Here is a 1,131,036-nt window from a genome sequence, read left to right as displayed (position 1 = left end):
GATGCTTTTCCGCAAAAAGTGCTTTTGTGGAAAAGCGTCCGTGCCAATCTAGACGTTCTTTTCCGAAAATGCTTTTAACGGAAAACTTTTCCGTTAAAAGCATTTCCGGAATATCATGCCAGTCTAGACGTAGCCGCCCTGTTTGTTGGTATAGCTTAGGTGGCACTCCACCTAGCCTTCTGGCTTTTGTGAATTGTATTCCTAGGCAACTATCTGCCACTGTGCATTGTGTAGTCTTGGCTTGGTGAAATGCAGTGTTGTTTTTGTGATTTTCAGAATATTTATAGTCTGGGTTGCCACATGTAACTAGGTATTACCTCTTCCCCTAATGTGATGGAGTGCATTGACTCCTCATTGGGGTGGCTGACAGAGAGGATAACATACTACTATTACTTTTTTTATTTTTTTAAATAAAGGAATGATCACAGCTGCTAAATGCTTGGATTGTCAGCTGGCCAGAGAGGAGCCAGCTGGGATAAATTAAGTGAGTTCCCCAGAAAACTGTAAGAATGCTGTCCTCAGACATACTTGGGTTCCTCTAAGTTAGGAGCTTGGGCCTCTTCTGGGGAAATAGAAAGTTGCTAGCTGGCCAGTATTTCTGTTTACTTCATTAATGTCAACTATTGCTGCCCAAACTTTTTTTGTTTAAACTTAAAAAAACAAAAACTGGTCTGGTAGCACTTTATAGACTACCAGATGTTTTTTGTTGCTGTTAAGTTCATGTATAAGCAGGGTGAAGTCGGTCCTTCTTTATTTCTTCTTGCAAATCATTGCGGGTATGTCTATACTACAACGTTAATTCGAACTAACTTAGTTCGAATTAGTTAATTCGAACTAAGCTAATTCGAACTAACGGATCCAGACTAAAAAACTAATTCGAATTAGCGTTTTGCTAATTCGAACTAGCATGTCCACATTAAGTGGACCCTGAACCGGGCTTAAGAATGGCCGGAAGCAGTGCCGGCAGGGCATCAGAGGAGGACTTAGAGCGTGGAGATGCTGTCTCAGGCTAGCCGAGGGCTGGTCTTAAAGGGTCCCGACCCCCACCCTGGACAGACAGTTCTCAGGGGTGCCCCACTTGCAAAGCAGTCCTGGCTTGGAGTGCCCTGAGTGCCCACACTGGGCACATCACACCACTCGGCCATCAGCCCGGCTTCACTTGCCGCAGGCTGCCATCTGGGGCGAGGGGGCAATTGGGGGGCTGCAGGAGAGCTTCCACCCCCAGAAGCCCGCAGAGCCAGCCCAGTCCTCCCCATCGGGGGCTCATGCCCCATTCCTCCCTCACCTCCTTCCACTTACCCTTCCCTAGCCCCTCTTCTTGATGTACAAAATAAAGATAACGTGTCTTCCAAAATGGAATCTGTCTTTATTGAACAAAACTGGGGGAGACTGGGAAAAGGAGGTGGGAGAGGGGAAGAGAGAGGCTGGGAGAGGGGAGGGCAACTAAAATGATCAGGGGTTGGGAACAGGTCCCATATGAAGAGAGGCTAAAGAGACTGGGACTTTTCAGCTTAGAAAAGAGGAGACGGAGGGGGGACAGGATAGAGGTCTCTCAAAGCAGGAGTTGGGTGGAGACGGTGCATACAGAAAAGTTCTTCATTAGTTCCCATAATAGAAGGACTAGAGGACACCAAAGGAAAGGAATGGGTAGCAGGCTTCAAACTAGTAACAGAAAGTTCTTCTTCACAAAGCAAAGAGTCAACCTGTGGGACTCCTTGCTGCAGGAGGCTGTGAAGGCTAGAACTGGAACAGAGTTTAAAGGGAAGTGAGATCAAGTCATGGAGGTTGGGTCCATGGAGTGGTATTAGCCAGGGGGTAGGAGTGGTGTCCCTGCCCAAGATTTGTGGAAGGCTGGAGAGGGATGGCACGAGACAAAAGGCTTGGTCACTGTCTTCGGTCCATCCCCTCCAGGGTCCCTAGGGTTGGCCGCTGTCGGCAGACAGGCTACTGGGCTAGATGGACCTTTGGTCTGACCCAGGACGACCACTGTAAGCTCAGGGCTCAGGGTCGGGGTCTCAGTGGACCCCCTTGATTCTCTTGCACACCTGCTCCTGGGTGGCCAGGCTGGCAGCTCTCCTGCCCAATCCAGCCACTTTCCTGGGCCTAGTGCGGAGATCGTGGACGAGGTCCACCAGCCTGGTCCCAGGAAGAGGGAGAGGGCTGGGGGGCATCGGGTGGGTGGCTCGAGTCGTGCCAGGTGCAGGGTCTGCTGGCTGGGTGCTGGCAGGCTTGCACCTGGCACGGACACCGTAGCCAGCCCATGCCCCTTTAAGGGGTCTGGGGCGGGGAGGGGGGCGTAGAGTTTCCCTGGTGTTGGCCAGAGTGGCCACCAGGGAAAGCTGGGGAGGGCTAGCCTCCCACTAGTTCGAATTAAGGGGCTACACACCCCTTAATTCGAACTAGCTAGTTCGAACTAGGCTTAATCCTCGTGGAATGAGGATTACCTAGTTCGAACTAAGCGCTCCGTTAGTTCGAATTAAATTCGAACTAACGGAGCGCTAATGTAGCGCCTATGAAAGTTAGTTCGAACTAACGTCCGTTAGTTCGAACTAACTTTGTAGTGTAGACATACCCTCACTGTGGTGAGGTTTTGTTTGTTGTGATTGCTTTTACAGGAATCCAGGTTACATAAACTACTTTACCTTAAAAATCCTTTGGTGTTGTCATGCATGCACATTACACAACATCAGTACATTTTGGGGCATACTTTATTAAATCTCAATGTCTCAATCATTCTTCAGTAGCACTTCTCTTTTTCTCATTTTTTAAACCCATTTCAACTTTCTGTTAGATTTTAATTCTGATGCTAAGCAGCAATAAGATGCAGTCAAAATAGTTCTAGGAATGGCAAGAGAGATTGCAGCAACATTACAAGGTGGTCACATATCCTATCCTGTCTGTGGCTTCTACTCTTCAGTTTTTCATTTCATTTTGTGCAGTGTGCTGTGCTCCCTTGGAAAAGCTGAGATGCTGGGGAGTCTTTTTCTTAAATTTAGGCAAAATGTACTAGAAGTTCTGTGGCATGTGCTCCATCACGTCACCAAGGGTGAAAGGTCCAAAGGAATTCTACAGAGCACAAATTTCAAGAACCGTAGTTAATTATTATTCTTTTATACTTTAATGTTTTATATGTGTTTGATAACAAAGCAAATCTTGTGGGTGTTTTGTAAAGCGTGCAGCTAGGCCAATGAAGTTAGCAAGTTACAAAATGCCATTGATCTATCTAATGCTGTTGTGCTCCTGGGAAGTTGAAGGCAGTAAATAAATGACCAATATTAGTTTGGCAATTAGAGAACAAGAAGAATGAGACACACGCCCTTTAGTGATTCAACATTGATAGGACGATGCAGAATGTGTCAGAAACATAAAGTTGCATAACAATAATAAATATCCATTATGACCTCGCTGACATCTAAGCTACTTTGGCACAGTATAGTGACATATTTCATTAATGTCTACTCCTAATAGATGGTTTCTTCAGGAATCCATAAGTCCCATGTTCACAAACCACTAAACAAATACTGTGATTACAAAATAAAAAGCCTCCTTCAAAAGATTTGTCTCATCTGGAAAACTACTGGGTATCTCTGTTCATTTTGCAAGCAGAGAAATGGGGTAATGTAGGGTATATAGTTCAGCCATTCCAGCTCAGGATACGCACAAGCTTAAATAAGAGCTGAGAGTATTAGTTAAATCAGTTTCACAAAATAATTACATCAGGTAAGAAAGAGATTTAGAAATGTGACTGTCTTCACAAAATGTGGATAGTTCCTGATATATGGTGCTACAGTACAGCACACTGCAAAGAGTTCATGCAAAAATAAGATTGTGACAGGAAAAACGTGCAAGATTCTGTGTCCAAATGGTCATGATACTACCTGTTTTCTGTCATGAGGACCCATTACACATTACAGTAAGGAGCTGGCAGTGTGTAACACAGAGAGTTATGAGTCGAAATCAGGGGTGGGCAAGAGTCTGCCAGTGGGATGGATCTGGCCTGCCAAGCCGCTGGAACCCTTAAGCAAAGAACAGCTCACAATTTAAAAGGCCAGCTGTTGTCCGTTGGGGAGGGAGAAGGGAGACTTCTCATGCTGTTCCCATCCACCAGCAAAATCTCTTAGCTCCCATTGGCCAATCTCTGTTTCCAGCCAATAGGAGCTGAGAATTTTTGCTGGGAGCTGGGGCAGTGTAGGAAACCATCTCCTTCCCTCCTTATCCTCCACCCCCTCCCTCTCATGCCCAGAACAGAGCTGTGTGGAGCAGCCTGCAGCAGTTAGTTTGGCTCGGTGACTGCTGGTAAGCACCTGCCATCCAGAGCCTGCTTCTGGCACCCCAGCCCCTTCCTTACCCAAATCTTTGCCCCCTCCTGCACCCATACCCCCTCCCAGATCTGGCACCCCAATCTCATGCCCCAGATCACAATCCCCCCCCCATCCTAGATCACATCCCAAAATCCTGCATCTCAGTCCCCTGCCCTCGGTCACAACCGCCTCCTTCGCCCAAACTCCCTCCCAGACTCCGTTCTCCCTCCTGCACTCCAGTTTCTTACCCCAAGCTCCCTTCTGCACCCACTTCCATCCCAGACCCTGGAATTCCCCCATTAATATCCTAGAAGAGTGAGGCCCTCGACCACTTTCCAAAATCTTGGAGTGGCCCCGTCAAAAATTATTGCCCACCCCGGTCTAAAGCGAGGGTCACAGTACACTGACACATTAGAAGACAACTATGATATATTATCAGACTATAACCCTTTCACTAGATGGCACGCCAGGCACATCAAATATCATTACATAAATTCACCTGAAGAACGTATTGGCTATAGCTGTCATGCACTAAAAAATACTTTATATTGCATCACAGTAAAGGCTGAAATCTAGTTAAGTGTTAGAAACGTCTTACAACTGTTAAGACTTTATGGATCAAGTGTGAGGTCAGAGACATTGATTGGTGATACACTGTCACTTATGGAAAAGGAGGGAAGTGTTTCGTTGAAATACAACAGAGATGTGGTGTTGTGCATTGCTACATTAGAATAAAGTGTGTAGGGCTAGCATCTCAGTGCATCCCCCGATAGAAGAGTCTTGATTCAGGAACAGGTGAGCTACTAAATGTATCTGCTGCTCTGGTTCTAGTTAATAAAGTGTTTAACTGTTTATCAAGTTGATTATGGGATCTAAATGAGTCCTCATTCATGGATTTATTGACTGTGCCAAAAGGAGTTCTCCCAAAACAGGCGAGTCCAGGACACAGATGATGCATCAAGTGCATCAAGAATAACAGCAAGTGTATGATTTCCATTTTTGAGGCCTTTGGAATGCATTCTTTTGAATCCTGCCAGATGCCTCAGGTGAATTAGTGAAACTGTTTGATCCCTACCTCTGCGAGCATTTAGAAATGAAAGTGTAGAACAGTTGTGTGACTGTCACAGAATCTTGTTGTGGATGATCAAGACGAGGATTAAGCAGGGGCTGCAAGATACATGATTCCATGCACTTGTAAACCTTGCATGCAAAATTAGCAATAGAGAGAGCAGATTTTTGTCCATTAATTAACTTTATTTACTGGTCTCACCAATATTTACCACCATAATGAAAACTATTACAAGCCTTCCTTAAGTTAAAAACATTAAGACATGTAGGCAAAATGAAAATACCACAGAAAACAGATGTCAGCATCAGTTTTTGGTTTCCACTTTACAGGTTCATTTGAATACAGTAAAGCTACGTCTGCACTGGCCAGTCTTGCACAAGAACATATGCAAATGAGGTGCAGCGATGAATATTGCCATGCCTGATTTGCGTACTTAATGAGCCACCATTTTGCACAAGGGGCTTTTGCACAAGAGCCATTCTGCCTGAAAATAAGAGGCAGAACGGCTCTTGTGCAAGAGGGTTTTTTTTGCGCAAAATGGTGGTTCATAAAGTATGCAAATGAGGTGTGGCAATGTTCTTTGCCATGCCTCATTTGCATATGTTCTTGCACAAGACTAGCCAGTGTAGACATAGCCTTATAAGTGTTGCTACTCACCTCACCAGATCATATTAGCAGCCTGTGATTGGTATTGATAGCTCATGACTAGGAAGTCTTGTGAACATAGCACTCTTCAGAATTATTGTGTTTTATGAGCTGTACTGAGACTGTCTGCAAAAGGGTGGGGATTGGTTGGCCTAGGTCTTTCCCATGTCCTTTTTCTCATTTCTAATTACTAGCAACTTATTTGCCATTTGTTTGTTTTTCTCAGTGTTGCTCTTTTCATCTTGCTTGTTGATGTTCAGTGATAGTCCTGTGAAGTCTTGTTGGGTAGCATAATCTATGTGTTATTGGACCACACAGTTGATTGACTAATTCTGCAGTGTGTGGAGGCCATTCCTTATCTAATGAGATAAAATTATAACTATAGTACTTTGCACTTTTATATAGTGCTTTCTATCTGTCGATCTCAAAGTGATAGTCCTATGAAACTTATGTATGGTAAGTGCTGCTGTTGAAACCTCCATGAGAGTAGGCTAAGGGGCTGTGTCTACAATGGCAAGTTATTCCGGAAAATTAGCCGCTTTTCCAGAAAAACTTGCCAGCTGTCTACACTGGCCGCTTGAATTTCCGGAAAAGCACTGATGATCTAATGTAAAATCATCAGTGCTTTTCCGGAAAAACTATGCTGCTCCCGTTCGGGCAAAAGTCTTTTTCCGGAAAACTGTTCCGGAAAAGGGCCAGTGTAGACAGCACAGTAGTGTTTTCCGCAAAAAAGCCCCAATCGCGAAAATGACGATTGGGGCTTTTTTGCGGAAAAGCGTGTCTAGATTGGCCACGGATGCTTTTCCGGAAAAAGTGCTTTTCCAGAAAAGTGTCCTGCCAATCTAGACGCGCTTTTCCGGAAATACTTTTAACGGAAAACCTTTTCCGTTAAAAGCATTTCCGGAAAATCATGCCAGTGTAGACGTAGCCAGGGTGTTTATTGAAGGAGGAACAGACATGTTCCAAAGTCAGTGCCAGAGGCTAAGTATTCCTATTTGCTTGGCTGGAAACACTACCAGTGATGGTGCCCAAACACCACTGTGGCTGATGCACTATAAATGCATAGTTAGCTAGGAGACTGTCAGAATGGTGGCACAGGAGCGGTATTATTTCCAGCTGAGTATAGTCCTGTACTATCAAGGACGCAGTTTCCTCAGGTGGAGTCTGATTTGATGTTTTTTTTCCTTCATCTTTGTTTTTCACTTAGAGAGGAAACTAGCTGCTTTCTTTCATGTGTTATTTCAGTTCTATTTTTATCTAGCATCTATTTATATTACTGCTTTTCTGCAGATTGTGTTGGATTCTGCTTTAGAATTTGCTTCCAAAGTTGTTTGATGTTTCAGGAAAGTGGCATTGCATCATTTAGGGACTTTATGGCTCATATAATGTCTTCCTCAGAGTCTCCTAGCACCTTACTAAGAATGCTAAACTTTACCTTTAGCGGAGCTGTACTTTTCGGTTTACTAGAATAATGACATTTACAGATGTCATCAATGGTTCCCACTTTAAGCCAAAACAGACTGTACTCATAGGCATGTCTCCTAGGAATGTGAAAGGTTAGCAGCTGATGCTTAATGGGTGATGCTTATTGGTTCCGGTTAACTGGTGGGGACTAGACCAGCTTCCCACTCACGGTGGGCAGAGGGGCTGGCTCTAGCTCTGTGGGGCCCACCACAGAGAGAAGCTAGTCCAGGGCTGGAGCAGACCCTGCCCGCAGTAGGGGCTGCTCTGGCAGGGCCGGAGCAGCCTCTGCCTGAGGGAGGAAGCATCCAGCCCAGCCAGGCTGGAGTGGTCCCCCCCCACTCAGTCCCCCTTTGATCAGTTAACTCGTTAAAGAATATGTTTGATCTGTTAATCGATTAAATGGGATTCTGATATCACTAATGTCTATGCTGTGTTCATACACACAGCTAGAGCAAAGCTTATAATTATAAAAAAGAAAACATTAACAAAAGAAACCTGTGTGCTCAGCTCACTGTTACTGAGGTTATTAAATTTAGAAGCTTCAGGGGGTAGCCAAGTTAGTCTGTACAGAAAAAAACCATAAATGGTCTGGTAGCACTTTATAGACTAACAACACATGTAGATGGTATCAGGAGCTTTTGTGGGCACAGCCATACCATCTACATGTTTTGTTAGTCTATAAAGGGCTACCAGACTATTTGTTATAATTAAATTTGGTTTTTTTTGGCCAATGTTCGTATGACCGCTGGTTTGTTCAGAACAACATCTGCAGATGGCAGAAGTTTTGAAAACTTTATTACCAATTAGATTTTTCTAGAAATGTTATCCCAAAAATTCTCCATTATAAAAGCCTGTTGTTGATTAGAAGGTAGAAAGGAAAGGAGGAAGTTTTAGGAGCAAAGGACTTCCAGAAGAAGAAGGACGAGAATACATGTATCCCCAATGCAGATAGAGGTCAGAAACTATTTTCAGGCTCTCTGCACCAATACTGTGGTGGAGAATGGTTTGGAAGAGCTATCAGACCCCACTGACTGGAAGGCATGGGGTGCATTGTCCTATGGGTGGGGATTCCATGAACACCAGTTCCAAGAGGAGGAGATGATTAGGGACATGCTCCTATAGGGAACAGATTCATCCACCTGCTGCTCACACTGGGAGACTTGAGAAACGTGCTGTTTGACTGGAGCTAGATTCAGGATGTGATGGAGTGTCTGCTGAGGCTCATCAAGCCATCGGACTCCTACCCTTTCCTATTTCTCTATGTGGGTACTGTGACGAGGCTGGCCAGCCCCGCACTGAACCTGGGGGTGGAGAGCCCGCCTATTGGGTAGAAAATGCCTCTCCCCCGCAGCCCTGTTGGGTATGCTCACAGTGCAGCCCAGTATAAAAGGCTGCAGGGCTGCTCAGTTGGAGCTGGCCACTGAAGAGGAAGGAGCTCCTCTCCAGACACCGGAGCCACAGCCATTGCTGCCGCAGTTGTTGCCGGGTCAAGGCAGACCCCAACGCCGGCTGCGTGGTGCAGCTCCCCGAGAAGCCGTTGCTGCACCAGACACTGCGGACTCCCAAGCCACGCCTGTGAAGGTTGTTGCTGTTGCCGGATCCGCATCCACAGGTGGGACCGCTGGTGGACAGGGCGAGGGGGTAGGAAGCAACCCAGGGTGGGGACCAGGAAAGGGCCCAGTGGGCTCAGCGAATTTCGGGGACAACTCCCCGCTGATCCAGTGGTGGGAGCCACCCGCCACTAATAGGGCCCTGTGTTGGGGCCCGGTGGAGAGGGAGAGCCCGGGCCCCCCTACCCTTTCCTCCCAGATCCCAGACGATGAGGGGATCCCAGAAAGGACTAGGCCGCTGGGCCTGTGCGGAAAGGACTAGGCCGTTGGGCCTGCAGTTAAAGGACCCGACTTTGGTGTTAAAGGGGACGAGTCTGGTGACCCCACCACAGGTACCAATGATACTGCCAGAAATGACCTTGAGCATGTTACTGCAGAGTACATGGCTGCAGAGTAAAGGGAAAAAGAATAAAGGAGTGTGAGCAAGACGTATACTCCATCCTCCCTGTTGAAAGAAATGGGCCAGGGACCATCAAATTGTGGAAGTAAATGAGTGGTTTTCTGCTCATCATATCTAAGAGAGGGCTTTGAATTCTTCAACCTTGGGATGCTGTTGGTAGGAAAAGATGGGATCCACCTAATAAAGAGAGGGAAGAGCATCTTCACAGGCAGGCTTCCTAACCTAGTGAGGAGGGCTTTAAACTAGGTTCACCATGGGATGGTGACCTAAGCCCTGATGTTAATGGGAAAGGGGGATACTGGGAGGAAATACAAAGAGGTAGGTGCAATAGGGGAGACTTTCTATGCAGAGAAAGTAGGGTAATTGGCTAGTTATCTTAGGTACCTGTACACCAACTCAAGAAGCCTGGGAAACAAACAGGAAGAATTGGAAATCCTGGCACAGTCAATGAAATATAGTGTGATTGGAATAAGGAAGATTTGAGGGGCAATTCACATGACTGGGCCACTGTCATGGATGGATATAAACTGTTCAAGAAGGATAGGTGGGAGAGAAGTGGAGGAGTTGCCCTGTATGCAAGAGAGCAGTATGACTGCTCAGCGCTCTGTTATGAAACTGGAAAAAAGCCTGTTGAGAGTCATTGCTGTGTCTAGACTGCATCCCTTTTCCGTAAAAGGGATGCAAATTAGACACATCGCAATTGCAAATGAAGCGGGGATTTAAATCCCCCCACTTCATTTGCATAAACATGGCTGCCGCTTTTTTCCAGCTCGGAGCTTTGCCAGAAAAAAACGCCAGTCTAGACACGGATCTTTTGGAAAATAAAGCCTTTTCCGAAAGATCCCTTATTTTAAGGAGGAATAAGGGATCTTTCGGAAAAGGCTTTATTTTCCGAAAGATCCGCGTCTAGACTGGCGCTTTTTTCCGGCAAAGCTCCGAGCCGGAAAAAAGCGGCAGCCATGTTTATGCAAATGAAGCAGGGGGGATTTAAATCCCCGCTTCATTTGCAATTGCGATGTGTCTAATTTGCATCCCTTTTACGGAAAAGGGATGCAGTCTAGACACAGCCTTTGGGTTAAGATTAGAGGTAAGAGCAAGAAGGGTGATGTTTTGGTGGACATCAGTTATAGGCCACCAGTCTAGGAGGATGAGGTAGACAACACTTCTTTTCAGGCAACTAACATTGGTTTCCAGATCACAGCCCTTGGTTCTCATGGGGGACTTCAGTTACCTTGACATCTGCTTGGAGAGCAATACAGCTGTGCACAGACAATCCAGGAAGTTTTTGGAGAGTATTGGGGACAACTTCCTGGTGGAAGAGCTGGGGGAATCAACTTGGTTCATGCTCCTCTTGACCTGCTGCTCACAAACAGGAAAGAATTGGTAGGGGAAGTAGACATAGATGGCAACATGAGCAGTAGTGACCATGAGATGGTTGAGTTCAGAATGCTGACAAAGATAAGAAAGACGAGCAGCAGCATATGTGCCTTGCACTTCAGAAAAAGCAGGCTTTGATTCCCTCAGGAAACTGATGGACAGGATCCCCTGAGAGGCTAATGTGAGGGGAAAGGGAATCTAGGAGAGATGGCTGTATTTATTGAAGAAGAAGCCTTATTGAGGGTGCAGGAACAAATCATCCAGATATAGAGAGAGAATAGAAAATATAGCAGATGACCAGTTTGGCTTTACAGAGACATTTTTTCTGAGCTTAAACATGAAGAGGAAGCTTACAAGAAGTGGAAACTAGGACAGATGACTAGGGAAGAGTATAAATGTATTGCTCAAGTATCCAGGGGTGTAATCCTGAAGACCATAGTGCAGTTGAAATTACAATTAGCAAGGGATGTGAAGGGAAACAAGAAAGGTTTCTACGGTCATGTTAGCAATAAGAGGGTGGTCAGGGGAGGTGTGGGACCCTTACTGAATAAGAGAGGTAACCTAGTGATAGATGATGTGGGAAAAGCTGAAGTTCTCAATGCTTTTCTTGCCTATGTGTTCACTGAAAGGTCAGCTCCCACACTACTGCACTAGACAGCACAGTATGGAAAGGAGGCAGGTTAAGAACTTGTTAGAAAAGCTGGACAAACACAAATCCATGGGTCCAGATCTAATGCATCTGAGGATGCTGAGGGAGTTGGCTGAGGTGATTTCAAAGCCATTGGGCATTATCTTTGAAAACTCATGGCAATCGAGGGAAGTCCTAGATGATTGAAAAAAGACAAATGTAGTGCCCATAATTTAAAAAGGGAAGAAGGAGAATCCAGAAATTACAGACCAGTCAGCCTTACTCAATCCTCAGAAAAATCGTGGAGGGGATCCTCAAGGAATCCATTTTGAAGCACATGGAAAAGAGAAAAGTGATCAGGAACAGTCAATGTGGATTCACCAAGTTCTGACCAACCTGATTAACTTCTATAACTAACTAGCTCTGTAGATATGGGGAAGGTGGTGGTCATGATATACATTGACGTTAGCAAAGCTTTTGATATGGTCTCCCACAGTGTTCTTACCAGCAAATTAAAAAAGTATGGCTTGAATGCATGGGCTCTAATATGAATAGAAAACTGCCCAGATCATCGAGCTCAATAAGTAGCGATCAACGGCCCTATGTCTAATTGGCAGCTAGTATCAAGCAGAGTGCCCCAGGGAATGGTCCGAGGGCTGGCTTTGTTCAGTATTTTCATTAATAATATGGATGATGGGATGGATGGTACCCTCAGCAAGTTTGTGCATGACATCCAGCTAAGGGGAGAGGTAGATACATTGGAGGGTAGACATAGGGTCCAGAGTAACCTAGACAAATTGGAGATTTGGGCCAAAAGAAATCTGGAGAGTTGCAAGAACAAGTGCAGAATCCTGAACTTTGGACGGAAGAATCTCATGCTCTGCTACTGGCTGGGGACTGACTGGCTAATTGGCAGTTCTGTAGAAAAAAGACATGGGGACTACAGTAGATGAGAAGCTGGATGTGAGTCAACAGTGTTGCCCTTTTTGTCAAGAAGGCTAATGACATATTGGGCATCAGTAGGAGCCCTGAGAGCAGATGGAGGGAAGTGATTATTCCCCTCTCTTCAGCACTGGTGAAGCCACATCTGGACAGTTTTGGGACCCCAACTACAGAATGAGTGTGGACAAATTGGAGAGAGTCCAGCGGAGGACAATGGAAATGATTAGGGACCTGGAGCACATGACTCATGTGGAGACGCTGAGCAAACTGGCCTTATTTAGTCTGCAGAAGAGAAGATGAGGGGGGATTTGATAGCAGCCTTCAACTACCTGAAGGGGGGGTCCAAAGAGAATGGAGTTAGGCTATTCTCAGTGATGGCAGATAACAGAACAAAGGATCAATGGTCTCAAGTTACAGTGGGGAAGGTGTAGGTTGTATATTAGGAAAAACTATTTCACTAGGAGCACGATGAAACACTGGAATGGGTTACCTACAGATGTGGTGGAATCTGTATCCTTAAAGATTTTTAAGGTTGATGGCTTGACAAAGCCCTGGCTGGAATGATTTTGTTGGGGTTGGCTACACTCCCAACAAGCCCCCTCTCTGTTCGAGGCTACAAAGAGAGTGGCAGAAGTGCTGTCTCTGAAGCCACTGGAGACTCCACCACGTCAGGGGAACTCCCAGTTAGGAAATTGCCATCCGTCTCTGCTCCATTTATGTTTCTCGGCAGTGAATCTGCCCCACTGTTTCTTGGTATCAAACTGACTTTGTTTTGGCATAGGGCATCACTGTGAAAGTGAGGCTCCTTTCACACCCCCCCCCCCCCCATTTAAGTATTTTATTTCACTGTAGCAATAGAAATCCTGAGTTTAAAAAATGGTGGGGAAACAAGACCTTCATACTTGTCCTCTTTTCAGTCTTTGTGGAGAATAACAGTGGGGCTTTTTGCTTCAGAACACCTACTTGCACCAGCTCATGCTAATGTATAAATGTCACTTCAACAACGCTATCAGTATTGGGTTAAAAAATTACAGAAGAGAGTTGTTCGGGAAGGTTGTTTCTGTGACTCATGCTTATTGACGTGACTCATAGGCCCTTTTGATATGTATGTTCTGAGCTCTAAATAGTGAGCTCTAGCAGAAAGACAGAAGAAGCAGGAAATTGGCTGATTCTCTTTGAGAACTCTGCTCTCAGGTATGTCACACTCATTCACAGACTCCCTGTGCTAAAGTGCTGAACTTTGTGGTAGTGTCTACGTTGGCATCCCTTTCCGGAAAAGGGATGCTAATGAGACACTTCGGAATTGCAAATCCACGAGGGATTTAAATATCCCCCGCGGCATTTGCATTTACATGGCTGCCGCTTTTTTCCGGTTCGGGGTTTTTGCCGGAGAAAAGTGCCAGTGTAGACGCGATTCTCCGGAAAATAAGCTCTTTTCCGGAAGATCCCTTATTCCAACTTGAAAGGGCTTATTTTCCGGAGAATCGCGTCTACACTGGCGCTTTTCTCCGGCAAAAACCCCAAGCCGGAAAAAAGCGGCAGCCATGTAAATGCAAATGCGGCGGGGGATATTTAAATCCCTTGCGGATTTGCAATTCCGAAGTGTCTCATTAGCATCCCATTTCCGGAACGGGATGCCAATGTAGACACAGCCTGTGTGTTTTGGATCAGATACAAAGGCTGCACAGAGGGATTATATTAACAAAACAGATGCTGCTCTTGTTTCCCAGTCACTTGTACAGCGAGCATTGCACCTACACAGGTTCTCTGGAAATGCTTTATAAATAGTATAATTACTTGGGTGGGGGAAGCTGATACACTATGGTCATGTCTATGCGAGAGAAAATGAACCACTGGGATAGCACCAGTGTAAGTACCAAAAGAGCAGCGTGTCTACATATTGCTTTAGGCTTAGACCTACAATTTACACTGATGCAGTTAAACTGCCCTCTGAGTACCTATCCCACAATTCTCAGCTCCCTAAAATAGAGGGAAGCCCTTCTTGGGATAGCAGTGGCAAAACTAGCTAATTTTGCACCTGAGGCAAGAATATAAAATTGCGCCTGCAATGGTGACTGTTGGATCCCAGAGCGGCAACATGCAGCCTCACACGTAAACTGTGGGCCGGCTGATGCTAATGAGCGGGGGAGGGAAGCGGCGCTGTCTTAAAATAATTAGTTTTCTATATTATTTTTTGCACCCCTCGGCTATGCATCTGAGGGAAGTGCCTCACCCGCCTCGCCCTTGTTACAGCCATGAGTGGTAGTTGTGGAGAAACCAAACTGAGAGAGAAGAGAGGAAGTTGCCATTAAGTCCCCTGAATCTGGCACCGTTTCTTGGACCTTTTCTTAAAATGCAGGCTAGGGTGAATGCTCAATGTAGTGGCGGATTTAGGGCAGGGCGAGCGGGGCGGCTGCCCCGGGCCCCGCGCTTCCTGAGGCCCCACGCATGCGCCGTGTCAAAGGAGGGGCCCCACAAAATTTCACTGCCTGGGGCCCCACGGTGCAGCCCTGGGCCCCGCGGCATTCTCATCTGCCCCTGGCTTAATGTTTGTTCCTTGCTCATGAGGAAAGGTTTCTGCAGGAACTTCAGACAAGCAGGCAGCTACAGGGAGGCAGTGCAAGGTGGGGTGCCTGTGTAGTGCCAGAGACCAAAGCAAGAGGTTCACAGAGCTATCTGCAGCTGTCTCACACTTCCCAAGCAGATGGCAGCATGTCCTCAAAGATGATGTTTGTTGGGTGGAGGGCCACTTTTGGGTCCATACCACAACCACAGACTGGAGGGACCAACCTGCGCTTAAGCTCTGGAAACAGCAGCTGTTCATGATGAAGATGGAGAGTTTTCTGTACTTCTGTCATTAGCTGGCTCCAGAACTGCACATCAGATCGTGAAGATGAGAGCCATCCTCACTCTGAAAAAGAGAATGGCCGTTTAATGGCTGTCCTCAGTGGTCAATGGCCAGTTAGTCACCAATTTGTGGTTGGGAGGTCTGCAGTAATTACTTTTGTGTTGTGGTGGAGGTGTTAAGGGCAATGCATAGTGTGCTGTGGTGGCATATGAACAAGGTGGCCAGTGTGCCTGGAAACACTGAAAGGTTTAAGCAATGGAGGGGAAGGGGAATGTCTGGATTGTGTAGAAGCCACTGATAAAACCCAGGGACCCAGAGTAGTGCTTCCCCACCAATGTACCCAGTATGGAGTACATTAGAAGGAGTATGGTAATGCAGAACTTAGTAGATTATCATACCATGTTCACTGACATGTATGTAGGCCAGGGCATCCAGGCAAAGTGCATGGTGTGAGAATTTCTGAAACTTTTGGATTTTAAAGGGGAAGTTCTAGTCTCACCTAACAACATTAGCCTCAGTGGTGTTTCTGTCCACACTATGCATCTGGGTCATCTGGTATGCTTCCTTGGCTACGGTTAATGAAATCTCTGCTTAATTAAACACTGCTAGACGTGTGCAGATTCAGATGTACATTCAGCTGCTAGCTCATGTGTAGAGTTTACACTTGGAAGATCTAAAGCAAGATGACGTCTGAATCACAATAAATGTGTAGTGAGTCTCATGTATTGACTCCTGCTTTCAGCTTAATGCATATGAAGGAACAAGAGAGATGTTTAGTGCAGACTTTCTATACACACCTGAACAAGAAGGCAGGTTCACCTGAATCTGTTTGTACAACCAGCAAGCTGCAAGAATCAGGCTATGTCTAGACTATGGGCTTCTTGTACAAGAAGCTTTTTTCAGAAGAGATCTTCCAAAAAAATTTCTTGTGCAAGAGCATTTCCACACACAAAAGCGCACCGAAAAAGCGATGCGCTTTTGCGAAAGAGAGTGTCCAGACTCGTTGGATGCTCTCTCGCATAAAAAGCTGCACTTTATGTCTCCAATTGTTTCTGAGTGCGGGTGCCAGAGCTCTTGCAGAGACACGTGCTAAAAGGGATCCCCCTGGACAGCCGTTTCTCTGCTGCTGCTGTGTCCTTGCTACCTCTTCGAGGGACAGCTAAGCATTTGAAGTGCCTGATGTGGTTGCCCTGTTCTTTTTTGGACGCCACAGCTTTGTTCTTTTCGTGCCACGGAGCTGGAGCTGCCCCATGGCATGCGATGGCCCCACATAGCCATGTTGCAGTTCTTGCAGCACTTCGTGCCAGCTCAGGGCTGGCTCGAGACATTCCTGCGCCCCGGGAAGCAGGCACGCAATGCATGCGCATCTCCGCCCCCGGGCGCACGGCCCATGCGCGGCCCCACTCCCTGGAGCGCTGCGCACCTTACAGCTGCAATTGGGCGCGCGGCCGCCCTGGGTGGGTTCTCAGACCCCTGGGGCTGCTCCCAACGAGGGCCAGGAGGGTCTCGGGAGGCTTCGGGGACAGACATGGTAGTGGCAGGGAGAGCCGCACAGTCGGGGTGCTGCTCTCTGTCCAACTTCCTGCCACAAGTCTTCTCCAGGGTGCCTGCAGCTTTAAGAGGGGCCAGGAGACAACAACTATAGAATTGTGATTAGTTTGTATGGAGTGGCCACCAGGGCACCTGTACTTTTTTCCTGCAGGCCTCTTCTTCCACAAAAAAACACTCCTCCCCATCCACACACGGCTTTTTGCGAAAGAGCTCTTTTGCAAAAAAGGCTTCTTCCACGTAGAATGAGGAATACCAATTGCGCAAAAAGCCCTTTATTCTTTCAATTTACTGTTGAAATAACGTGCTTGCAGTGTGGACGTAACTCAAATTTTGTCGGAAAAACAGCCGTTTTTTCCTATAAACCTCTGTATTCTAGACATGGCCTCAGAAATACTTTACCTATTCAGTTGCACTGGTGGTATAGAACTAGGCAAAAAGCATTTTCAGTTATCAAGATCTCTTTATTTGTGTGCTGCAGAGATTTCTGGAGGAGGAGATGGTGTCAGGAAGTGATGTTTTATGATGGAATAATTTTGTACAGAGGATTTGTGTTTAAGGAAGTGTGAATCTGTATTTCTATTCCCCTACAAAAACATAATTAACTTAGAGCTGATCAGCTGCATTTCTGATCAGCATAGTTGATACCAGTCAAGGAAATCACCAGTTTAAAGATATATTAATATTCACGGTAATTTCAATTCACATGCCTCAACACCCACAAGCATTCACAGACTCTTCACCTCCATAACAAAATTCCATTCACTGCCCACATTCATCCACCCACACTGCTCACGTCCAACTCCTTTAAATCACACTCAGATGTACCAATTTAAATACCGTCTTGGAGCGATAAACACATTACAGTAAATACTTTTACTGTGTATGTATATCTACTAGCAACATATCTTCCTGAGGATGTGGCTAAGCTTGTGCATTTAAATAAAAACAGTGGTTTGAGCTAGGGATGTAAAATCCTGTTTAATCAGTTAACGGGTTAAACATTAGATTTAACCCATTAATTAATTAAGGTCAGCTGGAGCAGCTCCTAGTCCACTGGACTCCCAGCTCCCTATATGGGGCTGCCAGTTCCCAGCCTGTGGTGAGGCTGGAGCAGCCCTCCGCCCGTGGTGGGTGGGGGACTGCTACCGGGCATTGGTTAACCATTACCCAGTAAGGGTGTTGCTTACCTGGTAACCAGTTACCCATTCACATCCCTAGTTTGAACCACCTTTGAACCATCCCCTCATATGGTACAAATCAGCATGACTTCGTCTAGACTACGTTTTTTTTTCCTGAAAGGAGATAAGAAAATTCGGCACTAATTTGCATATCTTCTTCCGATTGCTTTTTCGAAAGCAGGTTTTTCAAAAGTGAAAGTAGTCTGAACCGTTTTTTTCGGGGAAAAAAAACTTTTTCGAAAAACCACATAAACCTCCTTTTTTTAGGAAGAGCAGGTTTTTTTGGAAAAGGGTTTTTTTCCTGAAAAAAATGCATCCAGACTACATTCACTTTCGAAAAAACCACTTTTGAAAAAAGCAATCGGAAGAAGATATGCAAATTAGCATACCTCCTTTAGAAAAAACCCGCAATCTACGTAGACGTACCCATGTTGCCATTTAAGTTACTAGAGCTTATTCCAGATTATACCCATCTGGAGACGGCCCATCTCAGTCTCCTAATTCAGAAGTTTACAGCATGCAGTTTGGAAGTACACTAGACAATTATATTGTCAGTTTGGTCCTCGTTCACTAAAAACGATCAGCTCAGAGAGGCCCTAGTGTCATGTCACTTACCTGGCAAGTCACTTGGGTTTTCATAAAATTTATATGACAAAAGAACATAATGGAGCTCTTCTATCTACAACACCCAGACTTGGTATTCTACCAGCCAGAGTTCTGACTGCAGTTTAGTCAATGCTATTACATGAGCTGGGACTGACCCACTGTGCATAGAGTGAAAAGGACCAAATAAGCAATTCTCCTGAAAAAAATCAGTCAATTGAATGTCAGAAACTGAACAAAATAAAGTGCAATTATCCTCTTTACATACCCATTAATGTTAGAGAGAGTTCCAGTGTTTTCAACAGCAGTAAGATTTCAGATTCAAGCCCTTGGGACTTCAGTTAATAGTCATTTGCAATGACACTGAACACTGAAATATATACCTGGTCACTTGCTCAAATACCAATATTTGGTGAAATAATTATGAATTAAAGTCAACATCAGAATAAGGGGCAGCCATCAGAAAGAGAGAGAAAAGGGATACAACAATGAATGTTTTCATAATATTTGTGTATTTTGTGTCAGTTTGACTCAGCTGTGTGTTTCATTACAACTCACGTTGTCCAATGTATTTTTCTTTACACTTGAGATTTTGCCCATTTGTTTAAATTGTCCCCATTATTCTAGACAGGCTATGCACGGTTGGGTCAGTTATTTACTTCCTCTGCTTAGGGGTGCCAGACAGTTTATTAATCTCAGTCTAGGAAAACAGAAAAGATTAATACTGCACAGTCTTCACTTATATTTTTTATCAGAGCCATAAAAAGGAGAATCCTTGTGGCCATATATGAATTTCCCAGCTTTTGAGAGATGATCAAAATTGTGCCTCACCATCAGCATATAATTATATTATGCTGATATCCATAAACCAGCATGCCATGTGGAGTGGTAGTCAGTGGAGTTAATTTACATCTGCCGAGGAGTTTCATATGTTTCTAATCAGCTGTGTGAAAGACATGGGGATAGCCAGAAATCTAAAAGAACATTAGAGTTCCTTCTCTCTGGATTTGACTTCCTTCTCCTCTCTGAATAATCCAGTGTCTTTTATTGAATCATACATTTTCAGCTCAGATTCAGTACGAAAAAGTAATTAAAAACACTTAGTTTTTTTACTGTCTGACTGTATGAAAATGAGTGATTAGTACTGTTAGAAGGGTATATTTCGATTGCTCTGGAGAATGGTCATTAGTGTATCTAGGGAAACGCAGTAGAAAGAAATTAGAGAGGCGTACTGCACACTATATACCAAAAGTGCTTGTGCAGTACATTATGTGTGTACTTTAGCAGCCCACACAGCAAAACCTACTTATAGGAAAAATAAAAATGAAAAACTAACTAAATAAAATAATCTTTATTTACTTGGCAAACAGTCACTTTATCTTTCATCTAGACTGGAGAGTCGCATGAATTGGGTTGGCCTACAACCTTGTTCAATAAGAAAGGCAGGTTTTAAGGCTGCTGTGACCATAGGTCAACTCAATACATATTTTATTTTAATAGAATCTTCAGTTGCTTGTATTATATGACATTCTTGTATTGAAGGATTTATCACTGCTTCTTTCTCTGTGGCAGCAAGCAAATCCCAACAAAAATACAGAAAAATATAATATGTGATGAGGATCGAGTCAATCTACAATGAGCGTGCACATCTGTGCATAAATTAGACACCTGTAAGGTGACTGGTATTCACTGGTTTAAGTGTAAGATCAGTAAGGTGCAGTGGAAGGGGCATGATTTATTTGAGGAGTACACAGAGCAACACCACACTTATGGATCATTCCAGAATGTGAGCTTGCCATTGCTATACATCACTGCAAGGAGCGTTTCACTTAGTAGGCTGATAATGAGGGAATAAAGGAATTTATGCAAGACACATTATTGATATTGTTGATCTCCACAGTGGACAACTGGTACTTGAGTGGAATCCTGGCTAACGACACCTTGCCAATTCATCTTAAGATTTTTTTAAAGATAGTATTATGGGTTGGGTTAAATCTCAGTGAAGCTAGTGGATGTAACAATCACTTACTCATTGAGCATAAGTGTAAAAAATCAATTGAGTTCCTCTGTGAAATAAATAGTTGAAACAATAGGAGTATTATCCAAAACAGACACATGGTTAGGCTTGAGCAGAAGCTGAACCATGTGGCCTAAGGGTTTCCCTGGCGACTGATACAGCAGAAGCAGAGTTTAGAGCATTGATTGGTGGAGCTGTGTGGGAGAGACAAAAAGCAGCGAGAAACAACCGCAGAAACAGAGCAGACAAAGTGAAGGAGACAGAAAGCCAAGGAAACAGCCAGAGTAAGTGCTTAGAGCATGGCCTTGATGTAAAGTCTATAGGGAGAATATCTGCCTACAAGTGTGCTGAAACTATGAGCAAAGACACTGTCTCATATTGTGTGTTTCCTATTTTGTTCATAAAAACAGGATTTATTTGCAAAGAATGTACACAAAGCAAGACTGCATCGAAGAAATATCTGATATCAATTTCTCCTCCTAATGGAAACAACCTACAGGACCCTAAGTATTGGTTAACCACTTGGGTTGGAAATCGGCAACAAAACATGCTTTTGTGTTGTAGCTGTTTAGAGAACAACTTTCCATTGTAGCTTGCTACAAATCTGGGTGTCTGAATTATTTCTTATACTGAATTCAGACTGAAAGCCAGTGTGATGTCAGAGTTAAACTGGGTTTTGTGTGGGCAGGGCTAATTTAAACACATTAGTCATCTTTGTACACACTTATGCCACAAATGTAACTGCCAGAGACTGGATTCATTGGCCTCTACACAAGCCATGGCCCTTTTCTCAGTCCCAGTCTTCCTCTGACTGAGGAGACTGCCAACATCACAGTCATTGCACCTCATTATACCACCCATTGCATTGCCAATGACTGATAATTACATTCTCTCCCAAGTTTTCTTTAGATGAGAAACAATTTCTGTCTAATGTACATTATAATGTGAGCCTGGATGAAATCCCATAATCAGGTTTAGATTAGCTGAACTGCACTCTCGGGATTTATAGTTGATATGCGGGTCTTCAAATACAGGTTTGAAACATTTACATTCAGTGGTTGTTTAGAGATTAGATTGATTCTTCTAGAAAATTAATTCTAAATGAGAGATTTAATTTGCTCTCCTTTATAATAGTCCTATAGCAGTGCCTCTGAAATTAGATGTTTTAGTTATTGGAATTGCTTATTTTATATAAATGTTTACATTTTCAAATTGTATCACAACACACACAGTTAGCAAAAACAACACCATACACTGCTAGAACATAAGAACGGCCAGACTGGGTTAGACCAAAGGTCCATCTAGCCCAGTACCCTGTCTGCCGACAGAGGCCAATGCCAGATGTCACAGAGGGAGTGAATAGAACAGGTAATGATCAAGCGATCTCTCTCCTGCCATCCATCTCCACCCTCTGACAAACAGAGGCTAGGGACACCATGCAGAACAACTGCAGAGGAGATGTGAATGCCTCAGGGAACTAGTAACAGGATACAGTCTTTTACCTTAGGTCAGTAATTCAGTTTCAGGATGTTCATAGTTTGTTCTTTGGTGGTGATACGGTGGCCCAAGGGGAAAAATATTTGGTCACATTCCAGAACTCACCACGAGTGAAACTGGCAGTCCTGCCGACAGTCTCCATAAAGGGGCCAAGAACTGAATGAACATTGATGCTGTATACTTTCACTTCAGGAAACACCAAAACAAAGTATGCCATATCAGCTGGGCATTGTGCCTACACTTGCAGGAGATGTGTGAGCATCAGACTAAAAACATCTGCAGGCCAGGCCAGGCCAGACAGTGTTCAGTATAACCGCAGAACTTCTTTATTCCACTTACATTGCTGTCAATAAGTTCTTCTCTCAGAATGCTACTAATAACTTAAACTGGATCATCTGATCAGGTAACTGACTTCCATGTGCTGAAAGAAGGAAGTGAAGGAGATACTGTTTTGTTATGTCTTTGTAAATAGTTAAGAGGCATTCCAAAGCTAGAAAACCATATAAAACACAGATAAAATAGGTAGTTAGATAAGAGTAGGCCTGGAAGCACAAAAGAAATTCATGCTCAGTAATTATGCTTGGCCCAAAGTGCTCAAAAATTATCCTGTATTCATTGACACCATTGCAACTGCTTCAACATAACAGCACATAGGATGGGTCTAGACTACAGGGTTTTTTCAAAAAAAAGTAGCCTTTTTTCGAAAAACTTCACCTGCGTCTAGACTGCAGCCGCGTTCTTTTGAAAGTAAATCGAAAGAATGCAGCAGTTTTTTCTATCCCGGTAAACCTCATTTTACAAGGAATAACTCCTTTTTTTGAAAGTACTTTTTCGGAAAAAGGTGCTATTGAATGTAAACTGTGCTTTTTAGAAAGAGAGGTGTCTAGACTCTCTTTTGAAAAAGTGGCTCGCTTTTTCAAAAAGTGTGCTTGTAGTCTAGATGCTCTCTTTCAGTAGAGGCTTTTTCGAAAGATTCTTTCAAAAAAGCCTCTTCAAAAGAGGCTTGTAGTTTAGACGTAGCCATCGACTTCTGTAGTGTGTCTATCCCAGACCTACTGTCTGGGAAGCGTAAATATTTCTAGATACAATTCCCGAGTACTACAGAACCTATACTCAGGTATTGTAGTTATTGTAGTTATCTTGTTTTAAGCTGATTCCTTCACAGGCAGAATATTATGTCCACAAACATATGATAGACATGAAACAGGCCTGAAAGTCTGTTTTATGCTTGTGTGCCATGCAGATGTTATGTATTGGTTGCAGGGACATAAACAGCTTCTCCTTTCCTCTATTCAGCAGTTTAAAAGGCCTGTTTTGCCATTACAGGCAGTCCCCGACTTACGCGGATCCGACTTATGTCGGATCCGCACTTACGAACAGGGCTTTTCTCGCCCTGGAGCTCACGGGCGGTGGGTTGCCACCCGTGTCCTCCGGGACGAGAAAAGCTTCTCCCGGTCTCCCTGGTCTGCTGGGGGGAGGGGGGTCCAGCAAAGCCGCTGGACCCCCCCAGCAGACCAGGGACACCCGAGCAAAGCTGCCCAGGCGGCGGGAGTCCCGCTGCCTGGGCGGCTTTGCTCGTTTGCCCCGGAGCAAAGCCGCCCAGGCAGCGGGACTCCCGCAGCCTGGGCGGCTTTGCTCCTGTGCCCCTGATCTGTTGGGGGGTTCCAGAAAAGCCGCTGGACCCCCCCAGCAGACCAGGGACACCCGAGCAAAGCCGCCCGGCCCCCTGCGGGCGTGCTCAGTGGCTTTGCTCTCAGTCTCCCTGGTCTGCAGGGAGACGGGGAGCAAAGCCTTGGAGCACGCCCACAGCGGGACAGCCCGGGCGCTCCCGCGCTTTCCCGCTGCGGGCGTGCTCCGCGGCTTTGCTCCTGTCCCCCTGGTCTGCTGGGGGGGTCCAGCAAAGCCGCTGGACCCCCCCAGCAGACCAGGGACACCAGAGCAAAGCCGCCGCCTGGGCGGCTTTGCTCGTTTGCCCGGGAGCAAAGCCGCCGCCTGGTCTGCTGGGGGGTCCCTGGTCTGCTGGGGGGGTCCAGCGGCTTTGCTGGACCCCCCCAGCAGACCAGGGCGACAGGAGCAAAGCCGCCCAGGTGGCGGGAGTCCCGCTGCCTGGGCGGCTTTGCTCCGGAGCAAACGGGGCTTTGCTCCTGTCCCCCTGGTCTGCTGGGGGAGGAGGAGGGGCAGCTAGTGTCCCCCCCCCCAGCAGACCAGGCTTTTCTTGCCTACCCCTGGGGTAGAGCAGCTGGGGGCTGCCGGGTTGGTCCCGCAGCGCCACTCCGGACCAACCCGGCAGCACCCCAGCTGCTCTGTCCCAGGCGTCCTGATTCAGCTGCTGCTGATCAGTTTCAGCAGCGGCTGACACCAGTTCCGACTTACATACAGATTCAACTTAAGAACAAACCTACAGTCCCTATCTTATACGTAACCCGGGGACTGCCTGTACAGGCCTAAAAAAATAGAAATCCAGGTAACATGCAGATCATTTGTTTGATAAGCAACCCAGATATAGGACAAATTCAAAGTTATATAAATGTAATTGCTACACCTTAAAGTAAACCTCCTTACTCTTATGAGCATTCCCATGCTAGTTGCAAGTGGAAAGAAACCTATGGTTTATTAATCATTCTTAATTAAACAACTCAACGTTTCATAGTAACACATACTCTCATAGGTTTCTGGTTGAGTGCTCAATGCCTGCTCAAACATATTCATCCTCTTTAAAAATTATATTCTGTGCCATTGGTTTTCAGGTGATAGCCCATTTCATGAGTATCTACTTATAACTGCTGACTTTTGGGTCTTTTGACTTCCCTTGGAAAGCTGATTTGTTATTGGGCCTGCAATTTTTCCTTCTGCAATTTGCCATGAGCAGGTTATTCCATAATTGTCCATTGCTGGATTTTTCACTCCAGCCCTTTTGAATTAGCTTGCATTGGCCACTGTCAGAGACAGAGTACCAGGCTCGATGGAGTACTAATCTGTCTGGTTTGGCAATTGTATGTGAGACTTGTATCTAATATCCATAATCGCCTGTTGGCATTGCCCAGTAAGGAATGAATTCTGTAGCTATGTGCTAAGCATTTTAAATGTTGCTTTTCTGTCTAAGCATTGTTGGGGTTTGGAGAAGGGGATTATCAGTGATTGACACCAGGAAGTATTAACTGTCTAGGCCAGTGGTGGGCAAACCTGAGGCTGGCAGCAGGCTCACGGGGGCTCCACCTGCGCAACTCCATCTGCTCCCTCCCACCAGATGCACCTCTTGAGTACTGGGTCACTGGAGCCCCACACTTGCTACTCCTCTCCCTCCCTCCCAGCACTTAAGGGAGGGAATCCTCCCTCCGTGGATTCACGGTGCTCCAAAAATTCTGGGAGCAAGAGAGAGGAGTAGGAAGTGCAGGCTCCAGTGCCCCAGTGTGCCAGATGTGATGGAGAAGGGAGCAAAGAGGGGTTGCATGGGCCCTAGGTGGAACCCCAGTGGGCCCCTGTTCAGAGCCTGAGAGATGAATATGGATGATCATTGATGCTTCTGAAATAAGACTGGCCATACTGGATCAGACCAAAGTTCCATCTTAGGGATGTGATATTTCGATTAATCAGCTAATTGAGTAGTCGATGGTGTAGAGAAACTGAGGCAGTCCATGGTATTTTGCTAAGAACCCCTATTCAATCCTAAATTTGAGACAAGCCTGGGAACACAGCACAGGTAGCTAACATGACCCTGGTCGCCCTGGCAACCACATTCCAAAAGGGGCTCACTCCAATAAGACACTGGCTGGTACCAAAACAAACTTTGTGAAAGTTGTTCTCACTGCCTTCCTTTAATTTTAGATAATGAGCCTGAGACCCAAGGACTACGCCAACACGAGGCGGTATCATCCCACAGTAGATACATCGTAATTTCAACAGACAAAGTTGCCATTAAAATGCTTGTCTTGTTTATGTTGGCTTATTTAGCTTGTTAGGAATAACTACGGTAAAATCACGAGTATAATGCGCACCTATGTATAATGCGCACCCTACCTTTTCAATGTCAGAATTATGGAAAAAACTGAACTCCTATATATAATGCATACCTATATATCTACACTCCTGCCAACAGGTCCACCAGCACCAAGCCCAGTCTCGCCCGCTTCCTGGAGCCGGCCCTGGGCTGCGCATGCACCGTACCAAGCTTGCACCTGCCACGGGGGCCCCCCACCTCCCCGAACAGCTGCCCGTGTGCCATGCCTGGCTTGTGCCAGCCACGGGGGGCCCCGGGCACAGCTACCTCTTCCAAGAGCCTCTCCAAGCGGAGGCTCTGCCAGACCCACAGCCTGGACCCGATCATCATCGGCAGCTGCAGCGAGAGTAGTGAGACGGCCTGGCCAGGACATCCCGGGCCAGGCCAGTTGGCGGCTCCTCGGCAGAGTGCCTTGCTGCTTTCTCCTCCCATGCCCTGCTGCGCCCGGGGGGCAGTGCCACTGCACCGTGGGCAGCTCCTGTATATTTCAAAGGGAGAGAGGCAGTGGGAACCTGCGCCAGTGGGAAGCAAAGCAGTCCCCACTGTGCCTCTTCCTTTGAAATGTACAAGAGCCACAGGCAGCTCTTGTACACTCCAAAGGGAGAGGAGCAGCAGTGGGACTGGTATGAGTGGGACTGTTACAATCCCTGTGCACACCGTTTCCCCCCTGACTCCCCTGCCTGCCACGGAGACGGTGCTGGGGGCTGGGGAACTGGCTTTTAAGCCAGCTCCCCTCAGCATCGGCTCATGCTCCCCCACTTGCTGCATCTCTCTGATAGAGACAGCAATGGGAGTGGGAAAGTGACTTGTCAAGTACCTACTCGACTACCCAAACAGCATTTGCTTATCAGGTAGTCAACTAGTCACTTTCATCCCTAGTCTATCTAAGCCCAGCATACTGTCTTTTGACAGTGGCTAATGCCAGGTGCTTCAGAGGGAACGAACAGAATAGGAAATCACTGAATGATCCATCTTCTCTCATTCACTCCCAGCTTCTGGGAAGCTTTTATGTACATTTTGTTCTCTCTATAGAAATCTGTTGACAAGGAAACACTGTGTGAGGTGCCTTGGACTTCTTCATAGGATGCTTGTTGGGTGCTTGCATAGGAAAAGTGGCAGAACTGGGAGCAAGATCACTTTGCAGGACAGCTTGCATAAATCAGACAGTTTGCTGGGAGATATGAACACAGCAGATGCATTCATACCAGAGGAAAATCATAAGCCAGTCAGTGCCACACCACCAGGCGTATTGCTTTTCAAGGTTTCGCCAGCATGCGAGAGAGACTGTTTGTCAGGGTGAGAAATAAACACTTTCCCTCCCAAACATATGTGGACAAGGGCGTCCAAAAAAGACATCCACAAACACTTAATAGGCTTCCTTTGAGTGTGACAGAGTGCAGAAAGCAAACAATCTATCCACGGGTGTTCCCTTGGCTTCGTAAGGCAAGCTCCCCTAGCTCCGCCCCTTCCACCTGAGGCCCCACCTCCACTGTGGCCACTGCTGCCCTCTGCCCAATCATCATACACGCAGTGGGGCCACTGGATCATGCCCCCCGCCCAAGGGTAGCACTCCCACAGCCTAGCCTAGCCAAAGCTCCATAGAGCTGGTGGGCAGCGTGACTGCAGCCGGCTCTGGAGCTCCAGAAAGCCAGCAGATGGCACAGCTTCAGCTTCCTCAGCCCCCCTGGTCCTGAAGCATCAGAGACAAGAGCCAGGAGGCACGTCCCCAGCCTCCCTGCGCGAGGCCTGCCTGCTTCCTAACCAGAAAGTCTCCCTTTCTCCACAGCTGAGCCACCTGCCCCTGTGCTGGGAGGACAAGTGATGTATGCAGTGAAGCCACCAGCCTGCCTGCCCCAGCCTCTGCCACTGCAAGGGCAGGCTGGGGGAGGGAACCTGAGGGACTCCAGTAGAGCATGAGTGGGGCCACGTGAAGTAGTTTGGGGAGACGTTGTCTTCCCCTGCTTCTGAAACCGGCTGCCCATGTATCTATCCCTTCTGTGTACACCTGAGCTGCACTGTGCATTGGAGAAAGGAGATACAGATTTTCAGTATGAAAGCGAGTTTCCTGGGTGTAATTTGAGATTTTTAGAGGTGAGCAACAGTATTTTTCTGAGACTGGAACTAAAGAAGCAGTTGTTGATCTCTCTTGTCGTGTGCAGTTCTGGTGTCCAACTAGCTAGTAGTCCGATTGTGGCATTACATATTCTGCTGACGTAGTCATCCCAGAGGGAGCCCCGTCTGCAGCCGCAGTCACCGCCTTGTGCATCCCTTGCTTCCCCACAACACTCATGGCTACAATGGAGCAGGGGGACGAGGTAGGAGGACCTGGATCCACCTCCTCCACCAGGTCCTAGCCCAGGACTATAGGAGTCTCTCAACTTAAGATACACAACTCCAGCTATGTTCATTATGCAGCTGGAGCTGGCGTATCTTAAATCACCTTCCGCACAGCAGGAGGTTGAAGGGAGCAAACGCTCCCATCGGCTTCTTTTACTCCTCTGGAAGAGCAGGAGTACTGGTGCCAATGGGGGCACCCTTTGAGTTTGATCTAGAGCAGCAGTTCCCAAATTTTTCCAGATGGGGACCCATTTTGACAGTTCAGGAAGACTTGGTGACCCAAGGCAATTCAAAAATGTGTGACTGGCTCCTTAAGAGCCACCTTGGGGAGACACCTGGCAACCCTTTCGAAATGTAATGGCGACCCAGATTTGCACCCCGACCCATAGGTTGGGAAACCCTAATCTAGCGAGCCTATATTGAACCCTGGAAAATTAACCAAGGCAGCGTTGATCTTCCATGTAGTGTAGACATGGCCTCAATGTCCAGTTCAGTTAGCCTATCTCTCTCAGGGCATTCACCTTCCCCGAAAGATGGGGAATGGAACCTATACCCTTGCAGCTAGAGCAGCCTTCACAAAGCTGTTGCCATGCCTTGCACAACTCTTCGCATCAGCCTTGCTTTGTGGAGGGTCCCTGCAAGGGTGAGTAGGGAAGACAGGCAGGTTTCCAGGGGCTCATGTGGCCAGTGTGTGTTTGCTAGCCTCCGTTTGCTTGAAGAGTGCAACTCACTTTTTCCACAGGGACCTGCCAGGGGGGAACTGGGTGAGTCTGCAGGGGCTCCTACAGTCAGAGTGTGTTTACTAGTCCCTGTTTGCCTGGAGAGTGCAACTCTCCTTTCCCACAGGGACTTGCTGGGGAATTGGGGGGCTTGGTGAACTTGCAGGCGTTCACATAGTCAGCATGTGTTTGCTACCCTCTTCTGTGCTTGGAGAGTGTAACTCTCCCATCTCACACGGGACTTCTGAGGCAGGAGCAAGCTGGCTTGCCGGGGCTCATGCAGTCAGCAAATCTGGGGTCATGATTTGTCGGGGATGAGCAAATGGAGCTGGATTGCCTCAGTAGTATCAGTTATAGAGCTTCCCCTGCTTCATCCAGGTTGTCGTGCGCAATATCCATCCTGTCCGAATCACAGAGCATGATGGGGAGCAGGTGCTGACTGAGGGTACGTCTACATTAGCCCCTTAGTTCGAACTAGGGAGGCTAACGAGGGCGACCAAAATTACAAATGAAGCGCAGGATTTACATATCCCGTGCTTCATTAGCATGTTCCCAGCCGGTCACCATTTTGGAAACTGACTAGCCCCGAATAACTGCCTGTGTCTACTCACGGCAGAGAAGCGTGATTCCGAGATAAACCCCTTAGTTCGAATTAACAGTTAAACCCTGGAGGTACGTACCCTGAATGTGCCCAGAAATCTGGATCTTATGCTTTGTGCTGCTATTCTTTGTGCTGCAGTGATGCCAGACCACTTAACTGCTTGCTTGGCATTGGAAGGTGTCCTACCATAGAGGACAGAATAAGGTTGGCCTCCTCAGAAACCTTCTGGAAAGCTCGGAAGAGATTCTCTGAGAGAGCTTTGTAGAGATGTGCAGGGAGAATTCTGGACACACTAACAAGACACATTAACAGACTTTTCTGGGGAGCCCCCACTCTGTGTGTGTGTGTGTGTGTGTGTGTGTGTGTGTGTGTGTGTGTGTGTTTATAATACATATTATGAAGACTTAAGTCAGCGTTTTCCTCAATCCACCTTTAAGTACAGTATGGGGAACCTAATTTTACGCATCCGCATTTGGAAATTGAAAGCCAGAGCTTGTTACTGTAAAACAGCAGCTATGCTAGGTGCTTGCTTAACTCCTAGTGTCAGTTCCTCTTTTGATGGGAAACATCTGTTGATTTAAACCTGGCCCAAAGGAGAAAGAGGATACTTTCAGCAATTTTTACTTGGCTGATGTCTTCACTTGGCAACTGAGCATCTGATTTCAGTTAAACTGCTCGCTGTGATAGTTAACCCCCCCCCCTTTGTCCTTTGTTTCATTCCAACATTCACGTAAATTTACCCATATTGATTTGTATCCAGGGGCCTGCAGGGAAGAACGGAAATGGTCCAGACCAGGGGTTCCCAAACTTTTTGACACCGGGGATCAGTAAATCCATTCACAAGCTTTTGGCAGACTGACAACATTTATTTGCATATTCATTAAGCAAATGATGAATATGCAAATAAATTGTTTCTGGTCCTCCCAAAGCCCCCAGTGCCAACTTTAGCCCACAGAAAAGTCATTTGGGGCCACACAAGTGAGATACAAAAACACAACCCCTCCAAACCCCTCAAACCTCACTAATGTGGCCCCAACTGTGCTTGTGGGTGCTGGGACAGAGTTCTGGGGAAGGGTGCCAATGAGTGCTGGGGCAGGGGACAGGGTGCTTGTAGATGCTAGGGCAAGGGACAGGGTGCTTTTGGGTGCTGGGGCAGGGTACTTTTGGGGGTTGGGGGGGAGGGGACTGATACCTGGGGATCCTGTAACTGCCAAGGCCCAGGAAGTGCACGGGCTGCTCCCCATCCCCCAAACAGCAGTGCAGTACCTGTCACACAGGTCCTGATGCCTTCCTGCATGGGGGGAGGGGGAGTCCTGGACTGCGCCTGCCCCAACCGCTCAGGCAGCACACGCCTTGCTCCTTCGCTCCCCACGGCAGCACGTGCCGCCCAAGCAGCTGGAGCCGGTGCAGTCCCAGATCCCCACCCACTCCCCCACATTCAGGAAGGCAGCAGGGGAACAAAGTCCCCAGCGTGCGATGGGCCGCTTTATTGGCTGGCACCAGGCGTTCTGCATTGGTGCGCACAGCGCCCAGCCTTCTCCCTGGGTCCTAGCACCTGCCGGATCTAGCCCTGCCGCCCGGGAGCATGCTCAACAGAGATGCCGCGGTGGCGGGTTCTCGGCCAAAACTTTTTCTGAGGACCAGTAATTTTTTTTAAGGACTGGTACCGGGCCACAGACCACACTTTGGGAAACGCTGGTCCAGACTATTTTTTAAATTATTCAGAATAGAAAAAAGGTCTGGCAATAATTGTTTTTTTTTTTATAATGTGAAAAGTCTATTGATTTTCTTTCACCCTTTGAGAACTCAGAAATGGTTGTTTAAAATAAGATAATCACTTTTCTGTCAGCAAAGAGCAATCATGAACAATTTCAGTCTAATAAGTAACTGTTGGAAAGACTGCAGTTGCCATCAAAAAAGCATTTTTATTCTTAATATTATCATTCCATATTATATAGTTCTAATTTCAATATGCTTAACACTTATTAAACTAATTCACAAGTTTAACCTCTAGTTGGACAATCTCAAGTTACTTTGTCTTGCTTCTCCCTAACTTGATAGCGCATGAACATGCTGCAGAATAACAGTCAAGTTCTGTGTGCCTTTTGTTATGTCCTGCATCCACACCAGTGCTGCGTCCGATCAGGAGAGACGCAAAGATTTCTGAGGGCACACCCCACACTTCATGGCACTACAACTTGCTGTGCTACTTGATGCTCCCTTGTGTAGGGTTTGTCCACTGTCTTGAACGGCATGGTTGGTTGGGAGGAAGGGAGGAGGTGAGGAAGGAAGGATGTGTGTGACTGTGCTATAGCCACTTGCAATGGAGGATTGTGGGCAGAAATGGTGTAGGCCTGAGAAATTCACTTCCTGGCCAGACTCAAGCTAATGTGCTGGTACCTCCTTATACTGTAAGGTATGGATCCCACTTACCTTTACAATTGGGACTGATCCTTGCTTTCTTTTATGGATGCAATGTTTCCTTAGCACGAGTTCTGTGAGAAGCTTGTCTGAGTACCAGGACCCTTGGATAAAAGAAAAAGGCAATAATGGTCCAGAAGTATGTTGCCATCACCCCATGGAAACTGATTGTTGAGATCAGCTGCCTAGGCCACCCAGCTGCTCGTATGGCCCTGGGGTCAGATGCGCTGGCTACTTCATAAATCATGGAGGCCCCGGAAAGCCATCTCTGTGATAGACATGCAGCCTGAATCATATCTTAAAGAATCATATTTTCAGTGGACTTAGTCTACACCCGGGATTCCCAAACTTCATTGTACTGGGACCCCCTTCTGAAAATAAGATTACTACATGACCCCAGCAGGGGAATTGAAATTTTAAACCTCTCCCCACATGCCCCGCTGTCCTGAGGGTGGGGGCAAAGCTCAAGGTTTTCAGTCCCAGGCAGGAGGCCTCTAACCTGAGCCCTGCCACCCAGGCAGATGCCCTCAGGCTTCAGTCTGGGGGTGGACTTGGGCACAGGCTTTCGTTTCCAGAGCCATCCTTATTCATACGCAGAATATGGCACCTGAAAATGTGGGGCACCACTGGGTCTTAATGTCTGCCCACCTGCTCTTCCTATCTGCTCCTCCACAGATGATCTAGTTAACTGAAAACAAAAAAGCCTGCCCAGACCTATTAACAGACATTGAAACTGTGAAAGGGCCATTCAAGTGATAATGAACCAATCCCAGGAATATACCATCAGTTTCTGAATTTACTGTGTTCGTTGACAGGACCTTAGTTTAAAATTTGCTTTAAAATATTTCATTAGTGTGTTACTGAAGATTAGAAAATCACATGTCTAACAAATCATCACTCCCGTCTAGACTGCCATTGGACATAGGGGCACCAGTTTAACAGTACTGCATAGGGTCCCATCAATCTTAAGGATAGTCCTGTCGGTTTCAGTCCTGGGCCCCCAGCAAATCTAGCACCAGCCCCAGTCACCTCATATGAAAACTGCTGTTCTAGACTTATTCTGTTGTAAGGGAGAAGAGAATCTAGCTGCCAGTGCATTTTGTGTGTTCCCTTTTCTTATGGAAAGAGACTCAGATTTTAAAACCAATCATTTTAGAATAAACAGCAACAGCCATTTACAATGTTTAGGAAAAACAACATTCATTTACAACATTTATTTAATAAACCCACACATATTTCCAGCTTGAAATAAGTTTTCCCTGCCTAAGAACATTCTGAAAAATGTGACATCTCCAGTTATTAATAATCATGGCTAAGTTTGTTTAGGAAAGTACAGGCAGTCCCCGAGTTACGCGGATCTGACTTACGTCGGATCCGCAGTTACGAACAGGGTTTGCTTCCCGTCTCCCTGGTCTGCTGGTCTCCAGCAGACCAGTGAGATGGGGAGCAAGCCTCTGAGGACGCCGGCAGCGGGACAGCTGCGGCGCGTCTGGGCTGTCCCGCTGCCAGCATGCTCCGCGGCTTTGCTCCGCGTCTCCCTGGTCTGCTGGCGGGGAGGGGGGCGCAGCTAGTATGCCCCCCCCCCAGCAGACCAGGCTTTTCTCTGGACGCCTGTGGCAAAGCAGCTGGGGCGCTGCCGGCTGGTCCCGCAGCGCCGCTCTGGGCGCTACTGGACCAACCCGGCAGCACCCCAGCTGCTCTGCCCCAGGCGTCCTGATTCAGCCGCTGCTGGTCAGTTTCAGCAGCGGCTGAATCAGGACGCCTGGGGCAGAGCAGCTGGGGTGCTGCTGGGTTGCTCCAGTAGCGCCGAGGAGCTGCGCTACTGGAGCAACCCAGCAGCACCCCAGCTGCTCTGCCCCAGGCGTCCCCAAGTCAGCTGCTGCTGAAACTGACCAGCACTGACTACAGGAAGCCTGAGGCAGAGTTGCTCTGCCCCGGGCTTCATGGAATCAGCTGCTGATCAGTTTCAGCAGCAGCTGACTTGGGGACGCCTGGGTTTCTTAAGTTGAATCTGTATGTAAGTCGGAACTGGTGGTCAGTTTCAGCAGTGGCTGAATCTGGACGCCAGTTCCGACTTACATTCAGATTCAACTTAAGAACAAACGTACAGTCCCTATCTTGTACGTAACCCGGGGACTGCCTGTACTTTCTACTTCATGCTTGCTAGAGCAGTGTTTCTGAAAGTGTACCACGGAATCACTTCAGAACACATTAACTGGCCGTCCCGGTTTGTGTATTTACCGGCGCCGCAGCCATGGAGCCTTTTGGCTCCATGGGCTCCGTTTCACTCTTTGCAGCCAAATGGAGCAGCGGGAAGCAGCGTGGGCCGGGCCACTACTTCCTGCTACTCCGCTTGGCTGCAAAGAGCAACACGGAGCCAATGGAAGCCTCAAGGTTCTGTGGCCGCGGCGCCGGTGAATAAACAAACCGGGGCGGCCAGTTAATGTGTTTCTGAAAGTGATTCTGCAAAACACTTTCATAAACACTGTGCTAGAGGGTTTGAAGTGATATGGCAGATGATAAGGATAATTACCCATGTTTAAGTGTAGAACTGAGTAAAAGATACATTTCACCCAGATAATGCCATTTCTGCCATTCTCCTCCCACATCTTTTTATTAGCCAAAAAGGGATTGGATTTTCTATTAGGGACTTAAGCAAGTAGTTAACTAGTCAACTACCCGATAAGCATAGTCGAGTTGATTACTTGCATTTCCACCCCCTTGCTGCTGAGGCAGCCGTGCAAGGGTGGGAAAGTAGGTCTGGCCCCCCAGACGCACACTCGCTGCTGCCTCACCCCTTGCAGCAGAATGTGGGGGGAAGGGACAGAGGTGGGCCCAGGCCCAGGCTCACTGCAGGCAGAGACTGCTTTGGCAGCAGCCTTTGTCCATGGTGGCTGGCTGTGGACAGGGGCTGCTGATGGCTGAATAGGCAGCCCAGCTCTGTCCAGGCTTGTGCTGGGTCCAGGACCAAACCCCACTGTGGCTCTGCAATTTAAAACACAATAGGAGCCAGGCAGCCTTCCCCCTGGCTCCTACTGCATTTTAAATTGCAGAGCTGCAGGAGGGTTTGGTCCTGGACCCAGCGCAAGCCAGGACTGAGCCAGGCTGCTTTCCCCTATCGACTAATCGAGTAGTCAATAAAAATTCTATCAACTACTCCATTAGTAAATTCAACTCATTTTTTCATCCCAATTTTCTATTTTAATCCTATTTTAAATATAATGCTTGAGGCACTCACTATTTTGATTACTTTTGTTCATTTATATAATGAGAGGTCTTCATGTATGTTAAAAATGGATCTATTGAATAATGGGAAAGTGTACATTGATCTGAAAGGGTGAGTTTTCCTGAGACATTCCTCATCTGATCTTGACTGAAGGATGAGTGAACTGGTGTAGATTATGTAGTTTGTCCTTGGTTGAATCTAAAATAAGACCTGGCATGAATCTTTGCTCATCCTGCAAAAAAACAGAACAAGAACAGGAAAGATTCAGACTTTGTCTTGGAGAGCACTTGCCTTATTCACTTACCCCTTGTGGTCATTTAGAATTTGGCGAATATTCATAAATCTTAAAATAAAAAGTTACTAAGGACAATGTTACAGATGAACACAATGAGACTCAGGCTTTGTCTATACTTCTAAGTTTAAAGTGCAGCCCCAACAGTGTTTTAGCGTAGCAGCATGATCACAGCACCATTGCTGGGAGAGAGCTTTCCCAGTGCTGTAGGAAAACCACTTCCATGAAGGTGTGTCTAGACTACAGGGTTTTGTCGACAAAACTATACCTGTGTCTACACTACCACCGCGTTCTGTCGACAGTAAGTCGACAGAATGCGGCAGTTTTGTTGACAGCGGTAAACCTTGTTTTATGAGGAATGATGCCTTTGTCGACAGAGTTCTGTCAACAAAAGGTAAGTGTGGACACGGGGAAGAATTTATGTAAAAAAAAAGACCTCCAGGAAGAAGCCCTGGTGGACACTTCTGCCACAGCTTTCAACTTTATTGTTACTGTAGCCATCTTTAAAAGGCACAGGCACCCAGAATTAGCATTCTGGCAGCAAGCCAGCTCCAGTCAGGACCCTAACTGTGCAGTTCTTCCTGGTAGGGCCACTTGGAGCCATGTCCCAGGGACAAGCCCCCCCAAGACCTCTCAGGCCCTTCCAGGGACACATCCCTGCAGGAAGCCAGGGGCACCAAACGCCAGGCACCCTCCTGGTCTGGGCCCGAGATAAAAGTCGTCTTGGAGCTCTGGTCCGAGGAGGAGTCTCTTCAGGCCTCACAGTCTGGGTGGAGGAACATTGACATCTACGCCAGAATGGCTGATGGCCTTGCAAGGAAAGGCACCACCCCCGCACCTTAGACCAGGTCAGAGCCAAGGTCAAGGAGCTGCGGCAGGGGTAGGTTAGGGCCTGTGAGCGCAGCTCCTGCTCTGTGGAAATGGCACACTATTGTATCTATTACGAGTACCTGGACCGGATCCTGGGGGCAGGGGAACCCCTGCCTCCCGAGAGGGTTGTGGAGTCTGGGTTGGAGACCCCTGTGTAGCAGCAGATGCAACTCCAGGGTGAGACCCCAGCAGAGGACCAGCAGCTCCAAAAGGAGGAGGAGGAACACACCACCAGGAGCTCAGCGACCCTGACCCAGGAGCCAGATGCCCAGAGTCAGGAGGCCTCCCAGATAACTTCGGACACTGGGGAGGGAACATCAGGTGAGTGCTGTGAGGGTCCAACACACACAGGGCAGGGCAGGCACGAGCAAAGTGGATGGTGCAGTGCTGGGACATGTCATGCTGATCACAGCCTGGGGGGGGAGGGAAGAGCACACACATGGCCGACCTCAGGAAGGGCCGTCCTACCCCTGCACCCGCATGGCTGCGAGGCACCACCTGCTCCTGCAGGCAGTGATGCCAGGTGCAGGCATGGGTTGGGGATGCTGGGATTCCCACACAGCTTCAGGCCTCTCAGCAACCTGTGGGAACCCCAACTGTGGCCTGACACTTGTCAGTGCTGCTTGGCCATGGGGTGTGTGTGAGGGGGGGCAGGATAGTGGTCTGCACACCTTCTGGGTTACAGGGAGGCTGTGGCTGCTGGCCAGGCCACACCATGCTTTACTGAGATGCACATGAATATCCTCTGACCCTAGGATAGGCACTGCCTGCTGAGAAGGAGGGCATGCCCTCTCAGGGAAAGTGTGAGCATGCATGACTGACGACTTTTCCCTCTTGTCCTCCACAGCCGGACCAGCTGACCAGGAGGGGGCACCACACTTGTCCCACCACCCAGACGGCTGCAGGGAACCTGTCGGCACTGGCACACGTATTTGGAGCTGGTGCACCAGCACATCTTGGTCCTGCAAGGGATACAGGACGCAACGAACCGGAGCATGGAGGCAGAGGCAGAGTGGCGCAGGTGCTTGCTGAACCAGTTTGTCCAGCAGCACACTGAGATTCGCGCTGCTATCCGGGAGGCCATGGCCTTCCCCAGTCCTGTGCCTGGTCCTGCTCCTCCTGCTCAGCCTGTCCCCCCCTCAGTCCCTGCCCCCCCACCTCAGCCCCTGCCATCCCAGACCCAGGTACAGCCCCACCTCCTGCCCAGCCCCCTACTCTCCCAGCCCGCATGGGCAGCCGTCTGCAAGAAGGCCTCCTCAGCCAAAGTGCCAGGGGCTCTTCATCAAGGCAGCACCCTCAGCCCTGAACCTCCCTTCCCTCTTCCAGGTTGACATCCCCCTTCCAACCTGTGAGAGTCACTGAGGGAAGCACTTTACTTTGTTTACAAACACTTTATTTTTCTGAACAAAAGAGTATTTTAGTTTTTTTAAAAACCAACAGTGAAATAAACTGCAAACATTTTTTCAATGACACCCATCTCTGTTGTCAGTGTGTGATGAATGCGTACAACGTGTGAATGTGGGGCCGGAAGGGGTTTTGGGGAGGATGGGGCAATCCCACAGTTGGAAGGCCCTGGGGGAAATCATCGGCCTCCTTGGGAGAATTGATCCCTCAGGGCTTCTCAAATGCGCAATCCCAGCCGGTGGCAGCTGTCCGGGGCTGCTCAAAGTGCCTCCCCTCCACATCAGCCCGTGTCCCCCATGCAGGGAGGAAGGCCTCCCCTTTCCTCTCCACTATGTTGTGCAGTACACAGCATGCAGCAACCATATCAGGGATGTTGCATTCCCCCATGTCCAGCCAACTGAGCAGGCATCTAAATCTGCCTTTCAGACAGCCAAAGGCACACTCCACCTGGAAGCGAGCCCGATTCAGGCGGGAGATAAAGAGTTCCCTGCTCGTATCCAGGTGTCCCGTGAATGGCTCCATAAGCCAGGGCATAAGGGGGTATGCCACGTCGACCATAATGCACATAGGCATCTGCACCTCCCCGACTGCATAATTTCTCTCCGGAAAGAATTACCCCAGCCTGCAGCCTGTGGTACAGGTACAAGTTCCGGAATATGCGGGCATTGTGTGCCCAACCTGACCACCCGACACAAAAGTCTGACTCGTCCCTGGTGGTTGACCAGGGCCTGCAGCACCATTGAAAAGTAGCCCTTTCTATTAATATACTGTGCTGCTCGATGGGGTGGTGCGTGGCTCGGGATGTGAGTCCCGTCGAATGCTCCACCGCAGTTCAGAAAACCCAGCCCCACAAATCTGGCCAAGATGGTATCCAGGTCTCCGAAGCTGACAGTCCTGTGAAGCAGCTCTGAGTTGATGGCCATCACCACCTGCAGAAAGGGACAAATACAAACACACATAACAGGACATTAGAGGAGTTGTGTGAGCTGATGAGAAGTGATCCCCCTCCTCTCCCCTCCCCTCCCAGACCCCGAGAACCCCCCCTCAGGCAACCCCCGTGCCTCCCGCACCACCACAGGGTGAGGCCAGGCAGGCTTCTACCACTCCCACCCCATCACCTGTGCCCAGTCCTGATCGTCCCCCTTATCTGCCCACCCCCACCCCACGGACTGTCCCCCAACAGTGACTTACCTCCATCAAGATGGCCCCGACAGTAGACCTCCCCGTGCCAAACTGACATCCCACAGAGCAGTAGCTGTCGGGGGTGGCCAGCTTCCACAGAGCAATAGTGACGCTCTTCTCCAGTGGGATGGCAGGCCGCAAGTGGGTGTCCTGGCATTACAGGGCAGGGGCAAGCCAGACTCAGAGCTCCTGGAAGGTGGACTTCTGCATCCACAAGTTTCGGAGCCACTGGTCATTGTCCCACTGCTGCATAACAAGCCGGTCCCACCAGTCAGAACTGGTGTCCAGCCTCCAAACTTGCCTCTCCAGGAATAAGTTCGGGAGCAAGGGCAGTAGGGCTGCAGCCTGAGTGAGGGGCTCAAAGCTGGGCTCTGAATCCAGCTCTGCCACAAATGTCATGATGCTCTCATGAAGATGCAGCAGAACTTTCAGCTTCATGGTGTGGGGCCATCACCTGCCCAGGGGCAGCTCAGGCTCCATGGCCAAAAACACAGTGCAAAGCACAAAAACAAACCTGAAAGTAAACTGCTGTGGTGTCTAAGGAAGCAGGGCAACCAAAGCAAGAACTGCAGCAGCTTTGCTTTCCCTCTAGGAGGTAGGCAAGCCAGAAGCAGGAGCAGAGCAACAGCTGTCCAGGAGGATCCCTTTAAGCATGCGTCTCTGCAAAGAGCATGCAGCAGCACTTCTGGGTGCCTTCTTTTGTCGACAAAGCGTCCGGCAGTCTGGACGTTCTTTTTCAACAAAGCGGATCGATTTTTTTGATCCGCGTAATGCAGTCTAGACACTCTTTTTTGACAGAAGCTTTGTCAACAGTATCTGTTGACAAAGCCTCTGTCGAGAAAAGCCTGTAGTCTAGTCTACAGTAGCTAACAGTGGTGGGAGCCTGTTTACACTGGTGCTTTACAATGTTGTAACTTGCTGCTCTCGAGGCGGGGGAGGTTTCACACCCCTGAGCAAAAAAGTTACAGCACAGTAAAGTGATTAGTGTAGCTGCGTAACAGGGAGAGAGCAATGGGCAACAGGAAAAAACAGATTGTACATAGATTTGGAGTTATATAATATCACATCAGACAGAATTTTTCAAAGGTATAAATGTGAATGGAACAGGATTTTTCCTGAAAGAGTTCATTTCCTCTATGGCACATTAATAAATGGTGTGGGTTTTAAGATAGTTTTGCCTTCCTGGGATGTACAGAAAATATGATTATCTCCATTTTACAGATGGGAAAAAACAGAGAGAGGAAAGTGTTAAGTGATATCAACTTGTTGGTCCATAAAACCAACAGTGATTAATGCCTATTCTTGAAATAGCATTAATAAGTTTAACTGTGTATAGAGGTGACACTATATATATACATTGCACTTAATATTTAGGACACAGATCCATCAGTATATAGATCGATTGATTTTAAAGCTGGAATGGACCGTTAAATCATCCACTGTGACCTTCTATATAACACAAGCTGCAGAATTTCAAGCCTTGTAAGCCCAATACATGAAGCTTCCCAGTTAAGTTTCCTATTGCATATTATCTGTATTACTGTACAGGTTAGGAGCCCTAATCATGGACCAGGATCCATTATCCTAGATAGACAGTCCCTTTCCAAAGAGCTTTGGGTATGTCTACAGTAGCTCGGTAGTTCGAGCTAAGTAGGCAAATGAGGGCAACCGGAGTTGCAAATGAAGCCCGGGATTTAAATATCCTGGGCTTCATTTGCTTCTTCCCGGGTGCCGCCATTTTTAAATCCCCCTTAGTCCGAACTCCATGCCCGCGGCTACACGCAGCACGGAGTAGGTAGTTCGAATTAGGATCTCTAATTCGAACTTCCATTACTCCTCGTGGACTTTTGTAACAAATAAGCATCGATCCTGCAGTCCTACTAAGCTTTATTGAGATGAGCCCGGAAATGACTCATGTAAAATTAAGCCCATGCATTAGTGTTTCCATGACTATGGTCTTTGTCCATCGCTTTTAAGGTCAAAAGGGACCATGAGATCTAGTCTAACCTGTTATTTTCTAGGCTGTTAAATTTCACCCAGTTACTTATGTACTGCATTCACTAACTTCTGCATATCTTCCAAAAAAGCATCCTGTCATGACCTGAAGGCATCAAGAGATGGAAACTCCCCTAGGTCCCTTAGTAGTTTGTCCAGGTAGTTAGTCACCCCCACTGTTAAAGAACTGTTCCTTATTTCTGATTTGAATTGTTCTGGCTTCAGCTTCTAGCCATTGGTTCCATTTTGCCTGTCTCTGCTAAATTAAAGAGCCGTTTAGCCACTGATATTTTCCCTCCCATTAACGTACTTACACTGTAACCAAGTTATCTCTGACTTTTTGGATAAGAAACAGAAACAGTCTCTCACTGTAAGACATTTTCTCCAGCTCTCAAATCGTTTTTGTGACTCTTTTCTGTAACCTTTCAAATTTTTCAGTATCCTTTATAAAATGTAGGCACCAGAATTGTGAACTGTATTCTAATAGTGGTCTCACTGATGCCCTATAGAGCAGTAAAACAATCTCCCTATTCCTACTCACTACCATCCTGTTTAAACATCTATGGACCACATTAGCCATTTTTGACATAGTATCACACTGGGAGCACCCATTGAGTTATTTGTCCACTATGACCCACACATCTTTTTCAGAAGTTATGTCTAGACTATGGAGTTTTGGTATCCCGGAAAAATTCCGCCACGTCCAGGGAATGCGTCTGCTCTTCCGACATTTTTGCGGCAGAGCAGACATGCTCTTTCAGAAGCCCTGTCTTCCTCATGCAACAAGGAAGAAGGGCTCTTCCAAAAGAGGAGGTTTTTCTGAAATTTGGCCCTGTGTAGACAGGCCAAATTTCGGAAAAGCCTCTTCTATGCTCTACCTCCCTCCCCCTCACCGCACCTTCTGTCAGTTTTATAATGTGTTCACTTTTTTCATTGTATCCCTTTGGTATATATGGTCATGCCAATTCTCTTCCAGAATATGATCTGAGGAAGTGGGTCTGGCCCACAAAAGCTCATCACCTATTAAACCATCTTGTTAGTCTTTAAAGTGCTACGTAGTTTTTCCTTTTGTTTTAGCAAGATCAGACTAACACGGCTACCTCTCCATTACTTTTGTTAGCAACGTTACTGTTGCATTTATCATCTTTCCTTGGGGAAAAAATAAGGCAAAGTACTGTTAGAACCATTACTATGTCTGCCCTATGTTTACTCGGTCATTTGCACATGCATTTGCCTAATTTGCATAAGACGTTCTGGTAAATGTGCAAATTAGGTGCACTACATTTAAAATACAGATCATTATGTGCCTGTTTAAGGCTTTCAAGTCTTCAGTCCACTGAGATGAAAGAGTGCAGTTCATTTTTCTTCAAGCTTTTGTTTTATGCTCTCAGACAACCTCTGCATTGATTTTGTATCAGTTACACTTGGCTTACATATGGCGAGTTTTCTTTGCAACAGAAAGGGCTAGAGATTTGTCTTTTAAAAAAATGAAATCTCGTATTCTGTCCTGTCTGAGTGAAGATCAGATCAATACTTTCAGCAGACTGGATACAGCCCAGAGGCTGGGCATTTGGCACCACTGATTCAAAAGATATTATGAGATAAGAATCCATATGACATAACAACATGTTTACCAACTGATGTTTTATCTTCAACAGAAAATTAAGTCACAGTAAGATCTTGTATAAAAGAACATAGGTTTTAATTTTAAAAGGGCACAATTTGTATGGTATTGCTGCTCTGCCATCCACAATACGCATTTTTGTCATTTTCTCCACCAACCGACTTATTGAGAATGAAAACAATGCAACAGAGCCATACATATCTCAGTTTCTATTTCCCTTAAATCTCTTCTGTTGTTCTTCATAAGATCTTTGTACGTACAGCAAAAAATACCAAGTTACCTTTGAAAGCTCTAGCTAATTTACTCTATATTAAAACAACATCAATTAAATAAAAATAAGTGATTGATAGGGAATGAAAGAGACAATATCGAGGAAAAGCACTCTGTTCCCCAGTAAAACCAAAGAGAACTAAAAGCATTTTCAATAATATTAAGATAATTATTTACGGTTCTATAGCCTCTTCCAGCAGAGTAAAACAAAGCCTTGTAAAGATGCAAACTTCAGCAGCAACATAGAAGTAAGATGCACGAAACAGCAACCAAAAGTGTTCACTGATTTTCTGTGCCCCAAGCATTTGGGTGCCCAACTTTGAAACTCCTTATGCCTGTGCAAGTGGGGCAGCTGTCCCACTCTGGCCAGATGGCTTAAAGCAGGCTGGAGAGAGCCTTCATAGAGCCCTGGCCAATCAGAAAAGGGCTTGTAGGGAGCCAATCGGAGAGCAAATGCTGGGGCAGCCCTGTTATAAGAAGCTGCTCAGAAGAGCAGAGAGCTGTTGGGTTTTGACCAGCAAGGGTGCAGGCCAGCACCCAGCAAAGGAGAATCACCTTGAACAAAGCAGTCCTGGGCAGGCTAAGGAGAGCTAGAGAGAGAGGTTTTGGTCTGATACTTCTCAAGGTGTGGTCTTGATACAGGGACCAAAGAGGTGCAAAGAGTCATGGGGGAGTGTTGCAGGGAAAGGGAGCTTGAGCAGTTAAGGGAGAGTGAAGGGAGGCAGGACAAGGCCGCCACCTGAAGGTCACTGGGCTGGGACCCAGAGTAGTGGGTGGGCCTGGGTTCTACTCCCTCACCACAACTTGCCACCAAGGAGAGTGTCCTGTACAGACTGTGGCTTGCCCCTGAGGCAAGGGGCTAGACTTTGGTGCTGCAGTTGGGCACAGTGGCAGGTGTATCAATTGAGGACTGCTGAAACCCCCCAGAAGGGGGCAAGAGATTGGACTAGTGGGCATTGTCCCAAAGAGGATATTGCAGTCCTGAGACCAACATGGGTCCAAGGAGAACTGGCAAGGCAACAACAAGAAGCCAGCCAGAAGAGAACGCCCTGCTCAGTGTCAGAGTTAATTCCCATTGTGGCCAGCAGGAGGGTCCACGGTGGTGAGTCAAACCCCATCACAGACTGATTTTCAGAGGTATAGATGACCTCCGTGTCAGCTACATAATTTAGCCTCTCTGAAAATCAGGCACAAAGTGTTTCACCCATAATCAGAAGTAAACAAAATGTATTTCTGTCTCTGATGCAGTTCCTGAAACAAAGCTAGTTAGAACTAGTTTTGAAAATGAGATTTGTCCCATCTGCTGCCTCCCTTGCCCTGGCCCCAAAACTGAGATGAGGTGAGAGATGTTTCCTTAGAGTACGTCTACACTGCACAACGATTTTGGGACACCGGAGGTATCTTGTGTATCTTATTTCGAGTTTAAGGTGCTGTATAGATGCATCCTTAGTGTCCACTTTCCCTTTTCCCAAATGGGGTGTTTGACTGGTCTATGTCTCCACAACCTACCCCCAGAAGAAAGATGTTAGCCGGAAGAATTATTCTCCGTATGCAATCTCTCTCCCCTGTTAGGACTTAGGCTTCTTAACTATTGGATTACTTCTGGAAAAAAGGTGGTCTGATGGCCTTCCCTTCATACCCAATATCTTTACAGGGTATCTGACTGGTTCCCTTCTGGATCTTCGGGCCTTCTTTCCCAGGGAGCCACTCCATTTGTCCTAAATCCTCCCCGCCCCCGCCCCCCGATAACTATCTTGGGATATAAGGCAGCTACTTGTTTTCCTACCCCAGCCCCTGAGCATCAGGACCAGGACAAACTTTCATTAGCTTTGTTGCACATGCCCTTTAAATCTCTTGGACCAGACATACAATATGAGGGGGACTAATTTAGCTATAACTACTTAAGAGAGAGATCTTGGAGTCATTGTGAATAGTCTCTGAAAACATCCACTCAATGTGCAGTGGCAAGCAAAAAAGCAAATAGAATGTTAGGAGTCATTAAAAAAGGGATAGAGAATAAGACAGAGAATATCTTATTACCTCTATATAAAACCATGGTACGCCCACATCTTGAATACTGCATACAGATGTGGTCACGCCATCTCAAAAAAGATATATTGGCATTGGAAAAGGTTCAGAAAAGGGCAACAAAAATGATTAGGGGTTAGGAATGGGTCTCCTATGAAGAGAGATTAAAAAGACTTGGACTTTTCATCTTAGAAAAGAGGAGACTAAGGGGGGATATGATAGAGGTCTATAAAACCATGAATGGTGTGGGAAAAGTGAATAAGAAAAAGTTATTTACTTATTCTCACAATATAAAAAGTAGGAATCACCAAATGAAATTCATAGGCAGCAGGTTTAAAACAAAAAAAAGGAATTTTTTCTTCACTCAGCGCACAGTCAGCCTGTGGAACTCCTTGCCAGAAGATGTTGTGAAGACTGGGACTTTACCAGGGTTCAAAAAAGAACTAGATTGATTCATGGAGGTTAGGTCCATCAATGGCTAGTAGCCAGGATGGGTAGGAATGGTGTCCCTAGCCTCTGTCTGGAAATGGATGACAGAAGGATCACAACAGGTAATCCCATGATGATTACCTGTTGTGATCCTTCCCTCTGGGGCATCTGGTATTGGCCCCTGTTGGCAGACAGGATACTGGGCTAGATGGACCTTTGATCTGACCCAGTATAGCCGTTCTTATGTTCCTATGTTAAACATACCCAGAATAGAATAGACTAGAATATTGGGAACCCTGCACTTCTGTGTATCTTTACTGCAGTGTGTTAAAAGGCTAGTGTTGCAGGCGTGTTGTAATTCCCAGTGCTGTAAGAAGGTGAGCAGGCAAGGTGCCCATTCTCTGATATTTACAGGTATGACTGGAGTGCGGAAGGAAGGCCTATTGATGGATCCTAAGAAGCAGAAGGGGAGAATATGGTAACTGGAAACACCAAGGAAAGAAAGGAAAAGCTTGGGAACCTTGGAAGACATCAGAGAGGAAGAAGATAAAAGACCACTAGTTTGCCTCTTCCAACCTAAACTATATGCAGATAATCTAATTTTTTTGCCATGGAGTCCTGCCCTTTGCTCAGTCATATGCAGCAAGAGCAGACCTCAGTCAACCACATTAGCCAAGAAGGGATTATAAGGCAGACACAATGTTGGTTCATCTCAGAGCTCTGTCTTTCAAAATTATGCCATCTGGAACTCTCGCAGCTTTGGCCTGTACCAATTCAGGAATGACAAGGGATTAGCTAATGCATTGCTATGCTATTGTTGTATGCTGGGAACAACCTAAAGGCTTTGATTTTGCATGAATCATCTGTTCCCTAATATAACAGAAATTCCTTCTCTAAAGATGCCACATAATATATAAAGGTCAGGAATGCATTTAAGGGAGACTTTTATTCCCAGGCTAATGAATTATGGATATTTTAAAAGTGATGAAACACATTCCCAGTGGAGGTAATGAGCATTTTACTTTGGACTTCAATCCTACTATCACATGATAACTGCGTTCGAAACAATAGTGTTTATACAGAGATAAAGGTCAGGAAACAAGGCCACACTGCAGAAAGGGAAAAGTAAAATAAGCAGGGAATGCAGATGAGAGGGGTTTGATTAAAAATCAGGTAAATTGGAAATATGAATAGGATCATCAGACACCCTGATCTACCTCCACAGCTTCTTTTATCTGTGTCATCAAAAAGCTTTTAAGTCTCTTCATTAGCCAATTCATGCATTGTTTAAGTGGGAATAAAATAACTACATTAATTCAAAGACTGGTGAACTCTTTGTTTAAAGGTATAAATTTTCTTCTCTGAGCCCATGTTGCCCAGGCAATGCAAAGAAAAATAAAAAGTCTCTTGAAAATAGCTATTTCATTTCTCAGAAGTGATTGTAGCCTTCTTCCTAATGGAAAAAAAAGATGAGTCAAACATACATTTCTTTTCCATGTCAGAATCCTCAAACACCTTCTGGGAAGGGGTAAATGTGTGAAGAGCTTTAACAGCTTTTGCAGCTATCAGGAAAGGCTCAGATTTGTTTTCAGAAATGGTTTCCAATAGAAATGGTAAATGATCGGTGTAGCAAGAGGTAGCCATGTTAGGTTGTTCTTTATTATTCAGCATTTGCAGAATCCAGAATGGTTACAGAGTCTCTTAGGGCTTGTCTACACTGGCAAGTTACTGTGCTGTGACTTTCTCACTCAAGGCTGAGAAAAACCATCACCCCTGAGCATAGCAAGTTACTGCGCTGTAAAGTGTCTGTGTATACAGGCTCCCAGTACAGTTAGCTACTTCCCTCATGGAGGTGGCTTACCTAGAGCTTTCTCCCAGTGCTGGTGCCATGACCACATTGTCATGTTAAAGTGCTGCCTTAAACTTGGACATTAGGCAAAGCCCTGAATCCTGATGGGTGAAGGCTGAATTTATACCACTTAAAAATTGTATCTCCATAAGGGTAACTGTGGATCCATTTTATGCTGCTTATCATTGTGTGAAAAATATAGGCAGCCTGATATAAACCTGCACCTGCCAACCGTATAAAGGCAGCCAACTAGTGTGGATAGCAATGCATATCTGGAGTGCTACTAGTCAACGGCAGTGCAGGGCCATGGCCTTATATAGTGTCTCAGAAAATAGCTTCTGTTTTAGGGTTGTTGGCGCTTATTTTGTAATGGTGAGTTTTGCAATTAAATAAATAACTAGGAAGGAAGGAACCCTTACATTGCATTCTAACTTTGTACTCAAATTCAACAGCCCTATAAAAAAGACCTCTCCACTTGCTTTTAACCTCTTTTTTTTATGACAGCGCTAGAAATTCTTGCAAAATAGTGTTTTCTCATGAAAACACTACTCCACCGCTAACTGAACCCCGCTCTCATTTCTTCTTTCTTAGTCTTAAAACAAAATTTTAAAATAGGATTATTAAAAACATAGAACATTAAACATCTACTGGACAAAATGGTGCCTTTTTAATCACATTCTCTTTGCCCTCCTGACAGTGCCCTTTAAGGTAAAAGAGACTTTCAGAGCCAGTAATTGCAGGGAGGGAAGGCATGGCCGCCAATAGCTTGAATTTTAAAGCATCCCTTACATTTACAAGAGGTGTAAAAGTCACTTTCCCATCAGTAGATTTAAAAAATTATAATGATGTTAAGAAATATTGAACCAGCTGGAACAGGCAGTGAGTCTGTAGACTGAGCCACACAATTTAATTAATTTGGGACTGGTGCCATTGTAATAATCTCATAAAGTGTTCCTGTTGTGTAAATACCAGCCCTCAGTTATTGTAGAAAACAGGGCCATTTATGGGAATCCATATGAATAAGGACTGGAGCAACGGAGGAGAATGAACAGGGTGTAGGACCTCCTGGGCAACTAGTAGGGACTGGCTTAATGAAGAGTGGAGGTGTGGTGGCTTGGGGGGACTGTTAATCAGCCAAATGCCCAGCAGAGGCCCAAACAAGTGCCAGTCAGAAAATTCCATTTGAGAGCACCTGGGCTTTAAAGGGGCAAGACCAGGAGGCTGAATGTTCAGAACTGTTAGGAAAGGAATAGATGATAAAAGAAAATGTCATAATGCCTCAATTTAAATCCATGGTTCACCTGCATGCAGTTCTGGTCACTCCATCTCAGAAAAGGTATTAGAATTCAAAAGCGTACAGAAAAGGGCAGCAAAAATGATTAAGGGTATGGAACAGCTTCTGTATGAGGCGAGATTAAAAAGACCAGGGCTTTTCAGCTTGGAAAAGAGATGACTAAGAGAGGCTGTGACAGAGGTTTATAAATTGTGAACAATGTGAAGAAGATGAATTAAGAACGTGTTACTTTCTCCTTCGTGTTACACAAGAACTAAGGGTGACCCAGTGAAATTAATAGGCAGCTAGTTTAAAACAAACACCGTGAAGTACTTCTTCGCCCAACACCAAGTCCGCATGTGGAGCTCATTGTCAGGGGATATTGTGAAAGCTAACACTATACCAATGTTCAAAAAAGAATTAGCTATGTTCTTGGAGGATATGTCCATCAAAGGCTATTGGCCAAGGTGGTCAACTCCATGCCCTGGGTATCCCTGACCTCTGATTGCCAGAAACTGGGAGTGTATGACAGGGGATGGATCAGTCACAATGATTGCCTGTTCTGTTCATTCCCTCTGAAGCACCTGGTACTGACCTGTTAGAAGACTGGATACTGGGCTAGATGGACCATCCGTCTGATCCAGTATGGTCATTCTTATAATCAACAGGTGGAGAGTGTCTGGTGGAAGTAGCTGGCTTAAGTTTTCTTTGTCTCTTTCTGTCCAAAGGGGCATTCTTTAACACTGGAAGTCTACGTTAACTCATTTATACTTTGGCCAAGGGAAAACTGAGGCAGTGACTCACCTGCAGCACCACAGCCACTACACAAAGGTGACCTCCAAACCATTACAAGCTCCCATTCCTGTTGTAGTTGCTATCTACCCTTTCCACCTCTGATCCCTAACTGGGAGCAGTCTACTCTCATATCAATATCCTCAGTCCTATCCTGCTTGCAGTTTCTCCCTGATGTTTAATCATGTGAATCATTGTACATTGGCCCCAAAGCCGGGGAGGCGGAGGAAGGGGTGGGGGAGGGTTTGCAGCAGAAGTCCTGTACCCTGGCAGGTGCCATCCTGTGGGCAGATTATGCACGTCTCGGCTTTCAAACTTCTGAAGATTATTGTGTATGGCTTGGAGGGTCAGTACGTTTGGTCACTCCTGTCATAGTCTGTAACTGTTATGCTTCTTCTAGCAGTAAGTCACCACCTCTGCCTTTGCAGGACTATTTTTTGTTTTGTTTTGCTGTTCTAGGCCCTTTCATCCCATAATCTGAGAGTGAACAGACAAAAACACCACGTTGTGAATATGAGCATAGTGTGTAAACATGGAATTGTAGCAATATGAATCTCAGGCTCTAGGCCCAGATGGCTGTACTTCTTGTTTTGTTCATTGTTTGTTGTGCCAACGCAGTTGTGAGGTGTGATGGCAAAATAGGTTAGCACTGTAATGAGGCAGGTTACCACGCATTGACAAGCATGCCTACTTACCCCGCGGTTAGTATACAGTGTAGTCAATGCAAGAGAGTATGTTCTCCTTTTGGGTTAAGGAGGCAGTATGGCTGTGAGTGCTGGCAATTGTAGAGTTTCCATTATAATCTGTATATGCAGAAGCAGCGCTACTGCAGTCACCATGGTTACCTAGTCCTACAGCCAAAAATAGAGAATGCAACCTAACACTGAACCGTGATTGGCCTATTGTTGTGATATTGTATGTTGCACTTGTGCTTGACAACTTTTTTGAGTACAATTGCTTTATTGCATAGATCTGGTTTTAGATGTGGAAAAACATAGAAACTAATCAAATCTTTCTTGACCTGCAGTCAGAAATAATGAAATAGAAGAAACCAAGTCCCTAAGCACCACTTATATCCTTCATACAAGTCTTAAGTAGTGCACAGAGCATTGTAAGCCTTCAATATTGTGGTGAATTTCACCCTATTGCCTCCCCCGCCTTCTAATACAAACTAATTGTTAGATCAGTGGCTGAGATAGTTCAGGATCTTGTCTCTTGAGGCTGGCCAGCACAAAATATTTCAGGGGCAAAGGGCAAGAAAACCCATGAAGGGATTAACCTGTACCAATTAAGAGGATCCAGTACACAAGCCGTGCATCCCCGTTAATAGTCACTGCCTGTGATTAATTAGCAGCTTCTAGATTAGGAAAATATCTACAAGGACACTAAGGATGCAGAATAGCGAGGAAGAGGAAAAGAGTATATTTTTTGTTTTCTTATTTTTATCAACCAACCAGAGAGATGTTTTTTCCCTCTTTCTCTTCCCTCTTCCTATAATTCTATTTTCTCCCTTGAAAAAAGCAAATTGTGACTAAGAGGGAGTCAAAGACAATAACTCGAAAAAAGCAATTTTCTTCCGTTCTAATTCAGTTTGAGCTTTGAAAGTTCTTGAGACTCTGCACAGAAGCTAGTTTATGCTTTGGAAAAACCTATTATCTTTTAAAACCTGATTAATGTATTTGACTGCAAGTTTGCCACTAATCTGTATTAGTAGCAACATTCTTCCATCCGATTCTATGATCTGGCCTGACTCCTTTTTGCTGTGCTAAATGCTATTCCATACATCTGTCCAGCCAAAATGGTTCCTCTGATGTATGCTCTCTTACCTAAGCAAAGAAAGTTTTATACAGGAAGGAGACATCTTCTATTTCCTGTTTGCTCATGTATGCCAAGAAAACTATTCTGGGCCACACAACAGCATAGTAGCCTGGTGGAAGTTTGGAATCCAGGGTATGGTTACAGAAACCATGCACGCACACAATGACTGTAAAGGGAGCATGGTTTAGACCCTTTGGGACGTTTCCCAAGACAATCTACCCATCCCTACTTTCTTTTTAATCATCATTTTAACAGCACATACAATATGTGAAGTCCAAATTAATTTCTATCTTCATTCAGTGGCCCTTTTTAAAAGGGAAAAAGACACATTTTTAAAAGTGTTGGCCAATTCTTATGCCATGAGGTAAAAACCCAAATGTAGTTTTGTTCTATAATCTCTACACCAATGTGATGTCTAGTGATATTCCTCATATTCAGAGGTGTTATTGTGTATCCCTTTGCATAAATCAGATTTAGCTTGTAAAACACAATTTTTTCTTTGATAATTCTGCAGTGTCAACTGTCAGAAAGGTATATCAAAGGATCATAGGTCTTGTTGACATTACGCTAAAAAATCGAAGTCAGTGATCCTGGGTGGGGGGAAGGCTCTTTAAATGATTAACAAAGGAATAATCACATTAGGTATTCTGAATCTAGTATATTGCATAATTAGATTTTTAAAAAGCCTTACGTACATAACTTAACTATTCAAATATACGCTTTATGATATACAGCAGGGATGGGGAACCTTTTTTGGGCTGTTGACCCACTGAAAAATAAGTCAGGGACCACACACAAGTGAGAAGCCCCGCTTGAGAAGGAAAAATTCCTCTCACAAACCAGAGTCTAGGGGGGCCCAGAGTAGTAGATTTTGTGTGCTCTAGCCTTATGGGTGGGTGGCAGGGGGCTGGAGCATCAGCATGGGTTCCCCAATGTGGAAGGGGGTCCCTGAGCCTCTGGGTCAGATCCAGGCAAGATGAGGGCCATATCTGGCCCCCAGGCTGGAGGTTTCTTACCCCTGACTTACACAGTGATAAATGAAAAGCGAAGTAACTCATGTCGGTGCAGTAACTATCATTCTTCGAGATGTGTGTCCCCATGGGTGCTCCACCGTAGGTGCTGGGCTCGCGGCATTTGCACTCTTTTGTGTGGTTGCACAGTTCAGCCCCCGCCAGTTCCTCGAGGCCGCCTCAGAATCTGGAAGACAGAAATGAAGAAAGACTCCAAAGCGGGGAGGAGGGTGGATAGCGGAGCACCCACGGGGACACACATCTCAAAGAACGACTGTTACTGCACCGAGGTGAGTAACTTTGCTTTCTTCTTCGAGTGGATGCTCCACCATAGGTGACTGAGCAGCAGTACTCCAATAAGCAGGAAGGTGGGACTCGGAGTCCCTATTAGTCTGCTGATGAGAGCACCACTGATGCCACTGCAGTATCTGAGAACCCCCTCTGTTGGATTGCGTAATGTTTTACAAACATGTTGTGCAGTGACCAGGTGGCTGCTCTGCAAATGTCCTTGAGGGAAACACCCTTGAGGAAGGCTGTTGACGCTGCCATTGCTCTTGTAGAATGTGCTCAGGGTTACATAGGAAGCGGTACGTGTCTGGTCGCGTAGGCTTCAGTTATGCACGTGGTTATGAGTTTTGAGATGCACTGAGATGATATTGGCTGTCCCTTAGATGTCTCAGCTAGAGACACAATTAGCTGGTCCATTTTTCTGAAGGGTCTCATATGGTCAATATAAAAAGCAAGGGCTCTATGAATGTTGAGTGTATGGAGAAACGCCTCATGTAACGAAGAATGAGGTTTGGGGTAAAAGGATGGAAGGATAATTGGTTCGTTGACAAGAAAGGTCGAACAAACTTTGGGAATAAATGTTGGATGAAGCCTTAGGACTACCGCATTCTTATTGAAGATAGTGTATGGAGGTGTTGCCATGAGTGCTGATAACTCGCCGACTCTGCAGGCTGATGTAATGGCGAGAAGGAAGACCACCTTTATAGTTAAGGTCTGGAATGGTATGGTAGCCAGTGGTTTCAATGGTGGTATAGTTAGCCCCAAGTACAACATATAGGTTCCATACAGGGGGGAACGGGTTTGCGTGGGGGGCCTAGGTTCAAAAGGCCTTTCATTAATCTCTTGGTAATTGGATGGGCCAAGAGGGAGAAGCCTTCAACAGGTTGTCTGAAAGTGGAAATTGCCGCTAGATGGACTCTGAGAGAAGCTAAGGTTAAGCCTGTGTGTTTTAGGTGCAACAAATAGTCGAGGATAAGGTGGAGTGGAGCTGAATGCAGAAGCAGCTGTTGCGTGGCACACCAGGAGACAAATTTACGCCATTTTGAAAGGTAAGTGGTTCTGGTCATTTGTCTTCTACTGTGGATTAATACATCTGTAACCTGTGTAGAGCAATGGGATTCAGAAGGATTCAGCCAACTAGGAGCCATGCGGTGAGCTGTAAGGTATGTATTTGGGGGTGTCATAATGACCCTTGATTCTGGGTGAGAAGGTTCAGGAGGACTGGAAGTGGATACAGTCTGCATGGTGACATGCTTTGAAGGAAGGGGAATCAGTGTTGACGCGCCCATGCTGGTGCTATCAATATGACCATGGCACTGTCCATTTTGACCTTCTGCAGAACTTGGGAATGAGAACTGTGGGTGGAAAGGAATACAGGAGAGGACCATTCCAGGTGAGGAGGAATGCATCACCTTGAGAGCTGGGGCCAAGTCCGGCTCTGGAGCAGTAGTTTTGGCATTTCTTGTTGTGACACGTGGCAAAAAAAATCTATTAGGGTGGCGCCCCGGCATTGGAAGAGAATGTGGAGGACTCCATTGTGCAACTCCCACTTGTGATCCAGAGTGAAGTGCCTGCTGAGGAAGTCTGCGGCAACGTTTGTGGCACCAGGTAAGTAAGATGCCATAGCTGTGATGCCATGGCAAATGCACCAGTTCCAAAAATGGATTGCCTCCACACAGAGGGAGTGGGCTCCGCCTTGATGGTTCACACAATACATTGCTGTGACATTGTCTGTGAAGATTCTCACCATCGTATTGCAGATGTGGCTGTGTAAGTATCTGCAAGCATTGAAGATTGCCTGGAGTTCTAGAAGTGTCTTGGAGGGTGACCACTGGCCCTGGGTGGAAATGGTGTCCATCTGCACCCCCCCACCCCAGAAGGGAGGCATCGGTGGTGATGTGATGCAAGGGTTGCTGTTGGTGGAAGGGCATGCCGCCAAGAAGATTCGTGCGGGTTGTCCACCAGTCGAGCAACTGGTGGACAGATTGTGGAGGGATCACTGACCTGTATAGGTCGTGTTTACAAATGGGTCGACTTCCTGCCCATTAAGTCGAGTTTTTTTACGTCCTTAGCAGCAGCAAGCAGCATGTTTATATTGAAGTGGTTTTGACCTCTGCTGGGCTGCATCCACCACTAAAGAGTTGGATTGGGGATGGGTAAAGAGGAACTCCATTCCTTTAGGGGGCACAAAATATTTCTTTTCAGCTTTCTTGCTGGTAGGTGATACGAAAGCTGGGGGTTGCCAGATCTCTTCAGCGACCTCAAGTATGGCCTCGTCAAGGGGTATGGCTATTCTTGATCTATGTTGAGGCTGGAGATTCTTGAGGAGACGGTGTTTCTTCTCCTTTATCTCATCCAGCTGTATCTCCTGGCTTACCGCTACCCTCTTGAAGAGCTCCTGGAATTGTTGGAGGTCATCAGACGGAGAGATATCCTCCTGAATGATGGCTTCATTCGTAGAAGAGAAGAACAGTCCATGGGGGAGACTTCAGGTGGTTGCTTCGCCATAGTAGAAAGCTGCGTGTCATCTGGCTCCAATGGTTGGTGTTGCAGAGATGCATGCTGCTCCATTGGGATGGGAGAGACTGGAGTTTGGAGAGTGTCTAGAGGACGTGCAGTCACAGTATGATCTTCCATGAGACCTGGACCTGTAGTGGTATGAATGCCTGTCAGGTGAGTAGCGATGGTAGTGGTCGTCATGGTAGTAGAGCCTATCAAGTGGTGATCGCCTGTCAGAGTAAGTGTGGCAAGCGAGTTCCCAATGCATTGAGCGAGTTGAGCGCGGAGAACGGGAACAAGCGTATGAGGCTCTAGAAGATGTTGAAGAAACAGAGAAGCGACTGTGATGGTGGTGATGGCCCCTGTGAGCTGCTAAGAATGGAGAAGGCAGCCTCTCATGTGGAGAATGCGGGGATCAGCGCCAGCCTGCACTGAGAGGTCTCAGGGACCGCGGTGCCGATGGGGAAGGCAACGGTGCCAGTTAAAACATTAGCGACTGCGAGCGAGAACGGCTTCGGTGCCAAGGGGGACTCAGTGCCGGGTCCCTTGGGTCGGTGCCTTTAGTATTCAGGGTCGGTGGCATTGGAGCTTGCAAAGCGGAGCTCGGTGCTGAAGCCTGCACTGAACCTGTAGTGGGCGCCAGTGGTGAAGTCGGCACTGCCAGTGCCGATGATGATCTCGGCATGGAGGAGACCTTTGGTGCCGGGGGTTTGCTAGTGGATGGTGCTGAGGTAGACCTCAGTTCTGTCATCAGAGTCACTTCCTCCGGTCTTTTTGGTTTTGGCGCAGTGGGAGTTTTTGAGTGCGGTTTTGCTATGCCAGAGGTACTGAGCTTATCTCCTGAACTGACTCTGCTCTGTGACATGGCAGGTAGAGACCTAGTGGGTGATGCCTTAGGGCTGTGCTGTCATAGGGGATGAGGCCCTACACATTGGAGGCTGGTTTGAGGAAGCCACGCTGTCAGAGGTCTCCAGCTGAAGAGCTTCATCAAACAAGATCCTCCAGAGCCTCATTTCTCTGTCCCATCTGGCCCTTGCGGTCAGTTTTGTGCAGTGTGGGCACTCTTGAGGGACATGGGTTTCTCCAAGGCAGCAGATGCAGGAGGAATGACCGTCAGAGGTGGGCATTGCCTTGTGGCAAGTGTTGCACTTTTTAAAACCAGGGGAGGACGGCATTTTCTATCCTTAAGTTTTAAGGGTTTTTTTTTAAGTTTTGAAATACGAACAGAGTCCAACTAAGTATGTATATAACTATTTACAACGATAACTATGAAAACTGGAGGAAGGGCATAAAAATGGGAGAAAAAACTTGGTTGTTATTTTTTTTTTAAATTTTAACGAGGAAGAATGCGGGAAAGAAGTGAACTGAAGAACAATATCTATTAACAAAACAATCTCATGATTGAGCGATTAAGGAGGGAAGTTGAGGAGAACCAATTCACTCCATCTGCAGCCTGAGGTGGTTGAGAGGAACTGGCAGGGGCTGGACCACGCTACCACACAAAAGAGCGTGAATGCCACGAGACACCGCTGCGCATGCGCGGTCCGGTCGAATACTGCTAGGGAAAAGTCTCCATTCTGCGGCGCCAGGGCAAGCCCAGCACCTAAGGTGGAGTACCCACAGGCACATCACTCGAAGAAGAATATTTATTAACGTATGTTAGGTACTACTACAGTGAACCCTCGTTTATCGCGGTAGATAGGTTCCAAACCCGACCGCGATAGTTGAAAATCCGCGAAGTAGGGACATGTATATTTAACATGTATACAGCGAGCCCTCGCTACTTCGCGGTTCGACTATCGCGGATTCACGTATATACATAATGTAATGAAAAAAGTCCGCGAAGTCGTGAATCCGCGATGGTCGAACCGCGAAGTAGCGAGGGCTCACTGTAATACCATAGAATCTTTAATTTAAAATCTGTAACCATAATTTGTCTGTCTGCATTTGTGCTGTTCATTTTTTTTTAAGTTATAAAAATGTACTTGTTAATTCACATGTACAAGCATTATGACAATGTCATGTCTGATTATTGGACATTTGATCTGGACACCTGTGCATATGTCATAACATAAAGGAACAATGCTTCTGGGAGCTGAACTTCTGCTATTTAGTCACTTCACAAAATTCACAGAAGTCAAGGCATGTGCTGAATTTTGCACAGTGGTTGCTTTTTGACTGATCTATCTTCACCATTGATCTGAGTACTAATAAATGTATAATTTGTTTGAAAAAGCAGTATCTGAGATTTGCACATAATTGTTCATTTGCTTATGTCTGATATCACAAAAATGCATTGAATTGGAGTAGTCTCTTATCAAATTGGAGACTGTTATAAATACAGAAATACTGTGCTATTGTTGCCATAGGGATGATCACAGCAAGAATTGTGACTGGGATGTTGGGAGACGAGGGAATCCATGTGACTTTCTTGCTTCGAAAGGATGAAATTCACTCCTGTGCTGAGACTCAGCCCACGCTCAGACATGACACTACAAAGCTGCCCCTGTTAGGACAACTGGAGAGCCCCTTGTCATAAGAAAATCTGCAGTTGCATAGAGCTGTCATATCTTCCAGTAAAGGAGCACCTGGGGTAGGGATGTAATATCATAGTCAGTTAACTGATTAACCGATAAGTAAAAGCTTATCGGTTAATGCTATAGACTACATGCATTTCTTCACCCTCCTGCCCCCCGCCAGTAAATTTTTTAGCAGGCTGGCCAGCACTCTGGCTTGCGACAGGTCTGGGACCTACCCCTGCTGAGGCTCTGCATTTAAAGTGTATTAGGAGGCAGACATCCCAGCTCAGTTCTTTCTTGTGCTGGGTCCAGGAGCTCCAACCCCCTCTCCCTCCGAGACAAGGGCTCCTGCCACCCTGAATTGCTGCCTCTTTATCAGAGGCAACAGCACAGGATGACAAGCAGCCGGTCTACGAGGGGAGCTGTTTTTTAAACTGGCTCCCCTTGCAGACCAGCTCCTGCCTTGCACATCACGCTGCTGCCTCTGATACAAAGGCAGCAGCACGGAGAGACAGGGGCCTCCTTGGGAGTGAGGCGCGCTAGCTGCCGGCCCTGCCCCCAGGGACTATAGAACAGTCAACTAACCGATAAGAATTCATGAGATTACTCGACTACTCAATTAACCGATATTTAACATCCCCCGATTCTGGGGATGTGGTCAAGAGTGAGAGAGTTGTCTGGTTTTGTCTCGGTACTGACAAGAGGGAGCTGCCCAAACAGAGGAGTGTCCAGTTCAAAACCAGATAAGTGATCTCCCTATTACTGGACATAGTTCTGTTCATAAAAAAGGGTTTGTCTTGCCACTGCTCTGCTCATGATAACATTCCTACAGTTTTAACTTGTAGAGCCTGAAATGGCTGGAAACTCAGTTACATGAGACATTCTCTCTCTCTCTGCCTATGATGTAGTGCCATGGCTGAGAGCAGCAGAAGTAGCTCACCTAGAGCTCCCTCAGTACACATAAGCAGGGGCTACTGGCAGGATGTTCTCTGAGAGGTGTTTTGGAACTTGCACCTAATAGTTCCTTTGCCAGAGTCCAAATTTACTGCCAACCAGCTGGGCAGGCCACAAAGGCTCTTGAGAGCTTAGGCTGAGAGAGGTATATTCGTGGGCAGTCCTTTGTTTGGGCCTGCAAAGACTAATGAGCTGCAATGGGCCTACTCAGCCCTGCCCTCTTACACCTGTACTCAAATGTCAGGTGATTACAGGCTGGTTAAAAAGAGAAAAGGACAGTTGTGCAGGGGGCCAAGTGCAAGTCCTCTATTTTTATCTCCCTGAAGAATGGTGTGAGAGACCAGAGCCTTTCTGGAAGAAGGTAGGCCTGGGGGTGCATGCTGTCTGGAAGTGGCCTAATGAGAATGTTGTGGGTAATTCTGATCAAGGAGGTGGGGAACTCTCTCAGTAAACCCTTTGTATTTCTGCACTCTGTTTGAAATTGCCCTGTGATTTGCCTTTGAGCTGAAAAGCATGGACATAATGTTCATACTATGATATTTTTAAGTTAGGGGATAAGTAGCCAGAGCATGACTGGTATTTGGGGGTGTATTTTAAAAAATTCTAATATTCTGCCTTCCTGACATGTGGATCTGCATAGGTATAGAGAGAGAGTAGAGAATCCATTATGAGTTGTCATGCAGACCTGAGTATTTTCTCACTAATCATTCTAGGAAACACTGGCCTTCATTATGGTATATAATTAAGACTGTGTTGTTATTGCAAACTCTTCTCTTTGCTTTAGCGACACCTAGTGTTGTAAATTAATTTCTGTGGCAATCACTGGTACAAGCGAGGTTAAATGCAAAATTGACAGTTTTGCAGACTGTTTTACCCTTTTTTATTACATGCAAGTGCATTAGAGAATTCTCATACTGGGCTAACATAGCCTGCCAAAAATACATCCCAAAACTCTTAAACAAAAATATACCTAATACTTGAAATGAGACTTTTTTTTTAACTGTTAGCTTTGTTTTGTTTCCCAACATACTATTTGCTATTTACTAACTGGGGGGAAAAACCCTCCCATACTTAATCTAGCTAGCCTTCCTTTTGTTAGTTTGTTTAGTATTGTAATGGTCAATAATAATAGGCAGTGTAGTCTAGTGGATGAAGTATTGGAAGTGAGAGGGTCTAGGTCTTATTCCCTGTTCTGTAGCTATCTTGTGGCTCACTGGATAGGTCATGTTTTGTCCCTGTATAAATTGTAAACTCCATGGGGCAGTGACTATCTTCCTCTTTGTGTATGTCTAGACTACATGGGTCCGTCGACAGAACCATGTAAACTAGTTTACCCAGCATGGGTAAAGAAGCGGGGATTTAAATAATCCCGGCTTCATTAAAATAAACATATCCGCCACACTGTGCTGACGATCAGCTGGTCCGGCACAGCACGGCAGTCTAGATGCGGATCTGTCGGCTGGGGAAGCCTTTGCCGACCGATCCCTTATGCCTCGTGAAACGAGGTTTACAGGATCAGTCGGCAAAGGCTTCCCCAGCCGACAGATCCGCGTCTAGCATGCTGCGCTGTGCCAGATCAGCTGATCGTTGGCACAGCGTGGCGGCCATGTTTATTTTAATGAAGCAGGGATTATTTAAATCCCCGCTTCTTTGCCCATGCTGGGTAAACTAGCTTACATAGCTCTGTCGACGGACCCATATCGTCTAGACATACCCTTTATGTCTATACGGTCCCAAAGCCAATGGCCTTCTTGCTATGGTTGGAATCACTACTAATTACTGTAATACAAATAACAGAAGGGCTGTGTCTAGACTGCATCCCTTTTCCGTAAAAGAAATGCAAATTAGACACATCGCAATTGCAAATGAAGCGGGGATTTAAAATCCTCTCCCCCGCTTCATTTGCATAAACATGGCTGCCACTTTTTTCTGGCTCGGAGCTTTGCTGGAAAAAAGTGCCAGTCTAGACGCGGATCTTTCGGAAAATAAAGCCTTTTAAAATAAGGAATAAGGGATCTTTTGGAAAAGGCTTTATTTTCCAAAAGATCCACGTCTAGACTGGTGCTCTCTTCCAGCAAAGCTCGGAGCTGGAAAAAAGCGGCAGCCATGTTTATGCAAATGAAACGGGGGGAGAGGATTTAAATCCCCGCTTCATTTGCAATTGTGATGTGTCTAATTTGCATCTCTTTTACGGAAAAGGGATGCAGTCTAGACACAGCCAAGTAGTAATTCTCCATGGTGTGTGTATTGTTGAATCAGTCAAGTGGAAGATCAGATTAAGAAAAAGTATTTTACTTGAATCTCTTGATGTTACATCAGTGATAGATGAAACTTAAAAAACAATGAATGTCCTAGAGCAACTTAGTCAATTAACAACTCCCATAACTCTCCCCAAGATGAGTAAATATCCGTTATATTTTCAAGTATTTTACCTGTGCCAAAGTGCAAAGCAGTCCCAGTTGTACAGTTATAACATGACTCAGTCTATGGGGCTGTTGCTATAGTTGTTTTCTTAGCATTATCAAACAAAATTCAATTCTACAACTGTGGAGTTCTGCATGGGTAGAATTTTAAAAAATAAACCTGTTGCACCAGTCTGATGACCTAAAAGTAACACTGGACACTGTCACTTGGAGGATCTAGTTTAAAAAGTGGGTTCTCCGTGAACTAGTCTGTTAATCTATACCCCTACCCCTTCAGCCCCTGAATACCAACAGCTTTTTAAAGTTTCTTGGAGCCTGCTTGCAGTGTTTGTAAAATCTGCTAGGGGGCAATAGGTAGCTTGTTTCCAAGCAGATTGTGTGGCAAGGACACTGAGTCATATTAGAAATCCACTTACAGTAGTATAGTTTTTTTATGTATCCTACTTATAATGAACAATCATGTGGCTAAAGCACAGAACTTGGTGACTTTGATTCTGTCTTAACTTCAGGCAGGTCGCTCATTCCCCAGTTTATCTTTTCTGAGTAACCAAAATTAGGCACCAAAACCCTTACCAAAGAAATGGAACAAGTAGTACTGTGGCACTTTACGGACTAACAAATGTATATAGTATCCTGATTTTTTTTTTCCAGATGCCTATGGATTTAGATGTCTAGCATTTAGCACCATTTATGAGTTCTGACTTTGTCCTGTCCAGGCCCTCCATGCACTGAATTCTGGATCCTCTTCCCATGGTTATCAAGAACATCTTTCAAAAGTTTCAGAGGGGTAGCTGAGTTAGTCTGTACAGGATAAACTTAAAAAACAAATAGTATGGTAGCACTTTAAAGACTAACAAAACATGCACAGTACATGGTATCCTGAACATGCCCACGAAAGCTCATGATACCATCTACATGTTTTGTTTGTCTTTGTCACTGAAGTGGCATAGGACTTTCTTAAAAAACAACGAATAGTAAGGTAGCACTTTAAAGACTATCTACAACTCCAGGTGAATCCGCTATCTGACTCTTCAGTAGATTTCATTTTTTAATCCCCATTGTAGCTGACTGTAGTGTAGCTGGCATGATGCTTCAATATTGTGAGATACAAATGTCCATTTGTGCTTCTGCACTTATAACTCTGAAGGTAGACCACTATCCTCTGCAGTTTGTGTGAAGTAGCCTGGTTACACAATCCATTACTGAGTCTGAGAATTCCTTTATGTAAAAAGCTTGATTTCTTAGTTAAAGTCAACAGATATTTATGTGCATCACTGCTCTTTTATCACAATTATCCTATTGTGCAAGGGAGAGTCACCCTGCATGCCTGACTTTGGGCCTATCATTTTAAGAGAAGCCTTTCACAGTGCTCTACTTAGTCAGAGTTGATAAAACTAACATACTACACAAATATTAGATTATAGGAATTCAATTCCATGGCACTCCAATAGTGATAGGGAAGAAAAAATATGGATTTGAGTAATGCACTAGACTTCGACTCACATCATCTAGGTTCTGTTTCTAGGAATCCATAGGAGATCTGGAACTCATCACTTTGGGTAACTCACTTGATGTGTCTCCATTTTTCAAAAGAAAAATGGGGTTACTATTTCCTCCTCAAGTTTTACAAGTTGTGATAAAGTGAGAATCTGCTGTAACTTTTTTGATTACTTCATGGCCCTTGTAATTGGATGCACTACCAACGGCTGCAAAAGGGTTAAAACTGTTATTGGGGGAGAACAAGTATTGTCATGTTGTCTGGGATAGCCTTCATGACCTATTCATTCTATGTCTACACTACCAGGTTATTTCAAAATAAGTTATTTTGAAATAACTATTTCAAGATAAACTTACTGCTCTTCACAAGCAGGAATTATTTTGAAATAACAGGCTTGGTAGTGTGGACACTCACCTTATTTTTAAATAAGTCCCCCGTAGGGTTGCCAGGTGTCCGGTTTTGAACCAGTTCAGTATTTGAGCTTTCTGGTTGGGAAACAAATTGAGAAAATATAAATGAGAAAATGTCTGGTGTTTTCTAAATAAGATGTAATGTAGATTGTGATGTAATGTCAAGTGTGTCCAGTATTTTTGTTGAAACCATCTGGCAACCCTACTCCCCAGTGTAGACATGTCCTAAAAAGCTGACAAACTGACACCTCAATTGCTAGGATGTTTACATGTAGGTAGCAGCAACCAAGAGGAAGATGATTTCTCAAAAACGAGGGACCAAATGGTGTCAGTACAGGGATAAGAATTGGTGCTGGCAGAGAATTAGCAGCTCTGGCTTGGGACTGACAGGGAGAATCAGAAAGGGATTCCATGGCTGGGTGGAACGCTATCTTAGCCTTATCCTTTTTCTCTCTACTAAGGTAAGGATTGCCTGGCAATGTTCCAAACGACTACTAAAAAATCCTGGTCTGTCTTGAAAAGGCTGCCTTAGTGAGGTGCGCTGGCCCCTGAAGATGGCGAAAGTTTCTGATGAGATCAGCTCAGCAGGACCCCCTGGACAGCACTGTATATGAAACGTGAGTACTGGTGTCCAGATGCTCAGTGTTAGTCACTGAGGCCACATGGCCTACCCTTCAGGGTCTGATAGACAGGGGGGGTTCCTCCAAGGGACTAACTTAAAATGTGGCATGTTGCACAGATCCATAGGCATGTAAATTAATATGGGCGGCAAGGCTGCCATCGCAATTATCAATATGTAGGTATTCAAATAATTGTAATGGGGGGAGGGGAAAAATCTGAAGACTCCCCTTTTGTAATCCTAAATAACATCACTTCAGCAGTCTCATAAAACTTGCACTCTCCTCTTTGAAGTATGTTTCTCCTCTTCTTTTGCGTCCTTGTCTAAAATAAACTTTCACATGGAAGCCTCATTGGATGTGTTATAACTGGAAAAGACATGTCCAAATAACCAGTCAGCTCCCACCTTCCATCAACCAAGCCCTTTTTCTTTATGAAGAATCAAACAAATGTTTAGGAAAACTGAATTTTTATAGACTCGTGCTTCTGTGGGTTCAATTCATATTTTATTCTAGACCAACATGGCAATTAGGTTTACTTTTTTCTTTAAAGACTTTTGAATGGCAATTTTGATGCAAATGTATCTGTCCTGTTAAGTCTTACACTTCACTCCAGGCAGAAGGGAAACTTTTCAGATATCTACCATAAGGCATTTTTATACCGTAGATAGCAATTTTGGGAACTGAAGTATGATAGCTTTGGCCATGGCAGTTGTTTTCAGCACCATATCAATAACCCCATTCTAGGAAAGCCTCATCAACAAGGTGTGGAAAATGGATGCCAAAGCTGTCTACGCAGAGATTCACCACCCTTCCAAAACTAGTACAGTGATATTAGTGTCTGGTATAGGCAAGGCCTTTGAGTCACACTATGTCATAAGGCATGGCTCAGGTGTTCGTCAAATGTAGCTTTCCAACCATAATTCAGTTACAAGAACCTCTTTAAGTATTCCTGTTTTGCCCTGTTAAGTCACCCCCTGCTCACCAGAGTTTGTCCCCAGAATTAATAGGCTGTCACCACAACAGCAGAAATCCCCCAATTCTCAGATCTTGCAGAGACTGCCAATTCCATGACGTACTTTCCTACCACTTCAGGATTTCCTCTCACCTTAGGCTAAAAGGCCAGACCATTAGTGAGTATTTTTCTGCAGTACTGTTGCTTTACTGAGAGGATGTTTTGTCACACTTAAGTCATTCTGAGTGTGAATTTCATACCCGATTTGTTTCAGTTTCCAAAAGCCCTATTTGGAAATTATTTCCAAACTACCTATGAAAACCAAGGGGGTTTCTAAACCTTGTTTTCTCTATACCTATATTGCCGTCAACGAGCAGGAAGGAAGGCAGTGTCACACTGAAGCAGACATCAGAGCTGTCAATGGGGGGCATGCTCTGACAACAGTGCAACTTGACCTATAGCCCAGGGTTAAACACTATGAAAACCAAGGGGGTTTCTAAACCTTGTTTTCTCTATACCTATATTGCCGTCAACGAGCAGGAAGGAAGGCAGTGTCACACTGAAGCAGACGTCAGAGCTGTCAATGGGGGGCATGCTCTGACAACAGTGCAACTTGACCTATAGCCCAGGGTTAAACACTATCTACTCACTTCCCATTAGAGTGTACATCACAAGTTTCAAATCTGTTTTCCATTTCTGCCACTTTGCAGCCTTGTATTCTGCAACATCACTAGCTGGCTGGTTCTTTAAACCCAGAACCTTTGAATATCTCTGTGGGCTGAGGTGTGTATGGTTGTTTGTTTTTAACTACAAACTCTGTAGTTTTTATTTGTAAAACCCATTACATGAATGCGCTCTAATGGAACAGAAAATAAAATAAGTATCAGTGCCTTGGCTTTTAAACACTGTACATTTTCAGACCTTTCAGTATGTTTAGCTTAAAAGCTTATTTACAATAGGTACAGGTTCATGTTCTGTTACACTCTCTGAACTTTATATACATAATGGGCAAGATTCTCACCATCTGGTCCCTTTATGCTGCTCTGACCCATTTATCCAGCATAATGGGCAGTCAAACCATAGGGTCTGCCCTAGTGCATGCACTGGGAAAGACACCCATAAACTTTCATAACATGTCTGGTATAAGGGGTATGCCAGCGGCCAGGGTGGCAGATGGAGGGATGCTGAACGAGTGGGCGCAAATGATGTAGTGAACATATTTCAGCCTTAAAAAAAAAAAAAAAAAAAAGTCTGGTAGCACTCTATAGACTATTTGTCTTTTTTTTTTTTTGTCTGTAAGGGTATGTCTACACTACCACCCTAGTTCGAACTAGGGTGGTAATGTAGTCAACCAGAGGTGCAAATGAAGCCCGGGATTTGAATTTCCCGGGCTTCATTTGCATGTTGCCGGGCGCTGCCATTTTTAAATGTCCGGTAGTTTGGACTAGGCTTCCTATTCCGAACTACCGTTTCTCCTAGTTCCATTCATGTCAATGGAGATGCCCATTTAGAAATTCTTGACCAAGCTCAGAATCAAAGACCTCATAACTATACATGTGTCTGAAACAGGCACTCAAGTTTATTTACCCCAGGAAAATACTGTATTTTAATGTCTTAAGTGCTTTAGATTCCTTTTTGTCCTACTATAGGATATGTAAAGTCAATTGGCATTAGTTTCATGTTTTGGCATAAAACTAGAACCTCCAGATTTTCAAAGGCATTTCACACGGCACAGATCTTCATCTTAAAGACAACTTTATGTAGGTGCATTTTAAAAACTCATGGGTTTTTATTGCAGGCCTATTAACTACAGGGCAGCTTCATCATAGCAGCAACTGGAGTTAAGTTCAATTGTACAATCAATTTTCGCACTACTTTAACCAGACCTGATGCAAACCATCAAATGAACCTGGCCCTTGCACTCCACACAATGTAAAATCAGGCCCCAAGTGATATTTTGCATGAGGCAATTAATCCTGCAATGTTAGCAGTGGTGCTTGTGTAAAGACCAGGAATGGGAACCAGCTGGGAAAAGAGGGGCTGGGGAGTCCTGGCGGGGCCAGCAGCAGCAGGGCCAGGGAACCCCTGGCATCAGTAGGGCCTAGGGGATGGCCAGGGAGCCCCAACCGGAAATCCCAAGCATCAGCAAGGCCAGGCGACGGCCAGGAACCCAAGCCCTGGCAGGGAAATGGCTCCACTACCACTGGGTAACCCAGCAGTCCTGGCCAGAGATCCCAGGGAAGGATGGTTGAGCTGCCTCACAGCAGCATGGCAGTCAATGGCCATGCAGGGCTAGCTGCAATAGGGAAGCTGTGGGGAAACCCCCAGCAGCAGCACGGAGTAACTCCGGCTGGCCAGCATTAGCAGGGCAGCAGCAGGGTGGGGAGTCCTAAGGAGAGAAGCCAGCATCAGGGGAGCATTGACCTCCCCTGGTCCCGCAAACTCCCTGGTCCTGTACCACTCAAGATCCAAGGGTGCCAGACCAGGGAGGTATTACTTTCTGTGTAAACAAAAGTTAGGAAAGTAGGGTTGCCAATTTTGTTTGGATGAATTCCTGGAGATTATATCACATGACAGTATCTAATTTCTGGAGATTCCAGGCTAATCCTGAAGAGTTGGCAACTCTATAGGCAAGAGAACATTGTACAAGGGTTGGAAATATTTCCATGCAGTATAATGTGGCTAGCCACATATACCAGGTTGGTTCGTAAGATGGCTGCTCTTTATGCAAAACATTTCATTTTTATACCCCATTTTTGGCCTATCCCTTACCTTCATATTAAGGATGTTAAATTGCATTTAATCAGCTAATCACCCAATCAATGGAATTTCATATACATAGAGGCAGCAAGAGAGAAGCGACTAGTAAAGTAGTGTCTCAACTACCTGATAAGCCTAGGTTCACTGAATAGTCAACTAGTCGCTTACATCCCTACTTCATATGCTCAACATTCTCTGGCAGCCTGCATGCAATTTTTTTCATCATTTAGAGTCTGACTCCGGGTGCTCAAACTGGTACAATAAAAAGATCAATTGGGTAGCAGTTCCAGTGTACTGGGAGCCAGCCCTATTGCCTCACATGGGCTAAAAAACACACTTTGGGGAAGTGTAGTTTAGGAATTCAACCTTTGGCTGCAAATTTCAGGGCATCTGAGATGGCACTTTGGTAGGTCAGATGAACACTCTAAGCAAGGTCCCTTAGAACTGGGAAACTCTACGAAGAGTCACATGTGGTTCATCCTTGTGGTCCTTTCTGGCCTCAATCTATTGCCACAGCAGATAAAACCGTTTTTATTTCTTGCAGTATTTCAGGTTGCAAATCACACTACCAAAAGGTTCTACTGAATTCAAGTAATAAAAGGATTATTTTATTCTAATAGATTTAGTTAAGCCTTCCCCATTAAGGTGTTCTAGAAAGTTATTTTTCTATAACGTAGAAAATGATGGGCTTTAATTTCAGAGAGACTGTTCCTACAAAAAACACACATGTGAACTAGATTACAGCTCAACCATGGCAACTCTGCAGCTGAAAAATAAATGCAGTTACATGTGAGTGACACTAGAGGACACTTTACATCAAAAGGCAAACAGAATTAAAAATACAACTCACAAAGGAAAGATCAGCTGTGTGAAACTACACTAACCAAAACAATAGGTTTGTGGTCAGCTCACTGAGAATCTTCAAAGGATTTAAACTTGTCATTTAACATTTAACATGTTAATGATGTCAACTGAAGAAGTGTTGCTTATGAGAACTACCATAAGTGTTCAGATTCTCTACTTACAAGAAATGAGCAGTAAGTGTGAGGGTAGTGGCGATACATCGCAGAACCCTGTTCTGGATTATTTTAGCATGTCTAATAAAGTAGCTTAGTATCTAAAATCCTTCATTAAATTGTTAAAGTAGAGCTAGCTTTCCTTTTTGTGACAGGGCCATTCATTTATAATACTTCAGCCTGAGATCGACAATCCACTTAGCACAAACCACAGAACACTTACCACATGACAATAAGTGTCAATCAGGATAATTGTTAAAACCAGTGGCCTGTAGGTTGAAAGGCTCCATAACTTCCTATATCACAGAAAATGACACATTCAGACTGTATATTGCAGAATCTCATTCAAATATAAATGTTTCTCTTCTACTGTGTGTCAAGAACTCAAATGTCCAACTGAACTGTCACAGTGGAAATACTAGGTAGGTTATCACTGACTTTTTTTTTCTTCAGTTGTATAATCTCCTGACTAGAACTCTAGCCTTCCATATAGGATTCTACATGAACAATTTCAGACTTCTGCCCTTTCAAACTTCATGTTTTTATATTTCAGACTTTCATATTTAATAATTTTCCTCCAGCATGTCAGGATTCTTATTGTCCATGCCATTTAAGTCAATGTCCAAATCCAGATCATCACTTTCCTCTGACTCATCTCTTCTATTGATCCTTCTTTGGCAATTTCCAGTAGTCTCGTCCTCAGTCTTCTCTGGTCCTTTACTGATCCTAAAAGAAAATGTAAGTTATCTGCCAAGCTTTCAGAACCTAAATATTAAGTTAGGAGTGGCAGGGTGATACACCTTCATTGGTGGGGGAGGGAGGGAACAATTTTTTTTTAAAAAAACCTCTTTTTGCTGAATGGAAAAACTAATAAAATGGTAGAGAGAGAGTCCCTGAAAAAAAATCTATGAATAGTTTTGTTCAAACTATTTATTGCTGGCCATAAGCCACATACCGGCACGTTAATACATCATGCTCAATAAAGAGAAACTGCTGGCACGAGCAATAAAAACACTAAATAGCATACTTGCTATTGCTATATTCAAGGTTATAGAAACCCTTGTTTTGATTTGTTTTTTCTGTTTACTGTAATTCTGAATCCTCACATGACAAATTGAATTCAAACAGTAAATCAGCTTGTGCATATTTTATGGTACTTAGCTTTCTAAGATGGAATTAGAAGTTCAGTTTCAAAGTAGATGTAATTTACTCTTTGCAACTAAAAGTCTTATTGGGTCTAATCTCATTCCCACTAATGACAATGGGAGTTTCACCACTGATTTCTGTAGAACTGAGGTTGTTGTCTTCTAGTAAATCTTGTCACAGTTATTTAAAGTGCATACTAACTTAAGGAAATGTGCCCTGAAAATACAACAGAATATTGGACATTTCAAACATCTTTATTTAAGAAAATGCATGCTTTACAACTAGTGCAAGTATATAATCAAACTTTCAGAGAAGTACTTACGGAACAACAATTTCTTCTTCCTTTCCGCATTTAGCACAGACTTCTAACTCACAAGCACAAGGTCTACAAATAATATGGTAAGAATCCTTTACAGTCTTTTGGAGACACTTCACACTATTAAAAGAAGGAAAACTACATTAGAATGATTGTAGCTAGTTAGCGAATTGGACTATTCAATTGATTCTTGAAACAATTAGACCTGTTATTGGAAAACTTTAATACTGACCCAAAGTGAGAGAAGATGACTTTCCCTAATAAAGTCCTCTGTGTCAATACTGTATGAAATACTACTTTGGCAGTGTTTGAGATTAACTGACTTTATCATATTTCTCTTTAGCTTCTTAAATGTCCATTTCAGAAAACTAGAACTAAACAGGAAATATTTTAAATTCACAAATCGCAGAACATAGATTTCTATATCCACTTACTTGAGCAGGCTATTTGGTTCTTGCTTTGAAAAGTGAATAACTTTTCCCATTTCTCTGGCTTAGACAAGAATAGTCCAAGCAGAATATAGAACTAAGACATATGCAATTTATAAATGCAAACTACAGGTGTAGAGCAAACACATTATACCTCTTTGAACTTCTCAATGTACAAAAGATTACTTGAGTCTCACAAGCATACTACTCCAAACCGCATTCTAAATATTTAGAGATTTTGGCTGCTATTGCCACAATGAGGGAGGACCTCTAGCCTGAACTGCCTTCAAGTTTGAATGATACATCATGAATGTTTGAGTCAAAGTTCTCTTGGGACAAAAGCCGAGAAGAAACTTCTGATGTAATGTATTCAGGCCCAAAATACCACCCAGAAAGCCAGCTCTTCTCAGCCCCTAAAGCACAGGAAGGATTCAAGCATACAGTGGGTTTTGCAGAGCAAGCCAAAGAAGCTGGATACAAAGCCATCAGATACTCTTTCAGTTCTTGGAAGGACCAGGAGGGCTAGTAATTAACTTCTTGTTGGGGGGGGTAAGGGAACATTTTTAAACCACAACTTTCATTCACATTCCACACTGCTAGTTTCAAAGAGTAAGCAAAGCAAGAGTTAACAGAGCAAAGACTGAAAACAGTCCTGGGATCTGGCTCCCCTCTGCATAGGCTCCTGCTGAGAGAAGCAGCAAGAAGGAGGGAGGGGAAAGAGAGGAGGAGTGATAGAGGCAGCAGAGGCTCCTTATCTGATAGAGGCAGCAAGGGAGGGAGGAGGAGTGACTAGTCGAGTCACTACTCAACTACCAGATAAGCATATGCTCATTGGTAGTCGACTAGTTGCTTACATCCCTACTACCACAACTCCCTTCCCAGTCTCTCCTTACTTTAGACTACACTGCTTCAAAGACAGTGATTCATGGATGTCACACTCCTCAGAACACAGAAGTGCACAGGAATCCTAGCAGGACAACTCTCTGACAATATATGTCTTCATGTACTGTTTGAGTGCTTCAGTTTCTGGTAATCCTGTTATTGACAAACTGTTTTCTAAACACTTAAGTGAATTTTTTTCAAAGAATCTGATTTGAACTCCAAACTTCAGATTTTGATTAGGGATGTAATAATGTAGTTGATTAAACAATTAACCAATAAGCAGATGCTTACTGGTTGCTATTGGCTAGTCACACTCCCTTCCCACCTGTGGCTCTGAAGTTAAAAGTATCTTGGGGACTGGCAGGCAGGCATGCTGGCTCAGTCCCGGCTCAAACCAGCTCCTGGCAGCTGCTCCACTGTGGCTCTGCATTTAAAGGCTTTTGAGAGTTGATGGGCAGGAATGCTGGCTGCATTCCATCAACTACCCCACCATGCCTCTGCATTTAACAGAACAGATTATAAATCCTTTAAATGCAGATCTGCAGTGGGGGTAGCTGTTGGGACCCAGTGCAAGCCAGGACTGAGCCAGCATGCCTGCCTGCTGATTCTCAAAATCCTTTAAATACACAGAAGCTTATCTGTTGTTTTTCTCGGCTACACAATTACCGATTTATATGCCTCCTAACATCCCCAGTTAGGATCAAGCTGGCTATTTATCTTCAAAAATTAAAGTGATTTTTTTTATAGCACCAAATTCTTTCTCAAAATGAAAATAATTTTTAAAATTAAACTACTACTGAGACCAGACAGACCATAAGAAAGCTTTGGGAACTAACCAATTGTCCAGATCAGCCACTACTGGTACTTTTAGTCTTGCAGGGGGAACTGCTCTCACTGACTCAGTTCAGCAACAGAGCAAGTAGAAGAGCAACTACCATAGTCTTAAATGAATCCTAAATTTGCTCTTTAGAGCATGCCTACTCTGAGGGCAGAAGTGGGGTATATCTACTACTTGCCTTCCATTCATATGTATCCTAGACAGACCTTTTCTCCTTTGGCTTTGAGGACTGCATATCCCATCTCTGCTAAATGAGCTCAATCTTTCTAGGGTTGGACTTCATGGAACTAGCCACAGAATGAGTCAAAGGAATTTTTTTTTAAATTATCTTACATCATTACACACTCTCTCTCTCAGCACCTTGTCCACAACAGAGAACACAAAGGTCACTCACTGGCTGCCTGAATTCCCTAGTTAGCCTGGCCCCCTTATTAAAGGGTTTTAGAGGGATTAGGGAGAAAGGGATCACAGGCTAGAGCCTTGTCAGGAAGCTCTCAGTATTACCTATCAGGCTGCTAAACTCAGCCCCCAGCACCCCAAGTGAACAGACTATAAACTGCAAGCACACACCAGACACCAAACAACTGTTTGTAGAAACATTTTCTTTGGTTTTTATTTGTGTGGTTTCCAAACTACAATAAAACCTCAATTACAAATATCTTTGGAAAGGAGGTTGTTCATAACTCTGAACAAAACATTGGTTGTAAACTTTTGAAAACCCCCTCTAACAGTGACTTAATGCAGTGTTGAAACTTTACTATGCAGAAGAAAAATGTTAACCATCTTGATCTAAGTGGAAAAAGCATAGAAAACTTCTCTACCTTGTCACTTTTTTTTAAAACTTCCCTTTATATTTTTAGTAATTTAGCCCTATACCATGCTGTGCTTCCTTTTTTCCTTTCTGCTGCTAACTGCATTTTTCTGGTTCCAAGTGAGGAAGCCTGTGGTTGACCAGTCAGTTCGTAACTCTGGTGTTTGTTATACTGTACCTCATATGACACCCTGCATCTTTATTTGAAATGCTGTTTCAAAATTAAGCAATCCTAAATCTTTTTTTTAACTATATTGATAAAACCAGAACAGATCAACTTAGCAAAGCTGAAGAACTTGGTTTGAGTTTGAAGTTGGGAATGAAACTATGTAAGCTTCATGGGATTCGTTGCTTACATTTTATAAATGTCTTTTGCATCCAGCTTCTGGCAAGCACCAGTGAGCTGTGACTGATGAACTGTCACAAACACTAGGTCACTTTTAATGAAAACATTCAGTGACCAAGACAGCATGAACAAGATGGTAGGAGCTGTACAAAAAAAAAATAAAAAAATTCAGTCCACTCAAGCTGCTGTTTAAAGGTAATTTAAGAATAGTAAATTCTTTTTGAAAAAAATTAGAGATGAGTCACTTAGCTCTTTAACCTAGGTCTGTTCCTGTTTACTATTTATGGCCTTTATGGTGATCTCTTCTTCACATCACTGAGCACAGCTAGTGCTAGCTTAGTAGGGACTCTAAGCAGGAATATTTTTGATTCTGACACATTTTAGGAATGTTCTACAAATTAAGTTAAACTTGAAAGCCAACTCATGTTCTCTTTTTTTGTTTTGTCTTCCCAAATTGATCAAATATACCCAGCAGCCTTAGTAACCAAGTAGTCCTTTGTTGTTCAAGTTACTGCAAAGCAATTGATATTTTTACTGTGGTTTTAGTATTTTGAACTCTAGGAAGAGACTATTATGAACATTTCAGAATTAAAACATCATAATGGCCAAGAAACACCCGCCAAAAATTAAATGGTACAAGCTGCCAAAATCTGCAATTAAGACAGTAACTATACAGGAATTATAAAGTGTGCATGCATGCGTGCTGTTTTGTTGGGTAGTATTTTCCAACAGTTTAAGTTATGAACAGGAAATACTGATCTAAAATAGAGATAAATCTGAGGGTTTTTTTTCATAGTTCATAACTGTATTTCTAGTTACAACTGGATTTCTAAATAGTAATCACTATTTAAGTTTAGACTTGAATTTATACTGCTGTTGCAAAGTATAAACACAAAGTTCCAGACACTTAAGGGGTTAACCCTCAAAGGAACAATAGGCAAGAGTGCATAATTTCTATCAAAAAAAAATTGAGCACCTCATGCTCCTTTCTGCCTTTGAAACAGTCATTCTTCCCCACCCCAGTTACTAACATCTTAAATGTTCCCCAAAATAACATAGAAAACAGTTCACTTCCACCAACAATCTTTTTAAAACATCCATTTCATTTAATCTGGTTAATAAAACCAGTATATATTAAGTTTTGTCAGTTACTCGACTATTCTATAGTTACTGGGGGTGGGACCAGCAGCCAATGCGCTCCTGTCCCGCTCCCAAGAAGCCCCAGAGGCAGCAGCGCAGGATGCCAGGCGGGAGCTGGGCCGTGAATGGAGCCAGTTTAAAAACTAGGTCGCCTCGCTGACTGGCTGCCTGTCACCCTGCACTGCTGCCTCTGATTCAGAAGCAGCAGCATGAGGTGGCAGCAGTCCATGTGTGGGGTGGGAGGATGGTGAGTTCCTGGACCTGGAATGAGCCAGAACTGAGCCGGGCTGTTGGCCAGCCTGCTAAAAAATTTACTGGGGGGGAGAGTGCGGGGGAATTTAACCTATAAGCTTTTGTGTATCAGTAAATCTACTACAGCAGTGTTTCCCAACTGGTGCTCCGCGGGGTTCCATGAAACTAAAGTCAGGGTTCCGTGAGAACGCAGCACTTCCCTGCCCTTCTTCCAAACTATTTTACGGCTTTTTTTTTTTTTTTAACTCTACCAATTCCAACAGGGCTTTTGCTTGACAAATTACCCTGGCAATCTTAAGGGTTCCTTGAAATTCTTTTAAGATTAAAAGGGTTCTGTAGCCAAATTAAATTGGGAAACACTGTCCTATGCGATATCATCCCTAGTACATATGTAATTTTAACTAATAGAGTACATATAGATTTTGGCCCAATCCTGCAGTTGTACCTGCACGGGGGGAGGGAGGGGGGGGCGGGAGAAGTGGGTGCTTAGCATCTATGGAGAATCAGCTGTTGGCAGCCAATCAATTAATGCAAAGGCAGTCTTGTCAGCTGATTCCAGATGCTGCAGCCAGTCAGCTTTCTCCATCTGGCCAATCAGCTCTTTAATACAAAATCCTGTATCATCTGTTTGGCTGGAAGCAGTTTTCCTAATATCTGATGGCTTCAGCTCTCAGCCTGGTTCAGACTTCAAACAGGGGAGTCTTTTTTTAGGGCAGATGGAGCCAGACTGGGGCTAGCAGAGACATACAGGCAGCTTTCTCTGCTGGCTGCTATGGCTGGTGTCAAAAGGGTGGGCAGCTAAGCAGATTTAGTGTTGGGTACTAATCTTTGGCATGAAGACTGCAAAATCCCAAATTTCCTCTACTCTGAGGACCATTCTGAACCTCCCAGGACATCTCAGTAGCTTATGTAGTTTTCCACAGGCATTCTGGATTATAGTTTAATTCTCTGGGAACCACATGACACAGAAGCAAGGAATATAAGTTCCTTTGCAATTCCGCAAATATACAAAGTACACATACAAAAGCACTTTACCCAGACTAGGGCTGTAAAATTTTGATTAGTCGATAAGGGCGCTTCCGCCTTGCTACTCTTTAAAGGCAGAAGCGCTGCGGGGAGCACAGGGTCAGTGTGGGACTCGAAGTCTCCCACTGGCTCTGGGCTGCACATGGTGTTTCAAAGCGGCAGCGGTGAACAGGGCCGGTGGAGTTCCCAGCTGACCAAAGGCTCCACGTGGTGCTGGCCCTGGGCTGCTTGTGGCATTTCAAAGCAGCAGCACCGTGTAGAGCACGGGGTCTGGCTCCAGGCTCCATGTGGTGCTGCTGCTTTGAAGCACTCCTTCCTCCCCTCCTCCCTCACCCCACTGCCTCTTTCTGATAGAGGCAGCAATGGGGGAGGGGGGCGGGGAGGAACCAATTAGTCAACTATCCAATAAGCATTTGCTTATCAGATGGTCAACTAGTCATTCACATCTCTAACCCAGACAGCACAGGAGTTAGAGCTAAGGAAAACAAAGCTTCTGAATACAGTCCCCTTGAGTGGTTTTATTCTTGTTGTGAGTCCCTAGGTTTGTTCATGGCCTTAAAGGATGCCAGGACTCCCTGCCCCCATTCTTTCTGCTGAAACTTCAGGCAATGACATGACTCCCCTTGTTTGAAGGGCATGTCAATTTTAGAAAGTGACAATTTTTCTTAGGTCCTGTCATTTTGGTGGGCATTTCCAGCCTGCAAAATCCTGGTATGGGATTTCTGGCAACAAGTTGTCAGAAATCAAATCTAGTTCCACATGAAAGTTAGAGGCAAGCGGTGTTGATGGCCACGGTTTAGTTTCCAGACAGTCTGTTTTTTCCCATACAAATATGAAAGTTAAATCCATTCTGAAGGTTACAGGTAAATGTTATAAAACAGAGGCATTCATATTTGGACACAGACATGATCCCCAAAGTGTCACAATGCATGATCTCTAAGCTTCCTAAAATACATGCTAAAAAGCAGTGCTTTTAGGGATGTAAAAATGAATACAAATATTAAGAATGGTAACCTATAAAAATGGTTACATGGTTAACCAAGGTCCCACAGGGTCAGGAGCCCTGGCAGCCCTGTGGGCCTACCAGCAGTCCCACCAGTTTAACAGTCAACAGTAACTGACAAGCATCAGCTTATCAGTTAACCAGTTAAACTCTTATATCCCTGACTTATCTGTGTTGTTACTTATCATACTAAGTAACTAAATTAAACAAATACAAAATCTATTAACAACATGCTGTAGGACTGCACTTTGTTTTGGCCCTCATGGAGATGCTTAAAAAGATGAAACTCCATCTAGACTAACTACAGGTCTCCAAGGTTGGCTGGCTCCAGGGGTCTGAAGCTAGGGAGAGGTGAGCAGCTTCTCAATTTGGGAGGGGAAGGGAACTGGGAGATGGAACAGTGAGAGGGTGGGAAAAGATATAGCGATGGGACCTTGGCAGCAGAGTGGGGGTGGGGCCTTGGGAGAAGGACACCCCCCAACAAAAACAAAAGTCAGCACCGATGTTGTAAATTCTCTCAAACTTTAGACTACAGAATTTGGAGCTCAATAAAAGGCATTACATCACCTCTTTCATTACATGAAATTTCCAAAAATAGTAATACACTCTAAAAATTTAAAATCACAGTGATTAGCAGTGAAGTATTGGCTTACTCACCATTTCTTCGGCTTTGACAGTGGTTTATATTTGTTGAATTTTACACGCCACTCCAAGACCTCCTTACAGTGATGACATACCCCATCATGAAGCTTTGCATTAATTTTCTTTAAAAAAAAAAAACTGAACTGTCAAATCTTTTATGAACCAACCAATTAGCAACTATTCATCAGTTGAGTTAAAAAATGCTTCTTATGAATTAATTCCATCCACCTCTTATATCATATAGCTAAAGTAATTTCAGGTAAGATATATTCTAATTATAGTGCAATAACAATGAGTTCATCTGTAAATCTACCTATTCTTATGATGTTAATGAAGAGAATAAACACTTCCAAGCATTCCTAAAAGATCACAATGTTGTGAGGCTGAAGAGTAAAAATGGGTTTGGTATGGAAATAGATTGAGACCTTACTTTTGCTCACTGAAGACAAGTTACCTATTACTAACCATATTAGACTTTAGCCATGATCATGTATATTAAGTGGGTAGCCTTAGTCGTCTTAAACCACAGATCAGGAAGACACTTAGGGTGCATCTAGACAACAGGTTTTTTTCGAAAAAAGTGGCCTTTTTTTGAAAACTTCCTGTGTTTAGACTGATGCCATGTTCTTTCGAAAGTAAATCGAAAGAACGTGGCAGGTTTTTTTTAACCGCGGAAAACCTCGTTTTACGAGGAACGCCTTTTTTCGAAAGTGCTCTTTCAAAAAAAGGCTTTTTTTTTTTTTTTTTTTTTTTTTTTTTTTTTTGAAAGAGCATCTAGACTGCCTGGGTGCTCTTTCGAAAAAAGTTAGTTGAGATGCTCTTTTTCAAAAGAGGCTTTTTCGAAAGTATCATTCGAAAAAGCCTCTTTTTTGAAAGACGCTTGCAGTGTAGACATAGCCTTAAGGTCTTATTCAAGAACAATGTTAATTGAATCTATGTTCATTCATTCCTTTACCGTGAACTGTTAATGACATTAATTCTGGTAATGACATTAGGGATGTAATAGTATAGTCAACTAACAGATAAGCAAAAGCTTATAGGTTAATTCTATAGATTACATGCATTTCTCTCTCTTGCCCCTGCCAGTCCTTTTTTTAGGAGACTGGCCAGCAGCCGGGCTCAATCTGAGTCTGGGAGCTGCCCCTGCTATGACTCTTCATTTAAAGTATATTAGGACCTGGGTGGGCAGGCAGCTTGGCTCAGTTCCAGGAGCTCAGACAGCCCCCAGAGAGGGGCTGTTGTCTCTATCAGAGGTAGCAGCACTGGGTGACAGGCAGCTAGTCTGTGAGGGGAGCTGGCTTTTAAACTGGCTCACCTCGCTGACCAGCTCCCACCTGCCACTCTGTGCTGCTGCTTCTGATACAAAGGCAGCAGCACAGAGTGGCAGGGGGCTCCTGTGGAGTAAGGCTGAAGTGCACTGGCTGCTGGGCCCACCCCCGGGGACTACAGAATAGGCAACTACCCAATAAGAATTCATATGGGTACTTGACTGTTCAATTAACTGATACTTAACATCCCTAAAGACATCTATACACTAAGAACTGAATTAAGAAGTTAAATGTGTCATAAGCAGGGCTCGACAATTAGAGCAATCTACTCGCCCATGGCGAGTAGATTTTAGCCCAGCATGGCGCCGCAGCACGATCAGCACATTGTCGCTGCTGCTTATCAAGCCCTGGTCATAAGAATGGCCATACTGTGTCAGCCCAAAGGACTATCCAGCCCAGTACCCTGTCTACTAACAGTGGCCAATGCCAGGTGTCCCAGAGGGAATGATCAAGCGATCTCTCTCCTGCCATCCATCTCCACCCTCTGACAAACAGAGGCTAGGGACACCATTCCTTAAATGGAGACACTGAATGATGAACATTACACAGAAGTATACTACTATTTTTAAATTCATGAGTAGGTTCACTTATAAGCCAGTCGTGAAATGAGGCATACCGGAGCGGTCGACAAAGGCTTCCCTTGTTGACCGCGGCGCGTCAAGAGTGCCCCACTGTGCTGCCAAACAGCTGATTGGCACAGCGTGGCGGCCATTTTGATGTAAATGAAATGGCAATTATTTAAATCGCCACTTCATTTGCCTAGGTTTAGTAAATAAATCTACAGGGCTCCGTCGACAAAACTATGTAGCCTAGACATACCCAAGGTAACCAAGAAAGTGAGTAACATACAATTGGTGGTCAACTGTGGTAATTAGTTATACCACAGATAAACAAGTACGTACTTTTACTATAATACAAACACATTCAAAAACTAAGGCTGAGATCCAAAGGACTCCAATGAAATTAAAAACCTTTATTTTTGTCTCACATACTGTTCCTATCTACTTTAAGGTTTCACACTATCCACCATCTCCTTAGTATCTAAGCATCTTCTGCATATGGCCAATAGTGAAGTTGCTAATGGATACTGTGGCTCCTATATCTTTTGGTGGGGTGTGTGGAAAAATTCTGTTTGGGATATGGGTTTTTGTTGTGGTCATTATCTGTCCTTTTTATTTAAGGGTTTTTGGTGCAGGGTGGGTGGGTGTGATGTATAATCTATGTCTTACAAGTAAGGATGTTAAGAGGTAGGTAACTGAGTAATCATGTAGTCAATACAAATTGCATCAACTACACATTTAGTCAATAAGGGAAGGAGTTCTAAAGAAGCTACCCCTGCTGCGGCTCTGCTGTTTAAATTTAGCAAGAGTTGGGTGCACAGGCAGCCTGGTTCCTACTACATTTAAACTGTGGAGATGCAGCGGGGGTAGCTCATGGACCCAGCACAAGCTGGGACTGAACCAGGCTTGCTCAGTAGTCCAGGCTCTCACTGGGTCCAGCAGCCCCTGTCCACGGCTGCTGACTGCGGACAGGGGCTTCTGTCAGAGCTGCCTCCCCTGGTGTGGTTCACCCCCCCCCCCCATCCCTCTGCTGCCTCTAATAGGCCAGCTTCCCTCCCCCCCCCCCGCCCCCCAGCACTGGCTCCTGCTCCCCCACCCTCCTGCCTCTCATATATAGGCAGCAGGGAGAGGGGGGGAAACTTGTGTTATCAACTAAACTACTCTGCTTTTACATCCCTAGTTATAAGTTGTAGTAGTAGAAAGGCTTCAGGGGGATGACTTGCAGATCCCTTAGACCTGAATTCCAACTCATCACAGAGACAAGGGGGGATCTGGCAGTGAGTTCCCTCTTGGGTGAACAGAAAACAGCCCGAGACAGGGAGCAGTAGACACAATGTTCCACTTGTATTCTCTTTGGAATGAAGTGTGGAACAGAAATTAGTTGCCTCACTGAGGAACACTGTTTCCCTTGGCATCAGGCAGCCCCAGAAACAAATATTCAACCCTGGCATTTAACTGTTCACTCAAGTCTTCAATGCTGATTCCCTTCTAGAATTGCTACTTCTAACCTCTTAGAAGTGAGACTTGGAGTGGTACCAATGCCTCTCCTCTACTTCTGGCAAAAGTTTTCTGTGCCAAATCCAAAGCTCCTTTGCTTCCTGGACCATCCCAATCCCATACATGAAAACAAAGCAACCAAAAAAAGCCCTCTCAGTACAGACTCTAAGAACAGGATTTTAACATGCTTGGAAAGGGACGGTAGCCATTTCAACTCCACCATGAAAGCTCTAGGGCTACGTCTACACTGGCATGATTTTTTGAAAATGCTTTTAACAGAAAAGTTTTACGTTAAAAGCATTTTCGGAAAAGCATGTCTAGATTGGCAGGATGCTTTTCCGCAAAAGCACTTTTTGCGGAAAAGCGTCCGTGGCCAATCTAGATGCAGTTTTCCGCAAAAGAGCCCTGATCGCCATTTTCGCGATCGGGGCTTTTTTGCAGAAAACACTACTGTGCTGTTTACACTGGCCCTTTTACGCAAAAGTCTTTCGGAAAAAGACTTTTGCCCAAACGGGAGCAGCATAGTATTTCCAGAAAAGCACTGATGATCTTACATGAGATAGTCAGTGCTTTTCCGGAAATTCAAGTGGCCAGTGTAGACAGCTGGCAAGTTTTTTCTGGGAAAAACTTGCCAGTCTAGACACAGCCTAAGAGTTTCTTATAAGGAGGTTACTTGTGATCCTTGCCAGCCCAAGTGGTGAACTTCAGATTGAACATCTGTTCAATAAATGCTCTTCACCAAAATGCATTAAAAGTATTATGCACATACATCTGTCTCACATGAAGGGCTGTTCTTAAACCCAGTCTCTCCCCCAAGATCTTTCTTTACTGCCACAATACTAATATGAAATTAAACAATTGTTCCTATGAAACTGAGATTTAAATATACATGTTTTAATTATGTACTTGTGGTGTTAATTATGCAAATATCTACTGCAGCATAAAATGATTGGAGAAAGGGCACACCTAACAATTCATCTAGTTAACATGTCTGGATTAACTAAATTTAGCCTTTCAGGCCTGGCCCTGACCAAACTTAAGTCAACAATAGCTTCACCATACTCTGGAACCAGGACTCACTCTTATTTTCTTAACATGGAACATCTGATATTTATTTTATTCAATGACAACCTAGATTTCTGGAGAAGCAGTTTATCTTCATTCTACTATAACTTAACTTTTCACCTTGGTACAGGGAATACAAAATTTGGTCTCAAATACAGTTTAAAAAATTCTAAACTAATTATAGGTGATATAGGCAAGGCAGTGCCTCTGATGGTCAAATTTGCCTGAAACATCACATTATGATACCTAACTTTCAAATAAATGCTTACAACTTTGCCAGACAAACTGATAAATCTGAAGATTTCCATGCAGAATGTGTGTCTAAGACTCTTTTGGAAAAGTTTCAAAACTATAAGAATTCAGTCATTTTGAAAAATAAGATAAGGGAAACAATATTAAATACAAGTTTCTATTATTAATTACTATTAACCATTTCATTAAGAAGCTCTAGAGCCTTTAAACTTTTGAAGCAGGTACTCAAAATTTAGCAGGGGGCTCCCCTGCAGTCCTGGAAGACTTTTGCTAACCTTGTGAAGAGTTGACCAAATTTTGCCAAGTGATAAGCCTTTGGAAAAGAAAAACTTCAGTTCACAAATGCTCAGCAGATACTTGTTAGAATTCGGTAGTTAAATTCCCTGAAGATTTTTAGCTACAATGAGAACACTCCATTCTTTCACAGGAGCTGCATGCTAACCGCACAATGCAGACACTCTATAAAGCAGGGGTGGGCAAAAAAGCATCTGTGGGCCAGATCCAGCCCTCCAAGCGGGTTGATCTGGCCTGCTGCTCCCTCGGCCCCAGGCCAATTAGGGTGGGAGGAGACATCACATCCTCCCCAAGCTCTGATTGGCCTGGAGGCAGGGGAGTGGCAGGGCCGCCCATCAGAGCCTGGGGGAGGGGGAGCTTTGCGAAGCTTCCTTTGCCCTGTCCCGGCCCTGCGATGAGTATGCAGCAGTTCAAAGTGCCACATGCTCCTCACAGGGTGGGAAGAGGCTTCCTGTGCTTCCCCAGGCCCATCATGGGGAGCGTGTGAAGCCTCTTCCCACCCTACTAGGGGCATGAGTGCCTAGTGGGAAGGGAGGGGGGCAAAGGGGCTCCCTCCACCCCCAGATCAATTATGGTCTGGGGGTGGGGAAGCCCAGAAGCATTCTGGCCCTGCCCCTTCAGGATTAGGTCCTACCCTTGCTATAAAGGAGACCAAAAATTATTGCCCACCCCTGCTAAAAAGTACCAATCCCTATAATATGACTGAGCATGCCCCATCTCAGAACCACAGAGAATATCCTTCTCGGGCACTGCAATTGCTGCTCCTGGATGCTGGGGGCCAGGACGACACCAAGCACTGGAACAGGGAGTATTAACACTGTCCCACCTGCACTCTCACTGCTCCTGCTAGTGCCCAGACAACATGGAGAAGGAGACAGGTTCAACTGCAGAGGAGAAAAATACATCATGTAACTGAAGACTGTGGCAACCGTACATATACAGAAGGAAACTAAATTAAAATTGCATGGGCAGCCTTAACTTTGGTATTTCCTAAATTTTAATGCATGGCTTTAACATTAATTTCTTTAATATTTTTTCAATGTAATCAGCTATCCAAAGTTTCATCACAGCATAAGCATCCTAGCACAGTTTTGGATTAGTGAAGAATAAATATTTCGTAGAGCTCCACAAATACTTTCCTTCAAAGGTACTTTAGTCACCCCATTTTTAAAGGTAACAAATTGTGTGCCTTTTCTCTAAACCAATTTACAGTATGATAGCTGAAAATTATTCATTTTCAGAAGGTTCTGTTTTAAAGGAAAGGGTCCATATGTTAGTTAAAAACAGCACACTGGGATAAAGTACTAAGATGACTTTTCCTGTTTTGTCTCAAGCTTTGTCCTTTTAGTATTAGGGATGTAGTCAAATAGTCAGCTACCCGATAAGCTGGGTCCACTGTGGCTCTGCATTTAACTATAGTTACTAAATGCAAAGCTGCAGCAGGTAGGGATGTGAAAGTTGACTTATAAGCAAATGGAGGAAGAGGAAGGGATGCTTAAACGCAGTAGCGCCATGTGGAGCCCAGGGTCAGCTGGAGACTTCCCCGATGACCCTGGACTTCATGCAGCGCAGCTGTTTTGAAATGTTGTGGGGAGCACAGGGCTAGTGGGGGACTGCTTGAGTCCCCCACTTGCACAGTGCTTTCACCTTGGAAGCCTAGCAACAGCCCTGGGGCTACACTTCAAAAGGGAAGATGCCTTTATCGATAAGCCCATTGATCTAAATTTAACATCCCTAGAGCAGGACTGAGCTGGGCTTGCTCTGACCCGACTCACACCTGGGCTGCCTGCGGTGCCTAACTTCTACTACATTTAAACAGCAGAGCCACAGCAGGGGTAGCTGGACCCTGTGAGAGCTGGGACTGTGCACTTTCCCTTATCAACTAATTGTGTAGTTGACACATTGTAGTGATTACATGATTGGCTAATTACCCACCTCTACAGCCTTATTTAGTATAAAGGAATTGCAAAACAGAGTACTATAGCCTGAGTTAAGATTTTACAGCTCTGCAAATTAATCTGTACTAGTCCCCTCCCCTACACAGTGCTGAATCAGCATGCAGTAATTGTATTCCTAAGAGTATATTTTGGTATCATTAGCCATTTTAATATGTTTGACCACACAAAGCTTCAAATGAGATGAAGGAAGCTCTCTCTTTATTGTTAAGCAGTGTACTTTTGAGAAAGGAGTCAGCTTCCTTTACAGATACTTCACTAATTTCCAATAATATGCTGTGACTGGTACTGAAGAAGGAAACATTTATTCCTGGAGTAATGACAAAGACAGGCTTAACAATGTGTAATGTACTTGGAATGCAAGAGGCCATGCCCAAAAGAATTGCAATCCATGTAGTAATGCTGAAGAACACATACTTTTTCAAGTACTAGATGGAAATAATTCATAATTGATAGATGAATACCTGTTTGCAAAAGCTATTATAAATCCTGAGTTAATTTTAATGGTGACATAAAGCACTGAACACTATAATTATCAAACAAAAGAATGATTATCATTTCCTGTTGGTGCTAGGCTTCCTGTACTAGCCCTGTTCATGCAGAAACCAACAGAGACCAGCAGAAAGAAGAGACATAAGGCAATGAAAACCAACATATGGTATACTCTTCAACTGTGAGGTATACTAGTTTTCAAACAAGTATCACAGGAACATCGGTTTAAAAACTTCCCAGCCTGTCCTCCTGTATCCCTCTACATACTTAGTGGGTGCCCAGCTCTGCCCATATTAGTCATAGTTTAACTTTTCCTTTTTATGATGAAACTTCAAAGTTCACCTTTGGTTAAGATCAGGTGAGTTGGTACCAAGACAAAAAAACCTCAACCAAATATCTCCAGTCATCTGCAGTTACAGGAACATATGCTTGAATAATATGGAGCTATGAAACTCCCATCTCAGGTCCTCTCCCACAAAGACACACAAAGTAGTACCAGTGGCTTCTATTTAAAATGAAAAGAACATGAGGGAACATTTAATAAAAGGTAATAAAAATGTAAAGCAAATGAATTTAGTTTTGCAGCAAATCACTCTGCAATTGGAAGAATCAGTCCAATTTGCTATTAAATAGACTTAAATATTAATTATACTTTCATTAGCATAGTTAGTATTTAGTTTGGATTTAAAATGGGCATTCAGCCTGTGTGAGATCTGACATTTAATATTCAAAGTTAATCAAAGTGACCACTATCAATATCCATTCGCAGTTTTCAAATACATATTTTAGTCACTTTATGATGTCATAGATATTAATGCTTGGTGCCTAAACAAGAACATAATTTTATCATCCTGGGTCCCTAATACATGGTATTTTTTTTTAAGAGCATAGAATGAATTTGGAATAGCAGCAGTAAACAGTTTTAAACAGACTGAGCTTTGCAAGTGGAAACCCTTATCAGAGCTAGGGATGTTCAATATTGGTTAATCGAATAGTCAAGTAACCTCATGAATTCTTATCAGTTATTTGACTATACTATAGTCCTCGGGGACAGGGCTAGCAGCCAGTGTGCTTCACCCCTACTCCAGAGGAGTCCCCTGCCACTCCGGGCTGCTGTCTGTTATCAGGCAGGAGCTGGTGCTTGAGGGGAGCTAGCTGAAAAACCAGCTGCCCCCTGTGGACTGGCTGTCCGTCACCCCACACTGCCATCTCTGAGATAGGGGTGGCAGCAGCACCTGTTTGGGGGGGTGGGGTGTCTGAGCTCCTGGACCCAGTGTGAGCTGGAACTCAGACGGGCTGCCTGTCCACCTACCTCCTAATAACACTTTAAATGAAGAGCTGCAGTGGGTACAGGCCCCAGACCCATCGCAAGCCAGGACTCAAACTGCTGGCCAGCCTGCTAAAAACTTACTAGCGGGGGGGAGAAATGCATGTAGTCTATAGCATTAACCTATAGATAAGCTTTTGCTTATCAGTTAATCTACTACACCAGTGTTTCTCAACCAGTGGTACGAGTATCCTTAGGGGTATTCGAGAGAAATCTGGGGGGTATATCGACAACAAACTTGGAGAAAACTGAATTTGTTTAAAGTTTTACAGTGCTTTATTATTTTTGTACTTTTTACATCCAAAAATTTCATTGCCGCCCAGCTACGATTCAGTTGTTTAAACAAATGTGTTGCAACGGTGGAGAGAAATTTTGTCTGAAAATTGTAGGTCCTGGGGGTACTTTATAAAAAAAGGATGAGAAACATGGTCCTACATTATTACATCCGTAATCAGAGCCATAGTGAAACACAAAAAGAAAAGAGGCCTGTATTATAATACCAAAGTGAGTCCACAGATGTGTGGCTAGATTTGCAATCCCAATGGAAGGGGGAAGCAATCCACAGTTTTGAAAACCAAGTGGGCAATTTCAGATCTGATGCAGAGGAACAGGCAAACTGTTATTCTCTTCTATTTCTGTAACACAGGCCGTTGTGGAATACCTGTAGGCCTGCCTATCCCCTGTTCTCTGATACCTTGCTAACATCCCCTGTGCTATGGCAACCTGTGATGTTGTGCAGCAGATGTGAAATGTAGTAATGAGTAAGAGGGCTGGGTTGGGTGGAACCACAGAGCTAAACCTGTAGGAGTTGTAGACAACTATTGTTTTGCATGTGTGTTATTTATAGGGCTTCTGCTTTTCAAGGTTTATTAATTTCACTTTGGGGATTTATTTTTTCAGCAATTCTGAAGCTTTCAAAACTGCTGCCATATGAGGAGAGATTAATAAAACTGGAAGTTTTCAGCTTGGAAAAGAGATGACTAAGGAGGAGATATGATAGAGGTCTATAAAATCATGATCAGTGTGGAGAAAGTGAATAAAGAAGAGATCTTTACCTGTTCCCATAACACAAGAACTAAGGGGTCACTAAATGAAATTAGCAGGTACAGATTTAAAACAAACAAAAGGAAGTACTACTTGAAACTGGCCTCTGCTCCTTGCAGCGTTTTCGTCTGAAGTATAGCAACAGCCCTAGGGCTGTTGCTACACTTCAGAGGTGGAGGCGCCCTATTGACTAATTGAATAGTCAATGCAAATTGCATAGACTATTTGAGTAATTGACTAATCTAAATTTAGCATCCCTAGTGGGGGTGGGGGTCACCAGCTCCTGCCTCCCCCTCCCTTGCTGCCTCTGATACAGAGACAGCAAGGGGCGGGATGTGTGTAGTCGACAGGATTAACCGATTACATGATAAGCCTAGGATTATTGGTTAGTTCACATGTTGACATCCCTACAACTAATATTCAACACATTTAGTGTACTTTAGAAATTACACCACTGTAGTCGATATTATGGCTATATGCATCTTGTTTCGTAGGGCTTGTTTACACAACCAAAAAAAACTCCTTCCTGACAATGTGATATTGTGGGGGTTCTCTTTTTTGGGGGGACATCTAACCTGTAACATTGGAATATCTTTTTTTTTTTCTATTAAGGGAACTATTGTAGCTAAACACAAATTCTAGAGACCTGCTACAACTCTGATCTTGCTGTCAACTGAGGACATCTGACCACTGAACCAGCAAGTCTCAGACTCCAGTTGGACTTCATCAATGCACAGAAGCAGTGAGAATTGAATTATTTGTTCCATTTTCAGTTGTTTAACTCTATTCTTCTTAAAGAGAGGACTGAATGAAACGGTCACTGACTCAAATTTATCAATTATATTTATTGATCTACAAAGGCAGGAGTGAACATCACCTGGTCCTTTACAAGCTCCATTGACTGCCTATAAGTAAGGCTACATTTTAGACCTGGGTATCTTTAGTAAAAGTCATGGACAAGTCATAGGCAGTATACAAAAACGGGAATCCTGTCCATGATTTTTACTATATACCCCTGACTAAAACTTGGAAGGGGGCTCTGCAGGAGTTGGGGGGTGGAGGTGGCCTACGGGATATCACGAATGCTCGGGGGAAGGGTGTGCAACCCAAAGGGATACCAGAGATGCTTGGAGGTGGAAGGCTGGGGCAGGTGACCTACAGCTCCTAGCTCCATATGCTGCCTCCACTACACTCCAACCCCTGGTTCTACAGCTCCCAGTGGAAGCCAATGGGAGCTGTAAGACCACTGTCTGCAGATGGAAGCAGAAGTAGTAGCTGTCTTCCCACCGCCCCAGATAAAAGCATCACCCCGCATGCCGTGCCCAAACTCCTCCTGCTGAGAGATGGGGAGGGTGGGGCTCAACACTGCCCCAGAAGTGGCTGGTGCACCTTGCCTGGGGTTGCCAAAGCTGCTCTGGCGGCCTCCAGGACTAAGCTGCTACAGCTGTCAGAGTCATGGAACCTATGATGTCTACAACAGACAGTGAGCCTAACCTATAAGATTAGTAATGGACTAAAACTCCCAATGGCTTCATACACATTCACAAACCAGAAAGACAGGTTGCAGTGTTTCTTGAGTATAGCTAACTGATCTGTGACCAATCTCTCAGAGCATGAAACAGCATGTGCAGCAGTAGCCACCAGCAAAAGAACACTCTGGCAGAGGTGATTTGACTGATCCCACCCATAACTGTGTTCAAACCCAAACGAAACAATCTTTTGATAAGGCCTTCCCCCACAAGTAGTATCACCCTCAGCAATGATTCAATGTAGAAATTATGAAGGGGGTGAAGAGAAGAAACATCAAGTGGAGGAGGAAGAGTAGATTAACTCAGGCACATTTCTTTTAAAAAAGTGTTGAGCTGCTGAAATTACAGCCCTCTTTGGGGTACATTCCCTAATTCCCAGTCGTCTAAAGTGGGTTGTGCCCACGAGAGCTCATGATACTATCTACGTGTTTTGTTAGTCTTCAAACTAGACTGTTTAAGTTTTGTTACAGACTAACTTCCAAGCTATTCCTCAACCTATTTTACTAGTTACAGCAAGTTGAAGTTCTGTGGATACCCTTTTAAAATGAAGAGCAACTTCCTTGAAATTTAAAGAGTAGAACTAAAAGTTGTTGGAGGTGGAATTATTGAAGTGCACTACCAAAACGATGATCTGGGATTGGGTACAGGGGCATGGAACAGATTGTCAGTGTGGGCTTGTCAGGACTAAATTCCTCTGTCAAAAGAGAAATGTAAGTGAGCCTGATCGAAAGTGCAAATGAAGCGCAGATTTAAATATCCCGTGCTTCATCTGCATATTCGCATCCAATCACTGTTCATAAAAAGGGGTTTCCAAAAGTGAAACCACAGTCTAGACAAAGTTTTTTTGGGGGGGGGGGGGAGAAACCTTTTCCAAAAGAACCCATACTCCTCATTTTTTTCAGGAGTATGGGTTCTTTCAAAAAAGGGTTGTTTTCTCCAAAAACCGCATCTAGACTGCGGTTTCACTTTCGAAAAACCCTTTTTGAAACCGTGATCAGATGCAAATATGCAAATGAAGTGCGGGATATTTAAATCTGTGCTTCATTTGCACGTTCGATCAGGCTCATTTACATTCCTCTTTCGACAGAGGACTGTAGCGCACACACAGGGCTCGTCTAGACTAATCTCAGTAGCTGTTTGACATGCCAAGTATGGGTTACAATAGCTATGCAAAATCCTCATTTCTAAACATAATTCAGTTAATCTTTTGTTTTCACATGTGGCAGGGGTTTCCATCAGGGTTCCCTCTAAACTGCACAGTCACACAATTATCTAATAAGCCCCATGCCTTATTAAGGAACCTTTTGGGCTGCAGTTTGTAAAGCTCCTGTGTTCTGGGCCAGCTCTTCTAGGAGGGGAGAAGCAGGTGGCTCTGCAGTTCTCCCACTACCCAGCTGGAACCCTATCTTTGCACTGCCCTTAATCTAAAGGCACTACCTCCACAGCTTCCATTGGCCAGGAATCACAGCCAATAGGAGCTACAAGGAGCGGTACCCGCAGGTGAGAGCAGCCTGCATGGAGTCACCTGCTCTCCTCCACACACCCCAAATGGAAGCTGCCCCAGATAAGGGCCCTACACCCCAACCTCTGAGACCCCTCCCATGCTCTAAATCCATAACTTCCTCCTCATTTCTGCATCCCAATCCAGAGCCCCAGCTATGAGCTTGCTCTACTATCCTAGCTTCCTCTTCAACCCCACACTCCAACCAGAGCCCTAACCTGTACCCCAACTCTTGCCCAGACTCCACACTCCCACCTTCTGGCGTGAGCCTGCTCCTAGAACACAAACATCTCAGCCAAACTCTAGAACCCTCATCCCACTCCAATCCTGAGCCTCCTTCCACACTCAGAACCCTCAGCCCCACCGTCAACCTCAGATCATCCATATGCAGAATGAATTGTTATACAGGCAGTCCCCGAGTTACGCGGATCGGACTTATGTCGGATCCGCAGTTACAAACGGGGATTTTCTCGCCCTGGAGGACTGGAGCGGCGGGACGCCTGGTCCCGCCGCCCGCCTCCTCCGGGGCGAGAAAAGCTGCTCCCTGACTCCCTGGTCTGCAGGGGGAGCCAGCAGACCAGGGAGACGCGGAGCAAAGCGGCGGAGGACCCGGGCCGGACCCGCGGCGCTGATCTGGAAGCGCCGCGGGTCCGGCCCGGGTCCTCCGCCGCTTTGTTCCGCGTCTCCCTGGTCTGCTGGGGGGGACGCAGCTAGTGCCCCCCCCCCCCAGCAGACCAGGGAGACGTGGAACAAAGCCCGGGGCCTGTGGTAGAGCAGGTGGGGCGCTGCCGGTTGGTCCCGCAGCACCGCTCCTTGGCGCTACTGGACCAACCCGGCAGCACCCCAGCTGCTCTGCCCCAGGAGTCCTGATTCAGCCGCTGCTGATCAGTTTCAGCAGAGGCTGAATCAGGACGCCTGGGGCAGAGCAGCTGGGGTGCTGCCGGGTTGGTCCAGTAGCGCCAAGGAGCAGCCATGCTACTGGACCAACCCAGCAGCACCCCAGCTACTCTGCCCCAGGCGTCCCCAAGTCAGCCGCTGCTGAAACTGACCAGCGGCTGACTACAGGAAGCCCGAGGCAGAGTTGCTCTGCCCCGGGCTTCCTGGAATCAGCTGCTGATCAGTTTCAGCAGCAGCTGACTTGGGGAAGCCTGGGGTTCTTAAGTTGAATCTGTATGTAAGTCGGAACTGGCGTCCAGATTCAGCCGCTGTTGAAACTGATCAGTTTCAGCAGCGGCTGAATCTGGATGCCAGTTCCGACTTACATACAGATTCAACTTAAGAACAAACCTACAGTCCCTATCTTGTACATAACCCGGGGACTGCCTGTATGTACCAATATGCTGTGATGTCGTACATCTCCCTATTGGTGAACATAACAAAATTCGTTCCATATATGGACATAAAAATTAGAGGGAACACTGGTTCCCATGATACATAACAGAAGTAGATACAATCACAACTGAGATCACAACATATCCCCAGTCTTCTCTCTTCTATGCCAGTTTAGATGTACAATCCTGTGTAACCAGTTAAGAGTTACATTTAACAAGCTAACTGCTTAACCAAGATCCCATGGGCAGAGGAAAGGAGGTTGCTCCAGCCCAGCTGGGCCCACCACCTGCAGGGGCTGCTCAGGCAGCTCCACTGTGCTGTGAAGAGCTGCTCCAGCATGGCTGGAGTGCCTCCTAGCCTGTGGCACAATAAGCTTGGCTGGGCAGGAGCCATCCCCACTCAGTCGGGCTGCAAGTTAACCAATTAGCAGAAAGCATCACCTAGTAAGGGTGGTGCTAACCAGTTATATCCCTAATGCCAGTGCAACCAATGACTTCAAACGAACATCCTGTTTTCTAGTAAAACTCTCAAGAGGCACACTAACAGTCCCACCCACCCTTCATAATTAAAATGTGACAGCTATAAATTAAGATTTTACATTAAGGTACACACAACTAAAATTTCACTACAGAACCTGCAGACTCAGGATAAATTAATACCGTATTTTCTGGCGTATAAGGCAACTGGGCGTATAAGACAACCCCCTAATTTTCCAGTTAAAACATAGGTTTTGGCGTATACTCGCCATATAAGACTACCCCCCCTTCCGAGGCAACACCATTTAATAACACCAGCCCGCTGGATGTGCCCTAATACGGTACTGTAGGTTCGGCTACATACAGAACGTCCCTGTGCTGATACTGTATGTACCGCACTGAGCCAATCCCGGCAAGCGGTGTATTCTATTAATGCATACAAAGCCTGCTCTGATTGGCAAAGGTTGTAATAGCCCGCCTCTCTGACTCAGCCAATCTGAGCAGGCTTTGTATGCATTAATAGATGACACCGTGTTGTACCAAATAAAAGCAAGCAGGATCTTATGAGGGGGATAAGGCAAAAAGCCACATTTATTGTAAAGATAATAATAAAAACAAAGAAAAGATAGAAGCAAACAACGTTGTTTAACTACTTATTCCTAACACTACTTAACCCTTATACACTTATATATATATATAAACCATTCATTTATACATCCATTCATTCAAGTTCTGTGTATAGTTACCAGCCTGGAAGTTGCTTGTGACAGAATACTGGCCAGGTATTCTGTACACAAGTGATGGTAGTGGGGAGCGAAGTCCTGATCAGATGCTTATCTGAAGCTCCTGGTGGGCTGGCAGCAGAACCTTGGACTCTGATTCCATAGTTTTTTAGTCCAGTTCTTATAGGAATTTCTTCCTATGCCAGTCTATGGAAATTGCTGTATCATGCTGATGTCTCCAGGGTGGCTGCCAGGTGCTCATCAGTGATCTCATCGGGTGGACCTCCAGTTTCTCCACTTGACACCTTTTGGTTGCACTGGCACCTGACGCCTTCTTCAGCCCTTTGTTGCTGTATTCTCAGGCTGGCACCTCTTAGAACCATTCACTCATCATCCAAGCACTCTCTCTCTCTTACATACATTCCTTAATGTTTCCCATACAATGTTTTTGTATAATAATAACTTTACATATATCAGAGTTGTAGTTACAAAACGTTTCTGGATGGTATTGCTTAAAACATTCTCTGAGTGCTGAGTAAAGTTACAATGTTTTAAAGAGAACAGGCGTCAATTAAGTAACAATGCCCTTAGTCAATTACAGGGCTTGGCTCCCATAGCAGAGTTAGTGGCTTGACAATGCATTGTTACAATGTATCTTTGCAATGTCAATTTCAAGCAGCCCCTTGCACAAGCTTGCGCATGCCCTGGAGCACGGGGGGGGGGGGGGGGGGGGGGGCTGTTTCTGGCTACATAGGATTATATTCTTAACAGTTAGGATTATATTTTTAACAGTTCTAAGTTACATGACCTAATATATTATATTCTAAAGGGACAATAATAATAATAAATCTAAACATTTAACAATCTTAACAAATAATAATAATAAGAAGAAGAATTAATAATAAATCTAAACACTAAGTTGTGGGGAACAAATTATGGGGAGTCACTTCCATTTGGAGGAATCATTTTCAATACATTAATATGTTATCCCTACAACCGCTTGCCGTGATTGGCTCAGCGCGGTACATACAGTACCAGCACAGGGACGTTCTGTATGTAGCCGAAGCTACAGTATGTTTATACTCGGTGTATAAGACGACCCCCGATTTTTGGGGGATGTTTTTTAGTATAAAAAGTCGTCTTATATGCCGGAAAATACGGTACCCACAACCAAAAAACAAAACTGCACAGCAATTAAACTCAATATATAAACAACAAATGTGAATGCATATACTACACAAACTATAAAATTTCTTACTTTCCTTCAGAAGTGTTACAAGTAGTAGTCTCAAATAGTACATTGGCTAGATATAACATACTAAAGGCTAATAGCAATATAAGCTCACACCACATCAATAGCAAAATAAATTTTAAAAAATGTGTACAAATACAAATGGGTCCTATGCCCATTTAAGGTACTAAAAAAGAAAATAATGGACACCAATTCTAATCAATTATTTATAAAACATGACAGCTGAGACTTGGGTTCTAATCCTGCAACTGGCTCCAGACAGACTTCAAACCCCACTGGCAGGTACCCAATGAAGGGAGCAGGGTCTTATTTAGCACCGAATGGAGAAATTATGTATGTATTATACTGAAGGGGAAAGAATTTATAGTAAGGATATTCGATATCATGTAATTCAATAGTCGTATAAACTCATGAAATCTTAGTGGATAAACAACTGCTTGATACTCCCTGGTGCTATTTGAAAACTATGGGAATGTGGGCGGGCTTTGCCCGCCCACATTTTAAAAGCCCCTCCCCAGCCTTACGGGAGGGACACTGGACCCAAGTTCAACTAATTCCGTGGGACAAATAATGAAAAAAGGATCAAGGACTGCGGGCTAAATGCTTATAACTAGGGAACCGGATGGGGACACCGAGCAGAGAACCCCGGACAGCGCCCACTGCTCCTCAAAGCTATCGAAAGAGCCAGTGGACGCCACCCAGAGGAACTCTGCCCAGATTCGTGAAACCAGGGAGGAACGGAACTAGGCCCCACAGTTGCAGAGAACCCCCTCGTCCAACATCTTGCTTCTTGTATTGTAGATGGTAGTCTTTGCTAGGGCCAGGAGCAGGTTGATGAGGACGTCTCGCGACTTTGTGGGGCCACGGATGGGGTGTGCATATAGGAAAAGGTGAGGGGAGAAGTGAAGCCAGAACCTCAATAAGAGGTTCTGGAGGAACCGGAATAGGGGCTGCAACCTGGCACATTCAAGGTAGGCGTGCGCCAGGTTCTCCCTCACGCCGCAAAAGGGGCAGGTGTCTGGGATGGGGGTAAACCGCGCCAAGTACACCCCCGTGCTCACCGCTCCGTGAAGGAGCCGCCAACTGATGTCCCCGATGGGCCACGGAATTAGGTCAGAGTAGACGCTAGCCCATCGGGGTTCCCCACCCTCTACGGGTCTTAGATAGTCCCGCCACTTTGTATCGGGGCGGGACACGAGGGTGGGGAAATGCACGGTATGGAGCACGAGCGTGTACAGATGTTGTCTTGCCGGTCTGCTTTCAAACCGCACCTGCAAACTTTGCAGCCGGCTGGGGGTCCAAGGATGAGGAGGCCGGGGGGGCCCGCGGAACAGGGGCCCAATAATAAGGGACGGAGGCTTTGCAGGAAGGGAGGGGCGGGGCATACCCTCTCGCAGGGCTCTCTGTAGGAGATCGAGAGTGGGCCACGGCAAGGCCGCCTTCACCTCCTGGAGTAGGCGCAGGGGGGTTCGAAGGGTGGAGAGTCCCATGTGCTGAGCGAGCGCTCGGGGGTCCACCCAGTCCCCTCCGTCGTAGTCCAGGAGGCCTCCGACCATGGTGGTTTCTGCCAGGATCAGCCTCCGGCGCACCGAGGGAGACTCCGCTACCTGCACTCACAAGGCTGGATTGTGGAGCAGGGGCTCCGCGAAGAGGTCTGCTCCCTCGGAGGCCACAACGGACCTGGTCGCCGAGAACAGCTTTCAGGTCTGGAGGAGGTCCTGGTAGAATTCCGGCAGCTCTGAGAGGTCTCGCGGAATACCCCTCGGGTGAATAAAAAAGAGCTGCCGGTCTCTCTGGGGGGTGGGGCCAGCCACCAGTGAGCTCCCAGTCCCACTCCGGGTGAGCCCCCTGCCAACTGGTTCCCCTAGCTGATCAACTCCTGCCTGCCATTCCACATTGATACAGAGGCAGCAGCGTGGAATGGCAGGCAGGAGCTGCTTGGCTAGGGGAACCAGTTTAAACAACAGCTCCCCATGCAGACTGGCTGCCTGCTGCTGATCAGAGGCAGCAGTGAGATCTAGCAGCGGTCCACGTCAGTTAGGTCCGAACTCCCCGTGGACAGAGGCTGTTCCAGCTTCCCATGGAGCAGCCTCTGTCCCTGTGAGCTTGGGCCCACTGTGGACAGAGACTGGTCTGCGGCAGCAGCCTCTGTCCACGGGGAACTCGTATCCCCCATGGACAGGGGCTGCTGCTCTAGACCAGCCTCCTCTGATAAAGGCAGTGGCACGAGGGGGGGGGGGGGGAGAAGAGGAGGCGCACATCAGGTGCTTGTGGGGAGACCTGGTTAAAGCCAACTTCTCATAGGCATCAGCTTCCACTCCCATGCTGCTTGCTGCCTCTGATAGGGTGGAAGGAGACTTTGCACACTCCCCCGCCCCAAGCGCTGATTGGCCTGGGAGCAGGTGAAGCATGGGAAATTTCCTCTGCTCTGTCCGAGCCCTGCAAGGAGCATGTGGTGCTTAGAAGCACCATTTGCTGCTGGCAGGGTGGGAGGAGACTTTGTGCGTTTCCCCTCCCCCCAAGTCCTGATTGGCCTGGAGGCAGAAGGGGGAGCATGCAAAGTCTCCTCCCACTACCAGCATCATGGGTGCCTAGAGGGAACCTTTGGGGGGGCAAAGGTGCTCCCCCATCCCCAGACCAATCATGGTCTCTGGGTGGGGAAACAAGGAAGTATCCTGGCCCCGCCCCTTCTGCTTAAGGCCCCTCCCCTTCCAGTGCAGCCCAGGGCCACTTCAAAAATTTCTGAAGTGGCCCTGGGCCAAAAATTACCACTTATCCCTGGGCTAGTTAATAACTAAATCTCTAGTCAAATTAAAGTACTCTGAGTATTAGGAGGAGATTTACTAGAAGATATGCATACTCTAAATAATTTTCAAATAATTCTGACAAACAGGCAGATCCAGTGTTTCTTTTACCATATGTTAAGTGATTCAACCTTCTGGCACCATACTTGCCTTTTCAGGCGTCAGGGATTGGCTTTCCTGACAACAGTCCTGCTAGTCTATTACTAATAAAGGTCACTGTCTCCAAAGTAACTGTCCCCCAGAATTGCTTTTTCCCTTATTTCTTCTCATTGTATTTGTTTCTCCAAGATAACAAACACTTGACAGCTAATGCCAATAGAACTTATTCTGACATCAGTAAATTTTATGGGAAAACTTGTAACTATATATTAAATTAACATTACAATCAAACACTAAACCAAATGAGTTACTAGAATTGATGACATCAGTAATATTCATGTAATCAATATTAAGTCATCTAGTTACAAATGTGGTACACTTATTAACTCAGACAAACTGTCTGTCAAGCTAGCATTAAGGCATTCCAAGGCATGAGCTAATATTTCAAATCCAAGCAATGTTTGCATGAGGTGGTCTAATTTTGTGACTAATACAATATATGAAGCATAGAATTCTATCCTTGGAATCACATCTGTAGAATATTGTGTGCACAGATGCAATGTCAATGCTTGATGTAAAATTCTTTTTAATTAGTTAAGTGGTTAAACATTATTTTTAATTGACTACCTGATAAAACAGTGGGAGGGCAAGAGTGTTCAGCAGATTCTGAGTTTTAAAATAACATCTTATGAGGCATACAAAAGTTTGTAGGATACAAAAAGTTCTAGAGAGCTAGCCTTCAAAAAGGAGTTCTGTGGCCTAAACAATTCTAGGATCATTGAATGTTCATCACTTAAAATATTCACTATGGTTTGGTATGGTTGGGGATTATTTATTCTTAATCTTTCCCCTACTAATTAACATGATAGAATTCTGTAGAAAAATGACCTGCATCTCCAATTGGCTGCACAACACTAGATCAATTCAACAGTTTTTTGTTGTACTCATCACTGAGTTCCATTGTAACATGGGCATTTACATTATCTGAGTTCTAATTTCAAGCACTCCTACTACAGTAAAACTCTGGTGGTCCGGCACGTCTGATGGTCCGGCACCAACTGCAACCCAGAAGTGCTCCGGCAGCTGCTTCAAGTTGTTAGTCAATTACACTAACTGTGGCTGGATCTGCAGGCGACAGGCTTGCAATTTATCTTTGCTCTATCTATTGTCTCTGGGGGGCGGGAGAAGAAGGGGAGAGGGAGAAGGGGACTGAGGTTGGTGGCAGGGGTGCCAAACTCTCCATCATGTTGCAGGGTGGTGGAGAGGCAGGCAGCTGCGTTCAGGAAGTTCTAGTCAGTTACACTTACTCGGGCTGGATCCACAGCCAACAGGCTCTCAGTCTACCTTTCCTCTCTACTGCCCAAAGGGGGAGCCAGGAGAGGGTAGGTGTCGGCGGGGGTGCGCTGAACCCTCCCTCCTCTTGCAGGGAGGCAAAGCCTGCAAGTGGCAGAACCAGAGAGGGAGGGAGAGGCAGGCAGCTGTTTCAAGAAGTTCTAATCAATTACACTGCCCCGGCAACAGGCTTGCAATCTACCTTTCCTCTCTACTGCATAAGGGGGAGGGGCACAGTGGGAACGGGTAGATCCGCAGGTGACAGGCTGCTGCTGAAACTCACAAGAGATCATCTCCCCTCCCATGTGAGTTTCAGCAGCAGCCTGTCAGCTACGGATCTATCCATTCCCACCGCCCCCCTCCCCCTTATGCAGTAGAGAGGAAAGGTAGATTGCGAGCCTGTTGCCGGGGCAGTGTAATTGACTAGAACTTCTTGAAACAGCTGCCTGCCTCTCCCTTCCTCTCTGGTTCTGCCACTTGCAGGCTTTGCCTCCCTGCAAGAGGAGGGAGGATTCAGCACACTCCCGCCTCCGGGCAGTAGAGAGGCAAGGTAGACTGAGAGCCTGTTGGCTGTGGATCCAGCCGGAGTAAGTGTAACTGACTAGAACTTCCTGAATGTAGCTGCCTGTCTCTTGCCACCTCTCCCCTTCCACCACTCACAGGCTTTGCCTCCCTGCAACAGGAGGGAAGGTTCAGCACCCTCCCCTGCCCCGACTTACCCCCCGCCCCAGGCAGTAGAGGGGAAAGGTAGATTGAGAGCCTGTTGATCCAGCAGCGGCAGTGTAACTGACTAGAACTTCTTGAAGCGGCTGCCTGCCTCTCTCCTCCTCTCTGCTGCCGCAGCTCGCAGACTTCGCCATTTTAGAAGAAGGCAGAGGGTTCGTTCGGCCCTTGCAGCGCTGTTCCCCTCCGACAAGACCTGCCCCTGCCAGAGTACCTCCTGATAGTCTGGCATTTCTGATAATCCCGCACCACCTGGGTCCCAAAGGTGCCAGATTATCGGAAGTCTACTGTATTAGGATATAATGATAGAAATGTAGCAGTGTTAGCCTAGGTTAGCTGAAACAAAATACGGGACTAACACGATGGCTTATTAGATGATGAGCTTTCGTGGGCCATTCCCACTTTCTCAGATCAAATAGTGGAAGAAAATAGTCACAACCATATATATCAAAAGGATACATTAAAAAAAAAACCCACCTATGAAAAGGACAAATCAAATTTCAGAATAGAAGGGGGATGGGGGGGGAGGAGATAAATGTCTGTGAGCTAATGATATTAGAGGTGATAATTGGGGAAGCTCTCTTTGTAATGGGTAAGATAACTAGAGTCTTTAAGACCCCAGCATAAAGTGGACCTCAGGCTGGACCATTCTACACAAGAGATCTATTTCCTGGACACCACAGTACAAATCAACAATGGAAAATTAGACACCACCCTCTACAGAAAACCCACTGACTCATACAGTTACCTACATGCTTCCAGCTCCCATCCAGAACACACCACACGATCTATCGTCTATAGCCAAGCCCTTCAATACAACCGCATCTGCTCTAATCCCACTGACAGAGACCAGAAGCTTCAGGATCTTTACCAAGCATTTATAAACCTCAACTACCCACCCAGAGAAATAAAAAAGCAAATTGAAAGAGCCAGACGAATACCTAGAAACCATCTACTTCAAGACAGACCCAAGAAAACCAACAATAGAACACCACTTGTCATCACCTACAACCCCCAACTTAAACCTGTCCAACACATCAATAAACTACAGCCTATACTGGAACAGGATACTAAACTCCAAGGGGCTCTGGGAGACAGACCCATAGTCTCCTATAGACAACCACCTAACCTCAAAATGATTCTTACCAACAACCACAGGACATACCACACTAATACCAACCCTGGTACCTTCCCTTGAAACAAACCCTGTTGGCCAGCTTTGTCCACATATTCACTCTGCTGATACCATTATTGGACCTAACCAAGTGAGTTATAAGATCAAGAACACATATTCCTGCTCATCCAGAAATATAATTTATGCTATCATGTGCCGAAAGTGTCCGTCTGCTACGTACATAGGACAAATGTCTCAGACACTTCGCCAAAGGATCAATGCCCACAAAATAGATATTAGACAGGATCACAAAGAAAAAACAGTTTCTTGCCATTTCAACCAGAAAAGACATTGTCTCAATGACTTAATTACCTGCATCCTGCTTCAAAAGCCTTTTAAAACTGCACTTGAAAGGGAATCCTCTGAACTGTTATTCATGCTAAAATTCGACACTTTACGCCGGGGTCTTAACAAAGACTCTAGTTATCTTACCCATTACAAAGATAGCTTCCCCAATTATCACTTCTAATATCATTAGCTCACAGACATTTACCTTCCCCCACATCCCACTTCTGTTCTGAAATTTGATTTGTCCTTTTCATATGTGTTCATTTTTTTTAATTGTATCCTTTGGTATATATGGTTGTGACTATTTTCTTCCACTATTTGATCTGAGGAAGTGGGTCTGGCCCATGAAAGCTCATCATCTAATAAACCATCTTGTTAGTCTTTCAAGTGCTACATATTCCTGTATTTTATTAGGATATAAGTGACTAGTTTACTACCTGATATGCAATGCTCCTATTCTGCCTGCTAGCAATACAGCAGGAAGACTACTGCTGCAAGGGAAGGACTAGAGGGACTGTTGTTGCTTTGACATTCCTTAGCACAGAGAGATCAAAGTTGCTCATGGAGCAAAATGCAGGACAATGTAGCACTTTAAAGACTAACAAGATGGTTTATTAGATGATGAGCTTTCGTGGGCCAGACCCACTTCCTCAGATCAAAAAAAAAAAAAGTTGCTCATGATACTGCTCCCAGAGGCTGCGTGTTGTGGGAGAACCTGGAGAGAGTCCCAAGTGCAGGGATCAGCTTTGCCTTCCTACAACACTGCATTGTGGGATACTTACCCACACTGCTAGCTCCCCTGTGGACAAATAGAGTAAAGCAATGGGGCTGTGAAAATGTCAACAAGAGGAGGTAGATAAAAATGGTTTGACCGGTTTTTACTTTTGCCAACATTTGCATGTTGACAGCACTTTTGCCACCAAACCTTCCCTGTGTCGCTGTAGCCACAAATTGTATGTCATTGGCCTAAACTAGGCTGACAAAGGGTCTATTTAAATACCAATTGAGGTAGGTTTATATTGCGTTATCACCATGGAAGCTGACACCAGGGCCCTTCTCCCATTAGAAGCCGGGAGTCCTAGAGCTGCAGCCCCAGACCTTGTTTTTAGTTATGCTAATTTCAGCGTGTCACAAGCTGCCCAAAGCCCTAAACGTCCCATGTACAAACCATGCGCCACGAGAGACCCCGTCCAGCCAACTCCCCGCTCTGTGGCTCCTAGCAGGACACACTCGCCGGGCCAGCCCCTAGTTTGCAGCAGCACCTCGCTCCGGGGAGCAGCTATATACAAACCACGGGCACTCACAAGCGCATCACCGCTCCCTCCGATCGCGCCCCGCCGAGCCCGCGGGCCAGGCGCGGGGAGCGGTCTAACTGCTCTTTATCGCGCGTTAACGACTGCCCAGCACGAGCCAGTGGGCCGTGTACGTGACAGACCCGCCACCGCCGCCCCACCCCGCGACTGCCTCTGCAGGGCCCTTCAGCACTGCGGGAAGCCCTCGGCTCGGGCGCCCGGTACCTTGCGCTGCGCGCTCGTGTCATGCTTGTCATTTTTGAAAACAGACGAGTTCTGGTGTCGCTGGGGTCGCGAGCGGGCCACGTTCCCGCGCTGTGAACTCATCCCCCCTCCCCCCGCATTGGGGGCTGCCGCCGCACGTGGCGTCCCCCCGGAACCGCCCCTTGAACCGGAATCTTGCCGGCCTCGCCACCCGATTGGTTGAGACGCCAAAGGCCATAGCGCTCTCCCATTGGCAGAGACTCAATGTCAATCGGCGGCTCTGTACGCCGGGATTTGCTCTTCTTTCGCTATCTCGCGCTTCCCCATTGGCCCTAGCCGGGCCGCAACGCCATTGGTGGGTTGAGGCCGGCCTCTGGTCAATGAGAGCCGGTCCCCGCCCTGCCACCCCTTGGCTGCGAACCGCCCTTTGCCCGAATTGATTCAGCCCAGTCGAGTCGCTTCGGGAGGCGGGGACGGAGTCCGGCGAGGGCCGCGCAGAAGCCTGGCTGCTGGCTTGGCCCTCGCCCTGTTCGTGTCCCGCCAGGGCTGCCAGCCACTCGGGCTCCGCGCGCCGCTGCAGGCCGCCGCGCTCTCTCGGCCGTTACTCAGCAAGTCCCCGGCGTTCGGACGGCGGCGGTTGGGGCGGGGGAGGCGCTGACGGGGCTGCAGCCCCAGGAGGGAGCCGGACGCGACCACGCTACGGAACCAGCCTGAGACCGAGACAGGTGCGAGCTCCCCCCCCCCCCTCATTGGTCGCGCCCGCAGTGCGGGGCCCAGGTTCCTGTTCGGAGCGGGGCCCGGAGGCTCCGGTCAGTGTCCGCAGCGGCGTAGGGTGGCTGGGCGGCCTGTGAGTGGGGCAGCGGGGTCACCGCCGGGGTGCAGCCGAGGTGCTGGACCGTCAAGTGAAGCGAGTTGGGGGGGGAGGAGGCCCGGTGAATGGGACCCCGGCGGGGTGTAGGGGCAGAGTAAGTGCGGGGCTGGGGCCAGACGTCGCAGCGCCTGTGCGCCCCCAAGGGTCTAGACTGCAGGGTTTTTTCGAAAAAACGTCCCCTGCGTCTAGACTGCTGCCGTGGGCTTTCGGAAGTAAATCGACAGAATGCGGCGGTTTGTGGTAAACCTCATTTTACGAGGAAGAATGCCTGGTTGGTTTTTTTTTTTTTTTTTTTTTGAAAGTGCCCTTTTGAAAAAAGGGGCTATGTAATGCAAAGAGGGCTTTACATCCAGACTGCCTGGGCGTGCTCTTTCGAAAAAGCGGCTCGCTTTTTTGAAAGAAGTGGTTGCAGTCTAGACACTCTCTTTTGAAAGAGGCTTGTAGTCTAGACATACCCTAGGTGCCCTCACGTTCCCTGTCACAGGCTCTTGTCTCTTCCCTGTGCCCCCACCCTACCCCCCTGGCAGATGTGAGCCAATCCAGAGGGGCCCAGCCTCTCTCTTTCTTCTCCTTGGGCAGGGGGACCAATTGACTCCACCCCCTGGTGTGAGAGGCAGGTCCTATGCTTATGCGGAAAGATACTAAATCAATATTTGAAACGCAGCTGCTGCTTATCTCATATGCTGGTTGGATGGGTGGGGGATGAAATGTAGCCAGCATTGGGGGGGGGGGGAGGTGGAATTTCTATGTGTATGTGTTGGAGATGTTACTACCATATTTCTAAGTAAATTGATCTATGAAACCTGCCGCTCTTGAGTGGAGAGGAGTCAAGTACTTTGTTTTTAAAACCCATGGATTGGGAGAATAACCATAAAATGCATGCCCGATACTTGTCATAGGTTCGTGTGTGTTTATATTTGATCAGGTTTTAGATTTATTTTTCTGTGGAAGAGAAAGAATGAACAGAATTGTGGCTAACATTTTTCAGATACTTTCCCAATGGTATTTAAACATATTCATTTGGGCCCTGGATTGTAAATATAACTGTTAAAACCAAATATAATCATTTAAAACTGATTTGCAGTTTTAAATTTTAATTTTTTCTTTATTATTCATGCTTTAAATGGTGTAATGAGGTACCAGTTTCAGGCACTGAGACACCAACAATGCAGTACTTCAGTGGTTGTCAATGTTCAGATTGTTCTAAGCAGAAGAGTACTACAATGTAGTGTCTTGCTTACAGAACGCAAACATTATGTAATCTGACTTAATTCCACATTTGTGTATATGTGAGATCTTTTGGAACTGTTTTTCTATTTGTTTTCACTGTCTGTTGTTTTCTCTGATGCTCTCTCTTCCTCTGTCCCCCCAGCCCAATAGACCACTAGAGCTGTTTAAAACATGAGCTATCCAGCAAAAGTATCTGCTACAATTAAGGAATTCTTTTAGGAAGTCAATGCAAGATACACTTTTTTAGCATTAATGAGTATGGTAAAACTATACAGCCATAAGAATGACCATAATGGGTCAAACCAAAGGTCCATCCAGGCCGCTATACTGTTTTCTGACAGGCCTCAATCCCAGATGCTTCAGAGGAAAATGAACAAAACAGGGCAGTTATTGAGTGATCAATCCCAGTTTCTGACAGTCACAGATTTAGGGATATGAAGAGCGTGTGGCTGTCTCCCTTACCACCTTGGCTCATAGCTGTTAGTGAACCTGTCCTCCATGAATTTACCTAATTCTGTTTCAAGCCCTGTTCGTTTTATCCTTCACAGTATTCCCTGGCAATGAGTTCTATACATTCACTGTATGTTGTGTGAAGAAATACTTTTTGTATTAATTTTGAAGAAGTTGCGTATTAATTTATTTGAACCCAGTTCTTGTGGTATGAGAAGAGCTCTGTAACACTTCCTTATACACTTTATGCCATATATAATTTGATAGCCCTAAATCATATCCACGCCTTTGTCATTTTTTTCTAAATTGATATCTTTTAAATCTCCTCTCGTGGAGTTTCGTAGGTTCCATATTTTAGTCTTGTTTGTTGCTCTTCCTGTATCTTTTCCATTTCTAATGTATCCTTTTTGAATTGAGGCAACCAGAATCATATATAGTATTCAAGGTGTGGTCGTACCATGGATTTAAATAGCAATATTCTGATATATTCAGTCTTGTCTATCCCTTTCTTAATGGTTCTGAACACTAAGGTTCATTATCCATCTGCTTGTTGATTGCCTCAAAGCATTCTAATTTGTGAGGCATTGTTTCTGTTCACAAAAGTTGACGACTCTTCCCCTCCCCCCCCCATGTCACATTCATATATGTGTGTGATCATTCTGTTCCTTACTACAGTTTCAACCAGTTTGCCTGGTACTGAAGTTAGGCTCCCTGATATGATATTGCCTGGTTCACTTCTGGAGCCTTTTAAAAAAAAAAAAAAAATCGGAAGCTTTTAAACCAGGGCTTATCAACTTTGGAAGCCCCGGGAGCCGCAATGATACTCACAGCACATGCCAAGGACCGCAGCTTAAGTGTGGTTGCATACACATGCAAATATATATGCAAATAGCTACTTTCACTCTGATGGGCATGAATACAAAGATTAAGGCAAGACTATGCATCACACAGGCCCCATTTAAGTCCGTTCTGCTGGTATTAATAAAATGCAACATTTACCTGATTTTTCACCCATATGACAGCACTTTTAATTAGCAATGACAGTATGGGAATTTAACTACTAAAACTCAAATCAACAGAAGACCATTATATTGACTACTTTTTTGTTTTGGTTCCCACGTGCAGGCTGTGTTGAGTCCTGCGTAAACCCAAACCACACCATGGGCTGCATGTTGAATTCAGGCAACCCCCAACTTATGACAACCCAATTTATGACCCCCCCCGCATTTACAACTGACCTGCTCCAGCGTCTTAAGCCCACCTGCTCCAAGCTGGCTGTGGGAGCAGCACATACGGTGTCGCTTCTACCCGGCACAGCTGGGAACTACAACTCCAAGGAGGCAAAGCAGACCTGGAATGGAACCCCCATTTATATCATTGCACCTATGGGAAATAAGGGTTCAACTTACGACGGTTCCACTGACAACAGTTCTCCAGGAACCAATTAGGTTGTAAGTTTGAGGGTCACCTGTAGCCCTGCTTTAAACAGTAGAGGTGCATGGCTGCAGAGATCAAAACACTGAAGAAAGCAATTAGGGCAGGGATTGTGAGATACTGGCGGAAGCCAGTTCTGTCATCAAAATAAACAGCCGTGTCCAGCTACAGTGGCTCTTTGTTGATGATAAAGGGAGAGCAAAAGAAAAAAGGTCTCTCCCTAGGGATGGAAGTTTTTTGTTGTCAAAACAGAGCATTTTTCCCATATGAGGCATGTACCTTCTCACTGTTTTGTTGCAAAAAGGCAATTTTTGTGGTTAAAACTTAGTAGTGTAGACATACCGTTAGGCTTTGTCTACACTGGCAATTGAGAGAGAAAGCTATTGTCCTTCACAGGTTCTTCCCCACCCCAGCAACAAAAGCTTTGCCTTGGCAAGTGCTAATATAAAGAGTGCTTGGTGAGTGGGAGTGTTCTCCTGTCCAAGGAGTGTACTTTTTTTTGCAGACATGCCAACAAACCTAGGGACTAGTGGACTATCCGATAATCAAATGTTTATCAGATAGTGGACCAGTCTCTTTTCTTCCCCTTCCTTTCCTCCCCCTCGCCCCCCACCCCCTTTTTGCTGCCTCTATCAAGTCCCCAGCTGACCCCGGGCTTCAGCATTTTTGCCTTTGAAATGTAGCAACAGACCTAGGGCTGTTGCTACACTTCAAAGGCGGAGGCGTCCTATCAACTAATCGTATAGTTGATGCAAAAATGCATCGACTATTCGATTAGTCGGTTACCCAATACTTAACATCCTTAAACAAATCGAGTTTACACTACCTGACTTAGACACACACACACTGTGTAGTGTAGACAAAGCATTAAGGCATGTCTATACTGGCAAGTTTTGTTGTCAAAAAAAACCTTTTGGGAGACAAAACTCCAATGGCATTCACACTGCAATGTGGCAGAAGTCATGGAAAATGTCCAGTTTCTACGACAAAGCGTCCACCTCCACGAGGGACTTTTTTCTTTCCCCCACCCTTTACTGTTGATAATCATGCAGCATGTATTGCAGTGGGTGTGGGGGGTGTGTGGTTTTGTTGTTGTTTTTGCCTTTATTAAACTCTAGGATGTTTCCTACGATGCCCAGGTAGGCACTCTGGGCAGAACTTTGAACTCTGCTGCCCTGGAGCTGGGGAAACAGAAATCTGCCCCTTCTCTTGAAAGCCCTGGGAAATTGGAATTCCATGGAGTGCTTTCATGGCGTCTTCTTAGCTGATCATGGCTATCCCTCCAAACACTCTTGCTTGGACCACCATGGGTTTTATGGAACTTCTCAGTGTGTGGGGAGAAGAATCTGTACAGTCTCAGATTCAACTCACCTGTAGGAACTGGGACACTAACAGGGTGCAATTCACTGCTGGACACTCGGAATTAGCTCAAGTCAGCCCTGGAGCATTCTCTCCTCTCCCCTCCCCCCGGGCCAGTGTCTCACCTGCTTCACATGTTTCTGTTCTTCACCTTGTATCAGGACCCATGTTTCTCCCAGACTGCGGAGCCCTTCCCACAAGGTACCGCCCTGCAACAGTGCCCCATGCTGTGGGGTCCTCCCCCTCAGGGAACCCCTAACACCTATACTCACTTTGGCTAGTCATCTAGCTCCTGCCCCAGGGGCAAACTGGATTAAACTTTTCTTATACCAATGCGGGGCAGGTGCCCCCATCACAACTATGTACAGCCACATTTCTCTATCCTTGTGTGAGAGAGGGTATGATTGGGACACACTGCGGTGCAGAACAAAGAGGCAATCATACTCACAAAACTAGGAAGGCAAACTGTCATTCTGGTGCTGCACCGAAGACATGCTGTTTTTTGTAAGCAGCTGGATGCAATCCTGGGAGGCAATCCCACCTCCACAGCCAGTAATCCTGTGGGTACTTCTGAATGCATGGGGTCAGCAGGAGGAGGATTTAATCCAGATGATGAAATTATTAATGAAGAGGTAGAGCTGGACGAGGCTGTGGGGCTCACAGCAGGGTCTCCTGGTGTGGCAAGCAGTCAGGAACTGTTACTATTCCCTTCGGATCTTGAGGAATCTCAGCAGCAGCTTGACGGGGGCAGGAAGCAAGGGAAGAGACTCAGGGTAAGTCGCTCTGGCTTGGGAAGTGCAGCGGGGGAGGATACAGTTGGATGTAGGTCACAGAAAAGTGGGCGGTTGGCTGTGTATCTGTGAGCTGACATTGATCCTTAGGTGTGTGACCCTGATTTGCAGTGATCAATAAAGGCAAACTTTTGTAATGGTACAGTGATTTTATTTTCTGTTCTACAACCCATAGTAATCACTCAGGCCTCAGGTACAGGCTGATGTATCCTTTTCCTTCACTGGAATGCTTTACTTGGGATGAGGAATGGAATGCATCAGGAAAGCAACCCCAAGAGAGACATTTCAGCAGCCCTCATGGTCAAAGTGATTTTTCAAAGCCTGCCTATTAATATCAGGGAAGATTTGAGGAACCAATTTGACAATCTTCCCTGATATAGGCAGGCTTTGAAAAATCACTTTGACGATGAGGGCTGCTGAAATGTCTCTCTTGGGGTTGCTTCTGTGCTGCATCCTGTTCCTCATGTCTGGCTGCTATGCTTCACTGCTTCACAAATGAGCAAACGTTTCACCCTTACTTTTATACACCTTATGCAAATAGCATGCGACTATAACAGACCTGGGCAAAATACAACCCACAGGCCTCATCCAGCCTGCCAAGCCACCAGATCCAGCCCAGGGATGCTGTGGGGAGCCCAAGGCAGGTGCTGTGGTTGTTTTGCTCACCCACATGCTGTTGAGAAAAACGGTTTGCTGGGCCTGTTTCTCTTTTTAAAAACTGTGAATCTGGAGGGGAGGAGGAAAGGCTTCAGGAGCTGGCCTTATCCCCACCACAATCCCATGGGAGCTGCCTGTTTGACTAACTGGAAACACACAACACCATGCCCCTTTCCTCTCCTCCCATCCCCCTCCCAGCTTGTAGTTATTCACAAACTCACATGGCCCTGCAGCCAGTGCCTAGCTGCCTGCCTGAGAAGCGGCTGGCTGGGAGTCACCCAGGTCTGTCTCCTGGCCATAGCCTGCCTCTGGCACCTCCAGCCCCTGCCTTCCCAAACCCTCTTGCACTCTTACTGCATATACCCAAATTCTCAGCCTCCTCCTGCACCCTTATTCCTTCCCAGATCCAGCCCCCCAATCTCCTGTTTCAGGTCACAACCATCTCCTTCTCTAGATCACATCCTAAACTCCTGCACCTTAGTCTAGTGCCCTAGGTCTCCTTCATCCAAACTCTCTCCCAGACACCATTCTCCTTCCTGTACCCCAGTCCCTTACCCCAAGCACCCTTCTATGCCCAACCTCCATCCCAGACCCCACACTTCCCCCATAATATCATGGAAGTGTGCGACCCTTGACCACTTTCCAAAATCTTGGAGTGGCTCCAAAACCTTGGAGTGGCTCCTCATCAAAAATTATTGCCCACCCTTGGGCTATAACCATGGGGATATGATCCTCCATAAGGTCTGGCTGTAGAGAGACCTCCATCTCCCTTTCAACCTACCTAAAGAACATTCTATTACCATACAGCATCTGCTTAGGCTGTTGTTGAACTGCTCCTTGCTGCTGTTCAGGTGCCCCATGTAACGTTTCATGAACCAAGGCTGTAAGTGAAGAGCTGAATCATTCGACTATGGGCATTTCCACATTCTGCCTCCCTCCTATATCCCATAATCTTGTGGTCTGCAAAGAAAGTTCCTGCCTGCCACTCTTCGTGAAGATGTGTGTGTCAGAAGCTTTCCAGACCACCCTGCATTTATATCTCTGAAATGCCCACAGTGATCCATGAGAGCCTGAAGCACCTTTGAGAAGTGTCCCTTTCTGTTGCTGACCTCTGTGGCAAAGTGAACTGGTGCTACAATTGGAATGCATGCCATTGATAGCCTCACCACAGTTAGGAACTCCCATCTCTGCAAAGCCAGCCACTTTGTCATCCATGTTTTCCAGAGTCACAGTCCTCTGCTGCAGAATGTGATTTATTGCCCTGTACACTTACAGAAGTTAACAGTAGAATTCCCCACTCAAAACTGATTTGTAACAAACCAGTAGCAATCAGGAGTTGCCAGCTTCCACGCAATTACCACACTCTGCTGAGAGGGCAGTTCTCATTCGGGCATCCTTGAGCCACAGTTCGGGGGGCCAGCTCAGCACACAGCCCGAAGAAGGTTGTTTTAAAGTTCTCTAGCCACTGGTCTTCATCCCACACCTGCATGACAGTGTGATCCCATCCTGACTTCTAGTTACCATAGCCCAAAAGCAAGAGTCTACCCTGCACAAGTGCTCTGTGCCAGCAAAATGCAGTGTCTGGTTGTTGCTGTCCATGTCACTCAGTGCTTTGCTTGCAACTTTTTCCTCTGTCAGTAACTTCTGTAATAACTCGGCTATATTGTGTGATGACCTCATGACGCTGAACACCACACAGAGGAGAAATGTGGGTGTAACGGGTCCCTTCCCCCCCTCCCCCCCCATGCTTAATGAAATAGATTTAGGAATAACAATATGCATAGCTCAAAGACTCTTTGGACAAATTATCTCATTAACTTATCAATTTTACTGACTCTGCTGGATCTGTATATATTATTTTGGTGTATGTAGAGTTAGGAACATGGAATGGTTTATGGTTTTAAATGTGCAAATAAAAGCCATCAAGGTGATTCCTGATAGTTTCTTAGGGCGGGGGGGGGCAGTGTCGGCAGCCAGTGCACTCCCAACCCCAATCCCGGGCAGACCCCTGCTGCTTCTGTATCAGAGGCAGCAGCACCACGTGGTGGGCAGAGCCAGTCCACGGAGGGAGCCAGTTTAAAAACCAGCTCCCCTTATAGACTGGCTACCTGCTACCCTGTGCTGCTGCCTCTATCTCAGTGTGGGGTGGCAGCAGCCAGTGTTGGTAGTCTGAGCTCCCCTGAAACAAACTGCTCCACAGCCCAGGCTCACCACGGACAGAAGCTACTCTGAGAGATGGAGCAGCCTCTGTCCACGGGGAACTTGGACCTGCTGCGGACAGAGGCTGCTTCATGGCAGCCTCCCCGTGTGCATCCTCTGCGCTGCTACCTCTGATAAAAGCTGGCTCTGCAGTGCCTAAACCGGCTTCTCCTAGCACCGACTCCTGTCTACCCCCAGCCCCATAGGAGGCAGCAAGGGTGGGAACAGGCAGGTCTGCAGATCTGGCATGCAAAGGGAACCTGCTTGAAAGCCAGCTCCTGCACGTATCGTCTCCAGGCTGCCCCTATCCCTCCACACTGCTGCCTTTCTATCAGAGGCAGCAAAGCAAGGAAGGAGCGTATCCGGTGCTCGTGGGGGCCTACTCTTAAGCCAGCACCTCATGGGCACCAGCTCCTTCTCCCTCCAACCCCTGCTCCCTCTAATACAGAGGCGGTGGGGGGAAAAGGAGAGAGAGCCTTCTTTTCAGGCAATTTAAGATGCAACTTTTTTGAGTGTTTGGTCTTTGGCTGGCATGTCACTCCCAAGAGAATAAACCAGAGACCCCAGGGAACTTTCCTGGCTTGGAGGCTTAGCTGGGGGAAGGACAGTTTTAGGGTAAGTTTGTAATAAGGTTAGAACTAGCTATTTGGATTTTTGTTTTTAAATTAGTTATTCGTTTCTCTCTGCGTGTTTTCACTTGCAGCCACTTAAATCCTACTGTTTTTCTTAATAAAATCACTTATTTACTATTAAGCCCAGTGTAAGTTATTCTTATTTGGGGTGCAGTCAGTGTGTAAATCCTTTCATTGTCAAAGGGGGCTTACCTGAATAATTTATTTGGGGTTCTGATCCCATTTGGGGAGTGGTTTTCCTGGAAGCTGGGCCCCAAACTGCATTTTCCTCAGACCTGAACAGTGTCAGTTTCTATACAGTAATTCCTCATTTAACACGGTAGGTACGTTTCAGAAAATGATCGTGCTAAGTGAAAACGTGTTATGCGGGGGCAGTTTTCCAATTGATAATATGGAAAAGGTGGGGGCTGTGTTTCGAGCGCACGTGCGCTCGCAGCTCCAGCCTGCACTTGTTAGCACCTGGGACTTAGGGGGCTGGGTTATAGCAGGGAGGGGAGGTGTTGGAAGGGAAGGACGGGAGGGGGCTTGCAGCTGGATTTCCCCAGCTGGCTGGTCACCGGCAGCTGCGTGGGGCTTCCTCTGCCTCCTTACAAAGCGGCAGAGGTTTGCTGCTTGCTGCGCAGTTCCCCACTGACCCCCTCTGGCCAGATGCCTTGCATCCGGCCAGACGGGGTCACCAGGGAACGGCGCTGAGAGCGGCAAACCTCTGCTGTTTTGCAGGAAGGCAGGGGAAGCCTCGCACAGCTGCTGGCCACCGGCTGGCCCTAAGGGAAATCGTATTCTAGCGGAGACGGGGCCGTGTTGTTTGAAAAATGTTCCCTACCAAAAATGTTCCCTACCAAAAAAAAATATCGTGCTATCGCGAAAACATGGTAAGCAGGCATGTGCTAAGTGAGGAATTACTGTATTTGTCCTCCGGGGGGGCGGTGATATCAGCTCTGTGCTTTGGCAGGGGATAGCAGGAGCCCTGGCCCAGCAGGACAGAGTGGTGAGAAGCCTCAGAGAACCAAGAGGCAAGTGTCAGCGGCTGTGTCAGCACTTCAGGAAGCACCCCCAAGGGGTCTTCTGTGACCACACCCTGTCACAGCAGGATCAATGGATTTCTTACAGCAAATGGGATGCATGCCCATAGCGCAGTCCTTAGGCTGTCAGCAAGGGAGCTAAAAATGTGACCATGATCTCTTGAATGATGGAGCCAGTTTATTTAACACACTTTGGCAACTTTTTTTTTTTTTTACACTGTCTGGATGTCAACATTAATTGCCAAAACTTTGCAGTGTAGACATGCTTAATCCAGGTTTTAGGGAAGGAGATAGTGGATGTGCTACTTTTTATGGATTTGAAAGGGGAAATATTGCCCACGTAAAGTTTGAGGCTTAGAAAACGTTAATTTTAAAAAGCAGGCTATTAATGCTTTTTAAACTGCCCAGTAAAGATGGGGATGGGCAAATTGATTTTTGATCTATGATTTTTGAGTCTCTACTGGTGCAATAATGCAAGCATGAACACTGAAGCTTTAAACTATACTGCAGAATTTTTGCTTTGTAAAAAGGTAGACCTAAACCTTATATCTCATTTTTAAATGTACTTAGTTACTTATTATTCTGAATTTTGAATACGTAGCCTAGAAATGGAAATGCTGACACTGCAAATCTATTTGTACCTTCTTGAGCTTCCCTATGCTCTACATCAGGCCTGGGCAAAATATGGCACGCTGGCCAGATTCGACCCACCAAGCCACAGGATCTATCCCAAGAAAGCAACAGGGAGCCCCAGGCAGGCTCACTGCTTGTCTTGAAGCCCCGCGTGCCATGCAGAGGTGCGGCTGCTGGGCTTCCTTTCTATTTCAAAACTGGAGGGGAAGGGGCAAGTTTCAGGAACTGCCCTGCTGCCAGCCAGTGGGAGCTGCCTGTTTGAATAACAGGCAGCCAAGAAGAATCACACCCCCTCTCCTCGGCTCACTTATTCATTGAAGTGTACATGTCCATGCAAGCAGGCAGGCAGACAGGCTGGTTTACGTGCTGGCTAGTAAGTCTCCTAGCCACAACCTGCCTCTGGCACCCTAGCCCTTCCCTGCCCCAACCCTGTGGCCCCCTCTTGCACCCATACCCACTCCCAGATCTCTCACCCCAAACTCCTGCCCCAGATCACAATCCATTTCTACCCTAGGTCACATCCCAAACCCTGTACGCCAGGTGCTTGCCCTAGGTCACAGCCACCTCCTTCACCGAAACTCCCTCCCAGAGTTCAGTCTCCCTCCTGAACCCCAGTCCCTTCTCCCAAGTGCCCCTCTGCACCCAACCTTCATCCCAAACCCTGCATCTCCTCCATTAATATCATGGAAGAGTGCGGCCTTCAACCCCTTTAAAATCTTGGAGTCCCCCCACCCCCAAAATTATTGCCCACCCCTGTTCTACATCTTAACTTGCCTGCAACAAGTACAGCACTTCTCCTGCACATAGTATCCATTATTACTCGTGGTGCAGAATTCCCCCAGTGTACAAGCGCTGAATTAATGTCCCACAGGTTGGGGGGGGGGGGTTGTTTTTTGTTTTTAAGCTCCCACAGAATAATTGATTCTGATTGTGAGGTGAGTAAGCACAGAGGGATCATATTGCAATTACATCTTTTGTCTACCAGGGACTGATATGGTTCCAGAAGAGAGGGCAGCGGGCTCATGAGCCGGAGCAGCCAGCTGCAGAGAGGAAGGGGGCAGAGGCTGCTTTTCTCACAGCGGCCTGCCTGCAGGGACAGGTGAGGAAACATGGGATGTTGGAGGGATGGACAGATGGGGGGGCCATGGGAAAGGGAGGGGACACAGACTAGGATTCAGAAGTGCTAGTGGGGGAACATACTGGGGCAGAGTAGATGAGTTAGTGGGGTAACATTGAGCCAGGGGCTGAGAGTTGAGCTTCAGGTCCACATGGGGATTGAGAAGAATGGGAATGCAGGGAGGTAAGAGGGTGTGACTGAGTGGGTGGCACAGAATCACATGGGATGCTATGCCTGACTGAATTTGGAGAAGGAGTGCAGAAACATTTGGGAATGGAGACAGATGTGTATGACCGAATGGGATAGGCTGGGGGTTAACCAGTTTCAGCGTGGGGGCATCTTCCCAACATACAATCCCTTCCTGCCCCACACCTTCCTTCCAAACCTCTCTTCCCATCAAAACCCTGCTTCATACTTCACACATCAAACAACCTTCCAAATCCACTGCCAGGCTCCTTCCCAGCAATTACTTCCCCCTCTCTCCGCTCCTCCCTTACTCCTGACTCCCCCAAGTGGTTGCACTGCTTCTGAAGGATGTGGGAAGTATGTTTCTGTATTGTACTTCAATTATTACTTGATGTTCAGTATCAATGTGCCTAGTAATGAATGTATTTGTTTAAAAAATTGCCTGGATCTATCTTTTTGCCTGTATTGTTAAAGACATACGTTGACAGGTATTTTAAAATAAATTAGCAAAATAACTGAAACTGGTGTTAAATTTGTTTTGAATAAAATTTTGCACAACTTTAAAATATTTAGAGCAGAATTCACCCAGGAATACAACAAAGCTATTGGACAATGATAGTGTTGTCCCTAACATGCTCTGAAGTCAACTGTATGTACTACCTGCGGAAAAGGGTATCTCCTTGGACACATTTTGTGGTAGCATGCATCAGTAAATATTTGAATACTCAGATCCCGGATGTGGGTACCTAGTTAGAATACTGGATTCAACCACAATTACAATGGTCACACCTAAAGTTTTACAAAGTGGGGGTGAAGGATATGATGTTTTACTGACAAGCCATGTGGGAGTGAAAAATACATATGTGTAAACAGTGAGAGTAACAGCTGAAATAATTTTAGGCTGCAAAACATTATATTTAGAAGTACATTTGGGCATTGCTGAAAGGTTACGCAAATATTTGAGACAGCAATGGGAACAGTGGGTATCAGGATTATTGGTTTCTATTCCTCTTTCTGTCACTAAATTGTAGTCTAGTTACAAATAACATTAGCAAACTGTAACTGCCCCTGTCTGGGTCATCTGAGGGATTTGAATGAAAGATCTTTGAGGTTGGTTTGTTTTGAAAGGTGTTTCTCTCTTGAGCTAAAGAACCAAATATCTTAGCGTGGAAGTAGCAAAGTAGATGAGACTTGGGTTCTGTTATTAGCTCTGTTGGAAGTGACTACATGTAAACATTGTCACTTTTATTTGTAAAATTGGTGACTGACAATTATCACACTAAAAGGTATGAAACCTTTGCTGCTAATACTTTTTTTTTTTTTGTAAAGGGCACAAATTAATGGCAATTAGTGGAAGAACTGGGTCTTAACTCTCGTGTTGCAGTTTAATTGTAACTTTGCTAAGCTGTATGGGGAGCCTCTCGCTGGTTTTATATCCTTAAAATAGTCTGAAGGCTTGAGCTCTTCACATCATGAGATTCCCTGCACTAGGAGCCAAAATCATGTTAATCACAATAAGTTTGAAATGGTTGACAACACAGTAGCTATTCTTGACTAATTGAGATCCTTATTCCTTTAGTGCATTCGAAACATACTGTTTAATATTGTTGGCTTTTCAGTGATGATCATTTTAACTAAAAAATGTTGAAAGCAGCAGTATCATGCTTTCTGAGCCAAAATAGATCATGCTAATAGTTGATTTCTTGTCCGAAGAAATATAATCATTCTTTTAATGGTTAACATATTATTACACAGATATTTTTCTCTGATTTTCAAATTTAACTTTTAATGATCTAAAATTTATATTTTAAAATTTTTTAAGATGTTAAACATTGTTGTAAACATTGTTAGTTACAAGTTTATATTTGTTTTATGACAACCATTCTTTAAATTTAAAACTTTCTTCAACATTCTCTAGTGTTCTGTACATACAATGACATAACTATTACTTCATGTTTTTATATGGAATTCTAATTAGAAATATTTTTTTCTTTCCTATTTCAGAACAGAAGATGAATAATCTTTCCTTCAGTGAATTGTGTTGCCTGTTCTGTTGTCCACCATGCCCAGGGAAAATTGCTTCCAAACTGGCATTTTTACCTCCAGATCCCACTTACACGCTGATGTGTGATGAAAGTGGTAGTCGCTGGACTCTACATCTTTCAGAACGAGCAGACTGGCAGTACTCTTCAAGAGAGAAAGATGCCATTGAGTGTTTCATGACTAGAACCAGCAAAGGTAACAGGATTGCCTGTATGTTTGTGCGTTGTTCACCTAACGCCAAATATACTTTGCTCTTCTCACATGGGAATGCTGTTGACCTAGGTCAGATGAGCAGTTTTTACATAGGACTGGGTTCACGGATTAACTGCAACATATTCTCATATGATTATTCTGGATATGGTGCAAGTTCTGGGAAACCGACAGAGAAGAACCTGTATGCTGACATTGATGCCGCTTGGGTTGCTCTTAGGACAAGGTAAGAAGTTAATTGAAAAATGTTCTTCAGTGTGCTTAACAAAGTTTACTTAATCTATGATAGTATGGAGTCTATTCTCATCATAAAATATTCTTTTAGCAGGTCTGAGTGTTGAGACTTTGCCTCAATTTGAGTGAACTGTTTACAAAATTACTGCTATATATCAAATCTATTGTAGGCTCCAGTTTCACAAATTGGGTGAGCTTGCAGAATCCAGGTGTAAATTATGTTAGATGGCTTGATATTCTAGTGCCCAAAGCAGGTGCTTTTGGAGCACTCCACTTAACTAGCATGTGTATCCTGCTTCTACTGGAGGTTTAGTAGTCTAATCTCAGCAAATGTCATCCCACTGCTCCTGAAGTGATACTATATTTGATTTGAGAAAGCTCTCTTCCTTGTAACATTCTTTTTTGGTGTGCTGGTAACCTGCAGCAGATTGCTTTTCCATCTTCACTTCAGACCTGTAGCTTCAGCAACAAGGAACAAGTAGTTTAAGGGACATGTGATGTATCCTGACTTTTGTGGGAAGCCCTGCCACTGAAAGATTGGGAGCACTCTGCCCCTTGGAGTGCAAACAACCTTTTAAAAAAAAAAAAGTTGTAAATTATATCTGTATGCAATAGAGTATTTTAAAAAAGCAAGCATACAGACTGTCTTGCATAGACAGAAGAACAGAATTGTGCATCTAAATTGTAAAGTCAGTTATACTTGAGAAATAGTATGTGATTGTATTAAGCACTGGTCAGCTTTTCTTCTGGGGTTGGTGCTTTTTGCAGTGCTCTCCGAGAGCAAAGCTAGTCCTACATCTAATATAGCTTACTGTAAAACGGGCATCATCTGATGGTGTAGTATCACCATCGTGACTTACAAACTCTTACCTAGCTCCATACAATATTGGGAGCCTCCTCAGGGATTCCAGCAGCCTGGAAGCCCGCAGCTACTATAATGCATTAGGGAGACAAGCAAAAATTACATAAGCAACCTTAATTCTGGCGCATCAACCATTTTGAGTGCCTCATTCTACAATTTGCATCTTATAATATTTTTGATTGAATTAACAAGGACCTACCTCATAGCTATGATTGAGAGACTTCCTTCAAGCTTTTCTCCCCACATCTTGTTAATTTATTAAAACAAAAAAAACCCACCTATTTCCTCCCCCCCCCCCCCCTTTATGGTAGAAGACCTCATTTGACTTGTAGCCAGAGAGGGCAGTTATTTCTATGTGAAATACTGTAAAGAGAGGATTTCTCACAAGAGGAAGTGGGATTCTCCCCCCCTCCAAAGTCTTGTTTTTATACGCATGTTTTGAATATTTTAGTCTTTTATGCATAACCCATTAATCACAACTAATTCACACAACTACATTTACAATGTCAACTTTTATTACATGTGGAATTTAAGACTCTGCGAGTCCGTGAAGGCCTAAGTTAGTAGTACAGTAAAACTCCAATTTTTGGGCATCCATTGGTCTGGCACTCCCTATAATCCGGCACCAACTGGAACCTGGAAGTGCTCCAGTCAGCTGTACAATTGGAGCTGCTTCAGGATGCTTCCCTAAGTCCACTGCTAAAACTGACCAGCTGCGGACTTGTGGAAGCGGCACGGAGCAGAGCAGCTGAGGTGCTGCCGGGTTGGTCCCTCAGCCCTGCCCCTCACCGCCCCGCTTGGCGCCCAGCAGCACCCCAGCTGCTTCCCCAAGGCCACCGCTGCTGAAACTGTTGAGCAGTGGACTTGGGGAAGCTGCAGAGCAGAGCAACTGGGGTGCTGCAGGGTGCTGAGCGGGGCGGGTGGGGGGTGAGGGGCGGCGCTGCGGGACCAACCCGGCAGCACCCCAGCTGCTCTGCCCCGCCCTTTCCCCAAGTTGCCACTGTCGCTGGCGGCTGCGTGGGGCTTCCCCCGCCTCCCTGCAAATTTGGCAGAGGGTTCACCACATGCTGTGCCGTTTCCCGCCAGACCTCCCGCCCCCCCCCCCGACCCATCACAGCCCCCCTGTTGGAGTATCTCCTGATACTCTGGCATATCCGATAATCCAGCACCCCCTGGGTCCCAAAGGTGCTGGATTATCAGAAGTCTACTGTATTGTTTATGTAGTGTTCAGTGGCAACTGTAAACAAATGCTAAGCTTATAAATGCAATGCCCAAAGGACCAGGGAAATGGTGTACAATCTAGTCTCAATTTTTCCCCCACCACCCAACTTTCTGAAAAGTTCCTTTCCACCTGAAACCTTTCATGGATAGTCTCCTTTAAAGGAGACCAAGTTCAGGTAACTTGAATAAAGTGTTTTTGAATTGTCACTGAGTAGAATAGTGATTTTATTTTTTTTCCTCCCTGCCCCCCTCCTCCACACACATCCTCAAAGCCCTGCCCTGAGTTGTGCACACGTGCACTGCCAGCCCCCTGTCTCAAAGAATTCAGACATCACTGAGTAAATCTAGTTGAAGATAAATGTGCTTATTTAAGGTCTTAAATATAGGATAGCTTGATTCTTCAGAAATACTGAGCATTTTAGAATTTCCCATTTGTTTCAGCACTTCCAAAAATCAAGCCTCTTGTTCAGGCATTTTAAGTATGGACTTAGGATTTTAATTTAAGACTATTATAGCTTTGAAATTGTGATCTTCCTGTACCAATTCTTCACCAAGTTCACTTGATTGTATATTGCATCATCATTCTTTACTCTTCATTTGTATGCGTTTAGACTGTTATCACTTCACAGCAGGTTTTGTCTCCCTTTCATGTTGACAAAGTGCCCAGTTAGTGGAGCCCCAAACCTGTTTGGTGTCTTTTTGGCACCAGCATAATATAAATATTTTATCATTATACGTTTTGCTTGCTTTTTGGAGTGAGTGGGGAAAAAGCCACACTTCTCGGAACACTGTTTCCAAATTTAAATTAATTTGGGGTTTTCAATCTGCTCATCAGTGGATGTACAGTAAGGAAAAATATGTATTTGCTATTTCAAAATTACAACACTGCAAGTAACTGAAGGTGTCTCTTTTTGGTAAATAGTCAAGTATAGTTATATTTTGGAAAGCCACTTAATTTACTCAAGAAATGCTCTGTTAAGTCCATTATTACTTTTAATCTTAAAAAAATCTTTACTATAGAGCCAACACAGTTAAATGAGTGAATTCTTTCTCTGTTGGTACTGTTAAGTAGCTCTCATGCTGGTCACTAGCTTAATCACAGGGAAAGGAGGAGACTGCTTGATTACCCACTACCTCCATATCAGAAGCAGCAAGCGGGGAGGGGGTAGAAGCTGTTACTGAGGGGAGCCACCTTAAAAGCTGGGTTTCCCCCCCTCCCCCAGCGCCATCTTCGCGGTGCTGCCTCTATCAGAGGCAGTAGCATGGGGGGAGGCAGGAGAGGTTGCCACAAAGCAGCCTCTGTTCGTGGCCAGCACCAGCCGCTGCGAACAGAGGCTGTTCTGTGGGATGTTGGAGTAGTCTGTCTGTGGGGAGCTCAAACCCTCCTCTGGACAGGGGTTGCTTCGTGGCAGCCTTCCTCACCCCGGCTCAATGCCAGCTTCTTCCTTCCTCCTTCTCCCCCCGCTGACTTTGTAAGAGGAGCTGAAGGGTCCACAGAGCTGGCAAGTGCAGGAAGAGTGCTTTAAAGTCAGCTCCCTGCATGTATTGGCTCCCGCCCCTTACCCCCCGCACTGTTGCCGCTTTATCAGAGGCAGCAGAGTGGGAAGATGGAAAGGACAGATGTGGTGCTCATGAGGAGCCAGTTTTTAAGCCAGCTCCCGCTCCTGCTCTTCCCCCACCCTTTGCTGCCATTGACTTCCCTAGGTAGGACAGCTCTCTGATTTTTTTTTAAATTCATTTTTTAATTTCATTTTGTCCATTACTTTGTCTACTCCCTCTGTGCTCCATGCCTGTCTTTTCTTCAGTTAACCCCCCCTTCTTCAGTCTGATGTTCTCTGCCATGCCCTGATGCTTCTTCAGTGAATTCCTGGCAGTTGGACTGTGAATGCATCTCTGGCAGAGGATGGGAGTAGTGCTAATCATTTGCTACTTTCCCCTTTAAAGTTGCCAAGCACCAGTTCATTAATTGCTTTCCTGTGGTCATACTCTCATGGAAGGTGAGAGATGTAGAAGGTAATTGCACTAAATGCCTTTTTGTTAGGGCACCAGAAATCTGGGTTTGGGCTCTTAGTTTGCCTGCATGGCCTTGGACAGGAAACTGAAGTTTTTGAATCAAGACAGATATCTTCCTATAAAAGAAGTTCTAGATTGACCAGAAATAAGGGACTGATAAAAGAACTATGGGATAGTGTAATATGCAGTTTAATCAACTGATTATAATAATCACGTCAGGCCGTAAAAATCTATGAATGAGCAAAGAAAGTCTTATTGCAGTTTTTCTCCTCACAGGTAAATGGGCATCTTCGTGCTCCTAGAATGTGGTGATAGGAATCAGTTGTTGCATCCATATTATAACAAGAGTAGCTGTCTGTCACTCATTTGAGTATTGAGCAACTAACATAAAACAAATAATATGCTCTCTGCTCCAGTGCCCCTGCTGCACGCAGCTTTGCAAAGCTGCAGCAGAGTGAAAAGTAATTAGTTATGCTATGCGGAAGTGAAACTCTCAAAATTAGGTTAGTTTTCTCCTCTGCTTGAGGAAAACTTAGTTTCAGCAGAGGCAGGCACTAACACAGTTTACTGGGGAAGAGAACTTAAAATGGAAATGAGCTCACAGCTACCTCAAAAGAGAGTTGCTGAGACTAGGGATGTAAGTGACTAGCCAATAAGCTAAAGCTTATCAGCTTGTCGACATGCTAGTCGACTAGTCACTCCCCCATCTTTGCTGCCTCTATCAGAAAGGAGGAGCAAGGCAGAGTAGAGGAGGGAATGCTAGGGGGAGCTATCTTAATAGCCGGCTTTCCTCCAGCTCCATGGGAGGGGGCAGTGGCGCGGCAGCAGTGTTCACCTTTGAAATGTACAGGAGTCCCTGCTGGGGCTTTTGCTATATTTCAAAGGCAGAAGTGACACTCTGTGTTCCGCCTTTGACATGTACAACAGCCAGGCCGGCTCTTGCTACATTTCAAAGCTGAAGCGCCCTTATCGACTAATTGAATAGTTAGATTAATCTAATTTTAACATCCCTATTTGAGATGTGGACTCTTATCACAATGGCTAGGAGGCTCTGAGTTGCATGGGAGGAGTGAAATGAATTCTCTGCCTCCCAGCAATTACATAGGATTCAGTGAAAGGGTGATGATATATATTATATATTTGGATAGCTAATAGGCAGGATGGAGCCCCTGAACAAGCAAGCATTCAAACTTTCCCTCCCTTAGCTAATCTGTTACAGTATCCTGTCTCTGGTCAGTTACCTAATACCTCAGAGAGGTGCAATAAACCTCAAGTTGAACAATTATGGAGTAACCAGCCCATACAGAAAGTCAGTTGGTGGTTAGCTTACTACTTGGATGAAATGTGAAGGTTTTATATGCCTTCCAAATGTTAAGATTTTTTTTTTTTAAATCCAGTCTAACATAGCTGGATGTTCTTACTATTCATATAAACATCCAGGGGTTTTTTGTTTTGGTTTTTAAATCTACCTAATCTCTTGGCCTTAGTAGTAGCTCAGGAGAATAAATTAACAGACTAATAGTCTGATTTGCATTTGCAAAAATATTTCCTGTCATAAGGTTTTTATAATTTGTTGCTTGTCAGTTTCAGTGAATGTCTCCCTGTTGTTTTAGAACAGCTAAATAGGAGTACCCAGTCCACTTTCTCTTTATCATTCATTATTTATCTCTGTCGTGTCCCTCTCTTATTTGTCAGTTTTCTGAACTGGACAGTTCCATCCAGTATCTGCCTACTCTCCTCATATGAAATATTTCCCATTCTACTGTTTCATCATTTGGCTCTGAATCCTTTTTGTGTATGCTACATACTTTGGAGACTGGGTGCCCAGAGTTGAAAATGTTATTCCATAAAATGGGTTGTACTCTGAATTGAGTAAAGGAGCACTTGGATAGCAGAGCTCTCTTCCCGGGGAGTCGCACAGGCTGATAATGATCTTTGAGAGGCTGGAAAGCCAGTGTGAAAGTTGGAGAGGACTGAGCAGGATCCAGAAACTGTACCCACTTGTGAATTGCAACGCTAGCCCTCTTTTCAAACAGCGGTTCTCAAGTTCCAGTGCTTTGTTCCTTGATCTACCCTGAGAGGTCCACCATAATTTTTCACATGGTTTTGGTCTGGTTAGTAACTGGTAGATTTTTTTTAAGTCCAAATTATAAGACTCTTTTATGGAATTTAAAATTTGGTGGTACAGTTGGTACAGTTCTAATGTGGATGAGCAGAAATGTATTGTTGCCTCTGTATAGGAGGATCTTATTTTAGAGTTGGGTTTTTGGGTTTTTCAAGGTGATACTTAATTAAAATGAAAGTGATTTCAACTTAAGCAACTTTTTAAAATTAAGAGTGGCTGTGTAATATTGAAACTGAGCATCTTTAGCATCCTTTGGCTGGTGCATATGATACTAACAGCTGTTTTGTGGCAACAAGGTTGTGGCAAATATAATAGTGTTTTAATGAAGTACTTCTAGCTTGATATTTGAAAAAAGGGTTGGGAAAGGACTACATAACCATTCAAAAGTAGATTACTTACTAAACCTTTTGAGTCAATATTAAATGCTTGTAATGTTTATAACAAAGGATTGTAGTATCCATAATTATGACAGCAGTGTGACCCTTTTTTGTTGTCACTGGTCTTTGTTAAACATATTTAAGTTCTCGGGGGGGAGAGGGGTGTCCCAAATTTCATATGTCCCTAACTTGTTAAATCTGTTGTAGAGAGTTGCCTTAATTCAAAATACAGGTTGGACCTCCCTGATCTAGCGTCCTTCGGACCTGAGTGGTACCAAACCAGGGAGTTTGCCAGACCAGGGGAAGTCAAAGTTCCTCTCTGGGCTGTGGGGCTCCCTACCCTGCTACTGGCCTCATGCCAAGGCTCCTGGGGTCAGTCTCACCCATTTGGGGCTTCCCAACACCTTCAGGTCTCCCTGCTAGCTTGTGTTCCTTGCCTCTGGGGCTCTCTGGTCCAGGAACATTTCTGGTCCTTTTGGACCATGGATGTTGCCAGACCAGGGAGTCCTGGATTTGGGAGGTTCAACCTTTACCTTGTCATCTTGGAATGCAAAGACGCTTCGGTTTTCTGTTAGCAAACTAATATGCTCGATTCCAGAGTTGTCCTGACTTGATGCATAGTGCTGTTGCATAAATGGATTTATTTTAAAAGGCAGAACAAAAACTTCATATTTCAGTATAGTTCCGTATATAAGAAAAATGTTTGCCAAATACCAAACTCATGATACAAGAGCTTTACTGTCAAAATTCTAAGTTAGATAAAAGTGAAAGAATGAAGTACAGGAAAGAAATAGTACAATGACTATATCTGGTTCTCTTAAGTAATGTTTGTTCCTAATACTTAATTTACATATTTGTGGATTAAAATTTATTATCTGCCTAATTCATAAACCTAATCAGTTTTGTTAAATATTAGTATATACCAGCTTACTATTCTTAATTCTGTAGGTACGGAATCCGCCCTGAAAATGTGATTATATATGGCCAAAGTATAGGAACAGTACCATCTGTGGATCTTGCTGCTCGGTACGAGAGTGCTGCTGTAATTCTTCATTCCCCTTTGACCTCTGGAATGCGAGTAGCCTTTCCTGATACGAAGAAGACGTACTGTTTTGATGCATTCCCAAAGTAAGTAACTACCAACATTCTCAAAATAGGGAACAAAGTAATTTTACAAATTATTTGCAGTTGTCCTTTATGGTAATATTAAAAAAACCATGTAATAGCCTCTAATTACAAAGAGTGAATCAGACATGACTATAGAAATTTACATATACGAAAAAAGAATAACAGTAACTTTTAAAATTAAATATGTTGTTCTTCAAGTGATCCCTGTGGGTTCTCCACTCCTAGTGTCGGGTCCCATCCCGGCACTGTGACCGATTCGCAGCGCTGGGATGGGACCCGACACCAGGAGTGGAGTACCCACGGAGAAACATCTCGAACCGTCGTTACTTCACAGGGTGAGTAACTTCTTCTTCTTTTTATAATGCCTCTGACGGACACTTGTGAATGCTTTATTGGTGTGTCTGTTGTTAAATGATGGGGGTGAGGGGAGAATACAACTGTCCCAAATGTTACCTTCTGTTGATGCTAGAGGGTGGTCCTGGTTTTTGTATTGGTTGGCTCTGAATAAAGTGTCTTTTCTGAGTCTCTTGATCTGACCTGCAAGGACTAGGAGGACAAGTTCTTATCGAGCTGTGCCCTCACTACAGCTACCTATGCTACTGCAACTATTCTGATCTTTATACTTAGCCAGCTTGTTGAGAATTAGAATGAGCATATGTACATAAGTGAAAGAATAGCATCCCTATTTCATAGCTCAGCCATAGGCTGAGGACAGGTCAACACTTAAAAAGTTAAGTTGACCCAGCCATGTTGTTCAGAATTATGAAAAATCCACATCCTTGAGCAACATTCTTAAGCTGACCTTACTCTTACTACAGACAGCATTAGGTTAAAAGAAGAATTCTTCCATCAACCTAGCTGTTGTCTGTCAAGGAGATGGATTAACTACGCAATGGGTGAGCTGCTCCCATTGCTGTAGCAAGTGGCTAATTGAGATGATATAGCTGCAACCAAGCTGTATTACCTGTTTAAGTGTAGACATAGTCAAAGAGTCTTCCTTGACGGTTAAGTGTGTAAAGTTATTGTTCTGTGTTTATATGCGTTTGACTTGTCTCTTGCAGCATTGACAAAATTTCTAAAATAACCTCACCAGTGTTAATAATCCATGGGACTGAAGATGAAGTAATTGACTTTTCACATGGCCTAGCATTATTTGAGCGTTGCCAGAGACCTGTCGAGCCACTGTGGGTAGAAGGAGCAGGCCATAACGATGTGGAGCTTTATGGACAGTACCTTGAACGATTAAAACAGTTTGTATCACAGGAACTCAAGAATTTGTAAAGTACTTCATATATTTACATGCTTTTTCATTTCACTGCAGAACTGCACACTTTAATAAGTACTAACATAAAACCTGAAGGTTCTGTTTTCAAATCATGTCAGTTGCCTTCATAAATGTACAGGTAATGATTTGTGAACATAATTAATGAAGGTTTTAATACCAGTATTATAAACTGGAATAACATGATCATGCAGTTCAGCTTGTGTAGTTCGTATACTATGTGTGTGTTCTTTTTAGATGTACAAAACATCACAAGGAGTACTGTATGAAATTTTAATTATGTAAAATCAGATGCTGTAAAAGTGTTGCCAAATGCTTTAGCATATCAGACAAATTTATAAATATTTTTAAACATCTCAAAATGTACTGTGACTTATTCTGCTGCACAGGTGTACACTAAAATCAGACTTCTAAACAACTGTACTTGTAAAAATATGAATAGCCATGAGATTTAAGCAAATACTGATATATGTAATAAAAACATAAACAGCCACTGGAATTGGCCCAGGCCCTGTTTTATAGGGAGCAAGTCAAAACAAGTAGGGTTCCCCCCCCCTATAATGCATTTATATCTTCTGTCTTGTGCTTAATTTCTTGGAGATGAGGTTTAATTCTGCCTACTCATCTATTCCCTAGCTAAAGGGTATTCTATAAAATGAAGTCACACAATACCACTGTTATAACAAATTTCATTCACATGTTCACTACTGAGATGTAACTAAATATTTTAGTGGTTTCTTTGAAACCAGTGAGGTATTTAGAGCTAGTTTTAAATTTCAGTTCTAGAGAGATGCACTATATGGATAGAAAGAATCCTGAAAGTTTGTCTAACTTTGTAACGAACAAATGCAAGCTTACAGTTGTCAGTTCAGGTTTACTTTTGGGTGTTTATTAATGTGCAACCTATTAGGTTTTTATTACTGTATGAGAATTTTACTAATCTGCTCCTGAACAGTGAAGAAAGAGAATGTTGACAATTTTTTGTATTAACTCCTAGTGAAATAAATTTTGTAAGTTGCCTTCCCCTCAACGAGTTTTGCTTGAATAAAACTATGAAAGATAAGGACAAACTTAAAATTATATGTAGCCTAATTTGTAAACATAGTAATATTCTAACAATACACACTGTGCTTCTAATTTTAAGGCCTTATGTAGTTGTTCTGCTTGTTTTTGTGATTGTCCAAGACTACTGTGTAATGTATTATCAAATATTGTGAATGATTTGGTTCAGATGTGTTAACTAACAGTAAATAATATTATGCAATATGCTGTTCTTTATTTTATTCTGGAAACCTTTATTATAAACAAATATCTGGCTAATTACTAAAAAGGAGACAGACTTCTGAGGAAGATCACTGCAGCCTGCTTTTCAAAGGACCCCTTCATAAAATCAGGGATATGGTATGTTTGTCATTAAAGACTCTAAGTAGTGTTGCTGCCCATAGGCAGTTAGTGAGATGTTGTCATAACTTGGGCAGTCCTCCTGATTCTGGATATTTATGTTGAGAGAGCTGCTCAGAACTGGAAGGACACAAATATAGCTTAAAAACCACCTTAGCCTTGATTCTCCTTGGGGTGGGAGTTGAAGACATTTTGCCCAGAGTGTTTAACTCCCGGTTTCCACAGCTCTGCCTGATTACATTTTTAGGCAGTGAAGAATTAAGTTCTTGAGTAGAATTCCACATGGTTAACATGAGGTTTTTTTCCGATCTCTCGCAACATGGATTATCAAATATTATGAAAGATTACTTAAGCAATAACATACTCTGTATTTATTCAGTTTTGAATGCTCTTCTAATACTGACATACAACTGTTAATTATAGCAGCTGGAAAAGTTTTATATGCAATTTGTGTGTGGTATTATGGTCTCTACAATTGTCCCATGATTGCTAAGAGGTGATGTCAGCATTAATTAACAGATGTTTGTATGTTGGACAAACTGCCAAAGGAGAAAAGAACACCATTAAACTTGTGATGCTTTAAAAAAGATGAAAATGTATAGGTAAAAAAAGAAACTGTTTGAATATGTGGTATATATGTTCCTGACCTTGTGGAAAGGCTGCGATGTCTATTCTGAATACTTTGAAACCTTAATTGGCACAAACAACATTTTTGAGTGTCAGGGCAGATCCTAAAGAGGCATATGCCTATAGCATAGAAGATCAGATGTAATAGTGCCTGTCAGTACCATGGGTGTACTCTGTAGCACCTGGACATGACAGGTGATGAAGTAGCTATAACCCTCTCTGTTTGCTTACTGCCCATGGCAATGAGACAGAACCCAAGGAGTGCTTGTTCTGCTTCTCTGGTGCTTCAAACATATTCCTCTTTTGAATTTTTTGGGGGGGTTTAGAAAAATCACCTTAATCGTAGTTTTTAGGGTTTTTAAGATAGATGTTCAAAAAATAGAAAAGAGTCCGAGTACATCCGCTGTAGCAGGGCTTAGGCACCTTCCATTTACCTTTGGTGAACTCTGTGTGTCAGATATATCCTCTGGGTTGAGATCAGGTCGCATTCCCAAGAAGTATGCCAGTAGGCAAATCTTTCTTGTGGACTTGTAAGAGTTTAAAATTCTGTCAAGACGAGTGATGCTTAGAAAACCAGTACTGGCAAGGGTGAAGACTCAGTGCTGACCACTGCACCAATTACCTTGTCCAAAATGTCATCACAGAACAGCTTCGATCCTCTGGGGCTATTTGCAGCATTGGACCAGTGCATTTCAGGCCCTGAGTATTACCCCACAGTTCTGCCATTCAAAGAATGCAACTCCTTATTAATCTCTAGATCACACCATCTTCTTCAGGTGCTCCACGAGGCGTACCGGAGCCATGGAGCAGAGCTTTTTTTTAGCAGTTGTCAGCGGGCCACACATGCAAGAGGGGAGCTTCACGCTTCGTTCAGTTTCACCCCTTGCACGCACTCGACTCGCTCACCCCTTCAGTTCCTCTTCTGCCATCCTCGGTTGCAGATGGAGCTTTTTGTTCTCAACAGTTCACCTCAGGGAGGGGAAAAAACCTGTCAGGTTCTCTTCTCTCCCCCCCCCTTCTCTCACTACTACTACTACTACTACTACTTTGACTGCTTCACTGCCTTCCTTTTAAAAAAAAAAAAAAAAAAAATGCCCTGGTGCAGAAAAGAGCAGAAACCGCACCGGAGAGCTCTCACTGGCGCACTTGCCTACCCATGCTGGCATTGAGAGATGTGGCACTGAGATCCGTGCTGCCAGTGACCAAGCAGTCCTCGCTTAAGGGACTGCTGTCAAACGTGAGTGCTGCAGAACCTGACTCGATGCCACCCCCCACGGAGGCATCAGCACATGACTGCCAGGCAGACAGAAGCAGCAGGCAGTGTTTCACTTCCTGTCTCCGGTGCCATTCTCATCAGGTGTTTCCCCACACCATGTGAGGTCTGTTGTACTCTCTGAGCATGCTGCCTTTAACCAAGACAATCCGCACAGTGTTTTCATCCTAGCTCTCATCCCCCACCCCACTACCTCTTGTCATCTTTACTATTACCACGAGAGACCATGTTACCCTCCTTGGTACTCAGCTTGTCACCATGGGGCCACTGGGGTCAACGGAATCATTCTACAGCACCTTCTACCTCGAGGAGGAGACTCCCTCCACCCTCCCCCTTGCACTATGCCAGCCAACTGTGGACTCTGAAGAGGAGGAGGGTCAACTCCCTGAGGAACATATTGAGTTAATGGACCACATAGAATCCCCTCCTGATAACTCCTTTCCTACCTTGAAGCTGTAATACCAGATGACACTCATCCAACAGAGGATCTAAAACAATTCCAAGAACTGTTTAAGAAGGTGGCAACAACCCAGACGTCCAGCTGCATGAAGTCAAGGAGAAACAACATTGACTCCTGAAAAACAGCCTCCCTTCTTCACAGGGAAGAATCATGCTGCCCATTGATGAGCCTATCATGGTCTCTGATGAAATTTGGCAAACTCCTGCCTTAATTCAGCCAACATGTAAAAAGTCTGACAGGAAGTACTTTGTACCACCAAAGACCTTTTTTCACATTTTCAATTGACGCTGCTAATCAACGTGAAAAGGCGTCTTGGACCAGACCAGCATCCAATGACAAGGAACACAAAAAATTAGACCTATTCAGGAAAAAGGTGTATTCAGCTAAGAATTACTAACTACTCAACATTGCTAGCAAACCACAACTTCGATAACTATTCCAAATTGGCTGAGCTAATAGAACATCTACCAGACTCCTAAAGCTCTCTTTTCAAATTGGTCATCCATGAAGGGCACACTGTTGCTCATACAGCCCATCTTTCCTCAAACATATCTGACACGGCAGCTAGGGCGACAGCCACGGCAGTGGTGATGAGAAGGGCCTCTTGGTTCTTATCAGCTGGCGTACCCAAAGAACTCCAGTTGGAGACGGAAGATCTTCCATTGCGGCTAGTACTGATGAAGTCCTACATGGCAGCACAGACTCCTGCACTACCCTTTTTTACGCTTGGCATGTATGCCCCTCCATACCACTGAAGGCATTATACTCCATACAACAAAAACGGAGAGAGCTACTATAACCGTGCTTAACAAAAGCAGTACAACTATGATCATGCTATATAATTCCCGAGGAGGCACCCACCTCAAACTCGCTCCTCTGGTTCCCAAGCATCAAAGCAGCAGATTTGAATATTTGGTTGAGGTCCTGCCCAACCTCAGTTCAACCTTTGCCAACGAGGAATACCATGTCCTTACCAACAGACTCCCTTTTACCATCAATGGGAAGTTAACATCAGATCAGTGGGTCTTTGAAATCATCTGCACAGGATACGTCATCCCTTTCCCTGTCCCTCTTCAGGGACCCCCTCTCATGAGACACTTCTCAGAGGAAATCGATTGTCTCCTGCACATGGGAGCAATAGAGAGGGTACTGCTCGTCTTTTGGGGGAGAGGTTTCTATGCCAAGTATTTTCTAAAACAGAAGCACATGGGGGGTTGGAGACCCATATTGGATGACTGCAACTTAAACATTCGTACAGAAGCAACAATTCAAGATGGTAACACTGGCCTCTCATACTGGCTCTGGACAAAGGGGACTGGTTTGTGGCCCTCTGCCTTCAGTACCCATACTTCCATATCACCATACACCCATCACACAGACAATATCTCCAATTTATTGCGGGTGATGACCATGACCAGTACAGAGTCCTGCCTTTCGGGTGGTCTTCCTCCCCCAGGGTTTTCTCAAAGGTCCAGGTTCTAACTACAGCCAGATCTCCAACAGCAAGGCATTGTGATCTTTCCATACTTAGACGACTGTCTTATAAAAGGCCAATCCCAGATGGTGACTACCATCATGGTCTTTAAGTCCAGGGGCCTCTTCAATCATCTGGGACTCCTAATAAATGAACAGAAGTCAACCCTGCAGCCTGCACCGGACATAGTTGATTGGGGCCCCCCCTCAATTTGTTTTCTGCCACTTCACTGGTTTACAGCCTTATGCAATCTCATCAACATATTGGCAGTAACTTCTACCACTTACCTGCCGTATTTTATATAAACAGGCAGGTAGGAGCTCGCTTCCCATCACTCTGTGCTGAGGCGATCCACCTCTGAAACTGGTGCATCCACCATGGGATCATCCTAAGAGCCTCATATGTACCTGCAGTGAAAAATGTCCGGCAGATGCCCTGAGTCATAATTTTACTATTGACCGCGACTCTTGACTACATCCTGCAGTATTCACCTCCATCTTTGGACATTGGGGAATCCCAACCATAGACATTTTTGTAACTCCCAACAATATCAAATGCCTCTAATTCTGTTCAAGAACCTGACTAGGCAGAGGATCTCTGGGCTATGCATTCCTAATCAATTGGAACAAGCCACCACATTATGCCTTCCTGCCCAATCCCCAGAGTTCTACAGAAGATTCAGACCAACAGAGCTCTGGTCATATTGGTAGTCCCATCTTGGGCCAGACAAACCTGGTTCCCATGCCTACACACGATGTCCACAGCCACACCATATCTTCCATCCCGTCACGACATCCTTTCTCAGGATGTGGCAAACTGCTCCACCCCCAACCACACATGCTCCACCTGCATGCATGGCTCCTGTCTGGTTCCATGGTACAGAATCCCTATGCTCAGAACAAGTAAAATCAATCCTTTTACAAAGTAAAATGCCATTAACTAGGACTACCTACCTGCAAAAATGGAAAAGATTCTCTGCCTGGTGTCAGCGGACTCACACTGAACCTCACAGAGCACCACTCCATCCAGATCCTTGATTTATCTGTATCCTCATAAAACCGGTGTCCTATCAATTTCCTCTGTCAAGGTACATCTTGCAGCAATATCAGCTCTTCATGAATGGACAGAAGGCTCATCTGTCTTCACACACCCCATATCAAGAAGATTTCTGAAGGGCCTCTGATTAGGGTGCTGGCCCTTACCTGGGATCTGAACTTGGTATTGGACTGTCTCATGAGGCCTCTCTTTGAACCTGTGGCCACTTGTCAAATGAAGGTGCTATTCCTGACAGTCATCACCTCCACTAGAAGGGTTAATGAGATAGGGGCCGTTATGGTAGGCCCACCATATACAGTTTTCACCAAGGACAAAGTAACTTCTAGGCAAAGTTTGTACAGCTTTCCATATCAACGAGCCCATAGTACTACCAGCATTTTTTCCCTAAGCCTCATTCATCTCTCAGGGATGCTATGCTTCACATATTCGACATCTGACAAGCTCTGGCCTTTTATATAGATAGAATGCGACCATTCCGAAAGTCTCCGTGTCTGTTCATATCCATTGCACCACGTTCAAAGGGCACACTTATTTCAATGCAACAAATTTCCAAGTGGGTTTCATCGTGAATGCTGCAGAGCCATTCCATCTGCCAGTTCCATCGAAGGCAGTCTCCACTCAGACCTTTGCAACTTCCACGGCATTCCTAGGTAATGTAGCCCTTAAAGACATTTACCAGGCAGCCACCTGGTCCTCTGACCACACCTTTGCTAGGCACTACGCCATAATGCTGCAACTGGCAGCAGACTCAGCAGTGGCTACAGCGGTATTATCTGCAGCCTCTAAACAGTGACTCTGATTCCCACTACCCATGTCGGGTACTGCTTTGTAGTCCCCTTATGTGGAGCACACATGGGCACATCACCCAAAGAAGAAAAGGAAGTTATTCACTGTGCGGTAATGACTATTCTTTGAGGTACATGTCCTTCGGGTGTTCTATGACACTTCCTTCCTCGGCGGCTTAGCTATTTGAATGGAGAAGAGGAACTGAAGGGGGAGTGAGCCGCATGTGCAACACACCAAACTGAATGCAGCACGAGGCTTCCCTCGCACGTGTGCAGCCTGCTGACAACCGTTGAAAAAAACTCCACTCCATGGCTCCAGAACATCCCTACACCTTACATGGCGCACCCATGGGAACATACACCTTGAACAGTCATTACTGCACAGAGTGAGTAACTTTTTCTCCCTACTGTCAAAGAGGGATATCTTTTCTCCTAGAATAATCTTATGAGAGGATTTTTGATGCTGGTTCTAAGGCACCAACTCAATGGCAATGGGCTGACTAGCTGGAACATTGGCCAGCCAGTACCCATTCAACATATATTTTGGCTGTAATGGTCCTACTTGGGACCATCATCCTTAGCTAACGATAGCTCCAGCTCTGTGGTGGAATCACTAATTAGACAACTGATGCTGGAGCTTGCTATCTGCACTCAGGAGCTGCAATTAGAGTGTCTCCGGTTTCTGCCAAAAGAATTTTATTGTTATCCAGTGAGGCAATTCAATTAGCCCATGCCTAGGGAGGAGACAATTTATAATGCCTCTCCAAAATATCCTAACTTGCATAGCAGAGTCCTTGGATGTAGGAATGATGCTCATCAAGGAGAGATCTTATAAACAGACACTGACCACATTATCCTTAGCCAGGGTCCCCCTCTGGCAATGAGGGCGTATTAGAAGTGGCCATCCGAACCACCATTCAGCCCCCATCAAAACTAATGGAGGAGTCCTGCCAAGTGCTCTCTTCTCCCGCCCCCCCCCCCCCCAAAAAAAAATAGGACTACTTTTACTCCCACCTAACCCGGGGATTTTTAGTAGCAAAGCAGGCAAAGTCAAAATGATGAAAAAGTGTGCTCATAGGAAGTTAGACTTTGTCAGGTGCTGTGAGCCCCTCTGGATCTGGCACCTAGGTACTAGCTTGCCAAAATGCATCATGTGAGGTTTCCTCTGAAAGCCTGTTACGTTGGTTCTCATAATTGAAAAATGTAATTACGAATAATATGTAAGGAATTATGTATCTGTATGGAATACTAAATTCTTAATCGGAGTTGGGGCTTGTCACTAAAAGGAGTGAAGCTTTTTTCAGCGAAGTGATTCTTATGTAAATTGCTGTATGGTTCACAATGGGTGCTCATTTACAGTCTGAGGAAAATGCTAACCAAATGATTGCAAAGTTTCCAGAGGAGATTCCAGGCAGGGAAAAAGTTATGCGGGTTATCCTGTTTGCAAATGAAGACAATGGATTTTTGAATTCTTATTGTATGGATAGACACTCTGCATCTTTCCACTGAAAAGATAAGAGGACAGTGACTTGTCTTTGAAATGGAAAGGTACAGCCAAGCTTGGCTGTAATAGGCAACGATTTTGAATGAGCTTTTTGCCCTGTATAACATGCTGATGTCTTGTTTAGTTTGTTGAGATTCTAGAAAGTGTTATGATTTTCTGTGACTGTTTCCATTTATATCTATTGCTTCTTGGATCTTTATTCTTTGTTAGATTTGTTTAAAGAAAACAAACATTTAAGTGCTGCGAGTTGAGAGGAACGGTGATTGTGAGGCATAACTGTTAAGCATACTATTATTTGGGAACAGTACATATGCAGATTCCGTGAGTGTCCAGTGGAATAGGGTCTGGATAGTCCAAGAGGCTGAGGATTCTATGATTGGTGTGTAAACAAGAGTGAGAAGTGGAAAGCATTCTTGTGTTGCTAGAAGCGGGTGGAATTGATGAACTGTGACGCCAGTAGGCGCAGACAAGGTTTCCTGATGCTGATGACAAGTGGTAGTGAGTGCTCACAACTATGTGTATCCTGGGAGAAGTGCTCAAAACTTGTCCACCTTGCTTCAACTCTGGCTGGCAAACTCTCAGACCTTACTTGCCAAGTATAATTTCCTGTTGTGCAAACTTTCTTTGTAGCAGAGGGGTAGCAGTGTTAGTTTAATTGAAAAGAAAAATAAACACAGCAACTAGACTTGCTGGGGTAAGATTTGGTGAGATGACTCACATGATTGGAGCTCTGTCATGGAAGGGTATAAAATGTTCAGGAAGAACAGGCAGGGGAGAAAAGGAGGGGTTGCTCTGTATGTAAGAGAGCAGTATGATTGCTCAGAGCTCCAGTATGTATAATAGAGCTGGAAGGGACCTTGAGAAATCATTGAGTCCAGTCCCCTGCCCTTATGGCAGGACCAAGTATCATCCCTGATGGATTTGCCCCAGATCTCTAAATGGCCCCCTCAGGGATTGAGCTCACAACCCTGGGTTTAGCAGGCTATCCTTCCCCCTAAGAAGAAAAGCCTGAGAGTCTATGGGTTAAGTCTAGAGGTGAAAGCAACAGGGGTGAGGTTGTGGTCGGTATTAGTTACAGACCACCGGATCAGGTGGTTGAGGTAGACGAAGCTTTCTTCAGACAAATAAAAGAAGCTTCCAGATCACAGGCCCTGTTTCTCATGGGGGACATTAATCACTCTGACATCTGTTTGGAAACCAATACAGCAGAACAGAGTCAATCCAGGAAGTTTTTGGAGAATGTAAGGGATAACTTCTTGGTACAAGTGCTGAAGGAACCCACCAGGGACCATGCGCAGCTTGACTTGCTGCTCACAAACAGGGAGGAACTAGTAGGGGAAGTAGATGTGGGTGGCAACGTGGGAAGCAATGATCATGAGATGGTAGATTTCAGGAGCCTGACAGAAGGAAGAACGGAGAACACCCTTAACTTCAGAAAAGCAGACTTTGACTCCCTCCAAGAACTGATGGGCAGGATCCCTTGGAATGTTAACATGAAAGGGAAAGGAGTCCAGGAGAGCTGGCAATATTTTAAAGAAGCCTTATTAAAGGTACAGGATGAAACCATCCCGATGCACAGCAAGAAAAGAAAACATGGAAGGCAATTAGATTGGCTTAACAGGGAAATCCTTGGTGAGCTTAAATACAAAAAGGGCGCTTATAAGAAGTGGAAACTTGGACAGATAACTAGGGAGGAGTATAAATATATTGCTTGATAATGCAGGGGAGTAATCAGGAAGGCGAAAGCACAATTGGAATTGCAGCTAGCAAGGGATGTGAAGAGTAACAAGAAAGGTTTCTATGGGCATGTTACCAATAAGAGGTTATCAGAGAGGATGTGGGGTCCTTACTGGATTAGGGGGGTAACTTAGTGACAGATGATATGGGAAAACCTGAAATACTCAATGCTTTTTTTTTTTTTTTTTTTTTTTTTTTTTTGCCTCTGTCTTCACAGACAAAGTTAGGTCCCAGATTACTGCACTAGGCAACGCAGTATGGGAAGGAGGTGGGAAGCCCTAGGTGGAGAGAGAACAGATTAAGAACTATTTAGAAATGCTGGACATACACAAATCTGTGGGTCCAGATTTAATGCTCCGAAGGTATTAAGGGAGTTGGCAAGTGTCACTGCAGAGCCTTTGGCCATTATCTTTGAAAATGACAATCGGGAGAGATCCCAGATGATTGGAAAAAGGAAATGTAGTTCCCGTCTTTTAATTAAAAAAAAAAAAAGGGAAAAGGACAATCCAGGGAACTTCAGACCAGTCAGCCTTACCTCAGTCCCTGGAAAAATCATGGAGGGGATCCTCCAGGAATCCATTTTGAAGTACTTGGAAGAGGGAAATGTGATCAGGAATAGTCAACCTGGATTCACCAAGGGCAAGTCAAGCCTGACCAAACGGATTAGCTTCTATGATGAGGTAACTGGCTCTGTGGACATGGGGAAAGTCAGTGGATGTGATATACCTTGACTTTAGCAAAGCTTTGGTACGGTCTCCCACAATATTCTTACCAGCAAGTTAAGGAAGTATGGATTGGATAAATGGACTGTAAGGTGGATAGAAAGCTGGCTAGATGGTCAGGCCCAACGGATAGTGATCAATGGCTCAATGTCAGGTTGGCAGTCGGTTTCAAGCGGAGTGCCCTGAGGTTTGGTTCTAGAGCCGGTTTTGTTCCACATCTTTATTAATGACCTGGATGAGGAGATGGATTGCACCCTCAGCAAATTTGCGGATGACACTAGGCTAGGGGAAGAGGTAGATATGTTGGAGAGCAGGGATAGGGTCCAGTGTGACCTAGACAGATTATGGGATTGGGCCAAAAGAAATCTGATGAGGTTCAACAAGGACAAGTGCAGAGTCCTGCACTTGGGACGGAAGAATCCCAAGCATTGTTTCAGACTGGGGATCGAAAGTAGCAGTATTATGAGCTTTCATGGGCACAACTCAAGAAGTGTGTTTTAAGTTTTTCCTTTATAGCTAACTGAGACAGACGTGAGGGAAGTGCTATGGCAGACCAAAGCAAGTCAAATGATTACCAGCACAGGTCTGGCATCTAGCCATACATGCTGTGACACAGCAGCAAGATTTATGGCCAAAGCTATGATCACAAGATGAGCTCACTGGCTGTCAGCCTCCAGGATAGGGAGAGGTCCAAGAAACTATCCAGTACCTCCTATTTGAGAGAACTGAGCTTTCTCACACAATGATTGGCTATGTCTTCCACTCTTTAAAAGACTGAAAGGCCCTGCCTGAGATTTTTGGGAATATATACACCAGACACCTGCAAAAATCTCTGCAAGTATTTGTCTCCGGAGAGGCTTTGGGCTCAACTGGACCCAGCATAGGCAACCAGATTTATCCCAGATAAAGCAAAAAGAAAAAGATATGTAGCACTTAAACTATCTTCAAAAGCGACGAGGAGTCCTGTGGCATCTTATAGACTAACTGAAGTGTTAGCTTTCGTGGGCAAAGACCCACTTCGTCAGATGCATGTCACATGCATCTGACAAAGTGGGTCTTTGCCCACGAAAGCGTATGCTCCTACACTTCAGTTAGTCTATAAGGTGCCACAGGACTCCTCGTCGCTTTTGCAGATTCAGACTAACACGGCTACCCCTCTGATACTTAAACTATCTTGTTAGTCTTTAATTAGGTGATGAGAACCCCAGGGAGAACAGTCACTGCCATAAGATATGCCTGTCACTTATCTTTTATATCTTACACAAACTGCCTCATCAACTACTAGACAGCTAATCAGGGGACAGCAACTAACTGCATGAACATATTTGCCCTATTTCTATTTGGCTTGGTCCAATTATTACCTTGAATAGTGGTGGTTGGAAATAGTTGCCCATGGTGGTTCCATCCATACCTAAGGGTATGTCTAGACTACAAGGCTCCGTCGACGGAGCCATGTAGATTAGGTTTCTAGACATTGAAAAATGAAGCGGCGATTTGAATAATCGTTGCTTCATTTACATAAAAATGGCTGCTGCGCTGTGCCGATCAGCTGTTTGGCGGCACAGCGCGGTAGTCTGGAAGCCCTTGTTGACCGCCCCGGTAAACCTCATTCCATGAGGCATAATGGGGCGGTCGACAAGGGCTTCCCTTGTCTACCGCGGAGCGTCCAGACTACTGCGCTGTGCCGCCAAACAGCTGATCGGCACAGCGCGGCAGCCATTTGATGTAAATGAAGTGGTGATTATTTAAATCACTGCTTCATTTTCCTATGTCTAGAAACCTATTCTACGTGGCTCCGTCGACAGAGCCATGTAGTCTAGACATACCCCAACTCTTACTTCCCTGTTCCTCTGTAAGGACTTTTCTCATGAGCACCTGTTACAAAAAGAAATTGCCTTCATACGTTATCAAAGAACTGTGCCAATGATTCAACAAGAAATACAGGGGCAAAGGTGTGTGTCCGTGCTTAATCTGAAGAAGAAAGGAAGTCTTTATCCTATCCTAGATCTGAGGAGAATAAACACATATATTTGTCACCTTAGATTCAGGATAGTAACACTTCTCTCGCTTTAGGCTCAAGATAGTTTTGTGGCTTTCAGCTGTAGCTGTCCACTTAATTCACTAAGAGTGCATCTACACAGCAGGGCTTAACTTGAAATAAGCTATGTAATTGGCATCGCTTATTTCAAAATGGTCAGTATCTACAAAGCACTTATTTCAAAATAGAACTCTCTTCCTCTGACTTCCTTTACTCCTCGTACAATGAGGGCTACAGGACTCAGAGTAAGAAGTCCTCCAGCTTAACAGTATTTCGACATTATTTCAAAATAACTGCTGTGTAGATGTGGACTAAGTTATTTTGAAATAATGCTAGTTAGTTCGAAATAATGTTGCTGTGTAAACATACCCTTTAAATATATAGTGATAGAGAAGCAGCCATGTTAGTCTGGTGTAGCTGAAACAAAAGACAGTACTATGTAGCACTTTAAAGAGTAACAAGATGGTTTATGAGGTGATGAGCTTTCATGGGCCAGACCCACTTCTTCAGATCAATATGTGGAAGAAAATCGTTGTGCCGATTTTCTTCCACATATTGATCTGAGAAAGTGGGTCTGGCCCACGAAAGCTCATCACCTCATAAACCATCTTGTTAGTCTTTAAAGTGCTACATCGTTCTGTCTTTTTTTGTTCCTTTAAATATGTGATTCACAGTGGGATCAAATCCTGATCAATACAAAGTATTGCTATGCAAGCTCTCGACAGTACCAAGGAACTTCACAAAATCCCTTGGTGTATGGTAGCCTCTGAGAAGACAAGGCATTCATATCTACTCCCATGTGAACGAACCGCTGTTGGAGCAGAGGCCAGTCATAATAGGAGTCAGTAGTAAGCTGTGAAAATACCCAATATTAGTGAAATACAAAAAAATCATTACATACCTATCACCAATGATAGTTTTATTATAGCCCTGATCAAACCCAGATCAGAAAGTGTACATGCCCAAGCCAAGACTCCTGTCTCTACAAGGTTTCCTTCTCCAGTTAATATCTGAAATGACTGACAGAATGGACACATCTCAGAATGTTAGGACACAATGCTGCATGCAGGTATGTGTTACTACATGGGATTGCATACTAATGTCCTGGAGCTTAGAGCCCTCAGATTGGCTTGTAAGGGCATTTCTACGTGTCCTCCAAAACTAAATAATGGACAATGCAACAGCCATTCACTGCATAATCAAAGGGACACTTGCTGCTTGCCTTTATAATGGAAGCCATTGTCTTCTGAAATGTGTGCCATCAAAATTGGGTATATTGGTGGCCCTTTGTCTTCCAGGAGTCCGTAACAACTTAGCAAACTTCCTGTGCCTTCAATCTGGTCACTTGAGACTCATGAAGCCTCCTTTGGACAATGTACTTCTCTCTAAAGACTGTCACTGGCTATCATGACTGGCTATCACTTTGGCCAAAAGAGTGAATGACCTTCAGATACTTGTAGGTGATCCTCCCTATATAGTGCTGAAATCTCGCCAATAGTTCTTTGTTAAAATAATCTCAAACTTTATTGTCATGAGTCAGCCAACCAACCTGCCTTTCTGAAAACAGACACCCTACTAGGAGAAAAGTAATTGCTCATGCTAGATGTGTTTAGGTCCCCATTTAATTACACTGACAGGACTAAACAATTCAGACTGTTGGCCCCTCTATTTTAACTGGACCTTCTAAAGATCAGGCCATTAAGACAACCCAAGGTGACAATGCTGACAGTACAGGAGGGTATGTTAACAAAAACTTATGCACAACGATTATTGATTATTTCACTGGACTGTTGCGCTGCTGCCTTTTCCCACTGCTAATTCCTGATTACAGCACTTAGTGCTAGGAAAGCTAGGATTTTATCTTTTGTCATCAGTAGTGGGGGTTTAAAGTAAAACATCAAATACCACAAGGTGCATAATAAATCATGAGACTAGGCTACCACAAATGTGAAAATCTGCTCATCGCTGGAAGAACACAAAGGTCACACACAATTCTGTGAAGAGGAGCATTTCAAGTATTTTACCCATTTTTCCAGTCCAATTTTTCACTTGTTAATGTGAAGGAGCTTTTTTCTGTAAGATAGTGTTCACAAATATCTATTTGAATTACAAATGCTCCTTCACATTGACTATGATTGTGACTATTATTTGCTTTTTGAAAAAAAAAATGTGCACAAACAGGTTTGTTTGCATGACTACTTGGGCAATGGCCGTTCTTCAAATAAATGCTCACATATGGGTATTCATGCATGAACAAAGTATTATGACTCATTCTTCTGTTATTTCTCCTTCATTAATCACAAGCCATTTGGGCAGGGTTGTCTCTCTTTTGCATACATATAACTCCTAACGCAATAGACCTCTATTTTGACTGAGGATTTCAGGCAGTATGAGAATATAGCTTGTCACACAGTCATGCAGCATAAACCATGCCATCAGATTTAAATTAACAATTACACACTATAAATCATGGTTAAATGCTGAAATGAGCAGATGTGTTCAGCCCACAGGCTGAAATTTGTTCACATATCTATTTGAGAATACTTATACATTAAAAGAAAAGGCCATTGAACACTGAAACCAGTCCAGTTCACCTGTATGCTAGTATTGTTCAAGGCAGGTGTTCGACTTCTAAGAACACATTAACTAATTAAACTGTGTAAAATGCTTGTAAATTGCTGCATGCACTAACCTTACTTGTTATGTCTGTATCCCTTAACTATAAGGTAAGTATATAAGTTTTGCCTTGTAACACTAGAAATGCCTACTCTGAACTTATGACCTCAGGCAGGAGGAGTACCCTGTCCATCAAGAAGGACTGTGAAAACTAAAGGGGCTACTTTGGAACATGATGCAGACTGGGTTAGTGGCCCTCTCTTACCTGTGAAGGGGCTACATGTAAGCAAGTTCATCCCAGCAGCATGAATGCTGGAAGACGAAAATAAAGGTAGCTGACATGACTATTTTTCATCTCAGTGCTGTTTGGAATATCTCGGAGCTGAAGCTGGGAAACAAAAGCAGAAACCCCAAGAGTCAGTCAGTCTGAGTTAGACCTGAAAGACATTCAGTGCTGACAGACTCCTACAACTCTTGTCACCTTTGGAACCAGGGGTTGTAACTCAGATGTGTGTGTATATTTGCCTGCTTTAGCCTGTAAATAACTCTCCTAGTAAATAATAATTATTTCTCCTAGTAAATAAACCCTTAGTTTAGTATAAGATTGGCTACAAGCTTGGTCTTTGGTGTGTACAAAGGGTAAGTTCATTGGTCTGTTTGGAGCGGAAGTTAACTGAATATTCTGTGATCTTTGGTGCATGGCAACCAGTTGTTACTCAGTAGTTTGCCTTGGTGGCAAGATAGACTGAAATTCCCAAGCGGACTGTCTGTGATTCCATACTTAAAACTGTCATAGTGCTTCAGGAGTTCACGTTTGTTACTCTGTTGGTGAAATTAATTATGGAACACCCATGTTGGGGGCATCTGCCTTGCTTTTTGACCGTCTGCCCTGAGGCTAGCATTCGCAGTCGTGAATCATTGCATACCACATGCAAGGAAGAATAAAGGAAAGTGGAGGAAAAAAATCAGCAAGAGAATATACACATATTTGCTTCACCTTCAATTTATTCTATTTTGTACATGTTATGTTTCCCTGGGGACAAAAGTGATTCTGAAAGAAGGAATAAAGGTGAATAATGGGACTTATGTCCCTGAGGGAAGAGGCACCACTACATTTATTTTCCAGTTCAAGCACTGTGCTATGGACAGAATATAAATGAATTTCTAGAGTTGTATAATAGGTCCTCCACAGACCTTTTCAAAGCAATTGTTGACACAGCCTATAATCTGACTTAGGGCTTTTCCGGCAAGGTCCAGAATTGCCTCAACTCTCATTGACAGTGGAAGCTAGCACCCATAAAAATCAGGCCTGTTCTAACAAAGTCTGGCTGCAATTAGTAGCATGTTCGTTCCTTTTTCTTCCTGTGGAATGTTGATTAGTGGGAATAATATACAAAAATACTGCATAAATACTACAGCGTTCACATCATGGCAAATAGTACATTCTTGTTTTTGAATGGCTGCAATTTGGACACCAGTTTCACATTTTTTTATGATACAAATATTACTGAAATGAACACCTGAAAAATTAATTTTCATTTGTGATATACATAAACAAATGCTGTAATGTGGTAATGCTGTGCACAGAGCACATGACACAGAGATGGGATTGCTGACCACCCCAAGACTCAAGCTTGTCTAAAATGAAAATTGCACTTAACAGCACTTCTCTGTATTAACTGCACTTGCAATTGCTCATTTATATTTCTCCACTTCATTCCAGTGTATTCTCATACACAATTGGTTTCATTTTATCAATAAACCTGCTGAAATATTGCATAACAGTCAGGCGTTCTATCACATGGATATTGCTATTTCTATCTAGAGAATCTTTAACATTGGAAAATTTCATCATAAAGAGGAGCCATAGTGGGAAAAATAACATAAGATCAAAACTTTTTTTTCTCTGGGTGATTTTTCTTTTCTTCTAGCATGGAGCTCTGAGAACAAATCCAGGGATCTGAAAATCAAGGGATGTTTCACTTGTTACAGAATCACTATTAGGAAACACTGTTTGAAAGGTCCTTTTTCTGACTTTGCTCTTAGTCCTGTAGACATGTAAGCACATGCATAATTTTACTCACATGAAATGTCCTGTTGAGTTCAGTATATTCTTTGTGCTATGCGTTCAACATGACATATTCAAAATTTTAAAGTGCAGTCATAGCAGATCACGAACACATTTTTAGAGAAAGGCTAGCTTAAAACAAAAATTAACCTTAGCAAGGGCTCTGTTCTGTCATGGCTATGTATGCTAAAGTCCCTATAATTATAACAGACTGTGTGTGTGTGTGTGTGTGTGTGTGTGTGTGTGTGTGTGTGTGTGTGTGTGTGTGTGTGTGTGTGTGTGTGTGTGTGTGTGTGTGTGTGTGATACTAGAGGCACAGAACTCCCTCTTTAACTGACACACTACTCTACTCTAGGAAGTTGCTTTGACTAATATCCCTTGATATAATAAACCATGAAATGCTGAATTTTCAAGTAAAGTTGAACACTAGATATTACCAAAAATAAATAAATAAATAAATAATTAAAGGTAGCTATAGAGAGAGATTATTCAAGGATCTTTTAAAGATTAGGTTGCTGGTAAATCTTTCTAAATGAGTATATGCCCTCTGCTGACGCATTCCTGTATTACCGGGAATTAATAGATTGCACATTACTGTCTGAAAACCTTAAGTGCACAGTACTACATATTCAGTTTATAGTTCAAACAAAAGCTGTGAGATTCACCTATGTGTATATAATAGGAATGTTGCTTTTTCATATGATAGATTGATATTTGTGGTCCTATTTGCCTAGGAAATCAGAAAAATATAGCAAATTATATTATTGGGCTGGTTACACATACACTTGTGGCTTGAATAAGTGCTTGCTGAATAGTTTATTCATTTTTTATAACTTTATTTATCTTTCTGTCTTTCAGTGATTTTAGTGCTTATTTAAGGTGCTGTATTGACCACAAGCAATAACTGTGTAAATTTCCCATATCCTCTGTTTGCTCTAAGGCCTCAAATACTGTAGTGGGGGGTGTGACATAAGAACCTGAAGAAATAGACTCATGACTTGGAGAGACCTTGACCTTTCTGACAAGACTGCCAAAGAGGGTACCAATTGTGATGGTAATTTTTACAAAGTAGACCTTAAGAAACCATTCATTTTTACAGGTAAATCTACTGCTATCTGATGACAACTCCTGTCTAGTGCTAATGAAACTTGAAAAAAACCTTGAAAAACAATGAATAATGAAATTTAGTTTGTTTTCTAATCAATGTGTACTCGTATGTAAAACTTGTGCTCATATCTCCAAAAGCTTCCTTTTCAGTTTCAGATGTCATTCATATAATTGATGGTGGTTTTTAAAAGTCCTAGATAATCAGTTTAAGGTAGGCTGGAAATGCCACACCAAGATGTTAAGTCCTACCTGAGGATAAAATCTCCATGTGAAATCCTGGACCCATCAAAGTCAGTTCCTAAACTTCCATTTATTTCATTGGGGCCAGGGTTTTATTCCACCATGTCCTTCATGCAAGGAAAGATCAAAGCATCCTACTGTGGGATTCAGAGGTATTAGAGCAGCCCCTGACCCAAAAAAGGTTCCCACTCCTGAATTAGAGACTTTTGGAAAGGATGGCAATGCCTTTCCTCTTCCCCAGTTTGTGTCAGAGTGAGATTATTTTAAATTTGAAGGAGAAAGCTTGAGCAACTCCTGACAACAACTAGATCTGCAATAATGTCCAATAATGAGAGGGAAGCATGAATCATATTAGAGGATTTTGTTGGTTTTAGTTTTTGTATGGATATTAGGAATGAGTAAGCAGCACTTTCTGTATCTTTGTGTAAAAGGACATCAACAACTTGAAATCAAACCTGGGTTTTTGTTTTTGTTTTGTTTTTAAAAAATTATGAGTACTTTTGGGTATGGTACTTGACTTTGTGTCTCCCCCTGCCAATTTATAGTTTCACAATCACGCCTTCCTGATAACATTGTTTTGCTTCCCATTTCGGTGAGAGCCAGACCAAGTTTGACACTCAGGGAATGTACAGAAACTTTTGTTTAAAAACAAGTAAACAAAGTGGGAAACTATCTTTTCCTTCTGCCTCTTTCAGTGAAAGTCATTCTAGATTGTACTTGTATCCAACCCAGTTACAAAATATTTGAAATAGAGGTGTTATATTTTTAATTTAGCCTTTTCTTTCACCAAAGAGATTCTTACACATGAGCTCTCAAATCTTTAAGTATGTTTATGCAGACCACAAAAGTCAAGGACAGGTGCTAAATAATTTGCATTCATTGTTGGTTGTTTTTGTGTAGTGTTGCAACCAGCATCAGCTAATGCAGTTAATGTGAAAACAGGATGATGGTACTGATTAAAAATCACTGATAAATGAGATGACAAAAATCAGGCTGACAAACTTCCTGGCTAGTTGAATAGGTACTCGGGGTCAAATACTCCCTTTTCCACACAAAAAGACCTGGAAGGAGAGGTTGGACCTAAAATATTCTACTCCAAAACTGTTTAGTCTGTTTCATCTGAAGAAGTGGGTTTTGCCCAGGAAAGCTCATGGTAACATCTACATGTTTTGTTAGTCTTTAAGGTGCTGCTAGACTATTTGTTTTTTAATCTGTTATTGAAGTTTGCCCCTACAAAGAAGAACAAGATCTAACTCCTACGTCCCACTGGAACTCTATTTTGAGTATTGAGAGGTGAGTAGGTTAGGCTTCTCTGTTCAGTGTCTGGTATTTTCTGGGCATGTCCTCAGAATCTTTAATGGGTTTATTGTATTTTTTGTAAACCTTCACTGTAATATTTTTCCCTAGCTTAGCTTGAGTTATTACTGTATCTCTCATTTTCCTAAAGTCTAAGCTATATGTAGTACTAGAATGGAGAAAATTGCTCTCATGATGTTTGTGCTCAGTCTGAACTTTTAATGTAGATATCATTGCCTTGGAGATGTTGACTGTTTTGCACTTCAGTTGTATTATCAACACAGTATAGTCTGTTGTTGGTTGCAGCCTGCTTTCTGCTGCACTGTGCTAAGCACACAAAGGGTATGTCTAGACTACATTTTTTTTTAAACTGCCTTTTTTTTTAAAAAAAAAACTTCACATGCGTCCACACCAAAATCGCGTTCTTTTGAAATTAAATGAAAAGAACGCAGAGATTTTTTTGACATTGGTAAACGTCAAATTAAGAGGAAGAATGCCTTTTTGAAAGAGCTCTTTCGAAAAAAGGCGTGTGTGGACACAGAACAGGGACATTTTTTGAAAGAAGAGACAATCGAAAAAAGCAAAGTTGCTCTGGTGGCCATTCTGTGAATAGCAATCAGGGCTTTCTTTCGAGAGAGCATCCATGCAGTCTGGACATTCTCTTTTGAAAAAGCAGATTGCTTTTTCAATCCTGTTTTGAGGTGTGGATGCTCTCTTTCAAAAGAAGCTTGCAGTCTAGACGTACTCAAAGTGTTGTGGAGGTAAGATTTAACTGTAAAATGTTGGTATCAGTCCAATATGTACATCTGGCTTACTCAGTAAGGCTGTGTCTAAACTACATGCCTCTGTCATCAGAGGCATGTAGATTAGACACATAGGCAAAGGCAAATGAAGCCGCGATTTAAATGATCGCGGCTTCATTTAAATTTACATGGCTGCTGCGCTGAGCCGACAAACAGCTGATCAACTGTTTGTCCGCTCAGCGCACTAGTCTAGATGCTCCCCTGCCGACATCAAAGCCCTTTGTTGGCAGCCCCGTTATTCCTCGTGGGATGAGGTTTACCGGGGCTGCCGACAAAGGGCTTTGATGTCGGCAGGGGAGCGTCCAGACTAGCGCGCTGAGCGGACAAACAGCCAATCAGCTGTTTGTCAGCTCAGCGCGGCAGCCATGTAAATTTAAATGAAGCTGCGATCATTTAAATTGCGGCTTCATTTGACTTTGCCAAAACAACAAATCTACATGGCTCCGTTGACGGAGCCATGTACTTTAGACGTACCCTAAGTGTACTTCTGCAGCAATAAAACAGTAGAAAGGGGGAGGGAAGTGGAATAAAGTAATAAAGAGAAGTGATTAATTAGTAGAGAGAGAATCTGAAGAAAAATAAGCTGAATTAACCTATTATCCCTACAATTTCTCATCCTACTGGACATCAGCCTTCCATGTATATACTGGAAGGAAAATAATACAGATTGTAGTGTGTCTCAAGCTTTTGTCACGTTCCCTACATTTTTATTAGGTATTTTTCTGTATTTCATTTGGTGAGAGGGGCAGTGCTATAATTCATCCAATAAGAATTAAGTGCTGATGTTTTAGACGGGTAACAGGGAACTAATATTATGTTATGGTTGAAAGTTTTGTGCAGTCATGGTTTTATTTTCTTTTTTATGAAACATTTGAAGAATAGGTGCATGTCTCAATAGATTGTTGTCAGTGAAGTTCATTAGAGAGCTATGAACTAGTTTGCCTTTCAGCTTTCCTGTTCAGGTTGAATGTTTGTAGGCATGGCTGCAAAAGATAAAAACACACTAAGAATCCTGTAGGAAGTTCTAGTCAGGTCTGAGTCTTAAAGTGGTTCTCAACCTCCCAGATCTGTGACAAATGAAAATTACATTGAGTGGTCAGATATGGTGTCTCATCAATTCAGTGGGAAACTTTAACCTTTAATTCACTTTTTAAAATGATTTTGTAATTAACAAACTCAGGAGAACAGGTGACTATGAGCCTGTTCATGCACAGCTGTGTGCTCATAGTCATCTCAGCCTCTCTTTTTTAATCAGCTGGTGTAGAGTGAATTCAGATAACTAGAGCCCTGCAAAACTCTGGATATCTGCAGATCTCTGCATCCACAGAGGTGGATGTGGATATCTGCAGCTCACTTTCACCGATATAGATGAAGATACGGATAACTGGCATGCATTAAAATCAAAGCATAGATTCAGTGATCCATATATTTAAACTTTGGAGGCCTAAAGTAAAATCCAGTAAAATAAGTGGCATGATTTTCAGTAGTGCTGAACATGTGTTCCTTAATTTGAAGCCAACTGAATTTGTGCATGCTCAGTCTCACTGCAACTCGGGCAATTTCTATTTAGCTGCCTAAAGATGTCTCACTTTCGACAGAGAAGCTTGAATATTTTAAGCAGTGATTTTAAAACCTATAGTTTCAAATTAGAAGACTATTATGTGAAATTATCAGTTTACAACAGTTTTGCGTATGAGACACTTGAATTCCTGTTTTTGTAGGTCAGAAAACAAGAGGGCAGGATGATATCCTGAGCAGAGCATGTAACAGATAATGCTCTTCCTGTAACAGTGATTACCCTTTAAATACATTCTTCTTCCAAAAGGAAAAGGGTTCAGTTTGCCATTTGTTGGCCATCTATGTTGACAGAGCACTGCAAATTAATGGGAAGAAAATCCTGTCAGTTGTATGCATGTTTATAATTGCTTTTGGTACCCCTGCAGTGACATTAAACAAGGTAAGCAGTAAAAAAAACTTTATTCTACAATTATATTCAAGTTTATTTCAGAAAATTTCCTGAAAAGTAATATAGAAATATTGGAGACCTCAAAATCTACAGGAGTATAACAATTGAAAGACAAAACAGTAGAAAAATGCTTTGTGTTAGCAAGCTTACATTATGATTCTCTCACTTGTATTGATTTTTGGTACATTATATTTTAGAGTTGGTGGTACTTATCCATTACAATTATTCCCCTTGAAATGCACGAGTGTCTCAAGGTTTTTGCAATTTACTTGCTGCAATTTCAAAGGTACAAAAACCACTGCTACAGACAAGGGTTTTTTTTCTCAGAGAAAGCGAGTTAGATGCTAAATCTAGATTCTAAGCATTTTTGGCAGCTGTTCTTACTTGCCAACAAGCAAGAAAAATAATTACCTCATTCTACTTTCTCCAGACTTGTTTGTTAATATTTTTAAATTAATATACATTTTAAAACATTTTCATTTGTAAAAGTATTTACACTGTACTCCTATCAAATTTATAGTTGCTAACTTAATATTATAAAAAACAGTTTCATATAAAAAGAGCAATAAGGTTTTTCTTTGTGAGTGAAAGCATCAAGCTATCTCTAAAGAATCAAGACAAAAAAAGAGGAATTTATCTACTTTGACTATATCGGCTAGTTTGGATTCAGGTAAGAAATATGTAGCTTAGGCCCAATTCTAGTTGTATATTCCAAGCTACATATGGCAAAATTAGTTTCTATTAGGATCAAATAACAGTGAAAACTTAGGAACACAAATTTATATGTAAAGATTTTAAACAGGAAAATATATTTTAAGTAATTTATATAAAGTCCATTATGTAAAACTCAACCTGAACCCTAGATTTTAGATGGTTTGAACTAAAGCCAGGTAAATAATTCTTAGCAAATATTGTATTTGACAAGTTTAGCCTCCTTTTTAGTTTGTAAAATACCTATAAGCAGATTGAAATTTTATTGACTTCATTATTTACCAAATGATTTACACAAATGCTTCGAAGGTCTGTAAATAATTGTTATTCCTTGTGACTGCAGTGTTTCACATTCAAAACTCAAGCTATGTGGGGCTATGTCTACTAGCCCGTTTGTCAGTCCCAGGAATGAAATAACCCCCCACCCTCAAGCAACATAAATTTCAAATACAAAAGTACCGGTGTCAACACTGCTATGTTGGCAGGAGATGCTCTGCTACCATCATAGCTCTTTGAGTGTGTTTTAATTATGCTAGCAAGAGAGCTCTCACAGTTATGCATAGAGTGGCGACACAAGAGACCGTCTAGCGGGGCTGGTGCAGTGGTACAGTGTGCTGCTATAAGGTTCGCAGTATAGATATAGCCTTGACAGGTGCTGATTGCACACGTAAGTTACGTTATTGTATCTGTTCTCTGACTGGACAAGCATAACCTTCAGCTTCAAGTTTCTCGTGCACATCCTTGCACTCATTCAAAATTCATTTTCAGTTAATATTTTTAAATTTTTACTTCAAATATAACGATTCAGTAAAGAGTCTTCCTGAAAATTTTGTTCGTTAGAATATTTGCACAAGGGGACTAACCCCACAAAACAAATCTAATTTTTATTAGAACAAACACGGAACTGTTTTTAAAGTTGTCATCCAGCCCTAGTCTTCACAACACTAATGTATATAATTATTAGGAGATTTACCCAGTGTTGTTTGTGTTCTTAATTCAATTAATTTTTGTTTTTGGAAAATAAGATGAAAATATACATGCTTCATTTAAATCGTTGCTGAAGTGGAGCTGGGGATGAGGGGTTCAGTATTGCATGTTGCCTGGGGGAGACAAGACTACCCTGATCCCTTCTCACCGCAGCAGCTGGGGCCAGGTGACAAGCACCTCTCCATGGCAGTTACAGCTCTAGCAGGCACAGCCAGGAGAGGGGTGCATGTCTCCACAGTTGGGGCAGGTCCAGGTTCTTCTGCTCCCTGTGCTCCCCAGCCAGAGTGAGGAATGCAGAAAATTGCACTTTCCCCTGATGTAGGGGAACATCCAGCAATGTGCCCATACAAAGTGAAGAGGTTCATCCTAAAGGGTGCCAGGGGGTGGGAGGCTTGGTGCTGGGACAGTCCCATATTGGGAGGGGGGTAGGAGACCGCCAGTCAGCCCCTTTACCTACCTGGTGATTCTGTCTCTTTTCTGTATGGTTTTATGAGAAGCAAATCCAGGCACATCTCATTTTCCTGGCACAATCATACTCTTACATTGCTTTTTAAGATATTAAGAGGAAGCTTTATACCAAATGTTGTGGTCCTAGCTCTTACTGTTTAGGAGGAGTTCTTGTACAAACAGAGAAACAGACACTCTCTCAAATACATAGCAGAAGTAGTGCCTGGGAATGGATTACAGACTGATGGGAAGAGCATACCCATTTTTGCTTACATGAGGGTAGTTAAACAGTGAATAAATGTATTAAAGCAGGCAGTGATACAATACTAAGACACCACAGTTACGTTAGTTTTACCCAAAAAACTTTAAAATAATATTACGCTATTCATTTGCCATATTTTGTGCCTACAGTGAAAATGCCCCTTGGTAGAGGAATGTGAAATGGAAAATAACTTGGAGAGAAATATATTTCCCTACATTTAACTATTCAAATCCCTCCTGTCTCCTCCCTTATCTCTTGCTCCCCCACCAAGCTTTCCATCAATATCCTTTTGGTCCTCTGACATCCATCCAGTTCTTCCTGGTTCCTTGTTCTCCTCCATTCCCTGCCATGTATCTTCTGAAGCAGGGGATGACTGTCAAGTAATAATACATAAATTAAACACACAAACAACTCTTTTTTGTTTCTTTATATCTGAGGGACTTGGTAATGGTTTGTCCCAAGAGCAATCTAGGTCATAGACCTCTAATTTGGAGATAAAATTAATGGAGATCACTAAGAGATTAAGAGATTTTTAGGCAAATAAATTGTTGAGAATAAGTGCATACACACATATATTAAATTGTATTGACTTTATATGTTCCAAGCATTACAGTATACTTGTTAAGTATTAATATCAGTTATATAGCACAAATTGGCCTGCATCTTTATTGGAATCCTGCACACTTATGCTAAGTATTCCAGAACAAGTTGCATTACCTAGAGTTAGTTTTGGCTTAGGTAGATAAGAAAACTGTCAGTATCAGAAAATATAATAAATAGTTTCTTCATAACAATAAAAAGGGAGTTGCACTCACAAACCTTCTAGGACAGATCTAGGAGGTGTCTTCACGCCTCTTAGTACCTGGAATGCATACGATAAGAACAAAGATAAAATTACATCGTGACCTGGAATTCAGATCAAAAGATAAAGTGGTACGCCATGATACCAGAAAAACAACAAAGATAAAAAGTGGATTGAGTCCAGTTTCAGATGAAGAATATAGTACCTTTTACTGGTAAACAAGTAGGCTAGAAAAAAAAGATTTGGGGATATAATGTTATGGAACACACCTTCAATATGTGTCCTTTGGAGACTGGTACTGTACATAATTCTTTCCCTGGATCATAATAATAAGCCTAATTGACACTGATTATTTGGTCTCTTGAGTAAATTTCACAACAAAACAAAATTAACTAAAGTGTGGTCAAGTAATTGACCAAACAATTTATCAACACATGCCATACAAAAAGTTTTGAGAGACTTACGTTTGCAAAATAGCATACTTCAAAATCAGGAAAATAATTTCTTGATCAGTGACAGGTACATTAATATTTTGCAACCCTTTGGTTGGACAGTTGGATCAGTGCTCTGTTGGCTATTGCAATGTATGAAAGGTTCACATGTCTAAGTTGAATTGATCAGCCTGTCCTGACTTCCGCAATATGAGAACTATTTGGGGACTCCTGTTGACTCAAAAACATACGTGATGGATGCGACAGATAAATATTGGGGACTGAAGTTATGTAGGGTTTTGTTCTATTAAGGATTGGCCTGTCTATGTTCTTATACCATGTTTCTCTATTAGTGCTTACTTTTATGAATTTTCTCAATCTTAATGGTAAAACCTGTACTCAGCATCCAGCCTGAGTACTTGAGCTCTGTGTTTGGAAAAGTCCATCCATATGATGCAGGAAGTAAGAAGAGGGAGCAGGTTTAAAACAAACAAAAGGAAGTATTCATGCATAGTCAACCTGTGGAACACCTTGCCCAGAGGATGTTGTGAAGACCAGGACTTAACAGAGTTCAAAAAAGAGCTAGATACATTCATGGAGGACAGGGCCAATAATGGCTATTAGCAGGTAGGAATGGTGTCCCTAGCCTCTGTTTATCAGAAGCTGGGAATGGATCACGATTGATCATGCATGGATCACATGATGATTACCTGTTCTTTTCATTCCCTCTGGGGGCACCTAGCATTGGCCACTGTCAGAAGAAAGGATACTGGGATAAATGGACCTTTGATATGACCCAGTATGACTGTTCTTACATTCTTATGTTATTAACTCCAGGGCAGGTACTGAAGCCTTAACCATCACATCTGCTGACCCTCTGTGGGTAGAATAACCAGTGGATCCATGCAGCTGTAATTCCACCATCCACCATCTCCCAGCCGATCTAGCATTAAGTCATAATTAAGGTCTTTGCGACTACTACTATGGTTGTTATTTCTTCATTTTCATTATGACAGAACATAGACTGGTCATGAAGACTGGAGTACCATTAATGCCATACATACACAATGTAAGACATAGACACATAGAAGTCCTTGAGCAGAAGAGAGTACCTTGCAAATAGAAAAGAAACACAAAGGGTGGGAGAATGGAGAACTGAGGCACAGAGACACTGGTGTTTTTCAAAAATGCTTTGCATTTTCTTAATTCCACTGCCATGGAAATTAACGGTAAAAATTCCATTGACTTATAAATGCTCTTGAAAATCTCACTGTCTAAGCGTACATCTACACTGCATGGCTATTTTGGGATACCGGAGGTACCCGAAATAGCTACTTTGCATTTTAACAAGCCGCCCATTATTTTGAAATATTTTTCGAAATAACGGGCACACTATTTCAGCATCCCTGTAACCCTCTTTGAAATAGTGCGTTATTTCAAAATTTGGCGCAGTGTAGTCAAATTTCAAAATAAGCTACTTCAAAATAGAATCAAAATAATATATGCCATTTGCATAGTGCAGATCACATATCTTATTTTTAGAGAGCTTAGAGAGCTGTGTAGATGCACCCTAAGGGTATGTCTACATTGCATTCCTCTTTTGAGAGAGGAATGCAAATGCAACTGAGCGAAATTGCAAATGGGGCACTGATTTGAATTTCCCGTGCTTCATTTGCATAATCGCATCCGGGCGCTATTTCGAAATACCCTACTTTGAAAAAAGAAACGCTGTCTAGATGTGGTTATTTCAAAAGAAAACCCATATTTCGAAATTACCCTTAAACCTCATTTTACAAATAAGAGTAATTTCGAAAGAAGGGTTTTCTTTCGAAATAATTGCATCTAGACAGCGTTTCTTTTTTTGAAATAGGGTATTTCGAAATAGCACCCGGACGCGATTATGCAAATGAAGCATGGGAAATTCAAATCTGCGCTTCATTTGCAATTTCGCACAGCTGTGTTTGCATTCCTCTCTCGAAAGAGGAATGCAGTGTAGACATACCCTAAGTGTTTTTCCCAGCGTCAAATATGAAGTATATTCAAAATAATGTTGCTGTGTAGACGTATCCTCGAATAATTAAGAATTAAACCCCAATCACCTGAGTGGAGATGGCCAAAACTTGGGATTTCTAATTTTGGAGAAAATTTGATATTTTGAAATTTGGTTATGTTCTGATTTTGAATGATTCTTCTTTAAAAAATTCCTGCTAACTGGAAAGACCAAAGAAAAAGTCACTGCAGCAAGACTGTCACATGGTGTTTCTGAAATGAAGTATGTTCTTGGGCTCCCACAGCCACTGACTTATATTTGTAAGAATTAAATATATATAATTTTATAGAAGAAAATTGTAAAAGTACAAGTTATTATGCAGAAACTAAAATCTGACTAAAAATTTGCACTAAAGTGCCCTAAAATAAAAATGTAATCCAAGGATAAAGTGAAGTACATTTTAATATTTATATTAGTATTATTGTATACTCTGTCCTCAGTGAAATTTTCTAATACAACCTATCGCCAACCGTTTTGACGTTTTTTGGCCAAGAGTAAATCGCAGCAACTTTGGTTGCTCAGCAACTTTGGTTGTTATTTCAGCTATTATAGTTCATCAGTAAGAAAAATTGATATTATTTTAGGCCCCAAGTCAACCAAGCACTTTAGTAAGTGTACACACACGTGTCATGATTTTAGGTTTGAAAATAGGATTTATGGTCCAGGTCACTTAAGGACTTTTGGAAATTTTATCCCATGTCACTAAAGATGATTGCAAAGTAGAAGAGAGTAAAATGTACTGTTTCCTTTTTCTTATTTCTGGATGTCTTATAGTCTAATCATATTCCATTACTTCCTCTTCGAAGAAAACAGCAATTTTAACATTCAAATTCAAAATGTATTCAAAACGACAAGAGAGAGGAAATGGATGTCTGATTATGTTCTTGGGGTTTTTTTTACATTGAAATGTGCAATTGTCTTTCATCTTAAGACATGACATGTGTTATAAGAATGGAACTTTATATGAATACATTTTAAAATAACAAACTTTAAAGAGAGTCACTGTAAAATCTGAAACTGAGACAACTAGATTTAACAGGTGTAGAAATATGAAAAATAATAATAGCGCTCTTTAAATAGCCTTAAAAATCTCTTCTGTAAAATATCTGGTATAAGCAAAATCATGTGAGGATATAAAGTATAAAAGTTTGTACTGACATTTTTTCTAAATAGATACATAATTTGTGACTTTTTCGGAGCATACTTGTCATCACAAGAAGGTCTTAATACAATCAATATGCCAGATTATCACATATATTCAATATTATCTATGAAAATCCTGAATCTATAATGGAAATTAATTAAAAAAACTATACCCGTACCATTTATGCAAAAGAACTATACAGACATATGGAAAAGGCACCATTTTTTTTAAATACAATATTTTTTCATCCAATTGTTAAAAACAAAAAAGACCACAAAACTCAACTTAGTTTGTAGTCAAAGAAATACAAAAAGTGAGAGGAAAAGACTGAATGAAATCCTGGCACCACTGAAGTCAATAGGACTTTTGCTGTTGATTTAGTAAGACCAGGATTTCACCGTTGGTGCCTTTAAACCAATATGAACATCAAATAATGAGTAACAGATTGCAAGGAAGAGCATAAAAGTTAAAGTGAGATAAAAAACAGAGAGCCTGAGTCATAAATAACATACATGTTTGTAATAAGATCATTTTAAACCACACTGGCTATATAGTATAGCTGTTGTGACGAAGACAATGAGGTGTGATGAACCAAAAAGTTGTGAAGAGGGAAGGCAATGTGCTAGCTCTCTCAACCATAAGCTACAGAAGTTGTGATGTCCTGAATCACAAAGGTCTAAACGAGATCTTAAAGAAAATAAACTGCAATTTTAATAAGTAACTTGTTTAACTTTGATCTGTCTGGACTTTATCTAGTTTTAGCACAGACATATCTAGTTTAAATGGGTTTCTTAACCCTTGTGTCTCATTGTCTGAGGCACTGTTCAAAACACATCAGTAGCCTCTTTTTAAATATGCCCTTAGTAATATTTATTTTAAATGTTAGGGTGTCTCTTTGGCATGATGATCTGTGTACTCCCAGTTAGTTCCAGAAAAGAAGTCATACACATTTTCAGAAAGTGAGCCTCCACTTTCAAGTCTGATGTAACTTCTAGTGTAAGTTTAAAAATAATATTAAAATTTTAAACTTAGGTTTTTGATAAAGAAAGGGTTGTGAGACTGTTTCCAACATTTTCTAGTTCTTTTGGCTTACAACATTTTATTTTTGATTAATAGACAGGACATAATGTTAGAGTGCATCTGGATGACAAACCAAAACTAGTTGTGTATTACAGAACAGTTATAACAATAATTTGTAAATATATTACTGAGATCCTATAAGCCTGTCAATGCTCAATAGGTTCACAAGTGTTTATCAGACTCGACAAACTTCTCTTTTTGCAATATGATTACTTATCTATTATTCTTATTAGATAGTCTTGATGCTGTGTCTAACTCCACTGCACATAACACACAACTGTTGTCATAATGTTTATCCAAAGAAAAAATATCTTATAAAGTATTGCATGAAATCTGGTGACATTATGGTAATAAATATTTTCATGAGCTGTATAGAGTTAGCATGTAAAAAGTTACATAGGTGTGTTAGAAATATGTTACTAAAATACATTTAGACCAACTAAGCTAAGGAGAACAGATAGACAATTTGTCCCAGACAAAGGAATGTTGTTTTGCCTGTTTCCCTGTGTCTCCAATGAAAATTGAGCAAGGCAATGCCAGGGACAGTGGAAGTTGTATTTACATCTGAGTCAACAGGAAAAGTAAATTGCGTGAAGGGCAAGGAACACAGCATGGTGTCAGTTTCCTGGAGCATAAGTAGCACAGGAAAAAAAGCTCAATCTGGGGATCCATTCCAAAAGAATACATTTCAAAGGTTTACTGGACTACAGTATAAGAAGAAGGGGGAGAGAAACCCTGAGTTACCCTTCACTTAGTGGACAAAGGGAATCAGGACCCTTTGATTCTGTAAACAGTGGATCTTCCTGTCCACAGGGCTGAAGATGCAGACAGCTTGATGGAAGTGAAAAAACTGCTTAAGCAAAGATTGTAGCTGGCTAATATAAAGTCTTAATGACTAGAAAGTGTGTTATTTTGTTTTGTTTGTAACCATTCCTGTCTCTCTTACATTTATTAATAAGGAACATGAATGTATGTTTAGTTATATTGTACGCCATCTTGGTACGATTACAGTGTTCAGCTGAGCCAACAGTCTGGTGTCCAAAGAGAGGGACTGTCTCTCTGGAAGCAGCAGAATTAGTTAATTTCTATTAGTGTCCAATGAGAGGGACTGGACATTCCTAAGGGGTGAGGCTGACTGCCCTAGTTTTGACTGGAGGAAAAGGTTCAGCCTGGCCATCAAGTGGCACTAGTGTGGTGCAAAGGGAATGGTGCATAAAAGTATCAGCCCTGCCCAGCAATTCAACTTTGTAGATCAGTAATCAGGATAAGATTTGGCAAGATGCATCCTCTGCCAAACTTCACTCGCCCAACTCCAACCTCTAATTCCTCCCTGTCTCCCTCCCTCCCTTACCAGGGTGTCTAGCTCAATCACTTCCCTACAACTCAGAGCCTATTCAGTAAGCTTGGAAAACACTCAATATTTTTTTTAGATTACTCCCTCCCTCCTGCTTATGACCTCACTTGGCTCCCCTACCACAGGTAGTCCCATTGAATCGGAGCTCTTTGCAGGGCCAGGCACATATTTTGGGTATTTTAACTGAATTGTGGATCCCTTAATTTGCCATTTTCCTGTATATAAAAGTACACAGTTCTTTGCATCACTGGCAACTTTGTTTCAGGAATGGATGGGAAATGCTATGTATTAAAGAGAAACAAGAGCATTGGGGGGATAGCACATTTTAAGAGGTAGGTTGCTCTGCTCACTGAAAGCAGGAAGCATATCCATCTGGCCAAGTTCATTTTTTATTGATTTTTGTAAACTGCATTTAGTGAGTGTAGTTTCTCAAAGGAGAAGAAAAGCTGAAGTCCTAAATATTTAATGGAATTCAGGGAGTACTGATATTAAATTGCATGATCTTATTTTTTATAAGCTTCAGAGGAGTAGCCGAATTAGTCTGTAACTGGAAAAAACTTAAAAAACAACAAATAGTCTTGCAGCACCTTAAAGACTAACAAAACATGTAGATGGTATCATGAGCTTTCATGGGCACGCCCACTACCTAAATATCTTAAACAGAAACATCTGAAGAAGTGGGTTGTGCCTACAAAAACTCATGATACCATCTACATGTGGTGTTAGTCTTTAAGGTGCTGCAAGACTATTAGTTGTTTAAAAAATAAAACTTAAAAAACAACTAATAGTCTTGCAGCACCTTAAAGACTAACACCACATGTAGATGGTATCATGAGTTTTTGCGGGCACAACCCACTTCTTCAGATGTTTCTGTTTAAGATATTTAGGTAGTGGGCGTGCCCATGAAAGCTCATGATACCATCTACATGTTTTGTTTGTCTTTAAGGTGCTGCAAGACTATTTGTTGTTTTTTAAGTTTTATTTTTTATAGTGGAAGCTCTGTGGGAATATTTCAGGTTTATCCATGTTTACAAGAGACGATTGAAAGCAGGATCACTGAAAGTTTCTTGATGTAAAAGGGACTGATTTTCAAAGGGTCAGGCCTGAAAGTGCACATGCAAAAAAGTACATGCAATTATGAACCTAATATGTTGATGCAACCATTCTGAGTGAATAAATAATTAATACAATTTGTACATAAAAATAGTCTGATCAAATGGATATCTGCATGTCCACAAGGATGCATGTGTAAATTAGATGCCCAATGTTATACTTTATTTTTTAAAATGGGACACGCTGTAGATGGAAACTAGAGATGTCATTGGTTAATTGGTTAACAGGTAATGCATACCAGTTACTGGCTAACCAGTGGCCTGGCTGGGCTGGAGCAGCCCCCTCCCAGTGATGGTCCAGCCTCCAACCAGGCTGAAGAAAGCCTTCGCCCACCACAGGTGGGTGAGAGTGTTCGTTCCAGTGGGGCTGGCCCGCCCCATTAACCATCACATAACATTTAACTAGTTAATTGATTAAACAGGATTTTACATTGCTAACGGAAGCATATTTTCATGTTTGCTTTTGTTTAGCATAGTGTAAGTCTGAGACTTTCCCATTGTGTAAAACAAACAAAAAGAAATGACCTTGCAATTCCATTTGGTCCTTCAGCTGAGACATACCAGACTATTTGCAAGTGTAAATGCCCTTTTATAATTATTATGCATTTATTAACATATTTGCCCCTGTAATTATGAACTTTATTTTTTATAAAAATTGAAGACAATATAATTGGGAATAATTAAACTAGTTATAATTAATTAGAGCGAAGAAGGAAGGGGGAAAATACTGACTTCTTTACATATCTAACAACTTGTCTGCATTTACAGTGTTAGCTTGAAGTATAAATTGAATGTTAGATCTAACCCAGTTCCCATTCATGCAAAAAAATATTTTGGATTAATTAAGGGCTGGTCTACACTGGCGAGTTGCTGCACTGTAACTCTCTTGCTCAGGGGTATGAAAAAAACCCCTCCCAAGTGCAGGAAGTTACAGCGCTGTAAAGTGCCAGTGTAAACAGGTTCCCAGTGCAATTTACCACTCCCCTCCTGGAGACGGTTTACCTAGAGTGCTAAGAGAGCTTTCTACCAGTGCTGGTGCACTGACCACACTGCTGCATTAAATGCTACCACAGTAGCACTTTAAACTTGTAAGTGAACACAGAGCCTAAGTGGTACATTAAACTCTAGCTAGCTGACCCATGGGGCTATGGATTGAAACTTGAGAGCTGAAGTTACTAGAGTGAATAATATCCTAGGTATGTAGCTATAGACTATAGCTGGAGTTAGCATAATCTCTCAGATGCTAGTCCAATCACTTTGTGCAGCTAATCAAATTACTCCCTGTAGCTTGAGTGCAGTTTTGCTGCTCTCACTTGAGTAGAGTGACCAGATGTCTCAATTTTATAGGGGCAGTCTTGATATTTGGGGCTTTGTCTTATATAGACTGGGGGAAGGCTGTGACTCTCCAAACAGCCTAGCATGGCCCTGCCTATGCTCTGGCCACTGGTCTCCTCCTGCAGTTCCCTGTGTTTCTCGGTGGCCCGGGCTGGCCATCTTTCCTTTTGCTAAGATTTGGACAACTGAGGCTGGGGCCACAGTGTCCGCCTGAGGCTAAAATCATGCTGTCTGATGCTGTGGGGCTGGGGACATTGCAGCTGTGCCGCACAGGGCTCTGGGATGTCCACCCAGGGCACCAGGGTTAGAGGCTGTCCTACGCACCAAGGATGGGGCCTCAACCTGGCCTCCTGACGTGGGACTGCAGTGGGGGTGTTCTGGGCTCCTGAGAGGCAGAAGAGGCAGAAAGGGGCTGGGCCTTGGGCACAAGGGGTGGGAACAGTGCACAGAGCCCCATGCGCCCTCCCTTGCCCCCAGAAGCCAGACTTGCTGCTGGCCACTTCTGGGGTGCCCATAGTCCATGGTGCCCAGGACAGGCAAGAAGCCTGCCTTAGCACCCTCTGGTCATCTGATCACTAGGGCTGACATACTTTCGCAAAAAATCCTAAACATGTCAAAGAAAAAAATTGGTTAAGCAAAAAAAAAAAAAAAAATCAATGTCCCCAATGGCCTTCTGTCTAAGAAAATACCGGACAGATGATGCAATTACCGCACTGTCCTGGTGAAAACCAGACACCTGGCAACCCTGCTGATCACCCTTCAGTATGGCAACCTAGTGCCTGAAATTCCATGACCCAGTAACTGAGTCAGGACCTCTACTTTGAAAAGCTGTAACATTCATTTGCAGTATGCTACCCAGCCACTAGTAGTTGTCTTCTTTGTTGTATAGCATTTCAGACATAGGGTTGGTCCTGGCCAACAAAGAGTTAGTTAGAATTCAAGCTGAGTGGAATTTTCTCAAGAAGGACTGTGTCTCTGTAAAGCAGCCTCTGAGGCTCAGAGCTCTGCCCCAGCATTGGGGAGCCTGCTGCCCCACTACAGGCCTAGCGCACACAAAATCTACTAGCCCACATTAGGATCTGGTGTGCAAGGGAAATGTGGAGAGTATCTTGATAATGGTCATGCCTATTCACTTTCAGAATATGATCTGAAGAAGTGGGTCTGCCCCACAAAAGCGCATCGCCTAATAAACCACCTTCTTAGTCTTTAATGTGCAACATGACTGGGTTTTTTTTTGTTTTTCCTTTGCAGTTAGGGACCACGTTAGTGAGGGGTTTTTTCAATGGGTCAGCTGCCCCGATACAAAAAAGGTTCCCCACCCCTGCTGTAAAACATGACAAAGCAGTGCAAGGTCTTACTCCTCTCTGACTCTTACCCTGAGTCATGTTTGCCTGTTGAAGAATGCTTCCCAACTTCCCAGCAACATAACACTACGTGATTTTTATTTATAGTCTGATAATCCACAAATGCGGCCCACACTTCCCCGGGAAAGGACGAGTCCCTGCTTCCATGGACTCACAGGGCAACAGGGAAAGCCGGGCGAGCACTGGGGAGCAGGAGGCGATGGGAACAGGTGGTGCAGAATTTGAACACGGGCTGCTTGCCTGCTTTTGGGCGAGAGAGGGTCTCTGTGGGGCACAGCTCCGGTTTTAATGAGTGACCAGATCATTTCCCTGCCAATGAATGACAGAAGCTCCCGCTGCGAGACGCTGGCCACCACCCTGCCCGATATGTAAAACTTCTCAGGTTCTCAGGTTTTTGATCTGAGGAAGTGGGTCTGGCCCACGAAAGTTCATCATCTAATAAACCATCTTGTTAGTCTTTAAAGTGCTACATTGTCCTGCATTGGGCTTCAAACCTGCCTTCCGGGAAGATGCGTCCTTGCTCTGCGTCCAGGCACCAAGATGCCCTAAGGGCAGAAGGCGGCGGATGCGTGCGGGGCGAGCTCAGCGGGGAAGGATGCCAAGTGGGAGCAGCAGGGAGGCAGGAGAGGGTCGGGGAGCGCAGAGGGGCGTGTGAGAGTGCGGGGCTGAGGCGGGTAAGACGAGGGGACTGGAGAGGAGGAGGAGGCCGGGAGAGCAGGAACGGGGGGTGGGTAGGAACTACGAAGAGGGGGCAGGGTAACATGGAGGGTGCATGAAGGGAGGCAGAAGAGGCTCGCGGGGTGAGACGGGCCGCAGGAGGGGTAGGGGCGCTGGGAAGGGAGAGGAGCCGCTGGGGCAGTACCGGGGCGCACAGGCAGGAGGGGCCGGCCGGGAGCCGAGGCCCGAGCAGAGGCAGCGGGGTAGGGCGAGCAGAGGTCCCGCTGCCCGCAGGGGCACTTGCCTGCGGACAGTGACACGCTCTCGGGGCCGGGGCCGCGGGGCGAACTCCCTGCAGGGACTCCGAGCCGCGGCAGCGGCGCCTGCTCCGGGCTCCCAGGGGCTGGGCTTGTCCCCCGCGGCGCCTCGGGCCTTCCCCTGCGTGCCGGGCAGGGCAGCCCAGGCCCCGGCGCTCCTCCCCCGGCCCAGCCCCTCGGCGCCGGGGAAGGGGCTGGAAGCGGGGGTGCAGCCGGACTGGGCGGGGAAGGGGCGGCCGGGCGGAGCCGCGTCATTTCGGGGACGGAGGGGGGCGGGGCGTTTCCCCTCCAGGCCCCAGGGCAGGAGCCGCTGCCAGTTGCGTAAAAGCAGCAGCCGGGGCGGGGAGCCGGGGACATCATGCCGCCCTGACCGGCAGCCGCCTCCGCCCGCCGTGCGCCGCCGAGGTGAGTGCCGGCCCTGCCTCCCGTGCGCCTCCTGCCCCCCGGCCGCGTGCAGCTTTCCGCCTGTGGGCTTCCCCCTCCCCGAGCTCTGCGCTGACTCGGCCCCCTCCGGCTCCGCACCGCTCTCCCCCTGCTGGCTTCTGCCGGTCCCCCGGCGCTGCACACCTCGCCCCATTGGCTTCATTCTGTGCCCTGCATTCATCACCCAGCCCCCGCTGAGCCTGTGCACCCCATTCCGCTCTGCACCTCACGCTGTTCGCTCCCTGCTTCCTTTGCCTTTGTGTCTCCCAAACTCCCCCTTTTCCTTCCCACCCTCGGGTCCCTCTTCATCTGCAGCATAAAACAGTGGTCTTCCGACTTGAATCCCTGTTGGTCGGTCCCAGGATATTGGAGAGATAAGGAGGATGAGGTAATACACTTTTTTTTAGTGGACCAACTTGTGTTGGTAAAAGAAACCAGCTTTGTGGTTACACAGAGCTAGAGAAGAGCTTCTCTCTCGCCAACAGAAGTTTGTATCAAACACTTCAAGTTAGGAACTGAACTAACACATCGTTCCATGCCCTTTTATGGACTGATTAAGAAGACTGGTTTAAGATAAGAAACTATTACTTGAAAGGTGATCGTTTATCCAGACACACTGTGATTAAGTTGATTTATTTACCAATCTACTTGTAAACAGGTTGCAACTTCCTTTTTAAAAATTTCTTTAGGAAGGAACTTACACTTGTATTACCCACGTCTTGGCTAGTCATGCTTATCTTTGCTAAATTTAATACGGTCTCTCTTTTATTCCAGTTTTAATAAGCAAATGAAAAGTTAATATCTAGTGTTTTAAACTAATTTATGAAGCCTATAAAATGCACGTGCACTTTAATGCTATTTTAGGTTTAAACTGTTGCGTGTCAGAGTTAAAGGAGTAATAGCGACTAGTATTGTAGACTTCCTTATTAAAAGGAAATACATCAAATGATAAAATTTGTAACATATTACCTATATAAATATGCTTTTGAAAAACCTCATGTTAAAAATAAGGGCCTGACTTAAATTTGGGGGATAGGAAAGAGTTAAGAAATTAACAACTTAAATTCTAGTAAAGTGTAATGTCCATTGTACCCTAGGTATTGAGGGACTCTGAACAGAGTGTAATCTTTAATGCCCTTAAGTAAATTCTTCCATACATTCCCAGCACATGTTTAGAACTGACCTCAACATGTGTGCTAGTACATAAATGCGGTGCATTCAGAATGAAATAGTTCCTTAACTTTGAATTCCACAGGGATTTGTTTTGTTTTATTTAAAACAAAAATCATTATGTATCTGCAACTTTCTTGATTTTAGGTGTATTTTTGCTCTAATTAAAGTAACTATTGAATGCATTAGAACCTCTTTAATTTACAACACATTTGACAGGATGCTCTTATCTTGCATCGGGTAAGAGTAGATGTTGTAACGGGGTTTGCATTGTAAAAATAATCTAACCATAACATGTATTTTACGTCAGAGGTTCTCAAATTTATTTTTTTGATAGTGTGGACCTTATCTTAATCTCATGGGCTACCTGCCCTCCCATTTGCAACATATGGGCAACATTCTCTCTTATTCATGATCATATGTAACGTTTGTAAGTTATCTACAGCAGTTGCTTACAGAAAAGTAATATTAAGAAATATTTAATGTAATGTTAGCTTCTTTTAATTATCATCTGGAAACAAATAGTGGTGCCTACACCATGTTACCAACCAGCTTTCCACCATCATCAAGTGCTCTGGGATGCCAGCCGTCTAAAATGTAGAAACCTCTACAGCATTACCATAAATGCTTAAAATTGAACTATGATTAACAAAAACTCCAACCAACCAAAAAAGTTTTTGTGACTTTTATTCTGATTGTTCATTTATATGTAACTTTGCAAAATTCAGTAATTTGCGATGGTTATATGGTGAATATCTTGCTATCTTAAGGTTTCAAAACGATGTCTGTTGAGATGAATTTTCTTCACTGTTCATTAAAGGCCTGGTTAACAAGGCAGTGAGGATGCTTAGTACTTCACAAGGTAAAGGTTTTGTGGATACACCTTCTTCCAGCCAATTATCCAAATATCACTAGAAGGAGCTAGCAACATAGAGCTCATTAGATGGTGCTTTTAGAGCACTGCCAGGCAAAGAACAAAGGTTAGTGTGATGACAAAGCATCACACTTAGTATTAGACCCACGTATCTAAAAACAAATTGTAGGCGTTATGTGGTGCACACTTTCAATGTATCCACAGAATAGTGCCATGTTTAGGTGTAACAAAATACAGGACTATGTAGCACTTTAAAGACTAACAAGATGGTTTATTAGATGATGAGCTTTCGTGGGCCAGACCCACTTCCTCAGATCAAATAGTGGAAAATTTCTATCATTGTTTAGGTGTAGCCTGAATTCTGTATTTTTGATACTAAAGTTCTTAATTCTAACATTCTTGAAAAGTAATATGCATGAAATCATTATGCCTTCAGCATTTACATCACCCTAAGCAACATTTTGTTGAGTTTAGAGTACAGGACATCCCCACTATAAGTTGCCCTGATACACATCCGTTCCACACTACAGTCATTGATGTTTGTAGGAAATGATGGATTATCAGTTCTCCCATTCCCCGCTATAAGTCGTGCAAAACACTCCCCCCCAATTTTCTTAAATGGAAGTCAGCTGTGGGGAAAAAAATTCCCCACTTTAAGTTGTTTCGCTATAAGTCCAAGTTTTTTTGGAATGCATCTTGGACTTATAGCAAGGACGGCCTGCATGCTATATGATCAAGTTTAAAATGTTGTCTCCAAGGGATAATTTATGAGCACAGCGATGTCTATCAAACTGTAATGAAAGCTGTAGTAGGGATGTTAAGTGACAGTTAATTAGCTAATCGAGTAGTCGATTGGGGGGGAGGGAGCACTTTCTATCTCTGCTGTGGCCCTGCATTTTAAAGAGGGGTTAACTTCCAGGGTGTGAGCTGGGACAGAGCAGTCCTGACTTGTGCCGGTTCTGGGACGGCTGCTGCTCTGCCTTCCCTGCTCCCCCCCTGCACCCGGGAGATGGTGCAGGGGGGAGCCAGCTTTTAAGGGAGGAGCGAATAGTCGAGCAGTGACTCGACTAGTCACTTACATCTCTAAGTTGTATAGCTAAATCTTTGGAATTAAAGAGTATGTTTTAGAGTATCTGGAAAACTGACTACACAATATTTCATTTGTAAATACCTTGCAGATTGTGTTGGTGTATGTGAGGATATTACCTTGCAATATTACCTGCACTTTGAAACTGAGACATTTTTATGTATGCCTAGAGGGGAAAAGGTAATACAAAGCTGGGAACTAACATAAATGTAAAAAAACCCCATATATTATCTACTCTTTCCTCAGAGTATTCTTTGATCTATTAGACAATGACAGCCTTCCTTTTGAAGACACTTCAATCAAGAAAGTTACTTGTGTGCATGGTATAAATAGACTTGCAATGACCCATCTGAATTTACTGGTGTAGAATGACCTATCACTTATTGGAATTAGGACTGTATTGCAGCAAGAGGAAAAACTAGATCCTTATCTTACAGTTTCTCATTCTTTGAAATGCTTTGTTCTTGGGATTCTACTTGTATGCACAAGTCTGAAATCTTTTGGCCAGCAGTTTTGGGGGCATGTGTGTCTTGCATATCTTCATGCCCCCTTACTGCTGTGCTTGCTTGTCACTTCAGAATCCTATTTGTATACAGGGATTCTCAAGAGGTGGGAAAAGAGGGTGGGTCATAGGATTGGCATGCCTCTCAAAGAACTAGAGTTTATATCAGTGTTTCTCAAACTGGGGACATGATTCCCAGGGTAATTGTGGGACAGGTGGGGGGAGGGGGCGGGATGTTACCCAATAATGCCTACCCTACACGTGTGGCAAGCAGGGAACTGCCTGATGCCCCATCCCCGGGAAGCTAAGTTACTGGCTTCGGTCCCTCACTGACTGCAGCTGAAGCATATAACTGCTTTGTGAGGCCCCCATAACATAGGCCCCTGGGCAAATGTTCTACTTGACATCTCCTTCCCCAAGTATTATTCATAATGTCCTTTAATGATATTTAAGATGGGGGGGGGGGGGGGGAGAAGTTTTTTCAAGTTTTGGTAGGAGAGGGTCACCATTTTCTTTTTTTAAGCCCAAATGGGGAGAGGGAGGGTCACCAGCATTAAGAGATTGAAAAATACTGCTGTAAAGTAAGGGTTTTGTTTTTCTTCAGTTGTGTGCCTGTCCCATTCATGGTGATTAGCAAGCAGTTCCCTGACCTGATAGGAAAGTCTTAAACAGTCCCGGTGAAATAAAATGCGGAACCATTCTTGCAAATTTGTGTTTGGTCTAGATACCAGATGCCATGAGTAATATTTTGATGTGTGGATAAAGCTCCAGGTAGCAACTCAACACATCTCTTGAACAAAAGAAACATTCCAAAGGTCAGCAGCATATTTTACCCAGAGTTTTCAGAACCCACAGTAGTGGTAACTTAACTGTTTCATTCCAGCCAGTGTGAGGAATAAATCAATGGGAATGTAGCCCTCTGGGTGCTGAAAGATTGTTACAAGTAAGCTTGTGCTTATCTAAAACTACAATTTACTAGATTTACGCACATAGAGACACAAACAATAGTTTTAGAATATCCCAAGTATTTACCTAAAATCGGGGGTGGTATTGATTAAATTGCAGCAGTTCAGCAATAGCAGGTTGCTTCCTGCCCGGTGAGTAAGATGTCAGGAAAAACTCCTCTCAGGATTAGCTTCAGAAGGCTGCTTCAAAGTATTCTCTATTATCTAATCCTTTTGTAGCTAACTTTTGCAAAACACACAGATCATAGTGACCCCTACTAGGTCAACACTTCTCCTAACAGCAATAAATTATTTATCAACGAACATTCCTCCCAATTTTAGTCATAATAAATGTCTGTGTCAAAAATGCCCAAACTCCAAGGTTCCCATCCACTTACATTCTCAATTGTTGACTTTTTCTCTCCCCTTCTACCATACTAATTATCTGAAACTCCAAGCTTGCAGATATATTAGACTTCGCCTTCAGAAGCTCTGCTTGTTCAAATTAATCTGTAACTGGATACCATTCTATTTTATTAATTCATGGTGGCCCAATACATATAACATGGTGTGTGTTGGCTTGATAAAAAATCTGGGGTACATGCACCCTTCTAATCCAGGCTAACAGGTAAATTGGTTTAGATTTAGTAGAATGAACTGTGATACCTGTGGGAGGGGAAAGACCTTATTTTAAACCTGCTGCCTATTAAATTGAGATAATAGATTACTGATTACTGGATTGGATGGTGTGATGGGGTGCTGCTCCATCACAGGACTCTGAGGAATAATAGAGCCGTATGGAAGGTTGCATATTAGGGATGCAATAGTGTAGTCAATTAACCGATAAGCAAAAGCTCATGCGTGTAGTCTATAACATTAACCTATTCCCCCCCCCCCCCCTTACCATTACATTTTTTAGCAGGCTGGCCAGCAGCCCGGCTCAGTCCTGACTTGCGCTGGGTCCAGGACCTACCCCCACTGTGGCTCTGCATTTACAGTATATTAGGAGCCAGGTGGGCAGGCAGCACTGACTCAGTTCTGGGTCCAGGAGCTCAGCTCCACCTCTCCCCAGATAGGGGCTGCTGCCACCCCACACTGCTGCCTCTGTATCAGAGGCAGCAGCACGGGGAGACAGGCAGCCAGTCCGCGAGGGAAGCTGATTTTTAAACTAGTTCCCCGTGTGGACCAGCTCCAACCTGGCACCTCATGCTGCTGCCTCTGATACAGAGGCAGCAGTACAAAGTGACCGGGGGCTCATTAGGAGTGAGGCCGGAGTGCACTGGCTGCCAACCCCACCCCTGGGGACTACAGAATAGTTGAGTAACCAGTCGAGAATTCATGAGGTTAATTGACTATTAAATTAACCAATATTTAACATCCCTATTGCATACAAGGCAGCCAGTTAGGGCTAGGATGGTTCATATAGGAAGGGCTGCAGAGCAACTTCAGTCACTCCCTGGCGCTTGAGGAGGAACATGGACTCACTGCCTTTTAGGCTGAAGGCAGCAAGCACTCCAGATAGCAGCGCTGTAGGCGGCAATCTGGGGAGATAGAGGTAGCTCCAGGTGGGCTGCAGGGATCTGTAGACCGAGGCCCTAAGGCAAGGGGAAAGAGTGCTGGCACTGTAGGAAAGCGGTCCAGGGAAAGGTAGTAAGAGATTGGGGGGGAAGTGGCCGAGCAAAAGTTACTGAGAGGTTGAAGGGAACACAGCATGAAGGGAACACACCCTGCCATCTACACGGTCTCTGAGCTGGAACCCACAGTTATGTGCCTCTATTGCCACAGAGAAAGTGGCCAGACAACTGGCCGCAGTGGCCATTGAAGAAAGTAGCTGGAGCACAGACTGTAGGTCTCCTGGAAGGGGAGTGCACAGTGTGGTACAGTCCGAGAGCTGTGTCACAAAGAGAATGATGAAATCCTGAGAGTGGATCCCTGAAATGGAAGTGAAGGTGGTGAGACACCAGGGGTACGTCTACACAGTAGCATTATTTTGGAGTAACTGACGTTCTTCCCAAATAACATGTCTACAATACAAGCCTTTATTTCGAAATAATGTTGAGCTGGAAGACGACTTACTCAGACTCATGGTAACCCCCATTTCATGAGGAATAAGGGAAATAGAAGGAAGAGCGTTCTTCCTTCGACCTCCTGCTGTGTAGACAGTGCCAAAAGCCGAGTTAAGCTATTTCGACTTGAGCTATGTGATTGACGTAGTTGAAGTTGCACAGCTTAATTTGATTTTTAGCCCTTCTGTGTAGACATACCTCACCAGAAGAGGGTGCACTGGTGAGAAGAGCTACCGTATTGTAGCAAATATACCTTGCATCCGAATATACCCGCCGTTTTTCCAAATTGAGGAAAAAAAATCTTGTATACCCCATGCACGATTATAACCCTCCGGGTATACAAGACTTTTTTCTTTCAAACTGTGCTGGGGTATATGAGCTAATTTATGGTGCTGGAGGTGGGGGAGGAATTAGTCAGCCTAAACGCCCCGGTTCCTGCGGGCACTCACCGCCCCGGTTCCTGTGCAGCCGCAGGAAGGGGCGGGGAAGTGCTCCTCTCCCGGATCCTGTGCAGCCTCCGAGTGGGGAAACACTCATCCCCCTGGTTCCTGCGGCTGCACAGGAACCAGGGGGATGAGCGCTCCCGAGGCTGGCGGCTGCACAGAAACTCACCAGGTGAGTGTTTAAAAAAAAAAAAAAAAAAAATTGTATACCCTGCACCCGAGTATGGGGGGGGGGGGGGAGTGTGGGGTTTGTAAAAACACATATAACACATATAATGACGGGTTATATGCGCTAATATATGGTAATCCCAGTGATAGCCAACAGGATATGCTGCAGTGGTGAGTCCCACCTTGTCACAATGGTGACAGGTGGGGTTTGCAAAGAAGTGGACTCTGGCTGAAGTTGTGTTTAGTCTTGTTTGTATTTGGAGAACCTAGGAATTTATAAACAGGAATCTTTTTCAAATATAAACCCTTCCTGGGAGGACCACATGCAGAATTGTTTCCACTTCCTCTTTTAAATAACTCTGCTAAATGGGTTTTTGTTTGATCTCTGGTTTCTTGTGTATTGCTACAGAACAAATCCTGTTTGTGTTGCTCAGCCAGCTGGCATGTTTAATGGGAAGTGTAGGGACTTTGGGATGGGGTGAAGAATCCTACCTTGATTCTGAATGGAGTCCTACTCTTGAATATCCTGGATGTGGAGGTCCTACACAAGGTGTAGCTGCTTTGTGAAATACAGTTGTCTTACCCAAGAGGGAACTATGAAGAAAACTCTGGCTGCATCATAGGGGATCTCTGAGGTGAGGCTGAGGAGCACAGGAACCAATGGGAAGGTGGACAATAGCTTTTTGACCAGGAGAAGAGAATGGTATCTGATAGATACCTGTGTTATCCTCTTTCTTCGGAACAGAACAGGGCGCATTTATTTGCAATGATGCTGAACAACAGATTGTTGAATCCTGTGAAGAAATGGACTTCAGAGTGTCAACAAACTGTATAGTCATTTGCTTGAGCAGACTTTTTTATTTCATTATGAAATATACTTTAGACTAAATAACCAATATGTCAGGTTTATTAATATGGTACAGATATATAGAATCATTTTCCTGTCTCCAAAGGGTAGTGATGTAGTAGCCACGAAGTGATGTTACATTCACCTTACCAGAAAGTGTGCTCCCTGAGTTACACATTTCGACTGGTATTATCTCGAGTGTACAGGTTGCACATGTCTTTACACATGATCCAATCTATCAGTTTGTTCCAGTTCCCTAACTTGTTGTTTTGTTCCTCCCTTATCTTTATTTTATGTACTAGCATTTGAGGTACTGATCCGTGAAGCTTGTACTAAGACATAGAACGAATGTATCTTGATTTTTTTTTTTGACATGTTTCCTATCTGCTTGGGCCAAATACTTTTTTAGCATAAGCAAAAAGGATTACAGTATAGGTCAGTTTAGGCTATATCACTATTTCAACAATTGTGCTTAATGTTATTGATATTTCAGTTGAGCTTTTGTAATGGTGTGTGGATTTCTTTGTGTGAAATGAGGCTTCCAATTGTTTGGGATCTTTCTTGTGGGAGAAAGGCCTTGGCTGTAATCTAGGACTGCTCTAACGAGCTCCACTGATTGATGTGAAATTGGTAGGATTTCGCATACCTGATTTTTCGGTCCTAGAGAGTAAAAGAATTTTAGAACAAGATTGAAAGTATTAGCGATGTCCTGAGAAGCCTTTCCCTAAATGTACCAGTTTTGGGATGGATAGATGGTGTGTTGCTGAGACTCTGAGGGCTGCTCTGTCAGGTATGTGATTAAAACCTGAAGCTCTGGTAGAGTCCAACTAGCATGTCTTTTATAATGCTGGTCCCCAGCTATGAATCAGAGCTACTAATGTGGGCTGGAAGTACTGCTGTGCGCAGGCATGCATCCCGAAAGTCAACACCTGTTCTGACTACATCTCCCATTGGCTCAACTGGAAGTTGTTGTGCTATACCTCAAGAGAGCACCACACTTATTCATTCCATACAGTATCTGGGATAAGCAAAATGCCATGTTACTGATGATTCCTCCCAAACGTAACTTGAGGAAGAAGTATATAACCAACTTAGCTCTACTTAAAAAAGCAGATTGATTTGGAAAGAGCCTTTTTAGCAAGGACATTAGGATCATTTAATAACTATGTCTAGAGTTCTCAAACTTCATTGCACAATGATCCCCTTCTGACAACAAAAATTACTGCATGACCTTAGGAGGGGGGATTGAAGCCTGAAGCCACTCGAGCCCTGCTGCCCCAGGTTAGGGAGGAAGAAAGGGCTTTGGTCCCAGGTAAGTGGCTGTAACCTGAACCCTGTTGCCCAGAGCTAAAGCCACTGGGCTTCAGCTTCGGTCCCAAGTGGGAGGGCTCTGACTTCAACTTCGGACTCCAACAAGTCTAAGCCAGTCTTGATGATCCCAATAGAACGGTCTCCGGCGATCTACTTCAGGGTCCTGACCCACAGTTCAAGGCTCTCTAATGTATCTGTTATAGACTGGGATTCATTTAAATATCTTGCTAACTAATATTGGGAGAGGAATTGCAAGATAGTTGTAGGGCTTAAAGAAAACATGTGTTTTGGGGGAAGATTAATACAATACACGTTGGACCTCCCAAAACCTGGACTCTCTTGTCTGGCAACGTTCATGGTCCAGCGGGACCATGGATGCTCCTGGACCAGGGAGTCCTGGTTGGGAGTCCTGCTGGGCTGGGAGCCTGGCAGAGCTGACGGCAGCAGGACTGGGACAGGGGCCAGAGCCCCGGTATCAGAGCCAGGGACGTGGCAGCCCCAATAGCAGGGTCAGGGACGTAGCAGCCTAGCAAGAGAGGTGAGTCATGGCAGCCCGGTGAGGGGGGTGGTGGTGGTGGTAGTGACTGGGGTTGGCAGCAAGGAGGGGAGGTGGTCTAGGTGGCTGGTACCAGGGGACTAGGGATGTAATAGTGTAGTCGATTAACCGATAAGCAAAAACTTATAGGCTAATGCTATAGACTACATGTATTTCCTCCCATCCCGTTGCCAGTAAATGTTTTAGCAGGCTGGCCAGCGACCTAGTTCAGTCCTGGCTTGTACCAGTTCTGGGACCTACCCTGCTGCGTTTAAAGTATATTAGGAGCTGGGCGGCCAGACAGTTCAAAATAGTCCTGGCTTGCGCTGGGTCCAAGACATACCCCTGCATTTAAAGTGGCTCTGCATTTAAAGTGTATTAAGAATCAGGTGGGCAGGCAGCCCAGCTCAGTTCTGGCTCGCACCGGGTCCAGGAGCTCAGATCCACTTCCTTGGCCAGGGCTGCTGCCACCCTGTGTTTATCAGAGGCAGCAGCATGGAATGGCAGGAGGCTCTTCGGGCATGGGGCTGGAGCGCACTGGCTGCTGGCCCCACCTCAATAGTCAAGTAACTGATAAGAATTCATGAGGTTAATTGACTATTCAGTTAACAGATATTTAACATCCCTAAAGGGGACCTCCCCTGATCTGGAAAATTTCCTCGTTTGGGACTGGTCAGATCCCCCAGGTGTCCTACCAGAGATGTCCAAGCTGTACTGTGAGGAGAATATTCAAAATAACCTTGGAATTTTAAATAAACTTTGCTGTTACATACCTGTCCTAGTCTCAATTGAAAAGCAAGCCGACAAAGTGGAAGACTAGCAGTTCCCTCTAACTTTGACGCACATGATAAACTAGAAAAACTATAGTCATGTGGAAAAATACTAACTACCGTGTGTCCATGGGATACTGACGGACCTACTTGACTAATGTATGCAGGTACTTTTTGTTCCTCAAATAGAATGTGCCAGGATAATGCAGAATACTGTTTTTAGATTCTGCTGTTATCTTGGCAGAATGAAAACTTAACTGTCGATTCGAAACTTGTTTTTAAAATGTTTAAACATCTAATGAAGGCTTTCCTTTCCTTTCCTTTCCTTTCCTTTCCTTTCCTTTCCTTTCCTTTCCTTTCCTTTCCTTTCCTTTCCTTTCCTTTCCTTTCCTTTCCTTTCCTTTCCTTTCTGATTTGTTACACGACATTTTTCTTGTCTCTAATATTCCTAGAGAATGGGTTACAAAAAGATAAAACAATAGAAGGAAAAATAGTCTATCTCCATTTTTAGTGATTCAAGTGTACAGAATTCATAGGATATTGCACATTATGGATCTACGTGGCCTGTGTGATGTGTTCAGATTATGCAGGACCTAAGCATTTACAAAAAAAATCTAGTCCTCATGGCTGTAGAGAGATCCTGACAAAATAAGCAAAGGCTACGTCTACACTGACACCCTCTTCCAGTAATGCTTAAAACGGAACAGTTTTCCGTTATAAGTATTTCCGGGAAAAGCATGTCTACATTGGCAGGATGCTTTTCCGGAAAAGCACTTTTTCCGGAAAAGCGTCTGTGCCAATGTAGATGCGCTTTTCCGCAAAAAAGCCCCGATCGTCATTTTCGCGATCGGGGCTTTTTTGTGGAAAAGAAATCTGTGCTGTCTACACTGGCCCTTTTCCGGAACAGTTTTCTGGAAAAGGACTTGCCCGAACGGGAGCAGCATAGTTTTTCCGGAAAAGCACTGATGATTTTACAGTAAATCGTCAGTGCTTTTCCGGAAATTCAAGGGGCCAGTGTAGACCCAGCCAAAGGGTAAAGGCTGCAGTGACATCTGCCGAAGTCAGCAGACCAACTGAGTCATTGATTCAGGCTAACTCCCTTGATTTTATTAATCTCACTCGAGTGATAGCTCTAAATCCCAGCGATGATACTTAAATGCCAAAATTAGCTATTTAGTTTCTGACTATTTTAGCAGAAAGATTGGGAAAGAGAGCGGGAGTGAAGTCCTTGAAACATGTGGTTTGGGAATGGCTTCTTGAAAATACAGGGGAAAACAGGAGCTATAGCAAACAGGGACAGATGGAGAAAGAAGAAAGAACCATAAGTGGGTTCTGTTGGTGAGTGATACTGAATAAATAATATTTTGGTAACCATGTAAAATCTGTATTCTCCCTATGATCTCTTTGTAAACCTCTATCTGATTTAAGGGGGAAGTCTGTCATGGTTTGAGGGATCTTTTTTTTTTTTTTTTTTTTTTTTTTTTAATATTCCAGCCCCTGGATCATACTTGAACATGAGCTCTGGTCCTCTCTTCTGAATGAGTTTGACACTTTACTTGATCTATCCACTGGATTTTACTGAATGTCGCACATAATACATGAGATTGTTATAAGGCCAATTCTTATGTAAGCCATATGCACCAGATAAGTCATCTGATCAACCTCTGACTTTGAATGCATTAGAGCCACCCAAAAAGTACCAGAACCATGTCTTCTCTTCTAAAAGTGTCATCACTGCTTGTAAAACATGTTCTTCAAAGTTAGTAGGTCCTGAGTTGTCTGGATACCTGAACTCCTTGAGTTTCATTCTTTTGAACTATTTATAACTATAATTTCTCATGACCCTTTTTTTGTATTAGCTGTTCAGAGAAGGTCAGCATTCTATACTGCTTTGCACTTCTGTAGTATCTTCCACCAGGGGATATTTAGGGCTGTGATCCAACAAAATGCTTATATACGTACTTTTAAATGCATGAATGGTTCTGTTGATTTCAATGGGGCTATTTACTTGCTTAAATTTAGGTTTGGACTATACCTAAATTAAGCAAGAATACTGGTGTCAATGTGTCCCAATGGATTATTACCATTCCATAATACTTCTATTATATCCGTTATATGAATATCTTCTTTTAATGTCCTACACTGATGTTTACCCATTTTAGTATTTAGACATTTAGCATTTGTATACAGGCACTTATAAAATGTGTCTATTTCAAGGGTATGTCTAGACAAAAAACTTATGTCGCCCCAACTGTATGTAGTGTAGACCAGGGCTAATAAATGTAAATCTGTCTTCTGAATGCCATCATCTTATCAATTTACTGATAGCTTTCAAAAAGTGAGATCTTTTGAGCCTTCAAATAGTCTGGATTTATTGACTCACATTAAAAAAATCTTATTGAGATTCTACACCTCTCTATTTCATCTGACTTTCTAATATCACCATCTGGGGTATGGGAATAAACAATCTTAAATTGTAGTCAGTAAATAGAATGACATCAAATATTCATGGTAACTTTACATATTACGAAACCCAGCAAGGTTTTTCTAATTTATGAATAATACTTTTTTTTTCTGCAGTCCGTGTCATTTCTTTTCCATATGCATGCAGCATAAGTGGTTTTTTTTCCCCCCTTGCTTGGATTTTCCTTTCCTTGCTTTCATCAATCTGGGTAAATAAGTATAGGTTCCTATTAAACAGTATGTCATTATATCTGTAGACAATTTAGGAATTAGAAATGTCAGAGAGAAATGTTTCCTTCTCAGGCACACATACTTGCACTTAAATGTGCTTAACCTGACTTCACTGGGATTACTCACATGTTGGAAGTTAAGAATGTGCTTAAGTAATTTGCTGAATTGGGATTTTGACGCATCTGAGAAGTTCGCAAAGATTATTGTTTTTGTTTTATCTTTTGTGGAATAAAATCCCTATGATAGCCGATAACTAGGTTCTAGGCAGGTAAACTTGTACATGTCAAATTTTCAGAAAATTACCTTTGCTTCCTGTTTAACGTACAGTAGAACTCCATTAGTCCGGCATCCAATGCTCCGGGACTCCTGCTGGTCCGGCACCATCAGGAACCCGGAAGTGCTGGGGCAGCCGGACAGGCTTCCGTTTCAGCAGCAGCTGAAACTGACCAGCAGCTGAATCGGGGAAGCCGGGAGCAGAGCAGCTGGGGTGCTGCCGGGTTGGTCCCGTAGCGCTGCTCCTCGGGGCTGCGGGACCAACCCGGCAGCACCCCAGCTGCTTTTGGGGACGCCTGGGGCAGAGCAGCTGGAGTGCTGCCGGGTTGGTCTCGCAGCGCCAAAGGACGGCGCTGCGGGACCAACCCAGCAGCACTCCAGCTGCTCTGCCCCAGGCATCCCCAAAAGCAGCTGGGGTGCTGCCGGGTTGGTCCCGCAGCCCCGAGGGGCAGCGCTACAGGACCAACCGGGCAGTACCCCAGCTGCTCTGTCCCAGGTGTCCCCAAGAGCAGCTGGAGTGCTGCTGGGTTGGTGCCGTAGTGCTGCCCCTCAGCGCTGCGGGACCAACCCGGCAGCACCCCAGCTGCTCTTATTGCAGGCATCCCCGATTCAGCTGCTGCTGAAACTGACCAGCAGCGGCTGAATCAGGGACGCCTGGGGCAGACTGGACTATCGTAAGGCAGGGGCTATGAGGGGTCTGGGGTGGCATCCCCTCCCACCCCACTTCAGGCCCCTCATAGCCCGCCCTTCTGATAGTCCGGCATATCTGATAATCCGGCACCCCCTGTGTCCTAAAGGTGCCGGATTATCGGAAGTTTACTGTATTAGACTTCTCTGTTTAGTTATGAGCCACTTCACATCCTTTTGTTCATCTCCCTCCACCTCTCTTACAGTTTGGATTTCCATCTCTACCTTTTAACTTTATAGACCCATAGCAAACAAGTGCATGGTCATATGCCAAAAAAACTGTAGTTACTGTTGCATGATTATATGCCAAGAAAACTGCGGTTACCAGTGCAAGTATTACGTTACATGAGAGAGATGCCCTCTTTGATGTCCTTTTTTTCTTTTTCTTTCTGAATTCAGTTTGAGGTTACACTATGTGTGAGAAGTTCATGAACAGAAATTGTAATGTTTCATAGCCAAGAGCAATAGTATTAGCATCTTTTTAAATGACTTGAGCAAACTTTTTGCACAAGAAACCCCTGTGGAGCGTCCACACATGCCTTTTTGCACAAGATCTATAGCGCACAAAGGAGTTATTCCTCGTGGGGAGAGGAATAACTCTACTGGCAAAAGTCCTCTGTCCTGTCGATTTACTGTTTTGGTTTGGGTTTTTTTGCACAAAAATGCACTTGAAGTGTGGATATTCTGCCTCTTTTTACACACAAACCTTGTAGAGTAGACATAGCCCAAGTGTTCACCCAGGATAATCAATCAAAGTGAGAAGAGGACTTAGCTCCTTATTTTGACTAGCATCAGACCCAGTTCCCAGAATAGATTCTTTAATCTCTTTATTTAAAGGGTGCTAATACAGTGTTTGCTGCCGAAGTATGAATTTAAATGTGTAATTTTAATCATTGAAATAAGCATGGCATGAGCGTCTAAGCTGTCAAGCATCTACAATTGCTAGTTATGCCAATAGCAGTTGTAGGCACTCAGCACTACTGAAAATAGGCCTCTTCCTTTTAGACCCATCCTTGTTTTTATGGTAAAAAAATTTTTTCCTATAGGTCCTGTTAACTGCTTGTAATTCTGACTACTAGAATAGCGACTTACATATTTGCAAGGTTTTTTTTCTTTCCCCTGTGAAGTAGAGAAAGTACTGTTCTGACAGCTAGGAAAAGAAACTAATTGGTTCTTTAGGTTTCCAATTTAGGAAAACATTCATATTCTGAACCGCTCTTAAGCAAGTGCTTAAAAGTAATGACCATTAAGCATATACTTATTGATTCCTTGAGTGGTATTTAGGCATGTGCTTAATGCAGCAGTGAATATAGGTCCTAAAATGTTAAGCTCTCTTTTGTGGGGGGACAGGAGTATAATTTTGAGAATTTCTCCATGCAAGGTACAGTGTAGCACAGGACCCCCTAAATTACATGGCTGATTTATAGTGAATTCTGAACTTTAATGTAGCTGTTATAATTGACCACAATTATTTGATAACTTTCACTTGTACTGAAATAATTCCAAAAATTAACCACAAAAAATAAATATAACCAGTGAATAAAACTAATTGGAATTGTAGCAGAGGACTCTAGTACTAGTAAGAGCTGCACCATCAAGAGTAGATGGCTACAGCATGAAACTCTTTATACAAAGCTCCTCCTTCTGTGTTGTTCAGAATGCTGAGATAAAACCCTTCCTGGCTTTCCCTGACTCCTGTGTTTATAGCTCTGGCTGTTGTCATTGCTGCTATGAATTGCAAAGGACCCCTCTTTTGTTTTGCATTCTTCCATTGTAATTGTGGTGATACAGGGTCTGCTGAAGGGAGACCAGTGAATCCTCATTAAGGGTGAAACATGTTTGATGTGGAGTGTGAATCAAAAAATGGTAGGTGAATCAAAAAATGCAGAACAGAAGCTGGCAGGAAAATGTCTACTTAATATTTTGCAGATAGACAGACTTGGGCTGTGTCTTACACTAAATATGCAAATGTACAGCTATATTGTGCACCGGGCCATAGTATTTATTGGTATGTCTATGCTGCAATTAAACACCTGAGGCTGGTCCATGCCAGATTACTCGGGCTTACCAGGATTGTGCTGTTGGGCTGTTCAATTGTGATGTAGATGCCTGCCCCCACTGTCTGTGTGTAACCACATAATTTTTCAGTGGTTACACGATTACATAATTAAACACATTTTAACCTCGCTACTGTTTTAAAATAATTCATAAAACATAAATGAATAATAAAGCCAACAATTTCAAATGTGATAGCTCACTTTAGTACCAAAAGTAGCATAAATTCGTTGATATAAAATTATTAGAATTGAAAAACCATTTGTCACTGTATTTAAAAAAAATGAAAAGGGAAATGCACAATGTTTAAATAACTTTTCTATGGCAAAGAGGAACGAGCAGGGATGAACTGTAAACTCGTTGATTGTACAAGACCTCATACATTGTAGTGTTTCAAATTGAATTTTGGGGGATGGGATGCCTGGTTCTGCAGGCATCTTGTTCCCAGATGGCTCTGGAAGCATCGACACCAACTCCATAGGTGCTGTGGAGCTGGAGCACTCGCGGGGAAAAATTAGCAAGCATTCAGAACCCACTGGTAACAAAGCTCCTACTCTGCCCTCCTTTCCTCCAGCACCTCTTGCCCACCAGTGGCCTCACTGACCCACTTCTCCCCCTCCCTCCCAGGACCTTCTGCTTGCCAGGAAATAGCTGTTCTGTGATGATTGGGGTCCTCCACGAGGGAAAGAGTAGAAGATGTGGGGGCTCGAAAGAAGGGCTGGAATGGGGGTGGCACAGGAGTGGGAAGAGGTGATGTGAGGACTTGGGAGAAGGAGTAGAGTGGGGGCAGAGGATGGGGTTGAACATCCGCTGGCTAGAAGGGAAGTTGGCACTTCTGCCTGAAAGAACATAACCACTTGTCTTTAATTGAAAAATGTTGAAACTTTTTACAAATAACAAAGATATTTTCAAGTAAGCATTAAAATTAGCTTTCTGAATATACTTGAATTTCAGCATTGCTTTCCTCCAGAATTTTTTTAAACTTCTGAAATGAATTATTTTCCAACACTTACATATTTTTTTCTGCATTATTTGAAACATTTTGTTTTTGAGTGTTATAAATTCAGGCATTTCATCTTCAGAGTTAAGTGTTATTCCTATATCTGAAAATTGTCAGACCAGTTTCATATGAGTCTGCACTAAAAATGTTACCCATCTGTTTAGTCAGAAGTATTGTACTAACTAGAGGATATCTACTGTTAAGTCCAATTTGCAGTAAGTGCTGCTTTTTGAAAAGATGACTGAGGCTCCAAAGTATTTTGACTTGAGGATTACATGTGGATTTTTCTTAATAAAATATTGATTCAGATTTTACTTAGAAGTCTTCTAGTAGTTAAGTTTAAAATGCACATATGGTAAAATAGAGCCATTCTTCAAATGCTCATGAAACAGTAGACAGTAAATCTGGGCATGGGGATTAGGTAAATGAGTTTGGGGAAACAGCTATGAAAAAATAAAGGGAGGAATGTTGAAAAGCCCATTTGCCATAAGGAGCAGGTGCAAGGATCACTAGGACAGTCTCTAGAGGATTTGTGCTCTGCCCTCCGCTGTTCCTTCTCTAGCTAATGTTTCAATGCTTTTAGCTTTCATTATGTGTACATCTGGAAATACATTGTCTCCTATAAAATAGCAATTCAGTCTGTTCAGTAACAAGGGTCTTTCTCACCCTGAAACAGCTTTGCAGCATAAGAGACCAAGTTTTCAGCTATTTCTCAGAATAATATTACCATTGTTATTTCTCTTCCTCAGTGTGCCTGACATTTTAGAATACATAGTTTAGGACATCTTTGTTAGTGGAGAAGAATAAAGAGTCTTTGTCTCATTTGTTTGTAGGTTCTTATTTCTATCCTTCATCTGTTATTTAATGTGTGTTACTAAACAGTCGTTAGTAGATAAAGCTTCACTTATATTCAATTCACTCAGCTTTCTCAAATATCCCACTACTAGAAATTTTCATGGGATACATCCTGATTTGCAGAGTTTTGCTTGCAATAAATATTAGACAAAACATTGAAATATAGTGCAAATTATGTCTCTTGTATAGCAAACCATGAATTAAGATGTCAGGTCTGAACTCCTGGCAAGAATGATGTGAGTTTGGAAATCATATTTTTAATGGGTCTTTGTTACTTGCTCCCTCACAGAGAGGGTTGCTAGCAACTGCAACAAAAAACCTGTTCTGTGTTGGGTGATAAGTGAAAAGGTCTGGGGAGGTCATACAACTCCCAAACTTTGTGTCTCAACCCACGCAGCTTGGCAAAGAGATGCATCACCAGACCTGCTTAACAGGATGCAGGTCATCTGCTTGTAAAACCATTCCAGACACACCTTTCCTAACAACAAAGTCATGCTGTAAGTAAAAATTAGGGCATTCAGAATCTCTGTCCTTACATTGATTATACATATTATCACAATTGCATCAGAGGAAGGTGGAATGGGTGTAAATGTGGCATGTCTGAATGCACGTGTTAAATGAAAAGGGGCTTTTTTAATGTTTAAACCATGAAGTGAAGGGAATTTCTTGGTGGTTGTTTTTAAGTCTTGTTTCACTTATTGAAGGGAAACAATGAAGAGTTTATTCAGTTTCTGCATAGTGTAGAAATATATTTAGGCATTCTCAGCATAACTATTGTGGAGTTTATGCTGACATAGCTGGCTTACTGTTTAACCAGTTATCTTTTAATCACAAAATTGCACACAAAAAAGTAATTCAAAAAATTAGTGGTGTTTGCATACTTTACCATCAACAATTACTGTATTTAAATGTTGTGAAATTGTCAGTGGTGTATTATATCCCACTATTCTCTGTAGCAATTTTTGTTAATAAAGTTTTACTTCATTTATGCACTAATTTTTTGAACTGTTAGGGCAAATAAATTCTAGCTATTATACTATCGATACAGTATAAATAATGATAGTAGAGAGAGATGCATCTAATCATGAAACACACATTGCCTAAACTATCTGATTGTTCATATATTCATTCTTTCTCTCTTCTTCCCTTCCCACCCCCGGCTTTAGTGACCTTATAACATGCAAGCCATTGATCCCAGGGGGAGTTCCCCTGTTTTCCATCAGCCTCAGAATGGGAGCAGTCATCGATCTTCTGGCTATGTTCCAGGGAAAATTGTTCCTCTTCGTCCACCACCACGTCCAAAGAGCCAAACTTCAGCCAAATTTACATCTGCAGGACAAGAAGCCCATGCAGCATTTGCCCCCTCACCAGAGGAACAGTGCCGTCAAGCAGAAGCCAGTAGAAAGAAAAGACACAAAAACACTCTCATTTGCTTTGCCATTTCTAGCTTTTCATTTTTTGTTGCACTGGCAATTATCCTGGGAATATCTTCAAAATATGCACCAGATGGTAAGTTCTTGTATAAATGAATTCTTACTACTAGTTAAACTCTCTATAAATATAGTTTAACAAGCATCAGTATTAATGCTAAATATATTGATATTTATCTGTTGAACACACATACTTTGTTTAACTGTTTTTAACACATAGGTAAAAAAGAGGAAGTTGATAGACCGGATGTTAACAATTCTAGAACCACATGATTTATAAGAGGAGCTAAGGATATCCATCAAAACTACATGGTCCCTAGGGTGAGGGACAGCAAGGAGGAGAATTTTTTTTTAAATAACTGGGAACAAATGAAATGTTAATAGTGCTATAGATCCATGACTGGATAGGTGTGATAAAATTGTCAGTAATGATGCACAAAAGACAGAAATGCTCAAATATTTCTGTTGTGTATTTGGGAAGAGGCTGGATGGTCCTGAGCCCTGTATGGGGCTTACTAGGCAGCTGTGCAACCACTCTCCTGCAGCTCAGAGGGAACATAGGCCACCCAGCATGGAAAATGTTCAGACTGAATGGTTAGTTTGGCAAAGTTGCAAATAGTTGAAAAGCAGGAATGTATAATGAAAAGCATATCTGCATTAAAACATTACTGATAATTTTGGAGGGAAGTATATTATATAATGAATGCTGGGTGTTTTATCCCTCTCTCCTCTGAAGCCTATTCAGTTGTTATATCAAGGAAGATTTTCAGTGCACTTACTGCTGTGAAACTCTAAGCTTCATCATCAAGGAACAGAGATGCACATTCTGTGGGTGTTTTAAAAAAAAAAAGAAAAGAAAAGAAAAAGCAAATGTATGTTAGAGAAACTTAATTTTGTGCATCTGATGTTCGTATCTTTTGTCAGTTTAATTTACTGGAAATCCCTAAAACATTCAGTTTTAGAATTGCTTTCTTATCTCCCTCCTTCCTATCACTACACTGAATCTACTGTCCTTAGCCTTGTACTTCATAGAGCTTTTCATAGAACTTATCATAAAGTTATTGTCTCATTAGTAGGGATGTAAAGGAGTAGTTGACTATCCGATTAACTGATAAGCCTAGGCTTATTGGTTGGCTACTTGCATTTCCCCCTGCCTCCTTTGTTGCCTTTGCCAGTTCCCCCCAGCATTGGCTCCGTGGTGCAACCTCTGTCTCTCTTCATTCCCCCCCCCCCACCCTGCACTGCTGCCTCTATCACAGGCAAGGGGGAGAGGGGTTGGGAGGGGGCCTGCAGGGAGGCAGTGGCAGCAGCAAGGGTGGTAGGGAGCTCCGTGGGAGTGGGGCTGGGGTACACTGGCTGCCGGCCCTGCTCCCAGGGACTATAGAATAGTCGACTAACCACTAAAAATTCATGTGATTACTCAACTATTCTATTACCTCCTAGCTAATATCTCTACTTATTAGTTCATCTTATTACGTTGCTTGGGGGCACCAAAGGGAAATGTATGTTTGCTACAGCTTTGTACAATCTAATCCTGAAATAATGGAACTTCCATTTCCTTTGGAGAAAAATCATCAGTTTATTTGTTATAACTATTAAGGAAATGCATCCTGCTATTTATCTGAGATTCATTTGTTGAGTTTTATATCATCACTACTTTGGACAATCCTAAACAATTGTCTCTAGCCATGATGTTTCCGTTCTTTGTTTCCTTGTAGAATTTATATTATTACTTAAGTGTCTTCTGGCCAAGTATTTACATATTTACTTAATCTTCCTTTTCTAAGTCAAATCTTGGCTCCAGTGAAAAAGATTTTGATACAAATTCACTATAGAAAAGAGTTGAAATGAGAGTATGGTGCTAAATATATTGAAAAATATAAATCAGAAATGCTAACAATTACGTTAAAGAAGAGAGGAATCGTTACTATTTCATTACAGAGTGGTGATCCCATTTCCTTAGATAGGGATGTTTACAATTGTCTGTTTGTATGCCCCTTTATTTTATGAGAGATCCTGATCACTTCTCCTTCAGAGGCAATGTGGATTAATTCCATTGACATGAAACCATCCAACCATTGTTCTAACGCAGGGTACTGGACTGTTAGTCTTGGCATCTGTTGTTTGCCCTCCCCTGCCCCTCTCTCACACATTTTCTCCTTTTTTCCAGCTGCTTTAGAGAGTGTTTCCTAGCTCTCTGTCTACTCACCTCCATATTCATATTGTATGAGGAAGCAGGTTGCTACTGCTGTAGTTGGCAGCTTTTGAACAATCTTAACCCAACTGTTGAGAGTACAGAATTCTGTGGTTTTTTTGTAACCTCACCTAATTACCTTGGTATCTAAATGGCAGATGGTTTTTTTTTTTTTGGCAGGAGAATTTTTGTAATGCTCTTGGTGTACTAGGTGGTTCAGTTTAAGAGCAAGACTACATTCCTTTTACTAAAGCTGAGTCTGATTTTGCTGTGTAAGTTTGACCTCTGTAATAGATTTAGGAAAACAACAAAAAGAAACAGTCACTCAGGATTTCTGATGCCATTCCACCTACAGTAATTAGAAAAATAATCCTAATCTTATGGTTGTAACAACTTGTTCCTAATGAATGAGACTTTCATGTTCTTGTAGAGGGGAGGAGAACCTCTGCCTTATGTTTTTTGACATTCCTGCTAATGTACTGTATATGGCAGTGTCTTAGCATAATGTGTTTGTGTGTGGTATTTTTAATTGGCTTGACTATTATATTGCAGAGAATTGTCCCGATCAGAACCCTCGCCTTCAGAATTGGGACCCTGGACAAGATACTGGAAAGAGAGTTGTCATCAAAAAGGATGATTTGTTTCGTCTGAATTCGGATGCTACAGTGCACTCAATAGTCATACAGGATGGAGGTGTGTAATGGCAAAACAAGCCATACGCTTCAATCAACTGTTATGTTCCATTTTTAACATGTTTCTGAATTTATGCCCACAGTACAATAGACAGATGTAGATGGGTATGACAATGTGGGTTGGAGGGAAAGCAGGTGAGGAGAAAACTTGGTATATCTAAACAAACATCATTCTTCCCTTTTCCCACTTAAGTGTTGCCAAAACAGTTGCTCTTCTGCACTGGTAGTAAGTGTGCAGAAACCCTGCGGTGATATGTGAGAAGTATAATTTGAGGACTTTGTGTTTCATTTAGTGAAAGACTTTTAAACTTACCATTTGTACTGTTTTTAATATGAGGCTCTTTTACTCTGGTGGTTCTGATTTTTTTGAAAGTTCAGAATTGAACATCATTCCAATTAATACTTTTGCATTTAAAACATGCAATATTTTAAAATATTGTATGTTTCAACAGGAAAATGACCACTTTGAGGAAAGCCGAATTTAAGTTATGAAATTGTCTAATGCAAAATAATATTGTTCCACAAAATGTAATGACATTTATCATTTTTTGCGTATTTATGGTAACACTCTTAGGCTTTGTATATGTCAGTGTGTTAAGAGTAATCTGTTGTAATGTTTTGGGGTCTATGAGATCAGTAGGAGGTTCTGTCCTCACCTGCCCTATTACTTGGGGGGGATTTTGTGCTGTGCAGCTAAGGTTCCATGACAGTCAGCTCATAAACAAAAGGTCTTACCAGCCTAGTTACTCTTTACAAAAGCTCTTTCAGTCCCTAGTCCTCCCAAATTCTTGCTCCTTGGATTTTTAATGACTCAGCCTGTTTCCCCATGGCATGTCCCCCCTGAAGGCTTGCAACAGTCTCCTGTTCACTTAGGCATAGGCACTCAATGCAATTTGCACAGCAACTATCTACTTGGAAGAAAACATTAGAAAAAGAAATAAAAAGCTTTTCTAACATGGATTCAAAGATGAATTAGTAAGGGAAGGCAGACTTTTAGGCTATGTCTAGACTGTAGAGTTTTTCTGGGGTACCGAAGAAATCCCAGAAAAACTCTGCTGCGTCCAGGGAACGCATCTGCTTTTTTGGAACAGTTTCTGAAAAAGCAAGCGCATTCTTTCCTCTTTTTTGTGAGGAATAAGAGATCTTTCAAAAGAGGAGGTTTTTCCCCACATTTGGCCTTGTGTAGACAGGCCAAATGTCAGAAAAGCCTCTTCTGAAAAAACAAGTGGAAAAAGGTATGCAAATTGCAGTTCACGATTTGCGTATCTTTTTCCAAAAAAAGGCCACAGTGTAGACATAGCCTTACACGTCATATGGAAAATCAACATAAAGATGTAACCTCATGCTTCTGTACTTTCAGATTAAAGATAACATCTTTTTCTAATAAGTTCTTTAAAATAGTTCCTCCCACACCTCACCAGCATACAGACAGCCACCCACACTGAGCTTGTCCCTCAAATTCTGGATAAAAATATCTTTGGTTCCAAACCTACTTTTCATAGAATCATAGAACACTAGAACTGGAAGGGACCTTGAGAGGTCAACGAGTCCAGTTCCCTGCCCTCGTGGCAGGACCCAGTACCATCTAGACCGACCATCCCTGATAGATTTATATCTCATCTGCTGTTAAGGGCCTAAAAGCAAGCTATTCCGATGTGTCGGAAAGATAGAAAATATGGCAAAAGACCGCCTTGGCTTAACCACGAGATCTTGCATGATCTGAAAATAAAAAAGGAGTCATATAAAAAATGGAAAGTAGGACAAATTACAAAGGATGAATATAGGCAAACAGCACAGGAATGTAGGGGCAAGATTAGAAAGGCAAAGGCACAGAATGAGCTCAAACTAGCTACCGGAATAAAGGGAAACAGGAAGACTTTTTATAAATACATTAGAAGCAAGAGGAAAACCAAGGACAGGGTAGGCCCACTGGTCGGTGAGGAGGGAGAAACAGTAACAGGAAACTTGGAAATGGAAGAGATGCTCAATGACTTCTTTGTTTCGGTCTTCACCGAGAAGTCTGAAGGAATGCCTAACATAGCGAATGCTAGTGGGAAGGGGGTAATTTTAGAAGGTAAAATAAAAAAAAGAACAAGTTAAAAATCACCTAGAAAAGTTAGATGCCTGCAAGTCACCAGGGCCTGATGACATGCATCCTAGAATACTCAGGGAGCTGATAGAGGAGGTATCTGAGCTTCTAGCTATCATCTTTGGAAAAATCATGGGAGACAGGAGAAATTCCAGAGGCCTGGAAAAGGGCAAATATAGTTCCCATCTATTAAAAAGGAAATAAGAACAACTCAGGAAACTATAGACCAGTTAGTTTAACTTCTGTGCCAGGGACGATAATGGAGCCAGTAATTAAGGAAATCATCTGTAAACACTTGGAAAGTGGCAAAGTGATAGGGAACAGCCAGCATGGATTTGTAAAGAACAAATCATGTCAAACCAATCTGATAGCTTTCTTTGATAGGATAACGAGCCTTGTGGATAAGGGAGAGGCAGTGGATGTGGTATACCTAGACTTTAGTAAGGCGTTTGATATGGTCTCGCATGATATCCTTTTCAGTAAACTAGGTAAATACAACTTAGATGAGGCTACTATAAGGTGGGTGCATAGCTGGCTGGATAACCGTACTCAGAGAGTAGTTATTAATGGTTCACAATCCTGCTGGAAAGATATAACAAGTGGGGTTCTGCAGGGGTCTGTTTTGGGACCAGCTCTGTTCAATAACTTCATCAACGATTTAGATATTGGCATAGAAAGTACGCTTATTAAGTTTGCAGATGATACCAAGCTGGGAGGGGTTGTGACTTATCTACAGGATAGGGTCATAATTCAAAATGACCTGGACAAATTGGAGAAATGGTCTGAGGTAAATAGGATGAAGTTTAATAAAGACAAATGCAAAGTGCTCCACTTAGGAAGGAACAATCAGTTTCATACATACAGAATGGGAAATGACAGTCTGGGAAGGAGTATGGCAGAAAGGGATCTAGGGGTTATAGTGGACCACAAGTTGAATATGAATCAGCAGTGTGATGCCATTGCAAAGAAAGCAAACCTGATTCTGGGATGCATTAACGGGTGTTGTGAGCAAGACACGAGAAGTCATTCTTCCGCTCTACTCTGCGCTGGTTAGGCCTCAATTGGAGTATTGTGTTCAGTTCTGGGCTCCGCATTTCAAGAAAGATGTGGAGAAATTGGAGAGGGTCCAGAGAAGAGCAGCGGGAATGATTAAAGGTCCAGAGAATATGACCTATGAGGGAATGCTGAAGGAATTAGGTTTGTTTAGTTTAGAAAAGAGAAGATTGAGGGGGGACATGATACCTGAAAACTGCTATCTAAAAGGGTGTCAGAAGGAGGAGGGAGAAAACTTGTTCATCTTGGCCTCTGGGGATAGAACAAGAAGCAATGGGCTTAAACTGCAGCAAGGGAGGTTTAGGTTGGACATTAGGAAAAAGTTCCTAACTGTCAGGGTGGTCAAATATTGGAATAAATTGCCCAGGGAGGTTGTGGAATTTCCATCTCTGGAGATATTTAAGAGTAGGTTAGATAAATGTCTATCAGGGATGGTCTAGACAGTATTTGGTCCTGCCATGAGGGCAGGGGACTGGACTCGATGACCTCTCGAGGTCCCTTCCAGTCCTAGTTTTCTATGATTAACAGTTGATTCCACAACCTTCCTAAGCAACTTATTTCAGTGTTTCACCACTTCACTGCACTTCTTAGGGTTTTGTGTGTCAAGAGTCTCAAATATGATAAACAGACTAGAAGATGTACCCAGTAATGCCTGGTTCCTTCAGAACAAGGGGTTGGGAATGTGGAGGTGTGTGAGTGAAGGTTTTGGGGTGTCTGCACTGCAGAGGATCAGGGCAGAGAGCAAGGGGTGGAGGAATTGAAGGGGTGTGGAGGGGCTATGGGCACAGGGTTGGGATAATGGTGTTACTCAAGGCAAGGGTCGGCTGCTGGCTTCTTGCCAGTGGGTGGGTGGCCCAAGGCAGTGAGTGCCGCACATGCTGCTTGCTGGCTTGTCCCTGGGGGCTGGCACAAGGCACTCTTCCTCCCACTGCCTGGGGCACGGAGGCTGGCAGTGGCTCCATCGCTCTCCCCTGGTCCCTCCCAGGGCAGGGGGGAGTCAGTGAGTGTTGTTTCTCTTCCCCCCTGCTCCTTCCTGGGGGTGAGCAGCGGAGCTACTTACCAGGTCTGCTGGCAGGCAAGATGCTGGAGCCCCAGTACTACTGGCAACTCCGTTGGTGGTACGACAGCCCCCAGGGTCGCTCAGCAGTGTAACTCTGCCTTGTGGGTTTATTGCCTCCAGTGTACACTGTGAGTATTGTGTCCCTTTGAACAGCCCCTCCTTTCCCATGTTATGGAAAACATTTCCATTCCCAGCACTTCTGGTTTGTCTGGCATGATCAAACTCTGACCTTGCTTTCAGTTAGGAGATGAGGAAGCTGCAGACAAAAATTGGTGGTCCTAGCTCTTACCGTTTAGGTCAGGACTTGCATAGTAACTTATTAATGACCAAATCTAATTGGTGGAATTAGTATTGATGTATTGTTTGTTCACAAACTGGGAAGAAAAATTGGCAGATTCGCAATTATCATACTTAATAAAAGAGCTTGTCAAAATGCCATTCTGCTACAATTTATAGTTTTCTTCCAGATATTTTTAAACGTGACATCTTGTAATACTCATTTTTCCTTTCCTAAATTAATTTAGAAACCAAAATGATTATCTTCCGCTAACTTTGAGATATTTATTGCAGGATTTGGCTTACACTATTTTAAAAAAAAAACAGATTTGGGGGCTTTTAACCTAATTTAATATCAAAATATTATTTTCTATAGGCTTACTTGTCTTCAGTGATGATAAAGATGGATCCAGAAATATCACTTTGAGAACGCGGTTTATCCTGATAAAGGATGGTGGAGCGCTTCATATTGGAGCACAGAAGTGTCGCTATAAATCCAAAGCAACTATAATTTTGTATGGCAACTCAGATGAAGGTGATGGTGTGCCAATATTTGGCAAAAAGTTTATTGGGGTTGGCTCTGATGGAACACTTGAATTGCATGGGACTCAGAAATTATCATGGACTTTGCTGTCAAAGACTATGTATTCCTCAGGGCTGGCCTCTGGTTCGTATGCATTTGAGAGGAATTTTTCCCGAGGGCTAAATGTCAGAGTGATTGACCAGGACACAGCACAAGTTTTGGTGGTTGATAGGTTTGATACCCACGAATATCAAAATGAAAGCAGGAGACTTCAAGATTTTTTGAAAGATCAGGATCCTGGCCGCATTGTTGCTATTGCTGTAGGTGATTCAGCTATGAAAAGTCTCCTTCATGAAACCATAGTGACTATTCAAAATCTTCTTGGAAGTAAGCTTGTCAAAGGACTGGGTTACAGGTAAAGAATTTTTGTTTTTGCTTCAAATCTACTTAGTACCTCTAGATGTGATATCTATATCCTGTGAACAGGGATTTGTGAAACCTTATGAAAGTGCTATATTTTTTTTTCCCACAGTCTAATACTCCTCTAAGTATGTCCTCCAAAGCCCTTCATGCTGGTATGGTATGCAAATAAATGTCTTATTTACAGATAATCTCTTGCAGAAATATTGAGGAGGATTAATTAACACAGTTTTTAACAGTGTACAGACCTGCAAGTGCTCATTATAACACTAGAAATATTGTGTGTAATGGATTTTTAACACTTATGTTCACAATTACTCTACTCACCAATCTTCATAACTGTTCATATAAATTGTATGACTTATGCTTATTTCAGAGTTTTGTTTTTTTTTAAATACACAAATAAAACGCAGGTGTTGACATCTGGTGCATGTTACTGGCAATTTTGGGGTAAGAAGTGACAAATTAGAAAACCAAGTGTGAAAAAGGAGCCCTAATGAGATCAAACACATTTAACTTCCTTCCTACCCCACAGAAGAGTGTGAGAGTAAAACGTGATACACTCTTAGCTGCTGCATTTTTTTCTGTTGTCAGTGCTCTTTGGCAAGTTATAAGAAACTAATATTTGGCAATGCCTCTGCTAGGCATCTCAATTTCTTTATGACATTGCCTCTACAGATCACAATCCCATTCCCTACCACCTGGTGATGAAATGCATTTGAAAGTGTGTTTGTAGCTATTAGGGAATGTGCATTCTAAAGCCAAGGATAAGTTTCCAGCTGTGTGTCAGTTGTACTTTTTTTGCTTGGATGGAACCCAATCTTCAGCTGGCATTGGGATTTGTTAGAATAATATTGTTGTTAAAATATTTATCTAATAATAAATAGTGTCTTTGTTTTTGTGTCTGCCCATAAGCCCTCGCCCTTCCCACACTACCACTTCAGAATTAGGCCATTATGCTCCCTCTGCATTAACCATACAGGAAGACTGTCAGGGTTTCAACTTCCTGGCGTGACAAAATGCCCATGTAGTGTTTTATTGTTGTAGAACTATCTTTGGGTGTATCTATGCTGCACATGTAGCTCGAAATAAGCTACGCAGTTTGATGTGCGCAAATTGCATCACTTATTTCGAGTATGTTTTGGAATAGCACCATATTTTGAAATAGAGCACTATTCCAAAATGTCCCTTGATCCTCATGAAACGAGGTTTACAGGGATGTTGGAATAGCGAGCCCGTTATTTTGAAATAACAGGCTTGTGTAAAAGATACTTCCAGCAACTCGAAATAGCTATTCTGTATCCCGAAACATCGCTGCTGTCTGGACGTACCCTTTGTGACGTGGAATGCCTTTTGAAGGGCTTTCGTGCAAGAAAGAGTCTTCTGAACATCAGAGAAGGGTCTAGTCACCTGAGACTGGGAGGCTTTCCTAAGTCTGGATTCTAGCCTCAGATGTGTTAATAGGAACAGGAAATGAGAGGCAATTGGGCATTTCATGGTAAAGATTGAGTCCAAGGCTGGTTCTGATGTGCCCTTGTAGGTGCTAAGGAGGTTGTCTGCACATATCTTCCTCTGAGTATGATGTAATTGGAGGAGTTCACCTTAGATTTAAGGTACCCAGGCTGCCCCATCACCTCTTGGGGCAGTGGGGTAAAGTGGTAAGGAAAAGGGGAGGGTTGTACTTCCTCATTTGTTCATCTGAAATTCTCTATCTCAAGTGCAGTGAGGGAGCAGGAGTGTTTCTCCTCCCGTCACCCCATTCTTCTCTTCCTTGATTCCCAGCTGCTTTCACTAGTAGGCTGAGACTCCTTTCTTCTTACTGCAGTTCTCTTTCTCATGTCGCCAGCAGCAGCAGACAGACATTCCATGTCTTCTCTGCTGGCCACTCACGAGTAATAGTCACTCGGGTCTCATGACAATTTAAAAAAGAGAGAAATTAAAAGGTAAGACAATTTCCCTCCTCCACAAAATAAGAGCTCTTCAGTCTTGATCGTATCTTTGGATATTCTTTCTGCCAGATGCTTATTTTGACTTCATAGACAGTGAGGTTACAGAAAGACATGTTCAGTACATTGTGATTAGATTAGGCTAGAATATAACATTATGTAAAAAGTACATATGTTCTTTTTAAACTCAAAAGCCTATGCATATGAATTAACTAGAGTCAGGACTGAAGGTTATAATTTTTTCTCTTGAAAATGATTGGCTATCCAGCAAACTGACTAGCTGACACAGGCTGTTTCATATAAGGCATTTTTTAAATCAAAATTGGATTTAATCACCTAATCAGTAGTGCTAGGAATAAGAGTGCTGGTTTAGTGATGTGTCCATACTCAATCTGACAGTAGGATTTTTGTCATTTCACACAGTTGAAACCAATGATTGAGAGCACTGACTGTGCATTAAACATGGCATGGAACAGTGAACGCTCACTAAAAATATTTCAATAGGTTTGTTTTTGTGCAATATAATCTTCCAATTTCAATAACTTGCAAAGCAATACTCTAAAAATTGCTGGAACTTATGATTTAGGTTAGATTTGTGGCTGGAATACATGGAGGTGCAGGAAGTAGGAGAAGAATTTCAGGATATTGTATTTATGGATTCCACGTAGTCAAAACCCAGCTCTGATTAAAGTGTAAAGCAGAATGAGCATATTCCTAGCGGAGGCCATGTTCAAAGGATCCCACCTGCAGGCCGTGTATAGAGCCCCACGTAAACCCAAACTGCACTGTGGGCTGCAAACAAGTGGGGCTTCGTGTTGAGTAATCCTAGTGTAAAGAGTAGAATATATGAAGAAAGGCAGAAGTTTCAGGAAAGAAAGCATGTTTACATGAGAGGATATATTCTAAAAGTGGAAAAGTTAAGTATCAATAAAAATCATGGGTACAGACACAAACACCCCTCTGGTTGGGTTGATAACTTTCTAATTGCACAAAAATGCCTTTTCCCCACCCCTTCTCTGGGGTCCTTTCCCCAATCATTTTTCCCCTCCTTGCACGTTCCCTCTCTCTGCCCCCCCTCCCCCCCAACACTTTCACCAGGCTTGGGCAAAGAGTTGAGATGTGGGAACAGAATGAGGGCTCTAGTTTGCAGTACAGGTTTTGGGATGGGGCTGGGAATGAGGGTTTTGAATGCAAGAAGGGTCTCCGGGCTGTGCAGGGTTCCGAGTGCAGGAGGGGGCTCAGGGCTGGGCAGGAGATTAGGGGGGTGCAGGAGGGGTGCATGGTCCAGCTCTAGGGGTGGTACCTATGGGTGCAAGTGGCACACAGAGACACCGGGATGTGCCTCCACTAGCAGGCTACAGGAGGACATGGTCGTTTCCAGGAGCTGTGCAGAGTCAGGGATCCTGCCTGTGCCTCCAACCAGACTTGTAGCAGCTTGGTCAGTTGTGCTGATGAGAGTCACCAGGATCCTTTTTTGATTGGTCATTCCAGCTAAAAACTGGACACCTAGCAATCCCATGTTCACAGGGTGTCTATAGCAGTGCAAGTGTATATATGTATAAATTTAGGTCAAGTGTAGTTGTTGTTGTTACAGCTCCAAAGGTAGATATGGGCAGCACAGGTAGGTCTGAAAGGTTCTTGAAGGCTGTCAATTCCTACCACTACACTATTGCTATTATGTTGGGAAACTTCAGCAAGTATTACTTAGTATGGACAAGGTTTTAATCTCTCTGTACTTTGTTATATGCACACAACAACACTTTGCATGTGCTCTTCTGATCTGTAAAATACTTAGAAGTCACTGGACGAAGTATTAATATTTCCTGAGGCTTGGAATCTTTCCCCAAAGGAGAATGAGTGGCAAGTATTTTCCAGCCTGCATATGGGAGCAACCAAATATTTTCAACAATTATCTCTTGCATGAAGAGCTCGCATTCTTCTACTGTATTTTGCAAATGTATTTTAAAACATTTTGGAAAAGAGGCAAAAGAATGTTTGAATAAGTATAGTGTGATGTTTATTGTGTACCATGTCTATTAGCAAAGGATTTCTTTGAAGGGGATTTTTGTGGATTTGTTGTGGGTTTTTGTTGTTGTTTTTTTAACAATTCACTTTTTTTACAGGCAAGCCTGGGCTTTAGTCGGTGTCATAGGTGGTGGAAATTCCTCCTGTAATGAATCTGTGAGAGATTATGAAAATCATAGCACTGGGGGGAAAGCTCTTGCTCAAAGAGAATTTTTCACAGTGGATGGTCAGAAGTTTGTCGTGAGAGCTTTTAGTGAATGGAATGAAGGTAGGAAAGGTAATTTAATTTTCGGTTTGGGGTAAAAAAGAGGAAAAACAAGCTATTTGGACATTTTATTTTCCAGAATTGTTTTGTAATGCAAGCTAACTTTCTAACTACTTACTGCAGTGAGATGTTTGCCTGTTTACTGTTAATGATACCTGATTTTTGGATGAAATCCAAATCCAAATAGAAGGGAGGATTTAAAAAATGAAAACTTTTAAAATGTAAACCTCTTTGTCTGCTTCAGTGCTGTGAAGCCCCCAACATAGCATCAAAGGACTACAGTGAACTGTACCCTAGTACTTAAATTTAAAAAATTCCGTGCTGGAGAAATAGCAGACAAGATCACTTACTTCAGGATGGAGGTTTGAGAGGGTTGTGGAGTTTTTGTATATCTCTTCCATGTTTGCCTTTTTTCCCCTCATCTTTAGTGCTATTAGAATATTGTGTTAATTGCTGTTCCTTGCAATGTTTGGAGAGTTCTTAAGCATGGCTGACTTTATTTTTCACAAAAGGGCCTCCCTGTTAGTTGAATTACTCTGACATGTATACTTCTGACTGCCTGTTGGTATGGTAATATCTAAACACACACGAGTATTTTGCTTTTGCTGAATCCTTAACTGCTTTTCTTATTCTTACTTCTATGGGTGTTGGCCCTGATTAGGAAAAGGAAATTGCTTCTGAGGTCAAATTCCTTGCCAGTAAATGTTTTATCGGTATCAGAAATTCATTGTCATTGTATGATACTAAAGCTCAATCCTCTCATCCATGTTTATTTTTAAACCAAAAATGGATGCAGGCCACTGAGTCCGGTGGCTGCTTACAGCCTAGTTTTGATCAGGGAAAATTTGCACCAATGCCCATTGCCTACAAATATCAGTGAGTCCCCTTGTACTTTGTGAAGACATTGTAGGATCCCCATTAAATGTATGGATCTGCCACCTCTCTCTCTTTCTACCCAGTCCCTAACAAGTAACTATTAACAGTATTTGCATCAGCTTAAAGACAGAGATCTTGATGAAACATCTTTTTCATGGGTAATAAAGACCTGTGTGTTCACCATTAAGCCAAGGAATATCTGTGTCTGTCTATACTGGAACTATGATGGAGTTTCAGATTCATAAAGCTCTCCTTTTAATCAGTGGCTTAATATAGTTACATTCTTCTGTTTGTTTTATTCCTAGGTCTTTAAACAGGATGGGTATGAATAATATTCTTTGACTAATTATCAGATAGACTATCTCAGCACTGATATCTCATCAATCAGATTTACGAGAGAAATAAGTTGGGTGGTTAGTTGTCTTTCAAGGTCAGGGATTCCCTAGCTGGTCATGTTAATATTATGATGCTGTTCTTCAGCTATTTATCCAGGATGTATAACATGAAAGATCTATCTTTTGGTCTTTGTCTACCACTTGAATTTTGAATGAGTGATTCCAAAGGGTGATTCCGAAATAAACCCCTTACTTCAAATTACCAGTTAAACCTCATTCAGATTTAAACTTCGTTCAGGTTTAACTGGTAATTTGAAGTAAGGGGTTTATTTCAGAATCGCCTTTCTCTGCCGCGTGTAGACGCGGGCAGTTCTTTCGGGCTAGACAATTTCCAAAATGGCAACCGCCCGGGAACATGCTAATGAAGCACTGGATATTTAAATCCTGAGCTTCATTTGCAATTTCGGTCGCCCTCGTTAGCTTTCCTAGTTCGAACTAGGGGGCTAGTGTAGACCTACCCTAAGTGTTTGTAAACTACATGACATTTTAAGCTCTAGCGCATATATATTTATTTATTTTATTTTATTTTTTTAGGTGTTCCACGTTCAGGTTTCCAGGTAGAGGCTATAGATGGAGTGATACTGGATTTGTTGGAAGATGTTAGCAGCTGGAAGCCTGAAGACCAGATCGTTGTTGCAAGCACAGACTACTCAATGTACCAAGCAGAGGAATTCACTCTCCTTCTCTGTCCCGAGTGTAGCAAATATCAGGTCAAAGTCAAAGGTAGGAAACTAATATAAAGAAAGCATTTCATTCTTTTAGTATTCAGTTTTCCTGATTTGTGAGGTTAACATCACACCCCCAAACACTGCCTTTTTTTTTTTTTTAATTCCTCTTTATTTTTCTGAATGGACACTTTAGACATCTGGTCCTAAAAAAATTAACTTTTCAGTCACCTCCCTCCCCCCCCCCCCCATTTGGTTCTCTTTCCACCCTTGCTCTTTGAATTGTTGCAACTTATTTTTTTCAATTCCATTGCTTCTTATGTCTTTATTAGCTCTTTAAATGTGCCATATATCCTTAGTCTCTTAAAAAAAAAAAAAACTTCCTCTGATCTTTTCTTTTTTATGCATCTTTTTCTTTTCTTTTTCAGTAAAACGTTTATGCAAGTGACTATCGTATTTCCAATCTTTTCTCTTGCAGCATATCTCTAATCAGTTGCAAACTGTTTCTTTTCTGGGGAGAACACAGAAATGGCTCTGACATGTAGCTGACCATTTCCCCTTTTTTTGCTTCAACTCTGTGGTTTTTTTTTTTTTTTTTTTTAACTTCACTGCAGAGACAGCTGGTTCTGTTGATAGTGGGGACACAATTTGAAGATTTCCTCCCCAAACAGCTTGAGTCATCACCACCACATCTCCCAAATGTCCCCTTCTCACCCTGAACAGCTGCTCTCTGCAGTTCTGAGCTGTTGGTTGCTGCCTCTCCCCAGGGAGGGAGGGGGCCTGGCTATACCATGTGAACAAGTGGTACAGAAAATTGACAATCTCAGGCAACATGTAACCCCATTTTGCTTGCCCGCATATGTTACCTCTGTTTCACTGCAGCTTACTCCATTCTCCAAAACTGTTTCCTTATCTGGATGGCCATCTCTTTCTTCCCTCCTCATACCTCTGTGTGTCCCCTTCATGCCAAAACTTTTTCTCTGTGGAGAGTCTTCATGTCTCAGATCTTGAGCATCCATCCTCTTCATCTCATAGCTTTACCCTTAAGTATCACTTTTAACCTTGATCAACTCTCCATGTAATTTGACACCTTTTTGGGATAGCTTTGTTTGTCCCATTTGGCCTCCCATATTTATGACTTGGACAATATGAGCACCCTCAAACAAAACGCTCTCTCATTTCTCTTTATTCGACTCAGAACTCTTAGTTTCCACTGATGCTTGTTGTCATCCTTACTCTTGAACTTTCCTCTTTCTCCTCTGACTGCAGCTCTGTTTCTTACTGTCTCAGTGTTTCCTCTGGTGAAACACACATGGCTGCAATCACTTCTCATCTTGACTATAAGAACCTCTTTCTCTACCCTCTAACACTTGTCGAATGCTGCTTATCACATGCTCTCATGTATGGAAGAAGTACAACCAATCTGTTCTCCTAAACAGGTCTGTTTTCCTCTTTGTTCTGGATCCAGTTTCTTCTTTGAAAGTGTTTTCCAGTGTTTGGTGCAAACTTAACATCTTGGACAGCATTTTTGTATCTCCTCTCTCTCTCTGTGTTTTTTCACATGTGCTCCAATGTATTTCTTGTCTGTCTTGCTCTTTTTTCCCCCAACTTAGAAGCTATTCTTTAATTCAAAATGTGGGATACAATACTAATTCTTATACCTCTGTGCTCTCTCTTCATGCCAAAACCTTTCCTCTGTGGCGAGGCCTGCAAGTCTCAAATCTTGAGTGTTTATCTCATCATCACTATTTTGAAATACAACATGATTTCATTCACCCAGCAAAATTAGTATTTATAAACACATTTCACCTTCAAGAACATACGTTTCAGTCCGCGTATGACCTAGAGTTGCTCTTGCAAAGGTTGTCAGGCACATTTTGTCAGGCACATTTTTACAGCGCTTTATATTAGGGAGTGATGTAATCCTGAACATCATCTTTTGAAAGGAGGAGTAATTTGGAGCTTTGAAATGTAAATTGTTAGAACTTTCATTAAAGAGTTGAATTGGCACATCTTATTACTTCTCAGCATGAATTTGAATGCTGTTTCTTGTACTAGTTTGCAACCAAGTAAAGCAGACTGTAAAGGGAAGTTTTGCTATGCTCCAAGGCATAAGTCGTGCAAAACTTAAGTCAAATTTCCCCTCCCCCTTTCCAAAATGAAGAAAGTGTGGTTACAATATATTTTTCTTCAGATATTAGTATTCCCCCCCTTCCTTAAATTTTGGTAGCCTTTGTAATACATGTAGGATACAGAAGTATTTTTTGAAGAATGCATTCTTTTCTTTCCTACCTCATCTCCATCATTCTTTTTTGAGAGGGTGGGGAAGAGAGTGAGCAAAGGTTGCCAGCTGCAAGGAAGAAGTACCTACCCCACACTTATTAACATCAGGTTTTGTATGAGAATTACTCCTGTTGTAAATTTTCAGCTGGAATCTTTCTGTAGTAGTCAAGAACCAGCTGTGACAGAGATGTCAGCTTTGTTTTAAGGGAAGAAAGGTTTTTAATTGTCATGACAATTTTCTCCCATTTAGGAAAAGTCACATTAATTAGAAAAATAAAAGAAGCAATGAGTTTTGGAATTTTCTTTCAGTAATTTGTAATGGCTGGTTAAAGTTTTTCTGAAACAGTTGCTGGTTGGGCATTACTTTACATGTAGGTTTGCTTTATATACTGGAGTCAGTAAGGCTACACACTATGAGTAAGATTGAGCATGTACATACATCTTTGCAGGATCCAGGCTGTAGATCTTGAAAAGGGTTTGAATGTACTGATCAGTTTGAATGTACTGATCAGTTTGAATGTACTGATCAGTTATCACACTCTTCCACATTTTCTGATTATTATTCTGACTATTTCAGATTATTTCTGGGGGAGGGAGGGAAATATTAGCCAATTGATTATATTTAAAAAAAAAAACGAACAAACCCCCCAACAAAACACAACTTCTCCTTCGAAATGCTACTGTATTCCTAGTAGTTTTTTTAATAATTTGAACATCCTTAATTGTTTTTTTTTTTTTCTTTTATTCATTTCTGTTTCCTTATTAAAGGAAGGTTACCGCAACCTTCCTTTCAGTCTCCTTCATCTTGTGCAGGGGCTTCAGCACTTCTCCTCTTCAGGACTTCTATCCTTTCCTTGTGGGGAGGGTACTAGCCTCTACCATTAGGTGCTTGCCTACAGTTAAGTCGATGACAGTCTAAAAACCTGGCCCTGTTCTGGTGCCCAAACATCTCTTTAGCAGCCCTGTGCTTTATGAAGAGAGTGGTGCTTTCTGTAACAAATCCTATGGAAACAAATGATAGTTTGTTTTAACAGAACTAATTTTGTTTTAACAGAAACTCCTCAGTTCTTTCATATGGGAGAAGTTATTGATGGAGTGGACATGAGGGCCGAGGTTGGTGTTCTCACTAGGAATATCCTAATCAAGGGAGAGATGGAGAAGTCCTGCTATGCTGGCAATCAGTGTCAATACTTCAATTATGATACTTTTGGAGGACACATCAAGGTTTGAAAAAACTTTTAAAATAGCTTCCTTAAATTGTGGAAGGCTTCTGAGCAAAAATATTATTTCTAAATGTGGGTGGAGTAGTGTGTTTCAGTATCCTTTACCTTGACATTCACAAATTTTCTTACAGAGTTATTCTGTCCATCGGCATGGGTGGTTGGTAATGTAGGCAAGGGAAGGCACAACCTTTCCAGAATTGCCTACACGCCCAACTGCTGAAGGCTGGAGCTGCTCCCAGGGAGTTGTGGCATGTCTGCCTGGCTTCCCTCTCCCACCGGGGAGGGCAAGTGCAGGGCTGCGGCATGGCAGCCCTGGCCTTCCATGTGCCTAGAAAGGATCGGGCTGTGGGTGGGGGTGGCATGGCTCAAAGGACAGCTTTAGGCGGAAAAGGTGGGGCAGGGCAGGACTGGGGCTTGCCTTTCTAGCTGTGCTTTCACCCACCACCGACGTCTATGGATATTTCTTCTCAGCTTTCCTAAAACTTGAATTAATTTGCCATGAATTAGACTGAAGAATTGGGGACAAGGAAATGAAAATGTTAATGTGGTGTAACATTATTACTGCATTTATACTGTCTTGTTCGATGTAGGGATGTTAACAGCCTGTCGACTGGATAATCGACTAGTTGCTTCCCCCCACTTGCTGCCTCTATCAGAGGCAAAAATGCATCGACTATTCGATTAATGAATTACTCAATACTTAACATCCTTAGTTCAATGAATTGGTGATTAATATACAAAGGGCTAGATCTTAAAAAGAGATCAGTGATTTTGGGTACCTAACCTGAGTCACCTTAATAGAGCTTGATATTCAGAAAATGCTGAGTACATGGCTCAAGTTTTCAAACAACCTTTTACAGCATCCCATTTTGGTACCCAAAATCATTAGTCACTTATTAAAATAAAGGGATATGAAGGAACATTAATGTTACGTACCCCTAAAGGGACTACTGTGAAGGATATATTAAAGATTTAAAACTGAGATGGAAACCAATAGTACAGAAACTAGTGGTTCAAGCAGAGGTTCCAAATGTTTTGTTCATTTTAATTAATATTCTTCCTGGGAACCCCGATAGCATGGAGGAAACAAGTTTGAAGAGCAAAATAGCCTCCTTTATAAAACATGAGTCGGCATACACTGTGCATGTGAGGTCACTGTGCCTGGAATAGGCTACTTTAGTGTACAAAATCTCTCTTCCACACATCAGGACCTCCATATTTATGATGCATGTGAGGCCCTGCTGCATGGTGGATACAGTAATTACTCATTTAACATGTGCCCGCTTAACACGTTTTCGCAATAGCACGATTTTTTTAGGCAACATTTTTCAAATAACATGACCGTCCCTGAAATAACACGAAAATATTCAAGTGGTGGACTACTTCACGCAACGGTATAAGTTGGTGAAAACAGAGGTAATACGCAGGAGCGGATGAATACACATGGTCACAGTGCTCCTCTGCTCACTCATGTTTATCTTTGTGTTTTAACAAACAGTGGTGACTTGTGTTGCTAGATATATAATGTTGACGTTGATGACCCAGCACCAACAAAAAATTAACTTTGCCGCCACCACCTGAAACGCAACCCCCACCTTTTCCATTATTTTTAATGGGAAAATTGACCCCGTATAACATGTTTTTGCTTAGCACAAACATTTTCAGAAACTCATGTATAGTGTTAAATGAGGAATTACTATATAATACTATTCTGTAGAGCCAAATGGTGTTCTCCAGGCTTGATGATCTCTCGCACCATGCATGCAAACAAAATCACACAGTGCAGAGCAGAACTCATTTGGGGTTGTGACCTGCAGTTTTGGAATCTCTGGGTTAAAGCTAAAGTGTGCCATATTTATTTCAATGGGATTAAATGTGAGCTGTTACGGTGGTAGCCAGTATATGTTGAAAATGCTTGAGACTTCTTCCTTTTAAATGCAAATTACTTTGCTTTCACTGTTTTTTGTCTCAGGCTTAGTATCCTTTCTAAAGTGCTGAGCATAGATATTTAAGTTCATAATGCTGGAAATAATGGTGGGAAAGACATCTACCTCTTTTGTGCTGCAGCCTTTGTTTTGTGGGAAGGGAATACACTGGGTTTTAAGTTTCCTATTGTGATTTAAGATAATGCAGTGGAGAAAGATGTTGACGAGTTGTGAGCATTACAAAGCCTGTCTTTGATGTTGCAATAGCTCAAGTGAGTGGGCCCCTCAGATGAATGAAGATGGAACAGAAAACAAATATTCTGAGACATGAAAGTTGTTAAATTGTTCTTGTGAGTCTGATCTGAATAGTTGGGCAGATGTTGGGTAAACTTACGTTAGCATTTGTTTATAAAAACATTTGGCACCAAGCATTTTCCAGCTTTTGTTAATTTTGAACATTTGGATAAAACAGGCTTTTACGGTTAGTTAAAATCGGCCATTTTATACTGAGAAAGTAATGTAAGTGTGGTACTGTACCGCAGAATCAGACCTTAGTTCAGGGGTGGCCATCCCATCTAACAGAGAGCTGAAACAGCGGTGGAAAAAATGTGAAGAGCCTCACCAAAATTGTTGCGCGCACACACAAAAAAAGAAAGCCCCCCCCAGAATTGTCAAGTTAAAAAAAAAAGGCTGCCCCTTTAAGAAACAAGCTTAAGCTTTTTGGCCATATCGGGCTCCCGTCCAAGGCCACCATCTTGGGCGCCATTTTGAATCACCGCTCCGGTGAGCACAGGCGAGCCGGGGGAGGGAGGGCACAGGAGCGGCTTCACAAGCCACACTTGTGGCAACAGAAGTTGGTCCAATAAGAATATTAGACAAGATTTCTGGAAGTGGTAAATCTTAAGTTCAGCCAGTAAAAAGTTGAAATGGTCAATCACGGCTTCTTTAGCTTGCCCAAAACATACGGTTACCATCCTTCTTCTCAGACAAAATCAAACTCCCTTCCCTTGCCCTGCCCCCCTCTTAAAAGGTCTTTTCCCCCCTCCACTTACTCTTTCCCTCATTCTGTCACTTGCTCTCCCTATTCTTCCTGCCTGTCTCCCTCCTTCATTCTTACTGGTCCGGTTCTAAGGGGTAGGGAGGAATGGAGGTTCTGGTGTGGGGCCAGAAATGAGTGGTTCAAGGCATGGAAGGGGGCTCCGGGCCGGAGCATGGGGTTCGGATACAGGAGTAAGGGCTCCAGCTGGGGTGTGGGCACTGCTGAGGATGAGGGGTTTGGGTTGGAGGATAATTCTCTGGGCTGGGCTCAGAGGATGTGGAGGATGAGATGGCATCAGGGCTAGGGCAAGGGATTTAGGTTCTGGGAGGCACTTACCTCAGGCAGCTCCTAGAAGTATTAATATGTCCTCTCTTCAGCTCCTATTGCCCCACCCACAGATGCTACCATGATAGCTCACATTGTCCGTGGATCTTAGCCAATAGGAGCTGCAGAGCCAATGCTTGGGGGGCTGGGACCCCATGTGGAGCCCCCTGGTGGCCCTTGCAAGTAGGAGGAGACGTGCTGCTGCTGCTTCTTGAAGCAGCTGCAAGACAGGAAGGGGACCTCACTTAGCTTGCTGCGTTGAGAACAGTACTTTTAACGTCTCAGTCCGTGGTGCTGACCAAAGCCACCAGGGTTCCTTTTCAGTCAGGCATTCTGGCTGAAAACCAGACACTCTGGCAGCCGTACCACAACATAAAATTTTGTGTGGTTTTTAAGGTACAGGCAGTCCCCGGGTTACGTACAAGATAGGGACTGTAGGTTTGTTCTTAAGTTGAATCTGCATGTAAGTCGGAACTGGTGTCCAGATTCAGCGGCTGCTGAAACTGACCGCCAGTTCTGACTTACATACAGAATCAACTTAAGAACCCCAGGCTTCCTGTAGTCAGCGCTGGTCAGTTTCAGCAGAAGCTGACTTGGGGACGCCTGGGGCAGAGCAGCTGGGGTGCTCCTCGGTGCTACTGGACCAACCCGGCAGCACCCCATCTGCTCTGCCCCAGGCATCCTGATTCAGCCGCTGCTGAAACTGACCAGCAGCCGCTGAATCAGGACCTGGGGTAGAGCAGCTGGGGTGCTGCCGGGTTGGTCCAGTAGTGCCCAGAGCGGCGCTGCAGGACCAATCGGCAGCGCCCCAGCTGCTCTGCCCCAGGGTCCAAAACAAAAGCCTGGTCTGCTGGGGGGGGGCACACTAGCTGGCCCCCCCCCCCAGCAGACCAGGGACGTGGGGAGCAGAGCCGCAGCGGGGTGCCGCGCCTCTGAGGCTTTGCTCTGGCAAAGTCTCAGAGGCGCGGGACCCACCGCGGCTGCCGCTTCAGTCCCGGTGCCTGTGGTCTGCTGGGGACGGTCCCCAGCAGACCACAGGCACCGGTACTGAAGCGGCAGCAGCGGCGGTTCCCCGCGCTTCTGAGGCTTTGCTCTGACAAAGCCTCAGAAGCGCGGGAACCCGCCCGGTGCCCCTGGTCTGCTGGAGACGGTCTCCAGCAGACCAGGGGCACTGGAGTAGCTTATGAACGGGGCTTGCTCGCCCCGGAGCTCGCAGGTAGCAATCCGCCACCTCGACCTCCGGGGCGAGAGAGCCCCGTTCGTAAGTGCGGGTCCGACGTAAGTCGGGGACTGCCTGTGTTTATGTTTGGCAGCCTAATTTGCAAGCCTTCGAATGTGCAGTGTGAACAAATTAATAATACAGTGAAAACTTGAAGTTCTTTATTCATCATACATTTGCAAACATTAACTTCTCATAACTGTATGTGGTTGCATTCAGTTCATTTAACACAGAAAGGAAGAAGAGAGATTTGCATTTGCCCCATTGTTTTTTCCATCTGCATTGCCTTAACGACTTTGCCCAATACCTAGCTGTGTATTAGCTGATTACACAATTTAATGTGGAATTCCATAATACTGAGAGAGCTGCCCATCATCATTTAACAAAAGAACAATCCAACTGTTGTATCGAAAACTGCAAAGTTATTGTTCAGCTATGTTTATACAACAGATTTTACATGGTACCACTGTAGCCGTGCTGCTGTCAGGTCTCCTGTGTGCTAGCTCTGTGGTGACAGGAGAGCACTCTCCAACCCCCAACTAAACTGTGGCCAATGAGCAGCAGTAGCAATGTGGCAGAAGAGAATCTCCCGCTGACATAACGTTGTCCACAACAAGGCTTTGGGTCTTGAAACTGGTGTTGATCAGGGCTGTGAAAAAACATCCCCCGCTCTGACTGACGTAAATTTTACAGATAAACGTGCTAGTGTAGATACAGCCTTACATAGTGACTTCCTTCCTTAGGGCTGGCCACATGTGAGCTTGCATAGCTGGGCTTTGTTTTAGTTTAGTGTTTCATTTTGCTGCAGAAAGAATTCTGAGTCCTTTTCAATCCTCACTTGTGAGATTCATGGGAATGATTATTGAATGCTTTTTATTCAAATTTAAAAAAAATAAATGATTGGATTGTCCCTGATGGAGAATTGTTTGGGAAATTGAGTAATTGAACAGTTTTAACAGAAGTTTACTAGAAATTTAAACTATTTTTTCCAAGGAATGTTGAAATAATAAAATACAAATCTAGAAGTCTTCTAGCTTTGGGAATTCCCTTATTATGAGAGTTCAGATTTTGCCCTTTGCTTATAGTAACCATAAAGGATCAGTTTTAAGGGTCATATTAATACTAGATTTTTATCATCTCTCAAAGGCTCTGTGTGCACAAAAAGTTTCACCACGTTAATTCTATTTCTAATCTGTGCAATCCCATTGTATAGATTCTTTAATTAACCAGTTTGAATGTCCATATGACTGCACATGTTTAATTAAATCAATTTCTAAACCAATTTAATTAAATCAATATAGTTTTTGTGTTTACGAGGACATGGTTTTTCTTGTTTGAATACCATTTTGCTGACTGTGTTAAAAAAAAAAAAAAAAAAAAAAAGTGTAATTTTTGAGAATTTCAGTAAGAGCCATTTAAAATTTACTGACTTGCTATAGCAATAAAATTTCTCATGAAACATTTTGTTTTGGTAACATGAACATTTTGCTTACGTGCATGTCTCTTGTTTAAAAGTTACCAATTCATAGATTTCGATATAAACCAAAGCATGAAAGTTTGTCCAAACTGATTTTTGTAATATTTCACTGAACCTGTGTGTGCCTAGAGGAAATCCGTTCACTGTGGCTTCAAATTTACAGTTTGACCAATTTAAAAGTACTGTATAACTAATCATTCAGTTGTTTCTTCTTCTTACTCCAGATTTTGAAGAATTTCACCTCTGTTCATCTTTCCCATGTGGAATTGACACAAATGGGCCAGCAGCTGATAGGAAGTTATCCTGTTCACTTCCACTTGTGTGGAGATGTGGATGAGAAAGGAGGTTACAGCTTCAGGACTTATTTGGAAGGCCTTGCCATTCATCATTGCTTCTCCAGATGTGTGACAATTCATGCAACTAATGGCTTGTTGGTAGGTGCCACGGGAGAGATGCCATTTCAAATTGTTCGAAAGTAAATGTTACAAAGCACAGTCAGTGTGAAAATATATTTATTCAATTTTTTTTGGTTTAAGTGGACATGACATGACTAACACAGTCAATACATAATTACCAGGTGGAAACAGTGACTTGTGACAAATCTTGGTCTTTCTAATTGGATGTGAAGAGCTTCGCAGTCAGCTAACGTCTTCAGGGAAAAGCAGTAGCTCTCTGGGGAACAAATAAAACTTGACATTTGACTTAGCCATTATGGCTGATATTGAAACTTCATTTTGCATTTATGCCAAGATAGTAAAACTAAACAGTGCTTGTCAAATTAATCTCAATGAATGCTATTGCTACTGACATAATGAACATGCATTTTTGCAGATAAAGGACACCATTGGTTATGACACACTGGGCCACTGTTTCTTCATAGAGGACGGCATTGAACAGAGAAATATTCTGTTCCACAACCTTGGCCTAGTCACCAAACCAGGCACTCTTCTTCCCACAGACAGGAATAGCACCATGTGTATGGCTATTAAGGATAAAGTATATGGCAATTATGTTCCAGTGCCAGCCACAGACTGCATGTGAGTATCTGGCTAAGAGAAGAAAATCAAACTAGTTGCAATAATTAAAGTTCTGAAAATCTGTTGTTGCTCTACAGATAGGCAAGATTTTTGTTATGGAGGCTAATGAAGGTGGACAGCTTTCTTCATGTTTTCTTACTTGAAAATTATGAAGATTTGCTTTGTCAAATTAGCATTTAGCTGATTTGCTCAGGGCTGCCCAGGGCGGGGAGGGGGAAGTGGGGCAGTTTGCCCCAGGCCCCTATGAGAATGTCTGAGGTCTGAGACAGGGAGTGCCAGGAAGGGGACCCCAAAATTGCTTTGCCCCAGGCCTCCTGAATCCTCTGGGCGGCCCTGGATTTGCTAGATGTGAGTGCTAAGTTTTCAGTAGGCATTAGAGGGTTACCATGCTTAGCTTCTGAATTGTTTATTGTTTCTGAATAATATATTGCAGGGCTACTTCAACATTCTGGATTGCTCATCCCAACAATCATCTTATAAATAATGCAGCAGCAGGTTCGCAGGTGAGATACATAGACATTTTTTGATAGAAACTATTTCAGGTAACTAAGGCATGCACTGTTATAAAGATAGGCATTTCAGTGTTTCACATGTGTTTTTATGTTTAGAAGTACAGTGGTATTATATATACAAGTGTCCCTTCTAAATGGGCATTGACAGATACTGAACATTTGTCCTAAACAGAAGATAATTATTTCTTTTGTGACAGTGAGTGTATATAGTGAATCAGTTGTGAATAAGGGATCTTATGAATGCATCCATGCTGAAGTTAAGGCTTCGATATTTTCTGTAGTTTATATTGTTAGCGTGCTGTGTGCCTACTGTTCAGAGCTTGAAATCTGGTCATACTAGAAGATGTACCCTGCTTTGCTCAGGCCCTCCAGGGCAGAGGGCTGGCAGCATGGGTAGGTGCAGGGCCTAGGGGTGGATGTGGGGAGGGCTGAGTGGTGGAGGTTAGGGAGCAGAAGGCAGGGTTCAGGCCAGGGGGCTCTCAGGCCAGAGGGTTGGGGGGAGGGGGCTCATCAGGGCTGCCAGCTGAGCTGCCACCCCTCCTGCTCCTTGAAGTACCTTGCTCTGGCCACCAGCGGGTCTTTTCCGGTGGTGACTGGGGGGATGGGGTTTGTGGCCTCGCCATGGCCCCGGCGCCAGTGGTACTTCTCTGGAGTGGCGTGGCTGCTGGCTGGCAGGGCAGTCTTCTCAATTTTTTTTTAAATTTCTTAGGATTTTTTTTGTCAGTGTCATTATATCTTGATATGGGTAGAGTGATAAGCAATTCACAAAAGACAACTGGAAAATATTTTGTATATCTACAATAAAATGATTTGCCTAGTTAGATGAACAAAATATGACTGAGTATGTGGAAATATAACGTCACTGAAATACAAAAAGCTGTGGGGGTTTTTTTCCTTGTGACTTTGACTTCAGACTTGAAATGTACAAAATTAGGGGATCTTTCTGACTAAAATATTTCTTTTTCTGCATAACTTGTAATGAGATCTATACTGCTTTTTTTGTTGTTGTTGTTGTTGTTGTTTGTTGTTGTTGCTGCAAATTTGTAGTTCTAACATAGAGCTCTTTTTTTAAAGACATGATCTAATGTGGAATTTATTGCAAAAGGATGTTGGTTGTGTTGGTGTTTGACCCCGTGTAAATTTGTTTTAAAATGCTTTTGATTTGTTGGAGATAGCAGTAGAGCAGTAATGATGATTTAACATATTAATGCTAGACAGTTCATTATCATTTTTAAAACATGTTCTCACCCTTTTCTTTGCAGGATGCAGGAATATGGTATGTATTCCACAAGAATTCTACAGGAGAGTCTCATGATTTATACCTTGAAACCAAAGCAGAGCTTACACCACTAGGCATCTTCTATAACAACAGAGTTCATTCTAATTTTAAGGTAGTGTGGTCATAGTTTAATACCTGACTTCAATAATATTTCAGTATTAAAACCTGCATGACTAAACAAAAAAAATCATATTGGCAAACAGAGGCAAAGCCTGCTCTTCTCGAAATTTGTCATCTAGTATTGCAGCACATAGGATAATCAGATGCTTATGCAATCCCTTGTTGTAATGCTCAGCCCCAAAGTAGTTTTGGTGTTTAATATTCTCTTTTTAATAGGGAAAAAAAGGGAGGGGGAGAGTTTGTGAAATTACACACCAAAATCTGTACCTTATAGTTTTTTGCATAATGTGCTTACTCAACATTTTGAAGTCCGAGAGTGTTTTAAGGCTGATAATTGGTGTTTTGGAGTGCAATGATCTCGAGAATGCAGGTATATCACAGATCAGGATTGCTATGAATTGGAAATCGTAGTTCATAAACTGTCAGTGACGTAACTTTAGCTTCGCTAACACACTAACTTCAGTAGCTTCTTTGTAGTCTCACAGTATTTGACTTGAGAAGTACGAGGACCATTTCATATGGTAGTTTAGTGTCAGCTCAGATCTGTTGTAGCAGTGGGTCCACACAAGAGTTTCCTGAAACAATTCAAAGTCATTCACCTTAATGTAAATTATCAAACTCTATCTGTCCAAATAAAAATATTGTGTTGTCTACGTTTTATCTTATAAATTTGTAGCGAACTCTTAAAGTCTTTCATTAAAAAGTGTTGTAATTACATGGTAACTGCTCTGCATGGCATTATGTTTTGATTTTTATTAAACCATGTATGCATTTATTTACGCATCTACATTAGCTTAAAGGTGACTTAAGATTTTTCTGGAAGTCAAGTTCTGAACAGTAAATTTTACATACCATATTATTTGGAATTCTATGTTAGAAACTAACTTTCTTCTGACTTTTTTTTTTTAATTGTTCTGGTTATATTAATCATTCCTGTTCCAAATAATAGTAACAGTATTACAGCTTAGATGCACAACCTTCTGGGGGCTATATGTTAAAAAAAGTACTGTTTGAAAATTGAAGCCAGTTATTGTATTGCCTCAATATTAGAGGTGCTTGAACCAAATCACATGTTCCTATTTAAAGTAAAAATTGGCTGAAGGTAGGGAATATTCTAAGCCAAGACTAAAAGTCCTTCTGAGACAGCTGTTCAGTAAAAGAGTTTATTCAGTTTGAAAATAATTGCTTTCAAATGTGTTTAAACGAAGTCTAAACTATAGTATTTCCATGAACATTTTTCAGTCCTATGAGAGGGGTAAGTAATACTGAGATAGCAGAAATATTTTTCCAGGCTTTCTTGGGAAGAGTATGTTAGATAAGGGAAATGGAACAGTAAAAGAGAGTACATTTAAAAACTAAAAACTCCGATATCATGCATACAGGACTCACCTGTTTTGTGAACTCCGTTTCAGTTTTATTGCCAAAGATAATTTTGTAAAGCTGTTTCGGACTGGGTCGGGTGAATTATTTGTTTCTTTCCTCACCTGTTTCAGGCTGGCTTATTTATTGATAAAGGTGTAAAAATTACCCATGCTAATGCTGAGGATCCACGGGAATATCTTTGCCTGGACAACAATGCAAGGTAAAAATGTGTTCTTTCAAAGTTATTGTGTGTTGCCTCACTATTAGAGGTGCTTGAACCAAATTACATTTTAGAATAGTTAAGTTCTCAAGGTGGAATCCTTTTCTTTCAAAATATTCATAATATAAGATTAGAAAATGTTTTAAATCTTTGCAAAACATGATGGTTGTCAGATTTGTTGCTATTTTATGTACATAATCCCACATCCACATCAACCCACCCACCAGTTCTTTGAATTAGCAGAGCATTCTGTGTTCTGGGAGTTGGCTGCTCCTTCTGCATACTAGTGCTGAGCTGGCTCTCTTAACTGAAGTGAGTCATTACTTTCAACAGCTCTGAAAAATATTCTCTTATCTGATGTGCAAAGTTGAAAACCTATTAAAGGCTGCTGATTGCTGAACTCCCTGGCTTGTGGCTCAACCGCAGGGCTTGTCTTCACTTCACGGTGGATCGACACTGCAGTGATAGATCCACCAGTGGTTGATTTTATTGTGTCTGCTTAAATGTGATAAATCAAACTCTGAGCACTCTCCCATTGACTCCAATACTCCACCTAAATGAGAAGAGTAGTTGGAGTCAACAGGAGAGCAGTCCCCACTGACTACACTGAACAGAAGACACCACGGTAAATAGGTCGATTTCAGCTACACCGTTTGCATAGCTGAAGTTGCATAGGTTCATTTAATGGGGCTAGTGGTAATGGTGGAAAGTGGTTAGTGTAGACAAGGCCTAAGGCAATGGTTCTCTACCAGGGGTATGAAGAGTCTTCCAGGAGGGGCATCAACTCATCTGGATATTTGCCTAGTTTTACAACAGGCTACCATAAAAAACACTAGCCAGCTCAATACAAGCTTAAAACTTCCTACAGACAATGACTTGTACTTACATTTCATATATAAACAATAGTTCTTTTATTTATAATTATATGATAAAAATTCCTTACTTTCTCATTTTTCAGTAGTAGTGTGCTGAGACACTTTTTTGTATTTTTATGTCTAATTTTTTTTTTTAAGCAAGTAGATTTTAAGTGAGGTGAGACTTGTGGGTGCACAAAGCAAATCAGACTCCTGAAAGGGTTTCAGTAATCTGGAAAGGTTGGGAGCCCATTAGTCTAAAGGACCTAGTTTCAGAGGTACAACTCAATAGCAAGTCAGTTGGAGTTGGACACCCATCTGCTCTTTGTTCCTTTGAAAATCTCCCGCTAAATCATCAGACAGCTTATTGAATATTCAACTCAACAGTGCAACTTGAGAGCATCTATTGGCAGAGTATTAATTGGTTTGGTGTATACATAGACACATTCTCTCCAGAATAGTTCATTCCATGAACGAGTAGTGGAGAGGTTCCTTACAACAGGCTGGCTTGCTATTTTTTTCTTGCACTTTAAATAAAATTATACGTATATTAATCACATTTCAAATGAGGAGAAACCAAATGTCCATCTACCTGTACCCTGCTCTAGAATCTAGTAAAATGTCATTAGATAAGAGAACTACAGTAAAACTCCATTGGTCCGGCATCCAATGCTCCGGCATTCCTGATGGTCCAGCACCATCAAGAACCCGGAAGTGCTCTGGCTGCCAGACAATTGGAGCTGCTCTGTGCCCGGCTTCCCCGATTCAGCTGTTGCTGAAACTAACCAGCAGCTGAATGAGGAAGCTGGGGGCAGAGCAGCTGGGGTGCTGCCAGGTTGGTCCCGTAGTGCTGCCCCTTGGGGCTGCGGGACCAACCCGGCAGCACCCCAGCTGCTCTTGGGGATGCCTGGGAAGAGCAGCTGGAGTGCTGCTGGGTTGGCCCCTCAGCGCCAAGGAGCAGCGCTACGGGACCAACCCGGCAGCGCCCCAGCTGCTCTGCCCCAGGCATCCCGATTCAGCCACTGCTGAAACTGACCAGCGGCTGACTCCAGGAAGCCCGGGGAAGAGCTGCTCTACCCCGGGCTTCCTGCAATCAGCCGCTGGTCAGTTTCAGCCGCGGCTGAATCGAGGATGCCTGGGGCAGAGCAGCTGGAGTGCTGCTGGGTTGGTTGCGTAGCGCCGCCCCTTGGTGCTGCGGGTCCAACCTGGCAGCAACCCAGCTGCTTTGTCCAGGTGTCCCCAAGAGCAGCTGGGGTGCTGCCAGGTTGGTCTCGCAGCGCCGAAGGGCGGCACTACCGGACCAACCCGGCAGCACCCCACCTGCTCTGCCCCAGGCATCCTGGATTCAGTCGCTGCTGAAACTGACCAGCAGCAGCTGAATTGGGGATGCCTGGGGCAGAACCAGACTATCGGAAGGGGGGGGGGCATCCCCACCCCACTCCAAACCCCTCATAGCCCCCCCCTTCCGATAGTCCAGCATATCTGACAATCCGGCACCCCCTGGGTCCTAGCGGTGCCGGATTATCGGAAGTTTACTGTATATCTGTTTGAACTGACCTCTGTTCAGGAAGGGGACAGTTGGACTTTGAGAACATATTTTACTTCACGCTTTGGAAATGAACCACAGTTCAGAAATCATGACAAAAGGCAGATAAGACCAGTGTGAATGATCAACCAAATAATCATAGCTAGAGATCGGAGACCAGGAAGTACATGAAACCTAATGAAAATATGTTGTAGTCTCACAGGGAACAAAGAGGGGCACGGAAAAACTGAAAAGTGTTTCAGGAACCTTTTAGAGGGGCTAAAACAGAGCGTCCTAGGAAACAAAGTAAGAGATTCTTTACACAGTCAGGAGTGAGTGACATTAAATCCTACTAGAGGAACTTAAAATATTATTCACCTAGAATAACTCAGACATTTCAAGGTGCTGAATAGTATCTCTGTGTCTGGAAACTGAGGGTATGTTTCCATAACAAGGGAAAAATCTGTATTTGGCCCATATCAGCTGACTTGGACTTGCAAAGCTTTTTCATTGCAGTTAGATTTCCAGGCTTGGGCTGGATCCTGCCTCTAGGACATTGTGGAATGTGTTAGGGAGAATTGTGGGGGCACTTACAGTGAAAATAGGGTTCTAGTCTCTCTCCTCTTTCAGCATGGGCCTCAGGCACATTGCAGGAGTTGATTTTTGCCTGTCCAGTACATGCAAATGTTTATCTACCTCATCAGTGTCTGTGCACGTTAACACAGAGCATAAATCAGATCCCTGTGTCTCAGGTGTTTTTGGTTTTCCTTCTTTTCAAAGGTTTCGACCTCATCAAGGTGCTGACCCTGAAAAGGCCCGAGTTGCTGCTCTGATTGACAGACTAATCGCTTATAAAAACAATGATCATGGGTGTTGGGTCAGAGGAGGGGACATTGTCATTCGGAACTCTGGGTAGGTATCCAAGAGCAAACAATTACCTGCTAGAAAAAGTTTTCCTTGACAACGGTATTAAAGCTAGTATAGAATCATAGAGCTGGAAAAAACCTCAGAAGGTCATCAAGTACAGCCCCCCGCTCTAGGCAGGACCAATAGTAGACATATGAGTTGTCAAATCTGGAAAAGTCTATATTAAAATAGGGTTATGAGAGAGAATATCAGAGCTAAAGCATTGAAGCTTTTTGATTCTCATTTCACACTAGTGGGCTAAAAGTAACCATGCAAGTTTACATGGCCTAATAGGAACCAAACAAGGATTTAAAATTTCATAAAAGAGAAAATGTTCTCTGTTGTCTCAGTTTTAAAAATGTTGACTTTTATTATATCTGAGGTTTCTCTGAAGCTATCATATTGCCACTTAACAAAATGATATAGAAATCCTTATATTGATTAAAAATAAAACACCAGAAATTTGTGAGCGTAATAGCTATGGAACTTTTTTGTAAGTTGAATCTTATCTATGTATGCAAGTAAATTCAGTTTGAAGTGAATCTGTGCTCCTGCCCTTCGAGAAACTAAAATAAAAATTGACATTTAATGTATGTTAAAGTTTTATATTGTATGTACTTTGAAATTGACTTTGTTCAAAAATAATTTTTTCTTGTAGGTTTGCTGACAATGGAATAGGTTTAACTTTTGCCAGGTAAGTATCTTGGTACTGAATTTCATTGCTATGTTCAGTTTTTATAGCTTTAGTTTTGACTGTGTGTTGCCAAAGAATAGGAAGTAGATTTGATATTGGAGCTATTTAGAAACACAAATGTACAAACATTAGAAGTGTGGAAATAAAGATGAGAGGGCTTACATCAAGGAAATGCCTCATCACTTTTGATCCTAGGTCTGTTTCACCTGGGACTCTGATCAGGTCATGATATTAGATAATTAGATGGCATGACCAGAACTCTAAGAAAGCTTACTACACCCTAGCTTTTCACCTTCTATAACTAAAATGTTCTTAACACTGAAAATACAAGTTTTAAAGAGGAGACTGTAGGACAAGGGGAACAAAAGATTTAATACTTAGAATCAACTGTATGTGTATTAATCAGTTACAATTTCTTTTAAAGCTAGAGTTTTTGAAAACAAGGATTAAATTGTATATTGCAATACGCTGGAAAACAAAAGACTTGGTATGCATTGCTTAGATTGAGGTAAATACTAGTTAGAAGTTGTAGGATGCCTAAACTGTAGTGCTGTATCCATAATCTCAGACTTTGTTTTGACAGTGATGGAAGCTTCCCAAAAGATGAAGGTTCCAGCCAGGAAATATCAGAATCTCTGTTTGTTGGTGAGAGCAGGAATTATGGCTTCCAGGGTGGCCAAAACAAATACTCAGGAACTGGAGGAATAGACAATAAAAATCGCACTCTGCCTAGAAATCGGTAAGTGTTTCAGTGAGTAAAACAAAGATGCTTTTTCCAAAATTTACTTTTTCTGTCTGATTGACAATAGCATTAAAAATTTAGAACTAGCATTACATTGCACGGAGTAACAACACCCCCAAGATTAAACATGGCTACTGGTGAGCCTGAGTAGTTTGGAGACTTGATGACAGAACTCTACCACCTTCTGTTTCTGGGCTGGCAGCTTGAATCCAGCCAAGAATAATAATGACTAAAGGCTGTTTAGTCTGATCTGATGGCAGCTTATGTCAAATTAGTCTGAACATCTCTGTTCTGTTTCCAGTGAACAGATGTTCTCATCTCCAAAGCTATTACCATAGTTGGTGCTCATTTGTACCTTCGTTGACCTTCTGTAATGTCTCAGATGTAGGAATGGTCCTTCCAGTGGCACAGTTAGGCACATCAATGTAACACGGGGGGAAATCTTACACTGATGTTGCCCAGTGTTTGGTGAATAAGAGCAGTCGGTTTCCTGGGCAGTCAGGTTTCCTGGGCAGTCAGTTTAGAAGTGTCACAGTTTAAGGCAACTGCACCTATATTCTCCCTCTATGACCTTTCATGGCACCCACTTGGAGGCCTCCAGCTCCTCAGCTGTCTCCTCCTGGATAGAGACCTACTACTTTCCAAGCTGAACAGTTCCTTGTCTTCACTGTTATTCCCAGCAAAAGCGTGTCTGCATAAGCAGGCCTGCTTGCTTTATTACCAGAGACTACTAGCTCCAGAAAGAACAGACAGTTCTTTCTAAGTAAGCATATTTTCTTCTTAAGGTAAAAGCCAAGAACTTTAAAAATAACCAAAATTGTACACGCATGGTAACCAGGTTCAGAGGTCACCCCAACTCTGACCTAGGCTCTGGCACATGATTAATTCTTCAAAACCCACCCAGGGGTCTCCCTGTGGTTTCAAGTTCATGATGTTCGTTGTTCAGGTCTTAGTGCCTTGGTTAGCCAAGGTCCTTCCAATCATTCCCTAAAGATTGTCACCCTCTGTAGACCAAAGATTTTGTCCATTTGATGGGTCCAGTACCAAGCCTATGAGTTAGTTTAATGTTCTTTACCAATAGGCTTTCCTATCTCTGTGGTCTCTAGACAATTATATGTACTTTTAAAGAGGCCATAAATAGGTAATCAGCCGGCCACTGGGTCCCCTCTCTTAGGATGAAGCTTCAAAGGACTGGTAACTGGAGGGTTACATTAACATACGCCCTTCTTATGAGTGCATGCAACCTCACAATAACTCAAAAGCAATTATATTTTTAATACAATGGAGCCCAAAAGTATTAAAGTTAATTCAATTTGGTTTGTCCAGCATATTTCAGAAAACTGCCAGCTGTTAGGAACAGTACTATACAAGTTTCTTTCTACCTAGTCCAAAATAAACCATCAGCACAAAACAAATTGTGGGGTGATTTACTGTGTGAAAACTGTGTTATAATTTGCCTGCAAACAGTAATGGGGTTTAAAAAAAAAACTGGGAGTCCTTTACTAATAGGCTTTGTCTACACTGCCAGTTTTGCAGCAGAAAATACACTAATGAGGAACTCATTAGCATGAGTCACGACATCATTAGCATATTTTCTGCAGTGTAGCCACTTCCGTTTTGCACAAAAAACCCTTTTGCGCAAGATCCTTATGCCTCCTGGAGAGTCCCTCATTAGCACATTTTCTGATGCAAAACTGGCAGTGTAGACACAGCCATAGTGATTATGACAGTTTTTCATTTATTAGTTTGGGTAAAAGCATTTTGATATGTACATTGTGGGGTTTTTTCTTCTCTTTCCTTTTTGAATCTCTCATTTTATGGGAGGCAAAAGATCTCAAATGGAGAGATCCACCTTTTTAAAAGAGTATGTGGCATAGGCTGTACTTGCTGTTGCCATTGATTACCAGCCTTTTAATTGCTATTGCTTATCTAAAAAATTGTGAAACTTCATAGTGAAATGTTAGTGACAAGAAAATAGAATACAAAAATTAAAACTCTTCCTATGGCATATTATCAGTTGATTTTGCTATGCTTTTAAGTAACTAATTGAATTGCGTCTTCAAATGCATGTTTCTATATGCAGTATCATGAATTGTAACGCTTAGGCATTACAAGAGCAGTAAGTCCAATGGGGTTTGAAACAATTGGGAAGGGGGGAAATGAGTCTGTCTGGGGGGATTTTGAGTGGCTTGCTTGTGTATCCAGTGCCGTTACCCTCTCTGTGTCAGACAACTTCCACTTCCTCAGAGCTTGTCTTGGGAGACTTACACACTCACTGCCAGATGGCACCCTTTGCCTCACTTAAGAAAGGAACAGATATAAGGCAGATCGTGCACTAGGTAGTTCTGTGCCACTGAGCCAATTGATGGGGAGAAGTTGAGATGGTCCGGAAGCCTAAAGCCTTCGTGCCAACTGCTGATAGATACACCAGTGCCATTGGATTGCTGTCTGCCCAAGTGTGTTGGACTCTGAATTGGGCATTTCTGGCACAGGGGTCTCATTGCATCCTAAAAGGGGGTAGGCGAAGGGGACGATTTGGGTGGGTTCCAGGCATCTTGGGTCCCTTTGCTAGTTTTAGAATATGGGATCTTACCCGTAAGTTAATAGTGGAGGCAAGACCATTTGTATAGTGTCCCACTTTACAAATCATTGTCTTAGCCCCAGGGACGCAAACAAGCGATTAATTAGGTAACTGTGTAACCGGTTAAAAATCTTAGTGGTTACATAGTTACACACTGCAGACTCCTGGGAGTGGAGCTAGTGTGTGCCAGAAGCTGGCTTTGAAGCCAGCTCCTGGTGCATACTGGCTCCTGCCTGCTGCCCCACTCCGATGAAACCAGCTGCCACCCAGTGATATAGAGACAGAAGTGCGGGGCAGCCAACTCCCCAGGAGTGGGGCCAGGAGCCAGCATGTAACTATTACGGTAATATGAGCTTATGCTTATCGGTGAACCATTTAAAATGGTTACACCCCTACTTAGCGCTACATTCTGAATGCTTTTGAATGAAGGGAAGGATTTCTTCTCTGGGATATTGAACCAAGACTTCTGACAGGTGGTCCATGCATATATGTGTGTGTATTAAACATACTGTTTTTAACAGGACGTTTCCAATCAGAGGTTTTCAGATTTATGATGGACCCATTCATCTTACTAAATGCACATTCAAAAACTTCGTGCCAACTGCTGATAGATACACCAGTGCCATTGGATTCCTATTGAAAAACCCTTGGCAGATAACACCGAAAAACAACATTTCACTCGTTAAGTTTGATGCACATGTAAGTTTATTGCAAAATTAATTTTCATTAACGGAGGTAGAAAAAAGGAGATTTCATGAAATAGGATGAATTCTGTGTCCAGTGTCCTGTCCCAAGTGTGCTCGGGCCCCACTCCTGAGGAGTCCCCTGCCACTCCCTGCTGCCAGGCAGGGGCTGATCTGACAGGGGAGGCAGTTAAAAAACCAGTTCCCTTCATGGACTGGCTGCCTGTCGCTCCATGCTGCTGCCTCTGATACAGAGGCAGCAGCACAGGGTGATAGTAGCCTCTGTCTGGGGTGGGTCTGAGCTCCTAGATCTGACATGAGGCAGAACTGAGCTGGGCTGCCTGCCTGCCTGGTTCCTAATACACTTTAAATACACAGTCACGGCAGGGGTAGGTGCCGGACCTGGTGCAAGCCAGGACTGAGCTGGGCTGCTGGCCAGCCTGCTAAAAAACTTAACTGGCAAGTGGGATTGGGGGAGGAGGGAGGGAAATGTGCGTAGTCTATAGCATTAACTGATAAGCTCTTGCTTATTGGTTAATTGACTATACTGTTACATCCCAAGGCTGCTACAACAGGCTCCAGAAACATTGAAGAGGTTGGCAAATGAGGAGAGATTAAGCAACTTGTAGGGGACCAGCTTCTCCTGCCTTGGCTTACAGATATTCATTTAGCCTTTTGAGGGTTGAAAACCATTCTTTCCTACATAGTCACATGCCTTTGAACTTCCTGATTTCAGCCAGAAATTATTATACTAAAATCTCATTACAAGAACAGAACTTCTCATTTCTGACCTACCAGGAAATACAAGAAATCAGTGAGCCTGAGTGTGTGAGATTTTCAGCCCAACGAATTTCCATTCCAAACTTAAATTCAGAGCAGAGCTTTCAAACTATTTTTGAAATGTTCATGTAATTAATTTAGAGTAACCTATTTTCTGTAGCAGGGGTGTAGAATTTTTTTTTTGGGGGGGGGGGGGGAAACAAAGGCCACAGACCTGTAGTTGAAGGAGAAACATGCATAAGCAAGAAGCAATAACAAATCCTCACTGATGTGGCCCTTGACTGATAAGCAGGAAAACAAAAAAGGAGACTCGCCTCACTCCTGCAACTCGGGGATCCAGAGTTTCCCTTGCACTCTAGCCTTGGGTAGGAGGGGGCCAAGGCTAAGGGCTTTCTTCCAAGGCCAGATTAACTCTTTTGGGGGCCACTAGGCTCTGGCGTGGGGTCAAAAATGAGAGATTCAGTATAGGAGGGAGCATCTAGGGAGTGGGCTTGAGGTGGAACTGCAGGGTCAGGATGAGTGTTACGGTGCAGAAGAAGGCTGCGGGGAGGGCGGGGGGAGGATCTGGGCAGGAGGTAGGGTACAAGATTGCATTGGAGATGTGGGGTCTGAGTGACGTTTGGCAGGACGGAGGGTGCAGGGGCGGGGTCTGGGTGGCAAGTAGGATGCAGGCGTGGTTGGGGGTGTGGGAGGCAGGGCAAAAGGGGAGTGCTTGAATGGAAGGGGAGGGAGCCCAGTATCAGGGTGCCTATCTGGCACAGTTCCAGGGGGGAGTCCTGGCCAATGGGAGTGACGGGGGTAGAGCCTGAAAACCAGCACAGGGGACAGAGCTTCCCTGCACTGCCATTCCTGGCACAGAACCCGCAGGACTGATGTGGCCTGCAGCTTGCCTCCTTGGTGCACCCCATGCATGGCTGGTATACCTGCCCCAGCTCATCCTGCTGCCTATCTTTATGTGCCGGAACTGGCCTGTGGGCCATAGGTTCTTCATTCCTGCTCTATAGCCAATTGAATTTACAAATATATTATCTTAATGTGGAAACTTTTTTTTTTTTTTAATTTTGCTTTTTTGGTTACTCCGGTTACAAGAGCTACTTAAATCACTAAATTCTAATATAGAATCATGAGGCTTTTCATAGTAAAGGTATTAGGCTGTGTAGTTGCTGACAGAACTGTATAGAGAAACATGAAAGCAAAGACCAGTGCTTCCCACCCCGAGGCAGGCAGTTATGTCAAAGAAAACACATTGCCTGAAGTTTCATAGTATAAACCTTTTTATTTATTTTTAAATAGTCGCTGGCTGAATGTTAAAGCAGTGTTTTTTCAGAATAAGAACAAGAGCAAGTTATACCCAGCGATCACTGACATAAGTGAGTTGTGCCTCCCCTGAGGAAAAGACTTTATTTCCTCTAAGAAAAATATTTTTTTAAAAGATATTTGTTAAGATGAAATAAAGCTGCTGTAATCTTGAATGAATAAGATCTATTAGCCTGTGTAATACCTTTTGACACAGAAGCCCTGTATCCTGTGAAATTAGACTGCACGATGCATCAGTAAACATATTGCACGGCAGGGAGATGGATTATATCATCTAGGAGGCTTTTCCATCTCAGAAGTCAGTGAAAGAAACAAGGGTTTGGACACCTTGGACCCCATAATTCCTAGCTTCTGCTGAAGCTAGAAGTTTCAACTCCACTGTCAATTTGCACTGTGGCAGCCCAGGGTTGGATTTGTCCTGATAGTAATTTTGGCTGTTCATAAAACATAAATAAAAAATTACTGTTCCAATAGCAGTTTCTGTTAAGCTAAAGCTCAGTTATGGAAATAGGGAATAGATCAAAAATCAGACTTCAGTTCAGGTAATTAGTGCTTGCTTTTAGCTCAAAGAGAAGTAATTGTGGGTTGGTAATGATAATACCTGGACAAGATTCTTTAAAACCTGAGAGGACAGAAATACTGAATTTGTAGTCATAAATATTAACACAAAATTCTGAAACATCTAGTGATTTAAACTTTCCACTAAAACTTCATGAATTAAATGAACACTGTGCGTGCTATAAAATGCAATTGTTTTGCAAGTTTTTTGTCCTTGTTCGAACAATTTTTTTCTTTTCATAAACCATATCTGACGCCTCATTGTTTTTGTATACATACAGACACACTGATAAACATTTCTAACTTCTACATGGACTACTGAACTCAGTGGCTTTATGAGAGAGACTTAACAGGAATGTTTCACTTATCTTTTATGGTCAGGTTTCTCTGAAAGTCTTCTTTGGTAAACCTGGTCCCTGGTTTGAAGACAGTGAGATGGATGGCGACAAGAACTCAGTATTCCATGACGTAGATGGTTCTGTGACTGAATACAAGGACACTTATGTTGGCAGAATGGATAATTTCCTGATCCAACATCCAAAATGCATTAATGTGTCACAGTGGAATGGTGTGATCTGCAGTGGGACTTTTGCACAGGTTGGAACGGTTTCAGTTCTTTGTGTAGTCTGTATTTTATATATATTGACATGATTTGAAGAAAAACACATTAAAACCATGAAATGGCGTTCCTCTTTATTTTATGCTTGCTGTGTCTTCTGAACAGCTTGCTGTTGAGGGATGGGATGGGATTCTAATAGCATAAGTAATAAAGCAAATCTTTATGCAGTGCATTGACTTGCCCTTTTCTATACACTGCAATCCTGTTGACCAAAACATTTAAGTATAGGGACTTTCTTACTCTTATAATTCTGTTTTGGTAATAACATTAAAATATGAAATAGAGTTTTCTAAATACAACCCCTTTTGCTGAGATCTATTTCTAAACTGTCATAGATGACGCGGGTGACCTTATATAAATTACTGAATCTCTCTGTACTTCTGTTCCCTATCTCTAAAATGGGGGAAACTGTCTCCCTTGTCTATTTAGATTGCAAACCCTACAGTACAGCAGCTGTTTTTAATCGTGTGCGCAGTGCCATGCTCCTTGGGGCCACCAGGCATAGCATCTAATGTTCTTCTAGTGGTTCCTTTTTATGTGCATTTTACCCTGTATATAATTGTTTCTAGTGAAACTGATCAAAATTTGTCAGATTACTTCAAATCTCTCCTCTTTTTTTCTGTCTATTGCTGTCTTTATTTTATTTATTTAATTAATTAATTATTTTTATTTTTTATTTTTTTTAACAGGTATACATCCGAACAATGAACCCACAGAATCTTACTATGACCATGATACGAGATGAATACCCATCTAGGCCCATGGCACTCCGAGGTATTAACCAGAGAGCTGCTTTTCAACAATACCAGCCTGTAATAATGCTTCAGAAGGGCTATACGATACATTGGAATGGACAAGCTCCCCAAACCACTTTTCTTTATCTCATTAACTTTAACAGGTATGTTTCCTCTGCTTGTTGCCTTTGATTAAAAAAAAAAACACTTGAATACAGTGTTGTAAAAATAGCTATCCATTCAAAATTACAACCATGAGTAAGAATGGAATTTGATATATCTGATATAGCAAATATTGAGACCTAAGTCAAAAGCTGTATAGAGCTATACATAAAATGCTGTAAAGAAGCATTTAAAGAAAAGCCCTATTGCTTTATTAGTGTGTGAAAGTGTGCAGAGTAGAACTATAAATAGTTTGACTTGTCACTGTTCTTGTTAAGAGTCACCCACATAAGATGCAGTGTGTCAAATTGGAAAATAAAAATTTATATCCAAAGCAGGGTGGATTGATTTAAAATCAAAGTGACCAATCACTGACATTTTCATCATGATTTAAATCAGTGATCAGGAAATCTTGATTTAAATAATTGATTTTAACACTTTGCATTTGTACTTTTCTAAAAAAAAAAAAAAGTATTTGTTTTCATTGATAATCATTAAAGCATGTTGATTTGCAATTAAATATACCTTGACACTGAATTTGGTACAGCTTTCTTCTAAACAGGACGATACTCCGTTTAGGTGGATATGTTTAACTTTTCAACTGGATGATTTTTTTTTTCCACTTGAAATACATGTCAGTCTCAGTTTTGGAGGGAAATTGAAATTCAGTTAATGAACAAGAATAATTTTTTTTATTAACTAGAACTACCTTGCGTGTGCTGGCTCCAGAAGAAGAAAAGTATTTCAAAACATGTTTTTCATTTAAAACTAACTGATTTATTAAACTGAGGAAGTATTATCTGTAGATCAACAATGTCCTTCAAGATTTTAGAACTACTGGACCTCCTCTCACATCCATTTTTTTAATTAATAGATTGAAAAAGAAAATTAGCTTTTCTGCTTTTTAATCTCCTGACTGGTGTATTAACTTTGAATGAATTAGTTATTGAACTGAAATGGTTGTTGAATGAACTGAAATGAGAATATTCTCTCTGCTACTCTGTTTCCACTATAACAAAAACACGAAACTTGTTCAAAGTGAATTATAACAATTTTGTTTCACTATGTTTTCAGGAATGACTGGATTCGGGTAGGACTCTGCTATCCATCAAGCACAACTTTTCAAGTAACATTTGATGTCTTTCAAAGGCAGACATCTGCTTTCTCTAGTCCAGTGGAGTATACATCAGTAACGTCGATGGGGGAGCTGGAGAAAAATCGATCAGCGGAGAAGTTTTATTTTGACAACAGCACTGGGTAAATTTATATAGATTGATAATAAAAGGACACATTATTTAATAGTAAAATTGCAAGTTCAATAGTGTTAAGAATTGGCTGTCATGGCTGCTTTAGAAGGGAAGTCTTGTGGAGAAATGCTAAGCATGTCATTGTGGATATTTGCAAGAGGAATCTATATAACTTGTAATTATAAAAGTAGTGGCCATCAAAATCAGCACTTGTAAGCAGACACCACAGCTACCACAGTTATTTCCTGTCCTAAATATGGGGAAAACAGTGGCATCTCAAATACCACAGAGAGGTACCTTTGTTAATTTAGTATGGCTCAAGTGTAAATGTTTGTCCTTCCTCTATTAAACAGAGTTTAAGAAAATTCCTGTTTGTCCAGAAGGAATTAGGCCTATTTTCTTAAACTATTGAGTAACTTTTTAAAAGCGACTTGAGCATTTAGGCTTGTCACTTTAGAAAATGGGACTTTGGCTCTTAAGTCACGTAAGCACTTCTGTGAATGTTACCACAGGATTAAAGCTTACTTAGAAAAAACTACTTATATTTTGTTTTTGTTTTATATTGGTATAAAATTGGGGGAGGGGGACATTTATTAACTAGTTTGCTACACAGGTATATATAAACAGGTGTATGTGGTCTTTGATACCATTTAAGTAACATTTAGATTTTCTTTTCTCATCTAGAAAGCACAGTGACAAGTAGATACAGAAAAGCTTGCTAGAGCTTATAAGTATAACAATATTCCCGTCAGGATGTGTATGTTGGGCTTTATGCACACACATGAACAATGAAGATCTCTATTTTCCAAATTACACCAACATATTTTTGTACAATAAGATCACTGTTGTTTTGTCCAGTTAATGTCTGATATGTTGATTGCCAAATAACAAATGTTCACTGATAATATACCAAGATGTGTGGTGTGAAAGTTACTGTTGAGGAGGAGGTGGATGCTGGTTTACAGTAGCTAGATACTTTTTTCTCTCTGATTAAATAAATCCTCTTGTGATGACTTCTTAAACTATAGGAGAGTTCTAATATATATCACTCAAGATGTCCCTATTATGGTAGTTATTACAGAACATTTACATAGTACTGTACGTTTAGAAAACAAAAACATTTAACCATTCCCCTGTTCCTGAAAAGCTTGCAGTCAAAAGTCTCTCCTGAGTTCACTAATCTGTACATTTGAGAAAATTTTGATGTAAAGTCTGTATTTATCAGCTAGTCTTCTAATTTCTTGTATTATTTTATCTTTAGATTGCTGTTTGTATATCTTCGAGCCAAATATAATAGGGATGGTCACAGTTACTGTTCATCTCAGGGATGCGAAAGGGTCAAGATTCAGGCCACTGTTCAATCAAAAGAGATCAGTAACTGCATGACAAAAGCTTATCCAAAGTACTACCGAGCACCAGCTGTTCTACAGCCAATGCCAGCCAGAACTACTGCACAGTGCAAAAATTGTGGCACAACTCAGGTAAAATATATTCATAAACATGGATGTAAATTACCATTAAATCTTGCCTTCCATGTAATGACCTTAAATGATACTATTGTGTGTCGATTGCAAACTGTATAAAGGGCAAGTCGGTTCAGATTTAATAAAAAATTTAAATTGTTTTTAAAAATAAAAGCCTTTATAAAAAATCTGAATATTAGTCTATTTCAAAGGCCTCTGGGCATTCTCAGTGGTTTTGGTGCCTCTGGCCTGGGACTATGCAACTGTAAATGATAGGGCCATTGCTGCTGGGGAGCGTGGGAGTGTGTGTTCTCATGCTTAGATGACATAATTGGCTCTGTGTATAGGAGAGAGCATGTACTCTCACACCTGACTACTTCAGTTCCTTCACTGCCACAGAGAGCTAAATTGAATTGCCTCTTGTGTCTGTGAGCTAATTAGCGTAATGCCGTCTAGTTTCTGAGAGTAGTTGGGACTTGCTTTGTGTATCTCCAATGTTGTGTCATACCATAGATCCTGTAGACGATTCCAAAAGTATGACTCCTCTTCAGCCATTTTTCCGTAGAGGGATGTACATGCTTGATGCCTCATGTTGCTAGGAGAAGCTCATTTGGTTCCAGTGCAAAATTAACCATGCCTTCTTCACTCTGCACATGAGGAAGGACAGGCACAAAGTGAAAAGACCTGGGATTTATTTTTAGCCTTTAACCACACTGTCCTAGCACTCCGTCAGAGGTTTCCAGGTCCTCTTCTTTGTACATGTCTTCTGTAAAGAGGCATGAGACACACGCTGCCATTCAAGCTTTGGTGCCACTCTTGAATCAAACCTAAGAATGACCTCCTTAAGGCACATGTTTGCTGGGCCTGGACCTCTCATATGACACTGTCTGGCACCGCAGCCCCCATCAAAATAGCTTTTGAGCTGCTGTCAGCAACCAAAATTAACTTAGTGTTCTAGTCAGCACTGATCAACTTTGAGGAGTCAGGCTTCCAAATTCTCTCGTGTCCCTGTTTCAGGGAAGACAGAAAAGTAGCAGCATTCTTATCTGCCAAGTGGGGCATTGTTCTCCTTTTCCAACAACATGTTACTTTTGAAGAGTCCTTACCAGTCTCAGTTCTTCCTCTGGCAAGCACCTTCTTCCATTTGAGACTCTGGTGCCAAGTGACCATAACATACTGCTATTGCACATACCTCTGACAGTCAATGTCTCCTCTCATGTCTGGGGGGCTTCAGTTAAAGCTTTTGGCTATGCCTCTGCTGCTAAGATGTAAAGCTTAAAGAACACACATCTCTCCCTGACCTCACCACCCATACCTAAAAGAGCTAGTTGTATGCATTCTGTACAACAACAACAACAAAAACTGAGGATCCTCCAATGGTAATGCCTCTTGGCTAATCCAAAGCTGGTCTCGATAGCCGAGGAGCTCTGCAAAAGTAACAGTGCTGACTGCTTCCTCAGATAATGAGATGTATAAACTGAAAACTGTTAGAGTAAAAGACTATTATTCTGCCTTTTTTTTTTTTTTTTTTAAACCAAGGGGCTTCCAAGTGCTAAATTACTTATCTGCCCTACCCAGATTGTGTGGTATTCAAGTATGTGACTCCTTACTAGAGACACAGAAAAATAACTAAGAGCTTGATCACTGAGGGCACAACACTAGTGAGACTAGAAAACCACTAAGAGCAGTTTAAGACCCTCTCAGACTCTGCTGCCAGAGCCATGGCCACTGGTATAGATCTATTTAGATAACCATGGCTTACATCATCAGGCCTTGCTCCAATTTCACCAAACCTCATTGAGTGAGGTCAGATCTTTCTAATGATAACACAGAAAAGACTCTGGAGAGAAGTAAGGTGACAAGAGTTACAGCCTGATTTCTAGGGCTTCCTATTGGTCAAATACGTCAGAGGAGCTGACCTTATGCTTGATTTCAGTACCTCAGACAGGCTCCTTCTATGAAGTAGCAGGGAAATGGGACATAACAAGAGGAAAAGGGACATAGTTAGAATGCTCCTAAAACTGAACGCTGTCTGTGGTTTCCTCACTTGGGGGCCATTAGTAGCTCTGCCTCTCTTCCTTTAACCTGTACCAGATGCAGTTTGGCCGTCGTAGAGGATCTGACCTGTAGTGTGGTGTTGCTTAATTTTCCATTGTTCCAGAAACATGCTGCCAAGAAAAGACTTTAAGAGCCTGGCTTCTCTACTTCTAATGTTCTCCCCACACCCCTTTTTTGGAGTAACTGTATTTCTTATTTTTCTTTACTTCTGTTTGGCAGGGAAATTGCATTTTCTTTCCAATTCAATAAAATGTTCATACTACTGTCATGTTTCATAACTCCAGTCTCTGTCCCTTGTGACAAAAACAGTTCATGAAAAATAAGTTCGTAACTTTTTCCACAATTTCTTTCCTGCCACTTAGACCTTTTTGTTCACCTTTCTCATTTCACTGCAGAGAGCCAGGTTTTGTTCTCTCGTGAATGTGATTCTTACAGTTAAGTCTGCTTTATGATGATATTTTGTAGCATCTACTTTATTCATTACTTCTGCATCTTTCAGTTTCCCATGTATTGTAGTGCAATTTCTTCCTCAGACTGTATCATCACTCCAAAAATGTTTGTTGTTAATAAGATTTTAAATGCTGCAATTTTTACTCAGGAAAAACTCCCATTGCTGTTAGTGGAAATATTGCTAGCATAAAGATTACAAGGTTAGAGCTACAGGCACCTTTTTGGTATCTTCAGTGCTATTTTGCTTCTTTCTTCCAACATCTGTATTACTTCATACTTTTGCTGTGTTGCCCAAGAGCAGAAGTGACTCAGAAACTGATGCCCAGTACAAGCATGGGGGCCGGACACCAAGAGATGCTGTAAGAATTAAGTGCCGTTGCTCATATTTGGATGCATTGATGTTTTGATTTTCATCCATACTAATACATTTATCTTGCAATAGCTCTCAAAATCTGTTAGGCAATTTTTTGCATATATAGTTCCCCCTTTCAGAAGACCTCTCAGTCTAAAACTATTTATGAACTTTGAAACTGTTGATTTGTTAACCTTTGTGTTCCCAACTCGCAGCCTAGCTTGTCTATCAGGCTAATTGATGACTAGTCTTTCAAATAAGACGTGCTGTTTAGAATTTCTGGGAAGTGGAAGTGGAGAGTGCAATCATATTAACATTTTATGTTTTATATCTAGACGGCTTTTACCAGTGATCCTCACAAAACCTACCTCCTTGTGCAGATTCATTCACTGAGCAAAGTAGAATTACAAAGTAGTCTTCAGTCTTTTATCTCTGTAAGTATTCTTATGGCCTACTCTTTAATTTGTTTTTTCTTTAGCAGTTAGAATTATGGCAATTGCACATTGGTTCAATCTTGTATCATGCTGAGCACCACTTTTGTGCTAAGCATCTTTCTTCTGAAGCCAGTGGAAATGGTGGGTACTCAGTACCATGTTGGTTAAATCCAAATCAGTGAAAGAAACCTTATACTAACAGATTATTACCTAGTAGTACCAGTCCTCCAACATTTTGTTCTGTTGAAGCCCTTCAAAACTGATTAGGAGAGAGAGGTTATTGTGGGTTTTTTTGCTTGCTTGTTTGTTTACACTCCTCCAACTCAGTAGTGATAGAAGTGGTGATGTAATGTTGTGTAAGACTTGGTCTGTTGCCATTTTTCCACTTGGGAACCAAGAGAGAATTGTATATGATGATGGAGGTGAGTATTTGCAGGCACTCTCAGTACCCCAAGGGTGAAATTTAAATTTATATTTGTCCTAGAGAGTAATGCATACATTGTACTGGTTAAATAGTAAAACTCTGAATTATTTAGGCAGAGACATACAGGCTATAACAGCATGTGTGTTTTGTAACGTAAGTTACAAGGAAGTTTGTCATGGATTTTATATGGCTTATTTTAAATAACAGTATTCACTAAGATGCCTGGTTAAGTATGGAACAACTTAATCAACTGTGAATGCTGCATGCTTTGCTTTTGTGCACAGCGGGATTGGTTGGGCCTCTAAATGGCACCATCTCAAAATCACAATGAGCTTTCCTTCATTCTTTGTGAAGAATGGTTGCTGCTGAGATAGGATTCATGTCCTTTAGAGTGATTGCAATGAAGTGAGAAAAAACTGGGGGGATTCTCAAGTTTTCCTGAGGAATAAAGAAGTCCAATAGCAGGATCTTTCTGGGGAGAGGACGGATGGAAAAATTACAGTTCTTCAGATTATTGGTTGTCAAAAAGGATGCGAATATGTCTATAAATCAAATTATGGTAAATAATTGTGGGCAACTGACAAGTGCAGAAGAATATTACTCTACTTGCAACATGCCATGAAAAAGCAGGCAATGATCTACCATGTCTTTTCTCATTTCAGGTCAATGGAAGTAAGTTTCCCTTCAAAGATGTGGGTGTATTAACACTAGTAGTTGATGCGTGTGTTGGCACGGTGACAGGAAAAAAGCTTTTTCTTCAAGCAAACATTAAAAGTATAGATGAATATTTAAAAACTGGAATTCCGCAAAGGTATATGCTATTGTAAACCTATCCAGTTATTTCTAAAATATATCATGAACTTGAACTGGAGTACAAAATACACAGGAGTGCTATATCATGATAGTTAAACCTTTGCCAGAGAACAGTATTTGTGGCTGACAATTATAGCTCACTTTTAACATTGATATGAAAACTTTTTTAGACTCAGGAAATAAGTAGAAGCACTCATATCTATTAAAGGGACAATTTTATTACATTTGAGAAAATGGACTGGGTAAACTTTGTTAAACACCTCGATTAAATCCCAAAAATATGCTTTCCTTTTCAAATGATTCATTTTAATTAAACATTGGATAATCAGTTTTTTTTATGGCTTATAGTGGTAGAAAGAAAAAGCCCCTGGGTCTTTTGAGGACACTGGGGTGTAAGAATTTGGACAAAAGTGCTTTAATGTTAATAAGTTGAAGATTTATTTATTTGTCATATATTGACAGTAAAGAGTCACTAAAACAGTTTTAATAAGGTGTCTTCATTGTTCAAACAGTGTTAGCATAAAGCTAACTTCACGAAATAGAAATTGCAATTTTAATTTAAAAGGTTTAAAAATTAATTCATTTTTTGCAGATTTTTTTTACTCTTGAAAGCATTATCAATTTACTTTTACCAGGTTTACCTTTGACAGATGTTCTGTAACCATCAATAGCTTTTCAATAACGTTTTTAATTTAAAATGTCACAATTGTTCACAATTTCATTTTCTAAAACAGTCTATTTTTCAGCCAAAAATGCGGGTTTTCTTTTTTTTTTTTTTTTTTTCAATTATTAGATCAACTCTATATGGTCATGCCCCAAATACAGTGGACTTAATCAGCAAACTAATATGCAAAGTATCAGTAATGGTAAATAGTTGCCTCATCTTACTACTTTTTTTTTTTTCTTGGTACAGGTCTATAGTTTTACTAAGCACAAGAGGTGATATACGAAATCTTAATATTTCGGAAGCCTTAATGTCCCTCGGAACAGCCAAACCAGCTCATCTTCAAAACAAGGGTTTGTTTAATTTTTTCATACAGTTTTAAAAAAAATTCCTTATGAGGAGTCAAATTCTTGTGGCATTGCAGGAGTTGTTTCCAGTTAAGATGATGTCAAACTATTTTGTAATCAAGAAGTTAGTGGAAAATTACTAATTGAGGTTTTAAAACTTGCAAAAGTGGTGGACTGATGGCTTTTAAAGTCAAAGTATTTGGCTGGGTTTGAGGATGGCTGCATTTAATATGTTATGAGGAAGTCTGGGATGGAGGGAAGGGAATTATTTTCCCTTCTGGTATCTTATGATGCCCATTTGCATGTAAATTGTATCTAAAACGAGTCTCATGTCTAACATCTGATTCTGTAACTTCTGAATTACTTTGTTGCAGGGAGCATAGCCTTTCTTGGCTTCAGAGGAAACTTTAAACCTTCCTGGGCTAAGCTGTTTACCAGTCCTGCTGGGCAGGGCCTAGGTCAGATAGAGAAGTTTATACCTTTACAAATGGAAGAGTATGGCTGCCCTAGACTGAACTCTAATAAACGGAAAGACTTGGAACTTTTAAAGCAAGCTTCAAGAGCACATTAGAGACGAAGATGTACTAAAGTGCTGGAAGAAAATGTGAACTAACTTATTTAATTTATGGCATTTAAAACTGTACTTTTATCCCAAGTAAACCATTTTACTGTTTGATAAGACACATGCCTATGTTGACCGCTTGAATGCCAATCTGTGCACCTTCTAGTTGTACAAAATGTTAAAGAATTTATTACTATTTGTATAGACAGATTTTTCAGAATTTTTTTTCTGATGTTTGTATTTACTGTAAACAGTTTCTTTTTGTTTTATACTTTTGTATCCTGGGAATTGAGGATGCTCAAAAAGATCAGCCTGGAGAAGTTTTGATAGTTTTTAGGGTCTTAAAAAAATAATTAAAATATCTGTTTCTTGATCAGTTTGAATTGGTTATTTTAACCCATCTTTATATTTCTTTTTTTTGCTTGTTTGTTTTACACACCAGCGCAGTTATGGGTAGGCTCAGCAGAAATCAGTTTTCTTGTAAACTCAAGATAACCTCTATTTTTAATCTCTTGTCTTGATTTTTTTCAATTTCTAGTTTTGTAAGGGGCTCTCTGGCTTGGGATAAGGGCTCTCTCTGGCTGCTGGGGATGCTCCAGTCTGGTTTGGGCAGAGCAGAAACTCCTGCCCAGAGCCATGAGGAGGAAGGTGGGCCATCTGCTGCAGGGGAGGCCACCCTGCTGTTGAAAGGTCCTGCCTGTGTTCAGGCTTTGCACTCCCTGCTGATGGCTGAGTGACCAGAGCTATGACAGAAGGGCTTGAGGGGCTTCCCTGTGCAGCTGGTGACGCAGGATTCCTGAAGGTGCCTGGGAGGTTGTGCTTGCCACCTGAATTTTTTTTTCTTGGGTCTTATGTGTCAGGTGAAATTGATGTTTATCGATGGCCTGTTTAGATCAAATCCTGACCAGCCCATACCCAGTTTTCCAGATATTAAAAGGAAAGTCCTTTTCCTCCACCACATGAGTACAAAGAGCCCTAACAATAGCAAGTTTTTCAGTTACATAAAAATGGCCGTACTGGGTCAGACCAAAGCTCCATCTAGCCCATTATCCTCACTTTCAACAGTGGCCAATGCCAGGTGCCCCAGAGGGAATGATGCATCATGTGATCCATCTCCTGTCACCCGTTTCTAGCCCTGATAAACTGAGGCTAGGGACATCACCTCTGCCCATCCTGGCGAATAGCCATTGATAGACCTAACCTCCCTGTTAAAGTCTTGTCCTTCATAACATCCTCTGACGGGAATGTTCTGTAGTTCAACTGCAGGGGAGGAGAAGAGCAAGGATTCCAGGACCCCATACAGGGGGCCTGTAGATTATGCATTTATATTTCACACATTTTTGGAACAAAGCTAAAGAGCAAATAACAAAACAATACACTTCCTTGTAAAACAGAATGTAATTCTTTACAATGTGATCACTTTTTGTAGTCAGTGTGACGCTCATTTATTACTCTAACATGGTCATCGAAGTTGAACAAAAGCTTCTGTGTTAATGATTTTTCCCCAAAGAAAAAATGAAGCAAATGAAATGGAGAGAATGCTGAGACAGCCTCCAGTAAAATCTCACTTTGTCAAGATTTAATTAAGTAAATGGACAATTTGGGCCCCACCCCCCCCAAACTCTAGGGTTAGGTCTAGACTGTAGGCTTCTTTCGGAAGAAGATTTTTCTGGAAGAGATCTTTCGAAAAAACTTCTTCCTAGAGAGAGCATCTACAAAGCAAAAGTGCATCCAAAAACCTATAATCAGGCTACTTCTTGACCTTTTGGATTGAATCTTTCTTAAAATAAACACGTGGATAGCAGCTCCCTTTGGTTAATATGCTAGGTTTGTTTGAGTCTTTTCAGTCTAGTCAACCCTTTGCAAACTGTAAGGAAACCACACTGAAGTATTGCAAGCAACCCATGCAGGTACGGATTTTAGGAGGTATTTAAACATGCACGTCAAAATCTGAGAACCCAACGACCAGTTTCCTAAAAGTAGAGGTAGAACTACATTGTACCCACAATTTGAAATACAACAATTAATGCAAATTAGTCTCCCTTCATCCTTCTTACCATTGATCTGATTATTATGAGTCTCCTTTTAAACATACTTAATATTTTGCATTTAAAATGAGTATCTTTGATATCAACCTATACATTGTCTTCCTGTAAAAAAAAAAAAAAAAAAAAAAAAAAAAATTATATATACAGGCTGTCTTGTGCCTTTCAAGGGAAAAATGCAGAGGAGCTGCATTACAGTTGGTTGTTACCTTACAAAGTATGCTACCTCAAAATGCTACCAATAAATCATTCCAGATCTAGTAAGCTTTCTTGTGCTTGTGTGTGTTCTGTTTAATCCAGGAAGGCATTTTACTAATTTGACAGGGTATAAGGCAATTTTATATCCAAAAACTTCAAGGCCATAAATGATGGGATATCTTCATTTTCTTTTTGGTTAAATACACTTCAGTAGTTATTTTGGCCTAAATTTCAAAACACTAATGCTACATCTACACTTGGAACTATCCCTAAATAGCTATCCTCATTAAAGCAGCCTGTTATTTTGAAATAGATTTCGAAATAATGGGTATGCTATTCTGGTGTCCCTGTCACCTTTGTTCCACGAGGTATTAAGGGAGGTTGCAGAATAGCGCTTTATTTCAAAATCACAGCATCAAATTTCAAAAGAAGCTATTTTGAAATTACCTCAAAATAAGCTACACAATTTGTGTAGCTTATTTTGAGATAAGGTTGTGTCTACACCCTTAACTGCTCAACTCAACTTATGATTTTACAAAATCAAAATAGCATGTCCCTGATAAGAGGAAGCCTCAAAATTAGTCCAAAGCAGGCTCTGTTAATGTGGATGTGCTACCTCGACTTAGAGCCCCAGGAAGCTCAGGGGAATAATTAGTTTGAATTGCTCTGGGGAGTAGTCATTTAGAAATAGCGGAACCAGAGCATCCACACTCCTGCTATTTCAAAATAACTATTTTGGAATTAGCATCATTCCCTGAGAAAATCAGGAGAACAGATTTCAAAATCAGTGGCCCCTTATTGTGAAATAGGCTTGGTAGTATGGATGTTCTGCTTATAAATTTGACCTAAGGGAGGTTATTCTAAAATAAAGACCAGGGTATGAGCTATTTTGAAATAGAATTCCTGACTCTCTCCTGTTGTGTAAATCACAAGACCTTTTACCTTGTGTAAGGGTGAAGTACATCGGAGTACAGTTGTACCATTTAGAATTGGTAGTGTTTTGTACCAATTCAGCATGATTATACAAGGCAGTGGCAAATCAGGTTGATAAAATTTACTCTGGAGTTTGTTTAGGGTATTTGTTTCAAGTGATACTTTTTAGTTATGGGTTCTATAATCCAAAATCCTGCCAAGGACCTTCCGGCTTTGTCTACATGGCAGGGTTTTTGCACAAAAAGCTTTTTGCAGAAAAGTGCATCCACACCTCAAAAGCACATTGCAAAAGCCATGTGCTTTTGTGCAAGAGAGCGTCCATACTGCATGGATGCTCTTGAGCAAGAAAGTTCTAATGGCTATTCTGTGAATGGCAATCAGAGTACCTGCACTTTTTCTGGTAGGTTCTTTTAGCACAGGGAACCCCTGCGGAGCGTCCGCACGCACCTTTTTGCTCAAGAACTTTTGCGCAAAAAGGAGTTATTTCTTGTAGAAAGAGGTATACCTATACCACAACGCCCTCTGTTCTGCCACTTTACTGTACATTTTCTTGTGCAAAAAACGCATTTGAGGTGTGGATGCTCCGAGGTTTTTGCACAAAAACCCTATTGTGTAGACATAGCCTCCAGGTAAAGGAATATATATCCTACTCTCCACACATGACTTCTTGTCATAAAATGCAATTCTCTCCCAGTGGCATCCAGAGTTTTTTTTTGAGGCACCTTCCCATCCTCTGCTGTTAGCTATCCCAGAGAGGCATAAGGATCTTGAGCAAAACGGAAGCGGCTACGCTTCTTTTTGCGCAAAAACCCCTTGCACAGAAAGAAATGGAAGAAAATATGCTAATGATGTCATGACTTATGCTAATGAGGCTCTCTAACACATTTTCTGCTGAAAAAACTTGTGTAGACATAGCCTAGATCAGGGGTTCTCAAACTTGTGATACCATGACCCCCCCTCTCCATTGCTACACCCAGCCTCTCAGTTGCTCGCGACCCCTCGGGGGGTTGGGACCCAGAGTTTTAGAAATGCTGGCCTAGATGATGGTTTCTGCAATGATATTGATGTCCAGGGTGCTATAAACCCAAGAGATAATCGTGGCTCACTCCCTTCCCTCATCCTCCGCTTCACCCTCATATCAGTTGGCATTAAGAGGCTCTTGGGTCACAGTATAGCTATGCTTGTTGACATCTGTGGTCTTCATTACTTAAAGACCTTTTAGTTTTTTCCTGTGGACTTCAGTCAATGTCCTAACAATACCTTTGAGAATGCCAATGCCTTTGGTGTTTCTAGGGTTTTTCTGGTCTTATGATCTAATTTCTTTTCCTTTTCCCACTGATGCTGTGGCAAGCAGATACACAGTAACAATCTCCAATATCACATTAGGCTATGTCTAGACTGTAGAGCTTTTCCAGGATACTGGCGGTTTCCCGGAAAAGCTCTGCCACATCCAAGGATCACGTCTGCTTTTTTGGAAGTTTCAAATAAGGGATGTTCTGAAAGAAGAGTTTTTTTCCAAATTTTGGAAAAGCCTCTTTTAGGAAAAAATGCAGAGAGATACACAAATTGCAGTTCTTAATTTGTGTATCTTTTTCCATCTTTTCTCAGCAGTGTAGATGTAGCCTTAGTTTGTTTTAATACCAGATGCAGGAGAGGGAATTATCAAAGCATGTAAACCAAACTCACTTAGCACTGTGATGACTATGGGCTTCATTAACCATCTTGGGCATTTCATAGTTATGTAACAATCTAACATGTTGGCAAAATTTTGTCTTTGACAAAACTGTTCTGTGTGATGGGGTCAGACTTGCAGACAGAATCCTTTTAGCCCATCTCACCTGTCTTCTGCCATGTAATACACTGTCCTTTGTTTAAACAGAAGCCCACAGCTTTTATGGCAAGACCTGAAAGTGATAGAGTAGTCTGGAAAGATTCAGAGCCACTGATGTAGAGACATAAATCATTCCATCATATGAGGTCAGTCATGTTTAGTGTCTCCTTGTGTCCCTTCCTCGTCCTTTCTCAAACCCACCAGCATAAATACAGTGCAAAAGAATTTTAAAACACACATATTCTTGAATTGTTTTGTTACCGTAATGTATTTGGTATATCAGTGACATAGTTGTATGACCAGCTCACAGAGCTGCTCAAAGGGGTTTTTAAATTGTGCCAAAAAAATCTCAAACTTGTTTGCACTATGCTTGCCTGTGATTCAGTTTAACAAATCATTTACACCACAGCACTGCAAAGTTGCATTGAAGTTGAAATATGGGCACACCTTAGCATCCGTGTTTGTAAGTCTAATGCTCTCTCCTGCATTTATCCCCATTAACGAGGACCACTGGCTCCGCCTGTAACCGACATTTAGTAACATGCTTTAAAGAGGAATGTTGAATGAGTGGCCTTAAACCACAAAATTAAAGTACTAAAAGATACTTCCTGCAGCTGGGCAGCCCTCCCGCTGATGCTCTCCCTAGGCACCCATGCCCCTGGCGGTGGGAGGAGACCTTGCACGTTCGCCCTTCTGCCCCTAGGCCAATCAGGGCTTGGGCCGGGGGGCATGTGCCAAGTCTCCTCCTGCCCTGCTAGGAGTGTGTGGCACCTCTAAGCACCACACATTCCTTGTAGGGTGGAGGACACTTCATGCGCTTCCCCCCTGCTCCCAGACCCTAATTGGCCTGGGGGCAGGATCAACTCGCTTGGTGTGGCGGATCCTGCCCACAGGGGCCCCCTTGTCTACCCCTGGTTTAACATGTAGGTACTGATGTATGTACAGACAGTACTGTGCTTTTCTTTTCTGAACAGAACCACTTCAGCACATCATCTTGTTGTGAATACAGGCACTCTGTTTCCACTAAGGCCAGGTCTATACTGCAGGAAGAAAGTTGGTTTAAGGTATTCAATTCCAACTATATAAACAACATAGCTGGAGTTGATGTATCTTCACCTGAGCTTGGTGCCAGCTCCACAGCTGGAGGTTGATGGGAGAAATGCTCCTGTCAACTTCCCTTATTCATGACAGCAAGGCATACTGGCACCAACGGGGGTCTTTACTAGACCCACTAAATTGAACCCCAGGAGATTGATCACCAGAGCATCCATTCTTCGGTAAGTGGAGACATGGCCTATGAAGCTTCATCTCTTGCATTCCAAGTGCCATGTTTCCTTTTGCTTTTCCTGAGGAATGGCCCATCAGTATTTCCTAATCATTGTGGGAATTTGGAGTTGTGATGCCTTTTCAGCTGTTTTCTCTACCCCCATCTCTTTTTTTTTCCCCACATGATCCTCTTTAAAGGTTCAGTGTGTCTGAAAGGAGTCATTACCCTGAAGATAGTATCCAGGAAGTAGCATGAGCACAATTTTGTGTGTGTGTGTGGTATAAAACTTTGTTGAAAATGAATAAACTCTAGACTGTGTGGATCCAAGCCAAGGTCACCCAGCCAGCCAAGTTGAGAGAATTAAATGGAACAGAACTGCTGTGAAAACATAACTCTGCTTTCTCTTCAATATATAATGCTATTTGTTTAATATCAGCCCCATTGTAAACTGTGGTTAAAGGCTGGGTTTCTGTTCTTAAAGGGCTGGCTTGTTAAATCTGAATTGTGTGCTTATTGTACAAGAGTTTTATAATCAGTATTATGTGAATTAGCGATGTGAAACTTACAAAGAAAAGCGATGTTTGTTACTACTTAGGACTCCAGTTACATTACTTTCAGATCAGTGTCTTTAACTGAGCTGCTTTTAAAAAAAATTCCTAGAAAAGGTTCTAAGCAAACTACATGATGTTGTTATAAGTGGCGTGTAACCTGATTGCTAAAGCAAGGCTAGTAAACTAAGGAACATTGTTAGCATGTGTTTCTATGATATTTGATTGATTAGAAGAGAACAGCATAGAAGAGAACAGATTATTAAACATGAACTGCAAAGCTTTATATATATATATATATATGTCCTAACTCCAAGTTAAAAATTACAAAACTATTTTTTTATACTTAGTTGTGAAGTCCTGAAATTAGGGTTCCATGCAAGAGTAAGTGACATCATATAACTTTGGGTACACTTTTAAGTTTCAGTTATGCAGTCTTTTATTTGGAGGGGAAAAAATAACCCTGAATGCAGATTTTTATAGGTAAGCAAATAGTTTCTTCTAGGTTATATTGTACTAGAAGATTTACCTGGCATTGCTTAAGTTCTTAACTCCAAATAATTTTTGTCTTTTGGAAAATAAAATGAAAATGTACGTGCTTCATATAAATCATTGTTCTAGGCTGAGAGGTTCAGTATGAAGGCTGACCTGGGGGGAGAGGCCTACCCCAGCCTTCTCTCTCACTACAGTGGCTGGGGGCCAACTGAGAAATGACTCTTCATGGCTTCTGCAGTGGGCACAGCTAGGGGAGTAGTGCATGTCCCTCACCTTGGGAGATCCAGGTCTGTCTGCCCCTTCCCCCTCCTGCCGATCCTCAGCAAAAGTAGCAATGTAGCAAACTGCACACTTTCCCATTGTTCCCTGATGAAGCAGGACAGTCAGCAATGTTTCAGTATGAATCTGGGTCTGTGGGAGGCTCAGGGCTGTGGCAGTCCCCCAATGAGCCCCTTTCACCTGTCTGGGGATGCTGTTTCTCTTCTGTCTGGTTTTATGAGAAGCAGTCCTATTCCAGGGACAGCATATTTTCTTAGAAAAAACAAACCCTGACCTTGCTTTAAGTTCTGATAAGAGGAAGCTGTATACCAAATTTGGAGATCCTGGCTCTTACTGTTTAGAAGGAGTTTTTGAACAAACAAACAGACAAACACTCTCAGATATATAGTATCAGAGGGGTAGCCGTGTTAGTCTGAATCTGCAAAAGCGACGAGGAGTCCTGTGGCACCTTATAGACTAACTGAAGTGTAGGAGCATAAGCTTTCGTGGGCAAAGACCCACTTCTCACATGCATCTGACGAAGTGGGTCTTTGCCCACGAAAGCTTATGCTCCTACACTTCAGTTAGTCTATAAGGTGCCACAGGACTCCTTGTTGCTTTCTCAGATATATAGTAGATTAAGATTTTAGTCTGAGTTAAATATCCTTGATACGCTGTCGTAGATGCCCACAAACACGGAAGACAAATCTGAAAAAGAAAATGAATCCATATCTGTAGCTGACGGACTCCTCTTCATTTGTTTCCTAATGATACTGCAACAAAGTGTGCTTTACAAATGTGAAAAAGTTGGAGAGATGTGGAAAGAATGTCAGGGCAAAGTTCATGAGCAGCTTGGCAAAAGAGATTACACTATGAAAATAAAAATTGAAATTGTTCATCATGGCAGTGTTCATAATTATTGCCTATTGATTAAACAGGGCTACTGCAATATAAATGTTAATAATATCCTGAATGTTCTACAGCACACAGAAGAGGTCATGGGCACTATGCAGAAGCTAACTGTCTAAAGCGACCACACAAATGGCATGCACGCACAGAGAAAAATTGTTAGGCCTCATTCTCACAATGAGCTTTATACAGGGATATCCCTGCACTTCCACACAGAAGGATTGGGCCCTTCACATGTTTTTATGCATACATGCTGTGCCATGGCAGGTTAGAGGGCTGGATGAGTGAGAGGGTTACTTCAGGGCAGGCAGGAGCAGCCAACCTAGGCTATTAAGGGCAAAATGGAAGCAGCTGGGGTGGGGCTGCTATAAATCAGTTAAGAGCCAGGTGATTTGACTTCAGGCAGCCATGGAGCCTTTTGAAAAGCATTCCCTGCTGTGGGGTGGAAGAGGAGTTTGGAGATGAAGAGGAACTTGTAACGGATAAGGTGAGTCAGAGAAGCTGAGAGACTCAACATCAGTATGTCCAGAGACTACAGAAGAAGGTGATGGGCTCTGACAGGGAACCTTTAGGCTCCCTTCCTTCAATAGCCTGACTCTCCAGCCAGTACTGGTACCTGGGGAGGACTGGTCACTCAGATGACCCTATTAGCTGGAGAACTGAAGTCCAACCTCAGCAAGGGCAGGTGGAGCCTGGTCCGCAAAGCCATAAGCTGTAGCATGATGAGCTGACCAGGGGTCTGGGACCTAGGAGTGGGACTGGCCCTACCACAACACATAGAGAAGGCGGGAGGCATGCACACAGAGAGATGATTCTGAAAACATTTATTCACATTGGCAGTCTTAGCAATTTCTTACATGTATGAGAGTGCAGACTCAGAGCTTGTATGTGTAGTGATTGGATGGCTGTGGTGGGTTTTTTGTGTGTGTGTGTTATTGTATATGAATTTTGCAGTGTGTGCCTGGACACAGTATTTGTGCTTTATTTAATGTTAGTTTTTGCTTTATTCACTAATCTCATTGTGCAAAAGGGAACTGCATTCTTATATTGTGAATGTGAGGCCCCTTCATGTACAGTTTATCCCCACTGTGTGTAATAAAGGGAAGGGAGGGCAGAGGTTTTCAAAAGAGTCCCTTAGGCCTGCGCTGCTTAGAGATTTTGCACTGATAGAGCTGTTTTGGCTAGGGGCATGATTTCTTTGACTTGATTGTTAAACAAGCATTATACAAGTGGATGCAGTAACACTGAGGGAATGTTTTATGAATACATAGCACACAAACCTGTTGGAGAATGTTTTAACCTGTGTGGGCATTCTAAGGCTATGTCTACACATTAACATAGTTTAACAGCACGCATTCACACTACAAGCTTTATTTTGAAATAACGTTGAGCTGGAGGATTTCTTACTCTGACTCATGGTAACGCTCATTTTGGGAAGTGTGAAGGAAGAGTGTTCTTCCTTCAACTTTCTGCTGTGTAGACAGCACCAGAAGTCAAATTAAACTACTTCAACTTCAGCTACACAATTGATGTAGATGAAGTTGTGCAGCTTAATTCAACTTTAGTCCTACTGTGTAGCTGTACCATAATGGACAAGATTTTTTTCCCCCTTCTCTTTCCATCCCTATGCCCTCTTTTTCTGTTATTTATTTGCACCTCTAGACCCCTTACCTCTATATGAAAAAGTGGGTTGTGTCCATGAAAGTTTGATACCATCTACAATTGTTTTTGGTCTCTAAGGTGCTGCAAGGCCATTTGTTGTTTGTTTCACTTTTATATCCATATAACTGCTTTTGCACCTGGAAACTGGGGTGAATGGCAGTAGGGGATGGAATATTACTTTAACTATAGGGTATAGCTAAAGCAGCTCAACTTGTGAGGTAGACATGAATTTAAACCTGAGGTATGATAGGAAAATCCAACGCCATTGTTAAATGTAAGTATTGGGTGTGTTTAAGCCTTTGCTGATTTGTTTTAAGATCCTTAATAAAATTCTGTTTTAAAGTTTGGCAGCTCTTTCAAGCTTAGAAGTTGAGTTCTTCTAGAGGTTTCCTTTCACAGGGGTGGGGCTGAGGTGGAGGGTTGTGGTGGTGGTGGTGGTGGTGGTGGGGAGAGGAGAATGGAGGAAGTCATAAAGATGCAACCACTGCAGAATGCTCAGAGTACAGTAAGAGAAGCAGATCTGATTCTGATGATGGATTATTTTGTTTTAGAAAAAAGGCCTGTGAAAGTTACTTGGTGAAAGTTAACATGTTTCTTTCCTAGTTAAAAGTCACAAACAGGAATAGGTTGTCATGCAGGAAACACTTCTTCTGTTAAACAGGGCAGAGCACAAAGTGTCTTAGGGCATGGCAGCAGCAGTGCAAACACAACAAGGACAAGCAGCTACTGACTTCCTTCCCGTATTTAACAATTTAGTGCTGCTTTGACAATTTTTCCCAGGTCCAGAACAATTTCATCATAATGTGGATCAAAAGGTACCTGCTTAAGGAAGAACAAATGGAGCCAGCTGCATCTTTGCTATCAAAGTGTATCTTCTGGAATGATTTAAGTTGAGATGTTAGCTGGAAAGAGGAAGTTCTCTTACTGAGAATTATTAAAGGGAAAATGAACATATAGACTGCAGAATGTGGCTATTAAGAGACATTTCATTCTTTGTAGAACCAGTTGGCTGGTGTTCATATATTACAGGAAGTGCTGAATGAAAGAGATACAAGGAAGATTTAGAATAAACATTTCCTTTATTGGAATTGCTAGAGTGTAAAAGGGAAGTGTCACCTACAGAGCATTTCAAGGCCTTCCCCACTCAGCAAACATATGAGCATCCGCAGAAAAAAAGCTTTCTGAAGCACATGCCACGTTTGTGCCATTCACCAGACCGCAATGAAGAAAGCAAAGCAATCTGAAACCAGAGCAGGAAAGTGATTCCACAGCCAAAAGGGAAGAAAGCGGTGCTTTCTTTTTGACTCATAAATTTAGGCGTATAAAATACATCAGTGTATTCCAACCCTGACTAACTTTTGCGTTAGCAGGATCTGCTGGCATAGTCTCCCCAGATGGAGACTAAAATGCGTGCTGATAACAGCCATTTTGTGGGGAACTCTAAATTCCCTTGAAGGTTTATAGCCACAATAATCTCAATTCCTTAGGAAGGGACTCTGTCTGGTGCCTACTGTGGGGATCTTTTGTTGTTTTACCACTTGGCGTCTACCCAGCAGAGGTTGTTGTCTAAATATAATTGCTGTCAAGGAGAGAGGGAGACAGACAAAAAAGGACTTACCATCATATTAACTAATTAAGGTGGAACTGCTTTAATAAAAGGGGGTCACTTTAATTATTGGGTTAATGTGAGCCACTAAATTGAAACTATGAGGGAGGGAATTAGAATAACCTTTGGTTGAACTGAGTTAACACCATTTACAGAGCCTCAGCCTAAAGAAATGTAAAGGGCTGTTGCCATGGATACAAATGAAAGGATACCTTGGGAGGGGGCATTGGAAGAGTGAGGGATAGATTAAAATAGGCACCGCAAATGACTTTGACTAAAGATGAGATTTTTTTTCCCATGTCTCTATCTTCACTCTGTCTAGAGAATTAAGTTCCAGATGTTCACCACTGAAAAAATTCCAACAGATGTCCATCTTCAAACAAAACGTGTTGGTTATTTAATAAAATATCAGAATCAGCCACCTTTCTTAGGACATGGTGCCACATTTTAATCAGCACAAACTCTACTTCTGATTTACATGGGTACTAAAAAGATAGAGGCAACTTTTGAAAGCTGCTGTTCGCTGCATCAAACATGGAGAAAATGCATACTAGATAGGGGCAAACTGATTCCTGATGAAACAGGCCTCCATTCAGCTCATCTGTCTTTGCCAGTTCATCTGAGTGTTTTTTATAAAAAGCTATGATCATTTCAATGTAACAGATGTCACTTGCTGGTACCAGAGAGCATATCTGATTAAAATAATTACTTGTTTCACAGACAAGACTTAGGAAGAGCTTAGGCCCCAGATTTAAAAAACCAAACAAAACCAGAATGGAGAATGATTCTCCTCCCTCCTCTCCCCCTCCGCCCCCCATGTATTTGGGGTCAGCTAGTGCTCCCACCACATTATACTGCCCAATATCTGGTGCCAGGGTCTGTTTAAAGACTAAGCAGCACTAGGTTTAATCAACACTTTTTTATAATCCCTTTCAGTATTAGAGATGAACCTGGCATGGAGGAGGAGCTAATCAGACCAGAAAGCTTCCAGATAGGTGGCAACACTCCTTTCTCCCCCTTCCCCACATGTTGCTCCTCCACCAGACTTTCAGATTAGTCAAATGTCTAAAGTTGATTAGTCCTCAATAGCTGTCTAAGGAAGAGCTAACTAGCTGTGCATTATTTTAGATTCAACTCTCCCAGTTCTGCCTTGAGTTGTCCATGTTTTTTCCTAAATCCATTTAAAAAAAATTCAATCCAACAGTCAGTAAAAGCCTACTTATTATTAAATGCCTCTTCTTTCAAAGTATTAGGATTACATGCTAATTTTACCTCTTCCATGTGCTCCTACAGCTTGATAATATATCAAGGTTTTAATAATCAAATACTTGCAAATCAAAATCAACCCTTCCTACTTTGCTGTTATTTTCTGCTGCCATTGTAAAAGACAGGGTAGGTGCGATTATAGCTTTTATGGACTACAGCCTGTTGGTGAATGCGACAAGCTTTTTGCTTTTGAATGACTACCCACCACATTCACTAGTGAATCTCGAACATCAGACTAGCTCTCTGAGATGGTGGTTGAAAACCGTGATATGTGGCTATAGCATCTATGTAAAATAAGGAGTGAAATTTTTGTACCTAAAAGCCTTAATGTAAAGGGAAAGCCACAGGTACTCCTAAGCTTTTTAAGGCCAGTCTTACTGTTTGCACACTGGAAAAAAAATCATGGCAGTATCATGCCTGATGTATTATGGAAATTGTGTGGAGTTTTTTTGGTCGCAGCTCCATATTTCAGCAGAGGGCACTGTGACCTTACTTACAACTGAGTGTTTTAATTGGACCACATAGGACTAAGGGAAAGACTGTAACATTTCAGTTTGTAAGTTAGAGTTATATGTGCGGAGACAACTTGCTATACAGTTAAATCATTTTCATGATCCCTGCTAAGTGATGTGGCGGAGGGAAAAGACCCTTCTGTAGAATTAGTATATATTTTAAAAAGCCCTGACATTTTAATACAGGAAAGTTGGCTAAATAAAGGCTTGGACTTTCCCCTCCAGAGAACGTAATCTTCCCCTTTACGCTGTGCAGTGGGAAACATTTATAGCAAATATTTTATAGTGACTGCTTTATATTAATAAAAGAGAACCTCCCCAGCTAACTCCCCTGCCAGAGACTTCTACTGGTATGAAGTACAATCTGCTATTGTATAATTCATTGGGGCCATTCACTACCAATGTAGCTCTCTTAAATCACATCCAAGCAACTCAAACAAAATCAATGGGATTGCACAGGCGTAACATGTAGACAGAACATTGTCTTTTGTAGTCAAATTGACTCTATCTAAAACCAGGGGTGGGAAAAATACAGGGCCGATATGGCCTGCCAAACTGTCAGATCCAGCCCATGGGCCAGCAGGAGCCTCAGTCTGGATCCCTGTCTGCCCCCCCGTGCTGCTCAAAGTGGCTGGCTGTGGGGGTCATGTGCTTCTCTGAGTGCTGAGAGTGGGGAAGGGGTTGGAAAAGCTTTGCGTGCTGCCCTGCCCCCCCCCCCCCAATCTTTCAGATTTAATTGGAGCTGCCTGGGCCATGTTTGCAGCACAGGTAGCATGCAAAGTGCCCCCTCCTGCCTGGGGTTCTTAGTGCTCAGAGAAGCACATGGCTCCTGCAGCTGGCCACTTTCAGTGGCATGTGGGGATATAGACGGTAGGAGCCTGCCTGAGGGATTTGTTGGGTTACTGGTCTGGAGCCAAATAGATAAGCATGTCTTGGCCACAGCCTACCTCTAGTACTCTGTCCCCTTCCTCCCTCCAACCCTCTTCCTGAACCCCTGCCCCAGGTCACAACCCTATGCCAGACCATGCACCCCTCCTCCAGATCAGAATCTTCTTCTGCACCCATACCCACTCTTCAACCTACTACCCCAATCCCCTGTCCAAGGTCACAACTCTCTCCTGCCCTAGATCACAACCCAAACCTCTACCTCTCCTCCTGTACTCCATTGTCAGAATTGTCTCCTGCACCCATACCTTTCTAGTCCCTGAACCTGTATCTCTGCCCTGAGCTCTCTTCTGCACCCAACATGCATCACAGACTCTATGCCCCTTCTATCAATGTCATGGAAAAGTCTAGCCCTTGACCACTTACCAAATTCTTGGAGTGGCCCCCAATCAAATTGTTCTAAAGTGTTTGGCTCCTACCTTTTCTATAATCTTAGATGGGGAAACTCACCTTTCTTCTGTGCCTTTGCTGATCAATGCTTAGCTATGGACACATGATCTGCTAAATTGACACCACTGCATTAGTCACAGCAATGCTGATCTACAAGCAAGTCTCAACATGGCTATGACAGAATGCTGGATTCTTTTCTTGCTTATGCTAGTGTAGCTCTACGCATGTCAGTGGACTTATTTACATCAGTTTAAATGAGAAGTGAGAGGAAAACTAGGTCCAGCACTTTTTCAGAACTTGAGAGCTAGGTTAAATTGAGGCCATAATAATATGAAAATGGCTTTGGCTCTGAATGAATACAAGGAAAGAGCACATTAAGCAATAATGTGATTCTAAATGAGCTTTTAAAAAGGCGCGCGTGCTCTCTCTTTTGTAAGAGGAGGAACATCAATATAGGCAGACTGCTTTTTGTCACATGGTGTAAATTGCTGCAATTGGAAACTTATCAATCCTTCTGTCCATGCAAAGCCAAGCCATACTGTAGTAACACAGTTCCCACATTGTAATATAACTAGCCTGGTGAGAGATTAATGACTTCTTAGCAGGCAGGGGACAAAATGTCCCTTCTAAATACATTTCATCATTATATATCTTTTTAATACACTAATTACACAGCTAGTCACTTACAAAATGGGGGCAGAGAACACCTAAACAAGAGAGAACATACCTAACACCTTATGATTTGGTATGGCTTGCAGTCAATGCTACTGGTAAACCAGATTCTTCTTCTAAATATGGAGACGTCTATGTGACTGCAGGCTTCTTTACGAAGAAGCTTTTCCAGAAGAAAGCGCCCACACAGCGAAAGCGCATAGGAAAAGCGATCTGCTTTTTTGAAAGATAGCATTCACATTGATTGGACGCTGTCTCGCATTTAAGTTGTGATTACTATGGATGGAGTGGCCTCTTGGGCACCTGTGCTTTTTCCTGGAGGCCTCTTCTTTTGCGGGGGAAACCCCCTTCCCCCATATACACACACGTCTTTCTGCAAGAGCTCTTTCTATGAGGAAGAAGCTTCTTTCTGAAAGAGGTTTACCATTATTGGAAAAACCTCTGCGTTCTTTTGACTTTTTGTAGAAAGAACACAATTGCAATGTGGACATAAGTGTAGCTTTTCTGGGAAAATGGCTGTTTTTCCAGGAAAAACTCTGCAGTGTAGACATACCTTCTGTATGTATGTGTCTTATACATGAGAGAGAAGAGAGCCTGAATGGATGCTACTATTTTGGGCTATGTCTACACTGCAAGGTTTTTGCACAAAAATGGCCGTTTTTGTGCAAAAACCTGTGGAACGTTCACACCTCAAATGCGCTTTTACGCAAGTAAACCTCAGTAAAATGGCAGAACAGAGGGATTTTGCAGGTAGGTAAACCTCCTTCTACAAGGCATAATCCCCTTTTGTGCTCCAGCTACTGCAGTGCAAAAAGGCAAGTGTGGATGCTCCAGAAGGATTTCTTGCACAAGAAACCCATCGGGGGGGAGGGAGGGGGAGAGAGGCCATCAGAGCTTTCTTGTACAAGAGCATCCATGCAGTGTGGTAGCTCTCTTGTGCAATAGCATGTCACTTTTGCATAGCATGTCACTTTTGCAATGTGGTTTGAGGTATAGATGTGTATTTTGCGCAAGAACTCTTCCGCAAAAGATTTCTTGCGCAAAAAACTTGCAGTGTAGACATAGCCTCAATCTTTGAATTGTCTCCTCCCTCACAATGTACTTGCCTAACAATTTTCAGTTGCCATTTTTTTTTCCCCTTAGAGGAGATACTTTTATTCCTTATGAATGACACAAAATTTGACAAGTACAATGGTTAGTTAGAACTCCCTAACTAGGGGAGCTTAGCTAAGCTAACATCTGCTACTCACTCCCTTCACTTTTTGGGGAGGGTTTTGCCAGTCTTTGCAGAAAACCAGCTTAATGTCGCAAACATTTCTCCCCCTGCCCCAATAGGGTTCATCGTACTATAGTTCTGGTTTAGAATCTTGGACATTCTGGCATGTGCTTTAATTCTCCAAACTGACAAATCCTAGGTACGACTTCTCTATAGACCTATTATTTGTATTTAGGAAAACAACTCATTTCCTTGTTCAGCATTAATGTTTTGGCTTGGTATTGGTTGGTCCAGTTAAATTCTTGCTTCCCCCGAAAGGCCTCTTTATAGGGCATGTCTACACTTACTGGGGGATCAGTGCTGTGGTGACTGGTCCCTTGGTGGTTGATTTAGCAGGTCTAGTGAAGACCTACTAAAACGATTGTTCTCTTATTGACTCCAGTACTCCACAGAGAAGAGAAAATTAGGTGGAGCCAACAAGAATTTCTCCCATCAACTCCTCTCCCCCTCACTGGAGACCCCACATCAACTCAACCTAAGGTACATCAACTCCAGGTATGGTATTCACGTATCTGAAGTTGTGTAAATTAGATTGATATTATCTCATAGTGTAGACCTGCCCTTATAATGGGTGTGGGGGCCGTGGTGGAAATGAAGTCTGCAAGTGTCTAGAGTTGATCCTGGGGATCAGCTTTAATGCTATTACCAAGAGGTTTTCCTTTAGCTGAAGTGGGAGAACCTTGTCGTTTGGGAGCTAAGCATCCTAAATTCTATTTCCAATTCAACAACTGACACCCACAATGGCTGTGTACTGTACACAGGAAAAGGTTCATAACAGCAGCACTAGCCTTCTTGCTGACTGGACAGATTGCCCTGGAAGTGACTATCAGCAGAATCTCTTTATTGAGAGACATGTTTCTTCACAGCAGATTTAAACACAAACCCATCTAAAAATAGATGCCACAAGACACCCCAAGAGAATCCCAGTTCATTAATTTCTTCCTCAATCAGTCAAAGTTCTTTGAAGCTTTCTGAATTTTTTTTGGGGGGGGGGAGGGGAATGATAGTGAATAGGGACAATGACAAATTGGAAACAGTGTTTTGTTCTTTAACGTTCACACACCGAGTGTCACCAAACTTGCTCCTTTGTGAAGAGTGACAGGTTTGACTGACCAGCTTCATTTGCTTGGTGCTGTTTTCGTAATGATGCCTATGGCAGTAACAATGGCCAGAGCATTAAAATCAGAGATCTCTTCATCACAGTAACGATTGAAATGTATTTGAGGATGCATTATTCAACATTTCTCACACACAGTTTCCCCTGCCTCCTCCCCCAAGTCATTAATGGGTCATTTACAGGCCTGTACAGAGGAATTTGTGTGTGGGGAGTATATGCTTTATATTTGTAAATGTGGACTGCAATTTTTTTAAATACAAAGGAATTCCAAATAGGCATGCAATGAGTGTGCATAAGACAGGTTAATGAGAAATTTGAGTGGAAACGGTGACTGGTAAAATTTTGCTATAACATACTAAATATGTACACAGTAATCAAGGTTTTATAGAAATTACCTTCCGGGATCACGGTGGGCAGTGCAGCTGCCATTGCCCCCACTCCCTCAGCTATCTTTGCCTGCTGCTCTTCTACTTGCTCAGTGAGGCTGCTGCAGGCAGGGCTTCTGGCCAGTGGGGCCAGGCCTGGGCTGTTCCTCACAGGTGGGAGACACCATTCTCCCACTCCTGTCATGCTGTCACCAGCCCCCTTCCACAGCATGGTGCTCTCCTATAACCCTAGCACGGGGGGAGGGTGCAGGAGTGGCCTGGGATGTGGGGGTCTGGGGATGAGGGGGTAGGGCCAGATTCCTGCCAATGGGAGCAGTGGGGAAAGACTCCAGGCCAGGCATCGGTGTGCTGTTGTGCTCCCAGTGGGGGAAAGGGAGCTCTTCTTCCTCACAAGCTGGATAGCAAAGCACAGCAAGGCTTTCCCTCCATCCCCTTCCCACCAAGTGGGAAGCTGATACTAGGGTTCCAACCTCGTGAGGGGGAAGCTGGAGCACCAGTGTGGACTCTTCACTGTAGGAGGAAGAAGGGGGGGGCTGAGCTTGATCCATGGAGCCCTCTCACATTTATGGGAGACCATGGGGGGGGGCGAGGGTGGAAGGAAGAGGGATGTTTACACCCATTTGCAATACCCCAGTGTATGGGCCTGAATTAGGTGGATAATTGTCTTCAGGTTTTCAATGTCCCATGATCATGTAGGCTACGTCTACACTGGCACGATTTTCCGAAAATGCTTTTAATGGAAAAGTTTTCCGTTAAAAGCATTTTCGGAAAAGCACGTCTAGATTGGCAGGATGCTTTTCCGCAAAAGCACTTTTTGCAGAAAAGCGTCTGTAGCCAATCTAGATGCAATTTTCCGCAAAAAAACCCCGATTGCCATTTTCACGATCGGGGCTTTTTTGCGGAAAACACTACTATGCTGTTTACACTGGCCCTTTTGCGCAAAAGTCTTTTGGAAAAAGACTTTTGCCCAAACGGGAGCAGCATAGTATTTCCGGAAAATCACTGACGATCTTGCGTGAGATCATCAGTGCTTTTCCGGAAATTCAAGTGGCTAGTGTAGACAGCTGGCAAGTTGTTTCGCAAAATCAGATTTTTGCGGGAAAAACTTGCCAGTCTAGACACAGCCGTAATGTAAACAGACTGCTAGCAAATCTTGGTTGGTAAATCCATTTAATAGGACTATCAAAATAGTTATATTATCACTCTCAGTCCTGCCTCCTCACCCAAATGCTCTTAGAATTATATTGATAGTCCCAAACTGGGGTTTTTTTTATTCCTAACCTTTGAATTAATTAAAAACTATGCTTGGTTATGATTTATGTATTAGTTAACAGCAATCCTGGTTACAGAATGTCACTTACTTCTAAATATATGCCTGCTACTTCCATTTTTTTTAAAATTCAGACATGCCACATCATGCTAAAAAGCCAACTCGTGCCATTGTTGTTTGGATAGCACTAACTTCTAAAAGTGGTGAAAAATAAGGGATGGTACTTGGTCCTGCGTGAGGGCAGGGGACTGGACTCGATTACCTCTCAAGGTCCCTTCCAGTTCTATGAGAGGTATAACTTTTAATCTCCTTCCATGAAAATACCTTATACTGTACTGCAAACTTACAATACAGACTTGGCAATTATCTCTCATCAAAACCCAATTACAAAGAGAAACAACTGAACTGGAGTTCATTTTCAAATTAAATACGTCAGTTTAGAATTGAATAAAGATCTTAACTGGTTAACACCTTACAAAGGCAATTTTCTTGACTTCTACGTCAACTGCTGTGACTGAGCCACTTCTACTCTGACTTGATGAGCCTCATTTACACAAGTAGCCTTTCTTCCATTGTCCTTATATATGCACCTGTAAACTCCACTACAATTCATCTGATGTGGGTTTTACCCACAAAAGCTTATGCCCCAATAAAGTCTCTAAGGTGTGACAGGATTGGTTTTTCAGTATAGAGCTATTTACCTGACTCTGCAAACAGCCTGCAGGAATAATTTGGAAAAGGAAATTGTCCCCTTTGCTTCACTGTAGTGTTAACATTGAAGATTAATGGTGGTGATGTGAATGGCAACACTGTTAACTGTTTCCTGGCTTGAAGCAGGAGAGCTGCTATGTTGAAATTCTGCACAACTTGCTGTGACACTGTGGAATGGGTGAGCTCAGTGTGTGGACCAGGGGTTGGGAGATTGGGGAGGGTGGGAGTAATTAGTAGCCATCTGATTGCTGTAATCACAAAGTCCCATGTGGCATCTGAGGCTCCTCTGTACCCAACAGTGAGTAGAACTAGAGTATCTCAGTATAGTTAGGGTTGCTAACTTTCTATTTGCAGAAAACTGAACAGCCTTACCTCCTCCTCTGAGATGCCTCTTCTCCAAGGCCTCATCCCTGCTCACTCCATTCCCCCTCTTTCTTTTACCCCCACCATCACTCACTAATGTATTTTCACCATGCTGGGTCTGGGGTTGGCATGTGGGAGCCGGGGGAGGGCTCCAGCTGGGGTATGGGCTCTGGGGTGAGGCTGGAGATGAGGAATTTGGAATGTGAACAGGACTGGGGCAATGGTTTGGGGTAAATGAATGGTGAGGGCTTTTACTGGGGATGTGGATTCTGAAGGGGACCAGGAATGAGGGGCTTGAGATGCAGGAGGGGGATCAGGGCTTGGGCAAGGAATTGAGGAAAGTGAATGGAGTCGAGGTGCAGGATCTGGATGGTGCTTACCTCAGGCACCTCTCAGGAAGCAGTGACCTATACCTATGGTTCCTAGGAGCAGGGGCATCCCAGGAGACCCTGTGCATTACTCCCCAGCACCGACTCCTCAGCTGCCATTGTCCAGAAACTGCAGTCCTTGAGAACTTAGGGGGAGGAGCTTGGGGACAGCTCTCAGAGACTCCTTGGCCAATGCTGCTCCTTGAAACTGCTGGGACATGTCACAACTTCCTGGGAGGCACCCGAAGTGAGCTCTGCATTTCCCCTCCGCGCCCCTCCCCCCCCCCCGCATGTCCTAACCTGTTCAGGGCTGATTAGATTTTTAATGGCAGTGCTGATCTGAGCATGGTCCCTCTTTTTCAACTAGGTGCTCCAGTTGAAAACCGGATGTCGGGCAACCATAGTTGTATCCTGGTGATTATCCAAGCTCCAGTGAGGTGGGACCAAGCCAACCCCAGGCTACTTATTGGAACCCAGGAGAGCCCATCAGACTAACCTAAATGTCTTACAGGTATATTGTATTGCAACCCTCCCCCCTCTTCCCGTGCCAGTCAGGGCTGTTCCCCACAATGGCACTCCAAGTGTAGAGGGCAGGGGCCTACAAGAAACCTTAAATACCATGCCTCTATAGGCTTCTGAGTAAGAGCTCCCCAAGGTCACAGATTCCTGGCTTTGGAAGGTAGCTGCCACCATCAAGCTCTTTTGTCACAAGGGAGCTTGAAAAAAGAAACCAAGTACAATTCAGTCTAGGCAGGCACCTGCACAGACCTCCTGTTAACTTCCGGGACACAAGAATCAAATCACCTTGTAAAATCACCTTTTCTTTAAAAAAAACAAACTTTGGTTACTAGCAGTTACAGGGCAACTAAACAAAGAGCAGATTAAAAGACAGAGGGGGGAAAATGATATCTCTGAGCACAGCTTGAGGTATAGTGAATGGGGGGGAGGGAGAACTTTCACACACAAGTTTTACCAAACAGTACAATGAAGTAAAATAACCTGATCATGAATAAATATACACTTTCCCTTTACTCACGATCTGTACTGATCTGTTCCTCAAGGCCCAGTCCATTTCCATGCAAACATTTCTTATAGGCATCTCATTGATTATTTCATGTTCCTCCAGCTGCTAACTTAGAACTCTCTCAAAAAGAAAGGGCAGCAGGATTTAAATTTTAGCACTGTATCCCATTGGTTCTTCTGAGCCCCTACCAACTCCCTTAGCTACCTGAGTTTAATCCTTTAGTCACCGAGTGCTGGCCAGCACTCATCCTATCCATCACACCCCCAGGTAGAGGGTTGGGAAGGTGGGGTTGCAATAGAACAGTATCTGTAAGAAATTTGTGTGTGTGTGTGGAGGCTCAGGGCAGAGGGCAGTTGTGCGTGCGTGTGGGGAGCAGGGGTTGTGAGGGATCAGGGTAAGAGGCTAGAGGTTGTGAGGGGTGCAGGGGTCCAGGCAAATGGTTGGGAGTTGAGGGACTCAGGGGTACAAGCATCAAGGCAGGGGTGGGGAAGTGGCCCGGGCGGGGAGGGGCAGCTCAGAGCGGGGGTATGGGGGTTCAGGAGGCAGGGCAGGGGATTGTGAGGGCAGGGCTGTGTATGGGAAGCTCAGGTCTAGGGGTGCAGCCACCATGCTTGCCCAGCCACTCGATCACTAGGGCAGTGGGAACTGTGCTTGCCCAACCACTGAATCACTGGGAGGGCACGGACCAAACTGCCTAGCCACCTGAGCACCAGAAGTATACCCTGGATGCACTGTGGTCACCCTGGATGTGCTGTGGTCACACTTCCCAGAGTGCTGGCAGCATCCAGAACTCCACCCCCAGTCTCTTACAGGTATGCCACACAGGGGCGCACCAGCTTACTTTCACCTTTGCTGAGCCCCAAAGAAGGGGGCACAAACTTGAGGAGTCCAACAGAACCCAAGAGGTTTTCTGTGATCATATTTTGAACATCTGCACGTTCTTCTGTAATTTGTTGTACTGACTGGGGTGAATGGCACTCCACTTGTGGGCAGTTCAGAAGCATGACACTATGTACATTTCCCCTCAGATTCAACAGCCTCTTTGGAGGTAGGTTGGGCCTCAGTGAGGAGGGTGTTGTAGGAATCTGTAGGGGAGAGAGAGTATATCTGGGAAGAGAGGAAATAGCTGAGATGATCTGGTTGAACAATTTGCCCCATATGCAATTCATTTGCTCTGACCACTTCTTTTCAACCCTCCTGAATTCCAGCTTGTAAATATTCTCCTTTCCTTGAAAGACAGAATGTCTCTTGTCACTTGATAGTGTCATTGCTGAACAGCGAATGTATACAATGCATGGTATTAGCACCAAAAATTATTTGAATCACTAATCCTATTAAAAGCTACCTTCAAACAGTTTAAGGTAATCTTTGTACATTTCAACGGTTCCATATTCCTGCCTTTAATACCACAAGTTTTGTAAACCCGAATGGCCAGGCTCAGCATAATAAAAGTGGTATAAACATAAAACAGTGAAGCAGTTGTGATTTCCATTTGACAATCTCTTCTGGCAAATTTGAGCTCAGATAGCCCTGAAAACAGTCAGATGCACGCTGACTGTGACTTGTCTGATCACGACAAATGAATGGATTTTATTCCCCTTCATCTCCCTTTTATCTGAAGCTCTGTTTAGTTCTGCTGATTACTGGTTAGCCCTCTCAGCAGTAGTATTTTTCATAATAGATTTATTTAGCATCTGTTGCTGTGTGTACACACCGAGACTGGTGATTAGGAACTCATTGGATGACAATACACCATGTCATTATCTAATGAAATTAGTGTGGGTTGAAAGATCTGTGACTATTTTCATAATACCAAGACATTATCAAAATTTGCAGAGCCAGGGTGTTATGAATTGATTGAAGTCAATATTTGTAGGACTGTGAGGAGAGAGTAATTCCTCAGAAATTAGTGATGGAACATGATCTTGTAGCATTCTTTCCTGCAGCTAGGGGATGCTGTGAGTCACAGACCTGATGTATAACTTAGACAATAGACCTTTCCCAAAACAATTCCTACAGCAGATCTTTTAGAATGACATTCCCATCTTGATTTTAAACATATCAGTGATGAACACTCTACCATGACCTTTGGTAAACTACTCCAATAGCTAATTACCATAACTGCCTTATTTCCAGTCTGAATATGTTCAACTTTCAGGCATTGAATCCTGTTATCTCTTTCTCTGGTACTGGAGAGCCCATTATTAAATATTTAGTTCCCACGTATGTACTTACAAATCATATCTTCCCTTAATGTTCCTACTCAAGATTCCCCTGTTTATGCATCTCAAAACTACATTAGGTTTTTGGGGTTTTTTATTGACCACAGCATTACATTAGGAGCTCATGTTTGGCTGATTATCCACCACAACCCAGAATTGCTTTTAGAGTCCATGCTTCCCATGATAGACTCTTCCATCCTTTGAGTATGGCCTATTCTTTGTTCCCAGATGTACACATTTACATGTAACCCTATTAAAATATGTATTGTTCGTTTGCACCCAGTCCACCAAGCAATCCAGATCCCCTGAATCATTGACCTGTGCTCTTCATTATTTACCCCTCCCCCAATGTTTGTGTCATATGCAAACTTGATCAGTGAGGATTATTTCTTGGAGATCACTGATGAAAAATGTTCAGTGGTGAAGATCCCAGAACCAATCCTTCTGGGCTAGTACTAGAAACATGTCAGTCCATGATGTTTCTGCACTTTCGGTTACATTTTGTGAATTATCAGTTAGCCAGGTTTTAATCCATTGAATGTGTGCCAAGTTAATTTTATATCACTCTAGATTTTGTAATCAAAATGGTGTGCGGTAGTATGTCACAAACATTCCAGAAGTCTAAGTGGTATATTACGTCAATACTATCACATTTATCAACCAAATTTGTAATATCATAATAAGCAAGATATTGAGAGTTTGACAAGATCTATTTACCATAAACCTATTTTCTTGACAGATATTTGTGACAGGCTTATAATTATCTGGGTCATTCTATTTACCCTTTTAAAGAAGTCACAACGTTGGCTTTCTTCCAGTTGTCTGGAACTTCCCCAATGCTCCAAGACTTATTGAAAATCATCGTTAACATTCTAAGAAAGAACTACCCTGTGTTGGCTGCAATACTTAATAGCTGACAATTTCTTAACTCAATGTTTAGAAAGTCTAAGGATGCTTAAGTACTGGCCTCAGCGTGTATTACTCAAATTGAAGTACCCCAAGATTATTCAGGTTCCCCCCCTTACACAATATATGCTGATAAGGAGGTAGCCAATTTATACCCTAGTGTAAGTTGGTGGTCTGTAGCAGACATCAACTAATCACCCCAATGGCACCTCCAAGCGGGAACCCAACTGGAACTGGGGTACCACTGAGCCATCCAGACCTCCTAGCCTCATATCCCTTTAACACTGTGCTGCTGTGACAAGTTGGAAATCTGTCTCTAGCCTTTCCCTTCACCAGCACACAACCAGGTAGGGACACACCTAACTGCAGATACATGCAGGTGATGTGATCAGCACTGCATTGGAAGGTTCCAGATTGGGAGCTTCCCAGCTACTAAGCAGATCATCTAGCAAATGCACAAAAATGCAAACTAAGCTTAATATTCTAAATAGACTGGATAGTAATAGCAGATCCTATCCAATCTTATAAGCAGGCTGCAGATTCTTAAGGGGTATAGCTTGGCAGACACAGGTGTTCCATTTGCAGGCTAAAAATCTCTTTAGCCTGGGCCCAGTACCCCCGTCCCCAGCACACCCACTTCAGTCTTTTTTTCCTCAGATGTTTCCATGAGTCTCTTTGGGTGGGGAGTCAGTGAAGAACCATGAAGTTGACACCTTTTTCTCCCTTACGTAGCTTTTGCATATGGCAACAGCCCTTTGTTTTAAAGCTTGGTTCACATGCTAGTTAAGGGAATAATTCTGATATTCCAAGATGGAGTCCAGCACCATGTGATCTGGTCATGTGTGCCTGTAGTATCCCAGCGACCGTTACTTCAAGGCTGTCTGCAGTATTCTCAAAGCTTCCCCCCCTCCCAGTGTAAGAGAAGCTTCTTCTAAGGCCTATTGTTTTCTCTAAATGGTGCTTCCACACCCAGCTTTTCAAAATGAAAGCATCTTGTGTAATGGGTGCTTCCCCAGGTGAAAACATTTGAAATACAGATGGATATGTGATGTGCCCACTTTTACAGAACTATGTTATTTAATAGGAATATGCCTAACTTGAATATGCTTTTTTGTAAAATGTGGCATGTAATCTATCATTGGAAAGCTTCTGAATGTGTATATTCTATTTGCATGCATATACCATTTCTGTATTTGTTAGATATATGAAGTATAAACGTGTATACATATAGGGCACATCTATGCTACACAGAAGATCAACACTGCCACAGTCAATATTCTAGGGTTCAATTGAGCAGGTGTAGTATAGATCTATTAGATCCAACTCAAAGGGTACCCCCATCAGTGCCAGTACTCCTGCTCCTCATGAGGAGCAGAAGGGAAGCTGACAGGAACTTATCTTTCTTTGACCTTCCCATGTAGTATAGAACAGGCCCTAGAGGTGCTAATGAAAGCCAACAGTAGTACTCAAAGAACATAATGGCCTAGTACTCAAAACAATGATCTGTAAATAGTTTTGTTCTTCCTGTAAGTCGGTCAAGACACATGCTCAGATTGCTGGAACCCATGTGGATGTGAAATTTTTCCTCTGGAGAGTGAACGGACTGAAACTGAACATAAAGGAGTCTTACCTTCACAAAATCTATTTATAGGCAAGGAACTAAATAATAACAGAGTTGGCTATTGCCAGACATGACAATACTCCTGCTTACCACTGAGATGACTACTGGAAACATCTCAGACCGAGCAGGGGAAAGGATTAAACCTGAACTAGGAGACTGTCAAGCTTGTAAATAAAAATAGGGTAAGAAAATTGTGTGTAACAAGTTTCCTGGAGCATGAAGTGTAGCTGGTGTGCTTTGTGTTTAGCTTAATTTATTTTGATCTGTCTGTTATCACTTGCAACAACTGGACCCCTAATTCTCTAATAAATTCACTTTTATCATTGAACCCAGTACGGGCAGGGAGAGCAACAGGTGTGCATCTCTCCTCCATTGATAAAGGGGGCCAATAACATCTGAACATGCTCTGTGTAAAACTTTTATGCAGCATAAGATGGATTTTTCAGGGGGTTCTGGTCCCATTGGGGCTGTGAACCTAGGTGCTATATCAAGTTATTGTGATTGATCATTCCCCAAGCTGCGCTGCTCTGTGTCTATATTGCTTTGCTATGGGCTCTGAACAGAGGTTCTAGCTCAGCAGAAAAGGGTGGGTGGGGGGGGGGGGGGGCCCAGAGGACAGACAAGAGGGCTCAGTGGTCTGATCATCCCATCAGGTGACAGTCACAGAGATCCCCTTGAGACTGAACCTATCACAGCTTAATCAATATTCCTAACTTCAGATACAAAAATGATACACGCATGTAAATAAGTTCATCACATTTAGCAAACCATAATCTCTCCAATGTCATCTCAGATGACCTATCTTTCAGCAAATACATCACAACTATGTCATTATCATTATATGGGGTGCAGTGTCACAAGCCCTCTTTTTTTTTCTGGTAGGGTGTTGATGCATAAGCATTCAAGAAAGTTTTATTCTGAGTTACCAGTGACTTAGAAACAAGATACTGTAATTTTTGACATTGTGTCATTTCCCCTTTTGCCTAAATAGGATATAGGTAGCCATTGATTTTTAACACTTCTTCTGTTCATGTTACTTGAATAGGAGGAATAAGGGATCTTGCGGAAAAGGGTTTATTTTCCGCAAGATCTCGTCTAGACTGGCGCTTTTCTCCGGCAAAACCCCGAGCCGGAAAAAAGTGGCAGCCATGTTCATGCAAATGCCGTGGGGAATATTTAAATCCCCCGCGGCATTTGCAATTCCGACTGGTCTCATTAGCATCCCTTTTCCAGAAAAGGGTGCCAATGTAGACACAGCCCTTGTGCTTGTATCTTCCCTTTTTTTACTCTTCCCATTAGCTATTAGCATAACTTTCTCCTTTAGGTAGCCTGCCTATGAGGAGATTGGGCTGCCTTCTGCCGTGGATGCCATCCAACCTATGCAGTCCCTTCTACCCATAGAGTGTGGATTGATGTATCGCAAACCGAACCTTGAATCAGTTTAACAGTGCTAAGACCGAAGCTTTTCCAGGGAGACAGATGATCCCAAATTCCAGTATCAACTCCCACGCATATGGGACTGGCAAGTAGATTAGTGTTAATGGCAATCACTGATAAAAGTGGCTGCTTACAATGCCCCTTCTACACACCCACCAGTAGGCCATCTGAGCATGTGTCCCCCACAATAGGCAACTCTCCACTGCAAACACACTCAAATGCAGTTCAAAGACAACAGTAGCTAAAGACTAGTTTTCATTAAAACCGATCTCTGCTAAATTAAAAGTAGACAGCAGGAAAAATCCTGATGGCATGAAGATCTCGGGGATACAGGCAGTCCCCGAGTTACGTGGATCCAACTTACATCGGATCCGCAGTTACGAACAGGGACCTCTCCCTGGTCTCCAGCAGACCAGGGAGAGGAAGAAAAGCAGCAGAACACGCGGGCAGCGGACAGCCCAGACGGGCAGCCCAGCCCAGACAGTTCCGCCGCTTTGCTCTGCTTTGCTCTACAGACCAGGGGGACGGGGAGCAAAGCAGAGCAAAGCCTCGGAGCACGCGGGCAGCGCAGACGCATCTGGGCTGCCCGCGTGTTCCGCCGCTTTGCTCCCCGTCCCCCTGGTCTGCAGACCAGGGGGATGGGGAGCAAAGCAGAGCAAAGCCGCGGAGCCCGAGGGCAGCAGGACAGCCACAGCGCGTCTGGGCTGTCCCGCTGCCCCCATGGTCTGCGGCTTTGCTCCGGACGCCTGTGGTACAGCAGCTGGGGTGCTGCCGGTTGGTCCCGTAGCGCCGCTCTGGGCGCTACTGGACCAACCCGGCAGCACCCCAGCTGCTCTGCCCCAGGCATCCCCAAGTCAGCTGCTGCTGAAACTGACCAGTGGCTGACTACAGGAAGCCTTTGCCCCGGGCTTCCTGGAATCAGCCACTGATCAGTTTCAGCAGCAGCTGACTTGGGGACGCTTGGGGTTCTTAAGTTGATTCTGTATGTAAGTCGGAACTGGCGGTCAGATTCAGCCGCTGCTGAAACTGACCGCCAGTTCCGACTTACATACAGATTCAACTTAAGAACAAACCTACAGTCCCTATCTTGTACGTAACCCGGGGACTGCCTGTATCTACAGCTTGAATAAAATCAGGAGGATGGTGTAAAATTATGGCAGTGTGTAATAGTCCTAGTGCCAACACTGGGGGAAGACACAGGCATTTTGCATTATATGTAGTTTTTTAACATAGCTATTTGTGAAGTAAAACTGTTTCCTGCTTTTGAATGATTGATTTACATTTATTACAGCAGCGGTTCTGCAGGTCAGCATCAGGCAGATTGCTTTTTCCCTGCAGGGGGCTGGTAATTATTATATTATCAAAACACTTTTTAAAATGTATTCTATCCTGTAAGCAAGAAATACAGCTAAGCCTCAAGAGAAAAACTCAATTATTTTGACAGTATTTCCTTGTGCTGTGCAATATGCTTATTTTTAATTCTTGAAAGAATGGGGGGAGAACTCATGATAAACTTAAAACAAAATACAGAAACAACTCCTGGCACTCAATGTAGCTTCCCATCTCAGACTTCTGCACTGTCTTTCCTACAGTCTTCCTAGGGACACCCTCAGGATATGTCTTCCCTCCCCCAAAATCCCACTGGTTTCTCCTCTGGTGTGTCCCTGAAAGGCTCTCAGCCCACTGCAAGCCTTTGATCTTTAACCTCTTTCCCAACAGCCCCTTTTGCTTTGACCAAGATTCACGGCCGCCTGTGATCTCCCCTACCACTATCCAAAGGTCTCTTTAAATGGCTACTGGCATAACCACCTCCTGATAGGCTCCCAGGATTACTCCTTCTCCTTCTTCACTCTGTCATCTTCTCTAAGCCTCAAGGTTTCTAGAAAACAACTTTAACATCCTCAAGGTGCACACGCATCATGTGCTGAAGGAGCTCTGTTGGGCCCTCATTATTGCAAATTGGATGCTATTTGTATTTAGTATATTAGTATTCCTGAAATATTCAAGTTGTCAGAGGTGAATGCTATGAGATTTGAATTCTGATTTCATCCCCTCATTCCTTTCTTGCTTTCTCACCTCACCTCTTTTTCTCACTTACCTTGAGTCATTTTCAGTGGTTGTGACAGGGAGACGTGGCAGTTGATTACATATCCTGTTACATTTAAAGGAGACATTTCATTCAACCATGTAAAACGCATGTCAAGCGAGTACAGAAAGGACGTGTGGAGAAATCAGTTTTTGCATCACTGTATTATATTAACAGTAAAACAACTTAGTGGCATCCTCTACTGGACCACATATTTTACCATTTATTAAATCATGTTCTAAAACAGTGTTTGTGTGGACTTTAATCTTTGAAAGAAATTGGATTTTATTTCTTTTTAAAAGACTTGCTCTGTAGAACTTTTGGATAAAGTTACTTTTCATTTTCTTTATCTTCTCTTCGGGCCACTTGCATGTATTCTTGCTGTCCACTATTTTGATTTTTAATGACACACTCACACAATACATGAGGATTATAAATGAGGATTCTGCACCTGAAAGACACAGCTAATAATCCTGGATTTGTTTTACATACAAAGGTTCGTAAGGTCTTTTTGGTAACTGTAAGTCATTGTTAAAACATGGGTGTCAGTAACCCCAGGGCACTAATATGACTATGCCAACATTAGTGAGAACTGCTGCTTAGTCAGATATTTGGACGAAAAAGCAATGGAGAATAAAAGGCTTTGGATAATGAGAAGTAGCTCCAATGGCTCAGTCCTGTGTCATGCTTCAGTGTCACTCCCATTAGCTCTATTAGATGTTAAAGACACTTAGCCCCACAGGATCAGACTCTTAACTGTTGTTGCTCTGTTCTCCTTTGAATTTGTTTTTGCATTTTTGTCACAAACTAATTGTTCTGGTGAATGGTTGACTTTAAATGTATAAAGAATGATGTGTGCTATATTTATACTGTGTCCTCAGCTCCCATTAGCCTATGTAAAAATCTGAAGACTTAGAAGAAGCTACATTCAGGGAAAATTAAGAGAAGCCACGTGACTCAAGCTCTTTATATTGCAACTAGAAGATTTACCCAGCATTGCTGAGAGAGGACTAACCCAGCCCTTTTCTTACCGCAGCACCCTGGTGCAGATCAAAAGCACCTCTTTGTGCTGCATGCACAGATGGAGGAGAGGTGCATGTCTCCCAGCTGGGGCAGTTCCAGGGTCATCTGCTCCCTGCAATCCCCAGCCAGAGTGAGAAATCTAGCAAACTGCACTTTCCCCTGATTTCCCCAACCAAGAACAACTAGCAATGTTCCCATTTAAATTGGGGAAGGGGGAAGCTTTATCCCCCCCCACTCCCTCCCTGGAGGGTGGCAGGTTTGGGGCTGGGGCAATCTGGAATGGGGGATGCACCCCCCAGCCAGCCCCTTTCTCTTGCCTGGTAATTCTGTCTCTCTTCTGTGTGGTTTTAGGAGAAGCAAACCTATTCCAGGAACATCTCATTTTCCTGGCACAACCAAACCATTATGTTACTTTCAGTTATAAGAGGAAGTCGTATACCGAATGTGGTAGTTCTAGCTCTTCCCACTTAGGACAAGTTCTTAGACAGACAAACATTCTTCAAATACATGGTGGTGTGTGTGTGACAGAGAGAAGACAGAGTGCGTGCCAGTTGGTTAAACTGCGGGTCAGACAGCTGAGTTGTTTCCTCATTCTACTCTGGGAATCCACAAACATAGATTCCTGCCCACGAAATACACATGCACCCTTAAATCCTAGTAGAGCCAACTTTAGGTTACTTCTTTGTGCTCTGTTGTTTAGGACTAAGGGAACTGAAACACAATAGTTGTGTCTAGACTGGCAAGTTTTTCCGCAAAAGCAGGTGCTTTTGCAGAAAAACTTGCCAGCTGTCTACACTGGCCGCTTGAATTTCCGCAAGAACACTGACGATCTCATGTAAGAAATCAGTGCTTCTTGCGGAAATACTATGCTGCTCCCGTTCGGGCAAAAGTCCTTTTGCGCAAAAGCTTTTGCACAAAAGGGCCAGTGTAGACAGCTCAGATTTATTTTGTGCAAAAAAGCCCCGATCGCGAAAATGGCGATCGGGGCTTTTAACAGAAAAGAGCGTCTAGATTGGCACGGATGCTTTTCCACAAAAGCACTTTTTGCAGAAAAAGCATCCGTGCCAATCTAGACGCTATTTTCTGTTAAAAGCATTTGCGGAAAATCATGCCAGTCTAGATGTAGCCAATGTGTTGGCTCGTTGAAAGAGGCCTGAAGTAAGACTAGGGATTTTTCTTTAGGCCAGGTGCACTGTTGTGGAATCTCTTTGCAAAGAGTCACTAGACCAGTGGTGGCAGCACCATGATCAAGAACTTTACTGCTTCAGGGGGACAATAAGGGGGTAATCCCTAAAAAATGGATCAGGCAGAGAGGAGGTGAGAGAGATCTTACCTTTATGCTCCCCCCAGGATAAAATAGAATGGAAAACAGTCTAATTGACCACTTGGAAAGCACCCGTATGTAAGAGGAGGATAGCTAATACCCAACAGATGTTGAGAGTGAATGTAGTAAAAGGCTATGAGGCAGTATACTGAAGTTGGGACAAAGATTAAGCAAGGAACTGGTGCCATCAGAGACAGGAAGGAATGCTGCATGTAAGGGGCATGTCTTTCTCCTTTCCTATGAACACACTAACATAGGAGCACCAGAAGAACCATGCTGGTGTGTGTTGGGAAAATCTTCACTTTTGACTCCCCAAGACAGAGAAGAAAGCTTCAAGGTGATGGGTTCAGACCGTTGGTTGCCTTAGTCTTGACTAAATTTTAGGTATCTGATGCTTTTTCAACTCTCAGTAGTGTGAGGTCTTGGAAAACCAACTTATTTTCCTTAAAGGTGTCAATATTCCCCATCCCTGATCATGACCTGCTTTATTTTCTTCTTACATATTACACTAATGTATTTTAATAAGGACAACTGTGTTCTTCCACTTTCCTTGAATTTGAGCCCTCTTTTGGCTTAATGAATCATTATTTTTCTTTCAAGGTGTTAGCATATCACACATTTGTAAACCAGTCTGATTAAAAACAAACTAATGAAATACAAGATGTTCTGTTATGGTAGATGCCAGAGTCCTTCAAGAAAAATGTTTGATGCCAAACGAAAAAATATTGATAGAAATATGGCTCTTTTATATGAATCCTTTCAGTTTGTGCTGAGTTGTGATCACTTATGAGAACTGGAATGCTTTGACTGAAGGCAATAAACAAATTAATCTGTCAAAATGAAATTATACATGTAATTTTTTATATAGCACTTAGCACACTTTTGTTGCTATCTAAAGTAATAGATACAAAATACTTTTTTATATTTGTATGCTTTACCAATGCAATATTTCAAGTCTTCTTGCAATATTCACATTAGCCTTTGGACATTTTTACATCAAAGCAATTTAGATAACATTGGGATCAGTTACTCCAAGATATCTAGCATGCCTGCCAAAATCTTTTTCAGCAAGTAACATATATGCAGATGGTATCTGTACTGGAGAAAAACTTAACTGTTTAATAATAGAAATAAGGAAAATTCAGGTGCAAATTTTGGAAGACTCATCTTAATTTTTCTTGCTTGGGAGTATAACAACCTGCTTTTGTATGTGTGAAAGGATAGTCACACTTATAATTAGGTACTTGTGAGGTTGAATACTGAATTTCTGTTTTTTCTCATGCACAGATGCCACATAAATATTGCAGGTGTAGCTATGGAAACCCTTTGAAAGTTTGGCTTCTCATGCTCAAGTTTTAGATGGACTTCAACTATAACTCCAGATCTGAACATGCTTGTATTCTGTAGTATCTGAAATCCAAATTTTGTGGGTTGGGCTCACTCCTAGTAAAAAATCTTGTGTTACTTTTTAAGGGCCAAATTTAGACCCATGTGAAGTCGATGGAGTTGCATGTGCCTGACAGCAGCTATGTAGTTAGCCCGAACTGTTAAAGGCAAAATCTTTTAATCAGCATAAGCTGTGTCAACAGGAGACCCTAATATAATAATTTAATTAAGAAAGCTTAATATTGAATATATTTTACAGTTTATGGATGGCAAAAGTTGCACCCGCCATGTGAATATTCAAAGTGCTCTACTGAACAATACGGGTGACGTTTTGTAGAAGTTGTTATTGACTGATTATATTTTGTTTATGACCTTGTGTAGATGGAAAGTTATGTCAATATGAGCTAAGGCTTGAATTTAAATCACTATGGGTATGACTACACTACAGCACTAATTTGAACTAATTTAATTCGAATTAGTTTTTGGGTCTAGATGCACTAATTCGAATTAGCTTATTTCGAATTAACTAATTCGAATTAGCCTTTTGCTAATTTGAAATAGCACATCCACACTGATTGGACGCTGAGTCACATTTAAGGGCAGCTGAAAACCGGTTCTGGCAGGGCATCAGGTCAATAGTTGCTTTGTGTGGCTGCTGTCTGAGGCTATCTGAGGCTCGTGCTTAAAGGGCCCCCCCCCGGACAGCCGGTTCTCAGCTTTTCCACTTGCTTGCCTACCTCGCCAAGGGACAGCAAAGCGTTTTCCTCTCCGCTTGTCTGTGTCAGTGGTTCCCATTGGGGACGCCGCCACAGTTGGCCCCATGGAGCTAGAGCTTGCCCTGGGCATGCTGCTCCAGTTTTTGGACTTGCTGCTGCAAGCCTGCCAGAGGTGGCTGGAGGCTGCTGAGCACCATCTGGTGCATATCAGCCCCCTGCCTCTCCCCCTGGCCTCCCTAGGGGTTGTGGAGGAGCGGCAGCAGCGCACGGATGCCAGCATGCCCGGATGCCAGTGTGTCCTGCTGCATCTGGCGTCTGGACACTAGCAGCAACTGGTGGGACCGCATCATCCTGGAGCACTGGGGAGACCAACAGTGGACCCAGAACTTCAGATGAAGAAGGACACCTTCCTGGAGCTCTGTGAGTGGCTCGCCCGTGCTCTGCGGTGACGGGACACTTGCATGAGGCCCGCCATCCCCCTCCAGAAGCGTGTGGCCATCGCCCTGTGGAAGCTTTCCACGTCGGACAGCTACCGATCCGTCGGGAACCAGTTCGGCGTGGGGAAATCCACCGTTGGAGCAGTGCTCATACAGGTACGGCACCCACCAGCCACTGGGCCAGGGGGGAGGGAGGGCTGCAAGGAGGGGATGGGCCGCCCCAGGGAAAACGGGGGGGGGGGAGGAGAGGAGGTGAAAGTGCCCCGCACTTTCAGTCTGTCTCGGCCATACTACACACCGCCTGCAGAGGTTGCTTCTGGGAGTGGGGCGGCCGCTGGGGCTGGAGCAGGAGGAGGCAGGAACCTGTCCACCAAGGTCTGGAGGTGACCTCTGAGGGCACGGCTCTGCTCCTCCAAGCTCCGCTGCCACAGCCGCAGGTCCTCCTGGACCCAGTGGTCCTGGATGTGGAGCTGGTGCTCCAGTAGCCGCAGGTTCCGCCGCTGATAGTTTTACTATGCTGACTTCTAGTTGGTAGCATTCACTAATGCAATCTGAATCCAACAATGTTGTTTGTAGATATTGAAGGTGAACCCAACCCATCTATTTACCTGAATGTTCATTTTTGATTAACTTATGTTTCCAGGGAAGCCAAGCTCAGCAGCTTCCTGTGCCAAACAAGTTCTGAGTCCCTTTAAAGACATACAAGCTAGGAAATGGGACGGGACGGAAGGGGAGACTTCCTCCTCCAATTAACCTCTAGTTGTTTTGAGAGAGAGAGAGAGGCCTCTCCTACTTTGAGCTATCATTCTGAACTTTCCCAAAGCACAGTAATCTGTGTTTCATGTTTCTTTCCCTGGAAGCAGCATTCTCTGTCCGTTGTTGCCTCTTTTAAGTAACATCTAGGTTACTGGCCCTTGAAAGTGCCTTTTTCTTCCATGTCCCTCAGACGACTGCCCTGGCTGCATCCCTTCCCTTTGTCTGCATAGTCTGCTCTGCCTGATGGTAATATTCTCCCCTGCTCCTCCAGGCAAATAGCCTTGTTCATGGTGCATCTTCTCAGGCTACTTTTCCCCTTAGCTGCTCATCTCAGCACTGTGCATAGTTTCTGCAGCTCCTTGTGTCTTCCCCTGTTCAAACCACTGGATGACTTTGACCCAGCACCTGCTCTGCAGCTTTTCCTAAGTGGCTCCCCCAGGTTTCTCCCAGCCCCTTAGTTGCTTCCCCATTCACTGAACTGTTTAGTTTAGCTCTGAGCTTCATTCCCTAACTCTTCATTGGCTGTATCTCATGGCTTGCAGGATGTTTGTATTTTGCCTTGTTCTGGCCAGCTCTGCCTCTCCGACATTCCATTCTTGCCTTCCCATCTTGATTACAGAATCATAGAATCCTAGAACTGGAAGGGACCTCGAGAGGTCATCAAGTCCAGCTCCCTGCCTCACGGACCAAGCACCGTCTAGACCATCCCTGACAGGTGTCTGTCTAACCTGCTCTTAAATATCTCCAGTGATGGAGACTCCACAGCCTCCCTAAGCAACTTATTCCAGTGTTTAACCACCCTAACAGTTAGGAAGTTTTTCCTAATGTCCAACCTAAACCTCCCTTGCTGCAGTTTAAGCCCTTGTCCTATCCTGCGGCCAAGGAGAACAATTTCCCCTCTTCCTCTCAGTGACACCCTTTTAGATACCTGAAAAATGCTATCATGTCCCCTCTCTGTCTTCTCCTTTCCAAACTAAACAAGCCCAATTCTTTCAGTCTTCCCTCATAGCTCATGTTTCTTAGACCTTTAGCCACTTTTGTTGCTCTCCTCTGGACCTTTTCCAATTTCTCCACATCTTTCTTGAAATGCGGTGCCCAGAACTGGACACAATACTCCAACTGAGGCCTAATCAATGCAGAGTAGAGTGGAAGAATGACTTCTCATGCCTTGCTCACAACACACCTGTTAATGCATCTCAGAATCATGTTCAGTGTCACACTGGCTCATGTTTAACTTGTTGTCCACTGTGTCCTGTTGTCCATTGTCCCAAATCCTTTTCAGCAGTACTCCTTCCTAGATAATAATTTCCCATTCTGTATGTGTGAAACAGATTGTTCCTTCCTAAGCGGAGTACTTTGCATTTGTCCTCATTAAACTTCATCCTGTTTACCTCAGACCATTTATCTAGAGAGTCCAGATCATTTTCAATTTTGACCCTATCCTCCAATATGCCTAAGATAGTGCCATTGGGAAGGTGTAACCATCCTGCAATATGCATTTCCTGTTTATTGGATGGCACCAGAGAGAGCAGCCGTCATCTCAGGCGTGTGTGTGTGTGTGTGTGTGTGTGTGTGTGTGTGTGTGTGTGTGTGTGTGTGTAAATATGGACTGCAAGGATACGAATGCATGGTCCCCAATGGTCCCCTAAGTAAGCATGCTCTGCCCAGCTGGGGGAAGGCTGAGGCTGATTTTCCTCCCTCCATCAAGAGCAAGGTCCAGCTCTGGCCTCCCTCCCTGCCTTCCCCAGTCAGCCAGAGCATACTTACTTGGGGGGCCATGAAAGGGTGTATTCACACACTTTGCACCTCCCTGCCCCTGCATATGGACCTGCTATATCAAACATACACCTTTGGGTTATTTTGTCTTTTACATAGAAACATTCATCCCTTTCTTGTAAATTTTGATCCTCACACACATCCCGCATTTTCATGGGCCACACATTGAAACATGTCAATGGTTTTCCATTGTTGATTTTCTTTTATATGCCCAGGAATGATGATCGGTGGAATACATAAGTAATGGTTTTTGTTAGCTGGATTCCCATAGGTACCACTGGATCGATATCAAAAGTTAGGCTAGGGCACGGGTAGGGAACCTCAGGCTCAGGGGCTGGATGAAACCCCACTCCCCTGATCACCTGGATCTGGCTCCTGAGGCTCAGCCCTCCCACCCCCCACATTGGGGAACCCATCTGGCACAACAGCCCCGCCCTCACTGCCTCCCCATGGAGCTGGAGCACACAAAAACATCTATTAGGCCTGGCCCTCTTAAGCTCTGGTGTGCAAGGGGAATGTGAGGAGTGTCTTTCTCCTTCTCAGTCAGGGGCCACATCAGTGAGGTTGGTGGGTTTTTTGTTTGTGTGTGTTTTGTTTTTTTCCTTTTCACTTGTGTGCAGACCCAGACTACTTTTTTTGTGGGCCAGTGGCCTCCGACTCAAAAAAGGTTCCCCACCCTTGGGCTAGAGTGTACAGTAATTACATATGCTTGTAGACTCGTTCGATCTTTGTTTAAGATGAAATTTACCAATTTCCACCATGCCATTAATTGTCTATCTCCTTCTGTAACATTTTTCCCTCAAGAGTTTTCTTATTTCCAAAAGCAAACTTCCTTGCATACCTTCCTGGATTATTTGAATAATCAATTGCTGACTTATTTCCTTGGGCTGTGTACAGGCTAATGCTAGGGACACATTTTCTTGCATTGATCCCATAGTTCCTGCTAACAGTAACAAATCTTTCACCCTGCTGTAGCATTACTGGCAATAATTATCCCATTCCTAATTTTGAGAAGGAGGTACTGTTTGGCTTGCACGACTCTTCTGTTTCAGCGGTAACATAACTGCTTAGTCCTGACTCCCACTGCCCCAGGAGCTAACCCCCTTATCGACTAATAGAAATTCCAGCAACTACTCGATTAGCCTACTAACTGCAATTTAACATCCCTAACCTTTAAGAGCACAGTCAGGAAGCTGCTCTGTACTCCAACGTCAGTACGTTTTGCCCTGAGAGGGGAAATGAAACACCCTCTCTGTGCCCTTCCACTGCTGCCTTTGCATACTTGGCAGGTGGTTCACCCTCCTGTTAACTGTTATCCCTTTGTTCCTCCCTATGTGGGGACAAAACCCCTGTACAGGGGCTGGGAGTATCTTCCCCGCCCCCCCCCCCCGAGCCAAACCCCAGCTCTTACTGCCTCCCCCCACATACCTGATTTTTTTCCCCCCTCCAGCTCTTCTGCCTCACCCTAAAGTTACTTGACCCTCCCCTTCGGCTGGTTAATATCAGCACCCTGCCCATCCCCCTGTTGTGATTTGCCCCAAACCTGTTTTTAATGCTTGTAAAAGACCAGAAGCAGAATCTGAGTGAGTACAGTAACTCTTATTAAGCATGGTCAGTTCCAGTGCGTGTGCTCAATACATTCTAAGTAGCAAATTCTGACAAGCAGTTGCGTCTGTCGCTATAGCAGCATAGGGGAGGGGTTGACTTGCCTCCTCACATTTGGCAGACCATGGGGGATTCTGGTGGGGTGTTTTCGCACCTTTTGCACACCCCCTGCATATAATCCTGCATCTGAAGATAGTCTGTCTTCCTGACCTTCTATTAGACAGATTATTTGCCAAGACACCTTTGGTCCCTATCCTAGCCATCTAGGTCATTCCAGAGTGACAATAGAAGTAACCTAGTAAGAGCTCCTGGGATACTTACAACAGGAAAACTAAGAAAAAAAATCTGAAAATGTAAGGCAAAAGGAAAGGAGAGGTGCGTGTCATTTCTGTATTAGTAGATTTTCAAATTATACCAACTTTACTAAAATATTTAGTAGGCCTCTCCCACCCCCCTTTTCTGATCCCTACACACAAGGTTAGTAATTCAGAGCATTTGGACATTCAACATCTTCCTTTGGGTGTCTGTCTTCTCTCTCTCCTACCCCTGCACTCTCACTATTTCATACTGCATCAGTTACAATGCCAATACCAGCCTGTAGCTCAGTGGTAGAGTCAAGTGAGAGCCTGAACCATCTCCAGACCACAATGAATCATCTCTGCCCTTTAATCATATTACGGGAACCCACATTCAAAAGAGACACAGTAGATCCCTATTACGATAATATGTTTATGGCATAGTTACCCTTTCTTCATGCCAGTTTGTTCTCTTATTTTCATTACTAGAAAATTTAAACAGACAGTAATGTGATAGATAAAACTGATATAGCCCACAAAACATAAGCAGTTAAGTAAGTGACAATAATATTGATATTTAGAACACTTAATGAGCATACATAGTGAATTTGATGCCTCCTATTGTACCACAAATTCTCTTTAACTTCAAATGCTCGTGAAATGCTTTAAAATAAATAAATGCAATAAAATACATTTTTAAAATTGATATATAATTGATTTATTACCTTTTTACTGGTATTTAGGTAAGTTTTCCTGTGTTATGACGATCAATTTTGTAAACAACTTTAATAATTGTAATTGATCCTTTTTGCTTATGTTCTTAAGTTGTCCTAGTGTTGTTTACTTATGCAACTTCATTCATAGATGCCAGAAGGGCATTCATGGCCAAAGGGATCATGTAGTCTGACATCCTGTATTGCACAGGCCATAGAACTTCCCCAAGTAATTCCTAGGACAGATCTTTGAGGAAAAAAATAACCATTTTTCATTTAAAATGACCCTTGGCAAACTGTCCCAGTAGTAAGCTAGATTGAGCTCTTCAAGTCTATCATGTATGGTTTCTAATCCTTTAATCATTCTTGAAGCTCTCTGAACCCTCTTAATTTCATCAGTGTCTTTCTTGAATTGTGGGCATTGAAAGTGGACACAGCATTTCAACAGCAGTCACACCAAAGGCAAATAGGAGACAAATAATTTCTCAGCGCTTATTCAAGATCCACCTCTTTATGTATGTCAGACTCACATTAGCTCTTTTGGCCACGGTATCACATTGGGAGCTCATGTTATCCACGTGGCACGTTTCAGCAGTTACGTCTAAATTAATTTTTAAAATGTGTGGTGGTGTTGGAACAGAATCCTCAGTGCATGCTTTTCCAGGATTGTTTGTATTTCTGTGGTGAATGTGTCATTCAGTTTATACAGTTTGAAAAAGCATCTTGAGACCGGTTTTGAATTCTGGACGAAAGGGATGTTATGTTACATCCGCTCAGTTCCTGTAGCCCAGTTCTTTTCTTAAATCTCTTTTTACATGAGATCAGACTTGTCCTTGGTGTATCTCCACTGAAGTTGAGTGAGTTGCACTAAGGATAAATTTGACACATGATGTTGGAATAGTATCAGTAACACCTGCCCTCAATGCAAACTTGTCATTTTAAGGTGACAGAAAATTTCAAGGGTCTTAGTGACTAAGGCTGCATATTAGGAGTGGGATATTAGAAAAAATAAATTATCCATCTAGTTACATAAACTGGATGAGTGAAGTAGACCAGTTAAACTAAAATATGACTGTGCAGAAATGAGAGGAAAATCAAACAAGTAAATATTCCAGGGACAAAAGAGGTAAGCTGTCCTCATCTATTTTGCATGTTTTGGTTTGACAAATTGCTGCAGATATTTTACCATGTTTTACTTTGTATTTTTCAGAGCTTTCATTTAAGGTTCTTAAAGCACTGTAGAAAGATGAGGTTCCAAGCAGCATCATTCTACAGTTGGGGAAACTGAGGCAGAGAAAAACCTGAGTGATTGTCCATAGTTACAAAACAAGCCAATCAGTGTCAGAGTCCTTAATAGGTCCTATCTTCTGCATCAGGACTAAACAGCACTACACCTTTATCTTGAAAAATTTCCGGGGGGGGGGGAGAGGAGGGAATCACCAAAATGAGTATGTGTCATATATCTAAATAACAGATCCAATGGACACAGACAGAGGATGGGTGCATATCCCTTGGCTGGGGCAAATGTAGGTTAGGCCAGATGGGGGCCATAGAAGGACTACCTGGGCACATCTACACAGCAGAGCTAAACTCGAAATAAGCTATGCAACTTGAGCTATGCTAATTGCGTACCTCAAATTGAAATAGCTTATTTTGACTTTTGGTGCTGTCTGCACAGCAGTTATTTTGAGAGAGAGCACTCTTCCCCCAACTTCCCTTACTTCTTGTAGTCCTAGCTTCATTGTACTCTACAGAGTTTTTGCGCAAAATGCATGGAGCGTCCATCCACACCTCAAGCTCATTTTTGCGCAAGTAAAATGAAAGAACAGAGGGGGTTTTCCAGGGTAGGTATTCCTCCTCCTATGAGGAATAACTCCTTTTTGCACAAGAGGTCTTGCACAAAAAGGTGTGTGTGGACGGGGAACAGGAAGTTTTTGCACAAAAAGAGGCAATCGAAAAAAGCACAGGTGCCCTGGTGGCCATTCTGTAAAGAGCAATCAGAGTTTCCTTTCAAGAGAGCGTGAATGTAGTCTGGATGCGCTCTTTCACAAAAGCGCATCACTTCTTTGATGCGCTTTTGCAGTGTGGATGCACTTTTGCACAAGAAGCTTTTGCTGAAGATTTCTTCTGCAAAAAGCTTCCTGCGCAAGAAGCTTGTAAAGTAGACATAGCCTGAGGATTACAGGAGTTGGAGTAAGAAGTCCTCCAGCTCAACATCATTTTGACAAAGTCCACATCTACACTACAAGCAGTTATTTTGATAATGTTATTTCAGAATAACATTAGTTATTCTGAAATAATGCTACTGTGTAGATATAAACCTTGTCTCCTGACAGTTGCAGCTCAGGGACAGTTCCAAGTTGGGTGCCATGACTGGGAGAAGGGGGGGGGGATAATATATGCCTCCTCCTCTGGCCCTATCATGGAGCAGACACAGCTGTGGGGGGAAAGGTGCTCCCTCCCATGGCCCCAGCACAGAGCTGCCACAGCTAGGGGGAAAGGCACAATCCTTTGTGCCCATCTGTGTGCTGGGGCTGGCAAGCAGATGTAAATAGGTGCATTCTGTGCACCCATCCTGAGCTCTACTCTTCCTGAGACCACTCTGAGTCCTCTTTCAACATTTGCTCAGTTATGTCAGTTTTGAGGACTGTACTCGATTTGGTGATGGGTTTTTTTTCTATTTGATTTTTATGAGAAGCAATTCCATTCCAGGCATATCCCATTTTCCTGGCACAACCAACTCCTTACCTTGCTTTAAGTTTTGATAAGAGGAAGTGGTATACCAAATTTGGTGGTCATAGCTCTTAATGTTTAGGAGTTCTTGAACTAACAGACAAACACACAGAAAGACAGACAAACTCTCTAAAGGTTTGTCTACACTTCATTCCTCTTCCAAGAGAGGAATGCAAATTCAGCTGAATGACATTGCAAATGAAGCAGGGATTTGAATTTCCCATGATTCATTTGCCTAATCACATCCGGCTGCTATTTCGAAATACCCTATTTCGAAATAACCACGTCTAGACAGCATTTTTTATTTCGAAAGAAAACCCTCCTTTTCAAATAACCCTTAAACCTCATTTTATAAGGAGTAAGGGTTATTTCGAAAAAAAGGGTTTTCTTTCAAAATAACCACGTCTAGACAGAGTTTATTTCGAAATAGGGTATTTCGAAATAGCAGCTGGATGTGATTATGCAAATGAAGAGCAGGAAATTCAATCCCCGCTTCATTTGCAATTTTGCTCTGCTGAATTTGCATTCTTCTCTCGAAAGAGGAATGACGTGTAAACATACCCTAATATATGGTCGATGAGTTGTCCTCTTTAATGGATCATTCACCAGGCTACTCCTTTGTAACTATTGAAGGAATTTGTTTTAGCACTTAATATATTTACTGTAAAATAAATGTTGTTGTTTGTGATGTGCAATGTCTATGGTTTCCCCTATCTGCTTCTCCCTTAACAAAGAGTTTCTGGTCAATAGATTCTGGGAAATACCAAGATCAGCTACTGCCCATTTGAATCACAAAATTATTTCATAATTCTGTAATAACTGGTAGGAAAGAAACCATACAGTACATTGTACTGTAGATTATTCATGTGCAAATGAGGTCTGCTCATTTTACACTGACATTTGTACTTCATTTATGTTAGGAATACATTTTGTGATAAGTTCTACCTACTGAAAATGCTCAGGTTTGTGAAACCCACTGCTTATTTTCTGTATGTGGGTCAGCTGCATCTTTTTGATAAATGTGCTAATGACCACTACGTAGGGCACTTATATACCCCCGTTCCTTTTTCATAGTTCTGTGCATGCCTAAATAATTGATTCTCACTATATTCTTATTAGGTTAATAATAATGACTATCTTCATTCATAGAGATAAAGTGATTTACCAGTTAATCAGCAGCAAAACCGAGATTAGAATTCAAGATTTCCTATATCAAACCGTGAGTTATTTCCTCTGTCCTATAATGTCTCTCCCTCTGACCTGTTTAGACTTTTTTTTCTCCTGGCAGTTTTTATACTGCTTGAGTGAATGGCTTTGTGGTGCTTTTTCCTATCACCTATTTATATAAAGATTTTACTTTGAATTTTTTTTTGAACTATTGATGGTTCCTGTAACCAGTGGTGGATTTAGAGTTAGTCGGGTCCTGTGCTCAACTTCATTTTTGGGGGGTCCCTGGGGACCCAAACAAGAAAAAGAACATTCACTCTTCCTGTCCCTCCTATTTTTCATTCTCTTTTCTTCATCCTCCTATATCGAATATATAAAGGAGAATGTTTGTATGTTTGTGTGCTAATAACGTGACTACTATAAGAGCTACTGCATGGGATAACCTTTCCTCCAGGAGAAGGTTTTAAGGTAGTGTGGGAGGGAAGAGATGAGAGACCGACGCCTCCCCCCGGGGCTGCATGGAGCTTGGCAGTGTGGGGAGAAGCGGCTTCCCAGGGGAAGTGGTAGGGACAGTTGCTCACTAAGGCTGGCGGAGGGACAAGGAAGCAGAGGGAGGGTTTGGGCGCCGGCGGCAGGCTCATGGCTCCCTTCTCCCTCCCTCCCTCCCCTCAGGCTCCTCCCCTCAGTTATATCAACTGTCAACTTATCCATCAAAACTTATCCATTTATCGTTCAAAAAATGATAATGGACTACTGTTTTTCTAAATTTTGTTCCTCCACTTTCCCGAGCAATGCCGGGTAACTCCAGCTAGTTGTAAATAATAAGTAAATGAAAATAAAGTGAGGTTCCTTGATTGTTTTTGTAGTGTAACTTTTTTTTATAGATCTCTTGAAATTGCTGAGGGTCTCAGTGCACTACTTAATGATCTTTCCAAATATTATTTGTATCATTAGCTGACTATTGTAAAGTGCTCTGGATAAGAGCAATTTAGTAAAAACAAAACAAAGACAGCAAAAACCTTTCCTCCATCCATCTGAATGGAGTTCTTGGAGCACAGTTTGAGAATGTCTGGTCTAAGTGAGAGCTTGTATTTGCATTAAGCTAACGTGGAAAACATGTTTAAAAAAATTAAATGTATAGATGATGCATGAATGGAAAAATAAGTTAACTTCCTCTGAAGAAACTTACTCCATGTATTTACCTGAAAGTGGGGGGCTAGGGGCAGGGAGGGGCACAGTTCCATCGGCCACCTGACTGCCCTCCTGCCCCGGCTTCTCCATCCCCCAGCTGCTCTCCCCTTCACCCACAAGCAACCACCCCTTACCAGGTGGCAGCCAACCAGGGCTGGCTTGAGTGCTCTTCCCCCCCCCCCCCTGGAATGCAGCAAACCTTACAGCTGCAATAGGGCGTGCAGCGCCGGATTGCAGCTCTAAGGGGCACCGTGCGGCCGGGCGCTAGCCCCCTCCCTTTAATCCGGCCCTGCAGCCAACAGCAATGCAACATTATAGGGGCAGTAGAACTCAGGAGGAGAAGGCAGCACAGCCAGATGCCGGAGAGAGGTGATGCCTTCTCTCATCAGAGTGCAGCTTTTTCCTGCTAGCTGTGCAGCTTGTGGTTCCTCCATCTCCTGGCTGCACCCACCCTTGCCACAGGCAACTGCAGTCAGCCGCCCTTCCCACCCCGTGGGCTTCAGAGGAGCACGGAGTAGCCACATAGCCCTACAGCTGGAGAGAAGCAGCTTTCCCACTTCAGAGAGCAGCTTTTCTCCCGCCAGCTGTGTGGCTGCCCCATTCTCCTCTGAAGCCTTCCGGCCAGTGTTCATGCTGCTGGCCAGCTCCTGAAAAAATGAGGAGTATGGGTTCTTTTTTTCGAAAAAAAACCACATCTAGATTGCAGTTTCACTTTTGAAATACCCTTTTTCGAAACAGCAATTGGATGCAAATATGCAAATGAAGCATGGGATATTTAAATCTGTGCTTCATTTGCACTTTCAATTGGGCTCATTTACATTCCTCTTTCAACAGAGGGATGCAGTCTAGAGCCCTAAGACCAGGGGTGCCCTGTTAGCCTAGGCGAGATAGGCAGCTGCCTAGGGCACTGCTGGCCCGGGCGCCTGATGATGACATCACGGGGTGCCGCGGTGCCCTGTGATGACGTCATGGCCATTGACGGCCATACAGGCAGGGGCGCCAATTGTGCCACCCCACCTAGGGCACCAGCTGCTGCAGCCGGCCTTGGGCTGCTCCTGCCTAAGACAGACCTCACATCTGATTTGCCAGAATGACTTGGAGGGTGATATTTCTAAACCACAAGAATCCATGGTCAGGCCAAGAAGACTTTTGGCTTTGACCAGTCTCTCTATGCATCTGAAGGAGGCTTCTGGCAAGAAGTGCTGGAATGGGTCATCAACATCAACCTTAGATATCGAGCAACACAAGATATCTAGCAACACAAGTCGCTGTGGATTGTTAAAACACAAAGATAAACACGTGAGTGAGCGGAGAAATGCTGTGACCATGTATATTCATCTGCTCGTGTGTATTACCATTGTTTTTACCAACTTATACCATCGCATGAAGTAGTCCACCACTTGATTATTTTCGTGTTATTTTGGGGACGGTTGTGTTTGTCAAAAAAAAGTTCCCTAAAAAAAATCGTGCTATTGCAAAAATGTGTTAAGATGGCACGTGTTAAATGAGTAATTACTGTGGGTGTGTACATACATACATAATATTCTATAACAAGAATAATTATATAAAGAGACATAATACATACAACTATAAAAAAATTAAAGATTATCCAATTTTCAAAACTTAAAATCTAGAGAATTTAAAAGTAATATTGCCATTTTTAGTTCTCTCACTTAGCACCTTGGTAATTAGATATTTAAATAGCATTGCCTTTATATTTGTAGTATTCACCAAATATTCTATGGTAATTATGGAGAAGCAATAGAGAGGGTAGTGCAAATAATGGATATTTTTAGATAAAACTGGCAAGTTTAAAGGATGACCTCTGTATACAATACATATAGTCAACACAATTATTTGTCTTTCTAAAATGTTTTCTGTATCTTGCAGGCAGTATCTTTTTTTCGTTGTTTATCTCTGAATCCTATTTGACACTAAATGTCCCCCCTCACAGGTATAACCACATGATCTCCCACTTACATGAACAAGCATTTGCGAACTAAAACCAATAGGTGCTAAGCAGTGTTCCCTGTAAGATAAACGCTTGTGCAGCCACCCAGAAGAGATTCAAATGCCACCCAGCTGATTAGAAGAGCACCCACAGCACTAACAGCTGGTACCACGTGTTTCTATTGGTGGTGCACATAGGCACATGCCTCTGCACATAAAAATTAGAAGGGCTGCTGGTGCTAAGTATAATATATCTGTATAATATGCAGTAGCCCACTGGATCCCTTTGTGCCACTGTGTCAACTCCTCCGGGTGCACTAAGCTGCTCTTCCTGAATTCTTCACTGTCCAACGATCCTGCCTCAGGCTCACTGTTATCACTCTGACCTTTCTGAACTAGCCAGTGCCTGCCATTTCAATGTTCCTTCTAACCTGGAATTGATCATGACAAAAAAGAACCAGAAAATAAGGTTATAATAGACTGCTATTTTATTTTGCACCTTCTGATGCCCTTCTGATAGCTTTTCCTGCTGCAGTTTTGCCCTCTCTTTTCTCAGTATATAAATTACAGCAACTCATACTTGCACTGACCTGCCAACATACAACCTTTGCACCAAATTTGCTATAGTGATCTAACAATTTGGGTAGCAGTGCTGCATTAGCCAGTCATTCTGTACTTCCCTCTGTGTTCAAGAAGAAACTGTGGGATTAATTTATGCTGTAGAAATAAATTCAATGAGCTATTTCCTTGGGAGCTGGGAGGCAGGAAATGAGAGAGGTGAATAAGGTACAGCATGCCACCAGGCTCACAGGGGGTAATTCACAGATTTGCATTTTATCTCTGAGGTTGCGGTGATTCTGTCTTCATATGAACTATCAGATAGGATTAAAAAGAGATAAGATAAATAATGCATAGTGTTACTGGCTGAAAAAGTATTGCTAGAGTTCACTTCAAACAGCATACTGTATTACATTGTTAGATTCTTAGAGAGCTTGTTCCATTACTGTCCATTTAAATGTGTGGTATATCCCAATTAAATATGTTGGTAGAAATGATTCATTTTAATAATTAAAATGTTTCCAGAGCTCCCTAAAGAGTGTTACCATGGAGGATTAGACCCACTGCTGGCAATATTCTCAGCATGCTAATGTACAGGATAGGGTGACTTCTTAATGTCAATCCCACATACATATGAAATCCACACCTCAAGCACGTAGCAGTAGTAACTGCATATATGAGACCTTTCTGTGCATCTTTCAAAGATAAAGGTTCTTTTCAAGGTCTGGGTCTTGTAAAGCTTAAGAGTAGCATTTTTTCCTTATAGTTTATGTTGGTGTTTCCCCTTCTCCCTTCCCCCCGCCCACACACATTTTTCTCTCTCTTAGGTTACCTCATCAAGACAAGAAGGGATGGTTTAATGTGCTCAGTGTTGGTTCTAACATTCTGAGGCTACGTCTATATTGGCAAATTTTGCCACCTGTCAACACTGGCTGCGAGTACTTGCGCAAGAACACTGATGTTGCACATTCAGCAACATGAAAATAGTTCAGACCTAGAAATTTGTGCCAGGATACTGCTAATTGTCAGCCAGGCAGAATTTCTGTTGGTTGTTTTTTGCAATATTTGTCTTATATTTGCACATTGCTAGAAGCTATAAGAAGCAATAGTTTATGTTCTTTGAACTCTGTTCCATAGAGCTGATCGGAAAATTTTTCACAGCAGATTATTTTCCTTTGGAAAAATATCAATTCAGCATTGTTGAAACTTTGTATGGGAAAGAGTCAGTTTCAACAACTTTTGAGCTCCAATTTTTTTAATTGAAATGGTCAAACTATTTCATTTTGATACTTGAAATGAAAAATTCCAGTTTTGGGTAATACTGATTTTTGTTCATAGATTTAAGAAAATGATAGCAAACTTTTTAAAAAAAAAATTGTAAAAAGAAACAAAACGTTTCAAAATCGCCAAAAAGAAAATATTTAATTGACCTGACCCAAATTTTCTCAGAATTTCAATTAACAAAAAAATTCAAGATTTTGCTTGTGTGTCCCCTTTAATCTCCTGAGAAAAAGGAAATGCATGTAAATTAGGAAGAAATATCCCCTATGGGCAGTTTATAATAGCAGTCTATAATAGCAGTCTATAATAGCAGTTTTTTACTCCTTCATTTGAAGCATTTGCTATAAAATAAGGTCAGACGAGATGCTGGACTAGACGAATCATTGGTGAGATGTGGTAGGAAAATTCCTACATAATGAAATCGATTGCCTACCAGCTTTCACTGACTTAATGGACCTATTGCAATTTACACCAGCTGAAGATGTGCCACACTATTTTGTTTTAAGCTAATTGGATCAGTTGTGATATATATGTGGTATGTTCTACAATAACTATTTGTTATAAGCCTTGCCCTTTTTGTGCCCATAAATGTAGAGGGAGTAACAGACAAATCTGAAAAGATCCAAAAGTTTGACTCAAATCTACAGAAGCTCATACTTGTATCCAAATTTACAGTGCTGAACCCCTTAGATGAAATCTTCTTTTTCACAGTCCTTTCTTGTATTACATAATTTTATCTTCCCGGTTTAATAAAATTGTTTCCCTTTTCCTCTATCACTGCTGCCTATTCAATAGCCAGTTCCAGACTGACCTCATCATTCCCCACTATACATAAGACCAGCAATTTTAGCTCTGATCAATGGTCCCTCTATCCCAGCATCCTGTCTTCCTGTGGTGGCTGATGCCAGGGGATTCAGGACTATTCAGTTTACTATTGACTTCAGTGGCTTCCACCTACAAACTCTTATTTCTTCCTCTATCTTTATAGATGAACTCCTCTTTCCTGCCTTGAACCCTAATCTTGCTTTCTATGGCTCTTCCATCTCTTCCATAAGGGCTGATATACTGCCACGTTCATCTTGTGGTCTCTGCTTGAGCTGTCTTCAGATCACACGTGTTCCAGGGTCTTCCCAGGTTTGGTATCCCAGAATGAATCATGTGCTTATTCCAAAATAAGCCACACCATAAAAGATTTGACTCTACATGGGCTAGCAGGCCTGTCTGGGTGCATCTACACAGCACCCTAAACTCAAAATAAAATACTCAGTTGGCACTACACAAATTGTGTGGCTTATTTCGAATCTAATTTGAAATTTGATGCTGTCTACACTGCACCCAATTTTGAAATAAAGCACAATTTCGAGCTATCACTTACTCATACAATGAGGTTTAGAGGGATGGCAGAATAGCGCGTCCGCTATATTTCGGAATAGCTGATGCATTCAAAAGACCACAAGGTAGCTATTTCCGGATAATGCTGGTACCCTGAAATAACTTTGATGTGTCGTCATACCCTCTGAGACTCTGCAGTGGATTTGCAATGGATGGGATCAAAGTTAGAGGAGCTAATTTAAGGTAAGGACAACTGTATAATCCACAGAAATTTGTCTTCAGGTGTATTAAAGCTGAAGTTTGGGCCAATAAACTTTATTCCTTAACTGATTCACGCACCCTTAACTATCGTGATTTGCAGTGTTTGTAGCAATAAGGGGACATCATTGCTCGTAATCCTGCTTGCATCAGAGAATAACCAACCCCAGAGTCATTTACCCAACCTCTCCTCCATAAATATTCTAGATCTGAACCACCCTGGGGGTTTTGCTTTTGCTAGATCAGAAACTACCCATAATTTTGCATAATTTAAAGCCATCCAGTTGTTGTTCATCTCTAATTTGAATGCCACTTATCAAGATTATTTTAATCAACGTTAACAATTTTTTATATCCCTTGTGGTCTTTAAACTCCATCTACATTTTCTGATTAAACCAAAATTTCTGAGTAGTATTCAGCTGGATATCAGAGAGCAAATTTGGATTTGAACAATTTATTGTGGATCAGGGCTATGTAGCGTTATGTGGGACAATTACAAACTTGGAAGTGCATTTTGCACATTAGATTCTCTCCAACATGCACATAGCTGAGAAGTCTGTATTAGGTATCCCATTGGAGGCATATAGTTTATTACATCTTGAATCTGGGAAGATGAAATTCAGATTTAAAAGAAAAGCAGGTGAAACAAACATTTATACCTTTTTGCAAAATTGTATCCAGAATGAAGTACAGGATGCTTATTTGTCTCCCCTTGGGAATCATATATACTGCAGTCTGGATTGGCGAGGGGAAGGAGCTTATGTGATTGTTCTTATTTGTTGCATTGGACAAATGATGGCAGCAAGGTCAGAGATATCTGTTGTCCTTATCCTCAATGTTAATGGAGGAGCACTAGAGTGATCCAATGGCAGTAGAGCAGCGGTGGGCAACCTGCCGCCCATCAGGGTAATCTGATTGCAGGCTGTTAGACATTTTGCTGATGTTGATTTGTCGGCAGACACTATTCCCCACTGCTCCCAGTGGCTGTGGTTCACCATTCCTAGCCAATGGGAGCTAAGGGAAGTGGCAGCCAGCATGTCCCTGCAGCCCCTTTGCCTGCAGGTGCTGCACCCACAGCTCCCATTGGCTGAGAACTGCAAACTCCAGCCACTGGGAGCTGCAAGATGTGGTGCCTGCAGACAGTCAAAGTCAGCAAAATTTCTTGTGGCCTGTAGTCAGATGATTTTCATGGGCCACAGGTTGCCCACCATAGCAATAAGACTAATGTCATTTTTTTGGTCAAGTGTTTTTAGTTTGCGTAGTGCAAAGAAAGAAAGGAAAGAGATAGGCACTGCCCTTGGATGACAGGTGCCACAAGAGCAGTTATTGTATCTTCCCACCTCATGGTTAGAAGCTACATCAGAATTATCCAGTTATCAGACTTCATTGTCCACTGGAAGGATTTGTTGTCTGTGTGTGACTTTACAAATCTCTGTGGCCAAATCTAAAGTTGGGCCCTCCTGAATCACAATCATCCATGCTTCCATTGTGCACCAAGCATTAGGATCTAAACTTCTTCATGTATTGCTCTGTATCATATTTTAAATTCATGTGCCAGTGGAACCCTTCATTATCCAGTGTTAAGAGATTGTAAAACACCCTTAAAATATAAAAATGCATTTAGAAAACTCTAGGGAGATGGGAGATAATGCCATGCACATGAGCTAAGACGGTTTTGCCTGATGGCATATCGGTCAAAACAAAAAGCTATTTTCTACATCTCCAACAGGTGCAGGATACCTGGGAAAAATCTGACTTGCATTTAGTGTCTATCTTTAGGTTAGGGAAATTGGCTGGTTGGCTGATCAGGAGAGGCATAGAAGGTTCACCAAACCCGATTAAAGAAATCTATACACAAAATGTCCTATTTTTAGTGACAGCCCTTTGCTAGCTGCTGAAGCAGTAAGAGTATATATAGCAAACCATTCAATTTTCCCCATGCTTTGCTACAGTCCTGACCTGTTTCTTCTCCACCCAGCTCCCCCTCCACCTGCCTCCAACTGGTTACCAATCTGTGACATTTTTGCTCATTTGTTACAGTTGTGCAAGCTGGTCCTGCTGTGCATGAAAAAAAAACGGGCTCATTTCCTCTCTGTGTTGCCATCCCATATGCACACCATCAACACAGGGCCCTCTAAAACGATATTACTATAGCAACTGGGCTCAGATCTCTCTCTTAGATCTGTTGTTTCAGAGAAGGGATTCAGTACTATAGGAAAGGCTCTAAACTGGATGTTTTAAGCTCTCAATTTTACCTTGCTACAGTTTTTGTTATAGTATAAAGGGGCATTCAAAAGTGTAGAAAAAAATAAACAGTTTGTGTCAGATAGAAAATATTTAGCACTCTAAAGCATTCTGTCTGCTACATTTTAACATTGATACTTGTGGTACTTTTATACTTCTTTATGAAAGTTTTAAATGGTAGCAATTTTTTTTCAAATTCTTTTTTTATTGGTAGCAATTATGAGGTCCATGCTATAATCCTAGATTTTGTAATTTTTTATTTTTGAGAGAAGGCTATAAACTTTCATGCAGTATCTTACTAGCAGTGACAAACTGTTCCTGCAGCCCATATCTACACACATAAATCACTATACTTGTGAGTAGCCCCTCAAGTTCAAGGAGGTGACTCAACTGTGTAAGTATTTGTAGGATCAAACCCAATAGCTGATTTAAAAACTGGGGTGTTTTTGGTGCAGAATTCTAAACGTGACTACCTAAGGCTAGGTTCCTACATAAGTTGATTGAGCATCGGTTGAAAACAAAACCTTTTTGAGTTCTAGAGACAAAAAGTGCAATATAATGCCAATGTCTTTATCATGGTTTTAATTATTAAATAATTTAAAGAGAAGCTAGATAATTTCATAGAGGTTAGGTCCATAAAAGGCTATTAGCCAGGGGATAAAATGGTGTCCTTGGCCTGTCTGTCAGTCAGAGGCTGGAGAGGAATGGCAGGAGACAAATCACTTGATCATTGTCTTCGGTCCATCCTCTCTGGGGCACCTGGTGCTGGCCACTGTCGGTAGACAGGATAGTGGGCTAGATGGACCTTTGGTCTGACCCAGTACGGCCATTCTTATGTTCTTAATATGGAGATCTGTTTCCATTCCTTTAAAACTGAGGCTCTTCATACCACATTCTTCCTAGTTTTAATGCTCAGTGTTATTCTTTAAGCCCTTACTACTACTTATTTTTCACTTAAGGGAGATTGCCAATTTAAATTTGTTTTAAAATTCAAATCTAAAACCACCAGATTTGTTTTGACAATTAAAAATATTAATAATGGAAATAGTTATTTGAACAATAATACATGCTCCCTTCTGAGTCTTTTTATTTTGAAATAAATGGGGCTGTAGTTCTTCTTCTTTCCAGGATGAAACTAGAGAAATGTTTGACACATTTCTACTGTTGCATTCACACATTAACTCATTTAACTAAGATGAGAAGATTCAGGACACTTATGTGAATGAATCTCTTCTAGCCAGTTTCTCTTTCTTGTTCTCTTCCATTTTCTAGATAAGTCTTAAAAGAATGAATTAGTCAGCACAAAGAGTATGACTAAACTATACAGCTATCAGCAACAAGGCTGTGCACAGCCCTGTCACTAAAAGTCAGTGCGTGTGAATGCTGTTTGTTGGCACTTTTACCACCAGCCACTTTCACTGTGTCGACAGGAGCATGCTCATTCACATTTGCGTTTGCCATGACCAAACTTTTGTCATTCGGGGGAGAGGAGGAGTGGTTAAGCATCCATTAATGAGAAAAGTTTTGTCTGTCAGTTGCAAGTGTAGACATTGAAAGAAAGCAATAAAAGAACACCTAGCTTAGCGCACAAAACAGAGAAAAACACGATTGAAAATGTATTCCTGCCAGAAGCTGAGTCCTCCAAGGCTCTGACTAGACTTTAGCTTTTGGACATGCTAATTAACATGAGAAAACATTCATCTAAGATACTTAGAGGGCCCCAATTATTATGTTTTTATCTTCACACCCCTGCGATGTGGGGGAGCATTGTAATTCCCGTTGTTCAGACCACTACCTTGGAGCAGTGACTCACAAGGCAGTTATGTATTTATTCTATCCCAGATATTAAGTCTTTAACATTATTCTTTGTGTGTGTGTACTGACTCATATCTATGGCCTGGATCCTGCAAACAGTGGGTCACATGAGCAACTTTTCAGATGCACGTAGTCCCATTGAACTGAGAAAACTCTGGAGAGTTAATTTCTTGCAGCAAACAAGTCAAGTTGTGAGCTGCCCAACATATTTTCCAAGGCCACATCCACCTACTCTTTGTCCCAAAATTAAGAAAAGGAATAAAAACACCATTTTGTCTTTTTTTTTCTTCTCAGAACTATAACTGGCAATCTGAAAGAGACAATATGGGTTGTCTCTCCTCTGATTCTGACCATTGTAGAAAGATGAATTGAACTGGTAAGTGTTTTCCTTCTTGGGGCAATAAACAATGCATGAAAATAAAGAGTATGCTGGGTGGTGCTTTTTGTGGTAGCCAGAAGATGCTGTTTTGACCTCTGATTGAAAACAGTCCCTTTTCTGTTCCTATATGAAGGTAGAGCAGCTGGTACACCTTAGTCTTAATTTATTCATACATATTTAAGCCAAGTGAACTGTTAAGTAATCACCAACTATTTTTTTTCATAGTATGCCATTATTCTGAAGTGGCAAACACCTCGCAAGTATAGTAAGTATTGATATTTCCTAAGGAAAAGTATAGTGGAACAGTCTCTTCCTGAATCCCACAAAGATCAGTAAACAGAGATTGCTTAATCTATAAATAGAATTACACCAAATGAATTCCTGTGTCAGAAAGCATTTCACACCAGTGTTGTTAATAATCATCAGTCTACTTCACAAATCATTGCAAGAGACAGCTGAAATAATTACCTACTTTTAAAGTCAACATAAGCACTAAATGGAGGAAATTGATCATTTTAACCTCAGGTGTCAGGGGACACAATTTTTTCCTCACTATGCATTTATTATCTCCACAGTTGACACAACAAAAGGGCTTACTATAGGAGTCAGCTTAAGGCACACAGTGATTAGTCTTCATTTGCACACTCACAGCTCAATAGGCAGTAATGTCACAGGCGAGAAGATCAGCCAAAGCTAATTATTGCAACCTGTGGCAGACACACCATGCCAGAGCCCTTGAACTGCTGTAAGGTTTGACTCCCTTTCCAGCCCACTGACACACTGATTCCCCAGAATGAAGAGACAGCTGGATTCATATTGGTTCATCTGTTGAAAGTTACCTGCCCAAATGAAGAATAAGCAGACAAATTTGGTGAGTCTCCTCCACTTCTCTAAATGTATTGAAATGAAAGTAAAGGCTTAATTTTTATTGCAGGAATTCAGGACTGATCTTTCAGGCATCTTTAGTGACCTTGTTGAGTCTGAAATTGTTGGAAGGAAAGTTTCATTTAAGCATTTTTTAATCAAATCAGTGTGCAATATAAAATAGAGTATTTATTTTTTTACAACAGGGACAAAACCTGAATGGATAAAGGCGACATAGTACCAGAGCATTACAGATGTTATCTTACAGAGAAATGAGTTGAATTGTTCTGAGATTTGTCACCTTAGAAAAGACAGATCAGATAACGAAGACTTCAGGTTTCCCATTTTTAACTAATTTGACCTCTTCCACATGATAGTTTTAAACTATAGTATTTCCATCATGGAGCTTAACATACCTTTAGAATGTGTCTGTACAATGTAAATGATTAAAAACAAATAGAATAATTAGAAGTTATGTTTTTGGAAAATGGTGGTACTATATTAGATAAAATAGTTGTTAATTTCTATTTAGGCTCAACTGAAGACCTTTTAATGTTTTAATATATTTTAATGACATTTTAGTTCTGTACACACATGCATGCATACACACACACAATCTTTTTGGATGGTATTACATATGCTTTGTTGAATAAGCTGTTTCTCCACTTGTCTTTTAAAGGACTGTAACGCAAATAAATTGAGAAGTAAAGCATCAACTTCATCTTCTGTATGAAGGAATAGAAAATAGCTAGTAGATGTGATACGCATAAATATAGAAATTTGTTTTAGATGATATATATGAAAGCTAAAGCTGCATTTCATTAAAAAATATGGCTTGATTATCAACTAAGAAAGTGCAGTTTTCATCTGAAACTTTTGTCTTTATTATTTAAAATGCTGAGGGGAAATATAATTGAAACAGATATTATAGTGTCTAAAATTGTATAAAATTTGTTTCAACAAAATGCAGATAGCAAAACATTTTCTCAATACATCTGTGAAAGGTACCTCAGTGAAATTCTATTTATGACTAAGATTACGAAAATCAAAATAATTTCCCTGCGGGAAGTTAATTTGGAAAAGTACATTGTCTATGGTAAGTGATCATACAATGAGTAGACTGTAAACTTCAGCTTTCTTTGATATCTTATTGCTTCATTCTGCTATTTTTTGGCATCTTTATCAGTACTTCAGAAAGGTAGATTTGGTGAAACAGCCTAACAGAGGTAAGTTTAAGAGCTGGCATGTACCAGCGAATCCCTACGTGGGGGTCTGCCTTCTGTTCTTAGGGCAAATACTAAGCATTGATGCATTCCTTTGCTTGATAGTCTTTTATTTGGTACATGGAAATCATCCTTATAATTTAAAAAAGATGAATGTATGTGCGGATTGTAGCACATTGCATGCCAGCTTGTTTATTTGCCAGTCTAAAGTTATTTTACTATTGTAGTTTGTAGATGTTTCTTGAAAGATTTTTAAACTATAAATGTATCTTCTTGTCCCTGGGTTGTAACATATGTTAGGTCCCATTCTTCTGATATTATCAAATTCCATGTTTGCATCTCTGACTTGAGTGTGTCAACGTTATGGGTGCCAAAAGCATGTAATACAATTGGTATTAATCTCTTGGGACTAATAAGACTGTCATTTAGCTCCTTGAAGAGTGTGTGTGTGAGGCTACAACTTAACAGAGCCATAAAGATTTATGGGAACACAACCCCAGTGTATGTTTTGCTATAGCTATTGGAATGCAATCCACTTTGCAAGTTCTTTCAAGTCACATGGCATTTGTCTTGGCTGGTAGGCGTCTTAAAAGGTTAAAATTATGGCTTTGTCTACACTGTAGAGTTAGGCTAATATAAGGCATCTATTTTTGAGAGTGTACACATTACAGCCTGGCCTGTCACCACAATGTAAGTGCCCGACTAACCTAATAACTGCACCCCATGAGAGGTGTAGGGCTTATACTGGTGTAGTTAGGGTGATGCAGTGTCTGTGTAGGCACTGCATTACTTACTTCCGCTGTCAATTTCAGTCCTCTGGGCTTCCTGCCCAACTGCTGCCTGGACTCCCCACTCCATGTGATTGCCACTAGTAGAAACAGTGTGCAATTCCTTAGCTCTAAAATAGATGAAATCATTATAAAGCACATTAATAGGATTTTAATATTTTCTTAATTCCATGACAAAAATAATAAAAGTTGATGATTGTTCATAACATTTTATAAGCCACTGATATGTCAGGGGAAACTTTGAACAATATTCCACCTACATTTTCAGGGCTTTATATTTTCTCTAGCCCTTTTTATTAATACAGACATTTGCACAAAAACAGGATATTTGGTGATTAAGATCTCATCTACTTCAGCTGCTTTTGACATCATAATGATCTCCACAGCAGTTAAATAATGTCACAAAGAAAGGATTATAATGGGAAGTGAGACATAATGAGCAGGGGATGAACACTTAAGCAATAAACATATGCTCTTATCAACTTGTGATAATAAAAAAGGAAATAATATATCAATATTAGAATTCTCTCTAAAGATACTATTTTCAAGGGTTTTTTAAACTATTAAACTAGATTTAGAGGATCACACACATGACAAAGATGAACATTTAAGTTTTAAATATTTCACTATTCTACAGTGCAAAGCCTATATTTCCTGGTGTAATGTTGAAAATCTTAGCGATTTACTATGCTAGTCATAAATAAAATCACCTACAATGGTTAAGAGGAATGGTACTGATGTATTATAACTGAATTTATATTGCCATAGGGCAGTATAACCAATGCAAGTCATACAAAGTCCTAACTTCTACAAAGTCAGTGTTTTTATAGACAAGATTAATACTGTGTTAGTATGTGCATATGTTTATATGGATACAGGCACATTTAGAAAGCGTTTATTTTCTTTACATTGCTGTGTTATGCCAATGCTACATTTTATTGTTTGAAATAGAATTTTGTACTGTATTAAAAATTTGAATTTCATAGAATTAAACCAACATATTTCATCTGCTACCAAAAACAAAATTCCTCACACAGTTGGTATGTAGTATTTTGTTAAAAATCTTTAGTTTGCAGCAAGGAAAATATCAAGCTGCTGTTGAGAAAATCATGCTGTGACTGCTAGAAAACAGCAATGGCATATTGGGCTTTTGATTTGCTGGGGGCTAGCGCTGCCACTTTCATTCTCGTAATAAAGAACAATCTTCTTCTCTAGAATCTGTAGACTTAATTTCTCTCCTCTACTATCTGTTACCACTTCTATACTCACAGATCCAATGTGGCAGACAGACCTTGACTACATCACCAAGTTTTGTCACCAAAATCTGCATTTTAGCAACAAAACAGAGAGAGCAGTTCACATTACAGGCTAGACATCCCTTGTCTAGCACCCTATTCTGAATGATGGAATTTGCCAGATCCGAGGAGGTCCCCTGCTGCCAGCCTCCTATGATGCTCCCTTCTCCCTAAGGTTGGCTCTGCTCCAGCCCCACTTCCACTGGGCTACAGCCTGCAAGACTTGGACTTGGGCTCCAGCTCACTGGGGCTCTGCAGATTTGCTTTTGCGCAAAAGCATCCGTGCCAGTGTAGACGCTCTCTTGCGCAAGAAATTAACGTTGCTGTCTACACTGGCCCTCTTGCGCAAGAGGGCCAATCCCTGAGCGGGAGCGTCAGAGTATTTGCGCAAGAACCACTGATTTTGTACATTACAAAATCAGTGTTCTTGCGCAAAAACTCGTGGCCAGTGTAGACAGGTGGCAAGATTTTGCGCAAAAGCAATTGCTTTTGCGCAAAATCATGCCAGTCTAGGCGCAGCCATAGCGATCAGCTCTACATTCCCATAATACTGCACTATGGGATACATACCCACAGTGCATGCTCACAGTGTTCATGATGGTGCCCCCGATGAGGACAAGATGTGTCAATGGAGGGGGCAAGTGTGTACACCCGCTGGTGATTTTTGCTTTTGGGTGTCAAAGTAAATTTTGGTGACGAGACTTAGTAGTATAGACAAGAGGCTATAATTCAGGAAAACGTGGGGGGGGAGGGGAGGAAGGGGGAGAGAGAGTCCATTCCTATTCAAGGAAGCATGTGTTTAAACTGTCCTTATAAAAAAAATACTTTGTCCTTAGGGTGCTTTTAATCCAGAGTCGTCATAGGCGTTAGAAAGGAAGTAAGTGTAATTTATCTTCATTTTACAGAGGCACGTGCGTAACTGCTGTTCTGAATCAGGACTAGCACTTCCCAGGAAGTTACTACAACAGTTCCAGTTTGTCATGCTACATATCTATTCTTTACAGTTATAAGTTGCGTATTCCTGTGCCTTGCCCCCGGACATAGACACCCCCAGCTTTCTGTCCAGCTGCCATTGGCCTGCTCAGCATGATTCCTGAATTGAGGCTCCAGTGTTTGTCTTATTGTTAATAAGGAATAGACTGTGTTAGTTTTGGTTAGCATCTGAATTATATCTTGGTGTTTTAGAAACACATTACCATTAGACTGAGCCAGTGTTTCCCCTAATAGGGTAACATACAAGCACGCAGAGGAGTTGCAACTGTATCCAATTGAAGGGCTCTTGAGCTTTGCAATGATAGGCTCTGCATCATGCATCACAATCACCTTTCACAGAACAAAGTGCAGACTCTCTCCCTCTTATACCCTCTTGATTTCTGACCATGGAGTGGCTTTTTAGAGTATAGAAAGAACTTGTTTGTCTGCAAGAGTCAAGCCATGATGGTGGTAATTTTGGATAGGAAGGAATAGGCTATTAAAAATGACAGGGATGCTGAAAACTCTAACATCTGACTCAAGAGACCTAATAGAATTATGTTAAAAGGGCAATTCTGATTTAAGGATCACATTTGTATGTGAATGTTTTAGCCCAGATGGCAACTAGATGAATAGCACTAAAAAAGTTGAGAGGAAAAAATATTTTCCTTGAATTTGTTTACTTTTTGTAAGAGACAACACTTTATAAATAATCACTTCTGTTTCTAATTTCCCTGTTTTTGTTGTCATTTTCAGAGGCTGTAGCTGAAACCTGAAACTACCTTTGACTCTCTTTTTAAAATTGCCTGATTTCAAACTGTCTTTTTAAAAAATGGTATCTCTTCTGAATGCTTGTTATATTATCATGCAATATATGGATCTACTAAAACACACTTTGGAGCTGAATAAAATTTGGATTACACCTTTAATAATAGACAGCCCAGTTTAATATAATTACAGTCTGATATCTCCTGGAGCAGACTTTCCAGGATTTCTGAGCTTGCAGTGTCTTCTCAGGTGTATGTTCTGAGAACTAAAAGTTATTAGAACAGTCACATGAAATGTAGATTGGATCATTTAAATATTACCCAAAGATACTGCAAACAGTAGAGGCTGTGAATTAATCCTTCTTCTTGCCTAAAAAACCCTGAAATGTACAGAAGTTCTGTTTTTTTTTCTTATAGGACAAAATATATGTAGAGCAGACTGTTAACAGCAGACAGGAATTATTCAAAATGATCAATGTTGCTTTTTGAGCATTTTGGTGTGAGAGTAAAAATCCTATGAACATTCAGATATGTTAATTATTTTCTGCCAGCAAACTTAGTGCAGTTTTGACATGGCTTGGAAATGAAATTATGGCTTTTGTACCAAGAAATTGGTGTTTCATCATGTGCAAAATAATAATTTTACTTAGGAGAAAAATTGTTCCTGGCTACTCAGAGACCCATGGAAAGGGAAAATCTACAGGTGAATTGGCAAAATGCTTAATAATGTTGGGAAAGTGTGATTTCCCTCCCAAGCTCTCTCCGATGCTCTGGTTTTGCCAGTTGTGGAAAATATTTGCATGCATTTCTGTTCAACAGCCCGTAGAAGGGGAATGGAAGGTATGCAGAGGGGATGTATGATAGTGTCACACTGGAAAGATGAGGTGGTCAGAGAAAACTGACCCTCCTAATGATGAACTCTTCTTTTTTTCAGCTAGAATTTTTCAGAACATAGAACTTACTTTCTGAATTGCTAGTTGACTTGCACTTCAGTTTTAGGACACTTCAGTTTTAGGACCCATAAAGCAAAAATATATTGGTACAGTGAAGAAAGGTATGGGTTTTGGCTTTTTTTTTTTTTTTTTTTTTTAAACCATGAAAGTTCTGATACTACAGATACTTAGGCACATGCATAATTTGAATATCAATGTAATCTTCTCATTGAAGTAACTTGGGACCCTAACATTTACCCCCCCACACACTATTATTTGCAAGATAGGGGCATATTATTGCTTAACTGTTATATAATTAATAGTGAGGTGTAAGAGTTATCTATTTAAACTTTCAAAAGGCTTTTGAAATTCAGGATCCAATTGTTAAGAGGCTTTTCCTTGATGAAACCTGGCTGAAATAAATAAAGAATAAATGACCAGTGTGGAATAAATCTGTGTGGAAATAATTTAAAATAAGACTAGTAGTAGGAGTACTGGAGGCAGTGATGTTCAGTGTACTGAATTGGTTAAGCATTGGGAAAAAGTAGAGGACTTGAAGATTAGCAATCTAAAGTTATTTGTGTTCAGACAAAGGAGCACTGCAAAGAATTTTAGATGGAGGCAACAGATCTAGTTGTGATATGGACCCCGTAGCACAAGAAATTTCTGTTTAGCGTAAGAGCTGTTGGTGTGTTTTAAGTTCAGCTGTACTTTTAGTGTGTAGAATGTCAATGCTGTTTAAGTATTTGTCACCTTCTCTTAGCAGCCTCTAAAAATAATTAACTGCTGACAGTTAATGGAAATTCTCCTTTGGCTTATGTACCACAAACTTTTGTTCAACTCATTTAACTCTAAAAATCAATACTGTTGGTACATCTACAGCACACCAACTAGTTACAAACTGGCACTTCATGATTGAATGCTGCATTTCGCTTGCTTTTTGCTTTGACAGTCATATTGCCTAATGGAACTGTGCCACTGCCCTCCCCTCGATAGCAGCTCAAATGTGTGTGTGATTTCTTTTTGCCCTCTAGTGGCTTGCTGATGTCCAGTGGAACTAGCCAACCTAAACAGCAGAAAAGAATTTCATGGGGAGAGAATTCACTGCCTCCCCCCCCCCCCGCCTCCAGCTTTGTCAGGTCTATGGACAAATGTTAAAATAAATAAAAGGGGGTAGATGTTGAAAAGTGTACATTTTTGAACATCATATATGCCTACTAGACAGTGTAGAGGTAAGTAGAAATAATGTAAAACACAATGTTTATGGTATCTTCTGAACAAGACACTGAATCCACTTTTATCCAACATGTTCTTGATGCAATAGTTAAATAGAAACACCTTACTGAAATCTGTGGCATTCTGCTTTTTTGAGGGTACTACAGTAGTGTAGGGATTTTCATATGAAACAGCAAAATGAAGGCCCAGCTGTGTAGGAATGTTTGTCCCAAGAAGGCTTTAACTCCACTTTACTGCTAAGGAGCTTTGTTCCTCAAGCTTCTTGGATAAAACCAGAGTTCTTGACTGGGTCCTCAGCCACCATTTCTTCCTCATGACCATCCTCTTTACACTTGCACCACTGGAGAGTAGCTAATCAGGGAGCTAACTTCATGCCTATATATTGCATAACATTTTGTTCATGTGTATTATATATTTAAAGGAATGTTTCCATGATGAGCATGAGATGATGAGCATCTTAATGTTACTGACAGCTAAGACTGGTGGGTAGCTCCCTTGGTAGAGCTGGTCCAGTTTATTCGGTGACTGTGCTATCTGTATGCAGCAAATTTGTTGCAATAGGAAGGTATATTTTTCCTTCCTACTGATAAATTCTCAACCCTTTGTAATGTGTAAACTCCTTTTGCTCACCTTTTTAATTTTAATTTTCTATCCTTAGTTTTATTCTTTTTCTCCTCTTTGAGTTCTCTCCCTTTTTAATTTCTCTTCTCTTTCTCTGTTTCTCAATTTCTACTCTTTTTCCATTCTTTTTCTCTTTCCCCTATTCCTCAATTACATGGTTGTTACCATGGCACCTTAGAACTTAAGCACTTCCCAAAGTCTCCATCAGAATTGCTATCTCTCTGCACACATGTTCAAGCACCCTTGTCATGCTGTGTCTCTTCTGCAGCCTGACAATGTAGTCCTTTCATTTACTTTTCCTCCCTCCCTCCTTCTGTCATGCCCCATGTCCTTGGCTTAGGAACAGTGAAGGTGACCTGGATTCTGCTTCTTTCTGTCTCAACATCCCTTCTCCTAGGAAGTTGTCTGCTTTGATGGCCTGACCAATTTCCAATCAAGAAAGGACTAGGTGATTCAGAACTCCCAACTGGTCAATTGGGAAATGCTTCAGAAATTGGATCAGACATCCTGCACCTCAACCACTCGCTGAGTTCCACAAAGAACTAGTAGGTGGCAGCAATGGCTTTTCCCTAAAGTGTAGTACCTAGGTAGCTACTTAGCTTGTGATTGTAGCTGCCAATGTTCAGAAATGCCTTGCTTTAAGTTTAAGGGAAACATGTATGGAAGACTGCCATTGGAAGACACTTCCAGGTCTTAAAAATTATGATAAATTCTATTTGGAATATTTAGAACAAACACATCATTATTCTTATGATTTATTCTATTATAAACACCATATTTACTAAATGCAAAATACGTTTAATTTATATTAAAAATGCTACAAGATGAGACATTACTTTAAGAAATTGGCAAAGGAGTGTCTCTGAGAAACATAGCAAAAGCAACTGAGTCATCTCAACTCAGAAATAAATCCATTCCCTCTCCCTATCATTTATTAATATGACACTATATTTCAGACCAGACAAACTTGCATTCCTGAGATTTGTACCACAGGAGTTTTTGCTTCCAGGAGTTTAAGTATTAGGTCAGGGTATAGTGCATGTGTCCAATGAAAATAATACTAGAATAAGTGACGCTAATGAGCAGTAACCCTGAGGTGGGTTTTTGTCTCTTTCTATTGAATTGAAAGGATGCCTACACTCAAAATAGTGAGGGGTTAATCAGTTATAATCCAGTTTTGGGGTTAGATTTGGGAGTCTGCTCAGGACCATGCCTCACCTGCCACAATGTTTCTGGAGGAGCAGGGAAGATGAAGAAAGCACACTGGCAGTTGGAGAGAAACTCTGTCTAATCTAATTAATAAGGAATGGGCAGGATCATGCATGGTGAGGAGAGGCAGGACAGGTAGGACAGATCCTAGAAATATCTGTGAAATATGAGCCACCACTGGGGTCACCAGAGCTGCAATTAGATCTCAGCACTGGCAACACTTCTGACAGAGACAATGAAGCGTACAGAGATGTAAATTACCATCTGCTAATTTAGTGAATAGCTCTCAAGATTAAATAGTGACTTTTTTGTTTTTAAAATAAAAATCTCTTCCAATTAAGTATACTTTTCTATTCTAAAGGACTGAATCAGTTTGTCTATAGTAATAAATGTATTTGCTAAACGACTAATGTGCATATTAGTAATAAAATGTATTATAAATAAGTAAAGGAATGTAGGAGTTAGACTTAGTGTTCAGTCCATGTAAAAATAGCTTATTGTTTGAGAAATAATAAATGTATTTCTTCTTTTTGCATAAGGAATAGACATCTTATGGTTACTCAGTTTCCCCGTAGTGCTTCCTAAAGGAAAATCATTAGTAAATCTCCACATTTTTAAGGGCTTGATTTTATAGTCCTTTTATTATCCCTATTGAAATCAATAATCTATACTAGAACTGGTTGAAATATTTTAATAAAAAAATGTCTTTAACTGAAAGGAAATTTTCAATTTTTTTCCCCACTTTGGTTGATATTTTCCAATTTATGGGGGGGGGGAAAGCTTTGGTTACTGAAAGTGATTTTTTTCATGTTTTGATTTTAGTTTTTTTCTGTTTTACTCATCTAGTTTTACTTTTCCCCCGTGGCAAAAAGGGGGAGAAAGGAGAAAACCCTAAAATATTTTTTTCAATTTTGACAGCAAAAATGTTTTCAAGCTTTTTGCTTTGTCTCAATTCTGCTTCAAATTTCAAACCAATACGATTTTTTTTTAGTTTGAAAGTTTTCATTGAAACTTTCCAGAATTTTTTTTAACCAGTTCTCATCTACATGTTAATAGATAAAATTGCTTTTCTTAATGCTGACACTTGGTACACTTTTGCTGGTTCAACAAAGCATTGTACTTATTTTAAAGAGATGGTGTCATGTTAAAAAGGGATAGGATATTTACTTAATATATGTGTTTATCTTTTAGCTATCACATTTTCTCATGCTGAATTTAGGTGTAAATGCTTGAGATTCTCTCCTCTTTTTCCCAAGCAGTTAAAAATTGCTTCAGTAACTTGTCTGAGCATAATGTAACATTTTAAGCAGAAGTAGGCAACACTGGTAGCATGAACTATAAACCTTATCTCTTGCCACAGAGATAAAGAGGCACTTTACAAATGATTACTTGTTGACTGTCACACTTAGAAACTTTTTCCATGGAAGCACAGGGCATCCATCAATCACCTGGTATTTCCAGCATCCCACCATAGATTCTGTCCGTCACTTGTGCCGTTTTCACAGCATTACTGTTGTTCTATCCAACATTAGCTTTGGCAAGTCCTGAAAAGATTTGACTTAGATACTCAGCAGCTGGGTTTTCAAATGTATGCTATTTACCTTCAGACATCATTTTATGACAGCCATGGCATCTCTGATGTAACAAAGAAACCACAGTGTACATGCTTGTAGTTCATGAATTCTTTGTTTGACCATTCATCTAATGTAGGGGTGGGCAATAAGCAGTCCACGGGCTAAATGCAGTTCACCAAGCTTAGCCCCTGGCAGGCCACCAGATGGTTTATTTTACCTGTGCGCCCCTAGGTACAGCCGTTCGCAGCTCCCATTGGCCAGAAACAACATACTGAATCCAATGGACTTGGCCCACACCACTTCCCACAGCTTCAGTTGGCCAGGAACAGCGTGGCCAGTGGGAGCTAAGAGCAACTGTGCCTGCAGACATGCAGGTAAATAAAGCACCTGGTGGCCAGGCAGGGGCTAACCCTGGCAAACCACGTTTGGTCCATGGGTCGCTAATTGCCCATCCCAGATCCAGGGGCATAATTCCATTTTGTTTGTTCTTCCAATAGCTACATCAGCATGGAAGAGGGACATAGGCACAAGTCCTATTTGGTGAGTAAGAACACTTGCCACTGAAACATCATCTCTGCATATTGTGAAGGGCAATTTCCAGACTTACAGCTGCTGGGGGTGTCCCTCCCTTGCCAGACTTAAATGTGGTCATCTTAGCCATGTCAGCAAATATTTTGATGACAGATTTATTGATCATGGAGGAACTGTGTGCCTCAACAGAATCAAATGCATGTCTCTCAAAATCTCTCCATATGTGCTTCACCAACAGCTGTTCTTTTTAGTAGAGGCTCTGTACATCTGAGGCTTTATGCAGTAAAGTAGATATATTGATAAGCATGTCTGGATGAGATTCAGGATCAAATGGGTTTGCCATATGGTTGACCTGTTTAGTGAGAGAAATATTTTTTTCGTCACTCTTCAGTGCAGAGGCACAAACTTTTTTGTGGACTTTCTCTTCACTAGTTCTTGCTAGGCCACTTCTTTCTCTCATAGCTTTTTCATGTTCATAATATGGAACAGTATATTGTCATATCTAGCACTAATTTGACCTGTGCGTACATGTCACTGAATTAAAAAGCTGGTTTCTAGAATATTCCCAAGGCTAGTGATGCATGCACAGTCAATTACATATTCAAACCTTCAGCCAGGCAGACTAGATGCTTCATTGCATGTGCAAAGAATTACAAATGGAGAAACTATATTATACAGAAATGTACATAGTTTGTACTACATAGCATACAGGAATTTATGTGCACCAATAGCAGTAGCATGCCCCATCTTCAACGTGAGAACGATCAGGTCAGAAAATTTAAACTGAAAATATAGAAAACCTACTTTTGAAAAATATTTTTGATGTTTAAGATTTTGATATGTGAAAATATTTTATAACAGATTACAAAATATTGATATTTGCTATGTTTGTCACTTGCTAAACAACTTTCTCATTTCTGGGAAAAAACCTTTTGTCCATGCAATATCAATAGAATTTTTTTAAGTTACATTGTCATTTAGTAGCTTGAACCAATAATTTCAATACCTTATGACAATTACTTTAAACATCAAAAACAGTATTCATCTTGCAGTGTTTTATGGAACTGTATAAAAAATGAAATTCCCATTTTGGGAACCATGGTTTCAACTCACTTGCAGGTCTGTGTCACTGCTCGACACATTCATGACATATAGGATTGCCAACGCTCCCATCTGGACACCAATGGCAATTTGTGCAATGGTGTCCAGTTCAAGAGAGATGGCAACCCTAAATGTATACCTCATGTAAATAAACATAGAACAATCTTTCAAATGATGTATGATATTGGTGTCTCTGGTGTGGATACATTCAGTTGAAAATATGGCCCTTTTCTTGCTGAATGCCTTTAAGAAGGGACTGAAAAGAATAACCTAGAGAAGGTCCCATGAAGGGTTCCAGAAAGAGGGACTGCAAATTTCGGAAGGAAAGTCTTCTGAAGGAAGCTGCCAGATATTGCTGGTTGGACTAAGTCGAAACAAATGAATGTTCCCAGATATGTGAGTAAATTCTTACCCATGCTTATGGCTCTTGCTAATAAATGAGACCGTTGGAAAAGAATGTGCTCTTTGGGCGGGAGGGGATCTTTTTGAGCTTCTCTGAAACATGGGAGAAGAGAAGCGAGAGAGAGCACAGAAGTGGGGTTGCACCTGACTGAAACGCGTTGCATAAAGGTCACCTCCACACCAGCGGATGCCTCCTCTTTTTCCCACTGTTTCGTTCATATTTTACTTTCTGCTGTACAAATTCAGCACCCAGCATTCTGAGCACCATGCACAAAGGTTAATTAAGGGTAATTACTGCAACTATACAATTTATTTTTTTAGCAGTTTTAAATCGCAGTGTTCATTATAATATTTCTACAGCACCTGACTTAAAAACCATTTGAGCACTAACTAAAAATGCATTTGCAGAAAACCAGTGAAACATTTTTTGGCTCAGGTGTTTAATTACATTTGTGTTTAATTAAGAGGTGGATTTTATTTAACTTGCAATAATGATCTATCTAAATCCTTATTAGAGAAACATGATTTCAAGTGTTACTAGACTTCACTAGCATTACAGAAACACTTTCAAATTTTTTTGCCTGGAAAGTGTTTTTAATTTTTGCTCATTTTTGTATTTTACTTTCCAACTAAAAGTTTTAATATACCACAATGAAGACTGAAAGGAGATTTTAAATTCAAATATAAAAGGCTCTAGTTGTGTTACCTAATGCATTTTATCTTCAGTAATGCTGGTTTCAGAGTTTAATTAAAGTATTATAGTTAGGCAAACGCAAACAAATGAGTAATTTACAAAATTAATTTTGCCTGAGCTAACTACAAGCTAACCAGAATATTAGCTGCATTGTGATCACAGTGGCCTTGATCCTGCAAGAGATTAACCAAGGAGCTTAGGTTTAGTTTTGGAAAAATAGATATTGTTCAAATCCAAGTTCAATAAAGATCAAGGGAGGAACAGTATACATAAAAAATTGCTTCAGCCTATCTTCAGTTAAAATTAAATATAAAACTAGAGTTTACTTGGGCTGCATAAATGTTTATTCAACTGACAAGCTGATTTAAAGCTTTCATGTGAATGAGATGGACCTGTATGAAAATAAAGGCAAAGTTGTGAAGCTGAATCTTAACAGTGATAAAACTTGAGTGCCATTTTAGTACAAGTTGGACCTCCAAAAACAGGGACTGCCTTGTCCTGCTACATTTGTGGTATTAGAATGAATGGTGAAGGAAAGAATAATTAAATTCCTAGGGTGAAATGGTAAAAGTCATGTAATGCAGTATGTTTGTACCAAAGGTAGTTCATGCCAGATAAACCTGATTGCCATCTTTGAGAAAATTACTGATTTTTTTTCTAGATAAGAGAAATGCAGCGGTTCCAAAATACTTAGATTTCCGTAAAGCATTTGACACTGCACCACATGGGAAATTATTAGTTAGGGGATCAGTACAAGCATTGTAAGGTGGATAAAGAATTGGCCAAAAAGGAGAAGGCAAGAGGTTCTGCTGAAATGTGAATCATAGGACTGGAGTGCAGTCCCTCACGGATCTGTCTTGGGACTTATTTTATTTAATATTGATTACCTCGGTGCACAACGTAGGAGTGTGCTAATGAAATGTGCTGTTGAGAGGCATTGTCAATACAGAGGAGGTTCAGAACATTATATGGAAAGATCTGGAAGACTGCAGTGATAGATGTGGAATGAGATTCAAAGTGCAAAATCTTGCCCTTAGGATCTAATATGAATTTCTGCTACAAGCTGGGGGTTCATCAGCTGGAAGTAACTGAGAAGGAAAGAGATGTGGGTATGTGCAGGAGAACCAACAGACTGGCTAGGCCCCTAGGCAAGGTGTCAAGGAGTGGCTCTGTGCTCCCTAAAAGGGCAGGGCTGGGGGGCAGTGGCCTTCAGTGCCACCTGGATTTCATCATGTCCCTCCTCATAGGTAGCCCTCAGGGTGCACCATCTGGTGCTCTGGTGGTGGTTCACAGGGCCCAGGGCTCTGGCCACTGCTACAGTAGAGCACCATTTATGAGGGGTTTGGGTGGCAATAGCCTCCTTCCCCCAACTTTGAACTCCTGGATTTCATCCTTGAGGTCTGCTTGAAGCTGATGCCCCAGCTGCAGAGGCAGCTCTTAAATGCAACAGAGTTTGAGCTGCTTGCAGCTTTGCCTTTGAGCAGGAAATTTGTTACAAAAAAAGGGAGGAAGGATGATTAATAACAACAAAAGGCTGGGCATTCAAGTAATTGAAGGATCATTAGAGCAATGTGAAACCATTGCCAGGTTCTCCACTTAAAAGATGGGGGGGGGGGGGGGGGAAATCGTGGGAATGTGTTGTGCTGCTAGGATTTGCATTTGGATCACTATGTTCAACTTATAAATGTTCTTGAAATAGGGGTGAACAGGGACTAATCCAAAGTTGACTGCAAAGAGTTACAAAAGGATTTTACAAAACTGGGTGATTGGGCAATACAGTGGCAGATGGAATTCAGCGTTGATGAGTACAAGTTAATGCACATGAAAAATATAATCCTAACGATAGATACAAAAATGATTGGGTCTAAAATAGTTGTTACCACTCAAGGAAGAGATCTTGGAACCATTGTGAATAGTTCCCTGAAAACAACAGTTCAATGTGCAGTGGCAGTCTAAAAACTAAAAAGCTAACAGAATACTGGGAATCATTAGGAAAGGACTAGATAAGACAAAATACCATATTGCCTCTACATACAGTCATTGTATGCCCACATCTTGAATAGTGTATGTGGATCTGGTCTTCCCATCTAAAAAAAATATTGGATTTGGGAAAAGGTACAGAAAAGTCAACAGAAGTGATTAGGGCTAAGGAATAGCTTCCATATGATGAGATTTACAAGACTGGAACTTTTCAGCTTGGAAAAGAAATGACTAAAAGGTGTGTGTGTGTGTGGGGGGGGGAGAAATGTGTTAGAGGGCTAGAAAATCATGAGTGGTACGGAAAAATCGCTTAAGGAAATGTTAATTATTCCTTCACTAACATAACACAAGAGGCTGACCCAATTACATTTATAGGCAGCAGCTTTAAAACAAATAAAATAAATTATTTTTTCACAATCAATTTGGGAACTCTTTGCCAGGAGATGGTAGAAAGGTCCAACCTATGACAGGGTTCCAATAAGAACAAAATAAGTTTGAGGATAGGTCCATCAATGGCTGTGAGCCAGATTGGGCAGGGATGGTGTCCCTAACTCCTGTTTACCAGAAGCTGGGAATGGGTGACAGGTGATAGGTCGTCATGATTGCCTTTCTGAAGCAACCTGGCCACCATTGGAAGACAGGATACTGGACTAGAAGGACCTTTGGTCTGACCCAGCATGGCCATTCTAATTTAGAGCTGAAATGTATCTGCCCACTAGATTCCACACCCCTTGGAAAGCTGAGCTAGACTCCAGGAGTCCTGACGGGGTCTGTCTCTTCTCACAGAGTTAATAACAAAGTAAGACTATACGTTAAAATTTTAAGACTAACCAGTGTCCCTTAAGCGACTTACTACAAGATGTCAATGTTAGTGTTAGATCTGAGTGGGTCTAATATTTTATTTAATTTTCTCTTTTTTACATAGGAATTAGATACAGTGCTCCTGTCAGCTAACTGCTAAGTTGTCTGCCAAAAAAGTAGAGTTTTCCAGTGCTTCAATAGCTCTTTGAGAGGGGTATGTGTGTGTGTGTGTGTGTATGGAGGAGGGCTGATGGGGTTAGTTCTCCCCCACCCCATTTGGTGCTTGGCTTGTACTGAGCATGCTCAGTAACACTGTTAAAGCCTCTGTCCTTAGTCCCTCACCATGCTCTCACTCTCTTCTCCCTCTTCTCAACACAGCATGCATAGGTTAGCCCCCCCAATCTGAAATGGTGCCCCTTCCCTTCCTGTTAGCAGGCCTATAGATGTGGATGACTCTGAGCAACTAACATGATGAAGCTTTGAAAAGGCAAATATGATCCTAGAATATATTAGCTGATACATTTTCCAGTTAATACAGAGGAAATATTAATGTGATTACACAAGGCATTGGTAAGCCTTCACTGGAATACTGTGTGCAATTCTGGTCACCTATGTTCAAGAAAAATAAATTTAAACTGGAACAAGTGCAGAGAAGAGCTACTGAAATGAGAAGCTAAATGAAAGGAGGCTGAAAGAGCTTGGCTTCTTTAGCCTAGCAAAAAGGAGGCTGAGAGATGATATGATTGTTCCCTATCCCCATAATACCTTGAAAATGGGGGTGAGGGTGTTTTGAGCCATTTAAGCTAATGGACAATTTTGGCACAAAAAGAAACGGATACAAATCAGTCAAAAAACAAATTCAGGCTGGATTTTAGAAGGTTTCTATCGATCAAAGAGTTGAGGTTCTGGAATAGTTACCAAATAGGAATTGTGCGGACAAACAACTTAATTAGTTTTCAGAGACAGTAAGAAAAATTTATGAGAGCATTTGCACGATGGTAGGAGGGAGGTCTCAACAGCCCTGAGGCTCATTTCTGGTTTACATGTTATGTCCTAATACTCCTGCTTCAGGGTTTGAACAGGACACTAGCCAGGGTCAGGAAAGGATTCACCTCCCCCAGAGCATTCCGGAAGGCTTAAATCTCCTCCTCTAAAGCATCAAGGATGGCTAAGGCTTGATATGGGGGACTGAGCTGGGTAGCAAAGGCTCTGAAGTGGCACAGAGCATTCACTTTCTCACAGGTAGTGGGCTGGCTGTTTCTTGCTTAGTTGTGCAGCCTCTAACTGATTGCCATACATGGGGTCAGGAAAGTATTTTCCCCAGGTCAGATTGTTTGTTTTATTGACTTTTGCCTTCCTCTGCAGCATATGGATGTGGGTTACTTGCTAGGATTACTGGTGTAGATCTCACTTAATCATTTCCCTGCCATTGCAGGGGCCTCAGGCATCGACACATCTAAGTCCCTCCTATTACCTAGCTGTGGCCCATAATAATCTAGTCTCCCGTGGGTTGTAATACTTCAGTCTCATTTCAGTTGTTAGTCTGTGTGTAGGTGCTAGCTGTCACTGGTAGCTTGTGATCTACAGGAGGTCAGCATACATGAGATAGTGGTCCCTTTAGGCTTTAAATTCTACAACTCTCTGAATGCTGTTATTGGTACATGATCGTGCTGCAAATTAGCGTCTACTTAGCTGCTGTATATTTATAAAATATCTAAAAATATCTAGATGACTGAGTTGAAAGTTAGTCCTCCTTTTGGAGTGAACTGATATCTAATAATTAAAACTCTAATGGAAGAAGAATGGGAGGCATGGCTATATGATGTAGCGCACATTAAAGAAGCTACATGTGCTATATGCACAAATTAGCAATAACTGTTCCAACTAAAAGTTTTTCCTGAGGTGGTATAAGATTACATAATAACAGTCTTGCTAAATGAGGTTTCAATATCTCTATGGCAACAAATTTTGAGTTTAAATGTGTAAGCTTTCTGTGATTTGGGTAAAGGAGATCTAAAATAAAATGCATTGGAACCCTGATAAAGAGAAACTCACCTCCCCCCCCCCCCCAAATTACCTGTTTATTGGGAAAGCCATTTCCCTCTACTTAGATATCTGCACTTCTACAACAATTGCAGCTGTGAATCATAAGAAAAATGTGGGGTTTTTAATGTAATCTTTTGGCTGGGTAAGGACAAGCCTGAGTCCTTCAAAGCATTGGCTTTTAGGTACACTTCCAGATTTTCTCTGTTCTAATGAAAGGTATTCAGTCTGTTTACAAAAAGACCCAGTTTACCAGCAGTTGAGTTTTCAGATTATTTTATAGAAAAAAAATATATAATTCCAAATCTCTTGGATCTGTTTTATTCAGGACTGTGATCTATCTTGGCACTAACGGAAGCTCATGTTAGCTCTGTCTGGACTATTACATTTGGGTGAAGCTAGGAGAGTTTATAGAAATATAGAAGTGTTGATACATTGTCATTATCATATTCAGTAAATATTTATGGGAAAATGTTTTTTTTTAGTGCTAAGTGTACGATCTACAGCCTGAGTGTTTCTCTGTTTTCATCCTCATTGATTAATTTAATTTCAGAGCAAGTAATATGGAGCAAGTACTCTTTAATTAATTATTTGATTTAGGATCAATATAGAGAACTCCATTTCTGTGCACCCTGCTGATGACTTAAAATTAGAACAAAATGCAATGCAAAGAGCTCAATCTTTCAACCCATAGCATAACATCGCCAACCCACATGCATTGGCACATACTGTAATCTCCCTACCTCTGATTAAAAGTCAAATGAAACCAACTTGCCATGAAGGTCAACAAACCGGGGCTGGAGTAGGAGGGCATTCTGAAGTCCTAGAAACCTTACACAAAATGCCCTGCTAGCCACCCCCTCTCTTATACCTCAAGGGGGATCTACTATCAGCCCCCCTGCTGCGCACACTGCACTAGTGTATCACAAGGAGAGAGGCTGATCTGCTCTAGACCATTTAAGGCTATATAAGTCAAAACCAATACCTTTAAACCCAGCAGTTGTCAAGTGTAACAAGTAGGGTATAATTTCCAGTTCAAGTAAAAGCCAGACCTGCACTGGTTCTGTTCAAGCTGTAACATGAGCAGTGAGATGAGCTAGATGGCCTGAGGAGAAGCTCATCTGAAAATGTAGGTAAATACTCAGGCAGCTACAGGCCATGTCACGACTCGTGCCATTGTGGCCACACAGTGCTTTTCAGCACAGTACGTTGATCAGAGGTATGTCTACTTGAGCTAGACATTGCATCTCCAGCTGCAGTGTACACACATCCTTAGAGTCCGTGTACACTGACCCCAAATCACATTACAGGGATCTCACCTTAGGCCGGGGGGGGGGGGGGGGGGGAGTGCTTGCCAGCAGTCCTGTGTCAGACCTTGCTTTCACTAGTCACTTCAGACACATTCATGACCCTCTGAAGCTAAGTGATTACAGGTACGGTCTGGTATAATCAGTCTGTAGCCTGGAAAATGAGACTAAGGTCACTGCACAGGGTGCACTGAAGTTGATGTGTGGAAAGAGTACTTGTATACCCACGAAAGGCAGGGCAAAATCTGTCTCTTGACCCCGTCTCTGCCACCACCACCAGGAATAATAATTACATGCCTCACAGTTAGGTATAGTTAAATTCAGTATATTTGTTAGAATGCTTTGGGGTCCTCAGCTAGAAGGCACGATATAAGCACAACCTTATTAATGTTGCACTCAATACAGGTAGGACCCACTGACAGACCTATTTTTTTCCCCTCTCCCATCACTTTCTGTGTATGAACGCCAGCCAAGCCACTGAAGGAGGACTGGTTTTCAGAACCCGAACAAGTTTCGTGGGATTTCTTATGGTAACAGATGAAAGACTACTAAATCCCTTTGGCTACGTCTACGCTACAGGCTTTTTACTCAAGAACCGTTTTGAGCAAAAGGTCTTGCACAAGAGCATGTCCACACTGCCATGTGCTTTTGCACAAGAGCGTCCATGGCAGTGTAGATGCTTTCTTGCGCAAGAAAGCACTGATGGCCATTTTAGCCAGAGGGGTTTCTTGCGCAAGAAACCCCTGTTGCCCATCCACACTGCCTTCTTGAGTAAGAGCTTACACAAGAGGGCTTATTCCTCGTGGGGAGAGGAATAACTCTTGCGCAAGAAGCCCTCTTTTTTCCGATGCTTTACTGTAAATTTACTTCTGCAAGAACATGCGTGCAGTATAAACGCTCCAAGTTTTTGTGCAAGAACAACTGTTCTTGCACAAAAAGCCTACAGTGTAGACATAGCCTGTACGTATTTGGACAAGTGTGCCTTAGCTCCTCACCTTGTATCTTGCATCACCTGAGACTCATTGGGAGGTAACAGAATGAGTAAAGATGAGGAATAAAATGCGAGAAGGAGCCCTTTTATGTCCATTGAGATAAACATTCAAAACATTCTGTTGTTGATGCTGATGGAATGGCTGTTTAGTTCCATGCAGTGAGGACTGGACATAGTATCCATGGGAAAGAGAATCTCCAGTGGACTGACACGTTTTTGTGGGCTTCTTCAAGGTTCAATGCCAGCCGGGCCACATCTATGGAGGGAGCTGAACTACAATAAGAATCGCCCATATTCCCCATTTGCTATCTCTAGGGGGAAAAAATGGAGATCTGCAGAGGAAGTCTCTGCATGGGAAGAAGTTTTAAGATCTGTCAGGATAACTGGATAAAAAGGATAACTAAATATTTGTCTGCTACCGGCCAAGAAAAGAACCCCAAGAGCTGTAGCAGATGGAGAGATGGAGCCCTAAAGGGGATTGAGCAGATTCAAGGGGGGCATCCGGGTCAGGATCAGAACTGGAAAAGATCTTCTGTTTCAGATCCACAACAAAAAAAGATAGGGAATGGAGTGGGGTTTTTTTATACCTGTCTGTCAGACAAAGAGGATGATTAAATGTCAGAAATAGAAACATTGTTTTTCAAATATATATGTAGCAAATAATTTTAGTAACATGATATTTGTTTATATTTTCCTCATCAGACTGGTTCAGTGAATTCCAGGGTTGGAAACAGAGTGGGTGTCACAGTATGAACAATTACTTAGTGTGGGGAGAAGGTTTGGGGTCTTATATTGACTCGCCTACTATAACTAGATGTTTATATAGGAAAAAGCCATCTGTTTTATTAATCTTTGATATAACAATCCACTTTCTAATATCACATGGGTGCCAGCTTATTTTAGAATAACTGAAGGGATACAATTTTACCATACAGCCAGTATCTCGAAGTTAGCAGTTTTATAGACTTACTAGAAGATTTACCCAGTGTTGCTCAAGTCCTTAACTCAAGTTTTGTTTTCTTTCATTTTAATCCTTGTTCTGAGGATGAGGGGTTCAGTATGCAGGCTGCCCTGGGAAGACAACACTGCACTCCATGGAACCCAGCTCAGGCAGCTGGACTCCCACATTGAAAGCTCTCATCCAGTATGTCTAATTTTATCCCGGAGGAGTGCAATTCTGACTCACAGGACTGCAGCTGTGACCAGATCCCAACTGCCCAGTAAACTCCCTCACAAGCTTGGGGAACTGGAATGCGGCAGGCTGATGACAGCCTAAACCACCTCCCCCCCTTTACACAAACTCTTGAAAGCCCAGCTGTGGGATGCAAGAGAACAGCAGTCTAAATCCTGTTTGTACCTATGTTTCTGGGAGTCCAGTTTGGGGAATGAGGAATCTGTTAGTCGCTCATGTTCCTTATACATAGTTTTCCCCCACCCCCTTCTTGCTGGTCCTCTGACAGTTGCATTTGACAAGATGGTCTCTAGACCAAAAAAAAGCTGCCCTCATTTGTACTGTAGGTTCCAGAGCTACTCAGCATGCAGGTTTCACAACTCAGTACAATATTTGTATAAGACTTATTTAGCACTTAGCATTTCACCTTTTTTGTTTCCTTTCCCTCACCTGTTTTTGATTTTTCAAAATCTTTCTTTTGCCAGTTTGCAGCAAGAGAGGAAAAAAAACCCTAAATACATATGTTCTGGATCATTATTCTTTTTGTTAATACAGTTCTATTTCTGACTTTTTTTTTTAATGAGCTGACTCACTGTTTACTTGCCAGGGACTCCTGCTAAAGAAGAAACTATTTTCCTGTAGCCTTCCCTAAAGCCATTAGATCTATTAAATTCTGTGCTAATGTAGAGATTAAACTGCTCACCAAAAAAAAACAGTAATCAGGAGCCCCATTCCTTTCCGTGGAAGAACACTCCTCCACCCACCCCCGGATGTGACTCAGAAGGATATCTCCTGGATGTGATGCACTCGCATAGGCTGGTGTGTGGTAAGGTTCATATTTGTCATATGTTCTATGGAAGCAAGAAAAACATAAGGGACGTAGAATTCTGTGGTAAGGGTCTCCCTTCATTCAGCCCAGAAGGATGCTAGTATTGATATCCATTCTCTAAATTCTGAAGAACTAAAAATGCTTTGAGCAAATCACATCACCCTATAACAGGGTACTGGGTCATCTGGTGGATGGGCCTATTTTGGTGCATCTGTCATAGCACTGGAACCTTTGAAACTGGAGCTGTTGGTCATAGAATCATAGAGCTGGAAGAGACCTAAGAAGGTCATCAAGTCCAGTCCCCTGCTCTAGGCAGGACCAATCCCAAATAAATCAACCCAGCCAGGGCTTTGTCAAGCTGAGACTTAAACACCTCTGGGCTACGTCTAGACTGCAAGCCTCTTTCGAAAGAGGTTTTTTCAAAAGATACTTTCGAAAAAGCTTCTTTAGAAAAAGAGCATCTAGACTGCAATCAGTACTTTTGAAAAAGCAAGCTGCTTTTCAAAAGAGCACCCCAGGCAGTCTGGATGCTCTCTTTCAAAAAAGCACAGTTTGCATTACATAGCGCCTTTTTTCGAAAGAGCACTTTAGAAAAAAGGCGTTATTCCTCGTGAAATGAGGTTTACCGCCGTCGAAAGAAAAGCTGCATTCTTTTGATTTAATTTCGAAAGAACGTGGCTGTAGTCTAGACGCAGGTGAAGTTTTTTCGAAAAAAGGCTACTTTTTTCAAAAAAAACCTGCAGTCTAGACACAGCCCTAGGGATGTAGACTCCACTACTTCCCTAGGTAACCCATTCCAGTGCTTCACCACTCTCCTGGTGAAATAGTTTTTCCTAATATCCAACCTAGACCTCTCCCACTTGAGATCATTGCTCCTTGTTCTGACATCTGTCACCACTGAGAACAGCCTTTCTCCATTCTCTTTGGAAGCTCCCTTCAGGAAGTTGAAAGCTGCTGTCAAATCCCCCCTCATTCTTCGCTTCTGCAGACTAAACAGACCCAACTCCCTCAGCCTCTCCTCATAGGTCGGCTCATGGTCCCATGTAGCTATGTGAGTGAGCCAATGACTGCATGGGTTGTGAGTGGGCAATGCTACAGGGAGGCACTAGTGATTAGGATGGATCGATCTCCATGGCTATCACTAGATATCCCTAAGGCTGTACTGGTCACCCTCTTAGCCCCTTGTCTACAGTGATAATTTCCTCTGGAGAGAGAATCTGCTGGAATCTTTATAAGGTTGATGCACTGAGCTCTTGGCATTTTCCTCACTCCTCCCAAGTTTTGTTTTCTTTGGAGAGGCTGGTATCAGCTGGCACTTAGATTTTGAAAGTGCAGGCTGAATTTTTCCATCTTTTTTCAAAAGGTGAACCATATTTTTGTTGCAGGAAATGTGGGAGAAAGTAAATGTTATACTTAAAAAATGAAATAAAAATCCATGCTCCTGCAAAGATTAAGTAAATAAATGTCTAAATAGCTGCAAATCAGTTCAGCCATAAACAACATCCTAACATGGGATGGCTACAGAAGACATGTTAGTATGACTGGCAAGGAGTGGTTCGGATAAAATTGCACTATATTATCAATAGTATTTTGGTGCAACCTACAGCCTCTCATAGCATTTAATCAAATCACACTCAGCAAAAAAAAAACACCACAATTGCTTGAATTTTTTAAACAAAGGAATGTTTTGTTTGTCAAATATTATTCCATAATGTTGTCAGTTCCCACTAGATTCACTGACTTTTCATTCTTAAAGACACTAAACATGCATAAGAAGGGACTATTAATTGGACTCTCTGTTCCCTGGGCTCACTAAGCATACAGACCACAAGGATTTTTGAGAACCTTGCATGATCTGTAGAGAAGACATGCATAATCCATTTCATTCTGTATTGGGCATAAGAGTATTTTGATTCATTTATGAACCAAATCCTTCACATTGTTGAGACTGCAATGATGTTGTGTTCCCTATTGTTTGTGTACCTTTTCATTTCTCTGTAATATTTGTTGAATCTAAAATTTTGAACCCATATTTTTTATAAAGGTGATCATTAATTACTGTTTTACTATTTCTGTAAGAAATTCATATTTGAAGTTAAGGTACAGTGAAAACCTATATGTGATCAAATTCCAGAAATATCTAGCTTTATTCAACTTTTTCATGTCTGCTCCATCTCCACCTATTTTTCTTTCCTAATATGGTTCCAACTCAGGATCTCCCAAGCCACTTTAAATATATTTTTAACTAGAGGGATGATGCCCAATATTAATCGTTATCTGTGATGAGCACTTCTAGCCAGCTTTCTATCTTGCATTTTGGGAAGTTGCAAGCTTCCCAAACTGAAAATTCTGTTAGTTTAGTTTTCAGAGAATTTCCCCGATTGAATTTTGAGAGCTGGCTGAATCTGGCAGGTAGGGAAATTTAAGAAGCGAATTCTTCCAATTTACATCTACATTTTTTTATTCTACCAGAGTAACTGTTCCTGTTGAATTTGAGAGAAACTCCTACTGACTTCAATAGAAACAGAATTAAATCCTTTATTTTAAACTACTGTTTAAAGAGGGCGGGAAATGTCTGTGTACTGTAATCAGAAAAATGTCTTATTCAGTTCTGTTTGTTATGGCAGTTCTCTCACAGATCTGATGTGGGTGAAGTGTCCATGTCTGTGCCTCTTCTAAACCTCTGACTTTGCTTCTGAGTGTCTATGTATGTGCAATTTAATTGAAATCTTGGCTTCATTGAAGTGAATGGTTGAACCCCATTAGGCTGCCTATTTGTTTCCTAGGGCAGTAGCTCAAGTTAGGATTACATTCAAAGTTCCAGAATAACATTTACACAGCAGCAAGGCTTGTCCCTGTCACTGTGTGAGAAGTACAAAAATTTCAGCTATGACACATGTGAGTAGATACTCTGAACTGTCATTCCTTTCATTACAGTAAGGTGTGCAATCTCATCGCCCATTTATATAAGCATTTTCTGTTACTCATTCCCGCATATATTTGTTGTCCTGGAATAAACAAAATGAATGGCTAATTTTCATTTTTTTTTTTTTTTACTTTGACATATTAAGGGAAGACTACTAATAATCAACTATTTTTCCCCATGAAAGATTTCAAAGCGATTCACTTAATTGCTATGGGAACGTCTTGAAACAATTTTTCTTTTGTTTAGATTTTAATCAGTCAACACTGAGGAGCAAGCACCCCTCACAAAACCGGAAGAGAAGCAGCAGCGGCAGCAGCAAGTGGTGTTATAATTATTTGTATAAAATGGAATGGCTTGAACAGGAAAGAGAGATCCCACACAGACTATACCCCATGTTGCCTTCAATGTGGCAGACCCAAGTTCAAATCCCTGTTCCAAATCCAGCAGAGTGGAGTCTTGAGCTCAGGATTCCACATTTTGATCAAGTTTTCAATAACAGGGCTACACAGGGGAAATCACCACTTCCTCCCACTGCATTCTTGTGGATAGTGACTAAGTCTCCTTGTGGAGATAGAAATGTGTTTGGGATGGAACTATCTGGTGACTTGTACTATATTAATAAAGAGTTCAGTCAACCTGAAACTGCATTTTTTCAGTGAATACACTTAGTCTGAAATTCCACCTAGGGGTGCATCTAAACAGCACCTTAAACTTGAAATAAGATATGCAATTTGCGCAGCGAAAATTGCATATCTTATCTTGAATCTATTTCGAAATAGCTTATTTTGAAATTTGGTGCGTCTACACACTATTTTGAACCATCCCTTAGCCCTTATGCAATCAAGTTTTACCTGGAAAATGACTGAGTATAGAATGACTACCTGAGGCAAAACTGTGTGCTCTGAAATATCCGTGCAGTGAGACGTACCGTTGGTGTGCTGCCAACCTCTACAATTTAGTACATCCAAAATTGAATTTCTTTTCTCTCCTCCCAAAGTTGTTGCATCGCTATCATCCACATCACCTGAAGTTGAATTTTGATTGACCATCTTCTATTGCTCCTTCATTCCTTTCCCAACTGTGATGTGCCAGTATGACCTGTTACTTCTTGCTCTTTCTTCTACTGCTAAATCTGCGTTCTATACCTCAGGTAGTCATTTTCTCAATTGGTGTCATTTCTTCTTCTGCATCTCAGTTTATTCCTCACCTATCCAAAAGACCACTGCTTTTCACTTTTGCTATTTGATCCACATCATACTTGCTTTTTTTTTAATCTCCTCACTTGGCCCCTTTAATTTACAACATCAGCTTCAAGCTTCTCATCTTCACCTCCAAGGCTCTGTCTCTACTGACATCTCTGCTCTCATCTTTGCTTCTTGTGATACTCCCAATCCTTTCTCCTAATAGCCTCCTTTCTCTCCAGTCTCCTGGAACTCTGCTTCACCCCTTCCATTCTACCCTCAACACCTGGAAGAGGCATCCAGTCCAAGTATGCCAACCACTTTCTCGCTACAGTAAATTCCTACACCAAGTCTGCTACTCAATAAGCTTTCTCATGTTAATCTTTTCTCAGTTGAGACTTGTGGGTGCATACACACAATTGCTCTATCTTAGGTGTTTCTAAGGTAACTATCCCTATTGCAGCTAAGCACCAATATGTGTGTTGCATGATCTGGCTTGAAAGCTTCTCTATATCTTGCCAAGTGCTGTTTATTCTATTTTACAGTATTCCATAACACACCCTTTCCAAAACATTTCTATTGTTAAGATCCTGCAAATTTGCTAAAGCTGTATATAGTTTGATGTAATTGAAAAACATGCCGTGTTGTATCTTATATAAATGATAAAGATACTGAATAAAAGGTAATTTGTTGGACATAAGCAAATTAGGATATATAATTTGTTGTATGATAGTACTATGGGTGCATGCAGTATTATGCATGTTCTGTAAATAGCAGAATTGATTTAGCATCTTTCAAGATAAAGTGGTGTTGTGTTGAGGTTGGTTATCTTTATTTCTTGCTTTTCACAAGTCCTTCATTGTTTAAAGCAAATCCTTCAGGTCTTGACTGTCTCATCCAAGCTATGGTTTTTCTCCAAATAAATATTTTTCTGTATTCTGTAGAATTGGGAGACTCCCAAAACATAGTAACGCTAGGCATTTTTCAAAGGTGGATGTGGAATGATTGTGTAGCTCTCTAATATGTCCTCATAGTATTTATAGTATACATAATGTAGGGCAAGTAGAAAGTATTTTACCCAGACTCTTTGAATATCTGCAATTTTTTTGCTATTACGTGTTAGCTGAACCTGTGCAACTGACCTCTGTGGAAAAATATATTGGGTTTACATGATTTTTGTTTTTAATGAGCACGCAAAGTAAACTTGTTTGAAGAAAAGAAGCACTGAAAGTCTCTGAGAATTTCAGAATCCTCTGAGAGTGCTTTAATGGTTGGTGTGTGTGTGTGTGTGTGTGTGTGTGTGTGTGTGTGTGTGTGACTGAGATCAAAAAAGGCCAAACCAACCATTCATTTATTACATGGTAATCACTCCTACAGTAATTCTGAAGAATGGATATCTGTAGAAGAGATTAAAAGCAAAGCAGAACTATAAGTCTGTGTGTAGCACATCAGCAGTGTGTATGAAGCACCACTAGGTATTGAAATATTGTAAGACAAAGAAGTTGTACCATGATTTTGGTGTATAATTTATGCACACAAATGTATGTACAACTTTTTTAATTTTGTAATTAAAAAGAGTATGAGAATATGGCACTTGAAGAGTGTAGTGGAACAGCAGGACTGGTTTCCAGAGGGAGGAGGAGAGGGAGAAAAGTGTAATGCGCACTGCTAGAGGGCTTGAAGAGGACACTGTGGTCCTGGGAGCGACATGGGACCAGAGCAAGTGCATGGAGAGACTATGGAGCAATGATGGGTGACACACAGGACAGAAGGGGGCACCCAGACAGAGCTAATTCCCAGTGTGACCATCAGGAGGAAGCATGATGGTGAGTCTACAAGTGGGCACTGACTTGGGGTGCATGGCTATACGCTACCAGCACTGTGGCATAAAGCAACCTGCAAGATCTGAGATCAAAGCTCTAAATATTTTCCATTAGTAAAGTGTATATTCCATATCCTGCTTGATATTCATGCTTTTTCTTCAGGAATGCTATCAGCAGTCTCAAAATATTCTTTCATTAAGGGAACAACTCTTTTTCCTTGGCCATGCGATGGAAACATCATTGAAATAGAAAATTCCATGTTTTCCACACTGAATTCTCTGCCTTCTTTCTGCTGGAACTGTTTTTGCATAACACCATCCCTACTTTTCAGGCGGCTATGCTAAAATACCATTCTGTATACTGTAGGGGGTCATCTTGAATATGAATAGCTAGGAGATCAGATAGACGATTAGACCTATGGTTAGCAGGATTGAAGTATTCAGACCTGTAAGCTAACCTTTACAAAATCTTTTTAAAAATGTGAAATAAAGATGTGTACCTTTTATCAAGGACTCCACAACTTGTAAAAATCATAATGAATGTTCTAGTCTCCCTATGTCCTCCTTATGTTCCTTAGCTACCATTTGCCAGATGCTAGGAACGAGTGACAGGAGATGGATCACTTGATGACACTGTTTTTTTCATTTCCTCTGGGGCACCTGGCAGTGATCACCATCAGCAGACAGGATCTTTAGTTTGACCCAGTATGGCCATTTTTATGTTCTAGGTCCCATTTTGCATTTTTGTGATACACATCCGCACCAACTTAAAACCCAAATCTGTAGTCATGAAACTGTTGTGTACAATGTGAAAATAAGTAACTCCATGAGAACCTTGGTCACATTTCTATTCTTCCTCACCTGACTTCCTCACCTCTCTCCCTGTCACATATCTCTCCTAAGGCCAGCTCCGGCACCTGTTACTTACAATGAGCAGTACTTTACTCCATGAACAGTTCCTGGCAGATTAAGGAACTCCTCAATATAAGGAAGGAAGGGAGAGTCCAACCCCTACACTGGATGATCACAGAGATGGTTCTGTTTTGGGCTAGGCCTCTTGAATCATGACCCATGAAGTATGCAAAGCACTTGGGCTCTCTCTCCTCTGCCTTTTTATTTTATTTTATCTTATCAACATGTAAATAGCTTTCAAATTAAAAAAACATCTAAAAAATATTACCATGCTCTCTTTTCCATTTTGGTATTTTAGCCCTAAACAATAGGTAAATAAAATATTGATCTTTCACCTATTTTTTAAAAAATTTATTTCAATGACAGGACTGGCTGTCACTTGACAGAAGCTAGGAATTGTGGGTACTAGAAAACATTCTTTTTTGGTATATCTGTCATTTTGAAGAAGTAGTCACATTAGATGTCAACAGCAACAGCCCCAAGAAACTATGAGCTTTCTAAAAAAAACTGAGGGCACCATGGTAACTCTTATTTCCAGCATTCTCACGATAGACATCTTATTAACTCAAAGTATATCACTATTTATGAAAAATATCTTACACATATAAATTGGATAAAGAGGCCAGAAGCTAGAGCTGAGAGGTGCAGGGTGGCTGTTGTACTGGCTGTGGCCATGATGCAAATGGTGACCACATTTCCCCATCTCCTTCTGCTGGTGCCCGAGGCCTCAGGGCTGCAGTTGCTCCATGTCGCTCTTTGTTCGCAGGCAGTAGCAGTAGGTCAGTCGGGGCTGCAGTGGGGAACCCCAAACCCTCCATCTGCCCTGAGCAGTATGCCCCAGCAGGTGTGTACATGGGCTGGGGGGGGGATGCTCTCAGACCCCTCATCCCCGCACGCGCGCGCACACACACACACACACACACACACTCCTTCTCTGGCTTACTCCTGCAATGCTGTCAGAGCCTGGCCAGCAACTATCACTCTTTCTACTCGGCCTTCAGAGTTGGGTGACTATAGAGTGGTGGCTGCCATGAAGTGGCTAGTGGGATGCTTGGGAAAATTTTGGGATGGCGGTAGCCCCCACAGCTTCCTAGTGCTGCCCTTGTTTTTTCCGATAATTATAGTACTGTATATACTTTAATGTAAAATAACACAAATTCCTCAGATCCTTTTTGTATGTCTAACTTTTCTGCCAAATGCTGTCACCTGCAACCAGGGCCATACTCAAATAGCCAAGGGTATCTCTAAAAACAAACACTGCCAGCTCAAGCCACTACACAATTTCTGGCATTGTTAAATATCTTTCCTGAGCACCTTTAATAGGCAATACTTTCCCACTAACAGAATAGAGAATTATCTTAACATAAGAACGACCATACTGGGTCAGACCAAAGGTCCATCTAGCCCAGTATCCTGTCTGCCAGCACCGGCCAATACCAGATGTCCCAGAGGGAGGGAACACAAACAAGGAATCCTCATGTGATCCCTTTCCTGTCATCCATTTCCAGACAAACAGAGGCTAGGGACAACATTCCTACCCATCCTGGCTAATATCCATTGATGGACCTAATCTTCATGAATCTATCTAGCTATTTTTTGAGCCATGTTAAAGTCCTAGTCTTCACAATATTCTCTGTCAAGGAGTTCCACAGGTTGACTGTATGCTGAGTGAAGAAAAACTTGCTTTTGTTCTTCTATTCTGGGAATAAGTAAATAACTTTTCCTTATTCACTTTTTCCACACAAGTCCATGATTTTATAGGCCTCTATCATATCCCCCCTTAGTCTTCTCTTTTCTAAGCTGAAAAGTCCAAGTCTTTTTAATCTCTCTTCATATGGGACCTGTTCCAAACACCTAATAATTTTTGTTGCTCTGTTCTGAATCTTTTCCAATGCCGATATATCTTTTTTTTTTTTTTTTTTTTTTTTTTTTTTTTTTTTTTTTTGAGATGAGGTGACCACATCCGTACACAGTATTCAAGATCTGGGAGTACCATGGTTTTATATAGAAGCAATAAGATATTCTTTGTCTTATTCTCTATCCCTTTTTTAATGATTCCTAACATTCTATTTGCTTTTTTGGCTGCCACAGCACACGGAGTGGATGTTTTCAGAGAACTATCCACAATGACTCCAAGATCTCTTGAGTAGTTGTAGGCAAATTAGTTCCCATCACATTGTGTGTATAGTTGGGGTTATTTTTTCCAATGTGCATTGCTTTACATTTATCAACATTAAATTTCATTTGCCATTTTGTTGCCCAATCACTTAGTTTGGTGAGATCTTTTTGAAGCTCTTCACAGTCTGATTGGGTCTTAACTATCTTAAGCAGTTTGGTATCATCTGCAAATTTTGCCACTTCACTGTTTACCCCTTTCTCTAGATCACTTATAAATAAGTTGAATAGTATGGATCCCAGAACAGACCATTGGGGGACCCCACTAGTTCCCTCTCTCCACTCTGAAAACTTCCCATTTATTCCTACCCTTTGTTTCCTGTCTTTTAATCAGTTATCAATCTATGAAAGGACCTTCCCTCTCATCTCAGGGGAACACAGCAACAATACAGCTTGCAGAACTAATTGCAAATGACAAGTAAAGAGAGAAGCCCCAAATCTGCACCATTACATCAGATGGGAGCTTTGTCATTGATTTTGGTGAGCATGAGATCAAGCCTGAATCCTGCAGATTCAGGTAATATCACTGTTGACTTTAGTGGGAATTCCATATGAATAAGCACTATGCAACTTTCCCAAGGAATTTTCCTCTAGAAGTGAAGAAGGATAAAAAATAAATCTCTATTTTATTGAAGTCACTGAAGACCTGTCTCATGCACTGAGTGGCGTTTACCCTCGGAGGACTCTGCTGTACGCCGCAACAGATTGATTTCCATGTGTGTGGGAGAAAAAGTAGGTGTAAAGACTGAAAAATAGTAAATGATTCAGAAGTGTGTGTGTGTGTGTGTGTGTGTGTTTACTAACCGATTTTTCACAGTTTTTGATTAAGTGGGTATTGCTCTCCCATGTAAATAAATTTGTTGATCATTACAATGAAACTAGGATGTAATCCACAAGGATTAGTAGGAGGATCACTCGTAACTCAAGTTGTTTTTTAAGATGTCCAAATTATTATATAAATGTTAATGTTTATATAGTACAAAAATGTGCATCTGCTAGAACCAAACAAATAGACTCCAAGACAGCTGAACAAAAAAAAAACCACCTGTCATCTAAGGGTTACATAATGGTATAACTGCAGCTCATCCTATAATTGTCACATCTCTTTTAAACTTCTCATCCAGAAAGCTATTAATTAGAATGTAGGGACTTGCGCTGGAAAACAAGGTAGAAATTTGTTCCTTTCCAAATCAGAAGATGTTTATTTCCTTGTTCACTTGTTGAATGATAATGGGAACATTAGATGGCTGGGGTTCATGTTTTTACCAAAAGTGACCTCACTTAGCTGTGCATTGCAGACTTAACCTTTTTGTATCTGGTAAAAGTGAACACACAGCTTGCTGAAAGTACATAATGTAATTAAATATTGTGTTATTGTCACTCACCTGAAGCTATGTGATGATATAGAGATCATCATTTTCATTTCCTATCAGTTGACTACAGTTACATTCAAGTACAAAATAATAATACATGCTTGGTAATTAGGGCATTCTGGTTATCTAAAAATTCTTGTTGTCTGAGGATCCCATCAACCAAGGAAAAATGCATGGACAATAATAGTAAAACTCAAGTTTTTAACATGGGTAGTTTTGTAGCGTGAGGCTGTTGGTCTCACATTTCTATTTTGAGTTAAAGATGATTAGTACTTCTTAAATAAAAAATTAAGCCAATCATGGTAAACCAATCCAGGCCTGTGTACCTGAAGATGTGACAGTATTGTGGCTGGGGCCTTTGCTGGTTAACAAAATTTTCTGGTTAACAGAGTGCCTGATAACAAAGGTTTCATTGTACTATGAACTCACACCACAAAAAAATATATATTAAGGCCATATAAGGTACTACTAATAAATCTGTTTAATTTAAATGAATTTGAATTAAATGTTGATTTAAAGTTGTATTTTAACTAAGTAAGCAGAATAGCCTTCAGATTTTTTTTGGTTCCCTGTAACTTTTATATGGTTGAAGGATAATTTATCTAACTATAGTGCATTAAGAAAATGTTGCAGTCATTGAAGAAATGTGTCTAAATTAATTGTGATCTTTCAACCATGATTAAATATAACACTATAAATACTAACTAAAAAGTAGTGACAAGAAAATGTGATTGGCCCACCTTAAACGTCAGTAAAATAATATTGCCATCCTTATTCATAGGCAATATTTTAAATTAACTTTCACTAACAAAAGCAATGATGGGGCTATCCCTAGGTTTTTGGAGGACCATACCTGATTTGGTCTTTTGAGGATGGCCTTCTCAAGGTATGTCTACACTAAAGAGGGTTTTTTACGGAAAAACGGCCATTTTCTGAAAAAAATGTGAGCTACGTCCACACTACAATTGCATTATTGCGAAAGAAAATTGAAGGAGCAGAGGGATTTTTCAGCTATTGGTAATCCTCATTCTACGAGGAAGAAGCCTTTTTCCAAAAGAGCTCTTCTGGAAAAAGGCGTGTGTGGATGGGGAAGAGGGAGCTCTTTTGAAAGAAGAGGAAAGAGGAAAAAGCACAGGTGCCCTGGTGGCCACTCCGTCCATAGTAATCACAGCTTACATGCAAGATAGCATCCACACTGAACAGACACTATCTTTTGAAAAAGCAGATGGCTTTTTTGATGCGCTTTTGCAGTGTGGACGCTTTCTTTTGGAAGAAGTTTTTCCAGAAGATGCCTTCCGGAAAGGCTTCTTCCAAAAGAAGCTTGCAGTCTAGATATAGCCTCAGAAAGAGATGAGTAGTGTGACTTTAAAAAAAAGTAGAATTTTAGTATTTCTCTTTCTTGAGTGGGAAGGGGTAGCCTGTTCCTCCAACAGGATGACTCCATACCAAGTTGATATTCCAAGATTCTTATGGAAACCTCAGGAGAGACATTTGGGAAGCATGATTTGCTTCTGATTTGAGACCTGTGAGATTAGGTCACGAATAGTGCAAGATCATTAAATGATTGAATTAAACTAAACCTACTTAAAAGTAAGTCCTACTTGTTGCTTATCTGTTGTCAGCTAATACTTGAAAATCTTTCTATGTTCTATGTCTTTATTTTGAGTGAAATGAGTGTATTATAAGAGATACCGGTTGTGATGCCTATGGTTGAGGTTGCCTAATACTTCTGAATAAAAGAATCTTTAGTTGCTTGTAAGCTCACCAAACTTCGGCCATTTAGGTTTAAATTTTCTCTGATGGGTGACTGCACTGGGATTAAACTAAACAAAATTCAAATAAAATGGTTCAGTTATTTTTGAAAAAATATGTTGGTCAAAAGCTGGGGCGTGGATAGGAGCAATAGTGGCAGGCAGCGGACACAGAATCTATAATCACCAGAGAAATTGCTCCTGCAGATTCTAGACCTGAACCCACTAGTGCTGAGTCTCACTATTCCTGTGCTCTTCATGAATATATGTGAAACCTAGTGGCAAAGTACATGTTTCGGCCCCTCTTTAGAGGCTGGATTACATAGAAGATTACAACCAGCTACTCCTATCAGTTACTCTACTAACTCAAATGACAGAGGTCTAACCCAGACCCACTGATGGGAAGCTGGGGATGGGCAAAGGGGGCAACTGCCAAGGGGTCTGGTAATGCTAAAAATCCTGGGGCTCCAGGCCACTGCTCAAAGCCCTGGGTCCTTTAAATCATTGCTGGAATGCTGCACCATGTGCTCTGCACAGTTCTAACATCTGTCGGGCGGCGGCATGGTATACTCCAGGTGGCACTGAGGGCAGGCTTCCCCACCCCTTTTGCCAGAGGCCTCTCGCTCCCCTCCCCCCACTTTGCCCAGAAGTCTGGCATGACTGTGAGGCCCCCCTGGTTTACCCACGCAAATTTAAAGATCCAAAACCTGCTGCTGATGCAAGCTATCAGTGTATTTCCACATGATAGAATTATTTTTTAATTAGGAAACTATATCCAAAAATCTATTTAAAATAACTTTGTGCTTGTATGTTTAATTTTGAAATGTTAAAGACCCTTTCGGGGGGAGGGGGGAAAAAGAAATAGCATGTGAGCTTATAATTAAAGGATTTTTAATAATGCTTATACACAAGAGGGCAAAACTGAGGTTTCACATGCAATCTTAATTCTGCCTCTTCCTAGTTTTTTGATCGACTTCTCAACTGTAACGATTTAAAATTTGGTTTCTTAGATATGTGTACAATGTATGTGAAGGATGGGAAAACAGGTAAATCTTTCATCTATTCTGCAGTCTGCTCAATATGAACTAAAGGTGATATTCTCTCCATTTTGCAAAAGCAGGGCTTCATGTGGATGGAATGTAAGGAGGTGATATTTAGCCTCTCAACCATGCCTATCATGAAGCTTCTTCACAGCCTGCAGTTCTAACGCTAACCTATGAGCTGGAATAGTGACTACTACCCATCAGACCTGCTTGCACAGAGCCCTGGATCTGCATAAATGGGTATCTTCCATGCTTCGTCCATTCCCAAAGTGACCATGTGTTGGGCTGGAGACCAAGTATCTAAAGGCTGGCCATTCTCTTCTGTGCAGATAGGAGCTGTATATAAACTGAATATGTGCTATTTAATTAGTGCTTGTGCTAGTCCTCCATATCATGGGTGAATTTCATCTTTGGAGCCCAATTACATATTGTTGAAACATCCTCTGAGTATTGTCGCAGCAAAAATAGGATCTGAGAAATTTTCTTCTTATAATTAAAGAATCTTATTAAATATTCTGGAAATGGAATCCAGTTCAAGCAATGTAGTTTCTTAGTTCTATTGTAAATTTGCTGCTTGTTCTTATACCAGGTAAAATCCAAGAGTCTTAATCAACCATTCGGTACAATTTATTCATGCTGAATAGCTACTTTCCTCAGAGACCTTGCAAGTATTCCTGACAGAGTCACAGTGGAGGATTATGACCCTTCACCATGAAAAGAAGGAAGAAGAGAAAATTAGATATAATTAAGATGTAAATATTGAGGGCTTGATCCTGCAGTCTGTACTCAAGCTAAAGTCTCATAGACTGCAGTGAATAAACACTATATGCCAGGGCTGCTAGTGCGTAGAATAAACACATATTGCATAATTAGTTTTTTTGAGACACATATACTTTATCTTAGAGCTGAGCATATATTTAAAAATGTGTCAATTATGAATGTTTATCATTCTGTGTATTTACAGTAAATGAATGAGTCAGAAAGTGGTATAACCTACCTATTCATGATTTACCTGCATTGTCCTAATGGTGAGGAAGAAGAGTCTAATGGAATGGGTACTAGAGTGGGACCAAAAGATCTGAATTCAAATCCTTATGTAAACCACAAACCTTCTGGATGTAGTGTACTGTCTTAGCTAGTGGCACCCAGTGCATTTATATAGAGAACAATGAGTCTGTTCCACAGCCTTAGCTAATAACACATGGCTTTTAGCTCATGAGTTGAGGCTCATGCACTAAACTCTAGAAGTCCCAAGTTCAATTCCACCTGTTAGCTTTACACTTGCTCAGTTGTAGAGATGTGGTGACCCTATAGAGGTCACATGATTTGTTCTATCTCAGTTCCCCATCTCTTTCTTACCTCACAGGGAGGTTGTGAGAATAAATTCCACTTCTGCTTGTCAAGTGCTCGGCCATTTGCACCCATTGAAGTCAATAGCAAAATCCCAGTTGACTTCTCTGAGAGTAAGACTGGGGCTTCAGCATTCTGTACAGAATTTAGGTACCCAATTTGGTCAACTTGATGTATCCCCTTTCTACATCATTTGAAAGCTTATTATGTCTGTTTTAGGATGAGATGTAATGCAGATCTATCAAATGGTGCTGTTACTTTACAAATGGGGATAAACAATGACCCTGTCAACACATTAAAATACCTAATGTGAAACATTTATATTTACCTGCTAATTCAATGACTGTATTATTGCAAGACAAATGGAATTTCTTTGTGACTCCATAGCATAAGTAACTAGGGGTAAGGATACAAAGAGGGTACCAGCCATGTGACGTCCCCACTCCCATGTGATTTCTCCCTACACCAACCCTAGTCTGGGGGCCACACACTGTGCCAATCCCATCCTGCCCCCTCCCATATTACTAGGGGCAAAAGGATTTCTGTCCCACTATGATGCACTGCAAACAGCCTAGAGGCTGCCAGGGGGAATGCAGCCACCTCCACCCCCATACTACAGCCTGCAGGGCAGCATCCCATGTAACGTGGCTGGAGGCTGCCTGGAACTCAGGCTACATCTAGACTGCAGGCTTTTTGCACAAGAAGCTTTTGTCAGAAGAGATCTTCTGTAAAAACTTCTTGCACAAGAGTGTGCCCACATTGCAAAAGCTCATCGAAAAAGCAATATCCAAACTGCCTGGATGGTCTATCGCAAGCAGTGATTGCTATGGACAGAATGGCCACCAGGGCACCTGTACTTTTTTCCTCTTCCCTCTTCTTGCACAAAAACCCCTTCTTCCCCATCCACACATGCCTTTTTGTGCAAGAGTTCTTCCACATAGAATGAGGATTACCAATTGCACAAAACCCCCTCTGATCTTTCGATTTACTTGCGCAAAAACGCGCTTGAGGTGTGGACACTCTGAGTTTTTGTAGTGTAGACATTGCCTACTCTGTAGTGCAGACATAGAGTGCTGCTGCACAGTTCCCTTTCCTTCCCTCCTCTTCCTATTACCTGGTGGGGAAGGGGAATCTGTCCTTCTCTGCTGTATCAGGCTGGGCAGCATCTCCTCTCCTAGACAGCATGGTTGGAGGCTGCCTGAGAGAGTTCAGCAGCTGAACAGTGTGGCCAGAAGAGGGAAATCTATGGCACTGCTGATCCTTGCCTCCCCCTTATGCATTGGAAGGCATGTGACTCTGCTCCTCCTACACACAGCCCCTTTCACAAACCAATGGGTAGAACAAAACCTAGAAATAAATGTGTACAGGTATCTCTGAAAAATAGTAACGTGTGGATCTGAGGCCTTTTGCAGTAAGGTTTTGCAGCCACAGCTATTAGCTAAAAGTGGGAAGCTGCATCCCATGTAAGCGGTACAAAAATAGAATATTTGGTTATTAAGAAAACATTCCTGCCCTAAGACAGTATAAGCACGAAGAGTGACCAGATCAATAGACAGACCTTAAGATGAGAATAGAAAACCTTGCACGATAACATTCTGTCTGGCAAGGTAAGTGTCAGTTGAGAAAATCTATACTTTCCTTTTATGTTTACCTTTTGTCTGTTCTTTAATTGCTTCTGTCAGTTATGCAACTGATTTCACAACATTTAAATTAACTTTTACATATAAAAGGTGGTGAACTAGGAGTGGTGAAAAATAGTGTTTAGTAATATTTTATTTTGAAATTATTGGTTAAGGTATAGCTAAGTAGGACCCCCAAGTTTTAACTAGAGAGCCAAGAAGAAATTCTTTTGAACCTAACTCCAAGACCCAGCCCAATGTCAGAGCTGCTAGACATCAACACCCAGTAGAGTTACTACACTGAAGCCAGAACCCCAAATGATCCTCATCTGCCTTATTGGGAGTGGTGAGCTGCGTATGCTTTGTGTGTTCTGTTGATTCATTGTTAATAAATATAGGTTAAAGTTACCATGTAAAACTCTTTGACTGGAAAAGAACCCATAGAGCCCTGAGTCCACCAGAAAGGAATGTTAACCCTGAGCCCATAAAGGGATAAATTTGGGTCCCTTACTCCCTGAGTATCCAAAAGAGAAGGTAGGAGGGTGAGAGTCCTAAATTGTACAGGTAACAGATGGTGACATTTCTAGTCAATATCATTATCATCATCTCGTTCATCATTATGATCTCTGTTGAGAATGCGTGGGTAACCACAGTCTTCATTGTCTTGGCATGTACACAGTTCTTTTCAGGGAAGACTATTCTCGCTCCAGACATGATTGTTCAGGTACCCCTATTGTTATAGGCACATATAGGGCTTTGTAGAAGCAGAGATGCCACTGAGCCCTTGAACACCAGAAGTAGTTTATCATCTGTGTTTTTCCATCTATGTTGTAGTTGTGATCCCATATCTGTTTTACCTACGAAAAAAGATATCCACATCTTTGTTTGCCAAGCTGCTCTTCTGAAATGTCCTTCCCTAGTGGGAGTTTGGCGAGTGATTTGTTGCTTGTGATAGCTAGATTAAGGTGAAAGCAATTCAGATCTTTCTGTGTCTTCTTTTCCCCTTTGCTCTGTGCCTCTTCTGTCACACTCTCCCCATGTAGCACGATCTCTCAAACAGAAAATTCCCTTTGTTTTGGGAACATGAAACGGCTATTTTCCCCTAATACCAAGTAGGGATGACACAAAGTCACATCCTATCAAATCAAATACATCAGGTCAAAAAAGCAAACAATGTTAGGAATATTTTTTTTAAAAAGGGATAGTGAATAAGAGGGAGAGTGTCTTACTGCCTCTATATAAATCTATGGTATACCCACATCTTGAATACTGCATGTAAATGTGGTTGCCTCATCTAAAAAAAAAGAGATCTTGGCATTGAAATAAGTTCAGAAAAGGGCAACAAAATGATTAGGGGCTTGGAAGGCTGCCATATGAGGAGAGATTAGAAAACTGGGACTCTTCATTTTAGAAGACTAAGGGGGGATATGGTAGAGTTATGTAAAATCATGACTGGTGTGGAGATAGTAGATCAGGAAAAATTATTTACTTGCTCCCATAATACAAGAAGTAGGAGATCACCAAATGAAATGACTAGATAGTAGATTTAAAACAAACAAAATGAAGTACTTTTTCCACTCAACGCATAGTCAACCTGTGGAACTTCTTCCCAGAGGATGTTGTGAAGACCAGGACATTAACAGGGTTCAAAAAAGAGCTAGATAAATTCATGGAGGTTAGGTCCATCAATGTCTATTAGCCTGTACAGATTGGAATGGTTCCCACCGCCTCTGTTTGTCAGAAGCTGGGAATGGGAGACTGAGGAAAGATCACTTGTTGATTACCTATTCTGTTCATGTCCCCTGGAGCACCTGGCATTGACCACTTTTGCACGACAGGATACTGGGTAAATGGGCCTTTGTTCTGACCCAGTATGGCCATTCTTATGTTCATTCTCAAGTTCATTTTGAATCCTGTATTCACAAAGGAATTTTACAAATGACTATTAAATGTCACAGTTAGAAACTTTTTTCATGCAGGCACAGAGTGTTCACCAATCACTTGGTGATTCTCACATTGAACTTTAGATCCGGTCTGCCACTGTCTTTCTGCAATTTTTAGTTACTGTGGTCCTGTCTGTCAGACTTTGATTACAGCACTAGCTTTGTCAAATCCTTTCAGGACTTGCCCTATGTACTGAGCACACAATTCCCCAAATGTATGGAATTTGTCTCCAGACATCATTTGTATGATTGCTATGGCATCTCTGATGGACACTGTGGTTTCTTTGTTGTATGTTCTTAGCTCATGGATTATTTCAGCCTGAGCATCCTGATAAAGCTCTAATTCAGCTTGGTCTGTTGTTCTCATGGTTTCATCAGCATGGAAGAGGGACACAGTCATTGAATAGGACCCGGGCCTAAGAATACTTGCCATTGAAATAGCCTGTGTTCTGCCTGTTGTGAAGAACAGGGCTGTGATGGATTGAATAACAGAAGTCCCCTTAGTGTGTTCTGATCATGCCACTTGTGCTCTGCCTTTTTGCTCTCTGGTGCTCCCCATCACCCTGTTCTGCTGGTCAGACCCTCTGGTCTCCCCAGAGACAAGGTGCAGAATTGGGTTTATTACCACCTTCTTGCAAAGCAACATAGGCACTGATCCAGTTCAACTCCAGGAAGGCTCAGCACCCATGAAACCAACCCTCAAAAGGGACTGAAACTCCAAACAAATTCATCTTACCACATGTAAAAGTTTTACATGATGAAAGCTCATAAGGTCCACCCACTTTATCAATGAAAGAGAGAGATGCACAGTGGTTGTTCCCCAGTCTAGATAACAATTATTTACACTGGGCTTGATAATAAAATAAAGTGTTTAAGAATACATTTTTATATATTAAGTATAAAAAGTAGGATTTAAATGGTCTCAAGTGAAAAATGATCAAAGAATATACTAAATTTAAATGAACAAAAAATAACTAGTTCTAATCCACTAAGAAACTTACTTAAGAATGGCCATACTTAGTCAGACCAAAGGTCCATCTACTCCAGTATCCTGTCTACTGACAGTGACCAATGCCAGATGCCCTAGAGGGAGGGAACACACCTCATGTGATCACTCTTGTTATCCATTTCCTGACAAATAAAAGCTAAGGACACCATTCCTACCCATCCTGGCTAATAGCTATTGAGGGACCTAACCTCCATGAATCTATCTAGCTCTTTTTTTAACCCTATTAAAGTCCTAGTCTTCACAACATCCTCTGGCAAGGAGTTCCAAAGGTTGACTGAGGAAAAACTTGCTTTTGTTTCTCTTAAACCTGCTTCCTAATAATTTCATTTGGTGACCCCCTAGTTTTTATATTATGGGAACAAGTAAATAACTTTTCCTTATTCACTTTTTTCACACCACAACTTATTACATGAAAATTCTTACTGTAAACAGCTGTTCCTATCTCAAGTAAAGAGCTTCAAGTTTGAGCCGAGCTTTATCTGACTTGGGTCTACAGTTTCTTCAAAGTTCTTTGTATCATCTTAGAGCGTGCCAGGCAATTTCAAAGGCCAGCTGAAGAACAGGGCTGATTGCGACCCACCCAGGAAACCAAATAGATGTCCCCCCCCCAGGGTGGGAATCCTGTGTTTGGCACCCGCCCATCCCCATGAAAAATACCAGATTCAAGATGGATTCCAGTACCAGGTGGCACAGTCAACAGAAGCTCACAAATGGAGAAGCATTACATTAGGAATTTGTGTCCTTTTTTTTTTCTATTTGCCCACTATACCAGGGGTAGGAAAACTTTTTACTGTGAGGGCCACATCAGAGCTCCAAAATTGAATGGAGGGCCGGGAAGGGAAGGTTATGGCTTTCCAAACACTCCAGCATGGCTTGCCCCCGTCCCTCCTTTAACTGCTCCCCACTGGGCCTCCCATCTCCTTTTTCACCCCCGTGCTCTCCACACCCTAGCCACACCACCCAGCCGGAGATGCCAACACACTATCCAGAGCATTAGGGCCGATAGTGCTGCAGCCATGCTGCAGGCCAGAGTTCAGAAGGAGCCATGACACCTGGACCATGGGGGCTGGCAATGTGGTGAATGTGTCACCGAGGCCCTGAGGGAGCTGAGGCTGTGGGGGAAGGGGCAATCAAGGAGTGGCCAGGGGCTACCCTCCCAGGGCAGGAGCTTAGGAAGGAGCTGGGCAGAAGGGTCTGGTGAGCTATATGTGGCCCGCTGGCAGTAATTTGCCCCTGTCTGTACTATATAGTGCTGCCTATCAGCATGCAATCTGCTGCTACTGGTGACAACTTTCTTTGTGAAACAGATCTGGTCAGCAAAATTGAAATGAAAATTTAAAGAAATCTATTGTAATCACTTTAGGCTATTTTGACGTTAAGAATATGCAGTATGAAAACCTTTCCTCTTGGTATATTGCAAAATGCTACCGTTTGCTATTTTTGCCAGATGCTCAATAGCTTCAATATTTCTTAAAAAAACAAACACAAAATCTTGTCAATGCAAAACGAATCAATACCTTTTAATGCATTAAGATGTTGAAATTAACTTAAACAGTTAAAGCACAAGATTTCAAATGATATGTGAGTGTGTGTAATGGGTACATTGAACATATAAGGCCCTTTTTGGAGATTCTCTATACACCTAATTTAATATAAAGTTTAATGCATACTATTTTTATTGTAAAACCTGCTACAGCTTTGTGTTTATTAATAACAAAATGTTCATAGAGTATGGTTTCTTTTGCAAAGTAAAACTTACCATTGTTATTCTCAGGGTCTTTTTAATTATTTTTGATAATTACCTGAATTTGATATTCTAGAGACTCTTAAATAAGCCAGTTCAGAGAGTGTTTTTTGGTTCTGTTGTTTAGTTTTCCCAAACTGTCTGATAAAGTGAATGGTCATTCTAAATAAAAACAACTCAAGATTACTCACTCTTTTGTTTTTTTAATTAAAGCACTCTTTGATATGTCTGATACTCAATAACAGTAGCAGATACTGTGTTTGATGTAAATATTCTGTACATAGCAGATATCCATATATGGTGTTTGGATATGATTTAACTAAATAAAATATTTAATGGTATAATTTATTTTTATAGATGTACAAAAAAATGTCTGTACTGCATTAGGAAATCTTTTGGTTTGATTAAGAAGGAAGGACATCAGGGAACTTATGGCATCTCCACAGAGCCAATAATTAGCATAAAGATGTGTGTGTATTCCTCTTGAAGATTCATCCAGGGAGAAGGTGATCGCCATGAAAAATTTATCTGTACCAGTAACGTCTCATTGTTCGTTCTGGAAGTTGAGACTAGAACATCAACAACGGCTTTGGGCCTCTGTGAAAATTATTAGCGCTGGAAAGTTCTCCCTTAAGTCTTTCTGATCCTGAGCATGTGAGTGAGTTTAACTTCCATAATTAAACCCCAATGAAAAAAGAGGATGAAGGAGATTCCCTTATGATACTAATATTAGATTCATACAAACATATTTTCCTCCTATTAAGATTTTTAGGCAGGAGAGAAAGTATATGATGTTAATAATTCTCTCATTAGGCATGTTCTGATCTTAATAGCAACAGTGAAAATTCACAATAGTTCTCTAAGGATTTCTTTTTAAAGAATGAAATTTTTGAGAGCTGTTGAGTTTTTCATTTTTGTTTTTTAAAGAAAATTAAAATCTTTTTATGTTGGAACTAATAAGAAAAATCGATAGGAAATTTTGCCTTAGAAAACTTGCCTTTTCACATTGTGACTTGCAAATTCAAGCAATTCTCATGGGCCATATCCCTATAGCAATTGCATACATGAAAAACTAATATAGGTAAAATATATAATGTATGTTTGTATGTCATTCATGTGAGTTAGCAGCTAGAAACTCAGAGAAAAAACAGCAACTACTACATCTCCAGCCACCACTCACAAGAAGCAAGTATTCTGCAGAGCACACTTTGAGATTCTCCGTTGTATAAGATATGTAAGTAGGAACGGATATAAATATTTTAGATCGAGTTTTACCACAATGCACCATAAGATATTGGTGAGGACAAATTGGTGAGGATATTGGCAAAAACAGGACCGACACATGCATGGAATTAAATGACAAACAACAACTTCTATTAACGTTTAATAGAGGAGAGATGCATTACCCACCATTGTTCTCTGTAATCTCTTCCATGCATGTATGGATTTTTTTTCCATCCAGGTGCAGAATATTTTTTTTCTGTGTGCACAAAGTGTGCACTACCAGTAGAAACAAAACCTAGTTGTGGGTCTTTTGCTAATCAGATGTGTGGCATTTGAATTGCTCATGAGCAGCCAGTCAAGCATACAGCTTACAGGGAATGCTGCTACCCCCCATCACCCTACTCTCCTGTACCAAGTATTTAACTGGCTCCAGAGCAGGGGTTACAGAACTCCATACCAAATAACCCATAATGTGTGCCATGGTTACAGGGCTCTATCCAGTATAACTCCCACCTCATAGTAAGCTCTTCTCTGCCTACCCATCATCTCTGTCATAGCACCTCCCACCTGTCACATGAGCCCAATTCCAAAATCCCCAGTCTTTTCTTCTTGGCACCATTCATTTTAGTTTCTTAACCATTCTGTAACCTGTCTATAAGCTGTGAGGTATAAACAATTCCGCCCCTTTGCTTGAGTTAGATCCTTAGCCCACTTCTACTCAGCCCACTGGGGCTTGAAGGTTCTGTGAGGAAGGAAAAAAACCCTCCATTTCTGCCAGTTGTCCTATGGAAGAAAAAAATCCCTTCCTGATCCCCTAAAGAGATGATCAGCTAGACCTGCAGCACCTGTCAAACTGGATTTCCATTAGTAATTCAGGTGCATAGGGTGGGCTGCTGGAACAGAATAGAGAGGGGCTCCACAAGAAGGCTCCACCCTGGGCTAAATCCTGGGAGCTAAGAAATTATGGTTAATCAACAGCTTTCTCTCCCAGCTGTCCAGTGGGTGCCAGAGACTCTCAGGTGAGGAGCTACCTACTGACCCTTAATTTCTCTGTCCCTCACCGCTGGGACTATCCCCCTTACACTGCTAAGCCCATCAAGTTCTCCCACTTGTAAAAGTGGAGGGTAGCATGTGTCTTTAGATGGGGCGAATTATCAAAGCTCTCCCATGGAGAGAAGTTGCACACAATATATGTGAAGTCATAACTTGTATTTTTATTTTCCTGTGCACATAATTGCTTTTGTGCATGTAACTTGTATAATTGCGTATTAAAACAGGCTTGGCAACCCCAGCATCCATGCAGGCAATGCTTCTTCTGAGTTCAGGATTCAAAGGTCACCATAACGGCCATGGGACTATTCCAAGTAGCTCTTGGCTCAGATGGTCACATTCTTGATCCAGTATTTGGGTTGGGATTAGACTTAGGAAACGAGACATAGGCACCAGTCTTACAAAAACTTAGTCACATATTTAAAATTAAATGTAAGCAAGCACTAAATAGACACAGATTCAACTCTGCATGTACAGAGTGAGCTATCCCAGAGCACTACATGAATGTGACATCATCACGTTAGTACTGTGGTATGAAACAGCTGAATAATGCAATATTGACAAAACAAAGTGCTGTCCAAGTGCTCAATGTGGACAACCTTTCCATCTAATACTTTTCCATCTAATCTATTCATTATACTAACCTCAAAAGTTAATTGTTACAATAGTAGGTGTAGAATTTGTACCTGGAAATATGGTTTTTCAGGTTGACTATTTTATGTAGTGTTTCACTGGCAACATGTGACATCAGCAATTGACAATCTGCCCTGGCTCCTATTAGTTTCTGTACAGGGTTTATGCAAGGTGTTGGTATTGACTTTTAAAGATCAACATGGATTAGAATTTGCCTGCTGGAGAAATGGTCTCATATCCTGGTTAAAGACACTAAAGTTGTCACTGCTTTATTGTAAAAGACTAGGCCTATCATTAAGGTATCTTTCAACAGGAGCCTTTAACTTTAGAATAGACTCTTCCCCACATATGTTTTGAAATATCCCAAAGTTCTTAGATTCAAGGTGCCTTAAAAGGTCATCTAGTTTTTGGAGCAGGAAGTATTATAATGGAGGCTATGCAGAGTTTGACTATCACACTTTTTATTTTTAGCCTTGTGGGTAAGGAGAAGCTGGTTGATATAATCTTGTTCATACACTTATACATAAAATGTGAATAGAGCCTTTGCTAGATGGATAATATTATTAGAAAACCAAAACCAATCATGAAATAAAGGCCATCACCCAAAGAACTTCTGCAATAATATTTTGTGCACACAAGTACTTGTGCATTTTGACCAGCTCAACACTCTGAAAATTTTCCCAGAAAGAATTAAAGTAGTATTATGATAGTCCTGTCTTAATGTCCAGACCAAGGAATCCACTAAGCACCTGAATGTTAAATCTGAAATTCCAAATGGTTTTAAGATTCATGCTTCAGCAATATTTAAACACATTTTGTATAATTATTCTCAGTTTTTCATCTCAGTAAGCAACAACAGATGATGGTCTTAGGAGAGATTATGAAATATTTGTATTACTTTGTGTATATAATGAAGCATGAAGCAGAAGTTTACCATAACAGATGCCATAGTTTGAGTACAAGCTTAGAATGAAGCTGTTGATATCAGTAAAATGACTGAAGGTTTTAAGACCTCATCATTTTAAAAAATATATTAATTTGAATACTCTACAAGTTATTTTATAATGCAGCAAAACTAAGATTGGGAATGGTTTTATTTATGCAAATACATTAGTAAGGAAAATATTATAGCCTACTACTATTTACTCAATAAAATGTATTCTATCCAGACTTCTGTGTTCCTCTCCTAGTAATAGGGCATGGACGTGGGAAAAAAATCAGCGAGTGCCACAAAAATGTGTTGCACACGTTGTACAGAGGTGAAAGATGCCTATATAATAGTATACTCCTTTGGGATCATTATCTTAGACATTTAAGGGTTCCAGAACTTGGGCTCCAGTTCATGACCAGAGGTCTACATCACATTTAAATAGCCCCTAAAATCAAACCCGGCAAGTCCCAGGCAGCTGATTTGGGCCAGTCTCAGATGTAAACATGCTACTGTTGGGATGACCTGCTTGCTAGCCGGGTCTGGAGGATGGGACAGGAGGAGCATGGATCATGTGAATTAGAGTGAAGATGGCCTGAGAACTATCAGGTTTTTCACAGCTAACTCCTTGAGAACAGTTGGCTCCTTTTCCAATTGATGTCCATGGCTTTAATGCAGAATTGCACAGAGGCTGGTTTGACTGAAAGAGGGGAGGAGACAGTGGAATCTAGCCCAGCAGGTCCTTCCCTTTCCTTTTGTTGTGTGGCATATATGGGTCTGTTTAGGAAACTCACTCAAAATCAGACTGATTGTCACACAATTGATTGTCTTCAGAAAATGCTTGGAGTTGGGACAGACTGTAAATGTTTTTATATTTTAATGTAAACACTACTACTTCAAAGGAAATATTTACCCATGTTGTGAGTAATTAATCATGTAATATTTATAGTAGCTAAAACTTATGAGGTGTGTATTGTTCTACTATAAACACAACATCTAGATAAAGTGTATATTTTTAATAATGGGAGGACCTGATTCAGGACAACATTTTAAGCATCTGCTTCTGTCCATGTATAGTTAGGAAAGCACCACTGAATGTGTAGGACTGACACACATATTTAAAAACCCTTTCTTAATGGAGGTACTTTCCTGCAGGGCCCAGGTCAGTAGGTGGCTTCTGTGACTGTCAATTTGATTGGGCCTACCAGAAAACACTGGGGGAGAAGGTGGTGGTGGCACCTCCCTTATAACTTTAAGCCAGGAGATTAGACCATTCACCCACAACATAGTGGACTCATGTTTAATTCCCCACCCCTCCATCTGCTTTGTGGCAGGGATTTGAACTTAGATTTCCTCTATGCTACGGGAGGGTCTGAAATTGCTAAGATATAGTTAGTTCTTTTGCATGAATTTCTCAATCTCTCCTATTGAAACTGTGCACAGTGTATAAATTAAATAGTAATTAGGACAGAACATAAATGAGTGACTCTTTGGCCAAGTGGTTAGCACACTTACCTGTGATGTGAGTAAAGATCATGCCCCCTGCTCAAATGCATATTTAAATTTTAGATATAGTGATTCCTCATTTAACTCTATAGATAAGTTTCAGAAAATGATCGTGTTAAATAAAAATGTGTTATGCGGGGTCAATTTTCCCATTGAAAATAATGGAAAAGGTGGGTGTCTGTTGGGACCAGGACATAAGGTTGGGGGAGAAACGGCACTAGGTTACAGCAAGGAAGGGAGGTGTTTGGCTCTGGGGAAGGGAAGGGCAGGAGAGGGGAGGGGGATTGATTTGGGAGTATGCCCCTCTGATGGGTCTGCTGGGACCTGCACTGTATCAAGCAAGGGGGGGAGGATCGCTGGGGAATGGTGCAGCAAGCGGAGAACTCTCTTCTGCTTTGCAGGGAGGCGGGGGAAGCCCCGTGCAGCTGCCGGCAACGGGCCGGCTGGGAAATCGTGTTATTCTGGGGACGGTCATGTAATTCAAAAAACGCTCCCTAAAAAGAATCGTGCTATCGCGAAAACATGTTAAGCGGGCACATGTTAAATGAGGAATTACTGTACAGTAGAACAGCTCCAACAGAAAAAATTAAGAACAACCTACCCTAGAATATCCCAGGCCAGTGGTTTGGACACCTTCTGGAAGATGTGAACTGAAGTCCTTGCTCTGCATTAAGCAGGGAAGGGAATTGAACCCAGATATCCCATGCCTTGATGAGTACAGTAACTAGGAGGTTGAAAGTTATAAAGAAATACATTTTCCTTCTCAACTCTATACAAGAAAGGGCAAAATCACCTAACGGAACAAAATGGCAGATGAAATTCAATGTTGATAAGTGCAAATTAATGCACACTGGAAAATGTAATCTAAACTATGCATATAAAATGATGGGGTCTTAATTAGTATTCAAGGAGGAAATCTTGCAAGTCATTGTGGCTATTTCTCTGAACACATTCATGCCATGTGCAGCGGAAGTCAAAAAAGCCAACAGAATATTGGGAGTCATTATGAAAGGAATAGATAAGACAGAAAATATCTTATTGCCTCTAAATAAATCTAGGATATGCTCACAGCTTCAATATTTCATGCAAATATAGTTGCCCCATTTCAAAAAATATATATTGGAATTGGGAAAAGTTTCAAGTATCAGAAATAATTAGAGATGTGGAACAGCCTCAGTATGAGGAGAGATTAATAAGGAGTTTTCAGCTTGAAAAGAGATAACTAAAAGGGGCCATGATGAAGGTCTCTTAAATCATATCTGGTGTGGAGAGAGTCAATAAGGAAGTGTTGTTTACTCCACATAAACACAAGAACTAGGAGTCACCAAATAAAAATATTAGGCAGCAGGTTTAAAACAAACAAAAGAAGTCTTTTGTCTCATAATCTTCAACCCATAGAGCTCCTTTCCAGAGGATGTTGTAAAGGCCAAGACTGTAACAAGGTTCAAAAAAGAATTAGACATTTCATTGAGGATAGGTCCATTAATGGCTATTAGCCAGGGATGGTGTTCCTAGCCAGTGTTTGCCAAAAGCTGGGAATGGGCAATAGGGGATGGATTACTTGATGATTATCTGTTCTTTTCATTCCCTCTGGGACACCTGGCATTGGCCATTGTTGGAAGACAGGATACTTTGTTCTGACCCAGAATGGCTGTTCTTATGATCTTCTCTCCAGGAGAGGGTGCACCAGCGGCAAATTGCAAGCAGAGAAGATGGTGTTTCCATCCACCCCCAGCTTAGGCACTGAAATACTTTTGAGAGATGTGACATAGGCTCCACCCTTTCATATTAGCTAGTTTAGGTAGCTTCCTGATCAGCTTGCTGGCTTTTGTGGATTACTTTGTTAGGGGCCGAGCCCTTCCCACTAATTGTATAGAAAGCCTAGTTGGAGCAGAGGATTCACAGCAGGATGCCTAAAAATTAGATATTGAAAATGCTGTATGAGTCCCTCTAGTGGATTTAACCCTTTGAGCTTTCATAAAAAGGGACAGTTAAATAACTTTCACTTCACTGACCAATGACCATGAAAAATGTGATGTTTCAGTAACAGTGACATGTAAGCAATTTTCAATGCATGCAAACACTTCCACATAAGAGTTCATAGGTGTAATACTGATGACACAGTAAATGCCTTTGACATTGGTAGAGTATCATTTTTGATAGATAGTGACAAAGTTTTATATATGGCCAAATTTCTCTCTCATGTAGTTTCACTGATGTTAATGGTTAGACAAGAGATTAATTTCATGGTCCATTATCTTTCATCTACCCAGTGTTGCATTTAAAAAAAAACTATAATACACACACACACACACAAAACATACATATTATATAAATACATATTTTGAAAGCAACCAAGGAAAGGTAGACATTCCCTTAAAATCTTTCAGTACTATAATAGAGTCCTTTTTCCTGCATGGAATAATATTACAAGAAAAGATGCTATATTACTGTTCAATAAAAAGTCAATATTTACCAGCCTGTATCATTTGAAATACTGTAGTATTTTGCTTAGCATAGAAGGTAGCTGCCATAATTTAGAAAAAATAATTTTGATAAATTCTCCCTACTTCACAGCAATCAGTGTATCTAATTCAGAGTGCACAATTTTCTGGACAATGCTTTATTATACTGTCTGCTGACCGGTCTTGTTCTTGTGTCTTCTGGCTTACTTAAGTATTGTGATAGTTTTCAGGATAATAAAACATCTAAGGCTATCCTAATAGCTTAGTGACCTATTTGATTTTGATTTCCAGTTCCTTGCTTCCAAGGCAAGAAGTGATTGGAAGTATTGGGGAGAGATTGCATTCAGTCTCTTGGATCAGTGAACAATGGCACATCTGGAAACTAAGCAAAACTCTCAGATGCTTAGGGAACAGCAGGTAATCTTCCTCAAATGGAAGAATTGATGGCAGTGAGATAAGGTTGAAAGATGTAAAAGGAAAGGCCTTGTACATTGTAAAATTTTCAGTGTTTGGCATAATTATGTATTATTAGGAAGATGAAGTGGGAATTAGATTGATATTTGGTGTGTACCTGAACTATAAAAATAATGTAGGTATTCATGTACTCTTCTTGCAGTGGAAGATGAAATAGAAGATAGCTTGTGAACAGAATGAGTATTAGGTGTAGTGGGTTAAGAGAAACAACGGCATAGTCAGTCTTGAATTCCATCTGACTATTGTAATATAATCATAATATAATATAAATCTTCTGACAATTGGAGATTTAAACAGAGTTTCAAAGTCTTCCCAACTACTATGGGAATAAAATATTTATACAACTTATGTGAACAGAATATAAGGGGCATTTGAACATGACACTTCTGCTGTTCCCTAGGGGAAGGTGAACCTAGAGGAAGATGCACTGGGCTGGGACCCAGAGGCTATGTCTATACTGCATATTTATTTTGGAATAAACAATTTCGGAAGAAATATTCCAAAATAGCTTATTTCAAAATAGCATGTCTACATGCCAAGAGCTCATCAAAATAGTGCCGAGCTTTTTAAAAATAGAGCTCCCACACTGATTAAATGCTAACTCGCATTTAAGGCCACCAGGAACCACTTCAGACAATGCCTCAGGCAGCAGCCATGGGAAGTATCTGAGGCTCTTGCTTAAAGGGAATTTTCGAATGAGGAAGGACACCTTTCTGGAGCTCTGACTGGTTCACCCCTGCCCTCAAGCAACAGGACTCTCACATGAGACCCACCATCCTCCCTCAAAAAGTGGATTGCGATAGCCCTCTGGAAGCTTGTGCAGGTATGGTGCTCTCGGGCTATTGTCCCAGGATGGGGGAGAACTGCTGGAATGGAGTTCCCTAGGGAAAGGGGGAACTTTGGGGTGGTAGCACTGGTGCAAGTCCCCAACCCTGCCGGGGGATGGGGTAAATGGTGGAGTTGCTCCTGGTGTGTGTGAAAGGAGGGGGGATGGGGGGAGTACATCTTCCAAGGGCTCTTGCCACCCTCTGATTCTGTTTCTTTGTCTGTCTCTCCTTTTACAGGTGGTGCTGGCCATCAACACCATTGTGCTGCACAGGGTCAAACACCTCAGCGTCGTGGAAACCATCATTGCCGCTTTTGCCAACATGGGCTTCCCCAACTGCAGGGGAGGGGAAAGTAAGGGCACCCACATCCCTATCCAGGCATCCGTCTATATCAACCAGAAGGAATATTTCTCAATGGTCCTGCAGGCCATCAAGGACCACTGGGACCAGTTTACAGACATCTACGTCGGGTGGATGGGGAAGGCTCACAACGTTCCTGTCTTCTGCAACTCCAGCATGTTCCAGAGGCTGCACGCAAGAACTTTTTTCCCCAACTGCACCATCAGGGTCAGGGACGTGGACATGCCCATGTACATGGTAAGGGATGTGGCCTACCCTCTGTAGCCCTGGTTCATGATGTCCTACACCAGCCACCTGGAGCACTCTTGTTTAATAATTTACATAAAGATACTTGATTATCTAAGAGGCATATGAGGCTAAGAAAGATACGATTATCGATGAAATAAAAGATCCCAAATATTATGGTTATCTATCCATTCCTATTCTAACCCATTATCGTCTATTGCTTTTCTTTTTGCTAAATTTTAATTATTTGGCTGAAATTTTCTAGATACATTCTTTCTCTGTTTTTAATGTTTCTTTATTTAAGTGTTAGGAAAAAATGTGAAGCACTTTCTGACAATGAGTGAAGTGAAAATAGGTAGTTTTAACAATCTTAAAACTATCTTTTCAGAAATGTTCCCTCTAATCTTTTTAATCTATGTGAAGATTTATTCTGTCCACGTGCAGAATAAATTTTATGTGCACCAACACATGTGAATGTGCACCACTAGTAGAAACAACAACCCCTAGCTGTGGATGCTCTACTAACCAGTTGGGCGGCATTTGAATCTCTTCTGAGCAGATGCACAAGCACACAGCATACAGGAAACACTGCTTTCCAGATTTTTTTAAAGAGCTCTAGCTCCTCAGGAGTTTTCAGCAAGACTTGAAGGCTACGTCTAGATTGGCAAAAGCACTTTTTGCGGAAAAGCGTCCCTGGCCAATCTAGACACGCTTTTCCGCAAAAAAGCCCCAATCGCGAAAATCTGAGCTGTCTACACTGGCCTTTTTGCGCAAAAGTTTTGAGCAAAAGGGACTTTTGCCCGAATAGAAGCAGCATAGTATTTCCGCAGAAAGCACTGATTTCTTACAGTAGGAAGTCAGTGCTTTTGCAGAAATTCAAGCGGCCAGTGTAGACAGCTGGCAAGTTTTTCTGGAAAAACGGCTGATTTTCCGGAAAAACTGGCTGGTCTAGACACAGCCGAAATGTATCAGACAGTTCAGTGGTGAGAAAGGTGGCCTTGTTTTCCCTGTGAAAATTCATCCAGACTTTGCTAAACGACAAGCTTCAGAGAGCCACTGTCTGCACATGTGCAGAAGAGCTTAGAATCATAGGGCTAGAAGAGACCTCAGGAGGTCATCTTGAATCCAGCCCCCTGCCCAAAGCTTGTTAAACTCTGAACATTCTCCCTGCCCTGCACATCCTTCTCAGTCTTTAATGAAACTCTTCCATCATTTTGAAGCAACCATATAGACAAAAATGTATCCTGCTCCTGCTTCTGACCTAGCATAAAATGCATTGGGTTGGGACCCAGGGAGACCTTAGTCCAGTGACTCTGCTTTCCTGCTGACTGATGTTGATAATTCTTGTGCCTTCACAATCCTTAGTACTAAACTAAGCCTCTACCCCTTGATTAAAAAGGGAACATGACTCAGCCCTCCTTGCTCCTCTCTCAATTTCACAATAAACTTTACCCCCTTACACTGAATGAAGCATGGGACTTCTGGAAAAAAATGGAAAGTGATATGTAACTAAAGACAGTACCATAATTCATCTGCATAAAGGGAATTGAATTATGGTCACAAAGGAAATTTTGGTTTGTTTGTTTTGTACTTGACTTTGCATCCTTAATAAAAACTGAAGAGATACAAACATCAGCCTAAGTATTTGTTTGGCCACAATCTAATTTATATATACATTCACAAAATCCTGCTTTTTCATGCCATTATCCTTATGAATTACGCCTGGTGTCACATGCACGATGAGAGAGAAATTCTACTGTTTATGGTTCAATTTTTTGTTTAATGTGGAGTTTTGATTTTAATCTTTTTGCCACAAAATATATCCCCATTTTGTAAGTGAGGCTGTCAACGCCAATACTCTAAATCAGAACTCCCACCCTCCCTAAAATCAAACTTCACTACATTAAATTAATGTCTTTCTATCACTGGGTAACAAAACTGGTGAAATAACCTCACTTGCTTTTTCAAGCACCAAAGGGACTGACTTCTCAACTGTCTATAGCTTAGAGTTCTAGTTATTGAAGTATTTCTGTATTCATAAATCCTGCCATAGACTCTTACTCTACTCCCTCCTCTTCCTGAAAGACAGAGAATCCCAGCTTCCTTGAATCCTATCATGAAAGGGAATCTTCTGTCTTCCTTGTGATAACCTTGTGACCAGAGAGTGTCCCACATTTTTGGTGGGTTCTAAGATATTTTGAATACAATAGACAAATTCTCTAATGAATTAACGTGAATAAAAACCATCCACGCATAAGAAGGCTTTAGATTTTACAGTGGCTAACTATATTCCCTGATTTGGGTGGTTTGCTTTCTAACAGTTACGGTCAGAGCTTCAGAAGCCAGAGGAAACATCATAGTAGACCTTGGCTTGTAAAGGTTAAAATATTAATTTAACTTTTTACAATGTGTGTGCCCATTGTAAACATAAGATTATGAATTTGCTTCTTATGACTCTCTTTATTGGCCAACCCTACTGATTTGAGTGCAGATGCATTTCACTAAAAAGCCATTGAAGCTACTTAGTAAAGGAACTGAACCTCATTGCTATGTAACAAAACCTTGGAATATTTACATCTCTTGGGAAGAGAAATATCCTCTCAAATTACCTACTTGATCAGATTCTATAACAGAAGGCATTAGGCTTCCTAAACTCATAAAAAGTATTTGGCTATTAGCTTCCAATCTACATTTAATAGAGCTATTAGCATTATTTTGCATTTGCTGACCTAGCCTTCCTGCTATTACCATGGCATTAAATATGCTGTGAAGCAAGTGCCAACAACTCTCGACTTTATTGAATCACATTAGATAACCTGGATATAAATGGGAATAATGTGCACCAGGCTATATAGAATGGATCTGATTTGGTTTAGATATTTAATTTAGATGAGTGATGTACACAAGTATAGCAAATTACTTCCACTAAAACATTTCCTTAGAAATTTGTGTAAGGAGGGTTAACTGGTATGTGCAAATCAAAAGCTTTAAACATTTCTTAGGTATTCCTTGACACCTATGTTATACCTTGGCATCCTAAATGATCCTTGAATAAGTGGAGAATTCCAGATGATCTTTTTAAGCATTACCTTTATATCTACAAAAAGTACAATGGAATGTGTGTTCAAGCTCAAGGATTTACTGTACTGCACCTTGAGACACCTTGTAGTCAATATTCTAAATTTGAATTTGGAGACAAGACCATTACAGTGCTCTAATCGTTCCTAAGCTGTAGTCTAATAATTACAAAAGGGAACTACTAGCCCAAAGCCTTTCCTGCTCTTGAGTTGTACCGTCAGTTCTATGCTATGGTCTGCCTGTGACCTCCAACAAGTTACTGTAAACTTTTGTTTCTCAGTTTCTTCATTTACAAAATGGGGACAAATAAGAGTGACCTACACCTCACAGGAGTATTGAGGGACTTGGATTTATGTTGCTGAAGCTCTTTGAGATTTTTAGGGCGTGAGCCACTTTACTACTGTAAAAATGTTACTCCGTAAACCAAAGGATACAACAACTCTCCTGCTCCATCAACAACTCCATTAGCAATGGCTGAATCCCAAGCCGGGAATGATTTTGTGTCCTACACGGCGGCGTGTGCTGCTTAACCACAAAGAACGTGTTCCAATAGCGAAGGCAATTTACCTCTCCTTCTCGCACAAGGTAATGTATTTCCTTGCTTGCACTGCCTCAGATAACAATTGCATGCTTAATTCCCTGGTTCCTGGGTTGCAACTTCAATACACTCTGTTGCAAAATAATAACAGTTTAATTGTCTCTCCGCTCTTGCTTCTGTGAATGAAACTTGACCTTTCACATCACGGTCGTTTCGGATCAAATTTAGCAGGTTAATATACAGCCGCTTCTTCATAGCTCTTCGCCCTTGGGGATCAAAATGATTAAAACCGAACAAACTCATTGGGGGAAGGAGGGGACTCCCACACGTGTCCGGCTTGCTGCTGCAACAATCAACCTGCAGTGCAATTCAGCGGATGAGTTTCACCTGCCACCTCTCTCCAAACTGGGACGGGGAGGTTGTTTTTGCCCGCGATGGGAGGCACATCCCGGTAAATGAGTGTCAGGAAAGGGGAAGGAGACGCTTCCAGCGTCCCCTGCAGTTGGCACTGACCATCTTGGGAAAGACCAAGGCACAGTGGAGCCTTTCTCCAGCGGGGAAGGTGCTCGGAGAGGGACAAGTTCTGTGCCCACGAGCTGCCGCCAGCCTGTCCCTCCTTCGCCAGGTAGGAGGATCAGGTGTGCGAGAGGCTGGCAGGTGAGGGGGCAGGGCCGCCTGTCCCGTTATCTCCTCCCTTGCCAGCGGCTGGGGAAGAATTGGGCGAGGGGAGCGCAGAAGGAGGGAAGAGCGGCTGGTTCTGCGCCAGCTGCTCCCCCCGGTCTCTTGGCAACGTCATGACAAGCGCAACCTGGGCGCTGCTGTGGTAGCTGGCGAGCAGCGGGAGCGCTAGCGGGGGGGGGGGGCGGCTCCTCGCGACCCCGCCCCAGCGGCAGCCCGGCGCCTCCCGGGCGCGCAACAGGCGCGCGGAGCGGGCGAGCCAGCGGGATCCCGGCGTGGCGGCCCCGCCGCCGCAGCAAACTTGGCTGGAAGATGGGGAAGAATTGGCGGAGCCCGAGCGAGGCGGAGCGAGGCTGCTCGGAGCAGGAGGACGCGGGCAGGAGACGGAGCCGCAGCGCCAGTCGGGGGCGCTTCGCCGAGTCCTGGAAAAGGCTAAGCTCGAGGCAGGGGTCCACCAAGCGGGCTGGGCTCGCTTCCCAGCAGGTGCCGGTAAGTGCGAGAGCCCGGGCCAGGCGCCCTCCCTGGAAAGCCCTTGGACTTGCTGCGGGGGGACTCGAGGAGGGCTCCGTGAGCGGCCTCTCCCGGGGGCAGGGGAGGGTTTCTGCGGGCAAAGCGGCTTCGCGGCGGCACCCGCTTCATTGCGCGGGCTGTGGGCAGCTCTGGGGCTCGGGTCCATCCTTCATCCACCCTAACCGCTCCAGCGCTGAAAACCCGTCTGCGCGGGGGGAACGCCACTCCCTCCTCGCACTTGTTGCGCTAGAAGCTTTCTCCGTGAGCCAGTCGTTGCTTTGGGTCTCCCTCCCCTTGTTGAAATGACCAGATACAACCGCCCCCCCCCCCCCCGCCCCAGTTGCTGGAGGTATTCTAGAAAAACATGTTTTATGTCTTCTGACTCTGTCTGGAGACAGGGGCAGGGAAACCTGTTGCTTGTAGCTGCTGGAAGAGCTGAGGAAAAAAGAAATGTGTTTACTGTCTTGGTTATACTGGTGATGGAATGGACTGAATCCTCAAACCAGAGCCCCCAAAAACCATGTACATGCCTACTGGCATCTTCACACGACATTGGGATTTTCAGTTTCCTAATGGTCGGTAACTGCTACTGGAACCATCTCACATCCCTCCTTTTATGGTGGGTTTTTCTTTTCCCCTTAAACTCGCTTCTGAAAGTTTGTCTCTTGAAATAATTTTAAATCCTCTTTGGAGGCAATGCACTATGAACCGTGTGAGCTGTTGAAACGTGAGGGAAAGCTGCATTCAATGAGACACCCTATGTTAGGTTTTAACTTTTATTTTTCCCAAATATGAGACTTTCCTAAAGTGTATTTAAAAAGCTTGTATTTCTTGCTTAATAGAAATTTTGTAAGGTGGAGTGACAAACATATTTATGCATATACACGCGTACATGTATTTGAAAGTACATCTCCAGTATCTTTTCCTGACAAAATTAACAAGAAAACTGAGGGGACAGTATAAAACTCTTTGGGCTGTTACAAATATATTTTTCTCATTTTACTTTGAGTACTACTGCTGTCTTCATTTGCTTAGGAAAATACCATATGTTCTTACCAAAAACCTGTTGCTTTGGTTCTCAAGTTGTGCATTTGGTTTGATAGAATTAGTAATCCTCCCTCCTTCTCCTCTCCCCGACCCCCCCCCCCCCCAAAGTATATGATAACTTGTTAGCTGTCATATTGGAAGGAAAATATCCACAGGTTGACTGCCCTATTGGGGGGAAAACATAAGGGTAAAAGGTCCTATAAGTGTGCTATGACAACCAGAAGACATGTGGTGAAGCAATACTACTCTCATCTATAGGGAAAACTCAGTCATCTGTAACACTTGTAGTTTAAAATTATAATCTGTTTTTTAAAAGATGAAATCATGGTACTGTTTCAAACTTTTTTTTTACAGTAGAAGTATTTTAGTTTAATTTGCAGATGAGTTCTATTGATATTTCAGAACAATATTGTATGGTCTTTTCTAATCTTGGTAAAACACCAGACAACTATTTTTGTGGGTTACAACTAAGATTATGACTGAGTTAGATTCATGTTATAAACAAAATGTCATAACAGGTTGAAACAACAGTACAATGTTAGCTAATATAAGCACAGTAACAAGGGGAGGAGGGAAGGAAAAACTTTTTCCTTTAGAGTCTCTATATGTAAATGACCAATTCTCACCTCTTCTTTCTTGAAATGGCATCAAAGTGGTTTTACTTTCTACTTCTAAGGTAATACAACTGCACCATCACTTCAGTTCCAGAAAGTGTCTGGAGAGAAATCACAATAAATAAGAGACTGATTGTATAAAGCTTTGTTTATTGCCGCCTATTAAACAAATGGGTCAATGGCTGTTTTTACAACATGTCTTCCTATTTTATGTGATACTCTTATTAGTTATTCTCAAATTTATATGAAAATATTAATCTTCTATACACTGTCTAAAAGCAAGTAAGAGTAGGATATCTTCTCAACTCTGTTCAGAACATAGTTAACACATGTTTGTTCTGTTTTTGGAATTAGAGATGCAAAACCCCAAGAGCTGTGGGGACTGAACTCAAAACAGAATCAAAGTTCAGCTCCCTTTACAGAATGAAATTTTGACTTGATCTCATCTATATTCTAAAACTTTTCTCATCTCTGGCTTTGTTCTCAACTGTCTTGGTTCTTGTGTAGTCTTTTATCTTTATTCAACCCAGTATAATGCTACAATTCTGATTTGTCATAAAAAGACTATAGCTGCAAAGCAGTGGAGACTCAACTCTAAACTTTTTTTTTATCAATAATCTGCTCCTAAGGGTTTTTATGTTCTATTCATATGCACAGTTACCCTGCAGGAGGAACAAATAATGGAAACATGCTTTTATGTAGCATTAAATGGTTCAGGTTGAGAACTGGGAAGTGAAATCTACTGTACATTCTTATGCAAGTACGGGAAGCCTCAGTCCTGGCAATACTTACTGTAAAGGAAAAGCTTTGTAACTCAGATGTAACCTTAAATGCTAAAAAATTAATCTTTTACACTAAATCTACTGTTCACACTAACACCTTTAGATATGTGGTATTTGTCCTGGCCTCCTCCACTTGTACCATATGATTTTCACAATTACAGGCAGTCCCCGACTTATGCGGATCCGACTTATGTCGGATCCGCACTTACGAATGGGGCTTTCTCGCCCCGGAGCTCGCAGGCAGCGGTCCCGCCACCTCGAACTCCGGGGCGAGAAAAGCTGCTCCCGGTGTCCCTGGTCTGCTGGGGACCGTCTCCAGCAGACCAGGGACACCGGGAGCAAAGCCGCAGCCGCGGCGGGTTCCCGCGCTTCTGAGGCTTTGCTCTGGCAAAGCCTCAGAGGCGCAGGACCGCGCCGCGGCTGCGGCTTTACTCCCGGTGTCCCTGGTCTGCTGGAGACGGTCCCCAGCAGACCAGGGACACCGGGAGCAAAGCCGCAGCTGCGGTAGGGTCCCGTGCCTCTGAGGCTCTGCCAGAGCAAAGCCTCAGAGGCGCGGCTGCCAGTTGGCCCCGCAGTGCCGCTCTGGGCACTACTGGACCAACCCGGCAGCACCCCAGCTGCTCTGCCCCGGGCTTCCTGGAATCAGCCGCTGATCAGTTTCAGCAGCAGCTGACCTGGGGACGCTTGGGGTTCTTAAGTTGAATCTGTATGTAAGTCAGAACTGGCGGTCAGTTTCAGCAGCGGCTGAATCTGGACGCCAGTTCCGACTTAGATACAGATTCAACTTAAGAACAAACCTACAGTCCCTATCTTGTACGTAACCCGGGGACTGGCTGTATAATGGGTTGATGGATCTTACATCTTTAAGGCAGTATATTCAAATAATCAGTAACTAATATAGATAAGGAAAATACTATTTTACGTCCTGACATATTGGCCAAAGGAGGGATGTTTCCATTAAACTACTTGTATATTATATTGTTAAAATGTTTTCCCCATCACACACACATGCTAGTAAGGATATAAACTCAGGGTATGTCTACACTACCCCGCTAGTTCAAACTAGCGGGGTAATGTATGCATACCGAATGTGCAAATGAAGCCCGGGATTTGAATTTCCCGGGCTTCATTTGCATAAGCCGGCCGGTGCCATTTTTAAATGCCGGCTTGTTCGAACCGCGTGTAGCCGCGCGGCACGGGGTTCGAACAAGCCGGCATTTAAATATGGCACCGGCCGGCTTATGCAAATGAAGCCCGGGAAATTCAAATCCCGGGCTTCATTTGCACGTTCGGTGTGCATACATTACCCCGCTAGTTCGAACTAGCGGGGTAGTGTAGACATACCCTCAGAGTTATTTATTCTAATGCAAGGTGTCTGGGCTATTTGCCCAGAACATGTAGTTACCTAGCACTGCCTTTTAAGAGAGGAGGTTCTATTTGGTAGGTATCGGTGACAGAGGGGCAAGATGACATCTGCCGTACCCATTAGCTGCCTGGCTGCTTACTGAGTGTAAACTGAATGTTCTGGAACTGTAAGTTCATGCTTCATGAGTACAGGTACAACCAAATCTTAAAAAGACCCAATCTTTGATTTCCTAATTTTGCTACAGGAAAAGGCAATTATAGTCAAATTTTAGACATTATACAAGGTATAGTTCCAGTATCTTTATTGCATGCCCTAACATGGAGGAAAACTTTGCTCAATCTTCTGAGACATGGTGATGCTAGGTTTGTAGTACAGGCAGTCCCCGGGTTACGTACAAGATAGGGACTGTAGGTTTGTTCTTAAGTTGAATCTGTATGTAAGTCGGAACTGGCGTCCAGATTCAGCCGCTGCTGAAACTGATCAGTTTCAACAGCGGCTGAATCTGGACGCCAGTTCTGACTTACATACAGATTCAACTTAAGAACACCAGGCATCCCCAAGTCAGCTGCTGCTGAAACTGATCAGTGGCTGATTCCAGGAAGCCCGGGGCAGGGGCTTCCTGTAGTCAGCCACTGGTCAGTTTCAGCAGTGGCTGACTTGGGGATGCCTGGGGCAGAGCAGCTGGGGTGCTGCTGGGTTGGTCCAGTAGCGCCGCCGCTCCTCGGCGCTACTGGACCAACCCAGCAGCACCCAAGCTGCTCTGCCCCAGGCGTCCTGATTCAGCCGCTGCTGAATCTGACCAGCAGTGGCTGAATCTGACCAGCAGTGGCTGAATGAGGAGCCTGGGGCAGAACAGCTGGGGTGCTGCCCGGTTGGTCCAGTAGCGCCCAGAGCAGCGCTAAGGGACCAACTGGCAGCGCCCCAGCTGCTGTACCACAGGTGTCTGGAGCAAAGCCACGGAGCACGTGGGCAGCGGGACAGCCCAGACGCGCCGTGGCTGTCCGCTGCCCACGCGCTCCGCGGCTTTGCTCTGCTTTGCTCCCTCCCCCCTCCTGGTCTGCAGACCAGGGGGGCGGGGGGGGGGGCAAAGCAGAGCCAAGCCCCGGAGCGCCCGGCCAGCTGACAGCCCAGACGCGTCTGGGCTGTCAGCTGATCGCGCGCTCCGCGGCTTGGCTCTGCTTGGCTCTGCTTTGCGCCCCCCCCGTCCCCCTGGTCTGTAGACCAGGGGGACGGGGGGGGGGGGCAAAGCAGAGCCAAGCCCCGGAGCGCGTGGGCAGCGGACAGCCCTGTCCGCTGCCCACGTGTTCCGCCGCTTTGCTTCCTCTCCCTGGTCTGCTGGAGACCAGGGAGAGGAACCCCGTTCGTAACTGCGGATCCAACGTAAGTCGGATCCGCGTAACTCGGGGACTGCCTGTATAGTATCTTTCAGGGTCTTAAATGTTAGCATTCATATCTTTCTTATGAAAAATAAGAAATAGCTGAGAAAATATCAGTTAATATGCAGCTAAGGTGTGTCTAAACTGCACCTATAATCAAAATAAGCTATGCAATTTGAGCTATGCGAGTTGCATAGCTTATTTCAAAATTTGGCACTGTCCACACAGCACTGACTTTGAAATAAATAGCTGTTCTGAAATGTCCCTTACTCCTTGTGGAATGAGGTTTACAGGGATGTCAAAATAACGAGCTCATTATATTTCAAAATAATGGGCATGCTGATAAGATGCAGAATAGCTATTTCAGGGTACTTCTGGTACCGCAGAATAGTACTGCAGCGTAGACATAGCGTTGCTGCCTGAGTTGATTGACTTCACTTCCCCCTCATCCGTTGTCGCTGGGAGGTATTTATCAAAGTTATTTATGAAAAATTGTTTTGTTATAAATAAATCAGTAACAAAACCCCACTGTGCCATGGTGCAGGAGACATGTAGGTGCTAATACCTGTCTGCTCTTTTTAGCTTCTGTAACTGGAAAAATTTAAACCATGAATAGCCTAGTAGTACCTTAAAGACTAACAAAACATGTAGATGGTATCATGAGCTTTCGTGGGCAAAACCCACTTCTTCAGGTGACTGGAGTATTAAAAAGTCCAGATCAAGAATAAATAAGGGAAGTGTGTGTTTGGGGGGCGGGGCAGGGAGGAGGAAAAGGAAAAAGAAGAAAAGACAGTGAATAGATACTCTGGTCATCTGAAGAAGTGGGCTGTGCCCACAAAAGTTCATGATACCATCTACATGTTTTGTTAGTCTATAACAGTGATCAGCAACTGGTAGATCTTGGAGCCTCTGACAGGTAATCCTGACTGGTTTGGCCAAGAGACTATCAAGTGCTGGTACTTCAGCTGCCTCTCCCTCTGCTGCTGCGCACCTCCTGCCCTTTGCCTTGGAGATGTCTCCCCCACCCCCTGGAACAGAGGGAGAGGAGGCTGCTGATGTCAAGGTGCCCCTTCTCCCACCCTGAATCCTATCTCTACAGAGCAGAGGGGGCACAACAGGACTTGGGATGGAGTTTGTTGGCTGCTTTAGGGCATGGTGTGGGGCCAGGGTAGGGGTGAGCCTGCCTTATTCCCACTGCACCACCACCCAGGAGCAGCCTGAGGTAAGCAGTGCCCAGTTGGTGCCCACATCCTGAAATCCTACCCCAGTCATGAACCCCCTCCTGCATCCCAAGCCCCTGCCCTAGCCCCGAGCACCCCTGCATCCAAACATCCTCCCAGAGACTGCACCTAGAACCCCTACATCCCAACTGCCTGCCCCAATCTCAGCTCAGAGCCCCTCTCGCACTCCAGATCCCTTAATCCAAGACTGGAGCCTGCATCCCAACCTCTTGCCCCTGCCTGGTAAAAGTGAGGGAGGATGGAGTGAGCAGGAATGGGGCCTCAGAAGGGTCACCAAGGAGGCGGGACAAGGGTATTTAGGTTTGAGGTAGATCTTGGATTGCACTTAAATTCAAAAAGTGATCTCATGCTTAGAAAGGTTGAAGACCAGTAGTCTATAAAGTGCTACCAGACTACTTATTGTTTAAGTTTAGTGAATAGATTGTTCAAGTAGTTGCAAGAGGCTGATGAGAACAATTAGCACCTCCATTGTTTGGTTGATTGGCTAATCATAGAATAATAGGACTGGAAGGGACCTCAAGAGGTCATCAAGTCCAGCCCCCCTCCCTCAAGGCAGGACCAAGCTCCACCTACACCATCCCTGACAGATGTCTATCTAACCTGTTCTTAAATATCTCCAGAGAGGGAGATTCCACCACCTCCCTTGGCAATTTATTCCAATATTTGACCACCCTGACAGTTACGAATTTTTTCCTAATGTCCAATCTAAACCTCCCCTGCTGCACTTTAAGCCCAAACAAGGCTAAGCACACTTCCTTCCACATCCTAATGACTTAACCAACCAAACAAGAAAAGTCCCTTCCCTTATTCACTCTTGGATCTGGACTTTCAATACTCTAGTCATCTGACAAAAATGGGTTTTACCCACAAAAGCTCATGATACCGTCTACATGTTTTGTAGCACCTTTAAGGTGCTACTAGACTATTCATTGTTTAAGGTGGGGTTTTTCTCTTGTTTACAAATGTAGTCTCATAAAGCTCCAGATTAGTTTATGGAGAAGAAGATATACCTAAATTAAAATTTGACAGCACTTCTCAAGGTAGAGGGGTTATTTTCTTTACCAATGTCTTTCTCAGCAATACACTTGAATTGTCACAGTGAAACTATCTGTTTGTTTTTTTTAATAAAATTTACATATGAGGATGCAGTAATACCTATTCTAGGTATTTCCAAAGTTTTGGAAATTGGTTGCTTTTGTAACACTGTTTCATGGACTAGCATTGCCACCTGGATGGGTTGGACCTTTAGGCCACAGTTGAACTAGTGTGTTATGACAAACCTTTTCATTGAACTATTTCTCTGTTTCCAGTTTGTTTTAAGCCTCTGTTTCTTAAGCATTAGAAACTCTTAACCTGACTCCAGCCCCATTCTTGTCACTTCATAGTTTTCCCTCTTTGCCATGACTTATTTTAAAGTAACCGTACTTTATGGAATATGCAGCCTCATCAAACAGTTGATTTGCATAGTCTTGCTTAGGTCAGTAATGTAGAAGATAGTTTGTGTGGATTTTTTTTGGTCTTGACCCTACTGTCAATAATTCATTCTTCGCTGAGTTGGCCTTACCTATCTCTCATTCTTTGTTCTGGAACAGCTTCGGTACCCTTGAAGCTTAGCTTTTTTTGTTTGTTTGTTTTTTGATGTAACCCTTTGCCACCCACGCCCCAGCTAACTGTCTCCTCCTCTTGTCCTTAAGCTTCTGCTCTGCATTAAGTTGCTGCAACCTTCTTGCAGTATGCCTTAGGGTAGACGACACTACTGCCGAAGCCCTTTTGACCGAAGATTGTAGGTAGGGTCATGGTTATGCACCAGAAACACCTTATCTCAGCAGCTCTTTATGGCAGTTAAAGATTTCATTTCTTTGGGGCCACCAAGCGAAGGTATCGACATCAGAATAGCCTTAAAAACAAGATTCACTGAAAATAAAAGTTAGTGGTTGGTGGGTTTGTTGTGTTTTGCATAATGTATCACATCTGAGTATTTTAGAAAGCACAGTTAGGCTTTAAGTAGGTTACAAAAGGGTACAGAAGAAAATTATGCATCTTTACAAATCAGTTCTTGCTGAACAGTCTTACTGCCCATCTGACCTGATATATAGTTCCATGCTGCTTTATCATACCAGGGTGAAGTTGTAGCAACAGATCCACAATTTGTTTTGGTTAGGAGCATTGCCTGGAGGAAATAACTAATCTTTTGCTTGTACAAGGGTTATTGTTTCCTTATTGAGAGGTTTCAAAGTCCAGCATATTGAAATCAACTTTCAAGTGTGCTACTGTAGAGTTTCTTTGCCAGGCAGTCAAGGTGACTTGCATGGCTGTGATTCTCAGTTATAGGTGTTAAATCATGGTAGGGATTTTTCAGTCTTTGCTTATCACAAGGAGTCTGGATTTTTCTCTTTCATGCTGGGAAAGTTGACAAGGATTACAACAAGCAAAGTATTGATGGCTATTACGGATATTATTGCTCCAGTTCATCATACAATTATTGCATAATGCCCAAATGGACATTGGAGAGCTTCAATTCTGCCTAAACTTAAATTCAGGCATCACTTGCATGGCTGTAGAGTTCACGGAGTGAGTACGAAACTTCAAATTGTGAGAAGTAAAAAGTAACAGTTAGTAATTCGGTGTCATTTTAATTTTGTTAGTCCTTTCTCTTTGGCTAGCAGCCTGTAACCTTTTTCCTTTTATAGGTGAAGTTTTGTCAGTGTTGTGGTGGTTTTGGTTTTAGATTGTGATGAAGAGTGACTAAACCAGTGTTGAAACAAAAAACAGGACTATGTAGCACTTTAAAGACTAATAAGATGGCTTATTAGGTGATGAGCTTTCGTGGGCCAGACCCACTTCCTCGGATCAAATTGTGGAAGAAAATAGGCATGACCATATATATATATATATATATACACACACACCAAAGGGCTACAATAAAAAAAGTGAACACACAAAAAGGACAAATCAAATTTCAGAACAGAGGGGGGAATGTGTGGGGGGGGAGGTAAATGTCTGTGAGCTAATGATATTAGAGGTGATAATTGGGGAAGCTGTCTTTGTAATGGATAAGGTAATTAGCATCTTTGTTAAGACCCCAGCATAAAGTGTCAAATTTAAGCATGAATGACAGTTCAGAGGTTTCTCTTTCAAGTCTGGTGTTAAAATGACTTTGAAGCAGTATGAAGGTAATCAAGTTGTTGAGACAATGCCCCTTCTGGTTGAAATGGCAAGAAACTGTTTTTCCTTTGTGACACTGTCTGATATCTGTTTTGTGTGCATTGATTCTTTGGAGAAGTGTCTGAGATGTTTGTCCAATGTACATAGCAGACAGACACTGTCGGCACATGATGACATAAATATATTCCTGCTCAGCCAGAAATAGTGTTCTTGATCTTATAACTGAATTGGTTAGGTCCAATAATGGTGTCGGCAGAGTAAATATGCGGACAAAGCTGGCAACGGGGTTTGTTGCAAGGAAAAGTTCCAGGGTTGGTATTCGTGTGGTATGTCCCGTGGTTGTTGGTAAGAATCCTCCTGAGGTTAGGTGGTTGTCTGTAGGAGACTATGGGTCTGTCTCCCAGAGCCTCTCGAGTGTAGTATCCTGTTCTAGTATAGGTTGTAGTTTATTGATAATGTATTGGACGGGTTTAAGTGGGGGCTATAGGTGATAAGTGGTGTTCTATTGTTAGTTTTCTTGGGTCTGTCTTGAAGTAGATGGCTTCTGGGTATTCGTCTGGCTCTTTCAATTTGTTTTCTTATTTCTCCAGGTGGGTTATTGAGGTTTATAAATGCTTGGTAGAGATCCTGAAGTTTCTGGTCTCTGTCAGTGGGATTAGAGCAGATGCGGTTGTATCAAAGGGCTTGGCTATAGACGATGGATTGTATGGTATGTTCTGGATGGGAGCTGGAGGCATGAAGGTAACCTGTGTTAATTGTGGACTAGAGAGATGAAGGGGAGAAAAGCTTGCCTGATGTTGGTAACTTATTATAATAAACAACCCATAGACCACAGAAAGGTACAAGCAGCAAGATCTCAACAATCTTCAATACAGGCAGTCCCCAAGTTACGTGTATCCGACTTATGTTGGATCCGCAGTTACGAACGGGGCTTTTCTCGCTCCGGAGGACGGGAGCGGCGGGATGCCCAGATGCGCCGCGGTCCGCCGCCCCCGTCCTCCGGGGCGAGAAAAGCTATTCCCCCTTGCCCTGCTCTGCAGGGAGACGGGGAGCAAAGCCTTGGAGCACGCCAGCAGCGGGACAGCCGCGGTGCGCCTGGACTGTCCCACTGCCCGCGTGCTCTGCGGCTTTGCTCCGCGTCTCCCAGGTCAGCAGACCAGGGAGACGGAGCCAAGCCGTGGAGGACTTGGGCGGTCCCGCCACCCCTGTCTCCCTGGTCTGCTGGGGAGGGGGTGCAGCTAGTGGGCCCTCCCCCCCCCCCCCCCCAGCAAACCAGGCTTTTCTTGCCTATCCCTGGGGTAGAGCAGCTGGGGGTTGCCTGGTTGGTCTCGCAGCGCCGCTCTGGACCAACCCGGCATCACCCCAGCTACTCTGCCCCAGGCGTCCTGATTCAGCCGCTGCTTGTCAGTTTCAGCAGCGGCTGAATCAGGACGCCTGGGGCAGAGCAGCTGGGGTGCTGCTGGGTTGCTCCAGTAGCGCCGAGGAGCTGCGCTACTGGAGCAACCCAGCAGCACCCCAGCTGCTCTGCCCCAGGTGTCCCCAAGTCAGCCGCTGCTGAAACTGACCAGCGGCTGATTACAGGAAGCCCGAGGCAGAGTTGCTCTGCCCCAGGCTTCCTGGAATCAGCCGCTGATCAGTTTCAGCAGCAGCTGACTTGGGGACGCCTGGGTTTCTTAAGTTGAATCTGTATGTAAGTCAGAACTGGCATCCAGATTCAGCCGCGGTTGAAACTGATCAGTTTCAGCAGCGGCTGAATCTGGATGCCAGTTCCGACTTACATACAGATTCAACTTAAGAACAAACCTACAGTCCCTATCTTGTACTTAACCCGGGGACTGCCTATATTGTAATAGAAAATGACAGATGAAGTAAAGATGAGAAAATGCAGCTAATTTACGGGTGGGATTTGAAGAATATAATGGAAAGTTCACAACTTAAATGTAGGATACTTGGATTATCTTTTTCCTGTCTTCATCCTCCTTTATTTAGATGTGGATGAAATCCTGATCCTATTGAAATCAATGGGACTCTTATTTTGACATTCCCTTCAGTGGGGCCAGGATTTCATCCTACATCATAGAATTCTGGCAATAAGCGGTGCACTTAGTCTGTCACCAAACTCAGTGGCCATACTAAGTGCTTCCTATATATTGTGGTGTTCAGGGGTTGGCAACCTTCAGCATGTGGCCCATCAAGACAATCCAAACTGAGACATTTTGTATTTTGACCATCCACAGGCATAGTCCTACTGCACTTCCCAGTGGCCATGGTTTACTATTCCTGGCCAATGAGAACTGGCGGAGGTGGTGGCCAGCATGTCCCTGTGGACCACGCTGCTTCTTACAGCTCCCATTGGCCACTGGGAACGGCAGGGTTCTGTGCCTGTGGATGGTCAGTGTAAAACAAACAATCTCTCAGCCCATCAGCGGATTAACCCAAAACTGATGGGTTGTACGCCAAAGGATGCCTAACCCTGTTTTAACCTATTATGAGTTAGCTTTGCAATACAGAAGCTAAATAACAGTATAACCACTCACTTTCCTTAAAATGTGATTTTCCTTTTAATTGAAACCTTGAATAATAATGAAAAGACGTCTTCCTCCAGGTTCTATACGGTAGCACTGAGATGAAAAGAAAATCAGTGAGATACTTTGCTTATGTCTATTTTACATTCTGAGCAGTGTCTGTGGTCCTCTTTGAAATCCTCAGACACAATTTCTCTCATGCAGCACTTGAAAGTTAGAGTGTATCCGTCAGCGAGCTCATGGCATAGGTAAGGTGTGGGCATATACATATTTGGTTTAAGGAATGAATATGGGGGTTGAAGACATATGCGCTTCATGACTTCATTGTGCTGACTCAAACTTGGGAACAGAACGCTCAATTGTGTTTTGTCATTTACATGCTGGCTGACCTTCAGTCACTTGCACTCTTAGAGGCCTTAGTATCCTTACTTGTAAAATAGGGGTGAGGCTTGCTGCCAGTGTTTTTTGAGATCTGTTGATGAAGAACAGTAGGTAAGACAAATGTATTCTTATATATATTATGTAAATGTGAGGAACTTAAAATGGTCATCATAAGATTGCAGTGTATTATTTTTTTTTAATGGAAGAACAGTGTTAACCTAAGTGTCAATCTGGCAAAAAGAATTAACACCCTTTAATAGGGTTTCTTCAAATAAGAAAAAACACTTTCTGCAAAGTTTTATTCATTTTTCAGAGGGAGCATTTCCCCAAAACTTCCAACAATGGTTCAAATTTGTGGCATTATTCTATTTTTTTAATTTGTTTTCCAATATTGGCCAGTTGGAAAACAGTAACAATTTGTTTCAAGAGGTAACATTTTTGCTCTTTAAAGTGAAACACTTTTCATACTCTTGTTTCCTGACCTTATCCAGTAAGAATATGCAAATATGGAGGCGGAGAGGAACTTTTCAAAAATATAGAGAAGTCACTTAGAATTTCTAGAGGGGAAAACTTTGAGAGGGAATTCTTGTAGGGAATCTTGTTACCCAGGTAGAGCTGGCTGGGAATCTTCTTTAAGTTAGAATTGTGTTCTGCTTGCCTAATTTCTCTTTTTAGCTACTGAATGTAGTACTGTATGCTTCACTTCAGTTCATATCCTAAGCAGTTGCTTCTGAGCATGTCTTATTAAGCAGTGTGTGTATTCCACTCCAGAGAGAGTTCACTTGAGTTTATGCAGAAGTTACGCCACCCATCCTCTAAGTGCTTTGGGATCTTTTTTATGTTGTATAAAATAAGTAGGACTTTCTCAGTCTTAGGTTATGAGCCAGTGTTTGCAGTCACAGTAGAATGTTACTTAACGTAACAGAAATATGTAGGAAAAAGTGGTTAGTATATAGATATATTCAGTATTTGGTTTCAGTACTCCTTCTCCTTAACTGTGGAGGACCCAGACCTATCAGAACAAGGACAACAGTGTTGAAGAGAGTAGGAGATGGACATACTGGTTAAGTGCAGGGAAAGCTTCTCTGGTTCTCTGTGCTCAAGCAGTTACGGGAATTGGGGAGGGACCCACTACATGAACTCAGGAGAGGTATCCACTTTCCTTCTTTCAGTCTTAAATTCCTGCAGAGAACCCCAGACAGTTGCCTGGACATTTGTCCTATCTGGTGGGTTACAGTATTTAGCCCAAACAAGATCGGACACAGGTGTGTGTGGTTTTTTTAAACTGAATGGGTATTTCCTCATTTTTATTCAAGATATCAGTACATGGATAGTGAAGTCATCAGAAATGCAGTAAAGCCTTTGCTAGCATACCCATTGGTTTTGACTAGAGAGAGAGGGGTGAGGACTAATGCCGGTAATTCAGAAAATTTGTGAAGATCAGGCATCTGGTGGATCAGATATTGATATGCAGTTCCACTACAATGAATGTCAGTACTGAAATGCTTAGCCTTAATGTTCAAAATTTGTTTTGTCATTCTTACTAACAGTTCTTTATACTGGTGGTGATTCTCTTGCTGAAAGTGGAAGTAAACTTTTGCAGAGGGAGCCCACGGTAGTAGCAAGGTTGAATTTTGTAGAAACTACTCTAGTCATTGGTTGTCTTTGTCTAGATATCACACTTAAAAAATATTGTTTCTTAAATCTGTGTGTGTGTGTGTGTGTGTGTGTGTGTGTGTGTGTGTGTGTGTGTGTGTGTGTGTGTGTGTGTGTGTGTGTGTGTGTGTGATGGCCTCCCAAAAAATACCGAACATGCGACCCCCCCCCCCAAAAAGACACTTCCACGAACACACATGCTATGTTTAATAGTTAACTTTATTATAAACAGTCTTCTTTTTATCCTGCAGCTGAAAGGATTATAGAGAACTCCCAGTGCCGGTCGTGCCCCACCTCCCAGTTAGTCCCCCGCGTTACACCCCCCCCACCCCACAGCTAGGCTTCTGATGTGCCCAGAGCAGCGATCGTGGGCCTGCCTCCCAGCTGGGATTCTTAGGCTGGGAGGCTGGGCCACGATTGGTGCCGGGAGCCTGTGTTTGCGCAGAAGCTTGGTGGGGGAAGTGGCTGGGAGTCCATGCCCCCCCCTAGCCCCCACCAGGCTTCTGCGCAATCACAGGCTCTTAACAATGATTGTGGCCCCACCTTCCAGCCTCTCGCCCTGCCCATGCCAGGCTTCTGTCCAGTGTGCAGCCGGAAAAATCTGAAAATACCGGCCATTGCACATGTCCGGTATTCTGATTTTTATACTGGACTGTCTGGTAGAATACCAGACACCTGGCAACCGTGTGTGTGTGTGTGTGTGTGTGTGTATATATATATATATATATTTGGTTCATAACAATTTCCTGAATGTTGTCTGTTTATATGCTTTTTTTATTATTATCCGTATTTAAGCATAAACATTGACTTGCTGTTCCTTAACCTGTGTGTGAATTAATTTGACTGAATTCTCAATTGGTCTGTGACCCAAAGCTGTGATTTGCCCAAATTTTTTTTTTTTTTTTTTTTTTTTTGGGCCATTTATAGTCTCTTTACACCTACTGTAAAGTTTGTATGATTGCCTTCTCGCTCTTTTATTGCTTTTTTTACTTCAATTTGATTCTAGAATAAATCATCCTGTATTACTAATGAGCTAATCGGAAATTGTTCCATCAAATTCTGTGCTGACATGTTTGATCGCCAGCTCTTTTTGAAGTTAATGGGTTAGATTCTGAGCTGAATAGTTCTGAAGAATGTATCAGTGGCGCTGAGACCAGAACTTTTGGTTTAAGGACTTCAGTGGGTTATATGGAAGGCAAGTCATTACTGAATTTAGCTTTCTGGTTTCTCTGTAGGATCAAAAGAGAGCTGTAGGAGGGAGGCCAACCTTGTTATAACACATAGCTTTAGTAACTTTACAAACATGGTAGGGAAAACTGGCAAGTTTTAATTCGAGTATTTTTGAATTTTTTTCCCAGTATGTCAGGACCTCTTGGATAGGCCTTGAGGATCTTTTATTGAGCAATGAGATTTAGTTGAGTTTTCTAGGAGAAATGACTCCCCACTTTGTTAATTCTGCAATGATATAAGTTAGGTAAACATCGAAGCATCCAATTTAACTTAGTGAGATGGTGTGTATGCAGTCTCTTTCCAAGTTGGAATTAAAGCAATTGCCTTATTGTATTGCATCAAGAGGAGATGGAAATTTATTTTTTAAAGTGGGATAATAGTGTTCAATTCAATGGATGAGACTTCAAAAAGTGATTAGAGGTACAGGTTGAACCTCTCTAGTCCAGCACCGTTGGGGCCTGACCCAAGCCAAACCAGAGAATTTACTGAACCACAGGAGGTCAATATTGTTTAGCAGTATTACCAACATTTTCACTGCTTACTGGGCTTTAACAAGACGTTTAGGAGTACATTAGAGTTAACTAACAGCATAGAACAGTGACAGCCAGGACTGGTAGCTAGGGTTGCCAGATGGCTTCAACAAAAATACCGGACACACTTGACATGACATCACAATCTACATTACATCTTATTTAGAAAATACCGGACATTTATATTTTCTCAATTGTTTTTCCCTAAACAGAAAGCTCAAATACTGGACTGTCCAGTTCAAAACCGGACACCTGGCAACCCTACTGGTAGCTGTAAACAAACTTTATGGGACTGCAGGAAATCTGGCCACACCCCTGATAAGTGGGCATTTGGCTAACTAAAATTTTGCCATACCATGGGTGTTGCCAGCCCAGAGAGTGCTAGACTAGAGACATTCAACATGTATTTGGGTGTCTAAATTTTTAAGCAGGTGACTTTTTAAAAAAGTGGTGCTTTTTATTCAGGAGGATGGATGAAACTTGTCCCCCTATTAATGAGTCTTGGTCTGAAAATCCAAAGTCAATAAACACTTTAAAATGTTAACCCTTAGTTTGGTTGCCTTAATTCAAGCAAAGTACCCAGATATGGCCCTTCATTTACATAGACACCAAAGGCCACAAAATGTTTTTTTTTTTATTTTGTGTCAGTAGTATGTAATGAGCATGAGATATGGAGTCAGCCTAATTACAGTCCACAAACACTTATTGTGTGATAAGCAGTTGGCTATAGTGTACTAGGCAGGGGAACATGGAAAAATGCTGCTCAGAAAGAACATGTTGGTTCAAAGCAATGTTTATGTTGCCTTTCAAAAAATTAATGCACTGGTCAATAGTTGGAGGAATCTCTAATAGAAAAGTTTAAAAAAAAATACTGCAGTGGCCATACTACGATTCTTCCGGCTTGGGAATGCAACTGGAGTGGCATATTCTTCTTGATGCATGCAGAACTGATGACGTGAATGGGAATATCTTGTGTGCATCCAGACTGGATTATTTTCTAAGTACATGGGTGGGCTATAAATTATCTGATAAACATTACACTTTGCAGGTGATGCTGACCATTAACCGCTTTTTGCCTGGGCTGGAACAGACCCTTCTGCCCCTGCCCACAGAGTGCCATGGGAGATGGGCCGCTCCAGCCCAGCTGGGCCCACCACGGCGCACTGGGGAAGGGGACTGCTCTAACCTGACCCGGCCCACTATGTGGTGGGGGAAGGGGGCAGTTAACTGGTTCAACAGCTTAATCCATTAAAATTTTAAATGGGATTTTACATCCCTGGTCATTGCTATAAAATAATTTCATACTGAAAATACAAGCTGTGCAAGTTCAATACAACATAAAGAAGTCTGCTTCTAGGCCATTTCTTCCTCCACCCCCTTTCAGGGTGCTTACTAAGCAATTGCAACATTGTATGAGAGTATGGCTAAGGCATTTTGAGCCTTGAGCTGAGAATTTTTTTGGACTCGCATAGTGGTAATCTCACTGCACCGTAACTATTATAACATCAACATTTTTCACTGGCAACTTAATTTCTTTCTAACTTTATCATCTTCTCCATGGATACAATCGCAGAACAATCTGTTGTTGCAAATGTGGATGTGTGTAGGTATAAACTGCTTATACAACCATTTAAAAATTTAATATCCTGGAGGCAGAGTTTTTTTTATAGGATACAGTTGAATATTTTTTTCAAATTATGCAGTTTTTATTAATACAGATTAGAAAGCTAATTGCACCTGTTATACTAATGATCAGACTGTGTGTAGGTGTCATAGCCACCTAATGAGATCATACCATACTACTAGTACCATGCATGTATGCTTTCTATTACCAGCTACATGCACTGTAGAATAAGTTTTTAAAGTTGTTTAACCATTTAGGCAATCTGGATGGACATCCTACTGAGCCTTGTGATCAGATCTAACGGCTTAGGAATGTTCACTGTACAGATGTCCTGAAGTGTTTCCTAAGTTAATTCATGTCAGAATATCAGTTACTGTAAATGTGAAGTTTCTGTGTCTTGACTGTTGAAGGTAGGAAGTTATTGATGCTCTGCTAAAGATATAGGGGTGGGTGGGAGATGATCTGTCTCAAAAGTTGCCATTTATCTGTGGGAGAAGATAAAATAAGATGAACAGCTAATCTTGTATGTTAGAGATACTTATCCTGCCAGGGGAACGGCTGGTTACAACTAGCTATACTGGTTTTGCAGCTGTGTGTTAATGAAAATGAATTGCATATTTACTGATTAATAATGATCTTATTACTAGTATCTATTTTGTTGCATAACTGTAGAATCAATTAATTGGAAACTGAGTGTGTTGGCTTAACAGGACAAGAAAATAAACTGGCTTGATGGAGCAGTTCTCAAACTGTGTCGGACCCCAGAGTGGGTCTTGATCCCCTTTTACTGGGGTCACTAGGGTTGGCTTAGACTTGCTGGGGCCCAGGGTCATATACATTCTGAGCTCCATTGCCAGGGGCTGAAGCCTGAGGGCTTTAACCCCATGCAGTAGGGCCCAGGTTATTGGCCTCTGTCTGGGGCTGCACTAGGGCTGCATCTTTGTCTCATTCCAGGGTAGCAGAGGTTGGGTGGGCTCAGCTTCAGTCCCTCCTTCCAGGGTTATGTAGTAATTTTTATTGTCATAAGGGGGTCATGGTGCAATTAAGTCTGATATCCGCCCCCCCCCCCGCTTAATAGATGCCCTGACAAGACCTTGCATCAACAAGTAGCATTGAAAAAGCTCTACTGTCTAACTTCTTAGCACTGATTTTTTTTTAATTAATACATGTTGCCAACATTTAACATTGCTTAATGTTTCTAACAAGAGACTAAGACATGTTTTTAGATGAGCTGTGCATGACCAAAATGCAAAGGAGATTTTTTCTAACATTTAACCTTAATTTTTGCCAGATTTCTGATATTAAATACATCCTGCATAGCTCTATAATCTTTGAGGTGTTATATATATATATATATATATATATATATATATATATATATATATATATATATATATTTTTTTCCCTTGGAGTAAAATGTTTCAGTAGGTGCAGCAAAATACCTGATAGTGATCAAAGCCTATTTGAATGAGTTAAAAGAAATACACCATCGGGAATCTAAAAGGGATTATAGTTTAGCCCTGATTTACTTATCTTTCTCCTTTCACATGTATCCCTCATTTAAAAATCAAAATATTGTCAACTTTATACGCCAGAGGAGGCAATATGGGAGAGGCATAGAATTGAAGATATATTAAAAAAAGCCCTTCAAACTAGAAATTGTCCTGACATCATAAAGGTTGTGTTGTAAGCCTGGAGCCTACAAGATGAAGGCTACGTAAGCTACCTAACTATGGAAGTGCCTTCAGTTAAATTGGGGTCCGCTGATGTGAGTGCCTCTCTAAGCAGGTTTAGTAACATCACTTCTCCAAGAAGTATAGTGTCCTGGTCGATTGTAAACGAGTATGTACACCACAATGCTTATGTCAATAGTTACTGGCTTTCAGGAGCTGTCCTGCCGTGCTCCATGCTGACAGTACAATAGATACAAGCATTCCTGGTGTACCCTCTAATTTTCCCCATCCCTGAGTGGAATGGATTTTCTTATGTACATCACTTATGTGGTGCATGTGCACTACTGACACAATGAATCAAGTGTGTGCGCACACTTGGCTCATTAATGTATGTTGATGTAAGTTAGCTTGACCCAATTTTGTAGCGTAGTCCTATTTTAAATATGGATCTTGTTCTGAATTTGAAAGCTTGAGTATCTAGTTAAAAAAATAGGAGGAATGCGTGTTTGTATACCCATCCTAACTCTTCCAGGAATGACACTTTAAATATACCAGTTGAGAACTATGAGAGAGATCAGAGATTATGACTTCCCTTCCAGTTTTCTTTGTTTCATTGCTGAAGAGACTAAGAATACAGAATCGGTCACTCAACGGGGGGGAGTGTTGTCTGGTATGTCTGCTGAATAAAAGCAATTCTTAGTATATAGCTTAACAGTTATGCAAGTCAAATTCAAAGAACAGTTTCTTCTATTGAAATATTAACCTAAATATTAATGGAATGAAATGGTGGACTTTAAAGACATAAGGCTGGTGAAATAATATCTTTTATTGAACTAACTACTCTTGGTGGGAGAGAGAAGAGCTTGAAAGCTTCTTCAGGTCATGAATGGAAAATGCAACAAAGCTAGTAACTGCAAAAAGAGAACAATATTGGAGTGGATTTTCGCAAATGAGGTTAACTTGCTATGATACATTTCAAGTTGACTTTTACATAATTTGAATATGGAACAAAATGAGTGATTTACTTTTCTCTTCTGCTGTTGTCTTAACAGTTACTCAAATAACATTTATTAAAAGTCTTATAAAATTCTTCTTAAACTTAGTAACAAATGCCAACAATAACCCCCCCCCCCCAATAAATCAACTCTCAATAAATAAATAAATTTTTAAAAGGGCAGATTCACCTATTGCTTTTGGAAAGAAAGGCAACATTAAAAATTTATATATTTGAAGGGCACATCTATGTACCATGACTTGCTTCTTGTAAGCAAACATCTTGCTTTTTTTAATATTATCCATTTGACAACTAAATCAGAGGGCAGATTTTTGGAAAATACTAGGGAAAAATATCAAAGTTCCATAATTATGGAAAAGCACAATGAAAACTAAGCCTCTTCAAATCAATTGAATATGCCACTGGAATTTCTCCACACATTATAATTATTATGCAGGTTTTCCCTGACAGAATATTCTGTAACCTCTGGAATTCTGTAACTTTTCAATTCTGGGGTTTGAATAATATACATATCAGCTGAGCCTGATATGATTATTGTATACAAAGGCACATAAGAAAAAAACAGGAATATGAAAGTCTCCTATGAGGAGACAAACATCTAATTTAAAGGTTAAATTCCCCCTCAAACCAAGCAAACTCACTTTACGGTAATAGAATTAATTATGACTTTCAAAACCTGTGAACTATATAAAGACTATCAACAGCATTTCATAACATAGACTCATTAATTACAGAAGACTCTCCAGTCATGGAGATAAAAATGTGGATGTGACTGAAAAGTTGGTGAAGGCCTGAATTCCCCCCCAATGATTAAAATCAGTTTTTTGCAGGTATATGTAGCTGCTTTTGTTGTTGTTTTTTTTTTATATATATATATACCTGCAAGGTGTGTGTTAAATGGAAATGAGCTGGTACAAAAATGTCAGAATTTGAGCCCCCTCTTTCTCCTCAGGCCCGGGCCAAATGGCCCTCCTGGCTTCCCCTCTGATAGGGCCTGACTGGAAGCTAAATCTTTGTATAGCATACTGTGCATGAGATGCCCCGTATTGCTTGCATACTTATTTTGATGCTGTACCCTTTTTCTTTGGGCAGAAAGCAGATGGATAGGAAGAATTCTCCTGTCCATGAATACTGCAGTTTCATCTAAGCAAATGATTTATATTACCTTTGTATTGCATTGCATATGAAATTCAGCAGACAGTATTGTAGGTGGTATGAAGTACATCTGTTAAAATGAAGCATTTAAAATAATCAAAAGAAGAAGAAACTATTTTTGTGAAAAGAAGGAAAAGCAAAGATTGAAGAAGCTAGTGTTATTTAAAAGCAGTTTTGCCAGAAAGTGTTTTAACTCCGAAAACAGTATTAGAAAGCTATTCAGGCAGATCTCCTGTAACTAAATCCTACCATCCTTTTGAAATATCTTCTGAAAAGCCTGTTGAGCAGGTCTGGGGCCCGTGTTCACACAAACAATACAGGAATTGTAGTTAGAATATTTGTAGTATAAAATGGATACATTTTATTATGTCAGTTGGCATTTTTACAAGTTATAATATATTTATGCTAAATGTGATCTAGTAATGGTGCAGTTTACGTACATTTTTTTTTTTAAACATCAGATCTAGTTATTGGGAATGCAGTCCACTCTGCATTTCAACACACATGAAACTTTTCTTTCTCTCAATAATAAGCTGAGGAAAGATTCAGGCAAAAATTTAAACCATTGGCATTGCTCCAGTAGCAGTTAGTGTCTTGATGTGCAACAGATGCTTTGATTAATTTGCTCCTACATAATTGCAGACATCTTTGTTTTATCTTATTTTTAAATATGATATACAATTTGATGCTCATAATGATTTGGCATATGTCTCGCTGGCAAGTTTTCTCCCTCTTATTTTTGATATTTATATTTGATATTTATATTCAAAAAAGTAAAAATTAATGTGCATAGCATCAATATTTTAGAATTTTGTGCATCTGGAACTTGTCCCTGAATATAGGTTATCAAATGTGACAAGTGGTGTTAGGTTTTTTTGGGGTTTTTTTTTCTTCTTTTTTTTTCATCTCAATTTAAACTAATCTCTTCTCTGATCTTCAGACCTGGTTGGCCTGTGTTCAGCCCAGGATTTGAGCAATGTGACAATACAGTAGAGGCCCTATCATCCGACCTAAACGGGACTGACACATGGTTGGATTACTGAATATGTTGGATGATACGGACTCTACTGTAAAGAGTAACGGAACAGTCGATGCCACTCCTGCCGGGACAAAGTGTCCCCGGCAGAGCAGCATCAGCTGTTCCCTTGCTGCTGCTGCCGCTTCTGCTGGGGCCACTTCGTCCCTGGCAGGAGCGGCAGCAGCTGCTCCTACAGAGCAACAGGGCAGCAAGTGGGGCCGTTCTCTCAGCCCGCGCTGTATCTGACCCTGCAGCTCCCGGGGACTTTGTCGGATTACCAGGTGTCGGTTAATCCCGACTCCACTTGTACTTTAAAGCACTTGTGAAGGTGTTTTGCTTATTGGCACAGATGGATAAGTTTAGACAGTCCTGTACTAAACTTGTTGTACATGGTATATGTGGGCAAGTAGAATGGCCTGCCCTAGGAGCACTAGATTGTGGAATGAATTGCAGATGATATTTCAGTGGTCCTAACTGCATTCTGTAGATGTGCAGGAATGTCATGTAGTAGGTTAGATACACATTCTAGCTGATGGTCTGAACTGCACCTCTTTGATTTCCCAGAGGAAAAGCTCGTCTGTGCAGGCCCATTTCTTGATACCAATTGCAGTCTTTTAGGAGAGCACATTGTATCTAGAACCTATAATGTACTATGATTAAATGTGCTTTCCCTGTGGGATAATCATGACTGCTGTCCATCAGTCGCTGTGCATCAATCTAGTCTATGCAGGGTATCTCCTAATGTGCCTTCCACTTAATCACCCTTGCCATATTGTTACAAGTAAAAAGCTTAGGGTGAGATGGTGGGCAGAGCCAAGGCATCTCAGAGGGTACAGCACAACATGTTCTCACTGCCCCCAAAAGAGCTTGCAAGAGGGTACTCGGAGGCAACCCTTAGAACTGGCCCCTGCAGTACTGGTTGGACCTGTTGGGTCCAGCACCCTTGGATCCGAATAGCCTCAAAGGAGGGATTTTGCTGGACCACAGGAGGTCCTTTCTGGCCCCTCCACCATGGGCACCCCAGCCCAGCTCCTGTTCTCGCCTCCCGGCCAGCTCTCTGTGCACTACCAGCCCCGCTGCCCTACCTTAGCATCCCACGGTCCTGTTGCTGGAGCTTTCAGCTCTGCTGCAGCAAACCACTGTCCTATTGCTGGCTCTCCCTGCTGCAGCAGCAGCGGCTCAGCCAGCCCACAGTCCCATTGCCAGTACTTCCCTCTTCTCTCTTCCCCCTCCCCCCCCCCCCCCAGTGCAGAAGATCATTGCTTAGCAGCTGGGGTTTCAAATCCTTCCAGCCTTACTGGGGCAGAACCAGCCCCACTGCCAGGGCTCCCTGGCCCTGCCAGCCCTGCTCTGGCAGCTTGCGGTCCTGCTTCTGGGGCTCCCAGCCCCACCACAGAAGACCACTATCTTGCTGGAGCCTGCTTGCATTCCAGCTGCTCTGCTATCAGCTTAGCTAGACTCCCATGGTAGGGCTTCCAGCTACGGGCCTCCCTGCAGCCAGGCTGGCTGGGTTCCCAGCCCCCACAGGGTTCCTGCCTCTGGCCCTCAGCTGGGTCTCTGGTCCAGAAACATCTGTGGTCATGGAGCATCTGGACCATGGATGTTGCTGGACCAGGCAGTCCCACTTGAGAGAGGTTCAACCTGTATTTGCAGTGTTGGAATCCTCCTGCAACTTGGAGGCCCCAGTCTAAAGGGTTGGCATGAGGCAAGTGTCTTGGGTGCATTTTTTTTCTCTACTATTATATCTGATTAGTTAATGGATATAGCAGAATATTCTGGACTTGATTCTGCTTGGAGCGGCTATGTAGAAATTGGCATTTATATCAGATTTGATCCCTCTTGCTTGTGAAACCTTCCTCCCTTGCTCATACCAGTACTTCCTCCTGGTCTAGAGATTTCAGTGCATGTACAGCCTTGTTTAAATGGATGTAAATTCCTTTAGCTTTGTGTCACTGGAGTCTGAGGGCATATCTGTTCTTTTTCCATTTCAGAGGTTCTGCCAATCTGCTTTTTCTGTGCCTGAGTGATTTTTTTTTCCCTACTAACCTAGGATCTTGCAAAGAATGTTTGTAGGAATGTGAAGTTACCTAGGGTACAATTTGTTGTGTTGAACAGCTGTGTCCCTTCAGTTCTCCAGCCTGGGGTGCAGTAGCACTGCTTTGCTAGGGGAGCTACCGTTCCTGGTCTGCTCTCATACAACCTATTGCACTCCCAGCTACACTGTGCGAGCTTTATGGCTCGCAAATTTCCATTCCTAGACTTCCCCAAGAAATGCGCATCTTGTAATGACCAGCCCTCTCCTTTTCACATTCTCTAATATAAAGTCTGTCGTTTTAGCAGTTAGTAATAAGGTGTGTGTGTGTGTGTGTGTGTGTGTGTGTGTGTGTGTGTGTGTGTGTGTGTGTGTGTGTGTGTGTGTGTGTGTGCGCGCGCACGCGTGTGCAGGCACCCCTCCATCTTATTACTGAGTTTCACAGACACTATAGTCAAAACACGGTAGCCTCAATGAAACAGGTTTATTAACTACAGAAATATTTCAAACGGTTACAGTGAGGCATAAGTCAGAACTGGTCACAAGGAAACAAGTAAAATGCACATAATACCACGCGTATAAAGCTTAACAGTCCAAAGCAGTTCTCTCCCCATATGCTTCAGCAATCTAACTGTCTGAATTCCTTTGTCAGAGCTTTTTTTATTTGTTTTTGTTCCTCCGGTATTAGGGCTGCTGTGGACTAAGAGTAAGGGAGGAATATTTTTGGGACATCTGTTCCCCATTCTTATACTTTCTCTCTCTCTCCTTCTGAGAATTCTCTCCAGCTGGGCTTCAGAAGACGATCCATGTGAATGGGAGTGAACCCCCAATGTTTCTTTGCCAAGATATACATTTTGCGTTCACACCCTCTTCCCTGCCATAGAATGGCCACTTAACTAGGTGACGGTCCACTTGATTTAGATGACATCTGGCCAAGGTGTCAGTTTGCTATTCATGGCTCCTTCCCCAGATTTGGAATATGCTTTATCATACAGTAGAATCTCATAACTTTTTATACGGTGTTGCCACACTCATTTTACCAGATCATACACAGCAAATTAAATTTTCAAATGATTTTCAAATGTTAAAGGTCACTGGTACTGTAGTCCCTTCAGCTCTCTGCTACCTTCACCCAACTGGTTGTAGTATTAACCCTCAGACCTAGGCTATGGGATTCTACATTGAGCTGTCCTCCACCTGAACTAATTGGAGGCTCTGTGAATGTCAGAGCGGTCAATGAACTGAATAAACAGTTCAAAATGTGTGACCATTTTAGCAACATATAGCTTTTAATAAAACTTTGTGTACTCCTCCTTTCTTCCCCCGCCTTATTTTTTGGGCAAAGAGAGTTTCTCTCTATTCCCTTATATATGTTTATACAAAGGTATCCTGGACCATGACTGGAGCTCCTAAATGTTGTTACAATACAAGTAATAAATACTTTGTGTGAAAATTCAAAGAAGAGCAGTTCTGTCCCTACAGTTCTTCAGAGTCTCTAGCCAAAATTTCATTTGCCTCAGGTAAGGTAGAAATGGTTTATAAAGGTTGGGTCATCAGAGAGTAGAAAAAAATACCAAGTAATCTCACAGCTATAGTTTTAAAAAAATCCAACACAATGGATTTACTTACAATTGATAGGCTAAATATCCTTATTTAATGTCTATTAATCATACGAAGAGAGATTATTCTAATTTGTTCTATTTGCAAATAATTGTCAGAAAATGGGGGGGGGAGGAGGGAGGATAAAATCACTGAATAATTCAACTGATTCTTAATCTATTTTCTTCAAACTCCAGGGCCAGTATTTTTTGTTTACATATCCTCCTGAAGCATTGTGCAACAATTGGGGCTTTTTTAACAGATAAACAAATCCCAAGAGTTTAGGAGGATTTAAATATTTTTGAAGGAGTTGAATAATATTTGTCCAACAGAGAAGCTATTTCAGACTGCACAGTTACTGTCAACTATTTGATTGTAAGTTGCTAAAATGTTTGAACTTCAAGTCTATATTTGGGGAAATTGACACTTCAGATTTTTATCCTCCTTTTAATATTACTAGCTTTAGATGACCTCATATCTTGTATAATCCTGATCCAGAGGGTTGCTTAATGCCTTGGAGAGCTCTCCATTGAAGCAGTTGGAGATGCACTGTCCCTTTTTCAGGATGGGGATTTGTGTATACAGGCAGTCCCCGGCTTACGTACAAGATAGGGACTGTAGGTTTGTTCTTAAGTTGAATCTGTATGTAAGTCGGAACTGGCGTCCAGATTCAGCCACTGCTGAAACTGACCGCCAGTTCTGACTTACATACAGAATCAACTTAAGAACCCCAAGCGTCCCCAAGTCAGCCGCTGCTGAAAGTGATCAGCAGCTGATTCCAGGAAGCCCGAGGCAGGGCAACTCTGCCTCGCTGCCGGCTTCCCCGAGGCTTTGCAAAGCCGCGGGGGCAGGGGGGGCTCGGGCAGCGGCTTTGCTCCGCGTCTTCCTGGTCTGCAGATATGAATTTGGTTTCACCTTAGACAAATTGTCACATCCCTAGGCTTAATGTATTGAGTTTGCCAAGGTCTTTCTGAAAATGTTGAACGTGGTATCTGCAGTCCTAGAATTCTTCATGCATTAACCAAGAAATTGACAAAGCTTTGAGAGCTGCAAACATTACCTCTTCTGCTATTCCTGTTACAATTTAATCATTGTTTCTCCCAAGTAGAAAGCAAAATGGATCTCAGAAATGAGATAATAAATAACTCTCCTCTTAAATCTTAGTCCTTGTCCTCAATTAAAAAGCTAATTCTACTGTTTTCTGCAGCCCACTGCCCATATACAGAGTGATCATGAACTGAAGGAGCAATTCTAAATTGATTTTAATTTTCATAAGAACAGTAGACTGTTAATGGATCTACATTTTGCACTTACATTTTCCTTTTAAAATGGAATGTTGCACAGAGGGAAAAACCTCAACTGATGGTTTTTAGCCAAAGGTTTCTTAGAGCTACGACAGTCAATGTTATCAGATTTTACACACTAAGTCTAATTGAGTTAAAGAATCTACAATACAATTAGCAGATTCAGAGGAGAATCTTACCCTTAGGGGAGTTCTAAGTTTTAGCTAATATGTAGCTAACCTAGGAAAACCATCATTGGAAAGAGCAGTAACTGACAATAGTCATCTCTCTGAAAGATTTGGTTGAAGGATTGAATATTGTTTAAAGCTCTCTTCTGAGATGCCAATGGAAGAGGATAACTTTTTTTCGGTTTAATAGGAAATTCCTTCTAGATTACAGAACACTTAACTTTGTCATGGGACACTTTCAATATTCCAATATCATAAGAAAATAAAAGATTTTCCTAGACTTATTAGGAGAAACAAATAAGCACTGGATTTGTCTGTCCATTAATAATCTCCAATAAATGCTGTAGACCTGGATTTAAACCCTATATCCTCAGTTTGATCAAAAAAACCAGAAGTAGTATATGATCTCTGAACACAAGGCTAAAGGTTCCGGATATGTAGGCAGAGTTGGAAGATTCTGGTTCTCAAATGTAGGTGTTTGTGTAAAGGAATATGTGGTGTCGTTCTGGCTGAATAGTCAGAATTAGACACTGGTGCAGGGGTGGGCAATAATGTTTGATGGAGGGCCACTTCAAGAATTTGGAAAGTGGTTGAGGGCTGCACTCTTCCATGATATTAATGGAACAGGTGTGGGGTCTGGGATGGAAGTTAGGTGCAGAAGGGAGCTTGGGATAAAGGAGGACATTTGGGTGGAGGAGGCAGTTGTGATGTGGGTGTTTGAGCAGCATGCAGGTGGGGCAATGCAAGCTGGGAGCCTGCCTGGGGCTCCTGCAGGATCTGGGGCTGGATCCAGTGGTTTGGCAGGCCATAGCCGGCCTGCAGGCTGTATTTTGCCCAGGCCTGCTGTAGTGAATGGTTCCTACTGGGATTGCTGTATATCAGTTATTGGAATGCTAGGTGAGTCAGAAGAGGAGTTAATAGATGAGTAATTTGATGGATCCACGGGCTCTTCTTCTAGTCCTTGGGGCCAATGCAAGTTTGAAGCAAAAGTTGCAGCCACAAAGTAGCTTTGCTGTTTATGGGCAGAAAGATTTCTTGGTAAAAATACCTAGGACTGAAAAGAAACCTAAAAGGAGGAGCAAAATAATACTGTAGAAAACTTTAAATACTGCTGGTGCTACAGAGTGTTAAGTCTATACACTGTATAAAGTAAAAATGTACTTATTTAAATAGTTGCTTTTTTGTGCTTAGACATAGGGTTGTCGTTAGGCTTTATGGGGCCCTATGAATTACTATTTAACCTGGTGCCTCATGCCCGATGGCAACCCAGGGAGGGATGACTTAGATGGGATAAAAAAAAAACTTAAACAACATAGTAATATTTCTAAAGCATAGTTAAACTAAGGTCCCCTAGACTAACAGTAAACGCAAGCTGCCAGTATGTTCCTGGGGTTGGCAAATGCCTGTTAAATAGCTTCCTTACCACTTGAATAGTTCTTTCACAGGTTCAGTATTCTGGAAGGCTTTCTTACTTTTACTTTAACTAGATCTTATCCCTGTCCTGTGGTTCTGTTTCCTCTGGAGAGAGAGAATGAAGGGTGGGGAGGGTGGTCATTAAGGGCACGTCTACACAGCAGAGCAAACGTTGAATTAAGCTATGCAAGTTAAGCTATGTCAATTGCATAGCTTAAAGCGAAATAGCTTAATTCAGCTCTTCCTTCAACTTCCCTTACTCATAAAATGAGGGTTACAAGAGTCGAAGACCTCCAGCTCAAGTTTATTTTGAAACAGTGGCTTGCTGTGTAGACGCACATGATGTTATTTTGAAATGTCAGTTATTCCAAAATAAAGCTGCTGTGTAGACCTACCCTTACTCCTCATGGAAGCAGGACTACCAACATCGACCGGAGTGCCCCTTTCAGTTTGTTTTCATGAGATCCCTTAATTCAAACCCTGGAAGATTGACAGTGGCAGCTTTGATCTTCTGTCATCTTCTCTGTAGTGTAGACATACCCTAAGACACAGTGATACCCCAAATTTTCATGTGCCCTGTGCAGCTGCATATTCTGCATATGGGTAAGGATGGTCCTGTGCATGGGCTCATGCAATGAGGCAGTAGCAGGAGAATGGGCTTCTTAAGTCTCTTGTTGGGCAGGAAAAGCTGTGTGATCTGAATATAATCTACATGAGGAGTTGGGAGATGACTTCCTGGTTATGGGTTTCTGATAGCATGGGAGTGATAAACTAAGATCCACACGATGCCCTGGGTCAACTGTCCTAGTCACAAAAGGCCTGTTGACCTGATCTTCACCAGTCACTGAAAGTATGTGTTCTCTTGCTGCTCTGTCAGCTAGCCTCTCTACCTCTCACATCAGTCTCTTGTCTCAGCCTTTCCATGACTTCCATTCCATCAGTGCAAATGATTTCTCATCTGCTTACCAGACCTCTTCCCTCAGTCACTATGGTTGAGTCTCTCCGTTTCTCATTCCCATGATCTTTTTACTTTTCTATCCCTCTCTCCCATGTAAGGTCTGCTCTGCCAACCCTGAATCCTGACTCATCCCTGCATTCTCCGCTCTTGTGCGTGGAGCACTTCTGACTAATCTCCTCTGCTACAAACTCATTCTCTCCTCTTTCAGCTCTATCTTTCTTATCTAAACAATTCTACTTCTCCAATTGAATTGAATCTCACACCTACAGTCCTAACCACTTTTTTGTCATGTTTGGCTCATTCCTCAAATAATTTATCTCTTATGCTGTCTGTATGGGATCTTGGATTTTTTTTTTTCAGACGATTGCAAAAAATACACTGTCATTTCCTTCCTCCCACTACAACTCTCTCCTTTTTCCTGATCGCAAACGTGGAACCTCTTCTATCAGGCTTCTACTTCTTGCATTCAACTGAAATCTCTCTCACCAAAGTCACTTTATCCTAATCTCTGTGCCAATACTACATTCTCTTTTTTCCTCCTTGATTTGTCTGCAATTTTGAACATAGTCAACCATGCTCCTCTTCTTGAAATCTTATCCTCTCCTGGGTTATCCTTCTTAATTATTCCTCATTTTCCTTATCGCTCCCTATTCCTATCTTTATCGGTAAAGTTTCCATGGGGCTCGCTACTTGGTCCCCGCTGTGGATGAGAGAAAAAAACCACAAATTTAACTATCATCTCTATCCAAACAGCTCACAGATCTACCTTTACTTTAAACCTGGCGCTAAATATCTAAAGTAGAGGTAGATGATCTGTTGAAACTAAAATCATGCCTTCTCTCTCTGATACCTTTTCATGAATGTCTAGCCATCAGCATGATCTTACTATGGCTAAAACAATGTTCTTTTTTTTCATCTCTACCTATTTTCTCCGGTGGTGGTGGTGGTTTTCACAACCTTAACATCACTCAGCCCACAAACTGGGTGTCATCTTTGACTCCTGCCTTTCGTTCCCTAAGCATTTGAATCAAAGCCACAATTGTTTAGGTAAAACATAAAACAGGTTTAAATGCAGAAAAATAGATTTTAAGTGAGAAGTAGATCAAAGTAAAGAAATAGAATTTACACCGAGATTTTTTTTTTTTTAACTTGATTTGACTAAAGATTTGAATCAAATAGAATCTTATGCCACTGGAAGCTTCAGGACTCTTGCTGTTCTCAATACTCAGACTGAGCGCCTTTCCAGCTGGGGACTAATCTCCCAAATTCAAAGAGTTTGTCTTGCATGAAGTCCTCCGCCTCCTGCTCCCTGTACAGACTATTTATGGGTAACTCAGTAGAGGCAAGAGTTACCATGTTAATAGGTACCTCTGAGACCTTCTCATTCTGTTTGTTTTGATTCTTCATGGGGCCCATTATCCTTTCAGAATTCCAATAGTCTTATAGATAAAAGACTTCAAAATGATGCAACCTTGGGCAGTCTTGAAACAATTTTAAAGCATGCCCACAACTCCAATTCTCCAACAACATTCCAGTGTGCATTGGCTTTTTCTTAGCATGAGGTTGAGGAACAGCATAAAAAGTCAAGAGAAAGGAACTATAGGAGTATACTGAGGCAGTCCATGGTATCTTGTCGAGAACTGACAAACTCAAATCATTAGGTCAGCCTGAGAAGCATACGCTTCAGCAGTTACTGTGACCCTGGTTCCCCTGGCAACCACATTCCAACGGGCCTCACTTTGATAAGGCTGGTACCAAACAACCGCGCGGGATTGTTTTTACGGTTTGCTTTATTCCTAGGAAATAACGTTGGTTCCAAAGGAGCTAGCTGGCTTTTAGCTCAGAGAATAGAGACTCTTATGTCCATCAGTGAAAGACCCCTGTCCCAGAACCAGGACACCTGTCACTGGTCCTTACCTTGGTGATGTTCCACACTGGTATAGACCAGCTGTATGCTAGACTGGCTAATCAAGTTGGCAAGTGCCTGATTAGGCAATGACGGGGCTTAGCAGATACCATCACAGATTGGTTTGGGCCTGGAAACTCTGTCAGCAACACTTATGTCGTAGCCCAGAAATTGTATGAGAATCCAGGCTGGTAGATGCAGTAAAATCCAGTGCCCGTAATGGCCTAGACACCAGCCAAGCTAATCAAGTGATCCTAAATCGTTTGAAAGATCTGTCCAGCTCTGTGTCCACTTCACTAGACCTAACCAGATATTTGGACCAGAGACTAATTGGATTGTTAATTAATGGAACTAAATTAAAGGTATTAGAAGAGCAATGTTGGAGGATAGCTTTGACGACCCAGCCCTTATGGTGGTGAGTCCCCATCTCCCCCGTGCCTACTTATGGGAGTGGGAAAGTAGAGAATCCATGAGGACCCAAAGGCCCACCTGCACAGGCCATAATATAACAGTTTGTTTTTGGCCCCTCTGAGGATTCCTCAGATCAGATCAGATCAGAATAGTAACCTCCCTGCCTGTACCAAAGCAGGGGCATATAGATAGAGTTGAGGGCATTGCTTATTTTGAAAGTGTGGGAGCCTCCCTATACCCAGGGATTGTTGCACCCACTTTGATAAGGAAATTTTATGTACCTGCCCATTTAACATCATGACAAATCTGCCTAGGTTTGATGTGGTTGTCTCAGAGAAACAAAAACATAGAGCTGGTCCAAATGAACGGTACCTACTGGTGTTTGACTACCCAGACAGATCACTCCATCCTGCCCCTCTACATATCCGTCTGTGTGCATAACAGCCCCTCGCTGGATGATCCTGACCATTGATGGAATGCGGCTCTATTGCACTTTGGCAGTAATGAGTAACCTAACATGAGATCCTGAGTGGCACGGCGGAAGTAAGTACCTAGAGGAGGGTTTACTGGCCCTGCAGGCGAAGATCGAGGAGTTGGTGGCCAATGCCCAAAGATATATCGGGGCTGGCCGTCTGAGGTACACACAGATAGGGAAACACCGTGGACCATGCCAAACACCTACCTCTGCAGCACTCAAGCAGGCAGTAGAGGTCAAACCTATAATCGTGGGCAGCGCCAGTAAGGCAACGAAATATCTTGGGGATGGATTTGAATAGTGTTTGCCAAATTATGTGGTAAGTTTTGATTTTAACATGTATAATAATGCTGGTGATGTACCAGTACTTCCAGAGTAAATTAAAACCCCTTAAATTGTTGTATTTAACTTGGTGAGTTAAGGAGAACCCCAAAGTCAAGTATTTACCCACAATTTCATATGTATCCTTAAGTCTATCACAGTCTGCTTCCTGTGGACAAGTCATCTTGGTCCACTGTCTCAACAGTCCACTACACCAGAATTTTTAGGACAGCTTAAATGGAGCACCTGCCTTCTATTTGCATAATGTGAACAACTAACCCAAGAGTTCAAAATTGCTGTATCCAAGATTACAAAACTTAACTGATTGCTCCTTAATTAATATCTTGTTTGTTCTCAGTGAGAAATAGATTTGTATTTCACTGTTACCACTTCCTTAATTCTGAGGTTAGGTTTTCTCGTGTGTCACTGGAAATATTTGTGTCTAATTTATAATTGCAAAAGCTTCTGGACATAGTATGTCACTTTTTAACTTAGAATTCTGGAACCAGTTTTACCAATTTTTTTTAGTTAGCTGCATATACATACTTTAATTAGCAAAAAACCCTAAATTGTAAAGTATGTAGTCCACCTCGTGACTCATTTGTTTTCACTTGCTTTTCTCAAGATCTTTTTAGTACCTTTTCCAGTTAAGAATCAATTAAGATTCAGAATGTGACTATAAACATATGCTGACTTGGGAGCACTAACAATTTTCTTTTGTGACCAGGAAAAGGTTTAGAAATCAATGATGTCAAAGTAGCAGGGCAAGCTGGACATATATTACTAGCTTTGCTTTTTGCTATTTTGTTGTCCTAATTGGCAATTGTAACAGAGCCTGAAACTATCACTTAAGTGTTTTGGATTTTATGAAATAATGGCAATTGTTGATTCTCAATAAGCCTTCCCTCTTTTGTACTATACATAATTTAAATAAGCAAAGCACTAAAGTTACTAGAGGCATTTGGGTTTATGAAAGATAGATGTCCATTAATAGATAAAGGAATATGCTTCACTTTTTTTTTTTAAAGGACTACTGTGATATTACAGGCCAGTCATCACTACACTGTACAATCCTAGAATTTGGTGATGAACAGTAACTTGTACATAAGATGCCTTTTTGGTCTGTTGAAGCATGGTAAAATGTGTACAATAATATTACATGAAATAATAAAAGTAGAGATTTCATAATGTCCAATAGAACTGGTAATGTGAGTTTTTATGTGGAAGAGTGCAGGTATCTGCTAGATTTCGATGCACAGACTGGTCTTAGGCTCAGTGCTATAATGCTCAGCTTCTAGGGGCTTTTTTGGTGCCCTAGAATCATTATCCCTGAATAGGCATCCAGGTGCCATGTACAATGCATGGGGACAGTTGGGATTCACTGAAAACAGTACTCTGGGAAACCGCCTCAGCCAGCACAAAATGTCAAGGAGGTGGTTGGTGTTTAGGCCCCAGCCCTGAAATCTGGTTAGAATTTGGGATTCACAGCTGTAAAAACTCTTCTGGATTTAGGGATCTTATGCAGATCAGTTTTGTCCCCCACTCAGTACTAGTGGCACCACCTTAAGTCTTTAGAGCATGAATCTGGATGTGGGAGATACAGGTTCAGGACCTCTGTCTGACTTGGAGCGGGGACTCAAACTCAGGTCATATAACCTCAAAGATTAAGTGACTATATTCCATGTCCTCATATGCATTAGGAAGATATAGAGGAAAAATAAAAAGGTGTAATTTTAAATTGCGTTCTTGCACACTGGGACTAATAAGAGTACCGAATATGCATCCACTTATCTGGGAAACAGTGCCTCTGGAGTGTGCATCCAAAACAATTTGAAGGTTGTTTTGCATGTATATCAAAGTTGTAATACAATATGGTATAGTGCATCATCACAAAGCACCATATCAGCAATCAAAGCATGTAACTCTTGTTAGTGTAGGCTAACATTGTATGTGTGGCTTGAGAACAATATGGTGCCTACAATGTGAAATGCTTAATAAAGACATTTACAATTGCCAAGTAACAATTGTGTAGTTTAGGGGTGTGGGGAGAGTATTCAGGAGAGCTGGTATTTTTTCCTCAGTTGGCTGCTGTGCCTATGCCAATGCAAAGGAAATATAGGAAGAATAGTAAGATGTGTCTGTTTCAAAACTGAAACCTACAAAAAGTGAAAACATGGACAAGTTGTTCTTTTGTTCTCATTCTGAGCAATTCGACCTGTAGAGACAAATCAGAGGTAAATGCACAAGATGAGTTAAACTTGACAAGGAACTTAAAAGGCAATAAGAAGAGGCCCTAACTATGTGAGGAAAGAAAGGCAGAGGGAAGTCTAAGGCTATAGCTGAGGAGAGCTAATAAAAGATGACACACAAGGCTGAGATACTTAATTCGTTCTTTGCTGTAAAGGTTAATGGTGACAAGATAATTAGTACAATTAATATTAAGGGAGAAGGACCACAAGCCAGAATAGGGAAAGAACAGGTTAATATAAATTTAAGTAAGCTAACGACATTCAAGTGGTAGGGCCCAATGAAATTCCTTGTTGGATACTCAAGGAACTAGTTGAAGCAATCTTGGAATCATCAGAGATTATCTTTGAGAACTCGTGGAGGATAGATAAAATCCTAAACCATTAGATAAGGGCAAATATGGCAGCTGTATTTGAAAGGCAGAACAAAGAGGACCTGGGGGAATTACACAACAATCAGCTAACTTTTGATCACTGGGAAGACACTAGAACAAAATGATGAAACATTCATTCATTAACTCCCTCCAGGGGCTTAAAGATAGACTAATAGCCACATGGAATTCTCAAGAGTACATCATGCCAAATGAACATAATTTTCTTCTTTGGCAGAATTATTGACCTAGGAAGCAAACAGATGTGGTAAATCCTTACTTTTGATGAAGTCTCTCATGACCTTTTCATAAGCAAACTCAGGAAATGGGCTCTAGATGAATTTACCATGAGATGGGTGGAAAAACTGATTGAAAGACCTTACTCAGAGTTGTGGTAGAAATGTAGCCATGTTAGTCTGGTGCAGCTGAAACAAAAAACAGGACTGTGTAGCACTTTAAAGACTAGCAAGATGGTTTAATAGGTGATGAGCTTTCGTGGGCCAGACCCACTATTTGATCTGAGGAAGTGGAAGAAAATTGTCACAACCATATATACCAAAGGATACAATTAAAGAAAATGAACACACATGAAAAGGACAAATCTAATTTCAGAACAGAAGGGGGCCGGCGGGAGGGAGAGGAGGTAAATGTCTGAGCTAATGATATTAGAGGTGATAATTGGGGTAGCTATCTTTGTAATGGGTAAGATAATTAGCGTCTTTATTCAAATTTGAGTGTAAAGTGTGGAATTTAAGCATGAATGACAGTTGAGAGGATTCCCTTTCAAGTGAAATCTTAAAAGGTCTTTAAAGCAGGATGCAGATAATCAAGTCGTTGAGACAATGTCCTTCCTGGTTGAAATGGCAAGGAACTGTTTTCTTTGTGATCCTGTCTGATATCTGTTTTGTGGGCATTGATCCTTTGGCAAAGTGTCTGAGACGTTTGTCCAATGTACATAGCAGACGACACTTTTGGCACATGATTGCATAAATAATATTTCTGGATGCTCAGGAATATGTATTCTTGATCTTATAACTCGGTTAGGTCCAATAATGGAATCAGCAGAGTGAATACGTGGACAAAGCTGGCCAACAGGGTTTGTTGCAAGGGAAGGTACCAGGGTTGGTATTAGTGTGGTATGTCCTGTGGTTGTTAAGAATCATCTTGAGGTTAGGTGGTTGTCTATAGGAGTCTATGGGACTGTCTCCCAGAGCCTCTTGGAGTTTGGTATCCTGTTCCAGTATAGGCTGTAGTTTATTGATAATGTGTTGGACAGGTTTAAGTTGGGGGCTGTAGGTGATGACAAGTGGTGTTCTATTGTTGGTTTTCTTGGGTCTGTCTTGAAGTAGATGGTTTCTAGGTATTCATCTGGCTCTTTCAATTTGCTTTTTTATTTCTCCGGGTGGGTAGTTGAGGTTTATAAATGCTTGGTAGAGATCCTGAAGTTTCTGGTCTCTGTCAGTGGGATTAGAGCAGATGCGGTTGTATCGAAGGGCTTGGCTATAGATGATGGGTCGTATAGTGTGTTCTGGATGGGAGCTGGATGCATGTAGGTAACTGTATGAGTTGGTGGGTTTTCTGTAGAGTGGTGTCTAATTTTCCATTGCTGATTTGTACTGTCGTGTCCAGGAAATGGATCTCTTGTGTAGAATGGTCCAGGCTGAGAGTGATGGTGGGGTGTAGGTTGTTAAAATCTCTGTGGAATGTCTCCAGTGTTTCTTGGCCATGCGTCCAGGTCATAAAGATGTCATCGATGTAGCGTAAGTAGAGAAGAGGTAAAAGGGGATGGGAGTTGAGGAAATGTTGTTCTAGGTCAGCCATAAATATATTAGCATACAGTGGGGCCATGCATGTACCCATGGCTGTGCCGCTGATCTGGAGGTATAAGTTGTTCTCAAACTGGAAATAATTGTGGGTGAGAACAAAGTTACATAGGTCTGCTATCAGGTTGGTAGTGGTGTCCTCTGGGATAGTGTTTCTAATTGCTTGTAATCCGTTTTCATGTGGGATGTTGGTGTATAGAGCTTCTACATGCATAGTGGCAAGGATGGTGTTATTGGGGAGGTTATCGATGTTTTGTAGTTTCTTTAGGAAGTCAGTAGTATCTCGGAGATAGCTGGGGGTGTTGGTTGCATAGGGTTTGAGAAGAGTCTACATAGCTGGATAAACCAGTAGTGAGCATGCCGATACCAGAGATGATGGGACGTCCAGGGTGTCCAGGTTTATGGATTTTGGGAAGCAGAACAATCCTGGTCAGGGGTCAGAAGGTATTTGTGTGGATTTGTTCCTGAGTAGCTGTAGGGAGGCTTTTAAGGAGACAGTGTAGTTTCTTTTGGTATTCCGAGGTGGGGTCAGAGGAGAGTGGTTTGTAAAATGTGGTGTTGGAGAGTTGTCTGGTTGCCTCCTGGTTATAGTTGGCCTTATTCATAATGACCACAGCACCCCCTTTTGTCAGCTGGTTGGATTATAATGTCCAGGTTGTTTTTGAGACTCTGGATGGCATGGTGTTCAGGGTGGCTGAGATTGTCGCTTGTTGTCGTTCGCGAATAATGTCAGTCTGTGCGCTGTTTCGGAAGCTTTGTTGATTACCTGCATCCTGCTTCAAAGACCTTTTAAGACTTCACTTGAAAGAGAATCCTCTGAACTGTCATTCATGTTTAAATTCCACACTTTACACTCAAATTTGAATAAAGATGCTAATTCTTACCCATTACAAAGATAGCTTCCCCAATTATCACCTCTAATATTAGCTCACAGACATTTACCTTCCCCCTCCATCCCCCTTCTGTTCTAAAATTAGATTTGTCTTTTTCATGTGTGTTCATTATGTGTGCACATAATGCTTTGATATGCCATCTTGTCCTCTTCTGTGATACTCACTGAGGCTACATCTACACTGAAATGCTATTTTTGGGATTCCAGAGTGTAGCTATCCTGGAATAGGTAGCCCTCATTTTAAGAACAAGCCTGTTATTTTGGGCTCACTATTCCAACATCCCTGTAAACCTCATTGCATGAGGAATAAGGGATGTTTCGGAATAGTGGATTATTTCAAAATTTGGCGCTGTGTAGACAGCACCAAATTATGAAATAAGCTATTGTAAAATAAGATCAAAATAAGATATGCAATTTGCATAGTGTAAATTGTGCATCTTCTTTCGAACTATAAAGTTGAGAAGTTCATTTTGGTTGATGAAAAGTTCGCTTAATGTTTGTAGGGTTTTCAAACTTTTTGAAAAATAAAATGCAAGTAAAATTTTAAACAAAGTTGCTTTGAATCAAAATGTTTAGTTTCAGCTTTTTATACGGAACACTCATATTTTTTCCAGACTCTTCTTTTGGGGGGGGACTTTAATTGAAACAATTTGGGAAATTTAACATGACTTACTAAGATGTTTGAGACAAATCTGCATTTTTTTTCAGGGAGTGGAAAAGTTTCATCCAAAATAATTTCCCAGCTCTAATTATCATACTGCTCCGTGAGTGCAAGGAATCCCTGAATACCTTTCAATCTTGCCATAATAAATATCTTTTTAAAACAAACTACCTGATCATCTGACTAATTCCCTTTTTAGTCTCCCTGGTGTGTGTTTGCGTGGGGTTTTTTTTTGGGGGGGGGGGCAGGTTTGGTGTGTGTTTGGTTTTTAAACATAAGATCTTGGGGGTAGAAACACATTGTCTCCAGTATTTATAAAATTATGGGCATTATGGGACATGAGCAGGTAATTTGATTAAATGCTGAGTGCTATCCACATGTAGGAATATGCACATCATGCCCTGAAAGCTCAGTTTAATTAGGTTCTTTTGCACTTTTAGTATAATAGTTGTAAGGCGCACAGAGATACAATACAGTAGTTAAAAATAAAAGTGTCACAGTTAGAATATAATAGTGGTAGCTACTGCGCTAATAAAGAAATACCATTCAACAGTGTGTTGCAATGTAAAAATAAGTAACTTAAACTTCATGCTTCACTGCACTTGTATAGGCTGAAGTCCAGATTCTGATCTCAGCTACATCATTGTGAAATCTAAAGTACTTCCACTGATTTCAATGAAGTTGCTCTGGATTTATAGATGTCTCTGAAAGCACACTTTGGATCTGTGTCAGAAATTTTGAAAAGTTTTAAGAGTTTAGAAGCTTCAGAATTTAGTATTTGCAGGAAAAAATACTCCACTAAGCTCCAGTTTGAGACTTCTACATTATGAGAATAGCAGGCAAAAATAGATGCCTAAGAACTGGATTACAGTATCTAATAAGCTTCTACCCCTTTGGACTAATCAGGAGATGGAAGGAAGTCAGAAACTGACTCCAGCCAGCAGAGAACTTTCTGCTAGGAGGGGAAATTCCTGGATCTGTGAGCTCCAGGTATTGCACCTTTCCCCTCTATAGGGTCCAGGCATGGGTGGTGGATGAAGGTAGGCTGGGGATAAGCAAGTCCCCAACCCAGCCCTGCTCCTTTTGCCCAAGCCCCACCACTGTAATTGGGGGAAGGAGCAGCACATAACCCAAGCCAAGCTGCCTTGGCCCTGGCCCTGGAGTACAGGGAGGGTAGGCGTTTCGGGTCAGCAACACTCTGCTCCCAGCATGCCTACAGTAGGCATTGTGGGGGTGGAGAATGGGTGGGGTCAGGCTGGTGGCTTGGGAAGGTAATGTCTTCCCTTGCCTATCATGGCCAGGCCTGTTGATGTGGGGAAGGGTAGAGGGGACAAATGGGGAAACTGCCCCAGGGCCTGCTAATTCAAAAGGCCTGGGGATCCAGCCACTACTAGTGCTGCTACCATTGCAGCGGTGGCACTCTGGGACCTTTAAAATGCCATTGGAGCCCCATGTGGTTGTGACAGACTAGGCCAGGTCTGGCCACCGCTGAGAACGTCTGCTCAGGGTGAATTGCTCGAAATCAGGGCTATTTACAGCCCTTGACTTGGAGACCTTTCCAAATAGGCCACAAACCAGTTACCCAGAGCACTTCAGCTGCCAATATGGCCAGCAGGAAGCCTCACCAGCAAAACCCCTCAGACACTCCAGCTCTCCCTGTGCCACAATCAGCCCCGGGCCTACACACAGGTGAGGGGTGTTATGACCCAATCTCACCTACCCCGAACAAATCCTCCGGGTCCCAAAGAACCAGTCATAGATCTCTGGTCAATTTATACTTTAAATCTTACCCACAAGAGCACGCTGTGCCAATCCTTTAGAATTTAAAGGTTTATTAACAAAAGAAAAGGTTGAGTTGAGAGTAAGGTTAAGGAGAATACATTACATGTACCAATCACCAAGTTCTTAATGCAGGCTCTTAGCAGAGATGGTACAAACAGCTAGCTTAGAAGTCTCTGGTATACATCCTGTGTTAGGACGGGTCAGCAGTCCTTCCCAGCTCTTTGTCCCTAGCAAGGCTGCATCTGGGATCAGTAGCAAGACTGAAGACAAGATGGAGAGCACCACATGACATTTTATATCCCTTCCTGGTACCTCCCAAGCTGGAGCTGGTCACATGGTCGAGTGACCTATCTCTGTTCCACGTGCCAGCTGCCATTATGCTCTGGCTGGTTGCAGGTTTCCAGTTGCATTCCTCAGGTGAGTATTGGCCTCTCTGAGAGTGATTGTCCCTGAAGCCGTGCTAGTTAGCATAGTCCTTCATTGGACATTCCTTCCTTACAGCAGGCAGTCCAGGCCATTGCTCTCTCTGACAAAACATTCACAGTACCAACACAGAGTCCCTATTCATAACTCCACATACAAACATCACACAAGCACGTCAGTAGCATACATAGGACATGAGCTTTCATTTGATACCTCACACGGCCCACTTTGTACCAAATTTGGGGCAAAAATACCCCCTCCCTCCTGTGGATGTAGCTGTGATCTATCTGATCATTATAAAATCCAATAATGTGACAGTGGTGTCCTCCAGATGGCGCTTAGGGTTGGCGGGGATGAGGCATGGTACAGTTTGGGCAGCACTGCGGGTTGGCTGTCTCCAGTTCCCTCTTTCTGCTGGAGGATTTGCCACTTCTAGGAGCGTGGAGTTGCACCCCCACCTTGCTCGGGGGGCCTGGCAATTCTGTTGACCTCCCTGGTCATGACACAGGTGACTTGTGATAGAATGTGGGAGTTTCAGCTCTCCTGTGTGCCCCTGCCAAAATGTAATTGTAAAATGGGGTGCTCCCTCACACCTGTACTCTGGCCCTCAGGGTGGCCCTTCCTCCACCACCTCCCACAAAGGCACTAACTTATGGGTCAGAGGAGGAATGAGCTGGGGGTGTGGCTAAATTCCACATTCTGCACAGGTGTAGGATTCGTTAAGAACAGTGGCAGAAGCTATAGGTGTATGGTTTCATCCTGGGATAGCATTAAATATTGGCAAGTTTAGCTTGGCAGAGAAGAGAATCTAGCACTAATTCTTCATGAGCTGTGTCTGGGATCCTTGGAAAATGCTTGCTTCTGTATGACCAATGCTATTTGTGACTAAAAGTCAGTGAAAGAAACTCGCCACTGTCAGTAGGGTTTTGGTTAATTTAAGAAAAGATAAATATTGAGCCATTTAATTTGCATAATATTAGGATTGAACAATGCTCCATAATTTTATATAATGCAGAGTATTTTGGCTTTATTCAGCAGGAAAAATGCTGACTAATTTTAACTTTTTGCCCCTAAAATAATACAGACTTCAAAATTGACTATATCCAGGTTCACTAATCAATATGTTCCTAGCTTAATGCACGTGGTGTCCACTATTTTGCATGTTTTTAGAACCCTAATAGAAACACTGAAGAATGAATGTCAGATATGAGAATCATTTTCATTAACTTCCTTTAGCCTGACTTTAGGAAATATACTGGGGAGTCTCTCTCTTCATTGATGTGTATTTAATGTAGAGTTTAAATGTCACTGATGGATTGAAGTTACTGGCAGCTTTCAGTCCATAAAGGCAGGGGCAATGTCTATTCTCTGCTCTTCAGGAGCAATAATTAACAGTAATTGGTGACTCATAGAACACTCCGCTGCTTGAAATCAGTCAAGCTTAGCAATTGAAATGCTAGAAGATTTACATTTGCTAAGTATTTGTTATGTTTCAAGACTCTTGAGAAGCCTAATTTGTTAATGTTTGTCAGAATGCTTTGGAGCCCTAGACAGGGAAATGTTATGTAAGTGTAGATGATGATGGGCATTATGATAGCAATTTCAGTATCTTCATTAGACAAACCATTGAAGGTAAACTGACAGATATAAATATCCTACAGATAAAGTTTGGTTGCTGGATATCAGCGTGTTTTCTTAATCCTGTGATTTAGTTGCCTTTTACTTGAACTCGCTGTAAGCGGGGGAATGGTCCCGCTATTGTGGGGAACTTTCCTGGCTTCTATACACCCCGGTGAAATGAACCAGCGAAAGGATCTGAGTCCCCGCTCCCACTTCCTTTACCCCACGGCTCCCTGATCCTGAGGGCTCCCCCTCCACTCTCCTGAGTAGCAGAGCCCTTGAAACCCCAACAAGGCTGGGCCCAGGTTTCCTGGGGCTTAATCCCCGACCTTGTAGTCACTAGGGGCAGGAGTTAGGGTGTCCCCACTCCAAGGTGCTCTCTTTACACTGCAGGCCTTGGCCCAGTGATCACTTCATAAGGTTCAAAGCAAATACAATTTATTAAACAACAACGGATTAAAGAGAAAAGAATAAGAAAAAATGAGAATGGTTAAATGAGAACACACAGCTCTGCTCTGTAGCACGGGGACATCAAAATAGCAGCCTGCAGAGTATAAGGACAGTCCACAGTCTCTTTCTTAGAGGCCCTGGATATGCTGCAGGGGGGGGCTACAGGCTGGACACGCTAGCTCTGGTAGTGACCACACAGTTTCAAGCTCGAAGTGGCCAGACCCCTCTCCCAGTCCAGAGCCTTTCCCCACACTTTGCTGGTCCCAGGTGCTCACCACATCCAGCTGCAGGCTGTGCTGCTTGGCCAGTTCCAGCTCCTTGTGTTGCTTCTCTGTTCCTTTTTGCTCTCTGAGCCCTGCCAGTCTGCTGCTCAACACAGGGTCTGCATTCCTTGTGCTCTGTATGCCTGGCTCTGCTGCTGCAAAAACTGCCCCTCAGCACAGCTTGCACTCCTCTTAGCAGTGTCTCAGCTCTCTGTTCCTTTTGCAGGACTTCATACAGCTTGCACTGCTCTTTTCAGCTCTCTGTCTTTGCAGGACCTCTTCTGCACACAGCTTGTTTGTTCAGAGAGAGAGAGAGAGAGCCAGAACAATCCCAGCTCACAGGGAGGACGGGGCCTGGCCTCTCCCCTTCCTCACTGGCCTGTCCAACCTGTCAATCAGGCTGAGCTGGAGTATTAGCTGCTTTCCATTGTCTCTGGGGTCAGTCAGTCTCATGAACTCTTCCCCTTCAGATACTGCGAGCTGGCAAACCAAAAACTCCCACAGAGTTTTAGTAAGGGGTAACAGTCCCCTTACATCTCAAACTTAAATTGGAGCTGATCTAATGCTTTAAAGTTTAGTATAGACTCTTTTTTATTTTTGTGTTCTGAATGAGAAGGGTCTGAAACATTTTTTTTCCCCAAAGGTAACATGACTATAACAGACTCTGAGTTTATTGAAGTCCTTTATACACTATGAAGCCTACTATATCTGGAAGCTAATTCACAGTGATCCTAGAAAGTTGAGATGTTGCAATAAAAACAAATACCCTGTACTATCTGGACAATACCTAGTGTTCTATAGCAATTTATATGTATATGTTACAGATAAAAATAAATTTAAGTTGAGGAACAACAAATCTAGCATTTCACTCTTAACTTGTATTTCCCTTTTTATTTTTCATGATGACAATATTCCAATATCGATATCCCAGACTCAAGAGATGGCTTCTGGCCCTGACTCTTGGACAAGCAGATGAGCTAATGACAGAATTTCAGAGTTTTGTTACTTTCTTCCCCTCATATTTAGAATGCCTGCTCCCAGTGTTGATTCTCTATCTGCTGACCATATTAAAATCTAGTGGGGGGGGGGGGGTATCAAAGAATTTCCCCTTCCAGTTATAGCCACTGTAGATCAAAGATAATCTGCAGGTCACCTGGGAGCAGGCAACTGCTCACTTCTTGCGTGGGTGCTTGGAGTTATTGAGGATAATGGAGATCGTGGGAAGATCCTTAAAGCCTTGTGCAGATACAAATTTTGTATCCTCATGCATATCTGCAAAAATAAGCCATAGATATCCATGGAGGGCCCTAAAGAGTCTAAATATGGTATTGAATAAGTGGAAATATTCTACCTATCCATCTGCAGCTATTCTCCAGTGATAGGAAGAATATCACTTGGTGCTCCATCTGGGTATGTCCTGTATTGTTCTGTTAGGGTACCTTGGTAGCTTCTGTTAGCAGCTACTGCAATAGGAATAGTCAGTGAGAATAAATGGAATTTTATGATTTCTTCCTACTGCCAAAGTTGGAAGTAGGAGCATTACACAGCAAAATAAGGTGACAATGCAATAAACTAAAATGGAATACTCACTGTAATGATAATGAGAAGTTCTCATGGGACATTTAATCAGTTCAGTTAAATGTGGCAACTTACAGATATGGATAAGATTTTTGTCAATATGAAATTAAGCAAAATTCACAGAATAGTCATGGTAAAACACAAAATTAAGGTATGTTCATGGGAGGGGGACGGGACGGGACACACAGGGTCCTGGCCTTAAAGCGTGGGGGCTGAGAGCCACAGCTGAAGTAGTCAGGGAGGTCTATTTCAGTCACAATCTGTGACCAGATTGTATCATTACTTAGACATTAAAGTAAATGTAACCACTAAACATAACTGCTAACATTTACTTTTATATTAACACATTCAACTCTTTGTGAAGTATGCACTCTCCCATAGTTTTAAAATTCCAGATACTTTCTTGTGTTGATACACTTGTTAAGTGGCATTCAGGGGCAGGACTAAGTACTCTTTAGGTAGTCTGAGTGAGATACTTTTGCATAGAGCTGATTAAAATGGATACAGTGGTAGTTGGTAATAGTCATAGTTACAAAGCAGCCACCAACTCTAAGTAGGTACCTCACTTTTCTTATATGCTCTTTGATCTTCACCTGAGTTAGCATGAGATGAGACACTGTCCCTAGCATAAAGTATTTCATGCAAGATCTCCTAGAGGATGAACATGTTGTCTCCACACAAGGAGAATGGTTGGTGTGCTTGAGGGCACTGCTCAGCCTTTCCCAGTACAACCTGTGTCTTTGAATGATTGGGTGCTGAAGTGCAGTGCATGTGCTGGAGGCTGGTGCTAGCAAGTACAGCATAGGGCTTTTAGTCCTGTGGTCTCAGCAGGAACAACTTGACAATGGAGTCTCCCAAATCTCTAGATCTAAACACAGGCAACTGCTACCAGCGCCTTTTCTGCTGAACACCTAAACCTTGTAAAGTTCCTGCACAGAACTCACTCATGGTAATGTTGGAATGTAAATGGCTCTTAATTACTCGTGTCCACTCAAATGACATGAGAGCCAGAATTTCAATGCAAAGGATACAAACTTCTAAAATTGTTAGCTATTATAATCTTTAAGGCTCCTTAATTCCTCTGCCCTGTTTACAAAGGGAGGAAAAAGTGCTTTTTAAATCATTTGCTCAGTTATGTTGTCTCAAGGGATTTTGCAATCATGTTAACACTCTCATAGACGCTTTCACAACAGCATTTGCTGATGATGTTCCATATGTGATGATGATCTGAAAGGATTATCAAGGTTTTAAATGCATCAACAATTAAGGGGTGTTTACAATTCATGTTTGCTAAACTACACTTTTTTTTTTTTTTTTTTTAAAGCACCATTTTCTTCAGATATTGTGACTGGACAGGGCATTGAAAGATCATTTCTTCAGTTTCTTATGATTGCTCTTTGGAGCAGGGTAGGATTGAACTTTATTCCCTCTTCACTAGTATCACTTTTCATGCTTATATTCAGTCTTACAAAGAAGAAATTGGACTGCACGTGTAGTTCTGCCCTTTCACTATATGTTTACAGTGACAGACTCTTCCCCTACTTTGGCTATGTAAATAGTGACTGTTCAAATTTTTTAAACTTCCCTGGCAATTCTGAAAAAAAAAATTAAATGTTTTTGAGGATCATGACCAATTTTATTTTAGGCAAATTGAAACCACCCCCAACAAAATGGATTTTGGGTGAAATAGTGTTTCATTTCAATTCTGAACATCTTTGTTTTTCCTTAATATAAGGAAGTCAGTCCTCATAGCTATGGCTAGAAAGCCAGTGTAGTGCCATTGTAAATAATTCTTTTTACTAAGAGCAGGTTAATTTTAGACATGCGGAGTCATTTTGTGATGTTATCAGAAACACAGTATATGAAACAAATTCAATTTTTAAAGAGAAGGAAAAGGCATGTTTCAAAACTGACCTGTCTCTTTCTATAAAAATGGTCTGTTTATTTTGAGGTTTACGTCTCTGGGTTTTGTAAATATGTTTGATATTTGTCAGCAACACTTTTTTTAAAATAAATCATGGGAGAAGCTCTTATTCAGGAAATAAAAGAACCATCCATTTGCAGCCAAGCTGGAGGAACTAAACAGCTTGTTGTTTACCTGGTTTTTTTTGGTTTTGGGTTTTTTTCTACCTTGCAGCTAGTTTCCAGTCTCTCAGGCATATATTACAATCTTAGGGTCAGTGGTTAAGGTGTTCTGAGTTACTAATTGATTACAAATTAATTTGTAAAGTACCAGTTAAGAATTCTTTGAATTATGAGTTTACTGTAAAGCACTGTTCTTGATCCATCTAGCAAGAAGGACCCCTAATTATAAATGTAAATAATCAATTGAGACACAAGCCAAATATTTTGTTCCAATCAAATTTTTGTTGTCAAGTTTCAGTATTGTCTCAGATGAGGATGCAGTGAACATGTTGAGGAAAGAAATTTTGGTCCCACACTTCCTTCACCAAAAACCACATGACACATACAGTGGGGGGAAAAAATGCATACTAACAACAAAATTCAGCTCAACCTTTCTTCTCCAGGCTTGGCTGCTGGTACATGAGAATGGCCATACTGGGTCAGACCAAAGGTCCATCTGGCCACTGTTGGAAGACAGGATACTGGGCTAATGTCAGATGCCCCAGGGGAGTGGACAGAACAGGTAATCATCACGTGATCCCTCTCCTGTCACCCTTTTCCAGACAAACAGAGGCTAGGGACACCATTTCTACCCATCCTGGCTAATAGATGTTGATGGACCTAACCTCCATGAATCTATCTAGTTCTTTTTTTGAACCCTGGTAAAGTCCTGGTTTTCACAACATCCTCTAGCAAGGAGTTCCACAAGTTGATTGCGTGCTGGGTGAAGAAAAATCTTCCTTTTTATTTGTTTTAAATCTGCTACCTATTAATTTTATTTGGTGACTCCAAGTTCTTTCATTATGGTAACAAGTACATATTTTTTCCTCATTCACTTTTGCCACACCAGTCATGATTTTATAGACCTCTATCATCTTCCCCCATTAGTCTCTTCTTTTTCTAAGATGAAAGGTCCTAGTCTTTGGAATGGGTCCAATATGAAGAGATTAAAAACCCCTAATAATTTTGTTGCCCTGTTCTGAACTTTTTCCAATGCCAATATCTTTTTTTTAGATGAGGTGACCACATAGTACACCCACATCCTGAACGCTGTGTACATATGGTTTCATATAGAAGCAATAAGATATTCTCTGTCTTAGTCTCGATCCCTGTGTTAATGATTCCTAATGTTCTATTGGCTTTTTTGACTGCCTCTACACACTGAGTGGATGTTTTGAGAGAACTATCCACAATGATTCCAAGATCTCTCTCTAGAGTAGTTGTAGCTAAATTAGTCCCCATCACATTGTATGTATAGTTGGGATTATTTTTTTCCAATGTGCGTTACTTCACATTTATCAACATTAAATTTCATTTGCCATTTTGTTACCCAGTCGTTTAGTTTGGGAAGATCTTTTTGAAGATTCTTAGTCTGATTTGGTCTTACCTATCTTGAGCAGTTGAGTATCGTGTACAAATTTTGCCACCTCACTATTTGTCCCTTTCTTCAGATTATTTATAAGTAAATTGAACGGTATCAGTCCCAAGACAGTTTGGGGACTCTGCTAGTTACTTCTCTCCTTTCTGAAACCTGACCTTTTATTCTTACCCTTTGTTTCCTGTCTCTTAACCAGTTATCAGTCCATGGAAGGACATTCCCTCTTACCCCATGGCAACTTAGAGCCTTTGGTGAGGGACCTTGTCAAAGACTTTCTGGAAGTCTAAGTACACTAGGTCCACTGGATCCCCCTTGTCCACATGTTTGTTGAATCAAAGAATTCTAGCAGATTAATAAGGTGTGATTTGCCTTTTTCTCAAATTGTTTTTCTATGTGTTTGAAAATTATATTCTTTACTGTAGTTGCTATTAATTTGTCTGGTACTGACATTAGACTTACCAATCTGTAATTGACAGGATCACTTCCTAGAGCCTTTTTAAATATTAGCATCATGTTAGCTATCTTCCACTCATTAGGTTCAGAAGCTGATTTAAAGGGTAGGAAACAAACCACTGTTAATAGTTCCACAATTTCACATTTGAGTTCTTTCAGAACTCTTGGGTGAATGCCATCTGATCCTGATGACTTGTCACTGTTAAGTTTATAAATTTGTTCAAAAACCTCTTCTAATGACACCTCAATCTGAGACAATTCCTCACACCTGTTGCCCAAAAAGAGTGTCTCAGGTTTGGGAATCTCCCTGACATCCTCAGCTGTGGAAACCAAAGCAAAGAATTAATTTAACATCTCTGCAATTACTAGATTGTTCTTGAGTGTTTCTTTTAGCATCTTGATCGTCCAATGGCACTACCGGTTGTTTAACAGGCTTCCTGCTTCTGACATACTTAAAAATTTTGCTGTTACTTTGAGTTTTTGGCTAGGTGTTCTTCAAACTGCTTTTTGGCTTATCTTTTTACACTTAATTTGACAGTTTATGCTCCTTTCTATTTTCTTCGCTAGGACTAACTTTCACTTTTAAAATGATGCCTTTTTATCTCTCACTGCTTCTTTTACTTGCTTGTTAAGCCACTGTGGCACTTTTTTGGGCTTTCTTACTGCTTTTTTTTTTTTTTTTTTTTTTTTTTAAACGTGGGGTATACACTTAAGTTGGGCCTCTCCGTTGTCTTTGAAAAGTTTCCATGCAGCTTGAAGGAATTTTACTTTAGTCACTGTCGCTTTTAATTTCTGTTATAACTAACCTCCTCTTGGTCTAGATCCTGCGCTCCACTTAGGACTAAGGGTATGTCTACACTACAACGTTAATTTGAACTAACTTGTTTGAACTAACTAATTCGAACTAAGCTAATTCGAACTAACGGATCCAGACTAAAAAACTAGTTCGAATTAGCGTTTTGCTAATTCGAACTAGCATGCCCACATTAAGTGGACCCTGAACCGGACTTAAGCATGGCCAGAAGCCGTTCTGGCAGGGCATCAGATGAGGACTTAGAGCGTGGAGATGCTGTCTCAGGCTAGCCGAGGACTGTGCTTAATGGGTCCCGACCCCCACCCCGGACAGACAGTTCTCAGGGTGCCCCGCTTGCAAAGCAGTCCTGGCTTGAATTGCCCAGACTATCCACACTGGGCACATCACACCACTCAGCCATCAGCCCGGCTGCACTTGCCGCAGGCTGCCATCTGGGCAGACGGGGCAATTGGGGGGCTGCAGGAGAGCTTCCACCCCCAGAAGCCCGCAGAGCCAGCCCAGTCCTCCCCATCGGGGGCTCGTGCCCCATTCCTCCCTCACCTCCTTCCACTTACTCTTCCCTAGCCCCACTTCTTGATGTACAAAATAAAGATAACGTGTCTTCCAAAATGGAATCTGTCTTTATTGAACAAAACTGGGGGAGACTGGGAAAAGGAGGTGGGAGAGGGGAAGAGAGAGGCTGGGAGAGGGGAGGGCAACTAAAATGATCAGGGGTTGGGAACAGGTCCCATATGAAGAGAGGCTAAAGAGACTGGGACTTTTCAGCTTAGAAAAGAGGAGACGGAGGGGGGACAGGATAGAGGTCTCTAAAAGCAAGAGTTGGGTGGAGAGGGTGCATACAGAAAAGTTCTTCATTAGTTCCCATAAAGAAAGACTAGAGGACACCAAAGGAAAGGAATGGGTAGCAGGCTTCAAACTAGTAACAGAAAGTTGTTCTTCACAAAGCAAAGAGTCAACCTGTGGAACTCCTTGCTGCAGGAGGCTGTGAAGGCTAGAACTAGAACAGAGTTTAAAGAGAAGTGAGATCAAGTCATGGAGGTTGGGTCCATGGAGTGCTATTAGCCAAGGGGTAGGAGTGGTGTACCTGCCCAAGGTTTGTGGAAGGCTGGAGAGGGATGGCATGAGACAAATGGCTTGGTCACTGTCTTCGGTCCATCCCCTCCAGGGTCCCTACGGTCGGCCGCTGTCAGCAGACAGGCTACTGGGCTAGATGGACCTTTGGTCTGACCCAGGACGGCCATTGTAAGCTCAGGGCTCAGGGTCGGGGGTCTCAGTGGACCCCCTTGATTCTCTTGCACACCTGCTCCTGGGTGGCCAGGCTGGCAGCTTTCCTGCCCTAACCGGCCACTTTCCTGTGCCTAGTGCGGAGATCGTGGACGAGGTCCACGATGTCTGCACTAGCCCAGGCGAGTGCCCGCCTCTTGCGGTCTCGGGCAAGCTCCCGGGAGCCGCCAGCCTGGTCCCGGGAAGAGGGGGAGGGCTGGGGGGCATCGGGTGGGTGGCTCGATCCATGCCAGGTGCAGGGTCTGCTGGCTGGGTGCTGGCAGGCTTGCACCTGGCACGGGCACAGTAGCCAGCCCGTGCCCCTTTAAGGGATCCGGGGCCAGGAGGGGGGGCAGATGAGTTTCCCTGGTGTTGGCCAGAGGTGGCCACCAGGGAAACCTGGGGAGGGCTAGTCTCCCACTAGTTCGAATTAAGGGGCTACACACCCCTTAATTCGAACTAGCTCGTTCGAACTAGGCTTAATCCTTGTAAAATGAGGTTTTCCTAGTTCGAACTAAGCGCTCCGCTAGTTCGATTTAAATTCGAACTAGCGGAGTGCTAGTGTAGCGCCTATTAAAGTTAATTCGAACTAACGTCTGTTAGTTCGAATTAACTTTGTAGTGTAGACATACCCTAAGTCAAGAATTGCCTCTATCCTTGTGTGTTCCAGAACCTGCTGCTCCAAAAAGCAGTTATTTAAGGTATCGAGAAATATTTCTCTGCATCTCCTCCTGCGGTGATGTGCACCGAGTCAATATGGGGACAGTTGGAATCTGCCACTATTATTGAGTTTTTATTTTGATAGCCTCTCTTATTTCCCTTAGCATTTCATAGTCACTACCACTCTCCTGGTCAGGTGGTAGATAATATATCCTTACTGCTTTATTATTATTACTACTATTATTATTACATGGAATTACTATCCAGAGATATTCTGTGGAACATTTTGGTTAATTTAAGATTTAGACTTCATTTGACTACATTTTGTTTCATGTATAGGGTCACTCCCCCTATGGCCTGTTGTGTCCTTTAGATATTTTGATTTTGTACCCTTTATGACTGCCCCATTGATTGTCTTCATTCCACCAAGTTTCTGTGGTATCTATTCTATCAATATCCTCCTTTAATACAAGGCATTCTTGTTCACCCATCTTATTTAGACTTCTAGTATTTGTGTGTAAGTACTTCAAAATGTGTTCCTATTCATGTCTGCCATTTCCTGATGTTAGACTCTTCCATTTGACTGCTGCTTATCTGATCTCATCCATATTTTATCATCTTCCATCCTCTCCTACTGACTAGAACATAGAGACTCTCTACTTACAGACCCTTCCCTAAGATGTCTATCCAATCCATGTGCTCCTCCACGTGTGTTTGCTTTCCCCCCAGCCCTTAGTTTAAAAATTGCTCTACGACCTTTTTAATGTTAAGTGCCAGCAGTCTGGTTCCATTTTAGTTTAGGTGGAGCCCATCCTTCCTATATAGGCTCTCCCTATTCCAAAAGCTTCCCGAGTTCATAATAAATCTACCCCCCTTCTCTCTACCTACACCATCGTCTCATCCATGCATTGGGACTCTGAAGCTCTGCCTGCCTACCTGGCCCTGCATGTGGAACTGGAAACATTTCAGAGAATATTGCCATAGAGGTCTTGGATTTCAGCTGCTTTCCTAGCAGCCTAAATTTTGGCCTCCAGAGCCTCTCTCCTACTCATCCGTCATTGGTACCTACAGGTACCACAACCATTGGCTCCTCCCCAGCATTACACATAAGTCTACCTAGATGTCTCAAGTGATCCACAACCTTCACACCAGGCAGACAGGTCACCATACAGTTCCCCTGATCATCATAAACCCAGCTATCTATGTTTCTAATGATCAAATCACCCATTACTAACACCTGCCTCTTCCTAGTGACTGGAGTTCCCTCTCCTGGAGAGTTATCCTCAGTGAGAGAATACCATAACATCATCTGGAAGGAGGATCCCAACTAAGGGATCATTTCCCTCTGCCCCAGTTGAATGCTCTCCTTCCCTGGGCCTTTCATCCTACTTAACAGCACAGGGGCTGTCTGACTTGAGGTGGGACAGTTCTACAGTGTCCCGGAAAGCCTCATCTACATACCTCTCTGCTTCCCTTAGCTCCTCCAATTCAGCCACCCTCGCCTCCAAAGCCCATACACAGTCTCTGTGGGCCAGGAGCTCCTTGCATCAAATGTGCACACATGCCACCTGATCATAGGGCAGTAATCATCCATGCTACATTAGGTGCAATAAACAGGATAGCCCCCACTCTGCTGCTGGGCTTCTGCCTGCATTCTCTCCTACAGAGAATTAGATTGATAGGTTTTTTTAATTTAAAGCAGGTAGTTTGGTTTTTAGGGTAGTTTAAAAGTTGTAAAGCATGTCAAGTGTATTAGCCCTCTTCCAACTATCCTTCTAAACTCCCTCATGAAACTCCTTGTTAGCTTTCCTTGTTTGTAAAGCAAGGTAGGCTTCCTGCCTCCTGAATTGCCTACCCCAAATCCTCTTGGGGTATGTTTGTTTTTAGGGACCAGAGATCCATCTCTGTTAGGTCACCCTTTATCCATAGGAATGCCTGCCTTTTCCCTTCACACCCTTGCCCTTCTCCACCCCTGCCCTTCTCCAAGGCCTTGCTCACTACTTTGCTTACACTCCCCACTCTCACTCGTTCATTTTCCCTGGGCTGGGATGCAGTATTGGGGTGTGGGAGAGCGTGCTGAGGATGAAGGGTTTGGAGTGTAGGAGGGTGCTCTGAGCTGGGATGGAGGGGTTCAGAGGGTGGGTGCAGGATCCGCACTGGGCCAGGGAGCTCATGAGTACTGCCACACTTAGCTCAAGCAGCTCCCAGAATCAGAAGCATGTCTCACCTCTGGCTCCTACCTGTAGGTGCAGCCAGGCGGCATTGTGGGCTAACCCCAGGTGCCAGCCCCGGAGCTCCCACTCACCACAGTTCCTAGCTAATGGCCGCTGCAGATCTGGCACTTGGGGTGGGGACAGTGTATGGAACCCCGGGATTCCCCCTATGCACAGGAGCTGGGGGAGGGGAATGTGGCCAGGGGCCAAGTGGCGCCCCAGCAGGTAGGGAGTCTGCCTTATGCAGTAGGACTAACTGACCAGAACAACCAGGGTCTCTTTTTGAATGGGCACACCACCTTGCCGTCACGCCGTCAACTGTACACCTGACAACTCTACCCATCTGCCACTCCATCAGGCCAACTCTGTAGCTTTCTCTTGAGCAAATACCATTGTGATGGTCAGAAGACCTGCTGTTAATGGCATCTACTTTCATGAAGTCACAAGCTAGTTTCACATAACCCACTGAGCAAACCTGGAAACTTATTCAGTCTTATCCCACAATAATGGGCCAATGCAAGAAGCAACAGCAACTTTACCATCCCAGCAAGATACGAAAGCGTGCTTGCCACCTCCAGGAGTGCATAACTTTCTGCTAGAAGGGAGCAGAAGAAACAAAGGAGAACACCACAAAACATGAAAAGCTTAAACTGAAATGGATTAAAATGAAATGAAAAGCAGAGAGATCAGAAAATAGTTGATATGTATGTACTACACCAGGCAATGGTGTTGGTGATATGAGGGGAGTGGGAGTACAAAACCTTGTCACCCTGTTGCAAGGAAGGCAGCAATAACAGCATGCTAGATGCTGGAGGGAGTATTGCATGCAGATCAGAGACTGTATCCATCATATCATAAAAGCTGACTTTACTCAATGGAAGATGAACAATAAACCAAAGAGCAGATCCCAGTCCCCAAATACCTTGTCTTGAAAAATATTGTATGTAGATACCAATGGAATTGAAATTAGTTTCTAAACCTGGATAAAACTAGGGGAAAATGCCACCAATTGTAAGATCTAAGGTGTGTGGGCACTTGATTACTGTGCTGCATTTAATCTACTTGCAAAGAATCCTTTTTGTTTCTTTAGGTTGTGTTTATAATTCCAGTCTTGCTTGAGACTAAGCCTCAGTAAAAGCCATGCAAAAAGCATGATAGCTTAATTCCTCTGGATGCATTATTGTTTAGGGTCTGCTGCATTTATTGTCATTCAGTAAATGATAGTTGAATGGGTTATATTGATATTGGAGTATCAACAGTGTGTAATCTGCCCAGAAGAGCAGGGTCTACACTAAATCTGGGCATACTTGAGTTATGGTAAACAGCAAAGGAAATAATCATAAATTTAGAGTGAGATTATCCTGCTTTCAAATTAGTCTTACTGATTTGTATTATCACTAATTACGAGGAGATTTGCGGTCTTCTCAGTTTCATTACCAACACTGTGCTCTTAAAACCATTTTTTAAAACTTATTTCTCTTACGTGTGTGTAGGGTTTTCATTATAAAGCTTTCTCCAGTAAATAGATAGTGAAGGAGATATCTAGGAGAGAGTGAAGCACTGACGGTGAAAGTTTCCTAAGGAAAGTTAGTGAGCTGTGAACTTTTCCAATGGAAAGGACTCTATAAACATTGTTTCCTTAAAGTCTTGCTTCAGTTTTCATATATAAATTAACAGTTCACCCTAATTTATGATTATACAGATGCATTTGCTGCTAAATATGGTTACTTTTGTCAAGCAAGACTTCACTACTATAATTTTTCTTCCTACAAGTTTCACAGATGTAGCCTGTCTATTTACTGGAGAAAGCTTTATAATAGAAACTCTACACGCATGTAAGAAGTTTTAAAAAATGGTTTTAAGAGCACAGAGTTTGTAGTGAAACTGAAGATCGTAACTTATTCCTAACAGAGGGATATGGCAAAGTTGATTTTGTAAGAGGCATTGAGAGCTTTTTGACTCTGAACTACAAAGATGTTAATTTCTTTCTACTACATCTTAAACTGGGATTGGAGGCAAATTTATTCAAGCTTAGAGTGACGGCATCTCCAGTGTTTGTGCTTCCTTTATGGCTGTGTGAAGAATGTCAGAGTTCAGTTGAATCAGGAATAACTATCCAAGGGGAAAGGAGAGCTCATTAGCACAAGCTCTTCACTTTGTAAGGCCCTTCTGCTGCCTGGAGCCATGAAAATAAAAAACTAGAAAATAACTGGGAAAAGTCAGCCAGGTGTAGAGGCAGTGATCTGGCAACTTGTTTAGTGTAGTTTGTGGCAGAAGTCTCTATGAAAGAGCTAGTCTTATTGAATCCAGATGGGTATTCTGTACATGTAGTTCTCAAAATCCATTGGATTCACAGAAGAGTAAAATACCTATTACTGCTTGATATCTGAACTTTGGAGGGGGGGGGGGACACGACACTTTTTGCAGAGGAGTCAGGGCAGAGTTCCAGCAGAGGAGAGATTGCTCTAATGCAATAAACTACTTCTGTGTAACACCACAATAATAAACATTAGAAGTGAACTTAAAAATGTTTTCCCCATTGAATATGAAGGGATATATTTTTTTTATTTCAGTGAAGGGCCAAATTACTGTCTTTTAAATGCTGTTTCATTCAATGCGCTGTCTCAAAACCATTTTCATAGTAATGTCCATTAGCTGGAAATCACAGATGTTTTATGTGCTCCGAACAGAACACTTCATCATTAAATATGTAAAATCAGAGGGCCTCTTGGTAAATTTAAAATGTCTGCCTGTTGAATTTTTTGAAAGTCAGCCAGTGATTTCATGTATTTCTAATCTTCTTGTGCTGAATCGTTCATGTTGCTTTTCCTTAATAGGCAGAGACATTTTTTAAAAAATATTGAAAGCTAAAATGTTTTAAGTCTAACCATGTCAAGATCTAGTGCCTGTTAATTGTGGACAGCAGGTGATTTATAGTCTTAGAGAGAGGAAGGGATACCTTACTATTTATTTCAGAAATTATAATGCACACTCAATCAGATGAGAGAGAGAATATCCAAAATTGTGAGAGCAAACCTATTTCTGAATCATGATTAAAAAAGCTGCAGATCTAGAATGTTATATGTATGCTGAAGATATTGGTCAACAGCCTGTCAGAATTACCAAGGAAAGAAAAATAAATAAACTTACTGACAAAATTGGCATTCAGTGCTTCCATTTTACCTTCCTGCTTGGGGTAAAAGGGACAAAAATGAGGGCAATCCAGATCTCCCTCAAATTTTTTTTTGGGGGGAGGGGGAGGAATGCAAGTTCTCAGAACCTTGAGTTGACAAATCTGGAGACAAAGGAATGTTATTGTAACTGTGGACAAGACCTGGAACAGTAGTATGCTAAGTTTCTGTGCTAAGACAACATAAATCCATCTAGAGCAGGCCAAAATGTGTGGCCCTTTTTAGAAGCTTTGGGTTTACGAAATTTGATTGTTCCTCATCAGAATGAAACCAAATTTGCTAACATTTCTCAGCAAAAAATTTTGTTTCTGAAATATGATGTTTCCAAACCAATATGTGAAACTGATGTTTCACCACTTTTATTTATTTTACACTCTCTTTAACCCCTTTTTTTCCCCTAATGGGAGTGAATGGGTATGGGTGGAATTAAGTGAAAGAGAAAAGTGGGTTTCTTTTTTTCTTATTTTATCTGAAAAGGTGCATACTATTTTTTTTTAAGCGAATTATAGTTTTTATATTAAATCTTTTTTTTCCAGGAGTAAGGAAAGAGGTAGAAAAGTGAGTAGTCCTCATTTTATTTTTACTTTTCATTTTGACTTTTCATTTTGTATCTCTTCCTCCCCTCCCCCCCTTGGCAAAGGAAAGGATGGAAGTAAATAGGTTTTTAAAAATATTATCCTGATGTATTGAAAAATAAATAAGGTTTTTTACTAAAAACGTTAGTTTTCAATCATTTCAGAAATGTAATCTATATTGAGAACTCTAACTAGCCTTACTGAACATTGCTAGAATAGCAAATAATGTGCTTTTTTCCACTCTGATCACTATGAAAGAAGTAAAATGACTTTTTTCCTCAATTTTTTTAGACTGATGACATTTTGCATTAATTGCATTAATCACATCAAACCAAACCAGAATAATAAAGCCTGTTTGAATCCAGTTCAGATTAAGCCAACAAGCTAACCCCAACTTGCTTATGTATGCATTTCCTTTAATGCAGTGGGAGAAAGATACTGGAGAGAGATTTATTAAGGGAGAAACAATGGTTCACTGGTTATGGTACCACCCTGGGACTCGGGCACAAGTGTTTTCCCCACGATTTGAAATTAGAGGAGGGTGTTTGAATTCATGGAGATCAGGGAAGTTTGAAAACAACTAAATCGACAACACAGCAATGATGTAACAAGTCGATCGAGGTGCTGAGTGAATTTGGTGGGTAGGAGGTGTGCAACTGCTACAAACCTTCTGGATGACCTTAAACAAGTCAATTTTTCTTAGCCTTTATTCCCCATTTTAAAATGGGAATAAGTGTATCCTCTTCTGAGGGTAAATCTACTGAGACTGTTACAGTAGAGTTCACATAAGTAAAGATATGTTTGCGCTTAGGAATTTATCAAGCAAACAAAGAGCTAAGAACATTCATTACATATTCCTCCAATATTAAAACAGCTCATTCTGTGGAAGGCATTCAAGTAAGAGATTTCATGCACAAAATATAGATCAGGCCATTCATATGATGAATTTTACAACGGTCTCATTCAAAGAACCAAACAACTTCTCCATGCTTCTGTTAACAGTGGGAGTTGGATCTCTTATGGTACATTGTGAATTCATTGAAAGAGGAGGGTGAGTAATAGCATAATCTAAACAACTAATAGTTTAGGGGTGCAAAAGAATATTTGCAAAGGGAGAAACAGTTTTATGAAAAAGAAACTGCCATGGTTTTCTTCAGATATCAGCTACAAGAAGTGGTACCTTGAGCGCATTCCATACAAGAGTATCATACGTGCAAACTACCATTCACTTACAATGTGGGCAAAACAATAGGTTGGTAGTATTATAGCTAGTCTAGAAAGAGAAGCAAAACTTATTTTGAGTTAGTGACTTGCAGTGTTCGCTTTGATAAATAGTATGCAACATGTTGTGTTTAGAGCCAGAATCCCAATTGGCTCTAGTACATAGATTTTGAAGCATATGGAGATAACTATCGAAAGCTTCTCATTATATTGCAGGCAGAGCACTTCTGTTATAATAATCTTAGATGACAATCTGAATGGTTTTATATATAGTCAAAAGATTCATCCCATGGATGGTGGTAGAGAGAGTGAGCCAGCCACTCTAGAAGGACAGACACTTGGAAAACATAAAATGGAGTGTTTGTTCTGGAGTAGCATTGAGGACTCATTGAGTGGTGAGCCAGTATGAAATGACTACAAGAACTGTTGGTTAGGTAGGTCTGATGGAAGAAGTAGCTACAGTAGGAAAGTTTCAGTTTCTTGAGCAGAGGTAGCCAATAAACGGATCATAGGCAAATTTGAGCCAACAGATGCTTTGGGATGGACCCAAAATTTTTTTTCGTTTTTTATTTTCTCTGGAGTCTGAACCTTGAACATACCTTAACAAAGAAATTTGGACTTCAGCAAAAAATAGACTACCCCAGTTCTTCAGCCTTTGGAAAGTTTGTCATATTGCTGGTCCTCCTGTAAATTTATTATCTTTATAGCCTGTTAGGAGGGAGGGGATGCTGCCCCAAAGGCTCATGTGAAGCTAAATCTTAAGGGAAATGGAAGCTCAAATTAGTAGAGGTTAAATATTCCACCCTAACTTGTATTTGACAGAACCTTCCTGTTGCTGATAAAAGGAGGATGGGACTCTTGACTGCCTTGCTTGCTTCTGTTCAAGCAGGTTTCCACTCCTTCCCAATGCCATTGTCACTTGCTTGGTGATGGCTTTTCTGGCACCAAAGCCAACTCTTCCCTTCAGCTTTCTAAGCAACAGCAAGCCTTCATTCTCCCATTGTCAACACCTACACTTTTTTTTGTTTTCATTCCTCACAGGCCATTTCCCTATCTTCTCCCGCCCCCAGTACAGCTGAGGATCCATCGTGACTTGTGTGCTCATGTTAAACATTCTGCCTGGAACTTTGTGAAGAGTGTAATATAAAGCTTCAGTCTGACTCATTGTTAGCGCTTCAAAAATGATAATGTGTGAAGTCTCTGTGGGCAATTCAGATGACATCAGGTTCTGATATTCAAACATAAAATCTGCCGACTTGTATCTGATGAGAACTTCTTCAGATGTTAGTATCTAAAAACCCCTTTAAGTTGCCACTGCTTGAGAAATTAAGTAGGAAGATTTGAAACATAAATTTTAAAAGTTTGTGCTAACATTTCATTCTTTTCTATACTCTATATACAAAAAAGACACATTTTATATTAAGTAAATGTATGGCATAACCCTGAAATAAAACACTAACATGCTAATTTCATATGTTGCCAAGCCCGAAGTTACTAGTAGACCTTTCTTGCAAAATTCACATTGTCAGCTGGACCTACTGATTTCAATGCAAACTGGGATGAGTCCATGGGAAAGACAAACCAGGTGTAAATACAGCTGAGCAACAGATTATCTTTCTGAGAATTTAGCTGCCACAGCAAAAAGAACCTTTTATACAGGCATCTGCTATGGAGGAAAATCAATTGTATAATCTGTCCACAGTAAAACCTTTCATATCAGCTTGTTTTGGTACAGCCTAGCAGATTCATCTTTGAAAGAATTACTAGTAGCAGCCTGAGAGCCTAGTGGAAGGCAGATAGAGGGGGAGCTGGGTATTCAGTTTTATGTTCCCATTATAGGCTGCCAGAGACTGTGGCCCAGCAGTTCAACACCTGAAGCCTATCTGTGGTCAGCCTGAAGGGAAGGCTGATCAGAACACCTGAGGCCAGTTAAGGCTGATGAGTGTACCGTAAATAACCCTCCCTCAGGCCAGGCAGGGGGAAGGAGTGGAGAGATGGACCAGAGGGGAAGTGAAGGAGAACAGCCCAGCACAAGAGACTGACTCTAAACAGCTGGCAACAAAGCCTGACCCAAGGCATTGGGAGGAGGTACTCAGGAGGAGTTGGGGAAGTGGCCCAGGGAGGGGCCACTGTTCTAGGGGGCAAGAGCCAGGCCTCACAACCCACTTGGGTCTACACCCCCTCTCCTCCACCTCATAGGGCCCTGAGCTGGAACCTGGAGCAAGTGGGTGGGACCGGGTTCTCCTCCCCCCCCCCCCCCCCTCCTGGCAGGTGGGCTGCCTACAAGAAACAGGAGAGGCCCTGTGGTCTAATGGAGGGACTGACCTCCCATACCCTGGACTTGCCTATGATGAAAAGGGCTTGGAAAGTGGGATACTCTTGCCTTTGTGTTAAGGACACTGCGAGCCTCTGAGGCACACGAAGAAAACCTCACCAAGAAGCACAGAACCTAGGGGCTTAGCACCAACCGGCCACATACTTCATAAGAAAAGATTGTTTTATCAGACCCTTCCTTACTTAGTACTTCTGTCCTGATGATCATCTATATATATATGAACTGAACAGAAGGTTTTTTTTTTATTTCATTGTGATGTAAGATAACATGCTGTAAGGACACAAGCTGTCTTAGCCATTACAAAATAATGAATAAATATCAAACTTGTAAATTTAATGGTACCTGAAATTTTTTCACTGGTATGAAGAGGTTTAATAAAGAGAAATGCAAAGTGCTCCACTTAGGAAGGAACAATCAGTTCCATACATACAAGATGGGAAGCGACTGTCTAGGAAGGAGCATGGCGGAAAGGGATCTAGGGGTCATAGAGTTGAATATGAGTCAACAGTGTGATGCTGTTGCAAAAAAAGCAAATATGATTCTAGGTTGTATCAACAGGTGTGTTGTAAGCAAAACTCGTGAAGTCATTCTGCCGCTCTACTCTGCGCTAGTTAGGCCTCAGCTGGAGTACTGTGTCCAGTTCTGGGCGCCACATTTCAAGAAAGATGTGGAGAAATTGGAAAGGGTGCAGAGAAGAGCGACAAGAATGATTAAAGGTTTAGAGAACATGACCTATGAAGCCAGGCTTCATGAACTGGGCTTGTTTAGTTTGGAAAAAAGAAGATTAAGGGGGGACATGATAGCGGTTTTCAAATATCTAAAAGGGTGTCACAAGGAGGAAGGAGAAAATATGTTCCTCTTGGTTACTGAGGACAGAACAAGGAGTAATGGGCTTAAAGTGCAGCAGGGGAGGTTTAGATTGGACATTAGGAAAAAATTCCTAACTGTCAGGGTGGTCAAATATTGGAATAAATTGCCAAGGGAGGTGGTGGAATCTCCCTCTGGAGATATTTAAGAACAGGTTAGATAGACATCTGTCAGGGATGGTGTAGACGGAGCTCGGTCCTGCCTTGAGGGCGGGGGGCTGGACTCGATGACCTCTTGAGATCCCTTCCAGTCCTATTATTCTATGATACCTTGTTAGAGAAACAACATCATGCTGTGTATGCTGTGCTAAATTAACAATCACATATTTTGGTATAAACTACAACTATTTTGATTTCCACTGAGATCTGTAAATAATTGGTAATTTAAAATAACTGGGTTAGTAAGGTTGATTGTCAGAATTATTATCCTGCCCCACAAATAGTCATTATCGGTACCATTCACTTCAGGGTATGAGTCCTGTGTCTGCATTGTTAGTCTGCATAAGCTGCGAACATGAGCTAAGGTGCAGCCCTTCTCTACTAGAATGAATTTCACTCCTTGAGTAGTCTCGCTGATCTCCTTTGTCTTGATTTTTACTTCTACTCCTTAGTCCAGGGGACAGTAGAAGTGACATTTCATTTAAATACTTACTGTCAAGGAAAATTTTGCCTGAATTACAGCTCCATCTTTTTGCCCATTAAAAACCGTGATCCATCAAGAGGTTAAGCAATGAACAACTTAAATATATGAATTGGATCAGAAGTTCCAAGCGGAATGGGACCATTTTCATACTGGAAGTTACAGCTGTTCTTAAGTGTTTGCTCCTTTCCGGTCGTCATGCTACACAACCATATCATAAGCATCCAGGAACCCAGCCCTACAATCAACTGTGGTGCCCACTCTGCCCACGTATCTATACATGTGAATTCATCACTGGAGCCAACAACATAAGCTACCAAATCAAAGGCTCATTTAATTGCACATCCAGTAATTTGATCTATGCCAGCAATGCCCCACTGCTATACATATTGGACCTCACTGCTATACAAACTGCTATACAAACTGGACCGTCCCTACGGAAAAGAATCAATGGACACAGATATATGTAAAAGGAACATACAGAAACTTGTTGGAGAACACTTCAATCTATCTAATCATTCTTTAAAAGATCTCCAGTGGCTGTCTTGTCTCAAACCAATTCTACAAGCCAAATACACAGAGAGGCATTGGAATTACAATTGATCCACAAATTCAATTCTCACACTGATAACCTCCTTAATCGAGATAACAGATGGCTGGGACATTATCAACCTAACATTCAACGAAGGTGCCAACAGCTCTTTGTGTAGATTCTTGTTTGTGTTCTTCTTATCTAATTGCTATCTCTACGATCCTTATCTGCTTCTTTTTAACTGTCCAATCTTTAGGTGCTTATGGGTTACCAGTTCTGCCTACTTGTTTTTTTTCCTTTGATATTTTCATATCCTCTGCTCCTTGTTTCTCGCTCCCTTCCCCCCCCCTCCTCTATTTTAGGTCTCAAAACTCCAGTCATCTGAAGAAGTGGGCTGTGCCCACAAAAGCTCATGATACCATCTGTATATTTTGTTAGTCTATAAAGTGCTACCAGACTCTTCGCTGCTACAATATTGCTAGACGTTTTGACCCTATAAAATTGGGCTCTTTCACTTTTGAGTGTATTATATTTTTCTGCCATTTGTTCACACTTTGGTTTCAGAAGTCAAAACATTTTTCACTTCATAGCAGTTTCCATGGCAACATTGTGGTATCCCAAACAGAACAGTTAATACTAGATTTTCAAAGAGCTGCAAACACTTGCATGCACCTATTTGTTTGCACCTGATGTATGAAAATACCTGATGGGTTATGTCAATTAAATGGTTAAACTGTTTTGTATGCATTTGATCCCTGAACTACTTTACTTTGAAGTTCTGTTCTTTGGATTTCAAGTGAAGAATAAACAACTGCAACAAAAAAGTAAAATTCCTTTTTTTATGTATGTATGTGTATATATAGAAATAAAACGGGAGAGAATAAATGCATGTATGACCTCACTAAACAGACATAAGAATAGAATTCTTCCTGAATTTATCCTGTGAGCTGGTCTTCTAAACTACTGGTAAATCCTACTACATATATTAGAATGGCAGCACACTGTATTTTATAAATTCATAAATTGATAAATTCATTTGCATTCCTAAAGTGATTGTTGCCTGCGCCTCTACTCTTTAAAACTAAACAGAAAGCAAAATCAGATTCTAGATTTGAAGGCTTGGTCTAGGGAAGAAGTACAATTTTTTTTCTCTATCAAATTATGATGTGAACTAAAGATTCCTGAAATTGGCACATAAGCAGTATTAGAATTCTACAAGGGTTCCTCTCCCCTCCCCCCACACTCAGCAAAAAGAACATGAAACTTGATTTACACAAGACCTATTTGGTTGATTTCCAGTGCTCTGGTCCTGGCATAGATGTTAAGCGCACAGTGTCTTCTGACCCTAAATTGTTCCTGAGTATTTGATAAATATAAGTGTGTCCTCTTCTCCTCACCCATTTGTTTGTTTTTGTGTGGCTAGCTGTATGGAACTGAAAGCATTCTCTCCATGGCTCTGGATTCTGGTAATCTAAATTTTACTACAACTATGTCACTGCGCCAGTTTGTAATGCATATGTAGGTTCCTTCCTATTACTCACTAGAAGTGGAGTGAATTCAGGGATTACAGATCAAAATCCCTAGTCATATGGTAGTTATTAAACTTAAACCAGGCAATGCAAATAAAAAATTACAAGCAGTATAAATAGACAGCTAAGGTACCTTAGATAGAATCGCCAACTACAGTGTTCTATTAATCCATGAAATTATTGCGTTGTAACCTTCACCTTAAAACAAGGGTAGTCAGATGGAGCCTAGGTCCAATGTGGGCCAGTAGACTATTTTGGATAGACCCCAAAATCTTTACTTAAAAGTTGAAAATTGTATCTGGAATATAGATTTGACTATCCCTTGATCAAGTAATTTGGACCTTGACAAACAATTTAACTACCACTGCTCATAACTGTCATGGTTTAAAATTTTTCAGAGTCCAGGATCTTGACCATCATGATTCACTGAAGGGTAAATGGTTGATTAGACAAATTGCAGACTCAAATATATTATTCACAACTTCTTATGCCCCAGATTTGAAAGCACTTGAATGTATTCAGCCTCTTGTATGATCAAAACTTGTGAGTATACGTGCCAATCAATGATCAAAGTGTTGTTAAAATCTGAACTAATGTACCTACAATGAAATAATGAAGTCAGTTATACTCTTGCTGTATATTTATGGCACTCAATCTGTCAGCTGTGTAAGTACAATGCCCGTTCAGAATTTAATCAAAGTTTTTTTCTGTTTTTAATACGAAGTAACTTTAAAAGGAATAAAAAAGGTATCATGGGAGGTAGGGAATCAGGGCGTGACAGAGCTAGGATTATTTGAATATGTAAATAAAATGATAGCCTATGATTGTTTAATGCAGACTGCATTCAGCATTGCACAAGACAGAAGACAGCCTACAATACAGTAAATGAACAAAAGAAGCGCAATGTACTGGTTGATGAAGAATGGTTTATCATGCACTTGAAAGGAAATATAGACCCTCATGATCTCTTAAGCCAGCTTTCAACTGACAAATAGGAAGAAACTTAATCTATAGTCAAGTTATTTCATTACTGATTGTATTCCTTACTCTGAAGCATTTGGTAGTAGTACTCACTGTTGGAAACACAACATTGGAGTAGATGTGCCTTTCATCTGATCTGAGTTTACAACTTTTGAGTTGCTATGTAAATTTTAATGTTGAATTGACTCAGCCTTTAGAAGATTTGATCCTTTGCCCTGTTGCATATTAATTAAAACGTGAACTCTTAAGACTGTGTAAGAGAACTAATAATCTCATTTGATTGGGAAGCCCCAGAAATGCTTAAGGGCCAGATGTTTAGAGATATTTTCTTTCTTAAAGATTGAATTTTAACAGTGACAGTTGTTTAAGAAAGCTAATATGATTAATATATATTTTAAGTAGTTTAATTTGGCAGAGGACTTGAACTAATGGGTTTATATAAACCTTGACTGTTTTTCTTGAAAGGGTGAAAGTACCATGGCTATACTTAATGGAGACACTTCCTTCCTAGGGTACTGGTAAATTTGAAAGTCTTTCATTTTTCTCGTAAGCTATTGGTTTTAGGTAAGTATTTAATAAAGCATGATAAATTCTCTCGCAGCTAAAATGTTGAGTGTTTTCCATAATAGAGATTGAAGAACAGGGTTTTTAATCTGTCCAGAACTCCTCAAATAACTGCATGAGTGTTATGCAGCTTTTCAGAATTAATTACATATAGTTAGTAACAAAGGAACTACTGTATAATTTGTGTAAAATTCTCCTTGATTGAAACCACATAGTTTACTAAATTGAGTAACATTCCCTTCTTCTTTGAGAGATGTCCCTGTGGGTGCTCCACATTAGGTAGGTATGGTGCCACCAAGCCTTAGATTGGAGATTTCAGAACAGTGTTGCATATGAGCCTCTTAGGCTGCAGCAAAATGCAGGACAATGTAGCACTTTAAAGACTAACAAGATGGTTTATTAGATGATGAGCTTTCGGGGGCCAGACCCACTTCCTCAGATCAAATAGTGGAAGAAGCTGCAGGTATGCATGAGTCTTCCCCCAGCGCCCCTCCCCCCGCCCACTCCTCAGTTCTTTCTCTATTGCCTCTGGCTACAGATGGACTCAGCAGTGCTCCCTAGCTTGTTCGTATCTACATAATTATCTCCATTTAAAACCAAGTATTTTCTCTCCCCAGTTTGTTACTATTGTAGTTAGTTAGCTAAAATAAAAAACTAGATTAGTGTAAGTTTTTCTCCCAGTTAACGCCTTCCTGCAGGTATTGACCGGTTTCACAGTCATGCCTGGCTCACTGGGGTTTAAATGCTGCACCTCCTGTAAAGAGCTTATCCCCTTATCAGATAAGTATTCACAGTGTGTCCGCTGCCTTGGAAGGCAGCATATCTCCCAAATTGCCCTCAGTGTGCAGAGTTGAAATCGCATGCATGGAAAGACAGAGACCTCGACCTCAAGCTATTTTTATTTGAAAATTCTCTTAGACCAGCTTCAAGAATGTAAACAGTGGGGAACCAAAAAGCGAGCTGCCTCTTTACCTCAGGGGCCTATGGCACCAGAAACAGCCAGCGCTGAGAGCAGTACCTCAGCACCTATGACACTCTGGGTATCTCTGGACCTAAATAACCCCCCGCCCCCCAAGTGGAGGAAGGGCTGTGCCCCCAGCTCCAACTACCTCATATGATGATGCACATTTCCAAGACTTTTTTTTAAACATTTGGCTGCTGAATTAAACATTCCTCTTCAGGGGATTGTGGAGAATCAGCATGAGTTAACTGACATATTGCACTCAGCAACACAGTCTAAAATAGCACTGACAATTAATCCAGCAAGAATGCAACCGGCAAAGACAGTGTTGCAAACTCCAGCACCAATCTCTTCTTATGTTTTTTTTTAAGTGGTAGAAGTATTATGTTCCATCCAAAGGATCTGAATTTCTTTTTACTTACACAGTACCTAATTCCCTTTTGGTGGAGGCTGCACATCAAAAATCCAAACAGCAACAATTTCAATCCATTCCATCAGACCATATTGCAAAAGACTCGACTCATTTGGATGCAATATACATACGTCTTCCGCTTTACAATTTTGCATTTCTAACTACGTGGCTTTATTAAGCAAATATGACTAGAGAAATTACACCAAACTTAATGACTTTACTGCAGATATTCCCGAGGCTGAGACAACAGTACACAGCACTAGCATCGGAAGGGCACACAATTGCTAGAACAGCATTGCAAGCTGCCTTAGATGCTGTTGACGTGGTTGCATGATCCACAGCAAGAGCAGTAGTAACGAGAACGGTATCATGGTTTAACTCCTCTCCATTACCCAGATGCTATGTCTACACTGGCATGACTTTTCGGAAATGCTTTTAACGGAAAACTTTTCCGTTTAGATGCTCTTTTCTGAAAATGCTTTTAAGTGGCAGGACGCTTTTCCGCAAAAGCAGTTTTTGCAGAAAAGCATCTGTGGCTAATCCTAGATGCGCTTTTGCGTAAAAAAGCCCCGATCGCCATTTTAGCCATGGGGGCTCTTTTGTGCGAAACAGCACTGTGTCTACACTGGCCCTCTTGCGCAAATCATTTGCGCAAGAGGGCTTTTGCCCGAACGGCAGCAGCACAGTATTTCCGCAAGAACACTGGCGATCTTACATGAGATCATCAGTGTTCTTGCGGAAATTCAAGCAGCCAGTGTAGACAGCTGGCAAGTTTTTCCGCAAAAGCACATGATTTTGCGGAAAAACTTGCCAGTCTAGACCCAGCCAGAGAGATTTAATCTACAGTGGAAGATCTTCCTTTCAACAGTCAAAGTTGTTTACCACTCACTCCAATGAAGTTCTTTACTTCATGAAATACTCCAGAGTAACACTTCGGTCCTTGGGGAGCCACAACCAGGCACCTAGAAGAAGGCAATATAGGTATCAGTCCTACCCAAGACCTTGATACCCTCCATATGCCCAACATTACAACAGACAAGACCAACAGAACATAGGCAGAATCCAACAACAATGCCCTTCCTCTACCAACTCCCAACAGTTGCAGCAGTCCAATAAGCAAATCTGAACATCAGGCTGATGGTTGAGAGAAACTCTCACCTATTCTAACACCGTGCATGTAGAATAGTAAGAGATGTAGCTGTGTTAGTCTGGTCTTGCTGAAACAAAAGACAGGACTATGCAGCACTTTAAAGACTAACAAGATGGTTTATTAAGTGATTAGCTTTCGTGGGCCAGACCCACTTCCTCAGGTCAAATAGTGGAAGAAAACTGGCATGGCCATATATACCAAAGGGATACAATAAAAAAAGTGAACACATAAAATAGACAAATCAGATTTTAGAACAGAGAGGGGATGAGGGGCGGGAGGTTAATGTCTGAGCTAAAGATGCTAATTCTTACCCATTGCAAAGATAGCTTCCCTAATTATCACTTCTAACATCATTATCTCATAGACATTAACTTCCCCTCTTCCCTCCACCCCCCTGATCCTCTTTCCGTTCTATAATCTGATTTGTCTATTTTAGGTGTTCACTTTTTTTATTGTATCCCCTTGTTGTATATGTTCATGCCACTTTTCTTCCACAATTGGATCTGAGGAAATGGATCTGGTCCATGAAAGCTAGTAAACTATCTTGTTAGTCTTTAAAGTGCTGCATTGTCCTGCCTTCTATTCTAATACTGTTGTCGTAAGCAAACTTGTTTCTATCACCAACTGCTACCCTTCTTTAACAACTGGCAATGTATAACCTCTGAGAGATGGGCCTTCCAGATAATTGAAAGGCTATCTTATTCCCTGTGTGTGTCTTCCCTCCTCTCACCCCCTTCCTAGTCCCCCTGCCGGGACCACTCTCACGAGATTATGCATCAAGAAAAGATTGAGCACCTTTTGCACATAGGTAGGATTGAACCAGTTCCCACACAATTTAGGGGCAAGGGGTTCTACTCCCATTATTTCTTGACCGAAAAGATTGGGAGGTTGGAGATGCATCTTAGAACTTTGGATCCTCAATAAATTTGTTAAAATAAAAATTCAAGATGGTAACGCTTACCACTATATTACTGGTATTGGAACAGATGATTGGTTCTCATCCCTCGACTTGCAAGATGCATACTTTCACATTCCATTCACTCTGTTCAAGCATTTTTGTTGTAGATTCTCAACCTTACCAGTACAAGGTGCTTCCATTTGGATTCTCTAGGGCCGTGGTCCCCAACACGGTGCCCGCGGGCGCATTTCCCTGCGCCCGCCAAGTGCTCAGGGCTGGCCTGGCCCCGGGCACGTGGTGCATCCGCGGTGCCGGAGCCGGCCCCGGGCGCGTGGCGCACGGAGAGCGCCGGCCCCGGGGGCGCCGCGGATTCACGCCCCACGGCGCATGGGGGGAAGGGGGGGGAGAAAGCGCTAGCGCCGGGCATGCGGCGCTTGGGGGAGGAGGGGGAGGGGAGAGAGCGCCGGCCCCGGGCGCGCGGCGCTTGGGGAAGGGGGGGGGAGAGAGCGCCGGCCCCGGGCGCGCGGCGCTTGGGGAAGGGGGGGGGAGAGAGCGCCGGCCCCGGAATGCGGCTATGGGGGGGCCCTGCCCCCCCGGCCGCCCGGCGGGTGAACGGCCACGCCCCCTGGCGCCCGGCAACCCCAAATGGTTGGGAACCACTGCTCTAGGGTACTGATGGTCTCTTCAAAGGTTCTGGCAGTTGTCACTGCATATCTGAGAAAACAAAGTGTTAGCCTATTTCCTTAGCTGGATGACTGCCTCCTCAAGGCATACTCACAGCGATTCCTGCCATTCTGTCAATCACAAGACACCCATTCTGACATCTCAGCTCCAGGTGAATGAAGCCAAATTGAGATTTGTCTCCTACACAAAAGATACAATTTATAGGAGCCTGCCTTGACTCAACAAGGGTCACTTCCAAAAAATTGTAGCCTTGGTAAACACCTTAAGATCCACCACCCAGACAGTGGCATTTGAATACCTTGGGCTGTTGGGGCACATCACAGCATTCAATTTAGTCATCAACAGTGCTTGCCTTCACATGAGTTGCTTACAGGGCTGACTGCGACACATTTACAGACTCAATGTCCAGCCATTATCCAAATCCCTGGTCCTCCCAATGATAGTAAAGGGATCTTTACATTGATGGTTAAGACCACAGAACCTTTGTTCTGGAGTCTCCATCCACCTAGCAGAACCATCTGTCTTCATGATGACCGGTGTGTCTCAAACATTATGGGGTGCCCACCTACAACATGATACGTGCCAGGGTCTGTGGTCCAGTAACAACAAGAACCTACAGTCAGGAATTCATGTATCAAATTTCTCCTGTTCACCAACAGTCATGTCAGACTAAACATAGACAACGTTACAGCAATGTTTTATGTAAATTGTCAGGATGGAACCCAATCTCAAGCACTTTGCACAGAGGCCATAGCAGTTTGGACTGGTGCCTGAAATACAACACAATTATCACTGCAGTGCACTTTCAGGGCACCCTGAATACAACAGCAGATGCACTCAGCAAAGCTCTTCTGATGGAACATGAGTGGCAAATGAATCTGCACATATTGGCAGACCTCTTCCAAAAGTCGGGTCACTACACCATAGATCTCTTTGCCACATAATCCAACAAGAAATGTCCCCTATTCTGTTCCAGGATGGGCATCGGCAAGGGATCAATGGGAGATGCCTTCCTTGTCAGCTGGACATCCCACCTAATGTATGCTTTTCCTCCCATGCCCCTGTTGAAAAGGGTAGTCCACAATACAAGAGACAAAGCCCATCTAATACTTACAGCTCCAGCATAGCCATACCAACCATGGTTCCCCTTAAACAAAGGGGCCTTGCAGTAAGTTCTATTAAAGTTCATCCTGCTATTACTACCTTCCAGTTGAAGATAGATGACTTGGCGAGTGGATGTGTAAATATTGACAAGAGGCTTTTAAAGGATCTTCAGGCACTCTATCCAGACCTACATTTAGTACTGAATGCTTTAACTTAGCCACCTTTTGAACCAATGGCCACCACCTCCTTACGTTTATCCATGAAAACTGTTTTCCTCGTAGCCATTAACTTAGTGAGATGGGTAGGGGAGATCACAGCCCTACCTAATCAGCCCTAATATCTTTTTTTAAAGACAAGGTCACTTTATTTACCCATCCCAAATTCTTCCCCGAGGCACACTCATCCTTCCACCTCAGACAATACTCCTTCCCACCTTCTTCCCCAGCTACATGCCAATTCCTTTGAGTTGAAAATGCATGCCCTTGATCTTCAGAGAGCACTCTTTTTACCTGCAGTGAACTAACCCTTTTTGAGCATCTCTGACACTATTCGTGTCGATAGCCTGGCCCTTATTATGGTTTGCTGTCCTATCACAGAGACTCTCCCATTATGTCTTGGATTGTATCAAGCTCTATTACGTGCAGTCAGATGTGTCCCCTCCAAATAGCATAAGGGCACACTCAACCAGAGCCATGGCTACCTCAGTAGCATTTTTCCGCAAAGTACCCATAAGAGACATTTGCACAGCTGCTACGTGGTCCTCCGACCACACATTTGGAAAGCTCAGTGAACTTACACAGGGACCTCTCTCCAATCTGAAACTAGCTAAGGGAGGCTCTTTCCACTGCTTTTCTGCCAGAGCTGAAGTCCCTACCTCCCTAAACAGAAAAAGCTTTGTAGCCACCTAATGTAGAACAACTATGGGAAGATATCTCTCTCTCTCCAAGAGGAGGTTATTCACCTCAGTAGTAATTGACACTCTTTGAGATGTGTCCCCGTGGGTGCTCTACAACCCTCCTTTACTCCCCTCTATACTGAAATTCTGGCCTTCTCATGGCGTCGCTCTGGGGTAGAGCAGGAACTGAGGAGCAGGGGAAGTGGAACGCAGGAGGGCTTGTGCATGCGCTATGCTGCAGCCTAAGAGCACACTGATGCAGGTGCACGCATATGTGACCCCAGAGACACTGCTCTGATATCTCCTGTCTGAGGCTTGGTAGCAGCGCACTGACCTAATGTGGAGCGCCCATGGTGAGACTTCTCAAACGTCAGTTACTATCGAGGTGAGTAATCGCCTCATACAGTGTACAGACAATGTTAGTCAAGACTGAAAAGGCAATTTGTTAAATAGTATTCATCCTACTTCCTTTTAAGTTTGTCTTATTTCATAAGCTTTTAGTCTGAGAACCATCAGACCAATCACAATATAAATGTAATATGACAACCATGAGTTGCTTTTCATTTGGAATTGTTCATCCCTGACATCTTTGAGAACTACATGACAAGATCTGCAAAGAACTGGTCACACGTAGACGTATATGTATAAAATATAAAATCAGTTGATTAAGGAAAAGTTGTATTTTTTAGTAAATGTACTTTCTCTTAGGTGGAAGGAGGGAGGATTGGTCTTATCTTCCCTCCCCTACCCCAATCTTCTTTGTAGCTCAAGTAGGAAGTCAGGATATATGCAGGTGGTATGCTATGACCTTTTTTTACCCATGTGATGTTATCATGTGTTGTAAGGGATTTTACTTATGACATAAAGCCATATATTTCTGTGCAGCATTGAGCAGATATTGTAGAAAACATCAAATATTTAACTTTGATTTCAACATGAATATAATGCAAAGTCTGCTTAAAACTTTTGAGATAGAGGAACTTCACAGTACAGGTAATAGAGGTTACTGTTTTAGATCTTGAGGTCTCAGATTCAAGTCCTGCTGAAAGGGCCCCTGGGGCAAGATTCTAATTTATTAAATCTAGAACAGTTTTAAGATCAAACATAGATTTTCATTCTGTCTGCTTCTGTAGAAAATGTGGGTACTTTTCGTCAAAAATTCAAATGCCCCAAAATAAAAATATTTTGTTTCATTTATGTCAACACAGTGTCTTGTGCTGTAATTCTGTTGCCTTATATCCCAATTGTCCTCTTTCGAGTGAGTTCTTCACTTGGATTTCAACTCCTACGATGCATTGCCTCCCATCCCAAAGAGGGGAGATCATGGTGCACTATGATTGATGTGGATTGTTCCAGGAATCCATTCCATCGAGGAAAATAGGAGCATGAGACATATAAATTAGAACTCTCATGAGGCACTCTGGCATTTCTGAACAAATATTTAAATGAATCAATGTATATTTTGACATTTTGGAAAAATATGAAATGTTCTGCTAGGGGGAAAAAAATCTGACCAGCTCTATTGACCACCCATCCATCCAAGGGCATTTTATTACAAGTGATGAATTAGGTATGGATTTTAGTTGTAGTAAAACTCAGGAACTTCTTCCCTGATCAGAAGGAATTATTCACACCCTGTATGAGTGTCAGCCATTTTCTCGTATGTCCAATCACAGACGTGAGACAGCTGTATTGCCTTGATCTTTCGGCCATGTTTACAGTTACAATTTTGTCATAGTAAAATTAAGCAGCAGTTACATGGAAAAATGTACAAAAACAGGGTGTGAGGCTGAAGTTAAAGCCAGAGTTGAAGTATTGTTGATCTGTTATTGAAATCCTTTACCTTCATGACAATCATGTGCTTGTCAATGCCCCAATCTTGGCTTAGGTACTGTCCACAAAATTCAAAGACAATGTTGTTGAGGGATGATTATGAAAAAGGACAACATGAACATTCAGGGGAAAATTAAAGAGCACTAACATTGTCATCAAGATTGAATAGGACATATAAGACAGCCTACACTGAAACTTTTAGTTGAATTTTTTCCAGATTATTATCTCAGTACTATAGCAATCTATTTACTTAAATAAAAAAAAAACCAGTGATCCTTGAGCTTGCAGTCAGTGCCCAGATTCCTGTAGTGGCTACAACTACAACATGTATGTTCAGATTCATATCCTTGAGAACAATTATGTTGAATAAAAACATAAGATGCCATCATAAAAAAGGTTTTCAGTTATTAATTTAAGAACCGTAGGAGGAAAATGCAAACTTTAATGGTAAATGTTAATACAGGTTCAACCTCTTTAGTCTGCATCTATTTGGAATTATAGAGGGTTTTTTTTCTTTTTTAATTTTTCCCAAATGATTAGGTCAGTGGACAGCAACCAGTAGATCAGGGTATACTGGTAGATCTTAAAGCCTCTGACAGGTGATCCTAACTCGATAGCCATGGGACCAAGTAAGTGACAGCCCGTCAGCTGCTTCTCCTCCCACAGCTGTGGATCTCTGGTCCTTTGCCTTGAAGCTGTTCCCCCTGGAGCCTCCTGTTTGCTGTGCAGGGCAGGGGAAGGGGAACAGGGTGCTGATGTCAAGGTGCCCCCTTCTCCCACTCTGTATCCCATCTCCACAGAGCAGAGAGGGGGCACAACAGGACTAGAGGTAGAGCAAGTTTGCTGGCTGCTTTTGGGAGTGGGGCTGGGTTAGGGCAGTGGTGAGTAGGGTTGCCAGATGGTCTCCCAAAAAATGCCAGACACCCGGTATTTTTTGGTCGGGGGAGGGGGGAAAAAAGGGAATGAAGGATAAGCGGTGGGGCCATGAATGCTGCTGGGAGCCTGTGATTGCACGGAAGCCTCGTGGGGGCGGGAGGAGTGGCTGGGACTGGCAGCAACCGAAGTGGCCAGTTGTTCGTGTGATAATCGTTCTGAGCTATGGGAATGTGTGATTATTAGAAGATCAGTAAAAGTCCAAATCCAATATAATTTACCATACCTTTGTTATATTATCACAGTCTGCAAACATACAATCTAAATGTGTGAATGTTCTTTTACTGGGAATATATTAAATGCTATAGATAAGAGACATGATCAGAGCGCTGATCTGGGAGCTAGAAACTCCTGAACTGTAATCCTAGCTCAGTTACTTTTTGCAAATCTGGCTTTTACTGTTTCCTCTCCTTTAAAAATGAGGATAATACATACTACTTTGTGAGGACTAGTTAATGAACTTTTTACAGTTTTAAGATCTGTATAACTACAGATCTTCTCTTGTTTTCCATATGATTGTTTGCATAAACCTTGCCTTGTACTTCTGTCTCCCCATCTACGATTCATGTTCAAGGCCCTGTGTATTCCACAGTATGCAGAATTTGCCACAAAATGTATTCCTTGCCATGGAATTATGCTTCAGAACCAATTTCTAGCATTCTGCAGCAGAATGCCACAGAATGCAAGAATCTTGCAGCAGAAGTTGTCTAACTTGCTATTGGGCATACAAACTCTCAAATGCCTTGCTAAGATGCCCATTATTACTGCTGTCATTATTTAATTATAAGGCACCAGTGTATTAGACACTGCACAAACAGATTTGAAGACAAATTCCCAGAAGTGTTTTAACTGGAAAAAATAGTCCATTCTTCAAATGTCATTGAGATGAGAAACTTAGTTGTTTAAAATATTTTCCTGGCATCATTCTTTTATAACTTAGTTGAATTCTAGTTGTAGCACATTTTATCTGAAGCTTTTCATAGACTTAATTGTTTAATAAATGAACTTATTTAAGATGATGATCTGGCTTTTTAAGTGTGGCTGTGTTTGGAGTTTAATTCTAATTATAGTTTGAGTGTACAGCTGCTGCAAATTTGTATAATTAAGGGATGAACAGCTAATTAATAAAAATAAGGCACAGGTGCAATGGTGCATGTTAGCAGAGAAGTCTTCTCACTGTATCTTGATTCTCTTCCTTTTTTCTCACTCCTCCCCTTCCCTCCCCCCACCACATCGCCCAGTGTAAAAAAAATCCCAGAACTTCTAACCTAATAATCGGATGCCCAGAATTGTATCTGGAAAATGTACTTGTGCGCATTCTTCCTAGGTTATAAGGTGCATTTTGGTGTGAAACGTGTTGTGATTGTTACTTTGCATCCAAAAAAACTCTGTGCACATTGAGACCCAGAGTCAGTTGAGATAAGACTCGTGGGGCTTGGCATTATAAATGGTAATACAGATGTTCCTCCTTAAGCTGGAGCCCAGGCTCTGAATCCTAGGGTGGGTCTCAGGCTTCATCTCAGGAAGAAACATCTACACTGCCAGTTGTAATCAATTGCACCAAGTCTGAGCCCATGGCGGAGAATTTTTTTGTTGCATTGTAGATGTTCCTTCAGTTCTGTCTGTAACAGGGTAGCATACACCTGCTGTGAGCACCCCTGTCTGCCTGAGTATGTGTTTGTGCACTTGCTCAGCCTTTTTTGGGCTGGTGTGAGCCACTTCAAACCCCTTCTAAGGTACATGTTAACCTCTTCACTCAAATGGAGAGTGGTGCTGCCAGGGCTGTCCCTCCTGGAGACAGTGCCTTTGCCCTTACCTCAGCCTGCACCACTGTTCATCATATAGTCCACAATAAATCCCTTCACAGAACTTTACATGGTGCTGCCGCTTCTTCAGCCAGCCATCCACCTGTGGTGGTCTTTACTTGTGCTATCCAGTGGCACTGAGCTGACTCGGGTCCTGCAGCTCCTTTTATAGGGCCTTCTTTCACCCTGATTGGCTGCTCTCTCTCAGAGGACTTCTCTGTGGTTTTCTGGGATGGGGTATGGCGAGGCCACAAGCCTTCAGGGGCTTTGTCCACCCTATCACACTGCGTCAGTGTGTAATGTCTTTAATATGTTTGCATAGCGCCTACTTGCTGTTTGGCTGGGGCCTTTCCATACTATCACAATACAGCAGAAATTGTAAGGAAGAGTAGTTCTTCGGTTGATGTCCCTGTGGGTGCTCCACAGTTTGTCGGGCTCATCCTGGCACCACAGATCGGAGACTTTGAGAGCAGTGATCAGGCAGGCTGCGCATGTGCGAGCAGAGAGTGGAGTTCCCGGCTTCGATGTAGTGTGCGCAGCCCGCATATCCTCAATTTCTTCTTTGCTGCCCTTGACCATGGATGGAGCTCAATTCTCTCCTTTTCAGCACACTCTGCAAGACAAAGCAGAACCATTTAATCAGCATAAGCAGCGAGGAGTCCTGTGGCACTTTATAGACCAACAGAAGTGTTTGGCGCATAAGCTTTCGTGGGCAAAGACCCACTTCGTCAGATGCATGTAGTGGAAATTTCCAGAGGCAGGTATAAATATGCAGGCCAGAATCAGGCTAGAGATAATGAGGTGAATCCAATCAGAGAGGATGAGGCCCACTTCTAGTAGCTGATCTGGAGGTGTGAATACCAAGAGAGAGGAAGCTGCTTTTGTAGTTAGCTAGCCATTCACAGTCTTTGCTTAATCCTGAGGTGATGGTATCAAACTTGAAGATGAACTGTAGTTCAGCAGTTTCTCTTTGAAGTCTGGTCTTGAAGGTTTTTTTGCAACAGGATGTCTGGCTACCTTTAGATCTTCAATTGTGTGTCCAGGAAGATTGAAGTGTTCTCCTACTGGACACACAATTGCAGATCTAAAGGTAGCCATCGTGCAAAAAAATGGCCCCTCTAACTAATAAAAGGGCTGATAGGAAGTATTTTGTGCCATCTTAAGGCATGGACTTTCTCTACCTGCACCCTCAAACAAACTCCTTAATGGTTGACACTGCCAATTGAAGGTCCAAGAACCCTCAACACAAAACTGTATCTTGATAAACAGGACAAGGACCACAGGACCAGGACAACGCTTGGATGTGTTTGAGAGAAAAGTGTACTCCTCATTGACCCTCCAGCTACGCATAGCTAACTCTACAGCACTGCTTGCAAATCATGATTTTGACAATTACATGAAATTAACAGAATTCATGCATGATATTGCAGAGGATAAAAGACCTATCCTCAAGGCAATCATTAAGGAGGGTCACACTATATCCCGTATGGTGCTGCAAATGGCCCTGGATGCCACAGACACTGATGCTGTGTCTAGACTATATCCCTCTGACGGCAGAGGGATGTAAATGAGGCACTTTGAAAGTGCAAATGAAGCGGGGATTTAAATATCCCATGCTTCATTAGCATAATTGCATCATAGCGCTGTTTTGAACAAGCGCCATTTCGAAGGTAAAACTGCGGTCTAGACGTGGTTCTTTTGAAAACGGCAGACTTTTTCAAAAGATCCTGTAAACCTCATTTTTTGAGGCATTTCAATGAGCAGAAATCCATATTGCGCTCCACACAATCTTTGGAGTTCATAGAGGCACGTATAGACTCCAACAGCGTGAGCCTATCTCCCCAACCACCATTTTGACAACATAAGAAGCCTCATTATGACCATTACCACCAACCTAATGGTACCCATCGTAATGTGCCTCAACCTTATGGGGCACATGGTGGCTACCTGCATGCCAGGCTGCGCTTCCACTGTTTCCAACATTGAACTCTTCAGTGTGTACACCAGATCCACAGGCACGTTTCGCCTCCCCTAAAAGTCCTCACCTCCGTACCATGGTGGACACAGGTACATGACCTCTGCAATAGGGTACCTTCCTATCATGACCAGCTGTCCAAACAAATTACGAGGGATGCCTCACTGATGGAATGGGGGAGCACACTCCCAACAACAGTTTGCTCAAGGGAAATGATCTAAAGATGAGTCAAGATTGCACATAAATCTGCTCAAGCTTTGAGCAGTCCACAACACATACAAGCACTTCCTCTCTTACATCCAAGGCTCTTCCATGCATTTCCTCAATGACAATGACTACTATGTTTTACATTAACCACCATGGGAGTGCGAGATCCCAGTCATTATGCATGGCTATCAGGCTTTGGAATTGGTGCATCCGCCACAATATTACCATCTCGGCAGAATATCTGCTTGGAGACAAGAAGGTTATGGCAGATACCCTCAGCTGCAACTTCCTCACAGAACACCTCTCATGGGAACTACGTGACTAGATCACCCACAAGCTGTTCCACCAACGGGGGCGACCACAGAAGGAGCTCTTTGCCACCAGGCAGAACTCCAAATGCCCTCAGTACTGCTGACGAGCGGGCATAGGATGTGGCTTCCTGGGCGATGCCATGATTCTCAGTTGGGGGCTCACCTATTATATGCCTTCCAACCCATTCCTCTCATTCCCATAGTCGTGTGGGAAGATACAGACGGATGGGGCTCGAGTGAACTTGGTAACCCCAACCTGTCCCTGACAGACATGGTTCACTTGTCTTTATCACCTTTCTCTACGACCTTCCTAGCTGCTTCCGAAGTGCCCAGATCTGCTCTTCCAGAATTAGGGGTCAATACCTCTCCCTCCCCCCCAACCACAAATGCTGCACCTGACAGCATGGTACCTATATGGTTCTCAGAAGCGGAGCAACAGTGCTCCCAACAAATGTAAAATGTTCTTCTGCATAGCAGGAGACAAACAACATGCAAGACTTGCCTATACAAGTGGCACCAGTTTACACAGTGGTGCACGCACAGGGCAATCGAACTATCCAGGACACCGCTCCACCAAGTACTAGAATACATCTTGCACCTGAGACAACAAAATTGGTCAATTTCCTCATTCCAGGTACATAAGACCACCATTATGGCCTTCCACCCTCCTATTGATGAGTTCTCCATATTTCCACACCCCATCTCTAAAAGATTCTGGAACTGTCTACAGAACTTTCACCCACCTCAAAAACCCATTTTCCTCCCCACTTAGAATTGGTCCTACACTCACAAGACCACCCTTTAAACCAATGGCAACCGCACCACTTACCTTTCTTACCATGAAAATGTTGTTCCTTCTGATAATTGCTTCTGCAAAGAGCGTCAGCCAACTTGTAGCTTTCACGGCCTCATGTCCATACACAAACTTTCACAAGCACAAGGTCATCCTGTGGCCACATCTATCTGTCCTTACCCAAAGCGAGCTCAGAATTCCATATAAATGAACGGATAGTCCTTCCCACTTCCTTTCCAAAACCACATCATTCCAGAGAAGAAGCCATATTACCCACCCTGGATGTCAGAAGGGCAATTACTGTCTGTCTGGATAGGACTCAATCCTTTCCATTATCCCAGAGATTGCTCATATCCCTGGCTGAAAGGTCCAAGGGAAAACCACGGTCTTCCCAGCGCATATCAAAGCTCATAATACCATGCATTACTACACGCTCCAGAATAGGGTATTACCAACATATCCAAAGGCCCACTCTACCAGAGCTATGGCGACATCAGCTGCTTTCCTAAAGGAAGCCTCACTCCAGGAAATAGGCAGAGCAGCGACATGGTTGTCTAATCACACCTTCATAAAGCATTACGCTATTCCACCATGCTCCACAACCAATACCGCAGTAGCCAATGCGGTTCTCTCCACAATGTGTAGCAATTGATTGAAGCCTACTGTGTCCATCTGAATGAGCACTGCTACACAGACACCAGCTGTAAGCACCCACAGGGACATCAATTGAAGAAGAAAGAGGAGTTACTCACTGCATGCATCCTCATAGGTGCTCTACGACCTGCCCTCCTCCCCAATTTTTCAGGCAATAGCAGCAGCCCATGAGGGCATCAAAGAAACAGAGGCGAAGAGGGCTGTGCGTGCTACTTCAAAGGCGTGAGTGCCGTTCTCCCCTCGCATGTGCACAGCTGATCACAGCTCTGTCTCCAGTCTGTGGTGCCAGGATGAGCCCAACACCAACAGTGGAGCACCCACAGGGATACACATCTTGAAGAGAAATAAGTTACTCGCTTGTGCAGTAACTTTCTTTAAGTGTTTCTTTTGACTCTTGAAAAGTAGCCTCTGGGCCACTTTGCGAATAGACAATGAAAATGAACAGGAGAACCTTGCACAAGCAGTTATCATCTGCCTTTCAATTTAGTGCTGGAGCAACCGTTACAGGAATACTGTGGCCTATTACTGTATCCCATAAATCAAGAAGTATGCTGAGAATTGGCAGAACATTCAGTAAAGAACAGGAATGATTATAGATTTTGTAAACAGATTAAGTGCTAAGGATGTTAAATTGCAGTTATGTGGCTAATGGCATAGTTGATACAACTACATGATTAGTCGATAAGGATCACTCTGCAGAGCTGTGGCGGGATTAGCTCTAGGATCTGGCTCAAGTTGGGACACAGCAGTCCCTGCTCCTGACAGCGCTGGGAGCCACCCACACTGCAGCTCTGCATTTTAAATGTACGAAGAGTAGTACTTTTAAAATGCACGGGCGCAGCGTCCCAGATCATTGTGAGCCAGGACTGTTCGGTCACAGCCAGCTTGGACTGTCACAAACCACAGCTGCTTGGCCACAGCAGCCCCTGTCCATGGGGAGGGGGACTAGCTCCCTGCTGGGACCCCCATAGACAGGGACTGTTGCTGGAGCAGCCTCTGCCCACAGCGAGCCTCGGCTTCACAGCAGCCTCCCATATCCCCTGTCTGATGGAGGCGGGGGGGGGGGGGGGGTGCACTGTGGAGACTTTGCTGGGGGAACTGGCTTTTAAGCCAACTCCCCCTAGTGTTGCCTCCTGTTCTTCCCCTATCTCCTGCTGCCTCTCAGAGGTAGCAAAGCTGGACGGTTTGGGGGGTGGGCGGGAAGAGCGAGTAGTCAATACTTCAGTCGACTATGTAATTAGCTTATTCTTATTGGGTGCCCGACTACTTGCTAGCACCCCTATTAAGCACCTTTACTCTGAAAGGAAAAGGTTTCAGGGTTCAGTTTATAAATAAAGTTCAATATTGTTTTTGTTTAAATTTGAGGGTAATTAACTATTTGAACAATTTAGTAAGGGATGTGGGAATTTTTAAATCAAGACAGGCTATTTATCTAAAAGATACTCTAGTTCAAATAAGAATTAATTTAAGGAAGACCTATGGCTTGTGTTAGGCAGGAGTTGCTCTTAGTAATAATAATGGTACGTTCTAGCTTTATAATCTATGAAAAATTTGTTTTCTCCATCAGGTTAACTGATAGACTTGTGTCTACTTTTCAAATAAACAGGAATTTATTAAACATCTTACTACATGCCCTTGACAGTACCCACTACATGAACAGGAGATGTTAAATTGTGAGTAATTTACTAATTGAATAGTCGATGCATTTTGCATCGACTATTCGATTAGTTGATAGGCCGCCTCCGCCTTTGGAAGTGTAGGGCTGTTGAACCCTAGGGCTGTTGCTACACTTCAAAGGTGAAAGTGACACGTGGAGCACGGGGTCAGCTGGGGACTCTCCTGCTGACCCAGGGCTCCCTGCAGGACTCCAGGTGGTATTTCAAAGTGGCAGCACCACACTGAGCCCAGAGCTAGTGGGGGAGTCCCCAGCTGACCCCAGGCTCCATGCAGAATTGCCATTTTGAAATACCCCCTCCTCTTTCCCACCCTTGCTGCCTCTGTCTGATAGAGGCAGCAAGCGGAGGGGGAAGCAACTAGTAGACTAGCCTGTTGACTATCTGATAAGCATTTGCTTATTGGATAGTTGACTAATCTCTCACATCCCTAATATGGACCAATATTAAAAATCTCTATTTCACATTTTGTGGTGGTATGTGATTTAATTTTTCTAACAGACTTGACCAGGCCCATCAAAGGGGGCAGGGGCAAAGGGAACAGTTACCCTGGGTGCCTGGTGATTGAAAATGACCCTTAACTCCCGGTTACTGCTGTGGCTGCTATAGTCCCGGGCCCTTTAAATCCCTGCTAGAGCCCTTCACATCACACTCTGGGTAGCACAAAGATCTGCTTGGGGGGAAAAGGGGTGGGGAGGACACACGTCCTGGGTGGCACCGAGAGCTAGCTGCCCCCAGTCCTACTCCTCCCTTTTCAGAGTGTGGAACCAGCTCTTCTCCCACCAGATAGGTGTGAGAGGCATGCACGGAATACAAATACTTTCCCCTCATTCCCTGATAGTCCAGGGAACAGGAAGAAAAGCAAGTCGCGACTGAGAGCGCACAGCTGTTGCCATCCTTACCCTCCTGAAATGCTATCCTTGTCTTACTAGTGCACATTTTTGAGTGGATTGATGTACATTGAGTATAGATTGATGAGCGTTTGCAAGTTTTACTCTGGATAAGATGTTCTTTCACCATGTCTTTTAGTGCAAAGATTGTAGATTCACCCTTTCCTTGAAGATTTTATTAAAATAGAAATGAGGAGAAACTTTTCCTTTGTCGGTATCATGAGAGAAACCTATTCCTGGTGAGTTAAGAGCAATTACCTGGACCTTGATAAATCCCAAGGAATCAATTTGTCATCACAACCCTAAATTGTGGTAATCGTCAGTGTTTAATCTCTGGAGAACTTTTTAAATTGAAACTTTACTACAGTGTTTGCAACTTCTGCCTCATATGTCATTTTGTTAGTTTCTCTTGCAGGCTGCGTCTAGACTGGCATGATTTTCCGCAAATGCTTTTAACGGAAAAGTTTTTCTGTTAAAAGCACTTGTGGAAAAGAGTGTCTAGATTGGCACGGACACTTTTGCACAAAAGCACTTTTTGCAGAAAAGCGTCCGTGACAATCTAGATGCAGTTTTGCGCAAGAAAGCCCCGATTGCCATTTTTGCCATCGGGGCTTTTTTGTGCAAAACAGTTTTTAGCTGTCTACACTGGCCCTCTTGTGCAAATACATTTGCGCAAGAGGGCTTTTTCCCAAATGGGAGCAGCATAGTATTTGCGCAAGAACACTGACAATCTTACATAATAATGTCCGTGTTCTTGCGCAAATTCAAGCGGCCAGTGTAGATAGCTGGCAAGTTTTTCCGCAAAAGCACATGCTTTTGCGGAAAATCTTGTCAGTCTAGACGTAGCCACAAAGTATAGCAGTACTATTAGTGTCAAAGCACTCTTTTATTTTGGCTGCTGAAGTGTAAAGTAATTTATAATTAGAGCATACGCACAATTCCTAATCTTAGCTGGGACAAGAAAAGAAAATGGTTTAATATTTTCAATTAAATTTTAGTTAATAAGAGAACCTTAATTTGCAGTTAATAAGGAATTGTGTGTGTATAATGACAGGTCTGTCTAAAACACATCAAGACTTAGAACTGCAATTTATGATAGGTGGCTGTTGGTTAAATGGTTGCTTATTATACCTTAAAGGTTTACATCAGCAATTGCTATTTAAATAATATACCATGATTCTATTAATTCATTTTGTGCCACTTGTGTTCACACTAGAAATCATATATATATTTAGCACGAACATACTCAAGTGCATGTTATATATGGTAACTGTGGAAAGGATAAAGCAGGAGTATGACAAATGGCAAATAGTTTGTCAATATTTTCAGTTCTATATCCCCAGGAGGTAAATGCACCTCCTTAGGATTTGGAGGCAGGGAGGAATAAACAATTACTCAGGTCCTTACAAGATAGAAATAAAATTGGGTGCTTGACCTTTAGTGGTGCTTGTACTGAGATTAATAAGATACCTGAATCTAGAGTTGGGGAAATAATTTCTCATTAAGGCACACATTACCAGGTATCAGATACTTTAATCTTCCTCCATAGAATTCAGCAGAAATAATTTGTTTGCATCAGGAGGGCATATTTCATAGTAACACTTTTCTGCATTCACAAGGATGGATGGGTAATGGAGTTCCTTTCCAGTTTCTTAGTTAAACATTTTGAATATACTAATGCTCTTGCAGCAGTTTTTTCCCTGTTAAGTATTCTTTATTCCTCAGAATGGTTTTAATTCTTGAACTAGGCAGTGTTTCTGTCAAGGTAGAAAGATATATTGCATACTTACTGATGCTTAACTATATTTTCTCATATGTAAGTTCCTTGCACTCTTGTAAGTGAGAGATTTGCATAATCACTTTGTAATAATCAATAATAATGTACATGTGTTTCTGTGTTTTGGCTGCTAATAGCTGTCCACCAATCACATGTAAAAATATATGTAATTGCCCTGTCAAAATTCCTCTTTTTAGTGCTTGTCTCAGAATTTATTTCTTATAAATGCCTCCGTCAGAGAGTTTAATCAGGCCTAGAGACTGTTCGGATGATTTGCCTTCAGTTGTTCATCGTGGCAACTGTGATTATTATTTTTTTAAGCATATAAAACATTTAAATATTTAACAAATGAATTGAAGCTATCTTATTTGGTGTCACCCCACAGTCCCTTATTTCTGTTTGTTACATAAGAACTGGGTATAAACTAGTGGAACTGGACTTGCATAAAAATTAAGGCCAGATCCACAAAGACATCTCTAAATTCCAGACTTCAACCACAGTTGCACGCATCACAGTGATACATAAGAATCCTGTTTAGCTGCCACCTAACTCTGGTATAGGCACTTAGTGCCTAAATCTTTGGTGTAAAAATTCCTTCATCACCTAGATGTTCTTTATTTGGCAGCGCATGATGGGCCAGAATCTGTTGTCAATTACACAACTATAGGCCGATTGCACAAATGTAACTGGGAGCACAATTTGAATCCTTTCCTTTATTACTACAGCTCTTGTTTGTCAGTAACATGCTTTGATTCTTGCATGTATGTTAATGCATGCCCTACAGAAAGGAAAAGCTCAGGGAGATGAGGCTAATAATGGATAATAAGCTTGAAAAATAAGGTCTGCAAGCCCTTGAATGTTGAAGTCTCGTGCTAATGTATGTATAAAGATTTGCATACACACAAAAAGAGTTGAGTAGTAAGCTAGAAAGGCCTAGACCTTTTAACAGATATGAGCATTATACAGTCCTGATTTCATTAGACAAATCTTTTCAAATACAAATATCAGATAGTGATCTCAGAGGTTCAGTAAACACAGAAACCGAGAACTCCTGGTCTGCAGACGAGGGAGACGGGGAGCAAAGCAGAGCAAAGCCATGGAGCACGCGGGCAGCGGACAGCCCAGACGCATCTGGGCTGTCCCGCTGCCCCCGTGCTCTGCGGCTTTGCTCCAGACGCCTGTGGTACAGCAGCTGGGGTGCTGCCGGTTGGTCCCGTAGCGCCGCTCTGGGCGCTACTGGACCAACCCGGCAGCACCTCAGCTGCTCTGCCCCAGGTGTCCTGATTCAGCCACTGCTGGTCAGGGAGACAAGCCCCGTTCGTAACTGCGGATCCGACTTAAGTTGGATCCGCGTAACTCGGGGACTGCCTGTATAAGTGACTGGAGCGGAGGGGAAGGGAGGATGGATCTTTTCTATTTTTTTAATCATTTGTCACAAAGTAGCACCTAAAAATGATAAAAGGTTGACTAAAGAGACAAAAGGCATGGCCCAGTATTGCTACATAAATGAATATATTTAATGTAGACATTGCAGAAGCTCAAGATGTTATTTTCTGCTGGATTGCTGAAATAAGTTGATGGCAAGAACTCGGTCTTAAGGAGGCTTAGAGCAGCAAATACACTGAAATGAGAATGTGAAAAGAAATTCAAAAATGTCTGAATGAATGGAAAAGCTCATTTGAGATTAAATGATCTTGTGACAGTCAGCTCTTTGACAGCAATAACTAATTTAAAAGATTGAGTTCGAAATACTGGAGTTCTAGAATACTCCTGTTTGTTAGTGGGCGTTCTTATTAACCACTGAACTTGAAAATAATGTAAATAACAAATTCTGTACAGCCTTGTAATTATAATTTGGCATTTTATGTATTAATTTTATATAATCTCATGGCTGTTGTATTAGAAAAAGCAGTCTTTATTAATATTGCCTTACAAAATTATTCTAGAAACTTGCTGACCCTTCTATGAGTCATACACAAAGGAGATGTATGATAGCTTTAAAAATCTATCTATTTGCAATAGGATCAAGGTTTTGTCAAAGGTTCTTCTCTTAAACACTTTTTTCTAAACAGCACATTTTTTTGGCTGTGTTCTGATGGCAGTATTCAGGTGTTTTCCTTCCTTCAAAGCAATCTGAAAAGGATCCTGCAGAGCTTCTTTGAAGTGTACATTGAAAGAAGCCTCCATTTTCTTAAATATTAAATGTTCTATTAAGTAGAAAAGTTACAATGAATGTTGTGTGAGTGCAGATTTAATATTTCATATGTCTGCTGTAGAACTGGAATGACCTAAAGGGCAGGATTCTTACGTGTACCAGGATTTGTGAACCCATTCTTCAGCTCTGCCAAATCCATCTGGATATTCCACTCCATCACCATGTCTGACCATCCGCCCTGTGGATGATAGACAGATTCTCAATGCTCTGAGGCTTTTAAGAGAAGTGGCACTGAGATGGGAGCCCATGATTCTCGTTTTATCTCTGCTGACTTGTGTTTATATTTGTGCGTTTGAAACCCCGTGTTACAGAGCAAGGCATCATGCCCTACTCCAAAACATAATCAAGGTTGTTTCCTCTATTTTACAAGCTTAACTGAGAAGTTGTGTGAAATCACTTGTAGCAACTTTGGCAATAGTACTCATGTCTGTGGGTCTCTTCACCCATCCACTTTGCCTCTCACTATGTATGTACCATGCTTATGGACCTAAGGTATTGTGTCTAACCACTAAAGGCTTCTCTTTTCAAATACAAAAGATCCCAGAATTCCTGATCTGCAACATTCTACTATTGTTTAGCAAATTCTTGTGTAACCCATTACATGTCAAGCCCCCTTCTCTTTACTGGTTCATATAAAGATGGTATTATTTCAGTTAAAATTAAAAATCTGTTCTGGGGAATTGATCGTCCAGGGCAAATTCTGCAGATAACCCATGCAGGTGTGCCTGATGGCTGCATTTGCTGGAATTCTTCTCCCCCTCCCCCTCCCCCACCCCATTTTCTCACTTTAAGAAAAAAAAGGTTTTAATTCATATTACAAGCTATCAATTAAGCCAGTAGTACAGCATGCCATAAAACACATTTAAGCAGGCTGACAGTTCAGAGGTATGCTAAATTGAAAGTAATTGATAATTGACAGTGGGCTTAGTTTATATTACAGTATGATTTTGATTCCTCCACCTTAATTTACTTCCCTGTGCATATGCATTATGATACAGACTTTGATTACATGATCACGTGTTATTTTTTTCTTCTTCGGGTAGTGTCCCCATGGGTGCTCCACTGTAGGAGACAGGCTCGTCCTGGCACCACAGTTCAGAGATTCATCATCCATGCCTCTCGCGCGGCTCCTGAGTGCGCGCGGTCCAGCTCCCGCCAGTTCCTCCTAACCATTCACAGTCGTAGTTGGAGTGAACTGCTTCTCCTTACTCTGACTGAAAAAAAATCAGAATTAGTTAGTTTTTAGTTTTAGTCATAGTTACTTGTTTTAGTCATAGTTTGATCTGTTAACTTAAAAAAAAATTGTTCTTTACCTGTCTAGCTTAATAGTGTTAAAACTACTCGTCGGGGAAAAATGCTGGGTTCCCCCGGTTTCAAAAAATGTGCCACTTGCTGCAATGCAATGCCTGCATCAGAGGGCCATGCCAGCTGCATTAAGTGCCTGGGAGAGGGCCACATACCTAAAAAATGCCTGCACTGTTCCAGACTAACGGCGCGCACGAGGTGAGATCGTGAAATGCGCCTCAAAATGTTGTTGCTCAGCAAGGCATTGCAACCTGCTGACAATGAACCGGTGGCAACCCCTACGGCCGCAGGAAAGCCGTCAGCCCATAGGACCAGCGTGGCAGATAAACTCAGTACATCTGGCTTGCCCGTCAGTACACAGGCTCACAAACATAGAACGAGCCATACTGAATGGGAGCCTAATCCAGCCTCACACAGGGAGGTGACACATGCAGCGCCAATCGCCCCAAGAGTGGATTCAGCATCAGCGCCGAGTAAGCAAAGGCCATTGGCACCATGGGGGCACGTGACGGCACCGAGATTGCCGTCTCTGGCACCTCCATTAAGCCCATCGATGTCTTCAGGTTCTACAGCAAGCTCAACAGCGCCAAGTTCTACGGTGCCAAGCCGCACGGAACCAACTCGCATGGTGCCCGAGCTCACCACACCGAGCCCAATGGCATTGCCTACAGCAGCACCGAGCCTTGCGGCACCGGCTGCAGCAACGCCATCTTCCACCACGCAAGCACCAACGTCAAAAGAGCAGCCAGCACCGACGTCAAAAGAGCAGCCAGCACAGGCACCACATACAGCACTGATGTCTAGAAGCTGCAAAGCTACATATAAGTCTAGGAAAATAATTACACCTTCCCCTAGCCCAGGCCCAGAACCGGAGGTTCTTTCCCCCACACCCTCTCCTCTCCAGCCTTCCTTTCCAATTTCTGTATGCTCGGTCTCTATGCAACAGGAAGGTGGTCCCGGCTCCTACCAGAGACACTCATCATGATACACGCCATCACCTCAGCATCGCAATTAACGGTCATACTCTCCGGCATACTACAGAAGATGATCTCGTTCTCCAAGATCACCTAGGAGGTCATTTTACACCAGATATCACAACAGCCTACATAGGAGATACTCACCATTTTATTCTTCCTTGCCGTTATCGTTGTTGCAGCAATTACTATTCCTGCCACTACTCCTACAGCCATTCCTGTTCGTCCTCTTCACACCATCATCGAGGACACTCACACAGTACCACCAGATTGCCTCCATCACCTCAAATGGTAACAGACCACCAACTCTCTCGGAAGATGTACACCCACCACAATCTGAACACGAATCCCCCTCAGAACAGGTTCAACCACAGACGCGGTGCCCAACAGACCAGTCTTCCTCATCCCTGGATGATGCAGATTTTCCTGGAGATTCCTCTCCGGTGGGCGACATTAAACAATTCCATGACCTGTTCAAAAGAGTGGCAGAGTCCCAAGAAATACAACTAGGTAAGGTGCAACAAAAACAATACTGATTCCTTAAAAACCTTCAACCCTCACAGAAAACCAAGATGGCCATACTTTTGGATGAAGCCATATTGGAAATTGCAAGTGACATATTGCAAACTCCAGTTTCCATCCAGGCGACGCATAAGAGGGCTGACAAGAAGTATTTTGTTCCCTCCAAAGGGATGGAATTCCTATTCACGCATCCACAATCAAACTCTCCTGGTAGTCGATGCAGCCCAACAACGTTCTAAGACATGTCCCCCCCCCCCATATAAAAATACTTCCTCAGACAAAGAGGCCAAACGCTTAGACCTGTATGGTAGGAAAGTGTACTCGTCTGCCACATTAACGTTAAGAATGACAGATGACTCGGCTCTTCTGTCAACTCACAACTTTGACAATTATTCAAAACTGGCCATTTTCCTAGAACATTTGCTGGAAGACAAGTGGCAGATCTTAAAATCAGTGGTTCAGGAAGGTTATGTGGCATCAAGAACAGCACTGCAAATTTCCTTAGAAATCACGGATGCTGCAGTTTGTACCACCGCAACATCTGTAGCAATGCAATGCTCTTCCTGGCTTCAAATGGCCTCTGTCCCTAAAGATTTACAGGCAAAGGTAGAGGGTGTGCCATTTGACAGGCAAAGCTTGTTCACCACTAATACAGATCAAGTGTTCCATTCTGGGAAGGATTCGAGAACAACACTTGGCATATATATGCCACCATGCCGCCGCAAACATTATACGCTATACTACACACAGTGACTGGCACCATACACCAATCCCTGGTTTAGGCAATATGATCCCCAACAAAGGGGGAAACCACAACAGCAGAGACGCTTCCCACAGCCAAACAGAGCACCCATCCAGCACAACAAGAAACAGACAATTTGACGGGACAATCGAGGGACTACTGACCATCTCCTTAGTAGAACAATCAGAAGCTATTTCATCATTGATTTCAACTTTTCCAACACAGGGGGTTTGCCATCACCACTGACCGGTGGGTACGGGAGCTCAACCTCTGGATACACTCACTATACCCCTTCTATCTCTGCCACCCACCTCTCCCCTGCCCACATCCCTTTTCAGGAACCCATCTCACAAGACGCTCCTGATGCAGGAGGCCCTGTGTCTTGTCAATATTGGGGCAGTAGAGAGAGTGCCACAACAATACCACGGCGGAGGGTTTTACACCCACTATTTCCTCACTGAGAAAAAGTCAAGAGGGTGGAGACCCATTCTGGATCTCCAGCATCTCAATCGGTATATCAGGAAACACAAGTTCAGGATGGTGATGCTAGCTTCTATTATTCCAGTGCTAAATCTCGGAGATTGGTTTATGTCTCTCGATTTACAAGATGCGTATTTCCACATCACAATACACCCTGCACACAGACGTTTTTCTCAGGTTCGTCATAGACAACCATCACTTACAGTACAGAGTCCTCCCGTTTGAACCTCTGTCCGCCCCCAGAGTTTTCTCTGAAACTCTAGCCATAGTCTCAGCTTCTCTCCATCGCCAAGGCATCGTGATATTTCCATATCTGATCAATTGCCTAATAAAAGCTCCCACATGCGAGCAGGTACTTTGAGCCACTCACACTACAAGAGTCCTGTTTACGGCTCTAGGACTCATAATCAACGTTCAGAAATGATCACTCATTCCGCAAACATCCCTCGAGTTCATTGGGGCTCGGTTAGACTCTACAACAGCGAGGGCTTATCTTCCCAGGGACAGATTCAACAAAATACAAAGTCTTGTCCACAACATCTCTATCAGCCCTAGAGTAACCATACTAACATGCTTGAGACTCATGGGATATATGGCGGCAACCACCTATGTGGTATAACGCGCGAGGCTTTGCCTTGGAAGCCTATGGTACTGGATAGCGTCAATCTATTGCCCAGGCAACCTAGATGTCTACAGACTGCTCACTATACTGCGTCAAGTGAGACACTCCCTGGAATGGTGGATGTCCCACATCAACATGCTTTCAGGACTTCCCTTTCATCGCCCACAACCAGATATCCAGATTACTACTGATGCATCCCTCATGGGATGGGGAGTGCATTGTGCGGGCAAACACGTACAAAGCCAATGGACTGTGGCAGAAACGCTTCAGCATATCAACCTGCTAGAACTAAGAGCAGTGTCCAATGCCTGCAAAGCATCTCCTGCCCAGAATCTGACAGCACACGGTACAGATTCTTACTGACAACACCACCCACGGTATAATCTATCAACCGACAAGATGGAGCCAGATCCAAGTCCCTTCATACAGAAGCCACACAACTATGGAACTAGTGTATTCGCTATGGGATCACCAATGTCATAACATACTTACCGGGCAAAGACAACACTTTTGCCGACACACTCAGCAGGCACTTCTTTCCCCAGCATGAGTAGGAATTCAGTCAAAGCATAGCGCAATCTCTTTCACTGTTGGGGATAACCTCACATAGACTTATTCGCTACACACGCCAATACAAAATGCCCGAAGTACTGCTCCAGAGCAGGGCTCAGACCAAATTCCATAGGGGATGCTTTCCTGCTAGACTGGGGACGAGGCCTACTCTATGCTTTTCTCCCAATTCCACTTCTTCCGAGAGTGTTGGAAAAGATAATCACAGACAGGGCAACAGTTATACTTGGAGCCCCGTACTGGCACAGACAAACATGGCTCCCACTTCTAATACAAATGTCTCTACAACCACCATATCGATTACCGGAGAGACCAGATCTGACACAACACGGGCAAACCATGATACACCCACAAATAGACTGGTTACACCTCACGGCCTGGCTCCTAACTCGTTCCACGAAACAGTAACCATCTGTTCTCAAGAAGTAAAGCATGTGCTAATGCATAATGGGTGCGACTCCACACAGAAAACTTACCTTTACAAGGGGCAGTGATTCCACTCTTGGTGCAATGACAATAACTTTGATGTCGTGACAGTTCCTATTCATCACATATTGGATTATGGCCTGCATCTTCAACACTCCGGTCTAACGGTACCAATTATAAGAGTTCACCTCTCGGTGATATCTGCCTTCAGACAAACAATAGGTTATTCAGTATTCGCCCAACCTATAACCAAAAGATTTTTAAAAGGCCTCATGAATCTCTACCCTAGTGGCAGAATGCCTCCGGCGCCCTGGTACCTGCAGTTAGTCCTGGATACTCTTACATACCCACCATTTGAGCTGACAGCCATCTGTGAATTCTCCATACTTACCATGAAGGTGATCTTTCTTCTAGCTATTACTTCAGCACAATGGGTGGGTGAACTCGCAGCCCTTTCAGCTTACCTGCCCTACACTTTATTTACTAACCAAGCAGTAGTGCTACATCCATACCCCAAATTCCTACCAAAAGTGAACTCAGAATTTCATATCAACCAATAATTCTTCCTATCTTCTATCCCAAACTAAATGTGTCATCTCTCAAAGCTTGACTTCATACACTAGATGTCAGAAGAGCCTTTGCATGCTACTTGGAGAGAACTCGACCCCTCCAACAGTTGCAACATCTCCTATTGTGCCTGGATGAACGATCCAAAGGTCGTATTTCTAAAATAATTGTAAAATGCATTGCACATTGCTTTTCTTTGCGCCGTAAACCACTACCTATTTACAAACACACACATTCCACCAGAGTGACATCCAACAACCATGGCCTTCCTTCAAGGTGTTTTGCCGCAAGATATTCAAAGAGCGGCAACATGGTCTTTCGATATGACATTTGCAAAGCGCTATGCAATCGATACCATTGTTCGTGATGCGACATAGCATCAGCGGTGCTCTCTACAGCACAAAGATCCTGACTCCGATCCTCCTGCAGTGGTTAGACAACGGCTAGATACTCCTGTACAGTGGAGCACCCATGGGGACGCTACCCAAAGAAGAAGAGGAAGTTGCTCACCCCGTGCAGTAACGACAATTCTTCGAGGTGTGTGTCCCCATGGGTGCTCCATGACCCCCCTCTTCCCCGCTTGGAGTTTCTCTTTGTCTTACAGAATGACCTGATCAGGAGGAACTGGCAGGAGCTGGACCGTGCACACTCAGGAGCGGCGCGAAAGGCACGCACCATTGCGGCGCATGCGTGGCCTGGCTAAGCGATGGGGATGAATCTCCGACCTGAGACGCTGGGACGAGCTCGTCGCCTACAGTGGAGCACCCATGGGGACACACACTTCGAAGAACCACCGTTACAAGGTGAGTAACTTCCTCTTTCCACAGGAACATGACTCAATCAGGGTGTGTCTTGACTACAGGGATATTTTGAAAAATGTGGCCTTTTTTCAAAAAATCTTTACTTGCATCTATACTGCTGCTATGCTCTTTTGAAAGTAAGTCAAAAGAACGTGGCAGTTTTTTCAACCACGGAAAACCTTGTTTTATGAGGAATAACGCCTTTTTTTGAAGATGCTCTTTTGAAAAAAGGTGCTATGTAATGCAAACTGTGCTTTTTCGAAAGAGAGCATCTAGACTGCCTGGGTGCTCTTTCAAAAAAGCAGCTTGCTTTTTCGAAAGTACTGGTTGTAGTCTAGATGCTCTTTTTCAAAAGAGGATTTTTTGAAAGATACTTTCAAAAAAGCCTCGCAGTCTAGTTGTAGCCTCAGTGAAAGGGCAGGTTTTTTTTATCCTCCTTATTCAGTGACGCCCCAACTCCTATTTAATCCAAATCTGTGCTGAATACGAAACCATTTTCCTCTTGGTCATTTCTATGGCTTTCTTTTCAGAATACCTGAGTGTTAAACTCAATGTGTGAATTTCCAGAGTTTCCATAAATGAATGAGTGTCAGTATTGCCTTTTTACACAAGGAGAACCAAAGCACAAGAATGTTAAGGCAAAATTTGTCAAGTGTCTCTGAATTGTAGGTGCCAGTTTGAAACACCAGGAGCCTGATTTTTTTCCCTGAATATTTACCATTTTGATAAAACTTGAAACAAGAAGTTCAGATGCTCAGTCTTTCTGAAAATCCCAGGTGTCTAAATGCTGGGCACGCAGAAAATAAGAAATGCACACCATTGTTAAGGCCGTAAGTTTTGGCTTAAGTGGATAAGCCAAGCAGCATCACAAAGGAGCCCTGTGGCAGAAGTGTAAATAGAATGTGACACTAAAGGACAAAATTCTATTTCCTTAAACATGAAACCATATTTTCTCCTCCTGCAATCCCTTGCATTGTTCACTACACACTTTCCAACTTCTGCAACAAATAAGGTACTCCAACACACTGCACAAAATCCAATGACTGTCCGACTTAATGTGCCTCCTCCATGGTTCTAACATGGGGAACAGACATGCTCTAACATGGCAAAACATGCCTAACTATATAGCCGGTATCCCACATCCAGATACACTTACCTCCACAAATGGCAAAGTTTCTCATTTTGGTGCCATCAGAAAAAACTATCACTGACCATGGCACCCCTAATCACTATTCTGTGTATTGCATACTGAATCTTAAAGAATCAGGACTAGCCATAGCACTCCCAGTGGCCCTTAAAGTCCACTTGGTAACATATAAGAACAGCCATACTGGGTCACACCAAGGTCCACCTAGCCAGTATGCTGTCTTCTGACAGTTGCTAATGCTCAGTGCCCCAGACAGAGTGTACAAAACAGGTAATTATCAATTGATCCCTCTACTGTCATCCATTTCCAGCCTCTGACATACAGAGGCTAGGGACACCATTCCTATCCATCCTGGCTTACAGCAGTTGATGGACCTAACCTCTATGAATTTATCTAGTTCATCACAACTTTCCATGAGCTGGTAGATGGCTCATCCATTTTTTCCCCCCTATCCTGCCACTAAACATTTCTTTCCTGGAATCCAGAATATATACCCAGCAGAGCATCTATCCATGCCTCCCTGGTACATAAGCCATGTCCTCAAGAGACTTATAAGAATTTGACCCTTAAGCCACTTGCGCTCTCCTCTATATGTTGATGGAGGATACATTTCTAGCGGCCATCACTTCAGCCAAAAGTATTTGGTGAAATAGCAGCCCTTATGGCAGACTCTCCCTATTTGTGAAAATAGCAAGATAAAATTACACTATGATTTCATACCATATTTTTTCCAAAAGCTACTTCCACTTTCCATATCAGTGAATCCATACATTTACCTGCATTTTTGGTAAATCACATAAGGACACAATGGAAGTGTCCCTTCACACTCTAGACATCAGGTGAGTTGTTGCCTTTTACCTAGACAGGACCAAGCCAGTCTGCAACTCCTCTAGACTATTTGTCTCATTGCAGAGCACTCCAGAGGTGCAGTAATCTCTTCCCAATTTTTCTCCAAGTGGATATCCTCCTGTACAGACACATGCCACACAATAAATGATAAACCTCTCCCACAGGAAGTTACAGCACACTCCATCCAAGTGATGGCTTCCTCAATGGAATTCCTGAAGACTGTCTCATTAGACACATGCAGAGCTGCAGCCTGATTTTCTAAGCATACCTTTGCTAAACATTATCTCAAGCAGTCCTATCCCTGCCACCACCTGTGGCCTTGCTGTACTATTCTCCACATCGAATACCAAAGACCTTTATGGGAGGCACTGCTTTACAGACATCTAGAGTGGAGCACCCAGGAGGATGCCACGTGGAAAAAAGTTACTTACCTTGTGCAGTAATGATGGTTCTTAGAGATGTGTGTACATATGGGTACTCCACTACCCACTCTCCTCCTCTTTGCTATAAAGTTGACCTACTAAATTCTGTTGTACAGAAGGAATTGGATGGGGGGATGGGGATGTACTGCATCATGTGAGTGAGAAACGGGCACCAATGGCACCATCAGATGGGCTACTGTACATACACAACATGGTGAGGCACTGCTAGTGAAAATCTCAGATCACCAGTGCAAGGATATACCGACATGTAAGCTGGGGCACCCACAGGGGGACAGGTCTTGAAGAGTCATTGTTACTGTACAAGGTGAGTAACTACTTCTTCTCTCACCGCTCTAATTATAGCTTGCAATGTTCAAGGTAAAATCAGTGAAAAATTCTCCACTTTTTACAAGCAGACAACAAATAGGGTAGCAAGTATGTAAACAGTGTAAGAGAGTTTTCCCATACTTTCTTAAGCAAATTGCATTGGGCTAGACATGACTGAATTACCATCCAATAACCTGTTCAGTACTAAAACAATGATGGAGCTCTGAGTTCAACAGCCAGATTTCTGTGGTATGTTTGGGGAAAGAGATATGTTGGCATTTACTAGTAAATATGCCAATGTAAATTTAATGAGCCATATGTCGTGCTGTGATTTAAGCTACCCAGTTAAATGACTGTTCATTTTTTCAGTTCAATAGCTATTGTGTATCTCACTGACTATTTAGACAAAATATCCTTTCTGTATAACTTGAATTACAGGGTTTATTTACCAAACAATAGCTCTGATGCCATCAATTCTACATTCTTTGTTGGAATAATATATTCGGAGTAATTAATTACTGATAGAACTGTGCTAATGTTTCACCCAGCTGCTCAATTTAGCATTCTCTTAACAAGGTTATTTTGAATGGAACCACTAGCCATTCTGGTGAATGAAATAAGCATAATTTGGTAATAAAGTGAAATATCATCCTAATTTTGGCTATTTGTGGCTCTCAGATCTGATGAATGGCATATTGTATACATCATCAAGACTGACGAGTGATGTCATGCAAGGGTCTACTACAGACCACCTACCCAGGTAGAAGAGGTGGATGAGGCCTTTTTTAAGCAACTAACAAAATCATCCAAAGCACAGAATTTGGAGGTGCTGGGGGACTTGAACTATCCAGACTTATGTTGGGAAACTAACACAGTGGTACACAGAGTATCCAATAAGTTCTTGGACTGCACTGAAGACAATTTTTTTATTTCAGAAGATTGAAAAAGCTACTGAGGAGAAGGTGTTCTAGATTTGGTTTTTAACAAATAGGGAGGAACTGGTTGAGAATTTGGAAGTGGAAAGCAGCTTGGGTGAAAGTGATCATGAAATCATTGAGTTCACAAGTCTAAGGAATGGTGGAAGAGAGAACAGCAAGATAGAGACAATGGATTTCAAGAAGGCAGAATTTGGTAAGCTCAGAGACCTGGTAGGTAAGGTCCCATGGGAAGCAAGACTAAGGGGAAAAACAACTGAAGAGAGTTGGCAGTTTTTCAAAGGGACATTATTAAAGGCCCCAAAGCAAGCTATTCCGCTGTGTAGGAAAGATAGACAGTATGACAAAAGACTGCCTTGGCTTAACCACGAGATCTTGCATGATCTAAAAATACAGTGGAAACTAGGACATATATTACAAAGGATGAATATAAGCAAACAATACAAGTATGCAGGGGAAAGATTAGAAAGGCAAAGGCTCAAACTAGGTACAGACATAAAAGGAAACAAGAAGACTTTCTGTAAATATACTAGAAGCAAGAGGAAGACCAAGGACAGGGTAGGCTCATTGCTCAGTGAGGAAGAAGGAACAGAAACAGGAAACTTGGAAATGGCAGAGGTGCTTAATGACGACTTTGTTTCGATCTTCACCAAGAAGTCTGATGGTGAAGGAATGCCTAACATAGTAAATGCTAGCAGGAATGGTGTAGGTTTTGAAGATAAAATAAAAAAAACAAGTTAAAAGTCACTTAGAAAAGTTAGATGTCTGCAAATCATCAGGATCTAATGAAATACATCCTAGAATACTCAAGGAGCTGATAGAGGAGATATCATCTTTGAAAAATTGTGGAAGACATGAGAGATTCCTGAAGACAGGGAAAGGGCAAATATAGTGCCTATCTATAAAAAAGGAGATAAGAACAACTCAGGAAACTACAGACCAGTCAGTTTAACTTCTGTGCAAGGAAAGATAATGGAGCAAGTAATTAAGGAATTCTTCTGCAGACACCTGGAAGATAAGATAGGTAACAGCCAGCATGGATTTGTAAAGAACAAATCCTGTCAAACCAATCTGATAGCTTTCTTTGATAGAATAATGAATCCTGTGGATAAGGGATAAGTGGTGGACATGGTACACATAGACTTTAGTAAGGCATTTGATATGATTTTGCATGATCTTCTTATAAATAAACTAGGCAAATACAACTTACAAGGGGTTATTGTAAGGTGGGTGCATAACTGGCTGGATAACCATTCCCAGAGTTGTTGTTAATGGTTCACAATCCTGCTGCAAGGATATAAGTGGAGTTCTACAGGGGGTTTGTTTCAGGACTGGTTCTGTTCAATATCTTCATCAACGATTTAGATATTGGCATAGAGAGTATGCTTATTAAGTTTGCAGATGATACCAAACTGGGAGGGGTTGCGACTGCTCTGGACGATAGGGTCAACATTCAAAATGTTCTGGACACACTGGAGAAATGGTCTGAGGTAAATAGGTTGAAATTTAATAAGGACAAATGCAAAGTACTCCACTTAGGAAGGAACAATCAGTTTCACACATACAGAATGGGAAGCAACTGTCCAGGAAGGAGTACTGCAGAAAAAAATCTAAGGGTCATAGTGGATCACAAGCTAAATATGAGTCAACAGTGCGATGCTGTTGCAAAAAAAGCAAACATGATTCTGGGATGTATTACCAGGAGTGTTGTGAGCAAGACACGAGAAGTCGTCATTCTGCTCTACTCTACATTGATTAGGCCTCATTTGGAGTATTGTGTCCTGTTCTGGGCACCACATTTCAAGAAAGATGTGGAGAAATTTGAGAATGCCCAGAGAAGAGCAACAAAAATAATTAAAGGTCTAGAGAACATGACCTATGAAGGAAGACTGAAAGAATTAGACTTCTTTAGTTTGGAAAGGAGAAGACTGAGATTTTCAGGTATCCAAAAGGTAGTCAAAAGGAGGAGGGAGAGAAATTGTTCTCTGAGGATAGGGCAAGAAGCAATGGGCTTAAACTGCAGCAAGGGAGGTTTAGGTTGTACATTAGGAAAAACTTCTAACTATCAGAGTGGTGAAACCTTGGAATAAGTTGCCTAGGGAGGTTGTGGAATCTCCATCTCTGGAGATATTTAAGAGCAGGTTAGATAGACATCTATCAAGGATTGTCTAGATCAGTGGTTCACAAATTTCTTGGCATCATACCCCATTTTTGAGAAATCCACACACCTCCTGTCCCCTCCCCCCCAAAATAGCAGCAAGACTTGATGAGCCAAAACAAACAAAAAAAGGAACTGATTGGGGCTGAAAAACAATCAGGGGCCCTTTAATTCCTGGGATGGGTGTTTAAAAAAAGTTCTGGTGCTCCAGGGGAAAGGTTGTTGCCCCCCCCACCCAAAAAAGTTGCCCTTTAAGAGCAGAACAGGCATTGCCCTTTTAAGGCAGCCATTTTGAAGTCATCCCAGGATGATCGTCCCCCCCCTTCCCAGCAGATGGAACAGGCTCTCTCTGGGGAAGGGATTGTTGGGGGGAGGAGAGAGAGGGTTGCCTCACAGCCCCCCTGGAATTGGTTCTAGTTTGGGAACCTGTGGTCTAGATGGTACTGGGTCCTGTCGTGAGGGCAAGGACTGGACTCGATGACCTCTCCAGGTCCCTTCCAGTTCTAGTGTTCTATGATGATTTCTATGTCTTAAGAATATAGATTTATAATGGTAGTGTTGAAGGAGCCTCAAATGTGGCAGAGCTTTAAGCACAGTGGAATTAGCTGTAACAAGCAAAGCACAATTTCTTAACAAGGCTACACAACATGTTAGACAACCGACTACCAGAAGGATTACTTGCGTAGCTCCATCTCTCTGTGTGTCTCTAGTAAAGCAATGTTGCTGCTTACTTAGAACATTTCAAAATTTCTACAAGTTTGTGCCTTTCAATGTCATGGCTTTGACAGAGGGTCAACACTGATCTGCTTTTTTATGTTCATATTTGATCTTATATTTTTCCTCCAAAGGGAAGGCACCTCCTATTCTTCTATTATTGCATGATTTCTCAGAAGCTGTTGCTGGGCCTGTTATGTCATAATGGCAGGATACCTTATACGACTGCTGTTCTGAAGGAGGATTTTTTAAAAACTTTATGTATTTGTATTATAAACAAAAATAATGATGTACAATATACATAAATGCATGCACAAGATGGAAATGCCAAATAAATAACAAAATTCACTGTTTGTTATTTGTAAAGCCTAGAAAAACAAAACAAATAGAGAGCCTGTAGAGATTATGCAGGGCATCAAGTGACTATAACAAAGTCCTGGCGGGTCCTTTAACCTTCTGCAGTTTCTGTCTCCACAAACCAGGCAGATATGTCCGCTTTGGTGCAATCACCAGTGCTTTTTATGGACACAACCAACTCCTACCACCTTATATTTAGACTTCTTCAGGCTTGCTGCCTCAGGAATGTTAGTTTCTGCTGCCTAGCAAGGGAGCAAGCCTTTGACTCCTTGGCTTCTCCTTTGCTTCCCCCTATTTCCTTGCAAGCCTTACGTAGAACCTGGCCAGTGAATCCGGTAGTTGTTCGGTAGCTGCTCCCGATTTGCCACTTAGGCTTGGCCTTACTCAGCCAGCTCCAATTAACTTTTCTTAATTGGAGCTCATAAGACAGAGGTCTGGCTCAGGGCTTCCTAGCTAGCATCCTGTTGGTGACTAGATGGATAAATAAGTAAACTTAACTTAGTATATACAATAAAAGCCTCAATACTCAACTCCAAAAGTATGAAATAGTCTCATGTCAGTAAGAATATTTGAGATGTTTCATATTGCTATTAAATGGCATTTGTTAGAAAGGGCCTAGTAATAAAATAAAATGTTAACAAAACGTATCTTGCATAATTTGGCATCATTCTAATGCGTTTGAGTAGTGTCTGCTTAAGAGATTTTTGGGGCAGACTGGAGAGATTTGCAATTACGTATGTTCCTTAAGTGGTCCCACTGGATTAAAAAAAAGATAAAACTTTAGAAATGGGAAACTGTCCATCCCTGATATACCTTCATTTTAAATTTACCTTAATCCAATTTTCCTGGTGTGTGTTGTTTTTTTTTTTTTTTTTTTTTTTTAAACACTATAACCCTAGCAGCAAACCTGAATGGATTTGTAGCATCTGCTTCAATAGTCTTCCCTGGAAATTGATTCATATTTTCATTTCACTTTTCATGAAATGCTTCTAGAATTCTCCCACATTATTCTGCAACTGTTTGGGTCAGCTATTTTCATCATATACTCAATAAGCTTCCAAACAGATTGTGCCAAAGAGTTGGTGATGAGGCCACCTCCTAGTTTTTGTAGCCCAGTTTGTGCCCCTCCTTGCTTTGGAGTAAGTTGCACCCACAAGAGCAGCTTCTATTTCCTCAGGCCTGGGAGAAATGACAGATATTTTACACCCATCACATAGCAAGACTGCTAACCTAAGGAAATGAGAAGAAAGCGCCAGTCTTTTACTTTTCATTATTTACAGCATCATGAGTCAAATATTCATCATCCCAATGAGAATAAAGCATAACTCTTCATTGCATCTTTAGATTTTTGAACAACCCCAGAGCAACTTTTTCTGTGTCAAAGAAAAGCTGGTTCTGAACACAGTATTTAAAATCTGAATACCAGTGATGCTCGTACCACCACTTCCTTACATGAAAGTTATCCTTATTTTAGAATTACAAAATAGGGAATTTTATTTTTATATTAAATTATGTAGCAATAATGCCACATTGCTGCCTAATATTTCCAGATAACTATTTTTTCTTAGTAATAGAAATGTAATGCATTTGATATGTTAACTGTACATATGTCTTTATAATGAATGCAGCCAGGGACATCTAGTGGCTTAAAGGGAAAAATGTAGCTAGTTTTATACCTATTCTGACGCTGACATAAGTATACTTTATTATGCCTTAATAGTGAGAACTAAATTTTATTCAAGCACCTCTAGTTGCAAACACCAGGTTCTATGGATAATCCAAAAGATTATGTTGACCCTAACTATGATAGCATCTTGATCTTTTGAGCTGGGAATGTGAAAGAACAGGAAGACATGCCAGAGAGAGAGAATGTGAAATTATCAACAGTATCTCTTATCAGACCTGTGATTAAATAGCACACACAGTCTGAACTCAACCTTTGCTAGACATAAGGACATATGCTAGACATAAGGACATATGTCCAGTGGTTCATCTAGCTCAGTTTCCCGTCTCTGACCATGACAAAAAAGATGCTTCAGAGGATGGCATAAGAGCCCTATAAGGTGTATGGGTAATTTACACTTTTCTCTCTATTTGTTACTTTTCATTTATGGATATTGATTTCCATTTGCAACAGTTGCCCATTAGCTTAGCTTGTTTAGGTTTTTCTGAACTTCCTCAGAGTCTTTTCTAGTGAAAACTAACTTAAATAATTTTGTCATCTTGACATTTTGCTAAATCATGAGTCATCCTCATTCTAAATCATGAATGAATGCATTAACATGGAACCTAGTTTAGAACACTAAGGTGCAACCTTTTGCCGTGTGATGACTATTTTAATTCAACTCGTAGGTTTTTGTCTCCCTGACAGAAATTTACCTCTAATCCAGGGGTGGTCAAGAGAACCTCCATGGGTGGAATCCAGCCCACCAAGCAGACTGATCCAGCCTGTGGCCAACCTGCTGCTCCCCTGCCCCCAGGCCAATTGAGACCTGGGGATAGGAGAATGCGTGACGTCGCCTCCCCTGCCAGGGTCATGTGATGTCTAGAGTGAACTGACAACTGTTCAGAGCAGCTGGCGTTTCTTTCTAGGTGCTGGGGATTGGGAGGCAAAGACCTCACACGCTCCTCCACCCCCAAGCCACGGAAAGTGTCCTGGCCCTGCCCCTTCTGACCTATGCCACACCCTTTTTGGGCAGCCTGGGGCCACATCAAAAATTTGAAGTGCCCCCCCCTTGTAAAATTATTGCCTGTCCCTGCTCTAACCCCATAACTACTTTTACTTTTATTGTAGCCTTGTGTAGGACCTTGTCAGAAGGCTTTTGGAAATCTAAATACATGATTTGGTTCTCCACTATGCTGTAGTCATGTTGAAAGAATTCAATGCGATTAATGAGGGTATAATCATGATTAGGGCCCTGCCAAATTCACGGTTCTAATTTTGGTGAATTTCACAGCCATAGGATTTTTAAATACAAAGTAAAATAACTGAAATAATGAAAATCTGAAATTTCAGTGTTTGTAATTGCAAGGGTCCTGGCCCCAAAAATCAGTTATGGGTGGGTTGCACAGTAGTTATGGATGGGGAATATGGTACTGCTACCCTTATTTCTGTGCTGTTGCTGGTGGCAGCATTGCCTTTAGAGCTGGGCAACTGGAGAGCCGTGTCTACTAGCTAGTAACCCATCTCTGAAGGCAGAGGCGCTGCAGCAGCAGCACAGAAGTAAGGAGGGCATGGTATGGTATTGCTACCCTTTCCTCTGTGCTGCTGCTAGTATGGCATGGCCTTCAGAGCTGGGTGCTTGGCCAACATCTGCTGCTTACTGGCTGCTACCCCTGAAGGCAGTAGTGCAGAAGTAAGGGTGATAATACCATACCCTAAAACAACCTTGTTACCTCACTGCAAATAATTTTTGGGTCAGAAGCCCCAATTTGAGAAGTGCTGGTTGCTCCCATCAGATCTGTATAGTATAAGATAAAAGCACACAGACTACATTTCATGGAGGAAGACTAGATTTCATGGTCTGTGACATGTTTTTCATGGCTGAATTTGGTAGAGCCCCAATAATGATCTGACCTCCTGCACAATAGTCCAAAGAATTTCACCTTTATTCCTGCATCAAATCCTTAACTTCTGGTTCAAGCAATGGAGAACCTACTATGTCTTGTGGTAAATTGTTCTACAGGTTGAACCTCTGTAATCCAGCTAGTTTTGGTCTGGCATAATTATAGTTAGCTGAATGCCCACATATCATGGTTGTGGCCAGGTTTCCTGCGGTCCCATAAAGTTTTTTTTTTTTTGAGCTACCTGGCTCTGTGTTCTGTGTTGTTGTTTAACTCTAATTTACCCTTAAATGTCTTCTAAGTAAGCAGTGGAAGTGTTGGTAATGCTGCTGGACCAATTGTGGTTTGGTAAATTCTGCTGGACAATATTGACCGGCTGTGGTTTGGCACCGATCGGGTTCCAGGAGTGCAGGACAAGAGAGGTTCAGCCTGTAGTAGCTAATTGCTTTACTTTTATGCTTTAATCCTATTCTGAATTTGTTTTGATCTTGCTGGCAGCCATTGGATCACATACCTTCGCTGAATTTCTATGTTTCTGTCTGTTGTGATCCTCTGCATTAAACCATGCTGTTGACAATAGATTTTAAACTTCTTTCCTTTTACAGTAATGTAGTGGTATTTTAAGATTTCTGGTGATGCTGTGGACCTAAAAACAGCCCCCAAAGCATGGATTTATTTATGATATTTAATTTTGGCACTGATGGTGCAACTGGTGTCTTGCCAACAATCTTCTAAAATCCTAACACCACTTTGAGGTTTTGTACGTATGTGTATAAATTAGCAAAGAGTGTTGTAATTATTTGTAGTAGCATGTATTGGGCAGAGACACTGATTGGTACATTAAAGATGGAAAATACTTTTACTTGGTAAATCTAATTTTGTAATTCCTTTGCATCTCACACCCTAGCTTGGATCTAGCTAGCTCCAACAATAGTGGCAATGAACCCACCACAGTACAAGCTAGCAGTTTGAGTATAAACTCAGGTTTACAGATGGGCTTTTAGAGGCCATACTGCTCTAGCTTCATTGGTACTTTTATTCGTAAGAGCTAGATGATAGCTTACTCAGGAATGTCTATGTGTACTGCAGTCACAACACTTAATTGGCACATAGACCTACCATAAGTATAAGATCAAAGACAACAGGTGGAGGCAGATAGTTGGGGGAGTTTAAAGAAATAAGGAGACAACATGGGTCAGTATAATGTGTGAAAATCATTGCCTGACAGCTACGGAACTGTTGTCATGTTTTTGGTGAGTATTATGGCAGAGAAGAATCTTGAAGAGGAATAGGAAGGGAGATAAGATGATTATATGGTTGTTTATCTTTCATCCATGGGGGTGGTGGGGGGGGGGGGGCAGCATGAGAGAAAGAATTAAGGGACTTGCTTGGTGGTTACTCTGGCATGGAGCCTGAAGAGAAGTAGTTTGTATTTGAAGTGATGGAGAAAGAGGAGTAAATGTTGTGATGTCAAGAGAGGGGTGACATTCTTAAAGTGATGAGCTAGAAAATTGACACTACAGTGTTTTGAATGTAAACATCCTATCCACTCTGCAAAGACATCCAGACTTACAGGATTTGAGAGCTAGTTTAAAAAGTGTTTTGAGCCTATAATGTCACTGTGAGAGGGTCCTGTCCCCTCCCCAGGGCCCCCAGCCCCTTTTTCTTGCTTTAGTCAATTACACCCACACTTGGGATAAGTCCAATATCTTTATTGCTCACACTCCAGTCTCACTCGGACTTCACTGAGGCCCTCATGACTCTATGAGCACTCCTTGCCTTACTAATGTGGGGCGGGGAGTAGGGGGACCCGGGCCCGCCCTCACCTCTGGGTCCCAGCCCCGGACCCTAAGGAAAGGGAGATTGCTTTCTCTCCGCCTCCTGTGGTCAGTGGGGATGCCGCCCGAAACGCACTGACCGAGGGCCAAAAGTCCTGTCCTGGGCCTCTTTCTACTTACCCCTTCACACTCCTGGGCTAATGTGTCACAACTCGAATGCACCTCTCTCCGGACCTTTCTACCCGGATGCGTTCAGCCCACTGGAACCCGGGCACTCTCTGGGCTCTGTCCTGTCTCTACCTAGGGGTTGGCCAGTATTAATTCCAGCGCCCTTGGGGTCACCCTGCCCCCTGGGCGCATCCCCACCTGCGCCTACGCCCCTTGCTGCAATAAGCAGGTTCCCCCGCGGGTACCTGCGGAAACTGGTGCGACTGCGCCGGCGTCTGGCCGCAGCGCCATTCTCCCACTGGCTTCTCCCCCGGACACTAGTGCGCCGGCATCTGGCTGCAGTGCCATTTCCCACCGGCTTCTCCCTCTGGCGGTGCATCCCGGGCCGCATCTCCAAAGTGTGTGGCCCTGGTGCAGCTGCCGCTGCGGTTCCCTGGGTGAGCCGGCATTCTTGGGCTCACCCCGCCACGGGGGGGCATCTGGTTGGGGGTGCGAAGCCCACCAGCTCAGTCACACACTCAAAAATTTCACCATATTATTGCTGAACATGAAGAAAATATGGTTTAATTCATGTTGGCATTAATACAGTTTTTTTAAAATCTGATTCCGATTGCCAATTTAAGTTTGCCTTGTATTTTTAGAAATCTAAAATCTGTATATGAAAAATTGTCATTTTTATCATAGTGAAAAAATAAGGCAATTCCAAGCCAAACAAACTTGAAGAGATACCTAATTTTAATCTTAACTATCTAATTTTTAAGTAGGGGAGGGAACTTATGTGTAGTTCAACTGCAAACATTCCAGTGTCAGTTAACATTACGGAATTAATTATTTTTTTTGGCAAACTTCTCAGATGTCCTATTCTGGAATTACAGAGTAGGTGTCAATTACACTTGACGTCAATGTGAATTGCTTATACCCTGCAGAACCCAGGAATTTATTAAGAAATCTGGGTGCCAATACATATAACTAACACACATAATTTGAACCAAGTGATTGTTTGGGCACCCCAAACCTCTCCTACCTATGTAATAGGAAAAATGCAATCATGGGCACAGTTGTTGATGTCATTTTTCTAAAAATCAGACATTCTGAGGGGCATCCTAGTGCTGGGAAAACAATTTAGTAATACTTAAATCCTTCTCCTAAGTAGTGTTTCTGTGAATCACATGACATTAGAGGGTCTTATAGAGACTGGTTAATTTTATTGCATTGATCAATATTATATAGTTCATGTGAGAAAATGATATTAAATAATAGTTTCTCAAATATATTGATATAAGTATATAGAGTAAAATTAACTAACCTCATTCAAAAGACTTCGCTATGCTGATCATCTTCCCAGATATTATCTGCTGTACCATACTTATTTAGAGACACCCTGCAGAAGGAATGAGTCATCTGGATTCCATTTTATGTGATCTCAAGCTAGTTGCAAACAGAGTTTTGCTTTTATATTATGCAACTGTCTTCATTTTTTGTTGTAAGCTATTCAGTTGACCGATGTTACTAGTAAGCTTTAGACCAGATTTGTGCAAGTTTTTCAGTAGTATTGCTAGGACTTTTATAATAAGTTGACTGTAATCTAGAGCTGTGTGGAGAACAAATTCCATTTCAGGAAGGATTTTGAGATTTCAGCTTTTGTCTCCACTCCAATTAGAGACAAGTGTATGAACTTCACAATCTTGATTTCTGTAGATCAAAACCTCTCATCTGAAAAAAAACTTTGTTTCAATTATGCTGACTTATATAATGCAATAGAAAATTTAAAAAAATGAAAAGTGATTTTTCATTCTGAAACATATCTGTCACTTTGGCATTATTGGATTTTTTTTGTGTTTCTTCAAAATGAAATTGTTTGCAAAATCTAAATGTTTTTCCAAACCATTTCAACTTTTGATGGAATTGCATTCCTCAGTGGAAAATAGTTCAATTGAAGATATTCCAACTAGCCTTTTAGTACAGTCAAGCATTTAAAGATAGCAGCTACAATCTTTGAAAAAATTAGTCACCAAATGTATTCACAATTGTGTGGCTAATTTGCAATGCAATTATCATAATTGCGTGCTCAAATCAGGTACTAATTCATACATATGGTTAGTTAGATACACTTCTGCTACCAAATATGCAACATGAATGAGATATGCATTAACATGTTGTGCACCTAACTTGATTATAAATCCGACACCATGGATTGTTTTTCCTTTCAGATTGAAATTACAAAATGCTATGGGGATCTGTAAGTATAAATAATTAAAATAAATTTGTCATTTATATTTAGAAGACCACTGTAGTACTGATATATTATTATACTAAACGTACCTGAATATACAAGTATATGCTGGTAGGCACATCACACAATTTTCTTAAACCAGATATTAGTCCCTCTGTTTTTAACATGAATCATGAATACAAGCTGAACCAGGAAACTGTAGAATTTGTAATCTACAACAGCAGTCCTTTGTTAGACAATTGGAACAAACTAGATCATTGTCACTATATGTTTTCATTAAAAGCGTGATACTCCTGAGATAAATATACTTACCTGATTTTGAGAGATTTTTTTTCCCATATTGTACTCCAAAACTGCTTCAGGGAGTTTAAGATGGATTGTTCCTCAACACAGATGGTTTGACTTGCCTCTCATCATTTAAATATGTTTGAATTTTGGATGAGGTGAAGGTAATGGAGAAAGATCTAATCCAAAAGTCAACTCCATTTTGATCTGACTCTGTGTTCTTACATATTATGGTGTCTGTCTCCAAAGAAGAGGACAAGTTGTGGGAGTTGAGGAAGAATATTTGGGGTAGACAAGGAATAGTTAGTGGTCTTCTATAGAACGATAGAAATATAAGACTGGAAGAGACTGAAAGTCATCTAGTCCATTCCTCTGCACTGAGGAGGAATTAAGTGTTTTCTAGACCACTTCTGTCAGGTTTTGGAAAATCTTTAAGAACAGGCTAAACAATGACAGATTCAACAGCCCCCTAAGTAATTTGTTCTAGTGCTTACCTACCTTATATTTAAGCTTTTCCTAACGTTTCAAAATCTTTCTGGCTGCAATTTAAACCCAGTGCTGCTCTTCCTGTTCTTAGTGGCTAAAGAGAAAAATTATTAGCTTCTTCTTTATAAACGTCTTTTACATACTTGAGGACTGTTATCACTTCTTTCCCTCTGGACTACACTCATACAATTCAATCTTTCCAATAGATAAGTTTTCTAGACTTTTTTCATAATTTCTGTTGCCATCCTCTGGAATTTCTCCAATCTGACTATATCTTTCCCAAAGTGTCGTGCCCAGAATTGGACATAGTACTGCAGTTGATCCTTATCACTTCTGAGTAAAGTGGAAGAAATATTTTTGTGCCATTATCCAAATCATTTATTAATATAGAAAGTAGAACCAGATCCAGGACAGATCCATGTGGGAACCCCACTTGATATTCCTCTCCAGATTGATTGTAAACCATTGAAAACTATTCTGAGTATAATTTGCCAACCATTTGTGATCCCACTTTTATAGTAGGTTTTTCTAGGCTATATTTCTCTAGAGAGTCCTGTGAAGTAGTCTCAAAAGGCTTACTAATGTTGAGATCTTAACATCTGCTCATTTCATCCTCCCCATCAACAAGGCTTTTTATTCTGTCAAAGGAGGATATTAGGTTGATATAATTTGTTCTTGCCAATGGATTATTGCCAACAGATGGCTGGTTAGTTGAAGTCCCTCACCATCACAGAGTCTCTCGTTTTGAATGATTTTGTTAGTTGCTTTTTTAAAAGCTTCATCTGCTTTCTCCTGTTTTATGGTGTTATGCTGTATCTCGTTGAAACAGATTAGAGAAGTGTCATGAAGACCAGCTACTCTGAATAGTTACATTAAAACATAACCTGGTCTCATCCGCTAAGGGATGGTATCTTAGGTGTGGATCCTTTACCGTATCTAATCACCGGGAGTGTAATTTCTCAGGGATATTGGACACATATTAAAATAAAACTTAACATAAATTTAAGCGATAACCACAGGACTATATTTTGAACAAAATAAATTTAACAAACATATACCTCGAGTGACTCTGTACTACACTAAACCTATCCTAAAAACAAAACCCTATCTAAACCGCGATGCGCCCGACGGACAAACTCGACGACGGCCGATATGCATCCACCGACGCAGCCTGCCGAACAAACTTGATGACGGTATCTAATCTATCTAAGGCACTAATCTAACTAAAACCTAATCTAAGAAAGAGGAGGTCTGACCTTCCGTCAGCCTACCTCTAAAAGGACTATATTAGCTTAAAAGGAGGAAGCATGACCTTCCATCAGCTTCTCCAAAAGAATACTTTACAGGACCTCTTTCATTCTAACCTAGGACAAGATTAAATTAACTCTCTCTGTCTCTCTCCCTAAGCCTTAAGTCCTATCTCGACGGAACCCAAAAACCCGACGCGACAGCAACTGCTGCGCGGCAGAGGCTTATATAGTCTAGGTTCATACATATTCATAGGTTCCGTGGTACAACCTGATTGGTTAATAGAAGATGTGCTTTAAGCATGGTTTAAAATTATTGGTTGGCACTGTAACTCATGCATATTCATAGATCCAGTTGTTATTTTCAAATCTCAACTGATAAGTACAGATAATTGTAGGACGTGATTGGACCTTAATCTGAAATGGACGTCTATAGAATTCTTCCAACTTAAAATGGAGTTTTGGACTCCATTTTAAGATAGGACCATGTTTTCTTATATATTCAGATCTTACATTCATAAAACATAATGAGCAGATACATATACATGTACCAGTTCTATAATTCACATGGACTGTACAAGGTGATACATTATAAGCTCACATTGGGAGTTTTACAGTTGCATTCACTTGTTTACATTTGCAATACATAACTGTTGAATTGTTACATATTACATTATTCTGCCATTCTGCTTTACAATGGTCTATAGCAGACCCCTTGTTTTTTACTCTTTATCATTATCTAGGCTTTCAACCAGTGTGCTTCCTCTTCTATCTCAACATCAGTGTTAGTATGTACATCTTCTATATATAAGGCAACACCTCTTCTCTGCCCTTCCTCATTGAGCTGTTCCTTTCTATACCAGTATTCCACTCACGAAGTATCCCCCAAATTTCTGTACTGTAACTGTCATTATTATTCATTAGTATTTCTAGTTCTTCCTATTTATTCTTCTTGCATTAATGTTCATACATCTAAAATGTTGATTAGATTTTCCCTCTGTTTTCTCTCATCTCTCCTTTGTTCATGCTGTAATTGTCCCTGTTTCCTCCCCAATTCTGACCCATCACCTAGGTCCCCATGTTTGACTTACCAATGAATTGTTGGTAGTTTTCCTCTTCCTTGGCAAGTGCTCCCTTCTCTGCTCAGCAGTCCTTCAAAGAGCATCTTATGGATATGGCTGCCAAAGCCGTCCTGGTGACAAAATTAGTCCAGCCATGCATGCACCTCCAGAATGGGTCTGCCTCTACTCGTGGCCTTACCTTTAATTGTAAGGATTGGTGAGAATACCACCTGTGCCTTCAGTGCCATCACCTTCACTCTGAGCTGTATAGATGCTTCTGATTTGGTCAGGTCATGCTTTCAGTATCATTTTTACAGCGCAGTATACATTTCCCACTCAAGAATGACCCACTCTTACAATGTCCTAGAGATCTGAATTTGAGGGCAGTGGGTCAGTGACTGCAAGACCTGTTCTAACAGAGGTAGAATGGCGGTATGTACTATGCTGAGTGAAATTCACAACTTTTGATGTTAGGGCATCTGACAGAAAGGAAATGTCTCATGAAGACAGATGACATCTGTTTTAGGCTTGTTGGCAAGAGATTAAAGAACGGAGCATTGGTAGCTCAGACACCTTCAATTTTTGGCTGAAACACTAAAAGGGTTGGGCAAAGGTCCAAGATTTCTTGATCATTGGTTAAGATCATGGAGATTGCTTGAAAGTTCATGCTGGCCAGGATCTCAAAGTTTTGGCATGCTAGTTCCAGCTTTTTCACCTGCTGAAGCAAGGGTATGGGGTTTACATTCAGATCACAGGTGGATACCCCCGTGATCATCAGTAAATAATACTAGTGTAGTGTGTATTCTAGTATTCATTGAATGTAGTAAAGAAGAAATTTGACTATATAGTATAAAAAGTTAATAACTTAGTTATCTTAAATAGTATTCAAGATATGGATATCAAATATATTTTCACTGAAAATGGGAAAATTGTTGAATTATGTTTTTGACAAAGGTCAGCAAAGAGAGTCATGCAAGCCTCACTTACATGTTCAGAAGAATACACATGATGAAGACCTACAATGAGATACAGGCTAAATTAAGATTTTTCCAGTTAAGTGAAAAAAGCTTTCCTGCCAAGAATAAAAATGGACACTTTTTCATTAGCAATGAAAGAGATGCCATAGGAACAAGTGTTTTGTCTAAAACATGCATTCAGTTGTTGGTAACTATTTTCAGCAACCTGGCATTGAACTTTTTTTTGCTACAAAATATTTCCTCATTTGTATGACAGAAAACTCATGCTATGAAACGAACTAAATTATAAAATTATTTTGCAAGTACGTTATTTTTTATTTGCAATCATCACTGGTTTTGACTTCATAATTTCACATTGTGCTTTAAACTACTTAGGTAGCTTTTCATTGTGATTTGGGGCACAAAATGATACTGAGGATTTTAGGCTGGAGCCAAAAACATCAAAATGTTATGATATCTGACTAGAAAAGTATTACGACAGGTACAGGCAGTCCCCGGGTTACATGGATCCGACTTACATCGGATCCCTACTTACAAACGGGGTGAGGCAACCCCGCACTAGCTGCTTTTCCCCCTAGCAGACCAGGGAGACGCGAAGCTGGCGCCCCACCCAGCAGACTAGGGAGACGCAGAATGGCTTTTCTCAGCAGACACCTCAGCTTGAGAATAAAGGACTGAGGGAAGTGAGGTGTGGGAGAATAAAACTGAGCTGTGGAGAAATGTTTGGCTAGAGTTTCCCCTACAATATGTACCAGTTCCGACTTACATAGAAATTCAACTTAAGAACAAACCTACAGTCCCTATCTTGTACGTAACCCGGGGACTGCCTGTAAATGATTTACCCCCTCCTCCTCTCTCACACAAACATAAGAACAGCTATACTGGGTCATACCAAAGGTCCATCTAGTCCAGTATCCTGTCTACTGACAGTGGTCAATACCAGATGCTCCAGAGGGAGGGATTACAACAGGCAATCCTCCCGTGATCCCTCCCCTGTCACCCACCTCCAGAGAAATAGAGGCTAGGGATGCCATTCATACGCAACCTGGACCTAACCTCCATGAATCTATCTAACTCTTTTTTGAACTCTGTTAAAGTTCTAGTCTTCACCGCATCCTCTGGCAAGGAATTCCACAGGTTGACTGTGCTCTGAGTGAAGAAAAGCTTCCTTTTTGTTTTAAACCTGCTGCCTTTTAATTTCATTTGGTGATCCATAGTTCTTTTATTGTGGGAATAAGTAAATAACTTTTCCTCATTCACTTTTTCCATACCAGTCATGATTTTATAGGCCTCTTTCATATCCCTTCTCCCCCAGTTAGATCTTACACCGGATCTACCTTCAGGTCATCATGAAAGTTGCTACCTATTTGCACAAGAAAAGTCCAATCCCTGAAGGCACAGTAAGGTCCACTGACTAATTTAAGGAATGAAATAGAAGAGAATAATGAAAGCAGCTTGAAATGACTTAATATAATTGGAAGCTATGACATGCAGATTTTTCTTTTATCTCAGATGCAGCAAATCAACAGCACAGAAGAGAATTGATCAGCAACTAAAATTAATTTTGCTTATTGCCCGTTCCTGGTTTAGAATGCACCCTAAGGGCTATGGGTTTCAGGTAATTAGAAGGGGGCACAGAGAACTGTATATGTCAACAACACATTTTCAATGTGTTTTAATGTCCATTTCTCAAAAAGGCAAATCTCAGTAATGGAATCTGTGGGTAGAGAAGGGGAGAAATGAAGTCTATCCTGTAGATTAACTATTTTCTATTTGCATTCTGGATCAATTAGTATCTGTTCAAAACATTTAGTGCAGCTGTCTGTTACTTAATTACAAAACTATTTGCTGTCAGAAAATGATTTATTTATTTTATCAAAACTAAATTTGTTTTCAGTTACTCTGTATCCAAATAAAGGGTCACAATTGTGAACACACAGTCATTTCTTACAATAGTATTTATAATATGTGCATGAATCTTTGTAATTACCCTCTCTCTTACCCATTTCCATTTTAACAAATCCCCTTTATTCCTTTCTTAAAAGGACATATATCTTCCATGTGGAGCAGAGATCAGTGTCACCAGGGGAGGCCTCAGAATCCAATGAAAAACTGGCACCTCTTTCTCTTGGCTATGCTATTTTGGAAGCAGTTACCCACATGTTATGAAGACAGGTTTCTGAATAATCAACACTAGAAAAAAATTTGTGATCCATTAGCAAAGTGTGTATCACATCCCCTTTAACCCGTGTCTTCACTATGACAAAAAGGTGTGTTTTTAACTCAAGTTAGTTTTCAAATGAGTTACAGATCAGGTTAAACACTATGGGGGAGCATACTCTTTAATTCAGGGCTACTCAACACGCAGCCTGTGGGATGCATGTGGCTCACGGCCTGTTTGTTTGCAGCCCACGATGCGGTTTGGATTTATGCGGGGCTCAACATGCAACTCGCAGATGGGAGCCAAAACAAAAAAGTAGTCAATATAATAGTCTTTTGTTGATATGTGTTTTAGTAGTTAAATTCCTGGACTGTCACTGCTCATTAAAAGTGCTGTCATATGGGTGGAAATTGGATAAATATTGCATTTTATTAATATCAGCAGAACTGACTTAAATGGGGCCTGTGTGTTGTGTAGTCTTGCTTTAATCTTTGTATTCATGCCCATCAGCATGAAAAGCTATTTGCATTTATTTGCATATATTTTTGCATGTATATGCAACCACTTAAGTTGTACCCCTCGGCATGTGCTGTGAGTATCATTGTGGTCCCCAGGGCTTCCAAAGTTGAGTAGCTCTGCTTTAATTCAATCTGGTAACTTGTGTGAAAATTACAAACTGCTTTGTCTGCATTCAGGTTTTACCTCATGTTAGCTGACTTGAGTTAAGAACACAGCTTTTCATTTCTCAGTGAAGTTACAACCATAGAGGACAGTAGATTACTTCTGTGACCTTTAGCTTAATGATAAAAATTTGTTCTGAGGCTCTTAAAGTCTGGGGTTCCAATCTTGCCCTATGGGGGATGTTAAGTATGGTTCCACATAATTGATTTATTGTCTCAATTTGTCTCTTTGGGGAGGGGAAAAAAACCTAAGGAATTGCATAAAATGCAACAGTAAAACAATATTATGGGGCAAAGTCAAGCATTTAAAAGTTAGAAAAGCCATAGTTAAGGTTACACATTTAATCTAAAAATCAGCGTTCATACATGCATGAATGATGATACAGGATTCCTGTTTAACTCAGTGCTCTGGATGGGCAATGAATGAGACAAAGGTCTGCAAGAAGAAAAAGGATGTTTTCTTCCTTTTAAGGCCATGTACCAAGATCCAAGAAAGCTGAGCTCTGCCACAGTGACACTCACTGTGTGAGAGAGCTTAAATTAAATTTCATGAACAATTTTAAAATCGTACTTCCTAATTTTTATGTGCTTGACTTAGTAACAAATAAGGCTCTTGAAATATAGGTGATTTTATGCCAGATAGGAAAAGTAGGTGTGACAATCTGATGCTAATTAAGGCAAATGACTGCCATTCTTTCTCTCTCTCTCGTGTGTGTGTGTGTGTGTGTGTGTGTGTGTGTGTGTGTGTGTGTGTGTGTACACGTACATACACGTGGTTTTTATCTTGTTGATATTCCCTTCCATGCATCTCTGGGCTAATGTATCTCATTTATAGTCTCCCAACTTCTTAAAATGGAAATGGACCACAGCCCAGTAAACAGGAATTAGTGTCAGAAAGTGTTTACAGTTAATAGTGATCCTAAAAAAATAAAATTGCAGATAATTGACCTGCATTAGTTCATAAAATGTTTATTGATGCTTTTTAAAAAGATATAATTTGCTACTCTGCATTTTTTTGCTATAGTGCTTTGTAAATGTCAGTTCATTTTTATACTTTGTGTCATGCCTCTCCCTTCCTTGCTGCTGATTTGAGACTGAGATTATTGGTCCTTACTGGGTGGAAGATATAATGGCCAAATGGGGTACTTGGGATTAACAAAAAAAGTAAAGTCAATAAAATCAGAGTGTTCAGCTTTTGACCTGGCTGATGTATGTTACAGAGTGATGTTAATCAAGTTGATTGGCACATGTCAAACCAGTAGTAGGACCCACATATACTCATTCAGAATGACATGATAATCTTGATTTAGTACCCAATATGCACTTGGGGACACTTGTAAGTGACAGGAAATTATTCTTAAACTAACTCAAATGATCCCTTTGAGGAAGAGAGGGGGGAAAATTGCCTCTGATTGCTTGTTTGAATATGATCATATAAATGAATAATTTGAATTTCACCAGCATCTTTGATCCAAGGATCTCAAAGTAGTTAAATGTCTGCAAAGTGTATAGGTCTCATGTTCCTTGTGAGATGGATAAGGGTTATGTAGGGACCATTTTATCCATTCCATTTACTGAAATGCTGCTATGTGTGCAGTGGAAAACAGAGGCTGTTTAGAATCACTACACAGTTTTTGTGTGTGTGTGTGTGTGTGTGTGTGTGTGTGTGTGTGTGTGTTTTTAATTCTTAAACTAAACTGGCTAATCAGAATGCATTTCTCTAGTTAATTCTTACTGTTATAAAAATGCAGATCACTAATTACACTGAAGATCTGGCCTTTCTGTATTGCATTAAATCCAATGTGATGACATTCTGCTTTCACAAAGAATGAGCTGGGTGTATCCATGGGAAATGGAATCAGTGTAGCCGTCAGAAGACAAAATCAGTGTAAGATTTGAATGCTGTCATCTGTGTCAATATTATCATGAGCATTTTCTGTTTAAATGCCATAATTGTACATCTCTGTGCCCTAAACTGGAAGTTTCATTAAATCCTGAGAACTATTTACACTTGAAATTGGATTAAAAAAACCCAACAAATCTGGTTTATGCTAAGATGGTTTTAGCTTAATGCTTGCTTTGAATCTTTCTCTGATAATACAGTACTGCAATATTAATCTTCCTAAAGGTATTATTCAATGCAAATAATTGCAGTTTCATTTGGAGCCTATTTCTAAGAGTTAAGCACCTTTTGACAGTGTGTATTTCAGCTTCTTTTAATTAAAAACTGCAGTTTTAATAATAAGGTAACTCAGGGCAATGCTTTTTCTCAGAGTATATTCCCTTAGGGTATGTCTACACTACCCCGCTAGTTCGAACTAGCAGGGTAATGTAGGCATACCGCACTTGCAAATGAAGCCCGGGATTTGAATTTCCCAGGCTTCATTTGCATAAGCGGGGAGCCGCCATTTTTAAAACCCCGCTGCTTCGAACCCCGTGCAGCACGGCTACACGGGGCTCGAACTAGGTAGTTCGAACTAGGATTCCTATTCCGAACTACCGGTACACCTCGAGGTTTTAGTTTTCAGTCTTTCTTTTATTCCTTCACCACAACATTTGGGAGGGAGACCATATTTTACAAAGGGACAATAGGACACTGCCAGCCACCATTCCCACCCCAATCCCCTTGATAGTGGCTAATATGGGACCCTATCTCCCTTCCCCCCCCTCCATCTGTGGTTTCTGTTCCTCCCATGCTGAAACACTACCTTCCCTGGTGTGACATTTCAGCTCACTGTCCCCCCCCCCATATTTCTCTCCGCTGCAGCCCACCTTTTTCACAAAAGTGGGCATTTATCTCATTTGTTCATATCAAATTGGCAAAAGTAAACAGGATAAATGACACACAAAATGGGAGGCGGTTGATATAGCTGGGACCGCATTTAAACACTGTCTAGGCCAAAATGAGATGTATGCTCACTCTACCTTTTTACTGATTCATTTTAGTATACAAGGAAGTGTCTTTTAAATAAATTAGAAGATGGAAAAATAATTAATAAATATGGTATTTATTTTAAAAGGTATAATACAGAATCAGAAAAATATTGAAATAGGAGCTATCATCTTTTCTACTTTCTATATGATGAAAATTCAGTCAGTTTCCCTAGCTCATAGTGCAGTGATATCTCTACATTTTCATCTGAGAGATTTAAGTGGGTGTTTCACATTAGCCAGAGAGAACAACTTGTTTGTTATCAGACAGATTGAATTTTGCTCTTTGTCAAAATGCCTCACAACCAGATTTTATCTATCTATTCTAGGCATGGATAAGAAAAGCAACACCCACACTCTGCTGAAATTTTCTGAAAAATTTTATATTTAATCTTGTTTCTTTCTTAAAGGTTATTCTTTGTGTTATACCATGAGACATAAATATCTTGTTTGGTAATGAACTCTAGGTAGTTAAAATTCTTTAGCTGGAGTGTTACTAAGACGTACCCTATATATTTAATTGCAAAAAATTTATAATGCTACAAGATCTACCTGGCATTTCTGAAGTCTTTAACTCAATTTTAGTTGTTTTTTTTTTTTTTTTTTTAAATAAAAGAAAATGTACATGCTTCAACTGTGGGGTTGGGGATGAGCGGTTCAGTATGCAGGCTGCCCTGGAAAAGAGGACTTCTCCAGCCCTCCATAGCTGCAGCAGCTTGGGGGAAGTTGAGGAGTGCTTCTCCATGGTTGCTGCAGCTCCAGAGGGCACAGACGGGGGGAGAGGTGCATGTCCCCTGGCTGCAGTAGGTAAAGGTTTGTCTGATCCCTAATCTCCCCAGCTAAAGTGAGGAATGAAAAAAACTGTACACTTTCTCTTTGCTCCATGATGAAGGGGAACAGCCAGCTATGTTCCTATTTGAGTTGGAATGGGGGTAGGGTGAAAGTTTCAGTCCTCCCTAAAGTGTGCCTGGTGGTGTGGATGGCTCAGGGCTGAAGCAGTCCCTGACCGGGGGGATTTTGTCTCTTTTCTGTATGATTTTGAAAGAGACAGTCCCATTCAAGGCACATCCCATCTTCCTGGCACAACCAAAGCGTTACCTTGCTTTAAGTTATGATCACCTGTATACTGAATTTGGTGGTCCTAGCTCTCACCATTTAGGAGGAATTTTTGAACAGACCAACAAACTCAAATACATAGTAGATTATGACTGAGGAATAGTTTATTGGTAGTTCTAAATGGTGTCAGCATTACTATGCTTTAAAATTATTTTTACCTGCAAAATACACTGCTGTGATTGTGTCCCTCAGTGCCAGCTGGAAGTGGACCCCAAATTATTACTCACATCAGACCTGGCACACTTGTTGCTCCCAACATATTGTTGTCCTAATGTGTGTGTCAAAGATATTGCATCAATTATATATCAGTAGTTTACATGGTATACAGGGGAGGACAAGAAGAGAGCTGCAGGAAAATATTTGTATTACATGTAAACTGCTGACATTCTAGTCCCAAAATCACTGTGTGATGTGTGAACAGGTAATAGACAAAGTTATACATGTATACTGGAAATATGTTCTTAAAACATGTTTTGAGATGCAGTGCACAAACTCAGCCTGCCCTAATAAAAAGGAATGTGTATGTATCTAACCAACTGGCTTGGCTAGGCAAAGAAAACAATGAAATTGGAATTACATATAAGGTAAATGTAGCTATCAAGATGGAGTTGACTACTAAAAGAGTCCTCTTCAAAGCTGCATTTAAGACATATTGGCCTGTGACAGAAGGACACTTTGGAGGAGTTTTACAGATGTGGGATGGTCAGACACACATTAAAGGCAGGCCCTTGGGGAAGTGTGTGATGTTGCTGTGAATGAATAAGAATGATCTTCAGGATACAATCAGTAGGGAAGAAGCATGTATAATCTATGAACAGGAATATGCAAGCCTCAGGAACCTGAACTGCAGCAGGAAGGGAAAGTGAAACCCCATAGATTTGGGGGAGGAAAGTGAACCATAGAATAATCCACCAACAAAGATGTCATAGGGCAGATTTTACACACACCTTCTCTCACTCAGGAGTAGACTGTTCCAGGAGTGGACAGGAAAGAGATGCAGGAAAATATTTATATGGCTGATGAGAATTGAGTGGAGGTTTTTGACTAGCCCAGCAGTCCTCAGACCCAGGTGGCAAAATGTTTGGGGGCGCAGGCGTTGAGTGCATCCTAGGCCATGTTGAGGGTCAGGGAACAGAACTTTGAATTTAATACTGAATGGTGTATATTGGGAATGCAGACATTGCCCCATAGGGAAATGCTGAATGTGTTTGTAATTACAGCTCTTCCCTCATCGTTATACATGATAGCAACTGGCAGAAGAATGTCAGGAAACTCTGGGGGAGGGGGAAGGGGCATCTACTCTTGATTGTGAATAAGCTTGAAGAGGGATTGGGGCATCTGGATGCACAGAGCTGAAGACAGAAAATATAAGTTAACTGCCTATGTGGAGTATAAGATGTCAGACTATAAGTTGCCGTGTTCCTTTTAAAAGTCATAGAATCATTCTATCCTCTGGTCCACTGACCTTTTCAGTATGAAAATGTTGAAAATCTTTTCTGATTTAGTGTAACAGAGACTGATTGTATACCAGTGTTCCCTCTAAGCTGCAGGGCAGCACAGATTCACAGGTGATTAATCAGCCCAGCTGAGTCAGAGGCTCAGGGCTCCCTGGATGGAGCTCACTGACTGGGCAAGGCTGCTTAATCACCTGTGAAGTTGTACTACTGTTGCACAGCGTAAAGGGAACACTGTTATATACCATTATATATTTCACAATATATACCTTATAGGTAAAGAGCTTTTTAAGTTTTTTCATTATTAAAATCTATGGGAGGTTTCTTTCTAATAGATTCAGTTCCATATGTAAGGGAGGGAGGAGAAAGTGGAAGGGATAACTGCGATGATATATCTATGGTTTTCCTTCAGCTATAGTACATATTATAACTATCTAAAGGGAAGTCTCCTATGTATTAATGAAAGAAGAACTTTTCTTCTATCCCAAATTTCTAGGCTGGCACAAAGGAGGCCACATCACTCGCCGTTGCAGATCAATCTTCCTGACTTTGATTTAGCAGGTGTAGTAAGGACCCACTAAATCAAATGCAGAAGGTTCCTCTGGTTTGAACTGATTCACGAGAAGTACAGGAAGCTGATATCATTTGCTCCCATCGACCTACAGCTATAGAGATGGTGCCAAGCTCAGCTTTACGTAGTTGGAGTTGTGTACTTTAAGCTGACCTTCCAGCTCTAGTATATATCTGGCCTGAGTGTGCAGAGCACTATTTATGGTATAGAACAGTCTACTGTGGTTTTGTATTAAAAGCTCTCTGTCCATCTTTTTACTTCTTTATTTTTCCAGGTCACCAATTTTTCCTTGGTGCAGCTAGTTACTAGCTAGTTACTAAATGATACTTGGTGCAGCTAGTTACTAAATGATACATTTAGTGAGGAATAGGAAGACAACTTCTAAGTGTCAGCAGGTGCTCTGAGAGTAGTATTTCTTTTCTAATGTCAACAGTTCTGTTTGATTGTCTTTGATGTATCCTCAGATGCCTATTTCAGATTAATAAACCAAACTATGTTTTTTCCATTGAGTAACACAGGTATATAATACATTTTAAATTATTCTATTTTAAATTAATTGACATGCCTTGTTGCTTAATATGGCAATAAGTGTAGGTGGGGTTTTTTTTGGAGTGTAATATTGAAATGCCTTTACCTTTAACAAGAATTAGAACAAAGTTGTGCTACTTGTTTTCAGCTCTGATATTCTGCTTTCTTTTGGATGCAATTCAGTTAGCTGAGTGAGCTGCTCAAAGCCCTGACCTCGACAATGTAGTAGAGACGTATATCATGCCATCAAATTTCATTTCTGTATGTATGTTAAAGGAAAAATACTACTATAGTTTATTAATCACCTGCAGATACATTAAAGGCAATCAGATGAAAGTGTTCACCTCAAAGTCTATTGACTTTCATTTTAATATCTTGTGCCCATGTTGAAAATCAGAAATTATTTTCCTTCTCTTCTCTGGATTTAACCATCCTAATTGTTACTTAAGGAACATGAATTACAAGCCTCGTAATTTATCTTTCACAATGCTTGGGGTTTTTTTTTTTTTTATAAAGACTCTTGTACACTTTGCTTAATATTGGTGTCAGGTACTATAGCTCTCTCCTAGATAGTTTTTTCTCTACTATTTTGTCTCCCCACAACTGTCTCTGGTTGTTTTTTTTCAGGAGAGTTCTGAATATTATTTACTTTAAATCTGCAGGAGCTGCATTGCTTTAGCCTTCTTCTGTCTATTTTCAAGTAAAGGTGTTTTTCCCCCCCAGAAAGCAGAACAAAGGATATGTCAGTGAACAGCATCAACTTGTACACAGAGTTTAATCCCAAGCAATGAGAGCTCTGCAGTCAAAATCACATGGAATTTGAATTCTTGATATCTGAAAACTGTCAATTACAAGTAGCATTTAATAGCTAATTTTCATATTATTTTGTTTTGTATCAGCACACTGTACAGAAAGTCTGATGCCAAACTATGGAAGAAAAAAAAATTGTTGAATTGTATTCTGTCTTCACTAAAATATGTTATAGAATTCAAAAGGAAGTAAACCAATAGAGTTGAAGAGAAATATAATGGAATTTTATAGCTATACAGAGTGGACTTCCCTGGTGTGGCACCATAGACACTTGACTGATCCCAAATGAGGGCATTTGCTCATCAGGCCCCGCTGTACCTCCCCGCTACTGGCTCTGCTCCTAGCTTGGCTGGGCTGAGAGTCATCAGCAACCCTTACCACACTGCTCTCTGCCCAGGGCTCTCTGTTCCAGAAACATCCAGGTTGTGTCTACACTGGCATGAATTTCCGGAACTGCTTAAAACGGAATACTATTCCGTTTTCAGTTTTTCCGGAAAAGGAGCGTCTACATTGGCAGGCTGCTTTTCCGGAAAAGCCTTTTTCCGGAAAAGCGTCCGTGGCCAATGTAGACGCGCTTTTCCGGAAAAGAGCCCCGATCGCCATTTTTGCGATCGGGGCTTTTTTTCCAGAAAAGACTACTGGGCTGTCTATACCGGCCCTTTTCTGGAACAGTGTTCCGGAATAAGGACTTATGCCCGAGCGGGAGCAGAATAGTTTTTCCGGAATAGCGGCTGATTTTGTACAGTAGAGCGTCGTTGCTTTTCCGGAAATTCAAGGGCCAGTGTAGACAGCTCGCAGCTTATTCCGGAAAAGCGGCTGATTTTCTGGAATAAGTGGCCCAGTGTAGACACAGCCCCAGGGTCCTGCTGGACCTTGGATGTTGCTGGACCAGAGAGTCACGGTTTAGAAAATTACAATCTGTATCTCTGAAACCCATATATTTAAATGAAGAATGGTATCTTTTTGCTGGCCTCTATGGCAGGGATACAGTTTTTTTCCAACTGCAGTCTGTACTAATTCATAAATCTTGTAATTGGCTTTAAATTACATGTGCATATGCACAGGATGATTTTAATGAGAAATGTACTGTTACCCTATAGTATTAATATTCTTTGTAACAATTGGCATAGTATTTTAAAATGGCTATAATCTAGTAAGAACAACGAGAAGTCCTGTGGCACCTTATAGACTAACAGATATATTGGCACATAAGCTTTTGTGGCCAAAGACCCACGTCGTCAGATGCCCACGAAAGCTTATCCTCCAATATATCTGTTAGCCTATAAGATGACACAGGACTTTTCATTGTTCTTGCAGATTCAGACTAACATGGCTAACTCTGTGATACATGTAATCTAGTAAGGGTTCATTTCACAACTGATATTTCAGATATTTACAGTTTATCACTAGGGTCTTAAATGTGCCTAATATTGTAATTCTTTTGAATTACAACCAATGTGCTCTCTTCCTTTTAATTTAAAAGCATGGCATGAGGGGGAACTGAATTATTAAAATTCTTCTATGAAAGAATTTAGGGGATTAATTAGGACAGGAGTCCATAAATGTAAAATTCATAATGTCAAATGACAATGTAAATAATATTTACAACACCCACTTGGACTAGTTCTTCAAGCTTTTTTCTAAGGGTTTGCTAATTTTGACCACTAGATGGTATTATAGTTGAATCATATCCCCAATATCATATTAACTCCCTAATCTCTTCAGCCACTTGATGGCATCTTTCCATCATTTTCAAAAGGAGGTCTTTCTAAAAAGAAGCTGACCTATGCAACTGATTACTTTTGCTTTGTTGCCTTCAATTAGTCTTCTGATCAGTCTCTTCTTTTTCTAAATGCAGGCAAATACTAATGTTATATAGATGTCTCCTGTATTAGTTTTCTTAATGAAGATTTAAAACTAATTTGACTGATACATGAGACACACTATTACGTAACTGCCTTATTTAAATGGAAACTTCTTTAAATGTAATGGAACACTAGAGGAAATGCAATCTACAAGATCCATTAAATCTGTGATAGATCAGAGAAACATCAAAGAAGAAAATGTTTTTAAGATTTGTAAAAGGAAGTGATTGCTTTAGTGGTATTTGTGCTCTGTTAGAAGCAGCATTGTATACGACAGCTGTGTCTTTACCCAAAATCTTTAGTATATGAAAATCCCTTTGACTATTCCAGTACCTATATAATTAAAAATGCAAAGATTATTTTCAGAGAAGCATCACCTTGTTGTACATACGATCACATTAAGAATTTGGATAGTCATCACATCATAAACAGACATTACATATGCTTGTTTAAAAAAACAAATTCAGCTGTTTTGAATTTGAATGGTCCCCCTCTTTTTGTAATCTGCCTTCAGATTAGTTTACCTAATTCTTCGGTAAAAGGATTTTATTTAAACGTATGATTTTATTGTTAGAATTTTCTGCTAGAGGTAAATTGGTGGGGAGCAGGGGAGCTTAAGTGCTGGGTTACTACCAATATAGGAGGCATACTCCTCACAAGCCACTGGTGGCATCCTGTATTAACCTGCACCCTTCCACTCAGCTACCCTAGTATGGGGGTAGGGGTAGGAGCCTATTCCTGACATTACAGTCCTTCCAGATTCATTCCCACAAATGATAAAGAGAGGTATGGAGAGATCATGGCAGACATGGAGGGCCTAAGAGAATAGGTGGGGGAACCTAGGGCAATCTTTCTCGTTCTCCTCCTCGTCATATTTTTGGATTTTAATGGGAAAAAACAGATGCACTCACTGTTATGTGTTTGACTCAAATTCTGCGCAAAGTGGGCCAAGTGAGGTGTCTAATGAAAGCTTATGCTACACTGATTTTATTTTTTCAGTTATAGCCTACTTGTGTGTATATATATATGATTTTTGTATGTAAGGTTATGCATATGGGCTCTGTACATGTATTTCTGTCTGGGAGACAGCAACAGTCATCGATCACCTATTGGGAGGGGAGGTAATGTAATAGCTATGTTGCATGGACAATGCCACTGAATTGAGATTTTGTATACGTTTTGTATCTCCAAGTCAGCGGCACAGCCATGGGTACCCACATGGCACCATAATATGCCAACATCTTTATAGCTTGCCCCCTAATACCTCTACTTTACTTATGGTACATCAATGACATCTTTATCATATGGACCCACGGTAAAGAGACTCTTGAATAATTTCACAAGGATTTCAACAACTTCCACCCCACCATCAACCTCAGCCTGGACCAGTCCACACGAGAACCTTTGGGACCCGGAGAACCTGTTTGGAGTTGGTGTGATTGGTTTTCATAACCTCTCACCTGTGTAAGGAGTGGTGCCGGTTGTGGCACAAGAAAAGCTGGAGTGTCTAAGGGGATTGCTGGCGTAACTCCTCGCTGGCCAGAGTGGCAGCTGAAGTGCTCTGTGTGACTGGTTTGGTGTCTTATAGAGGAGGACCCCAGTTTTGGGCTGCAAATAGCCCTGGTTCTAAGCAGTGCTCCCTGTTTTGATCCTTGTGGTCCACCCACACTACCTGGTATATTACACCTGCATCCTTCCACTCATGGCTACTCTGGTGTAGGGAAGGCAGGAAGCTATTCCTGGCATTCCTTATTTGTGGGAATGAATCTGAAGGGATTTTAAGGATAGAGGGAGAGATCCTGGCAAACATGGAGGGCTTTGGTAGGAGAACCTACAGCAATCTTTCTCATTCATCTTCTCCTCCCTATAAACCTCTGTAGAACTGACTCCTGTCTTGCCCCCTTCTATCACCTGCCCCACCAACTTCTCTGTCTGCATTCTGTCTTTTCCAGTTGCTCATTTCACTTTATCAGCTGCTGTCCATGCCAGCTCAGCCTTTTCTCTGGGAGCTCCACTGTAGCTTGGCATGAGTCAAGAGGTATGATAAAGAGGTTATTTGCCTGTAACCTGCCCTGCTCTGGCCCCTGGCAATCCGGGGTATGAGTTGTCTCTGCATTCATGACATCTCAGCTGGACTGTGGGTAGGCATGACAGGGCTGCCAAATGTGTCATGCAAGATGAATGGCAATTGGCAGCCCCGACTGTCACGAGCAAAGCCCATCTGTGCTTCAGAGGGTGAGAATATTGGGGCTTAATTACATATCCTGATTACTCCACCATGAGGAAGATGTTAACTTCATACTTTCTGATCCTAAACCTCACTAAGCTGTTCTCTACATTCAGCTGAAAACTTTTAAGTTCTCTATTAAGGCCAAGTTGTTATTGCTTACTGGTCCAAGCAGTTAAGCTGTGTGAAAGGAGATGTGCTAGTACGTTTTAGACGGGACCCTTTCATTTTCATGTCTGTTGTTGATCTGAAGCTTCAATTTTTCCTTGTTGGATACTTTCTGTCCCCTACAGAGAAGGGGATTGTAAATTCCATCTTGCCACCTATGTGATGGGGCACAGCCTGGCACATTGACAGGGGGAAGGGCCAAAGGGGCAATTGCCCAAGGGCCCAGGCGATTCTAAAGGGCCCAGGCCTCCCAGCTATCCTATCTTTTTAAATCACTGCTGGAGGGCTGTGCTGTGTGGTCTGGTCTGCTCTAAGGGCTGGGGGCACTGGGGAGATGGTCCATGTTCCTGGTGATGCTGAGGGCTAGGGTGGGGGCTTTCTGGCACACTCACTGCCTTAGCCATGCTTCTTTCACCCAAGCCCCACCCCTTTGGGAACATGGAGTTGGTTTCCCCCACCTTGCCCGGGGGCCCAGCATGGCTTTGGGCTCCCCAGGCATAGCAATTTACCATCCATCTGTGTTTCATGGTGTACAAGAGAGTTTGCATCCTCTCTGTGGGTATCTCAGGACTTGGCAAGTGCACTGAGTCTGCACTACTTCTGCTCCCTACTGTGCCCTTTGTGCTGCCTGAGGAGATAGCTAGCAGGGTTAATCCCTCAACATTGATTTATAGGTGTGTAACTTGCAGAAATGTCTATGAGCCAGTTTGTACTGGATTTCATCAGTTGTTCAGTTACCCAAAGCACAGATGAAACCAGTGAGCATTAGACTTTTTTTAGCCAGGTACATGTATTAAATATTAATTACTGCATGATAAATCATAGCAACTCTAAAAGCCACTGGAAGGGGAAAACCTTTTATGGCTTGGTCTAGGACATAGCTGTTTTATTTATAAATAACAAAACCTCTTACATATTGCAGAGGTGCAGTATTTAACCCCACTGAAAAAACAAAACAAAGCTATACTTTGTTTAGAAGCTTCCAATGCATCTTTGATTATTGTGATACATTCCAAGGGAATCCAGGTCAGTGAGCCACTTCGGTAACTCCTGTTCTTACCATGAGGAAGCTTGTCTGTGCCTGCTGTAGATGAGCTCTGACTCCTGCAGCTACAGGACACAGAAGGGCTCTGTTCTGCCTCTGTAGCCAAGCCATAGGCCCTCTGAACCCTCAAATCCTCTGAGGCTATGTCTACACTACAGAGGTTTTTTTTGAAAAACGGCCTTTTTTTCAAAAAAAAAAAAAAAAAAAACCTCGAACATCCACACCTTAAGTGCATTTTTGCACAAAGAAATTGAAAACACAGAAGGGGTTTTTCCGGCGTAGATATTCCTCATTCTCGGAGAGAGAACACCTTTTTGCGAAAAAGCTCTTTTGCAAAAAGGGGTGTGGACAGGGAAGAGGGTATTTTGCACAGAAAGAGGAAAAAAGTACAGGTGCCCTGGTGGCCATTCTGTGCATAGTAATCAGAGCTTACTTTTGAGAGAGTGTCCATGCTGTCTGAATGCTGTCTTTTGTAAAAACGCATTGCTTTTTTGATGCACTTTTGCAGTGTGGACGCTTTCTTGCACAAGAAGTTTTTGCGGAAGATCACTTCCGATAAAAGCTTTGTGCATAAGAAGCCTGCAGTCTAGATATAGCCTGAGTGTCCCCTTGAAGCATCCAATCCCCGAGAACTGGGCACTTGAAGAATTCACAGATCTGCTACTCCCAAGGGAATGCCATTTACAAGCCTATCCATTTCACTTCAGGATCACTATGCTGCTCAACTTGCAGCAGTTAATTTGTTTGGTGAAAACAAGTAGTCCTTTATTTTAACAGGGACTAGAGGTTTGAGAAGAAACAAGTTGTTACATATAAAATGTAATCCAAATGCTAGAGACTAAACTAAGGGTATGTCTACACAGTGTGGCAATTTCAGGATATTGGCGGTATCCCAAATTAGCTACTTCACATTTTAACAAGCCACCCATAATTTGGAAATATTTTTTGAAATAACAGGCGTGCTATTTCAGTATCCCTGTAACTCTTGTTCCATGAAGGTTAAGGGATGTCTCGAAATAATGAGTTATTTCAAAATATGGTGCTGTGTAGATGCGCCAAATTTCAAAATAGACTGTTTTGAAATAGAATGGAAATAAGATGCACAATTTGTGTAGTGCACATTGCATATCTTATTTTGAATTTAGGATGCTGTGTAGACGCACCCTAACATAACAACCTCCTGTCTCCTAAAGGGTAGCTGACCCAAAATGTATCACTACCTGTGTTTAAATATGCAGGCTTTCAATGATCCTTCTAGATAGTTTGTTTTATCTCAAAGTTTTCTCCCTGGTGAAGGGTACATAAGTTTACTTTCTCCTCGCCCCCCCCCCCCTTCCAGATGTAGTTCCATTCATGAATTGTCTTCATTTGTAAGGAGAGTATCTCTTGCATCTTGTTGTTTTTCCTTATAGAGGATCTTAGGGAGACTTGACAATCACTGGATGATATTTTGCTCAGTCTGTGGGTGTCAGTTGTGATCCGTATAATAGGTTGCATGTGGCCAGCTAAATAAAAATCTCCTGCCTGAAAAAAAAAATCTGTTGTTCCGCCTCAAATCACAGGCTTTAAGAGCAAAATGTTCAACATATATGTATGTATCTTACATATTATTCATACATATATGCCTCAATGATTGGTGCTCAGTATGACACAAGCTTTCAGAAGATAACTTGTGTGACAGCCTTTGAAGTATTGTGTCGAGACCGCTCCCAGCAGATCCTTATAATCCCCTTCACCTTATGACAGTTGACACTAAGAGGTCCTGGGGTCCCAGTTACACATGAGGGTACTTCATTATATGTCATTTAGTTCAGTATGAAGTTAGAAGTAAAATATAAAATCTGATCCAATACTGGGATTCGCATATACATTTATTTTATTATGCACATTAAAATAATCCTGCTCCACTGTATTCACTCATCAATCAACCTAATCTAAGAGTAAGAAAAACAAACAAACCTTCAAACCATTGAGAGGTGGGTTTGAAGTGAAGGACATCCAGAAACTGAGTGAAACTCTGGATCTTACCTTTAGAAAAGGAAATTGAGCTAATTAAGAGAGCCTAAAAAGTTGCTTCTTTTTTTTTCTGTGTAACTTGTTTGCTTTTCCTTCCAATTTAATCTTCAAATATTAGATTTTGTATATTAAACTTTTTTTACCTCAAACAGGTGTGTGTGTTGTGTCCCTCAAAGTGTACTATCTGTTGCTAGGAGCAGGTTTAGCTTCTGGGGTGATGAACCAGAGGGGGAAAGTATGAGTACTTGGTAGTGAAGAGTTTGAGGAGCTGGACTTTGATAGACTTGGGACAAGATGTTCTGTTGAAGACACCCTGAAAAGAATGAATAGTGGAAGCTGGGATAAGACCTTCATGCTTATGGCTGGCTACTGGTACCAGTAACCCTTCTCTGATCTAGATGATTCCCCAAAATATCACAATTTACTCACTATAAAAATGCAAATGGAAGGTATCCTTATACTTAATATGAGGGGTAAAAAAGAAGCACATCTTTACATGTGTTGGGATAGTTTAAATATCTTGTACTCTTAAAAAAAAAAACATGTTTTAATTGAACATGTTTCTGAGGGAAGTCCTTTAGTAGGTTTACTCTCTAGTAACAGATCAATTACTGTAGCAGATTAAACCAACAGGGTAAGAAGTCTTCCATCCTTATGGTAACAATGTCAAGTTTAAACTGTACAGAATTAATCCATTATAATAATGCTTCACACACAGTGCTTTAGATTTTCAAATAGCTGGACAAACATTTATTAATCTAATTTAATATTGCAGCTACTTGCTTTTTTAATTTGAAGCTTGACTAGTTTTTATTCAGTGTTTCATACTTAGTCCTCTTAGATGTCTCTTGTGGGGTAGGTCTCCTCTTCATGTCCCCTGAGTATTCCATGAAGCTTTTCGGGACAGGGAGGGGTTGGCGCTATAACAATAAAGTTGTATGCCACTGGTTATTGAATCAGTGTTTTTGTTTTCCTAACTGCCTCTTCCCTGTTTGACCACTACCTGTATGTTATCTGTATTGTAGTAGAGGTTCCAGACATACTATCTTAGGAAACACAGGAACTATCTCTGCAAACATAGGAACAAAGAAACCATTATTGGCCTCAAAGAGATTACAACGAAAATAATCTTCATGCAGCTCATTTCTCCTGTTCCTCCATCTATTATTCCAGTTACAAGATCTCTCTGTACAGGTGCTTTTCAATAGCTGCCACAACTTACCTGTTTCCTGCCACATTGATTCCTATTAGGTGGCATTAATTCCAAACTCCTATTTTTATTCAAAAATAAAAAAAAGTAATCAAGACCAAAAAGGTTAATTGGGTACAAGTAGGCTAATCTACACTAAGAATATGTTGAATAGATCTGGTCAGAAAACTTCCCATGAAACACTCTTCTGTCATAATCTGTTGATTAGTCAAAATGAAAACATTTTGTGGAGACAGTTTGATTCTGACAGAGATCAGAAGATTTTCTGAGATCACTTGTAGGGTTACCTGCTGTCCGGTTTTGAACCAGACAGTCCAGTATTTGAGATTTCTGTTCAGGAAATAAATTGAGAAAATATAAATGTCTGGTATTTTCTAAATAAGATGTAATGTAGATTGTGATGTAATGTCAAGTGTGTTTGGTATTTTTGTTGAAACCATCTGGCAACCCTACTCACTTGCCCAGCTCTTTTTGGCAGCTTACCTGGCAAACCAGCTGGGAACATCAGATCATCCAGCATCCCATGTGTTGGGGACAGTCCGCCAGGCAGACTTGTCTCAGAACTGTGCCCCATTCCCTTTTATAGAGCATTTCAAAATGTTTGGCTTTCATTCAGAATCAGAACAAAATTAAATTTCAAAATATTCCATGAAGCAGAATAAGTTTCTCTACCCAGCTTAAATGTTGTTTTTATTTATTGTACAAAATACAGCAGTAATACTGATCCAGACACACTCAGGGTAAAATACTAGCCCTGCAGAATTCAATAGCAATAATTCAATTGAATTCCTTTGGCCAAAATCTCACCCTTGATATTTTATATCTGCCACCGAGTGAATAAATTGTTCAGCAGAATAGAAAAACCCTCTGACTTTGGCCTTACACCTACTCTGTATTTGGCTCTCTGATAATTCCCATTTGTTAAGTGACGGTAATTTGCTGTCCAAGATTTATTTGCAACTAGTTTCAAATGTAGAGTGTAATTCAGAGTTGGTTATAAAGAAAATAAAAGTATCTACAAAACTCTTTACATACTTTTTTAAAAGCAAAAATTAATGTGTTTTTGAGTGCCTAGCTATGTATATAGTAAATGAGTATATAAAACCACAATGTATACCCTTATTTGCAATCAATAAAGAAAACTACAGGTTGAACCTCTCTAATCCAGCAACATCAGATTAGAACCAGATAATTAGCCGAACCAGATAATTTGCTGAACCATAGGAGGTCAATATTCTCTAACAGCATTTCCAAAACTCCTGCTGCCTACTGGGCTCTTAGAAGACATTTAAGAGTAAATTAGAGCTAAAAAACAGCACAGAACACTGAGAGCCAGGACTTATGGCTGTAAACAAAATTTACTGGGCCATAGAAAATCTGGCCATGTCCATGATAAACTGACATCTGGCTAACTAAAATCATGCTGGACCATGGATGTTGCCAGATTAGAGATACAACCTTCAGGTCAATTGAATCTGGTTCCACTGCAATGCCGTGCCAGTAATCATCAGAAAAGCTAACACAATCTGACTAGTGAAAGGATGAATCATAAAAAAGTAGAAAGGAAAATGGTTCTTTACATTTAACTTCGATTTAGACCAATGAATTTACATTTGTAAAGGAAATTCAGGTCAATAATTGCATTTTGTGCAAATATCAAACTTTTGTCAAAAATCACTTTATTATAGTAGGGTTGTTTTTATAACTAGCACTGTCAGTACAGTGATGTTGGGCAAATCTCCCACATGTTTGCAGCAAACCAGTATCCCATTGAACGCATTGTATTAACCTGCTGCAGTAAACTGTTGCGTACTCCAAAGATAAGGAGCTTTCAAGTTACATTTATTGTTCTGCCATAATCTTGTGCACGAACACATAATAAAGCACCCTGAATGTCACATTTGATATGATTTGACCATATTTAAGTTTTTATCCCTGAAAGCATTAAACATTCCTTCTGTAAGTCATAAAACCTACGTCTGGGTTTTAAGCAACAGAGTTTCTAGCCCTGCCTTCTCACTGTCACCCAAAAGGAGTTCTTGGTAGGCACACAGGTTGGAATGCAGATCTAATGGCACTTGAGGTTTGGTGACTGTATCTGTGCTTCCTAAAAAAATCTATCAATGGCTCTTATCTGGGTGTATGAGGCATGGTATCCTGTGGCCTTCAAAAATTGATTTTCATATTCATTAATATAGAATGTTTTGTCAATGAATACCTGATGGATTTTTTAAAAAGTGTAAAGATAGCTTCATTTTCCACTTATTTATTTATACATGGTATGTTCTTTGTTTGTAAACATCTTTTACAAAAGCTCAAAACCTTTCACATTAATGACTATTGAAACTTGTATGTAGTGGATATAAGGAATAAATCTGCAAGGTGTCCCCTGCTAATGTCAGTTACTCAGAAATACAATGAAATCCATTTTAAACCTGGTTAGCTTTTATAGTCTTCTCTCTATTTAATAATGGCATACATCAATCTATGTATTTCTGCTATGTCTAAAGTAATGATCACTGTATTCAGTGTGGTATAGTATTAAAAAGCAGTGTTTGCATGATGCTTTTAGGATATGCATTGACGTTTTCATTTCAATATTGGCAAATGTCAGTAAAAGCTTTCAAAACCAATCTCACATTCCCTGTTTTGAATAGTAGCTCTCATGTGGCTGAGTAAATGTCTGTTTCAATTGAGCTTTTAGCTTGCTGATTCCTTAATTTAACTGCAGTGCAGATTTATGCATTTATAATGTAGTTAAAAATAGAGGAGTAAAGAGTAATGTTTTAAGGATGATCTATACATACATGCAAACACTGTAACATCTCAACTATAGCATGTCAGAAATAGAGATTGTTTATAGGGTGGTTGTTTTTCTTTTTAAATATACTACTAGAAAACCTCAAATTTTGAAATTAAAGCAAAATGAACCGAATCTAAACAGTCAAAATACATAAACCTCTTTATCCATTTATAAAAATAAACTGACTTTAGAAATAATGCATTTTCCACCTAAAACAAATGCTCCAAGTGCTCTTTTAAAAAAAAAAATCAAAATAAAATATGCCTATGCTGGTAGACTAACTATTATGTTGTGTACAATAACAAGGCAGTATGGACGTGTGAAATTCATCCATGTGCACAGAGGGTTCACAGAAGCTCTACGTTGTGAACTTAACTAGTACATAGGATTTTGTGTGGTTGTCTTCTCAGCATGAATTTTTCCTGGGATGAAAGAGAACAAACGTCATCAAGAGTGAGGTTTTCATTTTTAGGCTTTTAATGTTACTGATATAATAAGCAATAAGATGCTTAAAGCAAACAAAAATGCTTTGTCTTTTTTTACCCAAGTATTACTGAGATGAAATCAGTCGGATGAGTCAGTTATAATAAAAAATAACTGCTAAGCTGAATACCCAGTTAGGGACAGATTTTCATATGTGATCCTCTATGTTGAGAGTAGGGATCTAAAACCCAGGTTAATCAATTAACTGGCTAAACACTACGTTTAACTGGTTAACTGTTGGGCTGGAGCATCCTAGTACCTCCCCATGTTTAATCAGTTAACTGAAACCAGTAAGCATCACCTGGTATTGCTTACCAGTTAACTGATTAATCATTCACGATCCTAGCTGAGAGTGGTTATTGCAAGTACAAATGTCCCCTTTATTAACCATTAGTAATCTTTTTATTTCATCTATGGTTGTCTCCTTCCAAAGATCTTAAATAGTTTCACACACAGCCTCACAAGACCCGTTATGGGCTAAATATTTTAGGACTTCGAGGGCTTATCAGGGCTAGTTGTAAACTGCTGTGAAATCTGTTCACATTGAAATGGAGAATAGAAATGTGATGGTAAAGGACTCTTCAAACTTGCAGACAGTGGGTATACAAAGATGAAATGGTTGGGAGTTGATTTAGAGAAATTCAGACTAGAATTCAGTTTAACAGTGAGGTTCATTAATCATTGGAATAACTATTTATAGGTTGTGGTTGATTCTCTTTCACAGGGAACTTTTTTAGAAAAAATAAATTAAAAGGTACGCTCTAGTTCAAATAGGCATTCATTCAGGGAAGTTCTATAACCTATGCTATGCCAAGAACAGACTAGATGATCATTGTGGTTCATTCTGACTTATAACCTACCATCCTAAGGTAACAATACAATGCTAGTCTTTAAATGTAGCTCTATTACAAACTCACTGTCACTGCTTGCTTCCCTCTCTCTGGCTGGGGTTACAAACTAACCATTTTTGCTGCTTATTCCTCATAACCTTGAGTTGCCATTTCCTCTCCTTTCCTCTCTGTGTGTGGTTGTGAAGGCAATTTCATCATGTAGAAGGAAAATCAAATTGATCTTCAGGAAACCCATAGCACAATTAAACCAGGTTCGGTCCTCAGGGCAGTATGGGGCCTGAGACATAAGTAGAGAGTTTTTAATATGCTGGGTGAGGGGCTCCCCCCCCCCATCTCCATCCTTTGCCCCAAGGCCTCACCTCTTCCCTGATTCTTCCTGCCTCTCCCCCACCTAGTTCTGCCCTCTCCCCCGCCTAGTGCTTCTTGGTGCTGCAAAACATCTGATCCATGGTAGGTGTTGAGAGAAAGGCACTGATCGGCAAGGCCTGGAAGTTGGCAGGAGACACTGGTGAGGAGGAGCTGGTTCTGGTAGGAATCAGCCAATGGGGGCTCAACACCTACCATTTTCCCCCTCCCCGCCCCCCCCCCCCCCCGTGTACCCATGAAGTTGGAATCTATCCTATTGAAGTGTGGGATCCTTCAAAGTGTGGGACCCAGGGTGATCTGCCATACCCAAGGGATGATCTTCTATACTTGGTGAGAAGGTGCTGAACATGCTCCATTGCAATTCAAGTCAAATTGATCACTACAGAAGCTGTACTCAGCATAGTGCCAGATAGGGCACATTTTTGTGTGAAAGAGAAAATTGAACTTACTTGCACAATTACCCACTTAGATGTGCAAATACCTTGTTTACATACATGCAAAAATGTCCTTGTCTTAAGAGCATGCTGATCTTTGGGAGATGCAATTTAGGGTTCAAATTTTCCTGTGTAAACAAGTCCTCATTTGTGTATGGTTTAATAACTGGTTAAAATCCACAGGTTGAAACTTTATGGTCCAGCATGATTTGAGTTAGCTGGATGTCCACTTATCATGGGTGTGGCCAAGTTTTCCATGATTCCATAAAGTTTTACAGCCACCAGTCCTGGTTCTCAATGGTCTGTGCTGTGGTTTAGCTCTGATTTATCCCTGAATATCTTCTAAGACCCCAGTAAACAGTGGAAGTGTTGGTAATGCTGACAATATTGTCCTCCATGGTTTAGCAGATTCTCTCATTTAACACCAGTGAGGTCCTGAGTGTGCTGGACTGGAGAGTTTCAAACTGTACCTAAATTAGAGAGAGCACATGGTATTTTTGGATAATCTGGTTTGTGGGGACAAGGAAGGGACTTCCTATACTTGTCAAGGAAATTGCTATATTCTTCTACAATAGTTGTATTTAAATGTGGTTATTGCTAAAATGAGTTTAACTACAATGAAGATTGTGAAAGGAATGGGTACGTTGTTACCACTTAGTAGCAAGCAGCACTTCTGAGAAGCTGGAAAGCCAATTTAAATGGTTTCTCTGAGAACTGACCTTGTTACAGGAAAACCCCAACTGCAGGGATGGCTTAGCTCAACCTCTAGACAAAGCCCTTTAGTAGTGTGAGCATTCAGGATCAAACTGAAGATGTATCAAGTATGGAACAACCTAACCAGAGGGACGGCAAATATTCTTGTTAGTCTATCTCTTTGCATTAGTGAAGACTGGTCAGCACCTCTGGAAATAATCACAAGTGCTAACTGAATTCAGCTACACTTGAAGGTAACATTTAAAAACTGGATGTACTGTACTTGGCAATGAATGTCCAATTCCCACTGATTTCAGCTGCGCTTTCTTTGAGGGTGGAATAGGGTTCCTAAGTGTCTGTAATACACTTTCATTTGCATGAAAACAATTGCAAGGCAAGAGTTTCTTCATATATGGCAGTGGTAGATGATAACCAGCCCTCAGGCCGTATGCTGTTCACCAAGGTTAGCCTCTGGGGGGCTGCTGCTGCTGTATTCATCTGCACCTCCAAACGTATGGGCACTTGCAACTCTCGTTGGCCACAGATCACCATTCACAGCCACTAGGAGCTGTGGGAAGTGACATCCCAGTCCTCACCACTTCCCACAACTCCCATGGGCTGTACCTGTGGAAGTGCAGCTATATAAAGTGGTGCTATCACCACTGTCTTATTGTCATCCTGATGAATGGAATACCCTCTATTACAAATACACACCATGCATGGAGCCTGGGTTATTTGTAACCTATACTGTACCCTTTTCAAATAAAAATTGGGGGCATATGGTCATGTACCTTGTAGTCTCAGAAAACATTTTGAATGTGAACTGGTCCAGTACTAGATATTGTCTGGGTCTGAGGTCAATTTAAAATAAAATCAAAGAAGAAATGACTACTGATGTTTCATGAGCAAATAAACTCCCTCTCGCTCCAGTACTCTGCTATATGTCAGATTCGCTGTTGGTTTGTTTTTAACCATTGTTCATATTGATGTTTTTTCAGCTTTATACAGCTATGGAAATGGTTATGGCCATCCCAATTATCACTTATTTCATATTTTCAGAATGAAAACATATTTCTGCTCCAAAAGTTTTTGAATGATTTAAGTTGTGCAACTTTGCTTAATCACACAAACTATTTAAATGATAAAATGTCAACTAATTGCTTAGGTACGTGCATTATAGATACGCCTATTTTCAATTTGAAATATTACAAATTACTAATCCAGGATATAAGATTGGGGTCTTCAAAATGCAGAATGCATGCATTTTAAGTGACCACGGCTGATCATGTGTTAATATGGAGAATGAAATATTTTAGAAGCTAGCGTGTGGCATTGGTTCTTGTGTAAAATGCACAGTGCAAAAAATCAGTGTAATTTCTAGACCTGCAAGTCATCTTGCCAGGCTATATTGGTTTCTAGCTGCTGTAAAGCACTTCAAGGAACAGGCATAAAATTTTAATCAAATCATTTTCCTTGAGAAATGCACACAAATTGTTACTTGGCTTTGTTTGAGTAGGGGAAAATATCTTAAGATGTTCAAGGTTCTTTATAGTTATAAGAACAGCCATACTGGGTCAAACCAAAGGTCCATCTAGCCCAGTATCCTGTCTGATGACAGTGGCCAATACCAGATGCCCCAGAGGGAGGGATCACAACAGGTAATCCTCACGTGATCCCTCCCCTGTCACCCACCTTGTGAGAAACAGAGGCTAGAGATACCATTCCTACCCATCCTGGCTAATAGTCATTGATGGACCTAACCTCTATGAATCTATCTAGCTCTTTTTTGAACCCTATTAAAGTTCTTGCCTTCACTGCATCCTCTGGCAAGGAGTTCCACAGATTTTGCGCTGAGTGAAGAAAAACTTCCTTTTAATTTTCATTTGGCAATCCCCAGTTCTTTTATTGTGGGAATAAGTAAATAACTTTTCCTTATTTACTTTTTCCATTCCAGTCATGATTTTATGGACCTCCATCATTCCCCCTTAGTTTCCTCTCTTCTTATTTGAAAACACTTTTTTATCTCTCGACACAGGACCAGTTCCAAACCCAAAATCATGTTTGTTTGCCCTTTTCTGAACCTTTTCCAATGCCAATGTATCTTTTTTGAGATGAGGCGACCACATCTGTATGCAATATTCAAGATGTGGGCATACCATGGTTTTATATAGAGGCAATAAGATATTTTCTGTTTTATTCTCTAGCCGCTTTTTAATGATTCCTTACTTTCTATTTGCTTTTTTGACTGCTTCTGCACACTGAGTGGATGTTTTCAGAGAACTATCCACGATAACTCCAAGATCTTTCTCTTGAGTAGTTGTAGCCAAATTAGTCCCCATCGTATTATGAATATATAGTTGGGATTATTTTTCCAATATTTATTACTTTACATTTATCAACATTAAACTTAATTTGCCACTTTGTTGTCCAATAACTTAGTTTGGTCAGATCTTTTGAAAGATTTTATAATGTCTGATAGTGGATGCTGATTTTTTTTGTTTTGTTTTGTTTTCCTTTTTGACCTGCTTGCATCCAGCACAAGAGTTAGATGATACTGAGTAACCTATTAATTTTATATAAATTACAATAAAGCATTTTATAATCCATCAGCTGTTGAAATTTTATGAACAATGTAATGGATGAACCCATAACGAATTGGCTATAAAACTACTGAACAATTCTCCATGATGTGTATAAATCAGATTCATCTTATTCAATCTTCCAAATAATTGTGGGTGAATACTTAGCAGGATACAGTTAGACACCAAAGCAAAATTTAAAAAAGCACAAGAAGTTGAGAAACCATAAGTAATGCAAAACAAAAGTTTCTTTTTAAAAAAGCCCTAAAATTGTTGTATGGTTTTTATGTGACTTGGTGCTTACTGTTCTTGACACTTTTAGAAATAAGTAATACACATTCACTAGGCTGTGTCATGTATCTTAATGTGACTTTCATGTGCACCCAGAGATTTTTGATGCAAATGGTTCAAATGTAAATACAATACATACAGAGTATCTTTCTAAAAACTAAGGTGGTGTCTTTTATTCAAATCAATTTTAGTGGATGAATGCCACTTCTATAAGCACTTTTAGTGTTGTTCATGAATTAAGAATAGGAAAGAATGGGACTATGAAATGTCCTGATAACTATTTTTTAGTGTGGGTTGGGGGGAGGGAACTTCTGCCATTATTTCATTTCTCAATACATTTGAATATAGATTTCTTAGCAGGAGGTTTGTGGCATGCTCTCCCATTTTCTTGGTTTTGGGGGAACCTTTCCAAGGGTCCACCATAGTCAGCCTCATTGGTCAAGAGAAGGCGCTCTCCACTTTTATCCCCAGCAAATTAGGAAGAACAAGATACAGGCAGTCTCCGGGTTACGTACAAGATAGGGGCTGTAGGTTTGTTCTTAAGTTGAATCTGTATGTAAGTCGGAACTGGCATCCAGATTCAGCCGCTGCTGAAACTGATCAGTTTCAACAGCGGCTGAATCTGGAGGCAGTTCCGACTTACATACAGATTCAACTTAAGAAGTCGGAACTGGCATCCAGATTCAGCCGCTGCTGAAACTGATCAGTTTCAACAGCGGCTGAATCTGGAGGCCAGTTCCGACTTACATACAGATTCAACTTAAGAAACCCAGGCATCCCAAGTCAGCTGCTGCTGAAACTGATCAGCAGCTGATTCCAGGAAGCCCGGGGCAGAGCAACTCTGCCTCGGGCTTCCTGTAGTCAGCCGCTGGTCAGTTTCAGCAGCGACTGACTTGGGGACGCCTGGGGCAGAGCAGCTTGGGTGCTGCTGGGTTGGTCCAGTAGCGCGGCCGCTCCTCGGTGCTACTGGACCAACCCAGCAGCACCCCAGCTGCTCTGCCCCAGGCGTCCCCAAGTCAGCCGCTGATGAAACTGATCAGCAGCAGCTGAATCAGGACTCCTGGGGCAGAGCAGCTGGGGTGCTGCCGGGTTGGTCCAGTAGCGCCAAGGAGCGGTGCTGCGGGACCAACCGGCAGCACCCCACCTGCTCTACCACAGGCCCCGGGCTTTGCTCCACGTCTCCCTGGTCTGCTGGGGGGGGCACTAGCTACGTCCCCCCCCAGCAGACCAGGGAGACGCTGAGCAAAGCGGCGGAGGACCCGGGCCGGACCCGCGGCGCTTCCAGATCAGCTGGAAGCGCCGCGGGTCCGGCCCTGGGTCCTCCGCGGCCCCGGGTCCTCCGCGTCTTTGCTCAGCATCTCCCTGGTCTGCTGGGGGGGGGCACTAGCTACGTCCCCCCCCAGCAGACCAGGGAGATGCTGAGCAAAGCCGCGGAGGACCTGGGGCCGGACCCGCGGCGCTTCCAGCTGATCTGGAAGCGCCGCGGGTCCGGCCTGGGTCCTCTGCCGCTTTGCTCAGCGTCTCCCTGGTCTGCTGGGGGGGGACGTAGCTAGTGCCCCCCCCCCAGCAGACCAGGGAGACGGGGAGCAGCTTTTCTCGCCCCGGAGGAGGTGGGCGGCAGGACCAGGCGTCCCGCCGCTCCAGTTCTCCGGGGCGAGAAAATCCCCGTTCGTAACTGCGGATCCGACGTAAGTTGGATCCGCGTAACTCGGGGACTGCCTGTACTGCAGAGCCAGTATTACATGGTAACACAGTGCACTGAAGAAATATCCCTGGAGGGATTGTGTTGAGGAGCCGCTGTTTCAAGGCCTATACAGGAATTCTGTTTCAGAGAGTACAATGTTCCTATAGAGAAAGTGGGACCAGGGAGCAGTCAGAGGCACATTCTCCACTGGTTTGGAGATATCTACACTTTTAGGGAGATGAAGCCATTGTGCAGGGGCAGCCTGCGTCAACGTCTGATGTGCTTCAGAGTGTGCTCTTACATCATTTGCTCTTTCAAGTGAATCAAGAAATGTATCTTGCATTTGCTGAATGCTTGATAGTGCATTGGCACTACTGTAGCTATATGCCATCAGGATCAAAACTAGTGGATAAAGAGCTGTTTAATACTGCTTACAGTCATTTAGTCAAGCTGTGTCCGTTCACTAAGTGATCAGCTATTTGAAGTAATTTACTTCATCTTTTGAAATGAGAGGCATTGAAGAAGAGATAGGATTGACCCAATGAGTCTCCATGGCCACCCGTGAAGCAGGATTTTTGTTTTATCTCTGACTTTAGAGTTAGTCATGGCACTATACAGATGCTTGTACATAACTGGATGAATATATAATCTTGGGTCAAAAAGCAGCATGTAGAGCAGTGATTCTCAACCTCTGGACTGCTTAGAGCCCAGTCAGCATGCAGCAGCAGCCTATAAGACCGCCTCGGGGCCAAATAGCTAGTATTGGATGAGCACCACCAATCTGTTGCCCTGAGAGAGGGAAAGGGCAGGCTAGGGCTTAAAGGGAAAAAATGTTTTCAAAAAAATCTATCAGTGTTCTGATATTAATCATCGTTGTGTCACTTGCAAATAATAAAGGGGAATGTGTGGAGATAAGGAAACTTAATAGCTAGGGTAGTGTTAGTGAGAACTTCTGAGAAACCCAAGATTATGTTGTCTAATATTTGTGGTTTAGTCAAACCTGCATCACCTTTAAATTGCTGCCATGTTTTTGCTGCAAAATTTCCCAGTTTATTACCAAGTGAAATAAGTGTGGTAATGGATGGCAGAAATGGTTGATAATTATATGGCTATTTTGTTGTAACCTTTATAGCACTAGTACAAATCTAGCCTACGCTGGCAGTAGCAGAAAGTAATTTGTCTGACACTGTTAGTCTGACATGATTTGGTAGTCCTAATCCATATTAATTCTTTCCAGGAATTTTAGACCTAATGAAAATTGCCGAAGACAGCAGTGTAAATATTTTTAACAGAAATAGATCCCTGAAGATTTATAGATGAAGATGTTTGATTATACTGTTTTACTAGCAATACGAGCTAGTGGTAGAATAACAAGAAAAGAATCTGCTTTTAACCATGAAGTGTGAAGTACCCAAAGTGTTTAAACTTGAATGAGGAAAAACTAAACATGAAGCCCTACATATTGGCAGACTATTGGAAGAAGGAAACGTTGTTACATAATTTACAGTGTTTTCTCCCCCATACCCTCTCACCTCTAAACCTAAACTCTAGTACCTGAGGTCAGAGGGAGGCTATACTTTTGTTCGAACAGATTTTCCAGTAAATGAGTTCTGAACTAGTTACATGGCTAGAGTAGCGTGACTGTTATCCAGGGTTCGGCCATATATGAGGCAACTGAGTATTTCTTGGCGTTAACCAAGAAAGAGCGCTAGATGAGGATGTAGATTCTGACTTCAATAAGTGTAATATATCATGCTTAGTTGTCAACAATAAGCAGGTTGATGTGATGTTTGTAGCCAATAATCCTCTTGTTTTTCTAATTGTTTAAGTGGATATAGCTTGATTTCAAGTACGGTACTCTCTGACCTAGAAGATGATGCATTTTATGCACTATGAGGGACAGAGCAGAAATACTGCCGGGAATGCTTAATGGTGTAGAGGGAGTAACTCCAGTCTGAGGACCAATGCAGAGATGGGGGTGCTGTTGCCCAGCTCCTCCCTGCCCCCTTTACACTTCACAGGCAGGAGTCAGGGAAGGTGGCAATGAATAGCCCTCCTCAGTCTCTTCTATAGTGATGGAGCTCAGAGGCATCTTGTATGTACCCACTTCTGACTCCCACTATCTCTCTGGTGTGCTTTTCCCAGGCATGCTCACAAGCTATCACTGTTTTTAATGCGGAGCATGCTACATAGGAAGGCACAAGGTTTTTCAATTAAAGCTGCTTTTACTCAATTTGCAGTCTGGAATGAAGTGACAGAAATGATCCATTCTTGACCCTTAGATTTAAAGGCCAGTAGTCATCTCTATCTTATCAGTGAGGCTAAAGTCTCTACCCCCCTTCTTATTTCTCTGCAGATGGGCTTTTTACATCTGTGTGATTTTGTACTAGTTACGAATTTGGTTTCAAGAATAATCTAAAAGTTACCTGGATTGCCCTATCTTAATTGGCCCTATCCATCTCTAATGAATTGCTTCTCTCCGTTCCATTGCAGAATGTTAGGAAGCAAGTAACCTGTGATTTATGCAGTGCTTACATTAGAAAAAGAAAATGACTGGGTAGGTGCTTCCTTTCCCCACAGTCAAGCAGCATAAAGAGTGATTCTCCCCTCTGATCATGTTTAGACTCTTCCCTTGCTTTCAAATCCCTTTTTCTGCAAGAGCATTTAAATCAAATGTAGAAATAAGAAAAGTTGCAGATGCTTTTCATTGCTCTTGTACTCTCCTTTATTCCTATTTCACCATGACCTTTTTCCTTTCTCATCAACCATTTCTTGGTTTCATCTTTTCCCTCTATTTCCATGTTCCTTTTCCTTCTTTCTGCTTGGTATTTTCCATCCCCTCTTCCTCTTGCACTGAAAACAGTACTTAGGTATTGTCAGGAGGTCTTAGTCGTGTATTTCAAGGCCTCAGCAATGCACTATATAAACAAATAATGAAGACAGCTCATAAAGAATAAGACACAACAGATGGCACAAAAAATAAACAAGGAAAGTTTAAGGTGATAATATAGTAATACTGGTCAGCATGATAAGCAGTGGTTATAGGAGAGATCATGGCAGAAGTGAATTTTAAAGGGAGGATTTGAAGGAGGACAATGAGGTGGCTTTGGGAATGTTATTTGGTTGCTTCTCCCATGTTTGGTGGGCAGCTTAGGAGAAAGCAGGCAGATCCTTGTTCAAAAATTTAACCCATGAGCCATGAACGTTGGTATCATTGGTCGAGGCAAAGACTTGAGATTTCAATAATTTGAGAGAGCAGTTGGGCAATGATGGGCCATAAAGGGCCTTAAAAAGTGATGACAAGTAGTTCATGTTTGTGGAGGAGATATTCTATTACACCCTGGGAAAAATAACTGTCGCTTTCTCTTTCCTCTCTGCATCCTAAAAGTCTTTCTGGGTTAATTTTACCAGTTTTGTCAGCAGACAGTTCCTTGACTTTTAAAAGCACAGTTTGACATACATAGTGGCACCAAGAATTGTTTATTGGGAAGCAATAGTACAAAACTTCATCTCAAGACTTTTCATAATTTCAGACTGATCTGAAAGTTTGTGTAGACATAAGAGAGAGAAAAGCTGATGTTTATTGTTCCCAAAAGCCCATTTTAATTGGCAGGGGGGAAAAGCAGAACACATTTCCTCAAGTTTCACTCAGTATTGAATGAACTTTGAATTAACATCAAAATCATAGTCAATCCTTACTGTAGGAAAATGATTTTCGGTTGGGGGAGAGGAAAGGAGCAAGTTATTTGAAATAGCAGCACTTGGGTGTATTTTTAATACATGGCCATTTTCATACAATTCTGTCTAAGATGTCTGTTAAGATGGGCAGATTGTGTCACCAATTAACAAGCCATGCAAAAAACAGTTTCCCAAACCTGACCTTCATGTAGTGGAACCTAGGTAGCTGTCTATGGAACCTAGGTAGCTGTCTATCTGCCTAACCGTGCTCTCGGTATCAACTTGTGATACACTTTAATGCTAATAGCTAAACTGAATTATAAAATTTATTTACCTACATTTGGGTTATTACTGAATATGCACTATATGTATCCTATGAATTTCAAAACAGGCTTTCTATTCATAGATAATTTAAGCACTATATCCAGATGTACTGACACTTTCTTAATGTGCATATTATGTACATTTTAATATTTAATAACAATTTTAACCTAGGTTGCTGTTCATGTGACAGTTTTTGGTATTCTTTTAGCTTCCTTCCTTTTGTTACCATTAACCACTTTACTACCACCAAGGAAAATTTGAGTTCTTATTTAAAATGGATAATTTAGGTTTTGCGCAATGAGTCCATTTGTATTAGCTTTTACTGTAAAATCATTGCTATGAGAGAGAAACATACCCTGTAGAGTTGAATAAATGTGTTTAATGTTGTGTAAAAAGATTTTGGAGAATATTCCAATTACTGGATTTCTCTTTGTTCTGGCCCTGGCTCTAGCTGGTGATCTGTTCAGGTTATATACTTCTTTTATTTATTGTGCCGTCTTACTTTATTGTATAATATTTAGGTCCTTCACAAATATAATCAAATAAATCTTATGACATGAGCACAACTATCCAACCCTAGAAGTGATCCTTAACCACGATAAAGCCCTACAGCTACGCTGTAGCCTTCTTCCAAAAAAGCGTATGCAAATGAAGCATGGCATGGAATATCGCCACACTTCATTTGCATAATTAATTAGCAGCTGCTTTTGTGCAAGAGGCTTTTGCGCAAATAGGAGCTGTGCAGATGGCTCCTTTTTGCGAAAATAACCCTCTTGTGCAAGAACCGTTCTTCCTGAAAAAATGAGGAGGGAACTGCTCTTGCTCAAGAGGGGGGGATTTGCACAAAAGCGGCTGTTAATTAATTATGCAAGTGAAGCATGGCGATATTCCATGCCGTGCTTTGTTTTGCATAAGCTTTTCTAGAACAAGGCTACAGTGTAGCCGTAGCCTTAGAAGCAAAAGAAATACAATACAAACTCTTAAAATATCAAGCAAAATGCAGGGCAATGTAGCACTTTAAAGACTAACAAGATGGTTTATTAGATGATGAGCTTTCGTGGGCCAGACCCACTTCCTCAGATCAAATAGTGGAAGAAAATAGTCACAACCATATATACCAAAGGATACAATTTAAAAAAATGAACACATATGAAAAGGACAAATCACATGTGCTTATTCCATCACTTTTAGCAGTGAACCACTTATTCAGAGCTCTCAATAGCTAATCACATTAGTGTTCAGGAACAAAGGGGAGTTCTTTGTGGAAGAATGTCTAATACAGTTCCAGATCAATCAAATTTCTTCTTTGCAGGAAACAGATATTGCAGGAAAAGACCTCTTTTTTTTTTTTTTTTTTACCATCTTGCAAAGTACAGGTAACACTTCTCTTACCCGGCCCAGCAGCATCTGTAGCCAGAAGGACCAAGGATGTTCTTGGACAAGAGCTCCAGGGCAGGAGGCTTAGCAGCTGGGAGCTCAGTAGGGCTGGGAGCCTGGAGGGCTGGTGGTATAGGGGCCAGAGCTGCCACAGCCTGATCAGCAACGGGACCAGTGCAGCCCAGCATAGGAAGCCCAGCCTGGACCACTACAGCCTGGAAGGGGCTGCGTGCCACTGGCAGTGGGGCCGGGGCTGCAGGTCACTTGGGTGGCGTGGGTCCAGGGCCATGGCAGTCCGTCAGGGAAAGCCTGGCTGGCCACGGCAGCCAGGCATCAGAACCAAGCCTGCAGTAGTGGGGCCTTGGCCACTGCAGCTCAGGTGGCAGCAGGGCCGGAGCCACCTGTTTCCCGGAATTGGGGCTAGAGCTGCAGCAGCCCAGCTGGCAGTGGGGCCAGAGCTGGGATCTATGGGGCAAGGGCTGGGGACAGTCAGAAGGCTGCCTGTTTCAGATGGAATGAACCAGTGGCAGGGGCTGAGGGGTCATGGCAAGGGGACCTCCCTTGAATCCAAGGGTGCCGGACCAGTATTTATATATCTAAAGCTTATTTCCTTTACCGATAAAGCCTCTCTTTATTCGCCCTTTGGTCTTTCCTTTTCTGAAACCTGAGTAATTTTCTTCATGCGATAGCAAATCTTGGGTCAGATTTACACTTCTCTTGAGATGATATTGCTAAATGCTGTCTTGAATGTCCTAGTATCTCCATTTTATGTTAACTCATGGAAGAGTTATAGCAGACAGTTGTGTTTACATATTCAAATTGAAGTTTAACATCTGGGATTTAGGCTAATCCTTGTGATTTAATCAAATACTTATTGCTGTTACAGTGGACGTCTTAGAACTGCTAGATCGTTAATAGTACTTCAGTACTTAGCTATATATTGGTGGTATTCATATAGCAACACTAAACATAGTACCAGGATATTAAAACAGTAGTGCTTATATAATTTAAAATAGTGGATTTATAATGCTCAGTTTTAACAGTGTAAATTAGTGTGTGCAAAATATAAACCTCGTTATTACTCCTATATCAGTCAATTCAAATTTATTTTGCTATGGCCCATGGTGCAGTGTGCTATGCAAAGCAATATGTCCTGATAGTACATCCTAATCACTGACCAATGGGGGATGCTCTAGAAGAGTAGCAATATTAAACCAATATTTAAGCAAATATGTGTAACTCCTACTTCTCTTAATTTTGTTCTCTGTAATCTCTTGAAAGAGGAATCTTAGAAATAAACATTAGCTAATGTATTGCCCAAACCGCTTAAATTACAAATAGGTAGACAAAATACAATTATCATGCAATTGTGTTTGACTGCAAAAATCACTTTCACTTAGTGTGCTCACTTGCTTCACCCCTCCAAAAATAGGATGTGATTTTTTTTTTCCTTTTACTATATGAACAGATGAGCAAAATCAGGACTGGTTTTACAAAAACTTAGGGTTTGGTTTTGGATTTCCCATTTCACCAGAATTCTACCCTTAACCAAAGTTTGGGAACAGATTGTTTATATAAATTACCTGTTGTTGCTCATTTCTCCCTTCACCAAGCAGCTGTGAGAGGCATGAACAGAATGCAAGCACTTTGCCGTCACTCCTTAGTGTCTGGGGAACAGGATGAAAAGTTAGCTTCATCCCAGAGTGCATGGCTGCTGGTCCCCCTCCCTCCCCCATACCCTCCCGAAAAGGTGCCCTTCTTTGTTACGTTTCTGATGCATTTCTACCTTGAAGACTTTTTAAGGAGAAGTCTGCACATGTAAAATAGTTCATATTTAATAATGTACATTTAAAATCTGTTTGTTATGATACTATTACAAACCAAAGTCTGGAGAATCTAGAGAAACAAGCACGCTCTTTAGACCTGTGAGAGTATCCACCGGGGATTTCATGTGAAAATGCAATTCCCTCTTGTGATAGGGTGTCCACCCCACACAAGGATTGATGGCATAAATTAGGACAATTAATCTATAGGCCACACTTGGAAGAGAGCTAGGGAGTGCTCAAGCCTAAATTCCTGATGGAATCCAAGTGGAGGAGGAGCTGCGCCAGGTTTATAAAGCCAAGAAGCCAGCAACAGAAAGGGACTATAGGAGAAGTTGTCAGAGAGGTGTGTTTGAGGCTACAGGACTTAGTAGTAAGAAGAAATCTAGGGAAGAAGCTGCATGAGCGAGGGGAGAGCTGACCAGGTTCAGGGTCATAGAATCCCAGAGCTGGAAGAGACCTCAGGAGGTCATTGAGGCCAGCCCCCTGCCCAAAGCAGGACCAATCCCAACTAAATCATCACAGCCAGGGCTTTGTCAAGCTGAGACTTAAAAACCTCTAGGGATGGAGATTCTACCACCTCCCTAGGTAACCCATTCCAGTGCTTCCCCACCCTCCTAGTGAAATAGTTTTTCCCAATATACAATCTAGACATCCCCCACTGTAACTTGAGACCACTGCTCCTTGTTCTGCCATCCGTCACTACTGAGAACAGCCTTTCTCCATCCTCTTTGGAACCTCCCTTCAGGAAGTTGAAGGCTTCTATCAAATCTCTCTCTCCCCTCTCCCCTCCCCTTCTGCAGCCTAAAACCCAAATCCCTCAGCCTCTCCTCATAGGTCATATGCTCTTGCCTCCTAATCATTTTGGTCATCCCCCACTTGACCCTCTCCAGTGCGTCCACATCCTTTCTATAGCGGGGGCCGCAGAACTGGACACAATACTCCATATACGGCCTCACCAATGCCGGATAAAGGGGAATAATAACTTGTCTAGATCTGCTAGATATGCTCCTCCTAATGCACCCAAATATGCCATTAGTCTCCTTGGCTACAAGGGCACACTGTTGACTCATATCCAGCTTCTCATCCACTGTAATCCCTAGGTCCTTTTCTTCCAAACTGCTTCTTAGCCAATTAGTCCCCAGCCCATAAGATCCACAGTACTTAGGATTCTTCCATCCTAAGTGCAGAACTCTGCACTTGTCCTTATTGAACCTCATCAGATTTCTTTTGGCCCAATCCTCCAATTCATCTAGGTCACTCTGGATCATATCCCTGCCCTCCAACGTATCTACCTCTCCCCCTATCTTAGTGTCTTCCACAAACTTGCTAAGGGTGCAATCCATCCCATCATCCAGGTCATTAATAAAGATGTTGAACAAAACCGGCCCTACATCTGATCCTTGGGGTACTCCACTTGAAACCAATCGCCAACCTGACATTGAGCCATTGGGGCCCGACTATCAAGCCAGCTTTCTATCCACCCTACAGTCCATTTATCCAATCCATACTTCCTTATCTTGCTGATAAGAATATTGTGGGAGTCTGTAGCAAAGCTTTTGATACGGTATATCATATCCACTGACTTCCCCATGTCGAAAGAGCTAGTTACTTCATCATAGAAGCTAATCAGATTGGCCAGACATGACTTGCCGTTGCTGAATCCATCTTGACTATTCCTGATCACTTTCCCCTCTTCCAAGTGCATCAAAATGGATTCCTTGAGGATCCCCTTCATGAATTTTCCGGGGACCCAGGTAAGGCTGACTGATCTGTTTTTCCCTAGATTGTCTTTCTTCCCTTTCTTAAAGATGGGCACTACATTTGCCTTTTCCCAATCATCTGGGATCTCTCCCGATCTCCATGAATTTTCAAAGATAATGGCCAAAGGCTCTGCAATGACATTTGCCAACTCCCTCCGTACCCTCGGATACATTAAATCCAGACCCATGGATTTGTGTACGTCTATCTTGTCTCAATAGTTCTTAACCTGCTCTTTCTCCACCGAGGGCTGCCCGCCTCCTTCCCATACTGAGTTGCCTAGTGCAGTAGTCTGAGAGCTGACCTTGTCTGTGAAGACAGAGGCAAAGAAAGCATTGAGTACTTCATCTTTTCCCACTTCATCTGTCACTAGGTTACCCCACTCATCTGGTAAGGGCCCCACACCCTCTCTGATCATCCTTTTATTGTTAATATGCCTGTAGAAACCTTTCTTGTTACCCTTCATATCTCTTGCTAGCTGCAATTCCAATCGTGGTTTTGTCTTCCTGATTATTCCTCTTTCATTCTTGAGCAATATATTTATATTTCTCCCTAGTCATCTGTCCAAGTTTTCACTGCTTATAAGCTTCCTTTTTGTGTTTAAGCTCACCAAGGATTTCCCTGGTAAGCCAATCTGGTTGCCTACCATATTTGCGTTTCTTACTGAGCACCGGGATGGTTCCTTCCTGTGTCTTCAATAAGCCTTCTTCAAAATACTGCCAGCTCTCCTGGACTCCTTTCCCCTTCATGTTAGTATCCCGGGGAATCCCAACAGTATCCCAACAGATGTCAGGGTGATTAAAATCCCCCATGAGAACCGGGAACTGTGATCTGGAAGCTTCTCTTAGACGAGGCTTTCTTCAGACAACTATCTCGTCCACCTGATCTAGTGGTCTATAGCAGATAGCAACCACAATATCACCCCTGTTGCTTTTGCCTCTAAACTTTACCCAAGCCTCTCAACGGGCTTTTCTCCCTCTATACACTGGAGTTTTGAGCAATCATACTGCTCTCTTACATACAGTGCAACTCCTGCTTTTCTCCCCTGCCTGTTCTTCCTGAACAGTTTATTCCCTTCCATGACAGTGCTCCAGTCATGTGAATCATCCCACTAATTCTCCATGATTCTAGTTTTTTGACTGTGTCAGGGCTCCTGTTTGTTTCCTAGGCTTCTTGCATTCATGTATAAAAACCTTAGGTAACTAGTGGATTGCCTAACCTTGGTGCTAATGCCAGGTTGATTTGCGCTTATAAAAGTGCTGCTAAAGCAGTCATGGGACCTTCATGAATATATAGTGTTGCTGACATACTTCATGAAAATGTCATGGAATTGATAGAATGCTTCTGGGATTTATTTAGTCCAAAGTAGTTCTGAAAAGGAAATCTGAGATATGTGTGACTCAAACTTGATGAGCTGCTTTGCAGCAGATTACAATAGTTTTTGTCTTTTTCTGGTTGTGAGCTTACTAAAATGTTATCATTCAAAATAGCCATTGATGATGTTTCTGTAGATTGTAGTAAAACTAGTACTTTTTAGGCAAAAGCAGTTTTGCATTATATTGCAACAGATGCTTCAGCAACTAAAAACCTATTTTTTGATTAAATTGATTAATTCAGTTTAGCTGCTGAATTAGAAGTAGGAATCAAGACACATTCAAAAAGAGAGCTTGTTAGCTATGAAGGAAGTTACAAGGAGTTGCTACATGCAGTGCTGTTTTATTTCCAATAATTTTGGGACTTCTAGGTTTTCAGTATTTTGCATCTTCAATGGACATTGCTGGGAATCTCATGTTATTCTTCTTGATTTCATGTAGACTGATTATAGGGTATTATTTTCAGCGGCTGAAAATGTGGCCTCTTCACTTAGTTATGGTAATTTGATTCTGTGGAGTTTCAGTGGGTAACCTGAATAGTGCTTTTAGCCAGAATATGACTGTAAAAAGAGACATTCTTAGAGAACACATTTGTGTTTTTGCTACAGTGAGTACTGCAAAGCCAATATCACGATGGAAGAATAGCCTGGATTTAGTTTGCTTCATTCACCCTCAACAGAACTGTCAATTAATTTTGACTGAGGAATTCTCATTACCAGGCAATGTGAGGGGCAAGAGAGCCTGAATGTGTCACTAGTTTTGTTGTCAGACAAAATAATTTATTTACTTGCAAAATGAGCAAATTTCATATGCGAGTCACGGAGAGAAAATACTTTTTACAATAGATAACAGCATTTTGGAAACCACTACATCTGTGCCGTTGAACAAAGTGTTGAAGGGAAGCAAACCTTATACTATTCAATCATTTTGGTCTGTCTGCATAACATGATGTAGAGCTTCCTACTCCGCTTCCAGAGACCTTAAATTTTGAATATAGTAGCAATGTACAGATTGGTACATTAACAATTGGAAAAAAATCTATACATATGGAGGAGTAATAGAGTTTGGGGAAGACACAGTACTCTGAGTTAGCATAGATTACTTCCAGGTTATTGTACTGGATAAAATTGTATACTACAAACATGAAAGCACTAAAGCAAGCTCAGGGAATTTTTAGCTACATTTTCATTCTTTCTCTGTCACGTGCCAATAATTATAATGTCGTAATCTCTGAAGTACTCTAGAATCTAGGAATGCAAAGTGATTGTTGCAGTAATGGAAATTAATCAAGAGAAACTTGCTGACTGTGAAAACACAAAATAATAACTTGTTCTTAATACTGGGCATGTATAGGGAGAAGCTGTATCCATATTTATTTGCTGATATTTCAAATGTAAAAATGGTCATTCTATAGTAGCAATTATTTGCATAGGGGGGCAATGTCTAGAGGTTTAAGAGCAGTTCAGGATTTATTTTTTTCGAATTGTGTATACAGTAGGTTTATAAATGTGTCAGATTTGTATATACGTTCAATATTTAAGGCCAGGTCTACACTACCACTAATTGATATTGCTCAGAGTTGCGAATTAGCCACCCCTCAACATAAGTAAAATCGACCTAAGCACCAGCATGAACAGCAATATACCATCAAGAGAACTTCTCCCAATGAGATAATGTCCATCTCTTTTAGAGGTGGGCTTATTATGTCAATTCAGACAATTTTCTCACCAGTGTAGAGTGCCTTCACCAGGTGTGCTACTGCGGTACAGCTGCCTCAATACAATGACAATTTCTAGTGGAAACCAAGTCGTCCTGGGTTTAAATGTAAGAGTATTATGTATAGAACACTTTACTCCCCTTTGCCCCAGTTGAATTTAAATGTTCCAAGTGACTATGCTTTTAGCACTTACATAGGCAGTAGTAATTCAACTGATACAAATAACTGTCAAAGTTTTCTGTGAACCCCACTGAGGCAGGCATTTGAGTCCTAGTCTCTGAATGGGGCTTCTAGGTGCCTTGGATATACAAGTAATAAATGAAATTAGACTGATTATTTTCTTTCTTACTCCAATTATTCTTAGTTAATGCACTTGAATCACACAAAATAATTCCTTTTCCTCTACAGTACTTATATAAATTTCAAATATTTGTTTGTTATTGTCCTATTCCCTTCCCACAAAAAACAAAATCCCAACAACCCAGCAGCATAGTCTTAGTCATTTCTTAGTCAAACTATCTATATTTAGCTCTTTTAATCATTTGTCATGGAATGAGGGCAGAATAAACAAGCTTATCAGGAAACATTAAAGAGCTTTATATAGAGTGCTTTGTGGATTTACAATATGATGGCATTCAAGTTCTTCAAAGTTAGTGAATATTTTTGTCTGAAATACCCATCTTTTTCGTTTCAGTCTAGTATGTCTAAGAATGTCTGAGTTGCTTAAACACTTTTATGCATTTTACTCAGGGAAGTGTTGAGTTGTGGGGCCTCGTAGGTCATTTTCCTATACAGAGTGGAAATTGTGATGTAGATTCAGATGTTTTGAGTGTAATTTGTTTATGGAGTACAAACAAGTCTCTTTCCCTTTGATAGGGGTAATAACATACTGTACACAGACAACTCTTCATTTCAGTAACCTCTAACCTGTCCCCAGGAACAACTGTCTCTCTCAAATGACATTACTTTACAAAACAATTTCCTCTGCCTGTCCCAGTCCTTGTTTTTTACATACGGGGGGTACCTCTAGTCCAAGTCCACTCATTGAAGCTGTTGGGAAGTCAGGTGAGCCTGCACATGTATTCTGTCTTTTTGGTGTGTGTGCCATGATCACAAAAAAGAGTGATTTAGAATAGCACTGTAAAACTTACTGGGTGTAACTACTGCATGACACGTTGAACTCTTTCTATGGAGAAATTCACCCTGCACGCTTGTATACGAGTGAACCGTAATGTACAAGCCATTAGCATCTTTGTGATATTTTGGGAAATAGTGGAGGATTAAAGGCAAAATATTGTTCATACATTATTTCTGGGTGCTATCACGCTTACCGATTATGCTTCCAAGTGAGTGACATGGGAACAAAGGTATTGGTTATATTATACTTTCCTGTATTGCTTTCCAATTAAAAATTTCAGAGGGTGTTTTTATTACTACACAATGAAAAATGTCAAAGTTTTGACATTTCTTTACATAAAATGGAACTCTTATTTGTGACCTTTCCTACTAGTAATTGTGGAGTTTTAAAATATTTTTTCAAGTGTGACCCTTTTAATATTTGTCAAAGCTGAAAATCATAGTTGGCATAAATTTAGGAATCTGTAGACCCATATACTATTTGGGTTTATTTTTTACAGTAGCTGATAGAAGCAGAGATGTTTTCTGGTTAATACATTTCTTCTTAGGTGCTAAATCCTGGGAAGATTTAGCTTTCTTTTGACTTCCATGGGCCTGGCCATCTACATAAAGTCAAAGTGTGTCTCGTAAGGATCTGAGCCTTATTCTCCAGCTTATCCATTGAATCCTTTTGTAATAAAGAATTTGACATCTAAACCAGCAAGAAATTGAGTATTTTTCTTATCTAGTGCTAATAAAGAAAAATTAGAAAAAGCAACAGAAAATATTCTGGACAATCCTGTATTGGCAAATAGGACTGCAATATATATATGTCTCTCTAATTATGTTGAGGAATGAACAGACATTGTGGTCTTAAATTTTGGTGAGGTAAAAGAGAGCACACTGGCTGTCTGCTTTTTCCCATATATCTCACTATATATTTTAGAAGTGTGCATCTGTCTGGGCATCTGTGAGTCTGCTAGTTCAAGAACTCCTAAACACTAAGAGCTAGGACCACCAAATTTGGGATGCAGCTTCCTCTTATTAGGGTTGCCAGGTACTGGACAGTCCAGTATTTGAGCTTTCTGTTCGGGGAAACAAATTGAGAAAATATAAATGTCCGGTATCTTCTAAATAAGATATAATGTAGATTGTAATGTCAAGTGTGTCAGGTATTTTTGTTGGAACCATCTGGTAACCCTACCTCTTATCCTAACTTAAAGCAAGGTTGGGGTTTGGTTGTGCCAGGACAATGGGATGTCTGTGGGATGTGATTGTTTTGCATCAAATGGAAAGGGAGGAGTATGATAGTAGGGACAATTATACTCACAAATGAACATGGGGGGGGGGTGGGGGAAGCAAGCACTCAGTCTCCCCAAGGAGCATACCCACTCTGGCAACACAGCCCCTGCCACCTCTGGGAGATTTTGCTGGGTGGCTCCGGGTGGTTATACCACTCCAGGCTGCCCTGTAGCTCCAAGCCTGCCTTGTGCCCCATCGCTCCTGGGCAACCCTTGGGCCGCCTCAACTGCCGCATGGCCCCTGCCACTCGAAGCCGCCCCTGCCCTCCAAGCCACCCCCAGGGGAAGCCTGCAGGTGGGCCACACACCTCCTCACCCCACCTCAGGCTGGCCTGTGAAGCTTGTCCCAGGCTGGCCCAGACCCAGGAAACAATATATATGAGAGAGAGGGAGATTGGTGTCACTGTGCGTATGCACATTATAACCTATCATATTGTAACTTGTTTGCTCTCCAGGTAAGATAGCAATGACACTACACTCACTTTTCATGGCAATCCTTGAGATGAATTTCATTTACCTTGGCTGCCTGTATGTATGAACCAAATCCTTTGTTTTGTTGGATTATTTCCTGCAGCTCTTCTTTGCCCTCTAGTTTCCCTTTCGATTAGTTTCTGTTGCAGTAACGGGCACTCGTGTGACTAAGATTCAAGAGTAAGTAGGAATGGAAAAACTGTTAACAATTTCTAGCTGCAGATCACAGTTCAATTGGTTAAATAGTTAAAGGCTGATGGAGCTGCCAACTCCTGATGGCTGCCATCCCTCTGGCCTCGCAAGCTGCCAGTGCTGTGGACTCCCAGCCCCATGGGCTGCTAGCCAAGAAGGCTGCTGGTGCTGTAAGCTCCCAGTACCACCAGCCCATGAGAGTTTAACAGTAGTAGAGTAATAGAGTACAATTGGAACTTTGAACAGTAACGCAGAAGAACAATTCTGCAGATGAATGTCTAAATGGCTATATGTCACCTTCAGGGCAAACTGTCTGCTCCCAGAGCTCCGTCTGCTCCCATAATTCTTATGTCTGTTTCATTTTTTTGGAGCTTTACTAGATGAGTCTGATCCTTAGGTCTGATATCTAATTTATTTCTGTTTTTTCCACATGCTTCACAATTATGCGTAAATCTGGTGCTGTTTTGTGGGTGAAATTATTAATAACATAAAAGTTGTCCACTCTGCCATGTGAGGGTGACTTCATTTGCCCACAGAGTGCCTTATAAATGACAATGTTAATTTAATGAAAGAGCACTCATGCTGCACGTAGAATTACACTACACCTCTTGATATTCTGTTAGACATCAGAATCCCCCTACATGACATACCTTTGTGCTTTCTGGAGGTATGGTATGGAATGGATGACTAGAAGATGTGGTATTAATATTCTTAGTTTCAGAATTTTGACCTAGCAAAGGTAGATACTTTAGTAACTGGGTTATTCAAGTGTCAGCATTATCATCTTTGTTGCACTCTTACTGGCATGCATACTTATGTTTTTTTAAATTAAACTTTCAGTAGATGAATTTTAACAGGATGATAATGCATACCTAAATGGAGGGCAATGAATTTTTTTTGGTTTTTTTTTTTGTTTTTGTTTTTAACTGATGAATTGGAGGCTGCCATGTTTGCATGTTATTTTTTGAGAAAAGAGATCCAACTATTAGTCAATCAGCATAACCTGATAGTATAAGATCAATATGGTAAATATAATAAACAATATCATTAGAGCAGGTGTGGCTGCTGAATGTGGCTCATGAAGAGATTAGGAAGAGCAGGAAAACTGTGACCTTCCTTTTGGTTTGCTATCACCTAATTCTTCAGACCATGTTTGTAATAGGATACTACAATACTTTAAGTACTATGTGGAACCATAATATTACTCCCATTGAGCAAAATTTTAAGCATATCGTATAAGATGTCCTAGATGGACCATTTTTTTCCATGAAAAATTGGTGGAAAAGGACATTACTTTCATCAGTTTGCACAGATGTTCAGTATAATGTTCACATGAAGACCTGGGCATAGGTAATAAGTTGCCAAATTTCTCATAAAATATGGGGAATTGTGTAATTCATACTTTCTTTTGCTGTGTTAGCTATACTGAAAACTGCTGTTACTTTATTGCTATGTTCCATTGCTTACTGTCTTTTGGGTAGAAGAGATTTAGATTTCGGTAGGGAATGAGACATTTAAAAAATTTATGAATAAAATCTTTTTACTTTATTTGACCCAAATTAGTGTGATAAAACTAGATGTTCCTGCACCACTACACTCAACCAGCATTGCTTTTATCATGTGCAATTGATTTCTAAGGAAATTCAGTAGCTGTGACTGCTCTGCTGCTGCAGTGAGAAGATCAAAAACTCTATCAAGCGGAATTTATATATGCTTGGATTTGTTTTCCTGAGGATACTGTTTTTCAAAACCATAAAGCTCTAAACACAATAATAAGAGTTTGCAGAAGTGTGTGTGTGTGTGTGTGTGTGTGTGTGTTTGTGTGTGTGTACACGTACGAGCGTGCATGCGCACACTAGCTAGGATTTGGTAAAAGAGAACTCAATGCTAGAGCCCTCTAAAAAGTGCCTACAGGATGCCACCAATTTCAGCCAGCAGGGAGCAGATGTTTATGTGCACACGCATGTGTGTTATATGGAGGCATCTGGAAGTACTTCATAAACAGAGTTGTTTTCTAAAGCGGACTTGCAGTTTTGTGGCTGTTGATAAAACCTTAATTTTGTCCATTGTGAATGTCCATCCTGTGGTAGTGAGACCATGCAATTGAAGACTGTATCTTAAAGTTTACATACAAGGGGACTAACAAGTTGGATTGGTTCTATGCAACTACAGTCTTATCCTCACTCCACTGGTTGCTGCCAGATGTTCCCCTCACAGTGCACTGCTACTGCTTTTGGTGGCAGCAGCCTGCCAGCCTTACAATATTCATTTGCAGTTACTTTATCAAGTTGCTGAAACACTCATGAGGAGTACATGCAAGGGAACAAAAGGGAAGTAGTGACTTGTTTAGTCTCAGCAAAAGTTGAATGGAATTCCATGGATAAAGGACACACATTGGTCTATCCTGAGGGCTTCCTCCACCCTCACCCCTGTAGAATATTATGTCCTGTTGCAAACCCTAGAGGTATGAAATCTTCTAAATGAACAGGTCACAAAAATGTCTTGTAATGCCAAGTGTTAGGAAGGGAAACCTAAATACAGGGGTTACTACTAGCTCCCCAATAACAAATGTCCGTGTATAAAAATGTAATGACTATGCCTATTGAATGGGGTCTTCAGATTTAGCTTTCTTATGGAAAAAGTACATTCAAGTATTTGTTAGTTCTTTACCTGACAGTGTGACAGGGTGGCTTCCCCTCCTGTCTTCTGCTCTGTCTACTCAGAGTGAGACCTTCTGTTGTTAAATGTACCCAATGTAGTACATTTACATTTACTCTTCTCCCCACTTTACTGATCCCTTTCTCTGAGAAGAGATTATTGTAAATAATTATGATGTATGGAAGAGAAATCTCTGCCCGGAGATTCTTCTTTGTTGCAGCAGATATTGCGATTTGGGTATTTCACTTTATCGTTTGAAAAAAAATAAAAAACCCTCTACAGTTCAAAAGAGAGCCAGACTAAAGAGGTTCAACCTGTATTAACATTTACCAGGAAAGTGTGCCTCTTTCGTCTATGATTTCTAAAAGAATAGCTGCAAAAACTTATTTTTATGATGTTATCTTTTTTATATTTTTATTCAACATAATTATTTTCAATTAGATGAATATGTACATACATGTTGAAGGCGAATCCACTACAGGAATCTGGTATAGACTGCAAGCTCATGGAACAATCCAGGAAACTACAGACTAGTCAGTTTAGCTTCTGTGCCAGGGACTATAATGGAGTAAGTAATCAAGGAATTAATCCGCAAACATCTGCAAGAAAATAAGGCGATAGGTAACAACCAGCATAGATTTAGAAAGAACAAATCATGCCAAACCAATCTGATAGCTTTCTTTGATAGGATAACAAGTCTTGTGGATAAGGGAGAAGCAGTGGACATGGTATATTTAGATTTTAGTAAGGCATTTGACATGGTCTTGTATGACCACCTTATCAATAAACTAGGGAAATACAACCAAAGATGGGTCTGCTATAAGGTGGGCACATAACTGGCTGGATATCCATTCTCAGAGTAGTTATTAACGGTTCACAATCATGCTGGAAGGGAATAACAAGTGGGGTTCTGTAGTGCTCTGTTTTGGGGCTGGTTCTGTTCAATATCTTCATCAATTATTTAGATATTGGCATAGAGAGTATGCTTATTAAGTTTGGAGATGATACCAAGCTGGGAGGGGTTGCAAGTGCTTTGGAGGATAGGGTCAAAATTCAAAATGATCTGGACAAACTGGAGGAATGGTCTGAGGTAAATAGGATGAAGTTTAATAAGGACAAATGCAAAGTACTCACTTAGGAAGGAACAATCAGTTTCACACAAACAGAATGGGAAGTGATTGTCTAGGAAAGGAGTACTGCAAAAAAGGGATTTAAGGGTCATAGTAGATGACAAACTAAACATGAGTCAACAGTGTGACACTGTTGCAAAAAAAAAAAAGCAAAACTGATTCTGGAATGCACTAACAGGAATGTTGTGAGCAAGACACGAGAAGTCATTCTTCTGCTCTACTCTGCGCTGTTTAGGCCTCAGTTTGGAGTATTGTATCCAGTTCTGGGCACCACATTTTAAGAAATATGTGGAGAAATTGGAGAAGGTCCAGAGAAGAACAAAAAAAATGATTAAAGGTCTAGAAAACATGAGCCGATGAGGGAAGACTAAAAGAACTTTTGTTTAGAAAAGAGAAGACTGAGAGGGGATATGATGGTGTTATAGGAAGGAGGGAGAAAAATTGTTCTCCTTGGCCTCTGAGGATAGGACAAGAAGCAATGGGCTTAAACTGCAGCAGGGAAGATTTAGGTTGGACATTAGAAAAAGCTTTCTGCCGGTCAGGGAGGTTAAACAGTAGAATAAATTGCATAGGGAGGTCGTGAAATCTCCATCACTGGAGATATTTAAGAGCAGGTTAGACAGACATCTCTCAAGGATGATCTAGACCAGTGGTCCCAAACTTTTCCAGATGGGGACCCATTTTGACAATTCAGGAAGACTTAGTGACCCAAGGCAATTCAAAAATGGGGGGAAGAGAGAGGGCAGAGCCACCTGGGGGAGACACTTGGTGACCCTTTTGAAATGTAATGACGACCCATATTTGGGTTCTGACCCATAGATTGGGAAACCCTGATCTAGATAGTGTTTGGTCCTGCAATGAGGCCAGGGGTCTAGACTCCATGATCTCTCAAGGATAAACCAGCTCTTCCCCTGCCTTGTTCTTCCAGCTTTTTCTTGCTGCTTGCCACTGGCATGTGGTTGTCTTTCTGCTCTTTGACTGGTATAGTAGTATTTGCAAAACCTGTGCTTAAAAAAAGGAAGCCTCCCCAAAATCATGTGAATGTCTTTAAAATGATGAAATTTTTAAAGAAAAAATAAATTGTGTTTATATTCTGGTTTTCAAAACTTTGTCCACAACTGTGAAAGTTAGAAACTGATTTGGCAGAGAAAAAGAAACAGCTGAGATTTTCAGATAGTCCAGGAGTCGCGGCTTTATGAAGAACTCCAAGTATCACTAGATTCATCTTAAAATAATGAGAATTGTCAACATTGTTTTAAAGCAGCATGCCAGCTAGTAGTTACTTTGGGTCTCTCTCTTTACCTCATGTGTTGGCTAGCTCTGTACGCTCCCCATCTAACCCACTGCACCCTACTCCCTGCTTTTCTTCCTCTCTTCTGACTAACCCGGTCCCAGTGTTTCTTCTGTTGGAGTCTCATACACCACAAACCTTACTGCTTCATCTTCGATCTCTTCCTCCAGATATCATTATTCCCCACACTCTTCATATTTTGGAAGAAGTAATGAATGAGAGACTTAAGCCTTGTAAAGTTGATGTTACTGATGGTTAAATTGATAGAGAGAGATTAAAGCTAAATCTTCACCCTCATTTCTGGAAATATTCATTTCTGTTAGGTGAGTGAAGCTAAAAGCATCAATCAGCTACTGTGCACCTATTCATTTGTCTTCTTGTTGCTTATGCCTCGTCCTGTCACTCACGCATTCACTAACAAACGATGGGCACAAAACCATGTGGGGATGAAGCCATCTGCCAATAGCAGATAGTGGTAGGCAGTTTTTGCAGATAGATATGGTTAGACGACATACACTTAGAAAGAAGGAAGAAAGAGACAGAACATCCAACAATTTGACAGAGGTAAAGAGAAGGGAAGACCCCCGTAGAGAGTAGTTGTGTGGTTTGAGAGAGATTTATTGGGTGGGTAGATAACTTTAAATCAGCTTCTGTACCCAAGGACTGGAAGATAGCTAACATAATGCCAATATTTAAACAGGGTTCTAGAGGTGACCCTGGCAATTATAGGCCAGTAAGTCTAACATCAGTATCAGGCAAATTACAGTATACTTCCGATAATCCAGCACCTTTGGGACCTATTATCAGATATGCTGGAGTATTGGAACGTACTCCGGCAGGGGGCTGTGACAGGTTTGCCGGGACCTGCACTGCATCTGGGGGGGGAGGGGGGGTTGATGGGGAACGGTGCGGTGAAGGGTAAACCCTCCACTGTTTTGCAGGAAGGCGGGGGAAGCCCAGCGCCGCCGCCGAGAGTTTCTGGGAGGGGAGCGGGCCTCCCCATCCCACAGACTGCAGTAGTTATTGCCAAGCAGGGGGACGAGGGGCAGTGCTGCGGGACCAACCCGGAAGCACCCCAGCTGCTCTGCTCCGCCGCTTGTCAGTTTCAGCGGTGGACCTGGGGAAGTGGCAGAGTAGAGCAGCTGGGGTGCTGCCGGGTTGAATCATTGGGAAATACTGCTATTGGGGAAAAAGAGCAACTAAAATAATTAGGGGTTTGGAATAGGTCCTATATGAGGAGAGGCTAAAGAGACTGGGACTTTTCAGTTTAGAAAAGAGGAGACGGGGGGGGGGGGGGGGGATATGACAGAGGTATATAAAATCATGAGTGGTGTGGAGAGGGTGAATAAAGAAAAGTTATTTACTTGTTCCCATAATAGAAGAACTAGAGGACATCCAATTAAATTAATGGGTAGCAGGTTTAAAACTAATAAAAGAAAGTTCTTCTTCAGACAGTGCACAGTCAACCTCCTTGCCAGAGGAGGCTGTGAAAGCTAGGACTATAACAGAGTTTAAAAAAGAGCTAGATACATTCATGGAGGTTACATCCATAAAAGGATATTAGCCAGTGGGCAAGGAATGGTACCCCGGCCTCTGTTTGTTAAAGGCTGGAGAAGGATGGCAGGAGACAAATCACTTGATCATTGTCTTCGGTCCACCCCTTCTGGGGCACCTAGTACTGGCCACTGTCAGACGACAAGATACTAGGCTAGATGGACCATTGGTCTGACCTAGTATGGCCATTCTTATGTTCTTAAATGTGGAAGGGCATGGGAATGTAGGTTACTTCTACTAAGTTTCATTGAATTTGCCCTTGTGGGAGGGAATCTGAATAGTATTACACCTTGAAGTGAAATATTTTTGTCAGCTTTATGGGTTTTCCTCTTGTGTTTTTGTTTGGCAAAAATTATTTCCTACAGGGTACGTCTAGCCTACATTCGTTCTCTCTCCCTGTCTCTGAACCTTTAGGATATGACTTGAGAAATGTTGATAGAATTTTCCAGGAGGTTCAGAAATGCAGAGCTCTGATCGGCTGCTGAGGAGGTAATGCTTTCAAAATTCTATAAAGAGCCTTGCAGTGTTAGAGGCATTTGTTTTCAACATCCAGTTAGCATTTGAGCAGGGGACAGGGTAGAAGAGTTCACATGGAAGGTGCATTATAATGATTTTCTCTGAAGATTTGCACTATTGACTGGATGTAAGTTGAAAGTTTACTTTCAAGTCACTGAAGGGATTTTACCCTTCACTTACAGGGGAAAATCTACTTTCAGAATTTATTTTGCTACTTAGTTAAACTGTCTCAATACTCTAAGGTGTATTAAGACTAATATAAATAAGATTTAGCCACAAGGGAGAAAGAAATCTATTACAGACAGCATAGAATTTCCTAACAATATCAAAAGTATATTCTAATGAATACTTTTTAAAAAATCTGAACTCTTCAGGTCTCATTGTCTCTGTTAGATATAGATCCTCTGAACATATTCTTTTTTCTGTTGCATAGAAACAAAGTCCTTTAAAGTTTTGTATGTTGTTAGTGGCTGTTCTTCCACAATAAAGACACCTTGAAAAGTTAACTGACATTAAGGGCTTCACTCCTAATTGTACTCTGGATAAGCAGGGCTCTTGTTGACCTGACGGGACAGTAGCAGTAGTTTATATTCTTGCAGGCCAGCCACCAAAGCTAGGCTTGTGGATAATCCTGTTTAGCAGAGACTGCACAATTTTCTTCAAATGGGCCAAACTCAGTGTTGGAGTAAGCTGCTTTTAATGGAGATGTCTGCTTAAACCAGGACTGAATTTGACCAAGTACTTTTGGTTTCCTTAGGGAAAATGCATTTCAGTTACTTTTCTCCATTCCATCCTCAGCCAGAAGAAAGCTATAGAAGAATGAAGGGAAGGGGAAGTTTCAAAATGAGAAAGGATGTAATGTACTGTGCATGTATTATTGCATTAAGCCAATATAAAGGGAAGGGAAAAAAATATAGTCCATATTGTATACAAATAATAGTCTTTGGTGGAAATCATCTCTCTCTAAAAGTTTTTCCTGACGCATGCCAGAATGACATCATCAGGCTCTCTGGCTATGAAAGCAGCCAAAGAGGAGGGGGGTTGGCGAGCATAGCGAGCAGTGGGCACACACCCCTATTTTTTTCTTATTGTCACCATTTTTCGAGTAACAATCTTTTGAAGGACCCTTCATGATTTTAGCTGAATGGATTTTACCTGGGATTAATCATCTGATTTTAGGTGACTGAACACTATGATGTATCTGATAAATGTTTTGCTTTCACTTCTCAGTAGCCAGTTTTTTACTACGCAGACAGGTCTTCAGGTTGAGTATTAGTCATGGGATTTCATGAGTATAGTGAATAATGCATTAACTGTAATCCACCTTACTTACAGTGTTCAAAGAGAACATATCAATATTAGACCTGTTACCAACTATGGAGAATAATGGAATTGTATCTAATTATGCAGTTTCAAATTAAAATACCCCCAAAAAACTATATTTGGCATTATGCCACACTTTTTGTAATCTCCAAAATAAATGTAAAAGATAATATTTAAACTCCTAAATCCAATATCCACTGCTGTTGATTTCAGCACAGAATCTAAATCAAAATTGCATTAATGAGGGAAGTGAAATTGAAGGAATGTTAAAAAGTTATGACTTAGTCCTCCAATAATATGCAAAACTTCTTACCTTACTTAGAAATATTTTTCTATATGAGGATTCAATCCAACCTTCTAGATTTCTGTGGGAGTTTTCCATTTATTTCAGTGATAATAAGATGGGGATGTACATAGAAAAAAATTCACAGAAGAACATTTTTTCTTTTTTATTAATATACATGTTAAAAACTACTTTAGGTCTTAAAATTGAAACCGAAAACTTAAATAAACTGATTGTTTCTATACTGCATATAATCAGAAATAAATGCTTGCATTGCTCTTTAGCGATTCCTGCAGTGGGTGTGAGGAATAGCATTAACTTTCTGAAATAGGTGCTTACATGAAATAAGACATTCACAAGCAGTACCATGTGGTAGTTTTCAGATTTCCTTTGGGTGTCTGTTGCCCCCCAAAACAAAAAAACCCACACCTTTTACATCAGAGAATAGCAGTCCTAAATAAATAAATTGTGAAAATGCATTTCTTTTCAACTTTAGCAAAATAAATCTCTGCAGACAGGTTGGTGTTATATTTCTCATTACGATGATGTCCTTGAAGTTTTAAAGTTTCATTTTGTATAGTTGCTTCCCCATACAGAGAATAACCAAAAATTTTACTAGACTTTATCTTTTCAAAATGAATGAGTCAGTCTTTATTTTTAATGTGGCATGGATAGGTTTGTTAGAATTATTCTTTCTAGTCCTGTTCCCAGAGTTCGTGACTTGGCTACAAAGAAGCAGCTTGAAAATGAAAACTACTTGTGCTATGTTTCAAGTGATTGTTTCAACTGTGTTTTAAAATAATGGCGAGGGAAAAAAAGGACTAAATGTTTACCCTGAGTACTAAGATTAATTTTAAGATGGCGTATAGAAAACATAGTGCATTATCAAAATAGGTACTAATCTTAGTATGTTATCCCCTGTCTACTTCCAGACATTGTGAAAAGGGATGCGAAATAACAAGTGCTAAACTGATGCATGGATCATCTTCCACAATGTTTGTGCATGCAACTTCCATTCCAAATCAATAATTTAAATTTTTTGAAATCTACACAATACAAATGTCTTCTGAGAGTAGGCGGAATTGCTACATGTCCTCTATGTTGTAAACAGACGGTAGCACAATTTGAATCTCTCTCTAGTCCAGCATTTTCTGGTCAAGTAACATCCATGGTCTGAATTTATTATGATTTTAGATAGCTGGATGTCCACTTATTATGGGTGTGGCCAAGTTTTCTATGGTCCTGTAAAGCTTGTTTACAGCCACTAGTCCTGGATCTGTGTTGTGTGCTGTTATTTAGCTCTAATTTACCCCTAAATGTTTCCTAAGAGCCCAAGAAACAGTGAAAGTGTTGATAATGCTGCTAGACAACATTGGCCTTTCATGGTTTGGCAAATTCTTTGGTTCAGTATCAGTCATGTCCCAAGGGTGCCAGACTAGAGGTTCAATCTGTAGTTGTGAAATTAACAAATATTCACTCTTAGCTTGATTCTACATGTCTCGAATGCCTGCAATATCTTATCTAATTTGTCTAACCTACAACCATAACATTTATAGCTCATAAATGACTTGCGAGCCATGCTAAGTAGAACTTGCTTCCAATGTCTGCTGCTAGTACAGTTTGGGTATAATACGAAGAAATCTTTCCTCTGAATTAGGAAATAGATTACCAGAGGTGTTCATTCTTGAATAGATGACCACCTGCCAGTTGCACAATGTTTATATTGACCCTCTTTTCCCATGCAAATTGTACAATACACCTCTTCATTTTGAGGCTGCATTTTAATTCTGCATGTCTCATTGATCTATTTTCTTTGTGAGACCTTAATCTCACAGGGTACTGTGGTTACTGAAGCCTTGTTGATATGAGAAAATTATATTGCTATAACTTAAGGTGTGATGGGAGGAGTGCACTTGCTGACTAAAGGGTTAAACTCAATTAGCTAGTAAGGGTATAGGCAGGGGGCCAGAAAAACCAGTGGGGAAACAGTGCTGAAATTTGAATTGGATATAGTCACCTGGTTTGCTCTTCCTCTGTGTATTCTAAGTGAGGGCTGGAGAGAACAGAGGCAGAGACCAGAATTATCATGCCTATAAGAAATATTGGTCATGGGAGTAACTGGACCTTGAAGTACGGATCAGCATGGATCACAAATAGAGGGAAATGTGTATTTAGTCGCAGTTAGAGGATTTTTCTTTATTTTTGTGGTATGGTTTGAACTTCTCTGTGTGACTCCATTGCCTCCCCTTCCCTGTACACTATCTAAGAGTTGTTCCCAGAGATTTTCTGTTTTAATTTAGTTTTGCTTAGTTGCTCTGTAACACGTAGCAATCAAGTATGCTTTATCAAGTATATCTTTTGTTAATAAAAAATAACTTTAATTTGATGATTTGATTCTTGTGTCCTGGAAAGTAATAGGGTGTGTGTATTTGCCACCTAAGACTGGCTGGTCGTTTACCAGAGTGTAGCTTGTTTATTCCTTTTTCAAGCTCTTTTGGGACAAAAGAGCTTAGGGTACACCTAAGGAAGGAATTCAAGTGTTCCCGCCTAGTTTTTTAGGGTGAAATCACTTGATGGTGGCAGCACTTTGGTGGGGTTTTTTTTTAGCCAGTCCATCTGTGACTCTGGGAAGGTTTTTTAAATTTTTTTTAATTTTATTTTATTTTTGTAAGCAGAGCCTATAGAGGAAAGGAATTTAAGGTCTTTGCAGGGGCCCCCACCTTTTGCAATCTGAGTGCCAGAAGAGGGAACAGCTGTGACAGAAGTGCAAGAGGTGAAGTAATGCCCACATCCCACACCACCCTAACACCTTCTCCATCTAAACTATTGAGTACTGATGCCATTGCTAGATCTACTGGCTGAAAAAAAGGACATTAGCTTTCATAATGCTCTGTATGGTAAAAGCTGCCATTCTTTCTTTTATACAACTGTCTACTTAGCTGATGATGCAGGTATAGTTGTGAAAATAACCATTTTTGGGACTTGGTAGCTGAACCAAAAAGTCAATTTTTGTTTCAAATCAAACAAAATATTTCATTTAATCTGAAAAGAAATGATTCTTGTTTTGTAAAAACTATTTTACAAGGAAATGAAGTAAAATTTTGAAGAAGTAGTAGTTTCAGATGGAAAAAAAAATCCAAATCTCTTATTTCAAAAACTGAATAAGAAATGGTTGTTTTTTTTCAGATTTTTTTTTTACAGTCAAAATTTATCAAATGTTTCAGTTGAACCAAATGTGCATTTTTCAGCCAAAAAAAAAAAAAAAATCCAGTTGCAAACCTTCAGCTGAAAATTTAGGAATTGGGTTCTGGTTTGGGCCATTTATAAGGAAGGCACATTTCTGAAGTGTAGCATTAAACTTTCTCAGAATTTCAGGGAAGGAGGCTCTGAGTGGGGCTTCTAGTTCAGAGTGATTGTGCTAATACTTTTGCCATCCAACTCTCAGCAGTACAGCACCGTTTCTATGTATATTTTTCATGAGATTGATCTGCACTAACACTTTGGGTGGTAAAACTTCTGCTGGTCAGGGGTGTGAACAGGCCTGTTGGCAGGAGAGGCAAAGGGGGGACAGTTGCCCCAGAGCCCAGCAATTCTGGCAGCCACCACAGTTAGTGCAGCAGCGGTGGCACCCAGAGTCCTGGGTCCTTTCAATAACAGCTAGAGAGCTGTGCCGTGTGCTCTGGATGGCTCTCGGGGATTGCAGGGGACCTGCCATAGTATGGGTGGCACTGAGGGCTGGCTGCCCTGGTCCTGCTCCTTCTGAGAGAATGGCTGTTGGCTCTCCTTGGTGTGGAAAAATCTCCCCCATAGCAACAAGTTTCACCAACAAAAGTGCTGGTGTGGACAGCACTATGTGGAGGGGAGATGCTCTCCTGCCAACAGCTGCTTTTTTGGAGTTGATTTAATTATACCAGCTATAGAACTCCCCTCCACTGCTCACATAGAGCCACACGGGAGACCTTACAGGGGCACAGCTGAGTAGCTGTCAGGTCTTTCTGTAGCACACAATGGTTGTCTAAAGTTCCCCCATATCTTTTCCATGCATGTGCAGATTTTTTTTTCCATCCATGTGTGGAATAAATATTTTTATATGTACCAAAGCATGCATGAATGTGCACCACTAGTAGAAACAACAAATCTACCTGTAGGTGCACTGCAAATCAGCTGGGTGGCATTTGAATTAGGGATGTTAAGATGATACTTTCACACAAAATACCGAACATGACGGGGGAATAAAACAGGTTGAGCAAAAAAAAAAAAAAAAAAACCCAAAAAAACACACACAGAAGCATGGAGGGCCAAACTTGAGTGCAAAAAAAGAGGCACTGTGCCTTTAAATCCCCACATTCACTGTTCCCCTTCCCCCTGCCATACATGGCAGGGGAAGAATGTCCCCGACGGCCTTCCATCTGAGAAAAACAGAAAATACCGAACACTTCATATGTCCGGTATTTTCTGGGTTTTTTAACCTGACAGAGGCCATAAACACCAGACTGCCAGGGCAAAAACAGACACCTAGCAACCCTAATTGAGTAGTGGATAAAATTTGTATCTATTAGTCAAGAAGGGAAGGCAGCCTCACTTAGTCCCAGCTCAAACTGGGCCCGGAACCTACCCCTGCTGCGGCTCTACATTTTAAATGTGGTAAGAGCCAGGCTGCCCACCTGCCCAGCACTTAATATGTTTAAACTGCAGAGCCGCAGTGGAGGCAAGTCCCAAACTCAGCGTGAACCAGGCTTGAGCCAGACTGTTTGCCTGGCTGCAGCAGTGTGAGTGGTGGGGAAAAGGGGAAGCTGCTGCAAAGCAGCCTCTTCCTGCAGCAGACCCAGGGTCGCTGCTGGCAGAGGCTGCTCTGCATCCAGTGGAGCAGCCTCTGTCTGCTGCTGAGCCTGGGCCTGCCCTGGGCAGAGGCTGCTCTAGCAGCAACCCCTGTCCATGGGGTGGTCCTAGCTCTCTGCTCTGATAGATGCAGTCACACAGGGGAGGGAGGGAGGTGGCACTTTTGATACAGAGGCAGCAGGGGGGAAGCGAGTAGTTGACTAGATCAACCGATAAGCATAGGTGACCACGCAAGCACACATCTTACAGGAAACACTGGCTATGCCTTTGTTAAACTTCACTATAGGTGGTTGAGGAGGTGGTAGTCACCTGTGCAGGCTATGTCTATACTACAAGCTATACAGCTGCAGCTGCCAGACCGTAGCACTGTAGAGTAGACATAGAAAGAAGGAAGGTATTTTGAGGGAAGGTATTTTGCCATTGTTATAAATTCACCTTCTCCAGGCAGTAACTAGATTCATGGAAGAATTTTTCTATTGATCCAGTGCCAACTATATCGGGGCTTAAAGTGATTTAACTATCTGTCTGTGGGGTATGAATGTTTACACTCCATCAGAGATCTAGCTATGTTGACCTGGTGTAGACCAGTCCTGAGATTTGAAGTAGATACCTCTCTTCTCTGGGCATACAAAAAAAAAAAATCAATCAAGTAGGCAATCAGTTTGCAGACATCTAGGAGATAAAGCGATAAAGTTCAGACAGGAATCTAGGGGTCATAGTTAAATATGAATCAACCATCTAACACTGTTAGATGAACACAGTCTAACAACAGTTTAACACTGTTGCAAAAACAAAACAAACATAATTCTGGGATGTATTCACAGCAATGTTGTAAGCAAGACATGAGAAATAATTCTTCCACTTCATGCTGATATGACCTCAATTGGAATATTATGTCTAGTTCTGGCTGCCAAATTTTAGGAAAGATGTGGACAATTTGTAAAAAGGAACAAAAATGAATGAAGACCTAGAAAGCATGATCTTTGAGGGAAGACTGAAAAAGTAACAGGTTTGTTTTAGTCTAGAGAAGAGAGAATTAAGGGGGGGACATAACAATTTAAGTTTACAAGTACAAGTGTTACAAGGAGGATGAGGAGAAATTGTTCCCTTTAACCTCTGATGATGGGGCAAGAAGTAACTGGCTTAAATTTCAGCAAGGGCAATTTAGGTTGGATGTTTTGGGAAAAAAATACCAAACACTCAGGATAGCTAAGCGCTAGAATAAAAAACCTTCCTGAGAAGAGAATAGTGAGCCATGATTACTACAGTCATAGTTTTGCTGCAGAAGATGCTTATGCCCTGAATCCAGATTATGGGGATGGTTCTGTTTCTGTCCAATGTTTGTTCAGGATTTGGAAGTAGCCCAGAACACTGCCTTTTAATTATCCCAACAATCTGTCATATATTCTGAACAGCACAAATAGAATTTTACTTCTGCTATCATATTCTGAATACCCATGAAGAACTACCTAAAGCTCACCATTTCTTTAGAGGTTTTATTTCAGGTTTGAATGGATTTCTTCATGCCATCGATCCACTGTTGCTTTTTTTCCTGTTAGTTGGTTTGTGGTTTTTTTGTTTCCCATCAATTATATGAGCCACTTGTGTAATCAGGGAAATTAAATCAAAGTTTCAGAGACCCAGTATTTGAAAAGCCTTATTAAATATAGTACACTGCTATATACTGATATAGAAAAGAGGCCCTTACTGATGGACAGTTTTTCAAAAGGTTTTCAATGAAATTTCTATTTAATGTAACCCCATGTACTTCGCGAGCCACATCTGTGTTTTATACTGTTCTTCCACCATGATATTGCAGTTTATTTCCAAAGAAAGGAAGGATAAATATATGAATTATTAAATACTTTCAGATGTACCCGTCATAAAAAATTAAGATTGAGTAAAATAAGAGCCAACATGAGCTTTCACCTAAAATACAAACTGAACTACAGGCTATGCAGTTCTACTCCTACCGTGACCCTGTCTTCTAGCAGGGCTGTATGACCCTAGATAGGAGAGACAGGTCACACCCTGAATGTCTATGCAGAGCTGCAGCCTGCCAGCACACTCCAGTCACACCCTGGTTCCTATCAACTTGGTGTTAATTGCAGAGTGCCCTCCTCAGACATCCAGATGTCCCCTCAAACAGGTGTGTTCTGCTCGATTTTGGAGAGTCCCGTTATTGGAGGTCAGTTTTCCCTTCATTTTCTAAAACGAGAGATTTTAAGTGAGTACAAGAATAAGGCATTAAAGTCAGAAATAGTTATGGGAAATCAAGATAAAAATTACTTCTAGAAACTAAACTTAACAAACTTAACTTAGTCTTGATTCAAAATAAAATTATTACCACAGGTTCCCAGAAAATCTCATTGAGGATCTGCCCACAATGTCTAAAGAGTTTGTTTTTTCCCTCTCTTCTTTTTTGATGAAAAAGCTAGATAGAGAGAGATTTCATGGGGGTGTGTTTTCTTTTGAAATGCATTTTCCTGAGGATTACGCTAGGCTAAGGATGGAGTTACCCTAGTCATAACTGTGAGGATGGAATGAAGTCTTGTGGTAAAAGAGATGTTCTATGCTGTTTGCTAAAATGCAGATTGACCTGCGTTCCTGCCTCTTTGCTATCTGAAAAACCTTGATCACTCTGTACATGTAAATTCAGGCAAGCACACATTCCTTTGTTTAACAGAGAATTGTTTACCCATTCCTGCCTTATTGGGGCTTTGTGGGGTTGAACGAGAGCTACAAACATTATTCAAGAGGAATTTGTAACTTTACATATAATGTTGCTGCTTACAGTTCACCATTATATTATTGACCATCATAGTATTCGAGAGAAGTGTATGAATATAGGGGATGCATTTGGTCACAATATGTGGTTGCTAATAAATATTAAACATAAATATGTGATAAAATCCAATGTTGACAGCTCCAGTGGTTAGGAAGAGTTTGTTACTTTTACTTCAGGAGATTCCTCCCAAAATGTATTAATAGTGTTAAATTAGAATTAGTGAATTCACACACTAAAGATTTTTGAAGGAGCCCAAGGGAGTTAAGCACCTAATCAGTACCCATACGTATGCAGTGAGATTTGGGTACCTAATTTCCAGTGTTTCCTTTGAAAATTCCAGCCAATGGGAATATTCTAATCATTTTCAAGAACCTTTTAATGTATGCTGTACAGCACTCCATTTTTCATTAACCTTATTCGCATCCAGGTTGTAATATTAACTAGATAGAAAATCTGATCTTTCTTTGAATATTCTGCTGGTATTATATAATTACATTGCTGTCTCAGTCTCCTTTCAGTACAGGCAGTCCCCGGGTTACGTACAAGATAGGGACTGTAGGTTTGTTCTTAAGTTGAATCTGTATGTAAGTCGGAACTGGCATCCAGATTCAGCCGCTTAAGAACCCCAGGCGTCCCCAAGTCAGCTGCTGCTGAAACTGATCAGCAGCTGATTCCAGGAAGCCCGGGGCAGAGCAACTCTGCCTCGGGCTTCCTGTAGTCAGCCGCTGGTCAGTTTCAGCAGCAGCTAACTTGGGGACGCCTGGGGCAGAGCAGCTCGGGTGCTGCTGGGTTGGTCCAGTAGCGCGGCCGCTCCTCGGCGCTACTGGACCAACCCAGCAGCACCCCAGCTGCTCTGCCCCAGGCGTCCTGATTCAGCCGCTGCTTAAACTGATCAGCAGCGGCTGAATCAGGACTCCTGGGGCAGAGTAGCTGGGGTGTTGCCGGGTTGGTCCAGTAGCGCCAAGAAGCGGTGCTGTGGGACGAACCGGCAGCGCCCCACCTGCTCTACCACAGGCCCCGGGCTTTGCTCCACATCCCCCTGGTCTGCTGAGGGGGGCACTAGCGGAGCAAAGCGGCGCAGGACCCGGATCCGTGTAACTCGGGGACTGCCTGTATACAAAACTGTCTACAGTGTGAGAAGTATTACTTATCAGCTGCTGAAATGCTGAAAGCAAATTTAACTGCATAACAGTTTTTCTGCTGAAGCCTGTTTGGCACAAACATATCTACCTAGGCCTGCTGATGGGCAGGCGGGAGCAAACGTGGCAATTGCCTTGGGGCCTGGTAATTCAAAACAGCCAGGGGCACTTAGTCGCTGCCACGTTCTGTGTGGTGCTGAGGGCTGGCTGGCCCCAGCTTTGCCCTTTCTGCCTGAGGTTCTGCCCCTTTCAGGAGCACTGAGTCCTGCCCCTACTCTCACACACCTTGCCCTGGGGCCTGCTTTGACAAATTGACTACAAGTCAACAAAAGATGATGCAGTTGCAGAAAATGCTAATATCATTCTTTGGAGTATTAGCCTGAGTGTCAGACTTGGAAGGTCCTGCTGTGCCTGGCACTGACTTCAACTGCAGTATTGTCTATTTTTTGAGACCTCAGCTGAAGCACTTTGTCCAATTTTGGGTGCCACACTTTAAGAAACATGAGCAGATGGAGAGGCCGCACGAGAGCAATAAAAAATGATAATTTCGGAATGCCTGACTATCACAGGGTGGGATAGGCCCTGAGATTCCCTGGTGATCCTGCCACAGCTCACTCCAGAGAAGGGCAGTAGAGAAGTCCTCCAACTTGGCTGGGATAGCTGCGAGGGAAGCAGCTAATCAACGGCCAGCAGGTCAGTGTAAAAAGAGCTATAGGGTCAGAGAAAGAAGAGTTGCTTGCTGAGGAAAAGTGCTCTGGGCTGGCTGCTGGAACTCCACTGGGACAAGAAGGTGCTAAGGCCAAGGGGATGTGGCCAAGGGAATAATAGTAGTAATGCAGTTATGTAAAGAGCTGTTGCAGATAACTGCTATCTGTAGGGTCCCTGGACTGGGACTCTGAGTTGAGGTGGGCCCAGGTCCCCTCCCCGACCCACCATTAGCTACTGTGGGTGGAAACATCTTAGGTAGTGAGCCATAGTGACCCAGTGGAAGGCCTGGGGCCAGAAAGGCCCTGAGAGGACTAAGATATTGCTTTCAGAGAAGGATCCATGGGGCACTGTTCTGTTCCAGAGCGTGGACAGAGACATTACCAAGGGCATTGAGAGATACATCTGTTTGACTTGTACCCCAGAGAGGGTTTGTTTCTGCTTATTTCACATATAGACTGTGTGTCTTGGCCGGAGGACTGTCACTGAAGAGTCACCACAAACAAAGTGCAGGCACGTGCGAATATTCATGGGAGGGGGGAGTACCCCATTACACTGACCTATGAAGAAAAGTTAAAAAAATTAAATGTTGTTCTTGAGAAAAGATGGAGGAGAGACTTGATAGGCCTTCAAATGTATAAATGGCTGCTCTAAAGAGGATTGTTGATCTCCATATCCACTAATGGCACAATAATACATTTATTCCAAGCATCTCAATCTCCTTTGCTGTAGGTTAACTTTCTAACTATAAGGGCAGTTAAGTTTTGGAACAGGCTTCCAAGGGAGGTAATGGAATTTCTATCATTGGAGATTTTAAAGAACACAATGGACCAATATGTTATGCTTAAACGAAGCATACGAGATCTTTTATAGGGGAAAAGGCAGTACAGGCAGTCCCCGGGTTACGTACAAGATAGGGACTGTAGGTTTGTTCTTAAGTTGAATCTGTATGTAAGTCGGAACTGCCGTCCAGATTCAGCCGCTGCTGATTCCAGGCTGATTCCAGGAAGCCCGGGGCAGGGGCTTCCTGTAGTCATCCGCTGGTCAGTTTCAGCAGCGGCTGACTTGGGGACGCCTGGGGCAGAGCAGCTGGGGTGCTGCTGGGTTGGTCCAGTAGCACCGCCGCTCCTCGGCGCTACTGGACCAACCCAGCAGCACCCAAGCTGCTCTGCCCCAGGCGTCCTGATTCAGCCGCTGCTGAAACTGACCAGCAGTGGCTGAATCAGGATGCCTGGGGCAGAGCAGCTGGGGTGCTGCCGGGTTGGTCCAGTAGCGCCCAGAGTGGCGCTACGGGACCAACCGGCAGCACCCCAGCTGCTGTACCACAGGCGTCCGGAGCAAAGCCGCGGAGCATGGGGGCAGCGGGACAGCCCAGACGCGCCATGGCTGTCCTGCTGCCCTTGGGCTCCGCGGCTTTGCTCTGCTTTGCTCCCCGTCTCCTTGGTCTGCAGACCAGGGGGACGGGGAGCAAAGCTGTCCGCTGCCCACGTGCTCCGCTGCTTTGCTTCCTCTCCCTGGTCTGCAGGAGACCAGGGAGATGACCCCGTTCGTAACTGCGGATCCGACATAAGTTGGATCCGCGTAACTCGGGGACTGCCTGTACACCTCATTTATTGAGAATACAACAGTTACATATGCTTTTCAATCATTCACACACAAACACCACACACACACACACACACAGTCCCGTCAGACGATGTTATAGTTACCAGTCCAGAGTCTGGTTCAATCTAGCAGCCAGCCAGATTAATCACAAAGCGGGAGCCGGGTTCTGTTGGTTGGTTGATCCGATGCTCCTGGAGTTAGTGGCAAGACGAACCCAAAGTTCCATAGCAAAGCATCCTGCTTTTATAATTCTTTTCTCTGTTGAAGTCTATGGATTCCGCTGTGTCAGCCTGTGACCGGAGTGTTATTTTTTTGGTGTCAGTGTTCCCAAAACATTTCCAAAACTCATCCTGTAATCAATCATCTTTCAGGGCTGCTGGCTCTGCTTTAAGGCCATCAATATGCCCTGTGAGTAGGGGTACGGATTGATGGTTATAGATGGTTCTTCTTTGACTCCAGGTAGTCTAATTTTCACCCTCTTTCTTTGGCCATTTGGTTCTGAGCAATAACTTTTTCACCTTTTATCTCGACACATACATACCACTTTCACACACAAACAGTCTTTTACAAGGACTCTCGAGGAAGAGCATTACATCAATATCTGCATTGGGCAGAGGAAAAAAAGGCATTGTAAATCAAACAGTTAAGGCCTTAGCCTTCAACATTCCTCTAGTCTCATTAGCACAGACACAATACCAAAACTCTGTTTTTCTACTTAGGCCAATTACTAAACTCACTAAACTTTAAAATGAAGTAATATGCATTTAACTAAAAGGACTTAGTTTAATAAAATATTAAATGTGTGTTAATGTTACCTTACATTACTATATTATTGCTACATCATTAAACTACACTGCTACTTTGCTTACATCATTAAACTAAAATACAAATATAAAAAGGATAAAACTTTTAATTCTAACATGCATCTCCTCTTAGGGAGAGTCTAGGTTTGCTTGGTCTCGCGTTAGCACTAGGGACTTATAGTCCCTTCCAGCCCTGTATTTCTCTAGGAGTACGTCTCTAGGAGTACATCTCTAGGAGTACGTCTACACTGCAAGCTTCTTTTGGAATAAGCTTTTCCAGAACATATCTCCGGAAAAGCTTATTTTGAAATAGAGCTTCCACACACAAAAAGTGCAACAAAATAGCAATGTGCTATTTCAGAAGATAGTATCCAATCAGTGTGGATGCTATCTTGCATTTAAGATCACCTGGAATCAGTTCAGGCAGAGCATTAGATCAGCAGTTGCTTCCGGTAGCTGCTGCCTAAGGCTATCTGAGACGTGCTTAAAGGGACTCTTCTCCCCCCCTTCCCCCCTTCAGATTGTTGTCCTTGCTTGCCTACCTCTCTGAGGGACAGCAAAGCATTTCCTCTGTTTGCTCAGGTTGCCTGCCTTTGGACACCACAGCACACCTTACTATGGAGCCGGAGCTGCCTCTGGGCATGCGATGGTCCCACGCTGCCATGTTGCATTTTCTACAGGCTACCTTCATGGCCCTGCATGAGCTTGACCCTGAGCTCATCTTTGAGAACCTCTGCCTGTGTGCAGGAGCAATGCCCTTGCAACCACACCCCACGGTGGAGTGATGGTTCTGGAGGCTGCACACCAGTTCCAACTGTTGATGGAGTGTTGGGACACCCAACAGTGGCTCCAAAATTTCCATTTGAGGAAGGAGACATTTTTGGAGCTTGTGGCTCACCCCTGCCCTCCACCAACATGACACCCAGATGCGACCCGCCACCCTCCTGGAGAAGCGGGTTACCATTGCTGTCTAGAAGCTCACCACACCCGACAGATACTGGTCTGTGGGCAACCAGTTCGACATGGGAAAGTTGACCGTTGAGGCCCTTCTCATGCAGGTATAGCACACTTGGGCTGTAGTCCCTGGAGGGAGGGTGGGGGAAGTACTGGAAAGGGGGACACTAGGGAAAGGGGAGGTTGGAGGTATGGGGGGTGGGGTTAGGGGTGGTCGGGCAGAAGCCCCGTTCCCGGGTGGTTCTGCAGTCTTGCCCTCACACAGCCCTGCTGGGCTGGCTCCTATGGACAGGCAGAGGAAAGTAGATCACAAATTTAAAATAACGAAAAATGCATAGCTAATTCTGAAACTAAAATCTCAGTACAAACTTATTACAAACTCACCCTAAAATTGTTGTTGTTCCAGCTAAGCCTCCAAACCAGGGAAGTCTCCTTTTCCCTGGGGTCTTTAGTTCATTCCCTTAGGTGTGCAACACCGGACAAAGACAAAGAAACTCCTAGTTTCCTATTGTTTTATATTTTCCACCTTACGATGGACAATTACTTGGTCAGCCCTTACCAGATGGGGTGGACAAGTGACTTCCTAAGACCAACCATTGCGAAGATTTAAATGACAAAAGAGAGTGTCTGCAGTTGGTCATCTAGACATTGAGGATAACACCCTTGATGGCTTCATTTGCACATTTAAAACCATAAGCCATTCCATACTCCATATATCTAACTTTACACACAAGAATGATAAACACCCCAAACTAAGATATACAGAGCCAGTGGATTATGACATGAAGATTGATAGGTTACATGAGATAATTTGGGCAAAGCATATTTGAGTTAGGCATATCTGTGTCCACAAGTCCAATTTCTAAAATATCGTGGTGCGGTGGAGGGTCTGTCACAATCTACTGTGTAGGAACGGATATCCAGCCAGTTATATATCTACCTTATTATAGCTTCATCTAGGTTGTATATACTTAATTTGTTAATGAGAAGGTCATGTGAGACCGTATCAAAACCCTTACTAAAATCTATTCAGGCTGAACCTCTCTACTCTGGTACCGTTTGGGATGTGACCGTTGCCAAACAAAAGAATTTGCCAAACGGAAGGAGGTCAATATTGTCTAGCCAGCATTACCAAAATGCCCACTGCCTTCTGGGCTCTTGGAAGGCAATTTAGGAGTAAATTAGAGCTAAATAACAGCACAGAACACTGAGAGCCAGGACTGGTAGCTGTAAAAAAAAACTTTATGGGGCCACAGGAAGTTTGGCTATGATAGGTGGACACCTGGCTAACTAAAATCGTGCCAGACCACGGATGTCACTGGATCAGTGTGTGCCAGGCTAGAAAGGTTCAACCTGTGTTTGTGTCTCTCTCTTCACTTTCTGGCTTGATAAGGATAATAGATATTAGTAAATAATTTACACTACATTTTTTTGATTAATTTCGGAGGCTATTATTTTCATAAGAAATTAGATACTTCTTAGAAAATATCAGCAGAAATAGAAACAAAACAAATTTTAATGGTGATACAAAACATGGGGGGGGGGGGGGGCTTACACTCCCGAATTTGTCTACTATTATTTTCCCCACCCCTTCTTTATTTAATCTACATCTCAGAAATATTCAAATGAGACAGTTTTAAGTGTTTAAGCTCTAACTTATTTGTTATGCCAAATATTACTCAGCATTGCACTACTGAGAGATGGCATCTGGTTTAAATGTCAACTAATATTAACTCATCAGATATTAACTAATGGTGACTGACTAAATATCAAACGGTTATCGATACCTAAAATATGTACACAATGTCATGTTGTCACGTGGGTGTAATCATATCAGGAATTGTATAATTAGGTGACACATCAATTTCTGCTTGAAAGAACATGGAATTAAATGCACATCCATAGAATTATTTCTTCCAGACTGCTAAATTAATCCTGCCATCTAGATTACATAGAGAAAAATATTGTGTACTCCCACAATAAAAGTTAGTTATTGATTGTAAAACTGCCTTCAATCATGATACTTAAAAAAGGACTTGATAATAGCTAAGCTGATATGGTATGACTCCTGCTTATTGCACTTAATTTTCTTCACTGTTGTGTTGCCATGTGTTTTTTTGGTAAACTGTTGGAGAAGGTAGGGGCCTGTGTGTTACTGCAGTAGAAATATTAAATAATAATCAGTGTGGTTATTTTAATTAGGATTACATTTTATCCTCAAGAGTTGCAGACATCCATTCACCTATGGCCTTTCAGTTATATTTCAGGTAAGCCATTATGCTATTTCTCAGGAGTGAAGGATCTGTGCTTGCTGCTCCCTTTTCTGGCTTTGGGCCTAAAACAGTGAGTTCAGTTCAGAACAGCTTCCATAGAGGCCATTGTTGTTTTTAGCAACTTCTGTGTTCCTAGCTTGATGATCCCACCCACATCTCCAGAAAAATAATAGATGGCAGGCTGCTACAGGAATAGCAAACAACAACTGTGCTTCTGACCTGTCACTTCTGTGATGTTGTGCCCCTCTCTCTCTCTTTTACTAAAAAAGATAATGTTATTCCACAATAGATTTCAAGGGAAAGCTGTACTTTGAAATTTCAGTTGTGAAATGTTCATGAAATATGATCATTCTCTTGGTTTTATTGTTAGAAAATCTGTGGTTCAGTATGTTATGGACAGTATGTTGTGCCGTCCTAATTTAATTTTAGAGGGCAGTTATGCATGACTGAGACTGGAATTTTAGCAATACCTAGCCTGTTGAAACTCCTTTCTCCAAGGGATTTAAAGATGGGTTGGCTGTGCACAAAGCACTCCAGATGGACTCCCATTAGGCAAAACAGTGGTATAAGTGATAGGAATGTTATTTATTTCATGCAGCGTAGGTTTCTAATTTCTGTTAGTGTTTTTCTTGTTGCTGTCACGCACTTTGCCTTACTGATACTGAATGACTGAATCATTTGGGAGTTCACTCCCCAATGTACTTCAAGATTTCAGTTAAAAAAGCTTGTACATTATCTTGATATTGAAGAAAATGTCTTCCTTGTGACCAGATTAATTTTAAACAACTACACTCATTTTTCCTTGTTTTGCATATTGTAGAGAGATTATTGGGCAGAATATGTAAAACACCTAAGATAGCAAACATCATTTACAGTAGTTTATGTAAGATGTGGTGAAACTACTGTATGGAGCTCAAAATATAAATTTGGGTTGTCATGGATACACACGAGGAGACTTTCTTATAAATTTATTATGAGTCTGACAATTATTTTTAGTACATAACAGTGGTTTTTCCAAAGAGACAGATGAGATGTAATGAGGTTAATTATTGTTACTCTTATTAAACCTAACTCCATTGTCCCTTTTTTTTCCCCTGCTCTCAATCTGAAGATATTTGTAAGCCTATAGGCGCTCTATACTGTCTGATGTCAAAATGGCTGATCAGGGCTCTAGGCTTTTCTTTGACTGACTTCACTCCTTGTGTGCCAATGAACAAAAGATATTTAATGTATAAATTGTATATCATTTAAAACTTCAGATTAAACTACTACAGTAAAATAATCTAGCAAGAAAAGGCATGCTTTTGGATTTGAAAATGTTCCAGCTGCTGTTGGCTGCCTTAGTAATTAAATTAGATGAGGTATACAACATAAAGCTGCATGAGCTTAATAATTTATAGAACTTTCATGTCAGCAAATAAGTGAGTACTGTGTGGTACTACTTTACATGTGCAATGAACTATAACATGCAATTTGTTTAATATGCTGTTCTTTATTTCTGAAAAATGCTGGTTAATCAAGTAACAGGAATCTTGATGAGGGATGATTATATCAGAGAGAAAATGGTTAAGAATCAAAAATGGAATTCAGTAAGGATAATTCACAATAATGAAAAATGTAAATTAAATAAAAACATGACTCTTAAAATGTCTTTTAAAAATATACAAAATGTAATTACAGTCTAAATTACCATTTTTATGGTATTTAAGTGTCAGAATAAAAAATAACTCTTCAGAAAGAAAGGAAGGAATTGAGTAAAATGGTTTGAAATCAACGAGCAGGTACACAAATAATAGAAAAGCAAATATAAACCCAAAAATCAGATTGGTTATTTGGGTTTCACTTTCAATACAGAAGTCATTTAAAAAAAATGTTTTGCCCAAACGCATTGATCGGGATTTATTCATTGTCGTTTTCCTGATTTCCCTTTCCTCCTTTCCCCCCTGCATTCTCACTCTCTCAAAAACAAACATAATAAAAATTGCAAATTATCTTACAGGCTGTGGCATTATGACATACATAGTAGAATGACCCTGTCTTCTGGTTTAAAAAAATCATACGGGCTATTTAATTATAAAGAGTAAAGTATGCATTCTATTGATAACTGTAGTTTATGCATAGTCGTAGATCACAAACGCTTATGCCCTAATACCCTAATAAATTTGTCACTCTTTAAAGTGGACTCATTGTTAAACTTAAATGATTTTATAATTAATACTAGAGGAAGTCAGAGGGCAGTTTTGTAATAGTGGTAAGTTTTAGGCATAGTGAGATTGATCCTAAAAATAGGATTTGTACTGAGGAGTAGCTGTGGTAGTCTGAGTAAAGCCAATGAGGAATCCTGTGGTACCTTTAAGACTTAACACATTTATTTGGGCATAAGCTTTTATGGGATGGAACCCACTTTGTCAGATGCATCAATCGGAAACATCATTTTGGCAGGTGTGTATATATACATTACTGTGTGGAGGACCAGAGCTAATAAGTTCAGTCCATTCAGGGTGAATGTGTCCTATTCCCAATAGTTGATGAGAAGGTGTGAATACCAACATTGCTTTTTGTAATGAAATGACCATAACCAGTTTCTTAATGCCAATTTTGAATATGAATTCCAGTTCTGTAGTTTCTTGCTGCAGTCTGATTTTGAAGATATGTATTTATATTTTGCTCAAGTATGGCTGGCAACTTTCAAATCTGTTACTGAGAATCCAGAGAGACAGAAGTGCTCTCCTACTGGTTTATGAATGTTACTGTTCTTGATGTCGTCTTTGTAATCCATTCGTTCTGTTGTGAAGAGATGTTCTGGCTTGGCCAATGTACATGGTAGAGGGGTATTGCTGGCACGTGATGGCATATATCACATTAGTAGAGTGATGCAATGACTGATTTGGTTAGGTCCTATCATGGTGTCACTAGAGAAGAGGTGAGGACAGAGTTAGCAATGGGGTTTGTTGCGGGGATTGGTTTGTGGGTTACTGTTTCTGTTGTGAGGTATGTAGTTGCTGGTGAGTATTTGCTTCAAGTTGGGGGAGGAGGGGGCTATTCTTAGGTGAGAACTGGCCTGACTCCAAAGGTCTGAGAGAGTGTATATTTCAGGATAGGTTGTAGATTCTTGATAATAGCTGGAGAAGCTTTAGCTTTAGCTAGGGACTGTAGGTGAAGGTCAGTGGTGTTCAGTTGCTCTCCTTTTAGGCCTGTCCTGTAGTAGATAACTTCTGGGTACCTGTCTGGTTCTGTCAGTCTGTTTCTTCACTTCACTGGATGGATATTGTAGTTTTAAGAATGCTTGATAGATATCCTGTAGGTGTTTGGCTGAGGGATTAGAACAAATATAGTTGTATCTTAGGGCGTGGCTGTAGACAATGAATTGTGTGATGTGTATAGTAATTAGTAGGTTTCCAGTATAGGGTGATGTTTGTGACCATCACTATTTGCATTTTTAACTAAAAATGTAAAGTACATCGGGGAGTGAACTCCCAAATGATTCAGTCATTCAGTATCAGTAAGGCAAAGGTGTGACTGCAACAAAAAAAAAAAAACACTAACAGAAATTAGAAACCTATGCTGCATGAAATAAATAACATTCCTATCACTTATGCCACTGTTTTTCCTAATGGGAGTCCATTTGGAGTGTTTTGTGCACAGCCAACCCATCTTTACATCCCTTGGAGAAAGGAGTTTCAACAGGCTAGGTATTGCTAAAATTCCAGTCTTAGTCATGCATAACTGCCCCCTAAAATGAAATTAAGAAGGCACAGTACTGTCCATACTGTGGGGCCATTTGGGTATCCGTATCAGTGCCTCTGACTTGAAGGTATTAATCGTCCCTGTTACGGGGTCCACAGGCCCACCCCGCCCGGGGCAGCCACACTACCACGGTTGCCGCCCCGGAAGGTCCCAGTCTCCGTGACGCGGCGCCGGGTCGACCCTCCCGGCGGTTGTCCAGAAGGTCCCACGAGCGAGGAGGTGAGGGGAGTCCGGGCCCTCCCTCTCTCCAGACCCCAGCCCAGGGCCCTAAGGCGGGGGAGATGCTCTCCTCTCCCCCGACCTGGCTGATGGGGCACAGAGCCGCAACGCATCAACCCTCGGGCTCCAGTACACCCGCCCTGGGCTGCTTCCTCACGCCCTCGCTCGTCCGCTCATCAGCCGGCTTGTCCCGCTGCCTCCTCGTGTCTCTCAGTCTCTTCCTCCAGCGTCCTCCTCCTCGTCCTCCCCTCTGCTTCTGCTTCTACTGACTGTATACCTGAGGAAGGTGCCGCCCCCGCCCCTCCAGAGCACCCACACCTGTGTTCGTCCACGGCTCCAGCTTCTCCTCCCCAGCTGTTTCCCCTCACCCCCAGCGTCCTCCCTGTCTCCCGCAGCTGTGGGGCATAGGGCTGGCTGGGGGCATCCGCGGGGCTGCCCGCCCCGAGGCTGGTGGGGTGCCGTTCCTTCCCCGTTGTCCCTGCTAACCTTGCCGCGGGGGATTCTTCCCCCGCGATGTCCCGGGCTGCGTCCCTGGAGCCGCCAGCCAGGCGGCGTGTCCCGGCTGCCCCGCTGCCTGCGTCCCCGGTGGCGGCGGGTCCAGCCACGGCGCTTCTTTCTGCCCCGCTGGGGGGGGCACCCTCGGTGCAGGGTTGCCTCACCCCGTCACCACCCTCCCCCATGCTGCTCGGGGTCCCGCCAGCTCGACCGCCTGCCGAGCGGCGCGGCCCGGTTACCCCACCGGACGCATCCTCATCAGCAGCGAGACAAGCCGCGCCGCTTTCCCCCTCCTCGCTTGGGGGGGGGGGCCCTTTAGTGCGGGGTTGCCTCACCCCGTCACAGTCCCCAAATCTGAAATGGTTGTGGGTGAAGACAGAGTCATAAAACTCAGCCACCAGATATGCCGTGACATCAGGGATACTGTTCTTGATGGCTTGTTGTCCACCTATAGGTGAAGTTTTGGTGTAGAGAGCGTCTACATGCATACTGTCTAGCATAGTGTTTTCTGAAAGAAAATATTTTAGGATGTTTGCAAAAAGCAGTAGAGTGAGTGAAATTATATTTTCCCCAGCTGATTTACACCAGTTTCCTGTTGCACTGATTTCTTTCCTTTATTCTTTTTTTCAATCTGGTTATTACAACCAAAAAGTCTATCTTCTCATTAGAGTGGCAAACAAACACTGTGTAGACTAATATACACCAAGGTTGGTGACATGTCTATTTAAATGAATGAATGTATTTAGTCTGAGAAACAGCATTCTAGCAAGATTGCCATTCCATACACTAAATTAGAATGATAATTTGAGAGTTTCTTTTGCAAAGCAATGTTACTCCACATTTTGTTGGATTTCTGATTTGAGAAGTTAAAACCTTATTAATAGGAAATAATTACTATCCTCTCCACATGGCATTGGATCACACAGAAGCATGTTGTAAATAGGCCCCATAAGCAATACATTTCAGAAGAAGGCTTTGGGAATATGTCTAATCGCTTAAGAGCTAAAATGGACCAATTTTATTAAAATGTAAAAAATGAAATTTACATGTTGTAGTATGAGTTCATTTCTGAGTTTAATTGCTAATCCCCTGACTTCTGTGGCTTTGCTCCTACAAACAGCTGAATTAGTATAATTAAAATTTTCTTCTAAAAATCTGTATATTTCATATTCTTAAAAATTTCTCATAGATAATAGCCATTAATAGCCTCTTTTTTCTTTACTAACAAGAAATGTTTTAAGTGATAAACTGTCCAATTCCAAATAGGGTATTACTGTCACAGCAGGAATTACACAGAAACAAGCAAGCACTGATCTTTGAAGGGTCTTCTTATGTGTAGTAACAACTGTTAAATTCACAGTACACAGAGAAATTGAACAATCACAGTCTTTACTTCCTAAAATCCAGAGCTGGAGCACACAAGAACCAGAAAACAGAAAGAGCAGGCACTAGCAGTTCCCTAAGACAGAGAGGCACAACTCACCTATACTATGCTTTAGGCTTCCTCTTTGCAGACTGATTCCTGAAAGACCCAAATCATGTGCTTTCCTATAGGACCTCTGTGACGGACCGGGCCGTGTCTGGGCACAGCTTAGGGCGTCCGCTCAGGGCGAATTGCTCAAATCCGGGGCTCTTTACAGTCCCCCTGACTGGCGACCTCTCCAAACAGGCCACAAACCAGTCTCACAGAGCGCTTCAGCAGCCTGCCTGAAGCCTCCCGAGCAAAACCCCTCCGACACCCCAGCAATATCCGTGCCCCAGATGGCCCCGGGCCTATACACAGGTGGGGGGTCCTAGCACCCAATCCCACCTACCCCGAACAAGTTCTGTCCGGTTCCAAGAAACCAGCCACAGATCCCTGGTCAATTTACCCTCTGGACCTTACCACAAATCACGCTGGGCCAATCCTTTAGAATCTATATCTAAAGGTTTATTATTACAAGAAAGAAATGCTTGAGAGTAAGGTTATTAAAGTACAGTACGTTACATGCACCGAATCTCCCAGTTCTCGATGCAGGCTCTAGCAGAGATGTTGCAGCTGCTGGTTTAAAAGTTCTTATTGCACATCCTACGATCAGGATGGGTTCACAGGTCTTCCGGGCTCTTCAATCCCTGCAGTGCTGCCTCTGGGATGAAGTGCTGAGCTGAGAACAAAATGGCATCGACCGCATGGCCTCTTTTATTCCCTTCCTGGCCTCTTCTTGTATGCAGCAAGTCACCTGGTCAGAGGCCAATCTCTATGTTTCCTGCTGGCTGCCCTCAGGTGACAAATCCCATTCTTTGGGTGTGTCCATAGCCTATTGAGAGTCATTGTTCCACAGGGCTTTGCTACTCAGCCTGTCCATAGCCATGCTTAACCACATTCACAGAAATATTCAGCTTCCACACAGATTACAGATTCCTACCCACACACAGACATTATACACTCACATAAATAGCGTACATAAGATTAACAAACAATAATCTCCCATTCAATACCCCACATGGCTCCCCCCATACCAATTTCTGGGGCCAACACCCCCACCTAGGGGTGCAGCAGCGATCTGGCTGCTTCCCTCCAATTCAGCAACGTGACAACCTCATAACCTGCAAACCCCTGTAATTTTAAGTGTTGTTTTATAATTTTAACTCCATTGTCAATACACCATTTTAGGTTAAAAAACTGAATTAGAAATAGCCTGTGGTGTAAGGCAGTGTGGTTTGTTTCCAATTCTAATATATTTGTGTGGGGTTAAGAGGACTTCTGATAATTCAGTGTCCACAGCTTGTCTTATCTTGCACCTCCATCTCTCCTCATGCTTACAGAACCTTGTCATCTGACAATGGTTAGGGAAGTGGAAAGCTGAGATTATAGCTTATTATGATAAAGCATGCTCACTCTACTGTTGCTTCATCCCATCATCACCCACCCAGTTCTTCTCTTCCCTGTGCCTATTACGTCATGATATGAACATGTTTCCTGGCGCAGGGACTGTCTTTTTGCAAATTTGAATGGTGCAGGGCCTATAGGAATGCTGATTCTCAATTTGGGTTAGTGATTGAAAAAGTAATTGTTGAAACATTTTTCCAAGGTAAAAAATTGACTTTCTTGTTATGGTTTATCATGATATCCAGAATTTGTGTTACTGTCCAAGTGTGTTTATAGTTCTAATGAAAAGACCTATGTATTTTTTAAGTATGCACAAGTGCAGGATATAGGGAAACCTATTTTAGTGTTCCATGTGTGTAACTGAAAAAATGTGAATGTGTAATTGGTATTTATTTAGCATGTGCATAGTCATCTAGCCAAGTGATGGCATCTTCATTCACTTGATGCTGTTCTTGTAATTGACTGGAGGACGGTGACTAAGGGGTTAAGCTCAGGTAGCTAGCAGAGGTGTTGGCTAGGGCAGTGTTTCTCAACCAGTGGTAGGAGTACCCTTAGGGGTACTTGACAGAAGTCTGGGGGGTACATCAACACAACTGAAATTCGGAGAAAACTGAACTTTTGTTTTACAGAGCTTTATTATTTTTGTACTTTTTACACCCAAAAATTTCATCGCCCGCCTGGCTACGATTAAGTTGTTTAAACAAATGTGGTGCAACGATAGAAAAAAATTTTGTCTGAAAACTGTAGGTACTGGGGGTACTTATTTTTTTAAAGGGGTACTTTATAAAAAACGGTTGAGAAACACTGCTCTAGAACAGTAAGTATTAAGAGTATATATGCCTGAGCTTTTCAGTACACTAAAAGGATAGGCATACAATAGAAATATTCAAATGATTACCATTGACAGCTGTTCTGTTTCCTTGTTAACTATATATTACTGAGCACTCATTTATCAACACTTCGTGTAATTTTAATATAACATGACCACCGTGTGCGTGGGCACATGCACAAACAAGGAATAGTGAATTTGTGAAGTGTCTTAGGAAAAGTAGCAGTAGAAGAGAGCCACAAAACCATATTTCAAAAACATCCAACAGCAAGAGCTGTGTACAACTTCAATCTATTATTTATTCTAAATCCAAGACACAGACTGAGTTATACTTAAGTTACATAATCTTCAAGTAAATCTGGGCCAATGTATTTGTTTAGATGACTGGTGGTGAAGCTTTTTTGGGTTGGGGGCTGCTGAACCCCAGAAAAATCAGTTGGGGGGAGGTGCACAAATGCGAGAAACAACCCCCCCAAAACAAAAACACCTCACTGATGTGACCCCCAATTGAGAAGCAGAAAGACACTCCCCTTACACACTAAAGCCTATGGGGGCCAGGGTCAGTAGATTCCTCCAGGCTCTGGGATGGGGCCAAAAATGAGGGATTCAATGTGTGGGAGGAGGGCTGCCAGGAAGCAGGCTTGAGGTGTGGAGAGTTGATGGGTCTTAGAGGGTGGTAGGATGCAGGAATGGGCTGGGGTGGAAGGGCTGGCAGGAGCAGATTGGAGGCGCATCAGTGTGGTGGGGGTGCTGCAGGGCTGGGAGCACCAGCACCGGCTCCCTGATTCTGGTGGCGGGGAGGGGAGCCCTGAGCATTGAGGGCTGGATCCATGGAAGTTGGAGGCTGGATCTGGCTCCCAGGCCTTAGGTTCCCTAGCCCTCATGTAGATGAACATCCCATTAAACTTGAGCTTGTAGCATGTTCACGTTTCTAGTTGGTTAGAAATCACCTTTCTGGGGATGCAAAAACATGCAAGGCAAAATGGAAAAGATGGTCAGTGCTGAATCTTGTCAACTAAAATTTAGAGGTACTGAACAAAGATAGTAACTACGCCATATTTGTAAGCAATAGGTACTATTCCCACCCTGTAGTGCTGGAGGATGACTTTGTCCATAAGACAACTGGTATTTGATCATGAATTGAAAATGTGTTTCCTAAACTATACCCTGTGATTTCTAAATTCAAGTTTTAGTTAATCCTATGACTAACAAGAAGTGGTTGAGGGCTTCAGGAGTTACTCACTTCAGAGCTTCAAACTTTGAGTAGCTGCTTTCTCTTCCTTGTATCTACTGCTCAGCAGCTCCCCTGCTGACCTTGTGCTGCTGAGAGAAGAAAGAAGTGAGTTTCTTGGATTATCTGCTTGCCTATTGAACTATGAGACCCAGCGAGAAAAAGATAGGACAGAAGTGTGAATTGTGGTTCTTCGGGTAGTGTCCCTGTGGGTGCTCCACTCTAGGTGTCAGGCTTGTCCCAGCGCCGCAGGTCGGAGACTCGTCAGCCGGGCCGCGCATGTGCAGCAGTGGCGCATGCTGTTCGTGCTGTTTGTGAGCTTGCGCGCCGCCCAGCTCCCGCCAGTTCCTCCTAACTGTTCACGGACACAGATGGAGCAAACCCCTTCTCCTCAGTCTGGAAAAAGAAACCTGTAAAAATTGTAGATAGTTACTCTAAGTTTATAGTTAGTCATATTTATAGTTATATACTTCGTTTTAGTTCCCGTTTAAAAAAAAAAATTTTATCCTCATAGTATTGTTATAGTTAAAGTAATGCCGGGGTCTCCCGGATTTAAGAAGTGTGTAGAGTGCTGCAACACGATGCTGGCCTCAGATGGGCAGTCAATGTGCATAAAGTGTTTGGGCAAAGGTCATATCCCTCATAAATGCCCAGACTGTTCCAAACTCCCGGCCCAGGCTTGACACGACCACGAGATGCAGCTTAAAATGCTTCTCTTCAGCAAGGCCTTGCAGCCTGCTGACACCGAGTTGCACGGACCACCTACAGCTTCAGGGCTGATAGCCGGCAAAAGATCACCCCTGAGACATTCTTCGTCTTCATGGAAGAGTCTGGTGACAAACAGGGTACCTCAGGATTGATGGCATCCCAGCATGCTGACAGGCATAAGACGAGCCTCAGCATTTCTGAACTGAGCCCTTCCTTCCATAGAGAAGCGACTACGGCACCGGCCATGGCCCCAAGGCCTGATTCTGCACCGGCATCTGTGAAACCAAAGTCTATGGCACCGACGACTAAGGTCCCGTTGGCGGCATCGGCCAGCTTCACACTGATGCCCAAGTCTGCATCAGCTACCTCAGCACCGGCCTCCACAGCACCGTCTCCGGCACCATCACATAGTGATGCCACGCCGACATTGCCACTGATTGCCTTACCTGCACCAACTTCAACAACTAACATAGCAGAACCACCTACTCTTCAACGAATGGCAATGGGGCAGCACATGTCCCACTCGGGTGTACCTCCTTCCTTGGTGCCAGTGAAGGCTAAACAAAAATCTTGGAGGATAGTAACTCCCTCTGCAAGCCCGGACCCGTGGTTTTTCTCCTCAATCACCAGCTTCTATTTTTTCGGTGCCGTTAAAACAGGAGTCCCATATCACACATAGACGACAACAACAACGATGCAGACCATCACCTTGATATTCGCCACGGCCTCAGCAATACTACAGGCATTCACATTCACCATCTTACGTCACACGTAGATCTTGTTCACCTCGCTCACCCACACGCTCGTCATGTTCTAGGTATCGTCCTGACTCTAGAAGGAGATACTCACCGGAATATTCATCAGGGTGATATTACCATGACCGGTACTATTGGCACCAAGATTATCATTACCGCCACCGTTACTCTTCAGGACATTCGTCTTTGAGGTCACCGCAATGCTATCGATGGTGTTCTCACAGCAATGTAAGGTTACCAACACCACCAGAACTTCCTATAAGGCCACCTACACCATCCAGAGATGTTCCTCTCCCTCTCTGACAGCTAGAACCAACAGAACTACCCGCTCCTGAACAGACACAATCGCAAGTGCAAGCCCCAACGGACCAATCTTTGTCTTCTCCGGACGAGGCAGTTTTTCTCAATGATTCTTCTCCCACGGATGGCATGCGTCAATTTCACGACCTCTTTAAGAGGGTAGCAGAGTCACAGGAAGTCCATCTAAGTGAGGTTCAGCAGAAACAACATTGCCTCCTAAAAAATCTCCAGCCATCACAAAAGTAAAAAATGGCATTACCGTTAGACGAGGAAATTCTAGATATCGCTGATGATATTTGGCAGGCACCGTCCTCTTCTCAGGCCATGCACAAAAAATATTTTGTCCCCTCAAAGGAGATGAAGTTCTTGTTTGCTCACCCACAACCTAATTCTTTGATTGTTGATGCAGCTCAACAGAGAGCCAAGACATCCCAATATAAAAATGCTGCTGCGGATAAAGAGTCAAAATGGCTAGACCTGTTCATCAGAAAGGTCTGCTCCTCCACCACATTGATCCTCAGGATGGTGAACTATGCCACCCTCCTCTCCAACCATAGCTTTGATAACTGTACGAAACTAGTGTCATTACTGGAGCACCTACTTGAGGACAAGCATCAACGTTTAAAATCTGTAGTGAAGGAAGGCTATGCAGCATCAAGAACAACCTTGCAGATCTCTCTCGACATTGCTGACACAGCAGCTCGTGCCACAGCAACATCAGTGGTCATGAGAAGACCATCTTGGCTGCAGCTGGCCTCAATGCCTAACGAACTGCAGGCCAAAGTTGAGGATTTGCCCTTCGACAGGCAGAGTCTCTTTGCCAGAAAGATAGATCAAGTCCTACACTCGGGCAAAGACTCCAAAACAACCCTGAGTAGGCTAGGGATGTACATGCCACCATATCAGCATAAGCATTTCACACCCTACTACAAACACCCCTTCTCATACTCGAGGCCTACATATAGGCAGTATGATCAATAGCAGCGCGGCAGACCTCGACAACAGAAGTGTCAACTACAAATGGGTAGGGCACCCAATTCACAAAACAACAGGCTGCAAGTTTGATGGTCCTGTTGAAGGACTGCGAACCATTCCCCTCACATACCCCTGGGATCACAAAAGTTATTTCACCACCGTTTAAGACCTTATCCCCTCAGGTGGTTTGCCATCACTGCCGACTGTTGGGTTCGGGAATTGATAACATACAGATATTCTATTCCGCTTCTGTCTCTTTCTCCTACCTCTCCTTCGTCCCCGTCCCTCTTCAGGGACCCATTTCATGACACTCTGCTAATGCAATTTCAGGGGAGAGGATTCTATTCTTGGTACTTCCTCACTGAGAAGAAGTCAGGAGGATGGAGGCCCATTCTGGACCTTCGACATCTCAATCGGTACCTCTGGAAAATCAAATTCAAGATGGTGACATTGGCTTCTATCTTCCCAGCATTGAACACAGGAGATTGGTTCACGTCCCTTGATTTGCAGGATGCATATTTCCACATGACCATACACCCAGCTCACAGATGCTTCCTCAGGTTCGTCATAGGCACACAACACTTTCAATACAAGGTCCTCCCCTTCGGCCTGCCATTGGCACCGAGGGTTTTTTTCAAGTCATTGTCAGAGGTCGTTGCGTATCTATATTGTCAGTGTATTGTGATATTTCTGTACCTGGACGATTGTCTACTCAAGACGCATATGTACGATAATGCTCTTCATGCCACTGAACTCACAAGAAATATATTTTTGGAGCTGGGTCTTGTGATGAACATCCCAAAATCTTCATTCATACCGCAGAGGTCCCTAGAGTTCATTGGGGCACAGTTAGATTCTACAACATTCAGGGCCTATCTTCCTCAGGAGAGATTCCACAAAATATAGAATCGCGTGCAGATACATTAAATCGATCCCAACGTACCCATACTCACCTGTCTGCAACTCATGGGACACGCGAGGTTACACCTCAGATGCCTCCAACATTGGCTGGCTTCAATCTATTGACCAGGCAACCAAGATGTACACAGACTAGTCATGGTACAATTCACGGTACGACAATCCCTAACATGGTGGACTTCTCCGACCAGCATGCTTACAGGAGTGCCTTTCCACCATCCACATCCCATGATTCAAATTACTTCGGATGCCTCTCTTCTGGGGTGGAGAGCCCGCTACGTTGGCAATTACGCTCAAGGACAATGGGATGCGCAGGAAGCCCTCCAACATATCAATTTCCTGGAGCTCAGGGCAGTGTTCAATGCATGCCAAGCCTTCCTACCAAAGATTCATGGCCAAATGGTTCAAATTTTTACTGACAATACTACCATGGCTTACTACATCAACCAGCAGGGTGCAGCCAGATCCAAGTCCCTCTGCGCAGAGGCCACAAGGCTACGGAATTGGTGTATATGCCACAGAATCACCATCATAGGCACATATCCCCCAGACAAGGACAATACCATTGCAGATGCCCTAAGCAGACATTTTTTTCCCCGGCATGAGTGGGAACTCAACCCAGCTGTAACTTTTTCTCTATTCCAAAGATGGGGATTCCCCACTATAGACTTGTTTGCGATGCATCTCAACGCAAAATGCCAGAAATACTGCTCCAGTGCAGGTCTGGGACTGAAATCATTGGCGGATGGACTGGAGTCATCAGCTACTCTATGCCTTTCCTCCAGTTCCACTTCTTCTGAGGGTTCTGGAGAAGATATCCAAAGATCGAGCCATGGTCATACTCATAACCCCGTTTTGGCCCAGACAAACATGGCTTCCCTTCCTGCTCCAGATGTCAGTCCAACCCCCATATCACTTGCCAAAGCAACCCGACCTCCGGATGCAACCAGGAATGCCCATGATACATCCCCCAAATCAACTGACTACACCTTACTAGCTAATTTCACCGAACAGAAATCCTCTGCTTTCAAGAGGTGAAACATGAACTAATGTATAGTAGACGCGAGTTTACTCGAACGACTTACCTTTATAAATGGCATCGTTTTCACTCATGGTGTTCAGCCAATAGTCTCGATGAGATGTCCATTCCAATCCATCATATTCTGGACTATGTGCTTCACTTGCACCACTCAGGACTGGGACTTTCTTCCATCAAAGTCCATCTCGCCATGCTCTCTGCATTTAAACAACCCATTGAAGGATTCTCAGTACTTGCCCATCCAATGACCAAATCTCTCTTAAAAGGCCTAACAAATCTTTATCTTCCGTGCAGAAGACCTCCTGTACTATGGGATTTGGAGCTGGTTTTGGACACACTTGCATATCCACCCTTTGAGCCATTAGCTATCTGTGACATAGCCACACTCACAATGAAGGTCACCTTCCTCCTAGCCATAACATCAGCTCAAAGGGTTGGAGAACTGGCTGCTCTCTCCGCTAGTCCACTCTACACTCTATTTACCAACCAGGGAGTAATACTTCGACCCCACCCGAGCTTTTTGCTGATGGTGAATTCAGAGTTCCATATTAATGAGCCCACAATACTCCAACATTTTACCCTAGACCACCACCTCTAACCAGGAAATCGGTTTACATACCTTAGTGATAGAAATGTAGCCGTGTTAGTCTGGGGTAGCTAAAGCAAAATGCAGGACAATGTAGCACTTTAAAGACTAACAAGATGGTTTATTAGATGATGAGCTTTCGTGGGCCAGACCCACTTCCTCAGATCAAATAGTGGAAGAAAATAGTCACAACCATATATACCAAAGGATACAATTAAAAAAAATGAACACATATGAAAAGGACAAATCACATTTCAGAACAGGAGGGGGATGCGGGGGGGGGGGGGGGAGGAAGGAAGGTAAGTGTCTGTGAATTGATGATATTAGAGGTGGGGAGAGTGGGATGTTTGTGAGTTAATGGTATTAGAGGTGATAATTGGGGAAGCTATCTTGATAATGGGTAAGATAGTTCAAGTGTTTGTTCATTCCTTTTTGGAGAGTGTCGAATTTTAACATGAATGACAGTTCAGAGGATTCCCTTTCAAGTGCAGATGTAAAAGGTCTTTGTAGCAGAATGCAGGTGGCTAAGTCATTGAGAGAGTGTCCTTTCTGGTTAAAATGGCAAGAAACTGTTTTTTCTTTGTGATCTTGTCTGATATCTGTTTTGTGGGCTTTACATACCTTAGACGTCCGAAGAGCCTTGGCATTTTACCTTGAGAGAACACGCCCCTTCCATCAGTCTCAACATCTCTAATTATGCATGGCTGAACGAGTTAAGGGTCAGCCATTGTCATCACAGCGTATCTCTAAGTTGATTGTAAAATGTATTACAACATGCTACTCATTACGAAACAAGTCAATACCTACCTCAACTGCTCACTCCACCACAGGGACATCCACCTCGATGGCCTTTCTCAAAGGCATCCCACTTCAGGACATTCATCGCACAGCAACCTGGTCTTCGGACATGACATTTGCAAAACATCGTGCAATTGATGCTATTGCTTGTGACTCAGTGCTGGCCTCTGCAGTACTTTCCACAGCAACTAAATTTTAATACCAATCCCACTTCCGTATGCGAGGCTACTGCTCTGTACTCACCCGGGCCCGCCCTCTCCACCAGGTCCCAACCCGGGACCCTAAGGGCTTGGGGATTACCACTCCCTTACCCGGCTGACGGGGTTCCAACCCGTAGCACGTCAGCCCACGGGCGCCAAAAGGTCCCTGTTCCGGGCTGCTTCCTAGCCGCCCCCGTAGGGTCGTCCCTGACCCCCGAATTGCCTGGTCTCACCTCTTCGCCCGCAGCGCCGGGTCCTTGGATCGTGTGCTCCCCCGACGCTCTGCTCGTCCGGCTCCACCACAGCGGGAGGGATCGTCTCCGCGGCGTCCCTCCTTGATGCCGGGTCCGCGGCCTCTTTTTAAATGCCCTGCTTCCGCCCTCGTCGGCGTGGGCGTCCCCGCACTGGCACGAAGGGGGCGGGGTCGTTTCTCGGCGTGCTCTGCCGGGGCCACGCACGTCCGGCTCACTCCGCCGGCTCCCGCTGCCTGCACCAGCCGCCGGGCTTTGCTCCCCGCCGCGAGCGGCAGGCGCGTTTCCCTGCCGGTGCGCCGGCGCAGCCGTCCCTCCCGGGGTTTCTGCTGGCGGCGGGGATGTTCCCCGCCCCGTTCTAGTGCGGGCCACTGCTGGCCCGTCACACACATGCTCGCTTAACATGTTTTTGCAATAGCACAATTTTGGGGGGGAAAGTTTTTCGAATAACACGACTGTTCCCGAAATAACATGAAAATAATCAAGTGGCGGGCTACTTCATGTGGCAGTATAAGTTGGTAAAAACAGTGGTAATACGCATAAGTGGATGAATATGCGTGGTCACAGCGCTCCTCCGCTCACTCGTGTGTTTATCTTTGTGTTTTAACAAACATCAGCGACTTGTATTGCTAGATATCTAATGTTGTCGTTGACGACCCAGCACCAACAAAAAATTGATTTTGCTGCCGCCAGCACCACCTGAAACGTAACCCCCACCTTTTCCATTATTTTTAATGGGAAAATTGACCCTGCATAGCAAGTTTTCGATTAGCACAAACATTTTCAGAAACTCATCTATAGTGTTAAATGAGGAATTACTGTATCTGAGTGTCTCAAGTAACTAATTTATTTATCCTCACAGTAGTCTGTGGAACAGGAAAGGGCCAATCCCGATACTGCATTTGAGAAACTGAGTCTCAGAGCACGTTTGAGTGATTTGCTCAATGTCACACACACAGAGTTCACCATAGAGCCAGGAACTGGCTCTAGGTCACTTGAGTTGCATTTCTATGCACTGTGGCAGACTATGGACCATATTTGGACTGCCAGACAGTTTTGAATGAACTCTGAAATCTTTTTATTTACTTATGATTACAATTATTGTTGTCTTTCTAAAATAAATTTTGAGTCTGGACTTACACTATACTTTAAGAAATATGGACCTTGACAAAAAATAGACTACTGCTATATCTGTGAAATTAGTAGGTAGTATTTTATATCCCCTTTGTATGAGCCTAAATTACTAGACAGGAGGTCAGGCCATAGAGAAGCAGGCCCATGAAAACATATGGGTGCACACTAAACACAGCACCATATAAAAGTGATGGTTTCTAAGCAGCTGTGTGTAGCATTTATAGAGCTGTATCTTAAGCATTTAAAATGTAGTGGAAGCTAAGATGCATTGGACTTACTATTTTTAGTTTATTAAAACAATCCGTTACGTTTTTATTGTCTTCTGCTCTCTAACCTCCTTAGAGGTTTGTTATCCTACTTAGAGTGAAGAGAAAGGCAGCATTCTACAATTTTTCTAGTTTCCCTATCTCTAGTGCAATCTGTCCACTTTATTTTTCAGCAGGTGCCCAATGAAAAAGCAGATGGGGGGGAGGTAGGGGAGGGAAGGGTTTATGGTGGGGAATGCTGTTTTTCTTACCAATGAGTCTCTCAGCAGCCTTTTGAAGAAAAAAGTGGTTATTCAAGGCTTCAGTTTTTCTTTCTTTCCATAGGAAACTCCTCATCCCTCAGTTTAGCCATCTGAGGTCACTATATGCTACTACTTTCCTAACCCAGCCAAAATGATCATGCTGTGTTCCTTTTCTACGGTATTTAATGCCAAGATTTAGTAATGTTCTATCTGCTGATTTTTCCTTTGCCTTTTTTCTATGTCAGGACCCAATGTCAGGTAATGATATTTGAGTCACACTGTAAAACATTATCCAACAGTAAATTTTTTTTCTATTTTTACATATTATGTTTGCTGATCAACTGAAAAATAAAGAGCATGAACATTTAATCCTGTGAGACCTGGGAAACCCCCATTGATCCTACCTCTTTTCCTTTTCCTGTTGTGGAAGGGGTCCAAGAAAACTAGAAGTCAGATGCTTTGGCCTAAATTTTATCAGCATGAAGATTTAGAGTTTGTTTCATTTCCTTAGTCCTTCATGCTCACAAAACCCCCTCAGTCTTTGCACATTTAGATCACTGCTGTTATAGCATTATCAGTGAGATCTGGGCAGAGCTGTTCTGCTGAATAATTCTTTGACAAGTCTTGTCTTATTCCATTTTAACAAGCTCCTCTATGTTCCCCCATAACATGAGCTTATACTTGGTGCACAGTTAGAAAACCATCTGGGGCTCACCTCCTAAGAGAGAGGGTCAGAAAGGAGCACTGAGGTGCTTGGTTTCTGCATGAGGGCACCAGCTTTCAATAGATGTCCCCAGATTTGTAGGTTTTTACTGAGTGATCTTGAAACATACACGGGTCTGAAATAGGGATGTTAAAGACTAGTCTACTATCCGAAAAACATTTGCTTATAGGATAGTCTTTTGCCTAGTCAATTACCCCCCGCCCCCTTTGCTGCCTCTATATGCCCCAAGGTGGCATTTCAAAGGGGCAGCCATAGCACAGCTGATCTGTGGATCAGCTGTGTGGCAGCTGGCCCTTTAAAACACTGCCTCCGTGCATTTCAAAGGGGCAGCAGTGGAGCCAGGGGTCAACTGGGGACTCCCCAGCTGATCCCAGGATCTGCGCAGCATTTCCCCAGAACCTGGGGTCAGTTGCAGAGTCCCCAGCTGACCCCGGGTTCCACTGCCTTGGGGAGCCCAGGATCAGCTGGGAGTCTCCAGCTGACTCCAGGTTCCCTGGCTGTGCAGAGTTCAGGATCAGCAGAGAGTCCCCAGCTGACCCTGGGCTCCATTGCAGCTCCACAGCAGGAGTCCTGGGTCTGCTGAGGACTCCCCAGCTGATCCCGGGCTCCCCATGGCATTTCCCCAGAAGCCGGGTTCTATGCGAATCAGCTGTGTGGCAGTTGCCCCTTTAAAATGCTGCCTCTGGCGTTTGAAAGGGGCAACTTCCACACAGCTGATCCACACAGAAACCGGCTTCTGGGGAAATGCCATGGGGAGCCTGGGGTCAGCTGTGGAGTCCTCAGCAGACCCCAGACTCCTACTGGCATGCAGCACAGCATGGAACCGGGGGTCAGTGGGAGACTCTGATTCCCCCGCTGACCTCAGGCTCCATGGCTTTGAAATGCCCAAGATCCCATGCTGGGGACTCTCTTGTATTTCAAAGAAGGCACCCCCGTGCAGCCCGGAGTCAGCGCCACTTCCTGCTGGCCCCGGGCTGTATGCGGAGTTCTACATTCCTCCTTTTAAATGTACAAGAGCCCAGTGAGGCTCTTCTACATTTAAAAGGAGTTATGTAGCAGTTCCTATTGACTAGTTGATGGAATTTCCATCAACTAGTCGACTATTCAATTAATTGCATTTTAACATCCTTAGTCTGAGGGTCATCCATGCATCCACAACAATAGGGGTGTAGGTACAGGCAGTCCCCGACTTACACGGATCCGACTTATGTCGGATCCGCACTTACGAACGGGGCTTTCTCACCCCGGAGGTCGAGGTAGCGGATTGCTACCTGAGAGCTCCGGGGCGAGAGAGCCCCATTCGTAAGCCGCTCTGGTGCCCCTGGTCTACTGGAGACAGTCTCCAGCAGACCAGGGGCACCGGGCGGGTTCCCGCGCTTCTGAGGCTTTGCCAGAGCAAAGCCTCAGAAGCGCGGGGAACCGCCGCTGCTGCTGCTTCAGTCCCGGTGCCTGTGGTCTGCTGGGGACCGTCCCCAGCAGACCACAGGCACCGGGACTGAAGCCGCAGCCGCGGGGGGGTCCCGCGCCTCTGAGACTTTGCCAGAGCAAAGCCTCAGAGGCGCGGCACCCCGCTGCCGCTGAGGCTCTGCTCCTGGTGTCCCTGGTCTGCTGGGGGGGGGGGCACAGCTAGTGTGCCCCCCCCCCAGCAGACCAGGCTTTTGTTTTGGACCCTGGAGCAGAGCAGCTGGGGCGCTGCCGATTGGTCCTGCAGTGCTGCTCTGGGCACTACTGGACCAACCCGGCAGCACCCCAGCTGCTCTGCCCCAGGTCCTGATTCAGCTGCTGCTGGTCAGTTTCAGCAGTGGCTGAATCAGGACGCCTGGGGCAGAGCAGCTGGGGTGCTGCTGGGTTGGTCCAGTAGCGCCGAGGAGCGGTGCTACTGGAGCAACCCAGCAGCACCCCAGCTGCTCTGCCCCAGGCGTCCCCAAGTCAGCTGCTGCTGAAACTGACCAGCGCTGACTACAGGAAGCCCTGGGGTTCTTAAGTTGAATCTGTATGTAAGTCAGAACTGGCGGTCAGTTTCAGCAGCGGCTGAATCTGGACGCCAGTTCCGACTTACATACAGATTCAACTTAAGAACAAACCTACAGTCCCTATCTTGTACGTAACCCGGGGACTGCCTATATACTCAATCCTTGCATCATGTCTTGGAGAAGATGATTCATAGGATGCTCATTGGGGGCCCAATTCAAATACATTGGAGGTTCCTGTTGTCTTCAATTGGCTTTGGATCAAATCCTGAGTTTCCCAACTCTTGCAGAAGCTTGTCCATTTAAGAGTGACTTGGGACCAGAAATACTGGTTTACTATTATTTGTGTGACTCTTGGGACCCCATTGTGAAGCATTATAGACATATAGATATGTATCGAATAGAAAGCTATATAATGTTCCAATCAGCACAGCCTCACAAAAACAATGGAAATTGAATTGTGCCAAATCCCTAAGGAGTCATTACAGTACTTTTCTTTCTTTTTCTTGTGTCACTTCTGCGTGGAGACTTTAGCTGTGGAATATTGAATGGGAATGATAATTTTAGATACTTACAGAGAAACAACATCCTTATTAAGGAAAGTCCTGTGTAAAATGTAACATGAAAATGCCTTAAGTTTGTCAAATGTCCTCAAATTCAATCAATATCCAGTGTGAGGCTTAGGAGTGAAGAAACTGAAGATGTTGCTGCTAGAAAGGGATTGATTATACCCTTTCCATAGTTTGATTAAAAGTAACTGTTTACTCCAGTCACATTAGAAAATTCTAACCACCAGAGCCCAAATTGATGTTAGCTGTTTCATTTTAACTAGTCACCAACATAACTTTTGTTAAAATAAAATCAACAACTTCATTTTCTATATTATAAAAGCTAAAGCACACTTTAAATGTTGTTAATTGGCAAACCAATAATTCTCTAAAATGGATTGTATCTTACTAGAAGTGTACCAGCATTATACATCTCCTGTATCCGTAAATTACAAAGTAAAAGCCAAATATCCATTTTGATACTCCAATATTTTTATTAAGATGCAATTTCTTGATCAAGATATCATGAAATAATAAATAAACAAATAAAAATATTTCTGTTCAAATGCGTCTAATGGTCTAGATTTGGTGCATGGTCTGCCTACACCTTAAACATGTTCCTCAAAGGAGTTCTCTTTCAACAGATTACTATTACTATTTTTTTTAATAGTAATAGAGAGGTATCCGTGTTAGTTTTTCCTTTTGTTTTAGAAAGATCAGACTATGTAGTGCTACATAGTTTTTCCTTTAATTTTTTAAAGTGCATTACATCAGGACATAACCCAGCTCATTTGCTGATAATTTTTCTGAACTATGATAGTGCAATAAAATGGATCAGGTTCACAGCCTCTCTCAATTCATTATGTCAGATGAACCCAGGAAGAGGTAGTTTTTGTCTTTTATCAGGCAGAGCCATCTCTCTTCTATCTGAATGTCAGCCCCTCCCCTCATGCTGGTTTCTCTCTCCTCACAATGCTTTGTGAAAGAAAGTGGAAGTACCTTGTCTCTTGCTGTATCTTTATTCTTTCATTCCGTTTTGCTTTCACTCCCACTCCAAAAAAGGGAAAAAGCAAATGGCTTGGATTCATTCAGAATGTCTAACCTGCCTGTACTCTGAGCAGTGTGAGAGAGAGAGCAAGCTGCTCTTACTGCAGGTTTTTTCATGCAGGCTTTCCCTTTCCTTTAAAACTGTGCAGCCCACCCTTGAGCAGAAAGCTGATTGCTTCCATTCAGCCACATTTGGTATGCATGAGCACTGCTGCTCCAAGACAGGAGGTTGCTTTCTTAAGGAGGATCAGTGGCTAAGGCAAATACACTTTGCCAGCCTTCCATCCAAGTTCCAGGAAGCATCTGTCCTACGGAATTGCAGGTGTGGACATGATGAATGTGGGATGTCAAAACTGTGGAGGACCATTTGTTTTGTAGGCATTATAAGGTTTGCAGTTCATTTTCCAGTGGAATTTTTAGAGGGTCATGAGTCAAACTGATGCTCCCCGACCACTAAACTGGACCATTCGGAAGCTATGCCATGCTGCTTTTCTCCCATCTGTCAGACTTCTTAAGGTATTGTAAAATGGTCATTTTAATATAAAATGTTTATTTTCGTTTTTTATTAAGACTGTTCCAGGTTTTGTTACTGGAGGGTGATCCAGAAACTTTGCTTTGAATTATTTTCCTGTCATATTAGAGTTTTGCTATCTTTATGCATATGGTATGATTAGCAAAAGTAGAGAAATCTGACTGACATTTAACAATGTGAAAATGTTATTGATTCAGTCTTTGCTTCAAAACACAAGTTTGGGGCAGGGAGGAACCTATATGAACTTCTAGGGAAGAAAAAAAATCTATTTAAGGGAGTGTGTGTGTATTGTGAGAAGTCTTCTAAGCAGGTATTAATTATATGATATTGGATAGTCTCTAGAGACATCTATAGGTAGAGTATCAAACAGAATGAACTCCTAAATCAATCCCGTGTGAGTGAACAAAATATTTTGATGGCTTTTTAAAAGCTATACATACTGGTCAGTTGATGGGTAATTGAGAATGCAGATTGCCTGACTGTAATTTTCTGCTAGTCCTTTATTTTTAAACCAAGTCTTATGCTTTGTTTTCATAAGTAGTCTTAAAGATAATTTACATACCTAGATAATAATTATACACTATATAGTAAATGATAGAAGGGCATGAAATTCAGCTATTTGCTTAAGTACCTGGGAGTATCACTAATACAGTACATCCCAATTTAGCCTTCCTTCTAGAGGCATATATCAAAACAAAAATATTGTAAGTCAAAACCCTTCAGAAGAAAATTTTATTGAGCAGGAAAGTATCATTTGTTCTTAGGAAAGCTAGTCACTTAATCTGTCTGTGTGTGCCATCCACATTTTAAACCCCATAATAATCACTCAACAGTCTGAAACTATTCTGTTTGGCTTCCATACCTGTAATATCTCTCTTGATCCAGAACCTCTGTAATCTTAATGTTTAATTGGCTAATTCTGAAATGAACATTTAATCAGCTGTAATATGAGTAATCTATTTAATGTCTTTTAATATAAAATTTGATGTACCCATTGATTTCATATAGTTAATTGGCACTGTGAAAATGAAGTCATTTAGAGTATTTATATGTACTTTTGACTATATAATAGCTTACTTTTTATTACTTTTCCAGGGAACTACTGTATGTATAATAATTGGAATATATGTGTTGAACAAACTACTACCCTAGCATCATGGCAGGCATTTGACAGATCTTAATTTGACAGAAAGGGGCTATCCTAGGAACAATTGCTATTCCCAGCCTAGGTAGGGGTGTGTGTGTGTGTGTGTGTGTGTGTGTGTGTGTGTGTGTGTGCGCTGCAGAAAAAACAGTGAGCACTACAGATAAGTAGATGCACAATATGAATTATACATATGAGTAAATGAAAATGCAACAGAAGTAGATCATAGAACAAATGGGGAATGTGTGTTTATTTTAATGAGAAGCAATTACAGGAAGCGCATAAGCTAGAATAAGCAACACATTAATATCAAAATTCACTTTGGAGACTATAATTTCCTCCGGGGTGGGGGTGGGGTGGGCAAGAAGATCTCAATGTGTTGATTTATCAGCAATCCCATGATCATGAAAATTATTTCGTTATCTTTTTGACAGATAAACATGGCCCCCTCTTGAGCAGTTTTTCATCACTGTGCATACATTAAGAGTATCTGTCTTTGGTTATAGTTAGAGTGTGATGTTTAATAAATATTCCTTTTCTTGCTGCAACAATAATTCAGAGCTGAATGATGACTAGTCCGTACACAAGTGAACAAGCCTTAGAAGAGTTCACATACAAGAATTGGGGACAACAGTCCTTGTGTTCGAGGATATGCAAGGACCGTGGAAGGCTTTCTGCTGATAAGAGTCCTTAACCACACTAGAGAGGATGGGAAAGAGGTAGTGCCTTGGCCCCCTCCCAGTCCTTCAGCAGTGGTGGCTGGCTATGGAAGAAAGCGCACGTAGTACCATCTTAAAGGGACACCAACTCAAAAACTGTGCCTTGTAAAATGTGTGTCTATTTTTATTATTATTATGGAATATGTACAGAGCAGTATCCTGCAAAGGATCCAGGTAGAAGCGGGGCCCCAGAATGCTAGCCACTCTGCATGCAAAAATCTCAATCCTTGCTCCTCTAAGTACTCGCTTGTAATAATTAGAGAATATACTTGGTTTGGAACACCTATGTTTACTAGATCTAGCAGAGATAAGATTGAGAGATTTTTCCCTAATTTTTTCCCCAATGTCCTTGAAAGAAATTTCTGTATAAACTAATTCACTATTTCCTCTAGTTAGGCAGTTCCCTTCTCTTGTGTCGTTCACATACACTAAAGGAAAGAGAATCTTGTACTTTTCTCCCTGGAAGAGGAGTATCCACAAACTTTGCTAAGGAGATTTAGGAAAAGGTGTATTAGTGTATTACCTGACTCTAATTTGAACTAATTTTTAAAAATTGTCCTTTTAAAAATGATACAGGGGTTGTCTTGATAAATAAATGGTGTAATAGTTTCCTTTATTCGTGGATATCTTTATTTTAGTTATATTCTACTGATTTTCTCTTTAGCACAGGACTCCATACATTGAATAGGTAATAAGAATACATATGGTCTCTGTCCAGCATTTTCACAAATGGCATAAACATTATTTTAAGTCTTTACTTAGTTTTCTTCTGTTGAAGCTAGCAGGAATTTGCCTGTGTAATGACCTCAGTCAGCCCTTTCTATTTAGTTTCTCTTTTGCCTAATGTACTGTATTACTAAATGTGATTAACTTCTTGCACAATGAGTGTGCTCAGTAAGATTATCTTTGCTACAACTGATGTTTGTCCATGTAACATCCATTTAATCATCACTCTGTACGTGATCTGATGTTGCCAAACTATTTCAATATATTTTATATGGTGTCCTGAGAGAGGGTAGTTTTGATAACTGCACTTGTGTACCTAGAATTTGTGGTGTGTGCCACATGAACTGTAGTAGCGCTTGGATTAGATGCAGAGGGAGCACATAGCTGTCACAGTGTAATCAACATGTACCGTATTTTCCGGCGTATAAGGCGACTGGGCGTATAAGACGACCCCCTAATTTATTAGTTAAAAGATAGGTTTTCGTCTTATACTCGCCGTATAAGACTACCCCCCCCTTAAGAGGCCAACTGGCAGCGCCCCAGCGCCCCTCCGCCTCCCCAGCTTTGCTCCTAGTGTCCCTGGTCTGCTGGAGACGGTCCCCAGCAGACCAGAGGCACCGGGAGCAAAGCCGCAGCAGTGGCGGGGTCCCGCGCCTCCCTGGCTTTGCAAAGCCTCAGAGGCGCGGGACCCCGCCGCTGCTGCGGCTTTGCTCCCGGTGCATCTGGTCTGCTGGGGACCGTCTCCAGCAGACTAGGGACACCGGGAGCAAAGCCTCTGAGGATGCCGGCAGCGAGGCAGCCCAGGCGTGCCTGGGCTGCCTCGCTGCCAGAGCCCCTCCGCGGCTTTGCTCCGCGGCTTCCTGGTCTGCAGACCAGGGAGACGCGGAGCAGCTTTTCTCGCCCTGGAGTACACGGGCGGCGGGACCGCGAGGTCCCGCAGTCTGTGTCCTCCGGGGCGAGAAAAGCCCCAGCGTATAAGACGACCCCCGATTTTTGGGGGATGTTTTTTAGCCTAAAAAGTCGTCTTATATGCCGGAAAATACGGGTACCTCATTTCATTTGCTCTTGCTTTTTGTGTGTGAGACACTTTTTAATATGGGTAAGGAACTATGTGAATGGAAACCAGTGCATGGGCAATCTGGCAACCCAGTGCATGGGCAATGGCAAACAAAATGTCTGACGGGCCACACACACAACCCTGATGGCCCCTGAGTTGTCCACCAGTGATGTATGGTGTTTTATTTAGTCTTTAAAAAAGAAAAATTTACAATGACATTTATACTGTCAGAGCAGAATAACAAAACAATATTTTTTAATTGAAAACTGACAAACTGCAAGAGTTGTAACAAATTCTAGGAACTTAGAATAATTTTCCAGACTGGCCTCTGATGCAGTGCGTACTTAGTAATAAGCAATGTGACTCCTCTCCCACCCCATCTTCATCTGTATATTAAACTAATCTCTTTAACAAGGAGAATAAAGTCCTCTCCCTTCACTCGGTCAGTTGAATTTTACCTGTAGTGATCTATTAATTTTAAGATACAACAGTAACAGCCAGGACTTTGTGCTGATATTCCTGTGGGATGTACTTGTAATGACTGGTTTTAAATTAGTAACGTAATTCTTCTCTTCAACAGGTAACCCAGGTTCATTATTCTAGTATTTTGTTGAATTGGCATAGCCTTCTCTGTTACATGGATTGACAGTAGATATAGTGTGGGACACAGTGGCCTGATTTGATTTTGCTAAACTAGGATCATTCACAGATGCTGATAGCCTGGACACCATCCAGCTCTATTTCCTATGTTTGTCTTCCAGGCATGCATATCTGTTTTAACCTACTTCCATAATACCCTTATGTTTAGAAATGGTTTTATAATCCTATTTTCTTAGTTTCTCATTTTCTAACAGAGAAGCAGAATATTAAAGAAGTAGGAAGCTATTACATTTGAAGCATGAATTAAACCAAATTACTGTAGGGCATTTTTACAGTTGGTGCTATCAGCTCATCCTTCACTGGCTTGAGTTTCTTTCTTTTCTTTTATCCCTATAGAAGAGAATATTCTTGCAGCACATGCTATGTGCATTTATTACATTCTACACAAGCATAAAATATCACAGTATTCTTACTTTATATTTGAAACACAGATGAGCACTACTTGGGAATCCTTATGCAGATAGAATGGTTTTGTGTTATAGGGAAGAACTGTCATTTTTCCCCCAGATGAGCACTTCTCTTTTTGATGATATTGTCCAAAGAGGGCTTTCCATCTGTAACAATTTAGCTTCAGTTTTTCTGCTTTAGCTGTGTTTGGGCAGGACCATGTCATTTTGATTTTTTTTTCTCTGTGAATCTCTAAATCAGGAGTTGGTTGTAATGGCATACTATTAATTATGCAAGGAATTTGATAGCATATATATGCAGTCTCAGTTCATTCAAGTGTCATGCATTTTAAAATGTTCTATTTTGAGTAGACATGGGGAAATAAACTCAATGTATTAGTTGAAGAGGAGATGCTTGGTAATAAATACACTGGCAGAGACAATAAAGACAGAAGGATTTAGAATAAATAGACATTTCTGAGCAGATCTGTGTGTTGATAAAAATGATATTAATAACATCACCACCAAGGCTTCACTTTGCAGACTGTGTGCCTTTAGGAGAGTGTGCTGATGTTGCATCTCTGGTTAGAACAGATATGGGATTGACTCATACCATTGAGGCAGGAGATGGAATAATACATAGAAAATCCGGGGAGGAGGAGAGGGAGGAAAATCAGTTTCCTCTGTAAGCTTAGTGCTTCTGATTTAGAGACATGTTCATATGGAAATAAAGTACATCAACATTGACATAACTTTTAAGCAATGGTTTACTTCCTTCTACGGGAATGTTTTTACAGTAGGTCTGGAATTTACTTTCAATAAATATAGAACAGATGTACCAGCATCATAAGAAAAGGGAAAAGTCAGAAGAAAGAATGGAGAAAATATATTGGATATTTCTTAACCACATGGTTGAGTGACAAGTTTCCATTTGACTATACCAATTAACTGAAGAAGAGCCCTCTTAGTTTGGGGATAATCTGATTCAACTAAATGATTGCCACATAGGAACACTTTCTGGTTACTTAGAGGAATCAGACACTAATTTCAATTCAAAATAGAAACCAGTTCATGTCTTCTGAAGTTGCATTACAAAAGAAACTGTGTATAAGAAAACTGAGAGGGCAACAACTTAAGAGCCTGAAAAAAGAGAGGGTATTGGCAGACCAAAGGGTGAGAGGAACAGGGAAATTGCCCAGGGTCCTGGCAACTTAAAAGGGTCCAGGGGCCCTTATCACTGCTGTGGAAGGTCTGCTGAAAAAGTCTCTTCTGATTCAAAAATGCTCTTGGTGTTCCACATGCAGCTTCTGGGGCAGGGTTACTCCACCCCAGGACCTGCATGGGGCATTTCAAAACTATCTTGGAATCAGGAGACAATGTTGCATCATTCCCCAGAGCAGGCAGGTTGAGACTGAGGAAGGGAGTGGAGGTGTGGTATGACTCCCTGGAGCTTACCCGAGCTGTCCGAGGGTTCCTCTGACACAAGGGAGGAGAGACTTAGGGCTTCTCCAGGTGGAGATAGGGCACGTTGATATCTACCCTGCGGTTCAGGTAGCTGTTAGTGGGCCCACATATTGGGATATGGCATGGGGTCTTTTAAAGCAGTGCATCTCAAACTTTAGCAACCCAAGGACCCACATTTTGATGTAAATATTTTGCAGCCTAGCTGGCTTCTAATTTTCTCTTGGCATGCTCAATTCTTACTCCACCATGCCCCATTGTCCAAGCATGTCCCGTCCCTGCTTTTCTCCCCACCCTCTCCCTCTCAGTACCTCCTGTATGCTGCTGAACAGGAAGGGAGGGTAAGAGTTGATCAGCAGGACTGACAACCCCAAACATCACTCATGGAGCCCTGGAGTACCCTAGCAAAGCCCAGTTTGAGAACTGCTGTTTTAAAGTACCAAAAAATTATATTGGGAGAAATCTTTAACGGACTGGCAAAATTTCCATTAGCTTGGGTGGGAAGCTATAAAATATGGTATATGTTGATTAAGAAGTCATTTAATGGAAGAAAAATGAAAATAGCGATTCTGTGTTTTATTAACAACACTTGAAGGACTCCATCAGCCAAACCTCACATGGATTTTGTTCAAATTATGTTCTGGAATTCCATTATTGTTGAATTACGAAATCAATGCCCTTTACTTTAAAGCTAGGTTGTTCTCCTTGTATCCAAGAAAAATATAGTAAATTGAATAAATAATTTACTTCTGAAGAACTTGATGTTGAACAAAATATATTCTCTGGGAAACAGTAAATGATTACGCTACACCAGCTGTCAGCGTTGGAAGTCTAAACTCATAAAATATGAAAAGTGTGTGTATGAGGAAAAAGCAATTACAATTTCACTTATTCACTAAGTCACCAAAGGGTCATCCTGTAATTCATGGGATATAACCCTAGGAAATCTGTTTTTGTTAATTTAGTTGTAAATAGGTTGGCTTGCCTGCACTATTAGCTATCGAGATCACCATCTGTGACTATATTAAATACTTAAACATCAAAAGCATATATTATGGTATATAATTCTTTGAGATGAGAGGAACATGGTCTAGAATGACTAAAGATGTATAGGGATAGGTAAGTATGAAGATTAACATTTGTTGATACCATCCTTTGTAACCTGATTTGACATACTCATTTCTCTTGCCATACTCATTTCTCTTGCTTAGGAGAGAAGAGTTACTCTGAACTGTTTAGGTGTGACAGACTGTTTGAGTGCATCTGCCTTCCAGACTGCAGCAAAATGAGAGAGTAAGCTTACTAGATCCCAGATGAAAAATAAAGGAGTTCAGAATAAGCCTGGTATGCATACACTGTCACTTGTATTCAGTAAAGGAGACAACCAGATAGTATGCACAGTGCTAGCAACAAAGAGTGTGTAATGATTTACCTTGGTAGTCTGTACTTTCATCCCACCTTTGACTAACTGGAATTGCTGCAGAAAATGAGCTGTTACCTATACTTCCTTCAGAAATCTACCTGGATGTGGTGCACTTGATGAAAGAATGATAGGACTGTTTAATATATGACTATGTAGATGATCATTCAGTGTAATTATTCTCTTTTAAATTCATCTATGGGAAAGTGGACACACTTCAGGGATTAGTGTGCAGTTGTGCATACTATGCAGTATAGATGATTTCGTAAGAGAACGTATGGTCCCTATATAGAGCAACAAGGTGTAACAAATAGGTAAAGTTCTGTTTTCTCCTCTGAATTGTCAGTTTGCAATAGACTTTAAATATTTTGGCTCTGAGTTTCAGCTGTATTGGGAACACTTTGCGTTGTGTCACCAGCATCTAATGGCCCTAAATCCAATTTACCTGACCACTGTCAGAGCATCACATTGTAGAAAAATAGGTGTAGATGCTCCATACCACCCCTCATCTGACACTAGGTATAAGGGTTAAAGCTAGGAGAGAGATAACATGGCCTGGATATTTTTGGGCCACGACATTTCCTTGATGCTGTAACTAAGGATGTTAAGTATCGTGTAATTGACTAATCGAATAGTTAATGCACTTTTGCATCGACTATTCTATTAGTCAATAGGGCAGTGCTGTCCCTTTGAAATACCGTGGAAGCGTTTCAAAGCGGCGGTGCTGCACAGAGCAGCTGACCCCAGGCTCCATGCGGCGCTGCTGCTTTGAAGTATGCCCCTCTTCTCCCCTCCCCCTTGCTGCCTCTATCTAATAGAGGCAGTAAGGGCAGGGGTAAGTGAGTAGTCGACTAGTTCTTAATATCCGTAGCTGTAAGCTAAGTTTTAGACAAGTTTGAAGCCCAGAATGAGGGGAAGGAGAGGTTGCAAAGATGTCTTTTTTTTTAAGCCACCTTTGAACTTTTACTCTCAAATTTCCACCTCCCATCCACCATCTCAAACTTTAGATACTTTTCAGTTTTTCAGACAAATACTTAACACAAAATTATAAGCTGTAGATACTGAGTTGTAGACATGGAACATGTTACGAAAATGAGTGGTGTGACGGGAATATGTGTGAATATGCACAAAGGTTACTAAGCCGCCTTTGAATTTCCCTAATGTTTGGGCTATTAGGCACTGGGGTGATCCCCTCATATGGCAGTTGGAGATACCGTAATTCCTCACTTAACACATGCCCGAGTTAACACGTTTTCACGATAGCATGATTTTTTTTAGGGAACATTTTTCAAACAACACAACCCTGTCCCCGCAATAACACAATTTCCCCTAGGGCTGGCCAGTGGCCGGCAGCTACGCGAGGCTTCCCCGCAAAGTGGCAGAGGTTTGCCACTCGCCGCGCTGTTTCCTGTTGACCCCTTCTAGCCGGACGCAAGGCATCTGGCCAGAGGGGGCCACCGGGGAACGGCGTGGCGAGCGGCAAACCTCCGCCACTTTGTAAGGAGGCAGAGGAAGCCCCGCGAAGCTGCCGGTGACCGGCCAGCTGGGGAAACCCAGCCGCCAGCTACAAGCCTCCTCCCCTATCCTTCCTTTCCCTTCTCCAGAGCCAAACACCTCCCCTCCCAGCTATAACTTAGTTCCCTTTCTCCCCCCAATGTTATGTCCGGGTCCCAGCTGCTAACAAGTGCAGGCTGGAGCTGCGAGCGCACGTGCACTTGAAACGCAACCCCCACCTTTTCCATTATTTTCAGTGGGAAAACTGACCCCGCATAACACATTTTCACTAAGCACGATCATTTTCTGAAACGTATCTATCGTGTTAAATGGGGAATTACTGTATTTGTATTTGGTGAGGTTTGAGCTAATTAAATTGAATCAGTTTTGCTAGAGGAACAAAATTCAGTGTTTTATGAAGATAAATCCCTTTAAGTGTGCCTAGTTACACTGCAGGGATATAGGTGTGCACTATTTAACTATATAAATATGAATGAGATGCAATTTTTAGTATGCATGACCATTTGCTTGAAAATGATGCAGCAGAAAAATCTATTTTCACAAATAGAAAAATGAAGTTGAAGAAGGGGAGGAAAAGTTTACATCACTTTCCTGTCTGATGTATAATCACACACACACTATTCCTTTTCAAGAATTGTATCTACATCAGTAGATTCTTTTACTCTTGGGAGTAAAAAATGAATCAAATTTTCAGGTGCAGTTGAAACTGATGTAAGTTTATTGCTTATACATGAAGCTGTTTTTTAATTAACTCTAATTTCATCTGTACTTTGACACATGGAATCTTCTGTAACTTTTTAATGACAGAATGTTGCCATCTAATTGCACCTAACTATCAGGTAGCACACACGCAGCTACAGTGTCTGAATGCTATCAGGCGTATTTGCAATGCATTTTGACTTGAATTTCCCTGTGATTGATTGTCTGGGGAAAAAGTAAGAATCTAGATTGAAGCCCTTTAAAACTGTGATAGTGTACAAACATGAGAACACCACTCCGTTTAAGTCAAAGAAATTTATTACAAAAGACTTTCTCTCTATGACTAGGCTTATCACCAACATGTTTGAAATCACAATATAATTTGTCTTAAGGCAACACCAGTTGAGGATGTTAATGTATAAAAAAGTGAGGACATTCCAAAGTAGTGGCTTTCAATCTTTTTTTTCCCCTCATGACCTAGTTGAAGAACATTGTTGATGGCTGCAACCCAGCATAGTTTGTCTAGTGTGTGACTCCAGAGTGGGGCTGAGGATGAGAGCTTCAGAGTATAAGAGGGGGCTCTGGCTTTGGAGTGGGGGTCAGGGCTGGGGCAGGAGGGGCTTACTTTGAGTGGTTCCCGGTAAGTAGTGCAGCAGGGGTGTTAAGACAGGCTGCTGCTTCGAGTGATGTCCCCACTCCACTGTTGGTTTTGGGCTCATCCCAGTGCTTCAGATGGGAGATTTTTTCTAGCAGTATCTGTTTGGGCCACGCATGTGCGACAGGGTCATGTGCCGTTCGCACTTCTGGAGTTCGTGCACACAGTCCAACTCCCCTTAGTTCCTTCGTACTGCCCTTGGTCACAGATAGAGCTTGGTCGCCCCTCCTCCTCTTTGCATATCTGTTGAAAAGAATTGAGTCTTTAATGGGTTACTGCAATAAGTGCCAGTGCAAACAGTTTCTTGTCACCAGGAGTGCTCTCCTGCCAACAAAATGAATCCCTATGGGCAGCTTGTGAACCTCTGGCTGGGGAAGGCTAGCTCCCTGCCCTGCCCCTTTTATGCACCGTGGAGCTCAGAGACACCTCCCCCAAGTGCCAACCCGGGCCTTAGTTTGGTGAGTGCCCACAGGGTTTCCCCCAGTCCTAGAGCCCGCTACAGTCTCCCCTCCCTGCACCCTGAGCCCTGGAGTGCTGGGAAGGGAGACCATGGGACAGCACCACAGTCCCAGGAGCCCAGTGGTGCCATTGAAGTGGGGCTCTGGGAGTGGAATACACACTAGGCCATTAGGGGAGACTCAGCCTTGCCCAGGCTCCCTAACCCACTGCCCATCTGAACACCGCTCATTCAGGGTGGAAGTATTTTGTCAGCAAATGAGCCAATAAATAGTGGCTGCCCTGCCCAACTTTTAGTGGCATGGCTGTCTCCATGTTGCTAAAAGCTGTGTAGTGTACACAAAGTCCTTTGCTCTGTCACTGCCAGGAGTTGGTCCCATAAAAAATGTTACCTCATCCACCTTGTTTCTCTGTTAATCTTGGATTTTTTTTTTAACTTTTGGGTGCCCAACCCTAGACACTGTAAAAGCTCCAATTTTCAGAAAGTGTTGTGCACCCAGTTCTTTGAAAACCAGGCTCATTTCAGGCCTATTCTATTACCATCCCAAAGTTGAAGGACTTGGAACATATAGACTTTTTTAAAAAAAATTAGGTTTGTTCATTCCAGCTGGAAAAGAATACATGTGCTGCATTGAATTTTTAGCTCTCTCATGATTTCCTCTGAAGTGTGTCCATGATGCAGTAGTATATGACAGTGAGCTTCAGATCTGAGTACTTCATCTGAAACTTCAAGTGAGCTGTCATTAAAACATGTTGCTTCCTGCTGTGTAGAATTTTCAAGCTCATAGGGAGGCCACAAACAGTATAATGTAATGCATTAGTTGCAGCTCAAAGAAGAAACATTAATTAAGGGATGAAATACCCACAGTTAATGCAGGTAGCTGTGGTGTGATCTGAATATACTGAGAATACATAATACTAAATCACATGTTTATGATCCTCATAAAGCAGTGATGATTATTCCCCAATTATCTGAATTACTTTCTGTGAGCAATTTAAAGGCAAAACATACTGACAAACTGGAATCACAAAATCAGTTTTATATGAAAATAAAGCACAGTAGCACCTTATTGAAGGTTTAGCTTGTGACTGAGAATGAGTAGAGTTTTAAAGAATGTCATATACAGGCTAAAGTGAAAGATATGTTTTAGAATGTCAATTTGCTAACCTTGATCAGTTTATTTTCTGAAAGTGAACCTTTTTCTTGGAGCCAGGAGACTGACTTTGACCAAAATGTCAAGTTCCCTTTTAAAAACTTCTGTTTGCTCTCTTCATGTGTGGAACTTATGTCAGAGGTTACAGATCTGTATCCTGAGTACTGTATTGTATTCCAGAGGAAGCAGGACAGTCTGAAATCCACTTCTTAACATTTAAAAATGACAAGGTCAGAATGATCCATCAGGAAAGGAAACTATATTCTAGTAAGCACTCCATTTGGGACTTGCTTTTGTTTATGGTATATCTTATGTTTGAGGAAATAAATCTATTTTATATAGAACAAATTTTTAAAAAGCTGGTGCAATTTGTTACCTGCAGCAGGTGAGCAATTAGGTTTGCATGGTCTTGATTGAATGATGAATCCCACGACATTGCAAAGGGACCATAAAAGAGAGTTAATTTTTTTAGTAAACATCATTGGTTTTACAAGAGCCTCTTTTGGTTTGACTGAGAGCAGTGATCCACCTTTCATCACTTTGCATCTTCCTGGTCAATGCAGGGGCATTCTAGCTGCTAGTTGCTTATGATGGATATTCCTTGAATTAATGTCATCAGCACAGTTTCCTAATATTATTTCTAAATTCTGTATGAAGGCTGGAGATACAGGAAGCTCAAAAATAGCAAAAGACAAAAGCAGGCACTGAGAAACGAGCCATTTTGTGGAGGTAGGCCACATTGTTTTCTGGGATATGCACTAGATTGCAATCAAATTCTGAGATTGTTTTGCTGTGGAGGCTTAGCTCCTACAAAGTTTTTGTTTTGGTTTTGTTTATATGTTTTTGCCCGGATAATGATCGTAGGACATGAGTAACAGTGATGAGCAAATAGAAAGATTCAGCCAATTCCCCCTTTGCTTCTCTATGACCCTGTAATAGTCCCTCAATGCTTTACTAATTAAGTACGTTACTTGCAGCCTACAACTGTTATCTCTGGTCTCTGACTCATTTCAAATTGAAGATATATGTATGGCTACCCACACACAAGTCTGGCATCCTCTCTGCTGGAGATTTCACGCGCCTCTTTGGTGTGTGAGGGTGGGGAGCAATACCCACAGCAACAGCAAATGTTGTTGATCAAAACTCTGGATTTCCTGTTAGATTCTCTAAGTACTTTCACCCGAACACACACACACACACACACACTCTCTCTCTCTCTCTCTCTCTCTCTCTCTCTCTCTCTCTCTCTCTCTCTCAGGGTATGGCTAGACTATAAGGTTTTGTTGGAAATAGGTATGCAAAATGCACTATGCATTTTGCGTACTGTTTTCCCATTCTTTTGTCGGAAGAGGCTTTTCTGACATTTGGCCCATCTAGACTGGGCCAAATGTCAGGAAAAAAACCTTTCAGAAGCCCCCTTCTTCCTCATAAAATGAGGATACAAGGGCTTCCAAAAGAGTGCATTTGTTATTCTGCAAAAAAAAAAAAAAAGGGCAGAAGAGCAACTGTGTTCCCTGGACATGGGAGAGTTTTTTTCGGGATACCTCTGTTATCCCATACCTCCGCAGTCTAGCCGTACCCTCAATGTGCTAGTTGCCCACGATTTCTTGTTCATCTATTGGCCACTCAACATCTGGCTCAGGACCATAATGGGTGGCTCAGAACAAACATTTACTACTCTCTTGGTTTGAGAGTCAGATATATAGATTTGCTATGGCCCTTGTACTGCAGGATAGGAGAGAGGAATTTAGCAGTGGAAAGAAACGTGACCTGGGAGGGAAGATTCAGAGGAAAATACCTGAAAGAAGAATGGAGGGAAACAAGAGAGCTGAAAAAAGAAAATAAGTAATGGAAGAGAACTGAGAAAAAAGAAAAGGGAAGATAAAGAAGAGCAGGTTTTGGGACTTGCATTCAGATACTGTAGTGATGTGGGATATCTTTTTAATTTGCCTTGGGTTGAAGGGTAATGGGAAGAAGTGCAAGCTACGAGTGTCATTTTCCTGCCACTAATATAATCTCTTTTCCTAAAAATGAACTGTTACTTAATCATTTTTTTAAAGTAATTGCTAGAAAAGCATGCTCTTGGATTTCTCTGCTAGAGTTTTATAGCACCTCATTCTCGTATTTACTTCATAAACTGTAGTGTATGAAAAAGAGAGATGGTAACAAAATTTGCTGACTACAAATTTGGCCACACCTATACCCCTAGTTTAGAATATTACATCCAGACATAGGTTCATAAGTACCACCACTTGTTTCATGCTTGTATCTCTATCCAGCTTCCAACTTCTGCCTTACACAACAGACTTTCCCCAGAAACAGTTTTTAGTAATTTGGTTGATGGGTCACTGTGTTCTTAAATGTTACAACTGGGAATCTGCACAGTCTCTTCTCAGGAGAGATCTTCCAGGAAGAATCCCCTTGTGGATCTCTTTTTAGAAGGCAAGAGGGATCATCATAGGGACTTGAGGTTTTCCCCTTCTTCCTTGGACATAGGAGATAAGTGGAAGACTTGCACAATCCACTTTGATTTCTCCCACTATCTCATATAAGACACTTCTGGGAGAGTATGGGGCAAAGAAGTCAATGGTGCTCTACTGAATATCTGTCCACTTACTTGGTTGCCCAAGTGGGATCTAAACTCTTTGAAAAATTGTCCTTTAGGGTTTAATGTGTTCTGCTTCTGTTTTTGTGTTCTCAATAACTCTAACCGCGTGGTCCCCAATCCGGCGCCCGCCGGGCCCTTTACGTGCACCCGCGGAACAATCTGGGCTGGCCCCGCCCCCGGACATGCGGCAGGTGCCGGCCCCGGGTGCGCCGCACGTGCTGACCCTGACCCTGACCTCCGGCCCCGGGGATCCTGGGCAGCCCCTGCCCAGGATCGTGGTACATGCCGGTGCCGACCTCGGGCGTGCGGCACATGCTTGGCCCCGCCCCCAGTCATGTGGCCTGTGAGCGGCCCCGCCCCCGTACGCGCAGCGCATGAGACCACTGCTCTAACCTATGACAAGTTTTGACCAAATATTATTTTAAAAAAGAATCCCAACTAATCCCATTGAAATCAATGCTGTTGTACAAGCAATACTAAGGAATGACCTTTTAAATTCTATATAACGCATAACAGTAGAAATTCTCAGAAATGGTCTTTGTTGCTTGATTATGATTTTTTTCTCAGTAGCAAGTGGGGAACAAAGCATATTGCAATTAAAGGATCTATATCTCACCTCCATCTTTCAACTCAATAACAAATGGTCATTTGAAGCAAACCACAGGAGGAAAAAGATTGGTTTTGGCTTTTGTTTTTGGTAATCCATTATCATGTTGTCAAGCACACTGCAATAGCCTACGTTTCTAGTGCATTTCCTGTCCGGTGGAGAAAAAATGTGGCTGTGGACTTTTACTTATTTATATCAGTCTGTTTCAAATATTGTATGTTCTATTCTATCATGAATTTATTTCTCAAACTTGATCCAAATTAATGTTATCTCTTAAGTTAAAGAGAAATAATATGCAGCTGTCTGGAAGACTTTAAGAACATGTTCATTTTACTTCAAGTTTAGCCTCAGGAAAAAAATAGACCCAGCTTCTATACCATCTCAGGTTGTGATCTTGTCAGATTTCATGAGTCAAGGAGGGCTGAATCTAATTATTGGTAGGGTTGGAAGGGAAACCTTTGAGTGCTTCTGAAATTGCAATTGTTGGTTCTAAGTTAGAGTATAGAAACAGTATTCAAGTGTAATGTACTGTCTGTTAGAGGTAATGCCATTCAGATGGGATGTAAAATTAAGGTCCTAATTGTTCCCTGTAGTTTCAGTTGGATAAGTGTTTATCATCAGACTCTCACATACTCCAGTATTACTGTGCCCTTTGTCATATTCCAGCCCAAAGATTGTATTATTTTTAAGTGATAGATGATGTACAGCATTGGTGTCTGTGCAATAGCTGCAAGAAACAAAGGGTGTTTTTATAATGTCACCTTACAAATTTAGAGCTCACAAAAATATGAAAATTAGTCACATTTCTGAGGCTTACATTAAAGTAAAATAGCCACCAGAATGCAAGAACAGCAGGGATACAAATTTATTTTTAATCTTTGCAGCAGTCATACAAAATACATAAAATTAAACTGATTAAAACAAAATCTGTCATTTCTTACATTTTCTATTTTTCTAGGTAGCCAAATTGCAGGAAATTGATAAGATTTTGAATCACTCCCTAATAATGCAAGCTCCAGTCTTTTTAAAAGGTGGTTACCTGCTCCAACTATCATCTGCATCAGAAAGAATGAAAAAATACACAAGGTACTGTCATTAAGACAAAAATGAAATTGTCCTCCAGACTGTTACCCAAAGATTGACAAGAATAAATTATATGGCAGTGAAAAGACACCAAATAACTGTCCAGGTATCAAAACAAGTGCCTCTAGGCACATTTACCAGTATGTCCTCATTGTATCAAACTGCCGATAGTAATTACTCGTCCATGAGCACATCAAGTTGCAGAGATCAGATCTTGTTCCTAACTTTCCTCAGATTAGGGGTTATTTAGCTCTAGAATTTTTGTTTATTCCATAAAAGAGATTGGATTATCTGTCAAATTCATATGTGGATGCAAATTTCCTTGAAGCTTAGGGGATTTTTTTTATCACAAGTTCAAATTTATGTATTATATATATAAACATAAATAATTGAAAGGGTGTTGGGAAAGCTGAAATTAATATTATTTATTCAGTTTTCAAATTAATTTTTTTGCTGGGGCCATTTTAATTTTTAAGTGCCAATGTTTCTTATAAGCATAGTTACCATACCATTGGATTTAAATTCTCTATGTAGCATGTAATACATTATATCGTAGAATATCATCTCTCCTTGTGCATTTAGTTGGTTGTTTTTGTTCTGATTTTTGCTAGGTGGGGTCATTTTAGGATGTTTTAAAATCTACTGCACTTCCCAGATATTCCTGGAATCTCCCCAATGTTTCATTATGTTCCTAATGTGGTGTTGCAAATGCAAGAATGTAATGACTATAGTTGCAAGCATTATACACAGGACCGAATTGTCTGATGTCTTCAAATACTACTGACTCTGAGGAAATTCCAAACCACAATCTCTAGCATTGTAGGATGGAATCAATGAAATGTGTCCAGCCTGGGTTAAGATATAATTTGAAGTGAAGTTAAAGTTTTGGCCCCCTCTGTTTTTGAGATGTATGCAGTAAAGTGTAGTATTCTCTCTGGAGTTTGTGACTAAAGCATTTTAATTCATTTTTTCTTACCTTGTGATAACATATGTGGGTATGTTATCCATATTTGCCTTTTTGAGTAATGCTTCATTTGAAAGTAATTATGCTTTTAGTCCACATGCTTGCTCAAAGATGACTTGTCCTACTAGTTTGCACAGTTCCTTTTCTATTCTTTCGTTTGAGCAACTGGTATAAATGCCTCAGCTGTGAGCTAAACAGTCCTTTATTTTACTAATAAATATGGCAGCATATTCTGCTCGTTAGTTTCTTAATGCTGTTTTTCACTTTGGGAGCAAAGACAGGTAATGGTAAATAGTTGGATGCTAGTGGTTTGAGCAGTGGCCTGCTAAACCCAGGGTTGGGAGTTCAATCCTTGCAGAGGCCATTTGGGGAAAAATTCATCAGGGATGGTACTTGGTCCTGCTGTGAAGGCAGGGGACTGGACTCGATGACCTCTCAAGGTCCCTTCCAGCTCTAGGAGATAGGCAATCTCCATTATAAAAAAAAAAAATTATAAAATACGTATCCAGGGAAACAAGAAATGTTAGGTCATGTCTTAATGTTTTTTATGCTGCTGGTTATTAATAATAACCAGACAGTTTTTAATTGGGCATAGGAATTAATCTTAACTAAATCCTATGAAACTGAAGAGAATATTTAAATCAGTTACTTAGAAGAAGCCATTCAAGGAGCTGTGTGAACAGATGAATCACAAATATTAAGAATATTAATTCCCACTCTTTATTTTATTACAAATGATTAGCCTCAGTCTTGTCTCAAGGCATACTTCATGTAACCATTTGGTGATTAACAGGAGAAGTGTTAATATTTTAAATTACAACTTTTCTGTATTCTAACACAATTATTACAAGAATTTTTACATATCTCTTGCCAATGCCTTGGTTAACTCTTTCTCACCAGTCCAAAATCTGGAGAAGTTTTCCATGGGTTGGTTTCTTAGCTGTTACAATAGCATGACATCTGAAGAAGTGAGTTGTGCCCATGAAAGCTCATGATACCATCTACGTATTTTGTTTGTCTATAAAGTTCTGCTAGACTGTTTGTTTGTTTTTCCTGTTAGACTAACTTGGCTACCCCTCTGAATCCCTTCATTCATTTCAATTTCTGAGATACTACTTCAATTTTAAGAGTTCAACCTGAAATTAAATTCTATTTTCAAAAGTCCAAACTCTCCGACCCTTTATTTTACAGATTTTAGTTTTTAAGATAATCTTTTAATATTTAATCATTCTTAAAAGTATTTAATTTAAATAGCTATTAAAGAAGATGGTGATTCTACATGACACTCTTTAGAAAACTGTCTTCCTAAAATGGTTGAGTCCAGCTAGTAAAAATTATTTTCCGTTTAATATAAATGTTCTCTACTTACATGGCTTCTTGAATTAACAATTAAGTTAGCAAAGTCAGCCTTACTTATTTTTGAAAATTCAGATTATTTTATCAGCACCTGGATGTGTCATCATCAGACTTGGTCAATCTCTGCTCAATTAATTTTTAAAAAAATTTATTTCTTTAACTGTGTTTGATATAAAACCATAGATTTCTGAAGATTTGTGATGATGTGAAGTGTCACATAGCTTTTTACCAAAGTAAACTAATCTCTCCACAAATGCCATGGGTTTTCAGTTTTATGGAACATTCTCTTTTTTCTGAGAATACGGTTGACTAAACTTACGACGAGTCTTTTCTGGATGGATGACTTGTCTTTTGTGGTTATGTGCACTTTGTTGCACACTTGAAGCTTCATTTATTTATTTTAGGTCTATAGATGAGACATTTCCAGTCCTTTACCATATAGTGAGAAATCCATGAAAAGGATTTCAGTCCTTGGAATGTCCTCACATTTTATATGTACTGGATATTTATTTATTATTTCAGATAATCACTTTTTGTTTATGGGGTTTTCACATTTTGGCTAGTGTCCCCAGGTGTTTAATGTTCATCTGTTGATCAAGGATTGTGTTGCTTGGACATCTGTTGAGCATCAAGAGGCATTTCGGTGTAAGATATTTGGAAAATTCTTCTTGGCATCGAGCATATTTGTCTTCTGGCATTTATTGATCTTTATTTATTCCCACCATATATACTTCATATCATTTTAGTCCTATGCTTTATAGAAGTAAACAATTTTCTTACTGTCCACAATGTGTTTTGTGGACCAGTAGCTTCTAGCTATTGATCATATATATTTTCTGTACCATTTGCAACATAATTAATCTCTGTTGTACCCATATGAGTAAAGGATGGTATTGTACTAGGAGATTGTTTATTTCTGGTTTTTTTTTCTAATTTTAGCATTTTTTTTTTCTGGCTGCTTTAATGTCTTGTAATTTTTCAGGCAAATTAATTATTTTTGTAGCATTTTATAAGCTCTGCAGTTCAGGGGCCATCTTTTTGCTTTGTATTTGTACAGTGCCTTGCACAATGGGAACCTGGGGGTGCTACCCTGATACTTATATTGGAATTGTATCTGCATAAAGATGAGCAGAAATCAGTTAGAAATAAAATAACACACTATTTTTAAATGTCCTTCGAGCTTTTTGAGGCAGCATTTATTGTTTGCATTCTATTTCCACACTGTTTAGGGAATAAACATCTGCTTATCGCACTGTTTCTAGTTGAATCCTAAAAGTGGAACACATAGCATAGGCAGAAATTAAAATTTGTAAAAGATAGTATGATCTGAAATTGAATTTTATTGAAAGTCTCTTGCCATTTTCAGTTTTCCTCCCAAGTCTTTTTTTTAAAACTATTTAAAAAAAAGAGCAGTTGTTTTATAGATTGTTTTTAGTTTGATCAAAGGACTCCCTAGTTCTGATATGTTAATTTTTGCTTTCAAATTCTATTGTTCGTACTTTTAAGTGTGAAAGGGAAAAAAATCACATTTACAACAAATAAATGTCATGTTTCGATTTCATTTCTTCTCGGTAAATAATCAGTATAAACTTATCTTTGATCAAGACTATAAAGCAGCACACACACAAAACGTATTCTTTTCTAGGAGAACATCTGGGGAAATAATCTACAAGTTGAACCTCTCTCATGTAGAACACTCTAGTTGGGCAGCATCTGTTGCAGAATGATTTTAGTTAGCCGGATGTCCACTTACCATGAGCTTTGCCAAGCTTCATATAGTGCCATAAAGTTTTGTTTACAGCCACCAGTCCTGGCTCTGAGTTCTATACTATTTTTTAGATTTAATATACCACTAAATGCCTTCTAACAGCACAGCAAGCTAAGCGTACCAGACTACAGAGGTTCAACCTGTACTACATATTTGAGAGTTTGTCTGTTCATCCATCCATCCATCCGTCTGTTCAAGAACTCCTTCTAAACAATAAGAGCTAGGATCACCAAATTCGTGCTATAACTTCCTCTTATTGTGACTTAAAGAAATGTAAGGGTTTGGTTGTGCCAGGTGTGACGGCGCGTTGGGGGTCCCCTGTCTCCTGCACCCCGAAATGGCACAAACAGACTGCACCAGCCGGTGGAATAGAGGAAGTTTATTGCCTCTCCAGGATACAGCACAGCACAGATGTAATCTGGTCACGGAGCTGGGCTAGGATGCCTCAGGCCCCCTTGAGATGGGGGAGACTGGGCCCCTAAACTCCAGCCCCTTTCCCTAGGCTGTCTCCTCCATGCTCTCAGACAGCACTAACTAACTCTCTTCCAGCCCTGCCCCCCAGCCAGGGCAGCAGCCACCTTCCTTTGTTCCTCTCCATGGGGGGTGTCTGGTTCAACAAGTTTGGCATTACCTTTGCATAATGAGGTTTTCCCTGCTGGGTCTTGCTCCAGACAGCAGGGGTCACCACAGCCCAGCAAGTACCCCCACTACGTCACACCAGGGAAATAGGATGTGCCTGGAATAGGATTCATGAAATCATACAGAAAAGAGACAGAATCACCAGACAGGTGAAAAGGTTGGCTACGGGTGTCCGTCCCCCCACCATCTGGGACTACCCCAGCCCTCAGTCTCCTACCCCCAAGCGCCCTTTAGGAAAGGCAGGGTTGGGTGAATAACTTTCCCACAATTTGTATGGGAACATTGCTGGCTGTTCCCCCTTCATCAGGGAGTGAAGGGAAAGTGCACAGTCTGTTGCATTTCTCACTCTGGCTCAGGAGCATAAGGGGCATCTGCTCCTATGAACCTTGACCTGTCTCAGTTGTAGGATGTGCACCCCTCTTGGTCTGTGCCTGGTGGAATTGCAGTAGCCATGGAGAGGCACTCCTTACCTGGTCCCAAGCTTCTGTGCTGAGAGAGGGATGGGGTAGTCTGTCCCTATGGGGCAGCCTGCATATTGAACCCTTCATCACCAGTCCCAGCCCAGAGCAATGTTATAAATGAAACATGTACATTTTCATTTTATTTACCAAAAACAAAAATTAAGGACCCAAGCAATGCTGGGTAAATTATCTAGTAGAAAAATTTCATGAACATTGATTTGCATTACAAAGTGAATTAACTTCTGTGTTCACATGCTATTTGTGGTTACTTTCCATGAACATTTTAGTAATTTCATTACTGACAGGGAATGTTTCACAGATTGTAATGAATATTGGAGAATACTAAGAATATTTTGAGTGAACAAGTCCAGGTATTTACACTGTCAGAAAGTGATGCTGTATTGTTCTGTTTGATCATGTCTTGTCCCTGCTGCCTCAGGGTAAGTGCTGGTACCTTCACCATTACAGGCCATATGGTGATCTTAGGGTCAGAGATGTAATGGAGAGACTGGCAGCTTCACCTGGATGTCTGGATCTAAGTGAGTGCCATTTATTCCAGTGAGAGTTGGACTCACGTTCTCCAAATTGGAATAAAATCCATAGTGATATTCATTAGGCTTTTCATAAACCATCCACATTCAGTGCCTGTGCTGTAATTTTATTTTCAGTTGATTTATGCTTTATTCCATGTGTTCAGAGATCTTGAGATTATTTCTCTACTGCCTGCCTCCCTGTACACTCACTTGCATCTGCACAAATAAGTGCAAAATGTGAATAAAATGCTAATAACCCAGAATGATAAGGTCTGAATCTCAGCTGTACTTGAAAATCCAGGTCATAGTGTTTTACAACTAAATTGCACAAATATAAGGACTACCCAAGGATCAAGACAGTGAAGAAACATGTTTCTTGCATTTTTGCTGAGAATAATACAGGCAGGGTCATGGATATCTTTGTGAAAAAATGTAGCGTTTTTTTACAAATGAATCACAGTGGTCCTTGGAGGTATGAGATGGAAAATCCTAGGAAACAACTTGTTACCTTAATCATACTCCCTTACTCCAACAAGCCTCAGGACACCCTCTTCAATATAACTTACATTAGATGTCTTTCTGTGGACACTGGAAAGTCACTCCTAGAAGATTCTTCAGATCTTGATTGCAGTCATATGTGTTTAATATTGTAAGTGACATGCACAAGCCTTATTATTTTCCTTCCTATCTCTCCATTGTTTGTTACTTTATAGCCATATATAATTGATTGGGTTTTTGCATATAATAGTAAAAAAGGATATATTGGAAATGCAGTCAACTCTCCTGTGTTTCTCCCTATATAGTGCAATGTAAATCATCATGAAATTATTGTAGCATTTTGGACAAACTATATATTGTGATGGGCTGTTAGTGTTGACCCATGCTAATAATAATCTGAATGTCTTGTGTTTCTACCTTGCTTATTTTTTAATTTCCAGTTCATGGTAGCATTAAAATACGCATTTTGGAGGGTTTAGTGCATTTTTCGGCTGGCTAAATCCACTTGGCTTTCTGCCACATACCTCATATCACCACCAGAGAGAGGCATGCAATAATTTTCCACAAAATGCATTCCTGTCATGTCTTATTATTTAAATAGGTGATGATCCATTGTATGTAAACACACATCTCAGAAAAATATCTAATGATTCATGCATGGAGCTCGCTACATTTTGACTGTCTAATCTGTAGCTTTAATTTTTCTGTTTTTAATGCTACGTTTACACATGAATGGCAGCAACTATAATCACCAACACTGGGGATGTTGAACACGTTACTGTGGTTGCTCCTGGTTGTCCTTTGCTACAACACAACTCATCATTCCTGAATCTAATAGCATTACAGATTTTATTCAAACTTCTTAGTCACATCTCTGGGGGGGAAAAAACTGTAATGAGACCTATTCTTCAGTGTCTAATGTGAAATTTATGCACCTAGCAGGCCCAATATATGTTAACGAAACAGCAACTGATAGTCGTATAAACTATATTTTGTCAGCAAACAGTATGTAAAGATGGCATTGTGTCACAATATATAGTAGCGCCACGGTAAAATTTAATACATAAATACCGTTTCATGGATTCATACTCCCACTAAGTATAGGTCTGTGTCTCTGTATGTATTTCAGCAGGTAACTCTATGCAATAAAGAGCTGTAAGAGTAATTTAATTTTGTATTCTTTCAAGCCAACAACCCTTGTCTCTGCTCAACCAGTGATGCCAAACTTTATCAGCCATTACTCTTCCAATTAACGTGAAACACCCTCTCATTTTTTCCTGTATCACCAGTTATGCAGTAAAGAATACACTATCACAAAGCTACTACAGGTTGGACTTCCCTGGTCTGGCACCCTTGGGACCTGACCAGTCCTAGTGGAGGGAATTTGCCAGATCAAGGAAGGTTCCCTCCCACTGACCCCCTAGGTCTGACACCTCTCTCACCGCGGGCTCCTTTGATCCCACTACTGGCTGGATGACACAGCTCCCCCGCTGCCCCAGCCCCCGATTGGGTTGCTGACCTGCCACGGCCCCAGCTGAGTTGCCGCACCCCAGCTCCACCCCTGCAACTCCACTGCGGCGGCCCAAGTCAGTCTTTCCCTGCAGGGCTTCTGTGGCCTGGCTTTTCTGTCAGCTAGGCTGCCACGGCTTTGTCCCCACTGCTGGCCAGAGCGCAGCCCTGCTCACGGTGCTGCAGCATAACACCGGGCTGCCCCAGTCCCACTACCACGGCCCTGCTACTGCCATCAGACTGCTGAGGCCTGGCCATGCTACCACCAGCCTTGCCTTGAATAGGGTTCTCAGCTGCTGGCCCTATGCCCTGGGGCTCTTTTGTTCAGCAACATCCGTGGTCCCACCAGAACACAGATGTCGCCAGACAAGAGTGTTCCAGTTTAGGGAGTTGCAACCTGTACATGGTATCTTTTACTATTATTTCTCAAATCCCTCTCTAACCTCCATCGTGGCGCCTAATGAAAAGTACACAGCAGCTAAGCAGCTGACGTGCTGTAACTGTTGCATATGATGCTAGCTAATTTGTCTCACTGTTATTTTGTTCTCCTTTTGTATCCCCCTATTGTCTCTTCCTCCCCCCAAAGAATCATTGCTTCATACAGTCCATCGTATGAATTGAATCACTAGTGATGAACAGGTGTTGTGTTGTGAATGAGGATATTGTAGATCCCTTCTCTATTGCAGAAGCTGGAAGCTTTGTGTTGAATGAGGCAGGAGAGTGCCGAAAAAGAAGGGATGATCTTATGATTAAGGTTGCTGAGTACTGCCCTGCAGAACTGGCTTTCATCTCTGCCTCTACAGTGAAATTCTGTGGGATGTAACAATTTAAATGAAACTTTCACAGGTAGTCATTGTACTTTTTGATTATCTGAATGCCCAATTTAAGATACTCGGGGCCAAACTTGCGAACGTGCCACACAAGATACAATGTAACTGCAACTGCGGGGTTCAATGAGAGCTGTGCTCTGGTCATATAAAGGGCTATAAAATGCCAATTACTCTGTGAAATGAAGCAATTGTATGTTGTCATATCCATAGAGTGAAATGACATTGTATTTTGTGTGATGGTCTATGGCACAAGGAAGAGAATAGGGACAGGGAAATAAATTATATGGAAGGAATTCAGGCCCCTAGGCAGACCTAACTCTTGTAAAAGAAAAATGTGTGTGCATTTGTGTGTTACACCGGCAGGTGAACTGTACCTCAGACCTCGGGAGCTTAGTATATGAGCCTTTAACATCTTGAGCTATAAAGCCAGCTGCCTCTCAGCTTAAGCTGTAGAGAAAACTCCTTCTTTCTCTCTAAGTGGTCTGTGCCACTACATGGGACAGCAAACCACACCCAGTAGATGTGTGGGTTACATGTGCACATATGGGTTCCTGTGGAGTTCTAGGAGGGAGGAGGGAATTAATAAGTCAGTTATGTTTTCCCTGGATTGGCTAGAAGGGTAGTGGCAATATCCCCCTTTTTCCTTGGAAGAAATGAGTTAGCGGCAGGAAGTTGTTCTGTCCCCCTGGAGAAGAGAGGGAACAGTCAGGGGAAAGATCTTCCTGTTTATAAAAAAAAAAAAGGAGGGAAAGGTCAGATGGAGATTATAGCATGGGATCATGCCACTAAAGATGGTCTCATAAGTTATATATGCAAGGGGACAAAATTACGGTTAGATAGGCAATCCTAATTTTGCTATTGCCTACCTTTTAAGGACTTTTTGTTTTGCAACCTTAAAGTTCCTTGCATGTAATTTAACATATTTCAGTAGCATAAGAAGGCTATAGACAGATTGGGCTCTGTTGTGGTAGGCAGTGTACAAACGTATAATAGAGTCTCTGCCCCCAAAGAGTTTACAATTAAAAAGACAAAATGCAACAGGTGCATGCAACAGACAAGTGGGGTGAGGGAGTTAGCGTAACATATTGTAGGCTCTGGACAAGTCGTACTCATTCAGTAGACTTGGTGATAATGCATCACTTGCTTCTCCTGTCTGATGGGTTGTCATTTAGAGATCATGCCACCAGGGAAAGAGCAGGGCTGTGTGGCTTCTGACAAGAGAGATGTACCATCTCCTTTACTCAACAACCTACTAATGCTTGCAAACACCTGAGCCTGGATAAGGATCAGAACTGTGTCTATGTACCTTGCCCTTAAGTGCTAACTGTAGGGATTTGGTCCAAACTGAAGAAATTTCTCACTGTTCTTAATATGTTAAGACTTTTTTTACTTTATTTTCAACACCACACTAGATTGTAGCTTTCACTACAGCAACCTACAAGTGTTGTTGTCATATTGTGAAATTTATGTGTATATATAAAAATTGTGGAAGTGTCTAATTTATAAAACTAGGTCAAATTTTTAGACAAAACTCGTTTACTGAAAAACATATATTTGGATTGATAAAAAAATTTTCAAACTGTCAAATTTGCTCACTTGTTTTTAGCTAACTTGTCAAAAGAAAATTCCAGATATGCCACGGCATTTCATTTCACTATTTTCAAAACAAGAAGTTTGATTAAAATGAGTATAGATTCAGAATATAATTTCTTTTAAAAAAGAGATACAGTAATTACTCGTTTAACGTGTGCCCGCTTAACACTTTTTCTCAATAACACGATTTTTTTAGGGAATGATTTTCAAATAACACGACTGTCACCAAAATAACACAAAAATAATCAAGTAGTGGACTACATGCATCAGTATAACTGGTTGAATATAGTGGCAATACGCATGAGTGGATGAATACACATGGTCACAGCGCTCCTCCGCTCACTCACGTGTTCATCTTTGCATTTTAACAAACAGCAGCGACTTGTGTTGCTAGATATCTAATGTTGACGTTGACGACCCAGCACCAACAAAAACTTGACTTTGCCACCACCACCTGAAACGCAACCCCCACCTTTTCCATTATTTTTAATGGGAAAATTGACCCTGCATGGCACACTTTCACTAAGCAGGAACATTTTCAGAAACGCATCTATAGTGTTAAATGAGAAATTACTGTACCCTAAAATGAAATAAACATTCTGATTTCAGGTTGAATAAACCCTTTAATTTGCCCTGAAAATAATTGTTTTTGTTCAGCCACTGAAAAGAAAAACTAGTTGTTCTTCCAGTGATATCCTCATTGATACTCCACATAAGGTGGCGGGTCATCCCTGGAGCTGCAGAATCGGATTTTTTTTGTAATAGTTAGCAGTCAGACCATGCAAGCACAGCAGGTGGCTCACACTGTTAGCAGTTGGACTTTTCAGAACGCATCCTGACTCCTTCCCTCCCTCTATATTTCCTCTTCTACCGCCCTAAATCGCAGATGGTGCTCTCCTGCCGCATCAGGCATTCCTCTCCTCACGGGAACTTTCACTTTCTCCTACGGACTTCTTGATTTCCCTTCATTAAAATTTCCCTCTGTTACATTAATGCACTTAAAAAAAAAATAAAAGGGTGGTGGTGGAGCAGAACGAGTTGTTTCCTCAGCACAAAATGCTTCAGCTGCGGTTGCTTTGTTTTTCTTCACCTTGCCGCACATCTCATTACTTAATATTTTTTTAACTAACTTGAGAAAAGAGAAGCTTCAGGAAGTAGCCGAGTTAGTCTGTACAGCAAAAACAACAACTGGTCTAGTAACAACTGTTCTTCAAGGTGTGTGTCCCCATGGTGCTCCATGACCCTTTCTTTCTCCCAGCTACTCAGACTCAGATTGCTCTGTGGTAGACAAGGAACTGAAGGGGTACGGGGCGGGCCCCACATGAAATATCCATCCGCCAGCATTGCTAGCCACCTGCTATGCATACGCGACTACTAACTGCTGCAAAAAAGCTCGGATTCTTCAGCTCTGGAGATGACCTGTCACCTTACGTGGAGCATCCATTGGGAGACCCACTTCAAAGAACAGTCCTAACTTCCTTTTATTCACTTAGTTGTGCTAAGATGTCTAGACACTAAAGGACACTCTCTGCTCTGAAGAGCTCAATGAGGAACAGTTATTATCTTGCTTTCCTTTCTGTGCAGTAACTTTGAAGGCCCCTTAATGCAACTCCTCTTCCTCCAAGGGCAATAATAATTTTAGGAGATACTGATTGTATTTGACTATTGTGGAATATTTTTAGTCTAGTTTATTTTGGCCAATGAAATGAAGATAATAGCTTGATATACTATACCTGACGTGGTGTTTTGCTTGCTTGCTTCTGGTAATAGCAATCTGTGTTTTACTGAAACGCTGTTCAATGGAATACAATTCTTCATCATGAATTTGATTTTATTTGGTTATGCAGGTTCTCTTTATAGGACATTGTTCTTTTCAATTGACAGGAACTACTTTTGCTGTTATATTTATCTTGGATTCTGTTATTTCCACTCCATCTCATCTGATGAAGTGGGTCTTATCCATGAAAGCTCATGATACTAAATATTTTTGTTAGTCTCTAAGGTGCCACAGGACCACTTGTTGTTTTTACAGTTTCTTACCATTAAGCCTGCACGTAAGCCTTCCCTAAGGATCATATTAGACTTATGGTTACATGATGCATCTCCCTTGCTGCTTCTCTAGCTTGATGATTAATGAAAACTTATATTTGTCTCGATATAACATTCCTGGCCAAAGAATGCAGAGGAGAAAAGGAAAAAAAAGTTTTATTAAAGGTTCAAATCCTTACTTGTGATTATCTATACAGGAGAGTTAATCTACACTGAGTTAAAGCAATATTGAGTAATAGCATGGGCACAGGAGAGCTGTGCCATCTTTTAGTTCACATCATTGTGTACACATGGTGTCAATGTTCTGAGTGCTAAGCACATGGGTGATGTAATATTCTTGGAGGCTATAACATGGTCCTTTACTTCACTGCTGCGTATGGTACATTCTGGGTTTTTCTTGCTGTTGTAGCCAATGATTTTAATTATTATTCATATATGGTGGGGATAACTCCAAACTGTTGAATGAGGATTCCATCAGGAAAATAAGAGGCAACAAAAGACCTAAGCGTGAATCATCTAAGCAGCTGAAGAGGGAGAGAATAAGGCACAGGAGAATCTAGCCAAGGATTTAATGACACTGAAACATTCCTCACAGACCAAATGGATTCGATCTCAAAAAGGTACTTGTGACCTATCTAAACATTTATGCGATGTAGAGGCCCAATGCCTCACTTGAAAAATGAGCTACAAAAGCGGTGAAATTAAAGAAACTGCCTCCTTAAAGCTTAAACGAGACACATTGGAAGAAAAACAGGATGATTTTGAGAGAGATCTCAAAGAAACAACATTCACCTCTTGGGCATTGCTGAGGCTCTGGAGGAGAAAGATATTATCAGATTCTTTCAGAAGCTGCTCCCAGACATACTTAAATTAGCCACCAGCTGCCCCTACTGGATATGGAAATAGTTCATCAAATGCCTGGTACTAGAAGGCCTGAGTCTGTTAAGCCAAGACCCATCATCTTCAAGCTACTGAAGTTCAATGATAAAATAACATTAACACTGACAGAAACGCTGAACTCCTTATGTACAAAGATCACAAAATTTTGCTTTTCTGACTTCTCAGCCAAGCTTGAGAAGAGAGCTCAATTCAGTGGTATAAAACAAATCCTGAGGGGGTGACCACCATCAGCTACAGTCTCAAGTATCCATCCACTTCATTAGGGATTTAGTAGGTTCAAGAAGATTTTTGCATAACCCCTTTGAAGACTGGCAAACACTTCAAACAGGCAGAGAAGGTCTACACTTTAAGCACTACACCTCTGAAACATGGTAGCTATGTTGATGGGAGAAGCCCTCCTGTTGACATAGGACTGTCCATATTGGGAGGTTAAGATGGTATAAGCACACTTCTGAACAATGCAGATTTTTTAAAACCTTCAGTGACATAGGTATACAGATGTAAGATTATAGCATACACCTGGCCTAAGACTAGATCTATCAAAATTAGCAGAATGGTTTATTATGAAAATCACACCTCAAGTTTAAAAATCAGTGTTTCTCTGCTATAATCTTCCAACCCCTGGGTGATAAGCAACTAGGTCTCTTCTGTTGATTTCCTTTGGAACTGAGCAATGACAACTGTGTAGCACTACAATACATAGAGTAACAGTTAAATGCAAAGCTGGTGATTACAGCACCATCTACTGACTGAAGTGTTATCTGAACCAATCATCACAATTTGCACAGTTAGGCAGACTCTCTTCACTAGGGCTATGTCTAGACTTCCCCCTCTTGCACAAAAAATATGCAAATGAGGCGAAGCATGGACTATCACCACGCCTCACTGCCATAATTAACGAGGCTCCATTTTTGCACAAGAGGCTTTTGCGCAAAAAAGAACCGTGTAGCTGGCTCCTTCTTGTGCAAAAGCCTCTTGTGCAAAAATGGAACCTCATTAATTATGCAAATGAGGCATGGCAATAGTCCACGCTTTGCCTCATTTGCATATTTTTTTGTGCAAGAAGGGGCAGTCTAGACATAGCTTAGGTGTGTGTCTCATGGATCATCCAGAGGACAAGGTGAGTGAAGTGGTATCTTTGGTGAGAGAGAGAAATTTTCAGCTTACACAAAGCACAGTTACAGAAGAAGAAGAAGAAATGGGTTGTGCCCATGAAAGTTCATGATACCATTTGCATTTTTTGTTAGTCTCTAAGGTGCTGCCAGACTCTTCCCAATTTTTTTAGTTTTTTCAGTTACAGATTAACAGGGGCTACCCCTCCGAAACAAGTCGAAAAGAGAGGTGTGTTAGTGGGCCACTTCACCTGGAATGCTCCCTTGAAATGTCAGTTTAAGTACTTATGTGAAACAATCCGTTTCATCTTGTATTTCAGTGTGAGGCTTTGAGGCTATGTTTACACTCTCTAGTATAGAGAGTGCAGCCATAGCTACACTAAGCCAATGGGAGAGAGCTTTCCTGTTGATTTAATTAATCCACATCCAGCAGTCTTTCACTGACATAGTGCCTGTCTATACCAGCACTTAGTTTGGTGCAACTTATGTCTCTCAAAGGGTGGCTTGTTTGCACTTCTGAGCAACTTAAGTTATGCATGGTAGTGTGGCTATAGCCTGAGTATTTCTCCCAGATGTGAAGAACAGCTCTGTGTAAGCACAAAAGCTTGTCTCTCCTACCAACAGAAGTAGGTCCAATAAAGGTTTTATCTTACTCACCTTGTGTCTCCAATATCCTAGGAGTGACGCAGCCAGCTACAACATTGACACAACCAGATACAACTCTGCATAGCTCATGTCATGGTAACCTTAAGTCCCTTGGCACAGTCAATACTTCTGACACCTGGCGTATACTAAAATCTAAATCTTAAATAGCAGGGCATTTGACATACAGTGAATATGAATTTTATATTGTATTTTTCATATTTAGATGTTGTACTAATTTATATTTGATTTACCAAATATGCAAACTTTCATGTATGCTCTGTATATATGTGTATGCATCTGTGTGGGTATGTATAGATTATACATGTTCTACAATACCTAATGGTATTTACAGGGTATTATCTGATTTTCAGTGTATTTGTATGTAGAGATGTTTAGACGATTATTAGATAGTATAGGAAAGGAAGAGGGCATGCAGCTGAAATCCTCAGCAATGCGAACACACCCACAGTAATGTTTTACATCTGTTAGTTTTGTTTCTACACCTTTGTTTTGTTACAATACACTTTTGAGGATTCATAGCCGTTAACTATAGATCCCTTTTGTATGTCAGGCAGTCTTAAAGACTCTAATGAAGGAGCTTTAATCAACCTTCCTAAAGAATTAAAATCCTGAGATACCTCAGGTCTAAAAAAGTGGCTCTTTTGACACCAGCCTCTGCAGCTCCCTATCTTTCTTCACAGTGTGTTTTGCCATGGCAACACTGTGACACTGTTCACACTTCAGAGATGTCTCTGGATAGCCCCCTAACCCTTTTCTTTTCTCCATCCAATCATAACTACAACCGCCAATCTTCCTTTTTGTTTTCTGGTTTTGGGGGGAGTTTGCAGTGAAGGCTGAAAAGATGTCATCCCAATTTTTTTGTCCCTATTCCACATTCAGACATTGATAAAGGCCCCTATACTTGAGCATCCATCTGCCACTGTGGAAGAAGGATATAAAACCACAATTGACTATACTTCATTCTCCAGAAAAACGGTCATGGCATTTTTTTAAATATGTATTTCTGATTTCTCATTCAGAGATTCTTCCTAGTTATGGCGGAGCCTTAGAGATGGTGAGTGGTGCAGATGAGGGCTGCTAGATTGGGATTTTTGACTGTGCAGTACATGCTAGCTCAAGATGTGGGGGAGAGGGGAATTGGAATTTACATTTCTGCTTTGGCTTTTGCAGTTTTGCCTTGTCTTGGAGGTATTGAAAGAGAATAGCGGGTGCGTCTGAGGCTGAGCTAGCTAGTACCCCTTTCTGCATCCCTATTAGGTTTCACTTATCTCTCTGCTATTACTTTTAGGTGGGGTCTTATTTAAAAAAGCAAAGGATAGCTTACAGAGAGAAACAGTAATGTTTTTCATCCAGACGATATCTCTAAAAGTGCTGTAGGAATGGAAGGCAAGCTATACCACGCAATGACTGTGCAGCCAGCCATCACACAAAATGTCCAAACCAAAATGGAGCCATTTGAGCTTTACATTCTGCTTTATCTTCCCTGAAGACACAGTGAAAGCGCAGAGAAAGGACAGGGTTCTTTACTGATTGAAGCATTCAATGTCCCCAGTCTTTCTGTGTATAAACCTCTGAAGAACCGTTAAGAGCTTTGTCGCCCAGGAGGGAAAGCACTTTTCCTGTAAGAATGAGTGGGGAGATGCAGACTTTGTACTTTTATAGGATTGCAGTGTCTGTGTCTACCTCATGAAAATACAGACTACCAATCAGACTTTTTTCTGGTAACTACTCTCTCATTAGATTGTTGAATTTTGCACAGTGGTTATTTGAATACATCATAGGATGGGTTATGGCACGGTGAAGTTGCACCATGCTGCCATTTTGAGCTGCTAAATGAGTTTGGGGGCATTCAGCAGGCAGGACAGCTGCAGGAAGAAAAATAAAATAATGGGCAGGCTCAAAATCAGTTGATAACTGAGGCATTAGCATGCCACAGAAGCTGATGGTGAAGCTGGAGCAGCTGCTGTTTTGATAACATATTCAATAGAGCTGAGCAGACAGTGTAGGCCAAGGAGAAGCAGGCAGGGGCTGGAGATGGGAAGGCTTCTATTTCACATCTGAGAAAAATGGCTGCAGTCCTAAGGTACCCAGCATAGATGCTAGAATAGCAATATAGCAACATCATAAACTGTAGAGAGATATACTGAAGTGTCAAAGTTCCCACAATGGCCTATGCCGTTTCAGTCCTTATCTGGGTTTCTGGATAGGAAGAGGGCTGGGTTTCTGAATAGCAGGAATAGAGTTTGGTTCCTACATAACCAGCATAAGGATTCTGTGTCCTAAAGAAATTCTGTTTTTTCAGGGACAGCTCTTCATTAACCTTCTGGTGTTTCTCTTCCAATGACTCTTATTGTTCATCAGGAGGCAGGGCCGGGAGGTGCAGAATGGAAGAGACAGAATCTGCAACCTGCCTCAGCTTATCAGAAAATGGACATGTTATATTTCCATTGCCAAATCTCTTCCTTGTCGCTGGGTGGTGTGTCCAACTCCTGGGGCGGGGGCGGGGGCCTTTCGTGTTCCTGGGGGTCTTTAAATCTCACCCCAACCCCGCTCGTATAGTAACTCAGTTGCTGTCCTAAACACCCAGTCCCCTTGCTGGGATAGGGCAGCCTAATAGCCAAAGTCAGTAACGAGCACCTCTCCCACTGGGGCAGTGCAAGTCCCGTAGCTGAAACAAATAGGAAGCACCCCTCTCACTGCCCCAGTGAGGCCTAACAGCCGATGTCTATAGTAACAGGTACAGGCCCCACGTGCTGCGGATTGAAGAGGGAGTAGAGGGTATCCGGGCTCTCCCTACTCAACTGGGTCCCAGGCCGGTCCCACTTGTGGTTCACTTCCAGGCTCTCTGGCAGTACCTCCTTCCTCTTCATCAGCCAGCCCAGACTGAGCCTCTCTCCAGACCGTTATACCTGGGCTGTAGTTTGAGCATGCCCAGCAGAGCTGCAGGGGTGGAACTTCCTCAGCCAGCTGTGCTTGGTTAAGCCTTGCTTTCCCCCAAACTCAGGGTGGGGCTGGTACACCTTGTCACATTCATGATATCCTGGGTTTTAATGTAAATCCTCATGGTTTTTTTGCTCTTTATCAGACACTGGCAGGGCCCTTGAGTGCTTCTGTGGGCCCCTGGACAAGGTGAAGGGGGCCCAGCTCCGTGCTCGTGGAAGGAGTGGGACCAGGAGCAACCAGCTCTCCACACTGCCTGGAGTGCTCGCCACACTGGTCTGGGTGGTGATTTAAAGGGCCTCAGGCTCTGACTGCTGCCACAGTAGCAGTGGTGACAGCCAGGAACCCCAGGCCTCTTTGAATTGCTGGGCGATGGGGTAATTGCACCCTTTGCCAACACTGGTCAGTGTCCTGATTGGGACCCCTTCTGCTTAGGAAGATCCACAAAAAGATCTTTATATTCTGGTGGCTAGCCACAAAATCTGGCTGCATCAATGCTTCTCCCCAGATAGTGAGGAAATCAGGGGGCCCAGCATGGCTGAGGGAGTACTATGGTAGCAGTGATGATTCTTCAAGTCCAGGAGCAAAAGGGTAAATTCAGGCCTCATGCCTGATTAATTTCAGTTAATCTGGCATGGGCCCAAATTTGCCTATTTTTTCTTGGATTTGAAGACATCAGCATTGCAACAGTGTTACTTGAGTCCACCCACTAGTTTGGACTCTGGCACAGGAACTCTAAGGTACAGGCAACTGACAGGACTTTTTCTTCCAACTGCAGTCCAGTAGCCTCTTCCTTGGGCCACTTCTCCAAATGCTCCCCCCTGTACCTTTTCCTGAGTATCCGAGTGAGTCTCTCCTGCTCCTGCACAGCATGCATCCCTCCTTGCGGACCTCAGCTCTCCAGCAGTGCTCCTCTTACTCTCAGCCCTCAGCTTTCCTCCTCCCCCTGCCTTTCCCAAGGAGAAACGTTTTCAACTAGCCCCAGTAGGCCTTACTGGGCGGAAGGGGGCCTGGTTAGCTTGCTGCCTTAGGCAAGCTCTTTATTAGCCCCAGGTTCCATGCCTGCCTTGATTAAGAGGCCAGGTCACTCAAGGAACAAAAAACTATTTACCTAGTTCCCTGTATATTTGTCCCCCACCAAGCTATTGTAACCAGCTCCCCATGGTCTATCATGTGGGTGGGCAAAGTAACCAACTACCCCAAGGCTCAGAGATACAAAAGGGCCTGAGGCTCTCAGCTGTTGCTGCTACTGCAGCAACATTGGTGGCTGAAGTTCTGTGCCCTTTAAATTGCTGATGGATCACTACACAGCATGCTCCAGGGAGCCCTGAAGGCTCCGGGGGAAGCCCAGCACTCTTCAGGGAGTGCTGAGAATTACCTTGCCCCAGCTCTGTCTCTTCTATCTGAGGCCCACCCCTTATAGGGGCACAAAGCACACACCCCCTCCTTGCCCAGGAGCCCAGTGAGGTTGTCGGCTCCTCTGCCATTGTCTAAATAACATCAATATTTCCTTTCCCAAATACATCTTACCCCTTTAATCCTTTGGTCGTGGTGGTGGTCAGATGTGTCAAAGATTTCGTGCACAGTATCTGGAAATATAGTGTGTCATCAGTCAGGCGGGGTTGTCCTCATGAGTTCCTGATAGACCCTCTACTCTATCAATGATGAAAAATTTTCGGCTGTCTAACATGTTAACCAGGCACAATTATTCAACATGACAGACTCCCAGAGAGCCCCCAGAGACCACAAATCAGATAAGGATCGAAAGCATCCGAGTAGGTTTATTGGCAAGCAACGTACAATAATATTTGTTGGCGAACAGACTTGCCGCTACGCCACTACACCCATGTAAGCTGACAATAGATTAACACCCAACTAAATGCTCTGGATTTTAGCATACCCTTCCTTCCCCCAATCAGTCGACGACCATCCTTTGGGGTGCACTTTCATACACAGATACAAACAAGTTATACCTCGCTGCTGACATATCAGGTTGCCACACACTTTTAGCTAGTTACCACCCCATATCTCTCACAAGGGGGGTTCGGTTACTGTCAATATCTCTCACAAGGGGGGTTCGGTTACCATCATGCTGTCAATTTAGATCTGGTCTTGAAACTTAGTCGGTGTGCTATTTGTGGGATGTGTGTTGGTACCAAGATGTTTTTTAATGAGGTGTTCTGTTATGACCCCTCTGGAATGTGCTTACAGCCAGTGCCTCTTGGATATGAGTGTTTCTGTAATATCAGCTGTGTACTTGCCAATTACTGTGAGCAGGGCCTGCCTCTTGCCAGAGGAGGCGGTGAAGGCTAGGACTATAATAGAGTTTAAAGAGAAGCTGGATAAATTCATGGAGGTTAGGTCCATAAAAGGCTATTAGCCAGGGGATAAAATGGTGTCCTTGGCCTCTGTTTGTCAGAGGCTGGAGAGGGATGGCAGGAGACAAATCGCTTGATCATTGTCTTCGGCTAACCCTCTCTGGGGTACCTGGTGCTGGCCACTGTCGGTAGACAGGATATTGGGCTAGATGGACCTTTGGTCTGACCCAGTACGGCCGTTCTTATGTTCTTATGTTCTCTTGCTCACCGCTTCACTCTGCTTTGTATTAGCCAAGTTTTGACCATTGCTGTCCAGGCCTCAGGCCTCGTACCCAGTATGTGATGCATAGGCTTATGTTTCAGATACTCATCTTACTACGTAGGGTTGCCTCTTAATCTAGCAGTCAATGAGGTATTTTGTAACCCCATCCACTTACAACTTCACAAATGAATGACACTAATATATGCTGCTCAGATTATCATTTTGAGCTGTACAGGGTTCTCATAAATGCTTAGAATTGTATGTGTTTTTTATTATGGTACTGCTGTGCATTCTTTGGCATGAAAGCAGAATGCAAAGGGTGTTTGAATAGAAGGCATATTTTTATCCTAGATAAGTTCATGGAGGATAGGTCTACCAATGGCTATTAGCCAGCATGAGTAGGGCTGGTGTCCCTATCCTGTCTTTGCCAGAATCTGGGAATGGGTGACAGGGGAGGGATCACTTGCTGATTATATGTTCTGTTTGTTCCCTCTGGGACACCTGATATTGGCCACTGTCAGAAGATATGATACTGGTCTAGATGGACCTTTTGGCCGACCCAGTATGGCTGTTCTTATTGTCTGCATATCCATATTTGTGACACTCTGGCTATGACTACACTACAGAGTTTTTCTGGGATATCTGAGGTATCCCAGAAAAACTGCTCCGTCCAGAGAACGCGTCCACTTTTTTGGATCAGTTTCCAAAAAAGTAGGCACGCTCTTTCAGAAGGTATTCCTCATTTTATGAGGAATAAGGGCTCTTCCAAAAGAGGAGGTTTTTCTCCCATTTGGCCCTGTGTAGATGAGCCAAATGTCGGAAAAGCCTCTTCTGAAAAAAGAATTGGAAAACAGTACGCAAATTGCAATTCGCAATTTGCGTACCTTGTTCTGAAAAATAACTGCAGTGTAGACATAGCTTCTGATGCTGAAGTTAACAGAAAACACATTTTAGTGCTCGAGAGAGAGAGGGATATGTATGCTGCTAGTACCAGAGGGCTTGTTTGGACAAAAAGTGAGAAACAGTGGATTTAAAAGAAAGATATACATTTATAAAAATGCATCTCTACTAAATTCCCTCTTTGTGGAAATGAAAAGTCATAGAGTCAAAGTGAACTAATTTCTATTTAGACAACGTACAACTGGATTTCAAGGTACTTACATTTTAAAGTGCAGAGGAATGTAATTAACACACTGGGATTTGGCTGGGAGCTCAGGAATTACATCCCTATTCTTACAGAAACCGCTGCAGGCTTTTGATTACCCAATATGGTAATTAGATCTTTACATCTTTTCTGCAAGATGGCATCTCTACTAGTATAGTGTCCCCTAGAACAGCAACACTGAAAGCATTGATTCGTTTTCAATCAAACTGCCTAGTAAGGACGTAAGCCAAATCTCATTTAAATGAATGAACCATCTCCTGTTGTCAGCAGTGTGCTTTGCATCAGGCACTAAATCACCAACACTACTTTACTACTTTGCAAAGTGTGTTTTACTTACATAACCGTTTGTTGTTGAATTTTGTGTACGTTAGCCAGTGAGACTGCAACAGTGCAAGAGAAAGTAGTGTCACATAAACCTTACTCAAGAATTGTAGAAGTCCTGTATTAGCTTGCATGCTGAATACAATTAATCAGTTTTGTTTATATTTGTTTTATAATAGGAGCCACATAATAGAATTCAGAGTTCAGCTTCTTACAGTAGTTAAGCTTCAGCTCTAAATTTATGAGAGTAGACTAGTCAGTTACATCATCTCAAGTTATACTCTGTAAAATGTTCTATACAGTCTGTTGAACATAAAGGTTTTCTTTTAAAATGCAAGAGAAAAGCCTAATGATGTTTTAGTGTCATTTAGAGAAAGCTAAATAATTGTTCAGACTACATTATTTGTTTTTCTTCAGATACTGTTAAGTTGCAGGGCTGAAGATCAAAGCAATGAACTTTTATAACAAATTGATATATTTTGCCAAAGGCTGTTCTTGATCCTAGAGATACAGAACTAGTTAGACCAATTTTTCAGATCAGGAATATTTTTCCTGAGAGAATAATTCAGAAATGTTATTTAATTGGGAAACGTTGTGAACATCAGTTAAGGTTAGTGCTTGATCCAAAACCTTCTGAAGTCAATAGAAACACTACTGTTGACTTCAGTGGCTTCAGTATCAGACCGTTAATGAGCCAAATGCTGTGCTTTCTTTTATTACCTGTGCAAACTTATTGAACTGAGTAAAATTTCATGGGTATAATCGGAAGCAGAATCTGACGTACTGTTTTTAAAATCCTTTGTAAAGCACTAGATTTTCTAGATCCTAGAAAACCACTCGTCGAAGCGTGACTTTTAAAAACAGGAGTAAAAAAAAATGTACAAATCTGGAAAAGTTCCAGTGATTTGATTTTTTTCTCCCTGTGAGCCTGATTGGTCATTGAATATATGTGATGTGATGTGATGTGATATACACTAGTTCAGCTGTGACTCTCTCAGTTTGGGTCAAAACCATGCTTTAATACAACATAGAGCACTGAAACTACACTCACTCACAGCACTGGTTGCCAGTCCCACCAAAATCATTTTATCAACCTCCCCCCTCTGGGAAATAGCTGATGTTTAGTTGGCTAGCAAACTGACTTCAGTGGTCTTACAGTAAGTGATAGGTGAAGATTAGTTGAAATCAGAAGCATCAGAGCTTGTGTTTGTTTGGAATTCTTATGAGTTTCAGGATTGCTGAATGATCTTGTATCCTCTGGTCAAATCCTGATTTAATATTGTACATTGTAAAATCTATTACTTCAGAATAAATGTCTTTATAAAATCCCTTTACTGAATTTAGGCAGCTGGATTCACCTTCTCCCTGTTTGCATTTTGTGTCAATTTTTCTTGCAAGCTTAGAAATATAGACTTTCCAGCTTTAAACTTTTCGAGTAAATAAATTCCCACAATAACGTGTTATTTTTTTTATTTGACTGGATATAATGAAGAGGATTAAGTGACATTTTCATAAAATAGACTTCTATTCCTAAAATATCTGACCTTCCAGAGTTTTGGACACAGTGCTTACCTTGTTTAGGACTTTGCTCAATAAAAAAAGAGAGTTATTTTTTTTCCATTTGAGCTGCTATTCCACCAATTAGAGCTGTCATTTCAGGTTCTCTGAAATTGCATTCTTTGCAACCTCGTAAATTACACACAGCATAAGATAACTCTCAGAATTTGAAAATAATGCATGTGCAAAAAGAGAGAGGACATTCATGCTTGGAGAGAGGAGTAGGAGAGAGGACATTCACGTTTGGTGTTGTATCTATGCCCTTATGGGGACATACAGTACAGATTGAACCTCTCTGGTCTGGCAAATCTGTGGTCTAGCAGGAGAGCTCATGGACCAGAGAGCCCCAGTGGCTGTCAGCTGGGAGTCCAACGGAGAGGAACCAGTGGCTGGCAGTCTACAAGTAACATGACATCTGTTGGTCCTTTGACCCCAGAAATTATGGGACTGTGATTAGAGGACAAAAAACCAAAGGACAGGGGGGGAAAAAAGTGAAGAGAACATGAAACCAATGCAGAGAGTGGGAGAGAACGAAAGAGAAGAGTCAATCACAGGGTTCTGATAGTCCATCAGAGAGGAGTGGTAGCCCATTGGATCAGGTCTCCTTGGGAAGAGGGGATCAGGAGTCCTCTTACACAGAGAGAGCATCAGTAGCAGCAGTCTGAGAGGGAAGGAGAGAAACAGCCAGCTCAGTTGCTGAAAGAGAGAGAGAAATACAGGCAGAGGGTGTTCCGTATTTCAAAGATGTTTGGAAGCAGACAGCATGCTAGAGATGCTTGTTCTGTATGTCCTGAATAAACCCAGAAAAAAGGAAACACGAAATCCATCTAGAAAGGGAGAATTCATTGCCAGTGACTGAAAAATGCAGAAAGTGACCACCTTGTAGGTCTTCCATGATCTGTTGTAATAAGTAAAGAGTGAAGGAACCAGCACTGCACAAATAAGTCTACAGTCAATTTATTTTATTTCTGCTGATATCAGTTATTCTTTTTCTTGCTGAAGAAACAAATGTCTTGTGTAAATCTTTATATCAATGCTACATCTGCATGGTTTTTTTTTTTTTTTAGCTCTTGGAAAGCTAATATACACCGATTTTGTAGACTCAGGCCAAACAAAAATCACCCTAAGTAAACACCCCCTTTTCCTTCAACAAGGGGCCTTCATATAATTTATTATTTTGGGCCCAAATGACTAAATTCTATTTCTAAATGAGTGAATGCAGTGGATTTAGAGCCATGTGCATCCCTCCATGTACAGAATGTTCCCACTTACTTGCTAACGGCCTATAGTGGAAGAGCCAAGCAACAGTCACAGCTTCTGTTTAATCTGTAGTCTTGAAATTTCAAATTAAATAGTCAATAAAACAGAGTGTTAAATTATAATTCTGTGTGCTTACAACCCCCTCTAGTCTGGTGTCATCCATCTTCCTAGTGTGACAATGAACCATTGAAAACTACTCTTTGGTTATCAAGTTTAAATTTGTCTCCTTTAAATTCTATCAAATGCCCTCTTGTTTATATATTACGAGAGTTCACATTTAACATTATTTTGTATACTTGTGTCATGTTCCCTATTTGCATCTGACCTTAAAACTCAACAATCCGAAATTTCACAGTCTCTTAGCATATGGGTCTCTTTCCATGCTTCACTTGTCTCTGTATACCTGTTCTGCTATATACTTGAGATAGGGTGACCTAAAATGAACACAGTATTCTAACTGAAGACATAGCATTTAGTGTTATAATGGAATTACATATTTTCAAAATTAGGTTATAACTTATTCCTGACACATCTTAACTTCTGTTTACTCCTGTGCTGCTGCTGTACACTGAAAAGAAGTTTTAACTGAGCTGTTCATAATAGTGCCCAGGTATTTCCAGTAGTAATAGTTAATGTGGAAAATGATGAATTGCTTTCTTTAAAAAAATTATCTGGCAATTTGCTCATCACAGTTTACTTAATGGGTTGTAATTATTTTTGTCAACTAATTTACTATTTTAGCTCCTAAATGTGCCTCTGTCTGGTCTACCAGTGCCTCACTTTATCAGGAGACCACTTCCATTTGTGAATTTATGCATGTAATTTTGATATCAGCAAAGAATTTCCAATGCAAATATGGGCACAGATTGAGGGAACCATTTTGAAAATGTAGCCCTGGAACTGGTTTATCCCTTAATATGAGCTAATGCATTCATTTTCTTGCATGAAACTAAAATGCTCAAATATCTCAAATGGATCTTTCAGCTGAATGATCAGGCCTTTCGTAAAGCCAGTTTCCAGTTTTGGAGTTGGTCTTTTGAGTTATAATCTCATTCATTCTGCTCCTAGGGAGTACACCAATGTACGGACACTAGCTAAGGGCTTGTGGTAAAGTCACAGTTCAGTATTAGTTGGGCATACAGGCAGTCCCCGGGTTACGTACAAGATAGGGACTGTAGGTTTGTTCTTAAGTTGAATCTGTATGTAAGTCAGAACTGGCGTCCAGATTCAGCCTGCTGAAACTGACCAGCGTCTGACTACAGGAAGCCCGAGGCAGAGTTGCTGTGCCCCGGGCTTCCTGGAATCAGCCTCTGATCAGTTTCAACAGGCTGAATCTGGATGCCAGTTCCGACTTACATACAGATTCAACTTAAGAATCCCAGGCGTCCCCAAGTCAGCTGCTGCTGAAACTGATCAGCGGCTGATTCCAGGAAGCCCGGGGCAGAGCAACTCTGCCTCGGGCTTCCTGTAGTCAGCGCTGGTCAGTTTCAGTAGCGGCTGACTTGGGGACGCCTGGGGCAGAGCAGCTGGGGTGCTGCTGGGTTGCTCCAGTAGCGCCGCTCCTCGGCGCTACTGGACCAATCCACCAGCACCCCAGCTGCTCTGCCCCAGGCGTCCTGATTCAGCCGCTGCTGAAACTGACCACCAGCAGCTGAATCAGGATGCCTGGGGCAGAGCAGCTGGGGTGCTGCCGGGTTGGTCCAGTAGCGCCCAGAGAGGCGCTGCGGGACCAACTGGCAGCGCCCCAGCTGCTCTACTACAGGCGTCCGGGAGAAAAGCCTGGACTGCTGGGGGGGGGGCATACTAGCTGCGCCCCCCCCAGCAGACCAGGGAGACGCGGGCGGGGGACCAAGATGCACCGCGGTCCCGCCACCCGGGTCCTCCGCGGCTTTGCTCCGCGTCTCCCTGGTCTGAGCTGTCCCGCTGCCCGCGTGCTCAGCGGCTTTGCTCCGTGTCTCCCTAGTCCGGACAGCGGACAGCCCAGACGTGCCGCGGCTGTCCCGCTGCCGGCGTCCTCAGAGGCTTTGCTTCCCATCTCCCTGGTCTGCTGGTCTCCAGCAGACCAGGGAGACGGGCAGCAAACCCCGTTCGTAACTGCGGATCCGATATAAGTCGGATCCGCGTAACTCGGGGACTGCCTGTACTAAGATTAGGTATTGCAGATTAAACTCAACCCAGTGGTCACTGTGAGTTCTATAACAAAAATTATGGTGTCAAGTCACAAAAGGTCTAAACCCCTGTGGTGTATGTGGATTTCCTGCAAAGCGCTGACACTCTCAGCCTCCTGTTTGTAAAATGGGGCTATGTCCTCTTGCTTGTTTTACAGGGTACGTTGTGAAAACTAGTTAATAGGTCAGTTTTACTGCCATGGGAAAAATGGGATATGTGTACATTTCACAACCCCATCCAACACTCCATGGCCTGAATTAGGGGCACGTTGCCCCTATGATAGCACTCCCCCTGCTTTCCTCCTGGGGAGAACAGCTTTAACATGGAACACCAGATGAGACCCCACAGTGGAGGCAACTTGGGAGAGGAGTTCTATGCATCCTGTAGTTAGCCTGTACTTGTCTGCATCTGAATGCTTTGGAGCTATGCTGTCTGACTCCAAGCTGCCTGCCAGAACAAAGGATGGGTTGTGAAAGACCTTGCACAGCTGCATCCCTGCTCCAAGTAGACTTTCTGCTGCTGGGGTTCCAGCGCTGAGGTTCTGCCCTCATAATCAGGACCAGTATCTATATTCATTTAAAATAAAAGGGCAAAGTGCTGTGTGAGTGTAGAATCTTATGACTATTATTAGCATTTACTGCTCAAATAACCTCTTCCCATGCGTAACCCCTCCTGTTGGCTAGCCCAGTGTGAGGTTATTCAGCATAAGGGAAGCTTGTGACTTCTTACACCACTGTGGGAGGAGGGCTAGGCCTGAGGCTGCTTGATGTGCTCTGCGTTGTGTATGTGTGAGTGCACCTCAGACCAGACCCACTCCGACAAATCACCAGGAACAGGCTTTATTCTGTAAAAAACATAGAACAGGAAAACAGTTCAGCAGCCCCTTCTCTCAGCATGCAGCCTGTGTGCTGCTTCTAGCATAGTCCTTACTGAGACCCTGCTGGGGGCAGAGGGCACATCCTGGCAGGAACCAGGAAGTTCTCCCAACATGCCGCAGTGTGTAGTCCACAAACTTGTAGTTCCCAGGGCTGCTGCTGAAACACACTGGACCTTGGGCTACACATGTAATCATTGTTTATCGCCATACAATGAATACCATGAAGACATTATCATAGGCATGGTTGGAGATACAGCCCTTGAATCTGTCACTTTGTGTGCCAGAGAAATCTATATTAAAGAGGATTGTCAGAGGAGAGCTACCTCTACAGATTAGTTTGTAACACTTGGTTGCTTCAGAAAAAGGGGAATTTTCTTCATTACAAGATCTCATCTCATCAATATTACATTGCTTTCATTCTCTCTGGATAGGTAGAATATGCATAGTACATCTCTACCCGTCTACTCAAGAAAACACACTTCACTACAGCACATCAGAGATTTTTAAATGTCATTAGATTGGCTACTGTAGAACTGGCACTGAAGGTTTTAGAAGCAGTTTCTCCTGTAGCTTTTAAAAATGTGCTTCCAGTGGCAAGTACAATTACAATTAGCAGCAGATAATATAAAGTGGAAAGTAAAGACTGCTGTGCTTCATTTTCATATAATAATTGAACATTTCTTTTAAAAAAAGAGACAAACTATATGCAATTGAAGGACATCATAAAAGGATACACAACTTAAGTACGATTTTTATAGTTTTAGTTCTAGTATGTTATTCTAGACAGACGGATTCAAATATGTGTTGCCTATTTTTTTTCAAATCACTGCATGTGATAAAGAATACACTGCTGCTGCTAAGCAAGTAATACCAGAGACTGTAGGGATTTGTTTCATGCTTGTTGTGTGTATTCATAGAAACCCAGTATGCATATTTAAAATTTTGCTATTCATCTGGTCTTTACTGCAGTTCTTAGACCTAGATAACTATCAGATAATGTCTCATTGGATTCCTTGTTGTTGTTTTTGACAACAGAAAGGAATACAATGAAATGGAAGATAGGTTATTCTTACAAGTACTGTAATCATCTTTGGTGGTGGTGTCCCTTCAAAAATGTTTTTGCCCACTATCTGGGCAAGGGAGAAACTGCTATTTGATCTGACAAATTATTCAGAATCAAAATATCTCACTACCCAAACCAAAATATAATTTGCAGGTACTCCCATTTAACCGCAAATATTTCAGTTAGTGTTCAGCTCCTAAATAATTTTACCTAAATTGCAGCCTACTAGGGTTAGAGGAGATATTAGTTTACTGGAATGCCTTAACCTTGCAACAAAGTAAAGAATCATCAACAACAAAAACAGGAAATAAAAGGCAACTTTAGCAGGGGTTCATGGGTTTGATTGCACCTGCTAAAATAATGAAACCAAGGTTGCAAAACATACCCTGTAGAGGGAACAAGGATCCATATTTGGTCCTTTGCACAAGTAGCCCTGTGCAGCTTGGATAGTCAAATAGTGTTTTGTTTAGCATGGATAATCAAATAATTTTGTGATTAAGGAATTCTATAGATCTCAATATATATGTATGAGGCTAGCCACTACAAGAGGCTAACCCCTTCACCTCGTAAAAATGAGCTGTTCGAGGGAGTGGCGGTTCTCCTCCAGGAAGGAGAGCTCATGCAATAATACTCCTCATTTTAGCTAATCCATATCCTCAACCTATTCCTTTACCATTGGCATAATTTCAGAGGTAACAGAAGAGTCCTCCGTTTGCCGATGACATAGATTTACTACAACCTAAAGCAAATTATCAACCTTTCATTTTCTTTTAATCTGTCTTCAAGGCATGTGTGGAGAGGGAATGGGGCTGGAGTAAGTGTGGGTGGATTTCTGCCCATTTTGTCATTATGATGACAGGGGTTGGTCCCCCTCTGAGGAAAGTTTGGACTCCCCACAGATGAGAATTTCTTTTGAGGCAGAGAGGATCCAAGTGAGTATTAAACATTGTGTCTTTCTTGCTGCTACTGCATTATCTGACAGACAAATCTTGCATCTAAATTTTTTCTTTATTTGATCATTTATAACTTGGTTGAGAAGAACCAATCCCTTCACTTCCTCTCCTCCGCCTCATGCCACTACCTTATCCAAACCTCATCATCATTCCCATGGGTAGAATTGTCATATGATAACCCCACTGTTTGAACTCTGAGTGTGCTTATGAGAATTGTACAATCATTGGTTTCTCTGTAGTATTAACTAGTCCCTCCGAAACTGGCTCTGTGGCTGCCTAAGCCAAGATACTTGCACAGTTCTATAAACACTGCTTTGCTTCCGTAGACGGATTGGCAACAACTTTGTCTTCCAAGTAAATTAATTTGCAGTTGTAATTAAAAATGGATGGGTTCCTAATGATACACAAATACCTATACCAATCTGTGTAATGCTTACAGAGACAGTCGTCCAATAATGGCAGCTCAGCTCAAATCTGTAGTACCATTGACCAACCCATGAAATTATGTAAGAAAGTGCCTTCTATGATTAAATGGACACTGCCTCATAATAGGGAATTCATATAATGGTCTATCCAGTTTGTTTTAATCACAAGTAACTCCATTTACTTCCACAAAGTTACATTAAATTTGCACAAGATATGTGTACAGAGGTGGCCAATTGCTCTTCATAATACTGCTCTCTTAGCTTGCAGTTATAACACTAGGTTTTAATCTTGCAGCAATTTCTGTCACATAAGGAAGTTCTTTTGTGTCTGTCATAGTATTCCTATCATTTTTTCTAGGCCTATGGGACTTGTATCATGCCTTTATTAAAGAGACAAAGTGTTGTTAGACTGTAGCTGGTAGCAGTGATAAGAAGAGAAGTAGAAATAATGGGGACAACAGCCGGCACCTCTGATAAAGCTTTGGTGGATGTTATAGAACTTTCCTGAGTTGTCAATAGATGCTATGGACAACTTTCTACTTTGTGATTTTTCTCTTTTTCGTTACATAGACTCTGAGCCAGACTAATAGCCTTTAGCAGTGCATTAGACAGATGAGAGTGCAATCCAGAACAAAATATAAAACAAGTATAAACATTGGAATGAGTAGATTGTGGCAATGACTTGGGATACAAGTAAAATGGCAGTGATAAAATGAATATTTTTGCCTCTCATCGATGTTAGCTAGGGTTGACAGATAAATGGATGACTTGTAACTAGAGAAAAGGAATGAGTCATGAATTATGGATTCTGTTGCTGGTCCTTCCAGACTTCCTGTGTGATCTTGGGCAAACCATTTAACCACTGTGTGTCATCGTGGGAATAATATGTTCATTTATAGATTGCTGTAAGGCATAATTCATTAAAGTTCATAATTAATGTAGATTTTTAAATATACACACACAAACGAGAATAGAATGCAAAATATCACCAGCTGCGGTATTGCAGCTTCTGTGCATACAACTCTTTATTATCTCTTCTCTCCCTATCATCCACCCCAAATCCTTAAAGTTTTCTAATCTTTAGCAATGCAAGGTGAATGCCCAAAATATCCTGACTGAAAGGAGAATTCAGCACATTATTAATTCACAATTTATTTTCCTCCTTGTCCACAAAAGTTTTAATCAAACAATGAAAAGACTGTCCCTCTTTGCCTGTTATACCACATACTATTTCTGCTGAAGTAATTTTGTGACCACAAATCTTAGGTCACTTTTAACCACTTATGTGGGTTGGTTCGTAGACTGTATAATACAATAGTACAAATTGAAAGAAAATAAGGTTTTTGTGAGTTTGGAAGTCTCCCACATTGGGCCTATTTCTCCAGGGATAGCATTTCATATTTCGTTTACACAGGTGTAAGAATGTATACAAGATACTCAGTGTACTCAGTACTGTACAAGGCACAAAAACATAGTCTCTCCCTCCCCTTCCTTCCCCTGACCCAAAAAAGTATATACTTTAATAAGACATGTAGAATTGACAGGATGCACCAGACAGCCCAGAGCAATAGACAGCTAGGATTTTATTTAACTTCACAGTTAAACTACAAATAGTGAATCAGTAATACAGGCAGTCCCCGACTTACGCGGATCCGACTTTTGTCGGGTCCGTAGTTACGAACGGGGCTTTTCTCGCCCCGGAGGACTATTATAGAAATGGTTTTTTTTTTTATCAGAAAATGCTGATTCATGGAAATCTAGACTTTTCACAAGTCTACCCTTTTCAATGAAACAGTCAAGAGGAAATGTTTCTCAGGCCTAGGATGGAACTTTTGGAGGAAGGGCAGGAATGAAGAGACAGCAGAGTAACCTATACCCCAGTAGTTATAGCACTCACCTGGGTTGTGAGAAATCCAGATTCAAGTTCCTGCTCTGCCTAAGTCAGACCAGGGACTTGAACCTGGATCTCCCTCAGTTGAGTGCTCTGACTATCGGGTATTACCCAGGGACCTCTTGATGACAACTGGCAAAGTGTGCAGGGGTTCTTAGAGGCTTACAAGGATCTTTTGGGTCAGATGTATGCATACTAATTCACCAAAGTTTGGCATGTGAGGACTGTACTGAGAGCCAGTAGCCTGCTTGTCATAATTATTGTGAAATGTATCTGAGGGTAGTACTGAAGAAATTATGTATTTTATACTCAAAATTATGTTCTTAAGGTATGATCATGACACACTTCTTGTTTGAAAGGAATCTGTCTGAGGCAACAGACATATCACTTTTCCTACAGACTAATAATTGCCCACTTGACAATGGTGGTCTATTTGAACAATAAAGCCGGATGCTAACTATATGATTGTGAAATCTACAAGAGAGAGAAACTATAGGAAAAGAACAGTTACGAGGGCTATGTGCTACTTATGTGTAAGATCAAAGGATTAATCTAGTATATCAGATACTGTAAGTAAACATGGCGCATTTCCTAGTGAGGAGGAAAGTTAACATAAGTTATCTCATGATCAGATTACAGCCAACATGGCTGTAAATCACTGTAAGAACATTAGATAAGCATTGCTCTGTAAGACATAAAAGTATCCAGTTAAATAAGTATAGGTTCTAGAATGTGTGTCATGATTTTATTTCATATATAATCTTTTCTTTCCAGTACACCTAGTTTCTCTGATTGGAATCTTTATTCTTTGTTAAATAAGCTTTTTTTCATTGTAAATAACATTTCTAAGTGCTGTGTGTTAGGGATAGCAGTGAGTTGGGATATACTGTCCCTTTGGGAGCAGTAAATCTGTGAATTTGGCGAGTGTCAAGTGAAACAGTATTTGACAATCCAAGGAAATTCTTGGAGGGCTTGTATGTTGTAATATGCTTATCACTAACCTGTGAAGGGGACAGTGAGGTCTGTGTGATCTAAGAAAGGAGTGTTTGTATTGATAATGGCTGAAATTTGGGAAGTGCCTGTGTTTCAACATTATTCTTAGTCAGAGATGCAGGTAAATAGCACAATATTGATGATATGCTTGTGATCTAAATATAACTGCATATCAGCTGTCAACATGCATTTCTCTAAGAGCTAAATTGTTTATATATTCTGATAAATAGCACTTTTAACCCATTTATAATAATGTCATCCCAATAACATTCTACCTTTGTACTGTGATAATTTAACTGATAACCAAAGAAGGCTTCTAAATCATTTTTTGTGGGTGGCATTACACACTGCATGGATTTGTGAGACTGAACCTTGCTAAGCTATCTTTCTTATTTTTGCTATGTCTTACTTATTACAGTGTACACAGGGCAGTCACAGGCACCAAATAGCTTGATTTTTTTTGTATAATCTAGATTTCCCCTAGTTCAGCCAGACTGATGTGACCCATTTAGAATGGGATCTTTCAACAGGTTCAGGATGATTGATGACAAAATATTCAGCTAAGTTAGTGCTGGCTGGTTCCTCAGAGTTATTTCATGTCCTCTTCAGTGAAAGCTTCTGTTCCCCAGCCTTCATAGCTAAATTCATTTGAGGCCTAATGCAATTCCTATTGGAACCAATGAGAGCCTAGTATTAATTTTAACAGGAGTCTGTCTGATCAAGTCTTTAAATAATCCTATGCAATGTTCAAATTCAGGCAATTCTCATTGACTTCAGATTTAAAATTTTGTGTAAGGGTGTGTCTACACTACATCTATGGTGTTGCAGCTATTCTGCTTTAGTGAAAATACTTCTTATGCTGACAATTTTTTTTCTATTAAATAGGTAATCCTTGTCTCTGAGAGCTGATAGCTTCTTTGTTAGAATCATCCATCAATTTAGCTGTGCCTGCAGTAGATTTAAGTCACCCTAACTATGGGGTGTGGGGTGAAGAATTATTCACAGCTGTGAGTGATGTAGCCTGCTCAACCTTACTTTCAGGAGAAGACTAGGTCTTACTTGAGATACAAGTACTAAATAGGATCACTAAGTAGTCATTTTATCTGTGGGCAATAGGTAGCTGTTTGCTTGACACCCGTCTATGTTTCTCTGCATCTGATGACAAAATTTGATCTATTTTTCAGATTAGTGTCTTTAAGAAACAATGGGAGTAGAAGCTAGAAATTGCTTTTACATGCTGGATGGAACACATTTTTACAAGTGTAACAATTTAAATCCCATTTTTCTTTGTATCCATATCTTGGAATGCTACCACAGCTGTCCTGAAGGGATATTCAAAAAGTAGTTATGGGGCAAGTGAGATGTAGTGCAATGGCTAAGCCTGCCTTAGTATTGTGATAACATTTTGCACATATAAAATTGTTCCTGTAGTAATGCAAGTAGTGGTAGTCAGTTGGACTCTATGAATTGTTCTTCTGTAATACTGTACCTACACATTTTAATTGGATCAAAGATTAAAAAATAAATTCAAAACTCCCATCCCACCCATATTTTCCATGCAATTTAATCAGAAAATACCTTCCAAATTTTAGCTTAGTACTAATTACTAAGTGAGTTGTTTCACCCTGGAAGCAGAGGGAAGACCAGCCTTAGCCTGCACAATACCAAACAATAAACCTGGGGCTTGAGCTTGTACCCATTCAGGTCAATTAAAATTCCCATTTGATTCAGTGGTACAGGATCAGGCCTTTACGGTAGCTTTACACATCAAGAAGCAATGGAAGCCAGTGACTGATGATGACTACACACCCCTTGCTTGGCTCACGCCCTTGGTCCATGTGAAATTCCTGAACACCTGCAGGAAGTAAAGGGATGTGAGCTGGGTGGTGGATGTATTCTGCGATTGGTCTGGAGTGGCCTTCATGGAGCAACTCAGTAGCCAAGGCTAGTTGTTTTGTTCTGAACATACAGGGTCATGATAGGTCATGTTAAAATGCATTCATTTATTTTGTTCTAGTGTTATATTGTCCTTTTTATACATTTGCTGATTCTTTTGTATATCTGGACTGGAATATTCATATAGTATTTTCAGTACAAATAATATTACTGGAATAACTATCTAAAATCCATCTGCTTATACGTACAAAACAACTCTTTAAAATAATAATACCTGGCTCTTCTGTAGTGTTAATTGTGGTTCTTATTTGTGTATTTCTAGCTTTGAGAGATTTCGCTTCAGTGGGGTTTTCCTGGAACTGAATATGAGGGTTTAATCAGATAAACATAAGATTGCTTTTAGCACATAACTTATTCATGGGCCATTACATCTGTTTCAATTACACAGCTATCAATACAGATACATGATTGGAACCTTTCATATGATACAGCTGAGAGAGATTATAGCCCCTGAGGTATGACCGATTTGCTTAAACTCAGAGAGAATCAAAGCCTGCTTTTGCCGCTGAATTATAAAGTGATGATACCTGTAGTTTGTGAAGTACCTAGGAACTGTCATACAGAACAGATCAATAGTCCAGCTAATCTGCTGTATGATTTCTGACAGTGATCAGCAGAAGAAGGTGGTATATGAAACCTATGAAGACAAGTTATAAAAATAACCTGGAGATAAAGGATGTTTCTGCCTATTTCCCCCATCCATTGGAGGTGGGTTTCCACCCTAAAACTTGAGGGTTTATACCTCCTCCAAAATATAAAAGAAAAGAGAAACAGATTGTTATCATGTAATTAATCACATAGGCACAATAAGACAAAGTTAAGTGTGTGTATAGAATCTTATTGCTGTTTGTCACTGTTTCAGGGTAATTTCAACATCTCTTTCCCCCTACCTTCCATGTGCTTCACTACAGTAGTATCCAGATCAGGTCTCCCACTGTTACTTGTCTTTTGGTACGAATTCTCCCACTCCCCTCTGACCAGGGGATTTAAGGCTGCATTGCTCCCTTATTAGAGTTTGCCTTGTACTAGAACAGGGGTGGGTAAGACACAGCCTCCGCTGGCCGGACATGGCTGGCCAAGACAGTGGCCTGTGGCTGCCCTACAACTCCCAGGCCAATCAAGACTTGGGGTGGGGGAAGTGGTGAGTCTCCTCCCCTTTCTCCCCCCCAGGATACGTGGCATTAGAGGGAACTGCCGGCTGTTTGAAAACAGACAGTGGTTCTCTCTAGCTAACATGCACCCTAGCAGGGCAGGAGTAGGGGACAAGGGACTTTGCATGTACCTCTTGGCCCCAGGCCCTGTTTTCAAACAGCTGGCAATTCTCTCTAGATGCCAGGGGTGGGGGGGCAAAGACTTCACCTGCTCCCCCACCTCCAGGTCACTCAGGGTCTGTGGGCAAGGAGCATGAATAGTCCCTTCCACCCAAGGCCCTGCCTCTTCTGGGGCAGTTTGGGGCCACTTCAGAAATGTATGAAGTGGCTCCCTTTTAAAAATATCCGTGCTAGAATATCCATACTAAGCTAGTCTGCCTAAAGCCCTGTGCCTTCCTTTCTCTTTGAGGTTTAAACTAGCATATTGCAAGCAGTTACAAGTTACCTCACAGCACTTTCTAAGCAAGCACATTTATTCTTAAGGTCAAAGCATTATAGCCAAAACGTTAAAAATAGATTAGAGTTCACCCTCCACCTAAAGTATTTCTAACCTTGAAGGATGGCTCTCCACTCTTCCTTTGGAGAGAAAGTGCTGCCTGGGGACCTTCTTTTTCATTCAGCAAACAAAGTCAGTTCAAGGCCAACCTTCTTAGGTCAAAAGCTCTCTTTGTTGATTTCTGGCGAGGGGAATAACAGCTTAAGGCAGTATATGCAAGCCTTTCCAGAGTGGGTACCGATCTGGATAGGTTATTAACTTAAGCGATTCACCATTTTTTAGCTGTTCACAGAGCATCCGTCCTTGGAGCTGCAAACAATCCCTAGCTATGGCATTAGGTAAACTATTCAACACAACACAACACAACGTTATTTGCACAGATATTGCATACATTGCTGTATCTATCACACTGGCATTTCCTGAATTTTGGATCCTTAATTGTGCAATCTGAAATTTCTTTTAAGTTAGGTCCTGATCCTACAAGGACTTTCACCTGAGAACTGACGTATTTAGGTCATTCGGGTTACTCTTGTGCATCAAGTTAAGCATGCAAAAAACTTTGTACAGGGCCCATACTTATTTTTATGTCCTGTGGAGGAAAATATTTATTTTGTACAAAATGGTTTTTTTACGGAAAAAATACTGAGATGCACATTGTCATGATGCCTACAAAACCCTGGATTTTGATTATGGGAAGGTGAATGAGGCAAGTGTTTTATAGGGGAAAATATGATCATGAATTGATATAATAATTTATAGATGGGGCAAATTAAAGTTGCACAAGCAATGCTGATTCTGCAGTTTCCTAGCTTTTCTATGATTGACTTTGAAACCTTGATATACCTTCAACATAGATATGTGTAATTATTTGTAGGTATAGAATATCAAATAGCACTTTACAAAATAAATAAAACACAAAAGTGCACTAACAAAATGAGATATAATATCTATTTTCCATTTAAACTCTTTTGAGGGATACACATACTTTCTACATTAGAGGGATATGAAATCAATTTAGACAATAAACCACTATACACATTTTTTCCATCAATATGGTTTTTTTCACAATGGTAGCAGTTAACTCATCTTGATTATGCACATCTAAGAGTATCTACTGACATCTGACAGTGAACAACTAGTTCAGCCCATAAATAAAAAAAAATATAGTCCTATACTAACAAGTAGGGCACCTACCAAATTCACAGCCATGAAAAAACATGAAATTTGGTCTCCCCTGTGAAATCTAGTCATTTAGTGTGCATGTGCGTGTGCACACTTTTACCCTGTACAGATTTCACAGGGGCAATCAGTGTTTCTCTCCTGACCCAAAAGGGTCTTTCAGGGGAACTGAAGGGCTATTTTAAGGAGTCATGATAGTGCTACCCTTATTTCTGTGCTGCTTTCAGAGCTGGTTGATTGCAGAGCAAGAGCTATTGACCAGGCATTCAGCTCTGAAGATAGCACTGTCACCAGCAACAGTGCAGAAATAAGGGTAGCAGTACTGCAGTTCCCCTGCCCCCATAGAATAACCTTGAGACCTCTGCCCCACAACTTTTTTGGCTCAGGACTCCTACAATTACAACACGATGAAATTTCACATTTAAATATCTGAAATCATGCTGCATGACCCAGAAATTGACCAAAATGGACTGTGAATTTGATAGAGCACTAGAAATGGGGCTTGAACTGAGGGGGTCTTGGAACAAGGATAATGTAGTGTTCCTGTTAAAGTAATACCCTACATATACATGCAAAGAGGGTAAAAAGGAATCAGAATTCTTCTTGATAAATACTTATTCAAACCCTGTGGAGAAAGTTTGATACAGTATTTCTACTAAAAAGAACTTATAACTGTGTGTTCAAGTGTCTTAAGGGTGAACGTCCTTTAATATTTAAAATTCAAACCACTTTAAACTTATATGCTAAACACAAGTAAATAAAAAGGATTATAGAGGCTTTCATTATGCTGTTTAATATTAAACTTCTTTATATTTCTGATGGATCAGGGCTGATCAAAAGCCCATTGAAGTCAATGGGAATCTTTCCACTGACTTCAGCAGGCATTGGATCAGGTCCTTTCTGCAGATTATTGGTTTCTGCTTAGTGACATGCAAGTGCAAAGGGATGTAAATATATATTTTTTTAAAATCTGAAAAAGCATGAAATATTGTTAAAAACCACTAAGGTGTTCTTTACTGCTCCAGTCGTAGTTCTTTAGTGGGTGTGGCATTAACAACGTAAGTATATTACAATGAACAGGTACTAACTATCTGCAGTCGAGCCTAGATGTTGACCTAAAAATCTGAGTTTTAAATTAGTAATGTGCTGAGCAACTCAGTTCCTTGTGTTACTGAGAAGCACTCAGCACTTATTATTGAAATGCTGCTCAGAAGCCTTGTTTAAGTAGGTCACTTTCACAACTCAGTTGATCAGGCCTAGACTCAATCAGCTAAGAAACTTGAAAACAACGTTTCCTTTTCATGAGTGGTTTGTTTTCTGTTTTGCAAACATGGGCCCTGATCCTGAAAACTTTTACACACATGAGTAACTTTATGCACATGAATGTTCCCTCTGAATTCGGTGAGGCTATTCATGTGAATAAAGTTACTCTCATACATAACTGTCACACAGGATCTAGGCTTGCAATTTCCCCAGCATGTTTTCATGGAACGCACACCATGCTTCCGGCCAAACAGAACTCATCCGAACTCCCTTCTCATCACTTCAGCAACCTTTTCAGCCTGCAGCTTGCTGTTGTATAGTATTATCAGCATCTGAAAAATAATCCTTTTTTGGATGACCCTTTCCATGTGAGATCTAAGCCCAAAGGTGAATTTTATTTTAAAATCTTTAGTAAAATCTACTACTCATTACTATGTTGTAGAACACAGAAGGATATAAATATATGTGGAGTAGCTGTGAACAGTTTTTGTGCACACCACTCAAAAATAGTAAGTGGGAAATTGAAACTTACTAAGGGGCTATTGCTTGGTGAGAGTTTAATCACCAAGCAACTTCACAAAATGGCAAGAATTAAAATATAAAATTAAAGAAAAGGCTATTTTCCCAGTGATGTATCAGAAGGGGATCACAGTATTTCCTCAGAAAAGTGGCTTTTTGTTCTTGTTCATTGCTCTGCTTTCCATTTTAAGCTGCACGAGTGTGGAAAAGTGATGCAACCTCCCTGGAACAGCTGCTACCTTTGCCCATGGCAGAACCATCTTCTGGGCTTCCCTGGTGCCATGTAAAAGCAGCAGAGGACTTTGGAAGCCTCTCTGCCTCTGCAGCCATATGTGTAGCTGGAGGCGGTTCACTTGAAAGAGGCTGTCATCCAGCAGGGTGCATAAGAGAACAATGGGAGCACATACCCTTCAGCCATCAGGACACCTGCTGAAGCAGAGAGTTCTTTGTTCAACATTTCTTATAAATAGAGGAATGGCCTGGGGAGCACAAGGAGGCAGCTCCAATAGGGAGATAGGAAAGCAAATGATAAGAAGGTGGGGAGATGAGAAGGGAGCTATTGCAAGGTGGTTAGAGAGGATCAGGCCAGATAGACTCACCCAATCTTAGTCTTTTATACATAGTATATGGTCATTCTCCATTAAATATGATTAATGTTGCTTATAATGCCATAATCTAATAAATTTGTTTTTAAGAGCTGAACAAACAGGATATAGTTTTCCATTTTGTTCTCTGAAAACTGTGTTCCTCAGCTACATATTTAATTTACTTTGAGCTTGCCGCTTTTAAATGGTTTCATGCTCGTAATTTAGCAAATGTTAAGCATAAATGTAAAATCAATATATTCTGCTTACAAAGTAGCAAAGATAAGCATGTAATTTGCTAAATACCATAATACAAGAATAGTATTGAACAATGTAACTCAAATCATCTCATATAGTCAATAAAGCTGTTCGAAAATCTATTTTGAGTAGTTTTGTTCATATAACTTCTCCATTATGACTTCTAATTTAACACTAATTTTGATGATCAGGTTGTGATTTTAATTTTTTCCCAATTGCTAGGTGCATAATTATTTATTTAAAAAAACTTTTGTTGTGCCCGCAATGACAAATAGACATAGAGGGCTCAACTTACAACAAATTCCAGCTCGACCTCGGTCAAGTAAAGGTTAGGGGACACACCTGTGATATGTCCATCAAGCTTGACAGCAAGCCACTGATAACTAATCTTTTAGTTTGTTTTTCAACCAGTTTTTCACCCATCTTCTAGTAATTTCATCTATATTTATTTTGCTTATGAGAATGCCATGTGTGACAGTGTCTAAAGCCTTACTAAAATTAAGATACATCACCTCCACTGCTTTCCTCTCAACTGCTAAGCTAGTAACCCTGTCAAAGAAGGATTTTAAGTTCATTTGATATGATTCGTTCTTGACAAATCCATGTTGGCTATTACTTAATATCCTATTATTCTCTAGGTGCTGCCAAATTGATTGTTTAATAATTTGTTCCAGTAGCTTTCCATTTATCAGTGTTTGAATTATTGGCCTCTAATTCTCCATGTCTTTTTGATTCCCATTTTTAAAGCTACATATTATATTTTCTAGGATCTCATCTGTCCTCAATGAGAGTTGAGGTCACTTTAGCTAGTTCCTTATGTACCTGGTAATGAATTTCAGCAGGTCCTGCCATCTTGAATACATTAACTTATCTAAATATTAATGAACCTGTTTTTTCCCTATGTCTGGCTTTTATTCCTTTTGCCTTCTTTTTATATTGTGTTAAGTAGCTGGTCACTATTAACAATTTTAGGAAGGACTGAAGTAAAGTAAGCACTCAGTATTTTCATGTTACCTGTCATTAGCTCTCTTGTTCTCACTAAATAGTGAACCTACATTTTTCTTCGTCTTTCTCATAGCCTGAATGTATTTACAGAACCTCTTCTTACTGTGTTTGTCACTTGCTAAGTGTTGCTGATTTTGTCCTAACATCCTTGCACTAATCATTTGTGCTCATCTTTAGTAATTATCTAACTTTCTACTTTTTGTAGGATTCTATTTTGATTTTCAGACCTTTAACGTGTTCTTGATGGACCCATATCATCCTATTTCTGCCTTTCCTTAACGTTGGGGTAGTATGTATGAAAATGACTAATCAATATGAAATGAGACAGAATCATAGAATACTAGAACTGGAAGGAACCTGGCAAGATCACCAAGTCCAGGCCCCTGCCCTCATGGCAGGACCATTCAAATCATATTTGGATTTCTGGGAGACATTCCAGTGGAATGTGTTTTGTTTCTTTAAAGGTGGAAATGTGCAAGATAATTATTATTTATATAGTATATCAGTTTACATTTTCAAAACTATATGTGCAGGATTAATTCTCTGAGCCACTTGTGTCAGGTAGTAAAATATCTGGAAAACTGAAACAGAGGGCTGGATGTACAAAGGAATTTAGGCATCTAACTTCCATTTAAAGTGCCTAAATACAAAATTAAGAGCCTCAAAATCACTGATAAGCTGCTGCCTAATGTAGGCATCTTTATGACTCTGTGCTTTATTAGATGCCAAGGAGCTGTGACTCTGGTCCTCTGACTCATGTACCACAATTGCATCCCTTTAATCAGACAGTGACAATCACTAGAAGTCAAAGATTTTAGAAGTGGCATAACTTCTGTCCTCAGCGTGGGTTTGTTTTCTGCCTTTGTGAGAAAAGAGGCAGCTCCCTCTTATGTGTTCATTTCTCTACTTGCTTCTAAGACTTTTTCCCTGCTTGCACCTGGTTTGTCAATATGTTCCTCTGTCTCCTGTTGTTAGGATCTTAAAGGAGACTGAAACCAAAAAGAGACTACATCTGCATTATGCATGGCAATTCTCTGAAGTCTTTTATTCTTCTAATTTATTGCTAATTTGCAATTTATACTGTTTTTAAAATCCAAATATAAATAGTATTCCCCAAGGAATAAATATGTTACTGCCAGGACCTATGCACATCTGTAGTAAAGACATGCTATGCAATGGGGAGGAAAAGCTGCTCCTACTCTGCTGATACTAGAAAAAACAATTGCTTGACTTGTGTCCCTGACTAGAGCCTAGAAAACTCTATTGATAAGAAACAATTTATTCACCAGCTTTGCCCTGTTTTTCCGGTTGTGTATTTTTCACAAATGAAACTGATTTTTATAAATCAAGTTAAACAAGTAATACAAAACATATTTCCGCCTGTGGCTTGCTCACCAAACAGTCTCTGTACGATGCCCCCGTGTGACTGTTCACTTCAGTCTCATGGAGAGCGCAAGTGAAATTATGAGTGGGAAGGAACTTCAATACACTGGGCCTTTGATTCGAGGTGGGTGTGGGATCAGTTTGGATAGGACACTTTGTACTTGAAAGTTTGCTTCCTGAGGGGTTGTTCCCACAAAAATAAAATGATGGTAATATTAGAAGTAGGAGACTGATTTAAACTGAATGAGCAGCATTGTGACATAATGCCCAGGTTTGCAGCACTACGTGTCCCTGTGTGACATGCCATAATACCTGAAGCTAACCCAGCTCAAACCTGCTGGACAGGAGCTGCTTGGTGAGCATGGGAAGGCCTCGCTTTCCACCATTCTTGTCTTTTGTCAGTTGCATATGTTTGCAAAGGCACCATATTCATGTCTAATGGCTGCTGGAGGATGGTTGCCTACCTGGTCAGTCTATGAGCTCTGCCACTGGCCTGGAGTTCTGGGAGCACAGTTAGTCACTTGGGCCCAGGCAGGGGGCAGGGTGAGGAGGAAACACCATACAGCAGTATTTCATATTTTGAGCTTATTGATTATTAATTTTCTGGCATCTATCACCATTCACCACAGACATTGCAAATGAATTGGTAACTGCAGTGTGCATATATGTGAGTTGACCTAGTTTGGAAGATCCCTATAATAGCCTATACATCCGTGTTCATCAGTGATTAGGCCATGGATCTGGGGACATTTAAACATACAATCATCTCTTGTACTTAATTAGGCATTGTGTTATATGTAGCTGTTTTGACTAGTTCTTACTGCACACAATGGACAAGAAGTAGCTGTGGGTAAAGAAATAGATCTGCCAGATAGACAGACACACTGACACTATGCCAATGTCAGGAAATAGTACTAGCTATAAGACGCCTCACAGCAACAATACGGAAGCCATAACTTTTGTTTTTCAGTACTCCTAGACTTCATTGACTGCCAGTTCCAATTCAGTACAGTATAACAGGATAAGTTTGAGTGCCAGCAGTAATTAGGGCAGCGGGAAGAGATTTTAGTCCAAAGTCACTGCTGGCATAAACACAAGCAATTTGATTGATTTGATTGGAATTGTCCATAGTGAGTTTGGCCTTTTGTATTTAAAAGAAAATTAGAACTCAGTGGGACCCATTTTGCATCCCAGTTCAGGAAAAATGGGTGAGGAGAACACAAGTCCTCTAGCCCTCTTATATGTACACTAGTGGCCCCGCCCCAAAAAAGTGTAAAGAGTTTTTTTAATGTATTTCAGGAGTTGCATAGGAAAACTTTCCGTAAAGCAGCAAAGTCTATTAAAAGGGTTGCACAGGATACTTCCCAAAATCACAAAAAAGTTGGGGTTTTTTTTAGCATTAAAGTCAATGAAGTCTAGGAGTACTGAAAATGTGAATTTCAAATATGAATAATTTCAGAATTTTTTCTTGAACAATTTCTGTGGAATGGGCACATTTCCATTAAATATTTGTCTTTATGGAACAGCATTTTCTGATGGAAAATATTCCATTGAAAATGGTTTGACCAGTTTAATTTGTTATGGGTGTCACTATTAGCTGAGGAATTTAAAATATACCTTTTTGAGGGGGTAGCTAAGTACCAGTAATGCTACCTAGTTCTTTATAACACTTTACACCTTAAGGCAGTGGGTTTCAAACTTTTCTTCCTCATAACCCAGTTGAAGAAAATTGTTGAAGCCTGAACAATTGAAAAATTGTTGTGACCCAACATAATTTAACTAGTGTGGGTTCTGGAGTGGGGCTGATAATGAGACCATTTCTCCAATTTGCCCAGATCATTTTGAATTATGACCCTATCCTCCCGAGCCGTTGCAACCCCTCCCAGTTTGGTATCTTAATAAGCGTACTTTCTATGCCAATATCTAAATTGTTGATGAAGATATTGAAGAGAGCTGGTTCCAAAACAGACCCCTGCGGAACCCCACTAGTTATACCTTTCTAGCAGGATTGTGAACCATTAATAACTACTCTCTGAGTATGGTTATCCAGCCAGTTATGCGCTCACCCTATAGTAGCCCCATCTAAGTTGTATTTGCCTAGCTTATTGATAAGAATATCATGCAAGACCGTATCAAACGCCTTACTAAAGTCTAGGTATACCACATCCACCACTTCTCCCTTATCCACAAGACTTGTTATCCTATCAAAGAAAGCTATCAGATTGGTTTGACATGATTTATTCTTTACAAATCTGTGCTGGCTGTTCCCTATCACCTTGCCACCTTCCAAGTGTTTACAGATGATTTCCTTAATTACTTGCTCCATTATCTTCCCTGGCACAGAAGTTAAACTAACTGTTCTGTAGTTTCCTGGGTTGTTCTTATTTCCCTTTTTATAAATGGGCACTATATTTGCCCTTTTCCAGTCTTCTGGAATCTCTCCTGTCTCCCATGATTTTCCAAAGATGCTAGCTAGATGCTCAGATACCTCCCCTATCAGCTCCTTGAGTATTCTAGGATTCATTTTATCAGGCCCTTGTGACTTGCAGGCATCTAACTTTTCTAGGTGATTTTTAACTTGTTCTTTTTTTATTTTATCTTCTAAACCTACCCCCTTCCCACTAGCATTCACTGTTTTAGGCGTTCCTTCAGACTTCTTGGTGAAGACCGAAACAAAGAAGTCATTGAGCATCTCTGCCATTTCCAAGTTTCCTGTTACTGTTCCTCCCTCCTCACTGACCAGTGGGCCTACCCTGTCCTTGGGCTTCCTCTTGCTTCTAATGCATTTATAACAAGAGCATGATCAGAAAGCTAATAAAATAACATTGAAGCAAATTTGTGGCTCTGATTGCTACTGCCGACTGAGGCAATAAAAATCTGGTTGTCGGTACAGCAGAGGACCAGGGCTAATGCTACCTCCCTACCTGGCTCAGTGCCACTTCTGGAAGCAGCTGTCAGTTCCCTGTGGCCCGCAGGTGCAGGTAATCTCTGCCTGCTGCCTCCATCCCAAGAGCTTGCTCTGAACCTCCCATTGGCAGAGAACTGTGACCAATGAGAACTGTAGGCAGCACCAAGCCTCCCTAAAAGATCACAGGAACCTGCTGGCCACTTCCTTGGAAATGTAGTAAGCACAACTGGGAACCCAAATCCCTGTCCCACACAGAATCCCTGATCAGAGACTTTCTGCAAATATCGCACAGCAGAGTGGTACTGCTAGAAAATATGATTTGGGAAAACTATCTGAGTGATGTTGCTTTACACTGCAGTAATATTCTCTTATTCGTGGCTGTCATGGGGCAGCCACTCGCTGCCATGTTCGGCTCCTGCTGGTTGCTTTGGGAATTAGCTCTGTAGCCCTGGATTGCCTCCTTTTTGCTGTTGTCTCACCTGCAGTTACCTCTTTTTCCTCCACCTCTGAGTTAGGACCCTCATCCTTCCCAGACCATGGTGTTCTCCCACCTGGACACTGCCCTACCACAGTGCCCCCACACTCTGGGGTCCTCCCACCCCAATGCCCACCTTGCCTCAGTGACTCTACTACCAGTCTTCATCTAGCCTTTGCCTTGGGGCAGTCTGAAATGGCCACTCATCATTGGGAAGGAGGTGTGGACCTGCTGCCTTTGCCTACTCTGGATGCTCCCCTGCAGCCCTAGTACTCTTAGGCTTTGCTTCAAGCTCTGAAGCCTGGGAGCTTGCCTGGCCAGAGCTTCCCCAGCCCTGCTCTAAGTCAGGAATCTTCTAGCTTCCTGGGCAGCTAGGTCACTCCTGTTCCCCAAGAATAGTGGGTCTAAGTGTTTCCTCCCTTCCAGGAGCCTTTACTTATACTGCCCTCAGCTGGGCCCTAATTGACTAAAACCTGCCACAGCTGCTAGCGCCACAGTTCCGCCACTGCAGACCTCTCCCAGGGCTGGGTTTTAACCCTTAAAGGGCTAGTGCAGGGCAGTCGCCCCATCGCAGTTGTCTCTACAAATTGACTACTGAAAATAAGTGTGGCAACTCAGCAAAGAAATAGGGTTGCTTGCAAGAAACAAAATGAATTCTAATCATTTTTATAGTGTTCATGGAGTTGACATTACATTTACGCTATAATTTTTGGATATGGAACATATCAGATTCAGTATGCTATCAGATCTCTTTGAGCTTTAGATTATCCAGCTGTATAAAAACAAAAAAAAAGAACTTCAGTGAAAAACAAATCCAATCTCAGAACAGTGACCACAGACCAAAACAATGATGTTGACTAATGCAAATTAAGAAAGGTTAATTAACAACCACATGTATAGTTCTTCTTCTGCTATTCAGCTATCCTCTTGGTTCAGTCCATGTTCATTTCTATTCCACCATCTTGCAAACTTACTAGACCTCCTTTGGACAAACACTGAGCTTCTGAAAATTACTTCTATCCCCACCCTCCACCGTATTACTCCTAGGGGCCCTAAAGGCTGTTCCCATTTCTCACCCTTACTGCCTCCATCCAGGTGGTCTGAATGAGCAGCTAGCTGGTAAGTTCTTGTACTACTGGAAACAACTTTCTCTATCCCAATTAATTTTCGAAACAAGGGTTTTGTTTTAACTGGTTGAGGCAGTGTCCCGAGGTACATGATTACATCTTTGCTTTGGGCTTTCTGTTAAGCTGCTTTGAAAACTTTGTCAACAGTTTTGGCTTCCAGTTTCACTAATGTCAGATCTACTATAATTTCATCCTTTATAACCCTTCTGTAAAATTCCAGCTCTCTCCCTTCCTCTTCAAAAAAGTGATTTCTGAAAATAGGCATTTTGACAGGTTGCATTGATTTTTTTTTTTTCTTTGAAGAATGTCAGGGGGTTATACGTAAGAAACAACAGCCTGGCTAACAATGGATTTCTAGTTTCCTAAGACTGACTCTGGAATAATCAACTTACATAAATGTGGGGGAGGAGGGAAAGGATGAGGTGTGTGTTGGAAGAGTATTAGAGTCAGCCTGTATTATGCAACTAGGAGACCTCTACGCAAATTATTAAAAGTGTCAGGATGAGTGCCAATAAAATGATTCTGTGACTTCATGATGAATACAGGCTGCACTTACATGAGTTTATATGTGCATGCTATGCATTCTCCTAAGTTTGAGACTAGGAGAAATGAAAAGGAAATAGCTAAGAGGTTAGTTGCATACTTTTATATTTTAGAAAATAAAAAGAAATTGCATCAGGCCCTGACTTTTTGGTATAATATTGTTCAAAGGAATGGGTGAATTCCTATGATTTCCCAGGCAAAAATATATTCTTTTAAAGTCTAATCAGTGGATGTTATCTATGCAACTTACTTAACCAAATATCTGCACAGCTAATTAATTCTTTCACAATACAGGAAAATCAGATGATGATATTTGTATGAATTGTTTAATTTGCCAATCAAACCAATTAATTGCAAGCATACTTGAATAAAATTATTCTATACAATGGGAAAGAAGGATGAGGGGAGAACTAACTTTCAGTCATGGGTGAGAATGGTCCAATCAGCTGAGGAAAAAGTGGTAGATAGCACTCCCTGGTACAAAGATTAATAGTGTTCTATGTTCATTTCCCTATTGTTTCCTATCAACATACAAACAATGAGAGAATAGAAGATGCAAATAATCAAACATTCTCATTCCATGCTTTGTTCTCATTTTACTCACTGTTCTTGTTTACAGGTGTAACTATAGCTATGGATGGCATTCAGCCTTAAAACAGGAGAAATCAAGCATTTGTGTGAAAGACTTTTCATTAGGAGATGTAGGTATAAGGCTAAATCCTCAGCAAGTATAAATTGTGCATCTTTGATTAACTCAGTGTAGTGATGCCACTTTACACCAGTTAAGGACTTGACCCATGATGTTTATTAAGCAATCAGTAGTCTGGTTTAGCAAGGAAATGCACAAACATTCATTTCAATTTGGCTCTGCCTATATATAATTTTATTTACTTGTTTATTTATTTTATCCTGGACATTCTCAGAGGTTTAACATAGGCATTAAGCAAAGTAATTATCATGCCTGTTAGAATTCATTGTTACCTTAATATCAAAAAACTGCTATATGTAGTTTCATCATCCGTTTAGTTACTAATTACTTTCCGTGGTTTTCTTTGAAAGTAAACTCATTCCCCTCTTTCCAGGAGACTATGTGGAGTTTTATGGCATCTGTTCCAGAAGCGGCTTTGAAGTGTGTTGTGACCTGTCAGTGCATGTGCTGGAACTGTCAAGCCATGACAGTCAGATTTAAATAAGAATACTCATTAGAGAGGAAATGAATATCCTAAATTGAGGACAAAAGTAGAGAATTTTTCCACAAAATTAAATACAGCAGTTAAGGAACAAACAAGGATGAATGGAACATTGATACTAAAAAGGAAATGGCAAATACTAGGCTGTCTTTCATACTTAGGAAAACTTGTTCAAATATCTTGAATTTCAGTATACAAATAATCAAAAATTCAATTTTAAAATGCAAAAAAAAATTAAATGTTTTGAACATTTTAAGGTTTTTCAGAATTATTCTCAGAACCAGTCTGACAACTGTTAAATATTTCCAAGCTGCTGTATTTATCTTATCTTTCGCATGGTTGGTCATGGTGTATAAGAAAAAGAAACATTAATGTTTTGTCTTCATCCACACATAATGCATGATTTGAAATTGAAAAATATATATGTAAATTGCAATATGTTATCTGGACTGCACTGTCTGTATTTTGTATAGCACTGTTTTATGTGTTTTGTAAAAAAATTGGACAGTACTTAATAATTGTATTGATATACTAATTTAGAAAAGCAAGATAGGAAACTAAAGTAATTGATCTGAAGCACCTCTTATCAAGAATCTGATTCTATAACAGGAAAACAACTGAAAACTTGTAGAAAACCTGTAAACGTTATTGAAAATATTATTTCCACAGATTAGGTGGTGTTATATCAAGGTCCAATGTCTTGGGTCTTTCAAAGGCTGTAACAAGTGCAGTATCCCACTGGGACGAATGTATTACTTTTTACTTCTTCTATAGGATATAGGACTCTTTTGGAAAATAAAAAAAAAAAGTGGTAGTTCAAATGGAACTGTTCCTGTAGCCTATCAGGAGTGAGTATTTCTTAATCTGTATCTTTACCTATTGCACTTTGGAAAAGTATAATATATTTGAGATTTGGAACGGGAAAGGAGATTTCTTATAGTAAATTGGATTTTTTTTTAAATAGAAACACACACTCCTTGTCTCATTATCATTCTCACACTGATTCTCTCATCAGCCATCCAACAGGCAGATGTCTTATTGTTTGCTCACGTAGTTGGAAGGCTTCAGTATTATTCCTACTAGAGATAGTTTAATACTTATCTAGGTTAGGATAAAAGTATACATTAAAAACACATTACCTTCTTATTCTGTAGGCACAATAAGTGGTATTTTAATACATTTTAGCAAGGGAGATGAACCCATTGGGATTCATGTCTCCCAGCTAAAATTCATCCTGCCCTGTCTGTAGTAGGGGCTTAACATTTTAAATAATCACCTTTTTTCAGTCTAGACTTAGAGTCAAAAAACTGAGATGGACAAAAGTAAAAGATAAATGCTATTTATTGCGTGGCTTTGAAATTTGTTTCTACATGTAATGATGGTGACACATGTATGAATGTGTGTCTATTTATTCCTCATACAAAACACCCTTCTTACGAATTCTTTATATTGCTTACATGAAAAAAATAGTAAAAATAACTGAAAATGTGATGTTGAAAAACATTTTTTTTTCTAAATTTAGGATTTTTTGAGGTGAGAGGGAACTACAGATAAATCTACTGTTCATCATTACTGGTTATACTTTGTGATACAACTAATTCATTAACAGGTGATTTATATTTGTCCCCCTCATGCAAATTAATCTTCTACCCACATTTCAAAATAAATAGCCTAATGTAGCTAAAAGTAATGCTTTCCGCTATAGTCATGTCATTAATTTTATTAATTAAAACTTATACAGCATATTTCAGGAAATCTGACATTTTAACAGTGAATACGATACTACAGCTCAGTCTGTGCAGAAATATTAGTTTAGTGAGAGATGTTAGTCCGAGATGAAATTTTGTAATTATGCTACTATATGTGTAGGAATTAAATATTAAGAATATGTTGGTGTCAAAATTATCAGCAGAATTATTTGGTGTATTCTAATATTGTAGTCAACAATGGATAAGAACTAAACCAGGAGCTGCGAGCCCTTTCAGTTGCTTCTATTTCAAAAGCTTGCACCTGCTGGGTGGCTGCTACCGTGTTGCCTGGCAGCTGCCAGGAAGGCACAAGCACTTCAAATAGAAGCCATTGAAAGGGCTCGCACCTCCGCAGGTGGCTCTCAGTCAAAGCATTACTGGGGAGCCGGGAGCTGCCACAGGCTGAATGAAAGTGCTAGGTGGGCCAGAACCAGCCTGCTGATAGCATCTTGCCCAGCCCCGCTGAAGACTCAAGTCCTGATTGAGCAATGCACTTAAGCACATGCTTAATTTTACGCGTACATTTATGTTCATCCCTATTCCGCAAGGCACTTATGACTGTTAAACAACCACTTAAGCATATTGCAGAATTGGAGCCTAAGTGATGATATTTTCCACTGAGTCAACATTAAAATGGTGTGTCCGGTGTAACGTTAGAGACTGCTGTGCTAATGTGAAGATGTTGTGTCACGTTCCAAAATGCTTTTTCTGCTGGTTAGGATTTTCAAACTGTTTGTGCTATTTTATTTTTTACATTCCTGCTCTGTCTGTCCACTCATAAGCAGGTGTTCAGGAACAATTTTTATAGTGGGGGTACTGACAGCCATTGAGCCAAACTGTAAAACCTGTGTATAATGGAAACTATTTCAAGTCAACGGGGTGCTGCAGCATCCTCTCTTCTAGTTCCAGTATCTATGCTCATGAGAAACAGAAAATCAGAAATTCAATGTTGTGTTTTCAGAGTCTTCCACACAAACAGCAGTTGAGTATTCTACACGGGAGGGATATACAATTAATCCTAGAGGTTTCAATGATGGGGTGAGGGGAGGGAGAGATTAATGAATTAAATGGAAATATTACATTCAATGTAATGGGTGCAAAATCTAGCCCTTGAGTGAGAAAGTAGCTATACAATTATTCCCAAGTTTAAAAACTGTATGGATCGTATGCATTTGGTATCAGTAAATCCCACAAGGAGAATATTTTCTGAGCCACTGCCCCTCAGCCTTTTCACATGGTTTAAATCTCCTAATGGTTGTTCAGAAGGTTTTAGGGTCATCACAACATCTACTTCTGCTTTTTACTGCAAGAGAGGAGTAATTTATCTACAGAGGCCTCATAGCCAGTAAGCAGTTCTTAATGTATGATTAGCCTTTTTATTTTTCCAAATATTTCATCAGTGTGCAGGGTCGTCAATGGGAGAGGGCAAAGGAAAGGAGCAAGTTGCCCTGGGGCCTGACAATTTAAAAGGGTCCTGGGGCTCTAGACTGCGGTTACTGTGACAGCAGCAGCAGCTGGAGTCCTGTGGGATGGGAAGATCGCTGGAAATGGTTTCCATATTCAGAAGCTCTGCTGGCAGGTCCATAACAAATAATCCTCCCTGTCTTGATAAATGCATTTCATTACTCCACTCTCCATAACAATATAATAATAGTACACAGTTACCTAATCCCTTCTGAGGCTCACTTCTTCTCTGCTTTAACATTAAAAACCAGATTCTGCCACCCTCATCTATATGGAGTAATAGCTTACTCCTTAGTCCAGTGGAAATGAGTAGTCCCTTGAGGTAGTATTCAAGGGCATAACCTGGCCCTAACTGTGATGAGTAGCAAAGGAAACATTATCATTCCAATACAGACGCAGAGGAACAGATGTTATATGTTATTGCTCAAAAGGAGAGTCAGTGTCAGAGCTGAAATTAGAACCTAGGTCTCTTGATTTCTCTTTCTGTGCATGCTATAACTACTGGAAAAGCTACAGTAAAGGGAAGGGGATTAATTTGAGGGCCAGAGATAAGCCAGAGTTCTACATATTTTGAATCAAATAAAAATATTGGGTGAAATCTTGAGTCCAATGAGGCTAGAATGTCACCCATTAGTCATTATGTTAGAGGGGCAGGTGATACCTATTAATAACATTTCAGAAATAAATGCAGAAGTGATGTGCGAGAGATGCTTGAGACCAAAGATTGATGCTTGATAGTGTTTTTCCTGTAACTCTCTGCTGTCAGCTTCATCTCATGTTTTATTATTTCACCAAATGCCTCTATAGCCAAGAAATCCCCTGCAGCATCTGCTCATCAATCTGACACATGCATGTTTGATATAAAACAAAATGTAACATGAACAAAGTAGGATTAAAATATCGGTTCATATTTTGTATTAATAATATTTTACACTAACATATTTAGCTCATCATCTGATGAGAAATATAGGAGTATTTCCAAAAGGTTACAATGGAATTTTTAATGAAGAGAACAGCAAAATAAAATTTAAGCAAGTGTCTCCTTTTGAATTTCATCACAGCAAAATTTCAGAAGCTTTACAGAGATTTGCTTAATTTTCCTAAGGTAGCTTTGCAATTCTAGGTGTTTGCTAATTCACCTTGTAACGGCTCTACATGCTTCCTGTGAATGCCCAACTGGTTTCTGAGCTGCAGTATTTGTATGTGCTCAGGAATACATCTGTTCATATTTATAAATAATGCATTTATTTTTAAGGTCCTAATCTACCCTAGCATGCCTAAGATGCTTTCCAAGAGCAAAAAGAGAGCCTGCTACTAGTGCTTTTCCCATTGACTTGAATGGGAATGGTATGATGCCCATAAAAGGATCAGGTTATGGCATAGACACTATGAGCAGTGCACTTGATTAGAGTTCCAGCTGCTGGAGTCATGTGATGGTAATCAGAATATCTGCTTTCATTATTTAAAATTGTTTCTACCAGTCATAATTTTAAAGAAAAGCCTGAAAAATTCCACATGTGTAACTGAGGAAGGGGTGTGTGCCAGAACATGCACTTAGCTCTGAGAAGGGCAAGCCATACCCTATTTATCTTAATGGGTTAGTAACTCTGAAATATACCACTTTGGGCATCAACATTAACCCATCAGAGCACGGCCCTTGCTGTTGTCACTCCACCTTGACTGTGAGTATGAGCTGAAGATTCCTTTTCAGTTCCGTTAGAATCTTTTCAGTTTCCTTTTCAGTTCCGCTGGTTGGATGGGGGAAGAGTTCTCCTTGTTCTAGGGCAGACTGCAAATCTTCTGAAGACAGGGAAGAGTATTCTGTGGAGGGGGAAGGCCTCTATAAGGCTCCAAGAGGAGTGGTAGCATCTCTCATCAGCCCAACAGATGGCTCATGAGTAGGTTGTTCTTACTTCTTTCATCCCAAATAGCACTTTTCAGGGCAGCCCCATATTTTAGAGTAACTCCTCTGACAATTTCTTGGTGCTTCAAGCAAGAAGTATTGCCAACCAGGAGCCAGTCATTTTATCCAGAGTGTTTCTTCTCTACTCACTTCACATGAGAAACTTGCATTCTTTGAAAAATGTAGCAAGATTAGCAAATTGTGTCCTTTGGGATGGTAGTCCCCTTTTTCGTGTTCGTTTCAATTCAGTTTACAGCAGAACAAGTGCTGGACTTGACCATTGGTGGAACTACTATGATGACAACGTTCTCCGTTTCAAGTATTTCAAGCTCTCATCTTTGAAATAATGATTAAGCTCTTTTTGGTGTTTTGTTCAAACGTTTCATTAAACTTCTTACAAAGAAAAAGAAGCACAGGCAGTTAAGAAGAAAATACATGAATATGAAACTACGAATAAGTAGAAGTACATCATTGTGAAATAGAGCCTAAGCAAGTAAACATTATAGTCAATAAATGGGATAGAACACGCATACTATTGATACAGGTTGAACCTCTGCAATCCTGTCACTCTGGTCCAACAACATCTATTGTTCAGCATGATTTTAGTTAGCTAAGTGTCACCTAATAATGGGTGTGGCCAAGTTTCCCACGGTCCCATGGAGTTTGTTTACAGCCACCACTCCTGGCTCTCAGTGACCTGTGCTATTATTTAGCAATTCTAATTTACCCCTAAATGTCTTCTAAGAGCTCCGTAAGCAGTAGAAGTGTTGATACTGATGCTAGACAAGATTGGCCTCCCATGGTCCAAACATTGTCTGGTTCAGTACCAGTCAGGTCTCAAGGGTGCCGGATAAGAGGTTTAACCTGTAATGAAGTTGTATCAATTGTATAGCTGTTAAGAGAATTTCTCTTTGTGAAATAGTACATGTAAAAGATGAAATAATGGGTAGTAGTTGATCTGTTTTTCATGTCTCTGATTTGATGCTAACACCATTTCTTTCCCATTCATGAACTGCAACAAAAGATTGATTGTAGAACTGTATAAGCTAAAATATCAATTCACCTTTTCGTGTTATTTCCAAAGTTGTCAGATGGATCTGATCATTTCATTACTATAATGCAGTAGTTATGTTTAAGTATTTTTCTTTTTAAAAAAGATCAGATCATGAATTCTGTCATTTGTGCTTTATGCACAATTTTTGGTTTAGATAATGACCTCTCTTTCACTCTTCAGGTGGTTGTCACCTTAAGGGTAGCACCAAGTTGAACACATTTACCTGTGACTTCACTTGAAGTCCATCGGAAATTTAAGCTGGTGCACAATGCACCTGCTCACTCATTAAATGGTGCTTCATGCATATAGACTCGTGCTCTATGTCTGCACTAGCCTTTGATTACTGGATAGAATGTAACGTATTGGGTTTGACCTGTAAAGCCCTAAATAGTTTGAGTCCTGGTGACCTGAGAGACTGATTCTCTCCTCATATGACTTCACTGCAGTTGCAATCAGCAGAGATTGCAGTTAGTAGTTTGTAATCAGTTAGTAGTTTGTCTTCCATTCAAAAGGGAAGGGCCAGTGGCAGGTCATTCAGAATACCCTTGACTCTGTAATTTTGTACTCCTTATTTCAGCAGATCCCAACTTTTAATATCAAAACACTTAGCAAAGCTTGTCTATCTTCTAGGAGGGATTTGAGGTTGTTGGTTGTGAGAAATTATTCATGGTGACTTCTTTATTGGTCTTGTATGTGGATTGGTTGTACTATTAGGTGAGCTTGCTGAAAAGTCCTTTGTACAGTTGCTATTTAACTCTCTTCCTAATATTTGTGTGAATGCTTAGGTTTTGGACAAGAATTTAATACGTTGAATGTTCTGCTAGGAAACAAGAAGAGCAGCGGAGGTCACGGAGAAAATCTAGAAGCACATGGATAGCCCTGTAATGTAGCAGACTCCTAGGTATCTGTGGAATTGTCTGGATTATGTGGAGGGAACTGTTTGTGCCACCTGTAATGAAGGCCGCTGGCTGCTTTCCATTATGCAATACTGATTTGAGTTGCTTTCAACTTTCCCAAATGTTACACATTTGGACTGACATTTTTCATGCCAAGGTGTCTGCTCAGGCTGCTTTTGGGAAGTTTTCACTAAAATAATGTATTGAGAACAAGATCTGGGCAAAATAAGTTAGGTCTTTAGTACCTTAGCACACGTTTAGGTGTGTTTTTTGTCTTTAAGGCATGTTGTAGAGTGAGGTTACTTCTCTCTGACTAGACAAGTAACACAAGAGACACAAATTTAGAAAATTAAAAACTAGCACTGAAAACAATTCTTTTCAGTCTCCCTTAGGCTAATGTGTTCTGACTTATAATGAAGTTAAAATCTGAACTATGGCTACCTGAAGCCTTGCTACAGAGTGTAGACTCAGCCATGTAACCGATAGCTATAGGCAAGGCAGAGAAGGCCCTGCTCTGTGACCTCAAAAGGGATGGGGCCTTGGGTGAAAGGGCCAATACTGAGACTAAGCAGTTCTCAGCACTGGCCAGAGAGCGTAGTGCCCCACCCGGGCAGCCCTCCGTGCTGCCTAGAGTGTGTTGCAGTGCTCCAGCAGCAACTTAAAGGGCTCCGTCGGTGGGACTGATTAAAGAATAGAAGGGGAAATACAATCTTTTAAATTAAGTCTCACCACTTCTTCTTATCCTTTTAACAACAGGAAGGGACAGATGATTCCCACAGAGTTGGTTCATGTATAGGTCACATTAGAACTGAAGGGGGAAACCATCTGAATCCTATTGGATACATGCCAAGTGGCGCCTCAGATGTTGGCACTTACTTTCTCTGCTGCTTCCATTGGAATCCAGGGGATGGCACTAGTGTATAGCAAATTTCCTAACCCCTTTTCATTTCAAGGACCGTGTTTCATTATTTGCCCCCACTATCAACTGACACACCCCTGTTACGAAATTTGTTAATATCCCAAAACTATATTCTGGTTTCTCTTTTAACCTTTCTCCTTCCTTGTGCCACACTATTCCTGTTATTTCTAGACTGCAACATTTATTTACAATGAAAATAAATAAAATATAGTCTCTAAATCTGGAGGCGTACATTCTTCGATTATGCTAAGAATTTCAGATTATTTGAGACTTAAAAGAAGAGACATTTTCTACATCTGGAGGATATAGATTGAGTCACAAGGAAACAAATATGCAGATTCCAATTTGGGGTAAAGAGAGATTATTCATAGTATATGTGATTTACAAGCAAACAGTGGGTAGTTCATAATTTGGGATTTTATTAAGAGAAGGATTGAGTGCGTAACTGCAACCAGAGTTCAAAAAACACATGTGCACAATTCTCTTAATAAAACTTTTGCAGTCCTAACACATCCTATTATCCAAACTAAAGATATTTTTTTAGAGGGAAATAACTATTGGCATGCATTACAGAATATTTTTTATTAAGGACACACTTCAAATATCTGAATAAAGTAACGCAGAAAGTTAATGCAGCTATATTTAATCTGTGAAGATATGAATTGCTGGTTTAGGCCCCCAAAGAAAATGTGTTGGATACCTGATTCTGTTCCCATTGAGACCAGTGGTAAAGGCCATTATTTTCAAATGGCTATCTAAAGTTAGATTGTTAGTGTATATTTGAGCACTTAAATTACCAGTTTTGCACAAGTGCTCAGGACACAATAACTCCCACTGATTTTGGTGGTGGAGGCTTAAATCTTTCACAAATCAGAAGACTCAGCAGTATTTGCTGAGGAGAAGCCCAAATAATTAGTAGTGTAGATCATAACTCTTGAATTGGCTGAGCCTTTCAGGGGACTTACATAGCATCTGTTTGTGCAATACTTGGCTATAGTCATAGTTATTAATTTCCCCCCTTTGTGAGCCCTGAATTCACTCAGAATTTAATATTTGTATTATTATAACATTTGGCTGCTCTTACATTTTACATCACAAATTTGACTATATAGTACAGACTTCATGTATTATAAAAAGAAATGTTACATTCCATGATGTCATGCAAATGCTTCAGCACAAACATTCCATAATTGAGTAGTCTGATTGAATTCATTCTAATTAGACTATTCGCTTGCAAGTTTTCTTTGCATTATCCAAGCCATAACTTGCATTATTTTTAACAATACTATGATGCATTGAGCGTAGTGACCTACATGATAATGTGTCTTTCTTTTTAAAAAAATTGAGGCAAAATGTGAAGCAGCTTGCAAATTTTATAGCATTATCTCTTATCAAAAGTCAGAAAATCCTTACCACTTTTCCCTGGATTTTTAATTTTAGGGTTTTTTTTTTTCATTTTTTTCCAACTCCCACTGAGAGTCTTGATCTCAGTATCTCATTACAGAATTTATAATCAATATATTATTTTAATCTGACTGACTTTAGTTTCTGGCCTGAAACACAATTTACACACAAAGGCATAAGATTACTTTTTTCTTGTTGAAAGAGGATTATTTTACTTAACCAGCATGTTTAATTTACTTTAAAGATGGGTAAGTTCCATTGTTTGGTCACTAACTCTAACAGACAAGCTCAATAATTTTTTTAACACAAACACAAATCTTAGTGCTTCATTCAAGCTTGAATAAAACTATTGAATATTTCTCTATCATTAATAATGTCCTTGTATTTTTAGTTTTGTTTATTGATGACTGACCTTGTAGGAAAGCAGTCAGATCACAGACAAATAGAACTGTGGTATTTTGATACACTAACAAATGCGTAACACATTTAAAGGGATTAAAAGAAACAAAAAATAAAAACATAGGGGAAGACTTCCAAAAGCCTCAATTATAGTATAGAAACCAAATGTCACCTGTGCAGCTCTTTCAGATAAGATCCTTGAACTTTGAACTATAAAGGGCTCACCTTTATCTTGACCTTGGGTACAGAGGCTCACCAAGACAAACATGTAAATGTTGGAGTCGCTGACCTGAACTGAAAGTAAAATGTATAACTGCTGATGAGCAGATACAGGATTTGGAGAGGTTCCCCCCACCACCATCCTCTTTGTTTTGCTGCTGTTATGATTTCCCTGCCAGAAGGGTGCCAGGTCCATGTTGTTTGAGGGTGGGGCTTGAACCCTTAATCTCTGGCTCTGAAGGCAGGTCCTTATCCACAACACCAGTGGAGGAGCCCCCCAATCTGTCCTGTGGCACTTTAAAGACTAACAAATGTAAGGAATAAGCTTTGGTGAGCTACAGATCACTTCTTCAAATGCTTGAGGAGAAAAGGGGAAAAAAGGGAGAGACGGAGATGGGAGTGTGACAACCGTGCTAAATAAATCAGAGTGAATGTGGCTGGCTTACAGCAGTGATGAAAGGCTGAAAGTACCAGAAGAGGAAATTACCTATTGTAATGACAGAGCCATTCCATTTTCCTATTTTAAACCCCTTTTTGATGGCGTCAAATTTGCATATGAGTTTAAGCTCAGCAGTTTGTTTTTGGAGGATTTTTTTTGCCTGAAAATGGCAACTTGCAAGTCAAACTGTGTATCCGGCAGGAGGTTAAAGCGCTCCCCACTGGGTTTTGTATGTTGCCATCTTTGATGTCTGATTTGTGTCCATTTATTCATTTGCGTAGAAACAGTCCAGTTTGTCCACTGTACATAGCAGAGGGGCATTGCTGGCACATAATTAGTAGATAGGCATGTGAACAAGCCTTCAATGGTATAAGTGTTCAGGTCCTGTGATGGTGCCACTAGGGAAAAAGCGTGGACAGAGTTGACAACAGGATTTGTTTCAGGGATTGGTTCCTGAGTTAGTGTTTTTGTGTTGGGGTGTGAAGTTGGTGGTATTGTCTCCGGTTTAGGGGCTGTCTGTAAGCAAGGTCTGGCCTGCCTTCCAAAGACTGTGAAAGTGAAGGATTATCATCAGTGATAGGTTGTAGTTCCTTTCTTACTCATCATCAAGGTTCTCCTTCAAGAGGCGCCCCTGGGGGTGCTCCACATCAGGTATAGAGCGTCCCAGCCCTTCTGGATGGAGTTTCTTAGCAGTGCCTCAGCAGGGGCTGCACATGCATGGCATGTGAGCTCCCTGACTAGCTATGTGCAGGCGCGGCCCCGCCTCCCTTCACTTCCTTTCTACTGTCCTCAGCTGCGGACGGAATGCAGCAGTGCTCTTCTCTTGTCAGCACACTTAGTTCTTAAAATAATTAGAGTTTAGTTAGTTACTAGTTTCTGGTTAAGTCTTTCACTGTTTGCTGTTATTTAGATTAGATTAGTACTAGTTTGACAAAAAAAAAAAGCGGCGTGGGGTTTGAACCGCTGCTTCAGCATACAAGCCGGTATGAGCTCTCCCGGCTTCAAACGCTACGTGCTCAGCAGCGCGATGTCTGCCTCTGATGGGCACGACTCCTGCCTCAAATGTCTGGGGAGCTCTCATTCATGCAGAGATTGCCCCCACTGTGTCAAAATGAGGCCCAGGTCTCTCAGGGAGGAGCTTAAATTGAAAACGCTCCATAATGACGACAACAAAAGACATGCCTCTGACCCAGGCTCTGGGCAGGGCTTAATACCTAACAAAGATAACTCTAAGCCAGTGGTCCCCAACCTTTAGAGGCTGCCAGGCTCCAGGGGGCGTGGCCGTTCGCCTGCCGGGCGCCAGGGGGTGGGCAGCCCCCCCATAGCCGCGTGCTCAGGGCCCCCCCCCGCAAGCGCCGCACTCCTGGGGCTGGCCCCCCTGCAAGCGCCGCACTCCCGGGGCCGGCCCCCCCCCCGCAAGCGCCGGGGGCCGACGGCCCCTCCTCCCCCAAGTGCCGTGTGCCCGGGCCGGCGCTCCTCCTAAGCGCCGTGCGCCCGGGGCCGCCCCCCCCCCGCCCGGGCTGGCGCTCCCCCGCCAAGCTCCGTGTGCCCGGGGCCGGCGCTCCCCCCCTCGTCCTCCAAGCGCCGCGCGCCCGGGGCACGAGCGGCCAATTCGCGGCGCTCCCGGGGCCGGCGCTTACCATGCGCCAGGGCTGGCTCCAGCACAGCGCATGCACCACGTGCCCAGGGCCAGGCCAGCCCCGAGCACTTGGTGGGCGCACAAAAATGGCCCCGCGGGCGCTATGGCGCCCGCAGGCACCGTGTTGGGGACCACTGCTCTAAGCCCTCTAAAAGAAGGGCAAGCTCATGACCTAAGCAATCCACCAGGAGGCAGTCTGAGGGGAAAAAAAGTCAGACCACTCAGACAAGAGCACATTTGACCACCCAGGTACTTCGGGCGAACAGTGTAGTAAGCCTGAAAGGGCTTCAAATGCTGCACCAACAGAGGCAAAGTGCCACTCTATGCCAGACTCAGCAAACCTGGTAACGCTGACCCCAATGACAGCTACACCGGTACCTCAGCCTGTCACAGTGTTATCCAGAGAAGGGATAAAGCATTCTTTGAACACTGCCCCCCCTCTTCTCAACAATTAGGGGCTACAGCTCTCCCTCTTACCTCTGAGGTAAATAGGGGCGCCTTTCAGTTAGTGCAGCCCTCCACATCACGAACTTCCCTGGTTACTTACAGGGAGAGTAAAGATTTGGGCATTGACTCAACCCTTCACTTCCTGATACTGAGTGAAGATAGATATATTCAGTCATTACGCTCTGACGAATCAGATCCGCAATCCCCCCTCTCACCCGAAAAGGAGGATGAATGTGAAGTTTTCTCATCACAGCCATCCCTCAATCCCAAGGGGCATTGGGGTCACATGGTTACATCCAACCAGACCTTCTCAGAGCACAAATGGCTCCATGGACTTCCTATATGTGGATTGCCCCAACTGTGGTATACCCCCCCACAGTGGCAAATGTGGAACCATCCTTTACATCACCACAGAAAGAGATTATGTAAAACTAAACACATAGAGAAGCCTCTCTCATGCTTCACTGAATCTCCTCACAGAGACACGAGGAGTGATAATGACAGCCAATACTCCCCCAGATCACCCATGGGTTCTTTGGCTCACACGTCATCACTAGTAGAGATGGGAGAAGCAATGCTACCTCCCACTGGTAATACCTCAAAGGACGTCTCCTCTTTTCAAGACTTATTTAAACATGTCGTGCAAGACCTGAACATCCCTGTGGAAGAGGTACAAGATGCTCCCCACGAGCTCACTAACATCCTACAGTCCACCTCATTCTCTGAAATTGCTCTCCCTGTCAACCCAGCCATTATGCAACCTGCAAAAACTTTATGGCATACACCTGCCTCAATTCCCCCCTACTAATAGAAAGGCGGACCAAAAGTACTTTGTGCCACCCAACAGATCTGAGTTTCTCTTCACACATTTCCCCCTCCCTCCCAAACTCTTTGGTGGTGGATGCTGCACAGCAGAGAAACAAGCAACAAAATCGCTCAACCTCATCCGATAAGGAAAACAAAAGACTAGATGGATTTGACAAAAGAGTATACACCTTAGCCACTCTCTAGCTGAGGGTGGCAAACTATTCAGCCCTTTCTCAGTAAATACGGCTACAAGAGTTATACCAAAATTAACTCCTATTTTGATGATCTGCCAGACCGCAAAAAAGGGCACTTTAAGGCCATTGTCTCTGAAGGTCAGGCAATTTCACGTCCAGCACTCCAGGCGGTGCTCGATGCAGCAGAAACAGCCACTAGAGCTATGGCTACAACTGTTACTATGCGGCGGGCCTCTTGGTACAACTTCTTGGCCTTCCCGAGACAACTTCAGACGGCTGTAAAAGATCTGCCCTTCGAGGGGGACAATCTCTTCTCCTCAAGGACCAATAAGCTTCTTCTATCCATGATCCTTGGGTATTCAGGCCCCTACAACGAGAACCAGGCAATACAGGTATCAGCCTTACCACAGACCAAGGTACCAACAAGTACCACAGTACCACAGACAAGAACAACTCCCTTACCAACAGTAGGGTCGAAACAGGCAGCAAAGACGGCGGTCTCAAACTAACACCCCCAACCTCTAGGGGAAATCCCATAAGCAAATTTGAAAATATAGTCAAGAGATTGAAAACCAGATTGCCATCTCCAGAAAGCCATCTCCAGAAAATCAAAACCCTTCCAATCTCTTTCAGTTTCGTTTATTTCCCTTCCTTCACCAATGGGAAATAATTACCTCACATAAATGGATACACCATTCCCTTTTTTTCCCTCACACCCTCCTACCCCATCTCTCTTTAGAGACCCATCTCATGAGATCATCTTACAACGAGAGATCACCTGTTACACATAGGAGCCATATTCCAGAGAACAGGGTTCTATTCCCACTATTTTCTAATTGAAAAGAAGACTGGCGGGTGGAGACCTATCCTGGGCCTCAGATACCTAAATAGCTTCATAAAGAAGCAGAAGTTTAAGATGGTTACACTAAATACAATCATCCCAGCTCTGGAGGTGGGTGATTGGTTTTTCTCTCTCAACTTACAAGATGCCTATTTTCATGCTCCTATCAGACTATCTCATAGACATTTTCTCCATTTTACTTGAAAATGGTGTGAACCTAAATACACGGTCCTGCCCTTCGGACTCTCTGCAGCTCCGAGAGTTTTTTCCAAGATCCTAGCAGTAGTCACTGCCCATCTAAGGAGACAAGGGATATATATATCCCCTATATATCCCCTATCCCTATATATCCCCACCTGGATGACTGCCTAGTAAAAGCAAGGTCCAGACAGGAGTGCCACCAGCATACTCACGTGGTGCTAGACTATTTCTGCTCTCTAGGGCGTCTGGTGAGCCACCCCAAATCGATGCTTACTCCCTCACGGACCATCCAATTTATTGGGGCACACCTCAACTCTGTCACAGCCAAAGCCTCCCTCTACTCACACCAGGCACCTGGCATTATCCCTACAGGACATGCCTACAGTCACCGCACTCGACTGCCTCTGACTTCTAGGCCATATGGCTTCCTGAAACCTGGTGGTACCCAATGCGAGACTATTTACGTGGTGTCTCCAAGGCTGACTCCTAACCCAGTACAAACCAAACATTCATTCACTGACAAAGAGGCTAACTATGCCTTCATCAGTGAAAGCATCATTAAAATGGTGGACAGAGGTGTCCAACCTAACTACAGGCATGTCCTTCCAATCCACAGAGCCCACAGTAGTCATCAGCATGGATGCCTTGCTCACAGGCTGAGGCGTTCACATAGAAAGGAGAACAGTTCAAGGACTGTGGTCCCCTGTGGAGTGTGCTCTGCATATAAATATCTTAGAACTGAGAGCCATCCACCTAGCGTGTCAAAAGCTACTCCCTCAGGAAAAAGGGATACACGTCCGTGTCTTCATGTACAACACGGCATGCATATTTGTGTAAACCAACAAAGCAGAGCACAGTCACAGCCCCTGTGCAGAGAAGCTATAGTCCTTTGGAACTGGGCAATAGCATTCAATTATCCACCTGCTGTATACCTGGGGCTTTCAATACAACAGCAGAGATCTTAAGCAGGGCCCTCCCCCAGGAACATGAATGGGAGATGGACCATACAGTCTTACGAGAAATATTCAGCTAATGGGGCCACCCTTGCTTACATCTGTTTGCCATCAGATCCAACAAAAAATTCATGATGTATTGTTCCAGAGCGGGCATGGGCAAACACTCCCTAGGAGATGCTCTGATTCTGTCATGGAATGCAGCCCTACTATACTCATTCCCTCCATTTCCCCTCCTGAACGGAGTCATCATAAAGATAAGAAGGGACAAATCAAAGATTATCCTCATGGCTCCATGCTGGCCGCAACAGCCTGGGTTTCCCCTACTACTCAGGATGACAGTCATCCAATCACATTACCACAAGTACCTCACATCCTCTATCACCCACAAATCAGGACGCCTCAACCTCATCTCTTGATGTTCCATCTAAAAGTGTGGCACCTCAATGGTTCACTGGCATAGAGCTTCAGTGCTCCCAACAAGTCCAGGAAGTTCTTCTGCACAGCAGAGCTCCTGCAACAAGGAAAACATATATCAGTAAATGGACACAATTTACACACAGGCCTGCAAGCGCAATATATCACCACTAACAGCCCCACTTCTAGTAATATTGGACTATTTACTGCCCCTGAAGCAGTCTCATCTCTCTTTAGCCTCAGTGAGAGTGCACCTAGCAGCTATAACACTGACAACAGGACAGATCCAACAAAGAAAACAGAAAAACCTGCCTGGCTTTCTTAATCTGTTTTTTCTCTTCTCCAGGTGGGTATTGTAGTTTTAAGAATGCTTAATAGAGACACAGTAGGTGTTTGTCTCTGTCTGAAGGATTGGAACAAATATGGCTGTATCTTAGGGCCTGGCTGTAGACAATGGATAGCGTGATGTATTCTGGGTGAAAGCTGAAGGCATGTAGTTATATATAGCAGTCAGTAGGGTGCAGGTAGAGAGTGGCATTTATGTGACCATTACTTATGTGCACTGTGGACTCAGTCACTTCACTAAAATTCCTCTGTTGGAAACTCATATGCCTCTATAAAAGATCAAGAAAATTACAGGATCTGATGCTGAAATGTTTTGTGAAATACCAAGTTTAAAATCAAGACAGTATTTAAAGAAAATAGCCTTGTTAAAGCCACAATTTAAAATTCTTCTAGATGTGTTTCTTTTGGAAACTCTGAAAATGCTATCATACCTTTTAGGTCTCTTCTGCAGAGAGAAAATACCCAGAATTACATCGCTATGTATAAATACAGTTTCCTTACTCGGGAATTTTAATTAGACTATAATATAGGATAAAAATAAACCAAGAGCAACAAATGTAATTATAAAAAGAAAGCCTACTAAAAAGTGTCTAATGAAGACATTTTAATTTATAACACCATCCTTGGGAGCCACACGTTTTAAATAACAGACATTTTATTGTAATAGGAGTTGTTATAATAGTTCCGTGTCATTAATAGCTAAAGAGAAGGAGGATTCTATGGAAAGTTTATATGTGTATGTGTGTGCATGTGTAGATTAAGGCAATCTAAAGAAGTGGAGGTTGGCCCCACAAAAGCTCATAATACTATGTATATTCTCGTTAGTATCTAAGCTGACATCAGACTACTCATTGTTTTGAAAGCTACAGACTAACACGGCTACCCCTCTGAAACTTTTAATCTGCATAGACAGTTTGTGTATTTAGTCCATATTTCAAGGAGGACAATTCAACCAGAAAGAAAAATCTTTTCTAACTGTTAAAGGGTGTAATTTTGTAGTCCTTAAATGAAGTCTCATTGAAATCAGTGGGCCTACTGCTATAAATATAGACCAGTGGTCTCCAGCCTTTTTACACCCAAGATCACTTTTTAAATGTCACGGCATGCCAGGATCGACCACATCCTTTCCCCAAAACTCCATCCCTTTCTTGAGGCCCCACCCTCTCCAAACCTTTCTGCAGACTACCCTTTGCTAATGGAAACTCACCATTAATTACAACTGAGCCATTTTTCTAGTGCTGCAGCTAGGAAGAATGGTTTAATTTAAATTATTAAACAGATTAAGCATTTTAACTTTCTCATGTTAGTTGATCAAACTTCATTTTAAATAAAGTAAAACATTATGTCCAACACAAAAGGTTTCAATGTTTTCTTTATTTATGGCAAGGGTGGGGAACCATTTTTGAGGACCACACAAGTGAGAAACAAAAAAAAAACTCCTCCCAAAACCCCCAACCCTCACTGGTGTGACCCCCAACTGAGACACCTCACTCCTATGGCGCTCCAGCCCCCACAAGGCGAGGGGAGGGGGCAGGGAGGACTGGTTCAGAGCTTCCCAGAGGCCAGATTTACAGATTTTGTGGACCCTTTAGGCTCTGGGTTGGGAAAAAATTAGGGGCTCAATGTGTGGGACAGGGCTGCCAGAGAGAAGGATAGGGATGTAGGATCTGGGTGGGACGTGGAGTGCAGGGTCAGGAAGGGAGTTTAGCAGCAGGAGAGGGTATGAGGTGGGGGTACGAGAGGGGTTTGCGGGCAGGAGCAGGTTGGGGTAGTAACACAGAAAAAAGTGAAAGGGTGAGAATGCAGCCAAATAGCTAGTTGGGGTAGGGGGCAAAAAAGTGGGGAGTAAAGGAAAGTGAAGCCTCTGCAGAGTTATATTGTATCTCCCCTTCACATCTTCCCTCTGCTCCCGCCTCGCTCCTCTCAGCCCTATGATTCCCCCCAGCCTGAGCCCCTAAATCACCCATGCCCCTTGGTTCAACCCCTGACCCCTCCCATCCTGCCCCCAGAGCCTGATCCCCTTAAATTGCTCATACCCCTCAGTGCTAATCCTGCTCCATTCCATCCTGCCCCTGCATCCTCCTTCAACCCCCTTCTTGCCACACACATCCCTGTGCCCCCAGCGTACTCACCAGCAGGACAGCAGCACTGGGACTCGCAACCTCCAGGGAGCAGCACTGAGAAGAGGAGGGGAGGGGCCAAGTCTTCTCCCTGCCTGGCCCAGTCCTTTGCCTGGAGGCAGCAGCTCGGGGGCTGGGGCAGGCAGAGTCCGTTGGCACCCTGGGCTGTCTTCAGCCAGGCCAGGTGCAGCAAGGTACCAGGGAAGGGGCTCCCCAAACCTGCACACAGCCCAGCCAGGTTCAGCGAGTTGCTGGGGAAGGTGGCTCTCTGACCCCGCACACAGCTCATGGAGAACAATGCAGCGTTGCCTTGTCCCCAGTGCACCACATGTGCCAGCTGCCCAGCCTGCTCCCGGAGCAGGAGGCGAGAATGGGGATGCACATGTGTGTGTTTGCACACATGCCTCTTTCCCTCTCTGCCCCGGCCCCCAAGCCAGCAAGTTAACAAAGAGGAGCAGCTACCCCTCTTTCATCCAGCCCAGCAGGAGCATGGCACAGCCTCGCACCTTCCAATGCTGCGCCGTGCTCCAGCTGCGCTGGATCAAAGAAGATCAGCCACCCGGTCAGCAGCCATGGGGTACGATGGCTGGGCAGTTAGATGCCCCTCTTTGATCCAGCCCAGATGGAGCCAGGCACAGCCTCAGCCAGCTGAACACTATGGCCAGCTGAGCTAAAGCAAACGGGGCAGCCACCTAGTTAGCTGGCCATGATGTTCAGCCTGCCAATGCTGCACCACACTCCAGCTGGGCTGGATCAAAGAGGGGCAGCTGCCTGGACAGCTGGCTGCGGTGATCAACCCCTAAGGATGTCAGATCGATCAGTCGATCGCGATCGACTGGTTGGTGATCACTGATATAGACTGTAAAACTGGGCCCTAAGATGGCACTAAATGTGCCATTTACTAATAATCATGGTTATTTGTCAACATCTTTGAGGCATGTGTCAGTGAATCATATTTTAGAGCAGACATAGATATTTAAATATTCTCTTTTTTTATTAAAATCCATGCAGTTACACAATATAAACATAGGCATCAATGATTTTTAACAGTTTTTAAATAGTTGATAACAATAAACATGCCCAAATCAGTTAGTCTATTGAACTTTGGAACCTTTCTGGATAAGATGAATCTCTCTTATCTGGAACTCTCTGGTCCAGCAACATCCATGGTCAGGCAGGATCAAGGATATTGCTGGACCAGAGAGCTTTTGGACTTGAGCGCTGGGTGGCCATGGGGTTGGCCACGGCAGCCCTCACGGCCCGAAGGAGTAGTTCCCTGGTGGCTCTAAAGCAGCAGATCCACGGCAGCCCTGGAGTAGCGAAGCCATGGAAGCACTGGCGGCCTCAAGAAGTGGAGCCCTGGTGGTTCTGGGGAGTGGACCACAACTGCTGCAGCACAACCGAACTCCTTCCTCCCCAATGCCCTGAGCCCCAGCAGCACTAGAGCTGGGAAGTTGCTGCAGCCCTGGGATAATAAAATCCAGCAGTCCTGGGGTACGGAGCCCCAGTAGCTTCAGAGCCACAGCAGCCCTGGCACTCTTTTCCTGAGAGCTGCGGTTGCCCTGCGTCAGTGGAGTCCTAGCAGTCCTTGGGCATTGGAGCTGTGGCAGCCCTATGGTGAGCAGAGCATGATGACCCTGAGGCAGCAGAGCTGCTGTGGCGGGGACTGGCCAGCAGAGCTGGGAGCCAGTGGAGTGAGGGCAAGGGAGCTCCACTCAGTCTGCTATGGAACTGACCTCCCAGGTCCAGCAAACTCCCTTTTTGGGACCACTCAGGTGCCGAGAGGGAGGTCCAGCCTGTACTGTGTGAGCATGCTGTTAGCGGTGCACTATATTTTAAACATGGAAACACCCTTTTAAAGAATACAAAATTTGCTACTGGTCAAATCCTACCGTCTGGCTTTCTGTTCTCCATACTACAGCTTCTCAATATTTCTACTGATTTCTGCAGAAGTTCTGCCTATGTTAAAGACTGTAGGATTTGGCATCTGTAATTCATACTTGCTTTCTCCTATGAATTATGGCTGTTAAAATCAAACTAACAAGCAAAGAAAACAAAAATAAACCAACATTTTTTGACTTTTTTTTCCTGTTATAATGACTTATTTTGCTTTTGTTCTTTTGAGTTTCTTTTGATGTCAGGGTTGTGAAATCATTATAAATCATTCATTTAGATCTTCAAGTTTCACGGACTGGTTTGACTATTTTAGGCAATGGACTGAATTTATTTTTGGTTTTAATATATTGCTGGATTATCCACCAAGCTCTGCTTTAGTGGTGTCTGCTGCAATAACAGGAAATAATGTCACAATACCCAACAAATATCTGTCCCAATTGTCACCAGGATGCTGTTTGCTTGGTATGACAAATGTCAACACTTCAGTCAGATGAATAGATGGCTGTGGCCTACGAGACACAGTTGTTGAATTGATGAGAGTTTTGGGAATATTAAAAAAAAAACCTGTGACAAAACTCCTTTAATAACCAGCTTTTAAAATAACAAGCAGCTCTTTCTAACTGCTTTCACAGTGTTACTCTAAAGCTATTACTTTTTAAGAATTGCTAGGATAGCATTTTAAGCTTATTATGAAAATTTGGTATAATTAAAACCTTTCTTGAAACAACACTGAGGCTCCAAACTTGCTGTGAGCTCTGTGTGAGTTAGGGTGACCAGATGTGGTGTTTTTGAATGCACAGACCAGTATTTAAGCCCTTCTGCAGGTGTCCTGACTCTCTTAGAGACAGGCAAATTACCAATTACCTCATTGCTGTATTGAATATTAACAAGACAGATGTGCTGTCCCAAGTATCTTAAAATCTAATATAGGCTGATGTGATCTGGGATGACAATTGATTTGGTAGCAGGTGCAGAGACAATGCTGCTGAGGTGACCAGTGCAGGAAGGTTTTATGACAGTGTCATCTTAAGAGGGGATTCTGGACTCTGTTAATAGACCGTGCTTGATTTCTTTTATTCTAAAAATTCTTCATTACTTAGTTTGTATACTTTAATGTGTGTGTATAGTGTTTGAACTGAATGTGTATTCATTGAAATAAGTGACCTTCAAGACCAATGACAAGAAGTTGCTATTAACTGTCTGGAACAGATGCTGGAAAATGTACCAAAGTTGTCAGAAATATTATTAATGAAAAACCTTCAGATAAGGCGATTGTCTCTTACTGCTTATTTCCTTCCTTCTAGTTTGCAGTGTTAGGGCTGCCAATCATCCTGATTTCATGGGGAGGTACTGAAGCCTTGCTAGAGCCCCACAGCACTGCACAGCCACTGATACCCTGGCCCCCTGCCCTAGCCCTAAGCCACCTCCTGCACCTGAGCTCCCTCGCAGAGCCTGCACTTACTCCTACGCCAAACTGGGTGGGGTTGCAACTTCTTTGGAGGATAGGGACATAATTCAAAATGACCTTAGCAAGTTAGAGAAATGGTCAGAGGTAAACAGGATGAAGTTTAATAAAGAGAAATGCAAAGTGCTCCACTTAGGAAGGAACAATCAGTTCCATACATACAAGATGGGAAGCGACTGTCTAGGAAGGAGCATGGCGGAAAGGGATCTAGAGGTCATAGTGGACCACAAGTTGAATATGAGTCAACAGTGTGATGCTGTTGCAAAAAAAACAAATATGATTCTACTTTGTATCAACAGGTGTGTTGTAAGCAAAACTCGTGAAGTCATTCTGCCGCTCTATTCTGCACTAGTTAGGCCTCAGCTGGAGTACTGTGTCCAGTTCTGGGCGCCACATTTCAAGAAAGATGTGGAGAAATTGGAAAGGGTACAAAGAAGAGCGGCAAGAATGATTAAAGGTCTAGAGAACATGACCTACGAAGCCAGGCTTCATGAACTGGGCTTGTTTAGTTTGGAAAAAAGAAGATTAAGGGGGGACATGATAGCGGTTTTCAAATATCTAAAAGGGTGTCACAAGGAGGAAGGAGAAAATTTGTTCCTCTTGGTTTCTGAGGACAGGACAAGGAGTAATGGGCTTAAAGTGCAGCAAGGGAGGTTTAGATTGGACATTAGGAAAAAATTCCTAACTGTCAGGGTGGTCAAATATTGGAATAAATTGCCAGGGGAGGTGGTGGAATTTCCCTCTCTGGAGATATTTAAGAACAGGTTAGATAGACATCTGTCAGGGATGGTGAAGACGGAGCTTGGTCCTGCCTTGAGGGTGGGGGGCTGGACTCGGTGACCTCTCGAGGTCCCTTCCAGTCCTATGATTCTATGATTCTATCTCTGTTCAGTCCATTTTTTGTAAGTATCTAGCAGAGTAATGAAGAGCTCACAGGCTCATCTTTTGAAAATGTGCTGGTGTCCTTTGAGAATATGGACTGGTAAGTCAGATATAGAGTGACTGCTTTCTGAAATGTGTTCACCTGCAGGCAGTAAGGTGTTCTTGTCTTAACATTTTCCCATGTGAGTTCATCGGGCAAGTAGTTTTGGTGTCACTGTTTCAGTCACTTGGGGTAGAATAGACCAATAAATGGACCATGGACTTCATTTATAAACACTGGGAAAACTATTAGAGCCAGATTCCACAGCTTTTAGCTCACGTGTTCAGTCCTATTGAAATGGATACAGATATCAGGGAAGCTACTCTCTTTAATGCTTCCAAAAATCACATTTAATCTTTGTCCTTTATCCCAAAATTAAATGCAGAAATTGCCAATGTACAGTGTTATCTGTGCTTTGAACATAACTTCTGGATGGAGGATCTTTTCTTTCTTTCCTAGTACAGGCAGTCCCCGGGTTACGTACAAGATACTGTAGGTTTGTTCTTAAGTTGAATCTGTATGTAAGTCGGAACTGGCGCCAGATTCAGCCGCTGCTGAAACTGACCGCCAGTTCTGACTTACATACAGATTCAATTTAAGAACCCCAAGCTTCCCCAAGTCAGCTGCTGCTGAACTGATCAGCACTGATTCCAGGAAGCCTGGGGAGAGCAACTCTGCCTCGGGCTTCCTGTAGTCAGCGCTGGTCAGTTTCAGCAGCGGCTGACTTGGGGACGCCTGGGGCAGAGCAGCTGGGGTGCTGCTGGGTTGCTCCAGTAGCACCGCTCCTCGGCGCTACTGGACCAACCCAGCAGCACCCCAGCTGCTCTGCCCCAGGCATCCTGATTCAGCCACTGCTGAAACTGACCAGCAGCGGCTGAATCAGCACCTGGGGCAGAGCAGTTAGGGTGCTGCCGGGTTGGTCCAGTAGTGCCCAGAAGGCGCTGCAGGACCAATTGGCAGCCCCAGCTGCTCTGCTCCAGGGTCCAAAACAAAAGCCTGGTCTGCTGGGGGAGGGGGAGGCACACTAGCCGCGCCCCCCCCCCCCAGCAGACCAGGGATACGGGAGCAGAGCCGCAGTGGCAGCGGGATGCTGCGGCTGCGGCTTCAGTCCTGGTGCCTGTGGTCTGCTGGGCCGCTGCTGCCGCTTCAGTCCCCTGCCTGTGGTCTGCTGGGGACCGTCCCCAGCAGACCACAGGCACCGCGACTGAAGCGGCAGCAGCGGCGGGTTCCCGCGCTTCTGAGGCTTTGCTCTGGCAAAGCCTCAGAAGCGCGGGAACCCGCCCGGTGCCCCTGGTCTGCTGGAGACGGTCTCCAGCAGACCAGGGGCACCGGAGCAGCTTACGAACGGGGCTTTCTCGCCCCGGAGCTCGCAGGTAGCAATCCGCTACCTCAACCTCCGGGGTGAGAAAGCCCCGTTCGTAAGTGCGGATCCGACATAAGTCGGATCCGCGTAAGTCGGGGACTGCCTGTACTGTTTTCTTTAGGTTCAATCTTTTGCCTCTTCAGGCTAAAACTCAGACACTATTCTCCCCATTTCTTCTCCATCATCATAAAATACTACTAGTAACAGGACTGCAAACATTAAACAAATTAAACTCAAATGTTATAGTTACAGTTGGTCATAAATTATCCAACAGAACATTTTTTCTGACATAAAAAGTCTATTAGTCAAAAACAAATGTTAAGTGTTGTGTTCAATAAGATTTCTTTAAAAGAAAGAAAAAAATGAAGGGAATATTCCAATAAGATCAAAATGGAATATTTCAGACTGGAATGTTGTATATTTTCACGCTGAATTTACTTTTTGTCAGCTTTTTATATTTTATAACCAGAATATCTTGGGTCCTTACGTGAAATAATTTTTGTTTTTTTTTCATTTAAATCATTGCTATCAGGTGGGGGTAGGGATGAGTGGTTCAGTATGGAGACTGCCCTGGGCAAAGAGGACAACCCCAGCTCTCTCTCACCACAGTAGCGTCGGACCAGGTGAGATGCGCCTCTCTGTGGTCTATGCAGCTCCAGCAGGCATAGCCAAGGGAGGGATGCACGTCCTCCAGCTAAGGCAGGTTCATCTGCCCCTAGCCACATTGAGAAATCCAGCAAACTGTGCACTTCCCCACTGCTCCCTGATGAAGGGGAACAGCCAGCAATGTTCCCCCTATGAATCAGGGAGGAGGGGCACATTAGCCCCTCCCCCGCAAAGGGCATCTGGGAAGTAGGAGGCTGGGGCAATCTGGAGGGGCACATCAGCCCCTTTCACCTACCTGTTGATTCTGTCTCTCTTCTATATTCGGGGTACTCCCATATATTTAGGTGAATAGAGTTGAGGCTAATCAAACAACATCCACGGCATTCTGTCCTCCTCCTGGTGTAACTGGACAATCAGCCAATAGTGGAGGGGGCTTTTGATCACTACTAAATTGGATGGGATTTGCAATGATGGTGGAAGGGTTCTACACAGTTTGGGTACTTATAGGTACAGGTTGGGCCTCTCTCGCCTGGCAAACTCAGGACCTGACTGGTCCCAAACAAGGGGATTTGCCAAATGAGGAGACGTCCCTCCCAACATGGCCTGTGCTACCCCTGGCCAGGACTCCAGCCAAGCTCCACTGCTGCTTGTCCAGCCATGGCTCCCCAGACTGGAGCTCTGGGGCTGCTGGGGTTCCACAGCTGCTGGGGCTTTGCGGCCACTGCCAGTCCCCCGACTATTTTCTCACTACAGAAAAGATGCAGATGAGTCTCTATTGCTGTCCTAACATTACTTCTCATATGAACTAAATTCACTTTATTTCTCACACCACACATACTGTTTTATTCAATACATTGCCTCATCTTATTCTGAGCATTATCCTTAGTTCTGGTGTTAGAGGCATCATAATGAAAGGAGAGTGACAACATGAGCATTGCAGCTGATAATAACTAAATACATCATTTTGTTACTCCATCACAGGATTTTCAAACCTCTAATACATTGATGCCTTTCAGGAGTCCCAAAGGAGCATTTTCAACTGCAGCCTCTTTCTTGAGGGGAAAATACTATTTTTTACTTAAAAAGAACTGTCACGTTGATCAAGGGAAGCACAAATCTACGCAACTAAGGCACAAAGTATTTTGACATTAAATTATAACACTTTCAGAACACTTTTAGGTCTATTCTGAACCACTAAGAGGGTGATTAAGTGCTTTGGTAATGTCTTTTGATTTGCTCTGAGACAAGAAAGAGATCTAATATTTTTTTTGGGGGGGGGGGGGGGGTTATATTGTATCATTTTCTTCCCTTTATTTTCCCTATTTTTTCCCTCTTATTTAATTTTTCCATGGACTTCAGTTCAGTTCTGATTGATCACATGAACTTTTAAAACAAAAAGGAGTGTGTTTGCTCACCAAGCAGATCTTTCCTAACTTTGGTGGGCCATTCTGGCAGAAACTCCATTATGAACCACAGCTTGGTCCTGAAACTGACTTCACAACAGATTTCCATTGATTTCATCTACACTACAATTGATTTACCCCAGAATAAGTAAGATCATAATGTGATATCCTGGTACCCCCATATTCACCACAGTCATATAATTATATATGTGCTTGATACAAAATATGTCTTGTGAGGTAGCATTCTAAAAGTTTTGATCTGCTAGCTATTAATATGTCATTAGGTTGTGTGTGATAACATTGTACGTGAAGTTATGAAGTTTTTCGATTTATGTATTAATGAAATATGTTGTGAGATTAACAACACCCACAAGCAGCCTTTCAGATACAACAGTTAATAGGCCAAAAGTATTAAGGGCTGATTGAGGAAATGCACACAGACATAAGGATTACCGCAGGAATGGAGTACAATAGAAGCCTTTCAGAGATAGCACTGCACAATGGAAACTGTTTGACCCTGGTCACAACAAAAGAGCTTTCCAGCAGGTTGGAAGAAGATATAAAATGAGGAAATGCCAACATGAAAGCAACTAACACACCTTGAAAGTATTGGAGGCAAAAGATTGAATTGGGGGAAGTGCTGGTCCCAAGCTAAAGGGATTTCTAATGTGTGTGCAAACCTTGTGGACTGCATGTATCATCAGTCCGAGTGAGATTTTACTGATTCAGATTCTGTATAGAATTGTAGGCTCAGTTTGTGTTTTTGTTTTCTTATGGTAATCTACTTTGATCTGTTTGCTATCCCTTATAAAATAGATTAATGACAGAAATATAGCTTTTTATTGTATCTACAATACTCCATGTGGTTAGAAGTTCAAAGGGGATAAATCGCAGCTCATGTCCACAAGCCCAGCCAAACAATGTGCGGAGCCCAAGGCAGCATGCTGAGCTGTGCAGCTCCCGACCAGGTGGACGGAGCTGGGCAGCGTGGGGCCCAAAGCAACCGCCTTGCTCAAAGGCTGGGCCTGCATGTCCACTTTCCTTTGTAGAGGTGGCAGACTGGGTAATAAATTCATTCTGCTTTGGTTTTGACCAGGACAGGATGGTACAGTTTTGGGATATTAGGCTGGAAAGCTAGAAGCCATTTGGCAGTAGACTTTTGTGAGTTAATGGCTGGCCAGAGTATTCATGATCAGAACTGGGTGTGATAGCTGCCTGTGGAGGTGTTGTGAGGGAAAGCCTGAAGAGGGAACCCACATTGGTGAGACAGAAGGTTCAGCTGAGTCAGTCCCTGGTAGCATCTCAAGTGAACCCATTGCACATAAAGATCCCTAAAAGTTGGTTTAATTCACATTTTCATCTACAGCTGTTCCCGAGAAAAGAGTTCCAGAAGGGAAATTGGGGATAGAAGGAGAAAAGGAAGGAGATGAATGAAAATAGCACTCATGAGAAGAGATGCTAAAGAACTGAAGATTTATTTTTCATATACAGTACTAGTTGATTAATGTGTGAATTAAGAAGCTTAGGCAATGCAGACATTTAAAAAAAAATATCCGTTCTGTCCCTGAATAGCTCCACATTTGCTCTGCAGTCACACCATGCCTTCTCTCTTTGTCTTCAGTAAGCCAGGTGATAGAGTTTCTTTGGCAGGAAAATGCTTCCAGATTGAATTTACTTAGGTAAGAGCAACCCCCATCTCCATTTGTCTACTACTGTGTGACAGCTGTAGCACTGGTGATGTAAGATCACTTTGTCTGCAATGGTTGTGCTCAACCCATATGTAGAAGTGCCTCCTTAAGGATGATTCCAACAGCACCTTTGGAAGAAAAATGCTAATCTGTACCTTTCTGCTCAGAGAAGTTGGTTTGCCATCTTTTTGTTAATCTTCTATATATTTGAGAGAGCCTTTCTGTGGGCCTGCCTTGCCTATCTATTCAAGAACTCTTCCTAAATGGTAAGAGCTAGGATCACCAAATTCATTATGCAGCTTCTTCCTATAACCCTTACAAACAATTTTTGGCTTTGAAATTTGAAAATAAGAGAGTTTTAGTTTTTCTGAGTGTTTTTCATGAAAGAATCTACAACTTTCATTGGAAATTTTCATCTTTTTTCAAAGATGGAAAAAAAAACGACTTTTTTCAATAAAATCTTTTCTCAATCTATATAGCAACCAGTTCTAGAAATAATTTAAGAAATACGTAAAAAAAACTAGCTTTACTAGGCCACACTATTACAAGAAATAGTATAAAGAGGTAATAACACAATTTCCTTCTGCGCTAGTTCTAAAATCTATTTCTATTGCCAAAGCCTTCATCAACATGATAGTTATTTCTGACCTGGGCTCAATAACACCATGAATGATTTAGTCCAGCGGTGTGCAATAATTTTTGATGGGGGGGGCACTCCAAGATTTTGGTAAGTGGTCAAGGACTGCACTTTTCCATTGACGAGGTGCAGGGTCTAGGCTGGAGGTTAGGTGCAGAAGGGAGATTGGGTTAGAGAAATTGAGTGCAGGAGAGGGTAAGGGGTATGCGAGGGAGTTTGAGTGAAGGGAGGGGGTTGTAACCTGGGGCAGGAAATACGGTTGCAAGATCCAGGAGGGGGGTATAGGTGCAGGAGAAGATTATGGCCTCTGGGAGAGGTTTAGTAGGTATGCAGGGTCTCGAACAGATTTGGAATATGGGCAGTGATAGGGTACCAGAGGCAGGCTCTGGCCACAAGATTCTTACCCTAGCAGCTGCCAGCCAGCAGTACTCTGAAACAGGCTTCCCTGCCTGCCAGCAGCCCCAGACTGCTATATTCCACGTGGCTCTCTGTGCTGTAGTGGGAGGCTTTGTGCACTGCCCCTGCCCCCAGCAAAATCTTTCAGCTCCTATTCGCTGGAAACCAGCCAACTGGAGTTGAGAAATTGTGCTGCACTTCCCACACTCCAGCAAAATCTCTCTGCTCCTATTGTCTGGATCTAGGAGCTGTAAGAGATTTTGTTGGGGATGTGGCGGTGTGTGAAACTTCTCCCCCTTCCTAGCAGTGTATAGAGCCACAGTCATTTTGAGCAGTTCTGCTTCCTCCTGCAGTGAGAGAAGGGGGAGCATGCAATGGAGTAAAAGGCTTGGCAGGCCGGATTCGGCCCACAGGTGGTATCTTGCCCTCTCCTGCTTTAGTCCATGGTTTCTACCTTTGTATCTTCCTCCCACACACATCATTGTCATCTTCCGATTGTGTCTGTCCTCTGCCCTACACCTGCTACTCGCATCTACCCCGGGACACATATCCCTCCAAAAGTGCACTATAATAGGTTTGGTTAAGGAAAATACTGTTGTCACTGTGGCACTGTTAGATTATCTGCAAAGATATATAGTAAAGTACATATTAAAACCATAGAATGCAATGTAAAACAATATATTATCTTTAGTATGTATGCACTACTTGTTCAATATGGAGAACAGTGCACATCACTAACATTAAAGGTTTGGTTTTTGTGCATCTAATGCCCATTGTAACAGTACTCAGAGAGCATGTTGGAGTCATGGTGTTCTCTGCTGTCTGCAAGCATTTTAAGAGAATGAGTATTTGTCTTGTGGTTTGGGAATGAAACAAAACTTTAGGCTTTAGGTTTTTAAACTTTAATCCTATAGCTTAGAAGAGGAACATAAATCTACTGGCTCTTTTTCAAGCTCTTGAAGAGTAAAATATGGAAAACCCTAAATGATTATTTTGCTGGAAATGTAAATTAAGAGTTCCAAGAGTTTTGTAAGAGTTTTACAAAACCATTTGCACAGGTTGAGGAGCTTTATCTACTTATAAATTGCATTTCTGCCATGCCTACACATTATTTGCCAACTATTCTCTCTAGGTCTTTGCTGAATATTGCCTATCATAGCTGGTTAATACATTAATATCTATTGTATAGACTCTAGTGTATGATACAGACATGTGGTGATCTGAGAACATTTGAACATGGCATAAGCCACAGACTCCTTCACCTGAAGAATGTATAATTTAGAAATCTGTATAAATAGTCGTGTGTAACATCCAAGTAGGAGACCCAACATAAAATTGGTTTTAAATGTTAGGATGCAGAAGCCAGACAATATTCAGTGTTTTTATTTGCATTGAAAGGGTATTTTTATCTTTGACACACTGAATTACAATTTCTTTCTCATCTGCATTGATTTCTTTTTGCTTGCTTGTTTGTTTTTTAAATCCTTATATTGTTCTCCATGGCAGCAAATGCTTCATAGAATTTCTTATTTAAGGGTTTTGTTGGGATTTTTTTTTTCTGGTATGTTGAGGTGTGGGGTGGTTGGGTTTTTTTTCTGTTTCTGTACTATTTTCCTCTTGCAAAAATAATTGAAACATTTGTGGGTGCTAATGGGGTGAGAACAGTGTATTCAGGAAGATTCATCAGTGCACTTGAAACATTCTAAAAACATGGCTAAATTCATCTATTTGCACATTTAAAAATCCATTAAAGAAGTGTTTCTGAGATCCACATTTGAATGCAGTTCCAGTTCAGAGTGAATTTTAAGATTGTTATATAACCTTCCTGAAAAGAGACACTGGGGATAAAAATGCTGACATCTTTAGCCACAGAAGCATGAACAGCACCACTATAATAATATATAAGATTACAAACAATCAAGAATTAGTAGGTGAAAGGAATCTTCAAGATACGGAGCCTAATTCTCCTATGTGCTGAATACTTCATTTGAAACTGTTCAGGACTTCTGACTCCTGTATGGAGTGAGCAAATCCCATGATAGGATTCAAAGCATTGTGAGAATTCATCAGTAACTGACCTGCATTTGACCTACATGAGTGATATTTTGGAGTTAGCAATCAGGATTCTATGTAGGATCACAAAGCAGAAAACTTTGGGGGGGGGGAAGGGGAAATTGTGCAGTTAGATTGAAAATTGAATACAAAACAGACCATTTCTGTCTTGTTCTGATCTTTTAAAACAGTCAAATACTCTACAGTACAAGGCAATGCTACTATCACATTACCCTTTGTACCAAGGTATCCTGGGGAACCTTATCAGTGGAAGGGGAGGGCAACTTCTTCTTTAAGTTCAAAAGTTAATTGAATATGCAAAGTATTGGGACCTATTTTCTGTTTAAACAAAGGCTATTCAGAGTGGGAGGAAATTAGTGAGGGATGTGGGTGAGGTGTTTCAGACAGGTGTAGAAACATTTGGAGGCACTGTCAGGCAGTTGCAGATGGGGGAAAAAGGCTGGAATTGGATGAGAAAAATATAAAGGGACTATATGATATTAGAAAATATTTTCTACACGTGGCTGAAGTGACAGGGAATTTGTTTTTGAAAAAAAAATGGGCCTTTCTCCACATTACCCAAACCATCAAATTTTAGTCCTACTATTACATTATTAAACTGTCACAAGAAATGCAGACAAAGATGTAAGTGGAAAATTTGGAATTAAAAAGTAATGTTAGCTGTGCTTAGTGGCAACATGTGAGAGAGACACATTTAATATCTGAGACCACTATCTCCTCTGAGCTGTCAGAGCACCAAGAGATCAGTCATCACCAGGAAGAGGGACTTGCTCTCCTGCAGTCCTTTTGTCTAAGTAAGGAGCAGTATAAGTGGGAACTGAAAAGAGCTCTAGCTACACTTCCTCAGTTTAGTGTACCTTCAAGAACTGGGACAGGAGGGAACATTTCCCTGTGAGGACCATGTGAAGGAGAGGCCACTATTGGGGACAAGGTGGCAGCAATCAATGCCTACCCTGATACCCACTTGAAAATCTTTACTGCCTTTCTATGGCTTGTGCCACCAGAAGCTGTTGCAGTCCAATGTTTTAATTGGCTCAGCAGTGCATACTGGGTCTTTTTCACTGTTATTTCACCCTGTAGGTAACCATTTTCCTCAATGCAAAGTGGGCATAAAACATTACTAAATCAGAATGGTCTCGTTTGACATTCAGTTTGCATGAGTGAAATGATTATGCAAGGTACAGAGCAATGGTGAAATAGGCCCATTCCCTTTGCACAATTTAATATTTTCATCTTGCCTTGGAGAAACTGCCAGCAGAGTCCATTTCCTACATTAACTGCTGAAATACAATGCTTAGTATATGAAGGAAAGATTTGTAGGATGGCCCCGGCCTCTCACCCAGGACTACTGCTCTCACAGAAGCATATCTGTCAAGTAATTTAGTTTTTCTTATCTCAACAGTAGATTTTCTTGCTCTTTTGACACTGTATTTGATGATGGGTCTGGGAGAAGAGATTGAGGAAAGAGTACAAACAGTATTTCCACTGGCAATGTTCAGAAATGTGGTGTGTTTTGCCAAATTTGACAGCTGGCGTTGTGATGCTTATTATGCCTTTTACACTCAGAGACAATACTTAGTGTTTTTGTGAGCACTTATTTGTGATTACAAAAAACCGGCAATTGGGGAAAAATGCTGTTTCTTAACAGGAAAAGTGCTGTGTGGTGCTTTCTCCCCTATATCGATTATGAACACATACCAACTCCACAGGGAACACTTTTTAACAGGCACAGTTTTTACAGACTTACCAGGAGAACTACTTCACATTTAAGGTTGATGTACCTACACAAGAGAAGCATGACTTCTCTGTAAGCTTTTATGCACAGAATGTTCTTCAGCACGTGTTTGTTGGATTAATAAAAAACAGAAAATGCCACCTGCAAAGGTGACAGCATGACAAAAACAGAGGTGGTTATGTAATATTCAAATTTGTCTCGGATTGTTGAACTAAAAGAATCTCTAGAAGTTATTACAGTTGTATCCACAGTAAGAGCTCTGGTTATTAACTTCCCATTAGTTATTTTCCCCTTTTGAGTTTGAGATTCAGAATGAAATTTCTTGCAAACAATTACCTCTACTGCCTATTGCACTAAATTCAAGCTACCTTGAGATACGTAATAGAGAGAGAAAATGGGAGGAAAAGTGAAGTGCAAGTCTTGTTACTATTAAACAAGGTGATATATATCAAGGCATAGTGTCTGAAGCATACTAACAAACAGATTAACGCATCAACAATAAATGCCTATTTTTTCTTGTTAACTCTCAAGACCTTTACTATCAGTGCCGTTAACATGAAATTAGAAGCTATATCTAGCTTGCAAGCAACCATGTGCAGACATCTTGAAATAGCTAAACGTAAATATAAAAAAGGAAACTCTTGAGTCATCCCAGTCTCTCTCTCTGGAGCCACAACAGCTGTCCCAAAAATAAAATATTTATAGTGTTTTGTCCATTCTAGTCTGAAAGTTCACAGGAGAATGGGACCTTATCCCATTACTGCTTTACTTTGCTTGCAAGCTTGGATCATCCTGATCCACACATGAATTGACCCCATCAAAGAATTCTAAAAGATTGGTAAGGCATGATTTCCCTTTATAAAAGCTATGTTGTCTATTCCCCAACGTATTGTGTGGACCCATGTGTCTTATAGTTTCAACCAGTTTGCTTGGAGCGCAAAATAGGCTTACTGGCTTGTTACCAGGATGGCCTCTACAGCCTCTTTTTTTTTTTTAAATCCGCATCATGTTAGCTCTCTGTCAGTCATCTGGTACACACCTCCTGGGTTAGTAAGAAAACAGGCTGCTAGATACAATGATGGTGGTCATAATGTGCAATCAAGCCACAGGCAAATTATTGTAGTTAGAAAAAGGAAAACCTTTTGTTTCACAAGTTTTAACAATATTTCAGAGTCATGACATATATAGAATTCTTCGTACACACCCAAAACAGTAGAAAATAAATACATTTGAGAAGTTTGTCAAATTAGAAATTCAAAGAAATTGAGGCTGTGAGGCTAAGAAAGATTAGAAGGATAAATATGTGTAGTTTCACTGAGCATAAACTTCTAAGAGGCTGAACTGGGAGAAGCTGGGCAAGCTACTGCCTAGAGGAAAGATCCTAGTCAGACCAACAGAGGTATTCTCATGGATCAATTACTGGTTAAAAGATAGGAAGCAAAGGGTAGAACTAAATGGTCAGTTTTCACAGTGGAGAAAGGTAAATAGTAGGGTTCCCCTAAGAATCTGTACTGGGAGTAATGTTGCTCAGCATATCTATGATCTGGAAAAGGGGGGTAAAGAGTGAGATGAGAGAGTTTGCAACTGATACTAAGTTACTCAAAATAGTTAAGTCCAAAGCTGACCACAAACAATGGAATCTCGAAAAAAGGGATGATTGGGCCAGATTAAGTGTTGATAAATGCAAAAGTTATACACGCTGAAAAACAAACATAATCCCAACTACAGATACAAAATGATGGTTTCTAAATTAGCATTTACCACTCAAGAAGGAGTCATTGTGGATAGTTCGCTAGAAATATCGGCTTTCTGTGAAGTGGCAAGTCAAAAAGCTAATAATGTCAAGACCTTTGGAAACCGATAGATAACTGAAAATATCATGCCACTATATAAATCATAATACATCCTCCCGCTTTAATACTCTGTGCAGTTCTAGTTGCCCCATCTCAGAAAACATCTATTCGAATTAGAACAAGTACAGAGAAGGGCAACAAAAAGTTTAGGACTATGGAACAGTTTCCATATGATGAGAGATTAAAAAGCCTGGGACAGTTCAACTTTAAGAGACACCCAAAGGGAGACATGATACAAGTGTGTAAATGTATTAATAGTATGCAGATAGGAAAGAAGAAAGTGTTATTTTATCCCTTCACATAATAATGAACTAAGGCTCATCCAGTTAAATGAATAGGGAGTAGGTTTAAAACAAACACAAGGAAGTAATTCCTTATAAACCTATGGAACTCATTGCCATTGGATGTTGTAAAGTCCAAAACCATAACTGGGTTCAAAAAAAGGAATAAATATATTAAAAAAGGATACAGCCATCACTGGCTGTAAGGAACCTGGGCATAGGCAGTTTGGCGTAGTGGTCATAGCTATGTTGAGCTCTGCCAACTAGGATCAGTACTCAACAGATAGGACTCGGAGGAATCACAAGAACCACGTTCTGTATGCAAGAGTCAGGATCAGAGGCAGACAGGATTCAAAAATCAAGAGATCATGCAAAGTCTAACACTGCTTCAAGCCAAAGTCTATGAGTTTGCTCAGACAACTTCCTAGGGCAACCCCCAGGGTTAAATGTGGTGTGTGGCCAATTGGAGTGGTTCAGGGTACCATTATTCTGGGTCTCCTGAATAGCACATCATGTGAAGCCTACTGTCCAAAGTAGTTCCTGGCTGTGCCTCCTGCTGGCATTCTGGGAGTGTAAATTTTCCCAGCCTCTGCTAATCCAGGTTTTATTCTTGGGTCCTTATATTAGCTGTTAGCCAAGGTGATCAAGAATAGTGACCCAAACCTCTTGACAGAAGTTGGGACTAGATGACAGGATGGATCACTCACTTCAGATTGAACAGAACAGGACAATTTATTATCTGAAATAGTTGGAAGACAGAATAGTGGGCTAGATAAACCAGTGTCTGGCCAGTATGCCTCTGCTGATGCTCACAAAGCAAGTATCTATTTTAAATTGTATAAACCTTTGAAAACTCATAGCATGAGTTTCAAGACATAAATGCGCACCTCTTGAATATTACTATATTGTGCTATAGTTACACCTGCAGTTAGCTGAGTTGATTTTTTTTTTTTTTTTTGTATTTTGTAAAATCATGTAATGTGTTTTATTAAGAGGACAATACAGTCTGAAATAAATTTGGAAGAAATGCTACCTTTTACTAGGTTTCTTGGAAATCTATTTTCTTTCAAGATTTTTACAATGACAACAAAGATATTTCTGTACATTTTTAAAACAAATTGAGGTTAATTAGTCACTTACTCCTTTGAAAAGCATTGACTCTTTCGCTGTTTGGAGAACAGCTCTTGAAATCCAGTTAGAAAGCATTTGCTTTCAAAATATGACACTATAGTTACATATAAAGAAAGTATTTTGAATTTTTTTTCTGAAGAGTGGATATCTGTCAGTGGTGATGTCAGTGTACGGTATGTAAATGTGGAATTTGGTCTAATGCATCTTTTTCATGAAAAAAGGTGAATTTCATTTTATTTTGCCTCATACTGTGTGTGTGTGTGTGTGTGTGTGTGTGGGGGGGGGGGGGGGGGGGGGGGGGGGGGGGTGTAAGAGAGAAGATCATCATTCTGTGCAAAATTATCTAATTTGGTATGCAATCCCAAAATTATCACATCGTATATGTACATAAATAAATGAAGCAATATATTCTGGATAACATTTATGTTTTTGTTGTTCGCTTACCCAGGGTAAACAAATTTAAATGGCATGAAAAGTATCCAGCTCCTCTGGAAAGAGAACTTCACAGTTTAAGCATCACAACAGATATTAAACAGCATGGTGACTGATGACACAGGCCCTATTCCACTTCAGCATTGTGCCCCTACCATTTTAAGATCACTAATTCTCCATGGCCATTCAGCCTTTGTTCCCAATGTTGAGGCTATCAATAAGGGTGACAATTAGTATCAATCATACTTAAGGCTTTCTGTGCTGTGACTGTATATCACTTAGCAACTGGACTAAGCATACCTACTCATTTCAAATTAATGTTGTTTTTGGCATCAATAATTCAAATATTGTGAAAGCTGATGTATAAAAACAATATTTTTACTTTTTTAAAATTCATAACCAAAGAAAGACGCATGAAGTAAGGCACATAGTCAGCTAGCTGTTGATAATGTCTGATTTTTTTGACATTACATTTCACATAGGTATCAAACAGCCACAGATATGTAGTCACACAGACCTTAAGACAGATTTGATGCTAGAAGTTAAAGACTTCATAATATAGTGCAGGTGTGGGGAACCTAAGGCCTAGGGTCAGGATGCAGCCCCTGGCCTGCCTGGATCAAGTCCCTGAAGCTCAGGGCTCCCTCATTCCCCCAGCATTGAGAATCCCATGTTGGCACTCCAAAATCTACTAGCCTAGGCCCCTGACTTCAGTGGCCTCAAACCCAAAAAAGGTTCCCCACCCCGATATAGTGCAACGGGTGTCCAATGTGACCTAGTACATCTTTTCTATCTTTAACTTTTGTAAGTCACTTTAATTGCTTGTTCACTTGTGATTATTTGTTATTGTTCTTAGGATCCTCCATATTACTACTTTTTGTTGATGTAGTCAATACAAGTGACAACCCGCTCATAGGTTGGCAAGGTCATATATTTACATCAGACTACAGCAGATGTGTTCCGTGTTATCTATTTAAATCAGGGAGACTTCGGTAATAGTTGTTCTTGTACCTATGTTTCTTGTCTCCCTCCTTGTTAAAAAAAAAAGAAGAAGAAGAAGAAGAAGAGAGTAGCACCTTAAAGACTAACAAATTATAGTATCATGAGCTTTTGTGGGCAAAACCCACTTTCTCAGATGTGCAGAGCGAAGACATCTGGAGAAGTGGGTTTTACACATGGAAGTTCGTGATACTATATATTGGGGATTTTAAATTGTGGTTAATAAGCTAATCGAGTGGTCGATGGAATTTCCATCGACTACTTGATTAGTTGATGGTGGGAGGATTCGCTATCCCCACTGCAGCTTGGCAAAGCTGCAGTAGTCCCGGAGCCGGCTCAAACAGAGACTGGTTAATGCTGGCTTGCACCGGCCCCAGGAGATAATCTGGCTGTACCTCTGCCTTTTAAATGAACTGAGCTCTGACAACATTTCAAAGGCAGAACCACAGCAGGGTTAGCTTCCGGGGCTGGCACGAACCGGGACAAAACAGTCTCAGTTTAACTTTGGGACCTATGCCTCCTACCTCCTCCCGGCACAACAGAGATGGTGATGGGGGGAACTGGTTTGTAAGCTGGCTTGCACTAGCTCCTGCATCCCATCCCCTTGTTGCCTCTGACACAGAGGCAGTAAGGGGGTGAAAGCAAATAGTCAACTTGACTACCTGATAAACACATGCCTATGTGGTAGTCAACTACTCTTTCCTATATAAGTCTATGCTGGTCAGTTATATATCACTGTATAGATATATATCTTATATGCTAGCCCTTGAGGTGTGTAAGAAGAATTTTGAACCCATTTATGTATTGATTTGGTGGGAAATTCATTAAACCAGTTTACACAGCTGCACACCGTGTTTGATAGGAATATCTGATATCTGAGATTATTTTAATGAAATAGGTCTTAGTAAAGCATTAATGCCCTGATCTGTATTTTATTCTTTATTAGGAAAGAAACTTCTTGCTATTTTATTTTGTATGTACATCAACTTGTTTAATAATAAGATAAAAAAGCAGCAGAGATTTTTATCATTTTAAATCCTGTAGGGAGTTCCACAATTTAGCTTAACTGAGTTTAAGAGGCAGGTCATGGCTGCTTAGAAAATATTTCATACAATTCAAGCTACTTGGCAAACAGGGCATCAGCCATTCTGAAGCATGTTACATTCATATAATTCCAGGAGATAATGTCATAGCTTCTGAGATTTACAATTTGCAAAGGTACTGTAGAATATGTAAGCACAGCAGAGAACTAGATAATTTTTAGTCTAAACAGAAATTCCATTCCTATGACTGTCACAGGTGAGCATTGTTTGTTCATAAAGTTGCAACAAATAGCAGGCAGACATTCCAGATGACTCCTTCCATTAGTTTGTTTCTTTGTGATCATTCATTAAAGAACACCTGTCACCTATGACAGTCACAGCTATCCCAGATAGGATTTTTCTCTCTCCTTTTATTCACAGGGAGTGAGGTTGAGCTATTCAAAGTGGGAGGTTTGGTGACAGGGGAGACAGAAGAGAATCAGAAGAGAGCAAGTCTGTCAAACTCATTTTCGCATGGATTTTACTTGTGCATTTTCCTTCTAGATTTTGTAAAAAGTTGAACAGAGCTGCTGTGACCTGCCAGGCATGTAGGCTGAGGGGTTTACTTTTCACCTCTGAATCAATCAACTTTCTCTCTATCTCTCTCGTATCTCATCCAACTTGACTATTCTGGCATTTATATTGCACTTATCACAGCTGAATTTCAATTTCTAGCTCAGTATGGAATATAAAGATGGGGAAAATGAGATGGAAAGTGGGCTTTTGTGCTTTACCTGAATTCCAATGCATCTCAAACAGAAACAGTGCCTTTATCTGCTCCTTACCAGTGTCTTTATCTTGGGCCAGTCTCATTTTCAGCAACATAACAGTGCTCTGAAATATGCACATTTCATGCTTTAAACAAAAAAAATCAATCTTAATTTGTGTGACAGCCTAGTCTCTTGTCAGCCCCATATAAGTAAACTGAACACTTATAAAACCCAGGGAAGAATGACCAAAATCATAGGAGTTCAGAAACCCTATATTCCAGATGGGAAATTGTTAGGTTCATGTGTTGGTGACTTGAGCAGCTATTTCTGGTACAAAGGATAGACAGGTATCATCAGATCAAGAAATTTGCCTTTAGACTATTGCTGATGGTGGATTAGGGCCATTTGATCTTTTTTCCTGGAACTGAAACTTGCCTAGAGTTGGGGTGTAAAGCTTCCCAGAATAACCATTAATATTGCAGTAACTTATGACTGGGGTTTGTTTTCCATGCACATTCCTGTGGGAAAGCACACCATGATGCTTGTACGTCCTTATAAAATTCCCACAGGCAATTCCAGTGAGGAATTGGAGCTGCTGACTGTTTCATGCACAATGTGTGGAACTCAGTGCAGCTTACACTGAACTGCTTACACTGAACTGGTGAAATGTCATTAAATCCTGTAGTCTGTGTTGCCCATTTGTCTGAATTGCTTGAAGGCTAATCCCTACATGGTCTCTGTCCACTCCTGTCCTTTAATAACAGTTCCTCCAGGAAACACTGTCCCTATACTCCAGTTCAACTGAGTATGATACATCTTCCCTATTTTATAGACATTTTAATTTAAATATTACAAAACAAATAATTGATACCCAGGATCCAGGCCTGCTCACAGTTTGGGGAAGGGGGCACAAAGAGGAGCAGCTGCCCCAAGACTCTGCCATTTAAAAAGACCCAGGGCTCCTGGCCACCATCACTACAGAAGCAGCAGCAGGAGTTCCATGCCCTTTAAATCACCACCAGAACCCCAGGTGGTGCTGATGAGCTGGCTGAGGGGAGTATGGCTCCTAGCCCTGCTCCTTCTGCCTGAGCCTCTGCATCTTCTGAAGGCCTGTAAGCTTGCCCAGGGCCTGGTGAAGTCTCTCAGCGTGCTATCCAGACTTCCACCCCCTACCACTTTGGCCAGAGGCTGCAGGCACATAGCTCATTGAAATTTCATCTTTATCACAGACTCAGCCGGTTACAAAGCCTTTGGAGATATTTTGGTCTTTTCAATAGGAAACCACACCAGCAACAGTCTCTCCGTTTTCCTGTCCTCTGTCTCTGAGTCTCTGTGTAAAGTCTGTCAGTCCTTGTGGGACTCTCTGTGCTCTGCGATGTGCTCTGAGTCTGGATGCCACTCTACCCGTTACTTCTCCTTTAGTTGTGTGTGTGTGTGTAGGTATGTAAAAGTAATGGCTGAGAGAGTGTGTGTGTGCGTGCTTTCTTTGATTGCTTGGCTTCTCCTCTCAGCAGGAACAGGTCTCCTCTCATTGGTAGTAGGGTTTTGACCCTTTCCTCCAGCAGGGGCTATGACGAGGTCTGAACCAGAAAAAATAAACTTGTGTAACAATCTCGCAGCTAAGTCCAACTTCCCTTTTGTCTGTGAACATGCCAGAGGGGAAGAGAGAGAGAGTCAAAGTCCCCATGTGAATACACATTCCTTGAATTATTCTGGGGCAAACTGGACTCCATTGGTGGTGAATGCAGAGTCTGGAATGCCGTATGTCACAAAGTGGACACATGGTTTGCCAGGCTCTGGCTTGCTTCTTGTATGAGGCAAGCCATCGACCTTCCGAAAATGTGAATCGTAGTCTACTGCAATGAAAAATCCTGCTGGTCAAGCCAAGAGGGCAGCTCATGTGGTAAGAGTCCCTTTCTGCTGGCAATTTATAATATGAGCAGCAGGTGTCACATATTTCTGTCATTCCCATCCACTAAACGCACACTGAAGCCCATCTAAGATCACTATCAAAACCCAGAAGAGGCGTGTATTTTTTTTTTTTTTGCATGTCATTCTGCGAATTGAGATGGGGAACAACACCTTTGCTCTCAACGTGTGACTTCAAGCTGCATATTCATAGCTTTAATTTGAAAATATGGTTCTTCTGCTACTGTAAGTAGGTTTTTGTCTTCTGGGCACCCTGCTAGTAGCTGTATCTTGACTTTCTGTAGCTGGATGTCTTACAGCCTTTGCTTCACTGTTGAAACTGGGAGATAGTGCAGCATGTAAATAGATTCGGTGTCCTGATGCCTTTCCCACCACTCACTGATGCTAGTTGTATTTGTCCTGCTCATGGCGCCAGCCAATAGCAGTCATCATCCTGGACAAAATCTGATCTGTACTTAGCAGTGCCGGAGTTGCATAAACAGGTGCTGCAATCTCTTTGGTGCAACAAATAGGAGCTTAGCCATCACCGTATTTAGGGGCGTTCTGATCTGGTGGCAGTATTACCAGATGGTGATGGGGTTACCGATAGAATTGCCGTACTTCACATACCACAGTCAGGGGTTCTTGTTCCATCTGGGCATATCCGTTTAATCTCTAATAGGGCTGTGCTAGCATAAGCAACTGGCTGTTCCTGCAAAAGAGCTACATTCAACCCTTTCATTGATACATCACATTGGGGTCTCAAATGGTTCTGCAGCCATTATTTAATTTAGCATATCCAATGCGGGTAGTTGAGGATCTGCTGCCAGTGCTACTCAACATCCTATATTGTCAGCTGACATATGCGTTGCCCTACTGCAGACAGGTGTGGCCGGAACTTGGATAAAAATTTTATCATCCCTGTGAAGCGCTATCACCCTTTCACAGCCACTGGAGCTGGCATGTCTCTGAGTCGGAATCTGCTTTCAGTCTATGCTGTGAGCAGGTGTACAGTCTATGTAACCTTGCACTGTTTGAGTCTGGAGGGCCTTATACTTTTTGTGGGTAGAGTTTTGTTCTCGTCCTTGCATCACTGGCAGAAACCCTGTACACTTCTTTCCTGGTCTCATTTATCTTCTGTGTCATTGCCAATTTCCCCTACGATGATACTATATGCAATTGTTTTCACTCCAGGCAGCCTTTCAGCATTTTGATTGAATCTTTAACACCTTTGGTGTTGGGTCTACATGCACAAACATGTGCAGTCATCTGTAGCAACCAAATGGTGTTGCAAAGGTTTTAAGCATGATGTACACTTCATCTGGGATTATGTATCAAAACCCATTCCTATAAAAATTGTGGTGTTGGAGAGTTTGGGCAAAATGTCATCAACTGTGGTTAGTGAATAGTTGCATCTTTTCAAAACTTGGGTCAGTGGCTTTGGGTCCATGCAATTTGCCAAATGGTTTCTTTATCACCACCAAAGGAGTCAACAGGCATGCTGGGTCCCTAGGCAAGGTAGAGGAACCTGGCTCCATGGTTTTAGAAGGGGCAGGGCCTCTGGTGAAAGGAGCCGGGGCTTCTGCTGCATACCTAATATCTAAATGTGTGTCTAATGTGAGATCACATTTCTCGATGTTACCTCGGAGACTTCAGGTAAACAAGATATTGTGGCCAATTTGATGGAATAATAAAGGTAAAGGGGTAGAAGCCAGATTCGGCCTGGTATAACATATCTATCACCGCTATGTTTAACTAGTCTCAGAATGAAAACAGAGACAGGCGTTTAGGGCCAAACCATATATTTTGAAATCTGTTGAGCACAACAATTATATCAAATAACAAACTCCCCCTAACCTTGAAGAGAAGAATGATAGACAGATCCCAACACACTAGGATAATAGACCTTACAGATGAGGTGGCGATGGATGCCTGTGACCTACAACCTCTTAGCTATTTAGAAGCCTCAAGGGAGGACAAACAGGGAGATCCCTCGGAACGAATCCTTCCATCCGGAGAGGCTGCTGAGAAAGGAAGGGATCCTCGCCTCTGTCGTGGATGGCACTCTCAAATAAGAACCACACCAGTCTGTTGACTCCGTGGGTAATCCGAGGTGAAGTTGGGATGAGTTAGATGTTGAAGTCCAAAGTCCAGTCCCAATGATACCCAACACTCATCTTGTGCAGAGACTTCTCCCATACACACACAGCAAAAGCAGTACCTAAACCAGGCTTTGATATCTCCAAGGCCAATACCACGAACCAAAATGGTGGATCTTCTTGGGGAAGTGGAACAGAACTTGACAGACAGACGAAGGAGTGAGAAGAACCCGAGTTCCTCTCAGAATAGAGTTATAAAGGGTCTAAGGCAGGAAAATCTGCAGTAGAATGCTGAGTGCAAAAATAGGGGACGTGTGCAGGACTTAGGGCACCTATTGACTGAGGGCACCTATTGATTGTGTGTGCATCTAAAAAGGGTGAAGTGCAAAGGTGGTTGGGAGGAGTGCAAAGGTTCTTCTAAGCCTGGTTTGGTGGGAAAACCTAACTGTCAAGGAGAGCCAAAATGTAATCCAACATAACCTCCATTTTATAAAATAAATCAGGGTAACATGGAGCGGCCTTCCTGTAGAACAGACTGTAATCCCAATTGCTGCAAACCATCCTGTCCTAAAGCAGTGAGTCTGTCAAGTCTCCAAAATTGCACATAGCAGTCAATGTGCATAAGGCTGTATCACCCATTCATACATTATTTCATATTTAAGTTTAAGTTTAAGTACAATTGCAGTATTAAGTGGTAATTACATGCCTGTTTGCTTAAATAATTATTTTCCTTGAGACAAGTTTTATATAAATCATTTAAAGGGTTGTCAACTGGTCCTCTACCAAATTAGTTTTGTGACCAAAAGGCTCAAATGTAAAAAAAAAAGAGTTGTTTTATTGCACCATTATCTTTAACAACCTCACAGTAATTAAAAAAAAATCTCAACATAAAGATTAGAAAAGCTTATGCAGCTGCTGCACTGGAGAGGACGGATAGCTCTGATGCTGCCAGTATTTTTCATTCACAACTTATGAAGCTGAATGTCATTTAAAATGAATAAATGAAACTTCATTAAACCCTGTGGACTGCTCTGCCCATTTTGTGGAGTTGCTTCCAGCCTAATTGACTGCATTTCTTGTTCCACTGGTGTTCTGTCAGTAACAATCCCTTCGGGGAACACTGACCATCTGACTCAAGTTCCAACTGATCATGTGATAGGGAATACCTTCCTAAAAGATCCTTTCAGGCAGCTGAGATTGGGCAGTTGGCTCCTCCTTTTTTGGTTGTCCCTCTTCAGAGAATGACTATGATTTCAAGTCCCTGTAATCCTCAATCCATTAGTCTATTCTGTTGCCTTCTCTAGTTCCTTTTAGGAATCAAACTGAGGAAAAAATCACACTTGATCCTATCCATCTCTCTCCAAGGTAGTAAGACATAAATTGGATGCTAGATTCCCTGCTATAACCTCTTACTTCTATATTTTGGATTTCTGCCTCCTACGTGAAGATTAGGAATAGATTCAGGAGTAAAGAGGCTGTTTGTGACACCTATGCAAGCATTTATGTGATTCAGACATCACTGAACAATTAGAATATTTACCTCCACCTAGGGTTGCCAGGTGTCCGGTATTTACCCGGACAGTCCGGTATTTTCGCCTCCTGTCCAGTAAAAAAAAAATTCAGAGAATACCAGACTCCTAAGAGATCCAGTATTTTCTGATTTTTTTTCCGCCCTGCCCAGGAGGCAAAAATGCCGGGTACCTGGCAACCCTACAAACACTCAGCGCCCAGCTTCCGGTCCCTAACACCTCCGGCCCCAGCACCCAGGCTTACCTGGTTCCGCAAGGCTGCTGGCCAAAAGACCAAGGGGAAGCAATGCTTCCCCTGGGTCTTAGTGCTCAACCACTCCCCTGTTCCTATCACCTCACTCTCTCTTAAAGGGGACATGCTGTTTTAATGCGATGGGGTTTTTTTTTGTGTTTTGCTTTGGTCTCTCCCCTCTCCCCCCAACAGAATTTTTTCCTAGTGGTTTTTTTTTGGGGGGGGGAGTGGGGTGTTTGGTATTTTTGTTTCAACCATCTGGCAACCCTACCTCCACCCAGCTGCTTATTTTTCTAGACCAATTTCTTGCTCCTATGAGGTATCAGGTGGCCACATCAGAGATATGAGGTGTCAGGTGCCTCTGCTAAGCTTCTGCTTGCTTTAAACCACCTACCACACAAGGAACAATATCAAAGGACAATAACTTCAGACTTTATTTTAAGAGTCAGTTTTCCTGTAAATACCTGTTGCCTTGTGGATACTACAAGGGACTCTTGCAGTAAACACGAAGGAAAAGATTTATCCTACTAAGCAGCAGCATGTTCAGCAGGCACTTATCCTGCTGGCCTTTCTCTATAGCTGCTGCTAGTGCTTTGTCATTTTTGTCTTCCTTCTCTGTTTCATGCCCCCACCCGTTCTCCTCTACAAAATCAGTGGAAGAAAATAAGCTTGTGATATTTCTTTCAAGCATTCCCCATAGCCGCTGTCTCTAAGCTGGTATTATCTTGACTTTTTGTAGTCCCAGTGACTGACCAGGAAGAATAGAATCACCATGGACCCTGAATCCTACACCTTACTTTTTCTTAGTGTTATTTTAACCTGCTGACGGAGCTCAGAATTGTTTCAAAATCACTTAAAAAAAAAAGTTGGTCGGGGTGATAGGGAGAGAAATTTTTATTGAGTTTCATGACCATAAGAAGCATGTAACTAAGGGTGTGTCTAGACTACAGGGTTTTGTTGACACAAGAGGACTTTTGTCGACAAAACTTTACCTGCATCTATACTGCCACTGAGTTCTGTCAACATAACGTTGACAGAACTCAGGAGTTTTGTCGATGGCTGTAAACCTCATTCTACGAGGAATAATGCCTTTTGTCGACAGAGTTCTGTCGACAGAAGGTGTTATTGCATCTACACTGTCCTTTGCATCTACACTGTCATGTCCACAAAGCGGCTTGCTTTGTTGACAGAACTGGATGTAGTCTAGACGTTCTTTGTCGACAGAAGCTTTATCGACGGTATCTGTCGACAAAACTTCTGTCGACAAAAGCCTGTAGTCTAGACGTACCCTAAGAGCTTTTTGTCAATGAGGAAAAAACACTTTCATTGAGAAAATGAGCATTAAATAGAACTGAATTGAATGATTTGTTTTAGGATCATTCTGCATTTCTGCTTGAGTTTTGAGGAATGAAGTGTGAAAGGTCAGACAGTCCAAGAATACTAATCTCTGAGACGAGTATAAGCAATATTTTACTAAGGATGCTCTACAAAAATCAGTCTGTTAGCTCTGGCTTGTGCCTATTTCAAGTGCCAGTCACCTCCTTCCTATACTTTGTGTTTAATAGGCTTTTTTGACAATAAAAGATTATTCTTTGCAGATGTGCTTTAACGGGGCAGTCCTACTTGGAATGTTCTTTCTTTTTTAAAGCCAGCAGTTCTGTAAATCCAGTCAATATCCTCTTAAACTGCTGTTTCCTGAGACCATTAGAAAATTTTGTTTTACTGTCCCTGATCAGCCTGTTCGGGTGAGAAGTCATAAGTATTTTTCAGTGGATTTGTTTGGGTGATTTCATAGCAGTGCTCCGCAATCCTCTGAGAACAGTTTCATTTAATTGGATTGCAGATGTTGCTGACTGTGTCCAAAATTTTCTTCCTTGTGTAACGGGTTCACTCACTTTTACGCACGGCTGATTCTCTCAGGGTGGCTGGTGGGGAAGTCACTGGCTGCTCTGACGCCGGCCTGCCCCCTTTGGGTAAGGTGTTCTCTTCAGGTCACTGCCGTCCAGCAGTGACCACTCCATTCTTGGTCCGCTCCCCTTTCTGGGGGAGGAGGGTTCATTGTTCTTCATTCGCTTCTCCTCCAGGGTCCTCCCTAGGACCCCCAGTTCTTCTCCCACTCTGCCTGCCCAGTTGCCTCCTGCAACCCTGTCTTGCAGACTTTTGGCCTGGGGCTTCCCTGGCTCAAACTCCCCCAGCCTACCTTGGCTGCCTCCTTGAAGCTCGGCCTTTTAGGGCTGCCTTCATGCGAGCCTGCCCTCCATGACTGCCTCCTTGTAGCCCCTAGGGCCTCAGGCCGGATAACCTGGGTTTGCCAGGTCAAAGCCTCTCTCACTGCAGGCAGGCAGGTCTTTCTCTTCCTCCCAGGAGCTGCTTTTATAGCCTCCAGCTGGGCCCTCCTTAACTGCCTCAGCTGGGCTTCCCCCTGACTCCAACTCCTAGCCCCTTAAAGGGCCAGTGCAGGGCAATGCCCTGCCATACTTGGTTTCATAGAGAAAGCCCTGCTTACCAATTAACTGTTTGCACATTAATTTCATTCTAATTCCACTTTTTTCATTTTATTTTATTTGGCTTTAAGGAGCGTCAGATGTGTTCCATCCCCATGAAACAACTCACATGTCTGGGGGCTTACCATGTATGTGTGCTAGTAATTTTAAAAGGTGAACTATTTTGTTTTTTGTATAAATCAACATTTTAGTTATAAAATTGATATAATCTGATTAATCAAATCTCTGTCTTGAGGTTTAAATTGATCACCTGCATGGCCATTTGTTCATACAATTTTTTAAATCAAAATGTAGAATTATTAATATAGGAGTAGTGTGTATCTGCTCAGTCTCACTGGTTTTGTTTCTCCTCATTTCTGACGTTCTATGTATATATTATCTACTCAGGGCAGGCCTATACTAGATATGTTATATCAGCACAACTGCACCAATGCATGTGTGTCACTGTAGCGCGTCTGATGAGTACTCTTTATGCCAACAGGAAAGTGCAATGTCGTAGACATAATTCCTCCACTGCTGCAAGGTGTGGAAGCTGTACTGGTGGGAGAGTGCTTTCCTGTCAACATAACACCAGTGTGGACAGCACTTAGGTACTTTAAGTGCATCACTTAGGGGATTGTCTTTTTCACATCCCTGAGCTATGTAACTTAGATTGACTGACATGAGCAGTAGCATCGATCTGTGCTTAGATTGCAAACTCTGCAGAGTGGGGAGCTTCTCTTTATACTTGTTTGTAAAGAATCTAGCGTTCTGCTGGTACTATACAATTCACACGTCATAATGTCAGTGACTCAACAGAGTGCAGAGGAATTCACTAATTAGAGAATACCGAAAAAAGCACTTATAAATCATGTTGGAAAAATGATTGGTGGCTCTGAATGTACTGTATGCACTTAAGCATATTTAACTTAAACTACTCTATGCTTTGGGTGGCTGTTCTACATCATCATTTACACAGGGCTCAGTGCTAAACACACAGTCTAGTCTAATAAAATATTGCCTATTCTCTGAAGGTCTGAATACCATCAAATAGGAAAAGACCCAGTGCAAGGGTGGGCAATAATTTTTGCAGGGGAGGGCCACATCACCAATTTTGGAAGTGGTTGTGGGCTGCCCCTGAAGGGGCGGGGCCTCGGGTGGAAAGGAGCTGTTCCCTCTAGACTGCCCTTGGTTGAGGGAGGAGACTTCACGTGCTTCCCTGTCCCCAGGCCCTGATTGGCCTGGGATGGGGGAGCGCACGAAGTCTTAGCCTCCTGCCCCCACACTGCCAGGGGCTTGCAGTGCCTAGAGAAAACCTAGCTGTTTTGAACAGCTGGCCATGAGCTCCTAGTGGAGAGATAGGGGGGAGGCTTTGTGCTCTCCCTCTGCTCCCAGGCCTGCCAGGGGTGTGTGGCTGGAGGGAATCACAAGCCATTTTGAACTCCTGGCACCCTTGATTGGCCGGGGGAGTGGCAGGGCAGCTGTGGACTGGATCAAACAGCCTGGTGGGCTGGATCTTGCCCACCCCTAACCTAGTGTGTGTTAAATAATGAGACAAAATCTATGGAAAAGTATTTTAATTTTCCTAAACATATATAGCAAGATTCTGGGGTACTGAATAAACGTTATAACAGTTCCTTGTCCAAACACACTCTTCTGGCCAGTGCAGGGGCATGAGACTGAGAGCAAAGGATATTGCCAGGGCCTCTCAGGACTCATGCAGTGTCTGGGGTGGTTGCTGGTGTGTGTCAGAGCATCCTTCAGGAACCAAGTCAACAAAAAAATACCCCTATGACTGGATGAAACAAAAGACAGGACTATGTAGCACTTTAAAGACTAACAAGATGGTTTATTAGGTGATGAGCTTTCGTGGGCCAGACCCACTTCCTCAGATCAATATGTGGTGGGTCTGGGCCACGAAAGCTCATCACCTAATAAACCATCTTGTTAGTCTTTAAAGTGCTACATAGTTCTGTCTTTTGTTTCAGCTACACCAGACTAACACGGCTGCATCTCTATCCCTATGACTGGGGAGTGCAATATTTTCAATCCACCATTGTCCTCTGCCCCACCCTTTGCTGAAGTAAGTATTCCTCACTCACAACTGAGGATCTGTTATTGTAGGATCTGTTTTACCAGTAATGTTTATTTAATATTATAGATTAGAAATCTTGAATTATTTTTTCAACTACAGACATCTATGTAGGATATGTTCCTTTTCTGGCTTGCAGCAATTTTTGTCTAAAACATACCCTGTAATTTATAAATCACATTAGCTTTCTGTTCTGAAGTGTTTAATACAGATGGAGAGCAAAAGATAAATGTTGATCTGAGAATGGGTTGCTGGACTTCTTCTCTGTTGTTGTGGGCACTTGATATTCCAAGTGATTTTGACAGAGTATGTGTTAGGGTAGAGTAGTTCTTTGGTTGGCTGTTTTAAGATGTTGAAAGACGGGAAGTTATCTGAAATCCTGCGAACACAGTTGTCAATGAATCCAACCAAACTAGATTTCCTCAGGCTTTTCCCCAAATTGTGAAGTCTTATCTACAACACAAGGCAGAAAATGAACAGAGGGAAAGGCTCAGGGATTATGAAAAGGAAATGGGGAAAAGAAGGGATTCCTCTTTAGGGATATGACACATTACCAAACGGATTCTTCCATATCCCCAATAAAATACGTTGATACAAATTTAAAAGTAATATAGTGAGCAATGCAATCAACCAAGAAGTTTCTCCACACGCATGTGAATCCTTGTGACCTCAGGACATCATCATTAGGGTAGTAGCATCTCCCATAAATATAAACAAACTTGTTTCTCTAAGCAATTGCTTGAACAAGCAAGCAGGACTGCGTGGACTTTATAGGCCCTAAAGTTGTTCATTGTTTTTGGTTTTGTGCAGTTATGTAACATTAAAAAGCCTACATCATAAATTGCACTTTCACAATAAAGAGATTGCACTAGAGTACTTGTGTGAGGTGAATTGAAAAATACTATTTCTTTTACACTTTTTATAAAGAAAATATTTGTAATAAAAATACTATCAAGTGAGCACAGTATACTTTGTATTCTCTGTTCTAATTGAAATCAATTTATTTGGAAATGTAGAACAAAATCAAAAAATATTTAAAGAATTTCAATTGATATTTTTTTACCAGTGTGATTAAAATTGACATTAAGCACAATTAATTTTTAGTTAATTGCATGAGTTAATTTTAATTAATCAATAGGTCTAGTATTTATTATGCCATGTGTTTTTCATAATGTTGAATACTTCTAACATATCCTCTCTAAATAATTTCTTGTCTAGGCTAAAGAGTCCTGATCTGTAGTTTCTTGCCATATGTAATCCAAACTGTTGTCCCTTTCTAGATTTTTTTTTCAAATTTAACTGTATTTTTCCTAATCTGAGAAAATGAAAACAAGATGCTTCCATCAAAGAGTGCTAGGAATAAAACTCACATCCACCACCTCTTATTCTGTGTTTAATCGCAAGACTATTCTTCCTTCCTTTATTCATGAAGAAGTTCTCCATAATGTTTTTTGTATATACACTATAAAATAAACCTTCTGGCCTTAAATTTCTATGATATTGTGGATATGATCAAATGGTACTGGATAGCAGTTGCCATTATCTAGGGCAGTGGTGGGCAATAATTTTTGACCAGGGCCACTTCAAAAAGTTTTGAAGTGGCCCCGGGCTGCCCTGCAAAGCCAGGGCTGGGACACTTCCATGCTCCCTCACCCTGATTGGTCCGTGGGTGGGGGAGCATGTAAAGTCTTTTCCCCCGCCGCCTCCCCTAAACAGAACCGCTAGCTGTTCTGAACAGCTGGAGGTTCCCTCTAGGCACCCACGCCCCTGGTGGTGGGAGGAGATTTCACTTGTTCTTCTCCTTCTTCCAGGTCAATCAGGGTCTGGGAGCAGGAAGAGCAAGCAAAGTCTGCCCCCGCCCTGCAAGGGAGTGCTGTACTTAGTCGTCCGCCAGCTGAGCAGCAGCTGATGGTTGACTCTAAGGCTTTGTCTAAACTACAAAGATTTTTTGAAAAAGGTTATGCAAATTCCACGGCACTTTGCATATCTTCTTCCAATCGCATTTTCGAAAGAGAATCTTTCAAAAATAAAAGTAATCTGGACGTGGGTTCTTTGGGGGAAAAACCCTTTTTTGAAAAACCGCGTAAACCTCCTTTTTTTTAGGAACAGTGGTTTTTAAAAAAAAAAAAAAAAAAAAACCAGTATCCAGACTACTTTCATTTTCGAAAGATCCTCTTTCAAAAATGCGATCAGAAGAAGATATGCAAATTTCCACTGAATAGTGAACGAAGGAGCATCTAAGTGTTGTGAACAAGCTACAAAGAATTATTTTTTGGCGCTCACCCTTTATTTCTATTTTTATGGATATCAGAGATGATCCATAAACTGCAAAGAGAGGGCCAGAGGAGCAACATAAATCTGTCATGGTGATTGTTCTCTTATTGATAAGCTGCTACAGATGAGAGCAGCAGTAAATATAGATCAAGAAAGGCCAATAAAGGGTGAAATAGTACAAAGACTTGACAAGACTGACTTGCTAAGACAAAAAACCGACACGGTTCTAGAAAGGAAAAAAAATTACACCTCTATAACCAAATTGAATTCTTAGAACAAACAACAAAACAACAAATCAAGGTGGCCATAAATTACTACATTTGCAAAAAACTACTTTCCGACAAAACTATACAGGAAATTGATCACAGAACTATTGAGACAATATTTAGTTTAAAAAAAGGAATAAAACATGCCTACTTTTCCTGGGGTCGCCCTCTGTCCTAGGTGCCATAATAGTGGGAGATTAGAATAAAAATGCTACATTATCACTTGAATATTCCCGTTATACTAAGGAACCTCAGGTTTTAGTGTCTTTAGTGCAAGTGCTCCTTGCAGGACAGAGGCAGGGCAGGAAAAGACTTCACATGCTCCCTTTACCCCCAAGCCCTGACTGGCCTGGAGGCAGGGAGGGCGTGCGAAATCTCCTCCCACCCTGCAAAGGGCTCAAAAGGCTACATCTAAACTACAAAGATTTTTCAAAAGAGGATATGCTAAGAACACAGCTACAAACAGCAGATTTGTGCATATGAGAGAATGGCTGCCTGGTCTGGTAAATGGCCATCTTCTTTGTAAGAAGATAAAGCAACAAGCCCAGGGCACATTGCATCTGGCTATGACAGCATTGGTGCTGTGCGGCGAATAATAATCTTGGTATCTCTGAGCAGGAATTCTAAGGAATTCTATTTTAAGCAAGTGTCATGCAAATCTTGGCTGAATGAGTTTTCTTTCTGTGGATGCATGGAGAGCTATTTTGGTACTTTTGTAAATGTAAAGTCAGAAGGCACTATTATGACAATTGTCTGATCTCCCTATGTAACACGAGCCATAATATTTCACTAAATAGGGTAATCAAACCTAGTTAATTAAACTGTTGATCTAATATATATTGCAGCATTCAGTTACTACTAAAACAGTTTTTCTCATGCACAATGTCTTTTTTGCAGGTCTATTTTACTATAGAGTATAATTTAACTGGCTATAATAAAATGCAGACAAATGTGTTGCACAGTGCTTAACAGCAAAAAGTAATCTGCACAGGTAAATAACAGTAAATGGTACAGTTAACAAAATAGTGTATCTCTAACATCAGTAGATAATGACAAGGGCTTAGACTTTGTGCCTAGATAGTGGGCTTAATCTAAACCAATGTACAGAGTTTGGGGCAAATGTAAACATTGTTGAGGCAAACATCAATAACGGCAATTTCAAGTTTCAGAGAGAAAACTGAAACTATTTGAATAGCACAGAAATGAAAATATACTTTTCTTTTAATAATAGTTTGGGTTCATGTGTATTTCTATCTTCAGCTAGGCTAAAAAGCAAGGCAAAGCTGTTGTGTATTATGAATCTGCAGGAGGTACCAAAGGCAAGGAGATATGAATCTAAGTACAAAGGTAGACTAGGGGGATTTTTTTGGGGGGGGAGTATGGGGAGGAGATTTGAAGGAGGAAGTTGTCTGTAAGTGTGTGTGTGAGGGGGAAGGCATCTCATAGTCTGACCCTATTTTTCAAGTTTCAGTTTGGAAATTGTAGCAGTGCTAAGCAATAAACTTCAGGAGGTAGGGATTAATAGTAGAAATTTCATTAAATGCTTAAATTGGCATGAAAGTACCTCTTGAACAGCTACTGTAGACCCACTTATGTAGTATACACAGTGTTTCTTATTTATTACTATACTTGTATTTATAATAGACACTGCAAACATCAATGGGTATTTCAGATTTCATGAAGTTGGCATTGAAGATATTTATGCAAAAGGTTTAAGGAGGATGCACTTACACACAGATGCAGTACAGTAACTTCTTACTGAACATGTTATGTAATGTTGGTGTTTTATAACATAAATGTGAGGCTCTATTTCAGCAACTATTCATTTCCCACTATAAACCCTAGGTAATTTTTTAACCAAGTCTGAACAAAAAGCCTTTGCCTGCAATAACTAAACATGTTTTGGTGAGACTCATTGCAAATTGTGTGTTTTGGGATAACTGTGTATTAATGAGGAGTGAACATCAAGAGTATTTAAAGGTTTCATTCAGATAAACTCTGCTAGGGAAATACACACTATAAGGATCTTTCTTGGCTTCAGGAAAATTTAGACCACCACTGAGAAGGGAGAATAGGGGAGAGATAGGAAAGACTTGTATTTATTGCATCAAACCTAATCAATACAAATTTAAAGCAAATTGACACCAGAGCAATTGGAAAGAAAGGGTGAACTGTCATAAATGAACATCTTAATAGAACTGATGCTTTCTCTAAGACTTTGTGTACACTACAAAGTTTTGGGTGACAAAACAGTGAGAGGTATGTAATTTAACACTGACAAGCAGAACCAAACCTGGTGTGCATGAACCTCTACACCTTGAGCTATAAAGCCAACTGGCTTTCAGCTAAGGCAGTAGAGCACATTCATTCTTTCTTTAAGTGCCACTACATGAGATGGTGAATCACATGCAGTAGGTGTGTGGGTTACATATACACATTGCATTGGGACTTTTGTCAGGAAAAATGCCTAATTTAAGCGACAAAAAACTTCCATCCCAGTGAGAGACTTTTTTCTTTCCCTCTCTTGTAGACAGGGAACCAGTGAAAAGACTGCTGCTTTTTGTGGACAGAACTAGCTTCCCCCAGTTTCCCACAATGCCTACCTTGATGGCTCTGCTCAGCTTTGATCTCTGCTGCCTTGCAAGCATGTACCCCTCCCTTTCAAAGTACTAGGACGTACCTGACAGCTGAGTGAGCTGCTCCCTTTGGGGACCAAAGAGCAAATCATTGGAGTGATCCTGTTTTGTCCTGCACTAGGAATACAGCAACAGGCAGGCTACTGCTGCAGGGGGAGGGAGGCAGACGACTGTGCTGCTTTGACATTCCTCAGTACCAAGAGCTCACAGAGCTAATCATGATGCCGCTCCTGACAGCTGAAGATGCTGTGTGAGAACTGAGGGGGAAGCCTAAGATGCACAGAGATCAGCTCTGCCTTCCCACAACACGGCACTGTGGGATACATACCCATAATACATTGCTCCCATTGTCAATGATGGTAGCCCCAGCGTGGACATGATCTGTCGACAGAAGGAGCACATGTGAACATCCTCTGGTGACTTTTTTGTTTTGTTGACTTTTAGATGTTGACATAATTTTGTTGACAAAACTTGGCAGTGTAGACTTACCATAAGATTCTTAAGCAAATATTCCTTTGTTTGGATAGGTGATGATCTCTCTCATCGTTTTTCACATATCATGAAATATCTTCATCACCAGGCTAACTAATTTAGTTGAAAATTGCGTGGTGAGGTAGCCAGCCTACACAGGCTTGGAAGGGGTTAAGATGGCCAGGCAGGCCAATTAATTCCACAGGCTGCACCTGAAGGAGGAGTTAGGGAGCAGGGAACTAATTGAAAGCAGGCTCAGCTGTGCAGGAACAAGCAGGGCCTATATAAAACCAAGTAGTTAGCAACAGACAGGGTCTGCTGGGAAAGGCTGCAGGAAGGTAGGCAGGCAACAGTTACTCCCTAGAAAGAGAGAGGAGGGTTTTGGAGCTGGCACACCTAGAGGGTGAAGGGAAACCAAGTGTGGTAGAAAGCAGTCCAGGGAACAGTGAAGGCTGAGAGGAAAGCTCTGACCTGCTGGGCTGAAGGTGCCTGGAGCAGAGGGTGGACTCATGTTCCCCTTCTTGCTACTGAGGGAGTGGTACTAAAGCAGTGAAAGGGAAGACTGTGTAGGACTGTGAGGAAGAAGGGACATTGATACCCCAGAACGGGGGAACACCGAGTGACCTGGCTGGAAGGCTAAGTCACAAAGAGGAAAGTGCGGATCCTGGATCAAAGAGAAGGGCTGCAGATCAGAAAGAGAAAGACAGAGCAACAGTGTGTGATCCACAGAAGGGGGCATTGTACTGAAGAGCTAATCCCCAGAGTGACCAGGAGGTGATACCAGACCAGTGGTGAGTGGTGCACCCTTTAACAGCTAGTGAGGGACCCTGTAATTGAAAGAATCCTCCCCCACTGGCTGACATTCCTCTCTAGTAGTGTTCACAGATGTAGTGCCTTTTCCCTCTCCTGCATTTTCTGTAAAGTGGGCAAACCCTAGAGGATTGGCCTGGTGGTGGGTCCTGTGGCCTCATGCACAATGGTATACCCTCTGCACTGTGTGGGCTTTCAGATTCCTGGCTTCCATATGCAACAGAATGCCATCAAATCCATGGCAACGAGGGCCTCCACCTTCAGGAAAGCAATTTTTCCTCTCTTGTTTTCCAGTGCTATTGAAGCATTCAGTCACCATACAAGGGTTACTATTCACGTCTTCGCTATTCCCTTTTGTATAATTAACGTATTACAAAAGTAATACGGCATGTTACAGGGTTACATTAATTTTCAGAAAACAGGCAATTGTAACAATTCTGTTGGTAACTATTGCATGCCTCTCAGGTCTTAGAGTATGAAAAAGCTTGTAAGGATCCCTCAAAAGCCTAGTGACTTATACTAGTAAATTTCCATAGACTTTGTTTTTGTGTTTTATTTTGTATACTATGTTTGTTTTTGAGTTAGAAAAATCTCATATGTTTTGGGTTAGTTCTGTGGAAGCAAGAGTCCATCAAATATATATATATTTTAATTTGGTATCATGGTTGTTTGAAAGCACTTATTCTGTCACTGCCTTTGCGTGCACATATTCTGTACACTCTGAACTAGTAAGATATTGCTGCAGGCACAACATTGTCCATGTAACAAGATGGGCTGGAGAGCCTGGGGCTAAGCCAATCTGATTGCAGAAAGAGCCCCCCTCTGAGGGGAAATTAGGGAGCAGAAAGTGGTTGTATTGAAGGGGGGAATGAGTCAGGCTTAAGTGATGAGCACCCAGCTGGAGAAGGAAAGACAGGCAAAAGCTCAGAGTAAAGAAAGCTCTCTAGCTGAGACTCTGGCCAAACTGGGAAGAGCCTAAGAAAAGCTCTCCAGGCAGGGGAGTCTGGGAGAAATCCTGACAAAGCAGGGAAGACAGACCTCTTCAGAAGAAAACTTAAAAGGCTGGGTAGGATATAGCCCAGGGAAAACTACAACACAGGTAAAGGAGCAAACCCAGTACAGGGCCCACAGCCTGAACCGTATGGTTAATGGTGGGACCGGGTTCCCCTACCTAGCTCCGGGAAGGGGGCATACAAGCCCACTACATGGTTATTGGACTGCTGGCTGAATTGAAGACAGGCTGAGGAAGGGCCATAGAGGAGGAATGATTTTTGTTCATTAAACATTTTGGGGATTTTCAATTCAGACTCTGACCACAGAAGGGGTGGACATAAGATGGTGATGCAGCCAGAGGGCCAAGTTACTGGAAGAGGAACTACCAGAGCAACCATTAATAGGGGGGGTGCTAGACCAGCGAGGGAGTGATTATGCTGCACCTACCCATGCAGTGCAACATTGCAGTGAATGGATTCTACTCCAGTCTGATATACTTACAGCTCAGTGTATAGATATCCTGCCTCCCTATTATAGAAAGAGTTTAAATTAGATTGAAAATGATTCTTTTTTTTTTTTTTTTTTTTTTTTTTTGCTGCTGCTGCTGTTGGAAAGTCAGCAAATGGTTAAACAAGTTAGTCTAACATCTTGGTCTGAAGTGTCTGGTTATTTTTATCTTTTTATCAGACGGGAGCTCCTTAGCTGTATTCCCATTGCTGGGGCAGCTCTATCTTCAGCTATCCTTCATTTGACTTCTGAGCTTGATAGTTCATGATGCCCGTGAAACATAATCATCCAGGCCAGGAGGGTCATAGTCCCTTAGTGAGAGTCACACTTTTTGGGGTCCAATGTTATGGACGGACATTTTGGGGACCACCTGCACTGGTAAGGACTTTTTTCACCACCTGCCCTGTAACCCTCGGGGCCTTGTAGCTGTGGTTTGGATCCCAGTAGTGAGCCAACAAGCATAGTGTTTGACCTTGGCTTTCACCAGCCCTGTTACCCACTTGCATGGATACTAACAGGACATCCAATCCTTAGCCTCCCCAAATTCATTATCAGTGAATTTTTAAACGCCAGACACCTAGGCCAGTGGTCCACAATGCGGTGCTCGCGGAAGCCATGGTGCCTGCCGGGGCATTTATGTGCACCTGCCTAGTGACCAGGGCCAGGCTGAGCTATTCTTACGCCCCTGGCGCATCGCAGCCCCCGCCCCAGGCGCCTGGCACATGTGCGGTCCCCGTGCCCGGTGGCCCCAAAAGGTTGGGGACCACTGACCTAGACCATTGCCCTCTGGTTTGTCATCCCAAAAAGGCATGAAATCAGACCCCTCTCCCCGGTTATTAGCTCTTTGGCATATGTACTCCATAACAGTTTGCACACTAGAAATCTGTTTGGTATATTGAATAGAAAAAACACCAGTTCAAAGATGAAACAATATGGGAAAGTAGAAGAAAACAGTCTCCATTTTGATTTTCTACTTAGGCTTTACATTTTCATGTTGGATAACCTTCTTTTTCTAGTGAATTACCTGTTGCCTTAAAACCATGTCCCAGTGTGCCCCCTAAATATAAGAGGGATCCAGTATGGACAGCCTCCAACCTTCAGACTGTCCCCCATATTCTGGATTAAAACAAAAAATCTTCATTCCAAAACTGTTCTTAAAAGCCTTCTCCATTACTCTTCATTTGATTTTTGGAAGCTGAGATGTTCATGTAAATTTTTTGAGTTGTCGGTGTTTTTTCCATTAACTCTGATCCAAAAATGTCCTTTCTTGGGCTGTGGAAAATGAATAGTTATTTGAAGCCGGTTTCAGGTTAAAAAAACCCGCAGATTTGGGAGGTGCTCCTGCCTGCTTGCAACCCTACTGTGTGGTAGCATTGAAGTTGCATCACAGATTATAAGCACCTTTTTCTGAATGATGAAATTGACAACTACAGACTGGATAGATACTGAGTTTAGAACACTACAGAATTTAATAAAGGATATTACTCTGTATTTCAAGTTATTATACTATACAAATAATCAGTTGACTTGTGTGATTATTCTGGTATGGGGAGGGTTATATCTATTGTCCCCTGGTGGCATCTGGACCCCGATTGTCACAGAGGAGAAGGTTTGGAATTAACAGTCTTCTAAGAGGAGCAAGAATGAGCAGTATTGTTCAGGAGGATTTATCCAGTGTTGCTTGGGTTCTTATTGGAAATTTTTTTTCTTCGTTTAAATTATTGCGCTGAAGTGTGGCTGGAGATGAGGGGTTCGGTATGAGGGCTGCATGGGGAGAAGAGAACCCCAGCCCCCCTCTGACTGCAGCATCTTGGGGTCAGGTGAGAAGCACCTTGCCATAGCTGCTGCAGATATAGCAGACACAGCTGGGGAAGGGGTTCATATCCCCCAGCTGCTAGACAGAATGACACCAGATAGAACACACACATTCTGTCATCTATAATAGCTATCCTGGTCCCCATCTCCAGACCCTTGCTGCCTACTTGTGGTCATTATCCAGTTTAACTGTTCCTGCTACTAGACTCACCCTTTACATTTTATGAGAAAGTTGTGTACCAGGCACAGCCTATTGTCCTGGCACAACCCACCCTTTACTTTGCTTTAAGTTATGATAAGAGGAAGCTGCATACCTAATTCGGTCCTAGTTCTTACTGTTTAGGAGGAGTTCTTGAACAGATGGTCAAACTCTCTCAAATATATATTTTACAGTATATCCACAACCATTGCCTACCAGTATGTCCCTAAAGATTGAATTCGGGTCATTTATCCTAAAGATTGATTAATCCTTTCTGGTCCTGTGTCACAAGTGCCCATTTTGAAGGGCTGAAGCTGTAGGTTCCTTCTTCCTTGTGGTGTACAAAGGCGCATCTATGTTCTGCAGCATATATGGTATCCTGATCAATTTAAATGGGGGCATTAATTAAGCACAAATAAATGCCCAGCTTGGAAGTGCTAAAGCTTTGATTAACCTTACTACTCTCCACATCAGAAAGAAAAGGGTAAATTTTCCAGAAACTAAAAGATGGTAATAGCCAGTATATTGAACTTTTGCTATGAGCCTTTCTATGCTGAGAATACACCTGAGTGATATTAATTCATCTCTCTCGCTTCCCCTGTGTCAGTACTTCCTTTCTTCTTCTGCCACTAAAAATCTCCTCCTCCCACCCCCACCATCATATGCACAGCAAGAGATGCCAACATAGTAATTGTTATTTTATGCTCTTGGGCCTTTAAAGTATATGTTAATACAGAAAAAAAATATTTATCTTGGAATATTCACAAGATTACCACTGGGAAACAAACAGACTTTAAAACCCTTATTTTTTCATTACTTAATGTAATTTTAAAAATATAATGTTCTAGTACATCCTGTTGTAGCCCTAAGTTATGCAAGCAATTAACTGTCATTAATTACTGATTAACCAGCATTAAAAAATTTTAGATCACCTGTCAGAAACTTCTTTCTCTCTAGCTCAAGCTTCATGAATTTTAGGAGGCTCTCACCAGGTGTTCTGTTACTGGCATTCTTCTGCATCAGTGCAGCTTCATCTGAAGTATCAACTGTGGAAAATAGTGTTGCTGGATCCCAAGAGTTTTTACAACCCTATAACTCTGCTTTACTCAGTGACTTAAAAAAAAATATGCTGGTGAATTGTCCTGATGTAGCAAAAGCCATTGAATTCCTTGAAATCTAAGAGCTAACCCGTGGGGGTTGCTCTGACTCAGGTTGGAGTATCTTTTACATGTAGGCTGGTCTTTGGTCCTTCAGCTAATGTATGTGCTTTAGAATAATAAGTCTTAAAGAGAATTTAATAAACAGGAATTTATTACCTTCTGTCTTGAAGGGGAGAGTTCCTTATTTTTCCTTTTAACCTTCTTCCTCTCTTAATTTTCTGGAATATCATTCCAGTTCCACAAATATTTAAAAATTTGAGAGCTCTTTTTAATTAAAAAGTCTGTATCAAGACTAAGCATGCCACTCAGTTAATTAGTTCCCCCAATTAAAATATTCTGTAGTCATGCAGCTTCTCAAGTATCACTCAAACATCAATCTCTAACAAAGTATGGTTACATATTTGTGACTAATATACCTCATTGTTCACATTAAAACTGAATTAAGGAAAAAACATGACAAATGTAACTATTCTAGATTTTTTTTATGCTTACAACCATTTTAGGTCTCAAAAGTAGATTGTACAGTGGTACAGTTTGAGCCTCCATGGTCTAGCACCCTTGGGACCTGACCAGTCCTAAATGCGGGATTTTGCCAGACCAGGGGAGGTCCCTTCTGGCACCCCTGACACTGGTCTCCTGGCTGGCTCCCCCCAAGACTGGCCTAGATGGGCTCTCAGCCAGAGAAAGATTGCTGGATCCCTTGGCACCACCCTCCCTGTTGGCTGCCCCCCTGATGCCAGCCCCACTGACCCACCAGGCTTCCAGCCCCACTAGAGCCAGCTGATGTTCCTGCCACTGGCCCACCTGTCTCCCATGGCTGTGCTCCTGGCCACTGGCCCCTCTGCAGGTAGTACAACTGGACTTCTGGTCCCTACAGGGCTACTACTGCCAGTACTCCACTGGGATTCTGTGGTCCTGCCAGACCACAGATGTTGCCGAATCAGAGAGTATAACATAATCAGTGTAGGAGAGCTCAGAATCAGTATGTATAATTCGTTAAAGATAAACTTCAGTCTTCAAATCATGTCGATCACCCAAAGAACATACACAGCGACTGAGTCAATTTTGAAGTTTTCAAATACAGGAATAAGGCTGATAACTTTGAGGGCTTTTTTTCCTATTATTTTGAAAGCATGTTTAGCATTTTGTTGGATTTTTTTTTCTGAATGTCCTTCTGCTCTATGCTATTTGAACTTCATATTTGTAAATGTTTTCTGGGTCATTTTAAGGTCATGTTGTAGGGAGAAACTATGAACAATTAATTCTTCAGTCAGCTAAGTGCACCATAGCAAGTAACAGAGCAGTGGCTTGTGAATGGAGGAATTAGGAAACAACAGATAGAAACAGCTATCTTTGGCATTTTAAAAGGTGTAGGGTTGCTAGAGGGAAGACATGAAACACAGAGAAGTATCAGGCTGGCTGCTGAAATAGAAGACAACAGAACAAGAGCTCTCTGACTTAAGCACAGAAAGGGAATGGGTCTGAACTTTATGGTGGAGGGGAACCTTAGAATTTTGACCAAAAGAGCATAATCAAATGGTCCTGAAGCCTGCAAGCTTATTTATTTATTTGGGGTTGTGTTTTTTTGGGTGGAGGCACTAAGTCTTCATAATAGTGACATGCTGGTATTTTGATACACTACTGTAGGTGGTAATGTTTTGTGTAATTTATTAAGTAAAGTATATTTTATTGTTCTTGAGGTACTTCCCCTTCAGCATATATGGTAATAATGTATTAATGTCCATATGTCCTCACCTCTTGGGTGTGCAGGTATAGCACAGTCATGTATACTGTTAATTCTACACTGTTTATATATACCTGTTTTGCCCTTCTAATCATAAAAATGTGACATTATACAGGTTGCAGCTCCAAAAACCCCCACACTGATCCGGGCACATCTGTGGTGTGGTAGGACCATGGTTGCTTCTTGACTAAAGCCCAAGAGCCTATTGGTAGGAGGGCCAGCAGTGCAGGGGCAGCAGAGCCAGCAGCCTGGCCAGGGCAGCGCAGGGCTAGGGTCAGAGCCCCACAGCAGCATGGGGCCGAGGCTGGAGACCTATGGCAAGCGGGGCTGGGGCCCTATGACAGTTCCCCACCAACAAGTGGGGCTGGAGCCGAAGCACTGTAGCAGCCCCCTGTAGTTGCCAGCATGCAGAGTTGGGACCCTATACCAGCCCCATACAGTCCCCGGTAAACGGGACCAGAGCCCCGTGGCAGCCCAGCTGGCTGGGGAGCCAGTGACAGCTGGGAAGCAGCCTTGCCAGGCTAGTGGTGTCGTGGGGGGAAGCGGGGTACCTGCTGGGTAGGTAATTTATCTGGCAGCAGACAAGGGTTTGGGGGCTAGTGGCAGAGACCTCCATGGAGCCAGCAAATTTTTTCCTTCGGGACCAATCAGGTCCCAAGGGTGCCAGACCAGGGAAGTGCAACCTGTATTAACCAAAGGGGGCTGGAGCAGCCCCTGCCTGTGGTTAATCCTGTGTATGGTGGGCAAGGAGCTGCTCCAGTCCCAATTGGTTAATCATTCACATCCCTAATAAGAGGACCCTGGGTAGTATTTGAAGCCTCCTCAAATAGTAAGAGGATCTTCCAGAAAAGGTCTAATTAGGGTATAAAATCTGAGCTAAGAAGAGAGCTGGGCTGAAAGTGACATGCCATTAAAAGATTGTTTTTATATAATTGCATTCACTGCACTTTTCACTGTTGGCTTCGTTTACGTTACAAGTTTTATTATGATATTTTTGTAACACATTCATGACACATTCATAAATTGCCTAGGGAGGTTGTGGAATCTCCATCATTGGAAATATCTAAGAGCAGGTTAGGCAGACACTTGTCAGGGATGATCTACATGGTGCTGGGTTGTGTGTAATCATGCTCATTTTAACAATTTTGGTAATTTATTTCAAAATACCTGTTAGCAAGCATTCCTGTAACACACACATGTGCAATTCCCATGAGTAGAGAGTTAAAGAAATCCCATACAACAGCCCAGTTCCAAATTCTCTGCCCTGTCCTGCATGGAGCTCAGCCAGGGACCAAACTCGCACCCCTTCACTCCCCGGAGACCAGCCTTCCTAGCCCAGACACACTCAGCCTCAGTCCCCATACCCCAGGGGGCAGTTGTAGGGTCCTCCCAACTTAGATATTTTCACCATCTGCCCCCCAGAGCCCAAGGATCCAGAGGAAGAAACAGCCTGATGCTGGGTTCCAAGCTGACAGATTCCTGCACATCACTGCAGCTGCTGGGAAATGTCCAGTTCCATCCATCCCTTCTCCTTGTCTTATGTTTGAGTTGGGCTTTGCAGGGTCCAGCAGTCCATAGAGACAGCCAATATCTACAAAAGGAAATTGTATGCGCACATCAATTTCTGTAAAGTTCTGCATTTCACAGTGGTGCAGAATTCCCCCTGGGAGTAATGGGTTGGAGGGGGGTGTGTGTGTGTGTGTGTGTGTGTGTGTTCAAAAGCAGATTTAGAACCAAGGTCAATTACTGGTTATAAACTTTGCTTAAAGTGTTTTAGATAGTAGTACTGTTCTTGTATCAGCATAACTCCCTAGATTGATTAACTCATTAGCAGCTGTTTCTGAAAGAAAATGTAAATAGATGTGATTACAATTATTTTAAAAATAAATGTGTACATTTATAAACAGTACAATCTCTAAAACAGGAAACCATGGAGGTGACCCATTTCTTTTGTGTGCAAATTATGGAGTATATGGCATGAAACATTAAATTATGGCCTTTTTTGAAAACTACACCTCAGGGATAGTCAATTATTTTTGTCAAAGTTCAGATTTCTTGTCAAGGTATATTTGGGGTCCAGACTCCCGAGAAAATTAATTATGATAAAATAAGTGAATAATAAGATTTGGGGTGTGTTCAGAAGCAGCTGGTGGTCTGAATTTAGCAATGGTCCACCTATTGACTATCCCTAATTCAGCTAATGGACTGTTTGCATGGGGAGTTAGTGCACAGCAAGCCAGGGTGTCAATCTTTAGCATGTCTACTTACAAGCACTAACATGCCATGTAGACAAGCTCCATTTTAAATATTTGGTGTGGAGCTATAGTAATAGTAGTAACTACTAGATAGCTAATACTGTGTCTCAATGATCTGTGCACCTTCATTCTGTCTTCATTCAAATGATCTGTCTAGGCACTACGGTTGCTAGGTGTCCAATTTTGAACCTGACAGTCCAGTATTTGAGCTTTCTGTCCGGGAAACAAATTGAGAAAATATAAATGTCCGGTATTTTCTAAATAAGATGTAATGTAGATTGTGATGTAATGTCAAGTGTGTCCGGTATTTTTGTTGAAACCATCTGGCAACCCTACTAGGCACAGTCCCAGGATGAAGTATCTAGGTTTTGGCCAGACTTCCTTAGTGCTGCACTTAGGTCTAAATGAAAATATTATCATACATTTGACTCTCTCTCAAACCATCCATATAACAAGATCCATAGATGCCTGTAATACACCTATGTAGTGTCTGTATATCTGCCTGTTAGGGTGCTAACAAGTCATAATTTAGATGTAGTCTGTATTGCTACACCTTTTAGTATTACAGGAATAATATTTAGTGTTAACCACACTTGCTTTGTACTTCTGGAGGCGATCCTGATGCCACCCAAAGTCAAAAGCACAACTCTGTGTAACTCAAACAGCAGTAGGCCTTTCATGCCCATGTATGAGAATTGACTATGGGTAACACAGGAACTACGGTGCACAAATCATGTTTATTAAGGTAGTGCCTAAGACCAAGCAAATATAGGGTCCTTCTGTGCTAGATGCCATATAGACAAGACTAGCCAACAGTGCCTCCTGCTCCAAAGAATTTATAATATACACAGATCAGTCAGACACAGGTAGGGAAAGGAGCATAAGATACAAGTACATTGAACAAATATGGTGGCAAATGTCAGCAATTTTTTGTGAGGGAGGTGACTAGGAGGGATCAGCTAAATGGAAATTAAAGATGAGGGTGAGGGGCAGAGAGAGAAAAAGGGGCAGACAGAGACTACAGCCCCTTTCAGCTCTGCTCCAGCAACCAACTCGATCCACCCAAACTAAGAATGAGAATCTGGCCTGACAGGTGCTTTGTCAAGCTGATCACCTATGTATGGGATGAGGAAGGACTTTTTTTCTCCCATGGGCCAGTTGGCAAAGGACCAGGGAGTTTTTGCTTTCCTCACAACTCTTTCAAGCGACAGAGGGTTGAATAGGAACATGCTTGGTACCTAACTGAGGTACGGGAGCGGAGTTGTTTGTTCGTCTCAACTTGTAGTCAGTTTCCAATGCTCTTAAAAGAATAAAATGAACAGTTCCCAGAGGAAAAGACCTAGAATTTCCGTGTTGGGCTTTGAACCCATATGATAGGGTGAGATCCCATGGCCTCTACAAGTCCAGATCTCCAGCCTGCTGCACCCTCTGTCCCTCTTTTGGGAGGTAGGATGCTAGGACTCAGAGATGGCTGAGACCTTGGGATTCAGGTGAGGTAAGCCTACCCTACATTATGGGTTATATGGAAAGGAGCCCTGTAACTCGGGCATCAGGTAAATGTTCTATGATAAAAGCCTGGTAATTTGTGCTGAAATCAATTAAATGCCCGTTAAAGGAGAATATGGGTGATAGGTATGTAGGACCCCTCCACTTTGTTAAAGTTTACAAAAATTATGGCCCGATGCCTATTCTGTGCTTGTCTGGCCTCCTTTTTCTGCTGTGTCCACATTAGTAACTGCCTGCACTATAGTTTGAGCAGACGTTAAACAAACAATGCTCTGTTACTCTCTGAGGAGCATAAATGTTTCACAGTGATAGAAAGGCAGAGAACATATTAAAAATTAAAATCCCACAAAACATTATTGCGTGAGAACATTCACCATGTGAATTTGATAGCTAAAGGGAACAGCACATTTACAGACCAACTGCTCACTCTGAAAATTATGAAATGTAATGTGACTCGGTTTTGTGTCAAACCAGTGAGTAAAATTATCAACATTACCTAAATGTGGTTGTGGATATTGTGTGACAGTAGTCTGAAGAGTGACAAGATATTGACACATGGTGTCAAAGCATACATTCTCATAGTCTAAAATCTAAACTGATTCCTTTGACAACACTTCCGATATTTAAGCAAAAGAGCAAAAAATGCATTACTCTTCTAGTAATTTGATATGTTTCTGAATTCTCTGTATTCTATTCTACAATCCATTCCCCTGCTCTGATGTTGTTGTTTTAAATTATTTTTCCTGGAGCTCTCTGTGAAAGAGAGTCCAGGATCTTTTGGGGATGGCACAGTGTGAATGGACAGGTTAAAGAACAGGCGGCACTGCACTATCCATTTCAGATTTTATAAGATTTCTGGGCAGAAACCATTCAATGTTCTATATGTATCGAAGCTGCATTCGTTGCCTTTGCATTTCATGTGCCGCTGCTTTGGCGAAGCAACAGAAAGCTGCAACCAAGAGCAGCATAACTCTTGCAGGAGACATGTTGCCATCAGCAGATGCTACCTGCATCGATCTAGGGGTTCCCTTCCTTGTGAATTTCTATTATCTGCTGGATTAGAGGACTCTGTCTTTAGTGAACTTTGGTGACCTGAAAGACAACCCCCTTGATGAAATGCTTTATTGTAAACTCTGCAGGGGTTACCTTGATGAATAGTTCCTGCCTGTCTGGCTCATGTAGAGTTTCATTTCTGTCAGGAACATGGGCGTTACTATGCTGTGTAAGATCCATCCCATTTTATATATTGCTGATGGCGATGGACAATACCAATGCTTCTATGGAAGACAAAACTGCTATACAGAGATAATGCATGATAATACCACATTCAACTAAAGACAATAGTAAAAGAACCCCCACATTTATATATTATGCATTTCATTAGAAATTTGAGTGAGACCAGTGGAGATGAAGCCTACGCCTAAAACATCCCTGCTTCTATATGGAAAGGGTAGATTCATCTGTCTCCATAACACCATTCCTTTTTCTCTAGGCCTCAAAGAAGGCTCTCTGCCTAACAGAGCGGGGGAGCTGCGTTCCAAAGAGGAAAAAAAAATACTTTGCAAGAATTCTAGCAGAAAGGGAATTAAACAAGCAGAATAAGAATCTGACACCCCTCTTCCCATCTCCCATTCCTTAAAAGGATATCTCTCCCTGAGAGATTCAAAGCACTTCATATCCTATTTCTAACTATCAGCTAACTTCTGTAGTCAGGGAACAGAAACAATGCCACGTGACTTATGCAACAAATCACAGCTAGCCAACAGAGATCAGGTAGCTAATACTCACAGAAAAGCATTTCTGATTAATCCTTCTGTTAAATAAAAGAGTAAATTTGAATTTTGATTGAATTAGACAAAAATCACAATCTGTTCTCAGACACACTGGGAACATAGTCTAAATTCATTATGTAAATTATTCATTGATGAATTATTTGCTCATTTATGAGAAGTTAGTACCATCAGTAAAACCATAAGCAACTGAACCAATAGCTTTTGTGCAACGTGAGAGAATCTTGTACTGAACATTCAGATGACAGCTAAAGAGTGTAATCAGTGGAGTGTAAATTTAAAATGCAATAATCATGAATGTGTCTTAATACATATTCAGTAACAGACTACAACTTTTAACAAGGCTGGAGACCATTCTACGTAGCTGAGAGTTCATAAGCTGTAGCTTGCAAATGTTAAAATAATCAAACAGTTTGCAAAGTATTCATGCAGAGGGATTTTCTGGAAATTACAGCAAAAGCAGTGGACCTGAGATGAAAGTATTGCATAAAGTCTGAAACCTGACTAAACTAAATGATTGTACCAGAAGGAAGCAATGATGCCATTCTGCAGTAGCCAAGATAAGATGACCAAATATGAAGAAGGTAGCTAATAGAATCCTCTATCTGCCTTCTGTTCTTCGCCACACATTGTCAATTAACAAAGCTGTCCAAACTGAAGCATATGAAGCACTGTAAACATTTTCTGTGGTATAAGTTGTGACCTTACATGAGTAAAATACAGGATCAATTCTTAGGGAAAATTTCTGAAAACGCAAACCTGTTCCTCGCTTAGTCTGTCTCTGCTACCACTCATGCAAGTATAATTTGTCCCGTGGGATGTAAATAAGCAACATAAGTTGCACCAATCTTGGTGCTGCTGTGGACAGTTGGATGTTGCTGGCATAGCTACCACTGCTTCTTGGGGGTGGATTAAGTCAATGGGAGCATAAGCAACAACTCAGTGGGTGCTCTGGTCTCAAGCATCCCTGGGGAAAAAAATAATTGGTCAGCACCCACTAGCCACAATGATTCTGCCTTGGGGCTGGCTGGTTGGCAGCCCTGTGATATTGGCAGGTGGGCCTTGGGGGAATAGGGGCAGGAAGAGCAGAGAAGGTGGGACTTCAGGGCAGGGCACATGGAGCATCTCCCAGGAAAAATAAGTTCACAGCTGTGAATGACAGAGCTCTCTACCACTGGCTTCAGGTGGCATCACTAGAGAGTTACAGAAAATTCTTTTCTGATTCCAAATATGGTGATCAATTATATCCTGAGCATCTGGCCAAAACTCACCAGCCAGATACCAGAGGGAGAATTTTCTGTATAAATCAGAACCCTCCCCCCCCCCCCCCCCCCGGCATCTAATGCCAAATCACTAACTTTTGGAGATATTTGCTGCCGACAATTGCAGATTGGCTTCATGCCATTGTAGGTAGTGTCAACATACCATCCCCTCCATACATTTACCAAGCTTAGTCTTGAAGCCAATTAGAATTTTTTTGTCCCTATTATTCCCTTTGCTTTCCCAGTTTGACTCATTTCTGTATAGATATTATTCAATTTTCCTTTAAACCAAATGCCACATGTTTTGAACATGTGTGGATTTTAGCCATGCAGTTGCCATGAAGTTGGGTTTTAGTTCTGTGGCTAAATGTATTTAACTCCCTGAAAATGAATGACCTTATTCTCCACAATCCTGCCTGTCTGATCTACTCAAAAACACTGGAGACTCAGACCTGTAGAAGGTAGTGGAGAGGTTGCACAATATTTTCACCAAACATGAGGCTGACCATTTCCTTGCATGTACTTGCCCTTCTCAGAGGGAAGCATGAACTTAAACCAGTCAATGGCAATCAATGGGTTTCAAGGCTACAGAGGTGGTCAGATTAGATGGCCATGATGGTCCTTTTGGCTTTAAAGTCTGCATTCATGAATCTAAGTAATTGTATTAGTTAAATGAGAGAACTTTCTTGAATTGAATCCTGTGTAGCACAAAGATAAAAATCCATTTATTCTAGTTAATGTGGCTCCAGATAAATATGATGGTGATATACAGTAATTGGGGCATTATGCTCTTTTAAAAAGTGACATAGATTAATAAACAATCACATTGTAAAATCATTTCAACATTGGATTACTTGGATCTATTTCTTGTTGCAAAGCCAATGTTTCTTTGGAATCTTTCCAGGAAGATAAAAGAAACATCAAGGCTTGATCTAGACCTTTTTGGAAATTCTTTTAATATACTGGAAACTAAGCTTCTCAGCGCATTGATTAAAAGTTGTCTTTTTACTTGTGTATTGATAATCAGAATTTAGAGGGAACAAATACAGATTTTGAATCAAGACAACATGCATGTGTTTGTCCATATATAAAGATGGAGAAAACAGACAGGACAACAAAATAACTTTAACAGTGTGTTTCATTTAATAAATATTAAGATCAAAAGTATGCCTTTAAGAAATAAATTTGTGATTCAATTGCTGCCTCTTTGTAAGGGGGGGGGGGGGGTGTGTGTGTGTGTGTGTGTGTGTGTGTGTGTGTGTGTGTGTGTGTGTGAAAATAGGAAATTAGCATTATTAAACGAGAGATGAATATTTGTCATTTCTTTAGACTTCTTGGTTTCCCTTGGACTTTCTAGATGGAGAGCAAAAAATCTCCATAGAAACCAAAGTTTTCAAAGGTTATGGTCCATCTTCACTGTTTTAAAACTATCTTGTGAGCTATAGTGAGTCTGGGTTTGAATTTTTTCCACATCCAAATAGTAAAATATTTGTTTTCTATAAGAAAAAGTAATTAAAAATGATCAAAAGTGTACCAGAGTTCTGCTATTCTCTTCTATTCCCCATTTTCCAATGGCTGTTTGCTTTGGAGACATCTGTTCAATTTCTTAATGATGATGTTGATAAGGTCAGTGCCTAATTTAATGAATTCACACTAATAGTTATGCTTTTGAAGCTACAAAGGTGCCAAAAGTTGATACATGAATTGTTAACTCCAGCCTTGACCTACTTTTTTTTTTTTTTTTTTGTCAGGAGACCTTCCTATTACTATTTTTTTTTTCCTGAGTGACATAAAATGTTGTAGCTTCTCTTCCATTTCTTCCAAGAAGACTACTATGCCTGGTTTGGAAATAAGTTAGTGAATAAGTTTGCAAACTATCATCATGTTTCTAATTTTCTTTCTTTTTACTATGAAGTTTTTTTTGAAGACCATAGCACCTCAGCTTCCACTATAACGTTAATTTTGGTGATATTCCTTGTGGCTGCCATTCAATCTTTTGGTTGTTTCTGTCACTGAGGATTATGGTATAGCTTTTGTAGATCATTTACAGAAACTTAGTATAACTCTTGTAGCTTCCCTAAAATGTTTTTTCCTAGGTGCTTCCCTGTGCTTTCAGTTTATAAGCCAAGGGGAATTGCCATTCCAACACTTGTTAATACCTCTATTTGAAAACTGGAATTTCCCTTCCATTAGAATTTAAGGTATTTTAACATTTGGTTTTGGCCTGAACTAGGGAGGAGGTGAAATCAAAATATCAAATGTTTTTGGCAGAACAAAATGTTTTGAAACTGTATTTGGAAATATTGGAACATTTCACTTCAACATTTTGGTTCAAAATTGTACATCCCAAGTTGAAATATTTTGTTGAATTTTAACAAACTCAAAACATTCCATTTCTGCTCATTTGAACATTGATCTGTCACAGCATCTCGTGGGAGTTGTAGGTTGGATGCCTCAAGCCCATGGTCTCTGGGGTCCCCAGCCAGACTACATTGTCTATGATTATTTGGACTACAATAGGGCACCTTCTATATTGCACTATAACAGTTCAATGAAAGGGCATCTCTTGGGAGATGTAATTCAGGTGCCTTATGCTTCCCTCATCCTGCTCTATGTGCTGGGCTGCTTTGCTGGACTACAACTCCCATGAGACACTGTAGTGACTCAGGAAGACATTGTTTCTAATTCAGTTCACTCAAAATGAATCTTTTCAGTTTGGTTCAACAAACCAAAAGTGTGTTAAATTTGGCTTGACACAACACAAAAATACTTCATTTTGATGTTCCTGACAGACAACGGGGAAAAAACTGAACAAAATCAGCATCTTCCACAGGAAAATGTATGTATGTAGATAGATATTTTACATTTCTTTAACTGCCATATAAACATTGGATTGTTTTGCATACATCAATAAAACTTGCAACATCATGAAGACAAGTATATCCTCAGTATCTCCATTTTTCTGGTGTAAAAACTGACACAGATATTGTCAGCCACTGTAGCAACAGCATCCCTCATATTTTCAATTAAGAGAATGATTCTAGGCTTTGCTAGGTCTCCAGAATGCATCCCAAAAGCAGTCAGCATTTTTTCTCTTCAGCCAGCATTTCTAAGAATAAAAAATACCTTGTTTGTGTTTTCTGAAGGCTTGTCCACCTTTTAATGATCACTTCAGTTTAGTCACATGTTAGCATTTTTACCATCTCAGGAATCCTGCAAAATTGCATCACATTCCCCACCAGATTGATGAGTTCTTCACAATATGGAAGCTAAAAGTGTGAAGAACTTTTACCAATTTTTGAATTCAAAAAATCAGCTCCCATTTTCAAACAAATTCCCAAGATCAGATAGCCACTTAATTTAAATTGATTTTTCAAGTTAAATATAATTTATTTTGAATTAAATTTGGAGCCTGTGCCATACAAATATTAGTTATTGCTAAAAATACTTGTCCTACAGATTTTGAGATGCCTAGTCATCAGCTCCATCTCAGCTTGGCTAAAACAAAGCTCTTAATCTTCTCTTCCCCCATCCCCAGCTCCTCTTGCTACCATCTTTTTCTGTCACCGTGACCTGTCACTCAGGCCCAGAATACAGGTATCATTTTCATTCTGACCTCTTTCTATATCCTCAAACCCAAGCTATGTCTAAGTCTTGAAGATTCTTTTTTATAACATTTCTAAATCATAATTTTCTGTCCACCTACACAGACAAAACTCTTATAGTTTCTTGTCTAGATTACTGCAATATCCTTTTCTCTAACTTTGACAAATGCAACACTTCTTTGCTCGTATCCATTCAGAATGTTTTCTGTACAGATCATTTTCCTAGTCCAGAGCTTTTTCCACTCTGTTTGCCTTCCTTCACTGACTCCTGCTGCTTTATTGTGTCAAACATAAGCTACTTATTTTCAGGGCCCATTATGGTCTCTTCCTTCTACTTTCAAGGTGAAAACTTCAAAACTAATTCACTGTCCTGCTTAAAATATTTCCTTAAAACTCTTCTTAGCTGCAATGCCTACTGCCCTCTCCAAAATGATAATGGTTAGGCTGCTGCTATTCTAAGACATTATCATACTGAACAATGCCATCACATTGTTTCCTTGTATTCCCCTTTTGGTGTGTCTGAATCCATCTATTGTCTCTCCTCTTATTCATAAAATGTAGGCTCTTTAGGGCCATAGAGACCAGGGCATAGGCAGCCAGGCCTAATGATTAGAATCAAGAGCCTGTAACCGGAGCCTGGATCAGGTGCCAAACAGACGGTCAGAGAAGGAGACAGAGCCAAGTGTCAAGCTAGGGGTTAAAGCCAAAATCAGTGTTTAGTTAAGGTGTTGGAATGGGGACCAAAAACAAGTCAAGAAAGCAGGAACTGGGCGCAGAGAGGGGTATGGGAGAAGAACAGACAGTGTCTGGGAGGTAGGACTCCAAAGTTCAGCAAGTAGGCACAGGATCCATAGTAACAGCCAGACAGGGATTCCTGTAGTTGGGACTGTTGACAATTGCTGGGCCCCAATCAAGGTAAGGCTGAGCCTCTGAAGGGATAGAGGTGGGAGCTAACCTTCCCAGCCAGCTTCTTTCTGGTTAAGTTTCTGAGGTAGCCCTATTAGTCTATTTCAGCAAAAAAAATAAGTCCAATTTGTTAGTCTTTAAAGTGCCACCAGGCTCCCTCGTTGTCTTTTTCTGGTTTAAGTAGAACTTCCCAGACAGTGGGGTTAGACATCTCTCCCTATTGGGAGCTTTGTGTGCATGGCCCTTTGAGAGTTTCACTGGCCCCCTTCTCCTGTTGTTCACATGGTTGCAGCCAGGGTCTGAGCACTGCTTGGGGACACTTGAGCCTGCTCTGAGGCCCTCTATTCCTCATTTGGGCAAGTACTTTCTTCATTCTGTCTTTGCAAAGGTTCTTGTACCTGACAAACTCCTGGCTTACACCGAGGTGAGAGAAGAGTCAGATTCTACCCTAGAGCCTGTTTTGCTATCAGCAAACTAAGGTCCTTGTCCTGCAAGGTGCTGAGTGCTTTCAATTCGCATTAGCATCAATGGGTGTTGAGTATCCTTTGTACCTTTCTTTTATTCCATGGAGTTACCTGGCTGATTGGGACCTAAGATTGGTCAATTCAGAAATAACTGTGCTATTTTCATCTGATTTTTTTTCCCCCCCCTAGATTCCAGGTATATGTTAAAATAGATTTGTTCAATACTTTTTTCTTGGTGAGTAAAACGAGTAATGCCACTGATACCAGGATTCTGGTAAATAGCTACCTCTGTTCAGCACATGGGAGTTATGCGTCTTGTTCATTTTTCAATGGGAGTATACCACACAGTATATTCACTCTGAGTTGTCAATCTGTGTTGTAACTTGTTTATTAATGTTTGTTGCCTTTTACAATTCAAAAGCTACCAACATCTGTAACAAACTTTGTTCAGTAACCTTGAGCTATGCTTGCTAAACAGCATTACAAAGTTGAAATCCAAGTTATGGATGTATGCTGAAATGGTGAGAAACTTTAGATTCTTTTTCCTATTCCCCCTAGAAGTTCTACTTATTACACATTGTTGGCTAACAATTTAAAATGCTGGTACTACAGTGCCATCTGCTGAAGAGTAGCAGAGACCCACCAGAATGTTTTCAGGTTCTCCCATGCAACTCCTTCTGTTTTACTGGGTAAATTGCAAGTTTCTACGAGCACCCATAACTTTTCAATGATGATTACCTGTTGGTTTTTAAGTGGATTGTAGCATTGTTTCTCTGTCAGTTCTAAGAAACATCATTTGCTACCAGTATTTGCATAACACTAATCACAGAATTTAAGCAAATGAAAAACAGAGGTCAAGCTAGAGTTATGATAAAATCCCATGAAAAGCAAATATCACACATTCCTACACTTGTCTCATTGGGACAGTATTTTATGTAACTTCAGCTATTAATCTCAGGGTCTTCCAAGGCTGTCCTGAAAACCAAAGAACAAGTTCTTTGGGACAGTGATGTCCTCTGTTTTTCAGCACCCTTTCTTTTGTTGTTTTGCATCATAATAATGTTCTACATTAATTCACTTTCGAAATCAAAGTTAACTTTTATCTACTAGTCCTAAAACACCAGTTAGCCCATGTAGGGTGCCTAGTTGTTTGCAGGGGCCCAGTGATGGGTGACCCACCCACTCATCCCTACAATATGTTCATGTCCAGAGGAGAGAAGACAAAGATATTCACCCATGTCCTTCACAGAGAAGGACCAGAATTGCACTTCCTGTGCTAAAGGAATCTCAAGTTCAGGGACTGCATCCTACTTGCACCACCTCAGTGCACAAACCACTTCAAATGATGAGGGATAGCAGAGACATGGGCCCAGATCAACCCTCCCCATGACTAATGTAGCAAGTCAGCCACAAGTGTTCACACGTTGCACTACAAATAATGGCAGGGTAGGCAGGCTTCCTATGTGTGGGAAGATTCATGAGGGAGAACTATTGGAAATAAGGATGTTAAATTGCAGTTAATTAACTAGTTGAGTAGTCAATGGAATTTCCATGACTACAGGACTAGTTAATAGACACTTCCATATTCCACTTTGGGGCTCTTGTACATTTCAAAGGAGGAATGTGTAACTCTGCGTGTAGCCCGGGTCGCAGTAGGGAAGTCCTGCTGACTCAGAGTCCCCAGCTTACCCCAGGCTCCACAGCTGCCCCCTTTGAAACTCAGAGGCAGCATTTCAAAGAGGCAGTGCCGCCCAGCTGCTCCATGGCTCACCTGTGTGGCACTGCCACTTTGAGATACCCCTTTCTCCCCCCCCTTTGCTGCCTCTATCTCATAGCGGCTGAGTTGGGGGGGGGGGAGCAGGAAATCGACTAGTCCTTGCTATCCTTAATTGGAAACTGTTTCCTAGATTTCCTCCTAGGACGTAATCTGATTCTGAATCCCTCTTACCTGATATTTTAAGGGCACAGAACTCCAATTTTGAAACTAAAGCAGCTTTTAAAATGTGACGGGGGGGGGGGGAGGGGAAGCTGAAATTGTTCACTTTTGTGTACTTCTGTAACTCTTTTGACTAGTCTTCATTCTCCTTCCCTCTAATTTTCATAAAAATAAACGTGCTCTTAGCGCAACTTCGTAAGCAAAGTTTGTTTGTTTTTGACATAACATGGAGAAGTAACATGTGAAGTACTGAAATGTTATGGGCATAGAAAAGAAAACTAACTATGCATCAATTTATAGCAGTATAGCTAATGTATCCAGCATAACAGCTGAAAATCTTGGACCAAATCTTTAAAAGAGTGTCCAAAGTTTGAAGCCAATGGAAGTGTTTGCATTTTTGAAAATCAGGCCATTTATTTAAGTTCCTAAATATAAACGTAGGAGATTAATTTTATGCATCATCCCCTAGAATTTTTACCCTGGTGGCCTTTTCTACATTGACCATTTTTGTCCATTTCTAGATGGAACTCTTTTAAAGATGCACTTGGAGTTCATTGTGTAATACAGCAAACCCAATTGTTAGACCATAAGAACAAGATTAGAGTCACTTTGCAGTTAGAATGAAGTGCAGAAAGGTAGGTTTGCACTGTCATGAACTCAAATATTTATGTTCCTCATCAAAAATACAAAAAATCAAGCTGTTGCTATTCATTCTTTAGGTGACCATATCCTTAGGCTCATCCTAATGGCTTCATTTTTTGTTTGCATAAGTTCAAGCAAATGTGTGTTGGATTTAGTTTGAGAAATAGTTTTGCTGACCTGTTCTTGAAAAGCATGCCATTTTCATTTTACAGGGAAAAATAAATTTGCAGGGAGTTTTTTGTTTTGTTTTTGTTTAAGCAAATACTTCCCTTTTAGAAGATAGGTGGATTTATGTGAATCTCTCTGAATAAATAGAACACTGACCTAGCCATATATAAATCTCAACAATAAAGTATTGATATGGAATATAGTGTGTTTGTCTTTTTTTAAATTAGGTATTCCAAGATACAATAAAAACTGGTTATGCAAATTCTATTTCACAGAGTACTGATGCTCATGAGAGAGCTAAACATTTTGTTGGACTTCTTTGCTGGTGCAGAGGGTAAGAGCAAGGCCATATGTAAATATTTTACATTTCCTAGCACCTAAATGCAGACCACAGGTAGAGTGGCTTAAGAGGGGTCTCCATTCCCCCGCCCCCTCGTATAGCAGAATGCGTCTCCTTGCCAGTGCTGTATAAGCTGCAGTCAGGTGAAGATGGGGCTGTCAGTCTCTATTTATGCGGCTCCACTGGTCCCAATATGTGTCAGAGCTATCATGGGAGGACTGCAGCCACTGTTTAGCCAATAGCCCCCCCAGGCTGTGGAGGCCTAGACTTCACCCACCAGAAGCTTCTTTGTATTCTCGTCTCTTTCCTCTCCTCCCCCCCCCCCCCCCCGAGCCTAAACATGCCATTAATTAATTTCACTTTTAGGTGTGTTTAAAAAGTTTCATGGGTATTGAAGATTATAATGTCAGCTGAGGGACTCTGTCAGCTACTCTACTTTTACTATCTATTATTCGTAGCCATCCCTTAAAGCTTAAAATAATATGTTTTGCCCTGCTGTTCATCTGTTTTCACCTGAAAAATACTGCATGTTTGTTGTGCCATGAGAATGACTCTGTGGGCACTTTTGAGTGATAGCCTATTTATGCAGATAACAATGCATTGTTAAACTCCAAAAGTTCTCAGGTCCCAACTTCCTAGAGCCACACAACTGATCTGATGGGTTTTTCCAATGTACTTCATTAGTCAGTTTATTAGGGTTGCCAATTTTCTCATTACAGGAAACTGAACTCTCCTGCTCTTCCCTGAGGCCCTGCCTAGCCCCTTCTCCAAGACTCATGCCCCCCTCCTTCTATTGATCACTGTTCCCCACTCACTCGCTTTCTTGTTTTTATCAGACTGTGGCAGAAGCTTGGGGTTTGGGAGGGGATGCAGCATGCGGCTCTGGGAGAGAGCTTGGATGTGAGTGGGGGGCCCAGAGCTGGAGCCAGAGGCTGAGGTGTGGAGGGGGCTTTGGGCAAGAGCCCCAAGTGGCATTGACCTCAGACAGTTCTAAGAAGTAACCAGCAAGTCTCTAGGCATAGGGGGTTCCACGTACTGCCCACATCTGCAGGCACTGCCTCCCGTAGTTTATATTGGACATAGTTCCCAACCAGCAGGACCTGTGGAGCTGGTGCTCTGGGTGGTGCCTGCGCCACTGGCAGAGGTGGTGCCTATGAGCTGAAGGGACATGCTAGCTGCTTCCAAGAGCTGTGTTGGCCCCAGCAGCTAGCTCAATCAGACACTTAGTGTCCTGGTCAGCTATGCTCACTGGAACCACCAGTGTCCTGTTTTGACTGGGTGTTCTGGTTGAAAACTGGATGCCTGGCAGCCCTAGTTAAACCCCTGACAATTAATAACAAAACAAACACTAAAAACACAGCACCAGAGAATTACACTAATTGAACATGATGTAAATCATTACAATTAAATATCACATCAAATTAATGTAATTATCTTAAATTCAAATGATGTAACAAAGAAACCAAATATTTTGTGTATATGCTCATTAACCATCGTCCCCAAAGAGCATGGTATTATCACTGCCAATTAAATCTATACATATATATTCCAACCAAAAGAATTAATAAAAAGGGAAACCCCTAACTAAAAATACTATTATTCTACGCTTTAGAAATGTGCATCTGTCTGTCCATCCATTTGTTGAATACCTCCAAAAGTTTAAGAACTAGGGCTACCAATTTTGGAATGCAGCCACCTCTTATAACTTATAGCAACACCAGGGTTTTGTTATGCCAGGATGATGGGATGTAGGTGAAGTGCCATTGTGTCACTTCAAATGGAAAGAGGTGTGTGACGGACAGTTACTCATACATGACTACAAGGGGGCAGCAAGCATACATGACTACAAGGGGGCAGCAAGCACAGGGACAGTTATATTCAGAAATGGGTAGGGGATACAGCAAGCATCCCATTGAGCAGCCGCTGGCCGGCATCATGGCCTCCACCACTTCTTCCTGCCCCAGGGAGCACCTGCTGGATGCCTTGGGAAAAAGCCAGTGGGGAGCCTGTGTGGGCTTCCCACTACTCCCTGCCCAGCTCTGAACTTGGGCAATGCCGGGTAAGTCTTCCAGTTAGTTCTCAGTTGGTATTTAAATTATTGTCTAACTACCCAGATTTTAGTGGTTAGATGAGGATAATTCTTTCCATATACAATTCATAAAACAGACAAGTTATATTAAACCAATTTGAGTGTTACAATTTGATTAACAAAGCAGGTGACAGTTAAACTTTAAAGCTAGTCATATGTTTCTCTCTAGCTCATAAATGGGTGATCTCTCTTCAAAGCAGCAAAGTACTTAACAAAACTGCTTTTAAAGTATTTTTAATGGCGCTATCCTCATGTAGATTCTGCTGCTGAGTCATGCACATAATCATAGACCCATGTACCCTCTTATCATGCTTTCTGGCAAACGGGCAGCTGTAGCTTCTTCCTGCATTTCTATGACCTGTGTATTTCAGGAACCAGAGGGAGACCTGGGAATATTAAAGTATATAAAACAGCCATCTTTATTAGATATGTAACAAGGCTTCTCCAGACTTTGAGCATGCAGAACTTTGAGATGCTCTTTGAGATGCTTGGGAGGCCTTTTGGTAAATTCTCAGACTTGTTTGAAAAAGACATTACCACAGCATATTACATCTCCATTTTTTTATTCTTAAAATCCCTCCCAATAAATAACTTTTCAAATAAACCAAACCATGTCCTCAACACCTGGCCTAAGGCAGGAAGTATATTTCAGCACTTTAATTTTTGATCTCCTGGAGCCCAATCTGCTTCTGCATGTATTTCCTATATATATTTTTTCATACAAGCTTTGGTATCATGCTGGCCTGTGCAACTAATGTCCACTCCTTGTGAATTTACTTTCTGATGGTTCTGATACAACCTGTCACTCAGATGGTGGTAATTCTGTCTGCTGGTTTTCCACTACAGGTACTGTGCGCTGCTCCTGCGATGCTTACAATTTAGATGTCTGGGCACGGAAGGGGGTTGGGAGGTTAGGTGTTATATCAGGTCTTAGGTGCATTCTATTAAGACTGAGACATATACCTTGAGAAAGGTACAATGTGATATGATCTTGGCTCCAGATCTGTAGCTTCCTCTTCCCTCCCCCCCCCCATGCTTGTTTCCAACATAGAGTTTCCATGCTCAATGGATCTCAGGGATGAAAACAGACAGTAGTAGAGCTGTATTCTATTTTTCCTGTAGCTGTTTGTGTGGTGTAAGTACTTTGAAGTATTTTGGATTGCAGTAGTGCATGTGACGTTGGGAGAGTTGTTCTTAATATTCTTAGGAACCCTAAGTACTCCATGTTTGTCAGTAGAGTGTTCAAATCCAACAGAGCTAAATGGGAATCTCTTAGACGCAGCTCTTTTGTGAAGTATTTGTATTGTCTGAGTGGTTCTCAGCCACACCAGTAGATTGTGGGTTTCGAGGACTGGAATGAGCAAGTTTAACTCCATAAGATCTTGGAAGTTACTCAGATTCCACTTGCAAGTAGAAAAATGATCACTCACTAATGCTTTAGGGAAGCCATATCTTGCAAATACAGGTTTCACTCTGGCAGTAATGGAATGTACTAACTGGTGGTCTTGTAGCACTTTGCAGTGTTTATTGATCTGTTGTGCTTGTGACAACTGCAGTCAACTCTTGCTTCATATAGAACGTGATACTTTCTAATATCAAGTTTTGCTTTTTGTGGCATAAACAATGAAGAGTTCTAAGGCACTCTAGAGGCTAACAGATTTATTAGGGCATAAGATTTGTGGGAAAATCCACTTCAGCAGATGAACTGGAGTGCAGTTTTCAAAGGCGTGTGTGTGTGTGCGCGCGTGCGCGCTGGGCTGGCCATGTTGCAAGGGTGCCAGACCATCGCATCCCTAAACAGCTCTTCTATGGTGAGCTGTCTCAAGGAAAGCGATTGCACGGGGGACAAAAGAGATACAAAGACACGCTTAAAGCCTCTCTCAAGTCCCTGGATATCGACACCACCTCCTGGATATCGACACCACCTCCTGGGAGACCCTGGCACAAGACCGATCGACATGGCGCATGCTGATCCACCAAGGCTGTCAAACATCTGAAGCCAGAAGGACAACCATAGCACAAAAGAAGCAAGCACTCTGTAAAGCCAGAGTTGCAAACGCTGCAACAGTGGTGCCTGCACATGTCTGCCTGACATGTGGCAGAACATTTCGTGCCCGCATTGGCCTTATCAGCCATCTGCGGACACACCGTGGACAGCCCACAACTCGTTATATGTCAAGGTCCTCTTCGAACACGATGGACAAACATCATCATATAAATAATATGGCTAAAAAAAGAGGGTGTTTGTGTAAATGAAGCTAATCAAGACAGGGTAGAAGTGGCTTATTCACAGCAGGTGATGTGGAAATGTGGGTATTGAGAGAGAAAGGAAATTGCCTTTGAACCTTATTAGTATGCACTCCATTCCAAATCATCTTCTGAAGTGGATTTTCCCCCCAAAAGCTTATGCCTTATGAAATCTTATGCCCTATGAAATCTATTAGTGCCTAAGGTGCCACAGGACTCCTTATGTTTGTTGATACAGACTAACACAGCTACCCTTTTGAGACTTTCTGTGGCATGGTCAGGAAACAGAGTGACTTGCTTGTGAGTGAGAGGCAGCTTTTGTACCTCAGGAATTAGAATAAAACATTGAAACCACACCTATCCTGTCTTTATCTGCCTTATGGGGGGAGAGTCCTTTTACTGGCTGATTTTTAGAGACAATACTACAAGGTACTATACCCTTGCTCCATCAGACATAGTTAAAAATGGTGGCTGGCCAGCAAAGGACATTTCCGTTATAACAGATATGTAAGGGGAAAGAAAGTGGTAGGTGTTTGTTCTAATGTTTTAATCTGGTTTTCAGTCTCTGGGAAATGGTCTTTTTCATAGGGAAGTGAAGGGGTAACTGGTTAACTGGTAAACATTGCCCTACAGGCATGCTTACCAGGGTAGTCTGTTAACCAGTGTCTGGCCTGGCTGGAATAGCGCCCTACTCCCAGAGAGGGCTTACTCCAGCCCAGCTAGGCTTGCTGCGCCATTGTGGGCTAGTTAACTGGTTAAACATATTGTTTAATTGCTTAACATTTTAAATAGGATGTTGTTTAATAGGATGCTACTTTCCCATGGAGTGGTGTCTTCTGGGATCATCTCCCTATTGTTTTCTTCTCTATGCACCATAGCCATTTATCAATATAAATATGAAAGGGCATATCTCTGGCAATAGTTTTGCTTTGCAGATGTCATACATATTGCTGTGACAAATCTGAATAATTGATTACTGCTGGGATTTTTACTGTTAATTTTGAAAAACATAGGATTTGGGATTATAAAAAGGCTTGATGTTGGATGGTTTTGCTTGCAGCTATATTAGATATTCTAGGTCACGTCTGAGACACTTGGATTCAATTGAAGGTTTGAATTTCCTTCTAAAAAATTCGATTCAATGATACATGTAGAACAGCTCTGTGTCGTTCAGTGAGAGCTTTTCCTGTGCACTGAAGAGGATAACGTGGGCCTCAGTCATGGTAAATTGCATTAAAAGAGTGCCTATTTTCTCTAATTTGTGCTGCCAGCTTTGAAAGAATCTCTATTTTAGCTGTTTATTTCTGACAGGTAATCTCAGTAGAACTAGAAACAAACCTGGCGTGCTGTCCATTTCAAATCTACAACATGAAAGCTAAACCAGTCATTATCCTGGGAGATCTGGAAAACCAGATTGAATAAGAATAATAGCAAGTGAGTGACAAAGAATGGTTAATGCGAGATGTTTTTATTCAATTATGTATTTATTGAATATTGCTGTGCAATTAGCAATAAATCCCAATAATTTCACTGATGTTAGAATGTTATAGTCAAAAATAATACCAGAACTGTGTTTGACAATTTAAAGTGGGAATACCATACCATTTTACTATACCATTTTATGCCATCTTTCTTTCTTACTCACACCATGATCACAACACAATGTGCAAAAAAGGACTTGTGGTGTTGAGGATGGAGCTTCGGAATGATCATTTGTATCTGCCCAAATATTTAGACAGTCCTTAGTCCATGTCACCACACTGAGATAACTATTAAGCTCTCTGATTCAATCTCTACTTAAGGTGAAAATTCACATAATCGCATGTTTAAAGCTGTGCACTTGTCAAATGGCTTGAATTAAGTAAAACTAAGAACTAGCAGCTTCCATTGACCTCCATGGATGCTGCAGGGAATAGCACCTTTTAATAAATGATTAGGTGCCTCACTCTGAATACCCAAATATGAGAAGTTTTGGTGCATCTGACTTAAGATCGATTAGAGTTGCTGTCACAGCTGGGATTAGAATGCACAAGTTCCCTGCTTCTAGGCCCATGCTGAATCCCTTAACTGCTTCTCATGCTCTCTTGCACTCCCCCCACCCCCCCCCTTTTTTAGTCGGACACATTGGCTGCTCAGCAGAAAAGTGATTCGGCAGCAGGCAGATGGCTGGCAGCCAGAAGGGAACTTGTAGTGGTTCCAATACTAGGCATGCAGCTCAGATAGCCCTTGCATCCTGGAAAACCCTTCTTTAGAATCCTACTGTGCTAGCAAGTAAACTAGGTAGGGCTCATTCACTCCCATCCAGGGTATCCGTGTGTTTATGTGCCTTTGAGGCAGAAAAGGCAACCGAAAACAGGGAGAAATCCTGGGAACAAATCAAGTTTGGGAGGAAAATTTAGAGTGAGGTTCACACTGTTTAAGTTAACAATAAAGCAAATCTCTCTAGCAGGGGTAAATTTTGAACACTCAACCGCGGGGGTGCTAAAACAGTTTGTATAGTGGGGATGCTGAGAGCCATTGAACCAAACAATAAACCTTGTATATGATGCAAACTAAGCTAGGTGTGGTAGCATCTGTGCTAACCCAAGGCCTGTGTGTTCTGTATTGTGTCCATTCCACACCCCAGGGCAGACAAGTCGATATGCCCCAATGCGCATACAAATCACAGACTATGCCTCTGCTGTCTGGTGCCCAATGACCTGCCAGCTGCACTGCTGAGTGTGCACTTCTGGCATGGCCAGGACTTTCACATGGTCACCTGGTAAGGCTGCCCTCTGTCTAATCATGTAAGCCCAGAGACCCTTGCTCTTCCTCTCCCTGAGGCTATGCCCCTGTCTTGCCCCTTCTCTGAGGCCCCTTCCACATTCACTCCATCTTCTCTTCCTCTATTGCTCACTCTCTTCCACCCTCACTGTCTCTCATCAGACATGGGCAGGTTGGTTGGGGGAAGATGGGGGGGGGGGAGAATGGAGTGTAGGAGAGGGTGTGGACTCTGAGAGGGAGTGTGTGTGGGCCCTGGGCTGCGATGGGTTCAGAACTTATCTTAGGTCATTCCATGAAGCAACCGGCACACCCCTGTGGCAATGGCTTCCAGGTACGTGGGCCAGGGTATCTCTGTGTCACTTCCCACAGGCACTGCCCCTGCAGCTCCCATTGGCTACCGCTCCTGGTAGAGATATTGGTAGATAGTCATTTAAATGACTAACAAATAAGCCTGAGCTTATTTGTTAATTCTAACTACTGCACATAAACCCTCCACCTCCAAGGAGGTGGAGTCAGGAGCCAGCTTCCTCGAAGCACTAGATCCCATGGAGCTGCCTGTCCCCCACTTCCCCACACACACTCCTGTACTGCTGCCTCTCTATCAGACAGAGCAGCACGTGGGGAGGGGGAAGCAGGATTTTAAGCTAGTTCTCCGCCTATGTCGATTCCATGGAGCCACCTGCCCTTCTTGCTTCCTCCCACAGAGATGTCAGAGCAGAAATGGCATCCCACAGAGATGTCAGAGCAGCCTCTGTTTAAGGGGAGCTGGAGTTCCCCCCCCTCCCCCCCCCCGCTCTCCCATGGACAGGGGCTGCTGCTGCTGCTGCAGAGCAGCCTCTGTCTGTGGGGAGGTTTGGCGCTCCATGCTGCTGCCTCTAACAGAGGCAGCAGTGCAGAGTACTAAGGGGCTCCCTGGGAGTACAGCCGGGAACACACGGGCTGTCCTCCTCCCCTGGGGAGTATTTTAGTAACCATATAACCAATAATTTTTTGCACTAACATGATTACTAAAATAAACGTCATCTAACATCCCTAGTTCCTGGCATATGGGAGCGGTTGAGTCAGCATTCGGGGAAGGGGGGGAGGAGGTGTTAGTGCAGAGACGTGCCCTCCCTCAGGGCCTCAGTGACGTGCCACTTCCAGGAGCGGTGGTCAGAGAGGGTAGGCAAGCAGCTTGCCTGTAGCCCCACTGCCCCACCCTTTAACGCACCGCGGCATCTGGACAATTTCATCCTATCCTTTCTCCTTCCATCACCGATTGGCAGGCCTCATCCATTCACACTTTAACCCAGGAGTGGGCAAAAGGGCCTCCACAGGCCGAATCCAGCCCACCAAGTGGGTGAATCTGGCCCACAGAGGCCCTGCTGCTCCCCCGCCCCCAGGCCAATTGGAGGAGTACATGGCATTTTGAAGTGTCGTGGGCTCCTCGCAGGGCCGGGGAAGGGCAAAAAGCTTCACGCAGCTCCCCAGGCCCTGATTGGCCTGGGGGTGGGGGAGCACACACAGCCTACTCATGCACTGCCAGGAGCACATGGCGCTTCAAAGCTCCATGCTCACAGGGTGGGTGGGGGAGAGTGGAGGAGGCTTCATGCGCTTCCACACCCCCAGGCCAATCTGGGGGTGGGGGAGCTGTGTGAAGCTTCTTTCATCCTTCCCTGGCCCTGCGAGGAGCCTGCGGCACTTCAAAACGCCATGTGCTCCTTGCAGGACAGAAGGAGGCTTTGCATGTTCCCCTGTCCCCAGGCCATTATTGACCTGGGGGTGGGGGAGCATGCCAAGTCTCTTCCAAGGCATGGGTGCCTGCTGGGAAGGGGGGCAAAGGGGCTCCCCCACCTCCAGACTATTCATGGTGTGTGCATGTGTACAGTGTCCAGCATGATCAGTCCCTAATCCTTGACTTGACCTCTAGGTGCTACTACAAAAATTGTCCACCCCTGCTTTAACCATAATGATGTACCACTGTTTTCCTCCTTCCCAAATGGAGGAAACTGCAGCTATGGTTTCACTAGACAAAGGCGAGCCTTGAAATTCATGTATTTCACCTTACTCTAGTCTAGTCTACCCACACACACAATGAAAAAGGTTCACTATTTTCCAATGAAACCTAAAATTAGCCTTGATGGTGATAGGCTTTCAAAATTATTGGTGAGGGGCCTTCAGCCACAAACATCACGGGGCTCTAAAAACTAGCTCAGCTATAGCATTATATATCTTTTTAAATACATTGTAAGTACAAAAAGGGAGGAAGAACTTGTTTCCCTCTCTATAATGTACAGTGCTGACAATGAACTGAAATAATATTTTATAACACTTTTATAAATTCCATAGTGCTTTCCATCTTCACAGGTGAGCTTCTATAGATTCAAGAGGAGGAGGAGACTGCAGCTATGGGGCAAGGCTCGCATTCCCTCCCACCCGTCCATCTGGGACCTACTGGATTCTTATTTCCTTAGACATTGGAGGCGTAGGGGGATAATTTTGTTGTCCCATATTTACGTTGTTAAATTCTGGGGCAGAGACCATGTGTGCAGTGTCCAGCATAATCAGTCCCCAATCCTTGACTTGACCTCTAGGTGCTACTATAATATAAGAGAAGAATAATAAGAAATGTATTATTTAATGATGTAAAAGAGGGTTGGTAAAGTATATAGAAATGGAAATTGAAATCAATATATTGCCTTAGATATTTTCATTTTTACTGTAGATTGAAAAAATGGTGTACTTCATATGGAATTGACTTATCTCAAAACTGGATATAGTTAACAATCAAGTAACATTCTATGGGGAAGGGGAAATGTGGTGATTTATGACATCAGCACTTAGATGGAATTCAGAAATGCTCCTTGCACCACAGAAATGCAGTCTCAATTTTATTTGTCTGGTGCCATCTCTAAATTGTCTTACTATAGTACATAAAATAGCATTTTTAAAATGTGGTTACTGACAGTAATCCTATTAATGATCCTTTTAATATGCAATCCTTTTAAATGTTCACACCTTATTAATTATTTAGATAATGTATAGGGTAAGATAAGATGCTATTGTTTGAAAAAAGAAAAGACTGGCAAATATCAGTGACCTGAACTGATTAGTGTGCAACTCTCTTTCAGACTTTTGGATGGCCTCCTACTTGTACTTTTGTTTCTGTAATGGTGCTGATTTGTCACGTACACACAATGGCTATAATCCCCACAAGCAGACTTGTCTGTCATTTTTCACTGAACAATGCACTGAGAGTTTAAAACGTCTGATGATGAGTAGCATCTCATCTAAACCACAAAGAAAACTCAGATAATTGTTTCAAGTGTAAAGCCCTGCTACAGAGCAGATTACATCTAGGCCCTCCACATTGTCCAGAATCAGTGACCTGGAAATTAGAACTACAGTACTAGCACAGTGACTTGAAGCATTACAGTTTTCAGTACAGGGAATGAACAGGATACCAATACAGAATCTTTGGATGTCTTTTATGAGAATTCTGATCTGATTCTTGTAAAAGATTCTAACCAAAAGTCATTTTTCTCGGATTGCTAAGGAGCAGAGCCTGCTGGGTGACAATTTCATTTTATCAGACTGAGAAGTTTCAGTCCCGGCATGACAATTGTCGCATTTTCCCTATTGCTGCATTTTTCCTGTTAGAAGTGAAAGTGCCAAGAGAGCAGGCTCAAGAAGTTGAAGTACTTATTGACCTGAACTTTTATAAGCCCTGCAACATATTCACTGTGGCATGGATTTTTCAGAGCAGTAGAGTATTGCCTATCAAGAGGCAGTGCATACTGGGAAAGAAATCAGGTCCATTCCTTCCAGTGGAATGGAAAGTAAATAGATGCTTAACAAACAATTCTGGCTCTTGTTCCAATCCCCATATGTTGCTGCCACAGTACACTGGAGCCATGTAGCAGCTACAAGGCCAGGGGGAAAATTCCCCTGCTGCACAAGCTGCACAGAGCTAGCATATGCAGCCCTGAGTTGACTCTCCAGAGTCCCTAACATAGAGATTGGAGGGGGTCATGGTGGTAGTGCCTACTGTTATGAGTATTCTGGACTAATCTGCAGGATAACTCTATGAAGGCTGCTGGTACATGCAGAGGCTGGGATGTGCAAATGTGGTGCTTAGTCCCCTCCAACTTCAACTCCACACTCCTACCCCTGTACTTTATAAAGTGCACCTTTTAGCCCCTTAGTATGTGGTCAGTTGGTTGGCCCACATATAGTCTCCTCAAGTATCTTTCACCTCTCACAGATGCTCAGAAAATATGTATTTATTTTAATTGTTCTGGACCACTTTGTGTAAAAGTTGTCTAGGTTATTTTCTGTTTTATCTTGACAACTCATGGCTTCAATCATCTAAACATACCCTGACTCCATAAAACCACTTTGATCAAATTTAGACTTACAAACGGAAGGCCATAGTTTGTACTGAGCTATACCCAGCCCAGTGATCAGTTTCTGGTGCATATTTTTAATATCTCTTATGGTTTTTATTTTTTCTAGCTTCTGATGGGCATTGTGCCTGCAGTTTGTACAAGTTTATTATCACAGTGATTTTTCCTAACACAGCCTGAGAGTAGATTTCACATCTGATGGAACTGTGCACTACTGAAGAAACAGTTAAAAGGCCATCAAAATATCACATGTACCATACTTACTAGCAGAGGCACTTGCTGGTTTTCTTCTAGTAAAGCATATAAATTCTTCGAGTGATGTCCCCTTGGGTGCTCCACATTAGGTGCTGGGCTTGTCCCGGCGCCGCAAGACGGAGATCTTTAAAGCCATAGTCAGCTGGAACACGCATGCGCGGGGAGGGGCGTCTCGTGGCGTTCACGCTCTCCCGCGCTGCGCGATCCGGTCTCAACCAGTTCCTCTTCAACTGCCTCAGGCTGCAGATGGAAGAATCATCTCTCCTTCTTGTCCAGCCTTTGTGAGGAAAAAAATTTCAGCTTTACTTTCAGTTTTTAGTGTTATATGAAGTTCCTTATTAAGTTCTTGTTACTACTCAAAAAAAAAAAAAACCTGTTCGTTGTTAGCTCCAAATGCTCTCCCTTACCGAGTACATAGTTTAAAAAAAAAAGAGAGAAAAGAGAGAAAAATAAAAACAAAATAAGAAAGCACAGACCAGTGGCATAAACTTCGTAGCAGCGGATATTAGAACACAGGATGCTGGGCTCTCCCGGATTCAAAAAATGCTCCTCGTGCAAAGACCCCATGCCAGTCTCTGACGGCCATGCGGCATGTATACGATGTCTCGGTGAGAGCTGTGTTCCGCAAAAATGCACATATTGCTCCAAGCTCATGGCAAGGGCTCACCGGGACTGCAAAATGAGGCTCCACATGATTTTGTTTGATAAGGCCCTTCAGCTGCCTGCGCCAGCCTCCCCAACTCGGGACGCGCACCAGCCTCAGAAACAGAGTGCCTCCTCTCCATCAAGGGCTCCCCCTAAGAGGCCCAGACTGTTGCAGAGTAGATCTCTCCTTCTAACGTCTCAGGGCAGAGCTACTCAGAGATCTAAGTCTGATACAGCAGTTTCAGGTGCTTGTCCCGCTTCAAAGCCGCCTAAAAAGGTGTCCTCAGCCCCCCATCATGCGACTGACACTTCTCTGGCACGAAAAGCTCTCCCGGCACCGAAGCTGTCAGCACCGGCTATTTCACCGGCACCGAGGCCACCCTTGGCACCGTCACACACCGCATCTACTTCATCGTCCTCTTCAGGGGACTTGATAACTCTGGCACAGGAGCAATAGGCACCGAGCTCCGTGCGGGACCATTCTCTACCTTCACAAGCTTGAGATGACTGTCACCCGTCCCACATTCTCAGGGCTGACAACCTATGGCACCACCTCGGGACGTGCCAGCCCTGACTCAAATCTAATCAGCGCCACCTTCCACATGCCCGGCACATGATTCCTGTGTCGAGAAACATCGCTTGGCACCAGCTTCCGCACTGACACATACGACACCAACCTCAGCACCAGAATGCCCAGCTACCAAAGCACGTACTAAGATGCATCACATCTGTAGCCCCTCTCCAGCCTCTCCAGTGCCTGTGTTCTTGCCTGCTCCATCTCCTCCTTCTCCATTGAGCAGGAGATCACCATGGCGATCTACGAGGTACTCCTCACCAGACAGACTGCCATCTCCCTTTTTGATGCCTCCTAGACGATGTTGAGGTTCCTCCCACTATTTTTCAGCCTTGCCTTTGCCATTACAGCGTAGATCATACTCCCCTTCTCCATCTATTCAATCGAGAAGGTCTTCTTCACACTTCGACTACACAGCTCATCGTCATTATACTTGCTTCCCATCCCGCTCCTCCCATTACTACCGGGACCATTACCTCCATTCCCGTTATCACAGAGATCCATCGCGTCACTACCGCACTGGTCATTACTCACCTGGATCACCTCCATGTTTGATAAGTTTGCTCTTCTTCCAGACATTCTCCTTCTATTCCACCTGCCGGCCAAGCTTTGCCATCCACTTGTCCGTCTCCTCTTCTCCACGAACAACCTTCCACTCAGTCACAACCTCCTGATGTTTCTCCCACAGACCAATCCTCTTCTCCTGATGATGCTGTTATCCCTCGAGACACCTCACCACCAGATGACTTGAGGCAGTTCCAGGACCGTTTCAAGAGAGTAGCAGTCTCTCAGGAGATCCAACTAACAATTTAAGGACAAACAACATCATCTCTTAAAGAATTTACAGTGTGCTCACTCTACTAAATTAGCCTCGTCCAGAGGTATGGCTATCTTGGAGGTGACTAATGAGCTCTGGCAAACTCCTGCCTCTGTTCCCCCCACTAAAAAGCGGGCTGATAAATACTTTGTGCCCCCAAAAGGTTCTGAAATCTTGTCTCGACACTCAAATTCTCTGGTGCTTGATGCAGCCCCGCAGCACGCAAAGACGCCTCAGTATAAGTCTGCCACTGCTGACAAGGATTCAAAGAGGCTCGATTATTTGGAGGAAAGTATACACCTCTTCAACTTTACTCCTCCGGCTCTCAAATTATCTGGCACACTTGTCAAACCACAATTTCAAGTTACGCGAAACTCTCAGATCTTATGGAGGCACTCCCAGAGGCTGAGACCCCTCAAGTCAATAGTCCAGGAGGGCTATGCTGCCACTCGTACTAGCCTCCAGATCGCTATGGACGTGACAGCCACTGCAGTTGTTATGCGCAGGGCCTCGCTCCTCCAGTCTGCAGGAGTACCTAGAGAGCTTCAGTCCAAAGTAGAGGACTTACCATTTGAGAGAGATTTTTCTCTTTGGTGATAAAACGGACTCAGTCCTACATTCCAACAAGGACACGAGAACAACCCTGAAATCACTGGGGATGTACATCCCACCCCATAGGAGGAAACGTTACTCCCCCTTTCAGAGGCGTTACGACTACTACCATCCCAGACAACACTGGCAATGGCAACACACGCAGTTTGACCAAACTGTCAGCGACAGAGGCGTTGAAACCAAAGTAACCAGACGCAAGCGCAATCCACCAAAAACCAGCATGCTTGACGCATTGGTCGAGAGTCAGCAACCCCCTCCTCAAAGCGTCGGTCACATCTTTCACCATCATCTGAGACCCTTTTACAACCAATGGGCAAAGATCATTTCCAAGACCCCACGTGTCTGTGGTTATCCGCTCCGGTAATGTCATCCCATTCCGGACTCTCCCCACAACCCCTCCATCCCCACCCCTTTTCAGGGACCCATCTCATGAGGATATGCTTCGGGTCGAAATCGCTCATCTCCTCCCACATAGGAGCAATAGAGGAAGTGCCACCTCAGTTTCAAGGGAGAGGATTTTATTCCCGTTATTTTCTTGTCAAAGACTGGTGAATGGAGGCCCATATTGGATCTTCATCAGTTAAACACATTCAGAAACAACGCTTCAAGATGGTGACTTTAAACATGATTCTGCCCGTGCTAGAGCGCGGAGATTGGTTTGCTTCTCTCGACCTCAAGGATGCCTATCTCCACAAGACAATCCATCCCGCTCACAGGAAATTGCTTCACTTCACAATAGGGGAGGACCACTACCAATATCGAGTACTCCCATTTGGTCTCGCCACTGCACCACAAGTTTTTACCAAAATGTTCGGAGTCGTGGCCTCTTACCTGTGGCGCATGTCGGTCATCATCTATCCTTACCTCGATGATTGCCGGATAAAAGGATGCTCCTCTTCGGAAGCCTCGCACGTGGTATGGATCACGATCAACACTTTCCTCTCATTGGGTCTTCTTATCAAAGAGGACAAATCCACTCTAGTACCTACCCAGAGACTCGAGTTCATAGGTGCGCTCCTCGATTCAGTCACAGCAAGGGCATACTTACCACTACCCAGATTTCAAACGCTGCAGAACTTACTGGATCAGCTTCTCTACAGTCGCTCAGTGCAAGTAGCAACCGTTTTCAAGTTAATGGGTCACATGTCCTCCACTATTTACGTCGTTCCTCATGCCAGGCTCCACTTCTGTGCTCTACAGCATTGGCTAACCACAATATACGATCCCATAATGCACAATGTGGTCAAATGGGTATGCGTTCCTACCACCGTCAAGTCTTCCATCCAGTGGTGGACAGTAGGCGACAATCTACTCTCCAGCACGCCTTTCTGGTACCCATCACCGCGCGTCCACATCACCATCGAAGCCTCTCTCGTTGGCTGGGGTGCTCACATGGGTGACCTAGCCATGTAAGGTCGCTGGTCTCCTCAGGAATCGCTTTTACACACAAACCTTCTCAAGCTGAGGGCCGTTGCCAATGCTTGCAGACACTTCCGTACACACCTCCGCAATTCCACAGTGGCTGTTTTCACAGACAATGTAGCCACCATGTTCTATATCAACCGCCAAGAGGGTGCACGATCCCGTCCTCTTTGTGCGGAAGCAACCCGACTACGGAATTGGTGCATTGCCAATGGCATCACACTTGTGGCCTCCTACTCTACCTGGCATCAACACGATGGCCGATGCCCTCAGCAGGAATTTTGCGACACGAGTGGGAGATCGATCGCTCTGTACTTCACTCTGTATTTTGCCGCTGGAGATTTCCTCAAATAGACCTTTTTGCCATGGCTGCCATCAGGAAGTGTCACCGCTTCTGTTCCAGGGCAGGCTTAGGGCACCACTCGCTAGGGGACACCTTTCTACTGGACTAGATGTACGCTTTCCCCCATCCCACTTATCTTCAGAAGATCAAGTCCAACACAGCGTCAGTCATCCTCCATAGCACCCAAATGGCCTCACCAGCATTGGTACCTGATTCTGTTGTGCCTGGCACAACATCCACCATATCGGCTACCACTAATGGACAACCTTCTAAGACAGAGGCGAGGTTCTCTCCTTCATCCCCAACCCCACACACTGCATCTGTTGGCCCAGTACCTAGTTGGCTGAATGCTTCGGAAGCCCTCTGCTCCGATAGTGTTCAGAATGTTCTTTTACAGAGCAGAAAACAAAACACACGAGTCACTTACCTGTCAAAATGGCATTGCTTCACTTCGTGGTGTTCTGACCGCAACCTTGATCCTCAAATTGTCCCAGTCCCTCTCATCTTGGACTATATGATGCATCTACAAGAAAACGGACTGGCTTTAGCATCTTTAAGGGTCCATCTCGCAACACTAACTGCATTTAGACAGTCAATATGGGGAGCCTCACTCTTCGCTCACTCTCTGACGAAGCGATTTCTTAAAGGTTTAATAAATCTAAACCCTCCTGTACATTCCCCCACGCCATTGTGGAATTTGGACTTAGTACTCTCCACTTCGACTACATGACCATTTGAACCTTTGGCTACCATACTTCTCCAGACCCTCACCCAGAAGCTGTCTTTCCTTATTGCCATCATGTCGGTGCGCTGAGCGAGTAAGATCTCCAAACTGATGGCGTCGCCTCCATACACTGTCTTCAAAAAGGACAGTGTTGTCCTGAGACACCACCCTACCTTCATCCCTAAGGTCTACTTGCAATTCCATCTTAATGAACCTATAGTTCTTCCGGCCTTTTACCCAAAACCTCATGCATCTTCTCTCGAGGCCACCCTTCACACCTTAGACATACAGAGGGCCTTAGCATTTTACTTGCAGTGCACTAGGCCCTTTCATAAGACCGATAGGTTTTTAGTTTCCCTAGCAGAATGATCCAAAGGACATCCCAGAGAATTTCTAAGCTACCTGTCTCCTGTACATCACATGCTATACTCTACATAATGTTCCCTTGCCTCAATGCCTTAGAGCCCATTCCACTAGGGCAGTAGCCACCTCTACTGCATTCCTTAAGGTGACCCCCTTGGCGATACTTGTAGGGCGATATTTGTACGGCAGCCACCTGGTCGTCTTTGGACACATTTGTTAAGCACTATGCCGTTCACTCCAGATGGTCCTCAGATACTTCTGTGGCTACCACAGTGCTTTCCTCCTTACATAACACAGTGACTTCCAAATCCCACCTCCTTCTTCGGGTGGGTATTGCTTCTCAGGGACAGACCAGACCAGGGAGACAGAGAGCAAAGCCGCTGGATTCCCCCCCCCCCCCCCCCCAGCAGACCAGGGACACCAGAGCAAAGCCGCCGCCTGGGCAGCTTTGCTTGTTTGCCCGGGAGCAAAGCCGCCCAGGCGGCGGCTTTGCTGGGTGTCCCTGGTCTGCTGGGGGGGTCCAGCAGCTTTGCTGGACCCCCCCCCCCCCCCAGCAGACCAGGGGGACAGGAGCAAAGCCGCCCAGGCAGCGGGACTCCCGCTGCCTGGGCAGCTTTGCTCGGGTGTCCCTGGTCTGCTGGGGGGGTCCAGCGGCTTTGCTGGCCCCCCCCACCCCCAGCAGACCAGGGAGACCGGGAGAAGCTTTTCTCGCCCCGGAGGACACAGGTGGCAACCCGCCGCCCGTGAGCTCCGGGGCGAGAAAAGCCCCGTTTGTAAGTGCGGATCCGACATAAGTCGGATCTGCGTAAGTTGGGGACTGCCTGTATATGAAAAATGTGAAGAAATTGCAGATCAGATAGATATTCAAAAGATTAATGGTCAGAAGTATAAATATAAGGCAGGGGACCATACAGCATCCTGAATCTGCATATGCAACATCTGTGGACAGAAACAAGTATTCATTTGCAGACTCAAGAATAGTATTTTGGTTCTTGGTATGTCTAGTTGGTTGGTTGTATGGATAGGAGATAATTACATAAGTGCTTCAAGGGCGCACACACTGAGGAGAGAGAATAATAACTTGGGTGGTTAAAGTTTTGAAAATACTCTTTATTAATTCTTGTACATTTATGTGAATGACTTTTGTTTGCAAGAATGTCTCATGAGTACTTGTACAAATAAGCGCTTGCATGGGCATCTTCAAATCTCTTACATTTTCACAAGACAGACAACAGAAAATAAATCACTCAATATGTGAGTAGAATCAGTACCAGGTACAGGTGACCAATAATACTCCACAAATATTTACTAAATAGTCTTTGTTGAAGCAAATTATTAGCAGCTGAAGCAAACCGTTTCTGAGCAACAAGAGAGAGAGAAAATCCATAATGTTTAGTGAACAATATCCAAGAACAAATGTTTAAGAATATCTAACTTATGCATGAGTAGAAAAATCTAAATGTATTGATCGAATTCATTCCAAATAGTTTGAACAGTTTTAACCCAGAATAAAGGTACAAAACATAGGAAAAAGGAAACTAAGGCTGGACACTAAAAAAAAAATTCTCAACATATTTTAATAAACTGTGAAATGTGGTTAATTCAAATGCAAATAAACAAAACACTTAGAGAAACATTTCTTGCAGTATATTCCTATTTGGAATGAGATTGAACTCTTAGCTTAATAGATCTTTCCCTTTGAATCCCTGATAATTAGGTGGCAGATGGGAAGGAGAATTAATTTGGTCCTATGGGTAAGATGCTAGTTTGGGACTCAAGAGACCAAGGTATATTTCTGGATCTGCTCTTGTCTTGTTATATGAAATTGGGCAAAAAACTACCCATTCTATGCCTTTTTCTCCTCCTTCTGTGTTGACTATTTAGACTGTGTTCTTAGAAGCAGGGACTGTCCTAACTGTTCTTTATGAAGAATGTTGTTGTCAGCATTAATTATTTTTCTTAGTGTGAGAACTTTCCACCTGGGGAAATATAGTTCAGTTTCCACAGTTCCCTCCATTTACAGGCAACAGAAAATATCTTTTAACCAAATGTCTCAAATTATCTCCTCAAAACTTAAGTGGTGTTCTCGTAAACTCTTATTTCCATTGGATTATTTCAACTTTTAGAGAGCTTGCAAACAAGACCCTGGACAGTCTGATTCCATCACATTTGCCAGTATGCTTCCTCAAAGCACACGTCTTCCACTAGTGCACAGTAATTCCAGTATCTGTGAGGCTTATTTGCTGAGACAGCGAGGAGTGAAAATTCTCAAGTCAGCTTGTGTGAAAGCATATATATAAATAAATTAAATAAATAAAGATGAGTTTCAAGAACTCATCCAAAATGGTAAGAGCTAGGACCACCAATTTCAGTATACAGCTTCCTTTGGTTGTGCCAAGAATAGGATGGCTTCCCAGAAAACCATACAAGAAAGACAGAATCACCAGATGGGTGAAAGGGGCTGGCTGAGGAGTCCCCCCTGGTCTAGGACTCCTTCTGCTCTCCTCTCCAGAGCCCCTTTAGGTTGCGCAGGGAGGTCCCTCCAGCATGGCTCAACTTGAGTACCCTCTTCCCTCCCCCCCCCCCCCCCCCACCTGCTGTGCGATGTGGGCCCATCCCTGCCGGTGCAGGCGGCTACTGTCAGGCCCACCACAGGTGGGGATCACTCTGGTTGGGCTGGAGCACCCTCTGCCCACCATATAGTGAAGCAGGCCCATCCCTACCTGCCATGGTAGTCCTTACCGGTTAACCGTTCACATCTTTTATCTAGGATGTTAACCTTGCTAGCTATACCCTTTCATCATAGAATGAGGAGGAAATGCACAGGTTGCTGCATTCCTCACTCTGGCTAAGGAGTGCAAGGGGCAGCTGGACCTGGACCTGCTCCAGGAGGGGGAACATGCACCCATCCTCATCTGTGCCCACTGGAGCTGCAATAGCTATGGAGAGGTGCTTCTCACCTGGCTCCAAGCTGCTATGGTGAGAGCAGGGGAGGCCTGTGAGCATAGACAGACTTGGCGGTCACCTAGGGTGCCGCCAGCCCAGGGCGCCCTATGTTTACGTCACGGCCATTGACGGCCGCGCAGGCGGGAGTGCCAATCGTGCCTTCCACCTGGGGCGCCAGCTGCTGCAGCTGGCCTCGGCCCACTCCTGGGTGAGAGAGGACTGAGGCGGTCCTCTCTTTCCAGAGCAACGTGCATATTAAACTTTCCATCTCCATCCCAGAACAATGATTCAAATGAAGCATATACACTTTCACTTTTTTTAAAACAAAAATTAAGAACCTGAATAAAAGACAGATAAATCTGTGTGTGTGTGTGTGTGTGTGTGTGTGTGTGTGTGTGTGTGTGTGTGGTTGCTCATTTATCTTGCTAACATTTTGGGGGAGTGTGTGTATTTAAAAAAAATGAGATGCTTCAGTATTCTACTCCATAGGTGCTGTGTGGTTGGAGTCAGGTAAGGAGAAGGCAAATTGAGGCTATTCCAGTTCTTATAAAATTTTATGATAACTTTGTGGTAAGTGTGCTCTACTTTCTACTACTCCACGTTGTGAATGTAGTACAAGGTCATAGACCACGTTGTGAATGTAGTACAAGGTCATAGTACAAGGCCCCTCCTCTAGTTGAAATATGGGCTCCCATTTTTTTCTAAGTCACAAATAAAAGTTCTTTCTAGTTGAGAATCTGGCCTGTGCACTAGAATAGTCAGCAATGTAGCATGAGGAGATCAAAATCTTTTTCCTCATTTTCAGATTTTTCTTCTTTCTACCTACCTCTCTCATTCAATGCCTTCAGTTCCTGTGCCTTCAAAGCTTGGTGTCTGAATTGGAGTGGGCTGAATCAGAGAATTCCAAAGGAAAAAAGATAACGCCTGTGTTTTAGAAGCGGGAGTTCAGTGAAACAATAAAAGCATCTGGAGGGGAAAGAGGAGTGGAGGCATACAGATGAACAATACCCTGCAGAAAAGAGAGAAAGCTTGGTACTTGAGTGCCATTTGTGAATGAAAATATCTGGAAGTCATTTGTGGATTAAATAATCACTAAACAGATAAGCTTCAGGAGGTAGCCGAGTTAGTTTGTACAGGAAAAAAACAAATGGTCTGGTAGCACTTCATAGACTAACAAAACTTGTAGATGGTATCATGAGCTTTTGTGGGCACTGCCCACTTCTTTAGATGACTGGAGTTTTTAAACAGATAAGATTATTCTAGTAGTGTGCTGGATTTTTTTAGTTGTATTTTATATGGCAAATCAAACTTCAGTTAGTGCATAGGCAGCCTTTCAAATTGTGAGTTAAGATGTTAAGTCTTTGAAACCTGGAAATTTGAGCTTAATTTGATTTCACTAGTAAAGTAACTTTTTGGTGGTCTGAACATAGCTAAATAAGTTTTGGTTCAGCATGGTTGGTAAAGTCCATTCAAACGAAATCTCAGGCTGGAATTGTAAACTATGATAGGTCAGGACTAAGGTGCTCAAAAAATGTAAAAAGCTACATAGAAAAGGTAGGGCTTGTTTAGCCTGTCATAAGCTTGTCTTTTGCTCGTTTTCATATTCTCCAAATAGTATTATGAAAAACTAGCTTGTGAATTATCAAGATTTCTAGAGCATACAATTTTTAAAGAGTACTCCAGTGATGGCATGCTGAGGTGGTATTTTCCCTTCTAGGAATTTCAACTCTGATCATTTTTTACTGCCTTTAGCAGGATGGGCAATACTTTTTGCTGGGGGAAAATTTTTGAAGTGGCCCTGGGCTGCACAGGAAGGGGCGGGGCATCAAGTGGAAGGAGCGGGGTATCAAGTGGAAGGGGCGGATCTAATATATTTCCAGGTTCCCCACCCCCATACAATGATTGGTCTGGGGGTGAGGGAGTGCCTTTGCCCCCACCCCACGATCCCCCAGGTGCCATGCCTCTGGCATGGGAGGAGACTTTCCTCACTCCCCTACCCCTAGGCCAGTTGGGGCGTGGGGGAAGGAGTGTGCAAAGCCTCCTCTGGTCTCCCTCCCACCCTGCTCGCAGTGCACGGTGCTTCGAAGCGCCACACGCTGCTCGCAGGACTGGGGGCAGAGCGGAGAAGGCTTCACACACTCCTCCGCCCCCAGACGCTAATTGTCCTGGGGGCAGAGAAGCAGTAGGGTCTGCATGGGCTGGATCCAGCCCATGTGGGCCCTTTTGTGCACCCCTGGTCTTCAGTGTATGATGGCCATCTTATAGGAACTCTTTTTCCCATCATGCCTTCCTGGGGGTCTGTCTATAACCCATCTAGGCTTCAGCAGCTTACCTCTGCCAGTTCTAAAATAGCCATTTTATAACTGACCACTGCGTCTTCCTCTCTTCCAGCAGGTTAATGTTCTTCAATTTTTATTGCATCATCTTTTTCTAATTCCTGAGGAGATGGCACAATACAATCTGTGAGGTTTTCTTGAAAACTGTATTAGCTGTGGTTCACATCCCCCTACATAAATAAATCGCCTAAAAGTGTGCATACAGGGAACACAAACTGAGTTTTATTCTTTTTTACAAATATTTATCCCAACACTTCAGCTCTTTCATTTCCCGTTCTCGATTCTTACTGCATTTTCTCCACCTCCTTCCTCTACCCCATTACTCCTTCCATGAAGTCTTCCTCTTAAAAATTTTAAACATCATTAGTTTGGAATGGGCGGGGGCTTATTATTAATTTTCCTTCCCTGAAAGGGTATGACTTGTATAACATACACTTAAATGGCAGTTATACAGTCTCTAGATGTTATCTACTATTTTTCTATACATTTAATTGCTCTGTTAAACTGAGTATTCTGGTAATGCAGGTACTTGTATTTTTGGATGAATTTCTCATTCTTTCTATCAATGTATTCATAGAAGAGATATATAATGCATTCACACTTGAATAATCCTCATGTGTAGTATAACCAGTTACATATTGCGATTCCCCTACCCCTCCAAAATTACATTTGTATACCCCATTTTTAGGGAAATGTTGATGGACAAATCTTTGAAGCATTTCCTATCTAAGGTCCATCAAGGTCAGTCTTCTGACAGTGGCCAATGCCAGGTGTCCCAAAGGGAATGAATAGAACAGGCGATCATCAAGTGATCTATCCCTTGAGACCCATTGCCAGGTTCTGGCAAATGGAGGCTAGGGACATCATCCGTGCCAACCTGACTTATGGTCACTGATGGTCCTATCCTCCATGAATGTATTTAGTTCTTATTTGAACCCTCTTGTTATGTTGACCTTCACAACGTCCTCTAGCAAAGAATTCCACTTGCTGACTTAGCAATGTGGAAAAAATACTTCCTTTTGTTTATTTTAAATCTGCTGCCTATTAATTTCACTGGGTGTCCCACTAGTTCTTGTGTTACGAGGAGTCCATAACACTTCGCTATTCACTTTCACCACACCAGTTGTGATTTTTATAGACCTCTGTCGTATTGCCTCTTGGTCATCACTTTTCCAAGCTGAAAAGTCCCAGTCTTATTAAATGTCTCCTCCTATAAAAGTCATTCCATAGCCTGAATCAGGTGAGCCAAGACATGAGAAATCCACTATTTTCCTCACAGGTTATGAGTTCCAGATGGATAGCATCAAACAGTTTTGTTTCAGTATCTCGGGTGTATTATACTCCTCCACTAGGCAGGATGCATGGGGCATGGGATCCCCCAGGCTCCTAAGCCCAGGTCCCGCTAGACAAGAGGCTAATCTGTTGTTGATCATGACCCCCTAAAATAATCTTGTGCCCCCCACTTCAATTTTATATTGGGTCAGAAGTCAGGACCCCTAATTTGAGAAACATTTGTATTCCCCCTGTGAAATATCAATAGTATAGGGTAAAAGCCGACAATAAGACCATGTTTCTCAATCTATGATGCATTTTTCATGGCCTTGAATTTGCTGGGCCTTATTTATAGTTATTAGTAAAATATTACCTTAAAGGGGCTTATCCATCTGCTGTTTTGCAGATCTATTTAATCATTTCAGCACCTTCCTTTTAAAGTAGTAGTGCAGAAAGTTTCTGGTACCATTATAACAGCATGCAATTTTAGATTTGGAATAAAATGCTTTGTTTGGCTTTGCCTGAAAAGCAAAATATAGGGAGCAGTGGAGGAATCTACCTTTTTTTTTCTTGAATTAATGTAATACATGTTTAAGCTTTCAAATCAACAACTCTAGAATTGAAGTTACCTATTTAGCCATAGAACTGGTACAGCATGGGCAGCAGCAAGCTTCCATAAATCGCACCGTGCTCTGCCTTTTTCTTTCAATCTTGGGACTGGGTCTGGGGAGGACAGGGTATATGACTTCCTGTGCTAAACCAATCCTTGGTCTCCAGGCTGTGTCAGTTGTGATGGTGGATTTTGTAGATGGTGTGGATATTTTTCCTCTCAGAACTGGTAATGACTTTCAACCACTGTCCCCCTAGAACTGGATTTGAACTGGAGACCAAACAGTGAACATGTTATCCAATTACCAGTTCCCAGAGTCATCCAGGGTTTGAGTTTAACCTCTCCTTTATAGCCACCTGATTAAATTGATGGAATTTACTAAGCTGTCTCTCCAAGTTTCCGGGCTGACCATTTGACAAGAATGATGCCTTGTATCCACGACAGCAGCAAATTTATCTTTAAATCCCCAATCCCACTCCAAGCTCTGTCAGCATAGACTATTGTACACACAAAGGGTGCCAAATTGACTGAAGTCTTTGACAGTTTTCACAGCTTCTATTCAGAACAATGGTCCAACTTGCCTCAGTTTCACAATCATCACACACTTGCATTCTGTTGATGCTCAAGAAAGCTCTTAACTGCAGTGAAAGCAGGCAGGACAGCTGCTCACAGGAAAGGACTATATGAAAACAGAGGCTGTGAAAAGTCACTGTTAAATGAAGGGCCTTACCCTGTGATGTGCTGACTGCCTGCATCTTCCACTGATTTCAACAGGAGTGAAAGACACTTAGCATTTTTAACATCAGGAGGTACTAGAACAGAAAAACAGTTGCCTTCCAATGACTCTGCAGTATTACTTAGTGTTACTGAGCATTAAAAGGGCCATAAAACTAAGTCTAATATTTGTGAAACATCATAATTACAATTATTTTGTTATAGCACAATACAGTTAATATTACTGGTTTTGGCTTAATGAAGCTTGCTGTAGTCTGTGCCAGAGGTAATTAAGGAATGGTTCAAATGGCAGTCTGGAAAGCTTTGAAGTCATCTGTGGGAAATAGGCTGGTCAGTGGTTCTTTACTACCATTATGTATTAGAAGTGACATTACTAAAAACAAACTTGTTTCTCTGGTCTGGTAGACCAATTAAGGCATTCACATTTGTCATCCCATGATTGCATAACTGTTAGTACTACTTTTATTCTTATAATGGCTTCAGGGAAAGATCTATAATTTTATGTGAAATCTTTTTATATTTGTGCTTCAGAAAAAAAAAAACCTATAAGCAAAAGAATAAAATGCTGTCTAGGAGAAATGAAGAGGAAAAACAGATTAAAAAAAATTTGACAGGTAAAAAGAACACATGCCATTTTCATATGCTGCTGAGTATGAGTAAGTTAAATGGTATACACTGAAATTGTATATTGTTATAGTTGTACCCCTCTGGGGTGTGAAAAATCTACACCCCAGAGAGCATAGCTATGCTGACCTAACCCCTGGTGTAGACATGGGGGGAAAAAAACTTCCATTGACCTAGCTGCTGCCTCTCAAGGAGGTAGATTAACTACAGCAATGGGAGAACCACTCCCACTTCTGTTGTGAGGGTCTATACTGAAGCACTACAGCAGTGCAGCTACCATTGTGTCATGATAGTAGTTTAAGTGTACCCTTAGGCTAGGTCTATAGTGCAGGGCATGCCTCTGAGGGTGGGTTGGCTGAATTAAAGTGTACTGTGTTAGTGTGCCTCACAGCTACCCTGTGTGGACACTGCTTATATAAACTGAAAATAGCTAATTCATGTTAACATAGATCTCATTATCACAAATAGGCACTACTTAATTTATGCCAATAGAGTCTATGTAGGGGAAATGCAGTTCAGAACCCAATAGACTATAGTATGGCTTAGTGCAGACAAACCCTAAGTAAAGAAGATTAGATATGGTCAGATGCCTGCCCTGCTAGTAGAACAGTTGATCTTTGCAGTTTAGTTTAGTTTTTTTTAATTTCTGTTAAACTCAGTCTGAACTCCTCAGCCTGACTTAGGGCTTAAGGATTTACGTCATGCACAGTTATAGATGTGAGTGCCTTTATTTAATCATAGATTCCCTAAACAAAATATTTTTCCACTACAAATCTTACCTAGCAAATATACATTAATATTTAACCATGAATTAGTCCACAAAAGCAAGATGTTCAGTAACTGCTTTAAATTACTTTGTTTTAATATTTACAAAATTTACCTTTTTATAATGAGTTTTTGGGTTAATAATTGAAAGTTCCTAAATCCCCCTTTTGAAATTGGAATGTTGGATTTCTAGATGGCTGTCACATTTGAAAATAGGACTTGGTCTCTTAGGCCAGTTGGGGTATGTATACGCAGCAATTAGTGTGACTACAGCTCAATAGACATGCCTGACAGTAGCTTTAATCTAGCTGGCTCAGGTGTTAAACCTGAACAGTGAAGCCGTGGCAGTGTGGGCTGGACAATCCTGCCTGGAACCCTGGGTAATTATTCATAGGACTAGACCACACTGCATCGCCAGAGCTCCACTGCTCAAGCGAACTAGATTAAAATTAGCTTTAGTATATCTACTTGAGCTGCCTTCATTCTTACCTTGAGATTGCAGTATACATATACTCCTAGGCACTTTTGAAATATTATGCATAGATGTATTTCATTCTGTCCCTGTTTAATTAGGCACTGCTGTCACATACATTATAATATTAAGGTTTGATCCCTCTGCTGCTAAAGACCCCTGATGAATGCAATAGGAGCTGTATTGGGACATACATAAGAATGCTATTGTAAAGTCATTTGGGGATGTTTACACCACTGGTTCCATGCTATTTATAGCAAGCAGTGTATCCAGAGCCGTTACTGGGACAGAAGCATCATAAACATAATAATCTGAATGTTACAGAAGATTTTACAAGCTTCAAGATGTGATTGTACACAATACAAAACCTGTCCTGCAATATGGCTGTCGTCGTAATTTTCTTTTTATAAAAGTATTAAAATAATTATTTGACAGGCAAAGAAAAAACAAGTTTTATTTTAACTTGCTTTCCATTTTCAAAAGGCCAGAACTCCTGACAGGCATAGTAAATGGTTAGTCATTGTGGTGAAAATGTCAATGTATAAGACAAAAGGAACTATGCAATAGTGTGTTCTGTTGTTTTTTCAGGCATGTAACTGAGATTGTTAGGTAAAGGTGAATAGCACGCCAGTGTTGTATAACATGCAGTTGAGGGCATAAGGCCATGATGGTAAAATGGAAGTAAGTTAATTACAGTAAATTATGGAAATTGTTAAGCATACTTTTCTATAGTCTCCATTGTTAATGTTTCAGTAGAGATGTTAAAAAAATTGGCTCTGTCACTGCAATTAAATTAATGTTTTTAGAAAATGATTTGAAGTATAATTCCATTCTACTAATGGAGAAGCAATAAAATTAATGTTACCTAGTGGATTTGGGGAAGGCTTTTTTGTTGGTGGTGGTGGTTGTTCTGAGGGTTTGTGTGTGTTTAAAATTTTGCTAGAAACAAACAATAAAATAAAACCTCAAGGAAGCATGTTTTAAGCTAATATCTGGAGTTTGGTGTTCCTTGTAAGCTATATGCTTGGGAAGCCACTCAGGAGAGATTCAAATGCTGATTAGTAGAGCACCCACACTTAGGTTTTGTTTATACTGGTGGTGCACATGGCTCAGTTCACATACACATTATTCTTCACATAGATGGAAAAGTTTGGAGGGAACATTGCTGGAAATGCCCTTTTCTTTAAAGTTAATGCCTTAGCTGGTACATGGATATTTGTTTCCTTGATTATTCTCTCTACCCCAGATGTGTTAATCTTAATAATACTCAGTAGTGTAATGTGTGCACAGTTTATCTAAATGTAGAGCTGCCCATTTCAAGTATGATAAGTGTATAACACTTTTGTTTAATTTGTTAGTCCATATAAAGTCTTACAGTTATCTGATAGTGTTGCATGGTTGTTTCAACATAGCCTCACTACCATTCGGAACAGTTACCAGTTAGTAAATGTCTCTTGTGCAGTGTTTCTTCCTATTCCTTTTTGAACGTGAGCATCTTTTTATTGTGGTGACCAATTGTTCTATTACATAATGTGGAATCTGTGTAAAGTAATGACTGCCATTGAGAAATATGACCAGTCTTTAATTGAATGGGGCCTTTAATGAGCCAGAAATGAACCCCAAAATTAAATTATCTATTGCATTTAACTCCTGTTGTTTCCCTCCCTCCCCCCAGTCTCCTCTGCCTCTAATATCAAGGAACTGTTCAGGTCTCGAACACTAGCCATGTTTAGAACTTGCTCAGAATAATCACACTATACAATTCTCCAAGCAGATTACCTGAAAACACCTGCATAAAGGTGATATAAAACATTAATGCCATATCTAGGGTCTGAAAGATTTAATGTGGCAAGGACAGTGTAGATTTGGTTGCATTGAAAGCTAACTTTGCAGGCTATTAGGTCTGCCTGGGCAAACAGTTATTCTGTTATTTCCTTGGACCAAAGTCAATAGTGTTTTTAAGGCTGAATTCAACCCTCTGTGTTTCAACCTATATGTCACTTTTTATAAGATCAATTAGAAAGAAAATTCTATTACTGACGAAGGATATAGTGGGGGGAAGAGGTGGGTTTGGTTTTTTGACTTGCTTTTATTTCAAAGGTGAAATATTTGAGAGGAATAAAAACTGAGTCTCGTTCTAGGTGTAAGATTCTAACTAAGAGCAGGGTGCTCTGTCTTCAGACTTTTAGTGGCTAAGTAACAGTGATAATTCTTTCTGTAGGATTGTTTATCTTTTGCATAGTGCTGGATATGCTTCAGTCATTTCTTTAAATATTTTAAGAATGTTAAGAGAGGGATAATTCTTAAGGCCCAATTGCTACAGAACAAACACTGTTATGAAGCAATTATATATTGTTTGGAGACTGGGGCATTCCCTATTAACTACTAAATAAATACTGTATGTTTAAACATATTCTGTGTTAGGCAAACTAGAACTTAGTCAAACTAAATTGACTGACTATAAAGACTGTAAAATAGATTGCATATCTGCCAGTGAATTCCTTGTGGTCAGTCACACGCTTTCTCTCTATTTGTGGCCTCCCTAAATCTTTTTTTTTTTTAAATATGTGTTTGTTGTGATGAGCTGAATCCCTTGTGATGCCACCTAACGTACTGAAGATACCACTGAGCCCACCTTTTCTGCCAGCCTTGTTCCACTTTACCTGGTCTTGCTGGGCCAGGCTCACTGGCTTCTTCCAGCCATGCCACACCCAACTGCAGAATGATACAGACACTGAGATCAGCTCTGGGAAAGCTCAGCTTAAGACACTAGCCACAGCACCCAGATGTTCAAACCCACAGTTATATACAATTTCCCTTCTCTCTCAATTTTGAGACAGGTATGCACATTGTTCTGCCTCTGTTCCCCCCCCCCCCGCCCCCGCCCCCCATCTCTCAGTGGAATGATTCAGCAGTCCAAGATGCAAGTTAGTATTGGGTGAGCAGGTCACCTGACTCTGTAGTATCACACCGTGAGAATAGAGTCCCCAGGAAAGCCAAGCTTTTTCACAGACCATTGTCATCACTAATGGGCCACCAGCCCTGTCTGGCTTTTCCAGGGTAGTACTTGAAGTGTTAGCAGTGGGCATTATCCAGAGTAGCATAGCTGTAATACAGATACAGAGTTAATATTTTTAACTTCAGATACAAAAATGATACATGCATATAAATAGGATCAGTAAATCATAACCTTTCTAATGATACCTTACATAAGTTGCCTTGCACGAAGTACATCTCAGTTATGTCATATTCACATCATAAGCATATTTCAATAAAGAACATGGAATGTAATGTCAATGCTCAATGGGTGTTTTTATGTATTTAACTGTTTTATGACTTAGCCACGTTTTCCATGTGCATCTTGTTCAGTGGAATTTAGGGGCATGCAAGGTATTCAGGAATAGAGCATCAGTACCCAGGTGACTGGACAGAATTTCAACCACTCGTGTGGCCGTGCAGCTCGAGTGTGTGCTGATACATAGAAATGCTTTGACCATTATCGCTGGTTCTTCCTCCTCCATTTTTCAGACTCATTCTTAGGGTACTAGAAAGGAAGATCGAAGCTGTTGCTGCTGATCTTCCATGGTTCGAATTAGCAGTTTAGTTAAAATGGCTAATTCAAACTGAGGGGCACTCCAGTTGATGCTGGTAACCCTGCTTTCACAAGGAGTAAGGGAAGTCAAAGGCAGAGTGTTCTTCCTTCGCTTCCTGCAATATGGACTGCACCAAAAGCTGAAATAAGCTACTCTGAGTTAGCTACTCTGTTAACGTAGCTGAAGTTGTGTCTCTTGATTCAACTTTGTCCTGTAATATAGACATACCCTTAGAATTTAATCCTGCATGTTGCTGAGCACTCCTGCAAGGAAGTACATAGGTTCTCACTCTCTTTGAAGTTACTGAGAGTTGAGAACACTCAGCAATTTGCAAATTGAGCTCCTACATTGCTCATCTTCACCTTGGAATTCCCGTTCGCCCTTCCTCAGCTCCTGCATTCCTATCTGTTTGCAACTTGTCACTTCAGGGAATTTAGAGGTAAGGGAAAATACCCTGAAAATATGCTCAAGTATTTATTTATAAAAATAAATTCATAAAAATAAACTGATTCTGATCTTACCACTGATGTAATTCCATTGACTTCAGTATAATTATTCCTAATATTGATCATCCTACACCAGGGTATATCAGGATTAACAAATCCAGTGGCACCTTAAAGATTAATCATTTTATTATGGCATAAGCTTTCATGAGTTGCAACTCCCTCTACACACAGTTCCCGACTTGAAAGGTTGCTGTCTTTAAGCTAAACAGGTGGCAATGTGAAAATGCTGCGCTGGAACTCATATGCAAATTTGATTTAATCAGAACAGGTCTGAATAGAGACTGGGAGTGGCTCTCATTCTAATGAGTAATTTTTCCTCTTGAGGCATTCTCACCTCCTTACACATATCCCCACTGATTGAATTAGCTCTGATGATATACTCCCATCTCTGTTCCCCTGTAATCTATTCCTTTTTCTTCATGCATCTGATGAAGTGAGTTGCAACTCATGAAAGCTTATGCCATAATAAAATTATTAGTCTTTTAGGTGCCACTCAATGCCTTTTTGTTCTTGTTGAGACAGACTAACGTGGCTACCTCTGAAACCTAAGAGCAGGATTATACAATTTGATTTAGCCATCAAGTAGTGCAGCAGATCTACGGCAGGAAATCAGTCAACTGTTGGGATCTATTGTACGACAAATTATTATGGCTCAGAGCTTAGGTGACCTATATTTCCCTAAGCTGACTATGGGACACCTGGTAAAATGACTCCTATTCAAGTGAGTTCAACAGCAAGCAATTGTACAACCATTCAAATTAACATCAAGTTGACTGAACTGTTAAAAAGAAAAACTGCATGGTTGGATTCTTTTTATTTACCTTATTTTTAAGGCTTGAAGGAACAGATAGACAGGAGTGTGCGCGATGGACTGACCTGACCCTCCCTGTCTGGCACTCTGTCCTCCACACCTGGCTGGACTCTCAGGGTGGATCCACTTCTTCTTGTACCTAGAGCAACACGTGGGTAGTAGGATTGCAAGGTCACATGCTCACTTCCCAGATTTCTGCCAGGAATCTTACCAGAATGTGGCCAGGAGCAGGCTGTAAGCACTGTGCAGGAGGGAAGGGGTGGGAGCTGATTCCAACTGCACAGGAGCAGTGGGGGGGAGTTGGCAAGGGATGATCTGACAGAGCTCATCTCTTCCCTTTCTCCTCCCACCACTGCTTTCAAGTGGCTGGTAGCAGCTTGTGCTTGTGTGTTCCTGCCCACACGGTGTGTCAAAAGGCAGCTAACATTTTCAAGCTGCTGCTGGCCACCAATATAACCCGACCACTAGCTCTCCCCTGGCTACAGCATATGCAGAGGGGGTTAAGCCCTTAGCATGCAGTGTGCACTGGAGCTCAGGATACCTGACTGCAGAGGCTTCGGGAGGGTGCTTAGTGAATAGAGCATGACCCATGCTGTGGTGAGGTGGGGGTGGGTCAAGAAGGTGCTAAGTTTCTGCCCAGGGGGATACGGTGGAGCCTGCAAGTTCAGGTTGTGAACAGGATGTGAATTGCTTCCCCCTCTCTTAGTATGCCAGAGCTCTGCTAAGGGGCAAAGAAGCTTCCTTGTGCCGTACAGGGCTTGGCTCTTCCTGACCAGTGCCCCAAGCCAGAGTGTCTTGGGCATTCCCAAGCTACTGCTCCAACCTGAGGCAGTCGGGGAAGGAGGAAGCCTGTCAGTCAGGCCATTGGTGAGCTTAGTACTCTGATCAGGGGCTGGTGCTCTGCACAGGGTTGGGAACAGGATGTGCCCTACTGTGGAGTGGGATATGGAAGAGCATCTGGGCTGGAGTTGAAGCTGGGAAAAGACAGTGAGAAGGGAAGCACAGAAAGGGCTGAGGGGTGTGCAGCAGAGGTGACATGTAACCGGCTGCTGTCTGGCACAGGGCCCTGCTTGCCAAGAGCCCACATGCAGCAGGGGCTGCACTGATGGACTAGCAGAGGGAACATCTGGCTCCATGTACTGTATCTTCACCCCACCCCAGCAATGTTCCTTAACATTTTTCACACCTGGGTGGAAAAAATTAGATGTCCACCAAGGCATGTGCAGATGTGCACCACAGTAGAAACACGTGCTGCCAGTTTTCAGTCAGGTGAGTGGCACCTGAATCTCTGTCGGGTGGCTACCCAAGCAATCAGCTTACAGCGAACACTGGCCACCAGTATTGCACCCCCAGCATCAGCCACTGGATCCCCATCCCACTCACGACTGGTGGGCAGGCAGCTGGCAAGTAGAGAATCTGACCAGCAACAGGACCTGCATGCACTAATGCTGGGGAAGACACTCAAAATGGGACAGTTCTGCCCATTTTTAAGAAAGTCAGGACACGTGGAGGAAGGCTTAAATAGGACATCTGGTCATCTTATTCTGGTCCAAATCTCAGTGACTGAGTTTGAGCCCAACCTGTTTGGTAAATGTAGTTGTTACTTTTAACTTTGAGATTACATTCGAAATTTCTGAGTTTCTTTGATATTCATTCTGCTAAAACCTTCCCAATTCTGTATATCAAAGTCAATAGGAACCTGCTTGAGTTAGAGCTTAAATCAAATTCAAGATGCAGGGTCAGATATTTAATAAATATTTCGGCACTTAAAGATGGAGATGGGTGCCTAGAAGGATTTTCAAAAGTATCTTCAAAAATCTGACCTGGAGTCCTGAACATACTGACATCAATAACAAAAGTGCCATTAGAAGCAAGTGTCTTAATCAGCTGAACAAAATGGGGTTTTTTTGTTTTGTTTTTTGTGGGCATTCGGGTTGAAAAAGATACTGCACTTTGTGCCAAAAAACCACAACTGTTCGTGGTGGAAGATTACAAGATGCTAGGAGGTTTTTTGTTTTGGGGGTTTGGGGTTTTTTTGCTTTTGTGAAGTAAACAAGTTTTTCTGAAAGAATAAATCTTCTGTCACATACTATCCAAGGAAAATGTGAATTTGTTTTTGCCAAAATGAATGAAACATCTATGGATTTTTTAAAAAAATCTGTGAAACTCAAATGTTATTGTTTTGGCTCATTTCTAATAAGCAGAAATAGGTGAACTTGTTTTGTCTAATTTTAGCGGACTCCAACATCTGGGCTACGTCTACATTGGCACCCTTTTCTGGAAATGCTTAAAACGGAACAGTTTTCTGTTATAAGTATTTCCGGAAAAAGCACGTCTACATTGGCAGGATGCTTTTCCGGAAAAGCACTTTTTTCCGGAAAAGTGTCTGTGCCCATGTAGACACGCTTTTCCACAAAAAAGCCCCAATGGTCATTTTTGCGATCGGGGCTTTTTTGCGGAAAACAAATCTGTGCTGTCTACACTGGCCCTTTACCGGAACAGTTTTCTGGAAAAGGACTTTTGCCCGAACGGGAGCAGAATAGTTTTTCCAGAAAAGCACTGATGATTTTACAGTAGATCGTCAGTGCTTTTACGGAAATTCAAGGGGCCAGTGTAGACAGCTGGCAAGTTATTCCAGAAAAGCGGCTGATTTTCCGGAATAAGTGGCCAGTGTAGACACAGCCCATGGGTTCAGACATTGAGTTTCTATTCAGAGAATGTGAAATAAGGAAAAACTCCGAATACTCCATAAAATTCTGGTGAATTACTGACTGCAAATGCTACTGCACTAGAGCTAGGAGTTCAAAGTGTTGAATATTGAATGGAGGAAGGCAGATTTTCCACTTATTACAGAGTACTGGTGTGTGTGTGTGTGTGGGGGGGTGTGTGTGTGTGTGTGTGTATATATATATATATATATATATATATATATATATATATATATATATATATATATATAATCTCATTACTCCATTTTGCCTTTTTGAAAAGACTGCCCGGCACAGATGTGTCCATTATTCTTGTTTTCATTGCTGTAGGTAGAAGAACATTTTAATTTTATAGGAAATTAAAAGAGAAATGTGTATGAAGCTTATTTAAAGGTGAGCCATGGGACACAATTTTTATTCTGAAAACTCATAGTTCACAAGAGGAAATTAGCTTATCTTGTTCTTCACGACAAATATATGAAGTGCAGCACTTTATATAAAAAAGACTGTGCATTTCTAAATAATTTTGATGGGTGTACAAAAGGCCTCATTGGATTAAGGTAGGAAGAGAATAATGGTCAGCTAGGAGTTGGATTTAAACTTTCCTATTTTTGACAGCATTGGCCATAACTGTCAAGCCTATGGTGCTGGAATTTAGGAAGAAGAGGGCATATTGGGGGAGGAGGAATGTTTACAGCAAAGCCTTAGGCTTAGGGTATGTGTACACTTTGAACTTAAGGTATAAATCCAGCTCATGATTTTGAGCTCTATTTGAGCTAGCATGCTAAAAATAGAAGTGTAGCCATGGGGGCCAGAGCAGTGGGAGGGGCTTGGTGCACAGGATTGTATTGGGGTGGCTACTCTCTCCTACCCCTCATTCTACCACAGGTTCAACCAAACCTAGCATGTGCATTTCTTTTTGAGCAAGAATTTACACCTTCTAACTCTAGTGCAGGCATAACCTTGGTGAAGCAAGAATCTTCCCTGGGGAAGAGTCTGACTATGCAGCAGCTGACAGCAACTGGCCCATCACTCTCTAAGAAATGAGAAGACTTGGATAAAAAGTAGATAAGTTGGGAAATGGATAGATTTTTCTCTGGAACTCACCCCCATGCCATCCCTGACTCAGGCAAGCATACTTTTTTGTGTAACATTGGGCTTGCTTTCTTTGGGTAAACAGGATTTTTCATCCAAACCACCCAAAGACATGTTTAGCTAACTGACTTAGACAGTAACCAAAGTGGGTATTTTTCAGATTATGAAAGTAGAACACTTTTAAGAAATGTGTGAGAGTAGAGTGAGTGAGAGGTGTGAATTTGTGTATACATAAACATCATAGCTTGCGCTGCTAATCAATGAATGGAACATATGTTGCTAATTCCTTCTCCGAAGCCACTGTCGCATGGGAAGTTTCAATTCATTTTTTTGTGGTGATGAGCTTTAAAAGTATCAAAGCTTCTCTGATAGCTATTGTGGCTACTTTTTTTCTTCTTTTTAGGCTTTCATCTCTGCTACCTGGAATTTTCGTATTTTACTGTGTGGTTCATGGTCAAACCTTTAGAATTTCATTAAAAGGATAAATTGAATGCAAACTGTTCTCATTATAAGAGACACATACAAAATAACAGGTTTCCTAGATACATTTCTTTGTGAAATGCCTTTTTTCCTCCCCAGGCTTTACAACTTTCCCACAGCACTTGAACATTTCAAGAAAGATGTGGAGAAGGTCCAGAGAAGAGCAACAAGACTGAAATAATTGGGCTTGTTTAGTTTGGAAAGGAGAAGACTGAGGGGGGACATGATAGCAGTTTTTGGTTATCTAAAAAGGAGTCACAAGGAGGAGGGAGAAAAATTATTGTTCTTAGCTTCTGAGACTAGGACAAGAAGCAATGGGCTTAAACTGCAGCAAGGGAGGCTTAGGTTAGACATTAGGAAAAATTTGTCAACTGTCAGGGTGGTTAAACATTGGAATAAGTTGCCTAGGGAGGTTGTGGAATCTCTGGAGATATTTAAGAGCAGGTTAGACAGACACCTATCAGGGATGGTCTAGATGGTGTTTGGCCCTGCCATGAGGGCAGGAGACTGGACTTGATGACCTCTCAAGGTCCCTTCCAGTTCTACTGTTTTATGATTTATTCAAGTTTAAGTCTGTGAGCATACTTCAAAGGGAATTGTGGTAACCACAATCTAAATGAGATGTTCAAAAATATATTTACATTTATTTTTAAAATGTTCTGTTCCTCTAATCTTATATCACTCACCATTTTTATGAAAATTGTTTGGTTTTTATAGTAAAAAATTTGGATTCTGAACATAGTATGACAGTGTCATGTCCCACACGCAGGATAAGATTCTACTTTTACAAGTTGGCAGTGAGAAACCTGCGGCATTTCTTTCTGTGTTTATTGCAGTTAATAGCTTCAAAGCCTGTAAATAACTGGTCAGATAAATTGGTCAGACAGCTGGGGAATTCCCCCATATAGGAAATCCCTAGGTAACACAGCCAACCATGCCAGAGTTGTAGCTGGGAGAGAGCTGCCTAGAGTGCACATCTAGAGTGCAAGTGTGCACCAGTGAGCCTCAGTCATTAAAATATCGTAATAGTTCAGGATTTCCAATTCACACTGCCAGCCCACTCTACAGATATAGCAAGGCAGAACACATTTTCATGTTATGTAGCAGGCACAGATGCATCTACCTAGCAGAATCACAGTTTCATTGCCTTCAGGGAGAGAATTGCACTTTAATGAACTTTTAATAGTATGGCTAATGCTTTATTTTTTTTAAAAAAAGTAGTGTATGTGTGTTATGTCTGTGATTTCTCTGTACAACACTTCTGACTTTGGTAGGAGTTCTTCCTGTGTGCAGACACAGCTTCTGTTTTGTTACCAGACCACTGTAGCCTGTATCATAGATGCTGGAACTAGCGGTGTGGAGAAGAGGGTGCTACTGCTCATACACATACACCCCCGGCCTGAAGTGGTTTCCATTGTATAGAAGGTTTATAATTTGGTTCAATGGCTCTTAGCACCCCCATTATACCAATTGTTCCAGCACATCTGGCCCATATAGAAAAGATAGTGCTTTCTCAATGACACAAATTATTTTTGTTGGTATTTTCCTTATTCTAACACAAATGTGATAAAGAATATGACTGCTCTTTGGGGGGGGGGATAAAAGAATGCTCAAAGTTTATGCCTATTGTGAGTCACAGCAAAAAAAAATAGATTTTTTGTGATAGTCTCTCATTTTCAATTTTTTTTAAAAAATTGAATATTAAATTCTTTTTCTTAAGATTATTGGTAGGCTTTGTGCAAGAACAAGGCAGAACATTTTGTTTTCTTGCAAATGACCTTTTAGGTAATCTAAAATATGATATGGTCTGTTTTTATAGCTGTTTTTATAGCTATTAGAACTGAATGACTGAGAAATGAAATCCTGGCTCCACTGAAGTCAATGGTAAAACTGCCATTGTTTTGGTTAGAGGTAGGATTTCAGTCTACTTCTCTGTAACATACAGTAATATAGCATCCTACCTATTGCAAAATAACCATTCTGAACCTATTTTAAATTATGTACAACTTTTAAATATTAACTTTCTGACAAGAGTGAACAATAAATGGAGCACAGTTTTTAATCATACAGTTAGCAAGGTGTTTCTGCTAGTGAACTTCAGCTATTCTATCTAAAAGTTAAATCTGTGGGGGGAATGCCATTGGAGGCACTTTTGGAATCCAAGTTAATTGAAACATACAAACAACTGTAAGATAGAAAACTGTCTAGAAATATAGAAGTCCACAAGCACTATGGTAATGCCATCCCTTAGCAACCCAATGGGGGAAAATAATTACTTTTTTCAACCTTTTTTTGAGGTAGAGAGAGAGCGCAACAAATTAAACCAACTAATCCACTTCACTGAGCAGTTCTTAATGAAGTTTAGAGGCTTCAATTAACCACAGTTTATTAAAAGTGCTAATCTGTATTAAATGAAATACTTCAAGAAATCATATTGAAACAATGCTTCAGTAATAATCAGCAAGTCCTGACAGAGGAGCCTGCTGTGATACATAGCTGGAATGCACTGTATAATCAAATTCCACAAGATTCAAACCAAACAAAAATCAGAAAATTCCCAAGTTCTTTAAGTACAAAGTTTGTTTTCCATAGCTAAATTCTTATGCTTAGCATATTCAAAATTACGTATTTTAAAAAATACAATTAAAATCAGTACTAGAGATGCAAGTCAAAACAAGAAAGAAATTTAAAGCTGTTTAAATATTCCCACTATGAATGACCTCCATCGTGCTGCTTTGATCTCCTGAGTTGTTTTTCATGTTTCTATCATATTGATATCCACTTTACCTAGAAGTTCTAATAAACAGTATATGTTAATTTCTTTTCAGAGCCATCTTAGAAATAACAAACTTCAAATTACTTACAATGTAAAGAGCTCCAAAAACTTTGAGTCCAAAGATAGAGTATAAAAAGAACCTTCATTAGGCAACAACATACAGTAAAACTCCATTAGTCCGGCATCCAATGCTCCGGGACTCCTGATGGTCCGGCACCATCAGGAACCCGTAAGTGCTGGGGCAGCCGGACAGGCTTCCCCCATTCAGCTGCTGCTGAAACTGACCAGCAGCTGAATCGGGGAAGCCGGGAGCAAAGCAGCTGGAGTGCTGCCGGGTTGGTCTTATAGCGCTGCCCCTCGGGGCTGTGGGACCAACCCGGCAGCACTCCAGCTGCTCTGCCCCAGGCGTCCCCAAGAGCAGCTGGGGTGCTGCCGGGTTGGTCCCGCAGCCCCGAGGGGCAGCGCTACAGGACCAACCGGGCAGTACCCCAGCTGCTCTGTCCCAGGCGTCCCCAAGAGCAGCTGGAGTGCTGCTGGGTTGGTGCCATAGTGCCGCCCCTCAGCGCTGTGGGGCCAACCAGGCAGCACCCCAGCTGCTCTATTGCAGGCATCCCCGATTCAGCTGCTGCTGAAACTGACCAGCAGCAGCTGAATCAGGGACGCCTGGGGCAGAGCCGGACTATCAGAAGGGGAGGCTATGAGGGGTCTGGAGTGGGGTGGGAGGGGATGCCACCCCAGACCCCTCATAGCCCCCCCTTATGATAGTCCGGCATATCTGATAATCTGGCACCCCCTGGGTCCTAAAGGTGCCGGATTATTGGAAGTTTACTGTAATAACTTTTTAGGGTTCTTTTAGTTCCTTAACAAAGAAAAGGGATTTAAGATTAATTTAGTTTTAGAGCTTTTATTAAATGTTCTTAACAAACTAATAGTATACGATGTAAGAATGCAAAAATTGTGTTGGTATAAGATTTGTGTAAAACTAACTAAAAAATTGGCCAGCACGACTATTCAGGTTTTCAGAATCAAATCACATAAGTGCAAAAGAAAATAACACTTATACAGAAGTAGAGGCTGAACCTCTCTCCTCCAGCTCCCTGGGGACCTGATCGATTCCGAACCAAAGAATTTGCTGAACCCAGGAGGTCATTATTGTCTAGCAGCATTACCAACACTTCCGCTGCTACCTGGGTTCCCAGAAGACATTTCAGAGTAAATTAGAGCTAAATAACAGCACAGAACATTGAGAGCCAGGGCTGGTGCCTGTAAATAAATGTTATGGGACTGTGGAAAACTTGGCCACGCCCGTAAGTGGACATCTGGCTAACTAAAATCATGCCAGATCACCAATTTTGCTTGACTAGAATGTGCCAGAATTGAGAGGTTCAACCCTATACTATCTTGGGAAACTGTCTTGGATTAGATTTTCCCTTAGAATAGGGTGCTACTTGGTTATCAGATTCTATGCTGCTAACAGAGGAAAAACAATTCAAAACTGGTTCACAAGACAATTTGGTCAATTATGTGCCAACTCACCCATGTCTCCTGCACAACTGATCTGTAGTAGTCAACCTTTGTTATCTTTTTCCCATTGAATGATATTAGTCTCAGGATTTGGCTTACACTCCACATATCTAACAACCTCCTACGTTTATGACTGATGGTACTAAGAAGTGCGGTTTGCAAAGCTTACTCGCTTTTATGTTTGTCTACATCTAGAAAAATCTATAATCTTTAACAATGACTTGTTTTGTGTTAAGACTACTTGACAGCAGACTTATTTGAAACCTGTCAGAAAACAAAGATCCACTGTAACTCTGTGACAACCTTTAGAACACATTCCCAAGCAGAGTTGAAAATGGTCAACTGACTGATTTGTCTGCCACCTAAGCAGAAGTTTGTGTTACTTATCAACAGATCTTTGCTAAGCCATCAGCTTTCAGCTCAGTTATCATTCATGGCAGGAGTTGACGCTGCAAATGCCGATGGAGTGAAGGACAGACATGACCATAGGCAGTGTTACAGCCTTGACAGGAAATCAGAGAGGTAAAGTGAGTGAAGGAATATCTTCTATTCGACCAGTTTTTTCCATTGCAGATCTTAACTCTACAGGGTAAAAGGAGCCACCCACATCAACAAAGTGCTCAGTGTTAGCCAGCAGATTCCTAAGTGTGAGTGGAATCGCTGGCAACAAGGAATAGACATGCCACTGAGGACATTATCCTGACAAATGGCTCAAACCCCTGCCAATAGACACTTGTTCTCTCCTGAGTTTGAGTTCTATTTGAGTTGTTTCTCTTCTAAACTCCCTGTATATAGTGGCCTTGCAAATTACCCATAGAGCATGTTGCCACTGTGTGATGAACTATTGCTGTCCAAGGCAGCCTCAACATGCAATAATTTTATTGATGTATCATGGACCTCTCCAGGATTTCCTGTAATTCACATTTCCTGTTTACACCTCCTACCTTGGTGCTCAACATGCTTAAGACATTTTGGATAGAAAAAGGATGAACAAAAATTACAAATATAATGCAAGATGATAGTCTCCCCTCCTTCAATTGTATGTGATAAATATCACCTACTTGAGTCCATGCTCAAGGATTCATACAAGGATGGGAGATAATTGGTCTGTTTCAATTCTGTTATGGTTAAATCAACATAAGAAATAAGGAAACAAAAGTCACGTGGTAGGAATTACTCATAGGTAACGGTGATAATGATAGTGTTTGCTATCTTTCCTTTTGCAAGCTTGTGTATTACAGAAATGTTGAATTAATTGGTAGAAACACATTAAGAAATTGACAGTAAACTCTTTGTGGGCAAAGAGTAGTTTTGAGAAAATGGAAATCTTCAATTCTTCGTCAAGTGGAGTCTCTGTGGGTGCTCCACTCAGGTCTCAGTGCATCCCTGTGCTGGTGATCAGAGAGTTTTGCATAGCAGAGTCCCTTGAGCTGCTCCTGCACACTCAGCCTCCCTCTCTTCCCCGGGAGCACGTGCACGGCGTGAGTCCCATCAGTTCCTTTTCAACCGTCCCTGGCTGAAGACGGAGCTCAGCGTCTTTTTTTGCGTCTTATAAAGAGCAGAACGATTCATGTCCTCACAGACAACACACCATCCATGTTTTATATCAACCGTCGGGGGTGATCTCACACTCTATGTGCCAAGGCAGTCAGATTTTGAATTGGTGCATCAGGAACCACATAACGCCAAAGGCAATGTACATTCCAGGAGAACAGAACGTGAGGGCCAACAGACTGAGCAGACATTTCTCAGATCAGAACGAGTGGGAGATCAATACCAACGTCCTTCTCTCAATCTTCCGCAAATGGGGCTTTCCTGACCATAGACCTCTTTGCAGCACTGCACAACCGCAAATGTCACAGATTCTGCTCTTGGGCAGGACTAGGCAAGAGTTCGGAAGGGGATGCTTTCACCATCATCTGGACAGCTCCTCTTCTTTATGCCTTCCCACCATTCCCACTCATCTCCAGAGCGATCAACAAGATTGATCTGATTGGGCCACAGTAATCCTGATAGCCCCAGCATGGCCAAGACAACCGTGGTTTCCTTACCTATCCTACCTGTCTATAGACCGGACCGATCCATCTCCCAGCATTTCTGAATATTCTCCCACAATGCCACGGTACTATATACCACCTCAATATCAAGACTATGAAACTTACAGTTTGGCTCTTCAATGGTTCCAGAATGAAGAACTTACCTGCTCAGACAGGGTCAATCAAGCTGTTCTATCAGCTTTCGTACCTCCACGAGGAACACTTACCAGAACAAATGGGTGCGTTTCCACATTGTTGCATGAGACACAATCTGCATCCCACCACAGTTCCCATACCTATCTTACTTGACTACCTTATGGTCCTCAGCAATGCTGGCCTCTCCATCAGCTCCGTCTGAGTCCATCTGTCTGTGATCAAAGCCTTCCATGACTCAGTAGACGGCTTCTCCCTTTTCACACACCCATTGGTGAAGCGTTTTCTCACAGGCCTGCAGAAAATGCAGCCAAACATCTGCCCTCCAGTACCTTGACATTCTTACCAGCCTCCATTTGAACCACTAGCCACTATATCATCACAATACCTATCTATGAAGGTTGCATTTATAGTGGCGATAACATCAGCTAGAAGGATAAGAGAGATTGCAGCCTTCATGGCAGGCCCGCCCTTCACTACATTCACCAGGGATAAAGTCATACTTATACCCCATACCAGGTCTCTGCCTAAGGTTATATCTAACTTTCACATAAAGGAGCCCATTTACTTACCAGCCTATTTCCCTAAACCTTGGATGCGAGGAGGGCAATTGCGTTCTACCTTGATAGAACCAGAAGACCAGGAAGTCAGTCAGACTTTGTTGCATGGTCAGGACCACACATAGGAACAGCAGTTTCCGCTCAGCGCCTATCCAAATGGATCGCAGGCTGCATACGCACTGCCTATGAACTTAAGGGCAGACAGCCACGACAACCCATTAGGGTGCACTTCACACGAGCGATGGCCACCACAACAGCCTCCTCAATAATGTACCACTGACCGACATTTCTAGAGCAGCCACATGGTCTTCACACCATATTTTCGGCATCACTATGCCTTTCACAGCGGGCTGATACCTTCCACCTCTCTAGCAGAGGTGGTTCTTCCGTCTTCCACCTAGAGACACTCCAATGCCCACCTCCATTAGATGGATACTGCTGTGGAGCACTCAGAGGGACACTGCTTGATGAAGTAGTAGTTACTCACCCTGTGCAGTAATGGTGGTAGTTCTAGATGTGTGTCCCTCTGCGTTCTCTACTACCCTCCCATCCTCCCCTCTGCTTGGAGTCTCTGGGACTTCAGATAGAAAAGGAAGAGATGGGACTTGCACTGTGCACACGCGACATGGCCTCCAGGGGCAGAGAGGGGGGTCAGAGGCTGAGTGTACAAGCATAGCGCGAGGGGCACTGCTATGCAAAACTCTCCAATTGCCAGCACAGGGACGCACTGAGACCTGAGTGGAGCACATACAGGGGGACACATCTTGAAGAATCACCATTACTGCACAGGGTGAATAACTTTTTCTTCCTGCCTTATACACAGACTGCTTACAACTGCATTAATTGCGGGTGGTGGGAAAGGGAAGAGGGAGGGAGAGAGTTTACTCTAATAGAAACACTTGGAGAAAACATGAGGAAGTCTGGTCCTGCATTGAACCATTCATACTTTTTCAGCTTAGTATATATTAGCCTTTGGTACTCATAGGTAAGGTTTTCACTTACCTATATAACAACTGATGCCCTACATCAGTGGTCTCCAACCTTTTTACACCCAAGATCACTTTTTAAATCTCAGAACAGGCGAAGATCTACTGCCCCGCCCCTTCATTGAAGCCCCGCCCTCTCTATTCTTCTCCTGTCCATCACTTGCTATCCCCAGCCCTTACTTACACACTCTGATAAACAGTTTATTTTTAAATTATGCGATACGTACAATTAAAATCACATGTTTATAGTTATGAAATAAATGGTCTGTTTTTTATTCATGCTATTTAAATCTAAAATGAAGCATTTATAATTATACATTTTGGGGGGGATGGAGTACTGTGGCTGGGGGCAGGGGAGAGGGAACAGGGTGCTGGGAGGGCAGAGAACAGGATTCTGCAGCAGGGGACAGAGTGCCAGTAGGGACAGAGTTCGGGGAGTGGGATGGGAGTACGGACAGAGTTCGGGGAGTGGGAATGTGAATGGGGACAGAATTCAGGGAGTGGGGACAGGGGAGTGGGGACAGTTCTGTAGCTGGGGCCAGAGTTCGGAGAGTGGGGATAGGAATGGGGATAGCATTCTGTAGTTGAGGACAGGGGAGTGGGATGCCAATAGAGGCAGAGTGTCCCCAGCATTCCCCCCCTCCCAGCATTCCCCCCCCACGGAAACCAGCGCGTGCCTGACCAGGGGGCTGATCCCCCCCACCCGTGCAGGGAAGCCCCGCGCGCCTGCCCCGGGGCCAAACCCCCACACACAGGGAAGCCTCGCGCACGCGCCTGCCCCAAGGCGAACCTCCTGTGCAGGAAAGCCTCACGCGCGCGCCTGCCCAGAGGGCCGACCCCCCCCCCCCCCGCGCACCTGCCCCGGGGCCGACCCCCCCACCCACGCAGGGAAGCCCCGTGCCCACACCTGCCCCGGGCCAAACCCCCCGTGCAGGAAAACCTCACGCGTGCTCACCTGCCCCGGGGCCGACCCCCCGCCACCCTACTGTGCAGGAAAGCCTCGCGCGTGTGCCCGCCCGCACACCCAGGGAGCCGACCCCCCTACCCACGCTGGGAAGCCCCGGGGCCAAACCCCAGCGCGCTGGATGCTGACACTGCCTCCGTCTTCTCTGGAGGTAAGTAGTGGAGCTTCTGGGGGGGTGGGAGGGAAATGGGGGCGGGGCTTACAGGACGCCTCGCGAGCGACTGGTCGAGGCTTCAAGATCGACCAGTAGCTCGCGAGCGACCTGTTGGTGACCACGGCCCTACATGATCTCTATGCGGTCGTAATTTTGTTTTGTTTTGTTCCAGGTTTTACAAATAATGAACTTTGAATTTTATTATTTACCTAATATTTCCATCTTATGCTAGTATGTACATATGTTTTGGTTTTGTGTTTATATTTTATATAAACACAGTAAAAATAAAGATTTTTTTTTAAAAAGCCTTGGCTAGCTTTAGCTTCAGCTTCAAGGATTTTTTGTCCTGTACTATCACTTATAACATATAGGATCATATAACTCAGTCATAAAAGCACGTGGGTCTTTTCTGTCACAGCTGTTTCCAGTGTTAGGCCTCAGCCCTGCAAGCTACTCCATTTAGGCAGACACCCATGCAAACAGTCCATAAGGGGCATAGTGTCACCCATGCAAACAAACTTGCTGGCACTGAACTTTGTTGATATCTACCTGTGTTTGCTGCTGATAGTGCAGACTCTTAAGTTGTACATCTAGTATTCATTCAAAAAGTAAAAATAAGCAGTCTTGTGTGTGTGAACTGTAAGGAGAACTTTACTAGGTTACTCAACGTAGAACTTATTCATACATCTATTATTATGTAAAGCTGACTCTTTCAAATAAAAATAGACAGAGGAATAAAAAATGTCTCTTTTCAGTTTATATATAACTGAGTCCTGCAGATTTTTAAAAATTAATGCATTAAATTGCATATGAATTCAGATTTCAGAATGGTACTCCTAACACAAGATAGTAACATTCATATTTTACGAGAGTTTTATTTTATGCCATTTTTTTATTTGAGCCTCAACAGTTTTCCACCTCCATGTAGTTGAACATATTATTGGTTTCAAGGTCTAATGGCCAAGATAATAGTCAATTTTTAAATCAGTATCTGAAAACTGAAACTTTCATTCTGGATCAAATGAGGACAAGAGAAAACAGTTATTGTTTTTTCTAATTTTTCTTGCTATGTGCTTTAATGAGTTTGTCCCCAAATATTTCCTTCTCCTTTTACCCTACTGTAAAAGTATAATCTTTTAATAATGAACTAATAATTTGTCTATAATTTTTAAGTAGGGTATTTCACTCCTGAATAAGGGCCTAATTCAAGAAAACATGCTTAACATTAAGCATAAACCTAAGTCATATTAATTTCAGTTGAAATTCAGCATGTGCTTAAGTACTTTCCAGAATGAAGTTCTAGCATGGGGGAGCAAATAGGGTATAATATAATAAAATCTTGTTAGCAAATATTAGCAAAAGTAATAAATGCAATTATTAAAATTATATTAAATAAAAACTTATGTGAGCATCAAAGTCCATCACAACATTTTGTATAAATGGGGAAGGATTTAAAAAGACTGAATAGTTTGATACATGCATTCTTCTATTACGTGAAAGATATGGTATTTGTAGATAAAAGTTTAAGTACTATGTATTTCTGTATGTGACAGTTCCTCTCTTTAAGGGAACAGAGGTAAGCATTTTGGATCCCAAATTTTGACCCTTTTCTTTCTGGCATTAAGACCACCGTTAGTCAAAGTCAATGTAATCTTTCAAATGTATGTGAAATAGATAGATTAATGTCAATGAGGCTTTTTGAAAGACAAAATTAACAAATTTAATGTGTAATGGCCAGGAGGAACAAAATAATAGTAAATAACTATGCATAATAAATAACTGAATGCATACACTGATGGAAAATAGTTCAGTAGGAAAACAGATTTCAATTTCAGACTCCTAGAATGTGATTATGATTCTAACCAACCATCAACAAAATATTTTTAAATAGTGTATATTCCCTCATAGCAGAAATTCCATTCCTTTTCCTTACCTCCCTTCTACTCCCATTTGGTTGTAAACTTCTGTTTTATGTATTATCCTGACTGATATATGCATGAAATACAATTCAAATCAAATAGGGAATTTTTTTAACTTATAAATGTACTACTAATTTAAAAAAGATAAATTTGTGCAGTGGTGATTAAGTGAGAGAAGAGGAAGGTATTAGCAAAAATATTTTTTGATCTAGACCTACTTTAAGATCATCTGAATTGCATAATCCCTAATTAATTTGAAAAAGTATCTAAAAAAAATAGTAATGCACAGATTTAGTTCAGGTTCTAATTGGGCTTTGTGTCCATTTACAAATACAAAATTGCTGAACCATAATCGTATTAAATGTGTCACTTGGCTCACTACCCAATTAATCATGCATTCCACATGACAATACTATACCTGCATAGCATAAGGAAAGTTCATACAAGCAGTTTGTACTGTTCTCGAATTCCAAATCAAGTTTCATCTGGACAGTTACAAATTACTCATCCACTTGAATGTTAATGTTCATATTCTGGCTATATTTCCTCATCTATTTTTGTTTGTAGCTAGGCAAAATATATTGTAGACACTAGATGAAGAGATTAATTGTTTAAAGAGGTTGATTTTAAAAAATGTAATATCCAGAGGAATTCAGTAGTGGTGCTGCTAATTATGGTTGTCTCCACAATTTTACTCTAAATCTTACTTGTTATGTATTTACTACAGAACTGAAAAAAAAATGCCCCCGGTGGAAACTTGGTACTTTATTCAGATCCTCCCCCAAAAGTGATATTTTTTTCTTTTGGAAATTAAATATTCAAAATTCTGACGTTTAGTCTGTGCTGGAGTTAATTGATTTTAATCAGTTCATTGCAAGAGAAGTGGTACCACAGTATTCTTCTTCGAGAGATGTCCCTGTGGATGCTCCACATTAGGTGTCTTTGAGCCCTTGCACCATGAATCAGAGACTTCAGAGCCGTGTGCGCTCAGTGTGCCGGCATCGTGCATGTACAAGTCTCCCCAAATCCCGCTTCAGTTCCTTTTCTATCATCCCCAGCCAGAAACGGAGCTCTGTAGTGTTCCTGACAACTTGGTTCCTCATTCTTTACAATTAGATAAGTAAAACTGTTCTGCTTATTTCTTAGGTAGTTTACATCAAGGTTTTTATTCTCCCATTTGAGAGAACACCCAACTTTCTCCCCCGTTTTTTTCTCTAATTAGTAGAATGCCTGACACTCCAGCATTTAAACGTTTCTCCTCATGCAACAAGCCTACTCCAGTTTCTAATGGGCACTCCCAATGTGTCCACTGCCTTAGGGAAGCCCATGTCTCTCAAAAGTTCCCCACTGCTCAAAACTAAAATCAAAAGCTCAAGTCAGAGACCTCCCTCTTAAATTAATATTACTTGAAAAATCATTACGATCTGCCTCTAGCACATGGCAAGATTCTGAGGCTTCCCAGTCTTAGAGTCAAAAAGCCTGTGAAAAAATGAGCTTCTTTGGTTCTACAGAACCCTCCAGCACCAAAAACCCTCACCATCACTCTTAGTGCTGAGAACATCCACGGCACCTTGCTTCAGTGCCTATGACCTGCCCCCTAGTATGGAAACCCAAGGATGCCACCTCCAATGCCCTATCCACCACAGTGGCAGTATTGGATCCCATGGGACTCACGCCACAGACATCAGTCTACCATGAAGCACGTCACATCAAAGCAACAGTCTCCTCCACCTCAATCACCATCTCCACATTGTCAGCAAGAGGACACAGAAGTTACTCAGACCCAACTCCAGATAGCTCTCTGGATACTAACTTCTCTTCCTTGCCTAATGAAGCCATAATGCCCCCACCTTTTGCCACAACTGATGACTTCTCGCATTTCCAGAACCTCTTTTTGCATGTTTCTTTGGAACTCAACTTCCTGCTGCAAGAGGTTGCAGAGAACCAACACGAGCTTATGAACAACTCCAGTTGGTAACATCTTCAAAAATAGCCCTGCTTATTAACTCAGCAATCATGGAGCCTGCTAAAACCATTTTGCACCACCACCATCACACCTACCTGTAAAAGGGAGGACAGAAAGTACTTTGTCCCATCCAAGAGCTCTGAGTTCCTGTATCACCTAATTAACTGGTGGCTGCCCATCAGAAAAATAAACAGCAGCATTTCAGATACACCCTCCAACCACGACAGTAAAAGGCCCAGCCTATTTAGATGTAAGGTCTATGTCCTCCATGCTGCAGTTTTGAATGGACAATTATGCTGCCTTGCTGAACAAATATGACAACAGAAACTATTCCAAATGTAATGACTTAATTGCTGACATACTGGAGGCAAAGTGACAACAATTTAAAGCTGTAATTGCTGAGGGACACACAATCTCCTGAACAGCATTGCAGACAACTCTTGACATGGCAGACACAGCTTGAGGTCCATGGCTACTGTAGTTGTCATGAGGTGAGCCTCCTGATTTAACTTGGCTTCCTTCCCCAGAGAGATGTAATCTGCCATTGAGGATCTCCCCTTTGACTGTGAAAAATTGTTCGCAGCCAACACCACCAAGGTTCTGCATACTATGAGAGATTCTAGGGTAACACTTTGATCCCTCAGCATCCATAATCCGACACCTAGGATGTGAGAGATTAGGTATCAGCCATACCCCAGACCAAGATACCCCCAGTATACCCAACACTATCGTAGGCGGGACCAACAGATGTGTAACAGGAATAGGTCCCAACGCCATCGCCCACCTTCCAATACTATGCAACAATCCCAGCAGCCCAATAAGCAGATTAGAGGCACGTGTTGTGCGTTTGGAAAATAACTCACCTTCTCCATCATCACCATCCTCACCTAAACCTTTTCAACACCGTCAACACTGCCTATTACCCTTTTACTATAATTGGATATCCATAACATCGGATAGATGGGTGCTACAGATAATCAAGTATGGCTACACCACTCCCTTTATGACCACACCCTCTCCTCAACCTCCTATCCCATCCCTCTTTAGGGACAACTTTCACAACAGGGGGTACAAGATCTCCTTCCTAACTGTCAGGGTGCCTAAACACTGGAATAAATTGCCTAGGGAGGTTGTGGATTCTCCATCACCAGAGATATTTAAGAGCAGGTTGGACAGACATCTATCAGGGATGATCTAGATGGTGTTTGGCCCTGTGGTGAGGGCAGGGGACTGGTCTTGATGATCTCTCAAGGTCCCTTCTGGTTCTAGTATTCTATGATTCTATGAATAAGTATATGCAGAAGCAGAGATTTAAAATTATAATACTTGCTACCATTATCCCAGCATTGGATTGGGGCAACTGGTTCTCATCCCCCAACTTGCAAGACACATACTTTTATATGTTTATTCACCCAGCTCATAGATGTTTTCTTTGATTTGTCCTAGGTCCTAATCGTTATTAATACAAGGTACTATCATTCAGCCTATCTACCAGTCCAAGGGTATTCTTGAAGGTACTATCAGTCGTCACGGCTGACTTAAGACGACAAAACATTATCATATTTCCTTACCTGGATGACTGTCTCCTTAAAGCATGTGTGGCAGGGTGTTGCCCTGCACTTGCCCTTTAAGGGGCTGAGACCTGGACTCAGGGGAAGCCCAGCTGAGGCAGTTAAGGAGGGCCCAGCTAAAGGCTATAAGAGCAGCTCCCGCCTGCTTGCCTCCAATGAGAGAGGCTTCGGCCTAGCAAACCCAGGCTACCTGGCCTGAGGCCCTAGGGGCTACAAGGAGGCAGTCCTGGAGGGTGGGGCTTGCATAGGCTACAAGGAAGCAGTCCTGGAGGGTGGGGCTTGCATGGAGGCAGCCCTAAAAGCCCGGGCTGCAAGGAGGCAACCACAGTTCGCAAGGAGGCAGCTGCGGTAGGCTGGGGGAGTCTGAGCCAGGGAAGCCCCAGGCCATAAGTCCGCAAGGCAGGAGGCAACCGGGCAGGCAGTGGTAGAAGTTTAATGTAGATAAGTGTAAAGTAATGCACGTTGGAAAAAATAACCCCAACTATACCTATAGTATGATGGGGGGCTAATTTGGCTACGACAAATCAGGAAAGATCTTGGAGTTATCATGGATAGTTCTCTGAAAACTTCCATACAGTGTGCTGTGGCGGTCAAAAAGGCAAATAGAATGTTAGGAATTATTAAGAAAGGGATAGAAAATAAGACACAGAATATCTTACTGCCCCTGTATAAAACTGCCCCTGTATAAAACTATGGTACGCCCACATCTTGAGCACTGTGTACAGATGTGGTCTCCTCACCTCAAAAAGATATTTTGGCCTTGGAAAGGATTCAGAAAAGGGCAACTAAAATGATTAGGGGTTTGGAACGGGTCCAATATGAAGAGAGGCTAAAGTGACTGGGACTTTTCAGTTTGGAAAAGAGGAGACTGAGGGGGGATGTGATAGAAGTATATAAAATCATGAGTGTTGTAGAGAGGATGAATGAAGAAAAGTTATTTATTAGTTCCCATAATAGAAGAACTAGAGGACACCAAATGAAATTAATGGATAGCAGGTTTAAAACTAATAAGTGAAAGTTTTTCTTCACACAGCGCATAGTCAACCTGTGGAACTCCTGGCCAGAGGAGGCTAGGACTATAACAGAGTTTAAAGAGAAGCTAGATAAATTCATGGAGGTTAGGTCCATAAAAGGCTATTAGCCAGGGGGTAGGAATGGTGTCCCTGGCCTCTGTTTGTCAGAGGCTAGAGATGGATGTCACGAGACAAATCGCTTGATCATTGTCTTCGGTCCACCCTCTCCGGGGCACTTGGTGCTGGCCACTGTCAGCAGACAGTCTACTGGGCTAGATGGACCTTTGGTCTGACCCAGTTCAGTCATTCTTATGTTCTTATGTAAGAACTGGGGGTCCTGGGGAGTGGGGAAGACCCTGGAGGAGGAGCAGAGGAAGAACAATGATCCCCCTCCCTCCCCGGAAGGGGGCGCAGACCAAGATCGGAGTGGTCACTGCCGGAGGGAAGTGCCCTGAAGAGAACACGTCACCCAAAGGGGGTGCGTCGGCGTCAGACCGGCCAGCTACTTCCCCAAAGCCACCCTGAGGGAAGAAGCTGTGTGTGTGACAGTGAGTCAAACCCATAACACATATTCCAAACTCGACTTCCAGTGCAGTACCTCCATCACAATGTGTGTCTTCTAATGTCTCGGTCAGCATATAAATAAAAAGTGTACTACTCTTAACACAGTCTATACAATTCATAGGGGCTCAGTTGGACTTTACAACAGCCACAGCCTCTCTTTCCACAGACAGGTTTCATGAAATAAGGGAATTGGTCCACAAGCTACAATCCAGTCCCAGAGTGATAGCGTACGGTTACTGGGGCGCATGGCCGCATGCAACTTTGTAGTAACAAACACATGGCTTCACATGCTGTGACTCCAGGGTTTGCTCAGAAGGGTGTACAGACTGAACATACTCCCACTCTCCAAACCCCTGTCCATCCCCACAACGGTGAGGCAATTCCTCCATTGGTGGCCTGTATACATAAACCTTTGCTCGGGGGTTCCCTTTTTCACCCAGGAACTTACCATAACTACAGATGCCTCCCTCACAGAGCTGGGAGCACACCTAGCTCACCACACGGCACAGGGCCTGTGGCCCAATGCAGAAAGAACTCTGCATATAAACTTCCTAGAACGTCGAGCCACAAAGTATGCCTGTGGACAATTCCTCCCCCTCATTACGAACAACCATGTCAGAATATATACAGTCAATGTAGCGGCTATGTTTTATATAAACCGTCAAGGGGGCACCCGCTTACGTGCACTATGTGCGTGTGACAGTGAGTCAAACCCATAACACATGTTCCAAACTCGACCCTATGGAACTGGTGCATAAAACACAAGAGTCACAATCACTGCCTTTCATCTTCCAGGCAATCTCAACATGTCTGCCAATGTGCTTTGCAGAGCTCTAACCCCCAAATATGAGTGGCAAATCAATCAGGATATTAGACCATAGACTTTTTTCCTACTCAAGCCAACAAGAAGTGCCATCTCTTCTGTTCCAGAGCGGATATGAGAAAGGGATCTCTAGAGGATACCTTCCTAAAAGTTAGACATCTCATCTTCTACATGCATCCCCTCCAATATCCCTTCTAAACATCCACAAAATAAGAACAGACAGAGCAGGAGCTCTATCATGGACAGGACAGCCTTGGTTCCCATTCCTAACCACAAGGTCATTGGTCCCACCAGACTTTACTGGTTATTCCAGATGATCTCTTCCAACTGGGAATCCACATGAACTCCCGCAGCCGTACATGTTGCCCCTCAAAGCATGGTACCTGGATTGTTCTCTGCTCAAGAATTAGAATTGCTCATCCAATGAGTGCTGCTGCACAGTAGAGCCCAGAAACATACAGCTTTGCAATCACCTCATGTGGAATACCCACAGGGATTTCTCTTGAAGAGGAAGAGATTACTCACCTGTGCAGTAACTGACATTCTTCAAGATGAGTGCCCCTGTGGGTGCTCTACTAGCCGTCATTCCTCCCTTCTACTTTGGAGTTTTGTATCTTTTCAAAGGGGTCTCTCTCAGAAATAGAAAAGGAACTAAAGGGGGGGGGGGGGCTCATGCATGCGTGATGCCAGTACACTGAGAGTGTACAGTTCAGGGTCCGTGCATGTGCAACTTCAGGGACACCACTCTGAAGACTCCAACCCATGGCATAGGGGTGCACCAACACCTAGTGTGGAGCACCAATGTGGACACTCATCTTGAAGAACATCAATTACTGCACAGATGAGTAACCTCCTCTTATCCATCTCCCATTGTAGTACGATTACTCTTTTGTCTGTTTAAAGACTTCTGGTTTTTAAAGTTGGCTTCAACTTTGTTTTCTCTCATACACTTTCATTCAGAAAGCACTTGTGATTGTGCTTAACTTTAATCACCTGCCTAAATCCATTCCTGTTCAGCAAAGTATTTAAGCCCCATTGAAGTCAGCAGGAATTAAACACATGATAATGGGTTTTGCTGAATAAGTACAATGTTAAACATATGCCTAGAGTTAAGTATATGCTAAATTCCGTTCCTGTGTTGATGCTGGGGTTAGGATTTGTTCTCACCAGGATACATTTTAAGACCATCATCTTAGTGAATTTGTATGGTTCTGATCCATGTATCACCAAGTCCTTTTGAAAATCTGGTCCCAGATAAATTATAATAGTAACTATAGATTACTCTTCTCGTCAGTGCAATTTCAGATACTCAAATATGCATACAAATGGGAAGTCAATAGCATAAAATGTCTTCTACCACAGTACTAAACTGTTTCTAATTACGTTAAAAATGACCTGATTATGTCACGGTTCTTAGGGAGGAGGAAACGCCAAACTTTGTAGATGTATTTATTTAATAAATCTAACTGATGTTCTTCTCTTAAAAAATCTGTTTCTAAGAGCTTATTTCAAGAAATACATTTTTAGATTTATATGCTGGATTTACAGGATTCCTTCAAAAGCTGTCGTTTTTCAACCTTTTTTTTTCATTTGTAGAGCCCTAAAAAGATTTGAGTGACAGTGCAGACACCCTTCAAAAGGTTAAACACCACTGTTCAAAAGGATATTTTTGAAGAATAATTGGGTCACAAGCATTTCTGGAGGAAAAACAAAAAACAGATTGGTCTGACAAAAAATAAAAGAACTTGCTGTGGATAGGTCAGTCGAAGCATCAGATTAATCTCACGATGGCTGTTTCCTGCTGTTTCATATCATACTAGTCCGCAACTGGATAGGAGCATAGCAAAGGAACACAGGAATTGGAGCATTATTTATGTACTTGTGCAATGGAGATAGAATCAAGCTACTTGAATGCCTTTCTCAAGCCTACTCAAAACGGAATGATTGACACTGCAAAGGAAAAAGTGTCCATTATGGCTGCAAGAGCCATTGACTTGACAGGAGCAGCTGTGAAGTAGCACCATTCCACTGGAGACATTCTGACTGTGGAGTGCCCATGCCAGCAGATTGTCTCAGCAGCAGTGCCGGGCCGCCCTGATGAGTGGTGTTTCCAGTTTCTTTATGAATATGCAACTTCTCTTCATGTCGATGGCATTCCTCAAAAGGTACAAGCATGAAGGGGATGAAGTCGAGGCCGTCTTCCCTCTGGGAGCATATTTCCCCATCTTTGCACAAAGACAGTGTGAGCACTAGCTTAGTGACTGCCCCTTGTATGGGTGCTCACCAGGCTGAAAGCTTCTCCGGCCCAGCCAGTTTGTACGTCTGATAAGAGGCAGCCGTAGTCTGTGTCAAAATGTCTACTACGGACTCATTGGGTACATCTAACCCTGAAGTTTACAGGATCTTTCAAAATGGGGCATTTCTGTCTAAAGATCCCTGTCTTGACTGCAGGGGCTTTTTTCTGAAAAGCTGCTTTTCCAAAAAAAAAAAGCCGCAGCTGCCATTATGTAAATGAAGCGTGGGAAATTCAAATCCCGGCTTCATTTACAATTTCGATACTTCTAATTTACATCCCTTTATCGAAAAAGGATGTAGTTTAGATGTACCCATTTTGTTGAGATACTTTCTAGTTGCACCCTTGTGATTTTTAGCACTGTGTTGCTAATTTTCCCCTACATCGCACAGCGTCAACTAGTACTGTATGCTCTTAGTAGTATCCTATATGCTGTTCCCTTTGCCTCGCGTTTGTATCATGAATATTTTTGCTAATATATTTGGCTTACTGTACGCATGATTTTTGTTGCAATTGTCACTCAGTTAAAAGGTCATTTCAGTTGTGCTGTCCAGGGAGCATAGACTCTGAGCGCCTTGTTTCAAGCTGGAACTTTCAGGTTCCCAACTCTGTAGCAGGGTCCCTGGAAACACTAGAAGTCGTGGCATGGCAGGGTTGCCATGAGACCACACATTCTGGAAATCCTGGAATCTCTGACCCCATGACAGCCCATGTGATGAGGCTGCCATGGACCTCAACAGTCCCCTGAGCTGCAGACTCTAGAAACCAGTCCCAAACAGCCTGCCTGGTGAACTGGCAGGGAACGAAGCAGGTTTCTTCTGGAAACCTTTGTATGATTGCACTAAATTTCATCAAATCCAACAATTTCTGAGATATTTTGTATTGGTTGGAAAATTTCCAATCAGATCTACTTCTGACCTCAGTCTGTCTCTACTGTTCTTACAATCAGGAAACCTTCTACAGGCCAGCTGTAGCAGCAGGCGTAACACACCATTCAGGAGTCACTTGGCAAATTTACCTGCAAAAAGAGGACGTGGGTGGAATTTGAGAGCTGAAAGCTTTAGTTTTGATGGAAATTTTTTTAAAACTATGATGGCCAAGATATCAGTACAGTTATTTGTAACCTAAATGACTAATGGTGAACCTCACATTTCCATTGTAAGCCTTCATTGCCTTAAAAACATCCTTTTTTGCAACTATACCCCAAAGGCAATGGATCCTTAATGCCTGGATATAGATGTAAGTCTTATAGTACAGATTAAGAAAATTTCAATAAATAGTCATTCTGCTTTAAGGTTGTCGAAAAAAGGTCTTTTTCAAAAACCAAGTACGGATTGTTTTTAATATTTTAAAAAAGAAAATCATACATGGGGAAAGGAGTATGTCATATTTCTGGGGTTGTCATATTTGAGAAAGCTGTTCTATGCTTTTAGTTTCTAGAGTAATTTGATTTCTCTAGAGTTTGTTAATCATAGCCTTGTGTGTAGAATATTTGAGCATTTTCTGTAATATCTTTCTGTACTTTGCTTCCATTGTAGAAATCCCTCTGCTACTATTTCTGCAAAGGCCCATTAATGTGCCCAGTCACACATTAAAGCAAAAATGAGTGACTTTGGCAGGCAGTCCAAATTTGTGTCTAATAACCTTCAACAGCCTGAGTAATGTCAAATTAGTCCTGCATATCACACAGAAAACTTATGAGGACCGCTTTGTTTTCTCATTAGCATTCAGGCCACATCATTAAAATCCTCTTTGAAAAGGAGGAAAATTTGAATATAAAACTAAAATATTTCCATAATGCTTAATCTTAAACCCTTCATTGTACTAGATGGAAATATAAATATTTTTACTTTTATACTGCTTGAAATACGTGCTTGTAGATTGCGCCCTATAAGTAAAATTGAATTTGTTCTTTGTACCATATCATAACACTATCCATATATCAGATCATGCTACATACAAATAGAAGATAGTCTTACATTTTCCCTATTAGAATTTTCTTAATTCACTATTTGTGGGCAAAGCATTGCAAACATTAAGGCTGTGTCTACACTAGCACAATCTGGCGCAAAAGTGGCCGCTCTTGCGCAAAAACTTGCTGCCTGTCTGCACTGGCCACATGTTCTTGCGCAAGTAAACTGACGTTCTAATGTATAAAATCAGGGCTTCTTGCGCAATAACTCTGGCGCTCCTGCTCAGGAATAAGCCCTCTTGTGCAAGAGCTCTTCCAGAAGAGGCCAGTGTAGACAGGCAACATGAATTTCTTTCAAAAGAAAGCCCTCTGATTAAAATGGCCATCAGAGCTTTCTTGCACAAGAGAGCATCTACACTGGCATGGATGCTCTTGCACAAAAGCACATACCAGTGTAGACGCTCTCTTCTGGAAGAGCTTTTGCAGAAGAACTCTTCCGCAAAAGAGTTTTTGCGTGAGAACGCACCAGTGTAGACGTAGCCAGCGGCACTCAACATAAGGAACTCTTCTCTCCAAATCTCTCAGTTGCAGGCCCCATGCTATATCTCAAGAAGTTTCAGATTCTTTTTATATTACACGGGTTAAATTTCTTCCAAATATAACGTAAAAGTTATGTTGGGTGACTTCTGATGATAAATGACCATATTTTATTCCCTCCTACTGTGTGATGAATACAGCTTGTTTTTTTTTTAATGTGAATTGGTGACTGCTTTTGGACCCACTTAGATGATTCAGTTTTCTTGGTATCAAATAGAAAAGGAACACAGTTTACAGGAAGCAAGCTATAGTAAGTGAAGATTTAATGTCTTGGCCTCTATAGTACTACAAGTAAAACATGCCACATAAGTCAGAGGAACATTGCAAAAGTCATTTGCGGGCAAAATAATGCTTCAGTTAGAGAAGTATCCCATCTGTAAAAGTAGCCCATGCCCAGTGTTTCAGCTAAGACACTAACACATCATAATGCACTTAATTGTGTAATGGGGAAAGAGAAATTTCTTCTGATTACTAGTAGCAATAAGCTTATTTTTTGAAGCGCCTGAATGCTATGATTCGTAACTTTGACTTAGCTAAACTAACAGCAAATACTGTTCCTGTTCAAGTTGAGAGGATAGGCATCTAAGGGTTTATTTGTACTGCAACACAAATTCACACTCAAGCCTAACCCCCCTTTCATCTACACACAAATTATACTAATCAGGGCTTAGAACCTAGGTTGCAGGACCCCATGGGGTGGAGGTTATGAGCCTAGAGTCAAGACAGGGCCCAAAATTCAAGGTCTGTGCCTTACAATGTAGACACACACCACTGGAGATATGCTGTAGAAGTCGATCAAAAGTATTTCAGAATCCTCTGGGCTTTTGTTGTCCTCTGGATAGTCAAGTTTTCCATATAGCACCACGAACAAAGGCTGGAGCTGCTACACTTTGGAAGGACTCTAGGAAGTCTGGGAGATGGTTTGTCTAGATATACCCTTAAGGTACGTCTAGTCTACAAGCCTCTTTTGAAAAAGAGCATCTAGACAACAAAAAGATTTTTTTTGAAAAAGCGGCTTGCTTTTTTGAAAGAGAGTCTAGACACTCTCTTTTGAAAAAGCCCTGTTTTCATGCAATAGCGCCTTTTTTGGAAAGTCATCTTTTGAAAAAAGGCGCTATTCCTCGCAAATGAGGTTTACCAAAGTCAACAAAACCGCCGTGTTCTTTTGAATTACTGTCGACAGAATGTGGCGGTAGTTTAGAGGCAGGTGAAGTTTTTTTTGAAAAAACTCTGTAGTCTAGACACACCCTAAGTGACTTTGGATCATCAATCCTTTTGACTTTCAATGGGACTGGTGTCCTTGAAATAATTTAGTTGCTTTTGAAAATTCCACTTGTAAATATCTAACCCATATTTTAAATGTGTGAAGTTATGTACTTTGGAAATATTCTGGTGTCTGTCCAACTGCATTAGCCCACTCTAAAGCAGATGACAAACTTTTTTTCAGCACTGCTTCTGCCTTGCTGAAGGTTTTTGTTTGTATTGTCCAGGTAAATTAGTGAGATTGTGACAATGAAAGCTGGTTTTTCCAGCTAAGCTGAGTTTTAGCAGAAATTATCCTCCCTAACAGTACTGCTTTTGGGTTCCTTGTTAATTATTTGTGTTAGTCTAAGTTTCCAATTCTTAGATTAGCAGTTAAGCATCATTGCTACTTAGTATGTTACCTTCTTGTAGAGTTTCTTGTCCTGTGAGACTTCTGCTGCTAGCTTTTTAATAATCATTGTAATCTCCCATGTGAAATGGATATTCAGCTCATCACTAATGACTGTTCCTGGTTTTAGGACTCCCGATTTCACTTCATTAACAATGAACTGAGTTTTACATTTTATAGCATTTATGCTGTACCTTTCTAAACCTGCAGCCTTTTTTAAAAAGCTTTGATTAAGAAACTGGAGTACTGTTGCCTTGTGTGATTTACACAATATAAAATGGTGCTCCCTGCAATGAATGCATGGACTATTCTGTTTATTAATACTCTTATTATAAAAACAGCCATTGTATTGTTGTTTGTTGCCTCATAATGTGAGAGTTAACACATCTCTGTAAGATCTTGCACAGATAGATCTGTTAATCTGTGGAAACGGTGGCAATTACAGACATTTTTCAATGCAATCTCTTTTGAAAAATTCCCCATAATGTCGCAGGTTGACATCAGAAGTTGTCAATAAATATGGGAGTTTTTACTGATGGTTTATTATTTCTATCACTACCCAAAGCTACCCCCCTCCAAAGAGAGAGAAGGTATGATTTCTGTCCCAAGAAGTTTACAAACCAAGACCTAAATCCAGCAGCCTTTTAAAACATGAATAGACAGATAAAATCAATAATTTTAATAATGGAGATTGCCTATCTCCTAGAACTGGAAGGGACCTTGAAAGGTCATCGAGTCCAGTCCCCTGCCTTCACAGCAGGACCAAGTACCATCCCTGATGAATTTTTGCCCCAAATGGCCTCTGCAAGGATTGAATTCACAACCCTGGGTTTAGCAGGCCAATGCTCAAACCACTGAGCTATCCCTGTTAAGCCAGGTTTGGTGTTAAACATATGCTTAGCATGCCTGGCGGGACCTGGTCCTAAATGAGAAAACAATGCAAAGCAGGTGGAAGAAGGCAGACAGTGCAAGTCTATGATGAATGGAACCCTGGGCACTGAGGTCAGAAGAACCCCAATGAAAGTTTGGATCTTGGCCTTTCAAGCTCTTCAGGAGCACCTCAGCTCTGCTCCTGCAAAGTATTTAAGTAGATGTTCCACTTCAAAGTGAAGTTTGGGTGCTTATGCAATCATCCAAACCTTCTGATGTCTATCTTGTCCCTCCCACTTCTCTGTTCCAGTCTCTTCCCCTTCTCCTTTCTTGCAAATCAGATCCTTCTCTTTAAAGCCACCTTACTCCTCTTCTTCTCATTCCCAAACCTCACTCTTTAACAGATTCTCATTTACCTGCTGTTTTCCTGATAACCCTGTTCTCATCTTGGTTGGTATCACACAGAAAAGATCTCTCCATTTTTCTTGATCTCTGTTTCACTGTGGCTAGCTCCACTAGTAAAATCTTATGTGCAAGAGAGAATCCCCACCACAGTAATCCCAAAATGGAGTGGAGCTTGTCCATGGGATGCCTCAGGTCACTATAACACTTTGTGAGAAATTCCACGTGTCACTCAACCTTCCAGAGGCTACCAGTCCCTAGTGGAGTTCAGTAAGATTGGATGGTCTATCTAGTGACAAAAAGAGTATATGTGTCTGTGTGTGAAGGAGGAGAAACTCATTCAGAATTTTAAAAAGTTTAAATTGGTGTTGAGATTTGAGCTCATTCTTATTTATTTCTCAAAATTAACTGTTATACACACTGCTGCTGGGTATGGTGTACTATACCATCTAGTGGCTCCGAGACCATTTACAGAGAGAACTGTCTATAGCCTTAGCTGAGAGCCAGTTGTATTTCATCTCCTATGGTAGAGGCTTATGCACTAAGCTCCAGAAGTCTCTTGTTTGGTTCTGCCTGTATGTGTTACATAATCACCCATCGAAAATATAGAATTGCTTTCTTCTCAAGTATTCAAATGCGAAGAGATGGTTTATGAAGTTCTTCTTCAGCCTTACTGTTAGACCATTGCAAGCATGCTTTGGTTTTCAAATTTGTAGTCAAGCAAGTCAAATATACATCACTGATTTTTAACTAACACAAGCATATCACAGCTGCTGCCTCTGTGTTTAAAATTCAAACCTTTGAGTATATGAAATAAATTCATGACAATTTATCACAAAACTGTTGGCAAATGCCATATTGTTGATCAACTGTAGCACGTACTTTGTATGTAGAGTCTTAGCTGTTGACCAATAAACATTCTATTTTCATTCTTTAGAGATTAACAATATTTCTTGTGTGGTCAGGTTCTTTCCAGTTCCATACACTGGTTCTTTTGAAGGATGTGTTTTCCTAAATTCAACTTTTTTAGAATCACACACTCACAAGCCTTCTTTCTGAAAACAAAATACAATTTTAAAAAAAGAGCATGTCAGGGCTTGTGCCAGTTAAATCCAAGCTCTCAGGGGATTTGTTTTTCTTTTGGCGTCAGATTTGATGTTCAAATCAAGCAGTGTTTTGGGGCTGTGGATGAATGTCTATAGAACTCTTAATGAGGCTAATCCCACAGCAGCACATTCCAAGCAGTTAATGGGTGCAAGTTCATTGCTTACTTTAACATCTCTTCGGTCAGAATGGAGTGAATGCCTTGCGTAGTGGTAGTCATGAATGTGTTATTAGCAGAATGACCAGCAGCAGTGAAATGTGGACACCACAACATACTTTGGGACTGCCTTAAACATCACCCAAATTTCATGCTCAGGTAAACATTATATATGTACATCAGCCTTTAATCTGGGTTTTTAACTTTTTTATAAGAGAGCAATATTGAGTCCAGGGAACTAAACTATGAGAAAACTTATGTCCATGGATAAAATATCAGATAATTTATTAGTTGAACTCATTGTATTAATTTGCGTTTTGCTATTTAGTACCAAGAGATCATGTCTGTGTTAGAATGAGAAACAAAGACAAAGTGTAGTATCATTTTCTACTGTATTAACTCATATTTTACATCATAATTCATGTATAGACTGATCATATCTGACTTGTGTAACAAAATTTTAAAAAGTTCAGTTCCTCTGGTCACTTATCTCTGCCTTTGATTCTATAGTGAAGACTGTTACAAACAGTTTTATTATATCTTTCGTTTCTGAGAATGAATGAATATAGATAGTACACTATTTTTCATTGCAAATTTTCTGTCTCAGGAAGCTCTTGGTTCAGTGCAATACAGTTGGATGCTTTCTTTTGGGAATGAAAAGAAACAGCGAATTACAAAGATAAAACATATTTGTTATTGTGCAGGCAAGGTAATAGACCTTTTAAGAGCAAAGAACTGGAAACCTTTACTGGACTGAAAACTACATTTTATTTTAATTTGCTTTTTTAACAGTTTTCTATACACTTGCCTGTTAATTAAACTTTTTTGAAATATGTGCTTCCCCACTTATTTTAAAAAGTATTGTTCTGTGAAGTCTCTTTTGTCAAGTATTTTCTATTTGATTTTGTTATTGTTTAGATAAATTCAGTCCTGAGCTATCTTTAAAGAAGAAATCTTAAACTATCTTTAAAGGTATATTTCAATTAGTGAATTCTCCAGAGTCTGCTGCAAATTGTTTTTGTGGATGTCCATAAAACATCAGAAGTGTATCTAAAAGGCAACATTCTAGGTAACCCTGCCATGTTGCTGAAGCAGAACTTCACTGGAAGTGTTTTATATCCCAGGAAATTATTTAGGAAGTCATTCAGAAATGTAACATGGAACAACTAACATTATGCTTTCTAGAAAGATGATAGATGTGCCAGGCACTTACTTGAATGTTAAAATAAACAAGTAAATAAACTTAGCATAGCAGATGTTTCCTTATTTCAAGAAACATTACCATGTATAACAAAGAAGCAATTCATCAATCCATTTCTGCTTATATTGACAACCCGTTCCTAAGGCAGTAGTACAAAGTGATACCTGAATAAGCGTGGCGTTGGAATTGTAAAATTTTAGTCAAACAAAACAATCGCCTGCCCCAGCATTTTGAAGTTCCTCTCTTCATTGTCCCAAGCTATATGTGGTTGGGATTTCAGTGGCTACAAATATGCACTGTAGGTAAATATTCAATTAAAGTTTTAGAAAAAATTCACTTTAAAACTCATTAAAAACTTAGTTGGCTAATAAGGAAATGGCTCATTGCATCTGAAAAGCTAATTAAATTACTAAGCTGAAAATTGGACAATTTAATATTGACTAATAGGATATCACGACGTGCAAAAATATTGTTCTTACACATTTTAAATACTTATTTTGATAGTGTTTCAGAGCAGTCCAAGTATTCACCAGAATTTCAGAACAAAGAAGGCAAATAAAGTCTGTTTTGAAAATTAGATACTTTTCTTGACTTCCAGGGTTTTTGATACTCTTTCTCTGTATGTTTAATATTTGCCACTGTGTCCCAGGGTTCCATGTCATAGCAGCCCTCATTCCATTCAGGAGGAAATGAGTGTCTGCCATGGCTCCATGGAGAGTTCTTAAAAGCCTGTCTGAGGCCTGGCTGGTATCACTTGGGTTGACTCCTTCCATAATGTAAAATCCTGACTTTTTAATAAAAGTGTAATCTGGTACATTCACTTCAAAATACAAAATTTACTCTTGGTATTTTTAACACCATCAGGTAAATAAAGTTAATAATTAAGACACAAGAATCAGTTCTTCTGAAAAATACAAAGAACAGTTTTTATTTAAATTCAATGCCAAGTAATAGATTTAGCTATGAATTTAGCTGAGATTTTATAGCATTGCAGAGATGTAACATTGTTTTTAAAGTCTGCACATGTGAAAATTCAAATAGCCTGAGAATTTTCTCTGATGAAACAATTTTTTTGCATGAATCCAAGAAACGTGAGCCTTGGAGATTAAAAATAAGTTGCCGTTTTCTGTGTTGCAAAACAATTGACAGTAAATGGAATGTCAAGCAGTGATGATTCCTCTCCTTCTATGTGTCATGTTTCATTTCCTAAAGGCAATTTTTTTCACTCTTATATAGTCATTATCCCATTGCTTAAATTTGTGTGAAATTCACTTCCATGTTGCTTAAACTTCATTCTCTTCATATACTAAGTTTCTTAATTCATTGCTCCATCACCTGTATGTGATTACTATTAACAATACCCCTGTTTTTGTTGTGTAACTTTATAAGCTTTACCTGTTTGTGCTGAATACTTAAGATTTTCCTTCAATCAAATGAAAACTAAAATGGAAATAATTAAGTTCTATCTTTAGAAGTCTGTTGTGTAATTTGTCAGGACTCTCACTGACTTGACCCATTAAGAACTACCTAGAGAATTAAAAGTTCAGAAACTCTGAAGATAGTTTCCTTCTCTTTTGTTAAAAAAACAAACACTCTCATATCTCTGCATTCTTATCTGGAAATAAGATCATACTGAAGGAAAATCTTTTGCATTACCATTGTGGCTAGAGGCTCAAATAGTATGAAATGGCATTGCTTCATCTAATTGATGGAGCTACATCAATTTGCACCAGATAAAGGGAAAAGCTTTCTTCCAGGGCACTATAAGTGACATTATGTTAAGCTGTTGAACAAGAGTTTTTATGAAATGTTGCAGTGGATCAATAGTAGATGACCATTAATTTATACTGTAGGATTTGTTCTGATTTCTAAACATTTTACTATACTTCAAACTGAGCCACATTAGTTAAAAGATAATTTAAAGTAAAAGATAATTTAAAATTGTTTATAAATTGAAAATAAGCTTTTTTCCTAGAACAGACAATTTGGATCAATCATCGTATTTAATTTGTTCTGCTTTAATTGCTTTTATGTGCCTATAGACACAGGTATCAAATTTATTTGGCCAATAAACATGAAAACATTATAAATATAAATGTTTACCCTATATATCACATTTGCATGATCAATATTTAAAGATTCTCTCCGTATTTAAGTTATTTCTTCATTTATACTTGAAATTCTATTTAATGAATAAATAAAGCTTATGGGATCTTTCCCCCTCTCTTTTTCAGGCTCAGAAATCATGGATAGAGCGAGCATTTTACAAGAGAGAATGTGTTCACATCATACCCAGCACCAAAGACCCCCATAGGTAATTGCAATGCTATATACTGCCTATTATTTTGCTACATTTTGTTAAATTACTACATAATTACAAGAAAATGATTGTGTAGATGATAATTTTTCCAAATTCTGAGTATGTTGGACAAAGATTGGATTGTTTTAGAACCCTCAGAAGGATGGATTTCTATGACATTTGGCACCAATACTTCATACACTCCAGTAGGTGTCAATTGAAATACAAAGCCTGAACTTATATCAGTGTTTCATTTCAAACTCATTCATCTGCTTGGTGATTGTATTTGAGTCCCTTGAATATTTATAGGCTATATTAGAGACATGCTAGTATTGTAAGAGACTGATAGATACATGTATGACTAAAATAGGTTGCTGTCTATGTGAAAATTTTTTTTAGCTTAATATGATCTTTGCAAATGTTTAGCGTGTATTACAGAAAAAAGTCTTTGCCTTATTTTTTATATTTAGGACAAAGTGCTTTTTATTTAGTTTTAAATAATAACAGGACATGACATAAATGCGAATTAAGAGTCCAGAAAGTCATAGCTATATTGTAACAGTCTCTTCCATTGATATTTCAATGCATTTGCTACAAGACGGGACTTCTGACAACGCTATAAAGTTGCTTCATCCTGAAAATGACTTTCTAAGACCTCTGCAATGCATACAATGAGTTTCTTTAAATATAGTGTGTTCCATTGTTAGTCCAAAAAAACACACATAATTTTTGCTTACTACCGTAGGTGTTGCTGTGGGCGTCTAATAGGTCAACATGTTGGATTGACTCCAAGTATTTCCATTATTCAGAATGAGAAAAATGAGAGCAGACTGGCTCGAAATGACAGCCAGCCAGAGAAGTGGTCCATCAGCAAGCACACTCAACTCAGCCCAACTGATGCCTTTGGGACAATTGAGTTTCAAGGAGGGGGTCACTCCAATAAAGCCATGGTAATCCAAACTCTTTCTTAAAATACTAAATAATGCTAATAACCCCCAAAAGGCATTCACAGACTAATGAACAAATATCTTCTCCTTTCTGAATTCATTTAACAGTTTTACTTGCTTGAAACCATTTTTTCTTTTTTTAGGTTTCATGGGTCATGGAAGGAAAAAGGTAATTGGGCTATAATATAAAATCAACGGCAAAAACTGCAGTTCTACAAGAAAGGGGCTATTGGATACGATAGAGGCACTATCATTGAGTGATTTGAGTGAGGGACAGGATGTCTTGGCTACCTCTACATTCCTGACATTTACTGAGGCTACGTCTACGTTGCAGCATTATTCAGGATACCAGAGAGATCCCCAAACATCTATCCCGTGTTTTAACAGCAGCACCGTTATTTTGAAATATAATGGGCTTGCTATTCCAATGTCCCTGTAAACCTCATTCCATGACAAATAAGGGATGTTTCAGAATAATGGGTTGTTTTGAAATTTGGAACTGTGTAGACAGTGCCAAATTACAAAATAAGCTATTTTGAAATTGACTCAAAATAAGCTACATTATTTGCACAGCTCAAATTGTGTAGCTTATTTCAAGCTCTTGGTGCAGTGTAAATGCACCCTGAGTGACCAAAAGCAAGTCAGTTACTATTTCAGGAAAAGGTATATACTATGTGGTTTCCTTCAATTCACATTTATGGTTCTATGGATATTTTTCATGGAGTTGTGTGTACACCCTCCGACAGTGTCTATTCTTCCAGTGCAAACCCAGCTTTTCAGGTATGAGAGTAAATGTTTGAATTTCTAGTTCCTTTTGTCCACCTTTCTAGCATTCCCTAGAGTTGTACTGTTACTTCTTCCTTCTCTAAATTCTTGCTTCCTCCTCCTTGTTCCTCTCTTTGATAGCCATCCCCCATACTTTGACTAATCCATAACATTATTAGAATCCTGGTAAATCATAACCTGTCATGTTTTGGTAAGGTTGAAATGTACTTTATTTCTCTTTCATTTTGGACAATATGCCTGTCAGAGTCAGTAAATCAACATAGGGAAGGATTTCAGAAAAGTTGAGAATTTGAAAGTCAATGGCAGTTAGTTGAAGCAAAATGCAGGACAATGTAGCACTTTAAAGACTAACAAGATGGTTTATTAGATGATGAGCTTTCGTGGGCCAGACCCACTTCCTCAGATCAAATAGTGGAAGAAAGTAGTCACAACCATATATACCAAAGGATACAATTAAAAAAATGAACAAATATGAAAAGGACAAATCACATTGCAGAACAGAAGGGGGATGCGGGGGGGGGGAGGAGGAGGAGGAAGGAAGGTAAGTGTCTGTGAATTGATGATATTAAAGATAGGGAGAGTGGGATGTTTGTGAGTTAATGGTATTACAGGTGATAATTGGGGAAACTGTCTTGGTAATGGGTGAGATAGTTCAAATTCTTGTTAAGTCCTTGTTGGCAAGTGTCGAATTTTAACATGAATGACAGTTCAGAGGATTCCCTTTCAAGTGCAGATGTAAAAGGTGTAGTTAGGTGCTTAACAGGTGTAGTTAGGTGTAAAAGGTGTAGTTAGATGTAAAAGGTGCAGTTAGGTGCTTAGCAGCCATTTGTGCCTTTGAAAATCTCCACTTGTATCTGTTCCTGAGGTAGTAATTCTGGGTTCTGATACTTCACAGTGTCACTCATGATGAGTAGATAGAGAAATAGCTAGAAAATTACACTGTTTCCCTGAGGGTCTAACAAAACCTTAATGCTCGTTCAGTGGAACCTGAAAATTGAGAGAGGAAATCAGCTCACTATTCACTGTAATAGAAAAGAGTGTACAAATATGTCTATTTCAGTATAAAATAAAATAGAATTTGTCTAAAAGGAATAAATCAAGCTACTCATTTCACAGTGCTATATATTGTATTCAGTAGAAGCAGTATGCTTCTTACCAATGCAATTGAAGTACAGTGCTCTAAAATATGGCAAGGAGCAAAAAACTGTACTCACCAGCTGGTATCATGCTCATTGTAAGAACTTCTGCCACATTTGTACAATAAGTAGTACATAATAAGTGTGATGGTAACACTGTTCTTGGTTTTCTTTTAAGAGTTTTTTTCTTAGGGTAGATATAATGAATCACCTTCTGAGAATCTGTCAATGTTATTGTACCCATGCATGTCCCAGAATATTAGCGAGACCAGGTGAGTGAGGTAGTATCTGTTGATGGACCAACTTCTGTTGATGCATGAGAACAGCTTATTCAGATCTATAGAAGTGCTGTGTGTAAGCTCAAAAGCTTATCTCTTTCACCAACAAGAAACTGGTTCAGTAACTTAGGCACCTGTGTCCTAAGAATTTGAGAGACATGGTATAAGAAATCAGCAAAACCAGCGAAACTTATGTAGTGATATTCTTTTCCTTATTTAATTGATACTGTGTATTTGCCTACAGCAATAAAGTACCCTGTAAGCTAATGTTTCTTAAACTGTGTTCTGCGGCACTGGTGTGCCGCAGAAAGCAGAATTCAAAATGGCCACCCTTAAAGGGGCAAGTGACTTTTTTTGGCTCAATAACAAAAACTTGTTTGGTGTTCCTTGGTCTTAAAACGTTTACGAAACACTGCTTTAAGCTGTATGCATGTATGGCTACTCAGAAGAGCTGATTAGAAGAGCGCCCACAGCGAGATTGTTGTTTCTACTGGTGGTGCACTTTTGCATGTGTCTCAGTGCACATAAAAAACTTATTCTGCACATGGATGGAAAAAAATCCACACATGGATGGAAATGATTAAAAGGAATATTTACGGCAGCATTGACTAATTCAGAATATCTACTTTCTATCCACATCCTCCAGCATATGTAAGATGCTGCTGCATTAATAACATTTGAAGTAGTTTTCCACTGGCTATGGTGGAATTATATTTATAATTCTCTCTGCCATTTATCCTTTTAATGCTTGAATGGAATTATTTGGATAAATTAACTCTCTTATGACAGTATATTTTTTGAGATAAGATGAGTGATGGTTGAGAAGTTAAAAAAGGGGTATTTCCTCATTTCTTCTGGCATTTGAGTGACCAGTTAGTACCACATACACATTTCTAGATCAAAAATTAGTCAGTATTTTCTTTACTTTAATGAAATGGTTAATCCTGCTAATACTTAGGAAAAAAATTTTGAACTCAATATTTAACTTAAGGAAACCCTTTAGAGTTTTATATTTAACTTCTAAGTGCCGCCCCTCTCCACCCCCGCCGCCCGCAATCAAAATAAAACACCCAGGCATAAACAAAAAAGAAAGGACTCTTGCTATTAATTATTTTATTATAATTAAGGACCCAGACACACACACACAATTTCCCCCCAAAGTCCCTTACTGTCTAGCTGTAACAGACACAGAAGACAAGATATATTGGAAAACCCAGAGGAGGAAATAAGTAGGATTTTGTTGTAATAAAGTTAAGTGGTAATATAAACCTGCATTAATAAATCAAAACTGTGAATTTGCAGGACAGAGCTCATTAGGGTATCGTTAGTCTGTCTCCATGTATTAATCTCTCCTCTATTTGTTGGGATCAATCTTCTTTTTTATCAAATTATTTGAACTGTTTTATTACCAAAGACCTCTTAAATATAGACCTTGTCTCACCCAAAAACTGGTAGCATGAGTTAATAAAGCACTTTGTGTTTCTCCAAAAATGTTTGGGGTATTATTTCATGAGGACTACCACTGTATCACATACCTATTGTACACTGCTCACTCAGTGTTCTCCTGAAAAAGACCTCCATCCCACAAAAGGCTGGGAAGGAGGCTAAGCAGTGCTAACTTCCATCCTCTTTTGAAAGAGGTCATGTGCTATCAGAAGAAGGGAGACAGGAATGTTAAAACAAAAGACGGGACTATGCAGCACTTTAAAGACTAACAAGATGGTTTATTAGGTGATGAGCTTTTATGGGCCAGAGCCAAGGCTTTGTCAGTTATAGATCACCTAGATTGAGGGGGATACCACCCAACAGATTTGTTAGCTGGATTTGAGAGATACAATACCACACTTTAAGGCAACTGTTTGAAAAAATTGAGACTGGATTTAGGTGGACTCCTAGTGAATTATAAAACAGTACATGGTATGCCATCAAGTTTTATATCAACACCAACCCCAAGAATAAATGTATGCAAATGTAGTTTGACAGTCCTTTTTTATTTGAGGGAAGAATATATAAAATAAGAAAAATGAATTGACTGACTAAACATATTTTGGGGATCTGGTCCCTGGTAAACCAGATGTAAACAATCATTCATTGCTGCAGCATGCACTGAATTTAATGGACTTAACTAAATTGTTGTCTTGAATTTTTTCTCACACATATAATTCTGGAAACTCTTTCATTAATTGGGACATCTGACTCCTAAAAAGATTTCTAATGAACTCTGCTTTGCTGAACTAATGTTGCTTTGGTCATGGTTATACAAGGTTGGATGGAGATGATGGCTTCTTGAAAGGTTTCCAGTGAATTAAACACATTAGTTATATCTTTAATAACTTCCTGCTAATCCAGAGTGTTCAAATGATACTTTTAAAATGCTTATTGAGTAGTTAGCATATTTTGCAACTGCAGAAGACAACGTTTATTACTGTGGAATGGGCTCAGTGTCCTTAACATTGTTTTTCATGTTGCAATCCATTTGAAATAATAAGGTTACTAGAGAATGAAATACACAAAGGGCTAGATCCAAAGCCCCCTGAAATCAGTGAGAATTCTTACATTGAGTTTTATGAAATTTTAATCGGCTCTAAAATAGCAAAAACAATATTAACTAATAAAGCTCCAATCCTGCTTATGTTAGCTAATGAGTTTTTGCTCTTATAATGGGAGCCCGATCAGACCTTTTGCTGTAGGCACAAACAGCAAAAGATTCAGAGATTCAGTTTAGTTTAGAAAAGTATCTGAAACTTGAGACACTTATTTGAAATGGCCATCTCCTTATGCAGTAGTCACTAGTGAGAAAATGTGGAAGGAAGTGCCAGATTGCATTGTAGAAGGCAAAGTATTAGGCAATATGTTGATCTAGGGAGAATTCAGAAGCACTAAAGTGTTGTATCTTGTCAACAGCAGAATGGGTCTGTACAGTGAGTTTGTAGGTTTCTTCCTCAAATTATCATTATCAGTAATAAGCCAGACACGATGCATATTGCAGTTTATAATATGTATTCAAATAGAGGTATTGTGATTGGAGTACTGTATGGCTCATGTATGAAAAATTTTACCAATAGCTACTACTGTAGCTCAATTCTAACCTAGGTTGGGCTATTTTGCCGCCATCTGGGTTTTTATTGATCAGTGAAAAATGAAATCAAGCCTCTGGTTAATCCCTTGAAAAGAAAATTAATCTTCATCGTGACAGCTATTAAGTGATATTCTTCCTGGCAAACTCAGTAATCAAGCCATGGATTAAATGGACATGGAAATTTGAACTAATCTTTCAGCCGGTGAGGCAAAGTGTATTAACAAATTGCTGTGGTTGAAATTGTACTTCTGTTTCCTATCTTGGTACCTGTTTTGTTGATGCATAGTAGATGTAAGTCTTTGATACTGATCATCTGGCTTCTGTCACCACATTTTTGTTTATAAAAAATATAATCACTTCTGAAACTTGTAGTAGGGAAGCTGCCCACTTTGGAGGGGTTGAAAACAGTCCAGAGGGAGCCCAGGCAGATCCTAGCCAAGAGGAAAGGGCTTCTAGAGACAACCAATAAGGAAAGGACTTGTTGAGGCAGCCCAGATATAAGGGGCTGTTCAGCAGAGGAAATCAGGTGAGTCTCTCTCTTCACCAGTAAGGGAGCAGAACTGGTTGCCTGGGGAGGTACCTTAGATAGAACTGTACTGGGCAGGGTAGCGAGGTAGAGGAAGACCTTGAATAAAGTGTTATGGGAAGTGGCCCAGGGAAAGCAAGCAGTGAAGGGGGAAGTGGAGGAGGGCAGTAGGGCATTGCTAGTAAAAAGTCTCTGGGTTGGGGAAGGCCTGGATCTCACCCACTTGCCAGAAGAGAAGAGACTGGGGTGAACCAGACTGCAGTTTGCTTCTGAGGTGAAGGGGGCTGGACTCGAGGCTGCAGTTTTTTACTGAGGCAAGTGGGAAGACCGAAGGACTGGGAGCTAGGGCACAGCCAGAGGGCGGTATCCTGAAGAGGGCACTGTTCTGGGAGTGACGTGAGTCCAGAGCTGAACTGAAGGAGAGAGAATGGTGTGACAATGGGAGAGACCTCATTAGAAGGAGGGTGAAGAGCTAATCGCCAGGCAACCAGCAGGAGATGTAGTGGTAGTGATTGTGTGCCCTGTTAGAGCTGAAAAGCAGCTATCAGATAGAGACACTTGAGGGAGCCTGATGGAGCTGAGAAGTGGTTCCGCTCAAGTTCATAGTTAACTTTAAAAATGTTTCCGAGCAAGCCGTGGTGAAAGAAGCCAGTAATGGCTGCAGTATTCTAAATGGAAAAGGCCAAATGTTCCACTAGAAAACTGAGAGAGATAAATTATTAATATGATCAAAAATGCTTTCAAAACCATTTATTCATAATTTACTGGGTGCTTTGGCAGCAATGACAAAAGAATTATCTCATACACATTTAATTACATCTGAAATGATGACAAAATAATTATCCCAGGCACACCAAACTGAAAATGTTCTCCCACGAGAACTAGAATGAATAAGATAATCACAAAATTGAAGTCTGCGCATTTCTTCTATGGAAAAGAGAATCCAGCATTTTAGCTGCTTTGTCCTTTCTCAGAGGAGTTTCTAAGATTTAAATGTCCTTTGCATAGCTGGTTCTTATAGCTGAAAAAGCCCACTTAGATTTGTGTTTACTCAAATTTTGCCTTAAAATGAAAAATGAAATTTTATAATGTGGATAGTCCTTTTTTCTCTAATAGATGAGAAAAAATGGTCATTTGAAGTTAGTAATAGAAAATTTTCAGACAAATGAGGAAATATTTCCTCAATAACTTGTAGTCTTATGGATTTGTTACTGCTGGAAACCATAGAAGTGGCTGAATAAGGAGTTAATATTTTTACCAGTTGGTAGTTATGAAAGCTAAACTGGGGTTAATGAAATCACATGTTTTATTGAATAAACTTCAGAAGGAAAGCTTCTGTCCTCCGGTCACCCTTTTACAACATGGTTAATGTTCACCATAATCAATTTTTGCTTTCATTTTAAACATTAGGTTTCTGTCATGAGTGGAGGCAGAGTACAGGACTTGATCTGAACATGAATGGCACATGGGATGGTCCTTTTTGTAATAAATCTATATGAACATGGTCAGTTAAAATGCACATATTTTCATGGGCAATGAAACATATGGGCTGTCATCACTAGCAAAGCAGGAACATAATACTCAGGCCAAAAGAAAATCTTCGTTAGGGTTGCCAGATGGTTTCAACAAAAATACCGGACACACTTGACATAACATCACAATCTACATTACATCTTATTTAGAAAATACCAGACATTTATATTTTCTCATTTATATTTTCTAAATTTGTTTCCCGAATAGAAAGCTCAAATACTGGACTGTCCAGTTCAAAACTGGACACCTGGCAACCCTAATCTTCATTCCTTCAACTATATAGACAGTTCAGCCTTTTGAGATGTTGAGCATTCTCAATAATAGTTAAAGTATGTGGCTACTGACCCCTGCCATCGATTAGTGGTATAACCTTTTGTAACCCTTGTCTTGTGACAGGGTACAAGAAATAAACACCAGTGTCTTACCAACATTCCTGTGTCACAACTCTGTTATGCCTCAATTTTGATTGAAGTCTATTATAGTCAGCATACTCGAATGCCTAACAGAGCTTACCTTTCAATTTCAACAATCTAGCCCTGTGCCCCTTAATAGTAAAAAGACTTAGCTGTCAGCTCTGTTAGGAGCAATATTATTATAGCAATGAGAATTAATATTTTTGAATTCTGGCATGTTTTTCAATTTGTCTAAGTTCTATTCTGTTAGCTTTCTCGTGATCATTTGTGCAAATGGGATTCTGTTCACAGGAATATTGAGAGTGGCTATTCACGTGAAGATCCATATTTACACGAAACCATATATATTAGTATTCATGCCAGAAATGCTCACTCCAACCACTCAGAAAGCAGAAACAAATTTACTGCAGATGACCAATCACAGACCACCAATAAGAAATAGACATAGTAAAAGTGAACAAAATTTAATGAAATATATTAGCATAGCATGTTTGTTTGAAATTTAGTAGTAAATGTACTAAAACCAGATACACCTATCTGTGCTGAAGGTTATGCTAAGAAATATATAAGTGAGAAATATATTAGTGGAACACTCCAGAATAAATGTGTGCTCTCTAGTTCAACTAGAAGAGTTATTGGTTTGATGCAGGGTGAAATTCTATGGTCTGTCTTATGCAAAAGTTTAGTGTGCATGAACCTAATGGTGCCTTCTGGCTTTAAAATGTATAGTCACTGGGTAGTAAGTTATTCTTTATTGATCCATACAAATAAAACAAGTTCAAAGGGCAACCTTAATTCAGCATTTTCCTAACTTCTGAGTGCTCGACTTTGTAACCCATTTTTGTATACAATATTTATTTAATTTAATATGTAAATTAAATTCAGGCGTGCTCACTGTTATTATTTTCTTGATGTTTTCTATGTGTTCATCTAAAATAAAAAGTGTTCTAAATGGAGCTATGATACCAACAGCCTCTGTGATCTTGGGCAGATCACTTAACCCCTCTGTCTTGATTTTGTCATCCAGAACTTAATGATAATATTTATCTATTAGAATCTGACAAGGGTGTTGACAGGGGTGATTAATTATTGGGAAGAGCTTTAAAAAGGACCACATTCTGTGAAATTGCTACCTATAATTATGTCACGGTCTGTAGTTTCATAAATTCCTTTCTAATCCATCAAAGTTGCAATTCATTTTTTTTTTTTTGTGGCAAAAGTTGTATGTTTTTAAAAATATTTTCTTGCGGTCAAGAGTCATAAACAACCTTTTTCTTTATCAATGCCCTTAATTCTGCAGTATGTACGTGTGTCTTTTGACACAAAGCCTGATCTTCTTCTCCATCTGATGACTAAAGAGTGGCAACTTGAGCTTCCCAAGCTTCTCATCTCTGTGCATGGAGGCCTTCAGAATTTTGAACTTCAGCCAAAACTCAAGCAAGTCTTTGGAAAAGGCCTCATCAAAGCGGCCATGACAACTGGAGCATGGATATTCACTGGAGGAGTAAACACAGGTAAGAAGCAACTTTTAAAATAAAAGCTTTGTGGCATCAAGCATCATTTTAACATTGTGGTTAAGAATCAGTCCAGTTGAGAGAGGCTGAACCATTTCATGTAATCTTTTTTTACTATGCATTAACAAGAAAATACCAGAATAATATGTGTTATGCAGCTCTTGAAAAATAAAATATTCACTAAAGCATGGAACAGACTGTGAAGTCAAAAAGTAGAACCTGCTGTGTCACAAACTAAAGTGTTCTGTCCGAGGGAATTTCATGAGACTCACATCAGTGGGCCAGTGATAGAAATGTAGCCGTGTTAGTCTGGTGTAGCTAAAACAAAATACAGGACTATGTATCACTTTAAAGACTAACAAGATGGTTTATTAGATGATGAGCTTTCGTGGGCCAGACCCACTTCCTCAGATCAAATAGTGGAAGAAAATAGTGGGCCAGGTACCTTTGGGGAATAGAGTGATCTACAGCTAGTGGCCTGAAAGGATAGTTCATAGGTGTTACAAAAAAGAAACTTTTCATTTAATTAAAGGAAAATGTTTGCCTCAAATAAAATAAGGAGCCAGCTTTTATCTTTTACTTATAAAAACAACTCAGATGCAATGGAATAGTTTCTATTTTGTGTGCCTGAAAAAAACCTTTAATCTGAATCAGTCTTTTTTTCTTCTTCTTCTTTCTAGATTAGGAATCTCAGGGTGCATCTACACAGTACCCTAAACTCAAAACAGGATACGCAATTTGCACAACAAAAATTGCATATCTTTTTTCAGCTGTATTTCAAAATAGCTTATTTTGAAATTTGGCACATCTACACAGTGCCAAATTTTGATATAATACACTATTTCAAGACATCCCTTAACCCTCATGAAATGAGGGTTACAGGGATTCCAGAAGAGTGCGCTTGTTGTTTTGAAAAATATTTCAAAATAATAGGCATGTTTAAAAGACTCAGGGTACCTATTTTGGGATACCTCTAGTATCCCAACATAGCCCCGTTGTCTAGACATACCCCAAGTGGGTTTTTTTCCCCTAATTGTCTTTGGAGAAACAGAAATAGCATATTTCAATTTTTATGCAAAGTTGAACACGTCTGGATTTTAGAGCTCTGTTAGGGAAGTAATTTGTTACCTGTCCACACGAGTTTCACTGTCATGGAGAGACTGGAATAGGGGTGGGGAGAGAGAGCCAGTGAGGAGAGGCACACCATTCTACATATGATGAATGATATTCCAACTTTAAGTTGCAGTACACACATGTAAATTGTTCTGACACGTTGTTTGTATCTGAGTCAACACAGCTACCCTACGTCAATTTTTCAACATTATTTAATCCTTTCAGTGCCTATGGATGGTTGCATATTCATTCCAACATATGGACAATATGGGCTGATACAAAGCTCATTGGAGCAAATGGGGCTCTTCATATTGCTTTAAGTAGTTTGGATAAGGTATAACATATTTTGAAGCTCAGTTCAATTAGATGGTTTTTTGTTTGTTTGTTTGTAATGTATTGAATTAGAGATGTTTGGAGTAATTGTTCAGTTTTCTTTGTTTTTTGGCTGTGAGAGAATTTTGTCTTCAACTCAGCTTCAAAAAGACTGTTAGATAAACCATTGCAATGTATTATCCTAAAACCAATCCTGCTCATTTGCACGTACAACTATAAAATCAAATTCATGATTGTAGTTAACTGTAGACTTAAATTGGATGTCAATTGTACATATAAATTGGGTATCTGTTTTTTTTGTAAACCATAGTTTTGGATAAAAATTCTGTCCTGCATTTCCATTCTGAGTATATTAACAAGCCTTGTGACTGTTTATACAATCAAAGAACACTATAACTGGAAGGGACCTCAATAGGTCATGAAGTCCAGTCTCCTGCCCTCACAGCAGGACCAAGTACCAAATCATCCCTGACAAAATGTCTTTCCAACCTGGTTTTAAATATCTCCAGTGATGGAGATTCCACAGCTTCCCTTGGCAATTTATTTGTGTTTAACCAAACTGACAGGAAGTTTTTCTCAATGTCCAACCTAAAACTCTATTGCTGGAGTTTAAGCCCATTGCTTCTTGTCCTATCATCAGAGGTCAAGAAGAACAATTTTTCTGCCTCCTCCTTGTAACAACTTTTTAGATGCTTGAAAACTGCTATCATGTCCCCTCTCTTCTCTTTTTCTAAACTAAACAAACCCAATTCTTTCCATCTTCCCTCATAGGTCATGTTTTTTAGACCTTTAATCATTTTTTTTGTTTGTCTCTGGACTTTCTCCAATTTCTCCACATCCTTCTTGAAATGTGATGCCCATAACTGGACATAGTACTCCAACTGAGGCCTTCTCAGCACAGAGTAGAGAGGAAGAATCACTTCTTTTGCTCACAACACTCCTGCTAATGCATCACAGAATCGTGTTTGCTTTTTTTGCAACAGTCTCACATTGTTGACTCATATTTAGCATGTGGTCCACTGTGACCCCTAAAACCCTTTCTGCAGTACTCCTGTTACGGCTGTTAACGTGAAGTGTATATCTACATAAGCTTCTGTGGCTCCCAATGTACCCATAATATGGTGGTATTCATATGCCATTCCATGCAATATGATAACTAATGCAGTAGTTACAGTTAGAGAGATAGTTTTAAGTTAATAAAAGTCATGATAGAAACCACCCTGAAATGTTGCCCTCAGAATATTTGTATTCATGACATAGCGTAGGTAGCATATGCTTCACACCTCTCTCATCTATAAACAAATTGCTTTCTATATTCATCTGGTACCAGAAGCTGTATTCACAAGAAAACAATCGCTTTGGCAGACAGAGAAGACCTGCTCTGCACCATCAGGATGTTCACAGCTGCATGGGGTTGAGATGTGGGCATTTTGCCCCCATCTGCCAGACAATGTGGTGGCAGCCTGGGAGATTAAAAGATTAGGTGTCAGGGTTTGGGTTTTTTTAATGTTGATTTAAATGGATATAAGAGGGCAGTAGCTCTGGAGAAACTTGAGGTTATCATCTGACTGTTGAAATGCCGCTCATGTCACTCAAGGATTCATGAAACCAGAGGAGGGAAACAGTAAATAAAGCTGGTTTCTAAAAAAAAAATCAATCTAAGAATGTAATTTGGGGCCAGTCATCCTCTCAGTGAGAGCAAGTAGATTTTATGCAAAGTTGTCAGCAAAGGAGAGCAAGTGACATTAAATTCCTCCGTGCTATTGTGCTACTTAGCAGCAGTCAGGTGATAAAAATAGCTCTTCATACAAGCTGTGTCAAAACTATTATGAAAGTGAACTTACAAAGCAGAACAGAAAGCATGGGTCCAAGGGTAACTGCCTAGTTTGGCATATGGTCTTGTATATGTGCATTGTGCAGGAATTAGCACAGGAATGTAATTAAAGTAGCCAGAAATTGCTTTAAAGGACACAGACAGTGCAGATAGTAATTTCAGAGTATGGCAAGCCATGGGGCAGTCCTTTGTGTGTGCACTTGTCTTTACTTTCTTGTGATCCCTGCTGTTTTTCCCCTTGCTATGAGAAACTATCTCAAGTGATTAGGCTTGTAGTCGATAGGAGGGCGCCACTGCAGTCTACAGCTATGTGTAATGATGTTTTCACAACATTTCCATGAATATTTCCATCACCTTACTTGTGAATTACATGTCTGCAAGGCTTCACAAGTTTGAGGTGACAATTATTACATATTTTCTTCACCTTTTCTGTGTACTGCAGGCATGTGGGTTCAGCTGAGAAAGAGAACAAAGTTATGATGGTCAATGTCTTTGTTTTCATTCGTTGTGCAACACTGTTGAATAAAGTTATATGCAAAATACACTTAGCTAGCAAGACCCTGTATGCATCAATCTAAATCACTTTATTGTGGTCCCAGATCTGCACGTGTAAGTGTATGCTTAAAATTAAGTATTTCTCTAAGTGCTTTGCTGAATAGGGATGGGATTATTCACATGTTTAAAGTAATGCATATGATTAAGTGATTTGCTGATTCCAGAACAAAGTGACCAAAATGCTGTGCTTTGAATTTTTGATTATGTACCTGTGTCGTCTTTTTCAGGAGTCATTCGGCATGTTGGAGATGCATTAAAGGATCATGCCTCAAAATCCAGAGGGAAAATCTGTACCATTGGTATAGCCCCCTGGGGAATTGTAGAGAATCAAGAGGACCTGATTGGCAAAGATGTGAGTCCTAGGGGATATGTGTCCTCTACTACATATCAGTATATTCTGGGGTATTTTCCAATGCTTCTCAGGTACAAGCAATGCTTGTAGTGAAGCTTGTCATTGAAATGCTAACATACATTTTCATGTTCTTAAATGTATACGTTATGGGAGCATAGCAAGATTAGAACAGGAAATCCCTCTTGTGGATTACGTAAGGCTCATGAAATAAGGCGTTGCAGCATGGGTGATGGTAATCAGAGGCAGGGAAAACTGCCTCCCCTGGCCTTACTCATGCTCCACTGGAGTCCCACAGCCTGTTGTGGTGCCAGAGGCTGGGGATGTAATGCCAGTCCTCCGAGTGCTAGGACCACTCTGACTGTCCAGTGGTGTAGCTAGCAGCTCAGCTGCGGAGGGGCCTTACTGGTCAGTGGTGCAGGTGGCTGGGGCAGGCTACAACTGTACTGGCCACTAAGACTCCAGGATTGCAGGAGACTGGTGGTGCCACCCTGGCACAGGGAAAAGACAAGTTCCAGCAGACACATGAGCGGTGGGTGCTCAGGGTCCAGCAGCAGCCACTGGGGACTGATGGGTGTGGAAGGGGTGAGGCTGTGGGGGATTGCCTCCCCTAAGCATGGGGTCACCCATTTCCCATGCACTCCAGTTACTTCTAGTATCTTTATTCCTTTTAAAAATAAAATACAAAGAATTTCCATTGAAAATCTAGTTTAAAAGCATGTTCAAGTTGCGCAGTAAATCATTAAATGTCAGAGGATGACAAAGCTTACGTTTCATGCACAACTTGAAATCTGCCCTCCTTTGCAAATCTATTGTGTTGAGGTCTTTAATTCCATACTATACCCTAGCTACTATATTATATTTAATTATTCCACAGACCTGGAAGGCACATATTATGTGAATTCATTATTCATAAGCCAGGGCTCCACAAGCCAAGGCTCACATATCTTATAAGACACAAATAACATTTACCGTGCGTCTTTCTTCATGTCATCCTTTTTATCGGTCCACATGCTTGAGAATTGTAGTCTGGCATAGCTAATTTAAACTGTTTAGCAATTTTGCAAGGATACCATAGTCTCAGTGTCAGATGGTATTTTTTTGGCTGAAGGTTGCCATCAGTTACAACCATGCAACCCCCACTGAAGTCAGTAGCATAGATGAGGTAATATCTTTTATCAGACCAACTTCTGTTGTTGGCATGTACAAGCTTTTGAGCTTCACAAGGCTAGAACATTTATGGCATTTGAAATGTATGTATAATAGACAAATTGTACTTTATCTAAATCCTTCATATTTTGATAGTTTAGATAAAATGAAACTAGACTGATCAATGAGGGAGTGCAAAATTAAACCACTTCTGTGTCTTCCCATCCTTAATATGTAATATCATCTTTATTTTATTCAATGGTTCAAGTTCATGGTTTTTTACGTTTTTTGAAGTGTGTGTGCATCTCTCAGCCACAAACCCACAATGTAGTTCATTGTTTTGGAGAAAAATAATTAAAGGAAACAACGATTCAAGCAAGGAGGATGACCTATAATATACATAAAACATTATCATCTGTATATTTAAAAACAGAGTTCAATGTCATGAAACTTACAGAAAAGATTAATAGAAAACAGAAGAATAATGTACATCTTGGTCCATGATTTGGTAAAACAACTCATAATAAAGTAAAGGAAAAAAGTACAATGAAAAATTAATATCATAAATATAAATCCACAACAGATCCACCAACAGTAAAAGATTTGGATTTGATATCTGTTGTAGTTCTATGCTTTTGTGCATTATGTCTAGTTAGCTTAATATCACAACTGAAAAAAATGTCAAAACATCCCTTCGTTTGGGTGGAGCAGGAGATATTTTTACCACCACTGGAGACAGAAAATTTGCTTCCACATGTGATATTTTGATATTTACAAGGGTGATATTTACAATGGTGAGAATCTCTCTCACACATGTTCTCTCTCATGTGTGAGAGAGATTCTCTCACATGAGAGAGAACATGGCATGTTGGCCCAAGCTAGGGAGCATGGGGGCGTCATTTGAGCTCCCCCACCTCAGGTGCCAAAATGTTGTAGGCCGGCCCTGGTTACATTCTTGCCAACACTCCCAGCAATAATTTAGGCTGAGGGTTGTCAATTTAGTGAGAGATCAGACTCAATACTCCAACAAATTTTGTATGTTTTTAATGTTGCATGTTAGCCTAGGCCCCTAGGAATTCATTTGTCTTTTTTCTCTTTTGATGCCTGCAGTAGGTTTTGCCCCTTTCACTCTTAAATAAATTAACATTCTAGGATGAATCCTTGTTTTAAAAAGTCACAAAAGTTATGAGCCACAAGCTACACGGCTAAATAGTCCCATTGATTTTAATGGAAGTTTTGTGAGAGAAAGGACTGAGTTCAGACTTCAGTAATGTCTTGCTTTAGACTGTGGACTCCATCTTTCGGATCTGCCCGCCAGCTTCCCCTGCAGTTTTTCAGACTTTAACAGGCTACCAAGATGGGCAGGGCCAATGTCCCTCCTTTTCTCTGCCCACTCCCCACTGCATCCGCACGACCTGCTCCTTTCCTCTATTACTGTTAGCCACAAATTGGGAGCTGAGGCAGGAGACCAGAGGAGAAAGTGCTCAACAGATATCAGGGGAAGAAAGGAGTCACAGTAGCAGTAAGAATGCAACCTAAGTGCTTTTAACGGGAAAGTCCAGTATTTAAGCCCTCTTGAAAGTGTTCCAACTTTTTTTTTTTTTTTAATTGGTGAATTGTCCAGTATTTTCAGCTCTGGCTGAATTCTAACTACATAGTGATAACTTCAAGCCTCTCTGAAGGTTTCAATTTCTCATTTTTTACTGATTTCTTGTCCTTTTGTTCTTTCAAATCCAAGTTTTCTGGGCAAGTTAAAACAAAGTATTATGAAAACAGAATACAACTTTTTCAGAGACTTCATCTTTATCACAGTTAAGTTGAAATGTCTACTCTTGAATTAACTTCTCTAGAGTTATCCTGGTTCAATTGAGTATGTGCACGCTGAGGAAAAAAAGCACTCAAATTTCACACACGGATTAAATTACTGCACGATGATTGTATCAGTGTCTCAGCTGTGTTACACTGAGATGTAGTTCTCTGATCTTTATTGTAATAAGAAGTATCACAGATATAATGAACTGTTTGTGCAGTCTCCTTATTCTCTCATTTCTTCTTTAGATTAATAGTATAGTTCACATCCTTGTAGATACAAATCTTCTGGCTTGACAGCAGACATGAAAACAGACTATTTCCTTCTAATCTCCATCTAAGCAGCACTATTGAAGCTGCACAATGCTATGCCCATAGCACCTTTTGAACTGCACCTCTTTAGCACTATAGGAACATTACTATCTGAAGATACTTAACAGTTGTAGAAATCCTTGCATCCTATTTTGCAAACTACAGGTTAATTTTTTTCCTCTTTATAATCTTGTAGTAGGTAGGCAATCTTCTCAGAATAACTTTCTTTGGTTACATGCCAGAAAGTTAGGGCAAAACAGTGGATAATAGTAACCAACTTTAAGGTTTCTTTGGCCCTAGGCAAATAATCCATGGTCACTTTACTAATATAAGAAAATTGAGCTGATTAGTCTATTTCAACAAAGCATTAATATTTATTACCATTTACTCCTTTGTAGAATAAATGCTTTATGACTGAGGGGGTAAAAAGGAAAAACATAAAAGAAACTATAGTCAAAATCAATCTCCTATTCCAGTACAGGGAGGAACTGCACAATATTGGCAAGCCACCTGGTCCTTTCAGTACTACTTATTCTCTCTCCCTAGCAAATGCCTAACTGAATACTGCTCTGTGTGATAGTTTATAACAATTACAGAGGTCTGTAGGTTTTCATTTGCTTTCAAAGGACCAGAAAATACTGTAAGTGCTGACATTTTAAGAGCATAAAGAGAGCCCTCTGGCCAGGGAATTTTAAAACCAGTGCTGCTATTTATACTTTACTTTTTCATCCTAAATCTTTTTCAATAACAAGAGAAAAGGGGACTTCAGTTCTTTCTCAAGACTTGTTTACATGGAGAAGCTATTGCAAAATAAACTAGGGGTGAATTTGAAGCACAGTAACTATTCCACACTGGCTCCCCATATGGAAGTTTTTTCTGCTGAGTGCCTTTTTGTGGATTCGCTTTATCCACTTCCAAAGTGGAAATTTAACTCCAAAAAGGCACTCTTAATATGGAATATGCACACCTACATTGGGAGCTAGTATGGAATAAGTATTGCCTAGCTATTTCCTCAGGTAGACAAGCCCTTAATTAATAGCAGATTCTCTTCCCTTGCCCCTTTAAATTAAGATTTCCCTGCTTCCATCTGATAGAGATAAGAACATGTACCCAAATCAGCAGGACAGTAAAAGACATAATTTGGGGGTGGGGAGTGTTAAATAGTAATACTAATCTAGAAGAAAATTGGTTTCATACCAAGTACAGTGCCATGATGTGCTGTATTAAATCACTCAGTCTTATCATAGGTATTCACAATGAGCCTATAGCTCATATATGTCAGAGCAACTTGGTTTGATCTTACAGAATTAACGTGATAGCTCATTGACAATTTACCAGAACTATGCTTTAGTCTGCAAAATAGTTTTGTCTTATTCATTAGGTGAATAAGTTATAGGAAATGTATGAACTCCCTACTAAATAGAACATTTTAATCCTACTGTACATTTCTACAATTTTTTGTTTTTGACATAATGTAAAATTTGTTGAGTGGGGTTTGGGGAGAGGGGCTGGTTAGGTCAATAAATTATTGCTGAAATGAGTATCAATTCATTTTATTTTCCTAAGATTTTTCTCTGCCTCTAACTCTCCACCCCACCCCCCCCCCCCCGCTATGGGAGCAGCTGCTGGAAAGCTACATTCAGAGCTGCTTCCTTCTCCCCATGCCAGGGTCCAAACCACAGGTGTTCCTAACAGGAATACCTGAAGTATGGAGGTTCGGGTGTATGTCCAGATAACTTGTAAAAGCATTACATTAGTAATGGATGGAACTAGTAGTATTACACCGCAGTACAGTTTTATAACTACATCCCATGGTAATACCCTAGATTACTATTGGTTGTTTTTAGTAACAATAGAAGTTCTAGATGCAGCACAGGAAACAAACAGAAGACCAGCCTTCATCCCCAAGAGCTCACCAACTATTGTTGTCCACCATGTCTTACACCAAAATTTGATTGTGCCTCCTCTTGCAATGTATCATGTCGCACTAGTACAGCTATAAGTCATGACAGACAACATTATCTTTTAAAATGTTAAATAATTTGTCACCAAAGTTATTTTATTAATTAAATTGGATTGGTACTAAATACTATACAGCTCAGTAGTTGAATACGTTCTTAAAATATAGCACTGCTGGCACAACTGGGTTACTTGTAGTAAATTTGCAAGCTTGTATATATTAACTATTATATTTGCTGATATGACCTGGGATGTATAGTATATTACATGGCTGCAATGTGTGTATTCCTCCGAGGATGAAATTCATCACAATGCGGGGGGCCTGCACATGGCCCTTTCTCTATTTTGAGGTCTTCAGCAGCCTTTATCATTTAAGTGGTGTAAAGGTTTTGCCTTGGCTATCTGTATAAATGTGAATTTCACCTTGAGTTAAGGAGGAAAACAAAGTGGAAGGAGACGTTTGAGCAAAGACAGCACAAGTGGTAGAACGTAGATTAGACTTTTACAGAGAACAGTTTTCATTCTGCTGGTGAATGCTATGAAGAAAGAATGAGGCACAGAAATACTGCAGAACAAAAACTCCTTACTGTTGGATTTATAGGAGGAAAGATAATCTCACAATGGAAATATCTATTTGAAGCACAGACTGATGAAAATAATATAAGTAAGGGGTGTGTAATTGTTTAGGTAGAATAAAAAATGTGATGAGTGCTCTAAAATGCTTAAAGATGACTGAAATGTAATAGTATTCAGACTACCAGTGCCATTGAAATAGAATACTGTAAAATTCTTTTTAATAGTAGTAGCCATTTTAAGTCAATATTTGCCAAAAAATACTACGCTGTTGCAAGTGTCACAGCTATTTCCTATGCATTGTATACATGGCAACTGCAATATCTCTCATATTCTGACATAGTAACTATTGGCAAACAATTATTTCAATAGTAACCACTCTACAACTCAGCAAAATTATTTTGGACCTCATGATTGACTTTAATAAGAGATGTTGACTGTTTTGACCTATTGAGCCATCTTTGTGTCTCTAATGCAGGTGGTACGACCATACCAAACAATGTCCAATCCTATGAGTAAACTCACAGTACTCAATAGTATGCATTCCCATTTTATTCTGGCTGACAATGGGACCACCGGCAAATATGGAGCAGAAGTAAAGCTTCGTAGACAGCTGGAAAAGCACATCTCACTTCAGAAGATAAACACAAGTGAGTAACATCTTTTCTCTATTATTGTGTACATTACAATTATAGGAGGGATACTGAGATTCTAAGTAGACAATAGTATATCTAAAAAGTACGTTTGTTTTTTAATTGGTAAACAAGAGTTACTGTATGTTAAAGTTAACAATCACATTTTAGGCGTACAAATGTAGAAGCAGAGCTCAATGATGTAGGTTGAATTTGTTTCTGCTAGTTTATCATCATAATGACCAAAGCTATTAGGCTTCATTCCATAGCAAAGTTAGATTGAGTCCAAAAACTTTCTGTCGTGGTACTAATATTTCTATATCCCTTAAGTACTTTCAAAGATAAAATTAAAACTTGGGATAATGTTCCATTTTGCAAGCTGGGAAGAAAACAGTTGATTTTTAATAGTTATTGAGTCCATGGTCTCTTTGCTGTGAACTTTCAACAAAGGGATATTTTAGAGCCAACTGGGGTGGTCAGTTTTATAATATGTATACCTGAAACTGTAATGAGACCACAAAACTCATTTAACTAAGCAGCCATTACATTGTAAATAGGGTGTATTGGAAACTTTGCGGCCTCATATTTTCATCAAAAAATGGTCAGTTTGTCAAATCTGAAAGGCTGCGTCTGGATTGGCATGTTTTTTCGGAAATGCTTTTAACAGAAAAGTTTTCCGTTAAAAGCATTTTCGGAACAGAGCGTCTAGATTGGCACGAACGCTTTTCCGCAAAAGCACTTTTTGCGGAAAAGCGTCCGTGCCAATCTAGACGCGTTTTTCCGCAAAAAAGCCCCCATGGCCATTTTCGCGATCGGGGCTTTTTTGTGGAAAACAAATCTAAGCTGTCTACACTGGCCCTTTTACGCAAAAGCTTTTTGCAAAAGGGACTTTTGCCTGAATGGGAGCAGAATAGTATTTCCGCAAGAAGCACTGATTTCTTACAGTAGGAAGTCAGTGCTTTTGCGGAAATGCAAGCGGCCAGTGTAGACAGCTGGCAAGTTTTTCCAGAAAAGCGGCTGATTTTCCGGAAAAACTGGCCATTCTAGACACAGCCAAACTGTTTACAAAACTCATTTTAGGCAAGAGAATAAATTTACTGGTAGTCATTATTCGTATAGATGAATTAGCCTTAAAAGCGTCAGAGTTTCAAGTCAGATACATATCTGACTGTTACCAGAATCTCCTGAACTATGGAGGACCCCTCTCCTTGACCCTCCTCACTGGAACCCCCTGTCCAAAACTATTGAACCCTTTCTCTTCCATTCTTGTCAACACATTGGTTGATCTTCCAGTGTTTTCCCAACCTATCTCTGACTGTGACTCTTGCCCCTTGCTTGACCTTCCATTCTATCTCTGCTATTTCACAGTAAACTATTTCATATGCACACCCTCATATACTTCTGCCTTCAGATACACACATCTTTAAAGATAAAATATAAAGATGTCTCCAAGCTCTGGAACATCTGCTTGAACTTTCAGCTCTGACTCATTTGCTGCAAGCCATATTATACAAGGTTCCAGAGTGGAAGTATAAAAACAAATAAATAAATACAGATTGGCTTCACAACATACCTTCAATGGTGGGGGAATCCTGCAGCCAAAAGAAGACAGATGAGGAAACAGGATGTAGGGAAGAACTAGTAGATAGGAAGGCTGCTGAGTGGGAGTTCACAGGTAATGGTGCAATGGAATCTGGAACGTTGGTGGCTTTTCAAGAAGAGATGTAAAACTAGGAAATAACCTTCAGCCAAACAAAATATAATGTTGTTTAGTTTGCGTCAAAAAGAATTCAGAGGTTTGCCAAAACTTAATTATTAAGGTTTCCATATGGATAAGATAAAAATAAAGAACACCTGCACATTTGGGTCAGTCAAACAGATGGCTGCTCTCCAATGCCTTTCCCTTATACTTGTAGCAGAAAAAAGCAGTATAGTGGTCATCTTAGTTGCTTGCCTAAAACTGCATAGTGGCACGACTGCAAAGAGATTTTATTTTGAACCAGTGTGCGCACAATTGTGCATGCATGTTCGTATGTACAGTTGTAAATAAACAGCAGCTTGAAGTAGAAAATGCCAGTTGTCAGTATCAGAATCCAGTCCTTAGACAGAACAGTCATAGAATCATAGAACCATAGAGCTGGAAGAGACCTCAGAAGGTCATCAAGTCCAGCCCCCTGCTTTAGGCAGGACCAAACCCAAATAAATCAACCCAGCCAGGGCTTTGTCAAGCCAAGACTTAAACAACGCTAGGGATGGAGACTCCACTTCTTCCCTAGGTAACCCATTCCAATGCTTCACCACTCTCCTAATGAAATAGTTTTTCCTAATATCCAACCTGGACCTCTCCCACCACAACTTGAGACCATTGCTTCTTGTTCTACCATCTGTCACTACTGAGAACAGCCTTTCTCCATCCTCTTTGGAACCTCCCTTCAGGAAGTTGAAGGCTGCTATCAAATCCCCCCCTCACTCTTCGCTTCTGCAGACTAAACAGACCCAACTCCCTCAGCCTCTTCTCATAGGTCATGTGCTCTAGCCCCCTAATCATTTTGGTTGCCCTCCGCAGGACATTCTCCAATGCATCCACATCCTTTTTGTAGTGTGGGGACAGAACTGGACACACTACTCCAGATGTGGCCGCACCAGAGCCGAATAAAGGGGAATAATCACTTCTCTGGATCTGCTGGCAATGCTCCTCCTAATGCACCCTAATATGCCATTAGCCTTCTTGGCTACAAGGGCACACTGTTGACTCATATCCATCTTCTCATCCACTGTAACTCCTAGGTCGTTTTCTGCAGAACTACTACTTAGCTGGTTGGTCCCTAGCCTGTAACAATGCTTGGGATTCTTCTGTCCCAAGTGAAGGACGCTGCACTTGTCCATGTTGAACCTCATCAGATTTCTTGTGGCCCAATCCTCCAATTTGTCTAAGTCATTCTGGACCCTATCTCTGCCCTCCAGCATATCTACCTCTCCCCATAGCTTAGTGTCATCTGCAAACTTGCTGAGGGTGCAATCCATCCCCTCATCCAGATCATTAATAAAGATATTGAACAAAACCAGTCCTAGAACCGAACCTTGGGGCACTCCACTTGAAACCAACCGCCATCCTGACATCGAGCCATTGATCGCTACCTGCTGGGCCCAGCCTTCTAGCCAGCTTTCTATCCATCTTACCATCCATTTATCCAATCCATATTCCCTTAACTTGTTGGAAAGAATATTGTGGGAGACCATATCAAAAGCCTCGCTGAAGTCAAGGTATATCACATCCACTGACTTTCCCATGTCCACAGAGCCAGTTACCTCATCAGAGAAGCTAATCAGATTGGTCAAGCATGACTTGCCCTTTGTGAATCCATGCTGACTATTCCTGATCACTTTCCTTTCTTCCAAGGATTCCTCAAAAATGGATTCCTTAAGAATCCCTTCCATGATTTTTCCAGGAACCGAAGTAAGACTGACCAACCTATAGTTCCCTGGATCTTCCTTCTTCTCTTTTTTGAAGATGGGCACTACATTTTCCTTTTTCCAATCATCTGGGATCTCTCCCGATCTCCACGACTTTTCAAAGATAATGGCCAAAGGCTCCTCAATGACATTTGCCAACTCCCACAGTACCCTCAGATGCATTAAGTCTGGACTCATGGATTTGTGTACGTTTAGCTTTTCTAAATAGTTCCTAACCTGTTCTTTACCCACCAAGGGCTGTCCATCTTCATCCCATTTTGCATCACTAGACATATTTTTGACCTAACCACAGATCAAAAGATTAAAGAGCTAGACAAAAGCATGGATTGAGGAACTAATGAACAGTTGACAACCAATCTCATCCATGGATAGCAGGATTTCTTTTTTACTCAAAACATGTTATAAGAACTCTTGACCTTTCCCACACAAGATCTACATTTGACAGGTATTTTTAAAATCATCTTTGCCTTGATTTTCCTTTTTCAATGTATTGACCAGTATTTTAAAGGCTCAGTAATGTACACCACGTGTAAACAGAGGCTTTATAGTCCACAACCCGTACTAAAGTAGCTGAAAATTAGATCACAAACACGTATATTAGACAAGTCAAAGGGGAGTAGAAATTAGTCTTATTATTAAAATGTAAGAATAGAGGAGGCCTCCAAGTGTGCCAGATAATTTGGAAAATAGAAACTAGTTCTCTCATTAAAGTGAAGTTATTCTTGATTGCTCAACAGTGACCAAAGTGCCTGAGCAGATTATAAAACAGTGTGCTTAGTTTAGGCTCTGCATAAATGTATAAAGCACAATAGGGAAATATCCTTAAGGAATATTTTCTTTGGAAATCAGTAATTAGTACTGTTCCTCAGATTTAGAAAGCCCTTGCTCAACGCCCCAACCTTCCCCTCACCTCGCTTCTGACCTCCCTGATTGTTGCAATACAATATTTGGTTCCATTCATTTAGAAATTTAAAATAATATTTTCAGACACCTGGAAAGTTACCAAGAATTGGGCATTGTTGTGTCTGCAGCTTATGGCCCAGCACTCAGGCTCATATACTGGCCATGTCAGTGTGAATTGCGCATGCAGTTGGAGGTCAATATACGAGCCAGAAAATGTGCAAATCTTGCCCCCAATCATGAGTGAAACATACTTTAAGCATAAGAAAGTTACCGATCACCACTCCATGCCTGAGAGCTGTAGAGCTCTTTGGAGAGAAAGGAACTAGAACTGTGCCTTTTATTGTTTTAAGGGGGAAGTTGAAAAGACAGGGGGTTAGGAGGGGAACTGTCTTTCTTCCCCTTCTCCATCCATCCTCTAATTGCTGGGAATAGACTATACAAGGGGGAAAAAACCCTAGTCTTCTCACAGTCACACGGATCTATTTTTAAGCGTCCATCCAGGAACTCTCTCTTTCTTGGGATGTGCTGAGGTATTGCATCTCCTCAGTTGCAAGTCAGTTAGAAAAGACCCACCTCACTTCTATATCTGTGCAGAGTTGGAAAGATATTGTGTATGTTCATGGTTTCCTTGACTTCATCCTTGATTATATCTGGGTTGGTGAATGTTCCACTCCTTAACCAGGGGGAAAGTGTTAAGACAGAGTTTGAGCACTGCCTGATTGTCCCTATGCAGGTCTCTCTAAACTACCTGCTAAACTTATAACCTATTATACAGGATTACAAGGACAATTTGTCAAAAATAGAAGCGATGATTATACCCAATTTAAATGCTGAATAAAAGCAGTATTTTTCCATTATATTTTAAGAACATTTTAGAAATGGATTGTAAAAATTATATTAATAGCTTCCATGAGAAGTGTTTAGAGAATAAAGTTTCACTACTCAAAGGGTAAAAGGCTTCATGGACCTATATCTCAAGTTCAGTTCTCTTCAAGCAGTGATGGATGCTATGAGTAGACTATTTCTGCAACAGAGCATGCATTTTGGTTGCTTAACAGCCAGAACTAACACAGGCAAGTGAGATCACAATTTCTAATTCAGAATTGTCATCCCTTGCTACTACCACTTTACTGATTTCTGGTTCAGTGCTTCTGAAAATGCACTTAATTCTGAAATATCTCCCATTACAGTATATACATCACAGATGTTATCTAACTATATCAAAATACTGCAAGTTTTGAGACTGAACATTTGGATAATCTATAGCGTGTGAGCTGCTGCCAAGAAATAAGATGATACTGCTGCAGTTACATTATAGCAAGCTAAATACAAAAGCTCAAGTTCTACTCCTTTGGCAATCAAGCCAGTCATTCGGGTGCCAAAATAAGGATTTAGGTGCTTAAAATGTGCTGAAAAATATGGCTAACTCTAATATCCAACATGTTGGGGTTACACAGGCACTGGTACCTGAAATAAAGCACTATAGTATGCACAGTATCCTGATTACTGCTCTTCTGGAATTCTCATGCCTGCCTGTCTCCTCTTGACCACTGTAATTGCATCTTGAAAATACATCTAAATCTCACCTTTCAACACTTGAATATGTTGGTATGGCAGATTACATCACCCCCATTTTCCAAAATCTTTATAATTTCAGAATCCATTACAGAACCTTCCCTTTAGTTTTCAGTAACCTTTGTGGACTTTATTACTTTGTCTCTCCCTCCTTTCATCTCTCTCTCTTTCTCCAGCCCATCTCTCTCCAAATACCAGACCCACTCTTCTTTCATTTTTTCTTGTAGACAGTATATCCTTCTACCAAACAGATCTTCACCTTCTAAAATTGTCTTGCTATAGGCTCTGTTGCTGGTTGTGTTACATTGACACATGGCCATTGACAAATCACTTAACCTCTCCCTTCTTTAATTTCCCTATATATAAAATGTAAAGAATAATACTAATCGAGAGGAGTGTTTTGAGGGTTAATATGTCAATGTTTACAAAATATTTTCAGGTATTTGGAGAGAAGACATTACAGAAGTGCCAGATATTAACTTTTTATACATCATGATCCACCTATTCTTGGTACAGGTTGATCCTCTCTAGTCCAGCACCCTCAGGGCTTGACCAGTTCCAAACGAGAGAATTTTCTGGACTATGGGAGGTCAGTATTTTCTAGCAGCATTATCAGTACTTACACTGCTTACTGGGCTGTTAGAGGACATGTTGGGGCAAATTAGAGCTAAATAACAGCACAGAATACTGAGAGCTAGAGCTGGTATCTGTAAACAAAATTTATGGGACCACAGGAAGCTTGGTCACACCCATGAAAAGTGGACATCCAGCTATCTGAAATTATTCTGGACAATGGATATATCCAGATCAGAGAGTTCTGGACTATAGATGTTCAACCTGTATATGATCCAACTTCCTCTTTGCTTAAGATACTCAAATCTCACTAACTGTTTTTCCCATGTTCAGTAATTCTCCCCAACAGTAGGTCATTTTGCCATTCCTCATTTTTGTCCTTTCACTTCTGTAGAATCTACTGTACTTCTGGCTCTCTTATAAATATATTTGGCAATGGAACTTTTTAATGGAGCTATCCAGAATAGTTTGTGTTGTATTAGAGAAAATGGATAAAGTTTGAATGATGGAGAGAAGTAGGTTTCAAAAGTGCCAGTTAAAAGGAAAAAACAATTGAAACATAATTTTCTTTTCCCTCTGTATGATTTTGTTGTTAAACGTCATATTAGAGATTAAGGTTTACTTTATCCTGTAGAAGTAAGAGCTCAGCCAGACATTTGTTCCTGTGCTGGGAAAATATTAAGGGACAGAATGGACAGAGAACTCTGTCCATCATCTAACTCTATAGATGTACCCACTGAACAGAGAGTGGAGTGCAGTGAAGCATTTAATTACTTGAAACAGCCTATTGCAAATCATCCAATTATAACATTCCTGGACATTAATGAAGCATTTCTATTAAATATTGATGTGTTAGATATGACTGCTAGTGTATTGCTAGCTCACGTTTCAGAATGGTACTGGAAATCTAGTTGCATGCCTAAAAATTGCTAAGTAATGCTGGTAGACCATAAACAAACCCAAAAAAGATGTCATTCACAGTGCATTAAAAGTTTTAGGCACTGAATTGTTCACATTTTCTATCTTCACAAACCGTAAGTTTTCTATATGGCTTGAGATAACTACCAGTGTTAGCACCATGCAACCAGTAGGTGTCAATCATAGACTGCTTAAGCTTTGTTGGAGCAGAAAAATCATCCCAGTTGGTTGACATTCTTCCGAGTAAACATGTTGTTATTACAGAAAAGTTCTTTAGGTAATTAAAAATACACTTCAGTAGTGCTCCATATTTTAAATGCTACCCAATATTTACAGAGTCTCACATCAGATATTCTTAGCTCTTTTCCCACATGATATGTTGATGCCTGTTTCATTGCATATATATTTATTTGTAATTCACTATTCTTGTGATCTGATTGGTTACTTAAGTCATGAGGTATTGTTACTGCTCCTTAGTTGGATGACTCTAAAACCCATCAAGAATTTTCAACATGTCTGCCACTCACTTCAAACATGTATATACTGCTTTTCCTGTTCTTGTCAGTTCTTCTGGGAAGGAAAGGGTGAAATTCCTTCAGAAAAGGGCCAGATCCTCAGATAATGTAAATATGGAGCAGAACTCCAGAACATCTCTTCTACAGAGATTTATGGGAAATGAATAAAAGGTGTTGTGACAGTGTAGTAGAACCAAATTCTGAGGTTTTTGTTTGAATGGATGTGCATAAATACTTTGTTGCCTGCTCTAGTTAGTATAGTTTTCTTATTAATGGATATACTGATCTGGATTTGCAAACCTGGAAACAACACCAAAAATATATATATTTAAAGAATATCTCACAAATATTCAAACAAGCAGGCAATTTTTGTCCTCAGTTTGAACATGCCCAATCCAAGCGTTTGTTTTGTTGCTTTATAAGATGGAGTCAAACACACATTCATCTTCAGTACACAGTTTGAAGTTGTGTAGCTCGAAAGTTTTGATCTGTAACTTCACTTCAAATTATCAATGAACTAAGTAACCAGCACTGTTTTAGAGTGTTAAACAAGGGCATCAATGTATTTTGTTTAATAACTCATTCTGTACAGGCAAAGTGAAGGAACTAACAGCACGGTTGGGATGGTTCTGGTTGGGTGGAGAAGGGAATTTCAACAATGTAACATGTCTACAATATCTATTCATGTGACCCGTGGACTTCCCTTTGTCATCCTATGCCTGAGAATATATGAAGGGGGCTGGGAAGGCAAAGGGACGTTCAATTGTCATCACTGGCATCTTTTTTGATCATTGCACTATCATCAAATGCATTGGAAGGCTCATTTATATCAGACTTTCCTTTCACATTCTGTGCAGCATTTGTTGCATTTCCATATGTTTATGGTTAGTTAGATGTATGTGCAGACTTATTTTTAACAAGTGGAAAATCTCCACTGTAAATTGGAACTGTGTGAAATGTTCTTAGCAAAACTTAGACCCATCTGAAATTGCCTTGTTTCAGGTTTCATTACACCCTGGAAGTTCAGACTATGGTCATCAGAAAATTTACTATGGTTTGTGAATCTGGCAGTGAACCTGATGACACATGAAAGGGAGTAGAGAAAATGGACTTGGGGAAAAGTGAGTTCAGTCAGTGTACAATGTCAGGTAAAGATCATAGTGTGTGCCAGTCAAGATCTGGCGTTGTCTGCCATGACTACCCAGAGACGCTTTCATCAGAATGTGAGTTCAGCTTTGAGCAGTGATAGCCGCCTGATTTCTAGTTTTACCAGAAGACTGTTTGAAAAGTGAAGTTGTGCATGATTTTGATATGAAACTAGGGGGAACTAAATGATTTTAACTCTGTGCACTGACATTTCAGGTTTCCTCAGACTCAAAGGGCATAGCAAGTAATAAGGGACTAACCAACTGAAATATCGATTTATTAAGTTAGAAAGTTATTATTGTAGTATCTGAGCACCTCTCAAAAGGAATAATCATAATAATGTATCAAAATTTGCCAGAAGATAGGATGAGTAAGTAACTTAATTAGTGAGCTACAATCTGTGAAGAGGCTCTTTATAAGAACTATTGAGGGAAAACTAAACTGTGGAGTTTTGTCTGAAGCGGGAATGCACATTTTATCTTAATGAAAGGCATAGCCTTTGTCCAGCTCTATTGAAAGTTCTCTCTCCTCAGCTCATAAATCTTCCCCTCTTGGCCAATAATTTAATTGTTCTGGTGGAAGGTAATGGTACCAGACAGAGACACAATATTTCAGGCTGCAAGAGCCTGAACATTGGACAGCCAGTACAGAAAGCATGAGTACTGGGCTGGAATGTTCACTTTTGTTGCTAAGTAGGTTGACCATTGTGTTATATATATATATAACGTTTTTCAGGATGTGAGACTTCCTTCCTAGAGGTAATACGCTGTAGTATTAAAGCCTGAAGGTCATGGATGGGTGATCATTGTGGCCTAATCTATGTCTCATTGGCAGGGATACAATCTCCCTACTAGTCATAGATAAAAGTGGACTTTCCTTGTTGCAATAGGTATTTGGACTTCCACTAGCTGTGAAGTATTCTAAAGGAATGTAAGATTACAGACCAACTTGATGATCTGAAGGCAAATGCCCTCAATATGGAAGATATTATGGAGAGACATATTCAACAACTTGTTTTCTTCTTCCCACCAGCGTTACTGCTGGTGCTGTGCTGACTGTCTCAAGTTCTGATCTAGGCAGTTGTTCTGCTATCTAGGCACTAATCTGAATTCACTGTGGGGAGAGCTTCAGAAATACTGTCTTATGTTGACATAAAGGTGTGTGTTATCTGTATAGTACCATCCATGCTGTCTCTAAAGCTTCATAGAGATATTGTGTAGTTTCAGGCAGAAAATTGAGCCTGGAGGGCTTCAAAGATAGTAAAATAGTTTCATATAATAACCTTTTAGATTTAAGGAAGGACCAGAATCATTTAAGGGTTTTCTCTATTACTCCTGCAGCCTCTTTGAGGAGGTACAGGACTATCTAGTGGTAAGTAGTATCACATGCAGGGGTGAGCAATAAGCTGGAGTCAGTTTGCCAAGGTCATGGGCCCCTGGCACTTTATTTGTGTGTCCACAGGTACAGCTGCTTGCATCTCCCATTGGCTGTGGTATCATGATTCACACCACTTCCTGTAGCTCCCATTGGCCAGAATGGCCATTTGCAGCCAATGGGAGCTGTAAGCAGTTGTACCTGAGGACACGTAGGTAGGTAAAGTGCGAGCTACCCACTGGGGCTAACCCTGGCTAATTGCCTACAGCCTGCTTATTGCCCACCCCTGATCAAATAGCACCAAGGCCCAACAGGATGAGTGTAGATGCATTTGCTTTTCCGATGAACTGGTTTCTGTCTTTTAAACAACTTTAAATCAGTTACTCTATTTAAGGCTACTGTGAGAATACCACTTTGCCATATTCTTTCTAACAACAGCTAGTGAAAGAGGACAAGGAGTTCATAAAGTGTTGCTGGAGGGCAAATATTAGAGTTTAGAAAGTGAAAATTCCTATCTCAGAGTTTTTGATTTATGTTAGCTGTGGACTTTTGTTTCATATGATATACATGCTGCTTCAAGGCACGCAAGAACATATTTACCTGTTTACTGTTCCTGTCAAAGTTCCTTTCACTGTTGTATATGAGCACTGCACAAAATGAAAGAGCAAATGCCAAGAACAAAAAAAGTAGATTTGGAAATCACAAAACACATTCATGCAATGTACTTGTGTCAGCTTTGCTATTCAAGCATGCTACTAAATATTGCACTAGCACCAGTGTTTTTATTGTCCTTGCATCCAATTCCCACTAATAAGGTAATTTCAGGTCTGGTTGTTGACCTATACACAGAAAATATTACTACATTTTTCAACTAGAGCTATGCAATTAGCTGCTGTTACAATTCAAAAGGGTTAGCTAGAACATTATCTTTTCAGTTTTGGTTCCCACGGATCCCGTAGTCCTGAAGTTAAACCTTGAATTTCAGGCTAGAAAAATCTCAAAATCCTAGTGTGACCCAAATATGTCTGAACTCATACCAGGTTTGATCAAAAGCTAGTTCAGAATTGTCAAAGGATTTGAAAAATGGGTGAATTTTATTTTATTAGCCTTGATCTTTCCTGCTGACAACCAAGGGGGATTCTCCTTAGTGCAAATGGAAAAGGACCACTGGAGCAAAAGTCCTGAATTCTAATCACTTAGATGAGTGCTTTATACAAACATCATGGCTGTATGAATGTGGAAATGGTTTTGTTACTCTGACTCACATAAAATCAATTCCAACAGAAGACCCAGCTATGTTTTTAAAATAAAGTAGTTCTGACACTTGCACACACACTTTTTGCACTTTTTATTTCACTTTTAAAGAAAATATGCACTCACCTTATAATCTGGTACATTCAAATATATGTTACAAACTCCCCTAATTTTAACCCAAAGCAGCTGTTAACCGGAGTTAGGAACATGGTTTGGGTTTTAGGTTCAACAATTATCTGAGGAGAAAGTTACTAGGTTTTTTGTCCACCCCAGTCACAGGAATTAAGAACTAAAGAGCTCTATGTCTGGAGGAAGATCTTGGGAACTGCAGTAATCACACTCACTCTGTGGGCGGTAGCAATTTTTATTAAAAAAGGTATTAAAATTATACACAATAAAATACCTATGGTGACCACTGCGTAAATTTATTCGATCACCCCACGTGGTAGCACAAATACTCCTTTAGTATACAGTTGCAATTGCCTAGTATAACACCAAACTCACACACCCTCCTGAAGACCCTGAGGAGTCGGAGGACCAGCCTCACTCTACTGGTGGAGCAAGGGTCCCAGGGAGAAGTAAGAGAGTATTGTAGCAGAGGAAAATAAAAGACTTAAAGGTGTACTATTACTGAAAAGGGAAATGAGGAATAGAGTTTGAGGAAGAAAGTCCTGCCAAACACTACCTGCCATGGGGTATTATAGGCCTTCTTGCGTCACCTATAGCCAAACCCCTTAAAATCAAAACCAGATTTCTGCACCCTAAGATTTTGAGGGTGCACGCAGTTAATTGGAGAATTAAACTAAGGCACCGTTTTGAATATGCGTGAAATATCACTTCATGCCCTTGTGGACAAATTCGTAACATGGGCACTTGTGTCTAATACCACAAGAAATGCCACACGTCACCCACCGCCTCTGCTTTCTTCCTAAAGCAGGAGGTTCAGCCTGGAAGGCCATTGTATTTTTGGGACCTTCAGATACCACACAAGATAATGATGTGTACTTTGTCAGCACACTGGCCTTTTTGTGGTTAGACTGACCTAGTTAGAAGATATACTTTATATATTAACTCTTACTTATAACCAATATACACTACTGCTAAAGCTAACTTCTTACAGGATAAGATCCCCATAAAATACAGATTACTGCTAGAATAGCATAAAACAGGTTTAGGAGAGTATAGAGGTATACAAACTACACAACCAACCTTAAAAAACTTACTTTTTCTTCAGAGCCCACAAAATTATTAGATGTGGATATCCAAAGATGCATTTGTAATACCGTTGTAGTCATTGCATAAACTCAAATTATTTACTATGCTATGTTGTTGTACTGTATATATGTTCTTGTCCCTTCTGAGCCTCAGTAAACATTAACAGTGGTTTATTGGTGAGTCATGTAGTTTTGTAGAGCCACCATTTTCAGAGGGTTAGTACTTGCTAGCTGCAATTTAAGCCCATTTTTTTACTTAGCCTCAGAGGTTATCAAGAACAACGTTTCTACTTCCTACTTGTAACAACCTTTTATGTATTTGAAAACTGTTATGTCCCACTTCAGTTTTCTCTGGTCTAGACTAGGGAGCTAAGTGACTAGTTGGCTCCCCGATAAGCGTAACCAGTCACTGTAGCATAAATAGTAGTTGAGTAGTCACTCAATTAGTCACTTTCCCCCCTTGCTGCCTCTATTAGAGAGAGGCAACAAGTGGGAGGGGAGTAGGAGCTGGTGCTGGGGGCAGCCGGCTTAAAAGCTGATTCCCCCAGCACTGTGTCTGCAGGGGGCAGAGGTGTCCCTACTGCTGCACCTCTCTGTTAGAAATGTATAAGAGCTGCCCGCAGCCCTTGTACATTTCGAAGAGAGAGGTGCAGGAGCAGGGACCTAAGCAGACCTGCTGAACCTCTTCCTTTGAAATGTACAAGAACCAAATTTACAAGAACTGCCCATAGCTCTTGTACATTTCAAAGGGAGAGAGACAGTGGGAGAGCAAGTGCCCCCTTATCCACTAATCAAGTACTCAATGTAAATTCCACTGACTACTCGATTTTAGTTGATTCATTGAAATTTAACATCCCTAGTCTAGACCAGCGCTGAAGCCAGAGGTTGGCAGCAGCTTCAGTTCCAGTAGCTGTGGTGGATAATTTTACCCAGCTGTGGTGCTGAGGCTGAGGAGGCGGAGCAGGAGGCACCTCCCTCCCTCCTCCTCCCTCACACCCAGGTAAGATGGCAGCCCAGCCAGGGCAATGTGCTCTCCTCCCTCCTCCCACCCCTATCCATAGGGGGGTACGATATGCACTTGAGGGGGGGAAAGAGGAGAGAGCACATGCCCCCATCCACGTGGCAGTAACAGCCACACTCCCTACAGAGGGCAGCTTTGATCCGGGGAGTGGGATGGACTTAAAGGGCCTAGAGGTATTTGATGAGGGTGTGGTGGAGTCATGGGGCAATAGAGTGTTTGCATGGGCTGTAGGGTCAGAAGTTAAGGGGGCCAAAGGGCACAGAGCATGGGGTGGGGGTCTAAGGCAGCACTCTCTTCCTCTAAGATTTTCCATCCACGAGAGGAGTGAGTTTTGTCTTATGCATCAATATGGAGGTCATGTGCGCATGTTTGGATGTGTGCCACTGTGACACCCAGGTTATAAACCTCTCCCCTTTTCCCTCTGCTGCCATGTCTCCCACCATCTCCTTTCCCCATCTGCTCCCCTGCTGCCGCCCCACACTCCTCACCCTCCTCTGCTGTCCTGGCTCCTGCCCTTCTCACTCCCCTCAGCCCTCTTGGGACCTGCCTCCCTCCGATCCTCTCTGACCCATGCACCTGCCCTTCTCTTTCCCCCTGTGCCCATCCCTCCTCTAGCCCCCTTCCCAATACCCTCTCTTAACTCACCTCCCTCTGCTCACCTGCCCTGCTACTCTCCTCTGCCCTTTGGTGCACATTTCTTCCTTCCCTGTGTCTGCCCTTCTGCTTTACCCTCACAATCCCTCTGGCACCTGCACCTTCCCTTACCCCTGCACCCTCCTGGTGCCTCCCCTTTCCCTCACTGCCCTTGTCCTCCCAACACCTGTCCCCTTTTCCCTCTTTCTCCCTGGTGCCCAAACTCTCACCACCCTTTGCCCCAGTTTTCCTCACACCCTTCTGAGCCCTCACACAACTTGCTCCATCCCCTGCCTTCCTCATGCCCACCCCCCTTTCAGCCCCTCTGCTCCTGACACCCACTCCTCCCCTCTCCTCTTCCTTCCTCTTGCCCCCATTGCCACTCCCCTCTCCTCTCCCAGCATCACCCTATCCCCTCCCCTCTCCCACTCCCACTGATACCTTCCCATTCCCCACCACCACTCCTGCTCCTCCTGCCCTTTCCCCTTATTATCTCCTCTTGGCTCCCTGGCATTGGCCTCTCTTCCACCCTGCCCTTGGTGTTTTCCCTTCTACTGCCTTGGCCCCCTCCTTTCCCCTCAGAACAAGCCCCTTGCCCTCCTCACCCCCACCTTCCCCTTAGTTTTCCCCCTGCCCCTTCCCTCACTTTCTGCCTTCCTGACATCTGCACCCCTCAACCCCCTCTAGCTCCCTGGTTCCCTGGGCTGGGCTGTGTGGTGGGCAGTTGCCCCTTGTGCCAGGGCTGGAGCTTGGTCTGTGGTGCTATTTTTAGTACCCTGATCCAGGAGCAGCTGCATCATATCCCAGCTCCAGTCCCGGCACAGAGGACAGCCATCTGCCATGCGACCCTGCTCTGGGAACAGCTGGGGCTGTGTGGTGGCTGGGGCTGGGACCACAGTTCTATATCCCTGACTCCAGTCCACACTCCATGTGCCGGAACTTGAGCCAGGGCCATGACTTGAGCTGGGGCCACGGTGCTATTTTTAGTATCGCAGCCCAGGCTCCAGCTCTGGTGACTGCCCAGTTGTTCCTGCCATGGGGAAGCCATCCACCATGTAGCCCCACCCCCGGGAGCAGCTGGGGCCACAGTTGTGTAGCTCTGCTAAGGGGGTGGGCGTGACTCAAATTCTTGGTGCACACCCATGCAGGTGCTCACCTTACAGGGAACCCTGGTGAAAGGGTGTTAGGCACAGTGATCAAGGGGCTGGGATGAGGTTAGTGTTGGCTGAGGGAGGGCATGGGTTAGAGGTCCAAGGGCAAGAGGGATCAGTGGTTATGGAGCCAGGTGCGGTGCAGCTCGAGCTTCTGTCTCTGGGGGCAGCAGATCTGAGGGTGTCTGAGCTGGGTCAAGGATCTCAGAGCTTGTGGAACAAGCAGGGTCAGTGAGGCAGGATCAAGGTTTGACACAACAGGCAGTCATGGATTAAGGGGCATGGGAGATCGGGAGCGGTGGAGCAGGATCCAGGGAAATGGGAGGTTGCCAATGTAAGTTGGGGGTCACTGGGACACAGTGTGCCAAGGTTGGTAGTGACAGCGGATGCAGGACAAGTACCAGGCAAGACAGAGATGGTTGACAAAAGGAAACTGGCAGCAGGGGGGTATTGGGAAGCGGGAGACAGTGGGCACTGGGGTGACAGGCTTGGCAAGACAGACTTGCGAGGTAATGGGGTTAGTGGGATATAGGTGATATCAGATGATGGGTTTGGCAGGTTTAGTAATACAGAGACACAGAGTACCAGGTTTGGGTAGACGGGGTCAGAGGGTTCCATGGTTGGAGGTAGAGGGATGTGTAGAGACAAGTCTGGGTGAGTGGGTAAATTTGGCAGACAGGTAACATTTATTTGCATATTCATCACTTGCTTAATGAATATTCAAACATGTAAATAAAACAATACTAGTCCGCCAAAAATTTGTGACTGGGTTTGCCCACAGGATAGAAAAAGTTGGGAACCACTAGTCTAGGCTAAATAAACTTTTTTTTTTCAATTTTTTTTCAATCTTTCCTCAAAGGCCATGTTTTCTAGACCTTGAATTATTTTTGTTGATCTTCGCTGGACCGCTTCCAGTTTGTCCCCATCTTTCCTGAAGAGTGGTGCCCGGAACTGGACACACTACTCCAGCTGAGGCCATGTTAGCGGAGAGTAGAATGGAAGAATTATTTCTCATACCTGTCTCATAACATTCTTGCTATTACATTCAGAATGATGTTTGCTTTTTTTGCAGCAGTGATCTATCGTTGACTCATATTCCAGTTGTGATCCACTATGACTCCCAGATCTCTTTTCCACGATGCTCCTTCCTAGGCTTCCGTTTTGCATATGTGCAATTGATCCTTCTTATAAGAAGTACTTTGCATTTGTCATTATTGAATTTCATCCTATTTACTTCAAACCATTGCTCCAGTTTATCCAGATCATTTTTAATTTTAATCCTGGCCCCCAAAGCACTTTCTTAGAATCATCCCAGCTTGGTGTCATCTGCAAACTTCATAAATGTACCTGCATGCCATTATCTAAGTCACTGATGGAGATCTTGAACAGAGACAGACCCAGCACTGTCATCTCGGGGACCCACTTGTTATGCCTTTCAAGCTTGGCTGTGAACCACTGATAATTACTTGTTTTTCAACAAGTTACGCACCCATCTTATAGTAGCTTCATCTAAGTTGTATTTGCCTGGTTTATTTGAGGTCATGTAAGACAGTATACAAAAGATATACCACATCTGCAAATTCTCCCCATCCACAATGCTTGTTATCCTGTCAAAGAGAGCTATTAGGTTAGTCTGGCATGATTTCTTCTTGAAAAATCCATGCTGATTGTTTCTTATCAACTTATCTTACAAATTGATAATTTACTATATTATCTTTCTGCATACTGACATTAAGATGACTGGTCTCTAATTCCATGGGTTGTTGCTAGTTCCCTTTTTTATAGATTGGCTCTAATGTAAATAATTATTTAATAATAATGAAACATGAGAAACCCATAGAGCTAGGTTTCAGGAAAAAAAGGAGCTCAAAAATCTAACTCAACTCTAGAAATAGCTGTGCTATTGGATCTAAAAAAATGTCAATCAGGGATTTTTAGACTAAACTGGTTTTAAAATGTTGATTCCAAATCTCAGATTCTTCCCCAAAAGTATTACATTAATTTTTCCCTGCAGCAAATGCCAAATGTATTGCTCTCCAGAATGCAAAAAGTCTATGTAGCTTCCCAAACCATTTGCAGTATGAAGAAAACTATCAAGAAAAATAATTCATCTGTTGTTAAAGCAAAAGCAGAGTTAATAAAATATCCATGCTAAAGCCTAGAAAATAAGCTTGTGTTGAAATCTTTTCCTAGATGCATGATGTTGCACAAAGGAACCTGCTGGGACAATTTTGAAATTTAGGTTTTAATCTCTCAGGCGTGCATATTTGGTAAAGAACAGAATTAAGGTTATCAAGAAAGTCTAAAATTTATGAGTCTGGTCACTTTAAATGCCAAAGGAAAGGAAACAATAAAAGAGCTAGATTACCACTTTAATTGGTTTTTTTCTTTTTTTTTTTAACCTAAAGATGTTTAATTGTATTCATGCTGTGGAAATATTTTCACATCAGGGGAAAATAAATAGTGCCATCTGACTAATCACAGTCGATCCAAGTTTGGACAATTGCAGAAAACACTTATAAATCAGTCAATAGAAATGTAAAGACATACACATTTGATGGATACTTTTGAATAACAAACAAACTTATAAGCCAAAAATAGATCAGTTTCTTTATACCTGTGTAAACTATTTATTGAAAACTATTTCTCAGCTGTAGTAAGTGTAATCGTTCAAAAAAGTTAAAATTAGCAGATTGATCAATATCCCACATGTCACTAAAACAGATCAATTTTTCCAGCAGAGTGAAGGAAGGTGCACAAATCTGAAGGCTTTATTGTCTGATAAATTTCTCTACTGTTGCTCCTCACAAAATTTTGAACTTTGCTTTCTTTCACATTTGAAAAAGTAAGTTTTCCTCCTATGGAATCCAGACACAGTGAAAGCAGTATTGTTCCAATGTTACTGCATTCTAATTGCATGTAATACAAAAAAAAATTGATTCAGAAGACTGGCATGTGTTTGAGTATTGTTACACAGCCGTTAGACAAAATGTACCCTAATGCACATTGTGCACTCCTTTAAAAAGGCATCATATTGACCCCATTTGGTGAAAGAGATCAGATAAATATTCTCCTAATGCATTCTATAGTTTTCAGACTGTTTCCATTGTATGCAGCCAGAGCTGGCCCACAATATTTTGGCACCTGAGGCGAGGAGCTCAAATGACACCCCCATACTCCCTCGCTGCACCAGCAGCAGACACAATTTTCTACACTCTAGGTCCTAGTGGCACCCTTCCCCCAACAGTCTGGCTCCTGAGGCAGCCACCTTAGTTTGCCTCATGGTAAGGCCAGCACTGAATGCCAGCTGTCTTGAGCCACAAAGAAATGTGTTCTTTTGTAGTGTACATAATTACCACAAATGTTGTTCCTTTGCAGTCTATACAGTTGTAGTAACTCTGATTTCTATGAGACTATCTACCCATTAAGGCAGTGATCAGGAGCCTAGGCTAATGAGAAGACATCTCAGTGGGCCACAATATTGTTGTAACCATGACAGTCTCCTGGAACAGGGTAGTTTTGCTAACTGCGCTCGCATACCTAGAATTTGCAGGGGTGCTTTTGCTGGGGCTGCACAGCTCTCACAGTCATTGATGTCTGCACCTTGCTTCATATGCCCTTGCTTTACATGCATGTCACTTGAGTAATACCGATAGTAAAAAAAACCATACAAAAAAAAACCTATGTGGATGGAAATTTAAAGAATCTGGCAACCTTGCATATGGGCAATGATAAACAACATGTTTAATGGGCAACAGGTTCCCACCACTGCATTAAGGTACTACTTAACATTAGTAAGTGGCAGGTCTTTAAATATCTACTGTATCTTTTCTACATTGCTATTTTAATCAGCAAATGGTAGCATTAACAACCTTGTTTTTAATTTAATTAGAGAATTTTAACGAGGTTCTAATAGCACCTGTGAAGCTGTCCAATAATTATGATGATCAGCGGGAAATATATTGTTCTGTGTGTCTCCTTATTGGTGCTGTTTTCTTGGCTGCTAGTTACCATAATACTCAAACAATTTAGAAATCACATACAAATAATATGCCTATTGTTATAACGTACAGGTTAAACCTCTCTAATCCAGCACACTCTGGTCTGCAACATCTGTGGTCTGGCATGATTTTAATTAGCCGGATGTCCACTTCTCTTGGGTTTGGCCAAGTTTTCCACGATCCCAGAAAGTTTGTTTTTAGCCACCAGTCCTGGCTCTGTGTTCTAAACTGTTGTTTAGTTCCATTGTCTTCTATATGTCTTCTAAGAGCCCAGTAAGCAGTGGGAGTGTTGGTAATGCTGCTAAACAATATTAACCTCCCCTGATTCAGCAAATTCTCTGGTTCGACACTTTTCAGGTCCCGAGGATGCTGGACTAGAGAGGTTCAACCTGTAGCAATAAAGAATTTGGAATGCTTAAAAGCCAGCCAATTTTAAGATCTTGGATGTGTAATATTAAATGTATCAGGGTTCCACTAATTCTTCAATAAGCAGATTATTTGTAAAATGCATGTTTAGTCTTAATTTTTAAACTTACTTTTAATTTGTTGAATATTATGCATGGTAAAAACAATTGTATTTTTTCCAATCATGTGAAAGGCTGACAAAATATATACATTCCTGTCTTACATCCATTGACGTTAATGGACATTCACGAGGCATAATTTGGCCAGTCATTCTCATGTCTTTTTTTAATGCAAAGTTCTTTATCATCCTCTGTCATTTAAATCTCTCCTGTAAACTCGCTATGATATCAATACTTAGGAGAAATTAACCACACTTCATCTTTTCACCTGTGTGTCATTTTAGACTTTCAAGAGTTTCAAGGGAGGGACTAAGTCATCTTTTGTAGCATGCACAGCATCTACTCTGTATTAGGTGCTACTTTAATATAAATAAAACAGTTGTAGTAATTTAAAGCAGGTTTCTATTTATAACCATATTAAATCTGCTTTGGTCATTATAAACCATGATATGCCTAACATCTGTTTCAAATGATAAATGACAGCAGTAATATTGACAGCAGATTATGGCTTTAGTGAAGCACACTGGAAACTGTCCTCAGAGAATGTAGGACAGCATTCGTGTATGCTGAAATAAGTAAAGGTAAAGTCAGATAAAGTTTTAGCCTGCCCATTCATGTATGTGAAGTGTCTGAGCTTCCTGGTCAGACACCATCTCCCATGATATACCATGGACTCTACTGTTAGAAGTGGGAGGTAGTACATCATGGTATCATGGGAGTCCATGGCCGTGGTGCGTCATGGAATAGGGTGGCCAGATGTCCCATTTTTAACTGAAATGCCTATTAACAGTCCAGGCAGTGGGAAGCCAGGAGGCTAATACAGGTTTCCTATCTTCCCTGGATCCGTGTAGCTCTCAGAAGCAGCCACCAAGTCCTTGTGGCACCTAGGCACAGGGAAGCTCCATCCGTGTATTACCCTCATGCCCACAGGCACTGCCCCTTCCTCTCCCATTGACCGGGAACTGTGGCCAATGGGAGCAGCAGAGGCAACATCTGCATGAGGACAGCACGTGAAGTTTCCCTGGCTGCAAATCATCACAAAGACCTAGTGGCTGCTTCCAGGAGCTAGAGTAAGTGCCACAGGGATCTTGAACTCTTTCCCATGCCCCAACCCTCTGCTCCACCAGGATTCTCCTCCTGCACCCAAATTCTTTGCTGGAGCCTACATCCCAACCCCCTGCCCCAGCTGTTAGGCCACTCCTGTGCCCCAAATCCCTCATCTCCAGCACCATCCCAGAGCCCATAACTCCAACTGGAACCTGCACCCCCTCCTGCACTCTAAAACCCCTCATCCCCAACCCCACTCCAGAGTCCACACACTCTACTCCCTCCCATACCCTGAGCCCTTTAGCCCCAGCCCAAAGTTACCTCCTGTACTCCAAACCCTTCATCTCAGGCCCAACCCCAGAGCTTACACACCCTGACAGAGAGCTCACTCCCGTCTACACTCCAGCCCCAGGTCAGAACTTTCTCTCATGCCCCTCATTTCTGGCCCCACCTAAAGCCTACAACCCTAGCCCAGAGCCACACCCCCATGCACCCCCAACCTCCTGCCCCATCTTGGTGAAATTGAGTGGGAGAATGAAGTAATCAGGAATGGAGCATTAGAGAAGGCATGGGACAGGGTGTGTGTGCTATTAGGAAGTTGGCAACCTAGCATGGGAAAAATTCAACTAGTACATCTCTCCTGATGACATGTGGAAGTATTTCCACATAGAAATTGTTCATTTTGTGGGCATTTGGGTTTTTTGATTTAAATTGTCCACAGAAAGTAAACATTTTTCACACAAAAAACCTTCATGATTTTTCATCAAAAACAATGTGAACAGGAAAATTTCAGCCCCTTATTCTATACCCCATTTCAGATGTCACCAGTTCTACTGTTAAGAAGGCACATGCCATACAAGTTGCTATATCATTAACCTTTTGTTAATGATATAGCATGAAAAACTGATTTTCACTCAGGTGATGAATCTGGTCTATCCACATCAGTCTCATGACTTAAATATAAGTGTTGCCTCTTTTGCAGAGGAATCCTATCTAATTGCGTTACAGGTGTTGAAAATCAGGTTGTATTACTTCTGTCCCATGATGTTATACAGCAACTCAGACAAGACAATCACAATGGTATCTTCTGACCTTAAAACTATAAACCTATCAATTTCTTAATACCCTTTCCTGTAAGAGATCAATATGCAGTTAGTATGCAGTAATTTCAGTTTATTCGTTTGTTTTTCTTTTTTTCCCCTTTGGTTGTGTTTTTATTTTATTTGCTGGATCTCTGGCTTTGTTTGTGTTTTGGTGGTTTTTTTTCTTTTCTTTTTTTCCCCCGTTTCTTTCTTTTACTCCAGGAATTGGGCAAGGGGTTCCAGTAGTGGCACTTATTGTGGAAGGTGGGCCCAATGTTATCTCTATTGTGTTGGAGTACCTACGAGACACTCCGCCTGTTCCTGTTGTGGTATGTGATGGCAGCGGCCGTGCGTCTGACATCCTTGCTTTTGGTCACAAATATTCTGAAGAAGGAGGGTGAGTCATTTGCCTGGAAACATTCATGAAACTAAATAATTATTAATGTGCATGGCTATTTTTGGTGCTAATATGGAGGCTGGGAAACTATTAGCAACATAACACAATACTGAATCCATTCTCAAGTCTCAGTTTCTAGCACTGATTAAAATATTAACATAGTGCAAAAACTGTCTGGCTCCTAGATGGTGAAAGCCAATGAAAGACTGTAAAAACCCTGAAGAACTATATTCGCAGGTGTATCTTTGAGATAAATCCTAGCCATATCATATGAACATCTGCATATAGGCATACACACTGTAATGAAAGTCTGGCATAAGCAACATCTTACCATTGCAGGTCAGGCTGTCAAAAAAAGGGACCAGAACAGTGGGCACCTGAAATTGTCACAGCAATCTGAGCTGGCTTATGAATTTCGATACACTTTGGTGGTATGCTGTTAGCTATCTCTAGCTTTTGGCATAGCCGTGTCCTTTGTATATTCGTAGTCCTTAATTGTTCACATTGGCCAGGTAGATCTGCTTATTGCTGAATTCTGTACAGGAATTCCATCTGTCTACCTCTATTCATGGTGTCTAAATTGTACTTTTGTGTGTGCTTAATGATTAAGTGCATACATTTTTAATATAATGTGTTATTTTTCTGTAATAGTGATGAATACATAAGAATTCGTGCTGGGAAAATTAAGTCTGAGCACTTAATGACTAGCAATCAAAACATGCTCTCATTCTAAAACTTACGGAATTAATTCATGGTTTTCCTCTATAGTTCCTTCATACTGCTTTGAGGTGGTTCAGATCCTGGGTTCTTATTGGGACTACTGTGCATGTGTATATATATGTAAATAGATTTATAAAATGAGAACACATGTATAAATAATTTAACAGTAGATCTTAATCACAAATGTAAAATATACTTTAATAGTGTAATTATCAAGAACTTTTGTTTTACATTTTAAAATATTCTTATGAGGAATGAGGGATCAAATAATGTTTTAATTCTCAAGTTTTTTAATCGTTTATTTTAATTAAAAAAATCACTCAAATAAGATTTAAATTCTGACTTAATTTGCTATGGTCATGTCCTGGTACCAAAATGTGTCCCCACTACACCAGTTTGCAGTTGATGGAAACTTAATAAGATTAAGTTACCTAGCATCATAAGCAGCAAGCCATTTTTAATCTGGTTCTCAAGCCTGAACTTCCCAGATTTATCCATTCCTTTCGTTCCTGTGAATCAGAATTCGTTGCTTGATTTGACCAATTCCCAGGATTTCCTAGGTGACAACTGCAGTGTTAGCATATTTAATGAAACACTTGAGGTTGTCCCGGTGACACTAGGTATTACACGCATCTGCTTCCAAGTATAAAATAAGGTTGGGGCATGCTAGTTTTTAGGAATAAGTACAAAACTCCAATACTGTGCTCATGAAAACTTTTCACAGAAGTAAATTATACCTTAAGTTTCATTCTGTTCCAGATTTTATTAACCTTTGTAATTTTGTTCAAATGCTATTTAAAATATGGCACAATAATACTAAGACAAAACAAAAAGCTTACAAGAGAGCACACTTTGCACAAAAATTGAAGTGACTGCAGTTACAAATCTTTCTTTTGGACTGAGTCTCCGTAAGTAGATAAGGCAACTCTCTCTTCCAGAATTCAAGTTTATTTAGAAGGTCCAAATTACATCCTGAACTCAAGACTTCTTTTTTTTTTCTTTTGTCTTTTTACCCTGTGAGCTTGTAGAGTTCAAGAAACACTCAAACTTTTTACAAGTTGGGTATTTCTACAAGACATAAATTATCATCATCTTCTGCATTGGTTGGCTGATCTGACTCATTCAGAAACTAAACATCATCCTTGATTGCAGTTTTTATAGGTTCAACTCATTACCATCAATATTATCAAGCTGTTTGTTTCAGTATTCTAAATGCCTAATCACTGCAGGCTGCACTGGTTTTATACACACACAAAAATGTACATACTGGGTGATGCTATGAGGCACTCATGTTTCTTTGATAATATGATCGCTAACATTTCTTTTGAGCTGTTTCCATGGGTGCAGAGCCAAGTCTGAAAGAAAAGGACAAAGAATAGTCAGTCCTCTTGCTTGGATTTCAATCAGTGTGGCTCAGTTGGTGTGGGTGTTTGTTTGTTTGTTTGTTTGTTTGTTTGTTTGTTTGTTTTTCTGAGAGATCCCAGAGTAGAACTGGCAGGGCTGGCCTTACCATTAGGCGAACTGATGCGGCCACCTCAGGTGCCAGACTGTGGGGGGGGGGGGCACCACTAGGACCCAGAGAATTGAGATCTTTCAAAGTTTTGGCCCAAGCGAGGGGGTAATGGGGGCGCCATTTGAGCTCCCCGCCTCAGGTGCCAGAATGTTGTGGGATGGCTCTGAGAACTGGACAAATGCTCATCTGTATAAAGAGCCCTTTTATGTGGGTTTCTTCAGGGTTCTATCTTGTCTCCCCTCTCTCCTGTCATTCACATTTTCCTCATATAATATACATATATTTATAAAAATATGAGGAAAACATTTGTTTTAAAACTTCTTATTTAAGAATAACTCTCTGCAAGTGTAAGCATTTTATAGGGAAGACAACTGTTCTTGAAATCACCACTGACAAGGTCAAAATTGGAGGCTGTTCCTTATTGGAGTAAGTATCTTCTAATTACGGAACAGTTGAATATAAAGAGAGGAAATTTTGCACAATAAAACTGATTTTCTAACATAAGCAAAACATTGTGTGGCTACTGTGATAGGAGGTTGTATGCACAGGAAAGCCCCAGACCTGTATCAGTTTAAGAGCTGGGCCCAAAGCACTCTATACCTCATGGAACCTGGCTGTATTTTTATTTCCATGATTACAGCGACATGTTTTAAGAAGAAAAATCAAAGGGAACCCTGAAACACAGCCTTACAATAAGAAATAATTGGCGATATGTCAGTTTTGTGGCCTAATTACATTTTGCCTTGCAATAAAAATCGCTGCATGTTAAAGTAATAAGGTATGCAGTGCTTCCTAATGATTAGGCTGAGTTTAAGAGTACCATTCATACTGAATTTGCGTTTTTAATGTAGCCGTTGCTGACACTGGAGATCGTTGTATTGCATTGATTTTGAAAGTTTTGCAGCAGTGCATGGAAGGAAGACAGCTGTTATAATATAGTTTAAGTATAAAGAGAGGTGACAGGGATGCATAAGCAAGGTTAACCTCTAAGCTGAGACATCTGCATTAAACAGTAGCAAGCCCTTTTCATTCATGCTTACTTTCTTTAGGACATAGTAGAAATGGTGTATTCTTTAAATGCAATACTACTTATGTTATTGATATCATAAAATATTTGTGATATCAGGAGTAACTTAGTGGCTGAAATGCTGCAATGTCATTAATGCAAGATCAGATTCCTGCATATTTCCTCTTATCCTGCTCCTTGTGTTACCCTTCCCAAATAAAGGTAAAATAGCATTTTTATTTATAGGTGCTTGACTTCAGTGAGACTATTCACATATGTAAAGTTAAGGACATGCTTAAGTGTTTTTCTGGACCCACAATCATAAAATCTGTATGAGCAGATGAACTACTGAAGTGGTTAAGATAGAGGTTAAATCCTGGCTTCTCACCAAGTAACTCTCCGCAAAAAACTTTTGACTTTGTAATCAAACATACCTTCCCGTTCCCCTTTCCTACATGCACGCGCACACGCAGACCAAATCAACTTTAAAGTGTGACTATTTATAGACTCATTGATACTGTGAGAGTGGTGTGCAGCCTTCAGGCTCAGTTGCTAATTAATTCTTGCATTTAAAAATAATTAGATTAATGTTATTTCACTGTTTAAACAAATGTTTCCTGTGGAAGAGGAAACACTTAAAATAGTTGAAGGTAATCTCCCAAGTCTAAGTGTTCGAATAGTGTCTTAACTATTGCATCAGCTCTACCCTTGGTGAGACCTTTAATGAATTTGTGAATATAGTAGTAATGTGCTTTGAGACTAGTATTTATAAGGAATGACACATTATGTATGTGTTCCAACTGAGCTATAACATCATCTTCTGGGGTTTAATAGGGATTGCCTTTGGGAGAGTCTCTTTTCAGGTTTTGTATGGCACCCATCGCTGTATATTTTCTTAGCTTCCATCACCTGAGGATCAATGATGACTAATAATTACAGTTTAAAAAGCAAGAAGAAATCACTGAGGCTTCTCCATTGAGAATTTTAATTCTTGTTCTGAAAAAGTTGTATCATAATATAATGGGGACATGCACTCAGTGAAGCTACATCTACACTGCAGCGCTATTTCAGGATCCTAGAGTTTCCCAAAATAGCTATCCCGCATCTTCACAACATGCCCATTATTTCAAAATATAATGGACTCGCTATTCTGATATCCCTGTAAACCTCATTCCGCAGGAACTAAGGGTCGTTTTGGAATAGTGGGTTATTTCAAAATTTGGCTCTGTGTAGGTAGCACCAAATTACAAAATAATCTACAGGCAGTCCCCGGGTTACGTACAAGATAGGGATTGTAGGTTTGTTCTTAAGTTGAATTTGTATGCAAGTCGGAACTGGTACATATTGTAGGGGAAACTCTAGCCAAACATTTCTCCAGAGCTCAGTTTTATTCTCCCACACCTCACTTCCCTCAGTCCTTTATTCTCAAGATGAGGTGTCTGCTGAGAAAAGCCGCTCCGTGTCTCCCTGGTCTGCTGGGGGGGGGGGGGTGTTAGCTTCGCGTCTCCCTGATCTGCTGGGGGGAAGCAGCTAGTGCGGGGTTGCCTCACCCCATTTGTAAGTAGGGATCCGATGTAAGTCGGATCCATGTAACCCGGGGACTGCCTGTATTTTGAAATAAGACTGAAATAGATATGCAATTTGTGTTGCTCAAATTGTGTATCTTATTTCAACCTACGGTGCAGTGTAGACATGCCTTAAGACTGTCGTGACATTTAGTAATTGTATCTAAATGGGACTTTGTTTTTGTACCATGTAAATTTATAAGGTGCTTGCTTTTCTGAGCCATCCCAGAATGCTTCAGAGACTATTAACTGTACAGATAAGAAATGCTTCTCTGATGAAATGCAGTCATTTCAGCTGTAGGAAGACAACAGCCAAGCAAACAGCTGTATGGGATGGGAGAAAAACACTAAGCAATGGGCCTCAGGCAAATACCTACTTTTATTAAAGTGCCTACGGGTCTTTAATATTCAAGCAGAAAAAAAATAGCCAAGTGGCTTATTAGGTCTCCTCTCAAAAACAGACACATTGCAAAATACATGGTACTCAAACGTATGAAAAATTAAGTTAGTCCTACTGTAGTGCAAAATTTTGGCTTATTTATGTTTCCTGAAACAACCAAAACACAACTACAAGAGACTATGGCTGCATTTGTTATATACAGTTTAATAATGTAAAAACAGATGACAGTGTAAAAATCCCTTTTTATCTTGAGAGCTCCCTTCACTGGCCAAAACCTCTTCTGAGACTGAAGCCCCAAAACTTTTGCCACTGTTCATACTTGGTTGGGTTTCCTAACTGGGTCATTTATGGGTCTGGATGCATCATGACTGTAGGTCCCTTTCAAGAGGCACCAAAACCTTGTAAGCCAAATCAGACTCTTATTTAATGTACAGTTCCAACATACTGCAGTGGGTTATTTTTTCTACTTTTTAGCCTGGCGCAAACTAATATATCTATCTAATGTATACCTGCATGATAATGATATTCTCGTATTTTCCTTTGATTAATGCAATTCAGCCACTAAACAAAGTTGCTTATTCAACTCACTTTTGTGCAGTACAAGATTTATTACGACAATGTGTCTTTTAAAATACTTACATAAAGGTACAGATGAATCACAACAGGTTGAGAGAGTAAAAATCGTATTGACTGCATGGTCCAGTGTCATCAATATCCAGTACCACAAGTAGTAGCCTGGAGCTGGCGGTAGTCATTACACATCATCAGTATTGAAAATACTGAAGTTACCTTTAGACAGCTGACTGAACAATGTAGAGAGCTTTGACTCCTCTTCACTGTTCATTGCAGCATGGCATGGCACACTGTGCAGATGTTGACGTGATTCAGTGTAGTATGTATTTTATCTTCTCTACTATTGGGCATCATCTCAAAAGAGATTTCCATGTGAGGCAGAAGTATGCCAAAACCTCTCATCTGTCTCTTTTTTGCTCTGGCTGACCCAACAAGGAGCTGTACTTGGAGAGTACATTTTAGGCATAATTAAAATGCAGTTTTAAAAAGGCAATAGAAATTGAGTATTTTAATTCTCAGGTGCCCTGTTAAATAGATCCCATACATCTTATGACCATGTTTCTTTGGGGAATATATATATAAAGCCCAGGTTCCCTTACTACTAATGCCTATTTCATATCTGACAAGTTAGGTGGGAATGGTTATAGGCTTAATGCTTTTCACTGTTCTTTCCCCACTTCTTCTGAAATGGCACATCTTAATTTTTTTGAAGGCTTTTTTCATTTAGTGGGTATTTTAGTGCAGTTTTGGAGGTGGGAAGGCAAGTAATGTAAACATAAAAGATACATTAAAATATTAATGGTTTGAGTTATCTTTCACCTGTAATGCAATACATTGCACTTTAAAGTACTGCAGTATATGAGAATAGAAATTTCACTTACTGTGGTAATATCTAGGCCTAGAATAATATGAGGACAGTCTTAACTTTGTTTCTGTGCTTTTGTTGCTTTGTTGAACCTTATTTTTGTTTGAATTTTGCTTTATTTGATTGCTTAACAGTAATACGATTATTTCAAATGTTTTTTTCTTTATTGATTATTAGATTACTTGTACACATAAAATGAAAATTAACCAGAAATAAAGGAAATAATATTCAACAGAATCCTCATAATGACTGAGATAAACAAAAACAAAAAGTATGGACATTTCCTTAGCAAGAATGGAATAGATAATGAGATATCTACTAACAAAGCTTTACTCCCAGTTGTTTTATTGTTTACAAAAATGGAATCTGGGAATTCATCAGTTTCACAGATAAAGACCCCTTCCCTCTGCCCCCCAAAAAATTACCTCTCTCAGGCAAAGTAAATAATCAAACCAAAGAGAGAAATCTAAAGAAAATTAGGGAGAAGAATAAAACATCAACAAAGTTGTCTTATACCTAGGGTTGCCAGGTGTCCGGTATTGACCTGGATAGTCTGGTATTTTTGCCTCCTGTCTGGTTAAAAAAAAAAAAAAAAATCAGAAAATACCAGACACCTAATATGTCTGGTATTTTCTGATTATTTTTTTTTTACCAGACAGGAGGTGAAAATCCCAGGTGTTTACGTGGTGAGGAGCAGGAAGACAAAATAGCGGACAGCTGCTGGCAGCCTGTTAGGGCCAAAAAGTCCCAAAATCATTTATTAAAGGGGTCTTTTTTTTTTTTCTCTCTCAACAACTTTAGTCTCTCCCTTTTTTTCTCAACAGAATTTTTTCTTCTGTGTTTTTTGTTTGCTTGTTTGGGGGGGAGGAGAGTGTTTAGTATTTTCGGTTAAACCATCTGCCAACCCTTTTTATACCATGCTCCTGAGATGTCATGCAACAACATGACAGATTATTCAGGGTTCAAACAGGTGATGAGGAGGAAATCTGTCATCAAAGATAAAAATACAGCTGATGACTAAGGGAAAGACTAAGGTGCAGGTTATGGGTTGGATTACCCAAAGCAGTACAAAGTGGCCTTACACCATCCCTCTAGCCCAGCATATGAGAGGGACAGGCTTGTTGGAGCAGGACACCGGGAGGGCCATGAGAGAGCAATCCTGCGGTCACCTAAAATCCCAACCCTTACTTGTGCCAGGATCAGGCAGCCCTGAATCAGAGATAATCACTGATACTAGTATTTAATATTCTTTCCAAAGAAGAAACATCAACTTTACAAGAATACTGTTCCTTGACCATATTTTCAAGGGATCAATGTGGCAGCAGATCCTCCTTTTGCTATGATTTTAGATATTCAATACATAAAAGAGAAGCTATTAGAGACCCAAAACTGCACTAGGACAACAAAGTATGAAATGATGCCTCTTAAACTTCCACGTAGTGGCTGTATTTCAGAAATGGGTGCTGTGCTAATTTGTATGTGTGAAACAAAAAGTTGTGAGCGCTAAGCAGGTAACTGCATGTGTAATTGCCTGATTTTGTTGCAGATGCTAGTATATTTACATGGTTTGCTTATGTTTTGTTTATATGTGCATTTTAAATATATATAAAACAATTAAAAGTGTACAATATAATTGCATCCAGTGCAGTCAAGGATATTTGATTTGAACAGCTTCTAGCACTTTTAGGGTCATACATAGGAAATAAGGTTTAGCCTTGAACCAAATTATTTCACATTTAACACAAATCTTAGCTGACATTCCTATGTATGCTTTATTAGAAGTAGAAAGTTATTAGCCCTGGTGTTTTTGTTTCTCTTTCTGGTATAATTATTTCCAGTTTGCTATATCGCCAAGACGCTGAATAAGAAAATATTAAGGCTGACCATAGGCCTACAAACCACTCTGCTATAAATAAGCATATTTATAAGCATTGAAAATTAGTGACAGATCACATGATAAATCATACAAACCACCAGTTTGAAAACTTAGACTGTCAATTCATGCCGCTGTTGTTTAAAAAAGGAACTCCATTAGTTTCATCTGGGCTTTGCTTTTAAAAACAATCTGTGGCATGATATGGCCTGGGTAATTTTAATATAGGAAATACATACAAAGGATGTTTTAAAAAATTATGGGCCAGACCTTGAAAGTCTTGTCCTGTTTTCACTCAGTGCTTACTGAGGCAAATTCCTGCTCAAGAAGTTTGCCTGAAGGAAAGCTGACAACACTCTAAGTAAAACTTCAGGATTTGGAGCTAATTTTGTTTTTAGAAATTTACTGTGGTCTGGTTAGAGACTAAAAGAGTTTTGGAAATGTTTTTTATATTTGTCCATAGGCCACATCACATCTTATTACAGATTCTGAGTTGTTTCACATGCTTCACATCTTTCCCAGTAAGGGTTTTAATAATATCAACTGCCCTTTACTGAACATTTTTCTCATTATAAGATGGAATAACACATGTTAAGGCACCCTTGCTGGATTAGGAAACATTTTTTTTAAATATTTGCCCTTTCTACACCATTTTAGACCATAAGACCCTTTTTATTCGGTTTTTACTAAATCAAAATTTCCTTTAATTTTGAAAAGTTTTTCCTGAATGAGGCTTGGCACTGTTTATGTAATCCACATACTAACTTGCACCATAAGAATTATGTTTGACTATGAACAAAACTATGTGTTTCGGTGTATTGAAGACTAGCTGGTTTGGGTGTAAATATAGTTGTGTACATAGTTGAATATCAGCTGTGTGCTAACTGCAGTGATGCACTGCACAAGGAATGCAGAGAAGTTGCTCACATTTTCATATATTGTGGCATCTTATTACAGATGCTTCCATGCAGTGGCCCAGATTGTGCCGCCAAGATCCTCATGTTTGAGAGCTGCACATTGAGAGTTCTCTACTCTTCCCACATGGAAGGAGTTTCATCTACTTTCACAGTATTATCTCCATGCCCCTTCTTGTGCAGTACCCTCTGGATAATGTTTAGATCTTCATAGGGGGAGTAGGCATGCTGGTATCAAGGATGAGTGGCCCCGGAGCAGATGGAATTACATTCATTATGTGTATAGAACAGCCAATATCCCAGATGTTAGGATACTTCACAGAGATGTGGGAGACCCAGGATCAAATCTCTGATGGAGAGCAGAGTTCTGTTCTGGGGTAGTGCTTTCTTTCTCTCTGGCTTTGATGAGAAATTTCATCTGAGACCTCAGAAACCTACCTGATGCAAGTTTTAGTTTGACAAATGAGCATTTGGCCCTTAAAAACACTTTATGGAAAAAATTTCCAACCAGTTCTAATGAGAAGATGTTTCCAACTCCATTTTGTGGTGATTTTTTGCAGCTCTGATTCATTTCTGCACCCCTGTATTTTGTGAAGGAGAGCATGTGATGCTGCAACTTTGTTTGATATTTGCAAGCCATGTTTGTATATCCCAAAGCAATTACCTTAAGCCATCTCTGACTATTACATACTCTGCTACCTCACTGCAATTGCTACAAGATTTTAAAATCATAAACCTTTGTTATATCTAACATAAAATGGGAGCTGTGAAGATTTTCTGGTTCTCATACTCCCTATTTGATTAACATTGACTTGCACTAAAACATTGACTCATCTAATAAGCTGGAAAACTACAACATTTTAAATGAGAAAACTGCATTAGTATGGAGGCTTTCACATTTCAAAAGATACATTTCCTAATTTACTTAACCCGCTAATTTGTAAGATATTAAGAGTAACTATGTTGTATCCAGGACAATAAATTAATTGTTTCAATTATCAAGCCCTCTACTATCCAGAAGCTCAGTTCATATACTCAGTTCATAGCTGCATGCAGTATTATTTCATTTTGATGTTAAGTACTAAAATTTGTACTCCGAAAGGAAGGTAAAATCTTGAACTTACCAAAAGCAAATCTTGCATATGATTTCTTGGTTGGGTTCAGTCACTAGGTAATTTATTTTAACTCTTCCTTTCCCTATTCAGTGACTGTCTACTTCAGGAAAGAATCCGTAAGCAAAATGTGGGATATAAACAGCTAAATACAAAATTAAATGTATTCACAGACTGTTTTTCTAAATAACCAAAGTAGCTTAATAGGTTTCCCCTATTCTTCTCCAGAATTTAATCTCCATGATAAGGACAACTACTATCTGAAGATCCATTTCTTCTGATATGACCATATCACTTATACATTCAGAGTTCACTCAGCTATGTAAAATGTTTATGATCTCCAGTTATTTGCTACCTTCTACTATATTCATGGATAATCATGCTTATTTTATGTAGAACATCAAAGCTGTATTTTCAGAGATGACAACTATCTACTGTAGACTTTCCTCACATCTTCTATATTTGTTAATTTCTTAGCTGGCTCATGCAAAATATTACAGCAGTCCTGACTTTGGCAAGTTTTCCACTTACTTCAGAATTTTAGACTGCTTTTACTACTGATTCCATAAATTGTAATAACACCATCTTTCATTACTAAAATATCATAATGTTCAATAACTGATGACTAATTTTATCACATTATATTGCCCAGAGACTAGATCCTGAATAACTTCATCTTTACTTGGTCAGAACTTGTGCTGAAATCAGGATTTCAGCAAGATTTGGCCCTATAAGTCTTTGAGGGGATTCACTAGTACCACATTATTGGTCAACAGGTTCATCATTGTTCTACATATGTATGCTGATGATGCAAACGTATATGCCAGCATATCAGTAATATTGTTAATATATTGTAACAAACTTACATGTAGAAGTATTTGCTTATTCCAACAGCAGTCAAGCACAATATCTGGAAGTTTAAGAAGTTTGCTGTGTGTTTATTTTTAATGTGGCAAGTCATCCATACAGATGATTTACAGTATCTTACAACAGATTGTGCCCTCACTGTGGTTTGATGGTAATTTGTTAGAAGTCCCGTTAAATGAGTAATACTGACACTGCAATTTTAGGTCACTTTGTCTTGCCTTAGAGGATACTAAAGCACTTTATGGACTTTTCATAGAGGACAAACATGAATTACTCTCAGCTACTGAAATGTAACCACCTCCAGTGTGGACTGTGACTTCCCTTTTGACAGTGACAGATCAGTCCTCTACAACAATTTAAGACACGAAGAGAAAAGAAATATAATTAAAATTTGCAAATGGAGTTGAGATAAACTACAGGCAGTCCCCGGGTTACGTACAAGATAGGGACTGTAGGTTTGTTCTTAAGTTGAATTTGTATGTAAGTCGGAACTGGTACATATTATAGGGGAAACTCTAGCCAAACATTTCTCCAGAGCTCAGTTTTATTCTCCCACACCTCACTTCCCTCAGTCCTCTATTCTCAAGATGAGGTGTCTGCTGAGAAAAGCCGCTCCGTGTCTCCCTGGTCTGCTGGGGGGGGAGGAGGGGCGCTAGCTTCGCGTCTCCCTGGTCTGCTGGGGGGAAGCAGCTAGTGCGGGGTTGCCTCACCCCGTTTGTAAGTAGGGATCTGATGTAAGTCGGATCCATGTAACCCGGGGACTGCCTGTACTCTAGAACTTGGTATAACAGTGAAATCAACACCTTTACTCTGGCAAAAAGTGCAGAGGGGATAGCCACTGGAAACAGGTAGCCAGTAATTCAGTTTTAAATTTCATCTGAAAGATCAAGTGTTCAGCTGCACAATTGACAAATGATGATTAAGGATAAACGTTCCAGAAGTGCCCACTGAGACTCTCCAGTCAGATAGGGTTATGTCCACATAGTAGTAATAAATCTTGGCACTCTGAGTCTGGGTCTACTGGCTCTGGCTGCACACTTAAAAACAGCAGTGTAAACATTCAGGATCAGGCTGGAGCTCATGTACTGAGACCCTCCCTCATCACGGAGTCTCACAGCCTGGACACCAGCCCAAGCCCAAATGTCTACACTGAAGTTTTATAGCCCTGCATGCCTAAACCGGCTGCCAAGGGCTACCCATGAGCCATGCAACAGAGATTTTATTGTAGCATAGACACTGAAAATTTTACCCTTTGCATGTTGTGGCCACTTTGCATCTCTCAGTACCAGCCTGACTTAGACTTATCCAGAGTAAAATATGTCATTCATCATAGTAGCATATAAAACCTACTGTACAACCTGTGTTTTAAATATGTTAATATTGGGAAATATGGTTGTTCCTTTGCTGTAATTCATATGGTATATTATGATTTATTAAACTACAACAAAAAAATATTCACTAAAAACAGAGAGACAAAATTTAAAAAGTCCCCAAAGCTCCACCAGCAGAACCCTTCACTGAGTTTCTGCAAGCCCGCTGGCAGAACTGTGTGTTCAGCTCGTCCTGAAATCCCAGTATGCGTCAAAGCCAGGCTGTCAACTTGCTTTCATTATGAAATACCCCATAGCTGGTAGACTCAAGTGACTTCTGTCAGGAAATATCTGGGACCTGAAATCAAATCTAGAGGTAAAGGACCATTCCACTGTGTTAAGAACAACATGTTTTCCCAGCACAGCATTTTATGACACTTTTAGGAAACCTCTGCCTTTCAGTCCTGTGCTAAAAGAATGAACTTTTAACACTTTGTTTTCTAATTCTTATCCCCTTGGCCATTCATTTGACACTAATCCTTTTCCTTGCCGGTTTTAATTATACACTTCTGTATTTTCTCTGCTTTTCTGAATTTCAGACTTATCAATGAGTCTTTGAGGGACCAGTTACTAGTCACTATCCAGAAGACTTTTACCTACACTCGAACCCAGGCACAGCATCTCTTCATAATCCTCATGGAGTGCATGAAGAAAAAGGAGCTGGTATGTGAATGGTTTTCTAAATCTGAAGTAAGGGACCTAAATGCAATTCCTCATCATGACTGATATTTTCTAAAGTCACTCAGAGATCTGGATGTGCAAACTTCCTAGGCAGCTTTGAATGCATATGGAGAGATTTTTCACTGCCCCTTACAAGTCCTTTTATTTCTGAAATATTTTCAATTGATGTCTCATCTTATTTACTCATTAGCTTAGGCACTGTATTTACATCATGTATTTTAGCATTGAAGTGGCTTCTCTGTTTTGCTTTGTGAATGGTGTTGTGCATGTTTTCTGATGTCCATAATGTGACTGACAAAACAACATGTGCCTGCTAATGGTGTTGGTATATCTTAATCAGAAGATCACTTGCTGATGCTTTCTTGCCATCCATGCCATCTGTACACACACACAAATGCTATTCGTGCTGATAAGAGCTCTGCTCCCATTAAGGCAGGAGGCTTGGGCCTTTTAGTTTTTAGCATTTATTCTCATTTCAAGTGACAATGAAGCAGTAAAGAATTCACACATTGTGTGTCTTAAATTTCAAGCAGTATGTGGGCAGGGGTGTGAATAAATAAGAGCAGAGATGAGCAATAATTTTTTTTATGGTGGGCCCACTCCAAAAATGTGGGAAGTGGTCAAGGGCTGTACTTTTCCAGGATATTAATGGAGGAGGTCTGGGGTCTGGATGGAGGTTGTGCAGAAGGGAGCTTGGGTGGGGGTTTGGGGTACAGGAGGGGTGCACGATTTGGATGCAGGGGAAGACTCTGACCTGTGGGATGGGAGTAGGAGGAGGGTCAGGAGGGAGTTGTGAACTGGGACAAAGAGGTGGAGTTCAGGAGGGGGTGGAGTGCCAGGTGCCCAGAGGGCACTCATTGTTGATGGCTCCCAGCCAGCAGGCCAGTGGGACATTAGACAGGCTCCTGGCCTGCCACACCCCCACATGCCACTCAAAGCGGCTGGCTTCTCAGGCCATGGTGTGTGTATCTTTACAGTAAACCCTTTGGAGAGGTCTCCACTTGCTGCATGCACCTGCAAGCATAGCCCAGGCAGGCCCCATTGGCTGACCACGAGGATTGTGCAGGGGCTGGGGCAACTCACAGAGATTCCCGCCGAGGGGAGCACCACACAGGGATGCACACCATGGTCCCAGCAGCCAGCTGCTTTGAGCAGTATGTACAGGCACAGCAGACAGAGAGCCAGCCCACTGGACATTGGCAGTTCAGAGCATTGTGGTGGGCCAGATCTGAACGTTTGGCATGAGGCTGTATTTGCTCACCCCCGGGTAAGAATAACCTGGAGCTAAAACAGCAACTGGTGCTAGTATTAGGAAACTGATGCTAGTATTTAGGGCTCATTTCTTTAAACCTGTACAATCTCAGAGAACTTACTGACTTTAAGGTAGCAATATAATTTGGCTCATTCTGTAAACAATTCACAAAAATGTGCAACAGAAGAGTCGGGTACTCATACTACAATACAACTCCAATAATACTATAGATGATTTTGTTTGAACGTTGCTGATTTAAAGAAGTGACTATTTAAAAAGGCACTTTCCTAACCCAGCAGACCTGCTCCTTACATGTATTCTACCCTGGGCAAAGTCTAACCCAGTTAAAAGAACACCACTGTTGTTCCATTTCATGTATCATCAGCCATATTGTTTCTTAAATTCCTACCAGTTGCATCTGTGCAAACCCACTGAAGAGAAGCATTGCCCAGCTGTCAATAAGAACTCAATTTGAAGGCAGGGTGTTGCACATGTGTCACTACACGCACCATTCAGCCTGTAGAACCTTTGGTGGTGATGTGTGCGGAGAGAACAAGCTCATTTGGAGACCTGAAGTTGACTGTGTAGGCTCTCCCTTAAAAAAAATTGTTTACTTGTGAACTGAACACATTTTAATATCAAACCATAAGCATTAAAACCCACCAAGCCACAATTAACTTTTCTGAATATTACCACCCTTTAAATACTGGTTAAGTCACTAGCCTAAAAAACTGCTAAAACTTTAAGGCAACGTGGTCTCATGGGTGGAGATCTGGACAGAGATTCAGGAGATTTGGATTCTATCCCTAGCTCAGCTCCAGGCCTGTAAAGCAAGACATGTCACTCCATTTCTTCACCTGTAAAATGGAGCTAATAATGCTTACCTCCTTTGTAAAGTGCTTTCAGATTTACTGATGAAAAGTGCAATATTGGAGCTAGGTATTTATTATTATTCATTTAAATGGACTGAATGTATTAAATGCTATTAACCTTGATTTTTGACAGGCTGACTGAATTGAGACTTTTATTTTATAACGCAATAATTCTAAATTCCACTGTAGAGTCACATCAGTCCAAATGTATTCCTGAAATTTCAGGTTGTAGATAGCTTGCAGTACTTTGCTCAAATCACCACTTCTGAAAAGAACGGATACAATCTGATTTAAAAAGATACATTTATTTTTCTGCAGTTTACTAGCATCTTCATACCCTACTGAGCTTGATTATTTCCATTTGAAAATCCAAACAGTGTTGCCTATGAATTCCCATGTAGCATTGGCTAGCAGTTTTGCTTCATAACATCTGTACTTGTCTCTTAATTAAATTATTATAGCTGCTGTACATAAGGTACAACCTTGATTACAGTGTCAATATTACAGAAATACTTGCTCCCTTCCCTCTTCTTTATGGTTGCCAAGCATTTATGGGCATGCCAAGCAGTGTTGTCCCAGTCCTATAACAAAACTATAGAGATGCCAACTATAATAAAAATGAAGTTGCCAGATATACTGCTGCATCTTCACTTCTGCATGCAGCATCACTTGCCAATCACTAACAGAAACATCTTCCTTAGGAAGACCCAGATCAACTTTGCAGAGCATAAAATATTCAGGCAATCAAATAATGAAACTTTCCTGGTAGAAACACTTGAACCCTCAATGTGTGAGGGCCAGTTTTCCCCCCTTGGATCCAAAAGGAGCTCTCACTGAAGACATTTGTTTTTTGGAAGAACCATTTGGTCTTTAAAATGAGCCATGCTGCATATGCGCACACAGAGAGAAAGGAGAAAGAACACGCACGCACGCACGGAGGGAAGAAGCAATAGGTCAGAAGGGAAAGGGAAGAGCTAGGTCAAAGAGAACAGAGATTAGATGGGAAAGCCTAAGAAAATGGAGAATAGATTATATGGATATAATGGAGAGAAATAGAAGATTAAACAGAAATTACACACACACATTCTGAAGAAATATGTGCATTTTATGGTATTTCAGTTTCTCCTGCATTTTAGCAGTTGAAGCACATTTTGGAGTATCCTTTAACAAGTTTATTTTGTTCATTTTACCTTGCCTGAGAGAAATGCAGAGATTAGGAGGATCTTCAAATATGAATTAGCTAGCTGGACTTACATGGTGTAGTCCAGGAAACCAGAGGAGCAAAATTTAGAAAAAAAGAAGCTGGTCCTGACAACCTCCAGTCACACAGCAGCTGCCAGTACCTGACATCTGGCCATTATGGCAGACCCCCATGCTTTTCTACTGCTGCATAAAACAAAATCTCTGACTCAAAAAAGAGGCATTTCAGTGTTGAGAATCAGAGCTATTTGACTTGGCAAACTTAGATACAAAAGTCACAATAGAAACTGTATCTCTGTTTTCTTCCCATGTCATGAGTTTGGAGCCATTAAAAGCACAGTGGAAGGGAGAGCCCCCACATCACCATGGCTTGTTTTCCCACCATTGCTGGAAGCATATGGAGGCCCCTCTTCAATAGTGCAATGTTTTGCTTCCTATCAGATGGTATTTTTGCTAAATATCCTTGTAGAAGCTAATGTTTTTTTGGTAGGGAAGTAGGGGATAAGCATGCTGGGTCTGCAAATACTCATCCAAGAGCTGAGTATAGGGATGCCTCAATCAATGGGGCTGGCCCTACTGAATCTGAGAGATTTCAAGGTGACACCTCAAACTCTTCTCCCATCTTTTTTGATGAAACTATGAGTCAACTACCTGAGCCTGCTGGCACCTCTATAGTCCTTCCTCCAACACCACCCCCTTGACCAGCTTCCCCTCCCACGGACTGCATCTCACTCACTCACACACACACCATCCAGTATCAAACCCAGGACCAGTGCCCAGATTTGAGGGGTCCCCCCTCCACCCTGGATTAATTTCTCTCACACCCAGCATCATCCAGTGCTGCCCCTTGGGCTAGTGCCCCTCAAAGGAGGCACCTCCTCCTTCCCCTCCTCCTCCCCCCCGCCATGGGCTTCATTTCTCGCTCACTCCCTGCAGGACTGTGTAGCCCCACTTGCTTCATCCCCCTACAATCCTGCCCTCCCCCCACTCGACCCCAACTGTCCAGCCCCCCCCACAATCCTGCCCTCCCCCCACTTGCTCCCAATGACCCAGCCCCCCAGACCAGCCTGCTCCCCAATGATCCAACCCCCCCATCCTGTCCTACTCCCCACTCGCCCCCAACAGCCCAGCCCCCCAGACCAGCCTGCTCCCCAATGATCCAACCCCCCCATCCTGTCCTACTCCCCACTCACCCCCAACAGCCCAGCCCCCCAGACCAGCCTGCTCCCCAATGATCCAACCCCCCAATCCTGTCCTACTCCCCACTTGCACCCAATAGCCCAGCCCCCCCAGACCAGCCTGCTCCCCAATGATCCAACCCCCAATCCTGTCCTACTCCCTACTTGCCCCCAACAGCCCAGCCCCCCCAGACCAGCCTGCTCCCCAATGATCCAACCCTCCCATCCTGTCCTACTCCCCACTCGCCCCCAACAGCCCAGTCCCCCCCAGACCAGCCTGCTCCCCAATGATCCAACCCCCCCATCCTGTCCTACTCCCCACTCACCCCCAACAGCCCAGCCCCCCAGACCAGCCTGCTCCCCAATGATCCAACCCCCCCATCCTGTCCTACTCCCCACTCACCCCCAACAGCCCAGCCCCCCTGGAAAAGCCCCCCCCCATTCATTCCCTCCCCCCATTCATGCGCATCCTTCCAGACAGTTTTTCAAAGTGGCAGCTGAGCGGTAACACCAGCCTCGCCCCCTCTGCCTAGAGCGAGCCCTGACAGCAACCCGCCCACCCATTGGTTGGCCGTTGGGCCCTGAGCCAATTGCACTATTGAAGAGGGGTCTCCATATGCTTCCAGCAATGGCGGGGAAGCTGCTTTTCCCCGTGCTGCCAAGCTCCATGCAGCCCCGCGGAGAGGTGTTGGTCTCTCATCTCTTCCCTCCCACAGTACCTTAAAACCTTCGCCTGGAGGAAAGGTTGTCCCATGGAAAGTTTGGTTGCGATCGCTCTTATAGTGTCCACGTTATTAGAGCACAAACATACAAACATTCTCCTTTATATATTAGATATAAGGGAATTAGAATTTTAAAACATTCCCTTGCTCCCAGTCATATTGTCTGATGTTAAATCACACAGGTGTTACACCGTTTTATGTCTCATCAACCTGGCAGGCAAGGGTGTTCCTTGTCAGTATGGGATCATCCCAGAGGCCAAAAGAAGCTAGTGTGCATAAAGGCTGTCCCATAGCGCCCTGCTAGAGCTAAGAGCTGCCTTTCTGTAGCTAAGGGCTGCCCCATATAGCCCTGCTGTAGCTCAGACAACACAAGAGAGGATTGGGCTGGGATGTAATAAGGAAAAAATTCATCTTCACATGCCCATGAATACAAAGATAATTCACTACATCTCTCTAGGGACATTTGTGGCACATAGCTGCTTAAATCCTGTCTGCAAGCATGATGATGTTCAGCTCTATCATCACCCCCCTCCGAACAGTAGAGGCATCCCTGGAATTTTTTAGTGCCTGCCTGACACACTGTACTCCCTTTGGCTCCCAATTACCCAAATAGCATGAGGGGACATAGATCTTATTCAGGCAAATCAGGAGTTCAGTTCATCAAGAAGGCAGGAGCCATGCAGCAGCAGAGTTGCCTACCCCACAGCTGGGGGCTTGTCCTCTTCATAATCCCCAGAATCCTGGCTAAGGGTCTCCAATTTGTTCCACTCGATCACTTCCATGATAGCAGGGCTGGTGACATCCCGTCCTTGTAGGCAGAGCAGGCAAGCTGTAGTCCTGGTGGAGCAGAACAGAGACCCTCCATGCTCTGCCCAGTCGGGACCACGGCAACAGGATGTCACGGCCCCTGCGTCACAGCAGGGAGCCCTCTTCGGTGTCGTTGCCACAGCCCCACTCATTCACTCGTGTGACAGTGCTTCCTGCCATTCCGCTGCAGGATGGCCACCCCTCTGATTGGAGGCTAATCCTCCCCCAAGTTCTGGCTGATGGTTTCTTAGCATATCCACAAATGCTGCAGCCCCCAGAGTGAGATGCACACTGCAGCAGGCATTTCTCTCTCATTGAAAGACCAGGGATTCAGATAATGAGGAAGTTCAGATAATAGCATTTCAGATCAATGGGAATATACTGTACTCAGTATTAATACACAGATAAATGAGATTAGTAGGAACCCTGAGAAGAGCCAGATTGACAATATGCACTCTTACACATAGAAAGAATAAGAAAAGGGTCTACCTCACTGTGCCCTTTGGACACTTGTATGCAGCATTCGTGGGAATACTAAGAACTTTTCTAGCTTGGTCTAGCCTCATGCAAGTCTAGAGTCTCACAACACTCGTACTGAGGCAGCTATTGTAAGGGAGAGCAACCTACCCTAGAAACTTTATACCCTCCTAACTTACGTACATACTTCACTAAAGTCTCACTCCCCACCCCTGCTTGAAGCAGTTTATATTTGTGTGGGTGTGAATCAGCATTCTGGAGGCAAATTCGTAATTCAGAGTAAAAAGGATGGAATCTAAATACTCAGAATTTTGGGAAGGTTCAGATTCAGATCTGGATCTCATACCATTGGGTAAACTAGATTTATAAAAGACCAGACAAACCATTGTAGAGCTAACTGTTAAGTTTGCATCCAGGTATTAAATCTGGCCTTTTTGTTCAGGCCCATTTCTGATTCCCTTTGCAGATAGCTACATACGTATGTCACCTCTGAGATGCTGCAGTTAACTCTCTGGCATGGATTGGCAACTAGAGAGACAGCTGACACAAAGATGTTATCTTATTTTTGAATCATTGCCATATTCACTACTAACCTACACATAATATGCTGTCAAATGTGCAATGTAAATAAACTAGAGAAAAATAGATTAAATTTGTCACTAATCTTTCAGTGATAGTAAGGTGTTACTTCAGTGAAAGATTTTTTTAAAGAATCTTAAGTAAATGACCTTTTAAGACTGAGTGTGTCACACTTTTACAGAGAATAATGAAAGAGGAATTGAATTACTTTAGAGAGTCAATATATTCCCTTGAGTGGGTGGAGACCTCACCAACCTTGTACCATCAGCCTTTCTCCCCTGCTGCTCCCTATTTCTGCATCTATTCCAGCTCTTTTTCTGTCTGACCTCCTGATTATATGCTCAAGACAAAACATTGCCTGATAAACTGATTTCACACTGGTACTCAAATATTTGCCAAGAGCAAACAGCAGGAAGCTCTAAGGGCTTATCCTTTTCGGTAGAACTCTGCAGTGGCACAAACAAATCACAGCTCCTTTTTATCACAATTTTTCATTTAACTAAATGATGTGATGCTCTCCCATAGTGTCCAGGTTATCTTGTTACCACCCTACCTCCAGCCAGAGAGAGACTTGCTAATGCTTAATTAGGTGTCAGCTCCTTGACCCCACCTGTCTGTTAGCCACCCAAGCAAATGCTTCCAGTAATGTTAGCCCTCAATTTGCATTGCAAAGTAATGGCAGGTGCAACTTTGTCCCAGGCACCTTGCAGAAGTCTCCTCTGATATCCAGTCCCCGTAACTGGCTACTGACAGAAATACCTTGTTTGCCACCCCAAATGGCACAGTGTACATAGCAGCTGAGGATCAGTTCTTGTGTAACATCACAGCTCTGAGAGAGATTTTCAGTGAAATCAGGCGGGCGTGTATTATCAGAGGGTAAGATTTGAAAGAGTGGTGTGTAAGGACAATAATGGGAACAGGCTACCTATACATTCATAATGTACCTTCCAGAAACTCAACTTAATGTTCACAGGCTAAGCAACCATCTAAAAACGATTTGTTCTCACTCAAAGCCTTTCTGTAGCATTTCCAGCCAGGGGTGATGGTGGGGGAAGGGGCCATGAATGAGCTGAGGGCAGCTGAGGGCAGAAGGGGCCAGAGCCTTGGGGCAGCTTGGAGGACTAGCAGGGGTACCCGGTGCTGGTGGCAGAGGACAGAGACCTCCACTCACTGGCAGCAGGAAGAAGAGTGACATCTTCTTAGCCCACTCCTCTCTCCTGTCCATGTTCCTCAGGGAGGGAGCGGGACCACCCCTCACACTCACTGGTGGCAAACAGGTGAAGACACATCCTTTGTCTGGCAGCTAATTATTTCTCAATCTTGCCTGGACTCACATTTTAGGAACATATTTTCTTTTTGACACTATTTTTCATCAGGGTGTTGCAGTCTTTCATTTAACATCTGACATGATATTCTTTATGGCTATACACTGAAAGCAGTGCACTAGAACTCCCTTGCCTCTTGGCACTGAGAGACTCTTAGGGTCATAGATGCATTATTATAGGGTCAGTTCGTAAACAGCACACTAAAGGGCTCTGGAGAGGCTCACTTTATTACAGTGGGCACAGGCATTGCTCGGCTGTAGCCCTGAAAACTCATAAATGCAGCTGAAGCATAAATAGAGAGAATAGGGGATAAAAGGGTTCTGCAATTTAATGAGCAGTTGCTGTGTACGCTGTGTGAACTCTTTGACAAATGTAGCCATGGGAAGCCCAAATCATTACAATAAGGAGAGCTGGTCAGACCTGGGTCTGACCAAAGTGAGGTAGTCTGAGTGCCAAAAAGCACCAATAGCCAATAATCTAGAACTTTTTATAACATCTATTTCAAGAAGATAAGGTCAGAAACTTTTTTTAATGGTTTTTAGTCCTGTCCTTCATCAGGTTATTCTAGGATAGATTTTATCACAAAACTAATTAGTCAATAAGTCTCAGAGGGGTAGCTGTGCTAGTCTGTAACTTTAAAAACAGACAATCCTGTGGCACCTTAGGGTATGTCTAGACGACAAGCCTCTTTTGAAAGAGATCATCTAGACAGCCACAAGACTTTCGAAAAAGCGATCTGCTTTTTTGAAAGAGAGTGCCCAGGCAATCTGGATGCTCTCTTTCGAAAAAGCCCTGTTTGCATTCAAGAATGCCTTTTTTAGAAAGAGCTCTTTTGAAAAAAGGCATTCTTCCTTGTAAAATGAGGTTTACCGCTGTCAAAAAAAATGCTACATTCTTTTAATTTAATTTAGAAAGAACGCGATGGCAGTCTAGACGCAGGTGAAATTCTTTTGAAAAAAGGCTACTTTTAAAAAAAAAAAAAAAACTCTGTAGTCTAGACATAGCTTAGAGGCTAACAAAAATACATAGATATGTAAAAATACATAAAACCCGCTTCAGATGAATTGGGATGACTCAATGTCATCTCAGCTGAAGAAGTGGGTTTTGCCCACGAAAGCTCATGATACTATCTATATTTTTTGTTGGTCTCTAAGGTGCCACAGGTATACTCATTATTTCTAATTAGTTATTGTTTGTAAAGCAGTTTGAGGATTTAGCTAATCCTATTCCATCAAAGTCAATGGAAAAACTTCCCCTGATTTCAATGGCAACTGACTTTGGCCCATAAAACACCATTGGCCTGATTCAGTGCAAGAGTCCCATTCACTTCAGTGGGCTTTGGTTTAAGGATGTTAGGGACAAGTCGACTATCCGACAAGCAAATGCTTATCAGATAGTTGAGTTGAATAGTCGCTCCCCTCTCCCCTTGCTACCGCTATTAGATAGAGGCAGGAAAGGGAGAGAAAAAGGGGTTACTTCAAAGTGGCAGCACTTCACGGAGCCCAGGATCAGCTGTCCAGCGCTGCCACTTTGAAATGCAGCCATGAGGTTTCAAATGGGCAGCACTACACGAAGCACAGGATCAGCTCTGCGGTGCTGCCCCTTTGCAACGCCACCTTGGCGTTTCAAAGCAACAGCACATCACAGAACCTGGGGTCAGCTGGGAACTAGCTCCATTTCCACAGACCCCGGTTTCTGCGTGGCATTTCCACAGACCCCAGGATCAGCTCAGGACTCCCCAGTTGACTTTGGGCTCCATTCAGCATTTCAAACCCAGCTGACCCTGGGTTCTATGGAAATGCTGCACAAAGCTTGGGATCAGCTGGGGAATCCCCAGTTGACCCAGGCTCCGCGCAGCATTTGAAAGCAGCAGCACTGCATGGAGTCCAGGGTCAGCTGGGGACTTTGAGTCCCCCACTGAACCCAGGCTCCATGCGGGTGTTTCCGCTTTGAGTCCTGCTGGGGACTCTTGTACATTTCAAAGCTGGCACCCGTGTGCATCCCAGGGCCAGCGAGACTTCCCGCTGACTCCGGGCTCCATGCGGAGTTCCAACTTTGAAATGCACATTTCAAAGGAGGAACGCGGAAGTGCTTATCGACTAGTCGAGTAGTCGATAGAAATTCCATCGACTACTGACTAGTAAATTAATCAATATTTAACATCCTTACTTTGGGTTGGGCCCTATATGCTGAAATACAGACACACAGGGTAAGTCTATACTGCCATGCAAGCCTGGTGGTCGAACTCAGGCTCAATACTAACCCTGCCTTCATCTACACACACATACCACTAACCCTGAGATCAAACATACCATCGCATGGGGGAGGAAAGTCTGAGCTGAAATAGGAGTCAGCATTCAAGTCCTATTTCTTTGCAGTATAGATGCAACCCCACTGGACATATGCTCTGGGAATCCATCAAAAGTATCCCACCATTCCACAGTCTGCCTTTTTTTGTGCTCTGAACAGTCAAGTTTTCTGACACTGCACTCAAATAAAGGGTTACAACAGCCATAGTTTGGGTAGGAGCTAGGAAGCTGAGAATATTGGTGACTAGACTTAAACCTACATAATGCAGTGTAAATGCTGGGCCCTATCATTCAGCAATTCCTAATGTAGAGCTACAAATAAGCAGAGGTGTTCAAGCCCTAGGTTAACAAAATCCAAGTCTGCTAACTCAAATTCCACTAACCCTGGACTTACACTGCAATGTAGACATATCCACAAAACCTGTGGTGACATGTAACATAGAAACACACATACATGAATGCTGGAAAAAGGTTCAGTGTTGTTACTACTATCGAGGACATTTTATGGCTGAAGTAAAACTTCTGAGTATTTCAAGTGACATTTTTAAAATGCTGACACTGTCTTAGCTGAGTGGCACCGCTGTTATATTACTCAGGTATAAAAAGAGTTCATGTAAGGAAGAAATTATAAATAGTGGCTGCAAGCTAATGCCTACTAAGAAGAAACTGTCTTGTGAATGTTAAGGAGCCACAATGTAAGATTTAATTTGTCTCTTGCCAATGTGAAACAAGAGAATCCCATCTCTATTTGACATCCATGAATAATGAAATCTTTTCCCCCCTTTCTTTCCTGCCATGTTTTCATTTACTTTAGTGGCAACCACTGTGCTGCTATAATGAAGACTGGAGCTAGGTTCCCATTATAATCCCCCTTATTTTCATTATGTATAATCTGACAATTAAACATTTATTCTGAATTGACACTTGGCACACAAGGTGGTTGTGCCATTAGTTATTCTAACATTAACAAATCAACAAGTCATGCTGGAATATCCAGGCACAATGAGCTGAGTTCAGAACAGAGGTTCACTCTGCATAGAGATTTTACTGGCTGTTCGTTGGCTTTTCTCTCAACCGGAGATGGATCCAAACTTTTCTAAAACTCAGAGATGTAAATATCCAAGGTACTGGTCTCTCATGCAATAAAGTTCACACTTATACCCAGATCCATATTTTTCTACAGATACAGGGTTTAGATGCAGCCCATCTGTTATTTATATTACTCAAATGCCATGGGAAAAGTCTAATTTTCTTCCTTCGTAATTATTGTATGAATGGAGATTTTTGTCTTTCAAGAGTTTGTTAGACCAAGATCTTTCCTGATGGGAAGGACTACTCAGTGGAATGATACAAACGATGATGCAGGTAGCCACCATCATGGAAAATATCGAATGAGATAGCTGGGTCATTTGAGACCCTGAGATGTGGGGTATGTTCCAGACAGAACAAGAGCTAGTAGTCATGAGAGAAAGACCCAGAATAACTGCAGATGGAAATGAAAAAGGGTGGCATCAGCTTGGGAAAATATAAAGAACATTTGGAGATGAAGAACAAGAGCCACCAACTCCCATTGATGTGATTAAGGGTATGTCTACACTTGCACCCTCTTTCGAGGGAGGGATGCAAATGGAGACATTTAAAATTGTACATGAAGCCGGAAGTGAAGTATCCCGTACTTCATTTGCATATTCGTGGACAGCTGCTATTTCGCAATAGCTCTATTTCGCAAAAAAAACCCGGGGTTATTTCGAGGGAAAACCCTTCCCTCGAAATAACCCTTAAACCTCATTTTTTGAGGAGTAAGGGTTATTTTGAGGGAAGGGTTTTCCCTCGTAATAACCCTGGGTTTTTTGGTGAAATAGCGCTATTGAGAAATAGCGCCCGTCCGCGACTATGCAAATGAAGCACAGAATAGTTAAATTGCAGCTTCGTGTACAATTTCGAATGTCCACATTTGCATCCCTCCCTCAAAAGAGGGTGCAAGTGTAGACATACACTAGGGCTACGTCTACACTGGCCCCAAATTCCGGAAAAGTCATGCAAAGCAGGTAAGTCAGAATAGGGAAATCCGCGGGGGATTTAAATATCCCCCGCGGATTTAAATAAACATGTCCGCCGCTTTTTTTCCGGCTTGGGGAAAAGCCGGAAAAAAGCGTCTAGACTGACGCGATCCTCCGGAATAAAGCCCTTTTCCGGAGGATCTCTTATTCCTACCTGAAGGAAGGTATAAGAGATCCTCCAGAAAAGGGCTTTATTCCGGAGGATCGCGCCAGTCTAGACGCTTTTTTCCGGCTTTTCCCCAAGCCGGAAAAAAAGCGGCGGACATGTTTATTTAAATCCGCGGGGGATATTTAAATCCCCCGCGGATTTCCCTATTCTGACTTACCTGCTTTGCATGACTTTTCTGGAATTTGGGGCCAGTGTAGACGTAGCCTACGTGAATAATAATAAGAAAATAACCATCCTAACAAAGTTTCTAGGACAATGGGTACAGGCAATGAACCTGACCCTGTGAGATACTGAGAACAATCTGCTCCCAATGAAGACAGTCATACTTAGGAGCTTGCTGGATCAGACTAACTGAGTTTGCAGTCTGATTAGGCACTGTTCACAAACACAATTTTCAGCTCATTACCACAGGTCAGAAATGCTATTTATATTTATTCTTTATTATTTCTTGGTCAGTAGATTTTAATGCTTCATTAAACTATTATATCTTCCCCTCCTTCTGACACTTTCCCAAAGTCTGAAATATTTATTTAGCTGCAGTATAAAAAATTAGCTTTCAAACACAAGTTAACAAATAAATTATTTTAGATAAAATTCTTGATAGCTGATGACATTTTTGTACTGGAGCAGGAAAAGGAGGTACCATATTTATGAGCAGTAAAATCTGATTTTCTGGAGGATGATAGCTACTCTGTTGAACATATAATTTGGCAATGAAGATCTGAAGAAAGTGAACATCTTTTCAAGGTAGCAGTGATTTACTAGGTGTTAGAACAACAGGCCTTTAGTCCATCAAAACGTGAACTTTTTAACATGAAATTGCTAATATGAAATTATCTAGTTCTTCTGCATCTAAATGGAAGGGACTAACCTGCAACTTTCCTTAATACTAATGCAAATTGAGGATGCTAGGGCTTAGCAGAAATTAAATCTTGGGTACAGGAAGGTAGCTAAGCCTGACCCCATTCAGGGAAACACCATAGCATATGACCACATCCCATTGATTTCAGTGAGATTTATCACCAGTTCCTGCTGCCATTACTCACATAAGCAGGTCTTCTCTCCCGGTCCTATTGAAGTCAGTGACCATGCTGACTTCAAGAGAACTATTCTAATAAGTAAGCACTATCTGCATAAATAAGGGGTGCAGGATCTGACTAATAGTGGTTTTCACTGTGTTTTATTTGCTACCTAGCTTATCTGGCTCCTTTTTCTTCTGGAGAAATGCTTCTTCAAAATTGTAAGCTAGTTGTAAAGATTTGGGACTGTTTCCATTAAAGTCAATTAGGCTTTTCCATATACTTTAATGAGACATAATTAAAATACTAGGTGTTTATGAAACAGTTTGTTGCAATTTTATTTCTTATCATTTCATAAAAAAACAACCAGTTAGTTTGCAAGGTAATCATTGTGGTATTTTATCACAGCAGTTGTTTTGCAACTTGAAAAAAAAACACAAGAATGTCAGTCTCTAGTATAAACTAGATCTGATCTCATGAACTTCTTCTATCCAATCCCCACTATTAATATTTAAAGACCAATAAAAATACTCCTTGTTAACTCAGGGAACTTTGAAGTGCTAGGTAAAATCTCTGACTATTAATTTCATTCAGTAAATGTCTTTCATTTGATCTGATATGCATTTCTCATACTTTTAATTCAAATGAAACTAGCTCATAATAAGTGGTTTTAATCTAGTAGAAACCATGTGCTTTTATTTTTGCACACACTCTGACAAAAATTACAGTCGGGAAAATTAAATTTAATAGTTTCTGTTGCCACTTAAAGCACAGATTTGCTAACACATACTATGTTTCTTGTAGCATTAGCAAACATTTCAGGAGAGATCACTTTCTATCATTTTACAGCCTTGTTTATCTGTAATTTCAATAAAGAAAACAAGGCCAGGTCCTCAGCATGGGGGAAAGTTGGTGTAAGGTTCACAATTCCAGCTGCATAAAAAAACATATCTGGAGTCAACATACTTTAAGACAAACTTCAGTGCCATCCTCACAGTAGGAGGTCAATGGAAGAAATGCTCTCGTTGACTTCCCTTCCTCCTCACAAGGAGTAGGAGAACCAGCACTGATAGGGGCACCCTCAGCATTCGATTTAGCAGGTCTTTACTAGATTTACTAAATTTAATGCTGGAAGATTGACTGCCGCAGCATTGATCTTCCCTTTGGGAGGAGAGAAGAATGTTTTACATGAGGATGCAGAAACTGACCAGGTTCTGGGACTAGAAATCTGGGATGGCCTGGGACATTGTGCAGTTTATATGTTGTGTTCATTGTTCATTTATGTGCCCAGGCCTTTAATGGGTATGTCCAATTATTCCAGATATCTTTACCTTTTCCAGTTCCCTCAGGAAAACCCACCTCCTCAAGCAGTCCCTTCTTCTCCTTGCCTCTATTTGTCAGTAATCCTCTCATCCTTACCATCTCTGTCCTGATCTGTAGCCCTGAGTATGTGTTTCTCTTTCTTACTCTGAGCTCTTTAGGCAGGTAATAGCTCTTGGACCAGATGGACTGATGCACCTACACAAAGCCTTATTGTTTATTACTTCTTTGCATTGCAACAGCATATAGGAGACCTAATCATGGACCAGGACCCTGTTATACTAGGAATTGTATAAACACCTTTGGCAGGTCTGTGCATGAACATGGCAGGCATGTCTCATGCTGTGTTTTACAGGAGGGAGACCAGTGTTTCTAAAGTGCAATGTAAATTTCTACACTATAAATTCATCATCCATCTCCATCATCATCATCATCATCATCATCATCATAATGAACTGGTCTATTCCAGTTGCTTAACTGATCAGTAGTTCAAAAGGACTGTTAACCAGCTTGGAAGGTAATAATTCATAGCTATTTCTGATTATATGTTCCTGCCTCAGCCAGTCTGATTTTGTCATCAGTCAAAATATGGAATATTTACACAAATTTTGTAATGACAAATAATCTACATACTCATGTATTATATGGGATTTGGGGGGGGGTTTAAAAAGCAAGAGCAGAGTTTGAGGGCTGAGCAAGGGCATTAAACTGGACCTCGCAAGTGGCAAGATAGTGCCCTAGCCACTGAACCTTCCATTCTCTCCTGTGTCTGAAGCTAATGTTTCCAGTTTCAGTTAAAAGCAGGAGGCGTAACGGCTGATTCGGTCCGTTTCAAAGCAGTGCATGGGAGGAATGCAGACAAAATTATTTAAAATAATAACATTCAGACAATATATTTCTAGTACCTACAGCTATGGGCATTTACTTAGTAAAGCTTTATTCCCTTAAAGCACTAGTACTTCAGTTCTAGATCTCTGGCTAACCCATAGCCCTGCTCATGGCTTCCATATTTAAATCCTGCTCGAATACCAGTCCAATTTTAAAGTTCTTTAACAGGTGTGGAAAAGAGATGTTTTAGGCCAAGACTCTTTCAGTGAAAGCCCAGTGTGGCATTAACTTGCTTGACTTGCTTTTACAGTTACCTATAAAGGTTTTTTTTTTTTCCAAGACTGGTCAGCAAATGCACCACAGACCCAAGGATAGGGAATAACCACCACAAGTCTTACCAGCTAAACCAAAATACCTCTCTCCGTGGAAGAGAGGCCCGTTGCTTCATTGTTCTCTGAAGCCTTTCCAAAATATGCACCAATGTAAAAAGGCAATAGTTTCGGTGCACTTTCTCCTCTAAAAAAGTACTACAAAAAGCTTCTTCCAGACATGTCCTGGGAGCAGTGCCTGATTTTTCTGGAATAAGTGGGACAGTGATAGTAATCTTTTAGTCTCCATTGGGGTTAATTATCTGCAATACGTCTCTTTTAAACCCTTCAAAATTCCTGTTGTTCAGAAGTCAGACTACCTTCCAAGAGGTTAAACTTCAATATTTAATTCACTATGCCACTCAATTCCCATTTTAACATCAACCTATTTAAGTCACTTTTTATTTGTAGAAAAGCCTTGGAAGGAAGCTTGATTTTGTCTATAGTCAGATTCAGGGCAGCTAACAAACTCACCTTGTCTCTAAAGCATAAGAAATGAAGGTTGTTCCTTTAGCATTTTAAAAATTAAACAAGATATTTGTTTGACATTATGTCCCAGAGTCAATGTGATGAGGCCAGGAATTACTCTGCACTTTTTTAAATATTCGTGTCTCTTCACCTAAAGACACTTTACTTCCCCTGCCCACCTTATTCCATTTCTGAAATTCCCAGCTCTGTGGAAACACATTCCTTGTGTTTGTATTCATGCACTGTCTATGTATAAACATGGTTTAGCATAGGAGATGGAATCAGATGTCTAGATTATATTCCTCTGCTCTGCCAATTCCTTGCTATGTGGCCTTGAGCAGGTTACTCAATGTGTTCAACTTTCCTCATCTATTAAAAGAGACAGAACACTGTGTACAACTTAACCAAGAAATTGAGACCTAATTTGTTAGAGTTAGTAAAATGCTATGAGATCCTTTCATGGAAAGTGCTAAACAAGTACAAAGGGTTTCTGGAAGTGTTGTTTCCACAACCATCTGATTTGCCCATCTGTTCCTTCCAAAAAAATGAAATTTCTAGTCAAAAGACTGGTAACACTGGCAGGGTTAAAATGAGAAAAAAAAAGTTTGATAATCTAACTTTTTATACGGATTTGTCAATTGATATGCTTGATAACAGAGGTATAAGTTCTAGACACAGAGATGGAGATGTGAAAGTTTCACACACACCCCATTATAGGGTGGTTGACGTATCCGTGACTGTGTTGAACCACAAAGGAAATCAAGTTAGAGGTGAACAAAGCCAACATTCACACTTTTGTATATTTCAGAATTTTGACTAGATCTGTATGCATTGTGCTTTTCAGAGGAACCATTTCCCTATATGAGCACTTTTGTTGTATGCTTTCCTGCTTTTCTCCATGTTGTCAGTCTGAGGACTGTCAACAAAAAATGCAAAGAATTCTCATGCTACAGGGTAAACTCAGAACTTTTACAGCTAATGTTCTGAAAATGTTCTCCTCAGTTGCTTGTCCTCACCTCCTCTTTTGACCTGCAACCCTGGATCAATTCACTCACCAAGGTGGCCACTGACTAGATCTGATTATCTCTAAACACTTTACTCTCTCTTCTTTGCTGAATTTTCCCAATTTGACCACCATCTTGTCTTCACCCACCTGTTCACCAATTCACAGTGCTTTAATATAAGCTGTACCTCTGTCCCAGACAGATTTTTAGCCCAGTTACATAGGATTATTAATTTCCACAGTTCTCAGGCATTGTCAAGCTGGCCACCTTAAATGGCTTGTTTTACTAAACTCTGATTCTGCTCCAAGTGTCAGGGGAATAATCAGGCAGAACAAGCTGAGTTATAAATGCTAAAATGTACTGGAATGGTCTGACTACTCTGTAGAACCCGTTTGAGGATGAGAAACAGGAGAATTTCAGAATATATTACCCCTCCCTGCTCCACTGCAAACAGTGCTGATTTTTCTTCCAGGTATATGTAATTATATGTCACTGACATACTGTTCTATGTTAAGAAGAGGTGAGAGAAGGCACTAGCAATATATTCAAAGACAGAACAGGAACATCATTTGGAATTAATATTGGCTCACTATACATTCCCTTCCACACCTACCCCCAAAAATAGTCATAGTAAAATGAAGGTAGAAAAATATAACCTCTGTCTAAAAGGATGAATATCCTGCCATGTCTTAATGCATTTAATAGGCTGTAATATGATAGAAGATATACTGGTGGCTGCTCTCCCTGTGCACGTCACTTGCTGCTGCAGCTTAGCCTGTATCCTCAGCTGTCCCTAGGTTTGACAGCAGGCACCATCAGTCTGAGATATAAAGAATAAATTTGCTGCTGTGCTTCTGGGCTTTCTCTCCCGAGACGCGGAGTAAAATGTTTTTCTGTGTAGCTGTGTGCTGTGTCCGCTCTGCTAAGGCATTATTATTTCCTCTCTCTTCAAATTGACAGCAGCTAGAAATCTGAGCTTATTTCAGTCCTTTCCTCTCCTTATTGGATGGCTGCAATTTACTATATCAGCCCAAATTAAAGTCGACGTTTTAAAAATGAGGCTGCACTGCCATGTTGGGGACACCTATTCATTCCCAAGGTCTTCCTGCTGGCATGTGCAGCAGGCATAGCAGAATCATGCAGTCAGATGCTAGGGGGGAGGGGGGGGGCAGACACCGTGCTTTGCCTTGTTCTTAAGCCATTCCTGGGTTTCCTGTCCAGGTTATCCCAGGATCAACCCTCTTTTGAAGTAGCTGACTCAGGAAACCTCTAAAGATACTCAATAAACGCTGCCAGCTGACCCATTTTTTGGCCTCAGGATCTTTCCAGATGTTCCATTTGTATGTTTTGTATTTTAGCGGTAGCAGCCCTAGCCACCCTTATGACAGATGTCTGGGATAGTTACAACAGAAGACGTGCTGTGATGAGGAGGGTCACGTTGAGTGGCCAGGAAAAGAATGAAATGCATCCATGGCCCAAAGAATCTTTGTTTCTTAACATTTGCCAAAACCAAATTTATTCATTCACATTCCATGCTCCAGAGATGCATAATCTGGTGTAGAGTTGTGACTGCTACATGTAACTACTGCTGCTTCTGCTCCTTCCAGAACATTCTGCTCCTGAACATTCAGGCTCTGGTGTATGGTACACCTGGGGAGGAGGGGAAGGGGGCTGGAATAGTGGCTGCAGTCCCTCTGTGTCAATTGTACAAGGAACTGGAGCTAGTGGATCCACACAAACATGGCTCTACAGTCCATGCATATCCCCACTATGGGCTTCTGGTCCTTACTAGACCCACTACATTGAATGCTGGAAGATCGACCTCCACAGTGTCGATCTTCCCAGAAGTGGAGACATGCCCTTAGACTGAGGCTCATGAGCCGCAAGTGTCTCATCTCCTGCAGCTCTTTATAGCACATGATATTTAAACACAGTGGGTACATCTACACAGCAGCGTTGTTCCAAAATAACATAGTCCGCATCTACACACAAGCAGTTATTTTGACATAATGTCAAAATAATGTCCAGCCAGAGGACTTCTTACTCCTGTATCCTCATTTTATGAGGTTTAAGGGAAGTTAGAGGAAGAGTACTCTTTTCTCAGACTTCTTGCTCTGTAGACAGCACCAAAAGCCAAAATAAGCTATTTCAGCTTAAGCTATGCAATTGATGTAGCTCAAGCTGTGCAGCTTATTTCGGATTTAGCCCTGCTATGTAGACGTACCCTGTGTGATTCAATTTTTAACCAAAGTTATTAACCAATCAAGATGCTTTTACTATGTTCTTTGCAAATTCTAACTGATAACATTAAACTACTTGTTCAGTCATTTTTCTGTGAGAATAACACAAAACATTTTCCCTGTTGTGCTGTTTAAATATGAATATATATCACTATAGTAAATGAAACACTGAATTCACACTATTGTGGTTCTTTGAGTACTGCTGATCACTGCTGGGTTTGATTATCACTGCACTAAGATGTAGCTTTTCTTAAGGAAGGTTGTGTCTATATTGAGCAACAAAATGTTTGAATAAAAAATAGAGGAAATTTTTCTGTATGTAACTACACGTTTTCCTTAAGAAAAATAGCCATTTTGTTGACATTTCATACAGTAAAATTGTGTGAATGAAACGGCCTCTCTTCACAGCATACATTTGTTGCCTGTGTATGTCACAAAAGTTACCAGTTTAGAGTGCCTCCACCCCTTTTTTTGGTAATTTGCCAGTGTTCTAAGAATCCAAAATATTCCAGCAAGACTACTGTAAACTGAAGTGTTTTAAACACTTAACCCAAATTATCAATAGTCCCCATAGTGTGCACGTCTGGTCTGTGTGTCTTGCAAACAGGCACTGCAAAATAACATATATGTGTTGTGTAAACATGTCATCTGGGAAATGCTGTATATGTAACTCCTGATGCAGCATATATTCTTTAGTGATGTAAATCATTTTTGAATGTCAGTATTTGCGAGGATGCCTTCAGCTAGAATGAAACACTCTACTGTTATTTGCAGAACTGCAATGCCGAATCTCGGTTAAGGCTGTTAACCAATGGGGCACATCATATTAGATAAAACCTACTATGATGAGGCAGGAACTGCTCAGAGAAGGGGAAGAAAAAAGGGAATCAGTCAAGGAAGAAGGGAGTTTTCACTAGGGAGAAAACAGTGCTGATTTAAAATGACTGTTTTGGCGAAGAATTCTGAGGGCAGAGCAGTTTTTCCCCCTAATTGCTTTCTATCCTGCCCCTACCTTGGTTTCTATTTTGGTTTCTTGCCTGAAAACGAGTTTACCACCCTACTGGACTTCAGTTACAGCTAGCAAGTGTCACAGTGTGCTGTGATCATTGGGCTTGCAGAGATAGTCTGGTTTGGTTCAGTGACCTCCCATTACTTTTTCTTAGGAAGGATTAGAACACATCTAGTTGTCTTGAGAGGATAATGCTGGTCACATTAACATGCATTCAGTAAAATCCACACTTGGGAGAAAAAGAAGCTTCACAGGCTTTCTCTTTTTGTAATATTTTAGGAGGTGAATCCTGGTCCATGTACAGGGCAGGTTTTGTGGGAGCAGAGAGGGAACAATACCATCTGGAACTGTATCTATTCACTGGCTGGTATTGTTTATCCTTCCCCATCAAACTCATGGAGGAATTTGACTAGTGGACCCACCCTGTGTGACTTCACATAAACCGCCCCCTCTCCTGCCCCATGCCAGCATGAAAGGAGCTTTGCAGTGCTGTGTTCTGTGCTACACATGCGGCTTTCCTGCAGCTTTCTCACCTAAAGAATGTTACTGTTGAGCCTACAGAATGAGAGGCACTCTGCTTTATCTTTCATAGAGATTAGATGTTTATTCCTTCACTAATATCAAATATAAATCATCTGCACTGAAAATAAATGTTTTGCTCTTCACATAGAGGAAAAACAAGGATGCCACAAGGAGACTTTGCATAGAATTAGACTGCAGTCATTCAAGTGTACATTACTGCTGCTTTTGCAACTTGTTAGTGCCACCCATTGTTGGAAATGGGGCTCTGCTCCTGTTTCTAGGACCAAACTGCAATATTTAGCAGCGCACTTCAGGTGTTGTTCTCACCTAGGCTATTTACTTTTGTGAAGACAAGAAAACATTATTTAAAAAGAGGAAAAAAAAACCTTCACTCCCATTTAACAAGGCTTGTGCTCTCATTTTAACTTGCATTTTTCTCTAGCAGGCCTCATGCCTCAACCTAGGCCCCTTAGGACTCAGAGCATGTCAGTAAACAAGACCCACATTTCCAGAAGATGAAAGCAGCAGCCACAACAAGAGCGAGCACAAATCATATTTTCTTGAAAAGGACTCAGGTTAATAGAGATTCAAACACCCAGCTACAAATGAAAATAATGTGGCTCAATCTAGATGAAAAATGGAAGGTTGGGTTTTTCTTCTCTGCTTTCTACCAGAAAAAGAACATGATTTTTCAGTGTCAAAAGAAATAACTGAGTAGATAAAAAAATTTTTCTCTTTAATACAGTTTTAATCATGTTTGGAAGAATGGAAAACTGTTTAAAGATGTGGTTAAAGCTAGGTCAGCATAATGTGAAATCCTGAGTCTAGACTAATAATTCCCTTTTTCCAGTTAGCAGACAAATGGCTATACCAGGCTGTATAATACTATACATTTTTCCCTTCTTTTCTCTTACCAGATTAAAAATAATGCAGTCTTAAGAACAGGCATATAGTTCTTTTTGAAATATCATTTAAAATATGTTTACTTTAGTTAGCTCTGTAAGTAAATGCTTTAAAATGTATGTTTCCTGTTTTAGGGATGTTTGATTGTTCTCTCTTGATTGTATATAATCTACCAAACTGAAGTTTTCACTTCATGCATCTGACAAAGTGGGCTCCAGTACGTGAAAGCTTACACTCAAATAAAATTGTTAGTCTTCAAAGTGTCACAGGACTCCTCAGAATATAAATATAATTTAAAACAGAGTAACTATATACTGCATGACTTGATTAAATGATAACTAAGCTACCAGTAAGGTAAAAAGAATGTAAACACTGAGGGGGCAGTGGGTTTCTTTAAAGTGGTCCATAAAGTGAAATAATTAGAGTAATGGAATAAAATTTAGAAAATAAAAATGTAGGTGAACATCAAAGAAATGTGGAGTAGTGTCTGTTGCAAACCTATGATCTAAGTGCTATTATTTTAGAATTGTGGTAGCAACCCAATAGTTAAGCTTAAATAAAGTTCCTTTAAATAAAATAAAATTTGATCGCCCCCCCAAAAAGTTTAGCTTTTCTCAATGCCTAGATGTACAGTTCTCTTTTCATCTTAATGAGAGAATGATGTATACACATCAAGTGAGGGAAATAGTGTGATTACCATTAGAAAGCCCATCTTTGCATCGCTGACACTTACCTTTATTATCTGTACTTAGAAATGGTTACTCTGCAAATGTCAGTGCAAATTTTAACTACCCCAAGTGGTCAATGAGCTGTTTTAAAAGTATCAAAATTCTTCTTTTCAGTCTACTGAAAATATTTGCTCTACTAGGCTAGCTGGAAATAGTAGCAATCAGGAGACAGACATTAATGATATGTGAAACAGTCTATTCCTTGGTGGATACATTGGGAGCAAAAGATTTGGATATTCTATCTAACTCCTTGCTCACCCAAAACCTTCATTATAGTCCTGTATCGCAAAGGTGTTCAACATGAATCATTCAGCTTTATTTCAGTGTCTATTATGGATGCTTTGCATTTATCAGGTTCAGTGAGAGTTTTGCCTCACAGGATTTGGCCCTAAATGCTCATCCCTGGGAATGTGGAAATTGATGGGCACCTAAACAATCCATAGCTCTGCAAAGCACATGTAAAAATCCCTAATGGATGGCTAAGTAGCCTCTTTACAGCCACTCTAAACAAATATAACACTGGAAAAAAACAATGCAGTTCATTTCTGGCCCCTCATCCTTTATCTCTGAGAAGGTGGGTATTAGTAAAATTCATGATTTCTACACAGGCATGGCTCCTTTTCCCCTCATCTCTCTGCTTCTCCCAGGTATTATTTTATCCCTTTTGTTGTTTCTTAGAGAGAGAGATGGTAAAAAACAAATGAGTGACAGGTGCAGATGTATTCCTAATAAAAGCTGACAGGAACATGCAGCCCCGTTCTTTAATTAACAGCCCAGGAATTACAGCAGCCCAATAGCAACCACAGTGCATCAAGGTACAAAAGTCAGCTGTGCTACTGACAGTTTTGCACATATTGCTGATCTTTGTTCTATGGAGATGTATAAAATATTCCTCCAAAAGCTTTTTCCTTAACCTTGTAATTATTACCTCAGAAAAAAAATTAAATCTGAATCCACCTAGCTTGATGACAAACTGCTGACATTGGTAAAAATAGTTTCTTGGTTCTATAATGAGGACTCTACTCATAGAAGGAACCCAGCTTTCTGGAATTTAATTCCATCAGAGAGACGACTGTTAAATATTGTCTTGTTTTATTGTTTTAAAGACTGTTTTCTCTTGCATGCCTTTAATTTAAATAAATAAGACTTTGCTTTAGTGAGACTGTCTAGTCACTCTAATAACCAGTCATTGCTCTTGAAGGGAAGAGAATTAGAGGATCTGAGCCTCTGTGGCTATGTCTACATTGCAGCCTTTGTCGGTTTTTGCGCAAAAAACCACAGTATAGACCTGGCCATTTTGTGCAAAAAAAAAAACCCTTTTGTGCAAGAACCATTATTCCTCAAAAGAGCAGGTACACAGGATCTTGCACAAAAGGGGTTTTTGCCCCATCTACACTGTGGTTTTTTTGTGCAAAAACCTCTTCTACAAAATGGATCGGAAGAGACTATGCAACTGAGAGCACGAGAAGTGCTAGTGAGCGCTTCATTTGCATTGTGTCTGCCAACAAAGGCTGCAGTGTAGACGTAGCCTGTCAGACCTGCTGAAGTTATCACAGTGAGAGCCAAGGGAATAAAGCTCTCACCCCAAGCTATGAGTGGGAGAACTGCAAAATTTTTAAGGCAGATGATGTTTTGAAGACTAAGACATAGAGGAGATAGATTTATAGGAACCGTAATGACTGACAGTGAGCATCTGCAACCCTCTTTGAGTACAGTGAGAATGGCAAGTACTCACTAAGATTTGGACCATGTGTTTCTTATTGTTTTCTTCTCTAACATATTATCACTTTAGTTTGCATGCTGTCTTCCATACAACTATATGTGTTGTGAACATGAGAGAGAGAAGTTGTGTTTTTGCCTGATGTCACAGATGAACCATTTTCCCTGGCTCAAAACCCATGCCATGGTTTTTGGCTCATTCCATAGCCATCTAGACCTCAGGATAACAACCTTTATCTTGAGATTTTGTCCCAATATGGTGGAAATCTGACAAGGGCTGTTCATCTCAGAAGATTTCAGCTATTCTGCATGACTAAAAGTTTATGAGATCAGTTGATCCTCTGGCTCATCTACCATTTGGAACGAAAGTCTGACGAAATTTTGTACTGGTTAGATCGAAACCTGATCTGGATCTGAATGCCACTTTCATAGTCCATCTCTAATTTAATTATTTATATCTTTTTCCTTTCCCTCTTTTTAGTCCTTGGGTTTTGCTTTGTGTAAATCTCTTTTTCTAGCAGCTTACATGGCCTCTCTATTTTTAAATTTGTTTGCATTTTTTACATTTGGCTCTGGCCTCTTTTAGTGTTATGGTAATGAAAGGTTTGTAGTTTTGTTTTATTTTTAATAGAGCAGCAATCCATTGTGGTGGAGTGGTATTGTTTGTTTGGTTCAATGAGTTGGGCTTTTTGTGTGTAGTTATGTGAATATTGCTTCTTTCTGCTTTTACCCCAGTGATAGGTTTTTCAACCTTGGTACTGATTCCATGGCATGTGGCTACAGCCTGCTTTCTGAGCTACCATTTGTTGACTTCTGCCATGTGTGGTTTATTTTTCTATTATCCCCAGTTACCTCTTTGTTTCAATGTTTCCAAATCCGGAAACATTGGATAGACATAATACTTGGCCTTCCCAAGTAGGAAAGAGACTGTGACGTTCAGTGGCATTACCGAGAGCCACAGAATGAACACAGCATAACGTTCTGATAACACGTGGAGATGTTTGCTAGGTGATATTGCATCATCCAAACCCCACGTCATCACCCACTGATGCAAAATCACAACAAAAACGCAAAGTCACGTCAGGATGTTGTGCTGTGACTATTTGGTGGTTCTCCCCAACCTCATACAATACTATCCCTCCCCGCTCCTGCTCTGTGGCTGGCAATGATGAGAGAGTGACTGGTCTAAGAGAAAGGACCCAGCCCTATCGTTATTCAGTGATGGAATTTCATTGGTTCATTACAAGATTTTAATGCCTCCTTCCCAGCAGCCAACCAGTCTAGTATCCACTTCAGAAATGTCCATATTTTATGACTAGGTCAGTGATCTTTCTGCTGTCTGAAATCATGCTGCTGAATAGGGTTGTGGTCTGAATGATAAACATTTAACAAGGGTCCATCAATTCTGTTTTCTGCTTATAAGCTTACTGCACAAATTCATCCCCGATAAATTAAAATTAGATTTAATGGGTCAAATTTATTATTGCACTGGGGTTTAACACAAGAATATAATTTCCTCCTCAATTTTGGCCCTGTCGCTCTCAATCAAAAGATTCTGCCTACGGTCCATTGTATGGTCAATAATGGCATTTACTGTGGTGAATTATATGGCACAGAAATCTTATTCATGTTAATGCCATCTAATATACTTGTTGCTCTATAACTATGTCTAGATGATCAGTCTGCAACCATGGGGGTCTTTTCATATCAAGTGTACTGTTTTAATTTCTATATGAGCAAAAACTGCACACGTTTCTGATGGTGGAATTGTCTTCTCAAATTGCAGATTACAGTATTTCGCATGGGATCAGAAGGACACCAGGACATTGATTTAGCTATCCTGACAGCACTGCTAAAAGGTAATAGTTTCACTGCACAGTCAGTCCATGAAAAATCAAAATGTTTTAATTCTGTCTCTGAGGTGCTATAACCCTGCATATACTGGCAGAGTATAAAGTATGTAAATGATAAATTATAGGAGGAAACAGTAATTCAACTGCTTCTCAGACTTCACAATGTAATACATGCATTAACATTTAAAACATCCTGTTTCTTCTCCTAAAATCCTTGATCAGTACTAACTATGTCAAAGGAAACATCAGTGTGCATAGAAAAGAAGGCTCAACTATAAAATTCAGCTATCTCTATGCTCTGTAAAACGTACTTGATAATTTGTCTAATTTATAACGGTCTATTGTAAATTAGTGTTTGTAATTGGTTCTTAAACAATAGTTGATAGTTTGTCCAAAAAATTGGAACCAATTTTAACCAAAAAAAGAATTTGTGGCACAGTCATAGAAACATAGGTAAGATGTACTGTATGGGGGTGTGTGCTTACATTATGATGAATCACCAAGTACAGGTTGAATCTTTCTAATCCAGCATCCTCAGGACCTGACCTGTTCCAAACCAGAAAATTTTTCGGTCCACAGGAGGTCAATATTGTCTATCAGCGTACCGACACATTCACGACTTACTGGTCTGTGAGTGGACATTTAGGGATGAATTAGAGCTAAATAACAGCAGAGAGCACCAAGGCCTAGGACTGGTGGCTATAAACAAACTTTATGGGACCATAGGAAACGTACCCACACCCATGAAAAGTGGACATACAGATAACTAAAATCATACTGGTCTACACATGGAGAGTTGCTGGACCAGAGAGTTCTGGAGTAGAGAGTTTCAACCTTTAATTAGTCAATTGACATAGACTCTTTCTCAAAAGATGTCAAAGATACAGTCTGCAAAAAGCCATCTGTCTTCTGTGTTATTCATTTGGGCTCTCTAGGGAACCAGCAGAATAATGGACTGGAAGACTTGCTGTAATACTGGGGAAGACGTGGTGGCCCTTAAAATCTTACCACTTACCTTAGATAACAATCAGTGTTTGCAGACAGATAGTCATAGTATTGGCAGTATTCAGAGTCTTTCGTATAATTAGTAGAAAGGCATACAACTGGAGGCTTCAGATAGAGGTAACCTCATATGCTTAGGTAAAATTGGCAAGATTTTAAGAGGAAACTACATCTTTAACTCTAACTTTGGCGACTCTATGAAGGAAAATAAGAGAGAGCAGGGAGATAGTGGGCTAGGTTCTTAATGGAATTATTCCAAACTGACACCAGCATATGTGATACCTAGGCTTCTGGTAATGATCATATACTCTGTTCTTCTATTCAATAAGCTTAAAATATTGCATTATGGCAAGTCACCTGTTCATTTGCTTTTAAATGTTTGCAGGTTTTGATTTACTTTGGATTCAGTCTTGCAGACACTCTCACAATTAGTCCTACTGCACATGATTGTTTTACCGATTTCATGGTATGATGCATCAAAAAAGGTTCAAGCAGTTTGTGACAAAGATCTGCTTGTAAACACAAAAATAATTTAAACTGGGATTCTGAGGCAAAATAGAACTGTTCTTCGTCTGAGCTGGTGTTTGGAGGATCAAGCTCATCTTTGTAGAAAGAGAGAGTAAAAATAAGCTATCTAGAAATGCTCTCATTGTTCTTTATCACAATCTGCATTGGATGAAAAGTTAAACAATATTGTTAAACATCAAGTAATTCTTTTGGGAATATTTCTGGTAATATTTATTATGTAAACTGTAATGGGTGACTGCCATCTATAAACAGCACATGTTCCCCAGAACTAGCATTTCTGTCATCTCACTTGCTACAAGCTTCAAATGCACAACTCAGTATCTAGGTCCATTGTGAAGAAGGTCCAAGTTCTCTTTCTTTCATACGGCGATATGAGTAATTTATATAGTATTTACATTCAAGAAGTTTATTATATTTATATAGTATTAAAATTCAAAGAGCAGGACGGGTTTCATATGTTTTACAGTCCTAAAGTGTCAAACTCTTTCTAATGTTTCTGTACTCTACCTGAAATGGAAAATAATGAAATGTGATCGCCTCTTTTTTTTTTTAAATGGTCTGATGTTTGCATGGAATCCCAGAAATATGATCCCCCATGACTGATAACAAGGCCAGCTAAATCACTGTGCTGAATTAAGAACCAGAAGGCCAGGTGGTAGTTTTGGGGTGCCATTCTGTTGCCTATGAATGTTTCCTACAGCTGTCGGCAAGCTGCTGCCACCGCTGGATTTGGCGGAGTATGGTACTGCATGGGAGACTTGGGTGTGATAATGTGGCCAAATTAGTACTGGATTGACATGGTTAATGGGAATTGTGCCTGCTTATTCCAGGACTGAATTTCTCCTGGTCTCTTGCCCTGGGCTTGTGGTGAAAGAATAGCACTCAGCCTGAGCAGGGAGATGAATGCCTTATATAATCAATAGCCGCTCCTTTGGTTGATGAACTGGTGTATTGTGAGACTCAAAGAATGAAAAGAAGGATTGTGACATAGCTTACAAAGAAGGGGAAAGTATGGGGAGATCCCTCTAGTTCTAACATAGCTGCAAATAACACCTTCTCTTTCCCTAATCAAGTCTTCAGGTGGTTCAAGTTTGACTTGCTTAAGAGCTTTACTTTGCTTTTGATTTCTGATGACTGAGCATGATTACAAGGCACAGATGAGCCAATGTACAATGCAAATATCCAGGCACCCATGTCTGATGATCATACATGATGTGATTTTACCAAAAAAATCTCTAAATGGTGTTGATTTTGTTTTGACTCATAAAGCCAAGCCAGGCATTAATTTTTGCGCACCCCATTAACTTTCCTTATGCCCAAGCAGAGAATATCATGTCTATCCTTGCATTTTAGATTTTGATTTGGTTTTCTAGACAAATGTTTCCTTTCAAATGTGTAGGAAATGTCTGCACAGAACTGTAAATTAGCAATGTCCCGTTTAAATAATTTTATTATTTAAATATCAGTGCACTGAGCCCATACTCATTTGGTTTGGTGACTGCCAAACAAGGAAATGAGCAGACATTATTTCACTACAGCGGTAGCTGTTTCTTTGTTTAAAAAAATAGAAGAAACCAAAGGCTTTTTAAAGAACATATATGGGTCTCTTTATTTTTAACACAATAAAACACAGTGGCATTTTTAAAAGATGCCATCATTTGGTTTGTGATTACCATGGATGTTTTGTTGCTACTCCATAGTAAAAAGAGTAGTTAAAATTTCGAGGCATTCATTGTGGAAATTTTTACATGGACTCAAGGGAAAGTAATTGAACCAAACAAACCAAAAATCATGTATTGCTTAAATTAAATAAATAAAAGCCCAAGTCCAGGAAACATGTTTTATTTTGATTTTAACAGGATCTTTCATTTATCCTCTGCTAAAATTGTGAAAACTTGACATTCTGCAGTCACAGAAACTGCAGGTCTTGATCCCTATTTGTTAGTAGGTGTTGCCAGCAAGAGTAAGTCTCAGGTCTGACACTGGGTTCTCAAAGTACAAAGGACGCTACACAGGTATCTGTCAAACACAAGCAGTTTATTTCCTGACAGCTATCAGCTGTGCCCCTTAACTAAAAAAACAACATGATAGGAAAAGCGGCATTTCTTACATCCCTTCGGCTAGCCGGGAACCCCATTTCAGCTGCAGATGAAGTGGGAGACTGTCTCAGCTTCCGAGGCACTGGTACCAAAAGCCCATCGGTGAGGTCCAAATTGCTGTGCTCTGGTGCAGCTTTAAATACTGTGTATCTACCTTGTTTGTGGCAGCTTGGAAATATCTGGGGGTTACTCATTGCTTGTTACAGAGGCTGTGTCCAGACTCCATGCCTCCGTCGACGGAGGCATGTAGATTAGCCAGATCGGAAGAGGGAAATGAAGCCGCGATTAAAATAATCGCGGCTTCATTTAAATTTAAATGGCTGCCCCGATCTGCCGATCAGCTGTTTGTCGGCAGATCGGGAGAGTCTGGACGCGATGCCCCGACAAAGAAGCCTTTCTTCATCGACACAGGTAAACCTGGTTTCACGAGGCTTACCTGTGTCGATGAAGAAAGGCTTCTTTGTCGGGGCATCGCGTCCAGACTCTCCCGATCTGCCGACAAACAGCTGATCGGCAGATCGGGGCAGCCATTTAAATTTAAATGAAGCCGCGATTATTTTAATCGCGGCTTCATTTCCCTCTTCCGATCTGGCTAATCTACATGCCTCCGTCGACGGAGGCATGGAGTCTGGACACAGCCAGTATGGCTCAGCTGTACTGCTTGTCCTTTGACTTTGTTTACATGATCAGTACATTTAGGTAAACAAGATTATGTTCCCGCCCTTATCTACAATTTGTTCTTGCTACAATGGCGTATGTTCCTAGAGGCTTGCTTCTGGCTCATCAGTAGTAGGGAATGGGGAGGGGGAGAATGGGAAAGGAGGGAGAATGCAGGCCTCACCGCCGCTATACTTCACATGTATAATTTACCCCTACATTCCACCCCTGGGTGGTGGGGCACTGCACTCATATTCATGGATGGGAGGTATACTGGCTGTCTGGTTACTCCAGGTAACAGGTGTAGTAGATACCACACACAAGCACTCCACACGATTAGTGAGTACCACAGTGGTCTGCTTGAATATGCCATCCATAACACACTCTCCCACTGTATTAATTGCTATTCTACTAGGATCCAGAATGTGGTGTTTAAAGGGACACATCCATTCATTCCAGGGCATTTAGGCAAGCATGCCTCTCTTTGGATGTAAATCTCCAGCTCCCAATTAGCTCACAAGTTTGGATCCTGAGACGAGCCTCCATATTCTGATTGGGATGCATACGCATTGTAATGGTGTCTTCCCGATAGGTGATAGGTGTAGTCCATAGGTGCTTGTCTAGGGGTATAAAGCAAAAACAAAACAAAGAAACATATGCAGCAGCAATTGTTTATAATATGTCTTTGGTAAATTAGCAAGTTGGGCTCATGAAAGGGGGGCGCTATTTCTAGTTCCTTAGCAACAATTCGTGGTTGGCCTTAAGAGGGCAGCTGGGTATCTCTTTCCCATGCAGACTGTGGGGCACCTCTCAGGACCATAAACTTGAGTGTATATGCGAAATTCGTAATAGTGGTATCCAATTATGGATGTCCGTTTGGTGTTGTGCTGCCTAGCTTATAAACAGACAGGGCCGCTTTTCTGTGTCTGGCCTGTTAACCTGTTTTGGCTTCAGCTAGGCTTTGTCTCTTTGCTCCAACTGAACAGCAGGTTTCTGGGGGATAGCTTGGCCACAGACCATAGTTTAGGTTTTACCTATATATCAAAGGGCTACTGGCTACAGTGGGTTAAAAATCTATTCCTGCATTCCATTCTCTTAACCTAAGGTTCTTTAACCCACCAGGTTATATACAGCAATGTTAATGTTTGTAGCTTACTTTGGAATCATTGGTAGAGCACTAGTACTAGTAGGAATGTTATAATCGATACACCCCACATAATTTGGCAAAACAACACCCAAATTCAGCCCCAGGATATTCCATCCACTGACATAGCACTGCAGATGAGCTCCTTCAACTTGAAGTTCTGCTTTTTTTTATGTATTTTTGCCAAGTCTGAATACCACCATGTACGCCCCAAAGACTTCAACCCCAGCAGTGCTCTGCCTATCTGCTTCTCTGGGAAGCTAAAGAGGATAATTTATAAGCCAGGGAAGGGTCATACTTTGTTTATTTAAAAAGTTCTTGACTGTACCAGCTCCTATCGCAATACTAAGTTAGTGATCAGATTATATACCCTGCTGTGGGCCTGTCTGATCCAGAACATCGTTTTTGCAAGTATCAGCATAAGTGTCAGTACCAGTATAAGTGTCTTCTTTCTCAGTAAATGTGAAGGTGATCCCTCTTCATCCCTATTATTAATATAAGACAGCATTTTCATTGAAGTGATATTCTCTTATCTCAGGAGGAGATTGAACCTTTGAGGGTAATTTATTTACATAATCTTTGATGCTCTGTTGACATACGTGATTTTGTAGCACACCGAGGGCAGCACTGATATTTTGCTCAAGAGTTTGAAGACCTAACATTTTTAGTTTGAACACCTCATCTTCAATCTTTTATGCCTCTTGAAATTTGCTTGATTTCTGACTATGATGAGAGATGAAAGAAGAGAAATATTCTAGATTCTACTTTACATAATGTTTCTTCTTTTTAACATCAAATTTCTTGTTCCTAAACAAGAACCAGAAAATGTAGGGAATGTGTGTAGCTTTTTTAATCAACATGTTCCACTAAATGAAACCTCTTCTGTTCTAAAAAATAATTGTCGGTTGTCTTTCTGCATGTTTGCATGTAGAGTGAATGATAGTTCTGACCCATTTTTTGTAGATATGAATGTTTTAATTAACTTGAATCAAGAAGTTTAAGGCAATTACACTAACCAGTTTGCTTCATTTTTTTACTAAGAAGGAAATCTGGACCAAAGCTTTGAAAATTTGACCTGAGCTATCCTGAAATTCAGGGGTGTTTCTATGCAGGATCTTAATTCCGGCCCATCTTTATAGCTGTATTAAGGAAGGAAAAGAGGGAAGGGAGAATGATTACTGGTCCATTTGTTACCATGTTATTGAGGAGCATTTTGTAACCTTTGCCCACTACACTTTGGCAGTGACATTAATGCTAATTACTTATCCCACGACCTACAATGAAGGCTTCATAGGAGGTGATAGAAAGGAGGAGGGTGGGAGCAGAGAAGCATCAATTCTTGCCTATTTTGAGTCTTGCTATCAGCTGTTGCTTCTTAAGATAGAGTCGGGCATATTTCCTTATAGTACAGGAGCTCTCTTAAAACATTTTGCATGTTTAAAGCCTGTACAGGGCTTAAGAGATTGTTTCCCTATTTGTTCTAAAAAGTCATGAAAAACCGCCATTTTGCTAAATTGCATCTTCAGCATCACTTTGCTTTAAGACAGTGATTTTCAAATTATGGGGTGCAACCCCGTACTGGGTCGTGGAAAGTCAGGTACTGGATCGCCTTACTGAAGGGTGACCAGTGGGGGTGCTAAGGTCAGTTTCCTGCCTATCCTGGCACTGCAGACTGCACTGTCCCCTGGAAGCAGCCAGCAGCAGGTCCTCCTCCTAGGTGGAGATGAGTAGCTAGTTCTCACAAGATTAAAAAAAACAAACAACCCAAAAAGCAAAGCCAATCTCATTTCAAAATAAGCCCCAAATGAGCTGAATCTATTTTTGCTCGGCAGTGTCTGGCAACAAAGCAGGAACCAGCCAATGGGAGTGTGGAGCCAGAGCTTGGGGTGGGGAAATGGACCTGCTGCTGGCCACTTCCACAGTGCAGTGTGGTCCATTGTGCCAGGCAGGAAGCCTGCCTTACCATCCCACCGCCTCACTGACTGGGAGCCACCAGAGGTAACCTGTGTCCTAACAATCCCCTCTCCCAGACCTGAGCCCCTCCAAATTCAGAAACCCCTCCTGCACCCTAAGCACCTCATTCCTGGCCCCATCCCATAGCTTGCATCCCATCTCCATGCCCCAGCCCAGAGTCCCTGCCTACATGACTCAGAAATTCCTTTATATTATTCCAAGAGACACTTGAACATGTGGGAAGTGAATTTGCAATTAATATGATGTTGTGCTAAGTAATTTTCTTGCTACAGCTCATGAAGTCTATGTTTACCTACCTTTAATAATGGTGGCAATCGATTTTGTGCAGTTAGAGCTGTTCTTTCCAAGAAGTATGTGACTAGCAAGTTAAAGGCAACATACCGTGATTAGTACAACAAATGCCTTTGTTTTGTGGTGTCTCAAAGGTGCTCAGTTCATAATATCCTAGAAGGAAAAGGCTGGATACTGCAGGATCACTAGGCTGTTGCAATGCCTGTAGATTGTTGACAGCACTATCATGTTTCCGTCCAGTGAATACAAAGAATTGCCCAAGCCCTTTCAGTGTCTGAATTGTTAATCTTTTGGAAGAGGCATACTGTGTGGTATATACTCATTATGACATTACTGCCACATAATTCACTGATATGTGCACTGAACCATATGCAAAGCTAATGCAAACCTGATGCTTGTGCTCTCCTTCCAGCTTGTAAATAAGTCATGATTCATTCTTACATGATTCACTCTCACATCATATAGCATGTGATTGTCCTGGAAGGCACAGTGTGATGGGTCTGTCAGCCATGAAATCACTGCACATTTGACACACAAGGACACGGCATTAGCTCAATACAGTATGTTTCAGAGATAGACAGGAGTCTGTTAACAGCTCCCCTTTTTATTAATATAATCATTGTTACTGCCTTTTTTTGGTTAAATGTCAGTAATGTTTTTTGAGCTGTGCAAGATACAGATGTAGTAAGAGATACAGAGAAGAGAAGATTTTTATAATCTAACGCTCTTCAGCTCTGATGGAATGATGAAACATGTTTGAATTAAGTTGTGCTTTAAAATATTGTGGAAGATGTGAGTCTTCTGGATTGTCTTTCAGACATGGTTATCTGAACAATGTAATGTTTCAGGGCAACCCCTCCAAATACTTGACCATCCAAAAATATATATATATTATCCTAGAGTACCTATCACTGAGCACTGTGTCTCTAGGACATGCCAGCTAATACATGATGCTGCCATATGTCTCCTCAGCAAAACATATCAAACAAGTCCTCTGCACTCTCTATTCACTTTTCATAAATTATCAAGTCAAGTTAGGGCTCAGTCCTTATTTTCTCAGTGGCCTGAGCCCAGGATATCTAAAAGATCACCTAAAACTTCGGGATGAGAACGGCGGTTTACAACTCTGCTCCCTGGATACAGCGGAATTTTCTACCATAAAAGGTAACTCTCGTCTGTGCTGGAGACAGATCTTTTCAACAGGTCAGTCTAAGACTGTGGATTTAACTCCGATGGAAATTAAGGACCTTCACAGACCTCACCATCTTCCACTCCAAATGGACAGTGCATTTGTTCACCTTTACTACTATAAACCCTCAGCAGCCTGTACATTGGAAAAACAAGCCCCTTCCAAAACAAAACATCACACTGCAAAGATAATTTTCCCTCTGAGGAGAGGAAGAATCAATTACATATGACAGATGACGTGAATAGAATAGAAAAGTGTCCAGCGGAAAAGGAATCTGGGAATATAGAGCCTAGTCCTGTAAACTCTTCTATATGTAGAACTTGGTTTCGATAGGACTATTCACAGCAGTGTTTATTGTAACAGCTTCTTGGTGAATATTTTGTGGATATGCCAATACAATCTGATTTGCTCCATGGAGCTCATAGATAAACTTGTTAAGTTGCAGAGGGGTAGCCATTTTAGTCTGATTCTGCAAAAACAACAAGGAGTCCTGTGTCACTTTAAAGACTAAAATCTGACAAAGTGGTTTTTACCCACCAAAGCTTATGCCCAAATAAATCTGTTAGTTGTTAAGGTGCCACATGATTCCTTGTTTTTCCATAAACTTGTTAATGAGAAATGTAAGTGCTTTGATCTAAGCAGGGTGCTAATAATCCAGGACACAACATTTACCAGTCAGGCACATTACTACCAAGTATTAGCAACAAAAGTAGTTATTCTATGGATTACCATTGTGTGCATGCATCGGTGTTTTCGTTTAGCTGTGTTGCAGCTGAAGTTCTTGATTCTGAGCTCCAAGGAAGGGTCCTCTTTTCTAGAGTGGGCTGAAGTCAAAGTTTGGTGGTCTTGGGGAAACTTCCAGTGGCACTACATAAAGCAGAAGCAGCGGGGAGCAGAAATGCTAGTCCCTCAGCATAGACCATATCAATGACCAATGATACTACCAGTGTTCAGGCTAGCAGATGAATGAGAGGAATGGATACTATGTTTACTGTGCTCTGCTTTTGTATTTCCAACATATTTTGACTTTGATTTCTTTATACTGAAGCAACACATGAGAATGAGGGAATCCTATCTAGAGAGTCAGCCTTGGGAATAGGCAAACTGGTTAATTCACTAGGGTGCCAAAACCTGGTAGCATCCATTGGAGTTAGAGGTGAATCTGTATCCATAATTGCAGTGTTTTTTCTAAAATATTTGCATGTTTTTTCCTATTTCATACCTGTTGAAAAGAATGTATCTTACTCCAGTGGGCATTTTTGTTGCTTGTTCTTAGGGCTGTTTGAAATTTAATCTTAAATAGCTTGAATTTTCTTTTTCTATTAAAAGTAATCAGTGTGTCATGTAATAAAATGGACTACATTGCATCCATAGCCTATATATTACTTTATATAAGTATTCTACACCTCTGAGTTTGTATTAGCAGCATAACCTAAACAAGTCACACACTGAAGAAAGCAGCCCTCCCAACGTGGACAGACAAATGAAGGGGTTTCCTAGCAACAAGAACTACATGATGGCTCTCAAATCAACTTCTCTGCCTGGGTCAGGTTTCCCTCCACATTAATGGCTCTCATGGAAGACCTGGAATCAAGATGCCCGTGCCTCGTTAGGTTACTAACTGATGGTCTAATGTTGATGAAAAGTGAGAACACCCCTGAGACACCATCTGTTTCATTAAAGTGTGACATCCTAGTGTTCATCAGATGTGCTAGATAATAAAATCAACCAAGTACAGTAACTAATCCATATTAGAAAAGTGCTGCCTGTGCTACTCCTTGGACGTTCCACTAGAGTTAGACAGCTCTGTTGGCCAGTGCACCAGGTAGGAGTGGGTACAGGCTGGACTGTGGCTCCACCTTTCCCATCCCTTCTTAAAGTTTTTGAAGCAGTGAATGCCCCTCAGGAGTTGAGCCCTGGTCAACCAGCATAAACACTCAAGGGGCTCACCAATGCACAAGGTGGAAAAGAGGCTTCTGGCATCTTCTTCAGGGCAGGGGAGATGCTTTCCACATCCACTCTAATTCTTCGATGGTTTGAGTTTAGTTTAGTTTCGAGTTTTGGCTGAGGTATGGCCAATGCTTATTTATTTTTCCAAACCACTTCTCCCAGCTGCAGCCTAAGGTGGCTTTGGACCAGGTTACATGCCTCTATTCCCAGGATGGACTACAGCCATTGGCATCAGCAGAGATGCGGGAACTGGAGCTTGCTTGCTACAGATGAGAAGGAAGAGCTGGCTGTGTGCTCTTCATCAAGGTTCTGATTCTGGAATTCATCCTTCTGCCTGATCCACCAGAGCCCAGATCTGTTATTTATCAGAGTGACGCTGCAAGCCTCTTCTTTCCTCCCAGCATTTGTGGAGGGGGTCCACTGAGGGCTTGAGAAGGTCTGTTATTTTTCATGGACATATTAGAATGGAAGACCAGTGAATTCCAGACATGTACCAAGGAATGCCACAACATGACCAACAAGCACATGGAAGCCAGAAACATGAGTGGCATGACAAGACTGCCATTGATGGACACAAACTGAATATCCAGTCAGACCGCCCTAAGGACTTAGGCAAAAATCGATCTGGGTAGCACTTGATCTGCAAGGAAGCTACATCCCATTAGGGCTTGCTCTGATGGTTTGTTTTGGGGAAAGGGAGATTTCTATCTGGAAATATGTACTGAATTTACACCTTTTGAATGTTTTTGCGTGATTAAATAATGTCATGGTACACAGGGCCTGATCCTGCCCCAATGTAGTCAGGGAGAGTTTGCCGCTCGTTTTGATGGAAGCAGGATTGGGCCAAGAGAGCCTGGGATGGAATTTTTTTTTCCTGTTTGCTTAAATAGAATTATAGGGATCTTCTTTTGCCCCTTCCAGGTACAAATACACTGGGCAAGATTCTGCTCTTGTTTATACATGTGTGTCATCTTAAGGGGGTCCACTTGCAGATGGACCCCCACTGATGAACGAAGACTCCAAGTCTATATGTTTATATAAGTAGCAAGCACCTATGTCTGTCTTATTTACAGTAGTATTTCATTGTTTCTTAATTATCACTTCAACGGTTTATTCTGTCGAAGTTCTTTCTGTCTTTTTCCTCTTTTTTTCTTTTCTCGCCTGCATTGTTTACCTTTAAGTTGTGACTCTTTTTGTTAGTGATATGAAACTGTCCTATGTGACACACAATCACAACTCTTGAATGTAACACCAAAAGAAAAATAATTGCTTTAGGGGAAAAAAAATTGGGCATTGTCTAGCTACAATGCGGTGGCTGAAAAGTTAAGAATTAAGAAATTAAATTGTCGTCTAATCCTTGCTACGGTGGACTTATCCATCACATGAATTTTAATGATCAAAATACTACATAGTACTATGCTTCTGATTCAAAGGTGCATGATTCTGTATAGTAATTAAATGGGAGCAGAACCACTTTCAACTATTTTACAGCTGTTGTCTGTGCCCAGCCAGTAGGAACTCGTCTTCAATATGATGAGTAAAAACTCAGGAAATAAATCAAGATGTTAGATCAACTAAAAACAAGACTTGGTGCAAGAGTTTTCTTTTGCTCCCTTGCCAGCAAAATCAAAAGGGCCCTCATTTATTTTGGTGATCAGTCTATTAATAATACTTCTCATTGTGAATCTGAAGTTCAGATATTGGTTTTGGTTACAAATCAGCTGAGTAACCATGAAATCCTAGCAGAAAATTTAAACAAACAAAGCAGATCAGGAGTGTCCCACAGAATCGGTTAAAATTGAAGTGAAGAACTCTGCCTCTCCAAAAACAACCCCCCTCTTGTAAGACTGGGCTGCATACTCTCTTACTTAAAGGTCACATTTTACAGGCTGGACCTCCCCGGTCCAGCACCCTCGAGACCTGACCTTTCCTAGAAAGAGAGTTTGCCAGACCAGGAGAGATCTGGTGGGGGGGAGGCTCACTGCTGGGCTCCTCTCCCCAGACCTCTTGGGCCATGAGCTGTGGTGGCCCCATGGGAGTTCCCAGGGCTATGGGCTCTGGTGCCCCACTGGCCCTGCTGGCTGACTCCACTCTAAGCTGGCAGCAACCTCTATCGTGGGGGCACTCTAGTCCAACAACATCTGGAGCAGATGTTGCCAGACTAGAGCATCCCAGTCCACACAGGTTCAACCTGTATTTCATTTCCCCCTATATATCATGCTTGCTCATGAGTGTTCGACATTGGGACATATGCTGTTCATCCGTACTGGTAAAGGAAGATCTAATCCAAGCATTTCCTTTGTGGGGAATGGAAATCCTTGTTATAATACAGAAACCTCAAGTAGGCATAGAAAGTGGAGACGTCTTTATACTTAATCAGTAAAGGCAGGTACAAGATGGACATGTTTGTGGTTTGGACACGTCTCTGTGTATATGATCTTGTAGTCTGAGCAGGAGACAGTCAGGACAACTGGGATCTATTTCTAACTGGCATCTTTCAAATGTGGATATTATATTTGTATTTCACAGGGATGCTGTGAGGCAGACCTCTGTGTAGGTGAAAAGCGTTCTAAGTATTGTATTAAGGAGTGTGGGAAAAGGGTTCTGTTTGATATAGTTCTTACTTAGGCAGAATTGCCATTGACATCAGTGGGAGTTTTGATTGCGTGAAGATTTCATATTCTGGTGTGGAGGCACTGACTGGGTCTATAGTACAATGAAAGCTTTGTTATCCTGCACTCATGGAGAATGGGGGTTGCTGGTTAATTGAATGTGCCAGATAACAAAGCTTATTGCTCTGCCTACCAGCAGATCTGGCTCCTGCCAACTTGAGGCAGGCTGAGGGGGAAGGAGGTGCCTGCTGATGATGTCAACTGGCTTTTCTGGCATTCAGCCACTCTACAATGACTGTCAGGACAGGCAGGAGTCAGGCATACATGCCTGAAGACATGACAGTGTTGTGACGGGGGACAATGCTAGTTAACAAAGTTTGCTGGTTAACAGAGTGCCAGATAACAAAGCTTTCACTGTATGCCTTTTTTTTTCTCCCTGTCTGCATATATACAGGAGCTAATGCATCTGCTCCTGACCAACTGAGCCTAGCTTTGGCCTGGAACAGAGTAGACATCGCTCGGAGTCAGATCTTTATTTATGGGCAACAGTGGCCGGTACAGTATATACCATCTTCTATAGAAAATGTTTAAAATCAGGCAAGAAAATGAATGCATTTTTTAAAAAAAGACTAATATGGGGTTTCCAAAATACTGAGATGTTTAGAATCCAACCCAAGTTTCCCTGCTCAGAGCCCCTGAAGACAGGGTAGATCACAAAAGTGCCCTGCTCTTCTTAAAGGAAATGATGCCATTTAATGATGCATCCCACTCTGTGACCATTCCTTCCAAGAGATAATACACACACACAAAGCTATATTTAAAGTGGTTCTACAAACTACCATGGAGTGCCTGCTGCAAACTGTTTTGTATGCAAAAAAAACAACAACATTAAAATATGGTTATGTGGAAAGTGATTTTTTAAAAACTTTTCTAAACATCCATGCATCATTGTATGCTATAGCTTATGATACTATCTCATGATGTAGTACACCAAAATTATGCTTCACACCTATCAGGTATCAGACATTAGTGATCAGACCTCCCAGAGCCACTGTATCAGAAAACTGCTTATGTTGAAATGTATTCTCCATGTTTGCTACTCACAAAGACCGGAATTTTCAAAGGAGCCTTGCTAGCCAGTTTTTCAGATTACATGAATATTTCTCTTGCTTTCTCCATTGGAATTAAGCATGCAAAACACATGTAGCAGAGATGTTGCAGGGAAACCTTGATTAGATGATTCCAAACAGCCACACATGTCTCTCCATCACAAAACCACAGTGGCAATCTGTCTAAGAGCTAGGGTGTGAAATCAGTTTTAGCTTTGTACCACGGTAAAAGCTGTAGGTACAAAGTACTTTCCCAAAAGAGGAGGCCGCCTGGGCTATGAATATAATGGATATGATCTATCTGTTGCATGTGGCTCTTCTTGGAAAAGCTGTTTATAGTGGCTTCCCTGCATTCAAATCCTCCCTGGGTGCTTGTGCTACAGTATTTACTTAATAGGAGGTAGGACTGAATGAGCACAAAGTGCAAAATCAAAAGCAACGTAAAATGTTTGTCAAGAAAGTGAAAATAATAATGAGAAGTTGACAAGGCTAGTGACTTGAACTGAACCTCTCAGCCTAGCTGACGAGGCTACCTAAGAACTGAACCTTTCAGTTCATAGGGCCTGATCCAGGTTTATCTAAGTACATTGCTCTTATTACCCAGATATGTTCATTTTTGTATTGCTACTTTGAATCAGGGAAACCAAAATAGATGTAAAGTGTGATGATCTCCTTCTGAGTTCAGCAAGTGAAGGGAATTCTGTCCAAACACCAACCCTCCTCATGCTAGAATGACAATAGTGTTTACAGCAGTGATTCTCAAATGGTGGGTCAGGACCCTGAAGTGTGACCCTATTTAATGGGGTTGCCGGGACTGGCATTAGACTTGCTGGGGGGCAGGAGCCCAAGACCCTACAACCAAGGCCAAAGCTTGACAGCATCAGTCCTGGATGGCAGGGCTTAGATTACAGAGCCCCTTCACATAGGGCAGAAACCTTTGGGCTTTGGCTTTAGCCTCACTGGATTTGGGCTTTGCCTCCTGCTTGGGGCAGCAGGGCTTAGGCAGGCTCGGTCCTTCAGTCCCCCCTCCTGGGGTCATGTCGTATTTTTTTGTGTCTGACAGAGGTCATGGTACCCTGAAGTTTGTGAATCCCTGATCTCTAGACTGGACTCTAAATGCAGGACCACTCTGGATAAATCATTTCCTTTGCAGGTGGGGTCTCTTGAGCAGGCAATGCTGGATGCCTTGGTGTTGGACAGAGTGGATTTTGTGAAATTGCTCATTGAGAATGGAGTAAGCATGCATCGGTTTCTCACCATCTCCCGACTAGAGGAACTGTACAATACGGTAGGGCCAAGCTAAGGCAAATTTTCTGTCTGTTTGTTCATCTGTGTCACCACTACCCCCATGCTACAGTGACACCATGGTGCACAGCACAGCAAACGCCTTCTCCACAAACGTGTTAACATTTTCTTGCATCACAAACTAACATTGCTCACATCAGGAAGTGTGGTTAAATAAAGGTCATTGAAGCTGCAGATTGCTCTGGGTGGTTGCTGGGAGTTGTAGTTCATTATGAAAGAGGTTGGCAGGGAAGCTGTGAGCAAGATAGGACCTAAGGATGATGCCGCATGACTCCCGTGCATGCCAGATCCCAAGAAAAAATATGTTGGTTTTTTTGTTTCTCTGATTTTTGGTCCTTGAAATCCACGAGGCCAGGTAGAGAGTGGCAGTGTTGCCAACTCTTGTGATTTTATAGTAAGATTAGCAACATTTGGTGGATTTTTTTTAAGCTCCATCTGCTGAAAACATTACCTGAAAATAAGAAAATGAGACCTTCTGTTAGAAAAACAAATATTTTAGCCCTTGTGGTTGCAGAGAAAAGCTTTCAGATTTGTATTCTAAGTACTCTAACACCAAAAAGTTTATAAACATAATTCTGTATATTGTGTTATTGCCAGAATATGTTAAAAAAACAGGACTTTAACAGGGTTCAAAAAAGAACCAGATGAATTCATGGAGGTTAGGTCCATCAATACTTATTAGCCAAGATGGGTAGGAATGGTGTCCCTTAGCCTCTGTTTGTCAGAGGCTGTAAATGGATGGCAGGAGAGGGATCACTTGTTTACTGTTCTGTTCACTCCCTCTGGGGCATCTGGCATTGGCCACTGTCAGAAGACAGGATACTGAGCTAGATGGACCTTTGGTCTGACCCAGTATGGCCGTTCTTATGTTTTATAAATCTGATTTTTAAGAAAAATGTCATGATTGAGGGAGGGAGGGCTGACTTAGGGTTTTTGAGTGTCTGGAGATGGTAATACCATCATAATAAATGTCACCATTTTTGCAATCCCCAAATTTTCCAAAATTAAGTTTTTACATTTACAAATGTTATTACCAAATGTTTTTCTCAAGAAAACAAAAGTCCTTGAATCAAATGTTTATGTATTGCAGTGCTTTAGTTGCTTACAGCACTTCCCACAACAATGCTGCTCTCTGTGTCCCTCCCCCCCCTCCTCAAAACAGCATGTGACCAAAAAAATTATTTGAGTGCTTTTTGGGAAAACTCCTGATTCACATCAGTGCTTGGTTCTGATTATTTCTATTTCTATTTCAATCCAACTGAAAGGACCTTTTCACACAGCTTTGTACCACTTACCACCTAGCCATAGGGCTGAACTGGAAAGAGGATGCTGCAGTTCTGGAAGCTCTGAGAGGAGCTGCAACATCCTCTTTGCAACTCAGCCCTATGGCTCGGTCATCATCTGTGTTTTCCCCTTCCAGCATCTTCCTCAGTGGCAAGTTGTGGGGACCCAGACCCACCCACTACTCAAAACGCAAATCCAGGGACCCTGTAAATAGCATATTATGGACTTGGGGAACATATATTCCTAATGTATTTATAGTGGCCAGAAGTTGGTGTCTCCAATATATCAAACATTAAAAGACTTAACTCAATTCAAAAGCATAATAGACAAACAAGAATCTATACTGCCCTTACACCAAAGGTACAGAGTGCTTTTTGATTGGCTTGTCCCAGGTTAAACAATTGAGAAAAAACTGAGAACTTTCTGAAGGAAGGACAAAGCTCTTCTATTGTAGTTACCGACTGAAGTGCTACTGATTAGTAGAAACAAAAAACAGGACTATGTAGCACTTTAAAGACTAACAAGATGGTTTATTAGGTGATGAGCTTTCGTGGGCCAGACCCACTTGATCTGAGGAAGTGGGTCTGGCCCACAAAAGCTCATCACCTAATAAACCATCTTGTTAGTCTTTAAAGTGCTACATGGTCCTGTTTTTTGTTTCAGCTACACTAGACTAACACGGCTACATTTCTATCACTGATTAGTAGGTGTGTGCCTGTTTGGATGGTTGATTAACCAGGAAAACTTTACATGAATGGAGCCCCTTCCAGAGTTCACATTTTTCCTGCATGGCTTCTGTCTAAGGCAAAACTGTTTCTTTCTCTCTCTTTCTGTCATTTACAGAGACATGGACCGTCCAACACTTTGTATCATCTAGTGAGGGATGTCAAAAAGGTAAGAGTCCAATAGACGGTAGGTTGGAGATAATGTCATGATAGCGTCTCATAATTAGAGACAGTCTCTGTTTTGCATGAACTTTCTGAGCATTCTCCAGTTCCTTTCTTCCCCCATACTCCCATCCACCATGCCGTTTCAGACTGCATTGTTTGTATAGAATCTGAAACTCTTGCACACAATGCACAAATAAAAAGTTACTGGGCTTGCTATCTCAGTGGTTTTAGATGCTTTCAATACAGCGCTTTTGCTAGTGGAATTGTAGGCTTTTTCATGCCATGTGGATTTATGCTTTTATCTGTATTTTTCTATACCCATGACTATTTTGGAAGCTTAATATCCATGTTGTCAATCAAACCCTGAGATTGTAATAGATCTATAATTTTTATGCTCAATCTTGATCCACAACATTTCCAGTTCCGTCTTCTGTGATACGCTGTAAAGTCCTCCATCTTAAACAGCATTGAAAAAGGGATAGTGCAATAAAACAAGACGACAGCTTGTCTCTTCCCCATTATCAGAAATTTCAAGTGAATTTCAGGCATCTTGAACTATAAAGGCTGCAATGGGGCTGAACCAGTCCACTTTCTTTAGCAATACTGTTGGGAGAAATTTGTCATGGGGTCAGAAATAAAGGAAAAACTGGTATCTTCTGTATGCAGATGGTTTCAAGTAAGGAACTGTAACCCAGTGCTTACCACATCACCTTTAATTTTCTTTCAAAGGGTGTGTAAACTGCAGACATAATCAGTGCACATTGGTGCCTGTATTTCTTTAAGTAACTTGTGCTGCCAAAGGGGATTCTCTATATACAGACTAACCTGAAAAATAAGAGGAGGAGGAGGGAGATTTTTTTGTCGGAGCACAAACCAATTTTGTGGTGTGCCTTTCATCAGTGAAAGTTAGACAGAGTTAATGGGGTTTTGGTACAATTGACATTTAGGGACCTTTAAATATCACAGTGTAATGGCAAATGTTTGGTACAATGCTACTGTATTTAATAATGTTACAGAATCATAATTATATTAAATAATAATAGTTTTGGGGAGTCAGACCACTGCCCCATTGGTTCTGCCATGCACAAATGGAAATAGCTAATGGCTCTGTATGAAAGGATTAAAGCATAAAACCCTATTCCACCTCAAAATCTGATCACACCCCATTTTAGACCCTTTGTTTCAGTGGCATTAAATAGGAATTACACTGGTATAAAGGAAAGCAGAATCAGAGACCCTCCAAGTTCCTATTGCCCACCTCTTACCTGCCACCCCTTGGCCTGTAGTGTGGAATGTAATGGCCAAAGGGCTGTTTGTACATGAGGCAGAGGAAGAACTTTCGTAGGAATAGCTAAACCATAGACCTCAACCTTTAAAAAAAAAAAATAACCTCTTGTGTGCAGTTTACCACTTTGATGTGGTGCCCTGGATGCTTTCTGAAGAAACTGAGTAATGGTGGACCTCAGGGGCTTGTCATGGAGGTGCCAGGCTTGGTTTCTGGAGGGAACCATAGTTCCCTCTAAGGCACATGCCTGCACAGGCACGCACCAAAAATTTGCCTCATGCCCACCTCCTCAGCAGAGCTGCACAGAGGCAGCTCAGCTGCTCTGAGGTGGGGCCCATGTGGCAGGCAGCTGCCCCGGTCGAGGAGCAGCTGGGCAGCTACCACACCGCCCTTCCCCAGGGCTGGAGCTGCAGCCAAGGTGGGATACGTAGTGGCTGCCGAAGATGGAGCCTGGGCCGTGGTACTAAAAATAACATCCCTGGCTCCAGTCCCGGCACATGGGCAGACAATCATCCAGTGTGCCAGGACTGAAGCCTGTTCAGTGCTATTTTTAGTACCACTAAGGTCACAGCCCCAGCCACCATGCAGTCTCGGCCCCAGTTGCTCCCAGGGATGGGCCGCGTGGCAGGCGACTGTCCCATGCGCCAGGCCTGGAGCTAGGGCTGCAGTGCTATTTTTAGTACTGCATTCCCAGCACCAGAAGCCACCACACAGCCCCAGTCACTCTCAGTGCAGGGCCGCGTGACGGGTAGCTGCCCCGTATGCCAGGACTAGATCTGAGTCACGGTGCAGCTGCTCCTGAGTTGGGACCAGGCTGCTAAAAATAGCACCATAGTCCTGGCTCCATTCCCAGAACACAGGGCCTGCCATGCAGCCCTGCCCCAGAAGCAGTGTGCTAGAGGGGGTTGAGAGGTGCAGGTGTCACGAAAGCAGAAGGTAAGGGAAAAGACAGGGGGAGAACTAAGGGGGAGCTGAGAATGAGGAAGGGCTTGTGCTGAGGGGAGAGGAGGAGACCAAAACAGGAGAAGAAAGGGGAAGGCACCAAGGGGCAGGGTGGAGGAAAGATCAATGCTAGGGAGGCCAAGAGGAGACAATGAGGAGAAAGGGCAAGAGGACAAGAGAAGAGGATGGAAAGGTATCAGTGGCAGTGAGGTGACAGAGTGATTCGGGAGAGGAATGGGGAGAGGCGGGGGGGAAGAGTAATGGGGGCAAGAGGAAGGAAGAGGAGAGGGGAGGAGTAGGTGTTGGGAGAAGAGAGACTGAAAGGGGGGTGGGCATGAGGAAGGCGGGGATGGAGCAAGTCATGTGTGAGGTCACAGAGGGGCATGAGGAGAACTGGGGCAGAGGGTGGGTGCAGGGATCATAGAGGATGGGGAGGGATGCAGGTCCCGGGAGGGCTGAGGGGAGTGAGAAGGGCAGGAGCCAGAACAACTGAGGAGGGTGAAGGGTGGGGGGCAGCAGACTGAGGATGGGAGACATGGCAGCAGAGGGAAAAGGGGAGAGGTTTATGACTTGGATGCCACAGTGGCACACATCCGAACATGCGCACATGACCTCAAAATTGGTGCACAAGACACAACTCACTCTGCTCATGGATGGAAAATCTTAGAGGGGAACACTGAAGGGGGAACACCTTGTTTGTTGCCCCATGGAACTGTGTAGCAATAGCAGGAGCTTGGAAAAAAGTCACAGGTCATCACTTTTGCTTCATACATGTGTGACAGTGTCAGTCCTTGAGTGGGAAGGCAGAGTCCAGGTTGAAATAATGGGCAGACATGGATAGTACATAGTAACTTGGCAAGAGTCTATTGCTGGGCTTTCCAGCACAGAAACAAAAGAAAATAAACGCTTGAAAATTTATTAGAAATATTTGAAGAAGTTTGGGTCTCTTTAGTTTTATTAAGAAAGAGCCGACAGTATCATCTGTAGACTAGACAGCCTTCACTAATATACAAGCGGCAATGAGAAAATAAGAAATGTCTGCAATGTAATTGGAATCATTCTCATGCATAAATCCCTTGGATGGAGCACAGTACTCAGATTAAGCCTGAGTGCATCTAGGCTGCCTGCTTCTTTCTGTACTTTCTCTGTGAGGCGCTAGCTAGTAGTACATTTTGCTAGTAAATGTGTGGTCATTTTTGTGCCTTTAAGTGCTTGGAATGATTATCCATCTGTCTTTTAGAGTAAATAGATTCCATTTCAAATTTCTCGGCATCCTCTAACATCTTTCTTCAGAAGCAAAGCATTTCAAGTTTAAAAAGTGTTATAATAATAGTAATTAGAACATTGTTTACCAAGGTTTTCCATGGCCTTTAATCTGAGAAATGTTTTTAGAAGAGCCTTATAGTGAAAAATTAAGTGATTTACAAATCTCTTTATAAACAGGAGGCTTTTTCATAAAGCGGCAAGAAACTAAAATATTTTAAATATATTTTAACAACATCTATCCCCTGTGATTAAAAAATATGCAGAATATTGGAATTTTCCCTAAAACTTATCCTATTAAGTTTTTGTTGTTGTTGTTTCCTCATGTAGAATCTTTCTTCAACACCTGCCTTCATGAGGAGCAAACTGGTGTGCTCTGATTAGAATACAGTTAATGGCTTCAAATACAAACAGATTATGAGCAACTGTTCACTAGTGCTCTTCAGAAATAGTCCCAATTATGGCCTATACTTCCCATGTTATTATTGATGAAAGATACCTTTGCCACGCTGACTGATATCTCCCAGTGTGCCACAGTCCTGCACCTGAGCATTCAAATCTCTTACTAATCAATCAGTGAGTCAGGACATTTGACATGAATTTAAATGTAAACACATTCTTGAGAACAGCCTCTCAGTAGAACATAGCATTATTTGACAGCCAAGAGTTTGCTGGGCATGACAGAAACAGATTGGTGTGTTGAAGCTAGTTTTTTAGTTTAGATAAATGTTGAAGCCAGATAGTTAAACTTTCAATCTTAATGGCAGTCTTTAAAACTATAAACACCAGAGAGATTTAAAATCTGTCACCTCAATCTGGAACAAGCAAAATCTGTATCTTTATTTAGTAGATATCCCACTGTAAATTTATTTAGTAAATATCCCACTGTATCTTGGCAAATTTTAGAATAAAAAAATCTGCTTGGAAAAGCAAACATGAAAATAATGTTGAATTTGTCATAATATATTAAAATGTGTTCTGTATTATGCCTTGAATATCTTACGATTTTTCCTTTCATTTGAGAGCGATCCAAGCTTTACAGGAGTTCTAATAGTACTATTGGGGATCCTGTTAGAGCAAAGTATTATGTAATGGGGAAGGTACATTGCCACAGTCCTGTTTATGGACGCTTGTATTTGTTTTGTGGATTCTGATTCACCTTCTTCTGATAGTTTCCAAATATTGTTGTGGAGACTGTTGCTTCAATGTAACTGTTTACAATGTATCTCTCAGGGAAGAGGGGAGCTAAAAGAATTACAGCTACGCTCAGGATTTGAATTCGAAGTGTAGCAATTAACAAAGTGACTCCTCTCTCTTTTCTAATGACTATGGTTTATAGATAATTGTATCCATTCTACTTTTGATCCCCTTACTTGAGCCACTAAAATGTAAAGCTAATTCTGCTTGCCTTATTTACACATATAGCCTCACTGATATCAAAGGGGCCTGTATAAGGGCAGATAGAATCTGTCACACAGTGGTTACTTTCATCACATTATTCTTCAGGTGATACACTCAAAAAGCAGAAAAAAATGAGTTGACTGCGTTTTGTCATTATTTTTGTGGGCAGAGATTGCCCTCTACTGGTCACTTTTTAAACATAAGATTCTGCCCTACCTTTGGAGCCTATTCGTGCAGATCAGCAGGTCAGTATTTTTCATTTGTTTATTATTAATGAATAGGTGTTCGTCCTTCTTGTTAGTTATATATACATTCAAATTTCACTGCTCTTAGTTCTAGAAACAGTTTCTCTATTCCTGTATCTGCAGGTAACTGTGAAACAATTTTATCACTAGTCAGTTTTGAAAAACTGTTAACCTCTTAGTATAGAAAATCAGAAATGGTCATGTATTTGTTCCAAATAAAAACAGTTCTTAAGAAGCAAAAGGAATGCCACCGGTGTTTAGAATTTGACAAAGGGAAAAATAGTGTGTTAGTCATAAAGCTTACTTAAGTGTCATTGCATGCATACTGTAACAACAAGGAGTCCAGTGGCACCTTAAAGACCAACAAATGGATGGGGGCATAACCTTTCATGAGATAAAACTCACTTCTTCAAATGTTTGAAGGGATACAGAGATGGGAGTGTAACATCAGTGCTAACTATATCATAGTGGATTAATTAGAAGAAAAGTGAAAAAAATCAGAGTGGATTCATTAACTTTAATATTACACTCCCATCTGTGTGTCCCTTCCTTTTCTTTCTCTTCAAGCATCTGAAGAAATGAGTTGTATCTCACAAAAGCTTATCCTCTAATAAATGTGTTAGTCTTTAAGGTGCTGCCAGACTCCTTGTTTTTACTGAAACAGACTAATATGGCTACTTTCTGAGAGATTGCAGACTGTAGTACCATTGGTTCAAACTATCCTATTTCATACCTGTGTTGTATAAGTAGAGTCCATGCTGACTAAGGAGCCAGGGTTGTGGGATGCTTGCATCATTGTGCTTCTGTTACACCCAGACTTGGTGTATGAACTGAGCCATACTATCAATCAGTTTATTTGCTATAATATTCACAATCACTGACTTAACTATAATATAGTTAACAGTGGAAATAGCTATACATCCTAGAGTATTTACAATAGTATAATGGAACCTAACATTGCCCATTAGAGTTAAAAACAGTGAGCAGTTTCATGTCTACTACAGAATGGACATAATTGCTATGTGAGCCTGTTTCTGTAAATGGTCTGGCACATAGACAGCTTTTCTTTCCCATTGATTTTAATGAGATTTTTCACTAAAGCTATGTCTACACTGCAGAGTTTTTCCAGGAAACCAGAGGAAGGTATCACGAGGAAGAAGGGATGTTCCGAAAAAAGGGGTTTTTCTGATATTTGGCACCGTGTCGATGGGCCAAATGTCAGAAAAGCCTCTACCAACAAAAGAAGCGGGAAAAGGTACACAAATTGTGGTTTGCAATTTCTGTACCTTTTTCTGGAAGAACACCGCAGTCTAGAGACAGCCTAAATAACATTGTTATCATGCTTAGCAGGATTGAGCCCTGTGTATGTATTATGGAATGTGTTTTTGTGATTATTTTAAAAGGTTTCTTCATCACTGTCCACTAATACTAAATTGACTGAAATTGTTTAGGGGAATTAGGCACACCTTTCATTAAAATACAGGTAAATGTATTGGGAGATATTTCTAAATTCCCTAGGCCATTTCAAAAATCTCAACTATTACATTAAAAGTACCAAGTTCAATATTATATACATATTAATATTTATAATATGTATTAAAAGAAGTACAATATATTGAACATCCTATAGCATATGACAAACATACATATAGTTATGCTATAGGGTATTATATATTGTATTTTAATTGCTTTGTGATAACATTATTTACCACTTAATATGTTTACACTTCCAGACATTCATTTACTGAGGTGTACAAAACTGCTCAGGAAGTTTTTGTAAAGAGATGCAGTTCTCATTAAATTCACTAACAGTTGTTCCCATTTCTGCCAGTGAATGATTTTGAACTTTCCCTTTAGAACATTTATAAAGCTATAAAGCCTCAGGTAAAACTAACATTGACTCAAACATTCTAGAGAGAATCATATTTAAAAGCCAATAGATTTAATTTTTCTTTTTTAATGAGAAATGTTTATTCTTCGAGGAGTGCTCCTGTGATTGCTCCACTGTAGGTGTTTTGGCACCCTGCGTGTCTAGCCAGAGGATTTTGGTAGTAGTGCCCTGGTTGGCCATGCATGCTCCAACTGGCTACCCCAGACTTGCAGCCAGCAGTCACGTAGTTCCTTCTCTAAAGTTGTTGGTTTCAATTGGAACAGCAGCAGTGCCCTTATTTACTTCCAATTTCCTGTACTCTCTGCCCTTTTCTCAATTTGAATTCCTTCCTTGTTGATCTCCATTTTTCTCTCCCCCCTCTCTCCTTTAATAAAAACCTTCCCTTTCTCCCCCTGCCTCAGGTGGGCAGTCCCTGAAGAAGCATTAGACCAGGACTATTCCCATTCTTATTCAGCTCAGCCTCTTGGACATGCCTGGTTCACCATGTTTCAAGCACTGTCTGACATGCAAGCTCTCAGGAACAGACCTGCACTCTGTCCGTTGCTTGGCGGAGACACATGTTACACACAGGTATCCCCATTGCCAGACACTCACGGTACAGACAAGAAAAGCTAGGGACCTCCAACTCTCTTACTTCTGGAGAGATCTCTCCAGGCCTGCATCCAAGACACCACCTCGCCAGTCCTCACCTGCAGCTGCCTCAGATCTGGGGTCCTTCTCCAATATGGCAGTTAAGGACCCTGCTCCTAGCAAAGCCACAAAAAGCAGACTGAGACTTCCTGAAGGGCAAAAGACCCTGTGTGACCTCACTGTCACAGATGTAGCCGCTCACCTAAGCCTGACAGCTCTGCACCAAGGAAATAAAAACCTCAACCACAGAGCAGCAGTTTGTTGCCTGTACTGTCAGCACCAAGTGTCCCAGAGCCACTGCAGTTTGTCAGTCATGCAGACTTCCTCATGCTTCCACCCCAGGAACTCTGCTCTTGGGTTCCAATAATCTCGTCTTGACAAAGCGCTGGCTGGGTTGATTTAGTTGGGATTGGTCCTGCCTTGGGCAGGGGGCTGGACTTGATGACCTCCTGAGGTCTCTTCCAGCTCTATGATTCTGTGATAGCACCTCGGCCAAGGCAGGGACAAGCTTTATCAATATACCTGCTAGCTTGGCCCCATCTTTCTACAGTGATGAAGATTAGGAGAGGAGATGAAAGTGGGCACATCTCACCACTCCTCTCCTAAACCTGGACCCACTCAGCCACAGGGCATGGGTTAGCAACCCCCACAATGGGTGCCTCCTTCTATGCGTGTACTGTGACACCTGGGCATTGAGACCCTTGACCCAGTGATCACTTCCACCATCTGCTCTGGGTTCCCGGGAATTGCTGGAGGAAAAAGTTGATGAATTTGCAGAAAAGCTGGAAAGTGACCCCCCTCCACCTACTCATTTGTCTCTGGGTGACACAATAAGACTGCCTCCACCTCCCCACTGGGAGATTACTTTAAATCCTTTCAGCATTTGTTTAAAAGAGTAGCAGATTTTTTTTTAGACATCCCAGTGTCTGAGTTACCATAGACTCAACACAGTCTGACAAATACATAGCAAATTTCTCCATCAGCAAAGATAGCACTACCCATTAATGCTGCCATTATGGACCTAGCAAAAACTGTAGGGCAGACACTAGCCACAGTCCCACCTTCTTGCAAGTGTTCTGACAAGATTATGTGCCAGCTAAAGAAGCTGAATTTGTTTACTCACCATACTGCAAACTGGTTGGTGGTAGAGGCAATTAATCAGAGGAGTAACATCAAACCAAAATCACTCCCTGTGATAAAGATTGGAAACGTCTAAACTTCTTAGGAAAGATCGCCTATTCCTCAGCAACTCTCCAGTTGTGCATAACAAACTAATCTGTGTAACTGGTCACGTACACACACAACATTTGTTCTCAGATGTCACCTTTTATTGAACACATCTCAGTGATTTAAAAAAGAACAATATAAGGATGATAAAGCAGAAAGCTTCCTCATCCCCATAACCACCCTGCAGGCATCTGTGGACACTGCTAACACTGTGGTTCACTCCATTGCCACATTGTCATCCAGAGGGTTGCATGGCTCCACTGTTCTGGCTTCCTCAGAGGTGTCCAGGCAATGGCGGAGGACTTACCGTTAGAGGGGCAAAAATTGTGGAAAACATGGATGTCTTCTAACACACCCAAGACAAGTCCCACATGACAGTAAAGAAGCTTGGTCTGTCCCTGCAATTAAAAAGAGGGCAGGTTCTACTGGCAATGATTCCCTCCTACTCTCCCTCCCCTTTGCAGGCTGTTATGCTGTTCCCTGGGGTGTGAAACCAGTTTCAGGGGAGATTTATTACAAGTGGGAGTGACAGACTAGATTGTCTCCAGGCAGGGACCAAGAATGTGACAGGTGCCTATAGTCCTGGGCTTAAAGGGGCATCAGTTTGGGGTGCTGCTTTTGTTAGTGTCATTATACCTACCCACTCTCCCTTCCCTGTCCCTCTTCAGCGACCTTCTCACAAGTACCCATTACAGCAGGAAACATACCATCTCCTGAAGTTAAGTACTGAGGAATTAGTTCAGCGCCAGAGTCAGGGATTCTACTCGCACTGCTTCCTCAGCCCAAAGAGAACACGAGGCCCGTTCTGGACCTACGCAAACTGAACAAGTTCATGGAAACACCGTGTTTCAAGACGGCAACCCTAGCAAATATAGTTCCAGCATTGGAGAAAAAGAGATTGGCTCTAAACCCTCAACCTACAGGATGCTTATTTTCATGTCAATATCCTCCCACCACACAATTCACACTTGGCAACCCATGCTATCAATACAAGGTACTTACCTTGGCCTTTCTATGGCTCCATGGGGTTTTTCCAAAGTATTAGCCAAGGCAACAGCATATCTTCACAAGTGGAATGTGACCATATTCCCCTATTTAGACAACTGTCTGATAAAAGCACTGACATATGACAAGGCAGTTCACACCATCTTAACCCCATTTACAAACTTAAGGTTACAAATCAACCTACAGAAATCTACCCTGATCTCAGCTCAACCACTGGACTTCATGGGTGCACACCTTGGCTCATCATGGCATCAGCCCATCTATCCCAATAACAGTTTCTTGCCATAATTGGCCTAATCACAACAGTAAAACACTGTCCACAAATGTCTGACAGAAAATACCTACAAATTCCAGAACACGAGTCAGCTACCACAATTATCATGAAACATGCCAGGCTGCATATGCAGTGTCTGCAACCTTGGCTATGCACTGTATACATTCCTCACAGACGCTCAATCAACAGGCAGCTCATAATGCCCAGCAGACTGACAGAACCCTTCACATGGTGGACAACACAAAAATCTGCTCGGGCGTTCTTCTCCAAAAGGGAAACCTCATCAATCACTATCGCTATGACTGACTCTCTAGTAGGATGGGAGGCACAGTTGGTTGACAACACCATCCAGGACAGATGGTTCCTGCTGGAATCAAATCTCCACATAATATACTGGTGCTCCAAACAGTTTGAAATACCTGTTAACCGTTTTTGCCCTGATCTGCAACAAAACTGTTGAGATTCGCACAAACAACCTGCTGACTGTTTTATATAAATCACCAAGGAGGGGCTCCATTTTACCAGCTATGTACAGAAGCAGTCCATCTCTGGCAATGGTGCATTTCAAACAACATAGACATCACAGCGTTCCAGAATGCCACAAGAGACGACCTCAACAGGTTCTTTTCATGGATGCATAAGGGAAAACTGGACACACAAATTCTGCAAACTATATTCCGCAAACTATATTCCAACAGTGGGGATTCTTCTTAATAGATCTGTTCGCCAAGACTCAAAATGCCAAATGCACACAAAACTGCTCCTGAGTGAGACTGGTACACATCTCTCTCAGGGATGCCTTCCTCATCAAATGGGAGGTCCCACTCCTGAATGCCTTTCCCCCAATCTCTCTGTTGAGTCACGTCCTGGACAAGACAAATCCCGGATCATTTTATACCAACATGGCCCATATGCACTTGGTTCTCATACTTAATCCAGATGTCTGTCAGATCACGAACCCTGCCCCTCCTGCCTCACCTATTGTCACAGGATGCAGGACACCTCCATTGCTCAATAATCTAACACTTCTCAAGGCATAGCTAACCCAGGGATGACAGAACTTAAAACATGCTGCTGCTCCACAGAGGTCCAAGCTGACATCTTTCCACACAAAAAATGTACGCACACAAGTGGAAAAGATTCATTTGGTGCAAAGACAAGCAAATCATTCCTCGATCGGTTCTGTTACTCACTAACGTTGATTACATTTGACACTCAAAAAAATTGGCACCTCAGCTAGCTCATTCAGAGTGCACATATCAGTCATCCCCGCTTTTTATGACAAGGTGGATGGACTCACTGTCTTCACTGACTAAGCACTTTCTCAGGGTTATTGAGAACCCTTAATGTGGGATAAGTGACCCAACCCTATGTGGGACTGCAATCTTGTTCTCCGTGTCCTCCTGGGCAAACACTTTGAACTGCTAGTAACCCGTTTGTTGTTACACTTATCCATGGAGGTCACCTTTTAGTAGCAATCACATCAGCATGAGGAGTGGGAAAATTGGGTGCCCTAATGGCATGCCTGACTTATACCACATTCCTCAAGGACAAAGTAATACCAGAAGTTGCCTCTTTCTTCCATCTTAATGAATCCATTTAGTAACTTGTATTCTTCCCCAAGACGCGTGCCAACAAAAAGGAGGCATCCCTTCACCCACCAGATGTTGGCAGAGCACTGACGTTCTATGAAGCAAAAACAAGAACATTCATAAAATTGTCCAGGCTATTTATATCTACAACTATCAAGAGGCCAAACCACTTCTAGACAGAAACTTTCTAAATGGATCTATAATTGTATCAAACTATGCTACCAAAATTACAATTTGCAAGCTCCTTCTGGACTTTGCACACACTTCACTAGATCTCATGTCCACATCCATAGCTTTTCTCAAACATGTATCCCTCATTTGATATCTGTAAAGCAGCCAGCAGAGCATCTCCCCATATTTACACCAAATATTACGCCCTGGAACAGCAGTCCGCTTCAGATGCTCATTTTGGAATAACTGTGCTCTCTACTGTACAAGCCCCAACTCCGAAGCCCCTCTTCCCTTCTGAGGGGCACTGCATCTCCTAAAGTGGAGCCCTCACAGGGATATTTCTCGAAGGAGGGGGGAAGGTTACTCCACTTGTGCAGTAACAGAGGTTCTTTGAGAAGGTTGTCCCTGTAGGTGATCCACTACCCCCCATTCTTCCCCTCTACTTTGGAGCTTCCACTCAATTTTCCTGGGGAGAGAAGGAAATGAATGATAGTTGGCTGCATGCCTGAGATAGCTATGTGGAGTAGTTTGAGACGGCTGTCCCACAAGCATGGGCAATCAGGACACTGCTACTAAAAGTCTCCATCTAGAAGTGCAGGGACACCTGAAGTGGAGCACCTGCAAGGACAACTCTCTCTAAGAAGAGGCACAAGGTGAGTAGCCCCTTTTCATTACACTGCCCAGAACCCACATGTTACCAGTTAATCGGTATTACAGCATAAAAAAATGTAATGGTCACATGAACAGATCATGCCTACTAGGTTCAGCCTTTTGTACGGAGCACTGGAGAGCCACTGCCTAGTCCCTGTAGCAGTGGTACAAGGAAACAAAAGTTCTTACTGGTACAGACAGGGGAGGGCGCACCAGCTAAGGGGACACATGGCCTCCCTCTGGGACTCGACCTCGCCTCTAGACCAGGGCCCCACATTCTTCCCTTCCCGTATTCACACCACATTACCTGAGGGAAGAGAGGGCTGGGGGAGGGGAGAGAGCGCTGCCCCTCCCAGTAGGGAAAGGAGCAGAACTCCCAGCCCTTTGCCCCTCTATAGAGTTGTTGTGCCTCGGAGTTCTGTTCCTTTCCCTGCTGGGAGGGGCAGCAGAGAAAGAAGCAGAACTGCCAGCTCCATCTCCCCAGCCCTATACACAGAGCTGGAGCTCCACAGAGAGTCTGGGGGCAGGGCTGGGAGCGGTATGGTATCTGGGAGCTACCAGTGTACTGCTCTTTTCCTTGCTGTCCATCCCTGCAGGAAAAGGAGCAGAACTCCCAGCCCTGCCCCTCCACAGAGCTGCTATGTGTCTACGTACAAAGCTGGGGTGGTGGGGCTGGCAAGTCTGCTCCTTTCCCTGTTGGGCAGGGCCACGGGGAAAGAACAGAAGGACGGCAGTTCCTCCAGCTGCCATTGTGCTGCCAGCCCCACCCTCTCAAGCCCCAGACCTGTGCACCAAGATGTGTTAGCCAGTATAGGGGTTGGGGATGGCCAGCAAGGAGTTTTTTCAGTATGCCATACTGGACTGGACTGCCCCCCCCCCCCCCCCCGCAGCACTGCTCTCTAATGAGTGCAAACCCCTTCAGAGTCCCCCCCTCCCTCCCCGCCATAGTTTGATCACATCCTTTCCCAGACCTCCAGCCTTGCTTGGCATTCTGGCTGCAGTGTAACTTTTTCAGAGCACATGGTGTGTGTAGCACAGAGCACAGACAGACATTGCCCCAAATTCTAACACGTTCATGATCGTTCTTTAATATCCTGAGAAATACCTGCATCTATATAAAAATAATAAACCACGCGTGCCTTTTCCTACCTCAGTTTCCTCATCACCTCAGAGCATTCTTTGGCTTGATATGTCAGGACTATCTGGACCATCCAGGATCTTTCTGTTCATTGTGCATGGCTTGGATTTTCAAACATGGAGCCTTCTCTCCCAACCTTGGGTTCTCAGACCTTGGATAGTCCATCTGCTTCTCCTCTCCTGCCCAAATTCCCGGTGAGTCTCTCTCTGAGGGTTCCCCCTTGTGAACCCTTTTACTGCCTTCCAGTCCTTCTGTCAGTTGATTCCTGGATCAGCCTCCTTAGGTGACCCAGACTCATACTAGGAGACCTTGTTACCAGCAGCCTTTCTCCCAACTAACTAGTTCTTCTGTGTGGGAACCCATCTGATGTCTTGGATGTTTTTATTTGAATAGAGGCTCATCCCAAATTAATGACCCTTTTATTATTAGCCCTATATCACTACCCCTTGGAATTCCAATCCAACACGGAGGTAGAAAGACCATGGAGAAGGCAAGCATATAGCTGGCCAGATACAGACACTTTAGGATCTCTCACAGAAATCATAAATTGTTCTCAAACATTCCTAAAATAATCACAGTTTGTTCCTCACAGAGTTTTATAATTTATGACTTACGATACTCCCAATCAATAAACACAGAGAATCTCTACTGACCTCTGTCTGCAAAATAATCCCAATGAGAAAAAAGAATATTCATAAAATAAATTATTTTAAATTAATAGCCTCAGTGTAAGGATATTAAGAACACTACAGATTGACTGCTGTAATAATATGCAGCATGGACTGTAAACATGATGGTTTAACTAGAGGACATTAAATATAGTTTTAAGATAAAAATTGAAATTGTGCTGCCTTACTCTGGTTTTACTATAAAAGCTACCATTTTCCCCTGGGATACAGTTCTGTTTTTACGGATGAACTCACTGGTCTCTTAGGATGAATTCCATGTCTAATTAGCCCAAAATTGTAAAGTTTTCTATAATAACTAGTTTATCTGGAGTTTTACTAATATTATTATCAGAGTTCGGCAAATTATTCAAAACTACTGATTTTTATTAATTATGCCTCTTTTCAGTTTGCAAATTGTTCCCAAGCACAAATTTGTATTAAAAAAATGTTTTTGAAAAGACCTATCCCCAACTTAGTCCCTGATTAGCCCTCTGCTCTGTGAGTGGACCAGAGCTTTCTCTTGCAGAATTCCCCATTGAAATGAGAAGGAAGCCAAACGCCATCTTTGTAGGATTATCCTTCCATCCTTGTATCTCTGTCATGGGAGACCTGTGGGGGCACTGCTCTATAGGATTTTGATGATCAGCTCTTGTATACAAAGGACTAGAAGAGAGGACCTGTCATTCTCCAAACCATTCCATTCTGTTCTATGTATGCTCTTATACCACTCTCATCACGGCAGTGTCTGAGCAGAACTCACTTTTTATGCAGGACAGAGAGAGCTGTTTTAAGGTCTGATTTCACAGCTTCACATGTAGTAAGCTGCATGGAACTCGTGACCTTTGGGTCATTATTAGCAGCATTGATAACCGAGAGTAGAAGGGAATGGGCTAGGGAGTGCACAAAGTTGGAGCCATAAATATTCTGTATATTTATTTACTGTTGGCCTTTTCCATTTTAAATTAAAGGTGCTTGATAATGGCCTGGGAAATTAATATGAATTTATTCCAGTATCAAGAAGAGTAAGAAGCAGTGGAACAATGACTGAGAACTCAGGAGTGAGGGTCAACACAAAAGCACCCAAAATTCCAGGGGTGACCCAGGATATCAAGGTTTTTTTTTTTTTCAAAGCAGTATATGTCAAATGAGTTCAGTATCCCCCACTGGAATTTACTGGAAGTTTGTGTGTGTGTGTGTATATATATATATATATATATATATATATATATATATATATATATATATATATATATATATATATATATAACCCTGTGCAGAAAACTTACCATTAAAAGGATCTTAAAATAAAAAGCATTGAATCCACAAGAGGGCAGTGTGATATTTGCTCCTAAAAAGAACAGGACTGGATAAGATTCAGAATTACTTGATGCTCACCTCATTCTTGGCATATGCATGTAAAATAAAGAAAGCAGGCACTTTGAGCCAGCTCAATGTTTTCTACAAAGCAGATTGATGACACATCTAACAAGTTTTTTGAAATATTCATTTCAAGCAAAAGAGATTTAAGTTCACGACAGTGGATTCCTTGCTAATGAAACCTCTTCCTCCCCTTCCTTTGGTTTGATGAATGATAACTATTAAAAAATTTGGTGTAGAAACGTGCTTTTAGAAAACAGAAATCACAATTTAGGAGCTGCAAAAGCATCTGTATGCAGACGAGTTGCCTTCCCAGTGGACTGATGGAGAAGGCAGCCCAAATATGTACCAGTGCAAACAAGAGCTGCTACGCCCATATTGTGAGAAAACATTCATCCCAGAGGGACTAGAATTCAGCAAGCGTGCGTCACCTTTAAGAAAATGCTTGGTCCTTGTGCTTTTTGTTCTGCAGTGGTATTTCTTGTTCCTTCCCTCAACAGAAGAAATTGAGTACTGTTTTCTGACATCATTAGCTTCTGTTACTGTCAAGGATTACTACACATTCTTATTTACTTATGTCTTCTTTCCAAGCGAGAATATCCAGGTTTCGGTTGGATCTATTTTAAGGTGAATTAATTAACCAGCATAATACATTCTTATGTTTCTTACCTAATTGTATTTGTTTTTCTCTAATATAGTTAGAGGAAACTGGAAATGGTGTCTGTACTAATCAGCTTTGTCTCTGTTTCTTTTTCTTTAATTTAATAGGGTAACCTACCTCCAGATTACAGGATAAGTCTGATTGATATTGGCCTGGTGATTGAGTATCTAATGGGAGGAGCTTATCGCTGCAACTACACCCGAAAACGGTTTAGAACCCTCTACCACAACTTGTTTGGACCCAAAAGGGTAAGAAATTGGTATTTCTTCACCAGTAATACTGCAGTGATACAAAAAAGGTGTTGGGAGTCAATTTAGTTAGGAGCTGAATTTTGATAGTTCTCGACCCATCACAGAAGTTAGAAGAAGACGACTCAATACATACATGCCATTTGCTGCTACCATTCAGCTGATACTGGCCTGAATCTAGCATAAAGAATGCTAGTGTGTTCTAGCTTTTTAAAAAGCAACAATTCTCTCTAATTAACCATTCACTATGATCAAGGTTTTGTGCATAGCAGAGCAGCTGCCTCACTGCAAGCTATTTTATGGGCTGGATATAGAAATTACTGAGTGAGGTTCTTTGGCCTATGTTATGTAGATCAAACTAGATTATCATCATGGTCTCTTCTGACCTTAAAAGCTATTAATATGACACTGTGAATGGTTCTGATACAAAGTCTTATAGAGGCAATGAGCGTCTTTCTATTGACTTTCATGGGTTTTGAATCAGTCCCTGTAATAGGTAGTGTACTGCAGTTACACTGAAATACATGAATTAAGAGAGAGAAATTTCCCTAGTATGTGCTCAACCCTTTGGTAGTCACATCAAGATTTCAGAGCAGGTAAAATTATAACTCTGGATAGAACCAAGGCACAATTTTTGTATTTTTGTCATTATACTGGTGTCAAACTTGAGTATTTCTTCAGTCCTTATAAAACAAAGTGCTGTTTATTCTTGTCTTTAATGAAGTCCCTTCAGATTCACAGACGTACAACTGAAAGCAGAGTTTGGTCTTTCTGAAACTTCTGCTTAAACTAGCTTCTCTTAGCTTATTCTCTAGCCAACATAAATATTTCACATATGGGTTCACATTCTAGAGACATATATGACTCTGACGATCTCATCCTAGCAAACAATGGACCTGTTAGTACAACAGCTTCTATGAAATGTTTACATCAAAGGAAAACTGGAGACCTGCTGGGTTTGTTTATTTGTTTGTTTTTGCCAATTCCATTTTGTGTATGGCATTTCTGTCATTTCAATTTAGTTTGCTGTTTTTGTTGGGGTTTTTTTTTTTTTGTTCGTTTGTTTGTTTTTTTGTTTTTCAGTAATAAGATGCTCCCCTCCCTCAGCCACTCAGAGGAAAAGCGATATAAATTAAGGTCTGATAAATTTTGGTCCAGATCCTTGATCCCTTTGAATTGCTGAAGCAATACAAAGAAAAGGGCCATATATCGAGGAATTGGGAGTACTATGAGGAATTGGGAGAATCCCTGAGAGAGATGCAGAGCCAGCAGAATGCCCCCTCTTTTGCAGCTTCTTGTTAGGAGGATTGTCAGGTGAAGCGTACATTCCCAGAATGCTAGTGAACTCCAGAGATCCTCAACTGATGGAATGATGCCCTCATGTCTGCTGCCATCCTGCACAAATTAAAGCTGCTCTAACTTAGGCGAGGAGCCAAATTTATGCAAGGAATTTTAGGGGAGTGGGGATAACTAGGAATATATAATTTTGTTTAAAATGGTGTTGGTATGAATTGGAAATATAATAGATTTTTAAACTCTTTTTTTGTACAGCCAAAAGCCCTGAAACTGCTGGGAATGGAGGTACGTGACGTAATAAACCTTAGTGTTAAATTCTCTTCCCTTTCTCACCAAAAAAGTTCATCAGCATTATACAACTTGAGATTTCTTGTAATTAATATAATTTAAAAATTGCCCAGATTTAGGAGAGGTTGTTCACACATACAGCATTGTATTTTCCACTAAGGTAAAGTGTTTATCTAAATGCAAATAGAAAATCAGATTCTTTGTATGCTTTCCCTAGACAAACTAAAAAAGTAAAGTGTTGGGGAAGGGAGGGTAAATCCTGCTGTGCTTCAAGTCTCTGTTGGTGAAATCAGTACATACTGTTGTAAATAGTACAGTCTATTTGAAACCAGTAAGTATCCCAATCCAACAACTAGAAAAAGAGAAGGTTTTCAGAGAGATGAATCAAATATAGTACATGAAGCTGAACTTCCATTGATATGGGTGAGGTTTTTGACTTCTTTTCCCTTTGTAGAAAAGATTAGAGGCAATTGTTTGAGGTGTAGGAAAGCACAAAGTTCCACTTTGCCACTCCAGAATCTTTGAACAGAAACTAGATGCATTGCTGTCTGTAGCCAAATACCTGCTACCACATCAGACAGCAATGGATAGATTACCACATTACATTAATGTTTCTGCTAAAATAGGGTCCGATTCACATGCTGCTATTTATATTAAGTAGTGCCTTGCTCTACAAATAGTCCTGTTTACTTCAGTGGAACTATACGAGGGAGAAGGCGCTACTTAATGTGAGTAAGGGTATCTGAATCCAGCCCATAGCCACCAGGGAAATTGCTAACTATTAGATTGTTTTTAAACTTCAACGTGAACTGAATGCGACAGTGGTTTGCACTTCTCAGAGCAGTTGTTTCAAGCTGTCTGTTTGCAGACTCCGCAGACTATCACTGCACTGTTTTGTGCTTTTCTCATATATTGAAGGTTTTCTTTACAAGTATATGGGTAGACACTTTTTTTAAATGAAAATGTCAATTCAGGAGCCTTATTCTGAGTCGAGTGGTTGGATTCTGTAGCAATTTCTGTGGCATCCTAATTAAGGAAAATGCAAAGCACTGAAGTATAGTTTTTAAAGATTATTTTACATGCTGTTTAGGCTGGAATTCTCAAAATCCCTCCACTTTGTCCTGTCTGTGCTCCCATTGACATTTCACAAATCCCAGCCTTAATTATTTTGTAAATATCATAAGGGCTATAAATGTTGCTTTTATGTTCACTTTTTAACTACATCTAATTTAAATAATTTTACTTGAATATTGTTTACAAAGTAAACAATATCTTGACTTGAGAATCTGAGCTGAGAGAATGGAGAGCATTAGTGTCATATAATGTCAGTGTTTTAGCCAACCTCAAGTACACCACATCCTTCAGCCTCGGTAATGCTGTACAATACACTTCAGAGAGCTGAGATTTTGTACGATAAGTTTCACTGCTCACGCAAGATACAGAGTCCAGCACATGCAGTCTGGGAACAGAAGGATGAAGGGAAGTTATAGGACAAGATGAAAGGAAGGGAATAAACAGGACAAGTTATCAAGAAGAAATAACATGGAATAAGAGGGGAAAGGGGGAGAAGAAAGGACACCAAATTGAGACCATGGGGTTGTACGTGAGGAGAGAGAGGATTAGAGGCAACTTCCCTAGTTGGGTGAGGAGGGGAGAAGTCTAAGAAGGAGACAGAAGTGGGGAAAGGACAAATCAATGCCCTCCTATCATCTTTGGATGAAGCATCCTCTAGTATCCCCCCGATTGTTCTCTTAAGAGTAGAAAGAGGTGAATGCATCCACCCCAGTAAGATGGTTAAACATTCACATTCAGAGATAAATATAGACAAACCAAAAGCTTTGGTGGCTTTCCCAGGAGCGACCTGGGCACATTGTGATTGTGCTCTGCACTGACCCAGGGAAGGACCAGGTTAGGTTGACATTTGCAGTCTCCAGGCAGGAGCTGGGAGTGTTGCATCAGTATTTCATATGCATCGCGTTGACTCTGTGAATTATTATTTTCAGTGAATGTCAAATTAGTTATGTAAGTTTGTGTAGGGAGGAGGAGTGGGAAGCAGCAGAAATTCTCCTCGTGGAAGCTCACAATGTGGGCTGGTCATCGTGAATAATTAGTCAGTCTAATCATCAATTAAAAGAAAATAAGTTACATGTGCCTGTGGTGAGGGAATCAGCTTGTCTTCTGTGTCCAGTGCTCACTGAATCATATTGTTCCCTAGCACCACATTTTCTCCTTGTTTGGCAGGATGACGTTCCTTTGCGAAGGGGAAGGAAGACCACAAAAAAGCGAGAAGAAGAAGTGGATATTGATTTGGATGATCCTGAGATTAACCATTTCCCTTTCCCCTTCCATGAACTGATGGTGTGGGCCGTGCTGATGAAGCGTCAGAAGATGGCCCTCTTTTTCTGGCAGCATGGGGAGGAGGCCATGGCTAAGGCTCTAGTGGCCTGTAAACTCTGCAAAGCCATGGCCCATGAGGCATCAGAAAATGACATGGTAGATGACATCTCCCAGGAGCTGAACCACAACTCCAGGTTGATTTGCTTTCATGCATACTTTCTGGGGAGTAGCAAAGAGAGGCAGCTGAAACTGCCAGTCATCATCTGAGGAGTGGTTTGCTTTAACTGCTATAGCTGTAGGGACAATGCAGTCCCCTCAAAGCCAAGGGAGTGGCTTTTAGGGGCATGCTAACAAAGCCCTTATGAAATCTGAGCACACCATATCTGCACTGCAAAGAGTGCAACTTCTGAAATGGATAAAACAGAAGCTAAAAGGTGAATGGAGCCTCTGTACTGACTGTATGATTTCCTCAATCTTGAGGCCACCAGAGCCAGAACATGTTTGTTTGAGTCACTTTGCCCATCCCAATGAAATGCAGTTTGAAATTTACTGCAGTAATATCCAGGCACAGGAAGTAATTAATCAAGAAATCAGACTACCTGTCAGGAGATCAGACTAAAACGTTATAATCCCATCTGGCTTTAAAATCCATGAATCAAAGACCAAAAGGAATTTGAACATTGCAGGGACAGAGATTAATAAAGCCTCCCTTTACAGAGTACCAGACCGTGAGGTCATGGACTAGCAATGGGGCCCTGGATTGCCCAGCAGCAGTAGAGAGAACAGCAGGCAGACAGGTGGGAACAGATGTTTAGGAGCAGTGGGTACTCAATACATCTAAATCAGGCCATTTATTTAAGTGCCTAACTTCAGGCTTTCAGGTTTGAAACTGTGGGCCTCCATATACAGTGAGCGTCACGACTGCTTTCCATGGCGTGTGATGCAGCTCTTTCAGGAGCTATCACTAACAGTGTGTGCTGGCTAATGAAAATGCCCTTTGTTGCAGGGATTTTGGCCAGCTGGCGGTGGAGCTGTTGGACCAATCGTATAAGCAGGATGAGCAGCTGGCAATGAAACTGCTGACCTACGAATTGAAGAACTGGAGTAATGCCACATGCCTGCAGCTCGCAGTGGCAGCCAAACACCGAGATTTCATTGCTCACACTTGTAGCCAAATGCTGCTCACAGACATGTGGATGGGCCGACTCCGGATGCGCAAAAATTCAGGTCTAAAGGTCAGCACTGCCTTAGTATCAATTAAGAGCAAGAGATCTGGGGGATGGCGAGGGGGTTGATAGCAAATCAGCAACAACTAGATGTCCTAATAAACTAATTGCATGGCCCTGGTTTTTTGTTTGTTTTTATAGTGATGACACAAAGTACACGTTCTTGCTGTCCCAAATCCTGAGCTCCTTACTCAATCCTTGGTCAAAACTCTCTCCAAAATCAATAGGAGGGTTGCTCACATAAAAACTGAGCCAGAGCTTCAGAATGTTTCTCTAACTGGAGACTTCAGGGTTAAGTTGTAATTTTAAAAAATAATAATAAATTAAAAGGGTGTATGAGGAGTGAATTTATTACTAGTGAAAGGTGCTAAATTAACAACCCTGGAGAATGGTTCTTAGAACAAGCATGCACACCAATAGTGCAAATACCCGTGTAGTCCCAGGTCAAGCTGCCTCTTACCTGACCTGAGTGGACCACCCTTAGGAGATGTGGAGGATAATTCAGTCAAGCCAATCTCATACTTAAACTTTGGTAAAACAGTCAATGAGAGTGGTGTTTTCTAATGGGCATTTGTTTCCGTCCAAGAGGAACTAAGCTGTGGTACATTCACCTTCACCACAGTATTCACCAGTCAGGGCAAGGATTGCCATTTTAGTTATGTTTTGTGGTGATATTCCCTAACAGGGAATTCCTTCAAGTGATATTCCCTAACAGGGGCATTCCTTCACCTTTATCAGATTTACATGAGAAAATCAACCTTTGCTTTTGGCTATTCCTGTGCTGCAAAAGCATGTATCCAAGAAAATAATTATGAACAGTACAGATGTAAATATATCACTGTCACAGGGGAACTAATGCGCACTCACTAAGAAATGAGTGTCAGTGGCTGATAAGATTCTTGTCTCACTTGTGTCAGAGCTCTGCACAAATACCTTTCTTTGTAAAATCAGGACTTTTGTCTTGCATTTTGAAAAGTCCTCCCCCATAGCCACAAGTTTTCCGAAACCATCTGTGCCCTTACTCTCTTGCTTTCTTTGGAGGTCCTGGCCCTCCTGACTTTTGAGATGTTCCAGTTGTTGATTATTCAGTAGCTCTAGCTTAATGAAGTGAATCTACCCTTTCCCCTCTCCCCCTTGCTTTTTCCTTTGCATGGTAAGTTCCTCAAGGTGATAAATCCATTTTCCTTCTGGTTTATTCCAACACCGGCTCCTCCCAGCTGTCCACACTCAGCTTATTGTTGGCTTTATTCCATGAACCATTAAATTTCCCTCCCTGAAGCAACTCTCTTTAGGCAGTAGAACAGCATAGACTTTTTCATGCAGCTGTGGTCAAGGCAGCTTAATGCACTATATGGCAGTGTTGGGAGGAGATGTACTGTAAAAGCAGAGAAACTCCAGTCCAGACACCTGGAATGACCTATGCAATGCCCTACATGTTCACCACTAGGTACCAGTAGACAAAGCAGGAGTGTGTTTTCTCTCATGGGATAGAGTTGCCTCATGGATGTCAACAAGCCTACTAATTCCATTGGCATTACTGAAGTATACATTAAAGATATGTATAAAATGATTTATTCCATGAGATTCAGGCAAAAATCAACCTTTGGGGGGGCGTGGGGGAAGGTACAAAAGAGCCAAACCATGATGGACTTGATCCTACATAACCCAGGTGTAGGGTGTTGCATGTATAAGCAGAAGGTAAAATTGAGGCACAGCACAACACTGCGAACACAGGAGAATATGAGCCCACACTGATGGGAGGAGTGCTGCATGGCTGCCAAGATTGAACAGCTAGGCACATAAGTTGCATGCTGTAGATTACTTTAAAGTCCATCTCCTCAGACTCACTCATGCCATTGCCCTGACCTATTGTAGCCTATGTACTTGCAAGTTAAGGGAGCACAGGGAACTTACTAAGCACTGATCTGCACCACATTTTGCTGACTCAGCTGTGTCAAAAAATCATTCCCCTCCAAAATGTAGATGTAACTATGCCAACAGAAGAGTGTTTTTGTCAGTACAGGCAGTCCCCGGGTTACGTACAAGATAGGGACTATAGGTTTGTTCTTAAGTTGAATTTGTATGTAAGTCGGAACTGGCTCCAGATTCAGCGGCTGCTGAAACTGATCAGCGGCTGACTACAGGAAGCCCTAGGCAGAGTTGCTCTGCCCCCAGCGTCCTGGAATCAGCCGCTGATCAGTTTCAACAGCGGCTGAATCTGGACTCCTGGGACAGAACAGCTGGAGCGCTGCCAGGTAGGTCCCCGCAGGACCAACCCGGCAGCACCCCAGCTGCTCTACCCCAGGCGTCCCGCAACAAAAGCCTGGTCTGCTGGGGCGGGGCACACTAGCTGCGCACCCTCCTCCCCCAGCAGACCAGGGAGATCCAAGCAAAGCGGCGGAGGCACAGAGGTCCCGCCGCCTCTGCGGCTTTGCTCCTGTCTCCCTGCTGTGCTGGGGGGAAGTCCAGGGCGAGAAAAGCCCCATTCGTAAGTGCGGATCCGACGTAAGTCGGGGACTGCCTGTATAGCTAATGCCTTTTGGGGAGATGGCAAAACTCCTTCTGTTGGCTTATGCAGTGTCTTTACTAGTGAGCTCTACCAGCATATAGCTATGCCAGGCTCTGTAGTGTAGAAACAGCCTAACACTCACTGCAGAGGGCTATGTCTATTGCCTACTATTTCTTGTGAATCACATTTACACTGGAACACTCTACTGTGCGATGTGCCAAAAATTGTTGGTTCTGCCTACTAACTAGTATTGTAATTACTAATTGTTCTAACTTGTAACAATATGTTTGTTATGAGCAATTAAGGGGTGGATAAATTATTCAGCACAATGTGTTTGCTAGACATTATATGGCTATGTTGCAAGGCAATCTATGTTTTTCAGAGGACTATAGGGAAGCTAATCTAAAATGATAGATTTTCAGGTGCCACTGAAACTTACACACTGAAATGTTTGATTCTCAGATTTTCCCCAAGGGGTTTGTTCCATTTGATACTAAGCAACCACCATAATCATAACCTTTCAATTGTGATTATTATTATCATTATCATTATTATTGCTTTAGGTAATTCTAGGAATTCTACTTCCTCCTTCAATTCTCAGCTTGGAGTTCAAGAACAAAGATGACATGCCTTACATGTCTCAGGCCCATGAGATCCATCTACAAGAGAAGGAGCCAGAGGAACCAGAAAAACCTGTAAAGGAAAAGGAAGAGGAGGACATGGAACTCACAGTAAGAGCAAGCAATAAAAAAAAAGGCCTGCATTCTGTCAATTTAATATTCCTACATCTATAGGGACTATAGATCAGTCACCAAATTTGACTCTTTGGGTCCGGTTGTTGCATCAGTGCATAACAATACTGCATTATCAGATGGTGATGTGACAACACGTATTGACCAACACTAACATGGTACAGTACTGTCTGAAATAAATATAACAGACTAGTGGAGAACAGTCCTTCAGAATACATCTAAGAATGTCAGGCTGAGAGGCCTGGATGAGACTGAGTACTATCCTTTCATGTGTTGAGAAGGCAGGGAGAATGGAAGTTCCCAAAGCTTTGATGGAGACTGGAGGGGTTTTTCTCTTAGTGTTCTCATTAAACAGACATTAGTGTGCAGGTAGGTGTGCTGTCTAATCATCAGAACTTCACCTCTTTGAGTCCCTCACTCATCCCTTCCTCACACTGGTGATTACTTACTAATACATCTAGTACATCTGTGGAAATACCTAAAAAGAATTGCTCAATCTAGCTCTGGATAATAATGGAGGGTTGGGGTTGTTTTGGTTTTTTTTTTACATTTGAGTGTGCTCTTCTGTTTTTTATAATGAATATTTTTTTGCTTTATTTAACATATTAGAGTTGCATACTGTCACCCTAAATAAATAATTTACACTGCAAAGGGACTCAGATGAAATTCTGATGATTAGACAGATTTCCACAATTCCTTGTTTATATCAAGCATCATGGTCATTTTTTTATTTGTAAAAATTGCAAATCCCATCATCATTTCTTTTTAATATCCAGGGAGCACTGGAAGTCTTTAAACACATTCTCATCCTCAAGGGTCAAGATGCAACTGCCGCACAGCAGTAAAAAAAGAGAAGAGTTCTTTCTGGTTCTTTTTTTTAAAAAACAGCCTATTTCCCACAGGCAAACAGCAGGCGCTGCCCCCAGGACTCCATCTGCAGGCAGGCAGAAGGACCTGCCTACAGGACCCAATATGCAGGCAAGCGGAAGAACCGGTCCACAAGACCTGCCTACAGGACCTGTTTGCAGGCAAGAACCTGGCCATTGGAAAGATCAGATGCCAGCATAGCAGTAACGGACTGTTTTCCACTCATTAGCTATTAATTTAATTACAATTAACTTATTGCTGGCTTCTGCTCAATTCATGAAGAGCTTATTCAAATCCAATAAGCACTTCACACAGTGCTGTGTTTATCACACTGGCTAAAATATGCCAAAGAGGTAAATATCATCTCTCTGTGAACAACCTGGCTCTCTGTTTCTTGTCTCCAATACTACATTTCCCTTTAAAATTCCCACTACAAAATCACTCTATGCTGAATGATATATATTCTTGTTTCCAGGCCTCAGTGCTTAAGCTTTCCTTCCTCTCTCTTCTCAGTCCTATGGCTCTCTCCTTTCATCTACCCCCGGATATTGACTACACAAGCCATTGATAACCCAGTTCAGGGAGAATGACTACAGCCTTTTCTGCAATAAGCAAGCGCAGGGGGCCCCAGCTGGTGGTGTGGAGTCCAGCAGCTCCTGCAATATGGTCTTGGTGCTCTCTGCTACTGAATTACAATTTTTTTCCATGTGTCCTTGAATTGAGCCTTAGAACATCCAACTAATTAATTTAGCATCAGTCAACAGCAGGCAAGTTGTTGGGCTCTCTCTTTTTGGTGGTAGCCATAGGGACAGTTATATACCAGGAGGGACTGAGGGCTTGTCTACATGGTACAGCAGTGTGTGCTTCTGAAGTGCACTACTAATGCATGCTTCATTGGATGGGCCCTGCTTTAATGTAGTGTCATTTGAAATAATATTTCATAATAGAACCTTTAGAGTGCACCAGAAGAATCTACATGGAATAATAAATGTGCTTTAGAAATCACACCTCCATAGTGTTCATTACCCTCTAGAAAAGCCTTAAATTATCACCCATAGTACATGTCACTAGCATACTGAATTTAAACACTGTAAATTATTTGTTACTCACTTTTCCTTTTTTAAATTTCTATCTGATGCGTGGGAATGCCGGTTACAAATCCCATTAACACTTTGGTGATAGGCCACAGACTTTTCTAATGCAACATGCCCACAAGAACAAATTTGTGAGCGCCCCCTCTTTCATCACTGCATCCCCATCACCAAAGAGTTAACAAGCAACAGAATCTATGCATAGAACTTTCTTATCCTTAATATTTAAATCTGAGGAATTATTGGATAGGGGAAAGGATGGTCAGAGACTAAAATCTACAGGAATAAATCTCCCACAGGCAATTTTATTTCCAGGAACAACGTGCCACATCACATGTGAATTGTGTATTTTCTTTGTTGGCATGTCTGTTCTAATTTTCCACTTCAGATAAAGAGTCTGCCCTTTTACCATTACTAAGACATTCCCCACTTTAAGAAGAAAAATCTAAAGTGTGTTTTTGTTTTTTTGGAAATAGGGTCTTTCTAGAATTAAAACCGACACAGACTGAACTCCTAAAGCTACCAAGCTAAAACTCCGGTCATCTGAAGAAGTGGGCTGTGCCCATAAAAGCTCATGACACCATCTACATGTTTTGTTAGTCTATAAAGTGCTACCAGAGCATTTGTTGTTTTTTAAGTTTAACTTGTACAGACTAACTCGGCTACCCCCTGCAGTGTCAAAGCTTTGAAAGTTAGCTTCTCCTGGGGTCAGCACTGCAGTGGTACAGATGACAGCAGTGAGATAGCGAGGCTGTTTTGTTTTTTGTTTTTTCCTTACTCATGGTAAAGACCAAATGAACTGGGGGGAAATGAGCAAGGTCATGTGGGAAATGTTGGCCAAAAAAATGGTTCCCTCTGCATGCCAAGAATCACTGAATAGCTATCTGTGAGGGAGACTGTTTTCCCACAATCCATGGACATATTTCAGTGTCGCTGTCCCCCCCACTGTCAGCAACTCTTAATCTGTTGTTATTGGCTGGCAGTAGGAGCAGTTGAAAATACTAAAGGGGGCTGCTGTGCCACTGAGTTAAACTTAATACCATTACCCTGAAGGTGCTGTAACTCATCACCACCTAACATACAGTAAACTGCCGATAATCTGGCACCTTTAGGACCCAGGGGGTGCCGGATTATCAGATATGCTGGGTTATCGGAAGGGGGGGCTATGAGGGGTCTGGGGTGAGGTGGGGGGGATGCCACCCCAGACCCCTCATAGCCCCCCCCCTTCCGATAGTCCGGCTCTGCCCCAAGCATCCCTGATTCAGCCGCTGCCGGTCAGTTTCAGCAGCAGCTGACTTGGGTACACCTGGGACGGTGCTGCTGGGTTGGTCCCGCAGCCCTGAGGGGCAGTGCTACAGGACCTGCCCGGTGGCACTCCAGCTGCTCTGCCCCCGGCTTTCCCGATTCAGCCGCTGGTCAGTTTTAGCAGCGGCTGAATGGGGAAGCTGGGGGCAGAGCAGCTCCAATGGTCCAGCTGCCCGGAACACTTCTGGGTTCTTGATGGTGCCGGACCATCAGCAGTTTTACTGTACTTCTGTTCACTCTCCATTTACTCATTTTAAATCAAGATTGTCTACTTCTCTATAAGATGTGCTCAAGGAATAACGTCCCCAAAATAATATGTATGATCTGTGTTACACAGGAGGTCAGAATAGCACATCATAATGGTCCCTTTTGGATTCAGAATCTATATGTCTGTTGACGGGCTAGGAGGCTCACTCCAAAATGCTGCGTAGACATACCCTAAATACCTAGCACTACTGTTTTGCTTAGTTCTTTCAACAATATTCAGCAGAGTCTACAGGACTGAGAATGTAGAGCTGCAGTCATAGGCAGCGAGTTATATGGGCTCGTGGTGCCCATGGTCCAGCAGTATTCAGAGCCGGGGGCCCTGCTCCACCAATATTTGAAGCGGGCCCCGCCCCCCCACCTGTGGCCCCGCCCCCCCATGCATCCTCCCACCTCAGCCCCAGAGCATCTCCCCGGCCCTGCCGTGCACAGCTTTCAGTCCGGCGCACATTGCCAGCTGCTATGTATTTAGAGGTGAGCAGCGAGATGCCCGGGCGTGACATGATATCATGGCCTGGGACTTTAAAACTGCTCGGTGCAGGGTTGCGCTGCGTGGCCTAGCTCTGGGTTTGGAGTTGGGGGACTTCTGGGGCCTGAGCAGAGACTCTGGCCCCACAAAGTGGAAGGCAGAAGGTAGGGGAGGAGAAGGGGGAAAACAAGGAAGAGGTAGGAGGGGAAGGGGACGGCATCAAGGGACAGGATGGAGGGAGAGACAAATGCCAGGAGGCCAAGTGCAGACAATGAGGAAAAGGACAGGAGGGGAGGTGTCAGTAGGAGGGGGGACAGGGTGATGCTGGGAGAGGAGAGGGTAAGGGCATTGCGAGCTAGAGGGGGGAGGGGCGGTGCTGGGAGAAGGCTTGAAAGAAGGGGTGGGCATGAAAAAGGCAAGGATGGAGCAAGTCATGTGTGAGGGCACAGATGGGCATGAGAGGAATGGGGGCAGAGAGTGGTGAGGGATGGGCATCCGGGAAAAGAGGGCAGGGGCAGTGAGGGAAGGGGGAGGCACCAGGAGGGTGCAGGGGTAAGGGAAGGTGCAGGTGCCAGGGGATTCTGGGGATGAAGCAGAAGGGAAGACACCTGCAGGGGAGGGACCAGCACCAGAGGAGAGGGGTAGGGCAGGTGAATAGAGGCAGGTGTTAGGAGAGGGGATGAGGAGGGGTAGATCACAGGGTCAGAGTGGGGCTACTGGAGGAGGGGGCACAGGAGGGAGAGAAGGGCTGGTGGAGGGGGGCAGGTTGCAGAAGGGCTGAGGGCAGTGAGAAGGGCAGGAGTCAGAACAGCAGAGGAGGGTGAGGTGTTGGGGGGCAGCAGGCACCAGGGGGAGCTGAGGGATCAAGGGGAGGAGACTTGGCAGCAGAGAGAAAAGGTTTATAAAATATATATGAATAACTTGGGTGCCACAGTAGCACATCCAAACAAGCCACATGAACTCAGTACTGGTGCACAACACAACATTCATTCTGCTCATGGGAGGAAACTCTTAAGCTATGTCTACACTGGAGGATTCTTGTGCAAGAACACATCCACACTGCCATGTGCGAGCGGTGTTTTTGCGCAAGAGCATTCACGGCAGTGTGGATGCTCTCTTGCACAAGAAAGCTCCGATGGCCATTTTAGTCATAGGGGTTTCTTGCGCAAGAAATCCCTGCCGAGCATCCACACTGCCCTCTTGTGCAAGAGAGCTTACACCTGTTAGAAAAGAGCGTAGCTCTTGCGCAAGATGCCTTCTCTTACCACGCCGTATTGTTAATTTCCTTGCGCAAGAGTAGGTGGGCAGCGTGGAAGCTCTGTGGGTTCTTGAGCAAGAACGGCTGTACTTGTGCAAGAAGCTGCGCGTGTAGACATAGCCTTAGAGGGACCACTTCCCCCAGCCTCTCTGCACCCGAGTTAATGTCTCACACATTGGGTTAATGCAATTGCAGGACGGTTGCATGGGGGACCAAACTAATCCCTGTTGGTAGGAGGATGGTGGGAAAAGCCCTTTGAGAGGGGTGACATGACTCCTTTTACTTCTGGTCATGTGTCCATCTTGCCCCAAGTGTGTTACCTCCAGAGGCCTGGCTAACAGGGATCAGGGGGTGTGGCTAAGGGGGCACCACCAAAAATTATACAAACCTGCCGTCCCTGGCTGCAGTTGGCATTTATCTGTGTCTAGAAACTGTTCACGGTGTTCAGGAAAAGGAACTATAGAGCACACAAAAAAGCTCATTTTTACATGTTTGCATCTCTGGTGTTTTTTTAGCTATTTTCATCCTAGAAACAATGACAGTGCCCAATCCTGAGCAAGGAATAGCCACCCAGAACTATTACCACCTGCTTCTTATTTCCTTCTGTATAGTGGGAATGGTTGTGTAGTGTGTGTGCACGCACACACGTGTATAGATGGATATTCACCAAGCTATGTTCCGTTTTTCACTAGTGTGGAAATACAGTACTCTATAAATCGTGTGTACACTTTACTAAGCATGAGTTCTGAAAAGCCTACACTCCTATTCAGTGGGACCAAAATTCTTGTTATAAAAAAACAAATAAATATACAGGTAGATACTGCCCTACATGTAGCACACAGCATAAAACTGCAGGCCAAGGGAAAGCAAAGAATGAGGATGCTGCTGATACACTGTACTGTGCAAATTGCACTGATGCCAGGGTTACCTTGACTGACTCATGGCAAAGTTGTACATTAGAAATTGAAATTCCGCCTCCACCAAATAATCTCAACATATTCTCACCCTTCCCTGGACCACCTTCTTTCCCTCAGAAATAGACACGTACGTTTGTTCACATTCATAGCTTGCATCAGCACAGTGCAAACTGTTCATTGACTCAGACTCTTTATATTTTTAATGGGAAAGCTTTTCAGATTTGTTAATACCATCATGAAATTAACATCCAGCTTAACCCATAGCAGTTTAAAAGCTATTCCCCATCTGCAATGTGGGGGGGGGGGATGATTTTTGGTATTGTGTGGTAATTTTGAAATGATTGTAACATATTAACATGTCAGCATCATTATTCACAAGACTAACTAGGCAATAAAGCAACAATAGTGAAATAAAAAATAAACCTGAAGCAAAGTACAAAAAGGGGCTTTATCCTGAGAACATACACAACTCACATTGACTGCTGTGGGAGCACAGTGCCATTCAGAGTCACACCTGTATGAAACTGAGAAGGGTCTGGAATTTGTTAAATATTCATCTCCCTTAAAAGGCTGCCCTTTGCATTAGTTAAAGCTGACCATGCCCTTTTTCACCTCTCCTTCAGAATGCTTGTGCACAAGCAGGCAACTGAGCTAAAAGCTCCCATTAAAGGCCCTGCAGATTTGTATAGCATTAGACATCCGTGTGCCCCATAAACATTATCAGGAAGCAGAGAGAAGCAAACAGACCAATGACTTTCTCATGCAGGAGGAGCACAAATTGTTCTGGCCATCTCAAATAACATGTAAAAAACTATCATCCCTCATAAGCTAGGACATAACTCTGTCCCTGTGTTCCTCAGGCAAGTTACCTTGGGTAATGGGAAGGGTTAATAGGCTCAAATATTATATCACTGAGCGCTGCAGATATTCTGCAAGGAGTGAGTCAGTCTGCTTAGCAAAAGTGAATCCTGCTCCATTTCCCTCTGGTCACTAACCACTTCCTCCTTTTATTCTGCTATTATACCCCACCCTGTGACTTATTTTTGAGTCTAAGTTGGATGCCCTGTGTTAATATTTAATACTGCTTATTTTAAACACATTTAGTAATGTCCCTAGAGTCTGGGATGGACACGGTGGGCTAACAGATAAATAACTCTTCTAAACTGCGCCACAGTTTTAAGAAGACTCAGCTTCTGAATTACTCCTGAGTCTTAGATCTTTGTTCTTTTTTTACTACAGAGACTTAGTCAGCAGTTGCTCAGCCAAATACAAGAAACTGAGCAACAACATGACAAATAGCTATAACACTGAGAAAACTAACATGAACTAAATGAAGTGAAAATACTAGAAATGGCAGCATAAACTTAGATTCCTTAACAACAAGTACCCTATAAATATCTAGACAGAAATAACTGCATAGATACATGCTTTGATTGGATTATGGTTACAATTTATTCTTTAACAAACAAGTCCACAACATATAGGCAGGGCTTATTAGAATATATAGAAAGATACAGTGCCTGCCCTTAAGAACCTACATTCTAAATTTTAACTATGACCCAATAAGGTGGGGTGTCGAGCAGTTGGGATTATCTTCCCACAAGTACCTTCAAATTGTTTAGCCCAAGGAAGAATGGCACAGGATTGTAATGTCATTATTCCCCAAAATAACATCTAACACTGCAGACGGTAAAATTCATTTCTTTGACTTGGCTTTCCCCCAACATAATCTCATTTATTTGTGCCTGTATCATAGACTGTCATATTTATTTTTAAATACTAAGGAATTGCTCATCTATTATGGTGATGAGCCATATCACATTTCCAGCAAGGCAGTTCAAGCTTGCCAATAATCTCATTGAGGTCAACTAAATATGTGATTAAATGTCTTGCAGAATCAGGACCCATATAGGTTGGTACATGAGTGAGGGAAAGGTAGTATCCTTGAGTACAAATGCTGGATTGGGAGAAAAACAACTCTTCTACTGACATCCACTTGACCTCTCTGTGTCTTAGTTTCCTCCTTTGTAAAATGGGGATAATAGCAATACCTGCAAGAGGGCTGTGATGCTGCATTAATTCACGTGTAAATAGTAAAATGCTTTGAAATTTTCAGAAGGAAAGTGTTATAGGCACATTAACTAAAAGCAGCAGTGCAGCCTTGGTGCACTTAAGTGAATCAAAAGGTATCAAAATACTTGATTTGCAGGTTTCACGACATGGAGAAATACCTAAATCTGTGCCTGTTGCAACAAATTTACAGAGTGGGAACTTGCTTGCAGCATGAAAAATCTCATAAAATTCCAGCTACCCTGAGTGTCCTATTCAGAGAGGCATGCAAACAAAAGAGTTCTATAGTCAGTATTGCAAATACAAATACTTTTTTAAATTTAACTCATTTCTTTAAGGGAACCAAAGCCATACTTCAGAGGTTATAAAATCATTTCAGTTTCAGTGAGTTGTGTTTATTATAATAACACTCTATCTCTTTCTGTCAGGTTGAGGATCAATTTCAGACTATCTCTGCATGTAGACATCCATTGTTGATATTCAGTCACCATTAGCATTATATTTATTAATGTCTTATGTATCTATTTCTAAAACACCTAGTGGCAGATCCTCAGATGGCATAAATTGTAATACAGGTGGAACCTCCCAAATCCAGGTGTGTCTGGTTCAGTGACATCCATGGTCCACAGATGTTACTGAACCAAATAGCCCCAGAGATGGGAGCAATGCAGGAGCTGGGTCAGGCGACATCTGGGGAGCCCTGCCCTGGCCAGAGAACTCCTAGCGTTAACAGGGCCAGGTTACCGAGGAGTGCTGGTCTCAGCCAGGGAACCGACGGTTGCAGTGGAGCTATTGGCAGCCTGGGCAGCCGCAGCCAGGAATCCTGGCAAACTCCCGCTGGCAGCAGGGCTGTGGTGACCGGGGAGCCTCTGCTAGGGAACACCCCCTCCCTCGACCCCAGAAGCGGGGTCAAGTGGAGGCGGGTGGCCAGAATCCCCACTGGCAGCCCTAGCAGTGAGATGGGGAGGCCAGAACTCCCGGCAGCGGCTGGATGGCTGCGGCCGAGAACCTCAGGCTGGCATCAGTTATGGGGAGCTGTGCCAGTCCAGTATGAGGGGGGACAGCGGCAAGACAGGGATCCCCAAAGAGAGGAGTCTGGAAGCAGGGAAGCACTGACCTCCCCTGATCAGGCAAATTCCCTGTTCCAGGATAGCTCAGGTCTCAAGGGTGCTGGACCAGGGAGGTCCAACTTGTAGCACCAATGAAATCAAGTCATTGAAGTCAATGGAACTACAGCAATTTACACCATGTGAGAATCTACCCTATAAAGTATGTTCAGCATCCTGGAAAATAACCAGGGAAGATGATATGATCTCTCTAGCAAATTGCTTACAATCTAAAAACTCATTACTCCCAATGGACAGGCCTCTGCATTCACATGGAGATCACTGCAGCCTAAATAGGATCAACAGTCAACACGAACCAACACCCCACTTTATTTCTGCAGTAGTAACTTTTAGTAACCTCTGCTTTCCTCCTTCCTCTATTTCACCTCCCATGTCAACTCTCTGATCACTTTCATATGACAACTCACATTCTAGCTTTCTCTGCTACACACATAACTACCTAATAGAAAGTGACAGTTGGGAGAAGAAAAGTCAATATAGCAAAAAGCAGAAGTCTCACCCACATCTTATTCTTGTCCAGATCCAAGATGTGAATGGAGCTCAGGAGTCACACTGACAGTTCTGCTGAAGTGGGGGCTCCTTCTGCTTGTGAGGGAACAATTGGTATGATCTGAACAGGAGCTTCCTGTCCAAAAGAGATTATTTGCAAACAGAGTAGTTTGACTGTTGCAGCTACATGGGGCTGTCTGGTCCTCATTTTAAGATGAGGATATCAGAGAATCAATCTGTTAATGTGGCTCCTTTTGACATTTTCAAAAATAACAGTCCTCCTCTGGGATTCGATTAAGGTCTAGTTCGTAGTTCAGAAGGAAACAACTACAAGAGTGGCCTTTCTTATTACAGGCAATGTTGGGACGAGGGAATGGAGAATCAGCAAGAAAGAAAGAGGAAGAGGAAGTTCACAGCAGGCACAGACTGATCCCTTTTGGAAGGAAGATCTATGAGTTCTACAATGCTCCTATAGTTAAGTTTTGGTTCTACACGGTAAGCTATCTTCTCCATGCTACTAGCACTTGTAAAGAAGTCAGTGTCACTCTGTTGTCAACTGTGTATCTGTTTGTATTGGCACAAATTTTCAGAGAACCTCCACTGATATATTCACAATGGGGAATATATTTGGGGAAGCAGACCAGCATTTGCAAGTCCAGCCACTGTATTTGTAGATACAAAATGCTGATTTATATGGACAAATGGGTGAGACTATATATATATCTCATAGAGCTGGAAGAGACCTTGAGAGGTCTTTACGTCCAGTCCCTCGCCCTCATGGCAGGACCAAGTACCATCCTTGACAGATTTGCCCCGGATCCCTAAATGGCCCCATCAAGGACTCTGGAGGCCAGTATTCAAACCACTGAGCTATCCCTCCCCTTAACTGTAAATGTTGTAGATCAGGGGTGGGGAACTTTTTAAGGTTGGGGGCTGCCCACTCTCAGAAAAATCAGTCAGGGGCTGCATACAAGTGAGAAGCATAAAATAAAACAAAACCCTCACTGATGTGGCATCTGAGAAAGAGAAAGATGCTCCCCACATCCACCCCTCACACACCAGAGCCTGGGGGCCCCAGCATAGTAGATTTTGTGTGCTTCAGCCTCATGATGGAGTAGTGGGGGATTGGAGCTCCCAAAGGCTGGGTGTGGAGGGACATGAGCCTCAGGAATGTGGGGGGACATGAGCCTCATCCCAGCAAGTCAGGGACCGCATCTGGCTCCTGGACCTGTGGTTCCCCACCCCTGATGTAGACAAATATTTGGATACATCTGTGTCTAAGTACTACAGTGATAGAGCCAAATTCTAAAGTCCACCATCAGGCTGTTCTCCCACTGAATTTGTTCCTGGGCTCAGTGGATGCTTAGTATGAGAATTGTAATTAAGTAAATTAGGTTTCAACAACAACCGCAATATACTTTATTAGATTTTTTTTTTTTAAGTTTCGCCTAGTTCTCATGATCTACCTGCTGCTGAGCCCAGCCCCAATATCGGCAAATCACAAAAAATAAACTCACTGTTTTTGGAGATGATTTCCTGCTGAGACCTTGATGATACATTTAAAGGCAACACAAACAGTTCTCTGTCCCAGAGATCAAATCAGAGTGGGTAGAGCATGCTGGTAACCAACTCCTACCTGACAAGTGTAGTCCAACAAGATATTACTGAACTGCAGCTAATGTTAGTCAGGGTGACGAATCTAAATCCATTATCGTTATAAGTATCCATGCATATTACCCAGAAAATTCTTTCCATTATTAGCAAACTGGGTATCCTGGTTTGCACTAGTATTTCAATCCTGAAATGGGAAATGGAAATCATCATTGCATTTCTCTTTAGGCCTATTTCTACCTGAGGCAGGGTCACTTATTAATGCTGAATCTTGGCTGTAATGCAGCTTCCAGAGCAAAGTCAAGCTGTGGGGCCTGACTGATTGTACTTAAATGAAAACTGCTGCAAAAGCAACTTCCAAGAGAAGGTTGGAAGAGCTCTGAAATCTGTCTGGCTCATTTTAAAAAGAAGCAAAGCCTAAAAAATGATTAAAAAAGAAATCCATAAAATCTGTGTGTCCAGGGTTCAACAAGCAAGGAGAATGTTAGTGTCAACTTTAATTGTCAATGTGAATGGCACATAATGGCACATAAAACAACTTCATTATTCTTAGCCCACCTCTATTTTAATCATTCTTAATGTATATCACAGTGGGCCAAATTCAGTGTGTTCTGACTGTGACTATTGATATGGGCCTTGGTTTTTGTTTGTTTGGTTGGTTGGTTGTTTTTTTTTACTAACATCCAGTCATTCAAAAAAAGGGCCCAATTCAACTTGGTGGGATTAGTTGTCAAGAACAGCCAAGATCTATCTAATTTTAACTGAAAAAGACACTGAATGGTGGGACCACTTTGCTTTCAAGAGCAATTCCCCTGAATTGTTCCAGTCTTGCCAGACCCATCAGTTTAGATGTCTGACTCAAAAGAACTAGACCCCACTATAGATTAGCCTGGTGTTCCCCTTTCTTCAAACATGTTGAGAGGATCAGGCTGGCTCTGAAGAACCAATCCAGCCAGCAGATATGGATCTGAAAGATGGGAGTTTATTTCCTCCTACTGTTTTAAGTAGAAAAGAGGCAAATCTTAGCTGTGCTCTTAATTATGGTCAATTTAAAGAATATTAATTAGGTGATTTCCAAGCCAGAGACTGAAAATAACACCAGCACTCAGTGGTGCAAGCTTTATGCTTTCCTGTGCATCAACAAATTGTTTCTAAGAACTAATTCAACAGAGCAGAACTATGGACCCAATTCTGTGAGGTGCTGTTTATTCTCTACCACCACTGGACCAATAACCTACCCAGGTATAGCCAATCTTATGTTCATGGTTTCTCCCAGTTGGATGATCAGAGATACTTTGTTTAGTTTATTTCTTAGTTTTATATAGACGACCCATGTCCCAGTTTTCTAATACCCACACACAATCATAGTGTTCACCCCCAATAGGTAAATTATGGCCGAAATATGAAGTTCAAGGCTTTGATTCTCTGAATCCTGGGAACAAATAATCAGCAGTCACCCTCTCCCAATTCAAAACTCTGGGTTTTGCCATAACTGGAGGTGAGGAATTTGCATTAACCTTTCCGTAGGCTTTTTCCAGATCTACTTCACATGTGTTGCCCCACAAAAAAGTCCATTCTTGTTTGGTGCAATTTCATTATATTAAACTCCCTGCTTTGTGTCATATCTTCCTCCAGAAGAGGTTACATACAATTCCGGCCCACAGGATTACATAAACTTTGCATTTAACACAAGAAGAGTTTCTGAGGATATGGCAGGAAATTGAAATATATATCACAGCATCACCCTGGATACAGGAGATCCAGACTGAAAGGGTTGTGCATTATGGGCACAGGAAGTCAGGGTGGATCTGAGATAAAGCTACGTCCAGACTGAATCACTGTTTCAGGTTACCGGAAGTATCCTGAAATAGCAATGCTGCATCTAAGGAACATGTCCACTATTTCAGAAAAATTTCCAAAAGAATGGATGCACTCTTTTGCCATCCCTGTAAATCTCATTCTACAAGAAATAAGGGATGGCTTGAAAGAGCACTTTTTTCCAAAATTTGGTGCCAGGTAGATGTGCCAAATGTCAAAAAATCCTCTTTCGAAATTAAATAGAAAAAAGATGTGCAATTTGCATAGCGCAAATTGCGTATCTTTTTCTGATTTAAGAGTGCGGTCTAGATGTAGCCAAAAGAACTAAATCAAAATGATTGTCTGTGTGGGCAAGAAATGTAAGAGAAATAAAAAGCAATAAGTAGGAGGAAAATGGAGTGGACTGGAAATTTTCAAACAGGTAACTTAGGAAATCTGGGCCTATAGTGGCCTCATAGAAGATATAGAACCATGACTGATTCAACCAGGGGTTATGAAGATCCAAGTGGGTTTTGTTAACAGTGATGGGAGTGATTTGAAGCAGCAGTAGCAAGGGAGAGGAGATTCACCACCACCACCGGAGCAAGAGCTTCAACTTGGTACACAGATTCCATTTGCACAGCTGCTACTGATATTGTTCTCCCTGTTTACAAATAGAAGGTGTCTGCAAACTGAAATTAGGGTTTTAAAGCCACCTTAGAGTATCTGATTATGCTGTATAATAAGTTAGTGGTTATAGGTGCCACGCCAAGACAAATTCTTTGTTTCCTTACAGTTGGCATACATTGGGTACCTGATGCTGTTCAACTACATTGTGCTAGTGAAGATGGATCGTTGGCCTTCTACACAAGAATGGATAGTTATCTCCTATATTTTCACATTGGGAATAGAGAAGATGAGAGAGGTAATACTATCCTGGATGAGCCAGAAACAAAAGAGAAATACATGTACCTTTCACAATTTTTTTTTGTTTTAATTTTTTTCTGAATTTTTGGTTGTAGGTAGACTTACCACAAAATTCCTTTTTTCCAGTAAAACAGAAGGGATGTTGGAATTTCTATTGCTACGTTTCTCAATTTTACTGGTTTTAAAAGTAACCATCTGTTCTACACTCATACAACTCCTGTGTTTGGATTTCCATAAGTCTAATGAAACTGTCAGAGGCTGTTATCTTCTAACATAGCCCCCCTTTCCATGGTATTTCTTAGTGCTCTTCACACTGTTTCTCATAGGTCTGGCCACTGCAGTAGAACTGTGCGGCTTGTTTACTTTTTGATGTATGCAGAAGAGGCTAGAGATAGGATTTTTCAACCAGAGCCTCACCTATACAGGCAGTCCCCGGGTTACATCAATTTGACTTACGTCGAATCCCCATTTACAAACGGGGGGGGGGGCGGGCACGCAGCTAGTGCGGGGTGCCTCCCCCACTGTCGCCGCCTCTGGCGGCATGGGGGGCGCTTCCCCCCAGCAGACCAGGGAGACGCGGAGCTAGCGCCCCCCCCCCAGCAGACCAGGGAGACACAGAGCGGCTTTTCTTGCTGCGGAGGACGCAGGTCTGCTGGGGGGAACAAGATACCAGCCAAAAGGGGGCACCCCAGAGCGGAAAAATTAATTTCCTAGGGAACAGCAGGAGCAGCAGGCAGTGAGACCCATTGTGTTACAGTCCCCACCTTGGGAGGAGCAGCTCTTTCCCTCTTTAGCACTAGAGCTGCAAGTATCTTGTTAGTGTCACGTGAAATTAACAAGTCCCTTCCAGCCTGGCAGAGGTGAAGCTGAAAAATTACCCAGTGGTGTGGGTGGGCAAGAATGGGGAGGAGCAGGACAGAAGGGAAGAAGGGATAAAGCCCCAGCCCCACACCCTGGCTGGAGCGGAGCAGGGTAAGCCCCGAGGGGATGGGTCTGGTTGCAAAGTGGGTGAGTGGACAATGAGGACCCACCTGTGGCTAAACTCCTGTTCCCAACACTGAATTTTTCTTTAAAATTAATCCTGTGGATAAATTCACCCACACACTTCACAGGAAGGGATTTCCATTTTCTGCTCAGCAGAATACAACAACAGTTTTGATTGTATCAATATTTCACTGTGCTCTCCAATGACTATTGATTACACTTAATACCCATTTCACTGAACCATCTGTAGCAAATTCTATTTGGAACAGTAATATGCATTGAATAAACTTTTTTTAGTTATAAAAAACAAAGATTCTGACTATTAAAAGAATAACTGGGATCTTTCAGGTACCCCAAAAGGAAGATTTGGATATAGCATGAAACCCTGAAACTTATGATCAATTTTTAATTAAAATATCAACCAAAAAAACCTTCATATCAAAACAGTATGTGTTTTTCCTAGAATAAGGAAGTTGTATGAGAATCAGGGTCTTTTCCACCTAACTCCAGCTCCCCGTCCCCTCCCCCCCAAAATATGTACCAGTTCCGACTTACATACAAATTCAACTTAAGAACAAACCTACAGTCCCTATCTTGTACGTAACCCAGGGACTGCCTGTAAATGCCCCCAAACGTGTGGTTCTATAGTCAATATTTGCATTCAATTCTCCTGTGTCTCCATAATGTGATGAACCAAAACTCTGGATCCAAACATCCCGAGCTCTGGAACCATTCGGACCTATAACCAAACATGGTGATACATTGCTTGGTGGAGAGGAGTTCTCTTTGTTAAAGTTTGTTCACTAATTAATCAACAGGTATTGCCCAAAAGATTTGAAAGCACTTAAAGAAAGAAAATGAACATCATTTCATGAGTGATATGAGAAGCAGAATTGTTTTGTCCTCTTCTTCCCCCATCTTCCTTCAGCTACAGCTGTCCCCTTTTCACCTAACCTAATAAGGGTTTATTTCTTCCAAATTTAGCCCAGATGGGAGCAGGGGTATCTCCAATTGACTACACTTGTGCCCCTTGGGCTGAATTTCATCTTGTCCTCAGTCTCTACCATCCATGTTTGCATTTTCCACCAACAAACCTATTTTAAGTGCCTTTGACAAGTAGTGAAAGAATTCATCCTAAAACAGTTTTAAAAAATTGTGTTTTAGTTTTAAAACAAATGAATAGAATTAGGACCATGGAATAGGACAGTGATTCTGTGGGTTATAATTAATGTATTTTTAATATATATTTATACTCACAAACACACACCCCATCAATTAGCCACAAGAGGGCTCTGCACTACTGATAAAAAGTTGCAGAGAATTCAGTGGATGAAAAAACAAGTGCTGTTAAAAATTTTCTGTGAATATTTGTTCTGCTTTTCTAATCATTCACTTCAACTGTGTGTGCACTTTCCATAAACATTTTGGAAAGAATGTTTATAGAAAAAGAGTTCTAAGTGAAGAGTGTAGATTTTTCACAGAAAACCAGTTTACAGTTTGTCTAACAATTCTGCTCACTAGATCAGGGAACAAAAACAGACCATATAACTGTGCTTGAACATTAAAATACAAATATTGTCAAATACAAAATATTCAAAACAAACTGCTTGCAAGCAAGCGAAAGGCAAGAAATTACTCATGAAAAATGTTTGGTGACTAGTTTCAAATCACAAAAATTCATGATAAGCTCCTCTCAGATGATTTTATAAACAGAAAAGAAACTAAATTCATAGAAGACATTATTTTATGTAGTATTTTCCTGGAAGTGGAACTCTCACTTCCAAAGCTTTGTTGAAGTTGCAACATCAGTGTTTTGATGAAATGCAAACCAAGGTCCTTGTGGTTTTTATGGCCTTGTGGCTATTTTATGTGTAGTTTGGGGATGCTTTTCTGTAGTTTCTTTAAATGAGAATTGTTTTGATTAAACACCTTTCTACCTATCTTCCCCTAGCCTTTAGTCCAAAATTGGAGTATTCAGTTTAGGGAATGAAAAGTCATTGTGATTTTCTATCACTTATAGAGGATTTTGGAAATATGTATTTGGTTTTGTTTTACAAAGGAATAACTCGATTATTTTTTTTTAAATAGTACATTGTGCATGTATCACAACTTGGCCAGACCACAAGGTATCTAGAGATGGAGCAGAAGCATGTATGAGATCCATGAAGGATGTCATAGCAGGGATTTCATCAGATTTGTTTTTGGCCCGTATAATATTAATATATATATATGAATGTTTGCTCTGTGTTTTCTATGGGCCTTAAAGTGAAGATAAATAGATCCCCTTCTGTCCCTCTTTCATACCCTTTAGATATTGATGTCAGAGCCTGGGAAGCTGTTACAGAAGGTAAAGGTGTGGCTCCAAGAGTACTGGAATGTGACAGACCTCATAGCCATTCTCCTGTTCTCTGTTGGAATGATACTTCGTCTGCAGGATCTGCCATTCAGGAGTGATGGGCGAGTCATATACTGTGTTAACATAATTTACTGGTACATACGTTTGTTAGACATCTTCGGTGTGAACAAGTATTTGGGACCATATGTTATGATGATTGGGAAAATGGTAAGAGACACTTCCTTTGTTCTTTCCATAATTTTTTTAGCATTGGCTTTATTGTATTTTGGGGAGTTGGCAGAATTAAATCCATACAAATCTCTAGTATTTTGTTATGATCCTAGGAAATAGTTTCTTTATCCTATGTCAGCATCATGGCAAACTCTCATCCCCCAGCCTGAAAGAATCTAGCTCTTCTCCAGACTTCTACAGATTTGTATACTGGAATTTTGCTTGGAAACCGCAGAAACCCCTTTTCAACAGCAATGTTCTTGCACTTGTTTGTGTCTCAATTTACCTATGTATAAAGTGAGGGATAATAATTTTCTCCTACCTTGCTTTGAGGTCTCTTTAATTGATTAATATTTTTAGAAGTACTTTAAGATCCTTAACAAGAAGGGTGCTACAATAAAGCTGGTGTGCTCGTATATTGTTAATATTAATACTTTACATTATATAAAATATAACGTATTAATATTGTCTTTCTATAGCTTGCTGCCCCATATCCTCGATCCCTTTTGTCTCTCTTCCTATAGGCATACTGCTGTCCCTCCTTGTGAGAGCTGAAAATCCATCCATGTGACTACAACATCTGTAATTGAGGGACATTGCGTGTACATATTAGGGCATTAATGTTAATATTTTGTATCAAATATAACACAGATGCAAATATAGAGAGTTAGAAATTCTGTGAGATCCTCAGCTCTGAATTTCCTCCCTTTTGCTCATTTAAAATTTCATCTGTAGCATTCCATTAATGTTGGAATTTTTCCTTCTAAAGCCAGATTCTGAAAAGATAGAGGGTCAGGTCCACCTACTAAAAGGTGCCGTCAGTGAGTGTCCAAGAAATAACTGCATATAAATGCCCATGCACACTGTGTGAATATGTAGATGACTAAATTGCCTCGTAAGTGTGTGTGTGAGAGAGAGAGAGAGGTCCATTTTTTTCAAAATTAGGCTGTCATGTTCCAAATGTTTAAAATATGTTTAAAAATCAATATTAAAATATCATTAGCACACAGCAGAGATGGTGCAACTGAATATTAAATTTACCAAACAACACAGTTTTTAATGATAGCTGATTAATATGAAGGTAATGCTCACTAACCCTGGTAGCAGCCACATGATTCATAAGTAGTCTGCCTTGGAGAACACTATACTTTTAGCAGCAAACCTACTAAGTACACTAAAGTATAACTTCTCTCTTCTCTTGCATGAGGTATTTCAGGAACAAAACCTTCCCTTACACTGTGCAGCTAAGGGTTAGAACCACTTCTGGGCCTTGGATTAGGTTATGCCTATAGAACCCCATACTTCAAAGCAATGAGTGTCAGGAGACTTCTAGACTTGGGATATACCAGTGCAAAATACTGGCTGTCTTCCTGACAGGGTCACTAAAATAACATTTCACCCTCTCTTTAGTATGTTAGCTTGGTAGGGTCTGAACGGTTAGCACAGAATCAAACTTATTTTATGGAAAAAGAGAAACCACAAAAGAAAATAATTTTCCTGCCAAAGGGACTTTGAGAGTCTATGGATTCCTTCAGAGGAGCCAAGGGAACAACGATTCCAGAACAGTAAAGGGAGAGACCTCCCAGAACTGCAAAGTCCAAATAGAAAGCACTCAATGCATCAACAGCTGCTGCTGCTTTAGATTACTGGAAGGAGAAAACAGGCTTTCAGAAAGAAAGGACAGATGAAAAAAGCAGGCAGAAACCATTGCAATAGCTCCTGCCCTACCTCAGTCTAGCTTACCCTAGACTAATCTCTCTTTTTGATGATCTTTACCAACACTGCCGATCAAACTGCCTTTCTCATAAAACTAAAAAAGAATGTCAAAACAGCAAAGTAGTTCTCTGCCACTGGTACCATACACAGCCACTCCTTCTCCGCCCCCTCCCCCCATATTCAGCAGAAGCAGCTTGGAGACCAATTTGCTACCGGACAGATTCTTAGACCTCCTACTAACTGAGGCACTGGCAGGCAACATTATGATGAACTGACATTAAGTTCACTGAACCCAGTTCAGCAGTGACATGAATGGTGTGGGGTAACAGGACCTGCAAATGGGTGCAAGTAGAACATGCACAAGGAGTGTAACCTCTTGCTGCTTTGGTATTCTGTGGTGCCAGATTCATCCCTGCTATAAATGAGTTTGACACCATTGCAGGCGTTGGGAGTTGTACTCATCAAGTCCTTGGAGCACTATGGCAGGGGTGTTGGTGCAAATTAAAGTAGGGAACTGTTTTATGCCCTTTTGCTATTTGTTTTTATTCTTTATCAGTTTCCATGCACTCAGCATTTTTGACCTACCTGTTTTGCCCATACTATAAATATCCAGTTTGTACAAGTTACACAAATTTGTCACTCACCCATTTTCTGGCCACCTCACACCCCATGCATAACTGACAGCCCCATTTATATCACTCCTATCCTTATCTGCCATTGCTTGCTTCGGGCTGTATTTGGTTCACTGACTACATTTTTGTTTAAATCACATTTCATTTTAGTTCTCCGGGTTATATCTAATCTCCTCTTTCATCTCATGTGCTTAGGAAGTACAGCAAAGCATTGTGAAGGATCTACTTGATTAAACATATTTCTGCCAAGCAGGCGTTATCACAGCAACTGTAGTCTCTAAAAGGCCCATACTTAAATATAAATAGGATGAGGGTACAGATTATACTATGTGGAATATAAGCAAGATTTTAGACTCATTAGACAATGGACAAGCCTTTCAGACCTTAATCCCTCAAGTATTTCATTAATTTCATGAGAGTAAGACAAATAATTCTCTTCAACTCTGTCTGCATGGCACCCAGCACTATGAGGCACTGATCATCACTGGGGTCTTCACATGCTGCCATAGGATAAATAAGTGTTGTCCCTAGATTCATGAAAAACTGTGCATAAAATTGTGCATGCTGAAATTAAATCAGGAATAGGACGGGGCACTAAAGATATAAAACAGAGAAGTTGGTGCTTGTTAATCGATGAATTTACCATCTTATTTCAGTGGCTGGATGTGAACATTAAAATTAATTAATCACTTTGAATTTGCAAGTAAGATGAAATGTCTCTGACATGGTGTCACGAGATTAAGATGTGTATCAGATACTTTTCCATACAAACGCTAACATCAAAACTCTTTCATTTGTCAGCAAATCAGAAATTGCTGTGCAGTTACACTTTATATATTTATAAACATATTAAATAAATATATTAATGCAGGCACAATTCACATTTTGTCACCTAACTGAGCATTTTCAAATAAAAGATTAAGAGAGTTACTATGAGGAAACAAGCAAGTTAAACTAGCAATTGTAATAGGCAAACAAGCCCTAATTCAATTTCCAGGGAAATCAAAAGAAAGATTCCTATCAACTTCATTGAGTTTTAAATCAGGCAGATTGAGAGGGCTGAGCCTACAGATGAGACAACATCTTGCTTGTGGACAAGACAAAAACAAATCAACTCGTATTTCTAGCAACAAGGGCCCTAAACATCATGATTACTGACAAACAATACATCAAAAGGTTAAAAGGTTCTCTTAGGTAACATCAAAGATAATTGTCAGTATGTTTGGTTACTTCCCTGACATTTTTGTACACCTGTCTGAAGTCAGTGCTTGAGTTGGAAGGGGAGAGCAATAGCATGCTCCAGCTTGGTTTCACATGTTTTCTGTCTGCAGCAGTAAGAAATGTGTGTGACAAACCACTTCTACTGCATCTCAGCATTACCAGAACCACAATATGCTAGAAATCTCCTCAAAACAGGTTTTCTCAAAAAATAGGATTAACAGTCCAAGCAGCATTCCTGAGGATTTTTTTTCTCTGAGTGGTGGCATTACAGATGCTATCAGACAGGAAAAAAAACCTGTGGCTGTTATACTTCCTTCAGCCATCCCACTTTCACGCTTTCCCCAGAGACTGTATCCTAACCAGTAAATATAAGTCTGAGATTCTTGATTTCTTTTCCCCCCTCACCATTCCATTAGAGATGCATACAAAAAAAATGGTAAATACACAACTAATCAGAAAGTTGGCTGCATATGTTTCCATTCTTTATACCATTATCTTGCTCTTCTTTCTTTCTTTCTTATATATATTTCCCAATTTCTTCCTTTTCCTGTCTGCATTCCATTTTATCTCAAGATTTTAATTTTCTGTCTCTATTTTCACTGACCCTTGAATTACTTCCCTTCAGAGACTCAGCAGTAATTCCTACATTGCCAGATCCATCAGTTATAAATGAGTTATTAGGCCCTCCACCACATTGTTAACCTGTGCTAGACTCATCTGAAGAAGTGGGTTGTGCCCACGAAAGCTCATGATATCATCTACATGTTTTGTTAGTCTCTAAGGTGCTGCAAGACTGTTTGGTGGTTTTTTAAGTTTTTTGCACTTCCAGACTAAAATGGCTACCCCTCAGAAACTCCTCCACCTCTGTTGTCAGCCCTTCTGCTGAGCCGCCCATGCACAAGTGGCTGCAGATAACCAGGATGTGAGAGAGCGAGTGGCAGTCATTCAGTGCTGACTGGCATCTGTATTTTGGTCATACTGCTGTTCACTGCTTGCAGTGAATACTGACTTTGAGTCACTCCCAATCCCAGCCGCCACCAGAAAGTAAAGAAGAACATGGAAATAAACCTCAAGAAAGTTGACCAAACTTTTTCTAACATTAAAGGTAGATCAGGTTGAGTTCTGGACAAAGGTTTGGATTGGTTCTTTTTTGTCCAATCACCTCCTCATGATAAGCACATAGAGACTGAAACTTTAAAAGAAACTTAATCTGGTCTCTGAAATCGGTTCCCTATACTTTTCATATCACAATATATTGTTAGTTAATTTATTATATTTATTCTTCAGCTTACATGGCACCTATGATAGATACTCTAGGCATTCCCCAGGATTACTCTTCCTTTAATATCCATTCTTGGGGTTCTCATCCCTATTGTTGATGCAACATCTGTCCTCAATGTCATGCCTATAATCCTATACAGTACCTCTGGGACTCTGAGGCATGAGTTTTCAGGCACTGAATGGATCCTTTTTTCTTAAGCACTCCCTTGAATGCCAGACATTATCACCATGTGGTAATGAATGATTTGCGTATGTGAATAAGACAATACAGAGGGGAGATGTATAGTACTGGGCCTCTATGATATTTGTATGTTATCTTTTTAAAAGCCCTTCCCTGAGTCCTCTGGCTGCTGACTGTCACTTCCAAACATACTGGTCACCTCTGGTCCTTGCAGAGGCACAAGCCTCCTGTCTCACTGGTTACCACTGTGCCTGTCCATTATGTTGCACAAATGAACTATTCTGAATCCTTGCTAGACCCCCATTTCCTTTGCCCTGTGACATTGCTGCTAGCTAAGTAGATGACTATGCCCATGGCCTGCCACTTCTTTTTGGTAAAACCCCCACCTGTAGCATAAGAGCAGTGTTTTGTCTTGCAAGTGTGGGCTCTACTGATCTGAGCGGACATCAGTGACATAGTAGGTGGAGGCAGCATGTGCAGCCAGAAAGTAGTCTGTGACTTCAAACCTTCAACCCACGCACAGCACACTTTGAAAAGCTACTGAAAATGAACCCCGTCGAACGAAACACCCAGTTTCCCCACTCACCACGTTTGAAAATGCCAATCCACATGTGCAAAATTACAAGTGGTTTCCAGAAGCCACATGTGAAAATTGCATTCTTAAACTTCATCAATTTTTTTCAGTCCATCAAGGTTGAAATACTGTATAGTCAAATAATTTCCTCTAACTAATTACCGGTACCTTTATCTTTGTTTCTCCCTCATTTTAGATGATAGACATGATGTATTTTGTCATCATTATGTTGGTGGTTCTGATGAGCTTCGGTGTTGCAAGGCAGGCAATTCTCTTCCCCAATGAAGAGCCTTCATGGAAGCTGGCAAAGAACATTTTTTACATGCCCTATTGGATGATCTATGGGGAAGTGTTTGCAGACCAGATAGACCGTAAGCAAGTTTATGATTCTCATACTCCAAAGTCAGGTATCCAATTTTGATCAGGCAATGTCTTACAAGATCATTTGTGTGTTCTCAATAAATGGCTCGAAATAGGGGACTCATTCACTGAAGAAGATATTCACAGAAAAGCTATTACTTTTAGCTGCTAATATTGGGGTACCAATTTCTGCGCTGCTAAATTTTATCTTTCATATAGACATACATAAATAACTTTTCAGGTGATTGATTCTTTTTAAATGCTCAAGGGTATGGGTGGGGGAAGAAAACCTAGGTATACAAGAGGAGTTCATGGGTATATCTAGGACATATAGCACTCCACTCCTTTTCCATCCATTGGTTTAATTTTGGAATGAATTCACCAGTTTTGCTTAACTTGATATTGAGAGTCCAGTCTCAAAATATAGAGCCATCTTTTCAGCTGGTGAAAGTTGGCATAGCTACCTTGAAGTGAGTGGAGTTATGCTGACTTACACCATCTGAAGATTTGATCCACTGAGTTTTGCTTTCATTGGGACCTGTTCAGCACTACCCCCCTTCGGTTAAATCATGTGATGCAACCCTTTGTGAATGATGGACATATTACTAAAATTTTGTTTAATTATTTATTGAGAGGCATGAAATTGTGCTCAGTTCCATGCAAATAGAATGGAAGTCACCCTTTCCTACACATTTATTTGGCCGGCCATCTGGAAAATGCCAGTTTTCTATTTAACATTAAACCTCCTGGTGCCATCAGGCACAGTACAGAACAGGAGATAAGTGATAATGCTAAAAGATGCAATGTGAGGAATGGGAAAAACTAAGAACCCACCCTTTCAATAAACACAGACATGCAAGAGATGCTCTGCCCCTTCATTTCTACTTAAACAGGCATAGGTCTTGGAAGCATTTACAGATTAATCCTCTCTCCTAATGGCCGAGAGAGACATTGAATCTATATAAACATATTAATTCAAATACTAGGTTACAGTCTTAAAGGAGGATTGTGCTTGAACAATATATCATAGGCTCATTCGACACTGAAGAATTTAGACTGGTTTGTTGACTTTCCCTAGGGTACGTCTACACTGTATGCTTATTTTGGAAAAAGCTATTCTGGAAGATATCTTCTGGAATAGCTTTTTCAAAATAGAGCATCCACACTACAGGGAAGCCTCCAAATTAGTCCAAGGCAGGATCCCCTAATGTGGATTTAGAGCCCCATGAGGCACTGAGGAGGAATAACTTAGAATGGCCTTAGTGAGGAGCTATTTCGACATAGCAGCAGTGGAGCATCCACACATACCCCCTTCCAAAAGAGCTTTTATGGAAAAGGTGTTATTCCTTGTGGAATGAGGTTTGCCAACATTGGAAAAAGCCTTCTGTTATTTCGATTTTCTTTCTAAATGACACAGTTGCTGTGTGGACGCTAGTATTGTTTTTCCGGAATAACGGCGAACACCCGTAGATTGTTTGGAGATCCAAAAGTAATACATATATCACCATTAATCCCTTTTAATGCCTTTTACATGTACACTGTGTGTTCCAGGAAAGGTGATTCAGCGAGTCCTATGTGCATTCTTTCCCCCTCGTGTCCATGTAACTCTACATCAAATGCAAATAGGATCTCCTTTTATGGTTACCCCTCCATTTTGTTCTCAATGGCAATGTGCCATGCACGCAAATAAACAGCTTGAAACACAACAAATTTCTCCCTCTATTTACCTTTCCACTTGGTTCCATCTTTTTTTTTTCCCCCTCCTCCAGAAATCCATTTTAATTCCAAGGGTATAATAGTTGGGGGCTGATATCATCCCTTTAACTGTGACTCACTTTTACAAATGGAATTGTCTGTCCTTCTACAAGAGGCCATTTATTGATGTTGTACTAAGAAACTAGCATAGTGCAACGAGTGCGGCAATTTGGCTGGATAAGAGGTTTTCTAAATGAAGTGCTGATTATAGTTTAGAACCCTGTAATCGGGGAGAGATTATTTTAACATGAGTGGAGTATGGCTACTGGGAATCTGTAACAGGCTGGCAGACTCTCTGTCTTTGCATAGGGATCCAAGGCTAATCTAGTGAATTTTCCTGATGTCCAGTGCTTAAACCTTGTATGAGGAAGCAGCTGAGTCATAAAAGCAGGTGCATCATCTTAACTCCCAGCAAAAATAAAAGTTGTTGTTTTGTCCCTCTATCAGGCCCTACACAGTACTCAGAGAGAGAAAGAGAGAGAGAGACTGATTGTGCAAGGCATTAAGAGTCTGCCACTCTTTCAGTGTTTTTCAGTACATCACAAATTACATGCAAGATGCTGTATATGTGAGGATAAATTGACTCCAAAATGTTACCCGTGAAATAGAGTGAAGAATGCACTGATTAACGGACACACAATTGTCTTATTTTTTTGGATATTATTATTTTTTTCACTGGAAATGTTCTGCCATATATTCTCTACACTGTTCTAAGCTAAATCAGCCACTGTATTCTATTTAGAGTGACTGTACATTCTCAAATGTGATTCTAAGCTGGACTGTCCTAAAGCTGTCTGCCACCTCTAAAATATAATCGGATGTCACAACCTGTGGTTTTACTTTTCTTTTCATATTAAATTGAAAGGAATGCTCAGATTTTTTTTTTATATATATTTGTGTTTTGGCCATGAATTCTGGATTCTGCCAGAGTATTGGTCTCTGACATATTATGAAATGGAGCAGCATTCTACAGATTATTCATGCCTATTTGAGAAATGTACAAAAAGTGTATGTTACTCTAAATTTTTTTTCCTTTTATCTCTTTCTGTTGATTTGTGAAGCATGCTGTAAGGCTGGCCAAATCCACCTCATCAATTGGCAGTCTCTCCATCTGGTAGATCTGCTCTTATTTTTAATTTTCTCAAAATACTGCACTCTTAAAACACTAAGCAGTCATATTTTTCTAATTTACTGCATGGACTATATGTGTTGATATAAAATCAATGAATGCCTGCATTTGCTTCACGTGAAAAAAAATTCTTAATTGAAATGTGTAGAGATGTTCAACAATGTACTGTGAACAATGAAATCTCACTTGCAACTCAAAAGCAAGGACAGTTATACGCTCATTTCTTGGAGTTAATATGTAACCAAGCAATATGTTCTATTACATATGCAGTATACATATACACTCTATACTCATATAGATTATTGGCTAGAAATCAATCATAAAAGAAAAAAATATAGAGCAAAACTTCTAAGATTATGTTTACAATATGTTCAAATGTTAAAGTTAGTCCTAAAACTGAAATGAAAAATCTGCTTCTCTCAGACACTATCTTGTTTATTGCAGAAGAACTGGCTGGATAAAATAGGGAAACTAGCACTGATTGATAGTGATTCCCAGTCAACTGCTGATTAGTTGTTTCAATGCACTTCTAGAGGACAAGTGTCCTCATCATAAAATTTGCTCCTGCAGTTTGTACTAATATATACCCTTGTTGGAAATCTGAACAGAAAACCCAAAAATTGAATTTCCACAAAGAATTTTATTCTCACTGTTAAAAGCTGTCCCTTCAGGGAAAAAACAGGGGGCAGGGGGCTTGGGAGGGGGGAGACTGAGACAGCATCAAAGGAAACCTGATGCTGTTGTCTATAGAGTTGTTCTATAAACAGAGGGTGAATTTGGTTGGTAATTTTTATGTGATCAGATAGTAACTGTACAATGACATCTTGATGGACAGCAGTCATCATTAAAATCCAACGCCTAACATTCTTCCTGGACTTAAAATATAGAATAACTGTGATGGCTGTTGGCAGATATTGACGTTTTAATGGCAACCCTTGTATTGTTGGCTCATTGTCTTCTATATAAAAATTTGCTTCATGTATAGATCAAAACAAGTTTTTCTTTCCACCTGACAGCATTTCAAAAGCAATCTGAGAATGAAGAATCAATCTGGATTCTTTCTGCTCCATACATCCCCTTATGGAAAAATCCCATCGAATCATAATAAATAGATAATAGACATTATGGGCCAGATTCTCTTCCCATTTACATTTGAGTAATGCCAGCAATTAGAATGGGGCCACTTCAATGTATAGTCGTTATATGCAAGAGGAGAGTCATTTCTAACAAGTCTTCATAGGTTTTTGGACCATCATAGAGAATGTAATAGAAAATTACATCCTCATTATAGAATGCTCTAAAGAGAGGGAAAACTCTGATCTCAAATCCCCAACCATGGGTTAAAGGAAGTAGTGTGTTTGGTAGTGGTTGGAGGTCCACCAGGTCTATGGCAACAAAGTGGAAAGAAAGTGAACAAGTATTTAGTCTAATTGAGGAAAGGCATTTTGACTGTAATATGTGACAGTGATGCCAATTGCCCTGTATAGTGCTTATCAGAGCAAGATATCTAGAAGAATATAGAATTCTATAGGGTGGCTAAACAAACTATAGGAAGGGTGTATTTTTCTGTTAAATTTTATGGACCCAATTCACACTTCTCTTAGCTTAATGGGGCCTTACAGTGAGTATAAATTGCATCTGTATCCACTTGAAAGCCACTTAACACTGACAGAGCAAGATAAAAGTAAATATATGTAAGTGAGAATTCCAGGCTTGTAGATTTTATAATAATTTGCATTGAGCCTTATTACAATACTAGCCAATTAGCCCGCCATAAAATGGGATTTTCAGGTCTCTCCTCCACGTCAGTCTTCTCTCCTGAGCCTCTGGTCTCTCTCTCGCTCTCTCCTCCTCCTCCTCCTCCTACTGCCTTCCCTTCTCTTTCTCAGCGCTCCTTCGCCTTCTCTCTCTCTCTCCATCTCTGTCTTTCTCTTCTCCCCCTCCTGCCTCTCACTCTCTCTCCGCTCTCCTCTGTCTCCGTCGGGGATGCACGCTTGTCCAGGCCCTGCTCCCTGGGCATATACGTCACCACCTCGCTCCTCTTCACCTCCCACCATGGCACTCAGCTGACTTCTGTGCCACTCAGCCAGACCGCCACACGGGAGCAAGTGGCGCAAATGGCCTCTCTCTCTCTTCTCTTCCTACTGCCTCGCCCTCTCTCCCTCTCAGCTCTTGTCCACCTCCTGCCTCTCTCTCTTTCTCGTCTCCCTCTTCTGTCTCTCAATCTCTCTCTCGCTGTCCTCTGTCTCCTCCGCATCCTCTGTGTCTGCTCCGCTTTCCTCCTTTTGAATCTGGCACCCTTTCCTGATGTGGGAGGGAATCTGGCACCCTTTCCTGATGTGGGAGCATTGGCCTGCTAAACCTAGAGTTCAATCCTTGAGGAGGCCATTTGGGGCAAAAATCTGTTAGGGATGGTCCTGCTGTGAAGGCAGGGGACTGGACTTGATGACCTTTCAAGGTCCCTTCCAGTTCTAGGAGATAGGTAATCTCCATTCATATCAAGACGTCAGAGACACACGCTCGTCCAGGCCCGCCCCCTGGCTGTTCCCTCTGGGCGGCGCTGTTGCCTCCCGCCGTGGTGCTTGGCTGACTTCTGTGCTGCTCAGCCGGGCCGCCGCGAGGGAGCAAGCGGTGCAAGTGGCCATTTGGGCCCCAAGCTCCCCATGTAGCACCCCCATGCCGAGCGCCATGGCGGGAGGCAACAGCGCCGCCCAGAGGGACCAGCCAGCGTTTCAACGTTACAGAGTCACAGACATTGGGCTACTATATTACAATATATTGTAAGTTTCAACTTTTTAAAATTTCTCTGGAACTTTCTCATATGGATCATCACCAACAAGAAGTATTCTAGAATTAGAACTAATTTTGTACAAGATGGAATGAAATGCACCTTTTTTCTTCCGTGACTCTACTGTACGTGAACTCCACATCACTGCCCAGATTTTTTATTACGCTAGACAGAGATACTGGGTGATATTCCTATGAGGCCTCTGTACCACTCTGTGTTGTCTTTTTCCTCTTGTTACAAACATGTTTATTGTTCTTAATATATGAAGAAGGAAGAAACTAGAATTATAGAGAGCAAGTGTAGAATAAATAGACTTTTTGTAAAAATGTGACTAAAGCACCAATATTGTGAGGCAGAACATATATTTTCAGGAAATGTTTTAGCACAAGCCAGGACAAAATGTTAAATACAAGAACATGGTTTACTTAGTCAGCTCATGGTGCTGAACAATGTCCCTTCCAGCTCTACATTTCTATGACTTAATATCAGAGCAATACTATCTATTAATGCTAAAACAATCATTTAAAATAATGAGGTATCGTCACAGTTCCCTGATGGGTTTTTTCCACTAGTGGCTAAAGCAAGGATAATCAGGGTTCACAGATTTTAGTGCCTTCTTTGTCTCTGATCACTCTAAAGCAGTCATTCCCAAACTTTTCAGCATCACACCCCCCTTTCTGATTTTTGAAAAATCTTCATGTTCCCCCCCCCCTCAAAAAAAAAAACTTGTTGAGCATCTTGTTGTTCAGTATCATTCATTTGGTGAATGAGGATAATTAATAACTAACTCACAAGTTTGCTTAGCATGTAATTAATGGCTATAAAGTACTTTAAGATCCTTGATGGAATGTTCTGTGGAAGTGGAAGTATTAAGATGGAAAAAACACCAAGTTATCAATAAGGATATAAGTACATTTCAGATTTCTGGAGCATCACAAAAAATAATTAATATTCATATTGCCTTCATCTTGAGAAACATGACTGTACGTACCCATTAAGCAGTTCCTTCTAATAACATATAGCATACTATAGAGGTCTTATCCATTTTTAAATGCAAAGCTTTATACATAAATTGTTTTTGCTAACTATGTAGTACCTTTCTCTCTCTCTTTTGGGGCAGCAGATGGGGGAGAGATTTGCAACAGTCCTTTCACAAGTCCTCAGCTAAATGCACATTAAAAATTAGCAATGCCCATGTCATGGCTGGTGTAATTACATTAGAGAAATAGACCTTGGAGTAAACATTGCCCTGGGTCTAAATTTTGCAGATGCTTTAGGCCTGAACCACTCAGAGATGTGGGTTACAGCTGTTTGCTCTCATGGGATGAGCTAAGCTGGGCTATGCAAGAGGAAGGGCTGGAGAGCTGAGAGGAAAGACTTGTACAGGAAGCTGCAAAAGTGAGCATGGAAAAGGAAGGGAAAATAGCATAGGAGGGCAGTATGAAAGAAGAAAAAACGGTGCAAAAATAACTGTTTTTACAGATATCAGGATGCAGGGTCCTAAAATTTAGTGAAGTTGCACATGTGTAACTGAAATTGGGGATGGGCCCTGTAGAGCCAAATTGTTAAAAGAAAACTCTGAGAGCTATACTTTCATTTAATGGATTCCTATGTATCCAACTAGCCATGTCCCTGTGCAGTCACCTAGGCTGTGTCTAGACTGCATTTTTTTTCAAAAAAAAGTAGCCTTTTTTTAAAAAAAACTTCACCTGCATCTAGACTACAGCTGCGTTCTTTCGAAATTAAATCGAAAGAACGTGGCTTTTCTTTCGATAGCGGTACTCCTCATTTCATGAGGAAGAACGCCTTTTTTCGAAAGAGAGCATCCAGACTGCCTGGGTGCTCTCTTTCGAAAAAGCGGCTCACTTTTTGAAAGAAGAGGTTGCAGTCTAGAAGTTCTTTTTCTAAAGAAGCTTTTTCGAAAAAAAGCCTCTTTCGAAAGAGGCTTGCAGTCTAGACGTAGCCCTAGTGTATACATGCAGTTGTAGTAAAAAGCTTCAATTCAACAAAACACTTAACCTGCTTAAGTGCTATGCTGAATCAGGGCCATAGCGTGCACAAATGTAAGCAATTTGAAACTAACATTGCAACTCTGTTTTGAAAATGTTTGTCATTGTGACCCAATTCTGCCTTAAAAATACAAAATAAATGCATTTCTCAAAATCTGTTTTTAAATGGCTAAATAGAATTATGTTATCTTATGCCAGCATGAGCATGTATAATTATTGTCTAAACAGAATACTAAGAAATTTGTATATAATCTCTATTAAATAGAGTCAAGCAGTTTGGAGCAGCTAGTCACAGTCAGACTATTTGGTGTTTCATAGCATAAGAGACTTCTGTGGTACTGGAATTGTTCCACCAGTGCCTCTGTGTTTCTCATTATCCCTAGGGTGGGTTTTTGTGGCACATGCTCATGTTGTACCTGCACATTTCAATATGTTGCTGCAAACATCTCTTTAATATAGATTGGACACTTCACAATACAAATTGAAGCATGGGGTATTTTGCTTGCTTATTTGTAAGTATTTGATTATAGACTTGTCAGGGAGCTCAGATTTTCTGGTACCTACCACAATTCAAATGAAAACACCCTCTGTGATGGTCCATGCATCAGAAACAGAAGAAAAATGGTCTTTATCTTAGGGGAGGCTGCACTGTACTGGGATCTAGGAGACCATGAGTTCTAAGGTCACCTCTTGCACTGCCTGCTGTTCATGTTTCTGTGCACTTCAGTCATTATTACTGAGCATATCCTCCGACACTCTCTTAGCCTATCAAGGAGAGAGGCAAGTATCGTTCTCCCATTTCACAAAAAAATTAACTGAGATTTGGACAAGATCTCTCACACAGTAGAACCAGGAATAGAACCCAAGTCTGTAAGTCAACAGATCCAAGGTTGAGTTATGCTGCCTTTAAGAATGAACATACCAAATCTATGTACTTGGCTAACCTGTCTTCAATCAGTAAATTAGGCTCCTCTCCCAGGGCAAGAACAGAATCAGTTAATTCTGATCACCCACCATTCTACTGTTGTAGCAAATAGTTGTATAACTCATTGACAGTGTGTGTCACTTTTCCCCCAAAGCTGGCCCACATGGGGGCTGACACACATCTTGCTTTAGTTCAAGTGGTAGAGGTCTATGCTGTATTTAAAGGGTCAGTGTTCATGTGGTAGGGATCTTATGATTGTATATGGTAACATTTCTGTTTTTCTAGTTTTCTTTTTAAAGAATTGCATTTATTTAATAAGCAATAAAAATTATCTTTAAGCAACAATTGAATAGTTTAAAAGACTGCAAACTGTAATTTCTGGTGTGATGTGCAACAAAACATAGGTGTTCCATATTTGGGTCATTTGTCTCAACTGAATTGTTTCAGGCACATGTGAAGGGTGAGAGGTATGCTTGATTATAGCAGGGTAGCTGCCCATAGGGTACCTCATAAAATTGATACTGAGTTGTCACTTAAAAGCAGCTGACTGAAACACAACAGGCATAGGCAGAAAGCTTTTGGAAACCTGCATGGAGAAAACCAAACACCTGTGTATGTATAAAACCTGTGGAATGAAAGCAATTAGAGAGCTGTTGTCATGCTAAGTCTAATTGTCTATCGTACTGTATAACACAAACTGACAGGACTACATTAATTATGTTTTAAATCCTCTGTAGGGTGCTGCTATCTTAAGGGAGGCTGGAGAGAAATCCTCTTTGTCTAGATATTTAAAGCTTAATATTTTAGTTGAAAATCCTTTTTTTTAATTAGAAAACTAGGATAAATGGTGCCAGAGTTTGGGCTAATATTTGATTTCCCTCATCTATGCGACACAATATGCTTTTGAAACCTTTCTTTCAGCATACATCAAGAGGTTATGTGGTGTATCAACTGATTTTGTGCATTTCTTGGAGTTTTTACAGGGGCAAGTTATGAATTAGGCTTTGTATCCTGCTGGACTATCGTAGCGTGAAATCAATGCATACACACAAATCGCTCTCCCAACCTTCCTCCCACCCCACCAGAATTTTAAAAGCACTTTGTTTGTTTGTGGTTTGATCCTGAAAAGTGCTGTGCACTCTTAACCCCTGTTGTATGAGGCTGAGGCAAATCAGCACTTCACAGAAAATGCTTGCGAGTCTCAAGGCAGAGAGCCCTTGATGCCTACATGAAACTACAGTTTGAAAAGCTAAAGGAAACATGAAATAAGCAGCTAATTGAAAAGATCTGTTAATAGCATGTTGTTTGTTTGAAGAAATATTCTCTTTGAATTCATCCCAGAGAGAGAAGTTTGGATCCCTCCCTCCCCCCCCCCGTATGTGGGGAAGACTAATAATGAGCATTAGCATATGCACATGGCTACATACAAAGCACAGCTTTTGCAGAAGGGTATACGTGAAATTGATTGTTTTGACAATGTTAAGCATTTTCTCTGGGTGGTGGTTGTATATTTTACCCTGGGGTAGTAAGTCAAATATTCACCTCTCCCTATAACTGCATCAAGTACAGATTTAACAGGATAACATTTTCAAACACTGTCCAAAAAACCAAAGCCTCAGGACTACTTGATACCACACAAATAACAATATATCATCCACAACTGATTCCAGTAGTTTGTGGGTCAGGCCCAGAGTAAACACTTTGAAAATCTCACCTACATCAGAAAATCTGTGATGTACAAATCAAGTACTATTTCTTTTCAGAGGTGCTCAGTGTTTGCCAAACTCTGATCCCACTGAAGCCAGTGGTAAAACTCCATTGACTTCAGTAGGAGAACTATTAGGCCAATGCTGAGTTCGTTTGAAAAATCGCACCTTAAATCTTGATCTTCTTTGAAGGGAATGGTGAAAAGCTATCAATAATGTTCATTGTGTCATGCTAATATTGAAGGGATATATGTAAGCCACTTCTTCAGTACAGGAAAGGTACAGAAAAATTAGTCGCCAAGTAACATGGTGAGAGCAGGGACCACCACATGTTATAAGGCTCACCACTTAAGTTGCTCCAGGAACCCAAAGCAAAGAAGGAGCTCTGACATTACATACCTTTTCCCTGACAGCTAAGGCCCATTTTAAAACACGGCTGATGTGGTGGATATATTGAGGCCATGGCTGCTATAGCCAACCTTGGTGGGTTTATGGTCTCACAAAAGGCTACTCAGCACTTCATTTCTCTTGCTGATCTTCAAGAAGAACCTTACCAAATATAACAGTATTAAATGTATCAAGCTAATGGGGCTGCTGTAGTATTTTGGAACACTTTTTTTTTACATTGCCTTATTCAGACCAGCTTTTAATGATGACAGAGTGCTTAAATGGATAAGACGGGGATGTAGATTTCTTGAGACCAAAAGGCCAATCGGAGTTATGAACTGAATTCATATTTATAAAGGGAAGTCTCTAGACAAAATGTTATCAGAAAACTTAAAAAATCCTTTCTCCCTTCCCCCACACTTCCACAAAATTAGTACAGAATGTGTTTGAATCTAAAAGCGCCACTGCCTACGTGATCCTATGCCTGGTACAATAAATACTTGATTATCTCCTGCATTATTCTAAGCAGGCAGTCAAAAGTCCTTTATAGCAAAGGGTCATTATAAACATTTTTCCATGATGGTTCTCATATGAAATTATTTGGCCATTACAATTGCTCAAGAATCTAATACCTTTGTGCTGTTGATAGAAGGGACTGCAGATCAATTAGCAAAAGCCAAAATATTCATTGCAAACAGAAAATAAACGCTAGCTCATAGGGATAAGCATTTTGGTCAGTTCAGATGCAAACTTATAATTACCACCAGTGAATAGCACTATTTCAGAAGCAGCTTGACAACTTAATGAGGGATGGGCAGCTTCAACTAAACCCACTCAAACTATATAGACTTCTTGAAATTTCTCAGGGAAAATCTTGATGCTGCTAACAGAAGAGCATTCAATATCAAGAGCAATAGCTTGCTTGTATAATCTATAGTGAATTTGACAGGTGTTTGATCACAGCATGAGGCAAGTGCATAACCAAAACCTCTTGGGGAAGCATCATCCCACTGTGCTTTGGAAGATTGGGAGGGAACGTTCATAAATATTTAAACGGTTTCATAGTTTATGCTGAAAATTAGGTTTCTGTCTCATTTGTTTGTTTATACCATTTCTTCCCAGCTCCTTGTGGCCAAAATGAAACTAGAGAGGATGGCAAAATAATCCAGCTGCCCCCCTGCAAGACAGGAGCATGGATCGTTCCTGCCATCATGGCATGCTATCTCTTGGTTGCAAATATCCTTCTGGTGAACCTTCTCATTGCTGTTTTTAAGTGAGTGGCAGACTGATGCATGTGGATTCAGGCGGTTGTGATGGTAATGTTTTCCTGGGGCTCCATGTGTTATGAAGCTGTCGCCACCACCTGAAAAAAAACCCTGCCTTTCACCTTTCTGGTGACCAGTCCCTAATCACGCAGCTTAAGAACATAATTTTAAGTATATACACACAGCTCCTTATGCAACATTCATACATCTCTTTTGCAATAGATATGATGACCACTGTGATGCAGGCTTTAATTACAGACTTTATATGAAATTCTTTTGATGAATTCATAGGCTCCCTTTACTATCCAGAGGTCCTGGGGTCTGAATGATGATTTGGCTAGCATGATAGCCTTTGCAGGCTGCTATGCTGTTCCCTGGGGAGATTTATTACAGGTGGGAGTGACAGAGTAGATTGTCTCCAGACAGGGACCAATAAAGTGGCAGGTGAACCTGATGTCTACCTGTAGTCCTGGGCTTGAAGGGGCATCAGCATGGAGTACTGCTTTTGATAGTGTAAAAAGGGAAAATAAAATGTTTTAAGCAAAATGTCTCAAGTATTGATATTAGCACATTTCAGTTATTTTTAAAATTAAAATGTTTCTGTAATTTTACAGGATTTTTAAATTGGCTTACATATGGCAAGAATAAATACAGATGTATAGAATCTAGCATGCAAATGTATCCTCTTATATGACCAGAATAAATCATGCATGCAAATCATGAATCAAAGACCTGAAACAGGCTACAAATACAATAAAAACTAAGGTATTCGAATGGTGAGGGGTGCCAGCTGATGTCGGTCCATCGGTTTCCAGGATATGAGGTGGCTATCTAATCCTTTAGAATGTGTGCTGTCCACACTACAGAGATCCATTGGAACTAAGATCAAGGAAGTCCTGCATTCTAATTTCATCTGTGGTACACATTCACTTAATTTTTCTGTGTCTCACTTTACCCATACAAAAAATGTGGATAACAACATTTTGTGAGCCTAACTAATGGTGTAAAGGGTTTATATATTGATATTCTGTCATTCCTATGTTTGAAATGGATGGTACAGATATTGTGCTTTCTTGAGAGAATGGTGTATCTTGTCCTGTTTTTTTTTATGAAAAATCTCTCTTGCTAGGAACTGTATTATGTGGAGGAATACCAGAAGATGGTTTCAATCTCACTTTATTTTCCTTTATCTCTCTCCTTTTTCTTTTAGCAACACTTTTTTTGAAGTCAAATCTATATCCAACCAAGTGTGGAAATTTCAGAGGTATCAATTAATCATGACTTTTCATGAACGGCCAGTCCTACCACCTCCTCTGATCATTTTCAGCCACATGACTATGATTTTCCAACACCTCTGCTGCAGATGGCGGAAACATGAAAGTGACCAAGATGAGAGAGACTATGGACTAAGTAAGATTCAGCCAACTCACACCTTTAGAGAAAAAACATGACTTTCAAATTCATTTGATGGTCCTCAAAGTTTGAAGGATACATATAACCTGTACTTAAGTATTATAATAATCTTTTCATTGAGAAACAACTACATAGGCACACAAATGCTACCTGAAATTAATCGTTCAATTTTACCAGTGTATCTCTGAAAAGACAAAACCAAGTCATGTGTTCAGTCTCACCCCCCCCCCCCTTTACCACTGCTCAATATACAAACATATTCTTATTCCTTCCACTTGACAACAGGGAATGATGAAACTTGAAAATTTTGAAAACAGCACTGGGCCCAGCAGAGATGCTAAGAATTTAAATAAAATTAATAGTCTTTGTTTGGAAGATGTTAGAAATAAAAGAACTCGCCCAAACTTTTCCTAGTAAGATACGGTTCATAAGAACAGCCAGACTGGGTCAGATCAGTGGTCCATCCAGCTCAGTATTTTGTCTGCCAACAGCGGCCAATACTAGATGCCTCAGAGGGAGGGAACAGAACAGATATTCCTCACATGATCCCTCCCGTCACCCACCTCCAGACAAACAGAGGCTAGGGACACCTTTCCTACCCATCCTGGCTAATAGCCATTGATGGACCTAACCCCCATGAATCTATTTAGTTGTTTGTTTGTTTTTTGAACCCTGTTAAAGTCCTAGCCTTCACCACATTCTCTTGCAAGGAGTTCCACAGGTTCAAATTTAGAGTTCAAATTTGGCTAAGGGTGAGGCCTTATTTTAAACGAATTCATCAAACCCTTATAATGATTTTGTAGAAAAGTAGGATGACATTTTCAAAGTCACATTCATCCAACTGCTAAAATTTGCATCAGTAGTTCTGTGTGCACAATATTTATCAGCCTACCTGATGGCTAAGGGTGATAATTTAGTAGCTGATTCTCATACAAAAGTATGTGATTTAGATACAGCTTTTAAAAGTTTTGCCAACATTCTACAATAATAAAAATCAAGATTTTGTTTTTTATAAATGTGTACTTAGTCAGTGTTACACTCCTCCTATCATTTCCACAGAATTATTCATAACCGAAGATGAACTGAAAAAAGTGCATGACTTTGAGGAGCAGTGCATAGAAGAATATTTTAGAGAAAAGGATGATAGATTCAATTCGTCCAATGATGAAAGAATACGTGTCACTTCTGAAAGGTGATTTTTTTATGTGGTTTGGTTGTATTTATTCAATACATTATGTATCTTTAAATGTGTTCCGGTTACCATTGCTACTCTTTTTTCCTCTCCTTGGCTACTTTTTAATTAACCTTTAAGCCTAGAAACTACAGTTGGTTGGAAAATGTACCCCTTTTTTTACTATGGATTTTCATACAGATTAAGAAAGTATGAAATATTTAGTCAACCCAGCTAGAAAATAATATAAATAACAAATCCATGTATTCTTCTTATATCCTAGCTTTCCAAATCATACCCCTAGAACATTGGTGGTTAAAATACAACCTAGAGTCTCACTGTGGCTATTATGCTCTCTAAGGCAACCTGTAGTTTTAGTGCTGAGATATAGCCCACATAGAGTGGTCAAGAGCAGTGGATGTCTGAACCTGTGGAGTGGAATGGGAGTTCTGCCATTTACTCATTTATTTTGATGGGACCAGCATTTCAACCATAGTGTTTGTTTTCTATCTCTCTCTCAACGATTTAGGTAACTGCAATCAACTCCATTTTATGTAAATTCTTTGTTTCCTGGCAAATTCCCAACACAGATCTCAGATCTCGCTCTTCTCTCTGTTTTTAAATGGGTATTTAGGTAGCCTTCATAACCACAGTAAATGAGCAATTTAGTTAAGTTTGAGCTCCCCATCACAGAGCATGTCTATTGACTCAAGGCATTGTTCTTAATAAATATTTCATGCCAATATCCAGTCATTGTATTCATAACTAACTCATATGAGCCAATAAAAACTCTAATTCTTTCTGTTTATGTTTTTGAAGAGACAAAGAAAGAAATAATTGTAATTTATTTAAAAAAAATGTCTCTTCCAATTATGCTATTTAAAATATCTGAGCAACCCCAATCTTAGCTATTAGAGATATTAGAACCCGGGTCCTCACATTATAGCTGCATTAGAACATGGAGGACCCGGGTTCTAATATCTCTAATAGCTAAGATTGGGGTTGCTCAGATATTTTAAATAGCCCCAATTATTTTAGTTAGTATTTTTGGTAAAACACATTTTATGAACTAGAACCACATATCTTCCCCAGTTCCTTCCCGCCATCTTGAACTCTGGGAAATTTTGGATCTGGACCTCGACTCTATCTAATTGTTCTGAACCAGGAACATAAATCTAACCTATCTATTCTTACCACAAACTAAGGAATGCCCCAAACCCTCTCCAGCTACATAACTCCGGGCTAACTCAATAGAAATTAATAAGCTGCAGAAGACTGAAGCTATAGGTATTTACACACCCTATCACTTTTCTATCCCAATGCCTGGCCGTTATCCTATAGCAGAGGCTATAGAGCATTATATCCATTACAACCTTGAATTATATGCAAGGCTGTCTTAAATCCACTAAATCTACTTTGTGTGCCATAAAGTGGACTTGAAACAGCAAAAGGCCTGTGGAGAATTCCCTGAGCTGGGGAACGGTCTCCCAGCAGGAAGAAGGCAGCTCTGCCACCTCCTGAATAAGCCACTCCTACCTCTCCAACCCCTAGTGTGATGAATGGGGGAGGAGAGTAAAAGGGGAGAGCAGCACAGCAGAACCTTGCTATTCCAAGTCCCTCAGTAGTGTAAAATGGTACTTCATGCTTGTGGTATAAGTCAGAGCTGCTCCCCTGTTGTCCTGACATGCCCAGATGGCTCAGAATCAGGCTCCCTGACACCCTTTGCTCACATGTGCTGCCCACCTCATCCAGGATTGATGCTTTAGCTTCTTAAACAACTTATTGAACCTTGTGCATGTGTGACTGCGTTTACAGAGTCTGTTCTGTGGCCTAGGTCGAGAAAGGACAATAGTTACATACTATAGATGCAGGCAGGCTAGTTATGGGGAATGAATGAATTAAAGAACGTCTCCAATAATACTACAAGAGGAGATGAGATGTGTAGAGTTTGGTGGGGGGATGTGAGAGCAGGACTGAGTCTTGCAGTGAGAATTAGGGGAAGTAATCTCTAGGAAGAGAGAAGAAATTAGAAAACAGTTTGGGGTGGGAGTTCCTATACCTTGATGGAAATCAACCATACTTCAAGCCCTAATCCTGCAAAACAAATTTATGCTTCACTTGCATTATGTATGTTACGGATAGACACATGCTTAAGCATTTACTGAATCTGGGCCTTGATCTTTCCTTTTGACTTCTATGGATGAATTAATAAAACTTACACCTTTACCTTGGGCTGTAGCTGAAGGGAAAGCCCTATGTACTATTCACAATAAAACACACCACAAAGGAGTTCAGACTTGGTTTCCATGCAGGGCTGCTCACAGAACTGCTGGATCCCTGAGCAAGATCGGGTGGGCCTAGCTCCGGGCCCTTGGAAGGGGCAGGGCCTTGGGTGGAAGAGGTGGAACTGAGGGCTCTCCTCCGCCAGACATCCCTTCAGCGCTGCCTAGTCTTTGGCACTCTGGTGACAATTTAAGGGACCGGTAGCTTCAGCCATTGCTGAGATAGCGGCATCTGGGAGTCCAGGCCCTTTTAAATTACTGACCCCAAGGCACCGGCCCCTTTTGCTCTAACCTTGAAAGCATCACCTGTCTTAGTGTGTACAATCTTTTCTACTCTCACCAGTTTGTCATAGAAACCTATAATGAAAAACTGAATCGGGAAGGGGGGGGGACAACAATATTTTAGCTAATCCCAAAAGTTGATAGTGCACACTAGTCAAATAGCTTAGAAAAATATCTACCTACCTCACTAATAGCTCTCAGGCATTCATCACAATAGTATCTATGTGTTAATGCATGCTTCTGGAGACAAAAATGAAAAGTAACACAAAGTTGAAAGGTGGTTCCTCTTATTATATTAGCTAGAAAGGTTAACCTTGTTGCATCTTCGGGAGCCCATGGGGGAGAGCAAGTTGAGATTGATATATGTTTTTACATGAAGTTCCTCTTGTAGAAGAGTTACAATCCATTCTCTTTGGAATCCTTATTTAATAAACAATATATGACTGTCAGCAAGCAGCTTAATTCAGCAGCCTGGCAGTGAAGCATTATATATTTACATGAGGATAAATTACTTTACTTAAACTATATGCAGCCATTTGCTCAGTCTATTCTGCAAACATTGCTTTCTAATTGACAGTCAAGTCCTGTTTTGAAGCCAATGAAAAAAATTGCCATTGACTCCAAAAAGAGGAGGATCAGACCTTAATAGTTTTTAAGGTGGGGTTGAGCAATGAACAGTCTTCAGGCCATCCATGGTTCACCAGGGTTAGCCCTTGGCGGGCTGCTGGACACTTTATTTACTTGCGCATTCACAGGTATGGCCACTTGCAGCTCCAACCTCAACTTGCAGCTCCAACTTGCAGCTGCAGATCACCATTCCCAGCCAACAGTAGCTGTGGGAAGTGGCACAGACTAGGACACCATTTCCTGCAGTTCCCATTGTCAGGGAATGGCAATCCACTGTCAACAGGAGATGCAAGTGGCTGTACCTGAGGATGTACAGGTATATGAAGGTCCAGTGACCTACCATAGGCTAACCCTGGTGAACTGCAGCCAGCCTGCTGGACATTTATTGCCCACCCCTGATTTGTTATTAGGATCTGCTCGTTGAAATCATCCCTAATGACTATATTTAAAAATCTGCCCTTAAACAGTTTGCCCAAAGTCAGACAGGAAATGTAGGCACTTGACCCATGGTGTCCCACAACCCAAACTGGATCCTTAATTCTGGGCTATCTTTCCCCTAAAATATTTAAGAATTATTACTGTACCCAGAGGCAACATGTATACTCTTGAGGGGGACAGACACAATTTAAAGGTCACAAGGTGAGAGACATCTGACGCTCTCCAAGGGGGCACAGAGTAACATTTGGGGGGGTGAGCAATGCCAGGTGGGGCAAGCCAACTGTTTGGGCCAGCCCCACATGGCAGAGCTCTAGGAAGGAATTACCACCACCATGCCCTGACTCACCTCAGCAGGCCACCCAGCCTATAGACTTTTTGAGCTGATTCCTCACTTTGAGTTACAACTTTCAGCTGTGCCCCCCCAACCCGGCTTTGCAGTAGATGCTACAGTATAAAAATTAGAGAAGAACAGAACATTTGACCTGGACTTTTTAATCACTATCTGTTCCCATACACTTTGGCAGGCTAATAAAATGACACTAACAATCACTCTCCTGTAGAAAATAACCCTACATATGTTCTTCTTTTGAAGGGTAGAGAACATGGCCATGCGTCTGGAGGAAGTGAACGAGCGAGAACATTGTATGAAGGCTTCACTTCAGACTGTAGACATCCGGCTTGCTCAGCTGGAGGACGTGATAGGACGAATGGCTGCAGCCTTAGACAAGCTGACTGGTATAGAGAGAGGGGAAACTACTAAGATACGATCTAGAACCTCCTCAGACTGCACAGATGCAGCCTACATTGTGAGACAGAGCAGCTTCAATAGCCAGGAAGGGAACACTTACAAGCTTCAAGAGAGCATAGATCCTGCAGGAGAGGAGTCAATGTCCCCGACCTCTCCTACCGTCACACCCCGCCTGCGAAGCCACTCGTTTTATGCAGTGAATATGAAAGACAAATGTGGGTTAGAGAGGTTGGAAAACATTTTTAAAGAAAGGTCCGTGAGCCTGCATCGAGCCAGTAGCTCACACTCGGTATCGAAAGAAGCAAAAGTACCGTTAGCCCCTACAAGCACTTTGTCAATCGCCCCAGACTCCAGAAGGCCTTCATCTTGCATAGATATTTATGTTTCTGCTATGGATGAATTGCATTCTGGAATAGAACCTCTCGACAGTTCAATTAATATACTTGGTACTGGCGACCCATCTCTGCAGGCTCAAATAGCCTCTTCAGTTCTAGCAAACAGCACCTATATTAGTAGTACTCCCAGTGACAGAATTTCTGGCAGGAGTATTGATTGTGAGGAAACCTCTACAGTAGAAACAAGAGTGTTTTCTTCAGACTATTCACATATCACAGATACCCAAAACCTCTGGGATTCAGAGCCGCCTTTGTATCAGACCTTAGAGCGATCTAAAAGCAGTCGCTATCTAGCTACTGCCCCATTTATTCTAGAGGAAACCCCAATCGTAAAATCTCATAGTTTTATGTTCTCTCCTTCTCGGAGCTACTTCAGCAGCCTAGGGATGCCAGTCAAAACAGCAGAGTACACAAGTATTACAGACTGTATAGACACCAGGTGCGTCAGTGCTCCCCAGACCATTGCTGAAAGATCCAATTTTCCGGGAAATCATGGAGATAAAGTAGATGACTTGGGATGCTGTCACCCAGAGAGAGAAGCGGAGCTAAGTCACCCATGCTCTGAAAATGAGGATATTGAAACCAAAGACAAAAGGGGGGCTTCTTTATCTCCTCAAGAAAGCAGCACAACAAGAACGCTGTCCAACAACATACCACTTCCAAAAATAGAACGGGCCAACAGTTATTCAGCAGATGAGTCCAACATGTTGTATGCACACACAAGGAAAAGCTACTCTATCAGCGATAAACTTGATACTCAGCGTAACACAACGGGCCCACGAAATCCATTCCAGAGGAGTAAGTCATCCAAGCCAGAGAGTAGAGGAGACAACTTATCTATGAGAAGACTGTCCAGAACAGGCGCCTTCCCTAGCTTTGAAAGTAAGCACAGTTAGACATGCATTACAGGAGGTCTAAGAGTCATCTGCTCTCCAGTCCATTTTCCTTAGCAGAATAAAATAACCTCATGCTGTGATATGCCAACTAAAGTCAGAGTCTGCCAATGGTCAGGTTAGCACTTCGTTAATCTCATTGTCACCCACTGAGTTACTGGATTCTGACCGAGTTGACATTTGCACTTAAGGAAAGAGGGAGGGAGGAAAGCTTTATAAAGACTTTAATTTAAAAAAAGAAAAAACCCACCATCATGAAGCCTTGAGTAATGGAGGAGTACGGTCAGAAATCTGCCTTTTGCTAGAAGACATCCTAGGATTTCTGATAATTATTCAGGATTTCTAGGATTTTTTTTTTTAACACAGGGCTAAATTGGCAAAAAGAAAAGCATAAAAATGAGACACTCTAAACTGATTTCCTTTTATATCAGTTCCATCTGAAAGAGATTATCATTGGGGTCTATAGAAATCAGCAGTAAACACATTCTAAAGTCCCGCCCGCTCCCCCCATCCCCCGCTTCAAATCCCCACACTGATCATTGTAAAGACACACAAGGCAACACTCCTATAGTACACCAGTTTCTCTTTATATTGAATTCTAGTGTCACAAAATATTTATATTTTCAAAATGGGAAAGGAAAAAGAACTGTCTTTTGCAATGTAAATGAAGGAAGAATTTCTGTAAAAAAAAAAATGTAAATTGTCAGGTGGTTTCCTGTACTAAACAGGCACTGTAGTACAGTTGAGCCAAGCTCAGGACGAATGTAATTAAGTGGAATAGTATATATTTATTTTTTTACCACAGTTATCAATATATTGTCTCACTAAATTAAAAGATGTCATGGAACAGTAAGAATAATGGGCTGAAATGATCAAAGCAGAGCATGAGTGATATCATTATATTCTCACTGTTCTCTGCAATATTTCCATTGCTTCCATTAATTATCACCTCCCAATTGCTACCATATTCTTGCTAGTCCGTTTTCAGGCTGCTCACATCATTCACCCAACACAATCATTAATATTTTGCTTACTGAGGCAGTTGTAGCTAAACATTCAAAACATCCCATACAAAGTTTATCAAGTAGCTTGATTTCATATTATCGTTGTTTAATGGAAATGTTCCTGGCAGAGTATTTCAAAACAATAAAAAAAAAAAAGACTTTAGTGGTAAGCTAAAGCACCAAAGTGAAAGCCGATATTTGTTAAGAGCAAAAGTCATCGGTTGCAAGTATTCTTCCATTAAGTAGCAAAATAGAACAAATCACAGCATGCATTTTAATAAATATTCTGCCCTCAATTTATTTGGGGTCCCTCCACACAAAAGTAATGAGTAACTCTTCTTATGCATCTGAGTGCAAAACTTTGTTCATCATGTTCAGAAGGTGTTTGCCTTCTTTTGGTCATATAATAGTCTAGAGCCTTAAAAATAGTAATTTAATCACAGTTTCACATCATTTTAGAGGGGGAAATCTTTGAAAATCCTATCCACATTAACCATAATAAAGGGACATGGATGGTAGTTTGTTTTAGACTGTTTTATTTTTCAATGTATGGTCACAGCATTAGCTTCCAGACTTCTCTAAGTTACCTATAAGGTTTTGAAGTATTGCATGTCCATTAATTTTAGTGGAAATCGGCCATGCAAATCTCGAGAGGCATCTCTGAAATTCTCAGCCTAATTTATCTCTCGGCATTCAATCCCAGGGGCCTCTGAGTGATAGGCAACAAAGCCCTACCTCAAAATTAAGTATCTGATCTTCAAGAAGAGACAAAGGGAGTAGCAAAACAATTGTGAGCAATGACTCAATTTGTGGAAAGTTGGTGAAACAAACAAATGCAAATGTGTTGATTTTAAAACACAAATGTATTGTTAGTGCACCAATTATTTCCTTTTCATATTTTGTTAAATCAACCCTCCTGTGAGCTATATTCAGCTTGAGCCACAGACTATGTTGACTCAATTGCCTTGAGGTCTACGTACTGCTTTTCTGTCACATGTGTCACTGATCAAGGGTACAATTTCTGACCTGTCACTCAGTGAATTATGAAATGTGCTTGTGTTGGGCTGATTGTTAAACAATAGCTTTCCCAGGGACAATGCATTCTTTGTTTAACAGTCTGCTTCAAATGTGCCAACTTTTGTATCAGTCTGCTCCTAAGGTTTCTCTAAATCAGCCTTTGTCTTTATTGCTTTTTTAATTTATGGATGTTTTCTGAAGGTATTCATACATTTTTCCATTTTCATCAATATGATTAATATGTACAAGAATTAATTTGTGACACACACACCCCAACACTTTATTAGTTCAAGGTGCAAAGCTCCCCTCTAGGTGATGCATTCTTCGTTTTTTCGGGGTAAAGGGGTTTCCCAAACACAGGAGCTTGGAATATAATTAGAATACAGCACTTTATTGGCTTGGAGCATAAACTCTAGGCCTGGTGAACCAGGACACTTTAGTTACTACTATTAATTGCTATTATATATCTAAATTCAGCTATTTAAACAATGCAATTCCAAAATAACAAAATAAAACTTTTCCTGAATGTTTCCCATTTACCTAATACAAGGTTTCTATAGCATGTATTATGATGGATGGTAGAGTATTTTGTTTATCTTCACTTGTTAACTTCAGTGGGGTGAGAATTTTGCCCCCACTCTCAACACTGAATGGTCCAGGTTGTTATAACTTCTTTTGCAGAGATTAAAAAAACCCTCAACCTTCATCATCTTATAACTATAGCTTGTGCCATATGATATATTATGTATTGAATGATATTTTATGAATTGTGTAAATATATATAGCCCATGTGTAATCCAGTATGGTTTTGACATGTGCTTATATAGTGAATGTTACAGGTCAGCTTTAACATTGCATTGTCATATTTATAAATCTGTAACATTCAATAAAATAGCATATGTTGCATTGAACATTGTTTCACTATCCAAGTTGATAGTATACATATGGATTATGCATTTTGATCACAATCTGTAACTGATGTATGTCTCTCACAATCTTTTGTACAACGCCACTGTAAATGTCCGTATGAGCTGATGTATAAGTCTCTAATGAGCCACTGTGAGCTGTGATTGGTGAGTTGTGATAGTGTGAAAGATGAACTGGCATGTTTATGCAAAAAGATAAGATAAATGAATTTTAAATAATATTTTGAAACTCAGTTGACTTAGCTGTTTGTTTACATATGCTGGCCAATTAAGGAAGCAGTGTACAGTATTTTATAAATTTTCATATAGTAATCTGTTCTGTTTCCAGATAAGTGAATCTATTCTATAGTTGGGTGTACACTTGTCCTAAATATTGGATTATAGCATAATATTCTTTCACAACAACGTGATATGACTAAAGTAATTTCTCTTCCTTAAAGTCCAGTCTTTCTTTGTGTCAATAAGATGCATGCATTGTTCCATAAATTTCTTTGGACTACTATGAGGCTTAACATTTTATTATTGCCTGCCTGTAATGATGAATCCAGTTAGGAATAAAAATATGAAGTTTTTACACTTTTACATTATGTCCAATCTTAAAGCAAACTAAAATGATTTTTAATTTTTTGTAAATTACACTTCAAAATTTCATGAAATTGAAGTATTAAACACAAAGATGTGAACTTTCAGCAGTGCTGAGACATTTAGCTCTCTGCTTTGGAAAAGATAAGGTTATTTCATTACAGTTTTTAGCACAGCTATCTGGTAACTAATGGCAATGAGATATAAATTGCTAAAACATAAGAAACAGGGAGAAAAAGCTCATTAATCCACATGGCAAAATTGCTCTATACTCCAGATAATTAATGCTGATTTAAAGACTTTTAGTGAAAATAAATCTGTGTATATGGATGGGATGGATGATTTTGTCCTGGCTTAAGAGATGTAATATTTGTAAAAGAAAGCAGAATATTTGTTTCTTAGAAACTGTCTGGCACTTTGAAAATGCAAAAGTAAAGCATATCAGCCAAGTTTGAACAATTACTCATAGGCTGTGTCTAGACTGGCAAGTTTTTCTGCAAAAGCAGCTGCTTTTGCGGAAAAACTTGCCAGCTGTCTACACTGGCCGCTTGAATTTCCGCAAGAACACTTACTTCCTACTGTCTGAACTCAGTGTTTCTTGTGGAAATACTAGGCTGCTCCCGTTCGGGCAAAAGTCCTTTTGTGCAAAGCTTTTGCACAAAAGGGCCAGTGTAGACAGCTCAGATTTGTTTTGCGCAAAAGCGCGTCTAGATTGGCACGGACGCTTTTCCGCAAAAAGTGCTTTTGCAGAAAAGCGTCCGTGCCACTCTAGACGCTCTCTTCCGCAAATACTTAACGGAAAACTTTTCCATTAAAAGCATTTGCAGAAAATCATGCCAGTCTAGACGTAGCCACACAGTAAAATGAGTGCCATTCTCAGCAAAGGACCTCCATCTTAATTCCTGTAGTTGGAGTGACAAGGCCTGTTCTCCCAAAAACAAAAGTTATCAGTTTACAAGTTTGGACTGAGCACCCTGAAATTATCAAAAATCTCTCTCTAAACTGTTAGTGCAAGATCTTAAAATGAAGGAACAAAAGTCCTTTTGTATTTGCTCAGGTTAAAGTGGATTCAGCGACCAACAGTAGGAAAATTGATGACGTCATTCTTGGACTTCCAAAGTGGGAGTTGTGATTAGGTGGTTGTGATGGTTATGAATTTCTCCTACACCACCACCTAACAGATAGAAAAACAATAAATTTGCATTTTTGCACAAATAAGCCCATTTGAGACAGCAAAATCATGTTTCCAGATTAATGTAAATTTATAATAAGACAACTTAAGTAGATATTTTTTCTAAGAAAGGCACCTAAGCGTATTGCAGCATGAGCTCTCTCCCTCACCAATCTCACTTAAGCCAGAGCACATTCCACATAGGAGAGGAGGACAAAAGTAAAGGACGTGGAAGGCACAGGATTTAGATAATAAATCCCTTCGTTGCCATATATTAGAATTTACCTGTCTGTCATCTGACATAAATACATCACAGTAGTCCTCATGACATGAAATAAGTGGCTGTCTCCACTCCCATGACTGTTACTCTCCAAAATAGTTGGCTATAAAACAATGTAATAAAACATGTTTCATTCTTCCCCTTTCCAAGGTAGATTACTGGCTAGATCGGGAGGTGGGGGCAAGATGTGGCCTGCCAAACTATATGATCCAGCCCGCCCTGCTATGCCCCCACCCCTAGACCAATCCAAGACCGTGGGGTGGGTGACCATGCAAAGTCTCCGCCCCCTGCCAGGGTCATGCGGCACCAGAGGGAACCACCAGCTGTTCAAAACAACTGGGAATTCCCTCTAGGTGTTGCACATCCCAGCAGGGTGGGGGTGAGAGACTTTGCGCGCTCCCCCTTCCCCAGGCCAATCAGGTGAAGTCTCCTCTCCCCATCAGGGGCATGTGGCACCAGAGGGAACTGTCAGCTGTTCAAAATGTCTGGCAGTTTCTTCTGGGCACCGTGTACTTTGGGTGGTGCAGAGGGGGAAAGACCTCCCTTGCTCCCCTGCCCCACGGGGGAGCACACAAAGTCTCTTCTCCCTCTCCCACTGCACACAGTGCCTATAGGGAACTTCTCCCTTGCAGCTGGCCTGTGCCCACTACCAACATTGGTGAAGTGCCCCCCCCATAAAAGTTATTGCCCATCCTTGGGCTAGATTATGATGCCTATTACATTGGTGTAAATCTGCAGGAAGTCTACTGATGCCAGTGGAGTTACTGTGTATTCACCGTGAAGTAACAGAGAGTAGAATTGGGCTTGGCAATTCCAACTTTATGCCACTTCCAGCCATTACACACATTAATACTGAGGTTAAGGACAGAGTGAACTGAAGTCAGGAAAGCCCAGTGGTTTATTCCATAGACTGCCCACAGAGAGTGTGTTAAAAATGAAAGTGCAGCAGATAATTCCTTTCAGCTCTACCAGGTGGGTTCCACAGACAACTAGTTCTCTTGAGGGAAATGGTTGGTTATGGTATTGCTGCTGCTGTTGCTGGTGGAGAATGGTAACTTTTGTTTATATGATAGTAGAGAGGAATGGCAGTATGTGTGCACAACAGTAAGCTATATTAAAGGTATGTCCTTCTTCCACCCTGCGAGTTGTTTAATGTGAGGAGAAGCTACGTGCTGCTAGTGCTGTCTGGAACAGTGTTTGCAATATTACTGTACTAATAGCTATGTAATGATATAGTATCTCAGTCATCATTTGTAACTGTTATACCAATCATTTGTACATGGAGGGGGAAACAATTAAAATGCCATTTTTAAATGAATTCCTATAAATATGAAGGTTTTGAATTTTGATTTATTCAAATATATATATATATATTACTAGGGAAAATAGTTCTTTTTTAAGAGTCTACTGGATTCACAATGCACTTTTAGACTGTGTCGTTAGATATATAATAAAAAAAAAACAGAAGTTGAAGTTACTGCAGTAGAACTTCCTGAAATTTCTGTAACAAAATGTTTTGCAATAAAAAAAAGGATGTTGTTCAAAACATTTCTACAGCTTTTCAGTGTATTTATTTGCTGTCATCTGTTTCCAACATCACAATGGACAATGAGGCAAGTAGCAGCTGCCTTTCTCCAAATAAAGTCTGATTGTTTTACTTCTATTTTTATGTCAGCCTTGGCTATAACTGAAGTATCCTCCCTCAGAGCAGTTTATATATCCAATACAAAAAAATCAAACTGGATTAAAAGCTCTCACAACCAAGTCTGGCTCCTGGTCATAGATTTTTAAAAATTAGACACCTTTTCCTGCAGTTCTTTATTAGTTCAACTCTGTTAGGTCCTCTGATACAGGTACTGCTAGATTTACATATGGCCCACATACTGTAGCCAGAGTCAATGAAGAAAGGTAAGGAAACATCTCCTATTGGACCATCTTCTATTAGTGAACTGGACAAGCTTTCACAAACCTCAGGACAATACCTTTATCATCAAAGGATGTAGAGAAACTGGGAAGATTCAGAGGCAAGCAACAAAAGGATGAAGTGCAAGTCATATGATCAAAGGCTGAAGGAACTGGGTAGGTTTAGAAAAGAGGAGATGGGTGGGGAAAATATGATAGTGGTCTTCAGATACTTAAAAGGCTACTATTAAAAATGTCCTGCCCGTTGAATCCATTGCCTCTTGTTATCTTTTGCCACAAACTATAGCATAGCAGATGATATAGATAAAAATGTAAGGGGAAACTTTCTAATGGAAAAAACAGAAAAAAGGAAAAGATTGCCTGGGAAGGTTGTGGAAGCTTCTTTACTGGAGATATTCAAAAGGAGGCTGAATAGCCATCTGTCATAGGTGGTTTAGATACAACAAATCATGCATCTCAATAAGGGGGTAAACTAGATGGCCCGTGAGGTTCTGCCTAACCTCATGATTCTAAACAATGTTCTGGGATCAACACTGCAAACCAGAAAGGAGGCTTACAGAGACTCTACGGATGTACGATACCCTTAATGCCTTACAGCAGAGTGGAGGAAGCCAGGGGGTAATGGGTATGGGCAATGTAGGCAAGTGAAGGCATTGCCTTCTCCAAACTGCCTACGCTCCTGGGCCACTAGGGAAGGCTGCACCAGGTGACCAGCAAGGATTGGGCAGGCCTGGACTCCATGGAGCGGAAGGCCGCCTTCCTGAGCTGGGCCTCACCCACCACCCATGTGTGTCACTAACTTGCTATTTCATTTTAGGTAATTTACTTAATTCCTGTACCTAAGTTTCCCATCTCTAAAAATAACTTTTGTCCACCTTTTTCATGTATTTTGGAATTTTGCAGATGAAAAGCTGTATGTAAGTGGAAAAGAGCATTTATTTTTGACTACATGAAATAGTATCATTTACTGTTAATTATTACTGCTAGCAAAAATAGCAAATGCTTGTAATCATGAGCCACAAGGCTATAGAAAAATAAACAAAGCTGATTTACAAAACAAAAGTGAATGGTGCAGCATGGAGTCACCCTCTAGCTTTGTACTGCCTACATGAGCCTAGGAACAAGTATGGAGTAGGCTTGACTAATTGTGTTTGGGGGGAGAAGGGGAGCAGATGATGCCAAGCCATATGTATCCTTATTAACTGTGCCTGCTCATTTGTAAAGTGAAATGTTTTGTCCCCTACTGTGTAACCTTAGTATTGACCAGTCATGAGAATGAAGAGCAGTGGTAAAGAACCTACAGCCCCCAGCTTCCCTGGGACCCAGCCCCCAAAGCTCAGGGCTCCCTCCACTAGCATTAGGGAGCTGGTACTTCAGCCCTGTGGCCCCCTCCCAACCACAGTCCCACACCCCCACTCTGTTCCTGTACCCTCTCTCCCATCCAGATCTCACACCCCAAATTTTTGGCTCCACCCGAGAGTGTAGGTGCACAAGGGGAACTTGGGGTTTGTTTTTTGTGTGGTACCTGACCTAAAAAAGGTTCCCCTCCTCTGAGTTAGATGCCTTCTCAGCAGAATAATAAGGTTAAGAGTATGCAGTGTAGTTCTAGCCATTTCTGTCCCAACCTATTAGAGCCCCCAGGTGGATGAGGCAATTTTCTCCTTGCACCAAATGCTGTGGATGAGAAAGATATTACTTCACCCACTTTGTTTCTCTAAGGTCAGGTGTATTCAGGAAAGCCCTAACCACGTTTTCATAAGCACCTGTTGGTCCACATACACCAGAGTTTTGTATCAGTTTGTGGGCACAGACCCTAGAAGAATGATTCAGCAAGGTAAGATACCATAGCAACCCATTTGCTGGTGCCTTGTGACTGGCAGATTCCAAAAAGTTGCACGAGAAGGAACAATGTGCTGATTCAGAGAAGCCCTGCTGCAATCGCCTAAAAAAAAAAAAAAAAAAAAAAAAAACCTCTGTTACGGAATTAAAGCCACCTTCTCCTACCAGAACTCCTGAGAGAGTGAAAACACAACCTGCTCCACCACAATAAAAGCCTTTATTGGTTCAGAAGAGCTCAGGTGCAAGGATTTAAATTTTACCCTTTTTTGAACAATGCAGGTGACTCTGGCTGTCCGCTGTTTGATGAGGTGAATGTCAAGAATTACTTATTTGAGTGGGAATTATCAGTACAGACCAAGCCTTTTTCCTTATTTGCTGAGTCAATGAACTGCTATAGCTATTCCAATATAACTCAGAAGCTTTGTCAGAAATGTTGAAGGCTCTGTGTTACATATGTAAATTTTCTTTGAAAATAACCTTAGAGACCAATGTCAGCTAATCAGTGCACATACACAAATGGTTGCATGCAGATGTCCACAACAAGGGAAAATTATTTGTTAGTCTCAAAAGTGGTGAATGATGTATTTTTTAACCTCAGTTTCAGTTTTGTCTTCTGAGAAGATGAAGAAAATATTTAGGGCAAAACTTGGAAGTGTAAAGTTAATCACTTGGGCTACATCTACACTGCTTCCTTCTTGAGCAAAAGTCTATGCAAATGAAGCGCAGATTAGCATATTGTTGCACTGTATTTGCATAATCAGGACTTGCCAAGCAGCAGCAAGCCCCGCTCACCAGCCACGCAGCTGCGCCAGCTTGTGCAAATGAAGCATGGGGGAATTCAAATCCGCACTTCATTTGCAATTTCGCTCAGCTGCATTTGCATCCCTCTCTTGAAAGAGGGTGCAAGTGTAGACATACCCTTAGGCTAGGTCTACACTGCCGGCTTCTTGCACAAGAACTGTTTTGTGGAAGAGTTTTGTGCAAAAGGTCTTCCACAAGAGTGTGTCCACACTGCCATGAGCTTTTCCGTAAGAGCATCCATGGCAATGTGGACGCTCTCTTGTGCAAAAAAGCTCTGATGGCCATTTTAGCCATAGGGGTTTCTTGCGCAATAAATTCATGTTGCCTGTCTCCACTGCCTTCTTGTGGAAGAGCTCTTGCACAAGAGGGCTTATTCCTTGTGGGGAGAGGAATAACTCTTCCAGAAGAGGCCCTGTTTTCCAACCTGTACTGTAAATTTACTTGCACAAGAACACGCATTCTGTGTAGACACTCTGCAAGTTTTTGCGCAAGTACAGCTGTTCTTTAAGGTGCTCCTAGACTATTTGTTGTTTTTTAAGTTTTTCCTGGTAGTCTGCAACTCAGCTATCCCTCTGAAGCTCAAGGATAACAATGCTCATCTTTCTGTGTGGAGTACTTTGAAATCGACATATGGAAAAACAATAAATAGAAAGTCTCCTGTCCTTATTAACGTAAATAACTTTTGAATCAGGGCCTGTATGGCTAGCACACTACCTTCCACATCCTAATGACTTAACCAACCAAACAATGGGTACTTAAGAACAATTTGCACATTTTCTCTATCAGCTTCTTGTAACATGAACACTCTAACTCACTATTTTCCCCCCTTTCTTCCCCCTCCCCATCCCTTTTTTATTTTGGAACAGGACTTTTAATATTCCATTAATCTGAAGACGTGGGTTGTACCCACTAAAGCTCATGATACCATCTACATGTTTTGTTAGTCTTTACGGTGCTGCTAGACTATTAGTTGTTTTGTTTTTTTCAGTTACAGACTAATTTGGCTACCCCTCTGAAGCTTTTAATAGTAATATATAAGTCCTTCTTCAGAAATGTTACATGGGATTTCTCGTTTCCCTGTCTTTTTTCCTTTGGATTTTTTTTTCCTTACAAACTGTAGCGAAGCATGAAATAGGTTGCAGACACATGAATTTCTAATGCCTAGACAGCAGTTTATATGGTCCATAAAGTACTCTTGTATGCAAACAAGTTTTTACATTGTACCTGTGATTAGCTTTTCTTTTGCTGTTTTATAGAGCTGAAGTTTCTCTTCTGAAAGACAGTCAATGTCCCTTTAAATTCCAGACAAAATAACAGTGTTTCACTTTGACAGAGCTATTACCTTTGATATCAATGACATCAAAAAAATCTAGCTGACTTTTCTGTAGCTGCTGGATTGTGCTGTTCTTTTAGAAAACGTTTCTGTGCTTCACTCAGCCTGCACAATGAAACTAGATGGTCAATTTCATTTCTTATTTTTCACACAGATTCCACTTGCTGACACTTCAGGGGAATGCTTAAACTGAGATCTGCAGTAGGTCTTGGACAATTGGGCCTTTGCCCAGCAGGTCATTACCATGAGCTACAGTTGCCTGTTTGCTCCCTTCTAAGAGTATGCACAGATAGATACATTCCCTCTTCCATTTGCCTGCCACAATACGTACAGCATCTCATCTGAAGACATTAGAAAAAAGTACTTTCTGCTTTTTTGCTATTCCCTGATGATGTGTGTTCCAAAAACAATATTGCACATAACAGGAGCCAGCACTTCCCACCTTTACCCCCAAAATGAAACTGAGTCTCCATTTATTTGACTTCATAGCCATCAGTCCATCTAGATAAACTTATTTCATTCATCATGGGAGATTTGACATTGGGCATCCTCCCCAGAGAGCAAAATGTCTGAAACCTCTACAGAGATTGAGACTAGGACTTATGCGAGTTCCCCTCCCTGGATCCCAAATTCTGTTGGTGCATTATGTATGGTCAGTGAGCTTCTTTTACCCCTTTAAGGCTGGGTTCAATGGATGAGTAGAGTGGTTTTAACAGGACTGAGGAGGTGAGCAAATCATAGGATATCAGAACAGGAAGGGACTTCAAGAGGTCATCAAGTCCAGTCCCCTGTATTCATGGCAGGATCAAGCACCATCTAGATCATCCCTCCTGACAGATGTCTGGCTAACCTGCTCTTTAAAATCTCCTCCCTAGGTAATTTATTTCAGTGCTTAACCACCCTTACAGTTAGGACAAGAAGCAAGGGGCTTAAATTGCAGCATGGGAAGTTTAGGTTGGACATTAGGAAAACTTCCTATCAGCAGTTAAGGAGAATAATTTTTCTCCTTCCTCTTTAGGTATTTGAAAAGTATTGTGTCTCCTCTCAGTTGTCTCTTTTTCAGACACTAAAAAATCCAATTCTTTCAGTCTTCCCTCACAGGGCATATTTTCTAGGCCTTTATTTAATCACGTTTGCTGCTTTTCTCTGAACCTTCTCCAATTTCTCTGCATCTTTCCTGAAATATGGTGCCAAGAACTGAACACCCTACTCCAATTGTAGCCCAGTAGAGTCAGCATAGGCAGGAGCAGCCATCACCTATCACCCATTCCCACATTTTTCTCAGAGTGGCAGCCATTTTCTCTCCTTCCACCCCAATATAAAAAAAACAAGTACCATTCTAGTTTTAGTTTTCTAATTTATACAATCCCTGTCTGGCCCAATTGCCACTTATGGCACCTCATAGCAATGAAGAGCTGAGTATGTCACAGCAGAATTTTACATTATAAGGTCTCTCAGCTGAAGCTGAACAGTGCTATCTCTGGGCAGATCAGAGGGCAAAGTATGCAAAGATGGCCTGAAGCCTCCTTTGCAGTCCCTCAATGCTCAGATGGGGAAGCGGCTGCAGCACAGTTCCTAAGAATTAAAGGTCTGCACCCTGATCCTATATATCTGCCCAAGCAATTACTCACTTAAATAGGGAGACTAAATTCCCACCTGTTGGCCAGAGAAGAAATGCTACTAATAATGGCAGGGTCTAGTTATGCCTGAATGAGTTAGGATTTCTTCAACAACTAGTCCCTGGACCAACAGGCAGTGATCCTGTTTTACAAATGGATTGCGTTTTAATTAAAAGGAAGGATAATAAAACACAGTTCAGTAACTAAGCTTTTCTTTTTCAAAGAGGGTGACTTGTAATTCCTTTAACTCTTTGTGTATGTCAATCCAGTTGATGTCACTAACTAGTTATTTTACATTTTAAAGGAATTTGAGAAATAAAATCAGATGTGCGAAAATTATCTGGAATTTTAAGCCCAAACCAGGAAAACAAACTTGTGAAGAAGGACTCCAGACCACAATGGGTGGAGGCAAAAAAAAAAAAAGTCCAATTTCAAAAAGTAAACCGAGAGCCTCTGAGGAATGTGGAAAAGACTACTCAGAAGAAAACTGCACTCTGGAGCTCAAAAAGCATAGGGATAAAGTGAAAATTCCCAGAAGTCTAACTAAGTTAAACATTGCAAAAGAAATTCAAACAAATAATTAAAGGCTCACTCGCCTTTATGAACAAGAAAGCTAAAAAAGAAGTAGAGACTCTAGGCAGCAAGGACAGGCCAGACATTAAAGCTCACAAGGTATGGACCAAAAACTAAATGAATGTTTTGCCTCAGTTATCAGTTAGGATAACAATGCAGAATATGGGGGAAAAGCTAGTAAGAATAACTGTATAAGCATGACTATTGCTACATTTTAGATAGAAGCCAAATCAGAGAACGTTTCTACCAATCAAAACAGGAGTAGAGAGAAGAGCAATTGACCCACCTAATTTTAAGATGAAACTTAAGTTTATTAAATTAATTCTATGTCTGGGCTGCTTGCCATAGCAGGGGAATAAACTTGACGGCCCAGGAGGTCCTTTTCATTCCTATGTTCCTTATTACAAAAAAAAGGGGGAAATTAATTGCATAAAGGATAAATCTGCTATTCTTCTGTAATTGTTCTGCAGAGTTCACTCATACACAAGCAAAGGGATGGGTTAGCCTGTTAGAGTACCTTTCGCCCTCTCTACTTTCTAGAGAACAAATTAGCACATTCCAGGGTGCAATATAGCCTAGATAGGTCAGTAAGGAATTGTGGCACTGCTTGCCTGTAACTGTGGGTGCCTCACAATACTCTGTGAGCAACACAAGTTGGGAGCTTCACAGCAAACAGCCTAACATTGTGCGCCTTGGGTAGCTGTATATAGCTGCAGCTCTGATCCAACAATTCTGACCCAGCTGCTTTTCAGCCTCTCCAGTCACACGCTGGCTTGGTTACTATTTACAGGATGCCTCCCCCAAATTTGCAGTCCCAATTTTTCCCCCCAAAAGAGTGTTCTGCACCATCCAGCCTTCTCTAGACACTTCAGATATGTGGTCCATTACCCTTGTGAGTGGACATTATCCAACAGTTTACTATTTAATTGTTTAACTATTCAGTTAAACAACATCCATTTTGATTAAACCTCTCTCTGTAGTTAAAGTGAGTATGAGTATAAAATATTACACTTGTATTATTCTTTGAAGTCCAAAATGGTTACAAGAGAAAAAAGTTTTGGTTACTAGAAAACATTTGCTCTAAGCTAAACATGGCTCAAGGTAAAATCCTTGTCACATGCTCCCAGCAACTGGCATAACCAAATTCTCAGGGAAGAACCTGTTCCAAAGTTCAAAGGCTGATTCTTCTCAGATGAGAAAGGCAGAAAGAAAGACAGGACTATAAGGGTACGTCTAGACTACAGGCTTTTGTCGACAGAAGCTTTGTCGACAGATACTGTCGACAAAGAGCGTCTAGACTACATTCAGTTCTGTCGACAAAGCAAGCTGCTTTGTCGACATGGCAGTGTAGACGCAAAGGACAGTTTAGATGCAATAACGCCTTCTGTCGACAGAACTCTGTCAACAAAAGGCGTTATTCCTCGTAAAATGAGGTTTACCAGCGTCAACAAAACTGCTGAGTTCTGTTGATGTTATGTCAACAGAACTCAGCGGTAGTGTAGACGCAGGTTTAGTTTTGTTGACAAAAGTCCACTTTTGTCGACAAAACCCTGTAGTCCAGACACACCCTAAGAGGGGTGAAAATGCCCCAGGTTCTGTCTATGGAGGGGTAATAATCAGGAACGTATCTCCAGGCTCATATTTGCACATATGGAAGGAACGTTACCTTTGAAATGTAGAGTCCTGTGGGGAAAGAGTTTCCATGTTGCTGCTTGAAAAAATGCCACCAGAATTTCCCTTCCTCCCCCAAGAAAAAACTTTGAAAAAAAGGTCAGTTTTCAGGGCAAAAAAACACCTTTGACGTGTTGACCAGCTCTAAACAGAAGCAAGAATATAACCCACTGAGTACTAATTTACAAGAGTTGAGTACATATGAGATAATTTAGAAAAATAAGGCAGTGTGCTTTTGGACACTCAAGGCATGATGGCAAAAGACAACTTGAAAACATTCAGGGTCATTTGACCATCATGTGTATATTTTATTTCTCATTTAATGCATAATATTGCTCTGAATTATCTAAGTGATAAATCTATTTAAAAGCTAAACCTTGTTTATAATAATAAAGAAGCTGTCCAGAAGTTATTGGTGAAGGTTTAAAAGTTTAACATGCTACTGAGTCTTTGCTGGACATCACAGCAAAGACCAAACTAGTCCTTGATTACCAAATTGCTTCAGGGGAAAGTAATTTGTGTCAGCTCTGTAACCGGTACGGATTGTTCCCATGACAGCACAGCTAGCAGGGGAGTAGCAGCTCCATGGAGGACACTCCCTCTCATACATTACTGTTGGCAATATGGGAAACATATGCGCAGGAACAAAGGGGCAAGGACTTAGTCTCTGATGTCATAATTCAGATCCTGGCTAAGTCCTTTGATTTTTTTTCTGAATTTATTTGGACTGACAACATACAGACTGCAAAGCTTTAAAAAGAAAAAAAAAAGGCTCACTCATGAAATACCCAATCATTTATTCCTGGTTGCACAGTGACAAGCCCTTCAACCTGGGGAGGGCAAAGGAGGAAACTGCCCTGGGGCCTGGAGATTCAAAAGGGCCCATGGCTTCCAGCTGCCACCACTGCTACTGTAGCAGCGGTAGCGGCCCGAGCCTCAGTTCCTTTGGATCACCACTGGAGCTCAGGCTGGTATGCTCTGAGCTGCCCCCCACCTTGACAAGGGAGCCCCCTTGCGCACACATGAGATTTATGTGCAAATAATCATTTTGTGAAAAACTGCTAAGCTTCTCAACAACTTTGTAACATGTCGTTCAACCGGTTCCATTTCTTGACTCACTACAGGTTGGCCCTCTCTAGTCTGGCACTCTCTGGTCCAGCATCCGTGCTCCGGCATGATTTTAGTCAGATGTCCACTTATTATGGGTGTGGCCAAGTTTACTGCGGTCCCATAAAGTTTGTTTACAGGTACCAGTCCTGGCTCTCAGAGCTAAATAACAGTCCAGAACACTAATTTACCCCAAATGTCTTCTAAGAGCCTAGTAAGCAGTTTAGCTTCTCAGGAGGCGTTGTAATGCTGCTAGACCAGCGGGTCTCAAACTTTTTCGGCTCAGGAGCCCTTTACATGCGTAAAAATGTATGCGGAGCCCCAGCAGTCCACTGATTGTATGTGTTGTACTTATCGATGTTTCCAGTTTGTCAACCTCGCAGAACCCCTGGAGATGTCTCGTGGCGCCCTGGAGCTCCGCGGAGCACAGTTTGAGAAACACCGTGCTAGACAGACAATATTGACCTCCCATGATTCAGCAAATGTTCTGGTTCGGTACCAGGCAGGTCCACAGGATGCTGAACTGGAAAGGTTCATCCTGTAGTAGGAAACAGTGCCTCCTGGTATTTCAGTACCTCCAATTTAGGTCCTGGCCAAGTGGCAAGGGTTGTGAGAATACTGTGCCAAATCCACAGCTGGTAAATCAACCTAACTCCACTGAAGTCAAGGCAATGCTGTCTTACACCATCTTAGGCTCTGACACACTGTTTTTAATTAACCTTATTTAAACGTCCAGATGGATTACTGGTTTTGGTTGGGACTGTGTTTTAGCCATAAACCTCCGTCTGGTTCAGAAACTATAAAAACTATCTTGCTTTCCTGTCAAAAGAGAAGGCCCAACTGCTGCTGCCCTGCTTCCACACACCCTGGCTGTATCTACACTGGCACCTTTTTCCGGAAATGCTTAAAACGGAACAGTGTCCGTGGCCAATGTAGACGCGCTTTTCCGGAAAAAAGCCCCGATCGTCATTTTCGTGATAGGGGCTTTTTTGAGGAAAAGACTACTGTGCTGTCTACACTGGCCCTTTTCCGGAACAGTTTTCCAGAAAAAGGACTTTTGCCCGAGTGGGAGCAGCATAGTTTTTCCGGAAAAGCAGCTGATTTCTTACAGTAAATCGTCAGTGCTTTTCCGGAAATTCAAGGGGCCAGTGTAGCCAGCTCACAGCTTATTCCGGAAAAGCGGCTGCTTTTCTGGAATAAGTGGCCCAGTGTAGACACAGCCCCTCAGTGAAAGTAAATGGGCATGGAAACCAAAGGCTGCTTTGGAGCCAGTTCAGCTTCAAAATCAGAGCCTTCAACAATTGAAGGCAGAAAGTTTACACGCCACCCTCATCCATTCACCTTTCTGAGACTGGACTTGTTTAAATCTCCAGGTTCAAAAGTTACAAATAAAACTTTCCAAGAGGACAGTTACAATGTCATATTAATCTTTAAGACCTTGGAATATTAATAGGCAGTGACGATCTTATGTAATAGACTCCAATTCAGTAAGGTATTCAAGCTCATATTATCAAGCACTTGTCTAGCTTCTTAAGCACAAGCAGTACCTTTGAAATCAATTATCCCTACCACTGAAGTTAGTGAGACAAATGTGCTTAAGTAGCTTGCTGAAGTGAAGTTGTATTCACTGCTGTTTTCTTAACCTTACTCTGGAGTAAGGGGCTGATCTCTGCACTCACCCAGATCAAAATTTTACTTATAAAGGTAGGCCCACTGATTTCAACTTAATTATATTCATTTTCTTGTCTTAGTAACTGTATCTTGCTTGGATTAGACGAGACACATCTAGTCAAATAATACATAGCATGACAAGATGAACATTATTAAAGCTGGGATTTTTTAAAACCTCTATACAATTTAGGAGTATAAGTCCTACTGAAAAAAATTGTGCCCAAATCCTAAAGCACTTAGAGCAAGCTTTTCAAAAGTGCCTAAGGCACACAGCCAAAACTACAAACATTTGAAAAGTTTACTTAAAAAAAAAAAGAAATAGAAATTGGATTGGAGGTCAAAATGTTCTTCTTACTAACATTTTATTATTTAAGATCACTTAGGGTACGTCTAAACTGCACAGTTATTTCAGAATAAGCTACTCCGAAATAGTTATTTTGAAATAGCATGGCTACATTAGGGAAACTGGACCTTGCAGTAATTTTGAGGCTTCCCTGCAGTGTAGACGTGCTATTTTGAAATAAGCTCTCTCAATTTAGAGCCCCGGGAAGAATAACTTAGAATGGCCCTGGTCAGGAGCTATTTCGAAATAGCAGAAGTGGAGCGTTTACACATGCCTTATTTTGAAATAGCTATTTTGGAATAGGCGTTATTCTTCGTAGATTAAGGTTTACAGAAGTTGCAATAAGTTGAAATAACGGAATTGCTATGTAGACACTTGCATAGTTATTTCAAAATAACTTTGCTATATAGACTCACCCTTAGTTCTTTTTACAATACCTGTTCCAGAAGGGCAACTAATGTTATGAGTAGAGCCTTGCAAATCCTCGGATATCTGCTTATTTTATCCTTGTGTATCTGCACCCATGCCGGTATCCGCAGCTCATTTTTGTGGATAAAGATGCAGATACAAATTTTGTATACATGCAGGGCTCCACTTTTGAGAGTTTTTTTTTAAACTAAGCCTTTTTTCCATGGCTAAAATTCTATCCAAGGTTTTTTCTGCCTTTAGGGAGATGTCTACTAATCGATCATTTCTGCTTTGGTTGATATGAATTAGGCTAAAACCAATAACGCTTACTTATTGAACTATTTGTGGCTGAGATATTGGAACAAACCTCAACTCTTTGCAACGTAGAGGGGATCAAATCTAAGATAACTTTGTTGTCCTAGAGAAGGCTGGGGTAGTACAGGCAGTCCCCGGGTTACGTACAAGATAGGGACTGTAGGTTTGTTCTTAAGTTGAATTTGTATGTAAGTCGGAACTGGTACATATTGTAGGGGAAACTCTAGCTAAACATTTCTCCAGAGCTCAGTTTTATTCTCCCAAACCTCACTTCCCTCAGTCCTTTATTCTCAAGCTGAGGTGTCTGCTGAGAAAAGCTGCTCTGCGTCTCCCTGGTCATCTGGGGGGGAGCGCTAGCTTCGCGTCTCCCTGGTCTGCTGCAGGGAAGCAGCTAGTGCGGGGTTGCCTCACCCCGTTTGTAAGTAGGGATCCAATGTAAGTCGGATCCATGTAACCCGGGGACTGCCTGTACCACAAAAAGTGTCATTTCCCACTGTCAAGGCTCTTCCTTTCTACTTTTTAAAGACATCTTTTGGTCTATGGTGATCAAAACTAAAGGAAAGGGTGAATCATTATATATATGAGGGCCAAATCACAGCTCAAAAGCCACATGCAGCTCTTTTATATGTAGTATGTGGCTAGAGCAGGCACACACTGCAGGGGTGAAGCCCCAAGCACTGGCAGGTGCGCCTGAATCTCAAACACCTGAAGATTATTGTGTGTGGTTTGGAGAGTCAGTACATTCGGCTTGTGGCTACCTCTGATAGAAATATAATGCAACTGTAACTTTTCCGCTGGCATTTTCTTTCTTGACAGATCCTGGAGTCCTGATCACATTTTTTAAGCACTGCTGTGCATTGAGTATGCCTGCCCATGAATTAGAATCCTTTCTCTGAGGGCTATGCCAGTTAACTATATTAATTGTGCATGTCATTCATTTCAGAGCCTTATTTATGTCTTTTCGACACAAACCTTACTATATAATAATGATAATTATCACCATAAAAACGTTGAACCATTAAGCAGACATTATGGGAAAATATACTGTACATGTTAGGCTATGTCTAGACTGCAGAGCTTTTGGTATCTTGCAAAAGTTCTGCCACATCCAAAGAATGCGTCCACTTTTTCGGTACAGTTTCCAAAAAAGGGGAACATGTTCTTTTGGCAGCTCTGTATTCCTCTCAGTGAGCGGAATAAGGGATGTTCTGAAAGAGGAGTTTTTTCCTAAATTTGGCCCCGTGTAGATGGGCCAAATTTCAGAAAAGCCACTTTCAGAAAAAAAGCTGAAAAAGATATGCAAATTGCAGTTTGCATATCTTTTTCCGACTTTTCCCTATAGTGTAGACATAGTTAGAGAAATAAAATTTCTTCGCCTGCCCCATCCCTCATTCTGGGTCTTCATCACACAGTTTAAAGGCTAGGCTCACAGAGTTAGAACTTGGCAAGTTAAGAGCTAATCATCAGAGTGATGCTCAGGTAGGAGATTTTATACCTCACACTGCATTTATCTACTGAATTTGATCTACCATCAAGTTTCCCAATAACCTATTTTTGGTCAGATCCTTCTTGGGTTCCTCAATCCTTGACAGTTCTCACTACATTGTAAATAGGCAATGGGGGTGAGTAAAATCGTCAGGAAGAGGAGCTCCGTGTGTCTCAAAAGCTTGTCTTATTCACCAACAGAAATCGATTCAATAAAAGATACTAGCACCTTGTCTTTCTAACAGAATGTTGTGAATGCAGAGTAGTTGTAGCCTGGTTGGTCCCAGGATATCATTTTGTTTGAATGGCCACTGGATGTCACTGTTTTGTCTCTGAAATACAGACGCAAGGGCATATTTATCTAGCTCCCTATAATGAAATTGGGGTGCTTAAAGACAGGGTTGAATGAACATATAGGCTGAGGCCTAGCACACGGTTTTGAGACTTCCTCTATCCTTCCCCCAATATAAAAAGAATAGCCTGTACCATGACTATAGTCACTGGGGTTGCCAATTTTCTAACTGCACAAAACTGAACACCGTTGCCCCACCCCAGGATTCAGGAGAGGGCTCTATGACAGAGAAGGGAATTGGGGTCCCAGTGGTTAAGGCTCTGGCTGGGAGGGGTGTAGGCTCTGGGATGCCTCCTGGTAAGTGGGGTTTGGTGTACAAGTGGGGGGGCTGAGGGTTCCGGGTACAGGCTCTGGCCAGGTGGCAAGTACCTCAGAACTGCTGCCCCTTCAGCTAGGATCCAGACATGCCACAGTCGCTTCCAGGAGTTGCCTATGTGCTGCCTGAGTCCACAGACACTACTCTCCAATTCACACTGGCCATCATTCCTGGCCAGTGAGAGCTGTGGAGCCAGCACTCACGGTACGGGCATTGCACAGAGCCCCCGTAGCCTCCCCGTCCCGAGGAGCCAGCCATGTCTAGGAGCCTTGTGGAGCAAAGGCAGATAGCAAGCCTGCCCTAGCCCCTCTGCACAGCTGACCACACTTTTAGTAGCCTGGTCAGCAGTACTGACAGGAGCCACCAGCATCCCTTTTCATTCTGGTCAAAAACCGGGCACCACACACCCCTAGTGCTCACCCCATTTGAGAGGCTAGTGGGGAACCTGAAGCAATGTGGCATGACTAGTAATCAGGAAGGCCTGAAGGAGCAGCATATGGCCAGCTGGCACACAGTTAGCAGCAGCTCAAACTGTGCTGGACAATGCACAAGATAAGCAGCAGCAGAATACTGGCAGTGCAGAGTACAGAAATTGTTTGCCAGCTTGCCTGGGGATAGGTGGGGGAAATGGGATGAAGAAGCAATACTCATGAAGATGACAGGGAAATGGACAGGAGCTGCAGTGTGGGCCATGAGGTCTCTGTGACAACTAAGTGTTGCCATAAGGTGGGAAAGATGTAACCCTAACATTTCTGAGCTGCTCCCTGTGAGCCTTGATAGCACTGCACTGGAATTAGAATTACAAATGCTGAAGGGTGGAAGTGAAAGGCCTTGTGCAAAAAGAGTCAGAGGTCTGTGAACACAGATTGACGTGATCTAGCCTTGTGAAAACCAGCGTTAGATGAAATATCCAATATTTTCCTTTTACTGCCATTTTCCACATTCATCACAATTTTCATTTCTCACTCCACAACCATGTGTACTTCCAATAACAGCATCACACCCCACATGTCATTTATCACTAATTTGAGCTGTAGTGTATAGGCATCAGCTATCATGAAGACTGCTTGCCTCTTCCATTTCTAAGAGCCCATTATATTGCTTATAGCTTTAACTTTTTCCGGGGATGCCAGCATGCTAGGGGGAGGCAGAGGTACAGTTGCCCTGACCCCATCGATTTAAAAGGGCCTGGGGCTCTGAGCCACTGCTACCATGGCAGCAGTGGCGGCTGGAGCCCTGAACCCTATAAATCACTCCTGGAGCCCCATGAGACAAGGTGCAGGCAGTGCTAAAGACTAGCTAGAGGAGGTGTGGTGCAGTCCAGGTAGCACTGAAGGCTGACTGCCCCTAGCCCCACCTGTTCCACTTGAGGCCCCGCCCCTCCTGAGCAGCCCAGAGCAAAGCCCCCAACACAAACATTGCCCAGGCCCTGGCAAAATCTGTCACCAGCCCTGATGCTTTGGTCTGAATTTTCTACTCTGTCTGCCTCAGGCTGAAGGGTTTGTTTTGTTTTGTTTTTTTTTGAAAATTTCAGCCAAAATGGATCAGCTGTTTCAAAAAATGAGGCCAAGGGAAAAGATGGGGGGGGAGTCTGTTGTGGAATCCTAATTCGGCCTCCTTGCATGTGTGCATTATGATTAAAGCTGGCTGGCAATTCTCCAGTGGAACAACTGTAATCTTCCTCTGCGGCACGGGGTATGTGTAGTTTAAACTAGTGTAAATGGTGGATACGGTAAAACCTGAAGTCTTTAAACCACAAATTGAGGAATTCAGTAACTTAGCCAGAGGTTAGGGGCAAGGTTCCTTCTAATTTTTCCCATACATCTACAACATTAATTGTATTACGTGCCCCATTCTTGAGCCCCTTCCCACATTCTGAACCCCTCGCCATGGGTAGGGCCAAGAGGTTTGGTGTGTGGGAGGGGGTCAGAGTGAGGGCAAAGCATTGGGGTATAAGACCTCCAACTGAGAGTGCCAGCTCCGGGCTTCTCCCGTAGCCCTCTCCCCAGCAACTCAGGGTCTGAGGCCAGGGCTGGGGGAGAGGTACCCCTCCCTACTGCAGGCCTGAGAGCCTGCTATCCAGCCATGTGGCCACGCAACTGAGAGGAAAATTGGGTTAGGAGTCTATTTCAAAAGTGCGGTTTTTGAAATAATAACTCCTGCTTTCCATGAGGAATAACACTCATTTCATTTCAAAATAGTGGTAGTGTGGATGCTCCGCTGCTGCTATTTGGAAATAATTACTTCCCTGTAGTATGGACACGCTATTACGAAATAGTTATTTCGGGAGTTATTTCAAAATAATTTCCTAGTATAGACATGCCCTGGGAGATGTATTTGGGAGCAAGAGCAGAGCCATCATTTCTGGGGCTAGGTTATCCAAGCACTATCCTAGTGCAAATAACAAAGCAATAGGTAGCAATTCTGCTGACGATTAGACTCTAATACATAGAAAAACCTTAAAAAAATAAAATATTGCCACCCTCACTACATTTGTAAGTGATGAACTTAGGTAAACAATTAGCTCTGTTCAGAGGGTGAAACTGCAATGTCTTATTCTCTGCAGCACAATAAGACAAGAATACAGAAGTGAAGAGAACAATTTTAAGGGCTAAATGCTCCTTAGGTAAACTTGTATCAACCTGGATTAATTCTATTGAAGACACCCAAATTACTCAGAGTAGATGCCTCTGTAACTGGGAGCAAAATTAGGTCTTAAGGATAAACCCTCAGTTCCATATCTCATTAAATTAGCAGTGCAATGTGCTGTCTGCAAAACCATTTTACTCATCTAATCCAGCATTCTGAAATTCCCAACCAGCTCCAAATAAAGTACAAGGTCAATTTCATATCCTTCCTGAAATTTGGCTATATGGATACCTAAGATAAGAGCCAAAGGATGTAAATATCAAGCTAAAATTAACCCTTAAGCCGAGCTTTTTCTTAGGTTTGCCTGCACAACCTCCTGATCTTTGCCAATTTCTCTTACATGCTAGTGGTTTACAAGCTGCACCTGCCACAGTGAGTCAGCAGGATTTACTCTCCCGCTTTCTTCAAGGTTGTAACTCAGGACACCAGCATGGGTCAACATAAGAGCACTCAATCTCTATTCAAGGTCATAGATCCTGCCAGCCTATTAGAGACATTTAGGGCCAAATGCCCTTGCCTACAGCTACACAACCCTAGTAAACTTGGCCGCGTAACCAGAACTTGGCACTGAGGTAAGAGTTACAATTACTTCTTATTTCCAATCCCCCTGCTCTTTTTTCAATGCATCAAGACACTAGAGTAACATACAATATTTATTTTCTTACTGAATCCAATATTTTCAATCCTAAAGCCAAGCACCTAAATTATAGCAAGCTGATTTTCTGAGGTGCTGAGCACCCACAGCTCCTGTGTCAATATAAAGTTAAGCACTTCAGTGTGAAAACGTTGTCCTGATTTTTTACATCAAGTAGGAGGCATGTGTCCCTTGACCTGATAGTGTCTTAGAGAAGCACTGCCTCCAAGAGCAGAGGCAGAAATGTAGAATAGTGACAGGGTTAAGATTTGGAAGAGAAAATGTTAATAAATCCTAGGTTTGGGATACACCCTGGAACGAACATATTAGTTTCTCTTTGCAATTTGATTCCCATGACTCCAGTATGTTTGGGTCAGAGGCTGTCTTTGAAGTCAGCCTCTTACCATGCTGTTGATTAAGATATATTCGATTTGCAGGGTCTCTATGATGAAATGCCTCTATAAATATGACATTACATGGCATCTTTAAACAGATTGCAGATTGTCTTTCTTGGCTTAGATTTGCCTGTATTTAGATGCACAGAAAAAGTATGAGGTACCTGCTGTGTTTATGGCCAAGTGGCTTTATGAGTTTTGTAGCATTTTCTGAACAGATACCATCTGAAAAGGTCATGTCATATGCTCAGATGTGGCAACTCTTCCCAGAGGGTTATTGTTTACATGTTAGAAAAATTATTTCGAAATACTCCCTCTCTCTCCAGTGCTAAGTGTTGCAATACACAAGCACTTAACTTTTTTTCTACACTGACATCACAGAAACAATGTTTATTCTAGTCAAAATGGTAATAAAAAAACCCAACATTGGAAAGCATGGAAATAATCAAGAGAGAGTAGGATCTTGCTGTCACTTCCATTTGTATGGGATCTCTGATTTAAGGGCTCCCTAACTCTTCAAGCAGTTATCTCTTTAAATAGTTATTAGCAGTGGCAAATAATTTGTAATGACTACAGTAATTTATTTGATAATGTTCACAAATTGTCCATGCCATCAACAGATTGTGACTTACTCCAATTTTATTATTTGAAATTATGTCACATGATTTCAGCAAATACATGCTTTGGGGGGGGCAAGAAACTGTATGTGAAATTCAAGCTACACACACACATAGGTCATATGGTATGTTTACATCCCCTTTACTAGACTGGAATAATTGAGATTCAAATTTCTGGTGTGAATAATTGCAAAAACAAATTTGAAATTCATATTCTGTGAATACTATGCAATTGGCACTTAAGATTATTTGTTTCAATTAATACCTTTAAAAAACTTTACCTGCTTGCATATTCATGGAAATCAAATATAATCTGAATAAAATAAAATAAAATAAAATTCACTGAAAATGTCAGCCTTATTTCCCTGCTGGTGTCCAGGCCTTATAAAAGGTTTATGAGTATGCCCTCACTAATTAGTAGGAGTTGGACACAGATTTTTAAAGGCCATTTTGCCCTTAAATATGTAAACAGATAACCATGGGAGTTAACCACTTAGGGGCATTTGAAAGTCCTGGTTTGTGCCTATATATGACGTGGAACCTCTTCCATTTGTCTAACTCTAGAAAGGGGTCAGCACAACAATGCTGCTCTAGTATGAACAACTCACTGTTTCCCAGACAGCTGTAGAATCTTTTATGAAGCGAAGAAGTAAAATGAGCAACAACAAAGAGGCTACTTTGTATCTAGAGAGTTGAGGGAGAGAAGACCATCGCAATACCTGGTTTCCTGGTATTCTGCTTTCAGCAGTTCAAAAGGTTTGGAATAATGAGATGTGCCAGTGCTATTTCATAGTAAATACACATGCACTAAGGTTACAAGGTCAAGCACTTAAAAAAAAACAGGAAATGTCGAAATTAAGGCTGCCCATGCCATCTTAATTTGGCCCTCTTGTGCATATGCATTATGAAACAGTGTTTAATTACATGATACATATGTGTTTCCCTGGGCACAGAAAGGATAGCGCTCACTAAAATTAACAGCTATTCAGTATTAACAACAAGGAAAAATATGTGACCCTCCAAGCCTTATTTATTGCACACTATTCAAGCCCTGCTCTGAATATAGAATTATTAATATCCTCATAGCCTTTTTCTCTGGCACTCCTCACAATGGCATCCAAATTCTTCACAAACATTCTTGAATTTATTTTCACAAAAGCCCTGTATAAAGAGGGAATGTATTATCTACATTTTACAGACAAGGAACTCATATTCAGATATCTACTGATTTGGGTGCTAAGTTAGGAAAAAGCCTAGGATGTGATTTAGCATTACATAGCACTTTATATGTTCAAAGCACAGCTCCCATTGACTACAGTTGTGCCAGCGAGTGCTCCACATTTCTGTAAATGAGACCACATGTTTCACGTTGGGTACCCAGAAAATGATGGATATACAATTTGTGACCTTCCCACAGGGTGAAAAGCTCAGTGTAAGTGACTAGCCCAGCATCACACAAGAACTCTGGGGCAGAGGGAGAGATAGAATCCAATTCTCCAGGGCAGCATTCTCTTCCTGCAAGCCTCTGCCTCATTCACTACACACTTTCCCATTTTTGTGACAAATGGGACAGCCTCCCTCACTATCCAACCCTGATACCACCACAGAGCAAGCCCATAATGTAAACCTCAATTTTTGAGGAATAAGGGATCTTACTAAAGAGGGGTTTTTTCCAACAAACGGACCCGTCTACACAGGGCTTTTTATCCCTTCTGCAGAAAGAATCAGAAGAAGATATATGCAACTGTGAGCGCAATTTGCATATCCTCCAGGAATTTTCCTCCAAGGTAGACTGGCTGAAGCCCTGGAGGTTGTTCACCTTCCTCTGTAGCATGGGGCAAGGATCACTTGCTGGAGGATTCTCTGCATCTTGGAATCTTTAAACCATCATTTGAGGACTTCAGTATCTGAGTTATAGGTGAGAGAATTATTCCAGGAGTGGATAGGTGAGATTCTGTGGCCTGCATTGTGCAGGGGGTCAGGCTAGATGATCATAATGGTGCCTTCTGACCTTACAGTCTATGAGTCTATATCCTCTTCTATAAAAGAACGGCAGTGTAGCCGTCGCCTAGGTGATACAGAGAGCTAGCTGCCTCAGCCCCACTCCCTTCTAAGAAGGGGCAGAGCCTCAGTTGGAGTGTGGAGCCAGCCACTACACCCACCCAGGGCCCTGCACAGGCTCCCCTGCTCCTTGCTCAGCCACTTTCACAGTCCCAGTCCTCTCTTCCCCAGCCTCCAATGCCAGTTTCCCCTACTCCCCATCCCAGGTTCCTTATCCAGATCTCCTCCCCCTCTATACACCATTCAACTTTTGTTCCCTCCACATCTGAATCAGACAGCTTCCTCTTCCACTCTGTCTGGCACAGCAGGAAGTCATTGAGAGCAGAGGAGACATTTCCCTGTTGTCAGTTCTGGTGCCCAGAGCCTGCAGCAGCTCAGAAAGTTCTGCTCACCCCTAGACAGAAAGCATGCCCAATACATATGGAATTGTATGGAAATTAGCTGCTCAAAACTTGTACCGAGCATTTGCAAATTGTTTTTTAGTTTGAAAAGCCTATCATTTGACAAATTTGGGCAATTTTCCCACACATAGCAAAACACTCATCCCTGCCACAAAGGCCCTGCACCAGATTTCAAGTCTCTGAGCCAAAGCACAGGGGAATTAGAGATTTTCAACAAAAGTGTCACCAGAATCTTTTAATGTTGGCAAAACATTTTTTCTTTAGCCTCTTTCTGAAAAATGGTTGAACCATTTCATATTACATTTTCTTGGCAAATACAGTCTCAAGCAAATATCTAGCAGGAATATCTGGGAAACATTTAAAGTCTGGAAAGTCTATAAGCAACTGAAAATATGGTATAATAATAGGAAGTTCTGGGCAACCTTAATAATAGTCAATGCTAAAAACCCTTTCAATGATGAATCTAGATTCTTTTCCACTCCGCTGCCTGGTTTATTTAATTGAGGCATTTCAAGGTAAGATCAAAGGTGAGAACAATATCAGCTATATGGCAAAGCACCAAGCCTAGCCAGTCTGAAAACTGGTTGTATTTTCTGTTAAAAATCTTTTTTATCATAGTCTGATAATCCTTTGGAAATGCTTATCTTCAAGTCAGTTACATATTAAAGATCACCTTCTGGCATACTTGTATCAATGAAATGGTGACACAGCATTCAGATGAGCCTCTGATAAGGATGTGCAGATTTTGACTGTGTGTTTATCAACTGAGTGATTGTTCATGTAGAGATAGTTCACACAGGGAGCAAGATGCTCAAATGACATCTGAAACAAAAACATTGGTAACAAAAACATGGAGAGGGAGATAAAGAATAGCTATGATGGATTTAGCACTTTGCTAGAAATATGAAAGGCAACAAACCCAATTCTCCTCACACTTATTTCCATGCAACATATTGCTCATTTAATTGCTGTGGAGTTATCCTAATTTAAATGAGATCCCCACAATCAGACCCACTGTGTTTCTTTATAAGGTAACTAGGTATACTAATTTTAAAGTGACCTGTCAACCTGAAGTCTTATTGATTTTTAAAAACTATTTAAAATTAGTTTTGAAGGGGCCAGCTTCTGTGGAGTCCTCCCCTAACAATTTTTGAAATGTGAGGGTCTTTCATGCAAGACTGATTTGTAAAAGAGGGAAACTAACAGACTATACAAGGAAACCAGTCAAATTAACTATACTCTAGGTCCTACATAAATAAATTGGAAATAAAACCAAACACCAAATATTTTTTCCTAATTTCTTCTAGTCGTAACAAATGTAGCTATTCCCTGAAACAAACAGTAGTAAACTGTTTTCAGAGAGAAGTGTGATTTCTAAATTGAAAGGATCCCTTTAAATTATCACATTTTTAAAGTGATAATCTGTTCTCAAAGGCTCTGGTCTTCTCCAGAAGAGTCATAAGGAAGCTACAGTCTCCTCTGTGTTGTACCAATGCAAAACCATAAGCTTCAGTGGGGTTGCACTAGATAAGAGAAGAATTTAATCTGGGCCTTTTAACTAGTCCTTGATGCTCTCTGAGTTAGTAAGAACATATACTGAGGTTTTGAACTTCTGGTTAAGAGTTGGCTTTTCATTACACTGTAGGGTTTTATTAACAATTACAAATCATGGCACTTTTAGTACTAGTCTTGCATGATCTTGTCTTTTCACTCTCCCATGCAGAGACAGGATAAAGAAGAAAATCAGATACCAGCATGGCACAAAGGATACTGATCTTTTTCAGGCCCCGAGAGTGCTTCAAGAGTGTTCTCTAAACAGCTTGTGCCCCTATCATGCATTGTTTACTATCTACTCTTTGGGTGGTGTCTTGATTTTGTCTTCATGTGATATTTAAGTGAGCAGAGCTTTCCATTCTCCCTGTTTCTCAGCACGTGTGAGTTTTTGCAAGTTGCCCCATTTGTGCAGCATTAGAGAAAGCTCTGGGGGAGGAGGAGATTAGAAAGAGATTTTGGCAATGAGGGCAAAAAACAACCCAAAAAAATCAGAGTTCAAAATAAATCCATTTAACATCCTGTTCTTTTCCAAGCTTACCTTGTCATGTGCTCTATTTGCTAAAGATACTTGGCTCATACAGGAATTTTAAGAACGATTGCTTAAAGGGCCTTAATTTAGCCTCCTTTGCAAATTAACTAAGGATAGGACTATTTGCCAGGGCAAATGGGGGGTTGAAGCTGTCTATTTTATTTGTGGCTATAATCAAGGAAGCCTGTACATGTAATTATTTGCAGTTGTAAATGAAGACATGTAAAACTGTTCCTTAATATTGGAGAGTGCAAATATTACAGGAGCAAAAGTAAGATTTTTTTTTTTATTTATAATTATTAACAACAATAAGCTTACAGGAATTAGTCCTCCTACTATGTCAAACTTCAGTGCATCCCTCCCAAAAGTATCCATGAAAACTAATCCCATCCAATGTAATTAACTAGGCATTGTAGGAACGCCATATTTGTAACTTGCTACTCATTTTAAGGTTTGTTTTTAACTCTCTTGGAGGGCGGGGGCGAGTGGGAATCATGCCTGCCTGAAACTTCTTCTAAGTGATCTCAAGTCAGAAGAGAATTTTTTTAAAGTTTCAGGTTAATTGGAAGAGACAGTTTTGAGCTATAAAACTTTGATAGACAAATCAGAAGATTATAAATGCCCTGGGCTAAATAGGTTTAGTTTTAGAACCATAGTGTAGAGGTAAAAAAAACAGTGGATAATCTAACCTAATCTCCATATTCCCCAGAGCAGAAGTAGGAAAAAACAGTTTATCCACATTTACCCTTGACTACAATACTGTTTTAGAAAGCTTAAAATCCCGTAGACAACAGTGCTTGTAAATTCTATAGGCCAGATAGCTCAGTGTCAAGATTTACAAAGTTAGGACTTGAAAATTATGTTCATAAATCCATATTCAGGACACAACTACACTATGAGATAAGGTCATAAGGTCGAATTTATTAAGGCTCATTTCTTACCACCCAATTTTGTAAAGTCAAAGGTCCATGTCCCAACTGTAAGCAAAAATGCAAAAAAGCTAGAGGTAGCATGTTGATTTTGAAAGCAATGCACTGTGGGTACCTATTACTACCCTGCACCACTTTGTCTTCTGGGTTATGCTCTCAGTACACATTGGGACCAAAACTGTGCAGCAGGTGGTTCTGGGTTCATGTCGTCAGCGGTCCATAATGCATCTACTCCCTCCCTGCTTTCTTAAGACCAACGGGAAACAGTCTCTTCACACCCCTTTTGGCCTTTGTTACCTGTGTAGACACCACAGCACCATGACCACGGACCCCCTCATGGATCCGGTTGTGCATCAAAGCATTTTGACAATGTTTACTTTGGTGCTCCTAATGGTGGAGTATGTCCAGAGCATATGCATGGCACTCCAGCGAGAGGCTGAATCTCAGGAGGCTATAGAGACACTGTTCATTCAAGCCCTTGAGATGAGCAAACTGGAAATGCTGCTAGCATTCAATCCTCTGGAAACAGTGGAACAAAATCAGACAAGCACAGACTGGTGGGACTGGGACACTCAGCAGTGGCTGCAAAACTTACAAATATGAAAGCTCACTTTTATGGAACTTGTTTGTGGTGATGCTCTACTCCAGTGTTTCTTAAACCTTTTAAGACCAAGGAACGCCAAACAATTTTGTTGAGAGGGAAAAAAAAGGAAGCTTGCCCCTTTTAAGGACAGCCATTTGAACTCTGTTCTTTCTGCGTATGGTGACCATATTTTCTGAACCAAAATTAGGGACACACCCCCTGATCTTTGCTTATTATGCCCCTGACTTTTGGGGTCAAGATGGACACATGACCAAAAATCAAAGTAACCCCCTCTAAGAACTTTTCCCATCATCCTCCTACCTGTAGGGGACTAAGTTGGCCCCCACTGAACCCTCTCTCTTCTGGTGCTGGTCTCTCCCCTGCAGATGTCTGCCCTTCTAATTCACCCCCAGAATTCGTTGACACCTGCACCTTCCCTCACCCTTGCACCCTCCTGGTGCTTCCTCCTTCCCTCATTGCCCCTGCCTCCTTGCCCTCTTTCTCCCTGATGCCCATCCCCTCACCACCCTCTGCTCCAGTGCTCTCACACATGACTTGCTCCATCCCCGCCTTCTTCATTCCCACCCCTCCTTTCAACCCTTTTCCCAGCACCTCCCTCTTCCCTTGCTTCCTCTTGCCCCCAATGCCCTTCCCCTCTCCTCTCCCAGCATCACCCTGTGCCCTCCACCCTCCCACCTCCCCATCCCCACTGACACCTGCCCTTTTTCTCATTGTCTCCACTTGGCTCCCTGGCATTTGTCTCTCCTCCACCCTGTCCTTTGATGCCTTCCCCTTTCTTCTCCAGCCCTGGCCCCCTCCCCTAAGCACAAGCCCCTTCCTGTCCCACCCTCCTTCCCCCTAGTTCTCGCCGAGAACCTCCCCCACCTTTTGCCTTCCAGTTTGTGGGGCCGGAGTCTGTGGTCAGACCCCAGAAGTCCCCGCAGCCCTGGCTCCAGTTGCTTCCAAGGCAGGACTGCTTGCTGGGTCTGGAGCTAGTGCTGCATTCCAGTCCCCACACCAGCTTTGGCTCCCATTAGGAGGAGTGTGGCATGTGCTGTATGGGAGCTCAGGGCTCTGGACACCGCGTGACACCAGCAGTGGCCCTGGCTGCCTGCACAAAGCACCAAGGGAGCCGCTTACGTGCTGGGTGGAGGTGGGGAGTTGCTGCTGCGCCGCGCTAGCTCTGGGTGTCTTTAAATCCGGGACTGTCCCGGAAAAAAAGGGACATACGGTCACCATATCTCTGTGGCACACCTCCCACTGCCTTGCGGCACACTGGTGTGCTGTGGAACACAGTTTAAGAAACGCTGCTCTATACTGTCTATTTGCCTCCTTTGTCTTTTGGAAGGACTGCCTCAGCTCCTTATTTTCATTTGGCACTTCTGGGCATCCCTGCTGTATTCTTTCTCCACCATAGACTTTGCAATCTTCACATAGATATTTGCATTTCATTTGCTCGCTCAGAGCTCCACAAGAACAGATTCTTCTCCCCGTGCCTCGATGAGATACAAGATCTCCTTCACACTCCAGGCTGGTGCTCGTCTGTGCCACTGGGAATTGGAGCTCATGGGACTTGAACTCATGGTTAGATGAGATGCTCAGGTGTGCTGCATGCTCTGAGGTGTGTTCACCACACTGTCCACACAAGAAATGAAACTTAAAGTTTTCTGAGGCTTTTCCTGTTCACCTGGAGAGCAATAGAGTCGCAAGTCCTAGCCAGAGCAGTCACAGTGCAACACTGTGGGATGCCTCCCAGAGGCCAAGAATGTCGATTTTCATAACGCTGTGCATTCACTACTGTAAATACAACCCTGCAAGGTTGAATTTAGCATTTCTCCTCACATAAAACAGAAGTGCTGAAACTGACGTTAGCAGCCCTTAAAGTCAATGGAAAAGGCTTGTTTAGAAAATTGACCTTATTTTGCAACTAAATTTGACCTAAACTTCTGGGCTACGTCTAGACTGGCCCCTTCTCCGGAAGAGGCATGCAAAGCAGGCAAGTCAGAATAGGGAAATCCGTGGGGGATTTAAATATCCCCCGCGGGATTTAAATAAACATGGCCGCCGCTTTTTTTCCAGCTTGGGGAAAAGCCGGAAAAGAGTGTCTAGACTGGCGCGATCCTCCGGAATAAAGCCCTTTTCCGGAGGATCTCTTATTCCTACTTGCAAGAGATCCTCCGGAAAAGGGCTTTATTCCGGAGGATCGCGCCAGTCTAGACGCTCTTTTCCGGCTTTTCCCCAAGCCGGAAAAAAAGCGGCGGCCATGTTTATTTAAATCCCGCGGGGGATATTTAAATCCCCCGCGGATTTCCCTATTCTGACTTGCCTGCTTTGCATGCCTCTTCCGGAGAAGGGGCCAGTCTAGGCGTAGCCCTAGTGTAGACCAGGCATCACGCAACTAAAGTAGTACCTTGATTTTTCAGAAGTACTAAGCACTCAGTAGTTCCTGGTGCCTTTACTGGCTCTGAGAATAGCATACAATCTGTCTTAATAAAATTCCAAATAATGCCAGCATTGGTTGCCACTGTTCCTGTACCCATAGGTCTATTTCAATATATATATAGGCTATACCAACAACACTAGCAAGTTTCCCTGTACCCAGATCCAAACATCCCAAGGACCCACTGACAACAATGAGTACAAATGACAATGTATATGTTAGAGTCAAAAGACAAACTGCTAGGTACTAGAGAGCCTGAAGAGGAGAATTTGAACTTCCTGCCTCAAATAACACGTTGCTTATTAGACTATGAAACAAAGCTATCCATGTAGTTTAATCAAAGAAATATTTAAGATATGTAACCATCATTATAATTTATGATGACAATAAAGGAGAGCTTTATTAAAGGAGAATAATGTAGTTTAAAAAAATATCAGGAAAGTCAAAATTAAGGTTCCACAGACCACCTTTGGTATCATTGTCAAAGGTTTGGTATCATTGTCAAAGGTTGTCAAACACCTTTGGTATCATTGACCTGTCTACACGTGCATTCCTGAGACACCCTAAATCTCAGATCATAATTCTACAATTCTCAGCATGAGCCATACGAGGGCTACATATAAGAAAGCCAATTCTAAAAAGAGATTAGTGCTCTCATCTTCCTCTGCTTTCCACGTACAGATTAAAAACTTGCCCATCCCCCAACCCACTGTGGTCAAGGAACATTAACATATTCACTTATTTCTCTCACATTTACATACCACTCACAAACACCAGCTTCCTCCAGCCACCATCACAATATATGCCATGACCCCCAGCAGATCTATTCATCTTCTCTCTGTTGACAACTTGAGACATACCTTTCAGCCTCTCACATTTGACATTTTCATATGGATCTGAGACCCTATCACCCACAGTCACCCAAACAGTCAACCTGTTGGAATTTGGGAATGAGGGGTCAAATTCAAGCCCCAGATTCAAACCTATCCTTCAGTGTGTGTTCTGGATTGGATCCAAAACTGGAAGGGGTTTATTTTCCACATGTACATTAGCTGGTGACAAAAAAAAAAAAAAAAAAAAAAAAAAAGCATAAGAGCAGCTATTCTTAAAATATTTAAATACAAAATGATAGAAAAAAATTCCCAAGATTCACTTTTGGTCCAAAATATCATAACCTTACCATGCAATTAGTCTTGTTTCAGCTTTTAACCTCAATACCAAACCCTGTCTGACCTCAACCTCTTTGGGATCAGAACAAGAAAATGCTTTCTTCACCTAGCTCCAATTATAGCTTGGCTCCAGGTATGTTTGAGCTTAATTCTAGCCTAGAGTTAACCACCATAACACGGCTCATTGTAAAGAAGCTCACTTGTTACTTATCCAAGATAGAAGTCATAACTGAGGCATGTCTGTCTCTGGAGGAGAGGAGACTTTGCCCAGATGCAGCTGCTGTCAGTAAAGCTAAAGATCTTAAACTAACACTAAGACCTAATGATGGCTGTAGGGTACGGAAGTGAGCACCGGAAAGGTTCTGAATAAGGCTTAATAAAGACTAGAAAGAGATTCTGACAGGTTCTAATTAAGTCAGAAACTTTCATAAAACTGTCAATTATATGACCCAAATACAGAAAAAGTCACATTTATTTCCTAATATGCTTTCTTCAAGGTCATATTCATATCCCCTGTCACAGAGATGAACTTTTATACTATTAGGACTTTAAGGGCTAGAGACAGTGCTTAAGGTTTGATTCGCCATTAAGTCCAAGGACAGCTCAGGCGATGCAAACAAAGGATGCTGCAGCCAGTTGGCTGAAGCTCCCTAGTTCAGGGACACATGACCGTAGAGGGAAAAAAAGCTGCATGGGATCTTCCATAATGTATGCCACTAACATAAGGTCCCTTGTACCTTGCATTAGTGTTGAGTCAGACCTAGCAAAGCTCCACTAGACTATACGCTCTCCCGTCCCCTCCCTGACCTGCCCAGGCCCTGTCCCAGCATACCAACTTCATGGGGGGTGGGGAGCAGCTGATGCAGGTGGCAATCAAATTGCCACCAATACCTGCTCAGCAGCTTAGTGTAGTCTTCACGAGCTGTAATTCTTCACTGGTCTTCTCTAGCTATTCCTAACCATTTTGCACCCCACATGCAAAGCACAGTGGCTTGAGAAGACCAGAAAATGTGTTTATATCAGTCACAGTAACCCTGTTCAAGAGTTATAACTGGTACTGCCACTTTCTCTCCTGCCATGGCAGCACAAGCCTTAAGAGAGTATTACTCACCTTGTGTAGTATCGGAGGTTCTTCAAGATAATTGTCCCTGCAGGTGCTCCACTTTAGGTGTTTGGGTGCCACGGCGCACCCACTCAGAAATTTTTGGTAGCCGTACCCTCCGGTAGGCTGCGTATGCAGAGCAGACAGCACGCATGGTGCTGCTACTAGACATGCACAGCCAATCGCCCCCTCCGTTCCTTCTCCAAGAATAAATTAACTATGTCCGAAGCAGAGGGGAGGAAGGGCAGGTGGTGGAGCACCCACAGAGACAACCATCTCCAAGAACCTCCATTACTGAACAAGGTGAGTAACCCTCTGTCATGACCATGAGGGTTAGCCAGCAGCCTGGGGACTAAGGGGTTAACTATGTCCCTTACCTAAGCCAGGTAGAGTCAGCCAATAGGAATGTAGGCAAGAATTTCCAACTGGGACAAAGGAATTTTTGGGTTTTTTCCTTCTTTGTCCCTGGGCAACTTCTCTCCAGCTACTGAGGGGGACAGACACTATGTCTCCCTCCAAGAAAAGACTCTTCACTATCTGTAAGTAGGTAAAGCTTAGATAATTCCATTAGGTTTTATTGTTTTATGGTTTGGGAATGGGAATCTGGTGTCTGTGCATTTAAAAATGGGTTTTCCTCTACTTTGTAACTAAGTTTTGGCCCATGGTGGAATCTCCCCCATGAATATATTAATTTGTGACTTTTCCATCTAGTCATTATGCTTGCAACAGGAATACTGTGGTGATAACAAAAGTTCTTTCTCTTTTCATTAACGTTGTATTGGTTAATTTGTGTGTCCTGGTTTTACTTTTGGGGCTGAGATTTCCCCAGAAGTCTCTCCCTGGTTTCTTTATTATTACTTGGGTGGTGGCCGTGAATTTTTAATCCCCAAAATCTAGGGTTTTAAGATTTTGGGGAGAAGCTTTACACTAAAGCCTGGAAATATAAAGTTTTGGGGTACTTTTGCAGGCTCCCACTTCTGCATTTATCATGCCAGAGTGGGGAAGAATCCCTGACACCCTCTCTTCTTCTTTGAGGAGTGTACCTGTGAGTGCTCCACCTTAGGTGACTACAGAGCAGTACCCATGATTGGAGGTGAGTGCTTTGGCTATTCAGTATCCTGGACAGCAGCCAGAAGAGTGTCCAAAATGAGTACCCTGGAGAGGTATCGAGGGCATAATGTCTGGTGAACATGAGGACAGAGGACCACATAGTGGATCTGAAGATGTCTGTAAGAGATATATTGTTGAAGTGGGCCATAGAAGCCACCATGGCCCTTGTAGAGTGTGCACATATTTGTAATGGAGGGTCTTGGTTGAAGATGAAATAGGCCAACTGGATGCAGTCCACTATCCATCTAGACAGCCTCTGGGTGGAAACTGGCAAGCCCAGGGATTTGTCTGTAGTGGATATGAACAGTCTAGGTGTTTTGCAGATTTGTCTCATCCTGTCCAGGTAAAAGGCGATTGCTCTACATTCATCTAGTGTGTGCCATGTAGCCTCTTTCATATCAACATGAGGCTTTGGGAAGAGACAGGTAGCATTATAGGTTCATGCAGTGAAACAAAGTGGTTACCTTCGGTACAAACTTCGGATGAGGGCGAATGGAATACAGTGAAGGGGGGTATGCCATAAGTGCACCAATTTCACTCACCCTCCTGGCCAAGGTGATGGCCACCAATAAAGCCACCTTCATGGAAAGGAAAGGTGCATGAAGCACCATGTGCATGTGATCTTATTTTGTTGAATACTCGATGGAGGAGGGGGATTGGAGGAAATGCATATGGGAGAGATGCATTCCGGGGTACTGTGAACACATCTCCCAGGGAGTGTAAGCCAATGCCCATATGGGATCAAGAATGTGGACACTTCTTGTCGGTACTGGTTGCAAACAAGTCCACCCATAGTGACTGAATTTCTGTTGCAGAATCTTGGGGTCCATTTCTGATTTGTGATTGGAGTTGAAATTCCTGCTGAGGCTGTCTGCCATTAGATTGTCTGTGCCCGGTAGATAAGGGGCTAGTATGCAAATGTTGTGTTCAATGCACCATGTCCACAGGCCTCTGGATTAATAGATACATGAAAATAGGTGTTCAGGAGGTTGAGAGTCAATAACCAGTCCCCCTTGTTAAAGACAGGAATTATAGTAGATAGGGTGACCATCTTGAACCACTGAGGTTGTATATGGCGGTTGAGCCTTCCGAGATTGAGAATCAGTCTCCATCCCCTTAATTTCTTTGTTGTGAGGAAGAAATGGGAATAAAACCCTTTGTTCCTGTAGCAATGAGGTACGGGTTCTATGGCGCTCAGGCAAAGCAAATGGTCTATCTCTTGGAGTAAAATGCTCTGGTGAGATGGGTCCCTGAAGAGGGAAAGGGAAGATGGATGCGAGAAGGGGGTAGAAGAGAAGGGGATACAGTATCCACCCTTTATAATGTCGAGTACCCACTTGTTGGTCGTGGTGGAAGACCAATGATGGTAGAAAGGTACTAGATGCTGGCGAAATAACTGATGGGGCTGAGGTTGCCTTAAGCTAAGAGATGTTGTCAGACTCTTAAAACTGTTTGTCTCAAAGTTAAGGGCAGGTCAGGGGTTTGCTTCCATTGGGTTTGCCGTTGCCTCTTTGTATTGTCAAAATGCTTCTGAGCTTGAGTAAAATGCGAAGTCTTGTATCGCTGTGGAAAATATCTTTCCTGTTTGCATTTTGGCACAGGGACGTGGATACTGAGTGTCTTTAATATGGCCCGTGAGTCCTTGAGGGAGTGGAACAATGCATTGGTGATGTCTGCAAACAGTTTGGCCCCCTGGAAGGGAAGGTCTTCAACCATGGCCTATACCTCATGGGGAAAACCGGAGAGGTGAAGCCATGATGACCTTCTCATCACAACAGCCGTCGCAATGAACCGGGATGAAGTTTTTGAGGCATCTAACACAGCCTGTAATGCTGTGAGAGAAATCAGTGTGCCCTCATTTATACTGGCCATAAACTATTCTTTTTTGTCATCAGGAAGACTGTCAAAGTGTGATAGTTGCTCAAAAATAGGAAGTGTACATTTTGCGAGCAGTACAGTGTAATTAGATATGCAGAGCTGTAAAGATGCAGAGAAAAGGAAGTTACTCACCTTGTGCAGTAACGATGGTTCTTCGAGGTGTGTTCCCCCATAGGTGGTCCACTGTAGGTGTCAGGCTCGTCCCAGCGCCACAGGTCGAAGATTCATTAGCCGTGGTTTAGCCGGACAGCAGTGGCACATGCCCTTCATGCCATTTCTGAGGCTGCGCGCAGTCCAGCTCCTGCCAGTTCCTCCTAATTGGGTACATCTGAAATACATAAGAGAAGACTCCGAACGGGGAGGAGGGCAGGTCGTGGTGCACCCATTTGGACACACACCTCGAAGAACCATCGTTACTGCACAAGGTGAGTAACTTCCTTTTCTTCTTCGGGCAGTGTCCCTGTGGGTGCTCCACTATAGGTGAGTACCGAGCTGTCGTCTGGCCTACAGAAGAGGGATTGGAGTCAGGAGCTCTGCACTGTGGAAAGCACTGCCGATGCTAGCACCGAGTCCCAGACAGTGGCATCAATTGCGTAGTGTTTTGCAAATGTCACGTCCCAAGACCAGGTTGCCGCTCTTCGAATATCTTGTAGCGACATGACTCAGTAGAAGGCTGTGGTTGCAGCTGTCGCTCTGGTGGAATGTGCATGTATCAAGGCAGGTACTGTTTTATGGCACAGCGAGTAGCAGTATGCTATGCATTTCACAATTAGTTTACAAATATGTTGCAATGATAACAGCCGATCCTTGGATCACTCATCCGTGCATAGGCATTGTGATTGTTGGAAGGGTCGTGTTCTCTCTAGGTAAAACACTAAGGCCCTCCGAACATCTAGCATATGAAGTCAAGCCTCATAAGGTGAGGCATGCAGTTTAGGATAACAGGTAGCAAGTATTATTGGTTCGTTAATATGAAATTCCGAGTTCACTTTCGGAAGGAAATTCGGATGTGGCTGTAATATCTCTCCAGTATTAGTAAAGAGCGTGTAAGGCAGGTCAGCCAAAAGAGCTGTGAGTTCACCAACCCTTCGCGCTGCGGTGATGGCTAGAAGGAAGATAATTTTCATGGTAACTACGGGAAAGTCACAGGTGGCTATCGGCTCAAAGGGTGGACATGTAAGAGTGTCCAAGACTAATTGAAGATCCCAGGGTGCTGGGGGACTTCTCTGCATAGGATAAAGATTTGTGAGTCCCTTAAAAAATCTTTTGGTCATGGGATGGGCAAATACTGAGTATCCTTCTATTGGTTGTCTGAAGGTGGAAATTGCCGATAGGTGGACCCTTATGGATGGTATGGCAAGACTGGAGCATTGAAGGTTTAGTGCATAGTCCAAAATACGATGGATTGGAAGTGTCATAGTGTCACAGCTGTTGTCGTTGCACCAAGAGTAGAATCGCCACCACTTAAGGTAAGTCTTTCACGTGGAGTCGCGTCTATTGTGCAACAAGACATGCTTGATGCCTTGAGAGCAGATGATCTCTGTCTGATGGAACCAGCTAGGAGCCAGGCTGTAAGATGTAGTCAGTCGATTTGAGGGTGTATCATGGTTTTCCCACGTTGTATCAGGAGGTCTGGGCTCTCCAGTAAATGATATGGTGGTCTCAGGGACATTTGTATTAGAAGCGGGAGCCATGTTTGTCTGGGCCAGTACGGAGCTATGAGTATGACCGTGGCCACAATCAAACAGGGCACCCATCCAGCACAACAATAAACAGCCAGTTTAACAGTATAGTCGAGGGACTACAGACTAACACATCAATCAGAAACCCGGGAGCTATTTCACCATTGCTTACGGCCCTTACAACAAAGGGTTTGCCATCACCACTGACCGCTGGGTCGGGAGTTGATAACCTCAGGTTACACTATACCCCATCTCTCTCCACCACCCACCTCTCCCGCGCCCCCATCCCTTTTCAGGGACCCATCTCAAGACTCCTCATGCAGGAGGCTCTTCGTCTTCTCAATATTGGCACAGTAGAGAGAGTGCCAGAACAATTCCATGGCAGGGGATTTTACGCCCGATATTTCCTCACCGAGAACAAATCAGGAGGATGGAAACCCATCCTGGATCTCCGTCGCCTCAATCGACATCTCAGAAAACAGATTCAAGATGGTGACACTAGCTTCTATTATGCCAGCCCTGAATGTGGGAGATTGGTTTACGTACCTCGATTTACAAGATACATATTTTCATGTCACAATACATCCTGCACACAGACATTTCCTCAGGTTCACCATAGAGAACCATCATTTTCAATACAAAGTCCTCCCATTCCGCCTTTTGTCCGCCCTCAGAGTTTTCTCCAAAACTCTGTCCGTAGTGTCAGCCTATCTTCATCACCAGGGCATTAGGATATTTCCATATCTGGACGACTGCCTAATCAAAGCACCTACATACCATCAAGCGCTACAACCCAATCACATTACAAGAGACTTATTTACAGCCCTAGGTCTCATAACGAACATTCAAAAATCCTCACTCATTCCGCAAATGTCCCTCAAGTTCATTGGAGCATGGTTAGATTCCACAACAGCGAGGGCTTATCTTCCAATGGCCAGATTGAGAGCTGCCGCACCCAAACACCTAAGGGTGAGTACCCATAGGGACTCTCCTTTAGGAGGAGCTTACAGTTCTTACAACCTTTCCTTTATTTGACATTATTGGATTTAAATGACAGCTAAAGAGAGGCATAGGAGGGGGAGGTTGAGGCAAGAGGCAGAAGCTCTTCAGGCTTCTTTAAAAAAATGTCTTTTTGTTTACATGGTAATAAACTTGAGACAGTACTCCATCCATTCTTACAGTTCCTCTGGGTGCATCAGCTTGTTGTCACCATAGCAACCATCTAGCTGCAAATATAGTGCCATATAATTTATTTTGTGATTGGGGATCTGCCCCCAACGAATCTGGCAGAAAGAGAGACAACGACTACACAGCTGCTCAGCTCAACCACCACTCTTGGTAATATCAGGCTGTTAAGCCCAGCAACTGTGAAACCCAATAGCATAGCAACAGTGACCACAACCTAATGCAACATGATTGCTGGAGTCAGTGGAGCCTGACCTCTGCCATATAACACCAATATTAACCCTCTGTGGCCCTAACCTATTTTATATGAAAGGGGATAAACTGGAAACAAAGGTAATTCTCTTTCCAGCTCTCTTGAGTACCCAGGGGCTGTGGAGTATCATTTAGAGTGGGAAGGCATGCATGGGAAGGGGGTCCAGACCTGCCTCCTCCCCGGAGATGGGAGGAGCCAGGGGAAGGATGGAGACCAAGCTTGTACTACATTCACACTGCTGCAACTCCTGTCTGAGGGGGTGGGCCCAGCTCCCCTCTAAGGCCCACAGACTCTTGCACCAGCATGCAAGTGGGGCCCACCCTGCCTCAGTATTGCCCTACCCCCTTCTGGACCTGGCACCAGCAGATTGCATGCCCGGAGCTGGGTTGTGGTGAACCAAAATGTAGGCAAGTCATGGCCCAAGGTACTGCACCCACTCACTGGTCTGTGTGCATGTATCACATTGTCAAGCTATGGAGTCAGAAGCAATCAGTATTTGGCAAAAATGGAGCAAATAAAGGCTCCTGAATCTCCTGATTGGGAAGAGAATTTGGCAGAGAACTGTTGAAGGTAGCTGCAATTAGAATTAGGTGACATTTTTTGGTTGAAACTTTTCTCAGAGGAACATGCAATTCAGTGATTCTGAAAAATTTCATCTTTGTTTATAGGGAGCTCCTGTCAAACGAGTGGTGCAGCATAGGAGAAAGTAGGAAGGTGTTTATCTGAAAATTTAACAACTGAGCAGTGGAGGCTGAAATCATGAGTCCAATAAAGGTGCATTAATACCTCAAATGTAAGTGAAAAACTGTAAGTGGAGTATGGATAAAACCCTGAAGGACCTTGCAAGTGAATACAAGTCATTTATTGTTAATGGAACAGAAAAAAGAGAGTGCCAGTGAAGGGTTAAAAAAAAAGAGGTGATGTGTTCAAAGCAATGGGTGAGGGAAATTATATTTGTAGCAGCATTCTAAATGGCTATAAGTGGGGCAAGTTTGCATTTTTCTCAGCCAGAGAGAAGCATGGTGCAGTAATTGAGATATGAGATGATATAAGCCTGGAAGAGAGAGTTTTAGTAATGTATAAGAAAGGCTATATCTTAAATATATCATGCAGAAAGAATCAGCAAAAGATGTAGTATATGCCTATGCTTCACGCTGGAGGTGTAATTTCCCACTCAAGACAACATACTCATGCAATCTCTGATTGAGCAATCATACTAAAAATAGTGTACCAATGACAGCATAAGTGGTGGGGACACCTTGTGCCATTGTAGCTACACTCTATTTTTAGCATGTTAGGTCAATAAGAGCTAGCATAGGCATATCTCCTCCACACTTGATCTTAGCCTTGAATAGGCTGAGAAGCGATACCTCTATCTTGAAGTGTGATACCTTAAACACAGCCTGACTGCAAGGACCTAGAGACAGGTTCAAGTTGAAGATGACACATGCATTATGGGTTTGCGTGACAGACACACAGGATGATGGTGTTACCAGTGCTTAATCTGTGCCAACACTTGCCCCAGCACCTCTCGGCTTAGCAGTTCATAGCCTTGGCACCTCCAGGCTTGTAAAAAAGTTGCTTGAGCTCCAGTATCTATTTCATTACAAATTAAGCACTGGATGTTGCCCACAGTGATCAAGAAACAAGGTAGTGAGGAAAGCTTGGAGCGAGGGAGATCTGAGGAAATTAGGAGTTCTCTTTTAGCTATGTTGAGATGTCAGAGAGGGAGGCAGAGATTTTAGTTAGTCTAAGGTTGATGCAGATTTATTTCAATTAACCATAAAAATATTACTTCTGTTTAGTGGACTGCATATCACATTATGTTTAAATTAACCTCTTAAAAGAGAGCTGAGTTGCTATGTAGTTGTGCTGATGTAATGCCAACAGGCAGACTCGAACCTGAGAGCTCTGGAACCTAGTACATGAGCCTCTACAGCCTGAGCTAAAAGCCAGCAGCCTATCAGCTAATGCTGTAGAGCAAATTCATTCACCTTCTCTCTCTGTAAGTGGTTTGACTGTCATTACCTGAGACAGAGAATCATACCCACTGGTTGTATGGGTTACATTGATCCGTAGTAATCTTATGTCCCAGAGTTCCAATGGAATGCTGACAACAGACTATTACCTCATTCTGCTGCAACAGGTTAAAACGACTATTCTAGCTCTTCTGATGCTTGTACACCTTCCATGAGTGCTTCAATATTGATAGCCTAAGAAAGGACAAAGCTATCCCTAGGGAACCCTCCTTAAAAAGTTGCACCATATTAGGACGAATACTCAAATAGCTTCCCCATAGCCACAGCTGCTATGTTCTGCAAAGCCCTTCTCAGTCACTGGTGGAGTGAGGCACATTTTCAATGCCCAATTTTAGAAAAGAAACTAAGTGTGATGTGGGGAAATGTGGGAAAATAAATAAAAAACCTCAGATGCTTAGTTAGAACAGATACAACTAAAGAAAATCCATTAACCCATCTCTGTGAAACTAGGTTACAGTTTGTTCTTTAAAACATTTAATGGTTTAGCTTTTGATACTAAAGTTTAAACAGTGACAATACTAATGCTTGTGATTAAATCAAACCTTTTGGTAGTTGGGCTTTTCCTGTGAGGGGGTGGGAGGGTTTCTCTTTCTCTTTCCATATATTAATGTGGCTCCTGAACCAAAGTGGGCTGAAGAAGTTCAACTGCAGTTCACAGAAGAGAACATTCTGTACTCTGCACAACAGGCAGGACTGCTGTAAAACAAGATCAACAACATGATCTCAGCAGCAGCACTACAATAGAGACACTTTCAATACTCAAACCATCCAAAGGATTTCTCAATTCAAATTTTTTTAAATGGCACACACAAGGATATATGAAGACTGTCAGTGAATTAACTGACTTTCTGCCATAGAACTAAACAGTTACATTTCTACACCACTCTCCTCCCCCTCCTTATGCACTCCCAACAAATTTGGGAAGATTTTTCTCCCCAGAATTTGATCATAGCTGAAGCATTTCCAAGGAAACAACTCCTCCTCCCCCAAATTCCCTCATGTGCACGCTGCTCAGGTTTGACTGAAGTAGTTCGATATTTTCTGCCAGTGGCACCTGAATGCTAGGTTTTTCAGCCAGATCCTTTGCTGATATAATCCCTGCAGGACTCCACAGGGTAAAAATGAACAGATTCCACCCAGCTTGTGCCTTATACTGAAGCCAAAGTGTTGCCACTTTAAAGGGGAAAAGGCTCCATTTGCTGTTCTTTGTAAGCCTTTTCTAGGTGATAAACAGTATGACTTCATCTCCCAACCTGTTCACTGTTTAAGATGGTCAATAACAGAATCACTGAAATTTGGCAGGCTTTTCTAAGAGGCTTCTGAAATGCAGGAGTAAAGGGAAGCATAGATTTAAGGGGATGTTTTTATCTATGTATTCAGATCTGACCCATACCTGTAAATCAATGATTCATTATTTCATAAGTCAGTGGGTTTAGCTGCACTTTAAATATAAAAATGTGCAGCTTTGAAATAGCTGTTCCATCGTTTCCTCTTTCAGATCCAACACAAAGAGCCAATGGAAAGTTTAAAGTCCACACACATTCCACACTAATAAGAATGTTAAGATCTATTCCTGTATAGTAACCCCTCCCCAAACAATCTCAACACTTGACAAGGTGTCACTCTGGATTCCCACCATCACTGTAAACAAAATCACACTGTTGGTGAACAGGTGGCTGTTAGAGTAAGAGACAGGAAGCAAAATGTCCTGTAGTGGTAGGCCCCCCCAAAAAATTGTGAATCAGACAGTAAATTATGTTGTCCAACAAAGGAACAGCTTTGAACACAGAGCTGTTGTCTATGCAGCACATGAATACAAGGTTTAATCTTGTGGCTTATGATAGCATCAGAATTTCTCTAGCTGGCATTACAGCCCCATCACTCATCCTCAGGGCTAGTTCAGGAAAATATTGCCAAGGTCATTGATGACATAGGTCACATCACAGGGATCCCCAGCCCAGCAAGTACAAGTTGTGTGATGGGGTTATTGTTCATACACCAGTGCTGTTCTGGGGAGCACATGCTCTGAATCTGACTAAAAAGTTGTCAGGCAATAAACTGAGCCACTTGTGGCATCAGGATCTCTCCACTTTTGTCCTTGTCATGGCTGAGGTAAACAAAAGTTTGGACAGGGGGCTGGACTCGATTTCCTGAGGTCTCTTCCAACCCTAGGAGTCTATGGTTTTATGATTCTATGAGGAGAAAGGGGGAACCTGCAATGTAACAGGAAATCATTATTCCACTAACACACACACCCTGTTCTGGACACATTTTTTTCTACCCCCTGTCCATGAGACTGAACCCTTTATCAATTTGGCATAGGCATTAGAAGCAGGTTATAGAGCAAAATAAATACATAAATGAATGTCACACAACAAATCACGGGCCTGAGAGCCAAGGGATCCAACTGAATAACTAACTGAACTGACCCTGACCTGCTTGTTTTCTGTGCGTTACTTATTGTGCTGTTTTTACAGCAATAGGGCTGTAAGCTGAAAACAAACAGGATCACAACAGGATAAGATAGAACATTAAGGAGCACTGAAAGTTTGCTATAGCATGGTACAGAGGTACAGAGCCCTTGGTGCATATTCCTGCCACTTCCATATATTCATCATATGTTGCACCTGACATCACTGCCCACTTGAAAGTGTCACCCTTTTTTCTCTATCACTTTATGCAAGTCCACAGGGAAAACGCTAATCATTTTAAGATGGAAAAACATCCTTCCCCACTCATCCACTTTCCTTTCTTCATTTGAATGGATTAAAGTTCATATGCATGTTGCCAATGCATTAGTGCCCAATTATTCATAATTAATCTCTGGGTGTACTATGTTTTTATTTGAGCTTCAAAGGAATTGATCATACAAGGTTTTTTTCCTTCATCTTTACTGTTCACTGGTAATATGCTGCCCCATTTCTACAGAGACTTGTGAAACATATGATTAATTTTTTTTAATATGTAGCTGTTGGTGGGGGGAACCCTGAATACTTTTCCTTAGACTGCGGATTGTCGGTCTTCAGATAAAGTACATTTAAAAGGCAAATATTTACCCTACCTAAATAAAAGGTTCTACGTCCGCTACCTGTGCATGCACAGCAAAGGGAATTTTCCAGAAAGCTATCACTATTCAGGATCTGGGCACAGGCTGATTTAGCATTTGTATAGCTGCGAACATAAGAAAGTTGTAAGTCTTCAAAAAACTCACTTCACCTTCCGAGCTGTATGTGAGACAGCTGGGAAAATCATTATCAGTTTTAAATAATGAATTTCTCACAAGAAAACTTTTCAGTTTTCAGCATTCCTAACTATATTTTTTTACTTATATCCAACCTTTCATTAAAAGTTCCCAAGACATTTCACATGCTATACTCCAGAACTGTTTCACTCATAAAATCCTAATGTGAGTTATATTAAAGGGATGTGAAGTAAGATCCAAAAGAGTTGATTCGTGATGCAAGGTTTGCTGGGAGAAAAATGATAATTTTTGAGGAACTCAAAAGAAAAGTGTGAGGTAACCTGATGCACAGAAGGAGAAAGGTTCCTACAGATGTAGGGACAGCATGCAGCCGTTGAAGGGGCTGATGGACAACCCAGTTATTTTACTGCTTCTGATCAGTGATGATTAGCAGCTGAGCTAAAAGGTACTCAAGCAGAGAGGAATGGTCGCCAGAGAGACTGGGGCTACCTCAAGAAAATTCCTTAGCAATAGCCTGGCAAGGAAACACTCAAGGAAGAGATGCAGAGGCCTGCCATTGGAGACAGAGAAGGGAGCCTTCTGGGAAATAGTAAAAAGGACATTTCTTTCCCTCCTACCCTTTAAGGAAGGAAGGGAGAAGGCCAGACTTTTAGAGGCCCACATCATACCTTACAGAGGGCCACTATGTGTGGCACTTGAGACATTTTATTTACTATTACTTACACACAGGGTTGCCAGATTCCACTGTTTTCCATCCATGTTGGTTTTATCCTATGGACAATACTAAAGTGACACACATGTAAAATAAGGGCACATGAAGTGAGGTGTATGCTGGTTAGGGATATGGAAGGTTAACCTTGACAGGTGATGCTTACCAATTTCAGTTAACTGGTTGGGACTGGAGCAGTCCCTCACCTGCCAGTGAGACGCCTCTGTTCACAGCAGGCCAAGGTGCCCCGCAAGCAGGAGCTACCAACAGCAGGGGGACTGCTCCGGACCAGTGGCCCTACTCCAGCCCACTGATGGGCTGGAGGGCCCCTCCGCCTGCCCCCCGCTTTAATCAGTTAACTGGTGAAACAATACATTTAACTGGTTAACCAATTACACAGAATTTTACATCCCCAGTACTGATTGTACGCAACATTGACAGTGAGAGCTGTCTTCCCTCTTCATCCAATCTGAACTGTAACACCGCTTTACCAGCACACCCCACAAACTGAAGATACACAAAGCTGCAGCCCATTCATGCAGCACACTCATTAGCCTAAGTTACTATGTTTGCCAGATGGTTTCACAAAAAATGCCAACCGCCCGCCCCCCCCCCCCCCCCTCAAAAAAAGCCGGGAAAAAATTATGTTGAGCAGATACACACAAAGAAGGCCTGGGGCCAAAATGCAGTCATGGGTCGATCCCCCCTCCCTTCACCCCAGCATTTCCCAAGAGGCCTACTGACATTTTAGATGTCCGTTTTTTCTGAATTTTTTAACTGGATAGAAGACGCAAATACCAGGCTGTCCGGTTCAATGCCAGACACCTGGCAACCCTATTAAGGTTGTCCATTACTGTTACAGAGGGACAAGGAAGAAATTGGGATACTTGAGGTCACAGTCAGCCCCCAGAGCAATACAGAGCAAGTGAAGGACAAAGTATTAGAAGCAAGAAGAAAGTGGCAGATTGGAAATTTTCAGCACTTGTAAAAGATTTTGCCTCTCTAGTTTTTAAAATCAGCCTTTCAGAAATAGTCTGTGAACAGCAAGTATGCCACCTCCTCCTTTTCCTCATCACTGCTACTTTAGCTGCTATCCCAGGATTAAGAAAAAAAATGTATTAGTCTGTGTTACCAAATGATTACTCTGTGTTCGTCTCTTCCTCTGTCTCTGCTTTGATGGTATTTCCCCACCACCATGTACACAATACACTCTTCTCAGTTCCCTTTGTTACAAATATATAAACTTTATCCCCATTTCTAGATATGAAGTACCCATAATGAGGAAGTTCTCCGTATCCCCCCATTCTCCACTTACTGCCATAAAAAAGGAAAAGCCAAGAAGAAAAGCCAAGTAAATCCAAAGTAGAATTTTAAATAAGATTACAATTTCAATACTCATTCACAAAGTGGATAGTAAACAAATGTCACAGAGGGTTCCTAAAATACACTGTGATATCAAGTGATTTATACCCTCTTGTGCTATTGGCTCTGCTAATATCAAAAGTTTCAGAGCCAGAGCATGAATGTGGAGTCCTTACATCTTGGAGTGCCTATGACCCAGGATTGCACTAACCCTACCCCAAGACTCACAGCAACTCAAAGAGAAATTGGCATGATCTCCTAACTAAATGATTGATGATTAAAACAGTACAAAGTTATTAGGTCCCTTTTCATTAATAAGGAGAAGGTTTTGTTAAAAACAAAACAAAAACAATATAGCAGAAGGTATAAATACAAAAGAAAAATCAGGAAGTTTACATCTAATTCTCAAATAATAAAAAAACAACAAAAGAAAATTCTCCTCCCTGACTAGTTACCCACACAAATGTATACACACTACAATTTTCATTTCTTATGGCCCAGATATAGAAAGTTGAAATTACCTACTGTGCCAAATTAAAGCAGAGAGAGATTACATGTGAGACCCTGATGGGGAAGTGTATCTTCTTTTATATTGAGAGCATGGCAGGTATTAGAAACCATGTATTATCTTCTCTACATGTCTGCTTTTCTACTCCAAGGTCTTTGAGCAGATAATTTTGATCTGAGGATGAAAGAGAGAGTGGCCGTGTGGATACTAAAAATCACTGGAACTCATTCAGCCACACAGACTGAATCTCCATAAATACCAGCCGCCCCCTTCCCCCCCACCTCCTTAGTCCTGGGCCCTTCTCTTATCTCATTAGCCCTTTACTTGTACCAACAGAAGCAAAAGAATTATTGCAAGCTTAGCATTTTTATTGTAGTCTACTTATTAAGCAGTCACCTAGCCCTCAAAATCCTTTATGGTTGGATATTAGGGATGACAGAGAAGGGACCTGGGAACTATGGTACATAAGAGGGATTTTACTCTGCTGCAGTGGTGTCCTATTCATTCCAAGCTACTAAGCCTGTTTCTACCATTAAATTTTACCTAGAAACCTTTTGTCCTTATCTTATAAAGCAGCTTGTGTGTGTATTTTTAACACACTTTCCCATCATACTGTACCCTCTTCTTCTACACGTGTTTGCATATGGAGAAGGGAGATTTAGCAGACAATCCAATACTTGAAACCAATGAATAGCAAAGTGGAGAAGCACACACATGAATTTTCACACATCTTCAGTAGAGCTAAGCCAGTTGCTGTTACTTGTGACTTTCTCATTACGATCTCATCAGTTTGGGTTTTTTCACACCCATCGTGTAGAAAAGGCTCTCCTGAATGAGGTGGCTCAACTGCACTGTGACTGTGGTGTAATGGATGTAGTTCAGACACCCACTTAAATGAAGAATGATTGCCATCAGTCCTTTCATAAATTGTAACTAAGCCGAAAACTTTAACATGGGATAGAGCAGGATGGTCATAAGAGAAAGGATGTCATTTGGGTGCATAGTATCAAAATAAATTATATTGATTATGAGGAATGATGTAAGACTTTTGTTGACACATACTATACTTAGTTTAAACTTAAACAAATGGTCTGGTAGCACTTTACAGACTGACAAAACATGTAGATAGTATCATGAGCTTTCGTGGGCACTGCCCACTTCTTCAGATGACTGGACCATTTGTTGTTTTTTAAGTTTATCCTGTACAGACTAACTCGACTACCCCCTGAAGCTGCTATACTTAGCTGTGTCTAGACTGGCAAGTTTTTCCGCAAAAGCTGTTGCTTTTGTGGAAAAACTTACCAGGTGTCTACACTGGCCGCTTGAATTTCCGCAAGAACACTGACGATCTCATGTAAGAAATCAGTGCTTCTTGCGAAAATACTATGCTGCTCCCATTTGGGCAAAAGTCCTTTTGCGCAAAAGGGTCGGTGTAGACAGCTCAAATTTGTTTTGCGCAAAAAAGCCCCGATCGCAAAAATGACGATCGGGACTTTTTTGTGCAAAAGCGCGCCTAGATTGGCATGGACGCTTTTCCACAAAAGTGCTTTTGCGGAAAAGCGTCCGTGCCAATCTAGACACTCTTTTCCGCAAATGCTTTTAACGGAAAACTTTTTCGTTAAAAGCTTTTGCGGAAAATCATGCCAGTCTAGACATAGCCAGTTTGTTCAGGCAGGGGAGCTGGTAAGCTTTTTGCCTATCTGTAGATATATAGATCATTATCATCAAGAAGATGAGGTTAAAAGGAGGGAAGTTGTTTTCTCATCTCTTTATAATGTGCATGACAACCCTAGTGCCTGTAGTACACTACAAATCACTAGTAAGAACAGTTTCAATATATATCAAACCTGTGAAATGTTGCATACTGAAATTCATTCAGTTGTTATATATGTGTATGTCAGTGATCAGGCGCTTAGGTCAACAACAAAAACAAACACTCTACCCCTCTTCTCCCTTACATATACAAACCAGTTATAAACTGCTTTATAATGCAAAACTGTATGAGCAAACAGTAATACAGAATAGAGTCTGTGTTCATCAGGTAATGCCTGCACACTTTTAATGTGAGTAAAACAATCAAACTATTATTTTAATACAAATCATTTCACTAGAGAACAGCAGCACTGTTCTAAGCAGTTGGAACAAATAGCAATTTCTTTGTTGCTATCTCCACAAAGTCACATGACTATAAAAGACACCCGGCCTGGTCTGCTTCAGTAGTAATGAAGATTCATTGTTACTAATACTGGCTTTATAGTCTCATGAAGCCTTGATTATCAGGCTGCTAACTAAAAAAAAAAGTGTTAAGTGGAATGAACAGAGTAAATGCAGATGCTCCAAGAAGTAAGGGGGCAAGACTGGGAACAGGACAGCTACAGAAGAAAGTTTCTGGCTAGCAAGCGCTCAAATCTATAGAAAGATACCCCTGCAGCAGCTTGGACAAATAAGAAAAGGTATTTAACATTTTAAAATATTTCCATTATTTTAATTAAATAAAAGTCATGCAGCCAGATCACCTTCTGCTTTGGTCCAATCAAATCATAATGAGCGGAGTCAATATTCGGATGGGAGACTACCAGAACTACTTAACTGCTACATAAAGTTGAGCTGGTCATTCAAGTAACAATATTCCTTAGAATCAGAACTGAAAATGTGCAACCATAGGATCCAGGGTTGCCAGGAAGCTGGAGTTGTTATTTTTTGAATGAAATGACAAATTAAGGTCCTGTTCACATGCAGTAATGGAAGGTTACCACTGCATTCTTCACACAAGCAGGGCTACTAACTTTCATCTCTTGCCCAAATGCCACCTAAACTCTTACAGTGCTGTTTCAGAATTGCATGTTTCACTTTTGCAGAGAGCTGGCTGATTCTCATAAACAGTTTTGGGGGAAAAAACTGGAGTCTCTGTAAGACACCATATAAAACTAAAATTATCAGAATCCGTTGGTACTCAGAAAAATCAGTCATTACATCTTAAATGTTTACTTACATGATGCCTATTTCTTGGTGACCCAAAGGACACAGTGATTTCCTCCCCTGCAAGTTTTTATTTCCCAAGTGGGAAATACCATAAAATGCAAAGAGCCTTTTGGTCAAAGTTAGAGGACATGCTTCCATGCATCAGCTGTCATCATTACTAACATTTCTCCATGAGAAAAAATATATCCAAAAGGACTACTCAGGGTCCATAAGCCATAATGCAGATTGCTTGCTCTCTCCTTTTTTATTGCATTTCATTAAAAAAATAAAAATGTCTTAACTTCAAAAAACTACCTATGTCTTATTAATTTCAGAATTCCGCTTCATCTGCTACATGACATTGCGTCCCCCAGGTAACAAGCAAGCCTTCATGGAAACTATCATTTGCAATCAACGAGAAAACAAATATTACAAGTCTCTGTTTTCTGTAAAATTGTTTGTGTTGGCTCCATAGCCCAGACAGCATCAGTCACAACAGAACAAAGGTGTAACCACATATATTAGTTCATAGATGGGAAGTTCTGAATCCAACCAATCCCTCCTTCCAAAAGTTTATGGCCTTGATCATTCTCCCACTGACAATGAAGAATAGGCTTGGGATTTAACAGAGTATCCCCATGAGGAACAATCTTTGAAACTATACATTAATTTTTATTTTGCCTGAAGGGAATGTTGTCGATTTTTCCACTGGAAGCTGAATCTTAGGAAGCCAGGAGTATTTTTATTAGAGAATTTTATTGTTTGTATCACCTAAAAATAAACTGTACCGCATAACCACAGAGCAACATTGAAATTAGTGTTGATAACATCGAGATGCTTGGCATGTTAAACTATTCTTGTAAGCAGTACTGTTTTAAGAAGCTATAAATCTTCATACATAGCTTTGAAACTATCAACTGTACAAAATGAGAAGAACAGACAACCCAAACAGATGGAACATCAAGTGATCAGACTTCTGGCTGCAAAACAAATTGCTTGGGAATGTAAATGGCATGCTAACCTTTTAAGAGAACTCTAGACAGAGTTGTTCCTAACCTGAGGATACTAGATAAAGTCTGGATTTGCACATTCCAGTGTATTAAAAGGAGGCAAAAGGGCATGTTTCCAGTATCACCCATTTATGTTAAAACTGGTTCAATATAAGTAAACCAAGATATTTATTTTATATATATTTGAGATTATCTCTGTAATCACAGATCAGAGAGGAAAGTTTGACAAAACTAACATTTTTCATTGTTTATTATATAGTAGAACCTCAGATTAGAGAAACTTAAAAGGAGAGGGAATATTATGCATAAAGTAAAATAACAAAATTGGCTGATATTAAATCTTTCAGTAGTCCACAAGAACTGCAATAATTAATCAAATTATTTAAAAGTAAATCAGTGTTTCTGAAGAGTGCTGGACTGGCATTCCTAAACCTGAAGTCTGTAGATCCACAACACAGGTAAAAAGCAATGGCAAATACTAGCTTCTTACTAACATGTTAGTGTGCTATCGACAGATCTAACAAGTTCACATTGTAAAAGCAAATGAGCACAACTGGAAGTGGCCCTGAGTGAGCCCTGGCTAACTCAGAGTATCTTTTTGAGCCCCTGTATAGGACAAGCCACAATTTAGTCCTATATGTTGAAAGACTACATTAATCAGCATTGTGAGTCCCCTTTCTGGGGATCGGGATACAGAGCGTAGAATGGAAAAGTTCAACAATTTAAAAGGCCCATTTATACAGTCAAGATGGGTATGTCTACAGGAAGTTGCTACTCATCTCAAGAAGTGGGTTGTGCCCACGAAAGCTCATGATATTGTATACATTTTTGTAAGTCTCTTAGGCAAGGGTCGCAAGCCATATATGTCTCACTTAGGAGCCAAATATGGCTCACATCTCGAGCTCAGCTCCCCTTCACTCTTCGGTCCTTCCCACAACAGGGAGCCCGTGCTGGCGCTGTAGCCTCGTGACCCTCACAAGACTGGAGCCAGCACCTGCTTCCTGCAGGCGCAAGGGAGTGGAGAAAGGCCTGAGCCTTGCTGCGCGATCAGGGAAAAAGTCGGTGCTACAAACGGCTCTGCGCACGCCTTTCCCCTCCCTGCTCCTGCATCCCCATTCCTACCCTACTCACAGGCCATTCTGTCCCACACACTGGACCCCTCATTTTTTGTTCCACCCCAGAGCTTTAGGAGGGCCCACAAAATCCACTAACCCTGGAACCCCAAAAGAGTTAATCTGGCCTGAGGCCTTGAACTTCAGTCCTCCCTGTCCCTCCCCCTCCGTGGGGCTGAAGCACCAAGGGAGTGAAGTATCTCAGTTGGGGGCCACATCAGTGAGGCTTTGGAGGGATTGTTTTTGGGGTTTTTTTTGCTTCTCACGTGTGGTCCCTGACTGATTTTTCTGTGGGTGAGTGACCCCTAACCCAAAAATGGTACCCCTGCCATAAATAAAGACAATGTTGAAACCTTTTGTGTTGGGCATAATATATTACTTTACTCAAAAATGAAGCCTTGCCAACAAGCCTCCAATTATGGCCCAGTCCCCGTCTGGCTTCAGCATCATAACACTCCTGCACCACCATAGCCCTGAGCCCATCATACACTTGAACCCCCTGTTCTGAGTCCCTCATACCCCCACATCCCCAAACTTATGCACCCCCACATCCCCAGCCCTCTGCCATAAGATTGACCGATGACAACCTGAATGCATGCCTGAAGCTGGTTTTGACCAGTTATGATGTAAACTTCAAAGAAATGTGCAAAAAGATGCAGCAGCAGACGTCCCGTTAAATAAAGTCTGTGAGTACTGTTTCATTTGTGCTATTATTAATCATTATTTCAATTTTCAATAGTATTAAGTTGTCATGCAACTGGACATTCTTATACGGCATTTTGTTGACCACTTGTTCTGAACTTTGATGTAATCTGGCTCTTTGGTTTGAAAAGGTTGCTGATCTCTGCTCTAAGGCCCACTTGTTTTTTAAGTTACAGACTAACAGGGCTACTTCACAGAGCATTTAGGACAGCTATCAAAAGTGTTTGACTCCATCTACATTACAAATTGCAATTGTATTATAATTAGTTTAGGAAACCACCATGTTCTGAGCCCCCTTACTCAAGTTGCATTTCTGGTATCATTGGTCTCCTGAAGTGATGCTCATCTAGCTTAGAATCTGATTAGATGTTTTTAGAGTCTAAATAACTGAAGGAGGGAAATTAATTCCTCAATTTTAGAACAAAAAAATAGCCATTATTTTGGCAAGTTACACACACAATGTATTATAAATTGACACTGCAGCAACAACAGTGTAACGTTGTCAGAGTTGTATTGAGATTAATAATTTCACGCACAAGAAGTTTTAGAATGACAAAATGCCACAGGGTCATGCTAAAAGTAGCGTACCCACAAGGCACTACAAAATTCCACAGCACCAGCTTGCAGCTGCCACGCTGAATTTGATTCACCTGAGAAACAAGCCTCCACAGCTGCCTATACAGCTTTTAAAAGTTGGGGTTGGTCTGATTTACGTTTATATTATATTAGACTTGAACAATGCAAAGCAATCCATACCTTGAGAACTAAATTTTCTGTCTTTGTCATCCTGTGTTTTGTTTTCTGAATAGTACACAGTGAACCTCTCTAAACCAGGACTCTGGTCTGGCAACATCCATGATCCAACAGGACCACGAATGTTCCTGGACCAGAGTCCCAGCAGCGGGAAGTCCAGTGACAAGAGGGCAGGTAACTGGGAGCCCTGCCAGGCCAGCAGCAGCAGAGCCAGTGGCCCTCACGGGGGTGGGAGCCCAGCCAGGCCAGTGGCAGCAGGAATGGCAGCTGAGAGGAGATCTTTGGGAGCAGGGGCCGCCAACCAGCAAGGGAGCTCAGTGGCTGGGGAGAGACCAGGAGCCAGCAGCAAAGGGGCCAGGTGTTGACCTTCCCTGATGCAGCAAACGCCCTGGTTTGTTTTCTCCAGACTCTCTATGCAACTTTTTCCAGATATTGAATATGACAAATATAAGATTGGAAATTAAATAAAATCAGCCACACTATGGTCATATATAAACTATTTGGAAATTCACTTAGCAAACATTAATTGATAACCACTGCAAACAAAAACCTAACTAGCTATGCAACCACTTATTTCACTTTCTGTGTCCTGAACCTAAATTTCAAAGAATCTGCTATCTGTTGTAATTTTGTAAAGCAAAGCTGATGCAGTATGTTAATGCTTCCACCAACGTGCAGAAATGGTGGGAAAGCAGCATCGCTTGCCCCATAACATCAGCCGTGAAGAAAGCAATGCCATCCACAGCCTCAGAAACAACTCTGACATTATAATCAAAAAGGCTGATAAAGGAGGTGCTGTTTTCATCATGTATAGGTCAGTCTAACAAAAGGAGGTTGCCAGACAACTCTCCAACACCACATTCTATAGGCCACTATCCTCTGGTCCCACTGAGGAGTACACAAAGAAACTACACCATCTGCTCACGACACTCCTTACAAAAGCACAGGAACAAATCTACAGACACACACCCCTAGAGCCCCAACCAGGGTTATTCTATCTACTACCCAAGATCCATAAACCTGGAAATCCTGGACACCCCCATCATCTCAGGCATTGGCACTCTCACTGCAGGACTGTCTGGATATGTAGACTCTCTATGCAAATCCTACGCCACAAGCACTCCCAGCTATCTTCGAGACTCCACTGACTTCCTGAGAAAACTACAACGCATTGGTGATCTTCTAGAAAACACCTTCTTAGCCAATATGGATGTAGAGGCTCTCTACATCAACATCCCACATAAAGATGGAATACAAGCTGTGACGTAGTGGGGGTACCTGGCTGGTTTCTATGCTGCTGGCTCTGGGGTAACCCCCACTTGCTGCCGTGGGTACCACGACCCAGCAAAACAGGATGAGTCACTATGCAAACCAGTATGGCCAGACACCCCCCATGGAGAGGAACAAAGGAAGGTGGAATGCTGCCCTGGCTGGGGGGCAGGGCTGGAAGAGAGTTAGTTGGTTGCTGGCTGGGGGCATGGAGGAGACAGCCTAGGGAAAGGGGCTGGAGTTTAGGGGCCCAGTCTCCCCCATCTCAAGGGGGCCTGAGGCATCCTAGCCCAGCTCTGGGACCAGATTACATCTGTGCTGTGCTGTATCCTGGAGAGGCAATAAACTTCCTCTATTCCACCGGCTGGTGCAGTCTGTTTGTGCCATTTCGGGGTGCAGGAGACGGGGGACCCCCAACGCGCCGTCACACAAGCTTTCAGGAACAGTATCCCTGATGATGCCACGGCACAACTGGTGGCCGAGCTCTGTGACTTTATCCTCTAAGTTACAATCACATTTGCTCCAACCCCTCAGACAGAGACAAACACCTACAAGATCTTCTCCAAGCATTCTTAAAACTACAATACCCACCCCAGGAAGTGAGGAAATAGATTTACAGAGCCAGACATGTACCCAGTTGCCTCCTGCTACAAGACAGGCCCAATAAAGAAAATAACAAAACACCATTGGCCATCACCTAGAGTCTCCAGCTAAAACGTCTCCAAGGCATCATCAGTCATCTACAACCCATCCTGGACAATAATCCCTCACTCTCACAGACCTCTCTCAGACAGCCCACCAACCTGAAGCAAATTCTCACCAGCAACTATATACCACACCACAGTAACTCTCACTCAGGAACCAATCGCTGCAACAAACCTCGGTGCCAACTCTGCCCATATATCTACACCAATGACACCATCACAGGAGCTAACCACATTAACCACACCATCATGGGCTCATTCACCTGCACAGCTACCAAAGTAATATATGTCATCGTGTGCCAGTAATGCCTCTCTGCCATATACATTGGCCAAAGTAGATAGTCCTTACATTAAAGAATAAACGGACACAAATCAGATATCAGGAATGGTAACATACAAAAACCTGTAGGAGAACACTTCAATCTTCCTGGACACACAGTAGCAGATTTAAAAATAGCCATCCTGCAAAGAGACTTCAAAGAGAAACTGCACAGCTACAATTTATTTGCAAATTTGACACTATCAATTTAGGATTAAACAAAGACTGTGAATGGCTAGCCAATTACAAAAGCAGTTCTCCTCTCTTGGTGTTCACACCTCCACATCAGCTGCTGAAGCGGGCCACATCCCTGACTGAACTGACCTCATTATCTCTGGCCCTCCTCGATTGGTACTCTTTTCTTTTCATGTGTCTGTGTATATATATATACACACACACACACACACACACACACACACACACACACACACACACACACACACACATACACATACACACACATCTACCTCTAGAATTTCCACTACATGCATCTGACAAAGTGGGTCTTTGCCCACGAAAGCTCATGCTTCAATAAATCTGTTAGTCTATAAGGTGCCACAGGACTTCTTGTTGTTTATGCAGATTCAGACTAACACAGCTACCCCTCTGTTATATGTTAGGCAAGTGATTCATCTTGTGCATTTTCATAAGCACTTTCCTTTTGCTCTTTAATATTTTCTGTCCTGTACACAAACTTGCACCAATGAATGAAACCACATTTTTTTGAAAGACTGTGTGAAAGACTGTGTTTACTCTATTTTGGAGTAAACTGATTTAACTGAAGTTAGTTTGCTACTGTCTTTAGCTTAAACAAAAAAAGGGCCTGGTCATCTATTTTGAAGCCAATTTAAGTGACTAAACTAAACTTGATATAAGCCTGTTGCAAACAGGTTTAAAGGGCCCATTTAAGTTGATTTAAAAGAGAGATTTTAGTTAAATGATACAATTTCAGTGTATGAAAGGCCACAGAATTAAAATGCATGGCTAATTCTCTGTATAAAGGAAAAAAACATATCAAATTTAAACATAGCTAACACTTCAGCATTTTGCCAAGATCCGAACTATCCAAAGGAATGCTTACTTTTTTTAAGCAAACGCAGCTATTAAAAAACTTAGGCTATGTCTGCACTGGCGCAATCTTGCACCAGAAGTATGCAAATGAGGCTAAGTGTGGAATATCGCCGAGCCTCATTTGCATATCTAATGAGCCGCCATTTTTGCAGAAGAGGCTCTTGCGCCAGAAGGAGCGTCTACACTGCCCCTTCTTGCTCAAGAAAACCCCTCTTGCACAATGCCGTTATTCCTGAAAATAATCAGTGTAACGGCATTGCGCAAGAGGGGTTTTCTTGCGCAAGAACGGGCAGTGTAGACAGCTCCTTCTGGTGCAAGAGCCTCTTCCACAAAAATGGCGGCTCATTAGATATGCAAATGAGGCTCGGCAATATTCCCCGCTTAGCCTCATTTGCATACTTCTGGTGCAAGATTGCGCCAGTGTAGACATAGCCTTATTGTGAACGCACAGCTGCACAAGCCACAGCATGATACAAATGTGATTATACTAAAAATAGGCTTAGGCAACTAATACTACAATTAAAGCATGAAGTAGGGTCTCTTAGCTATTTTTCAGGAAGATGAGTATTCTGAATCTACAGAAGATTCCTTGAAAAGGGACATCATTTTTTTTAATGAAGTGGGAAGCAGAAAAAAGAAAAACTGGTTAATATGCGGCATAATTAACCCTTTGTTTGCTCTTATGCACAATCCAAATGTGTGTCTAAGGACCTACTCCCCCTAAAACCTGCTGACCCACTCAACTATCAGATCCCTCTTCTTTCAAAGAGAGTTGCCTCTCATGCACATTTTCCAGTGATCCCGTCTACAATAGTCTACGTGATGAATTTGAAACAAAATTACAAGATACTATTTCATTTTGTAAACTGTTTCCTGATCCTGTTTGCAGGCCTGAGGACTCTGTAAAATGCATTAATTCGGAGTCTGCAGAGTGACAGCCTATAGCAAGACAAGTACGATTGTGCCTGTTTTAGTTATTCCGAGTTCTAAGAAATAAAGTAGCATTGTGTTGCAGCATTTCATAAAGAGTTATGTTGTGATCTAATTTTTGTGTTTATGGCATGAACACAGACCTTGGGGCTGGAGGGCCCCACCAGCTACTAATGTAGCTCCACCTCTGGTAGCAATGGCAGGAGCAGTTGTGCATGTTAGACAATGTCATGCCTACTACTGTAGCAGCTAGACCTGTTCTCAGCAGGTTTAGATGCCACAGTGGTAAAACATACCATAGGCCACCCTCCATTAGTATTCTAGCACGTCCCCTGGAGGAACTACACTGGGTGGTAATTCAATATTGATAGTTTTTGGTGGGAGCGGGGGGTAGAAGGAAGGAAGCTAGTGTAAACACAGTTAAGTAGAAGTGATTGCAAAATAGTTCTATAGAAAATTCTGATTTGTCATCAAAAACCGTTTTTTAAAGGAAGCAGATGCTATCCATGCGGTTTTGTATGACTAAAAAAAAGCCACAAAAAGACACAGACAACATTTGACAAGTTATATGTTTAAGCCTCAATTTCCTGTTTATACCCAAGCCTTTTTGTTTTCCTTACCTCTTTGGTTGCAATGGTTCTGATACCATGCAAAAAGCTTTGGATGCTTCTTTTGATACAGCTTTAAGCAGCAAAGCCTTCAGGGATATATTAGAATTCCTTCAAATAAGTAGACCTATTGGATAGAAAATAAATGGATTCAGGGACTCTGAGTACTCTAATAGAGCTGCAGGCAAGGTTGTGATGAAGTGTTGTAGCAATATAGTACCACTACTGCCGTTTGCCATGGGAAACAGAAAGTAGGTTCTTATTTCATAACTTTCCTTTCAGTCTGTTCTGATGTGGGATTATGGTTAAATGTGACCTAGATCAATGAAAAATTCAGGACCACTGAACCATTAAGTCAAGAAGGGCCAGCTGCTACAAAAAAATCTAGCATCCCTTTCTCCAATACATTGGAACAAGCTATGGGTGTCATAAGAGTACAGAGCCTAGATAGGCTGATCTACAGGATGGACCTTTTCAGCACCTATTCTGCTGACTTAGAGATAAAGTGTTCTCCCTGTCACTGACAAACAGATCTGAAAACAAGGGATCCTAATTCAAGGAGCATACTTGGAATAAGTAACTACAACAAAATAAAATTACTAACTCCAACAGCCAACAATACTCCTGGATACTTTTTCCACCTTGGCCCTAATACCATGCACAATACACTGACCATGATGCCCATCAGATCCTTCCTCTGCAAAACAATTAGATGCAACATAAGAATGGTCATACCAGGTGTGACAAGGTGGGGAATTTTTTTTAAATGATTTATATTAATACTGTGCATATTTAATCAGGTGCTGAGAGAGGTGTTTATTGTTGCAGAGGATCAGGCCCAGGTCCACGAACAACGGGGGGCAAAGGGGAAAATTGCCCCGTGGCCAGAAATGTAAAAGGACCCAGAGCTCATAGACAATGCCACTGCAGCAGTGACAGTGCCTAGATCCCCGGGTCCTTTAAATCACTAATGGTGTGTCACAGCAGCATGTTCTGAGTGACTCTGAGTGCTGGCTTGAGGGGCACATTGCAGTCTGGGCAGCGCTAAGAGCTGGCTGCCCCGATCCCACACCCTGCCCAGGGGCCCAGCAAGGCTAGCAGCTCCCCTTATCAGGTGTGACCTGGCCTAGCCAGGTGGACTACACACAATGCTCTGGACACAGTGGACCTTTAACAACTGATGACCAGGAGGCCTATCTTGGAAGCCAGCCAGTCTCATCCAGTGCGAGAATCACAGAAGTGAAAGAGACCTTGAGAGGTCATCAAGTCCAGTGCCCTGCCCCCACAGCAGGACCAAGCACTGTCTAGATCATCCCTGATAGGTATCTGTCTGACCTGCTCTTAAATATCTCCAGTGATGGAGATTCTACAACCTCCCTGGGCACTCTTGCTTCAGAACAAAGAGAGAGGGCCCAGGTAATATGAAAATCAGGTAGTTCTGTCAGTGGGAGAACAAAGGGATGACAAGAGAGGACCCAGGTGATCTGATTGTCTGGGACAGAAGATAAAGAACATAAGAACAAATATACTGCGTCAGACCAAAGGTCCATCTAGCCCAGTATCCTGTCTTCTGACAGTGGCCAGTACCAGGTGCCCCAGAGGGAATAAACAGAACAGGTAATCATCAAGCAGGCCTGCCAACTGGAGTGGAGGGGGGGGGGGGGGGAGACAAAGGGGCAACTCTCCCAGGGCCCAGCAATTCAAAGAGTCCTTTTTTGAACCCTGTTTTAGTCATGGCCTTCAAAACACCCTGTGGCAAAGAGTTCCACAGGTTGACTGTGCATTGTATGAAGTAATACTTCATTTTGTATGTTTTAAATCTACTGCTTATTAATTTCAGAATGTGACTCCTGATTCATATTATGAGGAGTAAACAGCACATCCTCATCTCCTTTCTCTATATAAGACATGATTTTATAGGCCTCAGGCATGTCCCCCCATGACAATCTCTTTTCTTTTTCAAGCTATAAAGTCCCAGTCTTATTAATCTCTCCTCATACGGAAGCCACATGGGCGGGCAGGCAGGCAGTGCAGCTGGTCCTGGGGAAGGCAGGCCCCCAGGCCCATCTACAGCCCTTCCCCCTCCACTCAGGCCCTGCTCTCACCACAGAGAGGCAAGGAGGAGGAGCAGTGCACCAAGCATGCACATGTCCCACCACCACGACAGGGAAGGGAAGAGCATGTGTGTGCCCCAGCATCCCCAGAGAAGTAGGGAGGGAAGAGGCTGCACAGCCTGAGCCTCCCCAACTCCCAGAAGCAGTAGGGAGGGAGGTGGCCATGTGGCTCCAGCCTCCCTGGCTCTGGGAGAAGTGGGGAGACAGGCGGCCATGGCCTGAGTCAGCCCATACCTCCCCAGCCCCAGGAGCAGCAGGAAGGGAGGTGGCCACATGGTTCCAGCCTCCCCTGCCCCCAGAGCACCGGAGAGGGAAATGTCAGCATGGGCAAACCTGCCTCAGAGCACGGGGAGAGGGTGCTCTGGGGCAGCAACACTCCGCCCCCAATACACCTACAGCAGGCGTTCTGCAGGTGGGGCCAGGCTGGCAGTTTGGGAAGGCAGACCCTTCCCCCACCTAAGCCACACGACACCCATGAGAAGCTGTTCCATATGCCTTAATTATTTTTGTTGTCCTTTTCTGAACCTTTTCCAGTTCCAATATATCTTTCTTGGATGACCAAAACTGTATACAGTATTCAAGGGGGCATACCATGGATTTAAATGGTTACATTATGACATTTTGTCTCATTTTATATCCCAGTCCTAATGGTTCCTAAATGTTCTGTTAGCTTTCTGCCTGCTGCTGTAAACTGAGCAGGTGTTTTCAGAGAGTTAGTCATGATGACTCCAAGATTTCTTTTTTGAATGGTAATAGATGATTTAGACCTCATCATTTTGTAGTTACAGGTGGGAATATTTTTTCCAATGTGCATCACTTTGCATTTATAAATACTGAATTTCATCTGCCATTTTGTTGCCCAGTTACCCATTTTTGTGAAATCCCTATGTAACTCTCTACAGTTTGCTCCAGTGTAACAAGGTTCAGTAATTTTTGCATCATCTGCAAATTTTGATGTCTCACTATTTACCCCTCTCCACAGGCCCATCTTCAGGGAGGGATAAGAAAGGGTGTGAACACCTCCCATAGTCTCCCAAGTAAGCATGCTCTGGCCAGCCGGGGGAAGGCAGGAGTGGTGCATTGCCCAAGCCTCCCTCCTCCATACTCCCTCCTCCGGCTGGGGGGAAGGCTGGGGCTGATTCCCTGTCCCCTCCTCACCCAGGAGCAAGGCACAGCCCTGCTCCTGGCCTCACTCCTGTCGGTGGGGGGTGGGAGGGAAATCAGCCCCCCAGCCATCCCATCACCGCTGGAGCATGGCGGAGGGAGGCTCAGCAATGCACCACTCCTGCCTTTCCCCAGCCGGTCAGAGCATACTTATTTGGGGGACCATAACGTGGTCCATTCGCACCCTTGCAGTCCACATTTACCACACGAAAAAAGCATCCCTCCCCACAGAAATTCCTGTGTACGGGCTGTTTCAGGTCATTCATTAATATGATGAACAGCACTGGTCCCTGTGCAGATCCTTGGGTGACCCCACTATTTACCATTCCATTGTGAAAACTGGAAACAAACGGTATGACTAAATGGGCAATCTTTTAACTATTTACTGATCCATGCCAGGACCTTCCCTCTTATTCCATGTCTGCTTACTTTGCTTAAAAGCTTTTGGTGAGGGACATGTCAAAGACTTTCTGGAAGTCAAAGTACACCGTATCTGTTGAATAACACTTGTCCACAACTTTGTTGACCCCCTCAAAGAATTCTAAGAGATTAGTGAGTCATAATTTCCCTTTACAACAGCTGTGTTGACTCTTTCCCAACCATATCATATTCATCTGTGTGGCTGATAAATCTGTTCTTTACTATGGTTTCAAATAATTTACCTGGAACTGAAGTCTTTCAGCACAAGATGATAGCAAATGCCCTGCCAGCTGTCCCATCTCTTTTAAAGTGAAGGGGTATCATTCCGATTACCTCTGGTGATCACGGCTATAACATGGACTCAGCCAAGATCACAGGACTTTATAATGTAATGCTGCTTGCTGGGGGTTGCTGGTGTAACAGCCTCCCTTTGCTAAGGACAAACATAAGAAGCTATTAGGCTCCATTTGGAATAAGATTGCTGAAACAATAAAAGCCATTGCCTCCTAAGACATAAGGCCACACACAAGGCTGGTCAGGCCCCACACTACAGAAGTGTAAGGGGGAGGAGTGAAGGGGAGACTGAATGCTAATGCAGTCAGCTGGGTATTGTTTTTGATGGAAGTAAATGTTCTGCCAGCGGTCCTATATCGTTTTAAATGAACTGGTACCATTGTTTTTGAGTGAAAGTAAATGAAATCAGACACACCTCAGAAGTAGACAGAGAAGGAAGCAGAAACCCAAGGAGATCAGGAAAAAACTCTTGGTAGTGTAGTGTAACCCTTGAAAGCCAATAGCTTTTCGGGTAAAGTAGGGGTAGAAAAAAGAGGCTTGGACTATTAAGCAAGGAAACTGTCTCCAGTGTGATTCCTACCAGAGACTGTGTACACTCTCTGTGAATAAACAGAATTTCATCAAAAATACCTAGTTCCGCCACTCTTCTCTTCTAACAACCACCCACAAGCCCCCAAATACTAGCAAACCACTCAGGTCAAAAGGGTTAATGATAGGTTTGAATTTAGGGATCATCTGCAGTTTGTGCACCTTGTAAGGACGGATTTGGTTAAATCGATGCAAACCCTTGTGAGGATGCAGCAGTTGTAGCAGCCACAAAGCATTGCAGAGTATTGAATATATGCTAAGTATTGAAGCCAAGCTACCCAATAGCGATCAACCCCTTCATGGTGAGAGAGCTGCACTCTGCCCCCGGCCCATATTGTGCCAATTTAATGAAATCGGTTTTTCTACGGGTTTACCTACAACGATCCACTCCTGTGTGGAGACAGGCTGCACAGGAAGCCACATGGCCTGGGGTTAACAATTAACAGGGCTCCCGGGAGTCTGCGTGCGCTCTAATGCCAGGATTCACACAGCTGCGCTTCGGAGCCGTGCACGTCACCGCCACCGCCCCTCCCGGGAGACGCAGTGTAAACACCCCCCCCCCCCCCAGTCGGTCTCACGGCTGCACGGGTTGGGGGGGGGGGAAGAGGGGACGGACACACCCACACCCCGCGGGCTGCCCTGCCCACTGCAAGCTGCAGCCGTAAACAGCCCCGGCTCGGCTCCCTCCCCCGCCCCTGTGTGGGAAGAGCAGGGGGGGGGGCAGCTCCGCAGCGACCCCCCCCCCGGGGTGCGCCCAGGGCTGAGCCCTCCCCCACGCATGGGTGCGGGGCTCGCTAGGAGCCGCTGCTGCGGCGGGGGCTGAGCCGGAGGAGAGGCCGCGAGGGGGCGGGAGCTGAGCAGCGCGGGAGAGGGTAGGGGGGGGACGAGCAGCCGAGGGCATCTGAGGTGAAGCGGGGAGGAGCCCGGCCGCGGCAGGGTGGGCGGGAGCGGAGGCGGCGAGGCTGGGCCGCCGGGCGGGGGAAGGGGGCGGGGTGAACGAGGCTGTCGAGCGGGCGGGGGGCGCGGGGGGTGCCCCCCAGGGGGGCGGGCGAGCGAGCGAGCCCCGGCTGTTTACCCAGGCGGGGGAGACTGGAGACGGGGGAGGCGAGGCAGGGAACACGCTGTGCAGCAAAACAGCCCCGGGAAGGGCTGCGGGACTGACTCATAGGGGTGGGGAGCTCCCCGGGGAGGGGGCCGCCTCCTCGCCCCCCCCCTTGCCCCCAGCACGCATGGCAATGGCTGATCTGCAGGCATATGAGCCAGCCTGCCCCACGGCTTGAGCAGGTGCTTTTACAGCCACCAAAGGAGGGTGGCATGCCCCGACCCCCATAGTCCCTGCCAAGCACGAGCAGCCTCCCCCTTTGCCCTGTACCTCAGCATGCCCAGCCCTGTGCCCTCCCCCTTACCCGGCACAACACCAGGGCACTCCCCCCCCCCCCCCAAGAGAGGGTTAAAGCGGATTCCGCTGGGGCTCTGCAAGGCGCGCCCCACAAGAAGCGCAGGGAACAAAGGGATACACTATTTGCATGGAATGACATTAACAGGGATGGTGGCCCGGGGCCAAAAGGCAGCCAGCAACCTTTGCTGTCAGAAACCCCAGCAATTGGTTCCCCTCCCCCGCCCTGCACTGTCTGTCTCTGAGGTGTAGGTGCTAATTTCAGTGCAGCTCACGTGGGCTTAGGCGCCCTGAGCTCCGTGCACGAGCTGGGGGCGGGCTCACCAGCCCCCAATCTAGGGCAGTTTGTTCAACTGCAGTAAAGGGAGCTCGATGTTCCAGCAGCGAAGGGATTTCTGAGAACTGGGACTGTGTCCTCAGATGAACTCCACTCCTCCATCTCCTCCTCCCTTCTGCTGCCTGCGGAACAGCGTTAAAAGGGCAATGCCTGAGCAGCCTGGCTGCGATACACGTACATCTGCAGCCTGCAGTGCAGTTTATTATTGCTCCCCCCACCAAGCGTCCCTCTGCAGTGAATGGGGCTGGTTTGAATTTATGCAAGGCGTGAGGGTGGGTGACGCTATAAACTTTGCAAAGACTGCATGTGTGGCCTTTTCTCTAGATAAGTTGAGCAGTCTGGGTACTGCCTGAATTGTGGTGCATTCAGGAGCCATGACCTTTCACCATACATTTACATTGTAATGTATAGGTTTTGCAGTTCTGTAGTATTTTTGTAACAGTAAGGAGCTTTAACAGTAGCCTCACTAGAACTTGAGCTAGTCAGCCTAGTCCAATCTGAATTATGATTTAGTCTACATATCAGACCTTTTGTCCATTGCAGTGACATCAGCCCCAATGCCCTCTTTATTTCTGTCTCCCTGCTTTCTTCCTTGCTGTCCCCTATGCTTAGAATATTCTCCCAATCTTTCCACAACAAGCCTCACTCTCAGCTTATTCGTATCCCTCAAGGCATTTCTTTAACCCCTCAAAACCCAGTCAGAAAAAAAAAGAATAGAAAACCCTATACTAGCCTCTTCCCCTGATCACCAGTCCTAAGGTATGTCAAGCCAGTGTGTTAGAAAAATATATCAGCTGCCACAATAATCAATTAGCCAACTAGTGTAGACAAGAGAAAAAAGTCATGTGTAAAAGGTGAAAGGAAAATTAGCTTATCGTAGTTAACCCCAGAAATGGAAGGTCATCTAGGGTTTAAGACAAGGAACTCACAACTTTGTCTACATGAGAGTTTAAAGAAATGTTAGTTGTAACTGGGGGGGGGGGGGGCGCTGGACCAATCCCAGTGGCTGCATGGTACAATATCTGTTGTCATTTCTGATACAGGGAGCATGAAGTACAGGTCCATAGCCTTCTTGATGTCCATTGAACAGCCTAGTGAAACTGCTGTAATTTAGCAATGTAAAGCCACTTTGCCCTCCCTTCCTCAGATAGGTATTGCACAGAACCTCAGCTTTTGTTTAAGGATGTTCTATTTTCCTAGTTTAGGCATGACTGCAGCATAGATAAAACATTAAGACACTACTGTGGCTTATCTTATTTGTCTTTCAGGCTATACCTACTTTAGGGAATATTTTCCAGAAAAATCTCATCCATGGGAAACCTAGCATAGAAATACTTGAATGGCTTCTCATTTTTCCCCAATGGTCTCCAGTATTCTAACCATCATGTATGTTTAACTAACAGTGATAAAAACTAGTCTGTGGAGCTGTGTCCACAGTAAGATTCACACTAATATAGACAGAGCCTTTCATTGTAGGCTTCTCAAGTCAGGGAATATTTGTGTGTGTTATACAGTGCTAAACAGATTAGGACTTTAAAAAAAAATTCAGACTCAAATGTAGTAAGCCACTACATAGATACAAGTCATCTCCTTCAATGCACATGATTTGCTAACTTACACTAGCTTAATCCATTTCATGCCCATTCCTCTTCCATACTAGTTTGTAAAGTTTTGAAACATTCCAAAACCCTTGCATAGTTCCTGAATAGATAAACCTGTGAGGGTCAAAGGAGATAAATGTGCACATCACATGATCATTTCACTCACATACTCTGAAACCATGAAAGGAAAATTGTTAACTTTCCTACTTTACATTAGTCTGAATCCAGCTATGCAGTGTTTGCTACTTCCCTTTTGCCCCATCCCCACAATAGTCTCCCTAATAAAGCATTAGAGTATGGATCACTTGTCCTGACCTGAATCCTGATCCATTTCTTTATCCATTCTTCCAGGGGTCACCATTTTCATCTTATACACTCCCGCACAGCAGACAGCTACTATTACTGTGCACTTCCTCTTGGCCAGAAAGAGAAGGAACATCCCCAACACTGCACTACTAATGACCTCAACCCTAACATGAGTAGAGTTTGCTTCTCATGAAGAAAGAGTAATTTAGCACAGCTGGTGGCCTGTGTGTGGCTGGTTTACAATGAGAACACCTGTCCATTACACACTGATTCAAGGCCATAAACATCTATTTGGATTTGAACTTTGATCCTTAACAAGCAAATGCCATTTTCCCATTAAAGCACTCAAGTTTACAGAAGTTTTGTTAAATGGGATATTAAGTTGTATCCCTGCAAACTAAAATAGTCATTCATGGTCACTAAAATATTAATGCATTTTAAATATTGATTAAATATAATCAAATAGGTCAGATTGTGTGAAGGTTTTGTAAAACACATCTCAGATTTGTTTGTCTGGATGAAAACTGCTATATAGATACAAAATATTAATATACTTACATTGAAGTCATGGCCCATATCCTTGATTTCCTGGAAAGAACAAGTTACAGCAGTGCTAATATGCAATGTGCAAATTATACTACTTGGAAAGACATGGCAGTAATGATTACCCAGTTCCAGAAGTATCAATATGTTCTTCCAGGAATCAGTAAGCCTTTTTGAGTTTGAACTCATACTTTTGCCTTCATGATGAAGATGTGCAGTTTAGAGGCATATGGGGAGTTATTAGAAAGCTCTATGTACTCCACGGCCTCTAACTTTACCACAGAATCTTCCTTTGCCTTAGAACCAAGTGCCAATAGTTTAGCTTTAAAAATTATATTTGTAAGAAACATGAACTCACCAAGCAAGCTCCCCTCTTGAAGTTGGCTCTCCTCCACCCATGGCCCTAACAACAATCACTATATCCTTCAGCAGTCTGCTTCATCTTGTGACTCTGCCCTTCCTCCATTTTAGTTCTACTCCTTCCAGGTGAACAAGCATCCAAATGAATCATAGTTTCCATCCTTCCATTCAGTCTTTGAAGTCTTTTTCAGTACCTCAGTTTCCCATTGATAAAATGGGGATAAAAACTTCCCTGTCTCATATGGTTATGTCCACAAGTAAACATTTTGGAGACAAAACTCAGGTACTACACTGAAAGGATGTGTGAAAAAGCCTCTCCCCATAAGCACATGCCCTCATGGCTAGGCATGGTAGTAGTTTACCGCCTTTGGTGTCCTCCGAATTTGCAGTGATTTAGCCCTCTAGTTGGGTCACTTAGTCCTGCTCCTTTCAGGGAAACCAGAATCCAACATACCAATGGCCTGACATTATCACACCAGAGGTTCAATCCAACTTCAGGATTTTGGGCCTGCCAGCCCTTGGCACCAGGGTCTTCACATTCCCGCCCTAGATGGTCCAGGAGAGGAACCCAGAGCCATCCTTTTCTCCAGGCTGCAATCAAGAGACTCTACATGAAGCAAATGGGGTTTATATGTCCAGAACTTCTGCTGGATTCCCAAGCTGCTTCCTCTCATGGTTAGGAGCTAAGCATTTCTCACAGCCTCTTCTCCAGCTGGCTCATCTGCAAGTTCCTGCAGAGAGGGGGAGGTCCAAATTAATTTAGGAACAAAAGTAACATGCTATACTAGGTCTACTTGCCCCAAGGCAGCTCTGACATTTAGGTGTGTCTAATTAGATGCTAGCCTTCACTGGTCCTTCCTTTCATGAAGTCACTAGTTAGGCTCTAGCCCTAGCCAGGCTTTCCCTAATAGGGCTTCATTAAATTATATATTTCTTCCCACATTCAACCATCACTAAGTTAGGGTTTTCTTCTTTTATCTGCTCCCTCCATGTTTGACACCTTTCACAGGTTTAACAGGGTGGGGGCGGATGGAGCTCGCGGACTCTCAACCCTTTTTGGTCAGTGTGGTGGTCTTGGTAACATGGTAACATAAGTATTTTGGTAGATATTTCAAAGACTACTTCTTTGTACCCATATTTCCCTCTGATATTTACCACAAGATGGACTACAAAAGTTATCTAACTACAAATATAAATAAATGGTCCTTGTTCAGGAAATAATACTTTCTAGTCTGACAGCACAAGTTAGTTAGCCTTCAGGGTATGCTGAAAGGACTGTTTCCTCAGGGTTTTACTTGAAGTGATTTGGAGAAGGAGGATATGTGCATTGTAAAGGAGCACACAGGATTTTCTATAATTTAAATTAGTTTTTGGGAGGAGTGAAAAATGGTTCTATTTGCTCACTGTGTTTTGTATTAACAACAAAGTCTATTTCACAGGTGCTTTCAAATGGTAAACACGTTTAATACATTAAAAGTAAACATTCTCAATAATAGTAGTAAAGCAGATGATATTTCAAACATTAACTATATGGCAATAAGTATGACAATAATATGGAGAAGACAAGCATTATCTCTACACTGTGTCCCATAATGTGCAGATGGCCCTGGTTTTGTTCGGTCACCAGCAGTTCATCAAGTTGTGTAGATACAAAAAAAAAAAAAGCAGTCAAACATTAAGGTGAGGTAAGTAGTGTAAAATCGTAAGAGAGATGGATGGATAGTTAGAAACTAGACAAGGATTGGACAGGTTCTCAATGTCAACAAAAGGTTTATTCGTACCTGTGTATCAAATTGGCACCATCACCTCCATGAAGAGAATGCAGGACAATGTAGCACTTTAAAGACTAATAAGATGGTCAACCATCTTGTTAGTCTTTAAAGTGCTACATTGTCCTGCATTTTGCTTCAGCTACCCCAGACAAACACGGCTACATTTCTATCACTATTCTCCATGAAGAGGAAATTGTTAATAAATCCCACTCAAGGGAATATTAGCTCACCACTAATTTTCACAAACCCTACTGGGCATTGATCTCTGCAACAAGTCGAACTTGCCACCACCTTGCTAAACCTTTACATCAAAAGGTCATATGTGGTTAAAAGTCAAATCCACCTATGGTAGCAAATTAATTCACAGATCTTGTTTAGATACTATCCGCCCAGGGTGAAACGACTGGCTCCAGCATGGCTGATTTTCTGTTCAAAGATGGAAAATTGCTCAGCGCACTCAGTTTAATGAGACTCCTCAGGCTACAATTTTGATGAACCAGTCTAAAAAATATGTGTATAAATATGTACAGTCGCTACTTGTCAAATAACTTTTCCCAGCAAAAGAAACAAGTTTCAAATAACAGAGATATGATCTATTTATTTGGTGAGGTTATATTCTACTTGTTTAATTAAAATACAAAAGTCTTTGAAGGGAATTACAAGATGTTGAAAAAAAGAAACAGCTGAAGTATGTAGCATTAATACTGAACTTTTATTAGGCTTGTCAGTGAAGGGAGACTATCTCTAATAGCAGCAAATAACCCACAAGCATTTTAAATGGATTAAAATTATTTTTTCACTATCCATAAGAGTTTTCCTCCCTGACAACATGTACCCATAAAAGCATTCCTTGGCTACAGTGGGCACCCTTAAGAAATTACCTTAAATCTTTATCTCTTTATTTGCTGTATTTTAGGTACCTAGAGTATGCATCGGGAAGTTTACACAATACAGTGCACATTGAAGTAACTTCACTTAAGACAAATTTAGCATATTTTGAAGTGTAACCCTTCTATTGATATTTTATAAAAGGAGGCCAAAGAACTATTTTTAAAGTTGCAATTCTTTCCCTAAATCCAGAAATTAGCCAAACTTTCAATTACTGGATCATGATGGGTTTCTCTTTCCATGAGTAATTGTGTACATTATGGACTTTTGCCCTGTCCTTCCTCTAACTCCCACTAACTTCAGGGGATAGACGAGTTAGTCTGTTACAGAAAAAAACAACAAATGGTCTGGTAGCACTTTTTGTTAGTCTATAAAGTGCTACCAGATCATTTGTTGTTTTTTTCCCATTAACTTGTCTCATTCTTTGTTTCCATCTGATACTAGTTTTTACATTAATCTGGGCAAGGATCGTGCCATTTCCTATAGATGGCTATTGGATTCTTGGACTCTGTAAAATCAAACACTACTACTGTTTAAGGTTTGCAGCTGCTGGACGTTTTTAAGCATATCAGAAATCCAGTAGAGTCCTATCTCAGTTTAAAAAAACCTCCCTGGAATGGAATGTATAGGATTTTAACTGGGGCGGAGAGGTGGCTGCAGGTCAGTGACTTTACATTTATTTTCGCCCTATACGTCTGCAGTCTAAACTCCCACGACAAGCACACTCCCGATCGGGTCTCCCACTCCTGCTCTCTAGGTTTACAAGTATTGAGCCCTCTTTGGAATTTCTTTCTGATTGGCTAAACCAATGTTAGTGACATCAGTCAACTTACTTTCGATTGGCCAACTGGTTGCTGGGACTGTAGGACTTTCAGCTAGGCAGTTAACCCGATAAGTGCTGCAAAGACAAACTTGCAAACCTGGTAGGCAGGGAGGGCTGAGCGCTTAACCCAAAGGGAAGGGATTTAGCCCAGCTGGAAGGATCATGAAGGTGCAGTCAGAAGAAGCTCGCTAGAGAGTTTCATTCAGGCTGGCGCTGCAGACTAAGTTATGATGCTGATCTGTTTTTCAGGGCTCTTCCTTCATCGCCCTTTTAAATCGCAGCATTAAGACTCCCGGAGTAGCACGAGGCATTGGGAGGGAACATTAGGATTGGCCGGGCTCCTCGTTTATAGACACACCTCTCATGCAAAAAGGCTCTTCTGACTGGAAGGGGGAGAAGGTAAACAGAGTTGAATCACCCTCCCCGCTGACCAATTGGTGGGGGGCTTGGAACCTTACGTGATGGGATTCTGCGAAATTGTTACTGAGCAAGAGCATGCCGGAACAGTGAGGAGCTGCAGGCGAGGGGGGAGTGGAGCAGGCAGTGGGCAGAGGGGGGGCGAGTGTCTTGTAGACCTGGAGCTTTGTCTGCTATTTCAACAGAGCGTCTTGATGAGTGGGTGAATGTGCAGGGAATTCTAACGAAGGGAAAGCGGCTGGGTGCATCTCCTGAGCAACTCCTGCGATTTTGTTGGGGCGGGAGGGGGGGGACACACCTTGAGTCCGTTTAAAACGCTGAATTACTTGAAATCACCACTAGTGACAGTATTTCCAAGAGAGCCTTCTTGTAGCCCGTCAAAGTGCTCGTCATTGGGATTGAATTGAAATCTGGAGTTTCTGGTGATCACGGATAAGGGGGCTAGGAGTGCGAGAAGCCCCAGTGTAGCACCAGATTGTGGATGCTGCTTTTGGAGTCATGGATTGTTATATAAAAACCAGTGGCTGAATTCGACTCCTTGCTTGGATACCAACGCACAGCGCCCCACCCCCCTCTACTGATCTGAGAGGCTGAAGGCACCCAGTGTGCTGAATAAAAAAACCCGGGGGGTACGACAGAGAAGTTTCGGTGCCTGGATTTTGGTTCTCTGGTGGTTACTCGTCTGCAGAATGTCAGCAGTTGCCTACATGGATTTTGTTGCTGCTCAGTGTCTGGTTTCCATTTCCAATCGCTCTGTGATACAGGAACAGGGGGCTCAGGATGCAGAGCTACTGAAAATGCCTGATGAAGAAGTGACCAAGGACCTAAATGACCCCAGGGATGCCTGGAAGGATTATTGCACATTGGTCACAATTGCTAAAAGCTTGTTGGACCTGAACAAGTACAGACCCCTCCCAACCCCTTCCATCTGCAGTGACAGTGTAGAAAGTCCAGATGAGGATGTAGGATCAGACAGCGACGTGACTACTGAATCTGGGTCGAGCCCTTCCCACAGCCCAGTGGAAAGACAAGATTCTGGCAGTGTGCCCAGCTCTCTCTCTCTTCTCCACAGTGGAGTGCCTGCAAAGGGGAAACTATCCACTGAAAAGAGACACAAGTGTCCATACAGTGGATGTGGCAAAGTCTATGGAAAATCCTCCCATCTTAAAGCCCATTACAGAGTGCATACAGGTTAGCTGTGGTCTCTCAATTACAGAGGGGGGATGTTGGGGTTAACCCAGTGGGTGACCAGGGCAGCATTGGCTATTTAAGTCATGCTTTTAAGTCATGAACATTAACCTCTGTTCTTAAATGCTGAAAATATAGACACATATTTATGTTAAAAATTGATTGTCCTGATTTGAACTCCTTAGAGATTATTTTACTATTTAACGTGTTTTCTCCCATCCTCCATTTTTGTCTCTCATCCTTGTTATTAGCTGTGAATGCAATGGCTTTCTGGCTACATTCAGTCTATGAAAGCACAGTGTGTTACAGAAATTGCATGGACCATATAGGGCAGAAAGGAAAGGGTGTTCTTGTGATTTGTCATGTTATTAAGATGTTTTTTTCCCCCCTCTTCCCTGTATCTGTGACACTGAGAGGATCAGACCAGTAGAGGAGCTGTTTAGACTCAAATGGTATAATCTGCTTCCATGAGAGTAGCAAGAATTAACCAAAAATTGCAAGGAAGCTGCACACCCATAGGCAGTAAAGCCTTTTAGGGAATTCTCTGTGTTCGTCCAGCCTTATGCTTGTTTTTGTGCTTGCCAAACTGCATTTACATTTGGGCAGGAGCCTTCAGAGAGTTTTAAAATAACATTGCTTAGTACAACATAGAATTTTTGACAAGATAGGGGATAGCTTCTGACTAGCTACTTACCAAGTCAGATTTCAGAGCTTCATTTTATTCATCCTGTGTGTTAGGACCTGTCCCCCTGAGCTCCACTATAATATTAAGGGCGTGGTCAGTTTGAGGTTGTGGATTGATGACGAATTTTATGAATTCTCATAAGGAAACATGTAAACTATAACACCTACATGAATCAGAATGTGAAAGATCTAGTAATGAATGAGCTAAAATATGAAAAATGGATGAGGCCAAAGGCAGGGAAAACTCCAGCTTTAGAATTGCAACCATCCTTGACAAGACAAATACACTTTGATTAATCAGATATACTGAAGGAAAGTTGTTAGGTGGTTATAATTCTAATATACCAGTCCATCTTCTATGTAAGCCTCTTAAATCAGACCTGCTGGCATAAGGCTACAGCACACTGGGTCGTAAATTATGACAGCCACCATCACTATAGCCATTTCTTTTACAACACTGCTTTTACAGCAGACTATTTTTGTAAAGGTATTGAGCATATTTTTAATGAACAAATGCTTTTAAATAAATGCTTTTTTCCTCCAATAAGCACAGCAAGAATAGAGGGGCAAATTCTCTGCTGATGTAAATGGGCACACTTCCATTGACTTCAATGAAATCTTGCCCATTTATATTAGGAGAGAAATTGGCTTATTTTTAAAAAATACAAGCACATGAGTCTGATACATACTTAACAAGGAGGACAGCTGTTATTAAAGATCAGATGTAAGGTAAATCTCAACCTCTGTTAACTTTCAAAGCTATGTGCATTCCATCAGCTTTACAATTTGTGTTTTGATGGCACCTGTTCACCATCATTATTTTAGTCTGTTCCCATGAGGGGAATGGATGGCTCAAAATACTGGTAATACAGAGTTACAGAGCTATTCATTTTTTACAACAGTGTTCTGAATGCAGAATAGGTTGGTCCTGGTAAAGGTAAATTATCACATTATGGCTGGTTGGGCCTATATGGAATTAACTGGTTGTCTCAGTCTAGTTTATAGTGGATGAGTTGCCAAACTGTGTTCCCTTTCTCTCTCACACAGAAGACAAACTCCATCATGACAAACTGACGCCTTTATTGGCAAACTCAGCAGAGACCAAGGACTCCATGGACATGGAGTGAGGGGAAGATTTTCAAAAACATGTAGATGACTTAGGACCCAGAACTGTGAATTCACTATTTAGGTGCCAGTAGCATTTTCAAAGTTGCCCCTGAGCTGCCACCTCATTCCATAGATGTCTAAATCTCCTAACTGCCTTGCCACTGACCAGCATTTGCAAAGCTACCCCCCACAGTTAAAGAGCTGCTCAGAGCTCCAGCCCAAGACAAAGCCCCCAAATGAGATTAGAGGGGGGAGGCTTGTCTTGCCAATGGGGCCTGGACTGATAGGCATGCTCTGAACATGTCTGGAGACCTGATACCTGTTAGAATCAACAGCTGAAACAGGTCATCAGTAGGTGGAAGAGCAGCATAGTGCCATACAAAAGACACATGGGGGTACAGAGAATGTAGAATGAGTGGGAGAAAGGTATCAAGCATGAACAGGGGAGGAAGTGAGAGTGTTTTGGTTGGTAGGACACTGGCTAAGTGGCTGATCTGGCTTAGGTGCCTAACTCTAGGAGCTGTTGACTCTGACTGAGGGTCCTGATTGGCAGAACCCAATCTCTAAGCCAGATGCACCAGTCATCAACTAGTGCCTAAGGGCCACACCTCTCCTTAGCATTTCATTCCTGGCTAGCTTAGACAACTCTCAGTTCTGCCGACTGGCTTCTGAAAATCCCTTCATTAGGTGCCTAATTCTCCCCCTGCATTGTACAGAGCATTTCTGGCTGTCTGCTTGGGGTTTTCGCTGTCAGACACTGAGCGGAGCAATACCTAAATACCTTTAAGGATATGGGCCTTAGTCCCATGACTTCCCAGGGAAAATATGCTCCCTATCATATCACTTGGCAATTTAAAAAATGTTACCCTTAACCTAATTTTTAACCACACTCTACAGGTGGCCTATTTAGGTGGGGTCGGGGGGACAGGACACAGTTGGGTCAAATTGACAGGGCAACAAGGGGACTACTGCATTAGTTCCATAGAGGACATCGGTCTTCAGTAGTGTCACAATGGTGTTTTTCACCAAGACTAAGTTAATAAGACTGTATATGCTACCTCAAGTGGGTGAGATAGTATGGCAAAACATTAACCGGACAGTAAAATAAATAAATAAATAAATGTTTAAAAAAGATCTGCTATAGTAATTCAGCTGTCCCTACACACCCCTCAAAAATTATAAAGATAGTCATTGTCAGCTTTTTAAAAAAACCGTCATACGTCCTTTTAATTCATGTCTGGATGAAACCATTGCAACACATGTACATTGCAATAGTAGACAAAGCTGGTGCACAGGACTGATTAAAAGTTGCTGTAAATAAGAGTTGTGCATAAGTGCAAGACTAAAGTCAGAGGACACCAACATCCTTCCAATCATATAGTATCTCTTTTGTAGATTACTTGGTTCTTTTCTGAGCTTTCTATAAAATGGTGGCAGTAGGAAGAGAAGAGATTTTTAATCACAGAAGATCTACCACAGGGCACTGCGGTAATAGTTATGCATGAAGAGCAGTTTTATGAAAGAAAATGGCTAATTCAGAATTACAGTTAAACTCCTGTTGAACAAGATTTCCCTTTAGCCTAGCAATACTACTGTACATTACAATAAGGTAGACCTGAGTTTGATTACCTGTCTTGTGCTCTCCATGCTATAGGGCTACTCAGCTCAGGGAGGACAGGTGGACAAGGAGAATGGTGGCATGTCATTCAACAGCAGGTTAATTAAGGAACCTCACTGATTGCCTATAGGACCAAGGAAAGGAGTGCAGTCATGCTCTAACTTGTTGGGCTGGTAATGCCATAGAACCTTATGGAGAAGGAAAGTTCACCTGAACTCCTAGTTATCTTCCTGGTAGTGAACTTTGTGGATTTCTAAGCTTCAGAGGTGAACTGTGTGAAGAAAAAATACTCCATTTGCCCATTTCCAGCTCACAGATACAGATAGAAACTTGAGAAAGGCCTAGGAAGGGAAAGCCATTTATCAAAAAACTAGATTTTAAAAAAAAAGGCCCACCATTCTCAGTCCTTTAACCTACCCTAGGGCCTGTGTGGTGTCTGACCCGTTATTTCATGTCTAATACATAATCAGAAATATGGTAGCTAAATGTAGGTGAAGACTTGCAAATTTGTGGCTTGCAATAGACAAAGGAAATGACAGCATCTTTCCAATTTGTTCCCAGAAATCCATCTTGTTCTGATGTACATATCAGCTGGCATATTGCATTCTGCATGCTGACATGTAAATTAACATACTACATTGCTTCAAAATTCCTATCATTAGTTTTGTTATAACAAGTCGGTTTTTAAGTGGAATAGGATTTACCTAGGCCAGATATGAAGTGGATACCCATGGAAATCTAATAAAGGTTAATGCTAATAACAGTATCGTTTTCGGTCATTAAATATGAATATAGCTGAATATTTGTGGTGTAGGGTAATAAGCTCTCAGCTCTTTCCAGTGTAAGCAGAGTTACCTTTAGCTGATAGAATAGTAAATGATACTCATCAAAAGAATTACTTCATGAATGGGAGAACTGAAAAAGCCGTGTGTAGCCTCTAAGTTCACCTAAAATCTGTACTTATAAATCAAGGATTACTCCAGTCCTATCTTTGGAAAGGGAGCAAAACAGATAAGTCACTAAAGGAAATCAAGACAATACCCCCTAGGCAAATAGGATTCTTGAACTCTGCAAATAATTATAAAATGCATGTAGCAGATTTGAAGTCATTCCAAGAGTGATACATTCCGTAGCCACAGCTATGTATTTCTGGATTGGATTGACCAGGAATAGACATGACTACACATTATAAAGTTAACTATCCATCTTCAGTGATTCATTCATTCAAAAAAGTTGCTGTCCATCATTTCATGAACCCTTAAAATCAGCCTGGCATTTCTAATGTGAACTTGCTTTCCTAGGCAAAGATTTGATTTCTCACTGCCTTTGCAGTCGTTAGCACTCTTAGTTAAAATAGATCCTCATCAATAGTTACTGGCTGCCATTGTAAATATTGAATGTTTATCTTATTCTGTCTTGAAAAACGGTTTCTGAATGTCTACTCATTGTACCCATGGTCTGTGTCTTACTAATATAAATATCCCCTTTCACTCATGTATACTCACTAAGTAAGTTAAAAAAGTTTAGTGACTACTTATGTGCATGTTGTATTGGTGTGAAATTAAAACCACACTGGCACATGTTGTACAAGCTGATAGAAAATGAGGGATGAAATACCAGACTAAGTTACAAGAAGAGGGAACTACAGATCAGATAATTATTACTAACATGCAGACTCTTTTATCCCCTTAACTGCTAGTTCAAACCAGCCCCTCTTGCAGACTCCAAAAGGAGCCATCTGAGGACTGGATGCTTATGGCCTGTTTCATGACTCCTGCTCAAAATTAGCTTGACAATTAATATTTAATTTTGGTGATGTCTTGGATTTTGGACTGAAACCCAAGACATCACTAAAATTAGTATTATGAATTATTTCTTGTAGCACCTATGAAGTGGTTGGGACTTTTCTGATGGAAGAGAGAGCCTGACCATATTCTTCAAGGATACCACAATCTAAAGACTTTCTCTCTGCCTTGAGGCTACAGGAAGGATGCAGTACACATACAATTAATCTTTAGAATGTGCATATATACATATAATGAAAATAGGATATGCAAAATTATACCCAAACTACTTTTCAGACTTGATATCAGTGGTAGCTTTCCCAAAACCATCATGACAGAGGTCAGGCTTCAGGAGAGACTTGAATATGACAAGGGTACAGTTCTTCCAGATAAATGCCATAAGGCCATACCATGCACAGAGAGTAGCATAGAAAGCATAGAACCACATAGGAGATGCAGTTGCAGACAGATGGGCAGTCAGGGCTGAAGTCTCCGGTGCAGAGGAGAGTCCAGGTGGAAGTGGGTGGATGGTTGATTTAGAGTAGCACGGGGCATTCGTTTGGCAATACAGAGTCTTTGTTGTCAATTTATATTGTTAATGAGGGTAGAGCTGGGGCTGAACAGTCTTTTTAGAAAGTTTTAATTAAAATATATATCTGAAAGGTGAAAGAAGGAGGGTGTGAACAAGGACAGCCAGTAAATGGACACATGCCACATGGGAGAGACCATCACCACTAATTGCCAAGAGAGGAAATGAGAAGCAGTATAGGTAGCAAGAGGCTAATTATGTGGGCTGTCTGTTATAGGGTTAGAAGAAGCCTCAGTTAGGAACCCTGTAAGGATGTTAAGTATTGAGTAAATGACTAATTGTGTATCGAGTACACGATTAGTTGATAAGGGGCCGCTGCAGCTCTGCAATTTAAATGTAGTAGGGGCCAGGCGTGCAGGCAGTCCAGCTCCTACTACATTTAAACTGCAGAGCTGCAGCGGGAATAGGTCTAGGACCCAGCACGAGCCAGGACTGCTTCAGTCCTGGCTTGCACTGGGTCCCGTGCTGCATCTCTGCTCCTCCCCCTCGCACTGCAGAGACACTGCTGGGGGAACTGGCTTTTAAGCTGGCTCCCCCAGCACTGGCTCCTGCTCCCCCTCTGTTTCCTGCCTCTGATATAGAGGCAGCAGGGGGGGAGAATGTGAATAGTCAACTCAACTACCCAATAAGCCTACATTTATCGGGTAGTCAACTATTCAACTACTCTTTTATATCTCTAGAAGCCAGAGAGACTAAAGGTCCTGAGTGCTCCATGTAGCAAGGTGCACTTGCTCCTAAGGTTTGGCTGATGATCTTTGTATCAAATATTCATAATGAACAAGGATTTCCCTGTATTATAAGTGCTTGGAAGATAAGATTTCCTAGAGAGTGCTATAAAGTGCATGATGAGGCATACACATTCTCTGCCTCCTCAATAGGGCCTTAGAACAACCCATGTCAACAGGAGAGTCAGAACCAGTGCAAGAGATTTGTAATACAACAGCAGTTATGCCCTTAAATGCCTCCTTTGACATTTTGCCCTTAATGATATTCAGTGGCAGGTTAAGGGCAGAGACATGGAACCACAGATCTGTATTCTGCTGTCCGGAGGGAAAGCTTACAGCAGCATTTCTGTCACAAGAGAAAGGCAACTGATTGATGCCACAACACAAACACTGCACCAGATAACCAGGCCCCTTACCTCTTTAGGCTGCTCCTGACTTCGTTACTTTCCCATTTATTTTCTGAAGTATCCCAAGTTTGTCAGAGACAATACAAATGCGTATTTTAATGGGCAGTTTGGAGCATTCATTGTCTTTTGAGTTTAAAATGGAAACAATCTGAAATCTAACAGTTTAAGTTTCTTAGTCGAGACACGTTACACAGGTAGCACCTTTATAATATGGCTGAAGATAACAGTGGTCACAGGGCATCTTGATAAAAATGTGTGAAACCATTATTCTCAGGGATTTATACAAATGTGAAAGTTTGTATTGTTATCAGAACAAATGGACAGGTTTTCTGTCTAAGAGAAAATTGTCATATTTGATAATATTTGATTACATTGCTTGAAAGGCTAGTAGATTTTTGATGCTTTTTTGTATTTCAATTTTTAAAAACCCAATAATTAAGTATTTAATTAAATTTCTCATTGGGAAAATTATTAACCAGTGTTAGTGGTCACACTACCCATCACAGCAAGGAAAAGCACATGTGGAAGGGGAGCGGAGAACAACAAAGTGGCTGGACTTCAACTGCTTTACTTTCTCCTTTCACATCAACAATGTAACTCCTGTTGCCAGCAGAGGACATATTGGAAGTGTTGATTCTAAGGAGTTATTGCACCCTGTTGTGCCTTGGTATTGGAGACCACTTAGTATATTTCTTTCTCACCTGATTTTGTCAGTTCCTGTGCAGAACCATTGGGGTTGCTGAGGGGAGTACATTCCCCTTTAGTTCAGTGCACTGCAATATCGCACCATCCTCCCCATTCACTGATAGAGCTGCCAAACCTGAAAAAGCAGAAAGTGTTGGGGAAAAACCAAGTTAAGTTTAAATGGCCAAGTCCTAGGATAGCAAGAATAGGGCTCATTTTAAATTATCTGATGTTTGTTTTAACCCTGTGTTTAGATGCCAGGTCACACTCTTGTATCTGAATGTTCTGAAATATCATGCTGGCAGTTTTTTTGGGGGAACCAGAATGGCGTTCCAATACTATTGCTAATTGTAAAATAAACTAACAATAGTGGTTATTACCTTCATTCTTCATCTTGTACTATTGGTGGTTGCACCCATTCAGCAAAATGGTGCATTCCGGCTCTTTTTTAATGGCTAGAGCGCTGATGCTAATTATAGTGACTTGCACCCTATAAAAACCTAAGACGGACAGAGTCTCAGGTTGTCCTGTTGAATAGTCTAGCGCACGTGCATGAATAAATAATCAGCTAGGGAATTCATAGACAATGATGAAAACAATGTTTTGTACTCCTGAATATAGAGACAACAGGTGTAAATTTGTGCAGAGGTGTACTGAAGGAATCATGTAGCATATTGATATTACGTTTGGTGATTATGTGTATGTTGTGGCTTTGGCTCTTCCCTATATTAAATCAATTTGGCAAACTAACTGCCATTAGCAGCACACCTTCAGCACACCTGTCACGTATCTGCACACAAAATTGCTCTCTAAAGGGCACAAGAACATACCACACTGTGGATTGTACTTGCTCTAAGCAAAACTAGCTATTGTCCGTTGATACAGTGTCAGTGCAGATATCAAAGGCTGGTGTAATAATCTCTATGGTGCAAATTTCCCTTCCATCATTGTCCCACAGAGCACTAGCCACCACAGAAGATCGCTGTTTGACCTAGTTCTTCTGCTTTGTTGATTCAGGATCAAGTTCTCCAGATATACCTTGCCTACTACTGCATACCTGTAATCTCATGGTGTGCTGTTCTTTGCCAGCACCCATAGCTTTGCAGTTATTGTGTTTCAGCAAGCCAATCTTGAAACACATTTCAGAAAGAAAAAGTTATTGTGTAGGAATGCTGCCAGCTGGCCAGAAGCAGATACCCAGGTGCTTGTGAGATTCAATTGCATTTGTACTCTAATTAGGAAAACCTTGGATTATGACTGTATGACACAAATAGAATGTGTGGCAGAGAATCACCCATTTGGGAGAAACAACATCAAGACAAATGTAAAAGGGCCAAAGGAGCAATGCACAAAGGCCTCAGATAACTGCACCCAGTCTGGGCTACAGAGGAAAACCTGCCTTTTTTCCTAGTGAATTGGAAAGTATTTTTGGTACTCATCAATCTACAGTGTGTGAGGTACTTTGGATGGCACTGAGACTCCTAGCACCTGGGAGATCTGGAAAAGAGGAAGGACAAATATTCATCATAGCCTAATCCATGACAAGGGATTTGGGCCAGGACCACGAAATGTCTGAGACCTTACCGGGATTCCAAGACTGCTTTGGAGAAGCTCAAGATCTGGCTACAGCAGCCAAAGAGTTTGGGGTGAACTTAGGAGACAAAGGAGCACACAAGGTACATTGGATTTTATTATTTATAGCAATCAGTATTGGTTTTGCATGTTTGGGGACTGTGGGAACATGTTCTTGGGTTCTTTCAAGCATCATACTCTTACAGTGAGTGGTTATAATCTCACATGATGCTAGAAGATTCCGTTCTCCCTGGATCTGGCACCACAGTTAAGTGGTTGCTTCCTTTACATTCCCTCCCCTCCTGGTTGAACTTCTCTCGATTCTGTCAAGATGAACAAACTCACCATAATTCTCTGCTTTTGTCTACACAGCCACATGCCAAAGTAAGGGTAGGCATGTAGTGTCATCTGGCTCAGATGTCACATGACCAGACAAAATGGAGGTAAAGAAAGGAAAACCTGTTCCAAGAGTCAAACAAACTCTGAAATGTATTAAATGTAAAAGCAGAAGAGCATTACAAGAAACTGTATAATGAGCAGCATGATCCCACCACGTACATGACATTGTCTCAGCCCATGTAACAGACAAAAGCATCTGTTTAGCTTTCTGCTCTTATCACACTGCAATTATATTTCATTCTGCTTTTCTATTGAATGTATGAGACCCGGGCATCAGCATTACGTGATAACAAGCTGCTCTATACTAACTGCCAGTGAGGATGTGGAATAATGACTCTGTTAAACCTCACTACTGGCAGCCGAAAAGGTAGGACAGAAATCTAGAAGAGAAATCCATGTATTTTCACTATAATTTTCTCCAGTCCACGCAGAGTAATCCCTGAAAGTATTTTATAAAAAAAATCAGTGCTCAGTCTGAGCAATTAAACTACACTCTTCAGGCCCAGAACATATATTTAGCCAGTAGAACAACTCAACTGTAGGATTATCAACTTTGCCATAATTTGTTCAAACTAAACTTTCCTGTTCTGGAATCCTCAGCACAAAGGTTCTTTCTACCCTTTATTAGTCCCATTGAACTATAGCTACCAAGCCCTACCCCTGCACACATTGTTTTCATTCCTCCTGCTTAACAATTGGTTTTAATCTGGGGGGAGAAATATTAGTGTATGTGATTATCTTAAATAGTAGTGCAGAGCATCCTGCTGTAAGTAGGCATTGGCATGAGAAAGGTACCAGAAGTTGTTACTTGTATTATATTCCTTGCTATAGACAACCCTGGAATGTCATGAATTAGCTCATTAACATTCTACTTATTTCTTATTTCAGATGGCCCGACTGAAGCCAGGCCCCGTGTGGAAATGCTGGCACATCACAGAATGGGATCACAAAGGACTGAACACTTTTTTGAAAAACAAGACCAATTTAGGCTAGAGGACAGAATATCAATTATGGAATATATCTGACATGATAGAAAAATGAAGCTGCCGCTCAAGAAGTCCACAGAAAACTTCTTCAAAGAGAATATGTGGAGAAGCAAAGGCAGCTGACATCATTCTCCCATCACCCTGTACCTATTTGCCTTGTTCAGTCACCTCAGCATGATGCTATCATACAGAACTGCAGCACCTCATACTGGACTACCTCCTTCCTATCTGCTCCCTCTCCGGTAATTTCATGGAACACTGGTGGTGAACAGGACAACACTGGAGTATGCAGAACATGCTTTTATGGTCCTATAGCCCCATTACCCAAATCTGTGTGTGCTTGATTTGTTTTTCTCTGGTTACTCATTGAAGCCAGCTTGAATGTTTCTGGTTTTAAATAAAGTAAATGTGCATAATTTATTTCAGTGTTAAGAATCCAGAAAACATACTTTTAATTTACTCTTATTACATCACCACTCCATTATGCCATAATCTTCTTTACCAGTCTCAAGCCAATATGCGCACAAGATGAAACCCACTGCCACCAAAGGAAACAAAGACATTTAAGGGCAGCACATGCTAATACTTTAGGCTTGAAACAGGAAGAATGATCATTATCACAACCTCCTCCTCTTTACACTACCCTGGCAAGATCTTACTCATTTAGTTCACATTCCTGGTATAGCCAGCATTAACATGTGTTACAGATTCCACTGGCAGTGCTCGTCTGCCTGTGCATGAATTGCTGCAAGTATCTCATTCCACAGTCTCTTAAAACTTCCCTGTTGCTTTCACAAATTTTGTGCAGAATGCAGTGGGCAGATATGATGCCTCCTGTTGCCGTTTGCACTATCAGTGCACGTTAGAAGACATCTCTACCTTGTTTAAAGCTTTCTAAATGCACACTCCACTACCACATTGCCTCTGTCAAATCAGTCAATTAATTACTATTTCTCGTTGAGCACTGAGTAGGGCTTCATGGCCAAGGGGAGCAGTCGATTTACAGGCTCACAGAATCACAAGCTCTGGACAAGAAGATGGTCTCTTCCCCTATCTCTATCTGCTCTCAAGAGTCCAAAGTTTAAATATTTTCCTGTATCATGCACTAAAAACTTATGCTAACATCTATATGAGACAGGAATGGAAATGAATTTTCTGTTCCACAACATTTAAGACATCAAAAATGTTCCCATTCTGCTTAACAATGAACCTGACATTTTAAAATTGTTTGTCCTGGGTGTGTGGGGGTGGGGGGAGGCGAGGGGCAGAAATATTTATTATAGGCTGGTGGTTAGGGCCTTTTGATTATCCATGGGTAATGCAGAGATACCATATATGGCCTCTTCTACCAAACACAAGTAATTATATTTTAGGAGCTCCAGCAGAAAATTTTCTGGTTGAGCAAAGAATGAGCTCTGACATTTCAGCCTGACTTCCATTTTAAGTTTATGTCCTGATTATTGCTGAGCTTTCCAAAAATTGATGGGATTTTGACCTCTTTTCCCACAATTCTCTTGGAGTCCCAGTATGCATTTCCAAACATCCTGCAAGACAGTGCTTTAGGACACTGATACAGAAAGTGAGAGAGAGGGGCACTCAATGGGCAGCACAACTGACATCCCTGAGTACATCTGGGGTAGACCTTAACCCAAAATAAGATGGCTAACATGGACACACAACACCAATGCTCTGCACTGTGAACTCACAACAACTCCATTCTGTAGTATAAATGCAATCATGACGTGTGTGTGAATGTACAAGGTGGTCTTAGAAACGGAGAAACTTGGATAACGATATTCAGAGCTCCAAGGGGTAGAATTATTCAAACACATGGCTTCTCTCCGTTTCTACTGGTGCTCTAGAGTGACTCGCTATTTTGCTACTCCTTTCATTCGTCTTTGACCAAGGGCCAGTCTTTCTCTGGACTTACTCTAAATCAAGATAGTTTCAGAGTCATGATCCACTCCTGTAAGATGTAAGGGTACGTCTAGACTACATGGCTCCGTTGACGGAGCCATGTAGATTTGTTTGTTCGGCAAAGGGAAATAAAGCCGCGATTAAAATAATTGCGGTTTCATTTACATTTAAATGGCTGCCCCGCTCTGCCGATCAGCTGTCTGTTGGCAAATCGGGTCAGTGTGGACGCTCCCCTGTCGACATGAAAGCCCTTTATCGACCTCCCCAGTAAACCTCATCCTACGAGGCATAATGGGGAGGTCGATAAAGGGCTTTCAGGTCGGCACGGGAGCATCCAGACTAGCGCGCTGAGCTGACAAACAGCTAATCAGCTGTTTGTCGGCTCAGCGTGGCAGCCATTTAAATGTAAATGAAGTGGCGATTATTTAAATTGCAGCTTCATTTCCCTCTGCTGATCCGCCTAATCTACATGGCTCCATCGACAGAGCCATGTAGTTTAGACACATCCTAAGAGTCCTAGTTTAACAACATACACAGCATTCTTGTATATCCTTTTCATTCTGGGCAGAAATGTCTGACAGCTCCCAAGACATGCCACTTAGCTAGAAGACTAAACTTCATAATACTTGATCTAAGTGAGTGTTTGCATCCATTAGACTTAGCTTTTACCACATTCACTAAAAGTCATGCATTCCAGTCACAAAGTCTAGCAAACTAGCTAGAGACGGAGCAGAAATTCTCACCTGGACAAGAGAGAATACTGGTGACAGCAAACTCCATCCCAGATAGGTCAGTGGCACTGCCAGAGCTTTCAACTGTGCAGTTAAAATGGTGGTTGGAAGGTTCTAAGTGTAGACATGAACCTGACCTGATGGCTCCTTTTACCAATCAAGAGCTCGAGCTGGCTATATATTGGCTGCAGCCTGACAAGGCTCCTGGTATAGATTACATCCACGAGCTTCTCTCTTACTTTGAGCCAATTCTAAAAAAATTGGCTACTTTTATTTTTGAATCATTGTACTTAGGTGCAGGGCAAAGTCTAGCTGTTCCCATGCCAGAGGAGCCACTAACAGACCCTGATCAATTTCTCTGCTCTGTGTTATTTACAAGCTGTTGAAGAGACTAATCCTGATGTGAAGTAGCAAGGTAGTTGGTCCTCAGCTTCCTTACATTCAGGGTGGAGGCAGGATGAACCCAAGAGCAGATACTCTAAAACACAGAAAATGCATGTGAGTCAGGAAAAAGAGTAGGCATAGTCCATATGGATCTGACAGCAGGCTACAACTCTGTGGCACATTAAGCTAATTGCCAAGCTGTTGCAAAATATTCCTTGTAGACTGATAGTGCAGTTCATTAAAGAAATGACCAACAATCAAAGCTACATTCTGCAAGTTGGGGAGAAAAATCAGTCACCCCACATATCTACACAACGGCCTTCCAAACGAGGGTCCATGTGGGCTCCACTTTTGTTCAATGTGACCTTCTTGAAACACAGGCCAAGAAGTACATGCTGCTATTTTGACCATATATTCCAGTGGCGGTGAAGAATTCTTCATGAAACTTAGCCAATGGCGATCATTTGCCATTTAAACAATTGCCTTGCCAATCAATTCATCTTAATCTATGTCCCAGGATGGATATTGAAATTCCCTCTAGTTATCAAACTAACATAATAGCCTCGCTTGAGACTCCTGAAAATGAAGATCTTTTCCCATGCTGCCTTGACATGAAAGCTGTTGGGAGTTTAACTTTGGTCCTTCTTCATTTGCATTGGCACTGCTGTTTGGTGTAGCTGAATAGGGCTCCATGGTCTGGAGAGCAGTTGTCACATTCAGCCTGTTGACATGAAGAATTGTATTCCTACACATTATTAGTGACAGCTTAAATTATACCCCAGCCTTCCATCTATATGTGCTAGCGCACTTAGCTCCTTCGATGACAAGCTGACATGTCTGACAAAACTAGCCTGTTACATCTCTGGCTGGCTGATGCCTTATTCTCAGACCAGAAACAACACACAGTGCTAATTCAAAGGTCATCTTATCTTTGGAGGAGGAGCACCACTCATGTGAACTAGGAATGTTGTACCCCTGCTAATCTCTTAATATCCATTTGCTGTGGAAACTCACGCACTTTTGGACAAGAGCACAATGTGCACAGGTGATCAGCATCATCAGGGAGCTGAAAACTGCATCATAGATTGTAAGCATCGGTAGGAAAGAGCACCTAACTCACTGAGTACATTCAGGAGTCCATCACTGCAGCTTCCTGTTTATATGATTATACAGCTTGGACCATCCTCAGTAGCTACTCTCTGGCTTGTATAGAGTTTCTAGAATTATATGATAGCTTGGCCTGGTTTGTTCCCTACACTCTGACTCTCAGACAGTATTGCAGACAACAATGCATGTGATAGAAGTGTGCCCAACCAATCAGAAGGGCAGTTTACAGTGCTTAGCCTCCATGGATTGGAGCCTGCATATTGAGCTCTGATGTTTTCATAGAGACTATTGTCTAAACCCACCATTCTCTGGCCAAACCTCAGAGAGTTTACTCCAATTATCATTCTCCCTAAATTCTTTGGTGCTTTTTATGCTGTTGGTCATCCTCTCCTTGACATCTTAGGGCCTTTGTGATACTTTCTTTTTCTAGTTCTCCTTCTTCCTCTAGTTATTGCTTTAGCTCTAACTCCTTCCCACTCGTGCCATCTTCACTGATTCATTTTTAAGATTTTGGTATCTGTGAACGCAACCTGTGAGAGCCTAAGACCCTTCTGATGGTTACTGCATTCTTGACATCTTTGTTTTTGAAAGTATTCAGTAATGCATTATGGGTTAAGATAATGGATTTTTCTCCCCACGCCCAGAAGCATACCAGTCCATACTGATGGACTTGAGGATAAAGGGAAGTTAAATTTTCAACCGAGGTGGTTGAACTGAATTGATTTCAAGCAGCTAACCAGGAGATTGAGCAGTTTTGTTTTTCTCTGTTTGGAACTGTGTCGGGGATGTGTGCGCCCCTTCAGTTTCTTTTCTCACAACTCCAGATAATTTGATTTAGTGAACAGGAATATAAGAGGAGTCTGTGTATTCAAAAAATAACCATCGCATGTTTGAGGGTGTTTGTTGGCATGCTTCAGAAAGCAAAGAGAAAGCCAATCCAAGTTTTTGGATACAACTCACACAAACCAAATTCTAGTCATTTTGTCCTATGTAGCTCTTTATGTTGCACTCATCATCACAGGTCTAAGTGTCTATAGCAAGGTATCCCATACTAATGCGCTGGGGGTTACCACAATGGCAGGTGAAAAGGTGAAAATTAAAGATCCCACAATACTAGTGGCCTAATCGGGACTCTCTGTCTCAATTTAGAAAACCAACAAGAAGTAACAGATTTTAGGCCCTGATTCAGAAAAGCAACCCTGTTCAGGACAGCACTTAAGCATTATGTAAATAAAATTAAGCATATGCTTAATTTTTTTTCTAAACCGCTGTAGATGACCTATTCATGGAAACAAATTGGCATTTTGCTTACATTGTCACTGTGCATCTAAGGTGAAATTCTGGCTCCACTGAAGTCATTGGCAAAACTCATTGACTACTTCAGGATTTCATCTCAAGTATTAGCATCGTTTTAAAGTGCTTTAGATAAGCCAGAGTATAAAAGGTAATATTATGGAGTTGCTGGTCTTGACTTCATAGTTTAAAAACAAATCACAAGTTTTCAGTGTAAGTTTAAAACCTTTGTTTTGTATAAATCCATTAAAATGGCAAAGGCCCAAAACAGACTATAAAAGATTAACACTGTATATTTTTTAATGGCAATTTAATTAAAATTGTTACAGAGACTAGTCAGCTTCAGACTGTCCCCTTTTCTGTATTTTTACACTGGATTGTCTCACCTGTTTTCCAACATCTTTTGAAAGACAACAAAATTGCTCTGGGATCTGTGCTTTGCATCACATGTTTCTCTTCATGCATCTGTAACCGATTCTGTATTAATAAGGTTCTTTAATTGACATCAGTTTTAAACTTTTCCCTGTAACTGAAAAGAAATGCATTACACTGACCTTGCTGTAATGAGCAGGGATGTTCACTTGCAGGTGAGAGAGAATGAGAACATGAGACACATCTGTACCCAATACTCCTCTAACCTCAGGGAAGCTGGACATCAGAAATTCAAATTTCATTTCTACTGAGTGAGAGTTATATGCCCATGAACCTCACCACCCTTATTATCCATCAAGTCCACGAAACCCAATTCTAGAAGACAAGTAGGAATTAACATGTCATTTTACAAAATATGTTAAAAGAGACATTGTACAAGGTCACTGCAGGCACAATCAGAAGTAGACGACAGGATTAACAATACCAGACCAATTAGCATCTCTTAGCCACACAGCCTTTCAGATTGATGTTGCTTTGGTTAGTCTGTCTTTAACTCTAAACTCTCTTTCAAGACCCAGTGATAGTCACTAGGATCTCCTGTATGATTCTATTCTCTGGTAAACAGTTTAGTAACCCCTTGGGGATGTATAAGTCCCTCATAATTATGATTGACCTGACTGGAGGTAGCAAATACTCCTATAGCTCTAGTAGTAGAGATTGGGTTTGAGGGTTAAGGGGGTTCAAAGTTTGCTGCTGACCTGTGTGAGGGGCTATTCTGGTTGCACGTCACAGTTTATCTTTCAGATTTTCCTTTTTAAAAAACTGGTTTATTTAATTGATACAAAGTGACAATATCTCACACATTAATACTTGACTATAAAATGAATTCTTGCAATATGTAAATTATAGCAGGACATAAAAATACAGATATGTTATATTTCAGCCATTAGCTTCTTTCCCCTGGGGACCAATTCACTCAAGTACTTCAACCCTGTATAAAACATTAGGAAATGAACACACAAAAACTTAATTTAGTGACAGATAAGGTTGCTCTAGGACACTCCCCACAAACTGACAACATGAAAGTCATGGAAATACCAAGGAAAGGGAAAAGCATCCTGCATTTTTTGCCACTTTCATTTTGCCTGCAGTGCTGTCAATAACATACTGTCATACAGGTTTCAGAGGGGTAGCCGAGTTAGTCTGTAACTGAAAAAAACTTTAAAAACAATGAATTGTCTAGCAGCACCTTAAAGACTAACAAACCATGTAGATGCCCATTTCTCTGAGCACTCAGGGGTGAAAGGAACTTAAAATTTCTTACAGGCACTATCCTATCACAGCCCAGGTCCCTGTCAGCTCTTTAAATAGCTCCCTGCTGGCTTTTGCTGTAGCTCAGCCAGTTCTTCTCAGAACTGTGCACCAGGGCACACCCCCTTACTTTAATCTCTGCTCCTCTCCCTTCCCTGCAGCATCTCCTACATGCTGTTTAACAACTGAACACTGGCTGCCAGGAGGCACTGGGGGGAAGGGAGAGGAGCTGACTGGCAGGACTGCTAGTGGGTGCAAAGCACCCAATATTTTTTTCCCATGGGTGCTCCAGAGCACTCATGAAGTCAGCGCCTGTGGTATCCCTGCTTTCTATGTGAGAGTTGGTGGAGAATCTTCTAATGCAGCCTTAATTGTCATAAGCAACATGTGTGTAAGCTTATCAATGTATGTGTAAGCTCTGAGTGTTGCTTGGTTTTACTCTGCTGTCATCTTGATTCCTGTTTTTTTTCCTTCTAAACTTTCTACTTTTGTTACCACCATCTTCCTACAGGTGAACGACCATTCCCATGCACGTGGCCCGATTGCCTTAAAAAGTTCTCTCGTTCAGATGAGCTGACTCGACACTACAGAACCCACACTGGTGAAAAGCAATTCAGATGCCCTCTCTGTGAGAAGCGGTTCATGAGGAGTGATCACCTGACAAAGCACGCCCGTCGCCACACTGAGTTTCATCCAAGTATGATCAAGAGAACAAAAAAGTCCAACTCCACCTCATTTTGAATGATGGACTACACTGGGGGAAAAAAGACATTGGTAAAGGCATAACTGATCAGCACAAGAAGTCTGCCACTGTATAATTAATATTCCCTACTTGCATTTTAAAGCACATGTAGCTGAAATTCAGAATAATTTGTCCCCCGTGCTGATAACAACAGTCTTAAACAAGTGACTGCTAAGTGAGGTGGGGGGCAGAGATGGGGATCAGAGTAGATGATTAATTTCTTTTGTAACTTAAAGAATCAACACTGGTGTATATATGTCTGACTGGGTGGTCTGACCTGTGACTCCACAATAGTGATTCCAAGGTCTTTGTGATTGCTGTGTCATAAACATGTTTTGTTGAACAATGTAATGCTGCTTGTATTTAAAATTTGTTTAGTAAAACCACTTTCCAAGTCACTTAAATAATTCAAGTAAAAACTCCATAGAACACACTTTAGAAGTGGGTTCACTTCTATCTCAGAATGCTCCATCATTTAAAGACTGTTAAGAAATGCATTACATGTGTTACTAATCTATCTGTTTGATACACAAAAGTAAGTTACATTTATAAAGAAAACTGGGTCTAATTTCTTTGTATAAACGACACGTCTGGATTTTTTTCCAATAAAACGGTGTCTAATAAGCTGAAAGTTTAAGCAAAAAACAAAACTCAAGACGACTTCTGACATCACACACCTTTAGCTCTATTATTCAGTTGCCAGAAAAGTCATTCTAAATAACGTGGCAGGAGTATGAAAACAGAAATATACTTCTCTGAATTGTTCCTATAATTTCATTTGATAATATATACTGTACTATATAAATGCCACTAACAGTGCTTTGTTCTGTTGTTTTATTTGAATGGATGCATAACAACAGCTACCATCTTTAGAAACTGCTGCTTTTTAAAAGTTTTTTCCTATTCTTATACTTGCCTTAAAGGTTTATACTCTTCATACACTTTCCAACTCCTATAAATTCCAGTGGGAGTTGTGCGCACTATGGAGAGACTAGACCTTTCCTTAAGAGCATTCTATGGTAATGGAAACAGCTAAGGCTTCTTTATCTTTTCATAGCTGTTATATAGAGTTTAGGGGGAAATCATGAGATAATTAGAACTACAATAGAGAAGGCATGTCATAACATTCCTTATGGCATGAACCTCACCACTAGGTACCTTGTATAGTACTTGTGTATCATGTACAACATATTATAATGGCAATATTACATTTATTTAAAAGGTATGATTTGCTCTTTAAGAGGAGTTAAGACATCACTGAAGGAAAATTAAAGATAATATATTATCTGAGTTTTCATCTTTAAGTTAAAAGCATGAACTTTTAAAAAACTATTATGGATTTTTCCTCCTCATCCACTTATATGGTGGAGAATTATGTTTACACACACTTCTTTCCAGAAACAGTCTCCTGGTCTTTTGTTTTACCCCTCCTTCAAAAGAAGGAAGGTGAGGTGCAGCCCTATTACAGGCATCTAGGGCCAAATTCATCTCTGAATTAACCACAATGAAGTCAGTGGTGTTGCGCTGGGGATGTTATTTGGGTCCTCTTGTAAAACTTTGTACATAAAAAAATCTTGTTAGTACATTTGCAGCTACAATTTTCTTCTTCTTGTTTCACCTGATGAAAAAGCTTGCTTCCTAGAAAGAAACAAAAATCTACTAAGAAGTAGAATGTTTTCTTCTACAATTATACCTGGCTTCCAGCTTTAGAGATCAGTTTGTCTATAGCATTTCCACTTGTGTAGTTCATTAGAAATTCAGTCTATGTAAAGAGAACTGCTTTTAAGGCATTAGGGATATTGAGCAGTCTGTGGAATAAAAAGGGAGGAGTTTTCTTCAATGAAGACATCAGGAAACCAAGCACACTTTCTACCTCCGTTTCAGCTTTTTGAAACAGTTATTTAAAAAAAACATTTCTGGTGTCCAAAATAAGTTGTAGGGACATTTGTTCTTCCTAATAAAATAGGTAGCCTGGCTATTTCTATTGACCTAGTGTAAAAAAACATATTCTGCTTACCAGTACTGTAACTGCTGCCTTGGGGTCAGGACCATGTGGTAGCCCAGCAACTCACAAAGTAATATTTTTACACTCACCTTCCCCTTCTCTATCAAAAAATATAATACAGAGTTTAGAGTCAGTTCTACAATCCAGCAGTTGTTCTATGTGTACTGTTGCCATTATGTGGGACAAGTACAGTACTTAGCAAATTAGGGACTGATCATGTGAGATGCTGAGTGTCCTTACCTCATATTGACTATGTTGGGAGCAATACCTCTTAAAAAAACAAAAATCAGGCCACTAGCTACCAGCAAGAGCCTAAATATGGATATGGGTGTCAAGCTATAGTCAACGAAGCTTTACCATTTGGGGCAGAATGTACATTTAAACAAGTGTTAATTGCTTTTCAAATTCTAAAAAAATTGTAAGGTACTCTCACAGGTACAAAATGGAATGTATAAACTCATGTCTATATTTGTGAGAAGACCCTGTTTATAAAAATTCCCCAAAAGAAAGCAACATCTAATTTGCTTTAATATATACTGTATCTCAGTTCAGATGGGATTAACATGGTTCATTAACCACTAAAAATACATGAAGAAATATTTTTGTTTGTTTTGAGTGAAAACAGACAATGGATTTCACATACAAAACAAATTGCAGGATAGTCATATGTATCTTAAACTGAATTTCTGTAAGAGACTGTTGCAGGTGTTGGAAGAGAAAGAAAAATCAGGTTCTCTAATACTATATGTACTTGTCATACTATTTGGGAAATACTTAATAGTGCTGAAGTTAGGACAGCTCCTCTCCTCAGTTAAGAAAGCCCTTCACTATTGCATAGAGAAGCCATGGCTTTAAAGGTATAGGTATACAACACATTACATTCTATTTTGAGTTTGCAGACGGACTTCGTTCAGTACACACCAGACTGGGCGTGTTCTTCAAAATGCTGGTTTACTACAGATTAAAGATCTGTACACTGTAAAATACCAACCTTTACAACAATTTAATCAGTTTTATTTTTGTACAGTATTCGTATCCTTTATAAGTTATTTTGCTGTCCTGTTTTGTAAATCACATGAACTTGTAAAAAAAAAAAAGTAGGCATAGGTGTTTTTGTACATATGTATATAAATTGTCCAAATAAAGAAAGGAATAAAAAAAATTATCTTCTTGTTATGATTTTAAATCAGAGTTTACCTGCAGAAAAGTCAGTTTGGGTGACCAAGAAAACATCCACTATTGCAGATGAACATCCAGGTACTCTGCAGTGGTCCCCATAATTTTTGTATGTCAATGTGCAGAATGAATTTTGTTATGTGCACCAGTATAAAGATGTACTGCACATCACCTCCACATTGGTGTCATGACAAAATTCCTTCTGCCTATGGAAGATCTCTGGCAGAGATGGGGCCGAGTGATTTAGAGTGTGGGAGGGGGCACAGGGTTGGGGGGTGATGAGGGCTTTGGTTGGGGCTAGGGCATTTTGGAAGGGGCTCTATGTGGGGGCCAAGGGGTTTGGAGTGAAGAAATGGGCTCAAGGCACAAGGTGGCGGTGGGGGATCTGGGTGGGAGTTGGGGGGCTGGAGCAGGATCAGGGCTGGGGCTTTGGTTTGGAGTATAGAGTCTGGGAGGGAGATAGGGATTTAGGGTGCAGGACTGGGGCTCAGGGCTGGGACTGAGGGGTGCAGGGCACTTACCTAGGGCAACTCCTATTTGGTGGTAGAGGGGAATGGCGTTCTGAGTGGCCTACCCTGCCCTGTGTTCATCTGCAGGCACCACCCCCCACAGCACCCGTTGGCCACAGTAACACAGCTCCAGATGGGGGAGGAATAGGAACTGTAGCACCTGGAGGAACTGTAGCACCCACATCAAGAAAGGCTGGCCCAGAACACAGGGGCTTTAATAGCTGCAGCCCTGAAATCTCCTTTCTTAATCTGGTCCTGCAACTGGGACAAGAGGAGCGCATGGCTGCTCCAGCTCCCTGCTGAGGCCAGAAGAGCACACCTCTCCTCCAGCCCGAGGTAGTTGCCATGGCTGGGAACAGGCGTGCTCTCCTGGCCCCAGCAGGGAGCTGCCATGGCCTCAGCAGCTCCATCCACAGCAGCTCTGAGCCCCTGCACAGGGCTCATTAGGCAGCCCTTTAAGCATACACCTCCAAGTTAAACTAATAAAAGTGACATGGCTAAATCCCTGTGTCAGCTTCAAAATCTTAAACTTTGATGGTGACTTAAGAAATGGGGTCATATTCAGGACCATATTTTCTCCTTCACTAATAGAAGGAGCTGGGAGCTTAATTAACCATCTATAACTTGCTGAGGAGAAAGAGTACCAACTCTGCAGCAGGCTTCCCTTTTCTGGGAACCTGAGAAGCTTCTCTGCCATAGCACTGTGGTGTGAAGGCTCCACAGATGTTTGGAGGATAGGAACCAGAAAAAATGCGGCTGGGAAGCAGTCACTAGGCAGATACCCAACCAGGACTTAAGTCTGTTTGAAATTGTGTAGAGGCACTGGGCCTTTGCTGATATCCTAAGATGTGTGGGGTTCTTGAGACGGTCTCTAGTTTAAGTAAAACACCCTGATTGTTCCATGCCAGGAGGAAAGGATGGTGAATACCCAATTGTAGAAGCACAACAGTCAGTATTGGCAATTCTTATAGTGAATTTCAAAGACGTTACTCAAAGAGCAGCGGTCAATGGCTTGCTGCCAAGCAAGGGGGATATGCAATAGGATCCTGCAGGGGCCTATCCTGTGTTTTCGGTACTATTGAATGTTTTCATTATTGACTTGAATAATGGAGTGGAGTGTACGCTTATTAAATATGTGGATGACACCAAGCTGGGAGCAGTTGCTAGCACTTTGGAGGGCAGACTAAGAGTTCAAAATGATATAGACGATTTGTAGAATTGGCCTGAGAATTAACAAAATGACATTCTGTAAAGGTAAGTGCAAAGAGCTACAATCATAAAAAAATCAAAATGCACAATTACAAAATAGCTGGGTAGGAAGTAAAACTGCTGAAAAGGATCTTGGGCTTCTGGCAGATCACAAATTGCACATGAGTCAATGTGATGCAGCTGCTAAAAAAGCTAATATTCCATGGTGTATTATCAGAAATGTTATATGTAAGACAGAAGAGGTAATTATACTGCTGTATACAGCACTAGTGAGGTCAGGGCTGGATTACTGTGTTCAGTTCTGGGTGTACTGTACTTTAAAGAAAGATGAACAAATGCATGAAGAGAACCCAGAGGACAGCAACGAAAATGATAAAGGGTTAGAAAACTTGACATACAAGGATAGGCTAAAATACTGAGTTGCTACATCTACACTGGCATGATCTTGCGCAAAAACTCTTTAGTTCAAGAGTTCTTGTGTTAAAGTAGTTGTGCAAGAGAGCATCTACACTGGCATGTGATTTTGCGCAAGAGATGTGCTTTTGCGCAAGAGCATCCATGCCAGTGTAGATGCTCTCTTGCGCAAGAAAGCTCTGATGGCCATTTTAACCATAGGGCTTTCTTGCGCAAGAAATTCATGTTGTCTGTCTACACTGGCCTCTTGCACAAGAACAGTTGCGCAAAAGGGCTTATTCCTGAGCGGGAGCATGATAGTTCTTGCGCAAGAAGCCCTGATTTCATACAGTAGAATGTCAGTTTACTTGCGCATGAATACACGGCCAGTGTAGACAGGCAGCAAGTTTTGCGCAAGAGCGGCCTCTTTGGCGCAAGATCGTGGCAGTGTAGACACAGCCAGTATGTTTAACCTTGAGAAAAGAAGTAAGGGGAACTTTACCTGCTGTCACTATTCCTGCACCTCTGGAGGTACAGGCAATTGCAGCTTCTATTGGCCAGGAATGGTGATCCATGGCCAATAGGCCACATCCATAACTGTGATTCCCCCAGACCTGCAGAGGTGCAGGTAAATACAGCGGTGTGGGGGCCTGCCAGTGGATAAACAGGAGAAGTGGATCATCTACACATGCCTTATCTCAAAATAGCTATTTCAGAATAGGTGTTATTCATAGAATGAGGTTTACAGAACTCAGAATAAGCCGTCGGTTATTTCAAAATAATGGAATCCATGTGCAGATGCTCACATAGTTATTTTGGAATAATGTCCGGAATAACTTTGCTGTGTAGACACACCATAATTACCCACCCCTTTTATAAAGGTTATTTAAATACTAAAATAGGCTTCCTTCCAAAGGAGTTTATGCAATCCCACTCACTGGAAGTTTTAAAGTACCAGTTGGACAAACACCTGTCAGTGATGTTTTATGTTTGCTTAGGCCTGCCTCAGTGCAAGAAGCTGGACTAGATCAAGGTCTATCCCTGATCTATATTTCTGTAATTATAGGATAAAGGTCTATCTCTCTAGAGTAATTTAATTATCAGAAAAATCTTACCTTTAATCTGAGGGTGGGGGACCCAAAAGGGTGTCTTTTGCTCTCAGGGTTGCAGAGAGAAGCTTGAAAATGAACATCAAAGGCTCAACAAACCCAAGACAAGCAAAAAAAACCAAACAGTATTTATGTAAAATCGATTTTTAAGCAACTTTCGTGATTTAGGAGGCCAGATTTTTTTTTAACTCTTCAGAGCTGCAATGCCATGTTCTTTTTGTAGGTTTCACTCTTAGAGGGGCAAATCTGGCCCTAAATTAGGGGGCTCTCAAGAGATGCACTTACCTGTTTTTAGAGGCATCAAGTTGGCACTGAAAGGTTCCCAATAAGAAGTGAATTGTATCATTGTAATTGTGTATCAGTTGATTAATTTTTGAAAAGTGATTACTTGTTTGTGTAACATGATATCCGGGGATGTTATCTTTAACAAAGATCAAATGACTGATCTCTGCATCGTAAAATAGGACTCTTTATATGCCTTTGTTATAGGACCCAACTCTGTTATTGCAAAGACTGTACAGCAGTGGTCATCAACCAGTAGATCGGGATCTACTGATAGATCTTGGAGCTTTTGATAGGTGACCCTGACAGTTTTGGCTGGGAGGCTATTTAGTGCTGTTATTTCATCTGCCCCTCTCAGCACTACCGTGCTGCTCCTGCCCTCTGCCTTGGAGCTGTCCCCCACTTCCGGGGGCCTCTTGTTTGCTGTACAGGGCACAGGAAGAAGAGGAAGGGGGGAGGGGTGATGTCAGAGTGCCCCGCCCTCCAAACTTTTCCTCATCTCCACAGAGCAGAGTGGGGACAGAAATAGAGAGTTTGCTGCCTACTTCTGGGAGTGGTGCAGGGCCAGGGAAGGGAGGAGCCTGCTTTAAGCCCTTGCACCACAACCCAAAAGCTAAGTGTGATAAGCAGTGCCCAGCTGGAGCCAGCATTTCGAACCCCAGCTCCAGTCCTGCACCCCAAACCTCTTCCCTAGCACTGAGTCCCCCTGAACCCAAACTCCCTTCCAGAGGCTGAACCCCCTCCTGCACTTCAACTCCCTGCCCCAGGCTCAGTTCAGAACACCTTCCACACTTCAAATCCTTTAGCCCAAGATCAGAGTCTGCCTCAGTGAAGATGGGGTGGAGGAGGGAGGATGTAGTAAGCAGGGGTGGGGCCAGGGCTGGATTACCCAATAAGCAGTCTAAGCACGTGCTTAGGGCACCAGCAAAGCAGGGGCACCAAAAAAAAAGAGATTGTTTTTAAAAAAATTTATATTTGATATTTCAAAAAAAAAGCATCAAAATAGTCATCATGGGAAAAAATCAGAACTCCGCAGAATGTTCTTTTTCTCAGCTGAAAAGAATAAAAAACCCTCAGAGAGCAACATGTCAGGACAGACTTGATTCACTTTCCCTATTGTGTATGGAAGCAGACATGCTACGTCGAGTCAGCTTCGATGAATTTACCCAGAATTTTGCAATCGGAAAATCTAGAAAAGAAGCTATTTTAATTTCAGCAAACATGTACGTGTTGTGTCATTTCGAAAAATAAAGTTTTATTTTACAGTATAGTATTTTTATTTTGAATTACATATGGGGGGCACCACAATCTTTTCAGTGCTTACGGCCTCTAAAGGTCTTAATCCGGCCCTGGGTGGGGCCTTAGAGAAGGGGCCGGAAAGAGGTGGGGCAAGGATGTTTGGATTTAAGGTAGATCCTGGATTGCACTTACATTTAAAAAGTGATCTCATGCTTAAAAAGATTGTAGAACACTGCTGTACAGAGTAAGAAATCTATGTATGATTCAGCCATTAGGGCAAGCCAGAGCCACAGGGAGTCAGCATGGTTATAGCTGCATAGTAAGACTTTTAAAAACAGTAAGGCCATGGACAGAGGGTGGCAATCTTTGTTTAAAAAAGGCATATTGTCTATTATATAAACAGAACAAAAGGAGGGGCTGGTTTAATTTTAAATAGAAATTTTGCAGAAAAAGTAACAAAACAGATTGTCTAACAATTTGGGATTCTGTCTTTAACAATGGGAGGTGGGGGCATTGTCACTGAAGGGCCACACTTGACTGTGGTTTATATCCAGTGGGACCTTACAGAATGTAAAGTCAAGGCAGTATATTGTTCTTCATTTGCAAATTTAAAATTACAAAATAAAATGTAGAAGTAATTATTTTATCCTTTGCTTACCCTCTGAGACCTAAGCTTAGGGGTTTGTTTCCACATTGTGACAGTAAAGGGCCTCACCTAATCTTTCCATTGATAAAATGAACATATTGAAAAATGGGAAGGAGTTCAGAAAAGAACAGCTTATGTATCCAGCAAGCTGGAGGGACTGCCATTGGTGGGGAAGTAAGAGATTTGAAAATATACAGACTAAGGAAAGGATGTTATCCCCAATATTTGAATAATGTCGACACAAGGAAAAAAGCTTATTTAGGTGGTACAAGAGTATTCACGGGATGAAGTTCAGGCCAGATGTACACTTAAAATGTTCTACTGGCATAGTTATATTGGTTAGGGGGTTGGTTTTTACCAACATAGTTATGCCTGTAAAAGCCCTGGGCAGATGCAGTTACATCAATATTACACTGTGCTTAAACTACCCCATTTTTATACTGTACACTTAAAATTCAGTTGATATATCTCTCCAAGAAGAGTGTGAAAAATCAGGCTATGCCATGTTAATCTCTTGTGTAGATGCAGCTAGGAGAGGAGGTGATCCTACAGTGACAGAATAATGTGTTCCATCACTGTGGTCTGCCTCTATACTGTGGGGTTATGATGGCATAGCCCCCATAGTGTAGACACACCTGATACTGCATCCACAGTAACAGGTTGGGGACAGTGTAACCAATTGGCAAAGCCCTCTTAATGTAGATAAGGCCTCAATTTCAGGCAAAATCTTCATGATAATGAGCTTTCCCCAACTGTGGAATATTTTCTCCAAAAGCAAGAGTAATGCACCCCTCAGTGCATGAACAATTTAAACACAAACTGGACTAACCACTAGGTAAGATGAATGGCAAGTCTCCATTGGAGCACTAGCCATAACATGTAGTTTAGTCCACAGAGTAAGCAGATCTATGACTCCAGATCAGTTGATTAAGAAAGTTCAATTTTTCCATGAAGAAAAAAAAACGATTGTTGTTTTCATTTTATTTATGCTGAAAGAAAAAAAATGTAGGACTCACAAAGTATGGAAAGATACTGGTTAAATAAGAACATAAGAACGGCCATACTGAGGCAGACCAAAGGTCCATGCAGCCCAGTACCCTGTCTGCCGACAGTGGCCAATGCCAGGTATCCCAGAGGGAGTGAATCAAACAGGTAATGATCAAGCGATCTCTCTCCTGCCATCCATCTCAATCCGCTGACAAACAGAGGCTAGGGACATCATTCCTTACCTATACTGGCTAATAGCCATTTATGGACTTAACCTTCATGAATGTATCTATTTCTCTTTTTAACCTGTTATAGTCCTAGCCTTTACAACCTCCTCAAGCCAGGAGTTCCACAGATTGACAATGCGCTGTGTGAAGAAGCAAATCTGCACAGTTGTTCAACAACAAAGACACAAAATTAATTTTTTTCTGCCAATAAGATTTCTCAGTGCCATAACATGCCAGCCTAGACAGTGGGTATTAAATCCTTCTTGCTGTAAAGACACGGGAAACAAACTGAAAGGAGTGTCCATGGAAAAACAGGCAAGTCTGAGTGGGATACTGCAATCAGATATTGCAACACATAGAACTTTGGCCCAAATTTCTAAAAGGTATTTTGGCATTGTTACACTCAGCTCTGCAAGACTAACTGATTTAGGCACCTAAGACTTTTTTCAAAAATGATTTCACAAGTCTAAATCCCATAACTCAAAAGGATTTTGGCTCTTAAGTGTCTAAATATCCTTGAAAATGAGATTTAGGCCTTGCAATGCTAAGTGCAGCAGTTACCTAAAAACCTTTAAAAATCTAGGCCCTTCTGAATAATGCAACAAGGATACCCAGCCAGGTACTAGAGAAATAGTGGCACGTGGGACTGTAGCAACGAATCTAGTAAATAAGACACCTTGGTTTTAGCTTGGTTGCAGTCTTTAAAGCATCCACTTCCCTTTGTAAGAATCATGCCACTGTGAGCAATTTATTTATATTATCTTTATTTATCTATATTATCTTAGAGCCCTGACCACAGAGACCTGGCCCTCAAGGCAGCATGAGCCTGGCCTCTATGTAGACCCTCAAACAATAAATTTTTATATATACACACACAGACGTATGTGTACATACATATTATCATGAGCTTGTGGGCAAAACCCACCTCCTTGACTCAAGCTCATCTGAAGTGGGTTTTGCCCACAAAAGCTCATGGTACTGTATATATTTGTTAGTCTCTAAGGTGAAACTCATTGTTTTTAAAGTTACAAATTAATATGACTAACCCTCTGAGTCTTCTATACATCACCTATTTATGGTTGTGACCAAGACTCGTCATCAGCCTGCAGTTTTCTTAAAATTCCCTTTAACTCCTGTTACTATTATCTTTCATTATCTTTTCAACGACTATCTGCTGCAAAACAAAATATCTCTGCCCTTTTTATTTATTTCAGAAGCCCTGAAGTACTAGATTTCATATTAAAAGCAAACAAATGGAACTAGAAAACCTTTGTGGACAAAAAAATAGAATTAAAGTGTTGAAGACTTTTGGAGGGGTTAATTATTTTGCTAAAAGGGTAACGATCAGGTTGGTAGTAGGGATGTGAAAGTATTACCATGTACATGGTTAACTGATGAGTCTAGACTCACTGGTTAACCTTCACAATTACACGCAGGTTCCCGGTGCACATTGGGGCTCCCCGTGCCCACCAGCTCCTACCTGCCCCACCCTTTCCACACTGCTGCCTCTGTATCAGAGAAAGCAGAACAGGGGGGCAAAGCACAAGGTACACATGTCTCCTGGGGAGCCAACTGCCCTTCCCTCCATGTAACCGCAGAATTTTTCAGCGGTTGCATGCTTACTTAACTGCATTTTAACATCCCTAGTTGGTATAAACTACTATACCCTTTGCTATCTGTTTCTGGATTATAAACCAGGACAATTTATTATCAACCCTCCCCCCCCCAAAAAAAATCCTTTGCTCAAGAATTTTGCATATAATAAACAAAAAATCCTACCATCAAATCCTGTATTTTTGCACACCTCAGCTTTAGTGGATGATGGAGAAAGGAAGTTATATTTCTTTTAATGAAAAAGCTAGCAGAAAAATAAATACCCTATATACTTACTTTTCTTCCGAATGGGTCCAGATTCCAAAGTTCAGAGCAGAATCCAAACTTTTCACAGCTCCAAATGCTTGGAGATTTGGTTTGAGACCTTTCTTGTTATGAATTGAAACAGAACGGTATGTACAGTACTAGCATGTGACAGGTAACATGTCAGATCCTCAGCTGATATACATTAGCTTAAATGGAACAACGCTAATTTATACCAGCTGAAGATTTGGCTCAAAATTTAGCTCTATCATATTTATTTATATTATTTTTTTTCTCTGAGGTATTTACTGTAATGGACATGGAAGGAAAAATGAACTTTCTTTGCAAAGTGTGACCTATCATTAGAAAATAGGAGAGAAAAACACTGAAAAATCCCTGTCCTTCTATTTATGGTACTCTTTCCAGCCTTTTAAAAAAAATGGTTAGAAAACCTGAACATTTTACCACATACAGGTTGAGCCTCTCTATTGGCATTCTCTGGTCCAGCAATATTCATGGTCCAGCATTGATTTTAGTTAACCAGAAGTCCATGTATCATGTGTGTGGCCAAGTTTTCTGAGGTCCCATAAAGTTTATTTACAGCGACCAGTCCTGGCTCTATGTTCTATGCTGTTATTTAGCTCTAATTTACCTTTAAATGTCTCCTAAGAGCCCAGTAAGCAGTGAAAATGTTGGTAATGATGCTAGAGCTCTTTTCCTCCCCAAAATGAGAAATGTGCCATAGTTGCCAAGTATTTTGCAGCTCCATGTATAACAATGTATTGAAATTATTTGCAAGTATGAAAAACTCTATTACATAATTTATAAACTTCATCTTAAGGTGAATACACCTGTCTGCATGCAGTGGTGGGTGTAGGTCATCATACAGCTGCACAAATGTCACAGTTAGGTGGGTGCTGAAGAGTGTCTGGGAAGTGGACGGGTTGAAGATGGAGTGGGCAGAGGTCACAAGATAGAGGCAGTAACTAAGAAAAGTTGGATTTATAGACCATGTCAAAAGAGACAGGAACGGGGAACTGCTGAGTTTATGGGGAGTGCACAGAAAAAGGGGAATGGGGGGTAGAGATGGGGTGGCTGTGGGAGCATCTGAGAGTACATCGTGGCTAATGGCTGATGGAAAGATGGGACTTAATGTGGATGGGATTGTCAGATTGCTGTGAAGGGAAGCCTGGGCCAGGCCTGTCCCAATCTTACCTTATGTAACTACTGTTGCCACCTGCTGCTGCCACTGGCTTTTTCCTTGCTCATGTCCAAAAGGCACCACACACCACAGCATCTGGCATTATTGAACTGCAGTTACATGACATTTAGGGCCTGTCTACATTTGGAAGTTAATATTAAGTGTTTATTTCTGAATAACTCCATCCTTAGTCTGGGCTGAGCGAATGTGCTTGTGTGAGTGTGACATGAGCTGCATTGACTCCCATGCAAGTCCCCTTGCAGCATACCTGGTAGAGCTTTTTGAAAGAATTCTGCAGAAATTCCAGTAAAGGTTGGACATCTCTTATCCTATGCCCTTGGAACCTGACCAGTTCCAAACCAGGGAATTTGCTGGACTAGAGAAAGTTCCTGACCACAACCCCAAGCCACCAAATTTGTGGCAAGCTGGGGCAGAGAGGGCAGTCAGGCTTCCTGCTGGGTTGCTGGCCGCCGCTGCCGCCCCAGCCAGACTGCTTGATGGGCTCTAGCAGCCTGCAGCTGGCTCTGGCCCTGGTCAGGTTGCCAGGGGCTGCTGAGTACTTGGGCTCCGGTCCCAATCCTGTGGCAGCCTGAAGGCTATGGCCCTGCTTCCACAGGCTGTCCAGGGCTCCAGCCCCATGCTGTTGCGTGTTGTTGAGGCTGCTGCTGGTTTCGGTCCTGCGGGCTGCCGAGAGTGCAAGCTCCTGCCCAGCACCAGCCCGTGGGATCTGGTCCCACTTCTGTGGGCTGCTTGGGTCTCTGGCTCTAGCCCCGCATTGCCACGGGCTGTCAGCAGTCCAATCCTGCACTGCAGGGGGCTGCCCGACCTGGTTCAAGTGCCACAGACTGTCAGGAGCTGCTGTTAGCTCCAGCCCTGCTGCTCCAGGCTGCCACCCCTTGTTTCAGCCCAGCCCCTCCTGAATTTCCCTCCTGCCACTAGACTACCAGGGTTCTCTGATCTATGGAACATCCATTGTCCTGCTAGATCACAGATGTTTCCAGACCAGAGAATTCCAGTTTGGGGAGGTGCTACCTATATTTTGAAATTTGTTTTGTTCCAGTTAGGGACAAATCTGAAACATTAAATTCTTTTGTGGACATAAAAGTTTTCTGACGTTTCATTTAGACATTCCCAAATTGACAGATTCCGTCTTAATTCAGTCTAACAATCTACGGCTTCATGAGCTGCCATAGAGTCTCATGGCCCCATTATCCTCTATGGCTGGGCTCCCTTGCCAGGCTATATCTCCATGCTACATTATGATCATGTGACTTCCAGAATACATTGTGCTAGTTCATCCTATAGGGAAGTCTATTATGCATCATGGGAAATGGGCCACACGCCCTGCCTAGCCTATGGAGAAGAACGGAAGCCCGAGGCACTCAAACTACAATGCCCATGAGGCACTGAAGCAGCTAATGCAGACACAGATTAACATGGGACTAACTCAGAGATACCTGTTTCTTTAACTGCTGTTCTTCGAGAGGTGTTGTTTGTGCCATTCAGTGTAGGTGTGCGTGGTGTACTGGTACTGAATGATTTTCTCTCAGCAGTACCCATAGGGTCCAGCTTCAGTGCCCCCTGGAATGGCATGCATATGCCATGCTATATAGGGTGTTGTCAGACCCCCTCCATCCTCTGTTCCTTTTGCTGAAAACTCCAACAGTGGGGAAGGAGAGCAGGGTGTTGCTTGGACATAAGCAACATATCTTGCATAACATTTGCAGAAACAGGTAGGTCTTTTCTTCTTCAAGTGCTTGCATGTATCCTTTCATCGTAGGTGACTACAAACAGTATTTCCGGTGGTGGGTAGGAGTTTAAAGATGTACTGTTTACAACAGGGCTCTGCCAAACCCAGAATCCTCTAGGGCTTGTGTGATGGTATATTATGTTGTGAATGTATGAACCAAGGACGTCACAGCCTTGCAGATGTCATGTATGGGGATATGAGCCAGGAAGGCTGCTGAGGAAGACTGTGCTCTGCTTCAGTGTGCCCTCACCAATGGAGGAGTCTGAAGACTTGCCAAGTCATAATATGCCCATCTATAAAAATGGAAATAAGAACAACCCAGGAAACTATAGACCAGTCAGTTATCTTCTGTGCCGGGGAAGATAATGGAGCAAGTGATTAAGGAATTCATCTATAAATATCTGGAAGATAATAAGGTGATAGGAAACAGCCAGCATGGATTTGTAAAGAACAAATCATGTCAAAACAATCTGATATCAAGCCTTCTGGGCTAAGGGAGAAGTGGTGGACGTTGAATACCTGGACTTCGGTAAAGCATTTGACAAGATCTCGCATGACCTTCTTATCATTAAACTAGATGGGGCTACTATAAGGTGCATAATTGGCTGGATAACTATTCTAAGAGAGTAGCTATTTACGGTTCACAATCATGACGGAAAGGCTAACAAGTGAAGTTCTGCAGGGGCTTGTTTTGGGACCAGTTCTGTTCAATATCTTCATCAACGATGTAGATGATGGCATAGAAACTATGTTTATTAAGTTTGCATATGATACCAAGCTGGGAGGTGTTGCAAATGCTTTGAAGGCTAGGCCCAAAATTCAAAATTATCTAGACAAACTGGAGAAATGGTCTGAGGTAAATAGGATGAAGTTTAATAAGGACAAATGCAAAGTACTCCACTTAGGAAGGAACAATCAAGTTCACACATACAGAATGGGAAGTCATTGTCTAAGAAGGAGTACTGCAGAAAGAGATCTAGGGGTCATAGTGGACCACAAGCTAAATATAAGTCAATTGTGTGACACTTGCAAAAAAAGCTAATATGATTCTGGGATGTATTAACAGGAGTGTAGCGAGTAATTCACAAGAAGCCATTCTTCAGCTGTAATCTGCACTGATTAGGCTTTGGTTGAAGTACTGTGTCCAGTTTTGGGCACCGCATTGCAAGAAAGATGTGGAGAAATTGGAGAAGGTCCAGAGAAGAGCAACAAGAATGATTAAAAGTCTAGAAAACATGACCTGTGAGGTGAGACTGAAATAACTGGGCTTGTTTAGTTTAGAAAAGAGAAGATTGAGAGGGGACATGATAGCAGTTTTCAGGTATCTAAAAGGGTGTTACAAGGAGGAGGGAGAAAAATTGTTCTCCTTGGCCTCTGAGGACAGGACAAGAAACAATAGGCTTAAATTGCAGCAAGGGAGGTTTAGGTTGGACATTAGGAAAAACTTCCTAATTGTCAGAGTGGTTAAACAGTGGAATAAATTGCCAACAAGGCTGCAGAATCTCCATCACTGGAGATGTTTAAGAGCAGGTTGGCTAAACATGTATCAGGGATGATCTAGATGGTACTTGGTCCTGCCGTGAGGGCAGGGATCTAGACTTGATGATCTCGAGATCCCTTCCAGTTCTAGTATTCTATATCCAGATATAAGAGGCTATCCAGTTGGAGATTCTGTGCATGGAGACCAGGAGCCCTTTCATTCTTTAGGCATGAGCAATAAAGAACTGGGATTACTTATGAAAGGGCCTAGTGTGATCAAAGTAAAAGGCAGGTAGTCTCCTAACTTCCAAGCTGTGGTGGTGTCACTCCTCATTTGAGTTATGTGGCTTGGGGTAAAAGACTGGAAGAAAGGTATTTTGACCCACGTGGAAAGAGGAAAGTACCTTCAGGTGGAAGGTTGGATGGGGTTTAGGGATGTGAAGGATTAGTTGACTATCCAATAAGCAAATGCTTATCGAACAGTTGACAGGATAATAGTAGCTTCCCCCCAAAATCTTGCTGCCTCTATAAAATAGAGGCAACAGGGTGGGGAAGAAGAGAGGGTACTTCAAAGTGGCAGCACCGCTTGAAGCCTGGGGCCAGCTTCTGAAATAAATAAAAATGGTAGAGGATGTTAATAAATAATAAATTAATGGAGATTGCCTATCTCCTAGAACTAGAAGGGACCTTGAAAGGTCATTGAGTCCAGTCCCCTGTCTTCCCAGCAGGACCAAGTACCATCCCTGACAAATTTTTGCCCCAAATCCCTAAATGGCCTCCACAAGGATTGAACTCACAACCCTGGGTTTAGTAGGCCAACGCTCAAACCACTGAGCTATCCCTCCCCACTGTGTATCACAAGGGGATTTGTGATTAATTACTTAACTATGAATACAATGTATGTGAAAGTTTTTTATTCTTTGCCTGTTTCTCCAACACTGATTCCTCACCCTCTAACATAAAAGTACTAAAGGTCTATGGAATGCTTTTACCTGTCCTCTAGTCATAGAATCACAGGACTGGAAGGGACCTCGAGAGGTCATCGAGTCCAGCCCCCCGCCCTCAAGGCAGGACCAAGCTCTGTCTACACCATCCCTAACAGATGTCTATCTAACCTGTTCTTAAATATCTCCAGAGAGGGAGATTCCACCACCTCCCTTGGCAATTTATTCCAATATTTGACCACCCTGACAGTTAGGAATTTTTTCCTAATGTCCAATCTAAACTTCCCTTGCTTCACTTTAAGCCCATTACTCCTTGTCCTGTCCTCAGAAACCAAGAGGAACAAATTTTCTCCTTCCTCCTTGTGACACCCTTTTAGATATTTGAAAACCGCTATCATGTCCCCCCTTAATCTTCTTTTTTCCAAACTAAACAAGCCCAGTTCATGAAGCCTGGCTTCATAGGTCATGTTCTCTAAACCTTTAATCATTCTTGTCGCTCTTCTCTGTACCCTTTCCAATTTCTCCACATCTTTCTTGAAATGTGGCACCCAGAACTGGACACAGTACTCCAGCTGAGGCCTAACTAGTGCAGAGTAGAGCGGCAGAATGACTTCACGAGTTTTGCTTACAACACACCTGTTGATACAACCTAGAATCATATTTGCTTTTTTTTGCAGCAGCATCACACTGTTGACTCATATTCAACTTGTGGTCCACTAGGACCCCTAGATCCCTTTCCGCCATGCTCCTTCCTAGACAGTCGCTTCCCATCTTGTATGTATGGAACTGATTGTTCCTTCCTAAGTGGAGCACTTTGCATTTCTCTTTATTAAACTTCATCCTGTTTACCTCTGACTACTTCTCTAACTTGCTAAGGTCATTTTGAATTATGTCCCTATCCTCCAAAGAAGTTGCAACCCCACCCAGTTTGGTATCATCTGCAAACTTAATAAGCGTACTCTCTATCCCAATATCTACATCATTGATGAAGATATTGAACAGTACAGGTCCTAAAACAGACCCTTGCAGAACTCCACTTGTTATCCCTTTCCAGCAGGATTTAGCACCGTTAACAACAACTCTCTGACTACGCCTATCCAGCCAATTATGCACCCACCTTATCGTGGCCCTATCTAAGTTATATTTGCCTAGTTTATCAATAAGAATATCATGCAAGACCGTATCAAATGCCTTACTAAAGTCTAGGTATATGGCATCCACCGCTTCTCCCTTATCCACAAGGCTCGTTAGCCTATCAAAGAAAGCTATCAGATTAGTTTGGCATGACTTGTTCTTCACAAACCCATGCTGGCTATTCCCTATCACTTTATTACCTTCCAAGTGTTTGCATATGATTTCCTTAATTACCTGCTCCATTATCTTCCCTGGGACAGATGTTAAACTGACCCGTCTGTAGTTTCCTGGGTTGTTCTTATTCCCCTTTTTATAGATGGGCACAATATTTGCCCTTTTCCAGTCTTCTGGAATCTCCCGTCTTCCATGATTTTTCAAAGATCATAGCTAAAGGCTCAGATACCTCCTCTATCAGCTCCTTGAGTATCCTGGGATGCATTTCATCAGGACCTGGTGACTTGCCGACATCTAACTTTCCTAAGTGATTTCCTAGTGATCAAACATGGAATGACCCTCCAAAATCTGAAGGTGGAAAGGGACCTCAAGTACCACTTCTGTTAGAAAAGAACAGAAGAAAATAAGCAGCACTTTTTTTTTTTTTTTTAAAGCAAATTCCATTTTCTGTTAAAAACAAAGGGCTATTTGAGCTGTCTTTTCAGTTCTGGTTTTGTGAAGGGTACTTTATTAAGCAATATTAAATCTTACATATTACCCATAATATATTAATCTGACATTCTGTCTGCCTTCTCTGATCCCTTTTCTCACACACACACCCCTACATTTACTATCAATTGAAAGGTTTTCATAGCATTTCAGTGTCTGAAGTTGCTGTTCTCAAACTTCATTGCCCTGAGATTCATCTTCTGACAACAATTACTACATAATGGGAGGAGGGAGAGGGAAAGGCCAAACCTACTCTAGTCCTGCTGCCCCAGGCAAAGGCGGAGAAGTTGGGGAGGTACAAAGCTGAAGTCCAGGGTTTTCTGTCCTGGGCAGAAGCAATGTAGCCTTAGCTCTGGGCTTCACCCCCAGATGGTGGGACTTGGGCTTTAGCTGGCCCTAGTCTAACACCAGCCTTGGCAAACCCATTACAGTGTAATCATGGCCTCCTACAAGAATAAACCTTAAGCCCCTAAACGTCTGTCATCCTAATATATGTGTACCATATCTCAGTGTGCAGCTTAATCCTCATTGGCATGGAGTAAAAATGGCATCCCTCTTACAATGATCTTCAAAGGATAAGCAGGATAGCACATTCATTTTAACCAAGTAAATTCAATATTAGGGGAAGGTCAACTTAGTCGTGGGGTTACAGACCATTTGTAAGGACCAAAAGTTAAGCTAAAAAAGCTTCATCTTCTGGTGAGGAGCAGACAGACTTTTATGCGCATATAGAGCCTCACTGAAGTGAATAGGAGGCTTCCTGCATCTACTACTACAGGAGTATACTGCATAAAATGAGTTCCTTTATTCATTCAGTCCCTCTCCCAAATATGATTTCTATTATATGGACACTGGTCCTCAAGAAATTGACCAGTTCCAGGAATTTATTTTATATTAGGACTGATATCTGTTGATTAATTTTAATCTGCAATTATCAAAATTCAAGCCAGTTAATCTAAAGGTATACAGTTCTTTACTCCTTTACCAACTCCTTCAGTCCCACCCTTGCTATTTAAAGGGACCCTCCAGTCAAAAAAAATTGTTAGAAAACAAACGTAAAGGTGTTTTTAAAAATCAGGGTAATTTAAGAACTGATTTTTTCAGAATCTAGTTTATGTTTTGCTGTTTATGCTATTCATTTTTTCTTCATTGTTCTCATTTTGGAGAATTAAAATAGTCACGTGAGCTTCACTTTCAGGTTCTCCATTTGCTGTAAACGGTGAAGTAGATGTCTATTGTAAGAGTGCATTAGTGAAAAAATCCTAAGTTTTATACAAAACCTACATAAAGGGCTAAATTTGACCGGACAGTGGCCTGTTAAATAAGGCTTTAATTTCTAAAATGTGACTTGTCTCACTGCAAATTAAATGGGATGCAAATCAAACTAATGCCATCCTTCAAATGGCTCTTTCAGTAGTGAAAATAAAGATATTACATATTGCTATATAGAGCATCTAAGACTGGTTCATTTTCCTAAAGATTAGATGTAAAAGGTAACTGACAGCAGTCTTCCAATTTTTTAGTTTTGTATGACAGATTAGTTAGACAGATAAGAATTTCAACCAGCTGACATTCTATTTTAGGAGTTCACATTTACTCTTGAAAACAGTAACTATTGTATATGTATGCTTCACAAATATGTCCAAAACCCCACCAGCAAATTTAATGGCTACTTCATGAGAGATCTATCCTTCACTAGGAGTATAAAACCATTCTAAAGAAATTAAGAGTTGTGAGGAATAGCTCTGTTCAAGTGTAAAATCCTACAGGAATAATTTCCACAGTCAACACCAAAAACAATCAACATTTAAACTGATTTTATTTCCAGAAGCTATCTTGTTTGTAGTTCTCCAGGAGAGAACACAATTGTTTTTGAAGTGATGAAGGAGTCTTCCTTCTGAGAAATACAAACAAGGCTAGTGACCCAAATACATTTTTTGTTTAAAAAGCTAAAATTTGGGGGGGAGGGGGGAGGTGGGGGCAGAGTTTGGCTTAGGAATTCACTACTGATCCATTTGCTCAATTTGTCGTCGCCTCTTACGAAATGCCTTTAAGTTCCATTTAGTTGGTTCTAGCATAAAAGGTCCATTGTAGACAAACAACACTGTCATTTTTTCAACATATGTGAGATTCTGCAGGAGCTGTGAAAAACAGGGGGAAAAAAAAAGATCACAGTAAGCAACACCTCTTATGTCAAGCATAACTTTGTATTAGTTAAAACACATTAACCTTTCTCCCAAAGAATTTTTGCATTTGCTTTTACCACTGTTTGCCATTGACCACATACGCATGTCTCCCAGTGCCTCGACAGTCTGGGTTAAGGAAGTGAAAGGATAGAAATAATTACAAATACCACCACGACTTTCCCATTCTATAGCCATATCTGCATGAGAGGGACTGCAGTGGGAAAGCCAATGCACTGTAGTCACACCAACAAAACATTGTAGCGTAGACATAGCCTACAGCAATGGAAGAGGCTTTCCATTGCTGTAGGAACAGCATCTCCCCAAGTGATAGTAACCAGGTCAACAGAAGCATTACTCCATTAACAAAATGCATAAAAAGTGGAAACTAGGTCAAATTATAAAGGCCAAATACAAACAAATAAACAAGTATATAAAGGCAAAATTAGAAAGGTCAAGACACAAAACGATATCTAAAGGCATAAAGGGTAACGAGAAAACATTTTTCAAATATATTAGAAGCAAGAGGAAGAGCAAAGACAGTGCAGGCTCATTACTCAGTGAAGATGGAAAAACAGTAACAGCGTGGAAATGGCAGAAGTGCTTAATGTCTTCTTTTTGGTTTTCACCAGGAAGGTTGGTTGGGATTAGATGCCTAACATAGTGAATGCCAGTGAAAATGCAGTAGGTTCACAAGTTAAAATAGAAAAAGAACATATTAAAAATTATGTTGACAAGTCAGATATCTTCCAGTCACCAGGCCCTGATGAAATGCATCCTAGAATACCCAAGAAGCTGACTGAGGAAATATCTGAGCCATTAGCTATCCACTTTGAAAAGTTATGGTAGATTGGACAGAGACCAGAAGACTAAAAAAGAGCACCTATCTATAAAAATGGAAATATGGACAATCCTGGGAATTACAGCCAATCAGCTTAAATTCTGTACTTGGAAAGATAATGGAGCAAATAACCAAGGAATCCATTTGCAAACAATTAGAAGATAATGTGATACAGTCAGCATGGATTTGTCGAGAACAAATTATGCCCAACCAACTTGATAGCTTTCTTTGATAACTAACAAACCTTATGGATAAGGGAGAAGCGGCAGATGTGATATACCCTGACTTTAGTTAAGCATATGCTATAGTCTTGGATGACCTTCTCATTAATAACTAGGGAAATAAAACCTAGATAGGATACTATAAAGTGCGTGAATAACTAGTTGGATAACCATTCAGCAAGAATAGTCATCAAAGATGGTTCACAGTAATGCTGGAAGGGCATAACAAGTCGGGTTCCACAAGGATCAGTTTTGGAACCAGTTCTGTTCAACATCTTCAGCAATGATTTACATAATGGCAAAATTTGCAGATGATACCAAGCTAAGAGGGATTGGTACTTTGGAGGATAGGATAATAATTCAAAATCATCTAGACAAAATGGAGAAATAGTTTGATGTAAATAGGATGGAATTCAATAAGGATAAATGCAAACTACAATGCTTAGGAAGGAACAATCAGTTTCACACGTACTAAATGAAAAGTGACGGTCTAAGGAAGGGTTACTGAAGAAAGAGATCCCAGGGTTATTGCAGACCACAAGCTATATGCGAATCAGTGTGTCACCATTGCAAAAAAAAGCAAACATTCTGGGATGTATTAACAGGAGTGTTGTAAGCAAGACATAAGAAGTCATTCTTCTGTTCTACTCTATGCTGATGAGACCTCAACTGAAATAGTGTGTGCAGTGCTGGGTGCCACATTTCAGGAAAGACGGGGATACATTGGAAGTCCGAGAAGAGCAACAAAAATAATTAAAGATGTAGAAACCATGACCTCTAAGAGAAGATTGGCAGAATGTGTTTTGTTTAATCTTGAAAAGAGTCTGAGAGAAGACATAACAGCTTTCAAGTACCTAAAAGGTTGTTATAAGGAGAAGGGAGAAAAATTACCTTCCCTCAACTGCTGATAATAGGACAAGAAGCAATGGGCTTAAATTTCAGCAAAGGAGGTTTAGGTTGGTCATTAGGAAAACCTCCTGTCAGGGTGGTTAAGCATTGGGATAAATTGCCGAGGAATGTTGTGGAATGTCCATCACTGAAGATTTTTAAAAGCAGGTTAGACAAATACCTGTTAGGGATGGTCTAGATGGTGCTTGTTCCTGTCATGAGTGCAGAGGACTGAACTTCATGACCTCTTGAGGTTCCATCCAGTTCTATTATTCTAGGATTCTATATACCAGGGTATTAGGACATCATAGCTACAGTGCTCGGGGCGTGTTTTTTCACACCCCCAAGCATCACAGTTATGTCATTCAAGTTTTAAGTATAGGCTAAATTGAAATTATGCCAGATACTGAAGTTTAGGTGACCAACCAAAAAAAGTCAACTTTTGACTGCCATATAATCAGATCTGTTAGCTCATTTAAATAAAATAAGTTTTGAGATGTAGGGATATGATACTTAATATCCTCATTGGTGATCAAACAATTTACCCCTATAATCTCTAATTTCCTGTAGTAAACAGTGTAGGTACTTGCTGAGACTGCATTAGAGCAGGCTATCCCATTAATCCTTTCAAACCAAACCACTCAGCTCTGCTAAAGTACTTCAAATAAATATAACTTGTAAATAAGTTTCCTTCTTGGGGCTGTTTGGATGAGAGTATAAACCATTCATCTGGTTGCCAGAGCCACTGACAGTACTTCCTCTGAGGTCAGTCAATTCTCTGCAGCCCTTCTTCCAGAGAGTGCAACATAATTCCCTTTCAGTCTCTGCAAGCCATCAACCTTGTGCTCAGGCTTAAATAGTCTTTCCTCTCTAGGAGCAGGGCTCTCTGAAGTTCTCCTTCCCAGGACTGCAGCACTAACCTTCCTAAGCCCTCAGGTTGACTATTAAGGGAAATTGTCTCACCTTTATCTTCCTCCTTCATTTAAGCTACAGGCTTGCCTTTTATTCCATATCCCTGTCTCTTTAGGCTCCCCTGGTTGCCAGCAGTGCTTACTTCAGCTTGTTTGTACAATGGTTCATTCCAGGGAACCACAAGTCCCAGAATGCTTGTTCTTAAACAGGCTGAATCTTGGAACAGAGTTGGTTGAGCCCAGGCCAGAACTATTCTTAAAGGGGATAAACTGCCCTATTATAGTAATCTTTTATTTTATCCATCATAGGCTCAAATGAACAAACCAGAAGATATTTAGACATCACCTATACCTATGCAATTTATTGTTTTATGTGTGAGAGAGAGAGAGAGACACACACACACACACACACACACACACACACTGTCCACACAATAATCTTTTTACTTAGTTTCCAGTTACCTACCTTTGGTGTAATAAAGAAATACTGAGAAGTGCTCTCTTTACAAGCAGTCTTCACAACCATTTCAAAAACTCTCCTCTCATTGACTGGGTCCATTCCCTTTAAAAAAAGAAATTATATATATATATATACTTTTACAATCCCTTTGATCGCTCTATGGACTCCTGTGGAATAAAGTCTGGTTTCATGCACTCATGACATTACCTGATTTATTTCATCTACAACCCTGAAAGGACATCTGTTGAGTTCCTGCAGAGCCATCAAGTACAACATAGTTGAAACACTTCTCTCACCTCCACTCTGATGGTGGGGAGTCAGTTCATGCAGTTGGGTATTACTACGGAATTTAACTCTAATTCGAATCCCATATTTGTCGTATTCCTCCTGTGAAAGTAAACAGGAAACATTAGCTATCTACAGCTTCTTATGGTGCATCCTACTTGATGATGAAGCAAAAGTTAAAGGAAATCGTTTTACGCGTGTCCTATGTTAGGAAAATCAAAAGAATTTATGTATGGTTTATCTCTTAGAATTGATCTAGTCTTTTTACAAAAACTTTTCTCTATACCATCTCATAGCTAACCAATTTGGCATGTAATTTTAAAGCTGGTAAGATATTAAAATTGCTCTTATAACACTTTTCTACACACTTGTTAGTAAATTATCATCTCACAAATTAAACCTTGGCAGCAAGAGATTTATAAATAAAATCATAATTGAATACAAAAGTGAACGTTTCATGAGAAGTTTTGTTGTACTAATTCGGCCTAGAAATTTACCCTACTTGTGAGTTTAACTGGAAACAGTGAGTGAAAAGTTTATAAATGTCATAACCTGTAACTATAAACGTTAATGGCAAAAGGTTAAAAAAAAAAAGAATCAGTAGAAATGAATTAGTTTAGACAAAAAGACCTCCTGATTTAACTCGAGGATTGTGTTAAGATTAAACTTGTTGAACATGCAAGAGTGGAATAAAAAAAATCAATTTGTAGGGATAACATATTAATGTATTGAAAATGATTCCCCCAAATGGAAGTGACTCCCCATAATTTGTTCCTCACAACTTAAAGTGTTTAGATTTATTATTAATTCTTATTATTATTATTAGTTAAGATTGTTAAATGTTTAGATTTATTATTATTATTGCCCCTTTAGAATATAATGTATTAGGTCATGTAACTTAGAACTGTTAAGAATATAATCTTATGTAGCCAGAAACAGCCCCCCCTCTGTGTCCCAGGGCATGCTCAAGCTTGTGCAAGGGGCTGCTTGAAATTGACATTGCAGAGATACATTGTAACAATGCATTGTCAAGCCACTAACTCTGCTATGGGAGCCAAGCCCTGTAATTGACTAAGGGCATTGTTACATAATTGACGCCTGTTCTCTTCAAAACAACTGTAACTAACTCAGCACTCAGACAGGGAATGTTTCAAGAAATGCCACCCAGAAACTTGCCTTTTTTGTAACTACAACTCTTGAATATGTAAAGTTGTTATTATACGAAATACTGTATGGGAAACATTAATTAGGTAATGTATGTGAGAGAGAGAGTGCTTGGACGATGAATGAATGGTTCTGAGAGGTGCCAGCCTGAGAATACAGAAACAAAGGGCTGAAAAAGGCGTCAGGTGCCAGGGCAACCAAAAGGTGTCAAGAGGAGAAAACCAAGTACTGGAGGTCCACCCGATGAGATCACTGATGAGCACCTGGCAGCCACCCTGGAGACATCAGCATGATGCAGCAATTTCCATAGACTGGCATAGGAAGAAATTCCTATAAGAACTGGACTAAAAAACTATGGAATCAGAGTCCAAGGTTCTGCTGCCAGCCCACCAGGAGCTTCAGATGCGCATCTGATCATGACTTCGCTCCCCACTACCATCACTTGTGTACAGAGTACCTGGCCAGTATTCTGTCACAGGCAACTTCCAGGCTGGTAACTATACACAGAACTTGAATGAATGGATGTATGAATGGATGTTTTATATATATATATATAAGTGTATAAGGGTTAAGTAGTGATAGGAATAAATAGTTAAACAACGTTGTTTGCTTCTATCTTTTCTTTATTCTTTATTATTTTTACAATAAATGTGGCTTTTTGCCTTATCCCCCTCATAAGATCCTGCTTGCTTTTATTGGTACAACAAATTGACCAAAATTGTTGCATTAGAAATTAGGCCTAATACTGAAAAAAATAATGATGGAATGGGCTATTCTGTCCACCACTTCCTTCTCAAGTTCTTGAAGAAAATAAAAGCTTTTGCTGAAGAAGCTGTCTGCCAACAACTGCTGCAGAGAGCCTTACCATTCTGGCTGCCACCCTCGCCACTTCTTGGGATTCAGTGTATCATTGCTGGGCATTTGTCACCCTAATCTCAAGAGATGTCCTAACTTCAGAGAGAAGAACCAACATGAAATCCCCACCAACTTTGGCTAAATCCCAACTTCTATCTGTGAAATGAGATTTTGTTCCCCCTTCTCATGTGTTCTTTTTCTTTTCCATTTTATTTCTTCTCTTTTCTACCCCTTTCATTTTGCCTTCTGTTTAAGAGTACTCTGGCATAGCCACCTAAAATTGCATATTTTGCAATGCTCCTGTGAGCCAGGGAGCAAAATGATAGGCAATGACCTAATAAAAGCAATGACCTAAACAGCCCAATGCTGAGATACATTTGCCATGTCTTGCAGTGGCTAATAAGACCGAATGAGTTTCCCCAACAGTGAGAATCAACACAAGAAACAGAAGCTTAATTTTCTCTCTCTTATCTTTTCTTTCCCCTGGGTAGGGGAGGGAAAAGAGAGTATGTGTGTGACTACACCAGTTTTAGCAACAATAACACCGGTTACAAACTATCTCAATTGTTTCTCTTTTTCCCCAAAAAAGGAGTCACCATCCAAGAATGGGTCAAAGAAGGGAGAAGTTTCTTTCTAAAATCCCTCTACAGCTGAAAAGGAACACGGGATACAGTTAAATTAAAACGCTTATTTAATACTTTACATTTATATGGTTTAACTTTTTCCTTCTTTTTTGTATCTTTAATAAAAGGTTGAAAAACAAGGTTTAATATTGTGTTTGCTATGGCATTAAGCATTGTGAGGGTGCTGTATACCAAACAAATACACTATCACATCCCTAGTTTCCAATCTACTGAAGCGAACAAAAAGGGAACTTGGGGTAAGGTCCATGGTTCTTTGAATCCCCTGGGTTTTTATGATGAAGCATTTAGTTAGCTATAATAGTCATTGATCTTTCCAGGGGTTTTTCTTGACAGAGAGATACATGAATATCTAGGAAGCTGGGATCTAAAAAGTTTTAAACCTCCTTAAAAAGAATGTGACAGACAAAAAAGTCTTTGGAATGAGTGCATCACTCAGCTCCATCTGGCTTTGGAAACCCAATTTACTATTCCACAGCTGGTGGTAGTCCTTCTTTCCTCTGGGGACACACAAATTAGTGAGTTCTGATATTTAAAGAGAAGTTAGATTTTTAATGTAAAAGGTTCAAGAGAACCTAAATTTAATGCCTGAAGGTGGTCCTCCTTTCCCCATAAACCAGATTATTCCCAAATTATTTTGTATCCTTGAGACAATTGAGCACAAAAAAGTAGAAGTTATTATTCACTGATATGGAAATATAATCATACCTCATTTTCTGTATGAAGATCAACTTCACCAGCACACTGCATAGAACTAAAAAAACTACTGAACTTTTCATTAATTTGTTCAACCAGCTGTTTCAAAGGTGTTAGCCACCTTTCTTTAACCTAAAAATAGAGAGATTATTATAAAACAACGTTTGAAAGAATTTATAGTTTAAGTTATAATTAACAAAATAATAAATTTAACTATTATAGTAAAATTTAAATTAAAAATTGTCCACAGACCCCCACAGATCAAGTCCACAGACTTCACAGATCAAGTAACTACCCAAAATGTACCAAGAAATCTGTCTCTACAGCTAGGCACTCGCACCACAAAATATGCTGAGGAGAAAATCTGGGATATATACCTTAACACAGTGTTCTCCAATCTTTTTACACCCAAGATCACTTTTTACATGTCAGGGCAATCCAAGATTTATTTCTCCTCTTCTCTGAGGCCTCACCCATCCCGTTCCCCCCTCTGTCCATCACATGCTCTCCCTTACCCTTACTCACTTTCAGTGAGCTGGGACAGGGGGTGCAGACTCTGGGTCAGGCCCAAGGGATTTGGGTGCTAGAAGGAGTGAGAGGTGCAAGCTCTGGGAAGGCACTTGGGTGCCCAGGCTGGGCAGAGTGTTGGGTATAGAAAGGGTACAGGGGCTGTCTCTGGGAGAAGGCTCAAGGCTGAGCAGAATGTTGGGGTCAAGTGGGGGTGTTGGCCTGAGCAAGCTTCCAAGCCAAGGAGAAAGCTCATACTGCTTCCCATAAGCATTCAGTCTGCATTTCCCCCCTCAGAGCCCCCTAACATGCAGGAGGTTGCCTCGCAGGCTGGAGGCCCAAGGGAAAAGCCTGTGTGGATGGGCATGCCACAGGGCTTGGTGGAATTTGCTTGTCCAGAAGCCCTGTAATGGGATGGTCTGGGTTGTTATCTAACGTCATCTTTGCTACTAGCTGAGACAGTACCTTCTCCTCAATGCTCACAGGCACCAGCCCCAACTCCCTTGGCAGCTGGTTAGCCAATTTGTTATAATCTCTTCCTCCCCCACCTCTCAGAACTCCCTCCTGAATGCACAGGGAAATCCGTGCAAGCAGCCTCTCCTACTGAGGCTGTGGGTGCCGTACTCAGAGAAATACCTTCTTGCTGGCCAGATCCACCACTTGCCACAGCAGCTGGATGAAAACTCTCTCATCAGATCCCATGTTAACCCCTCATGCACCAGCAAACTTCCTGAACAAGATTACAGAGTAGTGGCTTGACGTAGTAGCAGAGGGCTGAGGTGGCGAATTGATGGTGGGAACACCAAAGAGTGGGAGAAAGCAACAGCAAAAGGGTGAAAGGGTGGGGTTGGAGGCAGCAGCAGCAGCAGCAGCAAGAAGGATGAAAATTAGAGGGGTCCCAAGAAGGAGGGGGAAGGCAAGGAGTAGCAAAAACTGAGGGATAAGTGGGTGAGAGGCAGCAGGAGATAGAGGAGTAGGAGCACAGGGAAAGGGCAACAGTAACCCAAACGTAATAAGGCAGGAAAACAAGGCACTTTTAGCAAATGACAAGGTAGTCTATGAGATCAGAATGTCTTCTAGGGTTCAAAGGAGTTCAACTTAGACCCGATAGTTCAACCCCTCACTCACTCTGCATGCTCATTGCAATGGCCCTTCTCCCTGCTGGAGAAATGAGAACAGCTTTGACATGGCTTCATTATTGCTAGCATCTCAGTGCTGCTCTCTTGGGGCTCCATGAAAGGAGAAGGGAGGGGTTCCTGGTTTGTCATGCTGGAGGACGTTCAGAGACTATCGTGTTTACTGCCTACCCACCCCACTGAAGTAAAAAGAAACTCCAGCACTCACAACATTTTAAAGCCCAAATCAATTCCACAAGGAAACTGGCTCTGCTGAAGATTTGAGCAGAAAGGGGGGGGGGGGTTAGAGGCAGGTTAGGTGGAGGGTTGGGTCACCAAAGGGAATGCGGATTGTGGGGAGTGGAAGATGGGGAGCTAGGCTTCTAAGGAAGAGGAAGGAGATGACAAAGCACAGGTAAGGTGAGTGCTGGGACTGGAAGAAAGGCAGGGATCCCGTGGAACAGAGGGATAGGCATGAGGCTGGGAGCAGACGGGAGGCAAATGTGCAGTTTGCCAATATAGCTTACAGGTTGAACCTGACTGGTGCTGAACCAGACCATTTACTAAACCACAAGAGATCAATGTAGTCTAGCAGCATTACCAACACTTCCACTGTTTACTGGGCTATATAGGGGTAAATTAGAGCTAACAGCACAGAACACAGACTAGTGGCCGTAAAAAAAACTTTATGGGATCATGGGAAACTTAGCCTCACATAAGTGAACATCCAGCTAACTAAAATCATGTTGGACCATGGATGTTGCCAGAACAGAGTGCGTCGGACAATCTGTATTTTGCTGAGATATGCTGATAAAAATGCTGGTTGTGATGGTCCCCCAGAGCACAGCACAAACACAGGCACACACCTGTCCACATAACCACCATCCTAGTTCCATTCTCTCCTTGCTGAACACCCCATAAAGTGACTGGATTTTCTTCAGGAAGGTATCCCATCTGCAGTTAGTGCAGCCCAATCCCCCGGCTAATTCCTTCCTACCCCAACCTGTTGCTGCAGCTGGGGAGCCTGCAATGATTGGGGAAGGAGACTATATATGGGGGGGTGGGGAGCGGAGATTCCGTTTGGCAGTGGAAAGGAAGCACTCTGACCCATTGGATATTGCTGGAACTTGTTCTGCATTACAGACACAGCTACTGCCCAGGTCAGTTCTCTGCTGACTCTTTTCAGGACCAGAGGAGGAAACATAGCAGCAATTCAAAGCAATAGACTCAGCCCACACCAGAAAAAGACAACCCAGCTCAGAAGGCAGCCAGCAAATCAGCCTGGGGCTACAGCAACATGCAGCCTGTACTTTTAGTTTAGCTGCTGTTTTGTTAAAGCATGGTCTGCTCCTGGAAAACAAAATGGAGGAAGGAGATGTGGGACTGAGACACAGATTGACTGTTAGAGCCTCCACGATCAACTGCTTGGAGCAGCTGCCTAACACATTCATAAATGCCTTCACCAAACAAAGACATGCCTCCAGGGAATTACATTGCATCATATGGGCCACCCAAATACTCCAAGAACCTGCTTCAAATACAGAAATAAAATTTGCTCCAAATGCACACTCTTAGTTGTCACTTAATACCCTCAGTGGAACCCACACAAGGTATTATCACATAACTACTACTCATAGTAGACCTATCCTGAAATAAATTTTTCCTCAACCCTCTCTTTTGAGCTTTATACAACTCCCACAACCTCTTCAAGCTCATTACCAAAAGCAAGTTCCTGACAGACCAGAATACAGCAACTCAAAGCAGCATCACACCATGCCAGAACAACAGACATGAAACCACTGAAGACACATCTCTACCAATACCTCCTACAATACATCTTTCAAGAACCACGTGTCCCTATTGCAACATGTGGAAAATCTCATCCACTGACTCAATGCCCCAATGGCAAATATGTGGGTGAAATCAGATAATCACTACGCTCTGGAATGAATTCATAAAGGAAAATGATAAAAGACAAAAACGCTATCACCTGTGGCTGAACACTTTTTACAAAGCATTCACTTTGTATCTCACCTACCAGTCCTCCTCCTCAAAGGAAACCTGCATAACGCTTTGAAAAGATGAGCTTGGGACCTTAAATTCATAACATTTTGCTAGATACTAAAAATCATGTACTGAATTGAGAAACTTGATTTACGGCTTATTATAACAATTTGTAACACACTAACATCCACCACCCTGAGCTACTCCTCCCTCACACTTCCTTTTCTCCCTATCATTGGAGGGCTGCTAAAGAGCTACTTCACCTTGAATGGTCCCTTGAAACATGTGTTAAATATTTGTGCCAATTTACCACTCTGCCCCCCTACCTTACATTTAACAGTGACACTAAGTTTCTCAGACTGAAAACTTTGTGTAAGCTTGTCTCTTTTACCAACAGAAGATGTCCCAATAAAAAAGTATGACCTCACCCACCTTGCCAATATCCTGGGATCAACACAGCTCACTACTGCATACAGGAAATATCAACATGTCAGTTTTCCTATCATCAAAACTTTAAATATCTTTTTAAATGAATATGGTATGTTTTAAAAGGAGTAAATGACATTCCATTTAAATTCCTCCTACATTCATTATACCACAGTAATGATTTCAAATATTACTTGTGAAATGTTTTGCCTATAGCTCTCCAATTCACTTTTCTTTTCCTCTAGTTCCTCCGTTACTTGCTGTATTTCTTGTGCCCTTTTATTGTATTCTTCCACAACCTGTCAGGAAAAGGCATCATCCTTTAAAAACAGTTTTTCATATTAACAGAATAGATACTTATAAATTCAAATTTTAACAGTAAAATACATATGTAAACACTGCATTTGTTTACATACAATTAAGTCATGCATGCATTGTTTATATACAGGCAGTCCCCGGGTTACGTACAAGATAGGGACTGTAGGTTTGTTCTTAAGTTGAATTTGTATGTAAGTCAGAACTGGCGTCCAGATTCAGCCGCTGCTGAAACTGACCAGCGGCTGACTACAGAAAGCCCAAGGCAGAGTTGCTCTGCCCTGGGCTTCCTGGAATCAGCCGCTGGTCAGTTTCAGCAGTGGCTGAATTTGAATGCCTGGGACAGAGCAGCTGGGGAGCTGCCGGGTAGGTCCCCACAGGGCCGCACCTCAGCACTGCGGGGACCAACCCGGCAGCACCCCAGCTGCTCTACCCCAGGCGTCGTCAGCGAGAAAATCCTGGTCTGCCGGGGGGGGGGGGGGGGGGGGAACCGGGAGGCGCACTAGCTGCCCCCCCCCCCAGCAGACCAGGGAGACGCGGGTGGCGGGACTGCCGAGAGGCGCCGCGGTCCCGCCCGCGTCCTCCGCAGCTTTGCTCCGCATCTTACTGGTCTGCTGGGGGGGGGGGGGGCCTCCCCCCAGCAGAGCAGGGAGACGCGGAGCAAAGCCACGGAGCACGCGGGCAGCGGGACAGCCCAGACGCGCCGCGGCTGTCCCGCTGCCGGCATCCTCCGAGGCTTTGCTCCCCGTCTCCCCGGTCTGCTGGGGGGGGGGCTCCCCCTCCAGCAGAGCAGGGAGATGCGGAGCAGCTTTTCTCGCCCCAGAGGACGCAGGCGGTGGGACCATGGCGCATCTGGGCATCCCGCCACTCCCGTCCTCCGGGGCGAGAAAAGCCCCATTCGTAACTGCGAATCTGACATAAGTGGGATCCGCGTAACTCGGGGACTGCCTGTATTGCACTGGACATGCTTGTCTCTTTAAAGCAAAGCGCCATTGCTGTATTTATGGTTAACCAACTATTTTCCTCTAAACAAAAGGCAGAGAACATGCTGTTCCTTTGGAAGAACCTACTTAAAATTCTAATAGATTCAGAATCTGGCATTTATAGCACATTGTTCCTGCTGTCTAGCTTATTATTACCAAGAGTTTCAGTACAGAGTGGGAGGCATGTACAGTACTGGAGAAAACATACTGAAGCATTTAGGCCTGTGAAGCAGGAAGCTCTTGATTTCTCTTCATTCAGTAAAGCATCAATTTCATCCAATGTGTTTGGAAGGTCCTGGAATGCCTACAGGAAGCAAAATAATCTATTCATTAGATAGTTTAATGTTGAGAGAGGCTTGAAAGAAGACTAAAAATAGGAAGAAACCAGACAACCAAGAACATTGCTAGTTAATAGATCACTTTACTAAGAAACAATCCATTTAAATTAAAGTGGCTAGATCAGTAGTGAGCAACCTGTGGCCTAAGGGGTCATGAGGCCCATTGGGTTCTAGGTGTGGCCCATAAGACATTTTGTTTACTGTTGCCCGTGTGCAGGGTTGCCAAATTCTGGTGCTTTCCAAGCACATAAGTTTTTTTCTTACCCGTATTTCTAATGTGACATGCACTTAAAGCAAAGGCACATTAAATGAGGTGTATGCTCATTGCACACAACACTGACTAAGAGCTATGTGCTCTCTCTGCATTTAATCAGAGAACTGCTATGGTTCAGTTGGCACACCCTGAAAATTCTAGGTACATAAGTACAGTTAGCAAAACTCCAAGAGATTATCTTGATTATGACAATCTTGCAGCCCACCAAGAGGAAGGAGGGTCACTCGTGCAGTCCACTCATTAGCCTAAGTTGCTCATCTCTGGACTAGATTCTTTCCTGACAAGTTCTTGGAGATGGAACTGGGGGTAGGGTGCAGTGAGGGGTGAAGAGGTCACGGGAAGCAAACTATGGCTCTCTCATTCTCTGCCTGTATAACCCCAACCCTGGTGCAGCTGCTCTAGCCTAAGATACCTGGCAATAGTCCACAAGAGCCCCACAAGTTGAAAAACTGTCAGGAGTGCAGTGATACTGCGGTCATCCACCCAGAAAGGGATGGCAGTATACGAGCTGGCTATGCCAGATGAGAGCTTCTTGATACAGGAGGAACACTCAGCTGGACAGACTGATCCAGGCACTGGTCCTTTCATGTTGCCTAAGCTGAGTCAGAAAGGAGAATCTGGCCTAAATTTTCCCCCCCTAAATTGGACATTTTGATTAGTTAACCTAATACATTATCCCCTCCCCCCGCATTGTGGATATAGAATAAGCTAGGAAAAAAATCTTTTTGTGATCACAGGATATATGTTTTCATGACAGCATAAAAACAAAAACAAACTACACTTAAGATACTATTTAGTTCCTAGAAGAAGAAGGGGGGGAGAGGGGCGGGGAAATGAAGGGAAGTAGTAGTTAAATTTATATAGCACCAACTACACAGACATGGTCCCTATTTGTAAGATGACAAAGTGCACAATGCAAATTTTTACATGAATAGTTCTTTATATTGAAGCAAATGGTAAAAACCTCATACAAAAAAGGTTTTGTGAGACTAAGTCTTATTTTAGAAAAAAATAAACAAATCACAAGGGTTAGATGGAGGATATTAGGGGAAAAAAGCGAAACTTTTTTTGAGAAGTGCTTGCCAGACACACACACACTTTCTGTACAGAAGAGATATTAAGGAATATAGAACATAACAAGATAAAATAAAACTCAAAGGTCTATGTAGGGTGCAGGTGAAGAGATCAGAGACAAGATGAACATTCAAAAAAGCTTACTAGCATATATTTTTAAACCATTTATTTCAGGATGATTTTAAAGTCATAGAGAAGGCAAGGGTGGTATAAAGGAGAAATCAAAGGAAAGCTAAGAATTAATAAGAACAAAGAATAGAGGAAAGGACGGACAAAAAGAAGGGATAAGTTGATAAAAACAAAGGGAAGGAAGGCTGTCGAGGAGGAACAATATGGCCAGGAAAAGTAAGGCCAGCAGCAGAGGGACTATAGCAACTGGAATGGGTAGAAGATAGTACAAACAGCCAATCAGTAGACTGTCCGAAGCTTAGGTTATAAAAGGGTTCTACCTTCATTCAGTTTCTAAAATTTTAATTGGAGCTCAACATTTTTGAAGAATGGGCCACTTATCTAAACACAGTTTGATTTTCAAGTCTATTTACTCCCAATATCCCCTTTGAAAAATTTAGCATAATCACATACACAATTCATCCTAGGATAGAATATCTCTTTAAAATTAATACATTTTCAAGTTACAGCATTTTAAATATTTTACTCGCATAATGAAGTTTTTTCTTAACGTAGGTGGCCTCAACCTACTTTCAAAATGGTCTTACAAACTCCCAAATGAAGGATGTAACTATCCAGTAAAAAAAATTACCTTTGTAAAAATGTGGCCTTTTGTTTTAAACACTTACCATCTGAAAGTCTTTTGGAATTTCTTGATCAGGTGTGAGATTACATGCCTGTCTAGCTTTCTTCATCAATCCTTTGCACCTCTCCAAAAGAACACGTTTTCTTTCACCCAAGTCAGAAACTTGTTGCTAATATAAAAAGAGGGTTTATTTTAAAGAAAATTCCTTTGTCTTTGGTTACATAAACATTAAATACAAATAAAAAGCTATTTACTACCTTTACAATAATTAAAAAACTAAACATAATTTAAAATATTTGTTCTATACACCTAATCACTGACAGCACATACAAGGTGTAAGTTTAGTAGATGCTCTGTTTATGAACAAGTTTACAGCAAAATTATATAATAGATCTTTTTTCACTTTCAAAGTTTATATATTCTACTGGATCAAGTGTTTGTTTCACATTTTAAAAATATACTGACCACTCGATAGAGGGGAAATGTGTTTAAATTATTCTGTCAATGTAATTAGATTATTCTTATCTTTGTTCTAATGAATAATACCAAACAAGTAGTATAGTGATAGAAATGTAGCCATGTTAGTCTGGGGTAGTTGAAGCAAAATGCAGGACAATGTAGCACTTTAAAGACTAACAAGATGGTTTAGTAGATGATGAGCTTTCGTGGGCCAGACCCACTTCCTCAGATCAAATAGTGGAAGAAAGTAGTCACAACCATATATACCAAAGGATACAATTAAAAAAATGAACAAATATGAAAAGGACAAATCACATTGCAGAACAGAAGGGGGATGCGGGGGGGGGGGGGGGGGAGGAAGGAAGGTAAGTGTCTGTGAATTGCTGATATTAAAGGTAGGGAGAGTGGGATGTTTGTGAGTTAATGGTATTACAGGTGATAATTGGGGAAACTGTCTTGGTAATGGGTGAGATAATTCAAATTCTTGTTAAGTCCTTGTTGGCAAGTGTCGAATTTTAACATGAATGACAGTTCAGAGGATTCCCTTTCAAGTGCAGATGTAAAAGGTCTTTGTAGCAGAATGCAGGTGGCTAAGTCATTTAGAGAGTGTCCTTTCTGGTTAAAGTGGCAAGAAACTGTTTTCTCTTTGTGATCTTGTCTGATATCTGTTCTGTGGGCATTAATCCTTTGGCGAAGTGTCTGAGATGTTTGTCCAATGTACATAGCAGACGGACACTTTCGGCACATGATAGCATAGATTATATTTCTGGATGCGCAGGAATGTGTGTTCTTGATCTTATAACTCACTTGGTTAGGTCCAATAATGGTATCAGCAGAATGAATATGTGGACAAAGCTGGCAACGGGGTTTGTTGCAAGGGAAGGTACCAGGGTTGGTATTAGTGTGGTATGTCCTGTGGTGGTTGGTAAGAATCATTTTGAGGTTAGGTGGTTGTCTATAGGAGACTATGGGTCTGTCTCCCAGAGCCTCTTTGAGTATGGTATCCTGTTCCAATATAGGCTGTAGTTTATTGATAATGTGTTGGACAGGTTTAAGTTGGGGGTTGTAGGTGATGACAAGTGGTGTTCTATTGTTGGTTTTCTTGGGTCTGTCTTGAAGTAGATGGTTTCTAGGTATTCGTCTGGCTCTTTCAATTTGCTTTTTTATTTCTCTGGGTGGGTAGTTGAGATTTATAAATGCTTGGTAGAGATCCTGAAGCTTCTGGTCTCTGTCAGTGGGATTAGAGCAGATGCGGTTGTATCGAAGGGCTTGGCTATAGACGATGGATCATGTGGTGTGGGTACACGCATGGCCCCACAGTATGCTAACATCTTTATGGCTGACCTAGAACAACGTTTCCTCAACTCCCGTCCCCTTTCACCCCTCCTCTACCTACGGTACATCGATGACATCTTTATGATCTGGACACATGGCCAAGAAACACTGGAGATATTCCACAGAGATTTCAACAACCTACACCCCACCATCAACCTCAGCCTGGACCATTCTACACGAGAGATCCACTTCCTGGACACCACCGTACAAATCAACAATGGAAAACTAGACACCACTCTCTACAGAAAACCCACCGACTCATACAGTTACCTACATGCATCCAGCTCCCATCCAGAACACACCACACAATTCCATGCTCACTGTTACTTATTACCTTACTATATTTTAGATGTTGCAAATTAATTGCTTACTTATTTGCCCCATTATCTTTCTGTGTATAAAATGTCAATTTTCTGTCATCTCTGGAAATTCCAAGGCTAGAAGTCCCTTATGGAAGGTGGGACTCTCAACTTTAAAAATGCACAAAGTCTCCATTTCTAACCCTGCAGGACTGCATAAAATAGGCCCTAAAGTGATATTTTTAAGCACAGAAAACCTACGATAGGCAAAGGACTGAATTTTGACTTTCCTGGGCCTTGGAGAGCTGTAATTTTGGGAAAACACATGTATTTGGGAAGAAGAAAAAAAGGAAACATATTGGGGCAAACTGATTATTTTTTTAAAAACAGCTGTTTGAAGCTGTTCTGGGCTGGAAGCATTAAAAAAAATACCAGGATAAATGGATTAGTGAGTAGGTGAGGCATTCAAATGTGTGTAATAAATTCATCACAACTGATATTTATTATATGGCTATTACATCCAGAAGATAAGATGGATATTTTCTCATTCACACTTAAGTATTTACAAATGTAACCTTCTACAGACCAATCCATTTAGGATGCTTTAACTATTTCATGGAAACACTAACATTGCGGCAAGTACAGTTAGTTATATAAGAGATATGGGAGTGCCCTTCTCAGAACAGGGAAATTCTATCTGGAATATATGGGTTTTAGAGGGGAAATTCTACCTAAAGAAGAAGGCTTGCAGTGATTACTGTTATCCCAACTGACAATATAAGAACTAATTCAGAAAGAGAGATTAATTTGGATAGTGAAGGAGATAGTTCCACTCTAGCATAGAACTAAGGCATAGCTACCAAGAGGCATGCTGATACTAGAACCCTCTGATGTTGTATATTCATAAGTAATTTGTATTCTTTTGTATTCATAAGCAGTGCAATTGGTTTTTGGGGGAAATGAGAAACTAGTCAAAAAATACAGTAGCCAGTAGCCAATATTTTCCCATGAAAGTTTGTTTGAATGCATTCACAGTGACAGCAGTTAAATAATTAAAGACGGGATATTCATAAAGAAGGAAAACAGCATTTGCATTTTCTTCAAACTTGGACTAAAAGAAAAAAATTACGTACATACTGAGTTTAATACCAATTGTTTAAAAATTGCACCAAATGAACGTAAAAATTATCAAAGCAAGACAATTAGCAAGTCTCTTTCAATCATCATAAACACAAAGGCGACTGTGCCAATTATCTAATGAGCAGATGGGGCTAACAATCCTCCCTACTGTTCAATATGGGTCATAAACACACATTTGCTTCTCATGCTCATTAGACAAATTAAATACAAAAAGTTGTTAAAATAATACTAAGGTTCTGACTTGAGCTGCCATGACAAATAAAAAAACCCACAAATCTGTTGCTAACTAACATGACACATTCTGAAGCATACATGTTGGGAAGGAAAATGCCTTTCAGTCCAAGTGTCTAAATTGCACCCAATGTGCTGCTATTCCCACGGAATCCTCGAGCTGACAACAACATATGCAGCCCTCTTTCTTCAGGAAGAGAGAATGAACTGGATTTTGAGGGCACTTTAAGTCTTACAAAAATATTTTAAAGATAATTTTGAATAAGAGAAACATTATTAATAAATGCAATGTTAGCAAAAGTACACTGTTTCTCCCAGGGGCACCATTAGAAAATGTTGACGTGGTATGTAGAACTTAACCATTCTTACTAACTCAGGACAGCTCCACTCTAGTTTGGCCCACTGACCTGACCATAATCACAGCAGAACTACGGGATCAAATTTCAGCAAATAGTATTGTGAACCCACTATGCAGTGTTCCAGTGTCACTTAGCACCAAACACATGAGCAGTTTTACACCACCATCTGTGAAGTGTATATAGCTGCAGGCACCACTGGGTTGTGGGGTTTTTTGGGGGTTTTTTTGGTCCCCTGCTCTGGTCTTTGTAGGTTTTAATTTAGTTTCTCTATATAATTTCTGTAATACTTAATACTAATCACTTCTTGTGTGCACTAGTCTCTGTACCTTTGCCTGCAATTTAATATTTCTGAACTGAAGTGTTGGGACTCCTCTTGCATTCCTTACACACCCAAATTATCACTGCCAGGAAACGGAGTTTTGTACTTGCAGGATCAGGCCACAAATTAGGAAAGTCCTCATGTTTACCATATATGCTAAATTCCTCCACAGAATTGGTTTATGCGGAACATTTAGCACAGCACTTTTTAACAATTGAAAGTCACAGTACAGGAGAACTGGCAATGAGGACGGAACTTGCTCCCACTTACTCCACTAAGCCTCCGCAAGGCAGAATTTTAATAAAATGGATAAGCAAAATAGAGCTATGGAGAAACTTTTGTCCAGATCTTTGTTTGGGCTCTGACATGTTCCATGTGGATGAACCTACTACCAAATCTCAGCTCTGGGAGAGTGGTCCCTCACTGAACACTGTTTACAATGCACATCTTCGCAGAAGAGGTAGCTATATTAATCAGCATAAGAAGTAAAGCTCCTTTCTATTTGGAAGGGAAGGGGTCTGGAGAATTGATATAAGCTTCAGAAGGCACAAAAACCTTAGCAACAGGAATAGATATCTCCAGGGGTCGACAAATTATGGAAAATCCTACTTGCCAGACAAAAAAGGGACTCACCACCCTCCCCCCCCAAAAAAGTGGTTTTTTAATGGCATAAATTCCTAATAAGAATAAGAACAGTAATTATTAATAAGTTATTAATACATATCACCCAGGTTATTAATACATATCATATCTCTACCTTTTCTCTCTGCTGCCATATCTCCTCCCCTTGCTCCATCAGCTCCCCTGGTGCCTGCTGCCCCCCAACCCCTCACCCTCTGCTGTCCTGACTCCAGCCCTTCTCACTGCCCTCAGCCTTCCTGAGACCTGCCCCCCTCCTCCAGCCCTTCTCTCCGCCCTGTGCCCACTCCTTCAGTAGCCCCACTCTGATCGTGTGAGGTACCCCTCCTCATCCCCTCTCCTAAAACCTCCCTCTACACACGTGCTCTGCCTCTCTCCTCTGGTGCTGGTCCCTCCCTTGCAGGTGTCTGCCCTTCTGCTTCACCCCCAGAATCCCCTGGCACCTGCACCCTCCTGGTGCCTCCCCCTTCCCTCACTGCTCCTTCCCCCTTTGCTCTCTTTTTCCCTGATACCCACCCCCTCACCACCCTCTGCCCCCGTTCCCCTCATGTCCCTGTGCCCTCACAGATGCCTTGCTCCATCTCCACCTTCCTCATGCCCACTCCTTCTTTCAAGCCTTCTCCCAGCACCTCTCCCTACCCCTCTAGCCCCAGTGCCCTTACACTCTCCTTTCCCAGCATCACCCTGTCCCCCCTCCCACTGACACCTCCCCTCCTGCCCTTTTCCTCATTGTCTGCACTTGGCCTCCTGGCATTTCTCTCTCCTGCACCCCTGTCCCTTGGTGCCTTCCCCTTTCTTCTTCTTCTTCTTTTCCTGACCTCCTCCCATCAGCACAAGCCCCTTCCCCATATTTTTCCTCTCCCCTTCCCACAGCCCAGCCCCTTCCCCTTCCCAGGGGCCAGATCTAGGTTTTTTGCTGCCCCAAACAAAACATTTTTTGTCCCCCCCCCTTTGTTGTTGTCTTTTACGTATGTTTGCATTTTGCAATGGTTTTTTTTGTTTTCTTTTTTGTCCTGGCATTTTAGCCCTATAAATAACAAATAGCATTTTCATTCGTTTTTTTCCATAAAGGCAAAGACGCTTCAAGTGAACTCCCCCTTTCACTCGCTGCTGAATCACAGCAGCCTTTTCCCTGCCCTGTCCAGCCCCTCCCTATGGGCAAGCACCCTTCAGTCCCGACCCACAGGGGGAGCAGGGTGCAGGGACAGCACAGAGCCAGAGGGGTGCAGGGAGCAGTGGGGAAGTACAGGGATGGCGCGGGGAACGGGAGGCACAGAGCCAAAGGGATGCAGGGATCGGGGGTAGCAGGGTGCAGTGGAGGCACGGGGAATGGGAGGGGCAGAGGGATAGGGGTCTAGGGGCAGTGCAGGAAATAGGCAGCACAGAGCTGGGGGGGCAGAGATCGGGGGGAGCAGGGTGCGGGATGTAAGGGCAGCGAGGAGCCAAAGGGTCACAGGGAAAAGGGAGAGCAGGGGAGGTGTGGGAAATGGGCGGCGTGGAGACAAAGTGGGGCTAGGGCCGTGGCAGGACTGGAGCCGGTGGGGCGGACCCTGGCTGTGCCACGCGCCGCACCCTGACTGTGCCACGCGCCGCAGCCAGTTCCCAGGGACATGCGGCCAAAGCAAAGCTGCCGTGGCCCTTTAAAATCAGCGGGGCCAGGTCACACCAGCATCCTGGCATCCCTCCCCGCCTCCTCGCGCCGGAGCTGCACGCAGGCAGCCCAGTGGGAAGAATCACCGCACTTCTCCCTTCCCAGCGGCGCTGTGCTCCTCCGCCGCCTGGCGGATATGATGGGGCCATGCCGCCCGTAGTGCGGGCTTCTGCCAGCCCGTCCCAACGGCCCACCTGGCCAATCCGCCCCTGCACTCGCCAGCTGGAAAAATCTACTCACCACAGGCGAGTGCATTTGTTGAGCCCTGGATATCTCTATTACTAAGAAATTAAACAGAAACTGCCCATTTCCAAGTGGGGAAGCCTCCAAGCAAAAAGTGTGTTTTCATGTTGATACACTGAGAAATAAAAAACATAGCTTACCTCTAAAGCTCTTAGTTGTACAGTTGCTGCTTTATAATCAGATTCTAGTCTATTCTTCTTGGAAGTCACTGTAGTGCTCTCAAGAACCAAATCCACTTTGAGGATGTTCAATGTTATGCAGTTCTACAGAGCAAACACATACACACACATATTCACAAACCTCCTTTGTCATGAAACACTCAAAACTGATACACTGTCAGCAGCATCAGGCTTTAAAAGCATTATAAAAATGATATCTTATAAAATTTTTGGACTCCAGATTCAGCTCTCCAGCAACAAGGTTTTTTGGTTTTGTTTTTCTTGCATAGGAGACTTCTCGTCTCTCCCACACAAGGAACCTAAACATCTGATTTGTTTGTAGCAAAAGCGCAGCTTTGCTGATGCGTGAGATGAGCAACTAAATTAACATTACTCACAGCTGTGAAGATTAGGTAAAGAACATCTAGGAAAATCCTCTGCTTCAAAGTTACAAAAATTGTGAAGTAATATTTTAAAAAACCTAAGTCACGTTACATTATTTGAAAGCTGTGAAGTCTTAAAAGGTTACAACTATTTAACAATAATTAAAGTTCTGTAACAAAAGAGGGAAAGAAACTGTTAATTCTTTTAGGATTCACCCATGCCAAAAAAGAGTTCACAGTCAATTCTATGCCTCCGGAGCGTGGTAATTTGGCTGATAATTTAACTCTTCCGTTTGAAACACTGTAGTGAGAAGGTGGTGTGACTAAACTGTGGTAAAACCAATGATACATTCCTGTCATACTCAATTAACTATTATTATTCTTCCATGAAGCTGGGCAATAAAATACTTTCCAATCTGTATTGCCAAGGAACAGAAAGCATATGAGAAAGCCAGTTTTCTCCACAGAGATTGTACACTGGCCAGTAACTGTATATGCCACTTTAACTGTGCTGTGTATGAGAAGCAAAGGAACACTAACTGCACCCAAGAAGTATGTATGCTGACTGATCAACAATCATCCTAAAGTGTGCTGTTGCTCTCCTAAATGGATATTTTGGAACTAAATTTTTGTTTATAAAAATGTATTGTGTTTAAAAAGTGGTGGCTTATTAACAGCATATTACCTATACAAAATTACTTTTTAAAAGTAATTTGCAAACCCTGGGGGCACATCAGGCCTTAAAATTGTTTTTTTTTCTGCAAGTCTCTGAGATTTTCAAAGCTGCTTCAGCCAGATGACCATCTGTGAAAGATGCCAACCACTACCATTCAAGGATTACCAGTTTACACCAGGACAACTCATCTGTTTGACATGGTAAACAGAAGTTTCTTTTAATGCCAGCTACTCAGAGCAGTAGAACCAGTGTTTTTTCACAGGCAACACCCAACACTGACTGAGATCAAACACTTATCAAAACACTAGGGGCCACAGAGGGAAGATAGAAGTATGAAGTAGTTTGAAGAAGTTCAGAATATCCCCAAAGGCACCAGGAAGGTTTTTACATAACACAGAAGACTATTTAGCACAAACAGCATCCAAAAGAGTCCTGGGAACTGAAGAAGATAACTAAGGAGTTGGCAGAATATCTAGCGTGATTATTAAATCTTAAGGATTTTAGTTTATGGATATCTACCTTTCCCAAAGTGTCCATTACTATTTATATAACAAAGGTATATACAGTGTTTTAAAATATGTCTGATTCCAAATTCTAAGGAGTTTAAAATGATTAAAGGGCCACAGAAAAATTAAAAACTAATCAATCAGTTCTTTAAAACCTGAATTCAACGTAATTTCAGCTAATGCACCTGACCCTCCACCTCTTGATTTTTTGTGATTTTACAATTAAAAATAAGGGCAGGGTATGTCTCAGGTGCTCTATGAAAAACCCACCGGAAGTAGACAAATTAACTATGGAAACAAATAAAACGTGCACAAGTACCGTCAAAGACAAAATAAACATACCCGAAAAAAAGACAGCAATTTTATTCTTTTTTAATGATAAAAGAAGGTATTTCTTGTAGGACCAAATATATTTTCATATAGCAACAGTAAAAAAGAGTTTTAAAGAAAATAAAATTAATTGAAAAGTGTATAAGGTGATAGAAGAAATGTGGTGAATACATTTGAATACTGCACATTTATTTTTTAGGCAATTTCTTAGGCCGGAAGCCTTTTCAGACAGCAAGATGGCAGCAGAATTAAACTTAACCCTTAACAATAAAAACATGAATTTCAAAATATCTCCCACTATTAAGGCAGCTTCCCCTCCTTTGTATTGTTTTGAAAACTATAATAAGCCTTTCATGGCAAGGAAAAATGTGTATAAAGCTAAGAAGAATCTATACCTTTATGAGTTGCATTAATTCTGTAACAAATTTTGCTTTTTGGATATTAATTTCTTTGATCCTGGCATTTGTTTGTTGAGACTCCTCTTCTAGATTGATGGTATCTTGCTCCATCTGTTTCAAACTATGAAAGAAACCAATTTCTTCTTATTACTGATTAAATAATGCTGAGATACTCAGGTTCTTAATCCTAAAGGATCCATCACAAATAAATACACTGAAAATTAGAAAAGGTGCAATTGCCCTTATTAAATAAAGAAAAAGAGGAATTGATTTTTGTCTTGATTTCCTGCCCCTTCCTTCCTAAATGAGCTTGTAAAAAAATTCAGCAGAAAATGTTATCTGTAAATGGAATCTCATTTTTAACTATGCTTCTAAAACAAATCTTACATTCCTCTAGTCCCTTTCTTTATTGCCATGGTCACCAACCAGGAGGCTCAATCAGTCGATTGCGAGGCTTTGGGGGGGTCCCCTTCGCTCCCCCCCACCTCCAAGATGAACGCTGATGCTACCTCCAGGGACAACGGAGGTAGCGTGGGCTTCCTGTGGGTTGGGGGAAAAGTTCTGCAGCTGCATGCCAGGCCCTAGAAGCGCACAGGCTGCTCTCCCCCAGCCGGCACGGTACCTAAAACACCGGTCTGTCGCGCGCTGGGGACTTTGTTCCCCTGCTGCCTTCCTGCGTGCAGGAGAGGGGATGGGGGTCTGGGACTGCGCCGGTTCCGGCCGCTTGGATGGCATGAACATGGGGAGCGGAGGAAAATAGCACGTGCGGCCCGAGTGGTTGGGGCTGGCGCAGTCCATGACTCCCCCTCTCCTTCCTCCCACGCTGGAAGGCAGCAGGGGAATAAAGTCCCCAGCACACCAGCTCCAGCTGCTTGGGCAGCGCGTGCTGCTATGAGGAGTGGAGGAGCAAGCTGCGCGCTGCCTCAGGTTACCCGCCCCTCTCATAAATAAAAACAATGCTGAAATCTTTTGTGTTTGAAATAATATTTTATTTAAAAATAAAGCCTGGCCAACAAGCCCCCAATTGGGGCCAAGCCCCATCTGGCCACAGCATCATAACACTCTTTCACCCCCCACCATGACCCCAAATCTGAGCCTATCATACACTCTAATCCCCCGTCCTGAGCCTCTCACATCCCCAAACTCCTGCACCCCCACATCCTCAGTCTTCTGCCACAACACTCTTGCACCATTCATACACTGCAAATCTGTGTCCTGAGCCCATCATACTCCCAACCTTCCTGCCCTGAGCCCCTCACACATCCCAACCCAAACTCCTGCACCCTCACATCCACAAGACTGGCTTGCTCAGCACCCCAACCTGCCACCTCAGCCCAACACTTTCCAGCCTGGAGCTCCCTCTCTGAGCCAGCATCCCATTCTCGACATCCTCCTGCATCCAAGTTCCATCCCAGAGCTTGCACCGCTCACCTTTTCCCACACCTAAACCCCTCTTTCACACCCCAGAGTCTGCACCTCGTCTCAACCCAGTGAGGATACAGCTAGATTGCAGGAGTTTTTCCAGCAAACATGCTCTTTTGGCAGCCCCTGTATTCCTCGTTCCACAAGGAATGAGGGGGCTTCCAAAAGAAGGGGATTTTCCAACATTTGGTCCAGTCTAGATGGGCCAAATGTCGGAAAAATTTCTTCCAACAGAAGGATCGAAAAAAAGCAGCAGTATAGCCATACCCTGAGAGTGTATAAGAGCCGGGGATAGCACGCGATGGAGAGAAGGGGAACAGAGAGGGCAGGGCCTCAAGGAAGGAGTGGGGTCTTGGGGAAAGGATTGGGTAGATCTTGGCTTGTCCTGAGTGATCTTGGGTGTAAAAAGGTTGGAGACCACTGCTCTATTGTCTGTAAGCTTTCCATAAAAGGTAATGTTTTTCTATGGAGTAGAAGACCATCTCTCTCAGAACTCAAGTCTGAATTTATCCTATTCCAGAACTTAGATTATTCTACATAATTGTACCATCACTAGATACTATAATAAAAAGACTTATGTAACTCAAACATCTTTTGATGATAAAAACTGAGAGTATGAACTGCTAAGGGTATATCTCCACGACAGACACTACAGTCACACAGCTATGGCTCTGCAGATATCTACACTAAGGATGTTAAGGACTAGTCGACTATCTGATAAGCAAATACTTATTGGATAGTCAGTCGACTAGTTGACTCTCCTCCGTCTCCCCCGCCCCCGCTTGCTACCTCTATCAGATAGAGGTAGCAAAGCAGGGGGGAGAAAGAGTGGGTACTTCAAAGCGGCAGCACCGCACAGCTGAACCAGGGCTCAGCTGTGAGGCACTACCCCTTTGAAACACCGAAGGTGATGTTTCAAAGCGGCAGCGCCACATGGAGTCTGGGGTCAGCTGGGGAGTCCCAGGGAAATGCCATGTGGAACCCCCGGTCAGCTGGGGAGTCCTGCAGTCAAAGCTGGCATGTCCGTGTGCAGCCCAGAGTCAGCGGGACTTCCTGCTGGCCCCGGGTTGCACATGGAGTTCCGCATTCCTCCTCTGAAATGTACAAGAGCCCCAGCAGGAACTCTTATACATTTCAAAGGAGGAATGTGGAAATGCCTATCGATTAGCCGAGTAGTCGATGGAAATTCCATTGACTACTTGACTAGTAAATTAACCGCTAGTTAACATCCTTAGTCTACACTACAGTGCTAAGGCAGGACACTTCCTACATTAGCAGAAGTGTTTTTTCCATCAATGTATGTAATCCACCTCTCTGAGAGGTGGTAGTTAGATTGGTATAAGAATCCTTCTGGCACCTTAGCTGTGTCTACAGTACGGGATTAGATCAACCTAACTATGTTACACAGGATGCAAAAACTTTTGCAGACCTGAGTGATGAAGCAACATTGACCTACGTTTTAAGTGTAAACCAGGACTAATTTTACAGTAAAGAATATAACAAGAATATTCTAAGTATCCTCAAACCAAGCATTTCCAATGTAAGAAATTGAAAGTGTTAAGATTATACCTGTAAGGAATCTGAACATGTTAAGGCAAGAAATGCACAATTAAGACACCCAAACAACCCTAACTCTTATAATGATGTCATTAATTATATAATTACTAAAGGCATTTTAGAGTGTGTGTTCCTTGACCAGATTTAATTGATTTTCCACTCCCTTCATGGAAATACTACAAGGCAGAGTTAATGTTGTATTCTTTAATTTCTGTTATATGTATTAATTTATAAAAAGCAGTGAATTATCTTCTATTATTGCACTCACTGCAGAAGAGTGTTAGGAATTGTGGCCTACATTTTTAAACTGGTTGCCCAAAGTTAGGCTTTTAAATAACAGTGGCTTTTCAGAAATGCTGAGCATCTGCAGCTCCCACTGACTTCAGAAAATGTAGCCACTTATTTAGGAGTTGAGTTTCAAAATTTTGGTCAAATATCTCAAAAGTGTTTATACACTGAACCAAAGAGCTTCAAAAATTATTTGACTTCTCTTTTAGTTGACACAAATATTTTTCCACAATAGGATAAACCTTAAAAAAAAAAGGTGACTGAGTTTTCTGGTACTGAAGCAGTGCAACGTAACTCATCCTAACCAGCTGTAATGAGAAACTTCAGGAATTTGTCTTCATTGGAGATTAAGAGACAGGATTAGTTTTGAAGAGGAAGTTTTAATTTGCTGTAACCCATCCTTGGCTGGCCATCAAAGCAGAACTGAATCTGATTTTAGAAGCCACTGCCTATACTTTATGATGTCCTAGAAAAATAATGCAACATTGTAACACTAAAATGGAAGGAGACTACATGACCACGTTTAGGCCAGTCCATTTATCTTTGTACTACTTGTTAGAAGGTACCTTAATTTCCCATCTCACCAACAAAAAATAATATAATTGTGTTTCATGAGAGTACTGAGGTAATATATGAAGATGAAGTTTTTAGGGTTGAGGCTTCAGTTTGGTTTTTGAAATGTTTAAAAACAAAGACCAAGAAACTTCCTTGTGATTATCTTGTAACAACCAGATTAAGAGTTTGTCTATACACAAAGGTTATACTGCTCTAACTAGACTGGTATTTAATGTGTACAACCATCTAGTGAAGACACAATCTCACAAGTGAAGGGAGGGAGAATCAAGTCTGTGTATCACCTATATCAGTGGCTCCCAAACTTTTCCAGCATACTGACCCCTTTTCAATCCATTACAATTTTTCCAGCATACTGACCCCTTTTCAATCCATTACAATTTTACAGACACCTCAAACAATATAGCTGTGCCTGCAGCCTGCATGTCCCGCAGCCTGCACTGCTTCCCAAGCCATGTCCCTCAGCCTTCTCAGGAAGCAGTGCGGGGTGAGGGACTTACTGGCTACCAGCATGGAGCTTCTCAGCTCCCAATTTCCTGTGGATCCCCTACAGTACCATCGCAGACCACAGATTGGGAACCAGTGACCTATATCACTCCATTTCTGAAACCCAACTCAGTTTAAGAACAAACGATATGTGGTCAGAATCTACTGACTACATGTAGCCAAGGTACATTTTAGGGATTGCTTGTTACTTCCATTTTGTTATTAAAATGCCCTAGTAACTGATGTACAAAATCATAACTGATATTAATATTTCAGACTTATTTCTGCATCTTAATGCTGTCTCAGCAAAACATTTGCAATCAAGCAGGCTCATCAGAAGTCATACCTATCATGTTTCATACTAATTTTTGATTCCAGTTGTTTCCTTTTGTTTTTTCTCTCCAAATGTTCTTTCTTTTGCTGTCTCAGCTCATTATCTTTGCGTTCCAGACACTTTTGCCTCTCAAATAATGTACGCAATTGGGAATCCCGGAGCTGCAAATTTCTATTAATTTCCTATATTAAATAATGGCACAAAAATGTCATAATTACAGTCATATCAGATGAAGGCCAAATAATTTAGTTGTATTGAACAAACAACTGGCAGTATTTCAATCTATGTACTTAATTATTCTTTTTTAAACACTCAAACAGTCTACCATTAGTTGGTTTTCCAACTGCTTTCTTTCATCTGCATCCACTGTGACGGTGAGAAACTGTGCTGGTCTCAGAGATGTGTTACTAGAAATAGTTTGGTTTGTATAAGATGACACTTTCACTGAATACCTTTCTTCTGCTGTGTAGATTTGCTTAAATTTGGTTTCCTGTATGACCTAAACATGAAAAACAAGATTTCTGTCAAATAACTGTGTCAGGCTAACCTATTCTGAACAAAGATTAAACAAGTTTGTTGTATCACAAATTTGTAGTTTTTGCCATCTGAATTAAAGTAGCAATAAAAATGGCAGTCATGTCATACCAGATTACACTCATTCTGTGCTGTCATACATTGTAAAACAACTGCTATACTTCTATGGTGACTAAATAACTACTACGCAGACACAAAATTATACAGGTAACTCTTGAAGATTCTCAGAGAAAAAAGATGCAATATAAATGTTTGTTATGGTGTTCCAAAGAATTACCGGTTCAGGTGAGTTCTAAAGCAAAACTGAGACTTTAAGAACAGACACCTGAAAGGAGTAGAATTTATTACTAGAATACATATTTAACTATTCTTTGAAAATCTCATACATTCCTTGATATCTGGTACTTCATGATTCACTGAAGACACTCCAGATGGAAACATCAGAAATAAGAGAAACCTCATTACAACCCATGGTACTGCAATATTTCAGAAGGCTTATGTGACATTCTTAATGAACCATGATGAATCCAGAAATTTCAAAAATGGAAAATAATTTGAAAATTATTACTTAAAAATACCTGTACAAAATTCTCCCTACAAACTTGATACTATAAAGTCACTGAATACTGATATCTGTGCTTAAACTAAGTCTTCATTTTGTTTCACTGTTTGCCTTAAAACTGAGAAGGTAATTCCATTCTAACTCTTTTTTCTCTTTCACAGCTATGAGTAAAACTTCCGATGCTTGGTCTGAGACCAGAAATGAATTTGTTTGAAATGTTCCAGCAAAATTGGTTTAAATATTGGAGTTTAAAACAAATCTAAAGTACTTGCATTTTTTTTTTTAATCAAAACAAATATAGTCAGAAGGTTACAAGACAGACAGTACTTCCCAATTTTAATATGTCACTGTTTCAAGAAGGGGTCATGAGACTTCCTAGCTTCAAAACCAAAAAAATTAGTTGTAATATTTAGAAAATTAGTAAAATGCTTTGAATTATTTTACTTTAAAAAGTACCCATAGGTTTTCAGGCATACCCACCCAAAAAGCTAATATTGTTATTACAAAACAGAATCATATTTTTGACTTTTTACCATGATAAATTTCTGAATTTTAGACATTTAATTAGTTGCATTACTGGGTTAAGATGAACATTTAATTTCCTATGAGTGTTGCAACTGTTTGCACCAATTTGTCAAAATATGCTGTGACGGGTTAGACCCGCACAGCTCGGGGACGCAGCCCCAGACGGTGCTGTACGGCGGCCAGCCGGACGGCAGCCGGCTCTGTCCCGGTTGCTTGGCCGCCGCGCGCCCCACTCCGACCGACACTGCGGTGATCGGCGCGGGCTGGAGGCGGCAGGAGCAGGAGGCACGGCGCCACAGCAACGCGCCGTCAGCCAGACGTGGGGGGGGGGACGGGGCCACCGGGGTCATGGCCCCGGCGCTGGATTTAAAAGAGCCGGGTGGACGAAGAAAGGGGGGAGGGCGAGCTCGACCGCCTCGGAGGAGAACCGAGCAGGGGAGGAAAGTGGCTGACGAGCCTGAGCCCGCTACCCCTGGACCCGACTGAACTGCGCACCAGCTGCGCGTCCGGGATACCTGGGACAGGAACCGCAGCAGCGCGGGCAGGGGAAGGAAGCAGCCCAGGGCGGAGCCCAGATCGGCTGGCAGGCTGACGCGTTAAGGCTACACACCCCGTCAGCTGGGTCGGACCAGAGTGAGTCCGAACCCTTAGGGCCCTGGGCTGGGGCCCGTGAGAGTAGGTGGGCCCGGGCCCCCCTTCCCCTCCCGCTGTGCAAGGGAGTTGGGGAACCGAAGACAAACTGTGGGATTTATTGACACCCAAGGGGGTAGTGACACCTGAGAGCGTCACAATGCTCATAATATAACATAAGAAGAGCCATACTAGTCAGAACAAAGGTATCTTGCCCAGTATCTTGTCTTCCAACAGTTGCCAATGCCAGATGCCCCAGAGGGAATGAACAAAACAGGGAATCATCACTCTCCTGTCATCCATTTCCAGAGCCTGACAAGCAGAGGCTAGGGACACAATTCCTACTCATTCTGGCTAATAAGTATTGATGGACCTAAACTCCATGACATTGTCCATGGCTTTCTTCCCATTGAGTGAGTGAATTTTTTTGTATCCAAAATAAGGCAGGTTACAACTTTTATTTTTCATGTTGATCTTCCAGCAACTTTCCTAAATATAGCCTTGACAAAATCATAGTCCTATGCATGTTATTTAGCACCTCTCACCCTTTCAATCATGCTTCTGGTCTTCTCAGTTCCCACAGGGACTTCATGAACACGATACTGGGAACAAAGGTAACTCATCACAGGATGAGGAGCATCAAATAATTCTCGTAAATAAGAGAAAAAACCATATTGGCTGAGGAAGAGAAAAGGTAAGAAAAAAATCACAAACATATCTTTAGTCACGTTTGTTATAACAAGTTAGCACAAATATTCAAAAGGAAAAAAACAAATATACAGATCTTGAGGTAAGAGATTGATTTGCAGGGAAAAGCATGGTTCACAGCTACATCATTCTGCACCGACACCAAAAAATACTATGTTGACAATGGTTTTAAGATTAAGTGTTTTAAAACTTACTGCAATTCTTCAACTGATCTTGAAGGTCTGTTTTCAGCACATGACTCATTGGGTGCACATACAGCGTTAACTTTTAATTTCTGGTGGTCACGCACCTGAACAAACATTACATCAAACAAAATACTCAGTAACAAAACCCAAGAATTTTGAATGAAATTAAAAGGATACTAAGATATGAAAAAGATGCATTTCATAGAGACAAACATTTCCTTTAAATTGATTTAATCTCCAAACCATACATTTAAAATTATTCTGACTCCCCCACAATACCCAAAGTTATTTCCATCTATTGAGGGTTTTTCATTTTCTCTACATTCAGTTAGCATAGTGGTTCTCAAACTTTTTGGCCCAGGGTCTACTCTTCTCAGTTCAGACCTTTCCGTGGACCACCAGTCAACCACTCATGATGACAAAATGGGTGCGGTGCAGGATCTGGCTGGGAGGTATGGTGCAAGAGCAGAGTGGAGGTGCATGGTCTCGGCAGGAGTAAAGATGTTAAATATCGTCTAATTGACTAATCGAATAGTCAATGTATGTTGCATCGACTATTCGATTAGTCGATAGGGCGCATCCGCCTTTGAAGTGTAGGGCTATTGCTACACTTCAAAGGCGAAAGCGCTGCATGGAGCCCGGGGTTAGCTGGGGACTTCCCCACCGACCCCAGTCTCCATATGGCACTGCTGCTTTGAAATGCCACGTGCAGGCTGGGAACACCCCAGATGGCCCTGGGCTGCATGCAGCGTTTCAAAGTGGCTGTGCCATGTGGAGCCCGGGGTCATCCCAGCTTCAAGCAGTGCTGTCACTTTGAAGTACCTCCTCTGATAGAGGCAGCAAGGGGGAGAAAAGGGGAGCGACTAGTCAACTATCCTAGTGACTATCCGATAAGCATTTGCTTATCAGATAGTCAACTAGTCCTTCACATCCCTAGGCATGAGGAGGGTGCAGGGTCTGGCATGAGGAATGGGGGTGCTTACCTGGCTCCATGCCTCCCACTACTCTCATTGGCTATGGGAGCAGCGGGGAAAGCCTCCAGGAAAGCAGTTTCCACGCTGCCATTCCCCCATCTGGGAGTGGAACAGTGTGCTGATCTGCTTCCTTCCCCTGCAAGCTGGATTTGGCCCAGAAGGTTTGTTCCACCTCCCCCTGCAGTGGGAAGCCAGCACTTGTGCTCCAACTTCATGGTGTGGGGGCACATGCGGGGTTGAAGTGCTAGTACAGGCTCCCCAGTGCAGGGGGCGCATAAGCCCTGAGCCAATGGCCCACCTGCAAGACAACTGTGGATCATGCTTTCAGAACTATTGCATTAGCAGAAAACTGTTGTCAGTTGGCCAGTAGAAAATAAGAAGAGAGACCTCCTTATGCTTATTTTTTCCTATTAGTGAACAATCTCCTTAGCAATATTGCCATGATGATCTACAAAATCCTGGGCAGAAATTAGTTACTATAGCAAGAAAATCCTTTCTGCATCAGCATCTGATAACTATGGAATACAGACGTGAAATAACCACTAAAACCTTGAGATGTTTAACTGATCTTTTTACCAATTCTTTAAATATATAAGTTTTCAATTTACTAGACAAGTTAAAATATCCAATAAAAAACATGTCTTAACACAAACATGAAAAGAACACAAAACACTACAAACATATGCAAGCATCCATAAAAGCCCACAACTGCGGTGCCCCAACCAGCTGAATTCGCCAAAAGCCACAGCCTGCCTAATTACTATTATGTAGGGAAAGCTTTTCAGAAAACACATTAGTCAAATCAATGACAGATTTTGACAGTCAAATTCAGAGCTCACTATCCCATCCAAGTAGCTGGTGTTAGTCAGATACACAGGAATGCAAGACCAAAATATCCTGCCCTATGGATTTTGAGAAATCTTGCTCTTTTATTTAAATTATACAAGAGAACAATCAGGTAGGAGTCTGTAGTATAAATAGTTTATTTAAAAATTATCGTACCTAGCGAAAGTATTACATAATAAAGAAATTATTTAGTGGTCCTAATAGGTAGGCCCTAAATTGTAGGGCTCCTACATCAATATTCTTTATTCTAAACTACATTTTTAACATATTATATGACTGAATACTTGCCTCCCGAAGAAATATTTCCATGTCCTCTTGACTTTCAAAAACAAACGCCCTCATATCATTAGCTGAAATATGATTTTCAACATACTTAGCATGTCTATGGTCTTTCATGTTTATCTGCGCAGATAAAAAGACAAAGGTGGATCATGAAAAGACTGATGTAATATAATTATTAGGACAGTCAAGCAATTAAAAATAATAAATGAATCATGATTAATCATGCTCTTAAACAGAATGCCATTTATTTAATTTTTTGGATATTTTCTACATTTTCAAATAATTTCAATTACAACACAACAGAATGTGAAGTGTACAGTGCTCACTTTATATTTATTTTTATTACAAATATTTGCACTATATTTTTCTATCCATCTAATACACATACTACAGTGCAACTTCTTTATTGTGAATACTCAAATGTAGAATTATGTACAAAAAACTGCATTCAAAAATAAAATATGTAAAACTTCAGGGCCTTCAAGTCCACTTCATCCTACTTCTTGTTCAGCCAATCACTAGGACAAATAAGTTTGATTGCAGTTTGAGTGCTGCCGGCTTCTTGTTTATAATTTCAACTGAAAGTGAAAACAGGCATTTGTATGGCACTGTTGTAGCTAGTGTCACAAGATATTTATGTGTCAGATGCACTACAGATCCACGCAGGGCTGGATTAGCCGATAAGCAGACTAAGCACATGCTTAGGGCACCAGCAAAGCAGGGGCACCAAAAAAAAAAAAAAAAAAAAAAAAAAAGCATTGAAGTTGTCATCGTGGGAAAAGTCAGAACTCTGCAGAACACTCAGAGAACAACAATGTGTCAGGACAGACTCGATTCACTTTCCCTATTGTGTATGGAAGCGGACGTGCTTCGTCAAGTAAGCTTCGATGAACGTATCCAGAATTTTGCAATCAGAAAATCTAGAAAGAAGCTAATTTAATTTCAGAAGACATGTGAGTTTTGTGTCATTTCAAAAAATACAATTTTATTTTATGGTATAGTATTGTTTTTATTCTGAATTACATTTGGGGGGCACCATAATATTTTCAGTGCTTAGGGCCTCTAAAAGTCTTAATCTGGCCCTGGATCCACGTGTCCATTCATGCTTCAACCTCTATTCCAAAGCATATGCATCCATACTTATGATGGGTTCTGATCAATCATGGTCCAAAGCAGATTGGACAACACATGTTCATTTTCAGCATCTGAGACAGACGCCACCAACAGAAAGTTACTCTTTATTTTTGGTGGATTGGGTTCTGTAATTTCCACAATGAATTGTTCTTTTAAGACTTCTGAAAGCATGCTCTATACCTCATCCATCTCAGGTTTTGGACAGAACTTCAGATTCTTAAACCTTGGGTCAAGTGCTGTAGCTATTTTTAGAAATCTCACCTTGGTACCTTCTTTGTGCTTTGTCAAGCCTGCTATCAAAGTGTTCTTAAAACAAACATGTGCCGGGTCATCATCTGAGAATGTTATAACATGAAATATATGGCAGTGTGGGTAAAAGAGAACAAGTGACAGAGTTCTCCCCCAATGAGTCCAGTCACAAAATTTAATTAATGCATTTTTTAATGAGCATCATCAGCATGGAATCATGTCCTCTGGAATGGTGGCCAAACCAAATCATGAAGAGCCATATGACCGTTTAACGTATTTGGCATGTAAAGACCTTGTAATACTGGCTACATAAGTGCCATAGAAACACCCGTTGGCACTCTCAGGTGACATTGTAATGGCTGTGTCACTAAAAGTTAAGCAGAGTAAATCTTTTGTGCACAAAATACTTCCACCCTCTAAAAGCGGGGTTTGCTTTATCAACAGGAAAATGCTCCTGGGGACAATGAGCTGTTTACACTGCCACTTGGCTTTAGCAAAATTTTTGTTATGGGGAAGTAGGGTGGTTAAGTATCTGTGAATGACAAATATTTTGTCATTCAATTGGCAGTATAGACAAAGCCTAAGAAGCAAGGTCATTGCCTGTAAATGTAAACAAACTTGTTGGTCATAGAGCTTACTCCTTGTGCTAAAAAGCTGTATATTGTTTATCCAAAATATTTAATACATTTCAATTGGAATTCTATTGTTTAGAAATGTGATTAATCAATCATTTTTTGAGATAATCACATGCGTTAACTGCAATTAATCAATAGTCCTAATAATAATAAAAATACATGAAAAAACAATAAATAACTTTAAGGTAATATACAAGCCAACACTTAATAAACCTAAGGAAATACTTTGTACTAAGGAAAGGTGTAAATATCAGAAAACGCCAAACTCATCTTTACGATATTCACATTCAGTTCTTATTGATTTTACTAGTAGCCATTGAGCACATCTAAACATATATATAGAAATCCACGGCCCTGTCAGGAGACAGAGGATTTGGAATTTACTAGAAGTTAATCTGATTTTCTCAAAAGAATTCTCAGACAAAAAAATCCATTGTTTAGGATGAAGGAAGATTTTTGTACCCCGCAAAATATGGTATTATCAGGATCAAATATAGCTACTGAATACAGGCAGTCCCCAGGTTATGTACAAGATAGGGACTGTAGGTTTGTTCTTAAGTTGAATTTGTATGTAAGTCGGAACTGGTACATATTGTAGGGGAAACTCTAGCCAAACATTTCTCCAGAGCTCAGTTTTATTCTCCCACACCTCACTTCCCTCAGTCTTTTATTCTCAAGCTGAGGTGTCTGCTGAGAAAAGCTGCTCCGCGTCTCCCTGGTCTGCTGGGGGGGGTGCTAGCTTCACGTCTCCCTGGTCTGCTGGGGGGAAGCAGCTAGTGTGGGGTTGCCTCACCCCGTTTGTAAGTAGGGATCCGATGTAAGTCGGATCCATGTAACCCAGGGACTGCCTGTACACTAAAATTATGTCATAATATTAGCTGTAAAAGAATAAAATGTTTGAGAAAACAAATGCACACCACTATAAAATTCTGTTACAAAGGGTGTCAGTTGACCAAACCTGGATTGCTTCCCTTAAGGATTTCAGAACTGCTGAGTCAGTTCTAATTGGTCTAAAAAGTTTCATATGTTCCTATACCCTTCAAAACAAACAGGGATATTTTGTACCATACATATTAAGGGAAAAAAGATCCAGATGTTCAGGGGCATTGAGAAGACTAGCCTTGAAGGAGAAAGGTAATGTCCCTTAGAACAATATGGGTGCATCTAGACTGGCAAGATTTTGCGCAAAAGCAACTGCTTTTGCGCAAAAGCTTGCCAGCTGTCTACACTGGCTGCTTGAATTTGCGCAAGAGCGCTGACTTTGTAATGTACAAAGTCAGTGCTTCTTCCGCAAATACTTTCCCGCTCCCGCTCGGGAAAAAGCCCTTTTGCACAAGAATACTTGCTCAAGAGGGCCAGTGTAGACAGGGAAGAATCGTTTTGTGCAAAAAAAGCCCCGATGGCTAAAATGGCGATCGGGGCTTTCTTGCGCAAAATCGCATCTAGACTGGCCATGGACGCTTTTGCGCAAAAGCAAATCTTTTGCACAAAGGCACTTGCCAATCTAGACGCACTTTTGCGGAAACACTTTTAACGGAAAAACTTTTCCATTAAAAGTATTTCTGCAAAATCATGCCAGTCTAGACGCAGCCTATATGTTTTTGATTAACTCGATATAACAGTGCTATATCCAGCAGAATCAAATCATCTGAAAAGGACAAAAATATTATTTGATTCTGATAATGCAAAAACCATTACTGGCATTTCCAAAAAACAGCACGAACAGGTTTAGAAAGTTTAGTTAAACTCAGTTACTGATTCTTGAGTACCCTAAAACCTATATAAAAATAAACATTACTGACTACCATTAAAAGTAATTGGAAAGTCTGGTCAAGAAACAAACCAAGACTGAGCGCAGACTGAATATCTCTGGCCCAGCAGCTATTTGTGGGAAAGAAGCAAGTGAAACTGGTGGGAAGCAAAGTCCTCTTATAACTTATGCTCTGAATATTCAGAACTATGAGAAAGTTTCCATGTAAGCCAACAGCTACTGCTTTTTTTAGAAGATGCTCAAATTTCAGAGGAACACGAGAAGGATACATCTCACCAGCTGAAATGTGTAGAGGCCAACTTGAAAAAGGCCAATTCCACTGCAACCCTATATGTTGGATGGCTGAAAGCATTCTGTGTTCCTCCATGATACTTAACATAACAAAGGTACAAGGGAGTCTAGTAAAACTTTCATACTTGTTACATTACTCACAGGAGATGTTACACATCTTAACCATCTGCAACAGTGATTTACATGTACTCTAGTTTTAGTAACTCGTAAAACAGTAGATAAAATAGTGTGCCTCTAGACTTTAGGTTTATAATAGAAATAATCAATCAAATTCATTTTTTAAGGAACATCATTAGCTACTAATTAGTATTAAATTCAAGCAACTTTTCTTACTGCAAGCATCATGGGTTCACAAACACTTCTTTTAAATTGGTCTTTGTTCTCCCTTAGCCACAGAAGAGCATGGTATGTGTCTCTGTATCTCCCTCTGAGCTTATCTTCCTTCAGATTCATCATATTATTAAACTGTACAATGCGATCAGTTACGCCTGTAATTTTATTTAAGAAAGTTTTATTAAGTCATGCCTATACAACACAATAAAGATGTCTAATAGTTAATAACTACAGTGCTACAGTATTAAAGTTAGGAAAAACATTTCTTATTTTCAAACACTTATAATTAGTACCCCCATCTATTCTAAAGCATATACTCCATTAACATTTTAAGTTTTAAATCCCAGAGCTAAGTGAAATAAACAAAAATGTACTCCAAAACAGTTTAATTATGTCCAGGTATAAATATTAATATTCACATCAAATTTTGCAATGGATCTATTCTAGCGTATCTTGGTGAAGAAACATTCAAGTAAAGAATTGCCAAAAATCCTGAACTGCCCCATCTTTAAAAAAAAGAGGAAAAAAAACCCCAAAACTAACCCTACCTTTTCCACTACTAGAAAAAAAAAAGAATATTTTATACTTTTAGAGGAGGTAGGGAATAAGAGCCCTCTATTTTGGAGTACTTTTCTGTTTATTTTCAAGAGAGAAAAGGGAGAATTCATTCTCCTTCTGAAGACACAGAGAAATAACATTCTTCTTGTCACCTCCTCATGGGAGGGACCTTGAGGTCTCCCCCATGATACTAAAATCTTGCAAGAATACACAAAATGCTTCCAATCTACATTATTCCAACACTGGGGAGGGAAGATAGTATTCTGCTTAAAATACTGGACTGGGATTCAGGAGACAGGGTTCAATTTCCTGTTTTGCTAGACCTTAGCAGGACACTTCGTAACTCTGTGCCTCAGTGCCACAACTATAAATCCATAAATATATGGGAGATATTCCAATACGCCCATGGAGGTCATATACATAAAAATGTTTGGAAATAAGTTAATCAAGAAGAACTCTAAAAGGATAATTTTTAATTCTACCTTTCAAGTTACATCAAGATAGAACTAACATGAAAGGCTAGGCTAATAAAAAAGTGAACCTAATTAATTAAAGATAAAAAACACTGGCCTTCAAGTTCATCTAACAAAGACAGAAGGTGAAACAGTCATTAAGATAGCACCATTTTACACATAGAAGCATGCATCACCACACATTTAATGCGTTAGTTTAAATGATTATCAATTTAATAAAAAGACCAATTGTGAAGATTGTTACTTAATGTTACAAATAGCTAAAAATATTAATTAAAAAGCTGCCTGTATTTTGTTTACTTATGAATTTGACAAGACTGAAAAAATCATTTTCCCTATTTGTCCTGTACAGTTCATCGGTTTTCCTTTTATTTGTATGGGGATTTCCAACAAATAATTGGAAAAAACATACAAACTGGCAGCATCTGTGAAATGCAGGTTTACTGCTGCTACATGAAATCATTTTTTGAAATGGAAATGGTGTCTCTTCAAAAATAAGCTATTCCTGCCACTTTTACAGGCCTTGTAAGGATGAAAACAATAATGAGACATACAAAAATACAGTTACCAAGATTTGAAATGATTTAGTGTCACAATTAAGCAAAATGCAGGACAATGTAGCACTTTAAAGACTAACAAGATGGTTTATTAGATGATGAGCTTTCGTGGGCCAGACCCACTTCCTCAGATCAAATAGTGGAAGAAAGTAGTCACAACCATATATACCAAAGGATACAATTGAAAAAATGAACAAATATGAAAAGGACAAATCACATTGCAGAACAGAAGGGAGATGCGGGGGGGGGGGGGGGGGGGGGAAGGGGGAGGAAGGAAGGTAAGTGTCTGTGAATTGCCAACACAAAAGGATTTCAAGTAGTAACCATAGTAGGAAAGAATCTAGAAATCTCACTTTTCTTTTCTCTCTCTAGGTTCTCTCTCTCTCTTCGCAGATCAGTCATTTCACCATCAATATTTGCCTTTTCTTCTTGCAACTGTCTCAGCTCGTTGTTAATATAATCAATTTGCGGCTGAAGATTCTCAGAGTTTTCTGTACTGTTAAGCTCATTCTGCCAGTCCTCTATCATCTTACGAGTGATGTGTATTCTTTTTCGTCGATCCATTTCTTCATCTTTTTTCATTCTCAATGCTTGCTGAATTTCTTCAATCTAAGAGAAATGCAAATATTTTCCCAGAATGACATTTACAAATGAATTTTTGCATGCACAACGAAAGACAGTTACAAAAGATTGTTGTAACAGATATTGAAATGTTGATGTAGCCAAGCAAGTTTAAAAATGTAAGGTCTCATACTTGCTCAAAAACCCACCTTGCCCCACATCTCAAATTGATGCCTTTTTGTAAAATAATTAGAATTTCTGCCCAAGTTTTAAAGAACAAATGTATTACAATCCAAATATTTAAACACATTATTATAGATTTGTAAACATACTTTATCTGTAATTATAGTAAAAGTTGCATGCTAACAGACAGTTTGAGAATTAGTACAGAATTGCATAAGTTTACCATAACAGAATGGAACATGTAACATGAACTCTCCTTCTTATGTTTAATTTTCAGATTTCTTGACTGACTGCTTAGACATCTACCCTGTTGCTTTATCAGTTTTTTGCTTTTTTTATATATAGAAGCTCTCTAAATCAAGCAACTATTCTGCTTCTTCATCTGGTCAGATTCAAGCTATCCAACTATAGCAGATAAGAGTAAGTAAGCAGTAGAAAAATATTCCAATGGAGTAAAAATAGTCAACAAAATCAGAAGCTTGTAATATGCATGTTGAATTCAAAAAGTAAATTATTTATAACAAAACACTGCATCTAGCTTTTCAGAGAAGACAAACGTTCTGTGAAAGTACTCTGTTTTACTGATAAGTTTCATTTTCTAAGGGAAAGCAAATTTAAGGAACTCCACAAGTCTGAGCGCAGAGGATGCTGAGAGATGCAATGAATCTCCTGGGTATTCTGTCCCTGTTGCCTCCAAATTTGCATCTCGGGAGGGGGCTGTATGAACCAGTTGAGGGTCCCTAGAGGAAAATAGGATGCAGACAGCTTGCAACATTATTTGTTTTCTATACAGATGAACTTTCCATCACCATCAGCTAAAATATGGGTGTCACTGATAAGATTCCAAACAGTGGCTCAGACACAACATTAAATTCCGTAATATTTACCTGAAAACTTTATGTAATGTATTTAGTATTATGTCAGTGATTCACAGCATCAGCAAATAAGAATACCCCCTCGCCCACATTTCGGTTCTCTTACTAGTTTGTCTTTCTTTTCAACAGCATCTTGTTTTTGTTTACACCTTTGAGAAGTATCTTTGATTTCAGCTGCCTGCATACAATGAAATTATGAGAAAAAAACAAGAAATTAGTCATAATTATTTTGTATATCTACCTTTTTAAAAATGATAGGAAATATGAAAAAATATCAGACTTTGGAAGGACATTCAGTTTGGAGCACCAAATGTTCGTCTACTATAAAATTAATTTTTGATAAAAGCCACATGTTCATCAGAAGAGAATTGTTCCTAGACACCGTAGTTGCATTGTAATTACTCTAGTGTGATGTTTACTACTTTGACAATTCTGTATAAATTATACACACTTATACTTGCAAGTGGTTTAGGAGCTATAGTGCAACATCAGCAATAGATCTATAAATCTGAATATACTTGCCAATAAAGAAAGGCTCACAACATAATTCTGAAATTAAATTCACACCTTTAATTGTCTACCTTAGGAATGTGATAGTGTACATGGTTAACCTTCATGGTTACAGGCAAGGTCACCTCCTCCCTCTCACATTGCTGCCTCTATCACAGGGAGCAGGGTTTTACAGAGGCAGCAGGGACAGCCCTTGTGTGTAACTGTGAAGGCAGCAGCGTGGAGAAGGCAGCACTTAAAAATTGGCTCCCTGCGAGCAACGACTCCTGCCTGCTCCCTGAAACAGGCAACAGTGCATGGGAGCTGAGGGGAGGAGGCAGGTGGCTCCATGGGAGCCAGTGCTTGCAGGAAACTGGCTCAAAAGTCACCTCCCCCGTGTGTAAATATGTAACCGCTGAGATTTTCAGCAGCTACACATTTACCAAAAAAATAAACTAAAGAGCTTTTAAACATCCCTAATCTATCTATTTTAAGAGAGTTTGTGCATCTGAGTTGTCCGTCTGTTCAAGAACTCCTTCTAAATGGTAAGTATGGCATGCAGCTTCCTTTTATCATAACTTAAAACAATATCAGGTTGTAGTTGTGCCAGGAAAACGGGATGTGACTGGCATGGGACTGTTTTCCAAAACACAGAAAGAGAGAAGGCTGATAAAATGAACAGTTATACAGCAGAATGACCCCTGGGAGCAGCTAGTGCAGGGGACAGCTATATTGTTGAGTAACCATTGGGGGAGCTGCCGCACCAGGAAGAGGCCAGGGCTCTTCATGTTGCCAGGCATGGGCCCAGGTAAGTAGCCCTGTTAGCCAGTAGCTCTGCAGCCTCAGAGGAGCCGCAGAGTAGAGCCAGGCAGCAGAGATCTGTCCCTCCCCATGAGAAGCTGCAAGCCAGGGCCAGGCAGCAGTGCCCCGGCGACATTCCTCCCCTCCCTCCGATAAGCTGCATGGTGTGAAGCCATGCAGCTCTATCCCTTCCCCAGAGGATCACCACCAGGACCAGGTACTGCAACTACACCCCACCCTCGCCAGTGTAAGATCACCAGGGCTGAGCACCGCAACCAGGCCTTCCCTCTTCAGAGGAGCACTGCAAGGGTACGTCTAGACTACATGCCTCTGGCGACAGAGGCATGTAGATTAGACTACCCGGCATAGGAAAATGAAGCGGCGATTTAAATAATCACCACTTCATTTAAATTTAAATGGCTGCCGCGCTGAGCCGATCAGCTGTTTGTCGGCTCAGCGCAGTAGTCTGGACATTCCGCGGTCGACATCAAAGGCATTTGTCGGCCTCCCAGGTATGAGAAGACAAATGCCTTTGACGTCGACCATGGAGCATCCAGACTACCGCGCTGAGCCGACAAACAGCTGATCGGCTCAGCGTGGCAGCCATTTAAATTTAAATGAAGTGGCGATTATTTAAATTGCCGCTTCATTTTCCTATGCCGGGTAGTCTAATCTACATGCCTCTGTCGCCAGAGGCATGTAGTCTAGATGTACCCCAAGGGTTGGGCACTGAGGAGCTGGAGGAGAGGGGTGCCAGCAACCGCAATGCTGTCCTTGCTGCTGTGGGTGGCCCTAGTAAGCCCCCCCAAGCCTCCCAGTCCTGAGTCCCCCACCCCATGCCCTGAATCTTACACCCACCCGCCTTGAGCTCCCCAGCATCCAACCCTCTACATCCCCCACTACCTGCCCTGGCTCTTGAAGGACCCAAGCAACACCGGGTAAGTCTTTTAGTTGTAAATAAAAGAATTACATTTAGACTTTTATATTTAAAAAGGTGTCCACTTCCTCTTCCAAAACTTTTCCAAGGAAGATCTAATTGACTTAGTGCTCAACTGTTACTTTACAAAAATCCCAGAGTAAGGAGCTAGTGTATTGTAGAACTGCCCCAAGAGCGACGCAGGAGAGTGTCTGACTCAGAGAGTATCTCTCACTCCAAGGTCTGCTGTAGTTCAAGGAAGAAATTAAAATCTACTGCATCTAAACTAGGGATGTAATTGTGTAGTCAATTAACCTATTAGTAAAAGGTTATAGGTTAATGCTATAGACTACACGCATTCCCACCCCCCCAGCCAGTAAATTGTTTAGCAGAATGGCCAGCAGCCCAACTCAGTCCTGGCTCATGCTGGGTCCAGGACCTATCCTTACCGCAGCTCTGCATTTAAAGTGTATTAGGAGCCATGCGGGCAAGCACTGGACAGGAGCTGCTGCCACCCCGCACTGCTGCCTCTGATACAGAGGCAGCAGAATGGAGTGGCAGAGACGCCAAGGGAGTAGGGCCGGAGCGCACTGGTTGCCAGCCCCATCCCTGGGGACTATAGAATAGTTGAATAATCAACAAGAATTCATGAGATTAATTGACTATTCAACATCCCTATCCTGAACATTTATGAAAGCTGACATGTTTGAGAGTGAGATGGTGTACCAAGTCAATGTTCCTTTCCCAAGCCCATCCTATTCATTCTCCTTCAATTAACCAGTGAGAAGAAAGGGCATAGCAGCTCTGAAACCTGTTTTCTGACTGAGATGCTTTCATGTGGTAACTAGTGTAGGGCCATAAAGGAGGCAACTTGCATGGGGAACCTCAGGCCAGGGGCTGGATGCAGCCCCCAAGGCTCAGGGCCTCTCCCAGCATTGGGGAGCCCAAACTGGTGTTCCAGCCCCCACCTCCTGCTGTCCAACCATGGGGCTGGAGCACACAAAATCTATTAGGCTAGGTCCCCCTAAGCTGTGGTGTGGGAGAGGAATGTGAGGAGCATCTATCTCCTCAGTTGGGGACCATGTCAGTTTAATTTTTTTTGGTTTGCTTCTCACTTGTGCGTGGCCCTCAACTGATTTCTGTGGGTCAGCAGCCCGCAACCCAATAATAGCTCCCCACCCCTGTCTTTAACCACTGCCATGCTAAGCAGGCCATAATTTGGCTTAGTAAATCTTTCAAGCTAAAAAGGCAATTAAAAGGGACTCCAAGAATGAGAGATGTAATATGTATTTTTAAATGTACTAAAATAATTTCAGATACTATACATGTCTGAGTCCTTATGTATTCAAGACTCTTGCAGACAGAGGGAACTGATTGATTAAAAAGGGGAAACAGTGAAAATGACCACACACAAAGGGCATAAACTGATCTCAGAGTGTCTTGAATTCAATAAGGGTATGTCTACACTTGCACCCTCTTTCAATAGAGGGATGCAAATGAAGCCATTCAAAATTGCAAATGAAGCCAAGATTTAAATATCCCGTGCTTGATTTGCATACTCACGTTATGGAGCTATTTCGAAATAGCTCTATTTCGGAATAACAGATGCTGGTAAGACGTGGTTATTTTGAGAGAAAAATCCTTCTCTCGAAATAATCCTTATTCCTCATACAATGAGGTTTACCGGTTATTTTGAAAGAAGGGTTTTCTCTTGAAATAACCGCGTCTTAACAGCGTCTGTTATTTTGAAATAGCACCATTTCGAAATAGCACCATAATGTGAGTATGCAAATCAAGTGCGGGATATTTAAATCCCGGCTTCATTTGCAATTTCAAATGTCTTCATGTGCATCCCTCTATCGAAAGAGGGTGCAAGTGTAGACATACCCTAGGAGTCTTTCCCTCCCTGCCCTACCCCTGTCACCCATGCTCAGCTTCTGATAAACAGAGGTTAGGGACACCATTCCTACCTATCCTGGCAAATAGTCAACGATGGACCGATCCTCCATACATTTCTTTTTTTGAACCCTGTTAAACTCCTGGTCTTCGCAACATTTTGGCAAGGAGTTTCAGAGGTTGACTGTGTTGTGTGAAGAAATACTTCCTTCTGCTTGCTTTAAACCTGCTACCTATTAAGTTCATTTGGTGACTAGTTATTGTCTCAGAAGAGTAGCCATGTTAGTCTGTAACTTTAAAAACAATAAGCAGTCCTGTGGCACTATAGAGATTATATATTTTATTCTCTAAGGTGCCACAGGACTACTTGTTCTTTCCCTAGTTCATGTGTTATGGGAACAAGTAAATAACTTTTCCTTCTTTACTTTCTCCACACCAGCCATGATTTTATAGACCTCTATCATATCCCTCCTTACTCTCCTGTTTTCTAAAATGAAAAGTACCAGTTTTATTAATTTCTCCACACGTGACATCCGTTCCAAATCCCTAATCATTTTTGTTGCCTATTTCTGAACTTTTTCCATTGCCAAGATATATTTTTTGAGATGGGGCACCCACATCTGCATGGAGTATTCATGAGTGTACAATGGATTTATATTGAAGTAATAAGATATTTTCTGTCTTATTCTCTCTCTCTTTTTCAATGATTCCTAACATTGTTTTTTGATGGCTGCTGCATATTGAATGGATGTTTTCAGGAAACTATCCACAATGACTCCAAGATCTCTCTTTTGAGTGGTAATGGCTAATTTAGTCCCCATCATTTTGTACATATACTTGGGATTATGTTTTCCAATATACATTACTTTGCATTTATCAACATTAAAATTAATCTGCCACGTTGTTGCCCAATCACCTAGTTTTGAGAGATCCCATTGAAGCTCTTCACAGTCTACTTTGGACTTTAGCAATTTAGTATCATCTGCAAATTTTGCCACCCGTTTACCCCATTCTCTAAATCATTTATGAATAAGATGAATAAGAATGATCCCTAGCATAGACTACTGCAGGATACCACTAGTTATCTCTCTCCATTCTGAAAACTGAATATTTATTCCTACTCATTGTTTCCTATCTTTTAACCAGTTATCAATCCATAAGACGACCTTCCCTCTTATCGACTTACAGGACCCCTTTTTGAAAATTGGTGATGCATTAGCTATTTTCCAGATATTTGGTACAGAAGACGATTTAAAGGATAGGTTACAAACCACAATTAATAGTTACACAATTTCACATTGTGTTTTTTTCAGATCTCTTGGGTGAATGCCATCTAGTCCTGGTGACGTGTTACTGTTTAGTTTATCAATTTGTTCTAAAACCACCTCTAATGACACCTCAGTCTGAGATAATTCCTCAACTTTATCATCTAAAAAGAATGGCTCAGGTTTGGGAATCTCCCCAACATCTTCAGCCATGAAGACCGATGCAAAGAATTCATTTAGTTTCTCTGTAATTACCTTATCATCCTTGAGTGCTCCTTTAGCATCTCGACTGTCCAGTGGCTCCACTGGTTGCTTAGCAGGCTTCCTGCTTCTGATATACTTAAAAAAAATTGCTATTACTTTTTGAATTTTTGGCTAGCAGTTTTTCAAATTCCTTTTTGGCCTTCCTAATTATATTTTTATACTTCATTTGACAGAGCTTATGTACCTTTCTATTTTCCTACTAGGATTTAACTTCCACTTTTAAAACAATGCCGCCCTACGTTTTTAACTTGGTTGTTAAGACATGGTGGCAATTTTCTGTCTCTCTTACAGTGTTTTTTAATTTAGGGTATACTTTTAAGTTGAGCCTCTATTATGGTGTCTTTGAAAGTTTCCATGCATCTTGCACGGGTTTTCCTGTACCTTTTAATTTCTGTTTTACTAACCTCATTTTTGTGTAATTCCCCTTCCTGAAATAAAAAGCTCATCAGATACTTGACCGGTTCCTCAACTAGTCGCTTCTCCCCACCCTTGCTGCCTCTATGAGCCAGTCCTGGGGGAGACACCTTAAAATCTAGCTCCCCCAGCACAGTTTCCGCAGGGGACAGGGGGTTGCAAGGACCGGGCACAAGCCAAGAATCAGCTGATTCCTGTCTTGCTCCCATTCTCGGATGCTGTGCCTCTGCTTTTTAAATGTATTAAGAGCCTACTGGCTCTTAATACATTTAAAAATCAGAAGTGCAGCACAGTAAGAGAATGCAGCACAAGCCGGGACATCTTATTCCTGGCTCGCACCTGGTCCCTCCGCTGTACTCCAGCCTTTTTACGTTTAAGGCTGTTGCACAGCAGGGGGACCCGGTAAAAGACAGGAATCAGCTGTCCCATCTCGCGCTGGGTCCCCCGCACTGTGCTTCAGCCTTTTAAATGTATTAAGAGCCTGCTGGCAGGCTCAAAATACATTTAAAAGGCAGAGCAACAGCAGGGTTAGCTCCCAGGGCCAGGAGCAAACCTTGCGGCAGCTCCCCCGCTTATCTACTAATCAACTAGTCAATGGAAAACCCATTGATTAGTCAATTAGTTGATTAAACTAAACTTAACACCCTTACTACAGTCTCCTCTTGGACCAGATCCTGTACTCCACTTAGGACTACATTCTATTGGACTCTGAATTCTGACAGAGGTTTCAAAAAATTTAAGAATGATTCATCAATATTTTACAGACAAATGCCATTTCTCTAAAGAAAGAGAAGAATACAATATCTGCTTGCTGTTATTATGAATGAACTGAAAGTACCGTATGGCTGCATATGGATGAAGTTTAAAAATACTATATTTGAGGCACAGAGCCAAAACACAATTGGTAGATAAAGTTCTATTTGGCTCCCTCAGCAATTGGTATATAGATGCAAGACTTTAAAAAAAATTCCAAAACCCCCCAAACATTTTCAAGGTCAGCACAGGGGCCCTTGATATCAAATGGAAAATTAATTTTACTTAGATTATGACAAATGTTAGATCATATGTACATTTGATTTATAGTCATACCTTATATATGTGAATAACCAACATATTTTATCTGCCTTTTCACAGAATCATAGAATACTAGAACTGGAAGGGACTTCAAGAGGCTGTCAAGTCCAGTCCTCTGCCCTGATGGCAAGCCCAAGCACAATCTAGATCAAAGCTGGGCAAGATGCGGCCTGGGGGCCAGATCTGGCACGCCTAACACTTTGATCCGACCCACAGACTGCGTTTGGTTGCTTTCTATTGATATGCTGTGGCCTGTGCCATAGAATTTCCAGATAGTAGGAAATGGCTCGTGGCTCACAGTTGCGGCAGATGATAGATCCATGAGGCCTTTGGCAGCAACCCCGGGTGGGTGCCAAGCAATGCGGTAGCAGCAGAGGCACAAGCCCTTTGCTGTGTTTTTAATTCAAAGCCTCCAGCCTCAGATAGCTCTGTAAGGAGGCTAGTCCCCAGCTCCTCCCCTTCTGCCTCAGGCCCCATCTCTTCTGAGGGTGGACCTGGCTGGTTAACAAGTACCAAAAATCATTAAGTGGCTCCCCTGTGAAAATTATTGCCCACCCCGATCTAGATCATTCCTGACAGATGTCTATCAAACCTGCTCTTAAATATCTCCAGTGATGGAGATTCAACAACCTCTCTTAGCAATTTATTCCAGTGTTTAACTACCCCAATAACTAAGCTTGCCAGATGCTTTCACCAAAAATCCCAAACATGGCAAAAAAAAAAAAAAAAAAAACCACACACCCCGGGAGACCACACTTGGTTGGGAAGGAAGGGTTGGGGAGGGAAGGCGCTGCACCTTAAGAATCCCTGCGTTCCTCACTTGCCCCCACCCATGCCAGAGGAAGATTGTCCTCACCCGAGAGAAACATGGTTTGTTTGTTTTTTACTGGACAGGGGCCAGAAAAAAATTAACTAACTGAGCAAAAACCAGACACCTGGCAACCCTATCGATAGCTAGGAAGTTTTTCCTAATGGCCAACCTAAACATCCCTTGCTACAATTTAAGCCAATTGCTTCTTGTCCTATCAATTTTTCTCCCTCCTCGTGGTAACACCCTTTTAGGCACTTGAAACCTGCTATCATGTCCCCTCTCAGTCTTCTCTTTTCCAAATTAAACAAACCCAGTTCTTCCAGTCTTCCCTCATTGGTCATGTTTTCTACACCTTTAATTATTTTTGTTGTTATCCTCTGGACTGTCTCCAATTTCTCCATATCTTTCTTGAAATGCTGTAACCAGAACTGGACACAACACTCCAATTGAGGCCTAAACACAGAGTAGAGTAAAAGAATGACTTTTCATGTCTTGCTCACAACACTACCGTTAATACATCCCAGAATCAGGTTTCCTTTTTTTGCAATAGTGTCACGCTGTTGACTCATATTTAGCTTGTGGTCCACTCTGACCCCTAGCTCTCTCTTTCTGCAGTACTCCTTCCTAGACAGTCATTTCCCATTCTGTATGTGAGAAACAGATTGTTCCTTCCTAAGTGGAGTACTTTGCATTTGTCCTTATTAAACTTCATCCTATTTACCTCAGACCATGTCTTCGGTTTGTCCAGATCATTTTGAATTTTGACCCTATCATCAAAAATATTTGCAATCCCTCCCAGCTTGCAATCACGTGTAAAGTTTTTTATGACTGAAAAATATATTTTTGTATCCATTTGGCATTTTGGTAAAATATAGGGCCAAACAGCCTTCTTTGTAAATCCCTTTGAAGCTCCCCAATGGGAGGAAGACTCAGCCAGGTTCCCCTCAGGGAATTTCCCTAAACTGTTCAAGGGGAAGACTTTCACCTAACTTGCAAAATAAGCAGGATTGTCTTCCTCCAGATCCTGTGATTCTACCTAATGCATGAGGTCATCCCTTACGCTGAGATTCTGCTTTCATTCCAGTTATCCAGTCCCTAATCCTTCTCCTAACTGCACCTTCCTTTTCACTAAGAATGGGTTTCTTATTTAGAGAAGACTCATAGACAAGTTAATGTAATATCAGATTAGAAATGTTACATTGGGGTTAATCAGTTAATTGAGTAGTCGACGGAATTTCCATAGACTACTCATTAGTCAATAAGGGGGAGCTCACTACCCCCCACTGCAGCTCTGCATTTTAAATGTAGTAAGAGCCCACTGGGTCCTTACTACATTTAAAATGCAGAGCCACAGCAGGGTTAGCTCCCAGGGCCAGTGCAAGCTGGGACTAAACAGTTCCAGTTCGCTCCGTCTCTGGGACGCTGCAGCTCTGCACCTCCCCTACGCCCCATGGAGATGGTGCTGGGAGGGAACCAACTTTTAAACCGGCTCCCCCCACCACATGCTCTTGCTTCCCCTCTTCCCTATGCTGCCTCTGACATAGAGGCAGCACGCTGGGGGAGCAAGTAATCTACTTAACTACCCCATAAGCATATGCTTATCGAGTAGTCAAGTAGTAGACTACTCCCTTACATTCCTACATCAGATGCATTAATTTTCCTACTGATTTGCCTTAAGACTTGCCTGCTTACCAGGAAAGATGCCCAGAACTACAAAGGGTTTTTTGCAGGCCAAGGTTGTGCACTAGGGACACAGATGAGATAGGGGAGTACAGATCTCAGGGAAACAGTCAAGCTTGTAGATTTTAGATACTGATGCATGTCTGGAATAAATGGCCTGAAGAAAAAGTCTGTTACACAATTGGTTATAAAATGCTGGAAACTGAAGCAGAACTTTAAAGTTGGACTGCTTCCACCCACCACCAAACTGAGGATAAACAGACCACAAAGTTCTTGGACCAAAAGTATAGATTTATATTGTTTTCCATAACAAAAATAAGAGTCAATCTTTTGATTCCAATTATGGAATAACAATGTTTTCTATGAGTAGATTGTTCATCTGAAGTTTGTAACTGGAAGGAAATTTTAAATAGACAGAGTATATTGACATAGTGATGCGTTTTTAATCTTTAAGAATGTGTGTAGTTTCTCTGACTTATTTTAAGAAGATGACAGCCATATGAAGTAGCCTGTGTTCACATGTACTATTAAACTGTTTGAGTCTTTAACATAAAACAAAAGAATGTGAGCGTAGTCTTCCCATGACGGTACAAGCACTTTAGTTGCTGCCCCCACATCTTTTGCTAATGATGCCAGTGAACATTCTCTGGCAACAAATCAAAGAGCATGCTTAGTTTTCACATGCCAAGAAAAGGCAGGATAGAAATCAATTACCAATCCTCAAAAGAGAATTACTGGCACAAACAATCAGTAAAACAATATCAGTGGCTCTATGGAAATACTTACTTACAAAATACTAATCCTGCAACAGTGAAAACGAGAATTTAATTTGCTTATTAGGACTATTCAATTTATGTGGTCCCTAATAGCATAATATACAACCCACATACACACTAATTTTTATTGACAAAAAATGAAAGACAAACAAATAATGGGGTAAAATCCTGGCACCATTAAATTCAATGGAATCTTTGCCATTGACTTTTATAGAACCAGGGTTTCACATTAATTGACTTGCCCAAAGTCATACAGAAAACATATGGCACAATCAGGCACAGAACTTGTATTTTCTAAGTTCCAGTCTATTGCCTTAACCACCAGGCCATGCTTTCGTCCCCAGAACAGAACAGTGCTCCTCAATATTGAAGGGAACTGTCATCAAAACAAGTCATAGGCACACCAAATTAGGAAAGCAAATATTGATCAAAACAGTTAACTGGTTAAAATTATATTGTTTAACTGGTTAACAGTTGGTGGATTCAGAGTTGCTGGGGTGGGGGGTCCTACTGTGTCTGTGGGCAAATAGGCTGGAAACCGGATCCCATCTTCCCTTGCCAGGATAGCTGAGGGCCGGGTCCTGGCAGGGCCGCTGCAGCACGGCCAGCGTCCCACCTCCCCCACTGCGCCACAGCCAGGGATCGTATCCCGCCTGACCTTGCCAAGGCCATTGTAGCGTGGCCAGGGTCTTGCATGTCCCCACTAGTGCTGTCATGGGAAAGTTTGGGGCTGCTGCAGCACAGCCAGTGCTGATGTCCTCCTGACCTGGTTAGACTAGCAGTCCCGCTAACTGCTATACATTCTAGTAAGCTTAGTCCTTACCAGGTAACCAGTTAGCCTTTTACATTTTTAAACCAAATAACATCAGCACAAAATCTTGAGTTAAGGCAGTATCACTGCAGATTAAATCAACCATAACATAGCTATAAATTAAAGCAACCATAAAACAATGTTATAATATCTCAGAATATACTATTACTGTCTCATTTGGAAAAAATGTTTTAATTTCCACTACATCCTACTTATTTTTTTTGCTGGTAGGAATACAGATGGAGTACCACTGAACTACATGCACGTAATTTTTACAGGAAAAACTTAAAACACAACAAATAGTCTAGTTGCACCTTAAAGACTAATGAAATATGTAAATGGGATCATGAGCTTTCACGGGTGCAACCTATTTCTTCAGATGACTGGAGTATTAGAAGTCCAGATCCAAGAATAAATAAGGGGGGTGGGAGGGCGAAGGGAAAAAAAAAAAAAAAAGAGAGAAAAGGAGGGGAGGGAAAAAGAAAGCGAGACAGTGAGTAGATGGTTCAAGTAATTACAAGAGACTGATTAGAACTATTAGCATCTCCATTGTTTGGTTGGTAGGTTAAGTCGTTAGGATGTGGAAGGTAGTGTTGGAGACAGCTGATGTCATTGTTCATACCATTTGCATAAGGATTAAACTTGTAAATGAAGTGGGGCATTGTTGGCATTTGATGGCATACATCCACTAATGTAATCTATGTGATCGAATGCCAACAACGCCCCACTGCCATGTATATTGGCCAAACTGGACAGTCTCTACAGGAAAAAATTAATGGACACAAATCAGATATCCAAAAAGGCAATACTCAAAAACCTGTTTAATCTGTCTGGACACTCATTAATGGATCTCTAAGTCACCCTGTTGTTTCAGGCCAATTCCACAAGCCAAATACACAGGGAATGATTGGAACTTAACTTCATTTCTAAGTTTAATTCTCATGCAAATGGTATGAACCGGGACATCTGCTGGCTTGCACACTACTTTCCATATCCTAATGATTTAACCAAACAAACAATGGAGATGCTAATTGTTCTTATCAACCTGTTGTGACTACTTGAACCATCTACTTACTCTCTCTCTTCCCGCCCCCCTTTTTCTCTCTCTTTTTTCCCCTCCTCTCTCCCCACCTTATTTATTCTTGGATCTGGACTTCTAATACTCCAGTCATCTGAAGAAGTGGGTTGTGCGCACGAAAGCTCATGATACCATCTACATGTTTTGTTAGTCTTTAAAGTACTACCAGACTATTTGCTGTTTTTTAAGTTTTTCCTGTTACAGACTAACTCGGCTACCTCTCTGAAACTAATTTATACTCACAGGCCCTGAAATCACCATGGAACTATTCACTTGCTTAGAGATGAACAAATGAGTGTTTGTAAAATCAGGGACTGAATTTATTGATCTGACTTCAGAAAACCAATGTAGATTAAAATATATCACTCAGTAAGATAGTCTGACCCTTCTCCACTATTTTTCTTATTTTCATCATCCCATTAGCTTTGGATCTGACATTGACAGCACATATCCCCTAACGATGATTGTTTTTCTGTGAAAGTTAAAACAAAAATGCTTAAAAATGGCTACCTACTTGAGATGTGTTGTTCATGTCCATTCCATTATACGTGTGCATGTGCCCACATGTGTGATCACTGCAGATTTTTGCCTCAGTGGTATCCTTAGGGCTGGGCTGGGACACCCCCTGGAGTACCACGCTCATGCCACTGTATATCAAGTGCTGCCAACCCTATGCCCCTTCAGTTCCTTCTTGCCCACAACTCTGATAGAGGGGTAAGAGGTCAGGTAATGGAATGGACATGAACACCACATCTCAAAGAACGATAGTTAAAAGATTAGTTTACAAAAGGTTAGAAACAAAATAGTTTTGTTTCTTCAAGTGCTTGCTCATGTCAATTCCATTCTAGGTGACTCAAGAGGAATCTTCAAAGATGGACTTAGAATGTACAGACTTGTAGGTTGGAGCTGTGCCAAAGCCTTCATCATTTTAAGCTTGCTGGTTCAGCACACAGTGTGACGTGAATGGAATGATGGATGCCCAGGCTGCCACCCAACATATTTTTTTGACTGGTACCTGAGTGAGGAAGGCTTCCAAGGGCGCCCGTGCTCTAGTCAAGTGAGCAGTCACTGTCGGCGATAGGGGCACCCTGATTAGCTCATAACAGTAGCAGATGCAGGCTGTGATCCACAAAGATATTCTCTGTGCAGCTACTGGGCAACCTTTCATCTTGTCTGCAATTTCCACAAACTGTTTCAACTTATGAAACAGCTTTGTTCTATTTATGTAGAAGGCCTATCTCACATCCAGGGTATGCAACCTGCATTCCTCATGGGTCAAGTAAAGCTTTGGACAAAGGACTAGCAAGTATAGGTCTTGACCAATATGGAACCAGGGGCAGAAAAGCTGAGTGCAGCTGCAGATGGACCTTGTCCTTATAGAAGACCGTGTAAGGGGATTCAGATTCTAGCACTCTTTTTTTAGGCACTCGACGGGCCTAAGTTAGAGACTAGGAAGGAGATCTTTCAGGAGAGAAGCAGGAAGGAGCAGGAAGCTAGGGTCTTGAAGGGAGCACCCATGAGCCTTGATAACACAAGATTCAGGTCCCAAGGGGTACAAGGTCCCAGACATGCAGGTAAAGATGCTCCAGGCCTTTCAGTGCTGTTACACATGGAGCAGGGGTCAAAACCTTGAAACCAGGGCATGCCTCACGTGGGATCCTAAGTAACCATTAAGTGTTCAGTTAGTTAACTACTAATTAACAGAACTATTTACAACTAGAAGCACAATGCTAAGACAAGAGAAAGAACTGCTTGCAAAACAAGTGACAGAAGCGGCCACCAAGGATAGCAAGTGTAGCTGAAAGGGCATAGGGATAGTGGTGTCTAACATACCACAGCATGAGTTCAGGACTACAGAGCATGCCACAGCTGGCCCTACCGATACTGCTAAGGCAAAAATCTCTGATGACTGCTCACGTGGGTGCATGCACACCTAGAATGGAATTTACATGAGCAAGCACTCAAAGAAGAAAATATTTTCCTGTGTTTCTCACACAGAGCATCACTTTTTCATCAATACAGCCCTGTATTTCCAAGCATTATGACAACAGTGGTTCACAAAAGAATTTCCTCCTGCTCTTAGAAATCAGTAAAAACATTAATTAAAAACAAGAAAATGATTAAAATAAGCAGATAATACCAAGCTGTGCAAATGCAGCTTGGTATTTAACAAGCATGGAGGACTATATAGTATTATGCAAATTAATCTCCGGCTTCCAGCTGTTAAATTCCCCCTAAGGAAGCATACTTTTACAACAAAACAGGAAATAGTGCAAATTGTTTTAAAAAAGTCATTAGCAGCCAAAAATTTTAAACATTTTTGAGAGCACTTTTGTACAGCATGAAATGCAAACTTGTTTGCATTCATTTATTTGTAGTGGACTAGTTTAGCAAAAATGTTTTGTCTTTGAATTGCTTGAACAATAGAGAGTTTGTTTACTTTGAGCATCAGCTCCCAATGGCTGTTTTGCCATTCCCAGCCAATGGGAGCTGCAGGAAGCAGCAGCCAGTATGTTCTCTGTGGCCTGCACCCGTTCCCGCAGCTCCCATTGGCATGGAACAGCAAACTGCTCAACATACACATACTGTGTTGTGGTCTACCAGTGGATTACCCCAATGGTCTGCATGCCAAAGATTGCTGACCTTGCATTTATCTCTTAAAAACAAAGTAGAAAGAGACTTTACACTCAGAATCACACTAATGATACCTGTTCAAATTTCTGGCATAAATATTTGCTACTGAAAAGTGATATTGCACAGTACAATCCACTTAATTTGCCAGAGCAAAACAAATGATGAGCTGAGCCAAGTTCTTCTCTCACTAAAAATCAATGGTCAATCTTAAATTATCCTCAGTGAAAGCAAAACTAGATCCTAACTGATAAAAAATAAAATATTATTTACACAAGCTCCAATTTAAAATGATATAAAAGGTTCTCCTGATTAAAATAAATTGTTAAATTCCACATTAAATATATTAAATCATCATCCACCAAGTTAATACTATTGAGTTTCTTTTAAAGAAAGAACTTGATAAAAAGAATAAAGCTACTTAAACTGTGTTACCCAGGTATGTGTACAAATGATTTTCATTTTATCAGTTATGCTAGCTTAAACCAAGTGATCTGTGCCCCAATATGATGAGAAAGATCTTTGGCTTTTTTAACCTCTGGAGAAAATACAATGAACAGCTGGACCCAGACTATGTCAGCAGGACCCACCAGCTAGATACTTCAGAAAGAATTCATTTTCCTGTCTTATGTCAGAGTATTGGAGTGGGGGATATTTGCTATCAGACAATTCATATTAAGGATGTTAAAGAGTGGTTATTTGGGTAATCATGTAGTCAGTATAATTTGAAGGGGACCAATCTGCACAGCCGCAGTGAGGGTAGCTCCAAGAGCCATCTTGAGCCAGAACTGAGCAGTCCCGTCTCGCACTGGTTCTAGACCACTGTGGCTCTGCATTTTAAATGTAGCAAGAGCCTCTGGGCTCGAGCTGGGACCACTGTGCCAGTGTTCCCTCTAAGCTGCGGTCCACCCACATCATTTTAAGAGCTGCTCAGCAGCACTCACCCCTCACCTTCCTGCTGGAATGGAAGGTGAGTGGTGGCAGTGGCGATGGTAGCCACACATTTTCTCTACCTGCAGCCGGGGCATGTGAAGGGAAGCTGTTTCGGTATGGATGTCCCAGCCAGAACAGCCTCACCTCGCGTACCCCAGCTCCAGCTGGAGCAAATCGGCAGCCGCAGGAGGCCCGTTCCAGTAAGGCTGCCCCAGCTGTAACGAGCCTCATGAGGCTGCCACTTCACTCCAGCTGAAGCCAGGGCCACTGGGGTGCTTTTTTTAGTACTGAGGTTCCACAGGAGCCAGGAGCATGGTATTAAAAATAGCAGTGCGGGTGGCCTCTGCTCCAGTCCCAGCACACAGTCTGACCCCAGGAGCACCTGGGGTTGGGGATGCGGGAGCTTCAGGGGCCAGGACTGCGGGACCAAAAATAGCACCGTGGCCCCAGATCCAGCCCCCACAAACTGCTTTCCACGTCCAAGGTAGAAAGGTAGGGAAGGGACAGGGGGATAACTAAGAGTAAGGGGGGGAGGGTGAGGAGAGGAAGGGGCTTGTGTTGAGGTGAGAGGAGGGGGCCTGAGCAAGAGAAGAAAGGAGCGGGCACCAAGGGGCAGGATGGAGGAGACAAATGCCAGAAAGCCAAGAGGAGACAATGAGGAAAAAGGCAGGAGGGAGGGAGGAGAGGGAAGGTATCAGTGGGGGTGCCAGAAGGGAGGGGACAGGGTGATGCTGCGAGAGGAAAGGGGAGGGGCAATGTGGGCAAGATGGAGGAAGAGGAGAGGGAAGGAATGGGTGCCAGGAGAAGAGGGGCTGAAAGGAGGGGTGGGCATGAGGAAGGCAGGGGATGGAGCAAGTCACATGTGAGGGCACAGAGGGGGCTGAGGAGAACTGGGGCAGAGAGCGGTGAGGGGGTGGGCACCAGGGAGAAAGAGGGCATGGAGGGCAGGGGCAGTGATGGAAGGGGGAGACACCAGGAAGGTGCAGGTGTCAGGGGTATTGTGGAGGTGAAGCAGAGGGCAGACACATGGAGGGAAGGGACGGGCACCAGAGAACAGAGGAGAGAAGCAGGGCAGGTAGGTAGAGGGAGGTGTTAGGAGAAGGGATAGGGAGGCGTAGCTACAGATGAATGGAGTGGGGCTAGAGGAGGAGTGGGCACAGAGGGAAGAGAAGAACAGATGCAAGTGTCAAGGAAGATGAGGAGAGGGGCAAGTCCCCAAAGGGCTGAGGGGAGTGAGAAGGGCAGGAGCCAGGACAGCAGAGGAGGGTGAGGGGTGGGAGGAAGCACAAGCACCAGGGGGGGCAGATAGGGCAAAGGAAGGGTGGAGACATGGCAGCAGAGGGAAAAGGGAGAGGTTTATAAGATATTTATTAGGAACTTGGGTGCCACAGTGGGGCACATCCAAATAAGCGCACATGAACTCAATACTGGTACACAAGACAAAATTCACTCTGCTGGGACCCCCATGGATAGGGGCTGCTATTCCCCCTGAATAGTCGAGTATTCACTTACATCCCTAACTCATACTATCCCTTTCCCCCTCCTCCCATAAACTTATCAAGCTCAGTCTTAAAATCAGTTAGGTTTGTTTACCCCACTGTTGTCCTTAGAAAGCTGTCCCAGAACTTCACTCCTCTGACTGTCAGAAACCTTTATCAAAATACAAGTCCGAATTCCATGGTCAACTAATATCCATTTGTTCTTGTGCCACCTTTAGTGCTTAAGTAACTCCTCTCCATCCTAGTATGCTGAGTATTTGAAGAACTAAGCTATTAGTGCTGTTTCTACACGCTAATTGGATGACATGCCTTCAGGATGGATAAAAAATATATATTTTTTTTTAAAAATCAGACTTTAAATTGGATTTTTGGAATTTAAATAATTAAACTATATGCTTATTTAGGAAAAAAAACTATTTAAAATTCAAATTTTAAACTGACTACTTATGGTAAGGCCTAAGAATTTGCATTAAAATCCATCCAAAAAATATGCTTCTTCTACTATACAAAAATGAACATATTCTAATTGCTTCACGCTCCATTTTCAGCTTTATTGGACACATGGAACGTCTAAATATTTTAACCGAGAATCCAAAGTGCATACCTTCTCTTTGATTTTTAAATCCAAATTTTTCCATTGCTTTTCAACTTCTTGGATTTGTTGTGTCATTGGAGACTTTGCTTGTTGTAGTTTTTTCAATTCTTCCTTTGCACGATCACGGCTTTGTTTCACCTCCTCATGCTGTTGGCGAACATTTTCATATTCCTTGCAAGAATTTAAAGCAAAACAATGAAAACTTTTTACCCTTCTGTGTTTTAGCTGGATACACATTATGCCCCTGCAGTACTCATGTTTAATTCAACAAGAATTGTACACAAAGTCTATTTTACAGAGAGAGTTTCAGTAGTATATCTAAACTAACTTGCTAGGTAAGGATCAGCTTGACCCTGAGATACAGTGGCCCTGCTATTGCCTGCTGATCAAAAGCATGCAATGATATTTAAACATTTTGATGTACAAGTATGAGTACACATCCAGTTCTTCTGTGAATGTCCTGACGTGTGTGTGTGTGTGTCCTGGACAATACTGAACCCCAGGAGTTTGTCCTGGTTTTGACTAGCCCACCAGTTGACAACATCAACCCATCATGCCTCTGCAACTCCCAACAATAGTCTACTATTCGATAAGCAAATGCTTATGGATAGTCGAGTAGCGACTTGACTAGTAGCTCCCCCCCACTTGCTGCCTCTATCAGTGAGAGGCAGTGGTGGGGGGGGAGTAGAAGCCAGTGCTGGGGGGAAACCGGCTTTAAGCCAGTTCCTATCAGCACCATCTCCGCAGGGAGCAGGGGAGGCAGAAGCATAGCAGGCAAACGGCACGAGCAAGTACTGTTTCAGTCCCTGTTCACGCCATTTCCCACTGCAGGCGCTTCTGCTTTTGAAATGTACAAGAGCTCTGGGGGCTCTTGTACATTTCAAAAGCAGATGTACCTCAGGGAGCACAGGGAAAGCAGGGACTCAAGCAGTCCCCACTTGCGCTGTGCTCTCTGGAACCGTCCCTCCCCCACTTGCTGGCTCTATGATAGGGAGCAAGGGTTGGGGACAGGAACCAGTGCTGGGGGCGGGGGGGGGGAGCTGGCTTAAAAGCCGGTTCCCCCCAGCACTCTCTGGGGTACCTCCTGTCACCCTCCGCTTCCTCTATCAGAGGCAGCAGGGGGAGGGGAGCATAGGGGATGCTGCTGCGAAGCAGCCCCTGTCCACAGGGGTCCCAGCAGGGAGTTGGGCCCCTCCGCCTTTGTTGCCAAGCAACCCTTGTTCGTGTCGGCCAGCCCCTGTTCATGGCCAGCCCTGGCTGCTGTGAACAGAGGCTGGTGCCGGAGCTGCCAGCAACAGAGGCTGCTCCGGCACCACGCCCAGGCTGCTGTAAACATGGGCTGTTGGACTCAGCGCGAGCCGGGACTGAGCAGTTCCAGCTCATACCGATCACTGCACCTGTACATTTTAAATGTACTAAGAGCCCAGCGGCTCTTACTACATTTAAAATGCAGAGCTGCAGAGCACATGGCTGTGGAGCCAGCAGGATCCAGAATTGCTCAGTCCCAGCTTGAGTCAGCTCCTGGAGCTATCCCCCACTGTCACTCTGCAGAGCGGCACTTATCAATCAATCATGCAATTGATTCAAATTGTATCGACTAAACTATCAGCCAGATAATCACATTTTAACATCCTTACTCAACACCAAGGTGATCTGGGATAGTCTACTGGTATCTCCATGACCCTGAAATGTGAGTTTAAAGGCACAAGTGTCTGAAGTAGTCCAAACTCTGGGGTATGTGAAAAACAGAAATGCTCAGATAGTAGTTTGAAATCCCAATATATTGTTTTTCCCTTACATGTTGCAGCCTTTTCACACCTAGATATTAATTTTTCTACTTGTAACCTGGGAACATTTTTGTATTGCTGCCAAGAAACATTATTTGTTAATCCCTTCCAAAATGGTCAGTCTCAGAAGATCAACTTAATCCCTTGGTGACACTGATAAACAGTTTGCTTTCGAGTTATTGGAGTTCAAGATTACTGGAGGAACTAATTCATACTATTGGGATGCACCTCGCAATGTCACATTCTTGCTGGAAACATCTAGAAAATCTTGTTCTATAGACAATGTGGTATCAAATGTTGAGACCCAAAGGGTGTATATATAAAGGAAGCAAAGATCTGGACTGCCCCTCACTATTTCCAAGTCGACTAGGAAGGCTCACAAATAGTTGGAAAGGAAGGAAGAACTAATGTCAACTAACTTATACAAGCTAGCACCTCCATGTTATTCAGCTATAAATGAATAGCTATTGCTCGTTGCAAATATTTTCTTGAGAGAGCTATTTGCTGAATCTGATTAGCAATGATTCTTGAAAAGGTGGTAGGAGGATCTAAACTAAACAAACATTCTACTAAGTTGAGTGTCAAATGTCAAGATAAATCTAGAATAACATGTACATGTACGAACAGAGGACCCAAGTTACAGCTCTACAGATATCAAGTATGGGGATTTTTTACAGAAAACTAGAGATTTAAAGTATATTCCATTGCTTTATTTGTAGATTTTTGGGAATCATAACCCTCACTAGATCATAACACTTTGCCTGTATACATATTCTCTACATATATACATACATAAATATATAATTTTAAACAATAAAGAATCTGTAGAACTACCTGATGGATTTATTTCCACTAAAGGCAGTAGCTAAATGCTCTATTTATATCAAAACTATATAGCAATGATTTTCCCAGTAATTAATGTAGTCTTGGGAGGAAGTTGGTTTATGAAGAGACAGAGAAGATCCATAGATTTTAAAACCAGAAGAGGCCTTTATGATCAGATAGTCTGATCTCCTGCATGACTCTAATCATAATAATACTTGTACTGTACCCAATAATTTGTTGTGGACCTAAGCCATGACTTCTCAAGAAGACATCCAAACTTCCACCTCCCCACCAGCTTTGCCATAACAACTCTTGTTCCACTAGTTATGAATAATGATTGCCAGGTCATTTTCAAAGTCATAGACTTCCAACATAATCCAGTAACCTGGAAGTATGTAAATGATCTTACATAAAAAATTGGACTAGACACAAAATCACCACTGGATCTTTGTAGAGAAGCTTGATAAAGTGAAATAGTAGTCAAATAAATGGAGCTCAGCCTGATAATTGATTTTGTGTCAAAAGATAATCCAGTATCACCACAATAGTAACAGATGTTGGGTTAATCTGGTTTTGGGCTGCTCAAAAAGGGAATCTCTTACAATTTGCAGCACATGTTTGTCTAGTAGAGCGCTTACAAATCTGCACCAGTAGCAGCTGCACCTCCAAAACACGCTAATGATTCTGCCCTGTTAATATTTCAAAATCCGAACAGGTAGTTGCAAGGATTTTAGGTCCAGATGTACCATGCTATCATTTTCAGAAAAAGAAGAGGCAGAATTAGTGAAGAAAAGGATGAAAGCTCCAGATTAGCCCCTAATTGGACTTACTGGCTATAGATATATCAAACATTTTTGCTCCATCCTCTTCAATTTTCTGTTATTCTTGGGATCAGAGGTATTGGAGTTAAGATATTTAAAAAAAGAAAGCATGAGACAAGGTATTATACTTAGCATTCTCTTTCGTTGTCAGAAGATCTTTCTGAGGGGGTTTCCCATTTCAGAAACAAAGGACTTTTTACTTTCAAAATCATCTGTGCTAAAAGGTGAAAATTTTGCTGAGGTTCTAGACCCATGAACATCAACCAGCAAATCAAGATTGACTGGTTGATTGTGGGGGCACAGTCAGTCAATCACAAGGTAGTGTTCCCAGCCCCTCCTTGCACACCCTACCCCCAACAAGGAGCTCATGCTGGCGCTACAACCTCCTGCCTCCCCCCCAAATTGGAGCTAGCTCCAGCTTCCTGCGGCATGGGGGGCAGAGGGAGTACCGTGGCTCTGTGCCAGATCTGGCCCCCAGGACTTCCTTCCTGCAGCATAGGGTGGGGGGTAAGGCAGGTAGGCAGCACTGAGAAGGAAGGGAAGAGAAGAAAGTGCACGCTCCTCCCCTGTCCACAACAGTGTGCATGCTTTCTTGTTTTCCCCTCCTTCCCCATGTTCCAAGAAGGTAGGGGGAGAGTGTTTTAAGATAGAAGCACAGGATCCGGAGCCGCTGGATTTTTTTTAAAGGAGCTGCATGTGCACTTCGTCCAGCGCTGCCCACAGATCCTGCCCAGAGATCCTTGTCTTTGGAGACCCCCAGGTACCAGCCTAGATGCCCCTATCCCCCCTCACCAGTGGCCAGACCCCCCCCCCCAGCAAGTTGCTCCTGCCCTCTCCTCTGGCCAGACCCACACCAGCAGCTTGCTCCCTTCCCCGGCCTCACTCCCCACCAGCACTGTCCCCTGGGGCAGATCCCCACCAGCACCCTGCTCCTGTCCAGACATTCACCAGTATCCTGTCCCCTGGCTAGACCCCCACCAGCACCCTATTCCTGCTCCCTGGTCAAACCCCCACCAGCTCCCTGCCCCTTTCCCCAGACAGACCTCCCACCAGCATCCTGCTCCTACCTCCTGGCCAGACCCCCACCAGCACCCTCCTCCCTGGCCAGACCCCCAATAGCACTCTGACCCCTTTCCTCTGTCCAGCCACCCACCAGCACCCTGCTCTGCTTCCTCCGTCCTCCCTCCTAGCCAGACACGTACCACCAGCTTGCTCCTGTACCCTACTTCCACCCAGATTCTGCACCTTCCATCCCTATCCCTCACTGGCAGCCCCGTCCTGCACACTAGATCCCTCATTTTTGGCCTCACCTCAGAGCGTGGAGGGCTCCACAAAATCCACTAACCCTGGAACCCCAGAAGAGTAAATTTGGCCTGAGGCCTTGAGCCTCAGTCCTACCTATCCTCCCCATGGGGCTGGAGTGACAGGGCGAGGTGTCTCAGTTGGGGCCACATCAGTGAGGCTTGGGGGTTTTGAAAGGATTGTTTTTGTTTTTTTTGCATCTCACTTGTGTGGTCCCCGACTAATTTTTCTGTGGGTCAGTGGCCCCTGATCCAAAATAGGTTCCCTGCCCCTTCCATAAATAAAGACAATGCTGAAACATTTTGTGTTGGACATAACATTTTATTTAAAAATGAAGCCTGGCCAACAAGCTCCCAATTGGGGCCAAGCCCACATCTAGCTGCAGCATCATAACACTCCTGCACAACCCACAGACCTCATCATACACCAGAACCCCCTGCCCTGAGCCCCACACATCCTCAAACTCCTGCACCCCCACATCCCTGAACTCCTATACCACCCATATCCCCAATCTTCTGCCACAACACTCCTGTACCATTCACACACCTCAAACCTGTGCCCTGAGCCCATCATGAACCCAACCCCCGTCAGCACCCCTCATGCAGTCCAACCCAAACTCCTGCAACCCCACCTCCACAAGCCTGCAGCTTGCTCAGCACCCCAACCTTCCACCTGACCCCAACGCTCTCCAGCCCGGAGGCCCATCCCTGAGCCAGCAACCCCTTCTCCATCTCCTCCTGCACCCAAATTCCCTCCCAGAGCTTGTGCCTCACACCCCTTCCCACACCCAAATCCCTCATTCCCACTCTAGAGCCCATACCTCCTGTCTCAACCCAGTGAAAATGAGTATGGGCTGGGGACAACAAATGATGGAGAGGAGGAGAATGGAGGGGGGAGGATCTCAAGGAAGGGGTGGGGTTGATCTTGGCATTTAAAAAGTTATCTTGGGTGTAAAAAGGTTGGAGACCACTGTTGTAGACTAATGCACTTTATACACCTCAAAGGTGGACATTGTTGAGAACACTCGATTTTTGAATGCACTACCTCCCCAAAGAATAGCTCTGTTACAAAGAGCAGATCTAGCTCTGCCCTCATGGATCATACTACTGCCTGCTAAATATTTGTATTACTTGATCCAATACTTGACAGATAACAGACTTAAGAGCCAACTTAGCCACTTGCCCCAATACAGTGGTATGTAACCTAGCATCTGCCAAGTTACAGAACTTTAAACTGATTTATTTAAGTGAGCACACTAGCTTGTGGCAGATACACCTGTTGCAATTATTAAATTGAAATTCAGTGGTTGGAAAATGTGCTTTATTCTCTGTTCAAATGCCCTACACAAGTGAGCATTCTGAGGAATAGCCACTAACAGGTCAGGGTCAGAGTGACTGTTTCTTATCCACATTCAGGCCAAAATGTTCAGGAAAACTAAAGTGTGTTGAAAGCCTTCTACAGAGTGCTAGGAAAAACTTAAGTATTCAGGTGTGTCTCAGCTGTATGAATCTACAAAGGCATTTCTCAAAGAACCATTTGTTTCCAAATGTAAGAGTTAGTTCAAAAATAGCTGTGTTATGATTCGTTAATTAGTTTTCCCCTTGGTCTCCACTGATGAGCCTTCAAAGTATCACCCCAATATAATGATATAATACCACTGCATGCATGCCCAGCTCCTACTACAGTTCAATTGCAGCGCTGCAGAGGGGCTAGCTCCTGGACCTGGCAGGAGCCCGGACAGAGCACCTCCCCTTATCAACTAATTGTGTACTTGATACGAACTGTATCAACTACACGATTAGTCAGTTACTCACTTTTTAACATCCTTACTTTGTACATTTCATTAATTTAAGCCTGTAAAGGAAACTTTAGCTAAGGCATGAAAGCAGAATAAATATAATAATGGCATAATGCCTCAGAGATTGACGGCTCTGATTCTCCTATACTGAGTCAGTTTTGAAGTATTACATTTTGTAATTCAAATAATTCACTCTTGTGGACATAAAACAATAGTTTTTAAAGCAAGTCAAAATGATTTACCCTTAACCCAACAAGTCTTGTTTATTTTGATTTCTTTAAAGCACTTACCTAGAGCTCTAGGTATTAGTACAACAAAACATTTTCTTAAACTCACTTCAAGGCTTAATTCTGATGCAACCAGAAGACCCATCATTCATTATGCTGTAGGATACAAAATGATCAACTGCTTGGAAATACCCTCACCCCATAATTCAGTACTGAACGGCTGGTTAAAAGAGGGAGTCACTCAGTATTCCTTTTAAAGCATAAAACACAAGCCATTGCTAGAAGCAGTAGATGCAGTTAGGAAGAAGCTAAGTGAGGCTATGAGTAGAACACAATGTTTCAGGACAATTATACATTTTCTGTAATGTTGGTAGTGCTCAGGTTATTCTAGTTTGGAAAAAAGCTTATTTGATTGCAAAATAACCCTCTCTTTTATAAAGATGACACATTTATAAATTTTTCAGAAAATTGAGAAAATAAACTTACCACCCACGGTCTTTTTCTCTCAAGCATCTCTATTAAATCTAGATGACGCTTGCGTTCATAGTATCGCTCCACATCTTGCTTATACCGTTCGTTCCTTTGCTTCATTTTCTCCAAGAAATTGGTTTTCTCTTGCAATGAATTCTGTCAGAAAATATATTTTACACTAGTTGCTTTATTAAAATAAATACAAATGGGATATGTGGCAATTATGAAAAGAATGTCAACTAAGCAGAAAATAAGGATTTAACAAAAGCTTTGGTATAGTAGCTTTTTGTATTTAATTGCAAGTAACTTTCATTCCTCAAAAAGGGGAGAGTCAAACCACTAGTTACAGCCAATAGTACTGGAAAGTGCAGGACAACTTTCCAACATAGCTGTGCCATGGAAATTGAGGTTTGATATAAGTAATGAGATGCAAGGTGGATCTTTTATTGGACCACGCTCTGTTGATGAAAGAGACAAGATTACAAGATTACAAAGCAAAAATGTTTCTTCCACCCACAGAATCTGGTCCAATTATAGATATTACCCCACAAACCTTGTTTCTCTAGCATTATGGGCTCAACACTGCTAAAACAACAATGCAAATAAAAATAAACAAGAGCAATGCAAACACAATTTAGATAATCAACAAACATTTTCTGATAACACAAATAATTCTCCATTGATCAAGCTGCTTTATTCATTTTGTTCTTTCTTGAATGAATTCTTAATTGAACAAAAATGTCTCTACTTTCACTACTAATTAGACAAAATAAACTTAGTTTTCTGCACCTCTTTCTAATTCCTTTATATATCTTGTTTAATTAGATTAACAGGTTATCATAAAGATTACAAAGATACTATATGGCAAACAAAGTGACATTTAATCAACTGTTAGCTTTGTATGGTCATAGTATTTAGTCAAAGTCACTGCTTGCCATACAATATTCTAGTCCTTAAATTAGAAGCTGTGTGAATGCCCTTATTCATCCCCTTTTCCCTCACCATTATTTTTCTTTATGGCTGGTATGTTAACATACTAAATTTTATTCCAGTGACTCTCAAAGTGGTCCAAGGATCCACTCTGAGGGTACGTCTAAACTACACCCCTTTGTTGGCAGAGGGATGTAAATTAAACGTATCAAAAATGCAAATGAAGCGGGGATTTAAATATCCTGTGCTTCATTTGCATAATGGCGGCCACCGTTTTTTTCAAAATGGGGCTTTTCGGAAAAAAACAGCAGTTTAGACGGGGCATTTTCAACAGAAATGCCCCGTTTTGAAAGATCCTGTACTAAGGAATACAGGATCTTTTGAAACAGAGCATTACTGTCTAAAATGCCCCATCTAAACTGCCATTTTTTTCTGAAAAGCCCCGTTTTGAAAAAAGCAGTGGCTGCCATTATGCAAATGAAGTGTGGGACATTTAAATCCCTGCTTTATTTGCACTTTCAATGTGTCTAATTTACACCCCTCTGCCAACAGAGGTGTATAGTTTAGACACCCCAAGAAACCTGCTAACGGGCCACTATGGTGTGTTTATTAACTGGCTCTGCAGCCGCAGAGCCTCATTGCTCCCATTGGCTCCAGTTCACTGTTTGCAGCCAAGATAGGCAGAGATGAAACAGGGTACTGTTATGTTGCTAAGCATTAATGGGTGTCATTAATTAGTTGTTTGATCTTCAGATAATTGCATATGTGATTGAAACTGTGGTTGTACTAATGAGATGGAAGAGGCTTCAAGTGTCCCTATTTTTCCCCTTTTGGTTTTCAGATTTTCATCCAAATCAGTAAGGTTCTGGATACTTTTGTCTAAAATTCACTTAAAATTTGGAAGGGATTTGATGTTGCCTATTGTACTAATAATACAGAAAACAAATGGTACTGAATTGAGTACAAAGCTTTTGCAAACTTGGCCATTTAGCTCTATACTGACACCGCGTTTCCTGGTCAAAAGCCCAACTTTTAAATAGGAGCATTTCCTTTTTATGCCATTATATAAATGACCATACAGTCAGAAACAATTATTCTTGTAAAAGTATCACATTGTAAAAACTACCTGACATCTACTTAATATTGGTCATAGATTGAAAAAAAAAAAAAAAAAAAAAGAGAAGGTTCATGAAAATCTCTCCTATCGCTGTTCCTTTATTATGCAGATGATTACCTCAAGTTCTTTCTCTCTCTCTCTGAAGGTTTTTAGTTCACAGTGAAATTGATACATTTCTGGTGGGCCAACTGATTTTTCTGTGGCTTCAAGAAGCTCAGTCTTGGACAGCTTTGCAAATTCCCCAACTTTGTCCTGCAAAACAGGGACCCAATACCAATAATGCTGTACATCTGATATAGTACTGCAACAAATGATAATATATTGCAAAATATTGGCCTCTCTCAAGCTAATATTCACATATCACATAGATTTATATGTCAAACACCTTTGGAAGTTAGCTCAAATTATTATTACATGTGCATATCAGTTATGACAGACAGCCCTATGACTCTCTAATCCAGATTCCCCCAGTATCCTAACAAGAGTTAGCACATGACTTATTCATAGTTCTCCTGGGTGAAGAAATTAATGATCAAATTTTGTTCAAGGCTTTCTGGGAATCACTTGGAACGCTTCTCCAACTAACCAAAAAAGCACTACAATACCCAATACTCAAAATTTCACTGCCACATTGCCAGAATTTGTTCTAAGGTCATTTTCCCATTAAGGACTCATCAACACTGAAAAATTGATTTTTAAATATTAGTTACTGCATTAACAGTTGAAATGCCACCCGATACAAATTATGTTGCCCAACATGTTTTCAAATGTCACTTTTCGACCCTAACCTAAAGAATGTATAATGAAATTTGTCTGTGCTGAATTTCAGGCATTGTAGGCAGCCAACTACCTACATGATAGCGATCTGTTCTACTTTAAATGCAGAGCTGCAATGGGGGTAGGTCCTGGACCTGGCGCAGTCAGCCTGCTAAAAACATTTACTGGCTGGACAGGGGGAAATGCATGTAGTCTACAGCATTAACCAATAAGCTTTTGTTTATCAATTAATCAACTGCACTATTACATCACTATCCTAAACTTGATCCCTATCCATTGGACCATATCATCTCTAGCACGTGATCCGTTTGTTATGGAAGATTACCTAACATGACAAAGTCAGAGAGCCTTAAAACATTATGTATGCCAAACACATCTACATACAAAAAAATATTAAAAATCATTCATGATTCAATGGTTAAAATTGGGCTTTTTGTGCCCATTTTGGCCTTCCAAAGAGCCATTTCTAGTCCCCTATTGAAAGTCAGTCACAAACCCCTTCTCCCTCACTGCCCCACACCCAAAAAAAAGCAGTACTCCAGTTGTGCCTGTTATTGTCTCTCCTACCTGTGGAAGAAACTGGCACAGATTGCCCACTTGAACATTTAAGGCTGCAATCTGCTCCTCCACTGTTTTCAGGGTTGAAGGTTTTTTATTGATAAACCATGTTGATGCATTGTTTGCTACTTGAATCTCACGAGTGATGACGAGATTACTAGGAATCTTAAATCTGATTAACAGAAAAAAGAGAGGTTGAGTGTTTACAGTTTTGGCAACTTTGTAAATATGCATGCAGACTGCACTGGTAACACATCTTACCATTTTAAATAAAAAGTGGTCCAAAATGTTTGATGGTAATTATTCTACTACTAACTGAATTAGGGATGTATAAATCCTGCTTATGTTTAATAAGTGAACCAATTAAAGGGGGACAAGCAGGGAGAGGGGAAGTTGGCTCCAGTTGGGATGAAGTGTCCCCCTCCTCCCCCCCAGTGGGCTGGATCACCCCCCTTGCCTGCCACTGGGCTGGAGCATCCCTTCTCCTGCACAGGCAGGGTATGCTCTGGTGTCCTGATTAGTTAAACCTTCACACCCCTAAACTGAATGTTTCAATTTAAAATGTTAATACAAAATTACTAGAGACTAGAGAGATCCAAATTCAAGAATGTAATAAGAACTGCTGCATATTATTTAACGGTATAAGAAGAATAAGCAGTGAAGTCCATATGCAAGTTGTCATTAATCCGATTTAATTTATTTAGTATTTATTCAGTTAACACTTCTTTTAAAAAAACTTTGGTCTGAAATAGCTATGTTAAGATGCACGTCATTCATTAAATGTTGTCAACTATATGATTAATTGATAAGGGGCTGCCGGGTTGGTCCGGTAGCGCCGCTCCTCAGTGCTACTGGACCAACCCGGCAGCTCCCCAGCTGCTCTGCCCCAGGTGTCCCCAAGTCAGCCGCTGCTGAAACTGACCAGCGACTGACTCCGGGAAGCCCAAGGGAGAGCTGCTCTTCCCCGGGCTTCCCGGAGTCAGCCGCTGGTCAGTTTCAACAGCAGCTGAATCCGGATGCCTGGGACAGAGTAGCTGGGGCGCTGCCGGGTTGGTCCCCGCAGCGCCGCACCTCAGCGCTGCAGGAGCGCTGCAGGGACCAGCGCTGCAGCACCCCAGCTGCTCTGTCCCAGGTGTACCCAAGTCAGCTGCTGCTGATGGAGTCAGCCCCTGATCAGTATCAGCAGCAGCTGACTTGGGTACACCTGGGACAGAGCAGCTGGGGTGCTGCAGCGCTGGTCCCTGCAGCGCTCCTGCAGCGCTGAGGTGCGGCGCTGCGGGGACCAACCCGGCAGCGCCCCAGCTACTCTGTCCCAGGCATCCGGATTCAGCTGCTGTTGAAACTGACCAGCGGCTGACTCCGGGAAGCCGGGGCAGAGCAGCTCTCCCTTGGGCTTCCCGGAGTCAGCCGCTGGTCAGTTTCAGCAGCGGCTGAATCGGGGACAGCTGGGGTGCTGCCGGGTTGGTCCCACAGCCCCGAGGGGCAGCGCTACGGGACCTAGCCGGCAGCACTCCAGCTGCTCTGCCTCCGGCTTCCCCGATTCAGCCGCTGGTCAGTTTTAGCAGCGGCTGAATCGGGGAAGCTGGGGGCAGAGCAGCTCCAATGGTCCAGCTGCCCGCAGCACTTCCGGGTTCCTGATGGTGCCGGACCATCAGATGCCGGACCATCGGAGTTTTACTGTACTATAATGCTGAAATGTAAAGAAATTTAAAGAGAGGTGGGGACAGGTAACCCCATCAGGAGGCTGCACACCCTTACGCAAGGTCCTCCTGAGAGTGATTCAATCAGTTCCTCTTTGTAGGGTCAATTGCAGAAAAACTCTGTACATGTGAAGTATAGGAGTGGTGAAGCCTGCATTCCCCTCCCCCCCCCCTTCCCTACTACTGATGAGCCAGAAGCAAGCCTCTAGGAACATAGGCCATTGTAGCAAGAACGAACTGTAAATAAGGGAGAGAACATAACAATCTTGTTTACCTAACTGTCCTGATCATGTAAACAAAGTCAAAGGACAAGCAGTACAGCTGAGCCATACTGTAACAACCAATGAGTAACCCCCGGAAATTTCCAAACTGCCACAAACAAGTTAGAGACACAGTATTTAAAGCTGCACCAGAGCACAGCAATTTGGACCTCACCGATGGGTTTTGGGTACCGGCGCCTCAGAAGCTGAGACAGTCTCCCACTTCATCCAAAATGGGGTTCCCCAGCTAGCAGAAGGGATGTAAGAATGCTGCTTTTCCTATCATGTTGTTCTTTTAATTAAGGGGCACAGCTAATAGCGGTCAGAAAATACATTGCTTATGTTTGACAGATACCTGTGTAGCATGTCTTTGTACCTTGAGAACCCAGTGTCAGACCTGAGACTTACTCTTGCCGGCAACACACTTTTATCAAGGGGGGTTTAGGTTGGACATTAGAAAAAACTTCCTGTCAGGGAGGTTAAACACTGGAATAAGTTGCCTAAGGAGGTTGTGGAATCTCTGTCACTGGAGATATTTAAGAGCAGGTTGGCTAGAAATCTGTCAGGGATGATCTAGACAGTGGTCACCAACCAGCAGATTGGGACCTACTGGTAGATCTCGGAGCCTCTGACAGGTGATCCTGGCTGGTTTGGCCAAGACACTATCAAGTGCCAAAACTTCAGTTTCGCCTCCTCCCACTGCTGCACATCTCTGGCCCTTTGCCTTGGTGCTGTTCCCCCAGGAGCCTCCTGCTTGCTGTGCAGGGCAGGGGAGGGGAGGGAGAGGAGGGTCCTGATGTCAAGGTGCCCCCTTCTCCCACCCTGTACCCTATTTCCACAGAGCAGAGATGGGGCACAACAGGACTAGGTATGGAGCAAGTCTGTTGGTTGCTTTTGGGAGTTGTGCAGGGCCAAAGCAGGGGTGAGCCTGCTTTATCCCCATTACACCATCACCCAGGAGCCACCTAAGGTAAGCAGTGCTCAACTGGAGTCCACATCCTGAGCCCTTACCCAAGTCTTGAACCGCCTGCTATACCTCAAGCCCCTGCCCTAGCCCTGAGCCTCCATGCATCCAAACACCCTTCCAGAGCCTGCACCTAGAAACCTCTCCTGCATCCCAACTGCCTGTCCCAAGCTCAGTTCAGAGCCCCTCACACTCTAAATCCCTTAGCCCAAGACCAGAACCTGCACCCCAACCCTCTGCCCCACCCTGGTGAAAGTGAGTGAGGATGGGGGAGGGAGGGAGCAGGGGTGGGGCAAGGAGCACAAAGGAGGTGGGGCAAGGATATTTGGGTTTGAGGTAGATCTTGGTTTGCAGTTAAATTCAAAAAGTGATCTCGTGCTTAAAAAGGTTGGCGATGTACATGGTGCTTGGTGTACATGATGTACATGGTGCTTGGTCCTGATGCGAGGGCAGAGCACTGAACTTGATGACCTCTCGAGGCCCCTTCCAGTTCTACTATTCTATGAGTCTATGTCAGCAGCTCAAGGACAACAGCATACTGTTCAGGTAATGGATCAGTAACTGAATACTGTTGCTCAGTAAGTGAAATGGACTTTCCAAAATCAATTTGGTACCAATATGGTTGTGCTGTTTTACTGCACATATTAGGAAATTTTGGGTAGACTCGGGTTTGCTAGATCTGGTGTACATATAGCTTGCTCTGAAGATCAAATGCTTACCGGTAATCAATTCTGCAGTGCTCACTGTGGCTTGACTCTAGCATTTGAGGACTGGAGCATGCTGTACAAATGTATTATTAGATTTTGTTACACACTTCTATGTTAATGGAGGGGGTGCGGACTGGAGGATGGGCACAGAAGGGAGCTCAGAATAAGAGGACAGGGTGAAGGTAGGGATGTTAAATTTCAATTAATCAGCTAATTAAGTAGTTGATGGAATTTCTATCAACTACTTGATTAATCAATAAGGGGAGTGCTCACTATCCCGCTGCACCTCTCCCTTTGAAATATACAAGAGCCGCCCGTGATACCTGTACATTTCAAAGGGAGAGGCCCAGCGGGAACCCATACCAGTGGCGACTGAAGCAGTCCCTGCTGGTGCAGGCACCCCTCAGTGCCTCTTCCTTTGAAATGTACAAGAGCTGCAAGCGATTGGGACCCACATGAGCAGGACTGTTTCAAATCCCACTCACACTGTTTCCCCGCTGCCCTCTGCTTTCCCAGCCCCCCGTAGAGATGGTGCTGGAGGAAACTGGCTCCCGCCAAAACCAGCTCCTGCTCCCTTGCTGCCTCTCTCTGATAGATGCAGCAAGGGGAGGGAAGCAATTAATCGACTATTCGCTTACATTCCTAGGTGCAGGAGGGGACATAGGGTCAGGGAGAGAGTTTGGGTGATGGAGGGGGTTGCGATCTGGGGCAGGAGAGGTTTCTGACCTGGGGGAAAGGTATAGAAAGGGTGCAGAGTCTGGGAGGGGGGTTGTGACTTGAAGCAAGGTTACATGAAGGGGTGCAGGGCTCTGAATGGTGACCCGGGGCAGGGATTCAGAAGTGGATGCAGAGGGCTTGAGTTGTGATCTGGGGCAGGAGTGTGTTGTGACCTAGAGCACGAAGGTGGGGGAATGGATGGGGTGGGTTCTCAGGGGCAGGATCTGGCCAGGGGGCACTTACCATAATAGGCCGTTCCCACCCAGTGGCCCAGCCTGCTGCACCCTGTGCAAAGCGGCTGGCTGCTAGGACCATATGCGTCTCTGCACCATATGCTCCCTGAGGCGGGGGGGACGGGTGGGGCTTTGCATGCTTCATGTGCCTTTAAGCATGGCCCAGGTAACTCCTACTGGCTGGTTTTCTGCCAATGTGAACTGCGAGAATAGTGCTGGGGAAGCATGCAGAGTCTCCCCCAAGGGGCGCATGCCAAAGAGACATACATGGTCCCAGCAGCTCTCCATTTTGAAAGGTGTGTGGGGTGGGGCATGGCAGCCAGAGAGCAAATCTGCCCACAGGGACCATTGGGCGGGAGCTGCCTATTCTGAGGCCTCCAGGCCAGAGCCTGCACCCAGTATTCCCTCTGAGCTGGCAGCCAGTATTCCCTCTGAGCTGCGCAGCTTAGAAGGTAGGTGCCAGCAGTGTTCCCTCTATCTCCCCCCGCCTCCCTAACCCAGATAACACCAACCCCTGAACCCCATCCTGCACCTGTGCCACCTTTCACAATCCAAAACCCTGTATCCCTTCCTGGATCTCTAGCCCCAGCTCACAACCTCACCCCCTCCTATACTGCTTCCCCAGGCCAGATTCTTCTCCTGCACGATACCCCCTCCTGGATCCTGTCTCTCTTACGCTCTCCAATCCCCTGATCTAGGTCACAACCAGTGTTCCCTGTGAGTGGCCACCAAAAAAAAAAAAAAAACCAACAAAGGACTATGCAAAGTTATGTTGAAATTTAAAGTTGGAGAAAGATTCTTGAAGAGTTTCAATTTTGTTTTTATTAAATATAGAACTGGGATATAATTACATGCTGCATTAATGGTTATTAATATTTACATAAAGCAATATTTGCATTATTTAACACTAAATACATCAACATCTAAATTGATTGAATCAAGGCACCTGCTTTCTATATACCATTTTTCTTTCCTTTTCTACATGCTGGAAGTCTCCATTAAGATCAAGGAGAAAATGAATTTATTTGACACTTCAAAATTGATTACACTAAGCTTGTGCTTAAACAAAATACTACTGACACATCACCAAACACCGGTGCCTCAATGGGTGCAGTATATACAACTTTACAAATCTATTTATTAAAATTGAAACACGTGGTAAAGTGAGCAAAAATGGTTTTAATACTTACAGTTCAATTTCAACCATGCCTTTAGAACACCCTCGCTTCACATACAGACCGACCTGTAGAGCAAAAGTTATAGGAACCAGTATTTTAGCATAGGAAATACAAAAAGGTATTTATTAAAATACTTATCAGACTTATAAACCATTTAGATGTAATGATTAATTTGGAATAATTCTGCTAATATAACCAGAACCAATTTACAGTACTGCTATGCATACAATTCCCTCACATGTAATTACAATAAAAATTATGCCTGGGTTATAACTAGAGAAAGCGCATTTGTTTTCTTCTAAAAGGGGAAGAGGAAGAACAGCTCTTTTTTGTCTAGAGCTCTACATCTTTTTTGTACTTCATGATACATGCCAAGACTGACACCCTGTATTAGACTAATCCTTGACAAGTTATACAGAAGAAAAAAATTCAGATGAAATCATATTGCCTACTACTAGCAAATACAAATGAATGTGATTAGGAGAGGAGTACACTGATTTGGTCCCAAGCCTATCTATTTTTACAAAAAACTAAACCTCTTGGCTACGTCTACACTGGCCACAATTTCCGGAAAAGCCATGCAAATCAGGTAAGTCAGGATAGGGAAATCCGCGGGGGATTTAAATATCCCCCGCGGATTTAAATAAACACGTCCGCCGCTTTTTTTCCGGCTTGGGGAAAAGCCGGAAAAAAAGCGTCTAGACTGGCACGATCCTCCAGAATAAAGCCCTTTTCTGGAGGATCTCTTATTCCTACTTCAAAGGAAGTTATGATGGAAAAAAGACTTATGTGATTAAAGTAGTATAGTGAAACACTTACAAATTAGAAAATGTAAGAACTAATGCTATTCATACAACCTGAACTCTTCCCCTCCTTGCAAAAATGACTAAGCACACTTCAATTTCACTAGCTGGTTTTAACTGGACAATTTTAAAAGGGTCCCAACATGAATTAAGTCTAGACTGAACACAAGAGCTCATCCAGGTTGATAAGCATAATATCAACATTACAGCCGCAGATATCTTGGTGGATCTACAGGAGAGCTAGACAATTCAGAGAAATTTTGTTTTTGCAGCAGACAAATCTGCTGAACTGTTGTTATCCATGTGCAGTTTACAAAACACAGGGATTGTGCCTATTCCTGTTGGAATGGGCACTAAATGATTATGTTAAATATCTAGATCTCAAAAATGTATACTCACCTTGTCTGCACGCCCTATGAAAGAAGGTTTTCCAGCCAATCCCAGACAGATGGCACACACAATGCTTGACTTTCCTGTTCCATTGGCTCCTACTATCATGTTCAAATGGGGCCCTGGAGACACTTCACAATTATCATATGTTCTGAAATAAACCATTATTTTAGGTTAATGGAAAAGTATATGGACCAGAAAAAACAATCACAATTTTATTCAAAACATAGTTGCTTCAGCTCCATTCTGACATTGTTTTAAATATAAAGCAATATTTTAAATAATACTGCAGGTAAGATTTAAGTCTTTTCTAAATATTGTTTTCTAGAAAAGCTCAATACATGACAAAAACCTAATACTATATCAATTAACACAGTGTAGTGAAAATATACCAGCTACAACAAATGTTTATCCTTTCTCATGACGACTATGGAAAATGAAAAGCTTAGCATAAAATCATGGCTTCACTGCATTAATGGAGCCAAGATTCCAGCCTTACTAGCTTACCTAACAGTCAAAAAAAGTTAGTAATTTAGGGAAAACAGACTAGTTGAAATTTGCAAGGCTGACAAACACTTTTTGTTTCTAAGTCTGTCAGATGTCTTGATTCTTATTGTTTGTCAGATTTGACACAAGGAAGATCTGCAGCAGTAGTTCTTGACATCTGTGCCACTCCAGTCAGTAGACTGCAATTTCTGTGATAAATTAATTTAATTACAAAATCTGAGAATTTTAATTAAAACAAATATTAAAGAGCTCTTTGGGGAAGGGATAGTCTTTTTGTTATGTTTGTACAGTACCTCACACAGTGGAGCCATGAACTATTTATCAATGGAGTCCCTAGTCAGTAATGCATTACAAATTAAACAAATACAATCTACACTGTACCTTCTCTGCCATTTATTTTTACATTTAAATTCAGTATCTTCTACAGTCCATTCATTTTTAATTATCCAAATGCCAAAGAGATTTGACTGATAACACACAGTCACATTGTACAAGAACTCAAAGAAAGAAGTAAGGGTTTATCTTCAGGGACAGTGCACAGCTGTACCACTTTAGCAAAGATACTACTGTCGCATAGTTAATTTACGTCCTTGAAAGGCAGTAGCTATGACAAAAGGAAAAGTCCTACCATCAACACAGAACTGTCTACACAGGGGGTTAGAGCCATACAGTGTCATCGCTCAGTGTTGTGAAAAATCTATACCACTAAGTGACAGTTATACTGACGGAAAAATGTTTAGAAAATCTTGCCTAAAGGATTTGGCTGTTGTGGCTTTTAGCACCTGAAAAAGGAGTGGGGGGAAAAGTTGGTTGGGGAGAAAGACACACAAGCTAAATATTTTTTTCTTAAAATGACCAGCAGTTGAACACTTCATGTTAATATTTAAACTGCCATACGTTAGGCAGCAGGCCTTGTCTACATTACAAGACAAAGTTGAATCTATTAAGGTCAATTTCTTGTCAACAGATTTTGCAAAATTGAGGGTCCATGCCCCCACTGTAAGAAGTCAACATAGAGCATAGTAGCGTGTTGCCTGAGGGAGACTGCCGTTGACTTTGAAAGCTATGCACTGTGTGTAGCTATCCCACAGTGCATATGCTGCTTTGCATTCCGGGTTATGCTCCCAGTGAATGCTGGGACCAAAACTGTGCAGCAGGTGATTACAGGTTCATGTCGTCAGTACTCCATAATGCACTCATCTATTCTCTTCCCCCTTGAGATTAATGGAAAACGGTCTTTTTGCACCCTTTTTGGCACTGGTTATTCATGCAGAGACCTTAGTAGCATGAACATGGCCCCACTTGTGGAACCTCCAGGAAACGCAGCCAGCATTCAATCCTCTGGACAGTGAAACACTGGCTCTGGTGCCATGAGATGAGCACAGACTGGTGGGATCATGTAGTGCTGAAAGTATGGGATGATCAGTAGTGGCCGCAAAACTTCCAAATGCGCAAGGCCGCTTACACGGAACTTCACAAATGGCTTTCCCTGCTCCCTGAAGCATAGGGACAACTAAACTAGATCCGCTCTGACCATGGAGAAGCACTTGGCAATTGCCCTGTGGAAGCGTGAAATGCTAGACAGCTACCAGGTCAGTTGGGAATATATTCGGAATAGGGAAATCTACAATGGGGGTTGTTATACAAGTAGCCAAAGCAATTAATACAGTGCCTCACAGACTGTTACAGAGGATAAAGACTCTGGGAAACGTGGATACCATAGTGGAGGGCTTTCTCCATGATGGGGTTCCCTAGCTGAGGAGGGACAATAGACTGAACCCACATCCCCACCTTGGCACCAACTACCTTGCCAAGGAGTACATAAATCACAAGGTGTATTTCTCAATGGTGCTATATGTGCTGGTGGATCACAAGGACCATTTCACCAACATCAGTACAGGATGGTCAGGCAAGGTGCATGATGTGTACATCTGTGGGAACTCCTGCCTCTTCAGAAAGATGCATGCTGGAACATTTTTCCCAGACCCGAAAATTACAATTTGAGACATGGAAACACCAACAGCGATCCTTGGTAATCTAGTCTGCCCCTTGCTCCCATGGCTCATGAAGCTGTAAACAGACAGCATGAACTACAGTAAGGAGCAGTTCAACTACAAGCTAAGCAAAAGCAGAACGGTGGTTGAATGTGCTTTCAGGAGTTTAAAGGGAAGGCTTAGGAGTCTAATGACTAGACTAGCCATTAATGAATGCAACATTCTCTGTGTGGTGGAAACCTGCTGTGGCTCAATATTTGTGAGGGCAAGCGGAAGAATTGTCTGGCAGGGTGGGGGCCTGACGCAGAATGCCTTGCTAGAGTTGAGCAGCCAGACCCAGGGCAATAAGGAGAGCACAGCGCAAATCAGAAAGGCTTTGAAATAAAGTTTTATGAATAGCCAGTTTTGAGAGTAATGCTTGTTGCTCTCAATGAGGTGCCCCTGCATTCAGTGTGTTTGCCACCTCACACTGGAAATACGAGCAATGCAGACTGTTGTTCAGACATCATGTGTTTTTAATTTAGGGAAGACAATAGGGACAGAAAACAAGTCCATGGTGGGACTCAAAACAAAGAGGCAGTGAGAAACACAAGGACAGCCTTTTGCCTCCTGAGGCCCTGAAAGTTGAATGTGATGCTGGCTTTGAGTACCCTGTCCCCCATGTCCTGGGGTCCGCATGGGGGTAGAAGCTATAGAAATGGGTGAGGAGGGAAAGTTGTTGTCCACGAGGGCCAGGTTGTCTGCCAGGCATTCCATCACAGACATGCGGGACGAGAGAATATTCTCTTGTTGTTTCACTTGCAGTTCCCTGCACATTTTCTTTCCTGTCTGCCGCTGCCACTCCACTTGTATCTCCTTCAGGAATGTATTACTCCACTCCATTTGCTCTTTAAACATGTCTTCTCTTGTCCATTTTTGCCTGCGGATTTGTGTAATTTGGACAGCTGCTGGAGCCAGGGAGTATGCAACAAGCTCCCTGCTGTTCCCACTGTAACAAAGTTACAAGGACACACATTACAGGAGATGCATTATGGAGTCTAAAACCTAATCTATAAATATACAGTGAAGATCTCTCTAACGACAATGAAAATGTGCAAGGTAGGGATGTTCAATATCAGTTAATTGAATAGTCAATTAACTTCAGGAATTCTTATCAGTTAGTCAACTATTCTATAGTCCCCGAGAATAGGGCCAGTGTGAACCGGAACTTAGGAGGCTGCCAGTCCACCTGGCTCCTAATACATTTTAAATGCATACCCATAGCAGGGGTAGTAGGTCCCAGTAGGGGTTCCTTGAAAATATTTTAAGCTGAAAAGAGTTCCATGGCCAAATAAAATCAGGAAACACTGGTCTAAAGAATTAACCTATAAGCTTTTGCAAGGCCAAAGTCATGCTTTAAAGCAGACACTGTAAAGCAGGTACACAACAGGGTTCTCAAGAGAGCCTCTGGACTCACAATCTGGAGGCAAGCATGGTAAGGGGCCTGCCAGGGCATGATCCTGCGGGCGGGGGGGAGGACGCTGGGGCAGGACAGTGACTCACGTGGCTTTCCTCCTCTGCATTCACTACAACCTGCTTCTTGGGAGAACGCTATTCTCCCATCTTGCAGGAGCCTGAGGGGTAGGAGGATAGCAGAGTCTGAAGCCATGCTAGCAGCAGAGGCAGCAGCTAAAAGCTTCTCCCGCTCCTTCATCCAAGTTGTCATGCGAGATATCAGTCTTCTCCAATTCACACAGAGTGATAGGGAGCTGATGTTGACTGAAGGTGGCCAGAAACCTGGGCCTTATGCTGCCAGGCTTTGTGCTGCAGTGACACCAGACCACTTACTGCTGACTTAGCATGGGAAGGAGTCCTACCATGGATGATGGAATAAGGCTGGTCTCCCCAGAAACACTGTGAGAGGGATCAGAGTTCCTCTATGAGAGCTTCATGGAGATATGCAGGGAGGATTCCTTCTCCATCTCCAGATATATTAACAAGCTGTTCTGTGCCCCCATCTTGCATGTAGCACAGTTTATGCATCACATCCAAGGAAAAAAAATTGTGAACTCACCAGAAGTGTCCTCCCCAGAATTATTGCTTGATTGTGAGATGTTCTGGGAGGAGGGAATTGGCTCCAAAGTGATGAAAAGTAGGCGGCGCTCACCACTCACAAGCTGGCTGTTCTCCTTGTCCTCCTCGTCCTCTTCCACCACCTCCCTATCCTCCACTCTGTTGCCCCGTGTGTCTTGGGAGGATTCCACAATCTGGCCTGGGAAGTGGGTCGAGTCCCCCCGTAGGATAACATGCAGCAATTTGTAAAAGCAGCATTTTTACAGCCATGCACCAGAGTCCATTTGCTTCTTATTTTGTAATAGGACTGCCTCAGCTCCTTTATTTTAACTCTGCACTGTTAGGAGTCCCTGGAGTATTTTCTCTCCACCAGGCACCATGCTATCTTAGCATGGTTATCAGTGTTTCTTTTGCTGTTTCAGAAATCAGACAAAATGGATTCTTCACCCTATGCCTCAATGAGGTCCAAGATCTCCTGCACACTCTATGCTTGTGGTCTTTTGCACCTCTGGGAACTGGCACCCTGGGAATTCAAATTTATGGGAATCATGACCAGGTATGCGGATTACTATGAGGTGTGCTCACAACGCTGGCCACATAGGAAATGAAAATTCAAACTTTCCCAGGTCTTTTCCTGTTCACTTGAAGATCAGTAGAGGCACAATTTCTGGCGAGAGCATGGCACTGAGTTGCCTCCTGGAGGACAAAAACCTTGACTTCCTCCATGCTGGATCTACACTAGGAATGTAATAGCTTAACTGTTTAAATAGTTATACAAGAAGCATTTGCTTATCTGTTACCATAACGATTACAGATCAGCTTAGGCTTGATAACGTGGACTCATTTTTTAGAAAAATTGACCTTATGCAGTAAAATTCAGCCTAATCTCCTAGCATAGACAGGCCTTGGTGTTTACTTATTGTGATAAATAAGCCCAGCCCACAACTCCAAACACAGTCCTTTCCCAGCCTGTCTGCAGAGTTCAGCAAACATCCAGGTTGCTTGTCCCCAGCCATAAGGCTACGACTATTTTTTTTCTGGGGACGGGGAACACAGTTCCAAATAAGGCATGAGAAGAACGCGCTAGCCAACACACAGCACCTTGCCCAAGCTGTGTGCAGTGGTGCTGTCCAACACTAAAGGTACCGCCAGTGACACACACCCTGCGCCAGTGACACACACCCTGCGCCAGTGACACACACCCTGCGCCAGTGACACACACCCTGCCCACATCTTACAAAAGGCCTGTGAACTGGCTACCATGATCACTGGATGGAGGGGAGGGGGGTCAGGAGCCACATCAGCCACACTGGCCCAGCACAGGCACCACCCAACAGTCCTGCCACCTGTCAGGGCGTGGGAGGAGGGGGCGGACTGGGAGCCGGCTCCCTCTCACTGTGGGAGAGGATAGTAGGGGTAGAACGGCCCTTCCGTGCAGTTTCATCAGCCCCCGCCCGGCACAACCCAGCTCCAGGAACCGGGGCCGATCCCCTGACTCCCGGAGCTAGGTCCCTCCCCGAGCGCCACATACTCCACACGCTCCTCCTCACGGCCCGGCGGAGCCCAGCGGCCAGGGACTCGCGGTAGCCCCCTGGCACGAGCCACGCCCTCCCCCCGCGGCTCTTGCTGCCCCGCACTCACAGGAAGTTCTCCATGGTGACCCTGACTACAGAGCCCTCCACGAAGGGCGACGGCGGCTGCCCCAGGCCGCTCCCCTCTGGCCTGGCAGCCCCCGAGCCGCGCTTACTGCACCCGGCGCCGCTCCCGCTCGGCCCGCCAGTGACGGCCCCGAGTTTCCGTTTGCCCGGGGCCGCCATCTTCCTTCGCACCAGGCTAAAGCACCGCCCACCATCCCGGCGGCGTGGGGCGCGCGCCGTGAAGATGAAAACGGGCCCGAGCCGCGCGCCCTACTCCCATTGGTTAGACGGCGCGGCCTGCGAGGGGAGGGGAAGGCCATTGGCTCGTGGAACCCCCAGGCGCGACGTCGAAAGCTCATAGGCTGAGAGGTGGAACGGCGGGGCCAATTTGGTACTGTCCGTTCAGCGACAGGGCTGTTTGCCAACGGGTCTCGCGAGACCGACGGGCGGCCTGTGTTGTTGCTGCGGGCTCTCCGATAGAGCTTCTCCCATAGGGATTTACATGGCGATCTGGCTGGGGTGGTGGGCGCCTTATTTGCATGAAATGGAATAGCAGAGGCGTATTCTTCCCCTCCCCCCGCCCCCACCGCCTTACAGGGCCAGTTACTGACATCGGGATTCTGCCTTCACGTGTAATGCAGCCACATCAAACTACACCGCCCAGCATGCAGCGCGGCAAGTGGGCCGTCGCGTTCCCTATCAGTAGCTGAGCTTTGCATGCTGGGAGACGTAGTTCTCTAGCGCTCACTGCCCCTCCCACGTTTTGAGAGCTACTCTCTTGTTTGGGGTGGCAGGCTCAGCATTTCGGGAGGTAGGGAAAGGAGGAGACTTGTTCATTCCACCCGCTGCCTTCTCCCAGGGCCAAGGGGGAACCCTGAGACCGCCTGGGCCCATCCCCAACACTGGGTTTCTGTATTAAAGTGGCACCTTGTAGACTAAACAGATGTATTGGAGCATAAACAAAAGACAGGACTATGCAGCACTTCAAAGACAAACAAGATGAAATGTTTCTGGCAGGGGACAGGGTAATAGCTAGTATCTTCCTATTTGCTGACACCAAAATCATTTATACTTTTAATATGGCTAAGTGTGTCATTTTTAAATCACTGATCCCTTCCCTGATATTTGAAGTTGGGAAGCATAAAAGCTTTTGTTACAAAAAATGTATTAAAGTGATTTCAAACTAAGGATTGTGATGTTGTCTTTCCACCAGATGGCAGCATAATCTAGGAATTCTTACACAGAGAAAGAATTTTAAAGACATATACCGGATATACAGAAGTATTAAAAAAAAACCTTCCAGAACATGCATGTTTTAGCTATTTGCAATCAACCAATGAACTGGGGCAGAAATAGCCTTCAAAAGGGAAGCTGATTGATTGAATGGATAATTAGCCAGAGACATTGTTCCTAAAAGTCATTGGTTATTTAGCATCCCTTTCCCCTCCTTTTGAGGAGGATCCTAACCGGATTCATGTTAAGAGTGGGTAAGTATATTATCCCATAACAATTGGAACTGGCAGGACTTCCACCAATGGCACTAAGGTTTCTGCAAGTTCCTTTCCTTACAGCGAAAGTGACATCATCTCAGCCACCAATACAGCTTCCAGCCTTTAAGAGCAGGGCAACTAGATTAAGGAGCTACATGAAAGCAACACTGGAGTAACAAAGTGATAAATCAGGCCCTTATGTTAAACCAGGATTAATCTAATACTGAGTCAGAATCTGGTCTAATTTACACTAATGGAAATCCAAATGAACGATTAAACTCAATGTAGTTACTCTGGATTGAAACCAGTATAACTGGTAAGAATTTGTCCCTTTTAAGTAATAAAAATATGCAAAAAGATGAACTAATAGAACACACACATATAAACAGCAAAATAAAGAAGACAGTATTACCAACAACAAAGGGACAATGGAAAGATCTGTCCTGCTCTTAGGATAATGCCTGTTTTATGCAATACAGTTTGTTGTCCATGGTCATTAAAGGGTCATGTGTTGCCCCGAAGCAGTGAATTCAAGAGGCACAAAGTGGCTTACAACCACCTTTTCCCCCCTTTCATTCTTCTGTCTAGTGCAATGGTTTTCAACATTTTTTCATTTGTGTACCTTAAACAATTTCAAATGCAGGTGTGGACCCCTATCTAAATCTTAAAACGTAGTCTGTGGACTCTCCACTGTTCCATGGACCTCTTAGACATAAGTCTGCGGAGTGCAGGTTGAAACCAACTGGTACAGTGCAAAGAAGCAGAAACATCTATCATGTCCTGGTGACGGGAGAAATGATGTTTCTTCCTGCCCTCAGAATAGTGTCTCTCTCTCTAGGGGACAAGTTCTGCCCCCAATTGTACCCATATAAACCTGATACCAAGGGGGTTGTCTACATTAATGCATGCATTCATAAGCATGCATTGTTACATGCTTACAACTGAGAGAAGAATTTATCTTCATCTCCGAGGACTTTTGACTTTTAGCCATTCACTGATCTAATTTAATCCAATTAAAAGATCAGACCTACACTGCTGAAACAGAGATCAGCATGTAACATCATATATATGTATTTTGAAGAGATTTTGCATTTTACTTCATGTATAAAACAAGGTTCTCAAAGATTATTCTGAAGTATCCAGAAATGCAGAGCCCATTGATTATAACCATCTTATTTTCACAGTATTTCCCTGTTACATGATTTGAATTTGTATATAAACTGAGATGGATGGCAAGTGACGAGTTAGCAATATAACTGATGTACACATCATTAACTCTCTAACATTGCCTAATTCAGAACAACTGAAAACTACATCAACATTCCCTTTTTTATTGTTTCCATTTCCTGTTTCTAAAATCGAAGATGATTTTAGTGTGGAGGCATTTCCCAGGGAGTGGTAGCCAGCTGGGATTGATGACCTTCCACTATCAGGACATCAGTCCTTCCCAGCTCATCAATAATCCCCAGGAGATGTGCTGTATTTCAGGAAATATTAGCTAAATGACACATCTTAAGATTTTTGTTTTATGTATGTATTGTATTGAACAAATCCTTTGATTGTGCCGCCGATGTTTAGGAAAAAAAAAGACATCAGACATCAAAAGCCAGCTGATTGGAGGCAGAAGTCTACCCAGCAAAAATAAAACCACTGCAGCTGTAAGTCAGAGAGCCTGAGTAAACCAAGTCAGTCTTATGCTATTGGGTAACAGCAGCAGCGTACAAGACATTTGGGTTTGGGCTTGGGCCCAGGCTCTGAGACCCACCCCTCTCACCAGGTTTCAAGAGTCTGGACACCATCCTCAATCTGAATATTTACACTGCAATATTTAGCCTCATAGTGCAAGCTCCCCAAGCTTGAGTCATTTGATCCATGCTCTGAGACTCACTACTCAGAGAGCCAGATCTTCAAGTTGTGACCAAGGAATCACCTTGTGGCGGGTTGGTGGGGGAATGGATTGGACTCTTAAGTGCAAGTCAGAGCAGCCTGAAGTCTGCTCCAATATGCATCAAGGCCATCAGTCCTACGGCAAGCCCGTTCAGGGGGTGGTGCGAAGGATGTGAATGCGCCCTTCGTATAGTTTCTCAAGTTGCCCCAGCCTCCCTCCCCCATGTTTTGGCCGGCCAGGAAAAGGCTGGGGCTGACCCCCACCCAAGAGCAAGGCAGAGGGCAGGGCTGGGCTGCTGTGGCAGGAACAGGGCAGCAACCAGCCCCTCTC

At 42.1% G+C, this 1,131,036-nt stretch overlaps 6 protein-coding genes and 4 long non-coding RNA genes across 29 annotated transcripts; 6 read left to right on the top strand and 4 right to left on the bottom strand.

The window, feature by feature from the left end:
• Positions 1-58,735: 58,735 nt before the first annotated feature.
• LOC142829839 (uncharacterized) lies at positions 58,736-87,663 on the top strand. The gene is made up of 3 exons (XR_012904678.2): positions 58,736-58,888; positions 63,320-63,475; positions 87,463-87,663. It is a non-coding gene; the product is annotated as an uncharacterized LOC142829839 (long non-coding RNA).
• C6H9orf85 (chromosome 6 C9orf85 homolog) lies at positions 66,169-101,774 on the bottom strand. The gene is made up of 4 exons (XM_075931710.2): positions 101,600-101,774; positions 77,052-77,158; positions 69,675-69,788; positions 66,169-68,932 (listed from the first exon to the last, which is right to left on the bottom strand). The coding sequence occupies exons 1-4, from the start codon at positions 101,699-101,701 to the stop codon at positions 68,770-68,772; spliced, it is 486 nt and encodes a 161-aa protein (XP_075787825.1). The 5' UTR covers positions 101,702-101,774; the 3' UTR covers positions 66,169-68,769.
• Positions 101,775-101,936: 162 nt separating this feature from the next.
• Positions 101,937-126,918, top strand: ABHD17B (abhydrolase domain containing 17B, depalmitoylase). Of its 4 annotated transcripts, none has more exons than XM_075931708.2 (5): positions 101,937-102,303; positions 113,842-113,955; positions 116,169-116,638; positions 124,193-124,372; positions 125,434-126,918. In XM_075931708.2, exons 3-5 carry the CDS (start codon positions 116,172-116,174, stop codon positions 125,651-125,653), a joined length of 867 nt encoding a protein of 288 aa, XP_075787823.1. In that variant the 5' UTR covers positions 101,937-102,303; positions 113,842-113,955; positions 116,169-116,171; the 3' UTR covers positions 125,654-126,918. The 4 variants fall into 4 exon arrangements, with proteins under 4 accessions (XP_075787823.1, XP_075787822.1, XP_075787824.1 ...); XM_075931707.2 differs by having other exon boundaries at positions 101,938-102,303; positions 116,164-116,638; XM_075931709.2 differs by lacking the exon at positions 113,842-113,955 and having other exon boundaries at positions 101,938-102,303.
• Positions 126,919-145,822: 18,904 nt separating this feature from the next.
• On the top strand, positions 145,823-232,855 carry CEMIP2 (cell migration inducing hyaluronidase 2). 5 transcript variants are annotated; one of them, XM_075931705.2, is made up of 24 exons: positions 145,823-146,055; positions 182,751-183,093; positions 185,761-185,901; positions 190,755-191,316; positions 195,391-195,569; positions 197,363-197,551; positions 200,831-201,000; positions 207,208-207,417; positions 207,815-208,020; positions 208,454-208,523; positions 209,795-209,923; positions 211,425-211,513; positions 214,673-214,804; positions 215,457-215,492; positions 216,076-216,231; positions 219,337-219,514; positions 222,535-222,750; positions 223,462-223,670; positions 224,743-224,925; positions 226,177-226,396; positions 229,574-229,672; positions 230,759-230,907; positions 231,823-231,926; positions 232,295-232,855. In XM_075931705.2, the coding sequence occupies exons 2-24, from the start codon at positions 182,763-182,765 to the stop codon at positions 232,489-232,491; spliced, it is 4,155 nt and encodes a 1,384-aa protein (XP_075787820.2). In that variant the 5' UTR covers positions 145,823-146,055; positions 182,751-182,762; the 3' UTR covers positions 232,492-232,855. The 5 variants fall into 5 exon arrangements, with proteins under 5 accessions (XP_075787820.2, XP_006137892.3, XP_006137894.3 ...); XM_006137830.5 differs by lacking the exon at positions 145,823-146,055 and adding an exon at positions 148,671-148,818; XM_006137832.5 differs by lacking the exon at positions 145,823-146,055 and adding an exon at positions 163,145-163,285 and having other exon boundaries at positions 195,391-195,560.
• LOC142829838 (uncharacterized) lies at positions 148,812-163,008 on the bottom strand. The gene is made up of 3 exons (XR_012904677.2): positions 162,868-163,008; positions 152,054-152,096; positions 148,812-151,607 (listed from the first exon to the last, which is right to left on the bottom strand). It is a non-coding gene; the product is annotated as an uncharacterized LOC142829838 (long non-coding RNA).
• A 21,026-nt stretch (positions 232,856-253,881) lies between the features above and the next one.
• On the top strand, positions 253,882-315,798 carry LOC142830044 (uncharacterized). Its single transcript, XR_016349786.1, has 3 exons — positions 253,882-254,021; positions 287,662-287,743; positions 314,250-315,798. It is a non-coding gene; the product is annotated as an uncharacterized LOC142830044 (long non-coding RNA).
• A 28,973-nt stretch (positions 315,799-344,771) lies between these two features.
• On the top strand, positions 344,772-935,984 carry TRPM3 (transient receptor potential cation channel subfamily M member 3). Of its 4 annotated transcripts, none has more exons than XM_089779235.1 (27): positions 344,772-346,400; positions 758,337-758,416; positions 759,147-759,351; positions 768,400-768,613; positions 772,676-772,800; positions 779,078-779,249; positions 801,859-802,033; positions 815,351-815,474; positions 842,357-842,429; positions 856,324-856,424; positions 858,132-858,266; positions 860,411-860,461; positions 876,809-876,844; positions 876,986-877,126; positions 878,678-878,707; positions 880,952-881,241; positions 882,054-882,282; positions 885,346-885,513; positions 886,437-886,562; positions 895,746-895,886; positions 899,596-899,724; positions 903,022-903,273; positions 909,078-909,288; positions 921,063-921,213; positions 922,416-922,615; positions 923,678-923,810; positions 928,011-935,984. In XM_089779235.1, exons 1-27 carry the CDS (start codon positions 346,224-346,226, stop codon positions 929,455-929,457), a joined length of 5,316 nt encoding a protein of 1,771 aa, XP_089635361.1. In that variant the 5' UTR covers positions 344,772-346,223; the 3' UTR covers positions 929,458-935,984. The 4 variants fall into 4 exon arrangements, with proteins under 4 accessions (XP_089635361.1, XP_089635360.1, XP_075787818.1 ...); XM_089779234.1 differs by having other exon boundaries at positions 344,773-346,400; positions 909,078-909,252; XM_075931703.2 differs by lacking the exon at positions 886,437-886,562 and having other exon boundaries at positions 344,773-346,400; positions 909,078-909,252.
• Positions 858,266-998,976, bottom strand: LOC112543827 (uncharacterized). Of its 3 annotated transcripts, none has more exons than XR_012904669.2 (4): positions 998,850-998,976; positions 990,633-990,747; positions 973,943-974,096; positions 858,266-858,734 (listed from the first exon to the last, which is right to left on the bottom strand). It is a non-coding gene; the product is annotated as an uncharacterized LOC112543827 (long non-coding RNA). The 3 variants fall into 3 exon arrangements; XR_012904670.2 differs by lacking the exon at positions 998,850-998,976 and adding an exon at positions 995,575-995,737; XR_012904671.2 differs by lacking the exon at positions 998,850-998,976 and adding an exon at positions 995,579-995,737.
• A 4,626-nt stretch (positions 998,977-1,003,602) lies between these two features.
• KLF9 (KLF transcription factor 9) lies at positions 1,003,603-1,026,422 on the top strand. Of its 7 annotated transcripts, none has more exons than XR_012904668.2 (3): positions 1,004,694-1,004,834; positions 1,013,388-1,014,105; positions 1,015,289-1,015,806. XR_012904668.2 is itself a non-coding variant. In XM_006137837.5 (2 exons), exons 1-2 carry the CDS (start codon positions 1,004,333-1,004,335, stop codon positions 1,023,240-1,023,242), a joined length of 732 nt encoding a protein of 243 aa, XP_006137899.1. In that variant the 5' UTR covers positions 1,003,603-1,004,332; the 3' UTR covers positions 1,023,243-1,026,422. The 7 variants fall into 7 exon arrangements, 1 of the variants encoding a protein (XP_006137899.1); XR_333023.5 differs by having other exon boundaries at positions 1,004,695-1,004,834; positions 1,006,563-1,014,105; XR_003087072.3 differs by having other exon boundaries at positions 1,004,696-1,004,834; positions 1,013,447-1,014,105.
• Positions 1,026,423-1,043,855: 17,433 nt separating this feature from the next.
• On the bottom strand, positions 1,043,856-1,127,708 carry SMC5 (structural maintenance of chromosomes 5). Of its 2 annotated transcripts, none has more exons than XM_075931701.2 (24): positions 1,127,333-1,127,703; positions 1,121,148-1,121,289; positions 1,119,958-1,120,010; positions 1,114,196-1,114,358; positions 1,112,969-1,113,103; positions 1,110,820-1,110,960; positions 1,103,583-1,103,744; positions 1,085,747-1,085,818; positions 1,084,375-1,084,630; positions 1,082,434-1,082,588; positions 1,078,027-1,078,140; positions 1,075,928-1,076,022; positions 1,075,571-1,075,703; positions 1,073,100-1,073,273; positions 1,072,787-1,072,956; positions 1,068,112-1,068,235; positions 1,065,804-1,065,926; positions 1,059,032-1,059,157; positions 1,056,757-1,056,852; positions 1,055,445-1,055,549; positions 1,051,211-1,051,330; positions 1,047,765-1,047,944; positions 1,047,564-1,047,659; positions 1,043,856-1,044,194 (listed from the first exon to the last, which is right to left on the bottom strand). In XM_075931701.2, exons 1-24 carry the CDS (start codon positions 1,127,506-1,127,508, stop codon positions 1,044,057-1,044,059), a joined length of 3,249 nt encoding a protein of 1,082 aa, XP_075787816.1. In that variant the 5' UTR covers positions 1,127,509-1,127,703; the 3' UTR covers positions 1,043,856-1,044,056. The 2 variants fall into 2 exon arrangements, 1 of the variants encoding a protein (XP_075787816.1); XR_012904664.2 differs by having other exon boundaries at positions 1,044,057-1,044,194; positions 1,047,854-1,047,944; positions 1,127,333-1,127,708.
• Positions 1,127,709-1,131,036: the final 3,328 nt, after the last annotated feature.

This window comes from Pelodiscus sinensis, chromosome 6, assembly GCF_052426305.1.
Source record: "Pelodiscus sinensis isolate ZL-2025 chromosome 6, ASM5242630v1, whole genome shotgun sequence".
Taxonomy (NCBI): domain Eukaryota; kingdom Metazoa; phylum Chordata; order Testudines; family Trionychidae; genus Pelodiscus; species Pelodiscus sinensis.
This window is presented reverse-complemented; position numbering and strand designations above follow the sequence as displayed.

Coding starts and splice junctions, on each gene's coding strand:
- SMC5 (XM_075931701.2), bottom strand. CDS start 1,127,508: ATGGCGGCCCCGGGCAAACGGAAACTCGGGGCCGTCACTGGCGGGCCG. Junction 1,075,704..1,075,927: donor AGATCAGTTGAAGAATTGCA/GTAAGTTTTAAA, acceptor TCTCTTCCTCAG/CCAATATGGTTTTTTCTCTT. Junction 1,047,945..1,051,210: donor ATCTTCATACAGAAAATGAG/GTATGATTATAT, acceptor TTACTTTCACAG/GAGGAATACGACAAATATGG.
- C6H9orf85 (XM_075931710.2), bottom strand. CDS start 101,701: ATGAGTTCACAGCGCGGGAACGTGGCCCGCTCGCGACCCCAGCGACAC. Junction 77,159..101,599: donor ACACGAGCGCGCAGCGCAAG/GTACCGGGCGCC, acceptor TTTTTTTTAAAG/AAAATTAATGCAAAGCTTCA. Junction 68,933..69,674: donor GAAGAAGAAATTGTTGTTCC/GTAAGTACTTCT, acceptor ATTTTCTTTTAG/GATCAGTAAAGGACCAGAGA.
- KLF9 (XM_006137837.5), top strand. CDS start 1,004,333: ATGTCAGCAGTTGCCTACATGGATTTTGTTGCTGCTCAGTGTCTGGTT. Junction 1,004,835..1,023,012: donor CCATTACAGAGTGCATACAG/GTTAGCTGTGGT, acceptor ATCTTCCTACAG/GTGAACGACCATTCCCATGC.
- ABHD17B (XM_075931708.2), top strand. CDS start 116,172: ATGAATAATCTTTCCTTCAGTGAATTGTGTTGCCTGTTCTGTTGTCCA. Junction 116,639..124,192: donor TGGGTTGCTCTTAGGACAAG/GTAAGAAGTTAA, acceptor TTAATTCTGTAG/GTACGGAATCCGCCCTGAAA. Junction 124,373..125,433: donor TGTTTTGATGCATTCCCAAA/GTAAGTAACTAC, acceptor TGTCTCTTGCAG/CATTGACAAAATTTCTAAAA.
- CEMIP2 (XM_075931705.2), top strand. CDS start 182,763: ATGCAAGCCATTGATCCCAGGGGGAGTTCCCCTGTTTTCCATCAGCCT. Junction 197,552..200,830: donor ATATCAGGTCAAAGTCAAAG/GTAGGAAACTAA, acceptor TTGTTTTAACAG/AAACTCCTCAGTTCTTTCAT. Junction 201,001..207,207: donor CTTTTGGAGGACACATCAAG/GTTTGAAAAAAC, acceptor TTCTTACTCCAG/ATTTTGAAGAATTTCACCTC.
- TRPM3 (XM_089779235.1), top strand. CDS start 346,224: ATGGGGAAGAATTGGCGGAGCCCGAGCGAGGCGGAGCGAGGCTGCTCG. Junction 802,034..815,350: donor AAATATTCTGAAGAAGGAGG/GTGAGTCATTTG, acceptor TCTGAATTTCAG/ACTTATCAATGAGTCTTTGA. Junction 923,811..928,010: donor ATACGTGTCACTTCTGAAAG/GTGATTTTTTTA, acceptor CTTCTTTTGAAG/GGTAGAGAACATGGCCATGC.